Source organism: Lithobates pipiens, unplaced genomic scaffold (assembly GCF_037356315.1).
Source record: "Lithobates pipiens isolate NorthernLeopardFrog02 unplaced genomic scaffold, aLitPip1_a1.2 Scaffold_30, whole genome shotgun sequence".
Lineage (NCBI taxonomy): Eukaryota > Metazoa > Chordata > Amphibia > Anura > Ranidae > Lithobates > Lithobates pipiens.
In genome coordinates, this window is record NW_027507791.1 from 139,919,773 (window position 1) to 141,073,205 (window position 1,153,433).

General features: G+C 45.7%; 3 protein-coding genes across 4 annotated transcripts; 2 read left to right on the forward strand and 1 right to left on the reverse strand.

The window, feature by feature from the left end:
* Positions 1-94,145: 94,145 nt before the first annotated feature.
* Positions 94,146-259,790, reverse strand: CHP1 (calcineurin like EF-hand protein 1). The gene is made up of 7 exons (XM_077464917.1): positions 259,624-259,790; positions 249,555-249,627; positions 174,565-174,645; positions 162,510-162,637; positions 132,985-133,046; positions 101,551-101,673; positions 94,146-98,020 (listed from the first exon to the last, which is right to left on the reverse strand). The coding sequence occupies exons 1-7, from the start codon at positions 259,688-259,690 to the stop codon at positions 97,967-97,969; spliced, it is 588 nt and encodes a 195-aa protein (XP_077321043.1). The 5' UTR covers positions 259,691-259,790; the 3' UTR covers positions 94,146-97,966.
* An 84,397-nt stretch (positions 259,791-344,187) lies between these two features.
* Positions 344,188-962,443, forward strand: EXD1 (exonuclease 3'-5' domain containing 1). 2 transcript variants are annotated; one of them, XM_077464920.1, is made up of 13 exons: positions 344,188-344,243; positions 400,480-400,546; positions 478,917-479,071; positions 565,503-565,571; positions 589,168-589,231; positions 664,460-664,542; positions 688,014-688,075; positions 751,532-751,618; positions 845,650-845,754; positions 853,013-853,093; positions 899,675-899,818; positions 948,505-948,696; positions 960,441-962,443. In XM_077464920.1, exons 3-13 carry the CDS (start codon positions 478,939-478,941, stop codon positions 960,573-960,575), a joined length of 1,155 nt encoding a protein of 384 aa, XP_077321046.1. In that variant the 5' UTR covers positions 344,188-344,243; positions 400,480-400,546; positions 478,917-478,938; the 3' UTR covers positions 960,576-962,443. The 2 variants fall into 2 exon arrangements, with proteins under 2 accessions (XP_077321046.1, XP_077321045.1); XM_077464919.1 differs by lacking the exon at positions 400,480-400,546 and having other exon boundaries at positions 344,189-344,243.
* LOC143943268 (uncharacterized) lies at positions 703,705-705,678 on the forward strand. Its single transcript, XM_077464918.1, has 2 exons — positions 703,705-705,343; positions 705,506-705,678. The coding sequence occupies exon 1, from the start codon at positions 703,777-703,779 to the stop codon at positions 705,337-705,339; it is 1,563 nt and encodes a 520-aa protein (XP_077321044.1). The 5' UTR covers positions 703,705-703,776; the 3' UTR covers positions 705,340-705,343; positions 705,506-705,678.
* Positions 962,444-1,153,433: the final 190,990 nt, after the last annotated feature.

Sequence of the window (1,153,433 nt, forward strand, 5' to 3'; positions counted from 1 at the left end):
TATCTGGGGTCTCCCCCTTACATCAGGAGTCCTCACCAGAGTTTCCCCTTACATGGAATATGCCCCCTTTCATCAGTTATCCTCATCAGAGTGCCCCCTTTCATCAGTTGTCCTCATCAGAGCGCCCCCTTACATCAGTTATCCTCAGAGTGCTCCCTTACATCAGTTATCCTCATCAGAGTGCCTCGTTACATCAGTTGTCTTCATCAGTGTGCTCCCTTACATCAGTTATCCTCATCAGAGTGCCCCTTACATCAGTTATCCTCATCAGAGTGCTCCCTTACATCGGTTATTCTTATCAAAGTGCTCCTTTACATCAGTTATCCTCATCAGAGTGCCCCCTTATATCAGTTATCCTCATCAGAGTGCCCCTTACATCAGTTATCCTCATCAGAATGCCCCCTTACATCAGTTGTCCTCATCAGAGTGCCTCCTTACATCAGTTGTCCACATCAGAGTGCCCCCTTACATCAGTTGTCCTCATCAGAGTGTCCCCTTACATCAGTTGTCCTCATCAGAGTGCTCCTTTACATCAGTTATCCTAATCAGAGTACTCCCTTACATCAATTGTCCTCATCAGAGTGCTACCTTACATAAGTTGTCCTCATCAGAGTGCCCCATCAATTGTCCCCATCAGAATGCCCCCTTACATCAATTGCCAATATTGAAGTGTACCATTACATCAATTGCCCCCATCAAACTGACTTACGGATCGGTGAATGCACTCTCAGATACCTGGGGGGGGGGGGGGGGGGGGGGCAGGGCCAGATTCAGAACATCATGGGCCTGGTGCTGAGGATTTTGGTGGGGCCTTTTATAAACAATAAATAAATAAAAATGCAAACTATTTTTTGTTATAACAAATTAAATTAAAGAAAGAGGGAGGATGAGAGAGAGAGAAAGGGGAGAGAGGTGTGAGGGGTAAGGGAGGGAGGATGAGAGAGAAAGGGGGGGATGAGAGAGAGAGGATGCACATGAGCATGTGTGGGAATGACATCAACGCAGCTTGGCCAAGGCAAGTGACCGAAGGCACAGAACCCAGAAGGAAGACCGGGTGAAGGTGGAAGTGCCCGGGCCCCGCTGGATTGATCACAGCACAGCACTGGAGGGCTCAGTCTGACAATTTAAGTGTACCCTAATGTGCTAATATGTTGGACATACTTGTACATTATGACATAACCTACCCCAGGGCCTCTAAAAAGTAGTAATGTTAGAAAAGTTTACTACCGCTTTAATATCACAGGAGCCTCTCATGGGGCCCCCTACTGACCCTGTGTCCCTTGGGCAGTGCCCAAGTGCATAGTTGTCAACATTTCAAAAATATGTTCAGGGACGATTTTTTTTACAAGTGCTATATTTAAAGTAGCTGACATCCCCTATGTTCCTCTATACATCACAATAGTAATTACAAAATGAAATAAGTACTAATAATGGGGCAGAACAAATATGAGGACTGTGAGATTTCCTTTAGTTGAACTGACAAAAGTGTGCCCATTCTAGAGCTGGTAACATTGAGGATATTCAGTATAATTTTAAAGAACAGTTTTTGTGGGTAAGGAGTATGGATGGTATAAAAAAGTGGGAAGTATGTGCAGGTGAGGGAGAGGAATGTGGAGGGTCTAACAGTGGGCACTGTGTACAGGAGAGGAGTGTGGAGGGTATGGCAGAAGGCACTATGTACAGGAGAGGAGTGTGAAGGGTATGACAGTGGGCAGTATGCACAGCAGATGAGTGTAGAGGGTATGACATTGGGCACTATGTATAAGAGAAGAGTGTGGAGGGTATGACAGTGAGCAATATGTACAGGAGTGCGGAGGGAATGACAGTGGGCACTATGTACAGGAGAGAAGTGTGGAGAGTAGAACAGTAAGCAGTAATTTCAGGAGAGGAGTGTGGAGGGAGGGTATGATGGTGGGCACTATGTATAGGAGAGGAGTATGTACAGGAGAGGAGTGTGGAGGGTATGACAGTGGGCACTATGTATAGGAGAAAAGTGTTGGAGGTATGACAGTGGGCACTATGTATAGGAGAGGAGTATGGAGGGTATGGCAGTGAGTAGTATGTACAGGAGAGCAGTGTGGAGGGTATGACAGTGGGCACTATGTATAGGAGAGGAGTGTGGAGGGTATGACAGTCAGTAGTATGTACAGGAGAGGAGTGTGGAGGGTATGATGATGAGTAGTATGTACAGGAGAGGAGTGTGGAGGGTATGACGGTGGGCACTATGTATAGGAGAGGAGTGTGGAGGTTATCACAGTGGGCACTATGTACAGGAGAAAAGTGTATGACAGCGTGCACTATGTACAGGAGAGGAGTGTGTAGGATATGACAGCAGGCTTTATGTATAGGAGAGAAGTGTGGAGGGTATGACAGTGAGCAGTATGTACAGTAGAGAAGTGTGGAGAGTATGACAGTGGGCACTATGTATAGGAGAGGAGGATGAAGTAATCTGGGAAGGAAAAATGTAAAGGTTTGTGGAAGGATGTTTAGGGACTGCGTAGTGGTTAAGCGGGCCATACATGGATTGAAATTACACCAATTAAGCAGAGACCAGCCATAGTCGATCTATGTATGGGCTAGCTGGTTTTACACAAGTCAACCTATTAACCGACTTGAGTACAACCAGCCTGTCAGGTTTTCCCCAAAACAATCAGTGCTGCCAGCTACAGTTAGCAACACTAATCATTGTATTCACTGGCAGAACACAATAACACTGCGGGAGTGATTGCCCCATTCACAGATCAGCAGGTGAGAGGGTGTGTGGGGACAGGCTGGGGAGAGATACTAGTCAGTTCCTGGGTAGGCACTGGTTGGTATCAGAGCCAGATACACACAGGTTACATACGCCATGATCATTAGAGCGAGAGCAATAATTCTAGACCTCCTCTGTAACTCTAAACATGTAACCTGTAAAAAAATGTAAAGCATCGCTTAGTACACAACAAAAAAATCGTGTAAAAATTTGTGTTTTTTTTTATGAATGAAACAGTTTTTTTCCAAAAAAAAGTTTGAAAAATTGCTGCGCAAATATCGTGTAACATAAAAGGTTGCAAAGACCACCATTTTATTCCATAGGGTGTCTGCTAAAACAATATATAATGCTTGAGGGTTCTGATTAATTTTCTAGCATAAAAATATTTTTTTACATGTAGGAGAGAAGTCTCAGAATGGACCTGGGTGGCAAGGGGTTAATTATCATAAGTAATATACAAATAATTATTATAAGCACTGTAAGTTCATCCTATCAGACTGCTGCAGAGTGTTCCAGCTTGTATTTATACTGGCCGCTCTGTATGTAGCTTCTGACAGGCTGTGCAAGCAGCCCTGTGTCTCCGGAACCATAGATGATAGCAGCCCCATATTTAACCAGTGCTGGAGTGGGTCTTTAGCTACCTACCCCCCAAATGTGGGGTCTCTGGGACTCCTGATCGCTGAGCTACAATCCTCGAAGTCGAACAGTTTTTTTTGTTTTTTATTTTATTTTTTGGGCAAATGGTCCTATCTTGAGAAAGGGGCCTGGAGCTGCAGCTCCAATAGCCCCTATGTTAATCTGGCCCTGGTCTTAAGTCTGGGCTGTGACTAGGCCATGCAAGGACATTCACCTTTTTCTCCTCCAAACAATATGTCTGGCGGAAATGGACATATTAGCACCTATAAAAGCGTTAACAACTATTAGTCTGCTTTCACACTGATCCACAGATGCAGCACAGTGCACTTGCAGCTTTCCTGCAGGTGAGCTGCACGGAGCCATGGACTTATAATATATTTTGGTGAATGCAGGAGTTTTGGTGTGCTTTCAGAAAGTGCACTACACCTGCAAGATATAATAGAAGTCTGTGGAAAAGCACAGCTAACTCGCAGGAAAGCCACGGGTGCAGGCACATTAGCGTGAATGAGTTTAGGACAGTAAGACTCCTTTCACACTGGGGCCACCCATGCGTTAGTGCCAAAGGGCAGCTCGTTTTAGAAGGGGTTAAAAATGCTGCCCATTCATTGTAATGGGCAGGGGTGTTTTCGGAGCGCTGTATACAGAACCACCCCAAAGATGCCACTTGCACAGCCCCAGTGTGAAAGCACTCGTGCACTCACATTCGGGCGGCATGGGAGGCAGTTTTCAGGAACTTTACAGGAGCTATTTCCAGCGCTAAAACACATGAAAACTGCCTCAGTGTGAAAAGGGGTCTTGGGGCTTGTTTACATTTGTAGTTGGGGGGGTGGTAAAACCCCATAGTTTAAACATCTTTTTACCACCCCACCCCCCCCCCCCCCCCAACCACTGGTGTAGCATCAGTGATCTTAATTGTGACCCAGCCCCCAAGCTTCAGGTATGACCGCCTTGTAATTTTCTGCTTTTACACTTGGACAACAGTACTGACACTGTACAGCACTGACACTCCCTCTCCTATCTACTGTACTCAGGTATGCGCTCTACACATAGCACTGTGTACATTTCAGAGAACAGACACAGGTTACTGGTCACTATGCTCCTCACCATGTCTCCTCTTCTTATATAACACAGTGCTATGTGTAGATAGATTACCTGTGTTCATTTCTGGACATGAGAAGTGACTCCCCCCCCCCCCCCCCCCCTCATCGGCTGCAGGAGACGCTAATACAGACTTTGAGTAGGGGAAGGGAATTCAGAGGACATAGGAACATCAAAGCTCAGGGGAGAGGTGTTGGCTTCTCTCAGAGGAGAGCTTGCAGATAACAACCAAAGAAAGGAGAAGATTTCACTGCTTGTATCATACTGTCTCTGCTTCCGGGTTTTAGCTGGGATCACGCTGCCATGGAAACTGAGGCATATTAAGAACGTGCCCCTTCTAGAGAGCAGCCTGGGTGTGAACCTCTTCACCAAAGACACCCAGATTTCCTCCAGAGGGAGGGAGTGAAGAAGAGACTGGATTGTGGTGATGTTTCTACCCTCTGGAAACTTTTGAACTGAGAAAGAACCATTATGCCGCATACACACGACCGGACTTTCACGGACTAGGTCCGACGGTCTTCCCAACGGACCTTCCGCGGAGGTCCGACAGACTTTCCGAAGGAATGGATTTGGCCACACAAGACCGGACTAAGTCCATTCGAAAGTCCGTTTTGAATGTGATGGCGCAAACGGGACTAAACAAGGAAGTTCACTAGCCAGTAGCCAATAGCTGCCCTTGCGTTGTATTTGGTCCAAAAAATACTATTTTGCAAAAACTAAAGGACTAGGGAAAGAAAGAAAAGCAATGCAGGTATGAGGGTAGCATGCACTACCTATTTTTGCATTCCCATACTTCTCCTTTAAAGAGGAACTGCAGTCTGCTTACATAATTTGTAAAAAAAAAAAAAAAAAAAAAAAAAAAGAATCTTTGAGAACTGAAGCTTCCCTCCAACCACTTTGTATATTATTTTATATATACTGATTCTCTGTACCTGCCAACTAGTTACATAGTAGGTGAGGTTGAAAAAAGTCTGTCAAGTCCAACCTATGTGTGTGATTATATGTCAGTATTACACTATATGTTGCTGTCGTTCAGGTGCTTATTTAATAGTTTTTTGAAACCAACGATGCCCCCCGCTGAAGCCACCACCTGTGGAAGGGAATTCCACATCCTTGTCGCTCTAATGCTGCGTACACACGATCAAACAATCCGGTGGAAAAGTCTGGCAAACTCAAGTCCGCCGGACAATCCCCCCGTGTGTAGCCTCTGGCTGACTTTTTTTTACCCAAAAGTACGGCGGACTTAGAAAGTAGTTTTGCACTCTAATCTTACCGCCGGACTCGCATTTCGGCGGACAATCCGGCCGTGTGTGCGCCAAGCCGCCGTACTTTTGAAATGAACGGACTTTTCCCCCCCGGAGAAAAGTCTGCTAATTTTGAGCACGTCTCCAGGTAGCCGGGGCCAGCGAAGGAGGCGTCGCTGGCCCCGCCACCTGGTATGGATTTAAAGGAGAACCCCAACGCCAAAAAAAATCGGCGTGGGGGTGCCCCCCAGGTCCACATCAGACCCTTGTCCGAGCGCGCTACCCGGCCGGCCAGGAAAGGGGGGGGATGAGCAAGCGCCCCCCCCTCCAGAGCCGTACCAGGCCGCGTGCCCTCAACATGGGGGTGCCTTGGGAAAGGGGGGCCGCGCGGCCCCCCCACCCCAAAGCACCTTGTCCCCATGTTGAAGGGCCTCTTCCCGACAACCCTGGCCGTTGGTTGTCGGGGTCTGCGGGCGGGGGGGCTTATCGGAATCCGGGAGCCCCCTTTAATAGGGGGGCCCCAGATACCGGCCCCCCACCCTATGTGAATGAGTATGGGGAACAATGTACCCCTACCCATTCACCTGTGGAAAAAAGTAAAAAAAAACACAACACACAAGGGTTAAAATAGTTTATTGCACAGCTCCGGGGGTCTTCTCGCCGGATTCCTCTGCTATCTTCTGCTAGCTCTTTTGCTAGAGGAGGAGCCTGGCTTTCTTCTTCGCCGCCGCCCGCGTCTCTGCCATTGTGAACAGAGGATGCGACGAGGCAACATCTGAAGAGAAGAAGAGATGAACAGAAGATGGCGACAGCGGCAACAGAAGACCGGCAAGAAGAACCGAAGGGGGGGGACAAGACCCCCGAAGTCAGGAAGTAGAGGGCGGCGAAGAAGAAAGCCGGGCTCCTCCGCTAGTAAAAGAGCTAGCAGAAGATAGCGGAGGAGTCCGGCGAGAAGACCCCTGAAGACGGAAGACCCCCGGAGCTGTGCAATAAACTATTTTAACCCTTGTGTGTTGTGTTTTTTTTTTTTTACATTTTTCCACAGGTGAATGGGTAGGGGTACATTGTACTGGTGAATGGGTAGGGGTACTCATACTCATACTCATTTACATAGGGTGGGGGCCGGTATCCGGGGCCCCCCTATTAAAGGGGGCTCCCAGATTCCGATAAGCCCCCGTCCGCAGACCCCCGACAACCAAGGGCCAGGGTTGTCTGGAAGAGGCCCTTGTCCTCATCAACATGGGGACAAGGTGCTTTGGGGTGGGGGGTCCACGCGGCCTGGCCGGCCGGGTAGCGTGCTCGGACAAGGGTCCGATGTGGACCTGGGGGGGACCCCCACGCCGATTTTGTTTGGGTTCCCCTTTAAGTCCATACCAGGTGGCGGGGCCAGCGACGCCTCCTTCGCTGGCCCCGGCTACCTGGAGACGCACTCGAAATGAGCGGACTTTCCTCCACATGTGTGGGCGAGTCCGTTCATTTCAAAAGTACGGCGGATAGTCTGGCGGATCTAGTACGCCGTATTAGTCCGCTGAAAAAGTGCCGTGTGTGGGCAAGTAGATCGTTCGGAAAGTCCGGCAGACAGTCCGGCGGGAAGTCCACCAGACTAAGTCCGCCGGATAGTGCGCTACGTGTGTACGCGGCATTACAGTAAAAAACCCTCTACATAGTTTAAGGCTCTTTTCTTCTAATTTTAGTGAGTGTCCACACGTATTATTAAACTCCCTAGCGTGAAAATGTTTATCCCTATTGTGGGGTCACCAGTATGGTATTTGTAAATTGAAATCATATCCCCTCTCGGGGGGCGTGGTCAGCCACGGAAGTGTATGGCTGCATTGTAAGGGAGCTCCACTATCACGGACCTCCCTGAGCTTACAACAAAGACAGTCTGCTTGCTCAGAGCAGGAGGAGGAAAAGCACTATGCTTCACAAAGCCAGATTAATAGTGAATTCCAAGATGACATTCTGAGCCCAGTGAAACAGAAGAGAAGGATTTCTTCTAATGAAGTTAAATCTACCACAGCCACTCCTGACTACACTTACACTCCAGAAAGCAACCCATATGATGATAAATTGAATGCCATACCAACAGCAGGACAACCCATACTCGACACAACTATCAAAGATATGATAATGTCTCTCAAGGGTGCTCTACAGCATGATATGATAACTTATATGCATAAATCTAAGGTAGAAATTGATGCACTGGGAGAAAGAGTGAATTATATGGAGACGAAAATGTGCGACTTTACTTCAGCGCACAACGATTTAGTGGACTCCCACTTTGAACTTGAAGTAAGACAGCTCACAATTAAAGTCAGAGATATCGAAGATAGAAGTAGAAGAAATAATGTAAAATTCTGAGGAATTCTAGAGAATGTGAAACCATCAGATCTGAAATGCTTCATTAAAAAAAAATGATCTCAGAGCTAATTCCTTCAATTCCACAAGAGCTGTAAATTGATAGAGCCCACAGACTGCCTAAACCGCATCATATTGCAGAGAAGCTACCGAGAGATGTCATAGCCAGAATTCATTTTTTTGAAGTAAAAGACCAATTTATGCAATACGCATGCCACCACTCACCTCTCCCTGACCCTTACGCGGGTATAATCCTGTACTTGGACCTATCTTAAGTGACAATTTTAGCTTGCAAAAACCTGAACTCGATTACAAAGATCCTACGCAACCATAGTGTGATTTACAAATGGGGATTCCCCACAAATTACTTGTGGATTACAAAGGAACCTCCTACTCAATCAATAGCCTAGAGCTTGAAAATCCTTCGCTCATGGGGATTACTCCCCAACAATCGAGAATAACAGAATGGATACTAATGCACCTTGACCAATATCTCAAGACAAGAATAAAAAATCCTAAAAGGGCAATATCTACAAAAGAGAAGGCTCAATTCTACTACATATTTTGTACCCCTGCAAGTTCCTTCCAAATTTAATCCTCAGGAATTAACTGAAGCTCAGGGAGGCCGAATACTGAATTATTCCTAATAATCCCCTGACTAGGTGTACATGTTACTGTACTCTGGAGTTGTATCACAACTCCTCTTCTTTTTTCATGTTTTCATTTTAGTTTTGTTGAATGATTTTCTCTGTGTTATTTTCACCTGTATAATTCACTTAGTACAACACCTCCATCTACTGGAGAAAAGTATAACTATACTGCTAAAAATTTTTTTTCATATTTCACCAATCAACTAATATACAAGTATGATGCTACACCTCTGCATCCATCCTTATACCATTAATGTCTCTTAAACTTATGTCAATGAATGTGAAGGGCCTAAATAGCCCATTCAAAAGGAGAGCTCTATGGTCAGACGCTATTAAAATTTGGAAGCGGCGTCATTTGTATCCAAGAATCTCACTTCGCAAAGGATAACCCACCAAAATTTAAACACCATAAATTTCCACAAATTTTCATTTCCAGCAATATAAAAAAAAAAATTGATTACAGCTGTAAAAGACACTGTTTCCTTTCAACAAATAGAAATCAAAACATATACCCAAGGAAGATACATAATTCTGGTAGCTTCAATTGACCATACGATATACACAATCGTCAACATATATGCCCCCAACAAAAACCCTCACCAGCTTATAAGGAAAGTGATCAAGAAAACAAAAAAAACAAAAAATCCAAAAAAAAAAGGTACACTGCATTATTTGTGGAGACTTTAATGCACCAATAGATCCGGACAAGGACACATCCAAGAAAGGAAAGACTCCCAGAAGAGGACTGGCCAACATCTTCTCAGCTGAAGATATGTATGATCCCTGGAGATGTTTACACACCACAGAAAAATACTTCACTCTTTTTTCTAACGTTCACAAGTCATATTCTAGGATAGACTATTTCATCACAGACAAATATCTCCTCCCAAAAATAACGAATGCTAACATTCACAATTTAACGTGGTCAGATCACGCACCAATTACACTCAAAATCAATTCAAACCAAATTTGCCCAAATAATTATTTATGGAGGAATAACACATTTATTCTCTCTCAGGAGAAACATAGGTCTGTGATGAAAAAAAGCCTTGAGGAGTTTTTTTGTATTGAATGATAATAATTCTGTTAAGGGCTCTACACGGTGGTGCTCTGAAAGCCTATGCCAGAGGCCTTCTAATACAAATAGCCGCCGGGGAGAAAAAAAAAAGTAGAAATATTAAAATAAATACTTTACTACTTTACTTTATGGCAATATTGTCAGAAACCATGATCCAGACCGAGACAGAAGTACAACAAATCACACTTGTTTATTAATAAAAAATAAAAAGGTAAATAGAGTAAGCGTAGTCAAAGCATAGCCAGAGTCCAGTAACCGGATCGAGTAGTCAGCCAGTCCAGAGTTTAATAACCAGTTCGGGTAATCAGCCAGGCCAGAAGTCAGGGATCCAAGTGGAGCAGTAGCAAGCAGGATAAGGAGCCAGAAGGGATGTCAGCAAGCCAGTCTTTAAACAGAACCGCAGGAGATGGTTTCTTGTGATGAGGCGAAGGCAGAGATGAAGTGAGCTGGGCAGCTTTAAGTGGGCAGGTCAGACAAGCAAGATCAGGAACAGCTGAGTAACTGTGGAGAGAGATGAGAGCTGGCAATTAGCCGACAGCTGAGCAGCCAGCCAAGAGAAGGAAGGGCTAAGCCAGCCCTGACAGTACCCCCTCCTCAATGACCCCTCTCCCTCGGAGGGCCACCAGGCTTGAGGGTAAAATGTCTATGGAACTCTGAGAAGGACAGGGGCATGTACGTCCGAGAATGAAACCCAGGAGTGTTCCTCCGGACCATACCCCTTCCAATGCACCAGGTACTGTATGCGCCCAAGGAACCTACAGGAGTCAACAATGGATTGTACCTCATACTCCTCATGGTTCTCAACCTGAATAGGGTGAGGACATGGCACTGAGGTGGTAAATTGGTTGCAGACCAACGGTTTCAATAAGGAGACGTGAAACACGTTAGAGATGCGCATACTAGGAGGAAGGTCCAACGCGTAAGGCCCAGGCCCAATAAACTGTGGTGCAAACTTCAGTGAGGAAATACGAAGTCGGAGGTTGCAAGATGACAGCCAGACCCTGTCCCCAATCTGGTAGGAAGGTGCAGGCAGGCGTCTGCAGTCAGCATGGAGTCTGTACCTATCATTAGCATGAGGCAAAGCCTCCTGGACTTGTACCCAAGTGATATGAGGACCACTGAGATGCTCCTCTAACGCAGGAATACTCTGCGGAACAAACAAGTCAGGCAACATGGAAGGTTGGAGACCATAATTCGCCATAAATGGAGACAATCAGGAGTCAGAATTCAAGGCACTGTTGTGAGCAAACTCTGCCCATGGTAATAGGTCTGACCAGTTGTTATGGTGGTCAGAAATATAGCAACGTAGGAATTGCTCCAAGGACTGATTGGCTTGCTCTGCAGCCCCATTAGACTGCGGGTGATATGCAGAAGAGAAAGCAAGCTGGATTCCCAACCATGCACAAAAAGCTCACCAGAACTGGGAGACAAACTGACTGCCCCTCTCCGAGACAATCACCTTGGGCAGCCCATGTAAGCGAAAGATCTCCCGAGCAAAAATGGAAGCCAGTTCCTTAGAAGTAGGCAACTTCTTAAGTGGAATACAATGACACATCTTTGAGAACCGGTCAACCACCATAAGGATAACAGTGTTGCCTTGGGAGTTGGGCAACTCCACAATGAAATCCATTGACAGGTGGGTCCAGGGCCTCTCTCCATTGGGTTGTAGGAGGCCCACTGAATGGTGTCGTAGAGTCCTACTCTGAGCACACATGGAACAAGCAGCTACGAGGGCAGTAACACCAGCCCATAGGCCACCAGAATTGTTGGGAAATGGCCCAAATGAGTTGATTCTTCCCAGGATGGCCAGCTGCCTTGGGAGAATGGTAAGTCTCGAGCACGGCAGTACGGAGACTCTCTGGAACAAAGCAGCGGTCACAAGGTTTCTCAGGAAGAGCATGGACCTGAGCAGCAAGAATTTTGTCACCCAAAGGAGAAGTAAGACTGGTGCGAACCATAGCCAAGATACGATCAGGAGGAATCACAGGAACCGGAACCGACTCCGACTTGGAAGTGGAGGAAAATTGTCGTGACAAGGCATCAGCCCTTACATTCTTAGTACCGGGTAAGAATGAGACAATGTAATTAAAACTCGACAAGAAAAGAGCCCATCGCGCCCCCTTCTGAGAGAGAGGCGCTTAGCCTCAGGACAGGAATGTAAGATTCTTATGGTTAGTAAGAATAAGAACCGGTACAGTGGTACCTTCACTGTACCATTCTTTCAGGGCTAAAATGATCACCAACAGCTCTCTGTCACCAATCTCATAATTGCACTCAGCAGGTGATAATTTCTTGGAAAAGTAGCCACATGGATGCATAGCTCTCTCAGAGTTAGGGGCGTTGAGACAGCATCCAGTCTCAGAAGCATCAACTTCTAGGATAAAAGGCAACGGAGGATCCGGATGTGCCAACACAGGAGCAGAAACAAAGGCATCCTTGAGAGTCTCAAAGGCCTTAATGGACTCTGGAGACCAACTCTGTGGGTTACCGTCCTTCCTGGTCATATCAGTCAGATGAGAAGTTACGAATAAAGTTCCAATAGTAGTTGGCAAAGCCTAGGAAACGCCGCAGAGGACGTAACCCACGGGTCGAGGCCACTGTAGAACTGTCAAAAGTTTCTCTGGGTCCATCGAAAAACCAGCAGTGGAAATGACAGGAATGTAACCTGTTCACGATGGAGCTCGCACTTCTCCAGTTTACAATAGAGATTGTTCTTTCTTAGTTTCTGAAGCACACCACAGACATCTGTGTGGTGGCTCTCCAGGGACTTGGAAAATATGAGGATATCATCGAGATAAACCACCACACATAACTGCAACAAATCTAAATTGCTGGAAAACTGCCGGGGTGTTACAAAGGCCAAAAGGCATTACCAGGTACTCATAATGCCCTGTTCTGGTATTAAATGCAGTTTTCCACTCGTCGACCCTCCTTAATGCGCACGAGATTGTATGCCCCTCTCAAGTCAAGCTTTGTGAGAACCGCTGCTCCCTTGAGACGGTCAAATAAATCTGTAAATCAATGGAATTGGGTAGGCATTCTTAAAGCGGAGGTCCACCCTAAAATGGACCTCCGCTCATCGGAATCCCCCCCCCTCCGGCGCCACAATCGGCACCTTTCAGGGGGGAGGGGGGTGCAGTTACCTGGATAATCCAGGTAACTGCACCCACTTCCGGGCTAGCTCTCTGCGGAAAGGGGCGTACGTTACGCCCCTTTCCGCAAGCGCCCACCCCCTTCAGCAAGTGCCCCGCTGCCTGCTGGGAAACACACAGCTCCCAGAGGCAGCGGGGACCGTCCGGATTGCGCCGTGCGGCTCGCGCATGCGCAGTAGGGAACCGGGAAATGAAGCCGAAAGGCTCCATTTCCTGATTCCCATACCCAAGATGGCGGCGGCAGGACCCGATAGACGAGCGAGCGATCGGCTTCGGGTGCCGACATCGCGGGCGCGCTGGACAGGTAAGTGTCACTATTTAAAAGTCAGCAGCTGCAGTATTTGTAGCTGCTGGCTTTTAAAAAAAAAAAAAAAACGCGGAGTCCCGGTGGACTCCCGCTTTAAGTGTGACACAACTGAGACCCCTATAATCTATACAAGTTCTCAGTTCACCGCTCCTCTTTTTCATAAATAAGCAACCAGCACCAGCAGGAGATGAGGATTTGCTGATGAAACCTCGAGAAAGTGCGTCTGCAACATACTCCTCCATGGCCTTTTCCTCCAAGGCCTACAAAGGGTAAACCCGGCCACAAGGAGGTTCGCGGTATTGCGCAATCATAAGACCGGTGTGGAGGCAAACTACCAGCTTGACCTTTGTCAAAGACATCGCTAAAATTGTGGTACACCTCCGCCAGGGAGGAGAGTGAAGCGGTGCACAGGACCTTGGATACCTTCAGGAAGCATGTCTCAATGCATTGTGGTGACCAGGAGAGAACCTCAGCACAGAGCCAATCAAAAGAGGGGTTGTACCTCTGTAACCAAGGATAACCAATAATCTGCGGAAACCTGGGTGAGGAAATAACTTGGAATTGGATTATCTCATGGTGAAGAGCCCCTACGGCCATGGACAATGTAACCATCTCATGAGTCACATGGGCAGGCTGTAAAAGGTCTCCCATCAAGAGCTTCAATGGCAAGTGGAGTGGCACGCAGCTGCAGCGGAATCGAGTGCTTCGATACAGAGGCAGCATCAATGAACAGGCCTGCAGCCCCAGAGTCGACTAGAGCCTGTATCTCGATGGACGACTCAGCCCAAGAAAGGGTGACCAAAACCAGGGGCTTATCCTTCTGGATAACTGTACGCAGCTGCAGCAGAATCGAGTGCTGTGAAACAAATGCAGTATGTTATCTAGAAATTGCTCTTTAACCAACGGGTCCAGACAGGGATGCCCCTTATCCCCACTAATATTCTCCCTAGCGATAGAACCTTTAGGGGAATATATACACTCTTCAGGCACGTACTGGCCATTGGGACTACAGGGAGTTTCCCGGTGGGCCGATGGCTCACTGGGCTGGTTTCAGTGACAAAGTAATGGCTACGTGGCTCGCCCTCAACTTCACGCAGTGATGTGAGAAAGATGAGAAAAATACAGAGGAGAATAAGTGAAATATAAAAAGAGGTTAGTGAGGACTCCTTATGTTATGCTACTTTTGTTTTTTTTGCGTATAGTTTTATATACTGTTTTTGTGCTTGTTTGCAAAATTAAAGTGGGCTGGTCTGGATGAAGACCAGGGCCAAATTTTTGTCCCAGTCCAGCCCTAACGCTCTTCCTCAGATATCAAAAGGTATTACCATTGGCCAAGATGTTCATAAATTAGGCTTATTTGCCGATGACATCATACTGACATTACCCAAGCCTGAGATATCTTTACCATCACTAATTACAGCACTAGAAAAATTCAAGAAGGTGTCATACTACCATATCAATCAAAACAAATGTTGCATCCTACCTATGAATATACCTACTACAACAACTAACAACCTAAGTACAAAAACATGGATTCAAATGGGATAATACCTCAATAACGTATTTGGGAATCCCCACCAACTAAATTATGATGTAAATTTCCCTCCCTTTTAGAACAAATTAACCATGACCTAATTAATATACAAAGAACACATTTATCCTGGGCTGGTATAATAGATGCAAACCTTACCAAAAATTCTTTACTATTTGAGATGCCTCCCTATCCCAATACCAGCCAAATTCTTCACGCAATTGAACACTAAGCTTAAACAATTTATATGGAATAAAAACAAACCCAGAGTCACATTTTCAATTCTAACCACCACTAAAACTTATGGAGGAATGAATCTACCAGATGTCAAGAATTATTATTACACATCCATTTTAGACCACATGAAATATTGTTTCTCCCCTGAAAAAGGTAAGCTATGGCTAAACATAGAATCTACAAAAAATTCTGACTTATATGCCCTAGCAATAGTCACTGCCATAGTCCCTAAGTAATCACTCCAAATCTACTGAGTATTAAAGCTACAATATTTGCTTGGAAACATATGCTTTCTAAAACTAGACATGTTAAAAAAATCCAAAATATGTCTTCCTACAGAAGTTATTAACTACTGCAGAATCCGTTTATCAGTAAACAAATGGATCAAACAGGGATTCCGACTATATGAAAATCTACCCTTGAATTTTAGGGATGTTATTATGAGTAAGCTCGAAAAGAGTAAAACGTTTAAAGGATTTCAACCCTAATAACTCAATAGAAATTCCATTGATAATATGGGAAATTTTTTTCACCATAAGGACCATATTAAGAAAGGCATTTACTTTTTCTATGAATTACACTCCTCCCAACCAGATAATAAAAATTATCATATGTTAAAATGAGGAAGAGATTTAGCTCAAAACTTCCCCTGGGACCAGTGAAAAAATCAGTCTAAATAATCAACAAATCGTCATCATGTATAGAACACTGGGACAATGCTCAAAAAATAACTAACAGGTGGTATTTAACCCCGTATAAATTATCCAAAATCTATCCATCCACACCCGATATTTGTTGGAGGTGTAATGAACAAACTGGAAATCTTATGCACTCTCTCTGGAGTCGCAAAACCCTGAAAAGTTTCATCATTCGTAGCAGATATTACAGGAAACCTTTCTGCTCTTACTCCCACTTCAGCCTTATTAGGTATAGACCTTGAGAAATATCCCACTATACATAGAACAATTGTAGTCCACATTTTAATAGCCTCAAGACTTACAGTAGCTCACCTCTAGAAATCCACGGAAGCACCCACTCTTTCTACTGTCATAACCAGATTGAACACCTAGGCGCAATTTGAACTATTGCTTGCTTATAAAAATCACTCCATCACCACTTTCAGTAGAAAATGAAAAATTTGGTTATCCCATCCTAGAGCCTACAATTACCTAAAAGAATTAAAAATGTAAGTTTATCCTACAGTTTGAAATCCCTTGATCATTCAACTAAGCAATTTCCCGGTGTAGAACACTGTCTCTGACATTCCTTATTTTTTAGTTATTCGTTATTTTTAATTTCACCTTTCCCAATATTATTTCCATACTTAAAGTTTGTATTGACTTAAGCATAGATAAATTGAGGACCTTCCAGGCCTACAGCTTGAAACCAATTGGGGTAGGCTGGACTAGGACATCAAGGTTTGAACAAGTTCTATACTATATGCCTTCACAGTTTATTGTATTACGAATGTTGTGTAACATATGCAGCAACTGTAATTGATATGTTCTTGACTGATGAAATAAAAATTCATTGATAGAAAAAAAGAAATCATATCCCCTCTCAAACGTCTCTTCTCCAGAGAGTATACGTTCAGTGCCCGCAACCTTTCTTCATAACTAATATTCTCCAGACCCTTTATTAACTTTGTTGCCCTTCTTTGTACTTGCTCCATTTCCAGTACATCCTTCCTGAGGACTGGTGCCCAGAACTGGACAGCATACTCCAGGCGAGGCCGGACCAAAGTCTTGTAGAGTGGAAGAATTATCACTTTATCCCTGGAGTTAATCCCCTCTTTTGTCACAGAGGTTACCCCCCTGGTGAGTAGATTGCATTCATGTTTTTGCCACCCAAATGCATTATTTTACATTTTTCTACATTAACCAGTTCAACAACCGTGCCATAGCTGAATGACGGCTACACTGCGGCTCGATATCTCTGGGAGAGCATACATTGACGTCCTCCCTGAATCCCGCTCTCGCATACCCCCTGGAATAGCACCTGGGAATATCCGGCACATCATGGATCATAGTAAATTGTCACTGACAGCGATCACTTGTAAACAAACCGGCGTCATGTCCGGTTCCTCTCTCCCCTCTCTGTACCGATTGGTACAGTGTGAGCGGAGAGGGGAGAGATTGGGTGCAGCAGTGCTGTGGGCTGGATCTGTACCCATTGCAGCTTCATCCAGCCATCCATCCATGCTCAGCCATCCATGATGTCATACTCATCCAGCAATCCATCCATCCATACTCATCCATCCATGCTCGGCCATCCGTACCCAGCCATCCCATCCATACCCAGCCGTACCCAGCTTTCTTAGCAGCAGCTTGGCATTGCATGCCATTGCTGAGCCTATCATCTACTAGGACCCCCAGGTCCTTTTCCATCCTAGATTCTCACAGAGGTTCACCCGCTAATGAGTAGACTGCATTCATATTTTTACCACCAAAATGCATTATTTTACATTTTGCTACATTAACCAGTTCAACAACCGTGCCATAGCTGAATGACGGCTACAGTGCGGCTTGATAACTCTGGGGGAGCATATGTAGCGCTGGCTCCTGATGAGCATGTGTATTATGTTTTTGAAAGTTAATATTCCTGAAACCAAAGTTGGGTTTTAGGGCTAATTTTACTAAATTATGATTTCAATACCAGTCCAGCTGGGTTGCAATGGGTTGTCCATGGCCACAGGTGTCACTGTCACCGCCGGTAAGTGGTAGAATGCAGTTTGGTTGGGTGTATTGAGTGCCACGTTTTTCTCGGAACTAGCCCAGTGGGAGTGTTCTGCTGTGCATTTTGGGAGGTGGTATTTAATGTACTGTCATCACGTGCTACGGGGTTCTGGGCCAGAAGTCTGTCCCTTTGGTTCTGGTCCTCCTGACCAGCCACCATGGCCCCCTGGCCTGAGATACGGTTCCACGCATTTCCAAGTCTCAGGTCTGGATGGCCCAAGGCGAAGCAACTGCAGGGACAGGCCTGAATGAATATCGGGGCCTGGTGATTCAAGGGTGGTCCGGTGCCATCTCATCTAACGAGAGGCCCAGCAACTGTAGAAGCATCCAGGAGAAGACTTTTCAGGAGAAGGCCATGCACAAGGCTGGTTTCTCTGGAGGCTCAGTTGAAGGACACTCCATGAATCGACACTCCCCCGGTATCGCCGGACCGGCTTAGGGAAACTGGTACCGTATGATATCTCTATAAATTTGTCTATGTCCCTCTGTTACGCTTAAGTCTGTGGCAGAGAATTTTCTCAAGTATTCTACGCTGAAGTCTGTGGCAGAGACTTTACTTTACTTAACACCTTCCCGGCTGCTAGGCCTAGTGGGAGGAGGTCTATCCGGGAGTTGTGAAAATCCAGCTATGAAACAGTTATTCTCTGGATTTCTTCTATAAAGACTTTCCATTTTTGACAGTCCAAAGTACCTGAACTTCCTCCTAACCCTCTACCCTAAACTGAGAAATTCTGTTTCTACTTCAAATAAATAACCCAAAAGAAGATTCAGTGTCAGTGTTTCTTTGGGTCATCTACCACGGGAAACCCTATACAGAGACGAGGTCAAGAAGGTAACAGTAAGCCCAATAAAACCAGCAGCTCCTTCGGGGGTCAGTGCTACACATACATTGACATCCTCCCTGAATCCCGCTCCCGCGCACCCCCTGGAGTAGCACCCAGGAACATCCGGCGGGTCACGGTAAATGGCCACTGACAACGATCACTTGTAAACAAACCGGCGTCATGTCCGGTTCCTCTCTCCCCTCTCTGTACCGATCAGTACTGTGTGAGCAGAGAGATCGGGTGCAGGAGTGCTGTGGGCTGGATCTGTAGTGCCCACAGCGCTGATCTGTGCCCATTGCAGCTTCATCCAGCCACCCATCCATGCTGAGCCATCCATGATGTCATACTCATCCAGCAATCCATCCATACTCAGCAATACTCATCCATCCATCCATGCTCAGCCATCCTAGCCATACCCAGCCATCTCATCCCTACCCAGCCACCTCGGCCATACTCAGCCATACTCAGCCATCCCATCCATACCCAGACACCTCGGCCATACCCAGCTGTACTCAGCCATCCCATCCATACCCAGCCATTCCCAGCCATCCCATCCACACTCGGGCCGTACTCAGCCATCCCCAGCCATACCCAGCCGTACTCAGCCACCCCATCCATACCCAGCCATCCCATCATACTCAGCCGTACCCGCTGTCCCAGCCTTACCCAGCTGCACCCAGCCATCCGATCTATACTCGGCTGTACCCAGCCGTACTTAGCCATACCCAGCCATCCCATCCGTACTCAGCCATATCCAGCCATCCCATCCATACCCAGCCATTTTCAGCCATCCCAGCTGTACTGAGCCATACCCAGCCATCTTATTATACCAGGCCGTACTCAGCCATCCCATTCTTACCCAGCCATCCCATCCGTACTCAGCCGTACCCAGCCATCCCATCCACACTCGGCCGTACCCAGCCATCCCATCCATACTCGGCCGTACCCAACCATCCCATCCATACTCGGCCGTACCCAGCCGCTCCCATCAATCTCAGCCATACCCACTCATCCCATCCATCCCCAGCCGTACCCAGCCATCCCATCCATACCCAGCCGTACCCAGCCATCCCATCCATACTCAGCCATCCCATCCATACTCAGCCATCCCATCCATACTCAGCCATCCCATCCATACTCAGCCATCCCATCCATACTCAGCCATACCCAGCCATCCTTAGCCATACCCAGCCATCCTTAGCCATACCCAGCCATCCTTAGCCATACCCAGCCATCCCATCCATACTCAGCCATACCCAGCCATACTCAGCCATACCCAGAAATCCCATCCATACCCAGCCCAGCCATACTCAGCCATACCCAGCCATCCCATCCATACCCGGCCATACCCAGCCTAGCCGAACCCAGCCATCCCATCCATACTCAGCCATACCCAGCAATCCCATCCATACCCAGCCATCCCATCCATACTCTAGCCGTACTCAGCCATCCCATCAATTCTCAGTCGTACCCAGCCGCACCCATCCATCTCAACCGTACCCACCCATCCCATCCATACCCAGCGGTACTCAGCCATACTCATCCATACTCGGCCATACCCAGCCATCCAATCCATACCCAGCCGTACTCAGCCATACCCAGCCATCCCATCCATAGTCAGCCGTACTCAGCCATCCCATCTGTACTCAGCTGTACCTAGCCGTACTCAGCCATCCCATCTAAACTCGGCCGTACCCAGCCATCCCATACATACCCCGCCCAGCCGTACCCAGCCATCCCATCTATACTCAGCCATACCCAGCAATCCCATCCATACCCAGCCATCCCATCCATACTCTAGCCGTACTCAGCCATCCCATCCATTCTCAGTCGTACCCAGCCGCACCCATCCATCTGAACCGTACCCACCCATCCTATCCATACCCAGCGGTACTCAGCCGTACCCAGCCATCCAATCCATACCAGCCTTACTCAGCCATACCCAGCCATCTCATCCATAGTCAGCCATACCCAGCCATCCCATCCATACCCAGCCGTACTCAGCTATCCCATCCGTACCCAGCCATCCCATCCATACCCAGCAGTACTCAGCTGCACCCAGCCATCCCATCCGTACTCAGCTGCACCCAGCCGTACTCACTCGTACCCAGCCCATTCACACTCGGCCGTACTCAGCCACCCCATCCATACCCAGCCCAGCCGTACTCAGCCGTACCCAGCCATCCCATCCACACTCAGCCGTACCCAGCGATCCCATCCATACCCAGCCATACTCAGTTGTACCCAGCCATACCCAGCAATACCCAGCCATCCCATCCATACTCGGCCGCACTCAGCCATCCCATCCATACGCAGCCGTACTCAGCCATCCCATCTGTACTGAGCTGTACCTAGCCGTACTCAGCCATCCCATCCAAACTCAGCCGTACCCAGCCATCCCATCCATACTCAGCTGTACTCAGCTGTACCCAGCCTTACTCAGCCATCCCATCCATACTCAGCTGTACTCAGCTGTACCCATCCATACCCAGCCATCCCATCCATACTCAGCTGTACTCAGCTGTACCCATCCATACCCAGCCATCCCATCCAGACCCATCTGTATCCAGTCATCCAATCCATACCCAGTCATACTCAGTGGCACACAGCCGTACCCATCTGTATCCAGCCATCCCATCCATACTCAGCCGTACCCAGCTGTACTCAGCCATACCTGGCCATCCCATCTGTACTCAGCTGTACCCAGCTATTCCATCCATACCCAGCCGTACTCAGCTTTCCCATCTGTACCCAGCCATCCCATCCATACCCAGCCATACTCAGCCGCACTCAGCCATCCCATTCATACCCAGCTGTACTCAGCCGTATCCAGCCATCCTATCCGTTCTCAGCTGTACCCAGCAGTACTCAGCCGCACCCAGCCATCCCATCTGTACTCGGCCATACCCAGCCATACTCAGCCATCCCATCCATACACAGCCCAGCCGTACCCATCCATACTCAGCCATCCCATCCATACTCGGCGATCCCATCCATACCCAGCCATCCCATCTATACTCTGGCCCTACTCAGCCATCCCATTCATTCTCAGTCGTACCCAGCCGCACCCATCAATCTCAACCATACCCACCCATCCCATCCATACCCAGCCGTACTCAGCCATCCAATCCATACCCAGCCATACTCAGCCTACCCAGCGGTCCCAGCCATACTCAGCCGTACCCAGCCATCCCATCCATACCCAGCCCTACTCAGCTATCCCATCCGTACCCAGCCATCCCATCCATACCTAGCCATACCCGGCCGTACACAGCCATCCCATCCATACCCTGCCGTACTCAGCCATATCCAGCGATCCCATCCGTACTAGCCAGACCCAGCCATCCCATCCGTACTCAGCGATACCCAGAGTACTCAGCCGCACCCAGCCCATTCATACTCGGCCGTCCTCAGCCACCCCATCCATACCCAGCCCAGCCGTACTCAGCCGTACCCAGCCACCCCATCCATACTCAGCCGTACCCAGCGATCCCATCCATACCCAGCCATCCCATCCATACTCTAGCTGTACTCAACTGTACCCAGCCGTACTCAGCCATCCCATCCATACCCAGCCATACCCATCCATACTCGGCCATACTCAGCCATCCCATCCGTACTCAGCTGTACCTAGCCGTACTCAGCCATTCCCAGGCATCCCATCCATACTCAGCCATCCCATCCAAACTCGGCCGTACCCAGCCATCCCATCCATACTCAGCTGTACTCAGCTGTACCCAGCCGTCCCATCCATACCCAGCCATCCCATCCATACCCAGCTGTACTAAGCCGTACTCAGCCATCCCATCCATACTCAGCTGTACCCAGCCATCCCATCCATACTCGCCCGTACTCAGCTGTACCCAGCCACCCCATCCATACTCAGCAGTACCCAGCCATCCCATCCATACCCAGCGATCCCATACATACTCTAGCTGTACTCAGCTTTACCCAGCCGCATTTAGCCATCCCATCCATACCCAGCCATACTCAGTCGTACCCAGCCATACCCAGCCTTACCCAGCGATCCTATCCATACGCAGCTGTACTAAGCCGTACTCAGCCATCCCATCCATACCCAGCCATCCTATCCATACTCAACTGTACCCAGCCATCCCATCCATACTCGGCCGTACCCAGCCATCCCATCCATACTCGGCCATACCCAGCTGTACTCAGCCATCCCATCCATACTTACCCATACCCAGCCATCCCATCCATACCCAGCCGTACTCAGTGGCACTCAGCCGTACCCAGCCACCCCATCCGTACTCAGCTGTACCCAGCCATCCCATCCATACCCAGCTGTACTCAGCCATACCCAACCATACCCATCCATACTCGGCCGTATCCAGCCATCCCATCCATACCCAGCCGTATCCAGCCACCCCATCCATATTCGGCCATCCCATTCATACCCAGCCATCCCATCCATACCCAGCCATAATCAACCATCTCATCCATACCCAGCCATACTCAGCTTTCCCATCCGTACCCAGCCATATCCAGCCATCCCATCCATTCTCAGCTGTACCCAGCAGTACTCAGCTGCACCCAGCCATCCCATCTGTACTCAGCCACACCCAACCGTACCCAGCCACGCCCAGCCATCCAATCCATACTCGGCCATACCCAGCCATCCCATCCATACCCAGCCCAGCCGTAGCCATCCATACTTAGCCATACCTAGCCATAACATCCATACCCAGCCCTACTCAGCCATACCCAGCCCTACTCAGTCATACCCAGCCATCCCATCCATACTCTGCCGTACCCAGCCATCCCATCTATACCAAGCCCAGCCGTACCCAGCCATCCCATCCATACTCAGCCATACCCAGCGATCCCATCCATATCCAGCCATCCCATCCATACTCTGGCCATACTCAGCCATCCCATCCATACCCAGCAGTACTCACCCATACCCACCCATCCCATCCATACCCAGCCATCCCATTCATACCCGGCTGTACCCAGCCTTCTGATCCATACTCAACCGTACCCAGCCATACCATCCAAACCCAGCTGTACCCAGCCATCCCATCCATACTCTGGCCGTACTCAGCCATCCCATCCATACCCAGCCGTACTCACCCATACCCACCCATCCCATCCATACCCAGCCATCCCATTCATACCCGGCAGTAGCCAGCCTTCTGATCCATACTCAACCGTACCCAGCCATACCCAGCCATCCCATCCAAACCCAGCTGTACCCAGCCATCCACACCATACCCAGCCATCCCATCCATATTCGGCCATACCTAGCCTTACTCAGCCGTACCCAGTCATACTCAGCTGTACCCAGCCATCTCATCCATACTTGGCTGTACCCAGCCATCCCATCCATATCCAGCCATACCTGGCTATCCCATTCATACTCGGTTGTACTCAGCCATCCCATCCATACCCAGCCATCCCATCCATACTCAGCCGTACCCAGCCACCCCATCCATGCTTGGCCGTACTCAGCCGTACCAAGCCATCCCATCCATACTCGGCCGTACCCAGCCATCCCCGGTCATTCCCATCCATACCCAACCGTACCCAGCCGTCCCATCAATACTCGGTACTCGGCCGTACTCAGCTGTACTCAGCCATCTTATCCATACTCAGCCATACCCAGCAATACCCATCCCCCCCACAGCCCAATCAAGCACAACTGATCGCTCAGCTTTTGGTCTTCAGCCTGCAGAGAGATGGTGACTATCAGTCAGTGGCTCTCTGCTCTGCCCCTCCAGAGCTCACTGGAGCTCTGGGCTGTGGAGGGAATGGGAGTGGGTGGCTAAGGCTGTAAGCAGCTCTCTGTTTGGCTAAGCCAGCTGTTTGACCAGGCTTCTGGGTGGATCCTGACCATACGGCTGGAATCTTTTCAGAGCCTGAACAAGTTCTATCACTCAACTGCAGGCCTTCATCCACTGACGGCTGAAAACGGTTCACAGTAGTAAAGAACTAGATCTAGACCAACAAAGCTTTGGCCATACTTCAGAGACTTGTGGCACTATGCGTGGTCAAACTGAACAGTGGGAGGGATTTAGGGGCATGTTTAAACAAAACCTGGGCTTCCTTGTATCTATAAAATATGCCTTGCCTGCTGTGCCACAAGCAAGAGTCTCACAGACCCATATAACCCCATCACTTAGTACTAACTCCTGAACTCTGCATTATTCCTGACCCCTGAAATCTGCCCCACTTACTACTAACCTCTGAGTCACCTCTAACAACCAAATAATAACCTCCCATGCTAGAGTTTTGTGCTTTAAGGCTTGTTGGACTCTCCACCTATCCAGCTTATAGGTAGAGTGAAAATCAGTCTTGCTGCTCCCTCAGGACTGTAGACATCTTTTCATTTGCACTACAAAAACAACAAAGATAGGGATCAAAACGAACTGAAGCCTTTGGATCAATCTAACAGTAATGCACCTAGATACACAACCACATGATTTAGTTATGCTAAATACAGCAATCGTGTTAAAATTATTATCCACGAAGGCCTGGCTCACACCTATGCATTTTCAGTTTTGCAGAAGCACACTAAAGGCCATTTAACATGGTTTCCTATACAGTGCCTTTCAAAAGTATTCACCCCCTTGGCTTTTTACCTATTTAGTTACATTGCAGCCTTTAGTTCAATATTTTTTTTAATTTATATGTGATGAATCAGAACACAATAGTCTAAGTTGATGAAATAAAATATATACATAAAACAATTTTTCAGAAATAAAAAACTGATAATTGGCACGTGTATGTATTCACCCCCATTTGTTATGAAGCCCATAAAAAGCTCTGGGGCAACCAATTACATTCAGAAGTCACATAATAAGTGAAATGATGTCCACCTGTGTGCAATCTCAGTGTGACATGATCTTTCATTACATATACACACCTTTTTGAAAGGCCCCAGAGGCTGCACCACCTAAGCAAGAGGCACCACTAACCAAACACTACCAAGATCAAGGAACTCTCTGAACAAATAAGGGACAATGTTGTTGAGTACAAGTCAGGGTTAGGTTATAAAAAAAAAATATCTAAATCTTTGATGTTCCCTAGGAGCACCATCAAATCTAACCATAATAATCACATAATCTAATCATAACCAAATGGAAAGAACATGGCACAACAGCAAACCTGCCAAGAGACGGCTGCACACCAAAACTTATGGACCGGGCAAGGAGGGTATTAATCAGAGAGGCAGCACAGGCACCTAAGGTAACCCAGGAGGAGCTGCAGAGTTCCACAGCAGAGACTGCAGTGTCTGTATGTAGGACGACAATAAGCTATACGCTCAATAGAGTTTGGCTTTATGGCAGAGTTGCCAGAAGAAAGCCATTACTTTCAGCAAAAAACAAAATGGCACATTTTGAGTTTGGGAAAAGGCTAGTGGGAGACTCCCAAAATGTATGGTGGAAGGTGCCGTGGTCTGATGAGACAAAAATTTTACTTTTTGGCCATCATAACACTATGTCTGGCGCAAACCCAACACATCACATCACCCAAAGAACACCATCCCCACAGTGAAACGTGGTGGTGGCAGCATCATGCTGTGGGGATGTTTTTCAGCAGTCGGGACTGGGAAACTGGAGTTGAGGGAAAGATGGATAAATACAGGGATAATCTTGAGCAAAACCTGTACCACTCTGTGTGTGATTTGAGGCTAGGACAGAGGTTCACCTTCCAGAAGGATAATGACCCCAAACACACTGCTAAAGCAACACTTGAGTGGTTTCAGGGGAAAACATGTAAATGTGTTGGAATGGCCTAGTCAAACCCCATATCTCAATCCAACAGAAGATCTGTGGTCAGACTTAAAGTTTGCAGTTCACAAGTGCAAACCATCCAACTTGAAGGTGGTGGAGCAGTTTTGCAAGGAGGAATGGGTAAAAATTCCAGTGCTAAGATGTGGCATATCTCATAGAGACTTGGAGCTGTGATAGCCGCAAAAGGTGGCTTTACAAAGTATTGACTTTAGGGGGGTGAATAGTTATGCACATAGAATTTTTCTGTTATTTTGTTCTATTTGTTGTGTACTTCACAATAAAAATATATATATACAGTTTCAAAGTTGTGGGCATGTTCTGTAAATTAAATGATGCAAATCCTTAAACAATCCATGTTAATTCCAGGTTGTGAGGCAACAAAAAATGAAAAATGCCAAGGGGGTGAATACTTTTGCAAGGCACTGTAGATGTAGTTTACATCTATGCAGTTTTTAGAAAGGGCCAGGGACTTTCTTCCGTTTTTTGGTTCCATAGACTTCAGTGGATCAAAAGCGTGTATTGAAAAATGCAAAACGCACCTGCAATATGCAAACTGCATAGGTTGAATCAGGCCTAAATTGATGAGTGAGTTCTCCAGGACTCAAGATTAGGAATGTAACCCATCACTTGCTGAGAAAGAATAAATTAAAGATAGATACTTTTTGCATACAGAACAATAATCCTCAACTATCCCATTCTTTCATGCATCACTTTACTTTTCTCTTGTTTCACACAAAAATTCCATCAGGGGAAATTTGTTTAATTTTTTTTTTATTAAATGTAAATCCTAATTGGATTTATTAACAATCTGTGTATTTTTAAAATAAAATACCTTTTATCATTTATTGTGTCTGAGCGCTGTTGATCTCACAAAGACTCTTTACAGCCCTTTCTTGTCTGCATGCGCTCACTTAAGTTATAGCTGAATCGTAGCTTTTCAGGATGGGTATCTGGATAGTGACAACAATAGACCATGCCTGTGTAATGTGTTATATACAGTAGGTATATATATCATCCCCCCTTATAACATTTTCACAGTTTGTTGCTTTGCAGCTTGAAATTAGGACAGACACGGCTTTTGTTTTATGCAACTTATAACATCCAAGTGAAAGATATAATGACAACATGTCAGAAACAAATTAGAAAACAAACACTGAGTTGGAAGAAGGATCGCCCCCTTGTATCAGTATTTTGTTGAACCACCTTTTGATTTAGATGAATAGAGAGAATGGTGTTGCGTTGTTCTACAACCCAATAAGACAATACTCAATATGGGCAGTATATTACTGTGCTTTTCCCATGGCACCAACAATAATAGATAAAAAAGGGTACAGAGGAAAGAAAAAATGAAAATTTCAAATATGTAATAATCTTGGACTACCAATCTCCATATTTTTCTTAAGAATGCTCAGTTACAACAATATTGTGCAACCAGTGCACTGGAAAAATGCATAAATACCAAAATTCCAATAATCCTAATGTAAACAATAAAAGGAAAATTGTGCAAACATCCGTGCTAAAGTGCAAAGTGAACGAGTGATAAATAAATATATATAGTACATTCAAAAAGTATATAAACTAATGTGTAAAAAGTGCATATAGCAGCGTACTGTACACCCAACCTGTGCAAATATGCATAAATGCTACAATAGCAGCAAATATAAAAATGGATACCTTACAGAATAATTCAATCCAAATACATAAATAAAAAAAAGATAGGTATTATTCTATGTTTAGATCAGTAAAAGTAAATATAAGTGTTCAGTCCATATATAAAGTGCAAAAAAGCTTCTTAAGTGCAAGTGCTTCACTGTGCAAATTGTGTAGTCTCTCCAAAGAAAAGTGACAGCATCCAGGTGTTTCTCCACTTCGTGCAAACACACACTGATAGGTAGTGGCCTCTTATCTTGCGGCAAGGAGATAACCGCATATGTATATAAACACACTGGATGTTTCAGATTCTTCTCACCATGTCCATAGATACTGGTGACAATCAATCCTTACTCATCTTTATCCATCTTTGTCTCTCAGTGGGAGAAGGGATAAATCAACAGAGGAGGAGTGCCATAGTGTAATAATTTTTAAAAACAATCGGTATGTTTATTAAAATATCTCACAGGGTACTCACATATAAAATTTAAAAAAATGCTCATCTCCAACGAGCAGCGAGCTTGTGCTGTTAACATCAATCTCGAGCGCCTTTCCCGTTCTGACTTTTTGATTTAATTTACAGCCTTTACGCACGAGCGGATTTTCCGTCAGAAAACTTTGGATTGTTTTTTCCGACGCAATTCCGCTCAAGCTTGGCTTGCATACACACGGTCACACAAATGTTCACTGAATTTTTAAATGCCAAGAATGCGGTGACGTACAACACTACAATGAGCCGAGAAAACAAAGTTCAATGCTTCCGAGCATGCATCAAATTGTTTCCGAGCATGTGAATGTCAATTTTGTGCGTCAGAATTGCTACAGATGATCGGAATGACCAAAAAATTGAGAACATGCTCCCAATCTTTTGCTGGCTGGAATTCGGGCAGCAAAAGTCCGATGGAGCATACACATGGTTGCATTTTCCGACCAAAAGCTCTCATCTGTCTTTTGCTAGCCGAATTTGCGATCGTGTACACACAGCATTAGCCTGTTGGGATATGTCTCTACTAACTTTGCGCATCTAGACTTAGCAATATTTGCCCACTCTTCTTTGCAAAACTGCTCAATTTCAGTTAATTTTGATGGTGACTGTTTGTGGACTGCAGTCTTCAAGTCATTCCACAGGATTTTCAATGGGGTTTAAGTCTGGGTTCTGACTAGGCCATGCAAGGACATTCACCTTTTTCTCCTCCAAATAATATGTCTGGACATATTAGCACCAATCCACAGATGCAGCACAGTGCATTTGCAGCAGTTTGGTGCACTTTCTGAAAGTGCACCACACCCGCAACATGAAAAAAAAAGTCTATGGCAATGCGCAGCTAACTTGCAGGAAAGCCACAGGTGCAGGCACATTAGCATGAAAGGGGTTTAGGACATTAAGACTCCTTTCACACTGGGGCCATCCGTGTGTTAGTGCTAAAGGGCAGCTCGTTTTAGAAGGGGTTACAAACGCCCATTTTTCAGGTGTTTTGGAAGTGCTGCCCATTCATTGTAATGGGCAGGGGTGTTTTGGGAACACTGTATACAACGCTCTAAAACTGCCCCAAAGATGCTGCCTGCAGAACTTTTTCTAATGTTGCGCAAGCACACCACTCCAGCGTGAAAGCACTCACATTCGGCAGCATGGGAGGCACGGTTTTCAGGCACTTTACAGGTGCTAGAATACCTGAAAACTGTGAAAGGGGTCTTGGGATTTGTTTACATTTGTAGTTTGGGGGGGCGTAAAACCCAATAGTTGAAATGCGTTTTTACCACAACCCCCCCAACCACTGGTGTAGCATCAGTGATCTTAACGGCGACCCAGCCCCCAAGCCCCAGGTGGCCTGCGTGACCTTGTCACTTTCTGTTTTTTCACTTGGACAACAGAGGTGGCCGGCAGCAGCATTTTTCAGAAACCGATCCTTTCCATTTACCTTCTGCAACTGCTGAAATAGACATAGGTGTTGATTTACTAATGATAAATAGTCTGTGCAGTGAAAGTGCAGTTGCTCTAGATCTGAGCGGAACATGCAAGGAAAAAAAAAAAATAATTCTTGCTTGCACATGATTGGATGATAGACACCAGCAGAGCAGGGATGTGCAGTGAGGTCAGTGGCAGGCGAGGCACTGGCTAGTATCAGAGCCAGATACACAAAGGTTACATATGCCACGATCGTTAGAGCAAGAGCAATAATTATTACACTAGACCCCCTCTGTAACTCTAAACATTTAACCTGTAAAAAATGTTAAAGCATCTTCTATGGAGATTTATAAGTACTGAAGTTTAGCGCCATTCCACAAGTGTGCACAATTTGAATGGCTTCAGCCTCGGAAGAATTTACCCCCTTAATGACCAGAGCATTTTTTGCGATACAGCACTGCGTTACTTTAACTGACAATTGCACGGTCGTACGACGCTGTACCCAAACAAAATTAACGCCCTTTTTTCCCCACAAATAGAGCTTTCTTTTGGTGGTATTTGATCACCTCTGTGGTCTATTTTTTGCGCTATAAACAAAAGAAGAGCGACAATTTTGAAAAAGACACAATGGGGGTTATTTACTAAAGGAAAATACACTTTGGCTTTATCCCCTCGTCATCTCATATGCCTTGCACACACGGTCGGAAATTCCAACGGAAAATGTCCGATCGGACCATGTTGTCGGAAAATCCAACCACGTGTGGGTTCCATCTGACTTTTTCCGTTGGAATGTCCGACCAACAAAGTTTGAAATCTGGATCTAAAATTTCCGACAACATGATCTGATCGTCTGTAGCCTAGTCCGACGGACAAATCACCACACATGCTCAGAATAAATTCTGAGGCGGAAGCGCTCGGTCAGGTAAAACTAGCACTCGTAATGGATATAGCATATTCGTCACGCTGCAATGTTAAAAATTGTTTAATGCAGAGCATTCTCTTTTTCTTTATAATGCTAGAAGAATGAAGTTGTTTTGCTGCTCATATTCACATACACACACACACTTCTCCAAAACTTATTTCTTTATTCTTTTTCCTGATTTCATGAATAGAATATTTCATCAGATCTCCCAAATCCTTTTTATTTATTTCTTGGCTTAAATTTTGTGGTTGGTTCTTTAATCAAGATCTCCTTTTTTGACATTTTGCTCATCTTTGTGTGTTTCAGTGTGTTTTGTGTGTCAACGTACCGCAACACCATTATTATCTTTTTATTTTATTGTTTTATTTTTTAATCTCGAGGAGGTTGTTTGGTGTTGATGCCCCTTGTTAATTTGACTTTGTATTTTTGAAATGTACCTGCCTACTCACAAATAAACTGTCCTTTTTGAAGTAAAACACGTAGGAAAGTATTTCTGGAAACAAAAAAAAAACCTTTATTAGGTGTCAGAAACAAATAAAGAGAGAGGCAACGCTGGAGAAACTGGGGAAATTGGCGAAGCCTTTGGCCACCAGGGCACACATCAATTATTTAAATGCAAAAATTGGTGGACTGAGGAGAACATATCTAAGAGAGAACAGTCTGGTCCAGAAGTCCAAGAGATCAGGAACAGCAGCAGATGACATCTATGTCCCCAGGCTGTGGTCATACAAGAGCCTGCATCTTCTGTCAGACCATACTGAACCCAGGTCATTGCACTCTGGTCTTCCTTCCATGCTTCCTTTCAGGCTGTGGCTGTGGTGCTGGAGGTGTGGCAGAAGGAGGAGGAGTAGGAGGAGGAACATGGTCCAAGTCACACAAGTGCGTTTTTTGTGTCATTTGGCCCAACAACCCCTTATTTAAAGTTTTCATGATGATTTCCTCACATAAGGGTTGCCCCTCCTCCATTTGGTCCAGTTTGCACGCAGCCAAGGCGGCAAAGGCCTCTGGATATGTGTGGGTGGCTTTGAGGGCTGCAGAAGTCTTCCCAATTAGCCTGAGCGCTGACTCCTCCACATCCCCCCCCCTTTCTGACCCTTTTGGGTGGAAGGCGGAGGGGAGGGACCTGTGATTGAGTCAGGCTCCTAGGCCTGCCCACCTCTTGGCTTCCACATTCCACAGCCACCTCCTGGATGTCGCATTCCATGCCCTCCTCCTGGCTAAGGTCTTTCTGTGTATGAAAAAGGGACATAGTTTTAGTTTTTGGTTCATCAAACACACACAATTTTCAGCTCGACTGTTGCAAATTGTTAACAAATAGAAAAAAAGACTGTCATTCTGAGCCCAGCATTTTTCATTCTTGGCCCAAATATTTTGGCCACTACTGTCTATTGATATGTAAAACACTTTATAAAATCAGCAATTAGTGAGCAAAAATCAAGTTAACAGCATTCATTTTTACTCCAAAAATATGTAGCACAAATACTATACCTGGCTCAAGCTGGGCTCCTCCACACCTTCCTGACTGGAAGGCCCAAGTTGGGCATCGAAAGCCTCAGCAGGGGTGGAATGAAGTGTAGAAGGAAGCGTGGAAGGAAGAGTAGAGAGTGCTTCCCTGATCTCAGTCTGGTCTGACAGAAAATGCAGCCTCTCATAGTACCACAGCCTGGGGACATAAATGTCATCTGCTGCAGCTACAGATCTCATGGACTCCTGCACCTTCTTGTGCTCCCTCAGATATGTACTCCTCAGGCCACCAATTTTCGTTTTTAAATAGGTGATGCCTGCCCTGGGGACCACCGGCTTCACCAACTCCAGCATTTTTTTCATCGCTGCCTGCCTCTTTAATTTGTTGCTGTAATAGGGATGTTTAGCTTGCCACAGACAGGGCAGCTCCCTGTACTTGTCGATGAACAGGAGGAGGAAGCTGTGGTCATTAAACCCATCCATATTCTCTGCAAGACACAACACAAGACAAACCCTAATGTCAGGCTAAACTCTCCTAATTTTGTCCCAATATAGGCCTCAATCTAGAAGCAGTATAGGCTAGTGATGTACCAAGTTAAATTTGTACCTTTGTTCAAATGATCGGCGCTTCAGTTCCTCCTTCCTGCTCTCACAGATCGTACGTATGACGCACGCGTGTTACATTTTATATACAGTGTGAATGCGTGAAACTCCGCACGCCCCTGAAGTTCTTTCTAGTCTATTCCCCACCCCTTCTCTTTGGGCGCAGTGGGAAAGCACATGGCGGATACACAGCAAGTGTGCACTAATTATTCTACTAACGAGGAAGAGGAGGACGATGAAAGCCCAGAGCCAGAAATGTCCCTATCCTGGAGGAGATTTAAGGTCTCAAATATGTCTTTTGTCGAGATGTTGGACATACTGAAGAGGAATGACTATGATGGGAAGTATGGACCTTACCCAAACCCAAATATCAGAAAGGCCAAGATCATGACTAAAGTTGTGAAAAGTCTTTAGAAGAATTTTGGGGTACGACGATCCAAGGATCAACTGAGGAAATCCTGGTCAGACCTTAAACTGAGGGAGCATGATCAGTACAGAAGGATCAAGGTAGTTCTTCAAAAAAGTAAGTAGTTGTCATGTGTTCATATTATTATTGCTTGCATACTACTCCATGTGCTTTGATTTAATGTTGTACATTTTAAAATGGCCACTTTCATGTTCATGGGTTCAATCGTTTGTAACATTGTTCGTTCGCCCACTCCAAAGACGATGTTTTGGCAAGTGGCACTTGGCTACATTTGTTCAGGCCTATCTATTTCTAATCAAAGGAAGTTTGTTGTCTAGAGGGCTTTGTAATAGAATGAAATGCAAACTTGATTCAGTGTAAAGGAGAGGACACTCAGCAACTGTTTACACATCTGGACTCAGGAGCACTAGTGTGGGACACCAGAACACCCTCTTTATTAGGGTGTCCCACACACGTGAGTACTATAGGGGTGTCCCCATCTGTCAAACTTTCTCAAAACAGATAAGTATTCAAGCTTTAGAAAGTGTCATAAATAATAATGTTTTCAGCTTTGAACTCTGCCAAAAAACACAATTCACAGTTTCATAGTTAGTAAGGTTGAATAAAGACACCAGTCCATCCAGTTCAACCTGAGTGAGTGTCTACCCCTATCCCTGTACATTGCACACTCAAATTGGTCCCTACCCTCAAGGAGCCCACAATCTAAGGTCCCCATTCATATACTAAAAAAAATTGGCCCTAGTATATGAATGTGAGCTGGGGACCTTGGATTGTGGGCTCCTTGAGGGCAGGGACCGATGATTCTCAGGCTGAACTGGATGGACCGATGTCTTTATTCAACCTTGCTAACTATATGTGCTATCTCCCATCATGGAGGATAAATGTATCCGTTTTGTGGGTGCAACCCCTTCCTCACTACTAAAGTGGCTGAGATGAAGGGGTTGCACCCCCAAAACACATACATTGATCCCCCATAATTGGAGATAGCACATGCTGACATTAGACATGGGATCAGGAGGAAAATGGCCAGTTTGATTCACAATTTGTGTGCGTCTTCCAAATTTGGCTTTTACAGGGGGTGACACCCCATTTGATGAAGGCAATATTAACACAGTTTGTACATATTCATGTCTGATATTGTCTTCAGTTTTCAAAGTTGAACTTTGTAAGTGCTTGTGTTCTGTATGTTATGCTTTGATACATTCCCGTTTACACAAAAACGGCAAGTTATATTAATGTTACCAAAAATAAGGTTAAAAAAGCAGTATTTGTAGTAAAGTTGTTGTTTTCTGTGACAATGGGTGTTATTTACTAAAGGCAAATCCACTTTGCACTCCAAGTGCAGTTTCAGGTGTATTTTTGCAGTGCACTTGTAGTGCATAGTGGATTTGCCTTTAGTAAATAACACCCACAGTGCTTTCTAATTTGCTCCAATCACACCATTTTTATGACTCCACACATTTCTGTCCTGGTTCTGAAAATTAGCAATATTTTTGTCAGTAATGCACTATATACATTAACAACAAAAACAAGGTGTGTGTAGAAGACCCACAACATAATAATATTATCTGAAGAAGAGACTGTCACCTCATCTCACACAGAAATTGGGTTTCCACTGTTGAAGAAAAAGGCCCCAAAAAAAATAAAATAAAAAAAGGAGCTAGGAGACACCTAAAACAAGCCCATGCAGTACATGAAAACAAATATTATTGCAGTTTAAAAGAGAAATGTATTTAAAAAAATGCCTCTCAGACATTGTCTGGCATATCAATGGCCCCCCTACCCACAACGTACTCCATATATCTTGTTCTGACTTTTGGGGGGCCAAGCCAGGATGGCCAGCTTCAAGGGCCATCAGGTTGGCATGTTCAGGTAAGTCTGCGTCAGGCCCAACTGAGGCCACAGAGTTTGTGAGTATTTCTTCAAACAATTGTGCAGAATGCAGCAGGAAAGCACAATATGATTGAGTTTATATTCCGCCATGTGGAGTCAAAATAGGCGGAACTGGCTGCCCATTATCCCAAAAGTGTTCTCTACTACTCTTCTGGCTTTGGCCAGCTGGAAATAAAGACCCTCTGGTCCGGGGTGAGGGTCCTCATTGGGAAAGGCCGCATCAGATGGTTTGCCAGCGCAAACACTTCATCCGCGAAGAAGACGAGTCCTTCCACATTCTCCTCTGGAGGTGGCAAGCCCAGACTGCCTCTCTGGAGACGCCAGTAGAACTCCGTCTGCGCGATCACTCTACCATCCGACATCCGGCCATTTTTCCCCACGTCCACATACAGGAAGTCATGTCGCTGACACCACCACCATCATGATACTATTATATTAGTTGTTATTAGTATATAATTATACTAATTATAATAGTAGGACCCCGAGTTGGGGGGTGGGAGGATGCGGACGTGTTTTTCCATCAATTGCACCTCCACAATTGGGAAAGGGCCAACGAGTGGCAAAGTGGGAGCCCACAGTCTGTCATTCCTGTGGCGTTAAAGGAAACTGGAGTCAAACAAGAAAAAATTTTCATTTTGCACATCAACCTGGCAAGCAGATTAGACACATTTTTTGGCCAAGATCAGTATAACATTTTTGGAAATGAGCATTTAAAGCCAAAAGTATAAGGTCCCCTTATCAGATTCCTCAGCCCCCCCCCCATCTGATGGCCTATTGCACAAAATTAGGGGGGGGGGGGATGTTTTGGACAGGTAACTCTCTCTACTACATTGAGAGCTGAATGCATAGATAATGTGTGATACTTTGGCCAGCTCCTCTTTACTTACACTATTGGCAGCAGGGCTGTCTTTATTATTGATTAGGCCATGGACAGAAATTCTCATAGGGCCCCCAATGCCAAAGCCCAATTCGCCCCCCCCCCCCCCCATGCAATTTCGCTCTCCGCCTGCTTTGAGATATACAATAAATAGCAGCTAGACTCAAAATCGGTTTACTGTATCAGATCAGGCATGAATGAAAGGATTCTACACCAAGCCCCAATGTAATGAGAAGATTTATACTGACCACCAATGTAACTGAGACATTTAGCCTGCGTTCACATTTGTGTGTCAGGAACGCATGCAAAATCTGCAGCTGCCCTTTAGTAGATACACAGTAATGCCATCAATTGTTAATGACACCCTCACACATCTGCTGACATGTGCCTCGGCACCGTGTGATTTTGAAAAAGGGTTAGGGACCTTCTTCCGCATTTCTAGCACATAGAGCAGCCCATTGAAATGAATGGGCTGCCCCACACGCGACCTACATCTTTATCCACCCTATCAGTACACCTTCGCATAATAAAACCCCGCTAACCTCTGCACCCCAAACCTCCCCCATCCTCTCCACACCAACCTTCCACCCCCTTTAACTCTACCTGCCTACTCTGCTCATCTTTGGACCCACCTATTCGCTTGCCTTTGCAGAACAGGCAGATGTTAGGCTTAATGACCATAGTTGTAGGCAGGACTTTCAGGCATGCCCCTTTACCTCCCCAATGGGCAGAATTCAGTATAGGTGATGGTGGATTTGACCTGGGGGGGGGCATGATATACAAATGAATGCCGCCACTATTTACATGTAAACACAGAGTCTGCAAATGAGTCATCTGTACACAATAGGGCAGAGCTGGGCAGCATTGGTAGCAGCACTTCACACTGAGATATTGGGACATGGCATGGGACTAAAACTTCAAGGAACAAGGGAATTTAAACCAGGATAGTTGGCAAGTATGTGGCAGCTGCTTGGGCCCCACAACAATGACAGGGCCCAGGGCAGCTGCCCCTTTTGCCCTGTCTTAAAAACTGCCCTGATTGGCAGCCCACTGGACAGATAAAAGAAGTGTCATAATCCCCAAAAAAAACCTGAACAAATGGAAACATTTTTTTTTAAAACAGCAGCATTTGAAAGTACTGAGGCAGGCCCTTGCACTACATACTTTGGTGAATTCATCACCAAATCCATAAATCTTACCACAAGAGGTAGGTATAGTGTGTATTGGGTTTGGCAAAGTCAGCAGATAGAGGATTGCTATCAGCTACTGAGCTAGCAGTTGGGGGAGGGGGGATCCTAATGAGTTTGGCCCACCAAAAAAAACAAAAAAAAAACCTCTGGCATGAATTTAAGCACACAAACATTTGTACACATTTTAGGGGGTGTTTAGGGGAAAGCAATACTATGGAGCTGGCAAAATACATTTCTACGTGACTAGGCTAGAGGTGTATGGGCCCAGAAGAGCATGCTGGGGAGGTTAGTGAAGGGAAATATGCATGAAGGCAAAAAAGGAACTTTAAAAGCTTCCAGCATGCATGAGGACAAAGGGGCACAGAAAATCAATTACAGTATATTGCAATCATGGTAATTAGGGAATGATGAAAGAAATACAATACATTAGCAAACCTTAAATACATAGAATGTGATGTTAAAGGAGAACTCTTATCTTAAAATAGTACTTCTGCAGGACCTGTATGATGGCAGAATAGGTCTCTGGAATAATGATCCCCAGAGCCTGGGGGGAGATGCCTGACAAGAACTTGAGGTCCTGAAGACTTCTCCCTATCGCCAAGTATCGCAACTAGCCTCTGCTCCGTAGTGATGGCTTGCCATATGCAGGTATCCTACCTGCTGATATAAGGGGACAGCAAAGCCAGCAGGCGGTGAAAAACGGGGTCTGTCATCTGGAGATAATTCCTGAAATCAGGATTATTCTCCCGGATCTCAAGAAGCAAAAGGCATGTGCGAGAATTGGTCACGCTGGAGCAACCAATTCTTGCTCCATGAACTCCTCCTCACCCTGTTACACTACGCACACACTGATAAGCAGATACGCACCCACAGCACAAACTGTAGAGCAGTAAAGATCTGAAGCACAAGTCTTAAAAGCGAAAATCGTCTCTAACCAAACTTCTACTAACACGCGATAAACATGAGATCAGCAGAAGGAGTCCAAAGGGTGCCGCACGTGGTTCTGAACTTCCCTTTTATAGTTCCGTCGTTCTTGACGACCGGAAATTCCGACAACTTTGTCCGACCGTGTGTAGGCAACACCAGTTTCGGACAAAATCTGTCGGAAATTATCCAATGGATTTGGTAATTGGAATGTCTGACCGTTTGGACTGGGGCTAAGTGGGAAGCGGATTTGGGAGTCCAATTTACTGATTAGCATAGGGAGTAGATTCTATACTTTGCACAGAAGTCATCCATAGCTCCAAGAGACTTGCTACAAGATCATGACCCAATGGTATAGAGTGCCTACTACTTTGCACCGCTTCTTCCCACAAGTCTCCAGTCTGTGCTGGCGGTGTGGCACAGAGGAGGGAACGATGCTCCATATCTTCTGGGAGTGCCCCAAAATTAGGCTTTCTGGCTGCAGGTGGCACACACGATCAAGCACCTAACTGATGTTACTCTGGAGGGGGACCCCAGGGCTTGCTTGCTGCACCTCTCAAAGCGACCCATCAAGAAATACAAAGCCTCCCTTACCGTCTAGTTATTAAACACTGCTAAAGCATGCACCCCCTGTGTTTGAGATCAGAGATCCCACCGACAAAATTCCTGTGGTTTGCCAAGGTGAATGAGCTAAGAAACATGGAGGATCTCACTACCACCTTCTACGTTGAGGAGGAGGCCTTTCGGGAGACGTGGCGACCATGGCAACATTACATCTACACTGAAGCATACCTCCGGGAGGTTACACAGCCTGACTGATCCTTGGGGCTTGAGTTGCTTCCTAGTCGGGGGCACCCCATTAGCTTCCCCCCCAACCTTCCATACCACTCCTCATCCCCCTCCTCCCTCCGGGCAGTCCTGTCCCCCACCCCTCCTCCTTCCCCTTGTCCCCCCTTTCCTAATCTATACCCAGTCATGGACTGATCTAGTTAGATAATGTGAATATCCTGTTTTGCATCACCTGTCAGTTATGCCTCATGGCTGGGCTCAGCTAGTACTAAGGAGGTGAGCCTTCCAGACTGCTGTGAATGTGTATGGCACTGGTAGCCATAATATTTGTACTGGTTTATTAAAGTAGCTGCCTAGAAGCCTCCCCGGCACAACGCAACGATAACTTCATCACACAGCTTCGTTCTTACATGTATGTCACAGAGTGCATAGCAGGGGGAATCGATACTTGACATCACTTTTCAAACAATTAACCCTTTTTGTTACACGTTTCAGTTTTTATTACAACCATTGTCATCTGTTTTTGACTGTTAAATTGCATCATTCTGAAAATAAAGGAATTACAAAAAAAAATAAAAATCTCCATAGGCGAGGTTTAAAAAATTCTGCAGGTTGCTTGTTTTGAATTACAGAGGAGTTGTAGGGCTAGAATTATTGCTCTCGCTCTAACAATCACAGCGATATCTCACATGTGTGGTTTGAACACTGTTTTCATATGCAGACACTACGTATGCGTTCGCTTCTACACGCGAGCTCGTCTGGACTGGGCGTGTTAAATTTTTTATTTTACTTTATTTTTACACTGTTCTTTAAAAAAAAAAAAAAACATTGTGTGACTTTTATTCCTATTACAAGGAATGTAAACATCCCTTGTAATAGAAAAAAAAGCATGACAGGACCTCTTAAATATGAGATCTGGGGTCAAAAAGATCTCAAATCTCATATTTACACTAAAATGCAAAAAACAAAACAAAAAAACAACATTTTAAAAAAATGTCCCTTTAAGAGCTATGGGCACAAGTGACATTTTGACATCGCTTCTGCCCTGCAATGGTATGGAGCCAGGTGGGAGCCATCTTCCCCTCACTCAGCTCCATGCCAAGCAGGGGAAAGGACCCGGTCGCCTCCGCTGCTGCCGGAGCGCACTGATAAAAGTGATCTTGCGGCGATCTGCTGCTAAGACCAGTTTTATCTGAAAGTGGACCACCCGCTGAAGAAGTGGAGCTAGCTGCTGCCATAACGATATTCCACCTCAAAGAGCCGCCATATAATGCATGGCGGGCAGTCTGTAAGTGGTTAAAATGTGACATGTTAAGTATCTAATTGCTTGGCGTATCATCATCTTTCACATGATACAAAAAATAAATAAAAATTGTGTGGCATAAACAGTTGCATAAAAAGTTGCAAAGACCACCATTTTATTCCATGGGGTGTCTGCTAAATATATAAATATATATATATATATATATATATATATATATATATTTTTTTTTTTTTTAATATTAGTTTCAGAATTGGCCTGGGTGGCAAGGGGTTTATTACCATAAGTAATATACAAATAATTACTACATATTGTTTTTAAGGTAATTTACTATATTTTCAAAATCTGTACTCAAGCAGTTGGCAAATTACTGAAGTTTGAAGTTATAACTTCCAACCAGTAATTTCACAGAAAAAAAATATATAATAAAAATTGTTATGTTATAAAATATACAGTGCCTTGCAAAAGTATTCACCCCCCTTTGGCTTTTTACCTATTTTGTTACATTACAGCCTTTAGTTGAGCATGAATCTATCTATGGTCGCCTCTGACACCCATATTTCAGGTGTTCAAAACCCTTTTCGAGCACCGGGCACCTGAATTACAATGGCGGGGGTGGTTTTTTGGAAGCACCTGATTAGAGCCATAGGCTCTAATAGGCCCCCAAGAAGGGTGAACAACGGGAGCAATGCTGTGCGTTCCCTGTTCACTCAGCTGTGTGTTGGAATAGGAATTCGCTTTGCTAACACTGAACCGCCTCTCAGTCAATCAGGTGGTCGGGTCTGTTACTTGTCACCTGATTGGACGCCTGATAGAGGACGGAAGACGACATCGAGGAGCTTGCAGGACACCGTCGCTGACCTGCTGCGAGACAGGTAAGTGCCGGGTGATGCACACTGGCAGAATTTGATGGGGCGCAGTAGCAGAAACTGATAGGCACACTGGCAGCATTTGATGGGGCACAGTAGTGGTAATTGATGGGTACAGTAGCTGCGCATTTGTTTTTTTTGCGCCCCCCCCCCCCAAAAGGTAACCCTGGAGGTGATGCAGAGTTCCACAGCAGAGACTGGACTATTTGTACATAGGATGACATTGTGATTTGAGGCTAGGACGGAGGTTCACCTTCCAGCAGGACAATGACCCCAAACACACTGCTAAAGCAACACTTGAGTGGTTTAAGGGGAAACATGGAAATGTGTTGGAATTGTCTAGTCAAAGCCCAGACTTCAATCCAATAGAAAATCTGTGGTTAGACTTAAAGATTGCTGTTCACAAGCATAAACCATCCAACTTGAAGGAGCTGGAGCAGTTTTGCAAGGAGGAATAGGCAATAATCCCAGTGGTAAGATGTGGCAGGCTCATAGAGACTTATCCAAAGTGACTTGGAGCTATGATAGCCGCAAAAGGTGGCTCTACAAAGTATTGACTTTAAGGGGATGAATAGTTCTGCACATTGACCTTTTCTGTTATTTTATCTCATTTGTTATTTGCTTCACAATAAAAAAAAAAAAAAAAAAAAACACACACAACACACATCTTCAAAGTTGTGGGCCTGTTCTGAAAATTAAATCCTCAAACAATCCATGTTAATTCCAGGTTGTGAGGCAACAAAACATGAGTAATCCGGCGCTCCCTATATAGTGAGAAACCACAGTCCTATCAATTAAACTTAGTAAATAGTGATGTGGCTAAACCAAATAAATGTGATAGACAAAAAGTCTGAAAAGCGACAAAGAAAATACTAATAATGCAACTTATTGGTGTTACATCTGGCACTATATGAATATCACGGCTTATTATCACATTGTTAATATTTGGTATGTCACATGGTACACTTATGACACATAGAAAAAAGGAAAAATAAGGACCATGATGAAGGACCTAAAATACGCAAAAGGAAAGGATAAATCCCCCTGGGACTTTAAAATGAGGTGGGAGAGAGTAGGCAATGTTCACACGGAAATGTAAAAATTTTTTATTTATTAATTACATAATGCTGTGTAACCAATTGGGAACAACAATAAATGTGCGTTACCCGGCATAGTGGCCAAGTTAACAGCAGTGGTAAAAACAAATATCAATTCACTACATTCCAAATACATCCATGAGATAATAAAATTCATCATAAATAAATCTATCAATTGATATATGTACACATAATATGAGGTAGAAGGTTATACATACACATCTGGAACAGTATATGAACCACAATGCACATAACATAAATGCCCCACAAAATAAACACAGGAAAGCATTAATGATGTCCAGACGGGAAATACCCAGCAGTGTGAATGTATCAAGAGCATCTTTTGCTCGCTCTTCAGGGGCAGATGCATACTGGAACAAAAGTGAAATATAGTAAAATGAGTGGGTATATGTTAGTGAGAGCAAAGGGGAAAATAAAAAATCTAGTAATTGGCAAGGGAGGTCCACAAATCAGAGACCTCATACTCACCAAGCCCCTGGGCTGGGTCACTGACCATTGTTATGGTGGTGGCAATAAGTGTCCTGCTCGGGAGCTGAGGGGGCACAGGCGAATGGATACCACAAGTGGGCACACCCGGATGAGGGGTACAGGCTGGAAAGGGCGTACGGTCGAAAGGGTCTGAGATGTAAATAAAAATATGTCTAGAATAAATATTGATATATAAATTAATTAAATTAAAAGACCCTATGATGTTTCACAACCATCTATATGTATAGAAATAGTTAATTTGAGCGGTATAAGGTATGCGTGTCCAATAAGAGTAGCAAAGTGGTAAAATTTGGGAGGCTATAGGGCGAGACAAACAGACGATATATATGTAAATAAATGAAAATAAGCCAATTATAGTGTGGTGGGGGGGGGGTACAGCCCACCATACAGTGAATATAAGTATGAATAAGTCAGAGTATTGCCTTAATAAATTTAAACATCCCGAACAACAGTGTTAACTTGGCCACTATGCCGGGTAACACACATTTATTGTTGTTCCCAATTGGTTACACAGCATTATGTAATTAATAAATCAAAGTTTTTTCAATTTCCATGTGAACATTGCCTACTCTCTCCCACCTAATTTTAAAGTCCCAGGGCGATTTATCCTTTCCTTTTGCACTTAGGACACATGTACATTGTAGCAACTAAGGAGTTTAGCACTCTGTAAGGAGACTTGGTATTTTCTTTGTCGCTTTTAAGACTTTGTCTATCACATTTATTTGGTTTTGCCACATCACTATTTGCTATATTTAATTGATAGGACTATCATTTCTCACTATATAGGGAGCGCCGGATTACGCTTTTTTTTATTTTTATTTTTTACATTCTAGTCCATTTGGGAGGACCTAGCAGGGTAGGCTGCATACATATTGTCCTTTTTTTCCTAAGCGCAGTTGTTTTTATATATTTTGGAAGGGGGCATGTGTCTTTTAGACACATGCCTCTTCTATGACACTGCAATGAGAGGCTTGCCTCCACTGCAGCATTTTTATTGCACAGCTGGGACCAATGGTACTTTACGATTGGTCCAAAAATTCAAGCTGTTTATTGAGCTCAGTGCCTCTGACAAGAAGTGAAAGGCGCTATGAGCTCAACCTCTCAGTCTGCTGCAAACAGTGTGTCAGCTTGTATTTAAAGTGGCCACTCTGTATTTAGTTTCCGACAGGCTGTGCAAAGATCCCCAGATCTCTGAAGCCATAAGTCATAGGGGCCCCAGTGGAAGGATACCAGTGGCGGGGTAGCACTTAGGCTACATACCCCCCAAATTTGGGGTCTCTATGACCCCAGGTCACCAAGCTAAGACCCTCGAAGCTTGATTTTTTTTTACATTTTTTTTTATGCTCATGGCCCTGCCTCACTTGCCACCCCTGACTGCACGCCCCTGCAGCAGAGCTTTCCCTCAGAGAGAGAGAGGACACTATGGGGGGAGGAAGGAGAGAGAGAGAGAGAGAGGACACTATGGGGGGGAGGAAGGAGAGAGAGAGAGAGAGAGAGAGAGAGGACACTATGGGGGTGAGGAAGGAGAGAGAGAGAGAGAGAGAGAGAGAGAGAGAGAGAGAGAGAGAGAGAGAGGACACTATGGGGGGGGGAGGAAGGAGAGAGAGAGAGAGAGAGAGAGAGAGAGAGAGAGAGAACATGGAACACTTGTAAGACTGTGCTGCTATAAACCAAAGGAGAACCCACCCACAATCCAGGAAAAATGGAGGAAACTGTAATAGGTTGCTGTGCAGCCCAGGAGAGGACAAAGCCTGCTGGGAGGAGCAAGTACTTGCGGTAGATGTAGTTCTCAAAGAGACTGCCACGTGCTGAAGATCATTTTGGAACTACAAGTCCCAGCAAGACTAGGAATCTGCAGTAAAGGAAAAGGCAGAGAGATTCTGGACTCGAGGCAGTCATTTAAAAGGACAGTGTGGAGTATACAGTACAGCAGCTTGTTGGAGACATGGAAAGGCTCAGTTGCTGACTTCTCCAAGTCTGTGTGAAACATTGTTGCCACCCTGTCTGTGGGAACACCATTGTTGTGATCATTGCCACCACCACGTTGGTGGGGAGGAAGTAATCAGTGAGTTATATCACAGATGATGTTGCTCTGTCTAGACAAACAATGGGAGGAGGGCAGTCATCAACTTATGTGGTGGTGAGAGGCTGCTGGTCACAACCTTATGCCTAATATTTTGTCTTGTGGGGCTCATATTTGAGACAGATTTGGGCCCCAGGCTACATCCACGCACTGCCCAGTAGGAGGGAACTATGGACCGTCTCTGTAACTTCTTGCATCACCTTTAGTTAGGATTCCTCTTGGTATAGGGCTTACTTAAGTATGCAAATGTTGTATACTTGTTAGAGTGTTTATTATTGTTTTCCATTTTTTAGTCAATGATTTATTGTGTGTTATAGTGATGCTTAGACAGTTGTTGGCACTGGAAACAGAAAACAACATCAGATTTTGCAAAGTAACAGGAAATGTTTAAAATCTACTAGTAGCCATAATGTTACTACATATATCTACACATGACTTAGGCCAGCCATAGACAATTTGAATTTCAGCCGGTTTACCAGTGGTCACTAGGGATGAGCCGAACACCCCCCGGTTCGGTTCGCACCAGAACTTTCGAACGGACCCCACGTTCGTTACGAACGTTAGAACCCCATTGAAGTCTATGGGACTCGAACGTTCGAAATGGAAAGTGCTAATTTTAATGGCTAATATGCAAGATACTGTCCTAAAAAGGGTTTGGGGACCTGGCTCCTGCCCCAGGGGACATGGGTCAATGCCTAAAATGTTTTTAAAAATGGCCGTTTTGGCGGGAGCACTGATTTGAATGACGATTAAAGTGAAAAAAAAAAGTGAAATATTCCTTTAAATATGGTGCCTGGGGGGTGTCTGTAGTATGCCTGTGAAGTGCCACGTGTTTCCCGTGTTTAGAACAGTCCCTGCACAAAATGACATTAAACGGAAATAACACCATTTAAAACTGCTTGCGGTTTTAATGTTATATCTGGTTCCTGCAATATGGTTGAAAATCATTGAAAAAAATGGCATGGGTAGCCCTCCCTGCCCATTACCAGCCTATTTGGGTCTTGTTCGCATATTAAGGGGAACCCCGTACCCATATTAAAAAAAGGAAATGCGTGTGGCCCCCCAGGCCCTATATACTCAGAACAGCAGTATACAGGCGGTGCAAACAAGACAGGGACTGTGTAGGTTTGTTGTGTTAAGTTGAATCTGTTTGTAATTTTCAACTGGTACATTTTTAAAGTGTAGCTCCAGTCAAAAAAACTATTTTTAAGCTTTTTGGAAAACATAGGGAAGGGTTATCACCCCTGTATAATTTGTTTTGTCGTCCATCTTTTTTCATCTCACTTGCTGTTGTCTCCTTCCGTTTGCAAGTAGGAGATGTTTGTAAATTGGATGTTTGAAAGTAGGGGCCTGCCCTATATGCTCTGCAGAAATGGCGGAACAAGGTGTTGGTTTTGCCACAACATTGTAAGCCCTGAAAGTGACTCTTGGTGGGCGCTGGAGCGCCCTGCTGTGAACGATTATATCAAGAATTGTAATTACATGCCATTGTTGAACAGTGGTAGAAAAATTGACCTTTGGTGGTTGTGGTGCTGGTGCCACAACACTATAAGTCCTCACCGTTACTCTGGGTGGGCACAGGAAGGGGCCCTCCTGTGAAATATTATATCAAGAATTGTAATTACATGTCCCTGTTAAACAGGGGCAGAAAAATTGGGCCTTAGGCACTGGTGCCATCACACTGCAACCTCTGCCATATACTCTAGTTTTATTGCAGGAATTAGCCCTGCTGCAAAGCATTGCATCAAAAATTGTACTTAAACGCCCCTGTTAAACAGGGGCAGAAAAATTGGGCCTTAGGCACTGGTGCTGGTGCCACCACACTCCAACCTCTGCCATATACTCTAGTTTTATTGCAGGAATTAGCCCTGCTGCAAAGCATTGCATCAAAAATTGTAATTAAACGCCCCTGTTAAACAGGGGCAGAAAAATTGGGCTGCTGGCATCACCCAGAACCAAAAATGTTCTTCCAACATATCAGCGGAGTAGGAAGAGGATAGACAATCAACATAACAGGACAGTCACTCAGCATCAGCATAGGCAGTCTTGAAGGGATGTGGTATTTAAAAAAAAATTATTCGGTTACATCAGCTTCAGGTGCTTGGTAGCTGTGGGTGATCCAAGACTGATTCATCTTGATGAAGGTCAGTCGATCAACTGATTCGGTGGACAGGCGCACCCTGTGATCGGTAACAAAGCCACCAGCAGCACTGAAGGTGCGTTCCGAAAGAACGCTGGATGCAGGACAGGCCAGTAGCTCAATTGCATACTGTGCAAGCTCTGGCCAGTGATCCATCCTCAAGACCCAGTAAGCCAGAGGATTTTCAGTGGGAAAGGTGTCCAAGTCTGACCTTGCCCCTAGGTATTCCTGCACCATGTAAATTAGACGCTGGCGATGGGTGCTGGAACCAATCATACCTTGGGGCTGCGGACTAAAAAATTGTCTGAAAGCATCAGTCAGACGGCCACCTTCTCCACCGCTCCTTCTGACTGATGCCTCAGCAACACGTTGTCCAGGACCAGGAGTTTGTGACCTCCCAGTCTCTGGGAACGCGTTGCACAGAGCTTTCTGCAAGGCCTCCCGGAGATGTCTCATCCTCTGCTCCCTCTGCGATGGCAAGATAAGGTCGGCAACCTTACCCTTGTACCGTGGATCAAGGAGAGTGGCCAGCCAGTAATGGTCCCTCTCCTTGATCCGAAGAATACGAGGATCCTTCCGCAGGCTTTGCAGGATCGGGGAGGCCATGCAGCATAGGTTAGCTGAGGCATTCGGTCCGGAGTCCTCTGGGTCACTAAGGACAACATGATCCGCAGCTACCTCCTCCCAGCCACGTACAAGTCCACGTGTTTCTTGGGACTGTAAATAATCCCTATAAGACTGCTGCTGCTGATGCTGAGTGCCAGCCTCCACCTCCATGCTGACACAATCATCCTCCTCCTCCTCTTCCTCCTCCTCACCCTCTTCCTGTGTGATGGGTGGCACAGCAGGAACACTGTCTGGATAAAGGGGGCCTTGAGAGGCAAGGAAGTCCTCCTCTTCCTGCCTCTGTTCTGCCTCAAGTGCCCTGTCCATTATTCCACGCAGCGTATGCTCCAAGAGGTGGACAAGAGGTACAGTGTCACTGATGCATGCACTGTCACTGCTCACCATCCTTGTGGCCTCCTCAAACGGTGACAGGACAGTGCATGCATCCCTGATCATGCCCCACTGGCGTGGTGAGAAAAAACCAAGCTCCCCTGACCCTGTCCTGGTGCCGTAGTCGCACAGGTACTCATTGATGGCCCTCTGCTGCGTGTGCAGCCGCTGCAGCATGGCCAATGTTGAGTTCCTTCTGGTGGGCATGTCACATATAAGGCGGTTCTTGGGCAGGTTCAACTCCTTTTGGAGCTCAGCCAGCCGAGCACAGGCATTAAATGATCGGCGGAAATGCACACAGACTTTCCTGGCCTGCTTCAGGACATCATGTAAGCCGGGGTACCTGCCCAAGAACTGCTGCACCACCAGGTTAAGGACGTGAGCTACACAGGGCACATGGGCCAGTTGTCCCTGTCGGAGGGCGGAGAGGAGGTTGGTGCCATTGTCGCAAACCACCATTCCTGGCTTAAGCTGGCGTGGCGTCAACCACCTCTCGGCCTGCCCCTGCAGAGCTGACAAAACATCCGCCCCAGTGTGGCTCCTGTCCCCCAAACAAACCAGCGCAAGCACGGCATGGCATCGTTTTGCCTGCGTACTTGCGTAGCCCCTGGAACGCCTACGGAGCACCGCTGGTTCTGAGGACAGAGCACTGGAAGAGGCCATGGAGGAAGAAGAAGAGGAGGGGGTGGAGGAGAGAGGTGTGTCACAACCAATAGTAGCATTTTGGAGGCGTGGTGGCGGAACAACCTCCAACACTACTGTACCTTGTCCTGCATCCTTCCCAGCAGCCAGAAGAGTGACCCAATGGGCCGTGAAAGACAGGTAACGTCCCTGTCCATGCCTGCTGGACCATGAGTCAGCGGTAATATGCACCTTACCGCTGACCGCCCTGTCCAGCGAGGCAAGGACATTGCCTTCCACATGCCGGTAGAGAGCCGGAATCGCCTTCCGTGAGAAAAAGTGGCGTTTGGGGACCTGCCACTGAGGAACCGCACATTGTACAAACTCACGGAAGGGGGCCGAGTCTACCAACTGAAAAGGCAGCAGTTGAAGTGCTAGCAATTTAGCCAAGCTAGCATTCAACCGCTGGGCATGTGGATGGCTGGGAGTAAACTTCTTCCGCCGGTCCAGCAGCTGGGGCAGGGACATTTGCCTGCTATAATCGGATGTGGATGTACCACTAGCAGAGTTCCCGGAAGCACTTGGCTGTGACACACCTAATTCTACACCTTCATTCCTCTCAGAGCAGGTTTCAGAGAGGACTGAAGGTCTAGTGGGGTTGGAGATGCCAGCTGATGAGGAGCAAGGAGAGGTCCGCTTTGTCCTTTGGTGTGGGTCTTTGAGGTACGCTTGCCAACGAGCTGCATGGCAGGTCAACATATGTCTGGTCAAGCATGTGGTGCCCAAGCGGCTGATGTTTTGGCCACGTGAGATACGCTTGAGACATATGTTGCAAATAGCAGCGGTGCGATCTGATGCACTCGTCTCAAAAAAGGCCCACACCAAAGAACTTTTAGAATAACACGCAGAGGAAGCGCTCTGCGCAGGCGGAGCTCTGCGGTGTGATTCAGTCGGTGTGCTGCTCCTAAGCTGGCCCCCGGAGGGCATCCTGCCTCGTTGGACATGTGCCTCCTCCTCCTCCCTCCTTCCAGGCACCCACGTGGAGTCAGTGCCCTCATCATCCCCTCCCTCTTCATCGCTGTAGCAAACCTGGCAGTATGCTGCAGCTTGTGGAACATGACTGCCAGATTGCTGTCCTTCTTGAGCATCCCCTCTCTCTGCGCTCACACTACTGCCTTCCTCTAGCTGAGTGTCATCATCAGAGCCCACCAAACACTGGGCATCCTCCTGGAGCATGTACCCAACACTGTGCTCAAAGAGTTCAGGAGACTCCTCAGGAGGACGTGGTGGGTCTAGGGAAGGAGTCACTGATGATGACATTGAGAGGAGGGAAGACGATGCGTTGGCAGCTGCTTTGCTACTACCCTGAGACTGGGTGAGAGAGGATGAGGAGGATGAAGAGGGCTTGGTCATCCACTCTACCAAGTCGTTGGCATGTTGCGGTTCAACATGTCCAGCTGCAGAAAAGAAGGACAAGCATGTCCCATGGCCACGTGCTGATGACAATGCACCACGTCCACGACCAGCACTGTTGTCTCTAGACACAGAGCCTGCTTGCCCTCTTTTATCTGCTCGTGCCTGTCTTCCTCTCCTTGCTGGCCTTCCAGACATGGTAATGGCCTGAAGGGAGTTGGATAAAACAGTAGTTGGGTAGTTTATATTGTGCTGGAGGCACACAACACCCACTAACTCCTGCAGATGCCTTTTTTATAGAACAGCAGAGATAAACGGGTATATACAGATGTATACTGTGCTGTGCTGGAAGCACACACAACTTCCAATAAATCCTGCAGATGGCAATTGGGCTCAAATAGAGAACAGCTATGTAGGTGGATTATAGCGGTATGTACTGGGTACAGAGCACGCACTATCTCCTGACACTACTGACTGCAAGCTCTATTATTAAAGATGGACCACTAGCTATATAGGTGAGGTGAATATCACGGTGTATACTGCGGTCAGGGCACGCAGACAATAACCAGAAAACAGCAGAGTTAAAGGGGTATATACAGATGTATACTGTGCTGTGCTGGAAGCACACACAACTTCCAATAACTCCTGCAGATGGCAATTGGGCTCAAATAGAGAACAGCTATGTAGGTGGATTATAGCGGTATGTACTGGGTACAGAGCACGCAGACAGCACACACACTATCTCCTAACACTACTGACTGCAAGCTCTATTATTAAAGCTAGATCACTAGCTATATAGGTGAGGTGAATATAGTGGTGTATACTGCGGTCAGGGCACAGACAATAACCACTACACAAGAGCAAGATAGGAAATCAGCCAGAAACGATTGGTGTGTAACTGTGTTGAAGGTACACAGAACACCCACTGCTTCAGACGCCAACACACTACACGAGGCCGCCTCAAAGGCGGCCTTATATAGTGTGGGGCGTGCACTACACAGCCTGAGCTATGATTGGCCACAGGCATCCTGCCTGTGGCCAATCATGGCTCTCCTCGCTGCTGGCGATGCGATTGGCCAAGCATGCGGGGTCACAGTGCATGCTTGGCCAATCACGAGCCAGCAATGCACTGCGCCATCGCAGTGCATTGTGGGCCGTGCGCGCCACACGAATTTTGACGCGAACGGACCAAGAGTTCTGATTTCGCCGAACGGACGAACAGCCAATGTTCGAGTCGAACATACGTTCGACTCGAACACGAAGCTCATCCCTAGTGGTCACCAACCAGTGGCGGCCCCCAGGGATTCTGCTGCAAATCAACATTGTGGTGCATGGATACCACCCAATGTTGTTTTTAATTACAGTATTGACTGCCAGCATGCATTGATAACTGATGCCACCTCTGTAGTTCTGGCTCCTGTGAACTCAGAGGGAGGCGCTGGGAGTAGAGCAGAGAGCAGGAGGTGAAGGGGAGGGGGGGGACATCCAATGTCAGCGCTGATCACAGAGCTCAAGCACATGGCTGGATAAGGAAGTGAGATCCAATGATGAGTCTGTAAGGCAACAGTGTGATGCAGAGTGCAGGGAGGGGGCAGAGAGCCAGAGCATTGTATATATAAGGCATGTAAAATTCATGTTAGTGGTCAGCGGGATTCAAAATTTAGAGTTTAGTGGTCTATGAGGTCAGAACGGTTGGTGGCCATTGCTATAGAGTACACTGAGTCTGCTGGGGCTGCTGACATCACATTCAAGCTGGCAGAACCCAGTGACAGTCTGAGGGCTTTTGGATGTCTACACAATAGAGGACACTTTCACAGGAAAATGACATGCATAAAATACATTAAATGCACTGGTGGGAAACGTCATGCTTCCTAGATCACCTTTTCCTGCGTTTATATGATTTTGCTTTAAATCAGGATTAGAATTACATTTTAGATACACAGAATTCTATTTTCTCTAAACACAGCTAAACTGACTGCACCTAAACACTAAAAAGGCTTAGGCCGCGTACACACGGGCGGATTGTCTGCCCAACTTATTCCGCTGAACAGTGTTTCAGCGGACAATCCGCTCGTGTGTGGGCTTCAGCGGACTTTTTCAGCGGACAGTCTGACGAACAAAGTCTTACGGAATTTCCGTAAGACAGTCCGTCCAAACTTGGTTTCAGCGGACAGTCCGCTCGTGTGTAGGCACGTTGGACGGACTAAGTATGACGCATGCCCAGAAAGGATTTACAGGGCGGACAGGGCGGAAGCGCTCGGTCTTGTAAAACTAGTGTTCGTATTGAAGCTAGCATATTCGTCATGCTGCTAATTTTGTGTTTTTTTTAATATAGCCCGTTCTTTTCTTCTTCGTAATGCAAGAAAAGTGAAGTAGCTTTGCTGCTTATATTCACACAGAGTTATACCAAATGTTTTTATTCATCCTCATCCTATGATTAATCTTCCAATTATAGAAAAATATATTCAAAATTATTTTTAGAAAAAAAACCAAAAAAAAAAAAAAAAAAAAAAAGAAATATATATATATATATATATATATATATATATATATATATATATATATATATATATAAAACATTTTTTAAATAAAAACCCCCCAAAAAAATAAAAAAAATTAATATATATATATATATATATATATATATATATATATATATATATATATATTTAAAAAAAATATAGAATTTATCTATTACTATATATTTTTGGAACTACTATTGTCATTTTTTTTTTTTTTTGTGGGGGGGGGGGGTTGAAACAAGATGGACTTGCATTTTTTTTGGCCAAGCAGGACTATGCAAGTAGAGAGAGATAGATAGATAGATAGATAGATAGATAGATAGATAGATAGATAGATACCCAAACCAGCATTTTAGCTTACACATGATTGCATGTTCAAAATCAGCAGAGCTTCCCCTCATTTCAAATGTTAAGCCTCAAATTTACAGCGACTGCACTCTTCCAAGTGCACTTGCAGTGCTTTAAAAATTGCACTTGAAGTTAGCATATTTACATGAACGTGTGTTTTGTAAATAACCCCCAGAGTCTTTTGACATGTATCTGCCTACTCACAAATAAACTTTGTTTTTTAAGCCAAAATAAAAAAAAAAAAAAAAAACAAAAAAAAAAAAAAAACATACAATATTTTTTGAAATAATAAATTTTTATTTTTCCTCAGAACAAAACTAAATCAAGAGGGAGGCAACACTGGAGACAATTTTGACGTTTGTGAAGCCTTTTGTCCCCCAGGCACACATCAAGTGAGTGGCCACCAAAATTCAGAACCTGTGTAACATGTAAATAGGGAGCACAACATGGTCCTAGAATCCCAAAGACCAGGAACAGCAGCAGATGAGATCTATGTCCCCAGACTGTGGTACTACAACAGCCTGCGTCTTCTTTCAGAGCAGACTGAAGCCAGGCAGTCACTTCCGACTCTTCCGTCTAGCCTTCCCTCCACGCTTCGCTGGAGGCTGTGCCTCTGGTGGTGGACTTGTGGTAGGAGGAGGAGGAGGAGGAGGAGGAGGAGCAGTAGGGTCTGCGTTATACAGCTTGGTGGTCGGTGTGAGCTCACCCTTCAGACCCCGTTGAATGGCATAAAAAAATATGGCTTCGCACAAGTTGCGCTGTGCTTTTTCCATTTCGAGTAACTTACTAGCCAAATAAGTGCCATAGGCCTCCTCAGGATTGGGGGGTTTGCTCAGAACTTGGGTGGCTTGGCGTATAAGTGCCAAGGACTCCTCCTCTGTACGGGTCATCCTCCTGGGCCTTTTGCTGGCTAGGCAGAGGGGAGGGACCTGGCTTTCGGTCCGACTCCTGCTGGGCCCAGCTAGCTCCTGTGTGTGGCTGGTCCCGGCCTCATCCTCCATACCACTGGTCCCGGCCTCCTCCTGGGTGAGCTCATCCTGTGTAAAAAACAAAGAAATCAATAAATAAAATATGTCTATATTTTGAAATCATCAATCACTAACAATTTTACAGTTCTCACTTGCAAATACATTTGTCTTGAAATACAAAAGGCTATCATTTTGACACCATCATTTTTCCATCAGTTCACCAAGATTTGAGCCACATTTGTGTAAACTACTGTATCCTTCTATCTAATTTAATTTGTGATGAAATCCTAGATTTGGAAGCAATTCAAACCTTGAACTTTACATCATTAATATTTGAGCAATCCAAACTTTAGAAACTAAAATATACCTGGCTCCAGCTGGGCGCATCAACTTCGTCCAGCAAGGAAGGGTCTGGATCTTCCAGGGATGGCTCACCTGAGGTGGAGGGAAGGGTGGAGGGAAGGGTAGACGGAAGAGTGGAAAGTGACTGCCTGGCTTCTGACGTGTCATCCAGAAAACGCAGCCTGTCATAATACCACAGCCTAGGTACATAGACCTGACCTGCTGCTGATCCTGATGTTTGGGACTCTAGGATCTTTCTGCGCTCCCGCCTATACACGCTACGCAGGTTCTGAATTTTGGCGTTCACAAAGTCAGTGTCTGCCTGGGGGAGTTGGGTTTTCACAAACGCCAAAACTGTCTCCAGTGTCTTCTTCCGGCCAGAACGGCTAGAATATTGTGGGTGTTTGGCATCCCAAAGACTCCTGTGCGACTCTATTAAATCAAGAAATGTGGAGAGGAAGGCCTCCTCCTTAAAGGGGTCTGGGTTATACCTTTGCATTTTATGTTTATGTTGTTTTCTGAAAAACAAAATAAATAAATAAAATAAGTAAATAAATACTAAAAAAAAATAAAAAAAAATGTCAGACCAAATGCACACTATTTATATTGTGACAATGTAGGCGAGACACACACTACCACACACGCTACCCCCCCCCCACACACACACACACTACCCCCCACACACACAAACACTACCCCCCCCCACACACACACACACACACACACACACTACCCCCCCATACACACACACACACACACTACCCCCACACACTACCCCCCCCCCCACACACACACACATACTACCCCCCACACACACACAAACACTACCCCCCCCCCCACACACACACACACACTACCCCCCCACACACACACACACTACCCCCCACACACACACACAAACTACCCCCCCATACACACACACACACACACACTACCCCCACACACACAAACACTACCCCCCCCACACACACACACTACCCCCCCCCCCCACACACACACACACACACACTACCCCCACACACTACCCCCCACACACACACTACCCCCCACACACACAAACTACCCCCCATACACACACACACACACACACACTACCCCCACACACACAAACACTACCCCCCCCCCACACACACACACACACTACACACACTACCTCCCCCCCCACACACACACACACACACACACACACACACACACTACCCACCCCCCCCCCTATACACCCACCCCCACCCCCACACTACCACACAAAACACCAACCCCACTCAACCACCAACCCACATAAAAATCAATTAACCATCAATAAGGTTAAATTTCAATATACACATTCCTAACGCAGGCTTAAAATTAAGATAAAATAAAACGATAACTATCTTACCGTCGCGTGTAGCACTCGCTGCTTCCGTTCGGACAAGCGTACGGCCTCGCGGTAACGCTTTATATACAGCGCATGCGTTCAAGCTCCGCCTGCGTCGCCCGCCCCTGACGTTCCGTGTGACCGTATTTCCCCGCCCCTTTTACCCTCGTTCCGCTGTGGGTGATTGATAGGTGAAAATGGCGGACGGAAATTCAGTGAGCAGCGTGGAGGAAAGCCATGGACCCCATGCTTCCGGAGCAAGGAGGAGATATAAGGCCACCAACATGGCCTTTGAAGAGATGGTGGAGATGGTGAATATATTAAGAAGGGAGGACTATGATGGGGAAAATGGCCCGTACCCCAAACCCAATGTCCGGAAAAGCGGCATCTTGGATAAGGTCGTCACAACTTTGTATAACAAATTTGGAGTACGAAGAGGCAAGGACCAGCTCCGGAAACGATGGTCCGACATCAAGTCCAGGGAGCCGGACCAATATCATCGCATCAAAAAGGCCCTGAAAAAAAGTGAGTAAACTCTGCGTTTATCGTGACTGTCGGACATAATCGTTCGTATAGGTATTGTATGTAAATCTGGCGAATTTGCTCGTGAGCGTCGCCCATAATCGTTCGTATAGGTATTGTCTGTAAATCTGGCGAATTTGATCGTTCGTGTAGTTAATAGACCATGTAATGAGCGAATATGCTTGTTCGTATATGTGGTCGTAAATAGCATGAATTTGTATATGGTGTAAATTTATCTGGTGTTGGATTAGATTTTAATTAGTTATTAATTTTTTTGTATTGTTCATGATAAACTGAATTGTCACACTCAGTTTCTAGGATATAAATTTTTAATAAAGTTTCATAAATTTATTCAGTGCAATGTAGACTCAATAAAAAAAATGAGATAGATAGATAGATAGATAGATAGAATGCGGGTTCAACATCTGGACTGGGAAACATTTAGTGTAGTTTGGGACATCATAGAACATTTTTTGACATAATCACACACAGGTACTCCAGGGGATGATTCGAGTGTGTCCGTCTGTGAAACTTGGACAAAAGATATAAAGTATCACAGTTTGGTTAAAGGCTAGGTTCACATTGCTGCAATGTAGGAGATCAAATGTGATTTGCACCGCACTGCAGTGCAAATCACATGTGATCTCTGCGTGATGTGATTTCAGCCATACATATAGTATGGCTGAATTCGCATCGCATCCGGCCCAAACTTGTACATGGCCCTTTTTTTAGTCCACAGCCGAATCGGATCACATGGATGTTCACACCATGTGGTCCGATTCCTGTCCGAGTTTAAAGATTGCACTGTGATATGAGAACTAATTTGGAGGTGTCAATAAAACTTTACACTGATACTCCCAGCAGGTCACATAGGGCAGTGCGAACTGCCTCCGGGAGGCATGCGATGCGTGAAACCACAGTAGATTTGCAGCGTTCGCACATCGCAGCAGTCTGAACACAGCCTAACTAAAAAAATGTCATTTTAATGATGTATTAAACTAGGAGCTTGTAATAACCAGCTAATAATTGTACACCACTTCAAACCAATGTTTCATATTCAAATTTCTGAACTCAAATATCACTATGCTTAAAAGTATCCTTTTTTTTTTTTTCCATTCTCATAGGGGAACAAAGACTCAGACAAGAGTCAATGGGCACAGAACAGAAATGGGAATTCTTCAAAAAGACTGTTGGGGACCTCACTGCAAAGTATATTCCCATGGGCAATAAGTTTAAAAGGCTAAAAACAAAACCTATGTGGCTCACGGCCAAAGTTAAAAAAGCTATAAACTGTAAGAGAAGAACTTTTAAAAAATATAAAAAAAAATAAAAATATATAAAAATGAAGGATCACTAGTGTCATTTAAATGTTACAAAGAAATTAACAGTATATGTAAAAAGGAAATCAAGGATGCAAAAATTCAAAACGAACGACAGATTGCAAAAGATAGTAGGACAAACCCCAAAAAATTCTTCAAATATATTAATAGTAAAAAGGTCAAGTCTGAGCATGTAGGCCCTTTACAAAACAATCTAGAGTTGGTGACTGGGGACAAAGAGAAGGCTAATTTATTAAACACTTTCTTCAGCTCTGTGTACACAAAAGAGCATGGGGGAGCTCATGTCCATAATGGGGGTGGTAGTGACACAGCCCCAAATGATCCACAATGGCTCAAAAGGGATATGGTCCAGAAATACTTAGACAGAATAAAGGTGGATAAAGCACCTGGACCTGATGGCATCCACCCACGGATCCTAAAAGAATTGAGCTCTGTAATTTCAGAGCCATTGTATCTAATTTTTAGGGACTCATTAATGACGGGAATAGTCCCACTGGATTGGCGCAGGGCGAACGTGGTGCCTATATTTAAAAAGGGATCAAAGTCTTTACCAAGTAACTATAGACCTGTTAGCTTAACTTCTATAGCTGGGAAGATACTGGAGCGTTTAATAAAAGACCACATCGACGAGTTCTTGCTGAACAATAACACTTTAAGCAACAGACAGCATGGATTCATGAAAGACAGAAGTTGTCAGACAAATCTGATTTCTTTTTATGAGGAGGTAAGTAAAACCTTGGACAGAGGGGTGGCGGTGGACGTGGTATACTTGGATTTTGCAAAAGCATTCGATACAGTTCCGCACACACGGCTCATGTGTAAGGTAAAGTCTACAGGTTTGGAAATATCAGTTTGTAAATGGATAGAAAATTGGCTAGAAGACAGAATTCAAAGAGTCGTGGTTAATGACTCTTACTCTGAATGGTCTAAGGTTATCAGTGGTGTACCCCAAGGTTCAGTGTTGGGACCCTTACTTTTTAACATCTTTATAAATGACATTGGGTCTGGCATCAAAAGTAATATTTCTGTCTTTGCAGATGACACCAAGATATGCAGTGGAATAACGTCTTTACAGGATGTCTCCAATTTACAAGCCGACCTCAATACACTGTCTAATTGGGCGACTATGTGGCAGATGAGGTTTAATGTTGATAAATGTAAAGTTATGCACTTGGGGCCTAAGAATATGCATGCATCATACATGCTAGGGGGAGTACAACTGGGGGAATCCATAGTGGAGAAGGATCTGGGGGTTTTGGTAGACCATAAGCTCAATAACAACATGCAATGCCAAGCTGCTGTTTGCAAAGCGAGCAAAGTCCTTTCTTGTATTAAGAGAGGTATGGACTCCAGAGAAAGAGATATCATTTTGCCCCTGTTCAAATCATTAGTAAGACCTCACCTGGAATATGCCGTTCAGTTTTGGGCACCAGTTCTCAAAAAGGATATCGGGGAACTGGAGAAAGTGCAGAGAAGGGCAACCAAACTGATAAGAGGCATGGAGGAACTCAGCTATGAGGAGAGATTAGAGGAACTAAATTTATTCACTCTTGAGAAGAGGAGATTAAGGGGGGATATGATTAACATGTTCAAATATATTAGGGGTCCATATAGTGAACTTGGTGTTGAGTTGTTCTCTGTACGGTCAACCCAGAGGACACGGGGGCACTCTTTACGTCTAGAGGAAAAGAGATTTCAGCTTCAAGTACGGAAAGGTTTCTTCACAGTTAGAGCAGTGAAAATGTGGAATAGACTCCCACCAGAGGTGGTTCTGGCCAGTTCAGTAGATTGCTTTAAGAAAGGCTTGGATACTTTCCTGATGGTACATAATATAACTAGGTACTAACATAGGTAAAGTTGATCCAGGGAAAATCCGATCGCCTATTGGGGGATCAGGAAGGAATTTTTTTTCCCCTGCTGTAGTAAATTGGAGCATGCTCTGCTGGGTTTTTTTTCGCCTTCCTCTGGATCAATTGTGGGCATAAAATTGGGTATCTGGATTGTACGATTATTTTTTATTTTATTTATTTGTTTTTAAGGTTGAACTGGATGGACTTGTGTCTTTTTTCAACCTGGCTAACTATGTAAGAGGTGGAGCAGCCCAGGACCCCCCGACCTCGCCAGCCTGATTGGGCAATTAGCCCCAGCCCCGTGTCGGTATTGGAGCTGCCCAGCCCTGTGTCTGTGAGGGAGCAGCCAGGCTCCGTATCCGAGCTGGATCAGCCGAGCCCAGGGCTAGATGTGGAGGAGGAAGAGCTGGTGGAGATACACACCCCACAAAGTGAGTGTCTGACAACCCAGCTTAAGGTAAACAATTAATGGTAGGACAAGCCGCGGAGCCATTTACCACTGATAGTGCCCAGAGGCTGATTGGTGACATCATGGCCTGGAATGGCCAGATTGATCGGATGGAGAACCAAATTCTAAACATCCAAAGAGAACTGGTCACTATGAGGCAGGGAATGAAGAACATGATCGATGTTTTAGGGAGAATCTAAGCCCCTTTTCCCTAAAACCCAATCGATCATGTTCTTCATTCCCTTGAAAAAAAGTTTTTAATGTTTTTACAACATTGTTTTTAGAGGCCAAATTTTGAAGATGCACACGGTGTGTCAACATGTGCTATGTGCCATCAGAGGATCGCAATGTACGCATTTGGTGTTTGCAAACCCTTCCTCATTCTAGTATGTGAGAGGAAGGGATTGCACACACCAAACGTCCATTGATCACTCATGATGGTACATAGCACATGTTGACATTACCAATTTTTGGTGTGCATCTTCAAAATTTGGCTTTACCCCTTGTTTTCTGTAAATAGTTAAAAATATGATTTTATTTTTTATTTTTTTTGGATAATTGTATTTTATATATAGATATATCTATATATTTCTATGTTTACAAAAAATGAAAAAAAAAAAAAATTACAAAATTACAAAATAAACGAAACAAAAAGAAAAATATCTAAAAAAGAGGCACTGGTTGGAATGTGCACTATTAAAAAATCAAAAAAAAGATGTGTGTGTGTGTGTGTGTGTCTACTTCTTTCAATACTCAATACCAGTTTGGGAAGTCATTTTGTGTTTTCGGTCACAAAGGGCCTTATTTCCTATTGGCAAAAACCACTTTGCTATACAAATGCACTAGGACAGGAATATGCAATTAGTGGAAATCCAGCTGTTGCAGAACTACAAGTCCCATGAAGCATAGCAAGACTGACAGCCACAAGCATGAGACCCAGAGGCATGATTGACTTGTAGTTTTGCACCAGCTGGAGGTTGGCCAATTGCATATCCCTGAATTAGGACAATGTAGGAGACAAGCAACGTGAAAAGCAAACAAGAACCAAACTTAAAAATTTGAACAGACAATACATATTTCAAGAAAAATACATTTTTATTGCTCAGCTGGCATTGGAATAGCCCCCCTACCATTAAAATAGCTGACATAGCGGTCACGCACCTCACGTGCTGTTTGGGGGGCTAAGCCAGGAAGGGCATGATCCAGCCCTGTGAGTTCTCTGAATATTAGTCCGGCCTCAGGCCCAATAGGCTGCAGGTACTGGTTACCTGAAAATTTACGTAGAAAATTGTGCAGAATGCAGCAGCACAGGATCACATAGTTCAGTTTATATTCTGCAAGGTTGATCGCTGTCAGTAACAGATGGAACCGGGTGGCCATAATGCCAAAGGCACTCTCCACAACCCTTCTTGCTCTGGCCAGCCGGTAATTAAAAACCCTCCTCTCCGGGGTGAGGGTCCTTTGGGGGAAGGGTTTCATAAGATGGTCACTCAGACCGAACGCTTCATCAGCCAGAAACACAAACGGTAGACCCTCCACATTCTCGGCATCTGGTGGCAAGTCCAGGCCACCAGTGATAAGACGGTGGCAGAACTCGGTCTGCCTAAAGACTCCTCCGTCAGACATCCAGCCGTTCTTCCCCACATCCACATAAAGAAAGTCACATTGTGCCGACACCACCGCCATTAGCACCACACTATGGAACCCCTTATAATTCCAATAGTAGGACCCCGAATGGGGTGGGGGCACAATCCTCACATGTTTCCCGTCGATCGCCCCTCCGCAGTTGGGAAAGTCCCAACGGGCAGCGAATTGGGAAGCCACAGTCTGCCATTCCTGTGGCGTGGAAGGACACTGGGGAGTCAAACACAGGAAAAAAAACAAAATTAGTCATTAAATAAAAACAATTCATAACAAATAAAACTCAAAAACATTTTGGAACAACAGTTAAACAGAAATATTTTTTTCTGCAAAAAAAACCCAAAAAAATAGGCGGACCAATTCACAGATTAATCAGCCCTCTGATGGACCAGGGGACATACGTTAGGTGGGTAAGTGGGGTGGGGGGACTAATTAATGAGTATCCAATACCTGCAACCAATTTGATTGGGGTGGGGGACTAATTAATGAGTATCCAACACCTGCAACCAATTTGAGTGGGGTGGGGGGACTAATTAATGAGTATCCAATACCTGCAAGCAATTTGATTGGGGTGGGGGACTAATTAATGAGTATCCAATACCTGCAAGCAATTTGAGTGGGGTGGGGGGACTAATTAATGAGTATCCAACACCTGCAACCAATTTGAGTGGGGTGGGGGGACTAATTAATGAGTATCCAATACCTGCAAGCAATTTGATTGGGGTGGGGGACTAATTAATGAGTATCCAACACCTGCAACCAATTTGAGTGGGGTGGGGGGACTAATTAATGAGTATCCAATACCTGCAAGCAATTTGAGTGGGGGGACTAATTAATGAGTTGACAATCCATATATATCAATCCATATATATCTCTATCTCTCTATCTCTCTATATCTATCTATCTACACACACACACACACACACACACACACACACACACAGGGTGTATACAAAGAGTATACAAAGGGTGGGGGGGGCAAGTAAAATAGTACAATGGAGCTGACAATATGAATTATAGAGAAAAACAAACAGTCTCGGCTGTGGGTGTATATGGGGCCCAGGATTGAATGCTGAGGACGTTAGTGAAAGCAAATATGCACGTGGGACACAAAAAGGTAAAAAGCTCAAAAAAAATGACACAAAAAAAAAAAAAAAAAAATGCATGCATTCATATAAAGGGGACATTCACATCATATTCCTGTCATGGATATTAAAAGTCATGATGAAATGAATACAAACATACAATGCATATAACACATTTAATGCAATATTAAAAGAACAAACTTACCTTCATATATTCCTTCTGCAGGACCCGAATAATGGCAGAACAGGTCTCTGGAATAATGATCCCCAGAGCCTGGGGGGAGATGCCTGTCGAGAACTTGAGGTCCTGAAGGCTTCTCCCTGTCGCCAAGTAGCGCAACGTGGCAACGAGCCTCTGCTCCGGAGTGATGGCTTGCCGCATGCAGGTATCCTGCCTGCTGATATAAGGGGTCAGCAAAGCCAGCAGACGGTGAAAAACGGGGTCCGTCATCCTGAGATAATTCCTGAAATCATCAGGATTATTCTCACGGATCTCACGGAGTAAAGGCATATGCGAGAATTGGTCACGCTGGCGCAACCAATTCTTTGTCCATGAACTCCTCCTCACCCTGTTCACAGACTGGGCTCGGGTCAAAGTATTAACCCCAACACCAAGCCCCAATATAGCACGAACTCGTTCCCGAGTACGTCCACTCTCCATGGCTTTGAAACGGTCGGCTGGACAAACAAGCTCAACTGAACGCACTGAAGAACAGCCAGACCTATGAAGAACGACCTGAAACCCAGAAACGAGCGGACCAGAAGCGCCTAATAACAGGTACAACTGATCCACGCGTACCGAAAGACAGATACAAACCTCACAGGTAGACTGCGCCGCAGTGAACGGACAAATTAAGCTGAAGTCTGAAAAGCGCAAATCGTCTCTAACCAAACTTCTACTAACGCAAAGTCAGCAGAAGGAGCCCAAAGGGTGCTTTGCTGTGTCTTCGACTTCCTATTTCTAGTCCCGTCGTACGTGCCGTACGTCATCGCGCACGCTTTCAGCGGACTGTCTGTTCATCGTGTGTGGTCAAGTCCGTTCATGCAAATTTTGAACGGACTGTCTGTCGGATTGTCTGACGAACTTAGTTGGGCAGACAGTCCACCCGTGTGTACGCGGCCTTAGTGTGAAAGTGTGAATGGCACCATTAAACAATCATTAGATGCTTTTTTATGTGTTTAGCTATGCATATAAACATGGTATTAAATGCATATAAACTAAATATATTGTACTGAATGCATATAAAACACAGTATTAGGACCAAATTTGCCTGCTGGTGGCACTGTGGTGCTCTGGGTGGAAAGCTGAAGTTTAGTGTCCACCAGCAGGTGTCTCCCAGCAGCCAGCAGGTTTCAGCGATCAGCTCCACCTGGCCATACCATCTGGTACTTATACCCCTTTCACACAGATTTTTTCAGGTGCTTTCACGCTAAAAAGAGCGCCTGAAAAGCTCACAAAAACTTCTTTCCATTAAAATCAATTAATGCTTTCACACTGGGGCAGTGCGCTGGCAGGGCGGTGAAAAAATGCCCCTCTCCATTGAAATGAATGGAAAGATCTACAAAAGCGCCTGAAAAACTTCAAAAGCGCTCAGTGTTTTACTGGCAGTTTAGAAGCGCCTCAGGGATTTAAAAAAAAAAAAATCCCCCATTAGTACCCCTCCACACACACACACACACACACGAAACACTAAACAGTTATTACATTTGTGACATTTCTTACTGTATAAGAGATATGTCCAATTTAATTTTCATGAAGTCAGCTCTGTGATTCAAAAAACGCATCATCATTTCTAGCAGAGAGGATCTCCTAGAACAGTGATTGCATCATATCCACTTTTTCTCTCTCTCTCTCTTTAACTGTAATCAGACTACATTTCCCATGAATACTTGGGATTGGAGTGAACTCGCCCACTTTAACATCAGCAAGCCAGGTCAAGTCTGCCTAGAGCAAGTGGCATACATCTCTGCAAGGACCTAAAGATTGAAGGTGCCTTCTAAAGGCCAGAATAGTCACCATTTATTCGCCTCTCATCAATATTACTCCCCTTCTACAAACACCACAGTTTACCAGCCCCAAATGTTACTGCATTTGTGGTGGAAAGTCATTGCCTGACAAGCTAGTCCACTTAGAAGAAGCAACTGACAAACAAGGGAATGTTGGGAAAGTTGAAGCCTCTACACCTCAGTCTGTGAATTGCCTAGCACGACCAACCAGAGCCAGCAGGTGGTGTTCAAATTGGAAAGCTTGTCAGAGGAAGAAGACATTAAGCCACAGGCTTTAACTTTTCCCTCATAGAGCCTTTTGCAAGGGCAGTTAGGGAGGCAATTGCCTAGGGTGAAGTGGAGGAAATGCTCCACAAGGTTTTAAAGTACTAGTTTCTGTTCATTGAAAGACTGGAGGAGTTAATCCAGGAAGAATAGCAGGGGACGGAGAAAAGGGCCTGTATAAACAACAATTTTTATTAAAACTGTATCCCCTGAAAGAGCCACATATCAATCTGCTGCTATCGCTTCGGATGGTGGATGCATCAGTAATGTGACTGGCCAGTTACATCACCTTGCCGTTACGCTCAGGGATGCTCTAGTCCAAAAATTTGATCTAGATCTGAAGTATCCTTATGTACTGTAGCATCTGCAGGTGCCTGCAGAACAGCAATAATAACATTTGCAGCAGTAGGCAGAGCAATATTGAGTTGGACGGTTAATATTAAAGAAGCCTTTCTGGAGGAAGTTGAGAGAGACAAGGTGGTAACAGCTTTGTAGGAGCTTAAATTGGCAGGAGACTGTGGCGGAGGTGTCAGAAGAGGTCATTTGAAGTTCTTGAAGTTTGCTTGAAGAGCGATGTTGCTTGTGGTTACAGCAAGGAAGGCATTATGACTGAAGCCATGGTCAACTGATCACACCTTACAATCAAACTAGTGTAAGATACCAGACAACGGCTTCAATCTATTTGGGAGTAGACTGGATACAGCCATCTCAAGGGTGAGCACTGGCAGGTCAGGGTGGATGTCATCTGACCAAAAAAAAAAACCAGAAATGTCCAGCTTAAAGGCGGCATGTCCTAGGTACCTGTGAGGATGAGATCAGGCGTGTTCGCAAACAGCACGTGCAGGGCGCGCCAGGAAGTCGGCACTTCGGAGCACTAATCACAAGCAGGGAGACGTTTTCCCGATGCGCGGTTGCGGAGATCGGGAAATGTATCACAGCTTTTGATTAGTGCTTCCCTGGTGGGCTCTGCACGTGCGGTTTGCAAACACGCCTGAGCTCATCCTTACATGTGAGGAGGGAAAATCCTATGTACTAGGAAAAGAGTACAAAAGGAACTAGAGAAGTACCCAATCGTCCTGTCTTGGGAGAACAAGCAGCCCTTTTAAGCACTCATTCAGAGGGTGGCTGTGGGGCCAGATAAAGCTTTGCACACACCTGGATGAAAAATATCTAGGATCAGTTGGCCATATCAGCTAAAAAGCTAAAAATCTGGTCCAGTTTGTAGCTAAATTAAATAAAAAAAATTTAAATGAGGTTTTTTAAAACAACTCACCTGTAAAATCCTTTTCTTTGAAGTACATCAGGGGACACAGAGCCATAGTAGTTATTATGTGGGTTATAGGCCACTTTCAGGTGATGGACACTGGAGACATGGAGCCATAGTAGTTACTATGTGGGATGTCCCATAGCAATGCCAACTGAAGGGAGGGAGATACAACAAAAGTAGGGCACCAAGAGACTAGAAGACTTATACTGCAGTACACTGCACCCAAAGGCGATATCCTCATGACCTTTTACAGCTATTTGTTATAATCTGGTAAATGTATGGATTGAAGACTAAGTTGCAGCCATGCAGATCTGAGCCATAGAGGCTTGGTGATGCACTGCCCAAGAAGCACTAAGAGTCCTGGTGGAGTGCTCTTTAATATGAAAAGGAGGAATTTTCCTCTTTAACCACAGCTGCTGCCACAACCGAGATATCCATCTCTTCAGGCGGCGGTCGGCTGTACGATAACGGTGGTCTCCGTGGCGGATTCGCCGCGAGATCACCGCTATCGGCAGCAGAAGAGGTGCCACCCCCCTCCCGCCGCCCTCCCGCACCTTCCGCCGCTTACCGGAGCCGTCGGTAGCGGCGGAGGCGATCGGGCCCTTTCATCTGCTGGGCATAGAGACAAGTGAGGCTAAGATGGCCCCCACTCGTCTCTATACCATAGGAGGGCGGAAGCGACGTCAAAACATCACTTCCGCCCATACCTCTTAAAGGTATATTTTTTTTAAATGTCAGATTTTTTTTTTTTTTTTATTGATTTTTTTTTTGCATTTTAGCCCAAATATGAGATCTGAGGACTTTTTGACCCCAGATCTCATATTTAAGAGGACCTGTCATGCTTTTTTCTATTACAAGGGATGTTTACATTCCTTGTAATAGGAATAAAAGTGATCCATTTTTTTTTTTTTAAACAGTGTAAAAATAAATAAAATCAATTAAAATAAATAACAAAAAAATAAATTTTTTTTTAAAAACACGTCGAGCTTGCGCACAGAAGCGAGCGCATACGTGAGTAGCACCCGCATATGAAAACGGTGGTCAAACCACACATGTGAGGTATCGCTGCGATCAGTAGAGCGAGGGAAAGAATTCTAGCCCTAGACCTCCTCTGTAACGCAAAAAAATGCAACCTGTAGAATTTTTTAAATGTCGCTTATGGAGATTTGAGGCTAAAAGTTTGACACCATTCCACGAGCGGGCGCAATTTTGAAGCGTGACATGTTGGGTATCAATTTACTCGGCGTACCATTATCTTTCACAATATAAAAAAAATTGGGCTAATTTTACTGTTGTCTTATTTTTTTATTCAAAAAAGTGAATTTGTTCCAAAAAAAAGTGCGCTTGTAAGACTGCTGCGCAAATACGGTGTGAAAAAAAGTATTTCAATGACCGCCATTTTATTCTCTTGGGTGTTAGAAAAAAAACAATATAAAATGTTTGGGGGTTCTAAGTAATTTTCTAGCAAAAAAAACTGTTTTAAACATGTAAACACCAAGTCTGAAAAAGAGGCCTGGTCCTTAAGTGGTTAAACCAAAAGCTTGAACAATCATTTGACAAATCTATTTAGAAACGGTAGATTTTGACGCCGCCTGTCCTCTTTTAGGACCGTCTGGCAACACAAACAAAAATCTGTTTTACGAATCTGAGCAGTAGCTTTAAATAGACCTTGGACCACTCTCACCATATAATGAGAATGTAGTGAGTTTTCTTCCACAGAATGAGGGTCTGGCAAGAAAAAAAAAAAAAGGCAGAATAATATCCTGGTTTAAATGAAAACCTGACACTACCTTTGGTAAAAAAATTAGGATGAGGATGCAATACAACCTTATCCTTACGAATAATCAAATATGTCTCTTTGCAGGAAAGAGCAGCCAACTCTGATACTCTCCTTGCAGAAGATATGGCAACCGAGAAATCTATTTCCCTCATCAAGAGGATCAATGGAATATCTTGAATCAGTTCAAAAGGCTGTTTTTCTAAAGCTGTCAGGACTAAATTTAAGTCCCAAGGGTTCAGGGGTGACTTAACTGGGGGAGTAATCCATGTTACCCCCTGGATAAGGTTACGAACCAGAGAGTGTGAAGCAAGTGGTCGTTGGAAAAAAAAATAAAAAATAAAAAACACAGATAAGGCCAACACCTGGCTGGCCCTTGATAGTGCTCAACTCCAGCTTCATTACTGATGTCATCTGTAAGAACTCAAGGATCCTACCTATGATATATTTCCTGGGGTGCCAACCCCTGGATTCACACCAGGAGACATATGCCTTCCAGACTCTATAATATATGATTCTGGAGGCCGGCTTCTTAGCATTAACCAAGGTAGAAACTACCGAAGCTGACAGCCCATGGTCCTTTAGAATGTGGTTCTCAATCGCCAAACTGTTAAATTTAGCTTTTGTAAGGTAGGATGGAACACTAGACCTTGGGAGAGAAGGTCTGGCCACAGGGTCCAAGGGTCCCCTACCGCCAGCCTTATGGTCTCGGCAAACCAAGATCTCCTGGGCCACCAAATCACCTCTTTTCCCCTTGCTTGATCCTGTGTAGTAGACATGGAAGCAGCGGAACAGGAGGGAACGCATAGATCAATGAAAAATTATCCCATGGAAAGACCAAGGCATCTGTTCCATATGCCATCGGATCCCTTGTCCTTGACACAAAGTTGTCGCTCTTGTTGTTGAACCTGGACACAAACAGATCCACATCCGGAACGCCCCATTTTTGGCATATTGACAGAAAGAAGTCGGGGTGAAGGGACCATTCTCCCAGGAACAACTATTGGTGACTCAAGTAGTCCACCAGCCAATTCCCCATCCCCGGAATTAAAACTGCTGATAGGCAAGGAATGTTGTCTTCTGCCCAAGACAGAATACGATTCACCTCTCTCTGGGCCGCACAACTTCTTCCAGGACTGCTCCCCAGCCCAAAAGGCTTTCCAGGTAACTGGTAGAAAGGATTTTTCTTTTTGAAGATTTTTGGATATTAACCACCAATTGAGGACGCACTTTGGTGGATAAATGCATCAGGAAGTCCAAAGTTTGGACCTTCTTGTTCCAAGTTGACAGGATACTGTTTTGCAGTAGTCTTGAATGAAACTGTGCATAAGGAACGGCCTACAAGAAGCCACCATTTTTCCCAATAAACTCATGCAAAGATGAATAGAAGGATTCGTCTTTGTTTTGACCAACCAAATCAGTTCCTTTAAGGAACCGATTCTTTCCTGGGGCAAAAATACCCTTTTCTGGACTGTATCTATGATCAGCCCTAGGTACTGCGATCTCCTTGATGGTTTTAAGGAGGATTTTTCTAGGTTGAGGATCCAACCTAAAGTATTCCAGGTAGCGAACTGCGGTGACCAGACTTTGGTTTAAAGGGGCTACCAATTGTCTAAGTAGGCTAGTATTATACTTTGAGCCCTTAACCTGGCTAAAGGAGGAGCCAGGATCTTTATAAACACTCAAGGTGCAGTAGCTAGCCCAAAAGGGTAGAGCTACAAACTGTAAATAAAGATTTTCTACCTCGAAGTGTAGAAATTTCTGGTGAGCGGGGAAGATCGGCACATGAAGATAAGCATCCTTGATGTTGATTGACGCCAGAAGTTCTCCCCCTTGTAGGAAGGAGATTACTGATCGGAAATATAAAATATGAGGAGACAGGAACTCTTGGAACTCCAGCTTGTACCTTGGAGCTATTGAGAAAGTCCCCCATTCGTCTTCCTATCAGATCCTTGAGAACTGCGGAAGAATTTCTCATATTGAGCGAGCAGGGTGCCTCCTCAGAAGGAGGCTTCAGTATCTTGTAGGTTTCCTCCCCCAAGACCTCTTTTGTCCCTGGGGTTAAATCTGAGGATTACCTTTTCAACCTGATGGCAGAAGCCATTGTGAGGCTGATGCCCGTGGCACAAAAGAAGGAGCTTTAAAAATGAAAATATATTTACTCCTTTACTTAAATGGCAAAAGGGGGTACTTTTCCCACTAGAATTTCTTTCGATTAATTATCCAAACATTCTCAAATAGCTCTCACTGCGAAAGGAAGACTAGCCAGGAGCTTCTGCATGGTGAAAGGACGTTTATACTCCGCTGACGTGCGTTCCCGCACTCATGTGTTTTTCTGTTTGTGCTAGCAACAGTGTGCACAGAACCGCGTATAGCACCTGGTATTTCCAGGCAGTCTCCCATACAGGTACTAACCAGGCCTGACCCTGCTTAGCCTCTGAGATCAGACGAACTCAGGCAATTTCAGGGTGATGTGGCCGTTAGCATCTCAGCAGTTGTGCGTTTGGCTAGTTTATAGGCAAGCACCTGCATGAGGACCTTGTGGAGGTTCTACTATAGAAACTCACAAAGCAATTATTGCAAACATAAAGCTGCCAGATACCTGAACACCCAAACTGGCCTCACAATGATTAAGCAATTACTGTCAGTGCAGGTTGCTCAATCTGCCAGAGAAAAAAAGTGTTTTTTTTTTAAACAGGAATTCCAACATTTTATCTGTTGGATGCCCAAGCATTTGAGCATTGTCTGCTGAACAAAAGCTCTTATTCACAGAGGATATAGCAGCATTAATTACCGGTATACTCTACTTAGTAAATTTACTCCACCATAGTATAAAGTGTAAAAAACTTTAGGAGGAGAAAAAAAAAAAATAGATATTTATCTGGGAGGTCCTCCCAGATACAAAAAAAACTAAAAACTTTTCCAACAATAAATGGACAGAAAAAGGCATGCACGGTTTGAGGAGACTTTAGCGAACCCAAACACTCAGTTAAGAGAGCATAAATGTGGAGCGGACCATACAAGAAATTGCACCATCAATCTTCAGATTGAAACCAGCTGATTTTCCCACATTTGGCACCTCAGAAGAGGAGTTATCAGCCTCACCACGGTCCCCTGAGGGGATTCGCCTTCTCCCACCCCTAGTTCCTCAGTTTTAGGGTCCTGTGCGATTAAAGTCGCTAAACTTTATTTTTATTTTTTTTATTTTTTTTAAACCCATCATGGCTGAGGGAAAAAAGATCTTTTGGTAAAATACACAGGGGGTGCAGTGTTGAAAACAGTTGCAAACATTGCGTGACACGATACTCATTCTGACCAGCCAGGGGAGGATGCCATTTGTGAGGGAGGGATGGTGTGGAGGAGACCTGGAAGACGGCCCATGTAGGGGACTTGAAAGAAAACAGCATTGCTGATTGTTTTCAGTTCTCCCTTATACTGAGCCTTATGAAGAGGGGAAGAGTTCAGCCCAGCTGGGGGTGTCTAGAGGAAGAAAAAATCCCCCATACTTACGGGAGGTCTGCCTGCTGGCTGAAGAAAAAGTCTGCTTCTGTGACACAGCGTGAGCTCTGAGCAAAGCATGAGAAGGTACGTGCTCCATACAGCCCCCAGTGGCGACATATAGGCATAACAACATTTACTTTAAAGGAGACAATTCATAAGAAAATTTAAAAAATTTCTTAGAAAAACTCCACTTACCTTTTCAGCCACAGGGTTTTCTGTGGTAAACCAACAGACCCAATCTTCACCCTTCATGGTGGGTTCCGTTAAACCTTCAGGAGCTGGGGATCCTCGAGGAAACCCACAATCCTGGACCTGAAATAGCACACCGGCAGTAAACTTTATGGCCTTAATACCAAAAAGTACTGGATTCTGGGGTCAAGCTCTCAAAAGAGAAGCATTCACTGGCAAAAACCTTGTTTCTTCAGACATGAGGCCCTGGTACCATTCAATTCGGCCAGAAAGACACCTTGAATGGATCTGTCCACATAGCTAGCCCAAGCAAGGATTGCTCCAGAGGAGCTCAGCACATCTTTACTCTGTGACCAACACTTAGACACTGGCAAAAAACTGAGGTAATCCCAGCAGTGGGCGGAGTTATATAGGGAGTGCACTTTTTGTCTTAGGGCGTGCCAGTGTTCATCACCTGAAGGAGGCCTATAACCCACATAGTAACTACTATGGCTCTGTGTCCCCCCTGATGTATGATAAGAAAAGAGCATTTGTGAAGGTTCCAAACACCCAGAGGGGATGAGGATTTGGTTCACCTCTGTTCCTAGTGCTAGTAAAAAATAAAATGTAAAAAAAAAAAAAAGGATTTTTAAAACAGCTTACCTGTAAAATCCTTTTGTTGGAGTACATCATAGGACACAGACCAAGTTGCAGCCTTGCAGATCTGAGCAAAGGAGGCCTGGTGACGCACTGCCCAAGAAGAACTAACCACTCTGGTAGAGTTCACCTTAACTTGAATAGGGGGAATCTTACCCCTTAAATCATAAGAGTTTGAATTATAACTTGCCAAATCCACTTAGCAACAGTGGATTTCAAAGCTGCCTGTCCTTTAGGACCCTCTGGCAGAATAAATAGGACATCAGTCTGAGCCATTTCCTTTAACTAGATTTTCATTGCTCTCACTACATCAAGACAATATAATTACTTTTCTTCCCTGGAACATGGTTTTGGGAAAAACAATAACTTCATTCAGATGAAAGCCTGAAACCACTTTTGTCAAAAAGCCTGGACGAGGGCGCAACGCCACTATGGCCTCAGGAATAATCAAATATGGCTCTTTACAAGAAAGAGAAGCCAATTCTGAAACCCTCCTTGCCGAGGATATAGCAACCAAAATATCAGCTTCCTAGTCAGAAGGACTAAGGGAACATGCTGTAATGGTTCAAATGGCAGTTTTTGTAACACTGACAAAGCTAAATTCAAGTGCCAAGGGGTTAAAGGTGATTTAACTGACGGATTAATCCCCATCACCCCTTGCATAAAACCCTGGACTAAAGAATGCATAGCAAGGAGTCTTTGAAATAAAACCGATAAGGCTGAGACTTGGCCCTTAATAGTACTTAAGGCCAACTTCATCTCTACGCCCAATTGTAGAAAGGCAAGGATTCTGCCTATAATATATCTGAGTGTGCCAAACCTTGGATTCACACCAGGAAACTTAATCTTTCCAAACTCTATAATATACAGCTCTGGAAACTGGTTTCCTTACATTGATTAAAGTTGAGACCTGGAAAGCCCACCCTTCTTCAGAATGTGGGTTTCAATAGCCAAGCCATTAAATTTAGCGTTCGTAAAAGTAGGATGGAATATCGGCCCCTGCGATAGCAGGTCTGGCCTTAGTTGGAGAGGCCAAGGACCTCTCACTGCCATCTTTACGATCTCTGCATACCATGACCTTCTGGGCCATGCTGGAGCTACCAGAATTATCGGCTTTCTTTCCAGCTTGATCCTGCAAATAAGTGAAAACTGATCCCATGGAGTTACCAGCCCATCTGTTCTGTATGCGAGTGGATCCCTTGTTTTGGACACAAAGTTGACTAACTTCATGTTGAACATGGACGCTAGAAGATCTATATCCGGAGTACCCCATCTCTGGCAAAGTGCCCAAAACACTTCGGGGTGAAGAGACCATTCCCCTGGGAATAACTGCTGGTGACTTAGATAGTCCAGGCTGCCAATTTTCTACTCCCAAAATGAAAACTGCCAATAGGGAATGGGACATTCCTTTCTGCCCAAGTTAGGATATGGTTCATCTATCTCTGAGCTGAGACCCTTAGTGCCCCCTTGGTGATTGATATAGGCCCCAGCCGGGACATTTCGGATTGAATCTGGACTGGACAATACTTTAAACTGGAGGTCCAAGTTTTCAGAGCCAGATACACTGCCAAATCTCTAGGATGGTGATGGGCAGGGCTCTTTTGAGTTTTGACCACTGTCCCTGGACAGTCGTCTCCTCTAGTACTGCTCCCCAGCCTGAGGGGCTGGCATCTGTCTTTACTACTTTCCAGATTATTCGACTGAAGGATTTCCCCTTCAGCAAATTCTGGCTTTGTAACCACCAACTGAAGCTTTCGAGACACTCTTGGGGACAGCTGCATTGGCAAGTCCAAAGCTTGGATCATCTTGTTCCAAGCAGAGAGGATTCTGTTTTGCAACTGTCTTGAATGGAACTGAGCATAGGGGACTGCTTTGAATGAAGCTACCATCTTTCCTAACCACCTCATGCAAAGGCGAATTGAAGGATTTGCTTTTGACCTGACCATCCGCACCAGCTCTTGTATGAAGTGGATCTTTGCTGGAGGCAAGAACACCCTTTTCTGGGCTGTATCTATGATCAGGCCTAAGTAAACCAGCATTCTTACTGGTTTTAAGGAAGACTTCTCTAGGTTGAGGATCCAACTGTCAGGTCACCTTGAGGCCAGGTGACAGATGCACACCGTAGGGATCAGGAGTGCACCGCAAGGTTGTGGACCCTATGGCTGACTGCTGCGAACCGGGGTTCAAGGTGATAGGAAGGCAGGGCCGCCAGAACACCAAGATGGATCCCACCGGGGTAAGAGCCTGGGGCGCAGAGTCTAAGAACCAGCAGGTGTTCACCAGAGCCTCTAGTGGTGAGGATGGACTTGGCTGCAACTGGCTCCAGGTTGCGACCCCCAGGGTCCCCAAGCTCACACCTACAGTAGGCAACAGGAGGATAGGGATGGTGAGGGACAAATCCAAGGTCGGGGCCACAAGCAGTCAGGAATAGCCAGGGACACGCCAAAAGGTCAGGATCACAGGCAAACAGGGATAGTCAAGGACACACCAAAGTCGGTAACGGGAAACAACAGAAGAGCACACGGCAGGTAACAGGAAGCTAACACACAAAGGTTGGTCTGCAGTGCACAGGTTAATATAGAGGATAGGATCTAGGGTGGAGCCATGCCAGAGGATGGATTACAAAAACAGTCAGGTGAGGGTCGGCTGGTCTCTAGAGATGAACACATGGAGACAGGTAAGCAGATGAACTCTATTGCATAACCATGACAGTACCCCCCTCTTACGAGGCCTCCCCCTTCCCCGCCTGGGACCAGGTTTAGAGGGGAACTTCAAATGAAACTTCCTCAACAGACGAGGTGCGAAGACCTCGGAAGCCGAAATCCACGACCTCTCCTCAGGACCAAAACCTTTCCAATGCCTCTACAGAGTCGGGAATCCAAAATTTGGCTAACCTCGTACTCCTGATCATCCTCAGAGACCGGTGTTATGGTAGAGAGGACGAGAGAACTTATTGAGGACTAAAGGCTTCAGAAGGGCAACATGGAAGGAGTTAGAGATTTTGAGGCTTTTGGGAATCTGGAGCTTGAAACAAACCAGATTCAGTTTAGAAATTATGGTGTACGGACCAATGAATCTTGGGGCAAATTTGAGAGAAGGAACCTGGAGTTTGATGTTCCTGGTGGAGAGCCAGACTTTGTCTCCTGGCTGAAGAGAAGGTGGCTTACGCCTGCAATGGTCAGCAAAACTCTTAAATTTGTTGCCAGCTTTCTGGAGGGAACCATGAACGTCAGCCCACATGGAATTAAAAGATTCCTGAACAGTAGCCAAAGCTGGAATGTCAGAAGAACAAGTCATAGGAAGAGGGAGTTGAGGATGTCTTCCATAAACAGTGACAAAGGGTGTTTTTTCTGAGAACTGACGTTGACATGATTATTGTGGGAGAACTCAGCCCCCGGTAATAGTGATGCCCAATCATCATGATGGGCAGAGACCAAGGTACGGAGAAAGACCTCCAACTCCTGATTAACTCTCTCAGTCTGGCCATTGGATTGGGGATGATAAGAAGAGGTAAAATCCAAGGTAATGTCGAGGGATTTGCAAAAGGCTCTCCAAAAACGAGAAGTAAACTGCACACCCCTGTCCAAAACGACATGAGAAGGAACACCATGAAGGCGGATAATCTCTCGTACAAAAATGGGAACCAAGACGGGGCAGAAGGGAGACCAGGAAGAGGAACAAAATGAGCCATCTTAGAGAACCGATCGATTACTACCCAAATGACCGTATTATTCTCCGACAGTGGAAGATCAGTGATAAAATCCATGGCGATATGAGACCAGGGCTCCTTAGGAATGGGCAAGGGCATGAGAAGACCAGCAGGGGCTTGAGTGGAAGATTTATGCCGCGTACACACGACTGGACTTTGAGGGACTAAGTCTGACAGACTTTCGACGGAGTTCTGACAGACTTTCCCAATGAACGGACTTGGCCACACACACACAATCACACCAAAGTCAGACGGATTTGAACGTGATGACGTACGACCAGACTAGAATAAGGAAGTTCATAGCCAGTAGCCAATAGCTGCCCTAGCGTCGGTTTTTGTCTGTCGGACTAGCATACACACGAGCGGATTTCTCGGTAGGAACTGGGTCCGGCGGAGTTCCAGCGGAAAAAATTGAAACATGTTCCATTTCTAAAGTCTGTCGGATTTTTACAAATCTAAAGTCCGCTGCAGCCCACACACGATCGAATGGTCTGCCGGAATTGTTCCTTCGGACCTTTGATGTCGAAAAGTCCGCTCGTGTGTACGGGGCATGAGACTAAGCACAAACGTGACAAGCCTTAACGTAGTCTTTAACATCCGAGCGGAGATTAGGCCACCAGTAGTGACGACTGATGAGCAGGAAGGATCGGAGGAACCCAGCATGACCTGCCACCTTGGAATCATGTCCCAACAAAGGATCTTAGTTCTTAGCTCAAAGGTCTTGCCAGGAGGAATTTTTTATTCCAGGGTGGTAGAATGGGCAACAATGCATGAGGTAGGAATGATCGGCTCAGGATCAGGGTTGGACTCCTCGGCCAAAGTGTCAAATGACCGAGAGAGCGCATCAGCTCGACCGTTGCAGGAACCAGGTTTGTACGTAATCGTGAATTTAAAATGGGAAAAGAAGAGACTCAACCTGGCCTGTCTGGGGTTCAGACGTTTAGCATTCTGTAGGTACTGTAGATTCTTATGATCAGTAAAGATCGTTATGGAGTGAGGGGAACCTTCCAAAAGATGACGCCACTCCTCCAACGCCAATTTAATTGCGAGAAGTTCCCGATCACCAATGGCATAATTTCTCTCTGCCTGAGAATTTTTTTGGGAGAAGAACGCACATGGTTGGCTTTTCTTCTCAAAGAACTGAAGAAGCACAGCTCCCACCCCCATCGAAGAAGAGTCTACTTCAATAAAAAATGGGTCCCCAGGATTTGGTCTCCTCAAGAGTGGTCCAGAGACAAAGGCCTGTTTCAGATCGTTAAACGCAGTGACAGCCTCGGGAGGCCACTCTTTGGCATTCGCACCCTTCTTGGTCAAAGCGATAATAGGCGTGGCAATGGAAGAGTAATTCCTTATGAACTGCCTATAATAATTTGTGAAGCCAAGAAAGCGCTGTGTGGCCTTGAGGGTAGCGGGAAGGGACCAGTTGGTAATGGCTGAGACCTTTCCAGGATCCATGCGAAGACCCGCACTAGAAACAAAACATCCCAGAAACAGGACCTCGGAACATTCAAAGGAACATTTCTCCATCTTGGCATAAAGATTGTTCTCTCTAAGGCGCTGAAGTACGGTGCGTACATGGTTTCTGTGAGCAGGCAGATTTTCGGAAAAGATGAGAATATCATCAAGATAGATGACAACAAACTGGTACAGTAGATCCCTGAATATTTCATTGACAAAGTTCTGGAACACAGCTGGAGCATTACACAAACCAAATGGCATAACCAGGTATTTAGTAATGCCCATCCCTAGTGTTAAACGTGGTCTTCCATTCGTCACCTTCCCGTATTCGAATGAGATTGTATGCACCTCTGAGATCCAACTTAGTGAAAATGGAAGCCCCCTTCAACCTGTCGAATAGCTCAGATATTAGAGGTAAGGGGTATTGGTTTTTGATAGTCACTGCGTTTAAACCTCTATAGTCGATGCAGAGTCTGAGGGTACCATCCTTCTTGGCAACAAAAAAGAACCCTGCTCCTACAGGCGATGAGGATTTCCGGATGAAACCTCTCTCCAGATTCTCTGCGACATACTCAGACATGGCCTGGGTCTCTGGAATGGACAAAGGGTAGGTACGACCCCTGGGCAGGGTTGCTCCAGGAACAAGGTCAATAGCACAGTCAAAAGATCTGTGGGGAGGAAGCACCTCAGCAGACTTCTTACAGAACACATCCCGGAAATCGTTGTATGCCGCGGGAAGATCAGACGATACGGAAGTGGTAGCAGTGGGAATTTTCCCCCTTGTGGGTCACCTTGAGAAGACAGGACGAGAAACACAAAGGACCCCAAGCCAGGATCTGCCCAGAGACCCAGTCCACATGTGGCGAGTGGAGCTGTAGCCAAGGGAGGCCCCATACAATGGGGGTAGAGGAAGGAGATCCACTCTTAATAGGTAGCGTCTGGAAACGGATAGGGCCCCCTTGGAGCACAGTGCCATCAATTGCCAAGACTACCAGTGGAGTAGCGAGGGGAGAAAGAGTAAGCTTCATATAAGAAGCAGTTCTCCAGTCCATAAAATTGCCGGCAGCCCCGGAGTCCAGATATGCTAGGACTGATTGGGGAGAAGTGCCTACATGTTTCTGGGTCCAATACTCCACCTTCCAAATGTATTAGATTCGAGCGTTTCCCAGACGAAGCGAGCAGGAGTCACGAAAATGACCATTGCCCCCACAATAAAGACATAAGCCCAGAGTTCTGCGTCTAGCACAGTCTTCTGGGGTTAGTCTGGTCCGGCCAAGCTGCATGGGTTCCTCAGCAGACAGAGGATGCTCCACAGGGAGACGGAAAAAAAGGTTCAGGCTGACTAGGACCTAGGGGCTGCTGGCGTCTTTTTTCTAAGGACCTCTCCTGGAAACGAATGTCAATCTGACTGCATAAGGAAATTACATCGTCCAGACCAGCGGGCATAGCTCTTCCTGCTAATTTGTCCTTCACTCGGTCAGAGAGGCCATGTAAAAAGGTTGCGAACAGGGCCTCATTGTTCCAGCTCAATTCAGCTGTGAGTATACGGAACTGAAGTGCATATTGTCCCACTGAACAAGATTTTTGGCGAAGGCGTAAAAGGGCACTAGCCGCAGAAGAAACCCGAGCTGGCTCCTCGAAGATATTACGAAAAAGAGCCTCAAGAAGTTGGACAGGCTGGAAACCACCGGATCATTTTTCTCCCACAGGGGAGCAGCCCAGGCCAAAGCTTCACCGGAGAGGAGGGAAATGATATAGGCTACCTTTGCCCGATCAGACAGAAAGTTTTGAGGCTGGAGCTCAAAATGAATGGTGCATTGGCTGAGGAAGCCCCTGCAGGCCTTGGAGTCCCCAGAAAAACGGGACGGAGATGGCAGTAATAATGAATGCGTGGATGCGACTGGTGCGATAGGTGCAGTTGCAGACTGTACTTGAGGCTGCGGCTTCGGGGTTCCCAAGGAAGCCTGTAGCTGCTTGAAGCGGGAAGCCAGATCTTGAAGGAATCGGATCACCTGAGTCTGATTAGATTCCTGGGTCTCAAGTCTCCAAACTATGCCCTGCAAAGGATCGACTACAGGAAGCGGCACGTCAGCCGGGTCCATGGCTGATCAAACTGTCAGGTCACCTTGAGGCCAGGTGACAGATGCACACCGTAGGGATCAGGAGTGCACCGCAAGGTTGTGGAACCTACGGCTGACTGCTGCGGACCGGGGTTCAAGGTGATAGGAAGGCAGGGCCAAGGTCGGGGCCACAAGCAGACAGGAATAGTCAAGGACACGCCAAAGTCGGTAACGGGAAACAACAGAAGAGAACACGGCAGGTAACAGGAAGCTAACACACAAAGGTTGATCAGCAGGGTTGGTCTGCAGTGCACAGGTTAATATAGAGTTCTCTGATAGGAGCTAGGGTGGAGCCATGCCAGAAGATGGATTACAAAAAAACAGTCAGGTGAGGGTCGGCTGGTCTCTAGAGATGAACACATGGAGACAGGTAAGCAGACGAACTCTATTGCATAACCATGACACCAACCAAGACTTTCCAGGTAACTGGTTGTAATGCGTACGCTTTGCTTTAAGCGAGTCACTGACTGGTCTATTTACAAAAGATCATCTAGGTACGCCAACACTATTATGTCCTGTGCCCTCAACCTGGCTAGAGATGGGGCCAGTATTTTTGTGAATACACGTGGTGCTGTGGCTTGCCTGAAGGGTAAGGCCGCAAACTGAAAGTGCCGTTGTTCCACTTCGAATCGCAGAAACCTTTGGTGAGTGGGAAATATAGGGACATGTAGATATGCGTCCCTGATGTTGATGGACGCCAGAAGTTCTCTGCCTTGTAGGATGGAGACCACTGACCTGATCAACTCCATTCAAAATGAGCGAATTTTTAGGAACCAATTTTGATTTTTGAGATTCAGAATGGGCCTGACATCTCCATTTGGTTTTGGTACTGTAAACAGGTTTGAATAGAAACCTAAACCGTGTTCTTCTGTGGGGATTTGTATGATTACCCCTTGAGTCAATAATTGGTCTAATGCTTGAAACAGGGATTGTCTTTTCCCTGAATCCTTGGGAATGTTTGATCTCAGAAAGTGAGACGGTGGAAACTCCCAAAAACTCTAGTTTGCATCCTAGGGTCACTGTGGAGAGAGCCCATCTCTCCTGAGTTTCCCTCTGCCAGACTTCTGCGAAATGCAGAAGTCTTCCACCCACCTTGGTGAGGGGAGACACCTCTTCATGAAGAGGTCTTAGCATTCTGCTTTATAGTCTTGCGAATCCAGGTCTTCCTTTGAACCTAGGCCTGACCCTGCGATTTTCCTCTGGAATCTTATGGTAGAAGCCAGCGCCACTGCCCAGAGGCGGATGCGCTTGGCGCAGGAGAGAAAGTCCATTTAAATGAAGGACGTTTATACTTTCTTTTGACTGGCAAAAGAGTACTTTTTCCACTGGAAATTGTCTAGATGTATTTATTGATATCATCGCCAAATAGTCACTCCCCATGAAATAGGAAACTAGACAGTAGGTTTTTACAGGGCGCTTCGGCAGACCAACCCTTTAGCCAATGTGTACTAGCACAAGTGCAAGGTGAGACGCCTGGTGAATAGAATCCTTTATAGCATCTATAGCAGGGATCTGCAATTAGCGGACCTCCAGCTATTGCAAAACTACAAGTCCCAGCATTCCTCTGCCTCTGGGTGTCATGCTTGTGGCTATCAGAGTCTTGCTATGCCTTATGGAATTTGTAGTTCTGCAACAGCTGGAGGTCCACTAATTGCATATCCCTGATCTATAATGCTAATAAACATAATGCTTTTGGTAAATCGGCCAACTCACTGGCCTGTTGTGCAGGGAGCTCGTTAAGGGCCTCTGTGAACTGGTCTTTTAAGGACTGACAGACACCTATAGCTGCAATTGCAGGCTGAGCAACAGTATCTGCTAAAGAAAAAGAGGATCTTACCAGGAATTCCAACTTTTTATCTGTTGGATCCTTTAGCATTTGTGCATTGTCCACTTGACAAGTTAAACTTTTATTCACACTGGAAATCGCAGCATTCCATTTTTTGTGAATTTTTCCTCCATAGGCTAGAGAACGGAGAAACTCTTTGGAGGGAGAAAATGCTTATCCGGACGATCCGATTTGGTATAAATAAGCTTCTCTAGTAATGTGTGGACTGGAAACGAATGCACTGGTTGTGAAGGTTTCAAGGAACCCAAAGAAGAAACCAAACTTTCAGCTGACACTGTTAGGGCTAGCATGAAAGTGGAGCGAACCATGTCCGTTAGGATTTGTACCTCAGATTGTGAAGCTGAAACTTGAACTGTTGACTCTGCAGATGTTTTTCCCCATCGTTTGAGGGTAATACCTCTTCCTGTCTCCACTGTTCCCCTGGTGAGGGGTTTGGAGAGGGAGGGAGGGATCTAGCATGCTTCTTATCCCCTTTAATGAAGGATGCGATTAAAGCCGCTAATCTTCCTTCTAAGCCCTGCAGGTCAGAGGAAAATGCATCTTCAGTCACGTATACAGGGGCTGAAGTGTGAGAAGCAGTTGCACCACAAATTGCTTCCAATGACTCACCCTGGCTTGTCATGTCCGGTATATCCAGAGAGGATGACAATGTGGAGGCATGTCTGGAGTTTCCAGCCCTGTGGGTGGTTTTGGTGCCTTAGTAGTAAGCCTTGAAGCCATAGTGCGAAGTGCAAAAAGCAAAAAAGTACGCTAAGAACTGTTCTAGTTATTTGAACAATAGTAGGAAAAACAGTGGTAGCATAGAATAATCTAATACTAAACACTACGTTTTTTACTGTACTGCAAATGCCTGTGTAAACCCCTCACGTGCACCAGCGCTTCTGTGTACTGTGGCAGCCTTGCTTCAGCTGCTCTGACAGACACTGTCTGTTTCACAAAGTATAATCTTTAAGCTTTTTCTTCAGGTGTGTCTATGCGCCACACCCTTTCTTGTTCTTTAGCAAGAGTCACCTCAGAGGGGAGGCGGGCTGAGGGGGGATTTACACAGCCTTTTTATCAGCTTTTCAGATGTATGCTTGTTTAAACATAACGTGTATCCATATCCACTCAGTTTCCCCATTTAGAGGGAGTAAGACCCCCCCCTCCCTGCAGCTGCTGAGACACATGTTGTATTAGCACAGATTTAAACAGGGTCTATACCAGTGATGGCGAACCTTGGCACTCCAGATGTTTTGGAACTACATTTCCCATGATGCTCTGGTACCTTGCATTGTAGTGGAGCATCATGGTAAATGTAGTTCCAAAACATCTGGGGTGCCAAGGTTCGCCATCACTGGTCTATACACTATGACTCCCTCTAGATGAGTTTTTAAGGCATTTTACAATATAATTGAAAGAAAAAATCATATGTGGACTTTGCAGTTCCTATGCTTTCCTCTTACCTTTTCCTCTCTGCAGGATACTGTTGTAAACAGACAGATCCAAACTTCACCCATCACGGCAGGCAGCGTGGTTAAACCTTCAAAGACTAGGGCCCTTTTAATAGGGGTTCCACTCCTTTGGACCATGTATAGCACCCCTCAGGACAGCTTTAGGTAATTTAGCAGACCAAAAAGAGTCCTGGTTCCTAGGGTCCAGCCCTCAAAGAGGAGCGTTACAGGCAAAACCTCGTTCTTCTATGCAAGGCCCGGGTACCATCCTGGAGCCGCAGTGGCAGGATGGATCCGGTTGTGGAGGCTTTTTAAATCCAGCATGGATCCCTCTTGGAGCAGCACATCTTCACTCGTGCCAACACCTTTAGACACTGGTGAAAAACTGATGTATTCCTCGAAGGAGGAGGGGGTTATATAGGGGAGTCAACTTCCTGTATTGGGTGTGCCAGTGTCAACACCTGAAGTTAGCTATAACCCACTAAGTAAATACTTAAGGCTCTGTGTCCTATGATGTACGATAAAAAAAATCAGTTGATCTGTGCCCAGTAATAAACTTGAAAAAAATCGACAAGCACAGCAAGTTGGAGTCCTGCAAGATAGAGAACCTTTATTCAATTGTATTACTCATAAATCTGGGAGGTTGGATGCTCTTTAAAGGTTTATCAGATGCCTGCTTGTCCCAATCCATCCTGAATTTCAGTTCCACTACCAGTTTTGGTGCCTCCCCTTCATTCTGTCCACTTACCCCAGGACATTCACGAGAATACACCACTACTTGAACCACATCATTCAGGAGATGCTCTTCTACTATGGTTTCCCACCTCATCCCTTTAAATCCAAACACATATTAATTACACAGGTTCTGTGGCTGATTAAGGTGGTAATTAAACTCACTTGGTGCCTTATCTGCATTTAATTAGCCTCAGAACCTGTGTAATTCAAAGGTGTTTGGGTTTAAAGGGATGAGGTGGCAACTTCATCTTCTACACAATATACAAAATCCTGATAAGAGCTTCCTCTGCCCAGCCAAAAGAATGAGGTTATTTGGGGGCATTTTTGGATATACAGAAAAATTCAGTAGAACTTCCATGAGAGATGATCCATCCTCTGATAGAGACAAGAGTTGGGCCGAACATCCCCCGGTTATCACCAGAACTCCTGAAAATCGCAAAAGTTCAGACCCAAACAGCGAACCCTAATAAAGTCTACAAGCCCCCAAAATGTAAAAATAAAAAGTGCCCATTTTGAAGGCTTATATGCAAGTTATTGGGCATAAAAAGGGTATGGGGGCCCGGGTACTGCATTTTGTATGTGGCGCTAACTGCAGTGTAAACAGGTGGGTATATTTTATATTAATATTTTATCCACTTGCTTACCAGGCACTTACACTCCCTTCCTACCCAAGCCATTTTTCAGCTTTCAGTGCTGTCCCACGTTGAATGGCAATTGTGTGGTCGTGCTACACTGTACTCAAACAATTATTTTATAATTTTCTTCACACAAATAGAGCTTTCTTTTGGTGGTATCTAATCACTGCTGTTTTTTTTTTTTTTTTTTAAACATTTTGAAAAAAAAAAGCTTTTTACTTTTTTTTTTTTGTCAGTACATTTTGTAAAAAGTAAATTTTTTGCCTTTGCTGATGTGTGCTGATTAGGTGGCACGGATAGGCTTAACTGGTGGGCATCACTGGCTGGCATCGCTAATGGGCACTGATTGGTGGCTCTTGTGGGCCCTGAGTTCTGGCATTGGTGGGAACTGTATGGTGACACTGTTTTACTATACTGGAATTGGGCCACTGATCATCAGTGCCCTAATTACATTTATACATGTCCCCTTGCGTGAAAATGCTTCTGATCGGCTCTCCTCGCCACACACTCTGTCAGTGTGAGGTGAAGAATGTGATTACTGGCACTTCCTTGTTTTACATGTGACCGGCTGTGATTGGACACAGCCGATCACATGGTTAAAGAGCCGCGGCTATTTACAGAGATCTGGGTCGCACCATGTCCTAGCAACACAGTGCTCAAGAGCGCCCGTTCTAGGACGCCGTCATATGACAGCATCCCAGAACGAGAGCCGCACCACCCACCATCATTTGATGGTGGGCGGGCGGCAACCAGTTAAAAAACAAAAATTGCATTCATACAAAATGCAAACTAATGTGCAAAACCAAAGTGAACATCTAAAACAAATCCACACAGACCAACAGCAGCTGCCAAGCATAAAAAAGTGTTCCCACACAAAAAGCAATCAAATAAAAATAAATATGTGGCGCTAACTGCAGTGTAAACAAGTGTGTAGTCAAGCTAAATCAAATATATAGGTAAGACTAATCAGCAGTGTAACATCACCAGACTGACTATATTCATGTGATAAAAGAAGTCAATAATAATCAGACATGACCAATATAGCTATCATAATACCTAGAAATGGATAGCAATCACAAAGCAAATAGCTTGATTTGATGAAGTCACGTGAGCAGTGATGCAATGCATCAGAGAGGAGTCAGATATCATCACTAGCGGTCGCGGCCGTGACCGGAAGTAATGTGTTCAGCACTGTTTTACTCATATCTTTGATGTAAGCTACTATAATTTTTTTACCTATTAAATTTGTTTTAATTACTGCACAATGGGGATGCTTTTCTTCTTCACATGCCTTTACCTCATCTGCTGAGTTTGAAGTCCCCCACTAGAGATCCGTTGTGATGATCGGAGGAGATCGATCGACTGCTGGCTTACCATTGCCTTCAGCTCACAGGCTCATCTTGACCTCAGGGGGTCTTCTTTGGTGGTAAGAGGCTGGGAGAAACGTGTGACACTGCACAGATTGCTGCTGATTGGATTGGAGGAATTTGAAATCGATCACTTACTACACATGCACTTTACGTCTTCTATATGAACTGCTTTATGAAGTTTCAGTACATTCACGTTAGTGCTTTATTGCACTGATTGGACTTTGCACCTTTTTACATTTTTATATTGACTTTATTTTGCATTTTAATGCGATTTTTTGCACTTTAGCTATTTTATTTTGCATTTTATGTGTTTTTTTTTCTTGCACCTTTATGCACTTTAGCTCTTCCTAGCCCTATTGGATCCTTCTTGCACTTTATGTTAAGAGTTTGGCACTTTATGTAATTTTATGTGACTTTTTTCACTTTATGCGATTTTTGACTATTGGTTTCGTTTTGTGATTGCTATCCATTTCTAGGTATTAGAGCTATATTGGTCACGTCTGAATATTATTGGCTTCTTTTATCACGTGGATATAGTCAGTCTGGTGATGTTACACTGCTAATTAGTCTTACCTATATATTTGATTTAGCTTGACTACACACTTGTTTACACTGCAGTTAGCGCCACATATTTATTTTTATTTGATTGCTTTTTGTGTGGGAACACTTTTTTATGCTTGGCAGCTGCTGTTGGTCTGTGTGGATTTGTTTTAGATGTTCACTTTGGTTTTGCACATTAGTTTGCATTTTGTATGAATGCAATTTTTGTTTTTTAACTGGTTGCCGCCCGCCCACCATCAAATGATGGTGGGTGGTGCGGCTCTCGTTCTGGGATGCTGTCATATGATGGCGTCCTAGAACGGGCGCTCTTGAGCACTGTGTTGCTAGGACATGGTGCGACCCAGATCTCTGTAAATAGCCGCGGCTCTTTAACCATGTGATCGGCTGTGTCCAATCACAGCCGGTCACATGTAAAACAAGGAAGTGCCAGTAATCACATTCTTCACCTCACACTGACAGAGTGTGTGGCGAGGAGAGCCGATCAGAAGCATTTTCACGCAAGGGGACATGTATAAATGTAATTAGGGCACTGATGATCAGTGGCCCAATTCCAGTATAGTAAAACAGTGTCACCATACAGTTCCCACCAATGCCAGAACTCAGGGCCCACAAGAGCCACCAATCAGTGCCCATTAGCGATGCCAGCCAGTGATGCCCACCAGTTAAGCCTATCCGTGCCACCTAATCAGCACACATCAGCAAAGGCAAAAAATTAACTTTTTACAAAATGTACTGACAAAAAAAAAAAAAAAAAGTAAAAAGCTTTTTTTTTTTCAAAATGTTAAAAAAAAAAAAAAAAAAAAAACAGCAGTGATTAGATACCACCAAAAGAAAGCTCTATTTGTGTGAAGAAAATTATAAAATAATTGTTTGAGTACAGTGTAGCACGACCACACAATTGCCATTCAACGTGGGACAGCACTGAAAGCTGAAAAATGGCTTGGGTAGGAAGGGAGTGTGAGGGCCGGTTCACACTGCGACGCGAGGCGAGGCGACACGGCTCGCCTCGCCTCGCTCCCGCAAGTCGCCCCCATTCAGTGCTATGGAACCGTTCTGAGAGGAGCGACTCAAGTCGCTCCGACTCAGAAAAAAGGTTCCTGTACTACTTCGGGGCGACTTCGGGGGCGACTTGCATTGACTTCTATGCAGAAGTCCTCTGCAAGTCGCCGCTGAGGTCCGTGCAGGTCGCGGCGAGGCAAGTCGGAGACGCCTCGCCGCGCTTCGCTGTGTGAACCGGCCCTAAGTGCCTGGTAGGCAAGTGGATAAAATATTGTTTAACAAAAAAATTTTTTTTCATTGATTGCAATACTGTGTTTTCCCAAAACCTATATAAATTCGCATATGCAAAATCACTTATAATCAAAAAGTGATAAAATACAATTTGTATTGTATTTTATCACTTTTTGATTATAAGTGATTTTGCATATGCGAATTTATATAGATTTTGGGAAAACACAGTATTGCAATCAATGAAAAAAAATTTTTTTGTTGCATATAGTTTGTTATAAGTCGAGCGCTACAAGGTGGTTTATGTGATAATTTATTTATTCACCTTCTGGTTTATGTACTCATATATTTAAGTAGCAGCTGGGGTAGGGTTCTGTGTGGCGCTGTGATGATACACAAAGTTGGCGAATTTTGAAGTGTGTATCCAGTTTATACATAACAAAACAAAGAGTCTGACTTTTGGAAGGGAGCCTTGGCAGAAAGATATACGCTTAGAGCCCGGACCACGTCCAGGGAAGGGAGGGCTTAGGATATGTCGGTTTAGGAGACAGAGATGGTAACATAATGCCTTCATTGAGGTGAAAAGCCAAAACCACCTTCGGTAGAAAAGACAGTTGCGGACACACCACCACCTTATCCTTGTGTATAACAAGATAGGGCAACTTGCAAAACAAGGCCACCAGTTCTGAAAACCCTCCTGGCCAATGTAATGGTCACTAGGAAGACCACTTTCTGAGAGAGTGTTAAAGGGATTTCCCTGATGTTCTCAAACAGCAGTTTCTGAAGCGCCGACAACATCAGGTTCAGATCCCACGGAGGTAAGAGTGGATGCAGCAGGGGGACTACATGTCGGACCCCTTATACAAAGGTGCTCACTAGAGTGAGACGACAGGGGTCGTTGGAAAAAAGACAGCCAACGCTGACATCTGGCTCTTGCTGGTGCTTAAGGCCAGTTTCTGGTCCACTCCCTGTAGGAGCAGCAGGATCCTGGAAACGGAATAGGTGCGCGGACGCCACCACATATCCTCACACATGGAGATATAAGCCTTCCACGTACGACGTTATGTCTTCCGAGAAGATTTTCGTGCCCTCAACATAGTGTAAATCACAGAGACAGACCTCGGTTCCTTAGCACCTGGCTTTCAACAGCCATGCCATTAAAACCAGCAATGGTAAAGCAGGAAGGAGTATCGGACCTTGTGACAGAAGGTCTTCTCGCATCAGCAACCGCCAAGGAGCATCTGCCACCAGGCGCACCAAGGATGCCAAGGCCAATCAGTATCACCAGAATCCCCTCGGCCTCCACTCTGTGGAGCAGACGTGGTAACAGCTTGAGCAGAGGAAAGGCGTAAATCAGCTGGTACTGCTCCCACAGAGCCACCAAAGCATCTGATGCATTGGCCCAAGGATCTCTTGTCCTGGACATGAACCTCCGCACTAGGGGTGCAACGGATCAAAAACCTCACAGATCGGATCGTTCCTCAGATCAGAGTCACGGATCGGATCAGCAAATAATTGAATTTGCAAAAACCTCAATCCTTAATCTCCCCCACTGTAATATTGGCTAAGTATGGCTGGGTATTCCAGAGTATGGCTGGGTTATGGCAGAGTATTGGACGGGTATTGCACAGTACTGCAGAGTATTGGCTGGGTATGGCAGAGTATGGAGGAATGTCTGTCACAGAGCAACGCTGTGGGCACTACAGATCCAGCCCACAGCGCTGCTGACACCGTTCTCTCCCCTCCACTGTACAGAGCAGTACAGAGAGGGGAGGCAGTAACCGGTGTCATGACATGACGCCGGTTTGTTTACAAGTGATCGCTCCGTCATTTGACAGACTGATCACAGTGTAAAACAGCCTGGGTGTATAAAGATGGCTGCCGCTTTGGAGCTAGGCCAAAGCCGCGGATCGCGGCGTGTGCGATCCGAGCGGGGTGACCCGTTCGGACCATGGATCGGCGACGATCCGTTGCACCCCTACGCCGCACCTTTCAATTGAGCCAAGAGGCCAGGAGATCCACATCTGGTGTGCCCCACCACAGGTAAAGAAGCCTGAATGCCGACTTAAATACTCCACCTGCCAGTTTTCTACTCCTGGGATGTAAATGGCCAACAAGGCCGGTACATGTCGCTCTGCCCACTGAAGGATGTGAGCGACCTCCCATGCCACAGCCAAGCTACTTCTTCCTTGATGGTTGACATATGCCACCGGCGTGGCGTTGTCTGACTGGATCCTGATCGGACACACTCTTAGTCTCATCTACCATGTGGAGAGGCATAGCCTGATCACTCATAGCTTGAGCACATGGATCGCCAACTTGGATTCCTCCCCCAACCAGAGTCCCTGGGTCGACTATACTCCCATTACTCCACCCCAGCCGGTCAGGCTGGCGTCCCTTGCGATTACTGTCCAATGTAGAGGTAGGAACGACTTCCCGGACTAAAGTGCCGGGGACCTCAGCCACCAGAGCAGGGAGTCCCCGACTGACTGCCGATCCAGGGATAACAGATTCGGGTGAGCCAGAGATGTGTCCCATTTTGGCAATATCTCCTTCTGCAAGACTCTGGTGTTAAACTGGGCATATGTTACAGCCTCAAAAGGAAGCCACCATGAGGCCCAGGACTCGCATGCAGAAGCGCAGCGACGACCACCCGTGGTTCATCAATAGTTTTACCGCAGCTCTGAGAGTCTGCAGTTTGTCTGAAGGGAGAAAAAAAAAAAAACTCGCTTCCATGGAGTCCAGCAGTAAGCCTAGGTACTCCAAGCGCTGAGTCAGTATGAGCACCTACTTTTTAAGGTTCAACAGCCACCCAAATTCCTGCAGGGTTTGCATGGTGATCGCCACACCCTCCTTTAATTCTGAGGCGGAAGATGCTCTCAGGAGGAGATAGCCTAGGTAACCTAACTGGAGCCAATACCTTGGTAAAGACTTGGGGTGCTGATGCCAAGCCAAAAACCACAGACTGGTAGTGGGCTTCCCCAACTGCAAATCACAGAAACCTGTCACCTGAGGCATATGGGTATGTACAGGTACGCATCCTGGATGTCCAAAGACGGCAGGGAATCCCCTTAGAGTGCAGCGATTACTGAAAAAACTGATTCCATTCCGAACCTCTGTACTTTTACAAAGCAAGTGAGGGCTTTCAGGTCCAAGATTGGACATACCCCTTCCTTTTTGGGGGCTACAGATTAGAATAGAACCCCTGAAACCTTTACGACTCCAGAACAGGCACTATCACCTCATGGCGTATCAGGTCCCTTACCACCCCCAATAGGGCCTCCTGGCGAGCCAGGAGTAAGGGTATGCTGGAGGAGAAGAATCTTGTAGCCAGAGGAAATCAGTTGGTAGACCCATTGGTCGGACAGCCAAGAGGCCGACCGGGCTGTGAACTCCCAAAGGAGACACCCCCCCCCCCACCAGAGAGACGGGCGGTAGCACTTTTGCTCGCAGGCTTGCGGTTCCAGGGATGCTTTTGTCCCTTAGAGGTCATCCGGTTGGACTGGGAGCATTTAGCTGAAGTCCCAGACGGACGAAAAGGGCTCTTTTGAGCGGAAAATGAGGGCCTTTGCCTGCGGAGTGGCTCCTTAGTCTTCCTGGCCTGTTGGTTTAAGGTACTCGCCCACCTGTGACATTTTTAATAATGTCATCCAACGAGGCTCCAAAGAGCTGCTCACCATGGAAGGGTAGATCTATCAAGGCTTTAGATGCCAGGTCCGCAGACCAGCATTTTAGCCAAATCAAGCGCCGCAGCACCATTACTGACACTGAAGCCCTGGAGAGCAATGGAAGCATATCCAGGGCCGCGTCACATACGTACTTAAGGCCGTGCACTAACTAGTCTGCTAGTTCCACGCACACGGGAGTAGCCTGCTGCTTCTCCAATTCACAGTGCAAAAGTTTTGCCCATTCAGTAAGTGTCTGCGAATGAAGTGCTGTGGCCAGTAGTGGTCGTATTGCTGATCCCCACAACTGTAAACAAGGAATGGGCCACTGCCTCGGCCTTCCTGTCAGTAGGAACCTTAAATGCAGGAGTCCCCTCTACCGGGATCATGGGTTACTTTGTTTAACCTGGATACTGGGGAGGTCCACAACCGGAGGAGCCGACCATTTTTTTTAAATTTTTTTAAGAAGGCTCTCCTCAAATGGGTAGCGCACCGACATTCTTTTAGGGACCGAGAAGGTCCGTTGCGGGCTTCCTCATTCCTTGTATATGAACTTAGCGAAATAAGTTGGATACGGAAACACCTTAGGAGTACAGGCTGGCTTACGGGACCCAAAAAGAGACCACTACTTCAGCAGAGGAACCAGCTGCATCCTGAATTTTCAGGGTATCACGCACAGCCGTGATAAGTGCTCCAAATTGCACTTTGTCTTGGTGACTCATCCTCACTGCCCGATTGGTCCTGGTCAGCGTCATCTGAAGCAACAGAACAGAGGCCACCAGTCGCAGTGGGGCCCGAGGCTGCATCAGCTCTCCCAGGAGGATGGGGAGGGGGGGGGGCAGGGGCTGCTTTTTACCACCTTTGTGCCCACACACCGCCTCCACCCTGGCAACGAACGTTTCAAAGACTGCCTTCAAAGCGTCCAAAGGCACTGCACTGTTTGCAGAGAAGCCGGTTGCAATTGCAGGGTGTTCTGGGGAAGAAACAGCAGTTTCTGAAGCCATGCTGACCCACCGTCTGCCATCCTTGGGGGACTTAGGACAGGTGCACAATACCACCCTCCTAGCTGCTGCAGACTGAGGGGCACCCACCGCAGGACTCACCCTCGTGACCGAGTGCCGCACCGTTCAGTTAGGGGTGTCTACCTCCAGTATGAGCTCCCAGGTGTCCTGAGCAAAAAATAAAAAATAAATAAAAAAAGTGCCATTCTGAGCAGCAGGGACTAGCTCTGAGGCTAAAAGCTGTGCTGGGCTACAACAAAATGGCTGCCGGCCGGCCACCCTGTATAAAGGACATAATCCCAAGGAAAATGGCCGCCGGGCTTGAGAAAAACGGCCGACCATGCTTTCCACTGAGGCACGCCAAAAATGGCCAACAACTGTACACAGTAAAAGGACAGAGAAAATGGCGGCAGAAAAGCGCTATGGCGATCAGCACATGCAGACCCTCCAGACACTCAGCGCAGCCCCTAATCTGAGAGAGCCCCCCAGGGGACCCCTGGCTACAGGGACACAGTGCATCTCGCACAAGAGGGGGGGGGGGAGGGAAAATAGGGACAGAGAGAAAAAATGGGGAGGAGAGGGACCCCCTAATTGACCTCCCAGGGAATGCCCAGCTGTTCAATCCCGCCGAGGCAGGGATAGCTGTACTTGCCATCCAGACGAGCTGGGGACATCCCATCACAGACCCACTCTCTGAGCAGTAGGGGGTGGCTGCTGGCCACGGCACACTAACAAGGACATCAGTAGTCTGGACATACATGTGCCCCGGATCGTTGGCCCAGCATGTAGCTAGGGTCTGCACACTCTCGATGGCCAGGCTGGGGAGACAAGGATCTAGAGTATCCAGCCGGTCACCCTGCTGGCTGTCGATAGCAGATCACAGGATCTTAAAATCTTGCGCAAAAGGCAAACCTTCAGCAAAAAAAATCCCAGGACCGATGGTCCCGCAGGGAGACTAGGTCTATCTCCTTCACTAGGCAGAACAAAAATGAGCTGAGGTGTTATTACCAGAGGGACCGCCTCCAGGGCAGAACTGTAAAGTTGTTTTTTCACATGTTAAATGTTCTGCCTAGTCCTCTCCTGAAGGTGACGTAATAACCCTACAGTCAAGACTAATGGAGCTGTGTCAATAAGTGAAAGAAAGAGAAAAGTTTGTTTCCATTATAAAATTTTGTAAATAAGCAAGTTTTCTCCTTCACTGATGGGCTCTCATAGGCGACAATGATGGACATCATGTATGGGCACAGATTGGCATCACTGGTGATAATCGGTGGGCATCCCCCTGTGGGGGTCTGCGCTGATAATCAGGACAGACCCTGTCAGGAGAGCTGCTCTCCTCTACTCATGTCTGTCAGTGAGAGTAGAGGAAAAGTTGATCCATGACTTTTCCTGTTTGGACACAGCTGATCAAGTGGTAATCCGATAGCTGATCAGTGTAAAGAGCCTCAATCAGAGACTCTTTACCAGGATTGGAGACTCACACACCGATTGCTGCACTGCACGCAGTCATGGCTTATCCTGTTGGATGTCATATGACGTCCAATCAGGATAACTGAACCACTGCCTGGAATTCTGCTATAAGCTGAGCGGGAAGTGGGTGGGTGGGGAACTTTACAAATCACTTTAAATAGTTTTCCTACATGCACCAAAAAAATCTTTGTATGACATGGGCTTATTCATGATGGAAATGTAAAGAACAGTACTTGTGTTAGCTGTAACTATGAACTATAACGCGGTTGGAGTGCTTGCCATGCTGCATTTCTGTTGCAAATGGCATAATCTTGTGCACTGCTGCCTTGTTTCAATTAAAATGCTCAGCTTAAAGCGGCACTCCATCCTAAATAGTGTTCACACCCCCTCTTGCTCCACTGCCACATTTGCCACTTTTTGGGTGGGCATGGATACCTGCCAAAACCAGGTACCTGCTGGCACTTCCAGGTAAGTTCACCACACAACGATCGCGGAAATCTACGAAATTTCCAGCCCCCCCATTGCCTTCTTGGAGACACACCCAGAAGATAGCGGGACCATTCAGAAAGTGCAGCGCAGCTCTAGGCTTCACTTCCTGTTTACCTTAGTAAGGATGCCGCCTTCACCCGAAGCAGATTGACGAATTGGCTAGGGGTGCCGACATTGCGGGATACCTAGACAGGCAAGTGTCCTATTAATAGTCAGCAGCTACAGTATTTGTAAACATTTTTATACAGGCTGGAACACTGCTTCAAGAAGCTTACAGAGAGTCATATCTTCTAGTAACAAACCAAATATTTCTGTAGCTAGCCTCATCGACCATAGCCATTGAATCAGGTGCAAAACTAGATAAAACTACAACATTTTTCACAAAATTTTATTTGCCAAAAATACTAAAGACTCTCACAAACTATATTTGATATAGATTTTTTTTAAATTACATTTAGAAGAAAACTTCATCATATTCTCAGCATGTATACAGATTAGAACAAAAAAGGGTCATCACCTCATTTGACATTCAGTTATAGATACCTCAAGTAAATAAAACTCCAGCAAAAATACAACCTAAAGTTATAAATATTATAAGTGAATGGCCATTATGTGCTTTGGCTTTCTGTATACATTATATGAAGGCAGGCAATGTTCTGTTTATAAGGCCTTCTGTAGGATTTTAGGCAATTTCAAGACAATATCCCATGTTCCAACAATCTAATCATTACATGCATTGTATTCATCGCTTGCATTTATTTAGCGCCAAAATAGTATGCAGTGATTTACAAAATACATCGAATCACTCATAAATCTCTATGCCTCAGAGCTCATTTGTGGAGGAAGCCTGCCAACCTACAAAATTTTTGATTGTTGCAGAAAACACATGTGTACATAAAACAGCATACATAATCCAGTTTTTTTTTTATCGTGTGCAACCACAGAGCATTAAAAATTGACTACTTTTAATTCAATTTCCTAATCAATACCATGTTGCAGAGACATAACCTGTTTGTTATTCAATTATTCAGTATTGTGCCACATACTTTCTTCTCTTCAAAAACTATGGCTGCCTCTAGAACCAAAACATCCAATGAACTGTGCATGGTGCATTAAGGCTCGATTCATATAAATGAGTTTTTAATGCTTTTTGCATTTTGCAGAAATGCAGGGAAATTTTATTTATTTTTTTTTTTTTAAACATTTACACCAATGAATTTTTAGAACTGCCTTTTTGGAAAGGGTCGGTGACTTTTTCCCTGCAAAATACGTTTTGCATGTACTAGACAATCAATGGACCCGCAGCCAAAACGCAAGTACTGTGTTTTTACCACGATTTGCATTTTTGTTTACAGTCACTGTATATAGCTGGTTTCCAAGGAGTGGGTCAAAAAGCCAGTCGCTGCATCCTTAGCAATGAATGAGTTATCAGCTGTCAGCAGGCTTCCTCGCTGACAAAAAAAAAAAAAAAAAAAACACGTGGGGTCCTTTCCCCAGTCCATACCAGGCCCTTCGGTCTGTTGTGGATTTTGAAGGGGACACCCCATGCCTTTTTTTTTTTTTTATTAACTGTTGTGGGGTCCCCCACCCAAAAGCCATACCAGACTCCTATCTGAGCATGCAGCATGGCAGGTCAGGAAAGGGAGGGGACAAGTGAGTGCGTCCCCCCCTAAACCATACCAGACTGCATGCCCTCAACATTGGGGGGGGGGGGGGATGGGTGCTTAGCGCCCCACCTCAAAGCATCTTGGTATCACCGATCCTTGTGAATTCCACACTGTAGATGCCTGATCAAGCAAAAAAATCTGCACGCACAATACGTAGTCAAGTTTTTTTTTTTAACTGCTATTCCACTTTACAGAATCAGAAGAGGGTCAGCACAAAGAAAGCGTGTGCAGATTATTAAGTGCAATAGAATAACTATTCATTATTTATAAAATAAAAAAATACCCATTCACAAAAATAAAAGGAACACAGAGTAAGGCAACAAAATGAAGAAAATCAGTTCTGACAAATTTAAAGGGTTTCAATAGCTAGTTTTTGCTAAATTATAATGCACAGATATTAAGCTTTGGCCAAGGCATGATCATTGGACCTCATGTAAAGATAACTAGCTCTCCTAGTGTTCTCCAACTCTTTCTGCTACTATGCATGTTTTAAGTGGCTCCTAGAAATTGTAATGCAGTAAAATGCACATTAAGTACAAAGATGTCTGATCTCATAACTAAGCATATGAAATTGGGTTTACTAAACTATTAAAAAAAAAAAAAAAAAAAAAAAAAAATTGTCTTTACTGAGTGTTTTGAGTGGTGTTTTGAGTGGCTCAAATTGTAATGCAGTAAAATGCACATGAAGTACATTTTACTACACTTAAATGAAACCCAACATGATGAGCAGAATGTTTTAAAGCAATTGTGTGCAAAATGCATGCCAAAGCATGCATTAAAACCACATAACTACACATTTTCACAAATGTGAAGTGTCAATCGAGCCTTAAACTCCATATACGAAGGCTGAGTTCACACTAGTGCAAATTTTTCCACATCCATTTCGAATGACAGGAGAGTGTGCCCGACTCTTAATGGAACCATCCCTGAGGTGGCCACGGAGTGGATTGCACAGGAGTCCTTTGCCTCTTTAGCTCACTTCAGGTCCGAATTCAGGCAAAAATTTGTCCCTGAAAACATGATGCACCGGACCCCTGCTGTGAGCCATGTCCACACTAAGTGTAAACCCAGCCTAAAAGCTTGCAGCAGCTAGATTTACTACAGGTTTCAAAAAGCATAAAAAGGAAGAATTCACTCATTTTTGTTCGACGGGACCTGGAAAAAAAAATATTGCAGTTAAATCTATACTTAACCCTTTTCTTGCTGAGAAATCAGACACACAATCTAAAGTTCTCCAGTTGCTTTAACCAAATGTAAAGTAAAATTACTACTACAGATCTCTAGGCTTTGTATATCTGATACAGATATCCACAGGCATAGAAATTATGACAATGGAGTAGAAGCATGGTAGTTCAAGATTTATGGCCCTGAAGCTCCTTTTCATGATGTTCTGATTAACAGCCAACTTGCATGCCCTAGAACAGGGATATGAAATTAATGGACCATCAGCTGTTGTAAAGCTACAAGTCATATCATGCCTCTGCCCCTGATGTTATGCTTGTGGCTGTCAGTCTTGCTATGCCTCATGGGACTTTTAGTTCTGCAACAGCTGGGAGGTCCGCTAATTGCATATCCTTGCCCTAAAAGCACAGTTGCATAGTTAGACTGAAATGAAACAATCATGCGAACTAAATAAATACAACTCCTTTTCTGGTATTCAATACATTTTTCATTAGATTGTTTTCTGCTTTAAATGCATTTCACATTTTCAAAGCCAATTAAACATTTATACAATTGAAAGCAATATTTAAAAAAAAATAAAAAAAAATAATACAATTGCAGCTTACCAATCATATGTAGTGGCTGCATTTACTTTTTTTAGGCTTTTCCTCCCTTTTCACCTGATGATCTGGCCAGTAACACACCTCCTGCATGGTCAGTCTGGTGGTGATTAAATGTATTATCCGATTTAAATACACTAACAAACTGATGCCAAACTCCAGCTAGCATTTTAGCAGTTACAGTAAGTTTTTACAGAAAAAGCTCATGGGTTCTTCTCATCCCTATAAAACTGATACATTTGAAAGAAAGCTTGTTCTTTTGCAAAACAGACTTGCTAACCAGAGCACCAAATAAATATATATAAAAAAAAAAAAAGCCTAAAAGAAGGAAAAATAAATAATGCAGCCATCACATGTTAGAATTGGTAAGCTGCAATATAATAAAAGTTTGCTTTTGGGTTTAATAGTGCTTTACTAACTACTGCAACATATTTTCCCAGACATGGTAAAAGAAAAGCCTGACCCAAACCTCTGTAGTAATTTAATTGGTTAATAATATGCAATGCAGTGCTATATAGGCCAGTCAGTTATGAAACAGGATCAAAAAAGTGCGATTTTTAGTATTCAACAGGAACAAGCTATCAGGCTGGAAACACAAAATATACAGTATCTACAAGTTGTCAGCAGTAGTGTGTTACATATATTCTTTGTTTGGGTCATCAGTGTCTTCTGAAGGGCACTTTGAGATGTAAAGCACACACTGTTCTACGGTTCATGATGAATTTTCTAGAGTTGCAATTCAAGTTGTCAGTGAAGGAACCGGATGCTCATTTTCTGTTCTACATCTACCTTCTCTAGAACCTGGAAAAAAAAAAAAAAAAAACACAACACGATTTACTTTTTTTTTTTTATAAAGCATTGAAATATGTTAAAAATGTGACTCTAGGCCAACATCTGTATTTTATATGTAAACCAGAACTAAAGAAAAGGTTAGACTACAGGCCAGACAAGGAGTCCTAAAAAAAAAAAAAAAAAAAAAAAAAAAACACATTTATAAAATTCTAGTCTTTAAAACCAGAATATTTCATGAAAGCAAATATGGTGCTCAACTTCAGCCCCAGAAAGTTTTAACCCCTTAATGACCAGAGCATTTTTGCTCTACGGCATTGCGTCGCTTCAACTGACAATCACGCGGTCGTGCAAATCCGCACCCAAACAAAACTGACGTATTTCTCACAGATGAGCTTTTTGGGGGTATTTGATCACCTCTGCAGTTGTTTTGTGCTATAAACAAAATTTATAATTTACTATAATATCCCCAAAATGTTTTTTAAAAACAAAATTTCTTCATCAGTTGAGGGGGGGGGGGATGGGGGAAATCGCAATAAGCATGTATTGATTGGATTGTGCTAAAGTTATAGCGTCTACAAAATAGGGAGTAGATTTATAGCTTTTTACTAGTAATGGCGGTGATCTGCAATTTTTAGAGGGTCTGTGACAGTGCGTCAGACAGATCGGACACTTGACACTTTTTGGGACCATTAACATTTATACAAGGATCACTGCTATGAAAATGCACTGATTACTGTGTAAATGTCACTGACAGGGATGGGGTTAACACTAGGGGGCAATCAAGGGGTTAAATGTCTTCCCTAGGTGTTTCTCTGAGGGGCTGTGACTGACTAGAGAAGCCAGATCATTGTTCCTACTTAGTAGGAACAAACTATCTGTTTCTCCTCCCCTGTCAGAACAGGGTTGTGTGTGTTTACACACAAATCTTGGTTCTGGCTCTCATGCCTACCGGCCATCGGGTCCCCCGCCATGACGCAGGCACGCCTACTATGGCTCTTAAAGGAGCCGCCTTACATTTACTGCGATTCAAGGAGAGCCATCCTGCCACCATATATGTACAGGAGCTTGTCAAGATGTTGCTAATGGATCAAATGTACATAAGTTACAATTACAGTACTCTTGCTTGGCAACTCCAATGAAGAGATCCTCACGCGTCAATAAGTTTCACCGTAATTAAGCTTCAACTGATCATGTGGCACCAGATTCAATGGCAATTTATGATCTTTTTGATGTAGATCTTTATCCCTGAGGTTCCCGGTTCGGGCTCCCCCTTTTCTGATGGCCTGCCCGGGGATCATGTGTACCATGGTGCAATATTGCTGAGGTATGTCCCCACACAAACTAAGCAATGTTCTGCAATATGATGTATATACATGAATTTTAAGTATTGTTATATTTTAGAGGATTACCATACTATACTCATGTGTCCTGATAAAGTTACATTTTGGCTAAATGAGTTGATCTTTCATTGGATTTACAAAGCAAGAGTACTGTAAAATGTTTATGTACAGTTGATCCATTAAGCACCATATTTGCTTTTATGAAATTTTCTAGATTTTTTTAAAGACTATGTAAAAACATTTATGATTTTAGGCCTTCTTGTCTGGCCTATATAGCCTGACTCTAGTTCTGTTTTGTATAAAGCATTATTTTGGCATTATTCTCTTTACTCATCATTAGCAGCTGCATATACTGTGGCTGTTGGTGCGCAGCACTGCATTTTAAAGAAGCATTGCACGGTTTACTCCAAGTTTATTGAAATGCCATAACATGACATTTCATACGTCTATATGCAATATCAGCAAGTCCAAAAACGGTAAAAAAATATAAATTGTTTTAAAGCATGTATTACTTTTTTTCCCAGCATACAGCACTGTAGTGCAGTAGTGTTAACTGAACTCATAGGACTATGCAAATTAACCTTGCTTATGTGTTGGGACTGCAGTGGGCAAGGCTGCTCAATGCATAAAGGTGTGAATGAGGATTAAACGGAAGCCTGTACTAAAAGGAAATGTTCGTTGCCTAGCTGTCTTTTTCTTAACTTCTTCAGATCCGCACTATAGCTGAATGACGGCTACAGCGCAGACCTACTTTGCCATGAGGGCATCAATAGATGGCCTCACGTGCCCGAGCAGCCTGCGTGCCCCCTGCAGGGCGCTTGTGGCACACCCTGTGATCAGAGATTCTATGAGACTTGGCTGATCACAGATCAGAGTAAGCGGTTGATCCCGACCCCTTACCAACGTGGTCAGCAGTCAGCCAATGACAGCTGATCATGTGAAGTAAAAAGTGCTGGTAATCGGCTACTTTTTCTGCTCGCGCTGACAGCGATCAAGGAGAGCTGCCGCCAGCTCATCTGTGCCCACCAGTGCCGCCCCATCAATAAAGGAGAAAAATTACCTGTTTGCAAAATTTTATAACAAACTGAAACTATTGATTTTATTCAACTTTTTCCATCTTTTTGGGGGTTTAAGTTCCCAGTAAGCAAGCGGTTAATATACTATAGGACAACCCAAAGCAGGGTCAGGAAAGCCAGGGTAAAGTCAAAACTCCAAATCTGCATAATTTTTCTCAAGCAGACAGCCTACATGAATAACTTTGCTCAGGAGCAGCGCAATAATGTCACACCTTCATACTAAGCTGCATTGGGTGAACATCACTGGCAGGCTCAACAAGTTTTGTGGGACTTTGCAGGTGGAGTAAGAAAACTGAGTGCAGATGCATACACAATTAAAAATGGTTGTAAACGCAAACAGAAGGAATGGCAGTAATCAAGCCATACTACAGTGTACACGTTTGTATAAAGTGATGCCTCTAAATAGTTTAGTTGGTGTCTAACTGATCACGTGACCTCCAGCCACTCTCCATCTAAGGGCTACATTGGGAGGGGCCAAGATCCCCCCCCCCGACATCAGCCAGGGAGGTCACGTGACTGCTGTGATGTCAGCTCAGCCCCTCTCACATTTAGATCAAGGAGGAAAGAGGCCAGAGGTCACTTGATGGGCCAGAAACTAACTGAAAGGTTTCGCGAGGCATAAATTTTATACAAAACGAGTACACACTGTAGTATGGCTTGATAGAACAGAGGGGCCAACAGTAATATTTCTAACTTTACTGCCAGCTACTAAGAGCAGCAGGAGAGGAGGGGGAGAGGCGGGGAGAGATCAGCGCACGTACGCACACGAGCTGACAGGCAGGGAGGGAGGAGAGCAGCGGGACGATGGAGGCATGATTACCGTGGGCAGCAGTTTTTTTTTATACAGCATAGAAAGGGATAGATTAAACAGCACAAGCACTGTGCCATTTAACCTACTATAAGGGAACAGGATCTCTTCCCTTTCTTCGATCATTGAGGCTACCATTACATTTTATGACCAATTGGGAGGAGCGTAAAAACACTAACATGACTCTTAGACCTGATAAGGTAATGACTAATTCGATATAACTAGCCTTCTGGTATTCACGTAGATTATCCACATATAGATGCATAGTTCTTGTGCATTTATACTCTTACACTTTGAAATTTAACAGACCCTTACCTTAACAAATTCTGCAAAAGAAATGGCACAGTCTCCATCTTGATCTGCCTCTTGAATTGTACGATCAGCAATGCTTCCCAGCTGCTCATCAGAAATATTCACTCCAACCATCATTCGAAGGACCTGCCAAAAAACAAAACAAAAAAACAGTTAGTGCAAGCAGGAGAAAACATCCCATGTTGCAGCTAGCTTGTGCTATCTGACCTGGGAAAAACCTATGGGCCAGCAAAGGTGTGCAGTGCACTAACAGAACAGTTATTAATTGGAACCCAAAGATTGAAGCAATACCACCATACTGTATTTGGCCTGAAACTAAGGTTTCTCAAACGGCGACATGTGAGTGGAGTATGGAGCAGATATAAAGAGGGCAATTTACCCAGCAAATATGTAAGATTTGAGTTCACGCAAGTGCTGAAAGACATAAATTAACCTGGGAGGTCCAGAGGATGGCATTGACATAACCAGTAATGTTTAGATGGAGCGCTTCAAGAGCAGCTAATGAGATGTAAATAAAATAGTCCAGTATGCCTAGAGCAGTGGTCATCAACCCTGTGCTGCTCAGTGATTGCAGTATTCTAATCTGCATCTCCCCAAGGTAATGCATAAAACCTGGCCTGTTAGTGGGCCCTGAGGACAGGGTTGATGACCACTGGCCTAGAGGCAAAAGTCCATATACTTCTAAAGCCAGACTTGTATTACAGATTATGGTCAGGGTCAGTAGCAGCAGCCAGCTCAGAAGTGCAGAAGAGACTCTGTACACATGAAAAGTGGGAAGAGAGCAGTGCCACTTAAGCTACTTTCACACTGGGGTGCTCAGCGCTATGGCGGTAAAGCGTCACTATATTTAACGGCACTGATAGGTCGCTAGCGGGGCAGTTTTAACCCCTGCTAGCGGCTGAAAAGGGGTTAAAACCGCCCACAGGCGGGTTTGGAGCGCTGCCCCATTGTTTTCAATGGGAAGGAGCACTTTAGGAGCGGTAAATACACCGCTCCTACAGCACTCCAAAGATACGGCTTGCAGGGCCGTGACTGTCCTGCAAGCGCACCGCTCCAGTGCGAAAGCCCTCTGGATCAAGAAATTAAAGGAGAGGGGCTCAGTTGCTGTGAAGAATGCTTCAGTGTGCCCAAAAAGTCCAGCAAGAGCCAGGACCGTCTCCTACAGTTGCTTCAGCTGTGGGATCGGGGCACCATCAGTGCAGAGCTTGCTCAGGAACGGCAGCAGGCAGGTGTGAGTGCATATACACGGACAGTGAGCCAAAGACTTAAAGGATGGCCTGGTGTAAAAAAGGGCAGCAAAGAATCCACTTGTCTCCAGGAAAAACATCAGGGACAGACTGATATTCTGCAAAAGTTACAGGGATTGGACTGCTGATGACTTGGGTAAAGCAATTTTCTCTGATGAATCCTTTCCTTTTTTTTCTCTTTAGCCCCATAGGAAAAACTGCGCTAATAACAGAATCCAATGCACATAGTTTAAAGCAGCAACTCTCCTGTGAGATATAGGCACAGTCCAGAAAAAATAAGGTCTCACACTGGGCGTTAAAATAACGTTATAAAAAACGCCAGTAGCTTTGCAGTGAGTAACTTTTTTCAACGTTTTTGCAATAGCGTTTTTCCACGTTAGCGTTTAAGAAAAAGTTGATTTTATTTTTTCCAGTGGATCAAAAACATTAAACACTGGTGAGCGATGTTTGAGTGTTTATCAATGTTTATCAGCTGTAGAGCGATTTTACAGCTGAAAAATGTCTCTCAGAACCCACTAGTTTTGTTTTTTTACTGCTCAAAAACGCTACTGCATGGAGACATAGGATAACAGAGTTTAATGACTGTAGAAAAAACGTCTAATGCCAAAAACAGCAGCTGTAGCAATGTCAAAAAATGTCCAGTGTGCATGAGGCCTAAATGTTAACAGTTGAGCTAGGTTGGACTTTATGGACTTGTCTTTTTTCAACCTCACCTACTATATAATGCGATTTTATATGCATACACCAAATCAAAGTGATCCGATCTAGTCCACATGTAATAATAAGTGTTCTTAGTCCATATCATCACCATCCACCACCTTGAAGTATGCAAGCCTTTAACCACTTCAGCCCCGAAAGGATTTGGCCCCTTCATGATCAGGCCATTTCTTTTACGATATGCCACTGCATCGCTTTAACTGACAATTGCGCAGTCGTAGGGGGGGGGGGGGGTGGAAGAATCGCAATAGGCGTATATTGATTGGTTTGAGCAAAAGTTATTGCATCTACAAACTATGGGATAGATTTAGGGACTATTTATTTTATTTTTTTTAATTGATTTACTAGTAATGGCAGTGATCTGCGATTTTTGGTGAGAGCGACATTGCAGCAGACAAATCTGACCCCAAATGACAATTTTTGGGGACCACTGACATCACATTGATCAGTGCTTACAATAAAAAAATGCACTGATCAATGTAAAAAATGACACTGGCAGGGAAGGTGTTAACACTAGGGGGCGATCAAGGGGTTAAGCATGTTCCCTCAGTGTTCTCTAGCTGTAGGGCGGGGTGGGCTCACTGGGACATGACAGATCACCATTCCAGATCCCTGGGAACAGTAGACCTATCATGTCTGAATGGAGATACGCCTTGTTTAAACAGACAGATCCCCCGTTCTGCCTCTCCATTAGGCATTTGCGTGCCGCCGGCGGACTGAGTCCACCCAACCTGCGTGCACGCGCCTGCAGCAGGAGTAAGAGTGTGCCGACATCGGCACGCAGCCGCCACTGCACGAGCCACTGTGCCTGTATGGCGACTCGCACAGGGGAGCTGACCTGCCGCAGTATATCTGCGTGAGCTGGTCAGCTAATGGTTAAAGGCATAGTTAGAAATACTGTCACCAATAAGTCTAAGCATTTCAGGACAACCTTGGAGAGCATGGCTCCACCTTCTTTACAGGAAAGACATGCAGCCTTTAAATCCCTCCTCTTCCACCATGGCCTCAGTTATTGTGGTCTCCGACAAACTGGAAAACAAAGCACAGAAAACCACCAAACCACCATGATAGATATTTAAAACCACTCTTAAGATAAACAAAGGGAGGGAAGTAACGGTTGTCCTGAAAGGCTCTTAGAAATACCGTCACCGGTAAGTCTAACTATACCTTTCAGGACAACCTTGGAGAGGATAACCGAGAAACTTAACCTAGGGTGGGACTACTGTCTGCAGTACCTTTCTGCCGAAGGCTTGATCTGCGGCAGACAGTAAATCCAACCGATAGTGTTGGAGAAATGTTGACTAGTTGGACAAAGTAGCAGCCTTACAGATTTGCTCAGGTGTAGCACAGGTCCTTTCAGCCCAGTAAACTGTTGTATATCTTGTAGAATGAGCAGCAATACCTGAAGGGGGTATTTCTCATTTGGCTTTATAGGCTTCTGTGATTGCCAAGCTAAGCCATCTGCCCAGTGTACTTTTGGAAGTTTTTTTTCTCTCTTGTGTGAGCTTGAGAAAACCAATCTTTTTAATGCTTTAGTTACTGCAAGAAAACGTAACAAACATCTCCTCACGTCCAGAGTATGAAAAGCTTCTTCTGGATTGGTCGGAGTTGGTGAAAAAGTAGAAGAAACCTTAGGAAGAAATGCTGTCTGCAAAAACTTTCAGGAAAGGTTCTGTAACTGCCAGAGCTTGGAGTTCACTGATTCTTATTGCAGAGGTGATGGCCACCAGAAAAATAGTTTTGAGAACCAAATTATGCAAGGATGCTTCTTGTAAGGGTTCAAACAGAGCTCCTGAGAGACCCTGCAAAACAATAGACAAATCCCAAATGGGAAAATATTTAAGGGCTACTGACCTATTTTGTGAGTGCCCTGAAAAAAATCTTGAAATTAAAACTTCTTTGGATAAAGTTCTTTCAAAATAGAGCCACCACCTGAGTCTTCAGGGTGCTGGCTGCCAGTCCCTTCTCCATACCCTCAAGGAGAAATTCAAGAGCAGATACTGAACTCTTGACCTGGAAGCCCTTAGAAGCACACCAGGAGTTAAATTTTTCCAGACTTCAGGAGTCCATCTTCAAATGGAAACCTTCTCCTAAGGGTCTTGGAGGGGGAAAAAAATAAAAATAAAAATAAAAATAAAAATAAAAAGGGCCCTCTAGGGGTCCCTTCATTCTTTCTTGATCGACCGATAGGACCCTATGAACTGGAAACACTGTTTAGTTTCATCCAGAACCTGGTCCATTTTGTCATGAACTGACAACTGTACTTCTGAATTTCATGGGTAGTGTAGATTGCTCTTAAGAGGTCACCCACTTCCTCCAAGGATAGCTTGTAGCGAGAGGATCTGCTATTCTCTTCCTCCTCATCTGAAGCCTTAGGTGATAAAGGGGAAGTACTCTTCTCTCACTCGAGTCCTCAGACTCCACTAGTCTGGATGAGGATGCTCTTGGATTAGGTGGTGGATTCTGGGACTCAACCCGAGTTGCTGGGTTCTGCACCAATATGGACAGAACTCAGCGAGTTCATAAGTTCCTTTACAGAAAAGAATAAGTCCTTGTACTGCTGAGACGTTTCTTCCTACACCAGTTCATTAATACAGGATCTGTACATTGCCCTCTGCCATTAATCTCTAAGGGGGGTTCTTGCAAGGACATTTTCTTTGACTTGCACGTTTAGTTTTTCCTAACGCTTTTTCCTTAACGAGAAACAAATTTTAAACTAAACCTAGTGTCCCTAAAACCACACACACTAGTGTGGGGGGGAAACAAAAAAAAAAAAAAAAAAAAAGAACGCACCACTGTACCTCTTACCTGGGCTTGACCGGTGCCAAGGGCGCCTACATCCATTGTTGGCATTTTGCTCTCATCAATTTTGCAGAGAATGGAAAGGAGAGGACTAGGCAGAACATGTTAATATGTTATAACAAAACTAGAACTTTCTAGTTCTGCCCAAGAGGCTATCCTTTAGGTAACATAGCCTCAGTAAGTCAAGCAGCACAACGTAAAAAAAAATAGGAGGGGAGGGTGCTGTGTCAGTCGGTGAACTACAGAGAAAAGGATTTTTACAGGAGTACAAAAAAGCCTATTTTCTCTTACGTTCACCGACTGACATAGCTCCTTTCTTATACCATTGGGACGTCCCCAAGCAGTGCCAAAACGAGGGGTGGGAAAACACATAAAAACTTCACCCACAATGGCATGTGGGAACCAGTATAAAAAAAACTTCACCCACACACAAAAAAAAAAAAGTGGGAATAGCAAAAAAATTTTTTTGGGTGGGTATAAAACACCAGAGTGCTCCTCAATCTAGGAGTCACTACCTACAAACCGCATCAAAACTTGCAGTAAAATGCAACAGTGCATTAACTTAAAAGTACTGCGTTTTTTTTGTTTTTTTATTTTTTCACAAAAACACACACAAAAAAGTGCCATTAGACGACCGCCTGCAAAACTTTGCGGCCAAAACAGGCATCAGCCAATGCACGGACATCTACCTTGTAGAATTTTGTAAAGGTGTGAACAGACGACCAAGTCGCCGCTTTACACACTTGAGAGACAGATGCTTGATGTCGGAAGGCCCAAGGCGTTCCAATTGCCCTGGTGGAGTGGGGCGTGAACGGAAAGGGGGGCACCTGCCCCTTCAAGGTGTAGGCCTGTACTACAATAGGTCTGATTCACCTGGAAAAGGTGGCCGACAAGACTGCCATGCCTTTTTTCGGACCAGCCACCGAAACAAACAAGGAGTCTGACTTCCGAAAGGGAGCCGTAGCAGACAAATACACCCTCAGAGCCCGGACCATGTCCAGGGAATGGAGGGCTGCCTCTTTAGGGTGTGTCAGTTAAGGACACAGAGATGGTAACACAATGTCTTCATTGACGTGGAACGCCGAAACCACCTTCGGCAGAAAAGGTTGCAGACACAACACCACTTTATCCTTGTGGATAACCAGATAAGCGGCCTTGTCTTGCACGTCGCCCTGTTCCGAAACCCTCCTGGCCAATGTAATGGCAACTAGAAAGACCACTTTCTGAGAAAGAAACAGAGGGATCTCTGATATTTTCAAATGGCGGTTTCTTAAGCACCGATAACACCAGGTTCAGATCCCACGGGGGTAACTGTCTATGCACCGGAGGAACTCCGTGTCGGACCCCTTGAACAAAAGTGCTCACTAGAGAGATGCCGGGGGGGGGGGATTCGCTGAAAAGAAATAAAATGACAGCCAAGGCCGATTTGTCCCTTAATGGTGCTTAACCCCTTCCCGCCGAGCGATCTGTGTACTCTGCTTCCGGGGGTTATACCGGGATGATGCATACGGAAGTCACGACCGCATATGTAAACGGTGTTCAAATCCCACATGTGAGGTATCGCCACGATCGTTAGAGCGAGAGCAATAATTCTAGCACTAGACCTCCTCTAATGCTAACCTGGTAACCGTAAAAAAAAATTTTTAAAGCGTCGCCTATTGAGATTTTAAGGTACCGTACTTTGTCATCAATCCACGAGTGCGTGCAATTATAAAGTGTGACATGTTTGGTATCTATTTACTCAGCATAACATTAGCTTTCAAAAAAATTGGGCTAATTTTACCGTTTCTTTTTTTAATTCATGAAAGTGTACCTTTTCCCAAAAAGTTGCGTTTAAAAACAACGCTGCGCAAATACCGTGTGACATAAAATATTGCAACAATCGCCGTTTTATTCTCTAGAGTCTGAGATTATATATATCCATATTTTTTGCTAGAAAATTACTTGGAACCCCCAAACATTTATAAATATATATTATTATTAAAATATGGCATGGCTATTGAGAGCCAGGTGTTGAGGAACCGGGATCTTTCAGATTCGGTGATCCAACTATGCTGAGAGCATGGAAATCTTCTCGGAAGATATATCATCGTACCTGGAAGGCCTACATCTCCATGTGTGAGGAGAAAGGTTGGCATCCACACTCCTTTTCTATATCCAGGATCCTGCTGTTTCTACAGCAAAGAGTAGACCAGAAACTGGCTTTAACCCTTGTAAACACCAAATGGCAAAAATAGGCTTAGTCATGCAAGTTAAAATCCATATTTTTTGCTAGAAACCCCCAAACATTTATAAATGCTTGGAACCCCCAAACATTTATATATATATATATATATATATATATATATATATATATATATATATATATATATATATATATATATATATATATATATATATATATATATATATATATAATTTTATTAATAATAATAAATATATTTATAAATGTTTGGGGGTTCCAAGCAAAACCAGAGATGGTAAAGCAGGACGGAGAATCGGACCTTGAGACAGAAGGTCCTCTTGTAACAGCAGTCGCCATGGTGCGTCCGCCACCAGGCGTACTAAGTCTGCGTACCAGGGATGCTGGGGCCAATCTGGGGCAATCAGAATTACTGGAATCCCCTTAGCCTCCACTCTGCGGAGCAGACGTGGTAACAATTCCAGTGGAGGAAAGGCATAGATCAGCTGGTACTGATCCCACAGAGCCACCAGCGTGTCTGACGCGTCTGCCCAAGGATCTCTTGTCCTGGATACGAATCTCGGCACCTTTAGATTGAGACGGGAGGCCAGAAGATCCACGTCTGGTGTGCCCCATCGCAGGCACAGTAGCCTGAACACCTCTGGATGCAACGCCCATTCTCCTGGGTCTAGCATCTGGCGACTTAGATAGTCCGCCTGCCAATTCTCCACTCCCTGATGTAAATGGCAGATAGGGCCGGTACATGTCGCTCTGCCCACTGAAGGATGTGAGCGACCTCCCGGCGGCGGCCGAGCTTCTTGTTCCTCCTTGGTGATTGAAATATGCCACCGCCGTGGCATTGTCTGACTGGATCCTGATAGGATGCCCTTGAAGTCTTATTGACCAAGTGGAGAGGCATTGCCTGATCGCTCGCAACTTGAGCACATTGATCGGCAACTTTAATTTCTCCTGTGACCAGAGGCCCTGGGTCGACTGAACTCCCATTACTCCACCCCAGCCGGTTAGGCTGGCATCCGTGGTGATCATTGTCCATTTCAGAGGTAGGAACGACGTCCTGGACCGAAGTGACGGGGATCTCAGCCACCAGAGCAGGCAGTCCCTGACTAACTGGCTCATCTGAATCTGCCAATGCAGGGATAGCGGAGATTTGTCCAATTTCGTCAAGATCTCCTTCTGCAGGACTCTGGTATGAAACTGGGCGTACGGTACTGCCTCGAAGGAGGCCACCATGAGTCCCAGAACTCGCATGCAGAAGCGTAGCGACGACCACCTGTGGTTCATCAGCAGTTTTACTGCAGCTCCGAGAGTCTGTAGCTTGTCTGAAGGGAGAAACACTCTCGCTTCTATGGAGTCCAGCAGCAAGCCTAGGTACTCCAAACGCTGAGTCGGTAAGAACACTGACTTTTTCAGGTTCAACAGCCACCCAAATTGCTGCAGGGTCTGCATAGTGATCGCCACATTCTAATTTTGAGGCGGAAGATACTCTCAGGAGATAGTCTAGGTAACCTATGATCGCAATCCCGCGTTGTCGCAGCAATGCCAAAACAGGAGCCAATACCAAAGTAAGACTCGGGGGGCTGATGCCAAGCCAAAAGGGGAGAGCCACAAACTGGTAGTGGGCTTCCCCAACTGCAAAATTGCAGAAATTTCTGATGCCGAAGGCATATGGGTATGTGCAGGTACGCATCCTGGATGTCCAAAGACGCCAATGAGTCCTCTTAATGGAGTGCAGGAACTACTGAGCGAACGGACTCCATTCTGAACCTCTGTACTTTAACAAAGTAATTGAGGGCTTTTAGGTCCATTATTGGACGCACCCCTTCCTTTTTGGGGACTACAGATTGGAGTAGAACCCCTAAAAAAGTTCAGACTCCGGAACAGGTACTATCACCTTGCGACTCAGCAGGTCCCTTAATGCCCCCATTAGGGCCTCCCGGCGAGCCGGGAGTATAGGTATGACAAATTGAGTAAGCTGCGCTAATACATAAACCCACATAAAATTCAATGAAGTAAAAAACAGACAAAATTTCAATAATAATGTGCAAAATTAGGCCTATTACCCCCAGTCCTAAAGAATAAGGGTTATAGGATAATTGATCACAGTGAACAACAAAAAAAGAAAAGAGAAAAATATGAAAAAAAATAGTGAACACCCAATGTGTAATTATATAAACATTTCAATTCCAACAGAGTCCAATATAGATGAAATCGTCAATTCTTCTACTGTGTAGCAAGTGCTTGATCCACCACCATACAGCCAAAATTACTCCTTACCAGAATTTCATGACCCCCGACTACAGAGGGTCACCAACAGCATGTAACAATAGATATCTCCCACTTCAGAAGGGTCTCAGCTGTTCTCCTCCCTCCACCGATATCATGACCAGGCTGTCAAACAAGTATCTTTAGTTTTCTCCCATATATTAGGTCATATGTGCCAATTCCATGCAAAAGAAATGAAGCTCCAATAGTGTAAAACCTTTTAATATAACTCGAATATAAAAACAAAAATGCACTTACAACGCACAAAGGAAAGATCAGCCTCAAGTCTGATGCGCCGGCCAGACGCAACCGGACAAACTCGTCGTTCCTGGGTACAATTCCTTCGTAAGGGGGGCCATCAGCGCATCGCTCAGCCATACACGTTTCGCAAAAAATTGCGTCATCCAGGGGCACGAGCGGCACGATGTGTCACCTCTATTTATACTGCCACATCCTCACCAAGCCTCGTTCGGAAAAAGAACGAGAAGCTAACCAAATTAGATGATATAAAATTGAAGAAAAATTGATACCCTTCGCCAACGGGGAAGAGTACAAAGAATGTTCTAAAAATCTACAGAAAATTTTAGAGAAGGAAGAGAAGGACCAAAAACTCAAAAAAGAAAAAATACAGTAGGGATAAGGAGGACTACCAATTGGGTTATGTTTTTGCCTGGCAGAGGAAACTTGCCTTTGAAAATGAAGGGGAAAGTGTAATGGATACTCTACCCCAGACCCTGCCATCCAACAACCCAGGTGCTAACCCTCTGACATATGCACGACAGAACCGTCATGACTCCCCGATGAGGAGAGAGGGTGCCACCCCCCTGAGTGAGAGGTAATGGTTTTATTCACCCCAGGACCGGACCAAGGGCCCCCAATGGGGGTATGGGCCAGCGATTTACTAATGCTCCATCTAGGGGTCAGAGAGGTAATGGAAGACAGGGGGTGATGGGATACCATCAGAATGGTGGGAGGAGACAAGACGACCACTACTTTAGACGAGACTCTCCGAGACTTCCACAAGGATATGGCAGACCTAATCCTGTTTATCACAATGCGGGTGACAGGGATTGGGAACTAGACTCTGCATCTCAGAACCGTTTTTTCCATTATCTGATTTAGAAGGATCTAATAACCTAAGACATGACGATAGACGGTTGAATAGGGGCGACCGTGATGGTGACTCGAGATTGTATCATTATAGTGATCCTGTTAGGAACTATGATGAACATAGATCCTTACAGTATCCAGGTTCCCCGAGGGGTGGGATGAACCGGAGCTCGGATTTTCACAGGGACAACAGAGGCATAAAAAGGCCGGTAGAACCTAGAGAGGAAGCAGAGGGGGAGGAGAGTCCAGTCAATTAAAAAGGAGGCCATAGGTTCAGGGATTTTTAATCTAAGCAAACAGGATTTAACGGAAAAGATTACTAGATAAAGGATTGAAATTCACTCCACCAAGGAACATGAGTAAGTTGCAGACGTACATGGATATACAAAAGTACGTCCGGAAATTGAACATTAAAAGATACATGCTTAGTAACACTACCAGTAATGGAAAGAGAAGTAGGTCGGAATTTCAACACTACAACCTATCTAATGCATCCCTCTTCAATCCCCCGGGCCCGATACCAGCTAACATCAGAGTCTTTAGAGATTTGGTACTACATGACCTAGATCTGATGAAAGTCAGGAAGGTCAAGATGCAGAGGGATCTTGAGATAGGATTGGATTCCCTCTGCACCAATAAATCTCTGGTGACCAGGTCGGCTGATAAGGGGGGGGATTGTGATATTGGACCAGGCCGATTATCTACAAGAAATGCATCGAATTGTAGACGATAGTGCCACTTATACCGTTTTGAATAGAGACCCTGTCTAAGTACAAAAAGACCCTCGAAAGAATCGTTGAACGGGGCTTTCGGAGGGGTATCCTGAATGAAAAAGAATCTATTTGCCTAAAATACATAAGAGTGTTACTTGCCACCCCCCCCCCCCCCCCCCCCCCGGACGACCTATAGTGAGTGGTATAGACTCGGTTACGTCCCGGGTGGGCAAGTACATAGATCACTTTTTGCAACCTTTGGTTCAGGCCATACCATCTTACATCAAGGATACCAAACAGGTTATCAACGCCTCGTCCAATACTACCCCTAAGAAAGATCTATGGTTGGTAACTGCGGATGTTACTTCTCTATACACCATAATCCCGCACCACCTGGGTTTGGAGGCAGTCAGGTTATATCTTGAAAGGTTATCAGGTTTGGAATCTTTGCAGATCGAATTTATCATGGAACGCTTAGAGTACGCGGCTAGCCACAATTATTTCTGATTTGACCACCAATTTTACAGCCAAGATAGGGGGGTGGTGATGGGGGCAAAATACGCCCCTAGCCTTGCGAATCTGTTCATGGCCAAGTGGGAGGAGGACGTCATCGATGCCCCCAGGAGGCCAGAGGTGGCCTTGTGGGCTCGATATATCGATGACGTCCTCCTCCTCTGGGATGGATCAGAGATGGACTTACATGCGTTTATGGCCACTCTCAATGCAAATGAGAGAGGCATTAAACTTAATTTTGAAGCAAGTCAGAAGGCGATTAGCTACTTGGATTTGAAAATTTAAATAGAAAAATGACAGATTTGCGACTTCAACGTTCTTCAAGGCTACTGACCACAATTCATATATACCTTTGGATAGCTGTCACTATGAACCTTGGTTAAGGGCGGTACCTCAATGGCAGTTCACATGTCTGAGGCGGAACTGCACCGAGACTGATACTTTTGAGGAGCAGGCGGCCCTCCTCACAAATAGGTTTTTGGAGAAGGGTTATGATGGAGCAGCCCTGTCAAGAGCACTCCAAACAGCCTGCGAGAAAGATAGAACAACATTGTTAGCTAACAACTGGAGAATGCAAAATTGCAGGATAGGATACCGTTTATTACCACCTTTTCGGTACAACACCGTAGCATTAAGTGGTTGATACATGAACATTGGCATTTACTAACGAGTGACTCAGTTCTTGGTGCCATTTTGCCAGAGAGACCACAGGTAGTTTTTAAAGGAGCATCTTCCCTGGCGAGTCGAATTGCACCGAGTGTACACGATCCTCCGAGTACCAATCATTGTTTCTTTCAGAACCTCAAGGGATAGTAAGAATTGTCAGGTTTGTACTTTGAATAGATGTAGAGATAGAAAAATCTGTAGGTTCACTTCTACAAGTACATTGAAGTCCTTCGATGTAGAACCCTTCATCACATGTTCATCGGAGGGGGTGGTATACCTCATACAGTGCCCTTGCGGCCTCCAGTATGTTGGGAGGACCAAAAGGGCACTGAAAACAAGACTTAAACATATAGGGAACATTAGGAGAGGCTTTGACAAACATCCAGTCTCCCGCTATTTCGATCAGGTGCATAACAGAGACCCCCCCCCCCCGACACTCTATATATGGGGATTGATAAATACCGACCCCATTGGAGGGGTGGGTCTCTGGTGAGGGAGATTTCCAAACAGGAAATGGCATGGATACATAGATTGAAAACGTATACCCCTTTTGGCCTCAATGTTGATACGGATGTGAACGCTATTATCAACAATGCCTGAATATGTGGGTATGTGGAACGTGTCCATCAACGGTGCCTGAATGTGGGTATGCGCGTGTCACATCAGATGGTATTTGAATTTAGATTTATAGTCATTTATGAGTATGTCCCCTTTGGGACATTAGATACTAACAACCATTTGTTAACTATTTTCTAATCATTACTTATGCTGGTTATAGTAGATTGTGAGCCCCCCGTTAGCTTATGCTCTGGGCGGCAGGCATCGGGGGATATGTGATGGGTCATTTGACTCATGGGGATTCATTAGGAGTAAGAAAGTATAATGGTATGCCCCCGTATGACCTGTTTACATATATTTTGAGGTTGGTGGCCTAGGTCAGTTGTGATAGATGGGTATCCCTAGTCCTCCAGGCGGGGATGAAATAGAATGAGGTCCCTAATCCACAGGGGAGCCATGTTCTATATGGATTTAGGGATAAGTAAGGTTATGTAATGTAACCCACGAGAGAGAGGGTTTTGGCTTTCCTTCTCGAAGAGGTTGTTATATTGTTCTAACACTATTCATGTGTTTGTTTCAACATTACTTATGCGTTATTTTTATACATTTTATCTTATTTTTATTAGTTTAATTTTTAGCAATTTTTATTAATTATATTAATCTTTGGGAGCCAATGGTTGAGATCCCCCCTTAATCTCTTTTTTTTTATGACAGTTTAGGATAGAGACATCGAGACCAGTGGTGGTGTCGTGGTTGGGATTTGAGCCCTTCTTGCTGCTGGGTTACAGTGCTAACCACTACACCACTGTGGTTGCCAGCACTCATCGTGTCTGCCTGTCCATGTAGGACGAGGCACGGTAAGATGGGCATATATCAGGATTATTTGAATGGATGTCATGTTAGCTTTGTTTACAAGTCAAAATGAGGCTTGGTTAGGCAGAAGTCATCATCACACTGGTAAGGGGTGGGGGAAAAATCTAGCTTCTGATTGGATGTCGTATATGGGAAGGTGAAACCCCTAGGATGGCCATCAAGCCGTGGGATTGGGTATCCCACCTATTGACACGAATGAGGCTTGGTTAAAGGGGAAGCTATGGCTGATCTAATATAGTGATTGGCCAAATTGAGTACTATGGGAGGGGTGGCCTCTTTGGGAATCTGATCAACCGATTGGCTATCGAAAATGAGGCTTGGTTTGAGCGGGAAATGCCGAGGGCCCAGAGCGAGGCTTGGTGAGGATGTGGCAGTATAGAGGTGACACAGCGTGCCGCTCGTGCCCCTGGATGATGCAATTTTTTGCGAAACAAATTTTGTCTGTATAGTGGTGGATCAAGCACTTGCTACACAGTAGAAAATTTGACGATTTCATCTATATTGGACTCTGTTGGAATTTAAATGTTTATATAATTACACATTGGGTGTTCACTATTTTGTTTCATATTTTTCGGTTTTCTTTTTTCGTTGTTCACTGTGATCAATTATCCTATAACCCTTATTCTTTAGGACTGAGGGCAATCGGCCTAATTTTACACATTATTATTGAAATTTTGTCCAATGTTTTTTACTTCATTGAATTTTATGTGGGTTTATGATTAAGCGCACCTTACTCAATTTTTCATGTGTTTTTTTTCTGTAATTATGCAATACAGTCAAGCCGCAGCTGATCAAAGTTCCATTGTGGACGATTAGTATAATATTTTTATCATAGCGCAGTTTTTTCCTTTTCCCCAATTGGGAGTATGGGTATGCTAGAGGGGAAGAATCTGTTTGGTGGCCAAGAGAGGAAATCAGATCGCAGACCCATTGGTCAGACAGCCGAGAGGTCCATCGGCTGCAAACTCCCAAAGGGGACCCCCCCCGCCCGAGTTGTGGGCGGGGGCAAACCTTCATGCGGTAGCACTTTTGCCCACAGGCTTGTGGTTCCAGAACCCATTACTATATTGGATCACTCACAAATTTTGTCTAACAGCCATGAATAAAGAAATGTACAAAAACATCCTCCGAGAGCAAGTTCTCCCAACCAGCCAAGAACAGTTTGGTGACAAAGCATGCCTTATCCAGGTTGGAGCACCGTAGCATAAGGAAAAAGTTATAACTAAATGGCTTGGGGAACAAAAAACATTGAAAGTTTGGCTCCATGGCCAGGAAACTCGCCAGACGTTAATCCCATTGAGAACTTATGGTCAATCCTCAAGAGGCAGGTGGACAAAAAAAAAAAAAAAAATCCCACAATATCCGACAAACAAAGCACCAATTATGCAAAGCTGGGCTGCCATCAGTCAGATGTGAGCCAGAAGTTGATCGAAAGCATGCCAGGGTGAACAGCAGAGGTCTTGAAATAGAAGCGTTAACAAATTTGTGCAATTCTCAAAACGTTTAGCCAGGGCTGAATTATGTTGGGCATTTAGAGTCTGGTTACTGGGGAATGTCCTAGGAATAATGAACCCTGAGGATAGGAGGACACGGACAGCAACAAAACCTAACCTGATATTTTTCCCTACTCTAATCTAAAAGAGAAAAAAAAAAAGTGTTTTTGAATTTGGTCTTATCTGCAAGTTCCATATTTTGGAGCACAGTACAGTACAAACACAAAAGATAGACCATGGGTTACAGGCTCATACCATAAGGCAGGCATGTCCAAAGTCCGGTCCACAGGCCAATCGCAGCCCTCGTTCCGGTTTCGGATGGCCCGCCAGGTAATGCTGACATATATATCTTTTGTGGCCCCCAACGAATCCCCAAGCGCCAGGGGCCACAAAAGATGGATATGCTGGCTGCCATGGAGGGGGCAGGACGAGTGCCGTGGATACAGAAGTATTTCCTGTTTACACAGCGTCCTGTGTAAATGGAAGTCCCGTCCTGCGCTGCCATTGGACAACTGTTTTGTCCATCACAGGAGGCGGGACTTTCAATTAAAGAGGCCATCGATAAAAACAATACGCCGCGGGGGGGGGCTGCATTCACGGCAATACGCCGGGGGGGGCGGCTGCATTCACGGCAATACGCCGGGGGGGGGCGGCTGCATTCACGGCAATACGCCGGGGGGGGCGGCTGCATTCACGGCAATACGCCGGGGGGGGGCGGCTGCATTCACGGCAATACGGCGGGGGGGGCGGCTGCATTCACGGCAATACGGCGGGGGGGGGGGCGGCTGCATTCACGGCAATACGGCGGGGGGGGGGGCGGCTGCATTCACGGCAATACGGCGGGGGGGGGGGCGGCTGCATTCACGGCAATACGGCGGGGGAGGGGGGGGCGGCTGCATTCACGGCAATACGGCGGGGGAGCTGCATTCACGGCAATACGACGGGGGGGGCTGCATTCGCGGGAATACGACAGGGGGGCTGCATTCACGGGAATATGACGGGGGGGGGCTGCATTCACGGGAATACGACGGGGGGCTGCAGATGGGCAGTGACCCTTATTTTGCTTCACAGTTCTTTATTTAAAATGTAAGTTTTTTGTAGACTTACAAGGTGCGTGGTATGAGCCAATTAAATACGGTATTCACCACACACAGCACAAAGGCAAGATAATTTTTGTTGGGCCGTGTATTAGTGCTCCGACGAACACACTTAGACCGAATTTTAATGGTTTAAAGTGGTTGTAAACCCTTAAAACACTTTTACCTACAGGTAAGCCTAGATTAAGGCTTACCTGTAGGTCCAAGAAATCTCCTAAACCTATACGGTTTAGGAGATATTTGCCCGAAGACAGGCACCACTGTCTACGGCGCAAGCGCTGTAGACAGCGGCATGCAGGCGCACTGAGCAATGACGAAGATGCCGTGCGCGTCGGCTCCCGTGCGCATGAGTGACATCATCGCGGCTTCGCCGAATGACAGCAGCGGAGCTGCGAAACCCCACCGAGAAGATGGATGCGCCGGACTACAGGGGACAGCGGCGACTTCGCTGGCTCCTGTGTCAGGTAAGTGACACATAATGGACTACTATGTGATGCATAGTAGTCCATTATGCTTTGCCTTTGCACTGAATGAAAGTAAGTCAACCCATCAGGGTTGACTTCCTCTTTAAAGAATGTCAGACAAAATGGTCGGCCCTCAAGCATGTTCACTTCATCAAATCTGGCACTCTTTGAAAAAAGTTTGGACAACCCTGCCTTAAGGCGATTTGACACTGGCAAAGTTTTGGAGAAATGCCCATTGGGTGCCTTCTCTATAACCCGCCGCGAGTGCTTAGTATTGTGACAAGCAATGCAGAGCAATATGTATAGATGTCCTTCGCGCTACCAGGGGCGGATCCAGGGGGGGGGCAACGAGTCAATTGCCCCCCCCGAGATAGTAGCAGTGAGAGTGAGACAGTGACATGTCATTGTCACATTCTCACTTGCTCTCAATGCTTCGTTCGCGTGTGACTGTGGCTGTGCGCGGTGCCGCTGCCTCCTCTGCCCGAGAGACTTGTAATTACGCTCAGCAGACAGATAGGAGGAGGAACAGCGGTGGGTGGAGCCTCTATCCTGCACTCGTTGCTAACGCCTGGGCCGCCTGGCGTCTAGCAACGAGTGACGTCACGGTCACGCCGGTCACGTGGGAGGGAGACACAGACTCAGCGGAGCAGAGCTGCTGGAGCCTGGAGAACAGATCAGGCAGCAGCAGCCAGGCCGGGAGAGCTCAGAGCAGACTGACTGAGTCTGACTCTGTCAATGTTATGCCAGTGAGTGAGTGACTGATAATCAATCACAGTCACTGTATTTGAGCTGTTCAGCTAAAAAACAAAGTCGAATCCTGCAGAGTGGCACAATCTTAGTTCTGGAGTCTGCCCCTGACGTTGTTGGTCCCACCCACCCAGCTCCCCCTCCATCTTGTCCACGCTACAGGCCTCCGCTCTGCCACCCCTGAGTTAGTTTTAGCTCCACCCACCTCCTCCATCTTCTCCACCGGTTTGTGCAGTGCAGTCTACAGAGTGAATTCTACATAGAATATTGAGAAGATTACTGCTGGATCCATCCATCCCATCCATCTCCACTCCATTGCTCCTGCATGGGAACGGTACCCATCCCCTCACCAGACTACCAAAAGAATTGCCTAAACGTGAGTAAAAGTATAAATGAATGTTATGTGACAAATCGCAAAATACATGTGTGCCATTATGTATGATTATTTCTTGTGATCCTAGGCTGCGCTGCGTTACTTTGACTGGCTGATAATTGCGCGGTTGTGCAATCAATGCTGTACCGAAATTCAATTGATGTCCTTTTTTTCCCACAAATAGAGCTTTGGTGGCATTTGATCATCTCTGCGTTTTATTTTTTATTTTTTGCGATATAAACAGAAAAAGAGCAAGAATTTAAAAAAATAAAAAAACAATATTTTTTGCTTTTGCTATAAAAAAATATTGCTTCCTCAGTTTAGGCCAATCTGTATTCTGCTCCATATTTTTTGAGAAAAACAATCCGCAATGTGTGGTAGGTGACGTGGCAAGTGACAATCCGCAATGTGTGGTAGGTGACGTGGAAAGTGGCAATCCTCAATGTGTGGCAGACGACACGGCAAGTGGCAATCCTCAATGTGTGGCAGACGACACGGCAAGTGACAATCTGCAATGTGTGGCAGGCTACGTGTCAATCCGCAATGTGTGGCAGGCTACGTGTCAATCCGCAATGTGTGGCAGGCTACGTGTCAATCCGCAATGTGTGGCAGGCGGCAATGCGCAATGTGTGGCAGGCGGCAATGCGCAATGTGTGGCAGGTGACGTGGCAAGTGGCAATCCGCAATGTGTGGCAGGCTATGTGGCAAGTGACAATCCGCAATGTGTGGCAGGCTACGTGGCAAGTAGCAATCCGTATTTGGTGACAAGTGACAATCCGCATTTGATGAAAAGTGACGTGGCAAGTGACAATCCGCATTTGGTGGCAGGCGACATGGCGAAAGACACCCTCAGGGCTCCCATTGATTCTGCATTATGGCGAGTTGAACCATTTAATTTTATATTACAATGTATTAATAGAAATAATGTGCTTCAATCATCCTGACACCATAACAACCATGGTGCCGTAATGATTGAAGTGCCAATACCAGCCATTTCCCATATAAATTGCCCCCAAAAAAACATATTTTATAGAAGTGCCCCTCCCAAGACTGGACTCTGGATCCGCCCCTGCGCGCTACTAAGAATAGTAAAATGTGTCTAGCAACAAAAATCTGATAATACTGTATAAAACCCGCAGCAAAACCTAAAAGTGTTCACAATACACAAATTAAACAGAGGAAGAAAAAAAAAGTAATCTCGCACGTTATTAAACCACTAAAACGCATCAAGTGAAAAAAAAATCCAAAAGGGGGTAGCTAAAGTGCAGAAAATATGTATTAACGAGTAAAAAATATAATTATATACATACCTACATACATACATACATACATACATACACAAAAACATGGCAAATGAGTCAAGTCTTCCAAGGAGTGTAAAAGTTCAAAAACTTGATAGGATTAAAAGCGGCAATAAAAAAAAAATTATAAGGAAGAGCCACAAATATCTCCACAGGTTGCCTCCAGTAAAAACAGTCTCTCAGAACCCCATATAGATGAAGAAACTCACAAATGAATAAGTGGTTCTTTCCACAGCATCCCTTTGGAACTTTTTCTTGCTCGCATGAAAAGATCCTTCTCACGTCATTTCCGGTGTGCGTCTGATTCCGGCCACCACCTATGCATTACGTCACGTGACTTCATCAGGTGTACCCGGGTTGGTTAAACTAGGGATAAACGGAATGTCAGACAGATAATGCTGAGCAATCCTCCCATCTCTATTGGTATAGAAAAATACACATGACATAGTATGCACTGCTTGAAAATAAAAAACAAAAAAAAAACCCACATGTTAAAATGTATACCCTAGTCCACCATATATAAAAATAACTAAAAAAGAGCAAAAATGTTAATTATATATACACATATAAAAAATACAATTAATATTTTTGCCCTTTTTATATCCGGTGGACTAGGGTATACATTTTAACGATTTTTCTTTTTTTAGCGGTGCACACTATGGACATGTGTATTTTTCTATACCAATAGGGATGGTAGGATTGTTCAGAATCATCTGTCTGACATTCCGTTTACCCCTTGTTTTTTGCCTACTAAGAAAACCTGGATTATATTATTCAGTGCTGTGGCTGTTGAACTATAAGAAAATGAGATATAGATATATAGATATATAGGGAGATCTCTCAAATAGCAGGCTACAAGAAAATTGCCGCTATGCGCGCCGCATATATAACCAATAAAATGGCCGCTATGCCATTACAGAGCGGGCTATAAGAAAAAGAAAATTGATTTTTTACTCACCGGAAAATCCTTTTCTCTGAAGTTAATTGACGGACACAGCGCCTTTAATTTTTGACCTTAGGGTTATCACACCACCTTCAGGACAGGACTAGGCAGAACATGTAGCATGTAAAAAAACAGTAAGACTGCACAGCACCGCCCAGGGGGCGGTCTGTCTGACTATACCTTCACCCTGCTTTCGGCAGCTCAGTTTGTCAAAAACTTCAGAGAAAAAGGCTTTTACAGCGAGTACAAAAATCCCATTTTCTTTCGTTCGTTGACAGACATAGCTCTGTTAATTCTTGACCTTAGGGACGTCCCTAAGCAGTGTCAAAAAACGAGGGGTGGAAACAGCAAAACACAACTTCACCCACAACAAAAGGGAACACCTCAGAGGAGTCGCCATCTTAAATGGCTGCCATCAAAACCAGAGGCCAACTCGTGCATCAAAAGATGAGTTTACAACAAACTAGTAACTTAAAGAAAGTAATTGCAACCTTACACAGCCACCTGCAAAACCTTGCGTCCAAAGCAAGCATCCGAAGACGCACTTACATCAACTTTGTAGAATTTAGTGAAAGTGTTAACGGATGACCAAGTCGCCGCCTTACACACCTGGAAGACAGACACCATGTCGGAAAGCCCAGGAGGTCCCAATTGATCTGGTGGAATGAGCTGTGACAGGAAAAGGGGGCACCCGCCCCTTTAAGGCATAGGTCTAAACCACGATCTGTCTAATACGAGAAATGGTGGACAGGACAAGACTGCCAGACCTTTTTTCTGACTTCCGGAAGGGAGCCATAGCAGACAGATACACCCGTAAAGACCAGACCACATCCAGGGAATGTAAGGCAACCTCTCTTTTGGGTGTGTCGGCTTAGGACATAAGGAAAGTAACGCAATGCCCTCATTTAGATAGAATGCCGAAACCACCTTTGGAAGGAAAGAGGGCTGCGGACGTAGCACAACCTTATCCTTGGGGATGACCAGGTAGAGAGACTTGCATGACAAGGCCGCCAACTCAGAAACCCTCCTGGCAGATGTAATAGCTACTATAAAAATGACTTTCTGATAGGAGTGTTAACAAGGGAATCTCAATCTCACCGGGCTGCAAACTCGCAAAGGCGTCCCCCCACTCGAGAGTTGGGGGCGGGGGCAAACGTTCATGCGGTAACATTTTTGTTCGCAGACTTGTTTGGCTTGCAAAACTGGGGATGCTTTTGTCCTTCACCAGGCGCCTTGTCGGACTGGGAACACTTACCTGCAGTCCCAGGCAGGCAAAAATAAAAAATAATTCAGGGTATCCTTTGCCTCTTTGCGTCTGCACGTCGCTTTCACCCTGACAACAAAGGTCTCCAGGACCGCCGACAAAACGCCCATAGGCACCGCATTTTTTGCAGGTGAGCCGGTTGCAATAGCAGGGATGTCTGGGGAGGGAGCGCCAGCTTCTGACGCCATGCTGACCCTCACTCGCCTGCCACAACTTGGGGACTTAAGGCAAGGTATACAAATCCAACCCTCCTAGGTCACCGTTCACAGATTGAGGGGCCCCTCTGCAGGACTCACCACGTGCTGCACTGTGCTGGCGCTGACCACTCTGCCCTGTTTCAGTCACAGTCAAAGTGCTCAGAGTGAAAACCACTCTGTTCTGAGGTACACAGACCCAGCACTGGAGGTAACAATGCGCTGAAGCTACAAGAAAATGGCCGCCGGCCACCCTTAGTACAAAAATCACCAAGAAAATGGCCGCCAAACCTTCTAGAAAATTACAGCCATACACTGCATATAACTACAGGAAAATGGCCATAGTAAAGCCTGGTAAAGTATGTGTCAAAGGGGAAAAAGCCTGTGTCACTAACCTGAACAAGCCATCCTCCTGCTCTGCCCCTCTACAGCCAGCAGCAGCTTCCTCACACAGCGTCAAAATCAACTTCCTGCATGTGTGGCCGGTGTCTGACGCTGTAAGCCATGCCCCCCCATGCAAATTACACCCCCCTTCAAAGGAAAGACTAGCGGCGTCCTGTGGAACATGCAGGTATGGCGGGGGGGATTAAATCCTCCACTGAGCAGCCGCGGTCTGTCTTTTTTTTTTTTTTTTTTTTCAAAAAGAAGAGGAAACTAGTTCGGCATCCTATCCCCAGAAGGGAAAAACTAATTTTGGGGGCACAGGAAGAGAAGCAGACCCCCCTTCTTACCAGAGGATCTGTTGTGGTCAGAGGAGAGGAGAAAAATTACAGGCTTCTGTGCGGTTTCCAGCATCAGGTCGGTGAGTGCTCAATACAGCCCCCCAGTGGTGACGCACAGGCATGACAACATACATAGAATGAGAAATTCTTAAGAAAATCTCCCTTACCTTTTCCTCGCAGCAGGGTTTTATCAGAGATTAACACCCAATTTTCACCCTTCACGGTGGGCTCCGAGACCTTTTAGGAAACCTTCAGGAACCTCAGGTTACCCACAATCCTGGACCTGTGACAGCACCCTGCCAGTAAAAAGTAATGGATCCCAGGGCTCAGCTCTCTAAAGAGAAGCATTCGCAAGCAAATCCTCATTCGGACACGAGGCCCGGGTACCATTCATTTAGCCCATGAAAAGACATCAGAACGGATCTGGTCAGCATGGCTAGCCCCAGCAAATATTGCTTCCAGTGGAACTCAGCACAGCACATTTAAGCAAGACCAACATCTTAGACACTGGCGAAAAAACAGAGGACTCCCAGTAGTAGTACTGGGAGGGGTTATATAGGGAGTACACTTCTTGCCTTAGGGCGTGCCAGTGTCCATCACCCATCAGTGGCCCTATAACCACATACCACCACTACTATGGCTGTGTCCCCTGATGTAAAAAGAAATGTCGACGGCCTCTGAGGTAAATTTACTCAGGCACATCACTGTGCAGTAAAAGAAAAAAAAAAAGAAAAAAAAAAAAAAATTAAAAATAAAAAATAAAAAAGGGGCCTAGGTACATACACCGCACCTCAATTAGGGATAGGGAGAGGAAAGGGAGAGAGAGACCCCCAGGGAATGCCCAGCTGCTCAATCCTGCTGAGGCAGGGAGAGCCGTACTTACCCTTCCTGTCGGGATTGCTGGACGAATTCCACCCGTGCCACACCAGTGCAACCAAAGCCACTATAGTGCACATCAGTGCCCATCAGTGCTATTACAGTGCCCCACCAGTGCAGCCTCACCAGCCACCAGTATGGCAAAAAAATATTTTACTAGAGAGGAGGCTTATTAGCTTCTAAGTATGAGCGATGAGAGCAGCGGGGAGCTCTAAGTCTCAGTCCGATTCGGATATGGCCTATGAACCCGTTACAAGCAGCGGATCTGATACAGAATCTGTAGAGGAATGTGTGCTCGTGAAAAGAAGGCATTTTGGCATGGAGCAGCAGCCTACTACCAGCAGCGCAGTGCCCTCCACCTCGAGAGCAGTGCCACTACAACAAAGGCCAGGCACCAGTAGGGTGTCATCTCAGCCCCAAAAGGGATAGGGGCCATGCCAGCCTTCCCTATGCCCACCCTCTAATTCCGGAGCAGCAAATATCCACCCTTCCTTCACCGCCCAGCCACGTGTCCAGGTGAACACGATACCTAATGATTCCCTTGTAAAATTCTCAGGCAGGCTTGGTATCAGTTTATCCCCAGCAAAAGGGCCTGATATGGGGTTAAAATGTACAAACTTTGTGACCAAGCTATGGGGTACATCTACTCCTTCCTGGTGTACAAAGGGAAGGAATCCCAACTGCATCCCCCTGAATGCCCAGAGTACATTGGAGCCAGCGGAAGAGTGGTCTGGCAGCTTGTCTATCCACTCCTTGGAAAGGGATACCATCTTTATGTGGACAACTTTTATACCAGCTTGCCCCTCTTCTGCAATCTTCACTGGAGAGACACCCCAGCATGTGGTACAGTAAGAGCCAATAGAAAGGGCTTCCAGCAAAAACTTGTCAATGAAAGGCTACGACGAGGGGAGACTACATCTTTGAGGAGTCAGGACCTATTGGCTGTCAAGTGGAGGGACAAACGAAACGTCCACATGCTCACGACAATCCATAATGACACCTACGTGGAAGTCTCCAGAAAAAGCGTCCCAATCCAGAAACCAGCTTGCATCTACGATTATAATTTGTTTGTGGGGGGAGTGGACTTCAACGATCAGATGATTGAACCCTACCTTCCACAAGAAAATCCCGCCACTGGTATAAAAAAAGTGAACTGTACATACCTCTGCCTTCTCCAAAACCGGCCCTGGCCTGTTATACGACCAAGCTTCTGCCCAACACTAAACTGCACCTACCTCTGCTTGCTCTGGAACTGACCCTGGACTGTTTGACCACGTTTTTTTGCCTGTCTATTGGATTGATCTTTTACCCTGCTATGCTAGTGGGAACAAAGAGGTCTCACATGTGAGGGGCTCCAAAATGTTTTTTCTGGATGAAGAAAACTAATTTTTTAGTTTTCTCATTCCCAGATTAGGGTCTGGAGATTCGGAGGCTTCAAAGAGATTTGGGTGGGAGAAGCCTCTACCCCGTCCACATTATTTCATGGCCTGCTACTTGGACCGTGTTCCTGCTTACTACCAGGATGGACAAAATTCCTGTCTGCTGCCTGGACAATTCCATTCACTGTCGCTGACCACGTCCCTGCCTGCTGCCTGGATCAGGGCTCTCCTGTGGACAATTGCACTACTAAAACCACAGGTAATTTTTTGTTTACCCCTTACTCAGCAGAATGTATTTTAGGGTGTAATTCTTGGTATGTACATGCTATGTTAGAAATATGAAGGTCCTTCAAAAATGTGATAGATTGTAAGGAAATTGGATGCGTAATTTATGTCCCTGTTGGGCCTCTATGTGGCGAGGCTGTGTAAAAGTCTCACATGTGGTGTTGCCATACTCAGCATGTACATGGCAAAAATAACACCTCAAAATATATTCTGCTACTCCTATGTGTTGGAAATACCTTATAAATTGACAACTTTGTGTAAAGAAAATGCATTTTCATTTTTTTCCCCCACATTTTCCCAAAACTTTGGGGGAAAAAAAAAAAAAATAATTAACGGTTCAAAAGACTTATTATGCCTCAGATTATACGTTGGGGTATTTACTTTCCAAAATGGGGTCACTTTGTGGGCGTTACCATTGCCCTGGTGCTCCAGGGCCTTCAACAGTGTAATAGGTGGTTGAGAGATTAGATGTGTAATTTATGCTCCTAGAACGCCTGAAGTTGCTACTTCAATGTTGGACCTGTGTATGTGGCCAGGCTGTATAAAGGTCTCACATGTGGTATCGCTGTACTCAGGAGGAGCAGCAGAATATATTTTGGAGTTTCATTTGTGGAATGTACATGCCATGTGAGAGAAATTATCTGTTACAATGACAATTTGGTGTGAAAAAAATAAAAATAAAAAATCTCTTCATTTTGCAAAGAATTGTGGGGAAAAAATTACAACTTTAAAAAACTGTGCCCTGTACTCAATACCTTGGAAAGTCTAGGGGTTACTGCCTTCGTCCACTGTAGGGTATTGTAATACAGTTGGACTTAGGAAAAATACAGTGAAACAGGATAAATTATGGTTTATATGTTATCTATTGCTTGTAAATATATGAAATGTGTATTGAAATTGGTGTGATCAATTTGAACCATTATTAAAAAAAAAAAAATTGTATTTTTGATCTACTTTTGTACATTTTGTGCGGCCACCTGCCCATGATAAAGTCCTTTCCCTATCAATTTGTTAACTTTCCAAAAAGGGGTCATTTGGGGGTTTTTGTACTTTACTGGCTTGTTAGGTTCTGAAGAAATGAGACTGTCAGTACATCAGGTGTGATCAAATTGATGCATTTTCAGTGATTGGCACCATAGCTTGTAGACCCTATAACTTTCACACAGACTAAATAATATTGTCGGGAAAGGTTCCCTCCGCTGGTAATATCGATCATTTGGCGTGCAGTACTGATATCCACCAGTAGGTGTGTCCCGGCAGTTTGGAGCTGTCAGAAGAGCTTTTCCCTGCTGGAATTATGTAATCTTTGGTCTGCAGGAAATGGTGTCCACCAGCGGAGGGATCCTGGCAGTGTGGAGCAGGTATTACCTTCTGCAGTCAGGCGTCACATGAGTGATAGCAGCCATTGTATAAATACCCCGCAAGTGCACACACACCTTGCCCTGGTATTGTCCTTGTGCCCTGACCTGCAGCCTGTATACCCGATACCTGATCCCGATCCTTGTTTCCTGCATCCTGCCTCCTGAACCTCTTTCAACCTGATCCCTTACTCCTTGTCCCCCCCATCTGCTGACCTATCTATGACCCTGGCCTGGCTTGACTACGATTCTGGTACTCCCTTTGCTACATATGCTGGTTTGTTCATTTATCTTCACTGTTTGGTTGTTTGATTTGTTCACTCAGTTTGTATTGGTGGTGTGTTCACATTTTTATGCATTTACTCTAATAAACTTACTTTCACCTATTTACGTCTGGTTCACTCTGTCGCAGTCACACAGTTCTGGTCACATCTAGTTTATGACAAATATCCACTAATTTGGGTTATTTTTACTAAAGATATTTAGCAGTATACATTTTTGGCCAAATTTATGAAGAAAAATTACTTAATTTGCCATTTTTTTTTAATAGAAATGAAGAAAAATGCATTTTTTTTGATAATTTTTCATTTTATAGCACAAAAAAAAAAAAAAGCCAGAAGTGATCAAATACCACCAAAAGAAAGCTCTGTTTGTGTGAAAAAAAGGAAGAAATTTTCATATGGGAAATAATATAACAATTCAACTGGGAACATGCAGAAGTTAAAATTTCTCCTAACCACACAGGCCCAACATGGGTCAGACCCAGCTTCAGAGTGCCACTGCAAGAACCTTGCAGGTGAAAGCTGCATCTAAAAGGAGGATTGTTGTCCACCTGACAAAAACACAACTTTGAAAATGTATGTACAAAAAGAAGGACGACGTGGCAGCCTTAAAGCGGAGGTCCACCCTAAAATGGACCTCCGCTCATCGGAATTCCCCCCCCGGCGCCACAATCGGCATCTTTCAGGGGGGAGGGGGGTGCAGTTACCTGGATAATCCAGGTAACTGCACCAACTTCCGGGCTAGCTCTCTGCGGAAAGGGGCGTACGTTACGCCCCTTTCCGCAAGCGCCCGCCCCCTTCAGCAAGTGCCCCGCTGCCTGCTGGGAAACACACAGCTCCCAGAGGCAGCGGGGACCGTCCGGATTGCGCCGCGCGGCTCGCGCATGCGCAGTAGGGAACCGGGAAATTAAGCCGAAAGGCTCCATTTCCTGATTCCCATACCCAAGATGGCGGCGGCAGGACCCGCCAGACGAGCGAGCGATCGGCTTCGGGTGCCGACATCGCGGGCGCGCTGGACAGGTAAGTGTCACTATTTAAAAGTCAGCAGCTGCAGTATTTGTAGCTGCTGGCTTTTAAAAAAAAAAAAAAAAAAAAAAAAAAAAAGCTTTAAGAAGCTGGGTTACAGAGGCCCAGGAAACTCCCACCAATCTCTTCTGCAATGAGCACAGGAGGAAATATATCCCTTTGAGAAGTTCAAGGAAATCATCAGCACTTCAACTCCAATGTGACTTCTGATAGAGGATTTTTTTTATGGAAGGAAAAGCTTTGCTTGGGATGTGTCCAGGACTAGACCCAGTTATTCCAGATGTAGAAAAGGTTGGAGACCAGATTTTTTTTGATTTTTTTTTTTAAAGTCATCATCCAACCAAAGCAAAGGCATGGAGCATCTGAATTGTCCTGTGGACATTTGCAGTTATCTAGAAGGCCAATTCCTTCAGGAGAAGGTTTTCCCCATTAACTCATGACCTGGATGCCCTGAGTAGGACAAGAAAAGCTTGTAAGATCTTTAGCCTATCATCTACTCAGATTATTCACGAAGGGCAGTGCGACAAACTGGAAGCAACAGACTGCCATTGTAAAATGCAGAAAGCATGAGCAAGATAAATGGGGATATGAATTTTGAATGTCCATGGCTGCTAGGTTTATCCCCCGTCTCAAAGGAAATAAAACTGACCTTTTAGATTCTATGCAAAATTTTGTTATGTGAAGTTCTTTATTGGGGGGATTTTAAGTTCAGAATATGAAGAATTCTCCTCCCTACTGGTCTTTGGTACCAACAGGTTTGAGCAAAACCCTTGGAACCAGTCTCATACTAGCACAACTAGTCCGTGGCTTACATGCAGATTTTGGTTGATTTGAGAAAAAGAAATGTATTACTTTGAACTATATGGTACACTATATACTGGTCAATTGCCTCCCTAAACCAGGTGTCAGGAAAGGCTGGCTGGGGACAGTGGTTCGTCACCTGTCCGTGCACGCCTGCGGGTGCCTGGTGCGCGTGTTCGCGTGGTTGCGCGCGATCGCGGATGCGCGCACGGTTACCGGCGCCAGGCAGGCCATTTAAACCCAGTTCTCCCTTCTGATCTTGCTGCTTTATCTACAGCGTTCCTGAGACTATTACCTGAATCTGATCTGTTTGTGTATTGAACCAGCCTGACCTGTGACCTTCCCTGCCTTCTGCCTGCCTCTGACCTCCGGCTTGTCTACGACTCTGCACCTGTGTCATCCTCTGGTCCATCCATGCTCATCCATTACCGACCCGGCCTAATCCACGTTCCTGCCTCTGCCTGCTGCATCTGTTCCTGTACTGACTGTCTGGTTTGACCCGGCTTGCCTGACTCTTCTGTGTGCCTGCCCCTGAGTGATCTACCTGTTCCTGTTGGTCTCCTGCTATCTACTGGTTCCTGTCTGCTGCCACTGGGGCCTGCTTGTTCAGCTACAGTTCCTGAAGTCAGCCTGATCCATCCACCGGCTGTTGATCCTGCCAGGCACTTGTGCTACCTTTGACTCCCGTGCCTCCTGTCACCAACATCAGGGGCTGTGAGTCGGGGATGCAAGAGGTCTCCTTCTGCATTCCGGGCTCACCACTAGGTACGCGACACCAGGGGTCTTCAAACTATGTCCCTCCAGTTGTTCACGAATTACAATTCCCATCATGCCTAGTCATGTCTGTGAAGGTCAGTTTTACAATGCCTCATGGGATGTGTAGTTCCACAACAGCTGGAGGGCCATAGTTTGAGGATCCTTGCCCTCAAACATTCCCCCTAAAAAGGCATTTGTGTGAAGTGTCTTTTAGAGATGGTTCCAGCTGTTGTGGTTTTTAGACACAAGGTTCTGTACATATTAAAAAACATTCGGGCTATTTTGGAATTTGCCTCATGTTATATGGCATCCACGGAAAAAAGGCAGTTTCTGTAAATGCACCAGTAATGCATGATGCTGAAATACAGGGTCAAGCTGATAGCTCATATTCCTGGTCCTGTTTGCTGCAGTTTTAAATATGAAATTGCAGGAAGAGCTGGTTGCAGGGATGGGCTAGCAAGAGTAAAAAGCCTTTAAGAGTATTTCAAACTTTCTTATTTCAGAAATTCTGCAAATAGTCTTAAATAACTCGCTTATTGAAGTTTCTAAGGTGGCAGGATCAACTACAGGAATAGACCCATTTTAGTGAACAGTTTTTCCAATAGATAGAGTTCAGCAAAGATTTTGAGAGAAATCAAAATCCTTTCTGAAGTTATCCAATGGTCATAAAATTGCACATTCCATTTGTTCATGAATGTGGAAAATCCTGAAAGATTTAGTAGGTTTGTACCCAAAAAAAAAGCATGGTAACAGAGGAGAGTCAAATTTAACAATACAAAATGCTTTTGCACATTAGCGAGCATGTTGCCTGAAGCTCCCTCTTCAATTGTATGGCAGTCTGAGGAAGTAAAATCTTCCCCAGCTTCCTCCAATACTCCCTCTGGTCCATATAGATCTTGCCACAGCTCCTGAGATGGACGTCCTTGACTACCCTTCCCCCCCCCCCCCCCCCAAGTGCTGTTAAGTATAGAGGCCAAGCGCTTGCCTTGTTAAACTATTTGTTTGATTTCTGGGATATCAATATTTGTCACACTTTTTTATACCAATATTTTATTCTATAGGCTATAGGTTATGCATCAACTCCTAAAGGAAGCAAACAGTGATTTGTGAAACTCGTCAAGTTATTGGATGCAGCCTGCAAACAAAATATACATGTATACATACCAACATTGAAATCCTACACCTTTCTAAATGTTACTAATCAGCTTAACATAATTTTAACCAGATTTACTATGATGTAATTTGTATCAAACTGAATGTGAAATGTTTACATTATGTGGTTTTACCCAGTTAGCATATCCTTGAAAGCTTGCCAGTGTCCAATCACCAGAAGATACAAGCCTATAACCTTGGGTCTATGAATGATTTGCATGTGCCCTTTACTCTAGGCTTAAGGTATCAAATGACAGCAACTAAACCAATATAAGAAATATCTTACTTGAAATAAATAAAAAAAATATAGATAAGAGACCATTATAAATAAAATAAAATAAATTAGCTTTTTTGTTTATCTTAGTCCTTTGTTCAAGACTGCACAAAAGTACACAGTAGAATCAACTGTATGGAAGAAAGTATTTTAGCATACATTTAGAGTCCATTCACACGGGGCAACACGACTTCCAGTGCGACTTTGGGAGGCAACTTGGACACAACTTGAGTACGAATCACAGTGCCACTTGGGGCGACTTACAACACGACTTCAAGTCGCCCCCCGGCCAGGAGACTTTGGATGTAGCCAATCACAGAATAATCAGCTCTCGAGGAGGAACTCCACACCAAGTTTTAAATAAAAACCGGCATGGGTTCCCCTCCAAGAGCATACCAGGCCCTTAGGTCTGGTATGGATTTTAAGGGGAACCCCCTACGCCGAAAAACAAACGTGGGGTCCCCCCAAAATCCATACCAGACCCTTATCTGAACACGCAGCCTGGCCGGCCAGGAAAGGGGGTGGGGGTGAGCGCGCACCCCCCTCCTGAACCGTACCAGGTCACATGCCCTCAACGTGGGGGGTGGGTGCTTTTGGAAAGTGGGGCGCCCTGCGGCCCCCCAACCCCCAAAGCACTGTGTCCCCATGTTGATGAGGACAAGGGCCTCTTCCCAACAACCCTGGCCATTGGTTGTCAGGGTCTGCAGGCGGGGGGGCTTATCAGACTCCGGGAGCCCCCTTTAATAAGGGGTCCCCACCCTATGTGAATGAGTATGGGGTACCCATTCACTTGAGGGAAAAAAAAAAAGTGTCAAAAAACAAAACAAAAAAAAAACACCACACTAGACAGTTCCAAGATCCATTCCTGTTGTGTTAACTAAAAAGGAAATGTAAAGTAGACAAATTGTTTATTGCACAAACCTAAGTATCTGATTTATAGAAGAAAATGAAACACTTGCTTAATTTTTCTAGAGTCTGCAGCCTCACCTGTAAAAGCTCATCCCGTGAGATTTTGTCATCTTTGTCAAGGTCATATAATCTGAAAGCAACTGAAACATGCAAACATGACATTAATATGTTATTCAATTGAAGGCAGGCATCTGTAGTTTCAACATTTTCCATTTTATCTTTTTGGATTAAAGTGGATGTAAACCCTCACATATACCCAGTGAAGTAAACAGCCTCAGATGATACAGAGATGAAATAAATCATCCTACATAAGTTTCACATGCATATGTCTTCAGCTTTATATATTCTTTAGAATCTGCAGAACCGTGTTAGATTTTTTTTTCTTCCTGTTCAGCACAGACTGTAAAGTCTGGGCATACAGCCGTTTGGAGGAAAGGCACACAAGCCCCTTCAGGAAAGGTTCCACCTGCTGGTAATACTATTTGACATTTGGCATGCAGTACCAACGTCCACCAGCAGATGTCTCTTGGCAGTCTAACTGTCAGGAGAGCTTTCCCCTGCTGGTGTTATGTGATCTTTGGGCCGCAGTATTGGCATCCACCAGCGGGTGGATCCTGGTAGTATGGAGCAGATATCGCATCCTGCAGTCAGACATCACCTGAGCCCGACTGCAGGAAACTGTATAAATAACCGGGCAAGCTCACACATCCTTGCCTTGGTATTGTCCTTGAGCGTTGATCTGGATCCTGTGAACCTGCAAACTTGATCCTGATGCCTTGACTACTGCAACTCCCTCCTCATTGGCTCACCTTTAAATGGACTATCCCCCCTTCAGTCCATCATGAATGCTGCTGCCAGACTCATACACCTTACAAACCGCACAGTGTCTGCTACCCCTCTCTGCCAATCCCTCCATTGGCTGCCACTTGCCCAACAAATTAAATTCAAAATACTAACACTTATTTACAAAGCCATCCACATCACGAGCCTAGTCTCAAAATACCAACCTAATCGCCCACTTCGTTCCTCCCAAGACCTCCTGCTCTCTAGCTCCCTCATCACCTCCTCCCATATCCACCTCCAGGACTTCTCCCGAGCCTCGCCCATCCTCTGGAACTCACTATCCCAATCTGTCAGACTGTCTCCAAATGTATCCACTTTTAGGCAATCCCTGAAAACTTTCCTCTTCAGAGAAGCCTATCCTGCCTCCAACAACTGCACTATTTTTTCCAGGGCCCTCTGATTCCCCCTGTCTTGAATTGTATTGTAATGTCTACCCTAATGTTGTAAAGCGCTGTGTAAACGGTCGGCGCTATATAAATCCTGTATAATATTTGTACCTGTTCCTGTTATCTTGCATTCCTGTTCCCCTGCCGCCTGATCCCATCCACCTTCTCCCAGTTTGTCTTGCTCCTTGTGAACCCCCCCTCCGCTGATATCCTGTTTATTGACCCTGGCCTGGCTAAGATTATGATTCTGGTATCCCCTTTTGCTGTACATGCTTGTTTGGGTGTTGGTTTATTTACACTGTTTGGTATTGGTGGTGCGTTTATATTGGCATATCTTAATAAATAAGTAGTAATTAATACTTTCACCTACATAAGTTTGGTTCAATCTGTGCAGTCCATACAGTTCTGGTCAAAGCTGATTTATGACAGCCCCTCTCCACATAAGCAGAGACTTGCAGAGCTTTTTGTGAATAGTTCAGTTCTCTAATTTATAGCAACCGCCTGCAACACAAATTTCAGGCTGGTTTTAGCTCATGTCAGAGAACTTGTTAGGCTTCATAGTTTCATAGTTTAATAGGCTTTATGCTGATAATAAAAGAAAAGAGCAGGAGAAAGCAACGGGACTTAATGCTTTGAAGAGAGACAAGAAAAAACACTGCAGATAGTGCCCAGCTCAAATTTGAATTGGGTTTACATCCACGTTAATACATTTTGTATTAAACTTGTTCTGGATCACAGGTGGCCTTTGCAACAAAAAGCAACACTTCTGTATTCAAGTAAACTTCATTACCACAGTCCGGCTTTACCGGGCGGGCAAAGTAGTTTCTGACTTCAACATTACAAACTGCTCAAAATCTTCTCCAAGGTGAAGACAGAGGAGGCAGTATGTGGAAAACTACCCCGGGTCTTCCATAAAAGGTCATTTTGCCACAAACCCTTCCTCCTGGTCTTCGGCTTGGTGCAGGTGCACAGTGCAGTAACATTTCTCAAGCAAAAAAAAGATAGTACTTATGTTTTTGTCTTTAGAGGATATAAGGGTTCAGTGCTTGTTTTTAAAAACACTTTTTAAAAACAAAAAACACAAACACACACACACACACACACACACACGCGCGCCTTCAAGAATTAGTTCTGGCCAACTCAGTAAGTTAAAAACAAACAAACAATCTACTGAGCTGGCCAGAACTAATTCTCAAGGGGGTTTATGCAACAATTGCGTGGTCATGCAACACTGCACCCAAACAAAATGTATAATTTTGAGCCAGACCAAGCTTTTTGGTGGTAATCGCCACAATTTTTTTCCCCTCCTTTTTACAAGTCTTAGCTCCCGTTATAAAACGTTCTAAATAAGTAATTTTTCTCCTTCATGCATGTGCGCAGATAAGGCTGCACTGATAGGCTAATGGACACTGATGTAGCGCTAACAAGCAGAACTGATGGGCACAGATGGGTAGTACTTATAATCAGGACAGATGATAAATGCCCCAATTATCAGTGTAGATGTCTCCTGTGTGGATTTGCTGTCAGCATGAGAGGACTGCCAATAAATGGCAAATACTGTTTACACCCTGATGATCTGATTGGACACAGCTGGTCCCATGGTAAGAGCTGCTGTGATTGGCTCTTTACCCCGATCACAGATCCGTGCCAATGTATGTCACATGGGGCACTCAGGAAGCGCATTCGACAGAAGACCTCCACTGGCTCCCCTTCCGGCAACATGAGCCTGCACTGTAGCTGGCTTTCAGCTATAGCACGGGAGGGTGGTGGATAAATAAGGTAATAACATTGTGCTGTTTATCTCCTACTCACCTCGTCACCTGTCTCCAGCATTGAACATGGGGACTCACAGGGAGGGAAGACCCCTTGGCAGTGTCATGAGCACAGATTGGGTCCTTATCAGAAAAGGGTCATGTTGGGCTCTCAACGCTAAGCAGAAGTGCATCTGCTAAGCGAACAAACAAGGAGCAGGCACAAATGGGCCCAGTCCATCCAGTTCAACCTGAGTGAGTGTCCACAATTGCCCCTATCCCTGCACATTGCATCTCATAAAGATGCTCCTCCATTATATGTTATTTATTTAAGGTACCCATATTTCGCTGTCAATTTACACATTGCACCACACACACACACACACACACACACACACACACTGGTCCCCACACCCAAGGAGCCCACAGTCCAAGGTCCCCGACTCACATTAATATACTCCAATTAATACTCCAATTAATATGTCCAATTTTGGACAGAAGCCAATTAACCTACCAGCATGTCTTTGGAGTGTGGGAGCAAACTGAAGTACCCAGAGGAAACCCACACCGGCACAGGGAGAACATGCAGACTCTAGACAGGTAGTGTCGTGGTTGGGATTTGAACCAGCAATCCTTTTCAATGCTAGGTTAGTGCCAACCACTATATCACTGTGCTGCCCCTTGCACACGGAAGTGCATTGGTGCTTAGTAAAAGCGCATGCTGAGTAGCCAATTCAAGCTCTGGAATCTGCTTTATTAACCACTTGAGCTCTGGAAGGTTTTACCCCCTTCATGACCAAGGCATTTTTGCTATTCAGCACTGCGCTACTTTAACCACTTCACGAAAAACTACATACCCATACGTTAGTACTTGACGCAAAATACCGGGCTATTTTCGGGAACACTGTGCATTTCTCGTTAAGATAAAAGTGGTCTCCGCGGCGAATTCACCCCCCTCCCGCCGCTCCGGGAGTTTCCGCCACTTATCGGACCCAATAACGTCCTCTCCCACGGTTGCCTGGCTGCCGACTGAGGGGAAGATGGCCCCCGCTCAACTCAAAAGCATGGGAAGGAGGAAGCAACGTTAAACGTCACTTCTGCCCATAGCTCTTTGTGAGTGCCCGGCGTGTGCGCCGATTCCCGGGCACCTGTGATCGCTCGTGACAGTGAGAAACGGGATCTGTGTGCGTAAATACACAAATCCTGGGGAGTAGAGACAGATCGTGTGTTCATACTGAGTATGTACATTAATCTCTCTACTCCTAGACAGTTCCATCCCCCACAGTTAGAACACCCTAGGGAACACAGTTAACCCCTTCCCTGCCAGTGACATATATACAGTGATCACTGTAATTGTCAACGGTCCCAAAATTCCCCCATTTTGTAGACACTATAACTTTTGCGCAAACCAATCAATATACACTTTTTAAATAACCCGTTCCGACGAGCTCACGTGCAGAAGCGAACGCACACGTGAGTAGCACACGCATATGAAAACAGTGTGAAAATAAAATTCTAGCCCTAGACCTCCTTTGTAACTCAAAACATGCAACCTGTGGAATTTTTTAAACATTAAAGGGTAAAAGTTTTGCCATTCCACAAGCAGGTGCAATTTTGAAGCGTGACATGTTTGGGTATCAATTTACACGGCATAATATCTTTCAGAATATAAAATAAAATAAAAAAATTGGGCTAACTTATTAATTTTTTAATTAAGGAAAAAAAAAAAAAAAAAAAAAAAAAGTGTAAAACACAAAAAAACTTCCATTTTATTCTCTAGGGTGTAAAAAAAAATAAAATAAAAGTTATTTTCTAGCAACAAAACCCGTTTTTAACTTGTAAACAACAAATCTCAGAAAGGGGCATGGTCTTTAACCCCCCTGGTGGTATTCCCGAGTCTGGCTCGGGGTGGACTCGGGACCACATCGCTGTATGCAGGAGGATGTGGTTAATTACCTTCTCCCTTGGATCCAGCGATGTCTCCCCGCTGTACGAATGGCTCGTCCTCCAGTCGATTCATCACGGAGCCGATCTCCGTTCCCTGCGAGCATTGCGACGCACGGGGACAGAGATCGGCGCCAAATTCAAAAAGTGAAACACACACACACACACACACACACACACACACACACACACACTACATTGCTGTATGCAATAATTTCACATCACTTTTGTCCCCAGTGGTTTGTCCAGTGTTCTGCATGCAGTTTTATATTATAAAAACAGTTCTTTATGCCTGGAAACCGGAGATTGTCCATAGCAACCAAAACTGTCCCTTTACATCAAAAATGATTTTAGACCAGCTAGAAAATAGCGATAATAAATTGGAATCACTCGCAGAATTGAGCGATAGCGATTTGTGGGGAGATCCGTCATCAAATACTGAAAAGTAATGACAGTGACAATTCTGCAACTGAGCATATTTCAGTGTTCTTGATTTGATTACATTATTGAATAATTTTTATTGTTACATTATTTGGTATATTTACATTATAATTTATGACAGGGCTTGACAAATTTGCTTGGAATCTAGGAGCCAGCTAAAAAAGTTAGGAGCCAGGTCGGTAACGGCAATCCAGACCTGTCCCTGGCCTGACATGGAGACGAGTGAGGGGAGGATAGCGCGGCCCCCCCACCTGTCTCCATGTCATTGCCCATAGCTCTTAGAGGGACATTTTTTTTTTTTTTTTTTTTTTTTTTTCAAATGACAATTTTTTTTTTTTTTTTTTTTTTATTGCATTTTAGTGTAAATTTGAGATCTGAGGTCTCTCTGACCCCAGATCTCATATATTTAAGAGGACCTGTCCTGTTTTTTTCAATTACAAGGGATTTTTACATTCCTTGTAATAGGAATAAAAGTGACAATTTTTTTTTTTAAAAGCACCGTGAAAAAATAAAAAGTTAAAATAAGAAAAAAAAAATGTTTTAAATGCGCCCTGTCCTGCCAAGCTTGCGTGCAGAAGCGAACGCATACGTGAGTAGCGCCCGCATAGGAAAGCGGTGTTCAAACCACACATGAGGTATCGCTGCGTTCGGTAGAGCGAGAGCAATAATTCTAGCCCTAGACCTCCTCTGTAACCCAAAACGTGCAACCTGTAGAATTTTTTAAACGTCGCCTATGGAGATTTTAAAGGCTAAAAGTTTGTCGCCATTCCATGAGCGGACGCAATTTTGAAGCGTGACATGTTGGGTATCAATTTATTCGGTGTAACATTATTTTTCACAATATAAAAAAATTGGACCAACTTTACTGTTATATTTAATTAAAAAAATAAGACTTTTTCCCCGAAAATGCGCTTGTAAGTCCGCTGCACAAATACGGTGTGACAGACAGTATTGCAACGACCACCATTTTATTCTCTAGGTTGTTAGAACTCCTAAATACATACATACATACATACATACATACATACATACATACATACATACATACATACATACATACATACATACATACATACATACATACATACATACATACATACATACATACATACATACATACATACATACATACATACATATATATATAATACACACACATACACACTTTTTTTTTTTTTTTTTATTCTAAGTAAAGGTGAGATGGGTGGGCAGTGAAAGCTTCATTAGCATCGTTGGCTGTCATACCAACAGCCACCACTAGATGGCGCCAGATTACAGAACTAAACATAGGACCACAGAAGGCCTCAAAGCCGCGGCCTCAATTACCGGCCGGCGGCGGCACGGCCCGACACGATCACGCCAGGGGGGGGGGGGTGGAAGGAGACAGGATACCCCCGCTGTGCTGCCCCAGGCGCCAGATCACAAATTCTAGTCGCCAATGCGATCTGGCGCCCGGGGTTTGTCGAGCCCTGATTTATGATTTCATTTTTCAAACTTCATCATACCCGGAGATGTATGCTAGACTCTGGTTTGGACAGATTTATGCGAGTTATTCCTAAGAATTACAGGACTACAATATAAAACACCAAATTTTCATGCAAAATAATTGTACCGCTTTTAGCGCCTAAAATCCGATATAATCATACCGCCAGGGAGGTTAAGTGGCTAATGCATTCAAGTGATTGTTATTTTTTTTATACGCAATAAAACCAGACTTTACAAACGTTACAGTTACCTGTTCTGTTGCAGTGGATTTGTACAGAGCAGCCCAGATCCCTCCTTCTTGGGTCCCTCTAATGTGATCCTGGCCCCTCCCTCCTGTTCAGTACCCCCACAGCAAGCGGCTTGTTATGAGGGCACCCGTGCCAAGTCACAGCTCCCTGTGTCCAGTCAGACACAGAGAGCCCCGACCCATCTGATTGGCTAGCTGACCGACAGCAGCGGGAGCCAATGGTGCTGCTGCTGTGTCTCAGCCAATCAGGGAGTAGAATCGGACAGCCGAGAATCTCGTGGACATCACTGGACAGAGGGGAACCTCAGGTAAGTGTTAGGGGGGCTGCTGCACACAGACTGCTTTTTATCTTCATGCATAGAACGCATTAAAATCAGAAAAAAAATGTTCTACCTTTACAACCCCTTTAAGATAAAAAGCCTTCTGTGTGCAGTAGCCCCCTTAATACTTACCTGAGGTCTTTATAGATCCAGCAATGTTGCAAGAGTGTGTCTGCTGTGCAGGACTCCCCTCCTCGTTGGCCAAGACAGCAGCATTGTGTCATTGGCTCCCACTGCTGTCAAAGTCAGACAGCCAGCAAGAGAAATGGAGCGGGGCTGGGCCGAGGCGCAGTGTCTGAATGGACACCGCAAGCTGTGGCTTGGCTCGGGTGCCCCTATAGCAAGCTGCTTGCTGTGGGAACACGCAACAGGAGGGAGGGGCCAGAAGCACCGAAGAGGGACCCGAGAAGGAGGATCCAGGCTGCGCAAATTCATTTCATAGAGCAGGCAAGTAGAACATGTTTGTTATTTTTAACGAAAAGAAAAACAAGACTTTAGTATCACTTTAAATAGCAGAGGGGGTTATTAATTTAATTAACAAAGCAGCTGAATCTGATTAACAGGTGCACTAGATGAGCAACAATGAAACAGCAATGGTTTTACAAGTGGAGGCCACTGACTTTTTCCCCCCTATTCATCTTTTCTGTTAACTAGTTTTGCATTTGGCTGGGGTCAGTGTCACTACTGGTAGCATGGGGCGATTCCTGGACCCTATAGAGATTGCACAGGCAGTCCAACTCCTCAAGGATGGCACATCAATAAGTGCTATTGTCAGAAGGTTTGCTGCGTCTCGCAGCAGTCTTAAGAGCATGGAGGAGGTGATTCCAGGAGAGAGGCAGTTACTCTAGGAGAGCTGGACAAAGCCATAGAAGGTACTTAACTCATTGGACTTGTATCTGCTCCATTGTGCAAGGAGGAATAGGATGAGCACAACCAAAGCCCTACAAAATTGACCTCCAGCAGGCCACTGGTGTGAATATCTGGCCAATCAGAAACAGACTTCATGAAGGGTGGCCTGAGGGCCAAACATCCTCTAATGGGCCCTGTGCGTGCTGCCTGGCACTGTGGAGCTCCACTGGCATTTGCCACTGAACACCGGAATTGGCAGGTCCACCACTGTCACCCTGTGCTTTACAGATGGGAGTAGGTTCACCCTGAGCACATGTGACAGACGTGAAAAGGTCTGGAGAAGCCATGGAGAACGTTATGCTGCCTATAACATCGCTCAACAGACCGGCTTGCTGGTGGGTCAGTGATGGCCTGGGGAAGCATATCCATGAAGGGACACAGACCTATACAGGCTAGACCAGCGTTTCTCAACGCTAGTCCTCCAGGCACCCCAACAGGTCATGTTTTCAGGCTTTCCATTATTTTACACAGGTGATTTGATCAGTTTCACTGCCTTGTAATTGCCACAGAAGTTTCATCTGAGGGAAATCTTAAAAACCTGACCTGTTGGGGCGTCTTGAGGACTGAAATTGAGAAACACGGGGGGGAGAAAATGGCACCCTGACTGCCATTAGGTATCTGGATCAAATCCTTAGACCCACACTGGTGCAGTGGGTCCTGGGTTCCTCCTGGTGCACAACGACAATGCCTGGCCTCATGTGGTGACAGTATGCCGACAGCCCCTGGAGGATGAAGGAATTGATACCATTGAATGGGCCCCATGCTCGCCTGACTCAAATGTTTTGGTCCATCCGCCGCCACCAGGTTGCACCTCAGTCTGTTCACTAGCTCAGTAATGCCCTGGATCAGATCTGGGAGGAGATACTACAGGCAGGCAAACTGGCATACAGGTACGTCCAGTTGAATTTGCCACCCTGCCATTGATTACGCACCGCCCGCCGGGACCCCCAGTGAGTCCGGTCGCGGGTCCCACAGACTCGATCGCCGCGGGGATACCCGCGATCGTCTCACGGGGAAGGAGAAGCCATTGTAAACAGCATCTCCCTGTTCTGCCTAGCAACAAGTGACACTGATCTCTGCTTCCTGTGATTGGAGCAGAGATCAGTGATCACTAGCACACAGCCCAGCCCCCCACAGTTAGTAACACACCCCTAGGACACACTTAACCCCTACACTGCTACCCCCTGGTTAATCCCTTCACTGCCAGTGTCATTTACACAGGAATCAGTGCATTTGTATAGCATCAATTGCTGTATAAATGACAATGGTCCCAAAAATGTGTCAAAAATGGCCCGATGTGTCCACCATAATGTCGCAGTAAATAAAAATCTCCGATTGCCGCCATTACTAGTAAAAAAATAAAAAAAATAAAAATAAAAATGCCATAAACTATGCCCTATTTTGTAAACGCTATAAATTTTGCGCAAAGCAATCAATCGCTTATTGCGATTTTTTTTTAACCAAAAATATGTAGAATAATACGCATCGGCCTAAATTGAGGAAACATTTTTTTATATATATTTTTGGGGAATAGTATAAAATAAAAAAAACGCAGGGGTGATCAAATACCACCAAAAGAAAGCTCTATCTGTGGGAAAAAAATAACGTCAATTTTGTTTGGGAGCCACGTCGCACGACCGTGCAATTGTCAGTTAAAGCGACGCAGTGTCGAATCGCAAAAAGTGGCCTGGTCATGGGCCTGCAAAATGGTCCGGTCTGGAAGTGGTTAAAGAATCCCTAAAAATTAGAAACAATGGCTTTGAAATGGCAGACCTGTGCATGCATGTCATCTGGTTCAGGTGCTTTATTCACCTTATTCTGTCTATTTCTGGATCATATCAATTTTGAGCCATAATGGTTTACTTTCGGCTGTGTCAATATCATCCTCATTATGCACATGAGCTTCCCCATGCTTTTTTTGTGTACACAGAGCTCAAAAATGTATTTAATGCATTTTACTTTTGTCCCGTTACCCACTCTAGATTATTTTGTAAAGGGCCTACATGCTCAGGCCTGACCTTTTTACTATTAATACATTTTGAAGAAATGTCGGGGGTTAGTCCCATTTTCTTTTGCAAACTGTTCGGTTTGAAATTTGGCAGCCTTGATTTCCTTTTTACATATTCCGTTGTGTGCTTTTTTTTTTTATTGGCAAAATGAAATGTGCACATAATGGCACCAAATGTGCACGTGATTTTGCTGCAATTTTATGGTGCGTTTTTCAGAGATCTCAAAATCTGCATCAAAAATGTAACATGGGTGTGTTGATGCGTTCTTTTTGCGGTTTCAATGCATTTCAACGGGGAGGTGCGTTATTGGCTCAGTTTTTTTTTTTTAACTGACCAAAAATGCAGAAAGCTTTAACACTACAACAGCAGTGTAACTGACCAGTGGGAAGACATACATAGAATTTAACCACTTTCTGCCCAGCCTATAGCAGAATGACGGCCGGGCAGTGGTTCAGTTATCTTGACTGGGCATCATAGGACGTCCTGCAGGATAACAGCTGCCGCGTGGGGGCACGCATCACAGAAGTCAGTATGACACACCGATATTGGTAAAGAACCTCTGATAGAGGCTCTTTAAGACGTGATCAGCCGTGTCCAATCATGGCTGATCACGATGTAAACTAGAAGAGCCGTTAAGCCTCACTCGCATCTGATAGATGCAAAGTAGAGGAGAGCCGATTGGCGGCTCTCCTGACGGGGAGTCTGTGCTGATTGTTCATCAGTGCAGCCCCCCTCAGATCCCACCCAGGACCACCATGATGGCCATCCACACTGGACTACCAGGGAAATGCAAATCTTTGCCAACTCACAATTTCTACCACTGCCAACAGGGATGCCCATCAGTGCTGCATATCAGTGCCACCTTATCAGTGCACATCAGTGCTGCCTTACCAGTGCCCATCAGCGAAGGAGAAAAATTCTTATTTACAAAATTTTATAACAAACAAAAGCAAACATTTTGCTAAAAATGCAGGAGGTTATCAAATACCACCAAAAGAAAGCTCTATTTGTGGGAACAAAATGATAGAAATTCTGTTTGGGTACAGTGTACCATGACTGCAATTGTCATTTAAACAGCAACAGCGCAGAAAGCTGAAAATTGGATTGGTCAGGAAGGGGGTTAAGTGCCTGGTATTGAAGTGGTTAACGGGATACATTTTTCTTGAGCTTCTCAAGCGCTAAAGGCGACAACAATAGGCAAAATAAATTCATATTCATGACACACACACACAGTGCCTTGCAAAAATATTCACCACCCCCTTGGCTTTTTACCCATTTTGTTACATAAAAAAAAAAAATATTGAACTAAAGGCTGTAATCTGAATTCTATGTGACGGATCAGAACACAATAGTCAAGTTGAAGTAAAAATTTGAAAATACATAAAACAATTTTTTTTCAGGAAAAAAAAAAAAAAAAAAAAAAAAGATAAATTGGCATGTATGTATTCAGCCCCTTTGTTATGAAGCCCATAGAAATCTCTGATGCAACCAAGAGGCTGCAACAACTAAGCAAGAGGCACCACTAAGACCCCTTTCACACTGTGGCATTTTTCAGGCGCTTTAGCTTAAAAAAAAAACAAAAAAACAAAAAAAAAAACACGCACCTGTACAGCGCCTGAAAGAAGCCGCAACTGCAATCCCAATGTAAAAGCCCGAGTGGGCTGGCAGGGTGTCAAAAAAAAGTCCTGCAAGCATCTTTGCAGCGCTTTTGGAGCGGTGAATACACCGCTCCTACAGCGTCCCTTCCCATTGAAATCAGTGGGAAGCGCCTGAAAAATGCCTGAAAAGCGCTTTTGGCAGCAGTGTTTTATGGGTGCTTCTAAGCCTTTATTTGGCCACTAGCAGGGGTTAAAAGCTCCCCAATAGTGCTCGAAAAACGCTGGTAAAGCGCTGCTAGTTTAAGCGGCACTTTACAAGTATTTTTCAGGCCCTGACATTGTGAATGGGCTCTTAAAGCACTTGGGCTTTCACATTGGCATTGCAGATGAGGCTTCTTTCAAGCGCTTCACATGCGCTTTTTTTAAACGCTAAAGCGCCTGAAAAATGCCCCAGTGTGAAAGGGGTCTAACCAAACACTGCCATGAAGACCAAGGAACTGTTCAAACAAGGGAAAATGTTGCGACGTAAAAGTCAGGGTTAGGTTATAAGAATAAAATGTGATGATCCCTAGGAGCACCATCAAATCCATCATAACCAAAAAGAACATGGCACAACAGCAAACCTGCCAAGAGATGGCCACACACCAAAACTCAGACCAGACAAGAGGGGCATTAAATCAAAGAGGCAGCACAGAGGCCTAAAGGGAAACCCTGGAGGAGCTGTAGATTTCCACAGCAGAGACTGGAGTATCTGTACATAGAACAATAAGCCAGGGCTCGACAAACCCCAGGCGCCAGGTCGACAATGCGACCAGAAATCGCAACCTGGCGAATAAGCCGTCACCAGCCCACTCACTACTGATACCCCAGACATGCAGAGCATTAACACCGACTGCCGTCCTCCTCCCTCCTCCACACTCAGCGGCTCTGGCAAGCATCAAGCGCCGCGCTGAGTGTGTGAAACAGGAGGATCTGTCAGATTTCAGCTTGATGTCGGGGGTGGGCGGGACAAGGCCGGAGTGGGCGGGACCCATCAGCTATCAAAAACCAGCCAATGGGATCTGGGCAAGCCGCTACTTGTATGGGGCCCACCCCTTTTCTTAAGCAGCCCAATCGTTGGCTGATGTTTGATAGCTGCCGAGTCCCACCCACCCCAACATCAAGCTCAAATCTGACAGATCTGCCTCTATCACTTGTCAGTTTCACACCCGGCTGGGTCCAGGCCACCCCCGACATTAAGCTCAATTCTGACAGCTCCTCTGTTACTTTTCACTAACAGAGTGCTCAGTGTGCCACCTTCCAGTGCAGCTGCCAATCAGTGCCACCTGCCACCACCAACCAGTGCCACCTGCTACCACCTGCCAGTGCCGCCAATTAGTGCCACCACCAACCAGTGCCACCGCCAATCAATACCACGAGCCACTACCAATCCGTTTCACCTGCCAGTGCCACCGCCAATCAGTGCCACCTGCTACCACCAATCAGTGCCACCTGCCAGTGCCATCTACCACCAACCAGTGCCACCTGCCAGTGCCATCCAGTGTCACCAATCAGTGCCACCTGCCAGTGACCAGTGCCACTGCCAATCAGTGCCACCCGCCAACACCAGTGCCACCTGCTACCATCAACCAGTGCCACCGCCAATCAGTGCCACCTGCCAGTGCCATCCAGTGTCATTAGTCAGTCAATGCGAGTGCCACCACCAACCAGTGCTAGGTGCCAGCACCACCTGCCAGTGCCAACCAGTGCCACCGCCAATAGTGCCACCTGCCAATGGTGAGTACCATCTGTCAGTCCCAAACCAGTGCCACTTGCCTAAGCCAATCAGTTCCATCTGTTGCCAGCCTTACTCTTTCTGGTCAGCCCATAACCCTGATGTAACAGCGTTACATTGGAGTTATTGACTGGGTGCTCCTTTGTGAGTTAGGGATAGGGGGTGAAAATGACTGGCCTCATCCCGGGAGCTGACAATCCATACCACTCAAAAAAAAAAAAAAATAGGGATGTTACTGATCAAAAATTTTGTGTTCGATTAATCGAGTAATCGACTAATTTTGATTAATTATAAACGCACATACAGATCCAACTACTTTTAGCTGATCTCCTTGCATTGCAACTCTGCATAAGTCAGTGGTAAATGTGGTATACACTATATATAATCACCTGACACTACTTAGTTTTCACAATCCATGACTTAACTTCACAGTTCACACAAACGTTTTAAATTCAAACTGTAGCACTGACGTAAGTAATTTTTTTTCCACAGTAGCGTGACAATCCCTCCACCTCCGGTCTAACGAATCACTCTCACCTTATGGCATGGACCCCTGTGCAAACAGGTGGTCATGCATGCGGGTATTAAAAGGGTTAACACGGACCATAAACTTCTCTCACAATCTCAGGTCGTGGGTAGAAAGAAAAGATCAAAGTGATCAAACCGCTTAAGAATAAGATTCAATTTTTGTGCTCAAACACAAACTACTCACATAAAGGATGATAAAAACACAGCATGTAAAGCCGACAATCGTGTTAGTTCCGTAGGGCAGCAGCGGGGGGCGTCATGTGTAGCTCCTCCCCCGTACACGTTACGTTCAATCAGAAACTTCAACGTCAGACTCCTCCCCCTTCCCTTCGTTAGCAGATGGAGGCACTTGGGGAAGGGGGGGGGAGGAGGAGTCCGGTGAACTCCCTGAGGACCCGGGAAGTTGGTGGAGAGGTGAGTACCGGTCAAAAAAAAAAAATAATTGATCGATCAAAAAAATTAACGATCAAGCAAGCAATTAATCTTTAAATTTCACAGCCCTAAAAAAAACAAAACAAACAACAAAAAAAACTGGCTTCTAACTTTTTCAACTGGCTCCTAAATTCAAAGCAAAATTTGTCAACCCCTGCAATAAGCCATATGATCCATAGAGTTGGGCTTTAGGGCAGAGCGGCCAGAAGAAAGCCATTACTTTCAGCAAAAAAACAAAATGGCACATTTTGAGTTTGCGAAATGGCATATGGGAGACTCCCAAAATGTATGGAGGAAGGTGCTCTGGTGCGAGGAGACTAAAATTTAAACTTTTTGGCCATCAAAGAAAATGCCATGTCTGGCATAAACCCAGCACATCACCCAAAGAACACCATCCCCACAGTGAAACATGGTGTTGGCAGCATCATGCTGTGGGGAAGTTTTTCAGCAGTTGGGACTAGGAAACTAGTCAGAGTTGAGGGAAATATGGATGTTGCCAAATACAGGGATATTCTTGAGCAAAACCTGTACCACTCTGTGTGCGATTTGAGGCTAGGATGGAGGTTCACCTTCCAGCAGGACAATGACCCAAAACACACTGCTAAAGCAACACTTGAGTGGTTTAAAGGGGAAACAAATGTGTTGGAATGGCCTATTCAAAGCACAGACCTCAATCCAATAGAAAATATGTGGTCAGAATTAAAGATTGCTGTTCATAAGTGCAAACCAGCCAACTTTAAGGAGCGCAAGCAGTTTTGCAAGAAGGAATGGGCAAAAATCAGTGGTAAGATGTGGCAAGCTCAGAGATTTAGCCAAAGCGACTTGGAGCTGTGATGGCTGCAAAAGGTGGCTCTACAAAGTATTGACTTTATGGAGGTGAATAGTTATGCACATTGACTCTGTTATTTTGTCCTATTTGTTGTTTGCTACACAATTAAAAAATAAATAAATAAAAAAATCCCACACACACACACACACACACTTAAAAGTTGTTGGCATATTATATAAATTGAATGATGCAAATACTTTTACATATATATTCAGTATCCCACATAAGTGAGTACACCCCTCACATTTTTGTAACCATTATATCTTTTCATGTGACACTGAAGAAATTACACTTTGCTACAACATAAAGTAGTGAGTGTACATCTTGTACAACAGTGTTTGCTTTCCCCTCTAAATAACTCACAGCCATGAATGTCTAAACCACCGACAAAGGTGAGTACACCCCTAAGTGAAAATGTCCAAATTGGGCCCAAAGCGTCAATATTGTGTGACTGCCATTATTTTCCAACACTGCCTTGAACATGGAGTTCACCAGAGCTTCACAGGTTGCCACTGGAGTCCTTTTCCACTCCTCCATGACGACATTATGGAGCTGGTGGATATTAGAGACCTTGCGCTTCTCCACCTTCCATTTGAAGATGCCCCACAGATAATCAATAGGGTTTTGGTCTGGAGACATGCTTGGCCAGTCCAACACCTTTACCCTCAGCTTCTTTAGCAAGGCAGTGGTCATCTTGGATGTGTGTTTGGGGTTGTTATGTTGGAATACTGTGCTGCGGCCCAGTCTCTGAAGGGAGGGCTCATGCTCTGCTTCAGTATGTCACAGTACATGTTGGCATTCATGGTTCCCTCAAACTGTAGCTCCCCAGTACCGGCAGCACTCATGCAGTCCCAGACCATGACACTCCTACCGCCATGCTTGACTATAGGCCAGACACGCTTGCTTTTGTACTCCTCACCTGGTTGCCGCCACACATGCTTAACACCATCTGACTCAAATAAGTTAATCTTGGTCTCAGACCACAGGACATGGTTCCAGTAATCCATAGCCTTAGTCTGCTTGTCTTCAGCAAACTGTTTGCAGGCTTTGTGCATCATCTTTAGAAGGCTTCCTTCTAGGATGATAGCCATGCAGACCAAATTTGATGTAATGTGTGGTGTGTGATCTGAGCACTGACAGGTTGACCCTCCCCTACCCCTTCAACCTCTGCAGCAATGCTGGCAGCACTCATACGTCTACTGCCCAAAAAACCTCTGGAAACGACACTGAGCAGGTGCACGCAACTTCTTTGGTCGACCATGGCGAGGCCTGTTCTGAGTGGAACCTGTCCTGTTAAACCTCTGTATGGTCTTGGCCACTGTGCTGCAGCTCAGTTTTGGGTCTTGGCAATCTTCTTCTAGCATAGGCCATCTTTATGTAGAGCAATCATTTTTTTTTCAGATCCTCAGACTTCTTTGCCATGAGGTGCCATGTTGAAAGTCCAGTGACCAGTATGAGAGTGAGAGCGCCAACACCAAATTTAACACATGCTCCCCATTTACATCTGAGGCCTTGTAACACTTTTGCGAGGTCACATGACAGCGGGGAGAGAAAAGTTGTTAATTGGGCCCAATTAACTTTTTCACTTAGGGATGTACTCCCCTTAGTTGCCAGCGGTTTAGAAATTAATGTCTGTGTGTTGAGTTATTTTGAGAGGACAGCAAGTTTACACTGTTATACAAGCTGTACACTCACCATTTTACATTGTAGCTAAATAAATAAATGAGATAGATAGATTATACATACATACACACACACACACACACACACACACACACACACATACATATATACACACACACATACACACACACACACAAAGGGACTGCTGCACAATCAATGAAAATGTATTCATAAAAGTTACATTACATCAGGTATATTTCCAGGTGACGTTTCGGGCTAAGCATAATATCGCCCTTCCTCATGACCACATACCTGCAATGCCAAGAGTGTGTAAAGCAGTAATCAAAGCAAAAGGTGGCTACATTGAAGACCGTAGAATATAAGACATATTTTCAGTGGTTTCACACCATTTTGTTAAGTATATAATTCCACATGTGTTAATTCATAGTTTTGATGCCTTCAGTGTGAATCTACAATTTTCATAGTCATGAAAACTCTTTGGATGAGAAGGTGTGTCAAAACTTTTGGATCCAGACTCCCATACTCATTGTTGAGATGACGCAGTGCCTGGACTTATATCTGCGACATCAGCAGAGAGCGAACTTCAGTCCACTGTGCTGAAAGCGGGTCACAGGAGTGAAAAAAAACAGGGGTACTTTTTCACTGTTTGGTCAAGGGGTGGGGAGATCTGTAAATAGAAAAAACTACAGAAAAGAAAGATTAGGTCCCCCTGTTCTGTCAAGCAGGGCAGTTATGTGTAGCAGAGGTGTGCAAATCTCAGGACTGGATTAACCGAAAACCATATCGTTTTGGCAGATAAATCAGCGTTCATTTATGCCATTTGCTTGTAGTTTAGCTTGTATTTAATCTTTTTGGTTGTTGAGAAACCTATTCACTTTTTCCCCCCATTATAAAGCCTATGTTTCAGGCCATGACCTTTGTACAAAAGCCAATGCAGCAAAACTGTTTATCCAGAGAACCAATTTAAAGGTAAACTTATTTTTCCCCCCTGAAGACCAATATCCTTCAAAGGGTTAGCTGCTTCAATTAAGTTTGTCATGAATCTCAAGAGTTTGAGCTTATCATAGAATAAAGTGATTAGACCTGTGAAGGTCAAAAGAAGCAAGCATTATCTGCACTAAAAATTATATTGAAATACCATTTTTTTCCAGTAAAAGGTCAATAAATGTGCAGGATCTATGAATGGAGGACAGGCAGATTGTGAACGTTCATTCCTCTCCATTCATAGATCCAATTTCATTTGCAGAATCTGTACTACCTGCAATGGGGGCAGCCATTAGAGGACTTCTGCTAAATGAGGACAGCAGCACAAGGGGCACCTCCATAGACGGTAAATAATGTCCCTATGTCCCTTGCGTGTTTTTGATTTGTAAAGGCTTTTTTTTTAATAATCCCTTAAAAAAAAAAAAAAAAATTTAGGTTTTAAAGACTTAAAAAAGCCTTTACAAAACAAAAAAAGGTCATACTTGCCTCTACTGTGCAGTTAGTTTTGCACCAATCATCCTCTTCTGGGGTCCCCCGGCGACGCAATCAGCTCCTCCCCACATCATATAACCCCCTAGGGCAGGGATATGCAGTTAGTGGACCTCCAGCTGTTGCAAAACTACAAGTCCCATCATGCCTCTGCCTCTAGGTGTCCTGCTTGTGGCTGTCAGAGTCTTGCTATGCCTCATGGGACATGTAGTTCTGCAACAGCTGGCGGTCCACTAATTGCATATCCCTGCCCTAGGGGAAACGCTCTCCCATGGGTTATCTTGCGGACCAGCTACCAAAGCCAGCATTTGTATGCATAGATGCCGAATGCAAGACTCGGCCCCACCTGCTTGGATTTGATTGGCAGCATCGGGAGCCAGTGGGGTGCACTGCTATCAATCGATCCAATCAAGAGCAAAGGACCCCAGGCAGGGAGGTACAGCGCATCTCCACCGGAGGGATCAAAAGGATCAGGTGAGTAAAACGTGGAGGCTGGGGGGCCAGTCACTGTCAGAAGTTTTCACCTTAAAGGTGAGCTTGGCCTATTGGTACTGTAATGCATTGGGTGGCCTCATGGCCCAACAGGGAGGCATTGGCCAAGCAAGGAAAAGGTTGGATTAATTTTAAGCTAAACTTCAGGTAAAAGTAAAAAGACAATTTAATAAAGCTCAGTTTTAATTCAAACAGTGCAAGTACCAGTACCTGAACCTGACTTGGTATCAGCCTTATAGCAGAGCTCAGACTGCCCAAAGGAGAAGTAGTACAAAGACTATCAGTTTTGCTACAGTGCCAAGGAACATGCAGATAGCGAGAGAAAAGATGGATAGATGAGCCCATCAGTGTGCTGCTTCTTCCTAACTGTCCACTCACAGGCTAGAGGCATGTACAAGAACCGGTTGGATTACTTACAGCAACAGAAAAAATAAAAACACACACACACACAGGTCTCCTGCCTAGTCATCCCATGTAAAATTAACAGAAATACTGTACAAGGTTTCAACACATATAGCCTATGCTAATTATTTCAACTTAAAGTGGTGTTCCATACAAAAAAAAAAAAAAAAAATTGTAATTTGTTTTTCTCAAGTCATCTTCCAGGACGGCACACCTGAGAGACGAGAGGCTCCTCCCTACAGGAAACACAATCGACAGCTGTTTTAAGTCCCCACCCTTCCCCTTGATCCTCAGTTTTTAAATGTGTTTCTCCCTACACAGCGAAACGGTTTGTTTTTTCCAAATGACCCGAAGCCTGGGGCTGGTGGTCTCCCCCTGGGAGCCGGACCACAAGCTTGGGAAGCCTCTGGGTCTGGTAGGATATTCTTGTCCTTCCTGAGGGTTTCCCCTATCTTTTCCTCAGGGGGGGCAGCAGAAACTGGAAGAGCCCCCCCGAGAGCTGAAGGACCCTGGGTACAGTGGTGTACCCAGAACTTCAGGGGCAATTATCCTGTCTCCCCTCCTTACCTGTACAGGTGGCTGTTCAGATGGGGGTGCTGGCCATTGGTTCTTTCCAGGGGGGATCATGTCCCCGACTCCTGGGTCCCCGGTAGCTCGGGTGGGCTGCCGGAGAGGGCGTGGCAACAAGCACCCGCGTCATTTTCAAACTTTGATAAAATGGCGGCAGCATTCTTACCCAGGAGGGAAGGCTGAGAGTCAGTAGGAGCAGGCGCCCACATCCTCCTTTCGCTAGAGCAAGGAGGCACCAGTTTACTACGGTGGATGTCTACCTTAACCACCTCAGATGGGAATGAGGAACGGAAGGCATTCCCCCCCCCCCCGCATGTGTATATACTGACTGGTACAGTGCAGGACACAGCCTAACCTTGCACCTCCCTATGGGGACAGCAGTTGGGGGGGGGGGGGGCACTTTGGCGGCTATCCTCCTTGCGTGTGGACCATAAGGATGGAAAAGCAAGCCCGCTGGCTGTGGCAAAAAGGGGAAGACAACGGTGAGTACTTTCCTTTGCCTTGGGAATTTAGCTGCAAAATCCCCAATTCCAGCCAGAGGGTTTCTGGGCATTTGAGATAATCTCCCCAGGGGTCTGGATTCAAATAGCCCTTAAGCTTCTGCTAAAAACACCAGCCGCAGCTCCCTCTTACATCAGAGACGCTGTATGGTGGACAGGTGGTGCAGAGGAACGAGTGTGCCTAAACCACCTCAGATGGGAAATGGGTAGGTAGGCCATTGCTCCCCCTTACCCATGTATATACTGACTGGTGCAGTGCAGAACCTGGGGTCGGGATACAAATAGCCCAGACGCCACTGCTAAAACCACCAGCCACAGCTCCCTCTTACAGCAGAGACACTGTGGTTATCGCAGCAGTAGGTTGCCAGCCTCTCCCTACATGCCCAGTTGTGGTACATTGGTAGGGATGAATATAGCATACAGAGGGGACCTGGTAGATACAAAGTTACTTACAGGCCAGGTATACCACTGAACAAGTTATTAATTAGGCAGTGGTTGGTGGATTCAGAAGCTCCCCTGGTCAGCAGGTGCACTAGGTTACCGGCCCTATTAGCCCAGCTGCTAGGAATATGAAGTTGCTTCATGATGCTTAACCACTACAATACAGGGCACTTTCACCCCCTTCCTTCCCAGCCCAATTTTCAGCTTTCAGCGCTCTAGCGCTTTCAGTGACAATTGCGCGGTCATGCTACACTGTACCCAAATGAAATTGTTATCATTTTGTTCGCACAAATAGAGCTTTATTTTGGTGTTATTTATTCACGACTCCGTTTTTTTTTTTTGCGATATAAGCGCAAAAATAGCGGAAATTTGGAAAAAAAACAATATTTTCTTTTTTCTATTTGAAAAGAAATCCAATAAAATCAAATTTTGTCATAAATTTAAGCCAAAATGTATTCTGCTACATGTTTTTGGTAAAAAAAAATTCCGTTAAGTGTATAATAATTGGTTTGTGTGATCACGGACATATGTACGCAAATGATCATGTACATATGTGTGCAGGTGATCACGTACATATGTGTGCAGATAATCATTGGGACATGTGATTTTAGTGGGACATATGTGGGGGACATGTTTTTATTATTAGGGACATGTGTTTTTATTATTTGGGGACATGTATGTTTTGGGGACATGTGTGGGGACTGTTTGTACTGTGTGGTGTGTTGTGTGTTCACACTACACTGATGATCAGTGAGTAAAAAGCTGTAAAAAGCAGCCCATACTCACTGATCATCAGCTGGCTGCAGCGTTCTGCTCTCCTCTCCTCAGCGGTGACTTCCGTGTGAGGAGAGGAGAGCCGATTGCCTAGCAACCGGCTGTTTGTTTACATCACATGACGGCCGTGATTGGACACGGCCGTCATGTGATCAGGAGGGCCAATCACAGAGTCCTCCTGCCGATCTGAGATGTGCCGTGTCCGGGTGACACGAGCACATCGGGATCGCGCCGCTGCGCGGGCGCGCGCGATCCCGCTACTCCTGAATGACGTTCCTGAACGTCCTATCAGGAGTAGACGGCTCCCACCCGGCCGTATATATGCATTGGCCGGGTGGGAAGTGGTTAAAAGCTGACCCACCATTCAAGGATGGGCAGGGACCAAGCTTCTGTGTGGCACAGTAGGGGTTCCCTTGTGACAGATCCTCCTTTTGGGGGTTGCTTGCTATAGATAACTTTCATTAAGCTCCTACCTCCCACTCCACCTTTACACTGTGGTTATATTATAGTGTAGGAGGTAAGAAGAAACTTTTTTGTTGGTTTGGGCTACAATCCACTCAGTGGCAGATCTAAAGGAGATTCACCATAGATCGCTTCCTACATCCTTTTAACCACTGGGCACTGAAACACCCTTAATAACCAGACCAATTTTCAGCTTTCGGTGATCTCACATTTTGAATGGCAATTACTCATGTCATGCAACACTGTACCCTTATGAAATTTTTGTCCTTTTTTCACACAAATGGAGCTTTCTTTTGGTGGTATTTAATCACCGCTGGGTTTATTTTTTGTGCTATAAAAGAAAAAATACAGAAAATTCTGTAAAAAAATGAATTTTTCTTTGTTTCGGTTATAAAATTTAGCAGATTAGTAATTTTTTCTTCATAAATTTTGGCCAAAATTTATACCACTACATATCTTTGGTAAAAATAAGTCCAAATTGGTGGATATTATTTGGTCTTCGTGAAAGTTATAGAGTCCACAAGCTATGGTGCCAATATCTGAAAATCGATCACACCTGAAGTACTGACGGCCTATTTCAATTCTTGAGACCCTAACATGCCAGAAAAGTACAAATACCCCCCAAATGACCCCTTTTTGGAAAGAAGACATTCCAAGGTATGATGAGTTTTTTGAAGTTGTCATTTTTTCCCACAATTCTTTGCAAAAATCAAGATTTTTTTTACTTTTTTTTTTTCACAAAATTGTCATATTATCAGTTTATTTCTCACACAGCATATGCATACCACAAATTACACCCCAACACACATTCTGCTATTACTCCCGAGTACGGTGATACCACATGTGTGAGACTTTTACACAGCGTGGCCACATACAGAGGCCCAACATGCATGGAGCGCCATCAGGCGTTCTGGAGCACCCAGGACAATTGAGACATTTCTCTGCTACATGTAAAAATCATTTATTTGCTAGAAAATTACATAGACTCCCAAAACATTATATATATGTTTTTTTTAGCAAACACCCTGGAGAATACAATGGTGGTCGTTGCAACTTTTTATCTCGCACGGTATTTGCGCAGCAATTTTTCGAATGCTTTTTTTTTGGAAAAAAAACTGTTTTGTGCTTTAAAAAAAAAAAAAAAAAAAAAAACCACACACAGTAAAGTTAGACCAATTTTTGCATAATGTGAAAGATGAAGTTACACCGAGTAAATCGATACCCAACATGTCACTCTTCAAAATTGCACAGGCTCGTGGAATGGCGCCAAACGTCGCTACTTAAAAATCCCCATAGGTGACGATTTTTTTTTTTTTTTTACTGGTTATATGTTTTGAGTTACAGAGGAGGTCTAGGGCTAGAATTATTGCTCTCGCTCTAACGTTCGCAGCGATACCTCACATGTGTGGTTTGAACACCGTTTTCATATGTGGGTGGGACTTAAGTATGCGTTCGCTTCTGCATGCGAGCACATGGGGACAGGGGCGCTTAAAAAAAAAAAAAAAAAAAAAAAAAAAATTATTGTTCATTTTACTTTATTTTAGTTTGACATTTTGTTCCCCAAAAATAAATTTTTTGATCACTTTTATTCCTATTACAAGGAATGTAAACATCCCTTGTAATAGGAATATGGCATGACAGGTCCTCTTTACAGTGAGATATGGGGTCAATAAGACCCCGCATCTCATCTCTAAGCTGGGAAGCCTGAAAAAAAAAAAAAAAAAAAAAAAAAAAGGATTCTGGATTTGATCGTATTGGCGAGTCGGTAGAAGCACCGGAGGGCGGCGGGAGGGGTGTCTATGGCTGGGTATTGCAGGGTATCACCGACTATGGCTGGGTATGGCTGGGTATCTCAGAGTATGGCGTTGCAGAGTATGGCGTTGCAGAGTATGGCGTTGCAGAGCATTGCAGAGTGTTGCAGGGTAATGGCGGGTATTGCAGAGTAACGCAGGGTATTGCAGGGTAACGCAGAGTATTGCAGAGTATTTGCAGGGAATTGAGGGGTTAATTTTCGGTGAGCAGCGATGTGGGCACTGCAGATGCAGCCCACATCGCTGCTGACACCGATCTCTTCCCCCTCCGCTGTTCCGATCGGTACAGAGAGGGGGAGGGAGGAACCGGCGTCATAACATGACGCCGGTTTGTTTACGGAGCGATCACGTGGTAAACGGCCGCTATGAGCGGCCGTTTACCGTGATCCGTGATGCGCCGGGTCCTGTGGACCCGGCGGTCACGGATGCTCTCGAGTGCGCGCCCCAGGGGAGAGCGGAATTCTGGGAGGACGTCATATGACGGCCTCCCAGAGTTAAGAAACCGCCCTGTAGCCGTCATTCGGCTATAGGGCGGTTGTTAAGTGGTTAATTGAGGATTTTCTGTGCAAACCTATGCAAGAGCTACATAGTTGCTTGTTTGAAGCCTGCAAGTAACCATTTACCCCAGGCTAAATTGGTAACCACCTCTTCTAGAGGCTGTCTTAAATTGGTCTCTAGGGCTGGGCTCATCGAGACTTTAGTTGCTAATCAGCACCACCTGGGTATGAGCTGGCTAGTGTTTGCTCAGTCTATGGAGGTAAGGTAGGACAACAACTACTATAATAGGGTGTCCAACCATTTTAGGATTTGTTCCTTCACTAGTGGTGAAGGTTTAGTATCTACAGCCCAGGCTATGCCTATGAAATAAATTGCCTGTTGGTTATTTCATAAAGGGATAGACCATGACTCCTCATTGGCTACACACCAGTAGACCTCAGTAGTGAAGGTTTGTCCTTGCTGGGATGTTTTTGTGGCACAGCAGAAACACACATTGAGAATTGTGACATCTCTGCTCATAAGGGCTATATTCTTGTACATCAGAAATGTGCTGCACTGAAGCTTGTTTGGTGTCCTTTATATCCTAAAGGTACTGCTTTGTTTGGCTACCGATCAGAAAAATACAACAGTGAAGGTGGTCTGTACTTTCTGGTTTTGTGCTGCACAGCAGAAATGCACATCATTGAGTCTGGTGACATCTCTGCTCATAATGGTTATATTGTTGCTAGTGATGCACCGAAAATGCCCTTTTCGGCAATTTGCCGAAAGAGAAAAACGGCCGATAATGGAGCCGAAAATGGGGCGTGGCCTGGGTGGGGACGGGGCTCCGCCCTCGCCCCTGGTGACGCCCATCATGGGGGGTGTATAGCGCAGGAGAGCCGCCTCCGCCGCTTGTTTGATCACAGCGCCGGGAACATCACAGCTTTCATTTCAATAGCTGTGTGTTCCCGACCGCGCGCCGTCACACGCAGCCCCTCCCCCTTGTCCAGGCACTTAGATAGACAGATCAACCGCAGGATTGGACGGATGATCTGTCTATCAAAGTGCCCGGACAAGGGGGAGGGGCTGCGTGTGACGGCGCACGGTCGGGAACACACAGCTATTGAAATGAAAGCTGTGATGTTCCCGGCGCTGTGATCAAACAGGCGGCTCTCTTCCCTACACAGGCTGCAAAAGGGGACACACTGGCCTGCAATGGGGGATGCCTCCTGTACCACGTCCCCAGTCTCTGACCATCTCCTGTACCATGTCCCCAGTCTCTGACCACCTCCCCAGTCTCTGACCACCTCCTGTACCATGTCCCCAGTCTCTGACCACCTCCTGTACCATGTCCCTAACTGTTGCACATCAGACATACACAAGATTGAGGTCTGTGGGGCTTTGTGTCCTGTATTACTGCCTTATTGGTTACTTAACAGAAAGGCAGCAGTGAAGTCTGATGGTCCTGATTTCAGTGGCGTTGTGCTGATTCAGACAGTGCTATTAACGGCAATGGCTGCCGAGTTTTAACATGCGATTTGACATGTTGAGTCGCATGACAAATCATTTCAATATGGATGTGCTATCTCTATTCAGAGTGTTTTATTGTTGCACATCAGACATATACAGGATTAAGGTCTGTGGGATTATCAGAAAGGCAGCAGTGAAAATTGATGGTTCAAATTTGTTGGGCTACATAGCAGAAATACAAATTGAACCTCTGCCAGGTGTAGTACATACACTGCCTTTGGCAATACGTGTAGCACCACAAAGTGGTGTCGTGCTGATTTTAGCCGTGCGATTTGACATGTTGAGTCGCAAGGCCAAATCACTTCAATATGGATGTGCCATCTATTCAGAATTGTTATATTGTTGCACATTAGACATATACAAGATTGAAGGTTGTCTGTCCTTTTTTATGTCTTGCATATACTGCCTTATTGGCTGCATATGAGAAAGGACACAGCAGTGAAGGTTGCTTGTCTTTTTCTGATTTTGTTTTTGCTACTCAGCTGAGAGAATCATTGAGGATGGTGGCATCTCTGCTCAGTATTAGTATATTGCTACACATCAGACCTACACAAAGATTGAATGTTTGTGTCCTGTATGTCCTATATTTACTGCTTTATCGTTTGTATATCAGGCACAGCAGTGAGCAGTGTTTCTCATTGATCTACCTTTATGCATCTTAGGGATACACAGCAGGGGGTTGTTGGCTGCACTCCTCCAGGGAGTCACAGCATTGGGGACCCCTTTCTTGTTCGACCTGAAAATTGCTATTTTTTTATTTTTTCCTGTGACCTGTGTAATCTTGAGGTCTTGGATCCAGGAATCAGGAACTGCTGGAGTCACACAGACACAAATGGTACCCATTGGAAGCCATAGTGTAGGTCTTCTCATGCGTCTTGCAGTCCCAAGTCGCAGGTTGGGTCGCACGGGTGTGGGAGCCCTAAACTTAGCTGTCCCTTCTGGTTGAGGTTTTGCTACACAGCAGGAATACTAATCATGGTGTTATCGTTTTATTTTGCAGCAGACCAGAAAGATTGCAGCTGTAAAGGCTGTCTGTCTTTTTCCTCAGTGTCTGCTTTTATGTTGTTGCACAGCAGAAATACTCAAGATTGAAGCTTGTTGGTGCTTTCTGTTTCAGAAAAACGCAATGCTGCAGGTTGCTGGTGTCCTTTCTCAGTGTTGGTTCCATCTGAACTACACTACAGAAGTGCATGACAGAAAGGATTGTCTCGTGTTCCATATTTTACCCTGTGGCATAGCAGAAATGCACAACACGGGAATTGTTCATATTGATCTTATAACTGTATTTGGTGGTTTGTCAGAAATACACAACATAGAAGTTTGTATCTGTCTTTATATTTATAGCCTTGTTTTGCTGTACATCAGTAAAAGGGGGTTCCTGTCCTTTCTATATTTATATATCAGTTATGACCTAGCTAGCTGCACTTCAGAAATACGCAGCATTTAGGGTTTGCTCGTGTCTTAATGCTTTTACGTCTTGGCAGCACATCATAAAACAAGACTGAGGACTGTTTGTCTACATTGAGGTTCAGATTTGGGTCTCTTCTCATATTTGATATATGGGTTTAGCTAGTCACACTCGGGCACACAACATTGTTTATGCTTGTGTCCTTTCTGTCTAAATCTATTGTGCCGTGCCCACAATCTATGATCATTTTATTTGTGATATTAATACATGTATCACCTTTTGTATTTCAGCCTTCTTTTCCATGGAGGGGCCAGGAGTTCGGGCTGCAGATGCCACCTGTCAGAAAACCTCGACCCCTTACATTCAGGGATGCCAGAACCATTTCCTAGGGTTGAAGCCCTGTAGGGTTATGGGACACTGGCGGAAGGGGATAATGAATCGCCCTGTTTAGTAAGAACTTGAAGATTTCTGTTCAGAGGAGTATTAGGGCCTGAGGCTGAAGTATAAAGATGTATACCCGATCGAATAGGTTTCGGCTCAGTGCATGGCCTTCATTTCGCTCTTAGCAAAACTAGACGTAGCAATATGGGTAGTCTACTCCTGCTAGGGACTTTAATCTCCTGAAGTAGGCTCTCAGGCGCAAGTAAAGACATAGATTGGGCATGCCTTAAACCCAGGGATCAAGCTTCTGTTAATCTATTACCCTTAAGTAGGCTTCCCTTTAGTCTTTGCTGACAAAGATAAAAAGGAACAAAAAAGGTTGTCTGAACAGGGTAGTGTTAAGACAGGCCCTCTTATTGATCAATGTAGTGTCCTTGTCTTACACAGGTCTCTGATTTATTTTTTTAGTGGTTCTAAGTAGCACCTACAGGCACAATAGGCCATAGTTGTTAGAGGTATGAGATAGGCAACATTGCTAACCTACAAGTTTAACGTGTTTTCTGATTTCATCTTTAAGAGCCCATTCCACCTAGATACTGCATCCGAAGCGGAAAAGGCAGGGACATCGGTGGAGCAGACCTGCAGATCAGCCGCATGATCCAGCTAAGATACCTTCAAGCATATGGAGTGGAGGTAAAGCTTACTGCAGGACCAAGGTTCACCAAGAGGGTCTTGCAGTGGCCCCACCCTAAGGTAGGCCTGAGGTACTTGTTTATCCTCTCAGGTGTGCCGTCCTGGAAGATGACTTGAGAAAGGTACCAGTTACTAACCGGTAGCTGTCTTTCTGGGAAATCTTCCAGGACGGCAGGCCTACTTCCCGCCTGTTGGAGGAGGGAAAATTGTAGAACACTAGAAGGTGAGTGCCTATGAGGAATGATTTCCCTTGAGAACCGGGTTCAGGAGTTACTTCCCTACAAACTGAGGATCAAGGGGAAGGGTGGGGACTTAAAACAGCTTTCGATTGATTGTGTTTCCTGTAGGGAGGAGCCTCTCATCTCTCAGGTGTGCCGTCCTGGAAGATTTCCCATAAAGACAGCTACCGGTATGTAACTGGTACCTTTTTTTTTTTTTTTTTTAAACTCGCCTCTAAACACTAGGGGGTCCCTTGTAGTCTGCCTCCTTCAGTGCCTGGGCTGGTGACATCACTTCTCCTCCGCACAGGAAAGGCTCAGCTCTGCTCCCTCCTGTCAGTTATCTGGGACACGCGATTGGCTGCGCCGTCATCTGGGACCTATCACAGCACGCAGCGCCACTCACTCACGCGCAGCAGGTGCCTGGCTGTGAAGCCACAGTCGAGTGCCCACAGTTGCAATGCCAGTGCCGCAGAGTGGAGGGGGGTGGGGGTGAGTGGGGCTTCGTTCCCCTGCATCGCTGGACCCTGGGACAGGTAAGTGTCAGATTCTAAAAGTCAGCAGCTGCAGTATTTGGGTACAGCATTGCACGAACACACAATTGTCAGTTAAAAAGTGACGCAGTGCCGTATTGCAAAAAAATGGCCCAGTCAGGAAGGGGAGTAAATCCTTCCAGGGCTGAAGTGGTTAAACTCAGTTAGGCTAGGTTTGTGATGATTTGCTTTAAAAATGGAAGTTTTTTTTTTTTTTTTTTTTTTTTAGTACAGACTGACAATAGATTACAGTAAACACAAAAGTGGAAAGAAAAATTAGGCAAGGTGCATTTCTTACACAAGAGTTTGTTGCTTCTGCTGTTCAGAGGTTCTGGGTTACTCAGGTCTTTGGATTTCTCATTATCTTCAATTGGTCTGAAGTGGGCCAGCGTCCTCATGAAGCCACGAAAATTAACTTGGTCCTCTCTAAAGACAAAATCGAAAATAAAAGTAATTGACTAAACAAATTATTCAACGCAACTTAAAAGTTTCTGACACTGGCATCATTCCCTCAAGACATTTTACAATAGATATTTGTTGAAAATATAAAAAAAAAAAAAAAATTGTGTAAAAGGACTTTGTAACTGCCAAAAATGTATTAGACAGCTGGAATGTAGCTGCTGAGAAGATACAAAATATCCAACAGTATAAATGGCATATTAACTACTTCAGCCCCAGAAGATTTACTCACCTTCAGCACTATGCCATTGTTTGTGATACGGCACTGCATTACTTTGACAACGCTGTACCCAAATAAAATTTATGTCCTTTTCCCCACAAAGCTCTCTTTTGGTGGTATTTGATCACCTCTGCGGTTTTTATTTTTTGCGCAAAAAAAATAAAAATCGTCCTTAGTTTAGGCAATATGTATTCTGCTACATATTTCTTTTGCGGGACTGTGATATTGTAGCGGACAAAATCAGACACTGGCACTTTTGGGGAAATATGCAGTCACTGTACAAATGATGACACTGGCAAGGAAGGGTGTGTGTGTGTGTGTGTGTGTGTGTGTGTGTGTGTGGGGTCTTGTACTGTGAACAGACCAATCCATGTTCCTGCTCATCAGAAACACAGGATCTCTGTATTCCCTTGTCACAGAATGGTGATTACAGACACACACACACACACACACACACACACACAGCAAATGGTTAACAAACTTGTCGCCTGCAAGTTAAGAGTAGGCATCAACAATGCGTCCGGTAAATCTGTAGAAGGCCATGAAACGATAAGCAAAACAAAAAGTCTGAATAAACAGGAAGGAGGGAAATTCACAGTAGGAATGTGGCAAAGAGGTGGCGTGAGGGAGGGGGAGCAAGCACCAGGAAAGCCGAAAACAAACATCCCAAATAGGGACTATTATAATGAGGTATAGCTCTCCATGGATAGTGACAGATGGGCATATTGTATCCACAGGGTCAAAATATGAGAGAATTTTGGATGTCTGACAGGATACTGATCAGTTTCATATTAAGAACCAGTCGATTAACTTCCTTAAAAAAAGTAAACTAAGGTTTTCTTCCAGACTTTGGTAATAGGTCCGTTTTGCTGCTAACAAAATAAGTGACCAATTTGAATTGGGATTTAGTAAAAATGGGGGGGGGGGGGGGGGGGGGGTGAAGGTGTAACTAAACATACCAAAACATACCAAGGGGAAAGGGCAATCGAAGTGTATGAGCATCAAAACCTTAGTCCAAAACCATGTGAGCATTGGATGTGTCAAGCAGGTATGCAAAAAGTCTTATACGTAAATTATGGTACATAAAAGTCATTTATTGAATGCTAAAAAACCCACACTGTCCAACTAGGGAACGTATCCACAAATTGTCTGTGAAAGAGGTTCATATAGTACATCAATCCTTGTATAAACTGAGGCACTTAAACATGGATTACATAAGATACCGCCAATCAAGATAACACAGGGTTAACACCATCTAGGCTCCCGATCTAGGTCAGTGATGGCGAACCTTGGCACACCAGATGTTTTCAAACTACATTTCCCATGATGCTGTTGCACTCTTCAGTGTGGTTGAGCATCATGGGAAATGTAGTTCCAAAACATCTGGGGTGCCAAGGTTCGCCCATCACTGTTCTAGGTGAGTTGATGTCCCAAGATATAAAGCACAACCACAGATTCTCAGGACAAAACTTTGCAAGTCCTGGAAGATCTGTGATTGGTCAAGATGTCACTTGTCCTAAACGGTTCTCTGGCACAAGCTGCCACCACACTATCCTTGTGTGTTGGGTTGTTTTTGTTCACTTCTCCACCAACTTGCTGCTGCAGGACACAAGCCAGCTGTTTTCCTGGATCAGAGCAGAGTCAGGACTTACGAGGAGGCCAGACAACAAAGCTAGATACATAGCCGAGTCCTTCTCGTCTTATTGGAGAGAACAGAAGCACAGGGTGACAGGAAAATGACATCACGATCATGAAGATCCACAAGAGAGAACAGTAAATTACACAAGGATTAAGCGTAACGCATCACCTTGACCAATCACAGATCTTCCAGGACTTGCAAAGTTTCATCCTGAGAATCTGTGGTTGTGCTTTACATCTTGGGACATCAGCTCACCTAGGGTACAATGGTGTAGTGGTTAGCACTCTCACCTAGCAGTAAGAAGGGTCGCTGGTTCAAATCCCAACCACGACATTACCTGCCTGGAGTTTGTATGTTCTCCCTGTGCCTGCGTGGGTTTCCTCTGGGTACTCCGGTTTCCTCCCAACCAAAGACATGCAGGTAGGTCAATTGGCTTCTGTCCAAAATTGGCCCTAGTATATGAATGGGGACCTTGGATTGTGGGCTCCTTGAGGGAAGGGACCAATGTGAGTGTGTAATGTACAGGGATAGGGATAATTGTAGAAGGTTGAACTGGGTGGACTGGTGTCTTTATTCAACCTTACCAACTATGAAGATCGGGAGCCTAGATTGTGTTAACCCTGTGTTATCTGGACTGGCGGTATCGTATGTAATCCATGTTTAAGTGCCTCAATTTATACAAGGATTGATGTAATATGATCTGAACCTCTCTTTCACAGACAATTGTGGATACGTTCCCCATTTGGGCATTGTGTTTTTTTTAGCATTCAATAAATGACTATTTTATGTACCATAATTTACGTATAGGTCTCTTCATTGCGCTGCTTTTTTTCTTTATTAATTTTTATCCATTTTCTCCCAAGTGGTGGGCAGCTGCACAAAGACACTCAAATTCTTCACCACCATTCTGATATGAGATTATTTGAATTCATTCTGCTATAGACTGTGCATTGGAGTGCCTAAAGACTTTTTATGCAAAAAGTCACCTGGCATTGAATAGCCATGAAAGCTGCAGATGGGACCAGGTACTATCTGGTAACCGTCTTGAATTCAGACGCGATAGTATTCACATTAAAAACAGGAAGCTATTGTGGCCCAAATTTGCAAGCAGTATGCACTATCCCTGGTGCAACGGAGGTTTGTGTCCCACTTGGAAATGTAAGAGTGATCAATATGGTGGTTGGAATGATGAAATTGAGAGGAGAGAATAGAGATCAGTTTAGGGGGAAAGAGGCATATGGTGGCATATTCTGTATGTTCAAATAGCAATAGTGAAACTCTTAAGGGCTTCATTCGTGGATATGGTAGAGAGCAAATGTTTTATTTGTAGGAATCAAAATAATTCGGAGCACGGGGCATGGTATTTTTCCCCCCCAATTTCTGCCCAAGTTTAGATGTTGCGACCACTGAGAAAATGTGCGCAAACAAATTTATGGGAGGTTCCACCAATGGGGATGGTACCCCGCCAGAACACTAGGAATTAGGGATCGGAGTCGGAGTCTGTCGGCTGCTGGTATTCCAGCCTGCATGGCCAGCTTCTGTCCGACAGATACACAGGTAGCATGCCAGATGTTTATTTTGAACCAGCAAATGTCTCAACATTCTGCCTGTGTGGAGGGCTTAAAGGGACAGACCATTTCTGAAAAACTCCTTTGAGCGAGTACAAAGTTACCAAACATTTTAGGGGGAGAAAAGGGATTGCAGGTTGCTTACAGTCTTCAATGGGGGAGTGGGGAAGGTGCAGAAAAAAAAAAAAAAAAAAAAAAAAAAAGAAAAAAAAGGGAAGAAGGGTGGGACCTGTGCCCCATGACATACTTCAAAAGAAAAGGATTTTACAAGTTAGCCATTATAAAAATCCTATTTTCTTTAACTATACATCACCGGACACAGCCATAGTAATCACTATTTGGGATGTCCCATAGCGTTATACTGCTGCCTGCAGCACACTTTTCGCCCAAAGGCAATATCCTCATGCCTGTTTACACCTACAAAGTTGCAGCCTTGCAGATTTACATAGTAGGTGAGATTGAAAAAAGACACAAGCCAATCAAGTCCAACCTGTGTATGCGATTATATGTTAGTATTACATTGTATTATCCCTGTATGTTGCAGTTGTTTAGGCGCTTATAGTTTCTTGAAACTATCAATGCCCCCTGCTGAGACCACTGCCTGTGGAAGGGAATTCCACATCCTTGCTGCTCTTACAGTAAAGAACCCTCTACGTAGTTTAAGGTTAAACCTTTTCTAATTTTAATTCTGCAAAAAAGTTTTATTCCTATTGTGGGGTCACCAGTATGGCATTTGTATATTGAAATCATATCCCCTCAAGCGCCTCTTATCCAGGAAGAATACTCTAAGTTCAGTGCTCACAACCTTTCCTCATAACTAATATTCTCCAGACCCTTTATTAGCTTTGTTGTCCTTCTTTGTACTCGCTCCATTTCCAGTACATCCTTCCTGAGAACTGGTGCCCAGAACTGGACAGCACACTCTAGGTGCAGCCAGACCAGAGTCTTGTAGAGCAGGAGAATTCTTTTATCTCTGGAGTTGATCCCCTTTTTAAATGCATTCCAATATGGTTTGCTTTTTTAGCAGCAGCTTGGCATTGCATGCCATTGCTGAGTGCATCTACTAGGTCCTTCTCCATCCTAGATTCCCCCAGGAGGTTCCCCCCCAGTGTACAGATTGCATCCATATTTTTGCCACCCAAACGCATTTTACATTTTTCTACATTGAGTCTCATTTGCCATGTAGTTGCCCACCCCATTAATTTGTTCAGATCTTTTTGCAAGGTTTCCACATCCGGCAGAGAAGTTATTGCAGTGCTTAGCTTAGTATCGTCCGCAGATACAGAGATTGAACCGTTTACCCCATACTCCAGGTCATTTATGAACAAATTATATAGGACTGGTCCTAGCATAGAACCCTGAGGGACCCCACTACCTACCCCTGACCATTCCGAGTACTCCCCATTTATCACCACCCTCTGAACCCGCACTTGTATCCAGTTTTCAATGCATGTACTCACCCTATGGCCCATATCAACGGACCTTATTTTGTACAGTAAACGTTTATGGGGAACAGTGTCAAATGCTTTTGCAAAATCCAGATACACCACGTCTACGGGACTTCCTTTATCTAGCTGGCAACTGACCTCATAGAAGGTTAGTAGATTGGTTTGACAAGAACGATTCTTCATGAATCCATGCCGATTACTGCTAATGATACCGTTCTCATTATTAAAATCTTGTATATAGTCCCTTATGCCCGCCAAGAGAGTTTACATACTATTGACATTAGGCAAACTGGTCTGGTCTAATTCCCAGGGATGTATTTTGGGCCCTTTTTAAATATTGGTGCTACATTGGCTTTTCTCCAATCAGCTGGTACCATTCCAGTCAGACTGTCAGTAAAAATTAGGAACAATGGTCTGGCAATTACTTGACAGAGTTCCCCAAATACCCTCAGGTGCAAGCCATCTGGTCCCGGTGATTTTATTAGTGTTAAGTTTCTCAAGTCTAAATTTTAATTCTGTCCTCTGTTAACCATGTGAGGTGCTTCCTGTGATGTGACATGAGGATAAACACTGCAGTTTGGTTACTGAAGCCAGATTCCCTTGTGAAGACAGAATTCAATGCCATCTCCCCATCCTTTGTAACCAGATGTTCTTCCCCATTCTTTATCGGACCAATATGGTCTGTCCTTTAATATCTTTTTTTTTTTTTTTACTCTCCTCTGCTATGAGTCTTTCATGTTCTATCTTAGCCGTCCTTATTGCATTCTTTATAAAGTCTGAATGCTGATGATCCCTCAACCTTTTATTTTTTGAAGGCCTTCTCCTTTGCTTTTATATGCATTTTTACATTGGAGTTAAGCCATCCTGGACTTCTGTTCGCTCTTTTAAATTTATTACCCAATGGGATGCATTGGCTAATGCCCTTATTTAATATGCTCTTAAAGCAAATCCATCTCTCCTCAGTGTTTGTTCCTAAGATTTTATCCCAATTTATGCCTTCTAGCAAGACTCGTAGCTTGAATTTTCGAAGGAGCCAACTTCCCCATTGTCTTTGTATTCCCCTTATGTTTCCTATTTGTGCGATTTATACTGAAGCCAATTGACCTGTGATCGCTGTTACCTAAATTGCCCCATATCAGTAGATCCAGTAACACTTTATTTCTAGTTGGTGCATCTACCATCTCTGACCCATAAAATTGTCCTGCAAGACATTTTAGGAACTGGAGAGCCTTAGATGAACGAGCAGTTCCCAGTCTTTGCCTGGATAATTAAAATCCCCCATTATGATAACACTTGCCATCCTTGCTGCTAATCCAAATTGTGCTGGGAAAATTTGAGCCATGGGAGGCTTAGTGATACACTGCCCACAGAGCAAAACTGCCCTAGGAGTGCATTTTGATTTGAGAGGGTGGAATCTACCTCTTTAAACCATAAGCTTGAACGATTACTTGTCGAATCCATTTACAAATAGTAGATTTCCAAACTGCCTGCCCTCTTAGGACCTTCAGGCAATACAAACAAAACATGCATTTTCCGAATCTGATCAGTCGCCTTTAACTGCTCTCACCACATCAAGAGAATGTGGCAAATTTTCTTCCATAGAACAGGGTTCTGGAAAGGGAAAAAAAAAAAAAAAAAAAAAGTCTGGAGGACGCAATACTACCTTATCCTTGTGAACAATAATATGGCTCCTTATAAAGGAGAGCAACCAATTCTGATAACCTTCACGCAGCAGATAGTTACCTTGTCAAAAAGGGCCAAGGGACTATTTGTCATACTGGGTAAAAAAAAATAAAAAAAAATTAAAAAAGCAGCTGTTTTTGTAATGCCGACAAAACCAAATTCAAGTCCCAAGGGTTCAGGGGTGACCCAACCAGAGATTAAGCAGCGTTACCCCCTGAATAATGCGAAGCAAGTGGTCGCTGAAATAGTAAAGATAAGGGCGAGACCCGTCCTTAGAAAGTACTCAAAGCCAGCTTTATATCTCACCCCATCTGCAGGAAGTCAAGGATTCTACCTATGATTTCCTGGGGTACCAAACCCTAGTTTCAAACCAGGAGACATACGCTTCCCAGACTCCATAATATACAATTATGGAAGCTGGCTTCCTTGCATTAACCAAGGTCGATACTACTGAATCTGACAGCCCACGCTTCTTCAGTGTGGGCCTCAATAGCCAAACCGTTACATTTAGCACTTGTACGGTAAGATGCAATATTGGACCTTTGCGAGAGAAGGTCTGGACACGGTGGTAGGGTCCATGGGACCCCTACCGCCATTGTTATGATCTCTACATACCGAGATCTTCTGGACCACAAGAATCACCAACTTCCCTTCCTGCTTGATCCTGCAAAGAAGCCGTGGACGCATGCAGAAAAGGAGGGAATAAATGCACCAAGGCACGTGTTCCACATGCTAGCAGATCCTTTGTTCTTAACATAAAATGTTGAACTCTGTTGAATCTGGATGCAATTAGATCTACGTCTGAGATCACCCATCTTTGACTCATTTAAAAAAAAAAAATAAATAAATAAAATAAAATAAAAAAAGGTTACATTTTGCTATAAATAAATATCCTCCAAAAAAAATATAAAAACATTTTCCTCAGTTTAGGCATTAAATAAATCGCTATAGGCGTTTGATTTATGCAAAAGTTATAGCGTGTACAAAAACGGGGGATAGTTTTACGGCATTTTTATTCATTACTTTTTTACTAGTAATGGCGGCGATCAGCAATATTTATCGTGACTGCGACATTATGGCGGACACAGCGGACATTTTTGGGACCATTGTCATTAAATATAGCAATCAGTGCTATACAAATGCAGATTCCTGTGTAAAGGACACTGGCAGTGAAGGAGTTAACCACTAGGGGGCAGTGTAGGGGTCAACACTCCTGGGGAGTGTTTCTAACTGTGGGGGGGCGTGGCTATTTGTGACATTGATCTCTGCTCCCGATCACAGGGTGCAGAGATCAGCGACACTGTCGCTAGGCAGAACAGGGAGATGCTTTTTTACATTTGCATCTCCCCGTTCTTCCTCTCCGTGAGGTGATCGTTGGGTATGCCCACGGCCATGACCTGACTCTGAGCTTGACGGTACTCACACACCCACTGGCCCCCCTCTTAAAAGGGCCACGTAGGAGGTACATTAGTTTGCCTGTACGAGCCCTTCTGCCGACGTATAGCGGCGTGAGGAGGTCGGCAAGCCATAGGAATTCCAACTCTTTATCCGTTGGATCCCTAAGTATTTGAGCATTGTCTGCCGGACAAGTCAAACTTTTAAACAAAAGATATAGCAGCATCAATTGCTGGTATATTCCACCTTTAATAAGTAATTTCCTCCATAGAATAAAGTGTGAAAAAAATGCTAATCTGGATGATCCCACTAAGAATACATAAAATTCCCCAACAATGAATGGACAGGAAAGGCATACACAGCTTTGAGAAGGCTTTAGCGAACCCAAAACAAACAATCAGTGGACACTCCGTTAAGGGTAGCATAAAATGTGGAGCGGACCAATTCACTAAGGAATTGCACTCACAATGTGAAGCTGATCCTTCCGCATACGACCCCTCAGAAGAGTCATCAGCCTGTTCACGGTCCCCTGAGAGAAAACATATTTTCCCTCCCCCGGAGCCACAGTTTGAGGGTCCTTGGGTAATGAATCGAACCTATTGCATTTTATCCCAATCTGGGACGCGATTAAAGCCACTAACCTTTTTCCCATGCCATTGTGGCAGAGGAAAAAAAAAAAAAAAAAAAAAAAAAACTTTTAGAAATATAGGCAGGGGCTGCAGTGTTAAACAGTTGCAAACATTCCATGACCCCTGAAGGCTCACTCTGACCAGCCACCCCCTCTCAGGGGCGGACACCATTGTAGAGAGATCCCTTTAGCCCTCTTTTGGGGTGTTCCTACCTCCCCTTCTGACCATAGCTGATGCATAAATGCAGGAGGTATTACCAGAAGAATCGCATCCACCGCTTTGAGCAATAGTCCAGCCACTGCCAGCAATGCTCAGCCTGATGCGAAAAGTAAATGTGTAAATAGGAATGAATGTGTCAACAAACCTCTTACATGTCCCTCTTTGGTTGTTTCCCTCCGACAACTTGCAGCAGAAGAAAAAAAAAAAAAAAAATAATAAATAAATGGAGCTTATAAACACTCCCGTACCAGACGTTGGAGGACACCAACGCAACGCTAAGCCCTGCAACCTCCATTGCACCCCCTCCTCCCTTTCAAAAGATCATTTTCCCACGCTAACGTGGGCCTCTGAGCCAATGGGATCGACGGCGAGGAGGAGACCTAGACAGGCCGCCATGCAGGGGCAGTAGGAAAACGAAGCAGCATGCCAATAGTTTTTAGCTTTCTCCTTTCCAGGCAGAAGGAGGAAAGCTTTGTCCAGGTGGGGGGGGACCCCCCTGCCCAAACTTACCGGAGGTCTGCCTGCTGCTTCCTGACACAGAGTGATCTGAGGAAAACATAAGGTACCTGCTCTATAGAGCCCCCAGTGGTTACTTTTAGGAGTTACAAGATGATATATATATTTTTTTTAGAGACATTTCAGAAGAAAATTTAAAAATTCCTTAGAAAAACTTCACAAAAAAAAAAAAAAAAAAAACTCTTCCGTCGCAGGGTTTTCTGTGCTAAAACCCACAGACCCAATCTTCACCCTTCAAAGTGGGTTTCCATTAAACCTTCAGGAATCGGGGACCCTCAGGTAAGCGTAATAGCACCCCGCCAGTAAAAAGTTATGGCTGAAAACAAAGCACTGGATCCCAGGGTCCAGCTCTCTAAAAAGTGAAGCGTTACAGGCAAAACCTTGTTTCTTCAGACAAAAGGCCCGGGTACCATTCAATTAGGCCTAAAAGACACTTTGAATGGATCCAGCTGCATAGCTAGCCCCAGCAAGGATTGCTCCAGTAGAGCTCAGCACATCTTCACTCATGACCAACACCTTAGGCCCTGGTGAAAAAAAAAGCGGAGGTATTCCCGGTATGGGAGGGGTTATATAGGGAGACAACTTCCTGTTTAGGATGCGTGTCCAGCACCTAAAAAGGTGGCCTATAACCAACATAGCAATTACTATGGCTCTGTGTCCCATGATGTACGATTAAAGAAATAATCTTTACATAAGTGATTACACTCCGATTCTGATGGTTAATGCATATACATTTTTAGAGGGCGAATAGTGATGCCTATACTTTATATTTTCCTTGATTTTGGTAAACGTGAAATAGCAGGCACCCTATTCACTCAATATGTATACACCTGCAGTACAAATAAAATGTACCGTATATACTCGAGTATAAGCCGAGATTTTCAGCCTCTTTTTTGAGGCTGAAAGTGCCCCCTCGGCTTATACTCGAGTCACCGCTGTCTGACTGCTCGATCAGCGTATCGAGCAGACAGACGGCGGACATTAAAATTCAAAAGCCGCGCCTCCTTCTCCGCCTCCGATAGGCGGAACACTGAATTTCCCAGCAGTCAGTGTTCCGCCTATCACGGACATCCGTTCATTCTCATACTACGGACGAGTATGAGAGGATGTCCGTGATAGGCGGAACACAGGCTGCTGGGAAATTGAGTGTTCCGCCTATCACAGGCGGAGGACAGAGGCGCGGCTTTTGAATTGTAGAATGGCCGCCGAGAAGAGCGGCGATCCTGGAGCGGCGATCCATCGGCACGACACGGGACGGAGGAGGCACGGGACGGAGGAGGCACGGGACAGAGGAGGCACGGGACAGAGGAGGCACGGGACAGAGGAGGCACGGGACAGAGGAGGCACGGGACAGAGGAGGCACGGGACAGAGGAGGCACGGGACAGAGGAGGCACGGGACAGAGGAGGCACGGGACAGAGGAGGCACGGGACAGAGGAGGCACGGGACAGAGGAGGCACGGGACAGAGGAGGCACGGGACAGAGGAGGCACGGGACAGAGGAGGCACGGGACAGAGGAGGCACGGGACAGAGGAGGCACGGGACAGAGGAGGCACGGGACAGAGGAGGCACGGGACAGAGGAGGCACGGGACAGAGGAGGCACGGGACAGAGGAGGCACGGGACAGAGGAGGCACGGGACAGAGGAGGCACGGGACAGAGGAGGCACGGGACAGAGGAGGCACGGGACAGAGGAGGCACGGGACAGAGGAGGCACGGGACAGAGGAGGCACGGGACAGAGGAGGCACGGGACAGAGGAGGCACGGGACAGAGGAGGCACGGGACAGAGGAGGCACGGGACAGAGGAGGCACGGGACAGAGGAGGCACGGGACAGAGGAGGCACGGGACAGAGGAGGCACGGGACAGAGGAGGCACGGGACGACGGCGGCTCGGGACGACGGCGGCTCGGGACGGAGGCTTGGGACACAGGTAGGCTGGACACACACACAAGGCTGCACGGACACACACACACACACACACACACACACACACAGGGATGGATGGATGGATGGATACACACACACACACACACAGGGATAGATGGATGGATGAATACACACACACACACACACACACAGGGATGGATGGATGGATACACACACAGGGATGGATGGACGGACACACACAGGGATGGATGGATGGATGGATGGATGGACACACACACAGGGATGGATGGACGGACACACACAGGGATGGACGGACACACAGGGATGGACAGCCATGTCTCACCCTCGGCTTATACACGAGTCAATAAGTTTTCCAGTTTTTTGGGGGTAAATTGGGGGCCTCGGCTTATATTCGGGTCGGCCTATACTCGAGTATATACGGTAACTGCTACAAAGCTCCAGTGTTATAAGAAAGTGGTGTTCTTCCAAATCCAGAGAGGCAACTGACACTTTCTAATAAAACTTTGGATAGAAAAACCATTAAAAAGGAAACATTAGCGCAACATCAATTGTGCTCATAATTGCTAAAGTTCCACATTTCTTAGCTTGATAACATGATTATAATCAATATTTTCCAATGTAACTCTTTATTTTATTTTTTTTTATTTTTTTTTAAAGGACTGAAACTTACCCTTCAGAGAAAAATGCATTAATAATTCGGTCACCCAAGGGGTTTATCGCTAGTTCTGGTATTCGCTGAAAGTCTTCACGGCTATTAGAAAAAAAAAAATAAAAAAAAAAAAAAAAAGGTCTTAAAAACAAGATTCAAAATTTCCTTGGTATACTTTAAAAGGAACAGTAATACTTCTCAAAGTATGTGGGCAAGGTAATGACAGCCAAGATTCTGCTATGCTGCATACATTTACTCACAAGACCAGCAAATCCAGCGAGGACTTCTCCTGCACTGCTGTCCTACAGGTCCCACCACCTTCCTATTGTAGATCATGGGGCTGGTTGTCTACTGGGTTTCTGCAGCCAGCTCCCCGATGACAGTGCATTTTGCAAATAGATGAGGTACCATGGTTATGCTAGCTTCCCTACTAGCTGACATTACATTTGTAGTCCACAGAAGTAAACGTGACAGGAAGGACTGCTTGAAATTTCAATGCAGAGCAGGAAGTTAAGAGCTCACTAGCTTTGAGAAATTTCAACAGGTAGGTTTCTATACTTGTAACAAAAGGGGAACTGTTCATATATTCAACATACTGATTATTTTTGTTTGTTTTTTACCCATACACAAAATTATGGGGTTGATTTGCTAAAACTGCAAAAGTGCAAAATATGGTGCAGCTCTGCATAGAAACCAATCAGCTTTCAGGTTTTTTTTTTTTTGTCAAACATGAATCAGCGGGTCCAGTGGACTTGGAGTCCGCTGCTCCCAATATGTCCAATCACTGCGGGGTGCCAGCAGCACGCGCCCCAGACCTGGACGTGCAGGATCACATACAGGTGCGCGATATTGCCCAGGAGTGCCACCATGGTCAGCAAGGGGTTAAGCACTTCCCAAGCGCCTCAATACATACCGTATAGGTGGCTGAAGGGCACAGCTGCGTAAACCACCGTATAGGTACCTCAGCCCCTGGGAGAGGGCGAAAAAAAATTCTAGCAGTTGCCATGTATTAGGGATATTCAACTTTACTAACTATGCAACTATGAATAGAGGCCCAAGGATTGTGTGAAAAAGGAGGAGGAGAATAATCCTCAAGCTACAAACTTTATAATATTGCTTAGTGACATCAGCCAACAGTTGAAAACTGGTCACAGTACAGAACTAGGTGCACGCTTGTGACCTTTGGCCCTAGTTCTCCTTTAAAGTGATGTACAAGCACTTTTACCTACAGGTAAGCCTAAATTAAGGCTTAACTGTAGGCGCTGGAAATAATCTCTTAATCTTCTACGGTTTAGGAGACCTCTACAATAAAGCCATGCGCCGATGTTTACGGCGCATGCACACTTTAGAGAGGGCAGATTGTGCCGTTTCTAAAGGGGGTCATACCGTGACTGATTGCTCCCACATGCAAGAGTAGTGAAGATGGGCACTCGCTGCTAGTGGGAAAAGAGGTGAAATCGCAGGCTTCATTTTCAGGTAAGTGACACATAATAGGCTAGTATGTGATGCATACTAGCCCATTATCCTTTACCTCTGCATGGAAACAGAGGAAGCAAAACCCATCAGGGTTTACTTTCTCTTTAAGAAGTTAAAGACTGCCTCCAGGTGAGCCTGTTCGGTTTGGTATATTGCTATATAAAGTATGTTCTCATAGTTTGGAAACTGGATAGTTTAAAGTCAGAGACCACATTTATCAGAAGTGTCATGACATGGCGTCACCCAAGGACAATTTTAGGTACTGTATATTACACGGGCCTGCACAATTTTAAATCTTGACATTTTGGTATCCATTTACTTACTCAACACAGCATGATCTATAATTTTTAAAACACAAAATTAGTCATAGTTGCAAGTCAATCTATTTCACCCAAATAAAAATACAATCCCATATACACAATCCTTTACCCATAGGAAGGAAAAATAAATAAATAAAATGAAATAAATAAAAAAAAAAAAAAAACACACAACACACGCAAAGCTGGTCTATGTGGTCTTAAACTCTCCAGTATCTTCCCGACTATAGAAGTTAAAATAACAGGTCTATAGTTAGTTACTTGGTAAAGACATTGATTACTTTTTAAATATGGGCACCACATTGCGCCAGTCCAGTCATTAATGAGTCCCTACATTTTTGAAACCATGGCCTTGAAAATGACAGTTCAATACTTTTAGGAACCGTGGGTGGATGCCATCTGGTCCATGTGCTTTATCCACCTTTATTCTGTCTAAATATTTCCAGACCATATCAGTTTTGATCTATTGTGGATCATTTGGGGCTGTGTCACTACCGCCCCCATTATGGACATGAGCTCCCCCATGCTCCTTTGTATACACAGAGCTGAAGAAAAGTATTTAATAAAAACTTGCTCTTTATAGCCATTTTAAACTTTGGCCGTGAGCCACATAAAAGTTTAAAAGGCTAAAATCTATTGTCCATGGGAATGTACTTCGCGGTGAGTTTACAGTCACTTTGAAGCATTACCATTTCGGTTGTGTCCATTGTTGCCAATATTCCCTCCTAGTCCAAGTCCTGGAGAGCAGCCCTCATCCTTGTAAAATTTGCTCTCCTAAAAGTTAAGCGTTTATCTTACCCACGTTTGTAGCCTACAGCCAACATTAAATTAAATCATGTTATGTCACTGCCACCCAAATCTTCTTTTATACCTATTGGTAATATGCTCTGCATGGTTTAAGATCATCAGGTCCAGTAGAGTGTCATTCCTAGTTGAGCCTCAAACTGGACCATAAAATGGTCTTGCAAATAGGTTTATAAATTTTTGCCCTTTAACTGTCTCAGCAGTGCCATTATTCCAGTCAGTCTGTTTCCAGTTAGTTAAAATCCCCCATTATCACTGTCCCAGCCTTTTCATCTGTGCAAGGAGCAGAGTTTCCACCTCCTCACCAACACTGGGAGGTCTATAACAAAGTCCAATAATAACCTTTGTAGTATGTACACCCATGTACAGTTCCACCCATAATTCTTCAGACTCACCACACTATCCATCAACTAGGTCCTCTTTCACACAGACACCACTCCTCAATTTTATCCCGTATTTCTGAAAGCATAGCCAGGAATAACCCAGTCATAAGAATGAAGCAAAGATTCAGCAATACTAATTAGATCATAGTTGCTCTTGTGCACCAGTAGGTAGGTGTTTGTATGCAATAAAATGCATTTGAGTGCATCTTTTCCTGAAAATCTGGAGTTTGATAAAACGCCTGTGCAAATATCTACGATATGCCACCATTTTATTCTCCAGGGTCTCTGGGGGTTCCATGTAATTTATTATTTTCTTACATCAGGGGACACAGCCATAGTACTTACTATGTGGGTTATAGGGCCACTGATAGGTGATAGACACTGGCACACCCTAAGGCAAGAAGTGTACTCCCTATATAACCCCTCCTACTACTGAGAGTCCTCAGTTTTTTCACCAGTGTCCAAGATGTTGGTCACAAGTAAAGATGTGCTGTGCTGAGCTCCACTGGAAGCAATCCTTGCTGGGGCTAGCCATGCTGACTGGATCTGTTCAGATGTCCTTTCACGGGCATCGTGTCCAAATAAATGAGGTTTTGCTTACAGATGCTTCCTCTTTTTAGAGCGCTGGACCCTGGGATCCAGTACTTTTTGGTAGCAAAGCCATAAAGTTTTTACTGGCAGGGTGCTGTCGCAGGTCCAGGATTGTGGGTAACCTCTAGGTTCCCCTGTTCCTGAAGGTTTCAGAGCCCACCGCAAAGGGTGAAGATTGGGTTTCTCAGATAACCCTGCAGCGAGGAAAGGTAAGATTTTTTTTAGCCACAGCACCACAAGCAGTCTCAAATTTCGACACATCCTTTAGCTAGATTAAGGGCTCAAGGCATAACAGTCCTAGCCCATTTACACAATTTACTTTTAATAGATCATTCAGTCTCAGGTCTAAACCAGAGTCTGGTCACAGCTGTAAACCACCTGGAATCTCTCGGTTGGATACTCAACCTAGAAAAATCCTCAAAACCTTCAAGGAGATAACAGTACTTGGGGCTGGTCATAGATACCGTAAAGAAGGTATTCTTGCCCCAGACAAGAATCAGTTCCATTATTGGACTAATTACACTTATCAAAGCAAGGAAAAGTCCTTTCATTCGGTTGTGCATGAGATTGTTGGGAAAAATAGTGGCCTCCTTCGAGGCCATCCCTTACGCGCAGTTTCACTCAAGACTGCTTCAAAGCACCATCCTGTCGGCCTGGAACAAAAAGGTTTAGGCCTTGGATTTTCCAATACGCTTAGCTCCCAGTGTAAGTCAGAGCCCAAACTGGCAAGTTGATATCCAGCAACCTCCAAACAAGGGGAAAAAAATAAAATAGGTTTCTACCAGTTTCCTGGAAAGTGGTGACAACAGATGCCAGCCTTCTAGGCTGGGGAGCAGTCCTGGAAGAAGATTCTGTCCAGGGGAGATGGTCCAAGTTAGATTCGGGCAGTACGTCTGGCCCTAAAGTCTTGGACGGTCAGACTAAGGGATTGTCCTGTCAGGATCCAATCCGACAATCACTAGGGGGGCACAAGAAGTTGTGCAGCCCAAAAAGGCAAGTCATGTTCTAGCTTGGGCAGAACACAACATTCCTTGCCTGTCAGCAATGGAGAATTGGCAGATGGACTACTTGAGTCGCCAACATTTCTGGGGGGGGGGGGTGGTCTCTTCACCCCATCTTCCTACCAATATGTCAGAAATGGGGTATTCCAGACGTGGACCTGTTCGCGTCCAGATTCAAACAACAAAGTCGACAACTTTGTGCCGAAAACAAGGGATCCGCTAGCATGCGGAACAGACAAATTAGTCTTCCCATGGGATCAGTTTTCACTGCTCTATGAGTTTCCGCCAGTTCTGCCATTTCTGCGTCTTCTTCGCAGGATCAAGCAGGAATGAAAGGATGTAATTCTGGTGGCCCCAGCGTGGCCCAGAAGATCTTGGTTCGCCGAGATCATAAAGATGGTGGTAGGAGTCCCTCGGACTGCAATTATGGCCAGAACTTCTCGCATCCAGGTCCGGTATTCCATCCTACCTTACAGGTGCCAAATTTAACGGTTTGGCTAGTGAGACCCACATTCAAGGATCATGGGTTGTCTCCTTCGGTAGTGCCTACCTTGATTAATGCCAGGAAGACTTCTTCCAGAATCATTTACTATAGAGTCTGAAAGGCATATGTTTCTTGGTGTGGATCCAGGGGATGGCATCCCAGGAAATAGGTCATAGGTAGGATCCTTGATTTCCTACAAATGGGATTAGAAATGAAGTTGGCCTTGAGTACCATCTAGGGCCAGATATTGGCCTTGTCAGTATTTCCCCCCCCCCCCCCAACAGCCTTTTACTTCCCACTCTCTGGTGCGTAGCTTTCTTCAGGGGGTAACACAGATTAATCCCCCTATCAAGGCACCTCTAAATATTTGGGATTTAAATTTGGTCTCATCGGCTTTGCGGAATCAGCCGTTTGAACCTTTATGGGAAATTCCCTTGGTTCATTTGATTACAAACCTTTCCAGTTGACATTTCTTATGCTAGAAGAGTACTGAAACTAGCGGCTCTTGTAAAGAGCCATAATTGATCCTGCATAAGGATAAGGTGGTTTTAAGTCCTCATCCTGATTTCCTACCAAAGGTGGGGACAGGTTTTCATTTAAGCCAGGATATTATTCTTCCTTTATTCCCAGAGCCTCAATCTAGCGAAGAGAAGGCACTACATTCCCTTGATGTAGTTAGAGCAGAGTCTATTTAAAAGCGACCACTCAGGTTCGCAAAACAGATGCTTTGTTTGTACTGCCAGAGGGTCCAAAATGTGGACAGACAGCGTCAAAATCTACCATTTTCCAGATGGATTCGTCAAGTGATTGTTCAAGCTTCAGCTTAAAGAAGAAAATTCTTCCTTTTCATGTTAGAGCACACGCATCCAGGGTGATTAGTGCCTCTTGGGTGGTGCATCATTAGGCCTCTATAGCTCAGATCTGCAAGACTGCAACTTGGTCTTTGGTTCATACGTTTAGCAGATTTTATCAAATCAATGTTAAAGGTCATGAGTATATTGCCTTTGGGCGCAGTATACTGAAGGCTGCAGTATGAGTCCTCTGGCCTCCTTTTTGCCCTACTTTGTAGTGTCTCCCTCCCTTCAGTTGCCATTGCTATGGGACATCCCACATAGTAAATACTATGGCTCTGTGTCAAAAACCTGTAAAATCCTTTTCTTTGATGTACATCAGGGGACACAGAGGTCCCTCCCTTCTTGGTATACAATTGTATTGCTTGGCTACAAAATTGAGGACTCCCAGTAGTGGGAGGGGTTAAATAGGTAGTACACTTCTTGCCTTAGGGCGTGCCAGTGTCCATCACCTATCAGTGGCCCTATAACCCACATGATAAGTACTATGGCTTTGTGTCCCCTGATGTACATCAAAGAAAATGATTTTACAGGTAAGCAGTTTTAAAAATCCTGTGGTTTTTTTCTAAAGTACAGAGCACAGGATCTGTGTCATGTAATGACCTTAAACAGCTGCCCAATGCTGAAAAGCCTATGAAGCACAAACAGATCTGGCAGAGTGCACCCAAGAGAAACTCAAAATGAGGATTACCTAATCCACCTAGCAATTGTGGAGTGAGAAGCAGGGAGCCCCCTGCAGTAACCCGCAGAACCTACAAATAAGCCTATTGCCTGAAAGAGGCTGTAGCTGAGACAGTGTACAGTTTGGATCATGTCAAGACAGTGAACAGGATTTTTCAGAGTGGAACATGAGGCAAAAGAAAGGTCCTGGTTGAGGTGGGAGTAAATAGAACAAATGGACTTTGTAACACCAAGACAGGCTCATTACAAAATAAGGCTGACAGCTAGAGGCGATTGCAAAAAGGAAGGCAAAAAAATAAACCTTGCAAATAAGGGATATTTTCCAATATCTGACCTAAGGGGTTACAAGGGTAGCCGAGGAGAGCCGGCCAGTAATCTGGGCATGTCCAGCACTGACTAGAAGGAAATTTCTGTGAGGCCCAAGATTCTTAAACTGATACAAAATTGAGGGGGGGGGGGGGGGGGGGGGGATGTGGTGGTCGTATGGATGCAGGAAAATCCTGGACAGGACTTGAGCCAATGTAAAGCCTAGGTACACAAACTGGTGAGTTTGCTCCAAATGACAAACCTCCTGCATACACACGATTGGGACTTCCAACAACAAATGTTCGATGTGAGCTTGTTGTTGGAAATTCTGACCATGTGTAGGCTCCATTGGACATTTTTTGTCAGTCTCCGGCAAACAAAATTTCAGAGCTGGTTATCAAAATTTTCCGACAACAAAATCCGTCGCTGTAAATTCCCAATCGAGTGTACACAATTCAACGCACAAAATTCCAAGCATGCGCGGAATAAAGCAGAAGAGCCGCACTGGCTATCGAACTTAATTTTTCTCGGCTCGTCGTACGTTCGTTCTTGACGTTCAGCGTTTGACATTTGTGTGACTGTGTATGCAAGACAAGTTTGAGGCAACATCCATTGGAACTAAATCCAGGATTTTGTTGTCGGAATGTCCAATCGTTTGTACACAGCATTAGTTTGAGGATCCAACCAAACCTGTGAAGAGTCTGCATGGTCTTCTGGACATTGGCTGTCAAGGATAAAGACTAACATATAAATAAGTGCAGCACTTAAAGGCACCTATAAGTGAAAATATGCATTTAGAAAAAACAGATGGTATTGGTAAAAAAAAAAAAAAAAAAAAAAAAGTTCACTAAAATCCAAAATAAGTATGAATAGTCCCAAAATGAATCTCTATGGATCTCAAAGTGGTGCATCTGGGACTTTTTGAAATTGTCAGATGGCATTCATGGCAGTATAACTCACAACCTTCTCAGACCTCAGAACCTCTTGAGAGTGGATTATAAGCAGGTTAAAGAAGGTAGGTACTCTTACCAGATGGGTTGGACACATCCACCTTATAAAAGTGTGTCATACGAGCTCATGGGGGGGGGGGGGCTCCAGCCACACGCCCTAATACACCAGCCGAATTAGGTTTTCCCCTCGGGATTCCTTGCGATCTCTAGATGGAAAAGGTGGATGACGTTTCTGAACAGTGAATTGATGTGGGACTTGGTGCCAGAAATCTCAAGGATTCACCATAGGGGGGACAAAACACAAAAAACGCCTTGCATGGTGAAATACAACCAATGATGGTTTATTGAAAATATTCAATGTGCTTTGTCCCCCCTATGGTGAATCCTTATGAGATTTCTGCCACCAAGTCCCACAGCGATTCACGGTTCGGAATGATCGCAAAGAATCCCGAGGGGAAAACATAATTCGGCTGGTGTATTAGGGCGTGTGGCTGCTTTAAACTTCTCCACAACTTGATCCTTGGCCTGCATGAGGCAGTTTATTCACCAAGGTTCTCTAACAAACCAAGGCACATGTGTCAAACGCAAGGCCGACAGCCAAATCTGGACCTCCTGCAGCAACCCCTCATCTCCAACTCCCTATGTCTCAGCAGCCTGCTGCAGAGGGGGAAGAACTCCTACAGATTTTGCGCATCTTCAGCACCCCTTGAAGACTCCTTCCCTTGTCTTAGCCTTCAGCAGACTCCAGCTCTCCTCTGGTCCTCCTCTAGACCCTGCACTTTGCTTTTCAGCTCTACTTCTAGCTTCTTCCCAACAACCACACATGGTAAAAGGGGGTTGCACTGATGTCAAGAGCCCCTCACCTTTCCTTACATCTGATGTAAGGGGGAGTTGCTCTGGACATCTAGTCTTACAGCTACAACCAGCCCTTTGAGGGCAACCATCATGCTAATACAGCCTGCGATTAAATAGGAGTTGACACCCCTGCTCTAAGGGCTTCACAGAAAAGCTTTATTTATATGGATATCAAATTACACAGGTGGACACTAATTAGGTAACTTCTGAAGGTAATTGGTTCCACTACCTTTTAGTAAGGGGCATCAGTAAAAGGGGGCTAAATATAAATGCACTCCACACTTCACATATTTGTAAAATAAAAAAAAATAAAAAAACCCACCACACCATTTATATCACATAAAATACATTCAAGTTTTTGGTTGCAACATGACAAAATGTGGAAAATTAAGGGGTGTGAATACTTTTTCAAGACATTGTATTCCTTTAGCACACAAACTTGCCCAAATCACAATGGGAACAGTATACAGTGCTTTGCAAAAGTATTCACCTCCCCTGGCATTTGTGTTTTGTTGCCTCGCAACCTGGAATTAACATGGATTGTTGGAGGATTTTCATAATTTAATTTACAGAACATGCCCATAACTTTGAAGTTTTTTTTTTATTTTATTTTTTATTGTGAAGCAAACAAAAAAGTCAGTGTGCAGAACTATTCACGCCCCTAAAGTCAATACTGTGTAGAGCCACCTTTTGCATCTATCACAGCTCCAAGTCACTTTGGATAAATTTATGAGCTTGCCACTGGTATTTTTGCCCATTCCTCCTTGCAAAACTGTTCAAGCTCCTTCAAGTTGGATGGTTTGCATTTGTGAACAGCAATCTTTAAGCCCTCATACATGCCATTAGATTTTTTTGCAGATTTTGGTCTTCAGATTTACCAAAACCATACAATATGAGGTCAAACCTTAAGAGTTTCAATTACCATGCAATCAGGCAGGCCCTTGCACTACATGGTGTTGGTAAATCTGAAGACAAAAATCTGCAGAACATCTAATAGTATGTATGGGGCTTTAGTCTGACCACAGATAAGGTCTGGACTTTGACTAGGTTATTCCAATACATTTACACTCTTTGCCCTTAAACCATTCAAGTGTTGCTTTAGCAGTGTGTTTGGGGTCATTGTCCTGCTGGAAGGTGAGCCTCCGTCCTAGCCTCAAATCACACAGAGTGTTACAGGCTTTTCTCAAGAATATCCCTGTATTTAGCACCATCCATCTTTACCTCAACTCTGACCAGTTTGCCAGTCCCGACTGCTGAAAAACACGATGGCGTTCTTTGGGCGATGTGTTGCGTTTTCACCAGACATGGAGTTTTCTTTGATGGCCAAAAAGTTCTCCCACATGCCTTTTCACGAATTCAAAATGTGTAATTTTGTTTGTTTTTTACTTAAAATAGTAATTTCTTCTGCCCACTCTGTCATAAAGCCCAACTCTATGGAGTGTACGGCTTATTGCCATCCCATGTACAGATAACTCCAGTCTCTGCTGTGGAACTCTGCAGCTCCTCCAGGGTTACCTTAGGTCTCTGCTCTGATTAATGCCCTCCTTGCCTGGTTCGTGAAGTTTGGTGTGCAGCAGTCTGTTGGCAGGTTTGCTGTTGTGCCACATTCTTTCCATTTGGTTATGATAGATTTGATGGTGCTCCTAGGGATCAAAGATTTGGATTTTTTTTTTTTTTTTTAAATAACCAAACCTTGACTTGTACTTAACATTGTCCCTTACTTGTTTGGAGAGTTCCTTGGTCTTCATGGCAGCGTTTCGTTAGTGGAGCCTCTTGCTGAGGTGTTACAGCCTCTGGGGCCTTTCAAAAAGGTGTGTATATGTAATGAAAGATTATGTGATTGCACACAGGTGGACATCATTTCACCAATTATGTGACTTCTGAAGGCAATTGGTTGCACCAGAGCTTTTTATGGGCTTCATAACAAAGGGGGTGAAAACATACGCACATGCCAATTATTTTTTATTTCTGAAAAGGTTTTATGTATATATATTTCTAAATTTTACTTCACCAACTTAGACTATTGTGTTCTGACCCATCACATATAATTCAGATTAAAAAAAATATTGAACTATAGGCTGTAATTTAACAAGAGCTGTAAAAAGCCAAGGGGGTTAATACTTTTGCAAGGCAATGTAGCTAAAACCAGGGCAAGCACTCTGGCATACCAGCCAAAGCGAAGATGGGCAACAAACTGGTAAAGCTGATCTACTGCAACTTGCAGATAGTGGTGGAGAAAAAATGGGAATGTGCAAGTAACCAGTCTGGATGTTCACTGAAGCCAAAAACGCCCCCCGAAAGGAGAGAGGCAATGTGGTGCCTAATCGATTCCATGTGGCACTTGTAACTGCAGGAACAACTTAAGACTTCAAGTGTACAAGCGATCTTCACACCTTTACTTTGCTTGGGAATTTAACAACCCACAGCAGAAAGGACCTGTTGAACAGCAGTAAGAAGATCCACCCATAAGTGCACAGAGCAAGAAACAGGGAGGTGGCAGAGTTCAAAGCTCCAGTTAGTAGCCCTTTGGAATGACACCATGGACCCACACAGCTGGGACCAAAAGGCTAACAGATGAGTGTGTCCCTTTATTGGCTTAGAGAACAGGTCATCTGAGGAACGTTGGCTCCAGACTTCAGATTAGAGGAGGAGGCCTGAGAGGAAAGATGGAAAAAGAGAAAGGAGCTCCAAAAACATAGCGCTCCACCCCATGTTGATGTCATTGGTCGGCTTTGACAGATGCCTCTGGCCTGCCCACCCAACATGGCTGATTCTTGACAGCTGGCTGTGGACACTGCCGCTCTGCCCACAAATACTCAGTGTTATCTCTATCCTGCTGCATGCCCTTCAATGATCCTGGCTGTTAACTATTTAGTGTCGGTGCTGTTGGCTCTTGCATGCTGTCAATAAAGATCCATACAGGCAAGTGTGCCATGTTCAATAAAATGTGTTTCTATTTGGTTTACGAACTCCAGCATCCTATTTTTGTTTTTTCATGTGTGTATAAAGATCCATCTCAGATCTTTTTGAGGAGTTATAATGAACCATTTTACGCCCACCCCATCCTGGCTTAGACATTGGTTTTCAAATTCTGGACACTATCAGAGAAGTGCAGAGTAAGGCTTCATTCACACCCTGGCATTCCGGATCGTGGGCTGAATCGCTACAATTCTGCCCGCGATCCCCAAACCGTGCTTGTGATCCCCTTACTTTCAATGGCACGCCAATCATAGCTTGATTTTGCCATGATTGTCAGACATAAGAATTTCAGAAACTTTTTAGACAGGCATCCTGCGATTTGAGGACTTTAAGAATAACTCCGATTACCTGTAAATGGTTAAAGGTACCATAGTTTATCATTTCGTAGGTGTGAATGTTTGACACATAATGAAGATAAAGATATAATATAATACAACACCTGTATTAGATCTTCTTTATTTTACCAAAGTGCATCATATTGTGTGCACTAAAAATGTAGTTTGATGTATTTTTGATGTATTTTTTCCTGAACATTTGCATTTAACAGCTGCACATATGTGAAATATGGTGAATGTGAGCCTTGTTGCAATAATGGCAAGTGCCAAAGTGCATTTCAGCATAGTAGTACTAAATGCAAAAATGCAAAAGTCTGCAATAATGCACTGGCTGGCAACTGGAAAACCTACAACTCCATGTATGTCTGAAGTGATAGCAAGCTGGGTCATGAGTAAGTGAATATTACAGATCCTCACCCGTCTAATAGAATGTGAAAATTTAGTTGCAGCCCTACAAACGATAAAGTGGACGAGGATTGTGATTTTGATTAATCTTATGTATATTAAATGGTTTGTCTCAACGCTTTAACTGCCACCTTTGCTTAACAGCTTGGGCTGCTAAAAAGTAGTTAAAACAGGCTTATGTTAACCACACGTTATACAATTTACTAGAAAATTGGTTGAGTGTGTGGTTGAGTGTGTGGTTGAGTGTGTGGTTGAGTGTGTGGTTGAGTGTGTGGTTGAGTGTGTGGTTGAGTGTGTGGTTGAGTGTGTGGTTGAGTGTGTGGTTGAGTGTGTGGTTGAGTGTGTGGTTGAGTGTGTGGTTGAGTGTGTGGTTGAGTGTGTGGTTGAGTGTGTGGTTGAGTGTGTGGTTGAGTGTGTGGTTGAGTGTGTGGTTGAGTGTGTGGTTGAGTGTGTGGTTGAGTGTGTGGTTGAGTGTGTGGTTGAGTGTGTGGTTGAGTGTGTGGTTGAGTGTGTGGTTGAGTGTGTGGTTGAGTGTGTGGTTGAGTGTGTGGTTGAGTGTGTGGTTGAGTGTGTGGTTGAGTGTGTGGTATGCTGAGCTATTGTATTCCGACAGTGGGAGGTTCCCAGCTGTCACAATGCAATCCCTGTAGGCAAACATATTTTGGTGGAGAACTACAGTGTTTAAGACTAAATCTGTAAATGAGCACAATTGCAGCTTAAAGCAGCGTTCCACCCAAAAAGTGGAACTTCCGCTTTAAGCACTCCGTGCTCCTTTACATGCCACATTTGGATGCAATTTTTATTGGGGGGGGGGCGGTTACCTTCTTTAGTGGGACTTGCTATCCCCACTTCCTCTTCTTGGCTGCCTAGAAGACTCCTCCACCCTAGGATGCCTCTCCCTGCCAGCAATCTTCTGGGACACGTCACAAGTCCCAGAAGATTGCCTGTCCAATAGCAGAGCCCACAGTTGCCATGATGGCGCCAGAGAGGAGCGAGGCTCCAGGCACCCACATTGCTGGATCGGGGACAGGCGGCAAGTGTGTTTATTAACCACTTGCCGACCACCACACGCTGATGTATGTCCCTGCTTTGGGGACAGATAGCATTATGGCAGCAGCTAGCTGCAATAACCCCAGTATCCTTGTGTTCAGCCGGGCTAAAAGATAAAAGTGGCCTCTCCGCCGCTTACCAGAGCCGTCGGCAGCAGCTATCACATCCTCTCCTTTGCTGTGCATGGAGACGAGTCAGGGTAAGATGACCCCCACCCGTCTCCATGACACTGCAGGGCGGAAGCGACCTCAAAACATCACTTCTGCCCATACGTCTTAAAAAAAAGACATTGAAAAAATGCCTTTTATTGCATTTAAGTCCAAATATGAGATCTGAGGACTTTGACCTCAGATCTCATATTTAAGAGGACCTGTCATGCATTTTTTTATTACAAGGGATGTTTACATTCCTTGTAATAGGAATAAAAGTGACCCAGATTTTTATTTTATTTTTTAAAAGCAGTGTAAAAATAAAAATCTTTAACAAAAAAAAAAAAAAAACCCACCATGTGCCACAATCGTTCAACCAATAATTCTAGCCTCCTCTCTAACTCAAAACATGCAACCTGTAGAATTTTTTTAAACATCACCTATTCATTTACTTGGCATAAAATTATCTTTCACAATATATAAAAATTAGGCTAACTTTACTGTTGTCTTATTTTTATTCAATAAAGTGTTTTTTTGGGGGGGAATAAAAAAAAAAAAAAAAAAAAAAAAAAAAAAAAAAAAAAGTGTGCTTGTAATACCGCTGTGCAAATACGGTGTAAAAAAATAAAATAAAAAAATAAAAAGTATTGCAATGAACGCCATTTTATTCTCTAGGGTGTTAGGGAAAAAAAAAAAAAAAGAATATATAGATGTTTGGGGGTTCCAAGTAATTTTCGATCAAAAATAAAAAAACCTGTTTTAATGCTAGTTCACACCAGATGCAGTTCTGTGCACTTTTTTCTGCACAAAATGCATGCACAGTGTTTTCAATGTATTCCAATGGCTCTAGTTCACACCATGCAGTCAGTTTCTGCACTGGAAAGGGACTGCATGGTGTGAAACAGAGCCACTGGAATACATGGAAAACGCTTTGCATGCATTTTTTAGTGCAGAAAATAAAGCACACAGAACTGCATCTGATGTGAACTGGCCCATAAACAAGGCTGATCCTTAAGTGGTTAAAAAACAAAAAAAAATGTCAACAGCTACACTTTTTTGTAGCTGCCGACAAAAAAAAAAAAAAAAAAGTGCAACTCCGCATTTAACCATTTAAAGCGGGGTTCCACCCTAAAGTGGAACCTCCGCTGATCGGATCCCTCCCCCCCTCCGGTGTCACAATTGGCACCTTTCAGGGGGGAGGGGGTGGAGATACCTGTCAAAGACAGGTATTTACACCCACTTCTGGGCATAGACTCCCGTGGGAGTCTACGCCATTTCCTGTGACTCTCCCGTGACTCGCGCATGCGCAGTAGGGAACCGGGAAGTGAAGCCGATTCACTTCACTTCCTGATTCCCTCACCTAGAATGGTGGCGGCAGCAGCCGAGGTATCGATCGGCCTTGGCATCGCTGGAACCCGGGACAGGCGAGTGTCCATTTATTAAAAGTCAGCAGCTGTAGTATTTATAGCTGCTGGCTTTTAATAATTTTTTTTGGTGGAATCCCTCTTTAAGGACCAAGCCTCTGAAGTTTGGCATTTAAAGTAAAAAAATAAAAATTAAATTTGGGGGTTCTAACACCCTAAAGAATAAAATGGCGGTCGTTGCAATATTTTGTCACACCGTATTTGCGCAGTGGTCTTAGACGAGCAATTAATTAAAAAACACCACAGTAAAGTTAGCCCAATTTTTTTTTATATAGTGTGAAAGATAATGTTCCGTCGAATGAACTGATGCCAAGCATGTCAGGCTTCAAAAGTGCGCCCACTCATGGAATTGCAAAAAAAACTTTTACCCTTAAAAATCTCCATAGGCGACATTAACCACTTGCTTACTGGGCACTTAAACCCCCCTCAGTCCCAGACCAATTTTCAGCTTTCAGCGCTGATGCACTTTGAATGACAATTGCGCGGGCATACAACACTGTACCCAAATGAAATTTTTATTATTTTTTTCCCACAAATAGAGCTTTCTTTTGGTGGTATTTAATTACAGCTGGGAGTTTTATTTTTTGCTAAACAAAAAAAATGCAAAAAAATAAAAAATAAAAAAATAAACACACATGTTTAATAGTTTGTTATAAAATTTTGCAAACAGGTCATTTTTCTCCTTCATTGAAGTGCGCTGATGAGGCGGCACCGATAGGCTGCACTGGTGGGCACTGATAGGCATAGTTAAGGCGGCACTAATGGGCACAGATAAGGCGGCACGGATGGGTGGCACTAAGGGGCACTGATAGGTACCACTGATAGATGGGACTGATGGGCACTGATGGGCGGCACCTTTGTTGAGGCAGACTGTGGGCACTGCTGGGTGGCACTGACAGGGGGGGGACACATTTTTTATTCAGGCAGGCAAAGCAGGGGGCAGGTGGGCACTGGCAGAGCTGGCCATGATCGGGACTGATGTCCCGATCACGGCCGCCGGTGATCGGCTTTTTTTTCTCCTCGCGCTGTCAGCGCGAGGAGGAATAATAGCCGATTACCGGCTCCGTTATATCACATGATCAGCTGTCATTGGCTGACAGCTGATCACGTGATAAGGGGTCGGGATCGACCCCTTGCACGGATCGGTGATCAGGGGAGTCTCGTAGACTCGCCGATCACAGAGCGCGCCACACGCGCCCCTCCGGGGGCACGCAGGCCACTTGTGCACGGGACTACGTCAATAGACGTAGTCCCGGAAAATGAGATCCGCGTTGCAGCCGTCATTCGGCTATAGCGCGGGTCTCAAGTGGTTAAACAGAAAAAAAAAAAAAAAAAAAAAAGACACTCTACAGGTTACATGTTTTGAGTTATAGGAGGCTCCAACAACTGTGGCGATACCTCACATTTGTGGTTTGAATAGAGTTTCCCCTATGTGTTCGCTTCTGCACGTAAGCTCAGCGGGACGGGAGAGTTTAAAAAATTTTTTTTTTTTCCCCACACACATTTTTTCTTACTTATTTTACCTTTTATTTTTACACTTTAAATGTATTTAAATCCCTTGTAATAGAAAAAAATCATGGTAGGACCTCTTAAATATGAGATCTGGGGTGAAATATAAAAAAAATTCTCATTTACACAAAAATGCAATAAAAGAAATAAAAAATAACTCGCTTTGGGCGGAAGTGACGTTTTGACGTCACTTCTGCAATGATATGGAGACAGGTGGGGGGCCATCTTCCCCTTACTTCTCTCCATACAACACAAGGAAGAGGACCTGATTGCCTCCGGTAAGTGGTGGAGGGCTAAGTGATCTCATGGCAAATCCACCAAAGAGACCACTTCTATCAAAGGAGACCGCCCGCTGAAGAGGATATCAGGGTTATGGTAGCTTGCTGCTGCCATAACGATATCCCTCTTCAAATTGACGGCAGGCAGTCTGTAAGTGGTTAAAGTGTATCTATAGTCAACATTTTAAATCATGAATTTGTTTCCACATTGTATTTAACGTTTGAAAATTTACTTTTTGAAGTATCACTTGCAGGGAGACCATGTAGTGGTGATATCAGTACCTGCACCTCCCTTGTCTCCATCATACACTCCGTGGGAGCTGCTCAGGAGATCAGATCTCTGGGAGCTGTTGGGAGACAAGAGGTCACTTGTAAACACAGAAGCCAAACTGTGTTTACAAGCTATAGTGCTGAGCAGGAAGCAGAGGGCCTGAGCCAGAGGTGGTGAAACAGTTTCACCAAGTTCCAGCTGAAAAAAAAAGGCCTGCTTATAGGACCCCTTTATGCTACCAATAAGCTGCAACACGTCCAGCCAAACACTGTCAAAGGAAAGAATGCTGTACATCTCACACATTTTTCACATTATGGAAACACAGCTTTACTTCCAGCTGAAAGGGGCATTGGATTTCATGCAACATGGCCTTTGAACAGAATACCAACCCTCATATCAAGAGGTTTCCCCTTAAAGCATTTGGGTAAATGCTCTAAAATGTCATCTGAAATTATTGCAAAAAATTTATAAGAAAAGGCCGTTTTATTTGGGGTGAAAGGCAATTTTTTGCCCCAATGGCTCAGATGCTAAATCCATAATCTGCATAACCGCCATTAGACAGTTCGTTGAGGATAACCAATTCCACAACTTTAGAAAAGCTGCAAAACAAACTACAGCAGACAAATATCAAATAACCTTCAACAGGAACAGAACATAAAGTGCTGGTGAGGATTAGCTTTAGGGAAACTTGATGCCAAATTACTGAAGTCTGTATAGCGCATGATACAAACAGTAAACATAACACCACATTACTTTACAGTGCCATGTACATTTAGCAAGTCAAAACAGAAAGGGTGCTATTGATCACTAGAAGATAACATTTATGTTCTGCAATTTGACAGTGACCTCTGAAGCAATTAGGCTGCTTTCACACTGGGGCGGTATTCAGGCGTTACAGCGCTAAAAATAGCGCCTGTGTAACGCCTGAAAAAAACCGGCCCCTTTAACTCCAGTGTGAAAGCCGGAGGGCTTTCACACTGGAGCGATGCGCTGGCAGGACGGTGAAAAAAGTCCTGCTAGCCGCATCTTTGCAGCGGTGAAGGAGCGGTGTATTCACCGCTCCTATACCGCTCCTACCCATTGAAATCAATGGGACACCGCGGCAATACTGCCGGCAAAGCGCCGCTGCAGCGGCGCTTTGCGGGCGGGTTTAACCCCTTTTCGGCCGCTAGCGGGGGTTAAAACCACCCCGCTAGCGCCTGCACACCGCCGCTAAAACGACGGTAAAGCGCCGCTAAAAATAGCGGCACTTTACCGCCGACGCTGCTCCCGCCCCAGTGTGAAAGCAGCCTTAAAGAAGAAACACTAAGTGCATGGAAAAATATAAAATAAAAAACCAAACACACAAAAAGTCTGAGAGATTGAACCGTTAAGTATAACCAAAGCTTTTATGGATCAAAAGAGTGCAGTTCTGCCACTTAAAGCCTGAGCTAGCTGCTCCCAGTGAGTGCTGGAGGGGCAGAGCTGACAATCACTAGCTCTCTGCAGCCTGAAGACAGACCTGAGCGATCTGTGGTGTCTGGCCACTCAGTTCTTGGTCTTAGAGCCGACAGGGACAGAGTCGGCATCTGACCAATGCTGCATCCACCTATGTGAGTATATAGATTTTAGCCCAGGCGCTTTTGGGCTAAAAACAGCACCTGTAAAGTGCCTGCAAAACGTCTCCCCTATAGTCTGTATGAAAGCCCGAGTGCTTTCACACTGAGGCGATGCGCTGGCAGGATGTTAAAGAAAAGTCCTGCAAGCAGCACGTTTGGAGTGGTGTATACCGCTCCTCCACCACTACTGCCTATTAAAAATGAATGGGCAACACTGCCGAAGCACATGTAATGCGATTTGGCAGCAGCGCTTCACGGGCGCATTTAACCTCTTTGCCACTAGCTGGGTTATAAGTACCCGGCTAGCAGCCGAATAGCCCCGCTAAAATTAGCAGCATTTTACCGTCAACGCCTGCCCGCTCCAGTGTGAAAGCAGCCTTAAGTAATAAAGCAAATTTCTAACATTACATTTATTAAACAAAACAAACCTCCAATCAGTTCACTTGTAATAATATAATAAATATTTTTTTTTTTTAAATACACAAAAACAGGTCATCAAAACTGAAAAAAAAAAAAAAAAAAAAAAAAAGCCAACTTTACAGTTTTATTTTATTTTTTTTAAATTAGTGTATTTTTTTTCCCAAATAAAATGCGTTTGAAAGACCTCTGCGCAAATGCCGTGTGACATAAAATATTGCAACAACCGCTATTTTAGTCCCTAGGATTTCTGCTAAAAAAATTATACATAGTTTTTAGGGGTTCTAAGTGATTTTCTAGCAGAAAATACAGAATTTTTACTTGTAAGCAACAAGTGTCAGAAAAGATTTAGTCTTTAAATGGTTAAACTGAGAACTCTACACACAGCTCAGTTCATTCATAAGTGTAAACCTTGTATCTCTTTGCTGTTTTCTTGGCAGACTGCCCAGAGAGGCTTCACTGAAGACTCCAGCAACTTGCAAATTACTTCTGTAATAGAAGTCAATGCAAGGCGCGCTGAAGATATAATCGGCCTTTTTATCAGCACAATCGGCTGATGCCGATTAATTAAAAACGCCAAATATCAGTCGACCTCTAGTTCTAACAGCTCTAGGTTTTTTTCTCACCATACATTTTATGCATGATGGTAAAAAACCTTCTCTGTGCAGCAGTTCTCCCATTTCACCACCCCCCCCCCCCCCCATACTTACCTGAGCCCAATCTCGATTCAGCAAAGTGCATGAGAGCCTTGTTGGCTGAGACATTGGCAAGACAGAGGCTCGCCAAGCATAGTCAAGACATAGGAAGGTGAGAAGATGAAGCAGGGCAGAGGGATCATCAGTTTGCAGTTGTGGAGGACTTGGAAGATTCCCAGAAAATTAGCTACCAGATGTGACAAATGCAGGTCTCAGATCCCTGCCCTCCTCGCCAACTTGCGACAAAGGACTGGCCAACCTCACGCCACGCTGTCACTTAAACAATGCCACTCGGCTGCGCTAAGCACAAAGATTTCCAAGCTTGCAGGACCACAATCTAGGTGCCAGCAGCCTGAGAGCAATTATCACTGGGCTAATTACGCAATTAACCCTTTAACTGCCACCATGCCTGTTTTAAAAGACCGAGCCGGGGGAGACTTGTAATTTTAGCAATACCAATTATGGTTTTAGAATAAGAGTCTGCAACACACACAGGTCTGCTCAGAGGCCTTAGTTTACAACAGTAGTGCTCTTCTAGAGGCAGGTTCGTTTTATAGCTTACATTAAAAGCTTTAGATACAAGGTTAACACTTTTCAAACATAAGGGTTTATTATGAAAGAGGTCAAAGTTGGTGCAAATAAAACATTTACAGGAAAAAGGTTTTAAAGAGATAATATACAGCCACAAAAATAAGGTAGAATCGGGGGAAGAATACTTGCAATTAATGTCCGAAGGTTGATAAGCGTTCGATCAATGAGCTGGGTAATCTTATCATCCAAGCAGGAACATCTGCCAAGGTTGAGAACCGGAGAACAGACCATTGCCTTGGCATCTCCTCTTTTCTGTCAGATCAAAGGGGTGTTGACAGCGACCAGTGACCAATCGTCTGGTCATATGGTTTAGGGCAGAGATTCTCAACCGGGGTTCCATGGAACCCTAGGGTTCCTCCAGAGTTCGCTAGGGGTTCCTTCAGTATTGGGCAATTTTACCTCAGATAAGTTCCCACTCACACCATTGATCTTTTTTGCTACCTGTAAGGGGGTAATTCTTCCCAATGACCACAAGTCTAAGGACCATTCATCCCAATGACCATTACACTAATGTATCAGGAGTTGTAGATTTCCAATTTTTAGCAGGGGTTCCCCGTGACCAGAGAACTATTTCAAGGGTTCCTCTGTGTTGAAAAGGTTGAGAAAGGCTGGTTTAGGGGATAGTGGCTGGGAGGAGTCTACACTCATGACTAGGTACACTTTTTCATACATATTCATATCTTTGCATCTCTGTTTACAGACTGCAAATAGCCATATTGTTCAGCGTGAGATTTCCTTAAAAAAAAAAAAAAAAAAAAAAAAAAAAACAGATATAAACATGCCAAGTCTCCAAAGTCTAGGTTCCTAGGAGGGAGAAGGGGTACCAGTGGTTTCCCTTATGACCCGACACAGGGGTGTCTGGACTTAAAAGGTTACAAATCTGAGGAATCTAAATATGTCCAAATTATGGCTGTGCTATTTTGGAAGTTATGAAACATGCTGAAATTTAATACCTATTCCACTGTAAGCTTTATGTGCACTAAGGCATTTACAACCGCTGGTTCTCCGAATTGATACGGTGACAGTTTTAAGACAGACCTGTACATTCTGCAAGGCCAACATTTTTTTTTTTCTTTTTTTTTTTTTTTTTTTAAAACAGACCTCTCCTGGGCCTGCTTCTCCATGTTGAGATACTTTATTTTGAAGTATAAAGCCTATGAATGCCTGAACATAAGGAGGGAGGGAGTTCAAGTTTTTACTGTAATGTTACTGTTAGCCAAGCTGTCATGGCTGCCCTAAGGCTCTCAAACATAACCACTAGCTACAGCTTTTCGTGGGTCCAGTATGTGATACCATACTACAGCAAGATTAGTCTTGGCTTGATAAGAGATCAATCCTGTAGAGAAGGGATATGCAATTAGTGGACCTCCAGCTGTTGAACTACAAGTCCCATGAGGCATAGCAAGACTGACAGCCACAAGCATGACACCCAGAGGCAGAGGCATGATGGGACTTGTTTTGCAATAGCTGGAGGTCCACAAATTACATATCCCAGCTGTAGGGCCTTACAAAAAAAGTTTTAAAGCTTGACCATGTTGCTGCCCTGCAGAGCTGGTTAGGCGTAACTGCCCAAGCTCTGAAATTGGCAGTAATTCCCCTGAAGGATTGAATGTGAGAAGTATTATGGCTAGCTTGAGCCATCTAGCAATAGTGCTTCTAGAGGCCTTCTGGTCCAGAAAACAGTACAAACTTGGCTGACAAGTCTTATTATGCTTTCCAAGTAGGGTATGAGGCCTCCAACACCCAGCTTATAGCAGGATCATTTCCTGTTGCTGGCAGGATTTCCAGAGAAGGATGGTATAAGAACATCCTGTGACCTGTAGAATCATGAGGGTACTTTAGGCAAGAAAGCTGAGTCTGGTCTTGGAACTATTTAGGAAGATCAGACAAGTTTTCCAGAATATAAAGAGCTTGGCTTTTACTTAATCATTGTTGCCAATCCAGATTGAATGTACTGACAACCAAAATTTACTGTCACCGCCATGTTTTTACTGACATTTCCAAAATTAGTTTTAAAGTGTAAATTTCAATATTTAACCACTTCAAATACTAAGGGCATCATATGACATCCCTGACATTGAGTGGGAATATCTGAATGATGCCTGCAGCTACAGGCATCATTCAGATAGTCTCTGGCCAGCAATTCTGTGCATGATAAGAATCATAGCGGCAGTTCCACCGCTTGATTGTTCTTATAGGCAACGGGAGGGGATGTTCCACCCCCCCCCCCTCCTCCGGCTTCTCCAGGCTCTCCTGTGCCATCGGGGACCCGGAGAAAGAATTGCCCACCTCCAGATGACGAGCATGGAGAAAAAAGTGCAAAAATAAAAAAGCCCCTGTCCGCGGTAGCTTGCGTTTAGAAGCAAAACGCACATTCTAGTCCCGTCCACATGTAAATGCCGTTCAAACCACACATGTGAGGCATCGCCATGTGCCTTACAGCATGTGCAACAATTTTAGCACTAAACCTCTAACTGTAAACTGGTAACCCGTAAAAATTTTCAGAGTGTCGCCCATGGAGATTTTTAGGTAACAAAGTTTGGTGCCATTCCATGTGTGCGCGCAATTTTAAAGGGTGACATGTTGGGTATCTATTCCCTCGGCGTAACACCTTTCACACTACACAAAAAATTGTGCTAGCTTTACTGTGTTTTGTCATTTAATTCATGAACACTTATTGAAGTGGTTGATGTTGTTAAGCTACAAAACAAGAATAAGCAATTATCAATGGGATTTAAAGCTGAATTCTGCCAGGAAAAAAAAAAAAAAAAAAAAGTCAGCAGCTACAAAATACAGCAACTGCTGACTTTTAAATACACATACTATGCATGCACGAGTCGCCCTGCGCATCCTGACTGGTACCCGATGTCTCCCAGAAGGAGGGGGGGGCGGACAGAAGAGGGGCCGGACATGGCGTAAATTTCCACAGATTCTGCAGCAATCCATTGGTCCATTCCCCCCGAAGGGGGGGGGGGGTTGTTGTAGGAACCGGAAGTTCAGTTTTTGGGTGGAACTCAGCTTTAAAAAAAAGGTAGATATTAAAGGCAAAAATAAAATAAAAATACATAAAAAAAGTGAGAGTGTATGACTATGGGCAAATGCATCCAACCCTGCATTGCCACTTGCAGTCTGGGAGAAGAAATTGTGCGTTGGCATTTGTCTTTGGAAGTAAAGAGGTCACATCTCGGTAAACTAGCTGAATGTTTCCTGGTCCAAAGGATTATTTTGCCAGTGTGTCAGTTTCCCTGCTCAAGAAATCTACTAGTGAATTTTGGGCCCCCTTCAGATGGAGAGCCAACAATGAAAGCAGGTTGTCTTCTGATCAAATTTAGTAGGGTGTCTGCTAAGGGCAACGGATGAGACAGATTCCCCCACATGTGTTGTGGTAGGCAATGGTTGTGGCATTGTCCAATTGAATGAACAGATTTACCTCTGATCTGGTGCTAAAAGTGGAGTAGGGTTTGTTCCACCACCTTCATATTCCCCAATAAAAATTCCTGGGCATAGAAAATTTTTCATATCTGGCCTGCGTCAACAGGTGTAAACCCCACACCCATGTACTTGCATCAGTGGCTATCCTGACTAGGACTGTGTCCAGACATCCCTGCTTGCAATGCTCAGTGTTGGAGGGGGGGGGGGGGTCAGATTCTCTAGCGTCTTAACTTCCATCCCATTGACAGAGCAGGAAGTTCTGCAAGGGTCTTGTGTGAAGTTAAGCCCATGTTACCAACAGGATGGATGAGGTCCTAAGGCCCAATACTCTCATCATGGCCCTTACTGTAGTTGTTGCTGGAAAGAGGGATGGAATTTCATCCATTAACCTTTGCCCTTTCTTCATTGCAAGATACAGTGCCTTGCAAAAGTATTCACCACCCTTGGCTTTTTACCAATTTTGTTACATTACAGCCTTTGGTTCAATGTTTTTTTTAATACAAATTATATGCGATGGATCAGAACACAATATTTTAAGTTGGTAAATAAAATTAGAAAAATATATACACACACACCTATTTTTTTTAATTCTGAAAAACACACCTGATAATTGGCATGTGCATACACACGTATTCACCCACTTTGTTATGAAGCCCATAAAAAAGCTCTGGTGCAACCAATTACCTTCCGAAGACGCCCAATTTGTGAAATGTCCACCTGTGTGCAATTTAAGTGTCACGTGATCTGTCATTACATATTACACACCTTTTTGAAAGGCCCCAGCGGCTGCAACACCCAACCAAGAGGCACCACTAACCAAACACTGCCATTTAGACCAAGGAACGCTCCAAACAAGGGACAAATTTGTTTAGAATTACAAGTCAGGGTTAGGTTATAAAAAAAAAAAAAAAAAAATATCCAAATCTTTGATGATCCCTAGGAGCACCGTCAAATCTATCATAACCTAATGGAAAGAATATGGCATAACAGCAAACCTGCCAAGAGACAGCCGCACACCAAAACCCATGGACTGGGCAAGGAGGGAATTGATCAGAGAGGCAGCACAGAGACCTAAAGGTAACTCTGAAAGAGTGGCAGAGTTCCACAGCAGAGGCTGGAATATCTGTACCAAGGACAATAAGCCATACACGCCACAGAGTTAGGCTTTATGGCAGAGTGGCCAGAAGAAAGCCATTACTTTCAGCAAAACACAAAAATGACATGTTTTAAATTTGCAAAAAGGCATGTGGGAGACATCAAGACGTATGGAGGTAGGTGTTCTGGTGTGAGGAGACTAAAATTGAACTTTTTGGCCAAAGAAAAGCTGTGTCTGGCGCAAACCCAACACATCACACCACAAAGAAAACCATCCATGTTTTTCAGCAATCGGGACTAGGAATCTTGTCAAAGTTGAGGGGGAAAAAAATAAAAAATAAAAATAAAATAATGGATGGTGCTAAATACAGGAATATTCTTGAGCAAAACCTGTACCACTCCTTATGTGATTTGAGGCTAGGACGGAGGTTCACCTTCCAGCAGGACAATGACCCCAAACACTGCTAAAGCAACACTCGACTGGTTTAAGGGGCAACATGTAAATGTGTTGGAATGGCCTAGTCAAAGCCCAGACCTCAATCCAATAGAAAATCTGTGGTCACACTTAAAGATTGCTGTTCGCAAGTACAAACCATCCAACTTGAAGGAGCTGGAGCAGTTTTGCAAGGAGGAATGGGCAAAAATCCCAGTGACAAGCTCATATAGACTTATCCTAAGTAACTTGGAGCTGTGATGCTGCAAAAGGTGGTTCTACAAAGTATTGACTTTGGGGGGGGGTGAATATTTATTAGTTATGCACATTGACTGTTATTTCGTCCCATTTGTTTGTTTTTTGAAGCAAACACACACTTCAAAGTTGGACATGTTCTATAAATTCAATGATGCAAATCCTCAAACAAGCCAAATTTATTCCAGGTTTTAAGGGGGTGAATACTTTTGCAATGCACTGTAGATAGCTGCCTGAAATCTATAATGTAACCCAATTAGGTAACTGGGTGGCTGTCGATTTTTCTTCATTTATCAATCACCCAAGACTCGTGAGGTGTTGGATGGCTATTGGCAGGTTGTGTTCCAAAGTTTCCTTTGATTTGACGAAGGAAAGATTGAAGGGTATGTTTTTTGTGCTAGAAGATCTTCCAATGACAACAGGCTGCCTTGTCAAGAGATGAGTAATGAAGTGTCTCCTAGAATTTGACTTGATCTTATGTCCTTAAACGTCGAGTTATCCTGGCATGCAAAATCTGCAGGGCAGACAGATGAAGTGGTGGTAGACATTGTCAGCTTAACAATGGTTCCCAATGTCAACCATTTTAAGCATCCTGCCCGACCTGGACTGGCCCCCAGCCGACTCGCCATATGTATAGGTGGAGTGTACATACTGCATTATGACATTCTCCTCACCTGCCCCCAAACAAAAAGAATGCATCTGGAGCTGCGACATACAGCGACTTTCAAACCTGGAAATTATGTGTACATCGCCAATGTTCACTGGAAATTGCATCCAAATGGAAGCTGAACCTGAAGTGACATGACTTGCATGATAGGCGACATGCATTTTGTGTAGTCCAGTAGGGGAGACCTCAGGAAACGAACACTTAGGATTTCAGTGCAGCAGTTGGCAGCTCAAACACTGTCAATGGATTTCCATACTTCCAGAATTCTTCAAAAACATGGGAAAAGTTGCTTACATTGCAGAGGAGGGAAAAATAAAATAAAAAATAAAAACACACCCCTAGACTTGCCTCTCATGATCTCTTGCTCTACTCTCAATCTTTCTGCCAAGGGCTAACTAGTCATTTCTGAAGAAACAGAAAATGCTGTGCCCAAACAGATCTAAAATGTTTAATTCTGTATTACACTACATCTACGTCACATTGCACAACTAAATAAGCAAAAGATAATCTCAAAGGGCAGTTCTTTACTGAATTTCTAACTTAATAGTTTATTAAAAAGGCCAGTGAGATAAAACCACATCAGAGGCGGAAAGGGAGAGGCAGGTAGCACAATCAAAACAATCTGAGCAGGCAAAGATATGCATTCAAAGATTTTACAGTATAAAGAATGCAAATCCAAGCACATGATTTGCAGGTTAAAGTTAATGAATAAGCCCAGGTTCACACTTAGCTGTGGGGAATGAAGCCATGAGAGTACAGCTGAACTCGCATCACTTCACTCCTAATTTTGGTTTCTGCACAGATGTCGAACTAAACCGCAGCCCAAAATCTCAAAGGACAAACGACTTTTTGAAAAATGGTGCAGCGCCGAAAATGCAGCGTCGCACCGATTAAGATAGTGCCATTGCCAATTACCGCTGATTTGTCATTTTAACCACTAGGGATCTGCGCTATAGCCGAATGACGGCTACAGTGCGGACCTCATTTGCCGGGACGATGTCTATTGACGTCGTCCCGTGCACAAGCGGCCTGCGCGCCCCCGGACAGCTGATCATGTGATCACAACAGAGCCCGTAATCGGCTATTTTCCTCCTTGCGCTGTCAGCGCGAGAAGGAAAAAAAAAAAAAAAAAGCCGATCACAGGCGGCCGTGAGAGGGACTTCAGTCCCGATCACGGCCAAGCCATCAGTGCCCACCTGCCCCCTGCCAGTGCAACATATATATAGTAAATGTGCCACCCATCAGTACCACCCCTTAGTGCCCATAGTGCCACCCATCAGTGGGCACAATATGCCTCAACAGTGCTGCACCTCATATGCCACATATCTGTGCCCATCAGTGTCATCTACCAGTGCCGCCCATCAGTGCTACCTATCCGTGCCATCTTATCTGTGCCCATCAGTGCCGCCTTAACCGTGCCCATCAGTGCCCACCAGTGCCGCCTCATCAGCGCATTTCAATGAAGGAGAAAAACGACCTGTTTGCAAAATTTTATAACAAACTATGAAACATGATTTTTTATTTTGCATCTTTTTTTGTTTGTTTAGCAAAAAATAAAACTCCCAGCTGTAATTAAATACCACCAAAAGAAAGCTCTATTTGTAGGGAAAAAAAAAATCATAAAAATTTAATTTGGGTACAGTGTTGTATGGCCGCGCAATTGTCATTCAAAGTGCATCAGCACTGAAAGCTGAAAATTGGTCTGGGCAGGAGGGGGGTTTAAGTGCACAGTAAGCAAGTGGTTAAAATCGGACCAATGTGAACCAGGGCTTATATACTTTCGCAGTAAGCAAAAGTGTATGTTCACTATGCTTAAAGGGTTACTACCTACATACATACATACATACATGCCTCCTCTGTGCAGTTGGTTTTGCACAGAGGGGCCCAATCCTCCTCAAGTGTCCCGTCGGAGAAGCACTCTCCTTTGGGACACGTGTGGACAGGCTCCCGCATCCTGCTGCTGTGTCTATTGACAGACAGCAGGACTTGGCCCCACCCCCGCATCATTGGATTTGATTGACAGCAGCGCAGCCATTGGCTCCCGCTGCTATCAGGCCATGAGACACAGGCTAGAGCTGGTGTGCTCATCCCCAGTGTGAGAAAGAACGGGTTCAGTTAAGTAAAAACAGGGGGTCTGCTGCATGACAGAAGGAAGATTTTTCACCTTGATGCATAAGTTGCATTAAGGTGGAAAAAAACAAAAAAACAAACACACACCACGAGGGTGTCCAACCCCTTTAACCACTTCCCACCCAGCCAATGTACATATACGGCCAGGTGGGAGCCGCCTTCTTCTGACTGGATGTTCAGGAACGTCCTTCAAAAGGAGGGGGTTCATGCGCGTGCGTGCCCGCGCAGCGGCACAATTCCGATACGGCGCATGAGCCGTAGACAGCAGCGCGCAGGAGCACTGAGCGAGCCGCTATCGACAGCGATATGCCGCGAGTGGCAGCTCCCGTGCGCATGCGCGGGAGTGACGTCATCGCAGCTTCATCGAATGGCAGCCGCGGAGCAGCGAAACCCACCGAGAAGATGGATGCTCCAGTCTACAGCGGCGACTTCGCTGGCTTCTGTGTCAGGTAAGTGACACAATGGGCTACTATGCGATGCATAGTAGTCCATTATGCTTTACCTTTGCAGGGAATCAAAGAGGAAGTAAACTCATCAGGGTTTACTTCCTCTTTAATCTACAAATACTGTAGCTTGCTGACCTTTAATAAAATGACACTCACCTGTGCAAGGATCCAGCACCTTCCTCAGTCTTCGGGTCCCCGACATTAGCATGTTTACTAAGGTAAGCCAGCTGTGACTCCTTGTGGCTTCACAGCTGGCTTATTTATGCTGTGCTTTGTGAAAGGGCACACACCAAAACCCTTTTGGGTGAAGTTTCACTTTAACCACTTCAGCCCCGGAGCATTTGGCTGGCCAAAGACCAGAGCACTTTATGCAATTCGGCACTGCATCGCTTTAACTGACAATTGCGTTCACGCGACATGGCTCCTAAACAAAAATAAACGTGCTTTTTCCCCAGATAGAGCTTTCTTTTGGTGGTATTTGATCACCTCTGCGGTTTTTATTTTTTGCGCTACAAACAAAAAAAAAAATAAAGCCACACGACAATTTTGAAAATTTTTAATTTTGCTATAAATATCCCCCCCCCAAAAAATGTCTCAACGGCTTAAGCCGATAGGTTTGTTTTTACCCAAAAACGCAATAAGCGTTTAATTGTTTTGTGCAAAAAAGTTAGTGTCTACAAAATAAGGGATAGTTTTATGGCATTTTTATTATTCCACCCCACTAGCAATGACGGCGATCAGATTTTTTTTATCGCGGCTGCAACATTATGGTGGACACTTTGGTCCCAAAATGGCACCATTCACATTTATACAGCGATCAGAAATGCACCGATTATTACTGTGTAAAGGTGACTGGCAGTGAAGGGGTTAGCCAAAAGGTGGTGTTGTAGGGGTTAAGTGTGTCCTAGGGAGCGATTCTAACTGAGGGAAGGGCCTGTGTGTGACTACACTGATCACCGCTCCCTAGTGTCACACTAGGCAGAACGTGAAAATGCTTGTTTAAATTAGCATTTCCCTCCATTCTTCCTCTCAGTGAGACGATCGTGGGTATCCTCGCGGACATAGTCCGTGGGACCTGCAGTCAGACTCACAGAGCTCGTACTGCTATGCAAGCCTTGCGAGATCACCTACAATAAGGTGATTTTGCACAGTGGATACAACCTGCCACAGTAAAACTGTGGCGGCTGGTCCGCAAGCGGTTAAGAACCAAACCAGTTGTGAAACATGTCTAATATTGTGATAATAGTGCCTACATGATACGACATGTCAGAGCCTAATTGCAGACAGGTTTTTTTTGGGAAGTTCCCTTGCGTTTTTCTTTTGGTCAAAGGTCCATTTCAAACCTGTTAAGCTCACCACACAATCCGATGGTAGATCTAAAGATTGTATAAAACGCAAGGACCTACCCATTTTATCCATACAGTAAAGTTGGTTGTATGGATATGGATCCATCCAGGGGCGTAACTATAGGGGGTGCAGCAGTTGCGACCGCAACCGGACCCTGTGATGCAGGGGGCCCATGCAGCTCCCTCTACATATGACCAGCAGCAGCATAGGCAGCTAGTGGTACCAGTGCACCATGCACACGGGTGGCTGGAGAGTGACTAGCAGAGCTCCATGCTCTACTATCGCACTGGCTGCTCTTCAGTTGTGCATTCCCGCATGACCTGTGTCCTCAGCCAGCTCCTCAGAGTACCCCTCTCCTGCTCCATGCATTGCCGCTCAGTCCAAGTCTGTTTTCCCCAGCCAGAGTCAGAGTCATCGCTGTAACTGTACGTCAGGAGGGTACAAGGTATTTGTGGGCACGCACCCATTCATGAGCAGGGGAGGGGACTCTGTCCGCTAGCCACCCACAATTGCTCCAGAAACAGATTTCATCATCCAATCATGTACAAGCAAAAAATGTTTTCTGTGTACGTTCCCCTCAGATCTATAGCAACTTTACTTCTAAGTGCACTTGCCTTTAGTAAATAAACCCCAATGCCTTCTATTCTAGTCAGAAAGCAAACAGTGTACACCTACCAACAGGATTATTAACCAATTTGTCCTGTATACTATGCGCCGTTTGTTTTGTAACACAAATCCTGTCTGAATGCTTTAATAAATGCATGGAAAAACAAAGTGTGTTAGACTTGAATAAGCTTCCTGGAACCACAAAACACAGACTGGAGTAGAGGAATTTCCATTAACATCCCCACCTCAGATATATTGGGGGGTAAAAAACAAACACACACACACACACACACACACACACACACACACACACACACCTTTGACAAGCCTCTTCCCCTTCTTAGCCACTTATAAGGCTAGCCAAACACACATGTGGCTGGATCTCCCCTACCAGCAAAGCATCTGGTTGGATACAGTCACTGTTCAGGGAAGTTTGTCGACCTGTGTGTTGCTGCAGGGATACCCATGGCTCAAGTTTTGTCCAGTTCAGTAGGAATAGGCCACAATTGTACATGGCAGGTTTCATTCCTACAGACACAGGCAGTCAGTCAAACCTATAGGCAGTGTCAAACTGCTCGTTTTGCCTTCAAAAAGCCAATGGTCTAAGCAACATGTGTTAAACACAAGGGCTGTGGGCTGAATGTGTTTTCTCCAGGCCATTTCATGTGGCCCTCACACCTCTGCCACAGCTTCTGCACCCGCCATGTTTTCACACCCACTTTGTCTAAGCAGGAGGACAGAAGACTTCTGCACAGCACAACAGAGAGGCTCATCTCTGCTCAAATACTGCACCTCTGTGCAGCCAAAGCACTCTTCTCGGCTTCCCCTGGTCCAGTCTGACACAAGGGAGGAAAAGCCAAGCAGCAGCTCTTCCCATTTACACCGATTGGACATGGCTGATCACGTGGTAAAAAGTCTGTCAAACTCTTTACCTAGATCGGTGTTGCGCACCCGAGGGACGCAGTGGCTTGATATTCTGACAACGTCATGACATCCGGTCAGGATATCGCAACCACTTTACTATATGGCAGGCAACAAGTGGTTAAAAGAAGCACAAAAAAAAAAAATAATAATAAGGACTGCAGATGCAGTGATAAGCCAAGAAAAACTTAACCCAGCAGATTAAAGACTTTGTGGAAGAGTGACAAGAAATTGAGAGCCATAAAGGCCAGATTCGTGGAGTGCATGACTAATAGTTGTCCAGGCTACGTTTACTACATATTTTCTAGCAAACAATACCGATTTTAAAACTTTAAGCAGTGTCAGAAAAAGGTTTAGCCTTTAAAGACCCCTTTCACACTGCAGCGCCGGACTTTTTTGCAGCGCTAGAGGGCGTATTAAAGGTCACATGACCAAGAAGCTGAGTGCAAGGTGTACAGAAGCAAAAATAAATCCTCTCATGCACGTAAGTGCCAGCCATCAGTGCTCATCTGTTAGTGCCCATCAAGCAAGTGCCACCGTCATTCATCAGTGCGTGTAAAAAATAAAAAAGCATCGGTATTGGTACTTTTACTCAGTCTTAAAGTGGTATCAGGGACAAGCCTACGTGTAGATTAACCACTTTCAGACCTGACCATTTTGCTGGCCAAAGACCAGACCACTTTTTGCGATTCCCCACTGCGTCGCTTTAACTGACAACTGTGCGGTCGGGCGACGTTGCTCCCAAACAAAATTGACGGACCCCCCCCCCCCACAAATAGAGCTCTTTTGGTGGCATTTGATAACCCCTGCGTTTTTTTTTTTTTTTTGTGAAAAAAAACAAACACCCTTTATTAAACCCCGCACAAATTTTTTCTTCCTCAGTTTAGGCAGATACGTATTCTACTCCCCCCCAAAAAACTAGTAATGGCGGCAATCAGGAGATTTTTATTGTGACTGACATTATGGTGGATACATCAGACATTTTTGGGACCATTGTCATTTAGTGCTATACAAAATGCACCGATTCCTGTGTAAATGACACTGGCAGTGAAGGGGTTAATCACTAGGTGGCAGTGTAGGGATTAAGTGTGTCCTAGGGGCGTCACTGTGTTTTACACGTCCCTGATCTCTTCGCCAATCACAGGGAGCAGAGATCAGCGACACTGTTGCCAAGCAGAACGGGGAGATGCTTGTTTACTTTACCATCTCCCATTCTTCCTCCCCATGAAGGATTGCGTATATCCCCGCGGCGATAGAGTCCGCAGGACCCGCGATCGGACCCATGGAGGTCCCGACCGGCATGGTGGCAAATTTAAAGGGACGTACCTGTACGCCCATTTGCCTGTCCGTGCCATGCTTCTAACGTACATCGGCGTGGCACCGGTCGGGAAGTGGCTAAGGAGACTTTTTTTGCAACTACAGGTAAGCCTCTAGGCTTACCTTTAGGTCAAAAAACACACAAACCACTTTAAAACACACTGGATAAGGGTATTATAGCAGTAAGGATTTGAGAATCTAGGACCACAGCTCTCCCCCAATTCTCTTCCTTCCCGACTCTCTCCTGTTCTTTACTCCTCTCTCCCCTTCTACTATTGGGTCTTTCCCCTCTTTTCTGCTTTTTTTCTCCTCATCTCTCATTGAGCGGTGCTAGTTGCACGATTAGATACCTATAAAAAATAAGAGGTAACAAGCATCGGCAGGTAGGGTCATGTGTGATCCAGAGTCTTTGGCTGTAGGAATTGAGTTGCCACCGACAGTATTTTAAGAAATGACCAGTGAATTACTCAATTGTGCACTGTACTAGATGCAATACTTAGCCGCATTGATGAGAATTTTGTTTGTTTTGTATTGAAAACCTTCAATAAACCTATTGAAACATAAAACACACTGGATTCTTCCATTCCGAAAACATCCCTGTAAAAATTTAATATTACATTTGAAATATTTTAGTGATCAGACCCCCTTTTGGCACCTAACATATGCTGCCCATGTAAACGAGGCCGCAGTATAAAACCTGTATGCATTTAGTGGCTGAAAAAAAAAAAAAAAAAAAAAAGTATTGATTTTGCAACTATGCCATTCACACCATTTAGGTGCAGTCTGTCCAACATGCATTTATAGGAAATAAAATTCTGTGCTTCTGGGATCCAGTTAGAATCTCTAAACCCATCTAAATGCATATATACACACTCTGCTTAAAGCGGAGGTCCACCCTAAAATGGACCTCCGCTCATCGGAATCCCCCCCCCCCCCTCCGGCGCCACAATTGGCACCTTTCAGGGGGGAGGGGGGGTGCAGTTACCTGGATAATCCAGGTAACTGCACCCACTTCGGGGATAGCTGTCTGCGGAAAGGGGCGTAGATTACGCCCCTTTCCGCAACTGCCCGCCCCTTTGCGCAAGTGCCCCGTTGCCTGCTGGGAAACACACAGTTCCCAGAGGCAGCGGGGACCGTCCGGATTGCGCCGCGCGGCTCGCGCATGCGCAGTAGGGAACCGGGAAATGAAGCCGAAAGGCTCCATTTCCTGATTCCCATACCCAAGATGGCGGCGGCAGGACCCGACAGACGACCTAGCGATCGGCTTCGGGTGCCGACATCGCGGGCGCGCTGGACAGGTAAGTGTCACTATTTTAAAAGTCAGCAGCTGCAGTATTTGTAGCTGCTGGCTTTTAAAAAAAAAAAAAAACGCGGAGTCCCGGTGGACTCCCGCTTTAACCAGCTTTCAAAACTGCAACATCTAAAAATGCAGGCAAAGTATTAAAAAAAGTTTACATCCCAGACGGCATCTACTTTTATAAAAGCTAAAATTGAAGGCGTGCCCAACTGCCCATGAGCCTTCTCATGAATAGGTGCATGAACTACATGGTACTGTATGAAGAAAAAAAAAAAAAAACACACACACCACACAATGCATCAGAAATGTGAACTTAGCACCCAACACAATCATATTGAACGTGCCTCACCACTGGCTCATCAAAAGTTAAACATTTACCCAAGTTAACATTTTCAAGGCAATTACATGCCTTTTAGCAGCAGTTGACTATAATTAAACTCTCAATGGAGGCAGTTTACAATTAAGTTTCAAACAAAATGTTTGTCACTATGCACGTAATTACATTTTGTAAGGAATATAAAAATAAAAAAATAAAATAAAAAAACCCCACACACCATCCAGCATGGACCTGTTAAAGCAGGTTTTTATTTCCTTGGGGACAATTGCATCCTAGACCTGTCTAAAAATTACTTCAGGTCACTTTGTATGGCAACAAGTTCTGAATTTTAAACACAATTTTCGAAATGTTAAACAAAATAGCAAGTGTTAAGGAGCACACAAAGCTAAGCCGTCTCTCCCAATAAAAGGAGAAGGGGTCAGATGAGGGAAAAATAAAAATAAAGCTCCATAATATGAATACATTTTAATTTTAATATATACACCACTTTTTTTTTTTTTTTTTTTTTTAGGTACTGCCTTAGAGTGGTCCTATAAAGGAGGAGAAGAGTTTTTCATCTTCATGCATGAAAAAAATAAAATAAAAAAAAACACACCCCCCCCCCCCCTCTGTGTGAAGCAGCCTCCCCTACTAATACTTACTTGAGCCCCATATCTATCCAGCGATGTTGCACGAGTGCCTCGGGTGTCCATGACTCTCCCTCATTGGCTGGCACAAAGCTCCCGCTGCTGTCAAAGTAAGGGAGCTAATGAGGAGAGAGCGTGTGCCACAGTTACATGTATGAATGGCCAGAGCAGCGGCTCAGCTTAGGTGCCCCATAGCAAGCTGCTTGCTGTGGGGGCACTCGGCAGGGGCCAGATAAGAGGAGGATCTGGACTGCTTTGTGCAAAACCTGTTTTTATTTATTATTTTAATTACTAAAATCACCAAGACTTGAATATCACTTGAATTCTTTGTGGCATAGATTTAAGTTTTGGAATCATTCTTCTGAGATTTTGTTCCATATTGACACGACAGCATCCGCAGCTGCTGCAGATTTGACAGCTGCACATGATGCAAATCTCCCCCTCCACCACATCTCAAACAGTGCTCTATTGGATTGAGATTTGATGACTGGAGGCCATTTGATTATAGTGAACTCAAGTTCAAGAAGCCAGTGGTGAGAGGATTTGAGCTTTGTGACATGGTGCATTATCCTGCTGAAAGTAACCATCAGAAGATGGGTACACTGTAGACAGAGGGTTAGACATTGTCAGCTACAATGCTCAGGTAGGCCGTGGTGTTTCAACGATGCTCAATTGGTACTAAAGGGCCCAAAGTGTGCCAATTACACCACCACCAGCCTGAACCGTGGATACAAGCCAGGATGGAGCGGTGCTTTCATCACGTTTACCCCAAATTCTGAGCCTACCATCTGAATGTTGCAGCTGAAAGCCAGACTCACCTGACCAGGCAAGGTTTTTACATTTTCTCCAATTTGGGGAGCTTGTGCACATTTTAGCCTATATTTCCTGTTTTTAGCTGACAGGAGTGGCACCCAGTGTGGTCTTCTGCTGCTGTAGCTCATCTGCTTCAAGGATCATGTGTTGTGCGTTCAGAGATGGTATTCTGTATACCTTGGTAACGTGGTTAATTGAGTTACTGTTGCCCATTATCTCTCAAACCAGTCTGGTCATTCTCCTGAAATCAGTAAGGGATTTTTGTCCACACAACTGCTGCTCATTGGACATTTTCTCACCATTCTCTGTAAACCTTAGATTGTTCTGTATCGAGAAACCCAGTAGTAAATCAGCAGTTTTTTTTAACTACTCAGACAAGCCCGTCGAGCAACAACCATGCCACTTTCAAAGTCAATTAAATTCCCTTCCTTCCCCCTTCTGACACCGTTTGAACTTTAGCAAGTCATCTTCACATCTTCTAGAAGCCTAAATTCGACGAGCGAGTTGCTGCCATGCGATTGGCTGATTAGCAATTTGTGTTAACAGGCAATTTAACAGGTGTACTTAAAGTGTCTGACACAAAAAAACAAAAAAAAAAAACAAACACTCGCCAATAGGACGCTGAGGAAAAAATAAATAAAAAAAAATAAAAAGCCAAAGCGGATATCTTGATGGTGCTTCAGGTTCTGATCCACTCCACGCTGCAAAAAACAGCAGGATCCTGTAAACCGAATAAGTACGCAGACGCCACCCCCCCCCCCCCCCCCCATCTCCTCACACATGGAGATGTAGGCCTTCCACATACGATGATAAATCTTAAGAGGACTTCCGTGCCTACAGCATAGTGGAGATTACTGAATGCGACAGACCTCGGGCCTTTAGCACCTGGCTTTCAAACAGCCACGCCATTAAAGCCAGCAACTAAAGCAGGATGAAGTATTGGACCTTGCGACAGAAGGTCCTCTCACATCAGCAGCTGCCACCTCAGCCTCCACTCTGCAAAGCAGACATGGTAAAAGTTTTAGTGGGGGGGGGGGGGGCATAAATCAGCCAATAATGCCCCATGGAGCCACCAACGAACGCATCTACCATGTCCGCCCAGGGATCTTTTGACCTGGCCACAAACCTCTGTACCTTCCAATTGAGTTGAGAAGCCAGGCGATCCACATCTGGCATGCCCCACCTTAGGCAGAGGAGCTGAAATACATCCAGAGACCATTCCCCTTGGTCCAGCATCTTGACGACTTACAGTAGGTAGTCTGCTTGCCAGTTTTCTACACCTGCAATGTACACGACAGAGCTGGCACATGCTGCTCTGCCCACTTCAGGATGTGAGCAACCTCCAGTGCCGCAGCTGAGCTCCTTGATGGTTAACATATGCCACTTCCATGGGGGTTGTCAGACTGGAGCCTGACTGGAAGCCCCTGTAGCCTCTGACCATGTGGAGAGGCACCGCCTGATCGCTCGAAGTTCAAGCACATTGATCAGCAGGCAGGATTCTTCCTGTGCCCAGTGACCCTGGGCCGACTGTACGCCCCAAACTCCACCCCAACTTATCAGGCTGCTGTCTGTTGTGATCACCGTCCAAAGAAGAGGAAGGAACAACTTCAGGGACCGAAGAGCCAGCGACCTCAACCACCAGAGCAGGGAATCCCCGACTAGCTGGCTTACCCAAATTTGACAATCCAGAGATCAACGGAGATTTGTCCCATTTGGACAGGATCTCCATTTGCAAGACTCGAGTATGGAATTGAGCATACGGTACCACCTTGAAAGTGGCTACCACGAGACCCAGGACTCGCATGCAAAGACGCAGCAACGACCACCTGCGGGACACCAACAACTTCACCGCAGCTTGAAGAGTCTGCAGCTTGTCTGAAGGGACAAAGACTCTTGCCTTTGAGGAGTCCAGAAACACAAACATTGACTTCTGGAGGTTCAGTACCCAAACTCCCAAAGAGTTTCCATGGTGATTGTCACATCCTCCCTTAATTCTGAGGTGGAGGTAGGCCAGGTAACCCACAATTACAATCTCTTGCTGCCTTAGCAAAGACAGAATTGGAACTATGACCTTGGTGAAGACCCTTGGTGCTGACACCAGGCCAAAAAGGGAGAGCTACAAATTGTTAGTGCTCATCCCCAACCGACTTGAGATCCAGGACCGGACGGACCCCCTCCTTTGGGGCTACAAACAGATTGGAGTAGAATCCCTGAAACCTTTCCAGTGTCGGCACAGGCATTATCCCACGCAGCAGTAGGTCCTGTACGGCCCTGAACAGGGCTTGCTGAAGAGCAGGAAGAAGGTTGGAAGGAAAAAATAAAAATCTGTTTGTTTGGCGGACAAGGAAGTGACCATCTTGTATCCTGATGAAACCAGTTCGCAGACCCACTAGTCGAAAAGTAGGGAGGTCCACTGAGCTGCAAACCTTCATGCGGCAACAGATTTGCTCGCAAAACCAGGGACACCATTGTCCCTCGGCAGGCACCTTGTCGGACTGAGAATGCTTACCTCCTGACCCGAGCGGAAGAAAAATCTGCTTCTGCCAACAGCGCTACTCCTTACCCTTCCTGGACTGTGGGAGCAAAGTACCCATACCCCTAGTAACATTCTTAAAAATGTCATCCAGCGAGGCTCCAAATAGCTTCTCTCCCTGGAAGGGTAAATCCACCAGTGCTTTCTTAGATACCTGGTCTGCAGTCCAGGTAAATCAGGCAACGTAACACCACAGCTGATACTGAGGCGCTAGAGAACAAGGGGGCTTTATCCAAGGCCACGTCACAGAAATACTTAAAGCCCTGCACCAACTGGTCCGCCAGCTCCACACAGACTCTGGAAGCCCGTTTCTCCACAGTGCAACAATTTAACCCATTCAGTAAGCAACTCTGGCACCGTGGCCAACACTGGCTGCAATGCTGACCCCACCATGGTAAACATGGACTGGGCAACCGCCTTTGCCCTCCTGCCGGCAGGGTCCTTGAAAGCAGGGGTCCCTTCCACCAGAATCGTGGTCACCTTATTTAACCTGGATACGGGGGGGTGGGAGTGTCAACAATCGGAGATCTCCATTTCTTCAGGAAACTCTCCTGAAAGGGGTAATGCACTGCCATGCGCCTCAGGGCTTTCCCACACCTTGTAAATAAACTTATGAAAATAAGTTAAGTAGGGAAACACCTTAGCCGTGCAGGCTAGCTTGTGGGACCCAAAAGGGACCGACACCTCTGTAGATGGCCCGTATCCTCCATCTTTGGGTATCCCGCACTGCTGTCATAAGTGCTCCTACAAGAGCTTTTTCATGCACTGACCCGGACACTCAAGTCATTCTCACTGTCCATTCTCACTGTCCAAACGGTCCTGGTCCGCATCCTCAGACTTCAGAACAGGGGCCACCTGTCACAGCAGGACCCCATTCTGAATCAGAGCTTTCCCCAGAAGAAAGAGGGGGTGAAGGGCATTTACCCCCCCTTGCGCCTGCACACCACTTGCGCCCTGACAGCAAAGGACTCTAGGACCTCTGCAAAGCGCCCATGGGCACCAGTTGCCATAACAGGGATGTCTGGGGAAGAAGCACCAGCTTCTGGCTCCATGCTGACCCACACTCACCTGTCCCCACTTAGGGACCTAAGGCAAGTCACAAAAGGCCAACCCTCCTAGCTGCCAAAAGTAGTTACCCTTTAAAATGAAAATGGTTGGTCAATCAGAACACTAATGCTATTCAACAAAAGCATGTTAAAACTGGCTTTTAAAAAAAAAAACTATAATATTTTATGGTCAAATGTGCTTTCATTCTGTTTTTGAAAATATTTTTTAAGATAGTTTGTATAAAATCTACATTTAGCTAGAGTAAATATATGGTTTACAGAAGATGCTCTCTTTTCTTCTAAATATATGTTGGCAGATCATGTGTAACTAAATAAAGCTCATCAGACTAGTAGATTATCCAAATATTTGTATGAAAAGTCTCAGTACATTCGACATCTTGGTGAATGGCATTACAAAGTACTTGAAAATTGTTTGCTTTGAACGATTGATTTTGGAAATTTTCCACGCTGTTCCTCTGAATTGTTGTTTATCTGCGGTCTAAATCAAATGGCAAAAATGCACTCCATTAACTGGAGAAACAAAATGTTCTTAAAAATGACTATATATTCTACTAGTGTATGGTCAGCTTAAGACATTGCTGACTCAGCTATTAGAGTGACGCGTGTCTCAGTCATCCACAGCCATCCTTACAAGCGTTAAGCCTAGTACACGCTAGCCAAATGTCGGGCGGCATCAAAAACTGGCTGCCATTTGCCCCATCAGAAGCCAGCTGTTTAGATGGCTTCTGTTGAAAGGGCATGACAAAAAAGTTCTGCTGATCGGCTCCTAATCAGTGTTAGTCGATGGCTGACAGGGCATCCCCATCCAAACACAATAGCACAGTAGGGGAGATTGCTGTATTAATGTGGGATGGTTAGTTAAGGGGCTCCTGAACTGGCAGTCCCCACCCCCTAATTTACCGGTTTTGAACAGGAAAAAAAAAAAAAAAAAAAGTTAGATTTATTTAGATATAACATTTTGCGGCCCATATTTTTTGGTCAGTTAAAGTGGTTGTATAGGCTTACCTGTAGGGAATATTATACACACACACACACACACACACACACACACACAGTACGGTTTAGGAGATACTCCCCTCTCAATGCGCCAGCGGCATATGCGCACAGGGGATTCTTGGCTGAAAGTCCGGCAGACGCCGGACCCTGCATGTGCAGTTGTGTCGATATCAAGGCTCCGGCCACTCACAGCGCCGAGTCGCGATACCCAGAAGACACACAGAGGAAACATGTCAGCTCCCTTGGCGTGGATCGGGCGAGATGTCGGGGCCTCGTTCTAAGGCATTTCATAATGAGCTAGTATGCGGTGCATACTAGCTCATTATGCCTTTTCCCTTGCAGGTCAGAAAAAAAAAAAAAAAACACCCCATACACCCTCAGCGGGTTTACTCCCACTTTAATACTGCTACCCCCCCCTCCCCAACTACAAGACATGAAAATATAAAATACATCTGTGAAAGCCACTATGATGCAACAGAGTTTTACATGTACTGCATTATACTTTTAGTACCAACAGACGTCACAGCACACAAAAAAAAAAAAAAAAAAAAAAAAAGCTGCAAAGCAATAAAAACCGGAGTTACTTACCCGTAACAGTTTGAGAGAGCAATCGACAGCAAGAGATCCTCTGACAGGAAACACATTGCCTCTAGCTCTTTAACAAGGCGATCCCTCAAGTATCTGGGTCAGTTTTATCCAAGAACCAAAAAGGACAGATGAAATCAGTTAAACCGTACATACAATTTCATTTTATACATACAAAGGGTGGGAATGTACTGTCCTGGAAACAGTTACCAGTAAGGTCTAACGCTGGGTTTTCCCCCCAGGTCAGCCCTTGAGAGGACAGATGAACACTGCTTGGAGGACTTTCCTCCCAAATGCTTGCTCACCCAAAAAATCCAAATAGATAGTATCGAATGAACTTGGACATGGTTGACCACGTGCAGTCTTACATACATGTTCTAGGGTAGTGCTGGCTCTTTCTGCCCAGGATGTGGCTAACGCCCCTGTGCATGTGCATTCAAGCCTTGTGGAGGGTCCAAGTGTAGAGTTTTGTACCCTTCTCAGATGGAAATTATCCACCTAGCTATTGCCCCTTTAGAAGCTGGTTTACCGTTATGATTTCCTAAGAGGATAAACAGGGCCTCTGATGTTCTGAAGCTCTTGGTAGCTTCCAAATAGCTTATGGTGACATCTCTTCACTTCCAGTCGATGTAGGTTCTCTTTGCTATGCGATGGTTTGCTAAAGGAGGGTAACACTATATCCTGACCTATGAAAAGGTAGAAGAAAACTTGGGGATAAATGCTTAGTCAGTCCTGGGAATGACCCTATCCTCCAATATCTGCAAAAAGGGCTCTCTAATTGACCGAGCCTGTAGTTAACTGACTCTGCGAGCAGACGTCATAGCAATAAGGGAAGAAAAAATAAATAAAAAATAAAAAACATTAAGGGTAATCAGTCTTCAGGACGCCTTGATAAGGGCTCAAAAGGCTCCTTAAATGACTGCTTTTAAACATTATAGAAAAAAGTCCCATGTCGGAATTTTATGACATGGCACTGGTCGTAGTCTAGAGACTGCCTTACAAAATCTATTTATGAGCGTGTCCTGTTGTAGGGAATGTTGCAAGTAGACAGCAATCTGTACCTCAATTGTGCTTAAGGATAGCCATGTTATCAAGGTCTTCCTGCAGGAACTCTACATCTATTGTAAAATCATTATTTTTCCATTCTGTTAGCCAGAGGTTAAACTTCCTCCAGACTTCAGGTATATGGCTCTTGTAACTGGCTTGCTACTTTTTAGCAGTTTTTAATCACTCCAATCGACCCTTGGACTCCAGGATCTCCGTTTCAGATACCATGCCACCAAGTTTATAATGGCTGGATTGGGATGCAGTACTGGACCCTGGGATAACAGGTTCCGAGTGAAAGGCAACATCCAAGGTGGTCAATCTGCTAATGATAGCAGAAGTGAAAACCATGCCCTCTGTGCTCAAGAAGGGGCTACTAGGATTAGAGACATTTGTTCTGTCCTGAATTTGGAGAGGACTCTTGGGATCAGGTGTAGAGGTGGGAAGGAAACATAGCCTGAAGGTCCATGCATTCTGGAGGGCATTGACTGCCACTGACTGATCTCTCGTGAGAAATTTTTTTTGTAGCTTAGCATTTGCTCTGATGGCAAATAAGTCGACCTCAGCAAGGCCCCACTTGGAAAATTTCCAAAAACACTGTAGGATCTAGTGAGCATTCTTGTGAGTGTAACTGTCTGCTCAAAAAGTCAGCTAGGTTGTTCACCACTCCGAGATGGATTTCTGAAAGATTCCAGATTTTCCTCCGCCCAGGAGAAAATTCCCTGTGCTATACCCAAGATGGGACTCCTGGTCACTCCTTGTTTAGGTACACTACAGAGGTATTGTCCAATCTGACCCGAGTTTGGAATGCTGAGATTCCCCTGGCTACAGCTTTTTTTAACAAAAGTGAACTTTATTTGAACAAAGAAGAACATACAGGTCAGCTCAAGGCATACATTCCGTCAATAAATTATCCATGTACATACATCAAACAGGACACTTATCACTAGATAAAGAATATACCTCAGATCTGTGCATAGAATTAATCATTCTACACCAAAGTGAGCGGCGTCTGGTAGGGGGAAAAAGGGGAGGAGAAAAAGGATGCGCCATATCACTACATGCTTTAAAGTGACTATCCCCCTCTTAACCCACACCTGCGGGTCTGGGATACTCCGAAAATGAGACAGATTCGGATTACCCCACAGGGGCATGTGGGGGGAGACTACCCCAGGAATCCGATGGGCCATCCCCACCCGGCTCCACACCCGAACCATCGTACGCATCAGGGAGGTAATGTTAGGATGCGCTCCGACTCCTCGATAAGGTAGATTGCTTAGAGCTGCGTAAGACCCCAGAATCGCAGCCTCCAGAGTCACCGCTGGGTTGTCCCTCGGCTGCGAAAACCACCACCGGGCAGTAACTAACACCGCTGCCCAGTAGTAGCGCTGGAAGTCAGGAAGGGAGAGCCCGCCCTGCCCAACTGCCAGTTGCAGGGTGGACAGTGCCAAACGCGGCACCTTGCCCAGCCACACAAAGGAGGTAATAATAGATCTTATCTTGTTAAAATAAGTCACCGGGATCTCGATCGGGCTGTTTCTAAAGAGGTAGAGAAACTTCGGCAGGTAGACCATCTTAATGAGGTTCACTCTTCCCACCGGGGTCAGGGGCAGCGCCTTCCAGTCCGAGCATCGCTTAGAGAATTGGGCCAACAGCGGGTTCAGGTTAAGCTCCATATACCTAGCCGGTGGGCCACCCATCCATATCCCTAAGTATTTAAAACTTTCCACCCAGACTAGCGAGTTCTGCAGAGTGGGCCTAGGCCCGGACGGGCTCAAAGGGTAGATTAAGGACTTCTCCCAGTTGACTTTAACACCCGAGTATGTCCCAAAGTCGTCAACTAACCGCAAAGCCGCAGGGAGTGAAGAGGAGACCTCCGTTAGATACAGAATAGTGTCATCCGCATACAAGGATATCTTCTCCTCTATCACTCCCACCCGAATGCCCCGCACCGCGGTCGCATCCCGGATTTTAGTGGCCAACGGCTCCACTGCTAGGGCGAAAAGCCCGGGCGACAGCGGACAGCCCTGTCGGGTGCCCCTTCCCAGGGGGAAGGCCCGCGAGAGGGAATTGTTTGTACGTATACGAGCAGTCAGGGAGGCATACATCAGTTGCAGCCACTGAATAAACACAGGTCCAAACCCAAATTTGCGAAGGACAGCCCAGAAGTAATCCCATTCTACCGAATCAAAAGCCTTTTCGGCATCCAGGGACACCACCACCCCCGGGCTGTCCTCCTGTGCTCTATCCGAGTCAGCAATCTACGTATGTTGATGTCGGTCCCTCTGCCCGGCATGAACCCGGACTGGTCCGGGTGCACTAAAGCTGTGATTACCGTGTTCAGGCGGCCCACCAGAACCTTCGCCAGGATTTTCAGATCCACATTTAGGAGAGATATGGGCCTGTATGAGGAACACAGTTCAGGATTCTTGCCAGGCTTAGGGAGGACTATAATAACCGCCTCCGACATGGACCCAGGGAGCACCCCATCATCTCGCGCCCGCAACAGAACCTCTCTAAAGACAGGTAGAACGTCGTCCGCATAATATTTAAAAAACTCCGCAGGGAACCCGTCCGGGCCTGGCGTCTTCCCCCCCGTAACGATTTAACAGCCCTTTGGACTTCCGACAATGTCAGGGGGCTATCCAAAGTTTCCCTCGCCGTGTCAGTAAGACACGGCAGGTCCACCTGTGCCAGGTAGAGACTCAGTTCCTCCCCCGTATACCGAACCCTAGAGCTATAAAGCTCTTGATAGTAAGAGGCAAATCTAGCATTAATCAGAGACGGACCATTAGACGCCTGAATGCGCGAGACCGTTACCAGAGAAGAATGCTCTCGAGACAGCCAGGACAACAGCCTGCCATTGCGCTCACCCTGCTCAAAAATTCTCTGGCTCTGGTGGAGCAAGCGGATTTTTGTAGCGGAGGCGCGCAAAAGTTCAACATCTCTCAGAGCTTCCCTGAAACAGGAGTAGGTCTGAGGCGATCGGTCCCCAACATAGCTAGACTCCAAGAGGAGAACCCTGTCCTCAGCTTCTTGAAGGCCCTCCTGATTTCTCTACGAACCCCACCAATGCGAGCCTGCAAGTGCCCGCACATACACACTTTGAAGGCATCCCACGTATCCGGAATGGGTACCTCCCCATCTCGCGTGCTCCAGAAATCAGCAATATCTGCCCTACCCGGTACAGTAATCCGCGGGTCAGCAAGCCAGAATCTGGAGAGGCGCCAAAGACTCTGAGGGGGGACAGGACAATTCCAGCGTCAGGGAGACCGGGGCATGGTCCGAGACCCCCCTGGGCAAGATGGAAACATCCCGCACCTTAGATAGGACAGGCGCCCCCCCGAGTACACCAGGTCTATCCTGGAAAAAGTCTTGTAGGTCACTGAGTGACAGGTGTAAGCCCTCAGCTGGGGGTGTCGCCAACGCCAGACGTCAGTGAGGTTAAACACTTCGGCCCACGCCCCCAGCGCCGAAGAGGCGCCCGAGGCCTGCAACATTCTGTCCATTGCAGGGTCCGGGACCATGTTAAATTCCCCCATTAGCAGGATATTGTGCCATATTGCGTGAGTTTAGTCACAATCTGGTACAACAATGACACAGAGGCCGGTGGAGGCAGGTATAACCCCACCAACACCACCTCCAGTGACATAATACTAGCATGGACAATGACAAACCTCCCCATTGGGTCTACCTCCAGGGAAAATAGTTGAAAAGAAAGAGATTTACGGATAAGAATACTCACTCCCCTTGCTAGATTCGAGTAGGTCGAATGATAGGAGTGCCCTAACCAATTTCTACGCAAGCTCAGAACTCTGCTGCCTATTAGGCGAGTCTCTTGCAGAATACAGACGTGGGGAGAGTGCTTCTGCAAAAACTGGAACACCAGTGACCTCTTAATCTTAGAGTTCAGCCCCCTGGTGTTCCAGGATATAATTTTACAGGAAGACATAAAGCACTACATACCACTCCACAGGATCAGGTCGAGCTCCCGCCACACCAGTACAGTGTCAATGGAAGACAGAAGACAATAATGACAGTTAACAAGCTGACTCAAACTTCAACATGTTGGAATAAAACAATAACCCCAACCCCAATCCCCCCTCCCCCCACCCAACCCAGAGGGGGCTTCACTCCCAAACCAAAAAAGGAACAGGCCCCCGTGGGGGCATGCACTGCAAGAGGGCACCAGAGACCCGTCCTCTGGGGAACAGTACATGGAGCGGGTATCGGAGTCCGGCAAGTCATTGCAAACTTTTCTCCCGGCCAAGACCGGGGGCACATAGCTTAGAAGCCAAACCTGGCAGGGGGAGTGGGAGGGCAAGAGGGCCACCCACCCACAAGACAGTCAACACAGGCAGAACCCACAGATCCAATAGGCCAGGGGTACCGCAACACAGGGGCCCCAGGGACTATCTGGCTCAACCTAGCAGGCGTCCAATGTCGGAGATCCAGCAAACCCCCATAGGATCCAAAACAAGGCCAGGTCACCCCACACCCGGGGACAATCAGCACAGTTCCCATCCTACCAGAACCCCCAGAGAAGCAGGATAACAGATGTCCACGCGACTGTCAGGGTGGCCAGCAGACACTGCGTGCCAGCTAGACAAGGGGGGGGGGGGAGCAGCTGGGCAAGGGTGGTAAGACGGCCCAGAGGGGACCACCTTCCTTCAGGGCAACGGCCATGTCCAGTTCCAAAGTTCATCGGGGCCGGAAGCACCGCGGCCCCCGGGGAGCCCCCAGGACAGCAGGATCAGCCGAGCAGGTGGCACACTCCAGCAGAGGGGGGGGGGGGGATCCACAATAGAGTACTGGCCCGACCAGGCCGCTGCTCCACAGGTTCCTATCGGCTGGCCCCCCCAAAAAACAACCCCCCAAACAAGAAGAGAAGCAGGATATGGCCAAGTGGCCAACTGAGTGGCAACAAAGGTCAGGTTACTGGTAAATCAATGCCTCTGCACAGTTTCAATCCATGAGGAGGCCTCCGCCGGGGAAGTAAAGAATCTCACCTTCTCCCCATCCTCCACCCGCAGCCGGGCCGGGAAGAGCATGCTGTATTTCAAGTCCTTGGAACGCAGCTTGGCTCGGACCCCATCAAAGGACTTGCGTTGGCGCTGCGTTTCCATGGTGTAGTCAGGGAAGATCATTAGCCGTGCGTTTTCAAACTTCAGCTCCTGGACCCCTCTAGCCTCCCGCAGCACCACATCTCGGTCTTTATAATGCAGGAGTTTAAAAATTAAGGTGCGAGGGGGAGCGCCCGGTGGGCCTCTAGTAGCCGGCATACGGTGGGCTCTTTCCACTGCAAAGAAGGGGGAGAACTGGGCCCTCGGTAGCAGTTCCTTAAGCAGCCTTTCTATGAAGGAGACAGGGTCATTACCTTCAGAACACTCCGGAAGGCCAACGATGCGCAGATTGTTGCGCCGATTTCGGTTCTCGGCATCCTCCGCACGGGACTCCAGGGCCTTGACTCTGATTTTCAGGGTGTGGATGTCACCGGCATGGTCCCGCACCGCATCCTCCGTCGCGGACACCCGCTGCTCCACCTCCGCAACCCTGCCACGGAAAGAGTCCAGGTCGCGGCGAATAAAGTCTACGTTGGTCTGCAGGTGGTCCATTTTATCCATCAGTGCCGCCTGACCCGTGGCTATGGTCTGCAGAGCCACAGCTATGTCCGCCGCGGCAGGAGAGTCTGTGGCCTCCGTCTGAAACGCCATGTGACTCGAGGATGCGGTCCGGCCGCCGGCCGGGGCCCTGTCTCGTATGGCGGTAGGTTGCGAAGACCTCCGTGAGCGGCCGCCGGGCATGACCTGGGAGTCCCCGCTGCTGTCGGAATGCACTCAGCCGCTCAGGGCCACTCCAATGCCGCCAAACGAGGATAAGTGGCCGGACTCCAGGAGCTCTGTTACTGAGCGTCCTCTCCCAGCGCCATCTTAGACACGCCCCGGCTACAGCTTTGAGTTCCTTGTAGTTCGATGAATGTTGTTCCTCTAGTTGAGTCTAGGTACCCTACACCTATTGTCCCTCTAAATTATCTACCCCCCCCCCCCCAATCACTGACCGCTGCCATCTGAAGTTAATGAGTGAAATCAGGAAGGTCCACAGTAGTCCCTCTTGTAGATTGGTTTGGTTTCTCCACCACCAAAAAGGGTTTGCTTTGTTTTTTTTCTGGGAGGTGCACTTTGTCCGCCAAGTCTTTTCCCAGGATGGAGGACATCATACGTTCTAAAAATGGACATCATTTTATTGCGACAAGGTGATTTGTCAGTTGGTGCTATGAACAGAAAGTCATCCAAGTATGGAATATTTGTTATGGCTTTCAGTCTTAGTGGTGCCAGGGATTCTGCCAGGATCTTGGTAAAGATAGACAGGGATGAGGAGAAGCTGAAGGGTATGACTCAAAATGATAGATCCTTTCCCCTATCTGTATTGCTATGCAGAGACATTTTTGGGAGTTTTCCCTGATAGGGATGTGCAGATAGGCGTCCTTTTAGGTCTATTTTTGGAGCAGATTCCTGACAATAGTTTGACTCCATTCAGAAGTTTTACTGTATGACTGTTCAATGGCTTTAAGTTGAAGATCAGGTGATATTTGCCTGAAGGTCTTTGCACCAAAAAACCCCTTTGCTTCTGTTTGGGGACTCGTATTAGGACTTTGGTCTACCGATTCCCCTATGAGTTGTGGTAATGCCCAAGCTTTTGCTGGGTCCCTGGATAACGAGATATCAATAACCTTGCAGGTTGGTTGACCTCGAAGGCATATTTTCGACAAGTCCCCTGACAAAAAAAATAAAAAATAAAATACACACAAACACACGTTGGAGGTTAGTTTTCTTCTACTGTGGAATATAAGCCTCCAATCTTCCTTCCACTTTGCAGCTGGAATCCCTACGGTTTGGAATTTGTCAGGAGGGTAAAAAAGCAAGTCTTTTGCCTCCCTTTCTGGGCAGACCAGTGATTTTTTTTTTTGTCTTTCCTTTATAGGGATGAAAATTTTCTGGGAATTTTTTTCTCTCAACAGGAAAGGTCTGTCTCTCTCTCTCTCTCTCTCTCTCTCCTCCCCCCCCCCCCCCCCCCATTGGCTGTATGCGTCAAGGCTTCATCTAGGCCTAAAAGAAAAACTTGCCTGAAAAAAGGCATGCTACACAAGCGCAACTTGGAGGCTGTGTCTCCAGCAAGGTTTTGAGCCTAATGCTGCATACACACAGTCAGAATTTCCAGCAAAGTGCGATGGGAGCTTTTGGTTGAATATTCTGACTGTTTGTATGCTCCAGCCAACTTTTTCAGTCTGAATTTGATTGAGAGAGATGGTTCTCTATTTTTCAACAGAAAAAGTTCTTGATGGAAATTCCGTTTGTCTGTATGCAATTCTGACGTGCAACACAAACACACAAGCATTGAACTTCATTTTCTCAGCTCGTTGCGTTGTATGTCACCGCGTTCTTGACGGTCGAAAGTTCAGAGAACGTGTGCATGCAAGCCAAGCTTGAGTGGCATGCCATCCAAGATTTTACCGAAATTCTGCTCGTGTGTACAGGGCATGTGTGATCACGAGGCTGTTCTGGCTAAGAGTTTTACAGACTTGGCTGAGACATCCACAATGAATCCTACTGCTTTAAAGAGCATAGGGAAAGATTTTAACAGCTCTACCCTAGGGGTATCCGCTGTCAGATGCTCACAGCTGTTTTAAACCAAATTCAAAAATTTCAGGCTACACAAGTTGTTTGACATCCCATGATCTTTTTAAAATTACATCGCCTCTTGAGAAGATTGAGTGTTTAGACACTTTTGCTAGCCCCCCCCCCCCCCAATCAAATTTGGGGGAGGGGGGGGGATTTCAGACTGAATTTAGGTCCTCAAAAAGAAAATCTTTTCAGGCTACTTGAGAAGGGTCTTGTCTGTTTCTGCCCACTGTCATGACTTTCTGCACCAGGAATATCTGGGGTTTCTTTTTTATTCAACCCTTGGTACATTTTGTCATGTCTTCAGTGTTTTCTTCTTTCATCTCTAAGGTCTCTGATTTCCTCCTGGAAAAGTTTGAACCTTGTGGGTACTCCTGAATCCTCCATCTGATTGGGAGAAGTCCGGGTCAGTGTTTTTAAAGGGAATTCTCACCAAGCTCTAAAGGCTCTCCTGAACCTGAAGCTACCGCAGTAGGGGGGAAGTGATCACCTGATCAGGTTAGCAAACAGCTGTGCATGGGACTTGTGCATCCGAGATAAATTTTCTGAATGACTGAAAATTGATTGCATTGCATCCTTGAAAGAAGCAGAGGAATTTTGAAAAAGGAGAATCTTCCTCACTCTTTAGCACGGCTGTGAGGCAAGTAGGACACAAGTTTGTGTAGCTATAAGAAAGCCTTGCACCGGAAGAACATTTTTTTGTTTGTCTTGGTAGTGGCTTTCGCTGATCTGGATGATTCTGAGAGGGGGGACAAGAGGATTTTGTTTCATAAAAACTCCTAGTCCTGGCCTCTTCCCAGTGTGCCAAGGTGCCCAACAGAGCTATAAGGTAGTTCCCACAGGGTCTTCTAGCTCCCCTCGTAATAAGCGATACATAGGAGGAGAGAAAAAAAAAAAAAAAAAAAAAGGGCTCTGGCCAGGCCAGCCTACCTGTGATGAGCTGGTGTTTGACTCCCGGAGAGTGGGATGCCTCCATGGTGCTCCGTTGCTGTTGGCGTCCAAAGCCCATGTTGTTGCACCTTTAAATACACCAGCTCGGCCTTGCCCTTTGCTCTGACGACATCTGCTGGAAGCGACGCCCAGCGATTTTCAGGTCACGGTGTCCTACAGCTGATGCCGCCATCACTGCCCACTCCCTCACCAGGCACTAGAAACGGGGGGCTCCATACCAATGTGGAGGGAACCTGTGGCAAGGAAGGCCTCCTGGCTTTGGGGGGGGGGGGGGGGGGGATTTGCAGCTGGTCTGGACAGCTCTTGATAATGGATGCTCTCCCATTCCATCTCCCCCTTTCTACCAAGCCCACCCCCAAGTACTGGAATGGGACAATTATATTAATCATTCAACTCATGAACAGTGCACCCTATCCAAGAAGGTTTAAACACTCCAGCTCCTTAAAAAATAAAAAAGTGACCCCTGTATAAGATGGTCAAACAGCCGAAGGGTTAAGGTTTTATCATAAACCAGTTTACCCCCTCCAAGCCAGTTAGGGATATAGAGCCATAAGTTCTCAGAAGAAAAACCTAGGAAGCAATCTTGGTGTAAAACTGTATAATCCCTTTTAGTAAAAGATAAATACACACAATGTGAAAAAAAAAAAAAAAAACGGACAGGCTTCATAAACTTAACGTACTATGGTGTTCCTATGGGCCACACAGATTGGAACCCGGCCGTCAATCAATATACATGATTGACGACATTACCTCATGGGCCCAATCACATGGGGTTTGTCAGATAATGGAGGGAAGGGCCAAGAGGCCATATAATAAGTTTGCACCCCTTTCTTTAAGCCATGTGGACCTATGAGGATAAAGAGGGTTATCACTAGGTATTACATGCAGATAAATACAAGGGTCCTAGGAGAAAGGGTAAAAACAAAAAATAAATAAACCCCCCCCCCCCCCCCACACACACCATTAGAGTTTAGACAAAAATGATCACTTGTTTTTTTCTTCCTATGGCCAATTGGAGTATAAAATGGGGACACGAAGGAAGAGGCACGGGGGTGGGGTGGGTTGGGGAATTAGTGGGATTGAACAATCCCACTAACATGTAAAAATAAAAATCCTTGCAGAATCTTGTGGACAAGGGGTTTAGTATTGAGTTTTAAACAAGGGCACACTTGATCCCTGTTGCATCCAGGGTACCTGTCTATTTACCTTAAAAGTAAATAAGAGCCTTACTAAACCTACAGGATATCCAATAATTAGCAGTATAGACTGTTGCAGCCAGAGTAAGTTAATATATGGAGGAGTTCTTAAAACCTCTGGTAGTACTAGTAGGAACACCATCGTATCTTAAGGCTACTACACAGGTAATCTGTTAACAAACATAGTGGAATGCAATAAAAGTTACATTATACCTACAGCAGAAGTTGCGTCCTTCCAGCTACACCATGGGTGCTCAACCTGTGGCCCTTCAGCTTTTGTGGAACTACAAACCCATCATGCCTCTGCCTTTAGGAGTCATGCTATTAACTGTCAGCGGCTTGAAATACCTCATGGGACTTTTAGTTAAGCAACAGTTGGAGGGCCACAGGTTGAGCACCCATGCTCACACTATAATTTCTCATCAACATGGTATAGAGGTGGGTAAACATTTAGATCTTCAAGGTTCCTTACCAAATATGCAGAGGGACCTTCATTTTGGAGTTGCTTACTTTCGTTTGGTGGAAAAAATATTTATAAATTGTGGGGTAGCCATGGGCTGAGTTCAGGTCTGAACTTGTACGTGTGTCACACAAGTGGCTTCCTACAGTGGCACATGGAGAGGAGGAGCAGCCAGGAACTTTTGCTGGAGACACAAGAAAAACTGAGGATCATGGCTGCTCTGTGCAAAAACATTGAATAGGCAAGTATTACAAGTTTGTTAGCAAAAAGGCTAGACTTACTCACTTTAGGATTTATAGCATTATAGAAGTCTTATAACCAAGTGGGCTTCACCAGCAGTTTTAACACACATAAAATAAAGAAATCACACAAAGACCCCTGCACACGGACATAATTTACTTATAATTATAGGCATACAATGATCCAGAGAAAAAAATTAATATAATATAATATATATTTTTTTTTATTTTTTGAAGTTAAGTTCTGTGAAGACCACACATATACAAGATCTACATTCTGTTCTGCCAGTGTGTCAATTTATGCCTATATGAGGTTTAAAGGCAAATAAAGTTCAGCTCTTAAGGAGGAAAAAAAAAAAAAAAAAACAGACTAAAGCAGTCTACAGATTATAGAGAAGGTTAATTGTCAAGCAGAGGAGGATACACAAAAAAATAAAACCAACACCCCACCGCCATACTTAAAACAAAATGCAAATCAAATATGCGAAGGAGAAGTGTGCAAATAAAACATGGCTGAGGAACTCCGATTCCTATCAAATGTATCAAACAATATAAAAGATTGACATAAATATTATAAATGTGTATCAGTGTTGTACACTTCTTTGCATATTTAATGGCTTTGACGGAGGGAAGTATGGTTTGAGTGATGTTAAATACCTATGGAAGCCTGTGAGAACTTTTTATCCAGACACCAATTTTATCACCTTTAAAGCCACAAAGCACATTATATTTGGTGAAATAAAGCAATTGGAGGTTTTACTAAAGCAGATTCCTCATGTCTATCCTTTTGAACAACCTCATTGGGTGCCTCTGCCAATTGAACTACCTACAGGCTCTTTACACATGGGTGACACTGTACAGACAAATCTGAGCAACATAAATGCTGCAAAAAATAAAAATAAAAGCAAAAGCAAAAGCAGGGTCAGACTGGCCGACCAGTACATTTCCTGGTAGACTGCCTGCCTATCAGCAGGCATCTCCCATTGGGTCACTGAGCTGTGAAATGTTTGGCCACACTGACAAAAGTCCCACCCTCCTCCTAGACCAGCTTGTGTTGTACACAGAGGGAGATGCCTGCTGTGTAATCCAGGCAGTGAGGCTGCAACAAGGGGCTCAAGTTCCAATCACGGTGTCTTGACTTTTCTTAAAATTACTTCAAGAGATTAAATGTCTAAATTGTACACCACCTCACGGCAAGATTGAGAAGCTGGCCTTACAAAAATGTATCAAATAATCACACCATTATGGTTAAACCAAGTGATAAGGAGGCAACATTGTCCTTTTGGACAACAATATAGCATCTTAGGCAACCGTGACTGGTATTGGTGTAATACAAAAAGAGTATTGCGCTAACCTGTGAGAATAATTAGAACAGCTGCTACACACGAATGTGACAAAATTCAAATTTTTTGTTACATTGTTACTTCTCTCCTGACTGGTATTGTCCAGAGGGTTCAGATATTGTAGAGGCCTTCAATAAAAAAAAGTTCTAGGCGCTGGTAGAAGCTCCAAAGAAACCCAAGACTATCATTCATACTATATTAGATAAAAAATGCTGTTGATCCGCCAGGAAGACCAATTCTTTCCGGTAATGGATCCATCACTGAAAATCTAGCTAAACCAGGGCTCGAAATAAAACCCGGGCATCAGGTCGCATTTGCGACTAGAATTAGCGACCTGGGGCATGCTGTCACCGCGGACCCCCCCAGCGTGATCGCCTCGGGCCGCGCCACCGGTAATTGAGCCCCAGGCTTTGAGGCCTTCTACGATCCTATGGTTCCTTCTGGAATCTGGCGCCCTCTTGTGGTGGCCGTTGGAATTACAACCAGCAATGCTAATAGGCTGGCAGGCAGGGGAAGCTCCATCTCCTTCCCTTTACTCAGAATACACACACACACACACACACACACACACACACACACACACACACACACGAGAATAAAATGGTGGTCGTTGCAATACTGTCACACCGTATTTGCACAGCGGACTTGCAAGCGCACTTTTTTGGGGAAAATGTATTTAATAACAAAAAATAAAAAATAAGACAACAGTAAAGTTAGCCCAATTTTTTTTTATATTGTGAAAGATAATGTTAGGTTGAGTAAATCGATACCCAACATGACATACTTAAAAATTGCGCCCGCTCATGGAATGGCGACAAACTTACCCTTAAAAATCTCCATAGGCGACGTTTAAAAAAAATTCTACAGGTTGCACGTTTTAAGTTACAGAGGAGGTCTGGGGCTAGAATTATTGCTCTCACTCTACCGATCGCAGCGATACCTCACATGTGTGGTTTGAACATCGCTTTCATATATGCGTTCGCTTCTGCACGCAAGCTTGGCGGGACAGGGTGCGTTTAAAATAATTTTTTTTTTCTTATTTTAACTTTTTTTTTTATTTTTATATAAAGAAGTGTAACTTTTATTCCTATTACAAGGAATGTAAAAATCCCTTGTAATAGAAAAAAGCATGACAGGTCCTCTTGTATACGAGATCTGGGGTCAGAGAGACCTCACATCTCATATTTACACTAAAATGCAATTTAAAAAAAATGTGTCATTTGAAAAAAAAAAAAAAATGTCCCTCTAAGAGCTATGGGCAATGACTTGGAGACAGGTGGGGGGGCTGGGGGCTATCTTCCCCCTCACTCGTCTATGTCAGGCCAGGGACAGGTCCAGATCGCCGTCATAGACCTGGCTCCTAACTTTTTTAGCTGGCTCCTAGATTCCAAGCAAATTTGTCAACCCCTGAGCTAAACAGATGAACATATCAGACCTTTTGTCCTTACAATTCCATCCTATGTATGCAATACTATCATCTTTTACAAATTATAGAAGATGTACAAGTCCCTGAAAAGTGCTTCCTTGCAACCATTGATGTGGAAGCCCTCTACAGTTCAATACCATTGTAGAGGGCTGGTATGCATCTGTAGAGTGTTGTCTCAGATTAGCCACCACAAAGCCTCGTTTAAACAAAAATGTATACCATTTGTATTACATATTAAATCATGTGTTTTCCTTTGATGCCAGCTGTTCTTCCAGGTACAGGGCATAGCCATGGGCACCTGTTGTGCCCCTGGCTACACCAATCTGTACCAGGGGAATGGGAAAATGCAATCTTCAGGAACGAGGATCTCTCTATGTATCTGTGCCAGGTTGTCATGTGGCACAGGTACATTGGAGGACCATTGAGGTCATCAATTTGTTCTGGATGAGTGCTTGACTACATTAACTCCAAAATGAATTTAAGCTTAAATTTACGAGTTCCGATATGTCACAAGTTACCTTTTTGGACATTGAAATTTTCAAAAATAAATCTAATCTATTGTCTTGTAAACATTAACATTAGTACAAAAAACATTAATGTTAGTACAAAACAAAAAAAAAAAAACTCAAATGAAAGCCATAGAATTACGACACATACCAATGACCATAATAAATTAAAAAACGCAAATATGTCAAACATATTGGCACCTGCTAACATCCACCTCCATCATAGGACACTTCGTACCTCCAACCCAGACAATCACCTACAGACGGGCGACCTCTGTGGGCAATCTGTTAGTTCAAAGTGAATTTCAAGGCTCGTTGAGAGGCGATCCATGTAAAACAAAAAGGCATGTCCCCTTGTGGATTATATTCCTACTGTAAATATATGGATACTAGGAAAAATATCTACTTAACCAACGGTATGCACTTTGTACCAAAACACTACGCAAATTGTCAAACTATGAGAGTAGTTTACCTGCCAATATGCAGTTTCAACTGTTTTTATGTGGGCAAAACTGTACAAAAATTATGTCAGACACTATATCGGCTATGCAAACCGACAACCCTGATCCTCCACTAGGCAGAAAAGTTGCCCGGGTCCATGATGGCACCTGTCCAGCAGTATATGTCCTAGTATTGGACCGACTACACCCTAGCTCACGAGGCAGAAATTTTTATAAACATCTCCTACAATATGAGCTTCAGAGGATATCAAATCTAAACGTCACCTCTACACCTGGCCTCAACAAGGCCTTTAATTTAAAGCCCTACTTGCCAGGTTGTGACAGGAAGCTTCGACAAAGACGTATAGGTTTATCTATTAGGCCTCTGTACATAACCCACAAATTTTTTGGTTTGCTAGCAGTTTTGTCTTGTTTCATTTCTTTTTGTCCGCTCCAATTTTTCCTTTGGTCATCTGAATCTTTGTCTTTTGGCCTTCATAAATGCACAATGTTTTAAAGTTATACCAGACTCTCCTAACTGCTGGGGGAAGGGGCGGAGTGAAGGGAAAGGAAAGATTCAGGTGGTAGGAGACTCAATTCTTAGAAGGACAGAGGCCAATCCAACAAAGACCTGAAGCAGCGAACAGTATGTTGTCTACTGGGCACTCGGGTTCGGCACATCATGGATCTGGTGGACAGATTACTAGGAGGGGCTGGGGAAAACCCAGCCGTCATGGTGCACGTTGGCACCAATGACAAAGTTAGAGGCAGATGGAGTGTCCTAAAGAACGATTTTAGGGACTTTGAGCTAAATTGAGGAGAGAAAAAAAAAAAAAAAAGTGCCTCCAAGGTAGTATTCTCAGGAATAGGAATACGACCGGTACATCGAGCCACACCAAAAAGGCAGAGGGAGATTAGGGAAGTAAACAAGTGGCTGAAGAGCTGGTGTATTAAGGAGGGATTTGGGTTCCTGGAGTACTGGGCCGAATTCTCAGTCGGTCACCAGTACTATAGAAGGGACAGACTGCACCTAAATGAGGAGGATGCAGATCAGCTGGGAATAATGATAGCCAAAGAGTTAGAGGAGTTTTTAAACTAGGCAATTGGGGGGGGGGGGGGGTGCAGAGGTATAGATAGTCAGCGTGGAACATATTCCAGAGGGTAGTATTGGGGCATTAGTGGGTTGACCAGAGCACATAAACCCAAGGTAAGTATAGTAACAAGTCCTAGTTGCAATCTTGGAACACCCAATAAGATGAAAATATACGAACGGTCTAAACTACATGGCATGTTAACTAATGCCAGGAGCCTGGCGGACAAGATGGGTGAACGAGAGATACTGTTGTACGAGGAGGATTTGGATTTTGTTGGAATTTGAGACCTTGTTCAACAGCTCTCATGATTGGCAGCCAAACATTCAAGGGTATACCCTTTAACCCTTTATTGCAAGGATAGGAATGTGAGAGATTACATCACTAAGGGAGCTAGGGAGGAGATGGAATCTTTATGGGTAGAGCTCCAAAAGGGATGAAGCCAAGGGGAAAATACTGGGAGTATACTATAGGCCTCCTAACCTGAGGGAGGAAGGGGAGACTGATCTGCTATCACAATTTGTATTAGAAGCAAGGATGGGAAGGGTTATAATGGGGGATTTTAACTTATCCTGACAGACTGGGCAAATCCAACCACACATTCATCTAAGGCTCGCCAGTTCTTAAATGTCTTGCAGGGCAATTTTATGGGTCAGATGGTAGATGCACCAAGTAGAAACAAAGTGTTACTGGATCTACTGATTACCAACAATACAGACTTGATCATGGATGTGGAAATACAGGTCAATTGACTTCTGTATAAAATAAATCACACACAAATAGGAAACATAAGGGGAATAGAGAGACACTGAATTTCAAAAAGAGCCAACTCACTCTAAACTACGAACCTTACGAGAAGGCATAAAAAATAAAATAAAAAAAAATAAATCATAGACTCAAAGAATGTGGAAGAGATGGGTTTGCTTTAAGAGCAACATATAACTTCAGCGCATATCTAAAATATTGTCCTGTCAAAAGCAAAGATAAAGGCTTCATCTAGAGTCTAGTGCATCTGAAAACCACTGGAGAAAGGTTGGCATGAAAAAAAAATTATTATTATTATTATTATTATTATTACTAAAATCAGCGCTCAATGGAACCAGATGGAAATGAATTTCAAAAAGTTGTTTAATAAAAGATGCATTTATTGTTAAATCTAAATTTTCCTGTCACTTTCTATGGTAGCCTTCTTTAATTGATTTATATGACCCCCCGAACAAGGCTGAGAGCGAGGGGGAAAAAAAAAAATAGGCAAAATAACATCCAGATTGAAATGAAAGGCCGACACAACCCTTGGCAAAAAGGATGAACAGGTCGTAACACGACTGTCATGGTGAAGGATCAAGTATGATTCCATGCATGAAAGGGCTGCCAACCCAGGCACCCTTCTAGTCAAGGTGATAGCCATCAGGAAGGCTAGCTTGCGTGACAGCAAGTTTAATGGAATTTCCTTAATATGTTAAGGAAATACTGCTTCTGACAGACAGCACCAAGTTCAATTCCCAAGGACACATAGGTGAACTAATGGGGGGGAGCAAGTGAGTTGCCCCTTGAATAAAAGGTTTGGATCAGTCAATGGGAGGCTAAAGGCCTTTGGAAGAATACTCCCAATCACACGTTTGTGGATGCCATTTTCTGGCTTCACACCAAGCAATACAAGTCTTCCAGACCTTATGCTAAAGCTTCCTAGTGACAGTTTTTTCTAGCTTTAACTAGAGTAGACACCACTGGTCCTGAGATGCCACAGCCCTTTAACACCCTGGTTTCAATAGCCATGCTATCAAATTTAGAGACTGTAAATTGGGGTGGAATATAGGACCTTGAGAGAGTAGATCAGGGCAACATGGAAGCACCCATGGCCCGTCTTGTCAGTCTCACAATCTCAAGGAACCAGGGCCTTCTGGGCCAGGTTGGTGCCACCAGAATGACTAGAACCCCCTTTCTCTGAATCCTGCACAACAAATGTGGAAGGAGAGGGATCGGAGGGAAAGCGTAAACAAGGTCATCCTGGCTCCACTACTGCCCGCAATTCTAGGATGTTGATGGGCAGGGTCGGCTCTGTCCCTGACCATTTCCCCTGGGCTGTGAGCACTTCTAGGGTTGCTCCCCAGCCTGAGAGACTAGCATATGTAGTCAGTACTCTCCAGGTTCCAGGGAGAAAGGATTTTCCCTTTCACAGGTTCCGATCCCACAAACACCAGTTTAGGCTTAACCTCCCTGGCAGTATGATTATTTCAGATTTTAGGTGCTGAAAGCGGTACCATTATTTTGCATGGAAATTTGGCATTTTATATTATATGCCTGTAATACTTAGAACTAAATTCACTTAAATCCATTCAACCAAGAGTCTAATAGACATCCCGGGTATGAATTTTTTTTTTATTATTATTATTTAAAAAACACTGAAATATGCAGAGTAGCACAATTGCCCCTGTCATTACTTTTAGTGTTTGATGACGAATTTCCCCACAAATTACTAACGCTCAATTCTGCAAGTGATTCCAATTTATTATCACTGTTTACTAGCTGGTCTATAACCACTTTTGATGTAAACTGATATTTTTTGGTTGCTATGGACAATCTCCAGTTTCCTGGCATAAAGAACAGTATTGATAATATAAAACTGCATGCAAGACACTGGACAAACCACTGGGGACAAAGGGGATGTGTAATTATTTGATACAGTACACTGTATTTTTTACTTACCGAACTCCGTCCCTGTGCGTCGCAACGCTTGCAGGGAACCAAGCTCTGCGCCGTCACAGATCAAGCGAGACATGTCGGCTCGCTGATCACAGCGGGGAGACATTGCTGGATCCAGGGGACAAAGCAAGTAACCCCTACATGGATCCAGCGATGCGATTCTGAGTCTGACTTCGAATACCACTTATGGTAATTAAATCTCACCCCGAGCCAGACTTGGGAATACTGCCAGGGAGCCTACGCATGCCTGAGGAGATAAGCACATTGGATAATCCAGGGCTTTTCTTCCTCTGTTCCAAGCAAACAAGAGGTCTTGTGGTAAAGGCCTGAAATGGAAATGGGCATAGGGTACTGCCTCAAAGAATACCCTCCTCCCTAGAAGATTCATAAAGAGCCAAATGGAGGGATGTCAGGTGCCCCTTAACTGATGCACCTGATCATCACGGGTGGCAAGAATACTCTTCCTTGGACTGTGGTTAGAATAAGAGCTAACTATATCTTAGACTTTCGAGCTGGTCTCAAGGCTTACTTTTCAGTATTTATGATCCAGCCTAACCTTTTCAAATATCTCACTGTGTATATTATGCTCTGTTCTGGAGCCTGTACTGAGTAATCTCTGAGCATGTCGTCCAGATACCCAAGCACCAGGATTCCTTGGGCCCTTGAAAGACCCAGTACTGGTGCTAGGACCTTTGTGAACACCTGGGGAGCTGTAGCAAGCCCAAAGGGTAGAACCACAAACTGATAGGGATGTTCCTCTACTGCAAAAATGTAAGAACCTTTGATGCTGAAAGATAGGTATGTGCAAGTAGGCATCCTTTATATCGATGGAGGCTAAAAAGACTCCCCTCTGGTGTGAAGTTACTACTGAGTGGACATACTCCATCTGAAAAGGACTGTATCAATAGATACTTGTTCAGGGACCTTAGGTCCAAAATGGACCTTGTGTGCCAGTTTGGTTTCTTTTCCAATCTTTTATTGAAATGTTGAATAAGAACAGCAGTAATGATCCCATGCAGGGGATATAAACATAAAACATATGGCACAGCTTAGTAATGCACCTAGGAAGCATGTTTGTTCATAGAAGGTATCAAGCATCAACAGCCCTCTGGCAAAGGCCAGGGGTCGAAAAAGGGTAAATGAGTTTAGGTGCTAGAGATTTCATGCATGGGATAGTCCACAAGAAAAAAAGAAAATATAACCAGGAAAAAAAAAAAAAAAAAAAAAAAAAGTTCCCCCAGGGCGGGGAGGAGGTCAATTAGCAGAATGGATGGAGTATACTAGACATCTATTCATCCAGTTTGGTTTCTGAACCATATAAACCGGTTTGGGTAAAACCCTGTGCCCCTTTCGATTACCGAAAACCTCTACATTCACTCCCTAATGCACTAGATGTAGTGCCTGAAGCAGCAAGTCTTTTGGAGAATCCGAGGGAACGCTGGATCTTAGAAACCTCTGAGGGGGAACCCCCCCGGTAACACCAGCTTGTAACCACGAGATATAATTGGGGTGATCCACTTGTCCTGAATTGTTGTTTTCCAAATGTCTGCAAAGTGCAGCAGCCTTGCCCCCACCCAATGGAGTGGGGGCGTCCCCTCAAAAGGGATGGCTTGGTGCTGAGGTTTAGAAGAATTTTAGCCCCAGTGCCTTTTCTGGCCCTGGCCTTTCAGCTTGCCCCTGGCCCCAACGCTCTGGTTGGCGGCGGAACCACTCTGACGCCAAAACATGAGGAAGCAGTCCCTGAGTTTTTAAATCAGGGATGTTTGGTGCTTCTCTTCACAGGAAGTAGAGAACTCTTCCCTCCAGAAATCTGATACATTTATCCAAGTGAACACTGAACAAATGTTCCCCGTGAAACCGGACAACTTTTTACCAAGAAGCTCAGCTGACCAGTTCTTAAGCCATAAAAGTTTGTGCATATGTACAGACAAGAAACTTGCTGTATTGAGTCCTTTAAAAGCATCATCTGCAAAACAGCGATCGAGGAATATCCGTTTTACTTTCAGTCAGATCATCCTCCTGGTTAGGCCTATCCGGCCATTTGACCTGATCCTTTACAGACTGACAAATACCAATTGCTGCAACAGTTGGCTCAATAGCTAAACTTGCCAAAGTAAAGAAAAAAAAAAAAAAAAAGCAGCTTTTAATAAATTGCTATTTGTCAACAGGGTCTTTCAAGCCTTGTGCGTTATCTACCGGACAAGTTTGTTTAACACCTTCCCGCCAGCCATTAAATGACAGCTGGGAGGCACGGCTCTCGTTCATAAAACGTCCACCCCGAACGACCGCTCTCCTGCTCCCCCCGGTGACAGTGCAGTGTTGCTAGGACACAGCGCAACCCTGATCTGCATAACCATGGAATCAGCTACATTCAATCACAGCCAGTCACATGTAAACACGGAGATGTCAGTAATTGGCGCTCCTCGCCTTACACTAACAGTGAGGAGGGAAGAGCTGATCCATGGCATCTCCTCACAGAAAACATCTAGGGATGTAATCCGGGCACTGATCATCAGTGTCCCAATTATAATTACGTGCCACCATGCCAGAACTGTGTGTCCACCACTGCCAGCAGTGGCCATTAGTGATGCCAGTCAGTGAAGGAGGGGAAAAAAATAAATACATTTACTGACAGAAAAACTTTTCAAATTTTATTTTATTTTTTCTTCCAAAAAACTCATAACGCAGCAGTGATTAAATACCACCAAAAGAAAGCTCTATTTGTGTGAAGAAAAATGATAAAAATGTCACATGGTTACAGCGTAGCATGGCTGCGCAATCGTCAACGTTTGACAGCGCTGAAAGCTGAGAAATGGCCTCAGCAAGAAGGAGGTGTATGTGCCCTGTATTGAGGTGGTTAAGGAAGAGACTGCTGCATCTATGGCTGGCATGCTCCAATTTTTGTTTTTTAAATAGTTTTTATAAATTTTTCTCAGCACACCAAAATAGAGATTTGGCATTGAGCTCAACAGTACATAACTTACATATGTCAAAACACGGGCATTAAAATTGCAAGCTCTCTACCCCTTGTAAACTGGGGCCGGGTATTGGCTTCTTTATCATCAACCTATATACAGTGCCTTGCGAAAGTATTCGGCCCCCTTGAACTTTTCAATCTTTTGCCACATTTCAGGCTTCAAAGATAAAACATTTTTATTTTTTGTGAAGAATCACCAACAAGTGGGACACAATTGTGAAGTGGAACGAAATCTATTGGATTTTTGAAACTTTTTTAACTAATAAAAAAATGAAAAGTGGGGCGTGCAAAATTATTCGGCCCCCTTGCGTTAATACTTTGTAGAGCCACCTTTTGCTGCGATTACAGCTGCAAGTCGCTTGGGGTATGTCTATCAGTTTTGCACATCGAGAGACTGAAATTCTTGGCCATTCTTCCTTGCAAAACAGCTCGAGCTCAGTGAGGTTGGATGGAGAGAGTTTGTGAACAGCTTTTTTCAGCTCTTTCCACAGATTCTCGATTGGATTCAGGTCTGGACTTTGACTTGGCCATTCTAACACCTGGATACGTTTGTGAACCATTCCTTTGTAGATTTTGCTGTATGTTTGGGATCATGGTCTTGTTGGAAGATAAATCTCCGTCCCAGTTTCAGGTCTTTTGCAGACTCCAACAGGTTTTCATCCAGAATGGTCCTGTATTTGGCTGCATCCATCTTCCCCTCAATTTTAACAATCTTCCCTGTCCCTGCTGAAGAAAAGCAGGCCCAAGCCATGATGCTGCCACCACCATGGTTGACAGTGGGGATGGTGTGTTGAGGGTGATGAGCTGTGTTGCTTTTACGCCAAACATATTGTTTTGCATTGTGGGCAAAAAGTTGGATTTTGGTTTCATCTGACTAGGGCACCTTCTTCCACATGTTTGGTGTGTCTCCCAGGTGGCTTGTGGCAAACTTTAGACGAGACTTTTTATGGATATCATTGAGAAATGGCTTTCTTCTTGCCACTCTTCCATAAAGGCCAGATTTGTGCAGTGTACGACTGATTGTTGTCCTATGGACAGACTCTCCCACCTCAGCTGTAGTTCTCTGCAGTTCATCCAGAGTGATCATGGGCCTCTTGGCTGCATCTCTGATCAGTCTTCTCCTTGTCTGAGCTGAAAGTTTAGAGGGACGGCCAGGTCTTGGTAGATTTGCAGTGGTCTGATACTCCTTCCATTTCAAAATGATAGCTTGCACAGTGCTCCTTGGGATGTTTAAAGCTTGGGAAATCTTTTTGTATCCAAATCCGGCTTTAAACTTCTCCACAACAGTATTACGGACCTGCCTGGTGTGTTCCTTGGTCTTCATGATGCTCTCTGCGCTTTCAACAGAACCCTGAGACTATCACAGAGCAGGTGCATTTATACAGAGACTTGATTACACACAGGCGGATTCCATTTATCACCATCAGTCATTTAGGACAACATTGGATCATTCAGAGATCCTCGCTGAATTTCTGGAGTGAGTTTGCTGCACTGAAAGTAAAGGGGCCGAATAATTTTGCACGCACCACTTTTCAGTTTTTTATTTGCTAAAAAAGTTTAAAAATATCCAATAGATTTCGTTCCACTTCACAATTGTGTCCCACTTGTTGGGGATTCTTCACAAAAAAATTTTTTTTAATTTTATATCTTTATGTTTTAAGCCTGAAATGTGGCAAAAGGTTGAAAAGTTCAAGGGGGCCGAATACTATTGCAAGGCACTGTATAGTTTGATACACAGTTTAGATTAGTTTTAGCCATTAAGAGGCTGGATACCCGTGCTGGGCCTCTTGCCAGTTTGTTTTTGTTGAACAATCTCATCATATGGGCCTCAGGGTGACCCTCTGGCCTAGGGAGCGCCAGCCGGCCCGGCTAGTGTCTGGGGCTTCTGGCACCCCACAAGCACTGAGGGGCCAGCCCCACCCAATAATACCAAAATCTCAAAAAGTAAAAAAGATGAATAGGATTAAGTGGAAAGAAGGGGGGGGGGGGGGTGACTCCACGCTCTGTTTCTGCCCAGAGACTTTTTAGGCAGAGAGTTTCTGGGGACATTTGACAGGTAACAAGTCCATGGGTCCCATACCTCGTCAAACAGTTTAATTTTATCCTGTATAATTGCTGTGAGCCTCTCATTTAACATTTGACCAATTGAAACATAAGCTTTCATGGATAAACTGTATTGCTGCTGACTTCCAGTTTTTTGCCATTGTGATTTTAGCTCAGAAAAAGATAGACGTAAGGAGCCGTCTTTGGCTTTTAGAGGCTCCTTCTATCCTACAGCCCATAGTGCACGCTTTGGGGACTTGATCAAGGTCCATACTTCAGGGCAATGCCACCAAAAATGGAACACCGTTCCCTCCTGTCCACAGCCCCGAAAGCATTTAGATGCCCCTGAAACAAAAGTGGCCAATCTAGTTGGTACTAAGTACCACCTTAATAGTATTTTGTAATTCATGCTCCAATTTTTAACAAACTTTTCATCCATGGGATTTAAAAGGGAAAACCTGTTTAAGAGGTAAAAAAAAGTCCTGTCAGGATGTTCCCAATCAGCATACACCGCCTGTTCCAACAAGGGGTGTAGCAGGAAAGTCTGCGCAACCTGAAAAAGTCTCAAATCCCAAAGAGGATCAGGGGGCTCAGTCACCTCTGCAAGAGACAACTTGAAGGCAGAATGAATCATTTTGGTCAGAGTCAGGATCAAAAGCCTCTGACCGAGAGGCAGACATCGAGTGGCTATCTTCTTGTCCAGAAGCAGACTCATCCCCCACGCACTCCACCGATTCTTGAGCTTTCAGGTTTTCCGCATCCTCAACCCATTCCTGCACCAGACTAGGAGACTGGGGGGGGGGGGGGAGGGGGATCTGGCACACTTCATGCCACCCTGTTGGATGGAGGCAATCATGCCAGAAATCTTGTGCTCTAACCCGGCTAGGGCTGAGGACAGTTCATCCTTAGTGATAAAGGGTGAAGCAGCATCATGGACTATAGGCACTGTAAGGGTAGGGAGAGTCACCCTTTAAGTTTATACTCTTATTACATTTAGACTCTGCTTGAACAGATATATACTGAAGGTTAGTGAAACTGCTTCCCACACCATGCTTTGCAAGTTTCTTCTGAAGTCTGCAAGAAACAGGATGCGCTTGTGTTCGCAGCTGGCATTTAAAAAGTTTTACAGACTTTGAAAATAAATAAAAACCACAATATTTTATTTCGCCTTACAATGTTCTAATTATGATAGACAGCTTAAGGATACATACATACATACATACATACAAAATTCCGCTTAATGTATGACACGCATAAATGTGGATGTTTACGATTGGTCAAAAGCCCATTATGTCTTGAATGTCTTGTATAATCCTGATTGGCTGACAATGCAATGTTTGAAGCACATAAAAGTGGTAACAGGAAATAAAGATTTTTTGTATTCATGATTAAACCATCAGCATGGTTTTTACGATTTACCCCAATGGATTGAGAGAGCTCTCCAGTGACCACTAAAGTCCAGCTCGAGCTAATCAAGGAGGGGCGCACCTTACAGGCACAATACCAGATAGGAGCAGCGACTCAGATTGCCCGAGAGCCTCTGGTCTTTCAGGGAATATAACACTAGGGATACGACTAGGTTCATCAGGACCTACTGAATACGTAGGTGTGCCCTTCCCCATGGTGTTCGTTTCACTCCTTTTTTTGGGAAGACATTCGATGCCTGCAAACAAAGTACTTGGGTGTAGTTAAAACACCACAGAAGGGAGACCCTTTAATAGGGCTCACCAGCCCCTATGCAACAATCCTGCTAAGCACCTTTAGCATGACAAGCAACACCTGGTGACTCACATGACCCAGGTAAATGAAAATGAACCACTGTAAGTGTCTATTCAGAGCCTGCTCTGTGTCCCACAGCTGCCCTCTGGAAGCACTACATGTTTGGCCTGCACAGCTTAAATAAGCTGGGTGTGCGCCAGAACATTCTATGCGTGTGCGCAGTACCGGCAAGCGGGCCTGACTATTAATTTACAATGCAAATCTTCGTGCACCCAGATAAAGGCTACAGTGCATGTGCAGCAAAGCTGGTGTGCGCCATGGCTGCCAACCAAACTGCTGAGCCCAGCGGCGCTCGTGAACACATGTGCGCCGTGAACCAAGACAAAATGGCACACCATCATACAGGTAAAGAACAGCCAGACACAAGAAAAGACTAAGTTAGACTTACCGGTGACGGTATTTCTAAGAGCCTTTCAGGACAACCCCGAAGAGAGTGTAGCTCCACCTTGTCATTAGGAAACACATGCCCACTTTAAAAACACCTCCTCTTCCTCCATGGCTTCAGTTATTGTGGCCTTCCGACACTGGAAAACAAAGCACAGAAAGCACAACACCATGGTAGAACTTAATACATTTACTAAGCATAACCTAGGGAGGGAAGTAACGGTTGTCCTGAAAGGCTCTTAGAAATACCGTCACCGGTAAGTCTAACTTAGTCTTTCTCAAATCGCCTTTCAGGACAACCCCGGAGAGGATAACCGAGAAACTTACCCTAGGGCGGGACTACTGCCTGCAGTACCTTCCTGCCGAAGGCCTAATATGCCGCAGACAGTAGATCTAACCGGTAGTGCCGGAGAAATGTCGAATAACTGGACCAAGTGGCAGCCTTGCAGATTTGTTCAGGCGTTGCACAGGCCCTTTCAGCCCAGGAAACTGCCGTGGATCTAGTAGAGTGAGCAGCAATACCTGAGGGAGGTATTTCTCCTTTTGCTTTATAGGCTTCTGTTATAGCCTGCTTAAGCCACCTACCCAGCGTACTCTTAAAAGCTTTCTCCCCCTTGCGTGATCCAGAAAATATCACAAAAAGGGCGTTTGATCTTCTAAAATTTTTAGTCATATTCAGAAACTGCAATAGACACCTTCTCACATCCAATGTGTGAAAAACGTCCTCTCCTGCATTCGCTGGGGTTGCAGAGAATGTAGTTAGCACTATTTCCTGCGATCGATGGAAAGCTGAGGATACCTTCGGTAGGAATGCTGGATCCGTCCTCAGTACCACCCTGTCCTGATAAACTCTAAGGAAGGGTTCTGTAATAGTTAGAGCTTGGAGCTCGCTGACTCTCCTGGCCGAGGTGATGGCCACCAAAACGATCGTTTTTAAAACCACCTTCTGTAAAGAAGCTTCTTGTAAGGGTTCAAACGGTGCTCCCGAGAGACCCTGTAAAACTGTAGACAAATCCCAACTGGGAAAGTCTTTAAGGGCTACTGGTCTACTTCGAGCAAGAGCCTTAAAAAAAAAAATCTAGAAAATAAAGTTTCTTTAGATAAAGTCTTTTCAAAGAAAACTGATAAGGCAGCCACCTGAGTCTTCAGGGTACTGGCTGCGAGACCCTTCTCCATTCCTTCATGGAGAAACTCCAAGATGGACACCGTGCTCTTGACCTTGAGCTCTCTAGAACTACACCAGGAGTTGAACTTTTTCCAGACTTTCATGTAAATTGCCTGTGTAACTGCCTTCCTGCTAGACAGCAGGGTCTTCACTACTTTATCTGAGAGACCCTTGGCTTTTAAGAGGTCCTCCTCAGAAACCAGGCGGTTAGCTGTAGAAGTTCCACCTCTGGATGATTTACTGTCCCCTGGGATAACAAATCTTTTCTGAGTGGTAACCTCCATGGGGGCTTCGAGGCTAGGTTTCGAAGACCCGCGAACCAAGGCCTTTTTGGCCAAAAAGGAGTGACCAGTATTAAGTCTGTCCCTTCTTCCCTGAACTTGCTCAGCACTAGTGGAATTAGAGGAAAGGGGGGAAAGGCGTAGCACAGCTGGTAGTGCCAGGGGTGAGCAAATGCATCCAACCCTATTGCTGCATCTCCTCGGTGAAGAGAAAAGAATCTGTCCACCTTTGAGTTCTGCTGGCTGGCAAAAAGGTCTACCTGTGGAACCCCCCCCGAAGCCTCGGAGATCAGGAACACTTCCTGATTCAGGCTCCATTCTGCATCTAGCAATTTGCGCCTGCTTAGGAGGTCCGCAAACAAATTCTGAGAGCCCTTCAGATGCACTGCCGATAGTGAGGCTGTGTTCTGCTCTGCGCAGGCTAACAACAGACTGGCCAACTCCATCAAGCTCCTGCTCCTGGTTCCCCCTTGCTTCATAATGTAGGTAACCGCTGTTGTGTTGTCTGACAACACCTGACATGGTGACCTCTCAAATTCTGCTGAAAGGCCACCAAACCCAGAAAGATAGCCTTCAACTCCCTCCAGTTGGATGATCTTTGAGCTTCCTGCTTGGACCAGACCCCCTGAGATGTGACCATCCAGGTGGGCCCCCCAGCCCCAGGCACTTGAGTCTGTGGTAAGACGCTTGTCCACAGGAAAGGTCCACACCAGGCCCCTTGAGAGGTTTACCTGGTCTCTCCACCACCAAAGAGCCCTTTTCGTCCTTAAAATTTTTAACTGCTTTTCCAAAGGATCCTGATAGGACCAGCTTGACAAAACCTCCCTCTGAAGGGGTCTGGAATGGAACCTGGCCCACTGAACAGCCGGGATTGCTGCCGTAAGCAGGCCCAGAACTGCCATAGCCGTCCTGACCGAGACTGCCTGGTTGCTCTGTATCTGCTGTACAGCTAGCTGCAACTTTTCCTGTTTTTCCAGCGGCAGGAAAACTTTCTGGAGAATCGAGTTTAACGTATACCCCAGAAATGTCATTTCCTGTGAAGGGGTCAGGTTCGACTTCTCTAGATTTAGAAGCCACCCCAGGCCTTCGAGGTGAGACTGGGCCCTCCGGAGATTGCCTAGGACCTGCTCCCTGGAGTCCACAAAAAACAAAAGGTCGTCCAGCTAAGGGACGACTGGAATCCCCTTCAACTTCAGGGGCTCCAAAGCCTCTGCCATAATCTTTGTAAAGACCCTAGGAGAGGACGAGAGTCCGAATGGCAGAGCCCTGAATTGGAGGTGCCATACCGAACTCCCCACCTTCAATGCCAGGCGCAGGAACTGCTGCGACGCCTGATGAATGGGTATATGAAGGTAGGCATCCCTTAGATCCAGGGATGCCATGAAGCATTCCCTGAGGGTTTTTTCACCAGGAAAATATGCGAGTAAAAACCCCTGCCCTGTTGGTTTACTGGGACTTGAATCAGAACCTCATGCTGTATCAGCTCCTGTAATAAAAGCTTCATTGCAGAGGCCTTCTCCTGATCCCTTGGCAATGTTGTCACATAAAACCTGCTCGGGGGTGGTTCTGAAAATTCCAACTGTACCCCTGATCAACAATGCCCTTCACGAACAGAATTGGAGACAGCCTGTCCCATTGTTCGCGAAAATCTGACAGTCTCCCCCCCACTGGGGAGAGATTGTCACTTGCTCTTGGGGGACTGCTCTGGGGGAGATCTAAAGAGGACTCCACCCCTGCCTTTGCCCTTCTGCGAACCCAATCTGCTCTTGCGATCCTGGTCTTTTTTATGGGACTGCTGAAAAGCACAAAAAATTTTTGGCAACCTGCTTTTTCTTAGCTGGAAAAGCCTTTTTTTATCGGCTGTCCTATCCAGCACCGACTCTAAATCGGGTCCAAAAAGCAAGTCGCCCGAGAAGGGCAGACCACACAGTTTGATCTTAGAAGCCGTGTCCCCAGACCATGTTTTCAGCCAAACTGCTCTCCTGACTGAATTTACAAGAGCCGAAGACCTGGCGGCCAGTTTAACTGATTCTGCTGATGCATCCGCCATATATTTGACTGCATTCAGGATCAGTGGAAAGGACTCTAAGATCCTTGCGGGGTGTCCCCGCTCTACCCAACATTCCAGGTTCCTGGCCACTACCGTAGCTGCCTTTAGACTGACTGACGCAGCATCCCAAGCCTTTTTAAGGATGGAGTCAGCTTTTTTGTCCATTGGGTCTTTAAGGATCCCCATATCCTCAAAGGCTAGATTCGTTCGTCTGGATACCTGTGAGAAAGCTGCATAGACTCTGGGTTTTTTGTTCCAAACCTCTGAGTCTTTATCTTCGAAGGGAAACCTTCTTTTGAGAGCCTTAGAGAAGAAAGGGGCTTTTTCTGGGTCCTTCCACTCCTTTCTCATCGAATCTGAGAGGACCCTGTGGACTGGAAAAACTCTCCGTTTTGTTTCGTCCAACCCCTGGTACATTTTGTCATGAATTGACAGCTGTACTTTTTCTTCTTGAATTTCTAGAGTAGTGTAGATTGCTTTAAGAATGTCATCTACTTCCTCTAGTGATAGCTTGTATTTAGAGCCCCTGCTATCTTCTTCCTCTTCCTCCTCCTCAGAATCCCTGATGGAGATGAGAGTACTACCCCCTTTGTCTCCAGAATCCTCGGTCTCCACCTGTCTGGACGACGACGCCCTGGGGCTGGGCGGCAAGTTCTGAGGCTCGGTCTGTGCGGGAGGGTTTTGTATCAGGATGGACCTGACTGAACTCAAGGAATCTGTCAGCTCTTTAACCGAAGAAAACAACTCCTTATACTGCTGGGATGTTTCCTCTTCCACCAATTCTCTGATACAATTTCTGCACATTGCCTTCTGCCACGAATCTCTGAGGGGGGTCTTGCAAGAAGGACATTTTCTCTGACCTGGTCTAGCTTTTCCTAGTGATTTTTCCTGAAACGACATGCAGGCTTAACTCACTAAAAGCTCTCAACAACCAGTTGCTTAACACCAAGCTAGTGCAGACCCACCACCAAACAGACCACTAGTGAGACCCCAGAACTAAGCTGCAAAGGGTCAGAGCGAAGTCACCTCTGACCTGCAGCGACAGGCCCCCCAAGAGGGGGGAACAGACAAAGACATAGCCCAACAGTGAAGCAGAGGGTGCCAGTGCACCTTACATACCTGGGCTGGACCGGTGCTAGGGGCGCCTGTCTCCGCCATAGCTGGCTTACACTCCTCCATCGCTGAGTAAGGCAGCTATACACAAACAGCTCTGTCATTTTTTTAAATTTTCCCGGCCGCCGCGTCATCAGGGCCGGCCGGAAGCAGAAGCACACGGTCACCTGACCCGCCCCATGATCCCTGCATTCCAGGAGCTTGAACCACGGCGCCACACCCCCTCAGAGCGCCCGCGCGTCACCGTAAACGATGCTGTCGCCGCCCGGGACCCGACGCCGAAAACGGAGCCACGCCGCTGACCTGCAGCGACCTCCGCCAGCGACAGAGCCCTCCCTGCGCTAATCCAGCGGACACCAGCACTCCGAGGGTCCTTACTCCCGTGAGATGGCGAGACCAGGAGCTCCAGGAGTCCTCCCCCACTGGAGATGCTGCTGGGGGTCAAAAGAAACAAACAACCGGTACGTGAGGTAAGCCTTACTCCCCTACAGAGTGTAGCTCTCCCCTGGTTCAGGCACATGCTTCCTCCATGGAGGAAACAATAACTGAAGCCATGGAGGAAGAGGAGGTGTTTTTAAAGTGGGCATGTGTTTCCTAATGACAAGGTGGAGCTACACTCTGAGGTTGTCCTGAAAGGCGATTTGAGAAAAATAAAATGATAAACCTGCCAAACACCCACAGCTAGCCCAGAACTCACCAATATGGTCAACGCACAGGTGTCCAGCCTTTAGCTAGCTTGACTGATTGTTACAATCACTGATAGCCCATAATAAAATAAAGGGGTTCCACCTACCCGTCCAGGCACAGGGCCACTTAAAAGCCAAAGGCTCAATCTTCACCCCTCATGGCGGGTCTCTGTCACGTGGACCTTCAAGGACTGGGTACCCTTTCATGTTTAGGGTCCACTCCCTTAGACCTGCACAGCACCCCACAGGAAATACCCTAGCGTTGTGTGCTGGATTTCCACTCAGCAGGGTCCAGAGGTCACATTACAGGCAAAACCTTGCAGGATCGAGTCTTCTTTGCAAGGCTCAGGTATCTTTTATCCAAACATAAAAGCTAGTGTCAAATGGATCCGATTGGTCAATCCCCCGATTCATTTTTGGAACTAGAGACCTGGAGCTCAGAGATGGGGAAAAAAAAACCCTCACCTGCCATCTACCTTACAGACACTGGTAAAAAAACTACTTCCTGTATGGGTGGAGTTATATAAAGGGGATCACTTCCTGTCTGAAGATATAATACAAATACTGCAGCTGCTGACTTTAAATATGAACACTTAACTGTCCAGGGCTCCCGCAATGTCGGCACCCGTAGCCGATCTATCCCTCGACCAGCTCTAACGCGGCCATCCTCGGTAAGTGCTATCCCATTGGTCCCTGCTATTTTCTGGGACCCGTGCATCTCCCAGAATAGATATACCTGTATTAGACAGGTATCTGCCACAAACATCTCACACCCCCTCCCCCCCAAAAGGTGCCAAATTTGACACCGAAAAAGGGGGGGGGGGGGGGAGATCTTAAGAGTGGAACTCAGCTTTAAAAAAAAAAAAAAAAAAAAAAAAAGGAGGTTCAAAAAATAAATACACATTTATATAATTACCTGACACATTGAGCCCCGCTCGCAATCGCATGTCAAATAAGAGCCCATTGACAGCATCGGCTGAATCTGCCACACCGCACCGATTCCCAAAAGTAGTTCCTGCCCTACTTTTGGCATCTTCGGGGTGATTTTAATAGACATCTGTGCATGAAGCTGCACAAATATCACTCAAATCACCCCCAAAAACTCTGAAATGCAGATTTGAAATGGTTAGAGTTCAGCTGAACTCACACGATTTCAAACCAGCCCTGGAAGAGGAAGTAAACCCTAATGGGTTTACTTCCTCTTTGATTCCCTGCAAAGGTAAAGCATAATGGACTACTATGCATCGCATGCATGACACAGGAGCCAGCGAAGTCACCGCTGTCCCCTGTAGTCCGGAGCCTCCATCTTCTTGGTGGGTATCGCTGCTCCGGCGCCGTCATTCGTAGGAGCCGGGATGACGTCACTCCCACGCATGCGCACAGGAGCCGCCACTCACGGCATATCGCCGTTAACTGTGGCGCGCTCAGTGCACATGTGTGTCTTTCGGCAAATATGCTCTAAACCGTGTAGGTTTAGGAGAGATTTCTTGGACCTACAGGTAAGCCTTAATCTAGGCTTACCTGTAGGTCAAAGTTGGTTGTAAGGGTTTACAACCACTTGAAGGACAGATGTCTCAGACATATCTGCAATCTACAAGCAGCCAAGACTGATCTGCTTTTAGGACTAATCCACTGAAGTGTCATGTAATGTGGAAAGAGTCCAATCTAATTAAACAGAGAGTGGTACCTTAGATTAAGAGCATAATTCATTCCAGAATGATGCTTCTAATCCAAAGCACTTTTATATTAAAGAGAGTTTACCCATAGAAGTCAATGGAAACTCAGATAAATTTGTTCCAGCGACTTCTATTGTATGCAATACATTATGTGGCTAGAGGTGGGGGGCGCCAGAGACACTTGGAAACGGCTCAGAAGCACTCGGAAACTGGGTGTTTCAGAGTGGCTCAAAGTGCATCCGAGCACCTCTGGTCAAATGCGGTACTGCACACTGCAGAGGCTTGAATCCTGCTCGTATTGCAAGACAACGCTTGGCAACAGTCAGGCTTTTTTTAAAAAATAGCTCTCATCTCACAATCCGAGTTATTATTGTACTGTAGAATAATCAGTTTTGCAGGTTTGAAGCAAGACAAATGGATTTCCATTTATAGGTAGGCAATTTGGGTGGATATTCTTGCAATTATGAAGCACCCACCTTAAGGTTCCATTTTCTCCCTTATCCAGGCTGGTGAACCGGCTGTATAGACGTGTTATTTGGCTGTGAGAGACTAAGAAAATAAAAATAAAAAAATACACAAGTTAGAAAGTTATGTTAACTCCACCGTTTGCACAAAAAAAAACATTTTAGGCTTGGAGGTGTTGCTGATAGCATACAAATTACAAAATCTATTTTCCAGTTCAGTTTGAGAACTAAATATAACTGGTTATTTCTAAAAACAAATTCTGAAATGTAGGTTCACATAGCACCATCTCTTTTAAAGCATAGGTTTAAAAATAAAAAAATAAAAAAAAACACCCACACAGAACAAGGGATGACAGTCAATGAAGTGTCCCTTGTGTTGCTGGCTGAGAGTCCGTTTTTCAGGCGGACCCAATCGGACGATCTATTGCTCTCTACTGAGTGGGATGTCAATGGACATATGTCCATTGACCCCCACCGACATCCGGTCCAATAAAAGCAGATGGATGGGGATCCATTCCTCACCAGTCTGGTGAATTGGGTTGGATGACAGTCGGATGGAAACTGACAGGCAGTCTGTTTCCATCTGACAGTCCCATAGAGTACAGGAGGCTGTGTCTGCCCTGCATTAGCATAGCACACACAGACTTCTCATCCACCTGCTTAGTGGAGATTAGCAGGGAGATCCAAAAAAAAAAAATAATAATTTGTTTTTTTAATTGTAGCACAAAAAATAAGAACCCCAGGGAGGTAATCAAATAGCACCAAAATAAAGCTCTACTTGTGGGGGGAGATTTTGTTTGGGTACAGTGTCACATGACCACGCAATAGTCATTTTTACCACTTTGCGCCCGCGCTATAGCCAAAAGACGGCTACAGCGCGGACACTATCTGCCGGGAGGGCGTCCTCCTATTTACTTCCCCTCTGCGCGCCACCGTATCGGGGAAGTTCGGTGCTGGCCGTGTTCCTTGGACACAGACAGTGACAGATCGCTGTAAACATCCGTTTACAGCATGATCGGCATGTCCAATGGGAGATGATCTCACATGTAAACATATGAGATCATCTCTCATCACCGGCTCTCCCTCCTCACACAAACAGCATGAGGTGGCAGAGATGCAGCGGTTAGTGAAAAAAATGAAAATAAAGTGCCCATCTGTCAGTGTCACGTGTCATCAGTGCCATTGTCCTGGTGCTCCAGGGCCTTCAAAAGTAATAGGTAGTCAACAAGTTAGATATGTAATTTATGCTCCTAGAACACGTGATGGCGCTCCCTGCATGTTGGTCCTCTCTAAGTGGCCAGGCTGTGTAAAAGTCCCACACATGCGGTATCATAATACTCAGGAGGAGTAGCAGAATTTATTTTTGGGCATTATTTGTGGTATACACATGCCAAGTGAGAGAAATAAGTAGGGGTGCAACGGATAGTCACCGATCTGTGATCTGAACAGGTCACCGCGCTCGGATCGGCACATGCCGCGATCTCAGCCTTAGGAAAGGCCGCGGCTTTGGCCTAGCTCCGAAGCGGCGGCCATCTTTCTACACCCAGGCTGTTTACACTGTGATCGCCAAGACCGATGTCACGGATGACGGATGGCATGACGCCGGTTCCTCTCTCCCCTCTCTGTACTAATCTGTACAGTTGAGGGGAGAGATCCAGAGACGGAAGCAGCCATACTCAGCCGGGGAGATTGTGGATATTACAGTGGGGACTATATGGTGGTGGAATTTTAACAGGTTTTTGCAAATTAATTTATTATTTGCGGATCTGAAAAATGATCTGATCCGTGACTCTGATCCGAGGAACAATCCGATCCGTGAGTTTTTTGATCTGTTGCACCCCTAGAAATAACCTATTACAATGACAATTTTGTGGAAAAATATAAAATCTTAATTTTGCAAAGAATTGTGGGGAAAAAAAATGACATCAAAAACCTCACCATGCCTCTTACTAAATACCTTGGAATGTCTACTTTCCTACATATCTACTGTCATTTGGGGGGCATTTGTACTTTCCTGGCTTGTTTGGGTAACAAGAAATGAGATAGAGCGTCTACAAGCTGTGGCCTAACTTTCACACAGACCAAATAATATCCACTAATTTGGGTTATTTTTACCAAAGAAATGTAGCAGTATAAATTGTGGCCAAAATTTATGAAGAAAAATTAATAATTTGCTAAATTTTAATCGCAGAAACAAAGAAAAAAGCATTTTTTTCAAAAGTGTCGGTATTTATTCATTTATAGCGCAAAAAAAAAAAAAAACAACAACACAGGAGTGATCAAATGCTACCGGGGGGGTGGGGGCACTCTTCCTCCCAACTACCCCATTGACCAGGGGGGGGGGCACTCTTCCTCCCAACTACCCCATTGACCAGGGGGGGGGGGGGCACTCTTCCTCCCAACTACCCCATTGACCGGGGGGGGGGGCACTCTTCCTCCCAACTACCCCATTGACCGGGGGGGGGGGGGGCACTCTTCCTCCCAACTACCCCATTGACCGGGGGGGGGGGGGGCACTCTTCCTCCCAACTACCCCATTGACCGGGGGGGGGGGGGGCACTCTTCCTCCCAACTACCCCATTGACCGGGGGGGGGGGGCACTCTTCCTCCCAACTACCCCATTGACCGGGGGGGGGGGGGGGCACTCTTCCTCCCAACTACCCCATTGACCGGGGGGGGGGGGGGCACTCTTCCTCCCAACTACCCCATTGACCGGGGGGGGGGGGGGCACTCTTCCTCCCAACTACCCCATTGACCGGGGGGGGGGGGGCACCCTTCCTCCCAACTACCCCATTGACCGGGGGGGGGGGCACTCTTCCTCCCAACTACCCCATTGACCGGGGGGGGGGCACTCTTCCTCCCAACTACCCCATTGACCGGGGGGGGGGGGGCACTCTTCCTCCCAACTACCCCATTGACCGGGGGGGGCACTCTTCCTCCCAACTACCCCATTGACCGGGGGGGGGGGGGCACTCTTCCTCCCAACTACCCCATTGACCAGGGGGGGGGCACTCTTCCTCCCAACTACCCCATTGACCAGGGGGGGGGCACTCTTCCTCCCAACTACCCCATTGACCAGGGGGGGGGCACTCTTCCTCCCAACTACCCCATTGACAAGGGGGGGGGGCACTCTTCCTCCCAACTACCCCATTGACAAGGGGGGGGGGGCACTCTTCCTCCCAACTACCCCATTGACAAGGGGGGGGGGGGGCACTCTTCCTCCCAACTACCCCATTGACAAGGGGGGGGGGCACTCTTCCTCCCAACTACCCCATTGACAAGGGGGGGGGCACTCTTCCTCCCAACTACCCCATTGACAAGGGGGGGGGGGCACTCTTCCTCCCAACTACCCCATTGACAAGGGGGGGGGGCACTCTTCCTCCCAACTACCCCATTGACAAGGGGGGGGGGGGGCACTCTTCCTCCCAACTACCCCATTGACAAGGGGGGGGGGGGCACTCTTCCTCCCAACTACCCCATTGACAAGGGGGGGGGGGCACTCTTCCTCCCAACTACCCCATTGACAAGGGGGGGGGCACTCTTCCTCCCAACTACCCCATTGACAAGGGGGGGGGCACTCTTCCTCCCAACTACCCCATTGACAAGGGGGGGGGGCACTCTTCCTCCCAACTACCCCATTGACAAGGGGGGGGGCACTCTTCCTCCCAACTACCCCATTGACAAGGGGGGGGGCACTCTTCCTCCCAACTACCCCATTGACAAGGGGGGGGCACTCTTCCTCCCAACTACCCCATTGACAAGGGGGGGGGGCACTCTTCCTCCCAACTACCCCATTGACAAGGGGGGGGGGCACTCTTCCTCCCAACTACCCCATTGACAAGGGGGGGGGGGCACTCTTCCTCCCAACTACCCCATTGACAAGGGGGGGGGGGCACTCTTCCTCCCAACTACCCCATTGACAAGGGGGGGGGGGGCACTCTTCCTCCCAACTACCCCATTGACAAGGGGGGGGCACTCTTCCTCCCAACTACCCCATTGACCGGGGGGGGGGGGGGGGCACTCTTCCTCCCAACTACCCCATTGACCGGGGGGGGGGGGCACTCTTCCTCCCAACTACCCCATTGACCGGGGGGGGCACTCTTCCTCCCAACTACCCCATTGACCGGGGGGGGGGGGGGGCACTCTTCCTCCCAACTACCCCATTGACCAGGGGGGGGGGCACTCTTCCTCCCAACTACCCCATTGACCAGGGGGGGGGCACTCTTCCTCCCAACTACCCCATTGACCAGGGGGGGGGCACTCTTCCTCCCAACTACCCCATTGACAAGGGGGGGGGGCACTCTTCCTCCCAACTACCCCATTGACAAGGGGGGGGGGGCACTCTTCCTCCCAACTACCCCATTGACAAGGGGGGGGGGGGCACTCTTCCTCCCAACTACCCCATTGACAAGGGGGGGGGGCACTCTTCCTCCCAACTACCCCATTGACAAGGGGGGGGGCACTCTTCCTCCCAACTACCCCATTGACAAGGGGGGGGGGCACTCTTCCTCCCAACTACCCCATTGACAAGGGGGGGGGGCACTCTTCCTCCCAACTACCCCATTGACAAGGGGGGGGGGGGGCACTCTTCCTCCCAACTACCCCATTGACAAGGGGGGGGGGGGCACTCTTCCTCCCAACTACCCCATTGACAAGGGGGGGGGGGGCACTCTTCCTCCCAACTACCCCATTGACAAGGGGGGGGGGCACTCTTCCTCCCAACTACCCCATTGACAAGGGGGGGGGCACTCTTCCTCCCAACTACCCCATTGACAAGGGGGGGGGGCACTCTTCCTCCCAACTACCCCATTGACAAGGGGGGGGCACTCTTCCTCCCAACTACCCCATTGACAAGGGGGGGGGCACTCTTCCTCCCAACTACCCCATTGACAAGGGGGGGGGCACTCTTCCTCCCAACTACCCCATTGACAAGGGGGGGGGGGCACTCTTCCTCCCAACTACCCCATTGACAAGGGGGGGGGGCACTCTTCCTCCCAACTACCCCATTGACAAGGGGGGGGGGGCACTCTTCCTCCCAACTACCCCATTGACAAGGGGGGGGGGGGCACTCTTCCTCCCAACTACCCCATTGACAAGGGGGGGGGGGCACTCTTCCTCCCAACTACCCCATTGACAAGGGGGGGGCACTCTTCCTCCCAACTACCCCATTGACCGGGGGGGGGGGGGGGCACTCTTCCTCCCAACTACCCCATTGACCGGGGGGGGGGGGGGGGCACTCTTCCTCCCAACTACCCCATTGACCGGGGGGGGGGGCACTCTTCCTCCCAACTACCCCATTGACCGGGGGGGGGGGGGGGGCACTCTTCCTCCCAACTACCCCATTGACCGGGGGGGGGGGGCACTCTTCCTCCCAACTACCCCATTGACCGGGGGGGGGGGGGCACCCTTCCTCCCAACTACCCCATTGACCGGGGGGGGGGGGCACTCTTCCTCCCAACTACCCCATTGACCGGGGGGGGGGCACTCTTCCTCCCAACTACCCCATTGACCGGGGGGGGGGCACTCTTCCTCCCAACTACCCCATTGACCGGGGGGGGGCACTCTTCCTCCCAACTACCCCATTGACCGGGGGGGGGGGGGGGGCACTCTTCCTCCCAACTACCCCATTGACAAGGGGGGGGGGGCACTCTTCCTCCCAACTACCCCATTGACAAGGGGGGGGCACTCTTCCTCCCAACTACCCCATTGACCGGGGGGGGGGGGCACTCTTCCTCCCAACTACCCCATTGACCGGGGGGGGGGGGCACTCTTCCTCCCAACTACCCCATTGACCGGGGGGGGGGGGGGGCACTCTTCCTCCCAACTACCCCATTGACCGGGGGGGGGGGGGCACTCTTCCTCCCAACTACCCCATTGACCGGGGGGGGGGGGGGCACTCTTCCTCCCAACTACCCCATTGACCGGGGGGGGGGGGGGCACTCTTCCTCCCAACTACCCCATTGACCGGGGGGGGGGGGGGCACCCTTCCTCCCAACTACCCCATTGACCGGGGGGGGGGGCACTCTTCCTCCCAACTACCCCATTGACCGGGGGGGGGGGCACTCTTCCTCCCAACTACCCCATTGACCGGGGGGGGGGCACTCTTCCTCCCAACTACCCCATTGACCAGGGGGGGGGCACTCTTCCTCCCAACTACCCCATTGACAGGGGGGGGGGGCACTCTTCCTCCCAACTACCCCATTGACAAGGGGGGGGGGCACTCTTCCTCCCAACTACCCCATTGACAAGGGGGGGGGGCACTCTTCCTCCCAACTACCCCATTGACAAGGGGGGGGGGCACTCTTCCTCCCAACTACCCCATTGACAAGGGGGGGGGGCACTCTTCCTCCCAACTACCCCATTGACAAGGGGGGGGGGCACTCTTCCTCCCAACTACCCCATTGACAAGGGGGGGGGGCACTCTTCCTCCCAACTACCCCATTGACAAGGGGGGGGGGCACTCTTCCTCCCAACTACCCCATTGACAAGGGGGGGGGGGCACTCTTCCTCCCAACTACCCCATTGACAAGGGGGGGGGGCACTCTTCCTCCCAACTACCCCATTGACAAGGGGGGGGGCACTCTTCCTCCCAACTACCCCATTGACAAGGGGGGGGGGGCACTCTTCCTCCCAACTACCCCATTGACAAGGGGGGGGGCACTCTTCCTCCCAACTACCCCATTGACAAGGGGGGGGGGCACTCTTCCTCCCAACTACCCCATTGACAAGGGGGGGGGGCACTCTTCCTCCCAACTACCCCATTGACAAGGGGGGGGGCACTCTTCCTCCCAACTACCCCATTGACAAGGGGGGGGGCACTCTTCCTCCCAACTACCCCATTGACAAGGGGGGGGGCACTCTTCCTCCCAACTACCCCATTGACAAGGGGGGGGGCACTCTTCCTCCCAACTACCCCATTGACAAGGGGGGGGGCACTCTTCCTCCCAACTACCCCATTGACAAGGGGGGGGGCACTCTTCCTCCCAACTACCCCATTGACAAGGGGGGGGGCACTCTTCCTCCCAACTACCCCATTGACAAGGGGGGGGGCACTCTTCCTCCCAACTACCCCATTGACAAGGGGGGGGGCACTCTTCCTCCCAACTACCCCATTGACAAGGGGGGGGGCACTCTTCCTCCCAACTACCCCATTGACAAGGGGGGGGGCACTCTTCCTCCCAACTACCCCATTGACAAGGGGGGGGGCACTCTTCCTCCCAACTACCCCATTGACAAGGGGGGGGGCACTCTTCCTCCCAACTACCCCATTGACAAGGGGGGGGGCACTCTTCCTCCCAACTACCCCATTGACAAGGGGGGGGGCACTCTTCCTCCCAACTACCCCATTGACAAGGGGGGGGGCACTCTTCCTCCCAACTACCCCATTGACAAGGGGGGGGGCACTCTTCCTCCCAACTACCCCATTGACAAGGGGGGGGGCACTCTTCCTCCCAACTACCCCATTGACAAGGGGGGGGGCACTCTTCCTCCCAACTACCCCATTGACAAGGGGGGGGGCACTCTTCCTCCCAACTACCCCATTGACAAGGGGGGGGGCACTCTTCCTCCCAACTACCCCATTGACAAGGGGGGGGGCACTCTTCCTCCCAACTACCCCATTGACAAGGGGGGGGGCACTCTTCCTCCCAACTACCCCATTGACAAGGGGGGGGGGCACTCTTCCTCCCAACTACCCCATTGACAAGGGGGGGGGGGGCACTCTTCCTCCCAACTACCCCATTGACAAGGGGGGGGGGGGCACTCTTCCTCCCAACTACCCCATTGACAAGGGGGGGGGGGCACTCTTCCTCCCAACTACCCCATTGACAAGGGGGGGGGCACTCTTCCTCCCAACTACCCCATTGACAAGGGGGGGGGGCACTCTTCCTCCCAACTACCCCATTGACAAGGGGGGGGGCACTCTTCCTCCCAACTACCCCATTGACAAGGGGGGGGGGCACTCTTCCTCCCAACTACCCCATTGACAAGGGGGGGGGGCACTCTTCCTCCCAACTACCCCATTGACAAGGGGGGGGGGGCACTCTTCCTCCCAACTACCCCATTGACAAGGGGGGGGGGCACTCTTCCTCCCAACTACCCCATTGACAAGGGGGGGGGCACTCTTCCTCCCAACTACCCCATTGACAAGGGGGGGGGCACTCTTCCTCCCAACTACCCCATTGACAAGGGGGGGGGCACTCTTCCTCCCAACTACCCCATTGACAAGGGGGGGGGCACTCTTCCTCCCAACTACCCCATTGACAAGGGGGGGGGCACTCTTCCTCCCAACTACCCCATTGACAAGGGGGGGGGCACTCTTCCTCCCAACTACCCCATTGACAAGGGGGGGGGGCACTCTTCCTCCCAACTACCCCATTGACAAGGGGGGGGGGCACTCTTCCTCCCAACTACCCCATTGACAAGGGGGGGGGGCACTCTTCCTCCCAACTACCCCATTGACAAGGGGGGGGGCACTCTTCCTCCCAACTACCCCATTGACAAGGGGGGGGGCACTCTTCCTCCCAACTACCCCATTGACAAGGGGGGGGGCACTCTTCCTCCCAACTACCCCATTGACAAGGGGGGGGGCACTCTTCCTCCCAACTACCCCATTGACAAGGGGGGGGCACTCTTCCTCCCAACTACCCCATTGACAAGGGGGGGGCACTCTTCCTCCCAACTACCCCATTGACAAGGGGGGGGGCACTCTTCCTCCCAACTACCCCATTGACAAGGGGGGGGGCACTCTTCCTCCCAACTACCCCATTGACAAGGGGGGGGGCACTCTTCCTCCCAACTACCCCATTGACAAGGGGGGGGGGGCACTCTTCCTCCCAACTACCCCATTGACAAGGGGGGGGGGGCACTCTTCCTCCCAACTACCCCATTGACAAGGGGGGGGGGGGCACTCTTCCTCCCAACTACCCCATTGACAAGGGGGGGGGGGGGCACTCTTCCTCCCAACTACCCCATTGACAAGGGGGGGGGGGCACTCTTCCTCCCAACTACCCCATTGACAAGGGGGGGGGGGCACTCTTCCTCCCAACTACCCCATTGACAAGGGGGGGGGGCACTCTTCCTCCCAACTACCCCATTGACAAGGGGGGGGGGCACTCTTCCTCCCAACTACCCCATTGACAAGGGGGGGGGGGCACTCTTCCTCCCAACTACCCCATTGACAAGGGGGGGGGGGGCACTCTTCCTCCCAACTACCCCATTGACAAGGGGGGGGGGCACTCTTCCTCCCAACTACCCCATTGACAAGGGGGGGGGGGGGCACTCTTCCTCCCAACTACCCCATTGACAAGGGGGGGGGGGGCACTCTTCCTCCCAACTACCCCATTGACAAGGGGGGGGGGGGCACTCTTCCTCCCAACTACCCCGGGTAGTTGGGAGGAAGAGTGCCCCCCCCCCCGGTCAATGGGGTAGTTGGGAGGAAGATTCCTCCCACAGACAGCGGTGGGGCACTATTCCTCTTGCCGACACCATTCTTCCATACCATCAATGGCGATATTATTCCACCAGGTAGTGACCACAGGGGTGCCATGTAAGGTTTTCACTTCCACTGATCCCCAAGCCTGGAGCATTTCCTAGCTCCACCATCTGGCAACGTAAAGTCTGAAGGACAGTACACAGATCCTCCGTTTAGTTTGAAAAATCCCGATTCAGTATCGCAGGCTAGTACAGTAATCTCCAGCTTGCATAGAGGCCAATAAGGTGTGACATACACACCGTGCCAAGCTGGCCCAAATACAATGATTTCACAGCTGGAGGATCAGGAGGTAAGCGGTGAGACACCCCGATCTGTCCCCTCCAGGGCCAGCAGCTGCCATCACCTGACTCCGGAAGCGATATGAAGACAAGAGCCGGCTTATCTTATGAGCGCCATAGACTCTGCCCGGGCACAGGAGAACCCGGAACCACAGAAGACACCCTCCGCTCCCCACCCCGAGCCCCTCACTGGGGGCACAACATATAGCACAGGCGCTCCCTGATAACAGATCCCCCGTATTATACACAGATAGCGTAAGGCCCGGACTATAGAGTGTCATTGACTCCCCACCGCTCCCCCCGCCACTTACAGCCAGTCTCCTTCTTGATCTCTTCTAGCTCCTCATCCCTCAGTAGTGTGGACGCTCTGGAACCCATGTTTACAGTCAAACCTTCCCGACCACTTCAACACCCACTTTATACCAGAGACAAGCTGAACCTCTATTATTTATCCGGAAGGCGTGTCTACTGACGAGCCGTACAAATACGCCCACAACGTGCCCAGAGACTTCTTCAGCTTCGATTGGCTGTAATAATGCCGCCCACACTGCAGGTCACGCCCAAAGTGATAATCACCTTCTAACTGGAGCACCGCCTACCATTTATGCTCAATTTTTTTTCAACAGAGCTTTATTTTACAATACAATTTTAGCTGAACTGGGAATTGGTTGCTGATAACGTCTCTCTTAGGGTCCGTTCACACAGGGGCAACACGACTTTCAACACAACTTTTGGAGGCAACTTGGACACGACCTGAACACAACTTGGAAACTACTTGGGGCGACTTACAACATGACTTTAAGTCGCCCCAGGCCAGGCGACTTTTGCTGTGGCCAATCAGAGAATTAGCTCTTAAGGGAGAACTCCACGCCAAATTTATAAAAAAATAAATAAAAATTTGGCGTGGGTTCCCCATCCGAGAGCATACCAGGCCCTTAGGTCTGGTATGGATTTTAAGGGGAACCCCCTACGCTGAAAAAAACGCGTGGGGGTCCCTCCAAGATCCATACCAGACCCTTATCCGAGCACGCTACCCGGCCGGCCAGGAAAGTTGGTGGGGACGAGTGAGCGCCCCCCCCCTCCTGAGCCGCACCAGGCCGCGCGCCCTCAACATGGGGGGGTGCCTAGGGGAAGGGGGCACGCGCCCCCCACCCCAAAGCACCTTGTCCCCATGTTGATGAGGACAAGGGCCTCTTCCCGACAACCCTGGCCGTTGGTTGTTGGGGTCTGCGGGGGGCTTATCGGAATCCGTGAGCTGCCTTTAATAAGGGGGCCCCAGGATCCCGGCCCCCCCACCCTATGTGAATGAGTATGGGGTACAATGTACCCCTACCCATTCACCTGTGAAAAAATGTAAAAATAAAACACAAGGGTTAAAATAGTTTATTGCACAGCTCCGGGGGTCTTCTTCCGTCTTCGGGGGTCTTCTCGCCGGACTCCGCTATCTTCTGCTAGCTCTTTTACTAGCGGAGGAGCCCGGCATCCTTCTTCGCAACCGCCGCCCTCTTCCGACTTCGGGGGTCTTGTCCTCCTCTTCGGTTCTTCTTGCCGGGCCACCGCTCCTTCTTCTAGCTCTTTTACAAGCGGTGGCCCGGTCTTCTGACGCCGCTGTCGTCGCCGCCGCTGCCGTATTCTGTTCTTCTCTTCTGGAGATGTTGCCTCGTCACTGTCTCCGCTCACTATGACAGAACACGCGGCGTGCAGCGACTTATATAGGAACATCACCGGATGATGTCCCCACCCATTATGATCTCACAGTCCCAGCGAATGTCCCTTTTTTATACACAGGATGAGCTCAGCCAGGAGGAGGGTCTGGAAAGTGGCAGCCAGGAGGAGGCCGTGCCCAGTGGCAGCCAGGAGGTGAGCGGGCCCAGTAGGACCCTTACCCAATCCCAGGTGCCTCCCCTATGCCTTACAACCAAAAAAGGCCCAGGAAGGGGATGATGAAGGAGGAGGCAGCACTGGACCTCATTAGGGAAGCAAGCGATGTCCTCAGGAGCCACCCCAATGCTGAAGAGGAGTGAGAACAGCCACGTATGTATACCACCACCACCACCTCCTCCTCCTCCTCCTTTCTCCTCTTCTTTCTTCCTTCTTCCTCTTCCTTCTTCTTCCTCCTCCTCCTTCCTCTTCCTCCTCCTTCTTTTTCCTCTTCCTTCTTCTTCCTCCTCCTCATTCTTCTTCCTCTTCCTCCTTCTTCCTCCTTCTTCCTCCTCCTCGTGTAGTACCACAGCCTGGGGACAGATATGTCATCTGCTGCTGGTCCTAATCTCTGGCAGTCCTGGACCAGATTGCGTTCCAAATATAGACTCCTCGAGCTACCAATTTTCTTTTCCACAGACTTGGTGTGTGCCCTGATGGCCAAAAGGCTTTGCAAAATCCAAAAGCTTCTCCAGGGTTGCCTCCCTCTTTATTTTGTTACCCAGATTTTAGTTTCTGAAAATACTTGCCTATGTGGTTTTATTCAAATAGGACAGTTTGTTTGTGAGCAGGCAGGTACATTTCTAAAAGACAATGTCAAATTAACAAGGGTAATCAACCTCCTTAAGGTTAATAAAACATACAAGATAATAATGTCATTGTGGTAACTTGACACACACAAAAAAAAAAAATTAGAGAGAGAGAGAGAGAAAATTATTTTATTTTTCAATAAAACAAAAATAGGAGATCTTGATGAAATAAATAAAAAAAAAGGATGACAATAAAAAATAATTGTAAACATTATTATGGAGATCAGGCTTTTAAAAAATACAATATTATTCATGAGGTCAGGAGAAATAAACAAGAAATAAGTTTGTGATAACTCTGTGTGAATATGAGTAGCAAAATAACCTAATTATTCTAGCATTATAAAGCAGTGGTCATCAACCCTGTCCTCAGGGCCCACTAGCAGGCCAAGTTTTATGTATTACCTTGGGGAGATGCAGACTAGAGTACTGCAATCACTGAGCAGCAAATTATATCACCTGTGATGTATTTCAGTTATCTTGCAAACCTGGCCTGTTAGTGGACCCTGAGGGCAGGGTCGATGACCACTTATAAAGAACAAAAGAATATGCTGCATCAAAAGATCACAGAATTTGCTGTGTGAGCAATGTGCTAGCTCCAGTATGAACGCTAGTTTTACCACACCGAGCGCTTCCATCTCATACTTGCTTCAGAGTATGCATCGTATTTGGTGCGTCAGAACAGCATACAGACAACTGGTTTTCTCAACAGGAATTAGTTCCGTCCAAAATATTTAGAACATGTTCTATTTCTAGGTCCGTCAGAATTTTTGACGTAGAAAGTCCAATGGGGCATACACACGGTCAGAATATACAATGAAAATACTTTTTCTGTTGGACATTCCGCTCTTGTGTACACGGCATTAGAAGATTTTGAGTTAATTAATATTTTAAGTGATAAAAGTTTCTGAAAAATATATGAAACACATGAATGTTATAATGTAATTAGTGTTAGTCTCTGAAGGTTAAAGGACTGAGGACAGAGAGAAGTCATTTTGCTTTGTAGGTACTTCTATTCTGAGTTACTATGTCAGGACAATAAGTGGAGTTATGAAACTTATTGTAGCACCGATGTGTTTAAATTTAGTTTTTGCTCAAAACTATAGTAAGTTTTGTGGCTAATTGTGCTAAATTGTACTTTGGCATTAGTTTGGCTGGGCTGCATAGAAGTTCTGCCTGGTCATAGGTGGGGTTGTACACCTGTGGGAGGCTTTAGAACACAGTCTGGTTGGACGCATTGGGTACCAATCTCTACCTCAAAGCCAATCAGTGGGCGCGTTTGTCTCACTGAGTAATCCGGGAGAGGGTATTTAAGGTGCCGAAGTCAGGTGGTTGAGGGTTCCTGTCTAGAAGTTGTTGCTGACTCTATGGTCCTGGTCCTCCTGACCAGCCCCCAGGGGCCCTCATGGCCTGGGGTGTGCGGATCCATCCGTTTCCGAGCCTCAGAACTGGCTAGTTCGAGGCGCAGTAACTGGAAGGAGGATTCTAAGGTGTTCCGGTGCCGTCTCGGGTTTGGAGAGGACCAGCAACTCTACACGGGACCGGGGGAGGACTCTTCAGTAAGAGAACCACGCCCAAGGCTGGCTGCTCGGTAACAGCCTGGAAGTTGAGCTGCCATGGACATTGATTGAATCCACAATTCTTATGGTATCGCCGGACCGGCTGAAAGATTCTGGTACAGTAAGATAGTGTCCTACTTCTATCCTTCTAGTTGTAACTAAGTTTCCAACCAAGTCTGTGTGAGAGACTTTGAAAAGCTAAAATTACCTGTTGGCTGCTAAACCCAAACTTAAGGATTTATCCAACAGTCAAAGAATCCAGTAGCGAGCGGCTGTTCCCTGGATTGTGCACATAGAGAGAGACTTTTGTTGAAGTCAGTAGTTCCAAGCTTAGAGACTGAGTTTGTTCAACTGTTTTATGCAAAACAAAAATCCTAACAATGAATTCAAGTGTCGGTCTCTACAGTTTCTGGGTCATCAACGCTGGGAACCCCCTAGAAAAGGACGACGAGTGCGAGCTGGTGGAGGTAATCGATAAGCCCAGAAAAATTCAGCAGCTCCTTCGTGGGTTAGTACTACATTATCCGTAGACTGAAGCCATATAAAGCATATATGCAAAAATGGGTGTTACTCTAGGATATGCTGACATAATATTATGAAACAGTATAAGAATGGAGTAGGGTCGAATGGTAGAGGGGGGGGGGGGAGAGAGGGGGGAAGACAGGGAAAGGAATCCTACACTTTGGAGAATGCAACATTTGATATCTCTTCCTCCCTCTGAACCAGGTGCTATCACTTGGGAGCGAATACTCAGCCTTGTGTAAGCTGTGAATGACTGTGTAAGCTGGTCCAATGGTCGAGTACTTACAGCAGCCAGGGAGTACAAATGTGGCAGGTATTCAATGCTCAGGCCATCAGAGAGGAAAGTAAATAAAGGCTTCTTTTACAGGTGACCTATTTTGTAGAAGGAACTCTGTGGTGACAGGGTCACTTTAAAAAGATTTAAAACAATATGGGCTTGATTATTCCTACTCTGTTATGGAATCTATATGGACAGGCAGTGACCGATTCTTAACTTATGTAGATGAATGCCCATGTCACTAATGTAAGTAAGCTTTTTTAATATTCAAACCTTAGAGTGGCGCAGTAACAACAGTCTTGCATTTGTAGTGGTACCCCAGTAGGGGCTGCTGGTAGTTGTGGCCCTCCCTCATCCTGCACAGCCAGGCACACAAATCTTGAGACATACAGTGGTCAAGAAATGGTCCTTGTACTTTGTTTATTTTTGTTATTTTATTTAGGGGATTGTAACTTGGATGGGAAAAGGGTAGATATGGAATGCCCGCTTGATTGTAACAGCAAAATAGGGACTAAGAACTATACACACCTCTGGTATCTACAACTTCCTCTTCCTTGGCTACCAGGCAGCCATGCCTGCATACATTTGCCTACACTGACAAACAAAAGATATCTATTACACCTAGCACACTAAAGGATTCAACACATTTGACTTATTTTTGGGTAGATGTATCAATCTTTATTTTTTTTCCCATGTAGCTCAGGAGGCAGGGTTTAAAACTGTCTGCAAACAGGTTTCATGGAGCGTTCAGCATCAGAAAAGCATAAAAAGCATTTGAAGCTTTAAAGCTGCAATCCAAGATAAATAAATATTGCCTAAATAAAAGAGGCATGTGTGTTCTTTCTTAAATCTTGGTGTGCTTTTTGTATTTCTTTCAGATCTGTGTAGTAATCCGTTGTGAAGCTTGGCCTCAGCGCAGAAGCTTCCTGTTATAATTACCAGTCAGTGCTGCTCTCTCACATTGTGCAGAGTGATTGGTCTTGTATCTGGGTTTGCAAATGCATTTGGTGCACCAAAGTGGATTTATATCCTTTGTGGCTATTAACCACTTCAGCCCCGGACCAATAAACACCTTAAGGACCAGAGGTCTTTTTCCAATTTCGCACTGCGCTGCTTTAACTGGTAATTGCGCGGTCATGCAATATTGCACCCAAACGAAATTTGCGTCCTTTTCTTCCCACAAATAGAGCTTTCTTTTGATGGTATTTGATTGCCTCTGCGATTTTTTTTTTTGCGATATAAATGGAAAAAGAGCGAAAATTTTGAAAAAAAAAAGATATTTTCTTCTTTTTGTTATAAGAAAAATCGAATAAACTAAATTTTAGTCATACATTGAGGGCAAAATTTATTCAGCCACATGTCTTTAGTAAAAAAAATGTCAATAAGCGTATATTTTTTGGTTTGCGCAAAAGTTATAGCGTCTACAAACTAGAGTACATTTTCTGGAATTTACACAGCTTTTAATTTATGACTGCCGATCTCATTTCTTGAGGTGCTAAAATGGCAGGGCAGTACAAATCCCCCCCAAATGACCCCATTTTGGAAAGTAGACACCCCAAGGAAATTGCTGATGGGTATGTTGAGCCCATTGAATATTTATTTTTTTTGTCCTAAGGGATTGAATAATGACAAAAAAAAAAATAAAAATTTTTTTTACAAAAAGTTGTCACTAAATGATATATTGCTCACACATGCCATAGTTATATGTGGAATTGCACCCCAAAATATATTCCGCTACTTCTCCCGAGTATGGGGATACCACATGTGTGGGACTTTTTGGGAGTCTAGTCGCGCACGGCACCCCGAAAACCAATCACCACCTTCAGGATTTCTAAGGGTGCAAATTTTTGATTTAACTCCTCACTACCTATCACAGTTTCGAAGGCCATAAAATGCCAAAATAGCACAAAACCCCCCAAAATGACCCCATTTTGGAAAGTAGACACCCCAAGCTATTTACTGAGAGGCATGTTGAGTCCATGGAATATTTTATATTTTGCCACAAGTTGCGGGAATATTACAAACTTTTTTTTTTTTGCACAAAGTTGTCACTAAATGATATATTGCTCACACATGCTATGGGCATATGTGAAATGACACCCCAAAATACATTCTGCTGCTTCTCCTGAGTACGGGGATACCACATGTGTGGGACTTTTTGGGAGTCTAGTCGCGCACGGCACCCCGAAAACCAATCACCACCTTCAGGATTTCTAAGGGTGCAAATTTTTGATTTAACTCCTCACTACCTATCACAGTTTCGAAGGCCATAAAATGCCAAAATAGCACAAAACCCCCCCAAATGACCCCATTTTGGAAAGTAGACACCCCAAGCTATTTACTGAGAGGCATGTTGAGTCCATGGAATATTTTATATTTTGCCAAAAGTTGCGGGAAGATTACAAACTTTTTTTTTTTTTGCACAAAGTTGTCACTAAATGATATATTGCTCACACATGCTATGGGCAGAAGTCAAATTACACCCCAAAATAAATTCTGCTGCTTCTCCCGAGTACAGGGATACCACATGTGGGGGACTTTTTGGGAGCCTAGCCACGTACGGGACCCCGAAAACCAAGCACTGCCTTCCGGATTTAAATATAAAATGCTACCAAAAAACCTGTTAGCGATGGCAGGGATCAGGCCTGACTCTGCGATCGCTGCAGTTATGTGTTTAGTGTTTTGTAAGTGACAGTGATCGATCGATACTGCACTTGGGTGGGCTGGGCAGAGGGGCAAAACGCAGGTGCTAGCAGGTATCTGGGCTGATCCCGCTAACAATGCGTTTTTTTGGAACCCTAAACTGCTGGGGACGCTAGTATAGATCTGATCAGATCAGATATTGATCTGTTCAGATTCTATAGCACTACGGGAGGTGTATGCTTTGCGTGTGGGTGTTAGCGGTACTGGCACTAACCTAGCGCTGCCTGGGGCGACGCAGACCCTGACCCTAAAACCTAATTGATATCACCCGCCGGGTGATCAGGGGGTTAAACCTTTATTGGGTAATAAATGGTGGGTGCCCTCATGCTATAAAAAACAAACTAACCAGAGTCACCCGTAACACTTATACGGTGATCAGTGGTGAAAGGGTTAACTAGGGGCAATCAGGGGGTTCAAATTTTTATTAGGTAGTATATGGGGGTCCCTGGCGCTATATAAAAACCTGACGGGGAACCTAAATAACTAACTGGCTAACCAGCGTCACCAGTGTCACTTATACTGTGATCGCTGGTGAAAGGGGGTGAAAGGGTTAACTAGCAGCAATCAAGGGGTTAAAACCATTATTGGGTAGTATATCGGGGTACCTAGCGCTATAAAAACCTGGCGGTGAACCTAAAAAAATAACTAGCTACCTAGCGACACTAGCGACACTGATGCAGTGATCAGAAAAATGATCGCTTAGTGACACTGGCAAAAGGGGGTGAAAGGGTTAACTAGCGGCAATCAGGGGGTTAAAACCATTATTGGGTAGTATATCGGGGTACCTAGCGCTATAAAAACCTGGCGGTGAACCTAAAAAAATAACTAGCTACCTAGCGACACATGCAGCGATCAGAAAAATGATCGCTTAGTGACAATGGCAAAAGGGGGTGAAAGGGTTAACTAGCGGCAATCAGGGGGTTAAAACCATTATTGGGTAGTATATCGGGGTACCTAGCGCTATAAAAACCTGGCGGTGAACCTAAAAAAATAACTAGCTACCTAGCGACACTAGCAACACTGATGCAGCGATCAGAAAAATGATCGCTTAGTGACACTGGCAAAAGGGGGTGAAAGGGTTAACTAGCGGCAATCAGGGGGTTAAAACCATTATTGGGTAGTATATCGGGGTACCTAGCGCTATAAAAACCTGGCGGTGAACCTAAAAAAATAACTAGCTACCTAGCGGCACATGCAGCGATCAGAAAAATGATCGCTTAGTGACACTGGCAAAAGGGGGTGAAAGGGTTAACTAGCGGCAATCAGGGGGTTAAAAACATTATTGGGTAGTATATCGGGGTACCTAGCGATATAAAAACCTGGCGGTGAACCTAAAAAAATAACTAGCTACCTAGCGACACATGCAGCGATCAGAAAAATTATCGCTTAGTGACACTGGCAAAAGGGGGTGAAAGGGTTAACTCTAGGGGCAATCAGGGGGTTAAATCTTTATTGGGGGGTGATAGGGGGCTACCCTGGACCTAACACTAACTGTCCTGACAGTTTTTACTGTCACAACTGACACTGAATGCATTGATCAGTAAAGAAATGATCAATGCAATCAGTGACACTGTGACTGGGGGGGGGGAGGGGGGGATCGGGGGGCGATCGGGGGGGTTTGTGTGCCTGTGTGTACCTACATGTCAGTGTAGTGTTGGTGCACACTTACTTTTACTCTTCTCCTCGTAGTCCGGTCAAAAAGACCGCCCCGAGGAGAATGACATCACTTCCTCCTTCCTGTGTAAACAATACACAGTGGGAGGAAGCTTCTCATTGGCCAGGAGCGATCCAGAGGGGGTGGCCGAAAACGAACGGCCATCCCCTCATCACGGAGCGCTCCTGGAGGGAACCGGACCGTCGTATCCAACGGGAGGGGGTCCGATTGGACCCCCCACCCGCTGGAAGGCAATCACGTACATCTACGTGATTGTGCCTGCCTGTGCCATTGTGCTGACGTACATTGGCAATACGGCGGTCCTGAAGTGGTTAAGGAATATAAATAAATGAGAGTTTTTGTAAGAGTTCAGCTTTGAATTACATGGGTAGCTCATTCTTTTGTTCTCTCACAAAGTACAGACGTAGACACCAGCCTGTCCAACTTTAACTACACATCGTACTTATCTAACAAGAAAGCAGCCCTTCTAAATCCACATAATATCAAGTCTCACTTGTTAAGCTACTGCCTTGCAGCTTTTGTCTGTTTCTCTGCAGACCAACAAGCTTTGGCTTCTCCAGTTTTAGAGATCTTAGAAGACCCCTGGGAGGACCAAGTTTCCTTTAAAAAGAACAACTATAAGGCTGGGTTCAAACTATTGCAAATTGGATGCGAATTCACTGCATCCAATTCGCAATAGCAGGAGATTTTGACCAGCTCTCTATGGAGCCGGTTCCCATATCTCCGCTGCGGCTCTGGTGCGAATTTGAATACACACAAAAAGTCATTAGGTGAGCTGTACATGTCTATATGAGTCTAAATGCGTGTACTTTAAGTGTGTAATTAAAGCTGGATGTAGAAAGTATGCATATGCCCATGTGGCTGAAACCTTCCATTTACCACCATGTGTGCGAGCAGGGCCGCTGTTAAAAATCATGGGGCCCCGTACAGTCTACCTGGCGGGGCCCCCCACATAAGCCTGAACCTGAGCACCCCTCCCTCTAACCCGTGGACTGTGTACAATGGAGAAATGTAGGGTTTAATATACATATACATGTATATTAACGCAATAGAAAGTACAGCAGGGAAAAGACTTTCACTCTGGGCACGGTGAATACCCACAATATTTTAGATATGTGGGAGAGCAGTATGCAGTATGTCCAACTTTATGCTCAGAGCCCGGGCCCAGTCTTTACCTCCACCTAACATCCCCCGACTTCACAAGTATCTGGTCCTGCTGGCTTTTTTTATCTGGGGTCCTCATGCATTGCTTCTCCTGGGGTGGGGGGCTTGGATCCTCTGGATCTGGGAGCGTGGGGACCAGCCAGAAGCTGAGCTCCTCTAAAACCTCTGCTCCTTCCACATGGGCACGAAGTTGGACAGCCGGAAGCAGAAAGCAAAGTATTTAAACACTTTCGGGAGTAATCTGCAGCCGTGTGTCCAGACAATTACATTACACAAGTCCCGGCCTGCGTATTGATATAGAAGAGACTGGGACTTGTGTAATGTACTGTATGTAATAGTCTGGACATACGGCTGCAGATTACTCCCAAAAGTGTTTAAATAATTTGCTTTCTGCTTCCTCCCACGCACACTACATGGGACCCTAGCTCAGGATTAGTATAGTCCCTATAATGTGGGAGTCCCCCCTCTGCCTCTGGGCCCCCCTACAGGGCAGGGCCCAGTACAGGAGGGCTGGTGGTCCCCCCCTATCAGCGGCCCTGTGTGCGAGGACATAGCTTTGTGAATATAAATTTAATGCTGAATTAGGCACTCACACTACATACCTGTAGGAAAATTTTAAGAATATTGTACAGAGTAGTGATGGCCGAACGGTTCGCCCGGCGGTCGTTTCGCGGCGAATTTCCGACTTTCGCCGTCCGCGGGTTCGAACGCCTTTTTCCGTCGTTCGCCCCGGCGGACTTACGTGTTTAATGTATACAAGAACTTTAACCTTTCGTGACACGTTTATCATGTGTTACAGGACAACCAATTGAGACATGACAGCTCATGGACACTTGGACATTCCCCCTAACCTATAAATACACCCGATCCGGTGGCCATTTTACATTCTTTCTTCTGTCACTGTAGGGAAAGGATCCTGTGTGGAGTAGGGACAGAGAAAACGCTAGCTATTTGGTACACAAAAGTTCTTTTCAGGACTGGTATAGGTGTTAGGTCAGCAGCCTGAGTTTCTTTTGTCAGTTTAGATAAAGGGACAGAGCGCTGTATGCTGCTATTTTAGGGACAGCTCAGCCAGATTAGTCTTTCTTCATCATCATCATCATCATCATCATTAGCTGTTACTATCAGGTCCACAAAAGAGCTGTTCCAGCTAATCGTTCCAGCCTACTCTTTTTTGCCAATTTGTATAGGGACAGGCAGGAAGCAGTGTGTCAGGCAGTGAGGATAATTTTAAAGACTTGCTGTTACTATTAGTTCCACAAAGGTTCTTTTCAGGACTGGTATCAGTGGTACGGTAATAGGCTTGTACACGTATAATATTCTTTCTTCCAAATATAGAAAGAATATTATACTTGACTGCTGCCCTTCTGCTGCAGTCTGCTAATCATTCACAACTCACTTGTTCCACAAAGCTCTTTATCAGGACTGGTAACTTGGTCTGTCTAGGGTGCTACGGTACATAGGCTTGGGTGCGGTACAGTCTGCTGTTCTGTAAGGACCGCTATCGGTCCACAATACATAGGGTTGCCGTGCACTACTGCTGACCGCTGCCCTATACTGCAGCAGTCCTTCATTGGTATAGGGACTGACGTACAGTCTGCTAATCACTAACACACAACCTGCTTGGTCCACAAAAGTTCTTATAAGGACTGGTAACTTGGTATAGGGTGCTACGGTACATAGGCCTGAGTGCGTTACAGTCTGCTGTTCTGTAAGGACCGCTATCGGTCCACAATACATAGGGTTGCCGTGCACTACTGCTGACCGCTGCCCTATACTGCAGCAGTCCTTCAGCGGTATAGGGACTGACGCACAGTCTGCTAAACACTAACACACAACCTGCTTGGTCCACAAAAGTTTTTATAAGGACTGGTAACTTGGTATAGGGTGCTACGGTACATAGGCCTGAGTGCAGTACAGTCTGCTGTTCTGTAAGGACCGCTATCGGTCCACAATACATAGGGTTGCCGTGCACTACTGCTGACCGCTGCCCTATACTGCAGCAGTCCTTCATTGGTATAGGGACTGACGTACAGTCTGCTAATCACTAACACACAACCTGCTTGGTCCACAAAAGTTCTTATAAGGACTGGTAACTTGGTATAGGGTGCTACGGTACATAGGCCTGAGTGCGTTACAGTCTGCTGTTCTGTAAGGACCGCTATCGGTCCACAATACATAGGGTTGCCGTGCACTACTGCTGACCGCTGCCCTATACTGCAGCAGTCCTTCATTGGTATAGGGACTGACGTACAGTCTGCTAATCACTAACACACAACCTGCTTGTTCCACAAAAGTTCTTATAAGGACTGGTAACTTGGTATAGGGTGCTACGGTACATAGGCCTGAGTGCGTTACAGTCTGCTGTTCTGTAAGGACCGCTATCGGTCCACAATACATAGGGTTGCCGTGCACTACTGCTGACCGCTGCCCTATACTGCAGCAGTCCTTCATTGGTATAGGGACTGACGTACAGTCTGCTAATCACTAACACACAACCTGCTTGGTCCACAAAAGTTCTTATAAGGACTGGTAACTTGGTATAGGGTGCTACGGTACATAGGCCTGAGTGCGTTACAGTCTGCTGTTCTGTAAGGACCGCTATCGGTCCACAATACATAGGGTTGCCGTGCACTACTGCTGACCGCTGCCCTATACTGCAGCAGTCCTTCATTGGTATAGGGACTGACGTACAGTCTGCTAATCACTAACACACAACCTGCTTGTTCCACAAAAGTTCTTATAAGGACTGGTAACTTGGTATAGGGTGCTACGGTACATAGGCCTGAGTGCGTTACAGTCTGCTGTTCTGTAAGGACCGCTATCGGTCCACAATACATAGGGTTGCCGTGCACTACTGCTGACCGCTGCCCTATACTGCAGCAGTCCTTCATTGGTATAGGGACTGACGTACAGTCTGCTAATCACTAACACACAACCTGCTTGGTCCACAAAAGTTCTTATAAGGACTGGTAACTTGGTATAGGGTGCTACGGTACATAGGCCTGAGTGCGTTACAGTCTGCTGTTCTGTAAGGACCGCTATCGGTCCACAATACATAGGGTTGCCGTGCACTACTGCTGACCGCTGCCCTATACTGCAGCAGTCCTTCAGCGGTATAGGGACTGACGCACAGTCTGCTAAACACTAACACACAACCTGCTTGGTCCACAAAAGTTTTTATAAGGACTGGTAACTTGGTATAGGGTGCTACGGTACATAGGCCTGAGTGCGTTACAGTCTGCTGTTCTGTAAGGACCGCTATCGGTCCACAATACATAGGGTTGCCGTGCACTACTGCTGACCGCTGCCCTATACTGCAGCAGTCCTTCATTGGTATAGGGACTGACGTACAGTCTGCTAATCACTAACACACAACCTGCTTGGTCCACAAAAGTTCTTATAAGGACTGGTAACTTGGTATAGGGTGCTACGGTACATAGGCCTGAGTGCGTTACAGTCTGCTGTTCTGTAAGGACCGCTATCGGTCCACAATACATAGGGTTGCCGTGCACTACTGCTGACCGCTGCCCTATACTGCAGCAGTCCTTCAGCGGTATAGGGACTGACGCACAGTCTGCTAAACACTAACACACAACCTGCTTGGTCCACAAAAGTTTTTATAAGGACTGGTAACTTGGTATAGGGTGCTACGGTACATAGGCCTGAGTGCAGTACAGTCTGCTGTTCTGTAAGGACCGCTATCGGTCCACAATACATAGGGTTGCCGTGCACTACTGCTGACCGCTGCCCTATACTGCAGCAGTCCTTCATTGGTATAGGGACTGACGTACAGTCTGCTAATCACTAACACACAACCTGCTTGTTCCACAAAAGTTCTTATAAGGACTGGTAACTTGGTATAGGGTGCTACGGTACATAGGCTTGAGTGCGGTACAGTCTGCTGTTCTGTAAGGACCGCTATCGGTCCACAATAGATAGGGTTGACGTGCACCACTGCTGACCGCTGCCCTATACTGCAGCAGTCCTTCAGCGGTATAGGGACTGACGTACAGTCTGCTAAACACTAATACACAACCTGCTTGGTCCACAAAAGTTCTTATAAGGACTGGTAACTTGGTATAGGGTGCTACGGTACATAGGCTTGAGTGCGGTACAGTCTGCTGTTCTGTAAGGACCGCTATCGGTCCACAATAGATAGGGTTGACGTGCACCACTGCTGACCGCTGCCCTATACTGCAGCAGTCCTTCAGCGGTATAGGGACTGACGTACAGTCTGCTAAACACTAATACACAACCTGCTTGGTCCACAAAAGTTCTTATAAGGACTGGTAACTTGGTATAGGGTGCTACGGTACATAGGCTTGAGTGCGGTACAGTCTGCTGTTCTGTAAGGACCGCTATCGGTCCACAATAGATAGGGTTGACGTGCACCACTGCTGACCGCTGCCCTATACTGCAGCAGTCCTTCAGCGGTATAGGGACTGACGTACAGTCTGCTAAACACTAATACACAACCTGCTTGGTCCACAAAAGTTCTTATAAGGACTGGTAACTTGGTATAGGGTGCTACGGTACATAGGCTTGAGTGCGGTACAGTCTGCTGTTCTGTAAGGACCGCTATCGGTCCACAATAGATAGGGTTGACGTGCACCACTGCTGACCGCTCACCTATACTGCAGCAGTCCTTCAGCGGTATAGGGACTGACGTACAGTCTGCTAATCACTAACACACAACCTGCTTGTTCCACAAAAGTTCTTATAAGGACTGGTAACTTGGTATAGGGTGCTACGGTACATAGGCTTGAGTGCGGTACAGTCTGCTGTTCTGTAAGGACCGCTATCGGTCCACAATAGATAGGGTTGACGTGCACCACTGCTGACCGCTGCCCTATACTGCAGCAGTCCTTCAGCGGTATAGGGACTGACGTACAGTCTGCTAAACACTAATACACAACCTGCTTGGTCCACAAAAGTTCTTATAAGGACTGGTAACTTGGTATAGGGTGCTACGGTACATAGGCTTGAGTGCGGTACAGTCTGCTGTTCTGTAAGGACCGCTATCGGTCCACAATAGATAGGGTTGACGTGCACCACTGCTGACCGCTGCCCTATACTGCAGCAGTCCTTCAGCGGTATAGGGACTGACGTACAGTCTGCTAAACACTAATACACAACCTGCTTGGTCCACAAAAGTTCTTATAAGGACTGGTAACTTGGTATAGGGTGCTACGGTACATAGGCTTGAGTGCGGTACAGTCTGCTGTTCTGTAAGGACCGCTATAGGTCCACAATAGATAGGGTTGACGTGCACCACTGCTGACCGCTCACCTATACTGCAGCAGTCCTTCAGCGGTATAGGGACTAAGAGTTTTGTCACAGGGTCATTTAAAAAATGACATGCAGAGGAAGAGGCAGGCCCTTCCGCAGGGGTGGTAGGGGTAGGGCAGGAGCAACAGGCTTGAGCCAAAGTGGGAAGTTGCAGAAGGTGCGTTCAATTACTTTAAAGGATGCACCAGACTTGGTTGAGTGGCTCGCTCAGCCTTACTCTTCTGCACCCTCCTCATCCTCTCGATCTGCACCCTCTTCTTCACTCTCTGCTATGTGCACCCCCAAAGACACTACCACCAACAACACGACCACCACCACCACCACCACATACCTTCCGCTTGAGTCACTGGAATTATTTTCCGATCCATATCAAGAGGACATTTCTGATGCGCAGCCACTCTTGGTATTGGATCAGGAAGAGGAGGTAGCAACAAGCGCTACTCAGCAGTCTGACGCCAGTACCCAGATCAGCCCAAGGAGGAGGTTGGTCCCCGGTGTTGCTGCCTACTCTACTTATAGCGGTGGGGAAGGTGACGTTGATGATGACGTGTCTAGTGATGTCACGTGGGTGCCCACAAGAGAGGAAGAGGAGGGGAGTTCAGAGGGAGATATGGACCAGCAGATAGGGAGGAGAAGCAGCAATGACTTACATTGCACAGCAGGGACAAAGCAGACTGCAAATGTATCAGGAGCGAGTCATCGACCATGTACGGTCACATCTGGCGCTCCCAGGACACCGGCACATGGCTCCGCAGTGTGGGCTTTTTTTAACGTGTCCGCTGCTGACAATAGCGTTGCCATCTGCAATCTTTGCAGTCAACGCGTTAGTCGCGGTAAGCCCAATACTCACCTAGGGACGACCGCCTTAAGAAGGCACATGAGCAGCCATCACCGAGCCCAGTGGGAGCAACGGAACACACAAAGCCACACTGCAGGCTCTCACCGTCCAGCCTCGTCTTCTACTTCTCCTTCTCCTCTCTCCTCACAATTGTCCTCCACTCCACCTTCCATCACGCCAAGCTCACATTTTTCTGCAAAAAGGCAGGCTTCCGTGGGCCTAATGTTTGAGCGTAAAAAAATGATGACGCCGGATAACCCTCTTGCCCAACGGTTGGCGGCTGGCTTGTCAGAACTCATAGCCCGCCAACTACTGCCATATAAACTGGTGGACTCGGAGGCCTTTCGCAAATTTGTGGCCATTGGAACACCACAATGGAAGGTCCCAGGAAGGAAGTATTTCTCAGAGAAGGGCATCCCAGAGCTATATGGCCATGTTCAGCGGCAAGTGAATGTATCTCTGGCACACAGTGTCGGTGCCAAGATACATCTGACCACAGACACGTGGTCTAGCAAACACGGGCAGGGAAGGTATATCAGTTTTACTGCCCACTGGGTGAACCTTCTGACGGCCGTCAAGCATGTAACCCGTGGCACCCGTGTAGATTTGGTTTTACCGCCACGGATTGCATGCAGGCCTGACTCTTCTTCTCCTCCTCCTACTCCATCCTCCTCCCTCTCCTCCTCAGCTGCCTCCTCCTTTTCCGCTGCTAGCGTCTCTTCCACTGCACCGCCCAAGCTCCCCAGAACCTATTCCACATGCCAGGTGAGACGTTGCCATGCCGTGCTGCGTCTGTTGTGCCTGGAAGCAAAGAGCCACACTGGCCCGGCACTCCTTTCAGCTTTGCGTTCACAGGCAGATGAGTGGCTAACACCGCTCAATTTGACAGTTGGTAAAGTGGTGTGTGACAACGGTGCCAATCTGCTTAGCGCATTGAAACAGGGCAAAATCACGCACGTGCCGTGCATGGCACACGTCTTAAACTTGGTCGTGCAGCGATTCCTTGTCAAATACCCTGGGGTCCAGGACATCTTGCGGCAGGCAAGGAAAATCTCGGCCCATTTCAGAAGATCTTACACGGCCATGGCTCGCCTTGCTGACATTCAGCGGCGACACCATCTGCCGGTCAGACGTCTTATTTGCGATTGCCCGACGCGATGGAACTCAACCTTCTATATGCTTGATAGGCTGCTCCAGCAGAAACGTGCAGTTAACGTCTACCTGTATGAACTCTGCGAAAGAAACGGTTCTGGGGAGCTGGGTTTTTTTTCACCGCGCCAGTGGCTGCTCATGCGCGACACATGCAGACTTCTGCGGCCATTTGAGGAGATCACCAAACTGGTCAGTCGCAGCCATGGCGCCATCAGTGACATGGTACCTTATGCCTTCTTTCTGGAGCGTGCATTGCGTCGTGTCATTGATCAGGCTGTGGAGGAGCAGGAGCGGGAAGATGAGGAAGTCGCAATGCTGGATGAATTCCCAGGGGGGGCTACTCTATCTGAGACAAGTCAACAACAGGAGTCTGATGAGGAGTCAGAGGAGGATGGTGCCGGGGCGGATGAGCAGGAGCAAGAAGAGCATGCTTTAAACCTTTCTGGGATCCCTGTTGTGCGAGGATGGGGAGAGGAGAATGAAGAGGACGACATTATCCTGGATGATGAGCAGGAGCCAGGCCACCACACCGCTTCCACTTTAGTGCAAATGGGGGCCTTCATGCTCCAGTGTTTTAATAGGGACCCCCGTATAAAAAGCATGAGGGTCAAGGACCAGTACTGGGTGGCAACGTACTTAGACCCCCGGTACAAACACAAAATGGCGGAAATGTTACCGCCGTCGCAGAGGGCTGTCAGAATGCAGCACTTCCAGGCCTTGCTTCGAGAAATGCTGCATTCTGCTTTTGCGTGCGCTGGCAGAGGAGCAATTCCCACTCCCAGAGAAGGATTTGCGGGTACCAATCCAACAGCGCCTGCAAGAAGAGGCCGGTTTGAAGATGTGTTGGTGACTTCGGATATGAGGTCATTCTTTCAGCCGACCCATCGACAGGTGTCATCCGGATCCAGCATCAGGGAACGCCTAGACCGTCAGGTGTCCGACTACATTGGGTTAACGGCCGATGTGGACGCTCTGAGGAGTGATGAACCCCTAGACTACTGGGTGGGCAGGCTTGACCTCTGGCCAGAGCTTGCCCAATTTGCAATCGAACTGTTGGCTTGCCCCTCATCCAGTGTCCTGTCCGAAAGGACGTTCAGCGCAGCAGGGGGGATTGTGACCGATAAGCGTACTCGCCTAGCTCACCACAGTGTTAACTACCTCACATTTCTAAAAATGAATGAGGCATGGATCTCGGAGGAATTCAACACATGTGATCAGTAGACCATGTATATGTCTATAAACAATTTTTGGAATCAAGCACACAGACCTTCTTAATTCATTTGGCTCACTTCCCTGACCCAAAAAAGCACACCGTACTATATGCCCCTACCCTCCTCTTTGAAGAGGTTGAGCGGTGTCATATTTCTACTGGGGCTGCTTATTATGAGGGGTTCCCACCATCCCTGTGCTGTGCTGACTTCCTCCTGGGTGTTCTTATTATGAGGGGCTCCCACCATCCCTGTGCTGTGCTGACTTCCTCCTGGGGGTTCTTATTATGAGGGGATCACACCATCCCTGTGCTGTGCTGACTTCCTCCTGGGGCTGCTTACGGTGCTGCTGTCAGCGCTGTATGTCACGGAGCTGCTGTCAGCGCTGTATGTCACGGAGCTGCTGTCAGCGCTGTATGTCACGGAGCTGCTGTCAGCGCTGTATGTCACGGAGCTGCTGTCAGCGCTGTATGTCACGGAGCTGCTGTCAGCGCTGTATGTCACGGAGCTGCTGTCAGCGCTGTATGTCACGGAGCTGCTGTCAGCGCTGTATGTCACGGAGCTGCTGTCAGCGCTGTATGTCACGGAGCTGCTGTCAGCGCTGTATGTCACGGAGCTGCTGTCAGCGCTGTATGTCACGGTGCTGCTGTCAGCGCTGTATGTCACGGAGCTGCTGTCAGCGCTGTATGTCACGGAGCTGCTGTCAGTGCTGTATGTCACGGAGCTGCTGTCAGCGCTGTATGTCACGGAGCTGCTGTCAGCGCTGTATGTCACGGAGCTGCTGTCAGCGCTGTATGTCACGGTGCTGCTGTCAGCGCTGTATGTCACGGAGCTGCTGTCAGCGCTGTATGTCACGGAGCTGCTGTCAGCGCTGTATGTCACGGAGCTGCTGTCAGCGCTGTATGTCACGGAGCTGCTGTCAGCGCTGTATGTCACGGAGCTGCTGTCAGCGCTGTATGTCACGGTGCTGATGTCAGTGCTCTGTATTACGGTGCTGCTGTCAGTGCTCTGTATCTCCTGCACCCTCTTGTTTGCCTACCCTGGTCCCTGACCTTCCCTCTCCTCCATTGCCTTCATTAGCTCCATAGTCCTGAATTGTCAGAACAATTTCCCAAATAAAAAAAAAATGCTTGTAGTTATCGATCCCAAATTCACCTCATACATGTATTATGCTATTGTCCAGGTGGTGGGACTACGTGCTACCCCCTAATAATTACCCCGTGGCCGCAAATTCGACCTAAAGGTTTGCGAAATTCGCCTCCCATTGAAGTCAATGGAGCCCGCGGCGAACGGTCGTTTTCGCGAACGTTTGTGTCCGTTCGCGTTTCGCGTTCGCGAAACGTCCCGTCGGAAGTTCGTCCATCACTAGTACAGAGATTTTGAGATGTAATATGCACTAAGACACCAGACATAAGTTATAATTTTCACCCATCATATAAAATGTCCATCTGAACTTTTTTGCACGCAAAAAACAAGTCCAAGCAGCCCACATATACAATGGGCATAAAATGCCTACTGTAAAAACTAGTTTAGTCAGTTTACATTCTGTTTAACTTTACTAGTCATTGTCACAAATGTATGTAAATAGAACATGTTGTAATACAATGGTGATGCTACTTCCTGAAACATCCTATTAGCTAGCCTTTAATAGCCTTTAATTAGTATACTCTTCTTAAGTCAACACTTTTATCTGTAACTGCTATTGGGTCCTTTGTTCAGTAGAGATACTAGGGCGGTCCCTTACTGCATTTTAGGAAAATTGCATTTTCTTAAAGGTCCTTACAAACAAAGAAGTCTAATGTGATGTTGACTGAAAATATTTTATTTACTATGTGCATGTAGCCATGAACATACAGTTTAACCCTTTCCCGCCGAGCATACGCAGATATGCGTACTCGGCTTCCGGGGGGTATACCGGGATGATGCCCGCACCTGCAGGCATCATCCCGGTACCGTTTTCTTCAGCAGGCGATTGGCTTTCCAGCCATAACAACCGATGCGGCTAAAAGCCGCTCGGCTGTTATGCCGGAGGAGCGGGAGGGGACGTCCCCCCTCCCGCCACCTCCCGCCGCTGTTACCGGTGCTTCCGTTCGATCGGGAGCACCGATTCAAGTTGCGCTGCCTCCGGCCGCTGGGGAGGAACTGGAACGAAGCCATAATCGGCTTCGTTCCAGTCTCCTCATAGTAAACATGGAAGCGACGTCATGACGTCACTTCCCGTTTACTCGGCTGCCAATGGCGCCGGTTTTAAAAAAATATACGGTATTCAGAATCGCAGTTTTCGGCGATCTGAATACATTGAAGTGTAAAGGAGGGGTGGGGGGTCTTTTAGACCCCCGATCCCTCCATAAAGAGTACTTGTCACCACCTATTACTGTCACAAGGGATGTTTACATTCCTTGTGACAGCAATAAAAGTGATCAAAATTATTATTTTTTAAAAAAAAACAATTTAGTCATTTTAAAATAAATAAAAAAATAAAAAAAATTGTTTTAAAGCGCCCGCCTTCCCCGCGAGCTCGCGAAGCAAAGAAAACGCATATGGAAGTCGCGCCCGCGTATGTAAACGGTGTTCAAATCACACATGTGAGGTATCGCCGCGATCGTTAGAGCGAGAGCAATAATTCTAGCACTAGACCTCCTCTGTAACGCTAACCTGGTAACCGTAAACATTTTTTAAAGCGTTGCCTATTGAGATTTTTAGGTACCGTACTTTGTCGTCAATCCACAAGTGCGTGCGATTATAAAGTGTGACATGTTTGGTATCTATTTAGTCGGCGTAACATTATCTTTCACATTATGCAAAAAAATTTGGCTAATTTTACTGTTTTTTTTTTTTTTTTTAATTCATGAAAGTGTCCCTTTTCCCAAAAAGTTGCGTTTAAAACACCGCTGAGCAAATACCGTGTGACATAAAATATTGCAACAATCGCCGTTTTATTCTCTAGAGTCTCTGCTAAAAAAATATATATAATGTTTGGGGTTCCAAGTAATTTTCTAGCAAAAAATATGGATTTTAACTTGTAAACACCAAATGCCGAAAATAGGCTTAGTCATGAAAGGGATAAATTATAAATTATAAAATAAACTAAAACCAGAAGCTGACACAAACTGGTAACAGACAAAATGTACACTGTTACTTTGTTGGACACAGGTACACTGTGGCTGTTCTTCAGGTTTTGCCCATTCCAGGCCTCTGCCATGTTCTGTCCCCCCTCCCTTGCCATTCACCAATCTCCTCTCTACACATTGAACCCACTCAGAGTTGAGCATTTCTGAGTTCAGAGCCGCAGTGTGTTGGTGCTCTGAGTTGGCTTAGATGCAGGTTGAAGATTCCCAACCTTATCTTCAGTTCACTATATATGGACCACTTGTGTATTTATAAATGGTTATTATATCCACCTTAATTGCTTCTTCTCAAGAGAGAATAAATTCAATTCTGCTCATCTTTCCTCATAGCTGAGCTCCTCCTTGCTTCTTATTAGTTTGGTTGTCCTTCTTTGCACCTTCTCCTGTTCCCTAATATCCTTTTTGTCAACTGGTGCCCAAAACTGAACTGCATATTGCAAATGAGGCTCTCTCTGTAATCTATACCTCTTTTAACCGCTTCACGCCCACCCTATAGCCGAAAGATGGCTACAGAGCGGACGCTAACTGCCGGGAGGCCGTCTCTGGACGTCCTCCTGTTTACTTCCACAATGTGCGCCGCTGCGGGCACGCATCGGGGAAGCTTTGTGTTTGCTGTGTCCCCTGGACACAGGCAGTCACAGATCGCTGTAAACGGCCGATCAAAGCGGCCGTTTACAGCGCGATCGTAGCTGCCAATGAGGGATGATCTCAAATGTAAACATATGAGATCATCTCTCATTGCCCTGTCTCTCCCTCCTCACACAGAGACAGCGTGTGAGGAGGGAGAGCAATCTGTGAGTGTTACAGTGTTACAGTATCTAAATCAGTCAGCCCCAGTGCCATCTGCCAGTGCCATCTGCCAGCCCCATCTGCCAGTGACATCTGCCAGCCCCATCTGCCAGAGAAATTAGCCAGCGCCATCTGCCAGCACCATCTGCCAGAGACATTTGCCAGCGCCATCTGCCAGCACCATCTGCCAGCCCCATCTGCCAGCCCCATCTGCCAGTGCCATCTGCCAGCGCCATCTGCCAGTGCCATCTGCCAGAGCAATTAGCCAGCGCCATCTGCCAGAGACATTTGCCAGCGCCATCTGCCAGCACCATCTGCCAGCCCCATCTGCCAGAGTCATCTGCCAGAGTCATCTGCCAGCGCCTTCTGCCAGCGCCATCTGCCAGAGCAATTAGCCAGAGCAATCTGCCAGTGCCATCTGCCAACGCCATCTGCCAGAGACATTTGCCAGCGCCATCTGTCAGCGCCATCTGCCAGCCCCATCTGCCAGAGCAATTAGCCAGAGCAATCTGCCAGTGACATCTGCCAGCGCCATCTGCCAGCGCCATCTGCCAGCCCCAGCCCCATCTGCCATTAGTGCCATGTGTCAGTGCCACGTGTCAGTGCCACCTGCCACATCAGTGCCACATGTCGTCAGTGCCACCTGTTAGTGTCACCTGCTAGTGTCACTTGCCACATCAGCGTCACCTGTCAGTGCCATTTGTGATCACTAAAAATGTCACAAAGGTTATATTCAGCCGAGGAGGCATACAATATTCTTGCGGCCGACGAGAGCAATGGGGAGCTCTCCGCTTCGGATTCCTCCTCATATTCAGATTCTGAGTCTGACGTAGACTACGAGCTTGTCCTCAGCAGCGGTACAATGACAGCCTCAGAGGAGGAAGATGAGAGTCTGCCCGTCAGACGAAGGCGTACTGATGAGGAGGCGGTACCATCCACCAGCAATGCAGTGCCATCCACCAGCACCACAGTACCTCGGCAAAGACCAAGTACCAGTGTGTCAACTCAGCCCCAAAGGGTTAGGTCCCATGCCAGCCTTCCCTATTCCCTCCAGAGCCCCTTTTGGCTTCCTCCTAACTCAGGAGAAGCTAACCTTCCCCCTTTCACTGCCCACACAGGAGTCCAGGTGGACATACACAATTTTTCCCTGATAGACTTTTATCACTTAATTTTTACTGAGGACATGCTTGAATCGATTGTGGTCCAGTCCAACCTATATGCCCAACAATTTATTGCAAGCAACCCAACGTCCTATTATGCCCGTCCCTACGAGTGGAGAGCCCTAACAGTGGAGGAGTTGAAAACATTTTTGGGCCTCAAATTCTGTATGGGACTAAACAGAAAAAATGAATTACGTTCATATTGGTCATCCCACCCCATCTACCACATGCCCATCTTTTCCTCAATAATGCCCAGGACCAGATATCTCATGATTATGAGAGTTCTACACTATAACGACAATACCCAGTGCCTTCCCAAGTGGTCCAAATGACCCAAATTTTGATAAACTTTACAAAATTCGGCTGCTAATAAAATTATTTTTCTGAGATCTTCCCCCAGTTGTTTACCCCAGACCAACACATATGTGGATGAGTCCCTGATCAAATATTCTGGCAGGCTTGACCTAAAACAATTTAATCCCTCCAAAAGGGCCCATTATGGGGTGAAGATGTACCGGCGTATAACACGCGCCGGCGTATAACACGCACCCCAAGTTTAGGAGGGAATTTTAAGGAAAAAACTTTTAGGAGGGAAGTTTAAGGGGAAAAAAAAAAACTTACATTTATATGCCCATCAGTGTCATCTGCAGCATTGTCCACCATTGCAGTCTTATTCAGCCTTGTCCACCATTGCGGCCTTATGCAGCCTTGTCCACCATTGCAGCCTTGTCCCCCATTGCAGCCTTATGCAGCCTTGTCCACCATTGCAGCCTTGTCCACCAGTGCAGTCTTGTCCCCCATTGTAGCCTTATGCAGTCTTGTCCCCCATTGCAGTCTTATCCCTGATTGCAGCCATGTCCCCCATTGCAGCCGTGTCTATTTTATTTTTTAAAAATGCCGCCGGCGTGCGGTAGTTCTCTGCGGGCCTCCGACCACCTTCGGCTCTTCTCGGCAGCTTTCGGCCGCCTTCGGCTCTTCTTGCCAGCTTTCGGCCGATAATGGCCGAAGGCGGCCGAAAGTCGCCTTGAAGAGCCTAAGGCGGCTGAAAGCCGCCCAGAGGCTCAGAATTTCGGGGGATCGGCGTATAACACGCACCCACGATTTTCCCCTGCTTTTAAGTGGAAAAAAGTGCGTGTTATACGCCAATAAATACGGTATAAATTGTGCGACAGAGCCACAGGGTATACATATTCCTTCATGGTATACGAAGGGAAGGACACCCAGCTACATCCCCCTAATTGCCCCGAATACATCGGATCGAGTGGGAAAGTCGTTTGGGAACTCATAAACCCACTCCTGGAGAAAGGCTACCATCTCTATGTGGACAATTTTTACACAAGTTTACCCCTGTTCCTCAACCTTCATAGAAAGAAAACCCCAGCATGTGGCACTGTAAGGATGAACCGCAAGGGCTTTCCTCAAAGCCTCGTCAACAAAAAATTAAGAAAAGGCGAAGCGGCGAGTTTACGGAACGAGGAAATTTTGGCTGTGAAGTGGAGGGACAGAAGGGATGCGTACATGCTTTCTTTGATCCACAACAATACATTCGTTGAGATCACCAGGAGGAATGGCCCAATACAAAAGCCAACTTGTATCCATGAGTACAACATGTTCATGGGGGGTGTCGACTTCAATGACCAGATGCTCAAACCCTACCTTTCCACAAGAAGAACATACCAGTAGTATAAAAAAGTTTCAATTTATTTCTTTAATTTGGCCATGTACAACACGTATGTAATCTATCGAAAATCCACTGAAAGACCCATACCCTTCCTTGGCTACCAGGAGGAAATTACCACTGCCCTTATATACCCGAACGGCCCACCAGAAAACATTCGATCCGATGTGATTAGCAGACTCTCTGAACGCCACTTTCCTGATAAAATCCCTCCCAGACCAACAGGCCGAAAACGTCTGAAAAAATGTCGGGTGTGCAGCAAACAAGGGTTGAGAAGAGACACCACTTATCATTGTGCCCAATGCCCTTCCCAACCAGGCCTCTGCATAGGTAACTGTTTCCGCCGTTACCATACTTCAGTGAATTATTAGTGAAGTATGGTAACCATAACCCTCACTTCCTGCCATTTACCTTCACACCCCTTATGCCTCTGCCTGATCTGGAACTGACCCTGGACTGTTATTTGACCACGCTTCTGCCTACCGATTCTGTACATACCTCTGCCTGATCTGGAACTGACCCTGGACTGTTTGACCATGCCTCTTGCCTGCCTCTTGGACTGATCTTGTACCCTTCCAGTGGACTAGTGGGATTCATAACAGGGGTCTCACATATGTGAGGGGCTCCAGAATTGTTTTTCTGGATGAAGAAGACAATTTCATTTGTTTTCTCATTTCTAGTTTAGGGTCTGGAGACTCGGAGGCTTCAGAGAGATTTGGGTGGGAGCAGCCTCTACCCCTATCCCCATTCTGTCCAGAATGAGGCCCTACTTCTGCCTGCTGCCTGTAGGACCTATGCCATCATGCCTCTGCCTGCCGCATGAACTGACCACACCACATAGATGGACCATGTTCCTGCCTAATACCAGGACCAATATTTTGGCACTGCTGACAATCTCTGCCTGCACTGACCTTGGACTGTATATGGACAGTATCCCTGCCTGCTGCCTATATTGACTATGGACAGTATACCTGCCTGTTGCCTGGAAAATTGTGTTTGCTTTTGCTGACCAAGTCCCTGCCTGCTGCCTGGACCAGTGCTATCATCCTGTGGACAACTGCGCTGCTAAAACCACAGGTAATCTTTTGTTTACTCTTTGCTCAGCAGAATGTATTTTGGGGTGTAATTCTTGGTATGTGTATGCTATGTGTCCCTGGAACACCTGATGGTGTTCCTTGCATGTTGGGCCTTGTATGTGGCCAAGCTGTGTAAAAGTCTCACACATTTGGTATTGCCATACTCAGGAAGAGTAGCAGAACGTATTTTGGGGTCTCATTTTTGCTATGTACATGCTATGTGTTGGAAATATCTTATAAATGGACAACTTTGCATAAAAAAAAATGCGTTTTCATTTTTTTTCCACATTATCCCAAAACTTCTGGAAAAAAATGAACTGTTCAAAAGACTCATTATGCCCCATAGATTATACGTTGGGGTGTTAGCTTTCCAAAATGGGGTCACTTTGTGGACATTTCCACTGTCCTGGTGCTCCAGGGCCTTCAAAAGTGTAATAGGTGGTTGAGAAATGCGATGTGTAATTTATGCTCCTAGAACGCCTGATGGTGCTATTTCAATATTGGGCCTCTGTATGTGGTCAGGCTGTGTAAAAGTCTCACACATGTGGTATCGTAATACTCAGGAGTAGCAGAATGTATTTTGGGGCATCATTTGTGGTATACACATGCCATGTGAGAGAAATAACCTATTACATTGAAAATTTTGTGAGGAAAAAAAATCTTCATTTTGCAAAGAATTGTGGGAAAAAAATGACAACATCAAAAACCTCACCATGCATCTTAGTAAATACTTTGGAATGTCTACTTTCAAAAAAGGGGTCATTTGGGGGGTATTTGTACTTCCCTGGCTTGTTCGGGTCGCAAGAAATGATATAGGCCACCAGTACATCAGATGTGATCAATTTTTTATGATTCGCACCACAGCTTGTGGACTCTCTAACTTTCACAAAGACCAAATAATATCCACTAATTTGGGTTATTTTTACCAAAGATATGTAGCAGTATAAATTGTGCCCAAAATTTATGAAGAAAAATTAATAATTAGCAAACTAAGAAAAATGCGTTTTTTTCAACATTTTCAGTCTTTTTTCATTTATAGCGCAAAAAATAAAAAACCCAGGTGTTCAAATACCACCAAAAGAAAGCTCTATTTGTGGGGAAAAAAAGGACAAAAAATTCATTTGGGTACAGTGTTAAATGACTGAGTAATTGTCCTACCAAGTGTGAGAGCACTGAAAGCTGAAAATTGGTCTGGACAGGAAGGGCGTTTAAGTGCCTAGTAGGCAAGTGGTTAATACCAGAAAGTATTTTGCTAGCTTTAACAATACACACAGTCACCAGTTATAAGATATTGCAGGCTGATGACTATGAGATCCATACCCCACATTAAGGGCCTGTTTACAATATTGCTCTGTGGTAATGCACACATTCATGTGGTAGCATGCATTATGCATGGACGTGCCATTCAGTGCTGTTCATCCTAAATGGCATCCCAATACACCTTGCTGATAGATGTGCAAACACTAACATGCATTGTAGTGCCAAAAGTGCTACTTGTACTTTTTTTGGTGCATTAAGCAGCCTATTCCAATAAATTAGCTGTCCTAATGCAAAACATTTTAACACGCAGCAATGGTTCAAAATGGCCCCAACTAAATAAAGAATGTTTAACCACTTAAGGACCGCCGTATTGCCAATGTACGTCATCACAATGGCACAGGCAGGCACAAGCACGTACATGTACGTGCCTGCCTTCCAGCGGGTGGGGGGGTCCGATCGGACCCCCTCCCGCTGGATACGGCGGTCCCTTTCGGTGCCGGAGCGATCCGCGATGAGGGGATGGCCGTTGGTTTCTGGCCATCCCCTCTCGATCGTTCCTGGCCAGTGACGAACTTCCTCCCCTGTAAAAATGTAAACACAGGAGGAGGAAGTGATGTCACACTCCTCGTGGCGGTCTTTTTGACCGGACAGCGCGGAGTGAAGACACACAAGTAAGTGCACCAACAGTCCACTGACACATAGGTACACATAGGCACACATTTCACCCCAGTCACCCCCCGATCACCCCCCCCCCCCCAGTCACAGTGTCACTAATGCAGTGTTCATTTATTTATTGATCACTACATTTAGTGTCAGTTGTGACTGTAAAAAGTGTCAGGGCAGCTAGTGTTAGGCCCCTTTAGGTCCAGGGTAGCCCCCTACCCCCCCCTAATAAAGGTTTAACCCCTTGATTGCCCTCCCAGTTAACCCTTTCATCCCCTTTTACCAGTGTCACTAAGCGATCGTTTTTCTGATCGCTGCAATAGTGTCACTGGTCCCGCTAGGAAGCTAGTTTTTTTTTTAGGTTCAACGCCAGTTTTTATAGCGTTAGGTACCCCGATATATAACCTAATAAAGGTTTTAACCCTTTGATTGCCCCTAGAGTTAACCCTTTCACCAGCGATCGCTGCATAAGTGTCACTGGTGACGCTGGTTAGCCAGTTAGATATTTAGTTATTTAGGTTCCCCGTCAGGTTTTTATAAAGCTTCAGGTACCCCCATATAAATACCCAATAAAGGTTTTAACCCCTGATTGCCCTTAGTTAACCCTTTCACCAGTGATCACCGTATAAGTGTTACATAGTTACATAGTTACATAGTTAGTCAGGTTGAAATAAGACACAAGTCCATCCAGTTCAACCAAAAAAAATAAAATAAAAATAAATAAAATAAAATATACTATACATATATATACACACATACATACATACATACATACATACATATATATATATATATATATATACACATACACACACACACACATACATATATACACACATACATACACACATACATATACCAGCCCATATACCCAATTCTATACCCACAGTTGATCCAGAGGAAGGCAAAAAACCCCAGCAGAGCATGATCCAATTTGCTAAAGCAGGGGAAAAAATTCCTTCCTGATCCCCCGAGAGGCAATCGGATTTTCCCCGGATCAACTTTACCTATAAATTTTAGTACCCAGTTATATTACGTACACTTAGGAAATAATCCAGGCCTTTCTTAAAGCAATCCACTGAGCTGGCCATAACCACCTCTGCAGGGAGTCTATTCCACATTTTCACAGCTCTTACTGTGAAGAAACCTTTCCGTATTTGGAGATGAAATCTCTTCTCCTCTAGACGTAAAGAGTGCCCCCTTGTCCTCTTTGTTGACTTTAAAGTGAATAACTCGACACCAAGTTCCCTATATGGACCCCTTATATATTTGTACATGTTGATCAAATCCCCCTTAATCTCCTCTTATCAAGAGTGAATAAATTCAGTTCCTCTAATCTTTCCTCATAGCTGCCTATGAGCGGGTGACGCTGGTTAGGTAGTTCGCTTTTATAGCATCAGGGCACCCGCCATTTATTACCTAATAAAGGTTTAACCCCCTGATCACCCGGCGGGTGATATAAATTTGGTTTTAGGGTCAGAAAGGGTCTGCGTCGCCCCAGGCAGTGCTAGGTTAGTGCCAGTACCGCTAACACCCACGCGCAAAGCATACACCTCCCTTAGTGGTATAGTATCCGAACAGATCAATATCTGATCTGATCAGATCTATACTAGCGTGCCCAGCAATTTAGGGTTCTAAAAAAACGCATTGTTAGCAGGATCAATCCAGATACCTGCTAGCACCTGCGTTTTGCCCCTCTGCCCAGCCCAGCCCACCCAAGTGCAGTATCGATCGATCACTGTCACTTACAAAACACAACACACATAACTGCAGCGTTCGCAGAGTCAGGCCTGATCCCTGCGATCGCTAACAGTTTTTTTTGTAGCGTTTTATACAGTCGCTGACAGGCTAGGTGCTTTTTTACCTGTGAGTCTCACTACTGTACCCCTAAATTTAGAGCCCAAAATGGCAAAGCGAAGGTACACTAGTGAAGAGGCCTACACGTTTCTGAGCATGACAGATAGTGAAGAGGAAGACACTGATCTGTCAGATTCAGGCTCAGAATACGAACCTGTAGAGGACAGCGCCTCCATGTCAGATAGCTCTGACGACGAAGAAGAGGTCCCTGCTAACTTCAGGCGTACCCGACCCCGATCTTCTGATGTTGTTGAGGTGCAGGAACCGCAAGTCCCTCGTATGGAGTATAGAGCCAGTACCATCCTTTTGGTGAACTGGCAAGCACCAGCGGCCTAGTACACCCTGGACGTACATCCAGCACTGCAGTATCACGTGGTGACGTGGCGAGTCCCATAAGTGCAGTTCAAGCTGGCGAGGTGGCAAGCACCAAGAAGACGAAGACAGGCCCGTCGTTCCCATAGTGCCCTTCCTGCAGAATTCGCCAATCCTGATTGGGTGCCCACCACTTCTGCAGCACCAGTACTTCCCCCATTCACTGCCCAACCCGGTATTCAGGTGGATACAGATGATTTTACGCCACTCGATTTTTATTCTCTGTATTTCACGGAAGATCTCTATAGATCTATTGTGGACCAAACCAATTTATATGCTGGTCAACACATCGCCGCTAATCCCCAGTTGCCGTCTCTTGCCAGAGATTGGAAACCAGTTACGGTTTCCGAATTTAAGACCTTTCTGGGCCTTTCCCTCAACATGGGCACACATAAATTCATGAGGATGCGGGCTTATTGGTCCACGCATCCGGCTGACCACATGCCCGTGTTCTCTAACTCCATGTCCAGGAAACGATACGAGCAGATCTTGCGGTTCTTGCACTTCAGTGACAATGAACTTTGTCGTCCACGTGGAGACCCTGAATACGATCGGCTCTACAAAATTCGGCCCCTCATAAACCACTTCAACCAACGTTTTGCAGACTTGTTACTCCCCAAAAAGTTGTCTGCGTTGATGAGTCCCTGGTTAAGTTTACTGGTCGCTTGTCATTCAAACAGTACATTCCCAACAAGCGTACCAGATACGGGGTCAAGCTCTATAAGTGCTGTGACAGGGCCACAGGCTATGCATGGAGCTTTATGGTTTATGAGGGTAAAGATAGTTACGTAGAGCCGGAGAACTGCCCTGATTACATAGGAAGCGCTGGCAAGATAGTGTGGAAATTGGTGTCACCCTTATTCGGAAAGGGGTACCACTTGTACGTGGACAACTATTACACCAGCGTGCCACTGTTAAGTCATTTATTTGATCATCAGATTGGAGCATGTGGCACCGTGCTACCTAATCGCCGGGGCTTTCCCCAGCGGCTTGTAGATTCCCGTCTTAGGCTGGGGGAGAGAGCCTGCTATCGGTGTAATAATTTGCTCGCTATGAAGTGGAGGGATAATAAGAATGTTTTCGTTCTTACCTCCCTTCATGCAGACACGACGGTCCAAATTTCTACGGCGACTGGTATTGTGGAGAAACGCCTCTGTGTCCACGAATATAACAAAAATATGGGAGGGGTGGACCTCAATGACCAGATGTTGGCGCCGTATCTAGCTTCCCGTAAGGCCAGACGCTGGTACAAAAAAGTGTCTGCTTACTTATTTCAATTGGCTTTCCTGAATGCTTTTGTGCTATACAAAACTTCAGGCGGGACTTTAACCTTTCTTTTCTTCCAAAGAGAGGTTGTCACAGAGCTTCTGTATCCAGAGGGTTCTGCACCTCACCATTCCCAACCAAATGCAGTAAGCCGGCTGCATGAGAGGCATTATTCTTATGTCCTCCCGAGTACCCCTACCCAACGAGCCCCCCAAAAAAGATGTCGTGTCTGTACCAAGCGCGGATTTAGGCGTGACACCCGTTCTTATTGTCCACGCTGTCCTGGCAATCCTGGTCTTTGTCAGGGTGAGTGTTTTGAACGCTACCACACACTAGTGAAGTATTAGCGTAGGGTACAGCATTTCACAGGCTAGGCACACTAACACAGAGTCTCCCAAGATGCCATCGCATTTTGAGAGACCCGAACCGTTACAGTTGTTACAGTTTACAGTTCAAAAAAAGTGTATATATAAAAAAAAAAAAAAAGTAAAATAAAAAAACCAAAAAAAATATAAAATATAAAAACCAAAAATAGTTGTCGTTTTATTGTTCTCTCTCTCTCTCTCTCTCTCTCTCTCTCTCTCTCTCTCTCTCTCTCTTCTCTCTAATTTTTTATACTTTACTGTTTACTGTGTTATTGTTAACCATTTTTCATGTTTTCAGGTACGCCATTCAGCTGCAGCGTGGATTTATTTATCTTGACAGCAACAGCGTTTGCTCCCACGATACATAAAGCCGCGACTCCAGTGCTGTAGGAGGTGATTTCACCACCACAGTTAAAAAAGAGCATATATGCCGAAGCATGGGGGCATAAGGGGTGGAGGAGCGATTTTGCTCCTAATGCCGCGTACATACGGTCAAAATTCCGACGGAGGGCTTGCCCGTGGAAAAGTTTGAACGTATGTACGCGGCATAACTTTTTTGCGGGAGGATGCCCCCATGCTTCGGCATATATATATTTTAGGCACAGGTTGTGTTAAAAAATGTTTTATTTTTTACTGTTTTCTTTTGGCAATTGCTTTGCAGGTATGGTATGGTAAGGTTTTACTGTTATACTGGGATGTTACTTTGTTTTAACGTTAACCATAATTTGCTTAGCAGGTACGCCATTCAGCTGCAGTGCGGATTTATTTATCTTGACAGCAACAGCGTTTGCTCCCACGATACATAAAGCCGTGACTCCAGTGCTGTAGGCGGTGATTTCACCACCACAGTTAAAAAAGAGCATATATGCCGAAGCATGGGGGCATAAGGGGTGGAGGAGCGATTTTGCTCCTAATGCCGCGTACATACGGTCAAAATTCCGACGGAGGGCTTGCCCGTGGAAAAGTTTGAACGTATGTACGCGGCATAACTTTTTTGCGGGAGGATGCCCCCATGCTTCGGCATATATAAATGGTGCATGTATGTCCATCATTAGAAGTGGGTGGATGAAGGGAGGTATTCTAATGGTGGGCATACCCACCGATCAATCTCTTTTTTTTCGTTCAGACAACATGACTCTCAGTAAATAGCTTGGGGTGTCTACTTTCCAAAATGGGGTAATTTGGGGGGGGTTTTGTGCTATTTTGGCATTTTATGGCCTTCGAAACTGTAATAGGTAGTGAGGAGTGAAATAAAAAAATTGCGCCCTTAGAAATCCAGAAGGTGGCGATTGGTTTTTGGGGCCCCGTACGCAGCTAGGCTCCCAAAAAGTCCCACACATGTGGTATCCCCGTACTCAGGAGAAGCAGCAAAATGTATTTTGGGGTGCAATTCCACATATAACCATGGCATGTGTGAGCAATATATAATTTAGTGACAACTTTTTGTAAAAAAAATAAATATTTTTATTTTTTGTCATTATTCAATCCCTTGGAACAAAAAAAAAAAATATTCAATGGTCTCAACATACCCCTCAGCAAATAGCTTGGGGTGTCTACTTTCCAAAATGGGGTCATTTGGGGGGGTTTTGTGCCATCTTGGCATTTTATGGCCTTCAAAACTGTGATAGGTAGTGAGGAGTGAAATAAAATAATTAATGCCCTTAGAAATCCTGAAGGCGGTGCTTGGATTTCGAGGTTCCGTACGCGGCTAGGCTCCCAAAAAGTCCCACACATGTGGTATCCCTGTACTCAGGAGAAGCAGCAGAATGTATTTTGGGGTGTCATTTCACATATGCCCATAGCATATCATTGAGTGACAACTTTGTGCAAAAAAAAAAAGTTTGTAATATTCCCGCAACTTGTGGCAAAATATAAAATATTCCATGGACTCAACATGCCTCTCAGTAAATAGCTTGGGGTGTCTACTTTCCAAAATGGGGTCATTTTGGGGGGTTTTGTGCTATTTTGGCATTTTATGGCCTTCGAAACTGTGATAGGTAGTGAGGGGTGAAATCAAAAATTTGCACCCTTAGAAATCCTGAAGGTGGTGATTGGTTTTCGGGGTGCCGTGCGCGACTAGACTCCCAAAAAGTCCTACACATGTGGTATCCCCGTACTCGGGAGAAGTAGCTGAATATATTTTGGGGTGCAATTCCACATATAACCATGGCATGTGTGAGCAATATATCATTTAGTGACAACTTTTTGTAAAAAAAATTTTTTTTTTAATTTTTTGTCATTATTCAATCCCTTGGGACAAAAAAAAAAAATATTCAATAGTCTCAAGATGGCCCTCGGCAAATAGCTTGGGGTGTCTACTTTCCAAAATGGGGTCATTTGGGGGGGTTTTGTGCCATCTTGGCATTTTATGGCCTTCAAAACTGTGATAGGTAGTGATAGGTAGTGAGGAGTAAAATAAAAAATGTATGCCCTTAGAAATCCTGAAGGCAGTGCTTGGATTTCGGGGTCCCGTACGTGGCTAGGCTCCCAAAAAGTCCCACACATGTGGTATCCCTGTACTCAGGAGAAGCAGCAGAATGTATTTTGGGGTGTCATTTCACATATGCCCATAGCATGTGTGAGCAATATATCATTTAGTGACAACTTTGTGCAAAAAAAAAAAAAGTTTGTAATATTCCCGCAACTTGTGGCAAAATATAAAATATTCCATGGACTCAACATGCCTCTCAGTAAATAGCTTGGGGTGTCTACTTTCCAAAATGGGGTCATTTTGGGGGGTTTTGTGCTATTTTGGCATTTATGGCCTTCGAAACTGTGATAGGTAGTGAGGGGTGAAATCAAAAATTTGCACCCTTAGAAATCCTGAAGGTGTTGATTGGTTTTCGGGGTGCCGTGCGTGACTAGACTCCCAAAAAGTCCTACACATGTGGTATCCCCGTACTCGGGAGAAGTAGCGGAATATATTTTGGGGTGCAATTCCACATATAACTATGGCATGTGTGAGCAATATATCATTTAGTGACAACTTTTTGTAAATTTTTTTTTTTTTTTTGTCATTATTCAATCCCTTAGGACAAAAAAAAAAAATATTCAATGGGCTCAACATACCCATCAGCAGTTTCCATGGGGTGTCTACTTTCCAAAATGGGGTCATTTGGGGGGGGTTTGTACTGCCCTGCCATTTTAGCACCTCAAGAAATGAGATAGGCAGTCAGCCTAAAAGCTGTGTAAATTCCAGAAAATGTACTCTAGTTTGTAGACGCTATAACTTTTGCGCAAACCAAAAAATATAAGCTTATTGACATTTTTTTTACTAAAGACATGTGGCTGAATAAATTTTGCACTCAATGTATGACTAAAATTTAGTTTATTCGATTTTTTCTTATAACAAAAAGAAGAAAATATCATTTTTTTCAAAATTTTCGCTCTTTTTCCATTTATATCGCAAAAAATAAAAATCGCAGAGGCAATCAAATACCATCAAAAGAAAGCTCTATTTGTGGGAAGAAAAGGACGCAAATTTCGTTTGGGTGCAATATTGCATGACCGCGCAATTACCAGTTAAAGCAGCGCAGTGCAAAATTGTAAAAAGACCTCTGGTCCTTAAGGTGTTTATTGGTCCGGGGCTGAAGTGGTTAAAGTGGTTGCAAAGTCACTTTGTCTTATTTCTAGAACCCCCTGTGTTAGATTAAGTTATGTGCCCCAGTGTATGTGCTTTCTGAAAATCTAAGAAAATCTAAGAACTATAGCGGGAGGGGCTGAGAATCCCCTGCTGACATCAGCCGGGAGGAGAGGAGTGCAGAGGGCAGTCACGTGAGCGGCGAGAATTTGCTCTAAAATAAAGTATGAAGCTGCATATTTTTTATATGTCACATACCCTAGGGCACATAACTTAATCAAGCACATGGGATTCCAGGAAACCTTTCTTCGCCCCAGACATGTTTTTCCCTACATCAATTGTCACACATTGCAGTTTATTCCACTCCATGTTATATTCCGTCACTTTCTTTTGCAGTTCTTTGAAGATGTCTTCTCCAGTTACTGTGCTGTGTATGCTATGCACTGATGCTAACTCTTGTGTGACATCAAATTCGCTGTTGACACCACAAATGAATACTAAAAGTTGTGATGTATCACACACATCAGTTGACTCATCAAATGCGAAAGAATACATCACAACATTTTTTTTGCTTTTTTCTGCAATTTGATTAACTGTCACGATCTGGAGTCAGGCTCAGAGACCAATAGCTATAGCAGCAGAGCAGATATTCACACAGGTCACCCTGGCTGATGGCAGGGGTTCACCTGAGGTGCGGGGTCTAAGCACTAACCGGTATTCACCAGAGCTCCCAAAGGTGGAGATGGGCTTGGCTGCGTGTTAGTGCCAGGTCGCGGTCCTCAGGATAGCCCCACCAGGAGGTGAGCAAGCCGGGGGTCTGGTAGCAGATATAGCAGGTAGAGATCAAGCAGGAGCGTAGTTGAGAAACAAGCCAAAAGTCGGTAACCAATAGTTGCAGGTTGGGATTCAGCAGAAGCGTAGTCCAGGAGCAAGCCAAATGTCGGTAACGAAAGGTAGCAAGGATACGGTCGGCAGCAGGAGAGATAGAAGCAAGATATTGGCTGGTAAAGGCACAATATTCTGGCAAGGAGGAAGTGCAGAGACATGGCTTATATAGGAAGTTCATGGGAGGAGCAAAGGGTTCAAGGTTCAAGGCAAACAAGATTCAAGACATGATCACTAAAGGAATTGTCCAAGGAGCTGTCCAAGGAGCTGTCCAAGGAGCTGTCCAGCATTCCAGGTGGCTCAGCAAGCAGAGCCACCGCCAGACACACCAGAGGTCCCAGGTTCAAGCCCAGGTCCTAACATTAACTATATTGCTTCCTATATCATCAATTCTACGAGCAACAGTATTTGGTTCTTTTTCTGGGCATAACTCTTCCACTGCTTCCATCATACACTTCTTCACAATATCTCTGCCGGTGAATGGTTTTCCTCTTTTAGCTATAAGGCATAAGCTACTTTACAACTGGCCCGAGTTAAAGCTTCATTTTCACCTTACTTTTGGGTAAATTGAGCTTTTTGGGAAAGCAAATTGCGTTGAGTCGAATGAAATTATAAAAACTTTTTTTTTTTTATGAATATCGTATGCTCCCAGTTATCCACTTCGGACATTTTTTCATATTGCCCGCTGTGGTTGGTACTCCTAGTGACCTCTTGGGATCCTGGTTTGGTTTCCAACTATAATCATAGTTGATGTCCACAAGTACTCCAAAGGTACCCCTGATTACTAAAGTGGCGCTACTGTCATTGCTTATTATGACCAGCTTTCATATGGTAATGGCACATGAGAAAATTCAAGAGTGACAGGTGGTGATAAAAGTACAGAAAGACACAGATGGTGGTCCTCACACCAGAATCCGCAAGCCGTGCATCACACTCCCCTTAGTGATATATATTTATCACCCCCCTCCCAATAGTGTACCCAAGATATTTGGCCTCCTCCTGTCCAATGGTACACTTCTTTGGATTGGCCGTAAACCCAGCTTCCCGGATAGAGTCTAGGACTGCTTGTACTTTTGGTAAATGTGAGACCCAGTCTGTGCTATGGATAATCACATCATCCAGGTAAGCTGCAGCATATTTCTGATGGGGCCTCAGAATCTTATCCATTTTCCGCTGGAATGTTGCCGGTGCATTCTGTAACCCAAACGGCATTCTCTTATATTGGAATGCCCCATCTGGGGTTACAAACGCTGTTTTCTCCTTGGCCGACTCGGCCAGGGGAATTTGCCAATACCCTTTGATGAGATCAAGAGTTGTCATATATCGGGCTGTTCCCAGCCGGTCAATCAACTCATCTATATGCGGCATGGGGTAGGTGTCAAATTTTGTAACTTTATTCAATTGTAGAAAATCGTTACAAAACCGCCAGCTCCCATCAGGTTTGGGCACTAGTACGATAGGACTGGACCAGTCACTCTGGGACTCCTCTATCACACCCAATTCCAGCATCCTTTGAACCTCCCCACGTATTGCCTCCCGTCGGGCCTCTGGTATTCTATAAGGTTTTAGTTTTACCCTTTCTCCTGGCAGGGTGATAATGTCATGCTCTACGCCAGATGTTTGTCCCGGCAGCTCAGAGAAAATCTCTTTGTTACGAAGTACAAACTCTTTAACCTCCTGTTGTTGGGCTTTCGATAAGGTGTCTGCTATTCCAACCTCAGGAACTAAGCAATCAGGCTGTGCTTGTGAAAAAGTCTCTGCGACTAGGGATTCCCTATCCCTCCAGGCTTTCAGCAGATTGACGTGATAGATCTGCTCCGGCTTTCGCCTTCCTGGCTGTCTAACCCTGTAGTTCACCTCACTAATTTTTTCAATTACTTCATATGGACCTTGCCATTTGGCCAGAAATTTGCTTTCAACCGTAGGGACTAGCACCAAGACCCTATCCCCCGGGGAAAAAGTACGGGTCTTGGCCCCACGGTTGTACACTCTCTGCTGTGCTAACTGCACTTGGGTCAAATGTTCCTTTACGATTGGCATTACCTGTGCAATTCTATCTTGCATCAGGGCAACATGCTCAATCACGCTCCTGTGAGGAGAACTCTCATTTTCCCAAGTTTCCTTGGCGATATCCAGCAGCCCTCTTGGGTGTCTCCCATAGAGCAACTTGAAGGGTGAGAAACCCGTAGAGGATTGGGGTACCTCCCTAATGGCAAACATCAGATAGGGTATTAGACAGTCCCAATTCTTTCCATCTCTATCCACCACCTTCTTTAACATTTGTTTAAGGGTTTTGTTTAGGGCTGTTACTGATTAAAATTTTCCTGTTCGATTAATCGATTTTTTTTTTTAATCGATTAATCGACTAATTTCGATTAATTATAATGCATATACAGTTTTTACAATTTTTTTTATTAAACTTTAAGAAAAACGTAGAAAGTTAGTTTAACTTTAACTGTAATGTCCACATCTCCCCCATACTGTACGGTCCACATTTCCCCCACATCTCCCCCCATGCTGTATTGTCCACATCTCCCCCCCATAAAGTACTGCCCACATCTCCCCCCCCATAAAGTACTGCCCACATCTCCCCCCCATAAAGTACTGCCCACATCTCCCCCCCCCATAAAGTACTGCCCACATCTCCCCCCATAAAGTACTGCCCACATCTCCTCACATCTCCCCCATACCTTAATATTCATTATTGTCTGCTCTGTCTGGAATAGACAGCAGGCAGACCCGTCCGTCCTCAGAGTAGACACAAGCAGGCGGGCGATGATGACGCCAGCGCGCGCGTCTAGGCCACCGACGGGTGGACCAAGATGGCCGCGGCTCCGGAGCTAGGCCGAAGCCGCGGCCTTTCCTATGGGCGAGACTGCGGAGCTCACTCCGCGGATCGTCCTCGATCAAAATTATTTTGATCGATCAAAGAAATTAACGATTAATCGAACAATTAATCGTTAATTTCCGCAGCCCTAGTTTTGTTGAATCTTTCAACCAACCCATCTGTTTGGGGGTGATACACAGATGTACGCAATTGTGTCACTTTGTACAACTTGCATAATTCTTTCATAACCCTGGACATAAAGGGTGTACCTTGGTCCGTAAGCAGTTCCTTACAAATACCCACGCGGCTAAAAACAAGAGATAGCTCTTTGGCTATGGTTTTGGCCGAGGTATTTCGAAGAGGAATTGCTTCCGGATAACGGGTGGCATAGTCTAATATAACCAAAATGTACTGATGCCCCCTAGCAGACTTCATTATCGGACCTACCAAATCCATTGCGATCCTCTCAAAGGGGACCTCAATGATAGGAAGAGGTACCAGCGGGTTACGGAAATGTGGCATAGGTGCCGACTTCTGACACACAGGGCAGGAGGAACAATAATTTTCTGTTTCCTTCATGACCCTAGGCCAATAGAATCTCTGCAGTACCCTCTCTCTGGTTTTCTCGGCCCCCAGATGACCTCCCAGAATGTGCCCATGGGCCAATTCTAACACCAACTTCCTGTAAGGTTTGGGCACTACAAGTTGCTCAATGGTTTCTTCTGCCCTTTGAGCCACTCGATACAGCAGGTCCCTTTCCATAGTGAAGTAAGGATAAGTGCAAGTCTTATCTGGGTTCACTAACTCGCCATCTATTTTCACCACATTTTCCCGTGCCTTTATTAGGGTGGGGTCTTTTAACTGTTCTGTGGCAAAATTTTCCCTGTGAACCTCAAGATCCAAAAACTCCACAGACTGCATGTTTTCATCTGAGGATGTTGGCTCCTCCCCAGTTTCTCGAGTTTCCCCCGCCAATACCGACAAGGGAAATTCAGGAGAGTCCTCACCACTCCCAGAGGAATTCTGATCATCTTCCTGGTTTATAGGGGCACCAGTGGGGGGCTCAGGACAATCCCAGAGTTCCCAGAATTTTGGAAAATTCCTTCCCACAATAGCATCATGTGGTAAGTGAGACACTAACCCCACCTGATGAGAGAGGTTACCTTTGGGAGTCTCAAAAAACACTGAAGTTACAGGATACTCTCGGGTGTCCCCATGCACACAAATAACAGCCACCTTGTTCTTCCCAGAGAACTTTGTAGTAACTAATTCAGCTTTTATCAATGTTACCAGGCTACCTGAATCCAGCAACACATCAACATTTCTACCATTAATACACATTTTACATAAATGTTTCTCAGGTCCCCGAATGGCAGTGCATGCAACTGTCGCAAACAGCGACTGACGTCTCTCCCTTATAAAGTCACATTGCATAGGCTCATCCACAACTGGGCAATTGGCTGCAATATGTCCCTCTTGTCGGCAGCGGTAGCAAATAATCTTTTTCGCTGCCTCTTGCAGCCTGGGCTTCCCGGGCTGCTCCCGCCAGACCTTAGGTAGAACTCCCACTCTCTCACTCTCTCCACCCTCACCCCTTGGAGTCATCTTACCCGCCACTGGGAATGATCTGGTCTTAGGGTGAAAAGTCCGTGAGTCCCTGGAAGAGGTGGTCAGGTTCTCTGTAGCCAAGTACCTCTCAACCAGATCCACAAGTTTATCTGCATTTTCTGGATCTCCATGGCTTAGCCATTTTTGGATGGCAGTAGGAAGAGCTCTCAGCAAACGATCCATAACAACACGTTCCACAATGTTTGGTGCGGTCAAAATCTCTGGCTACAGCCACTTTCTGCTCAGGTGAATGAGATCATACATTTGAGACCTGGGTGGTTTTCCAACCTGAAAAGTCCAATTATGCACACGCTGAGCCCGGACGGCCAGGGTAACACCCAGCCGTGCCAATATTTCAGTTTTTAGCACCACATAGTCTTTTGCTTGGTCAGGCTCTAGGTCATAATAAGCTTTCTGCGATTCCCCAGTTAACAGAGGGGCCACCAGTCCAGCCCATTGCTCCTTAGGCCACTTTTCCCTTTCAGCAGTCCTTTCAAATGTGGTCAAAAACACCTCCGGATCATCCTCTCCAGTCATTTTTGGCAGTAAACGGCTCACACCAAAGGATGCTGTATTATTGTAACCACTTGCTTCATTGGTCTGCGGACGTTGCTGTATTAATGTCTCTATTTGCTGTTGAAAACTCTGCTCTTGCTTCTGCAACAGGTCTATGAAGCGGGCTTCAGATTGCTGCTGGGCTTGTTGCTGAGCTTCCAGACTCTGCTGCAAAGTTGCATTTGTCTGCTGCTGGGCTGCAAGGCTCTTTTGTAAACCCGCATTTGTTTGCTGCTGATTTGCATTTGCTAGAGCCAGCTGTCTCAGTATCTCCTCCATGCTGGCCTTAACAAAAAAATAAAAAAAACTGCCAAAATTCTCCACCAACTGTGAGGGGTTAGCTCGGCAGTGGGTGTGTGTGACCCCCTGGATGGGTTCACAACACAAAATCAGGCACAGCAGACAGCGTTGTAGGTGCAAAAAACAAAAGATGCGGTTTATTTATGCTACATGCAGTGAAACATATAACAGCCAAACAAAAATAAAACATGAAAATAAATCCTGGTCAGCTTGACCTCTAATTACACACTTAGATTCCCTATCTAACAACTGAGTGCAGCCTTGTGCTGCACCAGTCCCTGTCTCTGTTGTAGAGGTTTGCCACACAGGCGTTAACTCACCGCACAGAACAGGTGTCACACTCCCCAGTCTATACAACACAAAACTGGTTCCAGGATGGAGCATCTCCCTAAGCATGCTGGGGTTTTTTGTAGAGGTCTTAATGAGCCCACTTACTTCAGCTGGGCTCATTAACTCTTCCCCTCTAGTTGTACAAGTCTGCATAAAGCCTGAATCAAGGGCACACATATTTCCCATCCTGGATACAACCAGGTGACTTTACCTGCCTGCTGCCACAATATATATATATATATTGTGGCAACACGCAGGTAAAGTCACCTGGTTGTATCCAGGATGGGAAATATGTGTGCCCTAGATTCAGGCTTTATGCAGACTTTTACAATTAGAGGGGAAGAGTTAATGAGCCCAGCTGAAGTAAGTGGGCTCATTAAGACCTCTACAAAAAACCCCAGCATGCTTAGGGAGATGCTCCATCCTGGAACCAGTTTTGTGTTGTATAGACTGGGGAGTGTGATATCTGTTCTGTGCGGTGAGTTAACGCCTGTGTGGCAAACCTCTACAACAGAGACAGGGACTGGTGCAGCACAAGGCTGCACTCAGTTGTTAGACAGGGAATCTAAATGTGTAGTTAGAGGTCAAGCTGACCAGGATTTATTTTCATGTTTTATTTTTGTTTGGCTGTTATATGTATCACTGCATGTAGCATAAATAAACCGCATCTTTTGTTTTTTGCACCTACAACGCTGTCTGCTGTGCCTGATTTTGTGTTGTGAACCCATCCAGGGGGTCACACACACCCGCTGCCGAGCTAAGCCCTCACAATTGGTGGAGAATTTTGGCAGGTTTTTTTCAATTTTTTTAAAGGCCAGCATGGAGGAGATACTGAGACAGCTGGCTCTAGCAAATGCAAATCAGCAGCAAACAAATGCGGCTTTACAAAAGAGCCTTGCAGCTCAACAACAGAGCCTTGCAGCCCAGCAGAAAGCTCACCTGCAGAGTTTGGAAGCTCAGCAACAAGCCCAGCAGCGATCTGAAGCCCGCTTCATAGACCTGTTGCAGACGCAAGAGCAGAGTTTTCAACAGAAAATAGAGACATTAATACAGCAACGTCCGCAGACCAATGAAGCAAGTGGTTACAATAATACCGCATCCTTTGGTGTGAGCCGTTTATTGACAAAAATGACTGGAGAGGATGATCCGGAGGTGTTTTTGACCACATTTGAAAGGACTGCTGAAAGGGAAAAGTGGCCTAAGGAGCAATGGGCTGGACTGGTGGCCCCTCTGTTAACTGGGGAATCGCAGAAAGCTTATTATGACCTAGAGCCTGACCAAGCAAAAGACTATGTGGTGCTAAAAACAGAAATATTGGCACGGCTGGGTGTCACCCTGGCCGTCCGGGCTCAGCGTGTGCATAATTGGACTTTTCAGGTTGGAAAACCCCCCAGGTCTCAAATGTATGATCTCATTCACCTGAGCAGGAAGTGGCTGCAGCCAGAGACTTTGACCGCACCAAACATTGTGGAACGTGTTGTTATGGATCGTTTCCTGAGAGCTCTTCCTACTGCCATCCAAAAATGGGTAAGCCATGGAGACCCAGAAAATGCAGATAAACTTGTGGATCTGGTTGAGAGGTACTTGGCTACAGAGAACCTGACCACCTCTTCCAGGGACTCACGGACTTTCCATCCTAAGACCAGATCATCCCCAGTGGCGGGTAAGATGACTCCAAGGGGTGAGGGTGGAGAGAGTGAGAGGGTGGGAGTTCTACCTAAGGTCTGGCGGGAGCAGCCCAGGAAGCCCATGCTGCAAGAGACAGCAAAAAAGATTATTTGCTACCGCTGCCGGCAAGAGGGACATATTGCAGCCAATTGCCCCATTGTGGATGAGCCTATGCAATGTGACTTTATAAGGGAGAGACGTCAGTCGCTGTTTGCAACAGTTGCATGCACTGCCATTCGGGGACCTGAGAAACATTTATGTAAAATGTGTATTAATGGTAGAAATGTTGATGTGTTGCTGGATTCAGGTAGCCTGGTAACATTGATAAAAGCTGAATTAGTTACTACAGAGGTCTCTGGGAAGAACAGGGTGGCTGTTATTTGTGTGCATGGGGACACCCGAGAGTATCCTGTAACTTCAGTGTTTTTTGAGACCCCCAAAGGTAACCTCTCTCATCAGGTGGGGTTAGTGTCTCACTTGCCACATGATGCTATTGTGGGAAGGGATTTTCCAAAATTCTGGGAACTCTGGGATTGTCCTGAGCCCCCCACTGGTGCCCCTATAGACCAGGAAGATGACCAGAATTCCTCTGGGAGTGGTGAGGACTCTCCTGAATTTCCCTTGTCGGTATTGGCAGGGGAAACTCGAGAAACTGGGGAGGAGCCAACATCCTCAGATGAAAACATGCAGTCTGTGGAGTTTTCAGATCTTGAGGTTCACAGGGACAATTTTGCCACAGAACAGTTAAAAGACCCCACCCTAATAAAGGCACGGGAAAATGTGGTGAAAATAGATGGCGAGTTAGTGAACCCAGATAAGACCTGCACTTATCCGTACTTCACTATGGAAAGGGACCTGCTGTATCGAGTGGCTCAAAGGGCAGAAGAAACCATTGAGCAACTTATAGTGCCCAAACCTTACAGGAAGTTGGTGTTAGAATTGGCTCATGGGCACATTCTGGGAGGTCATCTGGGGACAGAGAAAACCAGAGAGAGGGTATTGCAGAGATTCTATTGGCCTGGGGTCATGAAGGAAATAGAAAATTATTGTTCCTCCTGCCCTGTGTGTCAGAAGTCGGCACCTATGCCACATTTCCGTAACCCGCTGGTACCTCTTCCTATCATTGAGGTCCCCTTTGAAAGGATCGCAATGGATTTGGTAGGTCCGATAATGAAGTCCGCCAGGGGGCATCAGTACATTTTGGTTATATTGGACTATGCCACCCGTTATCCGGAAGCAATTCCTCTCCGAAATACCTCGGCCAAAACCATAGCCAAAGAGCTATCTCTTGTTTTTAGCCGCGTGGGTATTTGTAAGGAACTGCTTACGGACCAAGGTACACCCTTTATGTCCCGGGTTATGAAAGAATTATGCAAGTTGTACAAAGTGAAGCAATTGCGTACATCTGTGTATCACCCCCAAACAGATGGGTTGGTTGAAAGATTCAACAAAACCCTAAAACAAATGTTAAAGAAGGTGGTGGATAGAGATGGAAAGAATTGGGACTGTCTAATACCCTATCTAATGTTTGCCATTAGGGAGGTACCCCAATCCTCTACGGGTTTCTCACCCTTCGAGTTGCTCTATGGGAGACACCCAAGAGGGCTGCTGGATATCGCCAAGGAAACTTGGGAAAATGAGAGTTCTCCTCACAGGAGTGTGATTGAGCATGTCGCCCTGATGCAAGATAGAATTGCACAGGTAATGCCAATCGTAAAGGAACATTTGACCCAAGCGCAGTTAGCACAGCAGAGAGTGTACAACCGTGGGGCCAAGACCCGTACTTTTTCCCCGGGGGATAGGGTCTTGGTGCTAGTCCCTACGGTTGAAAGCAAATTTCTGGCCAAATGGCAAGGTCCATATGAAGTAATTGAAAAAATTAGTGAGGTGAACTACAGGGTTAGACAGCCAGGAAGGCGAAAGCCGGAGCAGATCTATCACATCAATCTGCTGAAAGCCTGGAGGGATAGGGAATCCCTAGTCGCAGAGACTTTGTCACAAGCACAGCCTGATTGCTTAGTTCCTGAGGTTGGAATAGCAGACACCTTATCGAAACCCCAACAACAGGAGGTTAAAGAGTTTGTACTTCGTAACAAAGAGATTTTCTCTGAGCTTCTGGGACAAACATCTGGCGTAGAGCATGACATTATCACCCCGCCAGGAGAAAGGGTAAAACTAAAACCTTATAGAATACCAGAGGCCCGACGGGAGGCAATACGTGGGGAGGTTCAAAGGATGTTGGAATTGGGTGTGATAGAGGAGTCCCAGAGTGACTGTTCCAGTCCTATCGTACTAGTGCCCAAACCTGATGGGAGTTGGCGGTTTTGTAACGATTTTCGACAATTGAATAAAGTTACAAAATTTGACACCTACCCCATGCCGCGCATAGATGAGTTGATTGACCGGCTGGGAACAGCCCGATATATGACAACTCTTGATCTCACCAAAGGGTATTGGCAAATTCCCCTGGCCGAGTCGGCCAAGGAGAAAACTGCGTTTGTAACCCCAGATGGGGCATTCCAATATAAGAGAATGCCGTTTGGGTTACAGAATGCACCGGCAACATTTCAGCGGAAAATGGATAAGATTCTGAGGCCCCATCAGAAATATGCTGCAGCTTACCTGGATGATGTGATTATCCATAGCACAGACTGGGTCTCACATTTGCCGAAAGTACAAGCAGTCCTAGACTCTATCCGGGAAGCTGGGTTTACGGCCAATCCAAAGAAGTGTACCATTGGACAGGAGGAGGCCAAATATCTTGGGTACACTATTGGGAGGGGGATGATAAAACCCCAAGTCAATAAAGTCGAGGCCATACAGAGTTGGCCACGTCCCAACAGCAAGAAACAGGTACGAGCCTTTCTGGGAATCGCTGGCTATTATCGACGATTCATTCCCCATTTTGCTTCTCAGGCTGTGCCCCTCACCAACCTGACAAAAGGAAAAGAGTCTGTTATGGTTAAATGGTCCCCAGAGGCTGAAGAAGCATTTCAGTCCTTAAAAACAGCCTTATGTAGCCAGCCAGTGTTGTACTCACCAGACTTCTCTAAGGACTTCGTGGTACAAACTGATGCATCAGACGTTGGGTTAGGAGCAGTGTTATCCCAGGTCTGGAACGGGGAAGAGCACCCAGTCATTTACCTCAGCAGGAAGTTGAAGTCCCATGAGGTAAATTACGCCACGATTGAGAAGGAATGTTTAGCAGTGAAGTGGGCTCTAGATTCCCTTCGGTACTATCTGCTAGGTAGGCACTTTGACCTGGTGACAGATCACGCTCCTTTAAAGTGGATGGCTCAGAACAAGGAGACCAATAGAAGGGTAAATAGGTGGTTCCTGGCCCTACAAGAATTTAACTTTACAGTTAAGCATCGCCCTGGTGTTAAAATGGGGAATGTGGATGCTTTGTCTCGGATACATGCGTGTCTGACTGCTTGTGTTACAACCCCAAGGTTGAAACAAGAGGAGGGGGTATGTGGCAGCACGCAGGTAAAGTCACCTGGTTGTATCCAGGATGGGAAATATGTGTGCCCTAGATTCAGGCTTTATGCAGACTTTTACAATTAGAGGGGAAGAGTTAATGAGCCCAGCTGAAGTAAGTGGGCTCATTAAGACCTCTACAAAAAACCCCAGCATGCTTAGGGAGATGCTCCATCCTGGAACCAGTTTTGTGTTGTATAGACTGGGGAGTGTGATATCTGTTCTGTGCGGTGAGTTAACGCCTGTGTGACAAACCTCTACAACAGAGACAGGGACTGGTGCAGCACAAGGCTGCACTCAGTTGTTAGACAGGGAATCTAAGTGTGTAGTTAGAGGTCAAGCTGACCAGGATTTATTTTCATGTTTTATTTTTGTTTGGCTGTTATATGTATCACTGTATGTAGCATAAATAAATTGCATCTTTTGTTTTTTGCATCTACAACGCTGTCTGCTGTGCCTGATTTTGTGTTGTGAACCCATCCAGGGGGTCACACACACCCGCTGCCGAGCTAACCCCTCACAATATATTATGCAACACTGGACCTATATGAAATTTTTGTCCTTTTTTTCACACAAATAGAGCTTTCTTTTGGTGGTATTTAATCACCTCTCAGTTTTTTTTTTTTTGTGCTATAAAAGAAAAAAGACAGAAAATTCTGCGGAAAAAATGAATTTTTCTTCGTTTCGGTTATAAAATTTAGCAGATTAGTCATTTTTTCTTCATAAATTTTGGCCAAAATTTATACCACTACATATCTTTGGTAAAAATAAGTACAAATTGGTGGATATTATTTGGTCTTTGTGAAAGTTATAGAGTCCACAAGCTGTGGTGCCAATATCTGAAAATTGATCACACTTGAAGGACTGACGGCCTATTTCAATTCTTGAGACCCTAACATGCCAGAAAAGTACAAATACCCCCCAAATGACCCCTTTTTGGAAAGAAGACATTCCAATGTATTTAGTAAGAGGCATGATGAGTTTTTTGAAGTTGTCATCTTTTCCCACAATTCTTTGCAAAATCAATATTTTTTTTCCTTTTTTTTTTTTTCACAAAATTGTCATATTATCAGGTTATTTCTCACACACAGCATATGCATACCACAAATTACACCCCAAAACACATTCTGCTATTACTTCCGAGTACGGCGATACCACATGTGTGAGACGTTTACACAGTGTGGCAACATACAGAGGCCCAACATGCAGGGAGCGCCATCAGGCGTTCTGGAGCACCCAGGACAATTCTGACATTTCTCTCCTACATGTAAAAATCATCATTTATTTGCTAGAAAATTACAGAGAACCCCAAAACATTATATGTTTTTTTTAGCAAAGACCCTGGAGAATACAATGGTGGTCGTTGCAAATTTTTATCTCACACGGTATTTGCGCAGCAATTTTTCGAACGCGTTTTTTTGGGGGGAAAAACTGTTTTGTGCTTAAAAAAAAAAAAAAAAGAGTAAAGTTAGCCCAATTTTTGCATAAAGTGAAATATGAAGTTATGCTGAGTAAATAGATATCAAACATGTCACTCTTCAAAATTGCACATGCCCGTGGAATGGCGCCAAATGTCGCTACTTAAAAAATCCCCATAGGCGACGCTTTAAATTTTTTTTACTGGTTACATGTTTTGAGTTGCAGAGGAGGTCTAGGGCTAGAATTATTGCTCTCGCTCTAACGTTCGCGGCGATACCTCACATGTGTGGTTTGAACACCGTTTTCATATGTGGGCGGGGCTTACGTATGCGTTCGCTTCTGCATGCCAGAACATGGGGACAGTGGCGCTTTAAATTTTTTTTTTTTATTGTTCATTTTACTTTATTTATTTTAGTTTGACATTTTTTTCCCCAAAAATACGTTTTTGATCACTTTTATTCCTATTACAAGGAATGTAAACATCCCTTGTAATAGGAATATAGGGTGACAGGTCCTCTTTACAGTGAAATCTGGGGGTCAATATGACCCCACATCTCACCTCTAGGCTGGGAAGCCTGAAATAAAAAAAAAATAAAAAAAGATTCTGGCTTTGATCGTACTGGCGATTTGGTAGAAGCACCGGAGGGTGGTGAGGGGTGGGGGGGCGTCTATGGCTGGGTATTGCAGGGTATCACCGAGTATGGCTGGGTATCTCCGAGTATGGCTGGGTATGGCAATTTATGGCAGGGTATTGGCGGGGTATTGCAGAGTATTGGGGGGTACTGCAGAGTATTGGGGGGTACTGCAGAGTATTGGGGGGTACTGCAGAGTATTGGGGGGTACAGCAGAGTAATGGCAGGGTACTGCAGCGTATTGGGGGGTACTGCAGAGTAATGGCAGGGTACTGCAGAGTATTGGGGGGTACTGCTGAGTAATGGCGGGTACTGCAGAGTAATGGCAGGGTACTGCAGAGTATTGGGGGGTACTGCAGAGTAATGGCAGGGTACTGCAGAGTATTGTGGGGTACTGCAGAGTAATGGCGGGTACTGCAGAGTAATGGCGGGTACTGCAGAGTAATGGCAGGGTACTGCAGAGTAATGGCGGGGTACTGCAGAGTAATGGGGGGTACTGCAGAGTAATGGCGGGTACTGCAAAGTAATGGGGGGTACTGCAGAGTAATGGGAGGGTACTGCAGAGTATTGGGGAGTACTGCAGAGTAATGGCAGGGTACTGCAGAGTATTGGGGGGTACTGCAGAGTAATGGCAGGGTACTGCAGAGTAATGGGGGGTACTGCAGAGTAATGGTGGGTACTGCAGAGTAATGGCGGGTATTGCAGAGTAATGGGGGTACTGCAGAGTAATGGGGGGTACTGCAGAGTAATGGCGGGGTACTGCAGAGTAACGGGGGGTACTGCAGAGTAATGGCGGGGTACTGTAGAGTAATGGTAGGGTACTGCAGAGTATTGCAGAGTATTGGCAGGGAATTGAGGGGTTAAATTCGGTGAGCAGCGATGTGGGCACTGCAGATGCAGCCCACATCGCTGCTGACACCGATCTCTTTCCCCTCCGCTGTACCCATCGGTACAGAGAGGGGGAGGGAATTGACGGAGTGATCACGTGGTAAACGGCTGCGACGAGCGGCCGTTTACCGTGATCCGTGATGTGATACGGATGATCTCGTGTGCGCGCCCCAGGGGGCGTGCAAGAGCAGAATTCTGGGAGGCCGTTAATTAACGGCCTCTCAGAGTTAAACAACCGCCCTGAAGCCGTTAATCGCCAATGGGCGGTTGTTAAGTGGTTAAAAAAGAAAAACTGAAATATCACATGGTCCTAAGTATTAAGACCCTTTGCTGTGACACTCATATATTTAACTCAGGTGCTGTCCATTTCTTCTAATCATCCTTAAGATGGTTCTACACCTTCATTTGAGTCCAACTGTGTTTGATTATACTGATTGGACTTGATTAGGAAAGCCACACACATGTCTATATAAGACATTACAGTGCATGTCAGAGCAAATGAGAATCATGAGGTCAAAGGAACTGCCTGAAGAGCTCAGAGACAGAATTCTAAGGCCTCATACACACGGACGTTATAAAAAAACGGCCTGTTAAGCTAGTTACAACATCAGGGGAAAAAAATCTGTGTTAAAAGCGCGATTTTATTAGCATTCTGCTCTGGCGTCAATGCGCGTTTAACGGTGTTTGTAAGTGTTAACGCTAAGGAGCGTTTTTTTTTTAAATACCCCATCACATTATAAACATTTTTACAGCTCAAAAACGCTGACGCTAAAAAACGTCGGTATAGCTTTAATGCGCGTTAATGCACGTTTTTGCGCGTTAGCGCCTGAAGGCGCTGGTCCTCGGTTTTTTTTGCAGCTTAAAAACGGCCATGCTTGTTACAGCTCAAAAACACCATGGTGTGTATGAGCCCATTGAATAACATGGAGGTGCCTTCTTAAGCAGCAAGAAAAGCTCAAAAAAGCCGCTGTAAAAACGTCCGTGTGTATGAGGCCTAAGCGTTATGTGTGGAGAAAACCAGACACTGGTCATCACCTGTCCAATACAGTCCCAACAGTGAAGCATGGTGGTGGCAGCATTATGCTGTGGGGGTGTTTTTCAGCTGCAGGGACAGGACGACTGGTTACAGCGGCCAAGTACAGGGATATCCTGGACGAAAACCTTCTCCAGGGTCCTCAAGACCTCAGACTGGGCTGAATGTTTACCTTCCAACAAGACAATGACCCTAAGAATACCGCCATGGGCGTCCGCAGGTAGGTGCAAGGGGGGGCGCGTGACCCCCCCTGGCAGGGCCCCCATCAGGGGGGGTACAACCCATGCAATTGAAAGGAGCCCTGGCGTCCCTAGGGGGCAAAGTGGGAACCGCTGCTTTGGGTACTTTCCCGCCTATCCTGTGAGGACTGGCGTGGCAATGAAGCTCTTCTGTGACAGGTGTCGGCTGCTTATCACAGCAGCACATCTAGCCGATGGAACCAGTCTCCTTCATTCTTACCAGGGGCGGACTGAGGACCCAGAGTAAGTGGATGGGGGGGGGGGTACAGTTGCTACTGTGGGGACAGCAGCTTCTAAATACATAACCTGTGCCAGCGGTGTATGTATTTAGAACCTCCAAAGCTCTTCTCTCCCTCCATCTCCTGCACTGTGAGATCTGACTCACCCCCTTCCCCCCCTCCTCCGATCACCAGTGCGGTGTGCTGAGGGGGCGGAGCTCCCTGTAGCTACTGCTGGTCGGGATGTCTGCTCACACTACAGGTAGGAGGTGATTTCAGTGTTTTACTGAGTAAAGTCTCCTTGGAAGACAAGCTGCCAACATTTCTGTAGGATTTGTCCTGTAGGTATTGTGATCAGTGATAAGAAGACAAGGAGAATGAAGATATAGCGGAGTGCAGCAGATATCTCCCAAACTGGCACACAGCCCTATCCATATAAACATCCCCCAATCACTCTGTACAGAAAAAGTGAAAGTACCATTCATGTAACGCTGACTGTGTTTATGTGGTGAGTTTGCACTTCTGATGGTGCAGACTCAGAGCTTGGATAACACAGGGTTACATGAATTGTCATAAATAAATTTCACATTATCTGGACATACATAAAGTACATAAAGAGGATGTTTTCTTTACATACCAATTTTGTATTATGTATTGTTGTATATATTAGTAGATGTGCACAATATATATTTTTTTAATTATAAACATCACTATCTGACTACATCTCAGCCCCTTACTCCCGCCAGCCTGCATCACCCCCAGATCACCTTATATATCCAGCTGATGGACATCACTCGGACCCTTATCTACCCAACATCCATCTTCCTCCTTGTATTCTTCCATCATCACTGACTGCAGATATACTGTACATCATCTGTCCTGTATATATAGCTGTATACAGGACAGATTATATATATCTGCAGTCAGTGATGATGGAGAAGGTCTCTATATACAGGTAGATGTATATACCCACCTTCCTTCCTGTATATAGAGACCTTCCTCCATCATCACTCACTGCAGATATACATCATCTGTCCTGAATACAGCTATATACACCCACCCTCCTACCTGTAATGCCATCCACCCCCTATATATACACATACTGTTCCCCCCCCCCCCCCCCCCGTACTGTACAGACCAAATTTGATGGGCACATGCCTGTGCTTTATGTGATAATGACAGCCCCTCAGCTTCATGGCATTGTCAAAAAGGGGCGGGGCATGGGTGACCTAAAATTATGCCCCCCCCCTGAAAAAAGTTCTGCGGACGCCCATGAACACCGCTAAAATAACGAATTAGTGGCTTCACAACAACTCCCTGACTGTTCTTGAATGGCCCAGCCAGAGCCCTGACTTAAACCCATTTGAGCATCTCTGGGGAGACCAAAAAATGTCAGTCCACCATGTTTACCATCCAACCTGACAGAACTGAAGAGGATCTGCAGGGAGGAATGACAGAGAATCCCCAAATCCAGGTGTGGAAAACTTGTTGCATCTTTCCCAAAAAGACTCATGGCTGTATTAGATCAAAAGGGTCCTTCTACTAAATAAAGAGCAAAGGGTCTGAATACTTAGGACCATGTGATATTTCAGTTTTTCTTTTTTAATAAATCTGCAAAAATTTCAACAATTCTGTGTTTTACTGTCAATATGGGGTGCTATGTGTACATTAATGAGAATAAAAAAAATAAACTTAAATGATTTTAGCAAATGGCTGCAATATAACAAAGAGTGAAAAATTTAAGGGGGTCTGGAAACTTTTCGTCCCCACTATATATATTCCCACACTTCTTTTTCCCAGGACTTGACCCCTGCTGGAAGTTACAGCTGCAGCATAATTTATCACATCAATATGTATTGCAGAATACACTGTGTACAGCTTTATGACCGCTGACATTCTCGTTTTCACATACACGCATATGATTATATTTTTTAAAGTGAACGTTTTTACTGCTACCAGTCTACTGAATGGACCTTCCTTTGGTGTTCTGGGGAACAGTTTACATAGCCTCTAAACTGTCCTAAGAGCCAATGAGATAACAGTGTGATTTACCTCATTTTCACTATATACAGGCACCAGAAATAAATATATACTTTTATTTTACCTGTCTGTTTTTCTTAGCAATTAACCACCTCAATACAGTGCACTTACACCCCCTTCTAGACCAGACCAATTTTTAGCTTTTAGCACTCTCACAGTTTGAATGACAATTACTCAGTCATGCAACACTGTACCCATATGAAACTTGCGTCCTTTTTTCCACACAAATAGAGCTTTCTTTTAGTGGTATTTAATCACTAGTGGGTTTTTTATTTTTTGTGCTATAAATAAAATAAAACTTAAATTTTGTGAAAAAAAATGCCTTTTTCTTTGTTTCTGTCATAAATTTTTGCTAATTAGTCATTTTTCTTCATACATTTTGGCCAAAATTTATACGGCTACATATCTTTGGTAAAAATAACCCACATTAGTGTATATTATTTGGTCTTTGTGAAAGTTATAGAGTCTACAAACTATGGTGCCAATCGCTGAAAATTGATCACATCTGATCAGGCCTTCAGTACATCAGGTGTATCTCATTTCTTGAGACACTAACAAGCCAGGAAAGTTCCAACACCCCCCAAATGACCCCTTTTTACAAAGTAGACATTGCAAGGTATTAACCTCCCTGGCGGTATAATTCAGTCTGGAATTAGGTGCGGAAAGCGGTACAATTATTTTGCACGGAAATCTGGCTTTTATTTTGTAGTCCTGTAATTCTTTGGAATAACGCTCTTAAATCTGTTCAAACCAGAGTCTAGCAGACATCCCGGGTATGATAAAGTTTATAATATAATAAAGAATAATAAAAATTATTCAATAATGTAATAAAATCCTAAAACACTGAAAAAATTAGTTTTTGGTTGCTATGGACAATCTCCAAATTCCAGGCAGTAAAAAACAGTATTTATAATATAAAAGTGCATGCAGGGCATTGCACAGACCACTAGGGACAAAGGGGGTGTGTATTTTTTAATACAGCACTGTAATCTGTAAGATTACAGTGCTGTGTGTGTTTAGTGTGTTTTTACTTTTTTGAATTTGCCGCCGTTCTCCACTCCCGTGCGCCGTAACGTTGCAGGGAACGGAGCTCGGCGGCATTCGGCACTGTGAATCGAGCGCAGGACGGCTCGATCGCACAGCGCGGAGGACATTGCTGGATCCAGGGGACAAGGTGAGTAACTCTCCCTGTGTCCTCCCCTGCATCGAGCGAAGCTATCCCGAGTCTGGCTCGGGGTTACCGCTCCTGTCAGTATATTCCTACCCCGAGCCAGACTCGGGATTACCGCTAGGGGGGTTAAGTAAGTAGCTTGGTGAGTTTTTTTAAGTTGTCATTTTTTCCCACAATTCTTTGCAAAATGAATATTTTTTCTTTTTTTTTTTTACAAGATTGTCATATTATCAGGTTATTTCTTACACACAGCATATGCATACAACAAATTACACCCCAAAATACATTCTGTTACTCTTCCCGAGTACGGCGATACCACATCTGTGAGACTTTTACACAGCCTGACCACATACAGAGCACCAACACTGATGTAGTACCTTCAGATGTTCTACGAGCAAAAATGACGCATCTCATTTCTCAACCACATATTACACTTTTGAACACTGGAGTACCAGGACAATGGAATTTCCCATAAAATGACCCCATTTTGGAAAGAAAACACCCCAACGTATAATCTGTGAGGCATAATGAGTCTTTTGAACGGTTCATTTTTTTCCAGAAGTTTTTGGAATATGTGGAAAAAAATTAAAACGCATTTTTTTTTTTACACAAAGTTGTCAATTTATAAGATATTTATAACACATAGCATGTATATAGCAAAAATTACACCCCAAAACACATTTTTCTACTCCTCCCGAGTATGGCGATACCACATGTGTAGGACTTTTACACAGCCTGGCCACATAGAGAGGCCGAACATTGAAGTAGTACGTTCAGGCGTTCTAGGAGCATAAATGACACATCTCATTTCATTCCTACCCATCACACTTTTGAAGGTCCTGGAGCACCAGGAGAGTGCAATTACCCACAAAATGACCCCATTTTGGAAAGCAAACACCCCAACGTATATTCTATGAGACATGAGCTGCAAATAGGTACTCTGGTACTCTGATGGCCTGGTGACAGGTACTCGGGTATTCTGATGGCCTGGTGACAGGTACTCGGGTACTCTGATGGCCAGGTGACAGGTACTCGGGTACTCTGATGGCCTGGTGACAGGAACTCTGATGGCTTGGTGACTGGTATTTGGGTACTCTGAAGGGTGGTGACAGGTACTCATATGGACTGTGACAGGTACTCGGGTACTAAGATGAACTGTGACAGGTACTGAGATGAACTGTGACGGGTACTCAGATGAACTGTGACGGGTACTCAGATGAACTGGGACAGGTACTCAGATGAACTGGGACAGGTACTCAGATGAACTGGGACAGGTACTCAGGTACTCAGATGAACTGGGACAGGTACTCAGGTACTCAGATGAACTGGGACAGGTACCCGGGTACTCAGATGGACTGGGACAGGTACTCAGGTACTCTGATGGGCTGTGACAGGTACCCGGGTACTTGGATGAACCGTGACAGGTACTCGGGTACTTTGATGAGCTGTGACAGCTACTCGGGTACTCTGATGGACCGTGACAGGTATTCGGGTACTCTGATGGGCCGTGACAGGTACTCGGGTACTCTGATGGGCCGTCACAGGTATTCGGGTACTCGGATGTGCCGTGACAGGTACTTGGGTACTCTGATAGGCCGTGACAGGTACGCGGGTACTCTGATGGGCCGTGACAGGTACGCGGGTACTCTGATGGGCCGTGACAGGTACGCGGGTACTCTGATGGGCCGTGACAGGTACGCGGGTACTCTGATGGGCCGTGACAGGTACTCGGGTACTCTGATGGGCCGTGACAGGTACTCGGGTACTCTGATGGCCCATGACAGGTACTCGGGTACTCTGATGGCCCATGACAGGTACTCGGGTACTCTGATGGCCCATGACAGGTACTCGGGTACTCTGATGGGCCGTGACAGGTACTCGGGTACTCTGATGGGCCGTGACAGGTACTCGGGTACTCTGATGGGCCGTGACAGGTACTCGGGTACTCGGATGGACTGTGACAGGTACTCGGGTACTCTGATGGACTGTGACAGGTACTCGGGTACTCTGATGGACCGTGACAGGTACTCGGGTACTCTGATGGACCGTGACAGGTACTCGGGTACTCTGATGGGCTGTGACAGGTACTTGGGTACTCTGATGGGCTGTGACAGGTACTCGGGTACTCTGATGTGCCGTGACAGGTACTCGGGTATTCATATGAACTGGGACAGGTACTCGGGTACTCTGATGGGCTGTGACAGGTACTCAAATACTCTGATGGACTGTGACAGGTACTCTGATGGACTGTGATTGACAGGTACTATGAGGGGTGGTGACAGGTCCTCTTTATTGGGGGGGGGCAATCAGTGTGATTGGTGTACACTGTAGGCGGTAACGAGATGTTACCGCAATCTCCTCCTCACACAGATCGATGTGTGAGGAGGAGAACCCGGTAACATCTCATTACCGTGGTTTGTTTACATTTTAGTGATCGGCTGTGAAAGGATCACAGCCGATCACGTGGGTAAACAGCCGGCCAATGGCTGTTTACCAGCGTCGGTGACGAGTAGTGTTCCCGGGGAACACGCTGCCACCGTCATGCGATTGCGAGCATGCGCCGTGCACAGTGGGGGTGTGACTATCTGTGATCGGCCGGGACTTCATCACGGCCGATCACGTGGTAAACAGCCATAACCAATGGCTGTTCACCCCCTTCGGTGGCGAGCGGTGGCGCCGTGACACGCCGCCACCAAAGAAACACGGATGCGCGCGCACGATCGCACGCATTCCCTGTTTAAACGGGAGGCCGTCATATGACGGCCTCCCGCCACAATAGGTGCGCCACCTGGCCGTCATTTGACTGCCGGCGGTTAGCAAGTAGTTAAGTAATAATACACACAATGATGGTTCATCCTCAGGTACCCATACAGAACAATAAGCCTGCAGTATATGATAATCAGGTCCTTGCTCTGATAAAACTCAGCTTCATTCCTACACCATACTGTGACAGCCACAGCTCCCGGCCCATTCATAAATTGGTATATGTTAGTTGTTATTTATAGAAGTTGGTCTTTATTTTCATTGACACAAACTGTCAACTGACTCTGGCCTCTAGGAGATAGTGAAGTCGTTTTCCCTTTTGACAGTCTAATTTTGCAGTAATGCTTACCGCCCTCTGAAAAGCGTCCTCCAGTGGATCGCTTTTCAGAGGGTGTTATAGCAGCATCTGACAGGCTTTCAGTAGGCACTAATGCCAACTCCTGACACTTTTTTTTTTTTTTTAATTGCTGAACGGCATTTTTAGATTGCAGGACTGCCTGAAACTGTGAGCCAGGCATTTGCAGAGCTCCTTATTGAACTAGGATGGGTTCATGGTTCAGAACATACTATATGTTACACCCATAATTCGGGTGTAACATGCTTCAGACCTGAGGCAGAGAGCCGTAGCATTGTGTGTATAAGGCAGCAGTGTGATCCAGAGGGAGGGAGGCAATGGCATAGACCTAGAGCAATGCACTGATTTAGGGAAGCCTATCCCACCCCCACCTAACAACTGTCACTGAGCCACCCCCATCAAATCATTCCCCGCCACTATTACCTTTTGTACCACCACCCCCTCCCTTTAAAATGTAAGCTCCTCGAGCAGGGCCCTCCTGTCCCTTCTGTATTGAACTGTTCTGTAATTATGCTGTCCCCCCTCTACATTGTTGACGCTATATTAATCGTATATAACAATAATAATAAATAATAATATTAGGCATGTAATTCTTGTCATTGGTCCATGGGATTCAAAATTGGGAGTTTAGTGATTTGTGAGGTAGGAAAGATTGGTGACCACTGCTCTAGCATTCTCCTCCTCTACAGCTGGGAGTGAAAGAATGTTGCTACCACCTTGTGGGGAGCAGGGGCAGCTCCAGAGCCTAGTCTCTTTTTTGGGAAAATGGCTGGTGTTATTGCTTCAATCATCACAGCGCCATGGTTGTTATGGTTGTTATGGTGTCAGGATGATTGAAGCGCATTACTATTATTACAAATTTAAATTAAAATCACCATAATGCAGAATCAGTGGAAGCCCAGAGCGTGTCACCTGCCACATGTTGCGGATTGTCACTTGCCACGTCGCCTGTCACCAGATGCAGATTGTCAATTGTCACATCACCAGATGCAGATTGTCACTTAGCACGTCCTATGCCACATGTTGCAGATTGTCACTTGCCACATCACCTGTCACCAGATGCAGATTGTCAGTTGCCACGTCACCTGTCACCAGATGCAGATTGTCACTTGCCACGTCACCTATCACCAGATGCAGATTGTCACTTACCACGTCCCATGCCACACGTTGCAGATTGTCACTTGCCATGTCCCATGCCACACGTTGCAGATTGCCACATCACCTGTCACCAGATGCAGATTGCCACTTGCCATGTCCCATGCCACACGATGCAGAGTGTCACTTGCCATAAACCAGATGCAGATTGCCACTTGCTGTGTCCCATGCCACACGATGCAGAGTGTCACTTGTCACGTCACCAGATGCAGATTGTCACTTGTCACATCACTAGATGCAGATTGTCACTCAGCACGTCCCATGCCACACGTTGCAGATTGTCACTTGCCACGTCACCTGATGTAGATTGTCACTTGCCACGTCACCTGTCACCAGATGCAGATTGCCACGTCACCTGTCACCAGATGCAGATTGTCACTTGCCACGTCACCTGTCACCAGATGCAGATTGTCACTTGCCACGTCACCTATCACCAGATGCAGATTGTCACTTACCACGTTCCATGCCACACGTTGCAGATTGTCACTTGCCACGTCACCTGTCACCAGATGCAGATTGTCACTTGCCACGTCACCTGTCACCAGATGCAGATTGTCACTTACCACGTCCCATGCCACACGTTGCAGATTGTCACTTGCCACGTACCATGCCACACGTTGCAGATTGCCACGTCACCTGTCACCAGATGCAGATTGTCACTTGCCACGTCCCATGCCACACGTTGCAGATTGCCACGTCACCTGTCACCAGATGCAGATTGTCACTTGCCAAGTCCCATGCCACTCATTGCAGATTATCACTTGCCACGTCACCTGTCACCAGATGCAGATTGCCACTTGCCATGTCCCATGCCACACGATGCAGAGTGTCACTTGCCACATCCCATGCCACACGTTGCAGATTGTCACTTGCCACATCCCATGCCACACGTTGCAGATTGTCACTTGCCACATCACCTTTCACCAGATGCAGATTGTCACTTGCCACATCCCATGCCACATGTTGCAGATTGTCACTTGCCACGTCCCATGCCACATGATGCAGATTATCACTTGCCATGTCCCATGGCACACGATGCAGATTGTCACTTGCCACATCCCATGCCACATGATGCAGATTGTCACTTGCCTGCTATAATTGTCTCTTGCTCTGTCCCAGAGTCAGGCAGCAGATTACCAGTCAAGCAGCAGAGAGATGAAGTAATCTCTCTGCTGCCGCGGCTGCCTGTACACTGTACAGTGAGGGCGGAACTGCAGGGATGCAGGGCGGGTGCCGAGCAGTGAGAGATGATGTCATCTCTCTGCTCCCCCGCCTGCCAGGTCGCTGATTGGCCAGCAGCCGCTCACACACCGTCACTGAGCCGCACAGCTGCTTATCTCCCAAGTCGCCTGGCCCGCCTGCGGAACAACCCGCTGTCTCTCCCCAATGGAGCCGCCCGTGCCCTCAGCAGTGGAGCCGACCGCTGACTCTTTCACCTGCGTGCCCACTCACTTGCATTCTCGGGGGGGGGGGGTCAATTGCCCTGTTGCCCCCCCCTGGATCCGCCCCTGGTGGGGAGGTGCCTTTGCTAATTCTGTGCCTAATATTCTCCTGGTCCACAGCTGGAAGTGATAATAGACTGTGTTGATTTCACCTAGGGAAGTGTCCTTTGCAACTTTGTCCTTAGATGTTTTGGAGTATCCCAGTATCCCACCGTCCTCTCTAGTTACAAATTTCTGCAATAAATGACAAAAAGACATCCCCTACTGATCTCTGAGCCAGAGTGAGTGAGCTGTTGCCGTGTGCCTGGCTGCTTCTGCATTTACTTGGGAGAAGTGGTAAAATTACAGCAGCTTCTAGGGGGAATGCGCTACACATACACACTGCCTTTGCAGCTACAGGGCGAATGGTAAAACCCTATCTCAATAGCATGGTTTTAGTGAGGCGCTTTGCAGGTGCCATAGCGTTAAAAATAGCGCCTGCAAAGCGCCCTGAAACAACAGCACCATGCCGGCAGCTTCTCTGGAGCACATTAGGAAAGCATCCCTGCCCATTGAAAACAATGGGGCAGTGCCACTTTTCCCACCGGCAAAGCTCCAGTGCAGCGTCATTTTGCGGGAGGATTTAACCCCTTTTCACCCACTAGCGGGGGTTAAAACCACCCCACTAGTGACCAAAAAAGCGCAGCTAAAACTACGGTAAAAATAGCGCCGCTTTACCGCTGACACCCGGGATGGCTAAGTACGAAAGGGGTCCAAAACAGCCTATGCATTAACCACTTGCTTGGCGTCATTCCAGAAGCGATCCCTGCTGAGGGGGAGGCCACTGATTCATGGCCACCCCATCGCGATGGCTCCCGGCGAATGAGAAACTTCCTCTGCTTCTGAACTATAAACAGAAGCCTGAAGCCTTTTCATTCTGGCTTCTGAGGAGAGAAGACATCAAGTAAGACTGCACCAACACTACACTAACAGTAGAACATGCAGGCACACTATTCACCCCCCCCCCCATTACCCCCCGATCACCTCCCCCTGCACCCCCTGTCATAGTGACACCAATAGCAGTTTTGATTTTTTTACTGATTACTGCATTGGTGTCATTTGTGACTGTTATACGTGGTAGGGCAGTTAGTGGTAGGCCCGTTTAGGTCTAGGGTACAACCCCTAACCCCCCCAATAAAGGTTTAACCCCTTGATCACCCTCCGTTACCAGTGTCACTAATGGCACGTACACACAACCGAATCGTCCGGCGGTCTTAGTCTGGCAAACAATCCGGCAAACAATCCGCCGGACTTTCTAATGAACGGATTTGGCCACACACAGACACTCCGAAAGTCTGGCGATTTCTAACTCGATGACGTACAGCAAGTACGACGGGATTAGAAAAAGGAAGTTCAATAGCCAGTAGCCAATAGCTTCCTTCTCGTACTTGCTTCTGAGCATGCGTCATTCTTACTCCGCCGGACTAGCACACTGACGAACAGATTGTCCGCTGAAAGCCAAGTCCGGCAGACAAATTTTGAGCCAAAACTACTTTCTAAGTCCGCCGGACTTTACGATGAAAAAGTCCACTGGAGCCCACACGCGATCGAATTGTCCGCTGTAATGCGGTCGTGTGTACGCGGCATAAGTGATCTTTTTTCTGATCGCCGTATTAGTGTCACAGGTGATGCTAGTTAGGCAGGTAAGTATTTAGGTTCGCCGTCAGCTTTTTACTACCTGGTAAAGGTTTTAACCCCCTGATTGCCCCCTAGTGAACCCTTTCACCAGTGATCACTGTATAACTGTTAAGGGTGACGCTGGTTAGTTTGTTTTTTTAGTGTCAGGGCACCCGCTGTTTATTACCCAATAAAGTTTTAACCCCCTGATCACCCGGCGGGTCATATAAGTTAGGTTTTAGGGTCAGATAGGGTCTGCGTCGCCCCAGGCAGCGGCAGGTTAGTGTCAGTACCGCTAACACCCAGGCACGCAGCATACACCTCCCTTAGTGAAACAGTATCTGAACGGATCAATATCGGATCTGATCAGATCTATACTAGCGTCCCCAGAAGTTTAGGGTTCCCAAAAACGCAGTGATAGTGGGATCAGCACAGATACCTGCTAGCACCTGCGTTTTGCCCCTCTGCCCGGCCCACCCAAGTGCAGTACCGATCGATCCCTGTCAATTACAAAACACTAAACACAAATAACTGCAGCATTCGCAGAGCCAGACCTGATTTCTGAGATCACTAACAGTATTTTTGGTAGCGTTTTGATACAGTCGCTATCAGTCAGGAGCTTTATTATCTGTGAGTCTCACTAGTGTAGCACTAAATTTAGAGACCAAAATGGCACATCGAAGGTACACTAGTGAAGAGGCCTACAAGTTTTTGTGAAAAATAAAATGTAGCGCTAAACATTAAATTCAAAACACACCTTTTTTGAGTAGGTGTGAGTGACCTATAATCAACAAAGAAAAAACTATTAGGCTAATTAGCAGGCAAGTGCAAACCACACTATGTGCAGAGATATAGTCCCTGGTGCTATATAAAAAAACAATAGTGCATGGACAATATATTCATATTAGGGACACATGACGTGGATCCTAAAAGAAAAAGAAAAGTATTGCCAGTTCATCAATCTGTACACAAGTCCACTTGTATGAAGAGAGAGTGGCCAATCTTCTCAAATAGACTTTAACTCAAAGTATCCACAAGACACTTCACAGCAATCTGTTGGTCTATGGGGGTATCTGTAGATGCAACAATCTGAAGATATAAGATGGATACGCTTACCAGAACAGTTGGACCCGCATGCCATACGACAATGGGTCAAAAGAGCTTGTTAATCCCAACGGATTGCACTCCAACTCCTGGGGAGAAAGGGTCTCGGGGTGAAGTCCTCTCAAGAGCATCAGCAGTCCCAAATCGGAACAGGTGAATCCGATGATTACCAGCCAGTAGTTCACATGTTCAGAGGCGAAGGTACCTCAAGGACCCAATGTATCTCACTTTCAATTCAGGGGTTTGTGCAGGTAATATATAAATAGGAAGAAGAAAAAAGAAAAAGGCTCCGGATGGTGTAGGTCAAAAAAACCAATAGGTTTTAATAAAAAATGTGTATTATACAAATATAAAAAGTGATCACAAAAACAAAAATTTTAATGAACTAGAAACAAAGCAATATGGGGTGCAAGTAATGCTGCCCGACGCGTTTCCACACAAGTGGTCATCAACAGGGGCTTACTCTGTCCCCCCACATTGCTACTATATAAATGCTTTGTTCTAAACCAGATCCACCCATAAGTGGGTGGAACAGGAAATTGAAGTTAATGAAGGTAAATAGAAACATGTGCATGAGAGCATTCAATTGCAGACTTATTTCAGTCAAGAGGAACACACATCCATATTCACAAATGAGCCCCCACCACACACGCTAAATCCCCAATCCAAGTATGCACAGAGACCATAGCATTCAGGGCAGAGCACAAAAAAATTGGACAGAATAGCACAGACCTATACACTCGTAATCTCTATATATTGTGTCCCCAACCATAAAATGGATAAAAGGCACTTCCGGGGTGACCAGACTAAATACCATAGTGAGCCACAATGCCAGGGGACATCTGTGCATACAAGCACATATATATAAGCTTGTAATTTATGAAAGTGTATAAACTTATAGCATCAAAAGTTACATAAATGCATGAAGGGAAATGTTCACATAATCAAACAGTGTGTGTAACGAATTGACAGGAAAGGAAACGAGGTGAATTGTATTGTGCAACTCTCCACTCCCACAGCGGTCACATGACCGCTAACACTCAGACGGCCGCGTGACCCAAGGGGGGGAGGGAGCACACAATCTCCGTAGTTATGGCGATGCAACGCCATACCACAGGCCTAACATTGTTCAAGGACGTGCGCCGGCCCACATGTAGGCCGCACATGTCCATCCAATTACGCCGCAAGAGGAACCACCCCCCTATGACAGGACACCACATAGGGTCACATGACCCGAAGAAAGAGGGGAACTTTTTATATTTGGAGGTGGGGTCTCCTGGCAAAAGTTTATATGTGTTGGGGTCATCTAGGAGCCTGTTCATCTCTTCAATATAGGCCTTTTTGTCCAAAATTACAATACCCCCTCCCTTGTCGGCAGGACGGATTATCAGATCCCTCTTTTCACAGAGGGACTTAAGACCTGCTTGAATAGCCTAGATGGGCCCTTTTAGGAGGTAATTTTTCCAAGTCATTTAACACTAAATTACGAAAAACGTTGATAGAGGGAGCTATGTTGCCTAGGGGGTTAAATAAAGAGGGATTAGATAATCCTGAGTGGAAATTGTCATTGGGAGGAATGTTGTTAGTGTTGGTAAAAGGTACAGATAAGAAGTGTCTCTGGATATTAAATTTACGAATATATTTTTGTACGTCAATAAACTTATTAAATTTATTCAATTTTCTAGGAGGGACAAATTTGAGACCTTTGTCTAAAATTCATTTCTCATCTTCTGAAAGTGAAACTGTACTTAAATTAAAAATACCGGCTCCTATTGGGTTCTTTTTCTTTTTCCGTTGGAGGCGCCACCCCCCTCTGGAACCTCGTTTGGTTTTAGGTTTCCTGTGTAATTGATGACAGGTCTGTAAAAATCCTGATTTTGTGATTGTTCTGGGTAGTTGTGATTGTAATTATAAGGGGTCCTGGCTAATGGTTCATCATCCTGAACCATATAGGCATAATAATCGTGATAAACGGCTATAGTTATTTTTAGGGGTGCTATACATGTATCCACCCCTGGTATTCCCTGTTCTATTCTCCTGCCATGGTCGGGATGGACCTTTCGAATGTTCAGGATATCGTGGGTATCCTATGTTACCATGGGGGTTACCTCCACCTCGGTTGGCATTTCGAGACTGTTGTCGACCCCTTCCCATATCAGTCTGATGGTACATATCCTGATTTTTATATCTTAGGGTATGATCCCTGTTCCCAGATGTGCCCAGAAGGGGTGGAGGGGGTGGGGGTTCGTAAGTTAACCGCCTGTCTACTTCTCTAATGACCGGTTCAACAGTGTCCATAGGCAGAACACTCTCCACAGAGCCCGGATCAGTGGAGATCTTTTTCTGCCAGTTAAAGACAGTACCGGACCTATAGTCATTAGTGTCATGGTTGTATTTCTTTTGCTTTTTATTACATTGGTCCCTTTCCTCTTTCTCGAGGTGACCCTTCAAATTTGTAGACAGTGTGACATATTCTGAAGTGCCAATTGACGGAGTCAATTTATCTTTCAGATCCTTGATCTCTCTGTCAATGGCAATTAATCTAGCATTTTTTTCTTTCAACCAGAAAACTAATGAGTTTAATCCCAGCATCATTGAAATATTTGTACCATACATCTAGATCAGATTCACCCTGCTGGGGATGTACTTCCCAACGTAGACCTCGTGGTACCATATTTTCTTTGATGTATTGTTCCAGGAACGCTACGTCTCATTGTAAATGAATTTCTGAAACCATCACATTTTTAAGCCTAAGAAAAAGGCCACTGGTTTCAATATCAATAGATTTGGTTGTAAAGACCCCATCTGTATTCAGGGACCTAGTGGTCCTATACTCAAAAACATCCATGTGTGAACGGATATAAGAAGCAGCAATGAATAATGTGTCAAAAGTGAAAATATGAAAAAAGCAAAACACTGCGCTACTTAAATCAAAATAGCGGCTAACATTCAAACATACAAAGTTAAAATAAATGTGAAAAATAAAATGTAGCGCTAAACAAACATTAAATTCAAAACACACCTTTTTTGAGTAGGTGTGAGTGACCTATACTCAACAAAGAAAAAACTATTAGGCTAATTAGCAAGCAAGTGCAAACCACACTATGTGCAGAGATATAGTCCCTGGTGCTATATAAAAAAAACAATAGTGCATGGACAATATAATCATATTAGGGACACATGACGTGGATCCTAAAAGAAAAAGAAAAGTATTGCCAGTTCATCAATCTGTACACAAGTCCACTTGTATGAAGAGAGAGTGGCCAATCTTCTCAAATAGACTTTAACTCAAAGTATCCACAAGACACTTCACAGCAATCTGTTGGTCTATGGGGGTATCTGTAGATGCAACAATCTGAAGATATAAGATGGATACGCTTATCAGAACAGTTGGACCCGCATGTCATACGACAATGAGTCAAAAGAGCTTGTTAATCCCAACGGATTGCACTCCAACTCCTGGGGAGAAAGGGTCTCGGTGTGAAGTCCTCTCAAGAGCATCAGCAGTCCCAAATCAGAACAGCTGAATCCCATGATTACCAGCCAGTAGTTCACATGTTCAGAGGCGAAGGTACCTCAAGGACCCAATGTATCTCACTTTCAATTCAGGGGTTCGTGCAGGTAATATATAAATAGGAAGAAGAAAAAGGCTCCGGATGGTGTAGGTCAAAAAAAACAATAGCTTTTAATAGAAAAAGCATATTATACAAATATAAAAAGTGATCACAAAAACAAACATTTAAATGAACTAGAAACAAAGCAATATGGGGTGCAAGTAATGCTGACCGACGCGTTTCGACACAAGTGGTCATCAACAGGGGCTTACTCTGTCCCCCCACATTGTTTTTGTTTTTGTGCATGACAGATAGTGAAGAGGAAGTCACTCATCTGTCATCTTATCTGATTCAGGCTCAGAATACGATCCTGTAGACGACAGTGGCTCCATGACAGATAGCTCTGACGAAGGAGTTGTGGTCCCTGTCAAGGTCAGGCATACCAGACCCCTATCTTCTTCTTCTGTTGTTGAGGTGCAAGAACCGCAGGTCCCTCGTATGGAGCAGAGAAGTACACCCTGGTCCTAGTCAAACCAGCCCTGCAGTATCACGTGGTGGAGTGGCGAATCCCATAAGTGCAGTTCAAGCTGGTGAGGTGGCAAGCACAAGTAGCGTCCGGCTGCCACCAAGAAGAAGACAAACACAGGCCCGTCGTGCCCATAGTGTCCTTCCGGCTGCATTTGCCAATCCTAATTGGGAACCAACCACTTCTGCAGCACCCGTACTTCCCCCATTCACTGGCCAACCCGGTATTCAGGTGGAAAAAGTTGATTTTACATCACGCGATTTTTATTCACTGTTTTTCACGGAAGATCTCTATAGATCCATTGTGGACCAAAGCAATTTGTACGCTGGTCAACACATCACCACTATTCCCCATTCCTCACTTGCCAGAGATTGGAAACCAATTATGGTTTCCAAATTTAAGCTCTTTCTGGGCCTATCCCTCCTCATGGGCATAACTAAAAAGAGTGAGTTGTGGTCATATTGGTCCACTAAACCAATTCACCATATGCCCGTTTTCTCTGCCTCCATGACCAGGGCACGATACGAGCAGATTTTGCGGTTCATGCATTTCAACAACAATGAACTCTGTCATCCTCGTGGAGACCCTGGATACGGTTGGCTCTAAAAAATTCGGCCCCTCGTAAACCACTTCAACCCACGTTTTGCAGACTTTTTTATTCCCCATCAAGTTGTCTGCGTTGATGAATCCTTGATTACGTTTTCTGGCTCCTTGTCATTCAAGCAGTACCTTCCCAACAAGCGTGCCAGATACGGGGTCAAGATGTATAAGCTCTGTGATAGGGCCACAGGCTATACATGTCGTTTTATGGTTTATGAGGTCAAAGATAGTCACGTAGAGCTGACAAATTGCCCTGACTACATAGGAAGCGCTGGCAAGATTGTGTGGGAGTTGGTGTTACCCTTATTCTGAAAGGGGTACCACTTGTATGTGGACAATTATTACACAAGCGTGCCACTTTTTAGTCACTTGTTTGATCAGCAAATTGGAGCATGTGGCACCGTCCAACTTAATTGCCAGGGCTTTCCCCAGCGGCTTGTAGATTCCCATCTTAGGCTGGGGGACAGGGCCTGCTTGAAGTGTAATAACTTTCTCGCTATGAAGTGGAGGGATAATAAGAATGTTTTCGTTCTTACCTCCCTTCATGCAGACACGACGGTCCAAATTACTACGGCGACTGGTGTTATGGAGAAACTCCTCTGTGTCCATGAATATAACCTTAACATGGGAGGGGTGGACCTCAACGACCAGAAAGTGTCTGTTTATTTATTTCAATTGGCTTTGCTGAACGCTCATGTGCTATACAGAGCTTCAGGATGGACTGGATCCTTCCTTAAATTCCAGGAAGAGATTGTCAGAGCCCTTCTGTTTCCAGACAGTGCTCCACCTCACCATCCCCAACCAAATGCAGTAAGCCAGCTGCATGGGAGACATTTTCCTTATGTCCTCCCGAGTACCCCTACCCAACGAGCCCCCCAAAGAAGATTTCATGTCTGCAGCAAGCGCAGATATAGGCGTGACAACACACTATTATAGTCCCTCCTGTCCTGACAATCCTAGTCTTCGCATTGGTGAATGTTTTGAACGCTACCATACACTAGTTGAGTATTAGCGTAGGGTACAGCACTGCAAAGACTAGGCACACTTTCACAGGGTCTCCCAAGATGCCATCGCATTTTGAGAGACCCGAACCTGGAACCATTACAGTTACAAAGAAAAAAAATGTGTAAAAAAACAAAAACAAAAAAATATATAAAATATAAAAACCAAAAATAGTTGTCATTTTATTGCTCTCTCTCTCTCTATTGTTCTGCTCTATTTTACTGTATTATATTCTGCAATGTTTTATTGTTATATAGCACTAACCCCCGAAGGAGCTGCTGTATATTTTTGGGCTTACCGTTACCTTGTGTTTTCCTTGTGGCACGTCTAGGGGATGTCCCGTGGTAAATAGCCCAGTAACTCGAGACTGACAACAGATCTACTTGAATGGATTTTATTTGCAAAACTCAGTCAATTAAACAGTCTTTCAACTTGGGATCAGAGGGTTGGAAAGGGAGTTCATGTACTCTTAAGCTCCATACACACTATCAGTTTTTCTGCTGAGTTTTTCCTTCGGGTTTACCAAAACCATGTAGTAGAAGGGCCTGCCTGATTGCCTACAAATTGAAACTCCTAAGGTTTGACCTCATATTATATGGTTTTGGTAAATCTGAAGGAAAAACTCAGCAGAAAAACTGATAGTGTGTATGGGGCTTTAGTGTCAAAGTCAAAAACGTTGAAGAACTTGCTTACTTTGACTGCATCCAGAGAATAGCCATTCGCAGCTGGATGGTCACTCAGGTTGGACAGTCCCTCTCTCACAAGGGCTAGCAGCCAACAAGGTGCTTACTCAGGAACAAGTCTTTGCCACAGACATTGTAGAACATGTAGGGAAACTAAACTTGAAACGCTTGTAGGATACCTGGATCTTACAGCCTGCTTGGCGATATCCACAAGACCGGATTCTCTTGGTTATTTCAGCCCTTCCAGGCTCTTGTTAAGAAAACCAACCCATACTTGGTGTTCTTCTAAAGAGTCCTCCCCTGGAATGCTCAAAGCACTCTGGATCTCTCCTGAACTGGAAACGGCACCCAACCACCTCAGAATCCTCCTTTAGTTTCCTTGCCTCGGGCTAACCAGCCCCGAGACAGCAAAGTCAGGTGGATCCACACCCCAGGCCATAACCTTCCTGGGGGCTGGTCAGGAGGACCAGGACCATGAAGTCAGCACATCATACTGGACCGCAACCCCAAACCACGTGACGTCCGCATCTTAAATACCCTCTCCCAGAGGGCACAGCGAGAGGGCCACTCCCACTGACCTGGCCGGAAAGAGAGCAACTCAAGCACCCAACCAGACCATAGTTCCATGCCTGCCACAAAAGACAGTGTCCCCTGAACATCTCACAGTCCAGTCAGACTGATGCAGAGGTCCAATTTAGACAAATAAACCCAAACCAAACTGCAGTTCAGGCAAAGATTAACTTTGAAAAACACATAGCGCATGCTCTTCAGGAGTCGCCGCCACAGTCATTATGTTTTATCACGTTTGCAATTTTTTTATACTTTACTGTTTACTGTGTTTTATTGTTAACCATTTTTTTGTATTCAGGTATGCCATTCAGCTGCAGCGCGGATTTATTTATCTTGACAGCAATAGCATTTGCTCCCGCGATACATAAAGCCGTGACTCCAGCACTGTAGGAGGTGATTTCACCACCACAGTTAAAAAAAAGAGCATATATGCCGAAGCATGGGGGCAGCAGGGGCAAAGGAGTGATCTGCTCCTAACATCTGGGGCGGATGCCCCCATGCTTCGGCATATATAAATGGTGCATGTATGCCCATCATTAGAAGTGGGTGGATGAAGGGAGGTATTCTAATGGTGGGCATACCCACCAATCAATTTCATTTTTTCATTCAGCCCACAGGCTGCACGAAAAAAAAATTACAATATATGCCCAACAAGGACCAGCAACATACTGGTATGTTGCTGGACTTTGAGTGGGTATACCAGAATGATGCCTGCAGGTTTAGATATCATCTTGGTATTATTCTTTTCAGCCAGTGGTCGGCTTTCATGTTAAAGCAATCCTAGTGGCTAATTACCCTCTAGACTGCTTTTACAAGCAGTGGGAGGGAATGTCCCCCCCCCCCCCCCACCATCTTCCATGTTTTTCTCTGGCTCTCCTGTCCCAACCGTAGGGTGACCAGACATCACGATTTCCGGGGACAGTTCCCAGATTGAGGACACTGTCCCCGGACCAAGTCTGTCCTTGGTTTTGTCCCCGGATTGGATTTGAACAGGGACTGGGGCAATTTCAAAGACAGTCAGTGCAGAATAAAAAAAAAAATCTGAATTACACACCTCTGCTCCTACTAGCTTAGGGGGGTGTAATTTTTTCCATTATCTGTGCCCTTTCTGATGATCATGTGCTGGTCGGAGCGGAGGGAATATTTCTTCAGTTTCGGGTGCATGCCCATTCAGCTCTGCTCGCATATTCTTCTGCCTTGGCTCAAGTCCTAGCCAGCCGCCTGCCTGCTTATCTCCTTGCATTCCCTGGAGGAGTGATCTTCCTCTGCTCCCCACCAAGTAGTAGCCAGGGCCTGGAGAGTAAGACTTGACACGCTGTGAGTCGGGCGGCGGCGGCAATGGGCAGAGAGTCGCTGATTGGCGCCATTACCAGTAAAAAAAGAAAAAGTCCCCGGATTTAATTTTAAAAATCTTTTAAAAACAGGGAACCTGGCGACCAGAATGGCTCCAATCATCTCTATGGCCTAAGAAACCGGAAGCTACGAGCATTTCATGACCTTCGATTTTGCCGGGTGTAAACAGCATCATTGGGAAATTGGGAAAGCATTTTATCACACCGATCTCGGTGTGGTCAGATGCTTTGAGGGCAGAGGAGAGATCTAGGGTCTAATAGACTCCAATTTTTTTCAAAAAAGAGTACCTGTCACTACCTATTGCTATCATAGGGGATATTTACATTCCCTGATATAACAATAAAAATGATAAAAAATAAAATAAATGAAAGGAACAGTTTAAAAATAAGATAGAAAAAAAAAAAAAAAAAGCACCCCTGTACCCCCCCTGCTGGAACGCGAATGCAAGCTTCGGTCTGGCGTCAAATGTAAAAAGCTATTGCACCATGCATGCAAGGTATCACTGTGAAGGTCAGCTCGAGGTCAGTAATTTTAGCAGTAGACCTCCTCTGTAAATCTAAAGTCGTAACCTGTAAAGGCTTTTAAAAATGTATGTAGTTTGTTGCCACTGCACATTTGTGCACAATTTTAAAGCATGTCACGTTTGGTATAAATGTACTCAGCCTAAGATCATCTTTTTTATTTCATCAAATATTTGCGCAATATAGTGTGTTTTAGTGCATTAAAATTAAAAAAGTGTGTTTTTTTCCCAAAAAATGCGTTTGAAAAATCGCTGCAGAAATACTATGTTAAAAAAAAAAATTAAACCCCCCACCATTTTAATCTGTAGGGCCTTTGCTTTAAAAAAATATATATAATGTTTGGGGGTTCAAAGTAATTTTCTTGGAAAAAAAAAAAAAAAAAAGTGTCAGAAAAGGCTTTGTCTTCAAGTGGTTAGAAGAGTGGGTGATGTGTGACATAAGCTTCTAAATGTTGTGCATAAAATGCCAGGACAGTTCAAAACCCCTCCAAATGACCCCGTCTTGGAAAGTAGACACCCCAAGCTATTTGCTGAGAGGCATGTCGAGTCCATGGAATATTTTATATTGTGACACAAGTTGCGGGAAATAGACAAATTTATTTTTATTTTTTGCACAAAGTTGTCACTAAATGATATATTGCTGAAACATGTCACGGGCATATGTGAAATTACACCACAAAATACATTCTGTTGCTTCTCCTGAGTATGGGGATACCACATGTGTGAGACTTTTTGGGAGCCTAGCGACCTACGGGACCCCGAAAACCAAGCACCACCTTCAGGCTTTCTAAGGGTGTAAATTTTTGATTTCACTCCTCACTACCTATCACAGTTTCGAAGGCCATAAAATGCCAAGATAGCATAAACCCCCCCCCCCCCCCCCAAATGACCCCATTTTGGAACGTAGACATCCCAGCCATCAAAGTACCTGTCACCAGCCATCAAAGTACCTGTCATCCCCCATCAAAGTAATCACCCATCAAAGTACCTGTCATCACCCGTCACAGCCCATCCGAGTATCCGAGTACCTGTCATAGCTCATCCGAGTATCCGAGTACCTGTCACAGCCCATCCAAGTATCCGAGTACCTGTCACAGCCCATCTGAGTATTCGAGTACCTGTCACAGTCCATCCGAGTATTCAAGTACCTGTCACAGCCCATCCGAGTATTCGAGTACCTGTCACAGCCCATCCGAGTACCTGTCACAGCCCATCTGAGTATTCGAGTACCTGTCACAGCCCATCCGAGTACCTATCACAGCCCATCCGAGTACCTGTCACAGCCCGTCCGAGTACCTGTCACAGCCCATCCGAGTACCTGTCACAGCCCATCCGAGTACCTGTCACAGCCCATCCGAGTATTCGAGTACCTGTCACAGCCCATCCGAGTTTCCGAGTACCTGTCACAGCCCATCCGAGTACCTGTCACAGCCCATCCGTGTATCCAAGTACCTGTCACAGCCCATCCGAGTACCCGAGTACCTGTCACAGCCCATCCGAGTACCCGAGTACCTGTCACACCCATCCGAGTACCTGTCACAGCCCATCCGAGTATTCGAGTGCCTGTCACAGCCCATATGAGTACCCGAGTACCTGTCACAGCCCATCCGAGTACCTGTCACAGCCCATCCGAGTATCCAAGTACCTGTCACAGCCCATCTGAGTATCCAAGTACCTGTCACAGCCAGTGGCGGCTGGTGAAGTTTTTGGATGGGGGGGCGCCAGACCCCGCCCATCATGACCCCGCCCATCATTTTGGCCCCTCCCACTTCTCATAAACCACGCCCCTTGTGTAATCCACCTAATCCGTCCCCTGTATTCCACTTCCTTCCACCCATAGTGTCACGAGTATACAGCTCAGATCACAGGACAGAGTATACAGCCCCAGAATCACAGGACAGATTATATATCTGGATAAAATATTGAAAATGTCAATGTTTAAACCAACTGTTAAAGAATGCAATAAAAGTACCACGAATCAGTGATTTTTTTTTTACAACAGAAAACAAACTTTATTGTACAACAAACAACAAAAAGATTCAGAGTAAAGGTGACTGAATACAAATTCACGTTAGCACCAGTCCAACTATTTGAAAATAAATTTTGCTCTCCTTTCTTTCTGGCTTGCAAATTTCTCAATGACCTTCTGGTTGAAGTCAGTCATCTCTGTCACCACTCTCTTTTCCATTGACAGCATGGCCAATGCATTCAGCCTTTCCTGGGTCATGCTATTTCTCAGAAAAGTCTTTATTCTTTTTAAGGTTGAGAAGCACCTCTCAGCTTCTGCTGTGGTCATGGGTGTGGTGATGAGGATCTTTAGCAAAGTCACAGTCTCTCTAAATACATGAGCAAGATTGTTGTCCACAAACAGCTGGAATAGGTCCACAGCACCATTACACTTTTTGAACTCTTGTGTGCGGTAGATGAGACCAAGCTCTGTCTTTAACTTATTTTTATTCAGCACTGGATAGGCCTTCAATGTCTCACTCAGTGCATCCTCGGGAAACTCCATTGCGTACTGTTCAACCCTGTCTGCTTGAAGCAAAGTGGCACTAACAAGGTGTTTTGTGAAGGAGAAACGTTGCATGGTGTGCAATAGTATGGTATCAGAGACCTATAGAGTGAAGGATAAAAACAAAAATTAGGTAGTGATGTCATTTAGGGGTGTCAATGTCATCTCTGTTAGCTCCCTGACCATCATAAATGCATGCAACTTGACATATTTACTAAGAATGTCTTGTCCATGTGTATGGAGTTCTGAGAAATTATGGATTCAAAAACACTAAAACTGATCTCCCTTCATAACTTAAAACTGGTCATTTTAAAATTTTCAGTTTAAAGTTATAAAGGGAGATCAGTTTCAGTGGTTTGGAATCCGTAATTTCTCAGCACTCCATACACATGGACAACAAGACATTCTTAGTAAATATGTCAAGTTTCATGCATTTCTGATGTTCAGGCAGCTAACACAGATGAAGGTTGTAATACTAATGTTATCCACTAGAGGGAATAACAAATCCTTTTAGATCACATCATTTGTATATGACTATTGTAAGAAAAATATTTTTCTTTCCAATCTTCATATCTATAAGGGAGCTATCAAAAAGACAAATATTGCAACAAATAAACACTCACCTCAGATGCAATGCGTTTATGGTCTCCTGGATTCAGTGAGCCCCGCCTCTTCGGTTGAGAACCACCTTGACTGCTTTCGTCAACCAGGGATGGAATAGAATCTCTGCAAAATGTATGAGCAATAATAATAAAAAAAATAATAATAATAACAACAACAACACATGGAAAAGGAGGATTACGGCTGCTACCTGATCGTCTGTATGTCCCGCTGGAACTGCTGGATGCTCCCCTTAATGTGGACTGAATCTATGTCCTTCTTCTGGAGTTTGGCATAAAGGAGGTCAACATGCGGCATAATGTTGTGGAAAAGTGTAAGAAAATATTTAAAATCCTGATCCTCCAGCAGCACGGCAAAGCCTGCTGCTTCTCTCATGGTAACAGAGTCAAAATCACCTGAGTCAATCATGGTTTCAAAACAGCGGATGAGGTCCTCTCTGTGCTCAAACACTGTATTGACGGCACGGCTGTGGAAGTTCCATCTAACACTGCTTGATGTCGGTAGTCTATGGGCAACTACTTTATCAAGTACATCTGTGCGCTTGGGTGATCTGGCAAAAAAGCTGGCAAATCCTCCAAGGTTTGCAAAAAAAAGTCTCACTTTGGGCATTTGAGAAGTGGCCTGTTGCATTATCAGATTGAGCTGATGTGCATAGCAGTGGATGTAATGGGCATTTGGGTAAATATCCTGAATCTTCTTTTGAACCCCTGAAGTGGCACCCCTCATCACGCTGGCTCCATCATATGCTTGGGAGATGAGCTTATGTTTCTGATCCCCTGGAAGGATGACAGCAAGGCGCTCTTGTAGTGCTGTAGCAATGGAAACTGCATTAGCGGAATGTAGAGGAATAAACTAAAAAAACCTCTCCTGTACATTGTTTTTGGCATCTATGTAGCGCAGTACAAGCACAAGTTGGCAATGGGTGGCAATATCAGTGGTCTCATCGGCCTGGATTGAGATGAAATTGCTGCTCTGTGCTTCTTGGATAATGTGCTCCTTCACTACAGACAGCATACAGTCCAACAGCTCGTTCTGCACAGTTTTTGAAGTGCCCTTAAAAACAGTGGCATTCTCAAGGTGCTCTTTCAAAACTCCATCAAGAGAAGCAACAAAATCAACCAAGCCACGGAATATCCCAGGATTTTCGGAGCTCTCACTCTCATCATGACCACGCAAAGCCAGTTCAAATGCACCACAAAATTTCACGCAGTCTATTATCCTAGACAGGATGTGTCGATTTTTTGTGACCTCTTCATTGTGTCTTCTAATGGAAATTCTGTAGCCTGCATCTAGCTGTTCACCAATGCTACGCTTACCAAAAAACTTGAGCCTCATAACATTGTCAAGATGGCTTTGGGTAGTTTCATGCCGCTTGCATTTTTCAGTGAGAGGCTTTAGGTCGTTAACCCCTGTTGATATCCACAGCGTGTCGGTGCCATGACTTTGGAATAGCAAACATGGAAAACAATAATATGCATGAGTCACATCACATCCAGCTAGCCAACTCCATTTATTATAAGAAGTGGTGGAAAAGCTTCGCGTGTAAACTCGACCACGATCACTTGACCTCTGCTGAATTTGCAGTTTGGGTTGATATGGTCCAAGCTCCTTTAACCTCATTTTTTCCTCATCTGTACGCCTTGTGAAGGGAAATTGTTTCAAAGATGGAACCGAATTTTCAGTCATTTTGAAAATAAATTGCACAATGATCAATACCTATGAGTCAAATGAAAGTATGGGTAAGTTTAAAAGAGAGGTTATGGCGCTGCCAAATGCAAGTGTCTATTTCATCAAATGCAGCCTCACCTTGCCCATCAATTGCAGCCTCACTGTGCCCATAATGAGGGGTTCCCACCATGGCTGTGCTGAGTTCCCGGGCCTGTACAGCTGCTGGCTGCTGTGCCCATTATAAGGGGTTCCCCCCATCCCTGTGCTGAGTTCCTGGCTGGCTTTTATACAGTGGCAATAGACTTCAGAGGACAAGTGTACAGGGTACATAATGTAGGTTCAATCTGATCACAACTTTTTTCCTGCTGTTCTGGATGCATGTTTATTCAATATTGCCATGTGAAAAACACAGCCAGAAATTTGAAGTTTATCTTGGAAAAACAATAGCTATCAGTTATTATTATATACCATACCAGGCTCTACATTATACACAGGACCCTGCACATCATATATAGATTTGTGGGTCCAGCCTTTTGCATCGGAAGTTCATCCTTTTACATAAAAATAAATAAATACATAAATAAATAAAAAATCTTTAATATTGATTGGACCCTGGGCAAAAATTTGTATTTGATATGATGTACATATGAATGGCCCCTCTATTATTTACATATCAATGCCACCAGTCCGCCGCTATTTACAGATGAATGCCGGTATTTACATGTAAACACAGGGTCTGCACTCTGCAGGTGAGTTATCTGTACACAACAATAGGGCTGGGCAGCTTTAGTAACAGAACTTCACACTGAGATATTGGGACATAGCACAGGACTAAAACCTCAAGGGACAAGGGAATTTAAACTGGGATAGTTTGCAAGTATGCTTGGGGACATACAACAATGCCAGGGCCCAGGGCAGCTGCCCCTTTTGCCTGGCCTTAAATATGTCCCTGCCCTGGGTTTATGTATCTGACCGAGCAGTGATATTATCAGTCTTAAACGTTATATACAGCAAATGCCTTCTGAACAACGTAAGGACCAGCCTCGTTTTATAATTTAGGTGTTTACATCTTTAAAACTGTTTTTTTGCTATAAAATTACTTAGAAACCCCCAAACATTATATATTGTTTTTTTTTTTAACACCCTAGAGAATAAAATTGCGGTCATTGCAATACTTACTGTCATACTGTATTTGCACAACGGTCTTACAAGCGCACTTTATTTGTAAGAAAAATTTTTTTAATAAAAAACCGAAAGATAATGTTACGCCGAGTAAATTGATACCCAACATGTCATGCTTCTAAATTGCGCCCGCTCATGGAATGGCGTCAAACTTTTACCCTCAAAAATCTCCATAGGCAACGTTTAAAAAATTCTACAGGTTGCATGATGCATCTTTTAAATTATAGAGGAGGTCTAGGGCTAGAATTATTGAGCTCAGTCTAACGATCGCGGCGATACCTCACATGTGTGGTTTGACCGCCGTTTTCATATGCGGGCGGCCGGGCGCAGTACTCACGTATGCGTTCGCTTATGCACCCGAGATCGTCGGGACTAGGTGCTTTAAAAAACATTTTTTTCACAGTTTTAAAAATTAAATGGTGTCACTTTTATTCCTATTACAAGGAATGTAAACATTCCTTGTAATAGAAAAAAGCATGACAGGTCCTCTTAAATATGAGATCTGGGTCAAAAAGTCCTCAGATCTCACATTTACACTAAAATACAAAAAAGGTTTATAAAATGTCTTTGCCAGCAAATTAACTGTGAGTAACAACAAGCAACAGAGCATCAGCAGACCATTACTTTTTGCACTTTGCTGAATAAGAATACCGCATTGAGGCTGGGTTCACACTGTAGCGATGCGGGAACGCCGCAAATCCACAGCGTTTTCCCGCATCGCATGCCTCCCGGCGGCAGTTCACACTGCCCTATGCGGACTGCTGGGAGTGTCAGTGAAATGTTAATGACACCCCCAGATCAGTTCGCATATCACAGTGCGATCTGCAAACTCTGACAGGAATCGGATCGCATGGTGTGAACACCCATGCGATCCGATTCTGCTGCGGACCAAAAAAAGGGTCCCGTGCGAGTTTGCGGCGGGTGCGATGCAAATTCAGCCATACTATCTGTATGGCTGAACTCGCATCGCACAGAGTTCGGATGTGATTTGCACTGCAGTGCGGTGCGAATCACATCCGGTTCTCACTGCCGCAGCGGTGTGAACCCAGCCTCAGAGGGAACTATTAGGGGATTTAAAGCTGGAGGGACCCAATACAGCTAGACTGCTCCCCCCCCCCCCCCCCCGTGTATGGGATTTCCCATGTCATGCTGCAAAGCAGGAACAGCACTCAGATCAGGATATAAGGCAAGTTCTTGAGTACTCCTAAATGGGATGCATGTAGCAGGAGTGCTTTAGGTGACAGGGGTGACTAGGCCACTAGCAGTATTAGTAAGGACTAGCAAAGGTTAAAATGTATGTTGTTTCATGTGATTAGGAGCAGTGGCAAGAAGGGAGGCCAGGAGTCCTGACTGAAGAAATTTTTTTTTAAAACAGTAAAAACTTTCTTCAGTGGAAAAAAGGTGTCTATAGTATTTTATTAAATTTCAATGTGGTATACAAAAGAAAAGATTCTTCAACCTCTGTGGAAAAAATGTTCTAGACAAGCAGATCATGAGACACCACACCAGTTTTCTAAAGCGATTAATTTCCACCCATGACCTTGGACACACACCATAATAAGTAATATAACCTAAAAGGTACATTTACAATTTATTAACAAAGTATAGAAAACCTTTCTGGCTCTGTGAAAGCTTTTTTTCCATTAATTCAGCTAAATGCATGAACATTCTCAACAAAGTAGAAACTAGAAAGCCTTTATGCGGTGACTCACCTCCTGCCTCACTGTCTTGCAGCTCCGCTCGGGCTGAGGAACGGAGCTGCCGACGTCACTTCCGGGTTTCATGAAGCAGCTGAAAGCCGGAAGTGACCTGCCTGTCTAAGAATGACAATGCTCCCGCCCGTAGAATCACAGTGATTTTACGGGCGGAAGCTAGTCGGCATTCTACAGTGCGCCACAAGGCGGGTTTTTAACCCGCAAATGAAGTGCCATGGATGCAATCTTGTGATTGCATCGACGTGGCGCTTCTCATAGTGCACTGTGACCGGTGCCACAGTACACTATGTTAAATTGTTAAATTACATTTTTTTTTTTTTAAATGTCTTAAAGGGCCCGTTTTTTTTTTTTACTTTTTTTTTTTCACCTGACGTGCTCCCTGCATGTTAGGCCTTTGTATGTGGCTAGGCTGTGTAAAAGTCACACACATGTGGTAGCGCCATACTCTGGATGAGTAGCAGAATGTATTTTGCTTTGTCATTTTTGCTATGTACATGCTTTGAATTAGAAAAATCTTATGAACTAACCACTTTGTGTAAAAAAAAAAAATATACGGTTTCATTTTCTTTCCACATTTTACGAAGACTTGTGGAAAAAAATTAACAGTTCAAAAGACTCATTATGCCTCACAGAATAGACGTTGGGGTGTTTGCTTTCCAAAATGGGGTCATTTTGTGGGTAATTCCACTGCCCTGGTGCTCCAGGGCCTTCACAAATGTAATAGGTCATTAGGAAATTAGAGGTGTAATTTATGCTCTTAGAAGCCATGACGGTACTCCCTGCATGTTGGACCTCTCTGTGTGGCCAGGCTGTGTAAAAGTCCCACACATGTGGTATCGCCATGCTCGGGAGGAGTAGAAGAATGTATTTTTGGGTGTAATTGGAAGCATGCATATGCTGTATGTGAGAAATAACTTGTTATTATGACAATTTTGTGAAAAAAAAATTCAAACTTTCCCAAGAATTGTGGGAAAAAATTACAACTTCAAAAAACTCACCATGCCTGTTACTAAATACCTTGGGCTGTCTACTTTTCAAAAAGGGGTCATTTGGGGGGTATTTGTACTGTCCTGACATTTCAGAGCCTCGAGAAATTAGATAGGCCGTCAGTGCATCAGGTGTGATCAATTTTCAATGATTTGCACCATAGCTTGTAGGCTCTATACATTTAAAAAATTTATGAACAAAAATGACTTATTTGCAAAATTTTATCATAGAAACTGAAAAATTTGAAAAACAAACTTTTTTTTCCTCTTTTTTCACTTATGACACAAAAAATAAAAAACCCAGTGGTGATTAAATACCACCAAAAGAAAGCTCTATTTGTATGAAAAAATATAAAAATGTTATTTGGGTACAGTGTTGCATGACTGAGTAATTGGCATTCACAGTGTGAGAGCGCTGAAAGCTAAAAATTGGTCTGGGAAGGAAGGGTATAAATGCCCTGTATGGAAGTGGTTAATGAGTGTTTTGTATGCGCTGCACAGTCATTAAATTTCCATAAGGAAACACATCTCAAGCACCCTGTGAGGATTTTTTTTTTTTTTTACAAGCCTAAAATTGCAGATAATCGTTGCTGTTTTTCAACTGTGCCTTAGCTTAGGTTCACACTGACTGCGGGAAAAGCCCCATACACACTATCAGATTTTCTGCTGATTTTTTCCTTCAGATTTACCAAAACCATATAATATGAGGTCAAATCTTAGGAGTTTCAATATGTATTTAATTAGGCAGACCCTTGTACTACATGGTTTTGCTTAATCCGAAGACAAAAATCAGCAGAAAATCTGCTAGTGTGTATGGGGCTTTTTTGATTTCATACCCGCATGTCAGTCCGACTTGGGGAGCGATTTCAGAGACACCTGTGTGGGTTCATGCACAGACGTCTATAAAAATCCAAATTTTTGGACGGTGCCATTGCTGGCAATAGCCGACGATTTGGCATGTGATATGACACGTCAAATCGGACCAATGTGAGGAGCTCAAGTCTCCTGTGAAAATATAAATAAAAAATCAGTAGCTACAAAAACTATAGCTGCTCACATTTAAAAAAAAACAGCCACTCTCCTCTCCTACCATCCAGCGGTGTTATCACCCCAGTCTGTTTTTTCTTTCCTCATGCCGGCATCTTAACTATGGGCCCATTGCCCATGTGCGATCAACACTGTGCATGGTAAATGGTCAGGCAGTCTTCTGGGACCTGTCACGTGTCCCAGAAAACTGCAGGGGGGTGGGGAGGGAGGAGAACTTCCTCTTCCCATCGCCTAGGTGGTCAGAGCAGAAGTGGGAGTGGGTACCTGTCAAAAAAAACCACCTCCCCCAATCCTCAAAAGTGACAATTCTTCAAGAGGAGTGGTGGAGGAGTCCTTAAAGTGGAACTTCCCCTTTTAGGTGGAGCTCTGCTTTAAAGAGGAAGTAAACCCTAATGGGTTTACTTCCTCTTTTTCTCCCTGCAAAGGTAAAGCATAATGGGCTACTATGCATCGCATAGTAGCCCATTATGTGTCACTTACCTGACACAGGAGCCAGCGATGTCACCGCTGTCCCCTGTAGTCCGGAGCATTCATCTTCTTCCGGGTATCGCTGCACCAGCCACTCACAGCGCCGGAGCAGCGATAATGTCACTCCCGCGCATGCGCATGGGAGCCGCCACTAATGGCATATCGCCTTTAGCAGCAGGATGCTGCTAACGGCTATAGTGTGCCTGCTTGCCGCTGTCTACAGTGCATGCGCTGTAGACAGCTGTCACTGTCTTTTACTAAATCTCTCCTAAACTGTGTAGGTTTAGGAGATATTTCTTGGACCTACAGGTAAGCCTTGATCTAGGCTTACCTGTAGGTCAAAGTGGTTTGTAAGGGTTTACAACCACTTTAAACACTTTGTAAACACCATAGGCACATTTATAATGCGTTTACGGAATGCTTGTAGTGTAATTACAAATGGCAGTGGGCAGTTGCAAAGCATCAATGCCTGCTGAAGTCTGCTGGCAGCATTAGTTTTGCCATGGTGTGATCATGCAATGCTAACGTTTCTGTGGGTAAACCTCTCTATCTGCTCCCTATTTTTGAGTGACCTTGACATACGGTCAGGAAGTGGTGAAAAGTCTCTTTGATGTATGTGTGAATGAGCCCTGTTATTACTAGGAAAGCATTGGGTGATGTGTGCACAGTGCTAGTTTATACACCAGTCCACTAATGGACAGTGTAAGCTCTGGGTGTCAGTGTGCTGAACAATGCATAGAGTAGGGTTATGTATTCATAGCAAACTGGTGATTCTACCCAGTGCCGAGACAATGTCACCTGGAGCCTAGGGCAAACATACCAAGCTGTGAACCCCCCCCCCCCCCCCAAGATTCATGAGCATGATGTGTCAGTAAAAATCCCCTTTCCACCAAAAAACATTGAGCACCAATCTGCATGCAAGCTTAAACATCCCCCCTCCCGGTACAAATTCCCCCTACCAGCACTAATCTTTGCCCCCCCATCCCCCCTCCAAACTCAAGTACTTTCCCTCTCCAAATCCACCCCCCCTACAAAAAAAAACACCCCTCCTAGCACAAATAATCTACGCCTCAAGTTTTCCTTCTCTCCCACTCCAAATCCCCCTTCCCAGCACAAATTCTCCCCGCAATCGCCCCTCCTCGCACCCCCCCGCCCCCAAAAAAAAGCAAATATCTCCTTCTAGCACAAATTCCCTTCCCCTCTACCATATCACCTCTTGTACCACAACCCCCAAATCCTCCCGCCTATCAGAAATCCCTCCCCTCATTTCACCTCCCAACACAAATTCCCCCAAATTCCCCATTCCTAGCACACACCCCTAATTTCCCCTCCTAGAACAATTCTTATCCCCGGCCACCCTCCAAATCCCCCTCTCAACACAAATCCCCCCAAACAAATCTCCTGGGGGTGCCCCCTCCCCCATGATACCACATTGCCCAGGGTAGGTGGCCCTTCTGCCCACCCCTTGTCCCGGTGTTCTGGCAGATAGTGTCCTGCCATCATATAGTGTCCGCCCTGTACTGCGCATGCGCAGTACTGAGCAGAAGAAGCTTTGGAAAATCTCAGAAGATGAACGGCGCCTGCGCCGTGAGTGGAGGTGGTAGCCCCACCATCCAAGCGGACATAGGGTTGGGAAAATTAGAGGGCCCCTCGTGGGCTCGCTTCACTCGCCTCGCTGTACTCAGCTCTTTTATATTCCAACTCTATGTCCACTTGGGTGGTGGGGCTAGAACCTGGACTCACGGTGCAGGCGCCGTTCATCTTTGGGCATTTTCGGAATCAGTGTGTGCTGTGTACTGCGCGGTACACAGAGGACACTATCCGATGGGGGACAGTATATGATGGGACACCGGCCCTGATTCTACCCCTGTATACATCTATAACACATAAGGTTACTCCTCATCCATGAGATTTTAATCATACACAGAGCTCGAATCATTGTGCAGCATTTATCCACGCCCACTTTACGTCATCACTAAGCTCTGCTGATGCTTGTTTAGCTCCGCCCTCCCTCTCTCTCAGCCCAGACCTGAAGTGGCGTGTGGCAAGCGGAGGTTCCTCTGAGGTGGGTAGAGCGTGGCGTGTCAGTGAAGGGAAGTAGGATTTCACAATGGCAGAGTCTACCCAGCTGAAAGTTGCCATAATGTTTTACCTTTACATGACTCAGGGTGTTCGTTTCTGCTGGGTCATGGTTGATTCCTATAGTGAAATCTAGAGGTTATGACATGCGCCTACACACAGACCAGTTTTCTAGGCACGAGGGATGATATTTAGGCCTCCTTCCCACAGGATGCAAACTCTCCTAGAAGCCTTTCCTCCTGGTAGAAGAAGCACCTGACGCTTGTGGCCCTTTTAAAGACGTCAGACTGTTGAGCGTTAATTAATTTCAATGGCCAGAATGACACTATTCTGGGCATTGCAATGGGTTAAAGCTCAAGCGCTAACATGTAATTAGACATTTCTAATGCATTTACCAGCTGCGTTTTTTTCTGCAAAAACAATGCTTATCCTGAAAACTTTTTTTTTTTTTCCCCTGCCATTAAACTCCTCTAAAAACCTGTGTGTACATAAACACATAGGCTAATATATAGGGGCAGGGAAAAAATACCACACCTATGTGCAGCAGAAAAACATCCAATGTGCATGAAGCCTGAACATTACTCAGAAAATCTTAGTGTCTATGAATGCTGAGTGCAGGGACATGAAAGGTTTAGCACAGGCTACACTTATAATCAACAGATTTCAGTGATGAGTTCTGAATTCAGATACATTGTGCAATAGAGTGCTGCATCTAAATGCAAGTTATATACAAGGCTTTGTGCAGGGGTCTGCAGTATGTAATGACTAGCGCAACAGTGGCCTGCAGCATGTGATATACAGTGTCTCTCTCCCTCTCCCCCCCCCCCCCCCATAGTGTCCTCTGTCGTCTCCCCCCCCCTCCTCCTTCATAGTGTCATCTGGCCCCCTCCACCGCACACACACTGTGTTGTTAGAACTCCTACCTTACAGGTTTACAGCAAGCAGAGATTGATATCACGGGGCTGGATGGGGGTGAGAAATGTTGGTTAACTTTTTACTTTAACAGGCTGGTGATTGGTTGCTAGGATGATCCTCCAAGCTGCTGTGTAATGTTAACTCCAGTAGCCCCCCCCCCCCCATACAGTCCTATGATATCGCTTTTGTCCAATGAAGAGGATAGCTGGGAAAATTAAAATCACGGGCACTGATGGGCCAGACATCTAGCGGCAGCAGGCCGGGTCTGACCCTGGTGTAGAGTGTGCAGCCATCTAATCATCTTCTGAGATGTAAAGTATCAAGTTCCAGCTGCTAGCATTCTAACAACCAATGACACCAGTTGCTAAGGAGGACAGAGCATCTTTGTTTGCTCCTCTCCGTCAGCACATCATTCACATTAGTCAAGTGAAGGAGATTAACGGTGGGAGAAGAGAAACGTTGAAATCCCAGTGTGCAAAAGTGTACAGTAATACCTTGGATTGCGAGTAATGCGGATAACGAGCATTTCGCAATATGAGCTGCTATTTTTTTCAAATTGGTTTCCAGGACGGCACACTGAGAGATGACTGGTCCCATCTGACAGGAACAGTCAACAGAGGTTAAACCCCCCCGCTCCTCAGTTTTTGATTGTTTTTCCCCACAGCAAAACTTTTTTTTTTTTTTTTTTTTCTAAAAGACCCTAAGGCATGGACTTGTGGTCTCCCCCTGGGAGCCACACCACAGGCTTGTGAAGCTTTTGGGTCCCGAAGGGCTTGCCGTTCCTGGGGGGGGGTCTCCCCTAATTTTCTCGGGGGAAAATTCCCCCTGAGACCTGAAGCACCCTGGGTACAGTGGGGTACCCAGAACTTTAGGGCCCATTTTCCTGTTCCCTGTTGGCGGTCGGATCTTCCTTGGGGCATTGGCTGTGACATACCCCTGACTCCTGGCACTCCTGCAGAGGAATGCATCGGCGTCTGGCAGTGTGAGATGGCGCTGTTCGGCTGGGCTAAGAGGATTCAGCGCCATCTTGCTGGTGACAGGAAGAGGAATGATATGGCTTCCTCCCTAGCACCAGAAATGACGTTGCCACGCTTCCCCGGTCACTTCTGGCGGCGTTCTGAGCTGGGAGGAGAGGTCTGACCGGCGGAGCAGGCATCCTCATCCTGCTCTTATCTGATCATCGCCAAGGGTTGGAAGACTGTGGTGACAAGATGGAATGAGAAGAGAGGCCTTCAGCGGCCGCAGCATTAGGTCGACCCCCTGTGGTCTCTATCTGGCAGGGGTAAAAATGGGGGAGAGGGACCCCGACTCTTAATCCTGCAGGATATAGTAAGGCGGCATTGCTTTCTTTTTTTTTTTCCAAATATATTTTTATTGATTTTTCATAACAAATATACAGAGACAGTTCTTAAAAGTTGGGCCCACATGCAGGATTTTCATATGTTTGGTTATAGCAGCATACAGAAGTAAGCACATATCTTCCCTAGAGGATCAACCGTTACCAGGTCAGCTGACTGGGAAACAATGGCATATGAGTATTATTTATCTACTGCCTAAAAACTATAGTATATAACCCAGCATAGTATATCACTTTCCTCTCCGACTACTGTCTGCTATCGAGATTCGGTAGCCTGTGGGTCCAATTACAAGGAAAAAAGTGAAAGGAAAGGGGGGGGGGGGGAAATGGTGGGGGGGGGGGGGAACAGGGCGGGGAGACTAAGGGAGGGATGGGAGACGGCCACAGACATGACAGTTAGTACTCAGCTATACTGTATTTCGGCATGTCGTATTTCATTCTTAATTGCAGAGGTTTGTTCCCATAAGGGACTTGCCTTCCGTTGAGTACTTAAATAGATTCCAATGGGTCCAGGTTTTTTGATACACCTCCCTTCTGTTGTTCGCGGTCATGATCAGATCTTCCATCCTATTAACCTCCTCTACTTTTTTCAACCAGGTTGCTATGGTTGGTGGATGCCGTTGTTTCCAGAGCAATGGGATACAGGATTTGGCGGCGTTCACCAAATGGCGTAGAATGGCTTTTTTGTAGGTTTTGACAGGCACGGTAGAGACATGTAGCAGGAAGAAAGCTGGGTCATCTGGGATTATAAACTCTGTAAATTTTGGGGATATCTTGCGGACTGCTGTGCAGAAAGGAGTTAATTTAGGGCACTCCCAGAAAATGTGTAAGATCGTCCCTATGCCCGACCCACATCTCCAGCATCTATCCGATGTCTCAGGAAAAATAGAGTGAAGTCTGCTGGGTGTCAGGTACCATCTCGTCAAAACCTTATAATTATTCTCCTGGGTCTTGGTACAGATTGAGGATTTGAGGGATAAGTGAATAATATTCCGTATTTGTACAGCGGTAAATGTGCGCTGCAAATCTGTTTCCCACTTCCTTATATTGGGTAGCTCCGGTTGTTCCGGGGGGGGGGGGGGGGGGGTGTTAAGCAGGCTATACATCTTGGATAGCACTTGTGGGAGGGGTTCTACTCCCGAGCAGTATTCCTCAAAAGTAGTGAGGTGTCTCGTGTATGCTATTGGCACCTTCAGAGTTTGCAGGAAATGGTGTAGTTGCAAGGCCGGCCAGAATGTGAGATAAAAATATCCTAGGGGGTCAGTGAGTTCAGCTATGGTGGGCCATCTATCTCCTATCACAAACTTAGCTGCGATGACGTTATCAGAGTCTTGTAAAGTCTGCAAAGATGTGGGCGGCAGGCCTGGGCGGAAACTAGGATTCACCAAAATGGGGTTCAAAGGAGATGACCTGGTCATTTGTTGTATCCGAAGCGTGGCTTTTGCGCATTGTGTCAGGGTGTTTCCAATCAAGGGGTGTGACTTAAGGGTGGGCGGTATGTCTTCCCAACACCACAGCGCTCTATTCAACGGAATGGGTGATTGCTCCTGCTCTATCTGCGCCCATAACTTCAGCTCCCCATGTCTTTGCAAGTCAATAACCCTGCCTATTTGTACTGCCAAATAATACCCCCTAACATCAGGGAGTGCAATGCCACCGCAGTGTTTAGGCATAGTTAATTGTGTATGTGGAATTCGAGGCAGTTTGTGCGCCCAAACAAACCCAGTAAACAAAGATTGCGCTCGTAGAAAGAATGTTTGTGGTATGTGAACCGGGAGGGCCTTAAAGAGATATAGATATTTTGGGAGTATACACATCTTCAGGAGATTGCATCTCCCAAACCAGGAGTTTAAGTTTGTCTGCAATTTATTTAGAAGCGCCTTAGTCATGGTTAGCAAGGGTGGAAAATTTAGTGTATATATTTGAGATAAATCACGTGGAATTTTCGTGCCCAAATATGTCAGTGCAGTCTGTGCCCATTTAAACTTAATTTCTGTTTTCAGCTTTTTGAGGCTGGCTGAAGGTATATTCATCCCCATCGCCTCTGATTTTGTGAAATGAATCTTGAGATTTGATACCTTACCATAGCTCTCGAATTGTTTAAGCAAATTTGGGAGGGATATAATCGGGTTTGTTATGGAAAACGGGAGATCATCCGCGTATGCCGAGATTTTGTATTGTGTTTTACCCACCTGCACGCCCTGTATGTTGGGGTCCTCTCTGATCGTAGACAGGAAGGGTTCCAAGGAAAGGGCAAACAGCAGGGGGGACAAGGGACATCCCTGTCTTGTCCCATTACTAATCTGGAAGGGATCGGATAAGATCCCGTTTGCCTTTGCCTGTGCTGCGGGGTTTGAGTATATGCTCGCCACTCGATGCATCATGACCCCTCCCAGACCCACGTGTCTGAGAACGGAAAACATGAACGACCAATTCACGCGGTCGAACGCCTTTTCCGCATCCGTGTTCAGGAGAACACACGGGGTCCCGTTGGTGCGCGCGATGTGTATTAGATTAAGTACTTTAGACGTGCTATCTCTCGCCTCCCTTGAGGGTATGAATCCCACCTGGTCTAAGTGGACTATGTTCTGGATATGTCGGGCCAGTCGGGTCGCTATAATCTTGGTGTATAATTTTAAGGTCCGTATTTAGGAGGGAAATGGGTCTGTAACTTCCACATAATGTGGGGTTCTTCCCGTCCTTATGGATTACCGAAATGTGGGCTTTAAGCGTGTCCCTGGCAAAGTTCGATCCCGAATCTATAGCCCGAGACTGATTCAACTGTTTCGGGCTATAGATTCGGGATCGAACTTTGCCAGGGACACGCTTAAAGCCCACATTTCGGTTCCCTGTTGGCGGTCGGATCTTCAAATTGGTTGAAGTCCATTCGTGACGTAATGCGTAGGAAATCGGACGTGATGTTCGTACCATCCACCGATCTGTTTAGCTGTGTGTGCCTGCTTATTCGCTCCTGTTTGTGAGTAGTTTTATTTTTACAAATAAATCGTTCGTTTTAAATTAGTACACCATGGAGGATATCTCTCACTTGTTGTTTTGAGCACTGCCTGTCGGCCAAAACTGCAAGGAAGAGTGGCACTGTCAGAGGTCCCAGTCACAGCCTATTTGACCCCCCGGAATTCCCCCTGCAAATCTGTTGTCTTGCTGTATACCTTACAGCTGTGAGGTAATTATTTAGGAATACCAGTACTGACACGGGATACCGTTTGGAGGAAAACTACCTTGGCACTTTGCACTTTATGTTTGGTTGTGAAATCGCACTTTAGAGTTGCATGATTGGACTGTGTATGGGACACTTTATCGAGATTCACAATTCTTTTGCTGCTGTTTTGCTGCTACTCGGTTTCCTTTTGCATCAAGGAATATAGTATTGCTTTTCTCTGTTTTTAGCACGTTTAAAGTATTCATAGAATCCTTTTTAGATCATTTATCACATTGATTTATTGGTACATATCTGTTTGCAGTTTTATTTTAGACGTTTCACCTTTTTTTCTATATACACATTGCAATAATAATTATATGCACTTTATAGCCGTAGACACACCTTTGCCCATTTTTTAGACACTGGAATATATATTAGATGTTTATTTGAATGCAATCTTATAAGTTTTAAGTATCACATACTAAGCACTGTTGCACTTTTTTTTTATTCACATTTTTTGAAGAACTGATAGTCTCTATTTATCACATGATTTTTTTTCTTTCTTGGTATCTAAGGAAGCGCAACACACCCCCTTCTCCCCAGAATTGTAAGGCTGCCTTAGCCTTATATAGCATTAAGTCAGTAATCTGCCCTCTAACAGTCGCCAGGTCCGCCTCTGAGGCCATGGATTCCATTGAGTCCAGTTTTTGCAGAAGTTGAGTAAGTTGTTGTGTCCCTTCCCGCTTTATGCGGGCCCTGTGCTTAATCAGGATGCCCCTAATAACCGGTTTGTGGGCTTCCCAAAGTACGCCGGGGTCGCAGTCAGGGCTGTCATTCATTTGGAAGTATAAATCTAGTTCCCTAGTAACCTCTGTTAGAACTTCTGGAGTCTGTAGAAGACACTCATTTAGTCGCCAAAAACGGTGTCTGTGTGGCGTGCAGTCAGTCAATGAATATGTCATAAGGATAGGTGCGTGATCAGACCATGTGATGTTTCCGATCGCATTGTCCCGTACTGCATGTAGTTGACCATGAGGAATCATGAAATAGTCAATTCTAGTGTACACTCTGTGTGGGGGCGAATAGAATGTATAGTCTTTTTCTCCGGAGTGTTGCAGCCTCCAGATATCAGTTGGCTCCTGTGGAAACATTTGGCAATACGGCTAATGTGGCTCGGGGGGTATTGACGATTTATTTGTAGAGGTGTCTATTGACGGGATTAATGGTACATTAAAGTCCCCACCCAGAAGCAGCTGGCCTTGTTGAAATTCTTGTAATTTGTTCAGTGTTTTCTCCAGGAACACTGCCTGACTGTCATTAGGGGCGTATACTGCCGTGAGCGTAACTTGCACTTCCCCCACCAGACCCCTGAGAAAGACAAAGCGTCCCGCGGGGTCTATCTGGGTGGCCTGTGTACGCCAGGGAATTCTCCTGGAGATCAGTATAGATACTCCTCTGGACTTCATTTTAGGATTTGTGGAATGGAACGCCAAAGGGAAATATTTGTTTTGTAAGTTAGCTTTTCTGTCCTAAAGTGCGTTTCCTGTACAAACGCAATGTCAGTACTCATCCTTTTTAAGGTCTGTAAGTAGCATCCGCCTTTTCTCAGGCGTGTTAAGTCCTCTGGCATTTGGGGACAAAACCTTTATCGCGTCTAGTGTCATGTCTGGGGCCGGGGAGAGGGAGAATGAAAGAGCAGGGGAGGGTGAGGGAGAGCGGAGGTTCGCCTACCGTAGCTGGTAGGCAAGACTAGAGGGACAGGAAGCAAAGCGACGGAGTTTAGAGGGGGGAGAATCGTCCGAGCAAGAGAGCCGGAAGTTAGCAGTGAGACAAAAACCACGAAATCTCAGCCTAGAAAGGCTCGAGGCCGTGTAAACACACGGTGTCTGCATATAAACTACTCAAGGGTCTAATTGGACCCCGAGTGAGTACGCAATCCTAATTGGGGGGGTGAGGGAGGGCAAGGCTCCATAAACGAGCTCCCAGTACCGTCCCCCCCACCCCGACCGCCTACTCAATAGTATCTAGCAAATCAACATAAAATCAACATGCACCCACTAAAGGAGTTAACTTGCATCTGGTTACTAAAGCAGCTATAAACCAATACCAATCTAACATTTTACCCACAGTCTGCAGGAAAGGTGCAGTGACTCAGTAATAAAGAAGCCGTACATCCTCCAAACATCATCCCCCACCCCCTCCCCCCCAGACCAAGTGCACAACAAAGCTCCCCCTCCCCCAGCAATAGGTTCCTGTATGGGAGCACGGCACTCAGTCCCCTCAACGAGAACAGCCGACGCCGCCCACCCCGATCCGGGATCAGGGAGCCCCTTGGATCTCTGGCGACATTTCCCCGGCTCTAGCCACCCTGGTATTGTTATAACACTGTGACCGTAACAGAATAGGGGGTCGACTGCAAGTCCCATATCATTCTGTGTCCAATGGATGTAATGTCCTCCCCCGCAGGCGGAGCTGGGTCACTGTATTTTATAGCCCAGGGGGGCAGCCACCCGCAAACCCAGTGAGGTGCCGGAGGTGAACTGAGTTTTGCCCCATTGGACCTGGGGAGGGCCAGTGACCCAGCTCCGACTGCGGGGGAGGACATTACAGGCAGTAAATACACCCTTCGGCTACTGCATCTCAGAACCCAAACAGAAAAATCCCGATGTCATGCCCGCATATGAAAGTCAGGGGTAGCTTCCGGCGGGCTACGCAGAGACCCAACTCGTCCTCCGGCCTGGTCTCCATAGGGGATGAGAGGTTCACTAAAGGGGGGATGAACATCTGGGAGCAAGGCGGGGTCTAGAACCTCAATGGAAGAATTGAGAATGAAAAAAAAAAATGTCAAAGTGTCAGAAGGATGTACTTACAGCTCCATGGTTTCAAACTTCACGGTTCTCCCCCAGCGAGGGCACACGTAACCGACGGCGACCTCTCAAATGTGAGGTAGACCTTTCCCTCCTCGGTAACGGGTGATCCTGACGTGTGGGGAATCGTGGAATGAGCTCCAGCCAGTCAGGCACTGCGAAGGGCTCTACCTCTAAAAATTCTAATAGGGCTGGGAGTGAAGCTGGCTTCCGAAGAGTGAAGGACCTTTTGATCCCGTCTGAACGTTACCGAGAGCGGGTATCCCCATCTGTAGGTATAATTCGGGCATCTGGCAACATCAAGCAGGGGCTTAAGGAGCGCTCTGCGCTGAAGCATGGCACGGGAAAGGTCCGCGAGGATCTTGATAGCGGCGCCATCAAAGTCTGGAACCCCCGATTCCCACGCCTTTTTGATGATCTGTTCTTTGAGCGTATTGATGCATCCTGCAGATCACATCCCTGGGTACCTCTGGGTCATGGCGATCTAGGACCCAGCGCTCTGTGTATGCGGTCGATGGTCATTCTGTCCGGGAGTTCTATCCCCGCATTACTGCGGAAGATGGCCCGCACGGTGTCCGCCAGGTCTTCCACACCCGTTGCCTCTGGGAGTCCACTGAGCCGGATATTATTCCTCCGACTTCTGTCTTCAAGGTCCTCCTGGTGCAGCTGCTGGTCTCTCAGGGTCTCCATTTGCCTTTCCTGCCTTTCCTCCAGAGCTGTCACACGTAGGTCTAGTGAGGACAGGAATGATTCCCCCTCAGTTACTCTCACAGTTATCCCCTGTATATCAGTCCTAACAGCTGCGATTTCCTTCCTGTGCGCTGCTTCCACTGTACCAATCAGGGCAATAATGTCTGCTCTCGTGGGCAGCGCTTGGATGAGAGAGCGGAGCTCCGTGTCTACAGGAGAGGCTAGCGGGGTAAGCTGCTGGGAGCCTCCAGGCTCCGGGTGCATGTCCGGCGGCGTGGCGTGAAAGGGATCTATCAGTGCCATCTCTGAGTGCGGTGTGCCAGCCTGTATTCTCATCTCGTCTGCACGTGTGGCCGCCATGTTGGTCTCTGGGGTGCTGCGCTGTGAGAGCTGAAACAGGCACCTGAGTTCCCCGGGAGCCAGCGTTTTGGGAGAAGACTTGCCTTGCTTGTTTTTCCGCTGGGTAGTCTACCTCCTTGAGGGGTGCATGCTATCTCCGTGAATGTGAAGCGGTCGGTATATACGGTGGACGGCCGGGAGCTCACGGACACACGTCTCTACTCAGCCATGTCCAGGCCACGCCCCGGCATTGCTTTCTAACATGCATATGTGTCTCTTAAAGGGGAGGACGGTACTGCTTAGGTGGTCACCAGCTGTCCAAATTCCCCTTCCCGCTCTAATGCCATGTAAGCACGATCGCACATTCCAACAACAAAATCCATGTTTTTTTTCTTTTGTTTTTTTTTCCGACGAATGTTGGCTCAAACTTGTCTTGCATACACACGGTCACACAAAGTTGGTCGGAATTTGCGAACGTCAAGAACGCGGTGACGTACGATGACACTAGGAAGTTCAAATTCCAAGTGCGCCACCCTTTGGGCTCCTTCCGCTAATCTCGTGTTATTGTGACAGACGATTCGCACTTTTCAGCCCCGTGCTTTTCTGATCGATACTGCTCTCCAGTTTGCTTGTGGGTTCGTCTTTCTATTATGTATTCGAATTTCATAGCGTTCTTGTCCGCTCATTTCTGATGCTTTCTGTTCGTTCTGACCAGCCGACCATTTTTGATGCCATGAGGACCCTCACCCTGAACCAGAGGGTTTATAACTACCGTCTGGCCAGAGCCAGAACAGTGGTGGAGCACATTTTCGGGACAATGGCCAGTCGGCTCCGCCTATTTCTTACGCCAGTCAACATGACGGAATATAAACATAACCAGATAATCTTTGCTGCATTCTACACAACTCTTTTTAAGGAGAATTGGAATGAACTGTGTTGCCTCAGTTGGGCCGGAGGCCGGACTTCAACAAGAAACCCTGACGGCGCTTGAAGCTAGCTGTCCTGGCTTGCTCCCCCAAATCGGCCGCAAAATAAGACAGAAGTATGTAGTGTACTTTGCGGATAGGGGGCCCATTTTATATGCCAGAAACTGTTTAAGAAACATTTTATCAACCCATTTTTGAACTTTAACTGAAAGGAAGATTTCCTTTTATTTACGGTCATGGGTTTCCCAATAGCTGTCCCCTAGGTTCTCCAATGGGCTTTTCTTTTTGGACATTTTCTTCAATATTGCAAATGTAATTTGTTTGATACATGAGGTAACAATCTCTTCTTCAGCAAACTATTATGTTGTGGGTCTGCTACACATACCTTGTTTTTGTTGTTATTGTATGTAATGCATTACTGAGAAAAATATAAATAATTTTCAGCACCATGAATTTTGTGGAATCATGAAATTGGAGTGATTGTGGCAAATTAGAAAGCACGGTGGGTGTTATTTACTAAAGGAAAATCCACTTTGCACTCCAAGTGCACTTGAAACTGCAGTTGTAGTGCAAAGTGGATTTGCCTTTAGTAAATAACCCCATGGGAGGGGTTGGAGGTGAAAATTGTAGAATGGGGGCAAATATCAAGGCATGATGGCGGATTTGGAGATACCTGTAGAACACCTGTCTGGGAGATCATGTTTAGTCTGTGAACGATGGCAATTTACGAGTGCGTGGGTCTACCAGGATTCCATAATGGAAGAGGTCTCTTGTGGTCCAAAGGAAGGACATCTATTGCGGCGTACACACGATCAAACAATCGGGTGGAAAAGTCCGGCAAACTCAAGTCCGCCGGACAATTCCCCCCCCCCCCCCCCGTGTGTAGCTTCCGGCGTACTTTTTTGACCCAAAAGTATGGCGGACTTTTGAAATGAACAGACTTTCCCGCCTGGAGAAAAGTCCGCTCATTTTGAGCGGGTCTCCAGGTAGGCGGGGCCCGCGAAGGAGACGTCGCTGACCCCACCACCTGGTATGGACTTAAAGGGGAACCCCAACGCCAACAAAAATCGGCGTGGGGGTCCCCCCAGCTCCACATCAGACCCTTGTCTGAGCACGCTACCCGGCCGGCCAGGAAAGGGGGGGGACGAGCAAGCGGCCCCCCTCCTGAGCCGTACCAGGCCGCATGCCCTCAACATGGGGGGTGCCTTGGGGAAGGGGGGCCGAGTGGCCCCCCCACCCCAAAGCACCTTGTCCCCATGTTGATGAGGACAAGGGCCTCTTTCCCGACAACCCTGGCTGTTGGTTGTCGGGGTCTGCGGGCAGGGGCCTTATCGGAATCCAGGAGCCCCCTTTAATAAGGGGGCCCCCGGATACCGGCCCCCCACCCTATGTGAATGAGTATTGGGTGCAATGTACCCCTACCCATTCACCTGTGAAAACAAGTACAAAAAAAAAACACAACACAGGGTAAAAATAGTTTATTGCACAGCTCCGGGGGTCTTCCGTCTTCGGGGGTCTTCTCGCCGGACTCCTCTGCTATCTTCTCCTAGCTCTTTTACTAGCGGAGGAGCCCGGCTTTCTTCCTCGCTGCCGGCCTCTTCTTCCGACTTCGGGGGTCTTGTCCCCCACTTCGGTTCTTCTGCCGGGCCAGCGCGCCTTCTTATAGCTCTTTTACAGGCGGTGGTCCGGTCTTCTGTCGCCGCCTTCTGTTCTTCTGTTCTTCTCTTCCGATGTTGACTCGTCGCTCCCTCCGCTCGCAATGACGGGGACCGGACGCGCGGCGACTTATATAGGGACATCACCGGATGATGTCCCCGCCCATTATGTTGTCACAGTTCCAGAGGATGCTGGGACTGTGACATCATAATAGGCGGGGACATCATCCGGTGATGTCCCTAATATAAGTCGCCGCACGCCCGGTCCCCATCATTGTGAGCGGAGGGAGCGACGAGTCAACATCTGAAGAGAAGAACAGAAGGCGGCAACGGCGACAGAAGACCGGGGAAGAAGAACCGAAGTGGGGGACAAGACCCCCGAAGTCGGAAGAAGAGGGCGGCGGCGAGGAAGAAAGCCGTGCTCCTCCGCTAGTAAAAGAGCTAGCAGAAGATATCGGAGGAGTCCGACGAGAAGACCCCCGAAGACGGCAGACCCCCGTAGCTGCGCAATTAACTATTTTTACCCTGTGTGTGTGTGTGTGTGTGTGTGTGTGTATGTGTTTTTTTTTTTTTAACAGGTGAATGGGTAGGGGTACATTGTACCCCATACTCATTAACATAGGGTGGGGGGCCGGTATCCAGGGGCCCCCTTATTAAAGGGGGCTCCCGGATTCCGATTAACCCCCCCACCCGCAGACCCCGACAACCAACGCCCAGGGTTGTCAGGAAGAGGCACTTGTCCTCATCAACATGGGGACAAGGTGCTTTGGGGTGGGGGGGCGTGCGGCCCCCCCTTCCCCAAGGCACCCCCCATGTTGAGGGCACGCGGCCTGTTACGGCTCAGGAGGGGGGGCTCGCTCATCCCCCCCCCCCCCCTTTCCTGGCTGGCCGGGTAGCGTGCTCGGACAAGGGTCTGATGTGGACCTGGGGGGGACCCCACGCTGATTTTTTTCGGCGTTGGGGTTCTCCTTTAAGTCCATACCAGGTGGCGGGGTCAGAGACGTCTCCTTCACGGGCCCCGCCTACCTGGAGACGCGCTCGAAATGAGCCGACTTTCCTTCGCGGGCCCCGCCTACCTGGAGACGCGCTCGAAATGAGCCGACTTTCCTCCGCGTGTGTGGGCGAGTCCGTTCATTTCAAAAGTACGGCGGATAGTACGGCGGACTTAGTACGCCGTATTAGTCCGCTGAAAAAGTGCCATGTGTGGGCAAGTAGCCCGTTCGGAAAGTCGGACGGACAGTCCGGCGGGAAGTCCGCCAGACTAAGTCCGCCGGGTAGTCGGCTACGTGTGTACGCGGCATATCTGGCATTTAGGGGTTGCAGGCAAAGGAGGTCAGGAGTGAGCTTTCCGAGGACAGTTTATACTGTAGCTTCACTTTACGCCACAACCTCCTGAGCTGTATCATTGGGCCCAGTAAGCGAGAGGGGTCTACCTCTCCATCTGCGTTCCACAGCAAATTGTTCGAATGAATTGGGGCTAACCATAGTTTCTCTATCTTGGTCCACTTATTATAGGAGCGGAACGTAAACCAGGAAGTGATCGCCTTCACTTGCGCTGCTTCATAATACTTAATAAGATTGGGAAAGGCTAGTCCACCATCCCCCCCCCCCCCCCCCCCCCCGCGCTGCCTGGAGAACCGAACGTGGTATCCTATGTCGCTTGTAGTTCCAGGTGTATTGTAGCAGGTCAGAGTGTAACTTTCTTAGTTGGCCGTACGGGACTGGGATGGGTAGGGTTGTAGGGTTTGAATGAGGTATAGAAGTTTTGGGAGGATTGTCATCTTTATTACCGCTATTCCACTGCTGGAGGAGGGCCCTGATTCTACTGAGGAGAGGGGGAAATGTTCTTCATAGAGGGTGGAGAATCTGGGGGTAATGTTAACCCCCAGATACTTCAGGGCACTAAATTTCCAACTGTAGGGGAAGTTGGCTTTCAAGTGTCCTATCTCCCTTAAGTGGGAGGGCCTCCGATTTGGACGCGTTTATTTTATATCCCAACAGGGCTCCGAAGACATCTAGTTCCGCATGCAGATTTGGAAGGGAGATCCTAGGTTGAGAGAGAGGGAGGATTCTGTCATCTGCAAATAGGTAAATTTTAAACTCCCTATGCCCCTAATATTTGGATTCTTCCGGATGGTCGCTGCTAGGGGTTCAACACAGTGCAAAAATCGGGGGAAAGTGGGCATCCCTGCCTGGTGCCATTCCTCACCAGCAGGGGGGCTGAGAGAGAAGGGAGTTTTAACCTGTGCGGAGGGGTTCAATTAGAGATGCTGAATAGCTCTTTAAAGGGGCCCCTGACATCCAATGTGGCGTAAAGTGGCGAACAGGAAGGGCCACCACAGACGGTCAAACTCCTTTTCTGCATCCAAACTAAGCAGTAAGGATTGCTTGCCTTCCCTGTTCGCCACCTCCACCAGGTCTATCATTTTTCTAGGGTTATCTCCCGCCTGCCTCAGGGGCACAAATCCTACCTGGTCCTTGTGAATAAGGGATGGTAGGACCACATTCAAAAACTTGCACCGCGAATTGGGAGAGCAACAGGCTTCCCCTGTCTGCTTAGAACTAGCAGACCAACTAGTGCAAGGCCTTAAGTAAGTCTGACATGGCCCTGGATACTCTCCCCCTGTTATCCAGGGTTTCAGTGTCAGCTGTGGGGCTGAGGCGCCTAATTTGGCTAAAATGCTGGTCGGCTGACCAGGCATCCAAAAAAGCCTTGACGGATCTTCCTTTCCTTGGCGAGCTGCTCTTTGGAGCCTCGCTAGATGTCATTATTAAAAAATGCCACAGGTGGTAAGAGTACACTGCTCCCACAGGCCAGGAAAGCTAAGGAGCCACGTTGTAGGCAAGGGCCCTCTTTTTCCACTCTCAAACGGCTTTTTCGTCCAACAGGAGCTTTGACAAAACGTCCCCAGCCCGACAGGACACCCACGAACGGTCAAAAACGTCCCTGGAACTGCAAGCCTAATAAGCCTGTGAATAAAAGTGCTACCGCATGAAGGTTTGCCCCCACCCATGTAACGGTGGGGGGTCGCCTTCGGGAGTTTGCAGCCCGGTGGTCCTCCCGGTTTTTCGACCAATGAGTCTGCGATCTGATTTCCACAGGCTACAAGATAGTTTCTCTTTTGGCCGCCAAACATTCTTCCCCCTCCAGCACTGTATCCCCGGTTCGCCGGGAGGCCCTGTTGGGAGCGGTAAGGGATTTGCTGAATCACAGGGTGACTGTACCGGTTCCGGACTCGGAACGCTTCCAGGAGTTCTACTCAAATCTGTTTGTGTTTCCCAAGAAAGGGGTACATCCAATCTTGGATTTAAAAGCACCCAATCACTTTGTCAAAGTGTAGAGGTTCAGAATGGAATCAGTTCGCTCAGTAGTTGCTGCGCTTAATCAAGGGGACTCCCTGGCGTCCTTAGACATCCAGGATGCGTACCTGCATATACCCATATGCCTTCAGCATCAGAAATGTCTGCGTTTTGCAGTCGGGATTCCATTACCAATTTGTGGCTCTTCCCTTTGGTCTGGCATCAGCCCCCACAGAGTCTTTACCAAAGTACTGGTTCCAGTATTGGCGTTGCTGAGACAACGTGGGATCGCAATCATGGGCTACCTAGACTATCTCCTCCTGGGAGCATCTTCCACCTCGGAATTAGAGGAGGATGTGGTGATCACCATGCAGACCCTGCAAGAATTTGGGTGGCTGTTGAACCTTATGGAAGTGATTGTTCCGACCCAGCGTCTGGAGTACCTAGGTTTGCTGTTGGACTCCAGGGAAGCAAGAGTTTTTCTCCCTTCAGACAAATTGTAGACTCTCAGATCCTTGGTCAAACTACTGAGAGAGTCGCAAGTGGTCATCGCTCCGGTTTTGCATGCGAGTACTGGGACTCATGGCAGCCTCCTTCGAGGCAGTACCCTACACCCAGTTCCGCACCAGAGTGCTGCAGAAGGAGATCTTGTTAAAATGGGACAAATCTCAGTTGTCCCTGGATCGACCCAGGTGAGTCAGCCAGTCAGGGACTTTCTGATCTGGTGGCTGAAGTTCCCGGTGATTCAGTCCAGAAAATCGTTCCTTCCTCTGAAATGGACAGTGATCACTATGGACGCCAGTCTATCCGGCTGGAGTGAAGTGATGGGGGTTCAGTTGGCTCGGGGCCTCTGGTCGACGAAAGAATATGAGTTGTCGATCAATCTGCTTGAATTGAAAGCGATCAGGCTGTGTCTCCACACATAGTCCGTGAATCTTCAAGGGCATCCGATCAGGATACAGTCGGACAACGCCACGGCTGTGGCATACATAAATTACCAAGGGGGAACAAGAAGCTCCGTCGCTGCTCGGGAGGTCGCTCACATACTTCGGTGGGCAGAGCGACACTCAACGGCCCTGTTGGCCATTTACATCCCGGGAGTGGAGAACTGGCAGGCGGACTGAGTCGACAGATGCTGGACCCAGGAGAATGGGCATTGCATCCGGAGACATTCAGGCTTCTGTGCCTGAAGTGGAGAATACCAGATATGGATCTACTGACCTCCCCTCGCAATCGGAAGGTGCCAAGATTCATGTCCAGGACGAGAGATCCGTGGGCAGATGCGTCAGACGCGCTGGTGGCTCTGTGGGATCAGTACCAGCTGATCTATGCCTTTCCTCCACTGAAACTGTTGCCACGTCTGCTTCACAGAGTGGAAGCCGAGGGGATCTCAGTAATACTGGTTGCCCCAGATTAGCCTCGGCGTCCTTGGGACGCAGACCTGGTGCATCTGGTGGCAGATGCTCCCTGGCGACTGCCGTTGCGAGAAGACCTCCTATCTCAAGGTCCAATTTTCCATCCTGCTTTTACCATTGCTGGCTTTAACTGCATGGCTATTGAGAGCCAGGTGTTGAGGAACTGGGGTCTGTCGGAATAGGTGATTCCAACTATGTTGAGGGCACGGAAATCTTCTTCTCGGAAGATATACCATTGTACCTGGAAGGCCTACATCTCCATGTGTGAGGAGAAAGGATGGCATCCGCGATCCTTTTTCATATCCAGGATCCTGCTGTTTCTCCAGCAGGGAGTGGACCAGAGATTGGCATTAAGCACCATCAAAGGGCAAATCTCAGCCTTAGCTGTTTTTTTTTTTTTTTTTCCAATGACCCCTGGCATCGCACTCCTTACTGAGTACCTTCGTTCAGGGTGTACGACGCATAGTCCCTCCGGTGCGACCACCGTTTGCTCCATGGGATTTGAACCTGGTGTTGGCGCTTCAGAAACCGCCGTTTGAGAATATCAGGGGGATTCCCCTTTGGACTCTTTCCCAGAAAGTGGTCTTTCTATTGGCCATCACATCGGCCAGGAGGGTTTCGGAACTGGCGGCCTTGTCTTGCAAGTAGCCCTATCTGGTTATCCACAGGGATAAGGTGGTGTTGCGTCCGCAACCATCCTTTCTATCGAAGGTGGTCTCGGCTTTTCATATCTATGAGTACATTGTATTACCATCGCTGTGTCCTAAGCCGAAGCACCCCAAGGAGGTGGCCCTTCACGCTCTGGACGTGGTTAGGGTCCTGAAGGTGTATTTGGCCACCACACCTTTTTTTAATTTTTTTATTTTTTTTTCGGTGGCTGGTCCAAAGAAGGGCATGGTGGTCTCGTCGGCCACCATTTGCAGGTGGATCAGACAGATTGTAGTACAAGCCTACGCCTTGAAGGTGTAGGTTTTCCTTTCCGGTCACGGCCCACTCCACAAGGGCAATCGGAACGTCTTGGGCCTTTCAACACCAAGCGTTGGTCGCTCAGGTGTGTAAGGCGGTGACCTGGTCTTCTGTCCATACATTTACCAAGTTCTACAAGGTAGACGTCAGTGCATCGGCGGATGCCTGTTTTGGCCGCAAAGTTTTGCAGGTGGCCGTGTAGTTGCAATTGAATATGCAATCAATATTTTTTCCCGGTTTTTCGTAAAAACGCAGTATTGTAATGTTAATGCACTGTTGCATTACTTCCGCAGTTGGTTGCGGTCTTGAGGATCACTCCTGTTGAGGATACCCATTTTTTTTTTTTTTTTTTTTTTTTTTGGTGGTGGGGTTTCCACACACTGCTGTGTTTTGTAAGTTTTTAGTTTCACTAGTTCCCACTTGCCATGGTGGATGAAGTTTTTATGCTGTTTTTCCCACCCCTCGTTTGGCACTGCTTGGACGTCCCATTCACTGACCAACACAGCACACGCCCCTCCCTTTTTTTTTTCTTTTTTTTTCTCTTTACGTTATCCTGCTTGTTGACGTACTGAGGCTGCTAAAGCAGACTGTGGGTATTGTAGCCTAGGGACTAGAGGTCGACCGATATGGGTTTTTCTCTGGCCGATGCCGATATTTAGAAATCATGGCGGCCGATAGCCGATATATGATGCCGATTTTTTTATTTTTTTTGGGCCAATATGTTAGGCCGATTTTTATTTTATTTATTTTGTTCCTTATTTATTTTCTTTTTTTAATCCCCCTTGATCTAAAACACCTTTCCCACTGGGGCGTTTTTCAGGCGCTTTTGGGCTAAAAATAGCGCCTGTAAAGTGCCTGCAAAATGGCTCCCCTGCAGTCTGCGTGAAAGACAGAGTGCTTTCACACTGAGGCGATGTGCTGGCAGGATCTTAAAAAAAAAGTCCTGCAAGCAGCACGTTTGGAGTGCTGTATACCGCTCCTCCACCACTCCTGCCCATTGATATGAATGGGCACCACTGCCGAAGCGCATTCAATGCGATTTGGCAGCAGTGCTTCATGGGCGCATTTAACCTCTTCCTTGGCCGCTAGCTGGGTTATATGTGCCCCACTAGCAGCCAAATAGCACCGCTAAAATAATGGTAAAGAGCCGCTAAAACTTGCATTTTACCATCAACGCCTGCCCGCTCCAGTGTGAAAGCGGCCTTCATAAGTGATACAGAAAATTTCTTACATTTAAACTAGGGGTGCACCGAATGGGTTTTTTGGTGCCGAAACCGATACCGAAAATTAAAAATACACTAGGCCGAAAACCGATACCGAAACAGCACCGATACCGAAAATGACTGTTTTTAAAAAATATTTTCATACAGCAGATGGTCAGAGACTGCAGGCATGGTCCAGGAGATGGTCAGAGACTGCAGGCATGGTCCAGGAGATGGTCAGAGACTGCAGACATGGTCCAGGAGATGGTCAGAGACTGCAGGCATGGTCCAGGAGATGGTCAGAGACTGCAGGCATGGTCCAGGAGATGGTCAGAGACTGCAGGCTTGGTCCAGGAGATGGTCAGAGACTGCAGGCTTGGTCCAGGAGATGGTCAGAGACTGCAGGCTTGGTCCAGGAGATGGTCAGAGACTGCAGGCTTGGTCCAGGAGATGGTCAGAGACTGCAGGCTTGGTCCAGGAGATGGTCAGAGACTGCAGGCTTGGTCCAGGAGATGGTCAGAGACTGCAGGCTTGGTCCAGGAGATGGTCAGAGACTGCAGGCTTGGTCCAGGAGATGGTCAGAGACTGCAGGCATGGTCCAGGAGATGGTCAGAGACTGCAGGCATGGTCCAGGAGATGGTCAGAGACTGCAGGCATGGTCCAGGAGATGGTCAGAGACTGCAGGCATGGTCCAGGAGATGGTCAGAGACTGCAGGCATGGTCCAGGAGATGGTCAGAGACTGCAGGCATGGTCCAGGAGATGGTCAGAGACTGCAGGCATGGTCCAGGAGATCAAAGTAGCCTCACCAGTTCCCCTCAGATGCAGCCTGCCTGATAATGCATGCACAGTGTTTTCCATGTATTCCAATGGCTCTAGTTCACACCATGCAGTCAGTTTCTGGTGCGGAAACTGACTGCATGGTGTGAACTAGAGCCATTGGAATACATGGAAAACACTGTGCATGCATTTTGTGCAAAAAAAAAAAAGCACACGGAACTGCATCTGGTGTGAATTGGCCCCAAGCAAGCTACTTGGTTCCGTTCCAACAGACTTCTATTCGGAATGCTCATATCGTTACCTCTACTAGCAATAACTTATCCCTTCCCCATTCTATCACACGGCGATAAAAACCTAGCTGGGTCAAAATCAAGATTATTATTTTTTTATATGGTCAATAAAGTGAGTACAGCCTTTGTCCTGTGACCTGGTTTATATAGCATGGCTCCATTCACACAATTGGCCAGACTTTTGGATGCAGCAGCACTGTGGGCACAAAAAACTTGATTTAGCTGCGGACAAAATCTCTGCAATGCTTGCCCTGGGCACACTCTTTCCCCCTCATGCGGCTTGCCAGTGTCTAAATGCAGCCTCACCTATGCCTGGATCTGTGCGGTGATCTCCGTGTGTCATGGAGCCGTGCATTGAATTGCCTGGGCGGCTGCAGTAACAATGTCCCGCCTCCTGTAATCACGTCACGCTGATTCAATGTCCCGCCATTGGATCAGTGTACTGTCTGTCACAGGAGGCGGGACATTGTTACTGCAGCCGCCCAGGCAATTCAATGCACAGCTCCGTGACACACGGAGATCACCGCACTGTCGGGCGGGAGGAGGGAGGAGGGAGGACTGGGGACGAGCAAGAAAAACACCCGTGCAATGGGCGGAACCAGGGGGCGGAGCCCCGCACAGGCCACGCCCCAATTTTTGACCCCCATTATCGGCAAGATTTTCCTTTCAGCAATTTGCCAAAAACACCATTTTCGCCCGATATGTTTCGGCGGCCGAAATGTCGGTGCATCCCTAATTTAAACATTTATTAAACAAAACAAACCTCCAATCAGTTTACTTGTATGTATGATTTAGATTTAAAAAAAAAAAAAACTATATTAAATAAAAACAGGTAGTCAAAACTTTTGGACGAAAAAAAAAATGGGCTAACTTTACTATTTTTATTTTTTTAAATAGTGTATTTTTTTCCCCAAAAAAATGCATTTGAAAGACCTCTGTGCAAATGCCATGTGACATAAAATATTGCAACAACCACTATTTTATTCCCTAGGATCTCTGCTAAAAAAATATATATAATTTTTGGGGGGTCTAAGTGATTTTCTGGCAGAAAATACAGGATTTTTACTTGTAAGCAACAAGTGTCAGAAAAGATTTAGTCTTTAAATGGTTAAACTGAGAACTCTACACACAGAGATAACTTCATTGTTCAGAAGTGTAAACATTGTATCTTTCTGTTTTCTTGGCAGCCTGCCCAGAGAGGAGGAAAGACGTTTCTATGACGACTCAGGCAACTTACACCGACTTCTATTACAGAAGTCATTTCAAAGTCCCGCTGTTCTAAATCGGCTTTTTATCAGCACAATCGACCGATGCCGATTAATTAAAAAACTGCAAATATCGGCCGATTATATCGGTTGACCTCTACTAGGGACCGCCCCCTGTGGCGGAACTAAAAGTTCTGAAGTGTTGTATTACAACTTTGCCTAGTAATCTCCAGTGATAGGGCTAACAACCCATTTTGTTAGAGAGAGGAGCTTTGTCAGTCTGTGAATTACAGAGAAAAGGATTTTACGGTGAGTACAAAAAATCCTATTTTCCTCAGCAGGAACCAGGTCTTAGAGGCAGAATGGCAGTTGAATCCGGAGGTCCTCGGGTTGATCTTCGAAAGATGGGGACAGCCATATGTAGATCTCTTTACCACTCAGGGAAATGCCCAGGTCCCTCTCTTCTTCTCCTTGAACAGGCACGAGCAGTCACTGGGAGTGGATGCTTTGGCACGCAGATGGAATTTTCACCTATGTTATGCTTTTCCCCCCCTTTTCAGTTGATACCGCGGGTTATAAACAAGATCAGGAGAGAAGAGGTAAAAGATGATTCTGATCACTCCATTTTGGCCCAAAAGACCGTGGTTCTCTGCCCTAGTACAGATGCAGCTAAAACCATACTGGCATCTTCCTCTAAGACAGGATCTCCTCCTGCAAGGCCCTCTCGTCCATCAAGACCTAGCAAAGCTGAGACTCACGGCTTGGTTTCTGAGGAGCAGCTCCTAAAGAGAAAAGGGTTCTCGGACAAGTTGGTGGCTACTCTGTTGTCCAGTAAGAAGAAGGTCACAAGGGCAATATATTTCCAATATTGGAAAGTGTTCAATTCCTGGTGCAAAACTTCTTCTACAAGATCGCCAAGACAAATTGTTTCAGTTTTGGAGTTTCAACAAGATGGGGCGGACAATAATCTAGCAATCGGCACCCTCAAGGTGCAGGTGGCTGCATTGGGGGTTTTCTTGGAGAAACCTATTGCGTCAGACCCTCTAGTAGTCAGGTTCTTGAACGTGCTCTCTTGTTCTAGACTGGTCGTGCCTAAGAATTGCCCAGTATGTTCTACTGTTCTGCATGCCCTGATCAGGGATCCTTTCGAACCTATAAATTTGGCCTTCCTGAAATAATTTACGTTAAAAACTGTTTTTTTTTTTTTTTTTTTTTTTTTTTGTGCCCATTGCTTCAGCTCGCAGAGTTAGTGAGTTGCAGGCCTTGTCAATCAGGGAGCCGCTCTTTTCTGTTTTTCCGGCTAGAATAGTCCTAAAAAACAGATCTCAGTTTTTTGCCAAAGGTGGCGTCGTTTCAGAACCGATCTCGGGAGATAATTCTACATTCTGCTCTAATCTGTCAGGAAGGAAGAATTCCATACCTTGGATGCTAAGAGAGCAGTCCTAAGTTATTTGGAAGCCACTAAGGACTTTAGACGTGTGCACGCACTATTTATTTTATTTTCAGGCAATAAAAAAGGGTAAGTAAGCTTCCAGAGGAACCATAGCAAGATGGTTAAGGATGGCTATTGTGGAAGCCTATTCCCATGCTGGCCAGTGGAGTCCAGTGAGTCTCCGGGCTTATTCCACAAGGGCTACAGCAGTGAGTTGGGCAGAGAAAGCTGGCGCCACCCCGAGCAGATATGTAAGGGAAGGAAAGTCTTACAGGCTGTTGTCCCGCCCTGAATGGAGTAAGTCTCGGTAATCCTCCCGGGTGGCTGTCCTGAAAGTCGTTTTGGAAAAGTCAAGTTAGACTTACCGGTAACTTGTTTTCCAATAGACTTTCAGGACAGCAGTAACCCGCCCGGTTTTATGTTATTGCTATAATACTAGGATATATCTGTCTCTTATGTGTTGCAGCCGGGGTCGGAGAGTCTCTACAAACCACTGAGGAGGCTGTGTGGAGGCTATCCTTAAAATGCTCTAATGTAGGAGGTGTTTTCTTTTGGGAGGTGGAGCCATGATCTCTCGGGTGGCTGTCCTGAAAGTCTATTAGAAAACAATTTACCGGTAAGTCTAACTTGACTTTTTTGGCTAAACGGGCATGTTTCAAAGGATAACATACAGAACTCAGGAACTTGAAAAGTTCAACTTTGATAAATTGAAGGCAATATCACACATGTCCAAACTGTTGATATTGCCGCCATCAGATGGAGTGATGTCACCCCTGTAAAAGCTAGAATAGATAGAATGGGGAAGGGATAAGTTATTGCTAGTAGAGGTAACGATATGAGCATTCCGAATAGAAGTCTGTTGGAACGGAACCAAGTAGCTTGCTTGGGGCCAATTCACACCAGATGCAGTTCCGTGTGCTTTTTTTTTTTTGCACAAAATGCATGCACAGTGTTTTCCATGTATTCCAATGGCTCTAGTTCACACCATGCAGTCAGTTTCCCTGGTGTCCTCGGATGTCCCGAGTCTTTTCTCCCCTATAAAGCCCCATACACACTATCCGATCTTCTGCTGGATTTTTGTTTTCAGATTAACCAAAATCATGTAGTGCAAGGGCTTGCCTGATTTCATACAAATTGAAACTCCTAAGATTTGACCTCATATTATATGGTTTTGGTAAATCTGAATACAAAAATCAGCAGAAAATCTGATAGTGTGTATGGGGCTTTAGAATAAAAAATCGGTTTACTTAACACACAGATATTTGAGGGCAGAAATAGGAAGATGAAACATTGCTTGGAAGTGTCGTACAATTGTTATGTTTTGTCAGAGTTCCAAGTTGAAGAACATTTTATTTCCTTTCTAAAGCTGGAAAATTTCAATTTTTTTGTTAAAGTATCACACATAGACCCTAGCATCCACCTGTGTGGGACACCCTAAAAAGTTTTTTTTCTGGTGTCCCACACTAGTGCTCCCGTGTCCAAATGTGTAAATAGCTGCTGAGTGTCCTCTCCTTACACTGAATCAAGTTTGCATTTCGGTCTAGTTACAAACCCATGTAGACAACAAACATATTTTAATACAAATAGGCCTGAACAAATGTAGTTAACCTGTATCGGCCAAAAACATCTTATAAGTGGGCAAACGACGATGTTTCCTACGACCAACTACTGTGCCCATGAGCATGAAAATTGCCTTTTTAAACTACAAAAGTAAAGAGAAGCACATGGAGCAGCATGCAAGTAATAATAATAATAACACACGACATGTAATTTTTAGAAGCAGTTTCTTGATCTTTCTGTACTGATCGTGCTCCTTGGATCGCCTTACCCCAAAATTCCTGTGCAGACTCTTGACAACTTAAGTCATGATCTTGGCCTCTCTCACATTTGCATTTGGGTAAGGTCCATGCTTCCCATTATAGTTGGCCCTCGTCATCTCTATAAAGAACATATTTGAGGCCTTAAATCTCCTCCGGGATCGGGACGTTCGGGGGTCTGGCCTTTCGTCGTTTCTCCTCTGCATGCATCTTTTGTCTCTCCGCCATGTGCTCTCCCACTGTGTCAAAAGAGAAGGGGTGAGGAATATACTATAAAGAACGTTGGGTGGGCGGAGTTTCACGCATGCGCAGTGTATATAAAGCGGAACACGCGTGCATTGTAAGTACAATCTGTGAGCAGAGGATGTAGTAATGGAAGTGACGATTGTTTAACGAAGGTTCAATTTTAACTTGGTGCATCAGTGGCCTATACTGCTTATAGATTGAGGCCTAAATTGGGTCAAGAGTAGGAGAGTTTCACCTGACATTAGGGTTCGTCTTGAAAAGGCTTTGCAAATTTCACCAGTTTTTCCAGTGTTGCCTTCCTATTTATTTTGTCATGACCCAGAATAAATGGCTGTTTCTTTTTCAGAAATACTTGCCTATGTGTTTTTACTTTAAAAAAAAAAAAAAACAACAGTTTGTGAATAGGCAGGTACATTTCCTAAATACAAGGGACACCAACACAAACCAACTCCTTTGAGGTTAAATACAAGAAAATTGTGTTGTGGTAACTTGATACACCAAACGAGAAATAATATTATGGAGAGCACTATAAAAAATAAAATGTAGATCTTGATAAAAATAAAAAAACAAAAATTTTAACAATTTGTTATGGAGAGCTGATGAAAAACAAAATTTATATTATTCATGAGATCACGAGAAATAATAAATCAGTTTGTGAGAACTCTGTGAATATGAGCAGCAAAACAACTTCATTCTTCAAGAAGAAGAGAATGCGTTACATTTAAACTATTTTAAAAATTGCAGCGTGATGAATGTTCTATCTCCATTATGAACGGTAGTTTTACCAGACCGAGCGCATCCATCTCGTAATTTATTCTGAGCATGCGTGGCATTTTGTGCATCGGAATTTTGTTTTGGAAAATTTCCGATAGAAAATGTCCGATGGAGCCTTAGCATGGTCGGAATCTAACATTTTCTATCGGAAAATATGACCGTGTATATGGAGCTTAAGAGATGTGGATATTGTAATTAGAAATTACCACAGGATCACTCTAAACCTTTTTGTTACAAGTGTATCCACAAGCTAGCGAGGAATGAAACCTCTCGGGTAATGAAAGACTTTCTTTCCATTCAGTCAGAGTTGCTGTCAACTCTTAAAGCCTTAAAGCAACCCCCAAGCCCTGCTGAACCCTACAGCAGGGCCTGACAAATTTGCTTGGAATCTAGGAGCCAGGTTTTTTTTTTTTTTTTTTTAACGACAGACAAACCTCTCCGGTGCCCTTCACCAATTACGGTGGAGGCGATCCGGACCTGTCCCTGGCCTGACATGGAGACCAGTGAGGGGAAGATGGCCCCCCGCCCATCTCCAAGTCATTGCAGGGTGGAAGCGACGTCAAATCATCACTTCCGCCCATAGCTCTTAAAAAGGGACATTTTATTCTTTTCAAATGAAATTTTTCTCCGACCGATATATTCAAAGACCGACACAGCGCCTCTCTGTAATTAAATGGGTTGTATAGCCTGCCATTTGGAGAACTAGGCAAAATTGTTACACAATACACAGAACTTTTAATCCCGCCCCTGGGGGGCGTACCCTGTACTATGAACCCTCCTCACTGCTCCCAGCAGCTTCAGCTCCAGTTTTTATTTTGCCTAGTAAGGAGACTGATCTAGGAACCCTGCAGGCACTCTAGGTCCATGTTTTATGCAGGTTTGATGTTTTTTGCGCAAAATGAAAAGATCCTGGGATCTTCTATCAACTGTCGGCTGGGTAACAGGCTGGTTAATGATATCCTTGTAGTCTCCCCAGTCCGGCCATTGAGCGTGAGCAGGCCGCAGCTAAGGCTCGGCAGGCCACGACATGCCTCAGCTCCAGAGGTGGTCGGTGACCTTCAATGCTCCAGGGTATACATATGACCGGGCTACTGCTGTCTGGATCACAGTATACCGGGTCAACAGCTACCCTGTAACTGCACAGGAGTAGGTCTGTGATGGAATGTCTCCCAGCTCTTCAGGACTGGTAAGTACGGCTCTCCTTGCCTCTGTGGGGTGAGCAACTGGGCATTCCCTGGGGGGGTCGATTCGGGGGCCACCTCACCTCCCTATCGTCTCTCCCATGTCCCTGTCACCCCTTCCCCCCCCCCCCCCTCTGAGGGGGGTGGCTGCATGCGCTGCGGTGTGTGTGTGTCCCCGCTGGTTTCTCACCTGTGGGGGGCTCTGCGGCTGGCGTTGGTCCTGTTCCCCGTCTGGGGGGTCCCAAAAGAGTTTGTGGAGGAGGTTCTGGCTGTAGACAGGCAGCACATTTCTAGTTTTGTTCTGTCACCGCATGGCGCTGTCCGGCGGCCATCTTGGATGTGGGAAAGCCTGTATTCCCCGGTGAGCTTTAGCAGCCATCTTCTTTAGGATCTCCTATTTAGTTTAATTGGGGGCCATTTTCTTGAAGCCTGAGCGCTCTTTTCGCCGCAGTTCTCTTGTGGCAGCATTACAAGTGCTCTCACTTGCTGTTTCCTGTCTCCACTGTGTGTACAGGACGCTGGATGGCTCCTTGCTGAACGCTGAAGCTAGTTCTGCAGAACGTTTCACCACTGTTATAAGCAGCTGCTGCTGACAGTTTTCTCCTCTCTGCAACTGGGAACCTCCTAGGGACTACAGGCACTTCTAGTGGCATTCACAGAACGCCCCAGGGTGGTGAGTCTAGCGGTAAGTACCCCCCCCAACCCCGCACGTGGCAGCAGGAGGGTGGGACCTTCACTGTCCTAAGTCCCCTTGCCGGTGGCACAGGCTAGGGTCAGCATGGCTTCAGAAACCAGTGTTTCTTCCCCCGAAATCCAGGCTATAGCAACCGGGTCACCTGTGGTTAGCACGGTGCGCATGTACACCCTGACGGCGGTCCTTGACTCCTATGTAGCTAAGATAGAGGCGACATGTGGAAGGAAAGCTGCACGTAAGAGGCCCCTGCCCGCCCCCCCTCCTCTGGGGAGAGCTCTGATGCAGGCTCGGGCCCTGCTGTGGCTGGTGACCCCTGCTCTGACCTATCAGACGTGGCTGACCAGGACCATTCGGACAGTGAGGATGATTCCCCCCGTCCGGGTCCGGGCACCACAAAGCGCTTGTTAGTGCACTCAGCACAGCTGTGCGTGATACCCTGAAGATTCAGGGGCCAGCGGATCCCTCTGATGTAGCAGTCCCTTTTGGGTCCCGCAAGCCAGCACGTTCACCTAAGGTGTTCCCGTATTTTGACTTATTTTGACAAATTCATCTAAAGGGAATGGGGTCGCCCGCAACGGACCTTTTCGGTCCCCAAATACATGGCGGTGCGTTACCCCTTTTGAGGACAGCCTTCTCAAAAAGTGGTTGGCTCCTCTGGTCGTGGACCCCCCAGTATCTATGTTAAAGTAACCACGATCCCGGTTGAGGGGACTCCTGCATTCAAGGATCCCGCGGATAGGAAGGCCGAGGCGGTGGCTCGTTCCTTATTTACGGTTGTGGGGTCAGCCATGCGACCTGTACTGGCATCCGCACTGATGTCCCAGACACTGAGTGGGCAAAACTTTTGCACCCTGAATTGGGAGAGCAGAACGCCTCCCCTGTCTGCGTGGAGCTAGCAGACCAACTAGTGCAAGGCCTTAAGTACGTTTGACGCGGCCCTGTATACTCTCCCGCTGTTATCCAAGGTTTCAGTGTCGGCTGAGGTGCCTAATTTGGCTGAAATGCTGGTCTGCTAACCAGGCATCCAAGAAAGCCCTGGCGGATCTTCCCTTCCTTGGCGAGCAGCTCTTTGGAGCCTCGTTGGATGACATTAAGAATACCACTGGTGGTAAGAGTACACTACTCCCACAGGCCAGGAAGGCTAAGGAGCCTCACCGCAGGTAAGGGCCCTCGTTTTCTACTCACAAGCGCCTTTTTCTTCCGCCAGTGCTTCGGCAAAATGCCCCCAGTCTGAAAGGACGCCCACGGACTGTCAGAAGGGTCCCTGGAACCACAAGCCTGCGACCAAAAATGCTACCGCATGAATGTTTGCCCCTACCCACTTATCGGGTGGGGGGTCGTCCTTGGGGAGTTTGCAGCCCCGTGGACCTCCTGGTTATCCGACCAATGGGTCTGCGATCTGATTTCCACAGGCTACAAGAGAGTTTCTCTCTTGGCCGCCAAACAGATTCTTTCCCTCCAGCATACCCGCATCCCCAGTTCGCCAGGAGGCCCTGTTGGGAGCAGTAAGGGACTTGCTGAATCGGGGGGGTGGGGGTGATTGTACCTGTTCTGGAATCGGAACGCTTCCAGGGGTTCTACTGAAATCTTTGTGTTTCCCAAGAAGGAAGGGGTACGTCCAATCTCTGGACTTAAAAGCCCTCAACCACTTTGTAAAGGTGCAGAGGTTCAGAATGGAATCGGTTCGCTCAGTTGTCGCACTCCATTAAGGGGACTTCCAGGCATCCTTGGACATCCAGGATGCTTACCTGCACATACCCATTTGCCTTCGGCATCAAAAATTTCTGCGTTTGGCAGTAGGGGAAGCCCACTACCAGATTGTGACTCTTCCCTTTGGCCTGGCATCAGCCCCCTGAGTCTTTACCAAAGGTGTTGCTGAGGCAGCGCGGTATCGCGATCATGGGTTACCTAGACGATCTCCTTCTGAGAGCATCTTCTGCCTCAGAATTAGAGGAGGATGTGACGATCACCATGCAGACCCTGGAGGAATTTGGGTGGCTGTTGAACCTAAAGAAGTCGGTGGTGGTACCAACTCAGCGTCTGGAGTACCTGGGGTTGCTCTCCCCTCGGACAAATTGCTGGCTTTCAGGTCTGCGGTCAATCTACTGATGAACCGCAAGTGGTTGTCGCTCCACTTTTGCATGCAGGTGCTGGAACTCATGGTGGCCTCCTTCGAGGCAGTACCTTATGCCCAGTTCCACACCAGAGTCCTGCAGAAGTAGATATTAACAAAATGGGACAAATCTCCGTTGTCCCTGGATCGGCAGATCCAGGTGAGCCAACCAGTCAGGGATCCCCTGATCTGGTGGTTGAGGTCCCCGGTGATTCAGTCTTCTTCTGAACTGGACGGTGATCGCTACGGATGCCAGCCTGTCTGTCTGGGGTGGAGTGCTGGGGATTCATCCGGCTCAGGGCCTCTGGTCGACATAAGAATCCGATTTGCCTATCAATCTGCTCGAATTTAGAGCGATCAGGCTGTGCCTCTACAGGTGGTCGACGTGTCTTCAAGGGCCTCCGACCAGGATACAGTCAGACAACGCCACGGCTGTGGCGTACATAAATCACCAAGGGGGAACAAGAATCTCAGCCGCTGCTCGGGAGGTCGCTCACATACTTCGGTGGGCAGAGCGTCACGTTCCGACCCTTTCAGCCATTTACATCCCGGGGGTGGAAAATTGGCAGGCGGACTATCTGAGCCACCAGATGCTGGACCCAGGAGACTGGACGTTGCATCCGGAGATATTCCAGCTGCTGTGCCTGAAATGGGGCAAGCCAGATGTGGATCTCTTGGCCTCCCGTCTCAGTCGGAAGGTGCCGAGATTCATGTCCAGGACGAGAGATCCGTGGGCAGATGCGTCAGGCGCGCTGGTGACTCCGTGGGATCAGTACCAGCTGATCTACGTCTTTCCGCCACTAAAACTGTTGCCACGTCTACTTCGCAGAGTGGAAGCCGAGAGGATTCCCGTAATCCTGGTTGCCCCAGATTGGCCTCAGACACCCCTGGGAACGCAGACCTGGTGCGTCTGGTGGCAGACGCTCCCTGGCGTCTGCCACTGCGGGAGGACCTCCTATCTCAAGGTCTAATCTTTCACCCTGCTTTACCATCGCTGGCTTTAACGGCATGGCTATTGAGAGCCAGGTGCTGCGGAAACGGGGTCTGTCTGACTCGGTGATTCCAACTATGCTGAGGGCATGGAAATCTTCATGGAAGATATACCATCGTACCTGGAAGGCCTACATCTCCATGTGTGAGGAGAAAGGGTGGCATCCGCACTTCTTTTCTATATCCATGATCCTGCTGTTCAGCATTGGGTGGACCAGAAATTGGCGATGAACACCATTAAGGGGCAAATTTCAGCCCTGGCTGTCTTTATTTTTATTTTTTTTTCAGCGACCCCTGGCGTCTCGCTCATTAGTGAGTACCTTTGTTCAGGGAATACGATATGTAGTCCCTTTGGTGCGTCCTCGGTTACCCCCATGGGATTTGAACCTGGTGTTGGCGCTTCAGAAGCCGCCGTTTGAGAATATCAGGGAAATTCCTCTGCTGACCCTTTCACAGAAGGTGGTCTTTCTGGTGGCCATCACATCGGCCAGGAGGGTTGCGGAATTGGCAGCCTTGTCCTGCAAGTCGCCTTATCTAGTCATCCACAGGGATAAGGTGGTTTTGCGTCCGCAACCGTCCTTTATACCAAACGTGGTTTTGGCTTTTCATATCAATGAGGACATTGTATTAACATCGTTGTGTCCTAAGCCGAAGCACCCCAAGGAGGTGGCCCTTCACGCTCTCGATGTGGTTAGGGCTCTGAAGGTGTACTTGTCTGCCACGGCTCCCTTTCGGGGAGTTGGACTCGCTGTTTTTCGGTGGCTGGTCCAAAGAAAGGCATGGCGATCTCGTCGGCCACCATTTCCAGGTGGATCAGACAGATTGTAGTCCAAGCCTACGCCTTGAAGGGGCAGGTGCCCCCCTTTCCAGTCATGGCCCACTCTACAAGAGCAATCGGAATGTCTTGGGCCTTCCGACACCAAGCGTCTGTCACTCAGGTGTGTAAGGCGGCGACCTGATCGTCTGTCCATACGTTTACCAAGTTCTACAAGGTAGACGTCAGTGCATCGGCTGATGCTTGTTTTGGCCGCAAAGTTTTGCAGGCGGCCGTGTAATTGAGTGTTTTTCCTGCTTTTCGTTGAAAACGCAGTACTGTTTTGTTAATGCACTGTTGCATTACTTCTGCAATGTTGCGGTCTTGGGAATCACGCATGTTGAGGATACCCGGTTATATGGTGGAATTTTTCCACACTATTTTTTGTGGGTTTGGTCTCACTAGTTCCCATTTGCCATGGTGGATGAAGTTTTAATGCTGTGTTTTTTTTCCCACCCCTCGTTTGGCACTGCTTGGGGACGTTTAGTTAGGGAGGAGCTGTTGGTCGGTGAATATAAGAGAAAATGGGATTTTTGTACTCACCGTAAAATCCCTTTCTCTGTAATTCACTGACCAACACAGCACCCATCCTTCCTTTTTTCTACGTTATACTGCTTGTTGACGTACTGAAGCTGCTGGGAGCAGTGGGGAGGGTTGATGGCACAGGGTCCGTCTCCCTGGGGCGGGACTAAAAGTTTTGTGTATTGTGTAATAATTTTGCCTAGTTCTCCTAATGGCAGGCTATACAACCCATTTAATTACAGAGAGGAGCTGTGTTGGTCGGTGAATTTACAGAGAAAAGGATTTTACGGTGAGTACACAAATCCAATTTTTATTTTTATTTTTTTTGTTTCAATATGAGATCTGAGGTCTCTTTGACCCCAGATCTCATATTTAAGAGGACCTGTCATGCTTTTTTCCATTCCTTGTAATAGGAATAAAAGTGACAATATTTTTTTTTTTTAAAGAACAGTGACAAAAAAATAAAAAAATAAACTGTGAGTAGCGCCTGCATATGAAAGCGATGTTCAAACCACACATGTGAGGTATCGACACGATCGGTAGAGTGAGAGCAATAATTTTAGCCCTAGACCTCCTCTGTAACTCAAAACATACAACCGGTAGAATTTTTTTAAACGTCGCCTATGGAGATTTTAAAGGGTAAGTTTGTTCCCATTCCACAAGCGGACGCAATTTTTAAGCGTGACATGATGGGTATCAATTTACTCGGCGTAACCTTTATCTTTCACAATATAAACAAAAATTGGGTTAACTTTACTGTTTTTAATTAATTAAAAAAAAAGTATTTTTTCCCCAAAAAAGTGTGCTTGTAAGACCACTGCGCAAATACGGAGTAACAAAGTATTGCAAGGACTGCCATTTTATTCTCTAGGGTGTTAGAATAAAAAATATATCTAATGTTTGGGGGTTCTAAGTAAAGGGAAGGAAAACGGGCAGGGGAAGCTCCATTAGCCTAGGTGATTGTCTTGTCATACCAACGGCCACCACAATATGGCGCCATATTCAAGAAGGAACCATAGAACTGCAGAAGGCCGAAAAAGCCGCAGCCTCAATTACGGGCATGGCCCAATGCGATCGCGCCGGAGGGGGGGGGTGGGGGGTTGTCGCACGGAGATGCGCCAGGTCGCTAATTCTAGTTGCAAATGCGACCTGGCGCCCGGGGTTTGTCAAGCCTTGCCCTACACTAGCAGAAAGGGTTCTTCCTCCCCAGGAGGGTCCCTCCTCAAACCGAGCAGAGGGTATCAGACATAAACGTCCATAAAGAGGAAGTAAACCCCGCAACTTATTGCTGTTTTTTTCTAATGTATAAATGTAATTAAACGTTGCTAAAAGATGGATAGATATCTAAATTTGACATCATTATGGTAATGATCGGCATCCTTTAAGTGTGTCTTCACGTCCCTATTTTTCTAGAGCACCAGGCCTTTCTAAGGTTCTTGATCCCCTCCTCAGAACAGCGTGGGCAGCACTGGCAGTTCTCTGCCCTACCCTGTGGACTGGCAGCCAGTTCGAGAGTGTTTACAATGATCCTAGCTGAGTTGGTTGCATTCCTTAATCTCCAAGGGGTAACTCTGATCCCTTATCTCAATGACATACTGGTTAACAACCAGAGTCCAGATCTCCTTCTCTCTGACTTGGCCAAGGTAGTGAGTACCTTGGAGTCCCCGGGGTGGATTAGCCAGGAGAAACCCTCACTGGTTCCTGCCCAGACCAAGATCTATGTAGGATTCTTGGTAGCTTGAGTAGTGGAGTCAACACTGCACGATGTGGACGTGACGCGTATCGCGTAGGGGCCTAGCGGCGGCAGCTGAGGGAGCAGGCGAGCTCCAGCAGCGGCTATGCGAGTAGTGATATATGGAGGGCTGATAACATGGCCAACCTACTTTGAATAAGCTGCATGCGGGAGGATTGCAGAGTGAGAGACCGCTCCACCACGCGGAGAGACCGTTATGGCACTGCTTCCCAGGACGATATCCCGGTGGGAGAATAGCGGGGTGAGAGTGCTTCACTCCACCGAGCGGAAGCCCCATAGCCCAGTCATCCGGAGCGAGTGCCCAAAGGGAACATAGCAGGGTGAGAGATCTCTCCACTCGGCTGAGCTGTAGCTCCACAGTCCTGCCCAGCCATCCAGAGAGAGTGCCCAGCGGCAGAACGGCTGGGTGAGAAACCGCTATCCTAATTAGAATACGAGCTCAAGCACAAAAGGCTTCACTCACAGACAGTGACCAGGACAAGGCTGTGTGACAGAGAGCTGGAGTTCAGGTACCAGTGACATCAGTGAAGGTGACGGAGGAATGCACCTAAAGCCTGCTCTGCTCTGAACTCGCCACCCCTCCCATCTCCAACCCTTTCCAGCTTTTTTTCTATCCCCCATCCAACTTGCTAGTAAAGCTCAGCGGGCTCCGGGACCGGGGACTAACGATCGGCGCCCCTTGAGCGGCGCTGAGCGAGGAGTGCACTGGGATGCCTCTGTGAGAAGGTCGAGATGTCCGGAGAGTCCAGGATGGCTCGGGAGGATAAAAGATAAAGAGCAGGTAGAGGTGAGGGACCCCATCCAGGTAAACAAACTCTGTATAGACTGAATTGTTAATTTTCCAGCCATATTACCACATTAGAGGCATTATAGCCACTGGTTCATAAGAAAACTACGTTTAAAGGAAGACCTGAGAGGCTGATGCAGTTTATAAATTGAAGTTGACCCAACTGATGTTTTAAAATGAACTGACTCTGCTGAGTTTTAGGTTCAATAAGTTTTTATTAATCTTTTTTATCAGAATATAGGCAATTAAAGATTGTAAAGTCAATAGAAAAAAACATAAGGTGGGAACAGAGCCAGGTGTCCAACAATGGACTGGCTGGTCCAACAATATTAAACGTGGTATATACTTTACAGGTAATGGTAGCATAAGGCATACTGTTAAAGTCACGTAGCACATTGGGGTTCCCATCTATATTCACAGTAGTAAGCATGTAAATCAAACAATACGATTATCCTATTCCCTGGACTGGGCGCCCCTATGGGAACTTGCTGCGTCCAGTACCAGGGAAGGGTGGATATTAGCGTTAAGTCTGCTACGATGAGCCTGACCAAGAGGACAAGGTCCATATGGAACCCTCAATGGGCGGCGGTTACCAGTTAGTGAACCAGGATGCCTGTAGGCACGTATAAAGGCCAAGAGAGGCCTGCTAGGATAGGAGAGAAGAAGAGGTGGGGGAAAGAGGCGAGGGGTGGAAAGGCAGATAAGAAAGAGAGGGACAGAGGGGGGAAGGGGTAGGGCAAAGAGACAGAGCTTCAGTGAGATTGGGAGTTTCAGTGTCTAAGACCTAAGGTCTGCCAGAGAGATTAAATCAATAGCTCAGGTGGAGGTGACTGCTGAGTCTGTTTTAATTTGTCTGAAGTAGAGTAATGCCTCCATATACTCCAGGTAAAGGAGAATTTAGCCTGTTTATCAAGTACCTTTGCTTGCATGTCCTCCCATGAGCATTAAGTTGTTAATTTCACCCACCCATTCTAATAAGTATGGGGAGGTGGTGGTTTTCCAATGTCTAGGGATCAACTGTCGCCCTGCACAGAGGAAAAATTTTAGTAAGTTGTTTTTCTGTGATTTGATGGAGCCCGGGAGAAGAGACAGAAGGGCAATGGCAGGAGAAGGTGAAAGCGTTTTTTCATAGATATCTGAGTAGATCTGAAAGATTTGTGTCCAAAATGGGAGGAGTACAGCACACTCCCACCAAATGTGAATGTACATACCTTTTGCATCTCCAACAAATGTCAGAGGTAGAGCGATACATTTGTTTAAGATTGGTCGGGACCCGGTACCACCTTGACACCAGCTTGTAGTTCTTCTCTTGTGCGTAACTAGAAATCGTTGATTTGTGGGTGAAGAAGACCCTACTCCACTCCTCATCGGTTATATCTCTCCCAAGGTCCTATGACCAGATTTTAGCGTACTTGGGTAGTGATCCACGTGAGTAGGTCAGGATCAGTTTGTAAAGTAGGGAAAGGGTGTGACGAGGTGTCTCCGGGAGCATGCATAACTGTTCATATCCCAACAGGGGTCTATGAACTTAATTGGAGTCATGGAGTGTTTTGCAAAAGGACGTCAGGTGTAGATGAGTTAGCCAGTTAATTTTAGAGGAAGCGCTAGTTCTGTTTGTGACAAAAGTACCCAGTGTGCTGTTAACAAATTGTTGTGCTATGGGCCAGGAGGACCTGTCATAGTCGTCCAAGGTTTGGATGGAAGTGCCTTCTGGGAAGGCAGGGTTATGTGAGGAGTGAGGGGGATCGGGTCAGAGGATGGTGAATAGGTCTCTTGTTTGCGGTACCAAATCGTCAGTCTTTAGTAAGGGGGTAAAGGCCCGTAGGAGACTTGAATGTTCGGGCGTGTCCTCAGAGTAGCGCACGGAGATCGGTAGAGGATAGGTTTTGTTCTACTGAAACGGTGGCCTTGACTAAGGGGCGGGGGAACCATTCCAGGATATGGGACAGCACCGTAGAGATATCATAGAGCTCAAAGTCTGTTATGCCGGTACCCCCTTTTGCAATGGGAGAGCATAGGAGTTTGTTTCAGTCTGGGATGGTTCTCCTGTCAAACGAATCGGATGGCCATTGAACGTAGGGCGTGGAACGCCGCTGGGAGAGCTATGGGAAGAGCTTGAAAGAGATACAAGAGTTTGGGGAGTATGTCCATCTTCAGGGTATGCATGCGACTAAACCAGGACAGAGGGAGGTCCATTCCACTGTCTGTAAGGCGTCTAAGCTTTGTAAGAAGAGGACTGAAGTTAAGGGCATATATATCTGGGAGATGTCTTGGGGTGGCTGTTCCTAGATAAGAGATCGAGCGTTCTTGCCACTGAAAAGAGAAATTATTCTTGAGGGAAGTGAGGGCAGTGTATGTCAATGTCAAGTTAAGTGCCTCAGTTGTTGAGATATTTAGCTTGTAATTACTGTGACGGCCAAATCGGTCTATCTCCGCCAGTATAGAGGGTATGCTGATGTGAGGTTGAGTAACAGGAGGAGATCATCCGCGTATAAAGAGAGTTTGTAGTGGGCGAAAGGGGTGTGGATGCAATGTATGTTGGGGTTGGCTCTAATAGCCTGGCCAAATGTTCAATCACTAGCGCAAATAAGAGGGGAGAGAGAGGGCAGCCTTGTCTAGTGCCGTTGGCAATCGTGAATGTGTCAGAGTGGGAGCCGTTTACCAGGATCTTGGCTGAGGGTGTGGAGTATAGGAACATGATGCGGGAGAGCATAATAGGTCCTAGGCCTAGTTGGGACAGGGTGGCACGAAGAAAGGGCCAGCTGACCCTGTCGAAGGCCTTCTCTGCATTGCAGCAGAGAAGGCAGATCGGCAGTAGGTGGGGCTGAGCGTAAAGGATAAGGTGAACAGTTTTTGGTGGTATTGTCCCTGGCTTCGCGGCCAGGGACAAAGCCAACCTGATCATTGTGGATTATGTCTGGGAGCAGAGGTGATAAGCGGGTGGCAAGAATCTTCGCATATAATTTCAAATCAATATTTAAAAGGGAGAGAGATCTATAGTTGGGGCATAGAGACACGTCTTTGCCTGGTTTAGGAATGACAACTATTTGGGCTTGGAGAAGGGCAGAGGGACGGGTAAGATTCCCGTCAATGGCGTTGAAAGCTTTAACTAAAAAGGGGATAAGTTGGGGTGCAAAAGTCTGCGTCGGTAAAGGTAGATTCCAAATCTGCTTGGTCAGTAACTGGTATAGTGGGGAGCGCAGTATCCTGGACATATGTGAATAGGTCTTGCAGGTGAGATGGGGAAGAAGAAGACAAGGGGGTAAGATTATATAAATTGGAGTAATATTGGCAGAATTCCTCCGTTATGGCCATGTTATTCATCACTTTGCCTTTTGTTGGGGAGTTAATAAATGGGATGGGCTTCCTGGCTTGTCTGGGTTGAAGGGTATGCGCTAAGTGTCTACCGCATTTGTTGGCACGTGAATAATGGGCAAAACGCCCTTTATCCCTCGCAATCGCGTCACGATGAGAAAAAAATTGCTTTAGGTCTCTCCTGGCGTTGGTGAGTTCTAGAAACGTTGTGGCGACCGGAGATTTCTTGTGTGAAGCCTCCAAAGTGGCTATAGTATTAAGGAGACGTGCGATATCAGCAGTACATGCGCGCTTGATACGCGAACCATGTTGGATAAGTTTACCCCGAACAACGCACTTAAGCGCTTCCCACTGGATAAGCGGGTTGGTGGTGTCATGGGCGTGATCAGTAGCGAAGTGTTTAATTGTCTGTACGATATCCTGTGTGCAAACTAAGTCAGAGAGCAAGTTGTCGTTAAGCCTCCATGACGATCTTTTATTTCGAGGGGGTAGACTGCCCAGGCCCATATGAATGGGGGCATGATCAGACCACAGGGTAAGGCCTATAGAGGCAGAGGGGGAGTAGTCCAGTAAGGATTGAGAGACAAAAAAGTAATCAAGTCGGCTGTAAGGAATGGGCCGGGGAAAAATAAGTGTAGTCTTTAACAATAGGGTGTAACAGTCTCCAAACGTCTACTAGGGATATGTCGGATAGGAGTGTGCACATTTTGGTCAGAGAGACTGGGGAGAGCGATGACTTACCCATCGAAGCATCAAGGCCTGGTATCAAGGAGGCGTTGAGGTCCCCTCCCAGGATCACGTTGGTCGTGCCAAACCGTTTAAGGCGGGAGATCACTTTGGTGAGAAAATGCTGCTGCTCCTGGTTGGGAGAGTAAATGTTAACCACCGTATAAATCGTGTTAAAATGTGACCATTTGATAAAAACATATCTACCCTGGGGATCAATGTAGGTGTCAAGGACATCTGGGGAGAAAGAGGCGTGAAATGCAATAGAGACACCTTTTGGATTTAGCTGAGGGGTTGGTACTGTGGTACCAAGTTGGGTAGTATTTAGACGGTAACTGTGGGATAGCATCTGATCTAAAGTGGGTCTCCTGCAAGAGCAATACTTGAGTCCCCAGTTTGTGAAAATGATATAGAATCTGCCTCCTCTTCTCCGGGGTGTTAAGGCCTCTGCAATTAAGAGAGGAAAATGTCATCGAGGTTGACACTGCCATCGATTGGGTAAAGTATGGGGTTTTATTTTTAGCACCAAAGGTGAAGCTTGCTGTCTGGAGGGGTAAGAGGTGAAGAGGAAGGAACCAATGGCTCCGGTTGAGGGAAGGGGGGAAGAAGGAGGAAGAGAGGAGACCTAGAGAAAGAAGGAAATCAGGCCGGATAGGCCGTACTATTAAAGTTGCAATCAACATATCAGCTAAAACCGCTATGGGCGCTGAAAACCCTAAGTGGGGGGGAAACGTGGTCAACACAGAGGCCCACACACTCCGGCCAACACTAACAATTTCTGCTAGTTATTATACAGCTCAAAACCTGGTAGTGCTAGTGGAATGTTCAACTACTATATGTGGGCCCCTGGAACAAATGTCCCAGGGGTCCACAGCTAAACTATATGCATCCAGCAGTACACAGGCAAACACTTTCCTATGGAGAACAGGAAACATCACCAGTGGGGGGAAGCGGGGGAGGGGTGGGGAGAGGGGATCAGGTGGGGGGGGGGTGATGAGGAAGGAGGTCAGAGAGGGGGAAGCCCCAAATTAACAAGGGACAATTTGTGTAATAACAAACAATTCCCCCCTATCATGGGGGGCTTGTATCCTGAAACTGAGTGATAATACCTGCACGTGCAGTTAAAAAATAGAGGATAAGGGATTAGGTAGAGTAACAGTCCTAGTAACAGTTTATACAGTTGCATCTTCACTGGTCAGAAGCCTGTGAAGGGGCAGAAAAAAAAAGTTAGTCAAGGTAGCTGCATCAGGTAGTCATCCATCAGATGCCCTGGAGGCTTCAGGCCTGCAGCATTTGGTCTTCTTTTTAGATTGTCTCTGCCAGCCTGTGGTGATCTGGAAACCTGGGGTGGCCGCTTGGAGAGACCAGTCCGGAATGGGGATCTGTGGTAGTTCAAAAGTTCCCCCAGAGTGCGGAATGTCACGGACTTCCCCTCATGGGATGCAGAGAGGACGAATGGAAATCACCATCGATATTTTGTTTTGCTTGGAGGGCCCCAGTAAGTGGTTTCAGGGCCCGCCGCATATCCAGGGTCAGCTTGGAAATGTCGGGGAGTAAAGTCACTGGGGAGCCATTGAAATGTATGGCTTCCTGAGTACGTGCGGCTTGCATAATGGCATCCTTGGTCGCATAAAAATGCACTATGCAGATAACGTACCTGGGGTGTTCCAGGTTGGGGTTTTGGGGCCCAAGGGCTCGGTGAACACGATCAAGTTCCAGAGGGGCGTCCTTATCTTTGTGCAGCAGGTCATTAAACATGGCGATGACTGCAGGGGCCAGGTCTTTGGTTTCTACAGATTCAGGTAGACCGCGTATGCGTACATTGTTACTTCTGGCCCTATTTCCCTGATCTTCCTGATGGTACATCAGTTTTTGGATTTGCAAAGTGTGCTCATGCAGGGCGGCCTCATGGGCTTGCAGAATAGACGCAGTTTGCTCTGCGTTATGTTCCACCTCTTCCAGTCTGTTTGTAACATCCCTGCGCAGCTCTGTGATTTCTTGCTTGTAAGAGCACTCAAGTCTCTGCACACAGGCCTCAAAATCATGTTTTGTGTCCCATCCGCCATAGGATCTATGAAAGTCAGGGGAATGGCAGGCCGAGCGGGCTGAGCCAGTTTCAGAGTCTGCGGGGGACCTGACACGCTGTCTGGTTCTCATGAGTTGCGGAGCACTGGGATGCAGCTCCCTGTGAGGCAGAGTGTGTGCCTGAGGTCCAGGCCGGCTCCATCTTGGATGGGGGGGCGGGGCATGATGATCCTGTCTTAAACGGGTAAAGAAACGGTCTATTTCCCCCTCAGCTTGTGGATCGGGGGAACGGCGACCATCTCCTCCACCTTTCTTCCCCATTACCAACCTGTTTGCGGCATCTGAGCGGGGGAGTAAACGGTTGTGTGTCCGGCGTGTGCGGGAGCTCCACAGAGGCACGTCTTACTGCTCCATGCGCTAGGGCACGCCCCCCCTCTGCTGAGTTTTAGATGCAAGGTTAAACTGATTAAGTGGGGCTCTCTCCAATTACAAGGACTGATTGATTTGCCTAAGGAAAAGGGGGAAAGCGCTGAAAAGAGGACTTGTAAGACTATAAGATTGAATAATACCTTACTGAGGATAAAGGTGTGCTGGAGGAAGTGACAGAGAAAGGAAGGAGAGTGGAAACTTCCGTCTTTATTTATTGTTTCTTCCCTCTATCTCACCAGCACCTTTATGGAGTAGTCAAACAAACAAGTATTGTTTAGTATTCTTCCCCGTTTCTCTTCCTCAAGAACTGTGATATATTAGCACGTTTTAAGCTACGACCAGTCACTGTATCCAATTATTCACTGTACTGCATTTAGTTATCGTATCCAACTATATTCCTCCTCCTCTGTTATCATTTTCACTTTATTGGTCAAAATATATACCTTCAGGTGCCTTACTCAGGTATTTCCACTGGGAAGATAAGGGGCGTGAATAGACAAATGAAACCGCAAAGACTGGTGAACATAAGAGCGTACGCCGCCAGTGAAGCAGTAAAGGCGTGGGCGCACAAGATAGTACTCCCCGAGATATACAGACTTCAAAATAATATCGTTTTCTTCGGTATCTGTCCCCTGGGGAATAAGGTGGTCCTTAACCACTTAAGGACCGCCGTATTGCCAATGTACGTCATTACAATGGCACCGCCAGGCACAAGCACGTACATGTACGTGCCTGCCTTCCAGCGGGTGGGGGGTCAGATCGGACCCCCTCCCGCTGGATACGGCGGTCCGGTTCGCTGCAGGAGCGATCCGTGATGAGGGGATAGCCGTTGGTTTCTGGCCATCCCCTCTCGATCGCTCCTGGCCAATGAGAAGCTTCCTCCCACTGTGTAATTTATACACAGCAAGGAGGAAGTGATGTCATTCTCCTCGGGGCGGTCTTTTTGACCGGACTACGAGGAGAAGACAGAAAGTAAGTGTGCACCAACACTGCACTGACATGTAGGCACACACAGGCACACAAACCCCCCCCGATTCTCCCCCCCCCCCCCCCGTCACAGTGTCACTGATTGCAGTGATCATTTATTTACTGATCACTGCATTCAGTGTCCGTTGTAAAAGTAAAAACTGTCAGGGCAGTTAGTGTTAGGTCCAGGGTAGCCCCCTATCACCCCCCAATAAAGTTTTAACCCCCTGATTGCCCCTAGAGTTAACCCTTTCACCCCCTTTTGCCAGTGTCACTAAGCGATCATTTTTCTGATCGCAGCATTAGTGCCGCTAGGTAGCTAGTTATTTTTTTAGGTTCACGCAAGGTTTTTATAGCGCTAGGTACCCCGATATATACTACCCAATAATGGTTTTAACCCCCTGATTGCCCCTAGTTAACCCTTTCACCAGCGATCACAGTATACGTGTCACTGGTGACGCTGGTTAGCCAGTTAGTTATTTAGGTTCCCCGTCAGGTTTTTATATAGCGCCAGGGACCCCCATATACTACCTAATAAAAATTTGAACCCCCTGATTGCCCCTAGTTAACCCTTTCACCACTGATCACCGTATAAGTGTTACGGGTGACTCTGGTTAGTTTGCTTTTTATAGCATCAGGGCACCCACCATTTATTACCCAATAAAGATTTAACCCCCTGATCACCCAGCGGGTGATATCAATTAGGTTTTAGGGTCAGGGTCTGCGTCGCCCCAGGCAGCGCTAGGTTAGTGCCAGTACCGCTAACACCCACCCACCCACACGCAAAGCATAAACCTCCCGTAGTGGTATAGAATCTGAACAGATCAATATCTGATCTGATCAGATCTATACTAGCATCCCCAGCAGTTTAGGGTTCCAAAAAAAGCATTGTTAGCGGGATCAGCCCAGATACCTGCTGGCACCTGCGTTTTGCCCCTCTGCCCAGCCCACCCAAGTGCAGTATCGATCGATCACTGTCACTTACAAAACACTAAACACATAACTGCAGCGATCGCAGAGTCAAGCCTGATCCCTGCGATCGCTAACAGTTTTTTTTGGTAGCATTTTATATTTAAATCCGGAAGGCAGTGCTTGGTTTTCGAGGTCCCGTACGTGGCTAGGCTCCCAAAAAGTCCCCCACGTGTGGTATCCCCGTACTCGGGAGAAGCAGCAGAATTTATTTTGGGGTGTAATTTGACTTATGCCTATAGCATGTGTGAGCAATATATCATTTAGTGACAACTTTGTGCAAAAAAAAAAAAAAATTGTAAAATTCCTGCAACTTGTGGCAAAATATAAAATATTTCATGGACTCAACATGCCTCTCAGTAAATAGCTTGGGGTGTCTACTTTCCAAAATGGGGTCATTTGTGGGGGTTTTGTGCTATTTTGGCATTTTATGGCCTTCGAAACTGTGAGGGGTAGTGAGGAGTGAAATGAAAAATTTGCACCCTTAGAAATCCTGAAGGCAGTGATTGGTTTTCGGGGTGCCGTACGCGGCTAGACTCCCAAAAAGTCCCACATATGTGGTATCCCCGTACTCAGGAGAAGCAGCAGAATATATTGTGGGGTGCAATTCCACATATAACTATGGCATGTGTGAGCAATATATCATTTAGTGACAACTTTTTGTAAACTTTTTTTTTTTTTTTTTTTTTGTGTCATTATTCAATCACTTGGGACAAAAAAAAATATTAAATGGGCTCAACATGCCTCTCCACAACCTTTCTTGGGGTGTCTACTTTCCAAAATGAGGTCATTTGGGGGGGTTTTGTACTGCCCTGCCATTTTAGCACCTCAAGAAATTAGATGGGCAGTCGTAAATTAAAAGCTGTGTAAATTCCAGCAAATGTACTCTAGTTTGTAGACGCTATAACTTTTGCGCAAACCAATAAATATACGCTTATTGACATTTTTTTTTTTACTAAAGACATGTGGCTGAATAAATTTTGCCCTAAATGAATGACTAAAATTGAGCTTATTCGATTTTTCTTATAACAAAAAGTAGAAAATATCTTTTTTTTTTTTTCCCTCAAAATTTTCAGTCTTTTTCCATTTATATCGCAAAAAATAAAAAAAGCAGAGGCAATCAAATACCATCAAAAGAAAGCTCTATTTGTGGGAAGAAAAGGACGCAAATTTCATTTGGGTACAACATTGCATGACCGCGCAATTACCAGTTAAAGCAGTGCAGTGCGAAATTGTAAAAAGACCTCTGGTCCTTAGGCTGTTAATTGGTCCGGGGCTGAAGTGGTTAAAGAGGAAGTAAACCCTGATGGGTTTATTTCCTCTTTGATTCCCTGCAAAGGTAAAGCATAATGGACTACAATGCATCGCATAGTAGTTCATTATGTGTCACTTACCTAACACAGGAGCCAGCGAAGTCGCCACTGTCCCCTGTAGTCCGGAGCCTCCATCTTCTTGGTGGGTCTCGCTGCTCCGGCGCTGTCATTCGTCGCAGCCGCGATTACGTCACTCCAGCGCATGCGCATGGGAGCCGCCACTCGCGGCATATCTCCGTTAACTGCGGCACGCTCAGTGCGCCTGCGCGCCGATGTCTACGGCGCATGCGCCGTAGACAGCGGTGCCTGTCTTTCGGCAAATATTTCCTAAACCGTGTAGGTTTAGGAGATATTTCTTAGACCTACAGGTAAGCCTTAATCTAGGCTTACCTGTAGGTCAAAGTGTGTTTGTAAGGGTTTACAACCACTTTAAAATACCAGTAGGAAGTAAGGGGGCAGAGTAGTTAAGGTGTAAAAAGAAAAAAAAACACACTGAAAAGACTGGCGACTGCTCGATCAAGCAGTGCCCATAATTAATAGACCAGATATACTCCAGCTATCCTCTACATCCCTGCGTTTTCGGTTCCCACTCCCCTGGAATCCTAGTGAACAAAGGGGAGAAGGAAAAAAAGGAGACCAAGCTGGGGAAAAGGAAACGAATAAATTCGAACATGAGAGGGCGGAACCAAAAAGCAATGGAGCCAAAGACACCTAGAGAAAGCTTGAATGCAAGTATGATACAGAAATATGTAAAAGAAGCGAGCCCAAAAAACCCAAGGGTGGAGAGAAATCAACAAGGGACAAAAAAGAAAAATTAGGTGGTAATACAAAGAGGACTAAGGTGTTAAAACCAGAACAGATAGAGGTGTGGATATGGAATGTGATCCTAGCAGCTCGGAAGAACAAAGGAATATATCCCAAATCCCAACTAAAATGGATATGATGGAAATGTTTGCTAAACTGGAAAATTCGATAAAAACAGAGATTGACAATGTAAGGTCAGATATGAGTCACCTGCTGAAGAGAGAGTGGAAGATGCGGAGGAAAGAACAGAAAAACAGGCTCTAGAGATTCTAGATTTAAAAACACAAGTAAAGAAACTGGAAACTGATCAGAGAGAGATCCTATATAAGCTGGAAAATCAAGAAAATCAAAGCAGACACCAGAACCTAAGAATTGGAGCACTACCAGAACAGAATGGGGAGGATTTAAAAAAAAAAAATGAAGAAAAATATTCTATCCAGTATTAGAAAGAGAAGGAGATGAATTAAAGATAGACTAGGTCCACAGGATTAGAAAACCACCGGGCTTGAAAACTGAGGTACCTCTAGACCTAATAATTAAATTACATCTTTACGAGGACAAAGCTAAAATCTGGAGAAAATTAAGAGGACTCCCTCCCCTACAATATGAAAGTGCGGAATTACAAGTATTTTCTGACCTATCAGCAGAGACACTGGCTTGAAGATGTCAACTGAAACCTCTCCTAGAGCAAATAAGAGCAGCAAACATCAAATATAGCTGGGGGTATCCCGCAGCACTAATAGCGCAGAAAGAAGGAAGAACAGTGTGATTAAAATTCCTGGAGGATTTGGAGGGTTTCTGTAAAGACCTGGACAGCACCTAATATACCTAGATGGCAAGAAAGAGGGAAATGATAGCGAAAGAAGGAACACTGTAGAGTGTTTAAGACTTTATCAATTTGAGATGGGCTGGGGGGAGGGGCAGGGGGAAAAGGAGGGAGCAGGGGAAACGAGAAAGTAGAGAGGAAAGGGGAAAGAGATAAAAACAGGGAGCAAGGACCTATGGGTACCCCCTTAGCCTGTTCGGCCCTGCCCCTTTCTCCCCCTTTGTGTGGGGGGGAGGGCCTGGGACATGGGTAGCCGTAGACAGTCACACCCTAGCAAGGGATGACCACAGGATGGGATCGGAGGGGGGCCTCTGACTGTGGTAATATGGCCTGGAAGTGGCAAGGGCGAACAGGGAGGGGGGAGGGGGGGAAGGAAGGGCGGATGGGGAGGGGGAATGGAGCCTTGGGAGGAGATGCACCCCATAGGAAAGAGTGAACCTCAAGATGCTAAGGCAACTTTATTGTATCCAACTAACCTCACTTATCAATACGGAAGAGATGGAAATGAATTTCCTGACATATAACGTTAAAGGCCTTAACTCCCCGGTTAAGAGACACAAGATACTCAGAGAAATTAAGCAATATCAAGTAGGGTAGTGTTCTTGCAAGAGACACATCCAAAGCAGGATACAAACATCAAAATATACTCAAGACTTCCCTACATGGTATTACAGCGACTCCCCCACTAGGGGGGCAAAGGGGCAAAGGTAGCAATCGGGTTTTCAAAGAAAATAAGATTTACATTACTAGACAGAGTGACGGACCCGGAGGGCAATAAAGGGAAAAGTGGGAGAGAACCCTAGCTGACCTCTACTGCCCTAATAAAAACCTCATTAAAATTCCTGCGGCAGGCCCTGAATCGATTAATCGCCTTTAAGGCAGGGGTGGTTGTACTAGTGGTGGACTTAAACTTTTGTCTGGATCCATCAATCGATGGCACGTCCTGATCGCAGGGGACAAGTAAGGTTCAATTAAAAGAGATTAAGTTAAAGATGCATCAATGTCAAATGATAGATGCATGGCGGATTAAACGTGCTAAAGATAAAGACTATACCTACTTCTCCCTGGTGCACGGGACATATTCAAGATTAGATTATATACTGGTAGACCACAGAGCATTGGAACAAGTGAGGGAAATAAGGATTGGAACTATGACGCTATCGGATCATGCTCCAGTCATGATGAAGATGCGGATCCCTAGTATGCAAAGTAGGTTGTTTAGTTGGCGGGTAAATGAAAGCTTGTTACAGGACCAGGAGATTACAGAAGAAGTGCGGAAAGAATTCGACTTTTATTTCTTGAAAAATGACCATGGTAAAATCTCGGCAGCTTCGTTATGGGAGGCGCACAAAGTTTATATCAGAGGGTTCCTCATTTCCATCGGGTCGAGGAAAAAGAGAGTAAATAAAAAGGGAAATCTTATTGAAGAAATAAATAGATTACAACAAGACCATAAAAAAACACAGGGGCCATCACCAGGAAACCTATCACGCACTTGGAAATAAGAGGAGAGCTCAATGACATTCTATAGCAAGAATCAAGGAAGGATATGAATAGAATATTTAAAGGATAAATATCAATGGGGAGACAAGTCCAGTAAACATTTAGCCAGGATGTTGCGAAAGAAAAGAGAAATCAATTATATAGATAAAATAAAAAAACGATCAGGAGAACTAGTATATACCACAAAAGATTGCGAAAGAGTTCAGGAACTATTACAAATCTCTCTATGCTGTCAGGAAGAAGGGGCAGGATGAACAAGAGGAGGAGGGGAAACTTAGAGTTTCTTGAAAACAGTGCAGTACCCTCATTAACCGAGAGCGACGGAGACATCATGGAAGGACCAATTACAGAGGAAGATATTTTTAAAGCGTTAAAACATTTTACCTTAAAAAGTTTAAAGAAATATTAGTTCCAAAGGCCTGCCATTATTGGAACAAGTTAGGCACAGAATGCGTTATGGGAAGAGATGCACTAGCGGCATCCATTGCAGTTATATTAAAAGATGGTAAGGAAAGCTTTCTCTGTTCCAGTTATAGACCAATTGCCTTATTGAATGCTGATACTAAATTGTTCGCAAGCATTCCGGCAAGATTTAAGGCAAAGATGTCCGACCTGGTACACCCGGACCAGGTCGGATTCATATCTGGTAGAGAAAGGAAGGGATAATGGAGTCCGAGCCCTATTGCTACTCCAGGCAGCCAAGATCAACGGGGAACCCAGTCTATTCCTGTCGATCGATGCCGAAAAGGCTTTCGACAGGGTAGACTGGGGGTACATGCTGAAAACCTTGGAAGCCATGGGGGTAGGCCCGAGGATACAGGAGTGGGTAAAATTTCTATGCAACGATCCCCAAGCCTCAGTAAAAGTGAATAGCGTATCCTCCCTGCCGTTCTCAATGAGAAACTGAACCAGACAGGGGTGCTCGCTATCCCCTTTATTATTTTATACTATCACTGGAGCCTTTGCTGGCTTCGATTAGAAACAGTGACATTAAGGGGATAAAGGTGGGAAGGAACAGCATAAAATCGCTGCGTTTGCTGACGATATGCTCTTTATATCAAACCACAGGATAACGATCCCAAATCTGATGAATGTGTTAAAATATGGTGAATTTTCAAACCTTTAAAATAAACCCCAATAAGTCAGAAATACTAAATTTAAACTTTTAAAAGAATTTCACTTCCCATGGAGAAAAGATATTTAGGAGTGATACTCGGATACCTTGAGGAAAATCTACCTGATGAACTATATACCTTTTTACTAGATGAGATCAGGACGGAAATTTAATAAAATAAGCCGCCCCCTCTCCTGGATAGGGCAAATAAATAGTTAAAACGATGGCCCCGAAAAATATATATAAAGTCCAGATGCTTCCCTTAGCAGTCCCCCAATCCTTTAGAACTTTAAAAGGAATACTCTAGATTTATTTGCCGTAATAAAAAAAACACAAATAGCAGACTTGGTAATGAACCAGGAAAAAAAAAAAACGGTGGGTCTAGCGACACCAGATTTTAAAAAATGATCATGCGGTCTCACACGGTTTATAGAATGGACACAAAGTAAAGACAAGAGATGGATTAGTATAGAATATAAAATGAGTAATGTACACTTAGGTCATATAATCTGGAACCCACCACAGTATACAACACTGGGGGAGAATACGCACGATATAACGAGTCACATTGAAAATATGGGCTAGGGTACACCTACAAAAAAAAGTATAATTCCCCTTTGATCTACCTTAAGGAAAATTAATATTTTGATCCAGGACGAAAGGAGGTGGGGAGTAATTGGATAAAAAAAGGTGACATACAATTGAAAGACGCAGTAAAAAAATGGGAAAATACGCACTTTTCAAGAACTTAAATCGGACACGGGGGTGATGAAAATTGACATGGCGGTATATTCAATTGAAGCATTTTGTGGAGAATCTTCCAACCCCCATTCGATCTGGAGAAGACTCCACTCGGAGAGACTAACCTTGAGGAAATACCCCAAAAAAATATATAGCAAGCCTATAGAAAATCCTCCTGGGGGGAGAGGAAGGGGATGTACTTCCATATATCAAGAAATGGGAAATGAAATGGGGACACAATGCACTTTACACAAGTTAGAAAAAATTTGGAAGCTTACTCATGGTTCTGCGACAGACACGAAGACGGTTGAAACAAATTATAAATGTCTGGCGAGATGGTATCTGACGCCAGATAGAATAGGTAATTTCCAACGGGAGCAGTCCTCGGACTGCTGGAGGGGGTGTAAAATTAAAGGTACAATGCATCATATGTGGTGGGATTGCCCCGTCATTAAAAAATACTGGAGATATATTTTGCTCCTCATCAAGATCATCACGAAGGAAGACATCCCAGAGGACCCATGGATATGTTTATTCCATGGGACAGATAGAACAGTAAGACAATACAAAGCTTCAATAATTCCAGTCCTGCTCAATGTAGCTAAGTGTCATCCCCAAAAAATGTCAGGAAGTGGAAAGCCCAAAAAACGCGGGATTGGATTTTTGGAGTAAACACCATACAAAGATTGGAGAGGTATGTCGACTGGGGTGAGGACCAGATAGATGAAGTAGAAGGTAAGGACAGGGATGTCGACTGGGGTGAGGACCAGATAGATGAAGTAGAAGGTAAGGACAAGTGGAAAGAGTGGAATAAGTTTAAAAGTACATGGAGGTATGTGACGGAGATCACTCAATAAACCAGAGAAGAGGAAGGAGAAAGGAGGGTGGGAAAGGGAAAGGAAGGACGAGGAAAAGGGTGAGGTTGGAAAAGGGAAAGAAAAGAGTAATCGTAAATGAAAACGTGGGCCTTTAGCAAAAGGGACAGGGTGCGGGGAAGGGGGGGCTTGGGCGAGGTGGAAGGAAAGGCTTTGAAATGTCAGAGGGTAGAATTGTGTTACTTTATTTTAAATTGGTTTCTTCCCTGATGTATGTAATCTAAAACATTAAAGAATAAAAAAAAGTATTCTTGGTAGCTTTAACAGCACAGAAGCTTGTTTTTCCCCAGGGGAAGGTAGAGGGCCTCATTGCAGCAGTAGCATCCCTTCTAGATTTAGAGGTCTCTTACAGGAGAGTTCTCAGACTGATGACATACTGCATCCCTGCTTTCCCATGGGCTCATATCCATTCCAGAACCCTCCAGCAATTTCTCCTATCCTCCTGGGATGGGAAGAGAGGAAAGCTGGACAACGGGGTTCCCATTCCAGAAAGGGTGGAGAAGTCTCTGCAGTGGTGGCTCAATCCTCAGTTTGTGGGAGGACCACCTTTGGGCCCAGCTCCAACCCCTCAGGGTAACAGATGCAAGCGTTTGGGGGGCCCACTTAGAGGATCTTCAAGCCCAGAGTCAGAGGAACGCTTCCTCCAATTTCTGGCAACTCTTGGCGGTCAGAGAGGCCTTAAGGGCCTTTGAGGAAAGAATCAAGGGCAGAGAGGTCCAGATCCTTTCCGACAACACAACTGCAGTGGCCTTCCTGAATAATCAGGGAGGCACCAGATCTCATGCTCTTCTGACCCTGGTTTTGGAACTCTTGGAGTGGGTAGAGCAGAGAGTCCCCTCTATCTCAACAGTACATCTAAAGGGGGCATACAATGTCAAAGCAGACTATCTCAGTCGACAAACGATTCACCAGGGAGTGTGGGTATCGAACCCTGAAATCTCCCCCCACCCCTTTTATGCCGAAACTTTGGCAACCTATTGATCTTTCCCCGCAGAAGGAACAGAAGAGTGAAAAGAGGGGGGTGTGGTTCAGAAGGGGTAGACTCGCTGGTCCAAGTCTGGGACTTCCACTTGGCATATGCCTTTCCCTCTTAGTTCTGATCCTGAGGATACTGCAGAAGCTGAGTCTCTCAGAGGGCAGACTGATTCTGATTGCTCCTTGGCAGCTCAAGAGGACCAGGTTCCCTTCCCTGGGAAATTGGTCTGTAGCTCCCCCCTCAGCACTTTCCGGAGGGGCGAGACCTTCTCCTTCAGGACCCAGACTGCCACACAGATACCGGCTTCTTCAGGCTCACAACTTGGCTCTTGAAAGGGAGAGCCTGCAAAAAGGGATGTTCTGAGCGTGTAATGGACACCCTTCTTTTGAGTAGGAAGCCAGTTACCAGCCGTATTTACGCCAAAGTCTGGGGAGTCTTCTCGCGCTGGTGCCAGGCGAAGGGGACTTCCCAACAAGAGATCCCTGCTATCTTGGACTTTCTCCAGGATTGCGCAGATCAGGGGTAGGTGACCAAGACACTTAAGATTTAGGTTGCAGCCTTGTCCAGTTTTTTTTTTTGGACAGGAGGTTGGCTCTGGACCCCTTGATTAAAAGATTGTCAGTCAGATAGACTATCCCCAGTGCAGATGAGCAAGTTTTCGCCTTGGGACCCTGCGCTAGTCTTGGAAGCGATAACCAGGGCACCATTTGAGCCGTTGCCTCTTATTATTATTAAGTTGCTTACCCTAAATACAGCCTTCCTGCTGGTGGTGACAATGGCTAGAAGGATAGGTGACATCCAGGCTCTGTCAATAAAAGAACCCTTTTTTTCTAATTGATGACAGGGTTGTTCTTGGGCAGGACTTGATGTCAGATATCTGTTGGCTTATTTAGAGTAAAAGAGTTTAGAAGGTCCAGCCCATTATTGGTTAGTTTTTCTGGCCAGAAAAAGGGTTAGCAAGTGTCTAAAAGCATCCATAGCAAGATAGATCAAGCAGACTATTACTTCTGCCTATGATCAGGGTGGGGAGCAGCCCCGAATAACTTTTAACCACCTCAATACAGTGCAGTTACACACCCTTCCTGACCAGACCAATTTTCAGCTTTCAGCGCTCTCACAGTTTTTGAATGACAGTTACTCAGTCATCCTACACTGTATCCATATGAAACTTGCGTCCTTTTTTCCACACAAATAGAGCTTTCTTTTAGTGGTATTTAATCACTAGTGGGTTTTTTATTTTTTGTGCTATAAGTAAAATAAAACGTAAATTTTGTGAAAAAAATGCCTTTTTCTTCGTTTCTGTCATAAATTTTTGCTAATTAGTAATTTTTCTTCATAAATTTTGGCCATAATTTATACTGCTACATATCTTTGATAAAAATAACCCACATTAGTATATATTATTTGGTCTTTGTGAAAGTTATAGAGTCTACAAACTATGGTGCCAATCACTGAAAATTGATCACTTCTGATCAGGCCTTCAGTACATCAGGTGTACCTAATTTCTTGAGACACTAACAAGTCAGGAAAGTACAAATACCCCCCAAATGACCCCTTTTTACAAAGTAGACATCCCAAGGTATTAAGTAGCATGGTGAGTTTTTTTAAGTTGTCATTTTTTCCCACAATTCTTTGCAAAATTAAGATTTTTTTTTTTTCTAAATTGTCATATTATCAGGTTATTTCTCACACACAGCATATGCATACAACAAATTACACCCCAAAATACATTCTGCTACTCTTCCCGAGTACGGCGATGCACATGTGTAGGAGTTTTACACAACCTGGCCACATACAGAGCAGTAACATTGATGTAGTACCTTCAGACGTTCTACGAGCAAAAATTACGCATCTCATTTCTCAACCACCTATTACACTTTTGAAGGCCCTGGAGTACCAGGACAATGGAATTTCCCATAAAATTACCCCATTTTGGAAAGCAAACACCCCAACGTATAATCTGTGAGGCATAATGAGTCTTTTGAACGGTTCATTTTTTTCCAGAAGTTTTTGGAATATGTGGAAAAAAATTAAAACGCATTTTTTTTTTTTTTACACAAAATTGTCAATTTATAAGATATTTCTAACACATAGCATGTATATAGCAAGAATTACACCCCAAAATACATTCTGCTACTCCTCCCGAGTATGGCGATACCACATGTGTAGGACTTTTACACAACCTGACCACATAGAGAGGCCGAACATTGAAGTAGTACGTTCAGGCGTTCTAGGAGCATAAATGACACATCTCATTTCATTCCTACCTATCACACTTTTGAAGGTCCTGGACCACCAGGACAGTGAAATTACCCACAAAATGACCCCATTTTGGAAAGCAAACACCCCAACGTATATTCTATGAGACATGGGCTTGAAATAGGTACTCGGGTACTCTGATGGCCTGGTGACAGGTACTCGGGTACTCTGATGGCCTGGTGACAGGTACTCGGGTACTCTGATGGCCTGGTGACAGGTACTCGGGTACTCTGATGATCTGGTGACAGGTACTCGGGTACTCTGATGGTCTTACAGGTACTCGGGTACTCTGATGGTCTGGTGACAGGTACTCGGGTACTCTGATGGTCTGGTGGCAGGTACTCGGGTACTCTGATGGCCTGGTGGCAGGTATTTGGGTACTCTGATGGCCTGGTGGCAGGTACTCGGGTACTCTGATGGCCTGGTGACAGGTACTCGGGTACTCTGATGGCCTGGTGACAGGTACTCGGGTACTCTGATGGCCTGGTGGCAGGTATTTGGGTACTCTGATGGCCTGGTGGCAGGTACTCGGGTACTCTGATGGCCTGGTGACAGGTACTCGGGTACTCTGATGGCCTGGTGACAGGTACTCGGGTACTCTGATGGCCTGGTGACAGGTACTCGGGTACTCTGATGGCCTGGTGACAGGTACTCGGGTACTCTGATGGCCTGGTGACAGGTACTCGGGTACTCTGATGGCCTGGTGACAGGTACTCGGGTACTCTGATGGCCTGGTGACTGGTATTTGGGTACTCTGAAGGGCGGTGACAGGTACTTATATGGACTATGACAGGTACTCTGGTACACAGATGGACTGGAACAGGTACTCGGGTACCCTGATGGACTGTGACAGGTACTCGGGTACCCTAATGGACCGTGACAGGTACTTGGGTACCCTGATGGGCCGTGACAGGTACTATGGTACCCTGATGGGCCGTGACAGGTACTCGGGTACCCTGATGGGCCGTGACGGGTACTCGGGTACTCTGATGGGCCGCGACAGGTACTCGGGTACTCTGATGGGCCGTGACAGGTACTCGGGTACCCTGATGGGCCGTGACAGGTACTCGGGTACCCTGATGGGCCGTGACAGGTACTCGGGTACCCTGATGGGCCGTGACAGGTACTCGGGTACCCTGATGGGCCGTGACAGGTACTCGGGTACCCTGATGGGCCGTGACAGGTACTCGGGTACTCTGATGGGCCGTGACAGGTACTCGGGTACTCTGATGGGCCGTGACAGGTACTCGGGTACTGATGGGCCGTGACAGGTACTCGGGTACTCTGATGGGCCGTGACAGGTACTCGGGTACTCTGATGGGCCGTGACAGGTACTCGGGTACTCTGATGGGCCGTGACAGGTACTCGGGTACTCTGATGGGCCGTGACAGGTACTCGGGTACTCTGATGGGCCGTGACAGGTACTCGGGTACTCTGATGGGCCGTGACAGGTACTCGGGTACTCTGATGGGCCGTGACAGGTACTCGGGTACTCTGATGGGCCGTGACAAGTACTCGGGTACTCTGATGGGCCGTGACAGGTACTCGGGTACTCTGATGGGCCGTGACAGGTACTCGGGTACTCTGATGGGCCGTGACAGGTACTCGGGTACTCTGATGTGCCGTGACAGGTACTCGGGTACTCTGATGGGCCGTGACAGGTACTCGGGTACTCTGATGGGCCGTGACAGGTACTCGGGTACTCTGATGGGCCGTGACAGGTACTCGGGTACTCTGATGGGCCGTGACAGGTACTCGGGTACTCTGATGGGCCGTGACAGGTACTCGGGTACTCTGATGGGCCGTGACAGGTACTCGGGTACTCTGATGGGCCGTGACAGGTACTCGGGTACTCTGATGGGCCGTGACAGGCACTCGGGTACTCTGATGGGCCGTGACAGGTACTCGGGTACTCTGATGGGCCGTGACAGGTACTCGGGTACTCTGATGGGCCGTGACAGGTACTCGGGTACTCTGATGGGCCGTGACAGGTACTCGGGTACTCTGATGGGCCGTGACAGGTACTCGGGTACTCTGATGGGCCGTGACAGGTACTCGGGTACTCTGATGGGCCGTGACAGGTACTCGGGTACTCTGATGGGCCGTGACAGGTACTCGGGTACTCTGATAGGCCGTGACAGGTACTCGGGTACTCTGATGGGCCGTGACAGGTACTCGGGTACTCTGATGGGCCGTGACAGGTACTCTGATGGACTGTGATTGACAGGTACTATGAGGGGTGGTGACAGGTCCTCTTTATTTGGGGGGGGGCAATCAGTATGATTAGTGTACACTGTATGCGGTAACGAGATGTTACCGCAATCTCCTCCTCACACACGATCGGTGTGTGAGGAGGAGAACCCGGTAACATCCCGTTACCGCAGTTTGTTTACATTTTTGTGATCGGCTGTGAAAGGATCACAGCCGATCACGTGGGTAAACAGCCGGCCAATGGCTGTTTACCAGCGTCGGTGACGAGCAGTGTTCCCGGGAAACACGCCGCCACCGGCGTGCACGCGCAGCGCGATCGCGCACATGCGCCGTGCACGTTCGGGGTGTGACCATCTGTGATCGGCCGTGACTTCATCACGGCCGATCACGTGGTAAACAGCCATAACGAATGGCTGTTCACCCCCTTCGGTGGCGAGCGATGTCTCCGTGACATGCCGCCACCGAAGAAACAGGGATGCGCGCGCACGATCGCGCGCATTTCCTGTTTAAACGGGAGGCCGTCATATGACGGCCTCCCGCCACAATAGGTGCGCCGCCTGTCCGTCATTTGACGGCCGGCGGTCAGCAACTAGTTAAAGCACATTCCACTCGGTCTCTAGCGACCTCTTGGGCAGAAAGGGCCAGAGCATCAGTGGAGGAAATATGCAGGGCAGCTACATGGACAAGCCAGAGCACCTTCCTGAGACACTACAGGGTTGAAAAAGGAGGTGGTGGTGTAAAAGCGAGATCTATCTTGTTGGGATAGATACTTGTCCACCAAAGCACTAGCATTTTCGGTTAAGCTTTGGCATCCTGACACAATAGATCACCTGGGAGGGTATAGCAATGACTTGTGCACTTTTGGAAGAAAATAAAATGTGGTTATCTTGGGTATTTGGATATACTTTTTCTCTGCTCAGGTTTGTGAATGCTGTGTTTAGACATTTTTTGCCATTTACACCTGGCTTTGTCCTCCACTAAGGTTTCCTGCCCAACTTTATTACTTTAAAGCCTGCTGAATGACCTGGATTGTTCCACAATCTTCTGGGGTAAGTTATTTTCTGCAGTGGATAGGGTTTCATACATGTGTATGTAGTTTTATTTAATTCTGATTTTACATGCTATCATCCCTGATTTTTTTTTTTTTTTGGCCTCTATTATGGCCAGACCACTTTCTTTTGATTGCAGCACCCCTTTTTTCTATATAATTTTGAAGATTTTGGTATGTATTGATGCTATTTAGCTCCTTTTTATGGCATTGATATGAACTTCTGTTCTTATTTTGTATATTTTATATATTTTTCAGTTTTTATCAGGTCTTCCTTTGGCCCTCTGTAGTCGTACCGTGGCCGTGTGGGCTTGCTGTCCCCTCTGGAATTGAACCGCGCTGACCCTGCTTTTATGTGGCTATTGGGGTTATGATGGGTTTATGGGAGATTTTTTTTCATGGTGACTGTGTGATTACGTGGGGGAAAGGGTTTGGACATATGTTGCCTAATCATTCAAAAATACGCATCTGTTTGTTATGGATTTTTTTTCTTGTGTGTTTCTTTTTCTATGAATTTTGTTTTTTCTTTTATCAGAGCAATGTGTGTACTCTTGTATTCTATTCCCCTCATGAAGCCAATGCCTTGGCAAAACTAGTAGGGATGAAGTGACCTGCTACTACCATCTTGGCCATTATCCTTTTGGCCTGTAGATTGCCTACTTGCTCCCTTACTACAGGGTAGAGGTGTTGTCACTTCAGGAGCTGGTGTTTGGTAGGAAGGTCCTACAAACTGTTGTCCTGCCCTAAGGTAGGCCTGAGCTACTTGTTCTTTTCTCAGGGTGCCGTTCTGGAAGACGACTTGAGAAAATGACCAGTTAGACTTAACAGTAACAGTGTTTCTGGGAAGTCTTCCAGGACAGCAGGCCTACTTCCCACCCGCTCTTTTTTATATGTTTATTTTGTATGAAGTTTTGAGGTGTTTTTTTCTCGTGCACTGGTGTGGTTCAATGCTTTTTCACAACTGAGGAGCACTGGGAGGGGCCGGGGGTTTTTGTTTCTTTTTTAGGTGGAACCAGTCATCTCAGGGTGTGATCCTGGAAGACTTCCCAGAAACAGTCAAGGTAAAGTGTAACTGGTCATTTTTTTAAATCCTGACTCGGTCTGCTAACGTTTTGAAAAACGAGCAGAATTCAAGAGTCTGCGGTGTGCAGTACCGCATTTGGCCAGAGGTGCGGGGGCGCTGGTGACCCCCCCCCCCCCCCCCCCCGAGTGTTTCCAAGCCTCTGACTGTTTCTGAGTGGTTTTCGAGCATCTCTGGCGCCCCCTCACCTCTGGCTGCATGCGGTACTGCATAACATAGAAGTCAATGTGGAACGAATATCTGAGTTTACATTGATTTCTATGGGGAAACTCGCTTTGATATACAAGTGCATTGGATTACAAGCATTCTTCTGGAACTAATTATGCTCGTAATCCAAGGTTCCACTGTATTTGCTTTGGAAGAATAAATCGCCTCTGAGGGGGAATCCTGTGACGCGAACGTGTGTTTTTTTTTTTTTTTTTTAAGATTTGTTTATTTGTTTTTTGCTACAAAATTACTTAGAACCCCGAAACATTACTTTTTTTTTTTTTTCTTACACCCTAGAGAATAAAATGGCAGTCGTTGCAATACTTTCTGTCACACCGTATTTGCGCAGCAGTCTTACAAGCGCACTTTTTTTTTTGGAAAAAAGACACTCCTTTTGGATTAAAAAGACACCAGTAAAGTTAGCCCCATTTTTTTTTTTTTTTTTTTTTATATTGTGAAAGATAATTACGCCGAGTAAATTGATACCCAACATGTCACACTTCAAAATTGCGCCTGCTTGTGGAATGGCGACAAACTTTTACCCTTAAAAATCTCCATAGGCGACGTTTAAAAAATTCTACAGGTTGCATGTTTTGAGTTAGATTAGATCTAGGTCTAGAATTATTGCTCTCGCTCTACCGATCGTGGTGATGCCTCACGTGTGGTTTGAGCAGGCTCTGAACCAGGCATTTGCAATGGTTCATTGCTCCTTACCCGGGTCACGCAAGTCACCAGGTGTTGCTCGGCAGGCTGAGCGGATGAGTCTGCTTCCGAGCAATCTTCTTTTTTTTTTTTTTTTTTTTTTTTACTTGGTCTTTATTTTCCTTTTTAAATTTACAAAACTTACACCTCATGCTTTTTACATTATTAAAAAAGAGTAAAGAGGCAGCGTTTAGACTCCCCCTTCGTAAACAACTATGATTATTTATATTGTTCTTCCCCCTTAATCACACCTACTCCACTAATCGAACATGCCGCGCTTCCATGCTTCTAATACCTTCAACGCTCACCACTCCATTCATCACTCAGCAAGATACTTGGCCTTAGTCCCTCCTAGTTTATTAGGCCTCATCCTTGCATATCATTATTCCTCCACATTACTTTTTTTTTTTTTAAATCAAATAAGTTTTTATTGTAAAACACTTATGGTACAAACCAAACATAGGAGTAAAGTACAGTCTTACAGTAGCATTGGTTTTTACATCCAAAAGTATACAGAGAATATAGAAATACAAATAGGTTCGGTTTGAAAACTGTCGAGACATGGAAAATATCAATAAAACCAAAAAATAAAGAAGAAAGGAGGTAAAAAAAAGAAAAAAGGAACCAAAAGTAAAAACAAAAGTATCGTTCTCTCATAGACCACTCCGCATCAGGAAACAGCCGCATAGGTACCTTACATATATACTACGGCCCACAGCCCAGCACACAGTCCCACTGGTGTCTCCCTACACCCCGTACAATTACCGGATAAGGGAGAGACATAGAGTTAGACCCATCCTGGAAACATGACCATTTATGTACCTCCATATACCGGTCCTAGGACCTTCAGTTAACCCTGTAAAAGTCTGTCCTGTATAAGTTGGTGGGGAGCTAGTCCCGGGACCTCAAGCCACCCCCCCCACATGGCATTAAATTTGTGCGGTGCGTTTCTGTGTTGGTATGTTATCTTTTCTCTGATCAGCATCTGGTTCACCTGTTCTATCCATTGCTGCCTGGTGGGAACCCTGTGGGTCATCCATAGTCTCGCTATCAATTTTCTAGCTACATATAGTAACCTGATAATGGCTGTATGGGCCGAGGGCGTCAATGATTCCTCATCCAGGGCCCCCAGCAGGCAGACCAATGGACACCGCGGAATACCAACAGAGAACACTGAGGATATAGTGTCGAAAATTCCCGCCCAATATCGTTTTAGTTTCGGGCACCCCCAGAACATGTGCATAAGATCCCCATGGTCCCGCATACATTTAGGGCAAAGGGGAGACCCTCTAACACCCCAACTGTGCAGTTTAACTGGAGTTCTATAGGTCCTATGTAGTAAATATAGGTGGGAGAGCCTATGGGAGGCCGATACCGACACCAACGGAGCGGAGGACAAGCAAAGGTTCCAGGTCTCCACGTCCATGGGCCCCAGGTCCGCCTCCCACCTCTGCCGACATGGAAGACGTGCCGGGTCCTGCACCGCGTCAAGAAGCATAGCATACCCCCTAGAGATCATGCCTTTACGGTCAATCTGCATAAATATCTCCTTCACCACAGGATGGTCTGTTAGGGAGAGCTGCACACTCTGTGCCTGTGTCTGCAACGCATGACGTAACTGTAAATATTTAAAGAAATCCCTACGAGGGATGTCAAACTCCGCTTGTATTTCCATAAAGGACTTCAGTACCCGTCCACTATACAGTTGCGAGAGATACTGAAGACCACTCCCACTCCAGTTACCAAATCCCTTGAGCTTAAAAAGTTCACCATAATTAGCGTTCCGCCAAATAGGGGTGAGGGCAAGGAAGCCACGTATTCGTAGCAGTTTTTTAACATGAGACCACAGTGTATTCAGCAGTATAACAGTCGGGGAACCCCTGTCCATATGAGGGAAGCCTGCCTCCAATCTAGACAATGCTGTGTCCGAGGCGACCGTGTCAGCCAGTATCCTTCGGATCGGGTCCAATGGGTCATCCAACCCCCACCCACCCAGGTGCTGGAGCTGCGAAGCAAAAAAATACATCCTAGCGTGTGGAAGTGCCAACCCCCCTTCGTCCTTATTATATTGCAAGGTAAGTAAACTAAGTCTGGCCGTCTTTCTACACCATATTAATTCCCTAAACTGAGAGTCAATTTTATCGAACCAACGTTTCGGGATCCAGGTCGGGGAGTTATGACAAATATAGAGCAACTGCGGGGCCCACACCATTTTAATGAGGTTTACCCTGCCCACCACCGATAACGGTAGTTTACACCAGATCTTACATTTATCTCTGAACTTAAGTAACAATGGCATAAGATTCAGTTTAGCATATTCCGTCACCTCGGGGGATATCTGCACCCCCAGATACTTAAAGGATGTAACCGTCTGGATCATGTTTGCACAAGGGGGTAAGGGAGCCGTTAGAGGGGACAAGGGCATCAGTACAGATTTGTCCAAGTTAATTTTAAAACCTGACAATGTACCAAATAGGGTAATCAGGTTCATGGTGGCCGTAAGGGAGCCCTGGGTGTCCCCCAGGTATATAAGCGTGTCATCAGCGTAGAGCGATACCACATCCATTCCAGTGGGCCTGCAGAAACCCACAATATCCTGAGCCGATCTCACTCCACATTACTTTTTCTCATTCCACCTCTTCCAGATCTTGTAAAATTTGTTAAGGCTTCCTTGTTTAATATGACGTCCTTTCCTTAATAATCACCACCTCCATACTCTGTTCCCATTCTCTACTGGATGTGGGGGGGGGGGCAAAGGACTGCCACCTCTGGGCAATAAGTTTCCTGGCCTGGGAAGAGCATCTCAGAGTTGCTAACTGGGTACTTTTTTGGGTCTCCCCTCTTCCTCTATCCACCCCAAGTCCCACAGAGTGGGATCCATGTCTATACGGCCTTTAAACACCTGGGCAATAGTATCCACCACCTCCCTCCAGTATCTAAATAGTTTTGGACATTTCCAAAACATATGGATAAGGTCCCCCCTTGTTCTACCACATCTTGGGCAGGTGTCATCTTGTCTCCGACCAAACCAGAACAGTTTTTGAGGTGTGTAGTAGATTCTATAACAAAAAAAGGTGTGACATCTTCTGGGGTGGGGAGAGTGATACCCACGGAGCAAGTTAAAGAATCCTTTCCCATTGTGCTTCCGTTAATTTTTCCCACATCGTTTTCCTATTTCTTCCTATAGGGCCTTGTTTGCAGCCCTTCCCGGCTGCCTTTGTGTATACTTGAATATATTTTAGATACTAGACCCTTCCGTGACTTAGCCTTAATGATATTTTGTAGTACTGGCATTCTGCTCCATTCTAATGTCCTCCCTTTAAACTGTTCTGTCAAGGCGTGTCTTACCTGCAAATACCTGAAAGATCTCTTGGGGAGTGCGAATTGGCCTCTTAAATCCTGAAAGGGTCGTCTTGATAAATCTTTCCATCATGATAAATCTGAGAAATTAACTTTAAGCCTCGTCTTTCCCATTCTCTAATCGGGCCCAGTTTCTGCACCTCACCCAACTTGCTGTTTACCCATAAGGGGGAGTACTCTGAAACCTCTATAACCCAAGGTTTTTTTGCCACTTCCCATATTCTTGCCATCAGGTCAAGAGTAGGGAGTCCCCTCAGGAATGTCCCCGCCTCTAATGCTTCAGTCAAAGAATTATCCAACGAGTTACAAAAGAGGATCTTCCCCTCTCGTCCTTCTCTCTTTTTCGCATGCACCCCCCATGTGTTGGAGCTGGGCCACCAGGAAGTAACTAGAAAAATGTGGGAGGGCTACCCCTCCCTCGTTTGAGAGTTGCAGTGTACCAAGGCTAATGCGAGATGGACCCACTTTGCAAATTAATTCTCTAAGTAAACTGAATTTTATGTAACCATATTTTATAAATCCATACTGAGGAGTTGTGGAGAACATACAACAGTTGTGGCAGAAGTATCATTTTAATAAAATTGTAACAACCTGCCGCTGATAGTGGGAGTTTTTTCCAAATGATAATTTTTACCTTTTACATTTTAACAATGGAGCTATATTATTTACGATAAATTGTTTGTCTCTAGAAATGTTTATACCGAGGTACTTTATTTGGTTCGCTATTTGTAACCATTCTGCCTCTTGGGGCAGAGGGTGATCTAGTGGATCAATGGGCAGTAAAATGGATTTCTCCCAGTTTATCCTCAGTCCTGAAAGATGCCCAAAGGTTTTGATTTTACACATGGTCTCCCTTAGCCATTCCTGTGTATCACTAAGGAATAAGAGGAGATTGTCTGCAAATATTACTTTTTCTTCATCCTTTCCTCGTTTCTTTTATCCCTGGGGAAGCTCTAAGACACAGGGCCAAAGGCTCGATAGCGAGGGCGAAGAAAAGGGGGGACAAAGGGCACCCCTGTCTCGTCCCCCTCAGCAATCGAAACCTGACAATGTTCGTTATTCACTTTTACCCTCGCCCCAGGAGACCCATATAGTAGCTTCACCCAGTTGACAAAGTTCGGTTCAATCTGGAATTCTGTCAGAGTGCTCCAAAGAAACTTCCACTCAAGGGTATCAAAGGACTTGGTGGCATCCAGAGAGAGAACGGCCCTATGGCTGTCGTCATCACGTAGAAATTTGGAGGTTTAAAAATAACAGTCTTCTATTTATACTGGTAGACCTACCGAGTATAAATCCCGATTGGTCACAGTGAACTGTATGTATTGGTCTTTTTGACTCCATTTAGTCTAGCCGCCAAGACCTTTGCTAAAACCTTGGTATTGGAATTGAGTAAAGAAATAGGTCTATATGAGGCAGGGCTAAGCGGGTCTTTGTTTTCCTTGGGGATTACTATTATAGTTGACTCCATCATGGATAGGGGAAGCTCTCCCTTTGCTGCCGAAAATTTTAAAACCCTCAGCAGTTCGGGAAGTACCTCATCAGTGTCGATTAGATTTCAATGGGGAGACCATCCGGTCCTGTGAACTTCTTTCTCACCATTTCCCGGATGGTCTACTGTATCTCCTCCAGGGTAACAGGGCTGTCATGAGCAGCCCTGTCCTCTGAGAGACAGGGGACCGCCAGGTTCTGAAAAAAGTTGTCCATTTCTTCCTAATTTCCCTCCTGGTTATACCTATATAGATTATCATCTCATTCTCATCTATCCAATATCTCCGGTGTGTGTGTGTGTGTGTGTGTGTGTCCTACCCTCACTAATATTAATCATTGGTACAACTGATGATGGTGAATTAGTTCTAACTAAGTGGGCCAACATCCTACCTACACTTTCCCCTTCCCCAAAAGCTATTAACTTTTGGAAAATTTGTTTGCTCTCCTCTTTACCTACTAGCACTAAAAGATTTTTCTTTTGTGTCTCTGTCCAAGCCCTAAGATTCCTGGGTGTCGGGTCATTTTATATATCTATCTTCTGAGGATACTAGTTTACTTGCTGCCATTTCTTCCCCTTCCTTTGAGTGTTTTTTTTTATTTTTGAGATTTGCAGGATTAGCAGCCCCCGGAGGAAAGCCTTAGTTGTATCCCAGCCCTTGTGGGGCTGAACCAGAGTTCAAATCTATGCATTCTCACAAGGCCGTTAATAGCTCCTGAGGTCCTCCCATGAGTTCCAACCAGGAAGGGCTAATTCTCCATTCCCGATAAATACCCCTTTACCCAACCTCCAGTGAAGCTATCATTGGTGAGTGGTCCAAGAGTCCTCTTGGCATATACTTAAGTTTATTTATCATAGTAATCACCTCATCATTGCTAAGCTTCATATCAATCCTCGATAATGTGGAGTGTGTGCTGGAGAAGCAGGAATAACTCTGGGATCTTGGATTCCTTATTTGCCAAATGTCTTTTAGGCTCATCTCTCCCATGAAATGGGGTAATCTGCCATCCAATAGGCTCCCCCATGGGATTCAACGGGGAGGGTTATCTAATGTCTGGTCGATAACCGTGTTGAAATCTCCTACAACCAGAATGGGAAGTCCCGGTTTGTCCAGCATATCCTCCACTAAATCAAGGAGGATCGATATGTCAAAGTGTGGGGGTATATACACATTAGCCAATAAAAATGTTATATTTTCTATCTTAAAGTGTAAGAAAATATACCGCCCTTGGTCATCAATCCTACTTTGTATGTAGTTAAACGTAACCCCCAATCTAATCAAAATACTCGCTCCTCTGGAAAAAGACGTATGAACAGAGTGAAACTGTAGAACAAATTCTCCCCACCCCAACTGAGGGATGGAGACGTCAGTAAGATGTGTCTCCTGTAAAGATAAAATAGTGGCCCCATAGATTTTAGTCATTGACAAAACTGCAGCTTTTTTTCCCTGGGTCTCCCAGTCCCCTAATATTCCAAGAGCATCAAGTGATGCTCTTTCTGTCAACCAGTGTTTCTCTAGTCATTAGTGAAGATAAATTGTATTAGTTCTGTGACGTTGTGCACTAATCCTTTACTCATTGTTACGTGCCCTTTTTTTTATTCCTAATTTTTCCTTGTGATATCTTGATAATCAAACCTAGATCTTTTATCTTGAGAGTGAATCTTTAATTCTTCCCTACACCTTGCATACATGCTGTACCCTACATACCATACAAACAAAGGGAGCTCAAAAAAGAAAAGGGTTACTCCAGAAAGTACCATTTGAGCACAGAAAGCAAAGGGGACTATTGCTGTACCAAAGTATAGTATACAAAAATCATAACATTTCATTTATATTTATTAAATAAAGTTAAAAAGACAAACAAATATATAGGTCGACAAGGACACATTGATTATTATCTATCTATACATAATTAGGGTTTACAACCATTGCTGGAAACCCCAAGTGTGGGGGGGGGGGGCACACATTGATGTAGAGTGAGCGTATTTCTCGACCGGTTTTTTGGTGAAATGGTATATCCATCTCTCATTGCCTCACTTGGTTTGGCCGGGGGCCTTCTATTGTGACTTACCCATACACACCTTATTTGAAATATTATCAATATAATTCTGTTTACTATTATAACCTCCCTCTCACTAAGATAAAACATCCTCCCCCCCCCCCCCCAAAAAAACGAGCACACAAAATCAAAGAGAACTCTTTGCTGTACCCCTTTGAGAAGGGGATGCCATGCCTTTTTGCTCTCCTTCCATACACCTCACTATAGTAGTGCATATGTTAAATTGGCCTGACGTAGCCTGCGTTTTACTTCCCCAAATTTAGCTCTCTTCTTCTGGAGGTCTGGTGAGTAATCGGGGTAAATAGACACCCTAGTGCCATTGTAAAGTATGTTGCCCTTTTCCCTTGCTTTCCGAATTATAGTCACTTTATCCTTATAATATAATAACTTTGCCAAGAGAGGTCTTGGAGGGGCACCGGTATGGGAGTGTCTAGAGGGAACTCGGTGGGCTCTCTATTGCAAGAAGTGATGAAAAAGATTCCTGGCCAAATGTCTCGCTGAGCCATTTTTCTAAAGAAAGTAGCAGGGTCTGCACCTTCACAATGTTCTGGGAGGCCTATTATGCGCAAGTTTTTTCTTCTCATCCTGTTCTCCATTTCATCCATTTGATTTACTTGTTTGGCCAGCTGCTCTTTAATAACGCTCATCTCCCGTTTAAGGGGGGCCAGATCATCCTCCACCTGACGAAAGAAAGTTCTTCTTGAATTGTTTTCAGTTGGACATTCATTTCATTCAGGGAAATTCTACAAGAGTTAATCTCCTCCAACACCTCCTTTTTAAGTTGACTCTTGGTCCACTACTACGCTAGACCCTACCACTGATCCCAGGGCCCCTTCCACTGCCTGGCCCTGGAGCCTCCCCGCTGACTTGCTCCCTTACGCTTGCATTGTTGCTTGACTCTGCCCTTGACTTTTTCTTACCCCTGTAGCCCCAGCCTACCGATTTAGGCTGGATCTGTTGGTTCTGTAGTGTGGGTGGGGGGGGGGGGGGGGTCTGAGCTAGCACCTGGCCTGGAGTATGGGCATATTTCTCAAGTTTTGCTGCTGCTTGGCTTGCCGCTTTGCTTGCCTTAGTAGAACGTTGTGACGGCATATTATTAATGAAGTATAGCAGAGCAGGAAAAAACAAAAATGGGAAATTTTTCTTTTTTCTTCCCCTCCCCCTTTTTCTCTTTTCTTCCCTTCTTCCTACAGAGTATGCAGCTGTTTCAGTCCTTCTAATTATTTTACCTAACCCAGATAAAGATTTTTAATAAATGTGATATTTGTATGGGGTCAGTGTCAGAAGATATCCTGGGAGGAAGGAGAGAGGGCACTTTAATCCTTTACTGGCATAGTCCATCAAACCATCTATTTCTTTAATACCCCCCGCCCCAAGGAAATGAAGACAGTTATACCCCCCCCCCCTTTTACTTTCCTTTGATATGTAAGGAAAAGAATTGTATATTTGTCACCCGTCCAGAAGGATGGATTAGCAGCAGGGGGGGGGGGTGGTCAGCTCCTGTCGTCCTGCGCTGTGTAGCTTTTAAATGCTGTCTGGTTGAACGAAGATAAGGGGTGGGCACTTGTATATCCGCTGATGATGGCAGGAGGAGACCTCTCACATCTCTCCCTCGGTTCTATTCACCGCCAGAAAAATGGCTGAGTCTCCTCTCCGCTGGCCGTTCTCACACTCGGCCAGCTATATCGCGGTCAAGAGGGAAGGGAGGCAGCCAGAGTCTCTCACTCCTCTCGTCTGTGCACGCCGCATACACTGCCGATGTCCCGCCTGTCAGCCCACACTGGCGCACTCCCAGCCTGGATCACGGAGGGCGTGGCTGTGTCTCGCAGTCAGCGGCACTGCTGAACAGGTCCCGGGCGTCAATGGGATTGCAGAGGCGGGAGACAGGGAGGTGAGAGATCGCCAAGCTCACTCCTCACTTACACTCACCTGCATCTGGTCACGGCCCCTGAGCTCATCTCTAATCCGCTTCTGAGCAATCTGGACAAGAAGATATCCAGTTAATTTCTGCCTCTCAGTTGCAGATGCTTTTGATCCAGACTTACTGAAATGGTTCGTTCTGCCTTTGTTTCCTCTTGCAGAGGTTACTGAGCCCCCTGGTCCTCTTTGGGATCCCTGAGGCTTCCTCAGGCCGCACAGACTTTCCCCTTACACCTTCTGTGGTTTATGCTGATTGGGAATATCCTGACAGGATTTTTGTTCCTTCTAAGAGGTTTTCCCTTTTACAGTATATCCCATGGATAAGTTTAAGACATGGAGCATGCCAGCCGTAGATGCAGCAGTCTCTTCCTTAAACAAGAACTTAACTTTTCTGGTAGATAACGCACAGGACTTGAAAGTGAGTCATTAAGTTTCCTTTTCTTTGGCCAGTTCAGCTATTCAGCCAGCTGTTGCAGCAATCGGTATCTGCCAGTCCATAAAGGATCGGGTTAGACGGCCTCACAGGCCTAACCGAGAGGATGATCTGGCTGAAAAAAGCACAGATATTCCTCGAGCGCTGTTTTGCTGTTGATGCCTTAAAGGATTCAGTACAGCAGGTTTCTCATTTGGCTCTCTTGTCTGTACATATGTGCATACTTTTTCACCTTATTGCATCCTATGAATTAAGGTGAAAAAACTTCTGACAGTGACCAGACCCCCCCCCCCCCATTTTACTCACCTGACCCCCTTCGATCCCTCAGCGGAGATGCACTGGACCTCTCTGCCTGAGGTTCTGGGCTCTTGATTGGATTGATAGCAGTACAGCCATTGGCTCCCGCTGATGTCAATCAAATCCAATGATGCGGGGGTCGGGGCTGAGTCCTACATTCTACGTCTATGGATGCAAATGCTGCACTTAGGAGCAAGCCTGCAAGGTAACCCCCGCTTCTCTCGTTTAAAACCTCAGGGACTGCTTTCTTCAAGTGTCTCCTTGCCAAGGCAGTTCCGTTGCCAAGAGGGCGCTAGAGCCAGGGGCAAGCTGCAAGGCCAGGACCGGAAAAAGCCCTGGATCTTATAAACGTAGCACCAAGCCCTCCTTTTTAGGGGGAAGGCTGCTGCACTTTGCAGACATTTGGAGAACAGTAGTTCAGGACGAGTGGGTCACCTCAACTATATCCTTCAGTTCCAAGCTGGAGTTGCAGGGGGTTCCCCCTCAGAGGTTTCCAAGATCCAGCATTCCCTCGGATCCTCCAAAAAAGACTCTCTGCTTCAGGCACTACATCATTTAGTGTGTCAAGGAGTGATTGTAGAGGTTCCTGTATCCAAAAATGCGCAGTTTTACTCAAACCTGCTTACAGTTCAAAAACAAAACTGGGACACAAGGCCCATTTTGGACCCAAGATCCATGAACCAGTATCTACTGATCCAGTCCTTTCGAGTGGAGTCTGTCTGCTCAGTAGTAGCCTCACTACAGATGGGAGACTTTCTAGCCTCCCATCGATACAAGACTCGTATTTTACACATATCTTTCAGCCTCAGCAGAGGTTCCTGCGATTTGCAGTAGAGGAACGTCCTTTCTTACTCGTGACACAGACTTGGTAATTACTGATGGGTTATAGGGTATCACTAGGCGATTGGACACTGGCACAACCTAGACGGGAAGTTCAATCCCCCATATAACCCCTCCCCCTGCTGGAGGTACCTCAGTTTTTTTGCCAGTGTCTTATTTGTTGGTCACAAGTAAAGATGTGCTGTGGTCCACTGGAATATTCCTTACTTTGGCCAGCTATGCAACCGGATCCATTCAAAGTGTCTTTTCCAGGCCGAATTGGATATACATTTTAAATATATATTAAATATAAATTTTAGCAATATCAATCTATGAAGGATTGAAAGCAATCCACCACATGTGAACATCCTCAGACCATACACCTGATCATTTTGGTATCGTTGTCCTTTTGTGTTTTATCTTACAAATGAGTGGTATTTGACTTTTTTTTTCCCCAGTATCTCCAGAAATCTACAATCATTTTGGATGAACAGTAATTAATTTATATATAGTGTGGTTTACTGGACACACTAATATAAATATATACCTTTTTTTTTATTTATAGGATCACTGTGCTATATTAAGGTTGATTTTAGCACTTTATAAAAAAATTTATATATTCAGTTTTTTGTGATATCAGCACATAACAAAATAATAGCAGTCACTATCATTTGTTCATATTAATATAATTTTACAGGTAATTTGTCGAGTACTGACTACAGATGTCAGTCTCTCAGGCTGAGGAGTGACCCTAGATGGGATCACAGCTGAGGTGAAATGGTCAAGGACAGAACAGATTCTGCCCATCAACGTCCTGGAATTACGGGCAGTACGTCTGACCCTTCGGTCCTGGACGGTGGAACTTCAGGACTGTTCAATCAAGGTTCAGTCTGACAATGCCACTGCAGTGGCCTATATAAACCACCAAGGCGGTGAAGGAGGTGAAGAACATACTAGCTTGAGCAGAGGGACATGTGCCGATTCTATCAGCAGTCCAGATCTCGGGAGTAGGGAACTGGAAGGTGGATTATCTCAGCCGCCAGCAGATCTGCCTGGGGGAATGGTCCCCACACCCAGGGGTGTTCCGGAAAATTTGCCAGCGTTGGGAATGGCGAGAGGTTGACCTATTGGTTGACCTACAACAAGCTACAGCAGTTTGTGTCCCGAACAAAAGATCCTCTGGCAATTGGAGCAGATGCTCTGGTAGTTCCATGGAGCCAGAACTCCCTGGTTTATGCTTTCCCTCTGATCCCTCTCCTTCCACATTTGTTGCGCAGGATTTGGAGAGAGGGGGTTCCAGTCATTTTAGGGGTTCCAGCCTGGCTCCGTGTCAGGTCTGGCTTAGTCCTTCCTTCTCTGGGTTGGCTGCTCAGCTGTCGGCTAATTGCCAGCTGTTCCTGATCTTGCTCGTCTGACCTGCCTACTTAAAGCTGTCCAGCTCACTTCATGCCTGCCTTCGCCTTGGTCACATCACAAGAAACCATCTCCTGTATAAAATCTGGCTTGCCGACATCCCTTCTGGCTCCTTATCCTGTTTGCTGTTGCTCCACTTGGATCCCTGACTTCTGGCCTGGCTGATTACCCGATCTGGTTATTGAACTCTGGACTGGCTGACTACTCGATCTGGTTACTGGACTCTGGCTATGCTTTGACTACGCTTACTCTATTTACCTTTTTTATTAATAAACAAGTGTGATTTAATTGTACTAATGTCTCGGTCTGATTTATGGTCTCTGACACCCAGAAGGCGCTGGTTCCTGGAAATTGTGAGACTGACAATAGACGGGCCATGGACACTTTTGTCTACCTGATCTACTGCCTCAAGGCCCTATATTCCACCCCAATTTACAGTCCCTAAATTTGACGGCATGGCTATTGAAGCCAGGGTGTTAAAGGACCATGGCATGTCGGGTCCAGTGATGTCCACCCTAGTGAATTTTAGAAAAGCGCTCAATAGGAAGATCTATCAAAAGGTCTGGAAGACTTGTATTGCTTGGTGTGAAGCCAAAAAATGGCATCCTTGGAAATACATGCTTGGGAGAATTCTCTTTATTGTACATCACGGGACACAGAGCAGCATAGTAATAACTATGTGGGTACATAGGCCACCTTCAGGTGATGGACACTGGCACACCCAAGACGGGAAGTTGACTCCCTATATAACCATTACCGGGAGTACCACCTGTTTGAAGATGTTCTCTTTAGAGCTCCGCTGGAAAAATCCTTACCGGATTAAAGCCGCTTCTACAGACTGGATCCAACCAAAGTGCTAATGAGGCCAAAGTGGATGGTACTCGGGCCTCGTATAGACCCCGGGACCCAGTGCTTTGGTCATGCTCACATTACTATAAAGTTTTCATGGCGGGGTACTATACAGGTCCAAGGAAATGGAACCCTGATAAATAGGGACCCGGTTCTTGAAGGTTTACAAAACGCAGCCTGCCGCGATGGGTCAAGGTTGGATCTGTCGTCGGCAGTATCCTACGGCGAGGATAAGGTAAGGGAAGAAGGTTAGGAACTGTCAAAAGTCCACCTATGTTTTTTTTTTTTTTTTTTTTTTTCCTTGAGTAAAATGTTGTCATGCCTTAAGTTCTCCACTAGAGGGAGTAAATGTACATACCTTTTTGTACCTTGCCTCTCAGTTCAACTCTTTATCACAGCTTGTGTGTGGTCTCGGTCAGCAGCATTTTTTTCAGGGGGGATTCCTCATCCAGGAAAAACAAAAAAATTGCCAATACTAAATTTTTCTCTCTTGGGGGAACTAAGGAGCTGCAACAGTAGTTTGTACTTCGCGCCTACCCCCCGCCCCCCTCGAGGGGTGCGGAGGCTTTGCCTATGGTTTACTACTTTAATCACGCATTTTGATCCAGCCTTCCCCCCCCCTCCTCCTCTTGCTGGGTCCACCAACCAGCAGACCCGATTGTGGCTGCACGGGAACCACTTTAAATCTTAGGACAGCATAGAGGGGTGGGTTTATGGTGGAGGGGCTTAAGCGCGTCGTCGTGTGCGGATCTAGCGTCCACGAGGACGGGGACCGCCGAGCCCAGAAATCAGATGCTGGAAGATGGAGAGTGCAGCTGTCTGGTCGCACAGGAGCGGTGGGGGAACGTAAGGCACTGCATACAGGCATTCCCACATTAGGAAGTACATTTTACTCAGCATTTAAAGCGGGGTTCCACCCTAAAGTGGAACTTCCGCTGATCGGAGCCCCCCCCCCCCCGGTGTCACAATTGGCACCTTTCAGGGGGGAGGGGGGTGCAGATACCTGTCAAAGACAGGTATTTACACCCACTTCCGGGCATAGACTCCCACGGGAGTCTATGTCTCTTCATGTCCCTGCGCGCTGTCTGCTGGGAGACACACGGGTCCCAGAGACAGCACTGACAATTCCTATTGCGCTGCGCGACTCGCGCCTGCGCAGTAGGGAACCGAGAAGTGAAGCCACAGCGCTTTACTTCCTGATTCCCTCACCTAAAATGGTGATGGCAGCAGCCAAGAGCCGATTGATCGGCCTCGGCTGCCGGCATCGCTGGACCCCGGGACAGGTGAGTGTCCAATTTTTAAAAGTCAGCAGCTGCAGTATTTGTAGCTGCTGGCTTTTAATATTTTTTTCCACAGTGCAATCCCGCTTTAAGTGCTTTTGTGCTTGGGACTATGCTTCCCAAAAAAGCTGATATGAATACCTTGAAAAGGCACCTAAAGTATCACCCACAAGCGCCGAGGATTTTAGTCCTATCTCCACCATGCCATTTTCACCTGAAGTACCAGAAATGGCTAGCCAGGGTGAGCTATTGGGACCAATGGGTGTTGTAGCTGCTTCTAACATCTCGGCCCCTGTTTATGTGATTAAAGATGCCTTTTCCTCTGCCTTGCTGGGGTTAGAGGAAAGACTAGCAGCTTTAATCGCATCTTCCATTCAGAGGGGTACGAAGCGAGGTAGAAACCCTCGCACAGGTACTTCATCAAGGGAACAAGGGGCAGAGGATGAGGCGTGACCCTCGGGATCAGGAGGAAAGACTTTTCAATGACTCCTCTTCTGAGGAATCAACGGTGGAATAGCCCTTTTCAGCCTCGCAATCTGAGAAACTTCTGCTGCAATCCCTTACAGAAATGGTCCGATACGCTTTCAAGCTGCCCTTAACTGAGTCAGCCGAAATGTCCTTGTCTTCCTTGGGTTCCCTAAGGCCTCCTCAGAATTTGCATGCATTTCCTGTCCATGCATTATTGGAACAGCTCATTTTTGTCCTGAATGTGATCAACATCGATAAGCATTTTCTTCCTCCAAAATGATTTTCAGTACTTTATCCCATGGAGGAAAGTTCACCAAAAGATAGAATGTACCAGCAGTTGATGATGCGATTTCTTGTGTGAATAAAAGTCTGTGTCCTGTAGACAATGCTTAAATGCTTAGGGATTGGACAGGTAAAAGATTGGCATTCCTCTTAAAATCCTTTTTTTCTTTGGTGGGTGCAGTTACTTAGCCTGCAGTTGCTGCAATAGGCATCTGTCAGTCCCTGAAGGACCAGTTTAAACAAGCCCTTAAGGAGACTCCTGTGCAATAGGCCTGTGACTTAGCCGAGTTGCCAAGGTGTTTTGCCATTAGGATTCTATTCACCAGGCGTCTCGCCTGGCACTTGTGCTAGTGCACATGTGTAAGATCCTGTGGTTGAAAAACTGGTCAGCTGAGGCACCATGCAAAAGGCTCTTGACAGGTTTTCTTTTTCATTGGGATCGGCTATTTGGGGATGATTTGGACAAATACATCCAAAAGATTTCTAGTGGGCAAACTACTCTCTTGCCAGTCCAAAAAAAGGAATGAATGTCTTTAATTTAAGCTGGATCCTTCTCCGGCATCAGCCTCTAGGCAGTCTTGACAGCCTCTGCCAACAGGGTCTAGAGGAAAGCCTCAGGATCAGGCCCAGAGACAGTAGAAGTCCTGGGGAAGGAAACCTACAAAGCATAACTCCAAGGCCTCATCATGAAGGGGTGCCCCCGCTCGCCAGGGTGGGGTGAAGACTTCTGCAGTTCTCAGAAGTCTGGCAAAAGTAAATTGAGGACAGATGGGTCATCTCCACAATAGCTCTAGGGTACAAACTAGAGTTTCCAAAGTTTCCATCACCTAATTTTCTGAGGTCAAATATTCCCAAAGATCCAGTGAAAAGGCAAGCTCTTGCAGGCATTACTGGCTCAGGGGGGGATCATGGAAATCCCCACAGAAGAGAAAGCTTCGGGGTTCTATTCTAACCTCTTCACAGTGCCAAAACTAAATGGAGATGTCAGAACCATTCTAGATCTCAAAAATCTGAATCAATTTCTGAGGGTCCGCTCTTTTTGAATGGAGTCTATCAGATCGGTGGTTTCTACCCTTCGGGGGGGGGGGGGGTTGGGGGGCAACTACTGACATCTATCGGCATAAGGGATGCATATCTGCATGTACCTGTTTTTCCCACTCACCAAAGATTCCTGAGGTTTGAGGTAGAACAGCACCATTTTCAGTTTGTAGCCTTGCCCCTTCGGGCTGGCTACAGCACCCCGGGTATTTACACAGATTCTGGCTCCACATCTAGCCAGACTAAGGGTGCAGGGCATAACAGTCCTTGCATATCTGGATGATCTAATGCTGTTAAACCTGTCGGTTGTACACTCAGAACAGAGCGTGTGTAGCACAGTCAAATACCTGTAGAGTTTAGGTTGGATACTCAACATAGAAAAATCTAAAAGACCACTAAAAAGGCTGGAGTACTTAGGTCTGATCATAGGCACGGCCCAGAAAAAGGTGTTTTTGTCCCAGGCAAAAATCAGCGCCATAAAGGAGTTGGTGCAGATGTTTAGGTCAAAAAGATCCCTCCATTCACCTTTGCATGAGGTTGCTCGGAAAGATGGTGGCTTCATTCTAAGTGGTCCCCTATGCTTAGTTCCATTCAAGACTGTTGCAAAACAGGATCTTGTCTGCTTGGAACAAAAAGGTTCAAACTCTACATTTACCTATGCGGCTGACTCCAAGCGTGTCTCAGTGCCTCAGTTGGTGGTCGTCAACCAGAAATCTGCAGAAGGGAAAATCCCTTAATACTGGTTACATGGAAGGTGGCAACGACAGATACCAGTCTTTCATATTGTGGAGCAGTTCTGGAAGAGACAACTGTCCAAGGACAGTGGTCTTGAACCGAAAGCCTTGCCCATCAACATCCTAGAGATTCGGGCAGCGAGCCTGGCTCTGAAGGCCTGGACATTCAGGTTACAGGATTGTCCTGTCAGAATCCAATCCGACAATACCAATGCCACCGCTGTAGCCTATATCAAACACCAAGGGGACACCAAGAGAAAATAATTTTCCTTGCCTATCGGCAGTCTTTCCGGGGATAGAGAATTGGTAGGTGGACTGTTTGAGCAGTTGTTCCCGGGGGAGTGGTCCCTACACCCTGACATCTTTCTGGCTCTATGCTAGAGATGGGGGATCCTGGACGTAGCTCTTCTGGGGTCCAGGTTCAACAAGGCATTGGACAACTTTGTGTCAAGGACAAGTGATCCTCTCACATGCAGGACAGATGTGTTGGTGACTCCATGGAATCATTCTGTGTATACAAAGTTTACCGCTCTAAACACTAGCAGCCAGCACAGTGGTGTAGAAATAAACGGGAACAAGTGTAAAAAATGTGCAGCGCTAACAGATGATCAGTATCAAAAATAAGATTGACACGTGAGAAATTAACAAATTGTGACGTTGTAATCTTGGGTGAGCATCCAAAGGTGAAAATAGTGACATAGAAAATCCACCACTAGAAACACCAGTCGCTTACTGGAGAGATTGGACTCGTACAGGTATACACATGAGTCAATTAAGCTTCATAAGATGACCAGAAGGTTTAGGCTCACTGTATAGACACAACCTCCAGACGGACGTTCTAAGCGGTGGATAGTGGTTAGTAGTACAGTAAATCAGCCCAACCAAGAGAGAAAAAAAGAGGAAGGAGGGGGCACATAGCGTAATTCCGTGAGGAATATTTATATACACATAAGAATTAATAAAACATATCGTCACTGGAACATCCTCAAAAATTACCATATTTCTCCTATCACCTTCCAGGACGGCACACCTGAGAGATGAGGGCTCCTCCCTACAGGAAACACAATCACTTGACAGCTTTGTTATAAGTCCCCTCCCTTCCCCTTGATCCTCGGTATTGATTGTGTTTCTCCTGAACACGGCAGCATGTTTATTTTTTTTATTTTTTGCAAGACCGAATGACCGGGGAGGGTATGGTCCTCTGTTGAGACAGGTTTTAGGGAAGCCGGGGAGGGCTAAACAAACCTGCAGGCTTGTCCTATCTCACAGGTCGCCCCCAAGTTAGCACCAACACTCTGGCCGCAGGGAGTGAGCACCATTACTGAGGCTGTTTGAATCTTCACCGCAGCCGCTCTCCTCATTGCTGAAGTTTCAGGAAGTCATGTCTTCCAAACCTCGCTCTGAGGCATGGCCGCATAAGCCGGAGTCGTAGCGCAATCCGGAGAAACGTGGAGAGCAGTGCAAGGCGGTGAGAAGCAGTCAGCCGACTGTGCCTGCCCCACCAGCAGCCCAGGACTCTGCTAACCGCCTCATGGCACAAGAGGAAGGGAAAGCAACTACTGCGGGCAGATCCAGGTCAGGGCCCAATGAGTACAACCCCCTTGGAAAGGGAGGTGGGGAAGGAGAGACGCATAAAATGCTATCCTGCAACCCTTAATTTTTTTTATATCCAGAAATAACTTTATTCAGTAGTTCACTCATACAGTCCAAATATCCAAATTAAAAAAAAAGAAAAAACAAATGCATAACGTAATACAGTGCAGAGTGGCCTGAGGACATAAAGTGCTTAAGAGCGTTTGAATCCCCCCAACCCATCCCATTTACAACCTGATATTGTTGTTAATCTGTACACAAACCAATACATTGGACCATAACCGTGCAGGTAGAAATATAGTTGTAGTGTAGTCATCCCACCCCAGAACCTGGCAGTCGGTCCATGACTAGATCATCTGCGGCAAGACCCGGAGTGTCCAGCCACGGCCCCCCATCATTTTTCAAATTTATCAGGACAACCTCTATGCTGATATACAATTTTTTCCATTCTCAGCGTATTGCCTATTGTGGTGGTCCACTCCCGGACCGTTGGAGGTGAGTCTGATTTCCAGTGGAACATTATCAACTTGCAGGCTGCAAAGAGCGCCCTAGTCGGGGCCTCTCTAGTTTGGGATTCCCACTCCAGTTCATCCAGCAAGTTCAAAATTCAGCACCTAGGGTCCCATGGGACTGACACCCGAAATACCGTGCTCAGGGTACCAGTCACCCCTCTCCAATAAACATGCAGTTTGGGACAACGCCACATCATGTGTATTTAGTCTAGTCTGCATGGTCCCTTTCGCATCTGGTACACACGGGTGTTGGTGTAAGCCCCATCGAGTGTAACCTGTGGGGTGTATAGTAAATTCTCAGTATGGTGTACAGTTGTGTAAGTCTTTGCGTCACATTCAGCGAGCATACGGCCACTGACTGCAACACTTCTTCCCACTGCTCGTCCTCCAGGGGCCCTACATCTAATTCCCATTTCCTTTTGACAGTCGGGGTATGTTTCATCAAGAATCTGCTTAGAAGTGTGGTGTAGCTCTGCGAGATGAACCCTTTGGAATTTTCGGTTGCTTTAAGCTGGGAGACAAGAGGCAGTCCCTCCACCTGCCACTCTGAGACCTTTGGGCTAAAAAGGCATGTCTAAGTTGCATATAGTAAAAGTACATATGTGGCGGTAGTTTATATCTTGCTCTCAGGGTATCAAAGGGTAATAGTTTACCATTGCTTATTATCTGTGTGAGATAAAACACGCCCCTCCTCTGCCATATCTCCTTGTGCTGTAGCTTAGCTAATTCAGGATAAGACTCATTAGCCCATATAGGGCTATATTCACGAATACCTGTTGCTCCCTGCAAATATTTGGTTTTGTTCCATATTTTCTGTATTAAATTATATGTGGGGAAACTTTTTTTTTTGGGGGGGGGGGGGGGGGGTTTACTGAAGGCTAGAGCCTCAAGGGCAGTTGGAATAGATCTCCCACCCACCGTGCGCAGCATAATGACCTCAGAAGCGCTGGGGATTCTATTAGTGAGGTCTCCCTCTGGTATTATGGTGCCTACAAATGTTGCAAATGAGGAGCCATATAGTATAGCCAGGGGTTCGGCAACGCTAGGCCACCTTCCACCTTCGCGCGTTGGAGATGTTCTAATTTAATCCTAGGAGGTCGGCCTTTCCATATTAGCTCTCGGAATATTGAGTTTACCATCCTGAAGGTCTTTAATGGAATCACTACTGGGGAGTTGTGTAACATGTATAGCAGTTGGGGCATAAGAATCATTTTAATAAGATTCACCTTGCCCGCAGCTGACATACAGAGCGTGTTCCAAGTCCTATTCCTTGAGCTGGTCAGCAGCTGTGCGATTTTAAAGCGTTATAATCTCTAATCCAAGGGGGTCACCTTTTTTATCCCCAGATATTTAAAAGCGATCTCTCCCACCCGCCCCCCCCCCCCCGCTGTATTTGTGGTTCATCTATTGGCATAAGTGCTGATTTGGACCAATTTATCTTGAGGCCTGAGAACTCCCCAAAACGGATCACTGTATCTAGCGTGTTGCTCAGAGACTGTGCCATGTCACCCAGTAAAATCATCGTCGTATCTGCATAAACTATCGCCTTTTCCTGTCTATCCCCATAGCAGAAACCTGTGATGCCTCTGTGCTCCCTGATCCTAATGGCCAGTGGTTCTATTGCCAGGGCAAACAGCAGGGGGGGGGCAATGGGCACCCCTGCCGACTGCCCCGACCAAGTTGAAATAACAAGGATAGCCTGCCGGCCTCCCTAATAGCCGCGCTCGGGCGGTGATAAAGAAGCCGCACCCAAGAGATATATACCCAACCCCAAAGCAAAATCGCCTCAGTATATCCCAAAGATAGGGCCACTCCACACTATCAAATGCTTTCATAGCATCAAGGGACAAGAGAGCCCTCTTACCCACATTATCAGCCAGTGATTGCATATTGAGGAATAGTCTCCTGAGATTTACTTCTGTGGATTTATTCAGCATAAAGCCTGCCTGGTCTGCATGTATCACTGAGGTAATTACTTTAATCTGAGTGCTAACACTTTGGCCAATATCTTAATATCGGATTGTAACAATATCGGCCTGTAAGAGGCTGGGTCTACTGGGTCCTTTATCAGGTTTCAACAATAAAAACCATATTTGCCTCAGATATAGAGGGGGGCAAGGTCTCCACCTCCTTGGCAGCATTGAACACCCCAAGCAGCCTCTGCAACCCTTAATTGATGGGCTCCTGGTGCAAACCTCTGTGCTAAACTAGCCTGTACCTAATGTGAAGTCCTACAGGTGTGTGATTACCTCCAGGCTAAGATTGTGATCTCTTCCTAAGAATGACTTAATTCAGTGCTCGACAAAACCCGGTCGCCAGGTCGCATTGGCGACTAGAATCAGCGACCTTGCGCCTGGGGCAGCATAGCTGGGGGTATCCCGTCTCCGTGGACCCCCCCCCCCCCCGCGCGATCGCGTCGGGCCGCGCCGCGCCGCAGGCGGCCGGTAATTGAGCCCCCGGCTTTGAGGCCTTCTGTGATCCTATGGTTCCTTCTGGAATCTGGCGCCCTCTTGTGGTGGCCGTTGGAATTACAACCAACAATGCTAATCGGATTGCCTGCCAGTCTTTCTCCATCCCTTTACTTAGAACCCCTAAACAAAACAAAAAAAAAAAAAATATATATATATATATATATATATATATATATATATATATATATATATATATATATATATATATATATATATATATATATATATATATAATATATAATTTTTTTTTTTTATTATTTATTCTAACACCCTAGAGAGTAAAATGGTGGTCGTTGCAATACTGTCTGTCACACCGTATTTGCACAGCGGACTTACAAGCGCACTTTTTTTGGGGAAAAAAAATTTATTTAATAAAAAAAAAAGACAACAGTAAAGTTAGCCTAATTTTTTTTTTTTTATATTGTGAAAGAGATAATGTTACGCCGAGTAAATCGATACCCAACATGTCACGCTTTAAAATTGCGCCCGCTCATGGAATGGCGACAAACTTTTACCCTTTAAAATCTCCATAGGTGACGTTTAAAAAATTCTATAGGTTGCACGTTTTGAGTTACAGAGGAGGTCTGGGGCTAGAATTATTGCTCTTACTCTACCGATCGCAGCGATACCTCACATGTGTGGTTTGAACACCGCTTTCATATATGCGTTCGCTTCTACACGCAAGCTTGGCGAGACAGGGCGCATTTAAAACATTTTTTTTTTTATTTTAACTTTTATTTTAATTTTTTTTCACTCTTCTTTTAAAAAAAAAAAAATGTGTGTCACTTTTATTCCTATTACAAGGAATGTAAAAATCCCTTGTAATAGAAAAAAGCATGACAGGCCCTCTTTTATATATGAGATCTGGGGTCAGAGAGACCTCACATCTCATATTTACACTAAAATGCAATTTTAAAATGTCCCTCTAAGAGCTATGGGCAATGACTTGGAGACAGGTGGGGGGCTGGGGGCTATCTTCCCCTCACTCGTCTCCATGTCAGGCCAGGGACAGGTCCAGATCGCCGTCACGGACCTGGCTCCTAACTTTTTTAGCTGGCTCCTAGATTCCAAGCAAATTTGTCAACCCCTGACTTAATTGATCTATGGGTCTGTGCTCGTTAAGACCTTAGATGTTTGGGAGGCTTGGACTCACTCCCACCTGTGGGTGGGTTAGCTACACCTACTCAGACTTGTGCAGTAGTAGGGTAACAACTACCATTACTGTGGTATAGTCTCTCACCTCAGACCTCCATTATTTGGAACTACCATACTCCTTCACTGGTGAAGAATTAGTATCGCACGTTCAGTCTATGCCTAGGATAGATTGTCTGACTGCACATCAGAAATGCACACCATGGGAAGTTGTTTTGTGTCTTTTCTGTTTTATAACTATCTTATGGCTCAATAGAAATGCATAATATTGATTATACGACTGTACAAGTTGCTATTCGGAAACGCACAGCATTGAGTTTGTTGCTATTGACATTTCTGTTATAGGACTGCAGTGTTTCTAATCAGAAGTGCACAACATTGAATTACTGTTGGTGACATTTCTGTTGGTTCTTTGACTATACCCTGTTAATCAGGAGCGTGTTGGTGTCATTATGGTTATGACTGCACGTGGTCCAGCACCAGCAATACACAACTGTAGGTCACAGATGTCTGTTATACTGCGCTGGCTATGCAACTGCATTTTCTTGATCATCAGAAGTGCACTCCAGGTGTTCGTATGGCCATATAACAAACAGAAATTATACTGAGTTCAGTATCAGGACTACACAACACCGTATTGGTCCTTGGCCTTCTGTCTGGCATCTATTACCTTAGTTTGTGGTACATCAGGAAAAAAACGCAACAGTGAAAGGTGTCTGTGTCTTCTCTGTTTTTCATATTGGTTGCTCAGAAAAACACCACATTTGCATTTGTACTCGGAGTCAATCTGCGCATAGTATAGGAAAGGAACAAAAGAGCAACAGAACATTGACCTGAGGTGTGCCAGGGTCACGTGGTCAGTATGCCTAAAAGGGGGCATACCCAAGTATGAATTGAAATGAAATAAAAAGGAAAATAAAAGGGGAATGCGTGGGTGGGACATGAGAGCCTACGACCAAAGAGAGGAGGCAAAGGAGGGCAGGCTTTATGCAGGCTGACTCCTACAAATACAGGCTGACCTGTGGTCAGCCTTACACTTGTACTCAGAGTCGATCTGCGAATAGTATAGGAAAGGAACAAAAGAGCAACAGAGAATATTGACCTGAGGTGTCTCGGTGTCGCATGGTCAGTATGCCTAAAAGGGGGCAAAAATAGACACAGTAGGATGAAAGCTTAACAAACAGATTTATTGCACCCTGAATTAACGTTCAAGCTACAAAATTGACAACGCTTATGACATCACAAAAAGTGGCTCTGGGAAATACCCAGAGAAACAAGACTACCTCCACCTACCCAAATTCCAAATAGCCTGGACCCCCCTGGCGCAAAGTCACAGAAGCTGCTAATATCCTGAATGAATAGCCAAAGAATGCTTGGGGTCCAGACCCTGTTTGGCCAAAAGGGGACGGTAATGAAGTATTGAGTTGCAGAGAGGGGAGCCCTAGGAAAAAGCAACAGAGGACCATCCCTGGGTTTGTCAGATATGGCACTGTCGAGCTGGTTTAAAACCAACACTGGACACCATGCCTTGCCCGGCTCCAAGTACCCGATGACAGTGCCACCTCCCGATTGCTGCATCTTGTGAGCATGCAGATGTAACTGAAAAGGCTGGGGTGGAAAACCAGTTGACTGGCCAAAAGTATGCGAGACCCTGGGCCTGAAGCTCAACTCCCCTGGCCTTGGGAACCATAAAAGGCCAAATGTTGCTCTGCCTGAGCGCCAAGCTGGTAAACAACGCTGAAGAGCATGTCAGATATGTCACGCAAAAATATGACTCGCAATGAGAAGTCTGCTGAGCACAGTAGGAGGGCTACACTTCTAGATCTCTGAGGATGCTTAACTAGAGTGCGTAGAAAATATTTAAGAAAGGCCTATCAGGGGGTCTTCCAACAACATGACATGCTGAGTCTCAGCCAGATACGCCCCGATAGTGCTGTAGGCAGAAACCGAAGTGGCCAAAAACAGAAAAGCAAATAGGAATTGGATGTTAACAGTCAAGACTAGGAAACCTTGACCGGAAAGCATCCCAAGCAGTGTCATGAGCCTTCCTGGTATACAAAATAAAGATTTATCCATCAATGCTTCTGCGTCAGCCCGATGGACCCTAACCCGTCACAAATGCTGGAAACCGAAGAAAAGGCATGATGCCGGCATCTGCGTCGAAGACCTGGGCCTACTGGTACCGGCCTAAGCACCGAGAGGGTTCCGGAATCCACTAAAGCCCCTGAGCCCGTAGAAGCTGTTGGAGCTGCAATAGGTTAACTTGCCAATAGCTCCATGCTACTGTGCAACTCCTGGCCGGGCGTAGCTAAGAAATTAAGGTAGTGTGGAAATGACACACAACTGGGTCAGAAACATAAGCTGTGAGAAAAATGTGAGAAGACTGAGAAACCTGTGATGGGAATGTAGCTCCTTGAAGGAACGTGACTAAACGAGAAACATGAGTAGCGCGAGCTGATGAAAACTTGAGCAGTGTAAGAACCGAGGCTGCAAGAAAAACGAAAACTGCATGAGAGAAGCAGGTTGCACAAAAATGTGAATTGATGAACGTGAGAAACATGAGAAACGCGGGACAACATGAGAAACCTGGGAAAAACTACAGAAACATGAAAACGTGAATTGGCATAGAAACAAAATATTGCATGAGAAACGTGAGTTTGTACGAAATGTGAGCAGCATAAGAACAGATGAGACTTGCCAGAGAACAAGCCAATTAAAAACTATCACCTCAATCTGTTAAACCCATAGACGTGATGGGTAACCTGTAGTGGAAGAACATGGACAACCCAGCTGCGTGAAAATGACCAGAGAACATAACAACCAGTCCCTGACATAGCAATACCCCTGGTACCTGACAATTATGAGGATGTGGGTGCAGAAATGACAAGACCAACAGCACATGAATGTGAACCTAATAACACCACCCTACTGTATGCAGTAAGCGAGCCAGAGCAACCTGCAGCGCAAAGACAGGAAATTAAAATCAAACACTCAGGGCTAAGGTACCCACAGACTGTGGTGGGTAGTAGTAATGGTGAAAGTGCACGTATGATGTATGGACTACAGGCGAGAAGATTGTGGGATGACAATCAATTAAAAACGAATCTTGAGCCTGTATGGATCTGTAGACATGACAGATCCTGGATGTAAGCACAAGCTAACGGAAATGCAGCGAACGAAAGGCAATGACATGAAACATGGGTCAGCGTAAAAAACCTAAGTCAGCGTAGGTCAGCGTAAGAAACATGGCACAGCATAAGAAACACGGGACAACGTAAAACACAGGAAACATGAGAAACGTGAGAAACGTGGGAAAGGCAAGAAACACGAGGAACGTAAGAAACACGGGAAAAAACGTGAATGAGGCATGAGAACCGTAAATTGCCTTAGAAACACAAATTGCATGAGAAATGTATTAAATGTACTAGAACCATGCAGCCCCCAAGGACCCCCACAGACTATGATTAGATGACAGGCGATAAGCAAGTGTCATGTCAACACTGCAGCCTAAATTAACCCCTGAAAACCCATACTTATTGTGCGTGCCTAGTACGTAGTAACAGGGCACTAGCAGCGTGGCCCCAATCAGGTTAAATGGCAGCACACTACGGGCTGCCCTTTCTGCTAAATGTACTACCACGGTCACCCCCATCCGCAGCCTTACAGCATGAGCGTGAGCGAATGGGCTGTACGATGAATACAGTGGCCACTAAACTCAGGAGGAGGGGGGGGGGCCCACGACATTGGGCTCAGGAGGGGGTTGGGGGGAAAGAACCACCATGAGGAGCCTAGGAGGGAGGAGAACCTAATCATACATGCTGTAGCTGCTGCAACATAACCAAGGCGTCCCTGGACCTCCCCACAGGTACATGATCAGCCAGTGGTGACAGACTCCAAATACCAAAATCACTAATGCAGCCATGACCATCCCTAGTCGACCCAAATCCGAAACACCAGTGACCCCCAGCCCTGCAGGCAACAGCAGAGCCAGCCAGAGCACAGCCTGACAGCATTGCACCTGCGAGTGACCAAAAGCTCTTAAGTAACCTGCACGCGTGCACCAGAAACACATGCAATAATGGCCTCGGTCTTGAGGGTGTCAGAACTGACACTTGGAAAACTGGCTGGGCTCTGATCCCGACCGGACCATGAATGGGGAGAGTAGTAGATGTCTGGGATTAATCGAGATGGGGGTGGACGTCTGCCCGTGGATCCCCCTAATGAAACCTGTATCCTGCCAGTGAAACCGGGGGTACTCTGAGCCCCCCCCTTGCAGCCGCACATCTTCCTAGCCGAGACGAAAACTTGGAAGTGACGTCAGATAATGTCATTTCTGGTGCGACCTATCAGGAACAGACACGAGCCTACCTCCACAAGGGAGGAGGCAAAGGAGGGCAGGCTCTGTGCAGCCTGACCCCTCCTAAAAATACAGGCTGACCTGCAGTAAGCCTTACACTTGTTAGTGTCCTTTCTGTTAGATATATGACCTTACCTTGTTGAGCATCAGAACACATTTGAAGTTTGCGTCCTTTTTCTGTGCTTAAGTTATACGATATCTTAATACACAACATTTTACGTTTGTGTCTTCTCTGTTCTACAGGTGACTGTACATCAGAAAATGTAACAGTGAAGGCTGGGTGTGTCTTCCTGTTTTTGTATTCCATATACAGCTTGAGCTGGCTACCCTTCAGAAATACAAGGTTTATGGCCTGTATATCTGTGATATTAATTATATAATGGTCACTTTTATTACAGACCTTATTTGCCATGCACGTGGAAGGAACAGATGTTCTGACTGCCTGGTTAGTGAGCACCAGATTCTAAAGAGCAAGAAGAGAATTATAAATACCCTCTTTCTGGGTAGAAAACCAGTGACTTAACCACTTGGCACCCAAAGTACGTCGTATGACGTCGTGAGCTTTGTGGTGGTATATCTGAATGATTCCTGAGGTTAGACCTCATTCAGATATCGGCATTTTCAGCCGGCGATTCCCTGCATCTTAAGAACGATCATAGCGGCTATTCCGCTGCTTGATCTTTCTTTGGGGGGGCGTCCCCTCCCGCCGCCCACCGGTGCTTGTACCGACTCACCGCTTCCATCGGTGAGTCGGTCACAGGATCTGCCGGCCCCCGGATGATACCATAGAGCTTTCCTGCAGACCAGATGGTCCCCAGAGTGTCTATGATCGTTCGGAGGCCGGGCCCGATGTTATGACGTCACGCCCGTCCTCTGCATTCAAATTAACGGCGCCACTTTGGCTGGGAAGACAGTATCAGGCTTTTTTTTTTTTTTTTGATTCTTTGACCCCATATCTTACTGTAAATAGGTTTGATCATGCCATATTCCTATTACAAGGGATGTTTACATTCCTTGTAATAGAAATAAAAGTAATCAAATTTTTTTTTTTTTTTAAAGTGTCAAACTAAAAAAATAAAAATAAAATTAACAAAAAAAAAAATTTTAATCGCCCCTGTCCCCGTGAGCTCGTACGCAGAAGCGAATGCATATGTAAGTCCCGCCCACATATGAAAACTGTGCAAACCACACGTGAGGTATTGCCACGAACGTTAGAGCAAGAGCAATAATTCTAGCCCTAGACCTCCTCTGTAATCCAAAACATGTAACCAGTAAAAAAAAATTGAAAGCGTTGCCTATGGGGATTTTTACATACCAACGTTTGGCGCCATTCCACAAGCGCGTGCAATTTTGAAGCGTGACATGTTGGGTATCTATTTACTCGGCGTATCTTCCTCTTTCACATTATGCAAAAAATTGGGCTAACTTTACTGGTTTGAAATTTTTTTTTTTTTCCTGGAAAAAACGTGTTCGAAAAATTTCTGCGCAAAAAGTTGCAACGACCGCCATTGTATTCTCTAGGGTCTTTGCTAAAAAAAAATATATAATGTTTTGGGGGTTCTATGTAATTTTCTAGCAAAAAAATTATGAATTTTACATGTAGGAGAGAAATGTCAGAATTGGCCTGGATGCGAAGTGGTTAAAAGATTTATTCTAACGTGTGGAAGACCTTCTCTTCCTGGGGTAAAGAAAGGCAGATAACCTCCACCACTGTTTCTCCAGGACGGAGAAGACTTAAGCCTAGCGGTCAACACCCTTCAGGTTCAGCTAGCGGCCCTCTCGGTCTACCACGATATAAGGTTGGCAAAAGAAAACCTCATCAAACGTTTTCTGTTGGCCAGAGAAAGGATTTTCCCTCCATGGGACCTAACGGGGGTATTAGAGATGGTTATCCCTTTTGAACCTATAAAAGAAATTTCATTATCCGAGATGTCTCCTTACCTATCTAGAAAGAACAAAGTTTTAGGAGGTCCAGTCATCTGCTAGTTCTGTACGCTGGGTCTAGGAAGAAGCTTCGGGCTGCTAAAGCCTCATCTTCTCTGAACCATCTAGAAACTATCTCTGTAGCATATGAGAGTTCTGGAGTTCCAGCAAAAGTTAAAGCTCATTCAACCAGGTCACTAGCAACATCCTGGGCTGAGAAGGCAGGGGCCCCTTGGGAACAAATCCGCAGTGTAGCCACCTGGTCCAGCCAGGATACATTTCTAAAGCACTACCATGTGGAAGTGTTGTCACAGCATGTCCTACAAGCTGTGGTCCCACACTGAAGGTAGGCCTGGGGTTACTTGATTATCCTCTCAGGTGTGCCGTCCTGAAAGGTGATTAGAGAAAACTTACGTTGGGCTTACCGGTATTTCTACGAACTTTCCAGGATGGTAAGTCTAACGCAGGTTTTTTAATACAATACTTCCTGAACGACCTAAAGTCATTTTTAGAGGTGCACCTTCACTTCGAAGAAAAATTGCCCCCAATACCATCTATTAACCCCCCCCTCCCCCCCAAACACACGCCGTTCTTTTTTTTTTTTTTTTTTTTTTTCCCCACAACATGGTTGGCTATTTTCCGTGTAAGAAATTCATGTGGGAGATGTAAAAGTTTGGAATTTAGGTCTATTACCAACAAGGTATAGAAAAAATGGAAAAATTACGGCGCTGATCCCAAGTGCATATGTAAAAGGAAAAAAAAGCAGCTACATAAAAATGTGACCAACACAAATAGACATGAATAGAGAAAATGCAGCGCTAAAACTATATAACAATATCGTGATATGTGAAAATAGTGTCAATGCTAATAAAATATAAACCGCTCCAAAAATCCATCTATAATGAAATGTGGACAATGTGCAAAATAATGTCCCAACAATGGCAATATATGACAAAAAGTATGGCATCAAACACCAGAAGATGGCACTTCTCAGATGGAGGAACATAGACTCTATCCTTTTCAGGAAACCCATCCGGATCATCAATCTTCTATTGCACAAAGGAAATGTGAATGCTCTTACCGCAACAGAAGGACTCCTGATAAATGATAAATAATGATAAATAAAAACAAGGCAATGAGGAAAGAGAATAAACGTCAAGTCCTATGCGTTTCGACCAACCGGTCTTCTACAGGGGCAAAATAGAAGACCGATTGGTCGAAACGTGTAGGGCTTGGTGTTTTTCCTCATTGCCTTGTTTTTATTTGTGATCATTTCATTTGTTGTATATCGTTTTTTTAGAACTAAATCCCCATTTTGATCTATACCAGGGATCCTCAAACCATGGCCCTCGAGCTGTTGCGAAACTACACATCCCATGAGGCATTGCAAAACTCTGACATTCAGACATGACTAGGCATGATGGGAATTGTAGTTCCTGAACAACTGGAGGACCGTAGTTTGAAGACCCATGATCTATACCATGTGGAAGCCTTTTTTTTTTTTCTTCCACTTTATCCGGATGTGAATGCGTGTGGTGTTCATCCTGGAACTTAACATCAAGTCCCATTTGTGACAGATACCTTTTGAGGCCGACTTGGAGGTTTTCCATGTTCTCCTTGGACCCTGCTTCAGGAATCGGGACCACCATGAGCACCTGTCATTTGTGACACATTGCCCGCTAGACTCTGTGTCGCTGACATTGGAGTCCATCTGTTCCAGTAAGGGCATTCACATTTCTTTTGTGCAATAGGTGAGATATGATTCGGATGGGTTTCCTGAAAAGGATAGTCTTCCTGTTCATCCGTCTGAGAAGTGCCATCTTCTGGTGTTTGATTCCATACTTTTTGCCATATATTGCCATTGTTGGGACATTATTTTGCACACGGTTTGTCCACATTTCTTTTGGAGCTGTTTTTATTTTATTAGCATTGACACGATTTTCACATATCACGATATTGTTATATAGTGTTATAGCTCTGCATTTTTTCTCCCAACAAGGTATACCCCATTAAAGTATTTTGCACTTGTGCCACACACATGTAGTGTACATCATCACCTGCCTTTGTGGAAAACAGTATGTAGGACGTATCATTCTGTTTGTAGAGACTCATGTCTCCTCTATGACGGATGCCATTGTTCTGGTTATTGTAGTTTTTTAATTAAACTTTAAATTTTGGCTAATACTCAGAATAATATAGTTTGGTCACCAGATTATTATACATTTTCTTTCATGCTGCTATTTGACAGTCTCTCGGTTCTGTGTTTTTACCAGCGCTAGTACTTTTGTTGTTTGTTTTCAGGCTGTTCCGCATAGTATTAGGTCACTTCCGGTTTACGGTATCTCATAAGGAGACTTGATACACGTGGTGACTCCATTTTACCCATAACTGGAAATGACGTGTGAATTGCTTGGTTACACTTGCGGCTCTCCATAATGAGGCTTGAGACGCACGCGGCATCTTGCCTGAGACTGGAGGTGACCTTGGAAATGCTTAGAACGAATACCAGAGCTGTTATCCATGATGGGGGGGGGGGCTCCCATATCTATATTTAGGTGGTAACCACTACAGATCAGCCCCCCAGATGCTGCCTCCTTCTTTTTTTTATTTATTTATTTTTTTGTCGTCTTGGGCTCATTTACTACTAACCTGCTGTATCCAACGCTTTGGAACATCCGTCTGGAGGTTGTGTCTATACAGTGAGCCTGAACCTTCTGGTCATCTCATAAAGCTTGATTGACTCATCAGGTGTATACCTGTATGAGTCCAATCTCTCCGGTAAGTTTCTGGTGGTGGATTTTCCATGTCACTATTATCACCTTTGGATGCTCACCCAAGTTTTTTGTGACTGTCATTTATTTTTGGATTATTCACCTTGGAACACATTAGGACCTACGTGTGGTCCCTTATGATTATATATGGGCACTATTCATTATTGAATACATGTCACAATGTATTTTTGTTAATTTCTCACATGTCAATCTTATTTTTGATACTGATCATCTGTTAGCGCTGCACATTTTTTACACTTGTTGCCCCCGCGATTCAGCTGCTACCACAGCTTCTTTGCAGGATCAAGCAGGAAAGGAAGCCAGAGATTCTTGTAGCCCTGGCCTGGCCCAGAAAGTCTTGGTATGCAGAGATTGTAAAGATGGCAGTGGGGCATACTTGGACCCTTCCACTATGTCCAGACCTACTCTTACAGGGGCCAATATTCCATCCTACCTTACATACTCTAAGTTTGACAGCTTGGCTATTGAGACCCAAATTCTGAAGAAACGGGGTCCCTCCGGGTCAGTCATTACTACCGTGTTTAATGCTAGGAAGCCAGCTTCCAGAGATATTATAGAGCAGTGGTCATCAACCCTGTCCTAAGGGGCCCACTAACAGGCCAGGTTTGCAAGATAACTGAAATACATCACAGGTAATATAATTTGCTGCTCAGTGATATCAGTATTCTAGTCTACATCTCCCCAGGGTAATACTTAAAACTTGGCCTGTTAGTGGGCCCTGAGGATAGGGTTGATGACCACTGTTAGAGTCTGGAAGGCTTATGTTTCCTGGTGTGAATCCAGGGATTGGCTCCCACGGAAGTAGAACCGTTTGAATTCTTGATTTTCTACAGTTAAAGGTAGAAATTAAGTGGGCCTTGAGTACTATTAAAGTGGTTGTAAACCCATTACAACCATTTTAACCTACAGGTAAGCCTAGATTAAGGCTTACCTGTAGGTGCAAGAAATATCTCCCAAACCTAAAAGATTTAGGCGATATTTACAGAAATAGCAGCACCCAAGCGTGCCGTTTCTAATGGCGTTTATGCAGTTAGTGGAGGCACCAGCACGCATGCGTGAGAGTGACCTCATCGCGGCTCCTGCCAGTCACAGCGCCGGAGCCATGATACCCAGAAGTCACTAAGGCAGTGCTCGACAAAACCCGGTCGCCAGGTCGCATTGGCGACTAGAATCAGCGACCTTGCGCCTGGGGCAGCATAGCTGGGGGTATCCCGTCTCCGTGGACCCCCCCGCGTGATCGCGTCGGGCCGCGCGATCGCGTCGGGCCGCGCCGCAGGCGGCCGGTAATTGAGCCCCCGGCTTTGAGGCCTTCTGTGATCCTATGGTTCCTTCTGGAATCTGGCGCCCTCTTGTGGTGGCCGTTGGAATTACAACCAACAATGCTAATGGGCCAGTCTTTCTCCATCCCTTTACTTAGAACCCCTAAACAAAAAAAAAAAAAAAATATATATATTATATTATATTATAATATAAATATATATATAAATATATATATTTAATATATATATATATATATATATATATATATATATATATATATATATATATATATATATATATATATTTTTTTTTTTTTATTATTTATTCTAACACCCTAGAGAGTAAAATAGTGGTCGTTGCAATACTGTCTGTCACACCATATTTGCACAGCGGACTTACAAGCGCACTTTTTTTGGGGAAAAATTTTTTATTTAATAAAAAAAAAAAAAGACAACAGTAAAGTTAGCCCAATTTTTTTTTTTTTATATTGTGAAAGATAATGTTACGCCGAGTAAATCGATACCCAACATGTCACGCTTCAAAATTGCGCCCGCTCATGGAATGGCGACAAACTTTTACCCTTTAAAATCTCCATAGGCGACGTTTAAAAAATTCTTCAGGTTGCACGTTTTGAGTTACAGAGGAGGTCTGGGGCTAGAATTATTGCTCTTACTCTACCGATCGCAGCGATACCTCACATGTGTGGTTTGAACACCGCTTTCATATATGCGTTCGCTTCTGCACGCAAGCTTGGCAAGACAGGGCGCATTTAAAACAATTTTTTTTTCTTATTTTAACTTTTATTTTTAATTTTTTTCACTGTTCTTTTAAAAAAAAAAAAAGTGTGTCACTTTTATTCCTATTACAAGGAATGTAAAAATCCCTTGTAATATAAAAAGAGGACCTGTCATGCTTTTTTTTTATATGAGATCTGGGGTCAGAGAGACCTCACATCTCATATTTACACTAAAATGCAATTTTAAAATGTCCCTCTAAGAGCTATGGGCAATGACTTGGAGACAGGTGGGGGGCTGGGGGCTATCTTCCCCTCACTCGTCTCCATGTCAGGCCAGGGACAGGTCCAGATCGCCGTCACGGACCTGGCTCCTAACTTTTTTAGCTGGCTCCTAGATTCCAAGCAAATTTGTCAACCCCTGCACTAAGGGATAGATGGCAGCGTCGGATGCTAACGAGGGCTGATGCGGGGGCTTTGCTCTCAGGTTAAGTAATTTATAATGAGATATGCTAGCTATGTGCTATCACAGATCCGGTCCTGGCCTCTTACCGCGTGATCAGCTCTCAGCCAATGACAGCTGATCACGTGTGTAAAGAAAAGCTTGGTAATTGTTTTTTTTCTCCTCATGAAAAAAAACGGCTCAATGGCTTATGTGCAAGGGACATCAGTCCTGAAGAGGAAGGAGGCTGCCTCATCTGTGCCAATCCGTACCCCCTGCTAGTGCCCACGGGTGTCGCCTATCAATGCCCACAAGTGTCACCCATCAATGCCTATTAGTGCCACCTATCAATGCCCACCAGTGGCACCTATCAGTGCCCACCAGCGCTGCCTTATCAGTGCAACCCATCATTGCAGCCTATTGGTGCCCATCAGTGCAGCCTCATCGGCCTACATCAATGAAGAAGAAAAATTACCTGTTTGCAAAATATATTAAAAATAAATATTATATATTATAAAAATTGTTTTTATTTCATTTCGGCCTTTTAAAAAAAACAAAAAACGCAGAGGTGGTCAAATACCACCAAAAGCTCTATTTGTGGGAAAAAATTTATAAACATTTAATTTGGGTACAGTGTTGTATGACTGCACTGTTTTTTGCTAGAAAAGCTCGGTGGGATGGGGCGTGTTTAAAAAAAATTCTCGAATCGCCTTTCAGGACAACCCCGGAGAGTGTAGCTCCACCTTCTCAGGAAACACATGCCCACTTTAAAAACTCCCTCTTCCACCATGGATTCAGTTATTGTGTTTCCTCCATGGTGGAAGCATGTGCCTGGAACCAGGGAAGCTACACTCTCTCCAGGAGAGAGCAGGCTTACCAGTGGTGGTGTTGGTGCTTTTTGTGGCCACCAAGCAGCTCCTCCAGGGGTGAGGGGTGTCCTAGTGCTCCCGGTCCAGCCATCTCAGGGGAGCGAGGACCCTCAGAGGCCGGGAAAATTCTAAAAGATGGTGTAATCTGAACAAACGGAGCTGTCCTACTCGGCGGAATGGACGAGGGCAAGACGGCGATGGCGGAGGCAGGTGCCCCCAGCACTGGTCCAGCCCAGGTAGATGAGGTGCAGCGGCGCTTTCTTGCTACCCTAATGAGCTGTTCTTTGGGTTTTTGTATGTTCCTCTTGGGGGGGCCTGTCGCTGCAGGGTCAGAGGTGACATCTCTTAGACCCTGCAGCATGGTTCAGGGATCTCGCTGGTTGCCTGTTGGTGGTGTGTCTCTGCACTGGCTTGGTGGTAGTTTGTTTACAGTTAATCACTTTAGTGAGTTAAACTGTATTTCATTTCAGGAAAAATCACTAGGAAAGTCTAAACCAAGCCAGAGGAAATGCCCTTCTTGCAAGAACCAGTATAAGGAGTTATTTTCCTCGGTCAAAGAGCTGACAAACTCGCTGAGTTCGGTCAGGTCCATCCTGATAAAAAACCCATCTGGGCAGGCTGAGCCTCAGAACCTACCGCCTAGTCCCAAGGCATCTTCTAGACCAGTAGAGACCGAGGACTCTGGCGATGAAGGGGGAAGTACTCTTGTCTCCCTCAGGGACTCTGAAGAGGAGGAAGAGGATAGCAGGGTTTCTCGGTACAAGCTATCACTAGAGGAGGTAGATTTTAAGGGCAATCTACACGACTCTGGAAATTTCGGAGGAAAAAGTGCAGCTGTCAGTCCACGACAAGATGTACCAGGGGATGGACGAAACAAAACTTAGTTTTTCCAGTCCACAGGGCCCTTTTGAGGACAAGGACTCAGAGGTATGTAACAAGAGGCTTTGAGTTGATGCCGCCTTTTCGCAGGTCTCTAGACAATCTGACTTTGTGAGGATATGGGAATATTAAAAGATCCGATGGACAAAAAAGCTGACTCCATCCTCAAAAAAGCCTGGGATGCAGCGTCAGTTAGTCTGAAACCGGTCATGGCCGCTACAGTGGTGGCCAGGAACCTGGAATGCTGGGTGGAGAAATTTAAAAAGTCCAGTAGAATCTTTCCCTCTAATCTTAAATGCTGTCAAGTATATGGCGGACGCAACAGCAGAGTCTGTTAAGCTAGCTGCCAGGTCTTCGGCTCTAGTAAATTCAGCCAGGAGGGCAATCTGGCTGAAAACACAGTCGGGGGACACAGCCTCTAAGGTCAAGCTTTGTAACTTGCCCTTTTCAGGACATCTTCTCTTTGGACCCAACCTAGAGTCAATTCTTGACAGGACAGCTGACAAAAAAAGGCCTTCCCGGCTAAGAAAAAGCAAACAGTCAAGAAAAAATGTTGTGCTCTTCAACAATCCCATAAGAAAGACCAGGACCATAAGAGTCAGTGGGGCTCCCAGAGGGGTAGAGGTAGGGCGGAGTTCTCTTTAGATCTCCCCCAGATCAGGCCTCTAAAAGTGACAATCTCTCCCCAGTGGGGGGGGGGGGGGAAGACTGTCAGCCTTTCACGAACAGTGGGACTCAGTATCTCCAAGTCTGTTTGTGAAAAGCGTTATCGCTCAGGGGTACAGGCGGGAGTTCTCAGAACCACCCCCGAGCAGGTTCTATGTAACGGCCCTACCAAGGGACCAGAAGAAGGCCTCTGCAATGATGTTCCTATTGCAGGAACTGATGCAGCAAAAGGTCTTGATCCGAGTTCCAGAAAGTCAGCAAGGCAGGGGTTTTTACTATCATATTTTTCTGGTGAGCAAACCTTCTTCAGGGAGGTACTGTTTGATCTTGAACCTAAAAGTTCTTAACAGGTCAGTACGGTACAAACATTTTGGGAAGAATATGATTTTCTCCATCACAAAGTTATTGAACCAGGATTGTTTCATGGAATCCCTGGATTTAAGAGATGCCCATCTCCATGTACCCATTCACCAGGCGTCCCAGCAGTTTCTGTGCCTGGCAGTGGATCTTGGGAGTTCGGTATGGCACCTCCAATTCAGGGCTCTGCCATTCAGACTCTCGTCCTTCCCCAGAGTCTTTACAAAGATTATGGCGGAGGCTTTGGAGCCCCTGAAGCTAAAGGGGATTTCAGTCGTCCCTTTTTTGGACGACTTTTATTTTATTTTTTGCGGACTCCATGGAGCAGGTCTCAGTGAATCTTCAGGCGTCCCAGTCTTGCCTCAAAAGTCTGGGGTGGCTTCTGAACCTGGAGAAGTCAAATTTGGTTCCCTCACAGGAGATAAGGTTTCTGGGTTATTCCATAGACTCTGTTCTCCAGAAAGTGTTCTTGCCCCTAGAAAAGCAGGAAAAGATACAGTTAGCAGTAAAGCAAGTACAGAGCAACCAGACAGTGTCGGTCAGATCAGCCATGGCAGTTCTGGGCCTGCTTATGGCAGCAATCCCGGCCATTCAGTGGGCCAGGTTACATTCCAGACCCCTTCAGAGGAACATTTCGTTCAACTGGTCCCATCAAGATCCCCTAGAGAAATGGATAAGGATCTCTACAAAGACACAAAAAGGGCTCTCTGGTGGTGGAGAGACCAAGCAAACCTCTCAAAGGGTCTGTTGTGGGGTTTTCCCATGGACAATCGTCTGACAGACGCAAGCGCCTGGGGCTGAGGGGGCTCACCTGGACGGTCAAACGTCTCAGGGGGTCTGGTCCAAGGAGGGAAGCTCAAAGATGTTCCAACTGGAGAGAGCTGAAGGCGATTTTTCTGGGTTTGTTGGCCTTTCAGCAGGTATTAAGGGGTCATTACGTTCAGGTGTTGTCAGACAACACAACCGCGGTAACCTATATAATTTAAGCAGGGGGGAACCAGGAGCAGAGGTCTGATGGAGTTGGCCAATCTCTTGTTGGCCTGGGCAGAGCAGAATACGGCTTGACTGTCGGCAGTGCATCTGAAAGGTTCTCAGAACTTGTTGGCAGATCTTCTAAGCAGGCGGAAGTTGATAGAAGCAGAGTGGAGTCTGAATTAGGAGGTTTTCCTGATGATTTCCGAGGCTTGGGGGTTTCCCCAAATAGACCTTTTTGCCAGTCAGCAAAATTCAAAAGTAAGCCGATTCTTTTCTCTTCACCAAGGGGACTGAATGCGTTCCCCCACCCTTGGCACTACCAGCTGTACTACGCTCCCCCCCCCCCCCCCTCTCTCTGATTCCACTGGTTCTGAGAAAATTCAGAGAGGAAAAAACGGATCTAATTCTAGCCACTCCATTTTTGCCAAAAAGACCTTGGTTTGCAGTGCTTTGGAATCTAGCCACGAAACCCCCATGGAAGTTACCGGTCAGAAAAGACTTGTTATCTCAAGGGGAAGTAAACCATCCAGAGGTAAAGTTTCTGCAGCTAACCGCCTGGTTTCTGAGGAGGACCTATTGAAAGCAAAGGGACTCTCGGACAAGGTGGTAAAAACCCTGCTATCCAGCAGGAAAGCAGTCACACAGGCGATTTACATGAAGGTCTGGAAGAAATGTAACTCCTGATGTGTGTCCAGAGACCTCAAAGTCAAGAGCACGGTGTCCGTTCTGGAGTTTCTCCATAAAGGAATGCAGACGGGTCTAGCAGCCAGTACCCTGAAGACTCAGGTGGCAGCCTTATCAGTTTTCTTTGAAAAGACGTTGAAAGAAACTTTTTTAATTTCTAGATTTTTTTTTTTTTAGGGCTCTCGCTCGAAGTAGACCGGTAGCCCTTAGAGACTTTCCCAGTTGGGATTTGTCTACTGTTTTGCAGGGTCTCTCGTGAGCTTCTTTTGAACCCTTACGAGAAGCTTCATTACAGAAGGTGGTTCTTAAAATGATTTTTCTAGTGGCCATAACCTCGGTTAGGAGGATCAGTGAGCTGCAAGCCTTGGCAGTTACAGAACCTTTCTTAAAGGCATTTGCGGACAGTGGTTCTTCAGACAGACCCAGCATTTCTACCTAAAGTATCCTTTTTCATCGGACTCTTCAGACTTTATCGGACTCAGGAAATAGTGTTGCCTACCTTTTCTGCAACCCCAGCTAATGCAGGGGAAGAGGCTTTCCACACATTAGACGTGAGAAGAGGTTTGTTGCAATTTCTAAAGATGACCAAGGAGTTTAGAAGATCAAACGCCCTTTTCGTGGTCTTCTCGGGACTGAGAAGGTACTCTGGACTCGTGGGACACGGGACTCGTGGTCTTCTTGGGACCACACAAGGGGGAGAGAGCTTCAAAGAGTACACTGGGTAGGTGGCTTAAGCTGGCTATAGCAGAAGCCTATAAAGCGAAAGGAGAAATACCTCCCTCTGGTGTTGCTGCTCACTCTACCAGTTTCCTGGGCTGAAAGGGCCAGTGCGACGCCTGAACAGATTTGCAAGGCTGCCACTTGGTCCAGTTATTCTACGTTTCTCCGGCACTACCAACTAGATCTACTGTCAACAGATCAGGCCTTCGGCAGGAAGGTACTGCAGGCAGTCGTCCTACCCTAGGGTAAGTTTCTTGGTTACCCTCTCTGGGGTTGTCCTGAAAGGCGATTCGAGAAAGACTTAGTTAGACTTACCGGTGATGGTATTTCTAAGAGCCTTTGAGGACAACCATTACTTCCCTCCCTAGGTTAATCTTGGTAGTAGTATTAAGTTTCTATCATGTTTGTGTGGTTTTCTGTGATGTTTTCCAGTGTCTGAAGGCCACAATAACTGAATCCATGGTGGAAGAGGGGGAGTTTTAAAGTGGGCATGTGTTTCCTAAGAAGGTTGAGCTACACTCTCCGGGGTTGTCCTGAAAGGCTTTTAAACATACTGTCACCGGTAAGTCTAACTAAGTCTTTTATTTATTTTTTTTTCTTATTTTACCTTTTTACTTTTTTTTTTTTTTTTACAGTTTAAAAAAATAAAAAAATCTGTCACTTTTATTCTTATTACAAGGAATGTAAACATCCCTTGTAATAGAAAAAAAAAAAGCATGACGGGACCTCTTAAATATGAGATCTGGTGTTAGAAAGACCCCATATCTCATACGTACACTAACATACAATAAAATAAAAACAAAAATGTCATTTAAAAAAATAAAAATGCCCCTTTAAGAGCTATGGGCGGAAGTGACATTATGATGTCTCTTCCGCCCTGCAGTGTCATGGAGACGGGTGGGGTCCATCTTCCTCTCACTCGTCTCCATGTCAGCCCAGGGGACAGACACAATCGTCTTCATTAAGCGGCGGAGGGCACGGGATCGCTGTGGGGGGCCCTCTCCTGCCATAGATAAAAGAGATCTAGCAGTGAATCCACCGCAGAGACCACTTTTATCTTGTACCGGACCGCCTGCCGAACACGGGAATACTGGGGTTATGGCGGCTAGCTGCTACCATAACGACGATATAAGTCCCCAAAGTAGGGACGTACATTGGCATGCGGCGGTCCGGAAGTGGTTAAGTGCCCAGTAAGCAAGTGATTAAAGCTATCTAAAGAGATTTTTCTATTTAAGATACATTAATAATTGTTTATTCAGCATGAAATGGAGCTTAGCTATGTAGCATGAGCCTGCAATTCTGCAATATTTACATTGGTAAACTAATTCAATGAATCAAAGCTCTGCAAGCTGAGATAACATGCACTGCACGAACATGCGGTGATGCATTCTCATTCACACAATTTGCCAGTAACTATCAGATAAACCAAAATTCAGGAATATTCCTTTATCCCATTGTTTTGCAAATTTCTGTACACTACAAACTGTATGATTGAATCGGTTCTGATATCACGGTTTTACTAACCGACTGCTTATTATTCAAAATAGGAAACCTTCATTTCTCTTACGTTCACTGACTGTCAGAAACCATGAGTTCAATAACCAGATCGGGTAGTCAGCCAGGCCAGAAGTCAGGGATCCAAGTAGAGCACAGCAAGCAGGATAAGGAGCCAGAAGGGATGTGAGCAAGTCAGTCTTTAACCACTTCCCACCCGGCCAATGTACATATACGGCCGGGTGGGAGCCACCTCCTTCTGACTGGACGTTCCTGAATGTCCATCAGAAGGAGGGGGATCGCGCGCGCAGCGGCGCGATCCCGATGTGCTCGTGTCACCCGGACACGGCACATCTCGGATCTGCAGGAGGGCTCTGTGATTGGCCCTCCTGATCACATGATGGGCGTGTCCAATCATGGCGGTCATGTGATGTAAACAAACAGCCGGTTGCTAATCAATCGGCTCTCCTCTCCTCACACGGAAGTCATCGCTGAGGAGAGGAGAGCAGATCGCTGCAGCCGGCTTCTGATCAGTGAGTATGAGCTGTTTTTACAGCTTTTTACTCACTGATCACTAGTCTAGTGCAAAACACACATGTCCCCAAATAATAAAAAGACATGTCCCCAAATAAAAAAAACACATGTCCCCCACATATGTCCTACTAAAATCACATGTTCCAATGATTATCTGCACACATATGTACGTGATCACACAAACCAATTATTATACACTTAACGGAATTTTTTTTACCAAAAACATGAAGCAGAATACATTTTGGCTTAAATTTATGACAACATTTGATTTTATTGGATTTCTTTTAAAATGGAAAAAATAAAATATTTTTTTTTTTTCCCAAATTTCCGCTTTTTTTGCGCTTATATCGCAAAAAATAAAAAACGGAGTCTTGAATAAACATCACCAAAATAAACCTCTATTTGTGTGAACAAAATGATAAAAATTTTCATTTGGGTACAGTGTAGCATGACCGCGCAATTGTCATTGAAAGTGCGAGAGCGATGAAAGCTGAAAATTGGGCTGGGAAGGAAGGGGGTGAAAGTGCCCTGTATTGTAGTGGTTAAACAAACCGCAGGAGATGGTTTCAGTGATGTGACCAGGACGAAGGCAGAGGTGAAGTGAGTTGTAAGGCTTTAAGTAGGCAGGTCAGACGAGCATCATCGGGAACAGCTGGTAACTGTGGAGAAATAAGGGAGCTGGCAATTAGCCGACAGCTGAGCGGCCATCCCAGAGAAGGAAGGGTTAAGTCAGCCCTGACACTGACTGACACAGCTCCTTTATTCTTGACCATTGGTTTGTTGTGCCACCTTCAGGAGGAAAGGACTAGTGAGAACATGTTAACATGTATAAAAACAGAACTTTCTAGTTCCGCCCAAGGGGCGGTCCCTTCAGTAACAACCCCCCAGCCTGCTTCCTGCAGCCTCAGTTTTTTTTTCTGCCTATTAAGGAGATGGACCTAGGAACCCTGCGGGCCCATCGTTCCGGGGATTTTTTTTGCAGAAGTTTGCCTTTTGCGCAATATTAAGATCCTGTGATAAGCTATCAACAGCTGGCTTGATGACAGGCTGGATACCCTTATCCTTGTAGTCTCCCCAGCCTGGCCAGCAAGTGCGTGCAGACAATGGCTAAGTGCTGTGTCGGCCACGACATGCCCCTCAGGCTCCCGGGCCGGCCGGTGAGCGCAGTGCTCCTGGGCACACATATAACCAAGCTACTGATGTCTGCGTCAGTGTGCCGTGGCCAGCAGCGACCCTGCACTGATTGGAGAGTGGGTGTGTGATGGAATGTCCCCAGCTTGTCCGAATGGTAAGTACAGCTCTCCCTGTCTTGGTGTGGCTGAGCAGGTGGGCATTCCCTGGGAGGTCAATTCGGGGGTCCCTCTCCGCCCTTTCTTCTGTCCTTGTCCCTATCTCCCCTTGTCCCCCCCCCCCGGGGGGATACTGCATGGGCTGCTGAGCGGTGTGTGTGTCGTATAGATAGGGGTGCCCTGGGGGGGCTCTCCCCGTGGGTGGGGGGTTGCGCTGGGTGTCTGTGCCCCTGGGTGTCTGTTGTCTCCCCGCTGGGTGTCTGGAGGTCTGCACATGCTGATCGCCATAGTGCTGTTCTGCCGCCAGTTTGTCTTTTTTCACTGTGCCTCTTTGTGTACAGTTGTTTGGCGGCCATGTTCCCGGTTATTATGTCCATTATACTGGATGCTCGGCGGCCATTTTGTTTAGCCCAACTTGGTTTTTTTTTGACCAGCGCTGGTCCCTGAGGCTCAGAACAGCACGGTTTCTTCTCAGACACCTGGTAGCTGACACAGGCACGTCTAGCTGAACGGCGCAGAACTCAGTCAGGGTGGTGAGTCCTGCGGTGGGGGCCCCTATGCCTGCAGCAGCTAGGAGGGTGGGACTATACTCCTGTCCTAAGTCCCCAACAGGTGGCAGACAGGGTGGGTCAGCATGGTTTCAGAAACTGATGTTTCTTCCCCCTAACTCCTTGCAATTGCAACTGGCTCATCTGCAAACAGTGCAGTGCCTTTGGACGCCTTGTCGGCGGTCCTTAAACGTCCGTTGCTAGGGTGGAGGCGGTGTGCGGGCGCAAGGTGGTAGAAAGCGGCCCCCGCCCCCCCCCCCCCCCCCCCCTGTCGCCGGGGAGAGCTGTGATGCACACTCTGACCCAGCTGAGACTGGTGGCCCCTGCTCTGTCGTTCAGATGATGCTCACCAGGACTGATCGAACAGTGAGAATGAGTCCCCGTCCAGGTCCACGCAAGAAAAGCGATATTTGGAGCACTTAGCACAGCTATGCGTGCTACCCTGAAGATCAGGATACAGCAGGTCCTTCTGCTGCAGTAGTGGTCCCTTTTGGGTCCTGTAAGCCAGCCCGTACACCTAAGGTGTTTCCTTATCTGACTTATTTCAATAAGTTCATATATAAAAAATGGGGTGACCGCAAGAGATCCTTTAGGTCCCAAAAAAGCATGGCGGTGCGTTACCCGCTTGTGGAGAGCCTTCTGCAATAATGGTTGGCTCCTCTGGTCGTGGACCCCCCCAGTATCCAGTTAGATAAGGTAACCATGATCCCGGGAGACGGTCTCCTGTGTTAAGGACCCCACGGGCAGGAACCCCGGCAGTGGCCCGTGCCTTATTTAAGGTTGGGTCAGCAATACGACCAGAACTGACCACAGCACTTGTGCCGCAGACACTTACTGAATGTGCAAACTTTTGCACCGCAAATTTGAGAAGCAGCAGGCTACTCCCGTCTGCGTGGAACTAGCAGACCAGTTAGTGCATGGTCTTAAGGACGCTTGGGACGCGGCTCTGGATACGCTTCCTCTACTATGCAGGGTTTCAGTGTCAGCAGTGGTGCTGTCATCCAACGAGGCTCTTTGGCTTTATTAAGAATGTCACAGGGGGGAAGAGTACCTTGCTCCCACAGGCCAGGAAGGCTAAGGGGCCACGCCAGACAAGGGCCCTCATTTTCCGCTCAAAAGTGTTTTTTTTTTTTTTTTTTGTCTGTTCGGCTAAATGCTCCCAGTCCAACAGGACGACCCCTGAGGGACAAAAGTGTCCCTGAAACTGCAAGCCTGTGAGCAAAAGTGCTACCGCATGAAGGTTTGCCCCCACCCGTCATACAGGTGGGGGGTTGCCTTCGGGAGTTTGCAGCCTGGTGGCCTCTTGGCTATCTGACCAATGAGTCTGCAAACTGATTTCCTCTGGCTTCAAGATAGAGTTCCTCTCTTGGCCACCAAACACTCTTCCCCTCCAGCATACCCTTACTCCCGGCTTGCTGGGCGGCCCTATTGGGGACAGTATGGGACTTGCTAAGATGCAGGGTGGTAGTGCCTGTTCCGGAGCCAGAAAGGTTTCAGGGGTTCTACTCCCAAACTGTACTCCCAAAAAAGGAAGGGGTACGTCCAGTCTTGGACCCAATAGCCTCAATTGCTTTGTAAAAGTACAGAGGTTCAGATGGAATCGGTTCACTCAGTAGTTGCTGCACTCCATGAAGGGGACTCCCTGGCGCCTTTGGACTCCAGAATGCATACCTGCACATAGCCATATGCCTCAGGCATCAGAGGGTTCTGTGAATTGCTGTCGGGGAAGCCCACTACCAGTTTGTGGCTCACTCTTTTTTGGCTTGGTTTCAGCACCCCGAGTCTTTACCACGGTATTGACTCCAATTTTGGCGTTTTTGAGACAATGTGGGATCGCAATCGCAGGTTATCTGGATGATCTTCTTCTGAGAGCAGCTTCAGCCTCAGAATTAAAGGAGGATGTGTTGATCACCATGTAAACCCTGCAGGAATTTGGGGGGCTGTTGAACCTAAAAAGATCGGTGTTCATACCGTTTCAGCGCTTGGAGTACCTGGGCTTACCTCTGGACTACATGGAAGTGAGAGTGTTCTCCCTTCAGACAAAACTGCAGACTCTTAGAGCCACGGTAAAACTATTGCTGAACCGAAGGTGGTCGTCGCGTTTCTGCATGCCAGTTCTGGGCCTCATGGTGGCCTCCATCGAGGTGGTACCGTACGCCCAGTTTCACACCAGAGTCTTGCAGAAGGAGATATTGACTAAATGGGACAAATCTCTGGATCTGCAGATTCAGGTGAGCCAGTCATTCAGGGACTCCCTGCTTTGGTGGCTGAAGTCCCTGGCACGTTGCCGATCAATGTGCTCAAACTCCGAGCGATCAGGCGTGACCTCTCCACATAGTCGATGAGACTAAAAGGGTGTCCGATTAGGATCAGGTCAGACAACTCCACGGCGGTGGCATATGTCTACCATCAATGAAGAATAAGTATCTCGGCTGCAACACGGGAGGTCGCTCACATCCTTCAGTGGACAGAGTGACAGGTAACAGCCTTGTCGGCCATTTACATCCCGGGAGTTGAAAACTGGCAGGTGGACTACCTAAGTTGCCAGAAGCTGGGCCCAGCAGAATGGGCATTGCATCCAGAGATGTTCAGGCTACTGTGCCTGCGGTAGGGCACACCAGACGTGGATCTCCTGGCCTCATGTCTCAATCGGAAGGGGCCAAGATTCGTATCCAGGAAAAGAGATCCTTGGGCAGACGCGTCAGTCGCGCTGGTGGTTCCATGGGATCAGTAGTGACTGATTTACGACCTGTCTTTTTTTCAGTGACCCCCTTGGTGTCTCTCTCTTTTGTTCAGGGGGTCCAACTTGTAGTTCCTCCAGGGTGTACACCGTTACCCCCGTGCAGGACGGGACTGGCCTACCGGGATACCGGGAAATTTCCCGGTGGGCCGGCTGCCTGGCTGTCCCTGGGGCCGCTGTGAGGGCAGCGGCGCCTGAAAAAAATATGGCCGTGGGGCCGGGCCAACACGAAACTGCGCAAGCGCCAGCGCTGTTCCAGAGCTGGCCGTGCTCGGGCCGAGCCCGTACAAGCTCGGCAATTTTCGGAAAGGCGGGCGCATGCGCAGTGACACGATGGCGCCGAGCGGCGCCATTTTTAAAAGTAAGGCAGCGCTCAGTGAAGTCTTGTCTGATGGCGTGTGCCTCTTCTTACGCCCCCCTGCAGCCTCTGACCTCCCGTTCGCCCCCTCCCCCTGCAGCATCTGACCACCTGCACCCCCCCTTCCCCCCTGCAGCCTCTGACCTCCTGTCCGCCCCCTCCCCACTGCAGCCTCTGACCTCCTGTCCGCCCCCTCCCCACTGCAGCCTCTGACCTCCTGTCCGCCCCCTCCCCCCCTGCAGCCTCTGACCTCCTGTCCGCCCCCTCCCCCCTGCAGCCTCTGACCTCCTGTCCGCCCCACAGCCTTTAACCTCCTATCCACTCCGCAGCCTCTGACTTCCCCTATCGTCCCCCTTGCAGCCTCTGACCTCCTGTCTGCCCCCCTTCCCCCTGCAGTCTCTGACTTCCCCTGCCGTCCCCTCCGCAGCCTCTGACTTCCCCTGCCGTCCCCTCCGCAGCCTCTGACTTCCCCTGCCGTCCCCTCCGCAGCCTCTGACTTCCCCTGCCGTCCCCTCCGCAGCCTCTGACTTCCCCTGCCGTCCCCTCCGCAGCCTCTGACTTCCCCTGCCGTCCCCTCCGCAGCCTCTGACTTCCCCTGCCGTCCCCTCCGCAGCCTCTGACCTCCCCTGCCGTCCCCTCCGCAGCCTCCTGCCGCCGCCTCGGTCCTCCCCTGTTCCCCCTCCTGCCGCCGCCTCGGTCCTCCCCTGGAGAGGAGTCAAGAGTGGGAGTGCCGCCAGGATGGGGGTCAAGAGGGAAGTAAGACATGTATGGACTGTGGAGCGGAAACTATTAGGATAAAACCAGAGCCACCGAGCTGAAGCCGACTGACTGAGCCCTGCACAGTGCACCTGAGAGGAGGTCAGTGACAGCCTGAGAGGTGGGTAGGGGGTCAATACAATATTGTAAGGGGGCAATGATATAAAGGTTTCCCCCTTATATCGGTAAACTTTCTTATCTGTTTTCTTTCTGCGGAAGGTGGTCTCTGGTCATCAGAGTCCTCCCCACATTCCCAGAGTTCCCCTTTACATCATACTCTGCAGGATTCCACCTTACAGTGCAAGGGGGAACTCTGATGTAAAGGGCAATGCTGCAGACCCTGATGTAAGTGAGAACTCTGATGTAAAGGGGAATGCAGTGGACTCTGATATAAGTGGGGTCTCTGGTCACCAGTGCCCCCCTTTTTATATCAGAGTTCCCACTTAGATCATGATCTGCAATGTTCCCCTTTATGTCAGAGTTCCCTTGCACTGTAAAAGGGGAATCCTCCTGATGTAAGGGGGAACTCTGTGCTGGGATATAATAATCTGACCTTCATGTAAATGGACAAATATGGTTTTTAACTTTTGTTTAACTTAAACACATTGCTAATAGCATTAGCTACATGTTTATAGCGTAAATATTGATATTTGCACTGAAAACGGACATTTTTGGAACCTTTTTTTTTTTTTTTTTGCAGTGTCAGTAAAAAAAATGTGCCAGTAAGGCCCCTTTCACACTGAGGCGCTTTGCAGGCCCTAGAGTGCTAAAAATAGCGTCTGCAAGGGCCCTGAAACAGCCACTGCAGTCTCTCCAGTGTGAAAACCCGAGGGCTTTCACACTGGAGTGGTGCGCTTGCAGGATGCTGAAAAAAGTCCTGCAAGCCGCATCTTTGGAGCGCTGTAGGAGCGGTGTATGTATTTACTATTCCTAAAGCGCCCCTTCCTATTGAAAACATGGGGCAGCCCTCCAAACTGGCCTGCAAAGCACCCCTACAGTGGCGCTTTGCGGGCGGTTTTAACCTTTTTTCGGCTGCTAGCGCGGGTTAAAACTGCTCCGCTAGTGGCCGAAAAGCGGTGCTAAAACTACGATAAAACGGCGCTAAATATAGCGTCGCTTTACTGCCAGCGTGCCCAGCGCCTCAGTGTGAAAGTAGCCTAAATGCCATGATTTTTTGCCAGTAAACAATTGGTGCTGTTTGTAAATTCCAAGTCTCTTTTCTATATATAATATACTCTTCAAATGTGCTTTAAAATGTATGGTTTTACCTTTTTTGAACAAGAAAATAATGACGTTATGCTGTTGGGTTGGTATAATAATGCTCTGGGGCTGGTATGAAATTATTTCCAGGGCTGGTTTTTATTACCAGTCCGGCCCTGCCCCCGTGGGATCTGAACCTGGTGTCATCGGTGTTTCAGAAACCACAGTTTGAGAACATCAGAGAAATTCCCTTGTTGACTCTTTCCCAGAAAGTGGTCTTTCTAGTGGCCATTACATCGGCCAGGAGGGTTTCTGGAAACTGGCGGCCTTGTCTTGCAAGTCACTCTATATGGTTACCCGTAAGGATAAAGTGATGTTGCGTCTGCAAACTTCCTTTCTGCTGAAGGTGGTTTTGGCGTTCCACATCAGTGAAGATATTGTGTTACCATCTCTGTGTCCTAAACCGACACATCCTAAGAGGTGGCCCTTTATTCCCTAGATGTGGTCAGGGCTATAAAGATATATATTTGTCTGCCACGGCTCCCCTTCGGGAGTTAGATTCTCTGTTCGTTTCTGTAGCTGATCCGAAAAAGAGGTATGGCGGTCTCACCCATTTCCAGGTGGATCAGACAAATGTGGTACAGGCCTACGCCTTGAGGGGGCAGGTGCCCCCCTTTCCTGCCATGGCCCATTCCACCAGGACAATTGGGGGCTCTTGGGCTTCCAACCCCGAGTGTCAGTCGCTCTGGTGTGTAGGCGGCGATTTAGTCGTCCGTTCGCATTTTTACCAAATTCTACAGAGTGGATGTAAGCGCATCGTCTGATGCCTGCTTGGCTACAAAGTTTTTGCAGGCGGCCATGTAATGTTGCAATTCTGCACTTCTTTTTTCTGTTTAAAGAAAATAGTTACCTTTGAGTATAATGCACTGTTGCATTGTTACCATAAGTTCTGATGCGGTTAGATAAGGTGGGGTCTCCCCTGTTAGGGAGCATTTCTGATTGTGGGTGAAGTTCTTTTATGCTGTTTCCCACACATAATACTGCTTGGGGATGTCCCGATGGTCAAGAATAAAGGAGCGGTGTCAGTCAGTGAACATAAGAGAAAATAGGATTTTTGTACTGACCGTAAAATCCTTTTCTCTGTAGTTCACTGACGGACACAACACCCTCCCCTCTTATTGATTAAGTTATACTGCTTATTGACGTACTGAGGTTGCGGGACGCAGGCTGGGGGGTTGTTACTGAAGGGACTGCCCCTTGGGCGGAACTAGAAAGTTCTGTTTTTTTGTACGTTAACATGTTCTGCCTAGTCCTTTCCTCCTGAAGGTGGCGTAACAACCCAATGGTCAAGAATAAAGGAACTGTGAACTACAGAGAAAAGGATTTTACAGTGAGTACAAAAATCCTATTTTTGTTTGAAAATATCAAAAAAAATATTAACCACTTCAGCCCCAGAAGAATTCACCACCTTTCTGACCAAAGAACTTTTTGCGATGCGGTACTCCGTCGCTTTAACTGCCAATTGCGCTGTTGTGCTATAATAAATATCCCCAAAAAATATATAAAATCCCTCCCCAGTTTAGGCCGATACGTATTCTTCTAAATATTTTTGGTAAAAAAAATTGCAATAAGCATTTATTGATTGGTTTTCGCAAAAGTTATAGCGTCTACAATATAGGGAATCGTTTTCTGATATTTTTATTGATAATTTTTTTTTTTTTTTTTACTAGTAATGGCTATCAGCGTTTTTTTTTTTTTTTTTTTTTTTTTTTTTTATCATGACTGCGACGACATTGTGGCAGACACATCAGACAATTTTGACACATTATTGCATTGATATTACTGTAAAAATTTCACTGGCTGTGAAGGGGTTAACCACTAGGTGGCGCTGTAGGGGTTAAGTGTGTCCTAGGGAGTGGTTCTATCTGTGGGTGGGAGGAGCTGTGTGTGACACGTCACTGATCACTGCTCCCTATTATAGGGAGCGCTGATCAGTGACAATGCCATTAGGCAGAACTGGAAGATGCTTGTTTTACATTAGCATCTCCCTGTCCTTTGTCATCGTGAGACGTCCGCAGGACCTGCTTTCACAGTCGCGGAGCTCCCGGCGCACGCGCATGCAAGCCTCCTACTTAAAGGTACGTTAATATACCTGTATGTGCCCTTCTGCCGCAGTATATCTGCGGGAGGCGGTCAGGAATCTGTTAAAGTTTCTAATTACCAGCAAGAATAAGTCCTTGCATTTAAAGAGCACCTGTCATGTTTGAGCCATTAACCACTACAATACAGGGCACTTTCGCCCCCTTCCTTCCCAGCCCAATTTTTCAGCTTTCATCGCTCTCGCAATTTCAATGACAATTGCGCGGTCATGCTACACTGTACCCAAATTAAATTTTTATCATTTTGTTCGCACAAATAGAGCTTTATTTTGGTGGTATTTATTCACGGCTTTTTTTTTTTTTTGCTATATATGCTCAAAAAGCGGAAATTTGGGAAAAAAACAAAACAATATTTTCTTTTTTCTATTTTAAAAGAAATCCAATAAAATCAAATTTTGTCATAAATTTAAGCCAAAATTTATTCTGCTACATGTTTTTGGTAAAAAAAAATTCCGTTACGTGTATAATAATTGGTTTGTGTGATCACGGACATATGTACGCAAATGATCATGTACAGATGTGTGCAGATAATCATTGGAACATGTGATTTTAGTGGGACATATGTGGGGGACATGTGTTTTTTTATTTGGGGACATGTCTTTTTATTATTTGGGGACATGTGTGTTTTGGGGATATGTGTGGTGACATGTGTATTGTGGTGACGTGTGTTTACACTGTGTGGTGTGTTGTGTGTTTACACTAGACTGGTGATCAGTTAGTAAAAAGCTGTAAAAACAGCTCATACTCACTGATCACCAGCCGGCTGCAGCGATCTGCTCCCCTCTCCTCAGCGATGACTTCTGTGTGAGGAGAGGAGGAGCCGATTGCCTAGCAACCGGCTGTTTGTTTACATCACATGACGGCCGTGATTGGACACGGCCGTCATGTGATTAGGAGGGCCAATCACAGAGCCGTTCTGCCGATCCGAGATGCGCCGTGTCCGGGTGACATGAGCACATCCTTCTGAAGGACGTACAGACCTCCCACCCGGCCGTATATGTACATTGGCCAGGTGGCAAGTGGTTAAGGCAGTGTCTGTTAGTGGGATTCCACTCGCCTGCTGCCGCCACGTCTCTCCCCTTGTTGTGTCACTACCGCATCACCAGCTGTCCCGTTAAAGTGAATGGGGTGGTTGGTGAGTTAACAGTGAGTCAGAGGAGAATCTGACGTGGGACAGAAATGACAGTTGCTCTTTAACCACTTAAGGACCGCCTCACGCCGATATGTCAGCAGAATGGCACGTGGGCCCCCGCTCACCGCTACACTCGCGACTTGGTCCTGAGCTCTGTGACCGTGGCTTTGGGACCAGCGGACCCGATCGCTGCCGGTGTCCCGCGATCGGGTCACAGAGCTGAAGAACGGGGAGAGGTAAATGTAAACAAACCTCTCCACGTGCTTCCTAGTGAGCTTGTTACTAGTGAGCTTGTCACTGATCGTCTGTTCCCCGTCATAGAGAACCATAATCAGTGATGTCACACGCCAAGCCACGCCCTCCTACAGTAAGAAACACACATTAGGTCACACTTAACCCCTACACCACCCCCTAGTGTTAACCCCTTCACTGCCAGTAACGTTTTTACAGTAATGCATTTTTAATCGCACTGATCGCTCTATTAATGCCAATGGTCCCAAAAATGTGTCAAAATTGTCCCATTTTATTTTTTACCAAAAATATGTAGAATACGTATTGGCCTAAACTGAGGAAAAACCTTTTTTTTATATATTTTTTGGGGGGATAATTATAGCAAAAAGTAAATATTTCAAAATTGTTGCTCTATTTTTGTTTTATAGCGCAAAACATAAAAAGGGAAAAAAAAGACGCCATTTTGGTTTGAGAGCCACTTTGCACGATCGCGCAATTGTCAGTTAAAGCGACAGTGCCGAGTCGCAAAAAGGGATCTGGTCCTTTAGCTACAAAATGGTTCAGGGCTTAAGTGTTTAAAAATTTGATTTAAATTGATTCGATTTAAATAAAACCTTTTTACTAGTGATTTAAATCAAATCCACCCTGGCAAGAAGTCCACAGTATCTAGGTTATAGGGCATTGTAACAAAATGGTAAATGCACATCTTTTTTACAGGTAAAAAATATGCATTTATTATTTTTTTACTCTGCAATCGTTAAGGCTAGGTTTACATCTGTGCAGGTTATGCTGCTGTGGGACTCGCTCAAATGCTGGTGTGAATCCAGCCTAAAGCATTTAATCGCGGGTGCAATGCCTTGATCCTGCAGACCGTCAGTACACTTTTCTGCTTGTACCACCGATCTAGACGGGCAGTTAGTGACTGGCAGGAAGATCCGTTGACTACGAGAATGCTTCCCAAAGTTTAGGGAAAACAAAGCAATGGAACTTTGGTGGGAGGTTGCTGCATAGGAGTATGTTTGTTACACCATAAATATGGGTACAACATGTACAATGCACCTACAGGTAAACTTAGCCCTTAAAAGGAAGGTGTAAGTTCCAGGATTATGCTTCACTCATTTTTACAGGTGCATGATTCTGGCTAAAATGATAATCATGATTCTCGTGGTGTAACATCATCTTTCACAATATACAAAAAAATTGGGCTAACTTTACTGTTTTTAGTGTTTTTTTTTTTTTTTTATTCATTAAAGTGTATTTTTTCCAAAAAATTGCATTTGAAAGACCGTTGTGCAAATGCAATGTGACATAAAATATTGCAACAACCACCATTTTATTCTCTAGGGTCTCTGCTAAAAAACATATATAATGTTTGGGGGTCCTGAGTTATTTTACTGTAGAAAATGATTTTAATTTGTAAGCAACAAGTGTCAGAAAAAGGTTTGGTCTTTAACTACTTGCCAGCCAGCCATAGTCATTATACTGCAGCAGGTCGGCACGTTTCCACGAGCTGTCATAGCTGTAGGTCGGCCCTTCAGGCTGGGATTGCAGGCTCATCGCCCGCTTTACTACAGGGGAACTTGTTCTCTGAGGAGAGACAAATCGTGTGTTCCTACTAGCTAGAGACAACGATCTGTCATCTCCTCTAGTCGGTTCCATCCCCCATACAATTAGAACACACCCTAGTTTTAACCATTTCCCTGCAGTGACATTTACACAGTAACCAGTGCATTTTTATAGCACTGATGGCTGTATAAATGTCAAAGGTCCCAGAAATATGTGAAGTGTCCGATCTGTCCGCCATAATGTTGCAGTCCTGATAAAAATTGCAGATCGCCACCATTACTAGTAAAAAAAAAAAAATGGCATAAATCTTTCCCATCATTTGTAAACACTATAAATTTTGCGCAAACCAATCAATATACGCTTATTGCGATTATTACTAGTGATGCACCGAAATTTCGGCCGCCGAAACATATCGGCTGAAAATGCCCTTTTCGGCAATTTGCCGAAAGAGAAAAACGGCCGAGAATGGAGCCGAAAATGGGGCGTGGCCTGGGTGGGGGCGGGGCTCCGCCCCCGCCCCAGGTGACGCCCATCATAGCGCAGGAGAGCCACCTCCGCTGCCTTTTTGATAACAGCGCCGGGAACATCACAGCTTTCATTTCAATTGCTGTGTGTTCCCGGCCGTGCGCCGTCACACGCAGCCCCTCCCCCTTGTCCGGGCACTTAGATAGACAGATCATCCGCAGGATTGGACGGATGATCTGTCTATCAAAGTGCCCGGACAAGGGGGAGGGGCTGCGTGTGACGGCGCGCGGCCTGGAACACAGCAATTGAAATGAAAGCTGTGATGTTCCCGGCGCTGTTATCAAACAGGCGGCGGAGGCGGCTCTCTTCCCTGCACACAGTGCACAGGCTGGCTGCAAAATGGCACACAGGCTGCAATGGGACACACTGGCTGCAATTGGCTGCAATGGGACACACTGGCTGCAATGGGACACACTGGCTGCAATTGGCTGCAATGGGACACACTGGCTGCAATTGGCTGCAATGGGGCACACTGGCTGCAATGGGGCACACTGGCTGCAATGGGGCACACTGGCTGCAATGGGGCACACTGGCTGCAATTGGCTGCAATGGGGCACACTAGCTGCAATTGGGCACACTGGCTGCAATTGGGGCACACTGGCTGCAATTGGGGCACACTGGCTGCAATTGGGGCACACTGGCTGCAATTGGGGCACACTAGCTGCAATTGGGGATGCCTCCTGTACCACGTCCTCTGTCTCTGACCATCTCCTGTACCGTGTCCCCAGTCTCTGGCCACCTCCTGTACCGTGTCCCAGTCTCTGACCACCTCCTGTACCATGTCCCCAGTCTCTGACCACCTCCTGTACCATGTCCCCAGTCTCTGACCACCTCCTGTACCGTGTCCCCAGTCTCTGGCCACCTCCTGTACCATGTCCCCAGTCTCTGACCACCTCCTGTACCATGTCCCCAGTCTCTGACCACCTCCTGTACCATGTCCCCAGTCTCTGACCACCTCCTGTACCATGTCCCCAGTCTCTGACCACCTCCTGTACCATGTCCCCAGTCTCTGACCACCTCCTGTACCATGTCCCCAGTCTCTGACCACCTCCTGTACCATGTCCCCAGTCTCTGACCACCTCCTGTACCATGTCCCCAGTCTCTGACCACCTCCTGTATAAAAATATTTTTTAAAAACAGTCATTTTCGGTATCGGTGCTGTTTCGGTATCGGTTTCGGTTTTCGGCCTAGTGTATTTTTCATTTTCGAGATCGGTTTCGGCACCAAAAAACCCATTCGGTGCATACCTAATTATTACCAAAAACATGTAGGAGAATACATATTGGCCTAAACTGAGGAAAAAAAAATGGGGATATTTATTATAGCTAAAAGTACAAAATATTGTGTTTTATTTTTTCAAAATTGAAATTGTTTTATATCGCTAAAAAATAAAAACCTCAGAGGCGATCAAATACCACCAAAAGAAAGCTCTATTTGTGGGAAAAAAAATTCAGTTTTGTATGGGTACAGCGTGGCGCGATCGTGCAATTGTCAGTTAAAGTGACGCAGTGCCGTATCGCAAAAAATAGCCTGGTCATTAGGCGTGCAAATCTTTCGGGGCTAAAGTTGTTCAACTGACCTCATTTACAGACCGAAGTTCATTCCTTTGATCTAAAAGAATGAAATGTTACATTGTTTCTCTTTATCTCCCAGCCCTGAGGAATGTTGATAAACATTTGCCAACTTTTTTTTCTTTTTTACAGCTCTGAGCAGAGAATGGCTCTGTGCTTGTTACATAGAATCAGGGAAATGCTGTATTAAGATTGTGAGGGGGTTGAATCAAGATTGCGATTGATTTTTTTAACGATTAATCATGCAGCTCTACTAATTTTTTGGAATGTCACTAAAGGGTAAAATGGAGGGGTGGTGGGGTGTCTGAGTAGTGATCTCAAAGCGAGTCTGAAGCATTATGGGTGAAACTTGGGTGTGTAAACTACAAAGATTATCATTGGAGTTTGTTATAGACCTTCTAGTGTTAATAAGGAGCTGGAGAATGAGCTCCTTGCACAGATGAAAGGGCTGAAAGAGCTGGGACAGTGATAATAATGGGGGATTCTTAACTACCCCAGAAATTGACTTAACTAATGGCACCTCTGGGACAGTTAAAGGGCAAATTTAGGATACGCACCACCTATATCCACATCGTCGGATGTAAGCTCCCTACAGATTCCTCAGTGGGCTCATATCTGCCTTCTGGTGTTACGAAGGACAATCATGGCACAATGGATTAAGGAAACGCCGCCAAAGCTACAGACAGTGAAAAAGCCCTTGTGACATTCTTTTACCTTGAAAGACTAGATACTATCTTATTGAACTTCCGTTCTACCTCACAATTCTTTTCGAGATGGCGCAGATTTATTGAACATGTGTTTTCACAAGAAGAGATACAAAAAAATATGCAACCATTTTGATACACAGACTGGTATCTTAAGAGAGACATTACAAACTCTTTGGGCATCCTAAGGCTACCCAATTCATAATTCATTCATTCATTCTGACGTCCATAACCAGCCCATCCCGACACTAGAAACTCTACCCGTTATGGTTACCCTGTTTAGGCTGTTGTATAGATTTGCTGATTTAATCCTATGAAAGTTGCTTCCACTCCTGAAGGCACTAAATGTTGTATTGTTGAATAACACAAAGACGTTGTTATGAAAAAAACTGTTGGGTATATTTTATGTATTTTATATGTAATATAATACTGTAAATCTCCATAAAAATTTTTACAAAAAAAAAGGCAAATTTATAAAACTATTACAAGACAACTTTATGGTCCAATTTTTTTTTGAGGCCCCCCGACTAGGAATGACGCTGCTGAATCTGGTCATCTCAAACCATGCAGAGCTTATTACTAATGTTCATATAAAAGAACATATTGCTAGAAGTGACCATAGCATGATTTCATTTAATGTTAGCTGTAAGCAACAAACATACGGGAAAGAAAAACACTTATCTTTTAAGGCTGGGTTCACACCGCTGCGGGTGAGAGATCCGGATGTGATTCGCACCGCACTGCAGTGCAAATCACATCCGATCTGTCTGTGCGATGCGAGTTCAGCCATACAGATAGTATGGCTGAATTCGCATCGCACCCGCCGCAAACTCGCACAGGACCCTTTTTTGGTCCGCAGCAGAATCTGATCGCATGGGTGTTCACACCATGCAATCCGATTCCTGTCCGAGTTTGCAGATCGCACTGCGATATGCGGACTGGTCTGGGGGTGTCATTAAGATTTCATTGACACTCCCAGCAGTCCGCATAGGGCAGTGTGAACTGCCGGCGGGAGGCATGCGATGCGGGAAAACGCCGCGGATTCGCGGCGTTCCCGCATCGCTATGGTGTGAACCTAGCCTAAGAGAGCAAATTTTCCAAGGGTGAGGGCTGCTCTCTAAGACTTAGACTGAGAGGGAATATTGGCATCGATGAACAGAAATGGGAATTTTTCAAAAAGACACTGCAAACTCACTGCACAGTATAATTCTAATCTAGAGTGGGTGACTGGGGACAAATAGAAGGCAAATTTATTAAATACTTTCTTCAGCTGTGTGTATACAAAGGAGCATGGGGGGAGCTCATGTCCATAATGGGGATGTATTGACACAGCCCCAAATGATATACAGTGCCTCAAAAATGATATGGTGCAGAAATATTTAGACACAATAAAGGTGGATAAAGCACCTGGACCATATGGCATCCACCCACGGACCCTAAAAGAAAGCCAGTGTTAATGGCTGTAATGGTACCACTGGCTTTACATAGGGTCAGTGTGGTGCCTATATTTATAAAAGGGATCAAAGTCTTTACAAAGTAACGATAGAATGGTTCGTTTAACTTCTATAGTTGGGAAGATACTGGAGAGTTTAATAGGACCACATAGTTCGTGCTGGAATTATTTTTTTAACCACTTCTATACCAGGCTTTTTTGGAACTTTTTGTTTAATAGTTAAAATTTTATTTTTTCAGCAACAATTTTTCAAATGTTTTTTTTTTTTTTTTTTTTTTTTTTATATACTAAACTGTAAATTTAGCCCAATTTTTTTGTATGTGAAACATGTTACGCCGAGTAAATAAATGCCTAACATAGTTACATAGTCAGGTTGAAAAAAGATATAAGTCCATCCAGTTCAACCACAAAAAAAATAAAAACAATCCCATATACCCAATTCTATACCCACAGTTGATCCAGAGGAAGGCAAAAAACCCCAGCAGAGCATGATACAATTTGCTACAGCAGGGGAAAAAATTCCTTCCTGATCCCCCAAGAGGCAATCGGATTTTCCCTGGATAAACTTTACCTATAAATGTTAGCACCTAGTTATATTCAGTACATTTAGGAAGTAATCCTGGCCTTTCTTAAAGCAATCTACTGAGCTGGCCAGAACCACCTCTGCAGGGAGTCTATTCTACATTTTCACAGCTCTTACTGTGAAGAAACCTTTCCGAATTTGGAGATGAAATCTTTTTTCCTCTAGGCGTAAAGAGTGCCCCCTAGCCCTCTGTGTTGACTGTATAGTGAATAACTCAACACCAAGTTAACCAAATGGACCCCTTACATATTTGTACATTTTGATCATATCCCCCCTTAATCTCCTCTTATCAAGAGTGAATAAATTCAGTTCCTCTAATCTTTACTCATAGCTGAGCTCCTCCATGCCTCTCATCAGTTTGGTTGCCCTTCTCTGCACTTTAAAATTGCGCACAGTTTTGGAAGGGCGCCAAACTTTGGTACTTAATAATCTACGATGTTTTAATTTAAATTTTTTACAGGTTACCAGTTTAGAGTTAGAGGAGGTCTTGGGCTAGAATTGTTGCTCTCACTCGAACACATGCAGCGCTACCTCACATGTGTGATTTGAACGCCGTTTACATAGGTGGGTGCAACTTGTGTATGTGTTCGCTTCTGTGTATGGGGATGGGGCGCTTGAAATTTTTATTTTTTAATTTAATTTATTTTACTTTATTTTTACTTTCTATTGAAGCTGTTTTTTTTAATCACTTTTTTATTCCTATTACAAGGAATGTAAACCTCTCTTCTAATAAGAATGGTTCATGACAGGTCCTCCTCAAGGAGAGATCTGGGGTCTCCTCCAGGCTGGAAAGGCTGAGATCAAACAAGAAAAAATGCACAATCTTTCTTTCCAGCCGAGTCCTCTGCATTGTTTACTTCTGCCTCTGAAGGTCCTAGAGATGACTGGCTGATCGCAAGGGCAAGCCTGTAGAAACACCGAAGGGCAGCGGGAGTGGGGGGGGGGTGGTTTCCCCTCTCACCGCATGTACAAAACGATCAAGCGGCTGAACTGCTATGATTGTTATGGTGCACAGAATCGCCAGCTATAAAAGATATCTGATGCTTGTAGCTGCAGGCATCATTCAGATATCCCCACTGAAAGTCAGACATAAGACGTCCTTGGGCTGGAAGTGGTTAAAGCAGAAGTCCAGCCAAAGCTTGTTTGGCTGGCCTTCTCCTATGGATCAGAGGAGTGCAATTTGTTTTGCACTCCTCTAACCCATTTTCAGCAGAGAGCGGGCTGACCACTCTGACATCACTGCAATCAGTCCAGGCACCACGTCATCGCAACAATAAAGTCTGGATCCGCCAAGTGCCTGGACTGATGCCTATCTCTCAACGAGCTGCTGAGAGCCTGAAATGGCTGCTACCTGCCCCTCCACAGCTCAGCGCTCCAGTGAGCTTGGGGGGCCAGAGCGGAGAGCTGATGACTGAAACTCTCTGCTCAGGATGCTGAGAGAACCGAGCCATCGGTGGTGTTAGATCGCTCGGTTCTCAGTGCAGAGGCGCTGGGGGACTTAAGCTGCATCCACCTAGATAAGTATACAAATAAAGATTGTTGCGCTGACTCAAAAAATATAAAACATAAAATAAACAATGGCAGCTCGCACTATATTGCAAGGAACAATATGCACAATATAAACAAAGAAAATGTGGCGCACAAAGCAAAAAAAACATTTAAAATAACACATTCATGTGCAAAAGTCCAAAACGGGTACTGAAAGTTCAGTGAATTCACAACAGATCTCCCTCCACCTAGATAAGTATAAAACTGGAAAAAAAAGCACATTTTAAGCAGCAGACAGCATGGATTCATGAAAGACAGAAGTTGTCAAACAAGCCTGATTTCTTTTTATGAGGAGGTAAGTAAAACCTTGGACAGAGGGGTGGCTGTGGACATGGTATATTTGGATTTTGCAAAAGCGTTTGACACAGTTCCCCCACACAGCTAATGTGTAAGGTAAAGACTACAGGCTTTTAAAGATCAGTTTGTAAATGCATAGAAAACTGGCTAAAAAAACAAACAAACAAATTCAGAGTAGTGGTTAACCACTTCAGATCCGCGCTATTGCCAAATGACGGCATTAGCGCGGACCTACATTTTCAGGACTACGTCTATTGACGTCGTCCTGGTTACGAGCGGCCTGCGCGCCCCCTGAGGGGCGCGCGCGGCGCGCTCTGTGATCGGCGAGTCCGTGAGACTCGCCTGATCACCGATCCGTGTAAGGGGTCGATCCCGACCCCTTATCACGTGATCAGCTGTCAGCCAATGACAGCTGATCATGTGATAGAACGGAGCCGGTAATCGGCTATTATTCCTCCTCGCGCTGACAGCGCGAGGAGAGAAAAAAAAAGCCGATCACCGGCGGCCGTGATCGGGACATCAGTCCCGATCACGGCCATCAATACATGTGCCCACCTGCCACCTGCCTGTGCCCACCTGCCTCCCGCAGTGCCATCCTGAAGTAAAATAAAAGAAAAAGTCAGTGCCCCCCGTCAGTGCCCCCCGTCAGTGCCCCCTGTCAGTGCCCATAGTGCCCACAGTGCCACCCACAGTGCCACCCACAGTGCCACCCACAGTGCCACCCCACAGTGCCACCCACAGTGCCACCCAATCTGCCTCAAAGGTGCTGCACCCCAGTGCCGCCCATCAGTGCCCAGCAGTGCCGCCCATCAGTGCCCAGCAGTGCCGCCCATCAGTGCCCAGCAGTGCCACCTATCAGAGCCACCTATCAGTGCCACCTATCAGTGCCCATCAGTCCCATCTATCTGTGGTACCTATCAGTGCCCATCCGTGCCACCCATCCGTGCCACCCATCCGTGCCATCTTATCTGTGCCCATCTTTGCCCATCGGTGCCGCCTTATCTGTGCCTATTAGTGCCGCCTTAACTATGCCTATCAGTGCCCACCAGTGCAGCCCATCAGTGCCCACCAATGCAGCCCATCAGTGCCCACCAATGCAGCCCATCAGTGCCCACCAATGCAGCCTATCAGTGCCGCCTAATCAGCGCACTTCAATGAAGGAGAAAAATGACCCGTTTGCAAAATTTTATAACAAACTATTAAAACATGATTTTTTTTTATTTTTTTTTGCATCTTTTTTTGTTTGTTTAGCAAAAAATAAAACTCCGAGCTGTAACTAAATACCACCAAAAGAAAGCTCTATTTGTGGGAAAAAAATGATAAAAATTTCATTTGGGTACAGTGTTGTATGCCCGCGCAATTGTCACTCAAAGTGCATCAGCGCTGAAAGCTGAAAATTGGTCTGGGACTGAGGGGGGTTTAAGTGCCCAGTAAGCAAGTGGTTAAAGGGGTTGTAAAGGTAAACATTTTTTCACCTTAATGCATTCTGTGAAACGATTTTTAATCCCGGAGATCGGCGGTGTGTGATTCCATGCATCTGCTAGAGCCAGCGATGGAGAGCGATGCAGACAAGGGGGCACGCCAAGGCGCCAGCAAGGTGAAGGTAGGAGCAGTGTCTCTGGTCCGGATCCTTTTGCTCCTGTGGGGGAGTGAAGTGATCACCCTGCACCCCCTCCCCTGTCTGTTCTACCCCCTTCTTAGGGGTCAGGAGTGGTCGGGGATGTAGGGGGGTGTCGGCTTGCTTGGGCACTGGGAATTGTGTGGTTTTCCCTTGTTGCACCTGGGTGTCATCTTCCTTCTTTTTTTGCGGTTTGTGGTGATTTAATTGCAGCCATTAAGGGTGAGCTCAAGGATACTTTTCAGGCGTTCAGATCTAACTTGGCGGACAATCCTGGAACGTCAGAAGAGCGTAGAACCCCGCAGTCATCCTTTGAGCCCCAGGGGTGTTCTCAATTGATGACGGGGGGGGGGGGGTTTCTCAAGACACCTCGCAGGATTCTATCTCTTTGGCTTTAGATGAATCTGACTCTGAGGAGGAAGATGAGGCTTCGGAGACAGCCTCTAAGTATAAATTATCCTTAGAAGAAGTGGGAGGTCTCCTCAAAGTGATCTATGTGACTTTAGGAATTGAGGAGAAGGAGCTCTCTCTTCATGATAGCATGTATGCAGGGCTAGGGGATGCCAGGTGTCGCACCTTTCCAGTCCATTCCCTGGTCTCTTGACGTGATCAAGAGAATGGTTAGAGCCCGAGAAGAAACCTTTTTTCTCTAGAGCACATAAGAGGAGTTTCCCTTTTGAAGACAGTCTGGATCTTGTTTGGAACAAGGTCCCGAAGTTAAATTCTGACTTCTCTCAAGTTTCAAAGTTGACAGATTTGGCTTTCGATGACATGGGCACTTAAAAGAGCCTGTGGATAAAAAGATGGACCTCCTTCTAAAGAGAGGCTGGCAGTCAGTAATGATGAATTTGAAACCGGCCATGACAACAACCTGTCGTGAGAAATCTAGATCATTGGGTCAACCAATTAAAATCTAATATTACTGCTGATTCCTCAAAGCAGTAGATTTTAGACTCCTTTTCCACGCTTTCAGCAGCTTTTACAGATGCTTCAGCTGAGTTGGTCCGCATGACAGCCAGGTCAGCCGCCCTGACTAATTCTGTTAGAAGGGCCTTGTGGCTGAAAACTTGGCCAGGAGATGCGGCGTCAAAAAATTCCTTTTGCAGGGGATCTGTTGATCGGAATTAGAATCTCTATTCCTGATCCAAACGGTGGACAAGAAAAAGTCATTACCGGTCAAGAAAAAGCCAGCGCAGATATGTAGACTGTTTTTTCGGGGCCCAAAGGGATAATTGGAGGATGGGACACAGAACAGGAGGAAGCCTTGGGCAGCACAAAAACCTAAGGGCAGGGGTTGACAAATTTGCTTGGAATCTAGGAGCCAGCTAAAAAAGTTAGGAGCCAGGTCCGTGACGGCGATCTGGACCTGTCCCTGGCCTGACATGGAGACGAGTGAGGTGAAGATAGCCCCCAGCCCCCCACCCGTCTCCAAGTCATTGCCCATAGCTCTTAGAGGGACATTTTATTTGTTTTTTCTTTTTTTCAAATGACGATTTTTTTTTTAAATTGCATTTTAGTGTAAATATGAGATGTGAGGTCTCTCTGACCCCAGATCTCGTATATAAGAGGACCTGTCATGCTTTTTTCTATTACAAGAGATTTTTACATTACTTGTAATAGGAATAAAAGTGACACACATCTTTTAAAAAAAAAAAAAAAAAAAAAAAAAAAAAAACAGTGAAAAAAATAAAAGTTAAAATAAGAAAAAATGTTTTTTTAAATGAGCCCTGTCCCGCCAAGCTTGCGTGCAGAAGCGATCGCATATATGAAAGCGATGTTCAAACCACACGTGAGGTATCGCTGCGATCGGTAGAGTAAGAGCAATAATTCTAGCCCTAGACCTTCTCTGTAACTCAAAACATGCAACCTGTGGAATTTTTTAAACGTCGCCTATGGAGATTTTAAAGGGTAAAAGTTTGTCACCATTCTATGAGCGGGCGCAATTTTGAAGCATGATATGTTGGGTATCGATTTACTCGGCGTAAGATTATCTTTCACAATATAAAAAAAATTGGGCTAACTTTACTGTTTTTTTTTTTTTTTTTTTTTTTTTAAATTAAATAAATTATTTTCCCCCCAAAAAAAGTGCGCTTGTAAGTCCGCTGTGCAAATATGGTGTGACAGACAGTATTGCAATGACCACCATTTTACTCTCTAGGGTGTTAGAATAAAAAAAATAAATAAAAAAAAATTATATATGTTTAGGGGTTCTAAGTAAAGGAGAAGGCTGGCAGGCAGGGCAAGCCCTATTAGCATTGCTGGTTGTAATTCCAACGGCCACCACAAGAGGGCGCCAGATTCCAGAAGGAACCATAGGATCACAGAAGGCCTCAAAGCCAGGGGCTCAATTACCGGCCGCCGGTGGCGCGGCCCGACGCGATCACGCCGGGGGTGTCCACAGACAGGATACCCCCAGCTGTGCTGCCCCAGGTCGCTAATTCTAGTCGCAAATGCGACCTGGCGCCCGGGTTTTGTCGAGCCCTGCCTAAGGGTAAGGGTGGAGTGCTCCTCGATCCTCTTGCGTCCGCCACCAAGCCTTAATGACTCGCCCATCATGGTGAATCTGTTTGTTTTGAAAATGATTTCCCATGGTTACAAGATGGCATTCACGGAGGTCCCTCCGCAAAGGCTCTTGTTCACAAACATCCCAAGGGATCCAGTCAAGGCCTTCGCCATGAAGTCCCTCAGTCAGGATCTGATGTATCAGGGGGTCATTGTGCCGGTCGCGACAGAGGAACTGGGTCAGGGATTTTATTCACATGTGTTTCTGGTCCGGAAGCCTTCAGGTAAATTTTGTTTCATTTTAAAACCTCAAAGTGCTAAACAAATCGGTGCAGTACGAGAGGTTTTCAGATGGATTCTATCTTCTCCGTAAAGAACCTTCTGAATCAGGGATGCTATATGGCATTCATAGATTTGCAGGATGCATATCTCCATGTCCTGATTTTCATGAGATCAGAGATATGAGGTTGGCACTAAGGAAGGGGAGTAAGTTAGTTCACCTCCAGTTCAGATCCCTCCTGTTCGGCCTGTCCTCATCCCCGAGGGGGTTCACCAAGATTATGGCCGACGCATTAGTGCCCCTTAATCTAGAAGGAATCTCAGTGATCCCCTACTTAGACGACCTGTTATTTTTTGCCCAGACCAGGGAGGGCTTGCGAAAAGACTTGGACAGAGCCTGCATCCACCGAAAAGTTAGGTTGGATTATAAGGCTGCAGAAATCAAATTTGGTCCCTGCTCAGGAAGTGACCTTCCTGGGGTTTCGGATCAGTTCTCTGGATCAAAAGATCTTCCTGCCGGAAGAGAAAAAAAAAGAAGCCGATGGTTAGTATCTCAACTACAGTCCAATCAGCCTCTGTCTATCATGAAGATTGTCTGTGTTGGGAACTTTAACTTCTTCCATCCCGGCAGTCCAATGGGCAAAGCTTCATTTCAGAGCTCTGCAGGCCTTTTTTTGTTAAAGGTTTGGGATCACCAACAGAGTTCGTTGGATTTTCTGGTGGAGATTCCCACCACAGTAAAAAAAGTCTGTGGTTGTGGAGGAATCGGGAGGTTCTTTCAGAAGGTCTGGTGTGGTCCTTCCCAGTCCAGGTTCGGCTGACAACCGACGCCAGCTCGTGGGGTTGGGGGGGCTCACATGGACAGCCAGTGGGTTCAGGGCTCATGGTCCGCAGAGGAGGCAAGGAGGTCCTCAAACTGGAGGGAACTGAAGGCAGTGCAAAGAGCAATGTTGGCCTTTGCAGTTGTTATCCAGGAGCAACACGTCCAGGCCCCTGTCGGACAACGCCACTGTCGTGGCATACATAAACGGGCAAAGGGGAACCAGAAGCAGGGCACTTCAAGATCTGGCGAAGATGTAGATCTTTGGACTTTTCTCAGCAGTGGCTAGTTGGAGCGTCCGGAGGCCGCTCCTTTGAAAGGGGGGGGTACTGTCAGGAAAGGTAACACCCGCTAATGGCACTTTCAGACATTTGGTGTGCAGTACTGATGGCCACCAGCGGGTGTCTCCTGGCAGTCTGGAACGGTCAGGGGAGCTTTCCTCTGCTGGTGGTATTATGTGATCTTTGGGCCACAGTACTGGGGTCCACCAGTGGGGTGGTTCCTGACAGTGTGGAGCCGACATATCCTGCGATCAGGCGTCACCTGAGCTTAATTGCAGGAGAGGTGTATAAATACCTGGCAAGCGCACACCTTTCCTTGATATCTTCCTTGCGCCCTGACCTGAACCCTGCACCTGAACCTTGTTCCTCCTGAGATCCTGTTTCCCTTACCCTTGCCCTGCCTTATCCATCCATCATCTCCTTGTCCTGTTTGTTCCCTGTCCCCATCTGCTGACCTCCTGTTGATGACCCTGGCCTGGCTATGTTTTATTATTGATATGACTAGCTTGAATGGGGTGATAAATGCTTTCCTTGGGACCACAGTAGCCTAAATTGTTGTAATACAGGCCTATGGCTAAATTTACCCAGGCTCAACTTCAACACGCAGCCTAGACTATCAGTTTGGAAAAATTATTATAAAACTACCCTACACACTGTACATGAGAGGTTAAAACATAACTGTAAAATACAATCCCTACAATTTTGAGAGGAAAAGGTTAATTGGTATCAGTATGGTCTTGATCTTGCCATAGGAAAAAAGGGAAGATATCCAAAAAATTACAAGTATGTTTGATTAGTTCCAGTAGCAAAGTCCAGTAAGATGGGAAGTGGTCAATTATCAACAGCCTTCTTGTTCGTCTAGGGAGTGTATCCGGCATGTGGGTCTGCAGTCCCCTCTCTATGGCCCTCACTTACTTTATACCATCTGGGACTATACTAAGCTCAGCCCAGAAGGTTTGGCTTATTCTCCATTGGTTGGAAAACTCTAATGCTTTACCTGGGGAGCTCATATAATATCACCTTTAACCACTAGGTGTGTCTGAGTGCAGAAAAATGTGTTCTGAATTATAAAAAAATAAATAAAAAATAAATAAAAAAAACCTCTTTTCATAATGGGTATGTTAGTTCACCTGAGACCAGCTAACAGATGCACTCCGTAGAAGTCGGAAGTGCACCGCTAAGATAGTGGACCCTAGGACTGACTGCTGCTGTTAGTACCCAGGGAGGTTCAGGAAGCAGGTCTACTGGATCACGAACACAAGGTCGATAACAGAGACAAACGAAGAGCACACGGCAAGTAGGAAACACAATGAATACACAATGGTTAATAAGCATCGCTGGCTTGCAGTGCACAGGTTAATATAGGGTTCCCTGATGGGGCCTGGGGTGGAGCCATGCTTAGATGAGTTTATAAAAATGGCCAGGTGAGAGTGGCTGGCCTCTTAGTCTGAACACATGAGGAGAGGTAAGCTGACAGAGAAAGATTAATGCATAACCATGACAGGATATCGGCCTGTATATTGGGGCTGAATATATATCTATATTCAGGGACTCCGGCAACTGGTACAATATACAATACACTCAGTATAATTCTGATTAATCAATATCACACAAAATGGATGTCTATATGGATAATTGCATAACTCCTGCACGTCCTATGGAGACCTATTTATCTTGGGACAACACATGCTATATTGGTATTTTCATGTAGATGTGATCACTATTTATATGTCTTTTATAACAATGATGGGTGTCTTAACACAATTCTTAGTTCTATATCAAAATATCATATTTTTATCTTATGACAGAGTACTCATTAGGTCAGTTGATACTAAAATAATAGTTGTATCTATGACCTCGAATCTAATATAGAATTTGAATTACTTGTAATCACATGTATTTAAAATGCCACATGTATAGACAGGATTTAGATGTTTTCCTAAAGTGTTGAAATTAACCTTGGACAGGCTTAACAAAGATTTAGATAAGGGTTTAGATGTACAAACAGTGGGTTCCATTTAATCTCAGCATAGATGGTGTGGTTTTTCAACAAACCATTGTTCTATCCATATAATCAAAATGTGATAATTCCTTTTAGGCATTTTTAGACACTTATTCATTATAGATGGTTTATATACTTGTGACTGGTGTCGTTCTGGTGTATCATTAACCTCACATCTCGGCCATTGTCTGGGTAAACACTGAGTCAACATTGGGTTCTTACTAGAGAGGCAATCTCACCCTTTGACACAATGGTGTTATTTACCCTAGCTTTTCCTTTAACCTTTAACCTTGACCATTGTCAGCTGATTTTGTGTAAGGCGGCACCATTTTTTATTTTTTTTTGTAAATAGACTTTATTAAAATTTTTAACATACAGAAATACAGGATACATAGGGCGAGAAGAAAATACATTTCCTTGCAACTGACAGATGCCGATCTCCACAATGCGTTAGGCATAATGGCAAGAAAGGGAACAGAAAATGAAAAAAAAGCAGAAACCACAGTTACAGGATATCGGTACAGTGATGTAAATAAAGCAACAAATGCAAATTGCGACAGATAAGCAGTCAAGGGAATATCAGGATGTGAATCATATATATATTAAATTAACCCATTCGTAGAGCTAACAATCCGACATCTCTGGGCTGCAGAAGCTCAGTCATACCAGTATTTAACTATAAAAGTATTCTACCGAAGATTGTGCACGCAAGAAATTGTAATAGGGGGCAAAAAGAAGGGAATCAGAGAGGGGGTGGGGTGGGTGTAGGCGGTCTGGTCCAGTCTACCTGGCTGGGGTACTGATCAGTTCGTACGTTTAAACCAAGTTGTCCAACACTTCCATTTGTTATCAAAATATTTTTTGTTTCCCCCCGCTGCTGCTATTAGTGACTCATAGGTATAATGGGTCTGCATAGTAGTAAAAACCTTGGCTACATCTGGGGCTTTGTCCATCTTCCAATGTCTTGTGATTAGAGACCTGGCTATTATCAATACGTGGGTAACCACTACTCTAAATTCTGGTGGGAAAGAGTCTATTCCCAAATTTAGTATGGCCAGGGTCGGGCTGGGGGGAGTGATAATACCCGTGATGCTGGAGAGCGAGCGGAATATGGAGTTCCAGTAGCTAGTGAGATGTTTACATGTCCAAAACATGTGAAGTAAGTTGCCCACCTCTCCACAGTTCCTCCAGCACAACGGTGAGCCATCCCTACTAAACTGGGCAACCCTGTATGGGGTAAGATACCACCTAAGGGCAATCTTTTGTGACAGTTCCCAATGGTTCACACATTTTGAGGCTCTATATAGCCACTTGAAAGCTTCCTTCCACTGTGGAATAGTAAAGGTCGTCTGAAGGTCGGCTTCCCATTTTTGATAGGGGGGTGATTTAACAAAGTCCATTTTACCTTGGAATAGATGATAAAATAAAGAGATTCCTTTAGAAGATATAGGGGTAGTATTATAAAATTGCCAGGCCTCTTTTGGAAGACGAATGGTGGGTGATGTGATGGATCTGCAAAAGTGATGGATTTGGTTATATTTATATTTATCGGATGATGATAAGTTAAAATGAAGTTGGAGAACGTCGAACGGGATAAAGGAGTTCCCATCATATAGGTCAGTGATAAGTTGTAGCCCTTTTTCCTGCCAGCTCGTGAGTGATATATTGGGTATGGCCTGTTGTAGGGTCGATAAGGGTATTGGGATGGTAGTCAGCCTGTCAGATGGAAGAGGAAGTTTTAGAAAAGTCCTCCAAGCATCTAGGGGGGCACGGAGAGTGGGAGGTAAAACGTGTGGGAGTTGGATGTAGGGCGTTGACCATCAGAAGCTGTTTGAGATCTTTGGTCGGGCTCAAGGCACGTTCGACACTGCACCAAGGAGTGTCCGATGGTTGGTGGAACCACTTCCGCAGTTGAGTAAGGATAGAGGCTCTATAATAGTCCTGTATGTCGACCAGACCCATCCCCCCGGCCGATCTGTGTTTGGTCAGTAAAGGTTTTGCGCATCTGGGCCTCGAATTTTTCCAAATGAAATTCTTAAGTAGAGAATTCAGAGCTTTGATATGTTTCGATTTTACCGGGATAGGTAGTGTCCGGAAGACATACAGCACTTGAGGGAGAAGTAGCATTTTAAATGTAGCAAGTCTACCCGACCAGGTCAATTCAGTATTAGCCAAGCGTTTGGTTTCTTTAGTAAGTTTGTCTATGAGGGGCCCGTAATTGGCGTCTGCTAATGTCTTGATATTAGTAATTTTTAGGCCAAGGTATGTTATACTATCTGTGCTCCAGGTGTAGGGGAAAGTGTTCTGTAGAGATTCACAAAGGGGGAGGGAAGTCCTAATGGGAGAATAAGCGATTTCGTGCAGTTGACCTTATAGTAGGATATATTGCTAAATTCTGTAAGTGTGCTATGGGCGTAGGGAAGGGAGGTTCGTGGTGAGGTTAGAAATAGAATGATATCGTCCGCGAATAAGTTGATAACATGTGAACTATGTGGAAGGTCAAAGCCAGCAATATTAGGGTGAGTTCTAATCCTTTCCGCTAAGGGCTCTATGAGTAAGTTAAAGATGGTAGGGGATAGGGGGCACCCCTGTCTGGTACCATTAGATATGGTAAACGTGGTCGACAGCATATTAGACGTATACACTTGCGCACAGGGGGACGAGTAGAGGGCCATTATGGTCGAGAAGATAGGGCCTGTAAATCCATATTTTTGTAATGTGAGTCTCGTATAACCCCAATGAATCCTGTCGAATGCCTTCTCCGCATCCAAAGAGAGGAGCAGAGAAGGCACCCGACAGGCCCCGGCATATTGCATAATGTTAATAACTCTTCTCGTGGCATCGGAGGCTTGCCTGCCCGGAGTAAAGCCCGCCTGGTCAGCGCCAACCAGTCCAGGAAGGATCGGGAGTAGTCTATGTGTGAGGATTTTCGCATACAGCTTAACATCAGAGTTAAGCAAAGAGATCGGCCTAAAGTTGGCTGGTGAAGTGGGTTCTTTGCCTGGTTTCGGAATGGTAACTACATATGCTTTAAGCATTTCTGCAGGAAACGAGGCAGAGGACATTGCTGTTGAATAAACGTTCATAAGTGTTGGTATAAGATTGTCTTGAAAAGACCTATAATAGTCATTGGGGAGCCCATCTGGGCCTGGAGACTTCCCCAGAGGAAGGGTTCTAATGACTTTCCTAATCTCAGGCTCCGTAATAGGGGAGTTCAAGGAGTTAAGTTGGTCAGGGGTAAGGGAGGGCAAATTAATTTTCGCTAAGAACTCCTTTATAGTATGTTCATTCGGTTGAGGGGTGTTGGAGTCATTTTTTAGATTGTAGAGCGAGGCATAGTACTCAGCAAAGGAGTTCGCTATTTCCTTGGGGTTATAGATCTTCCGTTTAGTTGGAGGATGTATAAGGTACGAAATTTTTGATTTAATTCTTGCTGCTCTAAGCCTTTGAGCAAGAAACTTGCCTGCCCGATTCCCGGAGGCATAGTGGGACAGTTTGAAATATCTGACATGTTTGTCATATTGTTCTATCAAAAGAAGCCTGAGATCAGAGCGATATTGGGCAAGACTTTGGGCAAGTTGCAAAGTCGCACATGTCTTAGTGAGTGATTCTAACTATCTAATCTTATTGAGAATTTGGTCAAGTTTTTGTGTCCTCTGCCTCTTTTCTCTTGCGCAGATTTGTAACGTTACACCTCTTATATATGCCTTGTGCGCACACCATAGCAACATTGGATCTGAAACTGACTGGTCATTTAAGGAGAACAATTCAGAAAGGTTAGCAGCTACACTTGCAGAGTGTTCCGGTTTTTGAAAAATACGAGGATTAGCCCTCCAGAGATAAGCAGGGCCTGGAGTGTGCCCCTCCACCACCACGACAGAAACAGGAGCATGATCAGACCATGTGATGTCATGTATGGTGGAGGAGGACACTGCCTGCAAAAGATGTTTATCAACCAAAATTAAATCAATTCTAGAATATGAATTATGCCTTAACCACTTGGGATCCGCGCTATTGCAAAATGACGGCAATAGCGCGGACCCACATTTTCGGGACTACGTCTATTGACGTAGTCCCGGTTACGAGCGGCCTGCGCGCCCCCTGAGGGGCGCGCGCGGCGCGCTCTGTGATCGGCGAGTCCGTGAGACTCGCCTGATCACCGATCCGTGTAAGGGGTCGATCCCGACCCCTTATCTCGTGATCAGCTGTCAGCCAATGACAGCTGATCATGTGATAAAACGGAGCCGGTAATCGGCTAGTATTCCTCCTCGCGCTGACAGCGCGAGGAGAAGAGAAAAAAGCCGATCGCCGGCGGCCGTGTTCGGGACATCAGTCCCGATCACGGCCAGCAATTTAAACGGACACCTGCCCCCTGCCAGTGCCCACCTGCCACCCGCAGTGCCATCCTGAAATAAAGTAAGTGCCCCCCTGTCAGTGCCACCCAGCAGTGCCCACAGTGCCACCCAGCAGTGCCCACAGTGCCACCCACAGTGCCACCCACAGTGCCACCCACAGTGCCACCCAAAATCTGCCTCAGGTGCTGCACCCCAGTGCCGCCCATCAGTGCCCAGCAGTGCCGCCCATCAGTGCCCAGCAGTGCCGCCCATCAGTGCCCAGCAGTGCCACCTATCAGTGCCACCTATCAGTGCCCATCAGTCCCATCTATCTGTGGTACCTATCAGTGCCCATCCGTGCCACCCATCCGTGCCACTTATCCGTGCCACCCATCCGTGCCATCTTATCTGTGCCCATCTTTGCCCATCAGTGCCGCCTTATCTGTGCCCATCGGTGCCGCCTTATCTGTGCCTATTAGTGCCGCCTTAACTATGCCTATCAGTGCCCACCAGTGCAGCCTATCAGTGCCCACCAATGCAGCCCATCAGTGCCCACCAATGCAGCCTATCAGTGCCGCCTAATCAGCGCACTTCAATGAAGGAGAAAAATGACCCGTTTGCAAAATTTTATAACAAACTATTAAAACATGATTTTTTTTTTTTGCATCTTTTTTTGTTTGTTTAGCAAAAAATAAAACTCCGAGCTGTAACTAAATACCACCAAAAGAAAGCTCTATTTGTGGGAAAAAAATGATAAAAAATTCATTTGGGTACAGTGTTGTATGCCCGCGCAATTGTCACTCAAAGTGCATCAGCGCTGAAAGCTGAAAATTGGTCTGGGACTGAGGGGGGTTTAAGTGCCCAGTAAGCAAGTGGTTAAAGAGTGATAGGAATAATCACGCTAGTTTGCGTGCTGACATCTCCAGACATCAAACAAGTCCTCCGCATGAAGGAGAGGTTGAAGGAAAGGTGGTTGTCATCTAGCTGTGGAGGTAGTGTCCATTTTGTGTTCTGGCGTCAGGTTATGATCTCCACATATCACTACCGACCCCCTTTTGCTGGCAGAAATTTTCTTGTGAAGGCGTTTCAGAAAACGTAGTTGGTGAGAGTTGGTTGCGTACAGGTTTACCACAGTGTAGGGTTTGTTGTTGAGTTCACAGACCAGGATAAGATAACGACCCTCCAGGTCAGCAAGAAGGTCCTTCATGGTGAATGCCACTGAATCCTTGATAGCGATTAGGACTCCTTTTTGCTTCTTGGCGCAAGATGCCATGAAAATGTGCGGAAAGTTTTTATGGCGAAATTGGGGTATACAGTCGGCAGCAAAATGGGTCTCCTGGATGCAGAGAACATCGGCATTTAATTTCTTTAAGCTTCTTTCCAAAGAGAAGACCTCTTGGCAGGGTGGTTGAGACCATTGACATTAAACGAAACTATATTAATAGCCATTATTAGTCATCAAAGAAGAAAAAAGATAATGAGGGTACCTCAGGCATGTTTCCAGAGTGTCCCAAAAGTCGTCCCCTGTTGCTTCAAGGAGACTTGCTGTCAGAGTGATGAATGCAAAGACAGATAGACCGACCAGACCTTCTAGGAAGGGATTAAAGGGGGGGGGGGGAAAGAGAAAAAAAATTAAAATAAAAACAAGCAAACAAAGTTCTGTAAAAAAGTAGGTGCAAACCTGCACGCAGAGGCATAACAGCTGCCCATATTCAGGGGGGGGGGGAGAATAGACACACTGAGTTGGGGGTCTCAGTGCAACAGGAACATTATTGTTGAGAAAAGAATATAATCACATCCACGGATGTGTATTCAAGGCTGACATCATTTGTTTTTCTTCTTGCGCCCCACCTTTTGCCATTCCATCTGTAAATGGTCGTTGGAGGAGGGTGAAGCGCCATCTGAAGACAGGGCAGGGAGAATGTCCAATGACCGCAACAATGCGAGGCCCTCGTCAATGGAGGTGACCACAGTAGCTTTGCCCTCGTGGGTGACCGTTAGTTTAACTGGGTAACCCCACCTGTATGGGATATTGTGGTTACGCAGGGCCTTAGTTACAGACAGAAGGGATTTGCGCTTCTGCATAGTAAACTGTGAGAGGTCGGCAAACAGTTGGATGCGAGCGTATTCTGCAGGCGGGTTCTGTTTGCGGAAAGCAGACATGAGTTGCTCCTTTGTTTGAAAAAAGTGAACTCTCATTAAGACATCACGAGGTATATTATCAGGGAGAAAAGCAGGTTAAGGCAACCGGTGTATACGGTCAATTTGCAACTCTGGGGCAGGGAGGGGAGGAATGCCTTCATTAGGTCATGGGCATACTGCAGAAGTTGTGCAGGGAGGACATCCTCCGGGACCCCCCGCACCTTAATATTATTTCTACGCGACCTGTCTTCTAAGTCTGCGACTTTAGCTTTGAGCCATGCGACTTCTTCGGCTTGGTCGCTGTGAGCGTCAATCAGGGCATTGTGTGAGGTGGCAAAGTCTCCCATTTTAGATTCGATATGATCAACTCGAGCCCAATTCTCCTACCTCAGTTTTAAAGTTATTAAGGCAATGGAGCATATCATTGTGCATGGAGGTGCGGAGTGAGAGAAGCATCTCTTTCAGGGTTGTGTCAGATATAGGCCCGTCCGTGGTGGGGAAGGCAGTGAAGGGCTCCATGAGCTCCCTCGTGTCCTCTAATGGATCCCGGCCCGTGCTCACCTGTGTGGTGTCCGAAGCCATCCTTGGCTTGGATTTGGCCGGGCTGCGAGACAGCGACGTGGAGACCTCCGGGGAGCGGCGGTAGTGTCTCTCTATTCTCTGGGCTGGTTGCTGCAGAGCCGTCTGAGGAGGAGCACGGGCCGGCGCCATTTTGCCGCGGGTCGCGGCCTTTCCGTCGGAATAAATCGTCCAGTTTCTTCGGAGCCACCGCTCCTCTCCGCTTTCTGGACATTCCACCAAGGTGTCCGGGCCTTCAGATGATCGGTAAAGTGTCGACAGTGTATGTCGTTCGGTTCCCGTTGCTGGAGCGGAGCTGTGCTAGCAGACGTCCATCCAGCAGCGCGGTAACCACGCCCCCCTGCAGCACCATTTTTCAGGTTATTCTGTTTCAACATGAGTTTTGTATCTTGTCCTCAGCTCTCCACTGGATAGGATAATTTAATTAGCCGTTTCTGTTGGAGGGCGGGGGTATGCTCTACTGGAATGAGACTCCTTAGCTGATGGCTACATGAATTATGAAAATTTTCTCAGCCATGACGCATTCTATGCATTGATAAAAAAAAAAACCTGTGTGCAGCAGACCACCTCAGACCCCCAATACTTATCTGAGGTCCATTTGGATCCAGCGATGTTGAACGAAAGACTTGGCGTTCCGGGATTCCCACGTCATTGGATGAGACGGCAGCGTGGCGCCATTGGCTCCTTCTGTCAAAGTCAGTGAGCCAATGAGCAGAGAAAGGGGGCGGGGTCATGGCTCCATGTCTGAATGGACACACAGAGCTGTGGCTTGGGTGCCCCCATAGCAAGCTGCTTGCTGGGAGGGGCTAAGAGCGCCAGCGGGGGACTGAGAAGGAGGATCTGGGCTGCTCCTGTGCAAAACATTTGATCAGAGCAGATAGGTATAACATGTTTGCTACTGTTAAAAAAAAAAAAAAAAAAACCCAGACTTGAGGATCACTTTAACCACTTGACAACTGGGCACTTAAACCCTCCTCTTGACTAGACCAATGTTCAGCTTTCGGTGCTCTCACACTTTGGATGACACTTTGGGGGGGTGCTATAAATGAAAAAAGACTGAAATTTTGGAAGAAAAAACGAATTTCTTTGTTTCTGTGATAACCTTTTGCAAATTATTAATTTAATTTTTCTTCATACATTTTGGTCACAATTTACTGCTACATATATTTGGTAAAAATAACCCAAATTAGTGGATATTATTTGGTCTTTGTGAAAGTTAGAGAGTCTACAAGCTGTGGTCCAAATCGTAAAAAAATTAATCACACCTGATGTACTGGTGGCCTATCTCATTTCTTGTGATCCGAACAAGCCAGGAAAGTACAAATACCCCCCAAATGACCACTTTTTTTGAAAGTAGACCTTTCAAGGTATTTAGTAAGAGGCATGGTGAGCTTTTTGATAATTTTTTTTTTACCACAATTCTTTGCAAAATTAATATTTTTTTTTTTCCAAACAAAATTGTCATTGTAATAGGTTATTTCTCTCACAAGGCATGTGTATACCACAAATGACATCCCAAAATACATTCTGCTGCTACTCTTGAGTATTACGATACCACACGTGTGGGACTTTTCCACAGCCTAGCCACATAGAGAGGCCCAACATGCAGGGAGCACTATCAGGTGTTTAGGAGCATAAATTACACATCTAACTTGACTACCTATTACACTTTTAAAGGCCCTGGAGCACCAGGACAATGACACTGATGACAGATGACACTTATACGTGGCACTGGGGACAGCTGGCAGTGGGGACAGATGGCACCGACATGTACTGTGGTCACTTTATTTTCCGTTTTTTTTTCTTTTCTTTTTTCACTCACCAATGCACCCGTTCGTCTCTCCCTCCTCACACACTGTCTCTGAGGAGGGAGAGCCGGCGATGAGGGATGATTTCATAGGTTTACATATGAGATCATCTCATTGGACACTAAGATCACGTTGTAAACAGCCACTGTGATTGGCCATTTACAGCGATCTGTGACTAGCTGTGTCCAAGGGACACGGCCAGCACAGAATTTCCCCGATGTGCATTCGCGGAAGTAAACAGGACGTTGTCCAGGGACGGCCTCCTGTCAATTGGCATGTGCGCTGTAGCCATCTTTTGGCTATAGTGCGGGCGACTAGTGGTTAAAGATGCACATCTTGGTACATACGTGACAAATCTTTATAAAATCTGTAGCATTTTCATACTGATGGTAAACTTATTGGATTTCCTAGGCATGGTGAAGGGAACAGATAGTCCTATGAATTTGTCACAATTAAAAAAAAAAAAAAATGTTTTTAAATTTCTTGCTGGAATTTTATTTGCAGGTAATTGCACAAAAATCTGAATATGGACTTGGCTTCTGGTAAATGCATCCTGAATGATTTGATTGGGAAGACTATCAAAGTTACAACCACCAATAGGTGCTTTCAAGGAGTTTTATATAGTGTTCATGCAGATCGCACTGTCACTCTAATAAAAGGTAAACCATATATATATATTTACTACTACTACTACTACTACTTTCTTCTTTCTTCTTCTTTTGTACAGGCCCCTGAAGTGTCAATGTATACTATGAATTGCTTGAATTTGTGCATGATACCACATTGTATTGTAATTACAATAGTAACTTGTGTAGGGCTGCAACGAACGATTATTTTCATAATGGATTAGTTGTCTGATTTTTGTTTAGATCCGATAAAAACCTCAAAAGTTTGCTGTAAAATTTTAGTTATGCTGTAAAGTTTAAAAAAGACAATTTTATCTATATGCATATCTTTCTGCATCTGGAAAGTATTCACAGTGCTTCACTTTTTCCACATTTTAAGCTACAGCCTTATTCCAAAATAGATTCAATTTAATTATTTTCCTCAAAATTCTACAAACAATACACAGGGAAAGCAATAATGTACAGAGACCTGCTTGATGAAAACCTGCTCCATAGCGCTCTGGACCTCAGACCGGGGCGAAGGTTCATCTTCCAACAGGACAACTTTTTTAGATTGTAAGCTCTAATGAGCAGGGCCCTCTGATTCCTCTTGTAACAAATTGTAATGTAACTGTAATGTCTGTCCTCATGTTGTAAAGATGTTTCAAAATGTTGCAAACTGCCGCTATATAAAACCTGTATAATAATAAGCACACAGCCAAGATAAAGTGGCTACGGGAAAACTCTGTGAATGTCCTTAAGTGGCCCAGACTTGAACCTGGTTGAACATCTCTGGAGAGATCTGAAAATGGCCGTGCACCGACGCTCCTCATCGAACTTGATGGAGCTTGAGAGGTCCTGCAAAAAAGAAGGAGAGAAACTGCTCAAAAATAGGTTAGCCAAGGTTGTAGCATCATACTCAAAAGATTGAGACTGTAATTGGGGCCAAAGGTGTGTCAAAGTATTGAGCAAAGGCTGTGAATACTTAGCTTAACCAGTTGCCATCCACCGACCGTCAAATATCGGTGGGGCGGCTCTCGTTCTGGGACGCAATCATCGGGGGCCGCGCTGTGTTGCTAGGACACGGCGCAAACCCCGATCTCTGTAAAGAGCTGTGGCTCCTTAACCATGTAATCGGCTGTGTCCAATCACAGCCGGTCACATGCAAACATGGAAATGCCGTTAATCGGCCCTCCTTGCCTCACACTGGAAGAGTGTGTGGCAAGGAGAGACTATCAGCAGCATCTCCTTGCAGGAGACAACAAAACATGTAATCGGTGCACTGATCATCAGTGCCCTGATTACATTATAAAACCAAGAGTGCCACCAATTAGTGATGCCAGTAAAGTGCTGGCTGTCAATGCTGCCCATCAATGCCAATCAGTTCTGCCTATCAGTGCCCATAAGTGCGACATATTGGTGCCTCCTCATCAATGTCACCTAATCAGAGCCCATAAGTGGCGCCTCATCAGTGCACATCAGTGAAGGAGAAAAATGTACTTTTCTTTATCGTACATCATGGAACACAGAGCCTTAAGTAATTAATGGGTTATGGTTGACCTTCAGGTGTTGAAACTAGTATACCCAATACAGGAAGTTGAATCCCCTATATAACCCCTCCTTCCAGGAGTACCTCAGTTTTTTCTTCGGTGTATTGCACTTGTTACCAAATATTGGTAACGAGTGAAGATGTGCTCTGAGGAGCTCTAGGAGGGATCCGTGCTGGATTTAAAAAGCCTCCACAACCTGATCCATCCCGCCACTGCCGCTCTAGGATGGTACCCGGGCCTCACATGGAAGAATGTGTTTTTTTTTTTTTTGTTTTTTTTTGCTCTTGCTACATTACCTAAAGCTGTTCTGAGGGGTGCTATACATGGTCCAAAAGAGTGGAGCCCCTATTAAAGGGCCCCGGTCTTTTGAAGGTTTATCTATGCTGCCCCTCATGATGAGTGAAATTTGGATCTGTCTGTTTACAGCACTATCCTTCAGCAAGGAAAAGGTAGGAGGAAAGCATAGGAACTACAAAGTTTACCTATGACTTTTATTTAGATTATAATGTTAAACTGCAGATATGGCAAGCCAGGGTGAGTCTTTGGAACCGATTGGTGGTGCAACTGCTTCACACACTTCAGCCCCTGTATACGTGACTGAAGATGCATTTTCCTCTGCCCTGCAGGCCTTAGAAGGAAGATTAGCGATTTTAATCGCATCCTCCATCCAAGGTGATTGGAAGCGTGCTAGATCCCTCTCTCCCACTTCAGACCCTTTACCAAGGGAACAATGGTGACAGGATGAAGCGTTACCCTGATTGAGAGGGAAAACAAGCCGATTATTCCTCTACTGAGGAAACAGCTGATGAATCGGCTTCACAATCTGAGGTACAAACACTTACATAAATGGTTTGTTCCACCTTCATGCTACCCCTAAGAGTCAGCTGAAGTTCTGTTTTCTTCTTTTGGGTTCTTTGAAACCTTTACAACCTCTGCATGTGTTTCCAGTCCATGCATTACTAGAAAGGCTTATGCTGAATGGAAGCATCCGGATAAACATTTTCTCCCTCCAAGGAGATTCTCGGCTCTCTATCCCATGAGGGAAAAATTCAGAGGTGGAAGGTTCCAGCAGTTAATGCTGCGATTTCCAGTATGAATAAAAGTCTAAAGCCGCGTACACACGTGGCGGACTGTCTGGCCAACTTAGTCCGTCAGACAATCCGACGGACAGTCCGTCATACTTTCGAATGAACGGACTTGCCCACACACGGCACTTTTTGAGCGGACTAATACGAATACTAATAAGAAGAAGAAGAACGGAAGGCGGCGGCGACGGCGGCGGCGACAGAAGACCGGGCACCTGTAAAAGAGCTATAAGAAGGCGCGGTGGCCCGGCAGAAGAACCGAAGAGGGGGACAAGACCCCCGAAGTCGGGAGAAGAGGCCGGCGGCCAGGAAGAAAGCTGGACTCCTCCGCTAGCAAAAGAGCTACAAGAAGATAGCGGAGGAGTCCGGCGAGAAGACCCCCGAAGACGGAAGACCCCCGGAGCTGTGCAATAAAATATTTTAACCCTGTGTTGTTTTTTTTGTACTTTTTTTTCACAGGTGAATGGGTAGGGGTATATTGTACCCCATACTCATTCACATAGGGTGGGGGGCCGGTATCCGGGGGCCCCCTTATTAAAGGGGGCTCCCGGATTCCGATAAGCCCCCCGCCCGCAGACCCCGACAACCAACGGCCAGGGTTGTCTGGAAGAGGCCCTTGTCCTCATCAACATGGGGACAAGGTGCTTTGGGGTGGGGGGGCCGCAAGGCACCCCCCCATGTTGAGGGCACGCGGCCTGGTACGGCTCAGGAGGGGGGGCGCTCGCTCGCCCCCCCTTCCTGGCCGGCCGGGTAGCGTGCTCGTACAAGGGTCTGTTGTGGACTTGGGGGGGACCCCCACACCGATTCTTTTCGGCGTTGGGGTTCCCCTTTAAGTCCATACCAGGCGGCGGGGCCCGCGACGTCTCCGTCTCGGGCCCCACCTACCTGGATACCCGCTCGATATGAGCAGACTTTTCTCCGGGCGGGAAAAGTCCGCTCATTTCAAAAGTACGGCGGACTGGCACACACACGGGCGGATTGTCCGCCGAAATGCGAGTCCAGCGGACAGTATTTCCAACATTCCGAAATACTTAGTCCGCCAGACTGCACGCTGAAAAAGTCAGCTGAAGCCCACACACGAGCGGACTGTCCGCTGAAATGTGTTTCGGCGGACTAAGTAGGCCAGACAGTCCGCCCGTGTGTACGCGGCTTAACTTGTCCAGTAGACAATGCACAAATTCTTAAAGATCCAACAGATATAAAAAGTTGGAATTCCTCTTAAAATCCTCCTTTCCCAAAATGGCTTTCAGGACAGCCACCTGAGAGATCATGGCTCCACCTCCCAAAGGAAACCCCTCCTCCATCAGAGCTTTTAGGGAAGTCTCAACACAGTCTTCCTCAGTTTCTCGTGTTTCCTCCAACCTGGAGGAACACCTCCGGTGGGAGCCATGATCTCTGGGCTGGTCCTGGAGGTCATGGGGCTCTCACCTGCATTATTTTCTTTTTTCCAGGAGCTGGTCCTCCCATTCTCCTCCTGATGTGGATGGCAGCATGGGCTCTCTCTCCTCCTTCCTTGCTTGGGGAAAGCCAGCACACCGGGGGTTCCTCCGTCCCCTGGTTAGAGTGGCGACTGCATTTTTTCAAAACTCCCGCCTGCAGCACGCGCTGGATCGCGGGAGTGTGATCGCTCATCTCGGGCGGCCGAGAGGCCTCGGCCGCGTCCTTCGGGCATGGGGGGGCGGGACTTCGGCGACGTTCCGTGTCATTTCCTGGCGTGGGAACGCAGGAAGAGAGAGGAGGACCAACTGGCGCCTTATTTCCGGTCGGGCGCAGCAGCGTTTTTGAATCCGGGACCGGCGGCAGTGTATGTCCTAGCGATGGATAGCGTTATGGACAAGGGGGCAAGCCAAGGCGCCAGCAAGGCGAAGGTAGGAGTGAGGCTCTGATGTACTGGATCCTGTGCTCCTGTGTGTGTGTGTGTGGGGGGGTGTTCACCCTTTCCCCCTCACTCCCTGCACCCCCCTCCTCCTCCTCCTCCTCCCTTTCCCTCCCTTGCTAGGTGTGCAATGGTGGAAGATTCTACGGGGTGTCGGCTTGTGAGGGCACTGGGCAATGGTGGTATTGCTCCCTTAGTTGCACCTGGGTTTTTTTTTTGCATTTGTTGTCTTTCTGTTTTTCTTTAGGCGAAGAGCTCTGCCCAACCTGTCAAAAGGAGATGTCCTGTTTGCAAGGAAAAACTCAGCGAAACCTGGGCCAAGACGCTCTGTGCGACTTGTATCGCAAGCCTAGTCAGGGAGGAGTCCCCGTCATTATGTGGTGACTTGGTATCTTCTATTAAGGATGAGCTTAAAGCAACCTTTCAGGTCTAAGCTGTTAGAAGAACCTGGAACGTCGGGGGAGTCTAAAGTTCAGCAGTCCCCTTTAGAACCGGGAGGTTCGCAGTTGCTGTTGGGGGAAGTTTGTCCAAGGACGCCTCACAGGATTCCTTTTCATTGGCCCTAGAGGAATCGGACTCTGAGGAAGAAGAGGATGAGGACACAGCTTCAAAGTACAAGTTGTCATTGGAAGAAGTAGGGGGCCTCCTTAAAGTGATTTACGCCACTGAGTATTGAAGAGGAAAAGACGGAGCTATCCTTGCATGATTGTATGTATGCGGGCCTAGGCGATTCCAGATCTCGCACCTTCCCGGTGCACTCCCTGGTGTCCAACATGATTAAAAGGGAATGGTTGTAGCCGGAGAAAAAAACTTTTTTCCAGATCTCACATAAAGAGATTTCCCTTTGAAGATAGCCCAGACTTAGTGTGGAACAAGGTTCCGAAGCTGGATTCAGCATTTTCCCAAGTATCAAAATAAACGGATCTAGCTTTTGAAGATATAGGCACTTTAAAGGAACCTATGGGTAAGAAGATGGATCTGCTTCTGAAAAGGACCTTGCAGTCAGTGATGATAAATTTGAAACCAGCCATGGCAACGACTTGTGTGGCAAGGAATCTGAACCATTGGGTTAACCAATTAAAATCTCACATTATGGCTGATTCCCCTAAGCAAGAGATCCAGATTCCTTTGCTACTCTGTCCACGGCTATTGCCCATATTGCTGAAGCCTCGGCAGAATCTGTCCGTATGTCAGCCAGGTCAGCCGCCCTGACCAATTCGGTTAGACGGGCCTTGTGGCTGAAGACCTGGCCAGGGGACGCGGCCTCGAAAAATGGGCTATGTGGCTTATCTTTTTCGGGGGATTTATTGTTCGGTGCAGAGTTGGATTCTATTTTGGACCGAACGGCGGACAGGAAGAAGTCCTTTCCCGTAAAGAAAAAGCCAGAGCAGGCGCGTAAGCGTTTTTTTTCAGGGACTTGGGGGTCAAGTGGAGGCTGTGATGCAAAACGGGAGGAAATCTTGGGCACAGAAGCCGAAGGGTAAAGGGGGAGTCCTCCTCAATCCTCCTGCGTCCACCTCCAGGTCACAATGACTCTTTGATCAGAGTGGGGGGGGAGGGGACTTCGGGAGTTTTTCCCTCAGTGGGAGACCAGAACTCAAAATCAATTTGTCCTGAGGATAGCTTCCCACGGTTACAAAATCGAGTTTACAGAGTGCCCCCCTCAAAGATTCCTGGTCACCAATGTTCCCAGGGACCCAGTCAAGGCCCTTGCTATGAAGGGCCTAATTCAGGACCTGATGATTCAGGGGGTTGCCTTGCCGGTCCCAGCAGAGGAGTTAGGTCAGGGATTCTACTCTCATGTGTTCCTGGTCAGGAAACCTTCGGCAAAGTTCCGTCTAATTTTAAACCTCAAGGGGCTAAACGGGTCGGTATGGTACGAGAGGTTTCGGATGGATTCATTTTTTTCAGCAAAAAACCTCCTGTCCCCGGGAAGCTATATGGCCCCCATGGATTTACAGAATGCGTACCTTCATGTCCCGGTTTGGAGCGGGTCTCAGATTTCTGAGGTTGGCATTAAGGGAGGGGAGCAGTATTGTTCATCTACAATTCAGGGCCCTCCCTTTTGGTCTGTCGTCATCCCCGAGGGTATTCACCAAAAACATTAGCTCCCCCTCGCCTGGAGGGAATCCCGGTGATCCCCGTATCTGGACGACTTATTGTTTTTTACCCAGACCAGAGAGGGGTTGCAAAAAGACCTCGATAGAGCCTGCGGCCACTTAACGGAGCTAGGTTGGGTCATACATTTTCAAAAGTCAAACCTGGTGCCCGTTTAGGAAGTGACATTCCTGGGGTTTCGGATCCGCTCCATAGACCAAAAAATCTTCCTGCCGGAAGAAAAAAAGGGAGAAACTGGTTCAGGGGTAGCGCAGTTACAGTGCAACCAGCCCCAGTCCATCAGGAAGGTGATGTCTGTTCTAGGGACATTGACTTCCTCCATTCCGGCGGTTCAGTGGGCGAAACATCACTTCAGGCCTCTTCAGGCTTTTCTGCTGGAGCCTTGGGATCATCGTCAGAGTTCTTTGGCTGATCTGGTGAGGATCCCCACCTCAGTAAGAAGGGGTCTGTGGTGGTGGAGAATCAGAGTTACTTTCAGAAGGCCTGTTATGGTCCTTCCCGATCCAGTTGTGGCTGACAACAGACGCCAGCGCCTAGGGTTGGGGGGCCCATGTGGACACCCAGTGGGTCCAGGGCTCATGGTCCATAGAAGAGGCACAGAGGTCCTCAAATTGGAGGGAACTGAAGGCAGTGGAGAAGGCGATATGGGCCTTCGCAGACGTGGTTCGAAAGCAACAAGTCCAGATTCTGTCGGACAATGCCACAGTAGTGGCATATGTGAACAGACAGGGAGGAACCAGAAGCAGGGCTCTACAGGTTTTAGCAAAAGGTATCCTGGGCTGGGTAGAACGGTTTACTCAGTCCTTATCAGCAGTCCACCTAAAGGGGTCCCTGAACAAAAAAGCAGACTTTCTCAGCAGGAATCATGTTCTAGAGCCAGAGTGGCGTTTGAATCCAGAAGTCTTCAGACTGATTGGAGAGAGATGGGGTCAGCCAGAGGTAGATCTCTTTGCCACTCGGGAAAATGCCCAGGTCCCTCTGTTTTTCTCTGAACAGGCACGAGAGGTCTTTGGGAGTAGATGCACTAGCATACAGCTGGAATTTTCGTCTAGCCTATGCCTTTCTCCCATTTCAATTGATTCCCCGGGTGTTGGGTAAGATCAGGGAAGAAGATGCAGGGATAATTCTGATCACCCCCTTTGGGCCCAAACAACCGTGGTTCTCAGCCCTTCTTCAGATGCAACAAAGACCGTTCTGGCATCTCCCCCTGAAACAAGATCTTCTACAGCAGGGCCCTCTAGTCCATCAAGACTTCGAGAAACTAAGGCTCACGGCTTGGTTTCTGAAGAACACCTCTTGAAGAAGGGTTTCTCGGACAGGCTGGTTACTACTTTATTGTCCAGTAGGAAAAAAAGTAGGGCAATATATTTTAAATACGGGAAGGTGTTTAACTCCTGGTGCAAGACTTCAGCTAGGTCACCAAGTCAAACTGCTTCAGTTCTGGAATTCCTACAGGAAGGTGCTTATTGTAAGTTGGCAATCAGCACCCTGAAGGTGCAGGTGGTCGCGTTAGGGGTCTTTTTGGCGAAGCCGTTGGCATCGGACCCATTAGTAGTCAGGTTTTTTAGAGCTCTCTCTCTCTCGCTCTAGACCTGTAGTATCTAGAAGCTGCCCATGCTGGGACCTATCTACTGTCTTACAGGCCCTGACTAGGGGCCCATTTGAACCTATTGGTTCAGTCTCCCTGAAATGGATTACTTTGAAGACAGTTTTTTTAGTAGCCATTACTTCAGCTCGCAGAGTCGGTGAGCTACAGGCATTGTCATTCAGGGAACCGTTCTTTTTTGTTTTTACGGACAGGTTAGTCCTTAAAACAGACCCAAATTTTTTGCCCAAGGTGGCATCACTTCAAAATCGTTCCCAGGAGATAGTTCTCCCTACATTCTGCTCTAATCCTTCAGTTAGGAAAAAAGATGATTTCCACACCTTGGATGTTAAGAGGGCAGTTCTAAGTTATTTAGAAGCCACTAGAGACTTTAGACAGTCGAATGCTCTTTTTGTTTAATTTTTTGGCACTAAAAAGTGAAAGTAGGCATCCAAGGGAACTATAGCCAGATGGCTGAAAATGACAATTTCGGAAGCATATTGCTGTGCCGGTCAGAGGAGTCCAGTGAACGTCTGGGCTCATTCCACAAGGGCTACAACGGTGAGTTGGGCAGAGAAAGCTGGCGCCACCCCCGAACAGATATGTAAGGCTACTACCTAGTCAAGTCTAATGACATTTGCCTGCCATTATAGACTAGATCTGTTATCGGCTGGGGATCAGGCTTTTGGAAGGAAAGTCTTACAGGCTGTCGTCCCGCCCTGAATGGAGTAAGTCTCGGTAATCCTCTCGGGTGGCTGTCCTGAAAGTCGTTTTGGAAAATTCAAGTTAGACTTACCGGTAACTTGTTTTCCAGTAGACTTTCAGGACAGCAATAACCCGCCCTGTGGTGTATGTGATTTGCTGTAATACTAATAAAGTAACTACAAACAACTGAGGAAGGCTGCGTGGAGACTTCCCTAAAAGCGCTGATGGAGGAGTTGAGTTTCTTTTGGGAGGTGGAGCCATGATCTCTCGGGTGGCTGTCCTGAAAGTCTACTGGAAAATAAGTTATCGGTAAGTCTAACTTGAATTTTTCCTTAGCAGGGACTGTTACTCAGCCTGCAGTTGCAGCAATAGGTATCTGTCAGTCCTTAAAGGACCAATACACAGATGCTCTTAAACAGCTCCCTGCACAACAGGCCCATCAATTGGCTGAGTTACCAAAAGCATTATGTTTTGCCATAGATGCTATGAAGGATTCTGTTCAGCAGGTGTCCTGCCTTGCGCTTATACTAGTACACATGCGTAGGACCCTTTGGTTAAAGGATTGGTCTGCCAAAGCTCCATGTAAAAACCTTCTGACTAGTTTCCCTTTTGATGGGGAGCGACTATTTGGCGATGATTTGGATAAGTACATCCAGATGATTTCTAGTGGAAAGAGTAGTCTTTTGCCAGTCAAAAGAAAGTATAAACGTGTCTCATTTAAACTGACTTTCCCAAGGCGTCTTTCAGGACAGCACCTGAGAGATAGCGACTCCTCCCTCCTCGTTAGGAAACACCTTCTTCCTCCAGACTTTAAAGGGAGGCACCTCCCTACCACACCTCAGTTATTGTGTTTCCTCCGGCCCGGAGGGAACATCTTTTGGGAGGGAGTCAGTTCTTTTAGGTGTTCCTGAGGGACTAGGCTTCCTTCCCTTTTTTTCCTTCTTAAGGGACCCGCTGTCCTCCCGACCTACCCAGGCCTCGGCAGCGGTAGCAAGCGGGCTCCTCTTCCCCTCTTAGTGCTCGGAGAGAGCCGAAGATTCGGTGGCCCGCACGTCCGTAGGCGCGGCCATGTTTTTTTTTTTCAGCGGTCGCGCCGGAAATGACAGAGCGGGTCACTGGGTCGGCTGAAACTTCGTTTCCGGCGTGGATGCAGGGGGGAGGAGGGAGGACAAGAGCTGATGCCTATTTCTGCTTCCGGTCCGGTGCAGCTGCATTATGGGAGTCCGGAGGCGGCGTGTAGCCACACGTGGATCTCTGCACACCTGTTATGGAGGATTCAGCGTCTGCAGCTGTGGGGACAGGCACAGGCACCAGCAAAGCCCAGGTAGGAGGCAGCGGTTAAAGTCTGCCTTTTTTCTCCTATTTCCTGGCTTTTGGTCTCTCTCCTTTTTTTCTTTCCCCCCTGGTGGCAAGGGGCCTGTCTGGGCACTAGAAGCTGACTGGTTTCTTCTCAGTGCACCTGTGTGGTGATACCTATCATGGCTGAGACTGGGTCTCACTAAGGGTTCCCTGTTTTTTTTTTTTTCCCCTTTTTTGTCTTTTTCTTCATAGGCTTAGAGCTCTGACCCAAAGAAAAGATGTCCTTCTTGCAGGACCAAGCTGGGAGAAAATTGGAAGAAAACCGTATGCAGTGCCTGCATTACCTCTTTAGTTAAGGAGGAATCAGCCTCTGTATGCGAGGATCTGGTTGCCTCTGTAAAGAAGGAGCTATACGCCACGATTCTAAATTTTTGTGACTCACTAGCAAACCCGGCTGCTAATCAGCCTTCCACTTCAGAGTCTTCCCAGGGGTCTCTCTCTATCCCGATATTGGAATCTCTGCCTGAAGACCCTTCAGAGAGGGAAAAGCAGTCCACTGCTCCTTCCGTTAAAGATTCGGAAGAGGAGTTGGAGGAGTCTGAGGTAGCCCCCTCTAAATTCAAACTGTCCCTTGAAGAGGTTGATGGGCTCCTTAAAGCCATTCATGCTACGCTTGGCTTAAGTGAGGAGAGAAAGGAATTATCACTCCATGACTGCATGTATGCTGGGTTGGATGAGGGCCGAACGTTCCCAGTTCATCCGGTCATCTCTGAGGCCATTAGGAAGGAATGGCAGGATCCAGAGAAAAAGCCCTTTTTCTCCAAAGCCCACAAAAGGCGTTTTCCTTTTGAGCAGGACCCTGCAGCAGTGTGGAACAAGGTGCCCAGACTGGATGCCGCCTTCTCCCAGGTCTCAAGGTCCACGGATCTCTCCTTTGAGGACATGGGAGTTTTGAAAGATCCGATGGACAAACGCATGGATCTTTTGCTCAAGAGATCATGACAATCAGTTATGAGCAATTTAAAACCAGCAATGGCCACAACGTGTGTAGCCAGAAATTTTGAATTCTGGATTAACCAGTTAAAGTCACATATAGCTGCAGATTCCCCCAAACAGGAAATCTTAGATTCCTTTCCTACCCTGACTGCGGCAGTGGCTTATGTTGCAGATGCCTCAGCTGAGGCAATTAAGATGTCAGCTAGGTCAGCAGCTCTAACTAATGCTGCAAGAAGAGCCTTATGGCTTAAAACCTGGCCCGGTGACTCGGCATCAAAGAGCAAGCTGTGTGGGTTACCCTTTTCAGGGGACCTTCTCTTCGCCCCTGACCTCGATAATATTCTTGACAGGACAGCCGATGAAAAGAGATCCTTCCCGGTCAATGGAAAAAGCAGGTACCGAAACGTCTTTTTCGACCTCAAAAAGCTCAGGATCAGGACAGCAAATTGCAGGGGAGAAGGAAAAATTGGTCCGCCCCGAAGCCGAAAGGTAGAGGCGGAATTCTCTTCCGTCCTCCTACACAGGCCGAGAAATCTCAATGACTCGTCTCTGCGGGTGGGCAGAAGACTTCAGGAATTTCTTCCGCAGTGGTCAGGGATAACTTCGAATCAGTTTATTCTGACCACTCTCGCGCAGGGTTACTCACTCGAGTTTACCAACAACCCCCCAAAAAGGTTTTGGATTACAAACACCCCGCGGGACTCGGTAAGGGTCCTGGCCATGAAGTCCTCTCTAGAGGAACTGATGCAGCAGGGTGTAGTAGTACAGGTGCCCCTGCAAGAACAGCAGGAGGGGTTTTATTCCCATGTTTTCCTAGTAAAAAAACCGACAGGAAAATTTCGGTTGATTCTCAACCTGAAACCGTTGAACGAGTCCATCAGGTACAGAAAGTTCAAGATGGACTCAATTTTTTCAGTCAGGAATCTGTTGACGCCAGGATGTTTTATGGCGTCAGTGGATTTAAAGGATGCATACCTACATGTTCCAATCTCTCCCCAGTCTCAGATGTTCCTCAGGCTGGCGGTGAGGTTGGGGGGTGTGGTTCATCATCTCCAGTTCAGGGCCTTACCCTTCGGTCTGTCATCATCTCCCCGAATATTTACCAAAGTAATGGCAGAAGCTTTAGCGCCGCTGCGACTTCAGGGAATCGCAGTTATTCCTTATTTAGACAATCTGCTGTTTTTCGCCCCATCCAGCGAGGAATTGCAGATCAATCTAGGCAAGGCTCGCAGCCATCTGGAGTGGATTTTGAACCTCCAAAAGTCATCCCTAAACCCATCTCAGGAGATTCGGTTTTTAGGGTATCTAATAAATTTGGTGGATCAAAAAAATCTTCCTTCCCTTAGACAAAAAGGACAGGATTTCCGGTGCAGTGTCTTTACTGCAGACCAGCCAAAATCTGACTGTAAGACAGGTCATGTCAGCTTTGGGGGTTCTAACCTCAACAATGCCGGCAGTCCAGTGGGCAAGAATGCATTTCAGGTGTCTGCAGGCTTTCCTTCTAAAATCTTGGGATCACACAGTGGCATCCCTAGAGGCAGAGGTAAGAGTGTCAACCCAGGTAAAAAGGTCCCTATGGTGGTGGAAAAGACAGGATGTCTTATCGGAAGGGTTAGTCTGGGCTTTTCCAGTCGAGAAAAGACTAACAACCGACGCCAGTTCCTGGGGGTGGGGAGCCCATCTAGGAACACGTTTTACTCAAGGGTCCTGGGCCAAAGAGGAGGCAATAAGGTCCTCAAACTGGAGGGAGCTCAAGGTGATTGCCTTGGCTCTGGAATTGTTTGTTCAGGAGCTTCAGTCCCATCACGTTCAGGTCCTAACAGACAATGCCACAGTAGTGGCTTATTTAAACAGGCAGGGGGGTACAAGAAGCAGGTCGCTTCAGGTACTGGCCATGGAGATTCTTCGGTGGGCGGAAAAACATTTGTTATCCCTATCAGCAGTCCACCTAAAAGGGGATCTAAACAGGTTAGCGGACTTCCTAAGCAGAAACGCTATTCGGGAAGCGGAATGGTCTTTAAACCCGGAGGTATTCGCAATGATTGCCGGGAAATGGGGGCTACCAGAGGTGGACCTGTTCGCCTCAAGGGAGAATGCCCAGGTTCCCCAGTTATTTTCCCTGGACAGTCGCGATGGCTCGCTGGGCACAGATGCGCTAGCTTATCCATGGGAATTCCGTCTTTGCTACGCTTTCCCCCCATTTCAGTTAATCCCGTTAATTTTAAGGAAAATTCAGAAGGAAAAGGTGCCAGTTATTCTAATCGCGCCCTTTTGGCCAAAGAGGGCCTGGTTTTCGACAGTTCTAGGTCTGGCAATCAAGCCTTGTTGGCATCTGCCCCTCAGGCACGATCTGTTGTTGCAGGGCCCAGTAAACCATCCAGGAGTGGCCAGCTTGGCCCTCGCGGCCTGGTTTCTGAAAGGCAGCTCCTTAGGAGCAAGGGGTTTTCCAGCCGTTTGATCTCTACCCTTTTGGCAAGTAGGAAAAGGGTTACAGAGGCCATTTATTCTAAGGTTTGGAAGCGTTATAAAACGTGGTGTTTTTCAGCCGCCCAGGTGCCAGGGAGCCTTGTCTCCATCTTGGAGTTTTTACAAGATGGAGCAGACAAGGGACTAGCAGTTAGTACCCTGAAAGTGCAGGTAGCAGCTCTGACAGTGTTCTTGGAAAGATCTGTGGCCTCAGATCCGCTGGTGATCAGATTCTTTAGAGCCCTTAAAAGATCTAGGCCAGCACCTATTCAAGTTTTTCCTAGATGGGATTTGTCGGTAGTCCTACAGTCCCTAACAAGGGGTCCTTTTGAGCCCCTTGAGGAGGCTTCCCTTAGGTTTCTCACATTAAAGACCGTTTTTCTGATTGCCATTGTCTCCGCACGCAGGATCAGTGAGCTAAATGCTCTGTCAGTTAAAAAACCATATCTATCCATTTTTCCTGACGGAGTTATTCTTAGAACAGATGCAAAATTCTTACCGAAGGTAGCTTCAGTTCAGAGCCGTATACAGGACATAGTACTTCCAACCTTTTGTTTTAACCCCAAAAGAGATAAGGAGACTCTTTTCCATACATTGGACGTCAGGAGGACTCTGTTGAGTTATCTGGAAAGGACGGAGTCCTTCAGACGTTCAGATTCACTGTTTGTACTTTTCTCAGGAAGTAGAAAGGGTTTCCAAGCTTCTAAAGGCAGGATTATCCCCTCCAGCAGGAATTTGTGCACACTCAACCAGGGCTCTGGCGTCTACGTGGGCAGAGAGAGCTGGTGCCACCCCTGAGCAGATCTGCAAGGCGGTGACATGGTCGAGTTTTCACACATTTGTGAAACATTATAGACTGGACCTCACTTTGGCCAGCGATCAGGCGTTTGGCAGAAAGGTCCTGCAAGCTGTTGTCCCGCCCTAAGGGGTAAGTCTCTGTTATCCTCTCAGGTGCTGTCCTGAAAGACGCCTTGGGAAAGACCAAGTTAGACTTACCGGTAACTTGTTTTCCAGAAGTCTTTCAGGACAGCAACATCCCACCCTATGGTATGGTATTATGCTACGCTGTGACTAACGTATATGTTTGTGTTCCAGCCGGGGCCGGAGGTTCTCTTCTACAACTGAGGTGTGGTAGGGAGGTGCCTCCTTTTAAAGTCTGGAGGAAGAAGGTGTTTCCTAACGAGGAGGGAGGAGTCGCTATCTCTCAGGTGCTGTCCTGAAAGACTTCTGGAAAACAAGTTACCGGTAAGTCTAACTTGGTCTTTCTCCTGCACCAGGGACATCTGCTTCTAGGCAGTGGCGACGGCCTCCACCGTTAGACTCTGAGGAAGACCTTGGGGTCAGACCCAGGGACAAAGGAAGACCTGGGGCCGCCGATCGGCAAAGCAGAATACTAAAGCCTCATCATGAAGAGGCGTCCCCCCTCTCACCTGAGTGGGGGAAAGACTTCTGAAATACTCAGAAGCCTGGCAAAGGGAAATTCAGGACAGATGGCTAATCTCCACAGTATCTCTGGGATACAAACTAGAATTTTGGGAGTTCCTACCCTCTTGTTTCCTGAGATCAAACATTCCCAAGGATCCAGGGAAAAAGCAATCCCTGTTTCAAGCATTAGACCAATTATTAGCTCAAGGGGTAAACATATAGATTCCCACAGAAGAGCAAGGTGGAACAAAAATCTTTGGACTTGCCAATGCCACTATCCACAACTGTGTCCCAAAGCCTCAGTTGATGGTTACTAACTCAGAATCTGCTAAAAGGAAAATCCTTCAGACCAATAATCTGGAAAGTAGTAACGACAGATGCCAGCCTCTCAGGCTGGGGAGCAGTACTAGAGAAGACAACTGTCCAGGGACAGTGGTCGAGATCCGAAAGAATCCTGCCCATCAACATCCTAGAGATTCGGGCAGTGTGTCAGGCTTTGAAAACCTGGACCTCCAGGTTAAGGAATTATCCTGTCATGATCCAATCCGACAATGTCACGGCTGTGGCCTTTATCAATCACCAGGGGGGCACCAAGAGTCTCTCAGCTCAGAAAGAGGTTAACCATATCCTAACTCGAGCAGAAAAGAATGTCCCATGCCTATTGGCAGTTTTCATCCTGGGAGTAGAGAACTGGCAAGGTGGACTAAAGTCACCAGCAGTTATTCCCATGGGGAATGGTCTCTCCACCCCAACATTGTTAGGGCTGTTTGCCAAAGATGGGGGACTCTGGAGGTAGATCTTTTAGCATCCAGATTCAACATAACGTTAGTCAACTTTGTGTCCAGAATAAGGGATCCATTTGCATACGGATGCGTTGGTGACCCTGTGGGATCAGTTCTCACTGATCTATGCATTTCCACCTATTCAGTTGCTACCACAACTTCTTTGCAGGATCAAGCTGGAAAGAAAGCTGGTAATTCTGGTAGCACCAGCATGACCCCGAAGGTTATGGTACGCAACGATTGTAAAGATGGCAGTGGAGAGTCCATGGCCCCTCCCACTAAGGCCAGACCTGCTTTCACAGGGGCCGATATTTCATCCTACTTTACGAACGCTAATTAACTTCTTGGCTATTGAGACCCACATTCTGAAGAAACGTGGGCTTTCCGGGTCAGTTATTTCAACTTTGATTTAATGCAATGAAGCCAACTTCCAGAACTATATATTATGGAGTTTGGGAGGCTTATGTTTCCTGGTGTGAATCCAAGCGTTGGCACCCTCTGAGATATATATCATAGGCAGAATTCTTGCCCTTCTACAATTAGGCGTAGAGATAAAGTTGGCTCTGAGTACTATTGAATCTCAGCCTTATCAATTTTATTTCAGAGACCGCTTGCTACGCATTCTTTAGTCTGGGGTTTTATGCAAGGGGTGATGCGGATTAATCCGCCAGTTATGACATTTAAACCCTTGGGACTTGAATTTAGTTTTGTCAGCGTTAGAAAAACGGCCATTTGAATCATTACAGCATATTCCTTTTAGTCCTTCTGACTAGAAAGCTTATATTTTTGGTTGCTATATGCTCAGCAAGGGGGATTTCAGAATTGGCTGCTCTTTCTTGTAAAGAGCCATATTTGATTATTCATGAGGACAGTGTGGTGTTATGCCCTCGTCCAGGCTTTTTGCTAAAAGTGGTTTCAGGCTTTCATCTGAATGAAGATATTGTCCTGCCATCGTTTTTCCCAAAACCATGTTCCAAGGAAGAAAAGTCATTACATTGTCTTGATGTAGTGAGAGCAGTGAAAATCTATTTAACCGCTTCGCGCCCACCCTATAGCCGAAATACGGCTGCAGAGCGGACGCTAACTGCCGGGAGGCCGTTCCTGAACGGCCTCCTGTTTACTTTCGCAATGCGCGCTCCCGCGAGCGCGCATCGGGGAAATTCTGTGCTGGCCATATCCCTCGGACACAGCCAGTCACAGATCGCTGTAAACGGCCAATCACAGCGGCCGTTTACAGCGCGATCGGCGTATCCAATGTGAGATGATCTCATATGTAAACATATGAGATCATCTCTCAGCGCCGCTCTCCCTCCTCACGCAGACAGCGTGTGAGAAGGGAGAGATCAACGGCTGCAGTGGCCGTAAGTTAAAAAAAAAGGGAAAAAGTGCCATCCTCCCCCAGTGCCATCCTCCCCAGAGCCACCTGCCCCCAGTGCCACCTATTAGTGCTATCTGTTCCCAGTGCCACCTGTTAGTGCTATTTGTCCCCAGTGCCATCTGTCATCCGTGCCACGTGTGATTGTCCTGGTGCTCCAGGGCCTTCAAAAGTGTAATAGGTAGTCAACAAGTTAGATGTGTTTTTTATTATCATTTGGTGTCATTTGTGGTATACACATGCCACGTGAGAGAAATAACCTGTTACAATGACAATTTTGTGGAAAAAAAAATCTTAATTTTGCAAAGAATTGTGGGAAAAAATTAGAGGTCGACCGATATGGGTTTTTCTCTGGCCGATGCCGATGCCGATATTTAGAAATCATGGCGGCCGATAGCCGATATATGATGCTTTCACACTGAGGCGATGCGCTGTCAGGATCTTAAAAAAAAAAGTCCTGCAAGCAGCACGTTTGGAGTGGTGTATACCGCTCCTCCACCACTCCTGCCCATTGATATGAATGGGCACCACTGCCGAAGCGCATGCAATGCGATTTGGCAGCGGTGCTTCATGGGCGCATTTAACCTCTTCCTTGGCCGCTAGCTGGGTTATATGTGCCCCACTAGCAGCCAAATAGCACCGCTAAAATGATGGTAAAGAGCCGCTAAAACTTGCGTTTTACCATCAACGTCTGCCCGCTCCAGTGTGAAAGCAGCCTTCATAAGTGATGCAGAAAATTTCTTACACTTAAAGCGGAGGTCCACCCTAAAATGGACCTTCCGCTCATCGGATTCCTCCCCCCCTCCGGCGCCACAATTGGCACCTTTCAGGGGGGAGGGGGGTGCAGTTACCTGGATAATCCAGGTAACTGCACCCACTTCCGGGCTAGCTCTCTGCGGAAAGGGGCGTACATTACGCCCCTTTCCGCAAGTGCCCGCCCCCTTCCGCAAGTGCCCCGCTGCCTGCTGGGAAACACACAGATCCCAGAGGCAGCGGGGACCGTCCTCATTGCGCAGCGCGGCTCGCGCATGCGCAGTAGGGAACCGGGAAATTAAGCCGAGAGGCTCCATTTCCTGATTCCCATACCCAAGATGGCGGCGGCAGCACTCGAGTGTCGATCTAGAGATCGGCTTCGGGTGCCGACATCGCGGGCGCGCTGGACAGGTAAGTGTCACTATTTTAAAAGTCAGCAGCTGCAGTATTTGTAGCTGCTGGCTTTAAAAAAAAAAAAAAAAAACACGGAGTCCCGGCGGACTCCCGCTTTAAACATTTATTAAACAAAACAAACCTCCAATCAGTTTACTTGTATGTATGATCTAGATTAAAAAAAACAAAAAACTATATATTAAATAAAAACGGGTAGTCAAAACTTTTGGACAAAAAATAAAATAAAATGGGCTAACTTTACTGTTTTTATTTTATTTTTATTTTTTAAATAGTGTATTTTTTTCCCAAAAAAATGCATTTGAAAGACCTCTGTGCAAATGCCATGTGACATAAAATATTGCAACAACCGCTATTTTATTCCCTAGGATCTCTGCTAAAAATATATATATAATTTTTGGGGGGTCTAAGTGATTTTCTGGCAGAAAATACAGGATTTTTACTTGTAAGCAACAAGTGTCAGAAAAGATTTAGTCTTTAAATGGTTAAACTGTGAGAACTTCTACACAGAGATGACTTCATTCATTCAGAAGTGTAAACATTGTATCATTTAGTTCTTTTCTTGGCAGTCTGCCCAGAGAGGAGGAAAGTGTTGCTATGACGACTCAGGCAACTCACACTGACTTCTTACAGAAGTCATTTCAAAGTCCCGCTGTAGAATCGGCTTTTTATCAACACAATCTGCCGATTATTTAAAAAACTGCAAATATCGGCCGATATATCGGCCAGCCGATATATCGGTCGACCTCTAGAAAAAATGACAATATCAAAAAGCTCACCATGCCTCTTACTAAATACCTTGGAATGTCTACTTTCCAAAAAGGGGTCATTTGGGGGGTATTTGTACTTTCCTGACCTTGTTCGGGCCGCAAGAAGTGAGATGGTCCACCAGTACATGAGATGTGATCAATTTTGTGCGATTCGCACCACAGCTTGTAGATTCTCTAACTTTCTCAAAGACCAAATATTATCCACTAATTTGGGTTATTTTTACCAAAGATATGTAGCATGACGAAAAATTAATAATTTGCATAATTTTGTCACAGAAACCAAGAAATTTGTTTTTTTTCAAAATTTTCGGTCTTTTTTCATTTATAGCCCAAAAATAAAAACCCCAAAGGTGATCAAATACCACCAAAAGAAAGCTCTATTTGTGGTGAAAAAAAGGACATTCAAAAATTCATTTGGGTGCAGTGTTGCATGACTAATTGTCATTCACAGCGTGAGAGCACCGAAAGCTGAAAATTGGTCTGGGCAGGAAGGGTGTTTAAGTGCCCAGTAGGCAAGTGGTTAAAGAAAACTGCTCCGATTTGTAATACTGGTGTCTTATTTTATTCTGCCAGAAGGTCCAGGCAGCGCCAAATTCCACTGTCTCTAATTGGATTCGCCAGGTTATGATTTAAAGGGTAAGAATTTCCCCCTTTTCATGTGAAGGCGCACACTACCAGAGCGGTTAGTGCTTCTTGGGCAGTGCATAACCAGGCCTCCATGGCTCAGATCTGTAAGGCCACAACTTGGTCTTCAGCACATACATTCACCAAATTTTATCAGGTGGATGTAGGCAGGAATGAAGATATCGCCTTCGGGCACAGTGTGCTGCAAACGGCAGTATAAGTCCTCCGGTCTGGGGGTGCCCTAAGGGTTGTGTCTCCCTCCTCTCAAGTAGCATTGCTATGGGAAATCCCATTAAGTAATTAAATAAGGCTCTGTGTCCCAGGATGTACGATAAAGAAAATAGGATTTTTATAACAGCTTACCTGTAAAATCCTTTTCTTGGAGTACATCATGGGACACAGAGGTCCCTCCCCTCCTTTTTTGTGGGGTTTAACCACTTTCCGACCGGCTCCTGTACATATAAGTCGGCACTTTGAAGATGGATATCTCTGTAACGGCAGCAGCTTATGCCACAACCGAGAGATCCTCTTTTTCAGGAGCCGGTCGTGTTTACGATAATGGTGGTCTCTGTGGTGGATTCTCCGCAAGATCAATGTTCTCGGAGGCGGGAGAGGGCCCCTCCGCCGCTTACCTGAGCAGTCGGAGGAAGCGATCGGGTCCTCTCAGTGCCTGGGTATGGAGACGAGTGAGGCGAAGATGGCCCCCACCCATCTCCATATCATAGCGGGGTGGAAGCAACGTCAAAACGTCACTTCCGCCCATAGCTCTTAAAGGCACATTTTTTTCAAAGTCATTTTTTTCAAATTACCAGATATTTATTCATTCTTATTACAGTTTAGTCCAAATATGAGATCTGAGGACTTTTTGACCACAGATCTCATATTTAAGAGGACCTGCCATGCTTTTTTTTTCTATTACAAAGGATGTATACAGTCCCTATATAACCCCTCCCACTGGTGGGAGTACCAAAGTTTTTTCGCCAGTGTCTAAGGTGTTGCTCACTAGTAAAGATGCTGTGCTGAGCTCCACTGGAGCAATCCTTGCTGGGGCTAGCCATGCTGACTGGATCCATTCAAAGTGTCTCTTTTGGCCAAATTGAATGGTACCCGGGCCTCGTATCTGAAGAAACAAGGTTTTGCCTGCGAATGCTTCTTTTAGAGAGCTGGACCCTGGGATCCAGTACTTTTTGGTAGCAAGGCCATAAAGTTTTACTGGCAGGGTGTTGTTGCATGCCCAGGATAGTGGGTTCCCTCTAGGATGCCCTGCTCCTTAAGGTTTATTGGAACCCACCGTGAAGGGTGAAGTTTGGGTCTGTTGGTTTACCACAGAAATCCCTGCGGAAGGAAAGGTAAGTTACATAGGTTGAAAAATGACACAAGTTCATCCAGTTCACCCACAAAAAAAGATAAAAAAGTAAGATCATACAATCCCATATGCCCAATTCTATCCCCACAGTTGATCCAGAGGAAGGCAAAAAACCCCAGCAGAGCATGATACAATTTGCTAAAGCAGGGGAGGAAATTCCTTCCTGATCCCCTGAGAGGCAATTGGATTTTCCCCGGATCAACTTTACCTATAAATATTAGTACCCAGTTATATTATGTACACTTAGGAAATAATCCAGGCCTTTCTTAAAGCAATCTACTGAGCTGGCCAGAACCACCTCTGCAGGGAGTCTATTCCACATTTTCGCAGCTCTTACTGTGAAGAAACCTTTCCATATTTGGAGATGAAATCTCTTTTCCTCTAGACGTAAAGAGTGCCCCCTTGTCCTCTTTGTTGACTATAAAGTGAATAACTCAACACTAAGTTAACTATATGGACCCCTTATGTTGATCATATACCCCCTTAATCTCCTCTTATCAAGAATAAATTCAGTTCCTCTTATCTTTCCACATAGCTGAGCTCCTCCATGCCTCTTATCAATTTGGTTGCCCTTCTCTGCACTTTCTCCAGTTCCCCAATATCCTTTTTGAGAACGGGTGCCCAAAACTGAACTGCATATTCCAGATTAGGTCTTACTAATGATTTGAACAGGGGCAAAATGATATCTTTTTTTTTTTTTTTTCCTTCTCACTCTCACTTTCACTCTCTCGAGTCCATACCTCTCTTAATACAGGAAAGGACTTTGCTTGCTTTGGAAACCGCAGCTTGGCATTGCATGCTATTGAGCTTATGATCTACCAAAACCCCCAGATCCTTCTCCACTATGGATCCCCCCAGTTGTACTCCCCCTAGTATGTATGATCATGCATATTCTTCCCCCCCCCCCCCCCCCCCCAGTGCATAACTTTACATTTCTCAACATTAAACCTCATCTGCCACATAGTCGCTTGTAAATTGGAGACATCCTGTAAGGGCGGTATTCCACTGCATAGCTTGGTTTCATCTGCAAAGATGGAAATGCTACTTTTGACCCAAGACCCAATATCATTTATAAAGATATTAAAAATTAAGGGTCCCAGCACTGAACCTTGGGGTACACCACTGATAACCTTAGACCATTCAGAGTAAGAATCATTAACCACTACTCTCTGAATTCTTTTAGCCAGCTTTCTATCCATTTACAAACTTATATTTCCAAACTGTAGCCTTTACCTTACACACGAGCCGTGTGTTCGGAACTATATCAAACGCTTTTGCAAAATCCAAGTATACCACGTCCATCGCCACCCCTCTGTCCAAGGTTTTACTTACCACCTCATAAAAGAAATCAGGTTTGTCTGACAAGTTGTCTTTCATGAATCCATGCTGTCTGTTGCTTAAAATATTTTTGCCTGTCAAGAACTCGTCTATGTGGTCTTTTATTAATCTCTCCAGTATCTTCCCAACTATAGAAGTTAAACTTAGAGGTTTATAGTTACTTGGTAAAGACTTCCCTTTTTAAATATAGTCACCACATTGGCCCTGCGCCAACCCAGTGGTACTATTCCTGTCATTGAGTCACTAAAAATGAGATATAATGGCTTTAAACTTACAGAGCTCAATTCTTTTAGGATCTGTGGGTGGATGCCATCAGGTCCAGGTGCTTTATCCACCTTTATTCTGTCCAAATATTTCTGGACCATATCACTTTTGAGCCATTGTGGATTTGGGGCTGTGTCACTACCATCCCCATTATGGACATGTGCTCCCCCATGCTCTTTTGTATACACAGAGCTGAAGAATGCATTTAATAAATTAACCTTCCCTTCTCTTCGTCCCCAGATTGTTTTGTAAAGGTCTTACATGCTCAGACTTGACCTTTTTACTATTAATATATTCAAATAATTTTTTGTGGTTTGTCCTACTATCTTTTGCAATCTGTCATTTGTTTTGAATTTTGCATCCTTGATTTCCTTTTTACATGTTTGGTTATGTGCTTTGTAACATTTAAATGACACTAGTGTTCCTTCATTTTTATATTTTTTAAAAGCTCTTTTCTTATAGTTTATAGCTTTTTTTTACCTTTGGCCGTGAACCACATTGGTTTTATTCCTGAGAATACTACCTTGGAGGTCCTTTTCCTCAATTTAGCTCCTGAGTCCCTAAAATCGTTCTTTAGGACACGCCATCTGCCTCTGACTTTGTCATTGGTGCCAACGTGCGCCTTGACAGCTGGTTCTTCCCCAGGACCTCCCAGTAATTTGCCCACCAGATACGTGATGTGCCAAACCCGAGCGCCCGGTAGACAACATACAGTTCAGCACTTCTGATCTTTGTTACAGATTGCCCTCTGTCCTTTTAAGGATTTAGTCCTCTTCCACCAGAATCTCTTTCCTTTCCCTTTGCTCCCCCCCCCCCCCACTCACTGGAGGAGTTCTTCCCCTGGCAGCTAGAAGAATCCCTCAGCTCCAGCAGTGCTTGTTCCTGACTGAGATCACCAATGTCACTCAATGGAGCGTACTTATTTGGATGCTCCAGCCCTGTATCGGCCTCCCTGGCACCCATCTACCCTTTGCTAGTGCCTGCACCCCTTTGTCTCCACCCACCTCTCTGCTGGCCCCTACCAGCACCTGCTATGTATGTTCTTGGCTCTCATTTAGTGTTTGTGTGTGTTTTTCTAAGAAATTTTCAAATTTTCTTATGAATGCCTCCTTTACAAATGTAGATGTTGGCATGCTTATGTAATCACCACCGGGGGGCCGTTTTGCTTCTCAAAAAGCCACGATGTGATCCAGGAAGCAGAAAGCTCTTCCTCCTCTGAATGGCAGCAAGTCCTCTGGTAAGCCTGGGGGGGTCCTCTCCCCTCCAGACTGCCCATGTGCAGCCTGTTTTCGCCCCCTCTTCTCAGGAGGGAAAAAAGCACCATTTAAAAAAAACAAAAAAACTGCATGAATGGACGCCGCTCAGCGGCTTCCAGCTCCCCTCTCCCCATGACTGCTTCTGCCTAGGATCCTCCATAGGGTCAGCAGCGCGGGAAAATAGCATTTAAAATAAAAACGGGAGGGGGCGTAGATGGCGGGGCTTAGCTCTGTGTGGGCATCCTTCAACGTCCAGTGTGGGAAGGGAGACTTTAAAAAACGCACCATTGTGTCTGTTCGTGCTGCTGGAGGGACACAGGAGCAGAGGTGGTTTTTAAAAGGTTTTGTGACACAGGCATTCCCTTTGATACATTTATACAGCATCAGTCTGAGCATTAATAGCAGCGATTTAAGCTGGACTATTGTTCATGCAGTTCTGGTAGTACCTCTGCTTTGCGCATTGGGCTATGAGTGGAAGGGGGGTAAAAAACACCTCAAAAGGGGTCTCTAGTAAGACTACTACAGTCACACAGCAGCCTAGAAACATCTGAAAATGTCATCCTCCCCTGAGTGATATGGCTGATCAGATTGATCCACCAGGAGGGGCAAGTGTTTCAGTTGCTCTTGACACTGCAGCCCCTATGTATATTACCCAGGAGGTTTTTTCTTCAACCATTTTAAACTTGGAGCTTAAACTGTCTGAGGAACCTGATACAGAAATATCAGGTCTGCAGGAAAGATTGTTGGTAAAATCTCTCACTGGGTTGGTCTGCTCTACTTTTTCGCAGTCAGTTGATGAACCCACGTCTGATTTGGTTCACTAAAGCCTCCCCAATCTGACCATTCTTTTCCTATCCATGCGTGGCTAAGGAAGCTTATGTGTTCTGAATAGGAGCACCCAGATAAACAATTTATCCCTCAAAGTTTTCTATAATTTGTCCTATGGAGGAAGACTTTTATAAAAAATGGGTAATTCCAACAATTGATGCTGCTATATTCTCTGTAAATAAAAACCTGATCTGTGCAGTTGACAATGCTCAGATGTTAAAGGATCCAACAGATAAGAAGTTGGAATTCCTTTTTAAGAACTTTATTTCACTCTCAGGTTCAGTCGTTCAACCTGCTCTGGCAGCGTTTGGAGTATCTCAGTCTTTAATGGACCAGTTTACACATGTACTCAGTTATCAGTTACTTAGTTACTGATCAGCAGGTCCAGGATTTGGCCGGTATATCAGAAGCATTGTGTTTCACAGTAGACTGTATGAGAGATTCTATTCTCAAGGCCTAATGGCTTATGCTAGGGCTGGTACATGTGTGTAGAATCCTATGGTTGAAAAATTGGTCAGCCGAAGCGCAATGAAAAAAGCTCTTGGCCAGTTTCCTTTTTCATGGTGAATGATTGTTTGGGGACAATCTGGATAAGTATATCCAAAGATTTTCTAATGGCTAAAGGTTCCCATTTACCGGTTAGGAAAAAGTTTACATTTTACTTTTAAACGTACTTCTTCAGTGCCAAGGGCGGCTGCCTCCAGGCAGTCTACACTGCCTCCACCATCAGATTCTAGAGGTAAACCTCTCGGTCAGTCCCAGGGCCAAAAGAGGACCTGGGGGAGGAAGCCCACAAAACAAAATACTAAAGCCTCCTTATGAAGGGACGCCCCCGCTCGCTCGGGTGGGGGGAAGGCTTCTGCCATTTTCAAGAGTCTGGCAGGAACATTGTCAATACATATGGGTGGCTTCCTCAATTTCTCTGTTACAAACGAGTTCCGAGAGTTCCCGTATCCTTTTTGTCTCAGCTCAAACGTTCCCAAAGATCGTGGTAAACAGCCATAACCAATGGCTGTTCACCCCCCTCGGTGGCGAGCGGTGGCGAGTAGTCCAAGACACGCCGCCACCGTAGGAACAGGGATGCGTGCGCACGATCGCGCACATTCCCTGTTTAAATAGGACGTCATATAACGCCCTCCTGCCACAAGAGCCGTGCCGCCTGGCCGTCATTTGACAGCTGGCGTTCGGCAACCAATTAGAGGAAAATTCCTCCTTTTCATATTAAAGCGCACTCCACCAGGGCTATTGGTGCTTCTTGGGTAGTGCATCACCAAGCCTCCTTGGGTCAGATCTGCAAGGCCGCAACTTGGTCTTCAGTCCACACAGTTACCAAATTCTGTCAAGTAGATGTGATAGGTCATGAGGATTGCGCCTTTGGGCACAGTGTGCTGCAGTATCAGCTATCTGCTCTCTTGGTGCCCTACTTTTGTTATCTCCCTCCCTTCAGTTGGCATTGCTATGGGACATCCCACTTAGTAAGTACTATGGCTCTGTGTCCCGTGATGTACGATAAGAAAATAGGATTTTTAAAACTGCTTACCTGTAAACGCCTTTTCTTTGAAGTTCATCATGGGACACAGAGGTCTCTCCCTTCTTTAGTATACACGTGTATTGCTTTGCTACAAAATTGAGATACTCCCACCAGTGGGAGGAGTTATATTGGGAGGGCACATTTTAATTTAGGGCGCGCCAGTGTCCAGCACCTGAAGGTGGCCTATTAAACCCACATAGTAAGTATTAGCTCTGTGTCCCGTGATGTACCTAATAAAATAAAAATATTTTCTTTAGGTGACGTGGAAAGTGGACAATCCACAACGTGTGGCAGGTGACGTGGCAAGTGGACAATCCACAATGTGTGGCAGGTGACGTGGCAAGTGGACAATCCACAACTTGTGGCAAGTGTACAATCCAAAACTTGTGGCAGGTGATGTGGCAAGTGGACAATCCACAACGTGTGGCAGGTGACGTGGCAAGTGGACAATCCACAACTTGCGGCAAGTGGACAATCCACAACTTGCGGCAAGTGGACAATCCACAACTTGCGGCAAGTGGACAATCCACAACTTGCGGCAGGTGACGTGGCAAGTGGACAATCCACAACTTGTGGCAGGTGACGTGGCAAGTGGACAATCCACAACTTGTGGCAGGTGTACAATCCACAACGTGTGGCAGGTGACGTGGCAAGTGGACAATCCACAACGTGTGGCAGGTGACGTGGCAAGTGGACAATCCACAACTTGTGGCAAGTGGACAATCCACAACTTGTGGCAGGTGACGTGGCAAGTGACATGGCAAGTGGACAATACACAACTTGTGGCAGGTGATGTGGCAAGTGACACGCTAAATACAAGTACACTGCTGCTCCCTCAGCTGCTGCTACTCACAAAATGGCTGAAATAGTTAATACTGTTTTTTTTTGAGCTTGGGGAGGGTCTATGATGTTAGCTTAACCACTTGCCGACCGCCGCACGACGATGTACGTCCTATTTTTGAAGGGGGATATCTCGGTAACGGCAGCAGCTGCTGCCACAACCGAGATATCCATCTCTTCAGGCGGCGGTCGGCTGTACGATAACGGTGGTCTCCGTGGCGGATTTGCCGCGAGATCACCGCTATCGGCGGCGGGAGAGGTGCCACCCCCCCCCCCCCGCCGCCCTCCCGCACCTTCCGCCGCTTACCGGAGCCGTCGGTAGCGGCGGAGGCGATCGGGTCCTTCCATCTGCTGGGCATAGAGACAAGTGAGGCTAAGATGGCCCCCACTCGTCTCTATACCATAGGAGGGCGGAAGCGACGTCAAAACGTCACTTCCGCCCATACCTCTTAAAGGTATATATTTTTTTTAAATGTCAGATTTTCTTTCCTTTTTTTTTTTTTTTTTGCATTTTAGCCCAAATATGAGATCTGAGGACTTTTTGACCCCAGATCTCATATTTAAGAGGACCTGTCATGCTTTTTTCTATTACAAGGAATGTTTACATTCCTTGTAATAGGAATAAAAGTGATCCATTTTATTTATTTTTTTAAAACAGTGTAAAAATAAATAAAATCAATTAAAATAAATAAGAAATTTTTTTTTTTTTTTAAAAACACCCCGTTATGACGAGCTTGCGCATACGTGAGTAGCGCCCGCATATGAAAACGGTGGTCAAACCACACATGTGAGGTATCGCCGCGATCTGTAGAGCGAGAGCAATAATTCTAGCCCTAGACCTCCTCTGTAACGCAAAAAATGCAACCTGTAGAATTTTTTAAATGTCGCATATGGAGATTTTTGAGGCTAAAAGTTTGACGCCATTCCACGAGCGGGCGCAATTTTGAAGCGTGACATGTTGGGTATCAATTTACTTGGCATACCATTATCTTTCACAGTATAAAAAAAATTGGGCTAATTTTACTGTTGTCTTATTTTCTTATTAAAAAAAGTGAATTTTTTCCAAAAAAAGTGCGCTTGTAAGACCACTGCGCAAATACGGTGTGAAAAAAAGTATTTCAATGACCGCCATTTTATTCTCTAGGGTGTTAGAAAAAAAACAATATAAAATGTTTGGGGGTTCTAAGTAATTTTCTAGCAAAAAAAACTGTTTTAAACATGGAAACACCAAGTCTGAAAAAGAGGCCTGGTCCTTAAGTGGTTAACTAAACGCTTGTAGACGCTAACGCTGTTAAAATGCCGCTAAATCGCTGTAAAAATCGCAGCAAAACGGGCGTTTCTGAACGCTGGTTTCAGCTTTTAAAAAACGTGTCCAGCAGAGTTTGCACCGGTGTCTCGTGTGCATGACGCCCAGGCCGATTTTTTTTTTTTTTTTTTTTTTTTTTTTTTTTTTTGTGTGTGTATATATTCTGGAAATTTTGGCCGTATGCATAGCACACAGCCAAATCTCCTGTTTCCCATAATAATTCCGTCTTAATGATATAGTACTTTACCTTCAAACCCACCCATCCAAGTATTCAGACATCACCCGCATTCCTACATTCTCATCTCAGTCTGGCTGCTTCTCAGCAGTCCCCTCTGGTTCCCCCATTAACCACTTGCTTACTGGGCACTTAAACCCCCCTCAGTCCCAGACCAATTTTCAGCTTTCAGCGCTGATGCACTTTGAATGACAATTGCGCGGGCATACAACACTGTACCCAAATGAAATTTTTATCATTTTTTTCCCACAAATAGAGCTTTCTTTTGGTGGTATTTAGTTGCAGCTCGGAGTTTTATTTTTTTGCTAAACAAACAAAAAAAGATGCAAAAAATAAAATAAAAAAAATCATGTTTTAATAGTTTGTTATAAAATTTTGCAAACGGGTCATTTTTCTCCTTCATTGAAGTGCGCTGATTAGGCGGCACTGATGGGCTGCATTGGTGGGCACTGATGGGCTGCATTGGTGGGCACTGATGGGCTGCATTGGTGGGCACTGATGGGCTGCATTGGTGGGCACTGATGGGCTGCATTGGTGGGCACTGATGGGCTGCATTGGTGGGCACTGATGGGCTGCATTGGTGGGCACTGATGGGCTGCATTGGTGGGCACTGATTGGCTGTACTGGTGGGCACTGATGGGCTGCACTGGTGGGCACTGATAGGCATAGTTAAGGCGGCACTAATAGGCACAGATAAGGCGGCACTGATGGGCAAAGATGGGCACAGATAAGATGGCACAGATGGGTGGCACGGATGGGCACTGATAGGTACCACTGATAGATGGGACTGATGGGCACTGATAAGTGGCACTGATAGGTGGCTCTGATAGGTGGCACTGCTGGGCACTGATGGGCGGCACTGCTGAGCACTGATGGGCGGCACTGCTGGGCACTGATGGGCGGCACTGGGGTGCAGCACCTTTGAGGCAGATTGTGGGCACTGCTGGGTGGCACTGCTGGGTGGCACTGTGGGCACTGCTGGGTGGCACTATGGGCACTGCTGGGTGGCACTGACGGGGGGCACTTACTTTTTATTAGGGTGGCACTGCAGGGGGCAGGTGGGCACTGGCAGGGGGCAGGTGGGCGCTTGCATTGCTGGCCGTGATCGGGACTGATGTCCCGATCACGGCCGCCGGTGATCGGCTTTTTTTTTCTCCTCGCGCTATCAGCGCGAGGAGGAATACTAGCCGATTACCGGCTCCGTTATATCACCTGATCAGCTGTCATTGGCTGACAGCTGATCACGTGATAAGGGGTCGGGATCGACCCCTTGCACGGATCGGTGATCAGGCGAGTCTCATGGGGCGCGCAGGCCGCTCGTACACGGGACTACGTCAATAGACGTAGTCCCGGAAAAGGAGATCCGCGCTGTAGCCGTCATTTGGCTATAGCGCGGATCTCAAGTGGTTAAAGAGACATCACCAGCATTTTTACATTCTCCAATTGGTCAGCATGTGTGAGCTCTGACCTGAGCAATCTGCTTTTCTTTACATATCAACAGGAAAACACGCCCTGGAGGGTGTGCCTCCAACCAGCTAAACACCTCCTACAAAGCTTGTGACCTCACAGCAGCAACACAGGATGTGAATGCCCATATAAGGACAATACAATGCAATACAATACAGAAGAAAGTGATGTCTTCACAGACAGCCAGAGATTTGTTTTCTTTCAAAAGAACCAATCACATACATGCATACATTCAAATAGTCAGTGACGCAAACTGACTAAATGCTTTCAATGATGCGAACCATACAAAACCAATGAACGATAACTACAATTCTGTTGATAGAAATCCTTAATATACATTGTTCCAGAGAATAATGTATACCTGGATTATTCTACACCTTGTGGATGGAAGGTTATCCACAGATGCATGCCGCCCATCTCCACATATGGTGATCAGACACAGCAGAGACAATGAGCGCACATCCGCACACAACCAGTCCTTGCAGAGCAAGCCTTTCGCTGGCGGACATAACCCCATTCCACAAACACCCCTTTCCAATCCCAGGAAGTTATCCACTACCTAACGCATCTCGACCAGCGTCAGTCTGCCCCAGTCAGCTCTGTTAGAGCGTGCTAGGGGAGAATCAACACAGGGGGACTCTTTTGACAATGCATATAAATAAATCTAAAATTTTCCACAACAAAATGTGTGTGTGTGTGTGTGTGTGTGTGTGTGTGTATTTAATATTATAATCAAATGCCCTTTTATAAACATGTATTGGATGTCTATAGCATTATACAATTTGCTGTAATATGCTAGCCAAATGGCATGTCTGCTATTACGGCTTTTATTTATATTAAAGACTTTTATTTGGCAACAGGAAATTTTATGTTAGTGAGGTGGAAATTGGTGTATGTTTACACTGATCATAATTGATCTCTCCCTTCTCCCATGAGGGAGGCGTGATCTCTCCTTGGGTATAAATCGATTGCAAGGAACTGGAGGTAATGTTTTTTGAAACCCATCAACCCACTTCCGGTTCTTGTTAACCATTGATGCAATTTCCGTCTCCGTGGAATGCACGCCATTCAGTGGTGGACTTGTATGTTTTTACTGATGCCTGTTTTGCCAGCTATCCTGCAAGTGGCGCCTAGTTTGCGCTTTGCATTCTATCCTAGTGGTATTTCTCTCTGAGCTTTCTTTGTTTCCCCATTTATGTGGTGTGGCGTATACTTTCTGTTATGAAGCAACCCCTCTGGAGGAGCCTTTGAGCAATAATCCAACATGCCCCAGATTAATAGATCACAGCCATTTTTGACCCCTAGACTGTAAAGCTGAGAGTCCATTGTTTCTGGCGAATGGGGTAACTGAAGGGGGAGTGTTGACACCTCACATTTTTCAAGTTTGGAGCACGTTTCACTTTATTCTATCATCCTGTGAGCACCAAGCACTTTATAGATGTTTACAGATTTTTTTTTTTATATATATTTTTGTTTGTATAATGATTTGTATAGCACAAGTATACTGATTTATATGGTACCAGTCACTATATCACTGAATTGTTCAGATTGATATAGTCTGCTAGCGCTGTTTATTTTTCTTTCACTGATTAACCACTTGCCGACCGCCGCACGACGATATACGTCGACAGAATGGCACGGGCAGGCATATGGGCGTATATATACATCCCTGCCTTCCCGCAGGTGGGGGGCCCGATCGGGCCCCCCCCGGTGCCTGCGGCGGTCGGTATTCATTCGGGAGCGATCCGGGATGAGGGGGCGGCCATTCATTCATGGCCACCCCCTCACGATCGCTCCCGACGAATGGAAATGCTCCGTGACATCACTTCCTCTCCTGTAATGTAAACACAGGAGAGGAAGTTTTGTAATCTCTCCTCCGTGTCGGTATTTTTCGTTCCGGCACCGAGGAGACCCGCACGGGACCCTTTTTTTGGTCCGCAGCAGAATCGGATCGCATGGGTGTTCACACCATGTGATCCGAGTTTGCAGATCGCACTGCGATATGCGAACTGATCTGGGGGTTTCATTAACATTTCACTGACACTCCCAGCAGTTCGCATAGGGCAGTGTGAACTGCCGCCGGGAGGCATGCGATGCGGGAATTGTAAAAAGACCTCTGGTCATTGACCAGCAAAATGGTCCGGTCTGAAAGTGGTTAAATTAGAATCACTCGCATAATTGAGCGATAGCGATTTGTGGGGAGATCCGTCATCAAATACTGAAAAGTAACGACAGTCACAATTCTGCAACTGAGCAAATTTCAGTGTTTTTGATTACATTATTGAATAATTTTTCTTATATTATTATTTGGTATAATTCTTTATAGTTATTATATTTTAATTTATGATTTTGTTTTTCAAATTTTATCATACCCGGGATGTCTACTAGACTCTGGTTTGGACAGATTTAAGTGAGTTATTCCTAAGATTTACAGGCCTACAATATAAACCACCAAATTTCCATGCTAAATAATTGTACCGCTTTCAGCACCAAAAATCTGAAATAATCATACCGCCAGGGAGGTTAACCATTTCCCACCCGGCCTATAGCAAAATGACAGCCGTGAATTGGTTAAGTTATCCTGATCGCAGGCATAGCTATAATCATTTTAAATATAATGCACAAGACTAGTACATTTTTACGTTAAATGTAATTGTACTACCTAACATTATCTACAGTCTATCAGCCTCCAGCTTCTTTGGGTTCAGATGTTGATCTTCCCTGCACAGAGCAATTCAAGTGATTGGAAGTTAGAGCTGCAGTATTCTGGCTAAAATGAGAATAACAATTTTTTTGCTTAGAATAAAGATAACGATTCTCTCAGCATAACATCTTTCACATTATACAAAAAAATTGGGCTAAATTTACGGTTTTATTTTTTTATTGAAGTATATTTTCTTTTATGTTCACCGACTGACACAGCTCCTCTCTGTAACTAAATGGGTTGTATAGCCTGCCATTAGAAGAACTAGGCAAAAATGTTGCACAATACACAGAACTTTAATCCCGCCCCTGGTGGGCAGACCCTGTGCTATCAACCCTCCTCACTGCTCCCAGCAGCTTCAGTTTTTATTTTGTCTAGTAAGGAGAATGACCTAGGTCCTCTCGGTCCATGTTTTTGCTGCTTTTTGCGCAAGATGAAAGATAGTGAGAACTTCTATCAACTGCCTGCTGGGTGACAGGCTAGTTAATGATATCCTTGTAGTCTCCCCAGTCCGGCCATCGAGCGCAAGCAGGCCGCAGCTACGGCTCGGCAGGCCACGACATGCCTCAACTCCAGAGGTGGTCGGTGAGCTTCACTGCTCCGGGGTATACATATTACATATATATACGCTTTTTATTTTTTGTTCTGTCACCGCATGGCGCTGTCTGGCGGCCATCTTGGATGTGGGAAAGCGGATATTCCCCTGGTGAGCTTAAGCAGCCATTTTCTTTATGATTTCCTATTAGTTTCATTGGCGGACATTTTCTTGAAGCCTGTGCGCTCCTTTTGCCGCTGTTCTCTTGTGGCAGCATTACATGTGCTCTCAAGGCGCTTGTTGGCCGCTAACAAGGCGCTTGTTGGAGCATTTATCACAGCTTTGCGTGATACCCTGAAGATTCAGAAGCCAGCGGATTCCTCTGCAGATGTTCCGGTCCCTTTTGGGTCCCGCAAGCCAGCACGTTCACCTAAGGTGTTCCCGTATTTGACTTATTTTGACAAATTCATCTACAGGGAATGGGGTCACCCGCAACGGACCTTTTCTATCCCCAAAAATTTGGCGGTGCGTTACCCCTTTGCGGAAAGCCTTCTCAAAAATTGGTCGGCCTCTCCGGTTGTGGACCCCCCAGTATCTAGGTTAAAGAAAGTTACCACGATCCCGGTTGAGGGGACTCCTGCATTCAAGGATCCCACGGACAGGAAGGCCGAGGCAGTGGCTTGTTCCTTGTTTACGGTTGTGGGGTCAGCCATGTGACCTGTACTGGCATCCGCACTGGTGTTGCAGACACTGACTGAGTGGGCAAAACATTTCCCCCGCCAATTGGGAGAGCAGAACGCCTCCCCTGTCTGCATAGAGCTAGCAGACCAACTAGTGCATGGCCTTAAGTACGTTTGTGACGTGGCCCTGGGTACTCTCCCCCCCCTGTTATCCAAGGCTTGCTGACCAGGTATCCAAGAAAGCCCTGACGGATCTTCCCTTGGCGATCGGCTCTTTGGAGCCTCCTTGGATTACATTAAGAATGCCACGGGTGGTAAGAGTACAGTACTCCCACAGGCCAGGAAGGCTAAGGAGCCACGCCGCAGGCAAGGGCCCTCTTTTTCCGCTCACAATCGGCTTTTTCGTCCACCCCGTGCAAAACTCCCCAGCCCGACAGAAAGCCCACGGACGGTCAGAAGCATCCCTGGAACCGCAAGCCTAACAAGCCTGTGAACAAAAGTGCCTTCGGGAGTTTGCAGCCCGGTGGACCTCCCTTATCCGATCAATGGGTCTGCCATCTGATTTCCACAGGCTACAAGATCGTTTCTCTCTTGGCCGCCAAACAGATTCTTCCCCTCCAGCATACCCGTGTCCCCGGTTCGCCGGGAGGCCCTGTTGGAGGCGGTGAGGGACTTGCTGAATCAGGGGGTGATTTTACCGGTTTCGGAATTGGAACGCTTCCAGGGGTTCTACTCAAATCTGTTTGTGGTTCCCAAGAAGTAAGGGGTACGTCCAATCTTGGACCTAAAGGTTCTCAATCACTTTGTAAAAGTGCAGAGGTTCAGAATGGAATCAGTTCGCTCAGTAGTCGCTGCACTCCAAGGGGACTTCCTGGCGTACTTGGACATTCAGAATACTTACCTGCACATACCTATATGCCTTCGGCATCAAAAATTTCTGCGTTTGCCAGTCGGGGAAGCCCACTACCAGTTTGTGGCTCTTCCTTTTGGCCTGGCATCAGCCCCCCGTGTCTTTACCAAAGTACTGGCTCCAGTATTGGCGTTGCTGAGACAACGTGGGATCGTTATTGTGGGTTACCTAGACGATCTCCTTCTGAGAGCTTCTTCTGCCTCAGAATTAGAGGAGGATGTGGTGATCACCTTGCAGACCCTGCAAGAATTTGGGTGGCTGAACCTAAAGAAGTCGTTAGTTGTACCGACTCAGCGCCTGGAGTTCCTGGGGTTACTGTTGGACTCCAGGGAAAGTGAGGGTTTTTCTCCCCTCAGACAAATTGAGGATTCTCAGAACGGCGGTCAATCTACTGATGAGCCGCAAGTGGTCGTCGCTTCGCTTTTGCATGCGAGTACTGGGGCTCATGGTAGCCTCCTTCGAGGCGGTACCTTATGCCTAGTTCCACACCAGAGTCCTGCAGACGGAGATTTTGATTAAGTGGGACAAATATCCGGTGTCCCTGGATCGACAGATCCAGGTGAGTCAACCGGTCAGGGACTCCCTGATCTGGTGGTCGAGGTCCCCGGCGATTTAGTCTGGGAAATTGTTCCTTCCTTTGACATGGACGGTGATCACTACGGACGCCAGTCTGTCCGACTGGGGTGGAGTGATGGGCATTCAGTCGGCTCAGGGCCTCTGGTCGGTGGAGGAATCCAAGTTGACGATCAATCTGCTAGAATTGAACGATCAGGCTGTGCCTCCACACATGGTCATTGAGTCTTCAAGGGCGTCCAATCAGAATACAGTTAGACAACGCCATGGCTGTGGCGTACATAAATCACCAAGGAGGAACAAGAAGCTCAGCCGCTGCTCGGGAGGTTGCTCACATACTTCGGTGGGCAGAGCAACTCGTTCCGGCTCTGTCGGCAATCTACATCCCAGGGGTAGAAAATTGGCAGGCGGACTATCTGAGTCGACAGATGCTGGACCCAGGAGAATGGGTATTGCATTCGGAGATGTTCAAGCTGCTGTGCCTGAGGTGGGATACACCACATGTGGATCTATTGGCCTCCCGTCTCAATCAGAAGGTACCGAGATTCGTGTCAAGGACCAGAGATCTGTGGGCAGACGCGCTGGTTGCTCTGTGGGATCAGTACCAGCTGATCTACGCTTTTCCTCCATTAAAACTGTTGCCACGCCTAATGGCAGAGTGGAAGCTGAGGGATCCCAGTGATGCTGGTTGTCCCAGATTGGCCTCAGCGGGCCAGGTACGCAGACCTGGTGGGTCTGGGGGCAGACACTCCCTGGCAACTGCCGTTGCGGGAGAACCTACTATCTCAAGGTCCAATCTTTCACCCTGCTTTACCATCGTTGGCTTTAACAGCATGGCTGTTGAAAGCCAGGTGTTGAGGAACCGGGGTCTGTCGGACTCAGTGATTCCAACTATATTGAGGGCGCGGTAATCTTCTTCCAGGAAGATATACCATAGTGCTTGGAAGGCCTATATCTCCATGTGTGAGGAGAAAGGGTGTCATCCGCGCTCTTTCTCTGTATCCAGGATCCTGCTGTTTCTTCAGCAAGGTGTAGACCAAAAGTTGGCGTTGAGCACCATCAAGGGGCAAATTTCAGCTTTAGCTGTTTTTTTTCCAGCGACCCCTGGCGTCTCGCTCATTAGTGAGTACCTTTGTTCAGAGGGTGCGGCATGTAGTCCCTCCGGTGCGTCCTCTGTTACCTCTGTGGGATTTGAACCTGGTGTTGGCGCTTCAGAAGCCGCCGTTTGAGAATATCAGGGAGATTCCCTTGTTGACCCTTTCACAGAAAGTAGTCTTTCAAGTGGCCATCACTTTGGCCAGGAGGGTTTCTTAATTGGCTGCCTTGTCATGCAAGTCGCCTTATCTGGCCATCCACGGGGATAAGGTGGTGTTGCCAAAAAGCCCAAAACGTTGCGATTGCTCTTGTAGAGTGGGCCGTGACTGGAAAGGGGGGCACCTGCCCCTTCAAGGCGTAGCCTTGGACTACAATCTGTCTGATCCACCTGGAAATGGTGGCCGACGAGACCGCCATGTCTTTCTTAGGACCGGCCACCGAAAACAAACAGTGAGTCTGACGTCTGTAACAACAGCTCCTTTTCAGAAAAGTACACCTTCAGAGCCCTAACTACATGGAGAGCGTGAAGGGCCACCTCCTCGGGGTGCTTCGGCTTAGGACTCAACTATGGCAATACAATGTCCTCATTGATATGAAAAGCCGAAACCACTTTTGGTAGAAAGGACGGTCAGCTGTCCATAGGTTTACCAAGTTCTACAAGGTAGACGTCAGTGCATCGGCGGCTGCTGGTTTTGGCCGCAAAGTTTTGCAGGTGGCCGTGTAGTTGCAATTGAGTTTTTTTCCTGGTTTTTCGGTAAAAAACGCAGTACTGTTTTTTTGTTAATGCTCTGTTGCATTACCTCCACAATGTTGCGGTCTTGGGGATCACTCCTGTTGAGGATACCCGGTTATATGGTGGAGTTTTTCCACATACTGCTGTTTTTGTGTGGGTTTAGTTTCACTAGTTCCCACTTGCCATGGTGGATGAAGTTTTTTTTTTTTTTTTTTTTTATGCTGTTTTTTTTCCCACCCCTCATTTGGCACTGTTTGGGGACGTCCCATTTTAGTTACAGAGAGGAGCTGTGTCGGTCGGTGAATATAAGAGAAAATAGGATTTTTGTACCATAAAATCCCTTTCTCTGTAATTCACTGATCGACACATCACCCACCCCTCCTTTTCTCTACGTTATACTGCTTGTTGACGTACTGAAGCTGCTGGGAGTAGTGAGGACGGTTGATAGCACCGGGTCTGCCCACCAGGGGCGGGATTAAAGTTCTGTGTATTGTGTAATATTTTTGCCTTGTTCTCCTAATGGCAGGCTATACAACCCATTTAGTTACAGAGAGGAGCTGTCGGTCGGTGAATTACAGAGAAAAGGATTTTACGGTGAGTACAAAAATCCTCCTTTTCTCAAAAAATTGCGTTAGGAAAAAAAACAATGAACTACAATTTTATTCTCTAGGGTCTCTGCAAAAAAAAAAAAAAAATATATATATATATGTATATATATATAATTTTTTTTTTTTTTCGCCAAGTAATGTTTTAGCAAAAAATATTGTTCTTAACTCTAAGAAACAAGTGTTTAGAAAAAGGTTTAGTCTTTAAATGGTTAAACTTCCCTCATTTACAGACTGGCCTTAATCCCTTTGATCTAAGAAAGGAAAATTACAATGTTTATAGTTTATGTACCAGCTCCATCAGTGTTGTGATCAACTTTACAGGCTGCCTGTTTTTTTTTTTTCCTTTTGACAGCTGAGTGAGCAGAGAACTCTACAATTGTTACATGAATGAATCGGGAGATCGTGAGGGGGGTTGAATCGAGATTGTGATTTTTTTTTTTTTTTTATGATTTGTTATGCAGCTCTATTGCAAATGTTGTTTTTTTTCTTTTCTTTTTTTTAAACAACAGACTTGTTATACCAACCTGCTCCTTGCAATGTTTTTGCGCAGAGCAGCCCTGATTCTCCTCTTCTGGCTCCTCCTTCCTTTCACTGTGCCCATATAGCAAGCTGCAAAGTATAGTATAGAATGCCCCTATAGCAAGGTAAAAAAGTCTGCCTTTAGAATCACTCACTTCCTTCTCCTGCCCAGGAATACATGTCTCCATGAGGCCTTGCTCCCTCACATTCACAAGTTGTCAAGGACTAACCAACATGTATGGATGATGTACTGTATGTGTAAAATGACATGTATGAAGTACGGAGCTGTATGTGTGCTGCACTGTATTTTCTGATATGTAAATGAATAATGCATTCTGTATGCAGGCTAACCAACGAATTGATTAAAAAAAGAGTTGACTATAATTTAATATCAGTATAAATACAACTGTTCTGTGAAGCCCTCAGAAGTTTGTTAGATAACCGTAGTGAACAAGCAGCCTCTGGGTGTTCAAAGCAGGGATGGGTTATAAATATCCCAAACTTTGAACATCTCACTGAGTACTGTTAAATTATCATCCAAAATGGAAAGTGTATGGCACAACGCCAAACTTACCAAGCCATGGCCATCAACCTCAACTGACAGGCTGGGCAAGGAGACCATTCATCAGAAAAGCAGCCAAGAGGCCAATGGTAACGCTAGAGGAGCTGCAGAGATCCACAGCTCAGGTGGAAGAGTCTGTCCACAGGAAAACTATTAGTCATGCACTCCACAAATCTTGCCTTTGTGGGAACAGTGGCAAGAAGAAAGCATTTTTTAGGAAAAAGCCATAAGAAATCCCATTTGCGGTTTGCGAGCAGCCATATGGGGGACACTGCAAACGTAGAAGAGGTGCTCTGGTCTGATGAGACCAAAATTGAACTTTTTGGCCTAAAAGCAAAATGCTATTTGTGGCTGAAAACTAACACTGCACATCACCCTTAATACACCATCCCCACCGTGAAACATGGTGGCAGCATCATATTGTGGGCATGCTTTTCTTCAGCAGGGACTAAAGCTGGTCAGAGGTCACCTTCCAACAGGACAGTGAGCCTAAACATACAGCCTGAGTTGAAATAGAATGGTTTAGTACAAAACATATTCATGTGTTGGAATGGCCAAGTCAAGACCTAAATCCAATCCAGAATCTGTGGCAAGACTTGAAAATTGCTGTTCAGACACTCTTCATCCAATCTGACACAGCTTGAGATATTTTTCAAAGAATGGGCAAAAATGTCACACTCTCTAGATGTGCAAAACTAGTAGAGACATACCCTAAAAGGCTTGTTTCTGTAATTGCAGTGAAAGGTGGGTCTCCAAAGCATTGACTCGGGGGTGCTGAATACAAATGCGCACCACACTTTTCAGATATTTGTAAAAAAATTAAATAAAAATAAAACAATTTATCAATTTCCTTCCACTTCACAATTATTTGCCACTTTGTGTTGGTCTATCCCATAAAATCCCAATAAAATATATTTTACGTTTTTCAATGTAACATGACAAAATGTAGAAAATTTCAAGGGCTATGAATACTTTTTTCCATTTAATCTTCCAGGACAGCACGTGAGAGTGGCTTCACCCACCTAAAACAGGAATCAACATCCACAATCAACAATCGAAGAAAGCACAGTCACCCAGTGTCCTCAATATATGTGTTTCCTCTGGCCTAGCAGGAACATCTAAATGGTTTGTTAGTTTTTCCCTCAGGCCTTTGTTCTAGTTGCACGGCGCTCCCTGTAAATGCTTCCCCCATGGTTCCAGGACAGTGGCTTGGAGGGGTCACATATCTAGGGTTGTCTAGGCTACTTTTGTAAGCATCCTAGCAGTGGGACCTTCCTTCCCGATAACCTTCTTGGTTTTCCCCAAGGTTCCATCTCCGCTGGAAGAGAAGTGGCTATCCCTTTGGCCTCCAAGACTCTATTGGAGCCCTCCCTTACTCACATTTGGTCAAGCTCCATGTCCTTGATTGCTGGCTGAGCGCCTGATGTTTGCTGCTGATTGATATGGATGGATCATGGCCACTGGCTTCCCCAAATTTTTTGGAAGGAGAACTTCATGTCTGGAGCAGGCCACCCCCCCCCCCCCCCCCCCCCCAGGAATCAGTGAGGCTGAAGTTTAGGCTTTCTAAGTGCCTGATTACTTCCAGATAGGAAGGGTGCATGCCTGTTGAGGCAGGTAAGCTATTGTGTGTAGGCCAGGACCGAATGCAGCCTGCTATGCTGCAAGTCCCCCTGAATGGATAGCAATATGGTGGGTTTGTGAGTATACCCTGGTGCCATTATTCAGACACCAGGGAGGGAACGCAGTAGGTGGACCTGGATCTTCCCAGGACTATTACATCAGGCTTCATCTGGTAAGCAAAGCTACACTATGCAGTCTGATTCTGCCATGCCACCTGCTATGGATCTGGCAGATGGTTCCAAGGTAGATTGTTTTTAGTTTGTTCTTTTTGTTTTTTTCTATAAGTCTTACCTACCATACCCATATTGTGGGGAGGCACAGTGTCGGGTTACCCCTAGGAGGATGTCCTCTTTGGGTATTGGTTGCTATGGGTGTTTGCGTGCCTTCTACAAACACATAGCAAATTGTCTTTGTTCTGTACAGCATTAGCGTGGTAATTTTGGAGGCGTGCTGGCGAAAATCAGATCACCATAAGCTGCAAACAATTAACTTCTTCCTACATAATTTATGCATGTGCAGGGCTACTGGGGTCGGCTTACCCCATGTTTACTATCAATTACACTCTCCTTTTTTTCTAAAATTTAAAGGATGAAGTGAAGCCAACCAAACAAAATGATACCACATCTAAAGTAGTCAATATAAAAATGGGAAGCAGGGGGAGAGGTGACTAGCCTCAGCGGGACTTTTAACGGTATCAAACATTGCATATATTAAAGAAAAATCGCATAGCAATCAAAGAAGTTTTTTTTAAAAAACTAATTTTCATAGAGATTTATTATACAAAGACATAACAGAGTTTGCTAAAACAGCACTATGAATACAGATATACAGCCATACAATACATAAAGATCTGGAAGAATCATTTGTGAACTCAGTCAATGTAGTATGATGCTCGACATGTTTCACTCATAAGCGAGTTTCTTCAGGAGCTTTGAATATCATTGACAAGAATAGTACTGCATGGATAAACACATAAAAAGATAATTTAAATAGTGCAGATTCCATTATTCACAATGAGCTTTAAAGAAAAAAGCAAAACAAATCGATATGATTGCTACATACAGCATTGCCATATACAAAATTAAATAGATGAGCATTGAGGGAACAAAGCATTTAGGTCGTTCAGAATCAAGGGGGCTGAAAGATCACATACTTACCAACTATATATTTACATAATAAGTCAAAATAATCCCGTATTGCAAAAAATGGGGAGCCTCAATGGTGGATAAAGGGATGGGGAAAACATCAGGACAATATATGCTTGCAGGGAGGTGCTTCAAAATAGCAGTTTAATTATATATAAATTATGATATAGCGCTCTTAAAAATATAAACAACATATGAAAAAAAATATATATATAAAGTTCAATTCGTTAGTTAACAACTTCCAATGAGATATTCTTGGATATAATAATCAGATTCATACGTAGAAAGAGGGAATGATCATACTCCGTTTCATATGCAAAAATGGAGGGAACCGTCACCAACACCCAAAATCACTGACTCTTACCATCAGTCTGCAAATATAAACGCATGTCAGAATGGATCAAAGAAGATCTTCTATCCCGATTTCCCTTCATCTACACGAATGTAATCCTCTCAGAGAAAATCATCCAATGGGAAAAGAACTCTTATTCCTGCTTAGTTAACACTTAACTTCCCAGGAATTCCTCTGGTTAAGTTTCAGACAAATAGTTCTCCCAATAACCATAAAAAATATAAAAAGAGTGGTCTCATTGCGCAGATTTAATGATAGGTCAATAACCTTTTATTAAATAAAAAGATGTTCAACTCACATTTATGATGAGGTAAAAAGGCATCAAATAACATTCAGCAGCAAGTGAAAAAAGGATGAAGACCACTCCCGTACTCCTTCGAGTGTCACAAGTCTCAAATACGCCCGACGTTTCGCCACCAACCTGCATCCTCAGGGGCATGACCGTGACAATAGAGAGGGAGCTATAAATACAGATAATACCAATCAATCAATTAGTAAATTACCTTTTTATGCAGGTGTCATTGTGCGGCTGTGATGAGCAGCTCAATTCAAATGCCTGCATTCCCGCCATATTAAAACTGCGTTCCACCACAAACAAACAAGGAAAAAGTTCAAATGAACAGAATCCAATCCGGCGTGCGCTTCAAAACACCGGAACTTCCGGTTCATGATGCGCTCCAGCGGCCGGAAATAACTGAAGCCTCTGAAAAAATTCCCATTTAAATCTTTGCTACCTGAACGTCCTAAAGTCGTTTATCGGGGAGTGCCCCCTTTACGACTACAATTGGCCCCTAATGTCATTAGTCCACCGAAAAAGACCTCCTTTTTTTCAAAATATGTTTTTTTTTTCCCCATGTAGGAAGTGCCCCGTGTGTAAATTGAATTCCCTTACTTGTAGGAGAACTGAAACGTTCCAATTAACTTCTACATTGGAGACGTTTCAGATAAAACCGTTTATCACTTGCTCTTCTAAATATGTAGTTTATTTGATACAGTGTCCTTGCTCGAAACAGTACATTGAGAGGACCAAACGACAATTACATATTAGGCTGGAAGAACATATAGCCAATATTAAGAAGGGGTTCCCGAAACAGTCTATCAAAACATTTTGCCCTTAATCATGATAAGAACCCTCAAGGTACCATCTTTATGGGCATTGGTAGATTCCAAGGGCACTGGAGGGGCAGTAATATGGTACGTGAAATTTCATGCCTTGAAACAAAATGGATTTATCAGGCCCAGTGTTATGCCCCATTTGGCATGAATGTCGAGTGGGATGTGAATGCATTTATCAGTAACAATGGGGGTTATCTTTAATGATTTAGGTAGTTTTAAGTATTTCATTAAAAAACTAATGGAAAATATTTTTTTATCTTATTTTTCATTATTGTTAATTTTTTATTTTATTTCTATTTTTTATTTACTTTTTATCAAATTTTTTTATTTTTTATTTTTATTTTATTTTTACTTTCTAATACAGTATCTAATGTACATGGATACCACTCCTTGCTCCTTTGTGGTGATCACGGTTTCTTCCCCATACAGATATACATGGTCCTTGGGTGGACGGTTGTATAACATAATGAATTTTATGGTGTTAAGTGGTTAGTTTTTTTCCCTGATGCCATTGTTTTATATACATATATTTATAGTAAGGAAAAATATTTTTTATATTAAAAGGTAAAATCTTTTTAATTTCTTTGTTTCATAAGAATTTTTTTTCTGCTGTTCTATATTTACATTTAAAAGTAGCTTAATTGTTGTTTGTTCCCCTTGTTCTCCCACCATGACTGTCAGTATTTTTTTGGTGTTTTTTGAATAAAGGGCCATTAAGTACTTTTTTATTTTTTGTTAAAGTCATTGGGGATTATTATTTGCGTTATTGGGAATGTGTGTGTTTCCATTTCCAATATTTTTCCCTTGTTTTTGTATTTGGGCTTGTCACCTTGGTGCGATGTGCTTTGAGAGTTCTTATTTTAGGCCGTTTGTGTGCAACATTGACGCTGTGGCTTCTATCATGTAAGTCTATGGTGGGAGGTCCGTGTTTGTGGTGTTGGTCGCCCTATGACCAACCGAAAGTACGCAATTAATGCGGTGGTTCCGGGAGCTGGAGCACAGGTCTATACCGGAAGTGCTGTGTCGTGAGTCGCATATCACTTCCGGGTTCACCAAAGCGGCCGTGCGGGTCGAATGTCGGCGGCTTGGTGCTCCTGGATGTTCGCCTGGTCGGGCCGTTTTGGTGTGGGGCGGCTTCAGAGTGCAGGGGGAAATTAATTTAATTTAAATGGGGAATTTTTTCAGAGGCTTCAGTTATTTCCGGCCGCTGGAGTGCATCATGAACCGGAAGTTCCGGTGTTTTGAAGCGCACGCCGGACCGGATGCTGTTCATTTGAACTTTTTCCTTGTTTGTTTGTGTTGGAACGCAGTTTTAATATGGCGGGAATGCGGACATTTGAATGGTGGCGCACGTTGGTGGCGAAACGTCGGGCGTATTTGAGACTTGTGACACTAGGAGTACGGGAGTGGTCTTCATCCTTTTTTCACTTGCTGCTGAATGTTATTTGATGCCTTTTTACCTCATCATAAATGTGAGTTGAACATCTTTTTATTTAATAAAAGGTTATTGACCTATCATTAAATCTGCGCAATGAGACCACTCTTTTTATATTTTTTATGGTTATTGGGAGAACTATTTGTCTGAAACTTAACAACCAGAGGAATTCCTGGGAAGTGAAGTGTTAACCAAGCAGGAATAAGAGTTCTTTTCCCATTGGATGATTTTCTCTGAGAGGATTACATTCGTGTAGATGAAGGGAAATCGGGATAGAAGATCTTCTTTGATCCATTCTGACATGCGTTTATATTTGCAGACTGATAAGAGTCTGTGATTTTGGGTGTTGGTGACGGTTCCCCCCATTTTTGCATATGAAACTGAGTATGATCATTCCCTCTTTCTACGTATGAATCTGATTATTATATCCAAGAATATCTCATTGGAAGTTGTTAACTAACGAACTGAACTTTATTATATATATATATTTTTTTTCATATGTTTATATTTTTTAACCTCCTCCCGCCCACCCTATAGCCGAATGACGGCCTTAGAGCGGGCAAGTTCCTTCGCCTGGCCGTCCCTGGACGGCCTGGTGTTTACTTCCGCAATGCGCGCCGCCGGGGGCGCGCATCGCGGAAGTATTGTATTCGCCATGTCTCCCGGAGACAGGCAAATACAGATCGCCGTGAACGGCCAATCAAAGCGGCCGTTCACGGCGCGATCGCAGCTGCCAATGGGAGATGATTTCATATGTAAACATATGAGATCATCTCCCATTGCCGTGTCTCTCCCTCCTCACACAGAGACAGCGTGTGAGGAGGGAGAGCGATCTGTGTGCCAGTGCCAGCCCCAGTGCCATCTGTCAGCCCAGTGCCATCTGCCAGTAGTGCCAGTGCCACCTGCCAGTGCCTGCCGCCAGCCCCAGTGCCGTCAGCCCCAGTGCCGCCAGTGCCACCTGCCAGCGCCAGTGCCGTCCGTCAGCCCCAGTGCCACCTGCCAGTGCCACCTGCCAGCACCAGTGCCACCTGCCAGTGCCACCTGCCAGTGCCATCCGTCAGCCCCAGTGCCGTCAGTGCCGCCAGTGTCAGTGCCACCTGCCAGTGCCACCTGCCAGCGCCAGTGCCACCTGCCAGTGCCATCCGTCAGCCCCAGTGCCACCAGTGCCACCTGCCAGTACCACCTGCCAGTGCCATCCGTCCGCCCCAGTGCCGCCAGCCCCAGTGCCGCCAGTGCCACGTGCCAGTCCCTGCCAGTGCCACCTGCCAGTGCCACCTTCCAGCGCCAGTGCCATCCGTCAGCCCCAGTGCCGTCAGCCCCAGTGCCGCCAGTGCTGCCAGTGCCACCTGCCAGCCGCAGTGCCATCTGCCAGCCCCATTTGCCAGAGCAATTAGCCAGAGCAAATAGCCAGCGCCATCTGCCTCCAGCGCCATCTGCCTCCAGCGCCATCTGCCTCCAGTGCCACGTGTCGTCAGTGCCACCTGGGGTCACTTTGTGGGCATTTCCATTGTCCTGGTGCTCCAGGGCCTTCAAAACTGTAATAGGTGGTTGAGAAATAAGATGTGTAATTTATGCTCCTAGAACGCCTGATGGTGCTATTTCAATATTGGGCCTCTGTATGTGGTCAGGCTGTGTAAAAGTCTCACACATTTGGTATCGTTCTATTCAGGAGGAGTAGTAGAACATATTTTGGGGTGTCATTTTTGCTATGTACAATGCTATGTGTTGGAAATATCTTATAAATGGACAACTTTGCGTAAAAAAAAATGCGTTTTCATTTTTTTTTCCACATTTTCCCAAAACTTCTGGAAAAAAAATGAACCATTAAACTTTACCATGCTAGGATTAATAGCAGCTAATGGCGCTGGACTATAGCCTAGCGGCGTACATTCTTTTGCTGATAGTGCCTCTGCTTTGTGCTTCAGGCTATGAGTGGTAATGGGACCATGAACTCCTCTAAGGGTTCTAAAGGGATCAATGGTTTTCACTATAAACTAAATCCATTTCCAAAAGAATGTCATCCTCCTCTGAGAGGGATGCGGCTGGTCAGATTGAGCCATCAGGGGAAACACTTCAGTCCCTGTATATATCATACAAGAGGTTTTTTCTCCTACCATTTGTAATTTTGAGAGAAGATTGATACTATGTCGTCTCTCCATAGTGGGGTTAAACATAGCAGATTCCCATCTAGTGCTCAGGACCCTCTTATTGAGGTGCAGGAGGCTGTGGATCAGGTAGATCTTCTAAAGATACTTATTTATCCTCTTCTGAGGATCCTAATATGGAAGGAGTAACATCATAAGACAGGTTGCTTGTGTACTCCCTTACTTAACCTTTTTGCTGTCTGCAGCGCAGGCTCTTGAGGAACCTACCTCTAATTGGGTTCATTAGAACCTTCCCCCATCTGGGGATGTTTTTTCCTATTCATAAAAAAGCTCACGTATTCTGAATGGGAACACCAGGATAAACAATATTATCCTCCCAAGAAATTCTCCACACTTTATGGAAGAGGATTTCTATGAAAGAAAATGGGGGGTTCCAGCAATTGATGTCCAGTGGGTAATGCACTGATGTTAAGGGATCCAACAGATAAAAAGTTGGAACTTTTTTCTAAAAACTATGTCTTTAGCATGTTCAGTAGCGCAGCCGGTTCTTGCTCCAATTGGTGTATCTCAGTCCATTAAGGAACAGTTTGTGGAGATACTTAAAATTCTGCCTGATCAGCAGGCCCAGCAATGGGCTGGTGTATCATAGTTACATAGTGAGGTTGAATAAAGACACCAGTCCATCCAGTTCAACCTGAGTGTCTACAATTGTCCCTATCCCTGTACATTGCACACTCACATCAGTCCCTACCCTATCAGACGCAGTGTTTCATAGTAGTAGTCTATGAAAGACTATCATTTAAGCCTCATGGCTTATGCTTGGACTAGTGCATTCTTGCAGAGTTCTGTGGCTGAAAAATTGGTCAGTCGAAGCACCGTGTAAAAGGCTCTTAGCCAGTTTTTCCTTTCATGGTGAACTGCTATTTAGAGCCGATATGGAGACGTATATCCAAAGGATCTCTAATGGGAAAAGCTCTCTTTTACCAGTAAAGAAGAAGTTCAAGTATTTCTCCTTTAATCGTGCTGCCTCTCCTGTGCCAGGGTCATCAGCCTCTAGGCAGTCTCGACAGCCTCAACTGTCAGGGGCAGTCCCCAAGGGCAGCACCAGGGTCAGAAGAGATCTTGGGGCAGAAAGCCCACAAAGCAGACTGCTAAAGCCTCCTCATGAAGGGGTGCCCTCGCTCGGGTGGGGGGCCCGGCAATTCTTAAGATCTCGCAGGAACAATGTCAAGACAGATGGGTGGCTTCTGCAGTTTTTCTCTAGGTTACGACTAGAGTTCTGAGAGTTTCCGCTGCCTCGTTTTTTTTTCTAAGTGAAAATGTTCCCAAGGATCCAGAGAAAATAAGTCTTTCTGGCTCTGGATCATCTATTATCCCAGTCGGTGATATCAGAGGTTTCCTTGATAGAACAGGGCACAGGGTTTGATTCAAAGCTTTCACGGTTCCAGAACCAAACAGAGGTAAGACCCATTCTAGATCTCAGATCTGAATTGGCACTTAACCATCCGATCCTTTTGCACAATCCGATTGTGTCCATCCTGCAAGGAGGGGAGTTTTTGGCTTTAATCAATATCAAAGAGGCATATCTCCATGTGCCAAATTTTCCAGCTCACTAGAAATTTATGCAATTTGAAATATTATTATTATTATTATTATTATTATACAGGTTTTATATAGCGCCAACAGTTTGCTCAGCGCTTTACAACATAAGGGCAGACATTACATTTACATTACAATTTGGCACAAGAGGAATAAGAGGGCCCTGCTCGTTAGAGCTTACAATCTAAAAAGGAAGGGTCAATTGATACAGGAGGTAATTACTGTGGGGGATGAGCTGATGGGGGAAGTAAAACAGTGTTAGTTAGAAGCAGGATAGGCTTCTTTGAAGAGAAGGGTTTTCAGGGATCGTCTAAAGATGGATAGATTAGGGGACAGTCGGACAGATTGGGGTAGGGAGTTCCAGAGGATAGGAGAAGCTCTGGAGAAATCCTGGAGGCGAGCATGGGAGGAGGGGACAAGGGAGCTAGAGAGCAGGAGGTCTTGAGATGACCGAAGAGGGCGGTTTGGTTGGTATTTTGGGACCAGGTCAGTGATGTAGCTGGGGGCAGAGTTATGGATGGCTTTGTAAATTATTGTTAGTACTTTGAATTTTATTCGTTGGGTGAGTGGAAGCCAGTGCAGGGATTGGCAGAGAGGGGTGGAGGACACTGAATGGCTGGTAAGGTGGATGAGTCTGGCAGCGGCATTCATTATGGACTGGAGGGGGGATAGCCTATGTAAAGGTAATCCAACGAGGAGGGAGTTGCAGTAGTCGAGGCGAGAGATGACCAGGGAGTGAATTAGAAGCTTGGTGGTGTCATTAGTTAAAAAGGGGCGTATTCTGGAAATGTTGCGGAGGCTAAGGCGGCATGATTTGGACAGGGCTTGTATGTGGGCCTGAAAGGACAGTTCGGAGTCTAAGGTTACCCCTAGCACCTTGGCATGTGGGGATGGACTGATAGATGTGCCATTGATCTTGACAGAGAAGTCAGGTGAAGGGGTACGTGGGGGAGGAAATATTAAGAGCTCGGTTTTAGATAGATTAAGTTTGAGGAAGTGGTGTGACATCCAGGCTGATATGTCTGTTAGTAGATCAGCGATGCGTGAGGAGACTGATGGGGTGAGCTGAGGGGTAGAGAGATAGATTTGGGTGTCATCAGCATATAAATGGTAGCGAAAGCCATGGGAGGCTATCAGCTGACCCAAGGAGGATGTGTAGATCGAGAATAGTAGAGGTCCAAGGACAGAACCTTGGGGGACCCCAACGGTAAGAGGAGTTGGAGAAGAGGAAGTGGAGTTGTAAGTGACACTGAAGGTGCGATGAGATAGGTAAGATTCAAACCAACGGAGAGTGCAGTCATGGAGACCAAGCAAATTGAGTTTTTTGAGGAGGAGGGGGTGGTCAACTGTATCAAAGGCAGCAGAAAGGTCCAAGAGTAAGAGTATGGAATAATGACCGTTGGTTTTGGCTGTTAGTAAGTCGTTGGTGAGTTTTAGAAGGGCAGTTTCTGTGGAGTGCTGTGGGCGAAATCCAGACTGAAAAGGATCAAGAAGGTTATTTTCAGTGAGGTGGTTGCTCAGTCGGTTATAGACTAAACGTTCGAGGAGTTTGGAGGCAAAAGGGAGTAAAGAGATGGGTCTTAAGTTGTTAAGATTGGTGGGGTCTGAGGCCTTTTTTGGTATGGGAGTGACTAGTGCATGTTTTAGAGGGTTGGGGAAGATGCCAGTAGAGAGTGAGAGGTTGAAGATATGAGTTAAGGAGTGTAGGATTGAGTCAGATGGTGACCGTAGTATTTGAGAAGGAACAGGGTCCAGGGGGCAGGAGGTTAGGCGGGCATTAGAAAAAAGTTTAGTGACTTCCTCTATAGTAGCTGGGTCAAAAGAGGAAAGTATTGATTGTGCAGGAGGACAGGGAGTGTAAGGTGAGGGAGATGTCTGTAGAGCGGAGATCTCGAGACGAATCGTCTCAATCTTATTTTTGAAGTGATAAGCAATCTCCTGGGCAGTGAGTAAGTTAGTGGGTGGGGGTAATGGAGGACGAAGTAGAGTGGTAAAGGTAGAAAAGAGTTGACGGGGACTGCGTGAGAGGGTGTTAATGAGAGTGATAAAGTAGGTCTGTTTGGCAGCGTGCAGGCAGGAATGGTATTTTTGGAGGGCAGATTTATATTGGCTGAAATCTTGCTGTGACTTCGTTTTACGCCACAAACGCTCAAGAGCACGGCTACGTTTTTTGAGGCTTCTGGTATTGTCTGTCTGCCAGGGTTGCAGCGGCCGGGGCTTGATTCTGTGCGTAGTAAAGGGGGCCAAGGTATCCAGGGTGGATGACAGCGAACTGTTGTAGACAGAAGTAGCCAAGTTGGGGCAGGACAAGGAGGAGATTTTGTCGTAGAGACAGTCTGTAGCAGAGAAAAGAAGAGAAGGGTTAAGATGGCGAAGGTTTCTACGGGTAATAGTTTGGTAGTTGGAAGGCAAGGAGGAGGCAGACAAGGAGAGATTGAAACTAATAAGGTGGTGATCAGATAGAGGAAAAGGAATATTGGAAAGGGTGTGCGGAGTGCATAGGTAGGAGAAGATAAGGTCAAGGCAGTTGCCAACAGAGTGAGTGGAAGCACTTGTCCATTGTTTTAGATCAAAAGAGGAGGTTAGGCTCAGCAGCTTAGAAGTGGCAGGAGTGTTAAGATTAACAGGGATGTTAAAGTCACCAAGAATGAGTGTTGGAATTTCAGAGGAGAGAAAGTAGGGTAGCCAGGCAGAGAAGTCATCAAGGAAGTTTGATACCGGTCCAGGGGGGCGATAGATCACAGCAATTCTCAATGAAACCGGAGAAAATAGGCGAATACAGTGAGCTTCAAATGAAGAGAGGGACAGAGAGGGGGGTGGATGAAGAACCTGGAAAGTGCTTTGAGGGGATAGGAGAATTCCAACACCACCTCCTTTCCGTCCACTAGGCCTGGGAGAGTGAGTCCACAGGAGGCCACCATAGGAGAGAGACGCAGGAGAAGGAAGGTCAGATTCTTGAATCCAGGTCTCAGTAATTGCAAGTAGGTTCAGAGAGTTAGTGATAAATAGGTCATGGACAGTGGTGAGTTTGTTACAAACAGAGCGGGCATTCCAAAGGGCACAGGAGAAGGGGAGGCTGGCTCTAGGCTGAAGAGGAATAGAAATGAGATTGTGTGGATTGCGGCTGCTAGCAGAGGATGGGCTGTGCTGGGTATGTTGGCCGAAGGTAAATGATTGTGGTCCAGGATTTGGGGAAATATCTCCAGAAGTTAGGAGAAGCAGAAGGGTGAGAGAGGTGATATGGGAGTGTGACTTATGTGGGGGGACACGTCCCAATGGCCTGCAGGCTTTATTGGTATAAGGATTTAGCGTTAGCAGGAGCTGATGAGTGCAGTAATAAGGTGAAGACAGGAGTGAGGGAGATATATATAAGCTGTGGGGTGGAGAAGGTGGGTGAAGGAGTGAGAATTTAAGCAGAGACGATGCAACTGTGAGAAGGAAGAATAGAGAGTGCATGATACAGAGTGGTGAGATTGGGAGGAAGCATGAATAAGAGAAGAAAAAGTTTGGAGAATCAGGTCACCTGTAGTCTGCTGTGTATTTTCGCTTTGTGCATTCGCTGAAGTGCTGAGCAGAAGTGCAATACTTAATCCAATATGAAATACTTTATCCAAGATGTTAGTAGCCAATGCAACCCCATGCCTGTGCAAACCCCTTGCCTGGGCATCCCCTATGGTATGCCTGATTTTATACTGAATTTGGGTGGGGGTTTTGCCAATTAATTAGTCAGGATTGCATAGGAGGAACACATGGCTAACAGAATGAACTTCTCACACCAAGACTCACTACAAGACACAGCAAGAGAGCAGAAAAGGTCAGTGCCATAAAGATAAGAACATCTCCTAAATTTTAGGTATAGTGAGACAATAAGAAAGTTAAATAAACATCATTCTGATATGGACAGAGGTAAAGAATTTGACAGCAGCATAGATCACCAAAAGCACATTACACAGAACTAGCAGGATGTTCCTAGTTGCAATTAAAGGTGGAAGTTGTGAGCTGACACATACACAGAACTAGCAGGATGTTCCTAGTTGCAATTAAAGGTGGAAGTTGTGAGCTGACACATACACAGAACTAGCAGGATGTTCCTAGTTGCAATTAAAGGTGGAAGTTGTGAGCTGACACATACACAGAACTAGCAGGATGTTCCTAGTTGCAATTAAAGGTGGAAGTTGTGAGCTGACACATACACAGAACTAGCAGGATGTTCCTAGTTGCAATTAAAGGTGGAAGTTGTGAGCTGACACATACACAGAACTAGCAGGATGTTCCTAGTTGCAATTAAAGGTGGAAGTTGTGAGCTGACACATACACAGAACTAGCAGGATGTTCCTAGTTGCAATTAAAGGTGGAAGTTGTGAGCTGACACATACACAGAACTAGCAGGATGTTCCTAGTTGCAATTAAAGGTGGAAGTTGTGAGCTGACACATACACAGAACTAGCAGGATGTTCCTAGTTGCAATTAAAGGTGGAAGTTGTGAGCTGACACATACACAGAACTAGCAGGATGTTCCTAGTTGCAATTAAAGGTGGAAGTTGTGAGCTGACACATACACAGAACTAGCAGGATGTTCCTAGTTGCAATTAAAGGTGGAAGTTGTGAGCTGACACATACACAGAACTAGCAGGATGTTCCTAGTTGCAATTAAAGGTGGAAGTTGTGAGCTGACACATACACAGAACTAGCAGGATGTTCCTAGTTGCAATTAAAGGTGGAAGTTGTGAGCTGACACATACACAGAACTAGCAGGATGTTCCTAGTTGCAATTAAAGGTGGAAGTTGTGAGCTGACACATACACAGAACTAGCAGGATGTTCCTAGTTGCAATTAAAGGTGGAAGTTGTGAGCTGACACATACACAGAACTAGCAGGATGTTCCTAGTTGCAATTAAAGGTGGAAGTTGTGAGCTGACACATACACAGAACTAGCAGGATGTTCCTAGTTGCAATTAAAGGTGGAAGTTGTGAGCTGACACATACACAGAACTAGCAGGATGTTCCTAGTTGCAATTAAAGGTGGAAGTTGTGAGCTGACACATACACAGAACTAGCAGGATGTTCCTAGTTGCAATTAAAGGTGGAAGTTGTGAGCTGACACATACACAGAACTAGCAGGATGTTCCTAGTTGCAATTAAAGGTGGAAGTTGTGAGCTGACACATACACAGAACTAGCAGGATGTTCCTAGTTGCAATTAAAGGTGGAAGTTGTGAGCTGACACATACACAGAACTAGCAGGATGTTCCTAGTTGCAATTAAAGGTGGAAGTTGTGAGCTGACACATACACAGAACTAGCAGGATGTTCCTAGTTGCAATTAAAGGTGGAAGTTGTGAGCTGACACATACACAGAACTAGCAGGATGTTCCTAGTTGCAATTAAAGGTGGAAGTTGTGAGCTGACACATACACAGAACTAGCAGGATGTTCCTAGTTGCAATTAAAGGTGGAAGTTGTGAGCTGACACATACACAGAACTAGCAGGATGTTCCTAGTTGCAATTAAAGGTGGAAGTTGTGAGCTGACACATACACAGAACTAGCAGGATGTTCCTAGTTGCAATTAAAGGTGGAAGTTGTGAGCTGACACATACACAGAACTAGCAGGATGTTCCTAGTTGCAATTAAAGGTGGAAGTTGTGAGCTGACACATACACAGAACTAGCAGGATGTTCCTAGTTGCAATTAAAGGTGGAAGTTGTGAGCTGACACATACACAGAACTAGCAGGATGTTCCTAGTTGCAATTAAAGGTGGAAGTTGTGAGCTGACACATACACAGAACTAGCAGGATGTTCCTAGTTGCAATTAAAGGTGGAAGTTGTGAGCTGACACATACACAGAACTAGCAGGATGTTCCTAGTTGCAATTAAAGGTGGAAGTTGTGAGCTGACACATACACAGAACTAGCAGGATGTTCCTAGTTGCAATTAAAGGTGGAAGTTGTGAGCTGACACATACACAGAACTAGCAGGATGTTCCTAGTTGCAATTAAAGGTGGAAGTTGTGAGCTGACACATACACAGAACTAGCAGGATGTTCCTAGTTGCAATTAAAGGTGGAAGTTGTGAGCTGACACATACACAGAACTAGCAGGATGTTCCTAGTTGCAATTAAAGGTGGAAGTTGTGAGCTGACACATACACAGAACTAGCAGGATGTTCCTAGTTGCAATTAAAGGTGGAAGTTGTGAGCTGACACATACACAGAACTAGCAGGATGTTCCTAGTTGCAATTAAAGGTGGAAGTTGTGAGCTGACACATACACAGAACTAGCAGGATGTTCCTAGTTGCAATTAAAGGTGGAAGTTGTGAGCTGACACATACACAGAACTAGCAGGATGTTCCTAGTTGCAATTAAAGGTGGAAGTTGTGAGCTGACACATACACAGAACTAGCAGGATGTTCCTAGTTGCAATTAAAGGTGGAAGTTGTGAGCTGACACATACACAGAACTAGCAGGATGTTCCTAGTTGCAATTAAAGGTGGAAGTTGTGAGCTGACACATACACAGAACTAGCAGGATGTTCCTAGTTGCAATTAAAGGTGGAAGTTGTGAGCTGACACATACACAGAACTAGCAGGATGTTCCTAGTTGCAATTAAAGGTGGAAGTTGTGAGCTGACACATACACAGAACTAGCAGGATGTTCCTAGTTGCAATTAAAGGTGGAAGTTGTGAGCTGACACATACACAGAACTAGCAGGATGTTCCTAGTTGCAATTAAAGGTGGAAGTTGTGAGCTGACACATACACAGAACTAGCAGGATGTTCCTAGTTGCAATTAAAGGTGGAAGTTGTGAGCTGACACATACACAGAACTAGCAGGATGTTCCTAGTTGCAATTAAAGGTGGAAGTTGTGAGCTGACACATACACAGAACTAGCAGGATGTTCCTAGTTGCAATTAAAGGTGGAAGTTGTGAGCTGACACATACACAGAACTAGCAGGATGTTCCTAGTTGCAATTAAAGGTGGAAGTTGTGAGCTGACACATACACATATAAAATCATCATTTCAGTTGTGGCCCTGCCATTTGGGTTTAGCCACAGCACCATGGGTGTTCTGAAAGATTCTGGCACCTCCTTTAGCCAGATTAAGGGCTCAAGGCATTACGGGTCCTAGCCTATTAAGACAATCTACATTTAATAGATCATTCAGTCTCAGGTCTAAACTAGAGTCTGATTGCAGAATCTCTGTGTTGGATACTCAACCTAGAAAAATCCTCCTTAAAACCATCAAGGAGATTACAGTACTTGGGGCTGGTTATGGATACCATACAGAAGAAAGTATTCTTACCCCAGACGAGAATCAGTTCCATTGTAGAACTAATTCAACTTATCAAAACAATGAAAAATCCTTCCATTTGGCTGGGGAGGAGATTGTTGGGGGAAATCGTGGCCTCCTTCGAGGCTGTCCCTTATGCGCTGTTTTCCCTCAGGACTGCTTCAAAACACCATCCTGTTGGTCTTGAATAAAAGGATTCAGGCCTCCATTTTTTTCCCCAAATACGCTTGGCTCCCGACGCAAGTCAGAGCCTGAATTGGTGGTTGTTATCCAGCAAAAGGGAAAACCTTTTCTACCTGTATCCTGGAAAGTGTTAACAGATGCCAGCCTTCTAGGCTGGGGACTAGCCCAGGAAGAAGATTCTGTCCAGGTTAGAGGACCTTGCCTATCAACATTTTGGAAAATTCAGTCAGTACGTCTGGCCCTAGAATCTGGGACGGTCAGACTACGGGACTGTCCTGTCAGGTTTTAGTCCGACAAGGCCACGGCTGTGGCTTATGTCAATCACTAGGGTGGGCACGAAGTCGAGCAGCCCAAAAAGAGGTGAATAATATTCTAGCTTGGGCAGAACACAACATTCCTTGCCTATCTGCAACGTTCATTCCAGGAATCGAGAGTTGGTAGACGGATTACTTGAGTCGCAAACAATTATTTCCGGGAGAATGGTCTCTAAGCCCCGACATCTTCCTAGCGATATGTCAGACGGGGTATTCTGGACATGGACCCATTTGTGTGCAGATTCAACAACAAAGTCGGCAATGTGTGTGTGTGGAGAACAAGGGATCCGCTAGCAGGCGGAACAGACACATTATTATTCCCATGGGATCCGTTTTTTACTGATCTTGCGTTTCCTCCAGTTCTGCTACTCCTACGCTTTCCCCGCAGGATCAAGCAGGAACGAAAGGAAGTGATTCTGGTGGCCCCAGCAGGTCCCAAAAGATGAATTACTGAGATCATAAAGATGGTAGTAGGAGTCCTTCAGACCCTGTCTTTATAGCCAGACCTTCTCGCACAAGTTCCGGTATTCCATCCTACCTTACAGATGACAAATTTACCAGGTTTGACTGTTGAATCCTACTTTATAAAGGATCGTAGGTGATCTCCTTCGGTAGCGTCTTTGATTAATGCCAGGAAGCCAGCTTCCAGAATAGTTTACTATAGAGTCTGGAAGGCATATGTTTCTTGGTGTGGATCCAGGGGTTGGCACCCCAGGAAGTATGTCATAGGCAGGATCCCTGATATCCTGCAGATGGGATCTGAAATGGAGCTGGCCTTGACTTCTATTAAGGGCCTGATCCGGCCTTGTCAGTGTTTTTTCAATGGCCTCTTGCTACCCAATCTTGGTGCGTAGTTTATTCAGGGGGTAACACGGATTAATCCCCCTATCAAGGCACCTCTAATCCTTGGGATTTGAATTTTGGTTTTATCGGCTTTGCTGAATCAGCCATCTGAGTCTTTACGAGAAATTGCCTTGGTCCTTTTTGACAAGATAATCTTTCTGATTGCCATTTCTTCTGCTAGAAGAGTATCGGAACTAGCACCTCTGTCTTGTAAAGAGTCATATTTGATCATGCATAAGGTTGAGGTGGTTTTATGTCCTCATCCTGAATTCCAACCAAAAGTGCTAACAAGTTTTCATTTAAACCAAGCTATTATTCTTCCTTCTTTCTCCCCAGAGCCTCAATCTAGGGAAGAGAAGGCACTACATTCCCTTGATGTAGTAAGAGCGATCAGAGTCTATTTAACCACTTAAGGACCGCCGCATGTAAATATACATCGGTAGAATGGCATGGACGGGCCTAATCACGTACCCGTGTGTGCCTGCCTTCCAGCGGGTGGGGGGTTCGATCCCGCTGGCTGCGGCCGTCAGTTTCGCTTCAGGAGCGACCTGGGATGAGGAGATGGCCGTTGGTTTCTGGCCATCCCCTCTCGATCGCTCCTGGCGAATGAGAAGCTTCCCCTGCCTGTGTAGTGTAAACACAGGCAGGAGGAAGTGATGTCACTCTCCTCTGGGCGAGGAGAGAAGACATAGTAAGTGTGCACCAACACTACACTGACATGTAGGTACACATAGGCACACTGACACCCCCCCCCCCCAGTCACAGTGTCACTGATTGCAGTGATCATTTACTGATCACTGCATTTAGTGTCAGTTGTGACTGTAAAAACTGTCAGGGCAGTTAGTGTTAGGTCCAGGGTAGCCCCCTACCCCCCAATAAAGGTTTAACCTCCTGATTGCCCCTAGAGTTAACCCTTTCACCCCCTTTTGCCAGTGTCACTAAGCGATCATTTTTCTAATCGCTGCACTAGTGTCAATGGTGCCGCTAGGTAGCTAGTTATTTTTTAGGTTCACCGCCCGTTTTTTATAGCATTAGGTACCCCCATATACTACCCAATAAAGGTTTTAACCCCCTGATTGCCCCTAGAGTTAACCCTTTCACCAGCAATCACCGTATAAGTGTCACTGGTGATGCTGGATAGCCAGTTAGTTATTTTGGTTCCCCGTCAGGTTTTTATATAGCGTCAGGGACCCCCATATACTACCTTATAAAGGTTTTAACCCCCTGATTGCCCCTAGTTAACCCTTTCACCAGTGATCACCGTATAAGTGTTACGGGTGACTCTGGTTAGTTTGCTTTTTATAGCATCAGGGCACCCACCATTTATTACCCAATAAAGGTTTAACCCCCCCTGATCACCCGGCGGGTGATATCAATTAGGTTTTAGGGTCAGGGTCTGAGTCGCCCCAGGCAGCGCTAGGCTAGTGCCAGTACCGCTAACACCCACGCACAAAGCATACACCTCCCGTAGTGGTATAGTATCTGAACAGATCAAAATCTGATCAGATCTATACTAGCGTCCCCAGCAGTTTAGGGTTCCAAAAAACCGCATTGTTAGCGGGATCAGCCCAGATACCTGCTAGCACCTGCATTTTGCCCCTCTGCCCAGCCCACCCAAGTGCAGTATCGAGCGATCACTGTCACTTACAAAACACTAAACGCATAACTGCAGCGTTTGCAGAGTCAGGCTTGATCCATGCGATTGCTAACAGTTTTTTTGGTAGCTTTTTATATTTAAATCCTGAAGGCGGTGCTTGGTTTTCAGGGTCCCGGCTAGGCTCCCAAAAAGTCCCCCACATGTGGTATCCCCGTACTCAGGAGAAGCAGCAGAATTTATTTTGGGGTGTAATTTCACATTTGCCCATAGCATGTGTGAGCAATATCTAATTTAGTGGCAACTTTGTGCAAAAAAAAGTTTGTAATATTCCCGCAACTTGTGGCAAAATATAAAATATTTTACGGACTCAACATGCCTCTCAGTAAATAGCTTGGGGTGTCTACTTTCCAAAATGGGGTCATTTGGGGGGGGGGAGGGGGGGTTTGTGCTATTTAGGCATTTTATAGCCTTTCAAAACTGTGATGGGTAGTGAGGAGTGAAATCACAAATTTGCACCCTTAGAAATCCTGAAGGCAGTGATTGGTTTTCGGGGTGCCGTACGCGGCTAGACTCCCAAAAAGTCCCCCACATGTGGTATCCCCGTACTCAGGAGAATCAGCAGAATTTATTTTGGGGTGTAATTTCACTTATGCCCATAGCATGTGTGAGCAATATATAATTTAGTGACTACTTTTTGTAAACTTTTTTTTTTTTTGTCATTATTCAATCACTTGGGACAAAAAAAAAATATTCAATGGGTTCAACATGCCCCTCAGCAATTTCCTTGGGGTGTCTACTTTCCAAAATGGGGTCATTGGGGGGGGGGGTTGTACTGCCCTGCCATTTTAGCGCCTCAAGAAATGAGATAGGCAGTCAGAAATTAAAAGCTGTGTAAATTCCAGAAAATTTACTTTTTTTTTTTTTTTTTTTCTTTTTCTTTTTTTTCTTTTTTGCTTTTTGCCACATCAGTGTTTCTATACCAGAGACTAGGTTCAGCTTATCGCTCACTCGTGTCTCATTCCCAATTCCACATCATCGTGGCGTATTTAGTTGTACAAATATTTAACTTGGTGTACTCACATAAAAATTTTGTGTCATTTAATTTAAATACAAAGATAGAAAAAGATCCCCTAGTGTTTGTAGACTACCCATCATGGCGATATCCATTATCCTGGTACCTCATATCTAATACAGGTTTCCCTCTCCCTACTCCCCTCCTCCACCCCCCCCCCCCCCCCTATCCCCGGCTCATAAGAAAGCATACTAAACAATAAAATACATAATAAGAATAGGTGGTAAAAATATACAAGCTAAAGAGCACTTGTTCTATCGCAATTGCTTATAGGGGGATCCCTAATTTTCCCAATCCAGAGCCCCATATCTTTTTGAACTCCTTACCATTACCCTGCTTAAAGAAGAAAACCCTTTCATTACCAATATTTTTTCTTATATTGGCCAACCATATTTCTGGTAGTGGGCTAGAGTGTGCTTGCCAGTTCTGGGCAATTAACTTCCTTGCCTGGAAAAGGCATCTAGTAACTGGTGCAAATATATTTTTAGAGATATTATATCCCTCCGGTATAGCCAACAAGCAAGTCCTCACTGTTGCCTCTAGTGTCAACCCGAAAATCTCATTCACATGATCTATAACTCGTGTCCAGTATCTAAAGAGTTTCGGGCACCTCCAGAACATATGAATGAAATCTCCAATCTGTCTGCATCTGGGGCACTGATCATTATCCCTCCATCCCATTTTAAACATTTTCCTAGGTGTATAATATACCCGGTGAAAAAAAAAGAGTTGGGAAGCTTTCTGTGCCGGAGAAATAGAGACCTTGGTTCCCTGTTCCATTATCCACTCCCAATCGGGTATGGACACTGGACCCACATCACTCTCCCATTTCATTTTACTTTTAATCATACCGCTTTGATCTAACAATTTGTCCCCCAGCCTGGCGTATATAAGCGTAATCAAGCCTTTGAGCGTATCTCGAGACATGATTTGAGATATCACCGGGACCTGGATCAACTGTATCTCCTGCCATCTAAATTGGGCCTGAATTGCGTGTCTGATCTGGAGATATTTGTAGAATGAGCGGTTTGATGGAGAGAATTCAGATCTTAGGTCAAGAAATGATCTAATAGCTGAACCCTGGACAATTTGCTCTAGCCTATGTATCCCTTGAGTTTCCCATTCCCTACATCTTTCCACTTTAAATAGCTCGTCTAGGTTTCTATTATCCCATAAGGGAGCCAACACGGATATCTTCTGATATCCTAGTGAGGCCTTAACTGTTTTCCATAGTTTAACTGCCTGAGTAATTGTTGGGCAGTGCATATTAAATGAATTTGCCTCTAGCGCCTCCACAAGCATCTTGTGCGGACAGCCTAGCATTAACAGCCTGTGGCAGGGATTAGCTTCACTTATTGCCCTTGCTCCAGCTAAATGCTGCAGCTGGGCCGCTAAGTAATAGAGTCTAGGATGTGGGATCGCCAACCCCCCTTGTTCCAACGGGAGCTGCAGGGTCCGTAAGCTAATCCTCGAGGGGCCCTTTTTCCATATAAGAAGTCTAAATAAGGATTCTATTTTCTTAAACCATCCTTCCCCAATCCATATTGGTGAGTTATGAAGGAAGTACAAAATTTGAGGGAGCCATACCATCTTGACCAGATTGCAGCGACCCGCCATCGAGAGGGCGAGGCGACTCCAGATATCGGCCTTTTGTTTTAATTTTACTAGGAGAGGAGATAAATTATCTTCCAGGTAAGAATTTACGTCTCTAGTAATCCACACCCCTAAGTATTTAAACTTCTCAACCTGTTTCAAATTCTGAATCTCTCGGGGAGCGCAAATGAACCCCGGTTCCAGCGGCAACAAAGCGGACTTATCCCAGTTAATGGTCAATCCTGATATGAGACCAAATTCTCTAATCATCATCATTGCCGTTTTCACCGAGGCCTGAGCATCCCCCAGGAAAAGCAGAATGTCATCAGCAAATAATGCAATTTTTTCCTCTACCTGTCCTCTCCTAAATCCCTGTATATCAGGGCTAGCCCTAATAGCGATGGCTAATGGCTCCACTGCCAAAACAAACAATAAGGGGGAGAGGGGGCACCCCTGCCTTGTACCTCGTTCCAATAGAAAAGTATCAGACAGCTCATTATTAATTTTAATTTTCGCTCTTGGGTCCGTATAGAGCAGTTTTATCCATTTAAGAAAATTTGGTCCGAACCCAAATCTGATAAGCACTTTGAATAAATATTCCCATTCGAGGCTGTCGAATGCTTTGGCTGCATCCAGAGTCAAAACTGCTCTGGGGCCTCCATTATCTACTGGAATCTGGGTATTCAAAAACAATCTACGGATATTAATACTAGTAGATCTATTCGGGATAAAACCCGATTGGTCAGGGTGAATGAGCTTGTGGACAATTCTTTTTAGGCGTGTTGCGAGCACTTTTGCTAATATTTTAACATCCGATCCCAAAAGCGAGATCGGACGATATGAGGCCGGGTCCATTGGGTCTTTATCCTCTTTAGGAATCACCACTATCGTGGCTTCCAACATCGAAGAAGGCAAGTCTCCACACTGCAAGGACTGCTTCAATGTCTCCAATAGTTGTGGGAGCAGGACCTCCCCATATCTCTTATAGACCTCGATTGGTAAACCGTCGGGTCCTGGTGCTTTTAAGTTAGGCATCTCTGCCACCGCTCTTTGGAGTTCCTCGATAGTAATCGGGGCCTCCAAAACTGCTAAGTCTTCTGCTATTACTGTTGGCATATTCAGATTCCCCAAAAAGGCCGCTATAGCTCCCCCTTCACTTCCTCCTTGGGATTTATATAGTGAACTATAGTAATGATAGAATATATTATTAATAATGGATGGTTCAGAAGTAATCTCTCCCTCTAGGGTTCTAATTGATATTATCGCTGAAGGTGCCGTATTTACTTTAATCAAGTGACAGCATTCGCCCCACTCTTTCTCCCTCCCCGAAATTTACCTGCTTCTGCAGTATACGTCTATTATCCATCTTATACCTAATAATTGTCTTAAATTCTTGCTGTTTATCCAGCCAAGCCTTCTGTGTAGTAGGGTTCGGATTCATAATGTACTGTCTTTCTGTCTCTAATACCGCCTTGGTGGCTTCCTCTTCCTGCTTTTTCATCTCGGCCCTACTTCTAGCGATTTGTTGAATAAAAAGGCCTCTTAAAAAGGCCTTTAAAGAGTCCCAAATGACCCCCACTGATGCTGTGCCCATATTAACCTCAATGAACTCCTTTAACATGGTTGTCACCCGATCCGTATCCTTCATTAATTCCAACCATACAGGGTCCATTTTCCATTGGCCCGAGTATTGTTTCTTGCCTACGCAAAGTGTCAATATTAGGGGGGAATGGTCCGAGACTCCTCTCGGGCCATATTCTACCTCATCCACTCGTAGCATCGCACTGTTGTTAACCAAAGCCATATCAAGTCTTGATAGTGTAGAGAAGGTTGCGGAGTAACAAGAGTATTGTCGCTCCCCCGGGTACCGAGTGCGCCATGCATCGCATAGGCCAGCTTCAAGTAGGAAACGAGCTAACCTCGTTTCATCTTTCACCGTTGATGTTTTTCCAGTTGGAAACCTGTCCAAGGATTTATCCAAGACCTCATTAAAGTCCCCTACTGCTATCACCGGGATATCAGGTTTATCTATTACAAAGGCTAAGAGCTTGTATAAAATCTCCAATTTAGATGGAGGAGGAACATATATGTTGGCTATCGCGTAGGGACTATTTTCTATTTGGCAATATAAAAAAATATACCTACCCTCTACATCTATACAGCTATTATAGCAGGAGAAACGAATCGCCCTGTCAACAAGGATGCTAACCCCTCTTGCATAGGTTGAGAACGTGGAATGGAACTGGGTCTGGAATTTCAGACCTTGTAGGCACCGAATCGTATCGCCCGTTAAGTGGGTCTCCTGAAGGCATAATAATCCGGGTCCTTTACCCTCTAAAGCTGACAAGACCACTTTTCTTTTGGTCGGATCTCCCAGGCCCCGCACATTCCATGATACTATCCTAATTCTTTTCCCCTGCATCACTACTTAATAACCTAAAAATTGGGCAGTTTTGAAAATAACAAAAAAAAACGGTGAAGAAAGTGTATAAATATATTAATACCAGAAAAGAGAGAGAAAAAAAGAAAACCTTCCCCTCCCCTTCCCTTCCCCTTAATCTTACATACATATACTCTATATAATGCATACCATTTTCTCCCATCCCCTCCTAAATAGTGCATCTCCAAACTTATGTATCTTTTGTATTATTTTTATTATCATTCCCTTACCCATATTTATATATCCTTGTATTACTTTTATTATCATTCCCTTACCCCACCCTCCCTTCCCAACTCTCCCACCCAAATATATGTGTCCTTGTGTTATTTTTATTGTTATTCCCTTTCCCCTCCTTCCCACCTCAACTCTCCCCCCTCCCCTTTCACCCACCTCCCTCTCCCACCCCCCTTGCCCCTTAGGGCTACCCCCTAGGGGTACATTTGTGGCCTTCTTACAACCCTCCCACCACTCACTCATACCAATCCTACTAAGTGCTTTCACCCCCAATCTTTGCCCACTCATAGGGACCCTTTGTCCCCCACTACACATCTCCACTTGTACTCCACACACCCTTGCTGCTCGGCCCCTGCCCCCCACCCATATTGTGCATAATATCAAAGGGAAAAAAGAAAAAAGCCACCCCTTTCAACAAGTTTACCCCTTATTCCTATCCACCCCCCCCAAAAAGTATATACCCCCAAATCCCTAAAAAAACATCTATCTGCCCTATAACATATATTTATAAATCTTTTTTTAATTTCCTCTAGCCATTGGCATGCTTCCTTTGACGTGTTGAAAAAGAGCGTTTTTCCTAGTGCGATTACCCTTAGGCGGACTGGATAGAGGAGTGCATATTCTAACTTATATTTAACCATTTCTCTTTTAACTGGTATAAATTCAGCTCTTCTTTTCTGGAGGTCAGGAGAAAAATCAGGATACAAAGAAATCCTAGCTCCCTTAAACCTGATGTCTCCCCTCATTCTGGCCTCTCGCAGTAGGGACACTTTATCCTGATAATTAAGAATCTTAAGCATTATGGGCCTAGGACGCTCCCCCATATGACGGGTTTTTCCCGGGGTACGATGTGCCCGCTCTATTGCAAATATCGGAGTAAATGTTGCCGCCCCGAAGAGTTCTCGGAACCACCCCTCAAGGAAGCCTATCCAGTCAGTCCCCTCACAATGTTCAGGGAGACCTAGCACCCTGATATTATTTCGCCGATTCCTATTCTCCATCTCGTCAAGTTTATCCGCTTGTATGATAGCTTCTTTTTTAAATGACTCAATTTCCAGCCTCATAGGCCTCAGCTCATTCTCCATCGCACCCATGCGTTCCTCGAGCTTGGTAGTTCTTAGTATAGTCCTATTCAATTCCTGTCTCATGGACAGTAGTTCCTCCTTTATATATCTTAGCTGTTCATCAAAATTGGATATCGAGTTCTTACATTCCTTAATTGCGTTCAGAATGTCTCTTAATGTGGGTTCCTCATCCACATTACTCGGCATCAATGCATGGGAGCTACTTAGCGTTGTTTCCAAATTTATTGTTGCTATTGGAAGCTTTCCTCCTCCCCCCTCCCCTACTGCCCCCCGATTTAGCTGCTGGTAAAATGGGGTTGGCCAGACACTGGCCTTGACTCCTTCTGTCAGTTGAAGAATTTTTGATGTCTTTATTATATAGATTTCCCTGCTGAGAGCTTGAGTTGCTGGGTGAGACTGGGCCAGAGTGGGCATAGCGCTCCAGTTTTGCCGCTGCCGCTGCTGCTGCCGACATTTGGTTGGTTTTGTCCTTAGCGGCACGGGTGATTTGTTGACCCTCTGCAGGTATTTGGTCCTCAGGGGACCTTTTTCTAGACATAATTAGCTTAAATAGCCACGAGTGAGCCCACCATGCAAATAATCAACTTCCACTTATCAACTGAACAGACAGGAAAAAAATAATATTAAAAAAAAAAAAAAAAAAAAGAGGGGGAGAGGGAGGGAGCCGAGCTGTTGTAATGTCTCTCTTTGTGTAGATGACACTTGCTCAGTCCTCAAGCAACGGATTCAGTGCTATAGCAAACTATTATTGTTTGTATATATCAGCATAATATTCAAAATACCTCAGTTCCAATCAGTGGTTTACTTCAAGAGCAGCTGGGAACAAGAAAGAGAAAAAGCACTTATCTTAATTGCTGGTTCATAGCCATATAGCGTTCCACAGGTCCATGCAAGGCATCCAAGCTATCCGGGTATTCCACTCTCTCCCCAAAAGAAACAGAGGACATGCAGTGCTGCAAGTGTAACTTGCAATTCACTGCCTCTTATCTCATCAGCCACTCCAACTAGTCTACCAAGAGCAGTAAACAAGGAGGGGAGAGCGGGGGAAGGCAGGGGAGAAGGAGCTCAACACAGGAGTCCCCTCTCACCTCCACACCATGCGCCAGCCACCCCGCTGCCCAGAGCCTAAGGTGCCGGGCACGCCACACGTGTCGAGCACCAAGCTCGAACGGAGCGAAGGGAGGAGTTCTGCAGAATTGCGGGAGTCCCGGAGCCGCTCGAGATCTCACGAGACTCTCGGCCCCCCATTCCGATCGCTCCACACGAACGCCAGCAATCCCCGCGCTCCAGCACGAACCGCACCAGCAAGCTACCGCCGTTCGGATAATCGAGGGGGATCAGAGTAAGGACATCAGAGCAAGCAGGGTAACGAAGGGCAGAGCGGCACCATGCTCTCACTCCTCACACACGTCCACTCCCATCAACATCCGGCCACACCCCCCAGAAAATGTACTCTAGTTTGTAGACGCTATAACCTTTGCGCAAACCAATAAATATACGCTTATTGAATTTTTTTTTTTTTTTTACTAAAGACATGGGGCTGAATACATTTTGGCTTAAATGTATGACTAAAATTTAGTTTATTCAATTTTTCTTTTAACAAAAATGGAAAATATCTTTTTTTTTTTTTCAAAATTTTCTGTCTTTTTCCTTTTTTATATCGTAAAAAAAAAAATCGCAGAGGTAATCAAATACCATCAAAAGAAAGCTCTATTTGTGGGAAGAAAAGGACGCAAATTTCGTTTGGGTACAACATTGCATGACTGCACAATTACCAGTTAAAGCAGTGCAGTGCGAAATTGTAAAAAGACCTCTGATCCTAAAGCCGCGCACACACAGGCAGACTGTCTGGCCAACTTAGTCCGTCAGACAATCCGACGGACAGTCCGTCATACTTTTGAATGAACGGACTTGACCACACACACCACTTTTTGAGCGGACTAATACGGCGTACTAAGTCCGCCATACTATCCGCCCTACTTTTGAAATGAACGGACTCGCTCACACACGCGGAGGAAAGTCCGCTCATTTCGAGCGCGTCTCCAGTTAGGCAGGGCCCACGAAGAGACGTCGCTCACCCCGCCGCCTGGTATGGACTTAAAGGGGAACCCCAACGCCGAAAAAAATCGGCATGGGGTCCCCCCCAAGTCCACAACAGACCCTTGTCCGAGCACGCTACCCGGCCGGCCAGGAAAGGGGGGCGAGCGAGCGCCCCCCCTCCTGAGCCGTACCAGGCCGCGTGCCCTCAACATGGGGGGGTGCCTTGGGGATGGGGGGGCCGCGCGGCCCCCTCACCCCAAAGCACCTTGTCCCCATGTTGATGAGGACAAGGGCCTCTTCCCGACAACCCTGGCCGTTGGTTGTCGGGGTCTGCGGGCGGGGGGCTTATCGGAATCCGGGAGCCCCCTTTAATAAGGGGGCCCCCGGATACCGGCCCCCCACCCTATGCTAGTATGGGGTACAATGTACCCCTACCCATTCACCTGTAAAATAAAAGTACCAAAAAAACACAACACACGAGATAAAATACTTTATTGCACAGCTCCGGAGGTCTTCCGTCTTCGGGGGTCTTCTCGCCGGACTTCTCCGCTATCTTCTTGTAGCTCTTTTGCTAGTGGAGGAGTCCGGCTTTCTTCCTCGCCGCCGGCCTCTTCTCCCGACTTCGGGGGTCTTGTCTCCCTCTTCGGTTCTTCTGCCGGGCCACCGCGCCTTCTTATAGCTCTTTTACAGGCGGTGGCCCGGTCTTCTGTCGCCGCCGCCGCCTTCTCTTCTTCTTATTCTTCTTCTCCTCCTTCTCCTTCTCCTTCTCCTTCTCCTTCTCCTTCTCCTTCTTCTCCTTCTTCTCCTTCTCCTTCTCCTTCTCCTTCTTCTCCTTCTTCTCCTTCTCCTTCTCCTTCTCCTTCTCCTTCTCCTTCTCCTTCTCCTTCTCCTTCTCCTTCTCCTTCTCCTTCTCCTTCTCCTTCTCCTTCTCCTTCTCCTTCTCCTCCTCCTCCTCCTCCTCCACAATCTCTCCGGCCGGAATGCCAGGGACGCACTGCGCGGCCACTTATATAGGGACAAGGGGCGGTGTCACATGGCTTTATGTCATGGCCGGAGAGATCGTCGAGGCAACGTCTCCTGGAGAAGAAGAAGAAAAAGAACGGAAGGCGGCGACAGAAGACCGGGCCACCGCCTGTAAAAGAGCTATAAGAAGGCGCGGTGGCCCGGCAGAAGAACCGAAGAGGGGGACAAGACCCCCGAAGTCGGGAGAAGAGGCCGGCGGCGAGGAAGAAAGCCGGACTCCTCCGCTAGCAAAAGAGCTACAAGAAGATAGCGGAGGAGTCCGGCGAGAAGACCCCCGAAGACGGAAGACCCCTGGAGCTGTGCAATAAAGTATTTTATCTCGTGTGTTGTGTTTTTTTTGGTACTTTTATTTTACAGGTGAATGGGTAGGGGTACATTGTACCCCATACTCATTCACATAGGGTGTGGGGGCCAGTATCCGGGGGCCCCCTTATTAACCACTTTCAGACCGGACCATTTTGCTGGTAAATGACCAGAGGTCTTTTTACACTTTGGCTCTGCGCTGCTTTAACTGGTAATTGCGCGGTCATGCAATGTTGTACCCAAACAAAATTTGCGTCCTTTTCTTCCCACAAATAGAGCTTTCTTTTGATGGTATTTGATTGCCTCTGCGATTTTTATTTTTTGCGATATAAACGTAAAAAGACCGCAAATTTTGAAAAAAAATGATATTTTCTACTTTTTGTTATTAGAAAAATCCAATAAACTCAATTTTAGTCATACATTTAGGCCAAAATGTATTCAGCCACATGTCTTTGGTAAAAAAAAAGTCAATAATTGTATATTTATTGGTTTGCGCAAAAGTTGTCACATCTACAAACTAAGGTACGTTTTCTGGAATTTACGCAGCTTTTAGTTTACGACTGCCCATCTCATTTCTTGAGGTGCTAAAATGGCAGGGCAGTACAAAACCCCCCCAAATGACCCCATTTTGGAAAGTAGACCCCCTAAGGAAATTGATAAGTGGCATGTTCAGCCCATTGAATATTTTATTTTTTTGCCTCAAGCGATTGAATAATGACAAAAAAAAAAATATTTTTTTTTTTTTTACACAAAGTTGTCACTAAATGATATATTGCTCATGCATGCCATGGGCATATGTGAAATTACACCCCAAAATAAATTCTGCTGCTTCTCCTGAGTACGGGGATACCACATATGTGGGACTTTTTGGGAGCCTAGCCGCGTACGGGGCCCCGAAAACCAAGCACCGCCTTCAGGCTTTCTAAGGGCGTAAATTTTTGAGTTCACTTCTCACTACCTATTACAGTTTTGAAGGCCATAAAATGCCAAGATGGCACAAAACCCCCACAAATGACCCCATTTTATAAAGTAGACACCCCAAGCTATTTGCTGAGAGGCATGTTGAGTCCATGGAATATTTTATATTTTGCCACAAGTTGCGGGAAAATTACAAACTTTTTTTTTTTTCACAAAGTTGTCACTAAATGATATATTGCTCACGCATGCCATGGGCATATGTGAAATGACACCCCAAAATAAATTCTGCTGCTTCTCCTGAGTACGGGGATACCACATATGTGGGACTTTTTGGGAGCCTAGCCGCGTACGGGGCCCCGAAAACCAAGCACCGCCTTCAGGCTTTCTAAGGGCGTTACAGTTTTGAAGGCCATAAAATGCCAAGATGGCACAAACGCCCCCCAAATGACCCCATTTTGGAAAGTAGACACCCCTAAATTTAGGGGTACACTAGTGAGACTAGGTAATAAATGGCGGGTGCCCTGAAACTATAAAAAAATAACTAACCAACCAGCGTCACCTGTAACAGTTATATGGTGATCACTGGTGAAAGGGTTAACTAGGGGGCAATCAGGGGGCTTTATGCGGTAGTATATGGGGGTCCCTGGCGCTATAAAAAGCTGCGGCGAACCTAAATACCTACCTGCCTAACTAGCGTCACCTGTGACACTAATACAGCAATCAGAAAAACGATCGCTTATTAGGCTGGGTTCACACTGGAGCGATGCGGGAACGCCACGAATGCGCGGCGGGTTCCCGCATCGCATGCCTCCCGGCGGCAGTTCACACTGCCCTATGCGAACTGCTGGGAGTGTCAGTGAAATGTTACTGACACCCCCAGATCAGTTCGCATATCGCAGTGCGATCTGCAAACTCGGATCGCATGGTGTGAACACCCATGCGATCCGATTCTGCTGCGGGCCAAAAAAAGGGTCCCGTGCGAATGTGCGGCGAATGGCTGAACTCGAATCGCACAGAGATCGGATGTGATTTGCACTGCAGTGCGGTGCGAATCACATCCGTTCTCATAAACCGCTGCAATGTGAACCCAGCCTTAGTGACACTGGCGACGGGGGGTGATCACGGGGTTAAACCCTTATTGGGGGGGTTAGGGGGGTACCTTAGAACTAAAGGGGGCTAACCCTAACTGCCCTAACAGTTATTAGTCACAAATGACACCCGCCAGGTGATCAGGGGGTTAAACCTTTATTAGGTAATAAATGGCGGGTGCCCTGAAACTATAAAAAAATAACTAACCAACCAGCGTCACCTGTAACAGTTATATGGTGATCACAGGTGAAAGGGTTAACTAGGGGGCAATCAGGGGGCTTTATGCGGTAGTATATGGGGGTCCCTGGCGCTATAAAAAGCTGCGGCGAACCTAAATACCTACCTGCCTAACTAGCGTCACCTGTGACACTAATACGGCGATCAGAAAAACGATCGCTTATTAGGCTGGGTTCACACTGGAGCGATGCGGAAACGCCGCGAATCCGCGGCGGGTTCCCGTATCGCATGCCTCCCGGCGGCAGTTCACACTGCCCTATGCGAACTGCTGGGAGTGTCAGTGAAATGTTACTGACACCCCCAGATCAGTTCGCATATCGCAGTGCGATCTGCAAACTCGGATCGCATGGTGTGAACACCCATGCGATCCGATTCTGCTGCGGGCCAAAAAAAGGGTCCCATGCGAATTTGCGGCGGGTGCGGCGGGTGTGGCGGGTGCGGCGAATGGCTGAACTCGAATCGCACAGAGATCGGATGTGATTTGCACTGCAGTGCGGTGCGAATCACATTCGTTCTCATAAACCGCTGCAATGTGAACCCAGCCTTAGTGACACTGGCGACGGGGGGTGATCACGGGGTTAAACCTTTATTGGGGGGGTTAGGGGGGTACATTAGAACTAAAGGGGGCTAACTCTAACTGCCCTAACAGTTATTACAGTCACAAATGACACCAATGCAATAAAAAAAAAAAAATGACATTGGTGTCACTGTGACTGGGGGGCAGGGGTAATTGGGGGGGTGATCGGGGGGTAAAGGGGGGGTGTGAGTGTGCCTGGCATGTTCTACTGTGTGTGTAGAGTGTTGGTGCAACTCACCGATCCGCTCTCCTCCGTGTCGGAACGAAAAATACCGACACGGAGGAGAGAATACATCACTTCCTCTCCTGTGTTTACATTACAGGAGAGGAAGTGATGTCACGGGGGATTCCTATTCGTCGGGAGCGATCGCGAGGGGGTGGCCATGAATGAATGGCCGCCCCCTCATCCCGGATCGCTCTCGAAGGAATGCCGACCGCCGCAGGCACCGGGGGGGGGGGGCCCGATCGGGCCCCCCACCCGCGGGCAGGCAGGGACTTATATATACGCCCATATGCCTGCCCGTGCCATTCTGCCGACGTATATCGTCGTGCGGCGGTCGGCAAGTGGTTAAAGGGGGCTCCCAGATTCCGATAAGCCCCCCGCCCGCAGACCCCGACAACCAACGGCCAGGGTTGTCGGGAAGAGGTCCTTGTCCTCATCAACATGGGGACAAGGTGTTTTGGGGTGGGGGGGCCGCGCGGCCCCCCCTTCCCCAAGGCACCCCCCCATGTTGAGGGCACGCGGCCTGGTACGGCTCAGGAGGGGGTGGCGCTCGCTCGCCCCCCTTTCCTGGCCGGCCGGGTAGCGCGCTCGGACAAGGGTCTGTTGTGGACTTGGGGGGGGACCCCCACGCCGATTTTTTTTAACGGCGTTGGGGTTCCCCTTTAAGTCCATACCAGGCGGCGGGGCCAGCGACGTCTCCTTCGTGGGCCCCGCCTACCTGGATACCCGCTCGAAATGAGCGGACTTTTCTCCGGGCGGGAAAAGTCCGCTCATTTCAAAAGTACGGCGGGCTGGCATACACACGGGCGGATTGTCCGCCGAAATGCGAGTACGACGGACAGTATTTCGAACATTCCGAAATACTTAGTCCGCCGTACTGCACGCTGAAAAAGTCAGCTGAAGCCCACACACGAGCGGACTGTCCGCTGAAATGTGTTTCGACGGACTAAGTAGGCCATACAGTCCGCCCGTGTGTATGCGGCATTAGGCTGACAATTGGTTCGGGGCTTAAGTGGTTAAAGGTGACTGCTCAGGTTTGCAAAACACATGTTTTGTTTGTACTGCCAGAGGGTACAAAATGTGGACAGGCAGCGTTAAAATCAACTATTTTCCAAATGGATTTGTCAAGTGATTATTTAAGCTTCAGCTTAACTACTTGCTTACTGGGCACTTAAACCCCCCTCAGTCCCAGACCAATTTTCAGCTTTCAGCGCTGATGCACTTTGAATGACAATTGCGCGGGCATACAACACTGTACCCAAATGAAATTTTTATCATTTTTTTCCCACAAATAGAGCTTTCTTTTGGTGGTATTTAGTTACAGCTCAGAGTTTTATTTTTTGCTAAACAAACAAAAAAAGATGCAAAAAAAATAAAATAATAAATCATGTTTTAATAGTTTGTTATAAAATTTTGCAAACGGGTCATTTTTCTCCTTAATTGAAGTGCGCTGATTAGGCGGCACTGATGGGTTGCACTGGTGGGCACTGATGGGTTGCACTGGTGGGCACTGATGGGCTGCATTGGTGGGCACTGATGGGCTGCATTGGTGGGCACTGATGGGCTGCACTGGTGGGCACTGATGGGCTGCACTGGTGGGCACTGATGGGCTGCACTGGTGGGCACTGATGGGCTGCACTGGTGGGCACTGATGGGCTGCACTGGTGGGCACTGATAGGCATAGTTAAGGCGCCACTAATAGGCACAGATAAGGCGGCACCGATGGGCACAGATAAGATGGCACGGATGGGTGGCACGGATGGGTATGGATGGGCACCACTGATAGGACTGATGGACACTGATGGGCGGCACTGCTGAGCACTGATGGGCGGCACTGGGGTTCAGCACCTTTGAGGCAGATTGTGGGCACTGCTGGGTGGCACTGTGGGCACTGCTGGGTGGCACTGACGGGGGGCACTTACTTTTATTAAGTGGGGCACTGCAGGGGGCAGGTGGGCACTGTCAGGCGGCAGATGGTCGCTAGCAGGGCTGGCCGTGATCGGGACTGATGTCCCGATCACGGCCGCCGGTGATCGGCTTTTTTTTTTTCTCCTCGCGCTGTCAGCGCGAGGAGGAATAATAGCCGATTACCGGCTTCGTTATATCACATGATCAGCTGTCATTGGCTGACAGCTGATCACGTGATAAGGGGTCGGGATCGACCCCTTGCACGGATCGGTGATCAGGCGAGTTTCATGGACTCGCCGATCACAGAGCGCGCCCCCCTCAGGGGGCGCGCAGGGCGCTCGTACACGGGACGACGTCAATAGACGTAGTCCCGGAAAAGGAGATCCGCGCTGTAGCAGTCAATTGACTATAGCGCGGATCTCAAGTGGTTAAAGCGAAGGTCCGCCCTAAAGTGGAGCTTCCGCTCATTGGAACCCTCCCCCCCTCCGGTGCCGCAAATGGCACCTTTCAGGGGGGAGGGGGGTGCAGATACTTGTACAGTACAGGTATCTGCACCCACTTCCGGCATAGATATCTGCAGAAAGTACGCCCCTTTCCGAAGGTCCCCTGCTGTCTGCTGGGAAACACAGATCCCAGAGACAGCGTGGACCATCCTTATTGCGCAGCGCGACTCGCGCATGCGCAGTAGGGAACTGGGAAATGAAGCCGCAAGGCTCCACTTCCTGATTCCCATACCAAGATGGCGGCGGCAGCACCCGAGAGACGATCGAGAGAGATCGGCTTCGGGTGCTGACATCGCGGGCGCGCTGGGCGGGTAAGTGTCATTATTTTAAAAGTCAGCAGCTGCAGTATTTGTAGCTGCTGGCTTTTTTTTAAAAAAAAGGCGGACTCCCGCTTTAAAGAAGAAAATTCTTCCTTCTCATGTTAGAGCACACTCATCCAGGACGATTAGTGCCTCTTGGGGTGGTGCATAATCGGGCCTCTATGGCTCAGATCTGTAAGGCAACGACTGGGTCTTTGGTTCATACGTTTATCAGATTTTATAAAATCAATATTAAAGGTCATGAGGATATTGCCTTTGGGTGCAGTATACTGCAGGATGCAGTATGAGTTCTCTGGCCTCCTGTTTTTTGGTGTTTTCCTCCCTTCAGTTGCCATTGCTATGGTACATCCCACCTAGTAATTACTATGTCTCTGTGTCCCCTGATGTAAGAAAAAAAAACAGGATTTTTAAAACGGCTTACCTGTAAAATCCTTTTCTTTTATGGACATCATGGGACACAGAGGTCCCTCCCTTCTTGGTATATGCTTGTATTGCTTGGCTACAAAACTGAGGACTCCCAGTAGTGGGAGGGGTTATATAGGGAGTACACTTCTTGCTTTAGGGTGTGCCAGTGTCCATCACCTATCAGTGGCCCTATAACAGCCTGACCAGCTGGGGGGAGTTTGGAGCGTACAGTCGGCCCAGGGTTGCTGGATGCAGGAAGAATCCCGAACTTCGGGCGATCAGGCGGTGCCACTCCACATGGTCAAAGAGGCTGCAGGAGCGTCCGTTCAGGATCCATTTGGACAATGGCACGGCGGTGGCCTATATCAACCAACAAGGAGGTTGGCTGCAGCGCTGGAGGTCGTTCACATCCTCTAGTGGGCAGAGTGGCACTTTCCGGCTTTGTTGGCCGTATACATTCCAGGCGTAGAAAACTGGCAGGCGGACTACTTAAGTCGTCAGATGCTGGACCAAGGGGAGTGGTCTCTGTACCGGATGTATTTCGGCTCTTTTGCCTAAGGTGGCCACACCAGATGGGGATCTCTTGGTCTCTCAGCTCAATCTGAAGGTACCGAGGTTTGAGGCCAGGATAAGAGACCCCTGGGTGGACACGTCAGGCGCGTTAGTGGCTCCATGGGGGCATTTTCAGCTGATTTATGCCTTCTCCCTGCTCAGATTCCTACCCCATCTGCAACGCAGAGTGTAAGCCAAGGGGATTCCCGTAATTCAGATTGCCCCAGCTTGGCCTCAAAGTCCTTGGTACGCCGACATAGAATGGTGGCGGATGTTCCTTGGCTGCCGATGCAGAAGGATCTTCTGTCGCAAGGTCCAATACTTCATCCTGCTTTACCATCGCTGGTTTTAAGGGCATGGCTCTTTAATGCCAGGTGCTAAGGTACCGAGGACTGTCGGACTCCGTGACCTCCACTATGCGGAGGGCACGGAAGTCCTCTTCTCAGAAGATTTATCATCGTATGTGGAAGGCCTACATCTCCATGTGTGAGGAGATGAGGTGGCGTCCACGTACATATTCAGTTTCCAGGATCCTGCTGTTTTGTGTTTTGCAGAGAGGAGTGGATTAGAAATTTGCATCAAGCACCATTAAGGGGCAGGTGTCAGCTTTGGATGTCTCTTTTCAGTCTTTTGGCGACTTTCATTGGTGAGTATGTTTGTTCAGGGGGTTCGACATGTGGCCCCTCCGGTTCGACCACCGCTGCCTCTGAGGGATTTGAATCTGATACTCTTGGTACTTCAGAAACCGCCGTTTGATAACATGAGGGAGTTCCCCTTATTGAGACTCTCTCTCAGAAAGTAGTCTTTCTAGTGGCTATCACATCTGAGGGTTTCTGAGTTGGCGGCCTTGTCTTGCAAGGCTCCCTACTTGATCCTCCAAGGATGAGGAGGTAAAGCGTGCGCAGCCTTCGTTTCTTCCAAAACGCATTCGGCCAGGGCAATTGATGCCTCCTGGGCTTTCCGACATCAAGCGTCTGTTTCCCAGGTTTGTAAGGTGGCGACCTGGTCGTCCGTTCACACTTTCACAAAATTTTACAAGGTTGATGTGAGCGCATCTTCAGATGCGTGCTTCAGCCGCAAGGTTTTGCAGGTGGCAGTTTAAGGTTGCAACTCCTCTGGGTTCCTTTTTGTTATGGGGGGAGTTTGTTCTTGTTGTTCCCACCCCTTGTTTTTTGTCACTGCTTAGTGACATACCTAAGGTCAAGATTAAAGGTGCTCTGTCTGTCCATGAATAAAAGAGAACATTAGGATTTTTGTACTCACCGTAAAATCCTTTTCTCTGAAGTTCATTCTCAAACACAGCACCCACCGCTCCTGTTTATGCTTGTACTGCTTTTTAACGAACTGAGCTGCTGGAAGCAGAGTGAGGGATTTTAGCCAGTAGAACTGCCCCCTGGGCGTTACTGTGCAGTTTTGCTGTTTTTACATGTTCTGGCTAGTCCTCTCCTGAAGGTGGTGATATAACCTAAGGTCAAGATTAAAGGTTCTGTGTCTGTCAATGAACTTCAGACAAAAGGATTTTTCGGTGAGTACAAAAATCCTATTCTTTCCATCAAGGGGTCTGCTGTGATTTAATCAGGACTTTCTGTACTTGCATTTGGGTCTTAACCCACCTAGGCTGAACTAGAAGTATTAAGGGCCAGTTCACACCGTAGAAACAGTCTGGATGTGTCAGATGCTTTTCTGTATGCATGTTTTTAAAGCGTTCCAGTGCATTTTTGGTGCAGTCCAGTACTTTTTTCCCCGCTCCTTTTTTTTTTTTTCTTAACCCTAAAGGGTTACTTAGTCATACTTCCCTCCACTATGCAGTTGGTTTTGCACAGAGTGGCCCAGGTCCTCCTCTTCTGGGGTGCCTCAGCGGTGCTGGTGGCTCTTCTCGAGTGCTCTGTCAGAGAAGTGCTCTCCTTTGGGACATTCGCCCGGGCACGCTTCCACGTCCTGCTTTTGCATCTATGGAGACAGAAAGTGTGACTTGACACCTGCATCATTGGATTTGATTGACAGCAGAGGGAGACAATGCCTGCGCTGCTATCTATCCAATCAGGACAAGAGACACAAGCCATAGCTGGTGTGCTTGTCCACGTGGCGAGAAAAAGAGGGCTCAGGCAAATTAAAACGGGGGATCTGGGGGGCTGTAGCACAAGGTTTTCACCTTAATGCATAGAATGCATTAAGTTGAAAAACCACAAGGGTTTACAATCCCTATGACGCATTTTTGGTGCAGTGCCGTACATTTTTCTCCCCTCCTTTTTCTTAAGCTTAAATAAGGACATGTTCCAGTGCATTTTTGGTGCTTTCCATTGTGTTTTTAGTGCTTTCTACAGCGGTCCAGTGCAGGAAAAATGCAGCATGTTCTACTTTTCTGGAACTGCAAGCACTGATGTTAACTATGCCATTGAAAACCATATAACCTACAGTACTTTCCATGTGTTTTTGATCCTGGGAAAAAAACGCGCTGGACTGCATGTGGTGTGAACTGGCCCAGGTGTAACCTGCAACATTTAATTTTCATGCTCCTGAGCTTGACCTCTATGCAAGGATTGCATAGACAAACCTGTGTTTGATTGCTCGTTAATGCCTGTAGGTGTTGGCATTCTGAGTGCCCTTCTGTGGATGCCACCTCTTCCAAAAGTGTCAGCAGCTTTCATTTGTACTGAGTCAATCTGTGAATAGTATAGGAATAGTATAGGAAAGGAACAAAGGGCAACAGAGAACATAGACCTGAAGTGTGCCTGGGTCACGTGGTCAGTATGCCTAAAAGGGGGCATACCGAAGAATGAAATGAATGAAAAGGGAATGGATGCGTGGGACACAAGAGCCTATGACCACAAGGGGAGGAGGCAAAGGAGGGCAGGCTTTATGCGGCTTGACTCCTCCTACAAATACAGGCTGACCTGCGGTCAGCCTTACACTTGTACTCAGTCAATCTGTGGATAGTATAGGAAAGGAACAAAGAGCAACAGAAAACATAGACCTGAAGAATGCCGGGGTCACGTGGTCCGTATGCCTAAAGAGTCCAAAAATTAACACATTAAGAAAGCTTAACAACCAGATTTATTACACACTGAATTAACGTATAACCTGGCAAAATTGACAAGCGCTTGTGGTATCTCAAAGTGGCTCTGGGACATACCCAGAGAAACAAGACAACCTCCACCTACCCAAATACCAAATAAGGGCCGGGGCCCCCTGGCGCAAAGTCACAGAAGCTACTCCTATCCTGAATGAATAGCAAAAGTATGCTTTAGGGTCCAGACCCTGATTGGCCAAAAAAAAGGGGGCATCAATGAAGTATGCATTGTGCTACGGAGAGGGGAGCGATAGGTAAGGCAAACAGAGGATCCCTGGGTTTGACAGATGTAGCACTGACCAGCTGGTTTAAACCAACACTGGGCACCATGCCTTGCCAGTCTCCAAGAACCTGATGACAGTGCCGCCTCCTGATTGCTGTGTCTTGTGAGTATACAGATGTAACCAGAAAGAGCTAGGGTGTCAAACCACTTGATTGGCCAAACGTAAGCAAGACCCTGGGCCAGAAGCGCAACTCCCCTGGCCTCAGGAACCACAAAAGGCCAGCTATAGTACTGCCTTGAGCACCAAGCTGGTAATGCATAAGGAGACTTTGAGAGCATGTCAGATATGTCACAAAAAATTACCTATGATGGTAAGTCTGCTGAGCACAGCAGGAAGGCTACTCTTTTGGCTCTCTGTGGCCAAAACACCCCCCCGCGCATTAACACCGGGCGGGAGGCCTCCTTGTGGATCGGGGTGATGAGAAGGTGGGCGTGCAGACTCCCTGTTAGTGCCCGAGGTGAGCTTGAGAGAGTAACCATCACCACTGAAACAGACTGACTCTCAGCAAAGGACCCAGAAATGACGTGTGACAACGTGACCCACACGAGAGCCTACGACCATGAGGGGAGGAGGCAAAGGAGGGCAGGCTTTATGCAGCCTGACTCCTCCTAAAAAAAAAAGAATGACCTGCGGTCAGCCTTACACTTATCACTAGATTTGGACTTAAGAGCTGGGAGGCTTTGTCCCCCCCCCCCCCCCCCCACCTTACTTTGGGCTGTGGAAAGCAATTTAGGTGTACTGCAATCACTGTGTATATACACTGATTAAATATGTAGTATATTAAGGACACTCATATTTGCTTATGTCTAAATATTTAGTGTGTTTAGGAGCTGAAGCTGTACTCATTATGGGTTACCAGGATCTGCTATGCACTCCAGTGGTGTGCTTAGGCCTAGACTTCCATCACCCGGAGCTCCCTGGGTTCCACCTCCTGATGTATAATGTATCAGTAGCCAGAGGCTAGGCTATATCTATACATATGAATTGTTGGCTTTGTAGCATAGGCATCAGTTGCATATGTATTGGTGTTGGATATTAGATAAATATACTATGAATCTGACCTCGTGCTTCAGCTGTATGTTATGTCTATGTATTTAAATACTCTATATTGAAGCTTGTGTTATTTGGTTTATATTATTTTGGTACCATTGTGGATCATGCCTCATATGTGATTTAATTTCTTGATTCTGCATATGTATTGGGTTAAATCCTGTCGGAATTCCCTCGGGAAAACCATCAAAGCTTTTTCCGACCAATTCCGGTCGTGTGTACGCGGCATAAGAGATAAACTTTATGCAATGTCTTTTAGTACTTGTGTGCATTCTTGTATACATACATGTTCCACCTATTATATTGTGTTTATGCAGAGAGATATAGCTATAGATATTTTGATATTACATTAGTCATCTTTGTGAGATGCTCCTTCTTTCAGAAAGTTCTGCAATATTTGTTGTTGTTTCTAGTATAAATACACCTCCATACTGGTCTTGTGTATTCTACAGGGTCCTTTTTAAACGTATGTTTCTCTTATATTCGCCGACTGACACAGCTCCTCTCTTAGCCATTGACCTTTAGGAGAATACTAGGCATTACATGTTATGTAAAACACAGAACTTTCCAGTTCCGCCCAAAGGGCGGTCCCTTAGGTAACAACCCCCCCGCCCTGCCATGCAGTCATCAGTATTATTTTGCCTGGTGAAGGAGAAGGACCTAGGAACCCTGACCGGCCCATCGGTCTGCCTTTTATTTTTTTCTGCAGAAGCTTTGTTTTTTGCGCAAGATCCTGTGATCTGCTATCAACAGCAGGCTGGTTGACCGGCTGGATAGCCTTATCCTTGTAGTCTCCCCAGTCTGGCCATCGAGCGTGTGCAGACCAGAGCTCCGCGATGGGTCTGCCCCGACGAACCTCAGCTCCAGAGGTGGTCGTGAGCTTTAATGCTCTGGGGCACAAGTTTGACTGGGCTACTGATGTCTGTGTCAGTGTGCCGAGGCCAGCAGCCACCCTGTACTGATCAGAGAGTGGGTCTGTAATGGAATGTCTCCCTGCTCTTCAGGACTGGTAAGTACAGCTCTTTCTGCCTCGGTGTGGCTGAGCAGCTGGCCATTCCCTGGGAGGTCGATTTGGGGGTCCCTCACCTCCCTCTCTTCTCTCCCTGTCCCTACCCCCCTCTGTGGGGATGCTGCGCGTGGCTGACTAGCGGTGTGTTTGTGTTATGTGTAGGGACTCTCGGGGGGGGGGGGGGGCGCTCTCACCTCGGGGGGGGGGGGGGGGCTACGCTGGCTGGCTGTGCCCAGAGTCCTGTTTGTCATGTCCCTGGGGATGCTTGTGAGGCTGTGCCTGTGATCTTTGCAGCGCTGATCACCGCCATTTTTTAGCTCTGTCCCTCATGGTTTCAGTGTCAGCGGCCATCTTGGGTATGGGCAAGGGAAAGCATGCTCTCCTGTGCTTCGGCAGCCATTTTCCTTGTGATTTGTCCTTATACTGGACGCCGGCGGCCATTTTCTAGAAGCCTGAACACGTTTTTTCAGCTTGCTCTAGCGGCAGCATGTGTCCCTGTACTCTGGCGGCCATTTTCCCAGTGCTTTATGTTCTTCTGCTGCCATTTCCTTTGAGCCTGAGCACATTGCAGAGCGGTTTCAGCGCCATTAGTGGCAGCTTCAACTGACAGAGCGGATTACTCTGCACCTGGGAGCTAACAGAGACCACAGGCACTACTTGTTGGATAGAGCAGAACCTTTCAGGGTGGCGAGTCCTGTGGGAAAGAGCCCCTCAGCCAGCAGCAGTAAGGAGGGTGGGACAGTCACTGTCTTAAGTCCCCTTTGGGTGGCAGACAGGGTAGGGTCAGCATGGCTTCATAAACTGGTGTTTCTTACACCGAAACCCAGGCAATTGCAACCGGTTAACCTGCGGAATGTGCAGTGCCTTTGGACACCTTGTCGGCAGTTCGTATGTTGCCAAGATGGAGGCGGTGCGTGGGCGCGAAGGTGCTAAAAAGCGCCCCCTGCCCCCCCCCCCTGTCTTCTGGGAAGAGCTCTGACGCAGACTCGGGCCCTGCTGAGGCTGGTGACCCCTGTTCTGTCTTGTCAGATGATGCTGACCAGGACCGTTTGGACAGTGAGGATGAGTCCCCGTCTGTGCATGACAAAGCGCTTTTTGGAGCACTTATCACAGCTGTGCGTGATACTCTGAAGATTCAGGAGCCAGCAGATCCCTCTGCTGATGTAGCGGTCCCTTTTGGGTCCCGTAAGCCAGCCCGTTCACCTAAGGTGTTCCCGTATCTGACTTCTTTTGACAAGTTAATTTACAAGGAATGGGGTCGTTTCCCACCCCTTTTTAGTCCCCAAATACATGGCGGTGCATTACCCCTTTTGAGGAAAGCCTTCTCAAAAAGGTGGTCGTGGACCCCCCAGTATCAAGGTTAAACAAAGTAACCACGATCCCGGTAGAGGGGACTCCTGCATTTAAGGATCCCACGGACAGGAAGGCCGAGGCAGTGGCTCGTTCCTTGTTTATGGTTGTGGGGTCAGCCATGCGACCAGTACTGGCATCCGCACTTGTGTCGCAGACACCAAGTGGGCAAAACTGTTGCACGTGAACTGGGGGAACACCAGTCTTCTCCTGTCTGTGTGGAACTAGCAGACCAACTAGTGCAAGGCCTTATGTATGTTTGTGACACGGCCCTGGATACTCTTCCCCTGTTATCCAGGGCTTCAGTGTCAGCAGTGGTGCTGCGGCGCCTGATTTGGTTGAAATGCTGGTCTGCTGACCAGGCATTCAAAAAAGCCCTGACGGTTCTTCCCTTCCTTGGCGACCGGTTTTTTGGAGCCTCTTTAGATGATGCCACAGGTGGTAAGAGTACAATACTCCCACGGGCCAGGAAGGCTAAGGAGCCACTTCATAGGCAAGGGCCCTCTTTTTCCGCTCACAAACGGCTTTTTCCTCCGCCCGGATCTTCGCCAAAACATCCTTAGCCCGACAGGGCGACCATGGAAGGACGGAAACCTCCCTGGAACCGCAAGCCTAACAAGTCTGCAAACAAAAGTGCTACCGCATGAAGGTTTTCCCCCCCCTATGACTCGGGTGGGGGGTCGCCTTCGGGAGTTTACAGCCCGGTGGTCCTCTCGACTGTCCGACCAATGGGTCTGCGATCTGATTTTCATCTGGCTACAAGATAGAGTTCCTCTCTTGGCCGCAAAACAGATTCTTCCCCTCCAGCATACCCATATTCCCAGCTTGAAGGGAGGCCCTTTTGGGGGCGGTAAGGGACCTGCTGAGTCGTGGGGTGATGGTACCTGTCCTGGACTCAAATGTTTCCAGGGGTTCTACTCAAACCCGTTTGGACGTACCCTTCCTTCTTGGGGACTACAATCTTGGAACTAAAAGGCTTCAATTACTTTGTAAAAGTACAGAGGTTCAGAATGGAATCAGTTCACTCAGTAGTCGCTGCACTCCATCAAGGGGACTCCCTGGCGTCCTTAGACATAAAGGATGCATACCTGCACCTACCCATATGCCTCCAGCATCAGAGGTTTCTGCGATTCGCAGTCGTGCAAGCCCACTACCAGTTTGTGGCACTCCCTTTTGGTTTGGCATCAGCCCCCCGAGTCTTTACCAAGGGATTGGCTCCTGTTTTGGCGTTGCTGCGGCAACGTGGGATCGTGATCGTTGGGATACCTAGACGATCTCCTCCTGATAGCATCTTCCGCCCCAGAGTTAGAGGAGGATGTGGCGATCGCCATGCAGACCCTGCAGGAATTTGGGTGGCTGTTGAACCTAAAGAAGTCAGTGATCGTACTGACTCAGTGTTTGGAGTACCTATGGTTACTGCTGGACTCCATGGAAGCGAGAGTGTTTTTCTCCCGTCAGACAAGCTGCAGACACCCAGAGCCGCAGTGAAACTGCTGATCAGCAGTTTCACTGCGGCTCTGAGTAGTCATCGATACGCATATGCATGAGAGCCCTGGGACTCGTGGTGGCCTCCTTCAAGGCAGTACCGTATGCCCAGTTCCACACCAGAGTCCTGCAGAAGGAGATTTTGACAAAATTGGATTGGCAACTGGATTGGCAGATTCAGGTGAGCCAGTTAGTCAGGGATTCCCTGCTCTGGTTGCTGAGGTCCCCGGCACTTCATTCCGGGAAGTCGTTCCTACCCCTGAAATGGACAGTGATCACAACGGACACCAGCTTATCAGGCTGGGGTAGAGTAATGGGAGTTCAGTCGACCCCGGGCCTCTGGTCGGCGAAGAAATCCAAGTTGCCGATCAATCTGCTCCAACTTTGCCTCTCCACATGGTCAATAAGACTGCGAGGGTGTCCGATCAGGATCCAGTCAGACCACGCCATGGCTGTGGCATACGTCAGTCACCAAGGAGGAACAAGAAGCTCGGTCGCTGCACGGGAGGTTGCTCACATACTTCGGTGGGCAGAGTGACATGTACCATCCCTGTCGGACATTCACATCCCGGTAGTGAAGAACTGGCAGGTGGGCTATCTAAGTCGCCAGATGCTGGACCTAGGAGAATGGGCGTTGCATCCAGAGATGTTCAGGCTACTGTGTCTGCGGTGGGGCACACCAGACGTGGATCTTCTGGCCTCCCATCTCAATCGGAAGGTGACGAGATTCATGTCCAGGACAAGAGATCTGTGGGCAGACACGTCAGAAGCGCTGGCGGCTTCGTACCAGATCTACGCCTTTCCTCCACTGAAACTGTTACCACGTCTGCTTCGCAAAGTTGAGGCCGAGGGGATTCCAGTAATACTGATTGCCCCAGCGTCCCTGCTACGCAGAGTTCCTCCAGTGCATCCACCGTTACCCCCGTGGGATCTGAACCTGGTGTTATCAGCTCTGCACAAACCGTCATTTGAAAATATCAGAGAGATCCCCATGTTGACACTTTACCAGAAAGTGGTCTTTCTAGTGACCTGCAAGTCGCCCTACCTGGTTATCCACAAGGATAAGGCGGTGTTGCGTCCGCAACCTTGTTTTCTGCCAAAGGTGGTTTCGGCATGTCACATCAATGAAGACATTGTGTTAAAATCTTTGTGTCCTAAGCTGACATATCCTAAGGAGGTGGCCCTCCATTCCCTGGACGTGGTTCGGGCTCTGAAGGTGTATTTATCTGCCACAGCTCCCTTCTGGAAATCAGACTCCTTGTTTGTTTCGGTGGCTGGTCCGAAGAAAGGCATGACGGTCTCGTCGACCACAATTACCAGGTGGATCAGACAGATTGTAGTTCAGGCCTATGCCTTGAAGGGACAGGTGCCCCCCTTTCCGGACATGGCCCACTCCACAAGGGCAATCGGAACATCTTAGGCCTTCTGACATCAAGTGTCTGTCGCTGTGTGTAAAGCAGCAACCTGGTCGTCTGTTCACACCTGGTCGTCTGTTCACACCTGTACAAAATGCTACAAGGTAGATGTCAGTGCATAGGCTGAAGCCTGTTTTAGCCGCAAAGTTTTGCAGGCGGCTGTATAGTTGCAACTGCACATTAACATTTTTTTCCTGTTTTTTTTATTTTATTTTAATTTTTGGGGGTAAAAATGCACTACTGTTAAGTTAATGCACTGTTGCGTTTGTTACCGCAGTTTTGGTGCGGCTTCAGGGTAGAGTCTGAGGAGCACCCTGTTTTTTGTGGTGGTTAGTCCACATACTGTTTTTTTTTTTTTTTTGTGGGTAAAGTTTTTAGTAGTTCCCACATGCCATGATGGATGAAGTTTTTATGCTGTGTTCCCACCCCTAATTTTGGCACTGCTTAGGGATGTCCCAATGGCTAATAGAGGAGCTGTGTCAGTGAATATAAGAGAAAATAGGATCCTTTTCTCTGTAATTCACTGACTGACGCAGCACCCGCCCCTCCTATTTTTCTTTACGTTATAAAGCTTGTTGACGTATTGAGGCTGCATGGCAGGCTGGGGGGTTGTTACCTAAGGGACGGCCCCTTGGACAGGACTAAAAGTTAGTTTTTCATAACAATTTATGCAGAGTCCTCTCCTAAAGGTGGCGTAACAACCCAATGGCTAAAAGAGGAGCCGTGTCAGTCGGTGAATTACAGAGAAAAGGATTTTACGGTGAGTGCAAAAAATCCTATTTTTACAACCAGTTGGAAGAGATCTGTCCGAGGCAGAAAAACCCCACATTTTTACATCACATGTGTCGAGCGCGCACGGGAAGGGCAGGCAGAATCCCTGTATTTTTTTTGTATGTTGCACCTATTGGACCAGCAAGCTATAGCACAGGTCCTGGTGGACCAGCATTGTCCTGGCATTTTACCTCCATGTGTTTCTGGTATAAGATTTTAGGACGCTATAGAGCGACAATCAGTTTGAAGAGACCTGTTTCTCCTTTTTACAAGAATTTTACATGGAAAGCATATAATCCGTAAAAAATGTACTGCTGTAAGTCGTCTTTGCGGTTACTCCGGGTCTCCAGGATAGAGCAGATCAAAATAAGCATCAAATGAGGAGGAAAGTGGGACAGAGGGACTTTGTGCCAAATCGGCAACAGTTCCAGAAAATTGGGGATACAGTAGTTGGGAGCTACGGTAAAAGGTAGGAGCAACCTTGTGTAGAGCTTTGCTAGACTGCTCTAATTTAATAGATCTGGGGAAACCGCATGATTATCTGACAGCATGGTGTACAGGCAGAGTATATCAACATAATGCTAATTTCCAGTAAATAGAAAAATTAAGTTGACTAAGAAATTGTTGAACTTTGCAATCGTTAGCACATGCTTCCTCCCTGTATTTTAAGCAATGCTCTGTAAAGTAATTTTGACACCATATTTTTGCCAACTGTTTATTAACGGTTTATCTATTCAGTTTAACAAATGTCTTTATATTTCAGTAAAGGATTTGAAGACTGGGGAAGCTGTGCGGGGACCAAGGCTGTTTTTTGGCCCAAATATTCTCAATGGTAATGTTAATATAATTTTAATTTTATGTATTATTGACCCGGAGGAATCATTTCATTATGTGTGTATAAAAGAACTTAAAAAAAGGGGAGAGTGCCCTTATACCCTAGCTTTTTAATCCTACCTGCAACAACTTTAGATGTGATTTGCTTTGAAGCCTGCATGAGTGCTGCACAGCCTTTTATTAAGTTTTCCATTTCAATTTGCTTAATTTTCCCATGTCTGGGGCCTCAAACTCCTCTTTTGAAGTCATTGGGAGGCCCATCTACATCCCCTCAAATGCTAGCATACTGCACAGTGAACCAAGGCTCAAAGAGCCAATAAAAACGGAACCCAGTACATACAGTGGTGTGAAAAAGTGTTTGCCCCTTCCTCATTTCCTGTTCCTTTGCATGTTTGTCACATTTAAGTGTTTCGGAACATCAAACCAATTTAAACAATAGTCAAGGACAACACAAGTAAACACAAAATGCAATTTGTAAATGAAGGTGTTTATTATTAAAGGTGAAAAAAAATCCAAACCATCATGGCCCTGTGTGAAAAAGTGATTGCCCCCCTTGTTAAAACATACTATAACTGTGGTTGTCCACACCTGAGTTCAATTTCTCTAGCCACACCCAGGCCTGATTATTGCCACACCTGTTCACAATCAAGGCATCACTTAAATAGGAACTGCTTGACACAGTAAGGTCCACCAGAAGATCCTTAAAAGCTACACATCATGCCGAGACCCAAAGAAATTCAGGAACAATTGAGAAAGAAAGTAATTGAGATCTATCAGTCTGGAAAGGGTTATAAAGCCATTTCCAAAGCTTTGGGAATCCAGCGAACCACAGTGAGAGCCATTATCCACAAATGGCGAAGACATGGAACAGTGGTGAACCTTCCCAGGAGTGGCCGGCCGCCCAAAATTACCCCAAGAGCGCAGCGACGACTCATCCAAGAGGTCACAAAAGACCCCACAACAACGTCCAAGGAACTGCAGGCCTCACTTGCCTCAGTTAAGGTCAGCGTTCATGCCTCCACCATCAGGAAAAGACTGGGCAAAAATGGCCTGCATGGCAGAGTTCCAAGGAGAAAACCACTGCTGAGCAAAAAGAACATCAAAGCTCGTCTCAATTTCTCCACAACACATCTTGATGATCCCCAAGACTTTTGGGACAACATTCTGTGGACCGATGAGACAAAAGTGGAACTCTTTTGAAGGTGTGTGTCCAAGTATATCTGGCGTAGAAGGAACACTGCATTTCATAAAAAGAACATTATACCAACAGTAAAATATGGTGGTGGTAGTGTGATGGTCTGGGGCTGTTTTGCTGCTTCAGGACTTGGAAGACTTGCCGTGATAAAAGCAACTATGAATTCCGCTGTCTACCAAGAGATCCTGAAGGAGAATGTCCGACCATCTGTTCGTGTACTCAAGCTGAAACGAACTTGGGCTCTGCAGCAGGACAATGATCCTAAACACACCAGCAAGTCCACCACCTTATGGCTGAAGAAAAACAAAATGAAGACTTTGGAATGGCCTAGCCAAAGTCCTGACCTGAATCCTATTGAGATGTTGTGGTATGACCTTAAAAAGGCCGTTCATGCTCGAAAACCCTCTAATGTAACTGAATTAGGACAATTCTGCAAAGATGAGTGGGCCAAAATTCCTCCAGGGCGGTGTTTCATAGTTTCATAGTTAGTAAGGTTGAATAAAGACACTAGTCCATCCAGTTCAACCTGAGTGAGTGTCTACAATTAGCCCTATCCCTGTACAGTACATTGCACACTCACATCGGTCCCTACCCTCAAGGAGCCACAATCCAAGGTCCCCATTCATATACTATGGACAATTTTGGACACAAGCCAATTAACCTACCTGCATGTCTTTGGAGTGTGGGAGGAAACCGGAGTACCCAGAGGAAACCCACGCAGACACAGGGAGAACATGCAAACTCCTGTAAAAGCCTCATTGCACGTTATCGCAAACGCTTGGTTGCAGTTGTTGCTGCTAAGGGTGGCCCAACCAGTTATTAGGTTTAAGGGGCAATCACTTTTTCACACAGGGCCATGATGGTTTTGATATTTTTTTCACCTTTAATAATAAACACCTTCATTTACAAATTGCATTTTGTGTTTACTTGTGTTGTCCTTGACTATTGTTTAAATTGGTTTGAAGTTCCGAAACACTTAAGTGTGACAAACATGCAAAGGAACAGGAAATGAGGAAGGGGGCAAACACTTTTTCACACCACTGTGTATACGTGATAAAGTCTTACAAAAAATGTGAAAAATATTCTAATAACCAATAAACTGCAAATATAAGTCACTAACAATATACGCAAAAATATTGAAATTATGTGCCTGGTGCACAATATTTTTTGTAAAGTGCACAATGCTCCTAAAAAAAACTAATATAAAAAGTGTTTAGTGCAAAGTATTCATTATAAAGTGCTCATTATAAAGTGCATTGTGCTCATAAAAAAATATTCCTAAAAAAATAAAAAATGCTGAAAAAACTAAACAAAAAGGTGCTGCTTGCTCTTAGAAATATAATTACACTCTTAATGCGATTATAAAATCGCTAAGTGGAGGCATGCATAAAATGAATTGAAAAAAGAATTGAAAAAACTAAAAAATTAATGAGTCCAATGCCAGAAAACCACAAACAATAAAGTATCAGTAGAACTCCAATAAAAGGCTCCAGACGACGTCCGATGATGAAACGCGCAGGGCGTGGCCTAAGGTGTATCCACTCGTGCATGGCGGCGGTGAATTCAAACAGACGGAGATTCATATTGGATTATTTGAAATGCCGGTTTTATCCTACATTGTGCGAGTAGCTTTTTAATGATTAATTAAATAAATTTCATACACTGGATCACACTATGTTTGCCTCATCTCACTTTCTATGAGGAAATCCCTGGATACCTAACTGGACCAGCTGAGCATAGCGACACAGGGGCTCACACTGTGAAGGAGCATTAACCCCATAAGGGGATGGGGAGCTGGTGAGTGCGGATTATTGTCTTTTACATCACAATCACACCGGTTGCTATCCAGGAATCCTGATGCACATTGTCACTTTGGTTCAAGAAGAACTTTTTATTGGATTTTTATTGGATTTTTTGGATTTTATTGGATTTTTATTGGAGTTTTATTGGAGTTCTACTGATACTTTATTGTTTGTGGTTTTCTGGCGTTGGACTCATTAATTTTTTTAGTTTTTTCAATTCTTTTTTCAATTCATTTTCTGCATGCTTCCACTTAGCGATTTTATAATCGCATAAAGAGTGTAATTATATTTCTAAGAGCAAGCAGCATCTTTTTGTTATTTGTTTTCAGCATTTTTTATTTTTTTAGGAATATTTTTATGAGCACAATGCACTTTATAATGAGCACTTTATAATGAATACTTTGCACTAAACACTTTTTATATTAGTTTTTTAGGAGCATTGTGCACTTTACAAAAAATATTGTGCACCAGGCACATAATAATTTCAATATTTTTGCGTATATTGTTAGTGACTTATATTTGCAGTTTATTGGTTATTAGAATATTTTTCACATTTTTTGTAAGACTTTATCACGTATATATCTTTATGTCACACACATTTCACACATAATTGGGTGCATCTATAACATATTGATTAGTGAATATTTGCAATTAGAACAACTAGCAGCAGGTGTGCGCCGTAACTACCACCTTTGACACACATTCAGGCTGGGTTCACACCGCTGCGGGTGAGAGATCCGGATGTGATTCGCACCGCACTGCAGTGCAAATCACATCCGATCTGTCTGTGCGATGCGCGTTCAGCCATACAGATAGTATGGCTGAATTCGCATCGCACCCGCCGCAAACTCGCACAGGACCCTTTTTTTGGTCCGCAGCAGAATCGGATCGCATGGGTGTTCACACTATGCGATCCGATTCCTGTCCGAGTTTGCAGATCGCACTGCGATATGCGGACTGGTCTGGGGGTGTCATTAAGATTTCATTGACACTCCCAGCAGTCCGCATAGGGCAGTGTGAACTGCTGGCGGGAGGCATGCGATGCGGGAAAACGCCGCGGATTCGCGGCGTTCCCGCATCGCTATGGTGTGAACCCAGCCTCATGCTATTCACCTTCTGGGTGAATTTAAAAAGGTAGTGGCAGCCCCTGTTTTTCACCACTAGGGTATCTGGTATTCTGCATTTTAATTTTTTCAATTTAATTTTTTTATTTATTTACTTTTCAATTATTTTTTACTTTTACTTCACTGTGTTTTGGGTGTTCACTTATAAGTGTATTTTACACGAATACATTTAGAGTCCATAACGCACCTTTACCCTTTCGTTTCTCTTTTCCTGCCCCTGGGCCGTCCTTGAGCCTTTCCTGTAGGGGGAGGTTGGGAAGGCTGTCGCCACTGCATAGAGCTTGATGCTCCGGGAGAGAGAGAACACCTAAATGATGAACGTTTGCTCCCTTTGATTGGAAGGAGAGTAGATTTACCCCCTGAAATTCTTTGGACGAACTTGTCTAATTCTTCTCCAAAGAAAAGTTCGCCCTTAAACGGGAACCCAATCAAATGCTTTTTGCATGATAGCTCAGCTGCCCAATTTTTAAACCATAGGACCCTTCGCATGTGTACCAAAAGGAGAGACAAACGAAATGCTTGTTGGACAGAATCCAAAATCGCATCAATCATAAAACACAGAATTTGAGGTATTTCTGCGTAGTTATCCACTTCCTCACTGGGAAGGAGGCCAAGCATCTGCTTAACTTGTTCCTTGAGGAACTGACACAACCCCACGGCTGCGACTGTAGGTTGACTTCTGCACCAGTCATGGGAAAGGAGGCTTTCAATAAGGTTTCCATCTTCTTTATCAGTTGGATCCTTAAATATCTGAGCATTATCCAAAGGACAGGTCAGGTTCCTATTCACGCAAGAAACAGCCGCATCGACAGATGGGGCCCCCTATTTCTTGGTGAAACTTTCCTCCAGAGGATAAATCATAGAAAACCTTTTAGGAGGAGCAAACAGTTTATCGGGATGTCCCCAATCCTGATACAACAATTTATCCATTAAGGGATGATTTGGAAAGGAAAATGCAGTCTATGGGATTTTCCTGATTCCCAGGGAAGAAACAGAGGACGTAGCGACCTCAACAGCAGGCATTCTGAATGTGGTACGCACCAATTCAGTATAATACTGCACCTGTTTCCTGAGCGCCTGGGAGGAGGGGACTTTCTCCTTTTTCTCTGAATTATCCGACTGCTCATGATCCCTGTCTCAAGATAGGGATCTCTCCTCATTGTCAGAAGAATCATCTGAAAGAGGAATTTCAGCAGAGGGAGGGGATCTACCCCTTTTCCTGCTATCTTTCAGGGAAGCTGAAATAAAATTCATGATTCTCCCTTCAAAACCCTCCAATGTAGCCTTTAGGGAGTCCTCCGTGACATATACTGGGGCTGAGACATTAGGAGAGGCTACAAAACCTGACAGGGGCACTGACTCATCCTGTGAGGCTGGCTCCAGTCTTGCAGGGGGGGGGGGATGGTAACCTACAGGCATTTTTAAAACCCCTAGACCTAGGCGGTGATTTACCAGTGCCTTTGTTACCTCCCCCTGAGACCCTCTTACGAGGAGACATAGTCCTAAGCTACAAAGCAGAGGTACTAGTACAAAGTGCAATCACTGTTGTGCTTAAAGTCTCACAATAAATATATACAGTGCCTTGCGAAAGTATTCGGCCCCCTTGAACTTTTCAACCTTTTGCCACATTTCAGGCTTCAAACATAAAGATATAACATTTTTATTTTTTGTGAAGAATCACCAACAAGTGGGACACAATTGTGAAGTGGAACAAAATCTATTGGATTTTTGAAACTTTTTTAACTAATAAAAAAATGAAAAGTGGGGTGTGCAAAATTATTCGGCCCCCTTGCGTTAATACTTTGTAGAGCCACCTTTTGCTGCGATTACAGCTGCAAGTCGCTTGGGGTATGTCTCTATCAGTTTTGCACATCGAGAGACTGAAATTCTTGCCCATTCTTCTTTGCAAAACAGCTCGAGCTCAGTGAGGTTGGATGGAGAGCGTTTGTGAACAGCAGTTTTCAGCTCTTTCCACAGATTCTCGATTGGATTCAGGTCTGGACTTTGACTTGGCCATTCTAACACCTGGATACGTTTATTTGTGAACCATTCCACTGTAGATTTTGCTGTATGTTTGGGATCATTGTCTTGTTGGAAGATAAATCTCCGTCCCAGTTTCAGGTCTTTTGCAGACTCCAACAGGTTTTCATCCAGAATGGTCCTGTATTTGGCTGCATCCATCTTCCCCTCAATTTTAACCATCTTCCCTGTCCCTGCTGAAGAAAAGCAGGCCCAAACCATGATGCTGCCACCGCCATGGTTGACAGTGGGGATGGTGTGTTGAGGGTGATGAGCTGTGTTGCTTTTACGCCAAACATATCGTTTTGCATTGTGGGCAAAAAGTTGGATTTTGGTTTCATCTGACCAGAGCACCTTCTTCCACATGTTTGGTGTGTCTCCCAGGTGGCTTGTGGCAAACTTTAGACGAGACTTTTTATGGATATCTTTGAGAAATGGCTCTCTTTTTGCCACTCTTCAATAAAGGCCAGATTTGTGCAGTGTACGACTGATTGTTGTCCTATGGACAGACTCTCCCACCTCAGCTGTAGTTCTCTGCAGTTCATCCAGAGTGATCATGGGCCTCTTGGCTGCATCTCTGATCAGTCTTCTCCTTGTCTGAGCTGAAAGTTTAGAGGGACGGCCAGGTCTTGGTAGATTTGCAGTGGTCTGATACTCCTTCCATTTCAAAATGATCGCTTGCACAGTGCTCCTTGGGATGTTTAAAGCTTGGGAAATCTTTTTGTATCCAAATCTGGCTTTAAACTTCTCCACAACAGTATTACGGACCTGCCTGGTGTGTTCCTTGGTCTTCATGATACTCTCTGCGCTTTCAACAGAACCCTGAGACTATCACAGAGCAGGTGCATTTATACAGAGACTTGATTACACACAGGTGGATTCTATTTATCACCATCAGTCATTTAGGACAACATTGGATCATTCAGAGATCCTCGCTGAACTTCTGGAGCGAGTTTGCTGCACTGAAAGTAAAGGGGCCGAATAATTTTGCACGCACCACTTTTCAGTTTTTTATTTGCTAAATAAGTTTAAAATATCCAATAGATTTCGTTCCACTTCACAATTGTGTCCCACTTGTTGGTGATTCTTCACAAAAAATAAAAATGTTATATCTTTATGTTTGAAGCCTGAAATGTGGCAAAAGGTTGAAAAGTTCAAGGGGGGCCGAATACTTTCACAAGGCACTGTATGCTTAAACTGCACAACCTGATGCTGAGTAGGTGTCTTAGGTTTGCCTGGATCCAATCCCTTGGGATGCTTACTGCCCACAGCTCCTGTGTCTCCACTTACAGCCCCTTGGCGCTCGGGGCTTTTTTAAAATTGCCGCCTGGCGCCTGCGGAGTACAGCACCATGCACACCAACGTGCGCGGCTCGCAACCACACCCCCCCCTCATTAGCACGGGAGCACGCTTAGCACGTGTGCACGAGGACCACCGGACGTCCAGGGGGTAAGGGGACCACCATCGGAGCTGCATGGGACCCCGAGACTACGTGGGACCCCTGTATTACCTTTATTGTGGCAGGGATTGCAGTGGAGACGTGAGTCATCTGGGAGAACCAGGCTACACCAAGTCTGGTTTTCCCAGAGCCCAGTCTTCCAATAGGAGAGGACTTACAGGCAAAACCTTGTTTCTTCGGATGACGAGGCCCGGATACCATACCATCTTGGGAGTCAAAATAGCCCGATATATGGATCCGGTTTGTTGTAGCCCTTAGGCCCCCGCAGGGACATGCACAGAGCTTTCTTCAGAGCACATGTTTTACGTGACCAACCACCATAGACACTGGCGAAAAAACTGAGGTGCCTCCCATATGGGAGGGGTTATATAGGGGAGGAATTCTCAATTGGGGGTGAACCAGTGTCCAATCACCAGAGGTGCCTATATAACCCACTATGTAATGAAGCTCCTGTGTCCCGTGATGTATGATCAAGAAATATATATATATATATATATATATTATACATATACAGTGGGGATCGAAAGAACGTTTGGGCACCTCAGGTAAAAATGTGTATTAATGTGCATAACTAAGCCAAGGAAAGATGGAAAAATCTCCAAATGGCATCAAATTACAGATTAGACATTCTTATAATATATCAAAAAAAAGTTAGATTTTATTTCCATCATTTACACTTTCAAAATGACAGAAAACAAAAAAAATGGCGTCTGCAAAAGTTTGGGCACCCTGCAGAGTTTATAGCATGCACTGCCCTCTTTGCAAAGCTGAGACCTGCCAGTGTCATGGATTGTTCTCAATCATCATCTGGGAAGACCAGGTGATGTCAATCTCAAAGGTTTTAAATGGCCAGACTCAGTTTGGCCACCCCAGGTAAAAATGTGTATTAATGTGCATAACGAAGCCAAGGAACGAGGGGAAAATCTCCAAATGGCATCAAATTACAGATTAGACATTCTTATTTCAAAAAAAAAGTTAGATTTTATTTCCATCATTTACACTTTCAAAATGACAGAAAACAAAAAAATGGCGTCTGCAAAAGTTTGGGCACCCTGCAGAGTTAATATCTTGTAATGCCCCTTTGGCAAGTATCACAGCTTGTAAACGATATATATATATATATATATATATATATATATATATATATATATATATATATATATATGTGTTTGAGTGTGTGTGTATATTATAATTAAAATATATTGCAGTCCGAGTTACCAACAAGTTAGGGACTGTAGGTTTGTTCTTAAAGTGGTGTTTCACCCATAACAAGACATTTACATTTACTGTACAGCCAATAACCTAACCGACATTTGGACAAAAAAAAAATTCTTACTATTTTATGCCTGTTGCTATGTGGTCCCTTCTAATCTCCCCCTTCCTCACTGCATCACTTGACGTCATTTCCCTTGGCACCTCTGCTCGCTACTGCTCCTGGGAGATGTGTCGTAATTTCCCAGGAGTCAGTGGGCAGCGCTGTGGTCTATAATCGCAGGATTTTGAAACCGGTGTGATGGCAACCTGTGTAGTTTCCTGCGCGGCTATGTGCTTTTAATGCGCATGTGCAAGAATAGGCGGTGCATGCTGGGAATACAGCAGTGCCCGATCCCGGAAGAATATGCTTGTGGGCTTCACCTGCCCACAAGCAAGATGGGAATGCCCGAGAAGGCTGAATCGAAGGTAATTTTTTTAAGAAATTTAGTGCTAATGATGAGAGTAACAATTGCTTAATATACTGTACATTCTGCAATAGTAAGAGTTTGTTTTAAAAAAAAAAAAAAAAAAAAAAGTGTGGGCAGAAGTAAATTTTTTTATCGTAAGTCGTAAGTGTTTTTTTTTTTTTTTTTTTTTTTTAGGGGCTCTTTTGGCTGTGCAATGTGGTGTGTTCTGGGCACTTCTGGACATGCAGTCCTGTATATGGGGCATGCAGTATATGTAGTACTGCAGTGTGGGATGTGTCCCGTTCTACATGATGGCTACTCAGCGGTTTCTGGGACTAGTGCAATGATGTCATTCCATTCGTCGTCGTTCGCAGCTCGGATGTTCGTAACTCAAGGACTGTGTGTGTGTGTCTAATATAGATAGATCTCTATATCTTTTTGTAGGGGCATGGGGTTTTTTTCCCCTCTTGAGCTGCAGTTCTTGGGCTAATTACCTTGGTTTTACCAGCCTCAGTGCCTTCATGGAAAGTTTGGCGTAAAGTTCCGTGAAAAAAAATTGCTCCTGCCTAGGTGAATGCTGACACACCACCTCCTTATCTCTAGTCCTTGACCCCTACACTTTGCCCAGGTGAACTGACAAATCCTTGTCACGTGGACCTTTATTATATTAAAAAGGCTAAGTTCGACCTTTAGTCGTATAGATGTTTGGTACAGCTTGCTTTTATTTATTTTTTAGTAAAGGAGATGGATCTAGGAACACTGCAGGCCCATCGGTCCGGGGATTTTTTTTTGCAGAAGTTTGCCTTTTGCGCAATATTAAAATCCTGTCATCTGCTATCAACAGCCGGCTGGGTGACAGGATACCCTTATCCTTGGAGTCTCCCCAGCCTGGCCAGCGAGCGCGTGCAGACCATAGCTAAGCTCTGGGTCGGCCATGACATGCCCCTCAGGCTCCATGGGTGGTCGGTAAGCGCAATGCTGCAGGGCACACATATGACCCGGGCTACTGATGTCTGGGTCACAGTGTGCCATGGCCAGCAGCCACTCCATGCTCTTCGGAAGTGGGTCTGTGATGAAATGTCACCAACTCGTCCGGAATGTTAAGTACAGGTCTCCCTGCCTCGTGTGGCTGAGCAGCTGGGCATTCCCTGGGAGGTTGATTTGGGGGTCCCTCTCCTCCCTCTATTCTTTCCCTGTCCCTATCTCCCCTCCCCCTGTGGGTGAAGCTGCATGGGCTGCTTAGCGGTGTGTGTGCCATTTAGATAGGGGTCCCCAGGGGGGCTCTCACCTTGGGTGGGGGCCTGTGCTGGGTGGCTGTGCCCCTGGTGTTCTCTCCGCTGGGTGTCTGGAGGTCAACACATGCTGATCGCCATAGCGCTGTTCTGCTCCCATTTTCTGTCTTTTCATTGTCCCTCTCTGTGTACAGTTGTTTGGTGCCCGTGTTTAGTGTGACTCAGGGAGAATCATGGTCAGGAACAATTTTCCTGTAGTTCGGCGGCTATTTTCCCTGTGATTGTCCTTTATACTGGATGCTCGGTGGCCATTTTGTTGTAGCCCAGCACAGTTTTTATGCCCAGCGCTGATCTCTGATCACTACTAGCTGAACGGCGCACAACTTGGTCAGGGTGGTGAGTCCTGCGTTGGGGGGCCCCACAGCCTGCAGCAGCTAGGAGGGTGGGACTATTCACCTGTCCTAAGAATCCAGCAGGGGGCAGACAGGGTGGGTCAGTATGGCTTAAACTGTTGTTTCTTCCCCCTAACTCCAGGCAATTTCAACCGGCTCGCCTGCAAACAATGCAGTGCCTCTGGACGCTCTGTCAGCGGTCCTTGGCGCGTTCTTTGCCAGGAAGGAGGTGGTGCGTGGGTGCAAAGGGGGTAAAAAGCGGCCCCTGCCCTCCCCCTGTCCTCAGGGGAGAGCTCTGATGCAGACTCGGGCCCCGCTGAGACTGGTGGCCCCTGCTCTGTCGTTTCAGATGACACTGGCAAGGACCCATCGGACAGTGAGGGTGAGTCCCCGTCCGGGTCTGCGTGTGACAAAGAGCTAGTTGGAGCACTTATCACAGCTATGCGTGATACCCTGAAGATTCAGACTACAGCAGATCCCTCTGCTGATGTAGCAGTCCCTTTTGGGTCCCGTAAGCCAGCCCGTGCACCTAAAGGTGTTTCCGTATCCAACTTATTTTGACAAGTTCATATACAAGGAATGAGGTAGACCGCAATGGACCTTTTCAGTCCCAAAAAGTATGGCGGTGCGTTACCCTTTTTGAGGAGAGCCTTCTTAAAAAATGGTCAGCTCCTCTGGTCGTGGACATCCCCAGTATCCAGGTTAAATAAAGTAACCACGATCTCGATAGAGGGGACGCCTGCATTTAAGGATCCCACGGACAGGAAGGCTGAGGCAGTGGCCTGTTCCTTGTTTACGGTTGTGGGGTCAGCGATGCGACCAGTACTGGCCTCCACACTTGTATCTCAGTCACTTGCTGAGTTGACAAAACGTTTGCACCGTGAATTGGGGGAGCAACAGGCTTCTCCTATCTGCATGGAACTAGCAGACCAGTTAGTGCAAGGCCTTAAGTACGTTTGACGCGGCCCTGGATACTCTCCCTCTCTTATCCAGGGCTTCATTGTCAGCAGTGGTGCTGAGGCGCCTGATTTGGCTAAAATGCTGGTCTGCGGACTAGGCATCTAAGAAAGCCCTGATTGATCTACCCTTCCTTGGTGAGTGGCTCTTTGGAGCCTCGTTGGATGACATTAAGAATGCCACAGGTGGTAAGAGTACCTTACTCCCACAGACCAGGAATACTAAGGATCCACGCCGTAGGCAAGGGCCCTCTATTTCCGCTCAAACTGCTTTTACGTCCGCCTGGGGTTTCAGCTAAATGTCTCCAGCCCAACAGGGCGACCTCTGAAGGACAAAAGTGTCCTTAGAACGGCAAGCCAGCGTGCAAAAGTGCTACCGCATGAAGGTTTGTCCCTGCCTGTCTCATGGGTGGGGGCTCGCCTTCGGGAGTTTGCAGCCCGGTGGGCCTCTTGGCTGTCTGACCAATGGGTCTGCAAAATGATTTCCTCTGGCTACAAGATAGTTTCTCTTCCAGCATACCCTTACTCCTGTCTCGCCGGGAGGCCCTCATGGGGGCGTTAAATGACCTGCTAAGGTGAAAGTACCTGTTCCGGAGTCTGAAAGGTTCCCCCAAAAAGTAAGGAGTACATCCAATCCTGGACCTAAAAGCCCAGAGTACAGAGGTTCAGAATAGAATCGGTTCGCTCAGTAGTTGCTGCACTCCATCAAGGGGACACTTGACATCCAGGACGTGTACCTGCACATACCCATATGCCTCCAGCATCAGAGGTTTCTGCGATTCACAGTTGGAGATGCCCACTACCAGTTTGTGGCTCTCTTTTGACTTGGTATCAGGCCCCCCACGAGTATTTACTAAGGTATTGGCTCCAGTTTTGGCGTTTCTGCGACAACACAGGATCGCGATTGTAGGTTAGCTAGAAGATCTCCTCCTGAGAGCATCTTCCCGCCTCAGAATTAGAGGATGTGGCGATCACCATGCAAACCCTGCAGGATTTTGTGTGGCTGTTGAACCTAAAACAGTCGGTGCTTATACCGACTCATCATTTGGAGTATCTAGGCTTACTGCTGGACTCCATGGAAGCGAGAGCTTTTCTCCCTTCAGACAAGCTGCAGACTCTCATTGCAGCGGTAAAACTGCAGATGAACCGAAGGTGGTAGTAGTTACGCTTCTGCATGCGAGTCCTAGGCCTCATGGTGGCCTCCTTCGAGGCAGTGTCGTATGCACAGTTTCATACCAGAGTCTTGCAGAAGGAGATCTTGACGAAATGGGACAAATCTCCATTATCCCTGGATCGGCATATTCAGATGAGCCAGTCATTCAGGGACGCCCTGCTCTGTTGGCTGAGGCCCCCGGCACTCCGGGCTAGGAAGTTGTTCCTACCTCTACATTGGACAGTGATCACAACGGATGCCAGCCTGACCGGCTGGGGTGGAGTACTGGGAGTATAGTTGACCCAGGGCCTTTGGTCAAGGGAGGAATCCAAGTTGCCGATCAATGTGCTTGGGCTACGAGCGATCAGGCTATGCCTCTCCACATGGTCAATGAGACTGAGGGCGTCCGATCAGGATCCAGTCAGACAACGCTATGGCGGTGGCATACGTCGTTCATCAAGGAGGAACAAGAAGCTCGGCTGCAACACAGGTCGCTCACATCCTTCAGTGGGCAGAGTGACATGTACCGGCCCTATCAGCCATTTACATCCCGGGAGTGGAGAACTGGCAGGCAGACTACCTAAGTTGCCAGATACTGGACCCAGGAGAATGGTCGCTGCATCCGGAGGTGTTCAGGCTACTGTACCTGCGATGGGGCACACCAGATGTGGATCTCCTAGCTTCCTGTCTTGATCGGAAGGTGCCGAGATTCGTATCCAGGACAAGAGATCCTTGGGCAGACGCGTTGGAGGCTCCGTGGGGTCAGTACCAACTGATCAATGCATTTCTTCTGCTAAAGCTACTACCACGTCTGCTTTGCAGAGTGGAGACCGAGGGGATTCCAGTAATTCTGATTGCCCCAGATTGGCCTCAGTGCCCCTGGCACACCGACCTAGTACGCCTGGTTGCGGACGCTCCCTGGTGACTACTGATGCAAGAAGACCTTCTGTTTTCAAGGTCCGATTCTCCATCCTGCTTTACCATTGCTGACATGGCTGTTGAGAGCCAGGTGCTAAGGAATCGGGGCCTATCGGACTTGGTGATTTCAACTGTGTTGAGAGCATGGAAATCTTCTTCTCTGAAGATGTATGCCTTCCAGGCACGATGATATATCTCTGTGTGAGGAGAAAGGATTGGTGTCCGTGCACCTATTCCATTTCCAGGATCCTGACGTTTCTACAGCGTGGAGTAGAGCAGAAGTTTGCTTTGAGCACTATTAAAGGACAAATATCAGCCTTGGCTGTCTTTTTTTTTCAGTGACCCCTGGCATCTCTCTAGTGAGCACCTTTTTATTCAGGGGGTCCAACATGATGTCCCGGTGCGTCGACTGTTATCGGCGCTTCAGAAATTTGAGAATATCGGAGAAATTCCCTTGCTGACTCTTTCCCAGAAAGTGGTCTTTCTAGTGGCCATTACATCGGCCAGGAGGGTTTCGGAACTGGCGGCCTTGTCTTACAAGTCGCCCTATCTGGTTATCTACAAGGATAAGGTGGTGTTGCGTCCGCAACCTTCCTTTCTGACAAAGGTGATTTTGGTGTTCCACATCAATGAAGACATTGTGTTACCATCTGTGTCCTAAACCAACACATCCTAAGGAGGTGGCCCTTCATCCCCTGGATGTGGTCCAGACTCTAATGGTATATTTGTCTGCCACAGCTCCCTTTTCGGAAGTCGGACTCTGTTTTGGTAGCTGGTCTGAAAAAAGGTATGCCGGTCTTGTCGGCCACCATTTTCAGGTGGATCATACAGATTGTGGTATAGGCCTATGCCTTAAAGGGGCAGGTTCCCCCCTTTTCTGTCACGGCCCATTCCACCAGGGCAATTGGAACTTCTTGGGCTTTCCAACATCAAGTGTTAGTGTGTAAGGTGGCGAAATGGTCATCCGTTCACACTTTTACAAAATTCTACAAAGTGGATGTAAGCGCATCGGCTGATGCCTGTTTTGGCTGCAAAGTTTTGCAGGCCATGTAATTTTGCAATGCACTTATTTTTTTCTGTGTTTTTTTTTTTTTTTTTTTTTATAAGAAAATTGTTACTTTTGAGAATAATGCACTGTTGCATTGTTAACCGCAAGTTCTGATGCGGATAGATAAGGTGGTGACTCCTCTATTGGGGAGCACTTCTGGTTGTGGGTGAAGTGTTTTTTTGTTTTGTTTTTTAATGCTGTTTTGCCACCCCTCGTTATGACACTGCTTGGGGATGGGACGGTCAAGAATAAAGGAGCCGTGTCAGTCAGTGAACGTAAGAGAAAATAGGATTTTTGTACTCACCGTAAAATTATTTTCTCTGGAGTTCACTGACTGACACAGCACCCTCCCCTCCTATTGATTACGTTATACAGCTTGTTGACGTACTGAGGCTGCAGGAAGCAGGCTGGGGGGTTGTTACTGAAGGGACTGCCCCTTGGGCGGAACTAGAAAGTTCTGTTTTTGTAAATGTTAACATGTTCTGCCTAGTCCTCTCCTGAAGGTGGCGTAACAACCCAATGGTCAAGAATAAAGGAGCTGTGTCAATCAGTGAACTCCAGAGAAAAGGATTTTACGGGGAGTACAAAAATACTATTTTTTTCTGCCCCTATGTCTGAACTTTTAAAACCCTAGTTTCCAAGGCCAAAAACCCTACACTGCCAATCCTCGTCTGACCCTGTTCAAGAATCGGAGATGGAGGATAAAATCAAGAAAAGCAAATGGGGATGTATATATTGAATCTCCACCCCTAAATTTAAAAAAGAAAACACTTATGGGCAAGGGTTGGCAAAATAAAAAAAAAATGCTTTTCCTATCCATGTACAAACTGAAGGTCCCCTATACAATATAAGGATTGGATTAATCCTGGGAAAGATATTCCTTCCTCTAAAGACTTTTTTTTTTTTTTTATCCTACGATTTTAGGAAATAAAGGTCTGTTCCAGTAGTAGATCCTGCCGTTGCAGTATTCAATAAACACCTTACAGTTCCTATTGGGGATGTTCTTTCAAGGATTCTGCTGCGGTTTTGAAGCCCTCTCTAGGATCTAGGATTGTACTTTCAGGTCTAGCCATGATGTCTGTGAGCCCAATTATTGAAACTAGACTAGATGGATGAATGGAGAACACAAACCTGTCTGACTCTATTTCCTTGGAACAAGTGCAGCTAATGCCTTCATTCCTACTGTTTTTTTTTTTAATATATAATTTTTATTAAAGAATAACAGATACAGCAGGTAATATCGAATAAAGTCATATACAATCTTACATTGTAACATTCGACATCAATATACAGCGTAAAACTTGGATGAGGATAATACCGTTATATCGAGCTAACATTTACAATTATGAAAAGTGAATAGTAACGGTGTCTACTCCAGCTGGTCAACTCGTCCTGGGTCCCTATCTAGCCCCCTCTGGCGCCCCAATTGGGCTCACACTGCCCCAGAGGGGGATCGACATGGGGAGGGGAGTTAAAGCAATCATATATAAACTAATAGTGCAATTTGCAATAATGTCTCGGTTTCCTAACCAGTTATCCGACTTCATATTTTAGAGGTATTGTTTTAGAAGATATATGTGTAGAGTATCAGGAAGGGTAGGGTAGGGGGAGTTGGGGGAGGAGGAAAAGGATTATGTCTTCAACGTCCGTACCAGTCTTTCCAACAATTCCAATTTTTGTCAAAAGTTGTGCAAGAATTATTTCTGATCGACAATAGTCTTTCGTAGTGGTAGTTAAGATTAACTTGTGCCATTACTTCTGAGGGGTTCGGGGAGAGGGTATTTTTCCAGTGCCTGGCTATGATAAGTTTTGCAGTGGTTAAGATGTGAGTGACCACTGATCTGTATTGGGAGGGGTAATTATGTATGCCTATATGAAGGAGTGCTAGTGCTGGGTTCGGTGTTTGTAGTATCCCAGTGATATCTGCGAGAATGGTAAACATTTTCCTCCAGTAGCTGGTTAAGTTCTTGCATTGCCAGAAAATGTGTAGGATTGTTCCAGGTGTATCGCAATTCCTCCAACATAATATGGAGTGTGTAAGGAACATCCTGGCCAATTGAAAGGGAGTCCTGTACCATTTTGTTAACATTTTTTGGGTTAGTTCCCAGTGATTAATGCAGTTCGTGGCCTTATAATTGTATCTCAGTGCTGCACGCCAGTGGCTTGTGTCAAATGTTGTATCTAGGTCCTTCTCCCAAGATAATATATTTGGGGACTTGATGAATTCTCGTTTAGATCGAAGTAGGTTGTAAATAAGAGATATGCCTCTACACTTATCCTGATTGGTTGTGAAAAAATGCCATGCTTGGGTGTTTATTTCGATCTCCGGCAGGGGGTTTTTGACTAAGAATGAAGATATTTGTTTATATAACATGAGATGTGAAGCAGGTAGGTTGTATTTACTTTGTAAGGTCTGAAATGTTAAAGGAATGCCTCTGTCTAGAAGGTCATCTACTCTTTCTATTCCTAGATCTGTCCATTTGACGATATGGCTATACGGGAGTAGTGTCCCGAGCGTTTGCAATGGAATTCTTATGGTGGTAGTTGAATTATCATTTTTTGGTTGGGCCAAAAGATGTCTCCACGCGAGCAGCGTGGCCTTGATGGTCGGGGACATAGACCTTAGTGACAACGGTTTCCAGGAGTCTGCGCTCAGTAGTAAGCTTAAAGGGTATACTTTGTTAATAGTTGCTTCTATATTTACCCATAATGGAGAAGGAGATGTTTGAAACCAGTGTTTGGCTTGGGCTAGGAGGGATGCCCAATAATAATCCTTTATATGCGGGAGACCCATCCCACCTTCGTTTTTATGTCGTATAAGAATTTCGTGGGAACAACGAGCCCTTTTCCCTTGCCATATAAACAATTTAAGAGATTTATTTAATTCTCGGAAGTGGGATGCTTTAAATGGAATGGGAAGGGTTCTGAAGACGTACAAGATTTTAGGGAGAATGACCATTTTGTAAGATGCAATTCTGCCTGCCCAGGATAGGTCCGTTTTAGCCATGGTGTTCAGTGATTTCCGAATGTCTAAAAGCAGGAGTTTGATATTCACTTCAGCTATCTGTGATATTTTGGGCGCTAGTTGGATGCCCAGATAGGGGATAGATTTCTCTGCCCATACATATGGGAATGTTTTTTTTAGGTGATCCCTCGTAAAGTGGTGAACGCCCAGGTCTAGTATTAGGGACTTATTAAAATTAACTTTATAGTATGACAAGTTGCCGAATTTATTGAGAACTTCATGGGTGAATTGCAGCGAAACAGTAGGGTTAGTAAGAAGGAGTATTACGTCGTCCGCAAAAAGATTAATTACGTGGGTGTTCTGGTGATATTTAAAGCCTGCAATATGAGGGTGGGTTCGAATGGTCTCGGCCAGGGGTTCCATCATCAGGTTGAAAATGAATGGCTATAACGGACACCCCTGGCAGGTTCCATTCGGGATTTTGAATTCCTTTGATAGTAGGCCTGACGTATAAACTTGTGCTGCTGGGCTCGAGTATAGAGCCAGTATAGCTGATAATGACTCCCCTTGGAATCCAAACTTCTGTAGTACCGCTTCCATATATCCCCAGTGGACTCTATCAAACGCCTTCTCTGCATCTACCGATAGAAGCAGAGAAGGCGTTTTCCGAGTTTCTGCTTGGTGAATGATATTTAAGAGGCGTCTGGTGGCATCCGATGCCTGACGGCCTTTGGTGAAGCCCGTTTGGTCTGGCTTCACCAGGTCCGGTATAAGATCATATAGTCTGTTAGCTAGCATTTTGGCATAAAGTTTTATGTCACCATTTAAAAGAGATATGGGGCAAAAGTTAGCCGGAACATCTGGGGTTTTGGTAGTGTAATCACATAGGCTTTGAGCATTTCTGGTGGAAAGGTGCCTTTTTTCCTAGCCTCATTAAATAGTGGTAAAAGGTTCGGGATTAAAATTATGGCTAAAGGCTTTGTAGTATCCATTGGATAGACCATCCGGCCCGGGGGCTTTGTTGAGGGGGAGAGACTTTATAGATTTTTCCAATTCTGTTATGTAGAAAGGGTTGTTTAGTGTTTGAAGCTGGGACTCCGAAAGCGAGGGCAGTTTCAATTTAGATAGAAAGCCATCTATGTCTGTTTTACATGGTTGGGTGGTTTTGGGATCATCTTTTAAATTATACAGTGACGAGAAATAATCTGCAAAGGCATTAGCAATTTCCTGTGGGTGTTCTACCTTTTTGGAAGAGTCAGGGTAGTGCAAATGGGAAATTACTGTTTTGGACCTACGTTGTTTAAGTCTATTCGCTAAAAATTTACCTGCTTTGTTGTTGTTAGCATAATAGCGTAATTTGAGCTTATTCATATATTGTTCGTGTTGTGTACTAAATAGTTCCCTAAGTTGTAAACGTGTATTGGCTAGTTTCGAGGCTATAGCTGTAGTAGGTGTGGTTTGATTTTCCTTCTCTAGTTTACGAATTGCGGTTATGAGTTCCGTGACTTTAGCCGAGCGTGCCTTGTATACTGCCGCGTTTAGTTTAATAAGGATACCCCGGATATATGCTTTTCTGGGCATTCCAATTGGTAAAATGGTTTGTGTCATTGGGAGTATTAAAATGAAAAAACTCTTTTAGCTGTTGGGCTATATCTTTTTGTAGTTTAGGGTCTTGAATTAAATAATCATTGCATCGCCATAAGCGTGCCGTAGCATAGGCTTTCCCACTCTCTATCTGAATGACCACAGGAGCGTGGTCTGACCACGTTATATCGTGTATAGTAGAGTGGGAAATTCTCTGCAGTAGTGTCTTATCTACGAGGAATATGTCCAATCTGGAGTATGAGTTGTGTCTAGGGGAGTAGTACGTGAACGATTTATCATTAGCGTTTAAGCAACGCCAAGCGTCATATAACTCCTCTTTTTATAATGAATTCCCGGAAATTCGGGCCACGCTGTTTGGTTCGGGAAGAAGTGTCTAAGTTATCATCCATAATCATATTGAAATCCCCACACATTAATATGTTCCCTGCTCGCATCTTTGACATTTGTTTGGTAACCCGCTTAACGAATTGGAGTTGATGCGAGTTGGGAGCATATACACACGTTAAGGTTACGAGAAGCTTATTTATGGTACAAACCAGTATAATAAAGTGACCATCCGGGTCAATAAAGGAGTCTTTCAGTTCGAACGCCACAGTGTCTCTTACAGCCAGCATTACCCCCCTCTTCTTGGCTGTAGTCGATGACAAGAAAACATGTGGGAAATTTGGGTGGGAACATCGAGGTGTGGCTGAGCTATGAAAGTGAGTCTCTTGGACTGCTAAGATGTCCACTTTGTGCTGGATAGCTTCCTTCCAGAGGGATCTTCTTTTGGCCGGGTGGTTGAGACCCCTCGCATTGATTGACATAATCTTAAAGTTCATTCCGATCACTGGAATGGGGTGTTGGTCGATGTCTACCTCGTCTGTGGAAGATATGGCACTGTGTTATTTGTTGTGGAAAGATTCGAGTTATACCGTTGGTAAAGTCAGGAAGTCTGTGGTCAGTCGCATAGGGATTAACGATGAAGTATAAATGTTCCCTCAAGACAGTCAATATCCAGGATGACTGCCAAGAGCAGTGGTTAGGAAGTTGCATGGTTGAAAAAAGTGTTGTCCATTTCTTTAGCTGGAGACATACGGAGTAGTATGAATGCGTACGTAACTGTCTAGTGGTAACTTCCAAAAGAAAACGAAAAACAAAAGGAAGAAAAAAGGAAGAACTCTCAAAAAACAGACGAACAGAGTCCAAATGGACCAGGCAGTATGACTGCCCAACTGGAGGGTGCTACGGTACGGTGGGCTGTACCATAGGCATTCGGGGAATCCTAATGAACTTTGCAGGTAGGAACTTGTTCCTTCAATTCAGGTGCGCCTTGAGCTGGATCGTCTTTGCTGTCTGGGTTGCCACTCTGGCTGTAATTTGCCAAGTGGGGACTTGTGTGGTGGAGGCGGATCTGTGCTAGTGTCTGATACTATGATTTGCCATTGTTGGAGGAGTTGTAACCCATCTTCTAATGAGCTGACCAGGTGAGTGGAGCCCTGGTGTGAGACGATTAGTTTAGCCGGGTATTTCCACTTATATACTATCTTGTGGTTTCGTAGTGCTTTAGTAATAGTCGCCATGTTCCGCCGCAGCTGCAATGTGTACTGCGAGAGATCCGGGAGCACTTGTAGATTTGCGGCTGGCTCTGGTAGGTTCTCTGCTTTGCGGAAGACATCCAAGAGTATCTCCTCCTGGTGCTACAGCGTGAAATAGGTCCGTAACGTATGATTGGAGTTGTTGTGCTGCCCCGTATTTTCAAAATTGTTCCTCCGGGAACGATCCTCGAGGTCTGCCAGTTTCGCTTGTATTTTGGAGATAGAGTCTTGCTGGGACATGTGGGAGTCCACGAGTGCGTTAAAGGATATGGTAACATCCCCCCATTCTCGTTTCAACTTGATGCACTCTATCCCCAAGCTCAGTGATCTCTGCTCTGCACTGTTGAAGGCATGACAGCATGTCCGATTGAAGCGATGTTCTCAGGGACATAAGCATTTCCTTTAATGTGATATCTGAGATCGCTTGACCAGTGGTAGGAAACATGGCGATCGGGTCTGCTGGACAGTGTGCGTCCGAGTCGCTGTTAGGTGCACCACTCACCTCCATGTCTAGGGTCGAGTACCTGTTTCCGTGCGCGGAGATCTCCGGATCCAATCTGGGCTTGGATTTTACAGGGCTCCTTGTGGTAGGTGTGTTGCAGGGAGAGGTGGAACCACTGTCTTGTGTGGTAAACATGTCAGGATCGGTAGTAGTGTTCCTCTCTCGGCCCGTTCTCTGCGCTCTCGCTCCTGAATCTGGCACTAGAGCACCTGGAGTTTGGCTGTGTTGGTCTCTCATACAGTGCCTTGCGAAAGTATTCGGCCCCCTTGAACTTTTCAACCTTTTACCACATTTCAGGCTTCAAACATAAAGATATAAAATTTTTATTGTCTGTGAAGAATCACCAACAAGTGAGACACAATTGTGAAGTAGAACGACATCTATTGGATATTTTAAACTTTTTTAGCAAATAAAAAACTGAAAAGTGGTGCGTGCAAAATTATTTCAGTGCAGCAAACTCACTCCAGAAGTTCAGCGAGGATCTCTAAATGATCCAATGTTGTCCTAAATGACTGATGGTGATAAATAGAATCCACCTGTGTGTAATCAAGTCTGTATAAATGCACCTGCTCTGTGATAGTCTCAGGGTTCTGTTGAAAGCGCAGAGAGCATCATGAAGACAAAGGAACACACCAGGCAGGTCCGTAATACTGTTGTTGAGAAGTTTAAAGCCGGATTTGGATACAAAATTTTTTCCCAAGCTTTAAACATCCCAAGGAGCACTGTGCAAGCCATCATTTTGAAATGGAAGGAGTATCAGACCACTGCAAATCTACCAAGACCTGGCCGTCCCTCTAAACTTTCAGCTCAGACAAGGAGAAGACTGATCAGAGATCCAGCCAAGAGGCCCATGATCACTCTGGATGAACTGCAGAGAACTACAGCTGAGGTGGGAGAGTCTGTCCAGAGGACAACAATCAGTCGTACACTGCACAAATCTGGCCTTTATGGAAGAGTGGCAAGAAGAAAGCCATTTCTCAAAGATATCCATAAAAAGTCTCGTCTAAAGTTTGCCACAAGCCACCTGGGAGACACACCAAACATGTGGAAGAAGGTGCTCTGGTCAGATGAAACCAAAATCGAACTTTTTGCCCACAATGCAAAACGATATGTTTGGCGTAAAAGCAACACAGCTCATCACCCTCAACACACCATCCCCACTGTCAACCATGGTGGTGGCAGCATCATGGTTTGGGCCTGCTTTTCTTCAGCAGGGACAGGGAAGATGGTAAAAATTAAGGGGAAGATGGATGCAGCCAAATACAGGACCATTCTGGATGAAAACCTGTTGGAGTCTGCAAAAGACCTGAAACTGGGATGGAGATTTATCTTCCAACAAGACAATGATCCCAAACATACAGCAAAATCTACAGTGGAATGGTTCACAAATAAACGTATCCAGGTGTTAGAATGGCCAAGTCAAAGTCCAGACCTGAATCCAATCGAGAATCTGTGGAAAGAGCTGAAAACTGCTGTTCACAAACGCTCTCCATCCAACCCCACTGAGCTTGAGCTGTTTTGTAAGGAAGAATGGGCAAGAATTTCAGTCTGTCTCGATGTGCAAAACTGATAGAGACATACCCCAAGCAACTTGCAGCTGTAATTGCAGCAAAAGGTGGCTCTACAAAGTATTAACGCAAGGGGGCCGAATAATTTTGCACGCCCCACTTTTCATTTTTTTTTATTAGTTAAAAAAGTTTCAAAAATCCAATAGATTTCCATTTCCATTTCACAATTGTGTCCCACTTGTTGGTGATTCTTCACAAAAAATAAAAATGTTATATCTTTATGTTTGAAACCAGAAATGTGGCAAAAGGTTGAAAAGTTCAAGGGGGCCGAATACTTTCGCAAGGCACTGTATGTGGTTGGCAAAATTGCTGTATCAGCAATATTTATTCTGTCTCCATACCACATGTCATTATATACAAAAGTAACATTTTATTTAAACTTTTCTTATTCATGTATATCTCTTTTCTGCTGTTTCAGTTGAACCAGTGGAAGAATCTAAAAGTGTTGGCCAAGAGGTTGAATTAGAAACATCAGCAGAAAGGTAAGGTGCTTCTACTTGTATACCAATGCATCTGACCATGTTACTAAATACTAGGATTTTACTAGGTTGTTAATTTTTTGGTACTTTTATTCAATGCTGTCACCTGGTGGTTTAATACCTATTGCATGTTCTGCCCACCATCTTTGTCCTGCCCAATGCCTCTTCTCAGATTTTCCACTAGATATTATGAGTGGTTTACAAATGTGTGAATGTCATAACACATAATGGTGATCACACGCAGGTGTAAGGTTTGCTTTGCATAAAAGCATTCCAGGCTGCTAGTGCCACTGCATCCTGAAGATGGCAGTGTGTCTCTGTTTAACTGTAGTTTAACAGGTACACTTACAGTATATATAAGGGTAAAAAATACCGCTCTAGAAAAAATAAAATAATCAAAAGCTGCAACAAAAACCCATCAAATATCCCTATGGTGTAAACAAGTAGCAATAAAAAAATAATGTTGCGCTGTAAGTGAATCATTAATATATAACAAAATATGTGAATAAATTATTGAAATCAGAAGTGAGTCACAAAGTTGTCCATATTGTATGCAGCAAAAATAAACTTAGCAAATGTCCAATCCAATTGACACGCAGATGACACCATCGATTGACTTTCACAGTAGTCAGATCTTTGCAAGAGAGAGAGTCAGTGAGGGTCCTTAGCGGAGCAGATGGACTCCCCTGTAGGTGGAGTCAACAGCGCAAGCAGATCTAGCCCTCTGTAATTACAGGTGGATTAGCTGTGGCAAGCCTGTATTCCATTATTCCACACAATCTAGATTGGCCGACACACTAGTTGGGAGGTTTCACTTAATGCCCCTTGTTGGAGTGATTCCTGTTTACCTCCAGGGAGATGTGGGATCCTAACAGGGATTGGCAAGTTCGTCCTATCTTCGTACCGCCCCTTGTCTCTTCGTTCATTCCCGGAAGCTGCCGGCGGAATTCGGGACATTAGTGATCCATCGTTCCCCGCTGAGTGCTGGATCTGCTCGCGCTGTTGACTCCCCCCTTTAGGGGAGTCCATCTGCTCTGGTAAGGACCCTCATTCACGGACTTTCTCTTGCAAAGATCTGAATTCTGTGAAAGTTGATCGATGGTGTCATCTGCGTGTTAATTGGATTTGACATTTGGTTTTATTTTTACTGCATACAATATGGACAACTTTGTGACTGACTCCTGATTTCAATAATTTATTCACATATTTTGTTATATATTAATGATTCACTTATAGCTCAGCATTATTTTTTATTGACACTTGCAGTATAAAAAAAAAATACTGAGCAGAATAATTAAATCAGTGTACCAAGTAAGAGGTGAATAATGAATATTCTCTCCAGAGTCTAAAGCAACAGCAAAGCGATTTGTCCTTATTCCGGTTGACTGCCTGATGTCTAACTGTGATGTTACCATGCATGTTAAGGACCTGAAAAGTCTTTCTCTTTACATATACAGTATTTCTTTAAGTTTGTTAAAACATGCCATGTATTTTGATCACCCAGAGGTGATACATATTTTTTTCCCTCATAGTGAAGTTACTATTTAACCCCTTCCCGACCAGCTGCCGCAGTTACACTGCGGCAGGTTGGCACTGGAGCGCGAGCCGCCGCAGCGTGTAACCAGAGCCAATATGCATGCCCGGAGGGTGTGATGACCACCGGGCACCTGCGATCACTCATGACAGAGCAAGAACTGGTAAAAACACAACGCACTAGTCCCAGTTCTGCAAGAGGAGAGGAGACAGGTCGTGTGTTCCTACAAACAAGGAACAATGATCTCTCTCCTCCTCTAGTCTGTCACATTCCCCCACTCTTAGAAACACACATGAGAGAACACATTTAACCCCTTGATCGCCTCGTAGTTTTAACCCCTTCCAGTGACCTTTACACCGTAAACTGTGCATTTTTCTAGCAATGACTGCTGTATGAATGTCACTGGTCCCAAAAAAGTGTCAAGTGTCTGATTTGTCTGCCACAATGTCTGAGTCCCGATTAAAAAAAAAATAAAAAATCAGATGGCAGCCATTACTAGGAAAACAAAAAAAATCCTCACCTATTTTGTAGATGCTATAACTTTTGCACAAACCAATAAATATATGCTGCTTGCATTTTTTTTTCAAACCAAAAATTATGTAGAAGAATACATATCGGCCTAAACTGATGAAGAAATGTGTTTTTTTTTGTTTTTTTTTGGGGGAGGATGTTTATAATAGCAATAAGTACAACGTGTTTTTTTTTTTCAAAATTGGCGGTCTTTTTTTGTTTATAGCGCAAACAAAAATGGCAGAGGTGATCAAACACAACCAAAAGAAAGCTCTATTTGTGGGTAAAAAAGGGGCTTCAATTTTGTTTGGGTACAGCATTGCACCACCATGCAATTGTCAGTTAAAGCGATGCAGTGCCATATCGTAAAAAAGGGCCTGGTCGTTAAGGAGGCAAATCCTTCTGGTGCTGAAATGGTTAAAGAGGCCCCTATCCTGCTTAATGTTAACATTCCTTGTAATAGGAATAAAAGTGATTATATATATATATATATATATATATATATATATATATATAATTTTTAAAGGGACAGTGTAAAAGTAAAAATAAAAACATTTTTTTAGGATGCCCCAGTCCCTTCGTGCTTGTACGCAGAAGCGAACGCTTACACAAGTCGTACCCACATATATTTAATACCACACGTGAGGTGACGCTGTGATCATTAGAGTGAGACCAATAATTTTAGCACTTGATCTCCCTTAACTCTACAACCTTTAAAAATGTTGCCTATGGATATTTTAAATACCAGTTTGTCACCATTCCACAAGTGTGAGCAATTTTAAAGCATGATGTGTTTAGTATCAATTTACTCGGCGTAATGTTATCTTTCACATTATAGAAAAAAAATTGGGCTAACTTTACTGCTTTTTTTTTTTTAATTTAAAGTATATTTTTTCCCAAAAAAATTGTATTTAATACTGCTGTGCAAATACGGTGTGACATAAAGTAGTGTCTCTGTAAAAAAAAAAAAAAAAAAAAAAAAAAAAAAAAAATATATATATATATATATATATATATATATATATATATATATATATATATATATATATATATATATATATATATACATATTTATAATTTTGTTCTCACAAATAGAGCTTTTGTTTGGTATTTGATCACATCTGTGTTGTTGTTTTTTTTTTTAATTCTTTGCTAAACAAATAAAAAAAGAGCTAACATTTTTGAAAGTTTCTCTTTTGTTTCTGTTATAAAATTTTGTAAATAAGTATTTTTCTCCTTCACTGATGGGCACTGGTAGGTGGCACAGATACGCAGCACTGCTGGGCACTCATGGGTGGGACTGGCGGACACTGATAGGTGACGCTGGGCACTGAAAGGCTGCACTGATGGGTACTTATGGGTGGCACTGATAAGCAGTGTTGGTCATCTTACTTTAAAAAAGTAATTAGTTTAAGTTACAAATTACTTCTCCCAAAAAGTAATTGCATTAGTAACTTGGTTACTACATTGGAAAAGTAATTAGTTACTCAGCAATGTAACTGACTTTTTTTTTTTTATATTCTGTAGACGGGACTAGCGAAGGAAGGGAATGTCGCCACCTTGACACCTTGCTAGCCCGTTACCTTTTATGGATTTAAAGGGGATGCCCTACGCAAAAAAGTGTGGGGGTCCCCCCAAAGTCCATAGCAGACCCTTATCTGAGCACACAGCCCCGCCCGTCAGGAAAGGGGGTGCAAACGAGTGAGTGCCCCCCTGAACCATACCAGGCCGCATGCCCTCAACATGGGGGGGTACTTTGGGGAAGGGGGGCCCTGTGGCCCCCCACCCCAAAGCACTTATCAGAAGCTTATCAGTTTATATCATTTAATAAGGGGGCCCCCAGATTCCAGCCCCCTAACTGTACCCCTACTCTTTCACCTGGGGAAAAAGTGTTAATAAAAAAACACAACACCGGTTTTTAAAGTACTTTATTAGACAGCTCCGGGGCTCTTCTCGCCGGGCTCCTCGGCTATCTTGTGCTCTTTTACCGCTAGCTCTTACTAGCGGAGGAGCCCGGCTTTCTCCTTCATCGCTGCCGGGGGTCTTCTTCCGACTTTGGGGGTCTTGTCCCGCTCTTCGCTTCTTCTGCTGGGCCTCCGCTATCTTCTTACAGCTCTTTTACTAGCGTTGGCCCGGTCTTGTTGCTTGCCGCCGCCTTCTTCTTCTATCCCGGTCTTGTCGCCACTAGTAAAAGAGCTGTAAGAAGATAGCGGAGGCCTGGCAGAAGAAGCGAAGAGCGTGACAAGACCCCCAAAGTCAGAAGAAGACCCCGAAGTCGGATGAAGTCCCCCCGGACAGCAGCAATGACTAAGGAGAAAGCCGGGCTCCTCTGCTAGTAAAAGAGATAATGGTAAAAGAGCAGAAGATAGCAGAGGAGGCCGCCGAGAAGACCCCTGGAGTTGTCTAATAAGGTACTTTGAAAAGCTGTGTTTTTTTTTTTTAACACTTTTCCCCCCAGGTGAATGGGTAGGGATACATCGTACCCCATACTCATTTACATAGGTTAGGGGGCCGGAATCTGGGGGCCCCCTTATTAAAAGGGGGCTCCCAGATTCTGATAAGCCCCCTGCCCGCAGACCCGACAACCAATGGGCAGGGTTGTCGGGGAGACGCCCTTGTCCTCATCAACATGGGGACAAGGTGCTTTGGGATGGAGGGGCAACAGGGCCCCCCTTTCCCCAAAGCACCCCCTCATGTTGAGGGCACGCGGCCTTGTATGATTCAGGATTGGGCGCTCGCTTGTCCCCACCCCCTTTCCTGCAAGCTCGGATAAGGGTCTGCTATGGACTTTTGGGAGATCCCACCCCGTTTTTTCAGTGTAGGGGTTCCCCTTTAAATCCATACCAGGTAACAGGGCTCGCTAGGTGTCAATCTCGCTGAAGTAATGGAAACGACATTACCATGAGGGGAAGAGTAATCAGTTAAGTAACTCCGTTTATTTTAACTGAGTTAATTAGATCACTGCTGATAAGTGGCACTGATGAGCGGCACTGCTGGTCATCACTAATGGCACTGGCAGGCATTGGGAATGGGCACCAATTGGCAGTTGCCTGGACACTGGCAGCTGCCTGGGCACTGATTGGCATTTTCCTGATGGTCTAGGGTGGCATATGTGGTGGCCATCCCTGGTGGTCCTGGCGGCAGCCTGCTGGTCCTGGGTGGGCGTCCGAACGGGCACTGCACTATTAAACAATCACCCCCCCCCCCTGTCAGGAGAGCAGCCGGTCGGCTCTCCTCTACTCGTGTCCGTCAGACGCGAATGAGATAAAGCCGATCAACGACTCTTACATCAACGTTTACATCATCATGATCAGCCATGATTGGACACGGCTGATCCACACCACTTGGGGCGGCACAGTGGTGTAGTGGTTAGCACTCTTACCTAGCAGTAAGAAGGGTCACTGGTTTTAATCCCAACCACGACACTACCTGCCTGGAGTTTGCATGTTCTCCCTGTGCCTGTGTGGATTTCCTCTGGGTACTCAGGTTTCCTCCCACAATCCAAAGACATGCAGGTAGGTTAATTGGCTTCTGTTGAAAACAAAATAAAAAATTGGCCCTGGTATATGAATGGGGAACTTGGATTGTGGGCTCCTTGAGGGTAGGGACTGATGTGAGTGTGCAATGTACAGGGATAGGGACAATTGTAGACACTCACTCAGGTTGGACTGGTGTCTTTATTCAACCATAGCAACTATGAAACATGGTAAGAGCCTCAGTCAGAGGCTCTTTACCAAGATCGGTGTAGCGGTGTTTCAGACTGACACACTGCAGTACCGATTGTCGCGATGTGTGCCCTAAAGGGCACGTGAGAGCGCCCTTTACGGAGGGCTGTCATGATGTCCACCCAGAAGGAGAGCCATGCCTAACCGTCATTTGACGGCCGGTGGGCGGGAAGCGGTTAAGTGGTTAATGTGAGTGTATATTACATACTATGAACTATTGACCCAACTATCCCAAGCTATTGTGACATATATAAAAAAAAAAAAAAATCTGGCAACAAGTCACCAAGCGGATATTATCTTTAGACTGAGTTAAATTTTCATTTACGGACCAGGAGCGCAATAATGAGTGATTGTGATCCTTGTTTTTTTATTTTATGCAATTATTGTAATATATGCTAAATCAACATATTCAATTAGATCTTTTCCTCCACATCACTTTTCCTTTATATACTTCCCACTAGAAAAGCAACACTTCTATGGGTATTTATCAAGCATTCTTGTAGCATTTTCAACACTTCATAAACGCAACAAAAATACGTCCTAAATGCCATAAAAGTGTTAATAAGCCTTACTTTGCTCTTCTTAATTGTCAGGGCTGACTTAGCCCTTCCTCCTCTGGGCTGGCCGCTCAGCTGTCGGCTAATTGCCAGCTCTCTTCTCTTTCCACAGTTACCAGCTGTTCCTGATGATGCTCGTCTGACCTGCCTATTTAAAGCCTTCCAGCTCACTTTTCCTTTGCCTTCGTGTTGGTCACATCACAAGGAACCATCTCCTGCTGTTTGTTTCAAGACTGGCTTTCTGACATCCCTCCTGGCTTCTTATCCTGCTTGCAGTTGCTCTCCTTGTATCCCTGACTTCAGGCCTGGCTGATTACCCGATCTGGTTAATGAACTTTAAACTGGCTGACTACCTGATCTGGCTACTGGACTCTAGCTATGCTTGACTACGCTTTTTTCTATTTACCTTTTTATTTTTAAACAAGTGTGATTTATTTGTTCTTCTGTCTCAGTCCGATTCATGGTTCCTGACAGTATGCGAAGGCCATGAATTCAGAAGATAGTCAATCCACTTGTTGGTAATATTTTTTCCAGATTGGATGAGCAAGATCACCGCATGGATCAGTTTGCCTTGGCGTTACAAACGCTCCTGATTCGCACGGCACACCTGGAATCCCCCGCGGTGGCTGCTCCGGTACTACCCGAGTCGCAGGCCATCCCTGCTGCTGCGTCATTCTCTGTGCAGGCATCCGCCTGGAGTATTACCTCTATAAGAGGTATGTCTGGTTCTGCTCCACTTCCCCAGTGATTTGGGGGCGATCCAGTTCAATGCAGAGGGTTTCTCAATCGGTTTGAGATATACTTCGAAATGCTGCCCCAGGCGTTTCCCACGGACAAAAGCAAAGTAGGTTTTGTGATATCTTTGCTTTCTGAGAGATCCTTGGCCTGGGCTAACCCTCTATGGGAGATGCAAAAACCTGTTGTCTTGAGTTACCCTCAGTTTGTGGCCTCGTTTAAAAGGGTTTTTGACGTTCCTGCATGCACCGCTTCTGCTGCCAAGTGCCTCATGTCCATCAAAGGGAGTACGAGAACTGTTGCCGACTACGCCATTGAATTCCATACTCTGGCAGCAGAGATTACTTGGAACAATGAGGCCCTCGTGGCTGCTTTTTCTCATGGTCTCTCGCATTCCATCAAGGATGAGATAGCAGCCCGAGATATACCCACTGAGCTGGAGAGCTTGATCTCGTTTGCCATCCTCATTGACTCCAGACTCACAGACTTTCTCTTAAGGAGCGCCTGCGGAAGCCTCCTGTACGTTTGCCTCCGAGCTTTGTAGTCCCACTCGTGCCTCCCTCACCTCCCATGTCTCCTGGTACCGAGTTGGTCAGTGAAGATGAACCCATGCACCTGGGCTTCATGCGTCTCTCTGCAGATGAGAGCGCCTTTAGGAGGAGGGAGAGATTGTGCCTTTATTGTGGCCAGGCAGGTCACTTTTTGAAGTCTTGTCTTACCCGTCCAGGTAATGCCCGAACCTTGAGGTCCTGTCGAGGACAGACCTTAGGTGGCGTTGTATTGTCCCCAGTTATCCAGAAGGATAAGCCCCTGGTTTTGGTCACCTTTTCTTGGGCTGAGTCGTCCATCGAGATACAGGCTCTAATCGACTCTGGGGCTGCAGGCCTGTTTATTGATGCTGCATTTGTTTCGCAGCACTCGATTCCGCTGCAGCTGCGTGACACTCCACTTGCCATTGAGGCTCTTAACGGGAGACCTTTACAGCCTGCCCATGTGACTCATGAGACAGTTCCGTTGTCCATGGCCGTAGGGGATCTTCACCATGAGATAATCCAATTCCAAGTTATTTCCTCACCCAGATTTCCGCTGGTTATTGGTTATCCTTGATTAGAGGCACAACCTCTCATTTGAATGGCTCCGTGCTGAGGTTCTCTCCTGGTCACCACAATGCAGTGAGACGTGCTTCCTGAAGGTATCCAAGGTCCTGTGCACCGCTTCACTCCCCTCCCTGCCGGAGGAGTACCGTGATTTTGGCGATGTCTTTGATAAAGGTCAAGCCGGTAGTTTGCCTCCACACCGGTCTTATGATTGTGCAATTGACCTTCAACCTGGTGCCATACCTCCTCGTGGCCGGATTTACCCTTTGTCGATCTTGGAGGATAAGGTCATGGAGGAGTATGTTGCTGACGCACTTTCTCGAGGTTTCATCCGCAAATCCTCGTCTCCTGCTGGTGCTGGTTTCTTCTTTGTGAAAAAGAAGATTGGTGAACTGAGACCTTGTATAGATTATAGGAGTCTCAATCATGTCACAATTAAGAATGCCTACTAGATTCCATTGATTACTGAGATATTTGACCGCCTCAAGGGAGCAATGGTTTTCACAAAGCTTGACCTGAGAGGGGCATACAATCTTGTGCACATTAAGGCGGGCGACGAGTGGAAAACTGCGTTTAATACCTGAACAGGCCATTATGAGTACCTGGTAATGCCTTTCGGCCTCTAACTCCCCGGCAGTTTTCCAGGAATTTATTAACAATGTCCTCCGAGATTTGTTGCAATTATGTGTGGTGGTTTATCTCGATGATATCCTCCATATTTTCCAAGTCCCTGGAGAGCCACCACACAGATGTCTGTCGTGTACTTCAGAAACTAAGAGAGAACCATCTCTATTGTAAACTGGAGAAGTGCGAGTTCCATTGTGAACAGGTTACATTCCTGGGCTATGTCATTACCACTGCTGGTTTTTCGCTGGACCCAGAGAAACTTTCGGCAGTCCTACAGCGGCCTCGACCCCTGTGTTTACATCCTCTGCAGCGTTTCCTGGGCTTTTCAAACTACTATCGGAATTTATTTGTAACTTCTCATCTCTGGTGATCTCACTGATATGACCAGAAAGGACGGTAACCCACAGAGTTGGTCTCCGGAATCCATTGAGTCCTTTGAGACTCTCAAGGTTGCCTTTGTTTCTGCTTCTGTGTTGGCACATCCTGATCCTACATTGCCTTTTATCCCAGAAGTTGATGCTTCTGAGACTGGAGTTGGTGCCCTTCTTTATCAACGTCCTAACCCTGAAAGCGCTATGCATCCGTGTGGCTACTTTTCCAAGAAATTGTCACTTGCTGAATGCGATTATGAGATTGCCAACAGCTCTCTGTCACCAATCATTTTAGCCCTGAAAGAATGGATACATCTCCTTGAAGGTACCACTGTGCCCATTCTTATTCTTACTGACCATAAGAATCGTACATTCATGTCTGAGGCTAAGCAACTCTCTCCCAGAAGGGCCCGGTACTAAGAATGTAAGGGCTGATGCCTTGTCACGACAATTTTCCTCCACTTCCAAGTCTGAGTCGGTTCCGGTTCCTATGATTCCTCCTGATCGTATCTTGGCTACGGTTCGCACCAGTCTTACTTCTCCTTTGGGTGACAAAATTCTTGCTGCTCAGGTCCATGCTCCTCCTGATAAACCTTGTGACCGCTGCTTTTTCCCAGAGAGTCTCCGTACTGCAGTGCTCCAGACTTACCATTCTCCCAAGGCAGCTGGCCATCCTGGGAAGAATTAACTCATTTGGGCCATCTCCCAGCAATTCTGGTTGCCTAGTCTACGGGCTGATGTTACTGCCTTCATAGCTGCCTGTCCCGTGTGTGCTCAGAGTAAGACTCCACGACACCTTCCAGTGGGCCTCCTACAACCCATACCCAATGGAGAGAGGCCCTGGACTCAACTGTCTATGGATTTCATTGTGGAATTGCCCAACTCCCAAGGCAACACTGTTATCCTTATGGTGGTTGACCGGTTCTCTAAGATGTGTCATTATATTCCACTTAAGAAGTTGCCCACCTCTAAGGAATTGGCTTCCATTTTTGCTCAGGAGATCTTTCGGTTACATGGGCTACCCAAGGTGATTGTCTCGGACAGGGGCAGTCAGTTTGTCTCCCTGTTCTGGCAAGCCTTTTGTGCACAGTTGAGAATCCAGCTTGCGTTCTCTTCTGCGTATCACCCGCAGTCTAATGGGGCCGCAGAACGAGCCAATCAGTCCTTGTAGCAATTCCTACGTTGCTATATTTCTGACCATCATAACAACTGGTCTGACCCATTACCTTGGGCAGAGTTTGCTCACAACAGTGCCTTGAATTCTGCCTCCCGATTGTCTCCATTTATGGCGAATTATGGTTTCTAACCTTCCATGTTGCCTGACTCGTGTGTTCCGCAGAGTATTCCTGCTTTAGAGGAGCATCTCCGTGGTCTTCGTTCCACTTGGGTACAAGTCCAGGAGGCTTTGCGTCATGCTAATGTTAGGTACAGACTCCATGCTGACCGCAGACGCCTGCGCCTTCCTACCAGGTTGGGGACAGGGTCTGGCTGTCATCTCGCAACCTCTGGCTTCGTGTTCCCTCACTGAAGTTTGCACCTCGGTTTATTGGGCCGTTCCGTATCCTTCGCAGGATTAACCCAGTAGCTTACGCGTTGGACCTTCGTCCTACTTTGCGTGTCTCTAATGTGTTTCATGTCTCCTTATTGAAACCGTTGGTCTGTAACCGATTTACCACCTCGGTGCCACGTCCTCACCCTATTCAGGTTGAGAACCATGAGGAGTATGAGGTACAATCCATTGTTGACTCCTGTAGGTTCCGTGGGCGCATACAGTACCTGGTGCATTGGAAAGGATACGGCCCGGAGGAACGCTCCTGGGTTTCATCCTCTGATGTACATGCCCCTATCGTCCTCCGTGAGTTCCATAGATGGTTTCCGCTCAAGCCTGGTGGCCCTCCGATGGAGAGGGGTCATGGGGGGGGGGAGTGGTACTGTCAGGACTAGCTTAGCCCTTCCACCTCTGGGCTGGCTGCTCAGCTGTCGGCTAATTGCCAGCTCTCTTCTCTTTCCACAGTTACCAGCTGTTCCCGATGATGCTTGTCTGACCAGCCTATTTAAAGCCTTCCAGCTCACTTTTCCTTTGCCTTCGCGTTGGTCACATCACAAGGAACCATCTCCTGATGTTTGTTTCAAGACTGGCTTGCTGACATCCCTCCTGGCTTCTTATCCTGCTTGCAGTTGCTCTCCTTGTATCCCTGACTTCAGGCCTGGCTGATTACCCGATCTGGTTAATGAACTTTGGACTGGCTGACTACCCGATCTGGCTACTGGACTCTGGCTATGCTTGACTATGCTTTTTTCTATTTACCTTTTTATTTTTATTAATAAACAAGTGTGATTTATTTGTACTTCTGTCTCAGTCCGATTCATGGTTCCTGACATTAACACACCTGTGAACTAGCCCTTACAGAGATCAACACTTCCTAAAGTGTCGGCTTCTCTCCAGACTTCATCGGATCAGTTCTAGCGATTGGAGCAAGATTCTTTAGTGAAAAGACAGGTGATCTTATCTTATTACAGGTTACAGGCTTGGTTAAAAAAAAAAAAAAAAAAAAAATGGTTATGTGCAGTCAGATTCCAACTGTATTTTTTTCTGTTTTTTTACGTTGCATAAATAAGCTTCATTGTATAATAGGACAAGTGTGTACAGTAGATGCAATACCCTCACTTTTTTTATCTGAGAAAGTACATTTGAGCTCTGTAAATTGCTATCTGCCTTGTCATTAATAAATAAGGCGTTACAATTTTGCATGATGCTGTTACCTAATGTCAGACTAACATTTGTAAAGCCGAATTCCATGCTTGGACCAATGTAAATAAGTATATTCCATAAGTTTAAAATCTTCGTTAACCACTTCAGCCCCGGAACAATTGTCAGCCTAAGGACCAGAGGTCTTTTTACAATTTCGCACTGCACTGCTTTAACTGGTAATTGCGCAGTCATGCAATGTTGTACCCAAACGAAATTTGCGTCCTTTTCTTCCCACAAATAGAGCTTTCTTTTGATGGTATTTGATTGCCTCTGCGATTTATTTTTTTTATTTTTTTTGCGATATAAATGGAAAAAGACAGAAAATTTCGAGGAAAAATATATTTTCTACTTTTTGTTATAAGAAAAATCGAATAAACTCAATTTGTCATACATTTAGGGCAAAATTTATTCAGCCACATGTCTTTAGTAAAAAAAAAAAATGTCAATAAGCGTATCTATATTAGTTTGCGCAAAAGTTATAGCATCTACAAACTAGAGTACATTTTCTGGAATTTACACAGCTTTTAATTTATGACTGCCTATCTCATTTCTTGAGGTGCTAAAATGGCAGGGCAGTACAAACCCCCCCAAATGACCCCATTTTGGAAAGTAGACACCCCAAGGAAATTGCTGAGGGGCATGTTGAGCCCATTGAATATTTTTATTTTTTTGTCCCAAGTGATTGAATAATGGCACAAAAAATAAAAAATAAAAAGTTTACAAAAAGTTGTCACTAAATGATATATTGCTCACACATGCCATAGTTATATGTGGAATTGCACCCCAAAATATATTCTTCTGCTTCTCCTGAGTACGGGAATACCACATATGTGGGACTTTTTGGGAGTCTAGCCGCGTACGGTATCCTGAAAACCAATCACTGCCTTCAGGATTTCTAAGGGTGCACATTTTTGATTTCACTCCTCACTACCCATCACAGTTTCGAAGGCCATAAAATGCCAAAATAGCACAAACCCCCCCAAATGGCCCCATTTTGGAAAGTAGACACCCCAAGCTATTTACTGAGAGGCATGTTGAGTTCATGAAATATTTTATATTTTGCCACAAGTTGCAGGAATATTAAAAAAAAATTTTTTTTTTGCACAAAGTTGTCACTAAGTGATATATTGCTCACACATGCTATGGGCATATGTGAAATTACACCCCAAAATATATTCTGCTGCTTCTCCCGAGTACGGGGATACCACATGTGGGGGACTTTTTGGGAGCCTAGCCATGTACGGGACACCGAAAATTAAGCAATGCCTTCCGGATTTAAATATAAAACGCTACCAAAAAATACTGTTAGCGATCGCAGGGATCAGGCCTGACTCTGCGAACGCTGCAGTTATGTGTTTAGTGTTTTGTAAGTGACAGTGATCGATCGATACTGCACTTGGGTGGGCTGGGCGGAGTGGCAAAACGCAGGTGCTAGCAGGTATATCAGGGGGTTAAAACCATTATTGGGTAATATATCGGGGTACCTAGCGCTATAAAAACCTGGCGGTGAACTTAAAAAAATAACTAGCTACTTAGCGGCACCAGTGACACTAATGCAGCGATCAGAAAAACGATCGCTTAGTGACATTGGCAAAAGGGGGGTGAAAGGGTTAACTCTAGGGGCAATCAGGGGGTTAAACCTTTATTGGGGGGAGGTAACCCTGGACCTAACACTAACTGCCCTGACAGTTTTTACTGTCACAACTGACACTGAATGCAGTGATCAGTAAATAAATGATCACTGCAATCAGTGACACTGTGACGCGGAGGGGGATCGGGGGGGTGATGGGGGGGGGGGGGGGGTTGTGTGCCTATGTGTGCCTACATGTCAGTGTAGTGTTGGTGCACACTTACTTTCAGTGTTCTCCTCGTAGTCCGGTCAAAAAGACTGCCCTGAGAATGACATCACTTCCTCCCTGCCTGTGTTTACTATACACAGCGGAGGAAGCTTCTCATTCGCCAGGAGCAATCGAGAGGGGATGGCCAGAAACCAACGGCCATCCCCTCATCCCGGATCGCTCCTGCAGCGAAACGGACCTCTGCATCCAGATGTGTGATCGCAATCCCCCACCCGCTGGAAGGCGAGCACGTACATGTACGTGCTTGTGCCTGTCGGTTCCATTGCACCGACGTACATTGCCATGCGGCGGTCCTTAAGTGGTAAAGAGATGGTAAGATCATTTTTCCACCTTGTCCAATCAGAGAATGCTTTGTTCTTATTCAACAAAATTCAAAACAACTGACAACTGTGCCAAGAGAGTAATACCCTGTGGTTACTATGCACCAGTGCAGCTGCCAGGACCTGGAAGACTGCGGCGATCACTGTAGTAGCAGCCCAAGCCGGACCAATGTAAATTTGCAACACGAAACATACCTGGAATTCATCTTTAATAAAAATGAATGCAGGCTTAACGTGATTGGAAACCCTTACGTTTACCCAGTGAAGTGACTGGCCTCAGGTGATGCACAGAGCTGAAACAGATCATCTAACATAAGTTGTTCTTATCTGCGGTCTTCTCTTATCTAGTTGTTCAAAGTCCAGAGTTTTATATAGCTTGTTTGAGCTGCCAGAAAAAAAAGGGGCGGAGAGCTATAATTTCACATTGCAGAGCTCAATGACAGTTAAATGGAGGAAAAGGACACATCCCCCTTCACGCAAACACACAGGAACAGAGCTGAGACTGTCAATAAGCTCGGGATCCCTCCCCTGTCACCATTTTTCTCTGTCTGGAATACTGATCAGAAGGGAACCATGCTGATAGAGGAACGAAGCAGCAAACAGAAATGATACTTGGTGCTCTTCAGACATGTACACACCATAGGATATGTTTTGAACTTATTTCATGTCTGAGGTTTACAACCACTTTAACCAAATGCCGACCAGCGCACCAGCGATCTATGTCGGCACAATGGCATGGCTGGGTAAATGGGCGTACAGGTACATCCCCTTTAAATTTCGGCATTCTGAGCGTGATTTGCTGCATACTCTGTGACTGTGACCGTGCCCGCATCGGACTTTATGTCTACCCGGGGCCCACGATCGTGTCAGGGAGTGGCAGAATGGGGAGATTCCTATGTAAACAAGGCATTTTTCCTTTTCTGCCTAGTGACATGACAGAGATCTACTGCTCCCTGTCATCGGGAGAAGGGATCGCTGTCATGTCATTGATAGTCCATCCCCCTACAGTTAGAATCACTTCCTAGGAAACACTTAACCTCTTGATCGCTCTTTAGTGTTTAACCCCTTCCCTGCCAGTGTAATTTACAAAGTAATCAGTGCATTTTTACAGCACTGATCGCTGTAAAAATGACATTGGTCCCAAAATAGTGTCAAAAGTGTCTGATATGTCCGCCGCAATGTAAGTTACAATAAAAATCGCAGATTGCCGCCATTTGTAATAAAAAATAAAAGTCCCATAAATCTCTCCCCTATTTTGTAGACGCTATTAATTTTGCACAAACCAATCAATATACGTTTATTGTGATTTTTTTTTTTATCAACAATATGTAGAAGAATACATATTGGCCTAAAATGAGAATTTTTTTTATATATATATATTTTTTGGCGATATGTCTTTTAACAAAAAGTTAAAAATATTTTTTTTTCAAAATTGTCGCTCTTTTTGGTTTATAGTGCAAATAATAAAAAGCCTAGAGGCGATCAAATACAACCAAAAGAAAGCTCTATTTGTGGGAAAAAAGTATGTCAAGTTTGGGTGCAAAGTTACACGACCCACAATTGTCAGTTAAAGCAACGCAGTGTCGTATCGCAAAAAGTGCTCTGGTCAGGAAGGAGGTAAATCCTTCTGGGGCTGAAGTGGTTAAGTTGTGTGCATTGAAAAAAATATTTGTTTTAGACAAACACCTCTTATACATTTGAGGCAGTATATATTCCACCACCATTCACGTTTGTAATGTGGGATATTATGATTGCAAAGGTGAGATCTAAGGGCCCAATTATTATGACTGGGGATCTAAATGCAGTAGTGTCCCCAGAAAAGGATTTAGAGCAGTTTCCAGATGCAGCTCCTCACTGGAAGCCTGTACGATACAATATAACCTGGTGGAGACATGGAGATGGAAAAACCCAAGATGCTCGTGACTATTTGTTTTTCCTCTACATTCAACACTCCAGATTATATATGTGTTTTGTGTTTAATAGGGCTGCAACTAACGATTATTTTCATAATCGATTAGTTGGCCGATTATTGTTTCGGTTAATAACCTTTAACCATTTAGTTAATATGTAACGTTAGAAAAAAAAGCTATTTATTCTTAAATATCTATATGCAGTGGGTAAATATAAATAAGCAACAATATGGTTAGAGAGCAAAATCTCTAATCCACTGAGAACAACAGATAGAAGAGATATACTGTATATACTATTAGAGGAGATCTTCCCTCAAAAAAATAAAATGTAATTTTAAGAATGTTTGATTTACTAATCGTTAGTGGGTTAAATTGATGTTCATTTTCAGCCACAGTGACAGGGAAATTTGGAAATAGAAAACTGCTTGGTGAAAGGAATTTTCAAACAGTGTATGAGGTTTTTGTTCAGAAACTACATTCATTTTAAAAACAGAGTTAAAAACAAGCGAACGTACATAAATTTTTCATCTGAAAATTGTTCCATGTGGCCAGCATAAGGCTTGGTATGCAGTTTGCTTTTGATCTGTTTCTGCAGTGCTTTTTGCTGTGCGTTTAGATTTTTGTGCATTATTATTTTGCTATGATTTGAGTTTTTGCACTTTTTTTGGCCAATTTGTTGGGCAGATTAAAAAACACAAATTGCTGCAAAACCCATTACAGGCTTTTCTGCAGCTTCTCCATTGAAGTACATTGAACCAAAAAAGTGTTGTTTTGCGTTTAAAAAAAAAAAAAAAAAGTCCCTGAGGAAACCATGTAAATAAACTGTAGCGCGTTTCTGCAAAAAGCACCAAAACACATAGATGTGAACCAGGTCTAAGACTTTAGTAACATAACGGGGTTAAAAAAACTAAAAGAAGCCCTTTATAGTACAACAAAAAGCACATAATCACTACTGTAAGGGGTTAATTTTTGTAACTGTAGAACTTTGAAAGTGGTATTTACAGTAGTGATTTTTTTGCCATTTTTGTACTATAAAGGGCTAATTTTTTTTAACCCCATTATGTTACTGGCCGATTAATCGATTATGAAAATAATAATCGATTAATTTCATAATCGATTAGTTGTCGATTAATCGACTAGTTGTTTCAGCTCTAGTGTTTAACCACTCTCAGACCGGGCCATTTTGCTGGCTTAAGACCAGACTACTTTTTGCTGTTTACATCGGCATCTCCCCGTTCAGCCTCCCATGAGACGATTGCAGGTATCTCCGCGTCGATCAAGTCCATGGGACCCACGACCAGACTTACAGGGGGTTCCAACCGGCAAGGGGGCGTGCCACTGGCAGAGCGGACTCGACGGCAGGGCGGCAAATACAAATGGACGTACCTGTACGCCAATTTGCCTGCCTGTGCCATTCTGCTGACTTACATCATCGTGCGCCGGTCGGAAAGTGGTTAAAGACGTGTTGCCAAGAGTACTTGATGTTCAGTACCTCTCGTGGGCCATTTCAGACCACTTCCCCTTATTGTACTCTATGAACATGGGCCAATCTAATGGATATACATTGTGGAGACTAAGTCCCTTGTGGTGGAGGGAGGAATGCTTTGAGAGGTCAACAGACACGTCTGTAGCCAATTTATGATCAGAAAACAGGGAGGAAGTCTCTTTGGGTATCTCCTGGGATGCCTTTAAAGTTAAATGTGGGCTCCATTTTGGGGGTAATTAAACAGCTCAGATCTGATGGGGAATGGAAGGTTTGGGAGTGTGTAAAGGTTGCTATGGAGGCGAAAGTGGAGTATATTAGAAACCCTACTTCCACTACCTATGGGGTTTGCAGGGATAGAGCCCATCAACTGGACCTGTTGTTTTTGGACAAGACTCAAAAAAAAAGTTGCTGTACCAGTTGCAACGTATGTTTAAATTTGGTGATAAAAACAGCAAAATCCTATCTTACCTTTCCCCTTCACAGCAGGCGCCTGCATCCATTCCCGTATTTACAATGTTCAACAAACACTGCACTACCCAAAGTGAGATTACCAATGCATTTGTTGAGTGTTAAGCCCTTGTACACACGATCGGAGATTCCGACGGAATGTGTCCCATCGGAGCGTTTTGTCGGATATTCCGACTGTGTGTTATGCATCGGACTGTTTCAGTCGGACCAAATTTTCCAACTTGCCGGAAATTTTCCGACAAAATGCTCCGATCGGACATACTCCGATCATGTGTAGCGAATTCCGATCGGACAAAGTGCCATGCATGCTCAGATCAAATTCCTACATCAAAGCTATTGGCTACTAGCCTGAACGTAGTCCCGTTGTAACGAAATAACGACATCACGTTCTGAATAGTGATGCACCGAAATGTCGGCCGCCGAAACATATCGGCCGAAAATGCCCTTTTCGGCAATTTTCCGAAAGAGAAAAACGGCCGATAATGGAGCCGAAAATGGAGCGTGGCCTGGGTGGGGGCGGGGCTCCGCCCCCGCCCCTGGTGACGCCCATCATGGGGGGTGTATAGCGCAGGAGAGCCGCCTCTGCCGCTTGTTTGATCACATCGTCGGGAACATCACAGTTTTCATTTCAATAGCTGTGTTCCCAACCGCGCGCCGTCACACGCAGCCCCTCCCCCTTGTCCGGGCACTTAGATAGACAGATCATCCGCAGGATTGGATCAAAGTGCCCGGACAAGGGGGAGGGGCTGCGTGTGATGGCGCGCGGTCGGGAACACACAGCTATTGAAATGAAAGCTGTGATGTTCCCGGCGCTGTGATCAAAGAGGCGGCGGAGGCGGCTCTCTTCCCTACACAGGCTGCAACAAAAGGGGACACACTGGCCGCAAAAGGGGACACACTGGCCACAGTGGGCTACAATGGGGCACACTGGCCTGCAATGGGGGACACTGGCCTGCAATGGGGGATGCCTCCTGTACCACGTCCTCTGTCTCTGACCATCTCCTGTACCATGTCCCCAGTCTCTGACCATCTTCTGTACCACGTCCCCAGTCTCTGACCATCTCCTGTACCACGTCCCCAGTCTCTGACCACCTCCTGTACCACGTCGCCAGTCTCTGACCACCTCCTGTACCACGTCGCCAGTCTCTGACCACCTCCTGTACCACGTCGCCAGTCTCTGACCACCTCCTGTACCACGTCGCCAGTCTCTGACCACCTCCTGTGCCACGTCGCCAGTCTCTGACCACCTCCTGTACCACGTCGCCAGTCTCTGACCACCTCCTGTACCACGTCGCCAGTCTCTGACCACCTCCTGTACCACGTCGCCAGTCTCTGACCACCTCCTGTACCACGTCCCCAGTCTCTGACCACCTCCTGTACCATGTCCCCAGTCTCTGACCACCTCCTGTATAAAAATATTTTTTAAAAACAGTCATTTTCGGTATCGGTGCTGTTTCGGTATCCGTTTCTGTTTTCGGTCTAGTGTATTTTTCATTTTCGGTATCGGTTTTGGCACCAAAAAACCCATTCGGTGCATCCCTAGTTCTGAACGATCGGATTTTCCGACAACTTCGTCCGACCGTGTGTATACAACAGTTTCGGAGAAAATCCGTCGGCCAAAATCTGACGGATTTGGTTGTCGGAATCTCCGATCGGGTGTTCAAGGGCTTATTCTGAGTTATACTCCTCTAAGGTGGATTATGGAGAAGAGGAGGTTCATCAATTCCTAGCACCCAGTGAGTTGTCCATCTGGATCTTCCTCTCAGTGCATATGAAATTTTGTCTGCAATGCTTTCCCTTAATCCAAACAATACCCCCAGGCTTCAGGAGTAACCGACTGAGTGGTAGGGCACTTACAAAGAGTTTTTGGCAACAAAACTACTGGAGGTATATTATGATGGCCTGGACAAGGGTGTACTTCCTGCATCTTTAACCATTTAAGGACCACCCGCTGTCCTTATTCGTCTCTACTTTGATGCTAAATACCATTGTTATGGCAGCAGCTAGCTCCTCCCGCCGTGCTCTGGTTGTCTACGACGCTTACCAGAGCTGTTAGTAGCGGCAGAGACTATCGCGTCTGCTCCCTTCACAGCCTGAATACCAAGTGAGGGAAAGATGGCAGTGCAAAAATAAAATAAGAAAAAAATACATTTAAAGCGCCCCATTCCTGCTTCGCTCGGGTGCAGAAGCATACGCCTATGAAAACTGTTCAAACCACACATGTGAGGTAATGCCGTGGACGTTAGAGCCAGAGCAATAATGCTAGCCCTAGACCTCCTCTGTAGCTCAAAACTGGTAACCTGTAGACATTTTTAAGAGTAAACATTTATCGCCATGTCATGAGCGGACGCAAGTTTGAAGCATGACCTGTTGGGTATCAATTTACTCGGCATAACATTCAATATAAAAAAAATGGGCTAACTTTACTGTTTTATTAAGCCAGTGTATTTTCTCTTGCGTTCACCGACTTAGACCATTGGGTTGTTACGCCACCTTCAGGAGAGAACTAGGCATAACATGTTAACATGTAAAATAAAACTAGAACTTTCTAGTTCTGCCCAAGGGCCAGTCCCTTAGGTAACAACCCCACAACCTGCATTGCAGCTTCAGTTTTTTTCTGCCTAGTGAAGGAGGACCTAGGAACCCTGCGGGCCCATGAGTCCGTGGCTTTTTTTGCAGAAGCTTTCCTTTTTGCGCAAGATTAAAGATTCTGTGATCTGCGATCAACAGCCGGCTGGGTAACAGGCTGGATACTTTTATGCTCGTAGTCTCCCCAGCCTGGCCAGCAAGCGTGTGCAGACCAGAGCTCCACCCTGGGTCAGCCACGATATGCCTCAGCTCCAGAGGCGGTCGGTGAGCGTAAATACTCCGGGGCTCACATGACCGGGCTACTGATGTCTGTGTCAGTGTGCCAGGCCAGCAGCCACCCTGTACTGATCGGAGAGTGGGTCTGTGATGGAATGTCTCCCAGCTCTTCAGGACTGGTAAGTACAGCTCTCCCTGCCTCGGTGGGGTGGGGCTGAGCAGCTGGGCATTCCCTGGGAGGTCAATTCGGGTCCTTCACCTCTCTCTCTTCTTTCCCTGTCCCTGTCTTCCCTCCCCCCTTCCCTGTGGGGGATGCTGCATGTGCTGCTGAGCAGTGTGTGTGCCATATATACGGGGGCTCTCTGGGGGGGGCTGCGCTGGCTGTGCCCTGGATGTGTGTAGGTCTTTCCTTGGAGGTGTGTGGAGGCTGTGTCTGTTGATCGCTGTAGTACTGTTTCACTGCCATTTATCTGCCTTTTTTTTTTCACTGTCCCTCATGGTATACATTGCTCGACAGCCATCTTTGGTGGGGCAAGAGGCAGCATGCTCTCTGACCATTTTCCTGTAGTTCGGCGGCCATTTTCCCTGTGATTATGTCCTTTATACTGGACGCTCTGCGGCCACTTTCTTGAAGCCTGAACACGTTTTGGTCAGTTTCAGTGCCTTTCAGAGCAGCTCTGCACAGCGCGGTGTGGTCTCCTATACATCTGGGAGCTGACACAGGCACTACTAGCTGGACAGCGCAGAACCAGTCAGGGTGGTGAGCCTTGCGGGAAAGAGACTCTCAGCCAGCAGCAGTTAGGAGGGTGGGACCATAACTGTCCTAAGTCCCCAACAGGCGGCAGACAGGGTACGGTCAGCATGGCTTCAGAAACTGGTGTTTCTTCCCCTGAAATCCAGGCAATTGCAACCGGTTCGCCTGCAGACAGTGCAGTGCCGCTGGACCCTTTGTTCGCGGTCCTTAATTCGTTCGTTGCCAAGATGGAGGCGGTGCGTGGGGGCAAAGCTGGTATGAAAAAGTCCCCTGCTGCCCCCACCCCCCCATCCTCCGGGGAGAACTCTGACGCAGACTCAGGCCCTGCTGAGGCTGGTGACCCCTTCTCTGTCATCTCCGATGACACTGACCAGGACCAATCAGACAGTGAGGATGAGTCCAGGTCCATGCGCGACAAAGCGCTTGTTGGAGCACTTATCACAGCTGTGCGTGATTCCCTGTAGATTCAGGAGCCAGCAGATCCCTCTGCTGATGTAGCGGCCCCTTTTGGGTCCCATAAGCCAGCCCATTCACCTAAGGTTTTCCCGTATCTGACTTATTTTGAGAAGTTCATTTACAAGGAATGGGATTGACCGCAACGGACCTTTTCGGTCTCCAAATACATGGTGGTGCGTTACTCCTCAAAAAGTGGTCAGCTCCTTTGGTCGTGGACCCCCCATTATCCAGGTTAAACAAAGTTACCAGGATACTGATAGAGGGTACTCCTGCCTTTAAGGACCCCACAGACAAGAAGGCCGAGGCAGTGGCTTGTTCCTTGTTTACGGTTGTGGGGTCAACTATGCGACCAGTACTGGCATCCGCACTTGTGTCTCAGACACTAACCGAATGTGCAAAACTTTTGCACCATGAATTGGGAGAGCAACAGGCTTCTCCTGTTTGCGTGGAACTAGCAGACCAACTAGTGCAAGGCTTGAAGTACATTTGTGATGCAGCCCTGGATACCCTCCCTCTGTTATCCAGGGCTTCAGTGTCAGCAGTGGTGCTGAGGCGCCTGATTTGGCTAAAATGCTGGTCTGCTCACCAGGCATCCAGAAAAGCCCTGACGGATCTTCCCTTCCTTGGGGACTGGCTCTTTGGATGACATTAAAAATGCCACAGGTGGTAAGAATACACTACTCCCACAGGCCAGGAAGGCAAAGGAGCCACGCTGTAGGCAAGGGCCCTCATTCTCCGCTCAAAAACTGCTTTTTTGTGTGCCGGGCTTCGACCAAGCGTCCCCAGCCTGACAGGACGACCTCTGAAGAAGCTAAGTGTCCCTGGAACCGCAAGCCTGCAAGCAAAAGTGCTACCACATGATGGTTTGCCCCCGCCTGCAACACGGGTGGGGGGTCGCCTTTGGGAGTTTGCAGCCTGGTGGGCCTCTCGGCTGTCCGACCAATGGGTCTGCGATCTGATTTCCTCTGACTACAAGATAGCGTTCCTCTCTTGGCCACAAAACAGATTCTTCCCCTCCAGCATACCCGTACTCCCGGTTTACCGGGAGGCCCTATTGGGGGCGTTAAGGGACCTGCTGAGTCGCGGAGTGATAGTACCTGTTCCGGAATCGGAACTTTCCAAGGGTTCTACTCAAACCTGTTTGTAGAGAAGGGGTATGTCCAATCTTGGACCTGAAAGCCTTCAATTACTTTGTAAAGGTACAGAGGTTCAGAATGGAATCCGTTTGCTCAGTAGTCACTGCACTCCGTCAAGGGGGCGTCTTTGGATATCCAGGATGCGTACCTGCACATACCCATATGCCTCAGGCATCAAAGGTTTCTGCGATTTGCAGCTGGTGAAGCCCACTACCAGTTTGTGTCTCTCCCCTTTGGTTTGGCATCAGCCCCCCAAATTTTTACCAAGGTATTGGCTCCTGTTTTGGCATTGCTGCGGCCATGCGGGATCACGATTGTGGGATACCTAGACTATGTCCTGAGAGCATCTTCTGCCTCAGAGTTAGAGGAGGATGTGACAATCACCATGCAGACAAGAATTTGCGTGGCTGTTGAACCTAAAAAAGTCAGTGATTGTACCGACTCAGCTTTTGGAGTACCTAGGCTTACTGCTGGACTCCATGGATGTGAGGGTGTTTCTCCCTTTAGACAAGCTGCAGACTCTCAGAGCCGCGGTAGATCTGTTGATGAACCACAGGTGGTCATTACTACGCTTCTGTATGCGAGTCTTGGGACTCATGGTGGCCTCTGAGGTAGTACCGCATGCCCAGCTTCGCACCAGAGTCCTGCAGAAGGAGATTTCGTCAAAATGGGACAAATCTCCATTGTCCCTGGATCGACAGATCCTGGGGTCCCCGGCACTTCGTTCCGGGAAGTTGTTCCTACCTCTGAAATGGACGGTGATCACAACGGACGCCATCCTAACCGGCTGGGGTGGAGTAATGGGAGTTCAGTCGACCCAGGGCCTTTGGTCGGGGGAGGAATCCAAGTTGCCGATCAATCTGCTCGAGCTGAGTGATCCGGCTATGCCTCTCCACATGGTCGATAAGACTTCGAGGGCGTCCAATCAGGATCCTGTCGGGCAACACCACAGCGGTGGCATACGTCAATCACCAAGGAGGAACAAGCTTGGCCGCTGCTCGGGAGGTTGCTCACATCCTTCTGTGGGCAGAGCGACATGTACCGGCCTTGTCGGCCATTTACTTCCCGGGAGTGGAGAACTGGCAGGCGGACTACCTAAGTCGCCAGATGCTGAACCCAGGAGAATGGCCATTGCTTCTGGAGGTGTTCAGGCTACGGTGCCTGCTATGCGTCACACCAGACATGGATCTTCTGGCCTCCCGTCTCAATCGAAAGGTGCTGAGATTCGTGTCCAGGACAAGAGATCCTTGGGCAGATGCATCAGACGCTCTGGTGGCTCCGTGGGATCAGTACCAGCTGATTGATGCCTTTTCTCCGCTGAAACTGTTACCACGTCTTCTCCGCAGAGTGGAAGCCGAGGGGATTCCAGTAATACGGATTGCCCCAGGTTGGCCCCAGCGTCCCTGGTGGTCTTTCTAGTGGCCATTACTTCGGCCAGGAGGGTTTCGGAACTGGCGGCCTTGTCTTGCAGGTCGTCCTATCTGGTTATCTACAAGGATAAGGTGGTGTTGCGTCCGCAACTTTCCTTTTTGCCAAAGGTGGTTTCGGCGTTCCACATCAATGAAGACATTGTGCTACCATCTGTCCTAAACTGACACATCCTAAAGAGGTGGCCCTCCATTCCCTGGATGTGGTTCGGGCTCTGAGGGTGTATTTCTCTGCAACAGCTCCCTTTCGGAAGTCAGACACCTTGTTTCGGTGGCTGGCATGGTGGTCTCGTTGGTCACCATTTCCAGGTGGATCAGACAGATTGTAGTCAGGCCTACGCTTTGAAGGGGCAGGTGCCCCCCTTTCCGGTCACGACCCACTCCACAAGGGCAATCGATGTCTTGGGCCTTCCAACATCAAGCGTCTGTCGTTCAAGTGTGTAAAGCAGCGACTTGGTTATCTGTTCACACCTTTACAAAATTCTACAAGGTAGATGTCAGTGCATTGACTGATGCCTGTTTTGGCCGCAAAGTTTTGGAGGCGGCCGTATAATTGCAATTGTACTTATATTTTTTTCATTTTTTTTTTTTTTTTTTTTGGTAAAAACACAGTAAGTAAATGCACTGTTACATTAGTTACCGCAGTTCTGAGGCGGTTTGGAGGTAGTGACTTCCTGATGAGGAGCACTTTTTTGTGGGTAAAAAAGTTTTGTTTTCCCACACACTGTTGTATTATGTGGGTAAAGTTATATACTGGGGGAAGTTGTTTTATGCTGTTTTCCCACCCCTCGTTTTGTCACTGCTTGGGGATGTCCCAATGGTCTGAGAAGCTGTGTCAGTCGGTGAACATAAGGGAAAATAGGATTTTTTTTTTTTTTTTTTTACTCGCCGTAAAATCCTTTTCTCTGCATTTCAGACTGACCGCATCCGCTCCTCCTATTTTTCTCTATGTTATACTGCTTGTTAACGTACTGAAGCTGCAATGCAGGCTGTGGGGTTGTTGCCTAAGGGACTGCCCCTTGGGCAGAACTAGAAAGTTCTAGTTTTTGTTACATGTTAACATGTTATGCCTAGTCCTCTCCTGAAGGTGGCGTAAAAACACAATGGTCTGAGAGGAGCTGTGTCAGTCAGGGAAACTACAGAGAAAAGGTTTTTTACGGTGAGTACAAAAAATCCTGTTTTCCCAAAATATTGCGATTGTAATACTGCTGCGCAAATACGTTGTGACATACAGTATTGTAACCGCCACAATTTTATTCTCTAGGGTGTCTTAAAAAAAAAACATAATGTTTCGGAGTTCTAAGTAATTTTCTAGCACAAAAAAAAAAGATTTTAACTTGTAAACACAGAGTCTGAAAAATAGGCCCGGTCTATAAGTGGTTAAGGGAGGGCATTTATTGTACTGATTCCCAAGCCGCACAAGGACCATAACTTCTGTGAATCGTATAGGCCCATTTCTTTGATTAATGTGGATACAAAAATTCTAGCCAAACGCCTAAACAATGTAATAGCTTAAATTATTCATTGGATTTATTCCAATGAGATTGACTGCTATAAATTTGCGCAGGCTTTTCATTTTACAATCAGATGGGCCTAGCCCATATACCAGAGTTGTAGTGTCTTTGGACATCATAAAGTCTTCGACTGTATTGAGTGGCACTACTTGTGGGTGGATTGGATTTGGACCTTAATTTATTGCTTGGGTGAAATTATTGTATGCTAGGCCTATGGCTAGCTTGTTGGTTAACACCATTACAGATACCTTTGAAATAGGTAGGGGTACACGAAAGGGGTGCCCACTGCCGCCCCTGTTGTTTGCCCTTGCTATAAAACCATTGGCAGCACAGTTCAGGGCAGATGAGAAGATGGATAGATGCTGGATAAATAGCATGGAAGAAAAAACATCTTTGTTTGCCGATGACATGCTCTTATACTTGGCAGAGGGGTCTTTGGTTACAGCCTTAAATAGAATCTCAAGCTTTGGGGCTTTCTCGGTGGTGCCCAAAGTGGCTCTGATGAACTAATTTGAAGCACTTATCAATGTATTATATAGGAGTGGTCGATACACTACACAGGGAGGAGACATTCTTAAACTGTCTTATAAGATCTTTCACCTATGTAATAATAATACAAAAGGCACCCCCTTGAATACTTCTCCTAATGCCCTCTTGGAGCACAACCCACAGCTAGCTGATCTAGATAAGATCCCAGAAGGAGTATGCTGGGCGCAGTATGGCATTACATATGCTCACCAGCTGTTTACAAGCCAAACTTTTAGAACATTTAAGGACTTGCAGATTGAATATAAAATTCCCAATACCTTTTTTTTTCCCCCCACTATGTGCAGCTTATATCACGCTGTGGCAACCCAATTTGGTTTAAAGGAGGTCATCCTTTGTCCTTCTACTTCGGGAAAAAAAGTTATTTGAGGATGATCACTCACAACTTCTCTCGAGATACTACTTTGGGTTTTTCCTTTAATTCTTTATTTATTCCAAATGTTATCGTATACAAAGAGAGAAAAAGGAAAACATCTTTTACCCCTAACATCAAAGCGGGGGTAAAAATACACAAATTAGTTGCGTAACATTCCCCCTTCCTTCCCCAATCCTCCCATAGTCCCCCCATTCCCTAACAACTAAACACCTCTCTATACTCCTTGGTTAGTTTAAACCTTTTGCACTTTTCCCAACTCTTGTTGAATCCCTCTCTTCCCCCTTCTTCACAATATCTAAGGCCTTCCATACTATATTTTTTGTCTATTTTGCCAAACCATTCTCCTTTTTTTTAGGACTATCTACTTCCTTCCATTTTTTCGGGATCAGGTTCTTTGCAGCGTTAATCAAATGTATTATCAATGCATTTCTATATTCTTTTAGTGGGATATCGACCCCATGGAATAGGCATATCCAGAAGTCTTTGGGTAACTGTGTACTGGTTATTTCCTTTATATACCTTAATATTTCCTTTTGATCTGTGGACAACTCCACCAAATATGAGCCATAGTCCCGATTTGTTTACATCCCCCTCCAGCATTCCATAGTTTGTCTGTTTGACATTTCCTTACTATGGCTGGTGTCCTATACCACCTAGTCATGCACTTATAATTCATTTCCATCATTCTGATGATTACAGATGATCTGTGTACCAGCCTCAACATTTTTCCTACCTCTTGATGCTTTCCTCGTGGTCCTATTTCCCGCTCCCAACTTTTTATATATGTCGGGACCTCCAGCTCATTTCCCTCCACAAGAATTTTATAAATCCGCAAGTCCCCCCCCCCGCATTGTTTTCGTATCACATAAACGCTCCATAGCTGTTATATTCTCATTTATTTTGTTGGTGCAACAGATCCCAAGCCCTAAGTACATTCAGAGTGAGTGTATTTACCCATAGTGATCTGTATTGTGGTGGTATTCAAATATTCCTGCCTAAATTTGTGTCCGCCGTGGTGTGCTCTTTTTTTTACCCATCTCTTTTCACTCTTCAACTTAGTCCATTCTACCATACGTATTAAAATAACCGCTTCATAGTTCTTTTTAAAGTCTGGTACACTTAACCACTACAGCCCCGGACCAATAAACACCTTAAGGACCAGAGGTCTTTTTACAATTTCGCACTGCGCTGCTTTAACTGGTAATTGCGCGGTCATGCAATATTGCACCCAAACGAAATTTGCGTCCTTTTCTTCCCACAAATAGAGCTTTCTTTTGATGGTATTTGATTGCCTCTGCGATTTTTATTTTTTGCGATATAAATGGAAAAAAGTGAAAATTTTGAAAAAAAATTATTTTCTTCTTTTTGTTATAAGAAAAATCGAATAAACTAAATTTTAGTCATATATTGAGGGCAAGGGGCGTGGCCAAGCGCATGGAGGAGGACGCGTGAGAGCTCAGCTCCCGCTCCACCGTTCCCATCGGCACACAGCGCCGCTGCCTCGGGCTTCCCCGGACATCCCCATGAGCAGGAGAGGAGCCCCACACACCCCCCGCACCTCGGGGACCCAAAAACCGGGCGACATTGACAGCTTTTTCCCCGCGAGGGGATCGAATAACAAGGCCGCGCCGGAATCCAAGATGGCGGCGACCTGCTCGGCGGCAGCACAGGCAGCTCACACTGCCTCTAAGGTACAGGCCTCCCAGCCCCCTTCACCTCCGTCCTCCCCAGGGTGCCCTGAGATGCGGGATGGGAGCCCAGAGAGCCCTGCACCCCCCAGAAGCCCTTTTCCAGCCTCTGGCAAGCAGAGCAGAGGCTGGGATATGGAATGCTATATTAAAGCTCTCCCCACTAAAGGTGACATTGAAGCCTATATAACCAGACTAGAGAGGTCCTATAGAAGGGAACTTAAGGATCTGCGCCAGGACATTGGTCAGCGTTTTGAGGACATTGAGCTCCATGCTGAGGAGTCTGCGAATAGACTCAAGGAACATGATCATATTTTACAGCAACATACTAACCAGATTCAGCACTTATTCTATGGCGTTGATGACCAGGAAAACAGAAGTCGCCGAAACAATATCCGCATTCGCGGTATTCCTGAAACGATTGAAAACAAGGATCTGTTATCGGCTGCCACCACCATGTTTAACCAATTGCTGAATAAACCTAAGGAGTCGCCGATTGAGATCGATAGGATTCATAGATCTCTTGGTCCTCGCAATCCTAGCCCTGATCACCCCAGAGACGTTATTTGCCGCGTCCATTTCTTTAACATTAAAGCTGAAATAATGCAAGCCGCGCGTGCACAGGACTCCATCTTGTTCAACGGCACACCTGTGATGCTCCTGACGGATCTTTCTAAGCTGACGCTGCTGATGCGGAAGGCCCTGAGGCCGGTCACCGACGCATGCCAAACAGATCAAGTATCGATGGGGATTCCCTTTTCACCTTTTCGCCTCCCATGAGGGTAAATCTGCTACATTCCGCACGCTAGGGGACTTGCCCAACTTCCTTGGCACTTTTGAACTGCCCCAAATCAGGATCCCGGATTGGCCCCTTACTGCCTTTACCCCTGGCCTGCCCAGCACCTCTGCTTGGGAGAAGCAGACCAAGAAGAAGAGGTCCCGCTCCCGTACCACCAAATCTCCTCCAGGATGAACATTTTCAGTCCCACTTGACAGTGGGTGACTACCTCTACGTTCTCTACGGCTGCCTTTTTGGACTCCTGGTTCCCGGGTCGTCCCTTTACATCCTCTGACCTGAATGTCAAACATCTGATCCCTTGTTTTTTTTTTCCTCTCTCTTTGATCTTTTTTCAGGATGTCTGCTCAGTTTATATGTTTTTTATACTGAGCCCACTAACTTTGCTCCCCTGGCTTGATGTAATGTGCCCTTCAAACGTTAGTGGGCGGTTGCCCGCCCTATAGTTTTGCTATCTGTTTTCTGTAACGCACATCATCTGTCATTTATATTTTCAGGCGCTGTGTGCTGTTCATCTGTTTAGCATTTATTACAGTTTATTGCAGGTGGGGCGGAGCCCCTGAGTTTACCTCACCCACGTTCCCCCACGATAGGGTGTACAGAGTCTTTAGTGACTTTGTTTTTGTTTTATTCTTTAGCCTCTTTTGTTGTAGTGTCTATCACTTTTACCCCCATATGGACACTAGAGGGAGCATTCTCCCTACAATTTTACATCTTCTGCTATTAAGCGACCATCAATTCATGCTGTTACAGGACCATTGTTCACACTTTTACCTGCACTACATGTCCCTAGCCTTCCTAGGGCCTCACATTTCCTCTGTCCTACCTCTGCGCTCTGACCTTCTTCACCTCTCTCCTCCCTTGATCTTCTTCGTTTTTCCTCTCTTCCTCACCCCTGCTGCACAGCTCTTTTCCACACTCTTCTGCTTAGCAGCACTCGCTGAACCCAATTATCATGCCGCCTACCTCCGTACAATATGTCTGCTGGGATAGATCTTAATTTCTCCTCTCTTAATTGTAGAGGATTTAACACTCCTGAAAAGCGTAGACAGATTTTACGTCACTTTCATAAGGCCGGTTCGAAAGTTCTATTATAGGAGACTCACTTTAGAACTGATAAAGTACCTTCTATCCCAGATAGACATTACACCACCTGGTTTCACAGCACGAACCCTCTTGCTTGCTCCAGAGGGGTCTCGATTGCATTTCATAGTTATTTTACACCACAAGTGCTTGAGAGCGACATAGACCCTAATGGCAGGTTTTTATTTTTAAAATTGCGATGTTTTGAAAATGTGTTGACTATTGCCAATGTTTATCTCCCCAATCAGAATCAACTCCAATTCCTGTGCTCCGTGACCGCTCGCCTCAAATCTTTCGGAACCACTAATCTGATCCTAGGGGGCGATCTGAATGTTCCTCTTGTGCCGAGACTCGACTCTTCCACTGGTAAGTCTCACCTGTCACCCACCTCGTTGACCAGGCTCAGAGCCACCTTAGCAGACATGACACTTGTAGACGCCTGGAGACTATTACACCCTTCTGACAGGGATTACACTTATTACTCCCCGGCACATAACTCTTATAGTAGGATTGATTACATTCTCCTCAGCCAAAACCTTTTGGACTTTGCCCCTCAATGTGAAATCGGGTTGCGGCTGTGGTCGGATCACGCTCCGGTACACTTGACCCTCGGGAACCTCCCTCGCTGCCTTCGTCGAGGCGCATGGAGGCTGAACGACAATTTGCTGACAGATACCTTATGTATTTCTGAGGTGTCCCAAGCCATCACGGACTTTACTACTGATCATGCCCATGATGAGACTAGCAACATGACCAAATGGGAGGCCCTGAAATGCGTCATCCGTGGTGTTTTTATAAAGCACGGCTCCAGGTTGAAGCGAGCGCGCACTGACGACATACGCCGACTCTTCTCCCTGATAGCGTCCCTGGAAGCCTCGCATAAACACACCCTAGAACCGCGAACTCTTACGGAACTCTCGAATGCTCGTCGGGATCTGCTTCAGATTTTCTCAGCCAAGTCATTGAACGCGTTCCACAAGGGCCGTCACATTCACTACTCGCAGGCGAACAAATGTGGAAGGCATCTCGCGCGCGTTCTCAGTCCCAGACTGCGGAGGCAACACATCCCCTACCTCTCTTCCTCTGCCCAACAGAAGAGGTTCCGGAACTCTGAGATTGTTTCGGAGTTCCGAGACTTCTATTCCTCACTTTACAATCTCCCCTCCCCGAGTACTCCCTCCTCCTCCGTCTCTCCACCCGATTTATCGCAATATATTCAGGACACGGCCTTACCTACCATTTCCTCTGCTGATAGTTCTAATCTAGAATTGCCCCTGACTACGAATGACTTCCTTATAGCAATAAAAGGTCTGAAGAATGGTAAAAGCCCTGGGCCCGACGGATACTCTCCGCTATTTTATAAGAAATTTGCCCACCAACTTGCCCCGCTTATGGCCAAGACGTTCGAGGAAATAGACGACACGCATCCCCTTTCCCCGCAGATTCTCCAAGCCCAAATAGTGGTCATACCCAAACCAGGGAAGGATCACACACAATGTGGAAATTATAGGCCTATATCCCTATTAAACGTGGACCTCAAACTCTATTCTAAAATCCTGGCGACACGCCTAGCCCCCCTGCTCCCCTCGATCATTCATGGTGACCAAGTGGGCTTTGTCCCAGGCCGCGAAGCCAGGGACAACACCACTAAAACCCTACACCTTATCTCGTACGCCAAATCACACAATATCCCCACTTGTCTCTTAGCTTGTGATGCCGAAAAGGCGTTCGATCGGGTGAACTGGAAGTTTCTCCAGGCCTCCCTACTGCAAATAGGTCTGGGTCCACGCATGCTCTCCAAAATTATGGCTCTTTACGAGAATCCATCTGCCAGGGTCCTAGCTAACGGGGAAACGTCGGAAGCCTTTGGGATCTGGAACGGTACCAGACAGGGGTGCCCCTTATCGCCTCTTTTGTTTGCGATAACGGTCGAACATTTGGCTCAAGCCATCAGGAATAATAGTTCTATTCATGGGATCGACACCCCTTCGGCTCCCTGTAAGCTATCTCTCTACGCAGATGATTTACTATTGTATGTCACTCGACCCCGCATTAGCCTTCCTGCCATACTCGAGGAGCTTGATCGGTTTGGAGCTCATAGTAATTTTAAACTGAATCTACACAAAACGGAAGCTTTAAATGTATCTCTATCCCAGACCGACCTAAAATTTGTCCAGCAACGCTTCTCCTTTAAATGGCAATCTCGTTCGATCAAATATCTCGGTACGGAGATTCCTGCTAACTTTAACGACGTGTACGCTCTAAACTTTAGCCCTTTGTTGACTTCCATTAAGCGCTCTCTTGAAAAATGGCACACTCTCAAGCTCTCCTGGTGGGGGAGAATGAGTGTTATTAAAATGGATGTCCTCCCGAAGGCGTTATATCTGTTCCAGACCCTTCCCATCCTTCTACCGACATCCTTTTTTTTTTGGCCTTGCGAGCCATGGTGGGCAGGTTTGTGTGGCAACACCACCCCTCTAGACTCAAACATAAGGTTTTAAATGCCCCCAAACTCAGAGGGGGAGCAGGCCTCCCTGACTTCCGACTATACCACACATCCGCGATACTATCCCGACTCTTGGACTGGTTCCCGAGACCTCGCATTAAACCTTCCACCTTCATTGAACAAGACATGGTCCCGGTGGACCTACGGGCCCTTATGTGGGGACATCACGCCAGGTTCCGGATGATGCAGGGGATTTCCCCTCTAACACGGGCGGCTCGCACATTGTGGTATGTTAAAGCTGTCCCTTATGCTCTTTCCACAGATCCTGGTCCGTTGACCCCCCTGTTCGACAACCCGGTCCTCCCGGCCCTTGCTGCTAAGCAACACTGTGGGAACTATACCCGTGAAAATTGGCCCACAGCCAATCAATTCGTTAATCCTACTACTGGTCATTTCCGCCCTCCTCCACATCCCCAGACCAATGTAAAGACGGACTGGCTCACAACTATCTCGCTGACCCAGATTTGCAGAGATCTCCATCTCTCCGGAAATACGCATAGACCGCTCACACCATTTGAGGATCTCTGCAACCTGACTCAAACCCCAAGACATACCCTGTCGTACATCTATAAAGACATCCAAACCCGATTGTATGCTACTCTCCCTGCATTCACGGACCACTGGTCTAGGGACCTGCACTTAGAGATCTCCCCCGCACAATGGTCTACCTCCTTTACTCATACGCATCAATCCTCCAGGTCAGGGTTTACACAGGAGAAAAATTATAAACTACTCTCGAGGTGGTGCAGGGCCCCGGTCTCGGTACACAGGATGTTTCCGTCCACCACTGATGTGTGTTGGCGCTGTCACGGAGCACAGGGATCATATGTTCATATCTGGTGGGAATGTGATGGAATACGCCCTTTTTGGGGTAAGATTTTTGCGATTTACAATGACATGTATCAGACCTCTTTGCCTCCATCGCCTTTGTCTGCACTTTTATCCATTCTCCCTGGGTCGATACGGTCGCAGAAACGCAATCTCCTGAGCTTTTTTCTCTCCGCGGCTCGTCACGCCATCTCTCTCTACTGGAAAAAAGATTCCACCCCCCCTATTTCAGCGTGGGTGGCTATCCTTAATGACACTATGCTCATGGAGGAATTGCAGGCGAAGGCGGATGACGCTTAGGAAAGGTTTACCATGTTATGGTCCATTTGGCGACACCACTCGCAGACGGAATTATTCCTTAACAACCTTACATTCTCATGAGCAGGCTGCTTGCCGGGTTTGGTTGGAGGAAGGTGTCGTTCTTTTGACCATCTGTGGCCTAGCGGCCAAACCTTAATTACTTGATTACTGCCAACTTTTGTGCTAAACATTTTTGTTGTGAAGTGAGTGCATGACAATAAGGTGTACTTTGCACATGTCTGTTTCTATTAATGCGAATGCTGTGCTTCCCCTTGTTCTTCCCCATCCTACTCTTCTCTCTTTCAGCTCTTACTATCTATCTTTACCTCCCCCCCTGCCCCTTCTCTCCTTCTCCCTGATATACCCGCTTCCTCTGCTCCCCCCCCCCCCCCTTTCTTTGCTCTCTTCATCCTGTTTATATTGCAGTGCCTTATTCGGCGTCCAGGCTACATATATGATGCAATTGCCTGTTTGTAACTGTGTTATTTTTCCCTGTTTGGCACGCAATAAAAAATATATTCAACCATACATTGAGGGCAAAATTTATTCAGCCACATGTCTTTAGTAAAAAAATGTCAATAAGCGTATATTTTTTGGTTTGCGCAAAAGTTATAGCGTCTACAAACTAGAGTACATTTTCTGGAATTTACACAGCTTTTAATTTGACTGCCTATCTCATTTCTTGAGGTGCTAAAATGGCAGGGCAGTACAAACCCCCCCCAAATGACCCCATTTTGGAAAGTAGACACCCCAAGGAAATTGCTGATGGATATGTTGAGTCCATTGAATATTTTTTTTTTTTTGTCCTAAGGGATTGAATAATGACAAAAAAATAAATAATTTACAAAAAGTTGTCACTAAATGATATATTGCTCACACATGCCATGGTTATATGTGGAATTGCACCCCAAAATATATTCCGCTACTTCTCCGAGTATGGGGATACCACATGTGTGGGACTTTTTGGGAGTCTAGTCGCGCACGGCACCCCGAAAACCAATCACCACCTTCAGGATTTCTAAGGGTGCAAATTTTTGATTTCACTCCTCACTACCTATCACAGTTTCGAAGGCCATAAAATGCCAAAATAGCACAAAACCCCCCAAAATGACCCCATTTTGGAAAGTAGACACCTCAAGCTATTTACTGAGAGGCATGTCGAGTCCATGGAATATTTTATATTTTGCCACAAGTTGCGGGAATATTACAAACTTTTTTTTTTTTTGCACAAAGTTGTCACTAAATGATATATTGCTCACACATGCTATGGGCATATGTGAAATGACACCCCAAAATACATTCTGCTGCTTCTCCTGAGTACAGGGATACCACATATGTGGGACTTATTTGGAGCCTAACCGCGTATGAGACCCCGAAATCCAAGCACCGCCTTCAGGCTTTCTAAGGGCATACATTTTTTATTTTACTCCTCACTACCTATCACTACCTATCACAGTTTTGAAGGCCATAAAATGCCAAGATGGCACAAAACCCCCCCCCCCAAATGACCCCATTTTGGAAAGTAGACACCCCAAGCTATTTGCTGAGGGGCATGTTGAGACCATTGAATATTTTTTTTTTTGGTTCCAAGGGATTGAATAATGACAAAAAATAAAAATATTTTTTTTTTTTACAAAAAGTTGTCACTAAATTATATATTGCTCACACATGCCATGGTTATATGTGGAATTGCACCCCAAAATACATTTTGCTGCTTCTCCTGAGTACGGGGATACCACATGTGTGGGACTTTTTGGGAGCCTAGCTGTGTACCGGGCCCCAAAAACCAATTGACACCTTCTGGATTTCTAAGGGCGCAAATTTTTGATTTCACTCCTCACTACCTATTACAGTTTCGAAGGCCATAAAATGCCAAAATGGCATAAAACCACCCCCCAAATTACCCCATTTTGGAAAGTAGACACCCCAAGCTATTTGCTGAGAGTCATGTCTGAACAAAAAAGAAGAGATTGATCGGTGGGTATGCCCACCATTAGAATACCTCCCTTCATCCACCCACTTCTAATGATGGACAAACATGCACCATTTATATATGCCGAAGCATGGGGGCATCCTCCCGCAAAAAAGTTATGCCGCGTACACACATTCGAACTTTTCCACGGGCAAGCATGCATTGGAATTTCGACCATATGTACGCGGCATTAGGAGCAAAATCGCTCCTCCACCCCTTATGCCCCCATGCTTCGACATATATGCTCTTTTTTTTTTTTTTAACTGTAGTGGTGAAATCACCTCCTACAGCGTTGGAGTCGTAGCTTTATGTATCGTGGGAGCAAACGCTGTTGCTGTCAAGATAAATAAATCCACGCTGCAACTGAATGGCGTACCTGCTAAGCAAATTATGGTTAACCTTAAAACAAAGTAACATTACAGTATAACAGTAAAACCTTACCATACCTGCAAAGCAAATGCCAAAAAAAACAGTAAAAAATAAAACATTTTTTAACACAACCTGTGCCTAAAATATATATATGCCGAAGCATGGGGGCATCCTCCCGCAAAAAAGTTATGCCGCGTACATACGTTCAAACTTTTCCACGGGAAAGCCCTCCGTCGGAATTTTGACCGTATGTACGCAGCATTAGGAGCAAAATCACTCCTCCACACCTTATGCCCCTATGCTCTTTTTTAACTGTGGTGGTGAAATCACCTCCTACAGCACTGGAGTCACGGCTTTATGTATCGTGGGAGCAAACGCTGTTGCTGTCAAGATAAATAAATCCACACTGCAGCTGAATGGCGTACCTGAAAACATGAAAAATGGTTAACAATAAAACACAGTAAACAGTAAAGTTTTAAAAATTAGAGAGAAGAGAGAGAGAACAATAAAACGACAACTATCTTTGGTTGTTATATTTTATATTTTTTTGTTTTTTTTTATTTTACTTTTTTTTTATACACTTTTTTTTTAACTGTAAACTGTAACCACTGTAACATTTCAGGTCTCTCAAAATGCGATGGCATCTTGGGAGACTCTGTGTTAGTGTGCCTAGCCTGTGAAATGCTGTACCCTACGCTAATACTTCACTAGTGTGTGGTAGCGTTCAAAACACTCACCAAGGCAAAGACCAGGATTGCTAGGACAGCGTGGACAATAACAACGGGTGTCACGCCTAAATCCGCGCTTGGTACAGACACGACATCTTTTTTGGGGGGCTCGTTGGGTAGGGGTACTCGGGATGGCATAAGAATAATGCCTCTCATGCAGCCGGCTTACTGCATTTGGTTGGGAATGGTGAGAGAACCGTCTGGATACAGAAGCTCTGTGACAACCTCTCTTTGGAAGAAAAGAAAGGTTAAAGTCCCGCCTGAAGTTTTGTATAGCACAAAAGCATTCAGCAAAGCCAACTGAAATAAGTAAGCAGACACTTTTTTGTACCAGCGTCTGGCCTTACGGGAAGCTAGATACGGCGCCAACAACTGGTCATTGAGGTTCACCCCTCCCATATTTTTGTTATATTTGTGGACACAGAGGGGTTTCTCCACAATACCAGTCGCCGTAGAAATTTGGACCGTCGTGTCTGCATGAAGGGAGGTAAGAACGAAAACATTCTTCTTATCCCTCCACTTCATAGCGAGCAAATTATTACACCGATAGGCTCTCTCCCCCAGCCTAAGACGGGAATCTACAAGCCGCTGGGGAAAGCCCCGGTGCCACATGCTCCAATCTGATTATCAAACAAGTGACTAAACAGTGGCACGCTGGTGTAATAATTGTCCACGTACAAGTGGTACCCCTTTCCGAATAAGGGTGACACCAATTTCCACACTATCTTGCCAGCGCTTCCTATGTAGTCAGGGCAGTTCTCCGGCTCTACGTAACTATCTTTACCCTCATAAACCATAAAGCTCCATGCATAGCCTGTGGCCCTGTCACAGCACTTATAGAGCTTGACCCCGTATCTGGTACGCTTGTTGGGAATGTACTGTTTGGATGACAAGCGACCAGTAAACTTAATCAGGGACTCATCAATGCAGACAACTTGATGGGGAGTAAACAAGTCTGCAAAACGTTGGTTGAAGTGGTTTATGAGGGGCCGAATTTTGTAGAGCCGATCGTATTCAGGGTCTCCACGATGACGACAAAGTTCATTGTCACTGAAGTGCATGAACCGCAAGATCTGCACGTATCGTTTCCTGGACATGGAGTTGGAGAACACGGGCATGTTGTTAGTCGGATGCGTGGACCAATAAGCCCGCAACGTCATGAATTTATGTGTGCCCATGTTGAGGGAAAGGCCCAGAAAGGTCTTAAATTCGGAAACCGTAACTGGTTTCCAATCTCTGGCAAGGGACGGCAACTGGGGATTAGCGGCGATGTTGACCAGCATATAAATTGGTTTGGTCCACAATAGATCTATAGAGATCTTCTGTGAAATACAGAGAATAAAAATCAAGTGGCGTAAAATCATCTGTATCCACCTGAATACCGGGTTGGGCAGTGAATGGGGGAAGTACTGGTGCTGCAGAAGTGGTGGGCACCCAATCAGGATTGGCGAATTCTGCAGGAAGGGCACTATGAGAACGACGGGCCTGTCTTCGTCATCTTCTTGGTGGCAGTTCACCAAAAGGATGAGCGGCGCTAGTACTGGCTCTATACTCCATACGAGGGACTTGCGGTTCCTGCACCTCAACAACATCAGAAGATCGGGGTTGGGTACGCCTGACGTTAGCAGGGACCTCTTCTTCGTCGTCAGAGCTATCTGACATGGAGGCGCTGTCCTCTACAGGTTCGTATTCTGAGCCTGAATCTGACAGATCAGTGTCTTCCTCTTCACTATCTGTCATGCTCAGAAATGTGTAGGCCTCTTCACTAGTGTACCTTCGCTTTGCCATTTTGGGCTCTAAATTTAGGGGTACACTAGTGAGACTCACAGGTAAAAAAGCACCTAGCCTGTCAGCGACTGTATAAAATGCTACAAAAAAACTGTTAGCGATCGCAGGGATCAAGCCTGACTCTGTGAACGCTGCAGTTATGTGTGTTGTGTTTTGTAAGTGACAGTGATCGATCGATACTGCACTTGGGTGGGCTGGGCTGGGCGGAGGGGCAAAACGCAGGTGCTAGCAGGTATCTGGATTGATCCTGCTAACAATGCGTTTTTTTAGAACCCTAAATTGCTGGGCACGCTAGTATAGAGCTGATCAGATATTGATCTGTTCGGATACTGTACCACTAAGGGAGGTGTATGCTTTGCGCGTGGGTGTTGGCGGTACTGGCACTAACCTAGCACTGCCTGGGGCGACGCAGACCCTTTCTGACCCTAAAACCAAATTTATATCACCCGCGGGTGATCAGGGGGTTAAACCTTTATTAGGTAATAAATGGCGGGTGCCCTGATGCTATAAAAAGCGAACTACCTAACCAGCGTCACCCGTAACACTTATACGGTGATCACTGGTGAAAGGGTTAACTAAGGGCAATCAGGGGGTTAAAACCTTTATTGGGTATTTATATGGGGGTACCTGAAGCTTTATAAAAACCTGACAGGGAACCTAAATAACTAACTGGCTAACCAGCGTCACCAGTGACACTTATACAGCGATCGCTGGTGAAAGGGTTAACTCTAGGGGCAATCAAGGGGTTAAAACCTTTATTAGGTTATATATCAGGGTACCTAACGCTATAAAAACCTGGCGTTGAACCTAAAAAAAAAACTAGCTTCCTAGCGGGACCAGTGACACTAATGCGGCTATCAGAAAAACGATCGCTTAGTGACACTGGTAAAAGGGGGTGAAAGGGTTAACTGGGAGGGCAATCAAGGGGTTAAACCTTTATTGGGGGGGATAGGGGGCTACCCTGGACCTAAAGGGGCCTAACACTAGCTGCCCTGACACTTTTTACAGTCACAACTGACACTAAATGCAGTGATCAGTAAATAAATGAACACTGCAATTAGTGACACTGTGACTGGGGGGGGGGGGATTGGGGGGGGGGGGACTGGGGTGAAATGTGTGCCTATGTGTACCTATGTGTCAGTGGACTGTTGGTGCACTTGTATGTCTTCACTCTGCGCTGTCCGGTCAAAAAGACCGCCACGAGGAGTGTGACATCACTTCCTCCTTCCTGTGTTTACATTTTTACAGGGGAGGAAGCTCGTCATTGGCCAGGAGCGATCGAGAGGGGATGGCCAGAAACCAACGGCCATCCCCTCATCACGGATCGCTCCTGCAGCGAACCGGACCGCCGTATCCAGCGGGAGGGGGTCCGATCGGACCCCCCACCCGCTGGAAGGCAGGCACGTACATGTACGTGCTTGTGCCTGCCTGTGCCATTGTGATGACGTACAATGGCAATACGGCGGTCCTTAAGTGGTTAATCCACCCTGAGCTTTCCCTTTCTGTAGATTCCCTAGGGCTATTCTGGGTTTCTTGTTTTGCCAAATGAATTTTGTTATTAAAGTTTGAATAACCCTAAAATAAGCTGGGGGTATATAGATGGAGAGCATCTGGAATTTATACTGTATTTTAGGTAAGATAATCATCTTTAGGGCATTTATCCCGCCTATCCAGGACAAAGGTTGTGCTGCTATTCTCCTTATTTCAGCTTTTAATTCCTCAAGCAATGTTATATACTTTGCCTGTTAGATTTTCCCCAAGAATGTTGTTAATTTTATCCTTAAATACTTTATTTCTGTCTTCCTTCAGGGAAACTTAAATTCCTGCTGGAGGCTATGTACTTCTTTTAAATTAATGTTTATATTTAATACCTCTGATTTGCATAGATTGATCTTGAAGTTGGATAAATCCCCATATTCCTTTAAAACGTTTAATAGGTTGGGCATAGAGATGCGAGGATTGGAGATGTATAGGGCTCTTATATAGCACCTGTATCCAATCCATCATCCTAGGGCCTATCCCCATACCTTCCTGGGTACCCATCATGAATCCCCAGTCTACTCGGTCAAAATCTTCTTCAGCATCAAGGAGTAGACTGGGGATTCTCCCCTCTTATTTTCTGGAGCAACAGGAGTGTTCTTAGTCCATTGTCCTTCCCCTACCTTCCTGGTACAAAACCCACCCTGTCGGGGTGGACCAGTTCCAGCATTAACCCTTGCATCCTTGTTGCGAGCGCCTTTGCAAGCACCTTTGGAATTTATATTCAATAATGATATTGGCTTGTAATTTGAGCATAATACCTTTTTTCAGGATGATTGTTATTGTGGCCGTTGAAGCTTCTTTACTCATCTCGTACCTCGCTCCAAGACCATTAAAATATGTGCATAGCTTTGGGGATAATATTTCTCTAAAAAAAAATTAAAATAATCTATTGTGAAGCCATCTGGCCCTGGACATTTCCCTACTGGTGACTCTTTTAACACTTGATTTACGTCGTCTACTGTTATTGGGCTCTTAAGAGCCAACGCTATCTCCTCTGACAACCGGGGGATATTAGCTTCAGGCCGGGTTCACACTATAGCGATGCGGGAACGCCGCGAATCCGCGGCGTTTACCCGCATCGCACACCTCCCGCCGGCAGTTCACACTGCCCTATGCGGACGGCTGGGAGTGTCAATGTTATGTTAATGACACCCCCAGATCCGTCGGCATATCGCAGTGCGATCTGCCGACTCGCACAGGAATCGGATCGCATGGTGTGAACCCCCATGCGATCCGATTCTGTTGCGGACCCAAAAAAGGGTCCCGTGCGAGTTTGCTGCGGGAGCGCTGCGAATTCAGCCATACTATCTGTATGGCTGTACTCGCATCGCTACGGAGATCGGATGTGATTTGCTGTGCGAATCGCATCCGGATCTCCCCCCCGCAGCGGTGTGAACCGGGCCTTATGGACGTATTCTTTATTTTTTTATTTTTTATAGATCTCCTGTTGACCTTCCTGCTTCTGCTTGACCGAGTACAACTGCTCGTAAAAATCGTGGAACACACTCGCAATGTCTTTTGTGTTGTATACCATCTCCCCTTTTTTTATTTTGTATTTTCTCTATGAAATGTATCGCAATTTTTTTCCTCAACATCCTAGCTAAACATTTACTGTTTTTAGTCCCCCATTGATATCTCTCTTTTGCAATTCTGTTAAAGGTTTTCCCTCATATCCAGCTCTAAAAGTTCCTTTAGTTCGTCTTTTTATTACCAGCTTATGCTGCAAGCCCAAATCTTGTCCTCTCTTGTTCTTCTTCTTTCTTTTTTTTTTTTTTGAGCTTGTTCTAGTATAAATATTTCCTCAATTCTTCTCGATTCTTACTCCTTTCCTTTTTTCTTGCTCCCATTGCTATAAAAATCCTGATGTACGCTTTGAGCCTCCCACAGGATTTACTCTGCAATCTCACCTGCTTCATTAGAGGAAAATAAAAACTCTAACTCCTTTTTTATTGTTTCCTCCCCCTTTTTATCTAAAAGATCCTTATTGAGCTTCCATGAGAATGGTTGTTTCTGAACGTCTGGAATTTTAATTTTCATAGCCATTGGGGTGTGGTCTGATATTTCTATATTTGTAGATCTTACCAAATCAAGTATCCTATGTTCAATCAATCAATAATCGATCCTCGTATACGTCCCATGCACAGGGGAAAATAACGTGAAGTCCCGTTACTTAGGGTGTTGTATTCTCCATGCGTCCACCAGCTGAAGTTGGTGCATTTGGTGCTTTATTGCTTTTAATTGAGTTCTCCTTATGCATTGTGCATGGGACATACTATCTTGTTCAGGATCCATGTAAAAGTTCAAATCTGCGAGAACAACCCTTCTCTTTTTAAACTCCCATAATTTTCTCAGTGTTTCGTCTAGAAAGATTGTTGGGCCTCTATTAGGGCAGTATATATTTGCTACGGTACACTCCATTCCACATAAATTTCCTTTAAAGCAGGAGTAAACCCAGTTTAAAAAAACGCATACATTCCCGGCATGCTGGAAATGCTAACTTTCACATTGGTTGTGCTCTCAACCAAACTTTCAAACCATCCAATGGCTGGTGTCATAACTGATCACATGTGCAGCATTATGACAGTTGAAGAATTATTAGAGGCCAAGATGGCAGCTTCCTTGACTGAAAACGATAGGAGGGTTTACTTCCACTTTAAGAAAGAGAAACCTTGCCTCCGGATCAAATAGTCTATCCTACAGAGAAAAGCCCACTCTATCTATTCCAATAGCTACCCCCTTTGATTTGTTTGTCATCGAATCACTGTAGTGCCACACTGGGTACCGCTGGGAGTACAATTTAACTTTTGTTACATGTGACAAGTGTGTCTCTTGAAGAAAAACTACCCCTGCTCCATAGTACTCAATCTCTTTCAAGATTTTGTGTCTCTCTTGCTGACGTGTTTAGTCCTCTGACATAAGTCAAAAACATGAATTGTCGTATTTTGCTAAGAAATACCCACTATTTTCCTAGGGGTGTGGTCTTTACCCATGTTGAAGGTTGTATTCTGTGAGGTCTAGGGTGCATCCTCCCTCCCACTCTACCAGTTCCCCCACCCCCTCCCCCTGGCCACAATTTGGCCTCAGTACCGCAGTCTGGGACACTCTAATCCCATCCTACGCACTTTATCTCCTAGGGTGTGACTCCAACCGTGGCCTCCCGTGTCCAGTGCCCCCCCGCCATTTCCGAGGGGAAGGAGGGGCTGGAACGGGCGCACGGAGAATGCCCCAAACCCCCATGAACCTCAAGCCTCCCCTTTTCATCTGGTCTTTGTTTTATATTTTGAACCCCCACCCCCTCAATCTCCTTCAAGTCCTCATTTTATTTTTAAAATGTATTCAACAATCCTTTATGATCTCTGTCACTATCCTCCTTCCCCTGTCATTCCTTTTTCTTGCCATCTGGGAAAGAGTGACTGGATATCTATTTTTTTGCAAAAATCTTGCAGCTCCTCCATGAACTTGAATCTCACTGTTCTTCTTTCCTCATGGACTGTAAATGATGCTGGGAACTAGAGCTGCGCGATTAATCGTTATAAAACCGCGATCTCGATTCTCTCCTCTGACGATCTCTCTCACTGAGAATAGGCAATTCTTTCATTATCTGCTCACTCAACTGTCAAAGCATCCCGGGCAATCTGCCAAATTTAGAACTTGCATGAAACATTGTAACTAACTTCTTAGATCAAAGGCATAGAACTTCTTGTGTAAACAAATAATCTGGGCAGCCTGCCAAGCTTTCAACCACATGTAAATGCAGGAAGTTTAACCACTTAAAGTCTAAATCTTTTTCTGACACTTCTTTCTTAACCACTTTCAGACCGGACCAATTTGCTGGTCAAAGACCAGACCACTTTTTGCGATTCGGCACTGCGTCGCTTTAACTGACAATTGCGCGGTCGTGCGACGTGGCTCCCAAACAAAATTGACGTCCTTTTTTTCCCACAAATAGAGCTTTCTTTTGGTGGTATTTGATCACCCCTGCGGGTTTTATTTTTTGCGCTATAAACAAAAATAGAGCGACAATTTTGAAAAAAACGCATTATTTTTTACTTTTTGTTATAATAAATATCCCCCAAAAATATATAAAAAAACATTTTTTTCCCTCAATTTAGGCCGATACGTATTCTTCTACATATTTTTGGTAAAAAAAATCGCAATAAGCGATTATTGATTGGTTTGCGCAAAAGTTATAGCGTTTACGAAATAGGGATAGTTTTATAGCATTTTTATTAATATATTTTTTTTTTTTTTTTTTTACTAGTAATGGCGGCGATCTGCGATTTTTATTGTGACTGCGACATTGTCGGGGACCCATCGGACATTTTTGACACATTTTTGGGACCATTGTCATTTATACAGTAATCACTGCTATATAAATGCAGTGATTCCTGTGTAAATGACACTGGCAGTGAAAGGGTTAACCAGTGGGTGGCAGTGTAGGGGTTAAGTGTTCCTAGGGGTGTGTTACTAACTGTGGGGGGGTTGGGCTTTCATTTAGTGTACACTGATCTCTGCTCCAATCACATGGAGCAGAGATCAGCGTCACTAGTTGCTAGGCAGAATGGGAAAATGTTGTTTATACAGCATTTCCTCCATTCGGCCGCTCCGTGAGACGATCGCGGGGATGCCCGCGGCGATCGAGTCCTCTCATATTCATTTTATTGCTTTCTTTCTCCCCAAGTCAGTCTCTTCCAAAATAGACTCCCCAGGGGATATATGGCTTAACCAGGACCTTTATTGAGGGGGTATACTCTTTTTAAAGACAGTCCTTATCCTTCCTCCTCCCAGCTTTTCTACCTTCAGAAGGGGTTTGCATCTACCGTGCAACCTCCTATGCCTCCATGCATTCTCAGAGTCCGCTATACATTTAGACGAGGGAAACGCTCATAGAGGTATATTTAAACAGCAGAGATAAACAAAACAGTCTTTCAAGAACGTCACTGTAACCTCCAGTCTCTGCCTATTCCTGCTCCCTTCTGTATTTATTCTTTCCTTTTCTTCTCGCGGGAATAATATAGTTATTTCATAAGGCCCAGATAGAAACAGAAAATCTAGAAAATTCTAAAGCCTTTATCCTCATTGGAGAATAAGCAATTCATAAAGTTCACATAAAGAACTGCTCAGCAGGTCGACCAACCCTTCTGAGTATTATTTAAAAAAATATATACATGTGATCATTGTCCCTTTGACTGAGCGTTTAACCAGCTACTGACTGTTCGGAAAGCGTTTACCTGGGGAGAGATGATTCACCGTCCTGTCTCCAGTCCTCTGGAGGAGCTCACACTCCTACTCCGGTTATTTCTGGTTCTCATGTTCCTCCTGTTTAGCTCGTTATTCGATCCCCACACTCCTCAGACAACTATCACTGTCCTTCTGTCTCTCATACAGACACATACCATGCCGGGGGTTGTCATGGACCATGGAGAGAGATGGAGGGGGTATATCAGGCTCAGGCTGGTCTGGGTGGGCTCCCAGTGCACTCCTCCTTTCTCCTCTTATACACTGTTCCCCCTTCCAGCCTGCACCGGTCTGTCACTCACGATCTCTGGGTTTCAACGGCTTTGATTTACCAGGGCTCGGCAGGCTCTCACCGCTCAGCTCCCGCTGGTTCACCAGAGCCTCCTCCATGCACCCACACAGTCGCCGCCGTTAGGCCCCTCCCCTAACGTGCACAATCACGTCAACATCCCTCTGGTCACCACTTCGAGATACTACTTTGCTTTGACCGCCTCTTCTTCCCCTAGGATAGAGACGATGACTGCTCAGGGGCATTCTAACATCCCATCCTTCACAGAGGAATCTTGGTCTGAGGTTGCTGAACCGCTGTTGCCTTTGTCTCTGGCTGAAATCACCAAACATATACAGTTTAATTACTAATTATACCCTGGCACGACTTCATAAGATTGGCAGGGTAGATGGACCTGAGTGCCCAAGGTGCAAGGCTGCCGTGGGGGATGGAAATCATGACCTTTTAGAGGAAAAATTAGCCCTTCCAAAAATCTACTCTCCAGCTAGATGCTTCTTGGGAGATTTTGTTGACGAGGAGATGACTAGTTCCCAGAAAACTCTATTATGAATAGTCTTCTATGCCAAAAAGGCATGTGGCTCTTAGATCTAAGGAACCAAATCTTCCATCCCTTCATTTTCCATTGCCAATGTTTAAATTAGCATACTTCCAGTGGTTGCACTAAAAAGTTTGACAAAATATGGGCCATTTTAGATTACATCAGCATCCAGGGACATAGAGGTGTAGTTTATGTAATGGTAGAGCAGGGCTTGACAAATTTGCTTGGAATCTAGGAGCCAGGCCCGTAACGGCGATCCGTACCGGTCCCTGAGCTGACATATAGACGAGTGAGGGGAATATGGCCCCCCCCACCTATCCAAGTAATTGCCCATAGCTCTTAATTGCATTTTAGTGTAAATATAAGATCTGAAGTCTCTGACTCCAGATCTTATATTTAAGGGGACCTGTCATGCTTTTTTATATTACAAGGGATTTTTACATTCCTTGTAATGGGAATATAAGTGACACATTTTTTTCTTCTTAAAAGAACAGTGAAAAAATAAAAAATGTTAAAATTAATAAGATTTTTTTTTTTAAACCCTCCCCGCCAAGCTCGCGTGCAGAAGCGAACGCATACGTGAGTAGCAATAGAAAAAGGGGGTAAGGTGCACTATGGAAGCTAAATTGTTGCTGGAAAATTTAAAATGGGATCAAGTATGTAAGAACATATATAAAAAATGTGTATAAGGGAAAACGAAAAAAAGTGAAAAAAATGTGAAAAAATATATGTGAACGACAGAGGGGAGCTGCCACTACCATATGTGACCAACCTAGCGTATTGGAAAAAGACGTAAAGTACTGAGGCGGTAGCTACGGCGCTAACCTACTTTTATTTATACACCTGTGCCATATAAGGACCAATCTAAACGAGAATGTGTAAATGAATAAATGTGCCTATCACCCAAATTACTGAGTTGTTGTTTGCAAATTGCATGCAAAATGCAAATGTAGAAAAAATGTATACAAATATGCAATATTAAATATAAACATATATAATCACTAGAAAATTGCAGTATTGGAAAGCGCATATGTGCATTCTGAGGACCACAGTATATACTGTCAAAAAAGTGCTATGTGCTTATATTAGTGCAAAAAACATATTCATACAGTACTTTATATTTTAACTTGCATCACAAAGCCTCCCAGAGTGTGAAATCGCAAAAATGGAAACATAAAATAATAAAAATCCAAAGGAGTTCAAAAAAGGAAAGTTCAAATGCAGAAATTAACATCAGAAAGTTCCTCTGTAATCAGATCAAAGTGACAATGTGCTCAGTGCTTGGTGTATTCTGGATTGCAACCGGTGTGATTTTCATGCATAGGACAATACTCACCAGCTCCCCTCCCATCGTTTGATCACTTGCAGCCGACTCCAGAAAAAACCCCAATGGATTCACTCCAGATGTAAGTAGGTAGGTATATGTGAACAGAAAAGTCCAGGAACTGCAGTCCCCTGAGAATCCAGATCCACTTCCACAATAATGCAGCTCATGTATAATGCATTATCGTGGAAGTGGATCTGGATTCTCAGGGGACTGCAGTTCCTGGACTTTTGTGTTCACATATACCTACCTACTTACATCTGGAGTGAATCCATTGGGGTTTTTTCTGGAGTCGGCTGCATGTGATCAAACGATTCGGACTACTGCTCTATTCGCATGTGGAAATAAAGACTCCTGCACACCGAGAGTGTGAACACGCGCATTTGACCATCTGAAAATTCAGAGGTCCATCAGAGATGGTAAGAGTTTATTCCTAATGGTGGAAGGAGTGTCACATACAAGCAATTAGCGGTCTTTCCACGTGGTGTTCCCGCTCTACATGCTCTTCTGTTGTCATATATGACCAATACGTGTGGACTTTTGTATTTTGCGCTGCACCATTTATATTAATTGATGTGTTATTAAGGTGTTTTTTGTATTGCTCCTTCAGGTGTTCAGCTTGCAATTAGTTTGTTTTGTATTATACATGTGAGCGCTGATTGTTTTCTCTTGATTTAAATGTACATGAAATCGGCAGTGACCACCAGCAACCAGGTGACTGGGTAGGGAACATCTTAGCCAATCTAGATGGAGTAAGATATATGCGATGCAGGAATTTAAATTTAATGAGTTGGTCTCTAGCAGAGACCAATCTAGTAAAATTAATGTCCCATACATCGTCCCAGTCACCCTTATCCATCCGGGGGAACACCTCACATCACAACGCCCTACACTTTGCAAAGAGATCTCACCGAACAATTGTTTATATATTGTAGACAAGACCTTGTCCAAAGTGTCCTCCCTCAGCAAAGACGCAACATCATTCATTTTCAGGGTAATAACAGTATCTCCAAATTGGGCATTGTATGCATGTCTGAGCTGAAGATAACGAAACGAGTGAGTGTTGGGAAGATTAAACTTAGTTTTCAAGGCGTCAAACCGTAGAAGTTTGGAAGGGGGGAAAAAAAATAAAAAGGAAAAAAAAATTAAAATCGGCCTAACATATCGGGCCAAAAAAATCGGGCCAAAAAAATCGGCATTATATATCGCCCATCGGCCGCCCCGATTTCTAAATATTGGCATCGGCCAGAGAAAAACCCATATTGGTCAACCTCTAGTCTATACGGAGCCCTGACACCCCGATACGGGAGATGTCAGTGCCTCATACGAACCAACAGCCGCCTCTAGTGTATTGCCATTGTCATCCTCAGGTATAGTGAACCACCTATGTATGAATACTAGCAGACCCGCTAAGAAATATCTGGGACATTTTTGGGACCGCCAATCCCCCTTGTTTCTACGGCAGTTGTAACACCCGGAGTTCAATTCGAGGGTGTCGTCCCTGCCACCGAAAATTCGTTATGAGCTGATCTATTCTTTTGAATATATATCTCAGTATCCAAACGGGAATTTCCGAAATGTATATAGAAACAGAGGTAAAAATTTCATTTTCACGAAGTTCACTCCTATGAGTGTCAGAGGTAGATTCTGCCATGCCTGCAGTCTTGATTTTAGTTTAATCAAAAGTGGCTCGACATTCAGTGATCAACATGTTTAAATGTGCAAAATAACATCTATCCTGTACAAAAATGAATCCATTTGTTGAATAACTTTTTTTAATGTGCCAAATAATAATAGATCTTTAAATAAGTGAAACAAAGTGTTCAAAAAATATATAATTCTTCAATAAAGTCCACTTATGATTTTCAATATAGTTAATGCTTTGTGATGGTGTACCAAAATAATCCATAGTGACAGCCAACTCGTGCAGCACCCCACTGTCCCCCACCCAACCCCTCCCCCGTGTAATTCTGCTCACCTCAAGGCGCGTGACCACACAATAAAGTTTGGTCTGTAATCACTGTTGAACCACTTCTGGGCTCTAAATATATGGACTCTGCAGGGTCCCAGGTTTTTCAATAGTGTTGTCTTTGGTACATATATGAAAAATAAAGCTGGATTATGTTTTATCTTTTAAAATATTTCTTAAAAGAAAATTTTATCCAGGGTACTCATACTCTGTGTGTGGACACAGGGATATGACGTGTCTTCCTCAGGGAGATTTCGAGTGGGGACAGGACGGTGTAGGAAGCAGCTCAGACATTAATTCGAACAGCTGTGGAGATGTATACAAACGTCCTTGCTGAATGTTTTTATTTATATGCCTGTCAGAGTGGCGTGCGCTGCAAGCACCCAAAGAATGTGAGTACCCTGGATAAAAATATTTTAATAAATATATTATTTTAAACGATAAAATACTATCCAGCCTCGTTTTTCATATACCGTATCGTGCACTTCCCCCCTCAAAATCAGGGGAAAATCGTGGGTGTGGGTTATACCCCGATCCCCCATCGATTGTGAGCCGCCGAGATACATAGCCGAGTGTACTCGGCTTGGTTCCGCTCAGTCACACTCCAGTCCCACCCTATGGACATAAGACAGGGACTGGGTCTGACTGTAAGCTGAGCTGAGTACACTCGGCTACTCTCGGGCTGCGAGAGGTCCCGAGAGGCGCCGAGATACACAGGACTCTATCTCGGCAGAGCCATTTTTAAACTGCAAGACTGCACTGACAAGGCTGCAAATGACACTGACGAGGCTGCAGGTGGACACTGATAAGGCTGCATTGATGGGCATTTAAATGTAAGTTTTTTTTCCCTTAAACTTCCCTCCTAAACTTATACGCCAATAAATACGGTATGTACCGTGGACAACAACCTTTAAAAACCTAGGATCCTGCAGAGTCCATATATTTAGAGTCCAGAGGTGGTTAAACAGCGATTACAGACCAGACCCCTTATCATGTGATCAGCTGTCAGCCAATGACAGCTGATCATGTGATGCAACGGAGCCGGTAATCGGCTATTATTCCTCCTCGCGCTGATAGCGCGAGGAGAAAAAAGAGCCGATCACCGGCGGCCGTGATCGGGACATCAGTCCCGATCATGGCCAGCCCTGCCAGTGCCCACCTGCCCCCTGCCAGTGCCACCTTATTAAAGAATAAGTGCCCCCCGTCAGTGCCACCCAGCAGTGCCCACAGTGCCACCCAGCGGTGCCCACAATCTGCCTCAACAACGGTGCTGCACCCCAGTGCCACATATCCGTGCCCATCAGTGCCACCTATCAGAGCCACCTATCAGTGCCCATCAGTTCCATCTATCAGTGGTACCTATCAGTGCCCCTTAGTGCCACCCATCCGTGCCACCTTATCTGTGCCCATCAGTACTGCCTTATCTGTGCCTATCGGTGCCGCCTTAACTATGCCTATCAGTGCCCACCAGTGCCGCCTATCAGTGCCGCCTCATCAGCGCACTTCAATGAAGGAGAAAAATGACCTGATTGCCAATTTTTTATAACAAACTATTAAACGTGATTTTTTTTTTTTTTTTGCATCTTTTTTTGTTTGTTTAGCAAAAAATAAAAATCCCAGCTGTAATTAAATACCACCAAAAGAAATCTATATTTGTGGGAAAAAAATGATAAAAATGTCATTTGGGTACAATGTTGTATGCCCGCACAATTGTCATTCAAAGTGCATCGGCGCTGAAAATTGGTCTGGGCAGGAGGGGGGTTTAAGTGCCCAGTAAGCAAGTGGTTAAAGATATATTTTTATTTTCCACGTTTAACACTTTACATAAAGTAATTATTATTCACCAAATGGATTAATTTTTGTACAGGATAAATGTTTTGCACATTTAAGGATGTTGATCTCTATGTATAGCGTGGCACATTGGTTTGGTTTGTTTTCTGAGCACAAAGATATGGCAGTGTAATGAGTACTGTATTTTCTGCACTGATATTACATATGCAGTATCTCACAAAAGTGAGTACACCCCTCACCTTTTTGTAAATATTTTATTATATCTTTTTATGTGACAACACTCAAGAAATTGCACGTTGTTACAATGTAAAGTAGTTAGTGTACAGCTTGTATAACAGTGTAAATTTGCTGTCCCCTTAAAATAAATCAAAACATAGCCATCAATGTCTAAACCGCTGGAAACAAAAGTGAGGGCACCCTTAAGTGTAAATGTCCAAATTGGGCCCAATTAGCCATTTTCCCTCCCCTGATGTCATGTGACTCGTAAGTCTTACAAGGTGGGAATGGGAAGCAGTTGTGTTAAATTTGGTGTTCTCGCTCTCACTCTTACTGGTCACTGGAAGTTCAACATGGCACCTTATGACAAAGAACACATGGGATCTGAAAAAAAGAATTGTTGCTCTACATCAGTGGTTCTCAACTCCTGTCCTCAGGACCCACTAACGGGCCAGATTTTAGGTATTACCTTGGCGAGATGCAGACTAGAATACTGCAAACGCTGAGCAGTAAATTATATCACCTGTGATGTGTTTCCGTTATCTTGCTAACCTGGCCTGTTAGTGGTTCCTGAGGACAGGAGTTGAGAACCCCTGCTATACATAAAGATGGCATAGGCCAGTGATGGCGAACCTTGGCACCCCAGATGTTTTGCAACTACATTTCCCATGATCAACTAGACAGCAGAGTGCATGCGTATCATGGGAAATTAGTTCCAAAACATCTGGGGTGACAAGGTACACAGTCACTGGCCCAGGCTATAAGAATATTGGCAGGACCCTGAAACTGAGCTGCGGCATGGTGGCCAAGACCATACAGTGGTTTAACAGGACAGGTTCCACTCAGGACAGGCCTCACCATGTTCGATAAAAGAAATTTAGTGCACTTCCTCAGCATTATATACAGAGGTTGTATTTGGAAATTGATGTATGAGTGCTGCCAGCATTGCTGCAGAGGTTGAAGGGGTGGGAAGGTCAGTCTATCCGTGCTTAGACCATGCGCTGCACACTGCATCAAATTGGTCAGCATGGCTGTCGTCCTAGAAGGAAGCCTCTTCTAAAGATTATGCACAAGAAAGCCCACAAACAGTTTGCTGAAGACAAGCAGACTAAGGACATAGATTACTGGAACCATGTCCTGTGGTCTGATGAGACCAAGATAAACTTATTTGGTTCAGATGGTGTCAAGCGTGTGTGGCGGCAACCAGGTGAGGAGTACAAAGGCAAGTGTGTCTTGCCTACAGTCAAGCATGGTGGTGGTAGTGTCATGGTCTGGGGCTGCATGAGTGCTGCCGGCACTGGGGAGCTACAGTTCATTGAGGGAGCCAGGAATGCCAACATGTACTGTGACATACTGAAGAAGAGCATGATCCCCCTCACTTCAGAGACTGGACCGCAGGGCAGTATTCCAACATTAACGACCCCAAACACACCTCTAAGACAACCACTGCCTTGCTAAAGAAGCTGAGTGTAAGGCTACTTTCACACTGAGGAGCTTTGCAAGCGCTACAGCGCTAAAAATATCGCCTATAAAGCGCCTCTCCTGTGTCGGGCTTTCACACTGGAGCGGTGGGCTTGCAAGACGGTCAAAGTCCTGCAAGCCGCATCTTTGCAGCGTTATAGGAGTGTTGTATTCACTGCTCCTAAAGCGCCCCTTCCCATTGAAAACAATGGGGCAGCATCGCAAACCCGCCAGAAAAGTGCCACTGCGGTTTTAACCCTTTTGGCTGCTAGCGGGGGTTAAAACCACCCTGCTAGCGGCCGAATAGCACCGCTAAAACGCCGGTAAAGCAGCACTAAAAATGGTGCCGCTTTACCGCCGGCGCTCACCTGCCCCAGTGTGAAAGTAGCCTAAAGGTGATAGACTGGCCAAGCATGTCTCCAGACCTAAACCCTATTTAGCATCTGTGGGGCATCCTCAAACGTGAAGGAGCGCAAGGTCTCTAACATCCACCAGCTCTGTGATGTCCTCATGGAGGAGTGGAAGAGGACTCCACTGGCAACCTGTGAAGCTCTGCTGAACTCCATGCCCAAGGGGGTTAAGGCAATACTTGAAAATGGTGGCCACATAAAAGATTGGCACTTTGGGCCCAATTTAAACATTTTCACTTAGGGGTATACTCACTTTTGTTGCCAGCGGTTTAGACATTCATGAATGTGTGTTGAATTATTTTGAGGGGACAGCAAATTTACACTGTTATACAAGCTGTACACTCAATAAATAAATAAATAAATATATATATATATATATATATATATATATATATATATATGTATGTATATGTATATGTATATATATAAAATATAATTTTTTTATGGTTTATAACTTTTTCCAAAAATTATATACTGCAATACAAAGAAAAAAACATTTCAAATTTTGATAGTACAGAGCATTGTATATATAAATTTGTGGAACTGAATGTAGATACAGGTATGTTCATAGATGAGCGTCTTCCAACAGTGGATCGTTCAAGTATAATTATACCGTATCATATGGTAAAAAAATTAGAAAAGAATATATTGTTTTGAATATTAACTATACAAATGAGAAAAGGAAGCCAGGTACAGCATGATCGGAGGATAGCACAGGGTATTCAGAAGGCTTGAAGGTTATCAGATTCAAGGGGGAATTCTGAGTCATCCTATGTCTTCCATATTTTATAAAAGGAGGGTAGTGTGTCTTCAATTTTAGCAGTCAAGTGTTCCATCCTACGTATATCCGCCATTATGGAAAGAAAGGGATGGAATGTGGGGGGAGAAGTGGAGAGCCAATGTCTAGGGATAGCTCTCTTTGCGGCCAGAAGGATAAAGGACATACGTTTCCGTGACGCTTTAGATATTCCCGAGAAAGGGAGGCATAGAAGGAAATGTATGGGTTTCAATGGTATGGGTGTAGATAATAGCGTTTGTTGAAGATCTTGAATCTCAGCCCAAAAAGGACCAATGAGAGGGCGATCCCAAAATATATGAAAATGAGAACCTATGGACTCACTGCATCTCCAGCAAATATTAGAGGTGGCTTTTTTTTATCCCCCTTCATCTCATAAAATCTAACAGACCTTTCCCACTGGGGCATTTTCAGGTGCTTTTGGGCTAAAAATAGCGCCTGTAAAGTGCCTGCAAAACTGCTCCCCTGCAGTTTGTGTAAACATTGTATCTCTCTAGTGCTGGTTCACACAGGAGCAACTTGTCAGGCGACTTAGCCGCCTGACAAGTCGCGCTCCATTCTGTACTATGGAACCGTTCTAATAGGAGCGACTCAAGTGGCTCCGACTTAGAAAAAAGGTTCTTGTACTATTTTTGGGGCGACTTGCATTGACTTCTATACGGAAGTCGTTTTACAAGTCGCTGATGAAGTTGTGTGCAGGTCGCGTCTGTGAGTCGTGCTGCAAGTCGTGTCGCCCCTGTGTGAACCAGCACTTACTCTTTTCTTGGCAGACTGCCCAGAGAGGAGGAAAGTCGCTTCTATGAAGACTCAGGCAACTTGCACTGGCTTCTATTACAAAAGTCATTTGCAAGTCGCGCTGTAGTTCTAAATCAGCCTTTTTATCAGCACAATCGGCCGATGCTGATTAATTAAAAAACGGCAAATATCGGCCGATATATCGGTCGACCTCTAAACAAAGTGTAATTTCCTCAGTGTTGTCACATGAAAAGATATAATAAAATATTTACAAAAATGCAAAGGGTGTACTCACTTTTGTGAGATACTGTATGTATGGGATATATATACAGTGGTGTGAAAAAGTGGGGGGCAATCACTTTTTCACACAGGGCCATGATGGTTTGGATTTTTTTTCACCTTTTAATAATAAACACCTTCATTTACAAATTGCATTTTGTGTTTACTTGTGTTGTCCTTGACTATTGTTTAAATTGGTTTGATGTTCCGAAACACTTAAGTGTGACAAACATGCAAAGGAACAGGAAATGAGGAAGGGGGCAAACACTTTTTCACACCACTGTATACAGTGCCTTGCGAAAGTATTCGGCCCCCTTGAACTTTTCAACCTTTTGCCACATTTCAGGCTTCAAACATAAAGATATAACATTTTTATTTTTTGTGAAGAATCCCCAACAAGTGGGACACAATTGTGAAGTGGAACGAAATCTATTGGATTTTTGAAACTTTTTTAACTAATAAAAAAATGAAAAGTGGGGCGTGCAAAATTATTCGGCCCCCTTGCATTAATACTTTGTAGAGCCAGGTTTTGCTGCGATTACAGTTACAAGTCGCTTGGGGTATGTCTCTATCAGTTTTGCACATCGAGAGACTGAAATTCTTGCCCATTCTTCCTTGCAAAACAGCTCGAGCTCGGTGAGGTTGGATGGAGAGCGTTTGTGAACAGCAGTTTTCAGCTCTTTCCACAGATTCTCGATTGGATTCAGGTCTGGACTTTGACTTGGCCATTCTAACACCTGGATACGTTTATTTGTGAACCATTCCTTTGTAGATTTTGCTGTATGTTTGGGATCATTGTCTTGTTGGAAGATAAATCTCCATCCCAGTTTCAGGTCTTTTGCAGACTCCAACAGGTTTTCATCCAGAATGGTCCTGTATTTGGCTGCATCCATCTTCCCCTCAATTTTAACCATCTTCCCTGTCCCTGCTGAAGAAAAGCAGGCCCAAACCATGATGCTGCCACCACCATGTTTGACAGTGGGGATGGTGTGTTGAGGGTGATGAGCTGTGTTGCTTTTACGCCAAACATATCGTTTTGCATTGTGGGCAAAAAGTTCGATTTTGGTTTCATCTGACCAGAGCACCTTCTTCCACATGTTTGGTGTGTCTCCCAGATGGCTTGTGGCAAACTTTAGACAAGACTTTTTATGGATATCTTAGAGAAATGGCTTTCTTCTTGCCACTCTTCCATAAAGGCCAGATTTGTGCAGTGTACGACTGATTGTTGTCCTATGGACAGACTCTCCCACCTCAGCTGTAGTTCTCTGCAGTTCATCCAGAGTGATCATGGTCCTCTTGGCTGCATCTCTGATCAGTCTTCTCCTTGTCTGAGCTGAAAGTTTAGAGGGACGGCCAGGTCTTGGTAGATTTGCAGTGGTCTGATACTCCCATTTCAAAATGATCGCTTGCACAGTGCTCCTTGGGATGTTTAAAGCTTGGGAAATCTTTTTGTATCCAAATCCGGCTTTAAACTTCTACACAACAGTATTACAGACCTGCCTGGTGTGTTCCTTGGTCTTCATGATGCTCTCTGCGCTTTCAACAGAACCCTGAGACTATCACAGAGCAGGTGCATTTATACAGAGACTTGATTACACGCAGGTGGATTCTATTTATCACCATCAGTCATTTAGGACAACGTTGGATCATTCAGAGATCCTCGCTGAACTTCTGGAGTGAGTTTGCTGCACTGAAAGTAAAAGGGCTGAATAATTTTGCACGCAGCACTTTTCAGTTTTTTATTTGCTAAAAAAGTTTAAATTATCCAATAGATTTCGTTCCACTTCACAATTGTGTCCCACTTGTTGGTGATTCTTCACAAAAAAATCAAATTTTATATCTTTGAAGCCTGAAATGTGGCAAAAGGTTGAAAAGTTCAAGGGGGCTGAATACTTTCGCAAGGCACTGTGTATATGTGTGTGTATATATATGTGTGTGTGTATATATGTGTGTGTGTATATATGTGTGTGTGTATATATGTGTGTTTATGTGTGTGTGTGTGTGTGTATGTATATATATATATATATATATATGTGTGTGTATATATGTATGTATATATGTGTGTGTGTGTGTATATATGTATGTATATATGTGTGTGTGTGTGTGTGTATATATGTATGTATATATATATATGTATGTATATATATATATATATATATATATATATATATATATATATATATATATATATATAATATATATTATTTTTTTTCTCTTATAGTCACCGACACCACTTATAGTCACCGACACAGCTCCTCTCTTAGCCATTGTGTTGTTACGCCACCTTTAGGAGAATACTAGACATTACATGTTATGTAAAACACAGAACTTTCCCGTTCCACTCAAGGGGCGGCCCTTAGGTAACAACCCCCAAGCATGCCATGCAGTCAGTTTTATTTTGCCTAGTGAAGGAGAAGGACCTAGGAACCCTGACAGGCCCATCGGTCCATCTTCTTTTTTTCTGCAGAAGCTTTGCTTTTTGCGCAAGATAGATCCTGTGATCTGTTATCAACAGCCGACTGGGTGACAGGCTGGATACTCTTATCCTTGTAGTCTCCCCAGCCTGGCCAGCAAGCGTGTGCAGACTAGAGCTCCGCTCTGTACTGATCAGAGAGTGGGTCTGTAATGGAATGTCTCCCAGCTCTTCAGGACTGGTAAGTACAGCTCTCCCTGCCTCGGTTGGGCTGAGCAGATAGGCATTCCCTGGGAGGTTGAATCGAGGGTCCCTTACCTCCCTCTCTTCTCTCCCTGTCCCTTTCTTCCCTCCCCCTCCCTGTGGGGGATGCTGCATGTGGCTGCCGAGCGGTGTGTGTGTCATGTGCAGGGGCTCTCCGGGGGGGGGGGGCTCTCTCAACTGTGGGGGGGCTGCGCTGGCTGGCTTTGCCCTGAGTGCTGTATTTTCATGCCCCTGGGGGTGCCTGTGAGGCTGTGTGCTTGTGATCTTTGCAGCGCTGATCACCGCTATTTTTATAGCTCTGTCCCTCATGGTTTTCCAGTGTCAGCGGCCATCTTAGGTATGGGCAAGGGAAAGCATGCTCTCCTGTGTCTCGGCGGACATTTTCTAGAAGCCTGAGCAAGTTTTTCAGCTTCTCTAGCGACAGCATGTGTCCCTATAAAGCCATTTTCCCAGTGTTTTATGTCGTTCTGCTGGACGGCCATTTCCTTTGAGCCTGAGCACATTGCAGAGTGGTTTCAGCGCCATTAGCAGTGGCTTTAACTGACACAGAGCGGATTCCTCTGCACCTGGGAGCCAACAGAGACCACGGTCACTACTTGTAGGACAGCACAGAACCTTTCAGGGTGGGGAGTCTTGCTGGAAAGAGCCCCTCAGCCAGCAGCAGTAAGGAGGGTGGGACCATCACTGTCCTAAGTCCTCTTCAGGTGGCAGACAGGGTGTTTCTCCCCCCGAAATCCAGGCAATTGCAACCAATTCGCCTGTGGAATGCGCAGTGCCTTTGGACACCTTGTCGGTAGTCCTCAATTCGTTCGTGGCCAAGATGGAGGCGGTGCATGGGCGCAAAGGTGCTAAAAAGCGCCCCCTTTCCCCCCTGTCCTCTGGCTCTGAAGCAGACTCGGGCCCTGCTGAGGCTGGTGACCCCTGTTCTGTGGTTTCAGATGAGGCTGACCAGGACCGTTTGGACAGTGAGGATGAGTCCCCGTCCGGGTCTGTGATCGACAAAGTGCTTGTTGGAGCACTTATCACAGCTGTGCGTGATACCCTGAAGATTCAGGAGCCAGCAGATCCCTCTGCTGATGTAGCTGTCCCTTTTGGGTCCCGTAAGCCAGCCCGTTCACCTAAGGTGTTCCCGTATCTGACTTATTTTGACAAGTTAATTTACAAGGAATGGGGTCATCTGCAATTGACCTTTTCGGTCCCCAAGTACATGGCTGTGCATTACCCCTTTTGAGGAAAGCCTTCTCAAAAAGTGGTCGGCTCATCCGGTCGTGGACCCCCCAGTATCCAGGTTAAACAAAGTAACCACGATCCCGGTAGAGGGGACTCCTGCATTTAAGGATCCCACGGACAGGAAGGCCGAGGCAGTGGCTCGTTCCTTGTTTATGGTTGTGGGGTCAGCCATGCGACCAGTACTGGCATCCGCACTTGTGTCGCAGACAGTGAGTGGGCAAAACTGTTGCACCGCGAATTGGGAGAACAGCAGGCTTCTCCTGTCTGAGTGAAATTAGCAGACCAACTAGTGCAAGGCCTTAAGTACGTTTGTGATGCGGCCCTGGATACTCTTCCCCTGTTATCCAGGGCTTCAGTGTCAGCAGTGGTGCTGAGGTGCCTGATTTGGTTGAAATGCTGGTCTGCTGACCAGGCATCCAAAAAAGCCCTGACTAATCTTCCCTACCTTCTCAACCGTCTCTTTGGAGCCTCTTTGGATGACATTATTAAAAATGCCACAGGTGGTAAGAGTACACTACTCCCACAGGCCAGGAAGGCTAAGGAGCCACGCCGTAGGCAAGGGCGCTCTTTTTCCGCTCACAAACAGCTTTTTCGTCCACCCAGAGCTTCGGGTAAACGTCCCCAGCCCGACAGGACGACCACGGAAGGACAGAAATGTCACTGGAACCACAAGCATAACAAGCCTGCAAACAAAAGTGCTACTGCATGAAGGGTCGCCTTCGGGAGTTTGCAGCCCGGTGGTACCCTCGACTGTCCGACCAATGGGTCTGCGATCTGAGTTCCTCTCTTGGCCGCAAAACAGATTTTTCCCCTCCAGCATACCCGTGCTCCCGGCTCACCGGGAGGCCCTATTGGGGCGGTAAGGGACCAGCTGAATCGCGGGGGGATGGTACCTGTTTGTAGTTCCCAAGAAGGAAGGGGTACATCCAATTTTGGATCTAAAGGCCCTCAATCACTTTGTGAAAGTGCAGAGGTTCAGAATGGAATAAGTTCGCTCAGTAGTCGCTACACTCCATCGGGACTCCCTGGCGTCCTTAGACATCCAGAATGCGTACCTGCACATACCCATATGCCTCCGGCATCAAAAGTTTCTGCGATTGGCAGTTGGGGGAGCCCACTACCAGTTTGTGGCTCTCCGTTTGATTTGGCATCAGCCCCCCTGAGTCTTTCCAAGGTATTGCATGTGTTGGCTTTGCTACGGCAACGCGGGATCGCAATCGTGGGTTACCTAGACGATCTCCACCTGAGAGCTTCTTCAGCCTCAGGATTATAAGAGGATGTGGCGATCACCATGCAGACCCTGCAAGAATTTCGGTGGCTGTTGAACCTAAAGTTTGTGGTAGTACCGACTAAGCATTTGGAGTACCTAGCCTTGGTGCTGGACTCCATGTAAGCGAGAGTTTTTCTCCCTGCAGACTCTCAGAGCCACGGTAAAATTGCTGATGAACCGCAAGTGGTCATTGCTTCGCTTCTGCATGTGAGTCCTGGGACTCATGGTGGCCTCCTTTGAGGCAGTACCATATGCCCAGTTCCACACCAGAGTTCTGCAGGAGGAGATTTTGACGAAGTAGGACAAATCTCTGTTGTCCCTGGATCGACTGATCCAGGTGAGCCAGTTAGTCAGGGATTCCCTGATCTGGTGGCTGAGATCCCCTGTGCTTCAGTCTGGGAAGTTGTTCCTACCTCTAAATTTTGACGGTGATCACAACAGACGCCAGGCTATCTGGCTGGGGTGGAGTACTGGGAGTCCAGTTGACTCAGGGCCTCTGGTCGACGGAGGAAACCAAGTTGCCGATCAATCTGCTCGAAGTGAGAGCGGTCAGGCTATGCCTCTCCACATGGTCGATAAGACAGCGAGGGCGCCTGATCAGGATCCAGTCAGAGAACACCACTGAAGTGGCATACGTCAATCACCAAGGAGGAACAAGAAGCTCAGCCGCCGCACGGGAGGTCACTCACATACTTCGGTGGGCAGAGCAACATGTACCGGTCCTGTCGGCCATTTCCATCCCGAGAGTGGAGTACTGGCAGGAGGACTATCTAAGTCGCCAGATGCTGGACCCAGGAGAATGGGCGTTTCATCCGGAGTTGTTCAGGCTACTGTGCTTGTGGTGGGACACACCAGACGTGGATCTTCTGGCCTCCCGTCTCAATCGGAAAGTGACGAGATTCGTGTCCAGGACAAGACATCCATGGGCAGACGCGCTGGTGGCTCCGTGGGATCAGTATCAGCTGATCTATGCCTTTCCTCCACTAAAACTGTTACCACATCTGCTTCGCAGAGTGGAGGCCGAGGGGATCCCAGTAATACTGGTTGCCCCAGATTGGCCCCAGCTCCCCTGGTACACGGCCTAGTGGCAGACGCTCCCTGGCGACTGCCGTTGCTTTACCATCGATGTCTTTAACGGCACAGCTTTTGAGAGCCAAGTGTTGAGGAATCGGTGTCTGACGGACTCCGTGATCCCAACTATGTTGAGAGCAAGGAAATCTTCTCAGAAGATATATCGTTGTACCTGGAAGGCCTACATTTCAATGTGTGAGGAAAAAGGATGGTGTCCGCGCTCCTTATCTATATCCAGGATCCTGCTGTTTCTACAGCAAGGAGTAGACCAGAAACTGGCCTTAAGCACCATTAAAGGACAAATATCAGCTTTAGCTGTTTTATTCCAGCGACCCCTGGCGTCTCACTCTCTGGTGAGTACTTTTGTCCAAGGGGTCCGTCATGTTCCTCCGGTGCGTCCACTGTTAACTCTGTGGGATCTGAATCTGGTTTTGTGGACGCTGCTGGAGAGATCCCCCTGTTGACCCTTTCCCAGAAGGTGGTCTTTCTAGTAGACTTGCACGATTCTGGTAAAAATGAGAATCGTGATTCTTTTGCTTAGAATGAAGATCACGATTCTCAAAAAAACTGTTTTATTTGAAAAATGTACAATCTCTGAGAACATTAGGTTATCAAACCAAATGGCAATACAATAAGCCATAAAGAAAAGGGTGATCATCACTATAACACTGGATAACACATGAATGTGATTTTGCATGTAGTGGCCACATCCCTGGGTTGTATAGAACAAAGGACTGTTCCTTCCCCCTTGGCCTTAGATGGGACTTTTAAGGCCACGCTGAAGTGCGTTAGAAATTGATTTATTTATATATAAAGATAGATCAATCACATACAATGATCAATGGTTAAAAAGATCATTTGTTTTGCTTTGTCACATGTATTATACCACATCTAGTGGTTTATGCTGTTAAGTCTTTAACCATTGATCATTGATGTTGTGTGATCTATAGACAGGGGCAAGGCACAGACATCATGGCTCTTTCCTGAGTGGCTCTGTCACGAGTGAAGCGCAGTTTCAGCGACGCAGTTTAACGAAAGCAGCTTGACCAAAGCTGGATGAAGGTACAACAAGAACTCTGCTCCACTCTGCAAGACGACAAGCAAACCAGCATTTCTCATTTATTTTGTATCAAGTCAGATTCCCACTCCATCTAGTACGATGCTCCTCATTCTCTTCCTTCTCACATCAGTTTCTTCTTTTTTTTTTTTTTTTTCCATAAAAGATTTTATTGGAAGATGCATAGCATACACACAAGCGAAACATGTAAACATCAAGTACAAAAAGTGCTGCCACGACTCTTTCACATCGCATGAAAGGCGACACATTTTCACTGTTGTGCTGATCGTGGCTAATAGAACAGTGATAAACAAAGATTGTCATAGCATATCAACACACGCATTCAATGTTTAATTGGGTAGGCAGGAGAGGGTCAAGGAGAGGGGGGTAGGGGGGGGGGAAGACTATCAGAAGTAGGGGTATAAGGGGGAAAAGAGAAGACAGAGGAGGTGGGTTCCCTTCTCAGGTATTCTCCCATCTCTGCAACCCTGGCAACCTCACATACACCCCCTTTCCTCTCTCTGATCACAACCTCGTTAGTTTCACTGTATCCTTGCCTCCAACCACCCATCCTTCCAAGCAGCAAATAATCACTTGTAGAAACCTTCACCACCTTAAGCCTTCTCTTCTCTATTCTGCTACTGACCACCTATATGAAATAATCTCTCCCCTGTCCTGTCCTGACCTTGCCATCTCTGTCTACAACAGTTCACTCTCTTCATCACTAGATGCACTTGCTCCTCTAACCACACGCAAAATCAGGCCCCGACCATTACAACCCTGGCAAACTGACAACACTAGAAATCTCAAGAGACATTGCCGTGCTCTTGAACGGCTGTGGCGTAAAACCAAATGCCTCCAAGACTTCACCATATATAAATCTGCCCTTCTAAAATACAATTCCTGCCTCCATGCTGCCAAACAAGCCTACTTTGTATCTCTTATTAATACTTTGTCATCCAATCCCTGTCGGCTCTTCTCAACTTTCAACTCTCTGCTTTCGTCCCCCACCCCCTCTACCCACTAACTCACTCACTGCCCAAGAGATTGCCAATCACTTCAAAGACAATATTGATGCAATTTGCGAGGACACCTCTGCTGTGCGTACATCTTTCCCGCCCAACATACCTGGCTTAATAGCACATTCAACACTCTCCTCTTTTGAATTGGCTACTACTGAAGAGGTTGCAAAACTTTTCTCAGATGCTCACCTAACCAATTGTCCATTGGACCCTGTTCCCTCACAACTATTAAGGTCACCCTCTAATTCTATCCTATGTTCCCTCACTCACATCTTCAATCTCTCCCTCTCAAGTGGCACCTTCCCCTCCCCTCTAAAACATGCGCAGATCACCCCCATACTTAAAAAAAAAAAAAAAAAAAAACCCTCACTGGACCCCACCAACCTGAACAACTTAAGACCTATCTCATTGCTCCCATTCACCTCTAAACTTCTAGAACACTTAGTCTACAACCGCCTTAGCTCCTACCTCAGTGAAAATAACCTTCTTGACCCATTACAGTCTGGCTTTCGCTCTCAGCACTCCACGGAAACTGCCTTACTAAAACTACTAACTGCTAAAACCAACAGCCAGTACGCCATACTCCAACTACTTGACCTCTCTGCTGCCTTTGATACTGTTGACCACCTGCTCCTCCTCAATAAACTACATTCCCTTGGCCTCCAAGATTCTGCGCTTTCCTGGTTCTCTGCCTATCTATCACAGCGCTCCTTCAGTGTCACCTACAACTGTGTATCCTCCTCTCCATTGCCTCTTTCTGTGGGGGTCCCCCAAGGCTCTGTTCTTGGACCCCTTCTCTTCTCTATTTATACCTCCTCCCTTGGTCACTTGATAACCGCCCATGGCTTCCAATACCACTTATACGCCGATGACGCCCAAATCTATCTGTCTACTCCTCACCTCACTCCTTCAGTCTGCTCTCGCATTACTAACCTGCTAACTGACATATCAGCATGGATGTCACACCACTTCCTTAACTAGTTGCTGACCGCCGGCCATCAAATGACGGCCAGGCGGCGCACCTATTGTGGCGGGAGGCCGTCATATGACGGCCTCCCGTTTAAACAGGGAATGCGCGCGATCGTGCGCGCGCATCCCTGTTTCTTCGGTGGCGGCGTGTCACGGAGACACCGCTCGCCACCGAAGGGGGTGAACAGCCATTCGTTATGGCTGTTTACCACGTGATCAGCCGTGATGAAGTCACGGCCGATCACAGATGGTCACACCCCAAACGTGCACGGCGCATGCGCGCGATCGCGCTGCGCGTGCACGTTGGTGGCGGCGTGTTCCCCGGGAACACTGCTCGTCACCGACGCTGGTAAACAGCCATTGGCCGGCTGTTTACCCACGTGATCGGCTGTGATCCTTTCACAGCCGATCACAAAAATGTAAACAAACTGCGGTAACGGGATGTTACCGGGTTCTCCTCCTCACACACCGATCGTGTGTGAGGAGGAGATTGCGGTAACATTTCGTTACCGCATACAGTGTACACCAATCATACTGATTGCCCCCCCAATAAAGAGGACCTGTCACCACCCCTCATAGTACCTGTCAATCACAGTCCATCAGAGTACCTGTCACAGTCCATCAGAGTATTTGAGTACCTGTCACAGCCCATCAGAGTACCTGTCACAGCCCATCAGAGTACCTGTCACGGCCCATCAGAGTACCCGAGTACCTGTCACGGCCCATCAGAGTACCCGAGTACCTGTCACGGCCCATCAGGGTACCCGAGTACCTGTCACGGCCCATCAGGGTACCCGAGTACCTGTCACGGCCCATCAGGGTACCCGAGTACCTGTCACGGCCCATCAGGGTACCCGAGTACCTGTCACGGCCCATCAGAGTACCCGAGTACCTGTCACGGCCCATCAGAGTACCCGAGTACCTGTCACGGCACATCAGGGTACCCGAGTACCTGTCACGGCACATCAGGGTACCCGAGTACCTGTCACGGCCCATCAGGGTACCCGAGTATCTGTTACGGCCCATCAGGGTACCAGTCACCAAACCATCAGAGTACCCGAGTACCTGTCACCAGGCCATCAGAGTACCCGAGTACCTGTCACCAGGCCATCAGAGTACCCGAGTACCTGTCACCAGACCATCAGAGTACCCGAGTACCTGTCACCAGACCATCAGAGTACCCGAGTACCTGTCACCAGACCATCAGAGTACCCGAGTACCTGTCACCAGACCATCAGAGTACCCGAGTACCTGTCACCAGACCATCAGAGTACCCGAGTACCTGTCACCAGGCCATCAGAGTACCCGAGTACCTATCTCCAGCCCATGTCTCATAGAATATACGTTGGGGTGTTTGCTTTCCAAAATGGCGTCATTTTGTGGGTAATTTCACTGTCCTGGTGGTCCAGGACCTTCAAAAGTGTGATGGGTAGGAATGAAATGAGATGTCATTTATGCTCCTAGAACGCCTGAACGTACTACTTCAATGTTCGGCCTCTCTATGTGGCCAGGCTGTGTAAAAGTCCTACACATGTGGTATTGCCATACTCGGGAGGAGTAGCAGAATGTATTTTGGGGTGTAATTTTTGCTATATACATGCTATGTGTTAGAAATATCTTATAAATTGACAATTTTGTGTAAAAAAAAAAAATGCGTTTTAATTTTTTGCCACATATTCCAAAAACTTCTGGAAAAAAATGAACCGTTCAAAAGACTCATTATGCCTCACAGATTATACGTTGGGGTGTTTGCTTTCCAAAATGGGGTAATTTTATGGGAAATTCCATTGTCCTGGTACTCCAGGGCCTTCAAAAGTGTAATAGGTGGTTGAGAAATGAGATGCGTAATTTTTGCTCGTAGAACGTCTAAAGGTACTACATCAATGTTAGTGCTTTGTATGTGGCCAGGCTGTGTAAAAGTCCTACACATGTGGTATCGCCGTACTCGGGAAAGAGTAGCAGAATGTATTTTGGGGTGTAATTTGTTGTATGCATATGCTGTGTGTGAGAAATAACCTGATAATATGACAATTTAGTAAAAAAAAATAAAAAATCTTCATTTTGCAAAGAATTGTGGGAAAAAATTACAACTTAAAAAAACTCACCATGCTACTTACTTAATACCTTGGGATGTCTACTTTGTAAAAAGGGGTCATTTGGGGGGTATTTGTACTTTCCTGACTTGTTAGTGTCTCAAGAAATGAGGTACACCTGATGTACTGAAGGCCTGATCAGAAGTGATCAATTTTCAGTGATTGGCACCATAGTTTGTAGACTCTATAACTTTCACAAAGACCAAATAATATATACTAATGTGGGTTATTTTTACCAAAGATATGTAGCAGTATAAATTTTGGCCAAAATTTATGAAGAAAAATTACTAATTAGCAAAAATTTATGACCGAAACGAAGAAAAAGGCATTTTTTTCACAAAATTTACGTTTTATTTTATTTATAGCACAAAAAATAAAAAACCCACTAGTGATTAAATACCACTAAAAGAAAGCTCTATTTGTGTGGAAAAAAGGACGCAAGTTTCATATGGATACAGTGTAGGATGACTGAGTAATTGTCATTCAAACTGTGAGAGCGCTGAAAGCTGAAAATTGGTCTGGTCAGGAAGGGGGTGTAACTGCACTGTATTGAGGTGGTTAAACTAAACCTCTCTAAAACTGAGCTATTAATATTCCCCCCTGCACATGTTCCCCTCCATGACTTTTCCATCAAAATCAACAATGCAACCATCAGGCCCTGCCTTCACTCACGCCAGGGTACTAGGTGTAACCCTAGACTCTGACTTGTCATTTCAGCCCCAAGTCCAATCGTTATCAAAAGTTTGTAGATTTCACCTTCGTAAAATCTCTAAAATTCGCCCCTTTTTAACAAATGAAACTACCAAGCTCCTCATTCACTCCCTTATTATATCTCGCCTTGACTATTGCAACTCCCTTCTCATTGGCCTGCCTCTCCATAAGCTATCTCCTCTTCAGTCTATCATGAATGCTGCTGCCAGACTTAACCACCTTACCAACCGCTCAGTGTCTGCCAGCCCTCTCCTCCAATCCCTACACTAGCTCCCAATCACCCAGCGAATTAAATTCAAAATACTAACCACAATATACAAATCCATTCACAACTCTGCCCCGAGCTACATCACCAATCTTGTCTCCAAATATCGCCCAAATCGTCCCCTCCGTTCTTCTCAAGACCTCCTACTCTCAAGCTCTCTCGTCTCCTCCTCCCACACTCGTCTCCAGGATTTCTCCAGAGCCTCTCCAATCCTCTGGAACTCGCCACCTCCACTGGTCCGGCTATCCCCTACTCTTGCTACCTTCAGGCGATCCCTGAAAACTCATCTATTCAGGGAAGCCTATCACGTCTCAAACTAATCTCCTACCACTTCCATCAGCTCATTCCCGACAGTTTTATAACCTTTTGTACCACCTGCCCCACCCTATTAGATTGTAAGCTCTTCTGAGCAGGGCCCTCTTAATCCTCTTGTATTTTATTGTATTGTAACTGTATTGTCTCCTTTTTATATTGTAAAGCGCTGCGTAAATTGCTGGCGCTATATAAATCCTGAATAATAATAATATCTTTTATGTAAAAATCAATTTACTAACGCATTTCAGTGTTTGTGGCCTTTAAAAGTGCCATCCAAGGGGGATTGGGGAACAGTCCTCTGTTCTAAAATAAGCCATAGTACTCTGGCTTCAATCAAACAAATTTTAAAGAAATGACAATGAATGTAATGAAAAACAATGTGAAAGAAAGAAATTACAATTACATTCAAAAAACATTCAGGTAGTATCATCAGGATACTACCTGAATGTTTTTTGAATGTAATTGTAATGTCAGATAGAGATAACAGATTTAAAGATTTTTAGCATATCCACATTTTGTGGCTTCAGTTCAGAATAGCTCCTTGTGAGTCTTCCACCAGACTAATGGATCATCTTGACTGTCAGTGTTGCCTAAGAACAGATAAGAGTGTAGCTCCAAGGACAAGCTTTCGGATTGTTGTTGCTGTGAGCCTGAGGCTGGATCTGGTGCCCCTTCACTTGCTGATTTGAAAAAGCTACCCAAACTCTTTCGAGCCTTTTTTGCATGACATTGACCACTATTAGGAGTAGTAGGGGGGCTTTCCTTAACTGTTAGCTTTGACATCTCCTCTTTTAGTTTGTTCTGGACAGCAGTTTTGTTATCTTCATTAACGTAAGCTATCTTAAACCTGGGATCAAGGGTTGTGGCTATGTCGAGAAGGACTTGTGTTTTTTGGTCCCGATATTCTTCCTCCAGATAACCCATGATCTTTGATTTCAATGTGCAAATCAGATCAGAGTCATCTTCCTTAACAGCCAAAATGGAAGACTGAAATGGGTGTAGAGCAGGTTTCACAGAAGAGACACTGACATACTGCTCTCCTGAAAGCGCATCTGTGAAGTCTGGCAGTGGGGCGAAAGTCTTGTCCACAGCCTCCAGGATCTCTAGGTCTTGCCATGTTGGCAAGAGGTGCCTAACCTTGCGGTCAGAACAGAGGACATGGGTGATGGCAGCTTGCTGCTCAAGTATCCTCCTCACCATAGCCTGCCTAGATCCCCACCTTGTTGGGCACTCTGTCTTGAGCTTGTGGTCTGGTAAACAGAGTTGTTTTTGTACCTCAGAAAGCTCCCTCTTCCTCCAACTATAGCTAAAACACTGGACAAGCTTTTTGCACAAACCCATAGCACGCTCAATCCGTGGGTCCTTCAGTGCATTCTCTATTGCGAGATGAAGCCTATGGCCAAAACACTGCAATCGTGTCCAGTGATTTATGGATATGGCCTTTACAATGTTGCTTCCGTTGTTTGTAGTGATGCACACAAGATTCTTCTCCTCCAATTTCTAGTTGATGAGAGCATCCTTTAATCCCTGCGCCAAAGCTTCACCAGTGTGGTCCTCAGGGAAAAACAGTTTGTAGGCACTAACTTGTCATCTCAAAATCATCATTAATGAAATGGATTGTTAAACTCGTGTATGGTTCCATTTAGGGGTGCAACGGATCAAAAAACGAATGGGATCGGATTGTTCCTCGGATCAGAGTCACAGATTGGATCATTTTTCGGATCAGCAAATAATAATTGAATTTTCAAAAACCTGTGAAAATTCCACTGCCATATAGTCCCCACTGTAATATCCACAATCTCCCCCACTGTAATATTGGCTGAGCAGGGCTGGGTATGGCTGAGCAGGGCTGGGTATGGCTGGGTATTGCAGAGTATTGGCAGGGCATTGCTGGGTATTGCAGAGTATTGGCAGGGTATTGCAGAGTAGGCTGTCAAAGAGCAGCGCTGTGGGCACTACAGATGCAGCCCACAGCGCTGCATCCATCCGATCTCTCCCCCTCCACTGTACAGATCAGTACAGAGAGGGCTGAGAGGAACCGGTGTCATGACATGATGCCGGTTTGTTTACAAGTGATCGCTCCATCATTTGACTTAGTGATCACATTGTAAACGGCCTGGGTGTAGAAAGATGGCTGCCGCTTCGGAGCTAGGCCGAAGTTGCAGCCTTTCCTAAGGCCGTGATCGCAAATTGCGGTGGGTTGCGATCCAAGCGGGTGACCCGTTCGGATCACGGATCGGTGAAAATCCATTGCACCCCTAGTTCCATTGCTCTGTTGGACCATAAATCTGAAGTTGCTGCAAAATGATGTGCATCTCACAATTCCGTTGCAACTCTTTCACGTCATTTGACGTACAGACCAGGGATTGCAACATGTGAAAAATAAGTACGAGAGGGCACTTGAAAGTGCTTATCAAGGGTTTGAATGAGTTTTTTAAACCCCTCTTTCAACAGTGGTCACGGGAGCCATGTCTTTAGCTAGGTGTTATGTGATTGCTTCTGTTATTTCTTTGTGGCTGAGAGAGTTTGTTGGGTATGGGGTTGCATTAAATAATGTTCCTTTAATTGACGTTGGTTTCGTATGCTTGCAGGTACTTTGTGATTGAGGAGTTTTTTTCCCTACTGTCTCATATATTCTTGTATGTGATTACGTTTCAGTTGATTAAACAGATTGGTGGTGTTACCCTTTGGTGCACAAACGACGACTAAACATTGCTTGCAGTAGATGGTTTACTGAGTGTCATCATCTGGTTTGAATCTGAAATAAGCCCACACTTGGGAATAAGCTCCTCTCTTAGGAACAAAAACATCTGGGTTTTTAATTTTATCAGACTCGCTTGCGCATTGCTCTGCCTCGGAGTCTCTGCTTGCGGCAGCTTCTGCAGTGTCTGCACCGGCCTGTACCTCACTCATTTTACGACCAGGCACTGCAGGCAGGCACCAGTGATTGTGCTGATACAGAAGACTGCATCTGGGCTAAAGAGTCCTGTGTATATTCTCCAATTGCTAAGGTACTGCTGCAGCTCTCTCTCTTTCCGTTATATTCAACTGGGTGTGGTGTGGTGGACTGAAGCAGACAGATCTGTTGACAATGTTGTATGTACCTAGAGAAAACATTTGCCTTAGTTTGAAAACACTGTCTTAAGTTGCAGCTATGCACATGCACTATTGCACTGACATTTAAAAGGCAACAAAATGTCATGTCATGGCTGGGCCCCAAACCGCTTGCAGATGACAGTTGGACAGGCTAAGCTATTAAAGAGGGGCATGTGAGGAGTGGACTTAAAATACTGGCAACAACCACTGTCCCTTAATATATTTTGAATATTACAACAGTCTAAGTCAGCTAGTACCCATATTATGAATATTACCACAGTCACAGTGACAGTCTGAGTCAGCTACCCATATTATAAATATTAGCACAGTCAGTCAGCTACCCCAGACTCTGAGTCGCACTAGCTGACTGTGGTAATATTCATAATATGGGGTAGCTGACTCAGTCAGATTGTCTCTGTGACTGTGGTAATCATAATATGGGGTAGGGTAGCTGACTCAGTCTGTCACTGTGACTGTGCTGTGGTAATATTCATAATTTGGGGTAGCTGACTTGGAATGTCACTGTGCTGTGGTAATATATTCATAATAAGGGACAGTGGTCCACTCCTCGCTCGGCTCAATCACTCACAGGCTCACATGCCCCACTTTAATAGCCACGACTGTCATCTGCTGTAAGCTGGGCATGGGGAAGCTGACTCACTGTGGTCACGACATGTGGTGTTCATAATATATGTATGTAATATATATGTTGACGTTCTTATAAGTATCAGTTAGTGGTGGAAGGAAGTAAGCTCACTCACGTGTTGGAATTGGAAATCGGATCCGCGGCGTGCACACAGTGTGCACTCACTGCTGTGCTGTGTTCGTTTCCCGGCCACAGTGTACCGCCCAGGCAGCATGACTTCCAGTGGTGTGCGCTGCTCCGCATCACGCTCTCCAATGACTGACATCAGTTCCGATTGCTGACATTAGTGTTACAAGGCGCCGCTGGTTACGTGGAACTTATTATGATTAATCGTGCAGCTCTACTTTCTAGTGGCCATCACATCGGCCAGGAGGGTTTTGGAACTGGCGGCCTTGTCATGCAAGTCGCCCTATCTGGTTATCCACAAGGATAAGGTGGCGTTGTGTTCGCAACCGTCTTTTCTGCCGAAGGTGGTCTCTGCGTTTCACATCAATGAGGACATTGTGTTACCATCTCTGTGTCCTAAGCCGACACATCCTAAGGAAGTGGCTCTTCATGCTCTGGACGTGGTTCGAGCTTTGAAGGTGTATTTGTCTGCCACGCTGCCTTCTGGAAGTCAGACTAGCTGTTTGTTTCGGTGGCTGGTCCAAAGAAAGGCATGTCGGCCACCATTTCCAGGTGGATCAGTTAGATTGTAGTACAGGCCTATGCCTTGAAGGGGCAGGTGCCCCCCTTTCTGGTCACGGCCCACTCCACAAGGGCAGTCGGAACATCTTGGGCCTTCCGACATAGTCTGTCGCTCAAGTGTGTAAAGCGGCGACCTGGTCGTCGGTTCACATGTTTACAAAGTTCTACAAGGTAGATATCAGTGCATTGGCTGATGCCTGTTTTGGCCGCAAAGTTTTGCAGTCGGCTGTATAGATGCAATTGTGTATACAATTTTTTCCTTTTTCAAGTTTTTTCGTTAAAAACGCAGTACCTTTAAGTTAATGCACTGTTGCATTAGTTACCGCAGTTTTTTAGTGCTGGTTAAGGGTAGTGCCTCCTGTTGAGGTGTACCCTGTTTTTGTGGTGGTTTTTTCCACACACTGTTGTCTTTTGTGGGTAAAGTTGCACTTTCCATGTTGGATGAAGTTTTTATATGCTGTTTTCCCACCCCTTGTTTGGCACTGCTTGGGGACGTCCCAATGGCTAAGAGATGAGCTGTGTCAGTCAGTGAATATAATAAAAAATAGGATTTTTTGTACTCACCGTAAAATCCTTTTCTGTGTAATTCACCAACTGACACAGCACCCGCCGCCTCCTATTTTTCTTTACGCTATACTGCTTGTTGACGTACTGATGACTGCATGGCAGGCTGCGGGGTTGTTACCTAAGGGACCGCTCCTTGGGCGGAACTGGAAAGTTCTGTGTTCTACATAACATGTAATGCCTAGTATTCTCCTAAAGGTGGCGAAACAACCCAATGGCCAAGAGAGGAGCTGTGTCAGTCAATTAATTGCAGAGAAAAGGATTTTATGGTGAGTACAAAAAAATCCTATTTTTTCCAGTATATATGATAATTTTCCATGATGAACTCTGGTAGCGCTCGCAAGGCATATTTTCCATATAGTGTGTGCATTATTATCATAAAAGTTTTCAGTTCAATTTATTTGTTCTTTTTCCCTATATTTTTTGTTTCCACTTACATAAGTAACCTAATGGAAGTACACAAGATTTTGTCACCTGTCGCTATATAAGCAGGATGCTAGTGTATGGACTGGCGTGTAAAATCTAATATCTGTATAACCTATATGTGAAAGGGTTTTTTTTATTTTTTTTTTTTCATAGCTTTCATCCCTTGTAAGAGAAATGTTATGGATGTTGTAACTCGATTTATTTGAAATCTGAATAAAATTTACCCTTTAACCACTTTGCGCCCAGGCCAATTCTGACATTTCTCTCCTACATGTAAAATTCATAATTTTTTTGCTAGAAAGTTACGTAAAACCCCCAAACATTATATATGTTTTTTAGCAAAGACCCTAGAGAATACAATTGCGGTTGTTGCAACTTTTTATCTCACATGATATTTGCGCAGAAATTTTTCGAACACTTTTTTTTTCATGCTTTAAAAAAAAAAATAACAGTAACGTTTTTTGCATAATGTGAGAGATGAAGATACGCCGAGTAAATAGATACCCAACATGTCACGCTTCAAAATTGCACGCGCTCAAGGAATGGCGCCAAACTTTGGTTTTTAAAAATCCCCATAGGCGATGCTTTCATTTTTTTTACTGGTTACATGTTTTGTGTTACAGAGGAGGTCTAGGGCTAGAATTTTTGCTCTCGCTCGAACGTTCTCAAATGTGTGGTTTGCATTTTTTTTTTTTCGTTTTTCTTATTGTTAATTTTACTTTTTTTTTTTTTTTTTTTTTTTTAGTTTGACATTTAAAAAAAAAATAATTTGATTACTTTTATTACTATTACAAGGAATGTAAACATCCCTTGTAATAGGAATATGGCATGATCAGACCTATTTACAGTGAGATATGGGGTCAATAAGACCCCATATCTCGCCTCTAGGCTGGGAAGTCTAAAATAAAAAATAAAAAAAATAAAATAAAAAATACGGCTTCCCAGCCGAGGCGGCGCCGTTATTTGAATGCAGAGGCTGGACGTGACGTCATAACATCGCACCCGGCCTCCAATCGACCATCTAGTCCGCCTGAAATCTCTATGATCATTATCCGGAGGCCGGCGGATCCTGTGTCAGATTCGCCGATTGAAGCGGTGAGTCGGTAGAAGCACCAGAGGGCGGCGGTAGGTGGGGGGACATCCCGTAAGAACGATCAAGCGGCGGAACAGCCGCTATGATCGTTCTTATGGTGCAGGGAATCGCTGGCTGAAAATGCCGATATCTGAATGATGTCTGTAGCCTCAGGCATCATTCAGATATGACCCCGGAAAGTCGAGGCCGTCCCAGGATGTCATCCTGACGCGAAGTGGTTAAAAAAATAAGTAAAAAAAAATGCTCCATTCCTGTTAAACATTGTTCAACCTTAAATGATCTTTTTCTAAATGTTACTGATTTGGATAAGTTAAAATATATATAAATCTTGTTCTCTCTATGTCTGTCTGTCTAAACTTTGTGCAATGCATATTCATTTCAGTCCGTATCATTTTTTTTGTAACGTAATCATTTTTTTTTTCTCTTAGAAGTCATCTACTGTCCCTAAAGATTGCCCATAGTAATAACCAGGAGGAGCCTTCTAATGTTTTATGGACAATTAAATGTGCAGGTTTGTTATAGTATCAGTGTCATATTGCTTGCCTTAGAAAATTGGAAAGAACTGCAAATGGATTTTGATTTCAACTGATAACTGATAAGATTTTTCTTCCAGTTAAAAAATGAAAGTACATGAAATTCACAATTTACTGTTTACAACATTGCTATTACAAAAAGTGCATTTACTCATACCAAACCACTGGAAAGGAATAAGGGCCAGTGTTGACAGGCTTTAGTTAACTTCAGAACTGCTTCTCTTCTCATGGGTCAGCAGGTCAAATGCTGGTAAACTGCAGCATACCTCACAACAGTCCTGAATTGTCTCTTATGTTAACTGGAGTCCTGAATGTAGAGTGTTTATCCTCTGCAGCAGCTTATTCATATGCACATCTGAGTGAGGCTCCTCCTCAGCTCTGGTCACATTGCAAGGGAGGACATCTGCTGCCACTATATTTGAGGCTGGCATTGCATGTGGTAGTGAGTTTGAGGGGAAGGGGTTTTGTACTGAGGCCTAAGGCTGGGAGGAGGGGTTGGGATTTTTTTTTTTTTGCTGACTGGTGGGGATGTACAGCTCTAAATATTACCCAGCCATTGAACAGCCATGGGCTTCTACAAAATCTATGGGTCTACCTTTTTTGAGACTGTTCATGATACTTGTGCTCTGTTGCCTTTTTTCCTTCTGTATGCTCTGGGTGTAATACTTTTTTCCTCACTGTAAGGAATCTAAAAGCATTTGATCCCTTGCTGATTTTGTACGTTTGCCCACTGACAAAGAAATGATCAGTCTATAATTTTAATGGTAGGGTTATTTTAACTGCGATAGACAGAATAACAACAAAAATATCCAGAAAAATGCACTTCAAAAAGTTATGAATTGATTTTCATTTTAATGAGTGGAATAAGTATTTGATCCCCTATCAATTTGCAATCAGCAAGATTTCTGGCTCCCAGGTGTTTTCTATACAGGTAACTAGCTGAGATTAGGAGCACTCTCTTAAAGGGAGTGCTCCTAATCTCTGCTTGTTACCTGTATAAAAGACACCTGTCCACAGAAGCAAGCACCCAATCAGATTCCAATCTCTCCACCATGGCCAAGACCAAGAAGCTGTCCATGGATGTCATGGTCCCTATCCCTGTACATTGCACACTTACATCTGTCCCTACCCTCAAGGAGCCCACAATCCAAGGTCCCTATTCATATACTTGGGCCAATTTTTGGACAGAAACCAATTAACCTACCAGCATGTCTATGGAGTGGTGGCGCATGCTGTAGTATAAAAAATGTAACTCAAGTCCATACAAGAGTCCTTTGAACTGTATGGCTCTGTGTGAGGTGTTAGTCTGTATAGCCAGGGCAGCCTTGCAGGAGGAGTTGAAGCACACTCCAAAACATGTGGAAAGAAAACAGGAAATAGGTGCCTCTTAAGGGCCGGTTCACACAGCGAGGCGATGCGAGGCGACACGGCTCGCCTCGCCTCGCTCCCGCAAGTCGCCCCCGTTCTGTACAATGGAACCGTTCTGAGAGGAGCGACTCGAGTCGCTCCGACTCAGAAAAAAGGTTCCTGTACTACTTCGGGGGCGACTTGCATTGACTTCTATACAGAAGTCCTCTGCAAGTCGCCGCTGAGGTCCCCGCAGGTCGCGGCGAGGCAAGTCGGAGACGCCTCGCCGCGCCTCGCTGTGTGAACCGGCCCTTAGTAAGACTGTATTTGTTTAATAAACAAAACGTATTAAAAACTCACATTGACGACAAACTTTACTTGCCGACACCCTCCCCAACTGATTCCACTTTAAACTCCTTCCTAGATGACCTTCCCATCCCTAAATTATCCATTGACCACAGAGATAGTTTAGAAGCCCCTTTCATGGAAGGGGAAGTACTAGCGGCAATAAAAACCCTAAGGACGGGTTCAGCCCCAGGACCGGATGTGTTATCCAATCCCTATTATAAAAAGTTCGCCAATCTCTTAGCTCCATATCTGTCGAAATTTTTTAATTACACAACCAAGGGAAACCCACTTGATGCTCAGCTCAATGCAGCATTCTTAGCAGTGATTCCAAAACCAGACAAAAAGCCTAAGGAAGTGGGAAATTATCGCCTTAATTAACTGTGATGTAAAGATACTGACCAAAATTCTCGCCAATCGCATGGCTCTGATTATCAATGCATACATTCACAATTATCAAGTGGGTTTCATCCGGGGCAGACAAGGCCCAGACCAGATACGGAGAACCCTTGATGTCATGTCAATTCTTCAAACTAACTGGGCGGGGGGTCCTAAACCAATTGGGCGCGTTGCTCTCTTTAGACCTACAAAAAGCCTTCGATTCGGTCTCATGGCCCTACATTCTCGCCATACTTAAAATGTGGGGATTTGGTCTTCGCTTTGTGGGCTTAAGCCAAGCACTTTACACTACTCCCACCGCAAGGGTCCGGATCCAAGGCTGTTACTCGAAACCCATAGAGATCAGACAAGGAACCAGACAAGGGTGCCCACTCTCGCCACAAATTTTTGCAATAGAGACACTCACCATAGCCATTCGACAAAATCCGGACATCAAGGGTGTATCTTGTGGCCCGTACACTCACAAGTGCAGTCTGTTCGCGGACGACATTATGCTCTTCATCACCTCCCCCGTCACCTCCCTACCCAATCTTTGTTCTCTCTTAAGCACTTTCTCTAAGATGTCAAGACTTCACGTTAATTACTCCAAATCGCAGGCCCTCAATGTATCCTTGATTACCCCCACAATAGACTTATTAAAACAGTCATTCCAGTTCCAATGGAGTGACTCTTCCATCAGATATTTAGGTACCAACCTCAGGGCTAAGATAGAAAGCCTATACACCCACAACTACCCTCCCATGTTTCGAAATTTATAATCTGACCTCCGAAACTTGGCACAACACACCATTTCTTGGCTAGGAAGGGTAAATGCTGTCAAGGTGACCCTTCTCCCCAAGTTACTGTATCTTTTTCGGTCTCTACCCATCCCCATTCGGAAAGACCATTTAAAAGCCTTCCAGAGCAAAATCTTGAAATTCATATGGGGAAAAGCAGGTTACAGACTAGCTCAGGGCACCCTTTACGTGCATAGAAAAAATGGAGGCCTGGGACTTCCCCACTTATATAAGTATTTTCAAGCGGCTAGGTTAGCCCAGATGTCGGCAGTCTACTTCAAACACGAAAAACCTGATTGGATCCAGATAGAAAAACAGGCAGTCCCCCACTTCACCCTGGACTATTTAATGTCGACCCCTCAGAAGAAAAGATCCCCGCTTCTCTCCCCGGCCCTATCCCATTCCACCTTATGGGACTCTCTTCGCTCTTCTACATCCCTAGTCTCCACATACAAACCCTCGACCCACCTGTTTAACAACCCTCACTTTCCACTTGGTAATAATGTCTTAGCTTTTAAATGGTGGATTGATGAGGGCCTCTATAGGATTGGGCACTTTTTTACAGCCACAGGGCTGTTTACCCTTAAACATTGCATCAAGAAGTTAGACCTCCCCAACACTGAACTATTCCGGTTCCGTCAGATACACCATTTCCTGCAATCCTTATGTAAGGGGGACCAGGATCCCCTGGCCTTTACAGAATATGAACTATGGTGCGGCCAAAGCATGGACCCCAGGGGGGGATCTCCATCATCAAGTCACTGATTACTCCGGTCTCCAAGACGTCATTTATGGTCGCCTGGGAGATGGACTTAAACTTCATATGGACCAAAGAAAAATGGCCCTTGGCTTGCGCTAAGTAATTTAAGGGTCTTCTAAATACCACCCTGATGGATGCAGGGCTAAAAGTCCTGTCCAGATGGTACTACACTCCCTCCAGAATAGCCTACATGTTCCCAGCCGCCAGCCCCCTATGCTACCGGGGCTGCATTCTCATAGGCTCTATGCCACACATATGGTGGGAATGCCCAAAAATGCGTTCCTTTTGGGAAAAAAATGACAACCTTATTGACAAACTGATAGGATCTCACATTCCTAGATCTCCCTTAGTAGCTCTTCTAAATGATCCAATCCCTCATATATCTAAGCCCTTCAGTAGACTCGCTCAGTACTAGGTGCCAAACTCACTATAGCTAGGGCCTGGAAAAAAACAGGTGTCTCCCTCACAAATGGCCAAGAGAAAAATCTCATAGGTCATGTCTCAGGAGAGGATGGCCAGCTTGGTTCAAGACACTTCTCACAAATTTGTAGCCATCTGGGAACCGTTGGCTAGACTCTTGGGAATTTCCAATTTCCCTTGCGTGTAATACGCAAGTATTAGCGGTTGTATGGTGAGTGGTGCTCCCTCCCCTTTCCTTTCCTATCCCTACTCTCTTTACCTTTGATTTCGCTCCTCTCCTTTCTCTTCTTTGTAAACATGTTAGTCCTCTAGGGACTCAGTTCAAGTTAGTGTCTCATAATTACCTGGGAGACAAAGGTTCTATTTTTCGGAATAGAAGCTGGGGGGGGGGGGGGGGGGGCGGGTGGTTTCTTCCCACGCAGCGGATTAGGTGTAAAGTGGGTACTCCTGCGCTAAAAGGGAATATAAATATATTTCTATAGGTGCTGCATCCACCGTAGGGGCCAAACTGTTACCCAAATATACAAAAAGATAGAGAGGTAAGTGGTGTTGCGCTCCTGAAATTATTTGAGGTTCATAGCATAATTGTGATTTATCAAAGTGATAATGGATATTAATGAGTATTATTTAAGATTCATAACATACTTATCATAAATCCAAGTGGAAGTAAATACAGATAAAATATAAACTGTCTTATTGCAATAAAGTATTTCAAATAAAACCTAGTCCACAGTATGCAAAATAATAAATCGATATATAGAATCAAAAAAGTGGGTATAAACAACAATCTGTGCAAATGAGCAAAATATATAAATACTAATGCAAAAATGTGCAAATCTGCAAATATATAGCAGAAATGTGTAAATATGCAGAGTGAATAAATAGATTCCAGAGTGGAATATGGATCTCTACAGGGTCCACTGTGCAAAATAGTGCAAGTATAGCAGTGTTTTCCAGAGACACTGAGTGATAATGTAGTAATATCCAGTGTCAGTGTGACTTTTAAATGTGGTATCCTTAAGGCATACAGACACGGGAAGAGACGGTCAGGCTCTTTATCCCCTCTCTATACCCCGATATACTGAACATGTGAGCGATCAGACATCCAGTCAGCGGAAAGAAAACGAAAGGATCCCCTAGTAGGGACGCGCAGGAATACTACAATCTGAAGGGATTTAAGTCCCCCCTCCTCCTCTACATGCTGTTTACCTTACAGCAGTAAGGTAACAATTTAGTACAGCCACGAGTGACAGTGCCACATTTAAGTCACACTGTCACTGGATATTACTAAATTATCACTCAATGTCTCTGGAAAACACTGCTACACTTGCACTATTTTTCACAGTGGACCCTGTAGAGCTCCATATTCCACTCTGGAATCTATTTATTCACTCTGCATATTTGCACATTTCTGCTATATATTTGCAGATTTTCACATTTTTGCTATTTTTTGCACATTAATTGTGCTGATTAGTATTTTATGTATTTTGCTCATTTGCACAGATTGTTTTTATACCCACTTTTTTGATTCTATATATCGATTTATTATTTTGCATACTGTGGACTAGGTTTTATTTGAAATACTTTATTGCAACAAAACAGTTTTATATTTTATCTGTATTTACTTCCACTTGGATTTATGATAAGTATGTTATGAATCTTAAATAATACTCATTTATATCTATTATCACTTTGATAAATCACAATTATGCTATGAACCTCAAATAATTTTAGGAGCGCAACACCACTCACCTCTCTATCTTTTTGTATATTTGGATCAGAAGGTGTGTTCTTACTGGCCTATCAATCATCAAAGATTGTTTTGGTGTACCAGGAAAGGTTCGCCCGGTTTCTTTGGTGTTTTGGGGCCGACCCCCCTTGACACAGTGTGATCCCCATGGGACTGTTAAGGGGAGCGAGGGTCGATCCCGCCAGCCCCCTAGGCCTATTGCAAATAGTTGATAAATTGGGCTATATATTGTATGGATAACAAGTGATCATTTTGTTAGAAGTCCGATTACTGGTTTCACCTTCATACCCATTGTCTGTAATGTCATTTGAGATACTGTTTTTTTTTCTCATACGAATGTACTATTGTTAACTTGCAATAAAAACTTTTTGAAAGTAAAAAAACGCACATTGAAGTATCTTTACAAAGGCACAGTGAAGTCCATTGAAATCGTTGGATCTGTCTCAGCTGTCAGCGAAGATTTCGTCCTGTTACACTGTATGAGGCCAGCGTCCTGTCCCCCGGGGATCTCATGGCTCTCAGGGAGGATCCAGAACAAGGTCTGGAGCTCAGCTGGCAGTTCACAGTAGATGGCTGGAATACAGCGTGTAGCAGGATGACGTCACTTTTGCAATGCATTTCAGAGCGTGCGCACTGCGAAGATGGTTACAATGAACATTCCTTTCTCAAGCCCAGAAGGTCTTCTTTCTAGCAGTCAACTCCTGCAACACATCCATGGCAGACCGGACATCTGAAATAAAGGGAATAAAAACTGAGCTCCCTTTTGTCAGACAAGACGTGCAGAAACTGCAAGACCACACGACTGCATTGGGGGGACATCAGTCACCGTCGATAAACAGGCAGCCTAAATTCATGCCATGGAAAATGGGATGCGGAGAACAGCATCGGGGGCCATAGGCATCCCAGAAAAAACTGATGGGAAAAATCCGGTTGCTTTTATTGAGCAATGGCTTCTACAAATATATGTCAAAGACGACTCCTCTCCCATGCTCTCAGTTGAAAGAGCACACTTGAGTACCCTCGAGTCCACTACTGCCGTCAACCCACTTCGCAATTTTCAATTCAAATTACTTAGCTACAAAAATTGTAACATTATCCTCTCAAAAGCCAGGAACCTGGGGGATGCTTTGCAATGGCTAACTCCAAAATATCTCTGTTCCTGGACTTCTCAGCTGAGGTCCAGAGACAGAGAGCACAATTAAACTAGGTGAAGAAAAGACTGAGGGCTTGCAACATACAATATGCAATGTTATATCTTACTTGTCTAAGCGTGGCAGCAAGAGATGAGGTCCATTTCTTTGAAAAAACTCTCCTGGTATTGCAATGGCTAGACAGGGATGAACTCTCCATTCAGGAGGTAGCGGCAAGCTGATGGCTGTAAGTTTTTACTATGACACTTTACTACCTAAATATGGCCTGTTGGTGTCCACGTTTTCTGTTTTTGTCAAGGCGGATTATCTAAGAGAAAAAAGGCGATAACCTTTACATAGCAATGTTGACTGCTGTAAAACTTGCATGTAAGATGCAAACTGGCATGCAGGCCAAATCTACTGTCCACCTTGAATTAGGGTCCCACGTGGACGAAGTTTGGTCCTTTTGTTGATTCTATTTTTAGTTCTGTGCCTTGTTTTGGGCTTCACAGGCCACCGCCCCAGTTCGACACCGATCCAGTAAAAAGACTTGTACTGCTGCACACCAAATCGGTAATTTTCGGGACACAGAGACCTTTGTATGGTAACGCCTATATGTCTTATGATGGGATGTTTCTCTTTGCTACCAGTTCATTTCACCCATCAGTTCTTTCCTACAGCTTTGCTATGGCTAAATCCCATGTAGTACTTATCTGGAATGTGAGAGGTTTGGGAAACAGGGTGAAAAGGTTGGCTGTAATGCATGGGGCTAAACGCCTACGATCTTTGGTACTCTGCAAGAAACACATGTATACAGATCAGGCCTTACAGTTCTCTGCCTGTATGTTCAGCCAACCATTCCACTCTACCTATTCCTCAAATTCACGAGGAGTGAGTATATTGATCCCTCAGTGGATTTTCTTCTCTTGCACACTTCAGTTGTGGACAAAAATGGTCGTTCTATTTTTCTACAATGCAATTTGGAGGGGGTGGACTGTATATTGGCTAATGTATATTTCTCTATCGTTCATTGATGGACAGAGCAGCTCTTCTTGACCTTAGGGTTATAGCACCCCTATAGTAGATGACTAGGCAGAAAAAAAAAAAAAGCTCCTGCTGGTCATAACCCCTCACACGGCATCCAGCAGTTTTTTTCTGCCTAGTATAGGAGAAGGTCCTGGCTCCCGGTGGGGCCTTTGGTCCTGGGAATTTTTTTTATTTTTTCTGCATTTTTGATTCCTGTGATCTACAATCAACAGCCAAGCTGGGTGACAGGCTGGATAATATAGATCCTTGTAGTCTCCCCAGCCTGGCCATCGAGCGTGAGCAGGCCCTAGCTACGAGGTGGGTTGGCCACAACATGCCCTGTCTAATCCAGGGTTGACTGGTGAGCTATATGCTCCGGGGCACACATATGACCGGGCTACTGACGTCCTGTCACAGTGTGCCATGGCCGGCAGCCACCCCATACTGCTCGGGTGATGAGTCTGTCTGTGTAATGCGTCCAGCAGTGCCTGCAGGAGGGTTAAGTATGGTTTCACCTGTCTCAGCAGGATGGAGTAGCTGGACATTCCCTGGGAGGTTTACTAGGGGGTCTCTTACTCTCCCTTTCTTGTCTCCCTGTCCCTTCCCTTTGCATTCCTTGGATGTGGTCCGAGCTCTGCGGGTGTATCTGTCTGCTACGGCTCCTTTTCGGAGGTCGGACTCGCTGTTTGTATCGGTGGCTGGTCCGAAGTAGGGACTGGCGGTCTCATCGGCCACCATTTCTTGGTGGATCAGACAGATTGTAGTTCAGGCTTATGCCATAAGGGGACGGGAGCCTCCCTGTCCTTTCATGGCGCATTCGTCTGTTCACAATTTCACAATATTTTACAAGGTTGATGTGAGCACATATTTGGATGCTTGCTTCGGCCACAAGTTTTTGCAGGCGGCTGTTTAAGGTTGCAACTCCTCCATTGAGGAGCTCTGGTTATGGGTGGAGTTAATATTGAATGCTGTTCCCACCCCTCGTTTCTTTGACATTGCTTGGGGACGTCCCTTAAGTCAAGAAGAGCTGCTGTGTCCGTCAGTGAATGATAGAGAAAATAGGATTTTTGTACTCACCGTAAATTCCTTTTCTCTGACGTTCATTGACTGACACTGCACCCACCCCTCCTATTTATGTTTGTACTGCTTTTGACGAACTGAGCTTCTGGATGCAGTGTGAGGGGTTATAGCTAGTAGGACTGTCCCTTGGACAGTACTGTGCAAGTGTTGCTGTTTTTAACACTTTCTGCCTAGTCCTCTCCTAAACTGTCGATATAACCCTAAGATCAAGAAGCGCTGTGTCCGTCAATGAACTTCAGAGAAAAGGATTTTATGGCAAGTACAAAAATCCTATTATTCCACCTCCCTTCTTCGCAGAAGTTTTTAAGCTCTTGGCTGGGTTTTTGGCCCAGCAGCCTAATGTTTCAGCCCTTATTGTGGGCAACTTCAATAATTAAACTCTGAGCTTGATAAATTTACGGTGGCACATCCTCGCTGGACTCCCGTTAGGGGTCTGACACAGTTTGCTAGCCTTTTCGCCAAGATGGGACTTCATGATGTTTGGTGCCTTAGAAGCCCTCCCTTTCTATCCCCTTGAAAGTCACTGGGAGCAGATGGATTTTCTGCAGTGGTGTATAATAAGTAAGCTGAATCGCTTTTGCCACAACTTAAACAGACTCTAGTGGATGCTTTGGGGCTAGGTCACTTACCACTTCCAATGACAGAGGCTACCATTATTCTTTTACTCTAACCTGCCAAGAATCCCCTACTCCCAGACTCCTATAAACCCATTTCATTGCTAACTACAAAATACAACTTTTGGCTAGAGTATCGGCTACCCACCTAGCATCTGTCATTTCTAAACTCACTCATAGGGACCAATTGGGTTTCATTCCCTCCAGATTTACAGCGCGACTATCAGGAGGGTCTGTTCCTTAAAATGCTTGTAAACCCTCCCCCACAACTTTGTCCCATGTAAATCAGCATAAAAACCCCTAATGAACACTGCTTGTAGATATCTCCTTACATGCTTAGTATTGTTGTAATCCTTTTTGTTCTTTAGAATGACGTCACTGAGCATGCCCAGATCTCCCCTGACTTACAGGACACTCTCTATGTGCTTATCTATCTGTTATCGGGACTTCCTACGGCACTACTGAACTCCCAGGAGACTGCAGATTCACTCAGAGCTTCCTCCTACACACCATGTGACCTCATATGGAGTGTAAAGCAGGGCATGGGACAGCATTACTGCAGTCTTAACTGAAGCTGATAGGACTCACACAGGCAAAGACTAGATAATCAGAACAAGTAAATACTATGAAATAAAACAAGTCAGCGATGAACAGGGAAGCAGGGTTGCCATAGAAACGTTGGGTTGAGAAGGAGGCTTGGTTAACAGTACAGGAAGTGTTCAATGTAAGGGCGGAAATACACTCCACTGTGGACTCAGAAAACATTACTTAAGATGGCCTTGCCTTACCCCTGGAAACAAGTTTTTTTTAAAGTTTCTTTAAACAGTAAGTAATATGCGATTTGGGCTGGATTACAGTGGCTATAGTTTGATAATTACTTATTATAATGGACTAAATGAAAAAAGGCATCAGAGTGGGAGAGTTTACTTCCTCTTTAATCCACAAATCCCAGTTGATAACCCTGGCACCAGAGCGGAGCTGTCCCTCGACACAAAAGCCTTTGACAGCATCAATTGGCAGTACTTGTGATAGGTTCTGAGGAGGTTTGGGCTGAGGGATCATTTTATTTAATGGGTCCATTTATTATACACAACCCCAACAGCAAGGTTACATATAAATGGAGAATTGTCAACCCTTTTCGTCCTTATAGGGGTACACAACAGGGGTGTAAGTATTCACCCTTGTTCGCTCTGGCTCTAGAGCCATTAGTGGAAACAATCAGAGCCTCACCATCTATAACAGGTTTTACGAGAGGTCCCACTGAGGCTAAAGTCTCATATGCAGACGGTACACTTTTGTTTTAGGGGGACACTGCCTCCTCACTTCAGAATGTGATGTCCCTAATAAAACAATATGGTACTGTAACGAAACGTCCCACACTCCGCTTGAGTGCTTTCGTCATATACCACTTCCTCCCAGTACAAATATAGTTATCAGATATTTCAACCGCTCATGAGCACAAAACAAGACAATACTTGTTTAGTTGCTGAACATTGACACTCTGTTAGAACCAGAATACAAGTCTTATATACAGTTAAAGAGAAGGAGGTTCCTCCCTCCTGCTATTACTCTAACAATACACCTGTAACCAGAAACATAAATTAACATGAGCTAATTAACAAATCCCTTAACGCAGCCGATGTGACTCCCTAACTACACTGCACATTATCACACATCTTAACACAACTCCTTCATACAATTGCAGGGTTAATTAGCATTGGGTGAAAGACTCTTAAAGCTGTGGCAAGCCAGACTAGACTCATTTACATTATAGAAAACAGACAGGTAGCTGGAGTTGATGACATTAGCATCTAACAGTAGATCTCCCAACAATATGAATCAGTCACTATTTCTAATATGGCATATACAGGGTTCCCAGAGTCTGTGCGTCTTGGTAGGATATGGACCTGAAACCAAATTAAAACCACCACAAGGGCCCCCAGGCATACAGCTCGCAAAGAGCACCATTTCCCCAAATGCCAGGGCCCAGGATTGGTAAGCAAGAGGCTAGCATTCAGTCCCCTCCAAAAGCCTCTGTCCTGGCTAGGCCTGTCACAGGTACCTTTTCTGGTTCCTCCATAACTTGAGGAAAATCAGCCCTCCTTGCCTTTAGATGAGCTGACATCTCCACTGCCAGACTGTGCCCAATCTCTCCAAATAGTCTACTTCTTTTCTCTTAGCCTACTCCCTATTATCACTTAATTGCAAGACAAATGCATAACTTAGTGCAAGCTTCCCCTCTCGGTCGTAGGATAAGTTAATCTTATTAAAATGGTATGAGCCCCCCCTAACTATTGTGCATACTCCAACTCCCCGCAATGAATTCCTCATAGATGGTTCACACCCATTCAACACTCTTTAGGAGCCTCATTTGGAAAAAGAAGATAGATAGCTAGAATTAAACTGTCTACATTAAAATACAGTAAGGATCAGGGCGGCCTGGCGGTACCCAATAGCAGATTTTCTTTTCTGGCCTCGCAGCTCCAGCATTTAGGGGACTGGGGAGAGTTGGACCAGATGGATCCAATTCCCAAGTTATTTTACGAATCAAAAACCCACCCTGCTATATCTCAACTTGAGGTTGGCTTACCTCGTTACCTTACCTCGATGTTCACTATATTTCTACTGAAAAAGCTCTGGGCTTCCCGTCAATCATAGTCTGGGTGTGACAGGCTTTCTATCAATTACACAAGTGTGGCACAACTGTTGATATACTGAACTATATAAATTGGAGGGGTTTCAACCCTGGGAGACCTTGGGTATTTGTTACATCTTACAATTGTACAGCCAGGCTACTTTGAAGTACTTCTTGTACCTACAGATGGAGTTTGTGCTGCCAAGACAGAAATTTTACAGTTATCTTTAACTTTGCCATGCCGTGCAGACTCGCTGAGCATTCTTTAATAAGTAATATTCTCACCACACAGAATAAAAAGGGCATGATTTTGTAGATACTGTATACACCACCCTTTCTGCAAGGACACAGGATGCAGCTAGACTTTCATGCAGATGTAGGTGGGAGCAAGACTGAGATTGGAGGTGAGGACTGGGAACTCTGTTTGCAGTCTATGCCAGCCATCTCAGTCTCTCCTTCATACAGACTTGCAGCTGTTCATATTGCATAGAACCTATTTTATTAACTTGTCTACTTATCCCCCCTTGGTCAACCATTCTTTCCCAGGGAATTAAGCTATCAGCTGAATGGAGGGGTTTGGGAAGGGATTGCTGTACCGTATTTTTCTCGTAGCTCTGCTACTGAGCACAAGGTGTTTGCTTTTAGCACGTCTCTTAGTCTTAATGGATACGTATGGGTCCATTTTAACCACTTCGCGCCCAGGGCAATTCTGACATTTCTCTCCATGTAAAATTCCTAATTTTTTTGCTAGAAAATTACATGGAACCCCCAAACATTATATATTTTTTTTAGCAAAGACCCTAGAGAATACAATGGCGGTCGTTGCAACTTTTTATCTTGCACGGTATTTGCGCAGCAATTTTTGGAACATGTTTTTTTCAGAAAAAAAACAGTTTCATGCTTTAAAAAAAGCAAACAGTAAAGTTAGCCCAATTTTTTTGCATAATGTGAAAGAGGAGGATACACCGAGTAAATACCCAACATGTCACGCTTCAAAATTGCACGCGCTCGTGGAATGGCGCCAAACTTTGGTATTTAAAAATCCCCATAGGCGACGCTTTACATTTTTTTACTGGTTACATGTTTAGGTTACAGAGGAGGTCTAGAGCTAGAATTATTGCTCTCGCTCTAACGTTCGTGGCGATACCTCACATGTGTGGTTTGAACACCGTTTCCATATGTGGGCGGGACTTGCGTATGCGTTCGCTTTTGTGTGCGAGCTCACGGGGATAGGGGTGCTTTTCACTTTTTATTTTTTTTATTGTTAGTTTTATTTTTTAGTAAACATCCCTTGTAATAGGAATATGGCACGATCGGACATATTTACAGTGAGATATGGGGTCAAGAAGACCCCATATCTCACCTCTAGGCTGGGAAGAATAAAAAATAAAAAAAATAAAAAAATGATCATGGCTTCCCTGCCAAATCGGCGCCGTTAATTTGAATACCGAGGCCGGGCGTGACGTCATAACCTCGCGCCCGGCCTCCGAACGATCATAGAGACTCCGGGGACGATCTGGTCTGCCGGAAATCTCTATGGTAACTGGCGGGGGCCGGCGGATCCTGTCAGACTCACCGATGGAAGCGGTGAGTTGGTACAAGCACCGGAGGGCAGCAGGAGGGGGCATCCCCTCCCGCCGCCCGTAAGAACGATCAAGCGGCGGAACAGCCGCTATGATCATTCTTATGGTGCAGGGAATCGCCGGCTGAAAGTCGTCTGTGGCCTCAGGCATCATTCAGATATAACCACTGAAAGCCCATGACGTCAATAGACGTAGTATGGGCGCCAAGTGGTTAAATACTATTTATTTTCTTTCCCCGGGGGAAAGTAATTTATTTCCTGTTAAGGGCATCAAAGGGCTATTATTCTGCCCTGTTGTACATTTTAAGTACCGTATCTCATGCTCTTAGTGTTTCAGTTGTAATTGTAGCCATTTCTCTGGGGAGACCTCTGTACTTCATTGGAATCCAGATGATCTGACCCAGAGCAACATTACTCGTTATCTTCCGTTGATACCCATTTTTTATATGGGGCATTATAGACCAGAGTCCAGAAAGCTCCTCAATACTGCTGCTATATGGCATTTCTGAAAATCTGGGAGGAATACCCCCCCCCCCCCCCCCCCCCATTATCCTTAGATCTACTCATTATTTTATAGGAAATAAGGCTTCCTCTTCTATTCCATACAAATTTCTGGATCAGGGATCTAATAATTTTGAAATAAGCCCCTGGGATATTGATCAGAAGGCTTTGAAAAATATATAGTGCTTTTGGAAGGATCATCATTTTAATTACTTATCCTACCGAACCAAGACAATCTATGTGCAGGGTATCCTTTCAGGTCTTGTTTAATTTTATTCATGAGAGATAAACTATTATCCTGGTATAAGTATGCTATTGATGCTGATAGAAACACTCCCAAATATTTTAATCCTTTTTCTTTCCACACAAAGGGGAAAGAGCTCTAAGTTATCTTCTCTCCCTTGGGGGGGACACAGACATTTAATATCTCCGTTTTCTCCCTATTGATCTTAAAATTAAAAACCACCCCATATTCATCCAGTTCCTGCAGGATCCTTGGAAGTGATTGCTTGGGATTCGTTATATAAAGCATAATATCATCTGCAAACGCAGATCTTATGCTCTTGCCCAGAGACCTCTATTTCCTTAGTTTCATAATTTACTCTTATAGATACCAAAAGGGGTTCTAGAGAGAACACGAAAAGCAAGGGAGAGAGTGGGCATCCCTGGTGCGTCCTCTTATAGAACGTAAATGTGTCTGACGACGTTTCATTCACCTGGATTTGAGCTGTGGGGTTGGAATATAGAGCCTCTATCCCTCTAAGCATTCGTGGGCCAAGGCCAAATTTATATAGTGTCTGCAGCATATATTCCCAATCTATCCTATCGAATGTCTTTTCAGCGCCTACTGATAGGAAAAGGGAAGATTTCCTTCCCTTTTTTGCTTCATGCATTAAGAGGGTTGTTCTTAGTATATTGTCCCTTACTTCCCTGCCTGGGACAAAGCCTGCCTGATCCCTCTCTATGCAATCTGGCATATACTGCTTCAAACTTTCGGCCAAGATCCTTGCCTAAATTTTGACATCCTCGTTTATCAGGGAAATTGGCCTAAAGCTGGAGCGTAGTGTTGGATCTTTCCCTTCCTTTGCCAGGATTGTTATGTAGGCCCCCAGCGCTTCCCTGCATATCTCCGTTCCTCCCCTGATGGAGTTCATATATAGGTGAAAATAGGGTGTCGGGTATCCTATAATCTTTTTAAAATATAATGACGTATACCCATTTGGCCCTGGACTTTTCCCACTCTTGCTATTTTTAATTGCCTTCTATATCTCCTCCTTAGAAATATCACTATCAATCTTACTTCAATCTTCTTCTGTTATACTTGGTAGTTCTATCTTCCGAAGATACTGTTTTTACTTCTGTTTAGTTTATCCTCAGAATCTTGGCTGTCGTTCATTTTATATAATAACTGATAGTATTCTGAATTTTTTTTACTGATATCTCTAGTTGAGTGTTTCATCATTCCCTTTTTATCTTTAACTTTTGCAATGTAATTAAAATTTCTTCTAGGTTTAATTACCCCTGCAAGTAGTCTCCCAGGTTTGCCAAATTTGTATTGCCTTAAAAAAAAAACCCGCCTGGTGTCCCGTTCCAGCAGGTCCCTCAGTGCTTCCCGCAACCATTATTTTATGATCATTTAGCCCTTTATGTAGCTGTTCTAACTCCTGAATTTCCTGCAGGATCTGTTTTTGCGCTGTCCATATTTTCCTTCTCTTAGCTACTTCCGCTATCAATCTCCCTCTCATAAATACCTTATGGGTTTCCCACAGTACAGTTGGTGCAATATTCTCTACATTATTTTCTTTAACCACTTGAGATCCGCGCTATAGTCAAATGACGGCTACAGCGCGGATCTCAATTTCCGGGACTACTTCTATTGACGTTGTCCCCTTTAAGAGCTCCCCGCGCGCTCCCGGGAGCGCGCATCGGGGAAACTCTGTGTTGGCCGTGTCCCCTGGACACAGCCAATCACAGATCGCTGTAAAGGGCCAATCACAGCGGCCGTTTACAGCGCGATCGCCGCCTCCAATGGGTGATGATCTCAAATGTAAACAAATGAGATCATCACCCATTGCCGAATCTGTCTCCTCACACAGCGATAGCGTGTGAGGAGAGAGATACTGTAAGTGAACAAAAAAAAACTTTTCTGCCATCTGTGCCCATATTTACCCTGCCAGTGCCCAGATCTACCCTGCCAGTGCCCACCTGTGCACCGTCAGTGCCCATCTGTGCACCGCTAGTGCCAATCGGTGCTCATCTGTACCAATCGGTGCCCATCTGTGCCGCCTCAGCAGTGCCCATCTGTGCCGCCTCAGCAGTGCCCATCTGTGCACATCTGCAATAAATCTGCACATCTGTGCAATAAATCAGTGCCCATCTGTGCCGACTCAGCAGTGCCCATCTGTGCCGACTCAGCAGTGCCCATCTGTGCCGACTCAGCAGCGCCCATCTGTGCCGACTCAGCAGCGCCCATCTGTGCCACCTCAAAAGCACCCATCTGTGCCACCTCAAAAGCGCCCATCTGTATAATCAGTGCACATCTGTGCCGGCTCATCAGTGCCCATCTGTGCCACCTCTGTGCTGCTTCAACAGTACACATCTGTGCCACCTCATCAGTGCACATCTGTGCCACCTCATCAGTGCCCATCAGTGCTACCATGGCTAAACTAGTCTTTTCCGTTGAGGAGGCGTACCAAATTATTTCCACGGCTGACGAGAGCAACGGGGAGCTCTCCTCTTCAGATTCCTTTTCAGATTCGGATTCCGAACCCGACATAAATTATGAGCCAGTCCTCAGCAGTGAAACACTGACTGAATCCGAGGAGGAAGATATCCGGCCCATCAAACGAAGGCGTTCTAGTGAGGCAGTGCCGTCCACCAGCACCGTAGTGCCGTCCACCAGCACCGCAGTGCCGTCCACCAGCACTGCAGTGCCCCGGCAAGAAAGGCCAAGTACCAGTGGGGTGTCATCTCAGCCCCAAAGCGTTAGGAGCCATGCCGGCCTTCCCTATGCCCTTCAGAACCCCTTGTGGCTTCCTCCTAATTTAGGAGAGGCCAATGTTCCCCCTTTCACTGCCCAGCCAGGAGTCCAGGTGGACACGGAGAATTTTACCCCAATAGATTTTTTTAATTTAATTTTTACGGAGGATAGGTTGTCGTCAATTGTGGCCCAGTGCAACCTGTATGCACAACAATTTATTTTGCAAAATCCGACCTCTTGTTATGCCCGTCCCTACGAATGGAGAGACCTAACGGTGGAGGAGTTCAAGGTTTTTTTAGGCCTCACATTTAATATGGGACGCAACAAAAAAAATCAATTGCGTACCTACTGGTCAACCCACCCCCTCCACCACTCACCGCTCTTCTCCGCGGTAATGCCCAGAAGCAGGTATCAGATGATCTTGAGGTTATTACATTTCAGTGACAATTCCCAGTGCCTTGCACGAAATGATCCAAATTATGACCGGCTTTACAAAATTCGACCAATACTGCATTATTTTTCAGAAACATTCCCCAAATTGTTTACCCCGGACCAACACATGTGTGGATGAGTCCCTTATTAAATTTAGCGGCAGGCTTAGAATGAAGCAATTTATGCCCAGCAAAAGGGCCCGCTATGGGGTGAAGGTCTACAAATTATGCGACCGAGCCACAGGGTACACATATTCATTCATGGTGTACGAAGGGAAGGACACCCAGCTGCAGCCCCCTAATTGTCCGGACTACTTGGGATCCAGCGGAAAAATTGTTTGGGACCTCATATACCCCCTATTGGATAAAGGCTACCACCTGTATGTAGATAACTTCTACACATCTCTGTCCCTGTTCCACAACCTTCACCGGAAGAAGACGCCAGCATGTGGCACCGTAAAAAGGAATTGGAAGGGCTTTCCTTATTATTGTGTTTTTCTTATTATTGTGCAGAATGTCCTTCCCAACCAGGCCTCTGTATAGGCGACTGTTTTCGGCGTTACCATACTTCAATAAATTTTTAGTGAAGTATGGTAAACATAATCCTCAGTTCCTGCCTTCATACACCTTCACACCCCTTATGCCACTGCCTGCTCTGTAACTGACCCTGGCTTGTTATTTGACCACTCTTATGCCTGCCGATTTTGTACATACCGCTGCCTGATCTGGAACTGACCCTGGACTGTTATTCGACCATGCTTCTGCCTAACGATTCTGTACATATCTCTGCCTGATCTGGAACTGACCTTGGACTGTTTGACCATGATATTTGCCTGCCTCTTGGACTGATCTTGTATTCTGCAACTGGACTAGTGGGATTCAACACGGGGTCTCACATATGTGAGGGGCTCCAGTATAGTTTTTCTGGAAGAATACAATTTTCTTTGTTTTCTTATTACTAGATTAGGGTCTGGAGACTCGGAGGCTTCAAAGAGATTTGGGAGGGAGAAGCCTCTACCCCTATCCCCATTCTGTCCTGAACGAGGCTCTACTTCTGTCTGCTGCCTGTAGGACTTACTGCCATCATGCCGCACTGACCACACCACAAGGACCTGCCTACTACCAGGACCAATATTTTTGGCACTGCTGACATCTCTGCACTGACCCTGGACTGTAATATGGACAGTATCCCTGCCTGCTGCCTGAAAAACTGTGTTCGCTGTTGCTGACCAAGTCCCTGCCTGCTGCCTGGACCAGTGATATCCTCCTGTGGACAACAGCGCTTCTAAAACCACAGGTAATCTTTTCTTTACCCTTTGCTCAGCATAATGTATTTGGGGGTGTAATTCTTGGTATGTGCAGGCTATGTGTCCCTGGAACGCCGACGGTGTTTCTTGCATGTTGCGCCTCTGTATGTGGCCAGGCTGTGTAAACGTCTCACACATGTGGTATTGCCATACTCAGGAGGAGTCGTAGAATGTATTTTGGGGTGTTATTTTTGCTATGTAAATGCTATGCGTTGGAAATATCTTATAAACGGACAAAAAAAAATGCGTTTTCATTTTTTTCCACATTTTCCGAAAACTTCTGGAAAAAAATGAACCATTGAAAAGACTCATTATACCTCATAGATTATACGTTGGGGTGTTAGCTTTCCAAAATGGGGTCATTTTCTGGACGTTTCCATTGCCCTGGTGTTCCAGGGCCTTCAAAACTGTAATAGGTGGTTGAGAAATGAAATGTATAATTTATGCTCCTAGAATGCCTGAAGGTGCTACTTCAAAATTAGGCCTCTGTATGTGGTCAGGCTGTGTAAAAGTCTTACACATGTGGTATCGTTATACTCAGGAGGAGTAGGAGTATGTATTTTGAGGTGTTATTTGTGGTATGCACATTCCGTGTGGGAGAAATAAGCTATTACAATGAAAATTTTGTGAAAAAAAAAAAATCTTAATTTTGCTAAGAATTGTGGGAAAAAATTACAACTTAAAATAACTCACCATGCCTCTTACTAAATACATTGGAATGTCTACTTTCCAAAAAGGGGTCATTTGGGGGGCATTTGTACTTTCCTGGCTTGTTAGGGTCTCAAGAATGAAGATAGGCCTTAGTACATCAGATGTGATCTTTTTTTGCAAATCTTTGATTTGCACCATAGCTTGTAGACTCTATAAATTTCACACAGATCATATAATATGCAAAAATTTGGGTTATTTTTACCAAAGATGTGTAGTAGTATAAATTGTGGCCAAAATTTATGAAGAAAAATTGCTAATTTGCTAAATTTTGGCCACAGAAACGAAGAAAACTTAATTTTTTTTCAAAATTTTCGGTCTTTTTTCATTTATAGCGCAGAAAATAAAAAACCGAGAGGTGATCAAATACCACCAAAAGAAAGCTCTATTGGTATGAAGAAAAGGACAAAAAAATCATTTGGTTACAGTGTTGCATGACTGAGTAATTGTCATTCAAAATGTGAGAGCACTGAAAGCTGAAAATTGGTCTGGGACTGAGGGGGGTTTAAGTGCCCAGTAAGCAAGTGGTTAAAGAATAAGTTCAGATCTATTTTTAGGGCCTTGAATATATTATGATCATATAAAAGAGATTCGTCTAACCTTCATGATCTTTGCCTATCCGGTATGTCCTCTAAGTCTAAGGTTGCCATAACCGGGGCATGGTCCGCAAGGGTTATTGATTTCACTTCCACTTTCCTTAACCCTTATAAAAGCTGGTGATCCAGGAAGATATAGTCAATTCTTGAGTAGGAGGAGTGTATATATAATATGTAAAGTCCTCCCCCCTAGGATGCGCAATTCTCCATACCTCCCTAATTCTTATTTTTATTTTTTTTGATAGGGGAATGGGTATGCTTCCAGGTTTTCCCTCTTTTTCCTCTTTTTTTTTTTTTTTTTTTTGATAGTTAGTAACTCGGCCCAGGAGAATTAAGAGGATATGCCGTGGTGTAGATTAATTTTTGTATCTAAACATATGTTAAAGGATCAATCTATTCAAGTACCTAATGTAATTTTTCTATGTATTTGTGTACCTTGAAAATGTTGAGTATTATTATGAATGATTTGCAAATTGTTTTGCAAAGTATGTTAGATTTTTTTAATGTGAAAAATGTAATAAAAATAATTGGAAACATTACTAGTAAAAAAAAAAAAAATTATTACGAAAAATGCCATAAAACTTTGAAAATTAAAAATTTGTAGACTCTATAACTTTTGCGTAAACCAATCAATATACGCTGATTGTGTTTTTTTTTTAACCAAAAATATGTAGAAGAATACATATTGGCCTAAGCTGAAAAAAAAAATTAATATATTTTTGGGGATATTTTTTACAGAAAAAAGTTAAAAATAATGCTTTTTTTTTTTTTTTCAAAATTGTTGCTCTTTTTTTGTTTATAGCTCAAAAAATAAAAACCGCAGGTGATCAAATGCCACCAAAAGAAAGCTCTATTTGTGGGAAAAAAAGAACGTCAATTTTGTTTGGGAGCCACTGTGCACGAACGCGCAATTGTCAGTTAAAGCGATGCAGTGCCGAATGCAAAAAGTGGTCTGGTCTTTGGCCAGCCAAATGGTCTGTGGCTTAAGCGGTTAATCTTTAAAATACACATTATTGACATGGCATGTTAAAAACAAAAAAAACATGGTGTTTGGTCTAAACGATGCTCACACCACTTAACACAACCAACTATTACAACAGCGGAACAGATCGATCAATGATTAAAAATGAGATGATATCAAATGGAAGGAGCAGCTGGTTGGTGGTAGAGACGTAGTGAAGAAAACGCTACATGTTACGTGTCCTTAAGTGCTTCTTCAGGAGCTTGCAGTCTAATATATACATGAAAACAATAAAAATTTAAAAAACAAATACAGCTGCGAATAATGTATCAGAAATGAGAATGTAACAATCAATAATAGTGTAGACAAAAACTAACATGTGAATGTGTCTGCCCCTCACTCGGGAGCCCCCCCCCACAAAAAAAATAACCCTTAGGAAGCATCCAAGCCAGAAAGCACTGTACAAATGTGATCTCCTAAGGCAGGTAACAGCTAGTAGAAAATAGGGAAGAAGCATACTTACTGTGCATAGTATGCAAAACAATATACGCAGGCAAACCTGGTGGGATAATCCACCAATCAGTGCTTTCTCATGCCTTAAGTAATATAGAGCTTTAGAAGCTATAGAGCTTTAAGTGTAGGGGGCTAGTAGAGCTCCAACAGTGTTAAAGCTAAAAGGAAACAAACTGCAAAATTGCGCTTACTTTGTGGTTTTTGGTGTGGTTTTTGAGTCACTAGTCCTTTAACCACTTCAGCCCCAGAAGATTTTGCCCCCTTCCTGACCAGAGCACTTTTTGAGATTCGGCACTGCATCGCTTTAACTGACAATTGCACATGCGACGTTGCACCCAAACAAAATTGATGTCCTTTTTTTTCCCCCACAAATAGAGCTTTCTTTGGGTGGTATTTGATCACCTCCTGCGTTTTTTTTGGGCTATAAACAAAAAAAGCAACAATTTTGAAAAAAAAAATTAAATTTGTTTTACTTTTTGCTATAATAATTATCCCCCAAAAATATATAAAAAATCTTTTTTTTCCCTCAGTTTATGCTGATATGTATTTTTCTACATATTTTTGGTGAGCAAAATCGCAATAAGCGCATATTGATTGGTTTGCACAAAAGTTGTAGCGTCTACAAAATATGGGATAGTTTTGTGGCATTTTTATAAGTTTTTTTTTTTTTTTATTAGTAATGTCGGCAATCTGTGATTTTTATCGGGACTGTGACATTATGGCGGACACATGGGACACTTTTGACACTATTTTGTGTAAATGACACTGGCAGGGAAAGAGGTTAACCACTAGGGGGCGATGAAATGGTTAAGTGTGTCCTAGGGAGTGATTCTAACCATGGGGCAGCTTCAACTCGAATGACATCAATCACTGCTTCCAATGACAGGGAGCCGTGATCTATGTCATGACACAAGGAAGAACGGGGAAATACCTTGTTTACATAGGCACTTCCCCGTTCTGTGGCTCCGTGACACAATCACCGGGAGATCAGCGGACTAGAGTTCGTCAGTCCCGGGGGCACGATCACGCTGTACGCGGCAGGCGCGCGCGCACCTTAGAGCCCCGACTCTTAACGAGGACGTACAGGTACACCCATTTGCCCACCGCTGCCATTGTGCTGATGTATATCGGGCGTGCAGCGGTCGGGAAGTGGTTAAATACCGCACGCGCAAAATCACAGCAAAAAAGCATAGGTGTTTTTGCACTGGATCAGTGTGAAAAGTAGCCTTACAGATTTATTTGGCTTTCTTGGTAGAAAGGCAAGATGGTAATACTTATGAATTTTACATTCTATTCAGTTTTATAAAGCATTATCACAATACAGCAGATGAGGCTAAACCACTTTACTAGGTTGTTGTTTGTGGATCCTTTTGCTTTACTCAAGGGAGAGCAAGTAATGCTGCTTGAAAGATTTATTGTATCCTAGAGCTGTAAATAACAAGAAGCTGATTGCTTGGGGTGTAGACGGATTATCAGTTGTGTGATCTTCTATTGAAATTTCATTTTTAATATCACACCTTTGCTAGGTGGGTGACTGAAACATAAAATCAACATCTTGGACCAAACAAATTGTATTTTGTTGTTACAGTTGATAATGAAGAGGTGAATTATACTGTGATAGACCAGTTCCAGACTATATTTCAACCAACAGTAAGTTCTTATAAGCATTGATATTATGTTACACATGTATTCTGTGCTTTTCATAAAATTATAAATGCAATACAAAATTTGCAGATTATGTAGTTTAAATTGAAGGCGTTTGATCGTATTTCTCTTTAGATGTAATGCTGGGTACACAAGGGATAAAAATCTTTTGAAAACAGTCGGTTCGGCAGTTACCAGACAACTTTCGGCCCATTTGTACATCTTCTTGTCCGACAGAAGCCGACTTGCAGGCTGCGAGCGCTGACCAGTGTGTTCTGGCAGGGGGGGGCAGTCCCCTTGTTAGAACACAATAGCACAGCAGGGGAGATCGCTGTACTAATTTCGCATAGTTAATACAGCAACCTTCTCAGTTTTTATTTTTTTCATTCATCCCGCTGGATTGAACAAAGAAATCTTCCGGTGTGTACCAGGCTTAATAGTAGAATAATATGAATGTTTGGCAACTTAGGACATTTTAGGCTTGGACTGCAGCAAATCGGCCCATGTAAGGTGTAAAACCTGACCCCTCCCCCGAATACATATCCAGCTAAACATACAGTTAAGGTAATAAATGGGGATCTGTTCACCTGAAAAGTGATATTGCTGTTGAATCAAACCTGTGTTATAAAACATTTATATAGTGCTGCCAACTTACACATGCTTTACATACTGTACATTCACATCAGCGACCCTGCAGTCCATTAAGAACAAAAAGCCGTCAACTGCAAACGCTGATGATACTTGGAGTTGAAGTCATCCACAGGAAACTGAATGCATGATGCGGCTGTGTGGGTGCACCCTTGCATATTATTTTCAAATGGCAGCTGTGGGTTCTGGGAGAAGATCCCCCACTCACTATCACTGGGAGAGGCTGCAGGTGCTGGAACTTGTTTAATGTTTCACCCCTTATGCAGGTGTAACCTTTTTCAAGAGGTAAACTTATTCTTTAACCTTCACATGCAGAAAAAGCTGTGAAAATGTTGAATATCCTCCCTCGAATAACTATTTCTGGCCAGCTCATTAGCTTGTTTTAAAAAAGAGCTGGATGCATTCCTAAATGCACAAAATATAACTGAATGCAAATTTTTTGAGGTAATAACACAGGGGGTAGTTGATCCAGTGAATATCCGATTGTCTCCTAGTGGATCAGGAAAGAATTTTTCATCCCCCACGGAAGCAAATTGGACCATGCCTTTTATTGAGGTTTTTTGCCTTCTTTTGGATCAACTATGTTTATAATATAGTGTATATGGAGGTTTTCTGTGTGTCTTTTTTTTTTTTTTTTTTTTTCAACCTGATTAACTGAGCAACTACCGGTATCTATGTAACTGTGACTTTCTGCAGTATCGCATAAAAGTGAGTACACCCCTCACATTTTTGTAAATGTTTTATATCTTTTCATGTGACAATACTGAAGAAATTAAACTTTGCTACAATGTAAAGTAGTGAGTGTACAGCTTGTATAACAGTGTAAATTTGCTATGCCCTCACAACAATCAACACACAGCCATGAATGTCTACACCACTGGCAACAGAAGTGAGTACACCCATAAGTGAAAATGTCCAAATTGGGCACAAATAGCCATTTTGTTCTCTCCGGTGTCATGTGACTCATTAGTGTTACAAGGTCTCCGGTGTGAATAGCGAGCAGGTGTGTTAAATTTGGTGTTATCGCTCACTCTCATACTGGTCACTGGAAGTTCAGCATGGTACCTCATAGCAAAGAACTCTTTGAGGATCTAAAAAAAAAAGTGTTGTTGCTTTACGTGAAGATGGCCTAGAGACCCTGAAACTGAGCTTCAGCATGGTGGCCACGACCATACAGCAGTTTAACAGGACAGGTTTCACTCAGTACAGGCCTCGCCACGATTGACCAAAGAAGTTGAGTGCACATGCTCAGCATCATATCCAGAGGTTGTCTTTGGGAAATAGACATACGAGTGATGCCAGCATTGCTGCAGAGGTTGAAGTGGTGGGGGGGTCAGCCTGTCAGTGCTCAGACTATACACTGCACACTGCATTAAATTGGTCTGCATGGCTATCGTCCCAGAAGGAAGCCTCTTCTAAATATGATGTACAAGGAAGCCGCAAACAGTTTGCTGAAGACAAGCAGACTAAGGACCTGGATTACTGGAACCATGTCCTGTGGTCTGATGAGACCAAGATAAACTTTTTTGGTTCAGATGGTGTCGAGCATGTTTGGCTGCAACCATGTGAGGAGTACAAAGATAAATGCGTCTTGCCTACAGTCAAGCATGGTGGTGAGAGTGTCATTGTCTGGGGCTACATGTGTGCTGCCTGCACTGGGGAGCTACAGTTCATTGAGGGAATCATGAATGCCAACATGTACTGTGACATACTGAAGCAGAGCATGATCCCCCTCCCTTTGGCGACTGGGCCACAGGGCAGTATTCCAACATAATGACCCCAAACACACCTCCAAGACGATCAATGTCTTGCTAAAGAAGCTCAGGGTAAAGGTGATGACCTGACCAAGTATGTCTCCAGACCTAAACCCTACTGAGCATCTGTGAAGCAAACTCAAACCGAATGTGGAGGAGCACAAGGTCTCTTAAAATCCACCAGCTCCATGATGTCATCATGGAGGAATGGAAGAGTATTCCAGTGGCAACCTGTGAAGCTGTGGTGAATTCCTTACCCAAGAGGATTAAGGCAGTGCTGGAAAGTAATGGTGGCCACCAAAATATTGACACTTTGGGCTCATTTTGGACCTTTTCACTTAGGGGTGTATTCACATTTGTTGCCATTGGTTTAGACATTAATGGCTGTGTGTTGAGTTATTTTGAGAGAACAGCAAATTTACACTTATACAAGCTGCACACTCACTAATTTATGTTGTAGGAAAGTGTAATTTCTTCAGTTTTGTCACATGAAAAGATATAATAAAATATTTACAAAATTGTGAGAGATGTAATCACATTAGACCCCTTTCACACATTGAGGCCATTTTGTTTCATCACTTCAGTCACTTTTTTTTCAAAGAAAACAGATTATGTTTTGATTTTACATCAGTTTTTTTACATCTGTTGGATAGAATCCTTAAACTTTTTTTCATGCAAAAACAGACCTTTTGCTCATTTTTCATCCAATACATTTTTTTTAACGTAAGAAAAAATAGTACTTTTTTTTATTATTATTTAAGTTTTATTGGTTTTAATTTTTAAAACAGACAAAGGAAGAATGAAATACAAACAGAGAAAACTGTCTTATACAGTACGTATATATTCAGCTTAATTAAATTCAACATTCATCTTATCTCCCATCTTCTTTCCCTTATGTCCCCTATCTCCCACCCCCCCCTCCCGTCCACCCCGCGTTCTGTTGGCCCGCCATCCTCTACTTATTCCGCTAATGCCTGGATGTAGTTTTCAGTCTTTTTGAATGATCTCCACTTTTCCCATGTTGCCCAATATCTATTCATTTGATTATTTTCCATTTTGATTAAGTGTTCCATATTGTTAATAAATTCAATTCTCTTTATCCATTCTCTAATTGTTTTTTTTTTTTTTTTTTTTTAACTTGTAACCAGTTTTTGGGTATCAAAGCTTTTGCCGCATTGAGCAAAAGGTATCAACATTTTTTTTTTCCTTTTGATCTATTTTTTTTTAAATGTTGGTTACCACTTTTTTCCTCTACCCCATAAAACAGACATTCCCAGGGACTATATGGTATTTTTTCCCCTGTTATTAGTTCTATGTAGTCTAATATTTTATACCAATATTGCTTTATCTCTGGACATTCCCACCATATGTGGTATGTTGTTCCGGGTAGTTTACATTCCCTCCAACACTGTATGGATCTAGAGGGGTCTATTCTATTTATTCTATCCGCTGTCATTTGCCATCTCATCATACACTTATAGTTAACTTCCATAGACATTGTATCCGATACATCTGCATCTCGTCTACTTTTGTACTCATATCCTGTTCCCATTTTGCTATAGCTGGTATGCCTTCTCAGACCTCTATTTCTGAAAGAATTTTGTGTACTCTTGACATACAGTGCTTTACTTTTACCTTGGAATTACAAAGCTTTTCTTTTGGTGTTAAAGTATTCTCGTCCCTTATAGGTTTTGGGATTGAATTAACGAAATGTTGAATCTGTAGGTATTGCCATTCTTTTAGATTTTGCCAACTATGCTTCTTTATTATATCTTGTTTTGACATTAAATCCCCTCCACAAGTGATATCCTTTAACTGAGCATTTTTCATTTGTTTACCTAATTGTGTGCCCCTTCCTGGGATGAAAAAATCTGTGCCCTCTAGTGGAATTAATGGAGAGTTATATACCCATTTATTTCTCCGGTGTAGTGCATCCCATAATTTAAGTGTCGTTAAAGTGATTTCATGAGCCTTATTACTACCATTCTAAATTTTGGCGGGATCCAAATATTTTTTTGTAATTGTGTACCTATAAGTGATTCTTCCATTTTTACCCACCTCTTCGTCGTGGCTATGTTAGCCCACTCCACCAATCTCGCCAAAGTAATTGCAAGATAATATCTAGATGTGTCTGGCAATGCCATCCCCCTGCTTTTTTTTTTTTTCTAGTTAATATATTATAACTTATCCTAGATTTTTTATTTTGCCATATAAATTTTTAAAAAAGTGTTTTTATTACTTTAACCACTTCCCGACCAGCGCACGACGATGTATGTCGGCAGAATGGCACGGGCAGGCATATTGGCGTACAGGTACGTCCAATATTCAATGCCGCCCTGCCATCGGGAGCGCGCTGGTCGGGACCCCCGTGAGTCCGGTCGCGGGACCCGCGGACTCTATCGCCGCGGGCATCCCCGCGATCGTCTCACGGAGCGGCCGAATGGAGGAAATGCTGTGTAAACAGCATTTTTCCATTCTGCCTAGCAACTAGTGACGCTGATCTCTGCTCCATGTGATTGGAGCAGAGATCAGTGTTCACTAAATGAAAGCCCAACCCCCCCACAGTTAGTAACACACCCCTAGGAACACTTAACCCCTACACTGCCACCCACTGGTTAACCCCTTCACTGCCAGTGTCATTTACACAGGAATCACTTCATTTATATAGCAGTGATTACTGTATAAATGACAATGGTCCCAAAAATGTGTCAAAAATGTCCGATGGGTCCCCCACAATGTCGCAGTCACAATAAAAATCGCTGATCGCCGCCATTACTAGTAAAAAAAAAAAATAATAAAAAATTATTAATAAAAATGCTATAAAACTATCCCTATTTTGTAAACGCTATAACTTTTGCGCAAACCAATCAATCGCTTATTGCGATTTTTTTTTTTACCAAAAATATGTAGAAGAATACGTATCGGCCTAAACTGAGGGAAAAAAATGTTTTTTTATATATTTTTGGGGGATATTTATTATAACAAAAAGTAAAAAATAATGCGTTTTTTTCAAAATTGTCGCTCTATTTTTGTTTATAGCGCAAAAAATAAAAACCGCAGGGGTGATCAAATACCACCAAAAGAAAGCTCTATTTGTAGGAAAAAAAGGACGTCAATTTTGTTTGGGAGCCACGTCGCATGACCGTGCAATTGTCAGTTAAAGCGACGCAGTGCCGAATCGCAAAAAGTGGTCTGGTCTTTGACCAGCAAAATGGTCCGGTCTGCAAGTGGTTAAAGAAACTATTTGGGATATTAATCGGAAGCATTTGGAGTTTGTAGGTGATTTTTGGTAAAACCACCATTTTCAACATATTGATTCTACCCATCCATGAGATTGATCCCTTTTTTATTTTCCTTAACACTGTTTTGATTTAATTTACTAGTGGAATATAATTGGCTTGATATAGTTCCTGGACCGTCTTTGTTATTTTTATACCCAAGTATGTTATTTCTTTTTTTTCCTATGTAAAGGGAAATTCCTGCTGTAATATCTTCTCCTCTTTATTATCTAGGCCTATATTCAATATTACTGTTTTTATAGGGTTTATTTTAAAATTTGAAAAAGCACCATATTCCCTTATTTCTTTTATTAAACTGGGTAAGGACAGTCTGGGATTTGTTATGTATAGGAGTATGTCATCCGCATATGCCGCCACTTTATGATTTTCTCCCCCCATCTTAACCCTCCCCCCATATTGACGTTATTACGAATCTTTGCAAATAATGGCTCCAGGGCGATCACATACAGAAGGGGCGAAAGTGGACATCCCTGTCTTGTCCCATTTAGCATTTCGAAAGCGGATGACATACTCCCATTTACCCCTATTCTAGCTTTTGGTTGTGTGTATAGATTGTTTATCCATTTCAGCATCTTTGGACCCAGACCTATTTTCCGAAGAGTTTCCGTTTATAAAACACCAATCTACTCTCGGCATCGATCGATACTATTACCATTGGGGGCTTATTTTCCTTATCTTTACCTATGAGTAGCAAAGTTCTCAGGCTGTTATCTCGTCCCTCCCTGAGATGAATCCTACCTGATCCCTGTTAATTGGTTCCGGCATCAGATTTTTTACTCTTGTTGCTAATACCTTCGCATATAGCTTTGTGTCCGTGTTCAACAACGCTATAGGCCGGTAATTAGAGCAAATGGATTTATCTTTGCCTGGTTTTGGTATTACTGTTATGTTCGCCAATAACGATTCTTTCCTCATATCCTCATCCTCTCCCAGGTTATTCCAATATTTACATAGTTCTGGGACCAATTGCTGCTGAAATTTCTTATAATACCTAAGTAAAGCCGTCCAGTCCTGGACTTTTCCCATTCGGTGTTTCCTTTATTGCTTTATGTATTTCATCTGGCCTGATAGGCTCGGCTAGGCTTTTGGCCATTTCTTCCGTTATTCTAGGTAGATCTGTTTCCCTTAGGTAATCTAGGATTTTAGCTTTCCTATTCTGCTTCTGTTCTTCTGTCTCAGTGCTTCTAATTGAATATAAGGCTCTGTAGTATGTTTTAAAAGCCTGTGCTATCTCCAATGTTCTAAATTTAAATTCCCCATGGTTTGTCTTTAATCTTTTCAATATAGTTTAAGGCTTTTTTTTTCACGTGCTAATCTTGCCAAATGTTTCCCCATCTTGTTCCCCCCACAGGTATCTTTCCTTAGCTACGTTTTTGTACACTTTTCTTCGCTCCTGTTCTATCATATCATTTAATTGTGCACGTTTTTGGGTGATCTCCTTGTATGTATTTTTATCTAGTTGTCTCTTATGTTTTTGTTCTAACTCATAGAGTTTTTTTTTAAATTATTAAATCTCATTTCGCTTTTTTTTTTCCCAGCACCTATGGAAATTAATTTGCCTCGAATTAGGGCTTTGTGTGCTTCCCATAGAGTTGCTTTAGAGACTTCTGTTGTGTCGTTTATTTTGAAATATTTTTCTATCTCTGTTTTTATGCTGTTCTCAGTTTCCTCATTGTCAATCAGAGCCTCATTGAGTCTCCAGGTCCCTTTTCTATGCTCCATTTCGCACTGTCTGATTTTGACTATCACCGGAGCGTGGTCCGATAGAGCAGGGCTCGACAAAACCCGGGCGCCAGGTCGCATTTGCGACTAGAATTAGCGAACTGGTGCCTGGGGCAGCACAGCTGGGGGTATGCTGTCGCCGCCGGCGGCCGGTAATTTAGCCCCCGGCTTTGAGGCCTTCTACGATCCTATGGTTCCTTCTGGAATCTGGCGCCCTCTTGTGGGGGCCGTTGGAATTACAACCAGCAATGCTAATGGATGCAATGCTAATTTTCCCTGCCTGCCAGCCTATCTTCCTTCCCTTTACTCAGAACCCCTAAAAATTATATATATATTTTATTCTAACACCCTAAAGAATAAAATGGTGGTCGTTGCAATACTGTCTGTCACACCGTATTTGCACAGCGGACTTACAAGCGCACTTTTTTTGGGGAAAATGTATTTAATAAAAAAAAAATAACAAGACAACAGTAAAGTTAGCCCAATTTTTTTTAATATTGTGAAAGATAATGTTGCGTCGAGTAAATCGATACCAAACATGTCATGCTTCAAAATTGCGCCCGCTCATGGAATGGCGACAAACTTTTACCCTTTAATATCTCCATAGGCGACATTTAAAAAATTCTACAGGTTGCACTTTTTAAGTTACAGAGGAGGTCTGGGGCTAGAATTATTGCTCTCACTCTACCGATCGCAGCGATACCTCACATGTGTGATTTGAACACCGCTTTCATATATGCGTTCACTTCTGCACGCAAGCTTGGCGGGACAGGGCGCGTTTAAAATATTTTTTTTTTTATTTTAACATTTATTTTTATTTTTTTCACTGTTCTTTAAAAAAAATAAAAAAGTGTGTCACTTTTATTCCTATTACAAGGAATTTAAAAATCCCTTGTAATAGAAAAAAGCGTGACAGGTCCTCTTGTATATGAGATCTGGGGTCAGAGAGACCTCACATCTCATATTTACACTAAAATGCAATTTAAAAAAAATTTGTCATTTGAAAAAAATAAATAAAATGTCCCTCTAAGAGCTATGGGCAATGACTTGGAGACAGATGAGGGGCTGGGAGCTATCTTCCCCTCACTCGTCTCCATGTCAGGCCAGGGACAGGTCCAGATCGCCGTCACGGACCCGGCTCCTAACTTTTTTAGCTGGCTCCTAGATTCCAAGCAAATTTGTCAACCCCTGCGATAGAGTGATGTTTCCTATCTGTATTTTTATTACATTTTCCTAAATTTCATGGTCTAGTAGTATATAGTCCAATCTCGCGTACGTGTCGTGAACCGAAGAGTAATACGTGTAATCCTTTACGCCCAAATTACATGTTCTCCATGCATCCACGAGCTGTTGTGTATGTAATTTTCTTTTTAATATTCTGTGTTGTTTAATTTCCTGGGGGAGAGCATATGACATGCTATCTATTTCGGGATTCATAGTAAAGTTTAAGTCTCCTGCTAATATCACTTGGCCTTCTTTATAGCTCTCTATAATATTCAAAATCCCATTCAGGTATTTTTTTGGGCCCTTGTTGGGACAGTAGATATTAACTAATGTATATTTTTTCTTAAGTATGTTTCCTTTTAAAAGTAGAAACCTCCCCTCTGGGTCTACCTTCATCCCTTCTAAAGACCATCTAACATTGTATGCTATTCCAATAGCTACCCCCCTAGATCCTTTAATCGGGGAATCTGCGTAGTACCAGGTTGGAAACCTTCTTGTATTTAACCGGGTATTAATGTCCGGGGGTAGATGTGTCTCCTGTAAAAAAAAAACAATATCCGCCAGATATCCCTCCAACTCTTAAAAAATATTGTACCTTTTTTTGGGAGCATTCATTCCTCTCACGTTATATGTTACTATCTTAAGTTCTACCATCCGACAAGTCTATATACTCTTATTTCATTTAATGGTTTTGGGCCAACAGCATTTCCCCCTCTTCGTTCCCACCCCCCTCCCTGCCCCCTCATTTGATGTAATTTTGACCCCATGGTCTGGGATTTCTTATCAGGAACCTCCTTGTTCCATTTGTCCCTAAGTCCTAGGGTGGAATTCTGTTCGGCCGTGTCGCCATCCATTTCGCCTATTACTTGCGAGACGATTACCCGACATGCCAGGATGATCTTCTCCCCCCACCTCCGCCCCGTCCCCCTCCCACCGTCTCCCCCCCCCCCCCCTCCTGTAAGGGGGGGAGGGGAGAGAAAGGGATGGAGCGAGGGGAAACGACCCAGGGGGACATGGACAGAGTAGCCATTACGCCCTTCCGACCATAATCACTTATCCCCGTCCCCTCCCCCATTACAGGAGAGGGGAGGGGGACCCGTCACCCCAGCCATCTCCCCCTCCCCCCGCCCCTACCCCCAGTCTACATCCTTGGTATTGGAATATCAAGTTTTTTACAATATTCTGTTATGTCTTCAACCTGTCTCAGTCTTACTGTCCGACCATTCTTTCTGCCTATTAGGCAAGCTGAGAAATCCCAATTATATTGCACCCCATTCTCAGTCAGCACCCCTAATAGCGGTTTTAGTTCTCTTCTTCTCCTTAAGGTATCTGGGGATAAGTCCTGGAACATCTGTATGATCTTTCCTTCATATTCTATTGGTGCATTTGCTCTTATATTCCTCCATATTTGATATTTGTCTTCTTCATTTTGAAAACGCACTATTACATCCCGTGGCGTGTCCCGTGGCAAATCCTTGGGTATCCTTAATCGATAAACCTTTTCGATATTTATTGGGTTTATTATATCTAGAGGTCGACCGATATATCGGCCGATATTTGCCGTTTTTTTAATAATCGGCATCGGCCGATTGTGCTGATAAAAAGCCGATTTAGAACTACAGCGGGACTTTGAAATGACTTCTGTAGAAGTCAGTGTAAGTTGCCTGAGTCGTCATAGAAACCCTTTCCTCCTCTCTGGGCAGCCTGCCAAGAAAAGAACAAAATGATACAATGTTTACACTTGAATGAATGAAGTCATCTCAGTGTGTAGAAGTTCTCAGTTTAAAGACTAAATCTTTTCTGACACTTGTTGCTTACAAGTAAAAATCCTGTATTTTCTGCCAGAAAATCACTTAGACCCCCCCAAAAATGATATATATTTTTTTAGCAGAGATCCTAGGGAATAAAATAGCGGTTGTTGCAATATTTTATGTCACACAGCATTTGCACAGAGGTCTTTCAAATGCACTATTTAAAAAATAAAAATAAAATAAAAACAGTAAAGTTAGCCCATTTTTTTTTTCGTCCAAAAGTTTTGACTACCTGTTTTTATTTAATATATAGGTTTATTTTTTTTAATCTAAATCATACATACAAGTAAACTGATTGGAGGTTTGTTATGTTTAAATGTAAGAAATTTTCTGTATCACTTATGAAGACTGCTTTCACACTGGAGCGGGCAGGCGTTGATGCTAAAATGCAAGTTTTAGCGGCTCTTTACCATCATTTTAGCGGTGCTTTTTGGCTGCTAGTGGGGCAAATATAACCCAGCTAGCGGCCAAGGAAGAGGTTAAATGCGCCCATGAAGCACTGCTGCCAAATCGCATTGCATGCGCTTCGGCAGTGGTGCCCATTCATATCAATGGGCAGGAGTGGTGGAGGAGCGGTACACATCACTCCAAACGTGCTGCTTGCAGGACTTTTTTTTTAAGATCCTGCCAGTGCATCGCCTCAGTGTGAAAGCACTCTGTCTTTCACACAGACTGCAGGGGGAGCCGTTTTGCAGGCACTTTACAGGCGCTATTTTTAGCCCAAAAGCGCCTGAAAAACGCCCCAGTGGGAAAGGTGTGTTAGATCAAGGGGGATTAAAAAAATAAATAATAATAAATAAAAAAGGAAAAAAAATAAATAAAATAAAATCGGCCTAACATATCGGCCCAAAAAAAATCGGCATCATATATCGGCTATCGGCCGCCATGATTTCTAAATATCGGCATCGGCCCGAGAAAAACCCATATCGGTCGACCTCTAATTATATCTTTATTCATCAATGGATTGCATATATTTTTTATTACGTCTGTTAGATCTTCTCGCTGGAAAGTATCCGGGACTCCGCGTATTCTTATGTTTTTTTCTTCTGTCCCTGTTTTCCTGGTCCTCTACTTTATACGCTTGTTCTAGATGTGCTTTTTTTTAGGAATACTATTTCTGCTTCTGATTTCTTTATTATGTTTGCATCTTTTTTCACTTTTTTTTTCCATATTTTCAACTCGTTCCAATATATGGGCGAGATTCTTATGTAATCTTTCCATTTCCATTTTCATAGAATTTTCCAGCACTGCAAACATAGAAATTATTTCTTTTTTTGTGGGCAAAGATGAGGGTTTTTCGTATTGAGTTGGGTAGGTCTGTGTACCTTCTGTTTCCTACTCTAATTCTACTAATTGCTCTGTCTCCACCTCCGGCGGTACATCTTGATCCTGTAAAGAATTGTTTTGTGCTTGCTGCTTTCTTTTTTCCTTATCCTTTTTTTCCTTTTCCTTTTTATCTTTATTTTCTGCTTGGGAGCTTCTTGTTTGTTGTTTTTCAGGTTGTTGTTTCTCCGTTCCCCCAGATTGTGTGACGTATTTATTCATTGGACCGGGGCTTATAACCAGGCTCCGCCGGGGTGATTTTGGAATAGCTCCTGACTTCGGTGTCTTTCCCTTCATTTGTCCGAGTGCTCTTGCTCAGTCCGATATATCACTTTTTATATCTCTATTGTTTCTGATCTTATTTTCTCTAGTCGTCTGTCCAGGACAGCACTAGAGAGATAGGCTCCACCTCCAGAGGCAGGAAACACAAACCAGATCTTTAAAGGGCGGTCTCCGTCCCTTCCCCTTCAGTCTTTGTGTTTCCTCCACCGGAGGAGGAGGCTGGATCAGGAGCTCCCCTTCCCCTGACGGTGGGATAGCCCATAAGAGACGGGGAAGGAGTTCGGATTACCTGTTGGTAAACGGACGTTTTTGAAGTCCTCCGGTCGGGTTGACTGCAGCTTCGAACCGGCGTTTTCCTTCTGAAGCCCGGGGAGGGCGTTCGTTTCCCCGCCTGACAATAGGTTCTAAATTGGCGCGAAGTCAGGCGGGGGGCGGGCACAGGCTTCGAGTTCCGGCCTGTGCATCACAGGAGGAGGATAGAGGACTTCCGGCAATCCACTACCGGTTCCGGGTCGCGCGGCGAGCGTGGACGTTCGGGACCTTGGCGGCTATTATAAAAAGCCGCAGCCACGAGGCGTTCGCACTGCATCGCTTTATCGCCATTACGAAGGAAAACCTCCAGGCGGTTAAGCGCGTGCTTCAAGCGTTCGTGCTGCATCGCTTCATCACCGTTACGAGGGGAAGCCTTCAGGCGTGCTCTGAACGAAATGGATGCAGTGGAGAGTGGCAGTGGAGCCGAACCAGCTCAGGTAGGCAAACACAGAGGTGTCTTGTACCTACAGGGCTGGGAGAGAGGGGGGGGGGGAGTAATGGACTAATCAATGCAAAGGCATTTTGAAATGGTCCAGGTGTATTTTTCCTCCCTCCCTCTCTCTCTCAAAACAGGATCCGGACTAAAGAGTCTTGCGAATCCTGTTAGCGGTTGGTGGGGTGCACATAGGTGTTTGGTGAAGGCGTCCTATTTTGCTAAAGGTTTCGCTGACGTTGGCTTGTTTGTTTTTTCCCTTCCTTCTTCTCTCCTTCTCTTGCCTTAGGCTCTGCCCAAAGAACCAGAGAGGTCAGGGGGGAAGAAGAGATGTCCTTCATGTATGGCTAAATTAAAAGAAGGATGGTCTAAGCCCCTTTGTAAACCATGCATAGACAAATTGGTCTATAAGGAAGCTACGGGAGCTTGTAAGGATTTGATTTCTGGAGTACAGAAAGAAATGGAGTCCATCAAAGCAATGTTAGCGAACCTTGAAACCCCAAAACCAGCCGCAGTCCCTTCTGCTTCCACCCCAGTTGTAGGTGACGAATCAGAGGAGGAGGAACTTGATTCTCTGGATGGCCTAAGTGAGGCGGCATCATCCAGAGATGTTCCTGTTCAAGGGTCAAGCTCTCCCAGATACAGGCTCTCACTCGAGGAGGTTGATGCCTTACTGGGGGTAATTTATGAGACGCTCGAAATCAGAGAGGAGCCAGTCTCCCTGTCCTTGCATGACCGGATGTATCAGACCCTTAAAACTGATTCAGTTAGGGTCTTTCCGGTTCATAGCACACTGATAGACTCAATCAAAAAAGAGTGGGAGGAACCAGAGAAAAAGTTATTTTTTCCTAAAAGCATGAAGCGGAGATTCCCCTTCAGCGAGGACCCCTCTTGTGTTTGGAATAAAGTGCCCAAGGTAGACGCAGCTTTTTCCCAGTGTGCAAAGTCAACAGATCTCGCCTTTGAGGACATGGGTGTTCTAAAGGAACCCATGGATAAAAGGATGGAAGTACTGTTAAAGAGGTCATGGGAAGTAACCATGAATAACTTAAAACCTGCAATGGCCACGACAATAGTGGCTCGCAACTTGGAGGTCTGGCTGGAACAATTACAGGGCCACTTGGAAGGGGGGACCTCCAGAAAGGAAATTCTGGATTCCCTTCCTATGCTACATAAAGCAGCAGGCTATATAGCAGATGCCTCTGCGGAGTCTGTTAAATTGTCAGCCAGGACCGCTGCCCTCGTAAATTCATCACGTAGGGCACTTTGGCTGAAGTCTTGGTCGGGAGACTCAGCCTCAAAAGTGAGGTTATGTGGCATCCCCTTTGAGGGAGACCTTCTGTTCGGACAGGATCTTGAGAAAGTCCTGGACCGTACTGCAGACAAGAAAAAGGCTTTTCCTGTCAAACCTAAGAAGACTACAGGCAAACGCTTTTTTCGTCCTCAAAGACAGGGACAGTCACAAGGACAGACCTCTAAGGAGTCAACCCCTAAGAAACAGTGGATGGGAGGAAAACAGAAAAGCAATCTCTTTTCCTCTTCTAAAAAAACCACTAAATCCCAGTGACGTGGTTCCTGTGGGGGGGAGACTGGGGCAGTTCCTCCCACAGTGGGAATACACTACTCCAAGTCCTTTTATCCGGAGGATCATCAGGGAGGGTTACAAAATACAGTTCACACACGTCCCACCTGCAAGGATGTGTCTGACCAAACCTCCCAAAGACCCCCAGAAAGCGTCAGCTTTGCTGTCGCAAATTGGCGATTTAATAGATCAGAGGGTTCTAGTGCCAGTTCCGCCACAAAAAATAAATCAGGGTTTCTATTCACACGTGTTTGTAGTAAAGAAACCGTCAGGCAAATTCCGGTTGATCTTGAATCTGAAGTTACTGAACAAGTGGGTAACTTACAGGAAATTCCGGATGGAAACAATTTTTACAGTGAGATCAGTACTCCCTCCAAATTGTTTCATGGCCTCTCTCGACCTAAGGGACGCGTATCTTCACATCCCGATTCGAGAAGACTCTCAAAAGTATTTGAGGATAGCGATTCTTTGGGGAAGTCAGATTCGATACCTCCAATTCAGGGCTCTGCCTTTCGGTCTGTCTTCTTCCCCCAGGATTTTCACCAAGGTCCTGGCAGAAGCATTGGCTCCCCTAAGACTGAAAGGGATCGCTGTCATACCGTACTTGGACGACCTTTTATTCTTTGCCCCCTCAAAGCTCCAACTGCAGGGAGATCTGAGGGTAGCTATCTCTTGTCTAAAAAGGTTGGGGTGGTTGATAAACCAAGAGAAGTCACACCTGATACCAACACAGGTCTTACAGTATCTAGGTTTTCTGGTGGATTCAGTGTCACAGAAAGTCTTCCTCACGGAGGAAAAAGTGATAAAGGTGAAAGACATGGTAACCTTCCTGCAGTCCAATCAGACAATTTCCATCAGGTCAGCTATGGCAGGGTTGGGCCTATTGGTGGCAACAATCCCTGCAGTTCCTTGGGCAAGAGCTCATTTCAGGTGTCTCCAGGCCAATATTCTGGGCAGCTGGGACGGGACACAAGAGTCCCTGGACAGGACTATCCATCTATCCTCAAAGACCAAAAGGTCTCTTTGGTGGTGGAAGAGAGAAGAGAACCTAGTACGGGGTCTTTGGTGGTCTCCTCCAGTGTCTGTTCGCATCACCACGGATGCCAGTGCTTGGGGCTGGGGGGCCCACTTGGGGTCGAAGGTAGCCCAAGGATGCTGGGGGAAGACACAGTCCCAGAGGTCAGCCAATTGGAGGGAGTTGCAGGCAGTCTGGGAAGCCTTAAGGGTGTTCGCCAGAGATCTGAAGGACCACCATGTACAGGTCCTCTCGGACAGTATAGTGACGATTTCCTACCTAAACAAGCAGGGAGGAACAAGATGCCCGTCCTTGATCAAGCTAACAAGTACGATCATGCATTGGGCAGAAGAAAACCTAAAATCGCTTTCAGCGGTCCATCTAAAAGGGGTGGACAACCACCTGGCGGACTTTCTGAGTCGACACCGGGTGTACGAATCAGAATGGTCACTAAACAGGGAGATTTTCCAGATGTTAGTGCGCAAATGGGGTCTTCCGGAAGTGGACTTGTTCGCCAGGAAAGCGAACACCCAGGTCCCAGTATACTTTTCCCTAGAGAGGGAGGCAGGGGCAAAAGGGATAGACGCTTTGGCACAAAGCTGGGCTTTTCACATTTGCTACGCCTTTCCCCCATTCAAGTTAATTCCTCTAGTCCTGAGGAAATTTTTGCAGGAACAGACCACATTGATACTAGTGGTTCCGTACTGGCCGAAGAGACCATGGTTCTCGGTGCTGCTGGGCCTGACAGACGAACCTCCCCTCATACTGCCCGAGAGGGAGGATCTGCTGTCTCAGGGTCCAGTTCTGCTACAAGAACTACAGACCCTAAAGTTATCGGCCTGGCGTCTGAAGAAAGTCTCTTGAAGTCTAAGGGACTCTCAGATAGGGTAATTAAAACACTTCTTGCTAGTAGGAAGAAGGTAACCCAAGCAATTTATGTTAAATACTGGAAAGTTTTTTGTTCATGGTTGGACACTAAAAAGGTGTCTATAAGTATCCCGACAGTCTTGGAATTTTTACAAGACGGTGTGGATAAGGGGCTGGCCATTAGTACCTTAAAGGTACAAATTACGGCCCTGTCTGTTTTTTTGGATCAACCTCTGGCGATAGACCCGCTAGTTAGCAGGTTCTTTAAGGGGTTGACCAGGATTAAACCTGTTCCTTTCAAAATTTTACCCAAATGGGACCTGTCAATTGTGTTACAGGGATGGGTAAAAAAGTCTCTGGAAGAAGAACCTTCCTTGAGATGGATCACGCTTAAAACGGTGTTCCTAGTGGCTATTTCCACAGCCAGACGCATTAGCGAGCTTCAGGCACTTTCGGTGAAAGAGCCGTTTTTACAAATTTTTGAGGATAGGCTGGTGTTGCGCACGGACCCTGGGTTTTTACCCAAAGTAGTGACAAAATTCCACAGAACACAGGAAATTGTTTTGCCTTCGTTCTGTGGGTCTCCCACTAATCCTAAGGAGGTTGAGTTCAGCCAACTGGATGTGAGAGCCTGTGTCTTACAATATCTGGAGATGTCAAAAAACATTAGAAAATCAGATGCATTATTTGTTTTACATGCGGGTAAAAAATTGGGGTCACAAGCTTCAAAAAATACAATTGCAAGGTGGATCAAACAAGCTATTGTAGAAGCCTACAAAGGAATGAAAATGGAATGTCCTTTTTCCCCCATGGCTCACTCCACACGGGCGCTATCGACCTCATGGGCAGAGCGAGCTGGAGCAACACCAGAACAAATTTGTCGAGCAGCAACTTGGTCAAGCTACTCGACGTTTATGAAGCATTACAGATTGGACCTTATCTCAGCGCAAGACCAGGCGTTTGGGAGAAAGGTCCTTCAAGCGGTAGTCCCCCCCTAATCTGGTAAGTTCTCGTTGATCCTCTCTAGTGCTGTCCTGGACAGACGACTAGAGAAAACGAGAGTTAGACTTACCGGTAACTCTGTTTCTAGGAGTCGTCCAGGACAGCATGGATTCCCTCCCTATATGCTGTTATAATGCTGGACAAGTGTTTTTGTCGTTACAGAAGCCGTTTCCGGGGAAGTTCTCGTTTACAAGACTGAAGGGGAAGGGACGGAGACCGCCCTTTAAAGATCTGGTTTGTGTTTCCTGCCTCTGGAGGTGGAGCCTATCTCTCTAGTGCTGTCCTGGACGACTCCTAGAAACAGAGTTACCGGTAAGTCTAACTCTCGTTTTTTATTATAATGTCAGTTTAAAGTATCTATATTTGGCCAAACACTCTTTTTCCGTACCTCAGGGAGAGTCCTTTTACTCTACGGTAATATGAAGGTATATTCCAGAGTTATTATATCTAAAATTGCTTTAATTTGCTTATATGTAATATATTTATTTCCCCCCCCCCCCCTTTTTTTTTTATAGGTCCTGGTTTTAACCGTCAACTAAAAAAGTTTTTTTTTATTTCCTTGTTATAAAAGTCAATACACAGGGGCGGTGCAAACAAGCGCCAAATATTCAATACCAGTATTCAATGTCCCCCTTCAACCATACGGCCCACCTTGTTCTTTGCAGTACATTTACTCTATTTTGTGACGTTGCCGTACGTCCAAGTTGTTGCATAAACAAGAGATGGAAAAAAACTAAAGAGAGAGTCCAGCAAACAGGAAATCAAAAGCCCTTTCCTTTTTTCTTTTTTGACAGTCTATTTTTATTCGTAAAGTGCGAATGATCACCTTCAGTGAGCTCCTTTTTTTTCTCTCCTTCGCCCTCTTCCGCTACTTTGCCATGTTATTGCTGACTCTGTTTTCTGCCTAATGCTGCAAACCGCCTCGGTATATTTCTGCTACCAATATCGGTTGGAAAGCGCCACTGTACAGTTACTTTGAACACACAATATCTCTCCAACTTTTTATATTGATATTAAAGGGTGATGCGCTTATTATTTTCCATTAAGTCACAGCGAAAAATTTGCAGCACTGACCTCTACAATTTTTCACCTTCGCCTTCCTCCTGTCTAAGGCTTAGGAGGACTTCTAGTGGCTATTTTTCAAAATATCCAGGGGGTTATCCAGTCTTTTCAATTTTTTACAATATAAATCCACATACCAGTTCATCCAGATTTCCGTCTGGGGTCACTCTCTGGGCGTCCTCCGCCAGCTCTATTACAGCACAGGAACTTCTCATGAAGCTTTGGCGTCTCTCTCTGTCCACTCTGTCTTCTAGGCTGCACTCATTATAGTGCAATTTCCTCTTTCACCAGCAGAGGGCGCATGGAGCCGTTGTTTGTCTCCGTGGATCCGAGGATCTCCGACCTCGCTCGGGACACCGAGACGTCACATAAGCGCCGATTCTAGCGGCTGCACGAAACCTCCGCTGAGCGTCCAGGGGATGACCGAGGTATAGGGGATGCAGTAGACAACGGGGGAGAGCAGGGCGAGGGGGAGAGGCTACCGCAGGTACGCCGGAGCCAGCTTTAGGCAGGACGGAGCGGCTGCATCACCGCCATGAGGGGAGAACCGATCCACACCTGCACATACTAGGTATGGACACGCTGCCGCACGAGACTCCTCCCCCTCATGCCGCTTTAGTACTTTAATCAATTCCAAACAACTGATGTTGACGGAAGGGGATGTAATTGGATGTGAATGGATTATCATCACATTGCCCAGGTACCTTGTAATAGCTGTGGACGAATCACAGATTACCCCCTTCCCGCCGAGCGTACACAGATGTGCGTACTCGACTTCTTCCCGGTACAGTTTTTCACAGCGGGCGATTGGCTTTCCAGCCATAACAACCGATGCGGCTAAAAGCCACTCGACTGTTATGCCGGAGGAGCGGGAGGGGACGTTCCCCCCCCCCCCCCCCCGCTGCCTCCCGCCGCTCCTACCGGTGCTCCCGCTCAATCGGGAGCGCTGATGCACAATCCGATGCCTCCGGCTGCTGGGCAGGGACTAGCATGAAGCCGTAAGCGGCTTCATTCCAGTCTCCTAATAGTAAACACGGAAGTGACGTCATTACGTCATTTCTCGTTTACTCGGCTGCCAATGGCGCCAGATTTAAAAATATATATAGTATTCAGAGTTGCCGAAAACGGCGATCTGAATACTTTGAAGTATAAAGGAGGGATCGAGGGTCTTTTCTTAAAGAGTACCTGTCACTAGGGCTGCAACTAATGACTAGTTGGCCGATTATTTAGATTAATTGGTTAATAACCTTTAAAAAAAAAAAAAAAAAAGTGGGTCAAATTGATGTTCATTCTCAACCACAGTGACAGGAAAATTTTGAAATAAAAAATTTCTTAGTCAAAGGAATTTTCAGACAGTTTATGTGGTTTGCATTCAGAAATTGCATTAATTTTAAAAACAGAATGTTAAAAACAAGTGAAAATATCAAACAACATTTTTTCATTCAACGAATGTACAAAGATTTTTCGCCTGAATATTCTCATCTGAAAATTGATCCATATGGCCAGCATAAGGCACGGTACACACCTATGCAGTTTGCTTTTGATCTGTTTCTGCAGTGCTTTTTGCTGTACGTTTTGATTTTTACACATGTGATTTTACTGCAATTTACATTTTTGCATTTTTTTTGGGCAGATTAAAAAACACAAATTGATGCAAAAATGCATTACATGCTTTTCTGCAGCTTCTCCATTGAAGTATATTGAACCAATGACGCACCATTTTGCGTTAAAATTCCCTGACCCTTTCAGATGTGAACATGTCATATAGGAAACCATGTAAATAAACTGTACTGCCTTTCTGCAAAAAGCACCAACACATAGATGTGAACCAGGTCTAAGACGTTTACTAACATAATGGGGTTAAAAAAACTAAAATTAGCTCTTTATAGTAGAAAAAAGCAGATAATCACTACTGTAAGGGGTTCATTTTTTACTGTAGAACAGTGAAAGTAATATTTACAGTAGTAATTTGCTCTTTTTGTACTATAAAGTGCTAATTTTTTGTTTTTAACCCCATTATGTTACTGACCGATTATGAAAATAGTAATCAATTAATTTCATAATCGATTAATTGACGATTAATCGATTAGTTGTTTCAGCCCTACCTGTCACCACCTGTTACTCTCACAGGGGAGGTTTACATTCCTTGTGACAGCAATAAAAGTGATCAAAATAATTATTTTTAAAAAAAATATTTTTTAATATTTAAATAAATGAAAAAAAAAAAGAAAAAATTCCCAAGTCTGTCTTTCAGGACAGCCACCTTAGAGAGACCCTGGCTCCTCCCCTCTTAGGAAACACCGCCTTCAATTTCACAATTTAAGTCTCATCCTCCCTCCGTCCCCTCAGTTATGATGTTTCCTCCGGTGGGGAGACACCGCTAAGGAACCTTAGCTAAACAGTCCGCGAGACTGAAGCTACGTTATCTGGAGTGGAGGAGACAGGGGTCTCTCTGGCTCCGCTCGGCAGTCCGATCGTCTATCGGACTACATTCGGCAGTCCGGTCGCTGGGGAGCTGGACTTTCGTACTGACCGTCTTCCACGCACTCTAAACTTCGATTGGGGAAAGCAAGAAGTTTGGGGAGGTCCATCCGTTCGTTCGACCAGTGGGGCACTGCAGCAGGATGTCCTAGGTCCCCCTGTGTTTGCAGTCAGCTTGGAGCTGGAGGCCGGAACGGATGACGGGCGACGTCAGTTCCGGTAGGGGCGGACATCTTTGTTGGATCCACGTCTTCCAGTTCCGGACATGGTTCGTGAAAGGGGACCAAGCGTTCGGCTGGTGCAGCCTCTCTTTCTAAGCTGTACAGGCAGCTGTCGGAGGGACGTTCGTACCACTTTCTTAACAGGAGAATGTCCGAAGCAGAGGCTTCAAGAGCTCCTGGGGATAACGGCACCAGCCACTCAAAGGTAAGGGGAACCCTGGGGAGATGTTCCCTTACTTTGTAACCAGTAGCTCCACTGGTGTTTTTTTTCCCCTTGGTGGTCGGGGGGGAAGGGAGTGTGTCTGGGATCCTGGTGGGGGTTTATCCTAGGTGGGGCATTCCCAGTGGTCCTCTAAGTAGCGCTGGCGTTTCTTTTTTAAAACTTATGCTGCCCTCTCTTTTATTTCTGTTTTTCAGAAAGCCACGAGCCATTCCCCCATGGTTCTAGGAAGAAGTGTCCTTCATGTAGAGCCTCTATGGGGGATTCCTGGTCCAAGGCACTTTATAAGGAGTGTATTGAGGGATTGGTTAGGGAGCAGGCCAGCAGAACAGGGTGCAGACCTGGCGGCTTCTGTGAAAGAACTTTCTAGTACTTTCCAATCCTTCAAAACGCTCTTCTCTAGTTTCCAATGGCCTCAGCCCCAGAGCACTCCTCCGCCAATACAGCAGAGTGTACCACCTAGCCCAGTGGATGTTCCTCCCGCGGGTGGGGAGAATCCAGGGGGTTCCAGAGAGGAAGTTGAAGAAGTTGTTGACAGTGCTGCCTCAGACTCCCAAGGGGAATCTGATGGTGAGGGATTGGATGGGGAATCCAAAAGAACCTCACGGTATAAACTTTCCCTGGAAGAAGTGGATGATCTCTTGGGAGCTATTCATACCACCTTAGGCATACAAGAGGAAAAGAAGGCATTGTCACTCCACGATCAGATGTACAAGGGCCTGGGGGAACAGAAAAAGCGGGTGTTCCCGGTTCATGACATCTTGATCAATGCCATCAAGAAGGAATGGTAGGATCCCGAAAGAAAAGCTTTCTTTTCTGGTGCGTTGAAACAAAGGTTTCCTTTTGCGGAAGAGGAGGCTCTTGTCTGGAATAAATCTCCCAGGTTAGATGCTGCCTTTTTTATCAGGTTTCCAGACATACTGATCTGGCCTTTGAGGACATGGGGGGTACTTTCAGACCCTATGGATCGAAGGATGGATTCACTTCTGAAGAAAGCCTGGGATTCATCACAAGGAAATCTTAAGCCTGCCATGGCAGCCACAGTGGTGGCTCGTAATATGGAGTATTGGCTTACCCAGATTAATGCACACATTGAAGCAGGGAGAGCAAATGAGACTATTCTATCCTCCTTTCCCATGCTGCTTAAGGGGGTAGCATACATTGCGGATGCTTGGGCTGAATCAGTGCGAATGTCTGCAAGGTCTACGGCTCTGACGAACTCAGTCAGGAGGGCCTTATGGCTGAAGACATGGCAGGGGGACAATGCGTCCAAAGCAAAGCTCTGTGGGATCCCTTTTACAGGAAACTTGCTTTTTGGGCCAAGTCTTGAAGCAGTGCTAGATCGCACGGCTGATAAGAAAAATGCCTTTCCCGTTAAGAGGAAGTATGGGGATCAGTCAAAAAGAAAGACTCGTCCTCAGAAAAAATTAGATTTTTCGCCCTCCTGAACAGCCCAAAAAGTCTCAATGACAGGGTCATGGTGGGAGGAAGGTTGGGGGCCTTCCTCCCACAGTGGGAGATGATCACCTCCAATCAGTTTGTGTTGGGGATCATCAGAAGAGGTTACCCTCAACTTGCACGTCATGCGGCGTACGTGAGAGGGGAGGGGCCTAACTGCGGCTTCCACGCGAAGGGATGGAGGAGGACTCGCCGTACCATCCGGAGCTGAGCGCAGTGAGAGAGCGCGGCGCTCCTAAATGATGCCTGCTCCAGCCCCAGCGCCCACACTCGAACGCCCGCTCGCTTGGGCCAGAGAGCACTCCCAGCGTGACCCGGAGGGACACCGGTAGACGGCACGGAGGACCTCGCTGGAGCGAGCGGAGCCCTCGGCTCTACCCCCCCCCCCCCCCCCCCATACTCTTCCACCAGACGCTGCGGAGCAAGTACAGCCCCTGTGAGCTGAAGAGCTAAAATAGCGAAGAAGACTACAAACAGGTCAGACCCAACCAAATCGTTTTTTCTTGGACTGTTATATTTTCTCCAGTTAAGTATAGAGCAGTAGCAACTAAGGAGCAAGCTGACGGACTTAAATACCATTTAGATCCTCTGAATAGCAACACTCTGAATACACATATTAATACTCATATGCTATTCTATGCCCTGAAAAGTACAGCCCTGGACACTGATTATACATGGCAATTTTTATATGTTATTTAAGCCTTGAAAAGTACAGCATTGGACTCTGATACACTTTTGATTGGTGGGTCTTTTTTTTTCTTTCCTCCGTCCCTTTCTTTGCTGCCTCGGCTTGAGCTGATCTAAACTAAAGACAGCCCAGTTTAAGGGTCCCCTCTGTGTTTAAGGCCGTTACGGGCCAGATCATATGCCCCCGCTTTGAATGAGTGGAGAAGCCGGGGACGACAAAGATTGAGAGTCGCATCAGGATTCCCCGATTGCAGGAGGGACCGAAGATCCCAAATATAGCGTCTGGTAATCCCTTAGTATTAGAAGATCACACTTTCAGTCCCTTTTTTTGCTGGGAGAATACACCTGAGTGTAAAGTGTAAAGGGATAAAAGGGGACCTCTTGTGGTTCGTTTGGTATTTTCTTTTTTTTTCCCTTGGCCCCTACCGCCCAAGACTTGGACATTTAAGGGAGATATTCTGGCCCACGGAGAAGTGCAGTAGATCTCTCCCTTTGCCTACCGTGATCAGAGAGCTCCATTGGCTGATTATTAGTGAAGAGCTTGCTGTCTCATAGACAGGCCAATAGCCAGCTCAAAGGAAAGGATTTAACTATCTTATTTTTATTCTTCTCTGCACCCTTTCTTGGTATTTTCTCTGCAACTCCGTAGTCTTTTTCCAAGGTGTCACCAAACGAAAGGGAACCCTGGGGAGGAGAAAGCCAAAGAGGGACAACATGAGGGGTAGAAACCCAAAAGTTAATGACTCTAAAGCCCCTAAAGAGAGCTTAAATACAAGCTCGATCCAGAAATACCTTAAAGAGACAAGCCAAAAAAGTCCAGGCCTAGAAAAAAAGCAACTGGGCAAGCGAGAGAGGAGGAAGGAGGCTGGAAAACCAACTGGGACCCAGGGCTATTCCTCTGGCGAAGAGACAGAGTCAGACCTGGAAGGTAAAAATAGAGAGCAGACAGATATCTCCCAAATACCTACAAAAGGTGAAATACAAGAAATGTTTTTGAAACTGGAAAATATAATTAAGTCAGAGATCTTAACCGTTAGGGCGGATATGGGTCACCTGTTAAGGAGGATAGAAGAAACGGAGGACCTAATGGGTAAACAGGCTCAGGAAATACTAGACTTAAAAGCGCAGTCTGTGCGGGGGTGGGTTGGATAGGAAGATGGATAGGTAGGGCGGATCCGGGCTCCACCACTCCTTGTCCGGAGACGTTGTCTCTTCCCCCCTAAGGTTGGGGGGACAGGGGGTGTTGAAGTGGAAGACCGCAGTTGGAGTCACACCCTGGAAGGTATTACTTGCAGAGGGGAGCTGTGCCACCCAATGTCAAGTATAGGCCAGGATCGGGCCAGTGGTGGGGGAGGGGGGTGGGTGAAGGGACGGGGGGGTGGGGGGAGGGGTGGGTGGAGAATTGCCTTGCAGAGTGGGGGACCGAAAGAGATATGGAAATCATGGGTTGGATAAATAGGTACAGATTAAGCATGCCAGTAGCCAGTTCAGGACGACTGAGGTAAATTTTATATCCTACAACGTAAAAGGATTAAATGCCCCAAACAAAAGGTATAAACTTTTAAAGGAACTGCATCAATGCAGAGCTGAAGTGGTATTCTTGCAGGAGACCCACCTATCCCAGGATTTGAATATTAAGTTATATTCCGACAGCTTCCCGACCTGGTTTTACGGAGATTCCCCAATTAGGAGGGCTAAGGGGGTGGCAATTGGATTCGAGAAACATACACGATTCACTCTACTCGACAGACTGACTGACCCCGAGGGCCGATACCTGTTCCTCAAAGGAGAGCTAGGAAACAGGGTGTTTACTCTTGCTAATGTATATTGTCCAAATAACAATCCCTTAGGATACATGAAACTGATCTTACGAAGATTAGCAGATTTTAAATCTGGTGATGTAATCCTAGCAGGGGATTTTAATTTTTGTATGGATCCCGCCATGGACAGTACGTCCCGCGCAAGGGGGACGAATGAGAGGACTCTGAAAATATTTAAACATCGCCTGAAACAACATCAAATGGTGGACGCATGGCGGACACAACATGAAAAAACTAAGGACTATTCTTTCTATTCCCCAGTGCACGGGACGTATTCCAGGTTGGATTACATATTGGTGGACCACAGGTTGTTAGAGGACGTCGCAGAGACAGGGATAGGAATAGTCTCCCTGTCAGATCATTCTCCCGTGACAATGAAGATGAGGATACCAGGGCTGTACAGACAACCCTTTACTTGGCGATTAAATGAAAATCTTGTACAGGACAACGATACCATCGAGATAATCCGGAAAGAATTAGAATTCTACTTCTCGACGAACGATACAGGGGACACTTCGGGTGCCTCCCTATGGGAAGGACATAAAGCATATATTAGGGGTATCCTCATCTCCATTGGCGCAAATAAAAAAAAAGTTAAAATACAGAGAAGGGAGAACTTGATTAAAGAAGTCCATAGATTAGAACAAGAGCATAAAAAACAAAAGGTCCAACAGCAGGAACTTTTTCACCTTTTGATTAATAAAAGGGAGGAACTTAAGGACCTTATGGATCAGGAAGCAAGGAGGTCACATGATGGGAGAGTCAGAGAGAGACACTATGGGAAAAACAAAACTGGCAAATATTTAGCGAGACAGTTAAAAGGGAGGAGGGGGACTAACTTTATTGATAAAATCCAGGACAAGAACGGGAAGATGGTTCATACCACTAAGGAAATTGCGGAGGTATTTAGACAATACTACAATGCCCTTTATAATGTAGGCCAAAAAGGGAGGTGTGTTAAAGGGGATAAGGAAATTATTAAAGAATTTTTGTATGATACCAACTTACCCCAATTACAAGAGAGCGAAAGAGATAATATAGACAGACCTATTACTGAGGAGGAAATCTATAGAGCATTAAAGGAGACGGAATTGGGCAAAAGTCCAGGGCCGGACGGGTACACGATAATTTACTATAAAAAATTCAAGGAAATCTTAGTCCCAAGATTATGTAATTATATGAACGGGCTCGGCACAAAATACGATATGAAAGCAGAAGCTTTGCGGGCCTCAATTACGGTAATACCGAAGGAAGGGAAGGATCATTTACTTTGCTCAAGTTATAGGCCAATAGCATTATTGAATGCGGATACAAAATTATTCGCCAAAATACTGGCATCTAGGCTAAAGAATAAGATGAGCGAACTAGTGCACCCAGATCAGGTCGGATTTATACCCGCGAGAGAAGGCAGGGATAATGGGGTGAGGGCACTACTCCTCCTCCAGGCCCTAAAAAACAGTGGGTCCCCAGCTCTATTCCTGTCTATAGATGCAGAGAAAGCATTTGACAGGGTAGACTGGGGACTTATGATAGAAACGTTAGAAGTTATGGGTATAGGCCCGAGAATGATCCAATGGATCCAGGTCCTCTATAACCATCCGCGGGCCTCGGTCAAAATTACTGGAGAATCCTCCTCTCAATTCCAAATGGGAAACGGTACCAGACAGGGGTGCCCACTGTCCCCACTTCTCTTTGCTTTATCTCTGGAGCCGTTATTGACTTATATCCGAAAAAATCAGGACATAACGGGGATCAAGCTGGGAGGGGACGAACATAAATTAGCCGCCTATGCGGATGACGTGCTATTTTTCATCACTAAGCCTAGGATTACGATCCCGAACTTGCTGAGGGTGTTGGAAAAATTCGGCAAAATATCGAATTTGAAAATAAACCTCGGCAAGTCCGAAGTTATAAATGTCAATATCAGTATCCAGGAAGAGGAGAAGCTTCGGGCAGAATTCCGTTTCCCCTGGCGTAAGGAGATCAGATACTTGGGAATTTATCTGTCGGACACCATAAGGAAAATATTCACGAATAATTATATCCCCTTACTCAATGAAATTAAAAGAGAAATAAAAAAAATTTCAACATGCCCCCTCTCTTGGTTAGGGCGTATCAATGCAGTTAAAATGATACTGATCCCGAAGATTATATATAAGTTTCAAATGCTGCCCATTCCGCTCTCTTCGGCCTATTTTAGATTAATGAAAAATTTAATTTCGAAGTATATATGGCAACATAAAAAACCGAGAATTGCTATGGCGGTGTTAAGCAGGGGGAAAAGACAAGGGGGATTGGCTGTCCCGGATCTAAAAAGATACTACAATGCAGTGGTTCTGTCTCGAGTAGTTGAATGGGCGAAAGAGGCAAACGAAAAGAGGTGGGTGAGTGTAGAGAACACAATGAGTCAAGCACTTTTAGGACGCACGATATGGAATCCTCCACAGTTCAGGTCCATTGGACCACACGCACACGAGATAACACGCTTAGCTTTAAAGATTTGGGATCGAACACATTCACAAAATAAGTGGGGATACAATTCACCCCTGATTTTTCTTAAAGAAAACGATTATTTCACACCGGGTAAACAGGAGGTGGGGGGCAATTGGATAAGGAAAGACACCGCACAATTAAGACATACTAGTTAATGGTAAAATAGCTTCATTTCAAGCACTATGTTCGGACACAGATCTTATGAAGATTGATGTGTGGCGGTTCCTCCAGCTAAGCCACTTCATTTCAAACTTACCTCAGCCAATTCGTAGCGAAGAGGAACTGAGACCTCTGGAGCGGCTATGCCTGAGAGAAAAATCAAAAAAAAACATAACGCATTTATATAAGATTCTCTCAGAGGGTGACGAGCTGGAGGACCCGCCATACATCCAAAAGTGGGAAACAGAGTTGGGGTCACAATGTAGCACACAAACCCGTAATAAGATTTTTAAATTAATTCACTCGGGGGTAGTAGATAATAAACTGATAGAAACGAACTACAAGTGCCTTGCAAGGTGGTACGCGACACCCGATAAAATGGCCAAATATGTAGTAGAGCAATCTTCGGATTGCTGGCGCGGGTGTAAAAAAACTGGGACTATGGCCCACATTTGGTGGGACTGCCCCATTATTAAAATATATTGGAGAAAAATCTTAGAGATAATTAAAGTTGTAACTAAAAAGGAAATAAGAGAAGATCCGTGGACGGTCCTATTTCATGGGACAGACGAACCCATAAAGCAATATAAAACCTCGTTAATTCCAATCCTGCTAGACACCGCCAAAAACTTAATCCCAAAAAAATGGAGAGAAAATGAGAGCCCTAAAATATCGGATTGGATTTTCCGTATAAATACAAAAAATAGAAAATCATAACGAAGGGGATGCTGACCTAATAGTAGAAGAGGGAGGCTCAAATAAATGGGCATCGTGGGAAGAATTTAAATCGTCCTGGAGATATGTGGAGGAAATTACACAATAAACTTCAGAAGAAAACAATACCCGGTTAGAAACAACGGTCACAAAGAGGAAACCCACTTGTTATCCTGCAAGGAAAGGGGGGGGTGGGCAGGGGGGAGGGGGATAGCAGAGGGGTATTTAATACTATGATGGCGTAGTTTTAAACTACTAAGAAATTAAGGATTGAAAGCATACATGTATTATAAGGTTTTTTTTTCTTCTTTTTGTTTCTTGGTGGAACATGTTTTAAATACACTCTGTTGGAAGGAAAAAAAATTTTTTCTGATAAAATTTTTTTCTGATAAATAAAGAATATAAAAAAAAAAAAAAGAAGAGGTTACCGATTGGAGTTTTCAGAGCCCCCCCCCCCAAGACTCCTTGTCACCGAGCTGCCAAAGTGTGCAGAAAAATCGTCTGCCCTTCTTTCCTCTCTTCAGGAATTAGAGGAACAGGAGGTGGTAGTACGGGTCCCAGCAGGAGAGACAGGCAAAGGCTTCTATTCTCACATTTTTGTGGTTCGCAAGCCTTCGGGAAAGTTCAGGCTCATCCTGAACCTGAAGCCTCTGAATGTCTCAGTCACCTACAGAAGGTTTCGGATGGATTCAGTTTACTCAGTGAAGGCACTTCTTCCACCAAACTGTTTCATGGCATCGATGGATTTAAAAGATGCATACCTGCATATTCCCATCGCAGAGAGCCACCAGCGTTTCCTCAGGCTGGCAGTGAAAACCTCAGTAGGGGTGCTACACCTTCAGTTCAAAGCACTTCCCTTTGGGCTATCCTCTTCCCCCCCATATCTTCACCAAAGTGATGGCAGAAGTTCTGGCATTCCTGCGTCTCGGGAATCTGGGTGATCGCGTATCTCGACTATCTTCTCCTGTTTGCCCCTTCTCCGGCGCAGTTGATTCGGGATCTACAGTAGCAAAAGACCTGTTTGTGAGCCTGGGTTGGCTTCTGAACCTAGAGATGTCCAACTTAATTCCTTCCCAAAGGGTCACTTTCCTGGGGTATGTGTAGGATTCAACAGAACAAAAGGTCTTCCTTCCCTTAGAGAAAATCCAAAAGGTAGACAAAGCATTGTTGTTTCTCCAGGGCAGCCGTCAGATCTCAGTGAGGAAGGTCTTCGGCCTTGGGCTTGCTAACATCCACGCTCCCAACAGTTCGGTGGGCGGGGTTACATTACCGTCCTCTGCAACTATTCATCTTGAAGGTTTGGGACCACAGCCAGGGGTCTCTGGACTCTCTGGTTTCGGTTCCAACTTAGGTAAAGAGGTCCCTTTGGTGGTGGAGAAAGGGAGCAAATTTGTCACAAGGTCTAGAATGGATATTACCAATATCCAGGGTGGTTACAACCGATGCGAGCGGCTCAGGTTGGGTTGCGCACCTAGACTCCCATTTGGTACAGGGTACCTGGGAGAGGAGGCAGTCAAAGAGATCCTCGAATTGGAGGGAGCTGAGAGCAGTAGATCTGGCACTCGGGACCTTTCAGAGGGAATTCCGGGACATCATGTAAGAGTCAGGTCGGACAATTCCTCGGTAGTGGCTTACATCAACAGGCAGGGGGGCATCAGGAGCGGATCCTTATGGGCCCTAGCAAAAGCCATCCTCAGGTGAGCCGAAGCAAATGTCCTGTCCCTTTCAGTGATAAATTTGAAGGGAGAGCAAAATCAGGTAGCAGATTTCCTCAGCAGGAGAACACTGAGAGAAGGCAACTGGGTTCTCAAACAGGAAGTTTTCGAAATGATCACCCAAAGGTGGGGGATTCCTTCGATAGACCTCTTTGCCTCGAGGGAAAATGCGAAGGTAGCCATCTTCTTTTCCATAAACAGGGGGGACAGGGCGTTGGGGTTGGACGCGCTAGCACAGAGGTGGGGATTCTCCAGGTGCTATGCTTCCCCCCCCCCCCCCCCCTCCCGTTCTGATTCTTGCAGTGTTGAGGAAGTTTCAGGCGGAGAACACTACCCTTATTCTAATCGCGCCACACTGGCCCAGGAGGCCATAGTTCTCCATTCTGAAGGGCCTGTCTGTGGAACCCCCCTAGATTCTCCCAGTCCAGGAGGATCTCCTTTCTCAGGGTCCAATCTGCTGTCCTCAGGTGGAGCAGTGGAACCTTGCAGCTTGGCTACTGAGGAGGAATTGCTGAAGGGCAAAGGGTTCTCGGAGTGTTTAGTAACCACTCTCCTAAGTTGCAGGAAAAAGGAAACTCAGACCATTTACTTGAAGGTATGGAGGCGGCTCAATAGCTGGTGCTCAGAGAATTCCTTCAATGTGCGCAGCTCGGTAGCCTTTCTAGAGTTTCTGCAGGCAGGGGCAGATAAAGGTTTGGCCCTTGGAACATTGAAGGGTCAGGTATCCGCTTTAAGCGTATTTCTGGAAAGGCATCTAGCATCAGACCCTTGGATAGTGAGGTTCTTTAGAGCCTTAAGTAGGCAGAGACCCGTTACAAATTCCCCCTTCCCAGTTTGGGATCTTTCATTAGTTTTACAGGTTCTCACAGGAGAACCTTTTGAGCCATTGGAATCTTGCTCATAAAGATTGATCACTCTCAAAACTGTGTTTTTGGTGGCGATCACTACGGCAAGGACAGTGAGGGAACTTGAAGCCCTTTCTGTTAGGGCATTTTTTTTCAGGTTTTTCCGGACCATTTGATTTTTAAGACGGATCCGGCCTTTTTACCTAAGGTAGCCTCTAGTTTTCATAAAGTCCAGGAGATTGTGCTGCCTGCTTTCTGTTCAAATCCGGTGAGAGAACAGGAACACATTTTTCATAGATTGGATGTTAGAAGATGTGTCCTTCATTATTTAGATTGCACAAGTTGGTTCAGGAAGTCTGATTCACTTTTTGTGTTATTTTCAGGGGCTAGGAAGGGTTCCAGAGCCTCTAAACGTACGATAGCCAGATGGTTAAGGTGAACCATTGGGCAGGCTTACATGGCAGGGGGGTTAGAACCCCCAGTTGGGATCAGAGCACACTCAACCAGGGCAGTGGCAACTTCTCAGGCAGAGTGGGCTGGTGCTTCTCCTGAACAGATCTGTAGAGCTGCAACGTGGTACAGTTTTTCTTCGTTTGTGAAGCACTATAGATTGGATCTTCTCTCAGCCAAAGTACAAGCCTTTGGTTGTAAAGTGCTGCAAGCAGTGGTCCCACCCTAAGGTATGGTGCTCACTTATCCTCTCTAAGGTGGCTATCCTGAAAGACGGACTTGGGGAAAAACGGAGTTACTTACCGGTAACATCCTTTTGCGCCGTCCCCACGAGCTCGTGAAGCAAAGAAAACGCATACGGAAGTCACGCACACTTATGTAAATGGTGTTCAAATCACACATGTGAGGTATCGCCACGATCGTCAGAGTGAGAGCAACAATTCTAGCACCAGACCTCCTCTGTAACTCTAACCTGGTAACCATAAAAAAATTTTTTTTAAGCGTTGCCTATTGAGATTTTTAGGTACCGTAGTTTGTCGTCATTCCACGAGTGCGTGCAATTATAAAGGGTGACATGTTTTGTATCTATTTACTCGGCGTAACATTATCTTTGACATTATGCAAAAAAATTGGACTAATTTTTGTTTTGTTTTTTAAACTCATGAAAGTGTCCCTTTTCCCAAAAAGTTGCGTTTAAAACGCTGCTGCGCAAATACCGTGTGACATAAAATATTGCAACAACCACCATTTTATTCTCTAGAGTCTTTGCTAAAATATATATATATATATATATATATATATATATAATGTTTGGGGTTCCAAGAAATTTTCTAGCAAAAAATATGGATTTTAACTTGTAAACACCAAATGTCAAAAATAGGCTTAGTCATGAAAGGGATACTAGTAAAGAAACAGAACAGCTTTGTTGACATTGTGATCATGTGATCGCATAATGCCGGTAGCGTGAGCCACAATCCGCTGTGTCATGTGGTAGACTTATGTGAGGTCCAGTGCTAAAATTACTGCACTCGATCTGACATTCGCAGTGAAACCTCACATGTGGTGTGATTGCTATTGACGTAACGGCATGGGACAGTCTTATGTGTTTGTCCTTTTTGCGTGAGCACGGGTGGATGGGGGTGCTTTACATTTTTAAATTTTTTTATTTACAATGTCCCTTTTTTTTTTTTTTTTCACTTTTTTGTTATCAAGGGGAATATAAATATTCCCTGTGATAGCAATAGGCAGTGACAGGTACTCTTTACAGAGAGATTTGGGGTCTATTGAACAGCATCTGATCACACCAAGATCGGTGTGATCATATGCTTTCCCAATCTAGAGAGCCCAAGAAAGCCATGGAAAGTGACACGGGAGGGGGTTGTACCCTCCCTCTGCTTGTAAAAGCAATCCAACAGCTAATTCACTTTTAGGATTGCTTTTACAAGAGCCAAGAGTGTCCCGATGATCAGTGCAGCCCTAACAGTGCCCATCGGTGATGCCTGTCAGTGTCTCCTATCAGTGCAGCCTCATTGCACACATCAGTGAAGGTTAAAAATTATTTACAAAATTTTCCATTTCCTAATTCCATTTTTTCCAATTTCCCCGTTAAACTAGATTTTCATTTCCAACCAAAGGTTGTCTAAACCAGTTTCAATATATCTATATTTATTAAAATGACTAATCTCATATTAGAAATGATTACTCATATATGATAATTTCAATATCATACACTAATATATATGCACAGATAAATGTCCTTAAAGAGGGATATATTATTTAATTTTACTCAATTTCTCCCTCTTTTTTTTTTTTTTTTTTAATGCACTGTTTCCACTATCACAGGCTATTCAGTTAGTGTAAGACATGGTTAAATGTAACCTTCATTTTACCATGTTTGGAAAACAGATTCAAAAATAATTGTGATCACATTGTTTATCATTAGATTTGTTAACCCGGTACATTTTGTTATAAATGTTTTGTCTAAAAAACTGAAATTGGCATGGTGTCCTTCCAGCTTATCACCAACCTCTCATCCCAGCTACATTCTTTCAGGAGAGCACAAAGGAGAGGGTCACATCTGCGTACATGACACATACAATCGATAGAACTAAAGCTTCCAGCATTCGCAAACATACACAAATATATCTCTAAAATTGCTTACATTATTCCCATTTGTACACAACACATGCATATCATTCTCTCACTTTCTTTTAACACTTTTTAATACTTCCTTGCTTAAATTTCTGCTTTCTTTATTTTGTTCTGACATCCTTTGCATCCAATGTATTGTAATACCATACTTCACATACTGTACCTTCTATGATCAGACGGGCAGCTATAGTGCTCATCCCATCTTCCCTCTCTGACAACATATAAAGGATTCTGTTTTAACTCTCATTACTGTTTCTTGACTTTACTAGTTGTAGTGCCTGACCCCAAATTCATCCCACAACTTGACATCAAAAAGTCCCTTTCTGTCTAGTGTTAACTGTCACCCTTCATCCATCCTGCTCACATAGATAGCTGTTTCTCTAGCTGTATACTCTGCATGATTCTTTGTCCCTGTGGACTTTGGTGGTAACCCAGTTACCCTTTTTGGATCCCTGTCCACTTTAACCATTAATCTAGGGGCTCAGTATAGGCGGAACCGCACCTTCGGTTCATATATAGCGCTCCTCTTGCGCTGGGCATTTTTGAGGGTCTCTTACCCTTCATTCCCTTACTTAATTTAATGCCCATAATGACTGGCCAGTCTTCTGTGTGCCTATACCCTCTTGCCTCTAAACTACTTTATCTAGCAGATGTACTAATTATACCTGTGAACAGCACTATTCTTCCCTTTCTCTAACACTCCGATGGACAGTAGACAGTGACAACATAACATATAACCACCAATCAATACAGTTCGATTAAGGGGAGTAAAATAGGTACCCTTTGTCCCGAAAATGCCTTAGCAATCAAGTCTGATAACTCAATTGTAAGCAAAAGGCTTACCTCAGCCGGCTGATTATCAGAAATTCCCGGATCGTCTCAAGCTCCTCGTTTCGTATACTCAGGGTCACCTGATAACCCCTCCTGGCTGGCTCGCCACCTGAAATGGATATTTTATAGATAGGCAACTCCTATCCTCATATTGATTAGTGGTTCCAAATTAATAACTACTGCAGTAAGGAACAGACACAAAAGATACGCTCAGCATCTTTCCAAATAACCGTACTCCTTTATTATGACGCATTTGAAGGTTTTTATACACATGATTACGTAGGTATCACATTAATATTACAATTGTATGTTTATGGTAACAAGGGGTGTTACATAAGCAGGCTAATTCTAATCAGGATGTGAAAGAATGCAAAACATGTACTGAAAACATTATTAGTGCCGTGCACAGTGAGGGCATAGTGCAATACATATAAAATAGAATACAATTATATACAGAACCTACAAATTTCCATTACAATAACCAAATTATTTTTTTGGTCTTTTAAATGAAAACCCAGCGGCAATTAAATGCCACCAAAAAAAAATTGATCTGTCTCCAAAAAGTTATACATTTTTTTTGGGTGCAGTGTTGCATGACTGCGTCATTTTCGTCCAAAATGCGACAGCACTGAAAGCTAAAAATTGCCCTGGACAGGAAGGGGGTGAAAGTACCTAGTAAGCAAGCACGTAAAGAAGACCTGTCATCCTTATTTCTATCATGAGGGATGTTTAATTCTGCTAGACCTCCTCTGCAACTCTAAACTGGTAACCTGTAAAGGCATTTTGAAACCTTCTTAAGTACCATAGTTTGTTGCCATTCCATGAGCGTGTGCAACTTTAACAGCTTCAGCCCCGGAACATTTTACCCTCTTCCTGACCAGAGCACTTATTGCGATTCGGCACTGTGTCGCAATAACTCACAATTGCATGGTCGTGCGACGTTTCTCCCAAACAAAATTTATGTCCTTTTTTTCCCCACAAATAGAGCTTTCTTTTGGTGGTATTTGATCACATCTGCAGTGTTTTATTTTTTGCACTATAAACAAAAAAGCAACAATTTTGAAAAAAAAATGATATTTCTTTATCGTACATCACGGGACACAGAGTACCATAGTAATCACTATGTGGTTATATAGGCACCTTCAGGTGATAGACCCCGGTTATACCCAATACAGGAAGTTCACTCCCTATATAACCCCTCCTCCTACCAGGAGTATCTCAGTTTTTTTTTCCGCAAATGTCTAAGGTGATGGGACCAAGAGGGTTAGGGAATCAGCATTGTTACCCCCCCTTGCAACACTCCCCCCCCCCCCCGCTGGAACGTTTTGAATTCAAATGAAAAAGGGGGGCAGGTTAATGAAGGGGCGGGGCCTAGGTGCGGCGCCATGTGTAGGACAAAGGCGTCCAGAAGGCCACACGGCACAAACACAGGCTCAAGCAATCAACTGGAGCAGTCTCTCCTCGGCTGATGGCAAGGGCACATAAGGGCTGCAAAGGCATTCCTAATATGGAAAGGACATTTTCCCCAGCGCTAGCCTGAACTTGTATAGCGGCATTATACTGTCAGACTACTCAGCGATTAGTACATTTAAACAGTGCTTCTGCTTTTTGTGCTTAGGATTATGTCTGCCAAAAAAGACACTGCAAAAACCTCATAAAAGGTACCAAAGATTCCACCTCCAAGCGCTGGGAACTCCAGCCATGCCTCCACACACTCATCCTCGCCTGAAATACCACGGAGATGGTTTGTTCCACTTTCATACTACCCCTAACGGAGTCTGCGGAAAGTTTGGTTTCTTCCTTGGGTTCCTTAAAACCTTCACAGCCTTTGCATGCATTTCCTGTCCATGCATTACTAAAAAAGCTGATTTATGCTGCATGGGATCACCCAGTTAAGCATTTTTTCCCTCCAAAGAGTTTCTCAGTTCTCTATCCCATGGAGGAGAAACTCACCAAAAAATGTAATGCACCAGCAGTTGACGCTGCGATTTGCAGTGTGAATAAAAGTCTTACTTGTCCAGTAGACAATGCACAAATTCTTAAGGATCCAACAGATAAAATTGTAATTCCTGCTAAAATCCTCTTTTTCTTTGCCAGGTGCCATTACTCAGCCTGCAGTTGCTACCATAGGCATCGGTCAATCCCTAAAGGACCAATTTAGACGGCAAACCCGGTATTTGGCCAAGCTGCCAAGAGCATTATGTTTTGCCATAGATGATGCCATTAAAGATTCTATTCACCAGGCGGTCCCGCCTTATGCTTGTGCTAGTACACATGCAAAGAATCCTGTGGTTAAAAAACAAGCTCGATGGGAATCCATTATTAGGAAAAAGAATAGAAAAACAAAACCGAAAAACTCTGATGGTGCAAGTCAAAAATGGAATAAAATTTTTATTCACTTCAAATTAAAGATGTGACAATAAAACGAGACCTCAATATATATATATAAAAAACGGCAATGTGGAAAGCACAAGATAGGCTGGCCTGATGCGAAACGACTCTGTCTTCAACTGGGGCTCATTTTATTGTCACATATTTCATTTGATGTGAATAAAAATTTTATTTTTGACCTGCACCATCAGAGTTTTTCCGTTTTTTTGTTTTTATATTCTTTTTCCTAATAATGGATTTACATCGAGCTATGGTATCGGGAGTCACCAGTCTGGATGTACGCTGTTCCACACTGGCCGTCATCGGCCTTATTGCCTGGTTCCAGTTTTGGAGTTCGACTTACCTCAGTGCAAGAGGTTGAGCGCTGCAAGCCTGTATGACATACTGCTATAAGGTGGATGTGTCCAACTTTTTGGTAAGGGTATCTAATCTTCCTATTGTGATATCATCTATCAAGCCTGTTTGAGATATCTTCTGGCAAGCCTCTTAGAGTGTCAGCGTTCGATTGAATATTTGATGCTCCCTGGACACTTGATATATATTTGTTTTAGTATTGCACTTATTTTAGGAGTAGTTGCATATCATATGCAATTACCCTTCATATTTGTAACCGATTTAGTTTGTTGCTGTTATTTATTTGTTTAGTTCTATGTATTGACTAATATACATTTGGGTGTTTTGGTATGTTGTATACCTTCACTTTATTGTACACAGATTTTAGTGCTACATTTTTCATTTGTATATGATTTTGGACTTTGAATGTTAACAGCTTTTTTCTTCACTATTTGAGTTATAGCACAGTCTTTTTCCCAGCCGAAGCACCATGCAAAAAACTCCTGACTGGTTTTCCTTTGCATGATCGGCTATTTGGGGATGATTTGGACAAATATGTCCAAACAATTTCCAGTGGGAAAAGTACTCTTGCCAGTCAAAAGAAAGAGTAAACGCCCTTCATTTAGGCGGGCTCTTTCTCCAGAGCAAGGGGCATCTGCCTCTAGGCAGTGAAGACGGCCTCCGCCATCAGACTCTAGAGGAAAACCTCAGGGTCAGGCCCAGGCACATAAGAAGGCCTAGGGCCGGAAACCTTCAAAACAGAATTCTAAAGCCTCTTTATGAAGGGGTGCCCCCCCTCACCAGAATGGGTGAAGACTTCTGCAGAACACTTGCAAGAGGAAATTCAGGACAGATGGTTGTCAGAAATCATGAATCAGACCGAGACAGAAGTACAATTAAACCACACTTGTTTGTTAAATAAAATGGTAAATAGAAAAAGCGTAGTCGAGGCATAGCCAGAGTCCAGTAACCGGATCGAGTAGTCAGCCAGTCCACAGTTCAATAACCAGATCGGGTAATCAGCCAGGCCAGAAGTCAGGGATCCAAGTAAAGTAACAGCAAGCAGGATAAGGAGCCAAAAGAGATGTCAGCAATCCAGTCTTTGAACAGAACCGCAGGAGATGGTTTCTTGTGATGTGACCAAGGCGAGGGCAGATATGAAGTGAGCTGGACAGCTTTAAGTAGGCAGGTCAGATGAGCTGGATAAGGAACAGCTGGTAACTGTGGAGAGAGATGGGATCTGGCAATTAGCTGACAGCTGAGCAGCCAGTCCAGAGAAGGAAGGGCTAAGCCAGCCCTGACAATGGGTCATCTCCACGGTAACTCTAGGGTACTAACTGGAATTTTGGGACTTTCCACCTTCTCATTTTCTGAGGTCAAACATTCCCAAAGATCAGGGGCAAGGCAATCTTTGTTTCGGGCACTAGACTGATTAATGGCTCAGGGGGTAGTCGTATAAATCCCCACAGAAGAGTAAGGTTTGGGGTTTTATTCAAACCTCTTTATGGTACCGAAACCGAATGGAGATGCCAGACCCATTCTAGAGTTTAAAAAAATCTAAATCTGTTCCTGAAGATCCGCTCCTTTTGCATGGAGTCGATCAGGTCAGTGGTTTCTATTCTACAAGGAGGAGAACTTCTGGCATCTATCAACATCAGCGATGCATAGCTGCATGTTACTATATTTCCTGCTCACCAAAGGTTTCTGCGGTTCGAGGTAGAACAGCAGCATTTCCAGTTTGTAGCCTTGACCTTCGGGCTAACTACAGCACCCTGGGTACTTACAAAAGTCTTGGCCCCACCTCTAACCAGGTTAAGGGCACAGGGCATAAGTCTTGCCATACCTGGACGATCTATTGCTAATCAGTTGGTGGCTAGTTTGTAGCAAAGCGTGCACGTTACAACCAGTTACCTGGAAAGTCTGGGTTGGATTCTCAACCTAGAGAAGTCTTCCTTAAAATGGCTAAAAAGGCTGGAGTACTTGGGTCTCATTATAGAGATAGTTCAGAAAAGGGTGTTCTTGCCTCAGGCAAAGAACAACTCCATAAGAGAGCTGGTGCAGATGGTCAGGTCAAAAATAGATCCCTCCATTCGCCTTTGCATGAGGTTGTTAGGAAAGATGGTGGCTTCATTCAAAGTGGTTCCCTATGCCCAGTTCCATTTGAGACTGTTGTAAAACAGTATTCTGTCTGCTTGAAACAAAACGATTCAAGCTTTAGACTTGCCAATGCGGCTGTCCCCAAGGGTGTCCCAAAGCTTCAGTTGGTGGTTACTAGCCCAGAGTCTGCTGAAAGGAAAATCCTTGTGACGAGTTATTTGGAAAGCGGTAATGACCGATGCCAGCCTTTAAGGCTGGAGAGCAGTGCTAGAAAAGATAACTGTCCAGGGACAGTGGTCAAGCACCGTAAGAGCTTTGCCCATCAACATCCTAGAGATTTGGGTAGTGCACCTTGCTCTGAAGGCCTGGACTTGCAGGTTATGGGATTGTCCTGTCAGGATCCAATCCGACAGTGTCACAGCTGTGGCCTATATCAGTCACCAAGGGGGAACCGAGACTCACAGCGCAGAGAGAGGTGAACCATATTCCAACTTGGGCAGAAAGGAATGTTCTGTTCCTATTGGCAGTCTTCATTCTGGGAATAGAGAATTGGCAGGCGGACTACTTGAGATACCAGCAGTTATTACTGGGGGAATATTCCCTTCACCCCAACATTTTTCAGGCTGTTTGCCAAAGATAGGTGACTCTGGACGTAGATCTTCTGGTGTCCAGATTCAACATGAAGTTGGTCAACTTTGTGTCCAGAACAAGGGATTCACTAGCATTCGGAACAGATGCCTTGGTGACCACGTGGGATCAGTTCTCCCTGATTTATGCATTCCCCCCCATTCAGTTGCTGCCATAACCTCTTTGCAGGATCAAGCTGGAAAGAAAGCCGGTAATTCTGGTAGATCAAACCAAAAAGTAGTTGGCGCACAAATTAATGGTCCCTTAAACGCTTATCTATCTCGTGGGATATGCGTTATTCAAATGAATGTCCTGTAGTTGGTCTCCATGTGCAGCTATTAACCCATTATGGACTTGGCAAAAAGAGGGGAAGAGCAATTAGACGATTAAAAAACAGCGCATCAAGAAAACTCGTAATATAATGTGAAAAAAACTTTAAAATGTCATTTATTCAAGGTGAAAAATAAACAGAGACATCTGATCCCTTCAGGATCTAAAAAACACAGGATACTCCAAACATGAGAAAGACAGATGTTTGATAATAAAAGCCCCTCAGATCTCTGTTATCACTTTAGAGATAGTAAAAACAAAGACCAATCTGCACTGCTACCAGTTCCTTGTGCCTAAAATCCATCCTTATTCATGAAGATGAAGGAACCCAAAATATGTGTAAAAAAACCTGTGTAGAAAGCCAGTGCAAATGAATGGAACTAAGTTCCTGGAGTCACTCACTTCGTTGATGTTCAAATGGACTGAAGCGCCACCATACCACGTCTGTGGAGTGAAGGGAAGATGTTAGTTACAGCTCCTTCTAATCCGTTCGGTTTTGGGGCAGAGATATGTCCGCTGAGTGTACGCTGGATGGTAAGTGTCAGGCTTGATCACCAGGTGGCAACAGCTAGACGTGAAGAGAAGCCTGAAGCACGCCGTACTGCGTGCAATGCCGTGTGTCCGAACGGCTGTGTATCATGTGGGAAGCTTGTCACGTGAGAAGCTGATAGATGGGAATGGTTGCTATGCCGACTCTCCTGCTTACATGTTTCGCGCGCCTGCGCTTTGTCAAAGCTGGAGCGGCATACGGCAACCAGAGAGATAAAGCATCGGGTTGTGTATAGGGGCGGGGAATGTCAGAATCACTCCAATTAACCCCTTATATGTCACTAAGCCTGCTGAATTGAGGACTTGTAAACAGAGATCTGTGACAGTGGAAAAAAACTGTTGGAGAACAGATCCCTGAACAAACCCGCATAGGAAAAACTGTTATGGATACATTTAAAGATAGTGTGGGTGAAAACCTATGATTGAAATATAAAAAAATATAGAAAAAGTGTGTAAAAATATATATATATTTTTTTTCCCCTCTTTAATCTTTATTTATTTTCACAATAATTTTTCCATTAACAAACTTTATACAGTTAAACACTCCATTTTCCACATTAACAATTCCCGCCCCCCCCCCCCCCCTTCACGTACATAACAGGAAGAAGCAGTGGGCCACTCATGCACAGACTGTGACCGTGCTACTCCCTATACCTCTAACTTCTTATACCTATACCGACAGCTCTCTCTCTCTCCTTCCTCCCCCCGATCCTCGGTCACTCCAAGCCTTTATACTATGTGTCCCAACCTATCTAACCATGGTTTCCACATTTTTTTAAATTCCCTAAGATTCCCTCTCCTTACATATACTACCTTTTCCTTCCAGATCGTCTCTATAATTAATTGTCTCCACTCTGATACCGACGGGGGTTTTTTTGCCTGCCACCTTTGCGCTATTAGCTTCCTTGCCTGGAACATACATCTAATTATTGCTTTATTTATACAGGCCGGCCCTCTTATTCCCTCATTCAGGCCCAGCAAACACATTCTGGGGTTCCCATCAACCGTCTCTCCAAATGTTTCGTTCAGATCAGCAATAACTTCTGACCAGTAACGAAACAGTTTAGGGCACCTCCAGAACATGTGCATCAGATCCCCTGTCGCCTGACATCTCGGGCATCCGTCATCTTCCCTTCGCCTGAACCTGTATAGCCTCTTCGGTGTATAATAGGCTCTATGTAGCAGCATCAGATGTGACACCCTCTGGGCTGGCGAGACAGATATCAAATGTCCCCCCTCCAGTATCCTCATCCACTGCTCATCTGAGAATGTTCCTACTTCCTCCTCCCATTTTATTTTACTTTTAAGTTTCTCTGAGGTTTCTATGCTCCCTTCGCAAATATGTGGATATATTTCTGCTATAAACCCTCTTGCGCTATCTTCAGATTTTAATCTATTATAGATGGGGGATTTGCTCCACACTGGCCCCGGTGTACCAAATTGTTTCGATAATGCGTGTCTGATTTGTAAATATTTATAAAACAAATGTTTTGGTAGATCGTATTCCATTCTCAATGTATTAAATGTTTTTATTATATTTCCTTCATACAACTGAGCCAGTCTGTCAATCCCCCTACTTTCCCAGTCTTTGTGCCTTCCTATCATTCCCATTTCCTGTAGGTTCAGGTTATTCCATAATGGGGTTTCTTTGGTCATCCCTTCCAGACCCTTTATCGCTTTTACTGCCTTCCATACTTTTAGAGCAAGTTTTATTGTGGGCGTTCTATGGGAGAATGAATTTGCCTCCAAAACCTCTACTATGGTTTTATGAGGTGTCCCAGTAATCATTAACTTCCTATTTATATCACCACTAAGCTCATTGCTCGTCCCCAGATGTTGTAATTGTGCGGCTAAGAAATAGCTTCTTGGGTGAGGTACTGCCATTCCTCCTTTCCTTGTCGATAATTGCAGAATTTGTAGGCTTATTCTTGAAGTACCTCCTCTCCATATAAGTTCTCGAAATAGTGTTTCTATTTTTTTAAACCACTTTATATCTATCCATAACTGCGAGTTATGCAACAGATACAATAACTGTGGCATCCATAGCATTTTAATAAGATTATATCTCCCTGCGACTGAAAGAGGGAGTTTCTTCCAGATTTCTATTTTATTTTTAAATTTGACTAATAAGGGGGCGACATTACTTATATACCTTTTTTGCATCACTTTGTATGTTTATTCCTAAATATTTTATTTTCTCCACCACTTCTAACTGCGGGATTGCCAATATACTTTGGCTCTCCAGTGTGTCTACAGGCATCAGAGCTGATTTTTCCCAGTTTATTGTTAATCCCGAGAAGCTGCCGAAATCCCCGAGGACCTTCATCCCCTGCCTGGTTGACTTCTCATAGTCCCCCAGATAGAGGAGAATATCATCGGCATATAGCGCGATCTTTTCTTCCCTCGCTTTTCTTTGAAAGCCTTCCATATCAGCATTAGATCTTATTGCAATGGCTAATGGTTCCATTGCGAGGGCAAAAATCAGGGGTGACAAAGGGCACCCCTGTCTTGTACCTCTTTCTAATAATATCTTATCTGAATACTCGTTATTAACCCTAATTCTAGCACTGGGGCCATTATACAAAGTTTTTATCCATTCAATGAATGAGGAGCCAAAGCCAAATTCTCTCAGAACCCGCCAGATGTATCTCCATTCAAGACTATCAAAGGCTTTGACTACATCCAAAGCCATAATTGCCCTTTTCCCTATATTTTCCGTTGGTATCTGTAGGTTAAGGTATAGTCTTCTGATATTCATGCTAGTTGATCTACCAGGAATGAATCCTGTTTGATCTGGGTGTATTAATCTGGAGATAATTTTATTCAGTCTGGCCGCCAGTACCTTAGCTAGTATTTTTGCGTCCGTGCACAGAAGTGAGATAGGTCGGTAAGATTTAGTTTCCAACGGATCTTTCCCCTCCTTGTGCAGAACGATTATCGTTGTCTCCGTCATCGAGGTAGGCAATCTCCCTTCCTCCTTTGCCCTATTTAAAGAGGAGGGCCGGTTAAAATAAAAAATAAAAAAAAAGTCAGCAGCTGCAAACACTGCAGTTGCTGACTTAATAAACACACTCACCTGTCCAGGGCGCCCGCGATGTCGGCCGCCCGAGGCCGACCCGTCCCTCGGCTCTCGGGTCCCGGCGCCGCCATTCCCTGTAAGGGAAACAGGCAGTGGAGCCTTATGGCTTCACTGCCCGTTTCCTACTGCGCATGCGCGAGTCCCGCAGCTACTGCGCATGCGCGAGTCCCGCAGCGCTTTCCGAATGGGACGCGCTGTGTTCTGGAACACACAGTTCCCAGAACACAGCGCGACTCATTACCCAGAAGACGCCGCGACGAAGACAGAAGACAGAAGATCTCCGCGGAGGAGGAAGAGGAAGATTAGGATAAAGTGCCTAGCAACAGGCATTTCTGGTAAGTAAAAAAAAAAATTTTTTTCATTTTTCTTTTTTTAGATTTTTTTCTAATTTTTAAAATGTTTTTGTTTTTCAGGGTGGCCCTCCACTTTAATACTCTGAGAAGCTCTGGAAGCAGTACTTTCCCATAATATTTATAGGTTTCCAATGGAAGACCGTCTGGTCCTGGTGACTTCTGATTAGCCATTGCTGTCACTGCAGATTGAATTTCTTCTAATGTTAATGGGGCTTCCATTATCTCACTTTCCTCCTCGGTAAGGGTAGGAACTTTAATATTTCCAAAAAACTTGTCCATCTCCTCGTCTCCCCTCATCCCCTGCGATCTGTACAATTTTGCATAGTATGATCTGAAAGTATCTATAATCACTGAGCTCTGAGTTGAGATTTCTCCCTTCTCTGTCCTGATCGCTGGAACGGTGGATGGCGAGGAGTTGGTCTACACTAAGTGTGCCAACATCTTCCCGACACTTTCCCCCTCCCCAAACGCCACTTGTTTCTGGAACAATCTTTTGTTCTCAGCTTTCCTAATAATCATTGCTTTATATTTCTGCTGTATATCTAACCATACCTTTTGTTTCTCTGGGGAGGGATTTACTATATATTCTCTTTCTGCTCCTACTAACTCCCTTTTAACTGTATTCTCCCATTCTCTAGATATTTTCTTAATTTTCGCTACCTGTTGAATAAGGATACCCCTGAGGTAGGCCTTTAATGCGTCCCATATCACTCCACTCGCAGCGGTATCCTTATTGAGCTCTATGAACTCTTCTAGCTGGGATAATACTTTGTTTGCATCTCCAATTATCTCAAGCCATACTGGGTTCAGTTTCCATACTTTCGAGGGGCTTCTCCCCTCTAAGTTAACCGATACCGTCACCAATGAGTGATCCGACACCCCCCTGGGTTGGTATACTATTTCCCTTACCACTTGGTTAGCTTCTTCGTTCCCCAGCACTAAATCTATTCTTGAAAGTGAAGAGTAGGAGCTTGAAAAACACGAATATTGTAGGAGGTCCGGATTCCGAACTCTCCACAAATCAAATAGTCCCCCTTCTTGCATAAACCTGGATAACCGACTCTCACCCTCTCTCTGCAAATTTGTCCCTGGTGGGAACCTATCCTGATTTCTATTTATAACCTCGTTAAAATCTCCCACTGCTACCACTGGGATCCCAGATTTACCTACTATAAATTCCATTAGATTATATAAAACATCCAGTTTAAACGGGGGTGGAATATAAATATTTGCAATAACATACTCCCGATTTTCAATTACACAATGCAAAAATACATATCTCCCTTCTTTATCGATGCTGATCTGCCGACAGTTAAACGCTACTTCTTTTCTTATCAACACAGCCACACCTCTTGAATAAGAGGTGTGGACTGAGTGAAACTGAGTGGGAAATTTACTGCTGTAGTTCTCCAACTTGGAGTCCTCAGTTAGATGCGTTTCCTGTAAGCAGATCAGCCCGATATCACATTTTTCGAGGGCATCAAACACCGCTGCTTTTTTAACTGATGTACCCATCCCTCTAACGTTCCAGGAGCCAATATTCATAACTCTATCCTGCATACTTTTCCAGAAAAACAGGAAAAAAAACAGGAAAAAGGAATTGTCTCAATATTATAATTGATCTCATAGGGATGTTCTCTATACCCCCCTCTAGAAAAAAGTTGCGAAATGTGAGGGAACAAAAGGAGATAGAAAAGCTTACTCGGGATGGAGTTCCTAATATCCTTGTGTGTCCTTTTGAATATTGTAATACCATTCTGTCCTAAACTTCCCCACTGTGAAAGAGAAAAGATAAGCTTTTCATATATTGCAAACATTATTTTTAATTTATCCTCTATTACTGTGCAATCTTCACCCTTTTCCTGTCCATTATTTCCCCTTTTATTCCTTGTTCCTACCCCCCACCCCTCCCTATACCCTTCTGGGTTACTCCTAGGGGCTTTTCCTGTGACCATTGCAACCTCACCCATACCTTCAAACTCCCTTCTCTTTCCCACCCATTCACATACTACCTCATCCCCCCTCCCCCCTCCCTAACCCATCTCCCCTTAGACCCAACCTGTGCCTCATTTTTTACCCTTCCTAATACCATTCACATATTCCATTATACTGTGTGTGTCCCACCTCCCGCCGATGCATGTGTATATACGTTGTGCCCGTGATTCAAGTGCATTGTACCCACTATATCTCCCCGTCCAAACTCAGCCCCCCCCCCAACAACAAAGGTCAGGGGAGCGGGGAGAGAGAGAGCGGGAGGGAGCAAAGAGAATAAAGGGAGGGAAAAAAGAAAAAACAAACTAATCAAGAAAAAAAAAAACAGAGAAGAGGAGAAAGAGGGGAAGAGGTTTTCCTTCCTCCCCCCTAACCCCTCACCTCCTCATCAACCGATCCCCCTTTTCCTCCACCCAAGCTGACACCCCGGCTGGAGAATCAAAAAATAAAGTCTCTCCCAATGCTGCAACTCGTAACCTGGCTGGATACAGCAGAGCATATGTAACATCTAGTTTCTGAAGTCTGCGCTTGGTTTCAGCGAACTCTGCTCTGCGCTTCTGTAAGTCCGGAGAAAAATCAGAATAAAATGAAACTTTGGCCCCTTTGTAAGTGATACTACCCATTTCTCTGGCCTTTCGGAGCACAGCCGCTTTATCTTTGTAATTCAAAAATTTCAGTAAAATGGATCTAGGCTGGCCCCCTCGGTTCAGGGTTCTAGCCGGGACTCTATGCGCCCTTTCTATTGCAAACTGTTGGGAAAAAGTCTCTCTTCCAAAGGTTTCAACAAGCCATTTTTCAAGAAATATAATTGGGTCAGGGCCTTCACATTTTTCCGGGAGTCCTACCAGCCTCACATTGTCCCTCCGGAGCCTGTTCTCCATTTCATCCAATTTCCCTGCGAATTTCCTCATCTGTATTTTTAGGTCTTTGACCTCTTGATTCAATGGGTATACCTCATCTTCAATCTGGGATATTCTCCCCTCTGCTGCTGTTATCCTATCAGCCGTGTTTTGAAGTTCTTGCCGCATCAAGGCTAACTCCTCCTTAATGCCTCTTGTTTGTTCACATAGCTCTACTAGGGATTGTTTAAACACATTGACCGCCCCCAACACCTCCTTTAATGTAGGTTCTCCTTCACCATTAATCGGAGGGTCCTGCATAAACACTGTTTCAGATCTCCCTACAGCACCTGCCGTTTGTTTACCTACGTTCTTTCCTCCTACCAGTCCTGGTTGCCCTTGGCTCTTTCTATCTGTTGAGGTTTTTACTTGTGCTCCCTTAATTGGCGTATGTCCAGAGGTATGCGCATACTTTTCTAGTTTTGCTGCTGCTGATGTCCCCGTTGCCATGGCCTGGGAGCTCTTTTCCTTGTCTTTATCCTTAGCTGACCTTAAAGATTGTGTTCCAACATTTTCTTGACCTGCCAGCTCTTCCCCTCTCCTCCTTGCTGCCATGATTTAATTCAATGTATAACCCAAAAAAGGGTACCTCTCTTCTCCTCCAGGGAAAGAGGGAGGGGAGGGGGTACTCAGGACGCAACCTCCGCAACGCCGTGGGGGTCCGCTGTAGCTATATGGCCTCCAGAAACTCCAACAATTTCCACTGTCCAGCTAGGATCCCCCTCTCTTAATAACAAGAGCAACAGTAACAAGTGCGGCAGTTTTTTTCAGAGCTTGATCAGATATTACTCATTTGTTAGCAGGTTAATACATGAAAGTTCACACAATATAAGTTCCACTCCTCCACACTTTCTATTCTCCCTTTAGAGCATTATAGGCAGCTGGCAGTCATATTACACTGGGTGAAGAGAAATGTCTCTCAAGTACTTTCCACATTATGATAGATAAAATCTGATACATACATCAAATACCAGACGATATTGCAGATGGCCACCAGAGGTCTCCCTTCGCTGCTATTCCACTGCTTAGCTTAGGATTCGTTACCTTGTATGCCGAGACTGGCTTCGCCTTGCTTGTCAAATTGTCACCTCGCCTCCCGGACTCTCTCCTGCTCTTCCCGACCGAGATTTTCGCGAGACCACGGCGCGCCACAGTCTCAGCTCCCGCAGACTCACAGGCAGTCCCCCCAGCAGCGCCTCCACAGCCCCGGGCCAACCAGCAACTCCTCCACACCAGAACACAAGGAGGACCCCCACAGACAAGGCTCACCAGGTTTTTAGGGGATGTGGAACTTGGCTAGGGGAGCGTGGGCTAGCATCCGTCCTCCTCTCTCCTCTCTTCCTGAGAACACCACGGCTCAAGGTGCTGTTATACGGGCATAGGCATCAGCTGTCGGCGTTGCGGTGAGAGCACACACCTCTCTCACCTCTCTCACTCCTCGCACGCCGCCGCCGCCATTATCTCCACCTTTAACACACAATATAAACATATGTCTAAAATAATTTTCAAACACTATGATATCCTAAAGCTTGATCCTATCTTAGCATCTTCCCTCCCGGCCAGGCCTCAAATCACTTTTAGACGCTCTCGCACAATTAAAAACATCATTGCTCCTAATAAACTCACGAAATCCAACAGAAAGGACAATGGAATTTTTTCTGACATTAGGATGTACTTTGATAATAGACATGGGATTTTAAATGTTGAAAAAGAGGTTGCTATATTGGCAGTCCATCCCAAATGGCCAATCTACCATCACCACACGGAAAGGAAAAGTTTTTGTGATAAAACAATTCATCACGTGTTCTACTGAATATGTGATATATGTCTTGCGTTGCTCTTGCGGCCTCCTTTATGTAGGCCGCACCATAGGGGCCCTACGCGTCAGGGTGGGTGAACATCGCTGCCTGATTAAAGAGGGCTGCATCCAACACAGCGTGCCCCGCCATTTTCGCCAGTGTCATGATAAAAATTTTAAAGAAATGGAGGTCCTCGCAATTGAGTCTATCCCTAAGGGTACCCTAACAGTCAACAAAAGATTCTCCCTCCTTTGCCGCAGGGAGACCTTCTGGATATACCTTATGGGGTCTCTCTCGCCTGATGGCCTCAACGAAGATCTTGATATCCTTAGTATAACCTCTTGATATAAGTCACCTAGCATAATCGCATTTTATGGTTTATTTATCCTATCACTTTCCCCTATATATATATTTTATACAAAATAATTTTTTTTTTATAAAAGTTTCTCTATAAATTAAAATCATGCGAGGGGAGTAGTGAAAATACTTATTCCAGCTATTTTATAAGGAGAGGATATAACAGTACATCCAAATATCAAAAGTATTTCCTTTTTTTTTCCCCCTCCCCATTTTTTAGATATTTTTTCCTTCCCTCCCCCTTCCCCCCCCCCCCCCCCCCCGTTTTTTTACTCTTTTAAATATTTTTACACACTTTTTCTATATTTTTTTATATTTCAATCATAGGTTTTCACCCACACTATCTTTAAATGTATCCATAACAGTTTTTCCTATGCGGGTTTGTTCAGGGATCTGTTCTCCAACAGTTTTTTTCCACTGTCACAGATCTCTGTTTACAAGTCCTCAATTCAGCAGGCTTAGTGACATATAAGGGGTTAATTGGAGTGATTCCGACATTCCCTGCCCCTATACACAACCCGATGCTTTATCTCTCTGGTTCCCGTATGCCGCTCCAGCTTTGACAAAGCGCAGGCGCGCAAAACATGTAAGCAGGAGAGTCGGCATAGCAACCATTCCCATCTATCAGCTTCTCACGTTACAAGCTTCCCACATGATACACAGCCGTTCGGACACACGGCGTTGCATGCAGTACGGCGTGCTTCAGGCTTCTCTTCACATCTAGCTGATGCCACCTGGTGATCAAGCCTGACACTTACCATCCAGCGTACAGCGTGTACTCAGCGGACATCATATCTCTGCCCCAAAACCGAACGGATTAGAAGGAGCTGTAACTAACATCTTCCCTTCACTCCACAGACGTGGTATGGTGGCGCTTCAGTCCATTTGAACATCAACGAAGTGAGTGACTCCAGGAACTTAGTTCCATTCATTTGCACTGGCTTTCTACACAGGTTTTTTTACACATATTTTGGGTTCCTTCATCTTCATGAATAAGGATGGATTTTAGGCACAAGGAACTGGTAGCAGTGCAGATTGGTCTTTGTTTTTACTATCTCTAAAGTGATAACTGAGAGATCTGAGGGGCTTTTATCATCAAACATCTGTCTTTCTCATGTTTGGAGTATCCTATGTTTTTTAGATCCTGAAGGGATCAGATGTCTCTGTTTATTTTTCACCTTGAATAAATGACATTTTAAAGTTTTTTTCACATTATATTACGAGTTTTCTTGATGCGCTGTTTTTTAATCGTCTAATTGGTAATTCTGGTAGCCCCATCCCCTTCCACTGCAGCCAGGCCTACTCACAGGGGCCGATATTCCATGCTACCTTACTAACCCTTGATTTAATGGCTTGGCTATTGAAACCCACATTCTGAAGAAACGTGGGCTTTCTGGGTCGGTTATCTTTTATCTTGATTAAAGCAAGGAAACCAGCTTCCAGACGTATATATTATAGAGTCTGGAGGGCTTATGTTTCCTGGTGTGAGTCCAAGGGTCTGCACCCTCTGAGGTATATCATAGGCAGAATTCTTGCCTTTCTACAATTAGGGGTAGAGATTAAGTTGGCCTTGAGTACTATTAAGGGCCAAGTCTCAGCTTTATTGGTCTTATTTCAAAGACCGCTTGCTTCACATTCTTTAGTTTGGGGTTTTATGCAAGGGGTGATGCGGCTTATTGCGCCAGTTATATCACCTCTGAACCCTTGGAACTTAGTTTTGTTAGTGTTACAAAAACAGCCATTTGAACCGATACAGCATATTCCCTTAGTCCTAATGACAAGGAAGTTGGTGTTCTTGGTTGCTATACCCTCAGCAAGGAGGGTTTCAGAATTGGCTGCACTTTCTTGTAAAGAGCCATGCTTGATTATTCAAGGTGTTACGCCCTTGTCCAGGTTTTCTGCCAAAAGTGGTCTCAGGTTTTCACCTGAACAAAGATTATTGTCCTGCAATCGTTTTTTCCAAAACCATGTTCCAGGGAAGATAACCCACATAAAAGCCACAGTCACAAAGTGTATTCTGCACGTAATAATTCAGACTTATGATTTAAGGGGTAAGATTCCACCTTTTCAAGTCAAAGCGCACTCTACCAGGGCAGTGGGTCACCAGGCCTCCATGTTTCAGATCTGTAAGGCTGCAACTTGATCTTCAGTGCATACATTCACCAAGTTTTATCAAGTGGATGTAAGAAGACCTGAGGCTATCGCCTTTGTGCACAGTGTGCTGCAGGCAGCAGTATAGGTCCTCAACTCTGGGGGTGCCCTACGGGTTGTCTCCCTCCACTTAAATAGCATTGCTATGGAATGTCCCACATAGTGATTACTATGGCACTCTGTGTCCCGTGCTGTACGATAAAGAAAATAGGATTTTTGTAACAGCTTACCTGTAAAATCCTTTGTGTCCCGTGTTGTACTCCAAGAAAAGGATTTTACAGGTAAGTGTAGTGATATAATATTGTGTGGGTATATAATTAATTAGTAGTTATTATAATAATCCGCAGCAACCCAAATCTTCCAGAGATGCACTTTATTGGCTTCCAACACAGAACAAAGTCTTGCAACAGATGACACAATCCAACTTAGTATATATGACAACTAGGGATGAGCCGAACACCCCCCGGTTCGGTTCGCACCAGAACTTTGAAACTGACCAAAAATTTGTGTGAACTTTAGAACCCCATTGAAGTCTATGGGACTCGAACGTTCGAAATAAAAAGTGCTAATTTTAATGGCTAATATGCAAGACAGTGTCCTAAAAAGGGTTTGGGGACCAGGCTCCTTCCCCAGGGAACATGGGTCAATGCCTAAAATGTTTTTAAAAATGTCAGTTTTTCCGGAAGCACTGATTTTAATGACGATTAAAGTGAAAAAAAAAATGTATGCCTGTGAAGTGCCACGTGTTTCCCCGTGTTTAGAACAGTCCCTGCACAAAATGACATTTAACGGAAAGTCATTTAAAACTGCTTGCGGTTTTAATGTAATATCTGGTTCTGGCAATACGGATGAAAATCATTGAGAAAAATGGCGTGGGTAGCCCCCCTGCCTATTACCAGCCACTTTGGGTCTTGTACGGATATTAAGGGGAACGCCGTACCCAAATAAAAAAAGGAAAGGTGTGGGGCCCCCAGGCCCTATATACTCATAACAGCAGTATACAGGTGGTGCAAACAAGACAGGGACTATGTAGGTTTGTTGTGTTAAGTAGAATCTGTTTGTAATTTTTAACTTGTACATTTTTAAAGTGTAGCTCCAGTCAAAAAATCTATTTTTAAGTTTTTTGGAAAACCTAGGGAAGGGTTATAACCCCTGTATAATTTTTTTGGCCGTCCATCTTTTTCCATCTCACTTCTTGTTGTCTCCTTCCGTTTGCAAGTAGGAGACGTTTGTAAGTTGGATGTTTGAAAGTAGGGGCCTGCCCTATATGCTCTGCAGAAATGTGGGCCTAAGGTGTTGCCACAACACTGTAAGCCCTCAAAGTGACTCTTGGTGAGCGCTGGAGCGCCCTGCTGTGAACGATTATATCAAGAATTGTAATTACATGCCATTGTTGAACAGTGGTATAAAAATTGGGCCTTTGGTTCTGGTGCTGGTGCCACAACACTATAAGTCCTCACAGTTACTCTTGGTGGGTGCAGGAACGGGCCCTGCTGTGAAATATTATATCAAGAATTGTAATTGCATGCCCCTGTTAAACAGGGGCTGAAAAATTGGACCTTAGGCACTGCCTGCTGGTTCCGCAACACTGCAACCTCTCCCAGGTACTCTAGTTGGAGTGCAGGAATGAGCCCTGCTGCAAAGCATTGCATCAAAAATTGTATTACATGCCCCTGTTAAACAGGGGCTGAAAAATTGGGCTGTTGGCATCACCCAAAAGCAAAAATGTTCTTCCAAGATATCAGCGGGATCGTTGAGGAGGAAGAGGATAGTCCGTCAACATAACATAAAAGGACAGTCACTCAGCATCAGCATAGGCAGTCTTGAAGGGATGTAAAATTTCCCCCAAAAAATTATTCGGTTACATCAGCTTCAGGTGCTTAGTAGCTGGTGGTGATCTTTATGAAGGTCGCTCGATCAACCGAGTCGGTGGACAGGCGCACCCTGTGATCGGTTACAAAGCCACCAGCATCACTGAAGGTGCGTTACGAAAGAACACTGGATGCAGGACAGGCCGGTAGCTCAATTGCATACTGTGCAATCTCTGGCCAGTGATCCATCCTCAAGACCCAGTAAGCCAGATGATTTTTGGTGGGAAAGGTGTCCAAGTCTGACCTTTCCGCCATGTAAATCAGACGCTGGCGATGGTTGCTGGAAGCGCTCATACCTTGGGGCTGCGGACTAAAAAATCGTCTGAACGCATCGGTCAGACGGCCACCTTCTCCACCACCCCTCCTGTGACTAACCAAAGCCTCAGAAACGAGTTGTCCAGGACCAGGAGTTTGTAATCCCCCAGTCTCTGGGAACGCGTTGCACAAACGTTTCTGCAAGGCCTCCCGGAGATGTCTCATCCTCTGCTCCCTCTGCGACGGCATTATAAGGTCAGCAACTTTACCCTTGTACCGTGGATCAAGGAGAGTGGCCAGCCAGTAATGGTCCCTCTCCTTGATCCGAAGAATACGAGGATCCTTCCGCAGGCTTTGCAGGATCAGGGTGGCCATGCAGGGTAGGTTAGGTGAGGCATTCGGTCCAGAGTCCTCTGGATCACTAAGGACAACATGATCTGCAGCCACTTCCTCCCAGCCACGTAGAAGTCCATGGGTTTCTTGGGACTGTAAATCATCCCTAAAAGACTGATGCGGAGTGCCAGGCTCCACCTCCATGCTGACACAATCCTCCTCCTCCTCCTCCTCGTCCTCTTCCTGTGTGATGGGTGGGACAGCAGGAACACTGTCTGGATAAAGAGGGCCTTGAGAGGCATGGAAGTCCTCCTCTTCCTGCCACTGTTCTGCCTCAAGTGCCCTGTCCATTATTCCACGCAGAGTATGCTCCAACAGGTGGACAAGAGGTACAGTGTCACTGATGCATTCACTGTCACTGCTCACCCTCCTTGTGGCCTCCTCAAACGGTGACAGGGCAGTGCATGCATCGCTGATCATGCCACACTGGCGTGGTGAGAAAAAAACCAAGCTCCCCTGACCCTGTCCTGGTGCCGTAGTCGCACAGGTACTCATTGATGGCCCTCTGCTGCATGTGCAGCCGCTGCAGCATGGCCAACGTTGAGTTCCACCTGGTGGGCATGTCACATATAAGGCGATTCTTGGGCAGGTTTAACTCCTTTTGGAGCTCAGCCAGCCGAGCACTTGCATTAAATGATCGGCGGAAATGCAAACAGACTTTCCTGGCATGCCTCAGGACATCCTGTAAGCCTGGGTACCTGCCCAAGAGCCATACAGGGCACATGGGTCAGTTGTCCCTGTTGGAGGGTGGAGAGGAGGTTGGTGCCATTGACGCAAACCACCATTCCTGGCTTAAGCTGGCGTGGCGTCAACCACCTCTCAGCCTGCCCTGCAGAGCTGACAAAATATCTGCCCCAGTTTGGCTCCTGTCCCCCAAACAAACCAGCGCAAGCACGGCATGGCATATTTTTGCCTGCATACTTGCGTAGACCCTTGAACGCCTACGGAGCACCGCTGGTTCTGAGGACAGAGCACTGGAAGAGGCCATGGAGGAAGAAGAAGAGGAGGAGGAGGTGGAGGAGAGAGGTGTGTCGCAACCAGTAGTAGCATTTTGGAGGCGTGGTGGCGGAACAACCTCCAACACAACAGCACCTTGTTCTGCATCCTTCCCAGCTGCCAGAAGAGTAACCCAATGGGCCGTGAACGATAGGTAATGTCCCTGTCCATGCCTGCTGGGCCATGAGTCAGCGGTAATATATGCACCTTACCACTGACCGCCCTGTCCAGCGAGGCAAGGACATTGCCTTCCACATGCCGGTAGAGAGCCGGAATCGCCTTCTGTGAGAAAAAGTGGCGTTTGGGGACCTGCCACTGAGGAACCACACATTGCGCAAACTCACGGAAGGGGACCGAGTCTACCAACTGAAAAGGCAGCAGTTGAAGTACTAGCAATTTAGCCAAGCTAGCATTTAACCGCTGGGCATGTGAATGGCTGGGAGTGAACTTCTTCTGACGGTCCAGCAGCTGGGGCAGGGAAATTTGCCTGCTACAATCGGACGTCGGTGTACTGCTAGTAGAGTGTCCGCAAGTACTTGGCTGTGAAACGCCTAATTCTACACCTTCATTCCTCTCGGTGCAGGTTTCAGAGAGGACTGAAGGCCTGGTGGAGTTTGAGATCCCAGCTGACGAGGAGCAAGGAGAGGTCCACTTTGTTGTTTGGTGTGGGTCTTAAAGGTACGCTTGCCAACGACCTGCATGGCAGGTCAACTTATGTCTGGTCAAGCATGTGGTGCCCAAGCGACTGATGTTTTGGGCACGCAAGATATGCTTGAGACATATATGTTGCAAATAGCAGCGGTGTGATCTGATGCACTCGTCTCGAAAAAGGCCCACACCAAAGAACTTTTGGAATAACGCGCAGAGGCAGTGCCCTGCACAGGCGGAGCTCTGCGGTGTGATTCAGTCGGTGTGCTGCCCCTAAGCTGGCATGCGGAGGGCATCCTGCCTTGTTGGAGATGTTCTTCCTCCTCCTCCTCTCTCCTATCAGGCACCCATGTGGAGTCAGTGACCTCCTCATCCCCTTCCTCTATATCACTGGAGCAAACTTGGCAGTATTACTGATTGCTGTCCTTCTTGAGCATCCCCTCGCTCTGCGCTCACGCTACTGCCTTCCTCTAGCTGGGTATCATCAGAGCCTTCAAAACGCTGGGCATCCTCCTGGAGCATGTACCCAACACTGTGCTCAGACAGTTCGGGGGACTCCTCAGGAGGACATGGTGGGTCTAGGGAAGGAGTGACTGATGATGACATTGAGATGAGGGAAGAGGATGCGTTGGCAGCTGCTTTGCTAGTACCCTGACCCTGGGTGAGAGAGGAGGATGAAGAGGGCTTGGTCATCCACTCTATGATGTGGCTCAACATGTCCAGCCTACGGAAAATAAGGACAAGCGTGTCCCATGGCCACGTGCTGATGATGATGCACAGCGTCCACGACCAGCACTATTGTCTCTAGACCCAGAGCCTGCTTGCCCTCTTTTATTGGCTCGTGACTGTCTGCCTCTCCTTGTTGGCCTTTCAGACATAGTAATGGCCTGCAGGGAGATGGGAAAACCAGCAATTGGTTAGTGTATATTGTGCTGGAGGCACACTTCACCCACTAACTCCTGTAGATGCCTGTATGAGAGAACACCAGCAATAAAGGGTAGATACAGGTGTATACAGTGCTGTGCTGGAGGCACACAACACCCACTAACTACTGCAGATGCCTGTATGAGAGAACACCAGCAATAAAGGGTAGATACAGGTGTATACTGCGCTGGAGGCACACAACACCCACTAACTCCTGCAGATGCCTGAGAAAAGAACACACTGTTCCTGCCTATGCTGCTCTTTCCCTGCACGCCGGGAACACACTACACAAGGCCACCGCACTGACAGCCTTATATAGTGTGTGGGGCGTGTACTAAACCCCCCTGAGCTATAATTGGCCATAGGCATCTTGCCTGTTGCCAATCATTGCTTTCTTCGTTGCTGGCGCCGTGATTGGCCAATCATGAGCCAGCAACCTACTGCGATGGTGCAGTGCATTATGGGTCGTGAGCGCCACACGAATTTGGCACGAACGCCCCGTAACGTTCAGTATTCGCTGAACGTGCGAACAGCCAATGTTCGAGATGAACTTCAAGCTCATCCCTAATGACAACAAATACCAGCCTTCAGAGTCCCATGTCTCCTAGACCTGTGCCTCCATGATTTCACACCCAGACAAGACTGAATGCCATGTTATATCCCCGACACACTGAATGGCTGAGCAATTTGGTTGGCCCTTTCCATTAAATGCTTTGATCTCCATGTGTCTGTCAGAGTGACAGAAGATGACCCCTAGCCGTGAACAGCTGTAGTCATAAACTGCCCTAATTCGCATTCTTGCATATTAACATCAACAAGTTTCCTTCAATATGCGCAATTAGATTAACAGATACCACCTTAACACCCTTTTGATCAACAAGTCCCCTTTGATCTATGTAATTGAGTTGGCGCGGACAGGTCACTCATAGTCAACTGAAATCTGGCCTGGTCAATCCTGTACTGTATGTGTGTGTGTGTGTGTGTGTGTGTATATATATATATATATATATATATATATATATATATATAATATAAAATCTCACATATTACAACAGTAAGCTGTTATTAAAATCCTATTTTCCAGGGGTCATGCAAATGCAGATTGAGTATCAGATCTAATCCAAATATTCTGTTTTTTAACATTGGCGATACGACATACAAAGTTGCAATTTACCTGTATGACCTATTTTACTTACCCAATGAAAAATGAGCTAGTATAATTTCAAAAGGCTATTGGCAAAAGGGAATATGTGTGAATTCCAGATAAAATGATATGGATAATTGCAGCACTAGCCAAATTTGTTTGTTTTGTTTAATATTCCTACAATAATATAAAATAAATATGGTGGCAATCATAATAAAAACAGATCTAGTGTTTATTATAAAATGTTGGATAAAACTGCACTAACATAGGAGCTGCTGCTCACAATGAGACTGCAGCATGTGATGTCAGTGTACTCTGCTTCACGATGCAACTTTCATCCAGTTCTTTCAATCGGACATCATCAGGGACTGGATACACTGACCGCTTTCCTCCCAAAGGATCTGCTTCTCTTCGAAGGTATGTTGTTGTCTCATACAATATAAGCTCTTCAAGTCCCATACATAGGGCAATCAGACTGTTCAATCCAGCTCCTTAGGGACTTCAGGACAATTTTATCTTGCAAATCCCACTATACAGAATATATAAACTAAAGATAATCTAATAAAACAAGATACTACCTATCGTTGGACAGCAATACAAAATGTCACTTATCCTATTCGTTCATTAATTAGTATTCCATAGATGCAAAAATAAAACTGGTCTAAATCCGGAAGCCAAAAAATCTTTATAAAACAACTGGCTCTCCAGTTCCAGCACATCCTTCTTGAGAATTGGTGACCGGAACTGGACAGCATACCCAGATGTAAATATTATTTACTTTGTGTGTATCTCGCTGCTTTTTATTTGTCTCACCAAGCGCTGTATTTCTCTTTTACTATTGCGTTATATTGATACTCCACATGTGGGCAGACCGGAGTTTTATAAAGTGGTAGAATTATAGATTTCGCTTAAGTAAATCCCCCTTTTTAATGCATGCTAATAATCTAATAATCTGCCAACCTTGCTTACTGCAGCTTGGCATTGCATGCTATTGCTGAGTCTTACATCAAATAGGACCCCTAGATCCTCTTCTATCCTTGATTTCCCAAGAAGTTCTCCCCCTAGAGTTTGTTTGTATTGCTATATTTAGCCCCCAAGTGCATTACTTTACATTTATCAATACTTTACTTTACTCTTCACGAACGCGCTATAACGGAATGACAACTACAGCATGGTCACTCATTGCCGGGAGGGCGTCATATATCATTCATCCGTGATCACGCTTCCCGCACGCCCCCCTGCGGCATTCTTCAGAAATGATCTGTGATTGCTGTGTCCTTCAGACACAGCTGATCACAGATCAGTGTAAAGAGCTGATCACAGTGTAAACAGGATTTGACAGTTATCGGCAATCCTCTCCTCACACTGACAGCGCATGAGGAGAGCTGATAAGCTGCAACCCTCAGAGGACATTTACACTGATAATCAGGGCACTGATCATCAGTGGTGCCCATTGGTGATGTCCATCAGTGCAGCCTAATTGGTCCACATTAGTGAAGGAGAAAAATTACTTATTTACAAATTTTCAAAAAAAACAAAACAAAAATATTTTTTTGGGTGCAGTGTTGCAAGATCATGGAATTGTCATTCAAAGTGTCACTGAAAGCTTAATATTGGCCTGGGCAGGAAGTGGGTGAAAGTGCCCAGTAGGCGGGTGGATAAACAGTAACGGAACTACCAAGGTTGCACTTGCGACCGTGCCCTGGTGTTCTGCCACCATGGGGTGCCCTGGGCCTTTCCCCCAGCATAACCCAGCTTAGTCACTCTGTGCTTCATCCCAAAGTCCGGTGCTGAAACAAGTTTACATAACAAGGAGTGCCAGCGTGGGCACCTGGGACACCTGCCCTGCATCTTTTACAGAGTGCCAGTGTTTCCGCACGTGGCAATCACCCCATATGTGGCAGCCGACATGTCTCACAACGACTGTCTCCACAGTACAGACCTCGCTGAAGCTGGCTCCTCCTCAGCTCCGATGTTCTCCTGTGCACAGACAGGAGCCGGGAGGCGTAACATTGAACTGGGAGAGCACCCCCAGCACATATACTCCAAATCTGCCCCCATAAAAGAGACGCCGCCTGCCACAGACGGGGGCAATCTGTTTCTGGCACCGTGTAAGATATGTGAGCAAGTGCCTTGGGTGCCCACTCTGGATGATTTGGGGAAGGTGGGATCTGTGCCAGGATGGAAGGGTGTTGTATTGGGAAGGGGGATTTGGGGTGGGGGGGTTAGAATTTATGCTGAAGAGGATTGGGGGAGTGGAGAGAATTTGTTCCAGGATAAGAGGGGACAGGGGCGTATGTACAGGGGTTGCAATTTCGGCATATAGAGTGGGAGTTCTGAGGGTGGCATATAAAGGAACCGACCCTCCATTTGGAAATGGTTCCTCTACATGCCTTCCCTCCTATCCACCTTCTGCTGCCCCCAGGCCCCTGTGTACTCCCCCAGCCCCCCATCATCCCCTGCAGTGCTGCTGCAGGGGATGGTTCTGGGTGGAGAGCAGAGAAATTGCTGTTAAATGTGTAGTTTGCAGGCCCCTTACTTCTCTTAATGAATAGTCAGTGATCAAAAAACATTCACTAACTCTGCTCATTCATAACTGAGGTATAGTAAACTGTTTACTATACTTTGATTTATGAATAAACTGGAAGCTCTGTACAGATCTATACCTATCCATTCATTTTGTGTAGTTGCGACTGCAGTAATGGAGATTTAAGGCTGTGTCCTCAGTCTCCTTTCTCTGTTTACACCCCAGATAACTCACCATAGCCCCCAACGGGCTCCTGAAAAAAATTTAAAAACAAAAAATACTGCTGACACCAGTGGTGTAATGACCAGGGTCACCATGGGGGAGGGGGGGCTATAGTTTCTTCCATCTGGGCCCTGAAGATTCTAGTTAAACTTCTGTGGTTAAATCTCATTTGCCATGTAGTTGCCCACCTCTCTATTTTGTTGAGACCCTTTTGTAAAGTTTCAATATCATGTTGTGTAGTTATTACCCTGATTAGCCTTGGATCGTAGGCAAAAGGTTTGAACTATTTACACAAACGTGTATATCATGTAACCCTTTTCCTTCCAGAGCTGTTTTTTGCACACGTTTTGAAAATAGTTTTAGGCCTGAAGATTGCATAAACCCCCAAAACTTATTTTTTTCTGAAAGCAGACACCCTAGAGAATAAATTAGTGGTAGCTCCGATTTTTTTTATGTCATACGATATGAAAACAAAGATTAAACCTTAAATTTGCGTGCGGCCATAAAATAGATTAATACCCCATATTTTTTATAGCGAAATTCTAAAATCCCCCTATAGGTCATCAATTTATCGTTATGGAAGAGGTATGGTGCTAGAAATAATGCAATCCAGCAATGCAACGTGCATTGTGATTGATATTTTCATTTTTTTATGTTCGTACATGTGTATATGTAGGGGGCGGGGCAAAAAAACATTTGGTGGCTATTATATATGTTATATATGCTTGGGTGTAACTTTGATTTTTTCCAATTTTATTTTAAAAACTTTTTTTTACTTAACTTTTTTTTAGTAATATGTGATGAATTTTTTGGTGACCAGTTCTCTTTGACCACTTGCCGACCAGCCGCCATCATTATACGAGGTTCGCCATCACTGCTCTAGACCATTCAACAGCTACTCTTTATCACCACTCTTTGGATGCGCCCCTGTAACCAGTTTTCGATCAAGTACTGTACATACATTATCCTACCGTGTCAAATGCACCCATGCTGGTTACTACTAATGATACTATTTTCATTAGCAAGTTCTTGGTTACTTCTTATCCCCTCTGATAGTTTACAAACTATTGATGTGACTGGCCTGTAGTTTCCTGGTATGTATCTCGGACCCTTTTTGAAAATTAGTACCATGTTAGCTTTTCACCAGTCTACTGGTACAATTACAGTTAGTAAGCTGTCCTTAAAGTCAGGTTCCATCCAGAAATGGAACCTCCGCTGATCCGGTTGGCTTCGGGTGAGGACATTGCAGTTGCCCTGGACGGGTAAGTGTCCTTATTTTAAAAGTCAGCAGCTGCAGTATTTGTAGCTGCTGACTTTTTTTTTATTTCAGCCGGAACTCAGGTTTAAAGATTAGGAATAACGATCACTGCTGGAGCTTTTTGGACCATGCTCTATATAGGGTTTTTTTTTTTTTTTTGCCTTCCTGTGGATTAGCTGTGATTCTGTATATGGAGTTTTTCTATTTTACTATTGTTTTTCTTTTCTATTGGTTGAACTATATAGACTTTTTTTTTTTTTGTCAACCTGAGTAACTGATGACGCCACTGCTGTATTAGTTGGAAAAAATAATACAATGCGTCCTATCAATGGCAGTAGTACCGAGTTAGTGAACCCCAGTGGGAAATATACAAAAGGAAAAGGCACTCACAAAGACCATGGCTATTGCTTTAGTAGTGCTAATGCCGACTAATAATCAGCTTTCCCAGTTGCCCATCACGTTTGAGATACTTTGTGCCAAGCTGAACCAGTGTAAGTATGCAATGCAGATAATTCCTGAAGTACAGCTGGTGACTCGCTATCCTTTACAAAAAAAACACCCTAATCTTGCCTAAATCCAAAGGGGGAATCAGTTTTCCAGATAAAATTCTGCAACATTTCTAACCTGCATAATAGCCTGATGATGTCACTGAGATACTAAACTTAGCATCTCCATTGGTTGTCTGCCTATCCCTCTGTCAGGTGCACTCTGGGCAGGAGAACTTGAAAGTCCCTAATCAGACACCACCCAATTTGGCCCTACCCTGAAAGTCTTTCCAAAAATGGAAATTCCTACCTTACCCCAGCCAGTGTTGCCTATTATTGGTCACCCCAAATTTTCAGCCAGTCACAATGGCAGCTTATTTAAAACCCAGGAACAATTAAATAGATGCTGTACAAAGCTTCATCACCACTGCCGATTGGAAGACCCCAGCTCCCCTGCAGTCAGATTTTGAGATACAAGATTTGGGTTTCTGTAGGCTCAACCAGCTTTCGCACATTCCCCGCAAGATGGCAAAGAATTTGTGCCCATGTATCCCTTACAAGATCTACTCCCAGCAAGTTACTTTGAAGAGAATACTTTTCATGTCTTATTAACCCAATCGCATATTAACTTGCGTCCAGGTTTCTTTATTTCAAAAATGGGTGGGATTTCAGCACCTAATTCTCCTAAGAACAAATCAACCATAATATATTCTTTACACACAGCCTTAATCTGCAACAGATCTCAGAGACCAATTACAAGCTTATGGCAAGATGGAAAAAAACGCCTTCTTTACCGCTAGTATCTTTCTAAGTACAGATCATAAATGTTGATGTGGTGAAGCTAAAGGCGTCTTCATACATATTTTCTAGGACTTCGCCAAGATTAAGCAGTTCTGGTTGTAGGCCATCTAAGTGAATTCCCTTCTTACAAATGTAAACCCTGCGCACTACTCTACAACCTCCCTAATCCATTTTGTTTAATCCCATCAATCCAGGTAAAATTGTTGTTTTTGTCCTCTAGACCTAAACAAGCATTTAACCTTTGCAGGTCAGTGTCATCCATGCTTAAAAGGAGGGTTTTTACTTGGGCTTTAAATGCACCATAACAGCATAAGATGAGGCAGTTTATCTGTGTTTGGGAATTTGCAACCGCAACCTTTTTAACATCCTCAAACATTATTCTCTTTGTTCCATGTTTTAGATTCTGCATCTCAAAAGCCAGAAGGTCATAAGTTTAGGAGCTGCTGGTCTGGACTTGGGTCGCTATGGAAAACTTTGTTGGCTACAGGTAATGTGTATTCTCCTATTTTTTTTTTTACCTCAAGTGTAGCTTTTTTTGTCTAGGCAAGTCCCATTTCCTAAGTCTGCTTTTAAAAAAAAAAATGCTGAAATTTCCACTGGTTTTAATCTCAGTGGCACAGTGGTGTAGTGGTTAGCATGCTCACCTAGCAGTAAGAAGCGTCGCTGGTTCGAATCCCGACCACAACACTACCTGTCTGGAGTTTGCATGTTCTCCCTGTGCCTGCGTGGGTTTCCTCTGGGTACTCTGGTTTCCTCCCACACTCCAAAGACATGCAGGTAGGTTAATTGGCTTCTGTCCAAAAATTGGCCCTAGTATATGAATGGGGACCTTGCATTGTGGGCTCCTTGAGGGTGGGGACCGATGTGAGTGTGCAATATACAGGGATAGGGACAATTGTAGACACTCACATTGAACTGAATGGACTAGTGTCTTTATTCAACAACCTTACTAACTATGTAAGATGGTAGACTAGATGGTGCATTCCTGTCTTTAGGCTTTTTTTTTTTTTTTTTTAAATGGTCCTAGCTAGCGCCAAAGCAAATCTTCTACAACTGGACCCAACTAGAAAGGAGAGCTCCAGCTCCAGGCAGGAAAAACTCCAGGGGCGGACGGTCTGCCGACTGAATTTTATTCCCAATATCACGACTTACTGGCCCCCCTGTTGGCACTGTATGCCAGATTTCTTGAGTTAGAGGCGCTCCCTGATTCCATGTCTGAGGCGGTTGTGGTCTTGATTCCTAAACCGGGGAAGGATCCTGAGGACTGATCTTCCTACAGACCAATCTCCCTCCTAAACTTTGATGCCAAGATTTTGGCAAAAATACTGGCAAATAGGTTGTCGATGGTTCTGGAGGGGTAGTCCATCCGGATAAAACTGGATTTATGCCCTGGAAGGGAACCGATGTCAACCTCAGACGCCTTTCTCAATATGATTTTTCTGTGGGAGGTACTGAAAAAGTTTGGCTTTGGTCCTAGATTCCTCAGGTGGCTACACATGCTGTATCGGCTGCCTGAGGCTCGGATCCGAACTAATGACAGACTGTCGGAAACATTTGTGTTACAGCGGGGCACATGCCAGGGCTGTCCGTTGTCTCTGGCCCTGTTCGCATTGGCGCTTGAACCCCTGGCAACCCTAATTTGGTGCTCGAACCAGGGTGAAGGGATTAAGGGTGGTCTCCTTAGAAGAAAAAAAATCTCTCCATGCAGATGACATGCTACTGTATCTGCAAGACAGACTAGTCACTAGCAGCTGCGCAAGAGATTTTTGACACATTCTGTAAGTACTCTGCAATACGCATTAATTGGTCTAAATTAAACATTTTCCCTCCGGAAAAACGATACCGTTATGCTGGGTTGATCAATTTAAGTCCTTTGTTATCCAAGTTGGCAGGGATCTGACCAGCTTCATGGATCTGAATATGCGCCCGGTCATGTCCCAACTTAAGACTAGATGTGCCTCCTGGACCTCCCTCCCGCTAAATCTCATGGGTCGGATAAATTTGTTGAAGATGCTGCCTTCCCAAATTTATATACGTCTTCTGAAATAGTCCTGTCTGGATACCCAACTCGTTTTTTGTAGAACTGGACAAGTGTGTGGGATCATTTGAGGGGGAGCGACCCATAGACTAGCTAGATCCACCTTAACTCTTCCTGTTCACTACGGGGGTTGGCTCTGCCAGAGTACCAGACCTATTATTGAGCGACCGTGCTGGTCATGGTCAGGTGGTGGTATGTACTCTCCAAGAAGAACGCAGCAGTGTGCTTAGAGGCAGCTATTCTCGGATCTCTCCAAGAGATGGGTAACCTAGTCTATAGGGGGCATAGGGCATACGACAACCTCCTGCGATCTGCTAGAATAACCCTTCGGCTTGGACGGTGGCTAGACTTATCTGCTCTCAAAATTGGTCTCCCTTCGGCCCGGTCTGGGGAAACCCCAACCTCCCACAGTTTAGGACAATCCCCAAACCACACCTTTGGGCTAGGTACAACATTAAAAAGCTTGGAGATATTATCTCGGAGGGTGTTCTGTTGCCATTCATGCCCCTCCACAGTAAACGCCACTTACCAGGGTGGATGTACTTTAGGTACCTCCAGCTACGCCATGCCGCCCGAGCGCCATTTCCGATGATACCCAGACTTACTATGGACCCTGTGGAGGAATTGTTGGCCCAGGAGAAACTGCAGAAGCCCTTGTCTGCACTGTACCTGGACCTGCTGAGAAAAGACTCCACCAAGCTAGAGAAACTTTGTGACAAGTGGAGATCAGACATACCTGACTTGGACAGGGAGGATTGGGATGACTGCTTAGCTGAGAGTATCTCTTTGCTGATCTCATCAAAAGAGAAGCGAGTCCAGATTAGGTTCCTCCATAGGGTCTATTATACCCAGGGCCGCCATCAGGGGGGTAAAGCCCACACTCATGTAAGGGGCTCGGTCATCCCAAGGGGCCCGGATGTCCTGAGTGACTCAGGCCCCCAAGGTCTTTCTACCCGCTGCCTGACAGCCACTTTTGGTCACTCCACCACACTTCCTGGTTGCTGGGTTAATGCCAAGCTCACTCCTCACAGCGCCGCCGATTAGACACCTTGAGGTGCATCCAGAGGCTTCTAATCTGCAGTGCAGTGCAGTGCATCAGGAGTGAGCTTGGCATTGCCCCAGCAACCAGGAAGTGTGTTGGAGTGACCGGAAGTATGGAGGGTCTCGCAGGTAGAGGACTGATAGGGGGGGGGCGCTCCTGCTGGTCTCATCTGATGTTCTCCTCCTGCTGCTCCCCCCAGTGCCTGATTTCCGTCACATCGCAAGTGGTAGAGCTGCAGACATTTAGGAGATTGAGCGGCAGGAGGAGAAGACAGAGATTGCTGCTTACATTCCACGGAGCTCATCCCTGCAGAAGGTGGAGGAGATGGGGAGCAGAGTGCTGAGGAGGGATCAGAGGTGATTGGCAGGACGAGCTCTCCCTGACACGCCCCTCCAATCATCAACATGCAATGACAGGGCTCCTTTCTACCCCTTTCTGCATTGATGTCCTGGCTTCTCCCCTCTACAGATGCTGGTGAGTAGCTGTGTCTGCACACACATGTACTAAGTGGAATGTTAATGTTAGGCCCCTTTCACACTGGGGCGGTGGGTGTTTCAGTGATAAAGCACCGCTATTTTTATCGGTGCTTTACCGTCAATTTTGTAGCACTATTCGACCATTAATGGGGTGCTTTTAACCCCTGCTAGCGGCCAAGAAAGGGTTAAAACCACCCGCAAAGCGCTGCTGCAGCAGCGGTTTTGCCGGCGGTTTGACTGCGCTTCCCATTGATTTCAATGGTCAGGGGCACTTTAGGAGAGGTGTATTCACCATTCCTAATGCACTGCAAAGATGCTGCTGGCAGGAGGTTTTTTCCGTCCTGCTAGCGCACCGCTCCAGCGTGAAAGCCCTTGGGGCTTTCACATTGGAGAGACAGCAGCGACTCTTCCGGGGAGCTTTGCAGGTGCTATTTTTAGCGTTCTAGCGCCTGCAAAGCGCCTCAGTGTGAAAGGGGTTTTACAGGTAGTGTCTGAATTACTTTAATCTCACAATTTATGTATCCTCCCCAGGTAACTTTTCATGTGGGTCTGCTAATTATAGAATCTGTCCTGTTTTATTGTGCTAAAAATAGCACCTGTAAACTGCCTTCTCTGCAGCCCCAGTTTGAAAGCCTGAGTGCTTTCACACTGCAGCGGTGTGCTTGCAGGACAGGAAAAAAAAATTCCTGCAAGCAGCATCTTTGGGGTGGTGCAGGAGTGGTGAATACAATGCTCCTAAACCGCCCCTGCCATTGAAAACAATGGGCAGCGCTGCCGAAGAGCCTGCAAAACCATTCAGCAGCGGGCGCTTTTAACCCTTTTTTGGCTGCTAGCGGGGGGTTTAAAAGAGCCCAGCTAGTGGGCGAAAAGTGCAGCTAAAACGATGGTAAAGTGCCGCTAAAACTAGCGGGGGGGGGGGGGGGCAGGCCTAAAGCTGTGTAAGGGGCCCCAACATTTCTGATGGCTGCCCTGATTATACCCCCCAAAGGCTACAGAAGGTTTACCCACAGAGATCACAGGACTGTCCCCGATGCCAGAATGATGTGGGATCCTACTTCCACATGTTTTGGAGTTGCCCCAGGATCGCCGGTTACTGGGCTGGGGTGGTGGAGACTATCAATGGTCGCCTTCAGCTAAATCTTCCTGTGTCCCCATAACTGGCGCTTCTGGGAATCCAGGACGATGATCAGAGGCCATGATGTACTAGGCTGCGCCTGTCCTACCTTTTCTTCTATGCGAAGAGGGAAATTATTTTGTGATGAAGAACCCCTTCTTCCCCCCCACAGTGGAATCCTGGGAGAAATCAATAAATGCAGTGCTTCCTCTTTACAAATTAACATACCTGAACAGGAATTGTCCCAAGAAGTTCACTAGGGTGTGGCAGCCATGGACGGCATAGGTAGAGGTTGTTGTCTATCACTAAGATCACAAATATAGGGTTAAAATTCTGACCCCCATCCCGCCCAACCTCCAAGCACAAGGGGGACATCCTGTAGTAGTGGGACTCCAGTGATGTATCCTTACTGTACTAATTACTTGCTGTTCAAAGTTCACCTTTACTGTATGTCTTGATTTGTTCAATTTTGGACAAATGTTATATCAAGTTGGTTTATATGCCAAAATAAAGGAACATTTTGAAAAAAAAAAGAGCTCCTACATCTTTTCATAGGGATCTGAGTATAAAGAATCTGGTCTTTATAACCATTGTGAGCTAGTGAATGTAGAAACACTGCATCATAGGATTAATCGGGGAGTATTCTGAAAAAAGGGAAAAAAAGTGAATGAAGTGAAGGGGTTATAGTGGGGTGGGTGGGGGGAGGGGTAGAAGGTCACCATGACGCCCAGGAGCCCCCCTCACGAAGTCAAAGTGGGGGCCCAATGATCTGTCGAATTATGCTGTTTTTTTTTTTGTAGTAAAGCTTGGTATTGGTATGAATATACCACACATTAATATCAATAATACCATGTTTTCTCTTATATTTACTGACCAACACAGCTCCTCTCTGTAACTAAATGGGTTATATAGCCTGCCATTAGGAGAACTAGGCAAAATTGTTACACAATACACAGAACTTTAAATCCTGCCCCAGGGGGGCGGACCCTGTGCTATGAACCCTCCTCACTGATCCCAGCAGCTTCAGTTTTTATTTTGTCTAGTAAGGAGAATGACCTAGGAACCCTGCTGGCACTCTCGGTCCATGTTTTTGCTGCAGGTTTGATGCTTTTTGCTCAAGATGAAAGATCCTGCGATCTTCTATCAACTGCCGGCTGGGTGACAGGCTAGTTAATGATATCCTTGTAGTCTCCCCAGTCCGGCCATTGAGCGTGAGCAGGCCGCAGCCTAGAGGTGGTCGGTGAGCTTCAATGCTCCGGGGTATACATATGACCGGGCTACTGCAGTCTGGATCACAGTATACTGGGCCAACAGCTACCCTGTAACTGCACAGGAGTAGGTCTGTGATGGAATGTCTCCCAGCTCTTCAGCACTGGTAAGTACGGCTCCCCCTGCCTCGGTGGGGTGAGAAGCTGAGCATTCCCTGGGGGGTTGATTCAGGGGCCACCTCGCCTCCCTATCTTCTCTCCCAAGCCCCTATCACCCCTCCTTCCCCCCTCTGAGGGGGGTGGCTGCATGCGCTGTGGGCGGTGTGTGTGTGGGGGTTCACTGGTTTCTCACCTGTGGGGGCTCTGTGCGGCTGGCATTGGTCCTGGTCCCGGTCTGGGGGGTCCCAACAGTGTTTGTGGAGGTGGTTCGGGCTGTAGGCAGGCAGCACATTTCTAGTTTTGTTCCGTCACCGCATGGCACTGTCCGGTGGCCATCTTGGATATGGGAAAGCCTGGATTCCCCTGGTGAGCTTCAGCAGCCATCTTCTTTAGGATCTCCTATTTAGTTTAATTGGTGGCCATTTTCTTGAAGCCTGAGCGCTCTTTTCGCCGCAGTTCTCTTGTGGCAGCATTACAAGTGCTCTCACTTGCTGTTTCCTGTGTCCACTGTGTGTACAGGACGCTGGATGGCTCCTTGCTGAACGCTGAAGCTAGCTCTGGAGAATGTTTCACCGCTGTTACAAGCAGCTGCTGCTGACCTTTTTCTCCTCTCTGCAACTGGGAACTTCCTAGGGACTACAGGCACTGCTAGTGGCATTCACAGAACGCCCCAGGGTGGTGAGTCTAGCGCTAAGTACCTCCCCCCCACGCGGCGGTGGCAGCAGGAGGATGGGACCATCACTGTCCTAAGTCCCCTTGCAGGTGGCAGACAGGCTAGGGTCAGCATGACTTCAGAAATTGGTGTTTCTTCCCCCGAAATCCAGGCTGTAGCAACCGGGTCACCTGTGGTTAGCTCAGTGCGCATGGACACCCGGACGGCAGTCCTTGACTCCTATGTTGCTAAGATAGAGGTGTCACGTGGAAGGAGAGGTGCACATAAGAGGCCCCTGCCCGCCCGCCCCCCCTTCTCTGGGGAGAGCTCTGATGCAGACTCTGGCCCTGCTGTGGCTGGTGACCCCTGCTCTCACCTATCAGACGTGGCTAACCAGGACCATTCGGACAGTGAGGATGATTCCCCGTCTGGGTCCGGGCGCGACAAAGCACTTGTTGGAGCACTCATCACAGCTGTGCGTGATACCCTGAAGATTCAAGGGCCAGCGGATCCCTCTGCTGATGTACCGGTCCCTTTTGGGTCCCGCAAGCCAGCATGTTCACCTAAGGTGTTCCCGTATTTGACTTATTTTGACAAATTCATCTACAGGGAATGGGGTCGCCCACAATGGACCTTTTCGGTCCCCAAAAAAATTGGCGGTGCCTTCTCAAGAAGTTGTCGGCTCCTCCGGTCGCGGACCCCCCAGTATCTAGGTTAAATAAAGTAACCACGAGGGGACTCCTGCATTCAAGGATAACGCGGATAGGAAGGCCGATGCGGTGGATCGTTCCTTATTTACGGTTGTGGGGTCAGCCGTGCGACCTGTACTGGCATTCGCACTGGTGTCGCAGACACTGAGTGGGCAAAACTTTTGCACCGCGAATTGGGAGAGCAAACCACCTCCCCTGCCTGCGTGGAGCTAGAAGACCAACTAGTACAAGGCCTTAAGTGCGTTTGTGACCCGGCCCTGGATACTCTCCCTCTGTTATCCAAGGCTTCAGTGTCAGCTGTGGTCCTGAGGCGCCTAATTTGGCTGAAATGCTGGCCTGCTGACCAGGCATCCAAGAAAGCCCCGACGGATCTTCCTTTCCTTGGTGAGTGGCTCTTTGGAGCCTCGTTGGATGACATTATTAAGAATGCCACTGGTGCTAAGAGTACACTACTCCCACAGGCCAGGAAGGCCAAGGAGCCTCACCACAAGCAAGGGCCCTCTTTTTCCGCTCACAAGCGGCTTTTTTGTCTGCCCGTACTTCGGCAAAGCGCCCCCAGCCCGACAGAACGCCCACGGAACGGTCAGAAGCATCCCTGGAACCACAAGCTTAACAAGCCTACGACCAAAAGTGCTACCGCATGAAGGTTTGCCCCCGTCTTCGGGAGTTTGCAGCCCAGTGGACCTCCCAGTTATCCGACCAATGGGTCTGCAATCTAATTTCCGCAGGCTACAAGATAGTTTCTCTTTTGGCCGCCAAACAGATTCTTCCCCTCCAGCATACCCACATCCCCGGTTCGCCGGAAAGCCCTGTTGGGGGCAGTAAGGGACCTGCTGAATCCAGGGGGTGATTGTACCAGTTCCGGAATTGGAACGCTTCCAGGGGTTCTACTCAAATCCGTTTGTGGTTCCCAAGAAGGAAGGGGTATGTCCAATCTTGGACTTCAAAGCCCTCAACCACTTTATAAAGGTGCAGAGGTTCAGAATGGAATCAGTTCGCTCCGTTGTCGCTGCACTCCATCAAGGGGACTTCCTGGTGTCCTTGGACATCCAGGATGCCTACCTGCACATACCCATTTGCCTTCAGCATCAAAAATGTCTGCGTTTGGCAGTAGGGGAAGCCCATTACCAGTTTTTGGCTCTTCCTTTTGGCCTGGCATCAGCCCCCCGAGTCTTTACCAAAGTACTGGCTCCAGTATTGGCGTTGCTGAGGCAGCATGGGATTACGATCGTGGGTTACCTAGACGATCTCCTCCTGAGAGCATCTTCCACCTCAGAATTAGAGGAGGATGTGGCGATCACCATGCAGACCCTGCAAGAGTTTGGGTGGCTGTTGAACCTAAAGAAGTCGGTGGTTATACCAACTCAGCGTCTGAAGTACCTGGGGTTGCTGTTGGACTCCAGGGAAGCGAGAGTTTTTCTCCCCTCGGACAAATTGCAGACTCAGGTCTGCGGTCAATCTACTGATGAACCGCAAGTGGTCGTCGCTCCGCTTTTGCATGCGAGTGCTGGGGCTCATGGTGGCTTCCTTTGAGGCAGTACCTTATGTCCAGTTCCACACCAGAGTCCTACAGAAGGAGATATTGACAAAATGGGACAAATCTCCATTGTCCCTGGAATGGCAGATCCAGGTGAGCCAACAAGTCAGGGATTCCCTGATCTGGTGGTTGAGGTCCCCAGTGATTGAGTCCAGAAAATCGTTTCTTCCTCTGAACTGGACGGTGATCACGACGGACACCAGTCTGTCCGGCTAGGGTGAAGTGATGGGGATTCAGTCGGCTCAGGGCTTCTGGTCGGTGGAAGAATCCAAGTTGCCGATCAATCTGCTCGAATTGAGAACGATTAGACTGTGCCTGCACACGTGGTCGACGTGTCTTCAAGGGTGTCCGACCAGGATACAGTCAGACAACGCCACGGCTGTGGCATACATACATCACCAATGGGGAACAAGAAGGCCGGCCACTGCTCGGGAGGTCGCTCGCATACTTCGGTGGGCAGAGCGACGCGTTCCAGCCCTGTCAGCCATTTACATCCCGGGGGTGGAAAATTGGCAGGCGGACTATCTGAGCCAACAGATGCTGGACCCAGGAGAATGGGCATTACATCCGGAGATATTCCAGCTGCTGTGCCTGAAATGGGGCACGCCAGATGTGGATCTCTTGGCCTCCCGTCTCAATCGGAAGGTGGCGAGATTTGTGTCCAGGACGAGAGATCCGTGGGCAGTAGCGTCAGACGCGCTGGTGGCTCAGTGGGATCAGTACCAGCTGATTTATGCCTTTCCTCCACTAAAACTATTGCCACGTTTACTTCGCAGAGTGGAAGCCAAAGGGATTCCTGTAATCCTGGTTGCCCCAGATTGGCCTCAGCAGCCCTGGTACGCAGACCTGGTGTGTCTGGTGGCAGACGCTCCCTGGCGACTGCCACTGAGAGAGGACCTCCTATCTCAAGGTCCAATCTTTCACCCTGCTTTTCCATCGCTTGCTTTAACAGCATGGCTATAGAGAGCCAGGTGCTGAGGAACCGGGGTCTGTCGGACTCGGTGATTCCAACTATGCTGAGGGCGCAGAAATCTTCACGGAAGATATACCATCGTACCTGGAAGGCCTACATCTCCATGTGTGAGGAGAAAGGGTGGCATCTGCGCTCCTTTTCTATATCCAGGATCCTGCTGTTTCTTCAACAAGGAGTAGACCAGAAATTGGGGTTGAGCACCATTAACGGGAAAATTTCAGCCCTGGCCGTCTTTTCAGCGACCCCTGGCATTTCACACATTAGTGAGTACCTTTTTTCAGGGGGTACAACCTGTAGTCCCTCTGATGCGTCCTCCGTTACCCACATGGGATTAGAACCTGGTGTTGGTGCTTCAGAAGCCGCCGTTTGAGAATATCAGGGAGATTCCCCTGTTGACCCTTTCACAGAAGGTGGTCTTTCTAGTGGCCATCACATCGGCCAGGAGGGTTTCAGAATTGGCGCCCTTGTCCTGCAAGTCGCCTTATCTGGTCATCCACAGGGATAAGGTGGTTTGCGTCCGCAACCTTCCTTTCTACCGAAGGTGGTTTCGACCTTTCATATCAATGAGGACATTGTATTACAATTGTTGTTGTGTCCTAAGCTGAAGCACCCCGAGGAGGTGGCCCTTCATGCTCTCGATGTGGTTAGGGCTCTGAAGGTGTACTTGTCTGCCATGGCTCCCTTTCAGAAGTTTTTCAGTGGCTGGTCCAAAGAAAGGCATGGCGGTCTCGTCGGCCACCATTTCCAGGTGGATCAGACAGATTGTAGTCCAAGCCTACGCCTTGAAGGGGCAGGTGCACCCCTTTCCAGTCATGGCCCACTCTACAAGAGCAATCAGAACGTCTTGGGCCTTCCGACACCAAGTGCTATCGCTCAGCTTTGTAAGGCGGCGACCTGGTAGTCTGTCCATACGTTTACCAAGTTCTACAAGGTAGACGTCAGTGCAACGGTTGATGCTTGTTTTGGCCGCAAAGTTTTGCAGGCGGCGTGTAATTGCAATTGAGTTTTTTTCCTGTTTTTTCCATTAAAAAACGCAGTACTGTTTGGTTAATGCGCTGTTGCATTACTCCCGCAATGTTGCGGTCTTGGGGATCACTCCTGTTGAGGATACCCGATTATATGGTGGAATTTTCCCACACACTGCTGTTTTTTTGTGGGTTTAGTTTCACAAGTTCCCACTTGCCATGGTGGATGAAGTTTTTATGCTCCTTTTTTTTCCCCCCACCCCTCGTTGGCACTGCTTGGGTACGTCCCATTTAGTTAGAGAGAGAAGCTGTGTCGGTCGCTGAATATAAGAGAAAATAGGATTTTTGTAAAATCCCTTTCTCTGTAATTCCCCGACCGACACAGCATCCACCCCTCCTTTTTTCTACGTTATACTGCTTGTTGACGTACTGAAGCTGCTGGGAGCAGTGAGGAGGGTTGATAACGGGATTTAAAGTTCTGTGTATTGTGTAACAATTTTGCCTAGTTCTCCTAATGGCAGGCTATACAACCCATTTAGTTACAGAGAGGAGCTGTGGTCGGTCGATGAATTACAGAGAAAAGGATTTTACGTTGAGTACACAAATCCTATTTTTTCTATTGACTCCAGGGCTGTAAAGGAAGAGGATTCAGGGATCAAATTTCAGCCGATTTAGAAGGAACCAGTCATATTTCGATCCATGTTATGGGTAGACCAGTTGTGCACAAGTCGATCTATTGACCGACTTGTGTACAACCAGCCTGTCATGTTTTTTCCCCAATTGATCAGTGTCACTAGCCTGCAACAATGCATAATTGTATTCTGGAAGCTAGTTGAACGGAAAAAAAAAACTTTAATGTATGGGTTGCTTAAGTCCTGATCTTGTTTACTTTTCTTATCCGTAAGGCAAGAGTGGGGGATTGCATTTGTTTCCACGGCAGAATGAGCAATCTTTATGTAGCATCATTTGGAAATGTTGTGGAGATATAAGCACTTGGCAGGGTTTTGAGCTAAGTCGATGTCTGTGAGTTTTGAGATTACTGGGTGGGTCTGGTAATAGAGGAAATACAATTGAACATTCTCAGTAGATGTGCATCTCTTTTGTAACGCTATTGGGTGGGGAGTTGGGAAAGCATTTATGCAGCTTTGTCAGGATGCAATACCATTTAGCTAGTATTTTAAACCCTTTTTTTTTTTTATTTGTTTATTAAAGATTTTTTAACACACATATAACATACAAACGTACAAAAGGGACCCCAAAACAAAACCCCCAAACCCCCACCCCCCACCCAACAAACTCCTCCTTGTGCAGCCCTCCGCTCAACTTCTTAGCTCATTTTATGAACACAACCGTATCTCCCATACAACAAAAATGACTCATACCGTAACTGATGATTGGAATACCCAGAATGAAGACTTAGACCAACCCAAATATAGCAGCACCCGCCCGCCCCTCCCCCACCCCTCAGGGGGGCACCTCCCGCCTAGCAATTAATTCACAGTATCTGCAGCATCAAGCCAGCATCTCCACACCCTCTCAAACTTAGTAGGACACCCTCTACTGAGATAAGTGGCTTTGTATAACGGCAAAGCTTTATTAATTAAACCCTTCCAGTAGGAAATCGTTGGAGGTGCAGGTTTCTTCCAGCATAACAGGATAGCTTTACGTGCATAAAATAACGCCAGAGAAATCAGAGTCCTCTGCGCCTTTCGAGGTGCCAACTCCTCCACCAGCCCGAGCAAACACGTCGCGACCGTGACCGGAATCGGCACCGAAAGTACAGCCTGTAAGACCTGCGTTACACCCTTCCAGAACTCAACAATCTGCGGACACAGCCAAAACACATGGTCAAAGTCAGCTCGGTCAGCTGTGCAACGCCAGCATCCCTCCGCATCCGTACCATAAATTCTGGCCAGTCTAGCCGGGCTGTATTATATTCTATGCAGTAATTTAAACTGAATAAGCCTGTCTCTAGCCGAGACTAGGGTCTGAAACGGGTAGCCCCACATGTCATCCCAATCCTCCCCGTCAAAGTCCGGTACCAAGGCACTCCAGATGTCTCTACATTTTTGGATAGGCTTTGGTCTGTCATGGAACAACAGTCTGTACACTACGGAAAGAGGCTTTTTCAGGTCCTCCATCCGCAGCGTCTTCTCCAGAGGCGACACTCCCATCCCCACAGCCCCAGTACCGAACTGAGAGAGAAAAGCGTGCCGCAACTGCAGGTTTCGAAAGAAATACCAATTTGGAAGATCATATTGAACCTTAAGCTGATCAAACGGTAAAAGTTTCCCCCGTCCTACCACATGTTTCAATTGTTTAACACCAACTTTGGCCCATATAACCGGATCTGGGATTTCTTCAAAGTGCGGCAATTTAGGATTAAACCACAGAGGAGTGTCAGGAGACCAACTCCCCTCTGGTTGTTTCAGCAAGGCCTGCACCTTGTCCCAGGCCCGTATTGTTGCTCGCATCGAGGCCGTCAGCTCCAATGAAGCCTTCGGACCTCTATACACCAAATAAGACAAGCTTTCGTACGAGCCCAACAGAGCCGCCTCCAGTACATTTGCCGAATCCCCGTCCTCCCGCGTCAGCCAGCGGCCAGCAACCACCATTTGCCCAGCTAGATAATATTTAAAAAGATCCGGCAGTGCCAAACCACCCTGACCCCATGGCTCCTGCAAAACCCTAAGGCTTATTCTGGGGTGTGTAGCGGCCCATAAAAAGGAGCCAAAAAGACTGTTGACCCGCCGAAAAAACGAACAGGGAACCCAAATTGGAGAATTACGCAGAAAATAGAGAAATACTGGCAGAACCTTCATTTTAAGCAAATTAACCCTACCAATGAGGGACAGTGGCAGATGCTTCCAAGCTTCCAACTGAACCTTAGCCCTGGTCAACAAGGGGGAGAGATTCAGAGACATATAATCGCCCACTCTCGGTGAAACTTTCACTCCCAAGTACTTAAATTCCTGCACCCAGGCAATAGGAACTCTCATGGTTGCCAGCGCTCGCGCCCCCCCATCTATATCCATCAAGTTGGACTTCTCCCAATTAACCCGGAGTCCAGAGAACTCAGCAAATTTGTCGAGTACCCCGAACACTGCCTCCAAGGAGGGCCCTGCATCCTTCAAGAAGAGGAGCATGTCCTTTTTTTTTTTTTTTTTTTAAACATAATTGCTATGGGTACCTTTTTATAAGCAAAAAAATAATATAGTATCTTTAGTCCTTGTGTGAAACCCAGCCCAAGGTCTTTGTCCCATTGAGATATATGTAATGGGGGGCATTGTGAGGGGGAGAGTAGCTTTTAGAGAAAGTGGTTAAAATCAACCTAAAAATTAAAAAAAAATGACCCAATGCTAGGAATGGCACTATACTATCGTCGCCCAACCACTCATGGGAAATATAAATGATGACGTTGAAAAATTACCCATTGAATAAGCAAAGACAATGATACAGACTGGCTTATGAGCTGGTTGCCCTTTTAACTAGACAAAAGAAACTGATGACCTAGGGGTGCTGCTGTGAAAATGGAGGTGGCGCTCCATCTCTAAAAGAAGAGAGGGGAAGGGAGGGAGACTACTCTGGTGTAGTAAGTTCCAACCAGGTTTTATTACAAAAACTTTAAAAATTAATACTCGCAAAAGTGAGCGAGTACACCCCTTACATTTTTGTAAATATTTTATTATATCTTTTCATGTGACAACACTGAGAAATTTAGACTTTGCTACAATGTGACGTAGTGAGTGTACAGCTCGTATAACAGTGTAAATTTGCTGTCCCCTCAAAGTAACTCAACACAGCCATTAATGTCTAAACCGCTGGCAATGAAAGTGAACACATCCCTAAGTGAAAATGTCCAAATTGGGCCCAAAATGTCAACATTTTGTGCGGCCACCATTATTTTCCAGAACTGCCTTAACCCTCATCTGCATAAAGTTCACCAGAGCTTCACATGTTGCCACTGGAGTGCTCTTCCACTTCTCCATGACGACATCACGGAGCTGGTGTATGTTAGAGACCTTGCGCTCCTCCACCCTCCGTTTGAGGATGCCCAATAGGTTTTAGGTCTGGAGACATGCTTGGCCAGTCCATCACCTTTACCCTCTGCTTCTTTAGCAGGGCAGTGGTTGTCTTGGAGGTGTGCTTGGGGTCGTTATCATGTTGGAATACTGCCCTGCGGCCCTGTCTCTGAAGGGAGAGGATCATGCTCTGCTTCAGAATGTCACAGTACAGGTTGGCATTCATGGTTCCCTCAATTAACTGTAGCTCCCCAGTGTCGTCAGCACTCATGCAGCCCCAGACCATGACACTCCCACCACCATGCTTGACTGTAGGCAAGACACACTTGTCTTTATACTCCTCACCTGGTTGCTGCCACCCACGCTTGACACTATCTGAACCAAATGTTTATTTTGGACTCATCTGACCACAGGACATGGTTCCAGTAATCCATGTCCTTAGTTTGCTTGTCTTCAGCAAACTGTTTGCAGGCTTTGTTGTACATCATCTTTAGAAAAGGCTTCCCTCTAGGACAACAGCCAGGCAGACCGATTTGATGCCATGTGCTGCGTATGGTCTGAGCACTGACAAGATGACCCCCCACCCCTTCAACCTCTGACGAGTATGTGAGAGCGATAATGCCAAATTTAACACACCTGCTCCCTTGTAACACTGAGTCACATGACATCGGGGACGGAAAATGGCTAATTGGGCCCAATTTGGACATTTTCACATGGGGTGTACTCACTTCTATTGCCAGAGTTTTAGGCCGCGTACACACGCGCGGACTGTTTGCCCAACCTTGTTCGTCAAACAGTTTCGGCAAACAGTCCGCTCAAAATTTGCATGAGCGGACTTGCCCACACACGAGCGGACTGTTTGACGAACAAGGTTGGGCAAACAGTTCGCTCAACTTTTGAAATGAACGGACTCGCCCACGTAAGGAGGAGGCAAATCCGCCCATTTCGAGCGCGTGTACAGGTAGGCGGGGCCCGCGAAGGAGACTTCGCGGGCTCCGCCGCCTGGAATGGGCTTAAAGGGGAACCCCAACGCCGAAAAAAATCGGCGTGGGGGTTCCCCCAAAGTCCACACCAGACCCTTGTCCGAGCACGCTACCCGGCCGGCCAGGAAAGGGGGGCGAGCGAGCGCGCCCCCCCTCCTGAGCCATACCAGGCCGCGTGCCCTCAACATGGGGGGGTGCCTTGGGGAAGGGGGGGCCGCGCGGCCCCCCCACCCCAAAGCACCTTGTCCCCATGTTGATGAGGACAAGGGCCTCTTCCCGACAACCCTGGCCGTTGGTTGTCGGGGTCTGCGGGCGGGGGGCTTATCGGAATCCGGGAGCCCCCTTTAAGAAGGGGGCCCCCGGATACCGGCCCCCCACCCTATGTGAATGAGTATGGGGTACAATGTACCCCTACCCATTCACCTGTGAAATAAAGTACAAAAAAAAACACAACACAGGGAAAAAATATTTTATTGCACAGCTCCGGGGGTCTTCCGTCTTCGGGGGTCTTCTCGCCGGACTCCTCCGCTATCTGTGTGTAGCTCTTTTACTAGCGGAGGAGTCCGGCTTTCTTCCTCCCCGCCGCCGGCCTCTTCTCCCGACTTCGGGGGTCTTGTCCCCCTCTTCGGTTCTTCTGCCGGGCCACCGCGCCTTCTTCTAGCTCTTTTACAGGCGGTGGCCCGGTCTTCTGTCGCCGCTGCATTCCGTTCTTCTGTCGCCGCCTTCGGTTCTTCTGCCGGGCCACCGCGCCTTCTTGTAGCTCTTTTACAGGCGGTGGCCCGGTCTTCTGTCGCCGCTGTCGCCGCCGCCGCCGCCTTCCGTTCTTGTTCTTCTTCTTGTTCTTCTTCTTCTTCTCCAGGCGATGTTGACACGTCGCTCCCTCCGGCCGGAATGCCAGAGCCGCGCTGTGCGGTCACTTATATAGTGACAATGGGGCGGTGTCACATGGTATATGTCACATGGGTTGGTCACATGGTGACCCCGCCCCCTTACGATGTCATAGTCCCCATGTGACATCAACCCATGTGACCAACCCATGTGACATATACCATGTGACCCCGCCCCATTGTCACTATATAAGTGACCGCACAGCGCGGCTCTGGCATTCCGGCCGGAGGGAGCGACGTGTCAACATCTCCTGGGGAAGAAGAACAAGAAGAAGAAGAAGAACAAGAACGGAAGGCGGCGACAGCGACAGCGGCGACAGAAGACCGGGCCACCGCCTGTAAAAGAGCTACAAGAAGGCGCGGTGGCCCGGCAGAAGAACCGAAGGCGGCGACAGAAGAACGGAAGGCAGCGGCGACAGAAGACCGGGCCACCGCCTGTAAAAGAGCTACAAGAAGGCGCGGTGGCCCGGCAGAAGAACCGAAGAGGGGGACAAGACCCCCGAAGTCGGGAGAAGAGGCCGGCGGCGGGGAGGAAGAAAGCCGGACTCCTCCGCTAGTAAAAGAGCTACACACAGATAGCGGAGGAGTCCGGCGAGAAGACCCCCGAAGACGGAAGACCCCCGGAGCTGTGCAATAAAATATTTTTTCCCTGTGTTGTGTTTTTTTTTGTACTTTATTTCACAGGTGAATGGGTAGGGGTACATTGTACCCCATACTCATTCACATAGGGTGGGGGGCCGGTATCCGGGGGCCCCCTTCTTAAAGGGGGCTCCCGGATTCCGATAAGCCCCCCGCCCGCAGACCCCGACAACCAACGGCCAGGGTTGTCGGGAAGAGGCCCTTGTCCTCATCAACATGGGGACAAGGTGCTTTGGGGTGGGGGGGCCGCGCGGCCCCCCCTTCCCCAAGGCACCCCCCCATGTTGAGGGCACGCGGCCTGGTACGGCTCAGGAGGGGGGGCGCGCTCGCTCGCCCCCCTTTCCTGGCCGGCCGGGTAGCGTGCTCGGACAAGGGTCTGGTGTGGACTTTGGGGGAACCCCCACGCCGATTTTTTTCGGCGTTGGGGTTCCCCTTTAAGCCCATTCCAGGCGGCGGAGCACGCGACGTCTCCTTCGCGGGCCCCGCCTACCTGTACACGCGCTCGAAATGGGCGGACTTTCCGAGCGGGAACAGTCCGCTCATTTCGAAAGTACAGCGGACAGGCCCACACACGGGCGGACTGTTCGCTCAAACACAGTTTCAGCGGACAGTTTTTCGGAATTTCCGAAAGACTTTGTCCGTCCAACTGTCCGCTGAAACTGTCCGCTGAAAGCCCACACACGAGCGGACTGTCCGCCCAAACACTGTTCAGCGGACAAGGTTGGGCGAACAGTCCGCCCGTGTGTACGCGGCCTTAGACATTAATGGCTGTGAGTTATTTTGAGGGGACAGCAAATTTACCCTGTTATTTAAGCTGTACACTCACTACTTTTACATTGTAGCAAAGTGTCATTTCTTCAGTGTTTACATAGTAGGTGAGGTTGAAAAAAGACACAAGTCCATCAAGTCCAACCTATGTGTGTGATTATATATGTCAGTATTACATTGTATATGTGAAAATGTAGCTGAAAAACAGCAGCAAATAAACTCTGCGCCACTTATTAAAATGTGAAAAAGGAATAAACAAATGATCAGTGATTCAAATAAACTGAGTGAAACACTAATAGCTGCTCCCTAGAAGCAAGAGAAAAAAACCTTGTCGTGCTGAAAATAGAATAATAGTAGGGGCGCTAGAAAATGTATATATACATCAATTACAAATATGAAACTTAATAATCATAAAACACCTCAAGTGATAGACAACCTATCACCATAAATTGAAAAATATAAGACAATTGCAAAAAAATGTAGATATATAGTGATAATGTAATAAAGTCCCACTTAGATGCTAGGAAAACAACATATATCCACAGTCCATAAAGTGATTCATTTAGTGAAAAACTCCGTCTATATCCATATGTCAGAAGGCGGCTGAAATCTTCTACAAGAATGTGACATGTCCCTTCACCAAATTTTGGACACAGACACCCAACCGTGAAGATAAAGTTGTCTTCTTACCAGATGATGTTGACTACTTTACTTAACCACTTGCCGACCGCCGCACGACGATATACGTCGGCAGAATGGCACGGGCAGGCATATGGGCGTATATATAAGTCCCTGCCTGCCCGCGGGTGGGGGGCCCGATCGGGCCCCCCCCCGGTGCCTGCGGCGGTCGGCATTTCTTCGAGAGCGATCCGGGATGAGGGGGCGGCCATTCATTCATGGCCACCCCCTCGCGATCGCTCTCGACGAATGGAAATCCCCCGTGACATCACTTCCTCTCCTGTAATGTAAACACAGGAGAGGAAGTGATGTATTCTCTCCTCCGTGTCGGTATTTTCCGTTCCGACACGGAGGAGAGCGGATCGGTGAGTTGCACCAACACTCTACACACACAGTAGAACATGCCAGGCACACTCACACCCCCCCTTTACCCCCCGATCACCCCCCCAATTACCCCTGCCCCCCAGTCACAGTGACACCAATGTCATTTTTTTTTTTTTTTTTTTGCATTGGTGTCATTTGTGACTGTAATAACTGTTAGGGCAGTTAGAGTTAGCCCCCTTTAGTTCTAATGTACCCCCCTAACCCCCCCAATAAAGGTTTAACCCCGTGATCACCCCCCGTCGCCAGTGTCGCTAAGGCTGGGTTCACATTGCAGCGGTTTATGAGAACGAATGTGATTCGCACCGCACTGCAGTGCAAATCACATCCGATCTCTGTGCGATTCGAGTTCAGCCATTCGCCGCACCCGCCGCACCCGCCACACCCGCCGCACCCGCCGCAAATTCGCACGGGACCCTTTTTTTGGCCCGCAGCAGAATCGGATCGCATGGGTGTTCACACCATGCGATCCGAGTTTGCAGATCGCACTGCGATATGCGAACTGATCTGGGGGTGTCAGTAACATTTCACTGACACTCCCAGCAGTTCGCATAGGGCAGTGTGAACTGCCGCCGGGAGGCATGCGATGCGGGAACCCGCCGCGGATTCGCGGCGTTTCCGCATCGCTCCAGTGTGAACCCAGCCTAATAAGCGATCATTTTTCTGATCGCCGTATTAGTGTCACAGGTGACGCTAGTTAGGCAGGTAGGTATTTAGGTTCGCCGCAGCTTTTTATAGCGCCAGGGACCCCCATATACTACCGCATAAAGCCCCCTGATTGCCCCCTAGTTAACCCTTTCACCAGTGATCACCATATAACTGTTACAGGTGACGCTGGTTGGTTAGTTATTTTTTTATAGTTTCAGGGCACCCGCCATTTATTACCTAATAAAGGTTTAACCCCCTGATCACCCGGCGGGTGTCATTTGTGACTAATAACTGTTAGGGCAGTTAGGGTTAGCCCCCTTTAGTTCTAAGGTACCCCCCTAACCCCCCCAATAAAGGTTTAACCCCGTGATCACCCCCCGTTGCCAGTGTCACTAAGGCTGGGTTCAGATTGCAGCGGTTTGAGAACGGATGTGATTCGCACTGCACTGCAGTGCAAATCACATCCGATCTCTGTGCGATTCGAGTTCAGCCATTCGCCGCACCCGCCGCAAATTCGCACGGGACCCTTTTTTTGGCCCGCAGCAGAATCGGATCGCATGGGTGTTCACACCATGCGATCCGAGTTTGCAGATCGCACTGCGATATGCGAACTGATCTGGGGGTGTCAGTAACATTTCACTGACACTCCCAGCAGTTCGCATAGGGCAGTGTGAACTGCCGCCGGGAGGCATGCGATGCGGGAACCCGCCGCGCATTCGTGGCGTTCCCGCATCGCTCCAGTGTGAACCCAGCCTAATAAGCGATCGTTTTTCTGATCGCTGTATTAGTGTCACAGGTGACGCTAGTTAGGCAGGTAGGTATTTAGGTTCGCCGCAGCTTTTTATAGCGCCAGGGACCCCCATATACTACCGCATAAAGCCCCCTGATTGCCCCCTAGTTAACCCTTTCACCAGTGATCACCATATAACTGTTACAGGTGACGCTGGTTGGTTAGTTATTTTTTTATAGTTTCAGGGCACCTGCCATTTATTACCTAGTCTCACTAGTGTACCCCTAAATTTAGGGGTGTCTACTTTCCAAAATGGGGTCATTTGGGGGGGGTTTGTGCCATCTTGGCATTTTATGGCCTTCAAAACTGTAACGCCCTTAGAAAGCCTGAAGGCGGTGCTTGGTTTTCGGGGCCCCGTACGCGGCTAGGCTCCCAAAAAGTCCCACATATGTGGTATCCCCGTACTCAGGAGAAGCAGCAGAATTTATTTTGGGGTGTCATTTCACATATGCCCATGGCATGCGTGAGCAATATATCATTTAGTGACAACTTTGTGAAAAAAAAAAAAAAAAAAAAAAGTTTGTAATTTTCCCGCAACTTGTGGCAAAATATAAAATATTCCATGGACTCAACATGCCTCTCAGCAAATAGCTTGGGGTGTCTACTTTCTAAAATGGGGTCATTTGTGGGGGTTTTGTGCCATCTTGGCATTTTATGGCCTTCAAAATTGTAATAGGTAGTGAGGAGTGAAGTCAAATATTTACGCCCTTAGAAAGCCTGAAGGCGGTGCTTGGTTTTCGGGGCCCCGTACGCGGCTAGGCTCCCAAAAAGTCCCACATATGTGGTATCCCCGTACTCAGGAGAAGCAGCAGAATTTATTTTGGGGTGTCATTTCACATATGCCCATGGCATGTGTGAGCAATATATCATTTAGTGACAACTTTGTGAAAAAAAAAAAAAAAAAAAAAAAGTTTGTAATTTTCCCGCAACTTGTGGCAAAATATAAAATATTCCATGAACTCAACATGCCTCTCAGCAAATAGCTTGGGGTGTCTACTTTCTAAAATGGGGTCATTTGTGGGGGTTTTGTGCCATCTTGGCATTTTATGGCCTTCAAAACTGTAATAGGTAGTGAGAAGTGAACTCAAAAATTTACGCCCTTAGAAAGCCTGAAGGCGGTGCTTGGTTTTCGGGGCCCCGTACGCGGCTAGGCTCCCAAAAAGTCCCACATATGTGGTATCCCCGTACTCAGGAGAAGCAGCAGAATTTATTTTGGGGTGTCATTTTACATACGCCCATAGCATGTGTGAGCAATATATCATTTAGTGACAACTTTGTGTAAAAAAAAAAAATAAATTTTTTTTTTGTCATTATTCAATCGCTTGAGGCAAAAAAATAAAATATTCAATGGGCTCAACATGCCTCTTATCAATTTCCTTAGGGGGTCTACTTTCCAAAATGGGGTCATTTGGGGGGGTTTTGTACTGTCCTGCCATTTTAGCACCTCAAGAAATGAGATAGGCAGTCGTAAACTAAAAGCTGCGTAAATTCCAGAAAACGTACCTTAGTTTGTAGATGTGACAACTTTTGCGCAAACCAATAAATATACAATTATTGACTTTTTTTTTACCAAAGACATGTGGCTGAATACATTTTGGCCTAAATGTATGACTAAAATTGAGTTTATTGGATTTTTCTAATAACAAAAAGTAGAAAATATCATTTTTTTTCAAAATTTGCGGTCTTTTTACGTTTATATCGCAAAAAATAAAAATCGCAGAGGCAATCAAATACCATCAAAAGAAAGCTCTATTTGTGGGAAGAAAAGGACGCAAATTTTGTTTGGGTACAACATTGCATGACCGCGCAATTACCAGTTAAAGCAGCGCAGTGCCAAAGTGTAAAAAGACCTCTGGTCATTTACCAGCAAAATGGTCCGGTCTGAAAGTGGTTAAAAAGATAGTCAAATAAGCTTATGCAGGTGATTCCCTGCTCACATGGAATAAGATGGACCTCTTATGGAAAAAACCTTCTCCTCATAGATTCAGACAGGTCATAAAAAAAGAGAGCAAACAGAATCCATAGTGTGACACCGTTTAATTATAAAAATTTAAAAAAATAAAGCCAAATGGCTGCTTACATATGCCGGTGCCCGACCTGGCACTGGGGCTGCTTGCTTAAAACAATCGTTTTGTGGTAGATGCGTAGTTCCTTGTTGTGTACGGCGTGCGTTCCACCAAAAAACAGCCGACAACCAAAAACGTCCGGAACTGTACGTGTACGAACGTGACTAGGTACCGCCTCGACGTACGTTTCGTATGACACGTCATCAGGAAGCGTACCTAGTCAGTCACAGAGTCAACGTTCTTTATGGTGTCCCGATCGATCGAAAAGACCAATAGAGAAACACTAAATTTTATACGCAGCCTCAGTCCCACTCAAGGCTTAATGGATAATCCATTGTTCATAGAACATGACTGGCTTCCATAGTACAAATATAAAACAAATAAAAACTAAACATAGTTCACCCTAAATCACAGGGAAAAGAAAACTGCAGATAGCAAAAATTTGTAAAAAATAATAAAAATCCTGTCAATTAATTCCCATTAGAAGAAAGGAGAGGGAATTGTTTTCTTGTAATTTACAAGATTAACCTCTAGATGTCAGTCTATAGGCGAAGGTATCTGATACCACTCATTGAACAGAAAATGACTTTTAAACCTGAATATTTAATTGCACTTTTTATAAGATTTATTAGTACTATTCCCCAAAAAAATTATATTAGTAATCTTATCTATATATGTAAGGAAAACAAAACCCTACATCATAAGATAAAATTCCAATTAAAGAGAGACACTCTAGAGTGAAAAAAACAGTTTCAATCATTGGACAAAAAACAATTCAAATCAAGCTCTATGTTCATTCCTAAAGGCTGCATTGTCTTTAATTTATATATCCATTTTGTTTCATTCTTTGATATTTCCCTTTTCATGTGTGTTCCTCTCCAATGTTTTGAAATCTTGTCAATCCCATAAAATTTACAAAGTGAAGGATCGCTATCATGATGTGATTTAAAGTGTCTTGACACACTATGATTGGAAAAACCTTTCTTGATATTTGTGAGATGTTCATTAATTCAAATTTTTAACTGTCTGGTAGTTCGGCCTACATACTGTATAGAGCATGGGCATTCTAGCACATAAGTTACATGATCCCAGTTACATGTAATTAATGGTTTGATTTTATACTCAGTCTTAGTGACTTGAGATTGGAACTGAGTAACCTTTTTTGATGAGCCAGGTTTTCTAGTTAGCTTGCAGGCTTTACATCTAGTACAATAATGAAAACCGGACCCATCCAGAAAGGTTGAAAGCTTTTTTGGGGGGTCTGGAACATTACGGGCTAATTGGTTTCTCAAACCCGGTGCCCTTCTGTAAATGAATTTGGGGTTCTGTGGAACTATAGATGCCAGATCCTTATCTTGCTGTAAAATAGGCCAATACTTTTTAAAAATGGTTTCTACCTGTCTATACTGTCTATTGAACCCTGTCACAAAGGCTGTAGCTCCTTGGTTCTCTGGTTTAGCTTTTGATACCAATAAAGTTTGTCTATCCATCTGGGACACCTGTGTTACAACTTTCTCTAGGGTTTTTTGGGAGTAACCTTTTTCTAGGAACCTACTAGTTAGAACCTGGGCTTGTAAGTGGAAATCGGACTCTTCCTCGCAGTTCCGTTTTAATCGCATATATTGTCCTTTCGGAACTGCTCCTATCCACTGTGGGTGGTGACAACTATGTATGGGCACATACCCATTTCTATCTGTAGCTTTAAAAAAAGTTTTGGTGACAAACTTATTATGCTTTTTAGTAATAGTGAGGTCCAAATAGTTCACTTCCACCTTGCTGTATTCGGCTGTGAACTTCAAGCAATATTGATTACCGTTCATTTTATTCAAAAATTCCTTAAAACTATCCAAAGTACCTTTCCAAAAAAGAATTACATCATCAATATATCTTTTATAAAAAATAAGGGATTTGTTCATGTTATTATAGATGGTTTCTGATTCCCATCTATTCAGAACAATATTGGCTACACTGGGAGCATATCGTGCTCCCATGGCCACTCCTGCTATTTGATTATAATAATTATTATTGGCCCAGAAAAAATTATTACTCATAGCGAGATCAAGGCCTTTAATCAAAAAATTTATTTGAACCTTCTTGAGTTTGGATTCTTTTGTTGGTGCCCATTTTATTGCTGTAAGTGCATCCTTATGTTGGATATTAGTGTACAGTGACTCAATATCCACCGTAATCATGATGGTGTCTTCTGATGCTACTAAATCCTGTAGAAGCACTAACAGATCTCTGCTATCTTTCAAATAGGAAGGACTTTTGGTCACTAGTGGTTTAAAAAAAACATCTAGATATTCCCCTAGTCTTGCAAACAGGGACTCCATCCCGCTTACTATAGGTCGACCCGGTGGGCGCTCATTGTTTTTGTGTATTTTTGGCAAAATATACATTACTGGAATTTTTGGAGCATGAGGTATAAGGTAATCCGTTTCCTTTTGATTTAGGATATCTTTATATAGGCCCTCTGTTACCCAATCTGTGAGTTGTGTTTTTAATTTTAAAGTCGGATCACCATTTAATTTTTTATAGGTATTTGTATCATTTAATAATCGTCCCATCTCATGATAATAATAGTCACGAGATAATATCACCAGACCTCCCCCCTTGTCTGCTGCTCGTATCACTATCGGTTTGTTTTCCTCTATCATTTTTATACCCTCCCATATGGTTTTATTTTTAGCCTGTCTTTTAATTTCTAAATTCCTCACATCATGCTGTACCATATTTTTGAAAACTTCTATATGGTGATGCATTCCTTTGTTGGGATTGAACACAGAATTGTTTTTTAACCCACTATGTACAAATAATGACTCTGTAGTGGGAATACTTGTTTTTATATTGGGGTTTGCAAAATATTTTTTAATATTGAGTTTCCACACATATTTCTCGATGTCAACAAATAATTCAAACTTGTCCACATCTTTATTTGGTACAATTTTTAAACCCTGATTTAATACTTCTAATTCTTTCTCTGAAAGCTCAACCCCTGCCAGATTAAAGATACCCTCATTTAATTGTCTCTCTCTCTTTTTCTTTCTCCTGCCTCCTCTCCTTCCTCGTATTCTATAGATTCTTGTGAAGGGTGGGGGATAGTAGAAGGAATGCGGTAAGGCCCTTTCCATCCTCTCCCTTCCCCCCCCTGGTGTTGGTTTTGATAGGGCCCCGGGCTCCCTCTGAAATTACCTCTAAAAGAACCTTTAGGGGGTCTCGGAGGATAATGATTCCTCGGCGGTTCATAGTAGTTGTAATCGGGATGTCTATTATCCAAAGGGCCATATCTATTGTAGGTATGTATTGGACGGGGAGAAGAATGGGGATAAGGATTGGATGGTGGATAATAATGGGTTTTTGGATTTCCTCCTTGTTTACTTATTATTTTCTTGGGGGTGCTAGAAACTTGTTTAGCTTTGGCTAATGATTCTAAAATAGGTTCTCTTTCGCCTGAAGTTTCACTACCAGATGTAGCCAGAAGTTTTTCCTGCCATTTGTATACTTTATTTTGTTCAAAATCTTTAATATCCCTCTGATATTTTTCAATTTTTTGTTTTTGATTTCACTATCATATGTGGCTATATGGCTCTGTAAAGTTTTTGCTCTTTCTGAATATTCATCAGTGGTACTGAATGGCACCATTCTTTCGCTAAGATCTGCGATTTTGGCTTCCAAAATCGCAGATTTAGCTTTCCTTTTTCTGACCATGAGTTGCATCAATTTTTGCTCACAGGCATTGAAAAACTGGTACCATTCATCCAACATTTGAAGGTCCTCAGTCCCTTCATTGGGACTGATATCCCACCTAAGTCTCCTTGGAGTCAGGTTCTTTTCCATATACATATCAAATGAGGCTACATCCCACCACAGCCTTATTTGCTTCTCCATGTCTGTTTGTAATTGTCTGAAGCCTTTTTCTAGGTCTAAATCGGGACTAGGAGTCTGTTGAAAGACTTCCTCTAGATTAATGTGCCTTTCTTTCATAAAATTAAACACATCCATGTCTGCGTGAGTCTTTTAAAGTGAACAAGTGAACCTTGCTACTAGAATAAATGTGAAAATGTAGCTGAAAAACAGCAGCAAATAAACTCCGCGCCACTTATTAAAATGTGAAAAAATAATAAACAAATGATCAGTGATTCAAATAAACTGAGTGAAACACTAATAGCTGATCCCTAGAAGCAAGAGAAAAAAACCTTGTCGTGCTGAAAATAGAATAATAGTAGGGGCGCTAGAAAATGTATATATACATCAATTACAAATATGAAACTTAATAATCATAAAACACCTCAAGTGATGGACAACCTATCACCATAAATTGAAAAACATAAGACAATTGCAAAAAAATGTAGATATATAGTGATAATGTAATAAAGTCCCACTTGGATGCTAGGAAAACAACATATATCCACAGTCCATAAAGTGATTCATTTAGTGAAAAACTCCGTCTATATCCATATGTCAGAAGGCGGCTGAAATCTTCTACAAGAATGTGACACGTCCCTTCACCAAATTTTGGACACAGACAAACACCCCAACCGTGAATATATGTGTGGATATATGTTGTTTTCCTAGCATCTAAGTGGGACTTTATTACATTATCACTATATATCTAAAATTTTTTGCAATTGTCTTATGTTTTTCAATTTATGGTGATAGGTTGTCTATCACTTGAGGTGTTTTATGATTATTAAGTTTCATATTTGTAATTGATGTATATATACATTTTCTAGCACCCCTACTATTATTCTATTTTCATTACATTGTATATCCCTGTATGTTGTGGGCGTTAAGGTGCTTATCTAATTGTTTTTTGAAACTATCGATGCTCCCCCTGAAACCATTGCCTGTGGAAGTGAATTCCACATCCTTGCCGCTCTTACAGTAATGAACCCTCTACACAGTCTAAGGTTAAACACCGTTTCTTCTAATATTAATGAGTGACCACGTGTCTCCTTAAACTCCCTTTCCATGGAAAAGTTATATCCCTATAGTGGGGTCAACAGCACGGTATTTGTAAATGTTAGGAATCTTCTCTTGTGGTCAGTCAAAACTCCAGATGTATTGAGAAGCAGACAATTTATTTCTGATGTGGCCCACAACAGAGAGACATGCTTACAGGACAAAAGCTGAAGAAAGATGTCTCCCAAAAGAATGTGTCCCGCCTCCTCATACCCCACAAGAATAACACCTCTATGCTTCTATTGGCTGAGGAAACATAAATAACGTTGTCATGGTACAAACTCGTACCTTTATTTTGGCTATTCATGTTCCTCGTACATTCTTAGGCTATCATATTTAGTTAAATCTAATTATTCTACAACTTACTATGGAGTTAATTAAGACAAAACAATACAATGAGTTAATACAATAATGTGCTCAGAAGTAAGCTCTTTAAAAAATCAGTCTCAGGACTATTGTTTTTCTAATAGTCACACAATAAACCTTTAAAACTTTTCTAACATTCCCTCCTCTTTGTGTGACTATTTTATCTCAACACATTTCGATGATAGTCCCTGTGTTATACACTTTCGGACTGTATGTCATTAAGTTGAGCTTCAATGTCCACATAGGTCTCCTCAGAGGAAGAGAGGGTTTGATACATTGTTCTTGAGACTGCAGTTTCAATGAGTTTTTATGAAAGTCCTCAAATATAGGGAATGCAGCAGCATCCGCAAGTAACCAAAACAGCCAAAGCCACAGCGATTGAGATCAAACATGATGTGATAAATCCAGTCCATTTACCGAACCACCCTTCAAGCCAAGTTGTGAATGGATCATTAATACCTGAGTTTTCCGCCAATTCATTCGATAGCGCAGTCAGTCCTTCCAAGGCTCTGGTCACTGTCCCTCCAGGAGCTGTATTGTTAGGGATAAAGGTACAACACATGCTACCAAACATTTGGCATACCCCTCCTCTTTCAGCTAAGACCATATCTAAAGCCATTCGGTTCTGCCAGGCCATTAGAGATGTGGGGGCTAACTATTCTGCTAGGCCCTTCACAGCATCCCTAGTATAGTTTACAAATCGTTGTTGGTTATAATATATATATAATTAATCCAGTCAACATTTTTATTTATAGTCACCCACCAGAGAAGAGACTCAAACCCAGCTGTCACCTGATTCCTGGCTTTAAACTCATCCGGCACCCCGCAAAGAATCCCAATCTCATCTATGTAGATCTGAGAGTCAAATGACCCCAAGGGAGAGGTGTCCCTCCGATACTGTCGGTGACTCTTAGTCCACGGGTATTCTGACAGGATTCTCAGGGGCATAGCCAGCTGTACCATAGCGCAATCCCCTTGGGCATTGGCGGGTAGTCTAGCTCGCAGTTTCTTATCCCCACACATCCACCAGACATCAGCTCTCTGAATTTCATGTTCAACCCAGTCACCGTTGTCCGTGTTAATCCTCTCCACACAGTAGTCATCAGGTAGTGACCCAAGATCCACCGCGCTACGGTTCCCTGGGAGTGCAAAACAAGTAAAGTTGCCCGGATAAGCGGTAACCGCTGGAGGTATCTGAGGTCTCTGTACTGGGGGAAACAACAAACTCAATGTGTGACAAGTAGAATTTGTTTCAGGTTTATAGCTCTTATTATACAATTGCAACATACATTTTAAACCTTCTGGATCTGTATTGTGATCTAGAGGAAAAGGAACTGTTGCTAAATGTGGTCTGGCTCCTGCACATACTAAACAGTTTTCCTTTTTCAGAGTTCTAACCTCAACCATTCTAACCACTCATTTTTTATTGGTAGCCCGTTTCCAAAGCTATGGCATCTTCTATTGTTAGGTTAGTGAATCTTATAGTTTTACTCAGAACTTCTATTTTAGTATGGCCTTCTTCTTTCCCTTCTGAGTCTACCTTTTCCTGTTGTTTAGTTTTATTAGGTGGTAATACCTCAAGGAAAAATGTTCCTGAGGGGTCAGTTCCTGACACCCATGCTCCCATGGAATACCGCTGATCTTCCTTCCTCGGCTCCTTTAATGTTATTAATAGTTGGTTACAGTTCTTACTATTTGTGCAGGGGGAGTTGGCCGCTTTTGTGATTATGAGTCTCTCCTTTATTCCACTCTTTTTAGCCCCGGTTGATTATACCCCCAATCTTGATGCGCTGTAGTCCACAGGGCCTGATCCCATGCTTGACATCCTGCCTTATTGCAGAGCCAGCAGATATATTTATCTGCCCATAGAAGTCCTCTAGCCTCAGTAGTATCCCCACAATCTGCAATCTGACAGAAGTCTACCAGTATAGTGCTAGTTATTCCCTCTATAAAGGTTAGATTTAATGCTTTTCCTGTTCTTTCCCAATCCAAAGGTTCCTCTACTCTTCCGTAGCGCCTACCCCCTCTTATGAATGCCTCTCCTAGAGTCACCAGTAACCCAAGGATAATTACTGTACCTTTCATCCTAACCAGCTACAGAGTTCCAGTGGATAGGATAGGGGAGTTGGAAGGGGAGGGAGACTTCACCGGTTTGAGACAAGTCCCACCTTGTGTGAGACCTCCCTTTGTACCCGGATTTTCTGGACCTCTTGTAGCCAACTGGCCCTACTCTGCCTGTAAAACCTTTTTTACAATGGGACTGGTGAATCCAGGTAGACCTCTCTGCAATCCTTATCGCAGTAGGGGTAGTTAAGAGGACTTTGAAAGGACCATCCCACCTTGGGGAGTACCACTGCTTTTTTCTTATTACTTTTTATTGAGACCCAATCTCCCACATGCACCTTTTCATCTTCTTAAATTGGACCTTCTAGACCAGAACCAAAATCATTAGTATGTCTTTATATTAACAACCTAGACATGTATTCTGCTGGTGTGTGCTCAGACTGCTCACTAGGTGTTTCATTTGATTGTAAGGGTATCTTATATGGCCTTATCATTCCAAATGGGCTTAAATCTTCTTTTGGGGGTGCGATATACATACTGAACACAGCTACTAGTAGGCAATACATTCAATAATTTTTACCAATTTCTTCCATATATTTTCTCAGTTTGTTTTTTAGAATGCCATTATGTCTTTCTACCAATCCAGCTGATTGGGGATGATAGGCACAATGGTATTTCCCTTTAATTCTCATCACTTCTGTCAAATGTTCTATATTTTTTAATTACAAAATGAGGTCCATTATAATTGTCTGTGCATCTGCACTTCCTTTCAGGAATCTCTCCACCCATTTGGTCAGGGTGCCTGGGTACCAAACAATATTTCTTCCTTTCACATTTGTCTAATTCAATAAAATCCATGCAAATGTGTTGGAATGGATATTGCGGTGTAGGGAACTTCCCTTTCTGTGGTCTTATACCTCCCTGAGCATTGTGTCTTGCACATATAAGACATTGAGAGCAAAAAGTTTTTGAATAATTTGTGAATCCATAGGCTGTACATACTTTATTTAACATCTCAGTCATCCCCCTGTTTGACACATGCGTTACTCCATGTGTCAATACTGCTGCATACCTAAATAAAGATTTTGGTAATACCGGTTTCCCTTCAGGTGATGTGTAAATGTCATCAATTATTGTGCAACCCTTTGTTTTCCAATATTGTTTTTCCCCAGGGGGGGCATTTTGCTGCATATCAGTAAGGACTGTATGATCTATCACTATGATTTCTCTGTCATTATTTTATGTGTTTCTTGTGCCGCTATTTTGGCAGCTTCATCTGCCCTTTTATTTCCCTTTGAGATGGGGTCCGTATATTTTGTGTGTGCTTGACATTTACAGATTGCAAGCTTTTTTGGTAACTGTATTGCATCTAGGAGTTCTAAAATGAAGTCCGTATGTGAAATTGGTTTGCCACTGGAGGTGACCATCCCCCTGTTTTTCCATTGTTGTGCAAAAACATGTACTGTTGAAAAGGCATATTGACTGTCAGTGTATATGGTTACAGATTTTCCTTCTGACAGTATGCATGCTCTTGTCAGTGCTACAAGTTCTGCAACTTGTGCTGAATAATGTTTTGGTAGTGGCCCCGCTTCCAAAATCTCATCCCGTGTCACTACTGCATATCCTGTTACATTTGTGCCATCTGGATTCTTCTTACTAGAACCATCAACAAAAAGTGTCATGTCAGGGTTCGATAACGGTATATCTTGCAGATCAATTTGTGGCAGTACCTTTTCAGTGATGGCAGCAGCGCAGTCATGTTTTATGACCATCAGTAGGAAGTGGTAGTAGTGTGGATGGGTTTAATGTAGTACACCTCTGTATTGTTAAGTGAGGTTGTGTCAAGAGTATTATCATACAGGAAAGGTGTCGTGCTGGGCTCAAATGTGATACTTTTTGTTGTAACAGGATAACAGACACTGCATGTGGTACCTTTCATAGTTAGTAAAGTTGAATAAAGACACCAGTCCATCCGGTTCAGCCTGAGTGAGTGTCTAGCCCCTACCCCTGTACACCCACATCGGTCTCCACCCCCAAGGATCCAACGTCCCCATTCATATACCAGGGCCAACCCGGGACAGAAGCCAATCAACCCACCTGCATGTCCCCGAAGTGCGGGAGGAAACCAGAGCACCCGGAGGAAATCCACGCAGGCACAGGGAGTACATGCAAACTCCAGGCAGGCAGCGCCATGATTGGGATTCGAACCAGCGACCCCCTTCACTGCTAGGCGAGAGTGCTAACCACTACACCGCTGCTGCTACCAGTGCTTGTACACAGGGTGGAAGTGCTCTAGTTGCACTAATTCTGTAGAGTAATCCTTCCTCTAAAACCACCTGTGCCTCTCCTGCTATGAGACCCCTCTGGTTCTGCCTCAGCAGTGTACTCTTCTGCATCCTCCTCTCCTTCATCACCTTGCACAAAAACCTTTACTTTCACATTCTTTTTTGCCTTTGTTTTCAAATACTTCTCAGAATGCTTAGCATATTGTAAAACATCTAAAACTGATGCATTTCGGTAAGTAACCATGTTTTTAACAATGTAATCCTTATGATCCTGTTTCAATCCAATTAAAAAAGCAATCTTTAGCTGTTGTTAATATGCACTATTCACATCCTCAGCTTCGGGGAGCCCGGAGAACACTCTAAAAATCTCTCGTAATTTATTTAGGTAGTCCCTGACACTTTCCTTGTCTTCTTGTACTGTCATATTTATTTATCAGTCCATTGTACTCATCTGAGCTGGCATCTGTTCAGTAAGGCAGTCAACCTGTTCCCTAAGTCTGGGCTTTCTGGAGGCAATGGATCCCCCCGTCCCTGTGCATTTGCTGTGGCGCAGGGGTCCCAATCCCCCTTTACTGAGGCCCAGTCTGATCCTAATACTCTCCTCAGGGCTCTCTCTACTTCCACCCCATTCAATTTATAACTGTTCCGTAATCCCTCTGTTTTCAGCTGGACCTAATTTTGGATGTTTTATGTGTTCTGTAGCCTTTTGTATATCACTGTCAGTCCATGGTCGAAAAACAGTCATAGTCAAGGGATATGGCTGGCCCAGTGCATCATTCTGTCCTCCCCTTGGGTTTGGGACCTCTATCAGGGGGTATTCCTCACCGTCCTCCACACCATACCTAATAGGAGGTTTACTTAGTCTCTTGGCTCCTGCTGGGGCACCTAGTGCATGAGATATGGCGTCAGTTAATGTTTCAAGGATCGATCTGTTCATCTCCAGGACTGAACTACTGTCTGGAGAGATTGAGGAAGTGGAGTTTTGTTAAGAGGCGGTTCCTTTGACAGGGGTGGATGTCACAGGGAAGGTGTTAGTCTGGACAGTTGAATAGTAGTAATGGGCTAATGGCGCTACCTCAAACCTTATATTACCTTTTATCTTCCCTATAGGCTCTGTGCAACCCAATATGTGTTTGCTATAATGTCCCAATTTTTTGTGTTTATGTCCAACAAAAATTTTTCTGTTAACCCAAATATCAACCACGTGCCACTACAAACCAATTATATTGATTACCCTACGTTGGATAACCTCGAAAAAGGTGGACACGTTCAGTTATTCACCAACGTAGTCAGTCAGAATCCCAAAGGGATAATTAATAAATAAATTAAACCCTAAAGCACCCAAAACCACATATGAAATCCAAGAATCCCAAGCAATGTTCAAAGTATTTTTGTGATACTAATTTTTGTGATACTAAAAATATTAGTATGCTAAAAAAAAACAAACGCACTCCGTGTACAAAGCCCCTTATAGGGGAAAATATAACACCTATAATCGCACTGCGCTTGCGCAGTTCCTGTGCTAATAATTACTTTCACTATGCACAATTTATATTTCCACTATAATACCCCAGTGAGTGAAAAAAGTTATTGCAGTAAAGAAACAAAGACAACCAAAACCATAAAAAATAAAAATAAAAAATGAGATAAAAAATAAAACGAATGTGCGGGGTAATTCTAACCCCCTTACGAATGTAAAAAAATACAAAAACCTAGAAAAAATGTGAATAAGATCAGAATATCAATAGATATATATATAAAGTCCACACAAAAGTCTCTTATCAGGTATTTTCAACTGTGCGATTATTCTTTTTCAAATAACAGGAAGGTGACTTTTGTGATTAGGCCTGCTTATTGGTGACTTCCGTGCTCGTTCACCCTCAAGGGTCCCCACTCACCGAATCCACGCACCCCCTAGGGGGTATATTGCCTGTAATCTGTGTTCCACTAGGTTGAGGATTCTTCTAATTAGCTCTGTCTTCAACTGGTCCTCCCCAGGGTTTATTGGAAATGATGAGAGAAGGAGGCTTTGTTGTCCACCAAAGGGTCCTCAAGAAAGAAAAAATCTGCTCATGGTGTAGTATTCTCAATAACTGACCACTTGAGAGAAAGGGAACCGGGCTACAAAAAAGGGTCTTCAAAAAGGCTTCTACAAAATAATAGCTTCTGCAAAAATTTATATGCCTTATTTATATATATATAGCAGAGGACTAATAATCACTTACAATACAGGCAATATACCCCCTAGGGGGTGCGTGGATTCGGTGAGTGGGGACCCTTGAGGGGGAACGAGCACGGAAGTCACCAATAAGCAGGCCTAATCACAAAAGTCACCTTCCTGTTATTTGAAAAAGAATAATCGCACAGTTGAAAATACCTGATAAGAGACTTTTGTGTGGACTTTATATATATATCTATTGATATTCTGATCTTCTTCACATTTTTTCTAGGTTTTTGTATTTTTTTACATTCGTAAGGGGGTTAGAATTACCCCGCACATTCGTTTTATTTTTTATCTCATTTTTTATTTTTATTTTTTATGGTTTTGGTTGTCTTTGTTTCTTTACTGCAATAACTTTTTTCACTCACTGGGGTATTATAGTGGAAATATAAATTGTGCATAGTGAAAGTAATTATTAGCACAGGAACTGCGCAAGCGCAGTGCGATTATAGGTGTTATATTTTCCCCTATAAGGGGCTTTGTACACGGAGTGCGTTTGTTTTTGTTTAGCATACTAATATTTTTAGTATCACAAAAATTAGTATCACAAAAATACTTTGAACATTGCTTGGGATTCTTGGATTTCATATGTGGTTTTGGGTGCTTTAGGGTTTAATTTATTTATTAATTATCCCTTTGGGATTCTGACTGATTGACTACGTTGGTGAATAACTGAACGTGTCCACTTTTTTCGAGGTTATCCAACGTAGGGTAATCAATATAATTGGTTTGTAGTGGCACGTGGTTGATATTTGGGTTAACAGAAAAATTTTTGTTGGACATAAACACAAAAAATTGGGACATTATAGCAAACACATATTTGGTTGCACAGAGCCTATAGGGAAGATAAAAGGTAATATAAGGTTTGAGGTAGCGCCATTAGCCCATCACTACTATTCAATTTTTAAACATAACCTGGTTTGCAGATTGTGTTCTTAGGGAGGCAGCAACCTCATAGCGATTAATATAAATAGGTCCAACTTTTACATATGTATTTTCTACATTGTTATACCTCATAAAAACTGAAACTAGTAATACATTATCAATAGAGCCTGGGGGAGGCACAGGCATTCACATATATCCCGGTTTGACTGTGACCTACTCCATAAGCGCGGCCTTCCATGTATAATAGTCTGGACAGTTACTTGCACCTGAAGGGGAGGACCATTATAAGGAGGTGGTCTCTGGGTATAGCAGATGAGATCATCCTCTTTGTCCACTAGGAACAATTGGGCTTGGCATTTGTCCTTTGTTCTTCTTCCTTCTACCCTAATTCTAGCATGCTGAAGCCAATACTCTGCCATTTCCAAACCATACCTTTTTTGAACTTTGGGTCCTAACATTTTAAGCTTATCCACAGGGCCCCAAAATAGAACTTTCTTTCTTTTTAATTAATTTTTTAGTATTCTGATTCAGAACTTAGCCTTTTGACTTTATAAATGTACCCAAATATAAACAGCATTGCATCATTAACACTTCACAGTTGAAAGTCTGTGAATTCTAAAAATAACTCATCCAATATAAATATTTACTTTAAGACTATTATTCAGACTTTCTTTCCCACCAAAAGTCCTAATATTTTCACAGATGCACAAATTAACCTCTGTCAGGCAATCTGCATTTTCTTGTTTCCGAGAAACAGCTTCTTGACCATCATAGTAATGAAAACATTCTCAGCCTTTTTTTTTCTTTTCTTTTCACATTCATCAAGCCACCTGATAATAAAACGTGTCCCATCTACCCAAACTATAAACAATTTCTGCCACTTGCTTCCTGTAACACCATGGCATGCTAAAATAATAAAGCAACCTGGTGTTATCAGTGTACCTTTTTTTTCTTTTATGCTAAGTTTCAATATTTACAATATAACCCTTCTGTATTGTCATAGCTAATCAAGGGTTAACTTTTACAACTTCTGACAGGAGCAATCCTCATTCCTTACATGAGGGGAGGGGGAGGGGGAGAGTGAGTTCAGTGTGTTCCTTTTTTTTTTTTTTTTTTTTTTACAGACACACAGATCATGAGAACGTGAAGAATGACTTCTTATCTTCTTCTTAGGAATACGCAGCACAAAACATGTAAACGAACAAAGACCGTTGTACCGTGGGGTAACAATACAAGAGCTAAAACATCAGCACTCCCCACACTATCGAGAGAATCAAAAAGGGTTAAACATGAACAAAGATAAAGTAAACACACACAGAAGAAAGTTAGCCTTGCGATCTTTTTAGATCACTGAACTAAACAGCGCTTAAATAATCGGGCATCCAACCTCCCAACAGCGTCAGGCAATCAACCTCTGACGTTCGGTATACCTCAAATCTTTTTGTTATCTGTCCGGACAGCGGGCGACGTAATTTTTTACCTTAGACAACGTCCCCAAGTGTCTCTACGAGCATTGGACCACCTAGAATATTATAGGATCAATACCAATGTCGGCAATTACAACACATTAAACCAGAATCAAAGAGAAAGAGAAGAAAATACTCTTAGAAAGAATTAAGAATAATTTAAATTATCTTACCTCTCAAACACCTGGACTGGATCACACAAGGTTCGGAAACAGACAGTGGAATCCAGATCTTAGGCCACCGCCCCTTTTTCACCAAATAACATTGAATGGGGGGTCGGTTATTTTCAGTGAGCTTCAAAGTCCAATACTCACCGAAGTTTTGTCTGGGCCGTCTGATCTGAAAACCAGCGTGTTGTTTCAGGCTGCGAAGGACCAAAAATGTTAGGAATCTTCTCTTGTGATCAGTCAAAACTCCAGATGTATTGAGAAGCAGACAATTTATTTCTGATGTGGCCCACAACAGAGAGACATGCTTACAGGACAAAAGCTGAAGAAAGATGTCTCCCAAAAGAATGTGTCCCGCCTCCTCATACCCCACAAGAATAACACCTCTATGCTTCTATTGGCTGAGGAAACATAAATAACGTTGTCATGGTACGAACTCGTACCTTTATTTTGGCTATTCATGTTCCTCATACATTCTTAGGCTATCCTATTTAGTTAAATCTAATGATTCTACAACTTACTATGGAGTTAATTAAGACAAAACAATACAATGAGGTAATACAATAATGTGCTCAGAAGTAAGCTCTTTAAAAAATCAGTCTCAGGACTATTGTTTTTCTAATAGTCACACAATAAACATTTAAAACTTTTCTAACAGTAAATTAAAATAATATCCCCTCTCAAGCGTCTCTGCTCCAGAGAGAATAGGTTCAGTGTTTGTAACCTTTCTTCATAACTAATATCCTCCAGTCCCTTTATTAACTTTGTTGCCCTTCTCTGTACTCCATTTCCAGTACATCCTTCCTGAGGACTGGTGCCCAGAACTGGACAGCATACTCCAGGTGAGGCCGGACCACAGTCTTGTAGAGTGGAAGAATTATCGCTTTATCTCTGGAGTTAATCCCCTTTTTAATGCATGCCAATATTCTGTTTGCTTTGTTAGCAGCAGCTTGGCATTGCATGACATTGCTGAGCTTATCATCTACTAGGACCCCCAGGTCCTTTTCCATCCCAGAGGTTCTCCCCCCCAGTGAGTAGACCGCATTCATATTTTTGCCACCCAAATGCATTATTTTACATTTTTCCACATTAAACCTCATTTTCCATTTAGTAGCCCACCCCATTAATTTGTTCAGATCTTCTTGCAAGGTTTCCATGTCATGCGGAGAAGTTATTGCCCTACTTAGCTTAGTATCGTCCGCAAATACAGAGATTGAACTGTTTACCCCATCCTCCAGGTTGTTTATGAACAAATTAAATAAGATTGGTCCCAGCACAGAACACTGGGGGACCCCACTTTCCACCCCTGACTATTCCGAGTACTCCCTATTTATCACCACCCTCTGAACTCGCCAATTTTCAATCCATGTATGCTCCCTGTGATCCATGCCAATGGACCTTACTTTGTACGTTTAAACGTTTATGTGGAACGGTGTCAAATGCTTTTGCAAAATCCAGATACACCATGTCTATGGGCCTTCCTGTATCTAGATGGCCACTCACCACCTCATAGAATGTTAATAGATTGGTTTGGCAAGAATGATTCTTCATGAATCTATGCTGATTACTGCTAATGATACCGGTTTCATTACTAAAATCTTGTATATACTGTAGCCTTTGTCATCCCCTCCAGAGATGTATTTTGCCCTTTTTTCTTTATTGCACATCATGGAACACAGAGCCTTAAGTAATAGGTTATGGCCACCTTCAGGTGTTTACACTGGTATAACCAACGAAGTTCACTCCCTATATAACCCCTCCTCATTCCAGGAGCACATCAGTTTTTTTGCCAGTGTCTTAGTTGTTGGTCATGAGTGAAGACGTGCTCTGAGGAGCTCCAGGAGGGATCCATGCTGGATTTAAAAAAACCTCCACAATCGGATACATCCACGCCACTGCGGCCACAGTATGGTACCCAGGCCTTTTTAATAGAAGAACGAGGTTTTGCCTGTAACGCTTCTATATAAGGGGTGGACCCTAGGAACCAGGACTCTTTTTGGTCTTGCTACATTACCTAATGTTGTCCTGAGAGGTGCTATACAGGTTCAAAGGAGTAGAACCCCTATTAAGAGGGACCCAGTCTTACTCCTCTGCGGAGCAGACAACTGGATTTGAAACTTTTTTTCAGCCTCGCAATCTGACAGATTGCTGGTACAAATCTCTTACAGAGAAGGTTCATGCTTTTTTTTTTTCCAAGTTACCTCCAGTAGAGTCATCTAAAAGTTCTGTTTCTTGGGTTCCTTAAAACCTTTGCTGCCTTTTTCATGTGTTTCCTGTACATGTACAGAGCCATGCAGAAATTCAATAGATTCATTCTAGATCTAAATCATTTCCTGGAGATCTGCTCCTTTCTATGGAGTCGATCAGGTCAGTAGTTTCTATCCTACAAGGAGGAAAGCTTCTGGAGTCTGTCAGCATCAGAGATGCATATCTGCATGTCCATATATTTCCCGCTTACCAAAGGTTTCCGCTTTCGAAGTAGAACAGCAGCATTTCAGTTTGTTGTCTTGCCCTTCGGGCCAGCTACAGCACCTCGAGTATTCACAAAAGTTCTATCCCCACCTCTAGCCAGGTTAAGGGCACAAGGCATAAACAGTATTTGCATAACTAGACAATCTATTGCTAATAGACCGGTGTTTGGAGTAAGGTGTACGCATTACAAACAGTTACCGGGAAAAGTCTGGGTTCGTTCTCAACCTAGTGACGTCCCCCTTAAAACTGCTAAAAAAGCTGGAGTATTTGGGTCTGATCATAGATGCAGCCCAGAAAATGGGTGTTCTTGCCCAGGCAAAAGACAACTCGATAAGAGAATTGAGGGTCAGGTCAAAAGGAGATCCCTCCATTCGCCTTTGCATGAGGTTGTTAGAAAGGATGGTGGCTTCATTCTAAGCAGTTCCCTGTGCCCAATTCCATTCAAAACTGTTGCAAAACAGTATTCGATCTGCTTGGAACAAAATGATCCACGCTTTGGACTTGCCAATGCAGCTCTCCCCAAGGGTATCCCAAAGCCTCAATTGCTGGTTACTAAAGGTGGTAGCGACAGATAAGACAACTGTCCAGGGACAGTGTTCAAGAACCAAAAGCCTTGCCCATCAACATCCTAGAGATTCGGACGTGTCTGGCTCTGAAAGCCTGGACTTCCAGGTTAAGGGATTGTCCTATGCCACGGCTGTGGCCTATATCAATCACCAAGGGGGCACCAAGAGTCTCTCAGTGCAGAGAGAGGTGAACCATATTCTGACTTGGGCAGAAATAAATATTCCGTGCCTATCAGCAGTCTTCATTCCGAGAATAGAGAATTGGCAGGTGAACTACTTCAGTCGCCAGTAGTTCTTCCTAGGGGAATGGTTTCTTCACTCCGACATATTTTCAGGCTGTTTGTCAGATGGGGGACTCCGGACGTAAGTCTTCTAGTGTGTCCAGTTCAACAAAGTTAGTCAACTTTTTGTCCACAACAAAGGATCCATTCCCATGCAGAACAGATGCAATGGTGATACTGTGGGATCAGTTTTCACTGATCTATGCATTTCCCCCTATTCAATTGCTGCCTCAATGACTTTGCAGGATCAAGCTGGAAAGAAAACCGGTAATTTTGGCAGCACCAGCATGGCCCAGGTCATGGTATGCACAAATCGTAAAGATGGCGGTGGAGGATGCATGGCTCCTTTCCACTAAGGCCAGATCTGTTCTCACAGGGGCTGATATTCCATCCTACTTTACAAACGGTAAATTTAATGGCCTGGCTATTATTGAAACCCACATTCTGAAGAATTGTGGGCTTTCTGGGTAAGTTATCTCTACTTTAGCTTCCAGAACTATATATTAGAGCCTGGAAGGCTTATGTATCTTGGTGGGAATCCAAGGGTTGGCTCCCTTGAAGATATATCATAGGTGGAATTCTTGCCTTTCTACAATTAGTGATTAAGTTGGCCTTGAGTACTATTAAAGTGGAAGTTTTCAGCCAAGGAAGCTACCATCTTTGCCTCTGTTTAATCTTCAACTGCTATGGTGCTGCACATGTGATTCGTTATGACACCAGCCATTGGATGGTTTGATAGTTTGGCTGAGAGCACAGCCAATGTGCAGTTAGCATTCCCGGCATGCCTTTTTTTAAAATCGATGGGTTTACTTCCACTTTAAGGGCCAAGTCTCATCCTTACCGATTTTATTTTTTTTCCCAACAAGGTTTATTGAAGTATATTGAAGCATTACAATACAGAATGTATGGTAGTGAAACATTCAACTGATACAATACAGAGAAGAACAGTTGTTAACTAATACAACACAGAAATCATATCATATAAGTCCGTTTAGGCCTCTGCTTGTCGAACAATGCAGGGTTTATATCTTCAGAATTCCTTGGGTAAAGTACAACGGGGTATTGAGCACAGAGAAGTAACCGTGAAACTTTGTGTAGAGTGTTAAGTTAACCTCTGGATGTAGGGTGGGAGCAATTGCTTGGCTAAAGGTTGTAGGGGCTGCCCTGTTGTTTTCCTGGGGAAAGTGGAGTGGTTGCAGTACAAATTGGGGCTAGGCAATCGCTGTGCCTGGACTGGGGTCCTCTGAGGATCGTGTACTTTGCCGTTTTCTACGCTCAAAGATGTGTAGGAGGGTGGTTGGTTCCAGGAGACGGGTTAAGAGATTTGATAGAGGAAGCGATGGCGGCAAAGGCCATGGATCGTGTTAGGCTATACTGCTTTTTGCGTTAGGCGTGTGGGATATGTGACACTGACGATATGGGATGGGGGGGAGCTCCCTGAGTTGGGGTCTGGTAAGGTTGTTAGGAGTCAAGCTAGCAAGAGCTCACATTCTTCGGAGGTATTGAAGTGGTGCCAGCAAGACCATGTTTTCCAATATTTGGTAGGAGTGTCATGTGACTGACTGGATCAGTTCTTCCACTTCCGCCGCTCTTGATACACGGTGGATCCAGCTTGGTCGATTTCCAGAGGGGAGGGATGCACATTTTTGCTGCGTTTATTAGATGAAGGGTTAGAGATCGAAGGTATTGTCTGGTAGGAATAATTGTGTGATTTAGCAACATTTGTGCGGACGAATATTCTAAGTGGTGGGTAGTGATTTTTGTGACTAGGCGATGGATTTCTTTCCAAAAGGGTTGGATAAGGGGGCAGGACCACCAGATGTGGAGCATGTTACCTTCCCCCTCAGAACATCTCCAGCACGTGGATGGTATGTCAAGGGAGATTTTGTGCAATTTGGTAGGGGTTTTGTACCATTTGGTAAGTATCTTGAATCCATTTTCCTGCGCAGATATGTTAATCGACCCCTTATGGGTGTGGGTATGGATGGTTTCCCATTCCTCTTCGGTGAGAGTCGCTGCTAGGTCTCTTTCCCAGCTGAAGGAAGCTATGTTGGATTTCGTATTGTGGCTTGCGGAGAGGAGAGAGTATATTTCAGATATTATGTCTTTTTGGTTCCACTTTTGCACAAATGTTTTCAAATGGCGTGGTTTGTCTGGAATAATTGTGGAGGGAGTGTGGGGAGGTTAGAAAGTGCCGGATCTGGAAGTAGGTCCATCGTGGGAATGACTGGCCTGTCCTATGTGTCGGTAGGTTCGACAAGGGAAGGAAGGTGCCATCCAAAAAGAATTGGTTTGCATGAATATCAGTGGTGGGCTAGATTCCTGCCAAAAACATGGCGGTTTGGCCCACTGGAAATTCTGCATTTAGGCGAATTGGGGTCATTGGTCTCTTGGGGGAAGAGATGTGTGTTTGGCACGTTTTCTGGAAGACTTGTAGCGTGTTGCCTGTGAGTGGATGCGTTTTACATGCCGTTGGTGTATGTTTCGGGTCTATCCAAGGTAAGTATCTTGTTCTCTAAACGTGTCCATACTTTCATTTGGGTATGAATGTTCCGGTCAACCACTCTAGATAATTGGCAGGCAAAATAGTATTTGTGAATGTCAGGGAGACCTAGACCTACTTTTAGTTTTAGGTATGGTGAGTCTATCGAAGCTGAGCCTGGGTCGGCCAGGGCCTCAGAGAAACCTGTTGCATGCGATGCGGTATGATGCGAAAAAGGTATGGGATATTTTTATTGGGATCGTTTGTAATACGTATAAAATTCTAGGGAGGGCGTTCATTTTAATTAATCCCTGTCGACCAGGATTTGAGATTGTTTTGGATGTTATTAAGGATTGGGAGGTAGTTGTGGGAGTACAGATCACGTAGCTTTGTGGTAAGTTTTATGCCCAGATAAGTGATTGCGCCACGGCCCCAGCGAAACGGGAAATTCCTTTGACAGAGGTCGAGTGTTTCCTTGTGTAGCGAGATGTTTAATGCTTCAGATTTAGAAAAATAGATTTTAGATTTGAGAGGGATTTGAAGTTAGCGAAGTCTTTAAGGAGGTTGGGCAGCGTTATGTGGGGGTCCGTGAGGTATAGCAGGATGTCGTCTGCAAAGGCGGAGATCTTGTATGTCGTATTGGCTATGGAGAAACCCTTTATGTCCGGGTTGGATCTGAGACGCTGGAGGAGGGGTCCTAGGGTTAGGACGAATAAGAGGGGGGATGAGGGGCAGCCCTGCCTTGGTCCGTTGGATATGGAGAAGGCGTCCGACAGTTGGCCGTTTACTCTGACCTGGGCTGCCCGGGAGGCATATAATGCCATTATGGTGTAACATGCGTTCTTGTATGCCAATTTTCTGTAGGACCTCGAACATGTAGTCCCACGCCACCCTGTCTTACGCCTTCCCCCTGCATCCAAAGATAGAAAGAAGCCCTGTTGTTGTGAAGACAACAACCAGTGGTGTATGTTGATAGCTTTGATTGTGTTGTCTCTCGCCTCTCTCTGGTCTAGAGATATAAGGTTAGGTAAGAGAGACAAGAGACGGTTTGCCAGGATCTTGGCTTAGAGTTGTAAGTCGACGTTCAGTAGGGATATGGGTCGGTAGTTGGTAACACGAGTGTCATCTTTGTTAGGTTTTGGGATGACTGCGATATGCGCTGTTAGTAAGCCACGCGGTGGCGGGTTGTCTGGGTTGATGGAGTTATAGGCATTCAGGAAATGGTTCTGGGCCCGGGCTTTTTCCTGGTTTCGTTTGTTTGAGCACCTTGCTGAGTTCAATGGCCGTGATGGGGAGGTCTAGATTGTGGGCCTCTTCCGGAGATGGGGGAGTTGGGCTATAGGTGCTGAGAAATTTTTCGATGAGTTCAGTAAGTTGGGGATCTGGGGTCTGTGTTCTTGTTGGGTGTAGGTTGTATAAGCGAGTATAATAATTAAGAAAATTGGTTGGTGATTTGAGCATTTTGAACTATATTGTGGCCCTTTGAGTTTGTTATGGAATGAATGCTAGTGGCAGGTCTCTGTTTACGGAGGGCTCTGGCCAATAATCTGCCTGCCTTATTGCCATATTCATAGAAAGTTTTGCGTGATGGTATGTAATTTCTTCTACTTTGTTCAACATGTCTAGCAGGTCATGCCTGGCTTGGATGAGGTCACAGTATGTATCCCTTGCTAGTGAAACTTTGTGTAGTTGTTCTAGCATTTGAATATGGTTTGTCAATTGCGCAATATGAGTGTTTCTATCTTTACGTCGCTTGGCAGAGATGGCAATGAGGTCACCGCGAATTGCACTCTTGTGCGCTTCCCAAAGTGTCATAGGGGAGATCTCTGGGGATGTGTTCTCCTGAAAGTACAAGTTTAGACGCTCTTTTAAGCTACTAACTATAGTCGGATCAGTTAAGAGAGAGGGGTCAAGGCGCCATATTGGGGTTGTGGGTACTCTTTCCTTGAATGATAAGGTCATGGTTATAGGGTTGTGATCCAAAATGTACATTGGGTCAATGGCTGCTGCTTGGAGGAGTGGGAGGTCTCTTTGGGATAGGAACAAGTAGTCAAGTCTGGAATGTCTGTTGTGTGGGGCGGAAAGGAATGTTTAATCCTTGTCGTTAGGCTACAGCGTACGCCAGGAATTCTGTAGGGTTAAATCTTGTAGGCATGTTTTTATGGCGTGTAGCGCTCTATAAGGCATGGTGGATGTGCCAGCGGAGGTATCTTGAAGTGGGTTGAGGGGGATGTTGAAGTCCCCTCCGAAAATTAAGAGACCCTCCTGAAAGGAAGAGAGTTTGCCTAGTGTGGTTTTGAAGAAAGCTACTTGGCCTGTGTTGAGAGCGTATATATTGGCAAGAGTGACTCTTTGGTTGAATAACGTGCCTTTGATGAAGGGGAATCTGTCTTCATCGTCTGAGAGTGTCTGAGATTTGGAATTTACAATGTTTAGCTAAAAGGATAGCAACTCCTTTCGTTTTCACCAAGTGGTTAGTAGCGTTAAGAATTGTAGGGAATCTAGAGTTGGTAAGCTTCGGGGTGGAATTAGATTTAAAGTGGGCCTCCTGGAGGAAGGCTATGTTTGCTTTGGCTCTGTGAAGAGAAAGCAGGACTTTGGGAGCGTTTTTCTGGTAAGTTGAAGCCTCGGGTATTTAATGAGACTATTTTGAGGGATCCGTGCTCGTTGGTCGGCATTTTGTGTGGGGGTTTCTGAACGGTAGCGTTTCCTATTTGATGAAGTCCCTAGGTCAGGTGCGTGAGGGGAGAGAGATTCAAAGTTCAAGATCAGAAAGAAGTGTTGCTATTGACTCGCTTCGGTGTAAATGGGAGTATATGTAAAGCAGGGGCTCCCTGCTTTAGGAGTGTGGAGCTATACAAAGTTAGGATCAAATGGTTAACAAAGAGTGGATTGTGGGTTACCCTTGGGGGTTGGAGAAGTAATCCGGGGAGTAGCAATAGCCTTCTTGCTACTCCTGGTGCTCCGAGGTGCTACAGTAGGTAAGGACCGGAGTGTTTCAGTGTAGCAAAGACGGGCGTCTATGCTTCTGTGGGTGTGTTCAAGCCCCGGTTTGACTGCGGTAGAGAGTAGATTGAGGGGTCTGCTTCCCACGACCAGAGAGGAAGTTGGTTTGGTATTGTGAGAAGAGTGATTGAGGAGTCTGGGTGACGTGTAATACTCATGTGTGGCCAGGCTGGCGCTGTATAAGTGGGTCGGGAGATATCCAACGGTAGTCTAGGATTAGTATTGACTACTGGAGTGGGAGTGGATGCTCGGTGTGGTTTGAAGGGCGTTGTGTATCTCCCGGAAGTGTGTTGGGGAGTAGGATGGAGAAAGGTCATTATGCTTACGGTAGTGTGTCATTAGGACACAGATGTGGGTTCTAGACCCATCTTAACCAGTTCTACAGATAGCCGCCTACGTGCGGGTAACCGAGCAGCACAAAAATAAACTATCCTTAACATAAACAGATCTATCAGCAATAAGTATGATTATACAACATTTTGAGATAGTATTTGTGAACATAACATTTGTGATTCTTTCCTTGTCTACCCTACCCAGCTCGGTGGCGAAGAGCTAACTAGTGTGCTATGGTATAAGGACTTGGCTTCAGACTCTAGTGATGGAATAGGAGGTATTGGGGTTGGTGGAGGGCCGACGTTTCGTTGACGTCTCTTGGGGCTAGAGGGGTCGTGCATGTACCGAAAATGGGGTGTGTGTCAGTGAAGAGTATCGTGCCTTTGTTACCCCAGATGTTCGGCACCCACCTTGTGTCTTGGGTGCGTAAATAGTTTGATGTATTTGAGGAGGAATAGACGGGGTAGAGGCTCTTCACTCTGCTGTCGTCTTGCCTTTGGTTGTAAAATTCCTGTATGGTACGTTTGGGTGTACAAGGCACTTTGCTCACGTAAGGTCGGTGTTGGGATATCGTAGTGAGATGGGTGTCATTGGGGGTGTCACCATGGTTAGGGTGGGGCAGATCAAGATTACTTGTGCCCCTAGAGCTTCGTGCTTGTAGGTCATAAAACCGTCAGGTGAGAGGCTCCATATGTGGTTCGTTTAGACGATACTCGAAAAGGCTAAATCTCTAGTAATCACAATAAAGTTAACCTACATAACCTACGTTGATACAGGTACAAGTATAAGTGGACGAGTAGTGAATCTACCAGGGGGATGTCTCTCAGAGCCATATACACTGACCTGGGGTTAGACCAATCAAGATTACAGATAGGAGGAAAAGTGAGTAAGAAGGGGGTGCGATTGTCATAGGTGATGCATTGGGGGGTGGTGTGTTTGGAGTGATCAGGTTTCAGGTGAACCCCGATTACTCTTATTCCCTACTCGTCCACTATCTATCCCGGTTCTGTGGGAGCATATATGTACCATTTTTTACCCTTCACAGGGTAGAGATTTTGGCAGTTATGTTACTGGACGTTGTGTGTCAGCCTCTTTATAGCACCCTCGGAATTGTGGTGTGTATGTTAGCTACCAAGCTAAGAGTCAAGTATGGGTAAAGCTGTCTGCGATCCGGGCAGCCCTTTTTTAAATTTTTTTGTCCGGTAAGCATGCATTTCTTCGCTACTGTCCGTACGACACCAAATTTGGAGCGTCCTGCATATTTGGGAGGAAGGCCTTCGTGCAGTGCGGTCCTCTTATTATCTATGTTGATCTATAATTACAACCGCCAAGCTGGGTAGGCAGGCTCTGGTGGGGGAGCAGGTGTGAGTGACAATTTCCTCTAACATGTCCAACGGGACTAGGCAAACTCACGGGTCTGCTAACTGGGACAAGGAGCAAAGGTGGGTGGGTGGACTAAGAAGGGAGCACATGAGCGCTCAGGGTACTAGACTTGGCGAACTTATCTTTAGCTGTATTCGGAGTGAGCTCTTTGTTTCAGCTAACGATCTCGATGTGCCCTTCTGGAGTGCTGAGCCTTACTTGGGCTGGAGCCGTTGTTTAATCTGGGTAGCAAGTGATGATTCCTAGGTTCGGATGGGGAGCGCCGTCTTCTCAGCCGGTGTTCCTGGTATGCCATGGGTTCAGGATGCGACATGTGTGCTCTCAGCGGTGGCGTGCGGAACTCTGTGTACCAGTCTGGAACTTCTGTATGTGGTATTTCCAGCGTGTCACAGAAATGGCGGAGGTCTTTCGAGACTCTGAGGAGGGCAGTTCTTCCCCTCACTGGCCGACAGTGCAAAGGGGAACTTCCATCGATATTGGGATCCCCTTGGCTCACAGGACATCCAGGAGAGGGCGAAGTTCCCTCCGGCGCTGGAGGGTGATGGTAGACAAATCTTGGAAAAGATGTATGTCGGCGCCGTTGTACATAATTGTGGCGGTGCGCGCTTTCCAGAGAACTTCTTCCTTCAATTGAAAATCTATCAGGCAGCATATCACGTCCCTGGGGGGGTCAGATTCCTTGCCTTTAGGGCGTAGAGCATGGTGAATACATTCCATACCTATCAGGGTGGCCGATGGCCTATCCAGTAAGGAGTTAAACATGGTGGTTACTTCTGTCTGTAGGTGCTCCGCATCTATGGACTCCGGGAGACCTCGCAGGCGGATGTTGTGGCGTCTCTGGCGATTGTCAAGGTCTTCCAGGTGGCGGTTCTGGTCACGTAGTTGTAAAGAATGAGTGTCCAGCATCTGATAGGAGCGTCTCAGTATAGAGGAGTGTGTGGCTGTTGTTTTTTCCACGTCTTGGACCCTCCCAGCTATTGCCTGAATGTCGATCTTAAGATCCGATATAGCAGCGGTCAGAGCTGCAGTGAGGTTCTCTTTGATGTCCGTGGCCACTGACCTGAGATCCTGTAGACTGGGTTGCGGTTATCGAGTCAGTATTATGCCCTCTGCTGAGGGAGGTGACCAGCTTGATCCAGATGCCCGCGTGGATGATTGAGGTAGGCTTCGGGCCACCGCAATGTTTCCGGCCTGTGTTCGGAACATCTCCGGTATATGCTGGCTAAGCCTGCCTGTCTCATCTCTCAGAGACCTGGAGCGGGACGCAGAGAAACTGCTGGAGGATGTCCCCACGGCTTTGTGAAAATATAATCGATACCGAGCCTCTGTGCTGAGGTGATTTTCCTCTGTCGGTGGGAGCAAGGGAGTTATGCTGCCATCTTCTGCCGAGGTCAGACAACCCAGCCTTATCGATTTTTATTAAAAAAAACACTTGCTACGCATTCTTAGTCTGGGGTTTTATGCAACGGGTGATGTGGATTAATCCACCAGTTAAATCACCTTTAAGCCCTTGGGACTTGAACTTAGTTTTTCCAGTGTTACAAAAACAGCCATTGGAACTTATACAGCATATTCCCTTAGTCCTTCTGACAGGGAAGATGGTATTTTTGGTTGCTATATCCTCAGCAAGGAGGGTTTCAGAATTGGCTGCTCTTTCTTGTAAAGAACCATATTTGATTATTCATTAAGACAGAGTGGTGTTACGCCCTCGTCCCAAGCTTTTTGCCAAAAGTAGTTTCAGGTTTTCACCTGAACCAAGATATTGTCTTGCCATCGTTTTTTTCAAAACAATGTTCCGGGGAAGAAAAGTCACTACGTTGTCTTGATGCGACGAAAGCAGTGAAAAGCTATTTAAAGGTAACTGCTCAGATCCATAAGACTGATCTTATTTATTCTGCCAGAGGGTCCTAAGAAAAGACAGGCAGCGTTGAAATCCACTGTCGCTAAGTGGATTCGACAAGTTATAATTTAAACTTATAATTTAAGGGATAAGATTTCCCCTTTTCAAGTTAAGGCGCACTCTACCTGGGCGGTTAGTGCTTCTTTGGCAGTGTGTCACCAGGCCTCCATGGCTCAGATCTGTAAGGCCGCAACTTGGTCTTCAGTGCATACATTCACAAAAATGTTATCAGTTGGATGTAAGGAGGTATGAGGATATCGCCTTTGGGTGCAGTATGCTGCAGGCAGCAGTATAAATCCTCAAGTCTGGGGGTACCCCGCAGGTTGTCTCTCCCTCCTCTCAACTAACATTACTATGGCACGTCCCATTAAGTATCTCCTTAAGGCTTTGTGTCCCATGATGTACGATAAAGAAAATAGGATTTTTACAGCTTACCCCGTAAAAATCCTTTTCTTGGAGTATATCATGAGACACAGAGGTCCCTCCCCTATTTTGGCATGTAAGTATATTGCTTTGTTACAAAAACTGATGTACTCCTGGAAGGAGGAGGGGGTTATATAGGGAGTGAACTTCCCTGATTGGGTATACCAGTGTCAACACCTGAAGGTGGCCATAAACAATTAAGTAATTAAGGCTCTGTGTCCCATGATGTATTCCAAGAAAAGGATTTTACAGGTAAGCTCTAATAAAAATCATATTTTTTTAAATATTGGAGCTACACTGCCTTTTCTCCAATCAGCTGGTACCATTCCAGTCAGTAAAAATGAGGAAAAATGGTCTCACAATTACTTGACTGAGTTCTCCCTGGACCCTCGGGGGCAAGCCACCTGGTCTCGGTGACTTATTAATGTTAAGTTTTCCAAGTTTATTTCTGATTCTGTCCTCTATTAGCCGTGAGGGTGCTTCCTGTGATGTCATGAGGATAAACACTGCAGTTTTGGTTACTGAAGCCCCCCAATTCCCTCATGAAGACTGAGGAGAATAAATGTAATTCCTTCGCCATCTCCCCATCCTTCGTAACCAGATTTCCTTCCTTGTTTTTTATGGGGCCAGTATGGTCTGTCCTCCACTTTTTACTGTTTATATACTTAAAGAATTTCTTGGTATATTTTTTTTATTGCTCTTCTGTGTCGTTTGGGTTCTATCTTAGCCACCCTAATTGCATCTTAATCTTACATTTCTTGTTTAATTTCTTGTTGCAATCTTTGTAAAGCGTGAATGCTGATGATGATCCCTCAGCCTTGTATTTAACCGCTCCCAACTGCCTCACGCTGATATATACATTGGCAGGTCACGTACAGGCAAAATTGCATACCTGTACGTTGCCCTTTAAGAGGCGGTGGGGGTGCGCACTCGTGTGCCCGCGTGAAGCTCCGTGAGTCCGGTCGCGGGTCCCGCGAACTAGATCGCTGCAGGGATACCCGCGATTGCCTCACGGAGAGGTAGAACAGAGAGATGCCGATGTAAACGGCATCTCCCCGTTCTGCCTAGCAGCAAGTGACACTGATCTCTGCTCCCTTTGATTGGAGCAGAGATCAGTGATGCACAACACAGCCAAGACCCCCCACAGTAAGCAACACACCCCTAGGACACACTTAACCCCTACACTGCCATTGCTGTATAAATGACAATGGTCCCAAAAATGTGTCAAAAATGTCCGATGTGTCCACCATAATGTCGCAGTCGCACTAAAAATCACTGATCGCTGCAATTTAAAAATATATATATATATTAACCAGTTCCTGACCAGTGCACGCCGATGTACGTCGGCAGAATGGCACGGGTAGGCATATTGGCGTACAGGTACATCCAATCTTCAATGCCGCCCTGCCGGTCGGGACCCCCATGAGTCCGGTTGCGGGTCCCGCGGACTCGATCGCCGCGGGCATACCCGCGATCGTCTCACGGGACGGCTGAATGGAGGAAATACCGTGTAAACAGCATTTCTCCATTCTGCCTAGTAACTAGTGACGCTGATCTCTGCTCCATGTGATTGGAGCAGAGATCAGTGTTCACTAAATTAAAGCCCAACCCCCCCACAGTTAGTAACACACCCCTAGGAACACTTAACCCCTACACTGCCACCCACTGGTTAACCCCTTCACTGCCAGTGTCATTTACACAGGAATCACTGCATTTATATAGCAGTGATTACTGTAGAAATGACTGGTCCCAAAAGTGTCCGCCGCAATGTCGCAGTCCCAATAAAAATCGCCGATCGCCGCCATTACTAGTAAAAAAAAAAAAAAAAAATATTAATAAAAATGCCATAAAACTATCCCTATTTTGTAAATGCTATAACTTTTGTGCAAACCAATCGCTTATTGCGATTTTTTTTTTTTTCTACCAAAAATATGTAGAAGAATACGTATCGCCTAAACTGAGGGAAAAAAATGTTTTTTTTATATATTTTTGGGGGATATTTATTATAACAAAAAGTAAAAAATAATGCGTTTTTTTCAAAATTGACGCTCTATTTTTGTTTATAGCGCAAAAAATAAAAACCGCAGAGGTGATCAAATACCACCAAAAGAAAGCTCTATTTGTGGGAAAAAAAGGACGTCAATTTTGTTTGGGAGCCACGTCGCATTACCGCGCAATTGTCAGTTAAAGCGACGCAGTGCCGAATCGCAAAAAGTGGTCTGGTCTTTGACCAGCAAAATAGTCCGGTCTGTAAGTGGTTAATAAAAACGCCATAAAACTATCCCCTATTTTGTAAACACTAACTTTTGCGCAAACCAATCATTAATTGCTTATTGCGATTATTATTATTTTTTTACCAAAAATATGTAGAAGAATACGTATCAGCCTAAACTGAGGGAAAAAATTATTCTTTATATATTTTTGGGGGATATTTATTATAGCAAAAAGTAAAAAATACCCCTAGACCCTGATGTCGCAGCAGGCTCAAATTCAACATGGCACCCGGGGTGTGTATAGAACATTTGAATCTATGCTGTATCCTTTTTCTACCAGACTTTCAAGGGATATACACGGGGGCCATACCCCTTGCGCTGCTGTCTGTTTTGCAGCGATTAATCACCCCACTAGTTTTATTATCCCCTTCCCGCCGAGCGTACGCAGATGTGCGTACTCGGCTTCCGGGGGGTATACCGGGATGATGCCCGCACCTGCAGGCATCATCCCGGTACCGTTTTTTTCAGCAGGCGATTGGCTATCCAGGCATAACAACCGATGTGGCTAAAAGCCGCTCGGCTGTTATGCCGGAGGAGCGGGAGGGGACGTCCCGTCCCCCCCTCCCGCCGCTGTTACCGGTGCTCCCGCTCGAACGGGAGCACCAATTCAAATTCCGCTGCCTCTGGCTGCTGGGGAGGAACTGGAACGAAGCCGTAATCGGCTTCGTTCCAGTCTCCTCATCGTAAACACGGAAGCGACGTCATGACGTCACTTCCCGTTTACTCGGCTGCCAATGGCACCGGTTTAAAAAAAATATCCGGTATTCAGAATCACCGTTTTCGGCGATCTGAATACATTGAAGTGTAAAGGAGGGGTGGGGGGTCTTTTAGACCCCCGATCCCTCCATAAAGAGTACCTGTCACAACCTATTACTGTCACAAGGGATGTTTACATTCCTTGTGACAGCAATAAAAGTGATCAATTTTTTTTTTTTAACTATTTAGTCATTTAAAAAAAAAAATAAAAATAAATAATAATAATTTTTTAAAGCAACCGCCGTCCCCGCGAGCTCGCGAAGCAAAGAAAACGCATACGGAAGTCGCGCCCGCGTATGTAAACGGTGTTCAAATCACACATGTGAGGTATCGCCGCGATCGTCAGAGCGTGAGCAATAATTCTAGCACTAGACCTCCTCTGTAACGCTAACCTGGTAACCGTAAAAAAAGTTTAAAGCGTCGCCTATTGAGATTTTTAGGTACCGTACTTTGTCATCAATCCACAAGTGCACGCAATTATAAAGTGTGACATGTTTGGTATCTATTTACTCAGGGTAACATTATCTTTCACATTACGCCAAAAAAATTGGGCTAATTTTACTGTTTTGTTTTTTGTATTATTAATGAGAGTGCCCCTTTTCCCAAAAAGTTGCCATAAAATATTGCAATAATCGCCGTTTTATTCTCTAGAGTCTCTGCTAAAAAAATATATATAATGTTTGGGGGTTCCAAGTAATTTTCTAGCAAAAAATATGGATTTTAACTTGTAAACACCAAATTCCAAAAATAAGCTTAGTCATGAAAGGGTTAAATAGTGGAGACTTGGACTGGTCCCGTAGGACCTATGTTAATGGATCTTCTGTACAAGGTTAGTTTCCCTGGGCCGGCCGGCGCTGGCTCGTCACCCTAGCTCACTGGTTGGGGTGGGGCCATGCCGGCCGGCTTGGTGTATGTTCTCTAGAAATGTTCATAGTTTATAGTTGGACTGTTTTAAAACGCTGGTGTTTTTTGTGTAAAAATACAGGAGATAAATGGTGGATGAAAATGATACGCAAGAGCGTAACATGCTATATGCTCATGATCTGCAGGGATCTGGAGGGCGGGAGGGGGAAATGGAAATCCGTTAAGCACTGTTATGTACTCTTGCTGTTATGGGTAGTTGGAAGTTTCATAGTTAGGTTGAATAAAGACACCAGTCCATCCAGTTCAACCTGAGTCAGTGTCTACAATTGTCCCTATCCCTGTACATTACACACTCACATCGGTCCCTACCCTCAATGAGCCCACAATCCAAGATCCCCATTCATATACTAGGGCCAATTTTGGACAGAAGCCAATTAACCTACCTGCATGTCTTTGGATTGCGGGAGGAAACCGGAGTACCCGGAGGAAACCCACGCAGGCACAGGGAGAACATGCAAACTCCAGGCAGGTAGTGTCATGGTTTGGATGCGAACCAGCAACCCTTCTTACTGCTAGGTGAGAGTGCTAACCACTACACCACTGTGCCGCCCTAGTTTCCAGTGTTTCACCTGGAATGTTAGGGGGATTAGAGCAAAGCCGAAATGCAGCGCAGTCCTGTCTTACCTCAAAGCTCAAAAAGCGGACATAGTGGTGTTGGTGGAGGCACATTTGACAGGCCAGCTCATGATGACACTTAAAAAAAAAACCCTGGGTGGGCTGGGTATATCAGGCCCCATACTTTACCAATTCCAGAGGAGTAGCGCTCCTAGTGGCGAAATCCACACAGTTTTCGCTCTTGCTGCTTAAGTCAGATCCCCAGGGTAGATACCAGTTTCTACATGCTATAATGGTCTGGAGCTGCTACTGCTGGCAATATACATAAACTCTCCCTTTCAATTCACAGAACGAGGGATTCGCGTTTATGTCCCAATTCCCCACTGTTCCGGCGGTGTGGATGGGGGACTTTAACAATATAGCGCATAGGGATATGGATAGGCTCACGCTGACCCCACTGGCCACACACAACCCCGGGCACACCAGGTTTGGTAAAAATTTTCTGGATCTTGCCCTGGTAGATACTTGGAGGCACAAATTCCCCGCAGACAGGCAATACTCATGCTTTTCCATGTCACATACCACTATGTCGCGCATTGATTTTATATTTATTTATTTTTTCCCCCGTAAATTTTATTGAAGTTTTACCAAGTACATACATACAATGGTTACAAAAGTAAATACACAAACATTGTGCAAAGTACATAAGCATAGTGAACAGGTAGACCGTAGAACATATGTATAACATTATATAACACAATATAGAGCAGAAGAAGTAAATAGATGCTGATATATGTTTATATAGGCCGGCTAACTGTATAATTGGTCAGAACATCCATGTATGAGGAAAGATAGTATGAGGGCCGGTTAATATTCTCATGTTTATAATTGCATCAGCAGCATAAAGCATAAACCTTAATGAAAATATAAGGATATAGGCTGTACAGCGCTGAGTCAATATTTAAAATCCTAGCTCCGGTCACCCCTAATGGGCTCTGACTGTGACCGGCTATGGGAAATAACAGGAATTACCAAAAGAATGATGGTCAGCACTGCACTACAATTAGGGGAGCACCGTTCTTAAGTCTAGAGTTATTAAGGACAGCAGTTCTCTGGATGGGAAGGGGTAGGAAAAATGTAAAATCATCCCTATGGAGGGCACCGTAAATATGGGGTTGAGTGGCATTGGAAGGTATCGGGTGGACTGTAGCCAAGGTGTGGACTACTGAGTTACTGGGTAGGTATGTGGAGGGCAAAGCTAGCAAATATTAGGAAATGTGTGTCTGCGATACACCATTAGATTCCAATGTTGTTGGTGGTTGTGTATCAAGATGGGGGTTATGCGTTGGGTTAAGGTGAGTTTGTCCAGATAGCATAGAAGATCTGAAGTGTTTCCAAACAGCCCAAGTTTGCCCGTAAATGTTTGGGGTGTCCTTGGCCTGGTGAATAAGTTCTTCCATCTCTGCTATAGTATCTACCCTTTTTATCCATTCTGATATAGTAGGGGGAGACGTAGATCTCCAGTGTACTGGGATGCATAGGTTAGCTGCGTTTAATGAGGTGGATGGTCAGGGATTTGGTATATGCCCGGGTTGTAGTAGAACTGTAATGTAATAGGAATTGAGCAGGAGTCAGGTCAGGGGAATAAATCGTAATCTGAGAAATCAATCTGTGTATTTCAGTCCAGAACAGTTGCAAAAGGGGGCATTCCCACCAGATATGAAGCAAGGTACCCAAAGCTTTATTGCATCTCCAGCAAGTCGGGGGACGGCAGGAGAAAACTTATGGATTTTGTCAGGGGTCCTATACCATTTAGCATAAATTTTGTATCTATTTTCCTGAGTTGAGACGTTCACAGAACCTTTGTGTATGTTGTGATATATTATTTCCCAGTCTGCCGTTGAAAGATCTAGGTGCAGATCAGATTCCCATCGTTGGACAATCTTGTCAGTTTTAATAGCATGAGAGGAGAAAAGAAGCGAGTAGACTGTGGATATAACATGTCTTTGAGGTTCAGTACTAACACACATGGATTCAAAGGGTGTAAGGCCCCTGTGTCATTGAGCACCGAGTTTTGGGTCTTGGAAGAAATGCCGCAATTGAAAGTATTTGAAGAAGGGGATTTGGTAGTCTGGGAAAGTGGAAGCTATAAGTTGATGAGACAGAAGTTTGCCATTGTGAAAGAAGTTATAGGCTCTTGGTTTAGGACCAGATAGTGTAGTGTGCGGTGAATGTAGAGTGAGGCCCGGTGAAAATTCTGGGTTATGATTCAGTGGAGTCATTGGGCCGTGAATGGGGACCAGCACCATGTGTGGACAAGCTTCTCGAAAACGCAGGAGTGAGGCATGTATGAAAGGGTGTGTTTGAAGCTCGCGTGGAATATGGGATTTATGTATCCAGGGCCAATTTTCTAGAGGAAGGTGAGAGAAAACTTGCTCAAGCCCAATCCAATCCTTTTGAAGTGTATGGGAGTGCCAGTCCAGAATTCTGTTTAGGTGACACGCGAGATGATATTTTTGGATGTCTGGAACCCCCCGAGGCCGCCGAGATTTTTGGGTAACGTGAGTTTTTGCCAGCTGATTCTAGGGGCTTTGGACTTCCATATAAAAAGTCTACATAGGCTTTTGTAAGAACAAAAAAAGGAGGGTGGTAAGTTAATAGGAATAGCTTGAAGCAAATACAGTATCCTTGGCAAGACGTTCATTTTCAAAATGGCCATTCTGCCGAACCATGAGAAGGGACTCGTTTTCCATTTCTGGAGATCAGCTTGTATAGAATGAAGAATTGGTTGAAAATTTTTAGCATATAGGGAAGTCAAAGTGGCAGGAATTTTCATTCCTAGGTAGGTAATGGCTTCTTTTTCCCAGCTAAAGGGGAAGTTGAGAGTACATTGATTTACTATGGAGGGTGGTAGGGAAATATTGAGGGCTTTCGATTTTACTGAAATTAATTTTCAGATTAGAGAGGTCCTGGAAGAGCTTAAAATCTTTTAGTAAGTTGGGGATAGATGTGATGGGATCTGAAAGGAAGAGTAAAATGTCATCAGCATATGCTGCTATCTTATACGTTTTGTGGTTAATCAACAAGCCTTTTATGTCCGGGTTGTCCCTGAGTTTGCGGAGAAAGGGTTCCATAGTGAGTATAAAAATCAGAGGTGAAAGGGGGCAACCCTGGAGATTTTATATTTGTATCTCGCACTCTCCTCCCCAATCTGGGAGAGGTTGGATTTAACCCCCGTATATTATCCGACCATGCTCCATACTGGATAGAGCTTAGGTTTTGAGGGCCCACCTGCATCCTACACCTGAAAACTTAACCCCTTCTGGCTGGGTGTGACCTCTGGACTGGATGAGGCAGGTTTAGAATGGGAACTCTTTTTCCAAATAAACCGCAACACAGCCCATGCCAGACTTTACCTAGCACAAAAGATATCCCTATACAGAAAGACATCATCACAGGCACTGTTACAAGCAGAACGACAATTGACCATTGACGAACGTGAGTTCATCAGTAATCCCTCCCCCATTACAGCAGACCGTCTCAGACTGCAGTCTAGGGTGGTAAATGGCCTACACTTTGAGAAAGCAGAAAAATATTTTTTATGTCAAACAGAGGGCGTATGAATGCGGAGAGCGTGCCGGCCGCCTCTTGGCCTACTTGGCTCATCTGGACCACAAACCTCCAACTGTGGTCTCTTTACGCAACCCCAGTGGGGAGCTAATTACTGGCCCCAATGCGGTGGCTGGAGAGTTCTAGATGTTCTTCGCATTTCTGTACTCCTCGATAGCCATTGACCCTGGGGAAGGAACAGACGCCCTTCTAAGGGACTTAGATCTACCCACACTCTCACAAACCCAGGTGGAGTTAATGGAGGCCCCCATCACTACTGAAGACATTGTAGAGGCTATGTCCCTACTGAACACATCAAAGGCACATGGTTCAGATGGTCTTCCTCTCGAATCCTATACTACATAGGCCGAGACCCTAACACCTAAGCACCAGGAGCTCTTCCAATACATATTCGAATCTGAGACTTTGCCCCCCTCTATGCGTGAAGCATATATTGTGCTTATCCCCAAACCTGGGAAGAATTTGGAACTCCCTGAGTCATATCGCCCCATCTCCCTACTCCAACTTGACATTAAGATCCTGGCCAAGGTGTTGGTGATCCGCCTAAACACCGTTATCCCCGGACTTATCCACCCTGATCAGATGGGGTTTATGCCTAAAAAGAATACAGCCTTTAACCTGAGAAGGCGCCACATGAATTTGCAGGCACATCATGATCAAATGGGATCCAGAGTAGCGGTGTCCCTTGAGGCGGCCAAAGCGTTTGATTCAGTGGAATGGAGGTACCTCTGGGGATGCCTGCAACGCTTTGGCTTCGGGCCCCACTTTATTAAATGAATTAGTCTCCTGTACAGTGGCCCTTGTGCCAGGATCTTGGTCAATAAAATAGAATTTTATTTTTTTTGCTTGTTTGGGTGAGCAGCACTCTCCAAACCCTTTGAGTAGTGTGTTTTTCTTTGTTAGGATCTTGGTCAATGGGAGAATATCTGATCCCTTTCCCCTTTTTAGGGGCACCAGACAGGGCTGCCCCCTGTCGCCATTGCTGTATGCCATTGCCTTAGAACCCCTGGCCTCAGCTCTCAGGAAGCATCCGGGCATCAGGGGGCTGAGATGTGGGGCCCTGGAAGAGTATCAGCCTATATGCGAATGACATGCTGCTATACTTGGCAGGCACAGGCCCCTCTCTCCAGGCAGCTCTCAAAACCATTAAGACATTCAGTTCGTATTCCGGGCTTAAAATTAATTGGGAGAATTGCCTATAGACATGGGTGCTCCATCGGAACTCCAGGCTTTCACTCCACTTCTCAGGGTCAGTGCAATAAAATACCTAGGTGTCACAATTACTCGATCCCCAGAAGACTACGTCAGACTAAACATAGAACCGCTGATAGTGGATATGAAAGATAAGATTTGGACATGGGCCAAACTCCCATTGGGAGTAATGTGCCGCATAAATTTGATAAAAATGATTCTTCTCCCTGGATTTCTGTATGTCCTCTGGCATGCTCCCATTTACCTGCTCCTTAGGTTGTTCAAATCCATTGAAGCCCTGCTTAAAGCGGAGGTCCACCCTAAAATGGACCTCCGCTCATCGGAATCCCCCCCCCTCCGGCGCCACAATCGGCACCTTTCAGGGGGGAGGGGGGTGCAGTTACCTGGATAATCCAGGTAACTGCACCCACTTCCGGGCTAGCTCTCTGCGGAACGGGGCGTACGTTCCGCAGCGCCCGCCCCCTTCAGCAAGTGCCCCGCTGCCTGCTGGGAAACACACAGCTCCCAGAGGCAGCGGGGACCGTCCGGATTGCACCGCGCGGCTCGCGCATGCGCAGTAGGGAACCGGGAAATGAAGCCGAAAGGCTCCATTTCCTGATTCCCATACCCAAGATGGCGGCGGGACCCGGCAGCCGAGCGAGCGATCGGCTTCGGGTGCCGACATCGCGGGCGCGCTGGACAGGTAAGTGTCACTATTTAAAAGTCAGCAGCTTCAGTATTTGTAGCTGCTGGCTTTTAAAAAAAAAAAAAAAAAAACGCGGAGTCCCGGTGGACTCCCGCTTTAACTCCTTCGTCTGGGGCTCTAGTTGCCACAAGCTCTCCTGGCAAGTGCTGAAGGGCCCTGGGGATCTGGGGGAAGCTGCCCTACCAGACTTTAATTTGTACTATTTGGCAGCCCAAGTGTTCCACCTTAACCATTTAGACAAACAGGACAAAGACCGATACCTGACACTTGTATGCCCCATGCGTGGCCGTGTGCTTGCTCATCCATTCCAGATTATATTTAGGGATAATGCTACAGCAGGGCCCCTGGAAAACCATAAAGTACTGCTTTACCACCACTGTAGAGTTCGGGAGATAATTAGGAACAAACTGAAGCTTCCTGCGACACACTCACATACACCACTATGGGAGAATTCTGGGTTAAGCGAATTACAGATGTTACCTGAGTACACGCTGTGGCTCCACTACGGGGTCAGATACCTTTCAGATATGTACCAGGGACCGGTATTGAAACCATTTCAACAACTAAAAGAATAGGATGCACTTTCGCTACCTCCAGCTCCGCCATGCTCTTCAGGTGCAGGTTTCGAATGCCCCCCCCCCCCAACATGGAGAGGCTAGATATAATGAACAGTATAATGGGGACATGACCCATGTAAACTAATCTCTAGCTTCTATACCCTTCTAATTAGACCCCCAGCGGTAGCTCAGACGTCTGGACTTAGGGGGTGCTGCATCGGAGATATGGGGGAACTGGAGAATGACGAATGGGAGGATGCACTGGAGGGTAGCAAAAAGGTTTCGGCTAGGCTCTCTGACCGTCTTACACAACTATACATCCTACATAGAACTTACCTGACACCAAGGCGAATAGCCAAATACAAACCCAACTGTAATCCCCTCTGTCACAGATGCAATAGCCCCCAAAGCACTTTTTTTCATATCTTGTGGTCATGCCCAGAGATCCAACTTTATTGGTCCCACATAGTACAATTTATCCATGATGAAATGGGATCGCCTTTGACATTGTGCCCTAAGTATTGCCTATTGGGGATTTTCCTGGATCCGGACTCAAATACCACAAGATATTTTTGCAAGAATCTCTTTTTGTGGCCAGGCTGCTGGTGGCGAGAGGCTACAAGCTCAGTCTCCTACACTCCGGGAGTGGGTAGCTGCAGTCAACAATGTACTCCCGTATAAAAAAGAACTATATGCCCATAGGGGCTGCCACGCCAAGTACAATAAAATTTGGGATGCCTGGCTAGGCAATGCCGCTACATGCAATGAGCTCCCCGAATAAACACCGGAGGACTCTGGTAGTATGGCCCGGGGGCCTATAGGACTGCGCTGCGGCACCTCACCACTGTGTGCCTAAACATGTGATGGAATACTAGACTGCTTGTATATACATATTGTATGTGCCTAGGGTTGTATTACTGATCTCTATCTTCTACTAACTGATAGTTTGGACAGCAGGAAGTACCTGCTCCACCAGCCATATACCGTGTACCATTCTTGTGATATCGTATGTTACTGTAATGTATCCACTGTACACCTTCTTTGAATTATTTTCAATAAAACACCACGTTGTTTGTAAAAAAAATAAAATAATAGATATCAAGAAATTTGGTATGGGGGAATTGGGGCAGCCATTCACGCTAGCCTCCTGGAACCAACCCAAACCAAAAAATGCTGTTTGGACTATACCGGTCCAAACAGCAGAGAAAAATAATTATTAAAATGTACTAATGTTTAATGCATAAAAAAAGAAAAAACAATACACAGAACATCATTATTAAAATCGTGGTACACCCTAGAGTATTTATCATTTACAGATACTCAAAGAAGAGTTCAGTTCTAGTGGCGTACAGAGGTCTCCTCTACTAGTTTCGCCAAACACCCGCTTCTTCAGGAGGATATCTATGTAAATTGTAATAATACACAGACCATTAGCAATCAGCAAGATAATATATAGAAAAAATCGAAACATCATTTGAACAATAAATATACATCATCACATAAGGGAATGAGGAAATCAACTCACCCGAAATTCAAAAAAACAGAGCTTTGAGAGATAACAGGAAAGCGGACCCATATAGTCCCCCTACGCCGGACATGGGGGATTGGTTAGGTAGCTCTAATAAAAAGAATAAATAAATACTTGGTTAATGGCAATTAAAGAGAGGAAAAAAAGGGGGAGGAAGGGGTTGGGGGAAGTGAAGGGGGGGGGGGGTGGGGAGAGGAAATAGAAAAAAAGGAAAAAATTTAGTTTTTTTTATTTTTCTCTTTTTCGCCATTACTCTAATCAAGACTTACCAAACATTATATATATATATATATATATTATACCCGGTGGCAATATACGTAGCTCCAAAGGTTTCAATGAAACTTGGGGTTGTGAATAAATAAATCAACCAATCAATAAAGGGCAAAACGCGATTCCATCTATAAATAAACAAATCAATACCAGTAACCAATTATAAAAAATAAAGATGAATAGATGGATCTGAGGTTGGGTCTCCTAGGGGACATTTACCTGATAGATGCCGATTATACCCTCTGGTCAAAAGAGCCATCCATTCTAACCTGCCCAACACAGTGGTCTGGTGACCGCTGTTATATGGGCTCCCCGACGTGCATCACGCCAGGCGCCCGCCGGCGGGAAGTCGGCGGCGTCTGACGTCATGCAGTCAGCGCCTCCACACTGCGCAAGTGCAGTGTAACATACACTGCAGCGGAAGTGCGCAGGGGAGAATAAGGAAGAGACACCGGTAATCCGGATGTCTCTATTCTACCCCTGCAAGCCATGGGAGAGAACATTTACATCCTAGGTCAGGAGGAGCACATGTCCGCCGAAGGGGGAAATTGTAAAAGGGGTACCGGAAAGAAAAAAAAAATCTCTATCTAGACTACAGATTTCAAAATACAAGCGGACGCCTTGCTTATTGAGAGGATACTCTCCTACGTGTTTGAGGAGAGCATTAAATAAAGTTGTCACGCCCCCGCAGTACATTACTGCACCAACAGCCTAAAACCACAGACACGGATTCTGTTAGATTTATTACAACTTACTCTGCTCATCATCAAAATCTTGCGCAGTGTGGAGGCGCTGACTGCATGACGTCAGACGGCATATATAATGTTTGGTAAGTCTTGGTTAGAGTAATGGCGAAAAAGACCAAAATAATTTTTTTTTTCTTCTCCTCTCCCTTTCCCCGCTCCCCCCCCTCTCTTTCACTTCCCCCCCCCTTTCACTTCCCCTAACCCCTTCCCCCCCCCCTTTTTTTTTCTCTTTTTAATTGCCATTAACCAAGTATTTATTCTTTTTATTAGAGCTACCTAACCAATCCCCCATGTCCGCCGTAGGGGGAGTATAGGGGTCCGCTTTTCTGTTATCTCTCAAAGCTCTGTTTTTTTGAATTTTGGGTGAGTTGATTTCCTCATTCCCTTATGTGATGTATATTTATTGTTCAAATTATGTTTCGATTTTTTTCTATATATTATCTGGCTGTTTGCTAATGGTCTGTATATTTATTACAATTTATATAGATATCCTCCTGAACAAGCGGTTGTTCCGCGAAACTAGTAGAGGAGACCTCTGTACGCCACTAGAACTGAACTCTTCTTTGAGTATCTGTAAATGATAAATACCCTGGGGTGTACCATGATTTTAATAATGATGTTCTGTGTATTGTTTTTTCTTTTTTTATGCATTTATTAACCACTTCAGCTCCGGACCAATAAACACCTTAAGGACCAGAGGTCTTTTTGCAATTTCGCACTGCGCTGCTTTAACTGGTAATTGCGCTGTCATGCAATATTGCACCCAAACGAAATTTGCGTCCTTTTCTTCCCACAAATAGAGCTTTCTTTTGATGGTATTTGATTGCCTCTGCGATTTTTTTTTTTTTGCGATATAAATGGAAAAAGAGCGAAAATTTTGAAAAAAAAAGATATTTTCTTCTTTTTGTTATAATAAAAATCGAATAAACTAAATTTTAGTCATACATTGAGGGCAAAATTTATTCAGCCACATGTCTTTAGTAAAAAAAATGTCAATAAGCGTATATTTTTTGGTTTGCGCAAAAGTTATAGCGTCTACAAACTAGAGTACATTTTCTGGAATTTACACAGCTTTTAATTTATGACTGCCGATCTCATTTCTTGAGGTGCTAAAATGGCAGGGCAGTACAAATCCCCCCCAAATGACCCCATTTTGGAAAGTAGACACCCCAAGGAAATTGCTGATGGGTATGTTGAGCCCATTGAATATTTATTTTTTTTGTCCTAAGGGATTGAATAATGACAAAAAAAAATTTTTTTACAAAAAGTTGTCACTAAATGATATATTGCTCACACATGCCATGGTTATATGTGGAATTGCACCCCAAAATATATTCCGCTACTTCTCCCGAGTATGGGGATACCACATGTGTGGGACTTTTTGGGAGTCTAGTCGCGCACGGCACCCCGAAAACCAATCACCACCTTCAGGATTTCTAAGGGTGCAAATTTTTGATTTAACTCCTCACTACCTATCACAGTTTCGAAGGCCATAAAATGCCAAAATAGCACAAAACCCCCCAAAATGACCCCATTTTGGAAAGTAGACACCCCAAGCTATTTACTGAGAGGCATGTTGAGTCCATGGAATATTTTATATTTTGCCACAAGTTGCGGGAATATTACAAACTTTTTTTTTTTTGCACAAAGTTGTCACTAAATGATATATTGCTCACACATGCTATGGGCAGAAGTCAAATTACACCCCAAAATAAATTCTGCTGCTTCTCTCGAGTACGGGGATACCACATGTGGGGGACTTTTTGGGAGCCTAGCCACGTACGGGACCCCGAAAACCAAGCACTGCCTTCCGGATTTAAATATAAAATGCTACCAAAAAACCTGTTAGCGATGGCAGGGATCAGGCCTGACTCTGCGATCGCTGCAGTTATGTGTTTAGTGTTTTGTAAGTGACAGTGATCGATCGATACTGCACTTGGGTGGGCTGGGCAGAGGGGCAAAACGCAGGTGCTAGCAGGTATCTGGGCTGATCCCGCTAACAATGCGTTTTTTTGGAACCCTAAACTGCTGGGGACGCTAGTATAGATCTGATCAGATCAGATATTGATCTGTTCAGATTCTATAGCACTACGGGAGGTGTATGCTTTGCGTGTGGGTGTTAGCGGTACTGGCACTAACCTAGCGCTGCCTGGGGCGACGCAGACCCTGACCCTAAAACCTAATTGATATCACCCGCCGGGTGATCAGGGGGTTAAACCTTTATTGGGTAATAAATGGTGGGTGCCCTGATGCTATAAAAAACAAACTAACCAGAGTCACCCGTAACACTTATACGGTGATCAGTGGTGAAAGGGTTAACTAGGGGCAATCAGGGGGTTCAAATTTTTATTAGGTAGTATATGGGGGTCCCTGGCGCTATATAAAAACCTGACGGGGAACCTAAATAACTAACTGGCTAACCAGCGTCACCAGTGACACTTATACTGTGATCGCTGGTGAAAGGGGGTGAAAGGGTTAACTAGCAGCAATCAGGGGATTAAAACCATTATTGGGTAGTATATCGGGGTACCTAGCGCTATAAAAACCTGGCGGTGAACCTAAAAAAATAACTAGCTACCTAGCGACACTAGCGACACTGATGCAGCGATCAGAAAAATTATCGCTTAGTGACACTGGCAAAAGGGGGTGAAAGGGTTAACTAGCGGAAATCAGGGGGTTAAAACCATTATTGGGTAGTATATCGGGGTACCTAGCGCTATAAAAACCTGGCGGTGAACCTAAAAAAATAACTAGCTACCTAGCGACTGTAGCGACACTAATGCAGCGATCAGAAAAACGATCGCTTAGTGACACTGGCAAAAGGGGGTGAAAGGGTTAACTAGCGGCAATCAGGGGGTTAAAACCATTATTGGGTAGTATATCGGGGTACCTAGCGATATAAAAACCTGGCGGTGAACCTAAAAAAATAACTAGCTACCTAGCGACACATGCAGCAATCAGAAAAATGATCGCTTAGTGACACTGGCAAAAGGGGGTGAAAGGGTTAACTCTAGGGGCAATCAGGGGGTTAAATCTTTATTGGGGGGTGATAGGGGGCTACCCTGGACCTAACACTAACTGTCCTGACAGTTTTTACTGTCACAACTGACACTAAATGCATTGATCAGTAAAGAAATGATCAATGCAATCAGTGACACTGTGACTGGGGGGAGAGGGGGGGCGGGGGGGATCGGGGTGGGCTTTGTGTGCCTGTGTGTACCTACATGTCAGTGTAGTGTTGGTGCACACTTACTATTAGTCTTCTCCTCGTAGTCCGGTCAGAAAGACCGCCCCGAGGAGAATGACATCACTTCCTCCTTCCTGTGTAAACAATACACAGTGGGAGGAAGCTTCTCATTGGCCAGGAGAGATCCAGAGGGGGTGGCCGAAAACCAACGGCCATCCCCTCATCACGGAGCGCTCCTGGAGCGAACCGGACCGTCGTATCCAACGGGAGGGGGTCCGATCGGACCCCCCACCCGCTGGAAGGCAGGCACGTACATCTACGTGATTGTGCCTGCCTGTGCCATTGTGTTCACGTACATTGGCAATACGGCGGTCCTGAAGTGGTTAAACATTAGTAAATTTTAATTATTATTATTTTTCTCTTTTTTTGTTTTTTGAATAAAAAGTACCGGTATAGTCCAAACAGCATTTTTTGGTTTGGGTTGGTTCCAGGAGGCTAGCGTGAACGGCTACCCCCATACTAAATTTCTTGATATCTAAGATTTGTGGATGATGGTACTTGGTATTTGTATGTTTATCAGAGGCAATAATGTGTTTTTTTTTTCAAAATTGTCACTATTTTTGTTTATAGCGTAAACCATAAAAAACGCAAAGGTGATCAAATACCACCAAAAGAAAGCTCTATTTGTGGGGAAAGGACGTCAATTTTGTTTGGGTACAATGTTGCGCAACCTTGCAATTGTCAGTTAAAGCGACGCAGTGCCGAATCGCAAAAAGTGCTCTGGTCAGGAAGGGGGTAAATTCTTCCGGGGCTGAAGTGATTAAAGGCCTTCTCCTTTGCTTTTATAGGCATTTCTACAATGGAGTTAAGCCATCCAGGGCTTTTATTTGCTTTTTTAAATTGGGATGCACCAACTAATGCCCTTATTTAATATGCTTTTAAAGCAAACCCATTTTTCCTCCGTGTTCTTTTGTTCCTGAGATTTTATCCCGATTTATATCTTCTAGCAAGGTTCGTTTGTGGAAGTTTGCTATTTTGAAATTCAATGTCTTTTTATTCCCCTTATGTTTCCTATTTGTGTGATTTATACTGAAGCTAATTGACCTGTGATTGCTAAATTGCCCCTTATTTCCACATCCAAGATCAGGTCTGTATTGTTGGTATTCAGTAGGTCTAGTAACGCTTTTTCTAGTTGGTGCGTCTACCATCTGACCCATGAAATTGTCGTGCAAGACATCTAGGAACTGGTGAGCCTTAGACGAATGCACAGTTCATTCCGTCCAGTCTGTGTCTGGATATTATGATTACACTTCCCATCCTTGCTGCTAATCCAAATTGTGATTAGGAGGTCAGTCTCCCCCTCCTCCCTCAGGTTAGGGGGAACTATAGCATACTCCCAGGATTTTGTTTCCCCTTAGTTTCATCCCTTTGGAGCTCTACCCTTAAGGATTCCACCTCCTCCCTAGCTCCCTTAGTGATGTAATCTCTCACATTCACTTGATATACAGATATACCCCTTCCCCTTTTTTTCCCTCTCTCCCTGCGTGAAGGGAATACCCATGAATGGATGCCAGCCAATCATGAGAGCCGTTGAACAAAGTTTCTAAAATTCCCATAAAATCAAAATCCGCCTCGTACAACAGTATCTCTAGTTCTCCCATCTTGTCCACCAGCCTCCTGGCATTAGTGAAAATTCTACACAGTTTAGACCAGTCGTATAGTGTCCTCTTATTGGATGTTCCGAGATTGCAAATAGGACTTGTTGTTATACGTACCTTGGGTTTATGTGCTTTAGTCAACCTGCCGCTAATGCCCCCAATACTATCCTCTGGATTATGCTCCGTGCTGACTATCTCTACCTCCAGACCCGTCCCCTTGTCATCTAGTTTAAACGCCCCTATAACTTTTTGGCCATCTTCACTCCCAGCAGATCTGCGCCCCCCTCGTTTAGGTGATGTCTGTCCCTTCTATAGAACTTTTGACCGACTAAGAAGTCAGCCCAGTTCTCCAGGAGCCCAAACCCCTCCTTTCTACACCAGCTCCTCTGCCACTTGTTTACTTCCCTAATCTCCCTCTGTCTTTCTGATGTGTCTCGAGGTAATGGTAGTATTTCTGAGAATACTACCTTGGCGGTCCTTTTCTTCAATTTACCTCCTAAGTCCCTAAAATCATTGTTTAGGACACTCCATCTGCCTCTAACTTTTTCATTGGTGCCAACCGGTTCTTCCCCAGCCCCTCCTAGTAATCTATCCAGATCTGTGATGTGCCAAACCAGAGTGCACACAGCATACAGTTCGGTGCTTCAGGCCTTTGTCACAGATTGTCCTTAGTATCGAGTCCCCTACCTCCCAGAATCTTTCCTTTTCCTCCCCCCCTACTTTTTCACTGGAGGAGTTCTTCTGCCAGCTAGGGGAGTCCCTCAGCTCCAACGGTGCTGTTCCCTGTGCTGTTCCCTGACTGGTTTCACCAATGTCACTCAATTGAGTGTACTTATTGGGATGTTCCTGCCCAGTATCGGCCTCCCTGGCACTTTCCCCTCTAACCTTCCAGTCGCTCATCTACTTTTTTTTTTTTTTTTTTTTTCTAGTGCCTGCACCCACATCTGTGCTGGTCCCTGCCGGGGTACGTTATGGGCTCTCCTTTAGTATGGAGGGTCTTTGCAGTGCTTCCCTAGATTCAGAACCTGGGCTTCCATTGAAACAATGTGCTTACATTTTGCACAGCAGTATTTGTACTCGATCAGATTATCAAGGAATTGTAATCTGACACTAGCAGTCAGTCAGCCACCTTTAGTGCCGCCGCTTCAGTGATCAGCCTCACACTCTCTCTCTGGTCTGCACTTCACTTACCCATTGCCTCTCCCTGTCAGCATTCCACCACCTGGTCCCACTGGATGTTACCCCGCTTCCTCTGTCCATCTATGGGATGAATACTGTGAGCATACCTGCTCCCGCACCACGATGTCCCGCTCTGCCGCTGCTGTAGGTCCCCGGGTCATCTGTTGCCGCTCTTGGTCGTTGGGGGTCCGATCAGCACTGATTCCACACAAAAAACTCTGCAAGAGCACCACCTGTTTACCCTACAAGCTCACAGTGGTGTTCTCCCGGATTATAAGTATAAGCTGCATTGTGTTGTCACATGCAAAGATATAATAACATTTTTACAAAAATATAAGGATTTGTACTCTGTAATAAAGAATCAGAAGTGATGTCATATGTTGTAGTGTATTTGTATTGTATTTTCAGATGACAACTGTACTAATTAAATAAAAATCGTACGATCTGGTATCATATGAGCATATTTTTTGGGCTTGTCTGATCAGATAAGATCAGTTGAACTGTCAAGATTGGCTCTCAAAAGCTCTGTACTAATGCTTCAGTTATAGTACGATCACCTCAAAATCTGTATTTTTCGTACCATTTTGGGATTGTTTGTACGGGCTATTAGGCTGGCCATACATTATACAATTTTCTTGTATGGATTTCCTTTAAATTTACCAAAGCCATATGAGGATTAACCTAAACACTTTCAATTTGTATGAAATCAGGCATGCCCTTGCACTCCATGGTTGAAGGTAAATCTAAAGTAAATTGGGTAAGAAAATGTTGTTGGTCTATCTGTAATAAACATATAAATCGTGCACCCAGAAAGTATTCACAGCACTTCACTTTTTTCACATTTTGTTATGTTACAGCCTTTTTTCAAAATGGATTAAATCCATATTATTATCCTCATAATTCTACAAACAATACCCCATAAAGACAACATGAAAGAAGTTTGTTTTTAAATCTTTGCAAATTAAAAAAGTAAAAACCTACATTAGTATTAACAGCTTTTGCTTGGTACTTTGTTGGAGCACCTTTGGCACCAACTACATCCTCAAGTCTTTTTGCGTATGATGCTACCAGCTTGGTACACCTATTTTTGGGCAGTTTCTCCCATTCTTCTTTGCATTCCCTCCTTGGTCTTGGGGTAATGTTGTCCTTCCCTTATCCGGTTTGATTTGGACAGGAGAGACCTAGCTGTGTCCCCCACCGTGGGGCAGTGCCATCCCTGCTGTTACTTAGTATCATCTGGCTTGGCTTTCTGCGTGTTGGTTGGCCGTTGACGTGTGACGTCATCCCGCACATTACTCCGCCTTCGTGTGGGGGCAGGGAACCTTGCAATGGTGCCGGCAGTAATGGAGATAGAGTACACGAGGAGTCCTCTCCCCACACACATGGGGGAGAATACCTTCACCACACCGCCCTATTTGAGGCCCTGTTGGGTTGTTTCAGAACTGACTCATCATCACATGCACAGTGCAGTAGGTGACAACAGTTCTAACAGTGGTGTCTAGGTAACCCCCTTTGTACTCTGCAGGGGTGTCCTTGTTGATCAGGGGCATCTGTCATACACTGATATCCATTTTGATCTATGTGGCTTTTTAATTTTATTTACATTGATTTACAGATGTATTGTTGGGGTGCCTACAGACCTCTACATATGGGAGGGGCCACCATTAGACTCCTGACCCATCCTCCGTACCCTTTCATCTGGACACATACATACAACGTTAATACATATGTTTCCCACCTATACAATTTATTCACATGATTACACTTTTGTGAATGCACCACACTTTTCTCCCCCTCTATGTCCAGTGCTAGGTGGTCTCAGTGTTTGTTGAGTGGGACCCCAACTAGTGTGAGACTCATACCCATCCCTTCTGTAACACCCTAGGAGAACACTTTTTGGATGTGTTGGCAATTAATTTTGATTTTATCTGTGTGACTGATCCTGTCATAGCTTGGGGACACTTTGTAAGTATTATCCATGAACCCACACCTTGATATAGATGATGCCTATGTGTATATACAAAATGTGTTTTTAATGATATGACTTTCATTCTTAGACCATATCCACATTATACTGCAGAGCTATCCTTGAGGAAGGAGCCAAGTGACTCAGAAATGCGTCGGATATGCCTATGCAATCTCTGCATTAGATATATGTAGTAACATTGTGTATCCCATTTTATGTTGTGTACAGCTCTTGATATGTTTTCAGTACTTTTTGTATGTAATTTTCTGTGAATAAAAATACAGCTTTTACATTTAAGCATATATTTACTCTTTTAACCACGTGCCGGCCAGCTCACGCCGCTATACGTCGGCAAAGTGGCAAGGGTAAAACAACGTACCTGTACGACGCTGCGTTATCTGCGGCTAGCGGGCATGTGCCCACGGTTACCACGGTCTTAATGTTCACCGGTAGCCCACAATCGTGGAATGGAGAGGCAGAATGGGGAGATGCCTATGTAAACAAGGCGTTTCCCTGTTCTGTTTAGCAACATGACAGGGATCTACATCTTCCAATGATTGAGAGCAGTGATCTGTCATGTTCTAGTGAGCCCATGCCCTCTACAATTAGAACATGCTGATGGAACAGTTAACCCCCTCGATCAACCACCTAGTGTTTAACCCCTTCCCTGCCAGTGACATTTAAACAGTAATCAGTCCCAAAATAGTGTGGAAAGTGTTAGATCTGTCGCCGCAATGTCGCAGTCACGATATAGTTCGCAGATTGACGCCCTTACTAATAATAATAATTATAAAAATGGCATACATCTATCATCTGTTCTGTAGGCGCGATCACCTTTGCGCAAACCAATCATCATACAGGTATTGCGATATTTTTTTTTTTTTACCAAAAATATGTAGAATACATATTTTCCTAAACTGTGGAAGAAATTTATTTAATTTTTTTATATATATTTTTTTGGGGGGTATTTATTATAGCAAAAAGTAAAAAATATTTTCAAAATTGTCTTCTTTTTTGTTTAAAGCCCAAAAAAATAAAAGGTTTTCAAATAAGAGGTGATCAAATACCACCAAAAGAAAGCTCTATTTGTGGGAAAAAAAGGACTTCAATTTTGTTTGGGAGCAATGTCACATGACCGTGCAATTGTCAGTTAAAGCAACGCAGTGCCGTATCGCAAAAAGGGCTTGGTCGGGAAGGGAGTAAATCCTCCCGGGGCTGAAGTGGTTAAAGTCCCAATAAATGGGGGGGAACAATTTTTCTATTCTTTGCAGGACCTCTCAACTCCATCAGGTTGGATGGGAAGTGTCGGTGCACAGCCATTTTCAGATGTCTTCAGAGATGTTCAATTGAGTTCAAGTCTGGGCTTTAGCTGGGGCCACTCAAGGACATTCACAGAACTGTCCTGTAGCCACTTATTTGTTGCTATTCAGGCCAAAGAGTTCAGTTTTTGTTTAATCAGACCAGAGAATTATGTTTCTCATGATCTGAGTCCTTCAGGTTTCTTTTTGCAAACTCCAGGCAGGCTGTTATGTGCCTTTTTACTAAGGAGTGACTTCCTTCTGGTCATTCTACCATACAGGCCTGATTGAGGGAGTGCTGCAGAGATAGTTGTTCTTCCGGAAGGTTCTCCTCTCTCCACAGAGAAATGCCGGAGCTCTTTATCGGGTTCTTAGACACCTCCCTGACTAAGGTTTTTCTCCCCCTGATCACTCAGTTTGGCCAGGCTCTAGGAAGAGACATGGTGGTTCCAAACTATTTCCATTCACGGATGGAGGCCACTGTGCTCTTTGGGACCTTCAATGCTGCAGAAATGTTTCTGTACCCTTCCCCAGATCTGTGCCTCAATACAATTTTGTCTTGGAGGCAGTGGCGGTCCGTCCTGGGCGCAGCCCCCCCTCCTGTAGTAAAAATAAATAAAATAGCCCATTTAAGAACAAAAAAGGCCTTTAACAAAGTCCCCTGTGGCACCGGACGCAGAGCACTATGGGAAGTGTCACGTCAATACAATCACAAGATTGCAAACGTGGCGCTTCATTTGCGGGCCTGTAACCCGCATTACGGCGCAATACAAAGCGCTGAGTAGCTTCCGCCCATAAAATCTGTGTGAGCCTATGGGCGGGAGCATTTTTTCAAATCTCGAGGTCACTTCTGGGTTTCAGATGAAAGCCGGAAGTTATGTCGGCAGCTCCGTTCTCTGGCACGCTGCAGGAGCTAAGGTAAGAGAGGAGGGTCCAGCACAGCACAGCTGCATCTGCATCTGTCCCTCTCTTCCCCATTCCCCTCCTCCTGTCTCACACTAACACAGGGACTGAAATCGCCTCAGAGTGCCTTCCTATACGCAGACAGAGCGGGAGGAGAATGGACACAGCATCAACAGGACCTGCTGATCTGAGGTTATAGGTCTGAATGCAATATAGTTATCAAAGAAAGATACAGTGATTTGGGGGGCTGGAAGAGGAGGCTGTATGAGCTAGGGGCCACTGTGGGAGCAGAGAGGATTTGTGCTATGAGATGGGTTGAATATCCCCCCTTATAGCACAAATCTTCTCCTTTCCCAGAGTGGCCCCTAGCTCATACAGCACCCTCTTCCTGCCCCCCAAATCACTGTAGAGTATCCTTCGCTAACTTGCCCCCCTTCCCCCTTGTTCAAAGAGATACTGGCTGCTATTAAGGAGACAATCATGGTGTCTGGGATCAGTGGACACCGTGGCTGTGTTTTGATGACAACGTGGCTACGATTGATGTTTTTTTTTTCAGAATTTTCAAGAGACCTCCCGGAGCTGCCCAATAAAATAGATAAAAAATCTGTGTAGTGTGTTTTATTTTTGACACGTTCCAAGGTGAATGGGTAGGGGTACAATGTACCCCATACTCATTCACATAGGGTGGGGGGCTGGGATCTGGTTGGCCCCCATTTTAAAGGGGCTCCCAGATTCCGATGAGCCCACCGCCCGCAGACCCAGCCAACCAACAGCCAGGGTTGTCAGGAAGAGGCCCTTGTCCTCATCGACATGGGGACAAGGTGCTTTGGGGTGGTGGGGCGCAGAGCTCCCCTGCCCCAAAGCACCTACCCCCCATGTTGAGGGTATGCGGCCTGGTACGATTCAGGAGGGGGGTGGTCGCTCGTCCCCACCCCCTTTCCTGACCGGCCGAGCTGCGTGCTCGGATAAGGGTCTGGTATGGATTTTAGGGGGACCCCCACGCTGTTTTTTTTGGCGAAGGGGGTTCCCCTTAAAATCCATACCAGACTGAAGGGTCTGGTACTGTCCGAGGTGGGGAACCCCACTTCAATTTTTTTTGTATACTTTTGTTGGGGTTCCTCCCCATAGGGAACCATTGATTTTGAATAGAGGCAGGGAAACTCTGAACAAGCCTTAAAGCTCTTTTTACAGTGTTAACCCTCGTTTAACAACTTTTACAGGTGTCTGGGGTTTCCAGTACTGCTCTTGAATGCAATTTTATGGCGTTCAGAAAACAGCCCACAAATTCCACTGCTGATAGACGTCAAACAACGTTCATGTGTGCATGGACACATAGGATAACATAGAGTGGAGTTCATGGGCTTTTAAAAAAAACGCCCAAAACGCCATTTATGAGCTCCAGTGTGCATGGAGCCTTATGTACCTGGGTGTTTTTTTTTTATTTTTATAAATTTGGAAAGGTTTCAAACAAACTTCTTTCACTTTGTCATTATAGGGTAACGTTTGTAAAATCTTGAGGAAAATAATGAATTGAATCCATTTTGGAGTAAGACTGTAACATAACAAAATATGGAAAAAAATTAGCGATTTGAATACTTTCTGGATGCACTATAAAATACATAATATCCAAACAATCATGCCAAATACTTATATACTATTTGTTTACTTACAAACAGGTGGGTAATACTTGTAATTGGCACAGTGCCAAACGGCCATAAAAGGGTCCCGTGGAGATGAAAAGGAAAGTAGAAAAGGTGGACATCATTTACTTAGACATGGACAATCTCGCATTACCTGGTATTTGAAGGATGGAAAAAAAATTAGGAGCTAACAAGGGCAAACCTGATGGGTTCCATTTTGTAAAGTAAAATAGCGTGGCTTTTATTGGTTCTTGTATCCAACACTGCCTTGTGATGCCAACACCTCAAATCATTAGGTGACCCTTTAAGAGGCTACAGGAAAAAGGTGATTGTCTACAACAGCTGGAAAGGATGTACATGTGATCACACTAGACCAATAATAGTAAAAATGTATTCTGGTTTACTAGAAAACAAACCCATGATTGAAGCTTAGTATGGGTGGACCCTGTTCTGATTCCAGCTACTACCTCTCTCATAGTGACAAAAAAGTTATAATATCATGAAATGACACAGCGCCAGTGAAAAATAGCACCTGTCTCCAGATATTGGTGGACCCCTTGAGAATGTCCTTTTGGACAACTAGTGTGAACAGTCTCAGTGCTGACATCACACCGCTGTACGATTCCAGGTCCTCAGCGACTCTTAGTGAGTTTTTACTGTTTTTTTTTTCCGCTGTCACATGGTTTTAACTGGCTTTATGTTGGCTCCTTGGTGAGCTCTATCTCTTCCAGTGAGAGTTGCCTTTTGCTATTAACTAGGAGGAGTGATTCCAGGATGGAAGATTATACACCTGGGGAGGGTCTGTGCCCAAGAAACATGTACCTGTTACAGCTCATGGTCTTGTGAGTGTACCTTTTTATGATGAGGTGTGTCTTCGATAAACTACAAGGATCTGCTGGATAGTGGAAGATCTTTTTCTGTTTTTGTAAGTTTTTGGAAAATTCACGGGCACTGCATCATTTCATGATATTAGAAGTGTTTTGGTTTGGGTATATCAATTTTTGTTTGCCAGTGGCCACAAATGTTATCACAGTGCAGATTCATTAGAATGCGTTTATTGACACAAAAGTGCTCGCAAGATGATAGATTCTTGAATGTGTTCACAGGAGTGCCCGATACAAAAGTTTGTCTCACTTTGAGAACTTTTTGAAATATTTACTGGTGTGATGTGAGAAGCATTGGCTTGCCAGCTGCTTGCAAAGTAATCTTTGCATGGGTTTTGGAAGAAAAATAAAGATTGCCAACAAAAATGGCTTTCTTCTGCAAATTAAACAAGAGTCCATAACTCTGCTATCCAAAAAAAATACTCGGCTCACCATCCGGAAAAACATGTGCCTTAACAGGATTACGTCTCTGTCTGCCTTGGGGGTCCCAATGAACAAGGTCTTCAGCCGCTTAGCAGTGTCTCAGTCACAAGCAAAGTGATTGTCATCCCTTGAAGGAACCACAACCCAAAGGGGAAACATACCTGCCATCCCTGGTATAAAATGGTTAAAAGCATCAGTTAAATCTCATGTGTTTTGGGAGAAAAGCCTCCCCCTCTTCAGGGCTTGAACAATCGGCGTTCGTAAAAAATCATAACCGAATGCACAAAGGAACCTGTGTTAAGACTTAATGAAGACTAGCATCTCCTTAAGGTGCTGTAGGCAGCCTGGTGTAGAAATCCTGGTGTGAACAGGCTTTAGGCTGGGCATAGGTGGATTGACCTATTGTATTCAGAAGGGATCGGCAGTCTTACTGGCACATAGAACTGCAGTCCTTATGTCATCACAACTGCACCAAGTGCATCTGCCAATAGCCAACTTTTTTTTTTCTTTTTTTTTAAACTTCATCTTTGTTTTTTTCCCCCCCTTACCCCCCCCCCCCCCCCCCCATACAAATAGTTCCCCTTGTTTACAATAGTAACATACAATTTTGTTAAATATCTTATCTATTAGAGTACAGAACATCCTGTATATCTAACCCAAGAAAAAAGAACAACATATATTTAAAAACAAAGAGAGAGCAGCTTACCAGAGCCATCATACCAGGAACTAAGATTCTTCCCAGGGCAGGAAGACCCACCCCATCGTATGACATAACAAGAGGGACATAAGGGAGAAAATCCTCCAGCCCCAACCCTCTTTTATCTACCCTCAATAGATTCATTATTCCCATGCTACTTCTTAAACCCCCCCCCACTGGCTATCCCTAGATATTTTAATTACTTAATAGATTACTATGTTTTCTTTTTGTCCTGGGTTCCCACATTTTAATATACTCCTTGAGGTCAAGTCTCCTTACATAAGCCACTCTCTCTTTGGGGAGGGTTTCATTCATAACATCAATCCAGTTTTTAACTGTAGGGGGCACCCTCGATTGCCGTCTTATTGCTATCAATTTCCTAGCTTGAAATAAACTTCTCCAGATGGCTACCGTTATACTCCTATTTTCCCCTTGCTCCTGCCTATAGCCCAATAAACATACCATTGCTTCTTTTTTGAAACGTTTCTTGCAAGATATTAATCACTCCATCCCAATAACTAAATCATTTGGGGCATTTCCACATCATATGTAGTAGGTCCCCCGAACCCCTACATCTCGGACAACAATCATCCGCTCTTTCCAAACTTAAATAACAGTTTAGGAGTATAATATGCTCTGTTTAGCAGCATTAACTGCGATATTTTCTGTGACGGAGCAACAGATACCAACGGGGATGCCTCCAGTATCCTCCTCCAATGATCCTGTGATATTACCCCTATGTCACGTTCCCATTTTAATTTTACTGAATCTAATTTCCCCTCACCGTTAACCTGTTTACTTATTTGTCCATATATTTCTGAGATTAATCCTTTAAAGACACCTCCCCGAGCTATACACTGCATGAGAGGGACTTCTTTCCAATACAGGGGTTGATTTCTAAATTGAACTTTCAAAGCCTGGCTCACCTGAAGATAAGTAAAATATGTATTTTGTGGTATGTTAAATTCCCTTTCTTGAGCATACATCACGGGACACAGGAGCTTCATTACATAGTGGGTTATATAGGCACCTCTGGTGATTGGACACTGGTTAACCCCAATTAAGGAGAATTCCTCCCCTATATAACCCCTCCCATATGGGAGGCACCTCAGTTTTTTCGCCAGTGTCTATGGTGGTTGGTCACGTAAAACATGTGCTATGAAGAAAACTCTGTGCTGGTCCCTGTGGGGGCCTAAGGGCTACAACAAACCGGATCCATATCTCGGGCCGATATTTGACTCCCAAGATGATATGGTACCCAGGCCTCGTCAGCCGAAGAAACAAGGTTTGACCTGTAAGTCCTCTCCTTTTTTTTTTTCCACAAAATTTTTATTAGAATAAAGTAAACATACACAAAAATACAGGCAATAGATAAGGAATCGCATCCAAATGAACATGTCACAGCACATCTTCAATGCTTAAATAAACAAAAAATAGTTCGGTAGCTGGTTACAGAGCTTGATAAATTTCCAAACGTGGGAAAAGTCACAGCATTGTACTTAGTTACTTGCACCATGTTGTCTAAAAACGGCCTAAAGGTTGTCTGAACCAGGAATGAGGGTAATCTAAAGCATTCTGAACCATATAATGGGAAAGCAATCCGAGCATTATTATACATTGTGGGGAAAAGGAGAGGGGGGGGTAAGGGCAAAATTGGGAGAGAGGGAGGATAATGAGATAGGGACAATCTAGTGTGTGAGAACCATTCAGCCAAATTGTGAGGAGTACGGGTCAGTAAGTTTGAATCGATGCCAGTCCTGCCAGGTTGCTGAAAATTTGGTGACTGTGTCATTGGAGATACTAATTAATTCTTCAATGGTTTCAGTATTGTTTAATCTACGAAACCATTCCGCTACGGTTGGTACTGAAGAGGATCGCCAATGACATGGGATGCAGTGTTGAGCTGTGTTAATCATAATCATATTGAGGGATTTAAAGTATCGTGTCTTGGGAATTTTGGTATAGTGGAGTAAATAGGAAGCTGGGGAAAAATCATTGCTTTGGGATGTTACTGCAAGAATGGTGTCATGGACTGACCTCCAGAAATTCTGAAGGGCAGGACACGACCACCAAATGTGGAGCATGGTTCCTTCCGCCTTGCCACAGCGCCAACATAAGTTGGAGATTGCATCCGAGAATTTGTGAAGCAGGGAGGGGGTTCTGTACCATTTGGAGAGGATTTTGTATCCTCCTTCTTGAACCGCTACATTAAGGGACCCTTTGAGAATATAAGTACATATGGTTTCCCACTCAGAGTCAGAGATTTTGATAGCTAAATCCTGCTCCCATGAGGAATAGGGCTTGCTGGAGAACGCTGATTTGTCCCTGAAGAGATATGTATAGAGAATGGAGATGAGATGTCTTTGTGGTTCGTGTTGTGTACATAGGCTTTCTAGGGTGTTCAGATCTCTCGTCCAATAGTCTGTATTGTGTCGGCTAGTCAAAAAGTGGTGGATTTGTCTATACGTCCAGTCGGAGATGTGGGTGGGGGAAGCCATGGTATTCAGATCAGCCAGAGTTCTGAGGGTCCTTCTCCTGTTGAAAAATTGTCTAGCAGTAAGTTCTGTGTGGGGCCAGGAGTTGGCCAGATAGTTGGGGCTCATGCCAGGAGGGAAATCGGGGTTATCCCTCAGTGGAGTAAGTGGGCTCAACCATGGGTGCGGATATATTGTTTTCAATGCTTTGTGGATAACGGATAGTGTGGGCCCAATCAATGGGTGTTGCTTATGCTGTATCGGTATATGGCGTGGTCGTATCCAGGGTAGTAACCGAAGAGATTGTGTAGAGATAGTGTTCAAGTGGTACCCAGTCTTTAACCTTGTGGTGGACATTCCAGTCCATAATCCTGGCTAAGTGTGTGGCCCAGTAATATCGACGTAGATCAGGAAGAGCAATTCCTCCTTTGATTTTTGGAAGGGTAAGACGTGTGAATTGTATTCTTGGCTTTTTGTTTTGCCATATGAAGGCAGAGCAGGCTTGTCGAAAAGAAAGGAAAAAGGACGATGGTATGCTAATCGGAATGGATTGCAGTAAATAAAGGAATCGAGGTAAAATTGTCATTTTAAGGAGTGCGGCTCTACCAAACCAGGACACATTTAAAGATCTCCAATTTTTAAGGTCTGATTTGGTACTTTGCAATGCTGGAAGAAAGTTTTCCTTAAAAAGATTCGAAAGGGACGTCGGTATTTTAATTCCCAGGTAGGTGATTGAATGTTTGGCCCATGTGAAGGGGAAATTCGCTTGACATTGCGCTACCATCTCTGCAGGGAGAGTTACATTCAGGGCAATGGATTTGGAGTAGTTTATTTTAAGGTTTGAGATGGATTGGTATAGCTCCAAGTCGGAGAGAAGATTGGGGATAGAGACATGCGGGTTGGTTAAAAAGAGGAGGAGGTCATCCGCAAAAGCTGCTATTTTGTAGGTGCGTATGTTGATTGAGATGCCAGTAATATCTGGATTAAGTTTTAGTTTATTGAGAAGGGGTTCGAGAGTGAGAACGAAGAGTAGAGGTGAGAGGGGGCATCCCTGTCTGGTACCATTGTGGAGCCGGAAGGCGTTTGACAGGTGACCATTGACCCGCACTCTAGCGGTCGGTTGGGAGTACAGGGCCCGGACATATGAGAGAAACAAATCCGGTAAACCTATTGCTTTGAGGACCGAGTCCATGTAGTCCCAGGCCAAGTCCTCTCCTATTGGAAGACTGGGCTCTGGGAAAACCAGACTTGGTGTACTGTTTACACAGAGCGCACAAAAGTTTCTGGCAGAGTCTTTTACATGGTCCAGGTAGGAGGCTCTTCTGAGAAAGAGCCCCCCGATAAACCTGAAGGTTGGATAACACTGCCCGCCGTGATGGGTGAAGGCTGGAATTTGTCTGTTTCAGCAATTCCTGCGGCGAGGACAGATAAGGGAAGTTAATCCTATATATATAATAATATGATGGATTTCTTCATTTTGAGTAGTTGTATGTCTTACCTGGTTTCCACCACTAGAGGGAGTAAGAGCAGCCTGATGCATACTTACATGCCTTTCAGTACACACGCTCAGTGAAGCCTGGTTCTCCAGCTGTCTCACGTCTCCACTGCAGTCCCTGCCACAATAGAGGTGATACAGGGGTCCCACGTAGTCTGGGGGTCCCACGCAGCTCCGATGGAGTTTCCCTTTCCCCCCTGGATTCCGCGGTCCTCGTGCACGCGCACGTGCGCCGGGCGCTCTTCCGGCCTAATGGAGGAGGGGGGAGTGTGGTTGTGAGCCGTGCACGTCAGTGTGCACGGCGCTGCTGTACTGCGCAGGTGGCAGTTTTAAAAAGCCCAGAGCGTCAGGGGGCTGTAAGTGGAGACACAGGAGCTGTGGGCAGTAAGCATCCCAGGGGATTGGATCCAGGCAAACCTTAGACACCTACTCAGCATCAGGTTGTGCAGTTTAAGCATATATATTTATTGTGAGACTTTAAGCACAACAGTGATTGCACTTTGTACTAGTACCTCTGCTTTGTAGCTTAGGACTATGTCTCCTCGTAAGAGGGTCTCAGGGGGAGGTAACAAGAGCACTGGTAAATCACCGCCTAGGTCCAGGGGTTCTAAAAGTGCCTGTAAGTTACCATCCCCCCCTGCAAGACTGGAGCCAACCTCTCAGGATGAGTCAGTGCCCCTGTCAGGTTTTGCAGCCTCTCCTAATGTGTCTGCCCCGGTATATGTCACTGAGGACTCCCTTAGGGCTACATTGGAGGGTTTTGAAGGGAGAATAATGAATTTTATTTCTGTTTCCCTGAAAGATAGCAGGAAAAGGGGTAGATCCCCCTCCCTCTGCTGAGATTCCTCTCTCAGATGATTCTTCTGACAATGAGGAGAGATCCCTATCTTGGGACAGGGATCTTGAGGAGTCTGAGGAATCAGAGGAAGAGGAGAGAGTCCCCTCCTCCCAGGCGCTCAGAAAACAGGTGCGGTATTATACTGAATTGGTGCGTACCGCATTCAGAATGCCTGCTGCTGAAGTCGCTACGTCCTCTGTTTCTTCCCTGGGAGTCAGGAAAGCACCACAGACTGCCTATTCCTTCCCAATTCATCCCTTAATGGATAAATTGTATGAGGATTGGGGACATCCCGAAAAACTGTTTGCTCCTCCTAAAAGGTTTTCTATGCATTATCCTCTGGAGGAAAGTTTCACCAAGAAGTGGGAGGTCCCATCTGTTGATGCGGCTGTTTCTTGCGCGAATAAAAACCTGATTTGTCCCTTGGATAATGCGCAGGTATTTAAAGATCCAACTGATAAGAAGCTGGAAACCTTATTAAAAGCCTCCTTTTCCATGACTGGCGCTGTAGTGCAACCTACAGTCGCAGCCGTGGGGTTGTGTCAGTTCCTCAAGGAACAGGTTAAGCAGATGCTTGGGCTCCTTCCCAGTGAGGAAGTGGAGAATTATGCAGAAATACCTCAAATTCTGTGTTTCATGATTGATGCGATTTTGGATTCTGTCTAACAAGCATCTCGTTTGTCTCTCCTGTTGGTACACAGACGAAGGGCCCTATGGCTAAAAAATTGGGCAGCTGAGCTATCATGCAAGAAGCATTTGATTGGGTTCCCGTTTAAAGGGGAACGTTTGGAGAAGAATTAGACAAATTAGTCCAAAAAATTTCAGGGGGTAAAACTACTCTCCTTCCAGTCAAAATGAGCAAACGTCCGTCATTTAGGCGTGCTCTCTCCCGGAGCATCTAGCTCTAAGCAGTGGCGACGGCCTTCTCAACCCTCCTCTACAGGAAAGGCTCAGGGCCGGGCCCAGGGGCAGAAAAAGACTTGGGGGCGAAAGCCTGCCAAGCAGAGCCCAAAAGCTTCCTTGTGAAGGGGCGCCCCCGCTTGGCCGAGTGGGGGGAAGGCTCCTGCAGTTTGCAGGAGCCTGGCGGGAAGAGATCTGGGACAAGTGGGTGATCTCTTCGGTGTCTCTGGGCTACAGGCTAGAGTTTCAGGAGATTCCACCTTCTAGCTTTCTAAGGTCAAGGATCCCCAGGGATCCAGTAAAGCAAAAACCGCTATTTCTGGCCTTAGATCACTTACTATCCCAGGGGGTGGTAGTAGAAGTGGACCCAAAAGAACAGGGTTCAGGGTTTTACTCGAATCTCTTCACCGTTCCGAAGCCAAATGGAAGAGATCTGAAGGGTCTGAACCGGTTTTTACGCATCCGGTCCTTCCGAATGCAGTCAATCCGCACTGTGGTCTCCTCCCTGCAAGGGGGAGAGTTTATGGCATCCATAGACATCAAGGATGCATATCTCCATGTGCCAATTTTTCCCTCACACCTAAAATTTCTAAGGTTCGCTGTAGAGCGGCGCCATTTTCAATTTGTGGCCTTGCCGTTCGGGCTTGCTACGGCTCCTCGAGTCTTCACAAAGATTCTGGACCCTCTTTTGGCAAACCTAAGAGCTCAGGGTATAGCCGTCATGGCTTATCTAGACGATTTTCTTCTCATGGAGAAAACGGTAGCGTTCCTGAACCACAGCGTTACCAGAACGCTAGAACACCTGGAACGCCTAGGTTGGATTATAAACCTAGAAAAGTCGTCCCTACAGCCTGCCACCAGGTTGGAATACCTGGGTATGATCATCGACACCGCTCAGGGCAAGGTGTTTCTTCCAAGGCCAAAAGCCTTGGCCATTGGGGATCTGGTGCACCTAATTCTGGGGAGGAGATCTTCCCCCATTCGATTGTGCATGAGACTGTTAGGGAAAATGGTCGCCTCCTTCGAGGCCGTCCCATTCACCCAGTTCCACTCAAGGCCTATGCAAAGATGCATCCTTGTGGCTTGGAACAGGAAGCCCCAATCCTTGGATCTTCCTATGCGTCTATCCCCAGGGACACGCAAGAGTCTCGTCTGGTGGTTACAAACCAAGAATTTGCTGAAGGGCAAAACTTTTTTCTTCCTCTTCCATGGAAGATTATCATGACAGATGCCAGCCTGACAGGCTGGGGAGCAGTGTTGGAGGAGACGTGCTTGCAGGGGAAATGGTCTGCGATCGAGAAGCTATTGCCCATAAATGTCTTGGAGATCCGGGCAGTTTAGATGGCTCTCATAAAGTGGTCTTACAGACTACGAGGTCTCCCTGTTCGGGTTTAGTCCGACAATGCCGCAGCAGTGGCCTATATCAATCACCAGGGCGGTACCAGGAGTCTGGTTGCGCAAAAAGAGGTGAATCGCATACTTGTCTGGGCAGAAAAGCATGTTCCGTGTCTTTCTGCAGTCTTCATTCCAGGAGTGGAAAATTGGCAGGCGGATTTTCTGAGCCGCCAGCAGTTGTGCCCAGGAGAATGGGCTCTGCACCCCGACGTGTTTCGGGACATATGTCACAGGTGGGGTACTCCTGACGTAGATCGGTTTGCATACAGGTTCAACAGGAAACTGGACAATTTTGTGTCAAGGACAACAGATACACTTGCTCAGGGGTCAGATGCTCTGACAGTTCCCTGGGATCAGTACAATCTGATCTATGCCTTCCCCCCGAGCCTGCTTCTGCCGCGGTTCCTGGGAAGAGTCAAGAGGGAGACAAAATCAGTCCTTTCGGTGGCCCGGCTTGGCCCAGGCGACCGTGGTACGCAGAGATCATGAAGTTGGCAGTAGGCAGGCCATGGATCCTCCCTCTCTGGCCAGATCTGCTCTCACAGGGTCCTGCTTTACACAGTCAGAATTTGACGGTTTGGCTGCTGAGACCCACATTCTGAGAGACTGTGGCCTTTCGGGGCCAGTCCTTTCTACTCTGGTTAATGCCAGAAAGCCGGCCTCCAGGCTTATTTATTACAAAATCTGGAGGGCATATGTTTCCTGGTGTGAACTCAGGAAATGGCATCCTAGAAAGTATGTCATTAGCAGGATCTTGGCCTTTCTCCAGTCAGGCCTAGAAATGAATTTGGCCATAAGCACTATCAAGGTGCAGTTTTCCGCCCTGTCAGTGTTTTTTCAGAAGCCACTTGAATCGCATTCCCTGGTGCGGGCTTTCATCCAGGGGGCCATGCGGATAAGACCGCCAGTCAAACCTCCTCCGGTATGCCCATGGGATCTGAATTTGGTTCTCTCGGCTTTGCAGGGGCAACCATTTGAACCTTTGCATCTGGCTTCATTAGTTCTCCTGACTAAAAAATTGGTTTTCTTGGTAGCCATATCCACGGCTAGAAGAGTATCAGAGCTAGCAGCTCTTTCCAGCAAGGAGCCGTATCTAATTATTCATAGGACCGGGTGGTCATGCGTCCCAACAGGTCCCTTCTACCTAAGGTGGTTTCGGGATTCCATTTGAATCAAGACGTAATCCTACTATCCTTTTTTCCGGACCCACAGACCGCAGAAGAAGAATCTTTGCACACTTTGGATGTGGTTAGAGCAAGCCGTATATATCTTCAAGCAACTGCTCAGATAAGGAAAACTGATTGCTTGTTTATTTTGCCAGAAGGCCCTAGGAAGTGCCAGGCGGGATCAAAATCCACTCTCTCAAGGTGGATTAGAAAGGTTATTTCTCAAGCCTATAGTGTTAAAGGGAAAATCCCTCCTTTTCGAGTGAAAGCGCACTCTACTAGGGCTGTAAGTGCTTCTTGGACAGTGCATCACCAGGCCTCCCTGGCTCAGATCTGTAAGGCTGCAACTTGGTCATCAGTCCACACATTCACCAGATTCTATCAGGTGGATGTCAGAGGGCAAGAGGATATCGCCTTTGGGCGCAGTGTACTGCAGGTTGCAGTTTAGGTCCTCCGGTCCCTGGCGGTCTATAATTATGATCTGTGTCTCCCTCCCCTCAATCTGAGCATTGCTTTGGGACATCCCACTATGTAATGAAGCTCCTGTGTCCCGTGATGTATGATCAAGAAAATTGGATTTTTATATACAGCTTACCTGTAAAATCCTTTTCTTGAGAGTACATCACGGGACACAGGGCTCCCACCCCTCTTGGGTTTTACGTGGTTTCTTATTGCTTTGCTACAAAACTGAGGTGCCTCCCATTTGGGAGGGGTTATATAGGGGAGGAGTTCTCCTTAATTGGGGTTAACCAGTGTCCAATCACCAGAGGTGCCTATATAACCCACTATGTAATGAAGCTCCTGTGTCCCGTGATGTACTCTCAAGAAAATAATTTTACAGGTAAGCTGTATATAAAAATCAAATTTTTCAATACGTCAAACTTTTTCAGGATGTTTCCCATATACAGTTGCTGCAGTCTTTTTATTCCCTGTTTTTCCCATTACATATTTTTTCCTATTGGGAGTATTTCCTGCAAGTTACTATTATTCCAAATAGGGATATATATATTAAAACCATTGTATTTCATCACCTTTTTAATTGTTTTCCATATTTTAGTGACCATTCTAGTTGTTGGATTCTTATGGCCAAAAGAATTGGCCTCCAATGTCTCTACTATTGTCATGCAATGCTCATGTTAATAAAAATTTTCCGTTAGGGGTCCCCCCATTCATATCCTCACAGCCCATTAGATATTGCAGTTGTGACGCAATATAATAATGCTCTGGATTGGGCAATGAAACCCCCCCCCCCCTTCCCCTATTGGGAGTTGCAATGTTCGCAACCTTATTCTAGCTTGCCCCCCTTTCCATATTAGTTCCCTAAATAAACTTTCTATTTTATTAAACCATTTTTTAGGTATCCACACTGGGGCATTACGTAATATGTACAGAAGTTGAGGCAGCCACACCATTTTTATCAAACTGCATCTACCTGCTGTTGATATTTGGAAACGGCTTCCATTATCAATTTTTTTTTTTCCATCTGTAAAGAAGTGGGACAAGATTTTTATTTATATATTGATCGGGAACTTTTGTTATTATTATCCCTAGGTATTTCAATGTGTCTACAACTGCCAACTGGGGCAACTCCGTTATTATTAGTTCCTTAGGCCGCGTACACACGGGCGGACTGTCCGCCCAACCTTGTCCGCTGAACAGTGTTTGGGCGGACAGTCCGCTCGTGTGTGGGCTTTCAGCGGACAGTTTCAGCGGACAGTTGGACGGACAAGGTCTTTCGGAAATTCCGAAAAACTGTCCGCTGAAACTGTGTTTGAGCGAACAGTCCGCCCGTGTGTGGGCTTGTCCGCTGTACTTTCGAAATGAGCGGACTGTTCCCGCTCGGAAAGTCCGCCCATTTCGAGCGCGTGTACAGGTAGGCGGGGCCCGCGAAGGAAACGTCGCGGGCTCCGCCGCCTGGAATGGACTTAAAGGGGAACCCCAACGCCGAAAAAAATCGGCGTGGGGTCCCCCCCCAAGTCCACACCAGACCCTTGTCCGAGCACGCTACCCGGCCGGCCAGGAAAGGGGGGCGAGCGAGCGCGCCCCCCCTCCTGAGCCGTACCAGGCCGCGTGCCCTCAACATGGGGGGGTGCCTTGGGGAAGGGGGGGCCGCGCGGCCCCCCCACCACAAAGCACCTTGTCCCCATGTTGATGAGGACAAGGGCCTCTTCCCGACAACCCTGGCCGTTGGTTGTCGGGGTCTGCGGGCGGGGGGCTTATCGGAATCCGGGAGCCCCCTTTAAGAAGGGGGCCCCCGGATACCGGCCCCCCACCCTATGTGAATGAGTATGGGGTACAATGTACCCCTACCCATTCACCTGTGAAATAAAGTACAATAAAACACACAACACAGAGAAAAAGTATTTTATTGCACAGCCGGGGGTCTTCCGTCTTCGGGGGTCTTCTCGCCGGACTCCTCCGCTATGTGTGTGTAGCTCTTTTGCCAGCGGAGGAGTCCGGCTTTCTTCCTCCCCGCCGCCGGCCTCTTCTCCCGACTTCGGGGGTCTTGTCCCCCTCTTCGGTTCTTCTGCCGGGCCACCGCGCCTGGTCCGGTGGCCCGGTCTTCTGTCGCCGTCTTCCGTTCTTCTGTCGCCGCCTTCGGTTCTTCTGCCGGGCCACCGCGCCTTCTTGTAGCTCTTTTACAGGCGGTGGCCCGGTCTTCTGCCGCCGCTGTCGCCGCTGTCGCCTTCCGTTCTTCTTCTTGTTCTTCTTGTTCTTCTCCAGGAGATGTTGACACGTCGCTCCCTCCGGCCGGAATGCCAGAGCCGCCCTGCGCTGTGACTTATATAGTGACAATGGGGCGGGGTCACATGGTATATGTCACATGGGTTGGTCACATGGTGACCCCGCCCCCTTACGATGTCATAGTCCCCATGTGACATCAACCCATGTGACCAACCCATGTGACATATACCATGTGACCCCGCCCCATTGTCACTATATAAGTCACAGCGCAGGGCGGCTCTGGCATTCCGGCCGGAGGGAGCGACGTGTCAACATCTCCTGGAGAAGAACAAGAAGAAGAACGGAAGGCGACAGCGGCGACAGCGGCGACAGAAGACCGGGCCACCGCCTGTAAAAGAGCTACAAGAAGGCGCGGTGGCCCGGCAGAAGAACCGAAGGCGGCGACAGAAGAACGGAAGACGGCGACAGAAGACCGGGCCACCGGACCAGGCGCGGTGGCCCGGCAGAAGAACCGAAGAGGGGGACAAGACCCCCGAAGTCGGGAGAAGAGGCCGGCGGCGGGGAGGAAGAAAGCCGGACTCCTCCGCTGGCAAAAGAGCTACACACACATAGCGGAGGAGTCCGGCGAGAAGACCCCCGAAGACGGAAGACCCCCGGCTGTGCAATAAAATACTTTTTCTCTGTGTTGTGTGTTTTATTGTACTTTATTTCACAGGTGAATGGGTAGGGGTACATTGTACCCCATACTCATTCACATAGGGTGGGGGGCCGGTATCCGGGGGCCCCCTTCTTAAAGGGGGCTCCCGGATTCCGATAAGCCCCCCGCCCGCAGACCCCGACAACCAACGGCCAGGGTTGTCGGGAAGAGGCCCTTGTCCTCATCAACATGGGGACAAGGTGCTTTGGGGTGGGGGGGCCGCGCGGCCCCCCTTCCCCAAGGCACCCCCCATGTTGAGGGCACGCGGCCTGGTACGGCTCAGGAGGGGGGGCGCGCTCGCTCGCCCCCCTTTCCTGGCCGGCCGGGTAGCGTGCTCGGACAAGGGTCTGGTGTGGACTTGGGGGGGGACCCCACGCCGATTTTTTTCGGCGTTGGGGTTCCCCTTTAAGCCCATTCCAGGCGGCGGAGCCCGCGACGTTTCCTTCGCGGGCCCCGCCTACCTGTACACGCGCTCGAAATGGGCGGATTTGCCTCCTCCTTACGTGGGCGAGTCCGTTCATTTCAAAAGTTGAGCGAACTGTTTGCCCAACCTTGTTCGTCAAACAGTCCGCTCGTGTGTGGGCAAGTCCGCTCATGCAAATTTTGAGCGGACTGTTTGACAAACTGTTTGCCGAACAAGGTTGGGCGAACAGTCCGCGCGTGTGTACGCGGCCTTAGTTATATCTATCGGGAGTAATTCAGATTTCGTCCAGTTTATTTCTAGCCCAAAAAACCCACCAAACGTTGCCACTATATTCATTGCCCTGCAATGAGTCCCCTGTATCTCCCAAGAACAATAAGATATCGTCCGCATATAGCGCTATTTTTTCTTCACCTGAGATTCTCTGAAATCCAGTTATTTCCGGGGCTTTTTCTTATGGAGATAGCCAGGGGCTCCATCGCCAGAGCAAAAAGCAAGGGGGACAGTGGGGACACCCTTGTCTTGTTCCCCTTTCCAATACTATCCTATCGGACATTACATTATTAACTTTTAGTCTAGCAGTTGGCTTATCATACAACATCCTGATCCATCCAATCATTGCTGGACTGAATTCAAACTTCTCCAATACTCACCACATATATCCCCATTCTACAGTATAAAATGCTTTAGTCACATCCAGTGACAATATAGCTCTTGATCCCCCGTTTTCTGTTGGGGTTTGTAAATTTAAAAATACTCTCCTAATGTTTGTACTGGTGGATCTATTAGACAGGAATCCAGCTTGATCAGGGTGGACCATTTTAGATATATATTTATTTAGCCTAGCTGCATGAACTTTAGCCAGAATTTTTGCATATGCGCATGGGAGGGATATTGCCTATTTGCCGCAACATCCAGTGGATCCTTCCTCTCTTTATGAAGCACAATGATAGTTGCTTCCAGCATTGAAGCGGGTAAATGACCCACCTCCCATGCTCCTCTCAGTGTTTTTAAAAGTTCAGGGATCATTCTCTCCCCATAGTATTTGTTTCAACTGGCAAGCCATCTGGGCCTGTTGCAATTCTGTAAGTGAGATCAGTATTTCCAATTCCTCCCTCTCTTCTTGTGTTATTTTGGGTATCTCCAAATTTTCTAAAAACTCTTCCATTTGTTCCATCCCACTTTCTGCTCTAGCGGTATATAGTTCCTTATAATATTCCTTAAAGGCATATACTATTTTTTGGGGGTTTGAACTTATCTCCCCTCCCATAATCCTAATAGCGGCAATAGTGGGAGCTGGGGCACTGGCCTTTACCACATGCGCCTACAGATTCACCTTCCATAAAGTAGGCCTGACGCTGTAGAAGATATTTAATTTCCACCCTCTGCATACAAATCAGCTTGTATTCCTGTTGTTTATCCAGCCAGGATTTTTTCCTTTCTGGTGATGGATCTGATATATAAATGTTCTCAGCCATAACTACCTCTCTCCTACTTCTTTCCTCTCGAGCCCCCTCAGTCTTATTATATTTAGCCACCTGTTGTATTTAATTACCCCGGGGATATGCTTTTAATGTATCCCAGATTATTCCTGGCATTGCTGTACCTACATTAAATTCTATAAACTCTTTTAATTTTTGTAGGATACCATCCCTATCTTTAATTCAAACCAGTATGGATTTATTTTCCACTCCTTCTGCACCATTTCCTCCCCTATTAACGTGATCATTAACGGAGAGTGATCTGATATCCCTCTTGGCCAATACATTACTTTTTCTATAAACTGTAATATTTTATCATTGCCCAATGCCATGTCAATCCTGGAGAGTATGGAATATGTGGCTGAATAACAAGAATATTGCTGAACGTCTGGATTCCGCACTCTCCAGAGATCGTACAATCCCACTTCCTCTAAAAACTGGTACAATCTTCCCTTCTCCCTCCCCTCTATAATATTCCGGGCCGCAAACCTGTCCAGCTTACTATCCAGGACTTCATTGAAATCTCCTACTACTATAGTTGGAACTTCTTGCTTATCCAGCAGGAACTCGTTTAACTTAAGCAAAACATCTATTTTAAATGGTGGGGGAATATAAACGTTCGCCACCACCAACGCTCTGTTATCAATTAAACAATAAAGAAAAACATAATGACCCAGGACATCTACACTAGATTGCCTGCAGGAAAAATTCACCCCGGACTTCACCAACACACTTACCCCCCTACTGTACGCACTGTGTGTTGAACGGTACTGACTTTGATATTTTTTTCCCTACCGAATCTGTTGGACTGAATTCTTTGTTAGGTGCGTTTCCTGCAGGCAAACCAGTTCTACCCCACCTCTCTAGTGTGGAAAATACTGCAGCTTTCTTACCCGCTGTGCCCAACCCTCTTACATTCCATGATCCAATTTTTAGTGTTTTATTTTGCATTTAAGTGTCTACATTGAATTATATACCAGCTCCCATTACATACCTATATTTTTTCCCTTTTACCACGTTCGTGTCTACCTCCATCTTATATTCACCCCTATATCTATATTCTTAAATCCATTTATATATAATAAAAACCTAATTTCTCCACATTTACCTTGTATACCCTGCTTTATTATTACTTACTCCATCCTTATTCTTTAACAAAGTGCTATTCTCTAGCCCACACTTCTCCATATTTAAACCTTGACCCAAACCAGTGTTCCCCTCCCCTCCCCCACCCCCCGCTCTAATCTCTACCACCCCGCACTCCCCCTCCCTTTCCCCCCTTATCCCCCCTCCCACCCCTTCCCCCCCCCCCCTCCCTCCCCCACCTTGTTAGGTACCCCCCTAAGGGGCTTACAGTGACCTTTTCCCATTCCACTTGCACATCCCTTACTCGCACCCATTCACTGCCTTCCAGCAGTTCACACCAACCCATTGTGCTAAACTCCCCTCCCCACCCAAGATTCCACCCGATTATAATCTATGCCTTTATAAATTATAAGACAGCATTAATACATTCATCAAAGTGTCCGTAATTGCCCCATATTTTCCTCCATCCACTTCTTAACCCAAGCCGGTGAATCAAAAATCTGATTACCACCCAGAGCCGTTACTCTTAATTTTGCGGTGGTAGAGAAGGGCATAAGATACTTTGAGTTTTTGTAGGGCGCGTTTAACCTGGGCATACCCCATTCTTCTTTTTTGAAGGTCCAATGAAAAATCGGAATAAAAGGAAATTTTAACGCCATTGAAAAATATATTTTCCGCTTCTCTAGCTTTCTGTAGTAGTAGTAGTACTTTATCCTTGTAATTCAAAAACTTCAATAAGGATATCCTCCTGCGGGGGGGGGGTTTCTGAGAGGAGCCCTATGTGTCCTTTCTATGCAAAATTAAGCTGAAAATGCATCTTTCCCAAACAGTTCAATTAGCCACTTTTCAAAAAATTCTGTAGGGTTCAGACCCTCACTCTTTTCAGGCAATCCCACCACCCGTACATTATCTATTCAAAAATCTTCTATTTTCCATTTCCTCTAATCTAGAGGCTTGTTTGAGCACCTGTCCTTGCATATTTTTCAGTTCCTTTAACACAGGTGCCACATCATCTTCCAGCTGACTAATCCTTCCTTCAAGTGCTGTTGTCCTTTCTACTATTTTCTGAAATTCACCTCTAACCGCATTTATATCCTCCTTGACCCCCTTTATTTGTTCACCAAGATTTTTAATTGATTCATTGCATGTTTTTACTGCTTTAAGCACATCTAATAATGTTGGCTCTCGCTCTATTGGGGTGTTATCCATTATTTCTGAAGCACCGGTTACTTTTTCCCCTTGGTCAGGTAATCCCACATTTTTTCTATTCTGTGCCCTTGATGACTGTGCCCGTGGTGTGGAGCCAGATGCATGAACCTGGCCTTGGCTTTTTTCTGTCCGTAGTACTCCCTAGCTGCGATTTTTATCTGCGACCCCTTCTAAGGGGGAGATTGCGCTGGAGTATGCGCATACGGCTCAAGTTTTGCAGCCGCTGCAGCAGCAGTTGAACCCAATTGATGGAAATTTTTATCTTTGGCAGAGTGTAATTGCTGCATTTTACCCCCCTTGAATCTTAGGGGCTTACTCCAAAACTAATTTGCAACCTTGCTTAACTTCACAAATCGCAAAGGGGAAAGAGAGGCCTCTTTAAAGAAACTGTATTCAGCAGGAATCACCATCAAGTTTGTAAATTCAATAACACTTCTATAATCGTTTCCATATACTTTTCATATACTTATTTCTGTATTAACCAACGGACTCCAATAGCCAGGATACAGATACACTTCAGCCAGCGTTTTAACTAATGTATAAAGGCTCCACTTCAATTCATTTCACCAAAAGCATCACAGTCTTAACAGTATGATAGGCATGCAGCACACATATAGCAGGATCTAGAATCTCACAGGTACTTTGCTTACTTTAATAAGGTTAGACGGAGTGGAATAAAACCTAGTCCTTATTGATACAGCCACTGTGGGGTCAGTGTAATCTGGAGTGACCTTCCGGGCTCATAATATATCCACTCAAGCCCAAGCCTCTCACCTCTCCTTTCCTTTGCCCCCCACTACACTTCAGAAGAGTGAATGGATGGATGGATCTCATAGCGCCTGCAGCAGCGCCATCAGTTGCATCTGTACCTTATGCTGCCTTCTGCTGCCTCCGACCGACTGTTATACAACCAGGTATAAGTAACATCTCCTCTGCTGTGTCAGGCAGTGAGAGAGGGCGGGAGGGAAAGATCAGCACACCGGACTCACAGCCCTCACTCCTCACCGCTCATCTCCTTCTCACACCGCACTCCACACACATGTAGCTCAACTCTCGCACGTCGGGTCACACCCCAGTTCTCCGCCAATAGCCAACTTTAGTGTGGGTATAACTGCTGAATGGAGGACAAACAAAAATTGGCAACATTTTAATAGCTTGCTGGGTTTGTGAGCTTTACCGAGAATATAAAGCAAGTGGGGCCAGTCTGTGAGTCTGAGGCTTTCGAGCCCTCCCACTACAGTGAGTGACAATGTCATTACATTGTAGCTTACTGAAGATGAATCTACTGTGAAGACCTTATAAAATGAGTGGCTGCGGAAATAACGGCCACCAGTCTTACTAAAAGGAAATGAAAGGGACACAGGTGCCTGAAAATCTTTTATGGAAAAAGATCAACAAATTCAACAAGGTTAGAAATGACATTTGTTCTAAAGCACTTTAAAATCTGCCCAGAGTTCAGTTTTAACTCTGTTGCAAAAATTCACCTTTTTTTCTGTCCTTACCACAAAAGCAAGTATGATAATTACAGGACAGTCTCAAACTGAGGACAAGGTGGCAGACCACAGACTTGCCACCATTTTTTCTAACGTAGAACATTTGGTGTGGTCAGTTTTCTTTTTGTGCGGCATCAATTGTAGGCTGGGCATGTTTCTTCTCAATTACAATTGTATTTTGTTTGAAATTGTGTTTACTTTTGTTTCAGGTTGCCACTAGAAAGCAGGTTTACCTCTTTGATATCCTCACCATGGGACCAGGAGTCTTCAAAAATGGTCTTCAAGTGGTGCTTGAAGACAAAGGCATCCTAAAGGTTTGTAACCTTTTCATAAATACACTAGCACTTTAAATGTATGTAAAAGATAGGGGCGTGGCTTGACGTATTGGAGCAGGCACACGTGTGGTGCTTCAGCTCCCGGATCCCTCGACTCTACAGGGCTTCTCCATGCCGCAGATCGCTGTCTAAACAGATTTGGGGCAGTTTTTTTTACTCTTCAGCCACGGCCCAGGGCCGACCAGAATCCAAGATGGTGCTGGCGCCTCCGTCCCTGGCCACTCTGAGTCGGCCCTGGACATACTGGCTGGCTCCCAGGCATGCCACTCCCCCCGGGACACAGGATCCCCCCCCCCCCCCCCAGGCGCTCCAGGAGCCACTCAAACACATCCCTGGGATAAGATGGATAGGACTTAGAATCACAAATAAGATCCCTGCACAGCTATATGTGCTCCCTCCCCACAAGGGCCAAATTTGAACAGTGTGTTAAACGCATTGAGAAAACCTATAAGCAAGAGATTACTGAGCTTAAAAGGGACATTGGGGTTCGTTTTGAGGACATAGAAACCACCATTGTAGGCCTCCATGCCACAGTTCAGTCACATTAGGAAATGCCTAACTCCCACGCAGTCATGCTGCAGCAACTAGCATACCAGCAAGACGACATTGAGAACAGAAACAGGCATAATAATATCCACGGAATCCCTGAATCTGTGGAACCCAAAGATTTAAAGGTGGCAGTGACAGACATCTTCAACCAGCTATTACAATTGCCCAAAGATAATCCCCTTGAACTTGACTGGGTCCACAGGACCTCTGGCCCCAGGAAACCTGATCCCTCATGAGTGAGTGCACTTCTATAACATAAAATAATCCATCATACATGCTGCCAGCTCTCCGGACTCTATTCTCTTTCACACTACCCCGTGATGCTGCTGCCTGACCTCCCACACCAAAATTAACCACGTGGAAAGCTCTGAAGCCTCTCACGCAGTTACTTCAATCCCATCAGTTGAAATATCAATGGCGCTTTCCCTTCCAGCTGCGGGTTCACCACGATGGTAAGACTGCCATTTTCCGCACGCTCTGTGACTTCCCAACAATCCTCAGCATACTGGATTTACCTCATGTCTCTATCCCACACTGGCCCTTCACTCCCACCACCCCAGGACTACCATACATGCCTCAGTGGCAAAAACAGAGCCGCAAATGGCGTCCCGGATCCTTATCACACAAAGACCCCGATGATTGATGTCCTCTAGATCGGTTGGTCGTCCATTCTCCCTCTCTTGAGAGCAGGATCACTTCCTGCGTTTACTCAGAACCTCTGAGTAAAACTTCTCCAGGACTCATTTGTTGATCTTATCTTCATTGAACACCTTCCAATAAGTTGCTACTGTTAGCAGTTACATCCATGCCAGTTCCCCGGTTCCTGAAGGTTTCCTTTAAGGTCTCAGAGCCTATCGTGAAGGGCGAAGATCTCTGATAAAACCCTGTTGTGAGTATAAGGTAGGGGAGATTTTCTCAGGAATTTCTCCTTCTATGTATTGTGTTGTCATGTCTATATGTCACCACTGGGGGCTGTATTGAGCACTCACCATCCTGACGCTGGAAACAGCAGAAGCTTTCACTCTCCTCTCCTTCAGCCGGCTCAGACCCTCTGGTAAGAAATAGGGGGGGTCTGATCTCTTCCTGGGCCCCCAAATTGGTGTTTTTTTCTTATTTGTTCGCCAGACCAGCTGCCTTGTTCTACAAAAAAAAAATTTTTTTGTGGACCGTGGCCGATCAGAAGAGCGGAGGATTTACCCCCCCCCCCCGCCATGCTGCAGGACGCTTGTGTGCTAAAATCGGCTCCTTTTTAAAAAGGGAAGGGGGGGCCGTATTCCGTGCGGGGGGAGGCTAACTGCGTCAGATGCGCAGGAAGTATTTTAAGCACTGTGGGAGAAGCTGCTGCCTGGCGGTGGAGAGACAGAGCAGAGAGGTTGGCTTGTCAAGTTTGGTGACACAGGCATTTCCCTTTTGACATTGTACTGTATAGCTAGGATTAATAGCAGTTATTGTACTGTACTATAGCCTAGCAAGTGTTACATCCTTTTGCTGGTAGTGCCTCTGCTTTGTACTGTAAGCTATGAGTGACAATGGGACCAGGAACCCCTCTAAGGGTTCTAAGGGGTTAATGGTATACAACAAACTAAAAACCCTTCCAAAAGAATGTCTTCCTCCCTGAAAAATATGGCCAGTTAGATGAAGCCATCAAGGGTAAAACACTTCTGTCCCTGTGCATTTCATATAAACAGGTTTTTCTTCTACCATTTAAAAGATTATTGCTATGATGTCTCTCCATAGTAGGACTAAATATAGCAGATTCCCATCTAGTCCTGGGCCCTTTTGTTGAGGTGCAGGAGGCTGGGGATCAAGTAGATCTTCACAAATATTGTAAGATACTTATTTTTCCTCTTCAGAGGATCCTAACAGAGAGGGAGTAGCCGCACAAGTCAGGTGTTTGTCTACTCCCTTACTTAACCCTTTTGTTGCCTGCCGCAGGCTCTTGAGGTATCTACCTCTAATAGGGTTCATTTGAACCTACCCCGCCTGGGGATGTTTTTTTCTATTCATGCATAACTTATATATTCTGAATGGGAACATTTCTATGAAAGAAATGGGAGGTTTCAGCTATTAATGCTGCATCACCTCAGTGAGCAGAGTCTCACATGTCCAGTGGATAATGCACTGATGTTAAAGGATCCAGCAAGTTAAGGTTGTATTTTCCTTTTAAAGACCAGATGTCTTTTGCAGTTCTGGCTGCAATGGGAGTAGCTCAATCCATTAACCCTTTAACGGCTGCTCCACTATTGTGGTGGAGCACATTTTGAGTCACGCCAATGCATTGGAATGTGGACTCCAAGGGGTTAAAGAACAGGTGTGAGATGCCTCAAAGCTCTGCCTAATCAGCAGGCCCAGCAAAGGGGCCGGTGTATTTGACACACTGTGTCTCACAGATGCTATGAAGGACTCAATCGTTTAAGCCCTATGGCTTATACTTGGACTAGTGCATTTTTGCAGAGGTCCATGGCTGAGATATTGATCAGCCGAAGCACCAGGTGAAAACCCTTAACCAGTCTGTGTCAATTCCTGGGGTACGACTATTTAGAGTTGATAAGGACATCCAAAAGGGGTAAAGCTCTCTACCAATAAAGGAGGTTTAAACAGTTCTCCTTTAATCATGCAGCCCCTCCTAATGCCTGGGGTATCTGCCTTTAGGGAGTCTTGACGGTCTTAATCGCCAGGTTCAGAAGAAAGTTCCCAGGGGTAGCACCAGGATCTTGGGGCAGAAAGCCCATAAAGTAGAATGCTAAGGCCTTGTCATGGAGGAGCACCCCCACTCGTTTGAGGGGAAAGCTCCTGCAATTCTCAGTCTGGCAGGAACAATGTTAACCACTTCAATGCCCGGCCATAGTCCTATGATGGCCACAGATGGGATCTCCCATCCTGGGTGGACGTCATATGACGGCCTCGGTATTTCACCGCTCCTGCGGGCACCCGCTTGTCATCCTGACACAGCCCAACCCCGATCGCAGTAAAGGGCCAATGAAATTGGCTCTTTACCATGTGACCAGCTGTGTCCAATCACAGCCGGTCACAGAATGTAAATAAACCACGGTAACGAGATGTTACCGGGTTCTCCTCCTCACACACGATCAGTATCCGAGTACCTGAGCACCTGTCCCAGCCCACCCGAGCACCTGTCCCAGCCCACCCGAGCACCTGTCCCAGCCCACCCGAGCACCTGTCCCAGCCCACCCGAGCACCTGTCCCAGCCCACCCGAGTACCTGTCCCAGCCCACCCAAGTACCTGTCCCAGCCCACCCAAGTACCCGAATGCCTGTCACCAGCCCGTCGGAGTACCCGTGTACCTGTCACCAGCCCGTCGGAGTACCCGTGTACCTGTCACCAGCCCGTCGGAGTACCCGTGTACCTGTCACCAGCCCGTCGGAGTACCCGAGTACCTATTTGCAGCCCATGTCTCATAGAATACACATTGGGGTGTTTGCTTTCCAAAATGGGGTCATTTTGTGGGTAATTCTATTGTCCTGGTGCTCCAGGACATTCAAAAGCGTGATGTGTAGGAACGAAATGAGATGTGTAATTTATGCTCTTAGAACGCCTGAAGGTACCACTTCCATGTTGGACCTCTGTATATGGCCAGGCTGTGTAAAGGTCTCACACATGTGGTATCGCAATACTCAGGAGGAGTAGCAGAATTTGTTTTGGGGTGTAATTTTTGCTATATACATGTTATGTGTTAGAAATAGCTTATAAATTGTCAACTTTGTGTAAAAAAAAAAAATAATAAAAAATTTTCTTTCCATGTTTTCTGAAGACTTGTGTAAAAAAAAAAAAAATAACTGCTCAAAAGACTCAAAATGCTTCATAGAATATACTTTGGGGTGTTTGTTTTCCAAAATGGGGTAATTTCGTGGGTAATTCCATTGTCCTGGTGCTCCAGGGCCTTTACAAATGTAATAGGTCGTTAGGAAATTAGAGGTGTCATTTATGCTCCTAGAACACCTGACGGCGCTCCCTGCACGTTGGGCCTTTGTATGTGGATACGCTGTGTAAAAAAGTCACACACATGTGGTATCGCCATACTCAGGATGAGTAGCAGAATGTATTTTGGGGTGTAATTTTTGCTATGTCCATGCTTTGAGTTAGAAATATCTTATAAACTGACCACTTTGTGTAAAAAAATAAATAAAAAAAAAAATGTTTTCATTTTCTTTCCACGTTTTCCGAAGACTTGTGGAAAAAAATTAACTGTTCAAAAGACTCATTATGCCTCTTAGAATATACGTTGGGGTGTTTGCTTTCCAAAATGGGTCATTTTGTGGGTAATTCTACTGTCCTGGTGCTCCAGGGCCTTCACAAATGTAATAGGTCGTTAGGAAATTAAAGGCGTCATTTATGCTCCTAGAACCCCTGACGGTGCTCCCTGCATTTTGGACTTCTCTGTGTGGCCAGCCTGTGTAATAGTCCCACACATGTGGTATCACCATACTCGGGAAGAGTTGCAGAATGTATTTTGGGGTGTAATTGGAAGTATGCATATGCTGTGTTTGAGAAATAACTTGTTATGACAATTTTGTAAAAAAAAAAAAATTCTTCTTTTTCCCAAGAATTGTGGGAAAAATTACAACTTCAAAAAACTCACCATGCCTCTTATTAAATACCTTGGACTGTCTACTTTTCAAAAAGGGGTCATTTGGGGGGTATTTGTACTTTCCTGACTTTTCAGAGCCTCAAGAAATCATATAGGCTGTCAGTGCATCAGGTGTGATCAGATGTGATAAATTTTCAATGATTTGCACCATAGCTTGTAGACTATAACTTTCAAAGAGACTAAATAATATCCATTAATTTGGTTTATTTTTACCAAAGAGATGTAGCCAATATAAATTTTGGCCCAAATTTATGAACAAAAATGACTTATTTGCAAAATTTTATCATAGAAACTAAAAAAAAAGTGTGTTTTTTTTTCAGAATTTTCGCTCTTTTTTTTCACTAATGACGCAAAAAATAAAAAACCCAGTGGTGATTAAATACCACCAAAAGAAAGCTCTATTTGTATGAAAAAAATGATAAAAATTTTGTTTGTGTACAGTGTTGCATGACTGAGTAACTGGAATTCAAAGTGTAAGAGTGCTGAATGCTAAAAATTGGTCTGGTAAGGAAGCTGTATAAATGCCCTGTATTGAAGTGCTTAAGAGCAGAGTGATTTCTGCGATTTTTTTATTTTTTTTTCTCTAGGTTACATCTAGAGTTTCAAGAGCCCGGATGGTCCAGTCGGCTTTCGATCTGAGGGTTCGGGTCCTGTTTGGGTGCTGTCTGTGGGGTCCTTGGGGCTGCTGATGCGGAAGTCTTTATGCAAGAGTGTCCGTCTCCTCAAAGGAATGCTCCTAAGGTTCCAGAGAAAAAAAAAGAAAGAAAGAAGTAAAGTCTTTTTCGACAGCCTCTTTCTTCCCACTCTTGGTGTGTAGCTTATTCAGGGGGTAATGCAGTTTATTCCCCCTATCAAGGCACCTCTAAATCCTTAGGATTTAAAATTGGTCTTGTCGGCTTTGTTAAATCAGCCGTTTGAACCTTACGAGAAATTCTCTTGGTTCTTTGACAAGAAGGATAATCTTTTTTGCTTGCCATTTCTTCTGCTGGAGGAGTATTGGAACTAACGGCTCTGTCTTGTAAGAGCCATATTTCATCATGTATAAGGACGAGGTGGTTCGATGTCCTCTTCCTGAATTCTTACCAAAAGTGGTAACAGGTTTTCATTTAAACCAAGATATTATTCTTCCTTGTTTCGCCCCAGAAATCTTAATCTGGGGAAGAGAAAGCACTACAGTATTTTGATGTAGTAAGAGCGATCAGCATCTATTTAAGGGTGACCACTCAGGTTTGCAAAACACAGGTTTTGTTTGTACTGCCAAAGGGTCCAGGATATGGACGGGCAGCGTCAAGATCCACTATTTTCCAAATGGATTTGTCAAGTGATTGATCAAGCTTCAGCTTAAAGAAGAAAATTCTACCTTCTAATATTAAGAGTACATTAATCCTGGGCGATTAGTGCCTCTTGGATGGTGCATCATCAGGCCTCTATGGCTCAGATCTGTAAGACCGCAACCTTGGTCTTTGGTCCAGACGTTTATCAGATTTTTTTCAAATCGATATTAAAGGTCATGAGGATATTGCCTTTGGACACGGCATACACTGCAGGCTGCAGTACGAGTCCTCTGGCCTCCTGTTTCCTTAATTCTGTCCCCACCCCTTCAGTTGCCATTGCTATGGGACATCCCACATAGTTATTACTATGGCTCTGTGTCCCCTGATGTGAGAAAATAAAATAGGATTTTTAAAACAGCTTACCTGTAAAATCCTTTTCTTTGATGTACATCAGGGGACACAGAGGTCCCTCCCTTCTTCTTCACTTTGCTTGGCTACAAAACTGAGGACTCCCAGTAATGGAAGGGGTTATATGGGGGAAGTTCACGCCTTAAGGGGCGTGTCAGTGTCCAGCACCTGATATGCTGATATAACCCACATAGTTATTACACATAGTTATTACTATGGCTCTGTGTCCCCTGATATACATCAAAGAAAAAAATTTTACAGGTAAGCTGTTTTAAAAATCCTATTTTTGTTTTATTTAATTTTTTTTTTTTTTTTTTTTGTTTTGTGGGAGTTGACACTTAATAGAGTAATGTTGCATTTTTCAGGTGTGATAAACTTTTTATTTTTCTATTGTTAGGTCATCCATGATGGTCGTTGGCTAGTAGATATTTTGTCCCACCAATATAGTGTGATCTTGAATAATGTTTTCGATACACAGGTATGTATAAAAAAAAAGGTGTTTATAACTGTTTAAAAAAAAAACTATTAAAATAAAGTGTAGCAAGTTCAGTATTCTGTATTAGTTAAGCTATGCAATCTTGTACTAATACTGTAGCTATCTGATGATGTCAATGAGTGCTTTCATTATTAAAAGATGTACTTCTGAGAGAATCAGCCCTGTGCCCCTTTCGCAGGGGGAGGAGTCTAGTAATGATGCGTGCCTGCACCTAGCGTCGGGTGTGCATCGGGTCTCCCGCCACCCCAGAGATGCCGCCGATCACTGCCCCGCACTAATCCTGGCTCCAGCCTTGCCGCCTATGTGGTAGGGGTCCCCCCTCCCTCCCGTCTCTCCCCCTCCCTCCGGTTGCTCCATACCGTGTCGCGGCAGTCGGCCGCGCTGTGGAAGGAATCGTTCTCTGCTCTCCTGGAGGCGAGTCCAGCGAGGTGTGTGACAAGCCGGGAGGAGCGCCGGTGAAGATCGGACGCCGCGATCCCTGGGTTCCTGGTGCTTGGAAACACTCGGAAGGTAGACTAAGGTGCCGGACGCCCTCTGCTGGACAAGGAGGCACGGCGCACCTTGTGGATACGCGAAAATGATACAAAATTGACAAAGAAGGTCAGTAGAATTGCGAAAAAAGCTTATGCTCTGGCAGCATCAAGGAGATACCTCTGGAGAGCGTGTATGGGGTAGGTGGACTTAAATTACATTACACTACTAAGCACCATAATAGTATTAAAACAGGACTGTGGAAGACCCTTTTGGTGAATACAAACAATAGGTTGGTACGCAAGTCGCAGCACACTTTATAGTATATAAGCAATCAGTGAGCTGTAGGAGACCCCCCAAAAAAAAGGGGGGGCTTTATATTTTACTTGAATCCTTGTTGAACATTAACGGTAGAGGAAAAAGGGTGGGGGGAGAACAGAATATTGGTGTATCTCTGCAAGCCTGATTGTGATTTGGCGAAACACCATATCGCATTTTTGGGGGCCGCAAAACGTTATTAGATAGCACCCAGAACGAAGATTCTGCTTGGTTATAACTAGGAAGAGAGACACTCTAAACAGACACCAAAGGGGTAATCTAATAAAGAGTGGAGAGAAGAAGAGGCCCATATAAATAAATAAATAACGGTGTGCCGCCAACTCCGTGACAGATGAAGGGAAAGACAGCGAAGACAGGGGCTACCCCAAAATCGCCTCGGCGGAGTTTGGTTACTAGCCCCGGCGCAATGAATAAATATGTCATGCAGACAGCGCCAACGGATAAACAGGCGGAAAAGCAACAACATACAAGAAGCCTACAGGCAGAAAATGGAGATAAAAGAGAAAGAGATAAGAAAGATAAAGAGAAAAGAAGGCACCAAGTGCAAAACAACTCCTCACAAGACATTGATATATTACCTGATATACCACCTGATGATGAGCCTGATCAAATACTTGAATCAGACCGTGACACAGAAATTACACCAGCTCCCCCGATTCAACAAGAAAATCTACAAGCCTTGTCCACTAAAAACGAAATAATTTCCATGTTTGCAGCGTTGGAAAGTACTATGAAAACCGAAATGGAAAGATTACATAAAAACTTAGGTCATGTTCTGGAAAGGGTAGAAGAGGTGGAAAAAAAAAAGTGGAAAAGGACGCGAATACAATAAAGAAACTAGAAATAGAAATACAACATTTAAAAAAAAAGTACAACAAGATCAAGCATATAAAGCTGAAGAAAGAAAGCTTAAGAATACGTGGAGTCCCAGACGCACCACAACGAGAGGATCTTATAGATATAATCAAGAAGATCTGCAACCCCTTAATGAACAAAGATATATAACCAACCCAATAAACATAGAAAGGGCGCACCGAGTAAGGAAACCTAAGGGCCTCCCACAAGAAGCCACGGGATATAATAGTAGGATTTCAAAATGAAGAAGAGAAATACCAAATATGGAGAAACGTAAGACTAATCGCACCACTAAGATATGAAGGAAATGACATCCAGATATTTCAAGATCTTTCACAAGAGACCCTAAGGAGAAGAAGAGCTTTAAAACCATTATTGACAGTGATGACAGAGAATGGTGTCCTATATAACTGGGGTTTCCCTGCATGCTTAATAGGGAAAAAAAACTGTTGGATAGGAAAATTGAGATATATCGAAGAAACAGAATTTTATAGAAAATTCGATATTCCAGTACCGGGGGTGTAGGGGGGGGGGACGGGGGGGGTGGAACCGGCCCTCCGCTTTCTTTCATGAGGGGGGAGGGGGAGTGGATGAGAGTTGTGAAATATGGATGGGGACATGGTCCCCCTTGTTTTGGATGTTTTCCCCAGGCCGTCTCCTCTCTGTCCCTCCTCCCCCGTCCCCCTTTCTTTCTTTTTTGGGGGGAGGGGGGAGGAGGGGTGAGCCGGGAGGGGGCGGGGGGGGGGGGTTTGTGGTGGGGGATGGGATGCCCCTGGCATGTGGGATTACCAACTCGCAACTAATAGGTGAGATGGATGCCGGCACTGCCAATCAGAATTCCACCCCAGGGCCAAGGGACAAATGGAACGAGGGAGTTCCTGATAAAATGGACTGGTGGGTCATTTTTACATCAAAAGAGGGTGCAGGGAGGGGTGGGGGGTAAAATCTGTTGGCATGAATCCACTAAAGGTAGTAAGAAAATATCTAGACTGGTATAATTCTGGAGCTTAAAATAGTAACATATAATGTGAGAGGAATGAATTCTCCAAAGAAAAGTTATAACATTCTTAGGGAGTTGGAGGGATATTCTGTAGATATTGTTTTTTTACAAGAAACGCATTTAGCTTTAGATTCCAACATGTGGTTATGTACAGCAAAGTTTCCAACGTGGTATTATGCAGACTCTCTGAGCAGGGGCTCTAGGGGAGTAGCAATCGGGATCTTTAAAAATGTCAATTGGAAAGTAGAAGAAATGAAAGTGGATCCAGAGGGGAGGTTCTTATTTTTAAAAGGTAACATAACAAAAAAAAGATATACATTAGTGAACATTTATTGCCCCAATAATGGCCCAAAAAAATACCTAAATCGAATTTTGAACACACTAGAGACATATAAACAGGGTCACATGATCTTGGCCGGGGACCTAAATTTTGCTATGGACCCGTCTATAGATAGTACATCACATGGTCTTTAACAGGAAAATAAACAACATAGAATCCTAAAACAGAAAATGTATACACAACAACTAATGGATACTTGGAGAATATTTAACCTAGGAAAAAAAGACTATACATATTATTCTTCAGTCCATGATATGTACGTGAGACTGGATTATATATATGTAGACCATGAACTGTTAGAAAATATAATAGAGGCCAAGATAGGAACTATAACCTTATCGGACCACGCGCCTGTAATAATACAACTTAAAGAGCTAGAAAGGGAGAGTAAAAAAGGGACATGGAGACTAAATGAGTCTCTATTAGAAAACGTGAAAACTGAGAATATCATAAAAGGAGAGATTGAACAATACTTTAAAATTAACGAAACAGATGAAATCCCTAAAGCTACTCTTTGGGAGGCACATAAAGCTCTAATCCGGGGGAAATTAATTTCCATAGGAGCCGGGGAAAAAAAAGAAAGTGAAATGAAACTCAATGAACTAAAAAAAGAACTTTACGTATTAGAACAAAAGCATAAGAGCCAATTAGATAGAAATATATATAAAGAGATTACCCATAAACGCACACAATTAAATGACATGATGGAATTAGAAGCAAGAAAAATATATAAAAATGTATCCAAAGAAAGATATATGTGGGGAAATAAAACGGGGAAACATCTGGCCAGACTAGTAAGGGGAAAAAAAGCCTTAAATTGCATAGAAAAGATCAAAAATGCGCACGGGGGAAATGAAATTTCGAACATCAGAGATAGAAAATGCTTTTAAAACATATTTTAGTGCCCTATATTCAATCAGGAATACTGAGACAGATAAACAAAAGGGGATTAGAAAAACTAAAATTCAAGAATATTTGAGTGAGATAGATTTACCTAAAATAACCCCAGAGATGTCCAAGAGCCTAGAAGACCCGATTACCCCAGACGAAATTGAGAACGCAATAAAGGAAATGCCGAATGGGAAAAGCCCAGGACCAGACGGTTTTACCATCAGGTACTATAAGAAATTTAAGCAACAGCTGGTCCCAGAGTTAGTAAATTCTGTAATAAACTGGCAGATGAGGAGGTTCTGAGGAAAGAATCACTCTTGGCAAATATCACAGTTATTCCAAAACCCGGTAAAGATAGCTCTATCTGTTACAACTATCGTCCGATAGCGCTATTGTACACTGATACCAAATTATATGCAAAGGTATTAGCGACAAGGATAAAAAATCTACTGCCAGAATTGATCAATGGCGATCAAGTAGGATTTGTACCAGGTAGGGAATGCCGAGACAATAGTCTCCGGACTCTGTTACTTATGGGGAAAGACAAGGAAACCAATCCCCCAATGATTTTAATTTCGATCGACGCCGAAAAGGCTTTCGATCGGGTGGATTGGTGCTTCATAATGGAAACTTTACAGAACGCAGGCCTAGGCCCAAAAATGTTGAAATGCATAAATAATCTATACACTCACCCGTCAGCTAGAGTGGGGGTGAACAGGAGTATGTCGTCCGCATTTGACATGTCAAACGGTACAAGGCAGGGGTGTCCCCTCTCGCCCTTTATGTGATTGCGTTGGAGCCACTATTAGCAAAGATTCGTAATAATACTGATATAGGAGGAGTTAGAATGGGGGGAGAAGAACATAAAGTGGTGGCATATGCGGACGATATACTCCTATACATGACCAATCCACGATTGTCGTTACCCGGTTTAATAAAAGAAATCAGAGAATATGGTGCTCTTTCTAATTTTAAAATAAATCCAATTAAAACAGTTATTCTGAATGTAGGATTAGATAACTGGGAAGAGAAAAAGATACGACAAGATTTTCCCTTTACATGGGAAAAAAAAAGAAATAACATATTTGGGGATTAAAATCACAAAGACACTTCACGGGTTATACCAAGCTAACTATATTCCACTCGTAAACTAAATCAAAACATTGTTAGGGAATATAAATAAAGGATCAATTACATGGATGGGAAGAATTAACGTGTTGAAGATGGTGGTTTTACCAAAAATTACATATAAAATTCAAATGCTTCCGATAAATATCCCAAATAGTTTCTTTAAAATAATAAAAACTTAATTTTTAAAATTTATATGGCAAAATAAAAAACCTAGGATAAAATATAATTTATTAACTAGAAAAAAAATAGGGGGGGAATGGCACTACCAGACACATATAGATATTATTTTGCAATTATTTTAGCGAGATTGGTGGAATGGACAAATCCAAGCACTAAAAAGAAATGGGTAAAAATGGAGGAGACACTGAATAGTTCACAATTACAAAAAAATATTTGGATTCCACCAAAATTTAGATTAGTCAGTAGTAGGGGACACAAAATTACTTTAACGGCACTGAAAAAATGGGATATAATACAGCGGAAAAATAAATGGGTATATAACTCACCACTAATCCCTTAGAGGGTACGATTTTTTTCACTCCAGGATATGGTACACAATTAGGGAAACAAATGAAGGATTTACAAATAAGATATCACGCGGGATGGGAAATTAATGTCAAAACAAGATTTAACCAAGAAGCATAGTTGGCAAACTTTAAGGGATTGGGAATACCTACAGATTCAACATTTTATTAATTCTATCCCAAAACCAATAAGAAACTAAAATATGTTAACACCAATAGAAAAACTATGTACGGGGAAAACAGTAGTTAAACATAGTGTTTCACAGGTATATGATTGTCTCTCGGAAATAGAGGGTCAAGGCACCACCATCCATAGTTAAATGGGAAAAAGATTTGGGCTTTAAAGTAGACGAGACCCAGATGATTAATTCTGTGCATAGTTATGTATCAGACACAAGATCAATAGAGGCTAATTATAAATGCCTAATGAGATGGCATTTAACACCAGATAAATTACATAAAATAGATCCCTCCAAACCTTTGCAATGTTGGAGAGAATGCAAATTACCCGGAACAATATTCCATTTTTGGTGGGAATGCCTGGAGATAAAACAATACTGGCGAAATATAATAGATTATATAGAAATAATAACAGGGGAAAGAATACCTCTAGGCCCCGGGGAGTGTCTGTTCCAAGGGGCAGAAGAAAAAACCAGTTAGCAATTTAAAAAAAGAATAAAAAATACGTTAGTTCCTGTTTTGCTCAAAGCAGCAAAAGCCATAATACCCAAAAACTGGTTACAGGTAAAAAAAAAACCCATTATAGAATGGATACAAAGAATAGAATACATCAATAATATGGAATATCTACGTATAATGGAGGAAAACAAAATGAAAAGATATTGGGTAACGTGGGAAAAGTGGGGAATATTTAAAAAGACAAAACACTATACACAAGCATTAACAGAATAAAAGGTAATGGATTCAGGAAGGGCCAACAGATTAGGGAGAAGAGGGATGAAGGGGAGGGTTAAAATAAATAAATAAAATAGCCTAGTAAATAAGATAAGGTATCTCAAATATAAATGTAAAAGCATTTAATGAGATGTTAGTTTTATCTTTTCTTTTTGTTCGTTTTTTTTTATTGGATATGTAATAAACTTGGATAAGTAACGATAGAACAAAAAAAGAAAGGAAAGAAAAAGAAAGATTGCCACAATGATGTTAAGTAGAATAAGAGGGATTCTGAGCGTCAAGCTGATTAGAATCCGTCAGTACAAAGTAACTAACTGAGATGGCAAAAAAAATAGATTTACTTCTGATTAAAATCCTGGGCAGCATGTATTGCAGGTTTGATGATATGTCTGACTAACTCTGTGCTTCTAATCTACTACTGATGAGTGTAGTTAGTCTTCAATTAGAAATGCGATACCCTAACTACCAAGGCCTGAGGTGTGCCTTGGCCTAGCTGGTCAGTACGCCTGAAAAGAGGGCAAAAGACACGAAAGTAGGTGTGATGAAAAGCTAGATGAAAGGTGGCAACTCTCCATTTGATAGAGTAGCACACGCACAGATGGCTTCAGTACGCGGGTCCGGTGTATCAGCTACAACAGGATAAATGCCAACATCCCATGAATAAGGGCCCACCCCTGCTTGGATCCTGCAACAGCCCAGAACCCACATGATATCCCGTAACCGATTTGGATTAAGCCAGATTTCTGAGAAAAACCCAGACATGGGAACAAACTGCTGTGCGAGAGGAAACGTGGGGGCAAAGGGAATCAAGAGCTGACCCGAGAATCCCTTGCGAAATGATGACAGAGAAGAATGAACGCTACGAATGGGCACCAGTTAAGTAGCTCCCTAAAATTCCCACGAACCCCTGGCCTGTCTATGCTTGGTATGGGAAAGTTTGAGAGGGTGAGCTGCAAAAATGGATGACCTGCAAGGAATTTGCAGGGGTCTGAATTGCTGGATACCTGATGGATATGTTTGGTGTTGGCAGCTAAGGCCAATATGCTGTGGCAATAAGCACCGTAAAACATGGAGAAACCATACCAGACACCCAGAAACTGGCCCCACACTAATATAAATCGGGTCGTGCTGCTTGTGAGCTGACAACTGAGTTTGAGTCCTGACCAGAGGAAGGAGGGCGTGACTGCATCCTGGGGAATAAGTCTCCTGGCATGATTCAGCACACCCAAAGTGACTGTAAGCCCCCCTTTTGAAACAGGCTGGGGATCAGACAAAAGATGACTGGTCTAACGTACCTGAGCAGTTCTTCAGGCGACATCGTAAACGAGATTGCGATAGTAGAACCCAGACAAACGAAGACCTGAACCCACCACTTTTGGGCCTTCAAGGGGACATTGGCCCAGCACACACCCTGAGAGAGACTATCAGGACATGACTGAAATAACCTCGACCCCCCCACCCCTCCCCCCGCAGGTACCCAATAACCAAAGCAGTGCTTGTCAAAGTTTTAAAGTAATGACTGCTTGCCCCCAGGGTTAGTCCAACAACATCTGCACCATATTCTTGCCCTACCAACGGGCAGGTCTGATGGAACTAAGTCCCAGCATTTATGATATCAGTTTGGATGTCAATACACCCTCTCTACCCCCTCCCCAACTGTAGCAAGTGCTGAATCGCCAAATCCACATACAAGTACCTTGATGAAAAATGTTCCGCAGGAAAGAGCAGCCAAAAAGTAACAAACAATATTGGAACTTGCCACTGGGTGTCCTTGTGACCCACCCCCCACCTTCAGAACAAAGGTAAAGAACCAGTAAACAAGTACACCTAGGAAATACTGCTCCCAGTAACTCAAATGGCAACGAAATCATGACTGTCAGCTGAAGCCAAAATACTTTAAACAAAAGATTCTGAGGAGAAAAATGCTGCCAGCAGTTCTGTCTGAAGACCGGGAATGGGCAATTACCAACACCGCCCCTTACAAGGGACAAACTTAGCTCAGGCATGTAAACCAGAAGGCTTGACAAGACCAGTGTACTGAGTGGATTTAAAGAGCAGGAGCTGGGGGTCCGCTGACACCCCGTCTAACCGAGCGAGCTTTGATCACCTCCATCCTGTCTTGGACCCGTAATATGCTGTGGAGAGCACATAGTTGCATATAGTTACATAGTTAGTCAGGTTGAAAAAAGACACAAGTCCATCCAGTTCAACCTTAAAAACAAATAAAATAAAAAATAATCGTACAATCCAATATACCCAATTTTATGCCCACAATTGATCCAGAGGAAGGCAAAAAAAAAAACAGCAGAGCATGCTCCAATTTGCTACAGCAGGGGAAAAAAACCAGTTCCAAGCTGGTAGCTGGGACGGAATTGGAACTAATCTGATGTGTACCGCCTTTCCGGCTGTGGCCGGAAAAGGAAAACCCCTGTGACAAAGCACCACTGCGTGCTTGAGTGTGGACCAACTCCTTGATGACAGAGTGCTACCATGCTCTGAACCCCCCTGTGAGGTTGAAGGGAAGAACATGAATTGGTTGCGTCTGAAACGTGCGGCATGCCCAAACCAAGGAAACGGAACTAGAGAAGACAACAGACAACCAGACATGCGAACACCCCTCTGTGCCTACCTAAGTAAGAGGACGCGAACAGAAATGACCAGACCACAGCGTGTGAATGAAGCTGATGACAACCCCGTCTCTAGTGTATGTAGTAAGTGAGCCCCAGTAACCTGCAGCGCAGAGACAGATAATAAAACTGAACACTCAGGGCTAGTGTACCCACAGACCATGGTGGGTTGTCGTACAGGTGTAATGAAATGAAACATGCATCGTATGACGTATGGTATACGGGCGAGACGATTGTGGTCAACAATCATTTAAAAAACAAAACCTCAGCCCATATGGATCTGTAGACGTGACAGAGCCTGAGATGTGAGCACTGATATCTAAACCCAGGTGTACGAAGAACACTGAACAACAAGGTACCATGAGACATGGAAACAGACGAAGAAGAAACGACTATTGGTGTATGTCGTAACTGTATGGCACCGATGTGCTACAACAGAACATGCTGTAACATGACAACTATGACAGAAACTGAAGTATAATTGTAAAGTATCGAACCAGGCAGAACTTAAGCAATGCAGGTTTATTAACAGCTGATAACATACAGGTTTATGTTCAAAGTATTACAACATACAGGTCTAATTTATACAGTTTCTTACAATGCAAGCATATTAGATATAGGTATTCTTATTCCCTAACCAAATTGAAACAATTTTGAATTGTTCTCAACTTGAACCAGAATGGGTCTTTTCTGCCAATTCTTGGGAACACGTCACCTGATAGGGACCAGTCAATTGACGAGTAGTCCCGTCCCCTCACAGAGTTCTGGGTTCCAGCTCGACCAAGTTTGTGAGGGAAATTAAACTGAGACCACACTCTGGAACAACTTAAGAATTTTTCTCTGACTTGTTAGAGGAGACAAGTTTAGGACAGATATTTGCCCATTGGTTCTGACCTCTATGACCCTTCCAATAGGGCTGCATACACAGAGTTAGCCTTATAAGCTCCTATCTGACTTGTCTGACTAACAATTGTAGAGCTTGCATTTATATACCCTTTCTTTCTCCTACATCATGGTACAAAGAGAGTCAGTAATTACTGATGGGTTATAGGGTATCACTAGGTGATTGGACACTGGCACACCCTAGACAGGAAGTTCAATCCCCCATATAACCCCTCCCCTTACTGGAGATACCTCAGTTTTTTCACCAGTGTCTTAGGTGTTGGTCACAAGTAAAGATGTGCTGTGCTGCGCTCCACTGGAATATACTCACTGGGGCTCGCCATGCTGACCGGATCCATTCAAGGTGTCTTTTCAAGGCCAAATTGGATGGTACCCGTGCATCATGTCCGAAGATACAAGGTTTTACCTGTAACGCTTCTCATTTTAGAGTTTTTCAGGTGCACACAGTCTATGGAGGGAAACAGAGCGGACGGGCACATGTGTGCGGGACACAGGAATTCCCAGGCAGCATTTCAGCATTTACTTACTTACTAGCAGTGACAGTTGCTGATCTACAGTGCTCAGCAGTCAGTGCATTTTTTTGTGTTACCTCTACCTTTCATTGCTTTGCACTATGGGTAGAAGAGGTGCAAATACCCCGAAGAATAGGGGCTCAAAGGGGTCCCCTTCAGGGTCTGAGGACCCCCCCCCCCCTTTGTAGCACCTTCCCCCGCCTGCAGGACTCGGGGAGGCTGGCCAGGGTGAGCTGTCGGGGTCAGGGGCAGCAACTGCTTCTGGCACTTCAGCCCCTGTATAGATTACACAGGAGGTATTTTCCTCAACCATAAACAAATTAGAGGAAAGATTAGTGGCCTTAATCGTGTCTTCACTCAGTGGAAGAAAACGCACTAGGTCCCCCTCTGTCACTCAGGACCCTCAGAGTGAGGAACTCTGGGATAAAGGAGAGGAATCCCCCTCAGAGGATCTGGAGGAGACTGATGATTCCACTTCTGAGGAATCTAGTAGAGAAGGGCCCTCTTCAGCTTCTCAGGATGAGAAGATGGTGCAAATTCTTGCTGGATTGGTCCGCTCCACATTTAAGTTACCCGTACCTGAGTCGGTTAACCACTTAAGCCCCAGACCATTTTGCAGCTAAAGGACCAAGCCTCTTTTTGCGATTCGGCACTGCGACGCTTTAACTGACAATTGTGTGGTCTTGCAACGTGGCTCCCAAACAAAATTGATTTCTTTTGGTGGTATTTGATCACCTCTGAGGTTTTAATTTTTTGCGCTATAAACAAAAAATAGAGCAACAATTTTGAAAAAAAATGCAATATTTTTTATTTTGTGCTATGATATCCCCCAAAAATATAAAAAAATAGTTTTTCCTCAGTTTAGGCCGATACGTATTCTTCTGCATATTAACACACATAAACGCAGTGTAGGGATTAAGTGTGTGTGTGTTTTTTTTTGTTTTTGTTTTTTTTACTGTAGGGGGGCGTGGCTTGGCGTGTGACATCACTGATCATCTTTCCCTATAACAGGGAACAGACGATCAGCGACAGCCTCACTAGGAAGCACGAGGAGAGGTTTGTTTACACTTACCTCTCCTCGTTCTTCAGCTCTGTGACCCGATCGTGGGCACCGGCGACGATCGGGTCCCGCGGTCACGGAGCTCAGGACCGGGTCAGCGCACTCGTGACCCACAGCTGGGCACTTAAAGGGCAACGTACCTTACGTGCTTGTGCCCAGCCTGCAGTGGGAGCAATTGGAGTCTGTCAATATTTGAGAGACCATGTTAACCACTTAAGCCCCAGACCTTTTTGCAGCTAAAAGACCATGTCCCTTTTTGCGATTCGGCACTGTCGCTTTAACTGACAATTACGCGGTCGTGCGACGTGGCTCCCAAACAAAATTGGCATCCTTTTTTTCCCCACAAATAGAGCTTTCTTTTGGTGGTATTTGATGACCTCTGCGTTTTTTGTTTTTTTTTCTTAGTTTTTTTTGTTTGTTTTTTTTGCGCTATAAACAAAAATAGTATTTTTTACTTTAATAAATATCCCCAAAATAAATATCTACATATTTTTGGTAAAAAAATCGCAGTAAGCCGTTTGGTTTGCGCAAAAGTTATAGCATCTACAAAATAAGGGATAGTTTTGTGGCATTTTTATTAATTTTTTTTTACTAGTAATGGCGGCGATCAGCGATTTTTGTGACTGCGACATTATGGCGGACACGTCTGACAATTTTGACATATTTTTGGGACTATTGGCATTACTACAGCAATCAGTGCTATACAAATGCACTGATTCCTGTGTAAATGACACTGGCAGTGAAGGGGTTAACCAGGGGATGGCAGTGTAGGGGTTAAGTGAGACCTAATGTGTGTTTTTTACTGTAGGGGGGCATGGCTTGGCGTGTGACATCACTGACCGTCGTTCCCTATGACGGGGAACAGACGATCACTGACAAGCGCACTAGGAAGCACGGGGAGAGGTTTGTTTACACTTACCTCTCCCCGTTCTTCAGCTCTGTGACCCGATCGCGGGACACCGGCGGCGATCAGGTCCCGCAGGCACGAACACGGAGCTCAGGACCGGGTCGCGAGTGCGGTGGCGCACGCGACCCACGGCTGGGCTCTTAAAGGGCAACATTCCTGTACATGCTTGTGCCATTCTGCCGACGTATATTGGCGTAAGGCGGTCCTTAAGTGGTTAAACAGGTGCTTAAAGCTTTACCTGAACAGCAAGCTCGGGGGTTGGCTAACCTACCAGCGGCTTTGTGTTTTGCTGTGGATGCGATCAGAGATTCTATCCTTCAGACCTCTCGCCTTACTCTTGGATTGGTACACATGCATAGAATCTTATGGTTGAAAAATTGGTCAGCTGAACAACCATGGCAAGAAACTCCTGGCTGGATTTCCCTTTCGTGGTGCAAGACTGTTTGGAGAGGATATGGACAATTATATCCAAAGGATCTCTAGTGGGAAAAGCACCCTTTTACCAGTCAAGAAAAGGAGTAAACGTCCCTCCTTTAAACGGGCTCTTTCTCCAGTGCCAGGGGCATCAGCCTTCAGACAGTCACAACCTCCTCCATCAGGCTCAAAGGTTAAAACTCAGAGTCAACCCCAGGGACAAAAGAAGTCCTGCGGGAGAAGGTCTTTAAAACAAAATGCTAAGACCTCCTTATAAAGGGGCACCCCTGCTTGCTCGAGTGGGGGGAAGACTACTAAAGTTCTCAGGGCTCTGGCAGGGGGAATTTCGGGACAAATGGGTGATCTCCACAATAACTCTAGGTTACAAACTAGAATTCAGAGAATTCCCTTCTCCTCGTTTCCTCAGATCAAATGTACCCAGAGAAAAAGAAGTCTCTCTTTCTAGCGTTGGCGCGACTATTGTCGCAAAAAGTTATCATGGTAGTTCCCACGCAAGAGCAGGGGATGGGGTTTTATTCAAACCTTTTCACGGTACCAAAGCCAAACTGAGATTTCAGGCCCATTCTAGATCTCAAAGATCTAAACAGATTTCGAAAGATACAGTCCATTCGCATGGAATCGATCTGATCGGTAGTCTCCATCCTGCGAGGAGGAGAACTTCTGGCGTCAATAGACATCAAGGATGCGTACCTGCATGTACCTATTTTCCATGCTCATCAAAACTTCCTGCGTTTCAAACTAGAAAAACACCACTTTCAGTTTGTAGCTCCGCCGTGCGGGCTAGCTACTGCACCTCGGGTGTTTACAAAGATCTTAGCCCCTCCTGTGGCCAGATTAAGGGCACAAGTTATAACGATAATAGCATACCTAGACGACTTGCTCTTGATAGACTGGTCGGTAGCCTGCTTGGACCAAAATTTGGTCACCACAATCAACTACATGGAATACCTAGGTTGGGTCATCAACTTAGAGAAGTCTTCTTTAAAACCAGTGAGAAGACTAGAGTATTTGGGTCTGGTCATAGATACAGCTCAGCAGAGGGTATTCCTACCCCAAGTAAAGATCAGTGCTATTAAAGAACTGATTCAGGTAGTCAGGGCAAAGAAGGGTCCTTCTATTCGTCTTTGTATGAGGTTGTTGGGGAAGATGGTGGCTTCATTCGAAGCAGTTCCCTACACTGTTTCATTCGAGGCTGCTGCAAAACCGTATCCTGTTGGCCTGGAACAATAAGGTTCAGGCGTTAGATTTTCCGATGTAACTGTCTCCTACAACATTGAAAAAAGTACTCCGACAGGGATCTGTTCAAATATACAATACTGGTACCAGCATCCCAAAAGGAAATATAAACACAAAAAGTTTGGAGGTAAGGGACTTTTGCGGCACCAAATATTGGAAGAAAAATAAGAAAAGGTGTTCTAAAAAAAATCCAAATTTATTTCATATACATTACACAAAATATAAAAAAAAAGTCAAACATTTAATCCAATTCCCTATGGTCTATAATTGACACCTATTGCCTAAACGCAGGTGACATTCTCTTTAAAGACCAAAAGAGGTTCCATCCCAGTACATTCAACATGTTTCGCCATGATCGGCTTCTTCAGGAACAAGGGAGTAGAGATATTCATATCACAGAACAGCAAATATGTTACTCTTTAACCACTTTAGCCCCGGACCAATTTTCAGCTTAAGGACCAGAGGTCTTTTTACAATTTCGCACTGCACTGCTTTAACTGGTAATTGCGCGGTCATGCAATGTTGTACCCAAACGAAATTTGCGTCCTTTTCTTCCCACAAATAGAGCTTTCTTTTGATGGTATTTGATTGCCTCTGCGATTTTTATTTTTTTGCGATATAAATGGAAAAAGACCAAAAATTTTGAGAAAAAAAAATATTTTCTACTTTTTGTTATAAGAGAAATCAAATAAACTCAATTTTAGTTATACATTTAGGGCAAAATTTATTCAGCCACATGTCTTTAGTAAAAAAAAATGTCAATAAGCATATATTTATTGGTTTGCGCAAAAGTTATAGCGTCTACAAACTAGAGTACATTTTCTGGAATTTACACAGCTTTTAATTTATGACTGCCTATCTCATTTCTTGAGGTGCTAAAATGGCAGGGCAGTACAAACGCCCCCCCAAAATGACCCCATTTTGGAAAGTAGACACCCCAAGGAAATTGCTGAGTGGCATGTTGAGCCCATTGAATATTTTTTTTTTGTCCCAAGTGATTGAATAATGACACAAAAAAAAAATTTACAAAAAGTTGTCACTAAATGATATATTGCTCACACATGCCATAGTTATATCTGGAATTGCACCCCAAAATATATTCTGCTGCTTCTCCTGAGTACGGGGATACCACATATGTGGGACTTTTTGGGAGTCTAGGCACCCCGAAATCTAATCACTGCCTTCAGGGTTTCTAAGGGTGCACATTTTTGATTTCACTCCTCACTACCTATCAGTTTCGAAGGCCATAAAATGCCAAAATAACACAAAACCCCCCCAAATTACCCCATTTTGGAAAGTAGACACCCCAAGCTATTTACTGAGAGGCATGTTGAGTCCATGAAATATTTTATATTTTGCCACAAGTTGCAGGAATATTACAATTCTTTTTTTTTTTGCACAAAGTTGTCACTAAATGATAAATTGCTCACACATGCTATGAGCATAAGTCAAATTACACCCCAAAATAAATTCTGCTGCTTCTCCCGAATACCACATGTGGGGGACTTTTTGGGAGCCTAGCCACGTACGGGACCCCAAAAACCAAGCACTGCCTTCCCCATTTAAATATAAAACGCTACCAAAAAAAACTGTTAGCGATCGCAGGGATCGGGCCTGACTGCGAACGCTGAAGTTATGTGTTTAGTTTTTTTTGTAAGTGACAGTGATTGATCGATACTGCACTTGGGTGGGCTGGACGGAGGGGCAAAACACAGGTGCTAGCAGGTATCTGGGCTGATCCCGCTAACAATGCATTTTTTTTGAACCCTAAACTGCTGGGGACGCTAGTATAGATCTCGTCAGATACTTTACCACTACGGGAGGTGTATGCTTTGCGCGTGGGTGTTAGCGGTACTGGCACTAACCTAGCGCTGCCTGTGTATACAATACACAGTGGGAGGAAGCGTCTCATTCGCCAGGAGCGATCGAGAGGGGATGGCCAGAAACCAACGGCCGTCCCCTCATCCCGGATCGCTCCTGAAGCGAAACGGACCACCGCATCCAGCGGGAGGGGTCCGATCGGACCCCCAACCTGCTGGAAGGCAAGCACGTATATGTGGTGGTCGTTAAGTGGTTAAACTATACATATAAAGAAAAATCAATGCACAAGAAAAACACATCAAAGTTAAAATTATTAATAAATAACCAAACAACAACCATGAAAAACAATGATATAGTATCAAATTGCAAGTGTAATAAGTGGGGGAGAGAGAGAAAAAAAAAGAGCAAAACCCCATCCCTCCCAAGGCCCAGATATTAAAACCTCCCCTTACCTCCAAAAAAAGGGGAAAAAAGAAACATCTACACCAAATGGGATTGATCTTCCTCACACAATGTTTTCCATTGATCCACATTGCAGACAAATGCTGGTCTGCCCTCATATATGGCCAGGGAGACCCGCAGAGAGGGTAATAATTATTACAACTGTCTCTGAAAAATATACATAAAATAGTGCCTGCGTGAACTGTGAAATAAAGCTACTTTCCAGATCATTAAGACATGAGGATGCAAGCAGGTGAGTGTCCCACCCAGGTCATCATTAAAGGGAACACACCTACCCACCTTATGGATCAGTTACATAGAGTGACTGTATATCAGGGAGCTCGGGAAAAGGGAAAAGATCCTCAAAGGGTTAATATCCACCGGATCTAATAGGAAACAAATAGCAAACAAATATATAATCCCCTCAGGATTATTGTGCTACTATAGCCCCATAGACCATGAAATAACAAACTGCATTTTGAAAAAAAGAACGCAAAAAAAACGCATAAAGATGCATCATGAACTTCAAAGTATAGAAGTCTCTCACCTCTTCACGGTTTTGGGCTATAAATGTTCAGATCGAACCACTGGCTCACAATTTAGGATAACATACGAAGGGAAAGGAGGAAGGGGAGCAGAGGATTAGCACCCCCGCTCCCAAACACAGCAGACCCACAGCGTCAAAACTGGACCAGATCCTATCCACCTTGCAATGTAAAAAATAGACAGAATTATATAAAGTATGGCCCCTAAGGGCACACAAACATGTATGCTCTGCAAATACTACCTTGATTAATGCAAGAAAGCCAGCTTCCAGAATGATTTACCACAGAGTCTGGAAAGCATATGTCTCCTGGTGTGAATCCAGGGGTGGGCACCCCAGAAAATATGTCACAAGCAGAATCCTCGAATTTCAGCAAAAGGGGTTAGAGATGAAACTGGCCTTGAGTACCATCAAGGGCCAAGTCTTGGCCTTATCAGTTCTGTTTCACCGTCCATGTGCTTCGCATTCTTTGGTCCGAAGCGTTTTCCAATGGTAAAATGCCTTAATCCTCCAGTTAAGGCACCTCTAAACCCCTGGAATCTGAATTTGGTTCTGTCTGCTTTAGAGAAGCAGCCTTTTGAACCAATACATCAAATTCCCTTGGTTCTGTTGACAAGGAAATTAATTTTTCTGGTGGCCATTTCTTCTGCCAGAAGAGTATCAGAATTAGCGGCCCTCTCTTGTAAAGCGCCATATCTGATAATGCACAAGGATAGAGTGGTGTTGCGCCCTCACCCTAGTTTTCTACCGAAGGCGGTCTCAGGTTTTCATCTAAACCAAGATATTGTTCTGCCTTCCTTTTTTCCCAAATCCTTGTTTTACGGAAGAGAAGTCACTAAATTCTTTGGATGTAGAGAGAGCAGTCAAAGCCTATCTGTTAGCGACTGCTCAGGTTCGCAAAACTGATGTTTTGTTTGTATTGCCAGAAGGTCCTAATAGAGGACAGGCAGCATCAAAATCTACCATTGCTAAGTGGATTAGACAAGTAACTGTTCAAGCTTATGGTTTGAAGCAAAAAATTCCACCTTTTCAGATCAAGGCACACTCCGCTAGCGCTATTAGTGATTCATGGGCAGTGCATCACCAGGCCTCCATGGCTCAAATCTGCAAGGCCACAACCTGGTCATCAGTCCATACATTCACCAAATTTCATTAGGTGGATGTGAGAAGGCATGAGGATATTGCCTTTGGGCTTACCTGTAAAATCATTTTCTTTTGAGGTACATCACTGGACACAGAGGTCCCTCCCCTCTTCTAATACACTTCTATTGTTTTGCTACAAAACTGAGGTACCTCCAGTAAGGGGAGGGGTTATATGGGGGATTGAACTTCCTGTCTAGGGTGTGCCAGTGTCCAATCACCTAGTGATACCCTATAATCCATCAGTAATTACTGAGTCTCTGTGTCCCTTGATGCACCTCAAAAGAAAAGGATTTTACAGGTAAGCTGTTATAAAAATCCTATTTTTACAAGCCTATCTCAGCCATCTGTCCTAGATATGATTGGTCGCTAAAATCTATGTCCATGTAACCAACCATAAATCTGACACCTATTCTACAACCAGATAAACGTAATTACTGCCATAATTCCTATATGTTCATTAAAAATGATGTATAACTGCTTTTGTCCAATTAGACACCTGTGTAGAGACAGTCTGGCACCCAGATGTGTTATCAAACCCACCTTATTATAAGATTTAACCTCCCTGGCGGTATCATTAGTTCTGATTTTTAGGTGTTGAAATCGGTACTGTCATTTTGCATGGAAATTTGGTGTTTTATATTGTAGGCCTGCAATTCTTAGGAATAACTCCTAAATCTGTTCAAACAAGAGTCTAGCAGACATCCCGGGTATGATAAAGTTTATAATATAATAAATAATGATAATAAATAATAATAAAAATTGTTCAATAATGTCATCAAATCCAAAAACACTGAAATTTGCTCATTTGCAGAATTGTCGCGGTCATTAGATTTAGTGTTTGACGAATTTCCCCACAAATCACTATCGTTCAATTCTGCAAGTCATTATAATTTATTATCGCTGTTTTCTAGCTGGTCTAAAATCACTTTTGACATAAAGGGACAGTTTTTGGTTGCTATGTGCAATCTCCAAATTCCAGGCAGAAAAAACAGTATTTATAATATAAAAGTGCATGCAGGGCACTGGACAGACCACTAGGGACAAAGGGGGTGTTTAATTTTTTTTATACAGTACTGTAATCTGTAAGTTTACAGTACTGTGTGTGTTTTGTGTGTTATTACTTTTTCGAGTTTGGTGCCGATCTCCGCTCCCATGCGTCGTAACGTCGCAGGGAACAGAGCTCGGCGGCACTCGGGCACTGTGTGAATTGAGTGGAGGACAGCTCGATCACACAGTGCGGAGGACATCGCTGGATCCAGGGGACAAGGTAAGTAACTTCTCCCTGTATCCAGCGATGCGATCCCGAGTCTGGCTCGGGGTTACCGCTTATGGTGCTGAAATCCCAGCCCGAGACAGACTCTGGATCACCGCCAGGGAGGTTAACTAAGTTCAAGAATTACAGATTTACGACCTTGAGAGAATGAACTTTCAATAACCCCACCAGATGTGTTATATGTTTTACTATATAATCCTATGTGTAAAAGTACTGTATCACCTAATATATATGCACACACATACACAAAGCCAATTACTTATTCAATATTGTCTAACATAGATATACATAAATATATACATATACCTCCTTATTCAATGAATTTTAACTGTTTTAATGAGGGCTCAAGCAGACCTTTGTTTGACCCTGTCAAACTTAATTTAATGTTCTGTACATAACTTTCCCGTATTACACCTAAATTTAACCACCTGTTTTTCTTATCTTTGAGGGTGCTCATCTTATCTCTCATCATTTATGTGCTGTCAAATGTTTTCTTTTCTAATTAGCGCTTACTTAAAAACTAAAACAATGAACTTTCACCCAGTAAACTATCTTATAGAAAGTATGAGAAAGAGGCAGAGGTCATCTAAAGTTAAAAATTTTAAATGAAATCTTTCTAAATCTATGGAAAACACAGTATACATTATTAACCACTTTCAGACCGGACCATTTTGCTGGTCAAAGACCAGACCACTTTTTGCGATTTGGCACTGCGTCGCTTTAACTGACAATTGCACAATTGCACGGTTGTGCGACGTGACTCCCAAACAAAATTGATGTCCTTTTTTTTCCCACAAATAGAGCTTTCTTTTGGTGGTATTTGATCACCCCTGCGGTTTTTATTTTTTGCGCTATAAACAAAAATAGAGCGACAATTTTGAAAAAAACGCATTATTTTTTAATTTTTGTGATAATAAATATCCCCCAAAAATATATAAAAAAAATTTTTTCCCTCAGTTTAGGCCGATACGTATTCTACATATTTTTGGTAAAAAAAATCGCAATAAGCGATTATTGATTGGTTTGCGCAAAAGTTATAGCATTTACAAAATAGGGATAGTTTTATAGCATTTTTATTAATAATTTTTTATTATATTTTTTTTTTTTGCTAGTAATGGCGGCGATCAGCGATTTTTTTATTGTGACTGCGACATTATGGTGGACACATCGGACATTTTTGACACATTTTTGGGACCATTGTCATTTATACAGTAATCACTGCTATATAAATGCAGTGATTCCTGTGTAAATGACACTGGCAGTGAAGGGGTTAACCAGGGGGTGGCAGTGTAGGGGTTAAGTGTTCCCAGGAGTGTGTTACTAACTGTGGGGGGGGTTGGGCTTTCGTTTTGTGAACACTGATCTCTGCTCCAATCACATGGAGCAGAGATCAGCGTCACTAGTTGCTAGGCAGAATGGAGAAATGCTGTTTACACGGCATTTCCTCCATTCAGCTGTCCCGTGAGACGATCGTGGGTATGCCCGCGGCGATCGAGTCCGCGGGTCCCGCGACCGGACTCACGGGGGTCCCGACCAGTGCGGGAGCGCGCCACCGGCGGCGCGCTCCAGATGGCAGGGCGGCATTGAGATTTGAAGTACATGTACGCCAATATGCCTGCCCGTGCCATTCTGTCGACGTACATCGTCGTGCGCTGGTCGGGAACCGGTTAAAGAATAATAATTGTTGCTGTACATATTGAATAATATTGATAAGACCACTACTATATAATAACAAAAATAATAATATGAATGACATAAAATATGTATTGGTTAATATGAAATTCTACTACAAAACGCCACAACAGAAATTTCTAAAAACTCAAAATATGGTGTTGTGCTCCCAATACATAAAATAATTAAGTAAATCAAATAAATAAATAAATTAATTCATAAAAATATAAAATTATACAAGTGTCATTCACCGATTCCTTAAATTAAGCACTGCTTTTCTCAATTCAAAATATAGCCATGTAAATAAATATAAAGTGCAGCAAAATCCTCACAACTCCAAACAATCCAGCTCTTAGTTCAGAGTATAACCGTGCAAATCAAAGTGCAATAAATATAAAGTGCAAAGTGGTCAGACAAATGTAAACATGCAGTCATATGTGACATATGTGGAGCACTCCACAAAAAATATTCCTGTGGGAACTCCATGAACAAATAAAAAATAGAAATGTATACAAAAATTGCAAAATATATAAAATATCCAATCCGTGAGTGCTAATGGCAGACACGCTATAACCGAAAATGCTAATGGCAGAAACGCAGAGACTGACATGCTGAACAGGATGCTATGACATCAAATTTTTCGCAAGAAATGACTGTGACAATGGAGCTCAATAGTCATGCCGACCCTAACCCCCCCCCCCAAGAAAACACCCATGCATGTGAAACTGCCCAGCGCCCCTCTGCATCTCAGACTCCTGGCCGACCATGCTGCTGCTCTGAGCACAGGCAGAAGTGGGCGGCAGCCCCCTGACCATGCGGGATTGAGCCCAGGAGAAGTATGTAGGTGGACGGACAGACCCCCTGTGTAAGCGCCGGGGGAAGCTGGTGGGTGGCCCCTCAATGCCAGAGAGCCCTGGGCAAGTGGGTGGGAGGACAGCCCCCCGCACGAGCACTGGGAGAAGTGGGCAGGCGGCCTCCTTGATGACAGAGAGAGCCCTGGGGAAAGTGGGTGGAGGCCCCCCCGGCACGAGCACTGGGAGAGGTGGGCGGCCTCCTCGATGCTGGTGGTATACTTGGGATGAATGGATGGATGCCCCCTCCGATGGTGCACAGCGTGAGCACCAGGAGAGGAACCACCACAATTGTTGCAGCTGACCACCGTTCTGTCGGAAGCCGGAAGTGACGTGCGTTGGCCGTGTCATCCCTGAATGCAAGCTGACCCAGGAACACGCAGAGGAGGAGGGATATGTACCCCTCAGACTCCTCCCACAAATGCAGGCTAGCCTTCGGTCAGCCTTCTTACTTGTATGCAAATATATAAAGGTGCATACAAACTAGTGCTAAAAATACAATTAACTAATTGATTGCACGTGGCGCTGTTACCTGTGTGCCTTTCAGTCAACACTCCCTAATCTTCTAAAAAATCCTATCCCACATCATACAAAATGTGATAATTAATAAACACTTAAATAAATACCCAAATTTTCATTTAGATTAAGTGTATAGTGACAAAAATAAACAAACGTGAATATAGTCCATCCACCGAATATAAGAGAATCTAGAATATATATAAAAAAAAAATTTTTTTATATAAAAATAAAGCAAAATAGATAAAGCAAAAAAAGAGTCTTTTTTAAAGAAGCGTGGACAAATCTCCAGTGTTTAAATTTCTTTATACACGTGACTCCTTCACCACACCATCCGTGCTCAATGGCCCCCCTTCGTGAAAAAACTCACCAAATGCTAAGCCTTACACTCTCGTGTGAGGCAAAAGGGCTTGCAACAGATCTCTCAAGATGTATTTCAGATATCAGCACATCCGATTTAATCTTCTCCAATTGCGTACTTCAATGTGTATATATAAATACCTCAAAGAAAAATCACAGAGGGAGACCCCAATAGTGTAATACTGCAATCACTCTTTAATATAAAAAATCGCACTCTTTATGCACTCACATGAATTAAAAAGGGTAAAATCACTTCAAAAAGATAAAGAAACTTGCTTCACAAATCCACTCCACAACAACATTCTGAGTACGTCGGGGCATTGGTGGTCACAGCGGACTTATTAGATACTGGATCGCTAGATCTCACCCCTCCTCGTGCGTCCCGCCTGGTCCCACACAGCAGGTCCGTTCGAAAAAGGCGCCTTCAGATCAGATGATTCAGTCCACTTAGTCCTGTACCTGCTTCCCAGCTCCGTGTATGTCAGCTCAATATTCACCAGATAGCCACGCCCCCGACATGTTTCGTCATATCAGACTTATTCATGGGATTGGCTATCTGGTCTAGCAGCCCACCTTATATTTCCCCATCATCCAATCAGCTCATCTCACTGTCAGTCTCACATCCATATTGCTGGGATGTGTCCTGTCGTACACATTAAGCGCCGAAGCCAGAGCTCTGATTCGCGCATGCTCAAATCGCAGTATTCGATATCCACCTTTTTTCGAAAACTGGTGATCGAAATATTCGATCCGCCACTACGTTACGGTCTCCGATGCATATGTCAAAGTATACTAGGTACGTCGAAGCATTCGACCATAGTTGTAATATTCGACATGCAGTAAATTCCGCTCAGATGTCCTCACAGGCTGCGTCCCCCCAGGTCGCGCATGCGCCAAGATCGAACCCGCATGTCCCCGTCTCCACAATACTTCAGTATGAGAGTCCGTGTCACCGTCTTCTGGAACCAAATAAAGTGCGAAGCCAATCACAATACCTATGGTGATGTCAGTCCCCATCTATAGTAACTCTCCATCTATGAGGCACTCTTTCTCCATAACACCGTGTACCCAGTACACACTGCTTAATCGATGTGCTCCCACACAGTAGATGAACCAGTCTGTCTCCAAACGCAGACTGTTGCACTTATCTACCGCTGTGTCACCAATGCGCCAACGTTTACACCAATGATTAACATATAATATAAACTAACCCATTAGTGCACATTTTCATTATTAACCCGGAACATTCGATATACAGCTTCAATTAAAAATTAAAAATGGAGATGTATATATATCTGAAGCAACATCTAAAGTGTAAATACACAAATCAAACTCCAAATAAAGGTCATTTTAAAACAAATATAACATCGTTTTAAAACAAATAGAACAGGAAACTACTATTATTAGCCCTAGAAGAGACATAATATGTATACTCATAATAAACTCAGAAGTCCCCCATCAGTACCCTCACACCTATTCTACAGACATGAAGATTAATGATCGGCAGCCTCAAAAACACTTCCATATCGGAGTGACGCCCTTCCCTCTATAATGTTTAAAAGACAATACTTATGGCCTATTAGTGACTACATGTCACTAATATAGCAGTTCAGGTCCAGTTCCACATTCATACCTCTCGGATGAAGGCTCCTCAACGAGAAGATCCACCTGGTTTCCCTCTGTGACAGATCTCTAACTCGATTAGAGCCCCTCCAAGAGGGATGAACATGGTCTATTCCACAGAACTGCAACAAATTTGGATTTTGTTGGTGATATTCTTTGAAATGTAATGATACGCTATGGTACTGATAACCTTTACGGATATTAGTCAAATGTTCTGAGATACGTACTCTCAATAATCTCTTGGTACGTCCTACATACAGTAAGTTACAGGGGCACCACAGTAGGTACACGACATGTGTCATATTACACGTCATGAATTCCTTAATGTCAAATGTTTCACCCTCACTGTTCGTTATTGAGGTGACTCCCCTGTTTATCTGCTGTACAGTCCTACAACAGATACACCTCCTACAGGCATAAAAGCCTTTCAGTTCCCCCGAAATAGTTGTTCGCTGAGGAGGGTCCAGGATCTTTTTTACGACTCGATTGATAGAGAGAAAGGATGATAGATTTAACACCACAGTGTATTTTAAAAATACAGACAGGAACAGCTATTTAACAACGAAGAGCGGACACCATCCATCTTGGATTAGAAATATCCCTAAGGGACAATTTTTAAGGGTCCGTAGGAACTGTACAACGAGAGAAGATTTCATGGCCCAATCCCAAATTTCAAAAGAAAGGTTTATACAGAAGGGGTATTCAGAGACCACCTTGGATGAAACCATTGGGACAGTAGCGAAGATTCCAAGGGAAGCTTGCCTGGAGGGGAGGAGAAAGGTAGAAGGGGGGACACAACATCAACTAAGATTCCTGTCCAATTTCCATCATCAATTTAGAGAGGTAGAGCAAATTTTCAGGACACATTGGCATATTTTGGGAAGGGATAAACATCTGGGGAGTGTGATACCCAAAACTCCAGGGTTTATTTATAGACGGGCACCTAACATCGGGGATCGAGTCGTAAAAAAGATCCTGGACCCTCCTCAGCGAACAACTATTTCGGGGGAACTGAAAGGCTTTTATGCCTGTAGGAGGTGTATCTGTTGTAGGACTGTACAGCAGATAAACAGGGGAGTCACCTCAATAACGAACAGTGAGGGTGAAACATTTGACATTAAGGAATTCATGACGTGTAATATGACACATGTCGTGTACCTACTGTGGTGCCCCTGTAACTTACTGTATGTAGGACGTACCAAGAGATTATTGAGAGTACGTATCTCAGAACATTTGACTAATATCCGTAAAGGTTATCAGTACCATAGCGTATCATTACATTTCAAAGAATATCACCAACAAAATCCAAATTTGTTGCAGTTCTGTGGAATAGACCATGTTCATCCCTCTTGGAGGGGCTCTAATCGAGTTAGAGATCTGTCACAGAGGGAAACCAGGTGGATCTTCTCGTTGAGGAGCCTTCATCCGAGAGGTATGAATGTGGAACTGGACCTGAACTGCTATATTAGTGACATGTAGTCACTAATAGGCCATAAGTATTGTCTTTTAAACATTATAGAGGGAAGGGCGTCACTCCGATATGGAAGTGTTTTTGAGGCTGCCGATCATTAATCTTCATGTCTGTAGAATAGGTGTGAGGGTACTGATGGGGGACTTCTGAGTTTATTATGAGTATACATATTATGTCTCTTCTAGGGCTAATAATAGTAGTTTCCTGTTCTATTTGTTTTAAAACGATGTTATATTTGTTTTAAAATGACCTTTATTTGGAGTTTGATTTGTGTATTTACACTTTAGATGTTGCTTCAGATATATATACATCTCCATTTTTAATTTTTAATTGAAGCTGTATATCGAATGTTCCGGGTTAATAATGAAAATGTGCACTAATGGGTTAGTTTATATTATATGTTAATCATTGGTGTAAACGTTGGCGCATTGGTGACACAGCGGTAGATAAGTGCAACAGTCTGCGTTTGGAGACAGACTGGTTCATCTACTGTGTGGGAGCACATCGATTAAGCAGTGTGTACTGGGTACACGGTGTTATGGAGAAAGAGAGTGCCTCATAGATGGAGAGTTACTATAGATGGGGACTGACATCACCATAGGTATTGTGATTGGCTTCGCACTTTATTTGGTTCCAGAAGACGGTGACACGGACTCTCATACTGAAGTATTGTGGAGACGGGGACATGCGGGTTCGATCTTGGCGCATGCGCGACCTGGGGGGACGCAGCCTGTGAGGACATCTGAGCGGAATTTACTGCATGTCGAATATTACAACTATGGTCGAATGCTTCAACGTACCTAGTATACTTTGACATATGCATCGGAGACCGTAACGTAGTGGCGGATCGAATATTTCGATCACCAGTTTTCGAAAAAAGGTGGATATCGAATACTGCGATTTGAGCATGCGCGAATCAGAGCTCTGGCTTCGGCGCTTAATGTGTACGACAGGACACATCCCAGCAATATGGATGTGAGACTGACAGTGAGATGAGCTGATTGGATGATGGGGAAATATAAGGTGGGCTGCTAGACCAGATAGCCAATCCCATGAATAAGTCTGATATGACGAAACATGTCGGGGGCGTGGCTATCTGGTGAATATTGAGCTGACATACACGGAGCTGGGAAGCAGGTACAGGACTAAGTGGACTGAATCATCTGATCTGAAGGCGCCTTTTTCGAACGGACCTGCTGTGTGGGACCAGGCGGGACGCACGAGGAGGGGTGAGATCTAGCGATCCAGTATCTAATAAGTCCGCTGTGACCACCAATGCCCCGACGTACTCAGAATGTTGTTGTGGAGTGGATTTGTGAAGCAAGTTTCTTTATCTTTTTGAAGTGATTTTACCCTTTTTAATTCATGTGAGTGCATAAAGAGTGCGATTTTTTATATTAAAGAGTGATTGCAGTATTACACTATTGGGGTCTCCCTCTGTGATTTTTCTTTGAGGTATTTATATATACACATTGAAGTACGCAATTGGAGAAGATTAAATCGGATGTGCTGATATCTGAAATACATCTTGAGAGATCTGTTGCAAGCCCTTTTGCCTCACACGAGAGTGTAAGGCTTAGCATTTGGTGAGTTTTTTCACGAAGGGGGGCCATTGAGCACGGATGGTGTGGTGAAGGAGTCACGTGTATAAAGAAATTTAAACACTGGAGATTTGTCCACGCTTCTTTAAAAAAGACTCTTTTTTTGCTTTATCTATTTTGCTTTATTTTTATATAAAAAAAATTTTTTTTTATATATATTCTAGATTCTCTTATATTCGGTGGATGGACTATATTCACGTTTGTTTATTTTTGTCACTATACACTTAATCTAAATGAAAATTTGGGTATTTATTTAAGTGTTTATTAATTATCACATTTTGTATGATGTGGGATAGGATTTTTTAGAAGATTAGGGAGTGTTGACTGAAAGGCACACAGGTAACAGCGCCACGTGCAATCAATTAGTTAATTGTATTTTTAGCACTAGTTTGTATGCACCTTTATATATTTTGATAGTTTGTAAGAAGTGGCAGCTAAGGTGTAGAATTCGTGTCATTTAAGCGCTGTGGTGATACACTTGGTAAAGGGTTTGGCGTGTGTGTATCTTTAATTATTTGTATGCAAATATGGCTGAACCCTGGGTTTTGCCCTCATTTTTTCCAATTACTGTGAGGAGGGGAAAAGTATTTGATCCCCTGCTGATTTTGTGGGTTTGCCCACTGACAAAGAAATTATTAGTCTATAATTTTAATTGTAGGTTTGTTTTAACAGTGAGACAGAATAACAAAAATATCCATAAAAATGCATTTCCATAAAGTTATAAATGAATTTGCATTTTAACGAGCGAAATAAGGATTTGACAACTTTGCAAAACAGGACTTAGTACTTGTTGCCAAAACCCTTGTTGGCAAACAAAGGTCAGACGTTTCTTGTAGTTGGCCACCAGGTTTGCATACATCACTCTCCAAGTCATTAAGGCTTTGAGGCTGATGTTTGGTTACTCAAACCTTCAGCTCCCTCCGCATATTTTCTATGGGTCTGAAGACTGGCTTGACCACTCCAGAACCTTATTGTGCTTCTTCTTGAGCCACTTCTTTGTTGCCTTGGCTTTGTGTTTTAGGTCATTGTCATGCTGGAATACCTATCCACGACCCATTTTCAATGTGCTGGCTAAGTTAAAGAGGTTCTCACCCAAGATTTGACGGTACATGGCCCTGTCCATCGTCCCTTTTGATGCGTTGATTTTGTACTGTCCCTTTAGCAGAAAAACACCCCAAAGCATAATGTTTCCCCTGCCATGTTTGACGGTGAGGATGGTGTTCTTGGGGTCATAGGCAGCACTGAGTTGATGCCAAAGAGCTTGATTCACAACACTCAGTTCTCCTCTGGATCAGACAGATGTTCATTAGCAAACTTCAGACAGGGCCTGTACATGTGCCGCCTTGAGCAGGGGGACCTTGCGGGCACTGCAGGATTGTAATCCTTCACAACGTAGTGTGTTACCAATTGTTTTCATGGTGACTATGGTCCCAGCTGCCTTGAGATCATTGATTCCCCCGTGTAGTTCTGGGCTTATTTCTCATTGTTCTCATGATCTTTGAAACTCCACGAGGTGAGATGTTGCATGGAGCTCAAGACCGAGGGAGTTTGACAGTTATTTTGTGTTTTTTCCATTTGCAAATTTGCACCAACTGTTGTCAACCTCTCACCAATCTGCTTGGCGATGGTCTTGTAGCCCATTCCAGCCTTGTGTATGTCTACAATCTTGGACAGCTCTTTGGTCTTGGCCATGGTGGAGAGATTTTAATCCGATTGCTTCTGTGGAGAGGTGTCTTTTTTTTGTACAGGTAACAAGCTGAGATTAGAAGCACTCCCTTTACAAGAGTGCTCCTAATCTCAGCTCATTACCTGTATAGAAGACACCTGGGAGCCAGAAATCTTGCTGATTTATGGGGGTCAGACTTTTCTCATTCATTCATCGACAGACACAGTGCTTCCTTATTCAGAACCATAGGGTTATAACGCCCCCTACAGGAGTAGGACACTAGGCAGAAAAGAGACTTGGCTACGCCCATGGGCAGTCCTAGGTGATATACACCCCCCTCTCTACTATAGGCCTTCAGTTTTTTTTCTGCCTAGTCAGGAGTGAGGACTTAGTTCCCTGCTGGGATCTCTCTCTAGTCCTGGCAAATTATTTTTTTCCGGTGTGATCTGCAATCAACTTCTGGACTGGGCAACGGGCTGGACATTTGATCCACTGGTCTCCCCAGTCTGGTCAGCAAGCGCTTGAAGGCCACAGCTACACACTAGGCCTTGCTGGCCCTGCAAGGTAAATGTCTTGCAAGGTCGCATACGACCGGTTCTTGGCTCATAGTCATAGCATTCCTCGTGGCCGACAGCCCCACTTCGGCGGTGAGGTTTTTTCTGAAGTGGTTCCCACCTGGCCCTGGTATGTTGCGTAAATGTCCCCCTTGGTGGGTTTACGGTGGACGCGGCCCCTCCCCGGGTTGGTCGGTCCTGCAGGTTTCCCTCCGCACTTGCACCCTCTCCTCCTGGGGTGGTTGGTCCCTGGAGGTCCCCTGGTAGCCCCTTTCCCCCTCCCTCTATATGGGGTAGTGTGGTACCATGACTGAACCTGGGGTATCGGGTTGAGTACTGGTGTGTAGGGGGTGCACGCTTCCAGGTGCAGTGCTTACTGGGGGGGGGCACTGGGCGTTCCAGGGGTCTGGTGCCCAGATCCTCTTTCTTTCAGGGGCTTTCCTGGGGTCTGTGTCAGCCTTGTGTATGCTCAGGCAGTGGCGGCCATTACTGTGTAGGCCAGGCAGTGTTTTTAGCAGGCAGAAGCTCCGCCTTTTAACCCGGTGCTGACTCCTGTGATATTCTCTTCCTAGGACACCACGTGTGTGTGGGTCTACACCTGAGGCAACAAGCACTACGCCGGTGGAGTGGTGAGTCTAGTGGGGTCCCTCATCTCTACTGCAGGCTGTGGGGTGTTCTGGTACTGCTACAAGTGTGAAAGGTGTCCCTTTGCAGAAGTCTCAGTAGCATTTTTCCCAACCTGACCCCCCTATCAGAGGCTGCAGGTCCCTCTGGGTTCCAGCCATCCATTGATGCACTGACGGCGGCCCTGGAGTCCTTTGTGTCCCGGATGGAGGTGGCTCTTGGGCGATGAACTAGCAAGAAGCGTCCCCTACCTTCCCCTGCTTCATCCATCTTGTCAGATCTTGAATCTGATTCCGCTGCCGTGGACTGGGCCCAACCTGCGGGGTCTGTGGCCACGCGCCTAGATTTTTCGGACAGTGAGGATGATTTCTCTGCCCTGGTGGCTGCGCACAAGAAGGTGCGCTGGGGGATGCACTGATTGCATATGTGTGGGGAAACTTTAAAAATGCAGGATGCAGCTGCGGTGGAGGTCCCTTTTGGCACTCACAAGCCGTCTCACATGGCAAAATTGTTCCTTATCTCTCTTTTTTTTTTTTTTTATGACAAGTTTGTCTATAAGGAATGGGAGCGTCCAAAACGTCCCTTTGCGGTCCCAAAGTGCTTCGCTGTGTGTTATCCTTTTCAGGAGAGTCTTCTCAAGAAGTGGACGACTCCACCTCACCTGTGGTGGATCCTCCATTCTCGATTGAACAAAGCCACCATGATTCTGGTTGAAGTCTTTTCGGCTTTTAAAGATTCGGCTGACAGGATGGCAGAGTCTTAGTCACACAATGTTTACTATTGTGGGTTTGGCGCTTCTGCCAATCCCGGCCATTGCCCTGTTGTCTCAAATGCTGACAGAGTGGGCGACTCTGTTGCGCCGTGACCTGAAGGGTGATCAGTTTCCTCCTGCCTTCGCTGAACTGGCAGACCAGCTGGTCCAGGGGCTGCAGTTTGTCTGCCTCTTTGGACACAGCTCCCTTTCTTTCTAAGCTGTCTGTTTCAGTGCTTTGTGGGTATTGTGGCTGAAGTGTTGGACCGCAGACCAGCCCTCTAAAAAAAAAAAGTCCTAGCTGATCTGCCTTTGCAAGGTAATCGTTTCTTTAGGGCCACTCTGGATGACGATATTAAGAGTATCACAGGGGAGAATCTTACTTTTCTTCCACAGTCATAAAAGGGAAAGGAGCCATGTTGCAAGCATGGTCCTTCCTTCTCGGCACACAAACGTTTTTTCATCCCTCGGGTCCATTTATAAATGCTCAGTCATTCAAGCCCCCCTCAGGAGGTTCCAAGCGACCCTGGTCAGACAAACTGAGAGAGGAGTTCTCCAGACCCCCATATAAGGCTCCTTCAGTCCGGGTGGGGCAACAGCTTCGCTGGTTTCCAGTCCTGCAGACCTTTCTGATAAACGACTTTGGTCCATAAAGTGATTCTGTCTTGGTTACAAGATCGAGTTCCAATCTTTCCCCCAAGCATATTTTTACCGTCCAATCTGTGTCTGTCTCCGGACCGGTTGTTAGCCCTCCGGGGTACAGTGCAAGGCCTGTTGCTTCAAGGGGTGTCTGCCCCGGTTTCGGTGTCTGAACTTTTCCATGGTTTTAATTCAAATCTGTTTATGATCCCCAGAAAAGAGGGTATGGTACGTCCAATTCTGGACCTCAAGGCCCTGAACCACTTTGTGCAGGTGTGGAAGTTCAGAATGGTCCATTCGCTCAGTGGTGGCATCTCTTCATCAGGGAGACTTTTTTGCCTCCCATCGACATCAAGGATGCCTACCTGCACATTCTGATAAGTGCACAACAGCGGTTCCTTTGCTTTGCTGTGGGAGAGGAGCGTTATCAGTTTGCAGCATCACCCTTTGGTCTCGCCTCCGCTCATCGGGTCTTCACCAAGGTGTTGGCCCTGGTTCTATTGCTGCTGTGCCAGCGGGTAATTGCTGTTCTCGTCTACCTGGATGACTTTCTGCTGCGAGCAGAGTTCCCAGCAACCCTGAGGGGCGGGGTGTAGAGATCACTATTCAGACTGTGGCAGATTTTGGGTGGCTAATAAATTACCAAAAGTCTGTGCTGATTCCAGTTCAAAAATTGGTTCATCTGGGTCTGACTCTGGAATCCACTCTGGCCAGAGTGTTCCTTCCGCAGGACAAACTCCAGAAGTTACATACGGCAAACCGCTTACTGATATCCAGAAGGTGGGTCTCCCTGCGGACTTGCATGCGGGTGCTAGGCCTGAAGGTGTCTATGATCGAGACGGTCCTGTTTGCTCAGTTCCATACTAGACCCCTGCAAAAGGAGATCTTGTTAAAATGGGACAAATGTCCAGGGTCTCTGGACAGTCATATTCAGCTGAACCAAGGAGCCAAAGGGTCCGTGATCTGGTGGCTTCATTCCTCGGCTCTTCGGCCAGGTCTCAAGACCCTCTAGCAGACGCCTCAGATGCTCTGGTGGCTACGTGGGGCCAGTATCGTCTGCTCTATGCCTTTCTTCCTCTCAAGCTTCTGCCTCAGCTGTTACTCAGGATTCAAGGCTAAAGGAATTTCCGGTCATTCTAGTGGCCCTGGACTGGCCTCGTCGGTCCTGGCGACTGCCTCTTAGGGATGATCTGCTATCCCAAGGGCCGATCTTCCACCCTGCTTTACCACCGCTGGCTTTAATGGCCTGGCTGTTGAAAGCCAGGGGTTGAAGGATAGAGGCTTACCTGCGTTGGTGATTCCGGCACTACTCAGAGCTAGGAATTCCACTTCCAGGAAAGTATATAATCGGACGTGGAAAGCGTACATTTCATGGTGTGAGTCAGTGGGGTTTCACCCATGTTCCTTTTCGGTGGCTTGGATTTTGACTTTTCTTCAGAGGGGCGTTGAAAAGAATTTGGCCTCGAGTACCATCAAGTGCCAGGTGTCAGCGGTGGCGGGTTTTTTTCAACACCCCCTGGCTTCGCCTTCCCTGGTGCGCACCTTCATTCAGTGGATGCAACATGTGGTTCCGCCGGTGCGATCTCTCTTGCCACCGTGGGACTTGAATCTGGTGCTTTTGGTTCTATAGAAGCCTCCGTTTGAAAATATTTAAGAAATTCCCCTGCTCACTCTGTCACAGAAGGTCGCCTTCTTGGCTATCACCTCTGCTTGCAGGGTGTCCTGTTGCATGCTCTACCTGGTCATTCATAAGGACAAGGTGTTTTTTCATCCTTGTCCTTCGTTCCTTCCAAATGTTGTTTTTGCATTTCCATTTAAACGAAGACATTGTGTTGCTTTCCCTATGTTCCAGGCCGCAACATCTGAGGGAATTGCTTTACACACCTTGGATGTGGTTTGGGCGATCAGGGTGTATTTGGCGGCCTTTCGGAGGTCAGACTCCCTGCTCGTGATCGCGGACGGGTCAAAGAAGGGGCTGTCTGCTTCCTCGGGGACCATTTCTAGATGGGTCAGACAGACGGTGACTCAGGCCTATTCTGTCAGGGGTCGGGTTTCTCCCTTCCCGGGGAAAGCGTACTCTACTTGGGCGCTAAGTGCCTTCTGTCCCCGGGAGTCAGTGACTGAAGTGTGCAAGGCGGCCTCCTGGTCATTGGTGCACACTTTCACAAAGTGGATGTGCTGGCATCTGCGGATGCCTCTTTTGGCTGCAGGCTGCATTCTAGAGGGTTTTTCCCTCATGAAGAGGTTTTCTTGCTGTTCAGGTTGGGCGCCAGTTGTTCTCGTTGAGCTACAAATTATCTAGTTGGCCTGTTTTTTTTTGTTTGTTTTGTTTTTTGCCTGCCCCACCCCTCATGTTTGGCATTGCTTTGGGACATCCCTATGGTTCTGAATATGCTGTGTCTGTCAATGAACGAATGAGAAAATAGGATTTTTGACTTGCCATAAAATCTGTTTTTCTGAGTTCATTGACATACACAGCACCCACTCCTCTATGGAGTTTTTAATGCTTCTGACACTGCTTGTGACAAAACTGAAGGCCTATAGCAGAGTGGGTGTATATCACCTAGGACTAGTTCTGTCAATGGACTCAGAGAAACTGATTTTACGGTAAGCGAAACCCTATTATTTAACTTCTTAAAATACAAATCCATTTAGAACTTTTTAGATTTTTTTTGTTCTGTCTTTCACTTTTAAAATAAACCTACCATTAAAATTATAGACTGATCATTTCTTTGTCGGTGGGCAAACATCAGGGGATCAAAAACCTTTTTCCCCTCACTGTAAAATCATTCCCTTAACATTGTTATGGGTTCCACCCTATTTTCACATACACCTTCATATAGTTTTGCCTGTTTTTATATAATTACTTTTTACAGCTGTCCTATTTCTTTTCTTGCCGTAACTTAATGTTAAATAAAGAAAAAAAATAATCCAGGGCAGCAGTAGTTAAAGCCAGGCTTTTTACATTTTAGTAAAGTCCCCTATAATACACTTATAGAACCCTTGCTTTACTCTGGTAGGGTGCAGAGTTGCATCAGATCTCCTTCTGCATTGTCTAGTTTCAGGGATTTATAGGCAAGCAAAGATATAACAAGCCCGTTGCAAACAGGACATGTACCTGAAACCAGTGTAAGCACTGTGCTTTAAAAATGGGAAACCATTTCTATTAATCATACACTAAGGGACATAACTGAGGTACATTGCGTTATGCTGCTGCCTTCAAGATATGGGACACAAGCAAACAAAGCTTGCAAGGACAACTTAACCACTTAAGCCCCGGACCATTTGGCTGGCCAAGACCAGAGCACTTTTTGTGATTTTACGCTGCGTCGCATTAACTGACAATTGCGTGGTGGTGCGATGTGGCTCCCAAACAAAATTGACGTCCTTTTTTCCCACAAATAGAGCTTTCTTTTAGTGGTATTTGATCACCTCTGCAGTTTTTATTTTTTGCTCTATAAACAAATAGTGACAATTTAGAAAAAAAATAAAAAAACACTTTTTGCTATAATAAATATCCCCAAAAAATATATAAAACACTTTTTTTTTTTTTCAGTTTAGGTTGATACATTCTCTTCTACATATTTTGGGTAAAAAAAAATCGCAATAAGCATTTATTGATTGGTTTGCGCAAAAGTTATAGCGTCTACAAAATAGGGGATAGTTTATGGCATTTTTATTAATAATTATGAATAATTTTATTTTTTACTAGTAATGGAGGCTATCAGCAATTTTTATCTTGACTGCAACGTTATGGCGGAAAGATCGGACACTTTTGCCGCAATTTTGGGACCATTCACGTTTATACAGCGATCAGTGCAATTAAAAATGCACTGATTGGGGGACGTGGCCGGCCGGAACCGAGAAAGGACGCTTGCTGCCAGTGCTCCGCTGGTTGAATAGTAATCCGCGGCCATCCTCCGCTGCGGATTGCCCTGGCTACCCACAAAATAACTCACCTTGTCCGCCAGGCCCTCCTCTACAGCCTCATACAGCTTTGGCTGAGATTTGCTTTCCGTGGGCCGCGGGATTCGGCCCGTTGCGGTTTCTATTGGCCGCCCCGCCGGTTGCCATCTTGCGGCCTACTAGGCCTCCAGGAGCACCGCTCTAGCCTACGAAGGCCGCCGAGAGCCACTCCGGCAGCGGAGAAAGGACATCCGGGGAGGAGACACCCGGTCGCTGGACCCACGCAAATAGGAGGCATCTGGGGCCCCCTAATCTGTCCCTCCCTGGCCCGGTGAGTCCCCTAAGGGGTTGTTTTCGGATCCCCCTTCCAGTTCGCCCCCCCGCCAGGTGGGTGCTACTTTTGTATGCTTTAGGGGGGCTGAAGTCCATGTGTGTCTGCAGCAGGCCCAGTCAATCTCCTCTGCAGCCCTTTTCAGGCAAGGCCCTGGCTCCGGCCTATTCTGGGTGTAGGCGGCCATCTTGCTACACCCAGCATCTTATAGTTACTAATACCACAGCCTAATAGTGTGAAGGGGAGTAAATTCTCCTGAAATCAGTTGCACCCACCATCAGTTATCAATATGATCTTCACCTCCTTTAACCAACGTGACTTTTAAATGAGTTAAAGGGCCTACCTGCTCCCCGCAACCTCCGCAAAGCAACACTATCTACTAACAGCTCCGGGGGTAAGCTTTCCTCTTCTTTACAGCACCAAAGTACCCCATGGGAAATTGGTCAGCAACAGGAACATTACAAACATATCCCTGAACAGCAGACAGGGCCTATTATGGACCGTTTTGTTACCAGATCTCAGCCTACACCCTCCCATTCATCCCCGGATCCTTTTTCCAACATGGACTCGCCTCTGGCAATTGAGGGTTCTGGCATCCCCCCAGCTACTGTCCCCCAAGCCTCTGACCCGGGTCTGCCTCCACCGCAGGGGATCCTTACACCTGCTATTTTGGACGCCAAACTGGATGCCAAATTACATCTTTTGCTCCAACAGATCACAACTAATGTCTCGGCCGAGGCAAATAAACTTGCGGTGGAACTGAGAAAGGAAATTAACCAGCTTGGTGAGCGCACGGACACTCAAAATTAAATTTGACGAGATGGTCAGCTATGTCCAGGCCGTCGAGGAGGACAACCACAACCTGCGCCTCTCAGTCTCAATTACAGCTGCAACAGGAGGACCTGGAAAATAGAGAGAGGCGCCAGAACTTGCGCTTTAGAGGTATCCCGGAGACTGTGGGAGATTCTGATTTACGCGCTTATCTCCTGGGCCCCTTCAACACCCTGGCTTCCACGGTCGTGGACATAGACTGGCACCTTGATAGAGCCCACCACTCTCTGGCCCCCAAGCCTCCTGCTGGAGCTAGACCCAGAGATGTTATTGTCCGGTTCCACTTCTTTGAAAGCAAAGAGGCACTGATCCAATCCACGTGCAACAAACCTCAAATTGTCTACAAGGGGGTGAAATTGCAGATTTTTAGTGATCTCTCTCCCATCACCCTGGCTAAATGCAGGAACCTTCAGCCGATCACCTCCTACTTACAACATCACAAGGTCCCATATTATTGGGGGTTCCCCTTTCGTTTGCTGGTGTCAATAATTGGAGCTCAGCATACCCTACGGGATCTTCCGGAGAGTGAATCCTTTTTAAAGAGCCTTGGGCTCCCCCCCTTCCTGAGGAGGACATGCATCCTGCTGAAGCCCAGATTCGCCCACTTCCCAATACTCCAAGCTGCATCTTGACACCCGTGAGGAGCAAATCCAGGAGGCATCTCTCCGCACCTCAACGTCCACAGTTCTCCAAGCAACCCCCCTGAATTTTCCCGCCAGATCCCACTTGGTTCAGTTTTGTATGCTGCGCATACTCCCTCATCTTTTCTCTTCCCTTTGTGAATTGAAAGGAAAGGATCCTGTTGCTATGATTGTATCAAGTTTGTCCTCTGTCTTGAATGTTCAAGCTGGGACTATTTTTCCCCATCCCATGGGGTTCCGTTCTTACAAAAGACTGTATGTTGTTAATGCTATTTGTTAATTTCCGATTTCATAAGGAGAGTAGATGGCCCTTCCACCTTTACGTTCAACCACCTCCGGTGATCGTCCGGCCATGACCCTCTTGGCCTGGATTGATACCCTGGGTCCCCTGAGGCACAGGTTTCCCTCAGGCTCTCCAGATGTTCTATTCTTTTTTTTTTTTTTTTCCCTTTTTTAATGTTTTTAACGTTTTTTGTTCTACTGTATCCATTCTTATAGCTCAGTTTCGCTGTTTACTTATGCACTGCATAGGCTGGTTTGGCCTCAGGTTATCCTGGCTCTGGGTATACCTACTCTTTCCCCACCGCCTGGGTATAACTGATGCTAATGACACATTCTGTCGATTGGAGCCCTGGTCCAATGTTACTTATTTTTGGCTGTACTGCAACCTCAGGTACTTACATATGCTTACCCATTTAGTCCGCCCTTATGGCTTTAAAGCTTTTGTCATATAATAAAAAGCGCCTAGGCTCTATACGTAAGCGCTGATTGGCCCTGAAGGAATTCAGGTCCTCTGGTGCAGACGTGATTATGTTGCAAGAAACCCATTTTAAAGCAGATAGCTCCCTTAAGTTTGCCTCCAAGCACTTCCCCACCTCCTTCCTAGCCTCCGATCCCACAGGCAGAGCAGGTGTTGTGATTCTGATCAAAAAGTCATGCCCCATTAAGGTTAAAACCTCCCATGCAGACCCCCATGGTAGATACTTAATCCTAGAATGCCAATACTTTAACACCTCTCTGACCCTCGTCAACCTGTATGCTCCTAATGTTGGTCAGATTGATTTCCTTAGTGGCCTGTTTGACTCTTCCCATTATCCATCACAGCCCTTTATGATAGTCGGCGGGGACTTTAACTTGGTTATGTCCCCCTCTAGAGATAGACAAACATTGTTCTCGTCAAAACCCTCCAAGAAGATTGCCTCTCAAGCTACCTCCTTCCATCAGCTTATTAGATCCCACTGACTTTTTCACCTCCTCTCCACCTCACAATCTTTTCACCTGCAAGATTCTTTCAGTGACCCTTTTCTGTTTTATTGGGCTCATTGGCACAGTTCTATTTGCCTTGTTACCCACCCTTGCTATTGTTTATTTCAAGACATCCCAGTCTGTGTCCTGTACTATTCGATTGGGATAAAGGAATTTTTTGACTCGCCTGTAAATTCCATATCGTGGAGTACATGGCACCATTTTGCTGTGGTATTGTGGTATTGGCAGATGAACCTTCGCCCCAGTCTGAGGTCCATAGCACTCTGGAGCAGGTTTAAATCAAGGATGTCTCTGTAGACTTTTCACACACTTGCAAATTCGACCGCAGCCTGACAGTCACAGAGTTGTGGTCTCTATCGATTTTGAGAAGGCCTTTGACTCTGTGGACTGGCAGTATATGTTTAAGGTGTTAGAAGTCATGGGGTTTGGACCACAGTACCGGAAGTGGGTGGCCTTGTTATACAGGCGGCCGAGAGCGGCGGTTCGACTGGGGACGTCCACCTCGGATTTCTTTGAAGTGGGTAGGGGGACTCGACAGGGTTGCCCGCTATCTCCATTTTTGTTTTCACTTGCGCTGGAGCCGCTGGCGGTGGCACTTAGGTCTGCCAAGGACCTGAGTCCCATCCGGGTTGGCTCAATTGATGAGACTCTGGCGTTATACGCTGATGACATGTTGTTGTTCTTAGACGACCCCGGGAGGCCCCTGCAAAATGCCTTGGAGATTATTGATCGCTTTGCAGCCTTCTCGGGTCTGCGGGTGAATTGGGGAAAGTCCTCCATTCTGCCGCTGGATCCTGGGGCTCGAGCAAAGGCTGATCCTGCCCTGCCCCTTCAGTGGGTCTCCTCGATGAGGTATCTTGGGGTCCGGATAACGGCAAGTGTTCAAGATTATATCCCTCTTAATATTCTTCCCTTAATCACACTCCTGAAGCGGAAAGTGCTAACCTGGTCCAAGCTGCCGTTGTCTCTTGTGGGCAGGATTAGTTTGTTGAAAATGAAATTTCTTCCGGTGGTGCTGTACTTTTTGAGACAGGCACCGGTGTGGATCTCTAAATCTTTCTTTAAGAAGCTTGATAGTGTTGTCTCAACGTTTTTGTGGACCCCTAGGCCACCTAGGATAGGACTCAGGGTGCTGCAGGAACCTGGGGATCAGGGAGGTCTGGCATTGCCGGATTGGCAAAAATATTATTTGGCTGGGCAAATGGTTTTCGCCCGCAGATGGTTGACGGCTGACGATGGTGACGCGGCCACGGTTTTGGAGGCGGCTCACCTGGGGTCCTATGATAGTTTACGTTTTGCTCTATTTAGGGGCCTTAAATCAGAACTCCCGCTAACGCTGACCATGAAAGCTACTATTAAGGCTTGGGAGATGGGGGTGAGGGTGGCATGCCCCAGCTTTAGGGGGGTGTCGCCCTCCACTCCCTATTGGATGAACCCAACCCTTTCTCATTTTTATAATTTGCCGGACCCCATGCTCTGGGCAAGTAAAGGAATCAAGACATTGAAAGACATAACTTCCTACGGGGAGTTGCTGTCTTTCCCCCAGCTCCAGGCGAGACATGATCTTCCTAATTTCTACCTGTTTAGATTTTTGCAGGTTAGACATGCTTTCCAGGTCCAGTTTCAGGAGCGGAGAGTAGAGTCCATGCCCTCGGCCTTTGAAACATTGTTGGCTAGTGGTGATCTGACGAAACCCCTCTCGGTATCCTACAAGGAGCTGTTCAAGACGACTCCCAAAGCCATAGTCAGGTGTAGGGAACGGTGGGCACTTGAAGTTCCGGAGGTGCAGGGTGAGGATTGGGATGAACTATGGGCCCAGCCGTTTAGCTGCTTGGTATCGGCACGGGATAGGTTGATACAATTCAAATTTCTTCATAGAAGCTACTATACACCTGCCAGATTGAATAGGATTTTCCCCTCAGTCTCAGCGGAATGTTGGAGGTGTTCTCATTCGCCTGCTGACACTGATCACATTTTCTTGCATTGCCCGCTAGTGCAGGGGTTCTGGACTGCAGTTGTCGGGTGTGTGTCAGAACTAATATCGGTCCCAATACTGTTGACTATAAAAGTGTGTCTCCTGGGCCTGGTGGACGAAGTGGTTCCTACAAGGGCCATGCGAACAATGCTTACCATCTTGTTTTTTTACGCTAAGAAAGCCATTTTAATGAAATGGAAAAAAACAGAGGCTCCGAGCCTATTAACATGGAAGGGCTTGGTGAATGCAATGCTACTTTATTATAAAGCCACGTATGAAAGTAGGGGGTGTTTGCGAAAATTTGACAAAATATGGCACTCATGGTTGCATTCCAGCGATACTGTGGGATGAGATACTATCCTGAGCCCAGGTGTTGTGGTCGCACATTAGACGAGATCCTATTAATCTAGTACTCACCGGTGTAGTCTAGGGGGATACCACCCCATAAAACAATGGGATAGTTCCATGTGATATTCCCACATTTACAGGACTTTAAGGAAAATTGGCATCCGTGAAACGGTCGAGATGTGACGGGGAGGGGGGGAATTGGGTTGTTATTAGTACGTTAGCTTTTGTTGTTAGGTAACTGCGGGCCTTTGGGCCCGGTTGTGGATGAGGCTGTGAGGGCACATCCACTGTTGTATGTGTGTATGTTTGTTATAAAACCGATAAAAAGATTAAAAAAAAAAAAGGATGTCTCTGTACATTGCTGCCAGAGGCATTGCTAGGCAGGTGCGGGGGGGGGGGTGCAGGCCATACCCAGGTGACACCCGCTAGAGGGGTGACACACATGGGTAGTGTCACCGCCTGCTGCATTGTGTACCACGCCACGGCTGTATCCCTCAGCGGAGCGGAGCTAAGCCGCCTCCCCTTCCTCTGTTTTTCATCCACAGAGGAGGAGGAGCCGAGCTCGAGGGACACACACCGCTGTGTGTGTGTGTGTGTGTGAATACTGCTGTTCTGAGGTCTGTAAGGGGGGGGGGTGTCTGTATTGCTGGGGGGGTCTGCACAGAGGGGGGTCTTCACTGGGGGGTGTCTGAACAGAGGAGTGTCTGCACTGGGGGCAGGTGTCTGCACGGAGGGGGGTGTCTGCATGGAAGGGGGTGTCTGCACAAAGGGGGTGTCTGCACTGGGGGGGTCTGCAATGGAGGGTCTGCACAGAGGAGAGTGTCTGCACTGGGGGGGTGCTTGCATGGGGGTCTGCACTGGGGGGTGTCTGTACTGCTGGGTTGGTCTGCACGGAGTGGGGGTTGTCTGCACAGAGGGGGGGGTCTGCACAGAGGGGGTGTCTGTACTGTTGGGGGGTCTGCACTGAGGGGGGTGTCTGTACTGTTGGGGGGCCTACACTGGGGGGTCTGCACTGAGGTGGGGGTGTCTGTGCCCATGGGGGGTGTCTGTACTGAGGTTGGGGTCTATGTACTGGTGGAGGTGTCTGTACTGATAGAGAGGGGTCTGAACTGAAGGGGTGTCTGTACTGAGGGGGGAGGTTTATACTGAGGGAGGGAGGTCTGTATTGAGGGAGGGGGATCTATACTGCGGGAGAATGGTCTGTAGTTAGTGGAGAGGGGTCTGTACTGAGGGGGGACTATAGTTGGTGGGGGGGTGACACCATTTTTTTTCGCACCGGATGACACCAACCCTAGTGACGCCACTGATTGCTGCGTTTATTTTTCCTTCCCTTTTTAGTTTTCTTCCCGACAACCTTGGGTGGTGGTTGTCGGGGTCTGCGGGTGGGCGGCTTATCAGAATCTGCATGCCCCATTTAACAAGGGGGCCCCAAATCCCAGCCCCCCCACCCTATGTGAATGGGTACATTGTGGTGTCACTGCCCGGGGCATGATGGGGCATTGACGTCACTGGATGGCCATGGGCCACGTCTATAAAAGAAATGGCAGAAAACAGAACTTGCACAACTGTGGGAGTTAGTGTCGGGAGAAGATCAGATAAAGAACCAGCAGATGAAGACGGCGACGAGGGAAGAACCGGCAGACCACCACCTAGTGTTGTCGGAGAGAGGCCCTTGTCCCCATGAGCATGTGGAGAAGGTGCTTTGGGGATGTTTACATTGTAATTGGAATAAAAGTGATCACATTTTTTTTTTTTTAAGTGAAAATTTTAAAACTAAAAACATAAAAGCAAATTAAAGAATATAAAAAAAAAAAAAAAAAAAAGCACCCCCATCCCCATGTGCTGGCGCACATAAGCATACGTGAGTCGCGCCCACATACGTAAATGGCGTTTAAATCACACGTGAGGCATCGCCGCATGCGTTAGATCAAAGGCAATAATTGTAGCCCAAGACCTGCTCTGTAACTCTAAACATTTAACCTGTACATTTCTTTAAAATGTCGCCTATAGAGATTTTTAAGTACTGTCGTTTGGTGCCATTCCAAGAGTGTGCACAATTTTAAAACATCACAGGTTAGGCATCTATTTACTCGGCATAACATCTTTCACATTATAAAAAAAAATATTGGGCTAATTTTACTGTGTTTTTATTTATTTTTTAATTAATGAAACAGTTTTTTTCCCCCAAAAAATGCGTTTGAAAAATCGCTGCACAAATATTATGTGACATAAAAAGTTGCAACCTCCATTTTATTCCCTATGGTCTCTGCTAAAAAAAACATATATAATGTTTGGGGGTTCGGAGTCATTTTCTAGAAAAAAGTGCCAGAATTGGCCTGGATGTGAAGTGGTTAATTTTATAAAACAATGTAATAATAGAAATAATGCGCTTCAATCACCCCGACACCTTATCAACCATGATGATTGAAGCACTAACGCCAGCCATTGTCCTGACAAATTGGCCACAAAAAATCGCATAACCCCCCCCCCCCCCATGCGAATCCGCACCCCCCTGGTCAATGCACAGTTTTCTTCCACGCAGCTGGTCCCTGGTGTCAAGAAGGTTGAGGACCGCTGATATAGGTTCTGAACCTCTTCTCCCTTATGGACTAGTTTCTATGCATAACTAGTAATTATTTACCTCAAATTCTTCAACCTATTCACTGCCTTTGACTACAAAAATAGAAGTCGTTCATCTGGATTGGTGTATCTTCAGTAAAACCATACCCAGACACCTTGCTGTTTGGATGGCATGTAATGTTTCTTTGGGCCCTAGATCAGGTCTAGGGTCGTTGTCCTATGGTTCCTAGACCCCAGTTCCCATGTTATACTAACATGCTCTGTGCAGTGGTTTTGCACAGAGCAGCCCCGATCCTCCTCTTCTCAGGTTCCTCTTCATTGCTCCTGGCCCTTCCCTCCTGTTGAGTGCTTTCACAGCAAGCAGCTTTCTATGGGGGCACCTGATCCGAGCTGCAGCTCCCCATGTCCATTCAGAGACCTGGTCAACCGAGACACTCCTGCAACATCACTGGATCTAGAGGGGGCTCAAGTAAGTATTAGGGGGGCTGCTGCACACAGAAGGTTTGTAATCTAAATGAATATATTGCATTAATATAAAAAACCTCCTGCCTATACATCCACTTTAATATCTCCACTACTTGCAATACACCTATTGGTGTCTCCTGAATAGTATTTGTTAAATGATAAAAGCTATTAAGAAACTGCATATTCGTGTTTGATTTTAGAGGCAAATATAACTTTATTTTTTTACAGAAAAATAAAGTAGATCAGCAGTAGGGACATACCCAAACATAAAATCTTTTTGACAAGGATAACAGAGCCTGAACAGGCATATGACAATAGTACAGTGCAAAAAATTATCACATTTTACAAGTGCAAAATCATTGAGGGCAAGCGTCGACTGCCTAGGAGGGGAATGAGCACCACCAGTAGGCAGGGTTCAATGGGAGCCGTCCTTCCAGCGATCACCCAGAGGCAGATGAGAGCTGACCAGATCATAAAAGAGTGGGGATTGCCCGCTGTAACAGCTTTCATTTGAATTGCCCAGTGTTCCCAGCGCTCAATATCACACAGTCCCGCCTCCTGGCCCGAGCACTTTAATAGACATAATTGCGGGACATGTGACATCTATCAAAGTACCCGGGCCAGTAAGTGGGACTGTGTGTGACGGCAAGCGATGGGAACACCAGGCATTTCAGATGAAAGCTGTTACAGCGACGTTCCCCGATCTGTGATGAACCGCCCTGCTCTCCTCTTCCTCTCTCTCTTCCCCTGCACTGGTGAAGCGGAATTGATGGGCATTGGTGAGGCTCCGTTGATGGGCACTAGTGAGGCGTTATTGATGGGCACTGACAAAGTTGTTGGTGTAATATTTATTTTTGTAACTTAATTCTGCATAAAACATTTGTGTCGTTTCTGGAGATAATTTGAGGGTGTGTTTAGGGGCAGGGTAGGGGTTGGATGCAGCAACTGGTGGCAAGTAACCCTTCAGGCCTGGCTAGTAACTCAGGACTTGAAAGGTGCTATACATTAAGATATTGTGCCCCAGTACCCTTACATCAGTACTCCACCAGATTAGTAATGGTTTCCTGGGCATCCCACTGTTAGGCATATGTTCCTCAACTTTGTAAGGCTGCTACCTGGTGTTCAGGTAACACATTTGTCCAAGCTGGATGTCCAGGTCCCTTTAAATGCAGTTTTCACCTGCAAGATTCTTTCAGTGACCCTTTTCTGTTTTATTGGGCTCATTGGCACAGTTCTATTTGCCTTGTTACCCACCCTTGCTATTGTTTATTTCAAGACATCCCAGTCTGTGTCCTGTACTATTCGATTGGGATAAAGGAATTTTTTGACTCGCCTGTAAATTCCATATCGTGGAGTACAGTATAGGCCTCCCTCCCGTCTTTTCTTGTGTTACTCTGCCTTGAGAGATGGTCCAAATAGACATCACCGGGTTCCTGTTAGCATTGTAAAATGCATGTGGGGTGTTTTTTGTTTTTGACTGATATTTAGGCAGAGCAGGAGGTGCTGCAGGTGTTTGAGTTAGTGAACAAAACACTTTCATAAACCTCTTCTGTGGGGACGCACCATTTAAAACCCAACAAGTTCTAAACTTTTTAAAGAAAAAAAAATTTGGTGCCAAGCTATAAAAATAAAAGTAGTAATTTCGAAAACACTACCGTGTTACATTTTTGGCTCATGTTGACAGGTGCTGTTTTATCAAGTTCGATGTATGTTTGGAACACGCCAAATGCAGGCCAGCAAATTTCCTTTCACTACTTGTGTACTTAAAGTGATATTAAAGTCTTGTTCTTTGTTATTTTTAAACAAAAAAAAAGTCATACTTACCTGCTCTGTGCAGTGGTTTTGCACTGGGCAGCCTAGATCCTCCTCTTCTCTGGTCTTTCGCTGTCACTTCTGGCTCCTCCCTCCTGCCAAGTGCCCCCACAGCAAGCAGCTTGCTATGGGGGTACCTGAGCCGAGCCACTGCCCTGTGTCCATTTAGGCACGGAGGCTCAGCCCTGCACCTTTCTTTCCTCAATGGCTAACTGACTGACAGCAGTAGGCCCCATTGGCTCCCGCTGCTGTGTCTCAGCCAACCAGGAGGGAGAGTCCCAGGCAGGCGAGGTTTTCTCGTGCAACATCACTCATGTGGAGTTCAGGTAAGTATTAGGGGTGCTGAGGGGGGAGATGCACACTGAATGTTTTTTATCTCAATGCATGGAATACATTAAGATAAATAAACTTCTGCTTTTAGAACCACTTTAAGGTAGTTTAGAGTTTGCGTTTGATCTGCTTTGCATTGCGTTTTGTATGCAGTATCTCCTATTGAGGTATATTTAAACTGCAGGAATTTGCTTTTTTTTCTTGTCAAACGCTGTGTTTACCTTTTCAAACATGCGCATCTTTTTTTTAAACTAGGAATTGTTTACTATATCTTCTGGAATTTTGTGTCAAGTTCCATACAGTATAATATTTATAGCTCCTGTTTATATCACATTGTGCCAATCCTATACCTCTTGTGCATCATAATGTTTTTGGACTTAAAGGTGGGTGACGTGTACCTGTTTTCCATGGAGACTGGTGGCTTCCTTCCTCATCGAACATCTTCTGTAAAGGAATGTTTGACTCGGTATTTGAACATGCCATCTGCACAAGTTAATTTCCTGAACATCAAACAAACCTTGATGAAGGTTGGTGGGTCTATATCTCTATCACCACAAACCATTAAAGACATATTGTTTCCAGTTGTTTGACTATTTGCTGTATACTGTTACATATTTGTCCACAATCCTACCTTTGTCCCGGATCTTGGGACAGAGCCCTAGTCATTGTTGCTGATGAGAGAGCCATGTGGCTTAGCACTTTCTGCTGCTTGTTCACGATGTGTTAACTATACTTTAGTTTGTTCAATACAAGTTGTGACTCGGACTTAGTACAAATGCATCTACCACTGAGCTAAACATCCTCAATATCACAGCATGTAGTTGTTTTCCCCCAATTTCTTTTTAAGGCCAGTTCACATAGATGCGATGCAGGAACACTGCGGGTTCCTGCACCCGTCTTGCATGTCAGTTCACACTGCCATAAGCGAACTGCTGGGAGTGTCAATACAATGTTAATCACACCCCCATTTCATATCGCATATCACACTGCGAATTGTCATTTTGGGCATAATTTGGATCGCATAAATGTGAACACCCATGCGATATAATTCGGTTTCAGACCAAAAAAAGGATCCTGTGCGAGTTTGGTCCGAATGCAATATCCGCTTACTATCTATATGGCTGAAATCATATCACACTGTCATCACATGTGATTTGCACTGTGGTGCAGTGCAGATCATTTCTCATTGCTGACTCTCCCTCCTTACACAGAGACCGCGTGTGAGGTAGAGCGACCTGTGCTAAATAGTGAGTGAACACAATTGCTACAGTACCTGTCAGTGCCATCTGTCCCCAGTGCCACCTGTCAGTCACGTGCCATCTGTTATCAGTGTCATGTGTCATCAGTGCCACATATTAGTGCCATCTGTTATCAGTGTCACCAGTCCCACATATCAGTGCCACGTGTTAGTGCCATCTGTCATCAGTGCCACGTGTTAGTGCCACCTGTCATCACAGCCACGTGTTAGTGCCATCTGTCATCAGTGTCAAAGGTCATCAGTGCCACATATTAGTGTCCTGGTGCTCCAGGGCCTTCAAAAGTGTAATAGGTAGTCAACAAGTTAGATGTGTATGTTATGCTCCTAGCACACGTGATGGTGCTCCCTGCATGTTGGGCCTCTCTATGTGGCTAGGCTGTGAAAAAGTCACACACATATCGTAATATTCAGTTAGCAGAATGTATTTTGGGGGAGTCATTTGTAGTATACACATGCCATGTGAGAGAGAACCTATTACAATGACAATTTGGGGGGGGGGGGGATTTTGGAAAGAATTGTGGGAAAAAATTACATCAAAAACCTCACCATGCATCTTACTAAATACCTTGGAATGTTTACTTTCAAAAAGGGGGTCATTTGGGGGCTATTTGTACTTTGATGCCTTGTTAGGGTCACAAGAAATGAGATAGGCCACCAGTATATCAGGTGAGATCAATTTTTTTATGATTTGCACCACAGCTTGTAGACTCTCTAACTTTCACAAAGACCAAATATCCACACATTTGGGTTATTTTTACCAAAGATATGTAGAAGTATAAATTGTGCCCAAAATTTATGAAGAAAAATTAATAATTTGCAAAATTTTATTACAGAAACAAAGAAAAATGCGTTTTAAAATTATATTTTTTTTCATTTATAGCGCAAAAAAAAACAAAAAACCCAGAGGTGATCAAATACCACCAAAAGAAAGCTCTATTTTGTATGAAAAAAGGACAAAAAATAATTTGGGTATAGTATTGCATGACTGAGTAGTTGTCATTCAAAGTGTGGGAGCACTGAAAGCTTAAAATTGGTGTGGGCAGAAGGGGGGTTTAAGTGGCCAGTAGGCAAGTGTTTAAACACTTCATCACCAGAACATTTTTTGCTATTCAGCACTGCGCTATTTTAACTGGCAAATGCTCAGTCATGCAACACTACCCAAATGAAATTTTATATCCTTATTTTCACACAAATAGAGCCTTCTTTCTTTTGGTGGTGTTTGATGACCACTGGGTTTTAATATAAATATCCTCTGTGATAGCAATAGAGAGTGACAGGTACTCTTTACTGAGAAATCTGGAGTCTATTAGACCCCAGATCTCTCCTCTGCCCTTAAAGAATCTGATCACCCCAAGATCGGGGTGATCAGATGCTTTCTCAATTTAAAAATTGGCGCCGTTTACCTCTGCCAAAACCGAAAGTGATGAAATGCTCCTTGCTTCTGGTTTCTTTAGACTATAGGGATGATTGGAACCATTCCGGTCTCTGATCAGCTCTATGGTCAGCCCCGGTGGTACCACCAGCTGCCTTTTCGGGTTCCATCCCGCTGCTTGTAAAAGAAATCCAACAAGCCACTAGGATTGCGTTTACAAGAAAGCTGAAAAAAAATACCAGGTGCAGGCATCATCCCCGTATAACCACTCAAAGTCCATCAACGTACCGGTACGTCACTGGCCCTTCTTGAACATATATGCAACGTTCTTTTTTTTTTTTTCTACGCAGAAACAAAAAACTAGAACAGATAAAGAAATCTCTACCAAAAAGTGTGTGGTATGCTCAACATGTAGAATCTGCTACCCCTGCATTCACCCAATTCTAATGTTGGGCATACATGTAATGTTTTTTCTTTATCGTACATCATAGGACACAAGGCCTTAAGTATTTACTTAGTGGGTTATAGCTACCTTCAGGTGTTGACACTGGCACACCCAATACAGGAAGTTGACTCCCCTATATAACCCCTCCTCCTTCCAGGAGTACCTCAGTGTTTTCACCAGTGTCTAAAGGTGCTGGCACGAGTGAAGATGTGCTCTGCGGCATTCCAGGAGGGATCCATGCTGGATTTAAAAAGCCTCCACAACCAGATCCATCCTGCCACTGCAGCTCCAGGATGGTATCCTCGCATAGAAGAACAAGATTTTGCCTGTAACGCTCCTCTTTGAGGGCCGGACCCTAGGAACCAGGACTCTTTTTGGTCTTGCTACATTACCTAAAGCTGTCCTGAGGGGTGCTATACATGGCCCAAAGGAGTGGAATCCCTATTAAAAGGGCCCCAGTCTTTGAAGGTTTAACCACGCTGCCCGCTGTGATTGCTGAAGTTTGTATCTGTCTGTTTATAGCAGTATTCTGCAGTGAGGAAAGGTAAGCGGAAAGCATAGGAACTGCAAAGTCCACCTATGACTTTTCTTTCAATTATATTGTAAAATGCCTTAAAAAATCCTCTAGAGGGAGTAATAGTGTATAGAGCCTGTTTAAATCTGTGCTAATACAGGCTGTCTCTGCAGCTGGGGGGAGGGGGGACTGAGTGGATAGGGATACATGTTATGTTTAAACAAGCATAAATCTGAAAAGCTGATAAAATGGCTGTGTAAATTCCCTCGCCGCCCGCTTTCCCAGAGCTGATACTCTGGGAAACAGACAGTGTCTATCAGAGCAGCTGAAGCAAGGCTGCCACAGGACACAGAAGTGCTGGTGCACGTGAGGGGTTTACACAGGCATTTGCAGTACAGGAAAAAAATGATTGTTTAGCATTAGATCATTCTATGCTACCAATGTTTTTCCTACCATTGTTCAGCACACATCCCAGTAGTCATTATAAACTCCTCAGCTTGGCTGCTATATAGGATCAGGCCATTTAGGCGTAGTACAGCACTCGACTACCCATGGAAGACCTGGATGGGGCGGAGGGGGGCCTGCGAAAGCGGGAGGGGCCGGGAAACAGAGGACCACAATGTCAGCATAGACCAGTCCTATTTCTCTAAGTATGCATCACTCTTGCACCCAACATCCCCAGATCTTAGTGAACTTTTGTGGGCATCTACGACTCATGTAGGTAAGTTTACATAGGGGAAGGGCAGAATCAATCAGAGCCTTCCACTGGGCTACCCTAGGTGGGTCTGATTTCTTCCACTGCATAAGGATAGTCTTTCTGGCATAGAACGCTGTATAGAACACAAATGGCTGTTTGTGTGTGTGATGCCTCCCTGCCACACACACCCAGTAGTAAGACCACCAGATCTAACCCCAACGAGAGGTTCCCTACTTCGTTGATCTCCCACACCACGCCCTCCCAAAATCGTCTTATGACCGGGCAATCCCACACTACATGTATAAAAGACCCCATCTCAGTGGTACACTTCGGGCATCTATCCGAGTATCCTGGGTATATTCTGGAAAGCCGTTGTGGGGTATAGTATGCCCTATGAATAATTTTCATCTGTATGTACCTGTCCTTAGCCGCTATCATCAATGGCAAATACTGTTGTATCCCCTCTTCCCAATCGTTGGCCGCCAGGGTGGGGAGGTCCTCCTGCCATTTTTGGAAGAGTCTAGGTCCACCCCTGGTCGACCCCGCTGAGATTCTAAGGTAAAGAGAGGAGAGGACACGATCCGCACCTTGGGCAATTAGGAATTTCTCAACAATGTGGGAGTGCAAGGTTATCCCTGAAGGAAACTGTGCTCTTAGCGCGTGGTGTAATTGTATGTATCGAAAAATCATTCGGGAGGGGAATTGGTATTCTTCTCTGGGAGAATCAAAGGGGAGAAGTGAGCCCCCCGGCATCACCTGTTGCAGAGTTGTGATACCATACCTAGCCCACAAGGCGGGGTCTGGGACAGAGCTGAGGTGTTTCAACCTTGGGTTTCCCCACAGTGGTGTGAATGGCGACAGTGCGACGGGCGGGTTCAACCTAACCGTAATCTGATGTCAGACCCGAAGCGTGGTTCCCATAGGGGTAGTGACATCAGGGTGAGCCTTCGGCCCTCTAAAAACTAAGTTGCTTAATGCAGCGTAGGAGCCCAAAATTGCCACCTCCAGGTTGACAGATGGGTTAGAGCGAAGCTGCATGAACCACCACCGCACCGTAACCAGCACCACTGCCCAATAATATGGCTTTAAACAGGGAAGGGCGAGACCCCCAAGGGACAGGGGCAGATGAAGGGTGGTTTGTGCTATTCTTGGGGTCGCTCCAGTCCATATAAAGGTGTTCATTATCTGCTCTACCTTCTTAAAAAAGGAATGGGGGATCGGAAAAACATATAAAAATTTCAGGAGGAACGTCATCTTGAGCAGGTTGACCCTACCCACCGGTGTCAGAGGTAGAGTTTTCCACGTCTGGCACTTGGCCACCAGGTTCTGTAAGACCGGGTAAACGTTATCTGCCAGGTACTGCTTGGGCTCCCTCTGAACCTCTATTCCTAGGTAGCGAAATGTATCTACAGTCCACAGGGAAGTTCGGGTAGACACAACTAGGGGAGCAGATGAGAGGGGAAATGGTAAAGACTTGTCCCAGTTAATGTGCACCTCGGAAAAGGAGCCATATTCGTCCAAGTTTAAGGGCCATCTCCAACGTCGGACACATTCCGGGAGGTACAGGAGCGCGTCATCTGCGTATAGTTACATTTTTTCACACACTGGTCCCACCCGCAGCCCTCCCACCTCCACAGAGTTGCATAGAAGCACGGCTAGGGGTTCGATAGCTAATGCAAATAGGCCCGGGGAAAGAGGGCACCCCTACCTTGTACCCCTACCCAAGGAGAATCCCCCAGACAGTAGGCTGTTGCGCACTCTGGCTGTGGGATTCTTATAGAGCAGTTTAACCCAGGAAATAAATTTGGGTCCGAAGTTAAACTGCTCCAGCACCCTCCAAGAAATTTCCACTCGACCGAGTCGAACGCCTTTTCTGCGTCCAACTCTTTGTGACTCTTCAGCGGCTGCGAGGGAAGTATGAGTGTACAGACGTCATAGGTTTATGTCAGTACCTTTGCCTGGCATAAAACCCATCTGATCACCTTGGATCAATGTTAAGATGACCGAGTTGAGTCTAGTTGCTAGGATTTTGGTGACAATTTTAACATTCACATTAAGTAGTGATATTGGGCGATAAGAGGAGCAGAGACCCAGGTCTTTATTGGGCTTAGGTATCACTACAATTATCGCCTCAGACATCGTGGCCGATAACTCTCCCTCTGTCAGCATGGGAAGCAGCAGGGCATGCAGTTGAGGCACCACCAGCTCAGCGTTCGTCTTATAGAACTCCGCTGGAATCCCATCAGGGCCCGGGGTCTTTGCAGTCTGGAGTGTGGCCACAGTCATTTGCACCTCCTTAAGAATAATAGGGCTATCCAATCTAGCATGATCCGAGTCAGAGAGCGCCGGGATGTCCACACGGTACAGAAAACGGTCCAGAAAACCACCTCAGGGGTGGAGGTGTCCGTAGACGTATACAGAGTTTGATAATACTGTGCAAAGTGGTCATTGATTAGTTGCGGATCGGAAATCAGCCCCCCCTGTTTCCCCCCTGATATTAGCTATATGGGAAACTGTTGTCCTCTCCATAGCCAACCAGGCCAGAAGCCGACCCGTCTTTTCACCCTGCTCAAATATGCGTTGCGATTGATTCAGCAGTATTTTCCTGCTGGCTTCAGTGCGGAGCAGCGAAATTTCCCTATGTGCCTTCAGGAGATTAGCATAGGTCGCCTCATCACCCCCCTGTACATACCTACACTCAAGCCCTAACGCCCGCCCCTCCAGTGCCAGCCTGGTGTCCTTCCTTGCTCAAGCAATAAATGCCTGATACTGTCCTCTGGTATAGGCCTTGTACGTATCCCACACTACACGCGGCCCAGCTGTACCTCTATTGTGCTCCCAACTCTAACGCCACTCCCGGGGGCACCCGTTCATCAGTCACCCAGTAACTCAAGAACCTCCATAAGGCCAGCCCAGATGGGAGGCCCATCTCTAGCTGCACTAACACGGGCGCATGATCCGAGATACCTCTAGGCAAAATTTCCACCCCAAGGGTGCGGGAGATCAACATATCTGTAGCTAGCATCAAATCTATTCTAGAGAAAGTGGCATGTGTGGAAGAGTGGCACGTGTACTGTTTGACACCCGGCCATTTCCACCTCCAAATGTCTTTTAGGCCGTACACCCACATCCACCGCAGCAAGGGAGAATCCCCAGCGCCATCAGCATGTAATCTGTCCATGGATGGATCAGGTGCCATGTTGAAATCACCAGCTAGCAGCACTCCAGCTCCTGGGTACAGTGCCATTATCGGGGTCAGTTTATGCATGAGTTCCATAGCCCCGGGGGGAGCATAAAGCCATATAAGCAGCATCTCCGTGCCTTCACATGTCGCGTGAAGGGCTACATACCTACCCCCCGGGTCTAGGTGGAGGTCCAGAAGAGTAAACCAAAGGGACTTGTGCACAAGGACACTGACCCATCTAGAATAGGCGGAGTACGTAGCGTGGTAATAGGAGCCCACCCAAGGTTTCCTGAGGGCCAGTGTCCTACTCCCCACTAAGTGCGTCTCCTGGAGTATGCACAAATGGGGTGAATATTTCTTAATATACGTAAAGACCAAGGACCTCTTGTGTTTAGAGTTCAGTCCACTGACGTTCCAGGAGAGGATCTTTAGCGGGACCATGGCGGGTCAGTGGACATAACTATGTTAAACACACAAATCTCCCACCCCCTGCGAAAAAGGCCCCAGGGCCCCCCGCAAGCAAGAGGATCCTACCCCCACACCAGTGCAGCCAAAAGAGTGTTAAGATACCTGCTATATGTGGAAAACAACATATAAGTAAGTCGTATGATGAACAATTGATTTGTACGCTTAAAACCAAAATCAAGACCAGAACCAGACCCCCACCCCCCTCCCCCCCGACACCACCCTCCAAACATCGGTGTGTCTTTATTCCCAAACATAACCTCCCAGTATTAACCATGGGGATACGTGTAAAACCCATCACCATGAGATTTTCAGTCTTGGCACACAGAATCCGGCTCAGTCCATCACAGGATAAACGATCCCTGCAAATTCAGCAAATCTCCCGAACATGATCGGGGGCACAGTCTTAAACAGAACCCGTTACTAACAGAACAAAAATATGAAAGTTTCAGGTACATTGTTCCCCTCAACAGTACCGTCCATTAACTCCCCTGGTGCTCAAAGAGCCCCCCAACCTCAGTCCCGCCAAAGGAGCCTACCCCAGCAGGCAATTCAAAGCGAAAAGGGATAGCAATCAGTTACCTGCATCCAAGGGGCGGCATCAGCAAGGGAACCTCACCGATGACCGCAAAGAGTGCAGCAATCAAACAAAAGTGTGTAGATAATGTAGGATAGTTCACGGCAACTTCAGCCTCTGGGCAGCGAATCTAGCCACTGGGATGCATCTTCTGGGGAGGTAAAAAACCGCACCGTCTCTCCATCTTGCACTCGGAGCCTGGCGGGGAACATCATGCTATATTTTATGCGTCGATTCCGAAGGTTTAACTTAACTTGATCGAAGGAGCATCGTAGCTTCTGGGTATCAATGGAGTAATCTGGAAATATCATGAGACATGCACCTTCATAGTTAAGGGTCTCAATCTTAAGCGCTTCACGCAAGACTTGGTCTCGGTCCTGAAAGTTCAGGAGATGGAGGATGAATGTGCGTGGAGGAGCTCCCGGTACACCTCGGGTAGCAGGCATTCTATGTGCCCTCTCCACCGCGAAGAACGGTGAGAACTGCGCACGCGGTAGAAGGTCTCGCAGTAGCTGTTCTGTAAAGGCCTGAGGGTCCCTCCGGCAGGCCCACGATGCGGAGGTTATTCCTCCGATTTCTGTTCTCGGAGTCTTCCGCTCTGCTCTCCAAAATTTTTACCCTGGTCTGCAATGTACGGATGGGGCCAGTGTGTTCCCACTCGGCGCTCCGCCTCCGTCAGCCGGGAGCGAAAAGTGTCCACATCCCGGTGGATTAAACTAATATCCAGCTGTACTGACTCGATTTTTCCAGTCAGCGCGGATTGGCAAGTTGTGATCGTCTGCATGAGAGCAGCGAAGTTCGATTGCTCCGTCAGGGCTGGATCGGGGCTCTCCGTCTGAGACGCCATGTGCTTCGGAGGTTGCGGGACTGCAGGAAGGCCCGAGTCAGGCCGGGGCTTGGATTTGACCGCTGTGGTACTCTTACGGGTGTTCAAGTTGCTCCGTCCCTTGGTTATCCCCTTCAGGGAACAGTCCCGCGGGGTTTAGTAGAGCAAAGCAGTTAAATTGCAGGCAACAGGTTAGTAGAACGGATCACTCAGCCGGAGCTCACTCAGTGTGCGTCTACTCAGTCAGCCATCCCGGACACGACCCCCTAGTTTCCTCTTTGGATTCTTTAAAACTTTCACAACCAGTGCATGCATTTTCCAGTCCACACATTACTAGAGAAGCTTATTTATACCGAATGGGATCATCCGGATAAGCATTTTTCTCCCTCTGAAGAGATTCTCAGTTCTCTATCCTATGGAGGAAAAAAATGGAAAGTTCCAGCAGTAGGTGCTGCGATTTCCAGTGTGAATAAAAGTTTAAATTGTCCAGTGGACAATGCACAAATGCTAAAGGATCCAACAGATAAAAAGTTGGAATTCCTGTTAAAATCCTTATTCTTTAGCAGGTACTGTTGCTCAGCCTGCAATTGCAGCTATAGGCATCTGTCAGTCCTTAAAAGACCAGTTCACAGAGGCCCTTAACGAGCTCCATGCACAACAGGCCAGTGAGTTGCCCTATTTACCAAAAGCATTATGTTTTGCCATAGTGTCAGGAACCATGAAAAAGACAGAGACAGAAGTACAATCAAATCACACTTGTTTATAAATAAAAAGGTAAGCGTAGTTAAGCAAGCCAGAGTCCAGTAGCCAGATTGGGTAATCAGCCAGTCCAGACGTCAGGGTTCCAAGGAGAGCAACTGCAAGCAGCATGGAAGCCAGGAGGAATGTTAGCAAGTCAGTCTTGAAACAACAGCAGGAGAAGGTTACTAGTGATGTAACCAAACGTGAAGGCAATGGAGAAATGAGCTGGAAGACTTTATATAGGCAGGCCAGACGAGCATCATCGGGAACAGCTGTTAACTGTGCAGAGAGAAGAGAGCTGGCAATTAGCCGACAGCTGAGTGACCAGCCCAGAGGAGGAAGGGCTAAGCCAGCCCTGACAGTACCCCCTCAATGACCCCTCTCCCTTAGAGGACCCACCGGGCTTGAGGGGAAACAGTCTATGGAACTCGCAGAGGAAAATTGTTGCGATAAGGCATCAGCCCTTACATTCTTAGTATCGGGTAAGAATGAGACAATGTAATTAAAGCTCTACAAGAAAAGAGCCCATCGTGCCCTTCTGAGAGAGAGTCGCTTAGCATCAGACAAGAATGTAAGATTCTTATGGTCAGTAAGAATAAGAACGGGCACAGTGGTACCTTAAAGGAGATGTCTCCATTCTTTAAGGGCTAAAATGATTGCCAACAGCTCTCTGTCACCAATCTCATAATTGCACTCAGCAGGTGACAATTTCTTGGAAAAGTAGCCACACGAATGCATAGCGCTCTCAGAGTTAGGACGTTGAGACAGAAGGGCGCCAACTCCAGTCTCAGAAGCATCAACTTCTAGGATAAAAGGCAACATAGGATCAGGATGTGCCAACACAGGAGCAGAAACAAAGCCTTGAGAGTATCAAAGGCCTTAATGGACTCCGGAAACCAACTCTGTGGGTTACCGTCCTTTCTGGTCATATCAGTCAGAGGCTTGACCAGAGACGAGAAGTTACGAATAAACTTCCGATAGTAGTTGGCAAAGCCCAGGAAACACTGCAGAGGACGTAAACCCACGGGTCGAGGCCACTGTAGGACTGCCGAAAGCTTCTTTGAGTCCATTGAAAAACCAGCAGTGGAAATGACATAGCCCAGGAATGTAACCTGTTCACGATGGAACTCGCACTTCTCCAGTTTACAATAGAGATTGTTCTCTCTTAGTTTCTGAAGTACACGACAGACATCTGTGTGGTGGCTCTCCAGGGACTTGGAAAATATGAGGATATCTTTGAGATAAACCACCACACACAATAAAAAAATAAATACAATAAAAAAAATAGCAAAAATTATTAAAATAAAAATCTAAGATGTGTGGTTTATCCTATCAATCTGCAGACTAGATCAGATAACCTGGGATGATCAATCCCTCACTCACCAGTTCTATTGACCGGCTACACAGGCCTAACAGTTTACCCTAGCAATACACTAAATGTTAACACATTAATATCACGTTAATATCCGACAAAAATCTCACCAGATTTTGTGCGTTCGCTCACTGATGCAATATTTCATCAAACTTTCAGGCCCATTCAAGCAGGGCTTCAGAATTCACGAACCAGCACAAATCTTGTCCACCGTAGAGCATGCTTTCAGTTCTAGGTTTAGTTGATTCCTTAGCTTATAGGGACTCAAGACTAGCGTTTATGGATTCTGTGTAGAAACAAATTCCACACACCTTCTGGTGTGCCAATTGAAGTAAATGTTACAATAAATATTGTACATATGTATTAACTTGTCTATTCCCCTAGTTAGCTAGTCTATCAAAACTCTGAGCATATATTACTGTTGATATCACAATAATACAAGTTTGGCTATGAAAAGCAAGCCCACGGCTTAATAAAACATTTTTTTATTTATTTCCCAAGAGAATAGGAAACGGCTAGCAAAGTCCTAAATAGATATTACAAACATATATCAACAAAATACATCATATCAGACTATCAAAGATACTTAGAAGGCTCTCTGCGAGGCTTTGTATCATCAGGCTAGGCTCAGATGTTGAAGAGCGGGCCATAAGCCATGAGGCTTAGGCCCAAGCCAGCATCCAAAGGGAAAAGGGACAAACTGCTTCCTATGTGCCCTTTTTTTGCAAACATTCACACCTACTCGTAGCTACCCCCACTTGACTCCGGTCCAATAAGGTATTGCCAAGCAGTAGTCCTAATATCTGTCCATTCTCCAGGAAGCATGCTGTATTGTCCACTAGGGGGCAGCGTTTGTCCATGAATCGCCACTGTCCTACCTGGGTCAAATCTGCATAGACTTCTTGACCTTTGATCTTCTATATCTCAACCCATCAGTCATCTTGGCAGCAGTGGTTCTCTTTGAAGCTTGTAATCACACATATCACACCAGGTGGGCTCGAGCCAAGCCCTTGTTGTTCTGATATGCTACAAAGCTTTGATGTGTAACTGGATACATTCCAACTTGGGGCCATCTGCCTGTATCAGCCAGAGGATGAAATACCATAAATATGATATTAAATCATGTTGAATTCCAACAGTGCCTATATAACCCATACAGGAAATACTGTGGCTGTGTGTCCCGTGATGCACTCCATGAAAAGGATTTTACAGGTAAGCTGTTATAAAAATCCTATTTTCTCTTCCTGGACTGTGGACAAACCCAAAACGTGGAAAAGGTCCACACCCCCAAGTCCACAACAGGGACAAGTGGCCGCAGACCCAAACCCAATGCAAGCCAGTCTGGCCAGGGTATAATGAAGGTGATGGATGAACTTAAAGAGGGAGTCCGGCAATTTTTTTATTTTATTTTTTTTAAATCATTAGCTACAAATACTGCAGCTGCTGACTTTTAATAAATGGGCACTTACCTTTCCTGGAGTCCAGCAATGTCGGCAGCCGAGGCCGAGCAATCGCTCGGCTGCTGCCGCCACCATTCTCGATGAGGGAATCAGGAAGTAAAGCATTGCAGCTTCACTTCCTGATTCCCTACTGCACATGCACGAGCCGCGCAGCGCAATAGGAATGGTCCGCGCTGTCTCTGGGACCTGTGTGTGTCCCAGGTATCTGCACCCCCCTCCCCCTAGAAAGGTGCCAAATGTGACACCAGAGGGGGGGAGGGTTTCCCAAAAGCGGAGGTTACATTTTTGTGTGAACCTCTGCTTTAAATTGTATAAGCCAATCAGCCGTACTGCTCATATCTGGAAAACAAACTTCCTTGGCTTCATCCCTTAGTAATGTCTCGGTAAGATGGAAACTCCTTCAGTGGGGATTCCGAGAGCTTCAGTGTCAGTCCCAAACTGCCCAGATGGCATAGCGGAACATCAAATATAAAAAAAAAAAACGTATTATTCACACCATGACGATTCTTCAGTTCTTCAAAAGAAACATAAATATTTGTAAAAGCATTAGAAACAGGGGTGACACAGGCGACCCCACCAAGTCAAGTCAGTGTGGCCCTCGGAGCTCAGGGAAGTTTGGATTGAACCACAACAGGGCATGGGATGATTTCCCTGAGGTTATAAAGGAGAGCATTTTTCCTCCCTCGCGCCAGACAGAAAGCAAAAACTCATCAGCCACTTTGTTAGGTACACTTTGCTAGTACTGGGTTGGACTCCCTTTTGCTTTCAGAACTAGAAATGGATTCAACACGGTATTGTAACATTCCTCAGAGATTTTGGTTGTCGACATGATAGCATCACGCAGTTGCTGCAGATTTGTAGGCTGCACATCCATGATACTACTCTCCCATTCCATCACAGCCCAAAGGTGCTCTATTGGATTGAGATCTGGTGAATGTGTAGAGCACTGGATTACAGTGAACTCCACATGAATCAGTTTGAGATGATTTGAGCTTTGTGACATAGTGCAAGTAGCTATCAGAATATGGGTACACTGTAGTCATAAAGGGATGGACATGGTCAGCAACAATAGTGAGGTAGGCCGTGGTGTTTAAACAATGCTCAATTGGTACTAAGTGTGCCAAGAAAATATCATGCACACCATTACACAATCAGCCTGAACCGTTAATACAAGGCAGGATGGACCCATGCTTTCATGTTGTTTACGCCAAATTCTGACCCTACCCTCTGAATGTCACAGCTGAAATCAAGACTCCACAGACCAGGCAACGTTTTTTCCAATCTTCTATTGTCCAATATGCAATATGTAGCCTAACTCTTCTTTTCTTAGCTGGCGGGCGTGGCACACTGCGTGGTCTTCTCCTGTAGCCGATCTGCTTCAAGGTTTGATGTGCTGTGTGTTCAAATATGGTATTCTGCATACCTTAGTTGTTATTTGAGTTACTTTTGCTTTTCTATCATCTTGAGTGCCCTTGCTCCTCTGACCTAAACAAGGTATTTTTGTCCACATAACTGCCGCTCACTGGATATTTTCTCTTTTCTTTGGGATAACTTTCTGTAAACCTTAGAGATGGTTGTGCGTGAAAATCCCAGTAGATCAGCAGTTTTTGAAATACTCAAACCAGCCCCTCTGGCACCAACAACCATGCCACATTCAAAGTCCCTTAGATCCCCTTTCTTGCCTATTCTGATACTCGATTTAAACTTCAAGTCATCGTCACCACGTCTAGAGGCCTAAATGCACTGAGTTACTGCCATGTGATTGGCTGATTAGCAATTTGCGTTACCAAGCAATTGAAGAGATTTAACTACAGTGGATATAAAAAGTCTACACCCCCTGTTAAAATGTCAGGTTTCTGTGATATAAAAAAAAATGAGTTAAAGATAAATCATCTCAGAACTTTTTCCACCTTTAAGGTGACCTAGAAACTGTACAACTCAATTAAACAAATTTAAATCTTTTGGAGGGGGGGGGGGGGGGGGGAGTAAAAAATAATAATATGGGGATGTAGCTGTCTTTGGAATTAAACAATCACATTCCGACTTATGTTAAATAGAGGTCAGTACACACCTGCCATTTAACGTGCCTCCGATTAACCCCAAATAAAGCTCAGCTATTCTAGTAGGTGTTTCCTGACATTTTCTTAGTCACATCCTACAGCAAAAGCCATGGTCCACCGGGAGCTTCCAAAACCTCATAGGGATCTCATTGTTAAAAGGTATCAGTGGGGAGAAGGCTAAAAAATAATTTCCAAGGCATTAGATATACCATGAAACACAGAGAAGACAGTCATCATCAAGTTTAGAAAACATGGCACAACAGTGACTTTACCAAGAACTGGATGTCCCTCCAAAATTGATAAAAAGAGGAGAAGAAAACTGTGAGGCTGCCATCTGAAGTCTCCCAAAAGCATGTGGGAAAATGTGTTATGGTCTGATAAAACCAAGATTGAACTTTTTTGCCCATAATTCTAATAGATGTTTGACGCCAAAATACTGCACAGCAACAAAAGAACACCATACCCACAGTGAAGCATAGTGGTGGCAGCATTATGCTTTGGGGCTGTTTTTCTTCAGCTGGAAAAGGGACCTTAGACAAGGTAGACAGAATAATGAATAGTTCCAAATACCAGTCAATATTGGCACAAAACCTTCAGGCTTCTGCTAGAAAGGTGAACATGAAGAGCAACTTTATCTTTCAGCATGACGACCCAAAGCATGCATCAAAATCAACAAAGGAATGGTTTCACCAGAAGATTAATGTTTTGGAATGACCTAGACAAAGCCCAGACCTGAATACGATTGAAAATCTGTCCGACGATCTGAAGAGGGCTGTGCACAGCACTCTGACAGATTTGGAGTGTTTTTGCAAAGGAGAGTGGGAAAATATTGCCAAGTCAAGCTGTACCATGCTGATAGACATAATACATAAGTCTGAGTGCTATAATAAAATTAAAAGATGCTTCAACAAAATATTTGTTTAAGGGTGTGCACACTTATACAAAAATATATAAATTTAGTTTTATATTTTTACTTCCCTAACACTAAAAGATTTCAGTTAGTTGTTCAACCGTTTATATGTCACATTAAAGGTGGAAAGAGTTCTGAAACGATTTACCGTATTGACTTATAACACACACTTTTTCCACCTTAAAATAGGGGGGAAATTGTGTGTGCGTGTTATACGCCGATATAGCCTGTCATCGAAATAGAGCTGGATCTCCTGTGTAATCGGCTCACAGTCACGCCCAGTCCTGCCCCCTGGACGGCTCCTAACATTGACGTCCCGGCATTGGACTGGAGTTATGTCTATAATAGGATCCGGGCCAAGGGGCGTGACACTGGGCCGAGTACACAGGAGATCTGGCTCTATTTTGACAAGGCTGCAGATGCTGGGTGACAGGATGGATATCATAGATCCTGGTAGTCTCCCCAGCCTGGCCACCAAGCACATGCAGACCTGAGCTCCGTGCTGGGTCGGCCATGACAAGCCCCGTTCTGGACCGGGGTGGATGGCGAGATAGACTTCTCGCATGGACACATATGACCAGACACCTGACGTCTGGGTCACAGTGTTGCCATGGCCGACATCCTCTTTGTCTAGGCGGGAGGTGGATCTGTGGAGTGTGACCTGCAATCCCTGCAGGAAGGCTAAGTATGTGCTCCACCGGTCCGGGCACGGTGGAGCAGCTGGGTACCTCCTGGGGTGGTCGGTTCTGGAGAATGGTTCATCCTCTTTCCCCGCCCTCTGGTTGCGCTGCCGATTGCTGGCGCTCAGGGATGTTTTGTTTGGCATCTATCTGGCCTGGTAGCATCCCCTCCGGGTGGTCTCCATGCGTTGTAGGTACGGGGGAATTGTCTGCTGTTTACCTCCACATGTGTAGCCACCATTGATTGGAGGACCAGCGCAGTGGACATGTTCTCGTAGCTGCAGCAGCCATTTTCCCATAGTATCTGGGCTTTCTAGGTACTCCTGCTCTATCTGAGAAACGCCTGAGGAGTGTTTCTGCTGGGCCTCTAGCGATAGACTCTGCAATTGAAGCCAGGCAAGAGCTGTGCTCGTGGCTTGTCCCATCTGCCGGAGGACGGATGGCACAGCACTGTTGCTCGGTTAGGGTGGTGAGTCCTTCAGGGGGACCACCAGTCTGTGGCAGCAAGGAGGGTGGTTCTTTCTTTCTCTCTCCCTCCTTAGTGGGCGTTTAGTTCATGATAGTGTCAGGTCGAGCGTGGGACAGTAGTGCATGCAAAGCAGGTGCCCCCCCAGACACCCCGTGATGGCAGCTGGCCCCTCTGGGTCTGCGGTGCCCCTGGATGCTTTGTCGACAGTCCTGGAATCATTCATCTCCCGTGTTGAAGTGGCGTGCAGTCAGGTTATGCCTCTCCACTTGGTCACAGCTGCTGCGTGGACGTCTTGTCAGGATCCAGTCGGACAATGAATAAGTAAATAAAGTCGCGCTACGGACTACCCACCCTGTGAGTGGCTAAAGTAAAACTAAGTGAAAATTGGAATCAAGTGAATAAAAATAAATTGAAGGGGTTAGAGCTGCCTTTACCTAGAACATCCACCCCCTAAAATGGGGGGGGGGGGGTATTGGATTAAAAGATGTGAATGATAGGTTATGGCGCTAAACCCAAATTATGTACCTGGTGTATTGTAGCCTGTCTGTGAAAAAATATATAATATAACTCTAGTTGGTGATCTATGTGCAAAACATATGATACAAGAATTGTAACTCCGTGTTGAAATATTATTTAAGCATTATGAGATTAATAAAAAAGAATTGGTATGTGAAATACGTGCTGACACTACTGTGTCATATTAATATAAATTGCATATGACAATAACACAGAAATTCATACAAAAGTAATTATGCCAACATCATTGCACGTGGAAAAAACTTTCAAAGACGCATCCTAGGATCACTAAAAATGTCCCATGTAATAATGTCTTAGGTAGCAGTAACACAAAATAAAGTGACTAGTGCAGAAGGTGGCAATCTTCAATACAGAGAAAAGACTCGTCCCCGGTGTGCCACTCAGTGCTGTGGTAATGTGAATGCTCTCACCAGAACTTATACCCCTGTGGGGTTGGATGGGCTTTCACAGTATAAGCCACTGTGCTGCTATCTGGCCTCTGCTGCTGGTGCACTGGGGAGATGTTCACTCTTCAATTTACATTGTCTCCTTTGATATATGCATTAAAGAGAAACACATCCATGGTGTAGTACGTTCAAACAGTTGTTTTATTTAAATGCCAAAAAACTACTCACATTTACAAGTTAAAAAGTTCGCTCTGTATGTAAACAACGTCCGCCGGCCGCTTCTGGCTATAGGAAAGGTGCACGTAACGTAGCCACGCCCTACGCGTTTCGTCAGCGAGGTCTTCAGTCGGACAATGCCACAGCAGTGGCTTATGTCAATCAGGAGGGACGAGGAGTTCAGCAGCAGTGCTGGAGGTCTCTTACATTCTGCAGAGGGCAGAGCTTCACGTGCTGACTCTTTCATGCGTTTACATTATGGGCGTAGAAAACTGGCATGCAGACTACCTCAGCCATCAGTTGTTGGATCAGGGGGAGTGGCCGCTGCATCTAGAAGTGTTTTGCCTCATTTGCCTGCGGTGGGGCACGCCAGGCGTGGATCTTCTGGCCTCTCGTCTCAACCGGAAGGTACTGAGATTTGTGGCCAGAACAAGGGATCTCCTGGCGGATGCGCTAGTGGCTCCAAGGGGACATTATCAACTCATTTACACCTTCCCTTCTCTCAAGCGCATTCCTCATCTGCTGCGTAGGGTAGAGGCCGATAATTCCTGTAATTCTGATTGCTGTGGACTGGCCTTGATGTCATTGTTGCACCCACGTAGTACGGATGGTGGTGGACGTTCCCTGGCAGCTGCCGGTGCAGGAGGACCTTCTGTCCCAGGGTCCAATATTCCACCCTGCTTTACCGTCTCTGGCTTTAACAGCATGGCTATTGAAAGCCAGGTACTGAGACCCCGGGGGTTGCCGGCTTCTGTGATTCCCACTATGTTGAGGGTGCGTAAGTCTACTTCTCGTAAGAGTTATCATCACACCTGGGAGGCTTACATCTTTGAGGCTGTGGGGTGGCATCCGCATTCCTATTAGGTATCTAAGATCCTTGTGTTTCTGCAGTGTGGTGTTGATCAAAAGCTTGCTTTGAGTACTAACAATGGGTAAATATCGGCTCTGGCTATCTTTTTTTTCAGCGGCCATTAGCTGCTCACTCGGTGCACACGTTTAATCAGACGGTTTGTCATGTGGCTCCGATACTTCCGCCGCTGCCTCCATGGAATCTGAACCTGGTGCTCTCGGTACTCCAGAAGCCACCATTCAAGAACATTAGGGAGATCCCCTTACTCAGGTGGTCTTTCTAGTGGCTATTACGTCCGCTCCCCTATTTGGTTCTCCACAAGGATAAGGTGGTGCTGCATCCACATCCCTCGTTTCTTGGTGGTATCGGCCTTTCATCTAAATGAGGACATTGTGCTTCCTTCCTTATGTCCTTGACCGTCTCACCCCAAGGAGATCGCCTTGCGTGTATCTATCGGCTCTGGCTACTTTTCAAAGGTGAGATTCGCTCTTTGTCACTGTGGATGGCCCGAGGAAGGGCCTGGCGGCTTCTTCGGCCACTATTTCTCATTTGATCAGACAGATTGTTGTCCAGGCTTATGCCATCAGGGGGCAGGTGCCCCCTTTTCCCATCACAGTGCATGCTACTATGGTGGTTAGTGCTTCCTGGGCCTTCCGGCATCAAACGTCCATTTCTCAAGTGTGTAAAAAATGGTCGTCAGTACACATTTTCACCAAGTTGTACAAGATGGCTGTTGAGGCATCTTCGGATGCGTGTTTCGGCCGCAAAGTTTAGCAGGCGGTCGCCTGAGGTTGTGGCTCAGCTTACGGTGGAGGGGGGTTGGGGGAGTTTTTTTTGGTAATTTTTTTTTCCTGTGTTCCCACCCCTCGTGGCACTGCTTTGGGATGTCCCTAAGGTCAAGATTGGAAGTGCTGTGTCTGCCAATGAATGTACGTAATAGAGGAAGTTTGGGACTTTAAAATTAAGCACTTGGATAATGGAGGTAGGTTTTAACCATATTAAAAAAAAAAAAATTTTTTATTGATTGTTCAGTAACAGATCATAAAAAATAATAAAGATCAAATTCATAAAGTATATAGGCGTAAGTACAGTAGAAGCATGATATATAGTATTCACATATAGCAGCACATAGTAGTAATAAATAAAATATTTGGGTAGCATGGCATGGTAGTGCCTATGACAGCAAAACCGACATCAGCAAGTACATCCACATAATAGATATGCATCCACTAGATGTAAAACAAAAATAAATTTAGTATATAGTTAAAAAAGTAAATTCATAATAAAGTAAATATAGTTCCGTATAAAGTATAGCTGGGACATCATTTCAAAAGCTCGACGCGTTTCGTGGGTGTCTCCCTACTCATCAGGAGCTGATGCGACCAAAAAATTCCTATGGAATAGAATAAAAAATTATAATATACTAACCATATAAATAAAAATAATATCTTGTCTGCTGGTGTTTTAGGAGCGATGTTTAGGTGAAAAATCTTTTTTCTCCTACTACTCGCACCTTTTTTTTTTTTTTTTGCTGACTGGTAATTCTGTCACTCTCCTTGTCTATCATGGTCTATGTACACCCCTTCATCAATTTTCTTCACTTTTTGTTAACCTGCACACTCATACTTTCTTTCACACTATTACATTATTTTTAATTTTGCACACATTCACTGTTTACATTCATCTGCATATACTTACTACATAGTATATACTTGCCTTATGGCCAGCACTCTCTCTGTACCCTTTGAGGGTCACTATCAATTTTAAATTACTTTCGCATCACATTATTTTCATTAATCATACATACTATTAACATTTTGTTTTTAGATATGTTGTTTTCAACAATTGCCACACATTCCATATCTGATACTCTTCAACACTGCTGTATCTTTTTGGTTTTGCCTGATATCGCATCCATGTCTATGCCGCCTCAGTTCCCGGGGAGGGATCTTGCCCATGGCCCACCCTACGCCCACTGCCGCACACTGCACTTTCCATCCGGATTGGTGAGTCTGCCCTGGCTAACCATTTACACGCATTAAATCCCCATTAATTTATTTTTATTTATATGGTTAGTATATTATAATTTTTTATTCTATTCCATAGGAATTTTTTGGTCGCATCAGCTCCTGATGAGTGGGGAGACACCCACAAAACGCGTCGAGCTTTTGAAATGATGTCCCAGCTATACTTTATACTGAACTATATTTATTTTATTATGAATTTACTTTTTTAACTATATACTAAATTTATTTTTGTTTTACATCTAGTGGATGCATATCTATTATGTGGATGTACTTGCTGATGTCGGTTTTGCTGTCATAGGCACTACCATGCCATACTACCCAATTATTTTATTTATTACTACTATGTGCTGCTATATGTGAATACTATATATCATGCTTATACTGTACTTACGCCTATATACTTTATAAATTTGATCTTTATTATTTTTTATGATCTGTTACTGAACAATCAATAAAAAATTATTATTTTTTTTAATATGGTTAAAACCTACCTCCATTATCCAAGTGCTTCATTTTAAAGTCCCAAACTTCCTCTATTACGTACCGATTACCGGGATGGAGGCACATACTTGTGCTTCATTTAAAGTCACAAAATTCCCCTCCTTTTTTGTCTGCCAATGAATGAAAGAGAAAAAGGGATTATTTTCTACTCACCGTAAAATCCCTTTCTCTGAATTCATTGACGGACACAGTACCCACCGCTCCTGTTTGTGTTTGTACTGCTTTATAACGAACTGAGCTGCCTGTAGCAGACTGTGGGGGGTTACTGCCAGTGAGGACCGCCCCTAGGCGAAGCTTTGCTTGTTTTTTTTTTTTTCTGCCTAGTCCTACTCCTGAAGCTGGGGATATAACCCCAAGGTCAAGTCTGGAAATGCTGTGCTCAGAGAAAGGGATTTTAGAGTGAGTAGAAAAAAAATCCAGTTTTCCTGAAACATCCCTCTTAAATTGGGGTGCGTGTTATACGCCAATAAATACTGTATCTTTCTCTCCGTTTTTTTTTACATCACAGAAACTTGACATTTTAACAGGGATGTGTACACTTTTTATATCCACTGTAATAAAGTGGCTGGTGAGAGCACATCATTGGGGAGTTTCTGGACTATTGGGGAAAAAATAAAATGTAACCACTTGATGACCAGCAACGTACCTGTACAGGCATCATCCCGTTTTTTCAAAGCCGCCCCCCCCCCCCCCACCTGGCACCCGCTGTGATTGCACACACCGAGAGCCTGTCAGCAAGTCCCCGCCAATGATTCATGTCTGGGACCTGCTGGTCAGCTGTGTGTAATCAGAGGGAGCTATCTGTCACTGAGAGATCTTTGCAAAAGCAGCACACTGTACACACACATTACACATAGTTAAGCACATATTTAACCCCTTGACCACCCTAGATGTTAACCCCTTCCCAGTCAGTGTCATTAGTACAGTGATGGTGTATAGTATTGTCACTGGTGATGTCAGTGGCAGTTAGTCAGTTCCTCCCGGCGTCAGATTGCCTGTCGCACTATCGCAATCCCAAGTCGTTGATCGCCGCCATTAGTAGTATAAAAAAATAAAAATATTCCAGTATATATACCATAGCTTATAGGCTTTCGCGCAAACCAATCAATATACACCTATTGGAATTTATTTTCTTACATCAGGGGACACAGCGCCATAGTAATAACTATGTGGGTTATATCGGCATATCAGGTGCTGGACACTGGCACGCCCCTTAAGGCGTGAACTTCCCCCATATAACCCCTCCCATTACTGGGAGTCCTCAGTTTTTTCACCAGTGTCTTAGGTGTTGGTCACAAGTAAAGATGTGCTGTGCTGAGCTCCGCTGGAATATCCTTACTGGGGCCAGCTATGCGACTGGATCCATTCAAGGTGTCTTTTCCAGGCTGAATTGGATGGTTACCCGGACCTTGTGTCCGATGGAACAAGGTTTTACCTGTAACGCTTCTCTTTTTAGAGAGCTGGACCCTGGGATCCAGTATTTGTTTTTTTCAGCCATATTCCTGGCAGGGTGCTTTATGGGCCCAGAACTGCGGATCCCCCTATTTAAGGGGGCCCCAGTCTCTGAAGGTTTTTTCCTAACAGAGCCCGCTGTGAGAGGTGAAGATTGGGTCTGTTATTCAGACCCTGCAGCTGGATAAGGTAAGGGAGATGCCTCAAGAATTTTTCTAGTTCTAGTAGGTTTTCTCCTTTTTAAGTAAATGTATGCTATGCCTATAGTCGCCACCGGGGGCTGCCAAGAGCACATACCTTTCCATGCCTTGTCTGTCTGCTGCTGTCTACGCTCTATGCTTCTGCAGCCATGCTCCAGGAAGGATGAAGGTACAGGGTTTTTTTTCTTCTGGGATTCTCCCTCCACGGATTAGGGGACTGCAACAGGCCTGGGCAGAGAGCGGTAATATACCCCACCACCCGCCCGCCACCGCCATTACAGTGGCCTCACATCCACCGGCCCTTCCCTCTCCTCTGTTCCAGCCTCCCCGCCATGCTTGCCAGCAGGGTTGGAGCCTCTGCTCACGCGGGAAACGCTTGTTTTTTGCGTGGGAAACGAGCGGGGGGGGAGTCGTCGGAGCACTAGGCTACACAGGCTTTAAAGTGCACTCTTTTTCAGATGCACACAGCCTATGGAGGGACACAAAGCTGACAGGCACATGTGAGTGTGGGAGACAGGCATTCCCAGGCTGAGTCTTAAGTAGCAGTGGCGGTTGCTGAACTACAGGGCTCAGCAGTCAGTGCATTTGTTTTGTGTGGTACCTCTACCTTTTTGTTGCTTTGCACTATGGGTAAAAGAGGTACAAGTGCCACGAAGAATAGGGGCTCTAAGGGGTCCTCTTCAGGCTTTAAAGACCCCCCTCTACAGCACCCCCCCCCCCCCATAGGATCCGGGGAGGCTGGCCAGGGAGAGCCGTCGGGGTCAGGGGCTGCAGCTGATTCTGGCACTTCAGCCCCTGTGTACATTACACAGGAGGTTTTTTCCTCAACCATAAACGGTTTAGAGGAAAGATTAGTGGCCTTAATTGCATCTTCACTCAGTGGAAGAAAACGCACTAGGCCCCCCTCTGTCACCCAGGACCCTCAGTGAGGAACTCTGGGATAAAGGAGAGGAATCCCCCTCAGAGGATCAGGAGGAAATTCATGATTCCACTTCTGAGGAATCTAGTGGAGAAGGGCCCTATTCAGCTTCTCAGGATGAAAAAATGTTCAAATTCCTCTTCAGAGGATCCTAATAGGGATTAGCCGCACAAGTCAGGTGTCTACTCCCTTACTTAACCCTTTTGTTGCCTGCCACAGGCTCTTGTGTTATCACCTGGGAGTCCATTCAATATGGTGTCCTATGGAACAAGTTCTGTAGTGCAGATCTGCAAGATGCAAAAAAGCACTAAAAATGCAATGGGAACATTTTTCTGAAAGAAATGGGGGGTTCCAGCTATTAATGCTGCAATCACCTCAGTGAGCAGAGTCTCACGTCCAGTGGATAAATGCACTGATGATAAAGGATCCAGGAAGTTAAGGTTGGATTTTCCTTTTAAAGACAAGATGTATGTTGCAGTTCTGGCTGCAATTGAAGTAGTTCAGTCCATTAACCCCTTAACGTCTGCTCCACTATTGTGGTGGAGCACATTTTGAGTCAAGCCAGTGCATTGGAATGTTGACTCCAAGGGGTTAAGGAACAGGTGTGAGATACCTGAAAGTTCTGCTTGATCAGCAGACCCGACAGGGGGCTGGTGTATTTGACGCACAGTGTCTCAAAGATGCTATGAAGGACTCGATCATTTAAGCCCTATGGCTTATACTTGGACTAGTGCATTTTTGCAGAGGTCCATGGCTGAGATATTGGTCAGCCGAAGCACCAGGTGAAAACCCTTAGCCAGTCTGTGTCCCTTAATCATGCAGCCTCTCCTATGCCTGGGATATCTGCATTTAGGCAGTCTCGACGGTCTCAATCGTCAGGTTCAGGAGAAAGTTCCCAGGGGCAGCACTAGAATCTTGGAGGCAGAAAGCCCATCAAGCAGAATGCTAAGGCCTTCTCATGAAGGAGCACCCCATTTGTTTGAGTGAGGGGAAAGGTTCTGCGATTCTCAAAGTCTGGCAGGAACAATGTTAAGAGCAGAGTGATTTCTGCGATTTTCTTCTCTAGGTTATATCTAGAGTTTCAAGAGCCCGGATGACTGTCGGCTTTCGATCCAAGGGTTCGGGTCCTGTTTGGGTGCTGCCTGTGGGGTCCTTGGGGCTGCTGATGCGGCAGCCTTATGCAAGAGTGTTCATCTCCTCAAAGAATTCTCCTAAGGTTCCAGAGAAAAAAAAAGAAAGCAGTGAAGTGTCTCTGGTCTCTGGATCAGCTGTTATCCCAGTCAGTGATATCAGAGTTTCCCTTAGTGGAACTGGGGTTTTTGGTTCAAACCTTTTAAGGTCCCAGAGCCAAGCAGAGAGGTACAGTGGGGATCGAAAAAGTTTGGGCACCCCAGGTAAAAATGTGTATTAATGTGCATAACGAAGCCAAGGAAAGATGGAAAAATCTCCAAATGTCATCAGATTACAGATTAGAAATTCTTATAATATGTCTAAAAAGTTAGATTTTATTTCCATGATTTACACTTTCAAAATGACAGAAAACCAAAAAATGGCATCTGCAAAAGTTTGGGCACCCTGCGGAATTTATAGCATGCACTGCCCCCTTTACAAAGCTTAGACCTGCCAGTGTCATCGATTTGTTCTCAATCATCGTCTGGGAAGTCCAGTGTCATGGTTATGCAATAGTTAGTCTCTTACCTGTTTCCATGTGTTCATCTCTAGAGACCAGCCGACCCTCACCTGACTGCTTTTGTAATCCATCCTCTGGCATGACTCCACCCTATCTCCTATCAGAGAACTCTATATTAACCTGTGCACTGCAGGCCAACCCTGCTGATCAACCATTGTGTATTCCTTTGTGTGTTTAGCTTCCTGTTACCTGCCGTGTGCTCTTCTGTTGTTCCGTTACCGACTTTGGCGTGTCCTTGACTATCCCTGTTTGCCTGTGCTCCTGACCTATTGATGTGTCCCTGACTATTCCTGTCTGCTTGTGGCCCCGACCTTGGCTTTATCCCTCACTATCCCTATCCTCCTGTTGCCTACTGTGGGTGCGAGCTGGGGGACCCTGGGGGTCACGACCTGGAGCCAGTTGCAGCCAAGTCCATCCTCACCACTAGAGGCTCTGGTGAACACCTGCTGGCTCTTAGACTCCGTGCCCCAGGGAATCTTAAGCTCTAACCTCGGTGGGATCATTCTCCGTCCGCAGCAGTCAGCCTTAGGGTCCACAACCTTGCACTCCTGATCCCTACGGTGTGCATCTGTCACCTCGCCTCAGTTTGATCAGCCATGGACCCAGCTGACGTGCCGCTTCCTGCAGTCGATCCGTTGCAGGGCTTAGTTCGCAGACTTGAGACCCAAGAATCGCATCAGACCCAGGTGATGTGATTCCTTCAAGATCTGGCTTCCCGCTTCGAGCAGCTACAGGCTTCCTTGGGAACCCCGAACCTGCTGCCTCAAGTACAGTCAGCAGCTGCACCTATTGCATGCATTATTACTGCCAGCTCCGTCCCGTTTCTCTGGGGACTCCAAGGCTTGCAGGGGGTTCCTTAGCCAGTGCACAATTCATTTTGAACTTCAGCCCCAAAACTTCCTGTCCGATCGGGCAAAAGTAGCATATATCATATCCCTCCTGTCTGGCGAGGCGTTGGCTTGGGCTGCCCCTCTGTGGGAACTGAATGATCCAGTGGTTTCTAGCCTGTCTGATTTCTTGAAACTTTTTGAGAATATCTTCTTGGAACCGTGTTGTCTCCTCAGCGGCTAGCGCTCTTTTACGTCTCCGTCAAGAGTCCGCTTCTGTGGGACAGTATGCTCTTCAGTTCCGTATTCTTACAGCTGAATTGAGCTGGAATAATGAGGCCCTAGTTTCAACCTTTTTACATGGCCTCTCTGATAGAGTGAAGGATGAATTAGCAGGAAGATCCCTTCCTGCTGATCTGGACAGTGTCATCACCTTGTGTAACCAGATCGATATTCGCTTTCAGGAGAGGGCCCTGGAAAAAAGACGCCAGCACTCCCCGTTCTTTAGGCAGCCTGAGCTCCCAGTCCCTTCAATTCGAGCCGAGGAGCGCCCCCTGCCTGCTGAGGAACCTATGCATTTGTGCCGGACAAAGTTATCTCCCGAAGAACGCGCTAGGCGCAGAACTCTAGGCCTCTATTGTGGGACCAATGGTCATTTCCGTGACACTTGTTCTCTTCGTCTGGAAAAACGCTCAGGGCTAATACATCTGGAAGGTGGAGTATTAGACCCTGAAATATCACCTTCACCTTCTCGTCTTCTCCTTTCTGTGTTGCTTCATGTCGGTGCTTCTTCTTGTTCGGTCTCAGCACATCTGGATTCCGGAGCCGCTGCCAATTTCATGGATTGTGAAACTGCATCCTCCATGAGACTTACCATTTTGCCCCTTACAACACCATTTGTGGTCTTGGCGATTGATGGCACTGTTCTCCCAGGGGGCCCTATCCGCTTCCAGACTCTTCCTGTTAAGATGTCAGTAGGGACACTCCACCAGGAGTGGATATCCTTCCTTGTCTTACCTAAGGCTTCATCTCCTATCATATTAGGTCTTCCTTGGTTACGGCTCCATTCTCCACATGTTGACTGGTCTGCTGGACAGATCCTGGCTTGGGGTCCCTCCTGTTCCTCTTCCTGCCTACACAAGGGTACCCCAAAAGAGAAACTTCCCGTTACCACCATCCCAGTATCTTCCGCCCTTCCCGCTGTATATAGCGATCTCTGGGATGCGTCCTGCAATAGTCGGACTGATGCACTCTCTAGGTCATGTGGTAGTCTGGATGAATGGCCCACCTATGAACCTGAGTCGATCATTCTGTCCCTAATCTCCCTTGAACGCACAGCCAGGCTAACTTGTCTGCAAGTTCCACAGTTGCTATGCCCTGTGATGCGATTGAGATGGTCGCTACACCTGACAATATTTTTTATTTTTTTTTGCTACATCAGTATTTTTATATCAGAGACTAAATTCAGCTTGCCGCTCATACGTGTCTCGTTCATAATTCCACATCACCGTGGCTTGTTTAACCACTTGCTTACTGGGCACTTAAACACCCTTCCTGCCCAGACCAATTTTCAGCTTTTGGTGCTCTCACACTTTGAATGACAATTACTCAGTCATGCAACACTGTACCCAAATGAATTTTGTGTCCTTTTTTTTCCCACAAATAGAGCTTTCTTTTGGTGGTATTTGATCACCTCTGGGGTTTTTATTTTTTGCGCTATAAATGAAAAAAGACCGAAAATTTTGAAAAAAAAACGCATTTTTCTTTGTTTCTGTGATAAAATTTTGCAAATTATATTTTTTTTTCATAAATTTTGGCCACAATTTATACTGCTACATATCTTTGGTAAAAATAACCCAAATTAGTGGATATTATTTGGTCTTTGTGAAAGTTAGAGAGTCTACAAGCTGTGGTGCGAATCATAAAAAATTGATCACATCTGATGTACTGGTGGCCTATCTCATTTCTTGCGACCAGAACAAGTCAGGAAAGTACAAGTACCCCCCAAATGACCCCTTTTTTGAAAGTAGACATTCCAAGGTATTTACTAAGATGCATGGTGAGGTTTTTGATGTTGTCATCTTTTTCCCACAATTCTTTGCAAAATGAAGATTTTTTTATTTTTATTTTTTCCTCACAAAATTTTCAATGTAATAGGTTATTTCTCTCACATGGCATGTGTATACCACAAATGACACCCCAAAATACGTTCTGCTACTCCTTCTGAGTATTACGATACCAAATGTGTGAGACTTTTACATAGCCTGGCCACATACAGAGGCCCAATATTGAAATAGCACCATCAGGCGTTCTAGGAGCATAAATTACACATTTCATTTCTCAACCACCTATTACACTTTTGAAGGCCCTGGAGCACCAGGACAATGGAAATGCCCACAAAGTGACCCCATTTTGGAAAGCTAACACCCCAACGTATAATCTATGAGGCATAATGAGTCGTTTGAATGGTTCATTTTTTTCCCAGAAGTTTTGGGAAAATGTGGAAAAAAATGAAAACGCATTTTTTTTTACGCAAAGTTGTCCATTTATAAGATATTTCCAACACATAGCATTTACATAGCAAAAATGACACCCCAAAATACGTTCTACTACTCCTCCTGAGTATAACGATACCAAATGTGTGAGACTTTTACACAGCTTGGCCACATACAGAGGCCCAACATGCAAGGAACACCATCAGGTGTTCCAGGGACAGATAGCATGCACATACCAAAAATTACACCCCAAAATACATTCTGCCGAGAAAAGAGTAAACAAAAGATTACCTGTGTTTTTAGCAGCGCAGTTGTCCACAGGATGATAGCACTGGTCCAGGCAGCAGACAGGGACTTGGTCAGCAAAAGTGAACACAATTTTCCAGGCAACAGGCAGGTATACTGTCCATAGTCAATATTGGCAGCAGGCAGGGATACTGTCCATATATAGTCCAAGGTCAGTGCAGGCAGAGATCGTCAGCATTACCAAAATATTGGTCCTGGTAGTAGGCAAGAACATGGTCCATCCATGTGGTGTGGTCAGTTCATGCGACAGGCAGAGGCATGATGGTATAGGTCCTACAGGCAGCAGGCAGAAGTAGGGCTTTGTTCAGGACAGAATGGGGATAGGGGGGTAGAGGCTTCTCCCACCCAAATCTCTTTGAAGCCTCCGAGTCTCCAGACCCTAATCTAGGAATGAGAAAACAAAGGAAATTGTCTTCTTCATCCAAAAAAACTATTCTGGAGCCCCTCACATATGTGAGACCCCTGTTATGAATCCCACTAGTCCACTGAGAGGGTACAAGATCAAATCACATCCAAGAGGCAGGCAAAAGGCATGGTCAAACAGTCCAGGGTCAGTTCCAGATCAGGCAGAGGTATGTACAGAATCAGTAGGCAGAAGCATGGTCGAATAACAGTCCAGGGTCAGTTCCAGATCAGGCAGAGGCATAAACAGAATCAGTAGGCAGAAGCGTGGTCGAATAACAAGCCAGGGTCAGTTCCAGATCAGGCAGAGGTATGTACAAAATCAGTAGGCAGAAGCGTGGTCGAATAACAAGCCAGGGTCAGTTACAGAGCAAGCAGAGGCATAAGGGGTTTGAAGGTAAATGGCAGGAAGTGAGGGTTAGGGTTACCATACTTCACTAATAATTCACTGAAGTATGGTAACGGCGGAAACAGTCACCTATGCAGAGGCCTGGTTGGGAAGGGCATTGGGCACAATGATAAGTGGTGTCTCTTCTCACTCCTCGTTTGCTGCACACCCGACATTTTTTCTGATGACTTCGGCCTGTTGGTCTGGGAGGGATTTTGTCAGGAAAGTGGCGTTCAGAGAGTCTGCTAATTACATCGGATCAAATGTTTTGTGGTGGGCCGTTGGGGTATATAAGGGCAGTGGTGATTTCCTCCTGGTAGCCAAGGAAGGGTATGGGTCTTTCTGTGGACTTACGATAAATTACATACGTGTTGTATATGGCCAAATTAAAGAAATAAATTGAAATTTTTTTATACCACTTGTATGTTCTTCTCGTGGCAAGATAGGGTTCGAGCATCTGGTCGTTCAAGTCGACACCCCCCATGAACATGTTGTACTCATGGATACAAGTGGGTTTTTGTATTGGGCCATCCCTCCTGGTGATCTCAACAAAAGTGTTGTTGTGGATCGAAGAAAGCATGTAGACATCCCTTCTGTCCCTCCACTTCACAGCCAAAATTCCGTTCCGTAAACTCGCCGCTTCGCCTTTTCTTAGCCTTTTGTTGACGAGGCTTTGAGGAAAGCCCTTCCGGTTCGTTCTTACGGTGCCACATGCTGGAGTTTGCATTCTATGGAGGTTGCGGAACAGGGGTAAACTGGTATAAAAATTGTCCACATACAGATGGTAGCCTTTCTCAAGGAGTGGGTTTATGAGTTCCCAAACAACTTTTCCACTCGATCCGATGTATTCGGGGCAATTAGGGGGATGTAGCTGGCTGTCCTTCCCTTCGTATACCATGAAGGAATATGTATACCCTGTGGCTCGGTCACACAACTTATACATCTTCACTCCATAGCGGGCCCTTTTGGAGGGAATAAATTGCTTTAGCCCCAGCCTGCCAGAAAATTTTATCAGGGACTCATCCACACATGTGTTGGTCTGGGGTAAACAACTGGGGGAAAATCTGAGAAAAATAATTTATTAGTGGCCGAATTTTGTAAAGTTTATCAAAATTTGGGTCATTCCGGGGAAGGCACTGGGTATTGTCATTAAAGTGTAGGAATCTCATCATTAGATATCTGGTCCGGGGCATTATTGAGGAAAAGATGGGCATGTGATAGATGGGGCGGGATGACCAATATGCACGTATTTCATTTTTATTGTTTAGTCCCATACAAAATGTGAGGCCCAAAAAAATTTTAAACTCCTCCACTGTTAGGGCTCTCCACTCGTAGGGACGGGCATAAGAGGATGTTGGGTTGCTTTCAATAAATTGTTGGGCATATAGGTTGGACTGGACCACAATGGATTCAAGCAAGTCCTCTGTAAAAATTAGGTGGAAAAAGTCCATCAGGGAAAAATTCTGTGTGTCCACCTGGACTCCTGGGTTGGCAGTGAAAGGGGGAACCTTGGCTTCTCCTGAGTTAGGAGGAAGCCACAAGGGGTTCTGGAGGGAATAGGGAAGGCTGGCATGGGACCTAACCCTTTGGGGCTGAGTTGACACCCCACTGGTACGTGGCCTTTGCCGAGGTACTGTGGTGCCGGTGGATGGCACTGGGTTGCCGGTGGATGGCTCTGCGGTGCTGGTGGATGGTACCGCCTCCTCACCAGTGTGCCTTCGTCTGACAGGCGGACTATCATCTTCCTCCTCTGAGGCTGTTATGGTACCGCTGCTGAGGAAAGGCTCGTAGTCCACGTCAGAGTCACAATCTGAATTTGAGGAGAAATCCGAAGCGGAAACCTCCCCGTTGCTCTCGTCGGCTGCAAGGATATCATATGCCTCCTCAGCTGAATACAATCTTTGTGACATTTTTATTGATCACTGACAGGCGACGCTGATGTAGCAGGTGACACTGACAGCACTGATCACAAGTGACACTGACGTGGCAGGTGGCACTGACGACACGTGGCACTGACAACACGTGGCACTGGAGGCAGATGGGGCTGACAGATGGGGCTGGCAGATGGGGCTGGCAGATGGGGCTGGCAGATGTGGCTGGCAGATGGCACTGGCAGATGGCACTGGCTATTTGCTCTGGCTAATTGCTCTGGCAAATGGGGCTGGCAGATGGCACTGCGGCTGGCAGGTGGCACTGGCACTTGCGCTGACGGCACTGGGGCTGACGGATGGCACTGGCGCTGGCATGTGGCACTGGCAGGTGGCACTGGCACTGGCGGCACTGGGGCTGACGGCACTGGCAGGTGGCGCTGGCAGGTGGCGCTGGCGGCACTGGGGCTGACGGCACTGGGGCTGGCAGGTGGCACTGGCAGGTGGCACTGGGCTGACAGATGGCACTGGGCTGACAGATGGCACTGGGCTGACAGTTGGCACTGGGGCTGACAGATGGCACTGGGGCTGACAGATGTTAGTCACAGTATTGAATTCACAGTGTCAGGCCGCGTACACACGGGCGGACTGTTCGTCCAACTTTGTCCGCTGAACAGTGTTTCAGCGGACAGTCCGCTCGTGTGTGGGCTTCAGCGGACAGTCTGACGAACAAAGTTTTTCGGAATTTCCGTAAGACTGTCCGCTGAAACTTGGTTTGAGCGGACAGTCCGCTCGTGTGTAGGCTTGTTCGGCAAACTAAGTCTCGCGCATGCTCAGAAAGAATGTACACGGCGAAGGTTGCATTGCAGTGTATCGGACGCTGAATTTCTCGTCCCGTCGTACGTGCCGTTCACGTCATCGCGCAAGTTTTCAGCGGACTGTTCGTTCGTCGTGTGTGGTCAAGTCCGTTCATGCTAATTTTGAACGGACTGTTTGTCAAACTGTTTGACGAACCTAGTTGGGCGGACAGTCCGCCCGTGTGTACGCGGCCTAACACTCACAGATCCTCTCTCTCCTCACACGCTGTCTCTGTGTGAGGAGAGAGAGACACGGCAATGGGAGATGATCTCATTTGTTTACATTTGAGATTATCTCCTATTGGCAGCTGCGATCGCGCTGTGAACGGCCGCTTTGATTGGCCGTTCACGGCGATCTGTATTCGCCTGTCTCCGGGAGACATGGCGGATACAAAACCCGGCGGCGCGCATTGCGGAAGTAAACAAAAGGACGTCCAGGGACGACCGCCCGGACGAACCCGCCTGCTCTACGGCCGTCATTCGGCTATAGGGCGGGCGGGAGGAGGTTAATTTTTATATATTTTCTCTAAGATTCCTTGTGATCGCATAGTCATTGCGAGAGATTTAAAAAATACAAACAAGAAAAAATAGGTAAACACTGTGGTAAAGAACCTCCCCATCCCTGGTAATCACAAAATATGTACCATAGCTATATCTATTACCGTGAAATCCTATACTTAAATTTGCTTTTCCTCGCCCAGTAGCCCCCCAAGTACCCCCCTCCCCTCAATCCCCACAGGATCGCAACATACACTCATTTTAGGTATAGCCTCCTCCCTCCTCTCTCCAGTTCTATAAAAGTTTAATTCTCTAGTTGACAAACAGAGTCATGAAGAGGCCAACAGGAAAAAAAAAAAAAAAAAAACACGAGGAAGGGCCCACTCTTCTTACAAGGAGAAAGGCATCCATATAGGAAAAAAGAAATAGAGATGCATAGATAATAATAGAGAGTCCCGTCTACAGAGACACCAGACACTCATAGGGAAGGTCGGCTTTCCGTGCAAAAGCTGGAGCCCATCTACCTATATACCTATATATAGAATACCCAACTTCCCCAGACTAGCCCCCTATAAGCTCGTAAACTTCTTATTATTGCCCTGTTGGGTAAAAAAGACCCTTTCATTGCCAATTGTCATTTTTATATTCGCCATCCAAGTTTCAACTGATGGACCCGAATGTGAATGCCATTGTTGAGCAATTAACTTCCTTGCTTGAAAGAGACATCTAATCACTGGTATTTTAGTAACATTAGGAATTATAGAGCCCTCGGGTATATAAGTCCTGGCCGTTGCTTTCAATGTTAGATTAAAAATTCTATTGATCTGATCTATAACCTGCGTCCAATACCTAAATAATTTCGGGCACCTCCAGAACATGTGGATGAAGTCACCTGTCAAGCCACATCTAGGACAGTGGTCATTTGTTTCTCCAGCCTAATTTTAAACATTTTCTTGGGGGTATGATATACCCGATAAAAGAAAAGTTGGGAAGCTTTCTGGGAAGGGGAGACCGAAACTCTGGTTCCGTAATCAATTATCCGATCCCAATCGGAATTGGACAAAGGACCCACGTCATTTTCCCATCTTTTCCTACTTTTGAGCAGGGCTTCATGATCCAACATTTTATCCCCTAATCTAGCGTACATATAGGAAATCAGTCCCTTAAGCGTGTCCTGGGACATAATTTGTGATAATACAGGCATCTGGATCCACTGAACCTTTTGAGGTCCAAATTGTGACTGGACTGCATGTCTGAGCTGGAGATCTTTATAGAACGCACGGTTCGGCAACGAGAACTCCGATTTTAAACTATTGAATGATTTAATTTCCACACCCTGAAATATTTGGATTAGTTGGTTAATACCTTGATTCACCCAATCTCTACATCTTTCAACTTTGGCTAATTCGGCCAGGTTTCTATTATTCCATAAAGGGGTCCATACAGATACCCCCTGGTATCCTAGTATAGCCTTCGCTGTTTTCCAGAGTTTAACAATCTGGTTGATTGTAGGGCAGCTTATACCAAACAAGTTTGCCTCAAGGGCCTCAATCAATGTTTTGTGGGGGCATCCTAGCATTAATAGGCTATTGTGAGGCATACCCTCGCTTGGTATTCCTGATCCTGCTAAATGCTGCATCTGTGCCGCCAAATAGTAAAGCCTAGGATGTGGAACCGCCATCCCCCCCTCCTCCAACGGTAGCTGCAACGTCCGTAGATTGATCCTAGGCGACCTCTTTCTCCATATAAAATCTCTAATCGGAGATTCTATTTTCTTAAACCACCTCGAACCAATCCATATCGGCGAATTGTGGAGGAAATATAGAATTTGGGGAAGCCAGACCATCTTGACCAGGTTACAATGTCCCGCCAGTGATAAGGGGAGGCGGCTCCAAATATCCGCCTTGTCTTTGAGCTTCAGCAGGAGAGGGGCTAAGTTATCTTCCAGATACCCATTTACATCCCTTGCCATCCAAACCCCCAGATACTTAACTTTCTCCACCACCTTCAAATTAAAGGTATCTCGTTTTGTATCAATGACCCCCATATCTATCGGAAGTAGTGCAGATTTATCCCAATTGATAGTCAATCCAGACACTTGGCCGAATTCCCTGATCATTTTCATAACCTCTTTTAGCGAAGATTGAACTTCTCCTAAAAAGAGCAAAATATCATCGGCAAATAATGCGATCTTTTCCTCTATCTGTCCCCTCCTAAATCCCTGAATATCTGGGTTAGCCCTAATGGCTATGGCCAGTGGCTCCATTGCCAGGACGAAGAGTAGGGGGGAAAGGGGCAACCCTGCCTCGTGCCTCGTTCCAGTTGAAACCCATCGGAGTACTCATTATTTATTTTTATTTTGGCGCTTGGATTAGTATAGAGCATCTTTATCCATTTGATAAAAATTGTCCCAAACCCAAATCTATCAAGTGACTCAAACAAATATTCCCACTCAAGGCAATCAAAAGCCTTGGCTGCATCAAGGGCTAATATGGGCCTGGGGCCTCCATTGTCTGCCGGGATCTGGATATTCAGATAGGCTCTACGGATGTTAATACTGGTAGACCTGTTCGGGATAAATCCCGACTGGTCAGGATGGATGAGCTTATGAATAACCTTTTTTTTTTTAAGCGTGTTGCCAGAATTTTCGCTAAGATCTTTACATCAGTGCATAACAACTAAATCGGACGATATGAGGCAGGATCCATGGGGTCTTTCCCCTCTTTGGGGACAACCACTATTGTAGCTTCCAACATTGAGGAAGGTAGCGTTCCCACCGCCAGAGCCTGGGTCAATACCTCCAGCAATTCTGGCAACAGAGCCACGCCATATTTCTTATAAACCTCGATAGGTATCCCATCAGGTCCTGGTGATTTTAGATTGGGCATCTCTGCCACAGCTTTACGAAGTTCATCAATAGTTATTGGAGCCTCCATTATCATAGAGTCTTCTAGTGATAAAGTTGGTATACTTATATTTCCCAAAAAAGCAACCAGCGTTCCCCCCTCTTCTCCCCTCTGAGATTTATATAGGGAACAATAGTAATGGTGGAATATATTTTTAATAATAGTAGGTTCAGAGGTGATCTCCCCCTGTGGGGTTCTAACCGCTAATACCTTTGAGGGGGCTGTGTTTGTTTTAACCAATAATGACAATAAACGGCCCACTTTTTCTCCCTCCCCAAAATTCGCCTGTCTCTGAAGGATACGTCTATTGTCTATCTTTCTCCTAATAGTCATCTTATACTCCTGCTGCTTTTCTAACCATACCTTCTGAGTAAATGGGGTTGGGTTGATAATGTACTGCCGTTCTGCCTCTAACACAATCTTCCTAGCCTCCTCCTCCCGGTGCCTCATCTCAGCCTTGTTTCCAGCAATTTGCTGGATAAAGAGTCCCCTTAAAAAGGCTTTTAGTGAATCCCAGATTGCTCCCGTCGATGCCGTACCCGCATTAATATGGATAAAATGTTTCAGTTCGGATATTAATCGCTCTGGCTCGCCAAATATCTCTAACCACGCGGGATCAATTTTCCATTGCCCAGAGTACTGCTTTTTCCCCACAATAAGCGTCAATGTTAAAGGGGAATGATCTGATATCCCCCTTGGGCCATATTGTACTGTTCCCACCAAGGCCAAAGCTTGGGTATTTACCAGGGCCATATCGAGTCTAGACAGAGTAAAAAAAGACATTGAAAAACATGAATATTGTCGCTCCAACGGACCTTCTCCCGCCTCCTCCCAGGAAGTAAATCCTGAATCTTGTGCATACATATATTAGTGCAATATTTTCCAACCTTCCCTCCCAGATCCTAAAATTAGAACCACCCCCCTCCCCTCCCTCCTATCTTGCCCTACAGGGCTCCCCCCTAGGGGTTGACCCGTGACCTTCCTACACTCCATCCACCACTTACTTATACTATTTCTACTTAGTGCTTCAGTCAAAAACCCAGCCCAAAACGAGGGGCACAATTGCATCCCTTCACACTCATCCATATGCATTCTTTTAACCTCAAACCCTCAAAGTACAGCCCCCCCCCACACCTTTTTATGCATAAAATAAACGTACAAGCAATTATTAATGTCTCCTACCCTGTCTTCACCCCCCTCATCCCCCACACAACAAATTGCAAACAATAAAATTATTAAATCGTGAAAAAGCAACCCATTTATATAGGTTTATAACTCTTTTTTGTTGTCTTCTAACCATTGGGCTGCCTCCCTCGATGTATTAAAAAGAAACGTCCTACCGAGAGCTATCACCCTCAGGCGAGCTGGATAGAGGAGAGCGTAATTTATCTTATACTTAATCATACTACGCTTGACTGGAATGAATTTGGCTCTTCGTTTCTGGAGCTCCGGGGAGAAATCAGGATATAGAGAGACCCTAGCTCCTTCAAATCTAATTTCGCCCTTCTCCCTGGCTTCTCGCAGTAAGGACACTTTATCGTTATAATTAAGGACTTTGATCAATATAGGCCTAGGATGATCCCCCCTATTAGGAGCGTTGGCAGGGGTTCGGTGTGCACGTTCTATGGCAAATAAGGGACTAAGAGCAGCAGCCCCGAAAACATCCCGAAACCACCTTTACAGAAAACCAGATTAGTGCCCTCACAATGCTCGGGGAGGCCTATCACCCTAATGTTTTTACTTCGGTTTCTATTCTACATTTCATCCAGCTTAGCTGCTTGATTATTGATCATTTTTTTTAAGGGATTCAACTTCATGTTTCACAGGGCTCAACTCGTCCTCGATCACGCTTACGCGTTCCTCAAGATCGGAGGTCCTTAATATAGTCCTATAAAATTCTTGTCGCATAGATAGTAATTACTCTTTAATCGATCTCAGCTGGCTATCAAAGCTGGATATTGAGGCTTTACATTCTTTAATCGCATTCAATATGTCTCTGTGTAGGCTCTCCCTCCAGCGTAGCAGGTATAGATGTATAAATGTTGGCCGGCATATCGGTCGCTTCAATATTTGTTGTGGCCATTACAGTTTTTCCTCCCCCTGATCCCTTAGTACCACCAGATTTAGAGATTGATGGAGTAAGAGGATTAGTCGCAGAATGTCCTTGGCTCTTTCTATGGCCAGGGAAGTTTTTAGAGTCTTTATTCTGTAGAGCATTTTGTTGGCTACTCGTCTTTGAAGGTGAAACCGGTCCCGAGTGTGCATATCGCTCTAGTTTTGCGGCCGCAGTCAAAGCCGTGTGATTGGCTTTATCCTTAGCCGAACGGGTGATTTGGGACCCCTCCACGGGAAGTTGCTCTTCAGGAGGTCTTTTCCTGGACATGGTTAACTTTAGATAGGAGCTAGAGTTTCCCTTTTTTTTTTCTTTTATTTTTTTTTTTATTTATTTTTTTTCCTTTTTTTCTTTCCCTTCCCCCTTCCTCCTCCTCTTCCCTCCAAAGGATCAGTGGGCCACCGTGTCAGTCCCGCCCAAGGTGTCCAGAATCAGAAACCCTCTTTAGGAAAAGGGGGTAAAAGACAGCAATCTAGGTCCCAGCTCCAAAGATATACAGACCGGGAAGAACGATATACAAAACGATCTTGCGAGTAACGGTATATGCGATATATGCGACTCCGTAATATCTAAGGTCTTTAGAGAGCGGGACAAAAAGGGGAACGGCAGTAAAAAAGTGCATTACCCAATAAACAAGTGTGTAGGGAGACAGCCACTTTAAGAAAATAAATAAATAAACAATTAATCCCCTCAAGCAAGATAACTCAAGCAGCAAGGGACTGGTATTATATAAGCAATGCAGAAAAAAAAAATCATATACTGGTGGAGAAGCACTGAAGTCTATGCCTTCAAACTATTTGATACCCCTTCTCCTGCATGTACATATATATTGATTAGTCCATTAAAGCAGGGCAGTAAAGAAGAAAAAACTTCATCAATGTATAGTATAAAGTCAAAACAGTACCGCACCGCACGCCCAAAGGGAGTTCTTCTCTGGTCCCTCTAGTTTGTCCTCAGCTAGCCTGACCTGCGGATCTGCTGAAAAAAAAACATTTTACCTCTGCAGCAGGAGCAGCAGCTTGAGGTGATCTCTTATCTTAGCAGCAGCGAGCGAAGTCCCAGGACGCCGCTGCCGGCCGGGATCTCGCGATATCTTCATGAGGTTCACAGCCCCTTCTCCTCCAAAGCCCGGCTGGGTCGCACTTCAGCCTGGCGGGATCCGGAACCCCCGGGAGCGGCGAATCCCGCACAGGCAAGCGGGGACCACACAGGCACGCCAGGGACCTACGGGGAGAACCCGATCAAGGAGCCCAGGTGAAAGAGGCTCCGAACAGCAGGCTCCGACTAGGCAGGCAGGGTGGAGAGGGGGAGAGCTGCACCATGCTCTCACTCCTCAATCGATCATGCTCGCTACCATTTGCATCCGGTCACACCCCCCTCTCACCTGACAATATTAGTCAGTCAGCCTCTGCACCAGTTATGCCAGTCCAGCCCATGCCCAATGATCTTCCTGCTTCTTGTTCAGGACCTTCGGTGACCCGGCCTTACCCTACTGCTACTATGTCTGTTCAAACCCATTTAAGAGGCTCAATCCATCCTTTTGGATAGACTGCCTCATTTGGCCAGGTGGGGTTTTCAATCTTTTTCTCAGGGTTCTCTGCATTCTGTTTGTGTTTCAGCTATCCAGCTTGACTCTTGTGACATGTCACCTCCTAACCAACCTGACCTCTGGGATCCACTAACCTCTGCCCAGTCTGGTGGTCCTGTTCTAGATGCCCAGCTCATCTTTAAGGATCTGGGGGACCCTGCTCAGGCTCCTGATCTTCTCATGCCCTTACCCATTCCTAAAAAGCCTTTAGTCCTCAAGTCCTCTCATCCTCTCCCTACCTCGGTTCCAGTCTCTGAGGATAATCTAAAATACAAGGTTAGTCAAGTTTTGGATTCCCGGCTCCGTAAAGGCATTCTTCAGTACCTCGTACATTGGAAAGGGTTTGGCCCTGAGGAGAGGTCTTGGATCACTGCATCTGAGGTCTTTGCTCCTAGTCTGTTGAGGAGGTTCCATCTGGAGTTTCCCTTTAAGCCTGGACCTAGGTGGGGGAGGGGGATGCCTCATAAGAGGGAGGGTACTGTCATGGTTATGCAAGAGTTTGTCTCTTACCTGTTTCCATGTGTTCATCTCTAGAGACCAGCCGACCCTCACCTGACTGCTTTTGTAATCCATCCTCTGGCATGACTCCACCCTAGCTCCTATCAGAGAACTCTATATTAACCTGTGCACTGCAGGCCAACCCTGCTGATCAACCATTGTGTATTCCTTTGTGTGTTTAGCTTCCTGTTACCTGCCGTGTGCTCTTCTGTTTTTGCGTTACCGACTTTGGCGTGTCCTTGACTTTCCCTGTTTGCCTGTGATCCTGACCTATTGACGTGTCCCTGACTATTCCTGTCTGCTTGTGGCCCCGACCTTGGCTTTATCCCTCACTATCCCTATCCTCCTGTTGCCTACTGTGGGTGTGAGCTGGGGGTCGCGACCTGGAGCCAGTTGCAGCCAAGTCCATCCTCACCACTAGAGGCTCTGGTGAACACCTGCTGGCTCTTAGACTCCACGCCCCAGGGAATCCTACGCTCTAACCTTGTTGGGATCTGTCTCCGTCCGCAGCAGTCAGCCTTAGGGTCCACAACCTTGCGGTGCACTCCTGATCCCTACGGTGTGCATCTGTCACCTCGCCTCAAGGTGACCTGACAACCAGGTGATGTCAATCTCAAAGGTTTTAAATGGCCAGACTCATCTGACCTTGCCCCAACAATCAGCACCATGGGTTCTTCTAAGCAGTTGTCTAGAAAACTGAAACTGATAATAGTTGATGCTCACAAAGCTGGAGAAGGCTATAAGAAGATAGCAAAGCGTTTTCAGATGTCAATACCCTCTGTTCGGAATGTAATTAAGAAATGGCAGTCATCAGGAACAGTGGAAGTTAAAGCAAAATCTGGAAGACCAAGAAAAATATCAGACAGAACAGCTCGCAGGATTGTGAGAAGAGCAATTCAAAACCCACGTTTGACTGCACGATCCCTCCAGAAAGATCTGGAAGACATTGGAGTTGTGGTACACTATTCCACTATAAAGAGATGATTGTACAAATATGGTCTTCAGGGAAGAGTCATCAGAAGAAAACCTCTTCTATGTCCTCACCACAAAAATCTGCGTTTGAACTTTGCAAATTAATATATAGACAAGCCTGAGGCATTTTGGAAACAAGTTCTGTGGACCGATGAGGTTAAAATAGAACTTTTTGGCCGGAATGAGCAAAGGTACGTTTGGAGAAGAAAGGGCACAGAATTTAATGAAAAGAACCTCTGTCCAACTGTTAAGCATGGGGGTGGATCAATCATGCTTTGGGGTTGTATTGCAGCCAGTGGCACAGGAAACATTTCACGAGTAGAAGGAAAAATGGATTCAATAAAATTTCAGCAAATTTTGGATGGTAATTTGATGCCATCTGTGAAAAAGCTGAAGTTAAAGAGAGGATGGCTTTTACAAATGGATAATGATCCTAAACACACCTCAAAATCCACGGGGGATTACATCAAGAGGCGTAAACTGAAGGTTTTGCCATGGCCTTCACAATCTCCTGACCTCAACATTATTGAAAATCTATGGATAGACCTTAAAAGAGCAGTGCGTGAGAGACAGCCCAGAAATCTCAAAGAACTGGAACACTTTTGTAAGGAAGAATGGGCAAAGATACCTCAAACAAGAATTGAAAGACTTTTGGCTTGCTAGAAAAAGCGTTTACAAGCTGTGATACTTGCCAAAGGGGGCAGTACAAGATATTAACTCTGCGGGGTGCCCAAACTTTTGCAGAAGCCATTTTTTTGTTTTCTGTATTTTTGAAAGTTTGGAATGATGGAAATAAATTCTAACTTTTTTTGACATATATTATAAGAATGTCTAATCTGTAATTTGATGCCATTTGGAGATTTTTCCATCTTTCCTTGGCTTCGTTATGCACATTAACCACTTGCCGACCGCCGCACGACGATATACGTCGACAGAATGGCACGGGCAGGCATATGGGCGTACCTGTACGTCCCTGCCTTCCCGCGGGTGGGGGGCCCGACCGGTGCCAGCGGCGGTCGGTATCCGTTCAGGAGCGATCCGGGATGAGGGGGCGGCCATTCATTCATGGCCACCCCCTCGCGATCGCTCCTGACGAATGGAAGTGAAGCATGACATCACTTCCTCTCCTGTAATGTAAACACTGGCAGAGGAAGTGATGTAATCTCTCCTCCGTGTCGGTATTTTTCGTTCCGGCACCGAGGAGAGAGGATCGGTGAGTTGCACCAACACGACACTACACAGTAGAACATGCCAGGCACACTCTCACCCCCCCCCCTTCACCCCCCGATCACCCCCCCAATCACCCCTGCCCCCCCCCCCCAGTCACAGTGACACCAATTGCATTTTTTTATTTTTATTTTTGCATTGGTGTCATTTGTGACTGTAATAACTGTTAGGGCAGTTAGAGTTAGCCCCCTTTAGTTCTAAGGTACCCCCCTAACCCCCCCAATAAAGGTTTAACCCCGTGATCACCCCCCGTCGCCAGTGTCACTAAGGCTGGGTTCACATTGCAGCGGTTTATGAGAACGGATGTGATTCGCACTGCAGTGCAAATCACATCCGATCTCTGTGCGATTCGAGTTCAGCCATACAGATAGTATGGCTGAATTCGCGTCGCACCCGCCGCAAATTCGCATGGGACCCTTTTTTTGGTCTGCAGCAGAATCGGATCGCATGGGTGTTCACACCATGCGATCCGAGTTTGCAGATCGCACTGCGATATGCGAACTGATCTGGGGGTGTCATTAACATTTCACTGACACTCCCAGCAGTTCGCATAGGGCAGTGTGAACTGCCGCCGGGAGGCATGCGATGCGGGAACCCGCCGCGGATTCGTGGCGTTCCCGCATCGCTCCAGTGTGAACCCAGCCTAATAAGCGATCGTTTTTCTGATCGCTGTATTAGTGTCACAGGTGACGCTAGTTAGGCAGGTAGGTATTTAGGTTCGCCGCAGCTTTTTATAGCGCCAGGGACCCCCATATACTACCGCATAAAGCCCCCTGATTGCCCCCTAGTTAACCCTTTCACCAGTGATCACCATATAACTGTTACAGGTGACGCTGGTTGGTTAGTTATTTTCAGGGCACCCGCCATTTATTACCTAATAAAGGTTTAACCCCCTGATCACCCGGCGGGTGATATAAGTTTGAGGGTCAGATAAGGTCTGCGTCGCCCCAGGCAGCGTCATGTTAGTGCCAGTACCGCTAACACCCACGCACAAAGCATACACCTCCCTTAGTAATATAGTATCTGATCAGATCTATATTAGCGTCGCCAGCAGTTTAGGTTTCCCAAAACGCATTGTTAGCGGGATCAGCCCAGATACCTGCTAGCACCTGCATTTAGCCCCTCCACCAAGCCCAGACCAGCCCACCCAAGTGCAGTATCGATCGATCACTGTCACTTACAAAACACAACACCCATAACTGCAGCGTTTGCAGAGTCAGGCCTGATCCCTGCGATCGCTAACAGTTTTTCTTGTAGCGTTTTGATACAGTCGCTGACAGCCTAGGTGCTTTTTTACCTGTGAGTCTCACTAGTGTACCCCTAAATTTAGGGGTGTCTACTTTCCAAAATGGGGTCATTTGGGGGGGGGGGGGGTTTGTGCCATCTTGGCATTTTATGGCCTTCAAAACTGTAATAGGTAGTGAGGAGTGAAGTCAAAAATTTACGCCCTTGGAAAGCCTGAAGGCGGTGCTTGGTTTTCGGGGGCCCGTACGCGGCTAGGCTCCCAAAAAGTCCCACATATGTGGTATCCCCGTACTCAGGAGAAGCAGCAGAACTTATTTTGGGGTGTCATTTCACATATGCCCATAGCATGTGTGAGCAATATATCATTTAGTGACAACTTTGTGAAAAAAATAAATAAATAAATAAGTTTGTAATTTTCCCGCAACTTGTGCCAAATATAAAATATTCCATGGACTCAACATGCCTCTCAGCAAATAGCTTGGGGTGTCTACTTTCTAAAATGGGGTCATTTGTGGGGGTTTTGTGCCATCTTGGCATTTTATGGCCTTCAAAACTGTGATAGGTAGTGAGGAGTGAAATTACAAATGTATGCCCTTAGAAATCCTGAAGGCGGTGCTTGGCTTTCGGGGCCCCATACGCGGCTAGGCTTCCAAAAAGTCGACCACATAAGGTATCCCCGTACTCAGGAGAAGCAGCAGAATGTATTTTGGGGTACAATTCCACATATAACCATGGCATGTGTGAGCAATATATCATTTAGTGACAACTTTGTGTAAAAAAAAAAAAAAAAATTTTTTGTCATTATTCAATCGCTTGAGGCAAAAAAATAAAATATTCAATGGGCTTAACATGCCTCTTATCAATTTCCTTAGGGTATCTACTTTCCAAAATGGGGTAATTTGGGGGGGGTTTGTACTGCCCTGCCGTTTTAGCACCTCAAGAAATGAGATAGGCAGTCATAAACTAAAAGCTGCGTAAATTCCAGAAAACGTACCTTAGTTTGTAGATGTGACAACTTTTGCGCAAACCAATAAATATACAGTTATTGACTTTTTTTTTTTACCAAAGACGTGGCTGAATACATTTTGGCCTAAATGTATGACTAAAATTGAGTTTATTGGATTTTTCTAATAACAAAAAGTAGAAAATATAATTTTTTTTCAAAATTTGCGGTCTTTTTACGTTTATATCGCAAAAAATAAAAATAGCAGAGTCAGTCAAATACCTTTTAAAAGAAAGCTCTATTTGTGGGAAAAAAAGGACGCAAATTTTGTTTGGGTACAACATTGAATGACCGCGCAATTACCAGTTAAAGCAGCGCAGTGCCAAATTGTAAAAAGACCTCTGGTCATTGACCAGCAAAATGGTCCGGTCTGAAAGTGCTTAATACACATTTTTACCTGGGATGCCCAAACTTTCGATCCCCACTGTAAGACCCATTCTAGATCTCGGAGTTCTGAATTGGCACTTAAACATCTGATCCTTTTATAAGTTGATCGGATATGTTCATCCTGCAAGGAGGGGAGTTGCATATCTCCATGTGCCAGTTTCCCCCTTACCAGAAATCTCTGCTATATAAAGTGTGTGTGTGTATGTATGTATGTATGTATGTATATATATATATAGCCTCCTTTAGCCAGGTTAAAGGCTCAAGGCATAGCGGTCCTAGCCTATTAGAAGATCTACTTTGTATAGATCATTCAGTCTCAGGTCTAAAACCAGAGTCTGATCTTAGCTGTAGATAGCTGAAATCTCTAGGTTGTATTCTTAGCCTAGGAAGATTCTCCTTAAAACCATCAAGGAGGTTACTTGCGGGCTGGTTATAAAGACCATACAGAAGAAGGTATTCTTACCCCAGACGTGAATCGGTTCCATTATAGGACTAATTCAACTTATCAGGAAGGAAAATTCCTTCATTTTGGCTGCAGGAGAATTTTAGGGGAAATGGTGGCCTCCTTTAAGGCCGTCGCTTACGCGCAGCTTTATTCAAAGACTGCTTCAAAACACCATCCTTTTGGTCTGGAATAAAGAGGATTCAGACCTTGTGTGTTTTCAATCTGCTTGGCTCCCAACATAGGTCAGAGCCTAAATTGGTGGTGGTTATCCAGCAGGAGGGAAAAACTTTATCCTGCAAGATGTCAAGAGATACCAGCCTTCTAGGCTGGGGAGCTGCCCTGGAAGAAGATTCTGTCCAGGGGAGATGGTCCAGGTTAGAGGACCTTGCCTATCAACTTTATTGGAAGTTTCAGGCAGTATATCCGTCCATAGAATCTTGGCGGTCAGATTACAGGACTGTCCTGACAGGATTCAGTCTGACCGAGCTTACATCAATAAATAAAATAAAAAAGTGAGTAATGTTCTAGCTTTGGCAGAACACAACACTCCTTGCCTATCGACAATTTTAATATTTCAGGCGTACTACTCGAGACGCCAACAATTATTTCCGGGAGAATGATCTCTTCACGACATCTTCCTAGCAATATGTCAGACTCCGGACATGGACCTATTCGCGTCCACATTCATTAGTTAGGTCGACAACTTTGTCAAACAAGGGGTCCATTAGCTGGTGGAACAGACGCATTAGTCTTCCCAGGGGATCAGTTCTCACTGATCTATCCATTTCGTCCAGCTCTGCTACTTCCGCCTCTTCTTTAGCAGGAACAGAAGGCGGTGATTCTGGCGGCCCCAGCGGGTCCCAGAAGATCTGAATTTATCAAGATCATAAAGAGGGCAGTTGAAGTCCTTTGGACTCTGCCATTATAGCCAGACCTTCTTGCACAGGGTCCGGTATTTCATCCTACTCTACGGACAAGGAGTTTAACAGGTTTGACTGTTGAATCCCACTCTATAAAAGATCGTGGGTGATCTCCTTCAGTAGTGTCTACTTTGACTAATGCCAGGAAGCTGGCTTCCAGAATCACTTACTATAGAATCTGGAAGGCATAGGTTTCTTGGTATAGATCCAGGGGTTGGCACCCCTGGAGGTATGTCAATAGGCAGGATACCTGCATATGGGATCTGAAATGAAGCTGGCCTTGACTTTTATCAAGAGTCAGATCCAGGCCGTGTCGATGTCTCTTCCTACAGCCTCTTGCTTCCCTCTCTTAGTGCTTAGCTTATTCAGGGGGTAACACAGTTTATTCCCCCTATCAAGACACCTCTAATTCCTTAGGATTTAAAATTGGTCTTGTCGGCTTTGTTAAATCAGCCGTTTGAACCTTATGAGAAATTCTCTTGATTATTTGACAAGAAAGATAATCTTTTTTGCTTGCCATTTCTTCTGCTAGAAGAGTATTGGAACTAACGGCTCTGTCTTGTAAGAGCCATATTTCATCATGTATAGGGACGAGGTGATTTGTGGTCCTCATCCTGAACTCCTACCAAAAGTGGTAACAGGTTTTAATTTAAACCAAGATGTTATTCCTTCTTTCTCCCCAGAAGCCTTAATCTGGGGAAGAGAAAGCACTACAGTCTCTTGATGTAATAAGAACGATCAGGATCTATTTAAGGGTGACCACTCAGGTTTGCAAAACACAGGTTTTGTTTGTACTGCCAGAGGGTCCAAGATATGGACAGGCAGCGTCAAGATCCACTATTTTCCAAATGGGTTTGTCAAGTGATTGATCAAACTTCAGCTTAAAGAAGAAAATTCTTCCTTCTCATATTAATAGCACATTCATCCAGGACGATTAGTGCCTCTTGGGTGATGCATCATCAGGCCTCTATGGCTCTGATCTGTAAGACTGCAACATTGGTCTTTGGTTCAGGCGTTTATCCGTTTTGTTATTTTTTTCCAAATCAATATTAAAGGAGAAGTCGTCAAGGAAGTTTGATACCGGTCCGGGGGGCCGGTAGATCGCAGCTATTCTCAATGAAACTGGAGAAAATAAGCCAATACAGTGAGCTTGAAATGAAGAGAGGGAGCGAGAGGGGGGTGGATGAAGAACCTGAAAAGTGCTCTGAGGGGATAGGAGGATTCCAACAACACCTCCTTTCCGTCCACTAGGCGTGGGAGAGTGAGTCCACAGGAGGCAACCATAGGAGAGAGAAGCAGGAGAAGGAAGGTCAGATTCTTGAATCCAGGTCTCAGTAATTGCAAGTAGGTTCAGGGAGTTGGTGATAAATAGGTCATGGAGTGAGTTTGTTACAAACAAAGCGGGCATTCCAAAGGGCACAGGAGAAGGGGAGGGTGGGTCTAGGCGTAAGAGGAATAGAAATGAGATTGTGTGGCTTGCGGCTGCTAGCAGAGGATGGGTTGTGCCGGCTATGTTGGCCAAAGGTAAATGATTGTGGTCCAGGATTTGGGGAAATATCTCCAGAAGTTAGGAGAAGGGTGAGAGAGGTGATATGGGAGTGTGACTTATGTGGGGGGACACGTCGCAGTAGCCTGCAGGCTTTATTGGTATATGGATTTAGAGTTAGCAGGAGCTGATGAGTGCAGTAATAACATGAAGACAGGAGTGAGGGTGATATATATAAGCTGTGGGGGGAGAAGTTGGGTGAAGGAGTGAGAATTTAAGCAGAGAGGATGCAACTGTGAGAAGGAAAAATGGAGAGTGCATGATACAGAGTGGTGAGATTGAGAGCAAGCATGAATGAGAGAAGAAAGAAGACCACACACACACACACACACACACACACACACAGCGGTATTGAAGCAATTAAAGTCTGTATCTGGACTAGCAGAGTGATATCCGCCACCGGTGGGCTTTAGACTGCTGTCGGATGAACAGGGATCACAGAAGAGCAGAACATGTTGATGCCCAGGAGAAGAAGGGCCAAAAGAGCTTCTCATTTAACTAAACTGACCCATAAAGCTAACAATACTTTTTGAAATGCATTAAATATTTTAATATATTTAATAAATTCTTGCTATCCGTCTCCTAGACAGCCAATGACTTGGTAAAAATAATGTCAAGCAAAGAAGTTCAACAAGTTCTAGTCTGCAAAATGCATTGGAAACTTTAAATTAATTCTGCAAGCCCTACAGTGTCTTTAAGACAGTAAGGGTGCCTATAAACCTGCATGATCACTTCCATAATGTAAAATCAGGGCTTCTTGCCAGTCGCTACCACAGCTGATACTGTGACATACCCATATCCTCTGCTGTTACCAGGCTTATCACTGTCTGTACAACTCAGAATACCTAGGGAGACTAAGGAACATAATTAGTATGTTTGCAGTGTCCTAACTGGGGTTTCTTATTCCTATGTAGGAAATCCCCAATATCTGGTCAGACCGTCCAATGTCTCCTACCTTGCTGAAAGTGTTGGCTCTGGAAGTATTGCACCTCCTAGATTTGCGCCAAGTTATGCTGGATGACATGTTTGCTGATGTAACACTATTAGTTAACAGCTATCTCAGTGCTCGTTGCCCCAGAAGAGAAGATGTTTTAGAGAGGGCTGAGGTAAGCCTAGTTTATATATGTTTCTTTATATTTGAACTTGAACTAACAAGTGAATGCTAAAGCTAGTATGTTTTGAAATGAAAATGTTCATTTACTTATAGATTTAAATATTTAGGAATTTAAAGCGGTATTAAATCCAAAAGCAAACATTTGTTATATTGCAGCTTACCAATTCATGGATGTGGTGGTTGTAGTATTATTTTTTTAGGCTTTCTTTCTTCTAATTTCATCTGGTGATCCAGCTAGTAAGTCTGTAGTTTTTCAACATAGAAGCACTCTTGGAGTTACAGGGATAAGGCAGACCATTTGACCCTGGCAGGGGGTGCTTAAAATCATCAGATTCCCAAAACAAAAGAAAACTGCTGTAAATGGTTATAAAGTATTAGCTGGAGTTCAGCTTCAATTTGTTACTGAATTTAAATCTGCTACTACTTCTAACACTCCCCCTCCCCCTCCCCCCAGACTGACAATGCTGCTCTTCAAATCTGCCCTTGTTCTCCTTCATGCAAAGTGGTGACTATAATACAGGAGGTGTTACTGGCCAGATCGCCAGCGAAAGGGAAAACCCTAAAAATAGAAAACTAATACAACACTACATCTATTGCTTTGTAAGCTGCAATATAATACATTTTTGGTTTTGGGTTTAATGCCACTTTTAAATATATAAGCTTGAGTTAAATAATAATATACTGTGTGTTAATGTTCATTTTTCTTTTTAATAAGAAATAGAAAGCTGCTTCTTATTGAGTCGGAGATCATGTCAGCCTCAGCCTGCCTTTCAGGCTCAGCCAATCAGAGGAAGCTTGTATTAACTGATGGAATACTTTATGTGCAAAAATCTAAAATAAATGCATATTAAACATACTTCATATAATACAAAGCTGCATTGGAATGGCTTTGCACTGTTAAGAAGGTCTTGTCTCACAGCCGTAACACAGAGCTGTATACTATATGTAAAAAAGGGGCAAGAAAATACTGCGCTAGACCAAAATAAACAAGAAAAAACACAATAGCTGCTGACACTCAAAGTCAAAAACAATATACAAATTGGTGTAGCACTAAATAATGCAACCAAATCAATGGAAACATCTGTGCATTTGACTAAAAGGAAAATTAAACACACAATGAAGGGACTAGTGACAATGAATCACTAGTTCTCAGTGACAATAATGTAAGTGTAAACCACTCAAACACATGGGGGAAAATGTGTACAAACATTGATGCATGTAATGCAAAAAATAAAAAGTGAAACAGTGTGTGTTCACAAATAATGAACACCAAAGTCCAAACAAGTGCGTTAAAAAAAGAGCAATCAGCTTCCAGACAGGGTGTTGACATGTAATCCAGGTGAACCAATTAAATGCCTGTACACTTCAAGGAATTCTCAGATAAGAAGTTGGGTACTCTTACCTGATACGATGGACAATCCTTGGTTGATCCTTGGTTCCTGGTGGTTCAATGCTGCAAGGAAGCCACGCTGGATGGGATGATTGATCTTGCGACTCCACACCATAGGACGAGACAGCAATGGAAAACCGGCAAGTTGAGCCAAGAAATTATAGTAGGGGAAAAATGGTCAGCCTGTATGAGCTTCAGAGCTAAACACACATCCAGCCAATCAGAGAATCCTGTGTGACACAGGATTCTCTGATTGGCCGGATGTGTGTCTATCTCTGAAGCTCATACAGGGTAACCATTTTTCCCCTACTTGATCGATATAAAGTGATTTAACTCAAAAAATAAATATCACTATAAAAACGCGATAAGAAACACAACAAATCACTGAAAGCAGGAATAATCTGGAGTAAATAGTGAATAAAATAGACAACTATGTGCAAATTGCAAATAAAGTGCCACAAATGAACATACATAAATGTGAATGAATCCCCCAAAAATATTCTATATGAGGCTAGAAGTCCTCTGAATTAATGAATAAAGTGTTAAAACGTCCACCTCATTATATATAATATTTTTTGGGATTCGTTCACATTTATGTATGTTTATTTTTGTGAAGGATTATTACTTCACGTGATTTCAGGAAGAATTTTGGACACTTCATTGCAATTTTGCACATTTATATACACTACCGTTCAAAAGTTTGGGGTCACCCAAACAATTTTGTGTTTTCCATGAAAAGTCACACTTATTCACCACCATACGTTGTGAAATGAATAGAAGACATTGACAAGGTTAGAAATAATGATTTGTATTTGAAATAACATTGTTTTTACATCAAACTTTGCTTTCGTCAAAGAATCCTCCTTTTGCAGCAATTACAGCATTGCACACCTTTGGCATTCTAGCTGTTAATTTATTGAGGTAAGCTGGAGAAATTGCACCCCACGCTTCTAGAAGCAGCTCCCACAAGTTGGATTGGTTGGATGGGCACTTCTGGCGTACCATACGGTTAAGCTGCTCCCACAACAGCTCAATGGGGTTCAGATCTGGTGACTGTGCTGGCCACTCCATTACCGATAGAATACCAGCTGCCTGCTTCTGCTGTAAATAGTTCTTGCACAATTTGGAGGTGTGTTTAGGGTCATTGTCCTGTTGTATAATGAAATTGGCTCCAATCAAGCGCTGTCCACTGGGTATGGCATGGCGTTGCAAAATGGAGTGATAGCCTTCCTTATTCAGAATCCCTTTTACCCTGTACAAAGCTCCCACCTTACCAGCACCAAAGCAACCCCAGACCATCACATTACCTCCACCATGCTTAACAGATGGCGTCAGGCATTCTTCCAGCATCTTTTCATTTGTTCTGCGTCTCACAAACGTTCTTCTTTGTGATCCAAACACCTCAAACTTGGATTCATCCGTCCACAACACTTTTTTCCAGTCTTCCTCTGTCCAATGTCTGTGTTCTTTTGCCCATCTTAATCTTTTTCTTTTATTGGCCAGTCTCAGATATGGCTTTTTCTTTGCCACTCTGCCCTGAAGCCCAAAATCCCACAGCCGCCTCTTTACTGTAGATGTTGACACTGGTGTTTTGCGGGAACTATTTAATGAAGATGCCAGTTGGGGACCTGTGAGGCGTCTGTTTCTCAAACTAGAGACTCTAATGTGCTTATCTTCTTGCTTAGTTGTGCAACGCGGCCTCCCACTTCTTTTTCTACTCTGGTTAGAGCCTGTTTGTGCTGTCCTCTGAAGGGAGTAGTACACACCGTTGTAGGAAATCTTCAATTTCTTTGCAATTTCTCGCATGGAATAGCCTTCATTTCTAAGAACAAGAATAGACTGTCGAGTTTCAGATGAAAGTTCTCTTTTTCTGGCCATTTTGAGCGTTTAATTGACCTCACAAATGTGATGCTCCAGAAACTCAATCTGCTCACAGGAAGGTCAGTTTTGTAGCTTCTGGAAGGAGCTAGACTGTTTTTAGATGTGTGAACATGATTGCACAAGGGTTTGCTAATCATCAATTAGCCTTCTGAGCCAATGAGCAAACACATTGTACCATTAGAACACTGGAGTGATAGTTGCTGGAAATGGGCCTCTATACACCTATGTAGATATTGCACCAAAAACTAGACATTTGCAGTTAGAATAGTCATTTACCACATTAGCAATGTATAGAGTATATTTGTTTAAAGTTAGGACTAGTTTAAAGTTAGCTTCATTGAAAAGTACAGTGCTTTTCCTTCAAAAATAAGGACATTTCAATGTGACCCCAAACTTTTGAACGGTAGTGTACCTATTTGCACATTTGGGACACTTTATTTGCAATTTGCACATAGTTGTCTTTTTTATTCACTATTTACTCCATGTGCAGTTATTCCTGCTTTTAGTGATTTATTTTTTGGGTTTCTTATCAGTGTTTTTATAGTGATATTTATTTATTTTTTGCACTTTATATAGATCCGTTATGTTTTAGTGCTTTGTGATACTTTTTTAGGTTTTGGCTGCATTAGATACATTATTTTATCACTTTGACTTCTGTCACTAGTCATATTTACTATTTACTCTCAGTAGTGCGAGAGACACATTTATTTTTCCCCTACTATCGTTCCTTGGATCAACCTGTCTGACGGTTTTTCCATTGCTGTCTCCTCCTATGGTGTGGAGTCACAAGATCAATTATCCCATCCAGCGTGGCATACTTGCAGCATTGAACTACCAGGAACCAAGGATTCAGAGCTTACTTGACCCACTGCCGTACGGCATGTGTGTTCACCGATTCCGGTAAGAGTACCCAACTTATTATCTGAGAATTCCATGAAGTGTTTATAGGCATTTAATCGGTTCACCTGGATTACATGTCAACACCCTGTCTGGAAGCTGATTCCTCTTTTTTCACGCACTTGTTTGGACTTTGGTGTTCATTTGTGAACTCACACTGTGTTTCACTTTTTCCCCATGTGTTTGGTTGGTTTATACTTAAAATATTATTGTCACTGAGAACTCGTGATTCATTGTCACTAGTCCCTTCGTTGTATACTGTACATAGCTGAGGCTACATACAGTTTATACAGCACTCCTAGCAGGTACACCTGTTAGTGTACAAAATAGTTTGGGCTAGCCAAAGGACCTAGGTAAAGTGACAGTAAAGCTGGCTTTAACCCTGTCGCTGCTAGGTCTGTACGTTGTACAGGTCTGACAGACCTGTTTCACACACAATCTGGTGGCTGCAGCAAAAAAATAAAGTTGCATGGGCTGGCTGCTTCTGGGTTTAGTACTTTGAGTCACAAACATGGAACAAATATGCAGGATGTAAAAATCGTACTACTTATCTCCATACTTGTTTCAAGTCAGTTCGGCCTTAAGCACACAGAGGCTGCAAAGTCCTGTAGCGTAAAATCCTTAGTACTTTCATGCCTAGAGAGTGGCAGATGATGCATGCAGCCACCTGTAAAAGTGAATACTTGTATGTGATCAAACATGTACAAACAAAGATGGCTTGTGTATTAGCTTTTGCGTGCATGTGTGCATATGACATAATTCCCAAAATGTGCCGCTTTCGCAGTTTCAGAAGGAGGGGTTATCAGTTATAGCCTAAATACAATATATTCTCTGTAGAAAAACAAAGTAAAGTGACAGGGCACAACAACCTAAGTGCAGTAGTAAAAATATAGACTGGTAATGATGACACATCAATTGCATTTATAAAAGTGATGGAAGAGAATTGGCTTGTCCGAATCCTGGATAGAAGATAGGATCAAACAGCTTGTCCTGGCCAGTGGTGAGATTGTGTGCAAAAAGAAAAGCCACCCTTGCCTGGATGCTTGTGCTGCTAGTTGCTGGATTACAGCGGTGTCCTTGTGGCTCAGAACAGACAGATTATTCCAGGTTTGATAATGACAATAGGTGTTGGTACGCAGTGTGTTTAGGAGGGCCTCTTCCTTTGAGCCCCTCTGAAATGTACTGGCTAGCAACACGCTGTGTCACTCTCTAACGCAAATAGTCTATCTTTTCAGAGCCATGTAGATGCTGCAGGTCACTGATGTAGTCCAGCAATCAGTGGTGCAAGCTGTGCTGTTTCTCTACCATTTAGCTTGACTCCAGGGAGAACTCAGGATGTGTCCTTGTGCACGCAGTCCTACAGTTGGCCAAGTGGAGCTGTTTGAGTATATAAACAGTAATTAAGGGGCGCTCTGAAATAATCTATGTGAAAGATTAATCAACCAATATCAATAACAAAGTAGCATTGGTAGAAAATGCTTAGAACAATAATCTAATCACCATATACAAAAAAATAATAAAGTATCAATAACCAAAATATGGTGAACGTTGGTGAACCACCAATCATAAGATAAAGTCCCAATAACGTGTCTCTTCATAGATAAATTCTGCAGATCCAAGTGTAGAAACAAATGTTAATTGTGATATAGCAGCTATTGGCGTGCGTTCCAGGCCTTCATACCGACAAACCAGAGGGCTGGAAGTGGCGTCAAAAAGCGTGACCAGGTACCGCTCCAATTCGTTGTTAACGTCCTCAGGAAGCGTACTAGGTCACTCGTAATTAGCACTATCGAATCCTTGTAAGGCTATGGCGAATAGAGGAGCAGGTCATGCGCAGCCTCAGTACCGCTCAGGCAACACAATGAACATATGCCATCACTAACATTCATGTCCATAATGTGTAACATGGCAGAAAATACAACACATATACATTTTTCATAAAAAATATATATATATATATATATATATATATATATATATATATATATATATATATATATATAAATAATGATTGTTCTTGAAAAATAAGGAAATGACAGATAAATTAATAAGCATTAACAGAATTCCAGCACAAGATCATGGACAATAAATAAATAACTAAAATAAAATATTAAAATATATATACTATACTTCCTCAAATAAGGAAAAAAAAAAATATATAGAAATATTCCAACCCTAAACCAAAACAAATAAATATAAATATGTACAAGCACCTACATCAAAGAGGCACGTGCATAACACGTGAAGGCGAAAAAAAAAACCTGGAAATAACACCAGAGCTTGATCAAAAAAATTCAGAAAAAAAACTAAAATTGGACAACCAGGTATAAGTACTGTATATGTTTGAAAAATAAATGTATTAAAGGAAATGAAAAAGAGAGGGAGAATGGAGAATCAGGGACATGGAAAGAGGCCTTGATTTATAAACTTCAATACAAAAGGAGGGACAGGGAAGAAAATTTCCAAACTGTTTCTAATCGACTAGTCATTGGATAAGAAACAATTTAGATCAAGTTAAATATTCATTCCCAATGGTTGCAAGGTTTGTAATTTATAAATCCATCTAGGTTTGTTTTTCAAAATTTCTCTTTTCATATGCGTTCCTCTCCGGTCAGCTGATAAAGGGGGAGGGTTAGTGATAATGTCACGTGAATATTATCAAGAGATAGGTAGACTTTTAGCTGACTCAACCACCTATGTGAAACTTAGGGGCGATCCTACCCAAGATTTAAAAAAGGAACTTAGTAAGTGGGTGTCAGAAGGGAAAAATAAAGAAATCCTTAATTTGAAAGAAGCTGAGTATCTCATTCCAAATGCTCCTAAGATTCCGGTGATGTATATATTACCTAAAGTGCATAAAAATAAAGAATTTCCCCCCGGTCGACCAATAATTAGTGGGATGGATTCCCTCTTTTCGAGGTTAGGGGAATATTTAGACGTTTTTTTTAAAACGCTAGTCCCCCTCAGTCCCTCGCACCTCAAAGACAGTAGAGATTTGATAATCTCTCTACAAGGATTGGTGGCCACAGAAGATATCATTATGATAACAGTGGACATTGAATCCCTTTATACTAGGGATGCACCGAATGGGTTTTTTGGTGCCGAAACCGATACCGAAAATGAAAAATACACTAGGCCGAAAACCGAAACCGATACTGAAACAGCACCGATACCGAAAATGACAGTTTTTAAAAAATATTTTTATACAGGAGGTGGTCAGAGACTGGGGACATGGTACCGGAGGTGGTCAGAGACTGGGGACATGGTACAGGAGGTGGTCAGAGACTGGGGACATGGTACAGAAGGTGGTCAGGGACTGGGGACATGGTACAGGAGGTGGTCAGAGACTGGGGACACGGTACAGGAGGTGGTCAGAGACTGCATGCATGGTACAGGAGGTGGTCAGAGACAGGGGACACGTTACAGGAGATGGTCAGAGACAGGGGACACGGTACAGGAGATGGTCAGAGACAGGGGACACGGTACAGGAGATGGTCAGAGACTGGGGACACGGTACAGGAGATGGTCAGAGACTGGGGACACGGTACAGGAGATGGTCAGAGACTGGGGACACGGTACAGGAGATGGTCAGAGACTGGGGACACGGTACAGGAGATGGTCAGAGACTGGGGACACGGTACAGGAGATGGTCAGAGACTGGGGACACGGTACAGGAGATGGTCAGAGACTGGGGACACGGTACAGGAGATGGTCAGAGACTGGGGACGTGGTACAGGAGATGGTCAGAGACTGGGGACGTGGTACAGGAGATGGTCAGAGACTGGGGACGTGGTACAGGAGATGGTCAGAGACTGGGGACGTGGTACAGGAGATGGTCAGAGACTGGGGACGTGGTACAGGAGATGGTCAGAGACTGGGGACGTGGTACAGGAGATGGTCAGAGACTGGGGACATGGTACAGGAGATGGTCAGACTGGGGACATGGTACAGGAGATGGTCAGAGACAGAGGACGTGGTACAGGAGGCATCCCCCATTGCAGCCAGTGTGCCCCATTGCAGCCAGTGTGCCCCATTGCAGCCAATTGCAGACAGTGTGCCCAATTGCAGCTAGTGTGCCCCATTGCAGCCAATTGCAGCCAGTGTGCCCCATTGCAGCCAATTGCAGCCAGTGTGCCCCATTGCAGCCAATTGCAGCCAGTGTGCCCCATTGCAGCCAATTGCAGCCAGTGTGCCCGATTGCAGCCTGTGTGCCATTTTGCAGCCAGCCTGTGCACTGTGTGCAGGGAAGAGAGCCGCCTCTGCCGCCTGTTTGATAACAGCGCCGGGAACATCACAGCTTTCATTTCAATAGCTGTGTGTTCCCGGCCGCACGCCGTCACACGCAGCCCCTCCCCCTTGTCCGGGCACTTTGATAGACAGATAATCCGTCCAATCCTGCGGATGATCTGTCTATCTAAGTCCCCGGACAAGGGGGAGGGGCTGCGTGTGACGGCGCGCGGCCGGGAACACACAGCTATTGAAATGAAAGCTGTGATGTTCCCCGCGCTGTGATCAAACAGGCGGCGGAGGTGGCTCTCCTGCGCTATACAACCCCCATGATGGGCGTCACCAGGGGCGGGGGACGGAGCCACGCCCCATTTTCGGCTCCATTATCGGCCGTTTTTCCCTTTCAGCAAATTGCCGAAAAGGGCATTTTCGGCCGATATGTTTCGGCGGCCGAAATTTCGGTGCATCACTACTTTATACTAACATACAGCATAATGATGCACTGGATGCACTAAGATTGGCATTAATTAAAGAGTCGAATCTTAAAAAATGACAAATTAATTTCCTATTAAAGGGGTTAAAACTAGCCATGACCAATAATTTTTTCTGGGCAAATAATGATTTCTATAACCAGATAGGGGGGGTAGCCATGGGGGCACGGTATGCCTCGAATATAGCAAACATTGTGCTTAATAAATGGGAATCTGAGAGCATTTTCTTTAAGATGAATGGTTCTTTGGTGTTCTATAAAAGATATATCGATGATGTGATCCTGTTTTGGCACAATGAATAGGAACAAATATGGTTTGAAATTCACAGCAGAACCAAGTATAAAAGAAGTAAATTTGGACCTTATCACCAAACAAGATGGTGGGTTTCAAACTAAAACTTTCTTTAAGGCCACTGACAGGAATGGCTATGTGCCTACGCACAGTTGCCATCACCCTCAGTGGATTGGAGCAGTCCCCAAGGGGCAATATATGAGACTCGAGCAAAATTGTATGAATGAAGTTGATTTTCACACACAGGCGGGGAATTCTGACAGAACGATTCTTAGAAAAAGGATATAGTTCAGAGACCCTAAGTAGAGATCTTGATAAAGTGGCAAAGATGGAAAGATTATCTCTACTGTCCCCCAAGCTTAGATCAACATTCAAGGGGGAATTAGCTTTTGTGACAGGATTCAAAAGACAATACAAACAATTAGAGACCATTTTCAAAAAATACTGGCCTATTTTATTAAAAGATAAAGATCTTGCATCCACTATTCCAGATAAACCTAGATTTATTTATAGGAGGCCCCCAGGCCTCAGAAATCGGCTAGCCCGAAACGTACCAGATCCCCCAAAGAGGTTGGTAACTTTTTTGGATGGTTCTGGTTTCCATCTCTGTACTAGATGTCGTGCGTGTAAACTTACAAGGGGACACGGGACACCTAAAAAAAAAAATGCTCAATTTTGTGTCATGTGTGACGGGAGAGGAATTTAAGATAAAACCTCTCATTACCTGCAACTCAGATCACGTAACATACGTATTGGAATGTCCGTGTTCTTTGCAATATGTAGGCCGCACGACTAGACAATTAAAAACTAGAATTAATGAGCATCTTGCAAATATAAAAGGTTTTCCCAACCATAGTGTGTCGAGACATTTTAAGCAGTGCCATAATAGTGATCCTGCACTGTGCAGGTTTTATGGCATTGATAAAATTACGAGACACTGGAGAGGAACGCATATGAAAAGAGAAATTTCGAAAAACGAAACTAGATGGATTTATAAATTACAAACCTTGCAACCATTGGGAATGAATATTGAACTTGATCTAAATTGTTTCTTATCCTTCACGTGTTATGCACGCGCCTCCTTGATGTAGGTGCTTGTACATATTTATATTTATTTGTTCTGGTTTAGGGTTGGAATATTTCTATATATATTTTTTTTTTCCTTATTTGAGGAAGTATAGTATTTATATTTTTTTATATTTTTTTTTATATTTTATTTTAGTTATTTATTTATTGATATATTTATTTTTTGTCCATGATCTTGTGCTGGAATTCTGTTAATGCTTATTAATTTATCTGTCATTTCCTTATTTTTCAAGAACAATCATTATTTGTTTATATATATATATATATATATATATATATATATATATATATATATATATATATATATATATATTTTTTTTTTTTTATGAAAAATGTATGTGTTGTATTTTCTGCCATGTTACACATTATGGACATGAACGTTAGTGATGGCATATGTTCATTGTGTTGCCTGAGTGGTACTGAGGCTGCGCATGACCTGCTCCTCTATTCGCCATAGCCTTACAAGGATTCAATATAAGTGCTAATTACGAGTGACCTAGTACGCTTCCTGAGGACGTTAACAACGAATCGGAGCGGTACCTGGTCACGCTTTTCGACGCCACTTCCGGCCCTCTGGTTTGTCGGTCTGAAGGTCTGGAACGCACGCCAATAGCAAATGCGGAAGGACTTTTTCATTTGGTCGGAGAGTGAGTTTTTCGGTCAAAGCGAGCAGCCCTAGTGCCGGGTCAGGCACACAACCACGTAAGGAGCCATTTGGCTGTCTGTTTTTATATATTTTTTTTTTTATTAAAGTCAGTATTACGCTATGTATCCTTTTGTATTATTTTTTCATATCTGCCGCCTGAGTCTGTGAAGGGGGACATATCATCCACTGTCATTTCCATCAGTATCCATATGAGCAGGCATTACTGTACAGGCGCTGTTTGACTTACTTTTTAATTAAAGTGGTTAAACGAATCTGGTAAGCAGTTTGGACTCACATCTTCACAACTGGTGTATTGCTGCGTGTTTGGTGGAGGGAGTCGCAAGCTTTTCGGATTTGCTGCTATATCACAATTGACATTTGTTTCTACACTTGGATCTGCAGAATTTATCTATGTAGAGACACGTTATTGGGGCTTTATCTTATGATGGTGGTTCACCAATGTTCAGCATATTTTATTTATTGATACTTTATTATTTTTTTGTATATGGTGATTAGATTATTGTTCTAAGCATTTTCTACCAATGCTACTTTGTTATTGATATTGGTTGATTAATCTTTCACATATAGATTATTTTAGAGCACCCCTTAATTACTGTTATTATCCATTAAGGTGTTTTTTTCACTTTCCCAGGGAGCAGCTTTTTTTGTATTTTGTTTTTTCACATGGCGCGAAATTTGCGCAGTTGAGGTTCAACTGTTTTTTTCACTGTTTGAGTATATGTTCTCTGTATGTCCCTTGTTTTATTTTCCTTTTGTAGCCATTGTATTCTTGTGATTTGAAGAATTAAGTTTTTCATCTTTTGCAGACACCCTGCTCGCAGCTTCCCAAAGAACTTCAGCAGCTTCCTGTCTTACAGCAAATGAGAAGAGAATCGGCACTGAAAGAATACAATTTTAACAGCCAGGGATTCCTTATAAGATCAGAGAAAAAGAAGCCATGATCTCTAGATTAGCCTTACCTAAATCACAATTGGTGCTAGGAGATTTCCTTTATTATGTGCACACTTTCACCCTTTGTTTCGTAACCCACAGGGCAATATATTGGCAGTGGTTCCTCTTATGTTACAGCTCACTGGTAGAGTTCCTAGGAATTTTGGTCTTTTTTATTATTTTACATGCATTTAGAAAATATAATTTTTTACTAAAAAATTGTTGAGGATTTTCCATGATCCCAGTTTGCTTTCTGTCTATTCCTTTAACACAGTTATCAAAATAAAATGTGATGAGTGATCCATCATTTTTCCGTAGTCACTGGGAACTTTCCCATTTAGTACATTTGTAGAAGGGTGGATTTTCTCTTAGTTCAGGCAGATTTATTTTCACTTAGTTTTGTGCTTGTCATAGGAAGTGGAGAAATCACCCCATTTAGGAAAAGCACAATAATGAAAATATGGCAGAGGATTTAATCCCTACCTACTCTGTCCAGAATTTAAAAAAAATAACCTTTTTTCTGCTTTAAAGCGGTAGTAAACTCTTGAAGAAAAAAAGTTTCAGCCTGCAAGTCAATATCATAATGTGCTAGTATGTAGTGCATACTAGCACATTATGAGAGACTTGCCTTCAAGCAGCGCGCTGACAGGGCTGCCATCTTCACCCGCTCTTCTTTCTGGATTTGCGGGCTCCATTCGTCTGAATGTCCGAGTTGCATGCACACCGGAGTCTTGGCCATGACGTCACTGGCTGCTACTCGCTTGAATATCTCCTAAACGGTGCACGTTTAAATGCTATTCATTTTGCCTACATGTAAGCTTTATTTTACACTTGCCTGTAGGTAAAAATAGAAAATTAGTTTACTACCACTTCAATGTTTGGCAAAATTTAGTTAAATTACTATTTTTTATTGTTTGAAAGTTACCAGCTTCTCACTGATCTATATACATGAGTATACATGAGCATCTTCCAAAAACAAATCTGTACACTTATCAGCCACCTGAGCATTTTATAGGATTTCTTCTTTGAAAGAGAAAGTGGAAAGGCTGCACTCTTTTTTCCTCTGATTGCTTACCAGCTATTTTATAATAGTGGCTGGACAGCTCATGGAGAGGCAAAGTTGGTAGTAATGCTTTGTGTCCTTCAACAATGTCCACCTCCACCTTCTAGTAGGGGCATAGAAACTCTGCATTATACCATCAAGGCAGATGGGTGCCAGTAAGAAAACGTGAAGTATCAGTATATTTCTGTGTGATGGAGAGGGTTGTATGTGTTGAAAATACACATCTTAAGACCTCATGTATTTCACACATGCACACCTAGATTGTGTTGTATTGGGTTACATATCTGTAACTCGATGAGTTCTGAAGAGGAGAACATGGATTATGTTCATGTACTGCCTAATTTGCCACTCTGTCCAGCATTGGAAATCCTTTTTCTTTAAAAAGGCTTTGTTAAAACAGATCTCAAGGTAACACTAGGTGAGACAAAAACAGAAATACTCTGGAGATTTTATTGCCGTGTCTTTGTTCAGGAGATCCCTCAAAATGGTAAAATGGTAAATGTAATTGCTACACACACAGCTGCTCTATCCAAAAGGGAAAAAAAAGGTTTTGTTCCGAGTTTAATTGTTAATATATTAATTGTTGAACATTTTACATTCATATGTGAAAGAAGCAAAAACAAATAATTATTTTTGCTTTTAGTTTAGTTGATTTTCTGCATAGTCTGTTGAAAGTGTTTATAATTTATCCAATTGTTGAAATTACATTTGGTTTGTTTGCTTTACAGTGGTTACCTTTTTTTTAATATAGATTGCATATTTCTTTCAAATACTGTACATATGTACCAGTAATAACCAAATAAATTGTTAATACAGTTCTTGTTTTTTACAGTCCTTTTTGCCTTTAACCAGAACAGTGAAAAGCATAATGCTTTTAAAGTATACTGGAGCCTGAACATGAATGGAAACAAAGATGGGGGGGATGTGGTTTAGTTTGATCTGTTAACAAAACAACAAGAGTAAAGTTGAAGGGTAACAACGCATTTTACAGCACCCAATTTGAAAAAAAAGTTACAACACAAAAAAACACCCACAGTCACACTACTGATCAGAGTTATAAAATAGGTTAAAAAGAGCAGTTTTAGAGTCTATTGTAGCAACCGTTATAATAATTAGGATTCTGTTGTACCAGCCTAATTGATCTCCTTTCGCATATCATTATTTCAGGACAGCAACTGGAATAAAACAAAGCGACTACATTGTAAATTCTGGTAGTGAAATAGGACTAATAGCCTACATGAGGTTATCAGGCTAGAAATTGGCCATAATGTGCACTGGAGTATCCCCAACTGCTAATGATACATCAGTGATAATGGTTGAATAGCCATTTGACTTGTTGACATGATGGACCATGAGTAATACTAGCCATATTATCTCTCCATGAGAACCAGATGTTTTAAACATTTTTCAGAGTATCCTGTCCCATGTAATTTTTTTTAAAAGTGTATATAATTGAAGGGCTTGTGTTTTGGCTATGGAGCTGGATGGACACGAGCTGAGCTCTGTGCTGAGGGAGCAGCCCCATCGGCATTCAGGAGTGTTAATCCTTGTCTGTGTGGAGAAGAACAATCTCGGCAGGATTTGCTGGGATACGTTATCCCATCAGCCACGCTATTCCTGTTTCTCCCGCTGTACCAGGTATCTGCTCTCAGTATGGCGCAGAATAAGACGTCGGCTAAGAAGGAGCAGGCCGTGTCCATGCCAAAAAGCCCTGCAGTCTTGGAGAGCTCCCCCACAACTGTCTCTGTATCCTTGCAAGGGGCCACTGCATACAGACTCATAGTTACATATGTGGTAAAGTTGAAAAAAAATACTGATCTATCCATTTCAACCTGTGGCATATGAGTGCTCTTGTGTTTATTTCAATAGTACATTGTACATTCCTGTATGTTGTGATCATTAAGGTGCACATCGAATAGTTTTTAAAACTATTGACTCGGATTCAGTAGTTTCAACTCAGGAGCTTCAATCCATGATAGCTGATAGCTAAAGCTGATATGAATAACTGAGCAGCAGAGATTAAAGTGATAGTAAAGGTTTGTTTTTATTTGTTTAAAATAAAAACTTGTCATACTTGCCTCCACTGTGCAGTTAGTTTTGCACAGAGTGGCCCTGAACACCCTTTTCTTGGGTCCCTTGGCGGCTCTCACGGCTCCTCCCTGCATCCGATAACCCCCTAGGAGAATCACTCTCCCGAGGGGGTTACCTTGTAGGCACACTCACGAGTCCAGCATTTTCTCAAATCGCCTTTCAGGACAACCCCGGAGAGAGTGTAGCTCCACCTTGTCATTAGGAAACACATGCCCACTTTAAAAACACCTCCTCTTCCTCCATGGCTTCAGTTATTGTGTTTCCTCCTTGGAGGAAGCATGTGCCTGAACCAGGGGAGAGCTACACTCTCTGCAGGGGAGTAAGGCTTACCTTTCGTTACAGGTTGTTTCTTCTTTTGACCCCCAGCAGCATCTCCAGTGGGGGAGGACTCCTGGAGCTCCTGGTCCCGCCGTCTCACGGGAGTAAGGACCCTCGGAGTGCCGGCGTCGGGTGCCCGGTGTCCGCTGATTTAGCACAGGGAGGGCTCTGTCGCTGGCGGAGGTCGCTGCAGGTCAGTGGCGTGGCTCCGTTTTCGGCGCCGGGTCCTGGGCGGCGACAGTGTCGTTTACGGTGACGCGCAGGCGCTCTGAGGGGGCGTGGCGCCGTGGTTCAAGCGCCTGGAATGCAGGGATCATGGGGCGGGTCAGGTGACCGTGTGCTTCCGCTTCCGGCCGGCCCTGATGACGCGGCGGCCGGGAAAATAAAAAAAAATGATGGAGCTGTTTGTGATAGCTGCCTTACTCAAGCGATGGAGGAGTGTAAGCCAGCTATGGCGGAGACAGGCGCCCCTAGCACCGGTCCAGCCCAGGTACGTAAGGTGCACTGGCACCCTCTGCTTCACTGTTGGGCTATGTCTTTGTCTGTTCCCCCCTCTTGGGGGCCTGTCGCTGCAGGTCAGAGGTGACTTCGCTCTGACCTTTTGCAGCCTGGTTCTGGGGTCTCACTAGTGGTCTGTTTGGTGGTGGGTCTCTGCACTGGCTTGGTGTTAAGCAACTGGTTGTTGAGAGCTTTTAGTGAGTTAAACCTGCATGTCGTTTCAGGAAAAATCACTAGGAAAAGCTAGACCAGGTCAGAGAAAATGTCCTTCTTGCAAGACCCCCCTCAGAGATTCATGGCAGAAGGCAATGTGCAGAAATTGTATCAGAGAATTGGTGGAAGAGGAAACATCCCAGCAATATAAGGATTTGTTTTCTTCGGTTAAAGAGCTGACAAACTCCTTGAGTTCAGTCAGGTCCATCCTGATACAAAACCCTCCCGCACAGACCGAGCCTCAGAACTTACCGCCCAGCCCCAGGGCGTCGTCGTCCAGACAGGTGGATACCGAGGATTCTGGAGACGAAGGGGGTAGTACTCTCATCTCCTTCAGGGATTCTGAGGAGGAGGAAGAAGATAGCAGGGGCTCTAAATTCAAGCTATCACTAGAGGAAGTAGATGACATTCTTAAAGCAATCTACATTACTCTAGAAATTCAAGAAGAAAAAGTACAACTGTCAATTCATGACAAAATGTACCAGGGGTTGGACGAAACAAAACGGAGAGTTTTTCCAGTCCACAGGGTCCTCTCAGATTCGGTGAGAAAAGAGTGGAAGGACCCAGAAAAAGCCCCTTTCTTCTCTAAAGCTCTCAAAAGAAGGTTTCCCTTCGAAGATAAAGACTCAGAGGTTTGGAACAAAAAACCCAGAGTCGATGCAGCTTTCTCGCAGGTATCCAGACGAACGGATCTAGCCTTTGAGGATATGGGGATCCTTAAAGACCCAATGGACAAAAAAGCTGACTCCATCCTTAAAAAGGCTTGGGATGCTGCGTCAGTCAGTCTAAAACCAGCTATGGCAGCTACGGTAGTGGCCAGGAATCTGGAATGTTGGGTAGAGAAGCTGAAGAGCCATATTGAAGCGGGGACACCCCGCAAGGATCTCTTAGAGTCCTTTCCACTGATCCTGAATGCAGTCAAATATATGACGGATGCATCAGCAGAATCGGTTAAACTGGCCGCTAGGTCTTCGGCTCTTGTAAATTCAGACAGGAGAGCAGTTTGGCTGAAAACATGGTCTGGGGACACTGCTTCTAAGGTCAAACTGTGTGGTCTTCCCTTCTCGGGTGACTTACTCTTTGGACCCGATTTAGAGTCTGTGCTGGATAGGACAGCCGATAAAAAGAAGGCTTTTCCAGCTAAGAAAAAGCAGGTTGCCAAAAAGAATTTTCGTGCTTTTCAGCAGTCCCATAAAAAAGACCAGGATCGCAAGAGCAGATGGGGTTCACAGAAGGGCAAAGGCAAGGGTGGAGTCCTCTTTAGATCTCCCCCAGAGCAGTCCCCTAAGAGCAAGTGACAATATCTTCCCAGTGGGGGGGAGACTGTCAGCTTTTCGCGAACAATGGGACAGGCTGTCTCCAAATCTGTTCGTGAAGAGTATTGTCGATCAGGGGTACAGGTTGGAATTTTCAGAACCACCCCCGAGCAGGTTTTATGTGACAACATTGCCAAGGGATCAGGAGAAGGCCTCTGCAATGAAGCTTTTGTTACAGGAGCTGATACAGCAAGAGGTTCTGATTCAAGTCCCAGTAAACCAGCAGGGCAGGGGTTTTTACTCACATATTTTTCCGGTGAAAAAACCCTCAGGGAAGTACCGTTTAATCCTGAATCTGAAAGTTCTGAACAGGTTCATTCGGTACAAACATTTCAGGATGGATACAATTTTCTCCATCACAAAGTTGTTGACCCCAGAATGCTTCATGGCATCCCTGGATCTAAGGGATGCCTACCTTCATATACCCATTCATCAGGCGTCGCAGCAGTTCCTGCGCCTGGCATTGAAGGTGGGGAGTTCGGTATGGCACCTCCAATTCAGGGCTCTGCCATTCGGACTCTCGTCCTCTCCCAGGGTCTTTACGAAGATTATGGCAGAGGCTTTGGAGCCCCTGAAGTTGAAGGGGATTCCAGTCGTCCCTTATCTAGACGACCTTTTGTTTTTTGCAGACTCCAGGGAGCAGGTCCTAGTCAATCTCCAGAGGGCCCAGTCTCACCTCGAGGGCCTGGGATGACTTCTAAATCTAGAGAAGTCAATCCTGACCCCCTCACAGGAAATGAAATTTCTGGGGTATACGTTAAATTCGATTCTCCAGAAAGTTTTCCTGCCGCTGGAAAAACAGGAAAAGTTGCAGCTAGCTGTACAGCGTATACAGAGCAACCAGACAGTCTCAGTCAGGACGGCTATGGCAGTTCTGGGCCTGCTTACAGCAGCAATCCCGGCTGTTCAGTGGGCCAGGTTCCATTCCAGACCCCTTCAGAGGGAGGTTCTGTCAAGCTGGTCCCATCAGAATCCTTTGGAAAAACAGCTAAAAATTTTGTCAAGGACGAAAAGGGCTCTTTGGTGGTGGAGAGACCAGGCAAACCTCTCAAGGGGCCTGGTGTGGACCTTTCCTGTGGACAAGCGCCTTACTACAGACGCAAGTGCCTGGGGCTGGGGAGCCCACCTGGATGGTCAGACATCTCAGGGGGTCTGGTCCAAACAGGAAGCTCAAAGATCATCCAACTGGAGGGAGTTGAAGGCGATCTTTCTGGGATTAGTGGCCTTTCAGCAGAGTTTGAGAGGCCACCATGTCCAGGTGTTGTCAGACAACACAACAGCGGTTACCTACATTATGAAGCAAGGGGGAACCAGAAGCAGGAGCTTGATGGAGCTGGCCAATCTGTTGTTAGCCTGGGCAGAGCAGAACACAGCCTCACTATCGGCAGTGCATCTGAAGGGCTCTCAGAATTTGTTTGCGGACCTCCTAAGCAGGCGCAAATTGCTAGAGGCAGAATGGAGCCTGAATCAGGAAGTGTTCCTGATGATCTCCGAGGCCTGGGGGGTTCCACAGGTAGACCTTTTTGCCAGCCAGCAGAACTCAAAGGTGGACAGATTCTTTTCTCTTCACCGAGGAGATGCAGCAATAGGGTTGGATGCGTTTGCTCACCCCTGGTATTACCAGCTGTGCTACGCCTTTCCCCCCTTTCCTCTAATTCCACTAGTACTGAGGAAATTCAGGGAAGAAGGGACAGACTTAATACTAGTCACTCCTTTTTGGCCAAAAAGGCCTTGGTTCGCGGGTCTTCGAAACCTAGCCTCGAAGCCCCCATGGAGGTTACCACTCAGAAAAGATTTGTTATCCCAGGGGACAGTAAATCATCCAGAGGTGGAACTTCTACAGCTAACCGCCTGGTTTCTGAGGAGGACCTATTAAAAGCCAAAGGTCTCTCAGATAAAGTAGTAAAGACCCTGCTGTCTAGCAGGAAGGCAGTTACACAGGCAATTTACATGAAAGTCTGGAAAAAGTTCAACTCCTGGTGTAGTTCTAGAGAGCTCAAGGTCAAGAGCACGGTGTCCGTATTGGAGTTTCTCCATGAGGGAATGGAGAAGGGTCTCACAGCCAGTACCCTGAAGACTCAGGTGGCTGCCTTATCAGTTTTCTTTGAAAAGACTTTATCTAAAGAAACTTTAATTTCTAGATTTTTTAGGGCTCTTGCTCGAAGTAGACCAGTAGCACTTAAAGACTTTCCCAGTTGGGATTTGTCTACAGTTTTACAGGGTCTCTCGGGAGCACCGTTTGAACCCTTACAAGAAGCTTCTTTACAGAAGGTGGTTTTAAAAACAATCTTTTTGGTGGCCATCACCTCAGCCAGGAGAGTCAGCGAGCTCCAAGCTCTAGCTATTACAGAACCCTTCCTTAGAGTTTATCAGGACAGGGTGGTACTGAGGACGGATCCAGCATTCCTACCGAAAGTATCCTCAGCTTTCCATTGATCGCAGGAAATAGTGTTACCTACATTCTCTGCAACCCCAGCGAATGCAGGAGAGGAAGTTTTTCACACATTGGATGTGAGAAGGTGTCTATTACAGTTTCTGAAAATGACTAAAGATTTTAGAAAATCAAACGCCCTTTTTGTGATTTTTTCTGGATCATGCAAGGGGGAGAAAGCTTCTAAAAGTAACCTGGGTAGGTGGCTTAAGTTGGCTATAACAGAAGCCTATAAAGCAAAAGGAGAAATACCTCCCTCAGGTATTGCTGCCCGCTCTACTAGATCCACGGCAGTTTCCTGGGCTGAAAGGGCCGGTGCAACGCCTGAACAAATCTGCAAGGCTGCCACTTGGTCCAGTTATTCGACATTTCTCCGGCACTACCGGTTAGATCTACTGTCTGCAGCAGATCAGGCCTTCGGCAGGAAGGTACTGCAGGCAGTAGTCCCGCCCTAGGGTAAGTTTCTCGGTTATCCTCTCCGGGGTTGTCCTGAAAGGCGATTTGAGAAAGACTAAGTTAGACTTACCGGTGATGGTATTTCTAAGAGCCTTTCAGGACAACCGTTACTTCCCTCCCTAGGTTATGCTTAGTAAATGTATTAAGTTCTACCATGGTGTTGTGCTTTCTGTGCTTTGTTTTCCAGTGTCGGAAGGCCACAATAACTGAAGCCATGGAGGAAGAGGAGGTGTTTTTAAAGTGGGCATGTGTTTCCTAATGACAAGGTGGAGCTACACTCTCTCCGGGGTTGTCCTGAAAGGCTCTTAGAAATACCGTCACCGGTAAGTCTAACTTAGTCTTTTGTCTATAGACATGAATGCTGGACTTGGCCCCATCCCCCGGCACCTGCATCATAAGATTTGATTGACAGTACCGGGAGCCAATGGCTGTGCTGCTATCAATCCATCCAGTCAGCACCCAAGAAACTGGCTTTTGCTGGTGTGCTCATCCTTGGGACAAGATAGAGGGGGTACAGGTAAGTAAAACGGGGTCCTGGGGAGGCTGCATCATTACATGAGGTTTTTTACCTGAATGCATTGAGGTGAAAAACCTTGAAGGATTACAACCCCTTTAAGGAGGCTTTTAGGCTGGAAGTGGACAATATGAAACAGCAGGTATTGGGCATAGCAATTACAGCAAAGCAACTATCTGCCACTTCAACGCAACTATGCACTCAGTTGGAAAATGCAGGTCCGGCAGAGTCAAGCTCTTATAACTATCCGATTTGAGAATGGAAGACACGGAAAACTGCTCTAGGAGAAACCATGTAAGATTAAGTGGTATTCCCGAGCCTATTCTTAACTCGGATCTCTATATGGTTCAGTCTCTGCAATTCTGAGTACCATCCTGGAAAGATCCTTGGATGAGCCTATTGAGTTGGATAGGGTGTATAAAGTTGCTGGACCCAGAAATCCCTTGGCTACCTGCCCGCATGATGTATTGTGCAGTGTGCACTACTGTAGTGTCAAGGAAGAACTCTTACGAAGATCAAGTAGAATTTGATGGAGCTCAGATTATACTCCTATCCGACTTATCAAGGGCCACACTTGCTATGCAGAGAGGATTGAAACCTCTTCTAGATGTGATTCGGCCACATGGGATGCTATACAGCTGGGAACATTCACTTAGTGCTCAGGTAAGAAAAGAGGAAGCCCTCTTTCAGTTGTTTTTCCCGGATCAGCTGCCAGCCATTTTTACCTTCCTGGGCAATGAGCCAATCCTACCTGTCCCCAACTGACTGGACTCCCTGGAGGAGAATGAGACGTAACCAGGAAAAAAACGGTCTTATTAAAGAAATGAAGAACAATCATATCTGTGTTGCATTTGAGGACTGATCAGTAACCGCACCCACAGTGCAACTGTTTTACCTATGTTGAATGATTGTACTCTTGAAAATATGTTTGGATATATTATGGTACACTGCAACCTAGCAGGCCTTTCCTATGTAAAATACATTTAGGGGAGGGGGATGTCATACACGCTTTTTTTTTTCTCTTGATAAGTCGCATGTAAGCACTAAGTGGGGTAGATCATTGTAGCACATTTTTTAGTGACTCATGTGCATCGATGCACGTGGCTACCTCAAATTATATTATAGGTTTTTTGTTTATTTTTTACCACATTTATGAAATGTTTGGGAGGTAATGGCATAATACATTGTATATGCGTGTGTACATATTTGTGTTTCTTGATGCATTGATATTGCATTATTATTTTGACTTTAATTGAATTTTATGATTTACTGGTAACTAAGGCTAAAGGATTAGAGTCCCAGGTGTTCTACCTCCAGGAATAGCTCCAAGGGTATAAATCACTCTTACAGGTTTAGGCACTGATGTCAGATGCAGTGTGCCTGCCATTGTTTATACCTGGAATGCTCATGCCTGATGAGGTTGGCGCCCCAACATTTTTAATATTTTTTTAATTCTTTTCTTTTAAACTTTCAACATAGTACGTATAAGCATGGCACATGTCATTTAACACAAACTAGGAAAACTAGGAAACAAAACATGTCCAACACGTTTATATAACAACAACCACCCTGTTCTCTATAAACACAAGCGCTCACACAAATATGTGCATAAACTGGGGGGTGTGAGATTTCAACCTACTATTAATCTACTACAGCAGCCACTTAAGTTATTCAAAATTGAATAACAAAACAATTATCACATAAAATGATCTCTAAAAAAAAGAATATATACAGATCCAGCAGTGCTAATTGCTTATTTAAACTCCAATATCTTTTGTGTAAAAAAAACTTTCATATCGAGTGTGTATAAAACAATACTAAAGGCAATAGCAATCAATTTAGTCCATATAATAAACTGAAAATATATATATTTATCCACAGATTGTATGCTGAACAAGAGTCTCTTTATATTGCAAGATGTAATACACCATGGACCCTCTATCCAATTCCCGTCCACACGTGCAGAAAACACACACAAGGGGATGCGTGAAAGGTAGGGCTCCCCTTTGGTATTGCTCTTACCAGAACCTGACAGTTAATTAGGCATATCAAGAACTTTGGTTTATTAATTCGCTACTCCGTCCACATCTGATTCAGATCATTTCTCTATCTCGGTGAAAACTATATAGAGAAGGCAGACATAGCGTAATTCCATAAAACTTGGTTCTTTAACCACTGGGCACTTAAACACCCTTAATAACCAGACCAATTTTCAGCTTTTGGTGCTCTCACATTTTGAATGACAATTACTCAGTCATGCAACACTGGACCTATATGAAATTTTTGTCCTTTTTTTCACACAAATAGAGCTTTCTTTTGGTGGTATTTAATCACCTCTCAGTTCTTAATTTTTTGTGCTATAAAAGAAAAAAGACCGAAAATTCTGCGAAAAAATGAATTTTTCTTCGTTTCTGTTATAAAAATTTAGCAGATTAGTAATTTTTTCTTCATAAACTTTGGCCAAAATTTATACTACTACATATCTTTGGTAAAAATAAGTACAAATTGGTGGATATTATTTGGTCTTTGTGAAAGTTATAGAGTCCACAAGCTATGGTGCCAATATCTGAAAATTGATCACACCTGAAGGACTGACGGCCTATTTCAATTCTTGAGACCCTAACATGGCAGAAAAGTACAAATACCCCCCAAATGACCCCTTTTTGGAAAGAAGACATTCCAAGGTATTTAGTAAGAGGCATGATGAGTTTTTTGAAGTTGTAATTTTTTCCCACAATTCTTTGCAAAATCAAGATTTTTTTTCCTTTTTTTTTTTTTTTCACAATTGTCATATCAGGTTATTTCTCACACACTGCATATGCATACCACAAATTACACCCCAAAACACATTCTGCTATTACTCCCGAGTACGGCGATACCACATGTGTGAGACTTTTACTCAGTGTGGCCACATACAGAGGCCCAACATGCAGGGAGCGCCATCAGGCGTTCTGGAGCACCCAGGACAATTCTGACATTTCTCTCCTACATGTAAAAATCATCATTTATTTGCTAGAAAATTACAGAGAACCCCAAAACATTATATAATTTTTTTTAGCAAAGACCCTGGAGAATACAATGGTTGTCGTTGCAAATTTTTAGCTCACACGGTATTTGCGCAGCAATTTTTCGAACGCGTTTTTTTGGGGGGAAAAAATGTTTTTGTGCTTAAAAAAAACAAAAAAAACTGTAAAGTTAGCCCAATTTTTGCATAAAGTGAAAGATGAAGTTGTCACTCTTCAAAATTGCACATGCCCGTGGAATGGCGCCAAATGTCGCTACTTTAAAAATCCCCATATGCGACACTTTAAATTTTTTTTACTGGTTACATGTTTTGAGTTGCAGAGGAGGTCTAGGGCTAGAATTATTGCTCTCGCTCTAACGTTCGCGGCGATACCTCACATGTGTGGTTTGAACACCGTTTTCATATGTGGACGGGGCTTACGTATGTGTTCGCTTCTGCATGCGAGCACATGGGGACAGGGGCGCTTTAAATTTTTTTTTTTTTTTTTTTTTTTTTTTTATTGTTCATTTTACTTTATTTTAGTTTGACATTTTTTTCCCCAAAAATAAATTTTTGATCACTTTTATTCCTATTACAAGGAATGTAAACATCCCTTGTAATAGGAATATGGGGTGACAGGTCCTCTTTACAATGAAATCTGGGGGTCAGTGTGACCCCACATCTCACCTCTAGGCTGGGAAGTCTGAAATAAAAAAAAAAAAGATTCTGGCTTTGATCGTACTGGCGAGTTGGTAGAAGCACCGGAGGGCGGTGAGGGGTGGGGGGGGCGTCTATGGCTGGGTATTGCAGGGTATCACCGAGTATGGCTGGGTATCTCCGAGTATGGCTGGGTATGGCAATTTATGGCAGGGTATTGCAGGGGTATTGGGGGGTACTGCAGAGTAATGGGGGGTACTGCAGAGTAATGAGGGGTACTGCAGAGTATTGGGGGGGTACTGCAGAGTATTGGGGGGGTACTGCAGAGTATTGGGGGGGTACTGCAGAGTAATGGCAGGGTACTGCAGAGTAATGGCAGGGTACTGCAGAGTATTGGCAGGAAATTGAGGGGTTAATTTCGGTGAGCAGCGATGTGGGCACTGCTGATGCAGCCCACATCGCTGCTGACACCGATCCCAGAATTCTGGGAGGCCGTTAATTAACGGCCTCTCAGAGTTAAACATCCGCCCTGAACCCGTTAATTGGCAATGGGCGGTTGTTAAGTGGTTAATAATACTTATAGAGCCATTGATTTATACACTCACAAAAGAAACAGAGCATGAAGCATTGGTTCTCTATTCACAGTTTAGTGTCAGGTATGTGAGGACAGTCCTACCACTCTCTGCAGTATGCATCAGACGTCTCGCTGCAGCCCTCATGATGTTGGAATGACGAAACACATCAGTTTGGAACCATACGATGAGTAGAGAGATGGCAGTGTTTGTGGGAGGGCTGACCCGCTATCGGTTGCAGCGAGACGTCTGATGCATACTGCAGAGAGCGTTAGGACTGTCCTCGCATATCTGGCACTAAGCTGTGAATAGAGAACCAATGCTTCATGCTCTGTTTCTTTTGTGAGTATATAAATCAATGGTTTTATAAGTTTTATTAAAGAATCAAGTTTTATGGAATTACGCTATGTCTGCCTGCTATATATATTTTTCACCGAGATATTGAGAAATTATCTGTATAATAGGGGACGGAGTCGCAAATTAATAAACCGCAGGAGTTCTTGAAATGCCTAATTAACCGGCAGGTTCTGGTAAATACCAAAGGGGAGCCCTATCTGTCACGCATCCCCTTGTGTGTGTTCTTTCTGCACGTGTGGCGGTGAATTGGATAAAGGGTCTGTGGTGTATTACGTCTTGCAATATAGAGAGACTCTCTTGTTCAGCATACAATCTGTGGATAAATATATATATATTTTCAGTTTATTATATGGACTAAATTGATTGCTATTGCCATTACTATTATTAGTATTGTTTTATACACACTTGATATGAAAGTTTTTTTTACACAAAAGATATTGGAGTTTAACCACTTTCAGACCGGACCATTTTGCTGGTCAATGACCAGAGGTCTTTTTACAATTTGGCACTGCGCTGCTTTAACTGGTAATTGCGCGGTCATGCAATGTTGTACCCAAAGAAATTTGCGTCCTTTTTTTCCCACAAATAGAGCTTTCTTTTAAAGGTATTTGACTGACTCTGCGATTTTTATTTTTTGCGATATAAACGTAAAAATACCGCAAATTTTGAAAAAAAAATGATATTTTCTACTTTTTGTTATTAGAAAAATCCAATAAACTCAATTTTAGTCATACATTTAGGCCAAAATTTATTCAGCCACATGTCTTTGGTAAAAAAAAAAGTCAATAACTGTATATTTCTTGGTTTGCGCAAAAGTTGTCACATCTACAAACTAAGGTACGTTTTCTGGAATTTACGCAGCTTTTAGTTTGACTGCCTATCTCATTTCTTGAGGTGCTAAAATGGCAGGGCAGTACAAAAACCCCCCCCAAATGACCCCATTTTGGAAAGTAGACACCCTAAGGAAATTGATAAGAGGCATGTTGAGCCCATTGAATATTTTATTTTTTTGCCTCAAGCGATTGAATAATGACAAAAAAAAATTTTTTTTTTTTTTTTACACAAAGTTGTCACTAAATGATATATTGCTCACACATGCCATGGTTATATGTGGAATTGTACCCCAAAATACATTCTGCTGCTTCTCCTGAGTACGGGGATACCACATGTGGTTGACTTTTTGGAAGCCTAGCCGCGTACGGGGCCCCAAAAACCAAGCACCGCCTTCAGGATTTCTAAGGGCGTACATTTGTAATTTCACTCCTCACTACCTATCACAGTTTTGAAGGCCATAAAATGCCAAGATGGCACAAAACACCCACAAATTACCCCATTTTAGAAAGTAGACACCCCAAGCTATTTGCTGAGAGGCATGTTGAGTCCATGGAATATTTTATATTTTGCCACAAGTTGCGGGAAAATTACAAACTTTTTTTTTTTTTCACAAAGTTGTCACTAAATGATATATTGCTCACACATGCCATGGGCATATGTGAAATGACACCCCAAAATAAATTCTGCTGCTTCTCCTGAGTACGGGGATACCACATGTGTGGGATTTTTTGGGAGCCTAGCCGCGTACAGGGCCCCGAAAACCAAGCACTGCCTTCAGGATTTCTAAGGGTGTACATTTTTGATTTTACTCCTCACTACCTATCGCAGTTTTGAAGGCCATAAAATGCCAAGATGGCACAAACCCCCCCAAATGACCCCATTTTGGAAAGTAGACACCCCTAAATTTAGGGGTACACTAGTGAGACTCGCAGGTAAAAAAGCACCTAGGCTGTCAGCGACTGTATCAAAACGCTACAAAAAAAACTGTTAGCGATCGCAGGGATCAAGCCTGACTCTGCGAACGCTGCAGTTATGTGTGTTGTGTTTTGTAAGTGACAGTGATCGATCGATACTGCACTTGGGTGGGCTGGTCTGGGCTTGGCGGAGGGGCTAAACGCAGGTGCTAGCAGGTATCTGGGCTGATCCCGCTAACAATGCGTTTTGGGAAACCTAAACTGCTGGCGACGCTAATATAGATCTGATCAGATACTATATTACTAAGGGAGGTGTATGCTTTGCGCGTGGGTGTTAGCGGTACTGGCACTAACCTGACGCTGCCTGGGACGACGCAGACCTTATCTGACCCACAAACAAATCAGGGGGTTAAACCTTTATTAGGTAATAATGGCGGGTGCCCTGAAACTATAAAAAAATAACTAACCAACCAGCGTCACCTGTAACAGTTATATGGTGATCACTGGTGAAAGGGTTAACTAGGGGGCAATCAGGGGGCTTTATGCGGTAGTATATGGGGGTCCCTGGCGCTATAAAAAGCTGCGGCGAACCTAAATACCTACCTGCCTAACTAGCGTCACCTGTGACACTAATACAGCGATCAGAAAAACGATCGCTTATTAGGCTGGGTTCACACTGGAGCGATGCGGGAACGCCACGAATCCGCGGCGGGTTCCCGCATCACACTGCCCAATGCGAACTGCTGGGAGTGTCAGTGAAATGTTAATGACACCCCCAGATCAGTTCGCATATCGCAGTGCAATCTGCAAACTCGGACAGGAATCGGATCGCATGGTGTGAACACCCATGCGATCCGATTCTGCTGCGGACCAAAAAAAGGGTCCCGTGCGAGTTTGCGGCGGGTGCGACGCAAATTCAGCCATACTATCTGTATGGCTGAACTCGAATCGCACAGAGATCGGATGTGATTTGCACTGCAGTGCGGTGCGAATCACATCCGTTCTCATAAACCGCTGCAATGTGAACCCAGCCTTAGTGACACTGGCGACGGGGGGTGATCACGGGGTTAAACCTTTATTGGGGGGTTAGGGGGGTACCTTAGAACTAAAGGGGGCTAACCCTAACTGCCCTAACAGTTATTAGTCACAAATGACACCAATGCAAAAAAAAAAAAAAAACTCGGACAGGAATCGGATCGCATGGTGTGAACACCCATGCGATCCGATTCTGCTGCGGACCAAAAAAGGGTCCCGTGCGAGTCTGCGGCGGGTGCGACGCGAATTCAGCCATACTATCTGTATGGCTGAACTCGAATCGCACAGAGATCGGATGTGATTTGCACTGCAGTGCGGTGCGAATCACATCCGTTCTCATAAACCGCTGCAATGTGAACCCAGCCTTAGTGACACTGGCGACAGGGGGTGATCACGGTGTTAAACCTTTATTGGGGGGGTTAGGGGGGTACCTTAGAACTAAAGGGGGCTAACCCTAACTGCCCTAACAGTTATTACAGTCACATATGACACCAATGCAAAAAAAATAAAAAATGCAATTGGTGTCACTGTGACTGGGGGTGCAGGGGTGATTGGGGGGGTGATCGGGGGCGGAAGGGGGGGTGAGAGTATGCCTGGCATGTTCTACTGTACGTGTGGTGTGTTGGTGCAACTCACCGATCCTCTCTCCTCGGTGCCGGAACGAAAAATACCGACACGGAGGAGAGATTACATCACTTCCTCTGCCTTTGTTTATATTACAGGAGAGGAAGTGATGTCACGCTTCACTTCCATTCGTCAGGAGCGATCGCGAGGGGGTGGCCATGAACGATTGGCCGCCCCCTCATCCCGGATCGCTGCTGAACGGATACCGACCGCCGCTGGCACCGGGGCGGGGCCCGATCGGGCCCCCCACCCGCGGGAAGGCAGGGACGTACATGTACGCCCATATGCCTGCCCGTGCCATTCTGTCGACGTACATCGTCGTGCGGCAGTCGGCAAGTGGTTAAATAAGTAATTAGAGCTGCTGGATTTCTATATATACTTTTTTTTAGAGATCATTTTATGTGAAAACACAAAACATAAATGAGTCATACATCAGCGCAAGTGGCAAGCATGGCCCAATGAATAAGGATCTATTTCTGGGTAAGAGCTACTATAGTTTCACAGAGAGAATTTGTTTTTTCCTATTATAATATAATATATATGTAACCAACCACGGTATGCAGATATACAGTGGGCAAAATAATTATTTGTTCCCCTGCAGATTTTGTAAGTTTGCCCACTTACAAAGAAATGAAGGGTGTTTAAAAAATGTTGATCAGTTTTATTCCTATTACAAGGAATGTAAAGATCCATCTGGTCCGCCGGAAATCTTGATTGTAAACATCCGAGGTCGGAGTATCCATTTTCCGACTCGCTGATTGCAGAAGTGAGTCGGTAGAAGCAGCAGAGGGCAGTGGGAGGGGGGACATCCCCTCTCACCGCCTGTAAGATCAATCAAGCAGCTGACCAGCCACTATGATGGTTCTTATGGCGTAGGGAATCACTGGCTGAAAAAGCTGATATCTGTATGATGCCTGTAGTTGCAGGCATCATTCAGATATAACCCCACATAGTCGAGGACGTCATATGACGTCTGGCGGTGGCTAAGTGGTTAATGTGCTTCTCTTGAGCCACACCTTTGTTGCCTTGGTGGTATGTTTTGGATCATTGTCATGCTGGAAGACCCATCGTCGGTGTTCTGGCTGAAGGAATTAGGTTCTCATCCAAGATTTTAGACTACGTGGCCCCCATCCATTGGCCCCTCAATGCAGCAAAGTCAGCCTATACCTTTAGCAGAGAAACTGCCCCAAAGCATAATGTTTCCACCTCTGTGCTTGACTGGTAGGGATGGCGTTTTTAGGGTCATAGTCAGCATTTTCCTTCCTCCAAACACGGTGAGTCCAGTTAATGCCAAAGTGTTAAATGTTGGTCTCATCTGACCACAGCACTTTCTCCCAATCTTCCTCTGAATCATTTAGATGTTTATTGGCAAACTTCAGACAGGCCTGTTCATGTGCCTTCTTGAGAAGGGGGACCTTGTGTCAGAGAAATAGTGGTCAGAGGAATAGTGTTCAGAGAATAGGCCATAGAAATACTGGCAATCTTGCCAAAATGGGCTCCATAGGCGCATCATGTGATAGATGGTTCCCCCTGCTGGCCTATAAAAGGCTGCCTCTGTCTGACCCAAGTTGCTGGATTGTCTTCAGCTCTTCCCTCTTCCTGTGTTGTTTTGGATCCGAACTAGAAAAGCTTGGTATTGTTTCTGACCCCCCTGGCTAAATTAATCCTGAATATAAAGTGTGCACACTTGAAGTCAAACACTGACACACACGTAGTTCAGTATTCAGATACTTCTGCTTTTTATTTCCTGAACTCTGGCTGATATACAATAAGCCGGATATCTTACTATCAAATCAAAAATTTGATAAAAGACAGCGTGTACAAACCGCAAATTATACATATTCATTATTGTGACGGAGTATAAGCTTTTTAGCTGGGTTATGTCTTAAAAAGGTAACAGCAAACTACGGTAGCTAAAATAGTGTTGTTCCCAGCCCCCTTCCTCTTGGTTGTACTGTCACGGTGGCCGAGAACAGGCGCAATTCTTCTTTTTGACGTTGCTCTTTCTTTTAACTCTTGCAGTTTTACATGAAGGGAGAAGCTGGCAGACATCTTAATTATGATTAAATTAGTATGATTAAGGTTGATAACTGATAATGAAAGATAAGCACTTATATCTATAAGAGTACCAGAAATAGGCATTTCACTTATAACACTCATGATCACATCCATTACAGTTCCCCCCTTGAAATGCTTATTTCACTAAACTGCCCCTCACACTATAAGACCACCTAAAACCACCGGCTTATCATTCCCCTCTGCAACTCTTTTAAGCTGTACATAGGGAAAGGGTAGTGACTAGCTCACCACCCCCCCCCCCCCCTCCCCCCGATACAGCTGGTGAAATGTAGCCAGGTGCTGTCTGTCCCTATGGCCCTACAGTGTTGCATCTCGGGGAGGGTGACTAACGGAGCGTAACACATAACTGTCATCATAGGCATCATCAAGTCTTACATAAACATTTTACATAAACAATGTCGTCATTGTCTGGGGTTTCTTGGTTCACCAATGTAGGGGTAGCTTGATTAACAGCCTTTTCCACACATTTCCTGATGCAGGGGAGAATGCAGCAGATTATAGCCGCCATTACCAGGATAGCTATTCCTATCTGGGTCAACAATCCCTGCCATCCCCCCTTTATCCAGGTGAAATACTGATCCCAGGAATTGGTGAGCCCTGAATTCTGTTTTAGCTCTCTGGACAAGTCCTCAAGTTTCTGGATGGCTAAGGTCTGAGAATCCGGTTTCTGCAGCCATAGTATCCTCAAAGGTAGGGTTCGCTATGGCTACCATGTCCCCTATTGTTTGCATATGGGGCCTCAGGGGGTTAGAGTTAGGTGTAAACTGGGAACCTGTCCACTCTGGATTGTTGAACATGTCTTTTAGTTGGAAAGGTTTCCTATCGCTGTAATACCCACTCCCCCACCATATACCGAAAACATAGGTCCAGCTGTCTCCTGGGCTGGGGTTTTCAATGGTCAGTCTAAACTCCTTTTCAGCATATTGTCCTTGTTGTTTAATTGTCATTCTGTCTAGAAGTGATTTCCCATTCTTGTCTTTCCTATTTTTGGCGGTTTCGGGGTCGTATCCCCATTTTGTATCTCCCAGTGTTCCAACCCACTGCTCCCCAATAATCACAGTTGTCACCCCAGTAGGTGTCGGTGACACACATACAAGGTTCCCGGATCCAGTGCTATGTCTCTGGTTCCAACTGAATAGTCTGTGCCCAGTATCTTACCATAAGGGGATATGAATGTAGCAACACGTGTGTTAGATGAGTTATACCAGAATTGAGTCATACCATCTTTTTGTTTTATGGCCACCTCTTGGGCCTGAGCATAAATCACAACAAAAAGGATAAACAGGATCATGGCTTGGTCCCCTCAGCCTCTCCTCCTTCGGGCACAGGGCCTTTTCTTGCAATGTGAGGCGTGTATCCACAAGTTCTTTCCGGCCACCTTTACTGATGTGGAGGTTGTCAGAAGGACTTGGAAAGGACCATCATATCTGGGTTCAAGGGTGTGTTACCTCACAAACCTCTTCACCAATACCCAATCTCCGGGGTTTAACCTGTGTGATCCCGTGTCTAATTCAGGATCTGGGATAGAGGAAAACACTTGCACATGGATACGGGTTAATTCTCGAGATAAAGGGGTCACATAATCAGTTAATGCATCAGATTGTAGTTGCAACTGTTGTGGAAAATAAAAACCCAGTCTGGGGGCTGAACCAAACAATATCTCATAGGGTGACAAACCATGATTTCCCCTTGGGGTGTACCCGACACTGAACAGGGCAATGGGTAGGCTGTCTGGCCAACTCATTCCTGTTTCCTGAGACATTTTCAGCATCCTGGACTTTATTGTGCCATTTAGTCTTTCCACCTTCCCACTACTCTGAGGGTGGTATGGGGTGTGAAAGGCTAGTGTGACCCCTAAGGTTGTCCATATCTCTTTGGTTACTGAGGCCGTGAAAGCCGGCCCCTGATTACTCTCTATAACCTCTGGGACACCATATCTGCACACTATTTCGGACAAGAGTCTTTTTGCGGTAGTCTTGGCGGTCATGTTGGCCACAGGATAGGCTTCTGGTCATCCGGAAAACATGCAAATGACCGTTAAAGCGTAGTCATATCGGTCGCTTCTTGGCATCTGGATGTGATTGATCTGTATCCGCTGGAAGGGGTATTGGGCCTTTGCCAAGTGTTTCAAGGGTACCTTTTCTGTTCTTCCAGGATTGCATTTGGCACAGATAGCACATGATCTGCAGAAGTTGTTGGTAAGGGGGGTGATGCCTGGGGCTAGGTAGTATTTGTTGATTAAGGCATTCATCAGAGTTTTCGAAAGATTAGAGGCACCATGGGCCCATTGTACCACTGCAGGGAACATTGTCCGCGGTAGGCACGGTCTCTTGTTCAACTCCATGATTCCATCAACTTCTGTGGCTCCTTTCTTGATCCACACATCCTTTTCTTCTTTGTCAGCTGTCTCCTGTTGTTCCTTGAGGTAAGTTCTGCTCACAGGAGGGATTTGCAGAGTCATGACCGTTTTCGTTGTCTCTTCGAGATCATCTATCGGGTCATCTAGGATAAGTACTGCATTCACTCTGCTGACCACTTCTCACGTCCCATCTGCTGCTTGCTTTGTGGCAGTATCTGCCAGGTGATTGCCTCGTGCTTCTCGGGAGACCATTTTGCCGTGCGCTTTTACTTTAATTATGGCTACTTGTGTTGGGAGAAGTAAGGCATCCATCAAGTTCTTGATAGCCGTGCTGTGCTTCACAGGTGTTCCTGCAGCTGTCAGGAACCCTCTGATTTTCCAGATGATCCCAAAATCGCAGGCCACTCCCAGAGCATACCTCGAGTCTGTGTAAATGTTGGCTCGCTTGCCTTCGTCCAATTTGCATGCCATAGTTAGAGCTTGCAGTTCTGCTTCTTGGGCGACATAGAGGGGGGTAACGCTGAGGCCTGGAGAACTGTGTCTTCAGTAGTGACTGTATATCCTGTGTGGTACCGTTCAGCCTCATCTGCATATCTGGAACCATCCACAAAAATTGTCAGGTCAGGGTTCTCAAGGGCCATTTCACTGACTGTCGGTAGGTGTGATGTCTCCATCTTCCTCACTTCGAAGAAGTCATGAGCAGTTTGGGGAGGATCATCTTCCAAAAAGGTTCCCCCCTCGAGAATGGGAAACAGAGTGGCTGGGTTGAGAGTATTACATCAAAGGATGGTAATGTCGGGGAGAAGCAAGGCACACTGGAGTCTGAGGTGCCTCTGTGAAGACAGGTGTCTGGGCTGGGTCTGGTTCAGTATGGTAGTGATGTCATGCGGGGCGAGGAGGGTTAAGGGATGGCCCAGAACATGGTCTGCAGCCTTGTCTAGGAGAATTTGGGCTGAAAAAACAGCTCTGAGGCAGGAGGGTCCCCCCTCGCCACTGAGTCCAGTTGGCCAGAGTAATACCCAATGGGTCTGAGTCTACTGCCATGGTTTTGGGTTAGAACTCCTGTGGCATGTCCTTGTCTCTCTGAGACAAACAGTTTGAAAGTCTTTCCATAGTCAGGTAGGCCCAAAGTGGGGGTCGTCGAAAGGATCTTCTTCAGAATTTCAAAGTTGTTCACAGCCTCTGATGAAAGCAGGAAGGGGTCAGATTTCAAAGCTTCGTAGAGCGGTTGCATCAAAGGGGAGGCTTCTGGGATCCAAGCACGGCAGTAGGAGATTAGTTCTAGGAAAGCATGGAGCGGCTTCTGTCCTTGAGGCAGGGGGTTGGCCTTGATTGTAGCAACCCTTTCTTCAGTAAGGTGACGGGTGCCTTGGGAGATGCAATGACCTAGGAAAATCACTTTCTCTCTACACCACTGGACTTACAACCTTGTTCAGCCAGGTAGTGGAGGAGGCTCTCTGAAAATATGGAGGCGTCACCGAAGGTATTCGCACACAGCAGGAGGTCATCAACATACTGGAGGAGGACAATGTCCGGGTGGAGTTTCATCCACATGTCCAGGATGTGTCCCATTGTTTTGGCAAACTGGGTAGGAGAGTTCTGCGCACCTTGGGGCATGACAGTCCAGGTGTAACAGAGGCGTGGTCTTGGTGGGCGGTCCAAATATGGTGTACCAGAGGCCATCATGAGAGGAGTAATTATTTTACTACCCTGTGCGGATTCTAAACCCTTTGCCACCAACAACTTATCACCTTCCATTGTCTTTTACTCTGGTCGTGCTAGAAGCAGACCCTTTCGGATTGGTTCCATAAGACCCGAGACAAAGGCAGCAGTCAGCATTTGCACGTGTGCTTTGATCTTCTTGCTGAACCCCAGGTCATTGAACACTTGTGTAATTCTGGTATGAAATTTCTCAACTGTTTCCCCCTTATCTTGTGTCATATCCTGTATACCGGTCGCTTGATCTGCCAAGCGATCTGGAGCCCATGTTTTCAACTGGGCCACGAATTCAACCCCCGCATTCCAAGTATCGAGGTCATACCGTATATTCTCATTAAAGCATTTCTCCATTACTGGCCAGTAGGTGTCCCCTGCTTTTATTTCACACAGACTTTTCAAATCCTGCCATGCACAACTATATGATTTCTGGATCTGCTCAATCCTTCTATAAAAAGCCATGGGCTGTTTTTCTGGGTCCGGCAGGCCGGCAACCAGGCTGGCAGCGTTCTTGGGAGTGAAAGTTGCATACATCAGGGGGGCCCCCGTGCCGCACTCAGGGGGGCCCTGGGGGGTGGTCCATTGTGTGTGGGTGGTTGGCTAATGCGGGGTCGTGTTTGGCCTGCACCTGGGGGAAGGGGTCTGTGTGAATCAAGTCCTTGAAGCCAGTGTTGAGGAGGTTGGGAAGGGTATTGTGGTGACACACATGAGTCGTTGAACAGGGAATCCATGTTAGTCTTGGAATGTGGGTCATATTGTGGGAATGTAACATTATGTCTTGGTGGGACTGTATTCGGGGCGGCCAGTGGGACCGTGGTCACGCTGGTGTCTGTTACTTATACCCCCCTACACCACAATGTTCTGTGCACAGGGATTTGTCTGGTTACTCTGGTCAGGACTACGGTGGGAAGGACCGGCATGAACTGCCGCCGCTGCCTGATCCATCCCATCAATGTGGTCTGGCCCCGGCATCTCCACCACAAACTGGTCTCGTGTTCTACCGACTGAGCTAGCCGGGCTTGCCTTACCATCCCGGCAACCTGCCATCATCAGCGGGGTTGGTTGAGCAGAAATAGGGATAAGTCGGGCCTTGTAGTATGTTCCGTTCGATTGGTCTATCACCGGGTATATGTGTGTTGGCTCCGGTGTGGGCGGCAGTGCTGGTGGGTCAGGCGAGTGAGGTGTAATATAGTGATGGCAGTTGACTGAGGGGTACAAAGATAGGTGTGCCTTGCCAACCGTCAAACATGGCGGAGGAGGTGTTCCCTGTTGGTCTATTTCTTGCTGCGTAGAGGCAGTAAGGGGAGGTGCCGTCTGTGAAAGAGGGGCGGTAGACGAAGGGCGGTACTCATTTCCTGAAAGACAGCCGCCATCATAGGGCGGTGGCTGCCTACTCAACTTCCTCTTTCCTAATTTCTTGTACACGTACACAATACGGCCATTTTAGTTTTTCCTCCTCAATCCACCCTTCCTCAGCAATAGCCTTCGCAACCTTAAACCAGGAGTCTGCTATACCTAGTAGGCCATGATCTTTTAACAGGCCTTTTTTCCTTCTCAAGAGAGAGCGCCATTCATCTACTTGTAATCTCCCACCCAGATGCATGTCAATCTCACATATTTTTGCTAATTTCTTCCGCTTCTTAATGGCATCTTCTCCCTCCCGTTCTAACATCAAATCACAAGCTAGACAGCCCTCTGTGGGCCTAATCAGTTTATTCCCCATCCTTCACAATTCTCAAGTTAAATGAGATAGGAAGGGAGATTGAGAGAGAGAGAGATAAAATTAGAGACTTGAAGTTGATATAGACAATGAGGGAGTAAAAGATCTCTAGTAATAAGTCACTTGGTGAAGGCAGCGAGAGAGAGACCAAAAAATTATTAAAAGATCCCTTGTAAGACAATTATTGAGGAAACATACAATACAAATTAACAACCATTATTCAATGGGCCTTTCTAAACATTCCTAACACGTCCCAGTGCAACACCCAAATTCCTCACTCTATCTTTCTCTGCCTCCTCGTAGTTTTCTGGTTGCTGAGGTTGTAGGGGGCACCTTTTGCTCCCCTGTCCTCTTAATACCGAACAACAATCCACAAATACACTTAGCACATACATGACATTACCACAATCAATGTGGCAACCAAGGTGAAATATGGGATTGACTATTCTCATGGGATCCCCACGCCCTCGCCTCGGGCGTATGTGACGCCCCCTCTTGGTCTCCCGTGCTCTTGGTACAATTCCCATACTCTTCTTAGTACTATTATTTATTCCCCCAAGAGGAGTTTAACCACGTCACCTCCATCCGTGATGATATAATCAATCTCTCCTTCCGCAAAGGTTCCCACAAGACAAACAGATAAACTCCAACAAAACAAAACACTCCGAATACAGGGGGGCCAGAAACAATTGCAGGTTCATATAAATGGACTTGAGAGAAGATATATACCTGTCTTTTAGGCCTCAGGAAGCCGATGTCAAGACAGAAATTAACCAGATACGGATGCGGACTAAATGGTAGACAAATTATTAAGAAAAATGTCTTACCGTTTTATCCAGAGTTGATCAGGCTTCGGCCCGCCCGTATTTGGAATTATTTCAGTCTCTTTCCGTTTCGGCTATCCTTTGGGCGGACTCTCGAGCCCCACGTTTGAGCGCCAGCTGTTTTGGATCCCAACTAGAAAAGCTCGGTATTGTTTCTGACCCCCTGGCCAAATTAATCCTTAATATAAAGTGTGCACACTTGAAGTCAAACACTGACACACACGTAGTTCAGTATTCAGATACTTCTTCTTTTTATTTCCTGAACTCTGGCTGATATAAAATGAGCCGGATATCTTGCTATCAAATCAAAAATTAGATAAAAGACAGCGTGTACAAACCACAAATTATACATATTCATTATTGTGACGGAGTATAAGCTTTTTAGATGGGTTATGTCTTAAAAAGGTAACAGCAAACTACGGTAGCTAAAATAGAGTCTTCTTCCCAGCCCCCTTCCTCTTGGTTGTACTGTCACGGTGGCCGAGAACAGGGGCAATTCTTCTTTTTAATGTTGCTCTCTTTCTTTTAACTCTTGCAGTTTCACATGAAGGGAGAAGCTGGCAGACATCTTAATTATGATTAAATGAGTATGATTAAGGTTGATAACTGATAATGAAAGATAAGCACTTATATCTATAAGAATACCAGAAATAGGCATTTCACTTATAACACTCATGATCACATCCATGACCTCAGCTTACCTACTGACCTGCTCTGATCCCCTCTCCAGTGTTTATACCCCTAACTTGGCTCACAGACTTTTATACTTGCACCTGCCTGATTACCAGTGCTTGACCTCCGGCTTGCCTTATCACTTACCTGTGATTGACCCCCAGCTGGCCTCACCACAGCCTCCAATCTGCTCTCCTGTGTTCTACCCTCAGTCAGGCTTTTACTAGTGTCTAGATTACTCCTTGTCTTCTCAAGCAAAATCTCAAAGTGATCATCAGCTCAAGCCTTCTCAATCTGCTGGAAACCCATGCTTCTTTGAGCCCTATACATCCAGTACCACCTTCAGGGGTATACTGCGCTTAGCTATAAGGGGAGCCTCTCCAACATCTTGGCCTCGGAAAAGGTACCTGACACCTTGCAGGCACTGCAGGATTTCAATCTATGGTGGCGTATTGTGTTAACAATGGTTTTTTTTGTGTGAATGTAACCCAACTGCCCTGAGATCATTCACAAGCTCCTTTGTAGTTATGGGCTGATCCCTCAGTTTTCTCATAATCAGCCTTACCCCATGAGGCAAAACCTTGCATGGAGCTCCAGACCAAGAGCCATTTGATGGTTATTTTGTATTTCTTCCATTTGCGAATAATCACTGACAGTTCCCCTTCGCACCAAGCTTCTTGTTGATGGTCTTGTAGCCCATTGCATACTTTTTTAGATCTAGAATCTTGTCCCTGACATCGCCTGACAGCTCTTTGGTCATGTCCATGATGGTGGGTTTGAATGGAAGAAAGATTGTGTCTTTTATGCAGATAATGAGTTGTCCTTAGCAGCACCTTCTTAAATTGACAGGATGGGGAAGAAGTGAAAAAGGGAAGAGAACAAGGGGAATGGAAAGCACGGAGGACAGGAGCATGTACGTATGAGGATAATACCCAAGAGCGATCCACAGGACTGTACCCTTTCCAATTAACCAGATACTGTATGTGCCCATGGAACCTATGGGAGTCAATGATTGTATCCCATACTCCTCATGGTCCTCCTCCTGAACCGGGCGAGGGCGTGGTACCGAGGTGATGAAGCGGTTGCACACCAAGAGTTTTAATAAGGAGACATGAAATGCATACAAAATACGCATCTTAGAAGGAAGGTCTAATGTGTAAGCCACTGGGTTGATCTTATGGAGAACAGGGAAGGACCAAATAAACTGTGGTGCCAGTTTCAGTGAGGGAACATGGAGTCGGAGGTTGCGAGATGACAGCCAGGCCATCTCTCCAACCTGGTAGGAAGGTGCAGGTATGAGTGTGCGGTCAGCATGGAGTCTGTACCTATCACTGGCACGTTGCAAGGACTCTTGGACCTGTACCCAAGTGGAACTAAGACCACGGAAATGCTCCTGTAACACAAGATATCTTTGAGGAGCAAATGAGTCAGGCAACATGGATAGTTGGAAACCATAATTCGCCAATAATGGAGACAATAGGGAAGCAATATTGACAGCACCATTGTGAGCAAACTCTGCCCAAGGTAAGATGTCTGACCAGTTGTTATGATGGTCAGAAACATAGCAGCGTAGAAACTGCTCCCAGGCTTGGTTGGCTCGTTCTGCTGCCCTATTGGACTGTGGGTTATACGCAGAGGAGAAGGAAAGCTGAATTTCCAACTGCACAAAAGGCTAGCCAGAATCTGGAGACAAATTGGCTACCCCGTCCGAGATGATAACCTTGGACACCAGTTCTTTGGATGTGGGCAACTTCAGATTAAGGCTTACCTGTAGGTGCTGTAAATATCTCATGGTTTAGGAGATATTTACAATTCCCTGTCCGAGGATTCCTTCTGCGCATGCGCTGATGTATTCAGCGCATGCGCACTTTAGAAGGGTCACTGCGTGCCTTTTCATAAAGGACATGCCGTGACTGGTGGCTCCCGTGCACATGTGACTCCGGCCAATCACAGTTGGAGTCCATGACCCTGGAAGGAAGATGAACGCTTCCAGCCGGTGAGGAAATCGGGGACATTGCAGGCTCCTGTGTCAGGTAAGTGACACATAATGGGCTACTATGCGATGCATAGTAGCCCATCATGCTTTTCCTTTGCAGGAAAACAAAAAACCCATCGGGGTTTACTTCCTCTTTAAGTGGAATACAATGTGAAATTTTCGAGAACTTGTCAATCACCATAAGAAATAACTGTTGCCCTAGGTAACTCCACAATAAAATCCATAGACAGGTGGGGCCAAGGCCCCTCCATTGGGTATGGGTTGTAGGAGACCCACTGGAAGGTGCTGTGGTGTCTTACACTCAGCACACACAGTACAAGCAGTATGAACAATGGCCAGCGAACAGTCGGGAGGTATCGCAGGAACCTACTCCATCAAGCTGAAGAAAATTGTCGCTACAATGCATCAGCCCTTACATTTTTGGTATCGGGTAAGAATGAGACCATGTAAATGAAGCTTGACCGAAAACAAGCCCATTGCACCCTTCTGGGAGATAAACAATTTGCTTCAGACAAGAATGTGAGATTCTTGTGGTCAAGTAAAATGAGAACCGGCACAGTGGTATCTTTTTGAGGCGTTGACTCCATTCCTTAAGAGCTAAAATGATCGCTAACAGCTCTCTGTCCCCAGTCTCGTAATTGCATTCCATAGGAGACCATTTCTTGAAAAAGTAGCCACAAGTATGCATAGCGCTCTGTGGTAGGATGTTGAGACGGAAGGGCACCAACTCCAATCTCAGATGCATAAACCTCAAGAATCAAGGGTAACACGAAATCAGGATGTGCTAACACAGGAGCTGAAGCAAAGGCAGCTTTGAGAGACTCTAATGCCGCATACACACGATCAAACTATCCGCCGGACAATCCGCCCCTGTGTGGGCTCCGGCGGACTTACAAAGTAGTTTTTACTCAAAAATTGTCAATGCGGCCATGTGTGTGCTAGTCTGCGGTACTTTTGAAATGAACGGACTTTCCCGCACACGGAGGAAAGTCCGTTCGTTTTGAACGCGGCTCCGGGTAGCCGGGACTAGCGAAGGAAGTCAATGTCACCACCTTCGGCTGCGAGATTGACACGTCGCTGGCCCTGTCGCCTGGTATGGACTTAAAGGGGAAGCCCTACGCTGAAAAAACGGCGTAGGGGTCCTTCCAAAGTCCATATAAGACCCTTATCCGAGCAAGTAGCCCGGCCGGTCAGGAATGGGGGCCCCCAGATACCGGCCCCCCACCCTATGTGAATGAGTATGGGGTACAATGTGCGCCTACCCATTCACCTGTGAAAAAAATGTAAATAAAACACCACACAAGGGTTAAAAATAATTTATTGCACAGCTCCGGGGGGGTCTTCTTTCATCTTGGGGGGGTCTTCTCACCAGACTCCGCTATCTTTTGCTAGCTCTTTTACTAGTGGAGGAGCCCGGCTTTCTTCTTCATCGCCGCCCGGGGGTCTTCTTCCGACTTCGGGGGTCTTGTCCCCCTCTTCGGTTCTTCTTACCGGGCCTCCTCTTTCTTCCTTTAGCTCTTTTACTAGCTGTGGCCCGGTCTTCTGTCGCCGCTGTCTTCGCCCTCTTCTGTTCTTCTCTTCCTCCTAGAGATGTTGACTTGTCGCTGTCTCTGGCCGTAATGACAGGGACGTGTTGCGCGGCGACTTATATAAGGACAATGGGCGGGGTCACCGGGTGATGTCCCAGTCCATTATGATGTCAAAGTCCCAGCATCCTCTGGGACTGTGACATAAGGGGCGGGGACATCACCCGGCGCTGCCCCTATATAAGTCGGCGCGTCCCTGTTATTGCGGCCAGAGAGAGCGTTGAGTCAACATCTCAAGGAAGAAGAGAAGGTGGCGGCGATAGAAAACCAGGCCACCGCTTGTAAAAGAGCTGGAAGAAGGCGTGGAGGCCCGGCATGACCCCCGAAGTCGGAAGAAGAGGAGGCGGCGGCGGCGTCAGAAGACCGGGCCACCGCTAGTAAAAGAGCTGGAAGAAGTCGCGGAGGCCCGGCAAGAAGAACCAAAGAGGGGGACAAGACCCCCATGGCCGGCGACGAAGAAGAAAGCCGGGCTCCTCCACTAGTAAAAGCTAGCAGAAGATAGCGGGGGAGTCCAGAAAGAAGACCCCTGGAGCTGTGCAATAAATTATTTTAAACCCTTGTGTGTTGTATTTTATTTACATTTTTTCACAGGTGAATGGGTAGGTGTACATGGTACCCCACACTCATTCACATGGGGGGCAGTATCTGGGGGCCCCCTTATTAAAGAGGACTCCCGGATTCCGATAAGCCCCCCGCTTGCAGACCCCGACAACCAACGGCCAGGGTTGTTGGGAAGAGGCCCTTGTCCTCATCAACACAGGAACAAGGTGCTTTGGGGTGGGGGGGCCGCGCTCCCCCCCTTCCCCAAAGCACCCCCCATGTTGAGGGCACGCGGCCTGGTACGGCTCAAGAGGGGGGCGCTCGCCCGTCCCCACCCCGTTTCCTGACCGGCCGGGTAGCATGCTCGGATAAGGGTCTGATATTGACCTAGGGGGACCCCCACGCCGTTTTTCGGTGTAGTGCTTCCCCTTTAAGTCCATACCAGGTGACGGAGCCAGCGACGAGTCAATCTCGCCGCCGAATGCGGCGACATTGACTTCCTTCGCTAGTCCCGGCTACCCGGAGACGCGTTCAAAATGAACGGACTTTCCTGTGTGTGGGCAAGTCCGTTCATTTCAAAAGTACGGCAGACTCCCGTCATAGTCCACCGGAAAAGTCCGGTCGTGTGTAGGCAGGTCTGCTCGTTTGGAAAGTCCGGCGGACTTTCCGGCGGTTTGTCCACCAGACTAAGTCCGCCGGATAGTCTGATCGTGTGTACGCAGCATAAGGCTTTCAAGAATCCTGAAACCAATTCTGTGAGTTAATGTCCTTTCTGGTCATATCAGTCAGGGGTTTGACCAGAGAAGAGAAATTACATATAAACTTCCAATTTTTGGTAAAGCCAAGAAAACGTTGTAGCGGACTAAGACCTATGGGTCGAGGCCACTGTAGAACTACAGATAGTTTCTCTGGGTCCATCGAAAAACCAGCTGTAGAAATTACATAACACCAAATTTAACCTGTTTGCGATGGAACTTGCACTTTTCCAACATTCAAAACAGGCTATTATCTCTCAGCCTCTGTAGCATACAGGAGACATCTGTATGGTGGCTCTAGGGCATTGATGGCGAACCTTGGCACCCCAGCTGTTCTGAAACTACATTTCCCATGATGCTCAACTACACTGCAGAGTGCATGAGCATCATGGGAAATGTAGTTCCTAAACATCTGAGGTGCCAAAGTTCGCCATCATTGCTCTAGGGAATGAGAATGTCGTTGATAAACAACCACACATTGCTGCAACATATCTCTGAGGACATCAATGAATTCCTGAAAAACTGCAGGAGCCTTACAAAGGCCAAACGGCATTACAAGGTATTTGTAATGTCCTGTCCTAGTCTTAAACGCTGTTTTCCATTCGTCGCCCTCCTTGATCCTCACAAGATTGTAAGCCCCTCTTCAGATCAAGCTTTGTAAAAAAACGTTGCTCCCTTGAGGAGGTCAAACAATTCCGTAATCAATGGAATCGGATACGCATTCTAAATCGTGAAGCGATTAATCAATGCAAGGTCTTAGTTCTCCACTCTTATTTTTCACAAAAGAAGCCAGCACGAGACGAGGAATTGCATATGAACCCTTTGAGAGTGCATCATCAACATAGTCCTCCATGACTTTATCCTCCAAGACCGACAAAGGGTAAACCCGGCCACAAGGAGGCATGGCACCAGATTGAAGTTCAATTACGCAATCATACGACTGGTGTGGAGGTAAACTACTAGCTTGAATTTTGTCAAAGACATTGCCAAATTCACGGTACTCCTCTGGCAGGGAAGTGATTGAAGAGGTGCACAGGACCTTGGCCACTTTCTGAAAACATGTCTTTATTGTGGCCACCAGGAAAGGACTGAAGCCAACCAAGAGGTGTTGTACCTCTGTAACCAAGGTTAATCAATAACCACCGGTTAATGGGGTGAGGCAATAACTTGAAATTGGATTATCTCATGGTGAAGAGCCCCCATGGCCATGGTCAATGGAGCATGCTCATGGGTCACATGGGCAAGCTGTAGAGGTCTTCCATCAATGGCAAGTGGAGTGGCACAAAGCTGCAGCGTAATCGAGTGCTTAGACACTAAGGCACTAACTGTGAACAGGCCTGTGTCTCAATGGACGACTCAGACCAAGAAAGGGTAACTGGAACAAAAGGCTTATCTTTCAGGATATCAATATATGTAAAACAAGTTGTGCTACCAGTAAATATGGTGGAACAAGAAATCAGCAGCTGGCATCAACAATACAGTAGATTGTGTAATGAAATTAAAAAAATAAATAAAATGCAGCTCTTTAAAAAAAGATACATGAAACTCCCAAACAGCAACTTATAAAGGAGTATAAAGCCAATAACTGTTGATTCATCAAAAATCAACAGCATACTAAAGTGCCGGACTAAAATTTGTGTCAACTGGGCAACAAATAAACAAATATGCAAATATTTATGTAAAAAGTCTGAGGCAACCCCCAGAGAAAAGTATTATGCAGATTGATTAGGAAACTAACAAAGTGCATGAGTGCAACAAAGTATCAATATAAAAAATCTCTGAGGCAGCTAACACAGTGCATAAGTGCAACAAAGTATCAACAAAAAAAATCTGAGGCAACCCCCCAGAAAAAAGTATTGTGCAGGTTAATTAGAAAACAAACAAAGTGCATGAGTGCAACAAAGTGTCAATATACAGTGTATACTTCCATAACATGACCGTAATAGAAAAATTCTTAGATAACCAAACCAAAATAGTTCATAAAAAGTTAATTAAGTAAAAAGTCCTCTTAAATAATCTGTAATGTCCTTTGAATAAACAATAGGAGTGATACTTCTTCGCAAATGGTGGTAAACCAGGATGGATAGATTACTCCATATGCCATTTGTAACCATGTATAATTAACAACGGAAAGATTGGGTACGCTTACCACGGATGGTGGACACACACGTAATATAGCGGTGAGTCAAACGAAAATTTAGACCATCCAATCCAGCGGGTCTTTCCTGGGAAACGATGATGGTATAAAGGTGTACCTTGACCACATCACAGGCAGTAACGGTGGGTGAAGGGCTCCAAAAACTCCAACAGGTAAACATACCAATGTGGGAAATCGATTACCAGCTGCAAAGGTCCGTGATACTCCCAATAGCGTCAAATCAAGATTTTAGATCATAGGAGAAAATGGAAGAAAAGTAGCCTCCACATAGTCCATGAATCCAGGTAAAAGTTTTTTTTTTTTTGATTTATTAAAAAAAAGAATAAAAGTATACAATCACCAATCATGGTAGATGTATAAAGTGATCACATAAAAAATATATCTGTAGCGTGGTATCAAAAGCAGAATGAGCTAGTAGGGTGCATGGCTTAGCGGCTGATGTAGGAGGACGTATGTGCCTAGAGCTCCGCTGGCCATCCATGCTAACATCCTTCCAGGCTTGTCCACACAGCTGATTTTGGTGCCATTCCGCTCCGCTGCATACAGGGAGACCCCCGGACCACCACGGTGTTCACCGAGAGTCCTGCTGACATGTCTAAACACCGTACCGGAGGCAGAGGGCAGACGGACCCCCCAGGCCAAGATGGCGCCGGCCCGAGGCGTGCAGCCAGGGATCACTATAAGGAGGCCGCACAGAAGCTCCTGTATGGGGGAAAACATATAAAGATGCTTTGGCTGGCCAGCCCTCACTCAGGGGCACCCCTGGAAGCTCTCCAGAGACGGATGACACAGTCCCCTTGGAGGATGATGATGGATTGTCAGTGGCATGGCGCGCAGTGAGTACCCCTAAAGATAACGTGCTTGAGACACGGATCATCGTCTGTAATGCATCTAAAGTAGAGCCCACATTAAGGGACATATTTACTGCTGTAACATCTTGTAATCAATCCATCGCTGCTCTCTCAGAGGATATCGAAGGAGTTAAAGCTGAAATCACTTTTGTCCGCCATGATATGCAAAAACTTAGAGAGAGGACATCTGCCCTGGAAGGCAGGCTGAGTACAGTGGAGAATGATCTGGCGCCCATGCAGAGGGACCTAAAGTATAATTGCCATCTTACTGAACAGCACGCTGTGCGACTTGATGAAATGGAAAATCGCATGAGGCGAAATAATATACGCGCCTAGGGAATCCCGGAACGCGCAGAGGGTAAAAATCCGGTTGACTTTATTGAAAACTGGTTGATCTCCACGTTTGTTAGAGACTCCCTCTTGCCACTTTTTGCAGTGGAACGTGCTCACCGGGTGCCCTCTCGCCCTTTGCAACCGCCCCAGACCCTTTTTGTTTAAACCACTTAACTACAGAGACAGGAACGCCATTCTGTCTAAAGCAAGGGGTCTGCCTGACAAAATGGAAATTGAAAACTCTAGAATCTCGCTGTTTCCGGATTTCTCCGCAGAGCTGCAAAAGAGTAGAGCAGCATTTACTGATGTCAACGGAGACTTTGAGATCTTAATGTTCAATATGGCATACTATACCCAGCCCGACTCCGTGTCACTGCCTTGGGCTCCACACACTTTTTTGACCATCTCGCGGCGGTGGCACAGTGGCTAGACCAAGAAGACAACGCACTCAAGGCTGCAAAACAGCAAAGACCTCCTCCGTCGTAATGAAGCTTGGTCAAGACAAGTCACCTGGAATCACATTTACACAGGCCCGGCGGATGGCGACGGACTTTATATTAGTTACCGGTCCACCAGTGCTCCATGTTATCTGCTCATTTGAAACCCTATCTGTCAACTAGAAATACTTTCTATGGGTGTTTTCATGGCCTCCCCCCCCCCCCCAGAGTTCCTGTTGGGGGCTACTTCTACTTTACTTTCAATGGTTGAGAGCCCTGTTGGCTCCGTAGCTGATGCTGCTACAGTTTTATATTTGTTGATTGGTCTTTTTTTCTTTTTTTTTCTATTTTTTCTCCTTCAGATCCACATAGGACATTGACTTTCTACCTGAACATTTGAAAATGCCTCTGTGACTTCTCAGTGGCCTTACTGCTTATATTCTCTATTGGGGAGCCTCAGGTATTGCTGTATGCAAGTTGCTGATAGCTGTTAAGTGCAAATTAACTGTGTTTTCTTGCCCTAGCATACTTCTGTTGGTGTCCATGCTACTCATGTTCTCATTTGTACTCCCTACCAATGTCGGCGAAGGTTAGATTCATTTCATGGAACGTTAGGGGGCTGGGCAGCCCGGTAAAAAGACTGGCAGTGTTGGGGCACCTTAGGGATATAAAGGCTGGAATTGTGTGTCTACAGGAGACTCATTTTGCTCCTGATTGCATGCCTAGTTTTGGCCCTAGAGCATATAATACTCAATTCTACTCTACATACTCCGCATACACCAGGGGAGTGAGCATCCTGATCCGTCAGAATACACAATTTTTTTGCTCCCAACAAGTTATTGGCCCCCGGGGGAAGGTACATTTTCTTACTGTGTAAAGTAGCCAATGTGACTTGCATTATCGCCAACATATATATACCACCCCCGTATTCCGCTGAAGTTCAGACGCCTAGCTGGGTTTATGGCACAATTCCCCAATGTACCTCTGTTGGCAATGGGGGACTTTAATAATTATTTAAACTACAAATGGGATAAGGCACAATCTATGTCTAGTCAATTAGCGCTTCAATTTGCAGAGAATAAGAGGTTCTTTTTGCAACAAACGCACTTTGAGGAGGGAGAGTCTACTGGACACATGCTAGCCCTGCTGGCAAGGGCTCAGGGATCTGCCCCTATGGTCTCTTCCTTGTGTGACTCGCAGGGGATGGCCCATATGGACACGTCCGAGATTTTACAAATTTTTAGGTCCTTTTATGCAGACTTATACTCCTCTAAGGTACAACCTAGTGACGAGGATATTGCAAACTTCCTTGATGGTTGTGAACTTCCTTGCTTGTCTGCCCCATCAATGAAGCGGTTATAATAGTAATTCTAAAACCAAGCAAAGTAGCAACATCCCCTGACTCCTATAGACCCATCTCCTTACTCACGACGGATGTTAAGCTGCTTGCGAGAGTATTGGCAACAAGACTGTCCCAGGTTATACAAAAATTGATCCACAGAGATCAATCTGGGTTTATACCCACACGATCTACCGCCCAAAACATTCAACGTTTATTTCTAAATATCCAAATCCCCGTGGAAAACCTCGGTAACCAGGCCATCCTCTCGCTGGACACAGCTAAGGCCTTCAACAGTGTCGAGTGGCCTTACCTGGGGAGGGTCATGGAGAGAATGGGGCTAGGTAATGCATTTATTCGATGGGTCAAACTACTATACGCTAAACCGACGGCCCGAAATCGGGCTAATGTAGAACTATCCGAGTCATTCTCGCTGTTTAGGGGCACAAGGCAGGGGTGCCCCTTGTCACACCTGGTTTTTAGTACAGATAAAGGAGAAAAAAGAGAGAGAGGGGCGCCTCTGGGTGCAGATTTTTCAAAAGGTTTTATTTTCAGTGTAAAAACATAAAATTTTGCACTCACATTTAGTAGGCAAAAGGTAGGCATTTAAAAACAGAAGGTCATCAGGTGTATCTGATTATGGGACGTCAGCCAGTGATCCGGTCCACATCTGTCATCTAGTTGTTCCTGTTCCTCTCACATAAGGTCCACTACAGGTGTTTTTTAAGAAGCAGCCGGCTTATGGTGGACACGAGATGTGCGGTCTTCAGAAGGAGGCTTGGGAAGCAGAGATGACCAGGGCGCGGTGCTGTGACGTCAGAGGGTATGCAACGCGTTTCTTGAGCGTGCGGGTCGAGATTGTCGGACGACCGCGCTCTTTCATCAGGCAGAATCAGAATAAAGTGAAGGGGACTCAGGATTTAAATAGGGGCAGGCTGAGGACAGTAGGCGTGGCTGGAGGCGGACTGGGAACAGGTGAAGGGGCGTGGCTAATTAGGGGCAGGCTGAGGACAGTAGGCATGGCTGGAAGCAGACTGGGAACAGGTGAAGGGGCGTGGCTATGGCCGAGTATGGGGAAGGAAACGATGAGTAATGAGGGGGGGAGGGAAATGGGAGAGAAAGAGAGAGCAGCAGCGGCTTAGTATAAGGAGGAAGAAAACGTCTATGGGGAAATCTTATGTATATGTCGGTAAAATCGTCTATAGAATAAAATTCTATGGGAAAAACATCAAAAATAATTGTGAGAATAAGTAAAAAGGGTAAAAATTATATATATAAAAAGATAAAAAAGCTTTTTTATCTTTTTATCTTCTTATATTTTTATCTTTTTATATATATATAATTTTTACCCTTTTTACTTATTCTCACAATTATTTTTGATGTTTTTCCCATAGAATTTTATTCTATAGACGATTTTACCGACATATACATAAGATTTCCCCATAGACGTTTTCTTCCTCCTTATACTAAGCCGCTGCTGCTCTCTCTTTCTCTCCCATTTCCCTCCCCCCCTCATTACTCATCGTTTCCTTCCCCATACTCGGCCATAGCCACGCCCCTTCACCTGTTCCCAGTCTGCTTCCAGCCATGCCTACTGTCCTCAGCCTGCCCCTAATTAGCCACGCCCCTTCACCTGTTCCCAGTCCGCCTCCAGCCACGCCTACTGTCCTCAGCCTGCCCCTATTTAAATTCTGAGTCCCCTTCACTTTATTCTGATTCTGCCTGATGAAAGAGCGCGGTCGTCCGACAATCTCGACCCGCACGCTCAAGAAACGCGTCGCATACCCTCTGACGTCACAGCACCACGCCCTGGTTATCTCTGCTTCCCAAGCCTCCTTCTGAAGACCGCACATCTCGTGTCCACCATAAGCCGGCTGCTTCTTAAAAAACACCTGTAGTGGACCTTATGTGAGAGGAACAGGAACAACTAGATGACAGATGTGGACCGGATCACTGGCTGACGTCCCATAATCAGATACACCTGATGACCCTCTGTGTTTAAATGCCTACCTTTTGCCTACTAAATGTGAGTGCAAAATTTTATGTTTTTACACTGAAAATAAAACCTTTTGAAAAATCTGCACCCAGAGGCGCCCCTCTCTCTCTTTTTTCTCCTTTATCTGCAGCAATCCAGGAGCTTGAGTTTCAGCTCTTTTAAGGTGGCAGCCCTGCATGCGGATCCACCCCCCCTCTCCATTCCTCTCCTCCCCCCCTCTCCTCACGAACTAAAGAACATTTTATTTTTCCTTTTTTGGACTTGACAAAGTAGTGCATTCCCTGCACTCACTACTATATGGAATTTTATAGACTCTTTTTCTAGTGGGAACCAAATATCTTTGATTTGCGCCAAATACTTGTCTCACACCTGGTTTTTGCCTTGGCACTAGAGCCACTTGCGGCTAGAATGAGAACGGATCGGGAGATTGTTGGATTTAGAAGGCTCACCGGCACTGATGTGGTGTCATTATATGCAGATGACACACTAATATATTTAGGACACTCAGGGCTCCCTGACGGCGACTATGCACCTGATTAGGCTGTTTGGCACATTGTCCGGCTTCTCAATAAACTGGGGCAAGTTGGTACTATTGCCCTTGACTCCGTTGACAGTACCTCTCCCTGCATGCGCGTCCATGATTCAAACAGTCATGTCCTTTCGATATCTAGGGGTGCTGGTATCTCCTGAGGTCACAAACTATGCCACCCTGAATCTTTTACCTCTCCTACTTAAATTCAGGGAGAAATGTAAAACCTGGTGCAAACTACCGCTATCTGTAGTGGGAAGGGCGAACCTTATAAAAATGGTGTGGGCTCCGCAGCTACTTTATATTTGTCAAAATTCCCCAATATGGATTCCTAAGCTTTGGTTTGACAAAATTGACTCAGTTCAGGGAATTAATATGGTGCAAAAAGACAGCCAGACTTAGCCTACATACGTTGCAATATAAGAAGGATCAGGGGGGTTTGGCAATACTTTATGCCAGAACGTATTTTCTGGCCTCGCAGCTACAGCAACTGGGTGGCTGGGGATTGGACGATCCCCTGGACCCGCTACGCAGGCTGCTTGGCACCCTTGACGATCCAGACATAGCATTATCTAAGCTAGAAGCAGGTTACACACACATGGACAGGAGCTCCCCAACCATCATCTTGTTAAATACCCTGTGGTCACATGTTAAACGGTTGCTACAGATACGTGGTTTTCTAAAGCTCACCCCTATCTGGAGACTAATAAGCACACCATACACCCTTTGCTGTATGCAATGAACAAACAAAAAAGAAATGTCCAAAACAAATGATCCAAAAAATGAAAAAATAAAGATGAAGCAATATGAAAACAAGTGAAAAGTTCTCCGAAGTTTCTGTGTATGACACGATGAAGTGTAAATAATCCTACACCTTCTCCAAGAAACGACCATGCAATCACCACGTGAGCCCTCCACCAAACGAAATGGAGGCTTACCAGACTTAATGGATCCTGCTCAAAATTATATTTGGAGGATCATATACGCTTGTAGATGTACATAAGCTTTTTCGGTGTTGCCCTTTTCTGGAAGAATTTCAAGTGTGGCTATTTCCTCTACAGAATGTCTCCACCCGTATGGATCCACATAGATAATTAGGCATATATAGAGAAAGGAAGCAGGGACCACAATAGTGTAACTCCGTTTTTTCCGTTTCAAATAATTTAATAAAAAATTATCAAACTCACGTGTACAAAGAACATAAGCGCTTTTTCAATAAAATTTTCAGGCTGCAATGAAGTCCCGACGCGTTTCGTCATGAACAGACGTCATCTGGGGTACAACTTCAAAGCAGCCCTCCAGTTTATATAACCAGACCCCCAATCAGGCATAGATTCCGTCCATCAGTGTCACCGCATTGCACTTCCGGTATCCCAATATGGCCGCCGGCGTGCGTTCCACGCCTCTTTTTGATATTTTAAATATAAAGGGTTAGTCCAGCAACTGGTACATCACATATTCATATGTATGTATGTCGAACCATTATAAAGGCTCGACATACATCATGTTGGCATTTTTCCTTAAATATATACTCTAATACCGCATCTAAAAACAATGTAAATCTTCCAGCCGATCTTCATACACCGGCGGAAGTGAGGTGGACGCTGCAACGTCACTTCCGCGTATCTTAAACATGGAAGCGAACGGCCTGAAGCGCACCATCTGCGTCCAATGGAACGCAGGCACAAACAATGTAAATCCTCCAGCCGATCTTCATACACCGGCGGAAGTGAGGTGGACACCACAACGTCACTTCCGCGTATCTCAAACACGGAAGTGAACGATCTGGAGCGCACCATCTGCGTCCAATGGAACGCAGGCGCATACAGACATCCCGGCGTCACTTCCGTGTCCCCGGACCGAAAAATAAGCCTATAGCCAAAACGCAACCCCATACCTAGGATAAGATGCAGGCACGTACAGGGTAAAACGCATCGCCTATATATACTAATAAAGAAGAAAAATATATAAGCAAAGTCCATACTCTGCGCTGAAGGATACAACCGATACACATCACTCAAAAAAGTAAAAATAACAAAAATAAAATAAAAAAGCATTAATGCACTGACGCTACTTAAAATAAATAACACAGTGCCCATAGCTACACATTAGCTTATCTAACCATGCTTAACAAGATTACTAAAATAAAATACAATTTTCCAAAAAATATTTCCAATAATTCTACTTAACCAAATTATATAAAAATATTATTATAGATAATATAGCTAAAAATAGAATGGAACCGAATCTGCTCAAGTTGTTATATTCAAACATACTTGATAATTATTACATTTTACCACCCTATATGGAGGATCCCCCACGTAATATCAATCAAAAAATAAGAAAAAAATAAGAAATTCAGAGGACCAGGGGCGTATCCAGACTAGAGACCTATTGGATATACACTATTAAATCCTACTCCCCGTTTGGCCTAAACGTGGAGTGGGATATTAATGCATTCATTAATGAGGGTTGATGTCGGTCTCTGACACTCTATACTTATATATATTTATACATCCTCCTTTTTCCTCTTTTCTTTTGGCTATATATGGTAGTAATATGTGGGGATAGTGTACTTTTATTATTATTACAATATGATTATTTGTGATTAAGGTTCTGTCCATCTGATATGTCAGTGCATATGACTTCCGGTCTCTTTTTGATTGGGCCATATTATCAACAGAGCTTTATTTTTGAGCATATATATTTTTTGGGTTATGTCTCTTTAAATATATTTTTTATTTATTATTTTTTATTTTTTATTCTTTGGATTTCTATCCTCTGAATTTCTTATTTTTTTCAGATTTTTTGATTGATATTACGTGGGGGATCCTCCATATAGGGTGGTAAAATGTAATAATTATCAAGTATGTTTGAATATAACAACTTGAGCAGATTCGGTTCCATTCTATTTTTAGCTATATTATCTATAATAATATTTTTATATAATTTGGTTAAGTAGAATTATTGGAAATATTTTTTGGAAAATTGTATTTTAACTTAGTAATCTTGCTAAGCATGGTTAGATAAGCTAATGTGTAGCTATGGGCACTGTGTTATTTATTTTAAGTAGCGTCAGTGCATTAATGCTTTTTTATTTTATTTTTGTTATTTTTACTTTTTTGAGTGATGTGTATCGGTTGTATCCTTCAGCGCAGAGTATGGACTTTGCTTATATATTTTTCTTCTTTATTAGTATATATAGGCGATGCGTTTTACCCTGTACGTGCCTGCATCTTATCCTAGGTATGGGGTTGCGTTTTGGCTATAGGCTTATTTTTCGGCCCGGGGACACGGAAGTGACGTTGTGACGCCGGGATGTCTGTATGCGCCTGCGTTCCATTGGACGCAGATGGTGCGCTCCAGGCCGTTCACTTCCGTGTTTGAGACACGCGGAAGTGACGTTGTGGCGTCCACCTCACTTCCGCCGGTGTATGAAGATCGGCTGGAGGATTTACATTGTTTGTGCCTGCGTTCCATTGGACGCAGATGGTGCGCTTCAGGCCGTTCGCTTCCGTGTTTGAGATACGCGGAAGTGACGTTGCGGCGTCCACCTCACTTCCGCCGGTGTATGAAGATCGGCTGAAAGATTTACATTGTTTTTAGATGCGGTATTAGAGTATATATTTAAGGAAAAATGCCAACATGATGTATGTCGAGCCTTTATAATGGTTCGACATACATACATATGAATATGTGATGTACCAGTTGCTGGACTAACCCTTTATATTTAAAATATCAAAAAGAGGCGTGGAATGCACGCCGGCGGCCATATTGGGATACCGGAAGTGCAATGCGGTGACACTGATGGACGGAATCTATGCCTGATTGGGGGTCTGGTTATATAAACTGGAGGGCTGCTTTGAAGTTGTACCCCAGATGACGTCTGTTCATGACGAAACGCGTCGGGACTTCATTGCAGCCTGAAAATTTTATTGAAAAAGTGCTTATGTTCTTTGTACACGTGAGTTTGATAATTTTTTATTAAATTATTTGAAACGGAAAAAACGGAGTTACACTATTGTGGTCCCTGCTTCCTTTCTCTATATATGCCTAATTATCTATGTGGATCCATACGGGTGGAGACATTCTGTAGAGGAAATAGCCACACTTGAAATTCTTCCAGAAAAGGGCAACACCGAAAAAGCTTATGTACATCTACAAGCGTATATGATCCTCCAAATATAATTTTGAGCAGGATCCATTAAGTCTGGTAAGCCTCCATTTCGTTTGGTGGAGGGCTCACGTGGTGATTGCATCGTCGTTTCTTGGAGAAGGTGTAGGATTATTTACACTTCATCGTGTCATACACAGAAACTTTGGAGAACTTTTCACTTGTTTTCATATTGCTTCATCTTTATTTTTTCATTTTTTGGATCATTTGTTTTGGACATTTCTTTTTTGTTTGTTCATTGCATACAGCAAAGGGTGTATGGTGTGCTTATTAGTTTACACTGTTTAATATATGCACCGGTTATATTAGTCACATTATAATTTTGTAAAAACAAACAAGCGCTACACTTTCTTCACAAAATTTATTATGTCACATTTTTACACCTGGATGTTGTGTTAGCTGCTGTTTGTATATTGTTTTACACATTTGAATAGCGCAGTGTTTTTGTTCTTTCAAAAAAGCATTCGATTAGTAGGTTGTTTTTCACATTGCTGCAATTCTTTTTTCTTTCTATAGAAATATTTCTTTTTTCTATTATAGAAATGGACATTTTTGAATACCGGGCTTCACATAAGGTTAATACTGATGGTGTATTTGTAGCTATGGGTAGTAACACAGAGATTGGAGGGATGTTTATGAGACTAAAAAATATCATGACATCAGAGCTCCACTTACAGTGGGACCTAGCGTTTCTGCAACAATACACTGCGGAACATATGGTCCCCAGAAGTTTGAGATGGGATATATACCCTCAACAAGGTGAGCAGGAATTCGATTCCGGGTTCAAATATTTTAATGAGGCTGGAATTAATCTTCTAGGCTTCTTGATTACTAGAAAGAATAATAGGTTGGGACTCCTGGATAAAGAAATTAAGGAGCTTAGAGATAAACTTGGAGCTTTTAAAAATATCCCAGAATATAATTCTCTTTCGGCTAATTTATTGAGTCATTTGGAGAAGGAAGACAGGGAACAGAAGTACAAAAAACTGAAAAAATACTCTAGAGATATTAACGATTATAAGACAGGGAACGTTTTTAGTTGGCAAAAATTATTACAAACCACACCTACGATGGATACACAACCCACAATTGAACCCCAATATGTTGGCTCTACTACGGGCCCGAGGGAAGTTAGACCCCCCATATCCTATAGTGATGCTGTACAGAGACACCCTGATGAGGGTTTATCATCTTCCCAATACACAGTACAGCACTATAGCCCCCACACTCCTAATAAACCACAGAGGGGGAGAGGTAATCATCGAGGGAAGAGAGGTGGAAGAGGGTCCAACCGAGGACGTCCATTTCACCGTGATGATTATCACCGTAGAGATTATAATGAAACATCATATTACTCTCCGTCACCCAGACGTGCTCCCCCCAATTCACAATATGTGGGGCCTCAAAATTACAATACAGCTCCAATTTCTACATACAATAGGTTCTCCCCATTAAGGGATCAGAGAGACACCGAAATCAGGAACAATGTATATGCACCACCCACATACAATCCACCCAATAGTAATTTTAGAAATCAGGATTTTTGCGAGGATCCATATACCAAAAAAAGAGGTCAGGATTAGGGATGAGCTTCGTGTTCGAGTCGAACGTACGTTCGACTCGAACATTGGCTGTTCGGCCGTTCGGCGAATTCCGAACGTTTGGGCCGTTCGCGTCAAAATTCGAGTGACGCGCGCGCGGACCACAATGCACTGCGGTGGCGCAGTGCATTGCTGCCCCATGATTGGCCAAGCATGCACTGTGACCCCGCATGCTTGGCCAATCGCAGCGCCGGCAGCGAGGAGAGCCATGATTGGCCACAGGCATCCTGCCTGTGGCCAATCATAGCTCAGGCTGTGTAGTGCACGCCCCACACTATATAAGGCCACCTTTGAGGCGGCTTCGTGTAGTGTGTTACTTAGCATCTGAAGCAGTGGGTGTTCTGTGTACCTTCAACACAGTACACACCAATCGTTTTTGGCTGATTTCCTATCTTGCTGCTGTGTAGTGGTTGTTGTCTGTGCCCTGACTGCAGTATACACCACTATATTCACCTCACCTATATAGCTAGTGATCTAGCTTTAACCACTTAACAACTGCCCATTGCCGATTAACGGCTTCAGGGGGGTTGTTTAACTCTGAGAGGCCATTAATTAACGGCCTCCCAGAATTCTGCTCTCGCGTGCCCCGAGGTGTGCGCACTCGAGAGCATCCGTGACCGCCGGGTCGCATCACGGATCACGGTAAACGGCCGCTCATAGCGGCCGTTTACCACGTGATTGCTCCGTCAAATGACGGAGTGATCACTTGGAAACAAACCGGCGTCATTTTATGACGCCTGTTCTTCCCTCCCCTCTCTGTACCGATCGGTACAGCGGAGGGGAAAGAGATCGGTCTCAGCAGCGATGTGGGCTGCATCTGCAGTGCCCACATCGCTGCTCACCGAATTTAACCCCTCAATTCCCTGCCAATACTCTGCAATACCAGTGCATACTCTGCAGTACCCTGCCATTACTCTGCAGTACCCCGCCATTACTCTGCAGTGCAGTACCCTGCCATTACTCTGCAGTGCAGTACCCTGCCATTACTCTGCAGTACCCCCCATTACTCTGCAGTAACCCCCATTACTCTGCAGTCCCCCCCAATACTCTGCAGTACCCGCCATTACTCTGCAGTACCCGCCATTACTCTGCAGTACCCCCAATACTCTGCAGTACCCTGCCATTACTCTGCAGTGCAGTACCCTGCCATTACTCTGCAGTAACCCCCATTACTCTGCAGTACCCCCAATACTCTGCAGTACCCGCCATTACTCTGCAGTACCCGCCATTACTCTGCAGTACCCCCAATACTCTGCAGTACCCTGCCATTACTCTGCAGTGCAGTACCCTGCCATTACTCTGCAGTACCCCCCATTACTCTGCAGTAACCCCCATTACTCTGCAGTACCCCCCAATACTCTGCAGTACCCGCCATTACTCTGCAGTACCCGCCATTACTCTGCAGTACCCCCAATACTCTGCAGTACCCTGCCATTACTCTGTAGTACCCCCCAATACTCTGCAGTACCCTGCTATTACTCTGTAGTACCCCGCCAATACCCCGCCAATACTCTGTAATACCCTGCCATAAATTGCCATACCCAGCCATACTCAGAGATACCCAGCCATACTCGGTGATACCCTGAAATACCCAGCCATAGACGCCCCCCACCACTCACCGCCCTCCGGTGCTTCTACCAACTCGCCAGTACGATCAAAGCCAGAATCTTTTTTTTATTTTTTATTTCAGGCTTCCCAGCCTAGAGGTGAGATGTGGGGTCATATTGACCCCCCAGATTTCACTGTAAAGAGGACCTGTCACCCCATATTCCTATTACAAGGGATGTTTACATTTCTTGTAATAGGAATAAAAGTGATCAAAAATATATTTTTGGGGAAAAAAATTTCAAACTAACATAAATAAAGTAAAATGAACAATAAAAAAATAAAATTAAAATTAAAGCGCCCATGTCCCCATGTGCTCGCATGTGCCACACATGTGAGGTATCGCCGAGAATGTTAGAGCGAGAGCAATAATTCTAGTCCTAGACCTCCTCTGCAACTCAAAACATGTAACCAGTAAAAAAAAAATTAAAGCGTCGCCTATGGGGATTTTTTAAGTAGCGACGTTTGGCGCCATTCCACGGGCATGTGCAATTTTGAAGAGTGACATGTTTGATATCTATTTACTCAGCATAACTTCATCTTTCACTTTATGCAAACATTGGGCTAACAAGTGGTTAATAATAGAGCTTGCAGTCAGTAGTGTTAGGAGATAGTGCATGCTGTCTGCGTGCTCTGTACCCAGTACATACCGCTATAATATAGGGCAGGCCCCTACTTTCAAACATCCAACTTACAAACATCTCCTACTTGCAAACGCAAGGAGACAGCAGCAAGTGAGATGAAAAAAGATGGACGACAAAACAAATTATACATGGGTGATAACCCTTCCCTATGTTTTCCAAAAAGCTTAAAGATAGTTTTTTTGACTGGAGCTACACTTTAAAAATGTACCGGTTGAAAATGACAAACAGATTCAACTTAACACAACAAACCTACACAGTCCCTGTCTTGTTTGCACCGCCTGTATACTGCTGTTCTGAGTATATAGGGCCTGGGGGCCACACGCATTTCCTTTTTTTAATATGGGTACGGGGTTCCCCTTAATATGCGTACAAGACCCAAATAGGCTGGTAATGGGCAGGGAGGGCTACCCATGCCATGTTTCTCAATGATTTTCAACCATATTGCAGGAACCAGATATAACATTAAAACCGCAAGCAGTTTTAAATGGTGTTATTTCCGTTTAATGTAATTTTGTGCAGGGACTGTTCTAAACACGGGAAACACGTGGCACTTCACAGGCATACTACAGACACCCCCCAGGCACCATATTTAAAGGAATATTTCACTTTTTTTTTCACTTTAATCGTCATTAAAATCAGTGCTCCCGCCAAAACGGCAGTTTTTAAAACTTTTTTTTGCAGTGACCCATGTCCCCTGAGGCAGGAGGCAGGTCCCCAAACCCTTTTTAGGACACTATCTTGCATATTAGCCGTTAAAATTAGCACTTTCCAATTCGAACGTTCGAGTCCCATAGACTTCAATGGGGTTCTAACGTTCGTACCGAACGCGGGGGTCGTTCGCAAGTTCTGGTGCGAACCGAACCGGGGGGTGTTCGGCTCATCCCTAGTCAGGATCCAAGAGAGGGTGCAGAGGGGGGAAACTACTACAACGGAGGAAAAAGAAGGCGAGTTTAATAGGAAAGGGTGTTTTTAATCTAAGTAAGAAAACTTTTTCGCGAGCAGAACTATCTGTACTGGATAAGGGACTGAAATATGCACCCCCTAAACGTCTTAACAAGTTTAATACTTTTATAGACGTACACAAATTTATTAGAAAAATTAACGTCCAAAGATATTTAACAACTAACCCTTTTAGAACAGGGTACACAGCAGCCACGTTTGGTACTGTACATTCAAGGTTATCTAATCCGTCTCTATTTGTACCGCCTGTACCTACAGCTCCGGCGGTAAAAATCTTTAAGGATCTTGTATTGGACGATTTAGAGAAACTCCCTATTAAACATGTGAATAGGTCCACCCTCTCAATGACCGGTTTTAATTCTTTATGTGAACAAAAAGAGGTGGTTATACGCCCTGCTGATAAAGGGGGTGGGATCGTTATTCTGGAAAAAGAACAGTATAAGGCTGAAATGCGTAGGATACTGGAAGAACCAGGGACGTATAAATTACTTTCTAACAACCCTACAAGTCTCTATAAAAGACAACTTAAAAGCCTTGTTGAGAAGGGATATGATTTGAAAATATTGAATAATAAAGAAAAATCCTTTCTGATCGCTATTGCCCCAAGAATTCCTACCATATATTATCTACCGAAAATCCATAAAGATGCGATTAACCCTCCCGGTAGGCCTATAGTGAGTGGCATTAATTCTATTACCTCACGTGTAGGTCGATACATAGATTTCTATCTGCAACCTTTAGTGAAAAAGACCCCCTCATACCTTAAGGATACGGGGGCGACAATTAGGAGATTGGAAAATATAACTCCCCATGAACAATGTATTATCGCCACAGCGGATGTGGCCTCCCTATATACTTGCATTCCACATGGAAGAGGTATAGAAGCTGTTCGATATTTTTTGGATCGAGAAGATTCTCTAGCACCGTTTCAACGTGACTACCTCATCGAATTGCTCGAATTTGCAACCGAGCATAATTATTTTTGGTTTAACGAGAATTATTATTTACAGCAGAGAGGTGTTGCAATGGGGGCTAAATTTGCCCCCAGTCTCGCCAATTTATTTATGGCAAAATGGGAGGAGGATGTCGTCTATGCCCACCATAGCCCCTCATTGGTTTTGTGGGCAAGATATATAGACGACATCCTCCTCCTATGGAACGGCACACCTGAGTCGCTAAGAGAATTCTTTGACATCTTGAATCACAATGATAGGGGTATTTCATTATCACTTGAAATGAGTACCTCTAAGATCAATTTTTTAGATTTAGAAATTGAAATAGTGAACAATAAATTTGTGTTTAAAACACACTTTAAAGAGACGGATCGGAACAGCTTTATCCCTCTTGATAGCTGCCACCATAGATCCTGGCTTAATTCGGTTCCACAAAGTCAGTTTCTACGCCTTCGGAGAAATTGTACAGATCTAGATACATTTAAAGTACAAGCGGGAAACCTTAAACAGAAATTTGAGGATAAGGGGTATGATGGTGTAGTTTTGGATAGGGAAATACGTAGAGCTGCGGAAATTAATAGAGAGGACCTTATTGTAGAGAGAGCACAAAGTGAACCCGACGATACCTATAGATGGTCTATGTTAACAACATTCTCATTACAACATAGACAGATTAAATCTATTATAAATAAACATTGGGGGATATTAAAGAATGATTCTGTTTTAGGCCCTAGATTACCGGAACAAGCTAAAGTACTTTTTAGGGGAGTTCCATCCTTACAAAACAGTATAGCCCCCAATGCCTTGGATCCACCTAACCGTCCATCCTTTTTTCATAACATGACGGGATTTCATCCCTGCAAAAAAATGCAGTGTATGTAGATATAATATCTTGGGGAGACGTAAAGCTACTGAATTTACATCTACAATTACCAATAAGACACATATTATTAAGCCCTTCTGTACCTGTGATACTAAGTATTTTGTATATTTAATTACTTGTCCATGTGGCAAGCAATATGTAGGGAGGACAATTAGAACATTTGCAATTAGGGTAGGCGAGCACATAGCTCTTATCAAAAGTAAAGATTCAAAACACACCGTTCCAAGACACTATAAGCAGTGTCATAATAGTGATCCTACTGGAACGGAGTTTCTGGTTATTGATAAGTATACGGCACCCTGGAGGGGGGGTGCCATGACCAGGGGCATATCCAGACTAGAGACCTATTGGATATACACTATTAAATCCTACTCCCCGTTTGGCCTAAACGTGGAGTGGGATATTAATGCATTCATTAATGAGGGTTGATGTCGGTCTCTGACACTCTATACTTATATATATTTATACATCCTCCTTTTTCCTCTTTTCTTTTGGCTATATAGGGTAGTAATATGTGGGGATAGTGTACTTTTATTATTATTACAATATGATTATTTGTGATTAAGGTTCTGTCCATCTGATATGTCAGTGCATATGACTTCCGGTCTCTTTTTGATTGGGCCATAATATCAACAGAGCTTTATTTTTGAGCATATATATTTTTTGGGTTATGTCTCTTTAAATATATTTTTTATTTATTATTTTTTATTTTTTATTCTTTGGATTTCTATCCTCTGAATTTCTTATTTTTTTCTGATTTTTTGATTGATATTACGTGGGGGATCCTCCATATAGGGTGGTAAAATGTAATAATTATCAAGTATGTTTGAATATAACAACTTGAGCAGATTCGGTTCCATTCTATTTTTAGCTATATTATCTATAATAATATTTTTATATAATTTGGTTAAGTAGAATTATTGGAAATATTTTTTGGAAAATTGTATTTTAACTTAGTAATCTTGCTAAGCATGGTTAGATAAGCTAATGTGTAGCTATGGGCACTGTGTTATTTATTTTAAGTAGCGTCAGTGCATTAATGGTTTTTTATTTTATTTTTGTTATTTTTACTTTTTTGAGTGATGTGTATCGGTTGTATCCTTCAGCGCAGAGTATCGACTTTGCTTATATATTTTTCTTCTTTATTAGTATATATAGGCGATGCGTTTTACCCTGTACGTGCCTGCATCTTATCCTAGGTATGGGGTTGCGTTTTGGCTATAGGCTTATTTTTCGGTCCGGGGACACGGAAGTGACGTTGTGACGCTGGGATGTCTGTATGCGCCTGCGTTCCATTGGACGCAGATGGTGCGCTCCAGGCCGTTCACTTCCGTGTTTGAGACACGCGGAAGTGACGTTGTGGCGTCCACCTCACTTCCGCCGGTGTATGAAGATCGGCTGGAGGATTTACATTGTTTGTGCCTGCGTTCCATTGGACGCAGATGGTGCGCTTCAGGCCGTTCGCTTCCGTGTTTGAGATACGCGGAAGTGACGTTGCGGCGTCCACCTCACTTCCGCCGGTGTATGAAGATCGGCTGAAAGATTTACATTGTTTTTAGATGCGGTATTAGAGTATATATTTAAGGAAAACTGCCAACATGATGTATGTCGAGCCTTTATAATGGTTCGACATACATACATATGAATATGTGATGTACCAGTTGCTGGACTAACCCTTTATATTTAAAATATCAAAAAGAGGCGTGGAACGCACGCCGGCGGCCATATTGGGATACCGGAAGTGCAATGCGGTGACACTGATGGACGGAATCTATGCCTGATTGGGGGTCTGGTTATATAAACTGGAGGGCTGCTTTGAAGTTGTACCCCAGATGACGTCTGTTCATGACGAAACGCGTCAGGACTTCATTGCAGCCTGAAAATTTTATTGAAAAAGTGCTTATGTTCTTTGTACACGTGAGTTTGATAATTTTTTATTAAATTATTTGAAACGGAAAAAACGGAGTTACACTATTGTGGTCCCTGCTTCCTTTCTCTATATATGCCTAATTATCTATGTGGATCCATACGGGTGGAGACATTCTGTAGAGGAAATAGCCACACTTGAAATTCTTCCAGAAAAGGGCAACACCGAAAAAGCTTATGTACATCTACAAGCGTATATGATCCTCCAAATATAATTTTGAGCAGGATCCATTAAGTCTGGTAAGTCTCCATTTCGTTTGGTGGAGGGCTCACGTGGTGATTGCATGGTCGTTTCTTGGAGAAGGTGTAGGATTATTTACACTTCATCGTGTCATTCACAGAAACTTCGGAGAACTTTTCACTTGTTTTCATATTGCTTCATCTTTATTTTTTCATTTTTTGGATCATTTGTTTTGGACATTTCTTTTTTGTTTGTTCATTGCATACAGCAAAGGGTGTATGGTGTGCTTATTAGTTTACACTGTTTAATATATGCACCGGTTATATTAGTCACATTATAATTTTGTAAAAACAAACAAGCGCTACACTTTCTTCACAAAATTTATTATGTCACATTTTTACACCTGGATGTTGTGTTAGCTGCTGTTTGTATATTGTTTTACACATTTGAATAGCGCAGTGTTTTTGTTCTTTCAAAAAAGCACCCCTATCTGGAGGAATACTAATTATGGCAAACTTTTCAAACTCAGGGGCTTTGGCACATGGAGGGTGAGAGGTCTTCGTTACTTTCCACAATTATACAGTGGACAGGTGCTAAAGTCCTTTATGGAACTGCAGGCAGAATTTGGCATACCACGCAGAGACTTTTTCAAATATTTACAGTTGCGACATGCGATACAATTGCAATCTCGATGTATGCCACTATCTGACGGACCATACCATGGTGCAAGGGATCCTAACGGAAAAAGAAAAAAAGGGTATGTTCTCTAGAGGGTATGACATTCTCCTTAATGCAATACAAGTCTCGGCAAGTCTTCCGTGTCGGCGGAAATGGGAGGCGGACCTGGGGCCGATGGATGTGGAGACATGGAATCTTTGCCTGACCTCCGCCACCCTGGTTTCAGTCTCGGCCTCCCACAAACTGTCACACCTCTACTTACTACATAGGGTCTATAGGACACCAGCCAAGTTGCATAGCTGGGGTATCCGTGATACACCCCTATGTCCTAATTGCATGAGGGACCATGGCGACCTCCTGCACATGTTCTGGAGGTGCCCAAAACTGGTACAGTACTGGGAAGGCATCCTTGAGACTATCTCTCATGTGTTTTCGGCCACCATTCCAAGAAACCCCCTGGTTTGCCTGTTGGGCGCCCTAGACGAAGAGTTGCTGCCGCCAACCGCTCACGCGGCGATAATTTGTTTACTATATGTAGCCAGGAAACTAATAGCACGATTGTGGATTACGCACAGGGTCCCCACTTGACAGCAATGGATTGATCAAGTGATCCATATGCTAATCGGGGAAAAACTGACTTGCCAGCATAGGAATGCACCTCACAAATTCTATACTATGTGGCAGAAGTGGCTCAATGTTCCAGGGCTAGCACCTCATCAACTAATAAAATACAGATTGCTACAGGGATAGAACACAGGTAACCAGTCCCATACTCTGAGGAAAATAAAAAGTAAAAATTATTTTTATTCTTTTCATTTACCCAATGACTGAACATGGGTAGTGCAGAGATTGGCATAGTTGGGTATGTGACAGTCGGGGGATATTTCTGATTCTATGATCCAAATATGATGTGTGCTCTGAAGGATTGCTATCTCTTTTTGTTTGTTTTCCTTTTTTTCTTGTCTAGCCTTCACTTTTTTTGTTTTTGTTACTCCAAACATTGGATTTATTATATGAGATGCATTGCCATTAACACTGATTTGATCTTTTTGTATAACTGTCCCAAGTGGACTTTTGGACAATGGTTGGCCGAGGATTCAGCCTTATTGTACTATTACACTCTTTGTCTATATATGGCTTGTAACACTTTAATATTCAATAAATACCTATTTGATTAAAAAAAAGAATGAACTAGTAACCCAACATGTTTCGGAATAATGAACCATCTACTGGGCCATATGCCCAGTAGATGGGCATGGTAGATGGCCTGAAAGATCCTATCAAGGTCTCTTTGCCACTTACTAATGGTTGGCATCACAAACTCCTCCATCGGGGCATTCAAGAGCATATACATCTTGGACATATCCCGAGGGAGGGGTTCTTTCTCCTCACAGTATAATTCAAATTTGGTCAGTTGACAATGATCGTTTATTGGACATGATGATCTTGGCAGCAGAAATGGTGCAAGCGGTAACGTCAAATACCCTTTTAAAGGAAGCCACAAACTCTGGGTAACTCAGAACAATGGGTTTTTGCCTTAGAAGATTTGCCCATGAAAGCAAAGAAATTATGAAGACTACATTGCTTCTGTCTGTGGGGACTGCCTGGGGCAGCATCTCATAGTATTTCCCCATCCTGTTTGAGAAACCCTCTGCATTGAACTGGGTTTCCCCCAAATTGCTGGGGAAGTGGAGTGGAACTAGACATACCTCTTACAGAGGTAATATTTGAGGCGGGTGCCTGCACGGAGACTGGAGCAGCAGCAGAAGGGACAGCCTGCCTCGCCTGTTGTACCAGAACAACCACAGTGGATGGATCAAGGTGAGCAGCTGCGAATCAGGAGCTTCTGTAATGCTATGGCAAACTGATCAATGGGGTGATCCTGCTCATTTAATCTGGAAAAAATATTACCACTAGGTGGATTGCCTGCATCTTCCTAATCCATGGCTTTCTAGTATCAGGAACCATTAATCAGATGGAGGCAGAAAATGCAGTAAAAGGCACACCTTTTAATATAGTGGTAAAAATGGTACAAATAGTAAACGTAGTCAAAACATATCTAGGGTTCTGTAATCAAAGTGGGTAGTCGGTGCAAGCCAGCAAATCGGGAAGCCAGAGATCAGTGTAGTCGGAGACCATAATCAGGAGGTCAGCCAGGCAAGTCTTGAACAGGAACACAGCAGAGAATCTTCAGATATTTTTTATAGCATTGATCGCTGTATAAATGACAACGATCCCAATGGTGTAATAGTTGAATTGAATACACTGGTTAGATTCATACTGCTGTTAACCTTATCTGGGAGGAGGGTGGTTATAGGGTGTAATGGAGGGTCCTGAGCTATGGTCAAAGTGCAGTCTGGTGTGCATGAATATTTGGGTCCTTTTTCTTCTTGTACATCACGGGACACAGAGCCATAGTACTTACTATGTAGGTTATAGGCCACCTTCAGGTGATGGACACTGGCACGCCCTAAGACAAAAAGTCCACTCCCTATATAACTCCTCCCACTATTGGGAGTACCTCAGTTTTTTGACAGTGTCTAAGGTGTTGGTCACGAATAAAGATGTGCTGAGGAGGGCGTGTCCAGAATGGCCGACTGAGAGGACGCACATTGAGTGAGCTCCGGCTGAGTGTCCTGCTCTATTAGCCTGATCCCTGCAACCTAACTGCCCTGCTCGGTGTATCCCTGTAGGATCCCTCCCTGAAGGGGATGACCAAAGGACGGAGCTCTTCGAACACCCGGAGGAGCTCCGCGGCGGTTAAATCTAAGCCCCGGACTGATTCGGGCCCTCTTGCAGGCCCGCAGCCTCTGCAGCACATGGCGTCTCAGACGGAGTACCCGGACCCTGCCCTGACGGAGCAATCGAACTTCGCTGCACTTATGCAGGCAAAAACGACTTGCCAAACCGCCCTGATGGGTAAGATAGAGTCGGTACAGATGGATGTCGGCTTAATCCGCCGCGACATGGACACTTTTCGCACCCGGCTGATGGAGGCAGAGCGCCGGGTGGGGGACGCGGAGGACACCCTGAGGGAGCACTCCGGTGCTATCCGCACACTGCTGACCAGGGTTAAAAGCTTGGAAAGCAGAGCAGAAGACTCTGAGAACGGAAATCGGAGGAATAACCTCCGCATCGTGGGCCTGCCAGAGGGAGTGGAGGGTGCAGACCCCCAGGCCTTCACAGAACGGCTGCTGCGAGACCTCCTACCACGTGCGAAGTTTTCGCCATTCTTCGCAGTGGAGAGGGCACATAGAATGCCTGCTACCCGGGGACCTCTGGGAGCTCCTCCACGCACATTCATCCTCCGCTTGCTGAATTATCGTGACCGGGACCAAGTCTTGCGGGAAGCGCGGAAGGCTGAGACCCTACAACATGCGGGCGCACGAATTATGATATTTCCGGACTATTCCGTTGATACACAGAAATTACGACGCTCTTTTGATCACGTCAAGTTGAACCTCCGGAACCGCCGCATTAAATACAGTATGATGTTCCCTGCCAGACTCAGGGTCCAAGATGGTGAGACGGTGCGGTTCTTTACATCCCCAGAAGATGCATCACAATGGCTGGATTCACTGCCCAGGGGCTGAGGTTGCTGCAAGATGCCTCGTGCCTCCTACGTGTTACTGGTTGCACGTTGCACCAATTGCAGGTACTAACGGGATTTCCTAGCGGCTGCCGCCACCTGGATGCAGGTACCTGTTGACTATTCCTCTTCTCCATGACTTACCTGCCGGACTGGGGGTGGGGGTTCTTCGGGCATCAAGGGGGTTAAGGTATGGCACCGTTAAGGGAGACGAGGTACCCGTGATTTTTCTATTCTTCCTTTTATTAATTTTTTCTTTTTATATACCTGCATAATTTTTTCTGTTTGGTTGGTAACGGTTTTTGTTTAAGCCTGTGCCCCGATCGGGAGATCTACTGAACTTTGCAGGGACCGTCTATCCTGCTGTAGACTGAGCCGGATTCGGTGTGCTAAGACTGGAATCTCATGGAGCTGGGTTTTATACGCACCCCCATGGTTGATACCGGGAAGTTATGTTTTGGGTTTAAGACACACAAGTTTGGGGGGTGGTGTCGGGGAGGGGGGAGGTGGGGGGGATGGGGTTTTGGTCATAATCTTACTTTTCAGCGTATGGCTTATTTACTCATCATATGTCATGTTTCAATGTTGTTTTCAGTATCTAGCAGATGGAATATCACTCCTTTTGATACACTGGTGTGGAGGGGGGATCCGGTATAGAACAGGTCCTGGGGTCCTTTTGATAGGGGTAAGGGTAATTACAATGTTCCAGGTAATTATGTCCACTGACCCGTCATGGTACCGCTGAAGGTTCTTTCCTGGAATGTTAGAGGGATGAACTCTAAGCACAAGCGGTCCTTGGTTTTTACATATATCAAGAAATATGCACCCCATCTCTGCATACTCCAGGAGACACATTTAGTGGGGAGTAAGATACTGGCCCTCAAAAAACCCTGGGTGGGCTCCTATTATCACGCTACCTACTCTACATATTCTAGAGGGGTTAGTGTTCTCGTGCATAAGTCCCTTCGCTTTACTCTCCTAGATCTCCATCTAGACCCGGGGGGGTAGGTATGTAGCCCTACACGCGACATGTGAAGGCACGGAGGTACTGCTTATTGGACTTTACGCTCCCCCCGGGGCTACTATGGAGCTCCTGCATAGACTGACCCCAATTATGGTGCTATACCCAGGGGCTGGGGTGCTGCTGACCGGAGATTTTAATATGGCGCCTGCTCCCTCTATAGATAGATTACAGGCTGACGGCGCAGGGGACTCCACCTTGCTGAGGTGGATGGGGATGTACGGACTAACAGACGTATGGAGATGGAAGTGTCCGGGTGTTAAACAATTCACGTGCCACTCTGCCACACATGCTACTTTCTCCAGAATAGATTTAGTGTTGGCTTCGGATATGTTGATCTCCCGCACCCTTGGAATAGAAATCCTACCTAGAGGCATTTCGGATCATGCACCCCTGTTGTTGCAGCTGGAGTTGGGTCTTCCGCCTGGGCTTGCCTTGTGGAGGCTCTCGGGTTATTGGGTGACTGATGAACGGGTGGCCCCGGAAGTGGCGGTGGAGTTGGGAGCCTTCTGGGGACATAACAGAGGCACAGCTGGGCCGCCTATACTATGGGACACATATAAAGCCTATGTTAGAGGGCAGTACCAAATGTCCATTGCTAGAGCTAGGAAGGATACCAGACTGGCATTGGAGGTGGCGGAGGGGCGAGCGTGGAGGCTTGAGTCCAGTTATGTGCAGGAGGGAGATGAAGCAACCTATGCGGATCTCCTGAGGGCACATAGGGAAATCTCGCTGCTCCGTACCGAAGCAACTAGGAAAATACTTCTCAACCAGTCGCAACGCATATTTGAGCAGGGTGAAAGGACAGGTAGGCTTCTGGCCTGGTTGGCCAAGGAGCGATCAAACGTTTCCCATATAGCTAATATCAGAGGGGAGCAGGGAGAGCTGATTTCCAATCCGCAGCTAATCAATGGTCGTTTTGCGCAATACTATCAAGCCTTGTACACGTCTAGGGCCACGGCCGCCCCTGAGGTACTGGATGATTTTCTGGACCGTATGGCCCTTCCGGCGCTCTCTGAGGCGGATTGTATCAGACTAAATAGCCCCATTACGCTTAAGGAGGTACAGACGGCTGTGGCGGCACTCCAGTCAGCGAAGACCCTGGGCCCAGATGGGATTCCCGCTGAGTTTTATAAGACCAACACTGAACTGGTGGTGCCCCAACTACACGCCCTGCTGCTCTCCATGCTGCGGGAAGGGGAGCTACCGGCTACGATGTCTGAGGCAATCATTGTAATAATTCCCAAGCCTGGCAAGGACCCGAGTCTGTGCTCCTCTTACCGTCCAATCTCACTACTCAATGTAGATGCAAAAATTGTCACTATAATCCTAGCTACTCGACTCAATTCGGTCATTCTAACACTGATTCAGGGTGATCAGACGGGGTTTATGCCGGGCAAGGGTACCGACATAAACCTCAGACGTTTGTATACTCATATTTCCCTTGCTGCCGCTGAAGATTCACAAAAAGTTGTCGCCTCATTGGATGCCGAAAAGGCGTTCGACTCGGTTGAGTGGCAGTTCCTTTGGAAAGTCCTGGAGAGGTTTAACTTTGGACCCTAATTTATCTCCTGGGTTAACTGCTCTATAGGAATCCCACTGCCAGAGTGCGCACCGACGGCCTACTTTCTGAAGGCTTCTCATTGGGTAGGGGTACGAGGCAGGGATGCCCTCTTTCCCCGGGCCTGTTTGCACTTGCCATTGAACCCCTGGCAGTGCTTTTGCGCAACTCGGTGGAGGTGGGGGGGCCGTGGGTTTTACCGGTGTGTGAAAAAAATTCACTATATGCGGACGACACTCTCCTTTATCTTCCAGATGTATCCTCGACATTGGAAATAGCCCTTAAGCTCATAGACGAATTTGGCTCCCTCTCGGGGGTGCGCATGAACTGGGACAAGTCTATACTGTTTCCCCTGTCACCCGCTCCCCTAGTTGTATCTGCCCATACCTCACTGCGGACTGTAGATAAATTTCGCTATCTGGGAATAGAGGTTCAGAGGGAGTCCAGGGAGTATCTGACAGACAACGTCTATCTAGTCCTACAGAACCTGATGGCTAAGTGCCAGGTGTGGAAAACTTTACCCCTCACATCGGTGGGGAGGGTCAATCTGCTTAAGATGACATCTCTCCCGAAATTTCTATATGTCTTTCGTAATACCCCAGTCCCAATCCCAAATTCCTTTTTCAAGAAGGTAGACCAGGTGGTGAATACCTTCATATGGGCCGGGGCGACCCCAAGAATAGCACAAACTACCCTCAAATTGCCCCTGTCTCTTGGGGGTCTAGCCCTTCCCTGCCTAAAATAATACTATTGGGCAGCTATACTGGTCACGGTGCGGTGGTGGTTCAGGCAGTTCCGCTCTAACCCTTCTGTCAATTTGGATGCGGACGATTTCGGGCTCCCATGCTGAGTTGAGTACCTTAGTATATAAAGGGCCGAAGGCTCACCCTGAGGTCACTACCCCTATGCGAACCACACTTCGGGTTTGGGCTCAGGTTACGACTCGGTTGAACCCGCCCGCCGCACTGTCGCCACATACTCCACTATGGGGGAATCCACGGCTGCAACATCTCAAATCGGTCCCAGACCCCGCCCTATGGGCTAGATATGGTGTTACAACTCTGCAACAGGTGATGCCTGGGGGCTCACTTATCCCCTTTGATTCCCTTAGAGAAGAATATCAATTCCCCTCCAGAATGATTTTTCGCTATATCCAACTACGCCATGCCCTAAGAGCACAATATCCGGCAGGAGCAAGCCTGCACTCCCACAACGTCGAGAGATTTCTCATGGCCCAGGAGGCAGATCATGTCCTCTCCTCTTAGGATCTCGACGGGGTCGGCCAGGGGGGAACCTAGCCTCTTCCAGAAATGGCTGGAGGACCTCCCTACCCTGGCGACTGATGATTGGGAAGAGGGGCTACAACAATACTTACCACTGATGATATCAGCTAAGGACAGATACATACAGTTGAAATGTATTCACAGGGCGTACTATACCCCGCCACGCCTGTCTAGAATATACCCGGGATACTCGGATAGATGCCGGAAGTGTACCACTGAAGTGGGGTCTTTTATGCATGTGGTGTGGGAGTGCCCGGTTATAAGACAATTTTGGGAAGGTGTGGTGCAGGAGATCAACGAAGTTGGGCACCTCTCGGTGGGATTGGATCCGGTAGTTTTATTATTGGGCGTGTGTGACAGGGTGGCGCAGAATATACATAAACAGCTGTTTGTGTTTTATGCAGCATTTTACGCCAGAAAGACTATCCTTATGCAGTGGAAGAAATCGGACCCACCCAGTGTAACCCACTGGAAAGCCTTGATTGATTCTACCCTCCCGCTGTATAAGCTTACCTATATGAGTCGTAAATGCCCTAAAAAGTTTACTAAGATCTGGGGTTGTTAGGGCAGGAGTGAGGCACAAGCCTGTCTGCTCTTGCTGAAATAGTCCTCGGTTTTATGGGCCCCCCCCATCTCTACCGGCCCCCCCTCTCCTCGCCCTGACTTAATGTAGAAGGTTAAGTGTTCGATTGGGATTAAATGGCCTGGACCTCTGCAGCAGCCATACTAAAGAGTTGTCCCCTATGAATACTGGATCGGATGTGGGGCAGATGTGTTCCACAGAATGTGACTGCTGAAGGGTGAAGTTTGGGTCTGTTGGTTTTACCACAGAAAACCCTGCAGCGGGAAAGGTAAATGGAGTTTTTCTAAGAAATTTTTGAATTTTCTTATGAAATGTCTCTGTTAATTAGTGAATGTTGTCATGTCTGTGTCACCACTGGGGGTTGTATTGAGCACATACCTTCTCACGCTTCCTCAGAGAGCTCACCTTGTGTCCGGAACAAGCAGTTTCCTTCCTTTCAGCCAGTAGCAGTCCTCCAGTAAGTCTGGGGGGGGTTTGCTCCCCACCAGACGCCCCCCACCTGTGATATTTTCTCCCCCTCTTCACGAGGAAGAGGCGCCAGGAGAAAAGATTAAAAAAAGAAAAAACTCGGTGGCTTCCAGACTCCCTCCTCACCATTTCCCCCCTCACAAAAGCAATCTCATAGGATCAGAGGCCTGTGCTCGCGCGGGAAAGCTCTTTTTTAAAAGAGAGGAGGGGGGCCATAGGCAACGGATGGGGGGGTGGCTTAGTGCAGCGTTGGCGTCCTCCAATGTCCAGCGTGGGAAAGTGTGTTTAACAGCACCATTGTTACTGCTGCAAGCTGCGGAGTGACACAAGAGCAAAGGTGGCATGAAAGAGGTTTGGTAACACAGGCATTCCATTTGACACATTTAATATTGCATCAGGCTGAGCATTAATAGCAGCGGCAGGGCTGGACTATTGCTCAAGCAGTGGATGTGTCCATTCTGGTAGTACCTCTGCTTTGTGCATCGGGCTATGGTCAGAAGGGGGGTAAAAACACCTCAAAAAAGGGCTCTAGAAAGAATTCTACAGTCACAAGTAAGCCTAAAACCATCTCAAAGAAGATAGCATCCTCCCCTGAGAGTGCTATGGCTGGTCAGAGTGAGCCATCAGGGACATTGGGTGTTGCAGCTGCTCTGTTAACCTGTAGCACTTTAAAATCTTTTGATGAAAAGGGCACTATAAATAAAATGTATTATTACTATTGCTCTTAACACTGCAGCTCCTGTTTTTATTACTGAAGAGGTTTTTTCTTCAACCATTTTTGGCTTGGAGCACAAAATTGATGCTCTAATCGCATCCCAGAGTGGGACTAAGTGTAACAGCCCCCCCCCTGTTCATTACTCTGGACCTTCAATCTGAGGAACAGGGGCCGAGAGATGATCTGTCAGAGGACTAGCAGATTACAAGCTTGTCAGTGTTGGCGCATCCCAGTGCGCCTGCGGGGCAGAGCGGTGCAAACGGGTGCACGATGCGGCAGGTTTGCGCATATGGGTGTGTGAATTAGCGGGTTCACACGCACACAGTATTATGGGTTGGCGCGCGCAGGTGTGTGATGCGGCGCAACGGCAGGCACGTATGTGCAAGGCTATGCGCACAACGTAACTCCCCCTGACAGGCCTATAAAAGGCTGCTTTGTGTTCTGTGTCATTGCTGGTTTATCGTTTCAACTCCAGTGTTCCTGTGTCTACTCGTTGTGACCCGGATCGACCCGACTACTCTTTGAGCTCTCCTACATCTTACCCTTGGCTTGCCTCTCGCACCTCTCCTGCTGGATAACTGTGTTTGACCCTCGGCCTCCTCCTGGACTTGTCTCAGCCTGCTCCTTGTGTTTGACAGCTGATCTACTGCTTGACTTCTGTGTATGACCCCGGCTTGTTCTCAAGACTCCGAATCTGTCTGGACTTCCTTGTGCTTGACCCCCAACCTTCTGCTCCAAGCTCCACTCTCAGCTTCAGGTGTTAGAGCCCCAGCCAGACTTTCTCCAGCCAAGTGTCAAGCCCATCCTGCACGGGTACCTCTTCTACCAGAAGACCTTCAGCTTAATGCACCTGCTGGCAACCATTGCCCCTCTGCGCCCAGTGCCCACTGTTCCACTCTCAAGAGTACTGTGCACCCAGTTGCAAGGGAAGCCGCTCTCAGCAACTCGGCCCTGGTGAGTACCTGACATGATCTCTTGGGGGACCAGGAAGAGGCTGGTGACTCCTCTTCTGAAGAGTCCAATACGGAAAAATCAGGTTCACAGGAAAGGTTGTTGGTACAATCTCTCACTGCAGTTATCCATTGCTAAAAAAGCCTATGTGTTCTGAGTGGGAACACCCAGATAAACAGTTTTCCTCTTACGTTCACCAACTGACACAGCTCCTCTCTTAGATCATTGGGTTGTTACGCCGCCTTCAGGAGAGGACTAGGCATGACATGTAATAATAAAACTGAAACTTTCTAGTTCCACCCAAGGGGCGGTCCCTTAGGTAACAAACCCACAGCCTGCATTGCAGCTTCAGTTTTTTTCTGCCTAGTGAAGGAGAAGGACCTAGGAACCCTGCAGGCCCATCTGTCCTGTTTTTTTTTCAGCAGAAGATTTTTGTGCAAGATTAAAGATCCTGTGATCTGCTATCAACAGCCAGCTGGGTGACAGGCTGGATACTCTTATCTTTGTAGTCTCCCCAGCCTGGCCTGCGAGCGTGTGCAGACCAGAGCTCCGTGCTGGGTCGGCCACGACATGCCTCAGCTCCAGAGGTGGTAGTGAGCGTAATTGCTCCAGGGCACACATATGACTGGGCTACTGATGTCTGCGTCACAGTGTACCAGGCCAGCAGCCACCCCATACTGATCGGAGAGTGGGTCTGTGATGGAATGTCTCCCAGCTCTGCAGGACTGGTAAGTACAGCTCTCCCTGCCTCAGTGGGGCTGAGCAGCTGGGCATTCCCTGTGAGGTAGATTCGGGGGTCCCTCACCTACCTCTCTTCTCTCCCTGTCCCTATCTTCCCTCCCCCCTTCCCTATGGGGGATGCTGCATGGCTGCTGAGCGGTGTGTGGGGCTCTCACCTGGGGAGGGGGGGGGCTGCGCTGGCTGGCTGTGCCCTGGTTGTGTGTAGGTCTCTCCCTGGAGGTGTCTGTTGATCACTGCAGCGCTGTTTCACCACCATTTCCCTACTTATTTTTCACTGTCCCTTATGGTATACAGTGCTCGGCGGACATTTTTGGTGTGACCAAGGAGCAGCTTGCTCTGTGGCCATTTTCCTGTAGTTCGGTGGCCATTTTCCTGTGATTATGTCTTGAAGCCTGAACACGTTTTTGGTCAGTTTCAGCGCCATTCAGAGCAGCTCTGGATAGCGTGGTGTGGTCTCCTATGTACCTGGGAGCTGGAACAGGCACTATTAGCTGGACTGCACAGAACCAGTCAGGGTGGTGAGTCCAGTGGGAAAGAGCCCCTCAGCCAGCAGCAGTTAGGAGGGTGGGACCATCACTGTCCTAAGTCACCAACAGGTGGCAGACAGGGTAAGGTCAGCATCGCTTCAGAAACTGGTGTTTCTTCCCCTGAAATCCAGGCAATTGCAACCGGTTCGTCTGCAGACATTGCAGTGCCTCTGGACAAAATACTACTGTGCAAACTATGCAAACAAATCATTTGCTGTGCATGCAATTATTTAGCTGCTGTGCAAACTGCTACTGTGCAAATTACGCAAATAAATCATTTGCTGTGAATGCAATAATTTAGCTGCTGTGCAAAATGCTACTGTGCAAACTATGCAAATAAATTATTTGCTGTACATGCAATTATTTAGCTGCTGTGCAAACTGCTACTATGCAAACTACGCAAATTATTTTCAAAAAATGCTCAACACACAACAGTGAGCAATTTATTTATGTAGGTTGCAAAGTAGCAGTTTTGCACAGCAGCTAAATAATTGCATGCACAGCGAATAATTTATGTAGTTTGCACAGTAGCAGTTTTGCACAGCAGCTAAATAACTGCATGCACAGCAGCAATGTGCATTAGGATTCACCAATAGTATTGATATCATTATTAATTTATTGCACTTTATCTATGAAGTAGAATACATATCAAAGAAGGATTCTCCATCTTTGTAGTAATATTTGGTATATAGTTTGCGCTGATCACCTTTTTTATTTATTGTTGTTCAAGTGCATGGTATACAATTTAGGTCTAGCAGCAATCTAACCAACATACCACATTCAGATATTTTTCACTTTGATAGCGCGAGGGAATCCCATTTTTCTAGTGCCTCTGGATGTTTATCGGCAGTCCTTAATTCGTTCATTGCCAAGATGGAGGTGGTGCGTAGGAGCAAAGGTGGTAAAAAGCAGCCCCTGCCCCCCCCCCCCATCCTCCGGGGGAGAGCTCGGACGCAGACTCGGGCCCTGCTGAGTCTGGTGGCCCCTGATCTGTTTCATATGACGCTGACCAGGACCGATCGGACAGTGAGGATGAGTCCCCGTCGTTGCGTGACAAAGTGCCTGTTGGAGCACTTATCACAGCTGTGCGTGATATCCTGAAAATTTAGGAGCCAGCAAATCCCTCTGCTGATGTAGTGGTCCCCTTTGGATCCCGTACACCTAAGGTGTTCCCGTATCTGACTTATTTCGATAAGTTCATTTGCAAGGAATGGGGTCGACTGCAATGGACTTTTTCGGTCCCCAAACACATGGCGGCGCATTACCCCTTTGACGCGAGCCTTCTCAAAAAGTGGTCGGCTCCTCCGGTCGTGGACTCCCCAGTATCCAGGTTAAACAAAGTAACCACGATCCCGGTAGAGGGGACAACTGCCTTTAAGGACCCCACGGACAGGAAGGCAGAGGCAGTGGCTTGTTCCTTGTTTACGGTTGTGGGGTCAACTATGCGACCAGTACTGGCATCCGCACTTGTGTTGCAGACACTCACTGAGTGGGCAAAACTTTTGCACCGCAAACTGGGAGAGCAACAGGCCTCTCCTGTCGTCTGCATGGAACTAGCAGACCAATTAGTGCAAGGCCTTAAATACATTTGTGACGCGGCCCTGGACACTCTCCCCCTGTTGTCCAGGGCTTGAGTGTCAGCAGTGGTGCTGAGGCGCCTGATTTGGCCAAAATGCTAGTCTGCTGACCAGGCATCTAAGAAAGCCCTGACAGATCTTCCCTTCCTTGGCGACCAGTTCTTTGGAGCCTCATTGGATGACATTATAAAAAATGCCACAGGTGGTAAGAGTACACTACTCCCACAGGCCAGGAAGGCTAAGGAGCCACGCCGTAGGCAAGGGTCCTCGTTTTCCACTCACAAACGGCTTTTTCGTTCGCCCGGGGCTTTGGCAAAGCGTCCCCAGCCCGACAGGACGACCTCTGAAGGACCAAAGCATCCCTGGAACCGCAAGCCTGCAAGCAAAAGTGCTACCGCATGAAGGTTTTTCCCCGCCCGCAACATGGGTGGGGGTCACCTTCGGGAGTTTGCGCCCCGGTGGGCCTCTCGGCTGTCCGAGCAATGGGCCTGCAATCTGATTTCCTCAGGCTATAAGATAGAGTTCATCTCTTGGCCACAAAACAGATTCTTCCCCTCCAGCATACCCGTACTCCCGGTTCGCCTATTGGGGGCGGTAAGGGACCTGCTGAGTCGCAGGGGTGATAGTACCTGTTGCAGAATCATAAAGTTTCCAGGGGTTCTACTCAAACCTGTTTGTAGTCCACAAAAAGGAAAGGGTACGTCCAATCTTGGACCTAAAAGCCCTCAATTGCTTTGTAAAAGTACAGAGGTTCAGAATGGAATCAGTTCGCTCAGTAGTGACTGCACTCCATCAAGGGGACTCCCTGGCGTCTTTGGACATCCAGGATGCGTTCCTGCACATATCCATATGTCTTCTGCATCAGAGGTTTTTGCGATTTTTAGTTGGAGAAGCCCACTACCAGTTTGTGGCTCTCCCTTTTGGTTTGGCTTCAGCTCCCCGAGTCTTTACCAAGGTATTGGCTTCTGCTTTGGTGTTGCTGCGGCAACGTGGGATCGCGATCGTGGGTTACCTAGATAATCTCCTCCTGAGAGCATCTTCCGCCTCAGAGTTAGAGGAGGATGTGGCGATCACCATGCAGACCCTGCAGGAATTTGGGAGTCTGTTGAACCTTAAAAAAGTCGGTGATTGCACCGACTCAGCGCTTGGAGTACCGAGGCTTACTGCTGGACTCCATGGAAGCGAGAGTGTTTCTCCCTTCAGACAAGCTGCAGACTCTCAGAGCCGCAGTAAAACTGCTGATGAACCACGGGTGGTCGTCGCTGCGCTTCTGCATGTGAGTCTTTAGACTCATGGTGGCCTCCTTTTGAGGCAGTACCGTACACCCAGTTTCACACCAGAGTCCTCCAGAAGGAGATTTTGAAAAAATGGGACAAATCTCCATTGTGCCTGGATCGGCAGATTCAGGTGAGCCAGTTAGTCAGGGACTCCCTGCTCTGGTGGCTGAGGTCCCCGACACTTTGGTCTGGGAAGTCTTTCCTACCTCTGAAATGGACAGTGATCACAACGGATGCCAGCCTAACCGGCTGGGGTGGAGTAGTGGGAGTTCAGTCGACCCAGGGCCTCTGGTCAGTGAAGGAATCCAAGTTGCAGATCAATCTGCTCGAGCTGAGATCGATCAGGCTATGCCTCCACATGGTCGATAAGAATTTGAGGGCGTCCGATCAGGATCCAGTCAGACAACGCCACGGTGGTGGCATATGTCAATCACCAAGGAGGAACAAGAAGCTCAGCCGCCGCAAGGGAGGTCGCTCACATCCTTCAGTGGGCAGAGCAACATGTACTGGCCCTGTCGGCTATTTACATCACGGGAGTGGAGAACTGGCAGGTGGACTATCTAAGTCGCCAGATGCTGGACCCAGGAGAATGGGCGTTACATCCAGAGGTGTTCAGGCTACTGTGCCTGCAATGGGGCACACCAGATGTGGATCTTCTGGCCTCCCATCCCAATCGGAAGGTGCCGGGGTTCGTGTCCAGGACAAGAGATCCTTGGGCAGATGCGCTGGTGGCTCTGTGGGATCAGTACCAGCTGTTCCGCAGAGTGGAGGCCGAGGGGATTCCTGTAATACTGATTGCCCCAGATTGGCCTCAGCGTCCCTGGTAAGCAGACCTAGTGTGCCTGGTGGCAGACGCCCCTTGGCGACTGCCGTTACGAGAAGAGCTTCTGTCTCAAGGTCCTATTTTCCATGCTGCTTTACCATCGCTGGTTTTAACGGCATGACTTTTGAGAGCCAGGTGTTGGGGAACCGGGGTCTTTCGGACTCGGTGCTCCCAACTATGCTGAGAGCACGTAAATCTTCTTCCCGGAAGATATATCATCGTACCTGGAAGGCCTACATCTCTATGTGTGAGGATGGTGTCCGCGCTCCTTTTCTATATCCAGGATCCTGCTGTTTCTACAGCAAGGAGTAGACCAGAAATTGGCTTTAAGCACCCAGGACAAATATCAGCTTTGGCTGTATTTTTTCAGCGACCCCTGGCTTCTCACTCTCTAGTGAGCACTTTTGTTCAAGGTAGTTCCTCCGGAGGGTCCACTGTTACCCCCGTGGGATCTGAACCTGGTATTATCGGCACTTCAAAAACCGCAATTTGAAAATATCAGAGAGATCCCTCTGTTGACTCTTTCCCAGAAAGTGGTCTTTCTAGTGGCCATTACTTCGGCCAGGAGGGTTTCGGAACTGGCGGCCTTGCCTCGCAAGTCGCCCTATCTGGTTATCCACAAGGATAAGGTGGTGTTGCGTCCGCAACCTTCTTTTCTGCCGACGGTGGTTTTGGCATTCCACATCAATGAAGACATTGTGTTACCATCTCTGTGAGCCGACACATCCTAAGGAGGTGGCCCTTCATGCCCTGGAAGTGGTTCGGCTCTGAGGGTGTATTTGTCTGCTACAGCTCCCTTTCGGAAGTCAGACTCCTTGTTTGTTTCGGTGATATCAGTGGTCCCCTTGGAAGAGCGAGGATTAGGGTTTTATTCAAACCTTTTCACGGTACCAAAATGGGGATGTCAGACCCATTTTAGGTCTCAGAGATCTAAACCAATTTTTGAATATCTGCTCTTTTCGCACGGAGTCAATCCGACCAGTAGTCTCCATCCTACAAGGTTGAGAACTTCTGGCATCAATCAACATCAAGGATGCTTATCTCCATGTGCCTAAACTGCGCTTATGGTGAAGTAAAAATAAAGATAACAATAACAAAGATGGCTGCCTCCTCTAATGGGGCTCCCCTAGGGGGCACTATACATGAAGCTGATGGAAAACAAAAGGGGTCAGTGGCGCTACCAAAAAACAAATAAATACAGGAGGATACTGGGGGCTAAGTTAAAAAAAAAATCAAAAATTAGGCACTCATAAGGATATGGAACAGGCCCCCCTTATATAGGATAGTGTCCTACAGTAAAGATAAGTAACCAGACAAAAAAAAAACTCTTTTTGAGTGCACTTAAGAGTGGGCACCTAGAAACAAAAAAATCCACTAACCAATTACTGTTAAGTGTCTAAATCCATAAATGTCATAAGTGAAATAAAGTAATATGCTCATGCTCATGCTCAGGGCGGCACAGTGGTGTAGTGGTTAGCACTCTCACCTAGCAGTAAAAAGGATCGCTGGTTCAAATCCCAACCACAACACTACCTGCCTGGAGTTTGCATGTTCTCCCTGTGCCTGCGTGGATTTCCTCCAGGTACTCTGGTTTCCTCCCACACTCCAAAGACATGCAGGTAGGTTAATTGGCTTCTGTCCAAAAATTGGCCCTAGTATATGAACCTTGGATTGTGGGCTCCTTGAGGGTAGGGACCGATGTGAAAGTGAAAAAGAACAGGGATAGGGACAATTGTAGACACTCACTCAGGTGGAACTGGATGGACTGGTGTCTTTATTCAACCTTACTATGTAACTATATAAGTAGATTAATAGTGACAAAATATAAATATACAATGTACTGTATAACAGTGCCGTAATTAGAAAGTACCAATACGTGATAAATCAAAGTCCATATAAAATATATAGATTAATATGCCTTAGTGCATCCAGTCCACCAAAAATATCATTAGTGATAGAACCAGTGAATATCACAAAAAATTTTAATAAAAAAACACAGAAAAAACATGTGCTGTAAAGTCTGTAAATCAAAAAAGTCCATAGATCAGAACATCACCATACAAAATGAACACTGTCTGTAATGCCGCGTACACACGATCAGACTATCCGTCTGGACTTTCCGAACGAGCGGACCTGCCCACACACAACCGGACTTAGTCCGCCGGACTATGGCGGGAGTCCGCTGTACTTTTGAAAATGAACGGACTTACCCACACACGGAGGAAAGTCCGTTCATTTTGAATGCGGCTCCAGGTAGCCGGGACTAGCAAAGGAAGTCAATGTCGCCGCATTCGGCAGCGAGATTGACACGTCGCTGGCCCCATCACCTGGTATGGACTTAAAGGGGAAGCCCTACGCCGAAAAAAACGGAGTGGGGGTCCCCTCCAAGGTCCATATAAGACCCTTATCTGAGCACGCAGGCCAGGAAAGGGGGTGGGGACGAGTGAGCCCCCCCCCTCTGGAGCTGTACCAGGCCGCCCCACCCCAAAGCACCACCCCAAAGCACCTTGTCCCCATGTTGATGAGGACACGGGCCTCTTCCCGACAACCCTGGCTGTTGGTGGGCAGGGGGCTTATCGGAATCCGGGAGCCCCCTTTAATAAGGAGGCCCCCAGATACTGGCCCCCCCCACCCTATGCAAATGAGTATGGGGTACACTGTACCCCTACCCATTCACCTGTGAAAAAAAATGTAAATAAAACACAACACACAAGGGTTTAAAATAATTTATTGCACAGCTCCGGGGGTCTTCTCACCGGACTCCTCCACTATCTTCTGCTAGCTCTTTTACCAGCGGAGGAGCACGGCTTTCTTCTTCTTCTCTGCCCGGGGGTCTTCTTCCGACTTCGGGGGTCTTGTCCCCCTCTTCGGTTCTTCTTGCCGGGCCTCCGCTTTCTTCCTTTAGCTCTTTTACTAGTGGTGGCCCGGTCTTCTCTCGCCGCCGCCTCTTCTTCCAACTTCGGGGGTCTTGTCCCCCTCTTCGGTTCTTCTTGCCGGGCCTCCGCTCCTTCTTCCAGCTCTTTTACTGGCGGTGGCCCGGTTTTCTGATGCCCTCTTCTCTTCTCTTCTTCTCTCCTCTTCTTTCCTTCTTCCTTGAGATGTTGATTAGACGCTGTCTCTGGCCGTAATGACAGGGACGTGTTGCGCGGCAACTTATATAGGGACAATGGGCGGGGTCACCGGGTGATGTCCCTGCCCATTATGATGTCACAGTCCCAGAGGATGCTGGGACTGTGACATCATAATGGGCAGGGACATCACCCGGTGACCCCGCCCATTGTCCCTTTATAAGTCGCCGCGCAACACGTCCCTGTCATTACGGCCAGAGACAGCGTCGAGTCAACATCTCAAGGAAGAAGAGAAGGCGGTGACAGAAGACCAGGCCACCGGCAGTAAAAGAGCTGGAAGAAGGAGCGGAGGCTCAGCAAGAAGAACTGAAGAGGGGGACAAGACCCCCAAAGAGGGGGACAAGACCCCCGAAGTCGGAAGAAGAGGCGGCAGTGACAGAAGACCGGGCCACCGCTAGTAAAAGAGCTAAAGGAAAAAGGCGGAGGCCCAGCAAGAAGAACATAAGAGGGGGGCAAGACCCCCGGGCGGCGACCAAGAAGAAAGCCGGGCTCCTCCACTAGTAAAAGAGCTAGCAGAAGACAGCGGAGGAGTCCGGCGAGAAGACCCCCGGAGCTGTGCAATAAATTATTTTAAACCCTTGTGTTGTGTTTTATTTACACTTTTTTCACCAGATGAAGGGGTAGGGGTACATTGTACCCCATACTCATTCACATAGGGTGGAGGACTGGTATATGTGGGGCCCCCTTATTAAAGGGGGCTCCCGGATTCCGATAAGGAAGAGGCCCTTGTCCTCATCAACAGGAGGACAAGGTGCTTTGGGGTGGGGGGCCACAGGGCCCCCCCATGTTGAGGGCACGCAGCCTGGTACGGCTCAGGAGGGGGGGCGCTCACTCGTCCCCAACTCCTTTCCTGACCGGCCGGGCTGTGTGCTCAGATAAGGGTCTTATATAGGCTATGGGGGGACCCCCACGCCATTCTTTCGGTGTAGGGCTCCCCCTTTAAGTCCATATCAGGTCACGGGGCCAGCGACGTGTCAATCTTGCTACTGAAGGCGGCGACATTGACTTCCTTTACTAGTCCTGGCTACCTGGAGCCGCGTTTAAAATGAACAGACTTTTATTCATTGCTGGAAAGTCCGTTCATTTCAATAGTCCGGCGGACTAGCACACAGATGGCCGCGAGTCTGGTGGACAATTTTGGAGTCAAAACTACTTTCTAAGTCTGCCGGACTTTTGGGGAAAAAAAGTCTGCCGGAGCCCACACGCGGGTGGATTGTCCGCCGGACAATCTGATCATGTGTATGCGGCATAAGAATAAGCCTATATAGCGCTTTTCACATCTATGGCGATCATATAGTGCAAATAGCTGAACCAGAATATCAATCACAGGTGACTTTTGTGCTTGCAGTATTTCCTGGTGACTTGTGTGCTCCCCCACAAGGGTCCCCACTCACCAGATTCTATCACCCCTGCAGGGGCAGTGTGCATATAATCCGCTCTGATGAGCCAATATCCCCAGGTATCCTACTGCTGCAGCCTCCAGAGACGTCCTTTAGATTCCAGGTTAGGTGAAGAGGAGAATTATTGCATTCCACTTGGAGAAAGGAAAATCAACTCCCATAGTGTAGTAATTAAAAAAGTTCCATTTATTAGTGAAAAAATTGTATGGAATATAAAAAAAATATTAAAAACAAGGCAGCAAATATATTTCTTTAAAATGCCGGACGGAGCATAGAAAAAACACAGCTTGTGAAAACACAAGCAAGGCGACGGCAGTGGCCGTGGTCCTTCCAGCTGCGTTCCACCCTCTCGAGTTCCTGGAAGTGACGTAGTATCCATGGCTCAGTCATACGCGTTTCGTCAGATGTCTTCAGCGACGGTGCCACGCTGTAGCATACTACGTCAAGATATAGGAGAGCGCACATGGTTGTCCAGCCCACAGGCCTGATCAATATATATATATATATATATATATATATATATATATAATGTATAATATATATATATATATATATATATATATATATATATATATATATTGCAACCCTGGCAGACAGACAATACCAGAAGCCTCAAAAAACGTAGCCGTGCTCTTGAGCGTCTGTGGCGTAAAACTAAGTCACAGCAAGACTTCAGCCAATATAAATCTGCCCTCCAAAAATACCATTCCTGCCTGCACGCTGCCAAACAGACCTACTTTATCACTCTTATTAACACCCTCTCACGCAACTCTTTTCTACCTTTACCACTCTACTTCGTCCTCCATTACCCCCACCCACTAACTTACTCACTGCCCAGGAGATTGCTTATCACTTCAAAAATAAGATTGAGACGATTCGTCTCGAGATCTCCGCTCTACAGACATCTCCCTCACCTTACACTCCCTGTCCTCCCGCACAATCAATACTTTCCTCTTTTGACCCAGCTACTATAGAGGAAGTAACCACTAACCTCCTGCCCCCTGGACCCTGTTCCTTCTCAATACTACGGTCACCATCTGACTCAATCCTACACTCCTTAACTCATATCTTCAACCTCTCACTCTCTACTGGCATCTTCCCCAACCCTCTAAAACAGGCACTAGTCACTCCCATACCAAAAAAGGGCCTCTGACCCCACCAATCTTAACAACTTAAGACCCATCTCTTTACTCCCTTTTGCCTCCAAACTTCTTGAACGTTTAGTCTACAACCGACTGAGCAACCACCTCATTGAAAATAACCTTCTAGATCCTTTTCAGTCTGGATTTCGCCCACAGCACTCCACAGAAACTGCCCTTCTAAAACTCACTAACTACTTACTAACAGCCAAAACCAATGGTCATTATTCCATACTCTTACTCTTGGACCTTTCTGCTGCCTTTGATACAGTTGACCACCCCTTCCTCCTCAAAAAACTAAATTTGCTTAGTCTCCATGGCTGCACTCTCCGTTGGTTTGAATCTTACCTATCGCATCGCACCTTCAGTGTCACTTACAACTACACTTCCTCTTCTCCAACTCCTCTTACCGTTGGGGTCCCCCAAGGTTCTGTCCTTGGACCTCTACTATTCTCGATCTACACGTCCTCCCTGGGTCAGTTGATAGCCTCCCATGGCTTTCACTACCATTTATATGCTGATGACACCCAAATCTATCTCTCTACCCCTCAGCTCACCCCATCAATCTCCTCATGGATCGCTGATCTACTAACAGACATATCAGCCTGGATGTCACACCACTTGCTCAAACTTAATCTATCTAAAACCGAGCTCTTAATATTTCCTCCCCCACGTACCCCTTCGCCTGACTTCTCTGTCAAGATCAATGGCACATCTATCAGTCCATCCCCACATGCCAGAGTGCTAGGGGTAACCTTAGACTCCGAACTGTCCTTTCAGGCCCACATACAAGCCCTGTCCAAATCATGCCGCCTTAGCCTCCGCAACATTTCCAGAATACGCCCCTTTTTAACTAATGACACCACCAAGCTTCTAATTCACTCCCTGGTCATCTCTCGCCTCGACTACTGCAACTCCCTCCTCGTTGGATTACCTTTACACAGACTATCCCCCCTCCAGTCCATAATGAATGCTGCTGCCAGACTCATCCACCTTACCAGCCATTCAGTGTCCTCCACCCCTCTCTGCCAATCCCTGCACTGGCTTCCACTCACCCAACGAATAAAATTCAAAGTACTAACAATAATTTACAAAGCCATCCATAACTCTGCCCCCAGCTACATCACTGACCTAGTCCCAAAATACCAACCAAACCGCCCTCTATGGTCATCCCAAGACCTCCTGCTCTCTAGCTCCCTTGTCACCTCCTCCCATGCTCCCCTCCAGGATTTCTCCAGAGCTTCTCCCATCCTTTGGAACTCCCTACCCCAATCTGTCCGACTGTCCCCTAATCTATCCATCTTTAGACGATCCCTGAAAACCCTTCTCTTCAAAGAAGCCTATCCTGCTTCTAACTAATACTGTTTTACTTCCTCCATCAGCTCATCCCCCACAGCTATTACTTTTGTATCAATTGCCCCTTCCTTTTTAGATTGTAAGCTCTAACGAGCAGGGCCCTCTGATTCCTCTTGTACCAAATTGCAATGTAAATGTAATGTCTGCCCTCATGTTGTAAAGCGCTGAGCAAACTGTTGGCGCTATATAAAACCTGTATAATAATAATATATATATCATAAAAAATTATAAAATAGATAAAAATAATAATATCCCTTTACTTAATATCCACATACCAGACCCCTACTCATGTATGCTAATTATGTATAAACAAGAACAATTAAATTAGATCTATGTAACTGATATTCCAGAGATTTTTGAATTAATAACAGAAGATACTGCCTCAACTCTTCCTAATATCTAGTGTGTAGTATATATGCCTGATTCTAGCGTGCCTCATGTGCAGTACACTCTACATGTTAGTATGTCATGGAGTGTCATAGCATTAAGGTCTACTAACTTTAGGTTACAATAAAACAGGGACATATTGAGATATATAGGTATAAGCCTATAAATCTCCTCACTGGTGGAATCTACAGAGAAGGCACCTTTAGAAGCAAAGGAAAAAACTGACGAAAAGGGGCCTAAACAACAGAGTATATTTAATATTAGAACCCCCATGTACCCAAAATGGAAGATAATAGGAGGGCAAATACCCAATCATGGATTTGCCATAAAACAATTCAAATCTTTGTCTAAATTGAGGCCTTTAGGGGCAAGGGATCCCAAACGATATATCCAGGCAGTTCATTTCGTGAAATGCGGATGGTCTTATTTCTGCCTCTCCAGTGGTCTTTAACACAATCAATTTAATAGAATATTAAACCAGTCGGGTCTCGATTATGCGCTTCATCAAAGCGACATGATAGATTATGTTTCAGGAACCCCTTCCTGATATTAATATGTTCTCGTATGCGTACAGAGAGAGGGCGAGTAGTTCTAACCATATATTGGAGGTGGCACGGGCACTCTATGACATGAGTCACACGAGTGCTGTGACATGTGATCAGCTCCCTTATATGGTACTCTTTATAGTCAGTTCTAGATTTAAAGGTTGCTTTTTTTTCAGGCTTGTTGTTTACTAACCCGACACGGTAGACATCATTGACACTTGCAAAATCCTTTCATGTCTGAGAAGATTTTTATTGGTTTAGGTAGATTAATCACATTATGGACTAGATGGTCGCGGAGGGTTGGGGCTCTCCTATACACAAACTTTGGTTTATTAGGCAGTATTTTAGACAAGCTCCAGGCAGGTAGTGCTGTGGTTGTGATTCGAACCAGCGACCCTTTTTACTGCTAGGCGAGAGTGCTAACCACTACACCACTGTGCCGGCCACCTGGGACCTTTGAGTTTGTAGTTGATCTGTGCCTGTTTCATAGTTGTGTGTTCATGTAGGGCTTTTTCTACACCTAATATCCCATCCTTTTGTATGATGCTTGTGTATAGGGAGTTCACATCAACAGTAGCTAGTAAGTAGTTCTGGGCCCCTCTTATATTTTGAAGCTCTTCTAGGAGCTGTGAGCTGTCACGTAGGTAAGATTTACCTTTAGTTACCAGTGGTTTAAGAAATGTATCCAAATACTCACCCAATCTTAAAAACAGAGTTTATTCCACTGATAATTGGTCTACCAGGGGGCTTAACTAGCTTTTTATGTATTTTCGGTGTGGAGTATATTACTGGGGTTCTCGTAGAATTGGATACTAGGTATTCGGCCTCTTTAGCATTCAGGATGCCAATATATTTTCCTTTCTTTACGTAGGCTTTCAGTTTTTTCTCATATTTAGATTTAGGATTCCCTTTAAGTTTCTTATATGTATGTTCTACCTTAAGTGGATTCTCCATCTCCTCTTGATAATCCCTCTTGTTCAGAATTACCAGACCTCCCCCCTTGTCTGCTGGGTGTATTACTACTTTTTCTTTCACCTAATGCTTTAATCATTTTCCAAATATTTCTAATTTTCATATTGTTGTGTTTCCCTGTTGCGAGTTAACACATGTACTCTGGAGCAAATTTTAATCCTAAATCTAGAAGTTTCATCTCATCTGTAAACTGGACGTCACTGAGATTATATATTCCCTTTACTAGTATTCTCTTCTTCGCTTTCTTCTTCCCTCCTCTACATCCCCTGGTCTGTTTCCTCTTTCTACGAGTCTCTGTACCAGAGTCATCTCTCTTCCATAATTGTTGTCCTGGTCTCTCTGAGGTGGCCAGATTCCATAAGGCCCTGGTGTTGATCCTATAATTGGTGCTCTGTCGTCCTGTGATATCCTCCTTCACTAGCCATAAGGAATAGAAGGATGAAGAACAAGAACTTCAGGAAATAATAAAGAAATATGATACTGCAATCCAGGCCAAAAAACAGAAAACATTTAATAGTGTCGTGGACTATAACAATATGAAGGTCTATAATTGGCAAACAGCTATCCAAGACCTAAATGAGGAACCTGAGGATGATACACTAATGGACAACAGTCCAGAAACCTCTATGGAAATATCAATGATGGGACCAATAGCTAACACACCTCAACAGACAGCCAGTCTTAACCCAAGGCAAATGAATCGCGAACAAATGAGATCACTTAATAGGTACCCTGAAAGATCAGAACCTAGGAGGGTCAGCTATCAGGAACCTTTAGAATATGGTACTCCAAATACACCAAGGTATAATATCCCTACCAACTAGGGATGCACCGGTATCGGTACCAATACTTGGATTCTTCGGGGGTATCGGTACTCGATACCAGAAACCAATACCAGAAGTGATGTCAGCTTGGGCGGAGCTCGGGAACTGGATAAGGTTGCGGCCTCTCCACACGGTGGTGAGTGCTGTTTCCCTCATGATATGTGTTTTGTTTCTGCGTCTGCTACATGGCTGCCCCACATGATGAGCGTCCTCCTTACACCATGTCCCCTCATGGTGGCAGGTGAGTGCTCTTCTCTATGTTTAACTGTTGCTTGCTTACTTATGTGTCCCGCAGCCGGTGATTGCTGTACAGTACTACTAGCTTACATTACTTGCCTAACATGGTGGGCGGCCTGTATTATACTTTCGTTTTGTCCCACATTGTCTCTCTCTCTCTCTCTTGCCTAACTTAATGTCCACTGTCCAGCATGGCGGCCGGCCTGTGTTTGTGTGTGTTACATAACTTAGTGTCCCACATTGTCTCTGTTGCTTAACATGTCCATCATGGTGGCAAATGAAAGCTGCTGTTACATAAATCATCATTGTCTCTTGCCTAACATTTTCTTGCAGGGCCTTTTTGAGACCATCCTCTGCTTTTTGTATTGTAGAGATACCGACCGCGACCGTTGTACCCGAACCCGACAGATGGATTTCATCATCCCCACTGCCACTGGTTTACTTGGCCATACCAAAATGCTGGATGCACAGGAACAAACAAGCACTGGTGAGAGCAGCTTCATTATTCAAAAAAAAAGTAGGTGTCATCATTTGTAAAAAAAATCAGAAAACAAATCATTTGGGCTCAAATTTTTTTTCCCCCATTTTCCTCATTTTTTCCCACCTTAAAGTGGAAGTAAGTCCATCGATTTAAACAGTTAAAAAAAAAAGGCATGCTGGGAATGCTAACTGCACATTGGCTGTGCTCTCAGCCAAACTATCAAACCATCCAATGGCTGGTGTCATAACGAATCACGTGCAGCACCATAGCAGTTGAAGATTAAACAGAGGCAAAGATGGCAGCTTCCTTGGCTGAAAACGATAGGGGAGTTTACTTCCACTTTAAGGTGGAGAAACTTACTTATTTCTGGTTTTAAGTGCAATGCAAACAGATGCCACTGCCAGCAAAATGTCAGCTGTCTGGAAGTTCTTTAAAATTGATGAAACCGGGGGGCATGTCCGTAACTCATCCTGCTGCTTAAGCCCAGAGCTCTCCTTCAGCCCGCAGCATACAGGCTAATTTGGAGCTTAATTCCGCCATCCACATGGGCAGAAACAGAGCGACCCGCTCTACTACAGCATGGGGATCTTCTCAGCCCCTGCCAAACTCCTCCACGGACCTTCGGTCCTATTTTACACTGCCTGACATGCCGCCGGGCGAAACAGGCAAGACCTCTCCTCACCGCTACACCCACAACACCTGACCTCCACTACTCTGCAACAGCCGGAAGTACACCAGGGGGAAGCCCTTACGTTAAATGGAGTGGTGAGTCCCCCCAGCCAGCAGACTCCCCTTCCTTCAGCCTCGCCACTAGGCCCGACAGTCGCCATCTTGGGCCACCCACAGCAACAGTACACTCAATGTACAGGGGCATTCCCAAGTCTACTGCGGACAGCATCTGATCCCTGCATCCCTGGGATGGGTCCGGGCTCCCCTGCATCCTCAGATGCTCCAGAGGACTTTCCGGCCCGGCCGGAACCTGAACAGCCACTTGCACAATAGATATGACCCTGGTGTACCCCAGGCCATGCCGGGGTCCTCCCCAGCAGCTCCATGCTCCTCCAAGTAGCAGAGACAGTCACAATCCAGTGACCCATACTACTCCAAACCACAGATGGCTTCCCTGCCACCCATCCACAGATGGCGGGCCCCCCAGAACCCCACAACTTATGGGACATGCAGAGAGGGCCCCTCCGGGTTCCCAGACTGCAGTCTGGTCTGACTCCTGGGACCAGCCACCTTCACAACCAGACCTGTGCACCTCTCAGACACCACAATCACTCTCTTCGCCTTATTTCCCTCACCTTCACCCACAAATGGGGGCTGCGCAACCCTAAACTATTCCTCCCTCCCCAATGACACTCCTATCTGCAAGTGATGCCCACCGAAGATGACTTTAAACAGCTTATAGAGGATGTGTAATCCAACTGCCACTCAGAAATTCAAGCCCTCCAATCGGGCCTCAAACACCTAGCAGACAGAGTGGAGATGGCAGAGGAGGAGATGCTAGAAACCAAATTGGCAGTCCACAGGACCCTACTCCAGGGCACAGACCATCGTTCCCTACTCAGGGATATGCAACATGTCGAGGACCTGGACAACAGAGGCACAGGAGCAACATCAGAATAAGAGGACTCCTGGAAAAGGAGGGCCCCCAAGATGCACATACCACACTTCAGACCAAAACTTGATTGGTGAATCCCCCTGCAAAGCCTATTGTAATGGATATAGCACATTGGACCCTGAGGCCTAAGGGAACATCCTCTAAGCCCAGAGACATCATTTGCAGACTGAATTTGTATCCCCTGAAAGAGGAAATAATGAGACAGGCCGATCTGGCACGCAAAGTGACTGTGAACTATGCTCAAAAATACAACTATACCCAGATTTTTCTTAGCTCACCCTGCAAAAACTTAGACTCCTTCAACCGCCATTGCACACTCTGCAGGAGGAGAACATAGATAAAAAAAGAATGCTTGTCGTTGTCGATCCCAGATTCACTTAATACTTTTGTTATGTCAGTGTCCATGTTGTGGGACTATGTGTGCACAGCTAGTAAGTATTTTGTGGCTGAAAATATGACCTGGAGGTTTTTAAGGTTCGCCTGCCATTAAAGTCAATGAGGTTCGCCGCGAAGTGTGTGGTTCGTGAACTTTTGGCCGCATTCGTGGTTCGCGTTTGCGAAACATCCCGTCGGAAGTTCGTCCATCACTACTTGCAATGTACATGTTATTGATGACATTTTGACATTATTGTTTATATAACCTGTTCTGTGCAATTTGCGCTTTAACAGCTTTGTGACCAGCAAATAAACATGTTTTCTTTCATAATGTCTTTTGACTGCATTTCAATTCCTCATACCTCATTCCTCATTCAATTCCTCATCCGCGAAAATGTGTAATTTTTCATAATTTTTTTTAAAAATGGTCACATGACCAAAATCAGGTATCTGTAATTGGTATCGGCGAGTACATAATGTCACGTATCGGTACTCGGTGTCAAAAAAGTGGTATCGGTGCATCCCTACTACCAACAATAGGCTCTCGCTTCTGAGGGGTAATAGGTACCCCCAATATCAAAGGGAACATATGGACTATCAATACAGGAGAGATTCTAGCGAAGAAAGGGTTTTTTCCAGGGGTGGTCCACGAGAAAGAACACCAGGAAGAAGGAGAGTCCACGTTGCTTACAGGAATCCAGGATGGAGAGGGATGAATGAGAACAGAATAGGTCCCAAAGGAGGATATTGCAGGAAAACAGAGCACCAATTACAGGATCAACACCAGGGCCATATGGAATCTGGCCACCTCAGGAGAGACCGGGACAACCATTTTGGAAGAGAGATGACTCCAGTACAGAGATTCATTGAAAGTGGAAACAGACCAGGGGATGTAGAGGAGGGAAGAAGAACAGAATACTAGGAAAGGGAATATATAATCTCAGTGATGTCCAGTTTACAGATGAGATGAAACTTCTAGATTTAGGATTAAAATTTGCTCCAGAGTACATGTGTTAACTTGCATTAGGCATGTATTCTGAACATCCTCTCTTGATACCCATCATCGATTCGCAAATCTCTCAACTGTAACACCATATCTACTTCATTTAAGAACTGTACCATTCGCTCTTCATTTAAATCCCAAATTGTACTGTTTTTTTTTTTCTGTTCATCTTGAAACTTCATATAATGCATTATATTTGTATATTCCAACTGTCAAATAAAACTTTTGTAAACAAAAAAAATAAAAATTTGCTCCAGAGAAACCGCTAGATAAATTTGAGACCTATATTGATTCAAAAAAAATTATGAGAAAACTTGATCTAAAATTTTTTTTTGCGTTAAATCAGAATACCATAACGTGGGAAGAACCCCCCTATGTACAAACAGATTTAAAAAATAAATCTATTTTTAACCCTAAAACTCCAGGGAACCAATGCTTAGGAGCATTCAAGAAGATGGTTGAAGATGATCTAAGGAAAATAGGGAAACACAACAATAAGAAAACGAGTAATATTTGGAAAACGATTAAAGCATTAGGTGAAAGAAACAAAGTAGTAATACACCCAGCAGACAAGGGGGGTGATCTGGTAATTCTGAACAAAAGGGATTATAAAGAGGAGATGGAGAATCTACTTAAGGTAGAGCATACATATAAGAAACTTAAAGGGAATCCTAAATTTAAATACGAGAAAAAACTGAAAGCCTACGTAAATAAAGGAAACAATATTGGCATCCTGAACGCTAAAGAAGCCGAATACCTAGTATCCAATTCTACCAGAACCCCCGTAACATACTCCACACCGAAAATACATAAAAGTCTAGTTAAGCCCCCTGGTAGACCAATTATTAGTGGAATAAACTCTGTGTTTTTAAGATTGGGTGAGTATTTGGATACATTTCTTAAACCACTGGTAATTAAAGGTAAATCTTACCTACCTGACAGCTCACAGCTCCCAGAAGAGCTTCAAAATATAAGCGGGGCCCAGAACTACTTACTAGCTACTGTTGACGTGAACTCCCTATACACAAGCATCATACAAAAGAATGGGTTATTGGGTGTAGAAAAAGCCCTACATGAACATACAACTATGAAATGGGAACAGATCAACTACATACTCGAAGGTCTCCAACTCGCTATGGGATGCAACAATTTTTGGCACGATCATGACTATTACGTTCAGACAAAATTAGTAACGATGGGGCTCGGTATGCTCCAAGTGTAGCAAACCTCCTCATGAACATGTGGGAGGAGGAGTATGTATATGCAAAGAAAATCCCCCAATTGAAACTCTACCGCAGGTACATTGATGACCTCATGATTCTATGGGATGGGACACCTGAGACCTTCGAAACAGTTTCTGAAAGATCTGGATGTTAATAGATATGGGATCACATTCACTGGTAAATGGGATAACCAAAACATCGACTATCTAGACCTTGAGATTTTCAAGAGAGGGGATGCCCTATGTATCAGAACCATTTTCAAAGTAACTGATAGGAACAGTTATATACCAATTACCAGTTGCCACCATCCAAAATGGAAAGGGAATATCCCCAAGGGACAGCTACTAAGACTTCATAGAAATTGCGATACAATGGAGGATTTCCAATTACAGGCAGATCGTCTGAGCAATTTCAAGAAAAAGGCTACAACTTAAACCATCTGCTAAAATTAAAAACGGACATAGCGAGTATGGATAGAAGAAATCTGTTTAAAAAAATTTAACAGAAAGGAAGATCAAATGGAGATGGCCTTTATTACAGGGTTCAATACCCAATACAAAACTGTTGAACATATTTTAAAAAAATACTGGCCCATCCTGAAAGAAGATCGGGTCTTGTCCAAAATACTGCCTAATAAACCAAAGTTTGTGTATAGGAGAGCCCCAACCCTCAGCGATCATCTAGTCCATAATGTGATTACTCCACCTACTCCCCCTCTCTGTACCGACCGGAAAAGCGGAGGGGGAAGAGATCGGTGTCAGCAGCGATGTGGGCTGCATCTGCAGTGCCCACATCGCTGCTCACCAAAATTGAACCCCTCAATTCCCTGCCAATACTCTGCATTACTCTGCATTACTCTGCATTACTGTGCAATACTCTGCATTACTGTGCAATACCCTGCAACACCCTGCAACACTCTGCAATACCCTGCAACACTCTGCAACACTGCAATACCCTGCAACACTCTGCAACACCCACCAATACCCTGCAACACTCTGCCAAGCTATGCAACACCCGCCAATACCCTGCAACACTCTGCAATGCTCTGCAACACCCGCCAATACCCTGCAACGCTCTGCAACACCTACCAATACCCTGCAACACTCTGCAATGCTCTGCAACACCCGCCAATACCCTGCAACACCCGCCAATACCCTGCAACACTCTGCAATGCTCTGCAACACCCGCCAATACCCTGCAACACTCTGCATTGCTCTGCAACACCCGCCAATACCCTGAAACACTCTGCAACACTCTGCAATGCTCTGCAACACCCGCCAATACCCTGCAACACTCTGCAATGCTCTGCAACACCCGCCAATATCCTGCAATGCTCTGCAACGAAATACTCTGCAACGCCATACTCGGAGATACCCAGCCATACCCAGCCATAGTCGGTGATACCCTGCAATACCCAGCCATAGACATCCCCCCTCCCACCGCTCTCCGGTGCTTCTAATCTTTTTTTTTTTTTTTCAGGCTTCCCAGCTTAGAGGTGAGATGCGAGGTCTTATTGACCCCATATCTCACTGTAAAGAGGACCTGTCATGCCATATTCCTATTACAAGGGATGTTTACATTCCTTGTAATAGGAATAAAAGTGATCAAAAAATTTATTTTTGGGGAAAAAAAGTCAAACTAAAATAAATAAAGTAAAATGAACAATAACATTTTTATTTTTTTTAAAGCGCCCCTGTCCCCATGTGCTCACATGCAGAAGCGAACGCATACGTAAGTCCCGCCCACATATGAAAACGGTGTCCAAACCACACATGTGAGGTATCGCTGCGAACGGTAGAGCAAGAGCAATAATTCTAGCCCTAGACCTCCTCTGTAACTCAAAACATATAACCAGTAAAAAAAAATTAAATCGTCGCCTATGGGGATTTTTAAGTAGCAACGTTTGGCGCCATTCCACGAGCGTGTGCAATTTTGAAGAGTGACATGTTAGGTATCTATTTACTCAGCGTAACTTCATCTTTCACATTATGCAAAAATTGGGCTAACTTTACTGTGTTTTTTTTTTTTTTTAAGCACAAAACAGTTTTTTTTCCAAAAAAAAGCATTAGAAAAATTGCTGAGCAAATACCGTGCGAGATAAAAAGTTGCAACGACCACCATTGTATTCTCCAGGGTGTTTGCTAAAAAAACATATATAATGTTTTGGGATTCTATGTAATTTTCTAGCAAATAAATGATGATTTTTACATGTAGGAGAGAAATGTCAGAATTGTCCTGGGTGCTCCAGAACGCCTGATGGCGCTCCCTGCATGTTGGGCCTCTGTATGTGGCCACACTGTGTAAAAGTCTCACACATGTGGTATCGCCCTACTCGGGAATAATAGCAGAATGTGTTTTGGGGTGTAATTTGTGGTATGCATATGATGTGTGTGAGAAATAAACTGATAATATGACAATTTTGTAAAACAAAAAAAAAAAAAGTAAAAAAAATCTTGATTTTGCAAAGAATTGTGGGAAAAAATGACAACTTCAAAAAACTCATCATGCCTCTTACTAAATACCTTGGAATGTCTTCTTTACAAAAAGGGGTCATTTGGGGGGTATTTGTAATTTTATGGCATGTTAGGGTCTCAAGAATTGAAATAGGCCGTCAGTACTTCAGGTGTGATCAATTTTCAGATATTGGCACCATAGCTTGTGGACTCTATAACTTTCACAAAGACCAAATAATATCCACCAATTTGTACTTATTTTTACCAAAGATATGTAGTAGTATAAATTTTGGCCAAAATTTATGAAGAAAAAATTACTAATCTGCTACATTTTATAGCAGAAACAAATAAAAATTCATTTTTTTACAGAATTTTCTGTATTTTTTCTTTTATAGCACAAAAAATAAAAAACCGAGCGGTGATTAAATACCACCAAAAGAAAGCTCCATTTGTGTGAAAAAAAGGACAAAAATTTCATATAGGTCCAGTGTTGCATGACTGAGTAATTGTCATTCAAAATGTGAGAGCACCGAAAGCTGAAAATTGGTCTGGTTATTAAGGGTGTTTAAAGTGGGGTACCCCTTAAAAAAAAAATTATTTAAAGTCAGCAGCTACAAATACTGCAGCTGCTAGCTTTTAATAATCGGACACTTACCTGCCCCAGGGTCCAGCGATGCGGGGGAACGAAGCCCCCCCTCGTTCCCCGCTCCGCTCGCGGCGCCGTCATGCATACTGTGGGCACCCGGCTGTGGCTTCACAGCCGGGCACCCACTGCGCATGCGCGAGCGGCGCAGGGCGCCGTGATACGCCGTACAGTCACCTGGGACACGTGACAGGTCCCAGGTGAATGTGCGGCGCAAGGGGAAGTGATGTCACCAGCCCGGGCAATGAAGAAGGCAGACTACGAGGGACCCCCTAGCAACCGGTATTTAGAGGTGAGTAAAAAAAAATTTTTTTGCCAGTTTTTTTTTTTTTTTTTTTTTTATGAATTTTAAGCAGCTTTTCATTTTTTGGTGGCAACACCACTTTAAGTGCCCAGTGGTCAAGTGGTTAAGTCTAGAACTGACTATAAAGAGTACCATATAAGGGAGCTGATCACACGTCACAGCACTCATGTGACTTATGTCATAGAGTGCCCGTGCCACCTCCAATAAGTGGTTAGAACTACTCGCCCTCTCTCTGTACGCATACGAGAACATATTAATATCAGGAAGGGGTTCTGGAAACATAATCTATCACGTCACTTCGATGAAGTGCATAATCGAGACCCCACTGGTTTAATATTCTATGGAATTGATTGTGTTAAAGACCACTGGTGAGGCGGAAATAAGACTATCTGCATTTCACAAAATGAAACTGCCTGGATATATCTCTTGGGATCCCTTGCCCCTAAAGGCCTCAATTTAGACATAGATTTGAATTGTTTTATAGCAAATCCATGATTGGGTATTTGCCCTCCTATTCTCTTCCGTTATGGGTACATGGGGGGTCTAATATTAAATATACTCTGTTGTTTAGGCCCCTTTTTGTCGGTTTGTTCCTTTGTTTTGTTTTTTGCTTCCAAAGGTGCCTTCTCTGTAGATTCCACCAGTTAGGAGATAGTTTATAGGCTTATAGTTTCTCAATATGGCCCTGTAACCTAAAATTAGTAGCCCTTAATGCTATGGCATTCCATGACATACTAATATGTAAAGTGTACTGCACATGAGGCACTCTAGAATCAGGCATATATACTATATGCTAGATATTAGGAAGAGTTTAGGCAGTATCTTCTGCTATTACTTCAAAAAATCTCTGGAATAGATCATAGATCTAATGTAATTGTTCGTGTTTATACATAATTAGCATAAATGAGTAGGGGGTCTGGTATGTGGATATTAAGTAAAGTGATATTATGATTTTTATCTATCTTATCATTTTTTAATGATTTATATATATATATATATATATATTGATCTGGCTGTAGGGGAACAGCATGAGTTATACTATACATAGATCCTTTACTTACTATTCATATGTTGGATCCGGTTATATATATGTTTATAAACTTTCCCTTAGTGTAGTTATTTATGTGGCATGAGAGAGCGGAACATGATGCCCAACTAGTGCATGCATTCTTTATACGAGGGCTTGGACAAGCTTGCTGCCTATATCCATGTGATTGTATTATTACTCACACTCCGTATAATCTGCATGCCCCTTATTTTGATTGGATTTTAGGCCTGTGGGCTGGACAACCATGTGCGCTCTCCTATATCTTGACATAGTAAGCTACAGTGTGGCACCCTCCCTGAAGACGTCTCTGACGAAACACGTACGACGATGCCACGCATAATACGTCACTTTCCGGGAACTCGAGAGGGCGCCCTTGCTTGAGTCTTCACAAGCTGTGGTTTTTCTATGCTACGTCTGGCTATTGTCACACGGAAGCATTTTAAAGAAATATATTTGCTGCTTTGTTTTTAATTGTTTTTTATACTCCATACAATTAAACTTTTTAATAAATGGAACTTTTTTGATTAATTACTACACTATGGGAGTTGATTTTCCTTTCTCCAAGTGGAATGCAATAATTCTCCTGTTCACCTAACCTGGAATTTAAGGGATATCTCTGGAGGCTGCAGCAGTAAGATACCTGGGGATACTGGCTCATCAGAGCGGATTATATGCACACTGCCCCTGCAGGGGTGATAGGATCCGGTGAGTGGGGACGCTTGTGGGGGAGCACACAGGTCACCAGGAAATACTGCAAGCACAAAAGTCACCTGTGATTGATATTCTGGTTCAGCTATTTGCACTATATGATCGCTATAGATGTGAAAATCGTTATATGGGCTTATTCTCACAGACACTGTTCATTGTATATCCACTTAAGCCCCGGACCAATTGTACATTTTCTGGAATTTACACAGCTTTTAGACTGCCTATCTCATTTCGTGAGGTGCTAAAATGGCAGGGCAGTACAAACTACCCCATTTTGGAAAGTAGACACCCCAAGGAAATTGCTGAGAGGCATGTTGAGCCCACTGAATGTTTTTTTTTTGTCCCAAGTGATTGAATAATGACAAAAAAAATGTTTACAAAAAGTTGTCACTAAATGATATATTGCTCACACATTCTATGGGCATATGTGGAATTCTCCTGCTTCTGCTTCTCCTGAGTACAGGGATGCCACATGTGGGGGACTTTTTGTGAGCCTAGCCGCGTACGGGACCCCGAAAACCAAGCACCGCCTTCAGGATTTAAATATAAAACGCTACCAAAAAAAACTGTTAGCAATCGCAGGGATCAGGCCTGACTCTGCGAACGCTGCAGTTATGTGTTTAGTGTTTTGTAAGTGATAGTGATCGATCGATACTGCACTTGGGTGGGCTGGGCCGAGGGGCAAAATGCAGGTGCTAGCAGGTATCTGGACTGATCCTGCTAACAATGCGTTTTTTGGAACCCTAAACTGCTGGGGACGCTAGTATAGATCTGATCAGATATTGATCTGTTCAGATACTTTACCACTACGGGAGGTGTATGCTTTGCGCGTGGGTGTTAGCGGTACTGGCACTAACCTTTATTGGGTAATAAATGGCGGGTGCCCTGATGCTATAAAAAGCAAACTAACTAACCAACGTCACCCGTAACACTTATATGGTGATCACTAGTGAAAGGGTTAACTAGGGGCAATCAGGGGGTTAAACCCTTTATTAGGTACTATATGGGGGTACCTGCTGATATATAAAAACCTGACGGGGAACCTAAGTAACTAAATAACTAACTGGCTAACCAGCGTCACCAGTGACGCTTATACGTTGATCACTGGTGAAAGGGTTAACTCTAGGGGCAATCAGGGGGGTTAAAACATTTATTAGGTTGTATATGGGGGTACCTAACACTATAAAAACCTGGCGGTGAACCTAAAAAATAACTAGCTACCTAGTGGCACCAGTGACACTAATGCAGCGATCAGAAAAACGATCGCTTAGTGACACTGGCAAAAGGGGGTGAAAGGGTTACCTGGGGGGCAATCAAGGGGTTAAACCTTTATTGGGGGGTAGGGGGGCTACCCTGGACCTAACACTAACTACATTTAGTGTCAGTTGTGACTGTAAAACGTGTCAGGGCAGTGATCATTAAATAAATGATCACTGCAATCAGTGACACTGGGGGGGGGGGGGGTGAAAGTGTGCCTATGTGTACCTACATGTCAGTGTAGTGTTGGTGCACTTACTATGATGTCTTCTCTCCTTGCCGTCCGGTCAAAAAGACCGCCACGAGGAGAGTGACATCACTTCCTCCTGCCTGTGTTTACACTACACAGGCAGAGGAAGCTTGTAATTCACCAGGAGCGATCGCGAGGGGATGGCCAGAATCCAATGGCTATTCCCTCATCCCGGATCGCTCCTGAAGCTAAACGGACCGCCGATCGGACCCCCCACCCGCTGGAAGGCAGGCACGTACGGGTACGTGATTGTGCCTGTCCGTGCCATTGTGCCGACATATATTTTACCTGTAGCGGTCCTTAAGTGGATATGGTGATGTTCTGATCCATGGACTTTTTTGATTTACAGACTTTACAGCACGTGTTTTTTGTGGGTTTTCTTTCTGTGTTTTTGATTTTTATTTTTTGTAATATTCACTGATTCTATCGCTAATACTATTTTTGGTGGACTGGATGCACTAAGGCATATTTATCTATATATTTTATATGGACTTTGATGTATCATAGCACATATTGGAACTGTTATACAGTACATTGTATATTTATATTTTGTCAGGGATTTATCACTATTATTCTACTTAAAGCGGAGGTCCACCCTAAAGTGGACCTCCGCTCATCGGAACCCTCCCCCCCTCCGGCGCCACAATTGGCACCTTTCAGGGGGGAGGGGGGTGCAGATACCTGTACAGTACAGGTATCTGTAGACACTTCTGGGATAGCTCTCTGCGGAAAGGGGCGTATATTACGCCCCTTTCCGCAAGTGCCCGCCCCTTCCCGCAAGTGCCCCGCTGCCTGCTGGGAAAACACACAGATCCCAGAGGCAGCGGGGACCGTCCTTATTGCGCAGCGCGGCTTGCGCATGCGCAGTAGGGAACCGGGAAATTAAGCCGAAAGGCTCCATTTCCTGATTCCCATACCCAAGATGGCGGCGGCAGCACCCGAGATACGATCTACAGATCGGCTTCGGGTGCCGACATCGCGGGCGCGCTGGACAGGTAAGTGTCACTATTTTAAAAGTCAGCAGCTGCAGTATTTGTAGCTGCTGGCTTTTAAAAAAAAAAAAAAAACGCGGAGTCCCGGTGGACTCCCGCTTTATATACATGAGCATATCACTTTACTTCACATATGACATTTATGGATTTAGACTCTTAACAGTAATTGGTTAGTGAATTTTTTCTTTCTAAGTGCCCGCTCTTAAGTGCACTGAAAAAGAGGGTTTTTTTTGTCTGGTTACTTATCTATACTGTAGGACACTACCCTATATAAGGGGGGCCTGTTCCATATCCTTATAAGTGCCTAATTGAAAAAAAATTTTTAGCCCCCCGTATCCTCCTGTATATGTTCTTTTTGGTAGCGCCACTGATCCCTTTTGTTTTATATCGGCTTCATTTTGATAAGTTCATCTACAAGGAATGGGGGAGCCACGCAACGGGCCTTTTCAGTCCCAAGAAGAATGGAGGTGCGTTACCCCTTTGAGGAGAGCCTCCTGAAAAAATGGGAGTCTCCCCTTCGGTCATTGACCCCCTGGTATTGAGGTTGAATAAAGTAACCACGATTCCGGTAGAAGGGACTTCTGCCTTCAAGGACCCTGCCAACAGAAGGACAGAGGCAGTGGTCCGGTCCATGTGTATGGTGGTGGGGTCAGCGTTACGACCTGTGCTGGCCACAGCCTTGGTGTCGCAGACGCTTACTGAATGGGCAAATTTGTTGCACCATGAGCTGGAGAAGCAACAGACTTCCCCAGTCTGCATATACCTGGCAGATCAGTTGGTGCATGGCCTTAAGTATGTCTGTGATGCGGCCCTGTATAAGGTCCCCCTGCTCTCTAGAGCATCAGTATCGGCAGTGGTGCTAAGGTGCCTGATTTGGCTGAAATGCTGGTCTGCAGACCAGGCATCTCTAAAAAAGCACTGGCGGCTTTGTGTTAGGGCTGGCTTAGCCCTTCCTTCTCTGGGCTGGCTGCTCAGCTGTCGGCTAATTGCCAGCTCTCTTCTTTCTCCACAGTTACCAGCTGTTCCTGATGATGCTCATCTGACCTGCCTACTTAAAGCCATCCAGCCCACTTCACCTCTGCCTTCGCCTTGGTCACATCATAAGAAACCATCTCCTGCGGTTTGTTTAAAGACTGGCTTGCTGACATCCCTTCTGGTTCATTATCCTGCTTGCTGTTGCTCTACTTGGATCCCTTACTTCTGGCCTGGCTGACTACCCGACCTGGTTATTGAACTCTGGCCTGGCTGACTACTCTGTCCGGTTACTGGACTCTGGCTGCGCTTTGATTACGCTTTTTCTATTTACCTTTTTATTTTTATTAATAAACAAGTGTGATTTAATTGTACTTCTGTCTCAGTCTGATTCATGGTTTCTGACAGTAGGCGAAGGCCATGAATTCAGAAGATACAGTCAATCCACTTGTTGGTAATATTTTTTCCAGATTGGATGAGCAAGATCACCGCAGTTTCCCATGGCGTTACAAAGGCTCCTGAATCGCACGGCTCACCTGGAATCCCCCACGGTGGCTGCTCTGGTACAACCTGAGTCGCAGGCTGTCCCTGCTGCTGCACCAGTCTCTGTGTAGGCACCCGCCTCCAGTATTACCTCTATAAGAGGTATGTCTGGTTCCGCTCCGCTTCCCCAGCGATTTGGGGGCGATCCAGTTCAATGCAGAGGGTTTCTCAATCAGGTTGAGATATACTTGGAGATGCTGCCCCAGGCGTTTCCCACGGACAGAAGCAAAGTAGGTTTTGTGATATCTTTGCTTTCTGAGAGAGCCTTGGACTGGGCTTAACCCTCTATGGGAGACGCAAAAACCTGTTGTCTTGAGTTACCCTGAGTTTGTGTCGTCCTTTAAAAGGGTATTTGACGTTCCCGCATGCTCCGCTTCTGCTGCCAAGTGCCTCATGTCCATCAAACAGAGTACGAGAACTGTTGCCGACTACGCCATTGAATTCTGTACTCTGGCAGCAGAGGTTGCTTGGAACAATGAGGCCCTCGTGGCTGATTTTTCTCATGGTCCCCTCGGATTCCATCAAGGATGAGATAGCAGCCCAGGATATACCCAGTGAACTGGAGAGCTTGATCTCGTTTGCCATCCTCATTGACTCCAGACTCAGAGAAAGACTTTCTCTTAAGGAGTGCTTGCGGAAGCCTCCTGTACGTTTGCCTCCGAGCTTTGTACTCCCACCCATGCCTCCCTCACCTCCCATGCCTCCTGGTACCGAGTCAGTCAGTGAAGATGAATACATGCACCTGGGCTTCATGTGCGTCTCTGCGGATGAGAGAGCCTTTAGGAGGAGGGAGAAATTGTGCCTTTATTGTGGCCAGGCAGGTCACTTTTTGAAGTCTTGTCCTACCCGTCCAGGGAACGCCCGGACCTTGAGGTCCTGTCATGGACAGACCTTAGGTGGCGTTGTTTCGTCCCCAGTTATCCAGAAGGATAAGCCCCTGGTTTTGGTCACCCTTTCTTGGGCTGAGTCGTCCATCGAGATACAGGCTCTAATCGACTCTGGGGCTGCAGGCCTGTTCATTGATGCTGTATTTGTTTCGCAGCACTTGATTCTGCTGCAGCTGCATGACTTGCCATTGAGGCTCTTGACGGGAGACCTTTACAGCCTGCCCATGTGACGCATGAGACGGTTCTGTTGTCCATGGCCGTAGGGGCTCTTCACCAAGAGTAGGGCAAGAAGAAAGAGACAGAAGAGGAAGAAAGAGGGTAGAGTGGACCAGCATGGTCAAGGCAAAGAGGAGAGACTCCAGTGGTTCCCACGAGCCGGGTCCTTCCCTCTCCTCCCACCATAGGACTCGCAGATAAGTCTTATATTCATCTGAAAACCTGAAAAGATTCCAAGGCATCCAGCGGGCGTCGTGTTCCTCCTCCCTATCCCCCATGATCGACGTAAGCTGTTCCATACGATAAATGTTGCAAATCCTGGCAAACCATTGTGTTACTGCTGGTGCGGACTGTTGCCTCCACATACTAGGTATGCATGCCCTGGCCGCATTCAAGAGGTGTTTCAGCAGTGATTTACGATACTTTTTACCAGATATAGGGGTCAAATTGAGGAATATCGCTGCTGGGTTATCTCGAAGGTCAACCGTGGTGAGGTTATGAATAATCTTGAGAACTTATCTCCAGAACTGGGTCAGGTGTGGGCATTCCCAAAAGATATGTAGCAGCGTACCTGCTTGTGTGCCACACCTCCAGCACTTTGGGCTGTGTCCTGGAAATATGGCAGCTAGAACCGTGGGAGTCCTGTACTAGGGATGAGCCGAACACCCCCCGGTTCGGTTCGCACCAGAACTTGCGAACGACCCCCGCGTTCGGTACGAACGTTAGAACCCCATTGAAGTCTATGGGACTCGAACGTTCGAATTGGAAAGTGCTCATTTTAACGGCTAATATGCAAGATAGTGTCCTAAAAAGGGTTTGGGGACCTGCCTCCTGCCTCAGGGGACATGGGTCACTGCAAAAAAAAGTTTTAAAAACTGCCGTTTTGGCGGGAGCACTGATTTTAATTACGATTAAAGTGAAAAAAAAAAAGTGAAATATTCCTTTAAATATGGTGCCTGGGGGGTGTCTGTAGTATGCCTGTGAAGTGCCACGTGTTTCCCGTGTTTAGAACAGTCCCTGCACAAAATGACATTAAACGGAAATAACACCATTTAAAACTGCTTGCGGTTTTAATGTTATATCTGGTTCCTGCAATATGGTTGAAAATCATTGAGAAACATGGCATGGGTAGCCCTCCCTGCCCATTACCAGCCTACTTGGGTCTTGTACGCATATTAAGGGAAACCCCGTACCCATATTAAAAAAAGGAAATGCGTGTGGCCCCCAGGCCCTATATACTCAGAACAGCAGTATACAGGCGGTGCAAACAAGACAGGGACTGTGTAGGTTTGTTGTGTTAAGTTGAATCTGTTTGTCATTTTCAACCGGTACATTTTTAAAGTGTAGCTCCAGTCAAAAAAACTATCTTTAAGCTTTTTGGAAAACATAGGGAAGGGTTATCACCCCTGTATAATTTGTTTTGTCGTCCATCTTTTTTCATCTCACTTGCTGCTGTCTCCTTGCGTTTGCAAGTAGGAGATGTTTGTAAGTTGGATGTTTGAAAGTAGGGGCCTGCCCTATATTATAGCGGTATGTACTGGGTACAGAGCACGCAGACAGCACGCACTATCTCCTAACACTACTGACTGCAAGCTCTATTATTAACCACTTGTTAGCCCAATGTTTGCATAAAGTGAAAGATGAAGTTATGCTGAGTAAATAGATATCAAACATGTCACTCTTCAAAATTGCACATGCCCGTGGAATGGCGCCAAACATCGCTACTTAAAAAATCCCCATAGGCGACGCTTTAATTTTTTTTTTACTGGTTACATGTTTTGAGTTGCAGAGGAGGTCTAGGACTAGAATTATTGCTCTCGCTCGAACATTCTCGGCGATACCTCACATGTGTGGCACATGCGAGCACATGGGGACATGGGCGCTTTAATTTTTATTTTATTTTTTTATTGTTCATTTTACTTTATTTATGTTAGTTTGACATTTTTTTCCACAAAAATATATTTTTGATCACTTTTATTCCTATTACAAGAAATGAAAACATCCCTTGTAATAGGAATATGGGGTGACAGGTCCTCTTTACAGTGAAATCTGGGGGGTCAATATGACCCCACATCTCACCTCTAGGCTGGGAAGCCTGAAATAAAAAATAAAAAAAAGATTCCGGCTTTGATCGTACTGGCGAGTTGGTAGAAGCACCGGAGGGCGGTGAGTGGTGGGGGGCGTCTATGGCTGGGTATTTCAGGGTATCACCGAGTATGGCTGGGTATCTCTGAGTATGGCTGGGTATGGCAATTTATGGCAGGGTATTACAGAGTATTGGCGGGGTATTGGTGGGGTACTACAGAGTAATAGCAGGGTACTGCAGAGTATTGGGGGGTACTACAGAGTAATGGCAGGGTACTGCAGAGTATTGGGGGTACTGCAGAGTAATGGCGGGTACTGCAGAGTAATGGCGGGTACTGCAGAGTATTGGGGGGTACTGCAGAGTAATGGGGGTTACTGCAGAGTAATGGGGGGTACTGCAGAGTAATGGCAGGGTACTGCACTGCAGAGTAATGGCAGGGTACTGCAGAGTATTGGGGGTACTGCAGAGTAATGGCGGGTACTGCAGAGTAATGGCGGGTACTGCAGAGTATTGGGGGGTACTGCAGAGTAATGGGGGTTACTGCAGAGTAATGGGGGGTACTGCAGAGTAATGGCAGGGTACTGCACTGCAGAGTAATGGCAGGGTACTGCAGAGTATTGGGGGTACTGCAGAGTAATGGCGGGTACTGCAGAGTAATGGCGGGTACTGCAGAGTATTGGGGGTACTGCAGAGTAATGGGGGTTACTGCAGAGTAATGGGGGTTACTGCAGAGTAATGGCAGGGTACTGCACTGCAGAGTAATGGCAGGGTACTGCACTGCAGAGTAATGGCGGGGTACTGCAGAGTAATGGCAGGGTACTGCAGAGTATGCACTGGTATTGCAGAGTATTGGCAGGGAATTGAGGGGTTAAATTCGGTGAGCAGCGATGTGGGCACTGCAGATGCAGCCCACATCGCTGCTGACACCGATCTCTTTCCCCTCCACTGTACCGATCGGTACAGAGAGGGGAGGGAGAAACAGGCGTCATAACATGACGCCGGTTTGTTTCCAAGTGATCACTCCGTCATTTGACGGAGCAATCACGTGGTAAACGGCCGCTATGAGCGGCCGTTTACCGTGATCCGTGATGCGACCCGGCGGTCACGGATGCTCTCGAGTGCGCACACCTCGGGGCACGCGAGAGCAGAATTCTGGGAGGCCGTTAATTAACGGCCTCTCAGAGTTAAACAACCCCCCTGAAGCCGTTAATCGGCAATGGGCAGTTGTTAAGTGGTTAAAGCTAGATCACTAGCTATATAGGTGAGGTGAATATAGTGGTGTATACTGCAGTCAGGGCACAGACAACAACCACTACACAGCAGCAAGATAGAAAATCAGCCAAAAACGATTGGTGTGTACTGTGTTGAGGGTACACAGAACACCCACTGCTTCAGATGCTAAGTAACACACTACACGAAGCCGCCTCAAAGGCGGCCTTATATAGTGTGGGGCGTGCACTACACAGCCTGAGCTATGATTGGCCACAGGCAGGATGCCTGTGGCCAATCATGGCTCTCCTCGCTGCCGGCGCTGCGATTGGCCAAGCATGCAGGGTCACAGTGCATGCTTGGCCAATCATGGGGCAGCAATGCACTGCGCCACCGCAGTGCATTGTGGTCCGCGCGCGCGTCACTCGAATTTTGACGCGAACGGCCCAAACGTTCGGAATTCGCCGAACGGCTGAACAGCCAATGTTCGAGTCGAACGTACGTTCGACTCGAACACGAAGCTCATCCCTATCCTGTACCAGCGGGTCAAAATTTTGTTTGTGATTTCCTGATACTTGCTGCACAAGGAAGACTTGTGTGCAAAAAGGAGTGTACAATTCTTTTGGTCTGCGAGAATTTTACATTGAGGTCTCTCTCCCATTTTCCAATGAACGACGGGTCCCCCTGAGATAAATGGTCCAAGAGGATACCATATGAGTGGGAGAGTGAACCGCAGATCGATCCCCCTCCCATGCACATCTCAAACTGAGTTAACGATCTGCGGAAACAATTACTGCTGGGTAAGAATTTAAGGAAGTGGGAAAGTTGGGCTAGTTTCCACCTGCCCAGAGCAGTGATCCCTAACGCCCCATATAGAGCCAAAAGATGTCTCCATTCCCCCGTTCCCAAGAAGTGAGAGGCCCTGGCTAGGTCCTGGTCCTGATGAAGATGGAAGGATTTGTCGGATGCGCCTGCCACAAAGTGTGGGTGTCCTATAATAGGAGTTAAAGATGAGGGAAAGCTGGGAACTCCTGCTAGTTTGAAATACCTGTCTAGTTCCCAAAGCATAGGCTCGATGAGGGGATGCGCCAGTCCCAGCTCAGTGAGGCCAGTCCCGCTCCAGGGCAATCCCTCAATAAGGAACGGGATCGATTCACGTTTAAAAGACGGACCCACAGCTTCTCCTCCATGTGCCTGCACCAGTTCACCGTCCTACTCATGTGGACTGCCGTATAATACAATGCCGGGTCCGAGAACCCAACCCCCCCTCTGTGTTTCGGTCTTTGCAGCAGGGCTCGACTAAGTCTCGGCGGCCTATTCTGCCAGACGTATCTAATAAATATGGAGCGCAGCGCTCTAAAGTAGGATTGAGGGATCTTAATAGGTAGGGCCTGCAAAAGGTATAGTAAACTTGGCATCACGTTCATTTTGAGTACATTACACCTACCAAACCAGGAGGTTGCCAAATTCGACCACCTTTCTAGATCTAGGGTGAATGTTTTTAGAAGGGGTTGAAAATTTAGCCGGAAGACAAGGTGTGGGTCCGGGGGGATCTTGGTACCCAAGTATTGGATGGCTTGGGATGCCCAGCGGAAGGGAAAATTATTGCTTATACGGGCCTGGATACTGGAAGATAAGGAGAGGTTAAGCGCCTCCGACTTCTGCAGATTAGTCCGACAGCGCTCCATAGCGTCTTATTTCCGATAAAAGGACCAGTAGTGAGGTGTGAGGCTCTGAGATATAGAACAACATGTCGTCTGCAAAGGCCGCGACTTTGTAATGGTACAACGTCGTTTCTAGCCTCTTGATGTTGGCCTTCAGTCTGATGTGTTGAAGTAGGGGCTCAATGGAGAGAAAGAATAGAAGGGGGGACAGCAGGCACCCCTGTCTCGTACCATTACTAATGTTAAAACGAAATGAGGTGGCCCCATTAACCCTGACTACTGCCGTAGGGGACGAGTAAAGGGCCGCTATCTGTGAAAGCATGGGAGGGGGAAGACCCAGGTGTCTCAGGGTGGCCAGCAGAAAAGGCCAGCTCACCCTTTTCGGCGTCTACAGATAACAACATAATCGGGACTTTAAGGCGCCTGGCTCTAGCTATTACATCAATAGTCCTCGTGGTGCTGTCTCTGGCTTCCCTACTGCGAATGAAACCCACCTGATCCAGGGGTACCAGACATTGAAGAATAGGTGCCAGCTGCTCTGCCAGTATTTTGGTAAACAACTTGAGGTCGCAATTCAGTAAGGAGATAGGCCTATAACTAGAGCAGAGAAGCGGGTCCTTCTCCGGTTTGGGTATGACAGAAATGCTGGCCTGGAGGAGATCCGGCAGGACAATCTGGCCTTCTAATATGGCGTTGAAGGCAGCGATAAAAGGCGTGGCCAGTAGGGGTTGGAATGCTTTATAGTAAGGGAAGGTAAACCCATCCGGGCCAGGTGCCTTGCCCTTGGGCGAGCCTGCCAATGCAGCCAATAGTTCCTCCCGGGAAATCGGCTGTGAAAGTTTCATAGTTTCATAGTTAGTTAGGTTGAATAAAAACACCAGTCCATCCAGTTCAACCTGAGTGAGTGTCTACAATTGTCCCTATCCCTGTACATTGCACACTCACATTGGTCCCTACCCTCAAGGAGCCCACAATCCAAGGTCCCCATTCATATACTAGGGCCAATTTTGGACAGAAGCCAATTAACCTACCTGCATGTCTTTGGATTGTGGGAGGAAACCGGAGTACCCAGAGGAAACCCACGCAGGCGCAGGGAGAACATGCAAACTCCAGGCAGGTAGTGTCGTGGTTGGGATTCGAACCAGCAACCCTTCTTACTGCTAGGTGAGAGTGCTAACCACTACACCACTGTGCTGCCCACTAACCACTACACCACTGTGCTGCCCCCAAAGTGACTCTACTTCTTCCTCCATAAGGGAGGGTAGGTTCACTGACGCAAGATAAGATTCAATGGCGTTGGATCGGGCTTGGGGGTTGTTTCCCGATGACTGGGGGTTCAGATTGTACAGGGCCTCATAAAAGGTACGGAAGCTCTCTGTGATACCTTTTGAGTCATGGATTTTAGAGCCCGTTGTGGAAGAAATGGCTGGGATGTAGGACGCATTACGTTGAGCCCGTAGAGCGTTTGCTAGAGACCTACTACATTTGTCCCTGTATTCATAGTACGTTCTACGAACCCACATGAGTTTGTTTTTAGCCTGAAAGAGGGAATGCTCTCTGATTTGTTCTCTAAGGTCCCCTACCTCTGCCTCCAGGGCGCTATTTGGATGGGACTTGTGACATTTCTCGCATGCGTGTAATTTTGAGATAAGGTCGGAGAGGGCCTTTGAGTCTATGTCCATGCTTAATAAGAATACCCCTTATGTAACACTTGTGTGCAGCCCATACCGTGAGGGGATTGGAGTCATTATTGTTCTCAAAGAAACGTTCTATTTCCCGGGTTATATCGGAGTGTACCTCTTTCAAGAAGGACTCATTTAGCCTCCAACATGTCGGGCCGCACGATTCCGGTAGCAGGTTCAGCGCCATAGAGATCGGAGCATGATCTGACAGAGCTATATGACCGATCTGGGCATCAGAGACTAGTGGAATAGTACTGTGGGCGACCAAGAACATGTCTATTCTTGAGTAGGAACCATGAACTGCAGAGAAGAACGTGTAATCCCTCTTGTGCGGATGGAGGGTACGCCATACGTCTATCAGGCGGTGTGAGTGAAATAAATCTCTAATTTGGGTACTCGTTCTCGCAGACAGGGCGGAGGCGCCCGTCGACGAGTCTCTGCGAGGATCCATGGTGAGGTTAAAGTCTCACCCCCACAATCAAGATTCCCTCCGAGAAAGAGGCTAGGGCAGCAAGGCAAGCATCCAGGGACGGGAGCTGATCTGCGTTCGGCTAGGCAACTGGACCTTTTTTCAAGGATATTCAGTCCCTTTACGTTCCAGGAAACCAACTTCAGGGCCATGGTGACTGCGGTCCTGGGCCGTTGGTCTCCACCGGAGTCAGAAAAAAGGGAAGAAAGGACAAGTCAGGAGGCAAGAATAGGGAAGGACTGAGAGAAGTCCAAGGGAAGAAGGTGGGGACGGGGGGTGTGGAGAGGTCTTGGGTAATTCTAAGTCTCCCGAGTGGAGAGTCCCCCCGTACCCGAGGTAAATACCAGAGGAAGCATGAGGTAGTTCAATAGGTCCCAGGGAGTCTCAGGTTAATGACATGTCACCATGACATGTCACCATCAGAGGTCACAGGAAGGCAGTCTGTACTGTGAGACTCAAGTCCCTCAATGGCAAGAGGGTGTCCCGGGGGGGGGGGGCAAAGCAGCTTGCAATAACCGTGCCAGGAGAGTCCATGGCTCACTGTAAGCGTCCCGTGTGGCATGGTGGTAGTCTCTTATATGCAGGGTCACCGCGGTACCCTCCAGCCCAATCCCATACCCAAGCCGGAGAGGTAACTGAGCAGTGCTAACAACCACAGCCCCCTCCCCCCCAGGCTGGCAATGTCCCCCCATGTTTGGAGTAGTTCTGGGTGGCACAAATAGTGTCTAACAATAGTCAATAGTCTCCAGGTTTCACAATGTTTGGTGGCGTTCTACTTACTCAGGGTTCATGGTCCTGAGGTGCTTGCGATCTCCGGCCGTGGGATCGGCGATTCCGCCTCGATCTCTGGGGTCTAGCTGGTGGGTTGGTCGTGGAGGCCCCGGTATTTTGAGGAAGAACAAATGCCAGTCAATCAGGAACGGATACTGTAGGCAGCCCCAATGTTTCCAGGAACGCCGGGACTTCCGAGGGGTGTCACAGAGAGTAGGACCAACCACCTTTGCGCACAATAAGATGGAATGGGTGACCCCACTTGTAGGGGGTTTGCTCGTTTAGTTTCTCCAGAAGGGGCCGCATGCAGCGTCGCATTTGAAGGGTCCTTTGGGAAACATCTTGCAACAAGGTGATTTGGGCTCTGTCGAAGTCCCGACTTCCTTTGCGCCATGCTGCTTGCAGGATGTCTTCCTTCACGGAATAGCTGTGGAGACAGCAAAGAACATCACGTGGTCTGCCCTCAGCGGGGCCTCTAGGACTTAGTGTCCTGTGGACCCTGTCAATGGTAATCACTGTTTCCACTGGGCGGTCCAAGCAGTTGATAAAGATGGCCGTGACTGTAGCTTTAAGGTCTGCCTGGCCGGTAGCTTCGGGCAGATCTCTGATTCTAATGTTGTGTCTACGGTTGCGATTCTCAAGGTCATCCAATAATAATTGCAGCTGTGCGACCCTGTCTGTGAAGGTGTCCTGAGTGTCTCACAATCCTGATATATCTTTACTCAAGGCTGTCACCTCAGTTTCCAGAGAAACCACCCTTGTAGTTGTGGCTGAGACTTCCTGCTTAATCCCCACTATCTCACTGTGCAGCGCTGTTTTAATTCTGGTCGCCATGCGACTTAAATTGTCTTTGGTGGGCAGATTTTGTAATAAGGCCCACAGGGTTCGATCAATAGAAGATGCAGCAGATTGTGATAGCTGGGTCTCCCTCTGTGCCCCCAAGGCAGGTGCAGGCTGTCCGCACAACTCTGGGGATAGCAGCTCACATTGGGAAGGCCCCTGGGACAATTGGGTGCCATGTGGGAACCAGGGTGGCAGTCCGCTGTGCTCCAGGCTGCCCAGCGAGGCCAGTGACAGCGATCAGGGAATACAGGGAGAGAGGTCGCTAGGTGGTGAGAACGGAGGCATATCATGGCCTCGTTCAGCTCTCCTCTCTCCGCCCGTGGGCATGGCTAGTCTGGAGGCGCCCGATGCAGCGGGCGCCATCTTGGCTGGATCAGGCGTGGAGGCTGGAGCGAGATTAAATACCTGTCCATCCTGATATCTCCGCCGGTCAGGCTGTGTACTGTGGTCTTTCGCTGTCGTCTGAGACACCGAAATGTGCGGTATGGCTGAGCTGTTAGGCTGCCGAGGAGTCACGGACCAGGAGCTCGGGAGGATTGCCTCCTCACTCTTCCATGCCGAGACCACGCCCCTCCACTGCTGGTTTTTCGATGGACCCAGAGAAACTTACGGCAGTCCTACAGTGGCCTCGACCCATGGGTTTACGTCCTCTGCAGTGTTTTCTGGGCTTTGCCAACTACTATCGGAAGTTTATTCGTAACTTCTTATCTCTGGTCAAGCCCCTCACTAATATGACCAGGAAGGACGGTAACCCACAGAGTTGGTCTCCGGAGTCCATTAAGGCCTTTGAGACTCTCAAGGCTGCCTTTGTTTCTTCTCCTGTGTTGGCACATCCTGATCCTGCCTTGCCTTTTATCCTAGAAGTATATGCTTCTGAGACTGGAGTTGGCGCCCTTCTGTCTCATTCTTACCTGGTACTAAGAATGTAAGGGCTGATGCCTTGTCACGACAAATTTCCTCTACTTCCAAGTCGGAGTCGGTTACGGTTCCTATGATTCCTCCTGGTTGTATCTTGGCTACGGTTTGCACCAGTCTTACTTCTCCTTTGGGTGACAAAATTCTTGCTGCTCAGGTCCATGCTCCTCCTGATAAACCTTGTGACCGCTGCTTTGTCCCAGAGAGTCTCCGTGCTCCAGACTTTCCATTCTCCCAAGGCTGATGGCCATCCTGGGAAAAATCAACTCATTTGGGCCATTTCCCAACAATTGTGGTGGCCTAGTCTACGGGCTGATGTTACTGCCTTCGTAGCTGCCTGTCCCGTGTGTGCTCAGAGTAAGACTCCATGACACCTTCCAGTGGGCTTCCTACAACCCATACCCAATGGAGAGAGGCCCTGGACTCACCTGTCTATGGATTTCATTGTGGAGTTTCCCAAATCCCAAGGCAACACTGTTATCTTTATGGTGGTTGACGGGTTCTCAAAGATGTGTCATTGTATTCCACTTAAGAAGTTGCCTACCTCTAAGGGACTGGCTTCCATTTTTGTTCGGGAGATCTTTTGCTTACATGGGCTACCCAAGGTGATTGTCTCGGACAGGGGCAGTCAGTTTGTCTCCCGGTTCTGGCGAGCCTTTTGTGCACAGTTGGGAATCCAGCTTGCGTTCTCTTCTGCGTATCTCCCGTAGTCTAATGGGGCTGCAGAACGAGCCAATCAGTCCTTGGAGCAATTCCTACATTGCTATATTTCTGACCAGTGGCGGAACTACCGCCATAGCGACCCACGCGGGCGCTATGGGGCCCGTAGCCGAGTTGGGGCCTGGTGAGTGGTGTTAGTAGGCGTGTGCTGGCCGCTCCGGGTGACACTCGCCAGAGGGGTGACACGCTGGGGTAGCGGCAGCCACCCGCATCACTAACACTGCTCTTTGTAGTGCCAGGACAGGGACACAGCAGCACGAACCGCAGCCACCTCCCCCTCCTCTCTGTTTACATCCACAGAGGAGGAGGAGCCTACGCTCGAGGGACACACACGGCACTGTGTATCAGCGCTGTTCTGAGGTATGTAGTGTGTGCACTGAGTGGGGGTCTGCTGCACTGAGGGGGGTCTACACTACTGGGGGGGGTCTGCACTATTGAGGGGGGTCTGCTGTACTGAGGGGGGGTCTGCTGCACTGAGGGGGTCTACACTACTGAGGGGGTCTTCACTACTGAGGGGGGTCTGCACTACTGAGGGGGGTCTACACTACTGAGGGGGGTCTGCACTACTGAGGGGGGGGCCTGCACTGAGGGGGGGTCTACACTACTGAGGGGGGTCTGCACTACTGAGGGGGGGGCCTGCACTGAGGGGGTCTGCACTACTAGGGGGGTCTACACTACTGAGGGGGTCTACACTACTGAGGGAGGTCTGCACTGAGGGGGGTCTGCACTACTGAGGGGGGGTCTATATTACTGTGGGGGGTCTACACTACTGAGAAGGGAGTCTGCACTACTGTGGGGGGAGTCTGCACTACTGTGGGGGGAGCCTGCACTACTGTGGGGGAAGTCTGCACTACTGAGGGGGGATCCTGCACTACTTGGGGGGTCTGCACTACTTGGGGGGCTGCACTACTTGGGGGGGTCTGCACTACTAGGGGGGTCTGCACTGAGGGGGGTCTACACTACTGAGGGGGGTCTACACTACTGAGGGGGGTCTGCACTACTGAAGGGGTCTGCACTGAGGGGGGGTCTGCACTACTGAGGGGGAGGGTCTGCGCTGAGGGGGGAGTCTGCACTGAGGGGGGGTCTGCACTACTGAGGGGGAGGGTCTGCGCTGAGGGGGGAGTCTGCACTACTGAGGAGGGAGCCTGCACTGCTGGGGGGTGTCTGCACTGACGGGGGTGTCTGCACTGCTGGGGGGTCCTGCAAAGAGGGGGGTCTGTAATGGGGGTGTCTGCACTCAGGGGGGCGTCTGCACTACTCAGGGGGGGGGTCTGCACTACTCAGGGGGAGGTGTCTGCACTGAGGGGGTGTCTGCAATGCTGGGGGTGTCTGTAATAAGGGGGTGTCTGCACTGGGGGGTGTCTGTACTGCTGGGGGGTCCTGCACTGAGTGGGGGTCTGTAATGGAGGGGTGTCTGCACTACTGAGGGTGGTCTTTACTGAGGGGGAGTCTGCACTACTGAGGGGGGAGTCTGCACTGAGGGGGTGTCTGCAATGCTGGGGGTGTCTGTAATAAGGGGGTGCCTGCACTGAGGGGGGTCTGCACTTGGGGGGGTCTGCACTGGGGGGTATCTGTACTAAGGTGGGTGTCTTCACTGCTGGGGGGTCTGTACTACTGAAGGGGGCCTGTACTGCTGGGGGGTGTCTGCACTGGGGGGGTCTGCACGGGGGGTGTCTGTACTGCTGGGGGTCTGCACTGAGGTAGGGGGTGTCTGTACTAAGAGGGGTGTCTTTACTGCTGGGGGGGTCTGCACTGAGGTAGGGGGTGTCTGTACTGCTGGGTGGTCTGCACTGTACTGATGGAGGTCAGCAATGTGTGTCCTTCAGGGGCTGCATACAGTATACTGCATACTTTGTTGTTCGAAATGAATATAAGCTGTTGCCTGGGTACTGTGCCACATGGGTGTGGTAATCTGTTGTTCAATGGCATTAGTTAATTTTTTTTGGGGGGGGGCCCATGCAACATTTTTCTATGGGGCCCTGTGATTTCTAGTTACGCCCCTGTTTCTGACCATCATAACTACTGGTCAGACCTATTACCTTGGGCAGAGTTTGCTCACAACAGTGCCTTGAATTCTGCCTCCCGATTGTCTCCATTTATGGCGAATTATGGTTTCCAACCTTCCATGTTGCCTGACTGGTTTGTTCTGCAGAGTATTCCTGTGTTAGAGGAGCATCTCCGTGGTCTTTGTTCCTCTTGGGTACAAGTCCAGGAGGCTTTGCATTATTCTAATGATAGATACAGACTCCATGCTGACCGCAGACGCCTGCCTGCGCCTTCCTACCAGGTTGGGGACAGGGTCTGGCTGTCATCTCGCAACCTCCGGCTTCGTGTTCCCTTACTGAAGTTTGCACCTCAGTTTATTGGGCTTTTCCGTATCCTTCGCAGGATTAACCCAGGGGCTCACGCGTTGGACCTTCCTCCTAGTATCCGCATCTCAAATGTGTTTCATGTCTCCTTATTGAAACCGTTGGTCTGTAACCGATTTACCACCTCTGTGCCACGTGCTCACCCTATTTAGGTTGAGAACCATGAGGAGTATGAGGTACAATCAGGGCTGGTGCAAGGATTTTTGACACCCTAGGCCAGGCATGTCCAAAGTCCGGCCCGCGGTACGGTTTTGAACGGCCCATCTGGTCTTTCTAAATTTATTTGTGCGGGGCTGTCAGATGAGCCGATCCCCGCACTGTGAGAAGCTCCGTGAGCTTCAAAAGTGAAAGTAAAGTGCAGAGGAGTGTGCTGTGCTCTCTGCTTCCCCCTACAGTGCAGTACCCGGCTGAATGAGGAAGCTGCAAAGGTACTGTACTACAAGCTGGATTTGTGTTAAAAAGAGCTTTATTCATGTGTGTGTGTGTATGTATGTGTGTATGTGCATGTATGTGCACATACATACATACATACACACACAGGGTGGGGGGAAGCTCTCTGCTTCCCCCTACAGTGCAGTACCCGGCTGAATGAGGAAGCTGCAAAGGTACTGTACTACAAGCTGGATTTGTGTTAAAAAGAGCTTTATTCATGTGTGTGTGTGTATGTATGTATGTATGTGCATGTATGTGCACATGTGTCTGTATGTATGTGTGTGTGTGCACATGTGTCTGTATGTGTGTGTGCACATGTGTCTGTGTGTGTGTGTGTGTGCACATGTGTCTGTGTGTGTGTGTGTGTGTGTGCACATGTGTCTGTGTGTGTGTGTGCACATGTGTCTGTGTGTGTGTGCACATGTGTCTGTATGTATGTGTGTGTGCACATGTGTCAGTATGTATGTCTGTGTGTGTGCATGTATGTGTGTGTCTGTATGTACGTGTGTGTGCACATGTTTCTGTATATCTGTATGTGTGTGCATGTGTGTCTGTATCTGTGTGTGCGCATGTGTCTGTATGTATGTCTGTATGTGTCTGTAAGTATGTGTATGTCTGTATGTGTGTGTGTGTATGTATGTGTCTGTATGTATGTCTGTATGTGTGTGCATGTATGTCTGTATGTGTGTGCGGCGTGCATTTGTCTGTATGTGTGCCTGCATGTATGTGCTTGAGTCTGTGTGCATGTTACTTTTAATCCCGACCCCCCCCCCATTCTTATAGCATCAAAACTGCTTTTGTAGGGCTTGTGTGTGATATTAGCCAGGACTGCTGCTCCTCTGAAAAGCAATCCATGCACAGATCTCTTTTCAGAGGCATTTGAATGGCGGAAAAGATGCATTATGTTGCCTCCTCACCACCTGTTTTAAGCCCGTAAATGCAACATCTGTGTGGCTGCGTACTGTGTGTAGGGCAGCCCATTAATTTCAGTGGACTTCCCTACTCACAAAAATGCAGGGAAAGAAGTTCCCAAGCTTTTTTTTTATTATTGCACTGTACCAAAAGCACCCTACATTTTCCAATGTGTGGGGTACCATTAAGAATTAACGGTACCCCCTAAAGTGCAGAGCATTCGTCTGTTTGTTGGGAACGAGCGCGACAAAGGCAAGAGAATTCTTGTTGGGCCGTGTATTAGTGCTCGGATGGACACACTTAGACCGAATTTTCAATGGTTCAAAGAATGTCAGGCAAAATGATCGGCCCTCACGCATGTTCACTTCATCAAATCTGGCCCTCTTTAAAAAAAGTTTGGACACCCCTGCCCTAGGCAAAACCTCATTTTGCCACCCCCTTGGCTCCACCCCTGACTTCACCCCATTTGCCCTGCCCATGTATACCCCACCTTTTTAATGAAGCGCCCATCAATGCAGCCTACCAATGAATGTTTGTATTCATTCAGGAGTTGGGACACAGACAGTCCTCTGCCAATGCTGCGCCTCTGACACTTTGTGCAAACGGAGCAGTGGCCTGGTGATGCTGAGGCTAAGTTGCTTTCTGCAGAGAGAAAAGAGTAGGAACACCAGTGGCCAGGTGCCCCTAGGCAACAGTGCGCCCTAGGGGGCTGTTTAGTTTGCTTAGTGGTAGCACCAGCTCTGCTCCTGCTACATAACTATAAATCTTCATGGTTGAGCACTCAACTGCTACCCTCTTCAGCTGCAGAGGCAGCAGCAGGTAGTCAATATTTTTGTTTATTTAAGCCCCCATACACATGATCAGAACAAAAAATATTGCTTTTGAATCGATTGTACGATAATCTGATTGTACACAGCGTTCCAGAGCCAATCATGACAGTTCATCTGATATATACGATCGGACATGCTTGAAAAATTTCTTCGTACGATACCAGATTGTATGATTTCTGCACTTTTCCCACACCACATGAAAATACAGAAATTTATGGGATCCATTGACTTTTTTTTTTTTAATGGCATCCCCACACATGCAGCAAACACACTTGTATTCATACCCACCAAAACAGACCGCACTGCAATATAATGCAGATTGGTGTGAAGCGATTTCAAAAATCACATTTGCACCTTTATTGCACGTTTCACGGAAACACGGCTGCCCATTGATATTAATAGGCTTCCTTAAGTGCCGGTTCACACTAGTGCGATGTGAGAACCCTGCGAATCAACTGCGGGTTCCCGTATCGCACCCGGCATGTACAGCAGTTCACACTGCCGTATGCGAACTGCTGGGGAGTGTCATTATATGTTAATGACACCCCCATTTCAGCTCACATATCACACTGCGAACTGACAGTTCGGACATGAATCGGATCGCATGTATGTGTGAACACACGTGATCTGATTCTTGTCCGAACAGAAAAAAGGGTCCTGTGCGTGTTTGGACCGAATGCAATGCGATATCAGCCATACTATCTGTGATGTGATGTGAACAGCAGTACCCTGCGAATTACATGCGATGTCTGATATCGCACAAGTGTGAACCGGCACTAAAACACGATACGTGGGAACACACACACTCTGATAAACCTCGGGGGGAGCAAGTCCTCCATAAAGTGAAAAGGGAATGTGACCCCCCCATCACTAGACATGGGGTGACCCCATTATTACATATCACTTCACATGGGGTGACCCCATTATTACATATCACTACACATGGGGTGACCCCATTATTACATATCACTACACATGGGGTGACCCCATTATTACATATCAGTACACATGGGGTGACCCTATTATTACATATCAGTACACATGGGGTGACCCTATTATTACATATCGGTACACATGGGGTGACCCTACATTTATACATAGCGGTGACCCCACATTAATATACAGGGGTAACCCTCATCACTACACAATAGTTGACCCCCATTATTACACATCGCTACACAGGGGTGACCCCACATTATTACACGGGGGTGACCCCTTAATTACTGCACAGAGTTTCCCCATTATTACAGATAACCCCCATTAATACACAGGGTAGATCCCTCCATCACTACACAGGAGGAACCCCATTATTACATATTACCACACAGGGTGACTCCCCCCCCCCCCCCATTATTACACATAGGTGACCAAAAGTAGAGAAAGTTGCATAGAAGTGATAGTGGGAGGACTGAACCATATACAGGTGTGGGGGGGGGGGGGGGGGGGGGGGTCCTGGCACACACTTACCAAATGGTGATGGGTAGTCAGGCAGCTGTGGATGACAACCAGAATCTGTGTCTCTCCAGCTCTCAGGAGATCACACATGGGGCTCTCATCAGTGGATTCCCACAGAGCTCCAGCAGGCACCAGACTGAATATGATCCCGGGAAGGAGAGGTGGAGTGTGCTCAGTCCCCCGCCCTCCCCCCTTCCTCCTCCAGTGATCATAGTTAGTGGATATCTGTTCTCCGCTCTGATGTACTGTGGATGAAGTGAGAACACCGGTGAAGAGCATCCCCGGCATCCCTTTAGATGGGTCACAGGCAGCACCAGAGTTCTCCACCCACCGCCACTGCGCCTCTGAGACTGTACGGAGGGCCTCGGGAGTGGCTGCCTGCTGTGTTGAGACGGACATAGTTGCTGGCTGCAGACAGAGGGAAGAGGGTCACCAGTGGCCGGGCGCCCTAGGCGAAAGTGCGCCCTAGGCGGCTGCCTAGTCTGCCTAGTGGTAGCACCGGCCCTGGGTACAATCCATTGTTGACTCCCATAGGTTCCGTGGGCACATACAGTACCTGGTGCATTGGAAGGGGTACGGTCCGGAGGGACGCTCCTGGGTTTCATCCTCTGACGTACATGCCCTGTTCCTCCTCGCGAGTTCCATAGACTGTTTCCCCTCAAGCCCGGTGGCCCTCCGAGAGGGTCATTTAGGAGGGGGTACTGTCAGGTCTGGCTTAGCCCTTCCTTCTCTGGACTGGCTGCTCAGCTGTCGGCTATTTGCCAGCTCTCTTCTCTCTCCACAGTTACCAGCTGTTCCTGATGATGCTCGTCTGACCTGCCTACTTAAAGCCATCCAGCTCACTTCACCTCTGCCTTCGCCTTGGTCACATTACAAGAAACCATCTCCTGCGGTTTGTTTAAAGACTGGCTTGCTGACATCCCTTCTGGCTCATTATACTGCTTGCTGTTGCTCTACTTGGATCCCTGACTTCTGGCCTGGCTGACTACTCTATCCGGTTGCTGGACTCTGGCTACGCTTTGACTACGCTTTTTCTATTTACTTTTTTATTTTTATTAATAAACAAGTGTGATTTAATTGTACTTCTGTCTCAGTCTGATTCATGGTTTCTGACACTTTACCCTTCCAAGGTGAGAAGCTATTTGGAGCCTCGCTGGACGACATTATTAAATATGTTACCAGTGGGAAGAGCACATTGCTCCCACAGTCCAGAAAGGGTAAGGAGCCACTCCATAGGTAAGGGCCCTCTTTTTCCACTCAGAAACGGCTTTTTCGCCCGCCTGGGTCAGCAGGTAAGCGCTCCCAGTCCGACAAGGCGCCGGCTGAAGGACAAAAGCGTCCCTGGTTTTGCAAACCAAACAAGTCTGGGAGCAAAAATGTTACCGCATTAAGGTTTGCCCCGCCCAACTCTCAGGTGGGGGCCCCCTTCGGGAGTTTGCAGCTTGGTGGACCTCCCTACTGTCCGACCAATGGGTCCGCGAACTGGTTTCATCAGGATACAAGATAGTTTCTTTCTTGTATACCAAACAGCTTCTTTCCCTCCAACCTTCATCTGCTTCCGGCTCGTCAGGAAGTCCTGTTCGAGGCAGTACAGGACCTGCTGCTGCATGAGGTGATAGTACCTGTACCGACGCTGGAAAGATTCCAGGGATTCTACTCCAACCTGTAGTCCCAAAGAAGGAAGGGGTACGTCCAATCCTGGACCCTCAACAGCTTTGTGAAAGTGCAAAGGTTCAGGATGGAATCAGTTCACTCCGTGGTCGCTGCACTCCACCAGGGGGACTTCCTGCCTTCCTTGGATATCAAGGACGCATACTTACATGTACCCATATGCCTCAGGCATCAAAGGATTCTGTGATTTGCAATAATTACACAGGCAGGCAGCAGAAAAGCTATTCTCCCCGCCACTCTCCATGGATCCTGCAGCCTCTTCCAGTAATCCGGAGGATTAGTCAGGAGGTGCATCAGAGGCACATTATTCACATGGAATGCAGTGGGTACTCCAGGAGATGCCCCTATTAGGCCCCTGGCCCCAGCAAGCCCTAACATGGAAGGTGAACCCGCACTGCAAGACATCCTGACAACTGTAAGTACTTGCAATGTCTCTATTGCAGTTCTCACTTCTGAAATCAAAGGGGTTAAAACTGAAATCACTTTTCTGCGCCAAGACACACAAAAGCTAAGAGAGAGAACATTTGCACTGGAGGGGAGAGTGAGCTTAATGGAAGATGACATGGCGCCCATGCAGAGGGATCTCACATATTACAACCATTTGATTTCACGACACACTTCCTGTTTAGAAGATTTAGAGAACAGGATGAGCAGAAATAATGTGAGAGCTACTGTATATAAATTAGAAAGGATGAACCACTGCTCCAAAGTAATCCTTGAGAACTGAAGCTCTGTCTCCTATTGATGAGCCCCAGGTGCTGACCATTACACACACCATGAGCAAACAAGCAGGACAAAACTCTGGATAGCCACACACTGGAAAAAGACTTGAAATACCATCTTTAATTGAAACAACGCCTGAATGAATGGAAGGGAAGAACCCTGTGGAGTTCATTGAACAGTGGCTGATTATTGCCTTTGGTAGAGAACTCTTTTCCCCAATGTTTTCAGTGGAACGAGCACACAGGGTCCCAACTAGACCTCCGCGGGGGGGGGGGGGGGGCCCTTACGGCCCTTCCTATTCAAGCTTCTCAATTATAAGGATAGAGCTGTGATTCTACGCAATGCCAGGATGAAACCAGATGCCCTAAAAATTGACAATGCTAAAATAACACTCTTTACGGATTTTTATGCTGACTTACAGAAACAGCGAGCCAAATTTACAGATGTTAAACGTCGCCTCAGAGACCTCGATCTTAAATACGCTATGCTGTATCCGGCCCGTCTCAGAGTTGAGGTGCTGAGATCAGTACAATTCTTTGATAATCCTCCTGCAGCTGCACAATGGCTGGATCGAGAGGAGCAATCAATCCGTGAAGCTCGCAATAGGTGTCCCGCACCACCATAAAGGATAACGCTTCAGGTTCAACTGCAGGATCTCCTTACGTTTTTCTTGTTCCTACCGCCATTATGCCAAGGCAGAGACAACTGTCTATTTTTCAAGGATCTATATATAGTTATGGCTTTAGCTCTAGCTGCTGAGACATTTTAAGCCCACGTACACACGGTCAGAGATTTCCACAACCAAATCCATCGGATTTTGTCCGTCAGATCTTGTCCGAAACTGTTGCATACACACGGTTGGGCCAAGTTGTCTGATTTCGCAGGTGGCCAAGAATGCGGTGACGTAAGCCGTGTACGGCGGGACTAGAAAAAGGAAGTTCAGCTCCACGTCCAGCACCCTTTGGGCTCCTTCTGCTGATCTCGTGTGTATCGCGTGTTAGTAGAAGTTTGGTGAGAGACGATTCGCGCTTTTCAGATTTGTGATTCAGATCGCTACAGCTCTTCAGTTTCTGCTTGTCGGTGCGTATCTGATAATCAGTGCGTGCAGTCAGTAAGTATTTGTTGATCATTGTGGACTATATCTTGGTATAGTACGCTTTGAAAGACAATTCTTATTGTCTGCTTGCTTCTGCTATGCAGGTCGTTCTTTCAGGCTTTGCTGTTTATCTGTGCTTTCTGGTGTCCTTTCTGACCAGCCGACCGTTTTCTAACCATGTTTCCTCTACGTACTCGTCGTAGAGTTTCTGCTGTGCAGGGGTTTCGTGTTGGGGTTGCTACTTTGACACAAGCCCGGTCCATGAACAGGGAGGGGAGGCGTTTGTGGACCAAGAATTGGTTGCGCCAGTGTGACCAGTTCTCGCACATGCCTTTGCTCCGTGAGATCCAGGAGAATAATCCTGATGATTTCAGGAATTATCTCCGGATGACGGACCCCGTTTTTCACCGTCTGCTGGCTTTGCTGACCCCTTATATTACCAGGCAGGATACCTGCATGCGGCAAGCCATCACTCCGAAGCAGAGGCTCATCGCGACGTTGCGCTACTTGGCGTCAGGGAGAAGCCTTCAGGACCTCAAGTTCTCTACAGGCATCTCCCCCCAGGCTCTGGGGATCATTATTCCAGAGACCTGTTCTGCCATCATTCAGGTCCTGCAGAAGGACTATATGAAGGTAAGTTTTATCCTTTAACATCACATTCTATGTATTTCATGATTGCTAATGTCTTGCATTTCTTTCCTTATTCCCTACTTACCATCATTGCAATATGCTCTAATTTATATGCTGTGCCCCTTTGTCCTCATGCAGATTTGCCTCACTAACTTCCCCACCATGCTCTTCTTGGCCCCTAAAACTATAGTCTAGTCACTTAACAATGTCTTTTGTCAGCTCCATAGTATTACTTTACCCTAAAATGTCTACAAATGTGATGTGTGTGCTTCAATTCATGCAGAGTGTTTTTTTTTTTTTGGGGGGGGGGGGGGTTGTGCCAAACTCATTAGGAACCCCCCTCCTCCCAACTGCTAGGCCAGCTGATAGCAATCCTCTATCTCATGACTTTACCAAACCCAATACACACTATACCTACCTTTTTGATGCTCACATTTATGGATGAATTCACCTAAGCATGTAGTGTAAGGGCCTGCCTCAATACTTTAACTTTTTTATTTTTTTTGGGCTTTTAACCTATTAATTATCTGGATATGTAATAGCAGAATGTCAAAAAGTGCTTACATTTTGATAATTTTTTGTTATTCTGACACTTCTAAAGCTGCGTACACACGGGGCGGACTGTCTGGCCAACTTAGTCCGTCAGACAATCCGACGGACAGTCCGCCATACTTTCGAATGAACGGACTTGCCCACACACGGCACTTTTTGAGCGGACTAATACGGCGTACTAAGTCCGCCATACTATCCGCCCTACTTTTGAAATGAACGGACTCGCCCACACACGCGGAGGAAAGTCCGCTCATCTCGAGCGCGTCTCCAGGTAGGCGGGGCCCGCGAAGGAGACGTCACTGGCCCCGCCGCCTGGTATGGACTTAAAGGGGAACCCCAACGCCGAAAAAAATCGGCGTGGGGGTCCCCCCCAAGTCCACAACAGACCCTTGTCCGAGCACGCTACCCAGCCGGCCAGGAAAGGGGGCGAGCGAGCGCCCCCCCCCCCCCTCCTGAGACGTACCAAGCCGCGTGCCCTCAACATGGGGGGTGCCTTGGGGAAGGGGGGGCCGCGCGGCCCCCCCACCCCAAAGCACCTTGTCCCCATGTTGATGAGGACAAGGGCCTCTTCCCGACAACCCTGGCCGTTGGTTGTCGGGGTCTGCGGGCGGGGGGCTTATCGGAATCCGGGAGCCCCCTTTAATAAGGGGGCCCCCGGATACCGGCCCCCCACCCTATGTGAATGAGTATGGGGTACAATGTACCCCTACCCATTCACCTGTAAAATAAAAGTACCAAAAAAAACATAACACACGAGATAAAATACTTTATTGCACAGCTCCGGGGGTCTTCCGTCTTCGGGGGTCTTCTCCCCTGACTCCCAATGGCCAGGGTTGTCAGGAAGAGGCCCTTGTCCTCATCAACATGGGGACAAGGTGCTTTGGGGTGGCACCCCCCCATGTTGAGGGCACACGGCCTGGTACGGCTCAGGAGGGGGGGCGCTCGCTCGCCCCCCTTTCCTGGCCGGCCGGGTAGCGTGCTCGGACAAGTGTCTGTTGTGGACTTGGGGGGGACCCCCACGCCGATTTTTTTCGGCGTTGGGGGTTCTCCTTTAAGTCCATACCAGGCGGCGGGGCCAGCGACGTCTCCTTCGCGGGCCCCGCCTACCCGGATACCCGCTCGAAATGAGCGGACTTTTCTCCGGGCGGGAAAAGTCCGCTCATTTCAAAAGTACGGCGGACTGGCACACACACGGGCGGATTGTCCGCCGAAATGCGAGTCCGACGGACAGTATTACGGAAATTCCGAAATACTTAGTCCGCCAGACTGCACGCTGAAAAAGTCCGCTGAAGCCCACACACGAGCGGACTGTCCGCTAAAATGTGTTTCGGCGGACTAAGTAGGCCAGACAGTCCGCCCGTGTGTACGCGGCTTTACCTGTCGGGTGGGCTGCCAATAGTGTAACTAAGGAGGGGCTTCCCAAAGTATCACACATTATTTAGCCATTCAGCTCTCAATCAAGTGGAGAGGGTTACCTGTCCTAAACATCACCCCCTCATTTTTTAGCAAGGGCCCATCAGATGGGGGGGGGGGGGGTGATGACTCTCATAAGGGGACATTAGACTTTAGGTTTTAAATACTCAGTTCACAAAATGTTTAACGAATTTTGTCCCAAAATGTTTGTGGCTAATCTGCTTGGAATGTTGATTGGTCAAACTAATAATTTTTGTTCTTGTTTCAATCCACAGTGTCCTTCAACACCACAGGAATGGCAGACTGTGGCCTCCCACTTTGCCAGTCGTTGCCAATTGTGGAGGAGCAATAGATGGGAAGCATGTCCGCATCGTCCCACCACCCAACTTGGGGTCATACTATTTTAACTATCAGGGGTTTCATAGTATCGTGATGTTGGCGGTGGTGTCTGCGACATATGAGTTTTTGTATGTGGACGTGGGCCAAAATGGACGGATGTCGGATGGTGGAGTGTTCTCACGGACGGAGTTCTACTGGCGTCTCCAGAGTGGCAGTCTGGGCTTGCCACCCCCAGAGGAGAATCAGGAAGGACTCCAGTTCGTCTTCGTCGCAGATGAGGCGTTTGCCCTGACGAACCATCTGATGCGGCCTTTCCCCCAGAGGACCCTCACCCCAGACCATAGGATTTTTAATTTCTGCCTGTCCAGAGCCCGAAGAGTGGTGGAGAACACTTTTGGTATACTGGCCAGCCGATTCCGCCTTTTTCTTATGCCTATTCACATGGCGGAATACAAACTCAATCATATAGTGCTGGCGTGCTGTGTTCTGCACAATTTTTTGAAAAAAGTTTCTGCTAACTATGCGGTCTCAGTTGGCCAACAAGAAGCAGACTTGATGGACAATGCAGATAACCTCACGGGCCTTCAACATGCTCATCCTGGCTTGCCCCCCCAAAGCGCCTGTGAGGTTAGAACACAATACATGGACTACTTTGTGGGTAGGGGGGCCATTGATATGCCCGACAATGTCTGAGCAGCACCTGGAACCCCATTTGGAGAGCTAGCAGCCTGTCAGTGGTTTTGACTTGGAGCGGTGACATCTTTGTTTGTAATGTCTGAGCAGCATTTTAAAATAAAATTTTTATATGAAACATTTACTGCTTGGCTTGGTTTTATGTGTCTCCTAGGTATAATTATGTTTGATAAAGTTGTGCCTTTTTCACCAACAGTGCAAACCCAAGTTCTGTGCGAGATGAGGGGACAGTCTCTTCTTTAGATAATGTTATTTTGTTGTGGGTCTGCTACACACACACCTTCTTTTTTTGTAACTAATGTATGTAGTGCATTAGTGACCCAAATCATGCTCATTTTCAGAACCATGGCAGGAAAATGGCATGTACAAATTTACACATCACTGTGGGTGTTTTTTTTAGTAAAGGCACATCCACTATGCACTGCAAGTGCACTGCAAAAGTACACCTGCAACTGCACTGGGAGTGCAAAGTGGAGTTGCCTTTAGTAAATCACACTCCTTCTCAGCACAAACTTAAATTGTACTCCAAATACATTTTTGGTGCCATGAACAAAAAAGCCACACATTGTTGCTAATTGAACTGTTTAATCCAACCACATTCACATGTGCGTTTTGAAAAGGTTTGTACAGCCAACCTAGAAATTTTGTTTTTTCAAATAAGAGTTTTTAAAAAAATTTGTTTTAATTATTGTTTTGGTGTAAATAGGCATATATCTAACTGTAAAATACAGAACACAGGAACATACAAAGTTCCACTTTGAAAAGTGAAGACAATATCAGACATGAGTATGTACAAACTGGCCTGATCTTGCCTTCATCACATGGGGTGTCACCCCAGAAAAATACAAATTTGGAAGATGCACACAGTGTGTCAACATGTGCTAGCTCCCATCATGGGGGATCAATATACATGCTTTGGGGCTGCAACCACTTCATCTCAGACACTAAACACAAAACACATACATTGATCCCCCATGATGGGAGATAATGCATGTTTCCACACTCTGTGCATCTTCCAAATGTCGAATTTGGAGAACTACAACATTTTGGTCTTAAAATTCCAAAAATAAGACCCTATCTAGTTTGGGGTGTTTTTCACTCTCCCCAAAACATCAATGATGTTTTTCCAATTTAAATTAACATCATTGATGTTTTGCAGGATATGTTCCCAATACCCATTGCACCCCATTAGCTCCCTGATCTGGGCACTTTCACTGGTAAAACGGAAATCATCTTCCACATCACCTATAAAACAAAATAAAAAAAACATGTAATTTAAATATGGTGACATACATTGATGAGCTTACCGGAAGCTGTGTTCTCCGACACTCAGATGTTGTGGTGACAATTTGCACATCCTGCACGATCTCTCCTTCCTCCTCCTCCTGCTCCTCTGTTTGTTCTTTTCGAAGTTGTCCTTTTCTTTGTGAGGGGTGGGGTCCCTGGTGTCCTCATACTTGCCGAGTCTTCTCTCCCCTATGAGATTTGTAAAAATTAAATAATTATCACACAGAGGGCATAATTAACAATATGAAACATTGTTTGGAAGTGTTGTTCAATTGTTTATTTTGGCCGAGCTTCAAGGGCAGAACATTATTGGGGACACTGTGTTCAGCTAGAATACTTATCTGCATAACGATGTTTCCTACGAACGAATGAAACCATGAACTTGAAAGTGGCCATTTTAAAATGCACAACATGAACTCAAAGCCCAGGGAGCAGTATGCAAGCAATAATAATCATATGAACACACAACTACTTACTTTTGTCCAGAACACGCTTGATCCTTATGTACTGCTTGTGCTCCCTCAGTTTCAGGTCTGACCAGCGTTTTCTCAGTTGATCCATGGATCGGTGTACACCAAAATTAGGCAGAAGACACTTCACAATTTTATTCATGATCTTGGCCTTTCTGATATTTGGGTTTGTGTAAGGTCCATATTTCCCATCATAGTCGGTCCTGTTCAATATGTCGACCATCTCCAACATCTCTCCAAAAGACATATTTGCGGCCTTAAATCTTGTCTTCCTGGATCGGGACGTTTCAAGCTCCAGCCTTTCCTCACCGTCCTCCTCGTTTAGTGTAATTATTATTGCGCACCTGTGTGCTCTGCCCACTGCGACGGAAGCGAAGGGGCGGGGAATAGTCTGGAAAGAACGTCAGGGGCGGGCGGAGTTGCACGCATGCGCACTGTATATAAAACGTAACACGCGTGTGTCGTCCGTACGATCTGTGAACAGCGGGAGAAGCAGAGGCAACGAACGCGCAAACATAGGTACAATTTTGAACTTGGCACATCACTAGGCTACACTGCTTCTAGATTGAGGCCTGCATTAGTGGAGTTTAGCCTGACATTAGTGTTTGTCTTGTGTTGTGTCTTGCAGACATGGACAGCTTTAATGACTACAGCTTCCTCCCTCTATTCATCGATAAATATCGAGACCTGCCAGTCCTGTGGCAAAACACCCATCCTTTATACAGTAGCAGAGCAAAGAGGCTGGCAGCAATAATGGAACTGGTTGAGTGTTTGAAGCCGGTGGTCCCCAGGGCAGATGAGAAATATATCAAAAAGAAAATTGGGAACCTCAGGAGTACATATCTGAAGGAGAGGAATAAGGTGCTGAAGTCCATGAAATCAGGAAATTCAGCAGCTCAGGTTTATGTTCCCACCCTGTGGTATTATGACAGGATGAGTTTTCTGTCAGACCAGGCTGAGGCCAGACAATCACTCTCTATTCTTCCTTCCATGCATCCTATGCTCCATTCCACAACCGCTGAGTCTTCCGACGCCCAATCTGGGCCTTCCACTCAGGAAGAACTGGAGGAGCCCAGCTTGAGCCAGGTATAGTATTGTTGTACATATTTGTGGAGTCAAAATGAATGATGTTAACTTGATTTTTGCTCACTAATTGCTGATTTTAGAAAGTGTTTCACATATCAATAGACAGTAGTGGCCAAAACCTTTGCGACAAGAATGAAAAATGCTGGGCTCAGAATGATAGTCTTTTCTATTGGTTAACAATTTGCAACAGTGTTGATGTAAAAATTGTGTGTGTTTGATGAACCAAAAACTCAAACGATGTCCCTTTTTCATACACAGGAAGAACTCAGCCAGGACCAGGAGGGTGTGGAATGTAGCAGCCAGGAGGTGGCTGTGGAAAGTGGCAGCCAGGAGGAGGCGGGGGTAAGCGGCAGCCAGGCGGTGGGCAGCCAAAGGAGCCTCACCGAATGCCAGGTCCCTCCCCTCCGCCTACCACGCAAAAGGGCGAGAAAGGGGGGGAATGTGGAGGAGTCGGCCCTGAGGCTGATTGGTGAGGCTTCTGCGGCACTACAAGCAAAACCAACACACCAAGAGGCCTTGGCTGCCTTGATTGTGTGCAAGCTGGAGAAAATGGAGCAGGGGCAACAGATCTTGTGTGAGGAGGTTATTCTCCACACCCTCAACACGGGTATGTTGGGCCAAATGACACGAGAATCACACTTGTGTCATTTGGCCCATGCCCCTGCTCCTCCTCCTCCTTCTGCCACACCTCCAGCACCACAGCCACAGCCTGGAAGGAAGCGTGTAGGAAGACCAGAGTGTGATGACCTGGGTTCAGTCTGGTCTGCCAGAAGATTCATCCTGTTGTAGTACCACAGCCTGGGAACATAGATGTCATCTGCTGCTGTTCCGGGTTTCATGGACTTCAGGACCAGACTTCTCTCCCTCAGATATGTACTCCTCAGGCCACCAATTTTTGCTTTGAAATATTTGATGTGTGCCCTGGGGGCCAAAGGCTTCACAAATCTCCCCAGTTTCAACATTGCTGCCTCCCTCTTTATCTGTTACTGACACCGAAATAAAGGTATTTTTTGTTTGGATGAAATACTTGCGTATGTGTTTTCCTTCCAAAAGGCCAGTTTATTTGTGAGCAGGCAGGTACATTTCCAAAAAACAAAGTGAAATAAATAACAAGGGGTGTTAACACTAAACAACCTCCTGTAGATTAAAAAAGAAAAACAAAATCTCAAAAATCAAATAATGTTGTTGTAAGTTTACACAAAAAAATAAAAAAAATAAGGATAAATGAGCAAAGTGTCTTTAAAGGAGATTTTTAGGGAAGCCCCCCCCCCCCCAAAAAAAAACATCCCAAAAATATAAAAAAACAATCAAACATTGTGTAGACGTGACTTAAACTAAAATTGTATTACTGAAATGGTTAAAAAAGAGTAATGAAATCCGTTCGGGAGAAGTGTGTGTGACTATAAGCATCAAAAGAAGTTGGTTCTTGCAGCATTGTAAAGAACAAAAGAATGCGCTTGATGAATGATTTTTTAACATTGCAGCGCGACGAATGTGCTATATCGCTTACGAGCAGTAGTTTTACCTGAACAAGCACTTCCGTGTCGGAATTTGAATGTGAGCATGCGTGGCACTTGGTCCGATGAAAATGCTCTACACATGATCGGATTAGGTCCGTCCGGCCCAGTTGGTTGGGAAATCTTTCCAACATGTGCGAAAATTGGGTCGGACGGAGATTCGGACGGAATCAGTCCGATGCATACCACACACATTCGGATTATCTGACGACACGGTCCGATAAGACTCATTCCGACGGATTCTCCGACCGTGTGTACGCGGCATCAGACACTGCAGTGCTCTTCCACTGTTTCCCCCAAGATGGTCTGGCACAGTCCTCTGTTTGCCTCAGGGCAAGTTTGCAAGGCCCTGTTGGCCAGTTGTTTTCTGTTATTATTGTTTTTTTTTTCCTGAATTTTTCACCATGGCCCCTTTATTACGTTATCCGCCCAATATGGCCCTTACCTTCCTCAATACAGCTGCACGTCTGAAACTACAGATTCCCCATTTGCCGAAATTGAAGACTGCCCTTAATATTTTTACTTTGGCAAAACTTTCAATATACAAGATATCAGATGATATTGTTATCTGTCTTTACAATGCTTTCAGGTTTTATCCTTCCTTTTACCATCATGCTATCTCAATGTCTATAATGACTAGAAGATTGTCCTTGAATGTCTGGGGCCTAAGCAATCCAGTCAAACGTGTGGCCGTGCTGCGCACAATCAAGCGTCTAGATGCTGATTAGGGATGAGCTCATCTCCCATTATCAGTGGCAGGGAGTAGGGATGAGCTTCGTGTTCGAGTCGAACGCATGTTCGACTCGAACATCGGTCGTTCGTGCGTTCGCCGAATTCCGAACGTTTGGGCCGTTCGCGGCAAAATTCGTGTGGCCCACAATGCACTGCGATGGCGCAATGCATTGCTGTCTCACGATTGGCCAAGCATGCACTGTGACCCCGCATGCTTGGCCAATCGCAGCGCCAGTAGCGGGAAGAGCAATGGTTGGCCACAGGCATCCTGCCTGTGGCCAATCATAGCTCAGACTGTGTAGTGCACGCCCCACACTATATAAAGCTGCCTTTCAGGCGGCCTCGTGTAGTGTTTGTTAGCATCTGAAGCAGTGGGTGTTCTGTGTACCTTCAACACAGTTACACACCAATCGTTTTTGGCTGATTTACTATTTTGCTCTTGTGTAGTGGTTACTGTCTGTGCCCTGACCGCAGTATACACCACTATATTCACCTCACCTATATAGCTAGTGATCTAGCTTTAATAATAGAGCTTGCAGTCAGTAGTGTTAGTGCGTGCTGTCTGCGTGCTCTGTACCCAGTACATACCACTATATACACCTACATAGCTGTTCTCTATTTGAGCCCGATTGTCATTTGCTGGAGTTATTGGAAGTTGTGTGTGCCTCCAGCACAGCACAGTATACATCTGTATATACCCCTTTAACTCTGCTGTTTTCTTGTTATTGTCTGCGTGCCCTGACCGCAGTATACACCGTGATATTCACCTCACCTATATAGCTAGTGGTCCATCTTTAACAATAGAGCTTGCAGTCAGCAGTGTCACTCAGGAGATAGTGCGTGCTGTGTGCCTGCTCTGTACCCAGTACATACTGCTATTATCCACCTACATAGCTGTTCTCTATTTGGGCCCGATTGGCATCTGCTGGAGTTATTGGAAGTTGTGTGTGCTTCCAGCACAGCACAGTATACATCTGTATATACCCCTTTAACTCTGCTGTTTTCTTGTTATTGTCTGCGTGCCCTGACCGCAGTATACACCGTGATATTCACCTCACCTATATAGCTAGTGGTCCATCTTTAACAATAGAGCTTGCAGTCAGTAGTGTCACTCAGGAGATAGTGCGTGCTGTGTGCCTGCTCTGTACCCAGTACATACCGCTATTATCCACCTACATAGCTGTTCTCTATTTGGGCCCGATTGGCATCTGCTGGAGTTATTGGAAGTTGTGTGTGCTTCCAGCACAGCACAGTATACATCTGTATATACCCCTTTAACTCTGCTGTTTTCTTGTTATTGTCTGCGTGCCCTGACCGCAGTATACACCGTGATATTCACCTCACCTATATAGCTAGTGGTCCATCTTTAACAATAGAGCTTGCAGTCAGTAGTGTCACTCAGGAGATAGTGCGTGCTGTGTGCCTGCTCTGTACCCAGTACATACCGCTATTATCCACCTACATAGCTGTTCTCTATTTGGGCCTGATTGACATCTGCTGGAGTTATTGGAAGTTGTGTGTGCTTCCAGCACAGCACAGTATACATCTGTATATACCCCTTTAACTCTGCTGTTTTCTTGTTATTGTCTGCGTGCCCTGACCGCAGTATACACCGTGATATTCACCTCACCTATATAGCTAGTGGTCCATCTTTAACAATAGAGCTTGCAGTCAGCAGTGTCACTCAGGAGATAGTGCGTGCTGTGTGCCTGCTCTGTACCCAGTACATACCGCTATTATCCACCTACATAGCTGTTCTCTATTTGGGCCCGATTGGCATCTGCTGGAGTTATTGGAAGTTGTGTGTGCTTCCAGCACAGCACAGTATACATCTGTATATACCCCTTTAACTCTGCTGTTTTCTTGTTATTGTCTGCGTGCCCTGACCGCCGTATACACCGTGATATTCACCTCACCTATATAGCTAGTGGTCCATCTTTAACAATAGAGCTTGCAGTCAGTAGTGTCACTCAGGAGATAGTGCGTGCTGTGTGCCTGCTCTGTACCCAGTACATACCGCTATTATCCACCTACATAGCTGTTCTCTATTTGGGCCCGATTGACATCTGCTGGAGTTATTGGAAGTTGTGTGTGCTTCCAGCACAGCACAGTATACATCTGTATATACCCCTTTAACTCTGCTGTTTTCTTGTTATTGTCTGCGTGCCCTGACCGCAGTATACACCGTGATATTCACCTCACCTATATAGCTAGTGGTCCATCTTTAACAATAGAGCTTGCAGTCAGCAGTGTCACTCAGGAGATAGTGCGTGCTGTGTGCCTGCTCTGTACCCAGTACATACCGCTATTATCCACCTACATAGCTGTTCTCTATTTGGGCCCGATTGGCATCTGCTGGAGTTATTGGAAGTTGTGTGTGCTTCCAGCACAGCACAGTATACATCTGTATATACCCCTTTAACTCTGCTGTTTTCTTGTTATTGTCTGCGTGCCCTGACCGCAGTATACACCGTGATATTCACCTCACCTATATAGCTAGTGGTCCATCTTTAACAATAGAGCTTACAGTCAGTAGTGTCACTCAGGAGATAGTGCGTGCTGTGTGCCTGCTCTGTACCCAGTACATACCGCTATTATCCACCTACATAGCTGTTCTCTATTTGGGCCCGATTGACATCTGCTGGAGTTATTGGAAGTTGTGTGTGCTTCCAGCACAGCACAGTATACATCTGTATATACCCCTTTAACTCTGCTGTTCTATAAAAAAGGCATCTGCAGGAGTTAGTGGGTGTTGTGTGCCTCCAGCACAATATAAACTACCCAACTACTGTTTTACCCAACTCCCTTCAGGCCATTACCATGTCTGGAAGGCCAGCAAGGAGAGGCAGACAGGCGCGAGCCGATAAAAGAGGGCAAGCAGGCTCTGTGTCTAGAGACAACAGTGCTGGTCGGGGACGCGGTGCATTGTCATCAGCACGTGGCCATGGGACATGCTTGTCCTTCTTTTCTGCAGCTGGACATGTTGAACCGCAACATGCCAACGACTTGGTAGAGTGGATGACCAAGCCCTCTTCATCCTCCTCATCCTCTCTCACCCAGTCTCAGGGTAGTAGAAAAGCAGCTGCCAACACATCGTCGTCCCTCCTCTCAATGTCATCATCAGTGACTCCTTCCCTAGACCCACCACGTCCTCCTGAGGAGTCTCCTGAACTCTTTGAGCACAGTGTTGGGTACATGCTCCAGGAGGATGCCCAGTGTTTGGTGGGCTCTGATGATGACACTCAGCTAGAGGAAGGCAGTAGCGTGAGCACAGAGAGAGGGGATGCTCAAGAAGGACAGCAATCTGGCAGTCATGTTCCACAAGCTGCAGCATACTGCCAGGTTTGCTACAGCGATGAAGAGGGAGGGGATGATGAGGGCACTGACTCCACGTGGGTGCCTGGAAGGAGGGAGGAGGAGGAGGAGGAGGCACATGTCCAACGAGGCAGGATGCCCTCCGGGGGCCAGCTTAGGGGCAGCACACCGACTGAATCACACCGCAGAGCTCCGCCTGCGCAGAGCGCTTCCTCTGCGCAGAGCGCTTCCTCTGCGCGTTATTCTAAAAGTTCTTTGGTGTGGGCCTTTTTTGAGACGAGTGCATCAGATCGCACCGCTGCTATTTGCAACATATGTCTCAAGCGTATCTCACGTGGGCAAAACATCAGCCGCTTGGGCACCACATGCTTGACCAGACATATGTTGACCTGCCATGCAGCTCGTTGGCAAGCATACCTCAAAGACCCACACCAAAGAACAAAGCGGACCTCTCCTTGCTCCTCATCAGCTGGCATCTCCAACCCCACTAGACCTTCAGTCCTCTCTGAAACCTGCTCTGAGAGGAATGAAGGTGTAGAATTAGGTGTGTCACAGCCAAGTGCTTCCGGGAACTCTGCTAGTGGTACATCCACGTCCGATTATAGCAGACAAATGTCCCTGCCCCAGCTGCTGGACCGGCGGAAGAAATTTACTCCCAGCCATCCACATGCCCAGCGGTTGAATGCTAGCTTGGCTAAATTGCTAGCACTTCAACTGCTGCCTTTTCAGTTGGTAGACTCGGCCCCCTTCCGTGAGTTTGTACAATGTGCGGTTCCTCAGTGGCAGGTCCCCAAACGCCACTTTTTCTCACGGAAGGCAATTCCGGCTCTCTACCGGCATGTGGAAGGCAATGTCCTTGCCTCGCTGGACAGGGCGGTCAGCGGTAAGGTGCATATTACCGCTGACTCATGGTCCAGCAGGCATGGACAGGGACGTTACCTGTCTTTCACGGCCCATTGGGTCACTCTTCTGGCTGCTGGGAAGGATGCAGGACAAGGTGCAGTAGTATTGGAGGTTGTTCCGCCACCACGCCTCCAAAATGCTACTATTGGTTGTGACACACCTCTCTCCTCCACCCCCTCCTCTTCTTCTTCCTCCATGGCCTCTTCCAGTGCTCTGTCCTCAGAACCAGCGGTGCTCCGTAGGCGTTGCAGGGGCTACGCAAGTACGCAGGCAAAACGATGCCATGCCGTGCTTGCGCTGGTTTGTTTGGGGGACAGGAGCCACACTGGGGCGGATGTTTTGTCAGCTCTGCAGGGGCAGGCCGAGAGGTGGTTGACGCCACGCCAGCTTAAGCCAGGAATGGTGGTTTGCGACAATGGCACCAACCTCCTCTCCGCCCTCCGACAGGGACAACTGACCCATGTGCCCTGTGTAGCTCACGTCCTTAACCTGGTGGTGCAGCGGTTCTTGGGCAGGTACCCCGGCTTACAGGATGTCCTGAAACAGGCCAGGAGAGTCTATGTGCATTTCCGCCGATCATTTAATGCCTGTGCTCGGCTGGCTGAGCTCCAAAAGGAGTTGAACCTGCCCAAGAACCGCCTTATATGTGACATGCCCACCAGATGGAACTCAACATTGGCCATGCTGCAGCGGCTGCACACGCAGCAGAGGGCCATCAATGAGTACCTGTGCGACTACGGCACCAGGACAGGGTCAGGAGAGCTTGGTTTTTTCTCACCACGCCAGTGGGGCATGATCAGGGATGCATGCACTGTCCTGTCACCGTTTGAGGAGGCCACAAGGATGGTGAGCAGTGACAGTGCATGCATCAGTGACACTATACCTCTTGTCCACCTCTTGGAGCATACGCTGCGTGGAATAATGGACAGGGCACTTGAGGCAGAACAGAGGCAGGAAGAGGAGGACTTCCTTGCCTCTCAAGGCCCCCTTTATCCAGACAGTGTTCCTGCTGTGCCACCCATCACACAGGAAGAGGGTGAGGAGGAGGAAGAGGAGGAGGAGGATGATTGTGTCAGCATGGAGGTGGAGGCTGGCACTCAGCATCAGCAGCAGCAGTCTTATAGGGATGATTTACAGTCCCAAGAAACACGTGGACTTGTACGTGGCTGGGAGGAGGTAGCTGCGGATCATGTTGTCCTTAGTGACCCAGAGGACTCCGGACCGAATGCCTCAGCTAACCTACGCTGCATGGCCTCCCTGATCCTGCAAAGCTTGCGGAAGGATCCTCGTATTCTTCGGATCAAGGAGAGGGACCATTACTGGCTGGCCACTCTCCTTGATCCACGGTACAAGGGTAAGGTTGCCGACCTTATCTTGCCATCGCAGAGGGAGTAGAGGATGAGACATCTCCGGGAGGCCTTGCAGAAAGCTCTGTGCAACGCGTTCCCAGAGACTGGGAGGTCACAAACTCCTGGTCCTGGACAACGTGTTGCTGAGGCATCAGTCAGAAGGAGCGGTGGAGAAGGTGGCCGTCTGACTGATGCTTTCAGACAATTTTTTAGTCCGCAGCCCCAAGGTATGATTGGTTCCAGCACCCATCGCCAGCATCTAATTTACATGGTGCAGGAATACCTAGGGGCAAGGTCAGACTTGGACACCTTTCCCACTGAAAATCCTCTGGCTTACTGGGTCTTGAGGATGGATCACTGGCCAGAGCTTGCACAGTATGCAATTGAGCTACTGGCCTGTCCTGCATCCAGCGTTCTTTCGGAAGGCACCTTCAGTGCTGCTGGTGGCTTCGTTACCAATCACAGGGTGCGCCTGTCCACCGAATCAGTTGATCGACTGACCTTCATCAAGATGAATCAGTCTTGGATCACCCACAGCTACCAAGCACCTGAAGCTGATGTAACCGAATAATTTTTTTTGAAATACCACATCCCTTCAAGACTGCCTATGCTGATGCTGAGTGACTGTCCTGTTATGTTGATTGTCTATCCTCTTCCTCCTCCGCTGATATGTTGGAAGAACATTTTTGGTTCTGGGTGATGCCAGCAGCCCAATTTTTCTGCCCCTGTTTAACAGGGGCGTTTAAGTACAATTTTTGATGCAATGCTTTGCAGCAGGGCTAATTCCTGCAAAAAAACTAGAGTATATGGCAGAGGTTGCAGTGTGATGGCACCAGTGCCTAAGGCCCAATTTTTCTGCCCCTGTTTAACAGGGGCGTTTAAGTAAAATTTTTGATGCAATGCTTTGCAGCAGGGCTAATTCCTGCAAAAAAACTAGAGTATATGGCAGAGGTTGCAGTGTGATGGCACCAGTGCCTAAGGCCCAATTTTTCTGCCCCTGTTTAACAGGGGCGTTTAAGTAAAATTTTTGATGCAATGCTTTGCAGCAGGGCTAATTCCTGCAAAAAAACTAGAGTATATGGCAGAGGTTGCAGTGTGATGGCACCAGTGCCTAAGGCCCAATTTTTCTGCCCCTGTTTAACAGGGGCGTTTAAGTAAAATTTTTGATGCAATGCTTTGCAGCAGGGCTAATTCCTGCAAAAAAACTAGAGTGTATGGCAGAGGTTGCAGTGTGATGGCACCAGTGCCTAAGGCCCAATTTTTCTGCCCCTGTTTAACAGGGGCGTTTAAGTACAATTTTTGATGCAATGCTTTGCAGCAGGGCTAATTCCTGCAATAAAACTAGAGTGTATGGCAGAGGTTGCAGTGTGATGGCACCAGTGCCTAAGGCCCAATTTTTCTGCCCCTGTTTAACAGGGGCGTTTAAGTAAAATTTTTGATGCAATGCTTTGCAGCAGGGCTAATTCCTGCAAAAAAACTAGAGTGTATGGCAGAGGTTGCAGTGTGATGGCACCAGTGCCTAAGGCCCAATTTTTCTGCCCCTGTTTAACAGGGGCGTTTAAGTAAAATTTTTGATGCAATGCTTTGCAGCAGGGCTAATTCCTGCAAAAAAACTAGAGTATATGGCAGAGGTTGCAGTGTGATGGCACCAGTGCCTAAGGCCCAATTTTTCTGCCCCTGTTTAACAGGGGCGTTTAAGTAAAATTTTTGATGCAATGCTTTGCAGCAGGGCTAATTCCTGCAAAAAAACTAGAGTGTATGGCAGAGGTTGCAGTGTGATGGCACCAGTGCCTAAGGCCCAATTTTTCTGCCCCTGTTTAACAGGGGCGTTTAAGTACAATTTTTGATGCAATGCTTTGCAGCAGGGCTAATTCCTGCAATAAAACTAGAGTGTATGGCAGAGGTTGCAGTGTGATGGCACCAGTGCCTAAGGCCCAATTTTTCTGCCCCTGTTTAACAGGGGCGTTTAAGTAAAATTTTTGATGCAATGCTTTGCAGCAGGGCTAATTCCTGCAAAAAAACTAGAGTGTATGGCAGAGGTTGCAGTGTGATGGCACCAGTGCCTAAGGCCCAATTTTTCTGCCCCTGTTTAACAGGAGCGTTTAAGTAAAATTTTTGATGCAATGCTTTGCAGCAGGGCTAATTCCTGCAAAAAAACTAGAGTGTATGGCAGAGGTTGCAGTGTGATGGCACCAGTGCCTAAGGCCCAATTTTTCTGCCCCTGTTTAACAGGGGCGTTTAAGTAAAATTTTTGATGCAATGCTTTGCAGCAGGGCTAATTCCTGCAAAAAAACTAGAGTGTATGGCAGAGGTTGCAGTGTGATGGCACCAGTGCCTAAGGCCCAATTTTTCTGCCCCTGTTTAACAGGGACATGTAATTACAATTCTTGATATAATATTTCACAGGAGGGCCCCTTCCTGTGCCCACCCAGAGTAACTGTGAAACTTATAGTGTTGTGGCACCAGCACCACAACCACCAAAGGTCAATTTTTCTACCACTGTTCAACAATGGCATGTAATTACAATTCTTGATATAATCGTTCACAGCAGGGCGCTCCAGCGGCCACCAAGAGTCACTTTGAGGGCTTACAATGTTGTTGCAAAACCAACACCTTGTTCCGCCATTTCTGCAGAGCATATAGGGCAGGCCCCTACTTTCAAACATCCAATTTACAAACATCTCCTACTTGCAAACGGAAGGAGACAACAGCAAGTGAGATGAAAAAAGATGGACGACAAAACAAATTATACAGGGGTGATAACCCTTCCCTATGTTTTCCAAAAAGCTTAAAGATATTTTTTTTGACTGGAGCTACACTTTAAAAATGTACCGGTTGAAAATGACAAACAGATTCAACTTAACACAACAAACCTACACAGTCCCTGTCTTGTTTGCACCGCCTGTATACTGCTGTTCTGAGTATATAGGGCCTGGGGGCCACACGCATTTCCTTTTTTTAATATGGGTACAGGGTTCCCCTTAATGTGCGTACAAGACCCAAATAGGCTGGTAATGGGCAGGGAGGGCTACCCATGCCATTTTTCTGAATGATTTTCAACCATATTGCAGGAACCAGATATAACATTAAAACCGCAAGCAGTTTTAAATGGTGTTATTTCCGTTTAATGTCATTTTGTGCAGGGACTGTTCTAAACACGGGAAACACGTGGCACTTCACAGGCATACTATAGACACCCCCCAGGCACCATATTTAAAGGAATATTTCACTTTTTTTTCACTTTAATCGTCATTAAAATCAGTGCTCCCGCCAAAACGGTAGTTTTTAAAACTTTTTTTTGCAGTGACCCATGTCCCCTGAGGCAGGAGGCAGATCGCCAAACCCTTTTTAGCATACTATCTTGCATATTAGCCGTTAAAATTAGCACTTTCCAATTCGAACGTTCGAGTCCCATAGACTTCAATGGGGTTCTAACGTTCGTACCGAGCGCGGGGGTCGTTCGCAAGTTCTGGTGCGAACCGAACCGGGGGGTGTTCGGCTCATCCCTAGCAGGGAGATGCAACCTTATCAAAATGGTGTGGATGTCACAATTATTATACCTTTTACATAACACGCCAGTGTGGGTAGATAAGAAGTGGTTTAAAAAAAATTTATACATTGTCCAGGGAACTGATTTGGAAAGGAGGTGAGGCCAGGATAAGTCTCCAAACATTACAACTACCAATAAGGGAGGGGGGAATGGCAGTCCCACACCCTTGGAGCTTTATTCTGGCAGCACAATCGCAACATCTATGGGGTAATAAAGATCCAGAGAAAGAGAGTTTAATGACATTAGGGGCGTCACACAGGACTTTGATAGAGATTTTAGAGGCTAACTCATTTGCTTATAGAAATCCCACTGTAAAATTTGCTTTAAAGGTTTGGAAAGCTGTGAAGCTGCTGAGCGGCCACAGTGGTATGACAGAATTCACACCACTGTGGAATAATAGAAACCCCCAAGAGTTGATCCCCTTGGGAAGAATCAAGGAGTGGGAAATAAAGGGGATAGATAAAGTGATCCATATAAGTATATTAAAATCATTTGCAGCTCTGAGAGTAGAATATAAACTCCCTAGTCAGTCTTTCTACAAATACTTACAAATTAGACATGCCCTGAATGGTATACATGGTCCAGAATGGAATAAAACCACCATTCTACAAAAAATATTCAAAGTGAACCAGAAAAAAGGATTTATATCAGAGCTCTATCCTTATATACGTAGTGGAAGTATGGAAGGTGCGGAAAGTCTCAAGTGTAGGGGGAAATGGAAAGTAGACGTAGGAGAAATCACTGAGGAGCAATGGAAGAAGGTTTTAGAGAGGGGGCACTTGGTATCGGTATCCCCGACACAGAAGATCTCAGCCCTAATGCTAATTCATAGAGTATATTTTACTCCTAATGCCGCGTACACACGATCGGACTATCTGGCAGACCAGAGTCCGCAGGACAATCCACCTGTGTGTGGGCTCTGGCGGACTTTTTTTCCCCAAAAGTCCAGCGGACTTAGAAAGAAGTTTTGACGCAAAATTGTCCACCGGACTCGGCAGTCGGCAGACAATCCGGCCGTCTGTGCGCTAGTCTGCCGGACTTTGAAATGAACGGACTTTCCCGCACTCGGAGGAAAGTCTGTTCATTTTGAACGCAGTTCCAGGTAGACGGGACTAGCGAAGGAAGTCAATGTCGCCGCCCCGTTACCTGGTATGGACTTAAAGGGGAAGCCCTACACTGAAAAAACAATGTGGGGGTCCCCTCCAAGGTCCATATCAGACCCTTATCCGAGCACGCAGCCCGGCCAGTCAGGAAAGTGGTGGGGACCAGCGAGCATCCCGTGTACCTGCAGCCACATTCAAAATGAACGGACTTTCCTCCGTGTGTGGGCAAGTCCGTTAATTTCAAAATTTAATTTGCGGTCTTCAGAAGGAGGCTTGGGAAGCAGCTGATTCTGCCTGATGAAAGAGCGCGGTCGTCCGACAATCTCGACCCACACGCTCAAGAAACGCGTCGCATACCCTCTGACGTCACAGCACCGCGCCCTGGTCATCTCTGCTTCCCAAGCCTCCTTCTGAAGACCGCACATCTCGTGTCCACCATAAGCCGGCTGCTTCTTAAAAAACACCTGTAGTGGACCTTATGTGAGAGGAACAGGAACAACTAGATGACAGATGTGGACCGGATCACTGGCTGACGTCCCATAATCAGATACACCTGATGACCCTCTGTGTTTAAATGCCTACCTTTTGCCTACTAAATGTGAGTGCAAAATTTTATGTTTTTACACTGAAAATAAAACCTTTTGAAAAATCTGCACCCAGAGGCGCCCCTCTCTCTCTTTTTTCTCCTTTATCTGCAGCAATCCAGGAGCTTAAGTTTCAGCTCTTTTAAGGTGGCAGCCCTGCATGCGGATCCATCCCCCCTCTCCATTCCTCTCCTCCCCCCCTCTCCTCACGAACTAAAGAACATTTTATTTTTCCTTTTTTGGACTTGACAAAGTAGTGCATTCCCTGCACTCACTACTATATGTAATTTTATAGACTTTTTTTCTAGTGGGAACCAAATATCTTTGATTTGCGCCAAATACTTGTCTTGAGACTTTCGCACAGCCTGACCACATACAGAGGCCTAATTTTGAAGTAGCACCTTTAGGCATTCTAGGAGCATAAATTACACATTTCATTTCTCAACCACCTATTACAGTTTTGAAGGCCCTGGAACACCAGGGCAATGGAAACGTCCAGAAAATGACCCCATTTTGGAAAGCTAACACCCCAACGTATAATCTATGAGGCATAATGAGTCTTTTCAATGGTTCATTTTTTTCCAGAAGTTTTTGGAAAATGTGGAAAAAAATGAAAACGCATTTTTTTTTTTTACACAAAGTTGTCCGTTTATAAGATATTTCCAACGCATAGCATTTACATAGCAAAAATAACACCCCAAAATACATTCTACTACTCCTCCTGAGTATGGCAATACCACATGTGTGAGACGTTTACACAGCCTGGCCACATACAGAGGCGCAACATGCAAGAAACACCGTCGGCGTTCCAGGGACACATAGCCTGCACATACCAAGAATTACACCCCCAAATACATTATGCTGAGCAAAGGGTAAAGAAAAGATTACCTGTGGTTTTAGAAGTGCAGTTGTCCACAGGAGGATATCACTGGTCCAGGCAGCAGGCAGGGACTTGGTCAGCAACAGCGAACACAGTTTTTTAGGCAGCAGGCAGGGATACTGTCCATATTACAGTCCAGGGTCAGTGCAGAGATGTCAGAAGTGCCAAAAATATTGGTCCTGGTAGTAGGCAGGTCCTTGTGGTGTGGTCAGTGCGGCATTATGGCAGTAAGTCCTACAGGCAGCAGACAGAAGTAGAGCCTCGTTCAGGACAGAATGGGGATAGGGGTAGAGGCTTCTCCCTCCCAAATCTCTTTGAAGCCTCCGAGTCTCCAGACCCTAATCTAGGAATAAGAAAACAAAGAAAATTGTTTTCTTCTTCCAGAAAAACTATACTGGAGCCCCTCACATATGTGAGACCCCGTGTTGAATCCCACTAGTCCAGTTGCAGAATACAAGATCAGTCCAAGAGGCAGGCAAATATCGTGGTCAAACAGTCCAAGGTCAGTTCCAGATCAGGCAGAGATATGTACAGAATCGTTAGACAGAAGCATGGTCGAATAACAGTCCAGGGTCAGTTCCAGATCAGGCAGAGGTATGTACAGAATCGTTAGGCAGAAGCATGGTCGAATAACAGTCCAGGGTCAGTTCCAGATCAGGCAGCGGTATGTACAGAATCGGCAGGCATAAGAGTGGTCAAATAACAAGCCAGGGTCAGTTACAGAGCAGGCAGTGGCATAAGGGGTGTGAAGGTGTATGAAGGCAGGAACTGAGGATTATGCTTACCATACTTCACTAAAAATTGATTGAAGTATGGTAACGCCGAAAACAGTCGCCTATACAGAGGCCTGGTTGGGAAGGACATTGTGCACAATAATAAGATGTGTCTCTTCTGACTCCTGCTCTGGTACACACCTTACATCTTTTTTGGCGTCTTTGGCCTGTTGGTTTGGGGGGGATTTTATCGGGAAAGTGGCGCTCGGAGAGTCGACTAACAACGTCTGATCGGATATTTTCTGGTGGGCCGTTTGGGAAAATAAGGGCAGTGAAAACTTCCTCCTGGTAGCCAAAGAAACGTTTGGGGTTTTGGGTGGCGTTGCGGTAAATGACATAGGAATTATAAATGGCCAATTGAATAATATATGAAATAAATTGCTACTTTTTTGTACCAATGGTATGTCCGTCTTGTGACAAGATATGGTTCCATCATTTGGTCGTTGAAGTCGACTCCTCCCATGAACAAATTGTATTCGGAAATGCATTTGGGTTTCTTTACGGGGCCATTCCTTCTGGGGATTTCCACGAAGGTATCGTTGTGGATAGAAGATAACATATACACATCCCTTCTGTCCCTCCACTTCACTGCCAGAACCTCCTTGTTTCTCAGACTTGCGGTTTCTCCTTTTCGCAGCTTCTTGTTCACCAGACTTTGAGGAAAGCCCTTCCATTCCATTCTTTTTTACGGTGCCACATGCTGACGTCTTCTTCCGGTGAAGGTTATGGAACAGGGGCAGAGATGTGTAGAAGTTATCTACATACAGGTGGTAGCCTTTATCCAGTAGGGGGTATATGAGGTCCCAAACAATTTTTCCGCTGGATCCCAAGTAGTCCGGACAATTAGGGGGCTGCAGCTGGGTGTCCTTCCCTTCGTACACCTTGAATGAATATGTGTACCCTGTGGCTCGGTCACATAATTTGTAGACCTTCACCCCATAGCGGGCCCTTTTGCTGGGCATAAATTGCTTCATTCTAAGCCTGCCACTAATATGTGTTGGTCCGGGGTAAACAATTTGGGGAATATTTCTGAAAAATAATTAAGTATTGGTCTAATTTTGTAAAGCCGGTCATAATTTGGATCATTTCGTGGAAGGCACTGGGAATTGTCACTGAAATGTAAGAACCTCAGGATCATCTGATACCTGCTTCTGGGCATTACCATGGAGAAGAGTGGTGAGTGGTGGAGGGGGTGGGTTGACCAGTAGGTACGTAATTGATTTTTTTTGTTGAGTCCCATATTAAATGTGAGGCCTAAAAAAACCTTGAACTCCTCCACCGTTAGGTCTCTCCATTTGTAGGGACGGGCATAAGAGGTCGGATTTTGAAAAATAAATTGTTGTGCATACAGGTTGCACTGGGCCACAATTGACAATAACATATCCTCCGTAAAAATTTAATTAAAAAAATCTATTGGCGTAAAATTCTCCGTGTCCACCTGGACTCCTGGCTGGGTGGTGAAAGGGGGAACATTGGCCTCTCCTGAATTAGGAGGAAGCCACAAGGGGTTCTGAAGGGCATAGGGAAGGCCAGCATGGCTCCTAACCCTTTGGGGCTGAGATGACACCCCACTGGTACTTGGCCTTTCTTGCTGTGGCACTGCTGTGCTGGTGGACGGCACTGCGGTGCTGGTGGACGGCACTGCGGTGCTGGTGGACGGCACTGCCTCACTAGAACGCCTTCGCTTGATGGGCCGGATATCTTCCTCCTCGGATTCAGTCAGTGTTTCACTGCTGAAGACTGGCTCATAATTTACGTCGGCTTCAGAATCCGAATCTGAAAAGGAATCTGAAGAGGAGAGCTCCCCGTTGCTCTCGTCGGCTGTGGAAATAATTTGGTACGCCTCCTCAGCGGAAAAGACACGTTTAGCCATGGTAGCACTGATGGGCACTGATGAGGTGGCACAGATGGGCGCTTTTGAGGTGGCACAGATGGGCGCTTTTGAGGTGGCACAAATGGGCACTGATGGGTCGGCACAGATGTGCACTGATTTATTGCACAGATGTGCAGATTTATTGCACGGATGTGCACTGATGAGGCGGCAGATGGGCACTGCTGAGGCGGCAGATGGGCACTGCTGAGGCAGCAGATGGGCACTGCTGAGTCGGCACAGATGGGCACTGCTGAGTCGGCAGATGGGCACTGATGGGTCGGCACAGATGTGCATTGATTTCTTGCACGGATGTGCACTGATGAGGCAGCAGATGGGCACAGATGGGCACTGCTGAGGTGGCACAGATGGGCACTGCTGAGGCACAGATGGGCACCGATTGGTACAGATGGGCACCGATTGGCACTGGCGGGCACTGGCGGTGCACAGATGGGCACTGGTGGGCACTGGCGGTGCACAGATGGGGCACTGGCGGTGCACAGGTGGGCACTGGTGGTGCACAGGTGGGCACTAGCGGGCACAGGTGGGCACAGGTGGGGTAGAGATGGGCACTGGCAGGGTAGATCTGGGCACTGGCAGGGTAGATCTGGGCACTGGCAGGGTATATATGGGCACTGGCAGGGTATATATGGCAACAGATGGCACAAAACAGTTAACTTTTTCAACTCACACTATCTCTCTCCTCACACGCTATCGCTGTGTGAGGAGCCAGATTCGGCAATGGGTGATGATCTCATTTGTTTACATTTGAGATCATCACCCATTGGAGGCGGCGATCGCACTGTAAACGGCCGCTGTGATTGGCCGTTTACAGCGATCTGTGATTGGCTGTGTCCAGGGGACACGGCCAACACAGATTTTCCCCGATGCGCGCTCCTGGGAGCGCGCGGGGAGCTCTTAAAGGGGACGACGTCAATAGACGTAGTCCCGGAAATTGAGATCCGCGCTGTAGCCGTCATTTGACTATAGCGCAGATCTCAAGTGGTTAACAGATATAGACACGGTATGGGAGGCGGCTAAAGCTTACCTACGTTTCAGGAAAATGCCCGGAACGGACGTGCCACTGGACGCTCTGGGGTGCTCGCGGGTGCGCGCTAATGTGCAAGTGCTTGGGTGCACGCGTGTGTTGCCTGTGCGCGTCGGCGCGCATCAGCCTATTTAGGTTGTTCCCGCGGTGTGCTCAGTGCTATTCGATCTGCAGCTCCCCGTGTCTTTTACCTCGTTTGTAGTTCCTGATTTCCTGACTACCCGGCTTGACCTTTGGATTGTCCTGTTTGCTGCCTGCCCTTGACCTTGGCCTGTCTGTGACCTTGAACCTGCCTGCTCCACTGTACCGCTCTGCCTGCCTGTTGCCAACCCTGCCTGTGACCCGGACTTTGAACTTGCCTGATCCCTTTTACTGCACCGCCTGTCTGTTTCTGTCAGAAACCATGAATCGGACTGAGACAAAAGCACAATTAAATCACACTTGTTTATTAATAAAAATAAAAAGGTAAATAGAAAAAGCGTAGTCAAGCACAGCCAGAGTCCAGTAACCAGATCGGGTAATCAGCCAGGCCAGAAGTCGGGGATCCAAGTAGAGCAACAGCAAGCAGGATAAGGAGCCAGAAGGGATGTCAGCAAGCCAGTCTTTAAACAAACCACAGGAGATGGTTTCTAGTGATGTGACCAAGGCGAAGTCAGAGGTGAAGTGAGCTGGAAGGCTTTAAATAGGCAGGTCAGATGAGCATCATCAGGAACAGCTGGTAACTGTGGAGAGAGAAGAGAGCTGGCAATTAGGCGACAGCTGAGCAGCCAGCCCTGACAGTTGCCGACCGTACCTGTGGCTTGCCTCACTAGCTCTTGCTCTGCATCCGCTGCCAGTGTCCAACTGCCTGGAGATCACCAACTCATCTGCATCAAGCCCTTGGGGCCTCTTCTCCTGCAACAACCCGCCAGGCTCTCATACCAATCTGTGCTCCCGTGCCTCCTGTCCATACTACCAGGGGCCGCGAACCAGACACGTAAGGGAGGCCTTCCCCTGCTATCTCAGGCTCATCAGTTAGGTACGTGAAGTCTGACACTATGTGGGCAACTCATTAGAGATTAGAGATTTTAGAGATATCTCACATAAAAACAAAAACTAAAGAATGGGAGAACCTGGTGATGGCAGAGGCACAAAAAGTGGAAGCATTATATGTAGATGATCCCACTGATGATACCAAAAGAGTATGGTAAAGCCCCATACACACTATCAGATTGTCTACTGAGTTTTTCCTTCAGATTTACCAAAACCATATAATATGAGGTCCATTCTTAGGAGTTTCAATGTGTATGCAATCAGGCAGGCCCTTGTACTACATGGTTTTGGTAAACCTGAAGGGAAAACTCAGCAGAAAAACTGATAGTGTGTATGGGACTTTAGCCTCCCAATCCATGCTCAAGCACCTATCATGGCAACTTGCAGAAAACAAAAGGTTCTTTTTGCAACAAAAACACTTTGAAGAAGGGGAAAATATGGGTCACATGTTAGACTTATTAGCCAAATCACAACAACCGTCCTCACATATAGTAGCATTGGCAGATGCACAGGGCACACCTTGCTATTCTATGCAAGTGTCATGGTTATGCAGTGATCTTCCTGTGTTTGCTTACCTCCCCTCATGTGTTCAGACTAGAGGCCAGCCACTTCCACCTGGTGGTTTTTATAACCTCTCCTCTAAGCATGGCTCCACCCCAGGCCCTATCAGGGAGCCCTATATTACCTGTGCAATGCAGGCCATCAGTGCTGATCAACCATTGTGTATACCTTTGTGTGTTAGCTTCCTGTTTCCTGCCGTGTGCTCTTCTACTGTTTTCCGTTACCGACTTTGGCGTGTTTTTGACTATCCCTGTGATTCTGACCTTTTGCCGTGTCCCAGACTATTCGTGTCTGCTTGTGGCCCCGACCTTGGCTTTGCCCCTCACCATCCCTATCCTCCTGTTGCCTACTGTGGGTGTGAGCTGGGTGACCCTGGGGGTCGCGACCTGGAGCCAGTTGCAGCCAAGTCCATCCTCACCACTAGAGGCGCTGGTGAACACCTGCTGGCTCTTAGACTCCGCGCCCCAGGGAATCTTACGCTCTAACCCCCAGTGGGATCTGTCCCCCGTCTGCAGCAGTCAGCCGTAGGGTCCACAACCTTGCGGTGCACTCCTGATCCCTACGGTGTGCATCTGTCACCTCGCCTCAAGGTGACCTGACAGCAAGATATCATGGACATCTTTAGGAATTTTTTTCAGGATGTTTAATCATCAAAGGTACATCCCTCATCTGAGGAACTTCATTCCTTTTTAGATAAATATCCCATACCTTGCTTATCAGCCTCAGACACAAACCAACTAAATGCCCCATTAACAGAGGAGATCTTCTGGAGGCACTAGCTCATGCACCAAATGGGAGAGCACCAGGGGCAGATGGACTACCGTCAGAAGTCTATAAGTGTTGCACCACACAACTAATACCAACACTTCTGCAGGTCTATAACAGAGCATTTGAAACCAGAAAACACCCTCCCTCCATGAGTGAAGCACTTATAATAGTACTATTGAAACCAGACAAAGATGTCCTGACCCCAGATTCATATAGATCTATTTCATTACTTACGTTTGATTTCAAGCTGTTGGCCAGAGTTCTGGCCAGCAGACTGGCCCAATGTATCCAATCAGTAATACACAAAGATCAGTCAGGTTCTATACCGACTAGGTCCACAGCCCAAAACTTACGCAGATTATTCATCAACCTACAACTGCCCACAGACAACTTAGGTAATAGAGCCATCCTTTCTCTAGACGCAGCCAAAGCGTTTGACAGCGTTGAATGGCCATATTTATGGGAAGTACTGACAAGATTTGGGGTGGGCCCCTCTTTTTTGAAATGGGTCGAGCTGTTATATAATACTCCATCAGCGAGAATGCGTATCAACGGAGATGTATCGGAACCTTTCAGACTATTTAGGGGTACACGGCAGGGGTGTCCATTATCACCCCTATTGTTTGCCCTAGCCCTTGAACCTCTAGCCATAAATGTCAGAGCGTCACAAAATATTATTGTTTTTTGTCGAGGCCCCAAACAAGATATCATTTCCTTATACGCAGATGACACTTTGATTTACTTAGGGGACACCGACGGTTCTCTGAAGAATGTGATGCCGTTAATTGGTGACTTTGGGGAATTGTTGGGGTTTAGTATTAATTGGAACAAATCAGTACTTATGCCACTTGACCACCTGCCACAACCCCTACTTGATTGCGCAAGAGACATACTTACAGTGGGTGAGTTCCGCTACTTCGGCAAACAGGTGAACCCAGATGCTCCACATGGGTGAAGCTACATTTATCGGTCATCGGGAGGGCAAACTTAATCGAAATGGTGTGGGCCCCACAACTTTTATATATATTTCATAATACACCCTTATGGATCCCGTACAGGTGGTTTGCTCAAATAGACGCCCAGTTTAGGTACTTTGGGGGAATAAACCTGCACAGATCAGTTTACACACATTACAACTAGCCAAAGATCAAGGTGGCCTAGCAATTCATCATGCCAGATTTTATTTTGTGGCTTCCCAGGTCCAACATCTGGGTAACTGGAGAGGAATAGATGACAATGACCCCATCAGGTCTTTACTTGTTGCTAAGGGTTCAACACTTTTGGCCATATCTCACTTGGAGCCAGATCTCACACACATAAGGCGAACTCTCCCTACAATAGTACTATTGAACACCCTGATGAAGTATGTCAGATTCATATTGAAAATTAACGGAGCCTGTCCGTTCACACACATATGGAATAACAAATATTACAAAGAACTGTATAAACTTAGATTTCCATCCTTGGGAAATAAAGGGTGTGCGATATATCCACCAGCTGTTTAATGGTACTATACTTAAATCCTTTAAAGACATGCAAGATGAATTTACCATACCTAGAACACAATTTTATCAATATCTACAACTTAGGCATGCTGTACAAAGCGAAAGTAGAATATCCTCCTTTACGCCAGTGACACACCCTCTGATGACCGATGTGCCCTGCAGAAAAGGGTGGGAAAAAGACCTAGGCCCTATAGACGGGGAAAATTGGGAGTTGTGTCTGTCCTCTGCCCCATTGGTATCAGTCTCGTCCTCGCATAAATTATAACATTTATTTTTTTAATTATCTTTTTATTAACAGATGCACAGGAGATGACCGTTACATGTAGATAGTTAAAGCGGAGGTCCACCCTAAAATAGACCTCCGCTCATCGGAATCCCCCCCCCCCTCCGGCGCCACAATCGGCACCTTTCAGGGGGGAGGGGGGTGCAGTTACCTGGATAATCCAGGTAACTGCACCCACTTCCGGGCTAGCTCTCTGCGGAAAGGGGCGTACGTTACGCCCCTTTCCGCAAGCGCCCGCCCCCTTCAGCAAGTGCCCCGCTGCCTGCTGGGAAACACACAGCTCCCAGAGGCAGCGGGGACCGTGCGGATTGCGCCGCGCGGCTCACGCATGCTCAGTAGGGAACCGGGAAATGAAGCCGAAAGGCTCCATTTCCTGATTCCCATACCCAAGATGGCGGCGGCACGAGCGAGCGATCGGCTTCGGGTGCCGACATCGCGGGCGCGCTGGACAGGTAAGTGTCACTATTTAAAAGTCAGCAGCTGCAGTATTTGTAGCTGCTGGCTTTTAAAAAAAAAAAAAAAACGCGGAGTCCCGGTGGACTCCCGCTTTAAGCGGCCATGCTATATTACAGTAAGGGTAATAACATTCAGCGTAAATACCACAATCTGACAATCTGCTCATGAGACTGAAACAAGGCAGTTTTGTGGCCACAAAAGAAGTTTGATACCTATGAGAAAATGGCAACTAATGATGATGGCCTATATCGCAAACGGAATTCGGTCATAACAGTGCATACATTTTTGTTTTTTTAAAAGGGAGAAATGGAGAAGAGAGGGGAAGGGAAGGGTGGAATGGGGAAGAAGGTAAGCAGAAGAGAGAGAAAGGAAAAAAGGGGGTGGAGAGGACTGGAACAATGTCCTGTCAGCCACAAACTATACAGAACTTGGCAAAAAGTTGGTTCATAAGTATTGAGAATATTCACCAGAGAAGCGGAACTGATCCCAGTAGAACCATCTGGTTTTGTGTTCTCGTTTGTCCCGAAGGGCGAAGGTCAGATGCTCCATGCTTTATATATCTTTCGCTCTGGCGAACCATTGGGCGATGATAGGAGGTGACTGTTGTTTCCACGTGGCTGGAATGCATGCTCTCACTGCGTTTAGTAAATGTTTAATGATTTGTTGTATTTTTTCTGGGAAAGAGGGGTCAGGTTAAGAAGAACTGCTGCAGGGTCTCCAGACAGATATCAGTAAATCTGTGGATCAGTTGGCGGACTTTCTGCCAGAATGGCTGGATGCTGGGGCATTCCCAGAAGATGTGTAAAAGTGTGCCCTTGTGGGAATCACATCTCCAACATCGATCACTCAATTGTGGGAATAGTTTGGCTAGTACGGATGGGGTTCTATACCAGCGTGTCATGATTTTGTAAGTGGTTTCTTGATACTTACTACATAATGATGACTTATGAGCGAAGTAGAGTATTTTTCCCATTTGGAAAGAAAGGGAGGATCTGATTGCACATGGAGATCTAGTAGAGCTTCGTAGGGAAGGGACAGGGATTTCTGTAGCGGGCAATCCCCCAAAGAGAGATCCTCGAATGGGCTGAGAGGCCTATGAAAGAGGTGTGGCTTGGGCAATGAGTTCAGAAAGTGTGATAATTGGTGTACCAATTGGTTCAGTAACTGTGTTCTGGAGCCCATGAACAAAGTTCTGCCTGGAATCCAGCCATTCGTGCAGAGAAAATAGAATGCACATAGGATCTTCTGTGGCGAGTGTGCGGAAATTGCTGGGTCTGACAATCCCGGTTTGAACTCGGGATGTCCTATTATCTGAGTCATTGGGGACGGAAAACTGTTGAGCGAAGTACGTTTATAGAACCTCTCAGATTTGCTCAAACTAAGGGGTGATGGGAGACGTAGGAAGTGTGGCTTTTGCCTGCCCACGGCAGGGCCTGTATGGGTACCTGTGCAGCATCTTGTTCCAAACCGACCCATAGTTTGGCGCTATGCCTACACCAGTCTACTACCCTGTTCATATGGATAGCTGTATAGTATAGAGCCGGATCTGGGATCCCTATCCCTCCCTTAAAGTTCAGATTACGGAATTGTCCTGTCAGAATCCAATCGGACAATGCCACAACGGTGGCCTATATCAATCACCAAGGGGGCACGAGAAGTTGTGTGGTCCAGAGAGAAGTGAATCATATCCTATCTTGCGCAGAAGACAACATTCCTTGTCTATTGGCAATCTTCATCCCAGAAATAGAGAATTGGCAGGCGGACTACTTGAGCCGCCAACAATTGTTCCCGGGAGAGTGGTCTCTTCACCCCGACATCTTTCTGTCAATATGTCAAAGATGGGGAATTCCGGACGTGGATCTGTTTGCATCTAGGTTCAACAAAAAGATAAACAACTTTGTGTCAAGGATAAGGGATCCAATGGCATGTGGAACAGATGTCTTGGTTTTTCTGTGGGATCAGTTCTCACTGATCTATGCATTCCCGCCTGTTTTGCTACTTTCGCATCTTCTTCACAGGATCAAGCGGGAAGGGAAGGAGGTGATTCTTGTGGCCCAGGAGATCTTGGTTTGCAGATCGTAAAGATGGAGGTAGGGGACCCATGGATCCTACCGCCATGGCCAGACCTTCTCTTGCAAGGTTTGAAATTTAACTGTTTGGCTATCGAGACCCACATTCTGAAAGACCGTGGGCTGTCAGCTTCAATAGTTTCTACTTTGGTTAATGCTCGGAAGCCGGTCTCCAGAGTCATATACTATAGAATCTGGAAGGCATATGTCTCCTGGTGTGAATCTGGAGGTTGGCACCCCAGGAAATATTTCATAGGTAGGAGCCCTGAATTTCTACAGATGAGATTAGAAATTAAGCTGGCTTTGAGTACTATCAAAGGCCAGGTGTCGGCCTTATCTGTGTTTTGACCACTTGCTTCACAATCTCTGGTTCGTAGCTTTATTCAGGGGGTAACGTGGATTAATCCTCCATTTAGGTCGCCCCTGAACCCTTGAGACTTAAATTTAGTCCTGTTGGCATTACAGAAACAGCCTTTTGAGCCAATACAAGATAGTCCCTTGGTCCTCTTGACCAGGAAATTAATTTGTTTGGTTGCCATATCTTCTGCAAGAAGAGTATCAGAGTTGGCCGCTCTTTCTTGTAAAGAGCCATATTTGATTATTCATAAGGATAAGGTTCTATTACAGCCTCATCCTAATTTCCTACCGAAGGTAGTGTCAGGTTTTCATTTACACCAGGATATTATTCTGCCTTCATTTTTTTCCGAACCTTGTTCTGCGGAAGAAAGGTCACTACATTCTCTTGATGTGGTGAGAGCAGTTAAGATCTATTTGAAGACGACCGCTCAGATTCGTAATACAAATGTTTTGTTTGTGTTGCCAGACGGTCCTAAAAGAGGACAGGCACCATCAAAATCTACTATTTCTAAATGGATTCGTCAAGTGATTGTTCAAGCTTATGGTTTAAAAAGGAAAATTCCACCTTTTCATATTAAAGCACACTCCACCAGGGCTATTAGTATTACCTGGCCAGTGCATCACCAAGCCTCCATGGCTCAGATCTGCAAGGCTGCGCCTTGGTCATCAGTCCATACATTTACCAGATTCTATCAAGTAGATGTAAAAGTTCATTAGGATATCGCCTTTGGGCGCAGTGTACTGCAGGCTGCAGTATAAGTCCTCTAGTCTCTTGGTGCCCTACTTTCGTTGTGTCTCCCTCCCTTCAGTATAATAGAGAGGGGCTCTCAGTGGATCAAAAAACCTAGGTGCGGTGGTCTCATCCCTAGTAAACGTTAGAAAAGGAAATACCCCCTCTGTAAATGGGACTATAAATGACCACCAACACCACACAAAAGTTCAAAACATAGAAATTACTTTATTTAACAAATACAGGACAAAAAAAAAACTTAGACAAAAGGGACCGTTACACTAACAGTGTCCCTATAGTGTATCTACAAATGTGTATATACATGGTAATATAAAAAAGAATAAGCCAACCAATGTGTGTTGAACATCCTCTTTACATATAAACCCACACCCGACGCATTTTCTAGTTTCTATAGATGTGAATAGGAAGGGTGGACCCTAGGCAAGCGGCAGTGACGAGACGTTTACTTGGAACAAAGTTGTGTATACCAACAACAGGCATTTTATGCAACTTCTCTACCATATCAACTATTGGGGAATCATCTCAGAAATAATAATCTGCCATCTAATTATCGCTCTTCACCCCTGATGAAAGTTCTGTGATATCAGCAACTAGAAACACATTGGGTGTGGGTTTATATGTAAAGAGGATGTTCAACACACATTGGTTGGCTTATTCTTTTTTATATAACCATGTATATACACATTTGTAGATACACTATAGGGACACTGTTAGTGTAACGGTCCATTTTGTCTAAGTTTGTTTTTGTCCTGTATTTGTTAAATAAAGTAATTTCTATGTTTTGAACCTTTGTGTGGTGTTGGTCATTTATAGTGCCATTTACAGAGGGGGTATTTCCTTTTCTACCCTCCCTTCAGTAGGCATTGCTATGGGACATCCCACATAGTAACTAATATGGTTCTGTGTCCCGTGATGTACGATAAGAAAATAGGATTTTTAAAATAGCTTACATTTAAAACCTTTTCTTTGAAGTACATCACGGGACACAGAGGTCTCTCCCTTCTTTGGTATTCAAATGTATTGCTTTGCTACAAATACTGAGGTACTCCCAGTAGTGGGAGGAGTTATATATGGAGTGGAATTTTTGTCTTAGGGGGTGTCTGGCTCTGTGTCCCATGATGTACTTTAAAGTAAATGATTTTACAGGTAAGCTGTTTTAAAAATCCTATTTGTTTTGTTTTGTTGTTGTTGGGTGGGGTTGTTTGATGGAAACGATTTGAGTGTTTTTGAGTCTTGATGTATAATGAAAAAAAAATGATAAAAATTATCTGATTTAAAAAAAATTGACAGGACTAACCTGTGTACCACATAAGCACATACTGGAGCCAGATTTATTGTTGGTTGATAGGGGATCACATACTTATTTTACTCACTGAACTGCAACTCGATTTATAACATTTGTATCGTATTTTTTTTCTGGATTTTTGGATGATATTCTGTCTCAATCATTTAAAATACACATATGATAAAAATTACTCTTAATTTCTTTGTAAGTGGGGAAACTTACAAAATCTGCAGGGGATCATAATAATTATTTTCCCCACTGTATAGTCAACCCTTCACAGTTTGAACTCATCATTTATACTGACTGACACTGAACCCCATCACATCCTAACATGCAGTAACATCGTTTTTATAAGAAAGAGTGACAGTTCCCACTCAGATGCAATAGATGCATCATTCACCCATCCTCCCCACACTTTGTCAAATTTTGCAGGAACTCCCCTACTGGCATATGTAGCCTTATAAAGGCTGTATGTATTAGAGCTTTCCAGGCCGCGATAGTTGGAACATCAAATTTTTTCCAAGAAAAGATCATTCTTTTTATAGCATAATAGAGCAATAAGGTTAGAAGAGTTCGGATTACCTTTGGAGGGGCCAAGGGGTCAACCAATCCCATCAGGAAATATTCCACATAATTTTTTTTTACCATTGTGACAGAATTTATACATTGTACTACATTGAACCAAAATTGGTATTGCTGTACAATCCCAGAATATATGAATAAAATCTGCATGGAAATAATTACATCGCCAACAACTAGGTGATTGGCCAAAATATTCCTCACCCATCTAGCAGGGGTTAAACCATTTGCAAAGATGTATATTGAATAAGTTGGTCTCTAGCAGATATCAGTCTAGGGATAGAGGAGTCCCAAAGATCATCCCAGCCATTCCCATCCATACAAGGAAAGTTAACCAACCAAGCTTTATCACAGGGTAGATGTAACCTAGCTGTGTCAATAAATAACTTTTTATACATGGAGGATTGCTCCTTTTTAAGATTGTCATCCCTTAGTAAGGCCTCTAAATCACCCACATGCACCACTAAATCTACTCCGAACGGAGTCTGGAAAGCATGTCTGAGCTCTTGGTAGCGGGAGAGATGAGAGGCAGCCTAGATTGGGCTTTTGGAGCATCAAATGCATTCCGCACCATAGATCCTACCATTTTGACCCCAAATGTATGCCAAATAATAATCTAGATAAGCATAACATTTATGTAACTGAGTTTTTCCATAAGGGCAACTATACTATCACCTCCATGTTCTGCCCACTTAGTCACTTCCCAAGCCAAAATTGTGGATCGCATAGATACAGTGAGAGGATAGGGGGCCCTAGTTCCCCAGAATACCAAATGAGACAATGCCTTATAGATGTCAACAACAGATGCCTCCACAGACACCTCTGCATCATTATCTGGCGTAAACAGCCAATTATGAACATTAACCAATTGCCCTTTTAATGGTAAAAATTAGGGAAGCCAAATGCCCCTCCTTCCATGGCTTTTGAAGAACCTGCAGTTTAATTTGTGGGGTGCCCCCTTGCCACAAAAAATATTATATACCATTAATGGTCCTAAAAATAGTTTCTTGATCATACCTCACGGGACACACCAGCTTCATTACATAGTGGGTTAGAAAGGCACCTCTGGTGATTGGACACTGGTTAACCCCCAATTAAGGAGAATTCCTCCCCTATATAACCCCTCCCATATGGGAGGCACCTCAGTTTTTTCGCCAGTGTCTATGGTGGTTGGTCACGTAAAACATGTGCTATGAAGAAAGCTCTGTGCGGGTCCCTGCGGGGGCCTAAGTGCTACAATAATCTGATCCATATCTCGGGCCGATATTTTGACTCCCAAGATGGTATGGTACCCGGGCCTCATCATCCGAAGAAACAAGGTTTTGCCTGTAAGTCCTCTCCTATTGGAAGACTGGGCTCTGGGAAAACCAGACTTGGTGTACTATTTACTTAGTGGCATGAAAGTTTCTGGCAGAGTCTTTTGCAAGGTCCAGGTAAGAGGTTCCTCTGAGAAGTAACCCAAAAAATCCTGAAGGTTGGCACAACTCTGCCCGCCGTGATGGGTGAAGGCTGGAATCTGTCTGTTTTCAGCAATTCCTGCGGCGAGGTCAGGTAAGGGAAGTTAATCCTATATAAATTATATATTATGGATTTCTTCATTGAGTAGTTGTATGTCTTACCTGGTTTCCACCACTAGAGGGAGTAAGAGCAGCCTGATGCATACTTACATGCCTTTCAGATATACACGCTCAGTGAAGCCTGTTTCTCCCAGATGACTCACGTCTCCACTGCAATCTCTGCCACAATGAAGGTAATACAGGGGATCCCACGTAGTCTGGGGGTCCCACGCAGCTCCGATGGCGGTCCCCTCCCCCCTGAATGACCGGCGGTCCTCATGCATGCACCGAGAGCGCTCCCGTGCTAATGGATGGGGGGGTGTGGTTGCGAGCCGTGCACGTCGGTGTGCACGGCGCTGTACTGCGCAGGTGCCAGGCTGTAGTTTTTAAAAGCCCAGAGCGCCAGGGGGCTGTAAGTGGAGACACAGGAGCTGTGGGCAGTAAGCATCCTAAGGGATTGGATCCAGGCAAACCTAAGCCACCTACTCTGCATCAGGTTGTGCAGTTTAAGCACATATATTTATTGTGAGACTTTGAGCACAACAGTGATTGCACTTTGTACTAGTACCTCTGCTTTGTAGCTTAGGATTATGTCTCCTCGTAAGAGGGTCTCAGGGGGAGGTAACAAGGGCACTGGTAAATCACCGCCTAGGTATAGGGGTTCTAAAAATGCCTGTAGGTTACCATCCCACACTGCAAGACTGGAGCCAGCCTCACAGGATGAGTCAGTGCCCCTGTCAGGTTTTGCAGCCTCTGCTAATATTTCAGCCCCGGTATATGTCACTGAGGACTCCCTTAGGGCTACATTGGAGGGTTTTGAAGGGAGAATCATGAATTTTATTTCAGCTTCCCTGAAAGATAGCAGGAAAGGGGGTTGATCCCCTCCCTCTGCTGAGATTCCTCTTTCAGATGACACTTCTGACAATGAGGAGAGATCCCTATCTTGGGACAGGGATCTTGGGCAGTCGGATGAATCAGAGGAAGAGGAGAGAGTCCCCTCTTCCCAGGCGCTCAGAAAACAGGTGCAATATTATACTGAATTGGTGCGTACCACATTCAGAATGCCCGCTGCTGAGGTCGCTAAATCCTCTGTTTCTTCCCTGGGGGTCAGGAAAATCCTACAGACTGCCTTTTCCTTTCCAATTCATCCCTTAATGGATAAATTGTTGTATGAGGATTGAGGACATCCCGATAAACTGTTTGCTCCTCCTAAAAGGTTTTCTATGCTTTATCCTCTGGAGGAAAGTTTCACCAAGAAATGGGGGGTCCCATCTGTCGATGCGGCTGTTTCTTGTGTGAATAGAAACCTGACCTGTCCTTTGGATAATGCTCAGGTATTTAAAGATCCAACTGATAAGAAGCTGGAAACATTGTTGAAAGCCTCCTTTTCCATGACTGGCGCTGTAGTGCAACCTACAGTCGTAGCTGTGGGGTTGTGTCAGTTCCTCAAGGAACAGGTTAAGCAGATTCCCATTGAGGAAGTGGAGAATTATGCAGAAATACCTCAAATTCTGTGTTTCATGATTGATGCGATTTTGGATTCTGTCCAACAAGCATCTCGTTTGTCTCTCCTGTTGGTACACATGCGAAGGGCCCTATGGCTAAAAAATTGGGCAGCTGAGCTATCATGCAAGAAGCATTTGATTGGGTTCCCGTTTAAAGGGGAATGTTTGTTTGGAGAAGAATTAGACAAATTCGTCCAAAAAATTTCAGGGGGTAAATCTACTCTCCTTCCAATCAAAAGGAGCAAACGTCCATCATTTAGGCATTCTCTCCCTTCCGGAGCATCAAGCTCCAAGCAGTGGCGACGGCCTTCCCAACCTCCCTCTACAGGAAAGGCTCAAGGCCGGGCCCAGGGGCAGAAGAAATCTTGGGGGCGAAAGCCTGCCAAGCAGAGCCCAAAAGCTTCCTTGTGAAGGGGCGCCCCTGCTCGGCCGAGTGGGGGGAAGGCTCCTGCAGTTTGCAGAAGCCTGGCGGGAAGAGATCCGGGACAAGTGGGTGGTCTCTTCGGTATCTCTGGGCTACAAGCTAGAGTTTCAGGAGATTCCACCTTCTCGCTTTCTAAGGTCAAGGATCCCCAGGGACCCAGTAAAGCAAAGACCGCTATTTCTGGCCTTAGATCACTTACTATCCCAGGGGGTGATAGTAGAAGTGGACCCAAAAGAACAGGGTTCAGGGTTTTACTCGAATCTCTTCACCGTTTCAAAGCCAAATGGAGGTGTCAGACCTATCCTGGATCTGAAGGATCTGAACCGGTTTTTACGCATCCGGTCCTTCCGAATGCAGTCAATTCGCACTGTGGTCTCCTCCCTGCAAGGGGGAGAGTTTATGGCATCAATAGACATCAAGGATGCATATCTCCATGTGCCAATTTTTTCTGCACACCAAAAGTATCTAAGGTTCGCGGTAGAGCGGCACCATTTTCAATTTGTGGCCTTGCTGTTCGGGCTCACTACGGCCCCTCGAGTCTTCACAAAGATTCTGGACCCTCTCTTGGCAAACCTAAGAGCCCAGGGTATAGCCGTCATGGCTTATCTAGACGATTTGCTTCTCATAGAGAAAACAGTAGCGCTCCTGAACCACAGTGTTACCAGAAAGCTAGAACACCTGGAACGCCTAGGTTGGATTATAAACCTAGAAAAGTCGTCCCTACAGCCTGCTACCAGGTTGGAATACCTGGGTATGGTCATCGACACCGCTCAGGGCAAGGTGTTTCTACCAAGGCCAAAAGCCTTGGCCATTGGGGATCTGGTGCGCCTAATTCTGGGCAGAAGATCTTCCCCCATTCGGTTGTGCATGAGACTGTTAGGGAAAATGGTCGCCTCCTTAGAGGCCGTTCCATTCGCCCAGTTCCACTCAAGACCTCTGCAAAGATGCATCCTTGCGGCTTGGAACAGGAAGCCCCAGTCCTTGGATCTTCCTATGCGTCTATCCCCAGGGACACGCAAGAGTCTCGTTTGGTTACAAACCGAGAATTTGCTGAAAGGCAAAACATTTTTCTTTCTCTTCCATGGAAGATTATTACGACAGATACCAGCCTGACAGGCTGGGGAGCAGTGTTGGAGGAGACGTGCTCACAAGGGAAATGGTCTGCGATCGAGAAGCTATTGCCCATAAATGTCTTGGAGATCCAGGCAGTTTATATGGCTCTCATAAACTGGTCTTTCAGACTACGGGGTCTCCCTGTTCGGGTTCAGTCCAAAAATGCCACAGCAGTGGCCTATATCAATCACCAGGGCGGTACCAGGAGTCTGGTTGCGCAAAAAGAGGTGGATCGCATACTTGTCTGGGCAGAAAGGCATGTTCCATGCCTTTCTGCAGTCTTCATTCCAGGAGTGGAAAATTGGCAGGCGGATTTTCTGAGCTGCCAGCAGTTGTGCCCAGGAGAATGGGCTCTGCACCCCGATGTGTTTTGGAACATATGTCGCAGGTGGGGTACTCCAGACGTAGATCTGTTTGCGTCAAGGTTCAACAGAAAACTGGACAAATTCGTGTCAAGGACAAGAGATGCACTCGCTCAGGGGTCGGATGCTCTGACAGTTCCCTGGGATCAGTACAATTTGATTTATGCCTTCCCCCCGTGCCCGCTTCTGTCGCGGTTCCTGGGAAGAGTCAAGAGGGAAACAAAGTCGGTCCTTTTGGTAGCCCCGGCTTGGCCCAGGCGACCTTGGTATGCAGAGATCATGAAGTTGGCAGTAGGCAGGCCGTGGATCCACCCTCTCCGGCCAGATCTGCTCTCACGGGGTCCAATTTACCATCCTGCTTTACACAGTCTGAATTTGACGGTTTGGCTGCTGAGACCCACATTCTGAGAGACTGTGGGCTTTCGGGGCCAGTCCTTTCTACTCTGGTCAATGCCAGAAAGCTGGCCTCCAGGCTTATTTACTACAAAATCTGGAAGGCATATGTTTCCTGGTGTGAACTCGGGGAATGGCATCCTAGAAAATATGTCATTAGCAGGATCTTGGCCTTCCTCCAGTCAGGCCTAGAAATGGATTTGTCCGTAAGCACTATCAAGGTGCAGATTTCGGCCTTGTCAGTGTTTTTCCAGAAGCCACTTGCATCGCATTCCCTGGTGTGGGCTTTCATCCAGGGGGCTATGCGGATAAGGCCGTCAGTCAAACCTCCGGTATGCCCATGGGATCTGAATTTGGTTCTCTCGGCTTTGCAGGGTCAACCTTTTGAACCTTTGCATCAGGCTTTGTTAGTTCTTTTGACTAAAAAATTGGTTTTCTTGGTAGCCATATCCTCAGCTAGAAGAGTGTCAGAACTAGCAGCTCTCTCCAGCAAGGAGCCGTATCTAATTATTCATAAGGACCGGGTGGTAATGCGTCCCAACAGGTCCTTTCTGCCTAAGGTGGTTTCAGGATTCCATTTGAATCAAGATCTAATCCTACCATCCTTTTTTCTGGACCCACAGTCCGCAGAAGAAGAATCTTTGCACACTTTGGATGTGGTAAGGGCAATCAGTATCTATGTTCAGGCAACTGCTCAGATAAGAAAAACTGATTGCTTATTTATTTTGCTGGAAGGCCCTAGGAAGGGCCAGGTGGCATTAAAATCCACTCTCTCAAGGTGGATTAGATAGATTATTTCTCAGGCCTATAGTGTTAAAGGAAAGATCCCTCCTTTTCAAGTGAAAGCGCACTCAACTAGGGCTGTAAGTGCTTCTTGGGCAGTGCATCACCAGGCCTCCCTGGTTTAAATCTGTAAGGCTGCAACTTGGTCATCAGTCCACACATTCACCAGATTCTATCAGGTGGATGTCAGAGGGCAAGAGGATATCGCCTTTGGGCGCGGTGTACTGCAGGCTGCAGTTTAGGTCCTCCGGCCCTTGGCGGTCTATAATTATGATCTGTGTCTCCCTCCCCTCAATCTGAGCATTGCTTTGGGACATCCCACTATGTAATAAAGCTCCTGTGTCCTGTGTCCTGTGATGTATGATCAAGAAAATAGGATTTTTATATACAGCTTACCTGTAAAATCCTTTTCTTGAGAGTACATCACGGGACACAGGGCTCCCGCCCCTCTTGGGTTTTACGTGGTTTCTTATTGCTTTGCTACAAACCTGAGGAGTCTCCCATATGGGAGGGGTTATATAGGGGAGGAATTCTCCTTAATTGGGGGTTAACCAGTGTCCAATCACCAGAGGTGCCTATATAACCCACTATGTAATGAAGCTACTGTGTCCCGTGATGTACTTTCAAGAAAAGGATTTTACAGGTAAGCTGTATATAAAAATCCTATTTTTAGGTACCCAAATTGGGGAGTGTCTAAAAATATACAAGAGGAGGAGGAATTCGATTTTTTTAAATTAATCTTCCCAATTAGGGAGAGAGAGGAAGATTCTGCCAGGCCTGAAGCCTCTGTTTAAGGTTTTGGATAACAGAGGTTCCATCTAAAGTTGTGAAATCTGTAACGGCAAATCTCAAGTCCGAGTTATTTAACCTTGTCAACCCACTGTAGTGGACAAGGGTCCAGGGATCAGACGGTAGGAGAGGGAGCCTTCAGCGGGGAGTATCTGAGACTTACTCCATTTCACTTTAAGATCAGAGTAGTTCGAGAAGGAATTTAGGATAGACGATGTTGCAGAGAATGATTCATCTGAATTTTGGAGAAATAGGAGCATATCGTCCACATATAGTGCAAATAACCCTGGTAACCTTTTCAAGGTCTAAAAAAAAAATAAGGACTCCCCCACCAGGGGCAGATCCAGGGGGGGCAATTGGCCCCCCTGAGAAAATATTACTCACTCTGAGGCTCCCTTTCTCTGCCACTTCACTGCGGCAAAACTAAGAGGGAAGGCTTTAGGAGCATGAGTCCCGGATGGAGAGGTGCGCTGTAGCAGCCTTCCCCCTTAGTTTCATCATGGTGGGAAGGAGTCCCGGATGGAGTCTGGAGAGGCATGATGTACTGTAGCGCAGGTGTCCCCAACCACCGGGGACCGCCGGCTGGCAGGCCAGTGAGCGGGCCGGCAGATGGCAATCCACATCTGGTGGCAGGTGACACGACAAGTCACAATCCACATTGGATGGCAGGTGACGTGGCAAGTGACAAGCTGCACCTGAAGGTAGGCGGCGTAGCAATTGACAAGCTGCATTTGAAGGCAGGTGACGTGACAAGTAACAATCCGCATGTGGTGGCAAATGACGAGTTGCATCTGGTGGCAGGCAATGTTACAAGTGACATTGCAATAACAAGCTGCATTTGATGGCAAGTGACAAATTGCATCTAGTGGCAGGTGACGGTGGCAAGTGACACACCCACTAATTCTGAATTATGGTGAGTTGAACTATTTCATTTTATATTACAATGTAATAATAGAAATAATGCGCTTCAATCATCCTGACACCATATCAACCATGGTGCCGTGATGATTGCCCACAAAAAAAAAAAAACAGCTGGTCCCCAATGCCAAAAAGGTTGGGGTTTGCTGCGGTAGCACATCAGGAGACCCACAGGGAGATCACAAAGATCTTCCATGAAGTTGATGAAAGTGTTAAGACTGCTACCACTGTCGAGGCTGGCCTTAACACTTTCATCACTGTGGTTGTCAGGTCTCACTATTCTTCAGAAACTCATGATAAAAACCCTGCATGGGCTCAACCAACATCAAAAATCTGTAAAAAGGGGTACAATGAAAAAGGGAAACCACAGCCCACTGTGCAAGTACAATCATCAAAATTTATTATAACAAAAATCACATAAATGGAATAGCAAATAATGTTAAAATTGAATAATTCACAACGTGTCAATTATAATGTGATAAAAACTCAATGTCCACCATTCTTGCCCAAATCCAGTGACAATGATATATATGGCAAGGGATAAGAATACACTGTATTCAATCCTAAGCAAATATGAAAATTGCATGCATGTGAATAAGGCATAGTGCTCGGTTAGCTCCTTACAATGGATGGATCTTAGGGGTTCATACCTGGATCCTGTAAAAAAGGCACATTGGCATACTCTGGTGAATATAAGTTCCTTGGTGTATGCAAATTAGGTCAACAGTGGTCTAGAGGAGGTATGTGGATATGAGGGGTGCACACACACAACACATGTGTGGCATGAAATGCCAAGGATTGTATACAATACAACGTCCTGTAACCTCCCTCTCACTGTTGAAAACCTTGATTTGATGGCCAAAGTGTGCATACAAGTTGACAGTCGTGGTCCATAAGAGACCATATATGGATCAAAGCATAAAGTCACAAGCTGAAAGAAAGTAAATGCATACTTATCATATGGTGATATGACAAATCTTCAGTGCCAGTGATGATGCCAATTTCCAGTAAGGTCCGCCAAGCATAAACAAATGTTCATATCCTCTGGTCACAGGGGCAGGGTGGACAAGGTGATGAAGCCTAACCGGTTTCGGTCACCACTAGCTGCATCAGGTGCAGTTGTGATGTTGTATACAATCCTTGGCATTCCATGCCATGTGTTATTTGCAACCCTCATATCCACATACCGCCTCTAGACCACTGTTGACCTAGTGTGCGGTCTTTATCCTCAGCGTCTCCCCTTTTTGGATACGCCAACAAATTTATATTCACCAGAGTATGCCGGTGTGCCTTTTTCTCCAGATCCAGGTCTGATCCCCCTAGGGATCCATCCATCCTAAGGAGCCGACTGAGCACTACGCCTTAGATATTGTGTATTCACATCCGTTGCCATAAATATCATTGTCACTAGATGGGGGCAAGAATGGTGGACATTGAGTTTTTATCACAGTATGATTGCCACATTGTGAATGATTCAATTTTTTTTTTCAAAATTATGTTTTATTAAAGTTATCATAAAGCAGTTGAACAAAGCCTGAGCATTTGTTGTACGCTCTTTGGGGGAACCAAGAGGTAATTGCTCTTAGTTGGGTTGCCTGATAATAGTTCACCAGATCCGGGAACGCCAGTCCCCCCTCTGATCGGGAGGCCACCATCACCGAATGGGGCAGGCACTCTGTGTTTCTTATAGTTCCAGACGAAGTGCATCAGGTCTGCTTGGAGTTTCCGCAGGTGGCCGTAAGGAACTGGGATGGGCAACATCTGGAACAGATACAAGAATTTGGGGAGGATAGTCATTTTTCCATTGCTGTTCTGCCCAAAAGAGAAATGCGGTGCATTTTCCATTTCTGTAAGAGGTCTCTGATGTGACGGAAAAGGGGGGGAAATTAGCTTGGTATAGGGATGGGTAAGATGCTTTAATTTGGACCCCTAGATATTTTAAGGCTACGGACTTCCAGTGATATGGCAAGCATCGCTGTAAGTGTACCTCCGTGCTCAGGGTATTGATTGGGAGAGCTTCCTATTTGGACGCGTTGATTTTATATCCAGAGAGAACTCTGTATCTATCCAATTCAGCATGTAGGTTGGGTAGTGAAATCCTAGGTTGAGTGAAGCTAAAGAGAATAACTGAAGACCAAGTTCCAAATAGATTAAACAGATAATGGTACCAACATCCCTTTGAAAATTAGAAGTATCAAAAAGAGAGATATATGGGATTTTAAAGGTGCAAATTAAAGGCAATTGAATCAAATTTTAATATAAAAATAAATACAGATAATTTTATTACAAAATAAGGATAAAAAACAGCGAGTACAAGTGCAATCAAAGTCAAAAGTGCATACACCTAATGCCTATTACCGACAATGATAGTACTGTATTCACATATATATAATCATACGTCCAACCAGCTTCTACATGTTTCGCCAAAGAGGTTTCATCAGGAAAGTGGGCAAGATCATTTCAATTTAAAAACAAGACAAAGTCTATGTAGTGTATTCAACCTTAGATGTATGGAAAGAAAAAAAAAAAGAAAAAAATATAATAAATACAAATCCATATAGCAAATATTAATTTAGATTTATCAAATATGATTGCATTAAACAACTAAAGACTCCAAAGAAAAGCCACAACTCTAATCAAAAAAAAAAAAAAGGAACAAACCCCCACCTTTTAAATATATTCCCTCCCCCCATCCAGACAAATTGTGGTACTCACTACCTCAGAATGTAAATCCCGAAGCAGGCACCATCAAAGAGCATTCAAGGGCTACCCCCTTATATGAATGTGCAATTGGAAAGTAATCCCAACCAAATCGGGTCACTCGTAGAGAGGGATATGACATTCATCGATTTGGGTTCTTGTAAAATAGTTATTTGTGAACCAACATCTGCAATATATGTATCAATATTTAAAACCCATAGATAAATAGACGAACGGGAGAGAATGGATCAGATACTGAAAAAGATCCAAGACTCGCCTCATTCGGTCATTAGATATTCACTGCATAGAGGGGTAGCTGGTACCCTTTATATGGCGGATCTGTTAGCTAATAAAAACACAGAGTCATATATATCCCACTATGTTATTAATGATATGCAACATGATATCAAGAACTCAAGTATGGAAAAAAATTCTTCCTCACCTCAGAATATATCACTGATAAAGGAGATTAATATCCAATAATTCTATTAATCCCACGCACAAACTTGGTGCATACGGGAGAAATCAAGATCACTGACGAGATTCATGTGTAGCTAGACACACTAACTCCCATATATTATTCAGTCTGTTTGGAAATAAGAAAAAAATAAAAACATTTTTTAACAATTCCATGGTAAACAGATATTGATAGCTATACTTTCGTCATTAAATATTAGTTTATTACCTCTAACGCCAAAGGAGGGGACTTCCAAACTCCCACACAGTGCTTACTGGCTGTGTGGTTTAAATATCCCTCCCCAATGGCGCCAATTTTCAGCGTGTGACGTCACAACGCTGTTGGCACCACACGGTGAGGGTAAGTATAATGTCATCTGCGAATAGCGCTAGTTTAATTCCTTCCCTCTGACCAATCTACCTCGGATGTTTGGGTTTCCGTGGATGGACACCGCCAGGGGTTCCACGCATAGTGCAAATAATAAGGGGGATAATGGACACCCCTGGTGGGTCCCGTTCGATATTGGGAAGGAGGGGGAGAGGGCAAAAGGGGTTTTGACCTGTGATGTGGGGTTAATATACAAATGTTGGATAGCCCGTAGAAAGGGTCCCGTGAATGATTCAATTTTAACATTATTGGCTATTCCATTTGTGATTTTTTTTTTTTTATATAATAAATTTTGATATTGTACTTTCACAGTGGGCTGTGGTTTTCCCTTTCTTTTCTTTGTACCCTTTTTTACTGCTTTTTGGAGTTGGTTGAGCTGAAGCAGGGTTTTTATCATGAGTTTCTGATTTATATGATACTGAGAGCTCCCAGTCCAATCCTTTTTCCCCCCTCCCCCTTTTTTGCAGTTTTGAAGAATTTAGGGGTTAATGTACACATGTTTTATAGTTGGCACTAGCAGGGATTCGCACCTTGAGGGATTTTTATTTTTAGTTCACTATTCCTCCCTACCTCCTCCGTGCTGAGAGGAAGTGGCATCATTTCAATAGTTCACTTCGAGCTGCGTAGGAGGGAAGAATAGGGACAGTGTCTGACAGGATTCCATTTCCAGGGATTGGTTCTGTAAGCAACACCTCATAGTAGGTGAGGTTGAAAAAAGACACAAGTCCAACCTAAGTGTGTGATTATATGTCAGTATTACATTGTATATCCCTGTATGTTATGGTCGTTCAGGTGCTTATCTAATAGTTTCTTGAAACTATCAATGCCCCTCGCTGAGACCATTGCCTGTGGAAGAGAATTCCACCTCCTTGCCGCTCTTACAGTAAAGAACCCTCTATGTAGTTCAAGGTTAAACCTCTTTTCTTTTAATTTTAATGAGTGGCCACAAGTCATGTTAAACTCCCTTTGGCGAAAAAGTTTTATCCCTATTGTGGGGTCACCAGTATGGTATTTGTATATTGAAATTATATCCCCTCTCAAGCGTCTCTTCTCCAGAGAGAATTAGTTCAGTGCTCGCAACCTTTCCTCATAACTAATATCATCCAGACGCTTTATCAGCTTTGTTGCCCTTCTTTGTACTCGCTCCATTTCCAGTACATCCTTTGAGGACTGGTGTCCAGAAATGGACAGCATATTCCAGGTGCAGCCGGAACAGAGTCTTGTAGAGCGGGAGAATTATCGTTTTATCTCTGGAGTTGATCCCTTTTTAATGCATGCCAATATTTTGTTTGCTTTGTTAGCAGCTTGGCATTGCATGCCATTGCTGAGCCTATCATCTACTAGGACACCCAGGTCCTTTTCCATCCTAGATTCCCCCAGAGGTTCTCCCCCCAGTGTATAGATTGCATTCCTATTTTTGCCACCCAAATGCATTGTTTTACATTTTTCTACGTTGAACCTCATTTTCCATGCAGTTGCCCACCCCATTAATTTGTTCAGATCTTTTTTCAAGGTTTCCACATCCTGCAGGGAAGTTATTTCCTGCTTAGCTTAGTATCGTCTACAAATACAGAGATTGAACTGTTTACCCCATCCCCTGGGTCATTTATGAACAAATTAAAGAGGAAGTAAACCCTGATGGGTTTACTTCCTCTTTGATTCCCTGCAAAGGTAAAGCATAATGGACTACTATGCATCACATAGTAGTCCATTATGTGTCACTTAGCTGACAGAGGAGCCAGCGAAGTCACCGCTGTCCCCTGTAGTCCGGAGCAGCCATCTTCTCGGTGGGTCTCGCTGCTCCGCTGCTGTCATTCGATGAAGCCGCAATGACGTCACTCCCGCGGATGCGCACAGGAGCCGCCACTCGCGGCATATCGCCGTTGACAGTGGCGCGCTCAGTGCGCCTGCGCACCACTGTCTACGGCGCATGTGCCCCGCTGTCTACGGCGCATGCGGTGCCTGTCTTTCGGCAAATATCTCCTAAACTGTGTAGGTTTAGGAGATACTTCTTGGACCTACAGGTAAGCCTTAATCTAGGCTTACCTGTAGGTCAAAGTGGTTTGTAAGGGTTTACAAGCACTTTAAATAGGATTGGTCCCAGCACAGAACCCTGGGGGACCCCACTACCCACTCCTGACCATTCCAAGTGCTCCCCATTTATCACCACCCTCTGAACTCTTGTAGCAAGTTTTCAATCCATGTACTGTGTTGAGTTTGTTAAAAATATGATTTTTTTTATATTAATCTGTTCATACGCTGTTTCATACAATGGGGTTAGATACCATTGTTGTATTCATGCACAGCATTGGGCTGTCTCCCAGGGGTATGCCTTCATTGTCTCCACAAAAATATTTTTACCTTTAGTCTTTATATGCTGTTTGGCCATACTATGTGTCACCAGCATCTACTAAGCTTTATGTGGATGGGATTATGTCCACTATTGGCCATCCCCATTTATGGTAATTTGCTGAGTGAGACTTCTTTCCTGCCTCTGCTATAAGCAACTATCAATTTCTGTTTGTAGTCATTAGAATTGCCACTTGCTGTCCACTCTATCACAGTGTGGTTGACCGCTCCATATATTTGGATCTGTACTGTTGTTATGACATTTGTACTTGTGGCGCAGCTCATTTCAACATAGTGAGATTTATTGTTGCTCTCTCTTGCTACGTCTTTGAACCTTTTTCTGTTTCCTGAGGAAGCCTTTACGGCGAAACACGTAGATGCAACACACAAGGGCTCAATGTACAAATTATATAATTTCATATGATTTTTATATTGTTTTGAACACTGTTATGATATTGTATTTTTCAATAAAATAAATATTTTTTGTACTTTCCTATTTGCTTCCATGCCTTAAAAGCTGTTGATATCTATATGGTATCTTCTTTGTTTTCCCTTGATAAATTACAGACGTGGCATTGTGGGTGCTCCCCCCTTCCTATTTCTCATTGTTGTATTCAAATGACAGTTTGAATAGATTATTGTCTCTATAGCTACAGTAAACAAGAGAGGGTCTCTCAAACTCAAAGAATGACTGTTAGTCAGTTGTTATGGAAACAAGTTTGTAACCATTAACTTTTGTCAACAAACTTGTACAAATAAAAAGCCATGAGTAGAGACTGGAACACACACATCACCATGCTGTAACATCAGAAGCCACTCATGGTAGAAGAAAGCTGCCTGATCCTCCAGAAGAATCGTTGCCAATGGAGATCACGAACATACAGTAACAGAAGATAAGTAACTTTTAAGTGTATTTTGAACTGTTATAGAGAATAGGCTGTGCTAAGCATTTTTCTTGTTATAGATATCTGTCAGTCTTGTATTGTATTCCTAAGATTGTAATAGTTTTGTATGTACAGCATCTTTGTATAGTAAAAGTTTTAGCCTTAAGGGGTTGGATTTAAGTAAAAAAGAGAAGAGGACAGTGTCCACAGTGAGCTGGTATTTTCTTCATGCTATTTATACCGAATCACATAGAAGGTAGAAGGCAGAGGCAGACGTTAAGGTATTAAAAAAACAGCTAGCAGTTTCTTCAGTGTGTACGTTCAACTGCTAGTCGGGCTGATGATTTGCAAGAGCGGTGTGCAGCCCTCATGACCAAATCAATTAATGCCTTAAGGAAAAGGAAGGGCAGTAAACCTGTTAGTAAAGCCAGGGTACGTGTTTGTCACATCCCAAAATTGGGATTGTGAGGATGTGCTCTCCTCAAATGATAGTGAGGATGAGGAGATAGAGTTTGATATTTCGCATGATGATCTGCTAGTGCAAAAGAAAAAGTATGCCAGACCTCTCATTACTAAGCATAAGAAAACGCAACATGATGGAGAGGATATGGCAGATGGGGAGGTGCATTATCGCAACCCCAGAGATGTTGAATTTGAAAAAGTACAAACAAAAAACAAAGTTCTGGGGAGCCCCTATTGAGTTGACTCCTACGCTTATGGGATGAAGGGGCGGAGAGTGTTGTTTTGTCAGGTAAGGAAGCAGTGACTATGGGAGTGTTAACCCATGATCCACAATTGCGTCAGGCAATGCAAAAGGTCAGAGAGTCTAGCGTGAATTTTTCAATGTTAGACCTCGTGAGAGATGGAATAGTCTGAGTGTGCGCTAGTCCTACTGACCTGGAAAATACCTACTCCTGGAGATCAATAGGAGAGGGTATTTCCAAATTACGTCAGATGGGTTGTATAACCAGATTAAATACGTTTCCAGAATGGATGGGTCTAGATATGGAACCCTTTACATTTGCTCTGCGCTCTAAGCTGATGAAGTCTGCACCAATTAATCTCAGGGCTCCATTATTGTCCTTGTTGGGAGGCCTGGGATTAAACAGCAAGATTCATGAAGCCACAACCCTTTTAAGCCTTTTAAGCCAGTTTGGGGAGCTAAATGAGACTAAAACAAAACCTGTCAGGGCAGTAGATAAGGTCAAGGCCAGACGGGAAGAATACAAACAGAAAAGAACAGAGAAGAAAGGGAATGGAGTAGAGAAGACAGGAGGTGAAGAAAAAAACAGGCTAGTTATTTCTAGGAAACAAATGTGGGTGGACCTATTAAAGGCAGGAGTACCTAAAGATGAGATAGATGGTATTTCTACTGCAGAAATGCTAAAGAGGTGGAAACATTTAGTTGGGAAAACTGTCAGGGTTAGAAACACTACTCCTAGTGAAGATAACATCAGCCTAAACTTAGAGGAAACAGAACAGACCCCTCCTGTTAGCCACAAACCAATTCCCAATTCCCAAACCTGAACATGAAACCAAATCCCTTTATTCTGGGGTGGAGTTAGAGAGACTCAGAAATCGGGAGGTTCCTAATCCTTTATGAAGGGAAGGTGAGTCTCCTGTCATAGCAGTGAGGGCAGTGACAGTAGGAGACTGACACCCATATGCACCTGTCACTGTATGGTGGGGGAAGTCGTCTTCTCCTACACATGTAATGGCTTTAGTTGATAGCAGAGCTGAAGTCACACATTTGCAAGGCAATCCTTCCCATCACAAAGGAGAATTGATTTATGTAGAAGGTTTGGGAGGGCAAACCACACCAGCAGTTAGGATATGGGTGAAATTGGCTATTGGCAAGTAATCAGGATTTAGGACAAATATTTTGGTATCAGAGTTACACGAAAATATTCTTGGGATGGATGTACTTCAAGGTCAGACTGAAAAAGAGGTACATTCACATTCGGGTATCCTGATAAAGCGTATCTGGTAAGGGCAGTGAAGGCTGTGGTCAGAGGTCATGCGAAATGGACCCCTGTCTACATTCCTCCACCAGAGAAGCCAGTCTGTCTCAAGCAGTACATACTTCCTGGAGGCCACAAAGAAATTGGGCAAGACCATTCAAGAACTGTTAAGAGTAGGGATCCTTGAACCTGCTGCAAGTCCTTTTTGTCTCTGATGTTCCCAGTAAGAAAAAACCTGATGGGGCATATAGAATGACTGTCAATTACAGAGGTCTAAACAAAGTGGCACCTCCATTAAAGTCAGCTGTACCAGATATGACCTCATTTGTTGATAAAATTGCTAAAAATGCAGGAGAATATCATGCTGTGATAGACCTGGCTAATGCTTTCTTTTCAATTTTGATAGACCCAGAGTGTCAAGACCAGTTTGCTATGGTGTGGGACAGCCGCCAGTACACTTTCACTGTCCTTCCGCAAGGCTATCTTCATTCTCCAACGATTTGTCATGGACTGATTGCCCAAGATTTAGGTACCCTGAATTTGAACGTCACTGTGTTTCACTACATTGATGACATCATGAAGCACTGCACCTGCTGATAGAGCACTGGGAGAACAGAGGGTGGGTTTTTAACAGAGACAAAGTCCAAGGAACTGCCACAGAAGTGAAATTCCGGGGAATGATGTGGACTGGGCCGCAGAGGAAAATTCCAGAGACAGTTGTGCAAACTATCCAGGCGCTGTCGCCCCCTACTACCAATAAGGAGGCACAGAAGTTCATTGGAGTTGTGGGGTTCTGGAGATCGTTCATCCAACTTCTTGGACTGATTATGAGGCCTATATATAATGTCACCAGAAAAAAGACTGAGTTCTCATGGGGTTCAGAGCAGCGGACTGCATTCCTGGCTGCTAAAGAAGCTATTTTGCAGCATCAGGGATTAGGACCTATGAGACAAGGAGTACCATTTCAGCTGGATGTAGTGGAGCAGAAGGGTACCATATCTTGGAGTCTGTGACAGTCAAATGAAAAGAAAGGACTGAGAGCAATGCCCATTGGATTTTGGTCCAAACAAGTGACAGGGGCACAGAAGAAATACACACCCCTAGAGAAGTACCTGTTTGGTGCCTACACAGCACTTCAACATGTAGAGACCATTACAGGAAAGGACAGTGTCATCATCCATACTGCATTGCCAATAGCAGGATGAATGAGAGATAATGGACTGACCACTAGGGCAGCTGTAGCCCAGAGCCAGACACTGATGAAGTGGTACCTTCAAGAAAGAGGGGGTATTGCAGCTGGGGGATGTTAGAGACATTTCAAAACAGTTGGCAGGGCTTGTTACTTTTACCAGCACCCGGCCAGAAGAAGAAATTCCTGTGCTGCAGTCGCCCCCCACTCAAGAGGCTCCACCCTTTGAGTTTCTGTCAGAAGACATGAACGAGTCAGCGTGGTTCACTGATGGTTCAGCCATAGTCGCCTTGTCTGGGCATAAATGGACAGCAGCAGCCTATAACCCAAGTACCGACACAGTCCTGCAGGAGACCGGAATTGGAGGGTCCAGTCAGTATGCAGAGTTGAAAGTTGTAGTGATGACTCTTCAGGAGGATCCTTCTTCCCATGTCACTATCTACACTAACAGCTAGCCGGTTTTTAAAGGACTGACAACTTTGATGCCCACGTGGAAGTCCAATGAATGGATGATTCATGGAAAGGTGATGTGGGGAGGCAAGAAAGTCTGGGACTACATCTGGAAGGAAGCTCACTCCCGCACCATAAAATTGGGGCATGTTGATGCACATGTGCCCCTAGTCCCAGACTTTGAGAACTATAACAGAGTTGCAGATGAAATTGCCAAAGTGAAGGCAGTTGTGCCAATTCATCCTGTCTTGATGAACTTGGCCAACTGGGCCCACAAGCAATCTGGACATTTGGGGCATAAAGCAACATATGAATGGGCACAGCAGAGAGGGTTGCCTATATCCATGGACATGATAAAGACTGCAATAGGGAACTGTACAGTGTGTGGAGAAGTGCGACAATGGCCATTGCAAAAGTACTCCACCGGGGTGAGAGGCCTGCAGAAATCTGGCTTCATCGGTCCCCTGCCCTAGGGAAACAATAGACTGAGATATTATTGCACTGCAACAATATTCAGCGCTTATGCTTGTTCATCCTGGCAAATGTGCAGATCAAGCTGCAACGCTTCAACTGCTCCAGAAACTTGACATTGCTTATGGTTGTCCCAAACAAGTCCAAAGAGATAATGGTTCACACTTCACCGGAACATAGATTCTGGAGTGTACTGGTTATGCCACATCCCATACCATCCATGGCCAACTGGTTTGATTGAAAGATACAACGGGCTATTGAAGGACTGGATACGCAAACATACACCCACACATACACTAAGGGGGTGGGATTGGGTCCTCACACAGGCAGTCATGTTAAATTCTAGGCCAATAGAAAAAAACACACCATATGAGAGGATGGTAGATGAGCTTGAAGACAGTGGCTGGGACTCTGACTGGTTAGTGGATACTTCTCAGCAAGAGTGGAAAGTGAGGCTACATAACATCAAACCTTCCAAAATAAACAGCAGTGATCTTCTGGGAAATATCAGTATATTTCCTCTCCTCCCTATTGATGTTCTTTGGGAGGGTCAAAATTGGGTACAGGAAGTGGGCAAAGTGTTAGTCAGATATCCAGGCAAGAAGCCATTTAGAGGAGCGATTGTAGCTGAAGGGCTTGGATCTACTGTTAATGTATTATTAGAAGGAACAGATAATCCACTTTGTTTTCCACTCCACAGACTGTTTCCGATTTGATCCATAGGACATGATGGAAAGAATGACGGAAGATCGCAAGAGCTGTGGATAGCAAGGCCTTTTTATGTATTACAAGCCTGGACTTGTTTCTAAAAAACTTTAGAATGGACTTTATAATCAACTTTTTGGATAGACTGAAACACCTTTTCAATGACAGAAATATAGGAGGTGCTGCATTAAAGGAAAATGAATGTTTAGAATTAGTTTTCTTAGTAATGAAGTGATTTTCTGTATGGAGTCTGAAAGAAAAAAAATCTAGGGCGGAATGTGTTGCATTTGTTAAAAATATGATTTTTTTTTATATTAATCAGATACATGGGACAATATTACAATAGTGAGTTGGTCAGATTACTGTCAGTTTTTTGGCTTGAGTAGATTTCTCAAACAAATGCTGTTTCATACAATGGGGTTAGATACCATTGTTGTATTCAATTGACAGTTTGAATAGGCTATTGTCTCTATATCTACAGTAAACAAGTAAGAGAGGGTCTTTCAAACGGAAAGAATGACTGTTAGTCGGTTGTTATGGAAACAAGTTTGTAACCATTAACATTTGTCAACAAACTTGTACAAATAAAAAGCCGTGAGTAGAGACTGGAACACACACACATCACCATGCTGTAACATCAGAAGCACCTGGTGATAGAAGAAAGCTGCCTGATCCTCCAGAAGAATCATTGCCAACGGAGATCACGAACATACAGTAACAGAAGATAAGTAACTTTTAAGTGTATTTGAACTGTTATAGACCATAGGCTGTGCTAGACGTTTTGCTTGTCATAGATATCTGTCAGTCTTGTATTGTAATAGTTTTGTATGTACAGCATCTTTGTATAGTAAAAGCACATTTACACACTGCAGAAGTCGAAGCTTCCTTGCTTATACCACAGAGTAACCTTGCTAGATAGACGCAAGCAAAACAGTACTCACCTTATGGTCCATGCCAATGGACCTTATTTTGTACAGTAAACATTTATGGGGAACTGTGTCAAATGCTTTTGCAAAATACAGATACACCACAGCTATGGGCCTTCCTTTATCTAGCTGGCAAGTTTGCATACTATTGATGTTAGGTTAACTGGTTTGTAATTCCCAAGGATGTATTTTGGGCCCTTTTTAAATATTGATGCTACATTGGCTTTTCTCCAATCAACTGGTACCATTCCAGTCAGTAGTCTGTCAGTAAAAATTAGGAACAATGGTCTGACAATTACTTGACTGAGTTCCCGAAGTACCCTCGGGTGCAAGCCATTTGGTCCCGGTGATTTATTAATGTTAAGTTTCCCAAGTCTAATTTTAATTCTGTCTTCTGTTAGCCATGGTGGTGCTTCCTGTGATGTGTCTTGAGGATAAACACTGCAGTTTTGTTTACTGAAGACCTTCTATTCCCTCGTGAAGACTGAGGAGAAGAATAAATTTAATACCTTCACCATCTCCCCATCCTTTTGTAATCAAATGTCCTTCCTCAATCTTTATGGGGAAGTTGGCTCTTTTGAAATTCAGTGTCTTTGTATTCCCCTTATGTTTCCTATTTGTGTGATTTATACAGAAGTCAATTGACCTGTGGTCGCTGTTCCCTAAATTGCTCCATGTTTCCACATCTGTGATAAGGTCTATATTGTTGGTAATCAGTAGATCCAGTAACGCATTTTTTCTAGTTAGTGCATCTACCATCTGACCCATAAATTTGTCCTACAAGACATTTAGGAAATGGCGAGCCTTAGATGAATGTGTGGTTCCCTCCGCCCAGTCTATATCTGGATAATTAAAAGCCCCCATTATGATAACACTTCCCATCCTTGCTGTTAATGCAAATTGAGATAGCAGATCAGTCTCCCCTTCCTCCCTCAGGTTAGGGGGCCAATAGAATACTCCCATTATTATTTTCCCTTTAGCGTCATCCCTTTGGAGCTCTACCCAAAAGTATTCCACCTCCTCCCTAGCTCCCTTAGTGATGTCATCTTTCACATTCACTTGTATAATAATCTTGATATATAGGTATACCCCTTCCCCCTTTTTACCCTTTCTATCCTTGAAATAAAGGGTATACCCTTGAACGTTTGCCAGCCAATCATGAGAGCTGTTGAACCAGGTCTCTGAAATTCTCACAAAATCCAAATCCTCCTCGTACAATAGTATCTCTAGTTCTCCCATCTTGTCCACCAGGCTCCTGGCATTGGTGAACATGCCATGTAGTTTAAACCGGTCGCATATTATCCTCGTATTAGGTGTTCCGAGATTGCAACTAGGACTTGCTACTATACTTACCTTAGGTTTATGTGCTTTGGTCAACCTACCACTAATGCTACCCTCTGGAATATGTTCCGCGCTAACTATCTCTACCTCTGCACCCTCCCCCATTGCCTAGTTTAGTTTAAAAAACACTCTAGGAGGTGTGGCCTGGACATGGCTGAGTAGAGTCGCAATTTTGTTGAGCTCCGGCCTTCCCTCACCTACCTCAGCTTTACATTCTACTATCATAGGAATGTGCTCAGCAAGGAGGCACAGGACAAGAGCAACGACTAGGGGGAACCGCTCCAATCTCCCCAGGAACGATATCCAGCAACTATTTTCTCAATTACACCAGACATCCCCAAACGCTACAATGGCGACTGCACGTGGTTTGGCCCTGGAGGCCCAGGCCTCCCACTCACATTCTCTGTCCCCCAGCGCATCGGCTCCCGCAGCCATCCTCATGGGGACACCGACGGACTTCCGAGCTGACTCGCAAGACCCCCCGCAGACCCGGGGACTTGATCGCTTAGACCAGGACATTCGGTCCCTGCTACAAGCTCTTCCTACTAAAATGGAGATAGAGGGGGGGCGTGGCCAAGCGCATGGAGGAGAAGGATGTGTGAGAGCTCAGCTCCCGCTCCACCGATCCGAACGGCACACATCGCCGCCGAACCGCGCCACACCGGACATCTCCATGAGCAGGAGAGGAGGCACCAACACCTCCCGCACCTCGGGGACCCAGAAACCAGGGGATATCGGCAGTTTTTTCCCCGCGAGAGGGCCGAACAGCAAGGCCGCACCGGAATCCAAGATGGCGGCGACCCGCTCGGCGGCGACACAGGCAGCACACACTGCCTCTAAGGTACAGGCCTCTCGGCCCTCCTTGCCCCCATCCGTTCCCGGATCCCCTGAACTGCATGGTAGGAGCCCAGAGAGCCCAGCACATTCTAGGAGCCCCTCCCCGGCCTCGGGCAAGCAGAGCAGAGGCTGGGACATGGAGAGCTACATTAAAGCTTTTCCTACTAAGGGGGACATTGAGGCATACATCAGCAGATTGGAGAGGTCATATAAGAGGGAGATTAAGGACTTGCGCCAGGACATAGGCCAACGCATAGAGGATATTGAGATCCATGCTGAGAAATCAGCAAATAGACTCAAGGAACACGACCATGTCTTGCAACAGCATACTAATCAGATACAACACTTATTCTATGGTCTCGACGACCAAGAGAATAGAAGTCGCCGCAACAATATCCGCATCCGCGGTATCCCGGAAGCGATTGAAAACAAAGATCTGTTGTTGGCGGCCACCGCCATGTTTAACCAGTTGCTGAATAAATCCAAAGAAACACCGATCGAGATAGATATAATTCACAGATCCCTTGGCCCTCGCAAATCCTAACCCTGCGCACCCAAGAGACGTCATTTGTCGCGTCCATTTCTTCAATGTCAAAGCTGAAATAATGCATGCTGCACGTGCACAGGAATCCATCCTGTTCAATGACACACCTGTTATGCTCCTGACGGATCTTTCAAAGCAGACGCTGCTAATGAGGAAAGCCTTGAAGCCGGTCACGGACGCTTTGCATGCTAAACAGATCAAGTATCGCTGGGGGTTCCTGTTTCATCTTTTTTCTTCCCATGATGGTAAATCTGCCACCTTTTGCACATTAGGGGACCTGCCCAACTTCCTTGGCACCTTTGAATTGCCTCAAATCAGGATCCCAGACTGGCCACTGACTGCCGTCACCCCTGGTCTACCTAGCACCTCAGCCTGGGTAACGCAAACCAAGAAGAAGAGGTCCCGCTCCCGCACCACCAAATCTCCTCCAGAATGAACGCTCTGTGTCCCACTGAAAAGTGGGTGTCTGACTTCCACATTTTTCCTCTGTTTTTGCGGAGACCTGTGCCTCAGGTTGTTCCCCTATACTCCGTGACTTGAATGTCACTCATCCGACCATTCTCCTGCTTCTTCCTTTTAACGTTTTGCATTTTGTAATTTTTACACTTTCTTTTTTTTTCTCCCCTTTTTACTTTTATTGTCTCATATGTGGATCATCCCCCGCCGCTCCTCCCCCCCCCCTCGCTACAAGGACTGTGGGCAACCCTTCTAATATGTCGGGCCCCTGCCGATGTGGGTCTATGTTATGTTATGCTGTATGGGTGTGGGGGAGGTGTGGGGGAGGGGTGGGGGGACGGTTGAGTGGGTCTGAGAAACAACTGAATTAGTTTAACTTTTATATGCAGTTTTTCATGCTTATCGGGTTACAGTTATGGTTAAATGTGTATATGATAGATCCTCTTGGTCTCACCTACTAGTTAGATGGCGTGTGCTTTTCATGCTCTTACAGGCAGATATCTGCCCTATTGGTTAGCCGACTACTTAAATTAGCACACGCCGTCGGATAACCTTTGAATTAATAGGCGCTGTGTGCTATACATCAGCTCATTTTGTTTTACAGTTAATTACAGTTGGGGCGGAGCCCCTGAGTTCAGTTTGACCACGTTCCCCCACGATAGGGTGTACAGAGTCTTTGGTGCCTCTGTTACTGATATATCCCTTAGCTTTCCATTGTAGTGTCCATCGTTTCTACCCCCACATGGACACTAGAGGGAGCACTCTCCCTATAAGTTTACATCTTCAGCTTCCTAGCAAGCAATATACCACGCTGTTACAGGAATCCTGTTTCCATTCCTATCTGCATTACATATCCTAGGCCCCTCTAGGGGCGCACCTGCGCACTTTCCTACCTCAGCGCTTCGATCCTCTTTTTTCACCTCTTTTTTTGACCTTCCCCTCTTCCCTCCTCTACCTCACCTCTGATGCACAGCTTACTCGTACACTTTCCCGCTCAGTTGCATTCCGTAGCTCCACAGCACATACCCCCCACCTCCCCTCACCATGGCCGCCGCTCTAGACATTAAGTTTTCCTCTCTTAACTGTAGAGGATTTAACACTCCAGAAAAACGTAGACAGATTCTACACCACTTTCACAAGGCCGGTTCGCAAGTTCTATTACTACAGGAGACCCACTTTCGGGCCGATAAGGTGCCTTCCATACCAGATAGACATTACACAACCTGGTTTCACATCACGAATCCCCTAGCGAGTTCAAAAGGGGTCTCGGTAGCTTTTCACCGATCCTTTACACCACAAGTGCTTGAAAGTGACATAGACCCCAAAGGAAGGTTTTTATTCTTGAAATTACAATATCTACAAACTGTGTTAACTGTTGCCAATGTTTATCTCCCAAATCAGAACCAACTTCAATTCCTTTGCTCCGTGACCGCTCGCCTCAAATCTTTTGGGACTCCTAAACTGATCCTGGGAGGCGACTTGAATGTCCCCCTCGTGCCGAGACTGGACTCCTCCACCGGTAAGTGCCACCTGTCACCCACCTCGCTGACCAAACTCAGAGCAGCCCTAGCTGACATGTCCCTAGTGGACACCTGGAGACTGCTACACCCTTCTGATAGGGACTATACCTATTACTCCCCTGCACATAATTCTTACAGTAGGATAGATTACATCCTCCTCAGCCAAAACCTACTAGACTTCGACTCTCAGTGCGAGATTGGGGTGCGGTTGTGGTCAGACCACGCTCCAGTACACTTAACGCTCGGGAAGCTTCCTCGCTACCCTCGCCGGGGCACATGGAGGCTGAACGACAACTTACTGACTGACACAGTATGTGTTGCAGAAGTATCTCAAGCAATTACAGATTTCACCAGCGACCATGCCCACGATGAGACTAGTAATATGACCAAGTGGGAAGCCCTGAAATGCGTTATTCGCTGTATTTTTATACAACACGGCTCTAGATTGAAAAGAGCACGTACAGAGGATATACACCGACTTTTCTCCCAGATAGCTTCGCTGGAGGCCTCCCATAAACGCACACTAGACTCTCGGACCCTGACGGAACTCTCTAACGCGCGGCGGGACTTACTTCAGATCTTTTCGGCAAGATCGCTGAACGCATACCACAAAGGCCGCCATACCCACTACTCACAGGCTAACAAATGGGGAAAGCACCTCGCACGAGTTATCCATCCTAGACAACGGAGACAAAACATCCCTTACATCTTATCGTCTTCCCAACAGAAGAGGTTCAGGAACTCCGAGATTGTCTCGGAGTTCAGGGACTTCTATTCCTCCCTCTACAACCTCCCCTCCCCGGGTATTTCGAGCTCCACTTCACCGTCCGATCTGCATCGCTATATTCAAGATATGGCCTTACCTACTATCTCTTTAACTGATAGAGCTGACTTGGAGCTACCTCTGACCACATCTGATTTCCTAACAGCGATTAAAGGTCTGAAAAACGGTAAAAGCCCAGGCCCTGACGGATACTCCCCGCAATTTTATAAAAAATTCGCACACCAACTCGCCCCGATTATGGCCAGGACATTCGAGGAAACAGACGACACGCATCCCCTTTCACTTCCAAGCCCTTATAGTTGTAATACCTAAACCGGGGAAAGACCATGCACACTGTGGAAATCATAGGCCCATATCCCTACTGAACGTTGACCTCAAACTTTACTCCAAGATTTTGGCGACACGCCTTGCTCCCCTGCTCCCCTCCATCACTCCATCATTCATAGTGACCAAGTGGGCTTTATCCATGGCCGAGAGGCCAGGGATAACACCACTAAGACTCTACACCTTATCTCCTATGCCAAACTCCACAACATCTCTACTTGTCTCCTAGCTTGTGATGCCGAAAAGGCGTTCGATAGGGTGAACTGGACGTTTCTCCAGGCCTCCCTGCAGCAACTAGGCCTAGGCCCACGAATGCTCAATAAAATCATGGCTTTATATACGAGCCCGTCTGCCAGGGTCTTAGCCAATGGGGAATCGTCGGCGGCTTTCGGGATCCAGAACAGCACCAGGCAAGGATGCCCGCTATCGCCACTCCTGTTCGCAATCACTGTTGAACATTTGGCTCAAGCCATCCGAAACAATAACTCTATTCATGGGATCAACACCCCCTCGGCTCCCCGTAAGCTGTCACTCTACGCAGATGATCTACTCTTATATGTCACTCAACCTCGAATTAGTCTCCCTGCCATACTGGAGGAGCTTGCCCGGTTTGGAGTTCATAGCAATTTCAAATTGAACCTGAACAAAACGGAAGCTCTAAATATATCATTACCACCGAAAGACCTAAACTTCATTCAAAAGCGATACTCCTTTAAATGGCAACCGCGCTCAATCAAATACCTTGGGGCGGAGATTCCTTCTGACGTTCATGACGTGTATGCCCTAAATTTTAGTCCACTACTGACTTCTATTAGACGTTCCCTCGAGGGTTGGCACAACCTTAAGCTCTCCTGGTGGGGGAGAATGAGTGTTATTAAAATGGATATACTTCCAAGGGCATTGTACTTGTTTCAAACTCTTCCCATTCTCCTTCCGACGACTTTCTTCCTCGCATTGCGTGCTTTGGTGGGCAAGTTCCTGTGGCAACACCACCCTCCTAGACTTAAACACAAAGTTTTAAGTGCCCCCAAACTTAGGGGAGGTACAGGTCTCCCAGACTTCCAACTATACCACACATCTGCGGTATTTTCCCGACTCTTGGACTGGTTCCCGAGGCCACGTATTAAACCCTCCACCTTAATTGAACAGGACATGGCTACAGTAGATCTGCGAGCCCTGTTATGGGGGTATAAACCCGAGTTTCGCACAATGCAGGGGATCTCCCCTCTAACGAGGGCAGCCCTTATGTTGTGGTATACTAAAGCTACTCCTTACGCCTTGTCCACAGATCCCAGCCCGTTATCTCCCTTATTTGACAATTTGGCTCTCGCTGCCAAGATGCACTGCGCGAATTACACACGTGAAAACTGGCCGACAGCTAATCAGTTTGTCCATCCTACTACTGGACATTTCCATCCCCCTACAGAACCGCAGACTGCTGTACCGACAGACTGGCTGACTACAATTTCGCTAAACTAGCTTTGCAGAGACCTTCACCTATCAGGGAGAACACACAGACCACTTACGTTATTTGAGGGCCTCAGCAATCTAGCTCAAACCCCAAGACACACTTTATCGTTAATTTACAAAGACATCCAAACTCGATTATATGACGCTCTCCCCGCATACACGAGTAAATGGTCTAGAGACCTAAATATAGAGATCTCCCCAACACAGTGGACTACCTCCTTTACCCTTACGCATCACTCATCCAGGTCAGGGTTTACCCAAGAGAAGAACTACAAATTGCTGTCAAGATGGTACAGGGTTCCGGTCTCGGTACACAGGATGTTCCCATCAACCACAAACGTATGTTGGCGATGTCACGGAGTGCAGGGATCCTACATCCATATATGGTGGGATTGTGATAAGGTTCGTCCATTTTGGGATAAGATCTTTGAGATTTATAATGACGTATATCAGACTTCGTTACCTCCTTCGCCTTTGTCTGCTCTCCTATCCATCCTTCCTGGAACAATTAAGTCCCAGGAAGGTAGTCTTTTGAGATTCTTTCTCTCAGCAGCTCGCCATGTCATTTCCTTATACTGGAAGAAGGACTCCACCCCCCCTATTTCCAAGTGGGTGGATATCCTTAATGATATAATGCTCATGGAGGAATTGCAGGCGAAGGCGGACGACACTTATGATAGGTTCACCATGTTGTGGTCCATCTGGCGACACCATTCCCAGACGGAACTGTTTCTTAATAATCTTAAGATCTCCTAAGTAAACTTACCGCCGCTATTGGGCGGAGAGTGGTGACGTCGCTGTGGCCACAATAGACACTGGGAGGCGGAACTTAATCAATTCTGCCTCTGAGTTGGGCATTTATGGTGAATCTTATACCAACAACAACGGTGAATATCATGCACATACCCTTACTGATAAATGCATTTGCTGTGCTCTCCCCCTTTCTCCCCCCCTCTCTTCTTCTCCCCCCCTTCTTGCTGTATTTACCGCCTCCCCCCCCCTCCCCTGTTTTCTTGTTCCTACCAATGTGCCTTATTTGATGTTAATGGTGACATAAGTGATATAGTTGCCTGTTTTCTTGTCTGTTATTTTACACTACCTGGCATATAATAAAAATATATTCAACCCTAAAATGGAGATAGAGGCTCTCATCCTCCAGATAGAAGAGATGCACCGGAGAGATCTGCATGAAGTGCGGGAGGAGGTGCAGGGTCTCTCGGACAGAGTGGCCTCCGGAGAAACATCTCTCTCATCCCTGACACAGAGTGATAGACCTGGAATGGTCTCAACCCGCACATTTGGATGCCTCTATTGAACTTCAATTGCATCTGGAAGACATTGAAGATCGCAGCCGCAGAAACAACCTGCGGCTTCGTGGCATTCCGGAGGCCACGGGCTCGGAGGATCTGAGGGCTACAGTCATTGCTATTTTTCACAAGCTTCTAGAGCCCCCTCCATCATTGCTAGAACTTGATAGAGTGCACAGGGCTTTCGGACCGAGATCTGCTGACCCCGCACGTCCGCGGGATGTGATATGCCAATTGCATCGCTACATCCAGAAAGAGGAGATCTCCCGCAGAGCCTGGGACCAAGGAGAAGTGGACTTTGATAGGGCTCAGGTTAAAATCCTACCCGACCTGTCAAGAGCTACCCTGCACCGCAGAGCTCTCCTCCGCCCAGTACTAGAGCTGGTGAGAAGGCATGGCTGCACATACCGCTGGGGATACCCGTTCGCTGTCCTGATTAAGAAGGACTCATCCTCCTTCAGGCTACGCACAACAGCGGATTTGCCGGACCTGTTTTCTTTTTTGGGCACACCCCCCATCCAGGTCCCGGACTGGCTACAGTATCTTCCGAGATCCTTCGGAGGAGTGGGCACCGTTGCATTCCGGGGACCCCTACCTGCACGCCCGCAGAGAGGGAGGAGATCCTAAGCGTCCTCCCCTGATCAACGTGACACCTAAGTGAGCTGATGCTTTGTGAGCTGTCCCCCCCCCCCCCTCCCTCCTTCTTGACACTTTTGGCTTCCACGTAAATGTGCCCCATTTGTTTGCCGGTATGTATTGGCTTTTTCTGTTGCGGGGTGTACCAGTCTCTCCCCCCCACCCCCGAGCTGACCCTGATGGCTGATGGGATACCCTTCACGCTAGCTGCCGAAATGTCCGGTGCTGTGACCCTTTCCATGCTACCCGCTTCTGGATGCCCTGCCCGCTTCCCCATTGCCCCTCTCCACGCAGGTGCTCCTCGGGCTGCACAGAAGAGGAACGGCTGCAAAACATGTGTCTCACAACGTATCTACTGGCATAACAGCAGCTGAGACTAAGGCTCCTGTAGACGGTTCAACCTGGCAGCCGTGAGTAAGATTTTGACTGGCAAAATGGGGGGAACACTGCAACAATGAGAAGTAGTCGTATATCCGCCCCCGGAGACTTGTGTTGACCTCCTTTTTCCCCCGGGGGAGGGGGACACGCCATGGGGAGCTGCCTATCTTGCAGCCCAACTACAGGTGTACATTGCCGGGGGTTGGCACCGGGGGGGGGGGGGGGGGACACTGTACCTTGCAGATGCGGGGAGTGGAGGATACGGGGGGATGGGGGCGGGGGGTGTCCCGGAGGGGGTGGTGGGCACCCGGAGTCGGCGAGCCGCAATGTTGGTCTGTTTCTTTTTTGTTTTGTTTAGGCTGTACTCGTGGACAGGGGGGTGGAATTTGAGTGACCTCAGATAGTGGAACCTGGCCATAACCCACATGTAGATGACGAGAGGTCTAGGGGGGGGGGGGGGGTCCAAGCTTGCACTGGTGCCGTTATTTTTGTTTCCTATTTTTCTTTTCCTAGCGGAATCAAAATACTTGTTAAATGTACATTCACCTATGATACATTATAGTTATATTATTTGCTGTCATATGATGTTTTCTCTTTGTTTTTTTTTGTTGACCATCTACTAATGCTGGGGTGGGTGGGGCGGGCAGGGGGCTCCCTTCTTGGTCCTGTCTAGCCTCTCTCCCACGTAGGTTGGCGCTTATCCCCCAGTGATTCACTGGAGAGCGTTTTGGCAATACTTTACCCCATTTATACGTTACTTTGGGCTGCTGTACTCTTACAGGGCCGTCTAGCTCTTTCCCCCTTTTTTTCTTCTTTTCTTTTTTTTTTTTTTTTTTTTTGTCTCGTTACTTTCTATCCCTCCCCTCTTTCCCTTACCGCCCCCTCCACCCCATCCTATCCCCTCCCTTCCCTCCCCCCCATCCTATCCCCTCCCTTCCCTCCCCCCCATCCTATCCCCTCCCTTCCCTAACCCGTATTATGGAGACCCTGGACGTGATCTCGCTTAAGGCCAAAGGCCTTAACACGCTGGAGAAACGACGGATGCTCCTGCAAGATCTACACCGCCTTAAATCGGACGTAGCCTTTATACAGGAGACAACTTTCAGAGACACAAGTATACCATTCCACGAACCAGTTGGCTAAGTCGAGGGGGGTGTCCATCCTCCTCTCGAGGAGGATACCTTGGACCTTCGTAGACTCAATGGCGGATCCTGAAGGCCGTTTCCTTTTTGTGAAGGGGAAAGTGGGTGAGGTCAAGATTACATTGGCTAATTTGTATGCCCCCAATGATCACCAAGAGGTGTTCTTGAGTAGGACGCTTAATAGACTGACCAACTTCCCAGAGGGCCACCTTATTGTAGGGGGAGACCTGAATGTTCCACTGGCCCCAACAGATGATACATCCTCTGGACTGTCTTCGCTGTCCTGCTCCTCCCGTAACCGAATAACACAATCCCTACACAACTGCCAACTGATTGATGTTTGGCGCCTCCTTCACCCCGAGGAAAAAGACTTCACCTTCTACTCCTTTCCACACAAGACCTACTCTTGCATTGACTACTTCCTTGTCCCTCATGCCCAGTTACATGCCGTATGTGCTTCCACGATAGGTCTTGTTACCTGGTCCGACCATGCCCCGATCTTTCTATCCTATGCACTTCACGACCCCCTGATGACCGGGGCCAAGCAGTGGAGATTGAAAGAAAGCCTCCTGCAAGACAAGGAAGTCCTCACGGACGTCATTAAAGAACTGGAATGGTACTTCAGCACCAACGACACTCCTGATTATGACCCTGGGATTATCTGGGAGGCGCACAAGGCGGTTATAAGAGGAGTGCTGATAAAGCATGGATCCAAAATTAAACGGAACCGTACTGAACAGCTTAGGGCACTTCTTGTGGAGCTTAAAGCACTGGAGAGCCGCCACAAGCGGGTACATTACCCTTCTTTAGAGAGGAAACTTTTGACTAAACGATCACAAATTACAGATCTACTCCAATTTAAGGCCAAAGCGGCGCTACAGGTCTGCAGGAGGTTTTCTTATGAAGATGGAGATAAATGCGGGAAATTACTAGCGAGAACATTACGAGAGCAGAGAATGGCGACCTAAATCCCACATATAGTGCCGCACAACAGACCCAAAGTCACGAAACCCCGTGACATAGCTCAGGAATTTTGGGAATTCTATAATTCCCTATATAACGTGCAGATCAAACCCCCCACCCAGGAACAGATAGACTCCTATCTTTCAGCATCCTTTTTTTTGAAAAATATGTTTATTAAAGGTTTCATAACAAACAACATAGAAAAACAACAGTGCTCACAGTATACAAGAGCTGTTTCATGACACAGAGATAGTCAATGCAACATAATACATCAGTAGTCATTGTAAAAAGCAAAAAGGGTACTCCACTGGCGGCCCCCATATCTCCTGTCAGCATATACAATCCCCCATCTTGTTCCATAAAAACAAGAGACAAAAAAACAGCTCCCCCCAAAAAGAGGAGGGGAGCACATATAGGGCAGTACAGAACAAACGGAACAATACCCTCCCGCAACCACAACCACCATCCCCAGCTAAGCAGTTTCGGGGTCAGCTACCCAAACATGCCAGACCTTATCGTATTTCTTTGGACATCCCCGATGCAGGTAAGTATCTTTGTAAAGGGGAAGACTGTTATTCACCAGGCGCTTCCATTGCACCACGGATGGGGGATCTGCCTTTTTCCAGTGCATAGCAATATTTTTACGAGCATAAAAGAGTCCAGTCATCGTGCGTTTGGCCGTGGACTGCACCACGGGCTCAATAAGTCCCAACATGCAGACCTCCATGGCCAAAGGCACCGTAGTCATGGTGACCTTGCTGATCAGATGTAACACTGACTCCCAGTACTGCTGGACCCTAAGGCACAGCCAGAAAATATGTGAAAAGTCCCCAGGGGAGGCACCACATCGCCAACAGCTCGGAGAGTGCGCAGGGTTCATCCTATGGAGTCTGTACGGGGTGTAGTAGGCCCGGTGCACAATTTTAAATTGCACAAGGCGGTCCCTAATAGAGACCAGGGAGTTAAAAGGAAGGTCCCATACATCATCCCAGTCATCCGTGTCAAGTGAGGGGATGTCAGTCCGCCACCTGGCCCAAAGTTTATCAAGAGCCGGCAGCGACACAGTTATGAGATGGGAGTATAGAACCGAAGTAGGTTTCCTGTCACAGTCAGTCCTAAGTGTGTGTTCCAGTTTCGATTGTGTCAGATTGCAGGAGGAATCCAGGAATTGTGCTGTGAACGCGTGGACCAACTGAAGGTATCGGAATAGATAGTGACCAGGTACATTGTACTTGGAAATTAGGCTGGTAAAGGGGAGTAAAGAGCCCTGCTCCACAACATGCGACACAAGCCTAATCCCTAGCTTAGTCCATGCGCATGGGTCAGGGATCTGGTATAGGTGAGACAGGCCAGGATTCAGCCACAGTGGGGCATTTGGGGACACATCAGAACGTTCACGTCTCTCCAGGGCCAGTCCCGCCCGCCATGCTCGCAGGGTAGCGACCATGGAGGGAGTCAAAGAAAAAGGAGCCCGAGGGCCCCGGTGTATTAGGAGCCTGAGGGCCTCCAACGAACCCAGAACCGAGGCCTCTAGAGCAGTGGAGGAGTTCGTTTGGTCCAGCTGCAGCCACCAGGCAACCGTGACTAGCTGTGCGGACAGATAGTATTTGTAACAGTCTGGGAAGGCCATGCCCCCCTGCGTCCGTGGTCTCATCAGAGTTGTCAAGCGGTACCTGGGTGATGAGGAGCCCCAAATAAAGGAGGAAAAAATCTGGTTCAGTTTTTTGAAAAACGACTTAGGCAACCACTGTGGGGAGTGACGAAACAGGTAAGTAAGTCTGGGGACGACCTTCATCTTAAGGAGATTTATACGCCCCCAGAGCGATAATGGCAGGTTACTCCATGATTTAAGCTTGGCCTGAATATCTAAAAAAACCGGGGTAAGATTGAGTGTAAGGTAATCCGACGCCAAGTGAGAAACCTGAACACCCAGATACTTAAATGAGTCAACCCAGACAAGGGGATTGTCCGAGAGCGAAGTGGCCCTTGCCCCCTGATCAATCGGGAACAGAAGAGATTTGGACCAGTTCACCCTGAGACCAGTGACCCTCGCATACGTATCCAGCACATCCAACACCCCCCTAAGCGCAGGACCAGCATCATTAAGAAAGAGCAGCATGTCATCTGCGTACAGGGCCACCCTCTCCTCCAGCAGCCCAATACGCAGACCTGACACCCGGGGCAAAACACGCAGTGCCTCAGCCACAGGCTCAATCGCAAGGGCAAACAAAGCCGGAGAGAGAGGGCATCCCTGCCTGGTCCCCCTAAAAAGCCTGAAGGGGGCGGAAAGGGCTCCCCCCAACTGGACCGACGAAGTCGGGCTCCGATAAATCACCTGAAGCCAATTAATAAACAACAAGGGGAAGCCCATTTTCCGCAGGGTTTCCCACAAAAAAGGCCATTCCACCGTGTCGAAGGCCTTCTCGACATCCAAGGAGGCCACCACTCGGGTTCCCATATTCAAATGGTGGGCGTGAATGTTAGTAAAGAGTCTCCTGAGGTTAATGTCCGTAGACCTACGGGGCATGAAACCAGTTTGGTCAGAGTCTATCACCGAGGGGAGCATGGGGTAAAGTCTACGGGCCAAAAGCTTGGTCAATATTTTAAAGTCAGAGTTCAATAGGGCTATGGGCCTATAAGAGGCACACGAGGTAGGGTCTTTAGGGGCTTTGTGAATCAATGTTAAATGGGCATGGTACATGGAAGCAGGCAATGCACCAGCAGTCAGACAGGTAGTATAGAGCTGAGCCAGTAGGGGCGCTAGAAGAGCCCCGTGGGCCTTGTAGAAGGCCGTCGGAAGTCCATCCGGCCCCGGAGCCTTACCTGGGGGAAAATAACTAATAACCCCCAGGACCTCCAGCGCCGTAAAAGGTCGGACCAGAGTCTCCCTTTCCGAGTCCGAGAGCCATCCCAGCGCCAGCTGGTCTAATAAGGTATGAAGTGACTCAGGTCGAAAGTCGGTGGGGAGACCTGAGGAGTACAACTTTTCATAAAAGGCGCTGAAAGTCCGCAGTATATCCGAGGGGGAGGTCACGGTGTCCCCATCCGGAGTCTGCAAGGCAGATACCAGAGTGAGGGGTCGGTCATGCTGAGCCATCATCGCCAACAGACGTCCATTCCTATCTCCTTGTTCAAATACCCGCTGTTTCCCCTTATACATGTCAAGTCTGGTAATTTCCGTCAGGTGTAACTGCAAGTCCCTCTGAGCTGCCATTAGTAAGTCAAAATTGACAGGGTTGGGGTTCGCCGTGTAAGTGGCATTACAATTATCAACGGCTTGTTGTAATGAGAGAGTCATACCCGTCTGTTTTTTCTTAATATCAGCAATACAGGAAATATATTGGCCCCTGGCATAAGCCTTAAAAGCATCCCAAACAGTTGCAGGGGAAGTGGACCCCACATTCACCTCCCAAAATTCCGCCAGATGTTCCGGCAATTTGTCGGACAGGTCAGGATGCGAAACCCAGTATGCACCCAGCCGCCAAAGTGCCGCGTTACGGGAGGCCGAGCGAAGCACCACCGTCAGAGGGCAATGGTCAGACAATCCACTGGGGAGATAGGACGCCTCCAACACGTCCGCTAACAGTGCGGGGTTGGAGAAGGCCAAGTCCATCCGGGATGCCGTCTTGTAAGAAGCTGAAAAACAAGAATACGCCCTCTTGTCAGGGTGCCTCCACCTCCAGACCTCCTCCAAACCAACCGCCCGAGCCCATCCGGAGAGCTCCAAACACTGCCTCTTAGCAGGCAAAGGCCTGTCCAGGTCTGGAGACAGGGTGGCATTGAAGTCCCCCATCACCAGCACCCGCCCAGGACAGAAAGGTGAAATTTTGTCTAAAACATCATACAGTAATGTGGATGAGAAAGGGGGGGGAATATAGAGATTCACAAAAATGTATCTTTGAGAATACAGGGTAAACACCAAGATCACAAACTTCCCCAGGGGGTCCGTGCGGACCTCTTCAATAACACACGGAAAATTCCTGTGAATGAGGATTGACACCCCCCTGGCATAAGTGGAGTAAGTGGCATGTATACCCCGTTGTATCCAGGGTTTCTTAAGAGTGAGGACCTTGCTGCCTAAAAGGTGAGTTTCCTGGAGAAGGATAAGCTGGGGGGAATGGGTTTTCAAATATTGGAAGAGCAGGGCTCTCTTAAATTTAGAGTTCAGGCCTCTAACATTCCAGGAGAGGACAGTAAATGAATCCGAGACCTGGCTAGCCATTCGGTATATAAAGGAAGGGGGAGCAGGAGAATCGGGGGAGGCCCATCCAGGGGCACCCTGTAAGCAGCAAGATCATAATTACATTGCAGATAATACCGTCAGCACTGAAACACAACATAAAACACAAACAAACAAATGCAGTTGCACATAGAACTGTGGAGGCCCAATCAGGCTCCAAACTACCCAGGCACGGAGTGCCTTTCCTACTATATCCCATCGCTCCCCCTAAAAAGAAAAACAAGGGGGGGTCCGGGAATAGTTTGTCCCCAAACAAAAAAAAGTCCTATCTAACAGGTGCAAGCGTCTCCAACTGGGACCCTACACCGTCAGTGTTCGCCTCAGTTCCACTGGTCAAAGACACATGGCCAGGAAGCAAGTCAAAACGAAGGGGCGCGAGCCACTGACCAGAAAAGGGAAAAAACTAAAATCAAAAAGTACATAAAGAAAAAGAGGGGGGGGAAGAAAAGACTAGGGAGAGGGGGGCTGTGGGGGGCGGCAATCACGCCGCAGTGGCAGTACTTGCTTGTAGTAGTGTGTGCGTGTCTTCCGCAGTCTGCTGAGTAGGCCCGCTCCTGCAAAAGTGCCCAGCAGATTAGTAGTGGCATCACAGCCAGGTGTGCAGGAAAAGAAAAATAAAAACTCAGGGACGTGGGTGCCGGAGCAGGCACATGGTAGGTGGCAGCATTCCGATCCCCGTGTTCAGGCAGGATGAAAGATGAAAGTCGGCAGGTGCAACGGCCACCTGGCAAGGATCCAGCAGGGGAATTGAAAAGGAGTAGAGCACCAGGCAGGCATTGTAAAGGTGCAGGTGGCATCCGTAGTGCAGTGCAGCTCATCTGCGGCCATCCAACCAGGACAAGGCAGCTTCTGGGTCCATGAAAAAGTGTGCACGATTATCAGCAATCACCGAAGTTTACTGGGATACAGGAGGCTATACTTGAGGCCCTCATTTCGCAGGCGCTTCCTGACCTCAGTAAAGGAGCGCCTACGGTGCTGCACTTCAGGGGAATAGTCAGGAAAAAGCATTATCTTAGCCCCATTAAAGAGTAGATCTCGCTTTTCTCTGGCCGCCATCAAGACCCTATCCCGGTCTCTGCAGTTTAACAGCTTAAATAGAAACGGCCGCGGTGGAGCCCCAGGGACATGGGGAGTAGGAGGGAGTCGGTGCGCCCTCTCCACAATGAATGTAGGAGGCAGATCAGGCAAATCCAGGAGCGTCTTAAGGAAGGCCTCAGTGAATTCAGCAGGCCTCGCACCCTCAGCCTTCTCGGGGAGGCCTATGACACGGATATTGTTCCTCCTGAGCCTATTCTCAGTATCTATGGACTTCTCCTGTAAGGCTTTAACTTGCAACTGTAATGCACGGAGGTCCCGGGAGTCAGCTCTGGTGTTGTCCTCTAGCTGCGATATGCGGCCTTCAGCCTCTGTAAACCGGGCCCTAAATTTGTCCATGTCATGCCTAATGAGGCTCACATCGGCCACCAGGTGGTCAATTTTCACCATCACCGAATCCCTGCCCTCCTTGATCGCTGCTAGGAGCTCGGCGTGGGAGTCTGCCTGGGATGGAGGAGGATCAGCGGCTGCCTGAGAGCCGACAGACATCGTGGCGACAGGGGACCTCGTGGGGAAGATGGCCGCCGCGGACCGGGCCTCACCTGCTGCGGACGAACGGAGCCTTCCCGGGGGCTGCGGAGAGGGCCGCGGGGTACCGGAGGTTTTCTTCCGCCCCAGGGTGTCAGGGGGAGAGGCTGTGCGATGAAAAAACAGCGCTGGAAGTCGACAGGATAAGCGGTGGAGCGGAGCTCAGCAGTCACACGTCTGCTCTTGTTCACATCCCGGCCACGCCCCCCATCTTTCAGCATCCTTAATGCCCCACATAGCAGAAGCTGACAGAGACATTTTCGAAGACCCTATTACCATCAAGGAAATTCAAATGGCAGTAGGGACTATTAAGATGGGCAAAGCACCGAGCCCAGATGGCTTGACGGGCCAGTATTACAGGACCCTACTCCCGTCTCTCGCCCCATATTTTGGTCAAGCTGTTTAATGCACTGGGCTCGTCTGTGAAGTTTGCGGCTGACACTTTGTTGGTGCACATTTCGGTGATCCCTAAGGAAGGGAAAGACCTATCCTCCTGCAGTAGTTACCGGCCAATCTCACTGCTCAATTTAGATCTGAAGCTTTTTACGAAAATACTGGCAAACAGGATACAACAGTTTATCCCAACCTTGATTCATCTAGACCAGGTGGGCTTTGTACCTACACGAGTAGCTAGGGACAATACTACAAAGGCGTGGAACCTTCTCCAAATAGTCAACAAGTCCCGGACAAAATGCGTTTTTCTTAGCACCGATGCAGAGAAAGCCTTTGACAGGGTGAATTGGACCTTTATGTTAACGGTCTTGCGCTACGTTGGCTTTGGCAACAAGATGCTGCAGTGGATTTCTGCGATCTACTCCTGCCCCTCTGCTCGGGTTCGAGCTAATGGGATACTATCAAATCCTTTCAAAATTACGAATGGGACACATCAGGGGTGCCCATTATCGCCCCTCCTCTTCGCCCTCTCACTAGAAACCTTTCTCTGCTCGGTCAGATTGAATCAGGACATTAATGGAATAAAACTTGGGGACGACCAACACAAAATTTCGGTCTACGCTGATGATATGTTATTTTCAATCACAAATCCCCTGATTTCTTTCCCTAACTTGATGAGAGAATTTGAGAGGTATGGAGCTCTCTCCAATCTACGAATTAACTTTGCCAAGTCGGAGGCAATGGGGATTAACTTTCCACATTCACTAATCGCCCAGCTTCAGAGCGGTTTTAAGTTTAAATGGACGGATAAAGCACTGACCTATCTAGGCACACTGATCCCCCTAGGATGGACAAGGTCTTCGAACTTAACTTTCCCCCACTGCTGAAGAGAGTTAAGTCATTCTAATGCCGCGTACACACGGTCGAACTGTTTGACATACTTAGTCCGTTGAAACACATTTCAGCGGACAATCCGCTCGTGTGTGGGCTTCAGCGGACTTTTTCAGCGTGCAGTCCGGAGTACTAAGATTTCCGGATTTTCCAAAAATCTGTCCGTCATACTTTGGTTTCAGCGGACAATACGGTCGTCAGTATGCTAGTTCGACGGACTAAGAATGGCGCATGCCCAGAAAGGATTTACACGGCGGAAGGGTGCTTTGCTGTGTCTTGGACTTCCTATTTCTAGTCCCGTCGTACGTGCTGCACATGTCATCGCGCAAGCTTTCGACGGACTGTTTGTGCATCCGTGTGTGGTCAAGTCCGTTCAGTGGAAAGTACGACGGATTGTCCGTCGGATTGTATGACGGACGAAGTACGTCAAACAGTTCGACAGTGTGTACGCGGCATTAGACAAGTGGAAATCAGGCCTCCATTCCTGGTTCAGCCGTTGCAACATTATAAAAATGAGCATTCTCCCCAAGTTCCTCTACCTCCTACAGGCGCTACCTATACACATCTCACCCGCATATCTTAAACAGGTCCAGAGGACTTTCTTTGACTTCATATGGGTGCAGAGGCGTCCGCGCGTAAAGCGTGAGCAGCTGATGCTCCCTAAGCAATATGGAGGACTGGCGGTCCCCGACATGCGTAAATACTGTCAAGCTATGCACCTAAGTAGGCTGATCGACTGGAATAGACATATTGACCTTAAGATTTAGGTCCGAATTGAACAGAACCAATCACCTCACCATCACATCCTGTTACCAGTTGCTTAACATCCCTACGGAACCTCACGCCCTGACCTGTATTACGGAATGGGAACGGGACTTGGCTAAAACCTTCAATACATCACAGAGGCAACACATACTCAGGTTTACGTACAGATCATCTATCTGTACCAAAACACAGGAAACTAACTTCAAGATCCTTACTAGGACCCTCACTGGCATGACATTACTGCATAGGCAGTACTGGGGAATTAAGATCACTGGAGGCACCCCCAGTAGCAGTGTTTTAATTTGCCCTTGGGAGGCCGTGCACTGTCTCCAACCATAACACACCCCTGGGATACTGTGGTATGTAACTAACTGTGTATATCCAGATGTGTGTAAGCTGTAACTGACTGATTGTACCCAATGCTTTGTACCCGAGCCTGTTCTTGAAATAAATAAAAATAATTGTAAAAACCCCTCTAACTTTTTGGCCACCTTCATTCCCAGCTGATCTGCACCCTCCCCATTTAGGTGCAGTTCGTCCCTTCTATAGTACTGATTATCGACTCAGAAGTCAGCCCAGTCCTCCAGAAACCCAAACCCCTCCTTACTACACCAGCTCTTCAGCCACTTGTTTACTTCCCTAATCTCCCGCTGCCTTTCTGGTGTGGCTCGATGTACCGGTAGTTTCCTGAGAATACTACTTAGGAGGTCCTTTTCCTCAATTTAGCTCCTAAGTCCCTAAAATTGTTCTTTAGGACACTCCATCTGCCCCTGACTTTGTCATAGGTGCCAACATGCACCATGACAACTAGGTCTTCCCGAGCCCCTCCCAGTATTCTGTCCACCAGATCCATGATGTGCCGAACCCGAGTGCCCAGTAAACGACATTCTGTTTGACTCTTCAGGTCTTTGTTACAGATTGGCCTCTGTCCTTCTAAGAATTGAGTCTCCTACCAACAGAATCTGTCTTTCCTTTCCCTTCAGTCCCTCAGCTCCAGCAGTGCTGGTCCCTGACTGGGATCACCAATGTCACTCAATGGAGCGTACTTATTGGGATGCTCCAGCCCTGGATCAGCCTCCCTGGCACTTGCTCCTTTATCCTTCCTGACTGTCACCCATCTACACTTTGCTAGTGCCGACACCTCTTTGTCTCCACCTGCCTCTGTGCTTGCCCCTGCGGGCACCTGCCGTGTACGTTCCTGGCTCCTTTAGTAGAGGGACTTCTCAGTGCTGACAGTTGCTTCCGGAGATTCAGAACCTGGGCTTCCAGGGAATCAATGAGCTTACATTTTGCACAGCAGTATTCGGATGATCAAGAAATGCATACATGCTGCAAGATGTACAACAAGTCGCCTCTCCACACCTGCCGAGCATTGTAGCTATTAAATTTAATGAGGATTGGGGATTATACCCTGTCCAAATTACCTAACAGCTAGCTTCCTGACACTGATACTCAAGACAATACACAGGTACTCACACACCTACGTGCACTCACAGACCTACGTGCGCTTGCAGACCTATGTGCACTCGCAGACCTATGTGTGCCTTTTTTTCTGGTAGTGCCCCCTCCCCCCTGAGACTAGACTATGGATCTGTCCCTGTTCCCCACTTGATATATCTTGACCTAATTAAAAGTGAGTGAAAACCCTCCAGAGGTTAATATCCGTGGTCTTACCAGGCATAAAGCCGGTTTTGTCCAGAGAAATTACATGGTGAATGACTGACATGAGCCAATGGCTAAAAGATTTGTAAGAACCTTGAGGTCCATGTTCACTAACGGAATGGGCCTATATTACATGCACCGAGTGGAGTCCTTTCCAGGCTTAACAATGAGCACTATATGAGCCTCCTAGCAGGATGGGGGAAGATGGCCATGCTAAAAACAATCCTGATATAAGTGGAAGAGTCTTGACGGGAGAAGTTCAAAGTAACGCTTATACCATTCACCAGGAAGCCCATCAGGACCAGGCACTTTACCATTAGGAAGGAACCAATAGCAGTGGTTATCTCCTCCTCCCCGAAGGGGGCATCTAGCAACTCATGAGCCTCAGTTGGCAAAGTAGGCAAATTAAGTGGCTCTAACAGGGCTCATAAGTTGCTTTTAGGACAAGGCTGTAAAGGGGAATACAAATCTGCATAAAATGATAAAGGCTTGGAGTATACCCACCCTCCAGGTTATGAGATCACAAGAGGCAGAGAAAATGCATGGAATAACTGTTAGGGAATGATTATCAGCCAACAGAAATGCCAAAAATTTCCCATTCTCATCTCCCTTTTCAAAAATATGTTCTTTAGTTTTACGTAAGAGGTATAGGTAAGCTCCTGGTAATGTAAGAATAGTTCCTGTCTGGCACATTGAAGGTTAATCAATGTTTTGTGCACGTATTTGTGCACAATCTCATTCTTTCTCTTACGGCAGTAAAAAGTAATGATTATGCTGGTCTAGCCGCCTTAATGGTGGAGATATACACTGCTCACATTGCAGCTTTAACCACTTGCCGACCAGCTGAAGGCGATATACTTCTGCAGAATGGCACGGCTGGGCAAAACAATGTATGGGTACTTTGTTCCCTTTAAGAGCTGCTGGTGGAGTGCACGCAGCATGGTGGGGGACCCGATGCACGTAGCTGATCTGAAATACCCCTTGGAAGGTAAGCTGCTCCATTACCACCGGCAGTAATATGTGAGATTAAAAGGCCAAACCAATTCTAGAGGATGACGCAAATACAGGTGACAGATACGTGTAGCTTTTTGTGGCAGGATTCTTTCACCTTGTTAGAATATTATTCCAAATTCGTAATTCGGCACTTATAGATGTTATATTATATTCATGGCAAGCTTGCAAAACCTTTGGTTTTTAGTCATAATATAGTATGTGTGAATGACCTTTATCAAATGTTCAGTAAAATAGTTCTTCATCTGAAGGTGAGTTAGTAATACGTTTCTGTTGTAGATAATTTGAGTATGACGTATAAGGTATCTGGTATAGAATGTCAAGGGAGGTCCAGAAAAGACCAGTTTTTATGTAGTTAGAGCAATAATATATATTTATTTATATCCTGTTAAGTTAATTTAATGTAGTCTCAGTCTTATTAATAAGTATTGGTATATAGTTACTTAATGTAGTTAAAGTTGGTAATGTGTGTTCATATTAGTAGATGCTTGGTTATATGACTGGTTATATGCCATTACATGATCAGCACATTACTACACCTGTTACACATGGGATTGTCAATCAAACTCCATATATGATTCTCTGAGTTGGTATTTCCTTTTGGCTAGCATATTGCTGAAATTAGCAGAAATAAATTTGTGCCATACAAGGTTCTACGTTTTTGTGAGGTTATGACATTCATATGTAACACATAAAGCCAACGCTTCGAGATTGAAGGTCAGACAGACACACACACCTATTAGGAAAGATGGCACTGACATATTCACATGAAGACACTTTGACAAGTTGGAACAGCTGAATTCTCCCAGAAGTCTAAGAACGTCCTTTCCTTTCTAAGAACGTCCTTTCCTGCTTCTTTTTGGTTACACAAGACAGCACGGAGACAGAAGGCAGCAGCCATGAAGCACACATGCTTTTATAAGCTTATCACAGCTTTATAATTATTTTATTTCATATGTTTTTACCTACACTGAACTGAACTAGTATACTTTTTACATTGTATTTATGACGCCAACTGTGTGACAATAAATTCACACTTTGTTTTAAGTGAGTCTGTCTAGCAATGCTATTCATCCAGAAAAGACCTTGAGATACAAGAATATTAGATATTATTTTTAATCTTCACACCTCCATAGTTCTATGAGATCTGCCAACTGAGCCCAATTTGATAACTCTTAGTTCAATGCCCTATGTGGGTTGAAGGTATCTAACGTGTAATTTAAAATACTATTAAAATCCCTAGCAATCAGTAATTGTAACAGGGAATGGGGAGCCAACTTGTCTAGAATTTCATATAATATTCAGGCAGAGAAAGGAGAGGGAACATATACATTTACCAAAGCCAGTCGGTGGGAATGGATGTCCAAAATGAGGGCAACATATCACCCCCCCCCAGGGTCAGTGATAACCACATCAACGGTACAGTCTAAACTTTTATGAATGTGAATAACACCTCTAGCATAAGAGGAGTATTTGGCATGTATTGATCTCTGAATCCATGTATGCCTCAAAGCAAGAATGTTGTTACCCACGAGGTGTGCTTCTTGGAGGAACACAATGTGAGGGTGTAATTTACGGTAATTAAGAACCAATGCTTTCTTAAATTTGGAATTGAATTCCTCAACATTCCAGGACATCTGTTTAAGTTGTATAGGCATATATGTAGTACCAAATGGCCACTAGATGGTGAGCAAGTTACATAAACGGAGTGAAAAGCCATACCAAACCACTTACAAAGCTGTGCATAACTCAAAAGTGCAAAACAGTGAAAGGCACACAGGACAAGTTCATCCCTGCTGGCCAAATTCTCAAAACAGTAGTTGAGAAACCGAAAAGTGCAACCCCAAAAAAACTATGCGGAAGGTAATTGAAAAAATATACTGAAAAAGCCAGTAGAAAAAAAAAGAAAGTTTAAAAAAATAAAAAGTCAGTCCCCCACTGTCTAACCAGTAGAGTACTTAGATATTCAACAGGGAGAGCGTGGAGAATACACAAAACGGTTCCATAAAGAGGTCCTCCGGCTCGATGGACAAAAAGGTAATGTAATCTCAGTAATACAAGCAAAGCGTGGTGCACCTATAGTGCATATGAGGCTGTCATGTGCCCAAGTTAAAGGGGATACAAAACAGGAGATAAAGTCCCAAGTCTGGGTACATTAATACGAAAAGGGGAGGCATCAAACTAACTGGGCCAAAAAACACAAATGTCACCTGGATGTCAACCAATGGAGTTCAGCCAGTCCACAGCATCTGATGGGGTTTCAAAAAACATGACCGATCCCTGATGTTCGAATCGCAACTTGCTGGGATACAAAATACTATACTTGAAGCCTTTCTCTCTCAGCCGCTTGCAGACATCCACAAATTATCTGATGGCGTTCAGGTGAGAAATCTGGAAACAAGTGGATGATGACATCTCATGCCTCATCTGTGAATGTTTCCTAGCCTCGGCTAGGATCAGGTCACAGTTTCTGAAGTTAAGGAAGTTGACCAGGAATGGACTTGGTAGAGCTCCCTGGGGCCTATTTCCAGTGGGCACCCTGTGGCCGCGTTTGGCAATATAAGCTGGGGATACATGTGTCAGATTCAAAAGCTTATTAAAGAAGGCTTCCGCAAACACAACAGGCCGGAAGCCCTCCAATCCCTCCGGGAGCCCCACGACCTGTACATTGTTGCATCTGAACCGATTCTCAGAATCCTCTGGGTGGACTATCAGGATCTTTACCATGCTTTAGAGTTCCTCCAGTGTGTAGGTGGTGGTGGCAGCAGCTGTGTCTTCTACATCTGAAATTCTGGTTTCTGCTTTGAATAGCCCGCCCCGGAACTTACCCAAATCCTGATGAGGCCACATTCATTAGCCAGGCTGTATGTGCAGCCTATGAAAGATGTCCAATTGGCCTCAAATGAGTCTGCACTTTGATGGATGTACCAGGCCTCAAGGCTTGAGTCAAGATGGCCCCTGCATGTATCCCAGGAGGAGAGCTCCGAGGCTTGGGAGGAGGCTGTTTCTTCTCAGATTGGCCCTTCACCGGCATGGATGGTTTGGAACAGTCCCCGGACAGGATGAAGCAACTTGCTGAGCAGGATGGCAAAGATTGCCTTAGGATTGTGTCATCCGGGAGCCAGGGTTCTCACCAAAGCTTCTTCTCACTCCAGCATTTGACCACGCCCACCGTAAACATTTTGCCAAAGATACCAATCTGTTTTTTGCTACAGCAAAACTCTGGATCCAGCTGAAACGCCACATTTATGGCATTGTCTACTTGGATGCAGATTGTATAAAACAGCCCAGAACTTCTGGATTTTACCTTTGGAAACAAGACGCTAAAGACAACCAAGCACCTTAATATCAAGGGTGTCTAGGTCTCTTCCCCAGAACTAAGTGCTGTCTGTGGTGTCCTTCCATGGGGATTCTTTAAAAAAGGAAGAGGAGATTTCCTTGTTCCAGAGCCAGATCTATGAGCCTCGGCAATAGGGAAAACACCTGACCAAAGACTGAATCAACAATCTAGAACCCCAAAGAACAAAGGCCTCCATTCTAGATCTTTTATACAAAAGTAGAGATCCAGATCACTCCAGGTGCAGACAGCTTGAATGTGAGAATAGAGTGTGAAAAGTTATCAATGTGTAAAAGCACTCTGTCCTGAGGTGTGAGCAAGGGCCATCCAGATGTTCCCAAGGTGAGTCGGTTCCAGTGACTATCTTCGAGATGTTGGGCTTTACTTTCTCCTCTGACAACAAAACCACTCTTCCTGTACCAGGGAAGTTGCTACATGCATTGGTACACAGTAGAAAATTAAGCAGATAATATGACCTAAAGGACAAGTTTTCAACAGGTTTTGGCAAAACAAAGTTTACTATCAATAAAAGGAGTTGTCTCCTCTGCCTGAAGGCTCTGAACCTATCCAAATTACTTCAATATCTGGAGGACTATGTTGGATTGCGTGATAGAACCCACACCAATTGTTCCCCATCTACAGATCTCTCCTTGAGAATTTTTCAGGAAGGCAATGAGACCAGGACTGGGTCCAGCATCCTAATACACGAGGTGCTGACCAATGGATGAGGATCCCAGATTGGTAGTGCATGGTTCCAATAGCAAGGCAAAGAAATTGTTGAAGGGATGGGAACATTATCTTTGATACCCACCAAAGCCAGAAAAGTTTTGCCAGGTGAAGGGATGCAATGCAAAGTTTGTA

Coding starts and splice junctions, on each gene's coding strand:
- CHP1 (XM_077464917.1), bottom strand. CDS start 259,690: ATGGGTTCCAGAGCGTCCACACTACTGAGGGATGAGGAGCTAGAAGAG. Junction 174,646..249,554: donor GGAGAAAATGGAACCTTAAG/GTGGGTGCTTCA, acceptor TTTTTCTAATAG/CCGTGAAGACTTTCAGCGAA. Junction 98,021..101,550: donor CTTTTGCAGAATTTGTTAAG/GTAAGGGTCTGT, acceptor TTTTTTTTCCAG/GTTCTAGAGAAGGTAGATGT.
- EXD1 (XM_077464920.1), top strand. CDS start 478,939: ATGGACTTGGCTTCTGGTAAATGCATCCTGAATGATTTGATTGGGAAG. Junction 853,094..899,674: donor ATAATGTTTTCGATACACAG/GTATGTATAAAA, acceptor TTGGACTTAAAG/GTGGGTGACGTGTACCTGTT. Junction 948,697..960,440: donor ATGTTTTAGAGAGGGCTGAG/GTAAGCCTAGTT, acceptor CATCTTTTGCAG/ACACCCTGCTCGCAGCTTCC.
- LOC143943268 (XM_077464918.1), top strand. CDS start 703,777: ATGCCCGTCCTTGATCAAGCTAACAAGTACGATCATGCATTGGGCAGA.